Source organism: Bombina bombina, chromosome 5 (genome assembly GCF_027579735.1).
Source record: "Bombina bombina isolate aBomBom1 chromosome 5, aBomBom1.pri, whole genome shotgun sequence".
NCBI classification, from domain to species: domain Eukaryota; kingdom Metazoa; phylum Chordata; class Amphibia; order Anura; family Bombinatoridae; genus Bombina; species Bombina bombina.
Genome location: NC_069503.1, coordinates 439,629,273 through 440,782,705, shown reverse-complemented (window position 1 = coordinate 440,782,705; position 1,153,433 = coordinate 439,629,273). Strand labels below are relative to the sequence as shown.

Sequence of the window (1,153,433 nt, the reverse complement as noted above, 5' to 3'; positions counted from 1 at the left end):
CTGTTATTGGGTGGTCCTGAGTGTCGGACGGGCCCTGTGGGCACCGGGGCACGGTAAACCTCTCTGGGTTCGACCCGTGCTGGAGCTCGGTAGTTCATGGGTTCGTGAAGACGGGAGTCATAATGTTCATCGGCCAATTTGGCTGCTTCTTCTAAGGTAGAAGGCCGCCTGTCTCGCAGCCATTCCTTCCCTTGCTGTTCCATGCCATTATAAAAATGTTCTAAGAGAAACAATTGTAAAATTTCCTCCCCAGTCACCGCTTTACTTCCGCTCAGCCAGTGATTTGCCGCTCTCCGCATTCGGTGCGCCCATTCCATATGGGTATCGTTAGGCTTCTTTTCCGTGCCCCGAAACTGTCGGCGATACGTGTCCGGAGTTACAGCGTACCGTCGCAACAGTGTCTCCTTAACTAGCTCATACTGTGTCACTTCCTCAGCACCCAGAGTACGAAAGGCTTCCAGGGCTCGCCCGGATAGTTTCCCAGACAATATCGTGGGCCACTCTCTGTTGGGAATCTGGTGCAGGGCACATTGCCTTTCGAAGTCCGCCAAATATTCATCAATCCCTGTCTCGCTCTCTAGGAAGGGTCGAAATGCCGCATAGGGTATCTTGGGCCTCCCAGCATTTTCGACAGGGATGATTACCTGCGGGGCTTCAGCATTGCGGTGTGCATTCGCTAGGTTGAGTTCGTGGGCTCGAGTCTCTCGTATATCCTCGTCCGCCTCCGCCATCAACTGCTGTACCAATTCCATGGAGGGGTTCGGCCCGTATAATGAGAGCCTTTCCCGAACAATCCTGGTTTTTTCGTCACTAATCGTGGTCGGTGTTTCCACCATTGTGAAGCTCTGATCCAGTTCGGTCAATTCTGCGATCAGCTCTCTCCTCGGCCGGTTGCTGGCGTACCCCCCTCTGCTTTCAAGTAAATCCTTTAGGGTTGTACGCTTCAATTTTTCGTAAGCGCTCTCCATCCGTTCTGTACCTCTCCTAGGAAATCCAGGAAAATCCCGCCGCTGCCGCCAAATGTTACGGTTACCCTTAGTCTCGCTGAGAGATGGACCGCTTAGTAGCCTGGATCCCTATTGCTAAAGAGGGGAGAAGCTGCTTTCCATAGTATTCTATATGAGTCTCGCAAATATAGAATAATCTCCCTTAGCTGCAGTACAGCTAGGATACCCTTCTGCCCACAAAAACGAGTCAACGCTGCGATTGAGGGTCAAACAAGAACTCAGGACTGGGATGCCCAGCCTGCTTTTTATTAAGGTTACATGCACACAGGGCACTCCCAGGGGGAGAGGGGGGGGAAGCACAAAATCCCCCATCACACATTTAGATAGAGAGCACTGTCCTTTGACAGGCCACAATAGGATTACAGTACTTAAGATAACACGTTTACAAGTTCATCTTATCAATTAGCAGTCTGGCTCCAGAGGTGATTAGACAATGGGATTGGTTATCACTAAACTTAGAGCTGAGGCCAGCAAACGTGTATTTAGGCAATAGTTTCTAAAAGCTGAAAAAAAAAGTTAACTCTTTATGAAATGATACTTGTTACGGTTTTCTTGGAGCCCTTCTTAGGCGCTGGCTTGCTGGTTCAGGCATTGCTGCTGGGAAATAAGCTCTTCACAACAAAATAACTAATGCTTCTGTAACAGAACTCTTTAAAGAACTAGTCCCAGAGGCAAAGGACTAGGATATCCTGATGGATAGAGCCCACAGAGTGGCGCGCCTGCGCTTCCTTTCAACAGCTAAAACCCAGAGATGGGGTGACCAGACTCCATTATTTCACGTTTAAAAACCAGATCATCAATGTTGATATGAGATCCAAAACCCTCCCAGAGAAGTTCGAGCAAATACAGATCTTCCCAGACCTATAAGCACACACGCTCTGTCTAAGAAGGACCTATGCAGATTACACCAAAATTTTGAGAGCCAAGGGCATAAGATACCGATGGGGTTTTCCTGTATGACTCCTGATAACAAAAGACAGCCACTTACACACGGTCTCGACGCCAGAAGAGGCACGACTTCTCCTACAAAAGTGGGGTCTCCTCTCAGAGGACCGAGAGGGCAGAGAAACACCCTCCTCGCAGATGCTCCCACTGAGAGCTGGAGCTCCTGAGCGGCAACCTTCTATGCAAAGTTCTGCTCTGACAGCTAGAAAGCATCTCACTAATCACCGCAACCCTCCATGATGATGAACTCTCCATATTCCAACTGTCTCTGTTAGGCCAAGAGACTCTATAAGATGCCAGCCAGGACTAGAAGTTGAGGCCTTGCGGCCTCGCAGTATCCTTTACAGTATGCTCCCCTAAATCCTGGGGAAGTCTCAGGACTCTGAGTTATGAATGTTGTGTTTTGATTTACCTTTATACAGTTATAGAGGCCAGCAGTTCAGAGGCCTTACTGTTAGACCAGTTACTCGTGACTTTGCAGAGAACATCTGGTCGGTTATTAGGGACTTATGTTTGTGTTCTTATATGTATTGGGAAGTCAACTGTTGATATTTGCACTATTTATGCTTGCCACTCCTCACAGGTCTGTACCCCGCAGGTCTGAAACCTCCACCTTATCCTAAGTTAAGAACTTCCCTAGTTTTAAACCAACATCACCTAACTGTTTAAACCCTGGAGGTATGGCGAGTAGGAAGCCTAGATATAAGCACCTTATCTACCCCACTCTAATACCTTAGCTAAACTGACTTAAAACCCCATCCCCTAGATAATGGCTCACTTTTTTCCCTATAGTAATGACCCCCCTGAGGTCTATACAGGCTAGCTAAAGACGACACATAAAGCTTATGAAAGCCCTACCACAGATGTGGGCCCCTCCAAAATCCAAATCCCAAACCTCATCACCCCCCCATTTATAAGCGCTTAAATAAACACTTATATAAGAGTAATTCTAGGACTCTAAAGTTAGTTCTCCTAGAGCCACCCTGAGCAATGCTATTACGCACTAGTGATTTTTCAATCTGTAACAATGAATGTACGATACAGATATGTTTTTCTTTTTCTCCTATCTCTCTTTCTCTTCACTCGCTTCTTCTCTACCTCTCCTCTTCCCTTACCATCCCAACAGGTTAAAAGAACAGACATCCACTGACACCCCTCTGAAGGTGACCCAGGGTGGAGTTAACAATAACAACCCTAAACACAAAAGGACTTAACACCCCTACGAAACAGAGCCTACTGGTAAAGTACTTGAAAAAAAAAAATGACGATTGCATACATACAAGAGACACACTGGACTGACCCGTCCCCACATAAACTCAGATCCACCCTATACCCGATCTGTGAGATGGCCTCCTACACAAATAAAAAGAGAGGTGTCGCCATACTTATAAGACAGGACATCAGGTATAACCCCATTACCATAGACAGAGATCCGGAAGGTAGATACCTGATACTCGTTTGTAACTTAGATGATACATTATACACCCTAGTCAATATTTACATACCTAATACACACCAGATTCCATTTTTGAGGCAGTTACTGGAGAGAGTGGACCAGCTCAAGAGGGGTACCATGCTACTAGACAGAGATTTTAATGCAGCTTGGGATCCCTCACTAGACAGACGGACGGGTAAAGACCCAGACCTTGACAGAGGTACATGCCTTTTATCTAAGAGATTCCGCAACCTCATAATGAGACATAACTATTTTGACATCTGGCGATGTCTACACACGACGGAGAGGGACTACACCTTCTACTCCAGGGCACATCACTCTTACTCCCGTATTGACTATGTGTTTACGGACTCATGGACCCTAGACAAAGCTCGCTCTGTGAGAATTGTAGTGTGCCCATGGTCTGATCACGACATGCTGGTTGTCAGCATAAACCCACTCCCCCCTGGTAGTAACTTGCGTTTGTGGAGACTAGCTGACTACCTGATCAAAAACCCTTGGACTCAACAAACAGCGTCTGACTTACGAGACTTTTGCAAATGGAATGACACCAAACAAACAACGGACACTAATCTATGGGCGACTATGAAGGCTTTCCTTAGAGGTACATTCTTAAAAAGAGCGGCGCAGTTGAGGCGAGAGGGGGGTGCCACCTTAGCGCCACTTTTTGGAGAACTTAGGCCCCTAGAACAACAAAATAAACTACACCCTGACCCTTCTGTGGCAGGTCGTATTAGACAGCTTCGAGCTGAGATTACGACCAAAGAGACGGCTCGTATGCAGGAATCTTTGCTCAAATTCAGAAAACTGTTCTACTATCAGGGAAACAGAGCAGATAGATTGCTGGCTACCAAACTTACACAAATTCAAAAGATATCTCATATTGGCAAAACCCTCCACGCCCTTAGAGACATAGGAGAGGCTTTTATGGCCTACTATAGAGACCTGTACAATCTGGATACCTGCCCACATATTCCTAGAGCAGACTTGCATTGGGTCAAAGCATTTGTCTCCTCCCTAAACCTCCCTAGCTTAGATACGGCAGACCACCTTGCGAGCCCCACTCTGAAATTAAAGAAGCCATTAGGTCGCTTAAACTACATAAGGCCCCTGGACCGGATGGGTATACCCCCCTATTTTACAAAACTTAGGCTAATGTCCTCATCCCATACCTGCAGCGCCTGTTCGCTGAAACCTTTGAAAGTGGCTCCCTACCCCGAGAATTCCTAGAAGCCTCCATTCTGACTATACCTAAAGATGGTAAAGACCCGTCATTATGCCAAAGTTACCGGCCCATATCACTCATCAACCTAGACATAAAGATCTTTTCCAAGATATTGGCTACTAGATTAGGTCAGCTGCTCCCGAGTATAGTCCATAGAGACCAGGTAGGCTTTGTGATAAATCGTCAGGGCACTGATAGCACACGCCGCCTATTGAACATATTTACAGAGGTCAATAGCTCTGAAAGACCCCTTCTCGCCATGTCGTTTGATGCTGAAAAGGCATTTGACAGGGTAAGATGGGACTAGCTCATGGCAGTCCTGAAGGCAGTGGGCCTCCCGGAAGGCTACTGCAGAGCAGAGAGAGCTCTTTACTCTGATCTGACCGCCAGAGTTAGAGGCCTGGGATTTTGTTCCCGTCCTTTTGACCTTAGGAATGGAACCCGACAGGGTTGCCCCCAATCCCCCCTCCTCTTCGTACTCGCTATTGAGCCGTTAGCAGCCGCCATTAGGGCAAAAAAGGATATTAAGGGAATATATGTCCATGGGACACATCAGAAGCTCAGCCTATTCGCAGATGATTTGACGGTCTTCCTGACGGACCCAGACCAATCCCCTCCCTTGCCTCCTTGACCTCTTTGGCAGATTGTCCTATTACAAACTCAATGTCACTAAGACAGAGGCCTATCCACTGCATATCCCAGTGACCCAACTATGTACCCTACAAAGTCAATATAAGTTTAAATGAAATTTAAAAGGAATCAGACACCTAGGTGTCTTCCTCTCACACAACTTTAAAAATGTTGTAACGACTAACTATGACCATCTCCTTCAGAATCTCAAACAGACACTTACACTCCCTAGATACAAAGAGATTTCATGTATGGGAAGAATATCCTCATTCAAGATGATGCTTCTCTCGAAACTCACTTATTTATATAGGTCCCTTCCGCTACAACTCCCCAACACATACTTAGATAACTTCCAATAAATATTAAACAGATTTGTTTGGTCGAACTCACACCCACGTATAGCAAGCAAAATATTACAGGCACCAATAGATAGAGGAGGACTAGGCCTCCCTAACCTCTGAACGTACTACGAGGCTGCTATGCTGACACATATAGTGGGATGGGGTACCAGAGGGGAACTTCCCCGCTGGTATGATATTGAACAAGCTCCCTTACCCCACGGTATCCTATTGTCAGACCTCATATGGACCCCACAACACTGCAGATTTCTTCCCTCCCCACCTAATCCGGTGATTAAACACTGCCTTTCCATGTGGCATAAATTACACCACTCCCCTCAGGTGGCCCCTCATCCGTCCCCTATACACGGTATACAAGGTTTTCTTAGGGGCCTACCGGACTCATGCTCCTCTGGCTGGTCTGCTCTCTCCATCACAACCATACAAGACATGCATATCAATGGTACTTGGGCCTCAGGCCCTGAGCTAATTTCACATTACAAGATCCCACGCAAACTACACTTTGAAGTCACCCGCTTTAGATCCCTAATACATAGCTGGAATGTTTTCAAAACTGAACCGCGTAACTCAACAATATGGGAATCTAGGTGGAAAATGGGAATACAAGACCACAGACCACTTACGACACATTACTAATGTTTACTAAACTGCCCTATACTACAAAAGACACACAATATATTAGCTTGGGAAAAGAACCTAGATAATGTATTTGATGCCCAGACCTGGATGAAAGCAATAGCCGACACCAGACAGACAATACATAGCATTACATTTTTCGAATTGTTCTACAAACTTCTAACGAGATGGCACTGGGTCCCCAACAGGGTTTATAGATTTTCCCTGGGTACCTCAGATAGGTCCTGGAGGGGCTGTGGCCATAGAGGTGACGATGTCCACACTTGGTGGAGTTGTCCAGAATTACAGCAGCTATGGACCAAAGGCCTAGATCTGATTAAACACCTCTCTATACCTGTGAGCTGGGGTCCTGAGACTTGCTTGTTACATCTGAATGTGTCTAAGACCCCGAAACCCCAGAAACAGCTTCTTATCTACCTCTTGATGTCCACCAAACTTGCTATAGCAAGATATTGGAAACAGCTGAATGCCCCTACATTAGGAAAAGTCCTTGAGATTATGTCTCAGGTTAAATTGATGGAACAGGCGGTATGTATAAATAGAGGAACCATAGACCTGCAGACCACCACATGGGCCCCATGGGAGGCGCTTCCTCAAAGAGTGATGTCTGAAGCTTAATTCCATAAACTACTCCCCTATTTCCCTCCCCTTTCTTTCCTGACCTTCCTCCTGCTTTTGTCTCCCCCCTCTCCCCTCTTCCCCTCTTTACTTCTACTAATTTCTCTCTATCTCTGATGGTTATTCACATGATTCCCTTTGCTGATGTGTCTCGCCTCCTAGAGTGTAATGAGAGGTGATACATGATACTATGCTATATAACTAACAAAATAGTCATTAATATGACCCAATGTTATTTTAATGTTTTGATTATACTATCTTTGTTTCTGGAGCAATGGTTTACAGCTCCTACAAGTTCTTAAGGGACACTCCTCACCACAGAAACAGATCCAGAGATTATTAACAACCTTTCTGAATGTTCTGAAATTTGTACACCTGTACTATTTGAAAAATGTTTGAAGTTCATGACAACTGACTAGACTCTCTTGGGAGTCTGGAGACCACATTTCTGTAAGATGTCTATTATACTGTTTTCTGTATACTCTGTATTCTGAATAGGACTACATAAACACATCTTACTGTTGTATTGCTGATTATGTTGTATCCTCAATAAAAATTATAATTAAAAAAAAAGAAAAAACTAAATAATTATAAGAATAAAAGATACTGATTTAGTGCATGCTCTACCTGCTCAGTTCACATTTCAACTTGTGCTCTACTTGCCGGCTGCCATGTGTCATTGGCATGTATTTATTTGTTTAAATAAACAACACCAAAACTAAAGAAATGTAAAAACAGAAATATAATTACAAAAAAAAGCAGTAAATAACAAATGTAATGATGTTTTACAATTTTTATGTAATTTAAAAATGAAATTAATAAATCTTCATTCGGACTGTTTCTTAAAAATTTTCTAGCACAGACGATCTTTGTGATTGGAAGAGTTATCAACTTATACCTCTCATTTTCTTTAAAATTGTAGTTTTTGCCTCCAGCCAATATCGCTCAGATGGGCACTGTAATCGCCTATATTCACTAGCTATTTTGCCTCCTCTTGTAAACCTCATTCCCCAAGGTTTACTTGGGGTGTATGCCAGAGGATCGGTGGTGCGCCCCCCAAGACAAGCAAAAACAGATAAAACAGATAGTGAAAAATAGAAGAGTCACCGGGAGTGACGTCAGATTGGAGTTTTCAAGGAACTAGAGTTCTCGACAGAACAGCCGCCATTCATCTGAGTGTATTATGGAGCCTATTGCAAACCCCCTTTCAATAATGGTAACCAAGGTTGCTCTGTCACAGTGTTTTATGTTGAAGTAGTGGCAGGCTGATCCTGGTTTTAGCCCAAACACACATGGTCCATCAATTCTGACCCCATGGTTCCTGTGGTGATTTATTTTAGCATCTTCATACGAAAGGGGCTTATCACTTCTTAAAGTCCTCCTACGATTGTATTTGCATCTACCTGCAAACCTTGCTTCATCTATTTGAAAGGGAAGTTCTTCAGTTCCGACCATTTGACCCATTATTTCAACAGAGACTATAGCCGTGCAAACTTCCCTTCACATGTCAAACCAGTCTGCCACGATTGCCAGGTTTGCCACCACTTTTGTTGGCAGCTCCAGTACAAAAAAATAAACAAGTTGTAAGATATCTCACATAAACTGAGGTTGCAATGAAGTTTTCCATTTAAATCTGTGTAATGGAAAAACTCATTAACACTTCTCACTGAGCTTGTATTTTGGCATCCTGTTCATGGAGAGCGCAAAATGGGCAAGAATTCTCCCTTTTTGTTTCATCTCCTTTTTTCCTGCATGGTAGGTTCACAACTATGGCACTGCTCTGTATCCGTCGGCTCTTCCAACAGATTACGCTGTTGGAGAAATATAACTGCAGTGTCTTCGTTTAATATTATGTTGCAATAGAAATTTTTTATCAACATTGTTTTGGGGGTCATTCACCACACAATAACTAATAATAACTAAACCTAACAGAACTACCTAATGGAACCAGCTACTCAGCAACTATTCACAGGTGGAAAGCCACTGAGTAGATCGCAAAAGCAGGTAGAGTAGCATGCTCACCTATTCAGGTGGAAATCCAGTGAGATGGTAGAACGCAAAAGCAGGTAGAAAACACGCTAAAGCAGTACTCAATAAAAAGTCTCACAAACTTAGCCACAATCAAATGAAGTAAAAAGTCAATGGTTTCATTCCTCTGTATCTGAATGTATATTGCAGACCTGTATATTGTATCTGAATGTATATTGAATGTATAGCTATCCTTTTAGTGCTCTCCTACATGTAAGTGTATTTCATTTATATTTTTTCCCTGTACCACATAAACTAATACAGAATTATGCTATTGTAGTGCCCCTTCTTCTGCTTTCTTCTAACTTTAAATGTGTAAAACAGATCCACAGTGAATCCAGCACAGAAACACTGCAAAAAGTGTGCGAACTGTAACAGGGCTACTGCAAAACCCAAAAATGACAAAATACAATCAAGTAACAGCCGCACCACTTTTTCAAACCTTTGTTCCATGGCTATAACAGGAGCAGGTACAAAAAAAGGACTACGTTTTGTGTTATGTACCCCATAGGATATGACTAAGGGTACATAACCCAAAACATAGTCCTTTTTTCTGTACCTGCTCCTGTTATAGCCATAAAATAAAGGCTTGAAAGACACAAGTGGTGTGGCTGTTACTTGATTGTATTTTATAAATGTGTAAATAGCCTATAGTGGCAGGGTTGTGGGGGGTTCGTCTTTTTTTTAACTGACCTTACCTGTATGTTAAACCTGGATCTTATTTACCCTCTTGCCTTTTAGTTTGGTGCATGGTGGCTACCTCCCTTGTACCTAAGTGGGTTGCATTTTACACCCCTGTACATGTTCAGAGGAACCAGCAATATCAAGCATGATGTCAACAGTCATTTAACATTCAGAGCATGTGTACAAATGTTAAAAAAACAAGTGTATGTAAACGTATGTATACTTATCCAATATCAATCATTAATGCTCACATTTTCTTTTGTAATTAAAAAATAAATACATAAAAGTGTTGCATTACAGACTGTATATATGGCTGTACATACAGTACATATATACACATATAAATACATAAATACATATGTACACATATATAGACACTTTTGCTGCTTTTTTTTTTCTAACACCAGAGATCTTATCTTTGAGCCCTTATAACTTTTTTTGTGCAATATTTTTTGGGAATAATTTTTATTAGACAGTGTTATTATGAGTGTAACTGTACTTTGTAATATATTTTTTATGAGTTTTACTACACTTTTTAGTTTCGGAAAACAGTTAAAGAACAGTCTAGTCCAAAATAACCATGATTCAGGTAGGGCATGTAATGTTAACTTCCAATTTTCCAATGTATTTTTCTCACCAATTTTGCTTTGTTCTCTTGGTATTCTTAGTTGGAAGCTAAACCTAGGAGGTTCATATGCTAATTTCTTAGACCTTGAAGGCAGCCTCTTATATGAATGCATTTTGACAGTTTTTCACCACTAGTGGGTTTATGTCATATAGATAACACTGTGCTTACGAACGTAGAGTTACCTAGGAGTCAGCACTGATTGGCTAAAATGCAAGTCTGTCAAAAGTACTGAAACAAGGGGGCAGTTTGCAGAGGCTCAGATACAAGGTAATCAAAGAGGTTAAAAAGTGTATTAATATAACTGTGTTGAAATTCTGGTGTAGACTGTCCCTTTAACCACAGCTCTAAGATAACGGTAAGAATTATAGAGTAAATCAACTTGTAATATCAGCGCAATTAAAAATGCTTGCGGAAACACAATATCACTTGCACAAAAATGTTTGCGCCTCACTTGTAATCTAGCCCTAAACCAATGTTAAAAGGAAGATTTAATTCATAGCATAGGGAGAGTCCTTATTCAACAAATCAGTTAAAGGTTGTAATTCATCATTTAGCAGAAGGTTCACAACTCTAAAAGTATTATAATAAAAGCAAGGAACTTATGTTTTGTTTATAGCATCATATTCCATTTGGTGAGCATCAATAGAAATTTCTAGTAAATGCAGTGGTGCTGCTGATATGCCTCCCATTCAAGGAATTCTATCCAATTGACTATACATCAGTTTGTAACAAGGCAGCTCTGAGATATTTGTTACATTGTACAATAGAGGATTTAAGCCACCCTGACATGCTATTACACTTTGGATGGTTTTTTTGGCCCCCCTTCCACTTTTTGTCTGATTTTTAAAAAAGTGTCCCGCTGCTTTGCTACATTGTATCTTTCTGGGAGACCCAGACTGCGCCTTTGTGACCTCATTTTTATAGGAGACACGCATTCATGCAAGACAAACTTTCCTCAGGGTCATAATTTGCATATTCAAAAAGAGAAAAGTGCTCAACCTGGGAACGAACAATAGCATAATAGCTTGTTCTATTGCTAATTACCACCCTAGGAGCAGCCTCTTTTTGCTCAACATGTGCCTTTCACAGAGTAAGAACTTTTCTGTAGTATATGAGTCTGGTCCTGACTAAACAGTGCAGTCCAGTCCCGAAATACCAGGCAATCCCCTCTGAATGAGGAAATCGACAAAACCCTAGATGTACATTTTAGCCTAGTGTGGGCCTTGTCAGTGAGGTGCAGCCATATCCCTGTAGGCACATTGAGCAATGGGTCCACCTCTGGTTTCCCACATCGCACTTAGGGAGACTTCCCTTAGGGTCATAATTTGCATATACAAAAAAAGAGAAGCGCTCAACCTGGGAATGAACATAAGCATAGCATAAAGTGCTTGTGCCTATTGAACTTGTAAACTGTAATGAGCATTCGTGCCATTGAGTTCAATAATGTAGATGCAGGTACTTTGAAACCCACTATTGTGAACAAGTTTGGATTTAGCGTACATGGAGGAGCTTCCCCTCATAAAGGCTCAATCTCTTTTAAGGGTCTCTTAGGCAGATACAATGTAGCAAAGCAGCGGGTTCTCAATTTACAGTTTAAAACAATGTTAAAATCCAGAAAAAAAGATATTATAAGTCCTTTGCATAGAAACCCATAGTCGCCATCTTGTTTACAGTTCCCTCCAAAAATGGAATTGTTGCTTGAACCAGCAATAAAAATAAATACCTGTGAAAGTTCAAAACCAACCATAAAGCGACAAAATTGGTGCAAAGTCTGCCCATCCTCAGAACCTTAAAGATGCATTTAGATAGTTTAGCAGTGGTGCGGATGGAAATGGATTACAATAGGTTCCGATGAAAGTCGTGATTAAGTTATCCTCTTTTAAAACATGATTTTAATAACGCCAGTAGTGTTAGTTATTATCATAACCGTGCAAGTGTGACTTTTTTTTTGTTGTTGTTGGTATGTTATTATTATTTAATTGGAAAATATGCTACTATAAAATGGGAATTAAAGTATAAAGTGTTTATCATGCACATGAAAGAACATTATTTAAATGTTAAAAAAAAAAAATTTTTTGAAAATTAAATTTTATTAATTGATAATTACAATACAATATTCAAAATATCATCTGAACACAGAATTTCATACATTATCATAAGTTTATTTCCTATCAATCTGTGTAGATAAAAAGAAAAAGAAAAGGAAGAGTCTCTCGTGGATATTACCTATATATAGGTTCAGTCTCACTTCAATTACTCATATCATATGTAGCTGTTCATCCATCACAGGGGATTGGTAAAGTAATGTAGATTCACAAGTTAACAGTTAAGGCAAGTTCAGGATATATATAACCTTTTTCCACGGAGTAGAGGTTATTTTTGTGGATAAAAAGCTGTTGTATTGTACAATATAAAAAAAATAAGCATAATACCATTTGTTGTGTTGTGTTGTTTCTTGTTAGTGTTCCTCTAAAGAAGAATATTACAGAGTAAGAAAGAGATAAAGAAGGGGGGGAGACACAGTGGGTTTAAGAGAGGGGGGGAGGGTCTGATTGGGCTGAGGGGTAATTGTATTCTAAGATACTACTGTGTGTAACTTATCCGTGGTGGAGAGCGGAGTAGAGTTTACCAGTAGAACTGGATATCATGGAAGAATGTCAAATTGCCATTCTTAAAGTATGAGTATTCCTCCACAGCAAGGAGTTCAGAGGTGTTGTGTAACCATTCCTGTAGTGTGGGGACAGTTGATGCTTTCCACTTACGCGCTATAAGTAGTCTCACGCTATTAAGGCTAATTTGTAGCATTTTCCACTTAATTTTGCACATTTTGCCTGGTTTAAAGTTGAGGAGTGTTATAGGGGGCAATGTGAACTGGTTACCCATAACAATTTTTAGGTGATTTGTGATATCTTTCCAAAAGGGATGTAACTTTTGGCAATGCCACCATATATGAATCATTGTGCCAGGACACCCACACCCCCTCCAGCATGAGGCATTAGCATTGGGGTATATACATTTAATTCTTTCAGGTGTAAGGTACCATCAAAATAATATCTTGTGGTTTAATTCAAGAGTTCTAGGGGAGGAAGAGGACTTTGCGGTTTTATGATATTTATTCTGCCATTGCTCTTTAGAGATGGGGAGTCCTATGTCTGACTGCTAATGTGAGTCATGGGAGGAGGAGGGATTCATCTAATATCTTTTTCATAATCGACAGGGATCCCCCGAGGTAGTACACCCTTGTGACATAGACGCTCAAAATTTGTTAGATCCCTCAATAAATCTTGCTTGTGGAGTGACATTCCTATTAAATGTGTTAATTGTGCATATTTAAGGCACTTGGATTAAATGCCCCAGGCAATATCTGATAACTGTGACTGTGGTCTTAATGTCCCATTCATTGTCAAACTAGTAAATGATATAGTATAACCCATGTTCATCAGAGATGATTCCCCTTGTGAATTCTGCGTTAAGGGAGATGGGTGTCATTGGGGAAATTGGAGGAGATCCCTTTAACTTTAGTACGTATCGCGTCCCAGGTATGAAAAATGTGGGCGTATATAAGCGATGTTTTAGCTAAGGTGGGTCTGCATGTGTGTTTGATCCAACAAAGTGGGCCGATCGTGGGTGAGTTTAATAAGAAAGAGTCAATAGAGGCCCAATATGTGCACTCATGCCATTCCAATACCCTTTGCAGTGTTACCGCTTTGTAGTACTGAGATATTGATGGTATACCCATTCCCCCCTTGCCTAGTGAATTCATAAGCACCTTTTTGTCAATGCGTGGTTTAATATTGCCCCAAAAGAATGTATTTATTAATGATTGTACTTGGTTCAGGTAAGTCATTGGCAAGTGAATTGGGATGGCTTGAAGGATATAAAGTATTTGGGGGAGAGTGGTCATCTTAACTGACTGTATCCTGCCCCACCAGGACAGGGGTTTTTGTTGCCATGTGTCAAAAACTTTTTTTATTTTATGTAGGAGAGGCAGGTAATTATATTTAAATAACTTATTACTAGAGGGGGTAAGGTGGATTCCTACATATTTAATTTTGTCATAATGCAATCTATATGGACAGAACTCTTGCAGGGCATCAAAGTTCTCCTTCTTCATATTAATGTTAAAAATTTCCGTTTTTTGGGCATTAATTAAGAAGTTTGAGTGGCTACTAAATCTCTCAAATTCCCTTAAAATATGGGGGCGAGAGTCAGACGGGAAAGTGAGTAGGGTTAACACATCGTCAGCCTAGAGGGTAAGTTAATAATTATTGGGGCCTAACTGAAGACCGGAGATTTTAGGGTTGTTCCTGATGTGGGAAGCCAAAACTTCTATTGAGATTGCGAAAAGCAGCGGAGACAGGAGACACACCTGCCTCGTGCCATTCCAAATCCAAATCCATTTAAATAGGCGCAGGATTCGCACCCAGGTGTCAGGACCAGAGAGGAGCGTGCAGCGATGACATCAGCGCCGCACGCCACCGGACCCGACACGGCCCCTGGCAACGAGTTGGGAGGAAGTCGTTGCGCCCCTAGCGGCGTGACACTTGTCATTCTGGGTGATTATATTAATTGTGTGGAGACCCATGGGTATAACATGTGGGGAAGTCTATTGAACTGAATAGATTAATTGCAGGATTAGAGGCAATAGTCTGAGATGTTGAGGTTTGTGTATCAATGAAGTGGCATAGTGGCGAGTGTAATATCAAGCTTACCTGGCAGTCATATTCTGCGCAGCTTGTGAGTTCCCAGTCGGACTGGGAAGGGAGAAAAAAGAGGAGGGTGGGTATAGATAAAGAATGAAGAACACCATATCTGGAATGGTAAAGAACACATATAAATACTTCAACATATAAAACAATGTAAACAACATAAACTGTAACATTAACAATTAATTACCCCTAGGGGTAAGGCAGGAGGGGGTAAAAGTGACTGCTACGACTCTTGGTAGCAGGTCGGCTTTAGTCACATCTAACTAGGAGGAATGCATTTCTTAATTAAGGCAAACATTTATACTCAGGGCCTATTCAAGAACCTTCTCCTCTAGCTTACTAGAATATCATAAACTTTGAGCGGCTGCTCTTAATATGTTGAACTAATTAGCACATTTTACTCAACTTGCAACTAAATCAAAATCGGGCAAAACCTGCCACAGAAACTTGTGGATATTTCACTCGTCTAACATTACAAAGTAAAACATTTCGCTAAGAGTGACTGCATCTGAAATATGCTTAGCACATAGCGAAATACATTTTGTGAGTCCTAAACAATATTGTCAAGGAAGGGGAAAGTTCCTTCTCAAATGATCCGCTCAAGTGCTCAAGGCCTGATTCTAACCAGGGAATGTACAAAAGCTTGAACATCTGGTAAGTCTGCCAGACAGTTGTGCAAAAAGATAGATAATGCAGAAATCTGACCCTTCAGAGTACTGACGCCATACCTTATGGTAAATCTTGCGAGTAACAGTTTTGCAAGCCTGAAGCATAGTATCAATGACTGCTTCAGAAAAACCACTTCTAGACAGAACTAGGAGTTCAATCTCCAAGCACTCAGCTTCATAGAATCCAGGTTTGGATGGAGGAAAGGACCCTGAATTAGAAGGTTCTTCCTCAGAGGTAACCTCCAAGGAGGTAGAGATGACATCCTTACTAGATCCGTGAACCAGATCCTGTGAGGCCATGCAGGAGTTATTAGGATTACCGATGCTCTCTCCTGTTTGATACGAGCAATGACTCGTGGAAGGAGAGCAAACAGAGGAAACAGATATGCCAGAGAGAACATCCAAGGAACCGCTAGAGCATCTATCAGAATGGCCTGAGGATCTCTTGACCTTGAACCGTACTTTGGAATCTTGGTGTTTTGACGGGATGCGATCAGATCCAACTCTGGAACCCCCCACTTGAGGGTTATCTGAGAGAAAACTTCTGGATGGAGAGTCCACTCCCCGGGATGAAAGGTCTGTCTGCTCAGAAAGTCTGCCTCCCAATTGTCCACTCCTGGAATGTGAATGGCAGATAGGAGACAGTCGTGAGCTTCCACCCACTGCAGAATGCGAGTCACCTCCTTCATGGCCAAGGAACTCTGAGTTCCTCCCTGGTGGTTGATGTAAGCTACTGAGGTGATGTTGTCCGACTGGAATCTGAAAAACCAGACTAAAGATAATTGAGGCGACGCTGACAGGGCATTGAAGATTGCTCTCAACTCCAAGATGTTAATGGGAAGAGAAGACTCTTCATGAGACCACAGCCCCTGAGCCTTCAGAGAAACCCAAACAGCTCCCCAGCCTGACAGGCTGGCATCTGTAGTCACAATCACTCAGGAAGGTCTCAGGAAGCAAGTGCCCCAAGACAGATGTTCCTGTCAAATCCACCATGAGAGAGAGTCTCTTGTTAGGGGGTCCAGATGTATACTCTGTGATAAATCTGAATGGTCTCCGTTCCATTGACAGAGCATGGAAAGCTGCAGCGGTCGCAGATGGAACCGAATTATGTCGATGGAAGCCACCATCAGACCAATCACCTCCATGCACTGAGCCACTGATGGACGAAAAGCAGACTGGAGGAAAAGGCAGGAAGCAAGAAGTTTGGATTTTCTGACCTCCATCAGAAAAATCTTCATGGACAGGGAATCTATGATTGTCCCTAGGAAACACACTCTTGTAGATGGAACTAGAGAACACTTTTGCAGATCCACCTTCCACCCGTGGGAACGTAGAAAAGACAACAACATCTCTGTATGAGATTTTGCTAGTTGAAAAGATGACGCCTGAACCAAGATGTCATCTAGATAAGGTGCCACAGCAATTCCCTGGGATCTGATCACTTCTAATAGGGCTGCCAGAACCTTTGTGAATATTCTGTGAGCTGTGGCAAGACCAAACTGAAGGGCAATAAACTGGAAATGCTTGTCCAGAAAGGCAAACCTTAGAAACTGGTAATGATCCCTGTGAATTGGAACGTGTAAATACGCATCCTTCAAGTCCATGGTCATCATAAACTGACCTTCCTGAACCAATGGAAGAATGGAACAAATAGTTTCCATCTTCAAGGATGGAACCCTGAGGAATTTGTTAAGACACTTTAGATCTAGGATGGGATGAAAAGTTCCCTCCTTTTTTGGCAACCACAAATAGATTTGAATAGAATCCTACACCTTGTTCCTCTAGATGGGACTGGTACAATAACTCCCAGGGAGGATAGGTCCTTTACACAATTTAAAAAGGCCTCCCTCTTCACCTGGTTTGACAGGAAAAATCTGCCTCTTGGAGGGCAAGACTTGAGTCCAATTTTGTAACTTTGGTGTTATGGTATAACCCGTATAGCAAGGGTTAATACCAGATGAAAGATGCCCTAAATACAGGATCAGCAACACATGAACACAGTTAATTCCCCCCAAACATGAGACCAAGCTCCATCTTGAGGGTAAAACAGAATGTGTTTTATTGAGGGCTATATGCCCAGTATTTATGCAGGTCTCCCACCTGGTTGACACTCACCAGCAACAGCTGCACAGGAAGAAGATAGTACATTAGATAGAGGGAAGACGCCCTTTTACAGGATACAATAGATTTGCATTACTTAACCAAATAAACAATTAAACACAAGAAAATAAGGGAGTCCTTCTTCACACCTGGCAGTCTGACTCTGGAGGTGATTAAACAATGTGAACGCTTATCACTTAAACTTAATTACAGTAGACAATAGCTGATGCCAGGAAACCTGTCTTTAAAAATAGTTTCTTAAAAATGAACAAAGTTAACCCTTCCAGTACTGACAGAGGGGTCTGTCACACTTGGGATACTATGTCCACGGTCCATGGATCTTGGACATTGCGTACCCAAGCCTGTCAAAAAAGAGAAAGCCTGCCCCCCGCCTGATCCAATATCAGATCAGGGGCGGACCCTTCATGCTGATTTAGAGTCAGTGGAAGGCTTTTTGTTTTGCTTTCCCTTGTTCCAGGGCTGGCTGTATTTCCAAATGGACCTGAATTGGTCTGGTTTGGAAGAGGAAGAAGAGGACTTCTGTCCTTTAAAGTTGCAAAATGAATGAAAATTAGAAGTCTGTCGACCCCTAGGTTTATTCTTCTAGTCCTGAGGTATTAAAGGTCCCTTTCCACCCGTAATCTCAGAAAGGTAAAGCCAAAAGCTTGGCCTTTGAAGACAAATCAGTTGACCAAGATTTTAACCACAGAGCTCTGCGGGCTAGCACAGTGAAGATAGACATCTTAGCTCCCAGTCTAATTATCTGCATGTTGGCATCACAGATAAAGGTATTGGCCAGTTTGAGAGCTTTGATCTTATCTTGGATCTCCTCTACCGTAGTTTCCTCTGAAATAAGATCAGACAAGGCATTGCACCAATAAGATGCTGCTCCCGCAACCGTGGCAATACTTGCTGCAGGTTGCCACTGTAATCCTTGATGGATGCAAATCTTTTTAAAGTAAGCCTCTAGCTTCTTATCCATTGGATCCATAAAAGAGCAACTATCCTCTATAGGAATGGTAGTTCTCGTAGCAAGAGAAGCAATAGCTCCTTCTACTTTCATCTTTTTAAAAACAGAAGAGGGGGGAAAAAGGAACCCCTGGCTTATCCCATTCCTGAGCTATAATTTAAGACATCTATCTTGGAACAGGAAAAAAATCCTCAGAGGATGGGGAATCATAAACTCTATCCAGTTTAGAAGACTTTGTGGGGTTGACAGCAACCGAAGGCTCAGAGTCGTCCAAAGTAGCTAGAACCTCCTTCAGTAGTAACCAGAGGTGTTTAAGCTTAAATCTAAAATTTACCTCTTCAGATTCTGAAGATTTTTCTACTAAAAAGTGTCAGAGTCTGAGAATTCACCTTCAGAAGCTACCAAAGTATTTTCCTCATCAGACAAATGAAAAAGATTGACTAATGCAGACTTAGAGATGCCTATCAGGCAAATGTTTAGATTTTCTCTTACTCTTACCCGAGCCGATGATACTGCACAAGTATTCCGAGCGGCAAAATCCCCAGGTAAATAAACACCCCCAGGTGGATGAGAGGACACAGAAGGCACAGTATGAGAAACAACTAAGGCTTGGGACGTTTGAGGAGAAAGCTGAGGCATGTCACAGCATTATCCCAAGAGACACTTGGCTCAGAAGGGATTAACTTGTCCTTGAATTTTAAAGTTTTAGCTAAACATGAGGAGCAAAATTGCAAAGGTAGGACAATTTGGGCTTCTAAACATAGTAAACATTTATCCATAGAGATAGACTGATCCTGTCCATAGCTATAGTAGAATAGGTCCCACTAGCAATGACAAATTAGATGAAAACTAAAATAAAGAAATTTGAAATATCAAAATTAATTATCAAGGTTAAATATAAACACCAAAATTAGGAACAAATACAAATGGTCTATATCATCAATTTTTTTAAAAACAACCTCAGATTGCCTAAGGCTCCTACCAGCCAGAAAAGGCACCCCACTAGTAAGAGGAAAACGGAACTCTCTTGCAGTGATCCTCTCTTCTAGATAAACGATCCGGATAGATCATAGAAGTCTCAAAATTAACAAAGACAAGAAGCCTCTAGCAGTGTTTCTCAATGGCTCCACTCCGCTCCGGAAGTGCGGGCGTCACGTGAGCGGGACAAAAGAAAACTGCGCCATCTGAGAAAGAGCACGAAAAGTGACTTGCAGTAAAAAAAAAAACGGCTGAATAATAAACCCGTTTTTAAATACAATATCAGATAAGCCCCATCAAGCGTAATAATCATTTATAAGCCTCTAAACATAGAAGCAGTCATGTGACTGGTTATGTAATAAAGGATATCCTCTACCGTTAACCCTTTGCATCCCTTAGCCAAGTGAACTCCCTAAGTCTCATATTGGATTTTAAGTGCCAAAAATATTGTCCCCAATATAAATCCTTAACTGATAAGGATCTGATAATGAGGATTAACCTAGAAGGCAAATGCACTTTAACTGCTAAAAGCCACCACTGCTCTTACTAAAGAGATTGACATGGACACAGCTAGACCCTAATCCTTGCTTGCAGGGAAAAGTACCCATAAAAGGATTAAATATCTTCAGACACCAACTTTGCACATCCTCCATTGACAGAGGCAAAGAGAATGACTGGGGATTATGGGTAAGGGAGGTTACACTTAACAGCTTTGCTGGGGTGCTCTCTGCCTCCTCCTGCTGGCCAGGAGTTGAATATCCCACTAGTAATTGGAATGACGTTGTGGACTATCCATGCCATAGGAAAGAAAGTAGGTTTATTCAGCACAGTAACATTCAAGGAATTGATGAAGTCTGTTTTTTTTCTGTCTCTCCTCACTCTCTTTTCTCTCTCTCTGTGTCTCGCTCTCTCTTTCTCTATATTTCGTCTTTCTCTCTCTCTCTACTTTCTCACTTTCTTTTTTTATCAATTTATTTATTTTCTCTTTTTTCCTTTATTTTTTTTCTCTTCTAGAATTTATGAAGTTCTCTCTGTGTCTCTCCTTTCTCTCTTTTTCCTTCCATGATTTATCTCCTCTCTTTAATTTATTTTTATTTAAATGTGAATCACACTAAGAGGGAGAAGCCAATTAAAGAGGTGCAGTTTTCATATGGGATTAGAATTAGGATTACTGCTTTATTTATGATGCTACAGATGCAGCTTGGAAAATCCACAGTCCAGGCTTCTTCAAGTGAGCCTATAACTGCATGTTAAGAAGTGGTGGTTGTAAGACCACTGCTTATAAACCTCTATACCTACTTTGAGGTGGTGGAAATAGATCTCCCTGGAGTGATCTACCCGGGATGATTGGCAACCCTTTGCTCTCAAGCGTTTGGTTATGCAATTACAAATATGGGCAGCAGATGCTGCCTCACTCCTGTGACTTTGGGTGCACAAGTTCCCTGCCTGGGAACATTGTTCACCTGCATATTAAAAATGGGGGTCTTCGTGTTGAATAAGGAAATGGAGGACAGAAAGTATTAATTTATGGCACTGAGAGACAGTTTATTTTGGTATAAAAATCTTTGGATGACAACTGCCTTACAATAAGGCATACAATCGGAAGAGTGTAACCCTTCCAATTTCTAAAGTTGTTAATACTTTCCTGTAGATTTCTTTTTTCCTTTTGTGTTCTCTTGTCACAGTAGCCTATTGTGGTGAGGTATTTTGTGCTTTTTGTGTTCTATCAGTTGTCATGTGCTTTATGCTAATAACAAACTGTGTAGACCCCCTAGAGCAAGTCCAGGGGAGTGGGGTTAAGTGTTCACTTTCAAAATCCCCTTAAGGATAAACCTATGTATCCACAAAGGGCAGTGCCTAATGCCAAAAGGATTATAGAAATATAATAAAGAAAAGAAAAAGAAGCATTATTGGGCACACTTACACAAAGGTTAGGGAGGTAGGAACTGAACAATCGACACTAAGGAGAGGGCAAGAAATTTAAAACATAACCTTTATTATCTCATTAAAAATAAAAACTCACATAGCAAATATTAAAATACTAAAATAGCATATAAATATGCCCGCCTCCCTGTAGGATGAACGTATTACATTTATGAAAAGTGCAAACCACTACTAAGTACAGAGCAATGAGATCAGCACAATCTGGGTGATTTCCCATTGGCCAGTGTACTTTGACAAAGCAGTGGCGAAACACGCGTCAGGCATTCACACTGCCCTTCTGCATACATTTATATTTTGTAAATTGTTAGCCACTTTGGTGGCAAGTTGAACCCTATATACTTTATCATTTTTTATAGTAGATACAGCACAGGGATTCCCAGCTTTTTTAAATAATTGGCCAGGTGTACTGCGAAAGATGAGATAGGCCGTTGGGCAATACAGATAATAAGAGGGATCTTTTGTACTTGCAGTACACTGGCCAATGGGAATAATCACCCAGATTGTGCTGATCTAATTGCTCTGTACTTAGTAGTGGGTTCCACTTTTCCTAAGTGTAATACGTTCATCACATCATACAAGGGGGCAGGCATTTTATATGTTATTTTAGTATTTTTGCTATGTGAGTTTTTATTTTTAATGATATAATAAAGGTTGTGTTTTAATTTTCTTGCCCTCTCCTTAGTGTAGATTGTTCAGTTTCCACCTCCCTAACCTTTGTGTAAGTGTGCCCAGTAATGCTTCTTTTTCTTGTCTTTATTATATTTCTGTATGCTAATAAACCTGTGAAACAAAGTCTGAATGAAAGGGATCTGTATTTTGCAAGGCACTATAATATTAGTACTTGTCTCTTTTCATATGTTGTTTCTAAATTCTAGCTTATTAAATTGTATTCATACTTCATGGTTTGACACAACTTTTGGATACAGCAGTAACTCTAATATATAATATAATTTTGACAATGGTTTATATATTTAATTCATTTTGAATTTCCAGGTATTTTATTAAACATCCAGAGAATGGATCATTAACTTCTTCGGTTAGACAGATATTTTCTAATGTCAATCACATCTTTAAACCTTTTTAGTATTCGTAGTGGTAAAACTAAATTGATATGGAAATTTAAAATCATTCAGTCTGTTGGATGATTAGAATTTAAAATAAAATACTTTCTTTAGGGCTTTTCTTTTTTTTTTTTTTAAAGAATAAAAAATTTTATTTAAAATTTTATTTTTTAGGGTATGTTTTGTAGTTAGTCTTTATTATTTTGGGGTGGGGGTTACTTGTATTGAAGAGCTGTAATAGCTTTAGTGCAATGCCTTACAAAAGGTCCTTTAAAGTGCTGTTTTAATTTAATCTTAGTGTAAGGTTTTTGTTTTGTATGTGTTTTATTTTTATGTGGCATGTAAGTTGGTGTTTTTATTTTCTGTAACTTAGATTTTCTTATTTTTCAGTAACTTAGGGGTTTAGTTCAGAGGGGTTAATAGTGTAGGGGACTTGTAGGCTAGTAGCGGTATAGGAGTTAATAAATTAGATGGGTACTTGCGGTGGGCTAGTGACGGTATAGGGGTTATTAAATTAGATGGGTACTTGCAGTGGACTAGTGGTGGTATAGGGGTTAATAAATTAGATGGGTACTTGTGGTAGGCTAGTGACAGTATAGGGGTTAATAGATTAGATGGGTACTTGCGGTAGGCTAGTGGTGGTATAGGGGTTAATAGATTAGATGGGTAATTGTGGTTGACTAGTGGTGGCATAAGGGTTAATAGATTGGATGGGTGCTTGCGGTGTGCTAGTGGTGGTATAGGAGTTAACAGGATAGATACTTCTGGTGAGTATGTGGCGGTTGAGGGGTTAATAGAGTTGACGGGTACTTGTGGTGGATATGTGGTGGTTTAGATATTTATTAGTGTAGTGTCAGTTTGTGATCATGGGTTACTTTGGTTTAGGGGTATTAGGATTAGTGGTTCAGCATGGCAGTTATATCCCAAGGTATTGCTTTCTATACATGGCAAATATGGGCGACGATGGTGGGTGTTATCTTTCGCCGACCAATGACATGTATAGTAAACCCAATGCCACCTACTAGCATCTATGTCAGGAGTTTGGAATATTTTGACCGGCTCGCTCGATATAGCGGCAGATCCCTTGGAATTTCTCACCGCCTCGTAGCACTTTTAATCATTGGGGCCTAATGGGAACCTTGGAAAAGAGATAGGCAGAGATTGGTAAACAGACTTGAATGGAATGCAAATGAGAAAGAGAAGGGAGGATAGAATGAAGGTTGAGAGCAGGTAAAAGCAGAGAGAGAAAACAGGGGAAAATCATTTGTGTAATCTTCCCTGATAGGCTGTGTGAGTTTTGGATTGGAGGGTGAATATTGTTGTTTTTTTGTCTGCCCCCAGACAAATGTGTGGGGTGCAGAGGTTTGAGGGATGATAGTATGTGTGCACAGAATGACTATGGTATAACTTCATATTGGGCATGTGGGAAAAACTGTTTGACCTTTTTGATTGACCAGTGACAGGGGGTCTGGTTAGGCAGCACTGAACTGCCCCCTTATTGATGCCTAGGAGCCTGCTATGCACACACCCAGGTTCACTTCTGAGAGGGTCATACAGACCTTTCAAATACATGGTATAGACCTAAATTATATTATCCTCAGTATGACATAAGATGAATAGATTGGCATCATATGCTTTATATCTACTGTATAATTCTTGATATGCACACTGATTTCACACCTGAGAAAAGAATACTGCAGTACTCACACTAATAATTACAGCATTTGCAAAGAAACAGGCACATATAGTCATTTCTTTTTAAGAACATTTGTAAATAATTGTACTGAAATACAGTGATATATTTGTTTGTGCTATAAATAATAATTGCTAAACCTGAAAGCAAGAACTGAGAAACAACTTAAATAGTTTTTAACACACACACCCTCTAACTGACTCACTGCCCTGACCTCATATTTTGTTTCTAATCCTCTTTTGTACCTGTACATTGTTTAGCTTGCACTTCTCATATTTCACCTGACATATTTACATGCTCTTTTTCCTGCCTTGTCACTATCCTATGTATGCTTTCTCATTCTTAAAAAAACCCATGTATGGCTTTTGAAGAGAACCAGTAAACACCAATGTCACGTAGTCCCCTAATTGTCCTAGGATCAGCCCACACATAACAAAGAGTTTTTCACTCTTTAAAGCAAGGAGACACATATGTGTGAATATATATTTCAGGAGAGGGAAAGGATCCATTTAAAATGTAGTAAAGTCAAAATTAAACGTTCATGATTCGGATAGAACATGCAATTTTAGACAACATTCCTATTTTCTTCTGTTATCAAATTTGCTTAGTTCTCTTGTTATCTTTTATTGAAGAGTGCAACTAGGTAGGCTCATAAGAGCTCAAAAGTGTGCACGTGTCTTTAGTACTCTATGGGAGCAGCGTTTTGTAACATTGTATAAGAAAGCTACAAATAATGTTGCAAAACACTGCTGCCATAGATTACAAAAAACTTGTGCAAACCCCTGCGCTCTTATGAGCCTACCTACTGTAGTTTATTCTTCAATAAAAGATACCAAGAGAACGAAGCAAATTTGAAAACAGAAGTAAATTGCAAAGTAGTTTAAATTGCATGCGCTATCTGAATCATGAAAGTTTAATTTTGACTTTACTGTCCCTTTAAAAAAAAAATCACAGATTTATAATCTATTGTGCAGATATCATACGTTTACCATGACTTTAGAGCAGGGATGGGGAACCTTGACTCTCCAGATGTTTCAGAACAACATTTCTCATGATGCTCAACTGGACTTCAGAGTGCCTAAGCATCATGGGTAATGTAGTTTTGAAACATCAGGAGTGCGAAGGTTCCTCCTCCCTGCTTTAGAGTATAGTCACTTCTAAGAGGCCTGTGGAGTACATGACATGTTTACAAAGTGTCATAGTACTAAAAGAACATTAGGCATGTAGCATGTGTACGTTTTAATGAATTAGTGACCATTGATAACTGTGTTTAACTACCATGTAAAGGGTTTAAACTTATAGGTCCCACTCAGGGGCGTATTATGGCCTAGGCCAACAAGGCCGGTGCCTAGGGCAGCAGATTTGGGAGGGGCAGCACATCTGCCCTATCCTCTCTCTAAAAGCCAGCACACATTACAGTGAGTGATAAAGTGCAAGCTTCTATAGAGAAGACAAGGCATATGCGCTGATTAAGGTCGCTCTTCAGAGGCAGTGCTCTTTAAAACCGTTGCTTCATTTAGAGCCGCCAGCATTTTTGTGGTGGAAGCATTCTTGGTGAGAAACTTGCATTCATGAACCCACGGAGTAAATAGTAAATGGACACTTAAAAAGTTTCATTATTTGAATGATGGTAATTACTATATGTTGTTGCATGTGAAGGGCAGTGATTGATTTAAAGTGTATTCTTGTTTCCCTCCCTTCCTTCTTTCCCTTTATCCCTCCCTCAACTCCCTCCCTTCTTTCATTCCCTCCCTCCTTTCTTTCTCTCAACTCCCTCCCTTGCTCCCTTCTTTCACTCCTTTCTTTCCCTCCCCCCTTTTCTCCTCTCCCTCCCCCATGTTCTCTCTCTCTCTCTCACTCACTCTCTCACTCACACTTTCTCACTCAATCACTCACTCACACTCTCTCCTTTCCTTTTCTCCCCTCCCCTTCTTTTCTCTCCTTTCTCTCAGGGAGAAAAAGGTATGAGATGCATGCAATTCAACCCACCTGTATGCAAGTGTTTAGCTAGCCCATTTTCTTTTAAATTGTTATAAAGAAAAAAAAATTTTTTACACACTGACCCAAAAAATATTAAGGGGAAAAAAGGTTTAAAACTTTTTTTTTTGAGGGGGGCAGCATAATTTTTAGTGCCTAGAGCAGCACAAAGCCTAAATATGCCACTGGTCCCACTCCCACTTGGAATCAGGACACAACTGTTTAGCCAATCAAGATCGGAATAAGAGCATGTCATTTTTGCATTCAAATGTCCATTTAAAGTCATATTTGTATTTATTTCCTCTTTAAGGAACAGGAAACACCAACATTTTCTTTCATGATCCGGGTAGAGCATACAATTTCAAACAACTTTCCAATTAAAGGGACACTGAACCCAAATGTTTTCTTTCGTGATTCAGATAGAGCATGACATTTTAAGCAACTTTCTAATTTACTCCTATTATCCAATTTTCTTCATTCTCTTGGTATCTTTATTTGAAATGCAAGAATGTAAGTTTAGATGCCGGCCCATTTTTGTGAACAACCTGGGTTGTTCTTGCTGATTGGTGGATAAATTCATCTACCAATAAAAAAAAGTGCTGTTCTGAGTTCTGAATAAAAAAAATGCTTAGATGCTTTCTTTTTCAAATAAAGATAGTAAGAGAATGAAGAAAAAATTATAATAGGAGTAAATTAGAAAGTTGCTTAAAATTGCATGCTCTGTCTGAATCACGAAAGAAAACAATTGGGTTCAGTGTCCCATTAACTTCTATTATCAAATTGCTTCAGTCTCTTGTTATCCACTGCTTAAGGAACAGCATTGCACTACTGGCTGCTAGCTGAACACATCTAGTTACCCAATCACAAGAGACAAATGTGTGCAGGCACCAATCAGCAGCTAGCTCCCACTAGTGTGAAATTTGAAAATAGAGGTTAATTTAAAAAGTTCCTTAAAATTACATGCTCTATCTCAATAATGCAAGTTTGATTTTGTCTTTCCTATCCCTTTATGCAGGGAGTTTTTAAATGTTTTATAGTTTTTCTTTAATAATATACGGCTAGATTTAGAGTTTGGCGTTAGAGGCTCCTAACGCTGGTTTTGGGCTACCGCTGGTATTTAGAGTCATGTAGGTAAAGGTCTAACGCGCACTTTGCAGCCGCGACTTTTCCATACCGCAGATCCCCCTACGCCATTTGGTTATCCTCGGCTAGATTTAGAGTTTGGCGTTAGCCATCAAAACCAGCGTTAGAGGCTCCTAACACTGGTTTTGGGCTACCGCCGGTATTTAGAGTCTTGTAGGTAAGGGTCTAACGCTCACTTTGCAGCTGTGACTTTTCTATACCGCAGATCCCCCTACGCCATTTGTGTATCCTATCTTTTCAATGGGATCTTTCTAACGCCGGTATTTAGAGTCTTGGCTGAAGTGAGCGTTAGAAATCTAACGACAAAACTCCAGCCGCAGAAAAAAGCCAGGAGTTAAGAGCTTTCTGGGCTAACGCCGGTTCATAAAGCTCTTAACTACTGTGCTCTAAAGTACATTAACACCCATAAACTACCTATGTACCCCTAAACCGAGGCCCCCCCACATCGCCGCCACTCTAATAAATTTTTTAACCCTTAATCTGCCGACCGCACACCGCTGCAACCTACGTTATCCCTATGTACCCCTAATCTGCTGCCCCTAACACCGCCGACCCCTATATTATATTTATTAACCCCTAATCTGCCGCCACCAACGTCGCTGCTACCTTACCTACAATTATTAACCCCTAATCTGCCGACCAGACCTCACCGCTACTATAATAAAGTTATTAACCCCTAATCCGCCTCACTCCCGCCTCAATAACCCTATAATAAATAGTATTAACCCCTAATCTGCCCTCCCTAACATCGCCGACACCTAACTTCAAGTATTAACCCCTAATCTGCTGACCGGACCTCACCGCTACTATAATAAATGTATTAACCCCTAAAGCTAAGTCTAACCCTAACACTAACACCCCCCTAAGTTAAATATAATTTAAATGTAACGAAATAAATTAACTCTTATTAAATAAATTATTCCTATTTAAAGCTAAATACTTACCTGTAAAATAAACCCTAATATAGCTACAATATAAATTATAATTATATTGTAGCTATTTTAGGATTTATATTTATTTTACAGGCAACTTTGTATTTATTTTAACCAGGTACAATAGCTATTAAATAGTTAATAACTATTTAATAGCTACCTAGTTAAAAATAATTAAAAAATTACCTGTAAAATAAATCCTAACCTAAGTTACAATTAAACCTAACACTACACTATCAATAAATTAATTAAATAAAATACCTACAATTAAATCTAACACTACACTATCAATAAATTAATTACATGAAATACCTACAAATAAATACAATTAAATAAACTAACTAAAGTACAAAAAATAAAAAAAGCTAAGTTACAAAAATTTAAAAATTAATTACAAACATAATAAAAATATTACAACAATTTTAAGCTAATTACACCTACTCTAAGCCCCCTAATAAAACAACAAAGCCCCCCAAAATAAAAAAAATGCCCTACCCTATTCTAAAATACAAATAGAAAAGCTCTTTTACCTTACCAGCCCTTAAAAGGGCCTTTTGAGGGGCATGCCCCAAAGAATTCAGCTCTTTTGCCTGTAAAAATAAACACAATACCCCCCCCCCCAACATTACAACCCACCACCCACATACCCCTAATATAACCCAAACCCCCCTTAAATAAACCTAACACTAAGCCCCTGAAGATCTTCCTACCTTATCTTCACCACACCGGGTATCACCGATCCGTCCAGGCTCCGAAATCTTCATCCAAGCCCAAGCGGGGGCTGGAGATCCATCATCATCCGGCTGAAGTCTTCTATCAAGCGGCAAGAAGAAGTCCAGAAGAGGCTCCAAAGTCTTCATCCTATCCGGGCAGAAGAGGAGATCCGGACCGGCAACCATCTTCATCCAAGCGGCATCTTCTATCTTCATCCGATGACGAGCGGCTCCATCTTCAAGACCTCCAGCGTGGATCCATCCTCTTCTTCCAACGTCCTAAGTCCGAATGAAGGTTCCTTTAAATGACGTCATCCAAGATGGCGTCCCTCGAATTCCGATTGGCTGATAGAATTCTATCAGCCAATCGGAATTAAGGTAGGGAAATCTGATTGGCTGATTGAATCAGCCAATCAGATTGAGCTTGCATTCTATTGGCTGTTCCGATCAGCCAATGGAATGCGAGCTCAATCTGATTGGCTGATTGGATCAGCCAATCGGATTGAACTTGAATCTGATTGGCTGATTCCATCAGCCAATCAGATTTTTCCTACCTTAATTCCGATTGGCTGATAGAATCCTATTAGCCAATCGGAATTCGAGGGACGCCATCTTGGATGACGTCATTTAAAGGAACCTTCATTCGGACTTAGGACATCGGAAGAAGAGGATGGATCCGCGCTGGAGGTCTTGAAGATGGAGCCGCTCGTCATCGGATGAAGATAGAAGATGCCGCTTGGATGAAGATGGTTGCCGGTCCAGATCTCCTCTTCTGCCCGGATAGGATGAAGACTTTGGAGCCTCTTCTGGACTTCTTCTTTCCGCTTGATAGAAGACTTCAGCCGGATGATGGATCTCCAAACCCCGCTTGGGTTTGGATGAAGATTTCGGAGCCTGGACAGATCGGTGATACCCGGTGTGGTGAAGATAAGGTAGGAAGATCTTCAGGGGCTTAGTGTTAGGTTTATTTAAGGGGGGTTTGGGTTAGATTAGGGGTATGTGGGTGGTGGGTTGTAATGTTGGGAGGGTATTGTGTTTATTTTTACAGGCAAAAGAGCTGAATTCTTTGGGGCATGCCCCGCAAAAGGCCCTTTTAAGGGCTGGTAAGGTAAAAGAGCTTTTCTATTTGTATTTTAGAATAGGGTAGGGCATTTTTTTTATTTTGGGGGGCTTTGTTATTTTATTAGGGGGCTTAGAGTAGGTGTAATTAGCTTAAAATTGTTGTAATATTTTTATTATGTTTAATTAATTTTTTTATTTTTTGTAACTTAGCTTTTTTAATTTTTTGTACTTTAGTTAGTTTATTTAATTGTATTTATTTGTAGGTATTTCATGTAATTAATTTATTGATAGTGTAGTGTTAGATTTAATTGTAGGTATTTTATTTAATTAATTTATTGATAGTGTAGTGTTAGGTTTAATTGTAACTTAGGTTAGGATTTATTTTACAGGTAATTTTTTAATTATTTTTAACTAGGTAGCTATTAAATAGTTATTAACTATTTAATAGCTATTGTACCTGGTTAAAATAAATACAAAGTTGCCTGTAAAATAAATATAAATCCTAAAATAGCTACAATATAATTATAATTTATATTGTAGCTATATTAGGGTTTATTTTACAGGTAAGTATTTAGCTTTAAATAGGAATAATTTATTTAATAAGAGTTAATTTATTTTGTTACATTTAAATTATATTTAATTTAGGGGGGTGTTAGTGTTAGACTTAGCTTTAGGGGTTAATACATTTATTAGAGTAGCAGCGAGGTCCGGTCAGCAGATTAGGGGTTAATACTTGAAGTTATGTGTCATCGATGTTAGGGAGGGCAGATTAGGGGTTAATACTATTTATTATAGGGTTAGTGAGGCGGATTAGGGGTTAATACATTTATTATAGTAGCGGTGAGGTCCGGTCGGCAGATTAGGGGTTAATTATTGTAGGTAGCTGGCGGCGACGTTGTGGGGGGCAGATTAGGGGTTAATAAATATAATATAGGGGTCGGTGGTGTTAGGGGCAGCAGATTAGGGGTACATAGGTATAATGTAGGTTGAGGCGGTGTATGGAGCGGCAGATTAGGGGTTAAAAAAAATATGCAGGGGTCAGCGATAGCGGGGTCGGCAGATTAGGGGTTAATAAGTGTAAGGTTAGGGGTGTTTAGACTCGGGGTACATGTTAGGGTGTTAGGTGCAGATTTAGGAAGTGTTTCCCCATAGGAAACAATGGGGCTGCGTTAGGAGCTGAACGCTGCTTTTTTGCAGGTGTTAGGGTTTTTTTCATCCCAAACTGCCCCATTGTTTCCTAAGGGGGAAAAGTGCACAAGCACGTTTTTGAAGCTGGCCGCGTCCGTAAGCACGGCTGGTATCGAGAGTTGCAATGGCGGTAAATATGCTCTACGCTCCCTTTTTGGAGCCTAACGCAGCCCTTCTGTGAACTCTAAATACCAGCGGTATTTAAAAGGTGCGGGGGGGAAAAAGCCAGCGTTAGCTACGCGGGTCGTTACCGACAAAACTCTAAATCTAGCCGTAATTTTTTTATTTTGTGGTGTCCACTAACAACCCAGTAAGCAATCAGTCCTTAAAGGGACTTTCTAAAGCAAACATGAAATGTTCTTATTCCCTAGAGTATATATTGTTTTCATTAATGGGCCTAGGTAATTATTTCTAACTCCCACAAAGAGTTTAAACACATAAAGTTTTGCTTGTGACATGGCTGATGTGCCAATCGGGAGCTGTGTCTTGCTCAGGAGCTGAAAGGCTCCTTTTGCAGGAGGTTAAACACAGACATGGACTTTCTGTAAGGTTTAATATCTATTGGATTAACCATACAAGTTAAAGTAAACATTGTAATATAACAATTTATGTGTAGTAAAACAACTTTGCAATATACTTTTATTATATATTTTCCTGTAATTAAAGGATGAAAACTGCAGGTTTACACAATGACACAGATACATGGTTACACATTACAGATAAATAAATCCATTGTATGGTTTTTCACAGACAACTGACTGCTTCAGGCAATCACTGGATTCATCACATGATGAACAACACATAACAGCTGGTTGAGAGATGTAATTGTCCCAAGCAACTAGTGAACTCTGAAAGCATTCAGTGGAAGTTGGTTTCAGTCAGGTGACTATTTATTAAAATGATATACTTTACATATTATATAATATCTTGTTTTAATAGGACAAACTGCTAAGGATTGGAAAAATGTGACAGTTTGATGAGGGGATGAAATCAAGTGTAAACAACAATGATTGGATGATGCCCCTGTCAATCAAATAGAGATTTCTGAAATTCTCACAGGGAGGCAGTCGGGGAACAGGTAACGGAGCACATTTATAAATGAAGATTTTGTAAGAAAAAACGTTTATTTAAAATAAACAAAAGCATCACTGTGCTTATTTTGAGTAATACTTCCATAATATTAACTCAAGTATAGTTACATTTACCATCACTTTAACAAAAAATGAGAATTAGAAGCAAACTAATTTCTATGAGAAATGAATAGGCTCACACATTTAACACGGAAATCTTGTTTTGTGATTTGCAAAATGTGGTCATATTATATATTTCAGCAGCTGAAAAAGATGTAGTAAAGTGTATAGTACTCATTGGAACACAAGTGGGTATAAAAGAAGTGGTCTGTTTTATGCACCAATAAAGGAGTATCTTGGTTTGATCTGGCGTAGATGTATTAATGGACATTAAACTTTTATGATTCAGACAGAGCATACAATATCTTTCCAATTTACATCTATTATCAAATGTTCTTTGTTCTCTTGGTATCCTTTGTTGAAAAGCATACCTAAGCAGGCTCAGGGGCAGCAATACACTCCTGGGAGCTAGCTGCTGATTGGTAGCTAGACACATATGTATCTTGCCATTGGCTCACCCAATGTTTTCAGCGAGTTCCAGTAGTGCATTTTTCCCCCTGAGCCTACTCAGATTTACTCTTCAACAAAGCAAGAGAACAAAACAAGTTTGATAATAAGAAAAACAACTTGGAAAGTTGTTTAAAATTGCATGTTATCTGAACCATGAAAGTTTAATTTTGAAATGTACTGTCCCTTTAAGCAAATCTCATTGTCTCCTCGTGCAAGTAACTTGGATACCAGGCAGAATCTGTACATATGACTTTTGTGTTTCATCTCCTATACTTGCATAGTAACCTTTATCTTAAAGGGACAGTAAACATCTATTTTGTGTAAAAAGATTGTGCTTATCTCAATCTCCTTAAAAAAACTAAAAATGCAATAATACTTTAGAGCATTTTCTTATTTAACTATTTCTAGCAAAGAAGACGCTAACTACTGCTGGTGCTAAGTGGCTGCACCTCTGATTGGCTCTGTGACCTATTTCAGCTCCAGGCCAGACCAATAGTGCAGTGTTTTTCAACCAGTCTGCCGTGGCACACTAGTGTGCCGTGAGAGATCCTCAGGTGTGCCGCGGCAGACTGACAATCATTATGATTGTTTGTGAATGAATGTCAGTATGTCATGTATAGTTTGTAGGATGCATAGCATGACAGCACAGTACAGTGTGTGTGTATATATATATATATATATATATATATATATATATATATATATATATATGTATATATATATATATATGGAGTTGAGTTTCAGAGTTCAGCGCACATAGAATGGAGAAAAACAAAAACAAATTATGGTGCAGTATGTAAGTACTGGGCAATCAAAAACTAAACGTGAGATTTAAATGTGCTCACCTTGTTTAACCTCAAACATGTGAGGTATGTTGGAAGCATGGAGGGGATGTAATCCCTATCTGTGGTAAAGATGATTCCAGCTGGTATGCAGAAACTTTTAGCAGGTGGAAATCTTGATATCCCTGGAGTAGAAATATGTTGGTATTTCAGACAAACCTCTCCTCTCTGGAGTTAGGTAGAGACACTTTAATTCTTTTTGCTGAATTTCTTTCCTTGTTGCTGTTTATTTCTTTTTCCCTTCTTTATGCTTGAAAGGCTTCTCCTCTCTGGAGTATGGTATAAACTTTATGTATGCAAACCGATTAGTGCTCAGTTTACATACTATGAGATCAATTGTGGATATTAATTGCAGCACTCATGAGATGTGTATAAATGATGCTTGCAAGGACACAAAGTGAAATTTAAAATAAAAACACTTTTATTTTCCAATGTCCAATAAAAAATGATAAACAGAAATCCTCTTTAATAATAGTCCAGATCAGGGACAGAATAGGTGAGCAGATGAAATATTGTAGATTTCTTTAAATCCGGTAGTGAGTTTTTTTTATCAGGGCTGGTGCAAAAACAGCTAGCTGATAAAAGTTAGTGATATTGTGGTATAGGATGCTGTAAGTACAGTTGAAAGTAAATTCCTTGTGGTGGTTATGAGCTCTGAAAAGCTCCCAGAGTTCAGGTGGATAAGTTGGTGTTTATGGTGGAAAACCGTAATAAATAGTTACATCAACTGCTGTAAATACAGCTAGATGATGATTCCTTGTGTTTTTTTGAGCTCTAGATAGCTCACAATATCCGGATGGATGTGGATTCTTAAGCCTGTCAGTGACAGGTTCCGTTGCTGAAGTGTTTGAAGCTTGGTCTCCCTGGACAGGAAGTGATGTCAGAAGTGGGCGCGCCCTTACGCGTTTCATGAATTACATTCACTTCACCCTCTGATGAAGTGAATGTAATTCACGAAACGCGTAAGGACACGCCCACTTCTGACGTCACTTCCTGTCCAGGGAGACCAAGTGAATCCACATCCATCCAGATATTGTGAGCTATCTAGAGCTCAAAAAACCACAAGGAATCATCATCTAGCTGTATTTACAGCAGTTCATGGACTCATCTGATCTCTGCTGTAAGGACAGCACCCCAAAAAAGCCCTTTTTAGGGCTAGAACATCATTTTTTTAATTTATTTTTCCTGTGTAATCTAATTGCAGTTGCCTGCCTGCCAATCCACTTGCCCAGTGCCACCACTCATATCTGGTGTAACAGTAGTGTAAATTAAAAAAAAAAAACTTTTTTGGCTGTGAAACATCAGTCTGCTAGTGTAATCTAATTGCAGTTGCCTGCCAGCGTGTATGCCAGGCCCACTTGCCCAGTGCCACCACTCATATCTGGTGTAACAGTAGTGTAAATTTAAAAAAAAAACTTTTTTGACTGTGAAACATCAGTCTGCAAGTGTAATCTAATTGCAGTTGCCTGCCTGCCAGCGTGTGTGCCAGGCCCACTTGCCCAGTGCCACACCACTCATATCTGGTGTAACGGTAGTGTAAATTTAAAAAAAAAACTTTTTTGACTGTGAAACATCAGTCTACTAGTGTAATCTAATTGCAGTTGCCTGCCTGCCAGGGTGTGTGCCAGGCCCACTTGCCCAGTGCCACCACTCATATCTGGTGTAACAGTAGTGTAAATTAAAAAAAAAAAACTTTTTTGACTGTGAAACATCAGTCTGCTTGTGTAATCTAATTGCAGTTGCCTGCCTGCCAGCGTGTGTGCCACCCTCGCAGCGTATACTGTGCCCACTTGCCCAGTGCCACCACTCATATCTGGTGTAACAGTAGTGTGAATTTAAAAAAAAAAAAACTTTTTTGACTGTGAAACATCAGTCTGCTTGTGTAATCTAATTGCAGTTGCCTGCCTGCCAGCGTGTGTGCCAGGCTCACAGCGTATACTGTGCCCACTTGCCTAGTGCCACCACTCATATCTCGTGTAACAGTAGTGTAAATTTAAAAAAAAAAAACTTCTTTGACTGTGAAACATCAGTCTGCTTGTGTAATCTAATTGCAGTTGCCTGCCTGGCAGTGTGTGTGCCAGGCCCACTTGCCCAGTGCCACCACTCATATCTGGTGTATCAGTAGTGTAAATTTAAAAAAAAAACTTTTTTGACTGTGAAACATCAGTCTGCTTGTGTAATCTAATTGCAGTTGCCTGCCTGCCAGCGTGTGTGCCAGGCTCACAGCGTATACTGTGCCCACTTGCCCAGTGCCACCACTCATATCTGGTGCAACAGTAGTGTAAATTAAAAAAAAAACCTTTTTTGACTCTGAAACATCAGTCTGCTTGTGTAATCTAATTGCAGTTGCCTGCCTGCCAGCGTGTGTGCCACCCTCACAGCGTATACTGTGCCCACTTGCCCAGTGCCACCACTCATATCTGGTGTAACAGTAGTGTGAATTTAAAAAAAAATAACTTTTTTGACTGTGAAACATCAGTCTGCTTGTGTAATCTAATTGCAGTTGCCTGCCTGCCAGCGTGTGTGCCAGGCTCACAGCGTATACTGTGCCCACTTGCCCAGTGCCACCACTCATATCTGGTGTAACAGTAGTGTAAATTTAAAAACAAAAAACTTTTTGGAGTGTGAAACATCAGTCTGCTTTTTTTGTGTCAGGCTCACAGCGTATACTGTACCCACTTGCCCAGTGCCACCACTCATATCTTGTTTAATAGTAGTCTAAGTGTACATTTAAAAACAAAAAAAACTTTTTGGACTGTGAAACATCAGTCTGCTTTTTTGTGTCAGGCTCACAGCTTATACTGGGCCCACTTGCCCAGTGCCACCACTCATATCTTGTTTAATAGTAGTGTAAGTGTACATTTAAAAAAATAAAAAAACTTTTTGGACTGTGAAACATCAGTCTGCTTTTTTGTTTCAGGCTCACAGCTTATACTGGGCCCACTTGCCCAGTGCCACCACTCATATCTTATTTAATAGTAGTGTAAGTGTACATTTAAAAACAAAAAAAAATTTTTGGACTGTGAAACATCAGTCTGCTTTTTTTGTTTCAGGCTCACAGCTTATACTGGGCCCACTTGCCCAGTGCCACCACTCATATCTTGTTTAATAGTAGTGTAAGTGTACATTTAAAAAAATAAAAACTTTTTGGACTGTGAAACATCAGTCTGCTTTTTTGTGTCAGGCTCACAGCGTATACTGTGCCCACTTGCCCAGTGCCACCACTCATATCTTGTTTAATAGTAGTGTAAGTGTACATTTAAAAACAAAAAAAACTTTTTGGACTGTGAAACATCAGTCTGCTTTTTTGTTTCAGACTCACAGCTTATACTGGGCCCACTTGCCCAGTGCCACCACTCATATCTTGTTTAATAGTAGTGTAAGTGTACATTTAAAAAAATAAAAACTTTTTGGACTGTGAAACATCAGTCTGCTTTTTTGTGTCAGGCTCACAGCATATACTGTGCCCACTTGCCCAGTGCCACCACTCATATCTTGTTTAATAGTAGTGTAAGTGTACATTTAAAAACAAAAAAACTTTTTGGACTGTGAAACATCAGTCTGCTTTTTTGTTTCAGGCTCACAGCTTATACTGGGCCCACTTGCCCAGTGCCACCACTCATATCTTGTTTAATAGTAGTGTAAATGTACATTTAAAAAAATAAAAACTTTTTGGACTGTGAAACATCTGTCTGCTTTTTTGTGTCAGGCTCACAAGTTATACTGGGCCCACTTGCCCAGTGCCACCACTCATATCTTGTTTAATAGTAGTGTAAGTGTACATTTAAAAACAAAAAAAAACTTTTTGGACTGTGAAATATCAGTCTGCTTTTTTGTGTCAGGCTCACAGCTTATACTGTGCCCACTTGCCCAGTGCCACCACTCTTATCTTGTTTAATAGTAGTGTAAGTGTACATTTAAAAAAATAAAAACTTTTTGGACTGTGAAACATCAGTCTGCTTTTTTGTGTCAGGCTCACAGCTTATACTGGGCCCACTTGCCCAGTGCCACCACTCATATCTTGTTTAATAGTAGTGTAAGTGTACATTTAAAAAAATAAAAAAACTTTTTGGACTGTGAAACATCAGTCTGCTTTTTTGTTTCAGGCTCACAGCTTATACTGGGCCCACTTGCCCAGTGCCACCACTCATATCTTATTTAATAGTAGTGTAAGTGTACATTTAAAAACAAAAAAAAATTTTTGGACTGTGAAACATCAGTCTGCTTTTTTTGTTTCAGGCTCACAGCTTATACTGGGCCCACTTGCCCAGTGCCACCACTCATATCTTGTTTAATAGTAGTGTAAGTGTACATTTAAAAAAATAAAAACTTTTTGGACTGTGAAACATCAGTCTGCTTTTTTGTGTCAGGCTCACAGCGTATACTGTGCCCACTTGCCCAGTGCCACCACTCATATCTTGTTTAATAGTAGTGTAAGTGTACATTTAAAAACAAAAAAAACTTTTTGGACTGTGAAACATCAGTCTGCTTTTTTGTTTCAGACTCACAGCTTATACTGGGCCCACTTGCCCAGTGCCACCACTCATATCTTGTTTAATAGTAGTGTAAGTGTACATTTAAAAAAATAAAAACTTTTTGGACTGTGAAACATCAGTCTGCTTTTTTGTGTCAGGCTCACAGCATATACTGTGCCCACTTGCCCAGTGCCACCACTCATATCTTGTTTAATAGTAGTGTAAGTGTACATTTAAAAACAAAAAAAACTTTTTGGACTGTGAAACATCAGTCTGCTTTTTTGTTTCAGGCTCACAGCTTATACTGGGCCCACTTGCCCAGTGCCACCACTCATATCTTGTTTAATAGTAGTGTAAATGTACATTTAAAAAAATAAAAACTTTTTGGACTGTGAAACATCTGTCTGCTTTTTTGTGTCAGGCTCACAAGTTATACTGGGCCCACTTGCCCAGTGCCACCACTCATATCTTGTTTAATAGTAGTGTAAGTGTACATTTAAAAACAAAAAAAAACTTTTTGGACTGTGAAATATCAGTCTGCTTTTTTGTGTCAGGCTCACAGCTTATACTGTGCCCACTTGCCCAGTGCCACCACTCTTATCTTGTTTAATAGTAGTGTAAGTGTACATTTAAAAAAATAAAAACTTTTTGGACTGTGAAACATCAGTCTGCTTTTTTGTGTCAGGCTCACAGCGTATACTGTGCCCACTTGCCCAGTGCCACCACTCATATCTTGTTTAATAGTAGTTTAAGTGTACATTTAAAAAAATAAAAACCTTTTGGACTGTGAAACATCAGTCTGCTTTTTTATGTCAGGCTCACAGCGTATACTGTGCCCACTTGCCCAGTGCCACCACTCATATCTTGTTTAATAGTAGTGTAAGTGTACATTTAAAAAAATAAAAACTTTTTGGACTGTGAAACATCAGTCTGCTTTTTTGTGTCAGGCTCACAGCTTATACTGGGCCCACTTGCCCAGTGCCACCACTCATATCTTGTTTAATAGTAGTGTAAGTGTACATTTAAAAAAATAAAAACTTTTTGGACTGTGAAACATCAGTCTTCTTTTTTGTGTCAGACTCACAGCGTATACTGTGCCCATTTGCCCAGTGCCACCACTCATATCTTGTTTAATAGTAGTGTAAGTGTACATTTAAAAAAAAAATGACAGGCAGAGGCAGGCCACCCCGCAGGTGCCGTCGTGGCCGTCGTGCTGTGATTCCCTTTGGCCACGTCCCATGAACTCGAAAAGTTCTGAGGAAATAGTTTACTTTTTAACACAGGACACCCAATCTTCTATAGCTTCCGCTCCGAACCTTGACGCACCATCCTCCTCCAGCTTATCTTCGGGCACCTCTCAAGTTACCACTCGCCCGCCTGCCGCCACCACCAACACTAGCACCACAGCCGATTCACTTGATCTGTCAGAGGAGTTTTTTACACATCAGTTGGAAGAAATGAGTGATGCGCAACCATCATTGACAGAGGATGTAGATAACAGTGATATGTCTCAGTCAGGCAGCATTACAGACATGGACGTATGGTGTGATGATGATGATGTTGTACCCGCTGCTGCTTCCTTTGTTGATTTGTCAGATACACGTGAAGCGGTTGATGATGGCGATGCGTCCGTGGATGTCACGTGGGTGCCCGCTAGAAGAGAAGAAGAACATGGGGAAAGTTCAGATGGGGAGACAGAGAGGAGGAGGAGGAGACGAGTTGGAAGCAGGGGGAGGTCGTCGCAAGGAGCTAGTGGCACAGTCAGACAGCATGCATCGGCACCCGGGGTCAGCCAGACAGCACGCCAATCAACGCATGCTGTTGCCACCACCAGAATGCCGTCATCGCAGAGCTCAGCAGTGTGGAATTTTTTGTGTGTGTCTGCCTCTGACAACAGTGATGCCATTTGCAACCTGTGCCAAAAGAAACTGAGTCATGGGAAGTCCAACACCCACCTAGGTAAAACTGCTTTGCACATGAGTAGAAGCAGCACACAAACTCAAAGCCGCCATCCTCCTCCTGGTCCAGCATCTTCAGCCACGTCAACCACTGCTGTCCTCCTTGCCTCTCTCAACCATCCGCCACTCCGTCTCTCTTCCGGAGCAGTTCCTGCTCATCTGCCCACAGTCAGGTGTCTGTCAAGGACATGTTTGAGCGTAAGAAGCCATTGTCACAAAGTCACCCCCTTGCCCGGCATCTGACAGCTGGCTTGTCAGAACTCTTAGCCCACCAGCTTTTACCATACAAGCTACATCACCTACACTGCGCATTGGGTAAACCTGCTGACGGCTGCCAAGCATGGAATGCGTGGCTCTGCAGAGGAGGAGTTGGTGACACCGCCACGACTTGCAGGCAGGCCTGCTGCCACCTCCTCTACTCCTCCTACTCCATCCTCTTCCATAACCTCCTCGGCTGAGTCCTCTTCTGCTGCGTCTTGCTCCACATCAACGGCACCCCCCCAGCTCCACAGGTACTATTCCACATCCCGGATACAGCAGTGTCACGCCGTCTTGGGGTTGACTTGCCTGAAAGCAGAGAGTCACACCGGACCAGCACTCCAGTCCAGGTGGATCAGTGGCTGACTCCGCACCAACTGGAGATCGGCAAAGTGGTTTCTGACAATGGAAGTAATTTGGTGGCGGCATTGAAATTGGGCAAGTTGACAAATGTGCCGTGCATGGCACATGTGCGTAATCTGATTGTACAACGCTTTGTGCATAAGTACCCAGGCTTACAGGACGTCCTGAAGCAGGCCAGGAAGGTGTGTGGCCATTTGAGGTGTTCCTACACGGCCATGGCGCACATTTCCGATATCCAGCGGAGAAACAACATGCCAGTAAGGCGCTTGATTTGCGACAGACCGACACGTTGGAATTCAACACTCCTAATGTTCGACCGCCTTCTCCAACAAGAAAAAGCAGTTAACAAGTATTTGTATGACCGGGGTGCTAGGACAGCCTCTGCGGAGCTGGGAATTTTTTTGCCACGTTACTGGACACTCATGCGCAATGCCTGTAGGCTCATGCGTCCTTTTGAGGAGGTGACAAACCTAGTCAGTCGCACCGAAGGCACCATCAGCGACATCATACCATTTGTTTTCTTCCTGGAGCGTGCCCTGCGAAGAGTGCTGGATCAGGCCGTAGATGAGCATGAAGAGGAAGAGGAAGAGTTGTGGTCACCATCACCACCAGAAACAGCCTGATCAGCATCGCTTGATGGACCAGCGGCAAAGCTGGAAGAGGATTGTGAGGAAGAGGAGTCAGAGGAGGAATGTGGCTTTCAGGAGGAGGAGGAAGACCAACCACAACAGGCATCCCAGGGTGCTCGTTGTCACCTATCTGGTACCCGTGGTGTTGTACGTGTCTGAGGGGAAGAAGATAGAGGAACGGGACATGAGTAGCTCGGCATCCAACCTTGTGCAAATGGGGTCTTTCATGCTGTCGTGCCTGTTGAGTGACCCTCGTATAAAAAAGCTGAAGGAGAACGACCTGTACTGGGTGTCCACGCTACTAGACCCCTGGTATAAGCATAAAGTGCCTGAAATGTTCCCAAATTACCACAAGTCGGAAAGGATGCAGCAGTTCCAAAACAAATTAAAAAGTATGCTTTACACAGCGTATAAGGGTGATGTCACAGCACAACGGGAATCTAACAGGAGAAGAGGTGAAAGTAATCCTCCGACTCCCACGGCCACGCCGGCAAGGACAGGACGCTTTACAGACGTGTTGTTGATGGAGGACATGCGGAGCTTTTTAACTCCTATGCATCGCCACAGCCCTTCGGGGTCCACCCTCAGAGAACGACTCGACCGACGGGTAGCAGACTACCTCGCCTTAACTGCAGATCTCGACACTCTGAGGAGCGATGAACCCCTTGACTACTGGGTGTGCAGGCTTGACCTGTGGCCTGACCTATCCCAATTTGCGATAGAACTTCTGGCCTGCCCCGCTTCAAGTGTCCTGTCAGAAAGGACCTTCAGTGCAGCAGGAAGTATTGTCACTGAGAAGAGAAGTCGCCTAGGTCAAAAAAGTCTAGATTACCTCACCTTTATTAATGGGGCACTGTACACAAAAATTTAATTTCGTGATTCAGATTGAGCATGAAATTTTAAGCAAATTTCAAATTTACTCCTATTATCAAATGTTCTTCATTCTCTTGGTATCTTTATTTGAAATGCAAGAATGTAAGTTTAGATGCCGTCCCATTTTTGGTGAACAACCTGGGTTGTCCTTGCTGATTGGTGGATAAATTCATCCACCAATAAAAAAGTGCTGTCCAGAGTACTGAAACCAAAAAAAAGCTTAGATGCCTTCTTTTTCAAATAATGATAGCAAGAGAATGAAGAAAAATTGATAATAGGAGTAAATTAGAAAGTTGCTTAAAATTGCATGCTGTATCTGAATTACAAATGAACAAATTTGGGTTCAGTGTCCCTTTAAGATGAATGAGGGATGGATCCCGAAGGGACTGACATTGGGCGATACATTCGAGCAAAAAAGGCCGGATGAGATGAGCTGCCTTGGGCTAAAAATGGTCCACACGGTGCTGTATTTTATCTTCGAATGCCGGATGACTTGCGTGACTTATCCGCCACCAACTAGGGTTCAAGCCGCAATGTTTTAGGGCACTTTGTGCCTGGGAAACAAACATCAATTTTTCTGGCCGCTGCTACAGCAGCGGCTGCAACAATACCTAATTTTTCAGGCATGTGTACATGCCAAATATTTCTGGCCTCTGGTGCTGCACTGTGGCTTCAAAAATCAAACCAAAAAAAAAGGCACGTAACAGGGATTAAACTGATAGGAATAGTACTACTTAACACACCACTCCTATCTGGTGGCACATTAGATTGCACACACAGTGCCCCAAATTTGAAGTAGGAGGACCGACCAAGCATCTTTTTCCATCTCCCGGTTCCTAAAATCCATGCCATATACATGTCCCCTGGCGCCGCAACTGCCTCTGGGAACCTTACCATGAGTCCCAGAACACACGTCTTGTAATTCTCTGTCTGGGAAATTATCTATCTATCTATCAAATCTATCTATTTATCTATCAAATCTATCTATCTATCGTATCTATCAAATGTATCTATTGCATCTATTGATCTATCTATCTAATCTTTGTATCTATCTATCTATCTATCTATCTATCTATCTATCAAATCTATCTATCTCGTGGCCGGACTGTTATCTGACAGCCACTTGTGTTTCGGCCAAATGTCCGTCTGCCAAATGTCCTTCGGCTAAAAGTCCGGCCACGATTGCAAGTGCAGTGCCCCAAATTTGAAGTAGGAGGACCGACCAAGCATCTTTTTCCATCTCCCGGTTCCTAAAATCCATGCCATATACACATCCCCTGATAGGGGACACCGCAGTATCAAATCTATCTATCATATCTATCAAATTTATCTATTGCATCTATTGATCTATCTATCTAATCTATGTATCTATCTATCAAATCTATCTATCTCGTGGCCAGACCAACCAAGCATCTTTTTCCATCTCCCGGTTCCTAAAATCCATGCCATATACACGTCCCCTGATAGGGGACGTAACAGGGATTAAACTGATAAGAATAGTACTACTTAACACACCACTCATATCTGGTGGCACAGTAGATTGCACGTGCAGTGCCCCAAATTTGAAGTAGGAGGACCGACCAAGCATCTTTTTCCATCTCCCGGTTCCTAAAATCCATGCCATATACACGTCCCCTGATAGGGGACACCGCAGTGGAAGGTACCCGGCCGAAATTTCAATGCACAAAAGGCAATCCACAACCTGTACTCGATTGTGCAAAAGGAAGTAACCTTACCATGGGTCACAGACCGCACTTCTTGTAATTCTCTGTCTGGGAAATTATCTATCTATCAAATCTATCTATTTATCTATCAAATCTATCTATCTATCTATCGTATCTATCAAATGTATCTATTGCATCTATTGATCTATCTATCTAATCTATGTATCTATCTATCTATCAAATCTATCTATCTCGTGGCCGGACCGACCAAGCATCTTTTTCCATCTCCCGGTTCCTAAAATCCATGCCATATACATGTCCCCTGATAGGGGACACCGCAGTGGAAGGTACCCTGCCGAAATTTCTTTGCACAAAAGGCAATCCCCAACCTGTACTCGATTGTGCAAAAGGAAGTAACCTTACCATGGGTCCCAGGCCGCACGTCTTGTAATTCTCTGTCTGGGAAATTATCTATCTATCAAATCTATCTATTTATCTATCAAATCTATCTATCGTATCTATCAAATGTATCTATTGATCTATCTATCTAATCTATGTATCTATCTATCTATCTATCTATCAAATCTATCTATCTCGTGGCCGGACCGACCAAGCATCTTTTTCCATTTCCCGGTTCCTAAAATCCATGCCATATACACGTCCCCTGATAGGGGACGTAACAGGGATTAAACTGATAAGAATAGTACTACTTAACACACCACTCATATCTGGTGACACAGTAGATTGCACGCGCAGTGCCCCAAATTTGAAGTAGGAGGACCGACCAAGCATCTTTTTCCATCTCCCGGTTCCTAAAATCCATGCCATATACACGTCCCCTGATAGGGGACACCGCAGTGGAAGGTACCCGGCCGAAATTTCAATGCACAAAAGGCAATCCACAACTTTTACTCTATTGTGCAAAAGGAAGTAACCTTACCATGGGTCCCAGACCGCACGTCTTGTAAGTCTCTGTCTAGGAAATTACCTAACTATCAAATCTATTTATCTATCAAATCTATCTATCGTATCTATCAAATGTATCTATTGCATCTATTGATCTATCTATCTAATCTATGTATCTATCTATCTATCAAATCTATCTATCTCGTGGCCGGACCGACCAAGCATCTTTTTCCATCTCCCGGTTCCTAAAATCCATGCCATATACACGTCCCCTGATAGGGGACGTAACAGGGATTAAACTGATAAGAATAGTACTACTTAACACACCACTCATATCTGGTGACACAGTAGATTGCACGCGCAGTGCCCCAAATTTGAAGTAGGAGGACCAACCAAGCATCTTTTTCCATCTCCCGGTTCCTAAAATCCATGCCATATACACGTCCCCTGGCGCCGCAACTGCCTCTGGAAACCTTACCATGGGTCCCAGACCGCACGTCTTGTAATTCTCTGTCTGGGAAATTATCTATCTATCAAATCTATATATTTATCTATCAAATCTATCTATCTATTGTATCTATCAAATGTATCTATTGCATCTATTGATCTATCTATCTAATCTATGTATCTATCCATCTATCTATCAAATCTATCTATCTTGTGCCCGGACTGTTATCTGACATCCACTTGTGTTTCGGCCAAATGTCCATCGGCCAAATGTCCATCGGCCAAATGTCCGTCTGCCAAATGTCCGTCGGCTAAAAGTATGGCCACGATTGCACGCGCAGTGCCCCAAATTTGAAGTAGGAGGACCGACCAAGCATCTTTTTCCATCTCCCGGTTCCTAAAATCCATGCCATATACACGTCCCCTGATAGGGGACGTAACAGGGATTAAACTGATAGGAGTAGTACTACTTAACACACTTTATAATAACGCAGAGAGAGGCAATGTAGAGAGAGGAGTCTGAAGAAGAGGAGTCAGAGGAGGAAGGTGGCTTTGAGGAGGTGGAAGACCAAACACAGCAGGCATCCCAGGGGGCTTGTTGTCACCTTTCGGGGACCCTTGGTGTTGTACGTGGCTGGGTGGAGGAAGAGACCTTCAATGACATCAGTGAGGACAAGGAACGGGACGTGGCTAGCTGGGTATCCAACCTTGTGCAAATGGGGAGTTTTCGGTTGTTTGCGGTGCGTTAAACGGGGAGTTTGGTCTGTCACTGTGAAGCGGGCGTTACCCTTACACTACCTGATCGATACAACATCATACCTGATGTTTTAAAGCACGTTATTCCAAACAATTTAGGAATGTTAGGTGATTTCTGCCCTTTATGGATTAAAACCAGACTCTGCATTAACTATGTAATTTTCCGTGGGAGTTTTGCCATGGATCCCCCTCCGGCATGCCACAGTCCAGGTGTTAGTACCCTTGAAACAACTTTTCATCACTATTGTGGCTAGAAAGAGTCCCTGTGGGTTTTAAAGTTCGCCTGCCTATTGAAGTCAATGGCGGTTCGCCCGTTCGCGAACATTTGCGGACGTTCGCGTTCACCGTTCGTGAACAGAAAATTTTAAGTTCACAACATCACTATACATAGTTGCCAACATTTGAAAAAAAATCCAGGGACACTTTGCAGCTATCAATTTTTACCACACCTTCTGCCCTAAAGTCCCGCCCACTTTGCCAAACCCACATAATTAGCATAATTTAGCTGCGCCTATTTATTATGGTGCAGAATATATATATATATATATATATATATATATATATATATATATATATATATATATATATATATAAATTAAAATATGAATTTGTATTTTGTAACGCAAGCGCAGGGGTAAGTATTTATATAAATAAATATATATAATTATTTATATTGTATTGTAATACATACAATAAATGATATTGCCCATATATGAGCTTCCTATGATTCCTTTTGGTCTGTTTCCACTTTCTACAACTCATTATCACTTGACTTTCAATCTTCCTGTTACACTGCAACCACTCCCTATAACGCCTTCTACTGCTTTATAACCTCTCCCTATCAGTGGCGTCACTAGGGGGGTGCGGGCCGAACCCGGGTGACACCACCAGAATTTTTTTTTTTTTTTTAATTTTATTGAAATTCAAAGAAATATAATGTAAAGATGCATAGATTTTTTTATTAGAGGGGCCAGCATTTGTGAACATTAGTGGGACTGGGGAAGTTGTAGACACTTCATTATTTTGCCCCTTGAGCCAGCGCTGCAATTTCCACAAATAGTTTTCCTGGCTGCTTTTGCTTGTTTGTACTTCTCCTCCCCTGCCCAATTTCACTATGAATGTTGTGGGCGTGCCGTGGGGCTTGCGAAGTTACGCTGCTAGCCTAAACCTGCCTGCCTATCTGTGCTCACTGCTCAGTGACGTGTGGAGCAGTGGAGTCACTCACTGCTGTGCTGTCTCTCTAAATGGGAACCGGGAAATTGTGAGGGGCATGCCTGGCACCTGACCGCATGACTGTCTGACACTGTCTCTAAAGTGAAGGAGCCACGTATGATGCCCACTAGACCGGTACGGTACACTAAGTGCACACTGAAGAGGTAGGAGGGGAGGGTGGGCGGGGGTCTGGCGATGGGCAGAGTGCAGAGGTGATTGGCCATAAGAAGTGGTAGGCACATGGCCCGGGGCTGTGCACTGACAGACTTGGAACAGAGTCAGAGAGCAGAATTTTCATAGTTTACGCTCCTAAACCTTTTCTTTAGTGATTTATTTTTAGAGTGCTCTGTTTATCTTTCATATGATGCTCTGCTGAGCCAGGGAGCAGCTCTAGGCATGAGCTTTATAATAAATGCAGTACAGTTTACATATTTTGTATGTGTGTGTGTCTGAGTTTGTGTGTGTGTGTCTGAGTGTTTTTGTGTGCGTGTGTCTGAGTGTTTTTGTGTGTGTGTGTGTGTGTGCCTCTGAGTGTTTGTGTGTGTGCCTGAGTGTTTTTGTGTGTGTGTGTCTGAGTGTTTTTGTGTGTGTGTGTCTGAGTGTTTGTGTGTGTGCCTGAGTGTTTTTGTGTGTGTGCCTGAGCATGTTTCTGAGTGTTTGTGTGTGCATCTGAGTGTGTTTTTAAGTGTGTCTGAGTGTTTGTATGTGTGTGTGCCTGTTTTTTGTGTGTCTGCTTTCTGGGGTGAGGGGGGTGACACCATACCTTACCGCACCGGGTGACACCAACCCTAGTGACGCAACTGCTCCCTATCCTGAAGTTATTTCCTGAACTATTACCATTGATCTCTTTATCGCTTACAGACACACAGACAGATGTACCTAAAGAGACAGACACACAGACAGATATACCTTATAGACAGACACACAGACAGATGTACCTTATAGACAGACACATAGACTGATATACTTATAGACAGACATATAGACAGATATACCTATAGATAGGCAAACATTCAGATATACTTAGAGACAGATAGGCAGACACAAAGATTTACCTAGAGACAGACAGGCAGCAGAAATACAGATGTAGCTAAAGAAAGAGAAAAAAAAAACAGCCAGATATATTTAGAGACAGACAAGCTGCCACACAGACATACATACATAGAGACAGACAGGCAGACACATATACAGTTCAGACAGACAGGCAGAAATGCCTATAGGTAGGCAGACATACAGATATACCTAGAGACAGTCAGACAGACACATAGATGTACCTACAGACAGGCAGACATACAGAGACACCTAAAGACAGATACCTAGTCAGAAATATATACTTTTAGACAGACAGACAGAAATACAGACTGGCAGACACACATTCAGACAAATATACCTATAGATAGACTATCAGGCACACAATGAGACACGTATACCAATACACACACTGGTAGGCACATAATCAGACACATATACCTATAGGTAGACTGTCAGGCACACAATGAGACATATATACCGATACACACACAGTTAGGCACACAATAAGACACATATAGCTATGGTAGGCACACAATCAGACATATATACCTGTGCTAGGCACACAATCAGGCACATATTCACATATCAAATGTTAATTATCCTTTGCTGAAGCTGCAAATTGGAGGATGCCGCCTGTGCTTAACCCTTAAAAGGCACAGATATAGCAGGATACAAAACACCAATTGTTCTCCCAAGCAGCCAGTGTTATCCACTAAGTACAATAGATAGATTTTTAGGCAGTAAATCCTCCCATAAAAGTGATATGCATAACAGTCTCTCACTCCTTAACACTCATGTGATTACCTGTGAGCTGTTAATCCGACTTGTAACAATGAATAGTTCAAACACTCCGGTCTTGTAGCAGTAAAACATAGCCTTTATTGGATACAAAGTAAATAAAAGTTCACAGACCTTGGTGTTGTCGGTGCATACAGGCCCGTCTTTAACACAGGGCAAAAGGGGCAGCTGCTCTGGGCCCAGTCTTTGTTGAGGGGCCCAAGAGTCCTAAAAAAAAAAAAAAATTTTTTTTTTTTTTTTTTTTTAGTTCATGCCAGACTGCTGATTTCATGGGACATGGAGGGCACACACAGTCAGTCCTAATATTGTCACAGTCAAAAGTTCTCTGCTTATATTTATTTGTGAGAAACTGTGCCAGACCATGCCGATGTCATGTGACATTCCAAGCTAGTGCCATGTGCTGTTTTAGATGTGCACTGTGCAGCACTGGATGCTAAGCCCTAACTAGGCATCCAGTCAATCCCACTGCATCAGAAAAGGTCCTGCTGGGGTTACTACTATCACCAGGTAACTGCTCTGGTGGTGGAGATTGTTTCTGGGTAGGGCTCACTATAGGCGCATGCAGCAGAAAGCTGGAGTGGCAGGCACGTGAGGATTTGAGCATCTGTGAGAGCTGCACACACTGCTCTCTTCAGTCTTGATGCTGTGTGACTCATCTGTATCCATGCAGCCTTGGGCAGACAGCATCCAGTCTGCTGGTCCCCTTAGCCCTGCTCTTTCTGCTGTGGCTCTAAGATCAACTAACTGAAGTTTGTTAGGAAAACAGTGCTTTGTAGAAATGTGGCAGTGGGAAGAATAAGTGAGTGTACACATGCCCCTCCCCCATGCAGCATTGTCTAGTGCAGGATGAGAGGGAACTTGTTCCTAGCAAAGTAGTGACATGTGCTGCTGTGGCTGGTGTATAGTGTCATGCTGATACTTCACACATTAAGGTAAGGTTTATTTTTATAGTTTTTATTTCTCTCTGTTTCAGATTTTACAGCTTCCCATAGTAGTTCTGCTGTTCCAGTCAGTAAACTTATATCTTTCTGCACCTCTATGCTTCCGCCTCAGTCTTTACCTTGCTTTGCTCCTGTTGGCTGCCCTAAATCTCTTTAACCAGCTAACCTCACACCAGAATCACATTCAAAAGCATATTAAATTAATCCAGAGTGGAGGAATTTATATATTTATTTACTTATTTGTACTGCTTAGGTCCAGTTTCACATATTGCAATTTTTTTAAAATGATTAGCCCAGTAGTGGATAATCCACTGCTGGGCTAATAATTAAAAAAAATATATAAAACAAATTGATTTAGTTGTTTTTTTGGGAAGTTGGGGTGGAGAGCGAAATTGCATGGGGGGGGGGGGGGGCCAATAAAATGTTTGCCCAGGGTGCAGTCAGTATTAAAGACGGCCCTGGGTGCATATAACAAATGGTGTAGACCTATACCTCCGACCCCCTTAGGCGCGTCACCACATGACTATTTCTTATATCGACTGAGTTCACAGCACTTTCATACTGACAATGCTTTGCTGAATACAGACTGTTTGCCTGGGACTGTTTGCAGGGGAGCATTTTCTGCTTAGGCACACAATCAGACACATATACCTAGGCACAGACTGGCAGGCACACAATCAGACACATATACCTATACACAGACTAGCAGTCATACAGACACTATATATCTTTATAAATTTACATTCATACAGTTGAGAGCTATATTGGGAGATGAGAGTGCTACAATGAGATATCTTGCAGAACTCTAAGCCCTCAGATCTCATTGTAACGTTCTTTACTGAGATCTAAAGGTTCCGCAGAGGATGCTTGCCTCAGACACAATTCCTCTCTTGCTGCAGCGCCTGGAGTGAAATGGGGTCACATTTGTGAGCGTGCGTCTGTATGAGGCGCAGCCATCTACCAGTTTATATTTAGTTATAGGATCCTCTCACCATTAACTGGAGAGTTCAGATTGACAAACCTTATACAGCATTGCACTTACTAAGGTCCAGTGTGTCTGAGTTACTATAGTAATCTCCGTAATAAAATAAATAAATAAATCACAACAATATGCAAACTATCACGCATAACACCCTGCATCCAAATATATTCCACCCATTCATTCACAACGTATTACTACACATTCTCTCTTTGTGCAATTTTCTTCCGTCTTTTCTGTTCATCTTATTCCCAAGCACATCATCCTAGCGTTAACCTCTTTTGCACAATCTACTTAGCACAGTCTGTTCATACCTTCCTTTACACTGGCTCCATCTTCCTGTCACTCACAATCCTCCCCCCATTCTTCCGCATCACATGAGAGAACGTCACCTACACTGCACATCACCCTTCCCAAACTGCTTAAGGTAAGCGCAGACATGGAGCGAATATGCTTTGAAACTGCAGCGACCATCTTTGTTAAAGGCAACAGTTTAATGATTAACCAAGCGCTGGCCCTGCCGGGACAGTCCGGGACATTTAAATGACTGTGACTGGATCCCAAATTTCGGGATTGTGCTGGCAAAAACAGGACAGTTGGCAACTATGTGAGTAAATTAGAAAGTTGCTTAAAATTGCATGCTCTTATGCAGATGACATACTTCTGTATTTATCAGAAACCAAAACCAGCATACCTAAACGTTTGGAAATTGTTGCTCATTTTGGGTCCTTCTCGGGTTACAAGGTCAATGCAGCAAAATCAGAACTTTTATGCCTTAGGAAAAACTGTAACTCCTTCCCCAACATTCCCTCCAGGATGGTCAAAGACTCTTTGAAGTATCTAGGGATTTTAATTCCATCTATGACAGGCGATATTTATAATCTAAACATTCCCCCAGTTCTAGCAAGCATAAGGGAGAAACTAAAAAGTTGGTAGAATTTACCACTATCTATCTCAGGGCGGATAGCCCTATTCAAGATGGTTCTTCTCCCGAAGCTTCTCTACGTTCTTCAGAATACTTCAATATTTCTCCTAGAGAGGGATATTCGCTCACTCAGCAGTACACTTAGCAAATTTATATGGCAAGAGAAAAGTCCCAGGATTTCCCTAAACAAACTCTCACCTTCAAAAGAGAGCGGAGGCCTTTCACTGCCTGACATTCGCTTGTACAATTATGTCTTTCTAGCGCGCATAGTGGCAGACTGGATTTCTAATAATAATAATTTTGTGAATAATACACTTGAGGTATGCATCTGCAATCCATTTCTCCCGCTAGCATTAATTCACTGTGAACCTAAGAGCTACCAGGGGAAATTAAAAGACTTAAAACTTTTTTTTAACCCTTTGAAGGCCTGGTGGAAAATAGGCAATCTCCTGTCATTAAATTGTAAGGTCTCTCAATATCTACCACTGCTGGGGAACCCAAAATTCCCTGCAGGTCTAAACTCAGCAGTAATAAAGAAATGGCACAACCAAGGTTTAGATAGGATAGTGCATCTTATCGATAAAGAAAAAAATGTGTTAAATCTTTTGAGGAATTTTTTGCATACGACTTTGTGGTAGAGTTAATGAATGAGGCAGGTTGGTGTAGGGCCTTGGGTAACCTGGAAAGTTGGCTCATACTGTTTAAGAATGGGCACATGTCTATCTCTCCGTGTTATCATTTGCTTGGATCTAGCAAGGGAGCCCCTATTTTAGGAAAAAAATGCAGTAGAATGGAACTGGTTGATAACTCAACTCAATATTGATTCTAAATTTATACAATTATCTATTCAGAAAGTATCAAAGGTCACCCTGTCAGCTATCTGGTGGGAGTCACATGTTAAACTCTTGCACAAATCATATTTCACCCCTGAAAAAGGTTTTAAACTCCAAAACTTAAGCTTTAACAAATGCCCTAAATGTTCCTTCCCTGCAGCAGACCTATTGCATATGCTCTGGTACTGTCCTAAGATCAGATACTTTTGGTGGAAACTAGAGTTTTGGCTGAACAAATCACTCAAGGTTTCCCCTCTGGAGCTATCACAGGTGCAGGTCATATTCTGCTTAAATAACCAAGAGGGACACCAACCTTCTGACAAAATAGTAATCCTGTCAATTTTGGCAGCTAGATATCTAAGAAATGGAAAACAAGAGAAAATTCCATTTATTCCAGAGATAAAGAATTGCCTGAAGAAGCAATGTCTACTAGAACAGCGGGATACCAATATAGACAATGAACTAGATAGACATTTTTTTCGTAAATGGAGAGCATTTATTAAATTGCTTCCCGCTACAGAGATAAATGATATATTTCCGTTTAGAAACTCAGAGCTAGTAATTTTAGGCATCTGATAACACCCTTGTAATCTGGAAAGTGAGTGCTAAAGGGAATATATTCGACCGGCCTTCGGTTCTCCCCCCCCCACCCCTTCCTTCTCCTTGCTCCTTGGTTTATTTATTTAATTCTTTTTATCCCTCCCCTTCGTTTTTTTTTTTTTTTTTTTGATCAGGTGGGTTAAGAGCATAATAGAAAATAAAATATTCTCAGCAGTGTATAGCAGAAGTATAAGGTCTTTTTCTGGGCCGTGTTTCTCTGGCCCTAATTATGTTGTGATTTAAAATAATGTTAATAGTATATATATATATATATATTTATTTATTTTTTCTTTTTGTCTGGTATAATTGTACTGTTTGATGGCCCTGCAAGGCGTAAATTATCTGTTTATTTTTTTGCTTCACTGCTGGTTCTAAAACAAAAGATATAAAAAAATTGCAAGCTCTATCTGAATCATGAAAGAAAAATTTGGGTTTCATATCTGTTTCATTATGTGTCTGACTGTAGTACCTGTGCATAAGATAGCGCTATTTGTAGTTACAGATTTGGAAATAGCCTTGTGGCAGAATTGTCTTCAGAAGTTGGTGTCATTCTGTGCTTAGTTATTCTGACAGGAAGGCCCTGGCATTTCTACTGTTCTGTGAACTTGTTTTGTCCCCGACTTGCTACTTGGACCCTGCTAAGTGCCTGCTCCTCCTGCTTTTATTTACTGTTCCCTCTGCAATGTCTCCTGGTACCTTTTGAGTCTGAACTTGTAATATTCTTCAGTGTTGCAGAGTGAACCTAATTAATAACTCACAACAATGTTCCAGCTATCCTGAGGTTTTCAGTGCATCTACTATGCATCTGGTTCCAGATTCTAAACAAGGTAACTTTTGTGTATAGCTTCATAGTTTCAGGTAGATAACGATTTCTGAACATCAAACAGTATTATCAACATATTTTCCAGTGATCACAACCCTAAAATACTTCTCCCTTTAATACCCCTGAAGTTTAAAAAGATAACTCCCAAAAATGTTTTTTTCTGTTATTAATCTCCTGATTTCATAATCCAAAAACCAAATACATAGGTTAGCGACAGACAAAAAGGCAATTTCATGAGTTTAGTGAAAATATAACATGTTGAAGGTGAAAGGTCTGAATTTTGAATGATCTATTTTAATAGTGTGAAATGATGCTAATAGATGACGTGTTCAATTACCCATTGTGCTCCCAAACCATAGTTATGCACGTCTTTTTAAAGGGACATGAAACCCCAAATTTTTCGTTTATGATTCAGATAGAGAATACAATTTTAAAAAGTTTCCAATTTACTTCTATTATCAAATTTTCTTTGTTTAATTGTTATCATTTGTTGAAGAGATATCTGGATAGGTAGTGTGCACGTTTGGCGCACTACATAACAGGAAATAGTGCTGCCATCTAGTGCTCTTGCTAATGTATAACATTGTTGCAATAACAAGAAAAAAGAAGAAAAATTGATAATAGAAGTAAATTGGAACATTGTTTTAATGTGTATTCTCTAGCTAAATCATGAAAGAAAAATGTTGTGTTTTATGTCCATTTTAGGCAGGGATGGGGAACCTTGGCACTCCTGATGTTTCAGAACTACATTACCCATGATGCTCAACTGGACTTCAGAGTGCCTAAGCATCATGGGTAATGTAGTTCTGAAACATCTGGAGGGCCAAGGAGGGCCACTGTAACTCTACCCTTACATCGGTCATTGACAATCTGGCTCCACATACCATAGCTCAGAAACCACACTCTCATCCTCAGCCCTGGCATACCCCTCTGACACGGTACCTATGCAGATGTTCCCATACTGCTGAGTGACACAAGAGTTCAGCTGACTTTCTTCACTACAAGTTCATCTTGAATTCCTACTATTCTGCCTGGCACAGATACCACCCCCTACTACCCAGTCACTTAATTTTCACACCGGATTTCGCCCTTTAAGGGCATTCGTGATCTCCCAGACTCTTTTTTGTGATCTGTACATCCTCACGGAAGATTTGATCTCTGACTGCTTAACCCCTCCTGGAACTACCGGCCGACCGCGTCTCCCTGAATACCCGCTGACCACTCCAGCTACCCTTCACCCCAAAGCTCCGCTCTTTTGGAGGTTGGTACCCCTTAGGGTGGGCAAGAAGTGGGATGATTCCTGGAGGGGAGCTCCTTTGGGAACTTGGGGTTTCAGACCCCCCTACAACTCCTACTTCCCATGGCTTTCCTGGTGTACATTTGATCACCCGTACCTCTGGCCCCCAGCAACGGATCATGTTGCTTTTAGGACTGTGACATTTGGGGGCCGAGAAGTTTCCAACGACACCCTTTAAGTGCCCCACTTCCCCGGGATCACCCCGGAATAACCAACTCCATATCGCTGGGACTCTATGGGACTATAACTGCTATGGGGGGCCCCTGTCTGGAGGGGCAGGAATGGTGGGAGATCTGGGGTCTGATAAGACTCCTTATCAAGATGTGTTTGTGTCTATAAGCAGTGTGTTTCTAAAATAAAGTTGTTCTTTGTTTTACCCGAATACTTGTTCTGTCTGGTTATTTGGGTGGACTCCGCTATAATCACTTAGCTCCGCTACATAGCGGCATGTTCCAGGTATAGGAAAGGCCCTTCTGGCAGAGCTACCCAGTCGGGTAGCCGGAGTCCGTCACATTTGGTTGGCAGCGGTGGGATGCTTCCAAAAACCTGAAACATTCAAACCAGCAACTAAAGCCCTCTTCGGGTGGAGCAGCAGTACGCTGGGCTCTGGAAGAATATGCTGAAAGACTTGCTGGAGGCTCGGGGGAAAGTTGTTGGCAACAAGTCCAAGGCAGCAATCATTGCCGAACTGATGGAAGGCAACCAGGCTAACGAGCTGGCTGGTGGGTCTGATAGCAACCAGATCAGTGAATAGCCCAGTGAGGCGCCCACGGCCCTCAATGAGACCACCCCGCCTGAGGAGGTAATCACTCAGCTGATATCCGACACCACCCGACTCAAAATGATGGAGGTCCAATAGTCTATGGGGGGAGCCATGCCGGTACCCCTGGATCCACCTTCCCAGCTGAAGAAGCTACCCCATGAGGCTTTCCGAGCTTTCAAAGACAATGAAGAGGATATTGACTGCTACCTCCAAGTATTTGAAATACAGTGCAAATTGCAGGGTGTTGCCAATACAGATCGATTCACCCTCCTGCTCGGAAAGCTGTCCAGATGAGCCCTAGAGGCTTTCAACACATCGTTCCCTCCGGAGACTGAAAGAACTATGACCGGGTAAAGGAGCTTATCTTTGCCCCCTATGGTCTCACGCCGGAGGCTCACCAGCTGAATTTCCGGGAACTAAAGAGGCAAAAGGGGCAGCCTTTTACGGAGTGGACACACTGGTTCACCCGGTCCTTGGACTCTTGGTTCACAGGCTGCCATGTAACTACCTTGGCCAAAGCCACCCAGCTTATTCTGTTGGAGCACTTCTATAACCACTCCCCGGTGGAGGTACGAGAATGGGTCCGAGATAGGGGGCCCGAGACAGCCGATCAAGCAGCCGTCCTGGATGATCCGCGACCAGTGACCCGCTCCTCTACCACCCCTGCTTGCCCCCTGGCACCTTCCCGGTACCCACAGACCCAACCAGTGCCTGCCCGCCTCTCTGGGACCAGCTCACCCTGGGGGTGCTTTGGATGCGGTCAGATGGGTCATATCCAAAGGCACTGCCTGGCGGTGGAGAAGCCAAAGAATCCCCCTCAGGCTCAGTGGACAAGGGCCCCCACGGCTGGAGGCTACAGAGCCACTGCCCACTGCTTGGACTCAGAGGGCCCTGCGGATTATGCCGAATGGGCAGAAGAAGAGGTCAGGGTCCTACATGAGGTGGACCCCGCCACCGGAGACAACCGTCTGCACCACCGCCAGGTCATCTGGATCAATGGCCGGCCCAGGGATTACGAAACAGTAGGGCAACTATTACCCTTGTCCAGTCACACATGGTCACCCATTTGGACCAAAAAGGGAAGTCCCTTGCAGTTCATGTGGCTAGAGGTACGGTGCTCTGGATCCCTACTGCACCTGGATTGGGGTGCTGGCTCCCGTGCTGTGGAAGTAGCGATTATGAGCCATTGTCCTGTTATGAATCGACCTGGGACACATCGATTCCTCCTTTGTATGGGACAGCCACCCGGATGCTTGCCCTGTCACCACCCGTCAGCAAGCTGGCCGGTCGGCCATTGCACTCCACCCGGGCACCCAGGTAAGACACTCTGCCCTGACTCCTACCCTGACCACTGACCAGATCTCCTTAGCGTCCCCCACTGACTTTGCCCAGGAGACATTGAGAGACCCGACCCAAGCTGGATGGCCGGCCATTGCACTCAACCTGGGCACCCAGGTAAGCCACTCTGCCGTGACTCCTTCCCTGACCACTGACCAGATCTCCTTAGCGTCCCCCACTGACTTCGCCCAGGAGACATTGAGAGACCCGACCCTAGCCCCTTACCATGACTGGGTAGGGACTGATCCCGTGGGCCCAGGGGGGTCCATTTTGTGGTGGTACTGCAGAAATATGGGTACAAGCTGCTGCGTATAGGGCATGACATTCCCCTAGCAGGACATCTAGGAGTAATACTAGGACCCACTACCGACTGACTCAGACCTTCTTTTGGCCAGGGGTTACTGTAGGGCCTGTGATGTTTGCCAGAGAGTAGGCAAGACAGGATACCACTCCAAAGCCTCCCTGCACTCTCTCCCCATCATTGACGAACCCTTCAGCAGGGTAGCTGTAGATATTGTTGGTCCCCTGTCCCAGCCCCTCTGGGAAAAAAAGAATATACTGACAGTGGTAGATTATGCCACCCTGTACCCAGAGGCCATCCCTTTGTCCAATTATCCAGGCAGAGACAGTAGCAGATGCCCTGCTCTGGGTAGGTTTCCCCCGGGAAGTGATGTCAGACCAAGGAACCCAGTTCACTGCTGAGCTCACCCGGCAGCTATGGAGGCTTTGGGGGATAAAACCCCTGCAAAGCGCTCCATACCACCCCCAGACTAATGGGATGTGTGAGAGGCTCAACGGGACCCTGAATCAGTAGCTTAAGACTTTCTTGGCCTCTCACAAAGACTGGGAAAAATACCTGTCGTACCTCCTGTTTGCATACCGAGAGGTGCCTCAGAAATCTACTGGGTTCTCCCCCTTTGAATTAGTATATGGCTGGAAGGTGAGGGCCCCCCTAGACCTATTGAGAGCCCACTGGGAAGGATCAGTGTGTGAGGAAGGACCCTCCATTGTTGGGTACATCCTAGAATTCAGAGACCGACTGAAGGACCTCGCTGAGAGGGTGCGAGAGAACCTTCAGGTCGCTCAATATAGGCAGAAGCAGTGGTACGACCGGAATGCTCATTATCGGACCCTAGCAGTGCTAGAACAGCTGAATGACACAACCTATCTGGTAGCCAAATGCGCAGATGATGGATCCGCCAGACCTTTAATGTGAAGATACTGAAAGCATACCAGGAAACGTCAGAGGACGTAGCAGCCATATGTGCCTGGCTGTGGAGGATTTAGAGAGCTCCCTGGGCAAAATAGGATGTCCCCAGGCATGGGTGACATACAGTTAGACGAGAGGCTAGGGACTAGGCAGAGGGAGCAAGTCAGACAGGTGCTAGGGGACAGGAGGGACATGATCTCCACTACTCCTGGGTACACCACGTAGCGGTGCACCAAGTGGAGACCCCGGGACAGGCGCCCTTGCGACAGCCTGCATATTGGAACCCTGAGGCAGTTAGGGATAATATGAGCAGCGAACGCAGGGAGATGCTGGGCATGGGTTATTGAACCGCCCAACAGCCCTTGGGCATCCCTGGTAGTACTGGTGCCCAAATGGGACAGGAACATCCGGTTATGCATTGACTACCATAGGCTCAATGACAGAACTACAACCGACGCCTACCCTATGCCCCGGGTCGATGACCTTCTAGATCGGATTGCCCGTAGCAACTTCCAGACCACTCTAGACCTTTGCAAGGGGTACTGACAGATCCCCCTGGACCCGGTGTCCATTACAAATTTGGCATTCATCACCCCCTTCGACCTATACCAGTTTAAGGTCATTTGGGATGAAGAATGCTCCGGCAACCTTCCAGAGGATGGTAGATCACCTCCAGGACAGCCACCAGGTTTATGCTTAAACATACCTAGATGATATTGTGATCTACAGCAACACCTGGGAGGACCATTTGGTCCATCTAGGCATCGTTCCTAACCCAAACAAACATTTTTGTGTCCATACAGATGCCTCCATGTTTGGATTCGGAGCAGTGCTGAGCCAGGTGGATGAAGAAGGGCACGACCACCCCGTAGCCTACATCAGTAGGAAGCGGTTACCCAGAGAGGTAGGGTACGCGGTGGTGGAGAAGGAATGCCTGGCCCTGGTGTGGGCCCTGAAAAAGCTACAACCATACCTGTATAGACGGGCTTTCAATGTTCTCACAGACCACAAACCACTGGTTTGGCTCAACGGGGGACAATGGATGCCTGTTGCGGTGGAGTTTAGGCCTTGCAGCCCTTCAACTTCACTATCCAATATCAGCCGGGACAAAGCAATGGGAACGCAGATGAACTTTCACAGCAAACTGAATTGGGATAGCTCCCCGGGCAGCCCCAGGCCGACCCGTGTGTGGATCTAGCTGGATCTGCTGGACTTTTCAGGGGGAAGCACTGTCACGGATACCATGCTATACCCCCACCCCCTATTACCCAGCCACTTCATTCTCACACCGTGGCCCTTTTAGGGCATTCCCTTTCCTAACTCCATTCCTTTCCCCTTGAACCCCTTAGAATGTAAGCATATGAGCCCAGCTGTTTTTAGATCACCTTCATAAGAGCCGACTACAGCAGTACAACTCTCGGCAGGGCCCTCTACCCATTTGATCCCTATAAATATTATCTTGTATACCACCTATGTTTATAGCGCTGCAGAATCTGTTGGCACTCTAAAAATACCTGATGATAATAATAATAATAAGTTAGAGAATGTAATTTTATCACTATTGACCTTGCATATACTTGAGCTAAATACATAGTTAAAGTGCTACTTGGGAGTTACAGGGCACTGCTGGTCCTGAGCAGAATTTGCTGCTGATCCTATTAGAAGCTCTAGTCATACAACCCATCAGTACTTTAAAGGGACACTTAACACAATTTTTTTCTTTCATGATTCAGATAGAGCATGACATTTTAAGCAAGTTTCTAATTTACTCCTATGTTCAATTTTTCTTCGTTCTCTTGCTATCTTTATAGCATCTAAGCTTTTTTTTTTAGTTCAGGACTATGGACAGCACTTTTTTATTGGTGGATGAATTTAATCGCCAATCAGAAAGAACAACTCAGGTTCTTCACCAAAAATGGGCCGGCATCTAAACTTACATTCTTGCATTTCAAATAAAGATACCAAGAGAATGAAGAAAATTTGATAATAGGAGTAAATTAGAAAGTTGCTTAAACTTTCATGCTCTATCTGAATCACGAAAGAAAAAATTTGGGTTCAGTGTCCCTTTAACTTTGAAGTGGATTTGAATCTTGGAATCCTGCTTTTTATTTTTCACTTTCAGCTCCGATCAGTATTTTTCAAAATCTGAGTGATTACAATTCAATTGTTAACAACAACAACATTTTTTATGTATTCATGAATATTTGGGCCTCTATGTATCAAGCCGTCTACTTACCTGCATTCGCCGGCCCAATACGCTCGCCTAAGCTCGCCTACCATTGTCGCCGCGGACCTGAATACGTTCGCCAAAGTTATCAAGAAAGCTGTCAAGAAGCCACGCACCAAGTACGGTGCGATGAGCAGCGGACTGTTGTTAACTGACAGTCATCGATCTCGCTGCTCATCGACTTCTTCGCAGCTTTCTTGCTAGCCTGTCACTAAGCACCCACACTAAACTATACTGTTTTAAAACCCACCCAAACCCCCCTTAAAAAACCTAACACTAACTCCCTGAAGATCACCCTACCTTGAGCCGTGTTCACCCAGCCGGGCCGAATTCTTCATCCAAGCGGGGCAGAAGAGGTCCTCCATCCGGCCGATGTCTTCATCCAAGCGGCTTCTTCTATCATCAATCATCCGGAGCGGAGCCATCTTCCATCCAGCTGACGCGGAGCCATCTTCTTCCAACCAAGTCCTAACACCGAATGCCTGGTCCTTTAAATGACGTCATCCAAGATGGCGTCCCTCGAATTCCGATTGGCTGATTCTATCAGCCAATCGAAATTAAAGTAGGAAAAATCAGATTGGTTGCTTTAATCAGCCAATCGGATTGAAGTTCAATCCGATTGGCTGATTGGATCAGCCAATAGAATGTGAGGTCAACCAATCGGATTTTTCCTACCTTAATTCCGGTGTTAGGAAGTTGTTGGAAGAAGATGGCTCCGCGTCGGCTGGATGAAAGATGGCTTCGCTCCGCTCCGGATGATTGAAGATAGAAGATGCCGCTTGGATGAAGACATCGGCCGGATGGAGGACCTCTTCTGCCCCGCTTGGATGAAGAATTCGGCCCGGCTGGGTGAACCCGGCTCAAGGTAGGGTGATCTTCAAGGGGTTAGTGTTAGGTTTTTTTAAGGGGTGTGTGAGTGGTGGGTTTTAGAGTAGGGGTGTGTGAGTGGTGGGTTTTAATGTTGGGGGGGTTGTATTTTTTTTTTACAGGTTAAAGAGCTGATTACTTTGGGGCAATGCCCCGCAAAAGCCCTTTTAAGGGCTGGTAAAAGAGCTGATTACTTTGTCATTTAGTATAGGGTAGGACATTTTATTATTTTGGTGGGTTTAGATTAGGAGTAATTAGTTTAAAATTCTTGTAATTTTTTTTATTTTCTGTTTTTTAGTGTTTTTTTTTGTACTATAGTTTAGTTTATTTAATTGTATTTAATTTTAGGTAATTGTAGGTAATTTTTTTACATTAATTTAATGATAGTGTAGTGTTAGGTGTATTTGTAACAGGTTAGGATTTATTTTACAGGTAATTTTGTACTTATTTTAGCTAGGTTGCTATTAAATAGTTATTAACTATTTAATAGCTATTGTACCTAGTTAAATTAAATACAAAGTTGCCTGTAAAATAAATATAAATCCTAAAATAGCTACAATATAATTATTAGTTATATTGTAGCTATTTTAGGGTTTATTTTACAGGTAAGTATTTAGCTTTAAATAGGAATAATTTAGTTGATAATTGTAATATGTATTTAGATTTATTAAATAATATTTAAGTTACGGGGGTGTTAGTGTTAGTGTTAGACTTAGGTTTAGGGGTTAATAAGTTTAATATAGGTGGTGGCGGGGTCCGGGAGCGGCTGTTTAGGGGTTAAACATTTAATTTAGTTGCGGCGGGGTCCGGGAGCAGTGGTTTAGGGTTAAACATTTAATTTAGTTGCGGCGGGGTCCAGGAGCAGTGGTTTAGGGGTTAATAAGTATAAAGTAGGTGGCGGCGGTGTAGGGGGGGCAGATTAGGGGTGTTTAGACTCGGGGTACATGTTAGGGTGTTAGGTGCAGACATCTCCCATAGAAATCAATGGGATATCGGGCAGCAGCGAACATGAGCTTTCACTGCTGTCAGACTCCCATTGATTCCTATGGGATCCGCTGCCTCTAGGGCGGCGGATTGAAAACCAGGTACGCTGGGCCGGAATAGTGCCGAGTGTACCTGCTAGTTATTTGATAACAAACATCTATAGTGACGTAAGAATCGATCTGTGTCGGACTGAGGCCGGCGGATCGTAGCTTACATCACTATATTCTACTTTTGCCGGACTCTAGCCTTTGATAACTAAGGTGAATCAGCCTCGCCACAAATACGCTGCGCCACAAATACGCAGCGTATTTGCGGTTGACGGCTTGATAACTAGAGACCTTTGTCTTGATTCATCACTATTGTTTAGTAGTGAGCAGAACAGACATTTACATGGGTAAAACACAAGAGTTAAACACATAGCATTGTAAGTGATAAAATTACTTGTTTTAACAAACAAGAACATGTTGTTTTTACTATAATAGCCCTTTAAGTATAGGGCCATTTTAACTAAAAGTATAATGACAAAAATGCTTTTGATAAAGAATGAAAATGGCTGATTGTGATCACATTGACATTAAGAAGGTCTCATCAGTAGTCATTAACATGCCAATAATTATCACATGATAGATTCTGATCAATCCCATACATAGTCAATTTTGCAATAACAAAATCAAATCACAGCATTTTTGTATTACAGCTTTATGTCCCTTTATCTGAATCTGTGATTTAGTTTACGCTCTTGAAACTAACGTGAATGGAATGTTTAACTCTGAAATGAAGGTTTTGTATGCAGTGTTCTGAGATAGAAAAGTGATTCAATCATTCAAACTGCTACTTTTACATAAAGCTGCTGCTAGTTTCCAGTTATCATCAAACACAGGCTCCCTGAGGGGATAAGGCAGCCAAGCAGTTGAGAAAGATGTAGGTGTTAGTTATTCTGCCTTACTGCAAAGTCTGCAGGGGAATTTCATTGTTTCTAGCAAATGTGAAAATGAAATGATTTCTGACTTAAAGGGACAGTCTACCATAGAATTGTTATTGTTTTAAAAGATAGATAATACCTTTATTACCCATTCCCCAGTTTTGCATAACCAACACAGTAATATTAATATACTTTTTACCTCTGTGATTACCTTGTATCTAGGAACCTTCTTCCAGCCCCCTGATCACATGACTGTGACTGTTTATTATCTATTGTCTTAAATTTATCATTGGTTTGTGCTAAATCTTAAATAACCCCCTGTGTCTGAACACAGTGGGCTCGATCAAATATACGGCGCAGGTTTCGGCGCAAGCGTGGGAACCTGCGCCGTCCGTAATTTCACCTTGCACATCGGGTATTACATAAACCCACCCGGCAGTTCCTAAAGTGCTGTAAGTCTGATAAACTAGCGATGTCCAAAAATGGCCGGCGCCTAAGAAAAGTAAATAAAATAACAAACTCCTGTAAAAGTCTAACATGCCTCCCAAAAATAAGCCGACACGTAAAACCCCTATATCCGCAATCCCCCCTCTCATTACTAATATTAAATGTATTAACCCCTAGACCGACAACCCCCCACAACGCATTATGACTATTGAAACTATTAACCCCTATATCCGCCATCAAACCCACACTGCAAGTAATAACTAATTTATTAACCCCTAAATCCGCCAACCCCAACATCGCAAACTACCTATTAAAACTATTAACCCCTAAGCCGCCATTAACCCACAACGCAATAAACCTAATCAAGTATTAACCCCTAAACCGCCATAGCCAAGAACGCAATAAACCTAACCCCTAACCTAACCCCCCTAAATAAACTAAAATTAGCTAATTTACAAAATACTAAAGTTACCATTAAATATAAAAAAAATTACACTACTTCTAAAATACAAATAAACTAAGTATAAATTAAAGGTGCAGTCTAATCAAAATTCAGGAGTAGACTGTCCCTTAAAGCAAAAATTACAGAAAATAAAAAAATCTAAGATTACAGAAAATAAAAAATAAAATTACAAAATTTTAAATAAATTACACCTAATCCCTATGAAAATAAAAAGCTCCCCCCAAAATATAAACACCCCCTAATCTAATCAACTACCAGTAGCCCTTAAAAGGATTATCTTAGGGCATTGCACTAAGATAATCAGCTCTTTTGCACAAAAAATACACACAGCCCCCCTACCAGTAAAACCCCCCTCCAAAAAAATACTAACACTAAAAATGCTAAACTACCAATTGCCCTGAAAAGGGCATTTGTTGGGCATTGCCCTTAAAAGGGCATTTAGCTCTTTTGCTGCCCACCCTATCTAAATAAAATAAGTCCCCCCAAAAAACCCTTAAAAAACCCTAAGTCTAACCCCCAAGTGGTCCACACCTGTCCTGAAGTTCAGCGGAGAAGGTCCTGTTCCAGGCGGTGAAGTCTTCTTCCAAGCGGCGACCTCTTCTTTCTTCCAGGAACCAGCCGGCGCGGAGCGGAGGGCGGAGTTGAAGACCGGCAATGCTGGAACTGAAGACCGGCGACTCTGAAACTGAAGACCGGTGACCGCGGAGCCATGGAGCGTAGAGGATCCTCTTCATACGATCTCCGCCGTACACTGAATAGGAATTCAAGGTACGCGATTAAAAATGGCATCCCTTGAATTCCTATTGGCTGATTTGAGCCTTCAAATTCAAATCGGATGAGAGCTAATGAAATCCTATTGGCTATTCAAATCAGCCAATAGGATAAGAGCTACTGAAATTCTATTGGCTGATTTGAACAGCCAATAGGATTTCAGTAGTTCTCATCCGATTGGCTGATTTGAATTTGAAGGCTCAAATCAGCCAATAGGAATTCAAGGGACGCCATTTTTAATCTCGCACCTTGAATTCCTATTCAGTGTACGGCAGAGATCATATGAAGAGGATCTTCCACGCTCCATGGCTCTTCATCGGTCTTCATCTCCGCCCTCCGCTCCGGCTGGTTCCTGGAAGAAAGAAGAGGTTGCTGCTTGGAAGAAGACTTCACCGCCTGGAACAGGACCTTCTCCGCTGAACTCAGGACAGATGAGGACCACTTGGGGGTTAGACTTAGGTTTTTTTTTAAGGGGTTTTTGGGGGGATTTATTTTATTTAGATAGGGTGGGCACTGAGCAAAAGAGCAATGGGTAGTTTAGCGTTTTTAGTGTTAGTATTTTTTTGGGGGGGTTTGGTGGGTGGGGGCATTTACTGGTAGGGGGGGCTGTGTGTATTTTTTGTGCAAAAGAGCTGATTATCTTAGTGCAATGCCCTGCAAAAAGTCCTTTTAAGGGCTACTAGTAGTTGATTAGATTAGGGGGTGTTTTTATTTTGGGGGGGCTTTTTTATTTTCATAGGGATTAGGTGTAATTTATTTAAAATTTTGTAATTTTATTTTTTATTTTCTGTAATCTTAGATTTTTTATTTTCTGTAATTCTTGCTTAAAGGGACAGTCTACTCCTGAATTTTGATTAGACTGCCCCTTTAATTTATACTTAGTTTATTTGTATTTTAGAAGTAGTGTAAAATTTGTTATATTTAATGGTAACTTTAGTATTTTGTAAATTAGCTAATTTTAGTTTATTTAGGGGGGTTAGGTTATGGGGGGTTAGGTTTATTGCGTTGTGGGCTATGGCGGTTTAGGGGTTAATAGACTTTATTAGTTATTGTGGTGGGGGATAGCGGTTGACAGGTAGATAGACATTGTGCATGCGTTAGGTGTTAGTTTATTTTTGCAGGCATTTTCGGGAGTTACGGTGCTCCCATACTCAGCGCAAGGCCTGCTACGGCTGCCTTTTATGACGAGGTAAAAATGGAGTAAGATTTCTCCATTTTCGCCACGTAAGTCCTTGCGCTGGATATTGATACCGATTTACGAAGCGGTCCCATGTTAGCTTATGGGAGTAATAATTGCGAGCGACAGGTGAAATATACGCGCGTAACTTGTATGCTACGCCGTATATATGAAATACCAAAATTGCGTAAAATCTGGCGGCGGAGGATTTTGTGGGCGACGCTGCATATGTAATGGAGGCCATTGTTATCTATATGGCCCACATGTACTTTTTGTCTCTTTGTATTGAAAAGAGATTTAAAAAGCATGTGATAAGAGGCAGCCCTCAAAGGCTTAGAAATTAGCATATGAGCCTACCTATGTTTAGTTTAAACTAAGAATACCAAGAGAAAAAAGCAAATTTGACGATAAAAGTAAATTGGAAAGTTGATTAAAATTAAAAGTCCTATCTTAATAATGAAAGTTTAATTTATACTAGACTGTCCCTTTAAGCCATCACCTACCACAGTTAATATCAGCCACATAATGGTCCACTCATTTACATTTCCCTCTAGATAAGATATAGAAATGAGTTGAGACTCTTCAAATAGACATTAAAGTTATTTTTAATTGAGTAATTTCAAATTTATTTATTTTTCTAAAAAGAAAGACACAAAAATGATTGTACTGTCAAAAACAGCTTTTTGTTTTTAGGACTGTGAGAGTGTATCCTAATTCACTAACAGAGGAGGTGTATAGAATAATACCAGTATTGATGTATATACCTCTGACCATTGAAATATGTAAAAAGAACTCGCACCTCTGTATATGCCCTTACTGTTCATGTCTTCAGTCATTTCTAAACTTGCATCTCCCAAGTAGGACTTTAACCCTAAATAAGGGGTTAAACGCCTAGGTAAAGTCCTGCTTCACAGAGTCAAACATTGCATCTTATGAGCAGAAAACTGCCTGTCATGTGAATGCTTCTCCTGATTGGCTCACCAGTTCACAAGCAGGACTTTAACTATGTATTTAACCCCTTTGCTGTGGCTAAAAACATAGAGCTCGATTTATCAAGCCTTCTCCTCCCCTACGGCTGCAGATTCTCACAAGAGAACCTGTAGTCAATATTTATCAAGCAGCCGTCATCAGATGGAGAATTTCAACCTCCCGGTCACGTCCAATCGGGGAGATTGACAGCTCCTGCCCATGCGTGATCGTTTGTGCGCAGGCAGGGTGCGGTGTTGCATTCATGCGGAAAATAGCGCTTGTGTGCAATGGTAAATTCCGGCAGCAAACAGAGGCAAAATGAGACGGACAGGGGCAAATATGTATGCCCCTGTCTGCCCTACCTTGATAAATCGAGTCCATAGAGCTGAATTACAAGTCCAGCACAATCGATAATGTGCAGTGTGTAAACAATAATGCATGATCAGGTTTGCGCAGTTTGTAAACAAAAATGCACGATCAGGCATGCACAGTGTGTAAACAAAAATGCACGATCAGGTATGCGCAGTGTGTAAACAAAAATGCACAATCAGGTATGTGCAGTGTGTAAACAATAATACATGATCAGGTATGCGTAGTGTGTAAACAATAATGCATGATCAGGTATGCGTAGTGTGTAAACAATAATGCATGATCAGGTATTTGTAGTGTGTAAACAATAATGCATGATCAGGTATGAGAAGTGTGTAAATAATAATGCATGATCAGGTATGCGCAGTGTGTAAACAATAATGCATGATCGGGTATGCGTAGTGTGTAAACAATAATGCATGATCAGGTATGTGTAGTGTGTAAACAATAATGCATGATCAGGTATGAGCAGTGTGTAAACAATAATGCATGATCAGGTATGTGTAGCGTGTAAACAATAATGCATGATCAGGTATGCATAGTGTGTAAACAATAATGAATGATCAGGTATGTGCAGTGTGTAAACAATAATGCATGATCAGGTATGTGCAGTGTGTAAAGAAAAATGCATCAGGTATGAGCAGTGTGTAAACAATAATGCATGATCAGGTATGTGTAGTGTGTAAACAATAATGCATGATCAGGTATGCATAGTGTGTAAACAATAATGCATGATTATGTATGCGTAGTGTGTAAACAATAATGCATGATCAGGTATGTGCAGTGTGTAAACAATAATTCATGATCAGGTATGTGCAGTGTGTAAAGAAAAATGCATCAGGTATGAGCAGCGTGTAAACAATAATGCATGCTCAGGTATGAGCAGTGTGTAAACAATAATGCATGATCAGGTATGCGCAGTGTGTAAACAATAATGCATGAACAGGTATGCGCAGTGTGTAAACAATAATTCATGATCAGGTATGAGCAGTGTGTAAACAATAATGCATGATCAGGTATGCGCAGTGTGTAAACAATAATACATGATCAAGGATGCTAAACCCAATATATTTCTATAATGATTTATACAGAGCATGCAATTTTAAGCAACTTTATCATGTACTCCTATTATCAATTTTTCTTCATTCTCTTGCTATCTTTATTTAAAAGCAGTAATGTAAAGGTTAGGAGCCATACCATTTTTGGTTCAGAACCTGGGTTAGCTTCCTTATTGGTGGCTAAATGTAGTCACTAATCAGCAAACGCTATCCAGGGTTCTGAACCTAAAATGGGCCGGCTCCTAAGCTTTACCTGCCTGCTTTTTAATTTGGGATTAGTATCCCTTTAATATTCTGTACTATTCATCTTGATTCTAGAGCAAAACCTTGCAAATTAAAAATAAATGGTTTTAAATAAAGTTGGAAAATTACTCTCTCAGTAATAACAGTCTATATTTATTAAAATTAACAAACATTACCTTTCTGATTACAGTGCTGTACTATCTTTCTGAGGGTACTATGCATACAAAAATATTAAAAATGGTATAAAACTACTTTGTGGTTGCATGTATAAGCTGTAGTATGACGTGGAGATTTTGCATAAATGACATAAGATGTTGTTTACACTTGGTTCCATCCCAACTCCAAACTGTCCTTTTATATATATATATATATATATATATATATATATATATATATATATATATATATATATATATATATATATATATATATATATATATATATACAGATGTCAAAAAGTTTGCCCAAGAGCTAGCGGTCCCATGAATGAAATTTCTTAGTGGTCCCACTTTTTCTACTCCAAATGTTAACGTTGTCATACGTAAACTTGTATTACGCCATTATACGCTTCTAATATACATTTGTAATACGAATAAAACACTCTTTTTATACAATTATATACTAATAAATATTTTAAACGCATTCTCATACCTAAAAAGAGAATATTCTTGTTCACATGGCAGCAAGCTGAGGCAGGAAAAATTGCACACATAGATATATAGCCAGGGATACACACACACTCAGATATATACGGGCACATACACAATCACAGATAAACACTAACACTCACACACAAGCTCTCTCTCACACACTCACACACACAAACTAACTAACTCACACACTCTTACAAATAAGACTCACATACACTTTTAAACATCTGTCACACAGTTTCTCTTACATATATTCTCACTTTCTAACATACACATCCTATTTCTCACTCTCATATTCTCTTACACACAATTGTTTTGCAGTTACTATGGAGGTGACACATTTATTACTGTAGCACCCCTACTTCTTAAAGGCACTAACAGCCATACATTTACAAGGTAGTTTTTTTTTTTTTTTTTACATATCCTATGCTACAGCAGGACAAGGAGAATGATAAATCAGAAAAGTAGGAATAAGTAAATATAATATCCTCTGCCATCTCCACTGTGCAGCCATTACAAGCTAAAGGTGCTAAAAAAAACTAACCGTGAGATTACGAGTCTTGCGTTAGCCTTAAAAAGCAGCGTTTAGAGGTCCCAACGCTGCTTTTTAACGCCCGCTGGTATTACGAGTCTGACAGGTACAGGTGTACCGCTCACTTTTCTTCCGCGACTCGAGCTTACCGCAAATCCCCTTACGTAAATTGCGTATCCTATCTTTTTAATGGGATTTGCCTAATGCCGGTCTTACGAGTCTTAGAAAAAGTGAGCGGTAGACCCTCTCCTGTCAAGACTACTACCGCATTTAAAAGTCAGTAGTTAAGAGTTTTATGGGCTAACGTTGTAGCATAAAGCTCTTAACTAAAGTGCTAAAAAGTACACTAACACCCATAAACTACCTATTAACCCCTAAACCGAGCCCCCCCCCCCACATCGGAAACACTTAAATAAAGTTTTTAACCCCTAATCTGCCGACCGGACATCGCCGCCACTCTAATAAATATATTAACCCCTAAACCGCCGCACTCCCGCCTTGCAAACACTAGTTAAATTTTATTAACCCCTAATCTGCCATCCCTAACATCGCCAACACCTACCTACATTTATTAACCCCTAATCTGCCTCCCCCCAACGTCGCCGCTACTATATTAAATGTATTAACCCCTAAACCTAAGTCTAAACCTAAGTCTAACACCCCCTAACTTAGATATAATTTAAAGGGACAGTCTACACCAGAATTGTTATTGTTTTAAAAGATAGATAATCCCTTTATTACCCATTCCCCAGTTTTGCATAACCAACACAGTTATATTAATATACTTTTAACCTCTGTGATTATCTTGTATCTAAGCCTCTGCAAACTGCCCCTTTATTTCAGTTCTTTTGACAGACTTGCAGTTTGGCCAATCAGTGCCTGCTCCCAGATTACTTCACGTGCACGAGCACAGTGTTATCTATATGAAATACGTGGACTAACACCCTCTAGTGGTGAAAAACTGTTAAAATGCATTCTGAAAAGAGGTGGCCTTCAAGGTCTAAGAAATTAGCATATGAACCTCTCAGGTTAAGCTTTCAATTAAGAATACCAAGAGAACAAAGCATAATTGGTGATAAAAGTAAATTGGAAAATTGTTTTAAATGACATGCTCTATCGGAATCATAAAAGTTTATTTTGGCCTAGACTGTCCCTTTAAATAAAACGATATATAAATACTTACCTGTAAAATAAACCCTAAGATAGCTACAACATAACTAATAGTTACATTTGTATCTATCTTAGGGTTTATATTTATTTTACAGGCAACTTTGTATTTATTTTAACTAGGTACAATAGTTATTAAATATTTATTAACTATTTAATAACTTCCTAGTTAAAATAAAGACAAATATGCCTGTAAAATAAATCCTAACCTAAGTTACAATTACACCTAACACTACACTATCATTAAATAAATTAACTAAATTACCTACAATTAATCAATTAAATTAAATAAACTAAAGTACAAAAAAAAACCCCACTAAATTACAGAAAATAAAAAAATAATTACAAGAATTTTAAACTAATTACACTTAATCTAATCCCCCTAATAAAATAAAAAGCCCCCAAAAATAATAAAATTCCCTACCCTATACTAAATTACAAATAGCCCTTAAAAGGGCTTTTTGCGGGGCATTGCCCCAAAGTAATCAGCTTTTTTACCTGTAAAAAAAAAAAGACAATACCCCCCCAACATTAAAACCCACCACCCACACACCCAACCCTACTCTAAAACCCACCCAATCCCCCCTTAATAAAACCTAACACTACCCCCTTGAAGATCACCCTACCTTGAGCCGTCTTCACCCAGCCGGGCACAAGTGGTCCTCCAGAGGGGCAGAAGTTTTCATCCGATCCGGGCAGAAGAGGACCTCCAGATGAGCAGAAGTCTTCATCCAGGCGGCATCTTCTATCTTCATCCATCCGGAGCGGTGCAGGTCCATCTTGAAGCCAGCCGACGCGGAGCATCCTCTTCATCCGACGACTCCCGAAGAATGAAGATTCCTTTAAATGACGTCATCCAAGATGGCGTCCCTTGAATCCAGGATTCTATCAGCCAATCGGAATTAAGGTAGAAAAATCCTATTGGCTGTTCCAATCAGCCAAAAGAATGCAAGCTCAATTCTATTGGCTCATAACGCTGATTTTTCACTACCGCTGCTATTACGAGTCTTGTAGGTACAACTGTACCACACACTTTTTTGGCCTTAACACAAATTAACTTTCGCAATTCTCGTAAAGTCTTTTTTCAATGGGACTTCCATAGCGTCGATATTACAAGCTTTTTTTTGGAGGCCAAAAAGTGAGCGGTACAGCCTATCCTGCAAGATTCGTAACGTATTCTAAAGTCAGTAGTTATGAATTTTACACTACAAAGCTGTAGCATAAAACTCATAACTAAAGTGTTAAAAAGTACACCCATAAATTACCTATTAATCCCTAAACCAAGGCCCTCCCGCAATCGCAAACACTATAATAAAATTATTAACCTCTAATCTGGCACTCCGGACATCGCCACCACTAGAATAAACATATTAACCCCTAAACCGCCTACACTCCTGCATCACAAACACTAGTTACATATTATTGACCCCTAATCTGCCGCCCTCAACGTCGCCGCCACTATACTAAAGTTATTGACCCCTAAACCTAAGTCTAACCCTACCACCCCCTAACTTAAATATAATTAAAATAAATCTAAATAAAACCTACTATTAATAACTAAATAATTCCTATTTAAAACTAAATAATTACCTGTAAAATAAACCCTAAGCTAGCTACAATATAACTAATAGTTACATTGTATCTAGCTTAGGGTTTATTTTTATTTTACAGGCAAGTTTGTATTTATTTTAACTAGGTAGAATAGTTACTAAATAGTTATTAACTATTTAATAACTACCTAGCTAAAATAAATACAAATTTACCTGTAAAATAAAACCTAACCTAAGTTACACTAACACCTAACACTACACTTAAATGCATTCCATAAATTAAATACAATTAAATAAATTCAATACAATTAGCTAAATTACCACAAACCCCCCCCCACTAAATTACAGAAAATAAAAAAACAAATGACAAGCTCTTTAAACTAATTACACCTAATCTAATAGCCCTATCAAAATAAAAAAGCCCACCCAAAATAAAAATAAAAACCTAGCCTAAACTAAACTACCAATAGCCCTTAAAAGGGCCTTTTGCGGGGCAATGTCCCAAAGAAATCAGCTCTTTTACCTGTTAAAAAAATACAAACCCCCCCCCCAACAGTAAAACCCACCACCCACACAACCACCCCCCAAATAAATCCTATCTAAAAAACCTAAGCTCCCCATTGCCCTGAAAAGGGCATTTGTATGGCCATTGCCCTTAAAAGGACATTTAGCTCTATTGCAGCCCAAACCCCTAATCTAAAAATAAAACCCACCCAATACACCCTTAAAAAAACCTAACACTAACCCCCTGAAGATCCACTTACAGTTTTGAAGAGCCAACATCCATCCTCAATGAATCCGGGAGAAGTCTTCATCCAAGCGGCAAGATGTCCTCAACAAAGCTGGCAGAAGTGGTCCTCCAGACGGGCAGAAGTCTTCACCCAGACGGCATCTTTTATCTTCATCCTTCCGATGCGGAGCGGCTCCATCTTCAAGACATGCGGCGCAGAGCATCCTCTTCTTTTGACGCCTTTGTGCTGAATGAAGGTTCCTTTAAATGACGTCATCCAAGATGGCGTCCCTTAGATTCCGATTGGCTGATAGAATTCTATCAGCCAATCGGAATTAAGGTAGAAAAAATTAAAGATATATCAGCCAATAGGATTGAGCTTGCATTCTATTGGCTGATTGGAACAGCCAATAGTATGTGAGCTCAATCCTATTGGCTGATTGGATCAGCCAATAGGGTTGAAGTTCAATCCTATTGGCTGATTGCAGGTAAAAGAGCTGATTTCTTTGGGGCAATGCCCCTCAAAAGGCCCTTGTAAGGGATATTGGTAGTTTAGTTTAGGCTAGGGTTTTTTTTATTTTGGGTGGGCATTTTTTATTTTGATAGGGCTATTAGATTAGGTGTAAATAGTTTAAAGATCTTGTAATTTCTTTTTTGTTTTCAGTAATTTAGTGTTTTTTTTGGTAATTTAGCTAATTGTATTGAATTTATTTAATTGTATTTAATTTAGGGAATTTATTTAATTATAGGGTAGTATTAGGTGTTAGTGTAACTCAGGTTAGGTTTTATTTTACAGGTAAATTTGAATTTCTTTTAGCTAGGTAGTTAGTAAATAGTTAATAACTATTTAGTAACTATTCTACCTAGTTAAAATAAATACATACTTGCCTGTAAAATAAAAATAAACCCTAAGGTAGATACAATGTAACTATTAGTTATATTGTAGATAGCCTAGGGTTTATTTTACAGGTAAGTATTTTGTTTTAAATAGGAATTATTTAGTTATTAATTGTAGGTTTTAATTAGATTTATTTTAATTATATTTAAGTTAGTGGGTGTTAGGGTTAGACTTAGGTTCAGTGGTTAATAAATTTAATATATTGGCGGCGACGTTAGGGACGGCAGATTAGGGGTTAATAATATTTAACTAGTGTTTGCGAGGCGGGAGTACAGCAGTTTAGGGGTTAATATGTTTATTCTAGTTGTGGCGATGTTGGGAGCGGCAAATTAGTGGTTAATAATTTTATTATAGTGTTTGCGATTTAGGGTTTAATAGGTAGTTTATGGGTGTTAGTGTACTTTTTAGCACTTTAGTTATGAGTTTTATGCTACGACTTTCTAGTGTAAAACTCATAACTACTGACTTTAAAATGCGGTACGAATCTTGACGGAATAGGGTGTACCGCTCACTTTTTGGCCTCCCAGGACAAACTCGTAATACCGGCGCTATGGAAGTCCCATAGGAAAAAAAAGTATACACAATTTGCGTAAGTCGATTTGCGTTAAGGCCAAAAAAGTGTGCGGTGCACCTAAATCTGCAAGACTCGTAATACCAGCGGTAGTAAAAAAGCAGCGTTATGAGTCTTAACGCTGCTTTTTTCTCATAAAGCAAAACTCGTAATCTAGCCGTTAGGGTTTATTTTACAGGTAAGTATTTAGTTTTAAATATGAATTATTTAGTTATTAATAGTAGGTTTTATTTAGATTTATTTTAATTATATTTAAGTTAGGGGGTGTTAGGGTTAGGGTTAGACTTAGGTTTAGCGGTTAATAACTTTAGTATAGTGGCGGTGACGTTGAGGGCGGCAGATTAGGGATTAATAAATGTAGGTAGGTGGTGACGATGTTATGGGTGGCAGATTAGGGGTTAATAATATTTAACTAGTGTTTGTGAGACGGAGTACGGCGGTTTAGGGGTTAATAATTTTATTATAGTGGTGGCAACGTTGGGGACGGCAGATTAGGGGTTAATAAAAGTAGGTAGGTTGCGGCGACATTGGGGGTGGGAGATTAGGGGTTAATAAATATAATGTAGGTGTCGGCGATGTTGGGGCAGCAGATTAGGGGTTAATAAGTATAATGTAGGTGTCGGCGATGTCCGGAGCGGCAGATTAGGGGTTAATAAGTATAATGCAGGTGTCTGCGATGTCGGGGGGGGGGGGCAGATTAGGGGTTAATAAGTGTAAGATTAGGGGTGTTTAGACTCAGGGTTCATGTTAGGGTGTTAGGTGTAAACATAAAATGTGGTTCCCCATAGGAATCAATGGGGCTCTCTATGGGGAAATCATGCATGAGCACATACAACCAGCTCACCACTGACTTAAGAAGCGCTGGTATTGGAGTGCTGTATGGAGCACAATTTTGCTGTACGCTCACTTCTTGCCTGTTAACGCCGGGTTTAGGAAAACCTGTAATACCAGCACTGTAGGTAAGTGAGCGGTGACAAAAACGTGCAAGTTAGTACCGAACCCCTCTTACCGCAAAACTCGTAATCTAGCCGTTTGTTTTCTGTTATTTATCACCCTATCATTTGGGAATATTGACATGAGAAGTGCAGTGTTACTGGGAATAAACTGCAATAGCCTCTACAATGACTTTCACCTAGATTACAAGTTTTGTGTTGCGGCTTGTAACGCTGAATATATGGCATTTTCAGAGTTAAAACAGCACCACAGCTATTACAAGTGTTGTCGGTATAGGTGTACCGCACACCTTGTAGCCTGTACCGCAACGTCAGTAAAATTAAACTAACTACCAATTAAATAAAACTAAACTACCAATAAAAAATCCTAACACTACTCTAAAAATTACAAAAAGTATCTAATTTCAAAAAATAAAAACTAACTAAATTACAATAAAAAAATCAAACACTAAATTATGAAAAATAACAAATTATCAAAAATAAAAAAGAATTACACCTATTCTAATAGCCCTATCAAAATAAAAAAGCCCACCCAAAATAAATAAAAAACCTAGCCTACAATAAACTACCAATGGCCCTTAAAAAGGCCTTTTGTGGGGCATTGCCCCAAAGATATCAGCTCTTTTACCTGTAAAATAAATACAAACACCCCCCCAACAGTATAACCCACCACCCAACCAACCCCCCCAAATAAAAAAACTATCTAAAAAAAACCTAAGCTAACCATTGCCCTGAAAAGGGCATTTGTATGGGCATTGCCCTTAAAAGGGCATTTAGCTCTTTTACATTGCCCAAATCTAAAAAAAACACCCAAAAAAACTTTTAAAAAAATCTAACACTAACCCTGACGATCCACTTACAGTTGTTGACGTTCCGCTTGAAGGATCTTCATCCAGCTGGTGAAGTCATCATCCATGCGGAAAGAAGTCTTCATCCAGGCAGCCTCTTCTATCTTCATCCATCTGGCGCGGAGTGGGTCCATCCTGAAGACATCCAGCGTGGAGCATCCTCTTCATACGGTCGCCGCCGTACACTGATTCTTCAATGCAAAGAACGCAATTCAAGATGGTGCCCTTATATTCCTATTGGCTGAAAATTTTGAATCAGCCAATATGAATCAGGCTTGCTAAAATCCTATTGGCTATTCAAATCAGCAGCTCTCATTCTATTGGCTAATTTTAATAAGTGTAAATCAGTGTACGGTGGCGACCGTATGAAGGATGCTCCGCAACGGATGTCTTCAGGATGGACCCGCTCCGCGCCTCCGGGATCAAGAAAGAAGATGCCGCCTGGACGAAGATTGAAGAGGCTGCCTGGATGAAGACTTCTCTCCGCTTGGATCAGGACGTCGCCGCCGGGATGAAGATTGAAGAGGCCATCTGGATGAAGACTTCGCCGGGATGAAGATCGTTCAAGCGGGACTTCAAAAACTGTAAGTAGATCGTCAGGGGGTTAGTGTTAGGCTTTTTTTGAACGGTTTATTGGGTGGGTTTATTTTTTAGTTAAGAGTCTGGGCAGTTAAAGAGCTAAATGCCCTTTTTAAGGGCAATGCCCATACAAATGCCCTTTTCAGGGCAATGGGTAGCTTAGGTTTTTTAGATATATTTTTTTTTATTTTGTGGGTTTGGGGTGGGTGGAGGTTTGTAATGTTAGTGGGTCTTTGTAATTTTATTTTAAAAAAAGAGCTGATATATTTAGGGCAATGCCCTACAAAAGGCCCTTTTAACGTTCATTGGTATTTTATTCTAGATTAGGTTTTTTATTTTGGGGTGTTTTTTATGGGTATTAAAAAAGGAATATTTTTTTTATTTTTTATAATTTGTTTGTGTAATGTATATTTTTAGGGGGTGTTTTTTTAATAAAAGAGCTGTTTATCTCAAGGCAATGCCATATAAAAGGCCCTTTTAAGGGCTCCCAAAACGGCCCTTTTAAGGGTCCCTGGTAGTTTGGAGGGTGGGGGTTTGTATAGTGTTAGGGGGTGTTTGTATTCTTTTTGGAGTAAAAGAGCTGTTTATCTCAGGGCAATGCCCTACAAAAGGCCCTTGGTAGTTTATTATAAAGTAGGGTTTTTTATTTTGGGGTGTTTTTTAAGGGTATTAGAATAGGATTCATCTTTATTTTTTTTTATGATAGTTTTTTTTTTATATATATTATTTTTATTTGCATTTTTGAAAAAAATAAAGAACAACAATTGGGGACTCGCAGGACCTCTTCACATAAACAAGCTTAAAAGATAAATCAAAATATTCTCCACATACACAGAGTCTGATGTAACGGTCATGGTAGCAAACAATGAAGAAAAAAAAAAAATAAGGAACAAGAAAAAAAATCTTTAAGACTCTCAACATCGCACCTCAGTTCGTGAATAGACTAGTAGGAGGGGGGGGGGGAGGGGGGTACATAGTAAGGGTGGTAAAGGGAGAGGGGGAGGGGACTAGAACACAAATGTCTTGTCTAGCAACTCGGTCCATGACTTGTAGTGGAAGAGCTTCCTAAAGAATGTAAAGAGTAGAAATAGAAAACCCTAGTGGGCATTGGGCAAAGTATCCTGTTTCTTGGCAGATGGGCGCCATGATGTGTCATATTTGTCTTTCCAGTCGGCCCAAGTCATCTCAAACAAGTCTAGTTTGTTCAAGTCGAGGTATATTGCTTTTTCCATAGTATACAAGAAAGCCATTGTATTCACAATATCTTCCCACCTGGGAGAAAGTTCTTTTTTCCAGGACCTGGCTATACTGGTTTTGATAGAGGACATTAAATACACTCCAAGCAGGCCTTGGTGTTTAGGTAAGTTGTGGAAGCCCAAATAGAGGAGGGCAGGAGCCGGTCCACTAGGTATCCTAATACCCAAGGCAGTAAGGGTGTGAAAACCTAGTTCCCATAAGGGGTTGATTTTGGGGCACTCCCACCAGATATGTAACATATTGCCTTGTAGGCCGTAGCCTCTCCAACAGAGAGGCGTAGTTCCTGGGTACATTTTAGATAATCGGGAGGGGACAAGATACCAGTGAGAGACGACTTTATAGTAAGTTTCAAACATTGTGACACAATGTAGGTTTTTTTTTTTCAGCATGATAGACTTTTGCCACAAATCGATGGAATTGTTGGTGTGGAGGATACTGTTCCACCTAGACAAATGTGAAGCAAGTTCAGGTGGCACCGTGCCCTCCAGCAGATTATAGTGGGCCGTTAGAGGTTTGACAAGCCTACGCCCCCACACCAGACCGACTCCCATGGGGTGCGAAGGCGAGAAGAGGAAGGGGAAAAATCTATATACCCATCCGGTTGAGAAGTAGACCAAAAGTCTGAGACTCTCCTAATTCCCAGACAAGCCCAAATATTAGGTTGGGTCTCTGCCAGACGCGTGATCAGATCTGCAACTGAAGTAATGGGGGACGGATGAGGGGCAATCAGTTGTCGATGTCAGATTCTGTTCCAGATTGACAGGCACTCCAGAATAACGAGATTACTGATACCTACAGTCCTTCGACTATGCTGCGGGGTCCAAATTACGTCCTGGGGAAGTACATTTGGGGGCAAGGATGCCTGCTCAATTTCTCTCCACTTGTTACATGATTGGGTCACTCCCTATTGGGAGATATGTGTGAGCATAGCGCCCTCATAGTATTTTACAACTGAGGGAAAAGCAAGGCCTCCTAAATGAATAGGAAGATGCAGTTTTTTGGGGCAATTTGGGGGGTCTTACCTTGCCAAATAAATTTAGTTATCTCGCTCTAAAATTGTGACAGGAGGTGCGTGGGGACTCCGATCGGTAGACAGCGAAAAAGATAGGTAAGTTTAGGTAGAAAAGACATCTTAAGGGAGGCGATGCGTCCCATCCATGAAATGGACTTATGGTCCCATGTATTATTTAAGTTACACAATTCGAGAGTAAGGGGAGGTAGTTGTCTTTCACCATATGATTTACACTGTTGGATATCTTCACTCCTAAATGAGTAACCTGCTCAGTTGTCCACTTAAATTTAAATGTATCCTTTAAACTAAGGATGTAGTCTTGTGGGTATCCCCACCAATATATTTCAGTTTTGAGCACATTCAGCTTAAAAAAAGAGAGGTCCCCAAATTCTTGTAAGATATCCAATAGTCTAGGAATGGCTTTAACGGGGTCGGCCGTGAATATCGTAATGTCATCTTTGAACAAGGCGATTTTCTGCATAGTGCCTGAAAACTGAATACCCGGGAGCGAAGCATCTATCCGAATTTGTGCAGCCAATGGTTCAACTGCTAGGGCAAACAGCAAGGGGGAAAGCAGACACCCCTGTCTGGTGCCATTTGAAATGCGGAAAGGAGATGACTGAAAGCTTAATCCTCTGACAGTGGCAGTTGGGCAGAGTATAAAGCTTGGATAGCCACACAAGTGGCTAGAGGGAAATTAAAAATTCGGAGTGTTTCCCATAAATAGGCCCAACGAACTCGGTCAAACACCTTCTCGGCATCCAGAGAGATGACCGAGAAAGGCTTATTCATCATAGTAGACTCGCATACAATATTAATGAGGCGCCTTGTATTGTCCGGACCCTCGTGATTATGAATGAATCCCACTTGATCATGGCCAATACGGCTGGCTAAAATTTTGACATCTACATTGATCAGGGATATTGGTCTGTAACTGGAACAGAGAGAGGGATCCTTATCAGGTTTGGGCAGTGTAACTATGGCAGCCTCCAGGAATTCCTCCCTGAAAGGCCCAGTGGCCTTGAAGGGTTTCAGGTGTTTTATTGTCTGTTTGACATCAAGAAGTGTGAGTGGGGTTATGAGTGAGTCTTGTTGCTCAACTGTGAGCTTGGGGAGATTCAGACTAGACAGGTATAGCCTGATATCTTGGGTAGAGGTGGGTGTTGGGTTCTCTGTAGACTCTATATTATATAATTTAGAGTAGAAATCTGCGAAACTCTCTCCTATCAGGGATGGTGTCTTGTGTGTTTTATTATCGTGCCTAATTTGGAAAATGCATGCAGAATTGTGCTTATGTCTCAGTTTGTTAGCTAGTATAGTTTCTGCCCTGTTCCCCTTATGGTAGAAAAGTTGTTTTAGTTTGGTAAGATTTTGTTGTGTATGATGTAGTTCTAATAAGTTAATGTGGTCTCTAACAGCTGAAATCTGTGTCGAGAAATCTGCGGTAACAGAGGCTCGGTTTGTGTATTCTAGAGTCCTGAGTCTGGAATGCACCTGCCCCAGTGTGAGGCCAGCTAATTTTCTCAAATGACTTTGTTTACGGATACAAAGGCCCCTGACTGTCGCTTTGATAGTGCCCCATAAGACATCGTCTGAAGTCTGCCCATTATCATTCCGTTCAAGCATGTCTTTTAAGTCTCATCTAAGTTCTTCCTGGAAAGGGATGTCTGCCAAAATGTGTTGTGGAAGGCACCAATTGGTCCTGTGTGGTGGTTTGTCGGAGGGGTATAAGTCTGCTGTCACTAGGTCATGGTTTGACCAGGAACAAAGAGAAACCTCAGAGCAAGAGATCGAATCCAGTGTCCCAGCTTGACAAAAGATGTGATCTAGCCGAGAGTATACTTTATGAGGGTGCAAGTAGTGGGTATAATCTCTCTCCTTGGGGTGTAAAGACCTCCAAACATCAAAATAACCGTAATGAGTCATTATGTTCCTAAACTGAGTTGAGGTATGGTTTGCCTGAGAGTTGCTTTTGTCTGTGTTTGCAGACTTACGGTCCAACTTGGGGTCCCATGTCATGTTGAAGTCGCCCGCCAACAGGACCCTACCTTGTCTATAAATTTCAACTATCTGAAGAATCTTCCGGAGGTAGGCAGGTTTCCGTGAGTTAGGCATGTATATAGAGACAAAGGTGTGTGTCACATGATTTAGCTTGCAAACCAATATGCTATATCTAGCCTGTGGGTCTTTGATTGCTTGTATCTGTTCATAAGCAACTCTGTTGTGTAATAATATGGCCGTACCTCTGGCCTTCTTTGTAAAATGGGAATGTTCTAGAACTTGTATGACCGGGAGTGGAGGTACTGAGGGGCACCCATCTGCCAGTGTGTCTCCTGTAGAAAGATTATTTCCGGGTTGTGGAATTTAAGTTCACGGGTCAGGAGGCTCCTCTTGAAAGGAGAGTTAAGACTCCTTACATTGTGAGTAAGGACTCTAAGGCGAGTGGCCATCTTAAGGTAGGGAGGGGGGAAGGGTAATTAAGAATGGGGATGGGGAGAGGCGTCCAACTAGGTCGTGGATTGATGGGTACGGTATAAATGAATGAGGGGGAAAAAGTCAACCTAAGTGGAACCCTGGTGTGGGCTACCTATATGGGGGGGGGAGCTAAGAGAAAAGTATCAATAGTGGGAGCCGGAGTTTCCGGCCCCACTCCATATGTGAATAGAATGAGTTATGTTGGTGTTTGTCCAGTATAGTCAACCTGAGAATGGTGCTAAAAAACTATAATTGTGTAACATGAAATAATAACAATAGATAACAGAATAATACGTCAGCAACAGTGCTAATAGTTTAAGTAGACATCCATTGGCCTTGTGGGCCCCTTGCTGTAAGTTAACTAGACTCATCCTCTAACAAAATGATGATGTAGACATAATCTATTCAAACAGAATACTGGGACTAAGCAGGCAGCCTTAATTTGTTTGCCTCCTTTACCCCCACCTAATCAAAAGACAGCGGTGGGAAAGTTCAATGGGGGGAAATGAGTTTGTCTACTATCTGTGTCTTATTGTCAACCTGAGAATTATGCTAAGAGCTGACATCCTAACATTATCAATAATGACAATAAATAGCCTAGTAATGGTTTGTCAACATTGGCAACAGTTTTAATGGTCCTCCCTTGACCCTGGAAGTGATTAATCTGTGCCTTGTGTGCCCTTAGCGTTAATTAACCGTACTTAACCTCTAATTATGCTAAGCACTAATATCGTAACATTATCAATAATAACAATAAATAGTCGAGTAGTGGTTTATCAACATTGGCAACAGTTTTAATGACCCTCCCTTGACCCTGGAAGTAATTAACCTGTGCCTTGTGTGCCCTTAGCGTTACTTAACCATACTTAACCTCTAACAAGGTAGGTGTGAACATAGACAGTATATACAAAGTTTTGGACTTAAGGGTCTGACCGTCTTAACTTATTTTCTTCTTTCTCTCCTGCCTGTCCTATGGACAATAGCGAGGGGGTTCAATGGAGGGAGGTAGAGTTATATATTGTTGGTGTCATATTTTTAAGGAGGTAGTGGGGCCTTTGCGAATCTTGCGTCTGCTGTGTTTTCTGCCTCTTAGGCCGCTGATCCTTAATAGACCATTCTGGAGCCGTGGCTCTCAATTTCACCCCAGCAGGGGCAGATTCTGACGAGCTGTCATTTTGGAGTCCCCATTGTGCAAGCAGGGTGGTTCCCTGGGATATCGAGGACACTGTATGTGTCTGGTTATCTTTAGAGATTATCAGCTTGGCTGGGTAACCCCATCTGTATTTAATACCTGCCCATCTGAGCACCATTGTGACTGGTTGATATTATCTTCTATATTGTAACGTGTGCACTGACAGATCCGGGAACAGCTGGATCTCCTGGAATTTTTCCTCCAATTGCAGTTTGCGAAAGGCAGCTTGCATGAGTCTATCTTTAAAGAGAAAGCTGTGAAAGCAGACTATGACATCTCGTGGCTTCTCCTGTGAGACCGTTCTTGGGTATAAAGCTCTGTGGGCTCTCTCCATAGTGGTGGTCATGCCCTCAGTTGAGCCCAACAGTCCTTCAAATAGTTCTGTCTAGACGTTCTGCAGTTCTGCAGGAGCAATATCTTCCGGTGTCCCTCGGAATCTGATGTTGTTCCTTCGGGCTCGATCTTCCACATCAGCAAGTTTAAATTCAAGTTGGCTTAGTTGGTCCGATAGTGCTTCAGAGTAAGCCAAGAGGTTCGATTGGTCTGTAGTGATGTCATTGTGCTTTCTCTCAAGGGAGTCTACCCTGTCTCCTATTTCCGAAATGTCTTTTTTGAGTTCTGCATGGCTCCTTTGTATTTCTTTTGTAATCAAACGCGTTTGGCTTGCAAACATTTTCTTAAGAGTGTCCTCTGTAATGAAGTGTTGAGATTGAGAAGATTGGGTGGCTTCACGTTGGGACCCCTCCCCCAGGGATTGAGACTTACTTAAGCCATCACCAGAATCTTCCTCAGGCTCTTTGTGTGGTTGAGCAAAATGGTCTAGGACCGTCTTCTTAACTGGCCCTGAGGTTTTGGGATGCCATCTGGAAGTATGAGGCATTTCCGGGTACAGTAGAGAAATAAGTGAACAGTTAACTGGGAATGTAAGATGAATAAGGTCAAGAAGGCCCCTAGCTATCTCTCAGGAGAGTATACTAAATACACCAGAAGAATCTAATGGACATATGACTATGGAGTAGGGCCGGGAGGCCTTTCCTAACCCCTACCCCCTCATGGCGGCGGTCAAGTTAGAGACCAACGTTTTTCCTGTTTAAATTATGTCAGAGGAAACCGTCAGAGGGAGGCAAAGGCCAGCCGGAATCCCCCCGGGCACAGGTTAATAGAGAGAGGCCCGATCACCCCCTAACGGAGCAGGACCCACCACCCAAGGCTGATCCCAAGAAAAATCATGGCTATGCAATGTAATCAGCACATACAATAACACTATGTCTGTTGGCAATGGATAGGATATACTGTATATACCAGGGTAACTTAGTGAGTGATCTGATACAGTTCTGGTCAAACTATATATCCAAGGATTCAGCGCACCAGTATCTTATCAGTAGGCAAGAGCCATCACTCAGGAAGGGCCTGGAGGCCCCCACTTGACTCAGGGAATAGGGGGTACGACCAAAAGGAAGGGGAAAAGGTATGAGGAAGTGACCAGCCCAGACTAGCTGGGTTGGAAAGGTGGAGTCTCAAGGGGGTCCCACAGGTTACAGTGTGCAATTATATACTTCAGATTATAACATAACAAAAGAAGGTCTCACACAACCCACACAATTATGCAGAGAATAAAATATAAAACAGGAAAACAGGGACCCTGCAAAATAAGATGTTAGAATGAGAGTTAATTCAAGAGGTGAACTCCTGCAAGTGAAAAAATTATGAGTTAAACAATAAAATAACACTACACTTTGGGTAGGTGCCCCAAAGACAATAAGGCTGACGCAGCAGCTTTCAGATAATATAAACAGCCTTGGGAGATAGCTCTGAGATCAGGAAGGTTTACTTGGGAGCAATCAAAGGTTAGTACCTCAGTGTCCTGGTAGCGTCTCAGATGATGGGCTCAGCAACCAACAGCTGGGCCTGTGTGGTAGGTGAGGGCCAGGAATACTAGGCCAGGGTATATGAGACAGGCTGATTAGTACAGGCACATAGATCTGAAGCCCATATCACCAGGTTAGAGATAAGCTTACTCAAACTTAAGGGAGGCCTAAAATCTGCGAACTTGCGTACTATAATATAGGTCTGTAAGGCCTCAGAGAGCCGGGGCAGGCTTTGTGGGAGTATGGAGTAGGCCGAAAACCAAAATCCTCTATAATCAGGGCAGTCGCCTAGTATGCGGTTCCTCCAATTCTCTCTGAGGTAGCTAGGGTGAGTGGCCTCCTGAGTAGATTAGGGAAGAGACGTCACAAACAATTACCGGATGTAGGGCTTATATCTGCCTCAGAGGCAAAGGGGTATTTCTAGCAGAGAAGGTCGAATTCCGGCTACACTGAGGCCTATAAGTGTCCTAAGAAACAGGTGGATGAAAAGCTTAACAGGAGAGGCAAGGTCCCCATGACATCAGCTACCATTATTTCCCTACTTTGTGATACGGGGCTTCAAAGTGTGCAGGGGCTAAGGGGTAGGTCTCAACTGCGTGGGGTAGAAGATTTAAAAAGGCTTACCCCCCAGAGGCCTCGAGGCCCCCTTGCTTCTCTCCCCCTTCCCGACAGCCGGATCTGTAGTAAGTTGGGTCCGGATTTAGTAAGGACCCTAGTACAGGTGCTGTGACACCAGTGAGAGCAGCTTCTATGTTATGGTGGGTATCGTCTGCCTCCCTAACAGCAAGTCAGCCGGTGCACTGGAGAGGCATGTAGGCCCAAGATGGTGGCCTTCGTGCCCTTTTCATTTCTCTCTCTTCCGGCTTTGCGTGGAGAGATTAGGACACCCTCGTCGCCTGCCGTCCAATCGGTCCCCCAATGTCGCAGGTGAGCTCCCAAATGCCACCCCGTAAAGCACCACCCCAGAGCACTCTCTCCCCAGGTTGATCCACCTTGTATGCAATGGGTAGATGCCGGACCTGTGTGCGGGTAAGTGTCCGCTTCAAAGGGTGCAGGGGTTACTCCGGAGGAGTAAAACGCCTGGCGTCACAGTGCTGCAGTTTTTAGATGGGCACCTCACCAATAGATCCAAGTCCAGCATGAAAAACTTTCCAGGAACAAGATCACACACTTGCCGGGTGACCACAGATATGTTAGCCTTAAATTATTAGCTGAAGTGTGGGCAAAGGACTCGACCGCTCAGTATGGTGGTTAGCTCCGCCCCTTTTTAATTTTTTTAATGGTAGGTTTTTTATTTTTTGTAATGTTTGGTTTTAGTGTAAGGTAGCTTAGGTTTTATTTCACAGGTAAGTTTGTATTTATTTTAACTAGGTAGTTAGTAAATAGTTAATAACTATTTACTAACTAGTCTACCTAGTTAAAATAAATACAAACTTACCTGTGAAATAAAAATAAAACCTAAGCTAGATACAATATAACTATTAGTTATATTGTAACTAGCTTAGGTTTTATTTCACAGGTATGTATTTAGTTTTAAATTGGTATTATTTAGTTAATAATTGTAAATTTAATTTAGATCTAATTTAATTATGTTAAAGTTAGGGGGGTTAGAGTTAGGTTTAGGGGTTAATATAGTTTAATTTAGCTTGTTGCGATGTGGGGGGGCTGGCAGTTTAGGGGTTAATAGGTTTATTGAGTTAATAATTGTAAATTTAATTTAGCTATATTTTTATTATTTTAAAGTTAGTGGGTGTTAGGGTTAGGGTTACGTTTGGGTTAGGTTTAGGGGTTAATATAGTTTAATTTAGCTTGTTGCGATGTAGGGGGCTGGTGGTTTAGGGGTTAATAAATGTAGTATAGTGGTGGCGATATCAGGAGTGGGAGATTAGGGGTTAATAATGTTATTTCGGTAGCAGCGATATCGGGAGCGGCAGATTAGGGGTTAATAACTATAGTCAGACGTCAGCGTCTCAGCAGCGCTCTGATTCTGTGCGCTATGGAGCTCAAGGCAACCATATCGCACGCAAAAGGCGTATGTTTGAAAACTTGTAATAGCAGCGCTATAAGAAATTAAATAACGTAACTTTTGTTTTGTTCATTCATTTCTCTATAGCGCTCAAAACTCTTATCTAGGTGTTTATTTGTTATTTGAAAATGTTTGTGTGTGGGGCAGTATTAGAAAAAGTAGTAGTAACATAATATGAGAAAATCATAATTTAAAATTGTTCCAGCAGCATATAAATGTAAACACATTTTAATAAATTGTAGCTAATGCTGTATAAAAATAGATATACATACTATTTTCTTAATATACTAAATATTTTCTGTTGACCACTTAACTTATTATAAAGTGTCCACAAATGCTGAGAGTTTGGTTCTCACCCATCTTGACAGACTTGCTTATCATTCAGTCAGGGTGGAGTAGCTGTGCAATAATTTAACGTTTATTTATAATATTACAGGGAATTATTTATTTTAAAATAATGAAAAAAACTTAAATTATATATATTTTTCTGGTAAAATAATTTTTGTTGCCACTATATATATATATATATATATATATATATATATATATATATATATATATATATATATATATATATATATATATATATATATATATATATATATATATATATATATATAAAATCAACATGGCTTAACCTGCAAAAAGTTATAGGGGGAATCTTCTGTTTTTAAGGCACTTTCTACATGATGTTAAGATTTTTTTTATATTTTATGAAAACAGAAATCTTTATAAAATTGTAAAAGTACACACATAAAACACATATAAACACTTAGATAAGCCACAAAGAGAACATATGGTTTGCAGAAGATTTAATAATCTGTGTCATCACTGAAGATGAGTGTCTGTATAGAGTGGCAGCTAGCAATACAATGTATAGCCAGCATGCTACTTCACAAAGAAAGTGGGAGAAATGTAGTTAAAAGTTGAAAGGTTAAGGGTCTCAGGTTACAGCACAGTGTTTGTAGAGAAGCATATGTGAAAATGTACTAGACAGAAGCACTCATTCATAACTTGCAGCAGTTACGGCAGCTTCAACTGCAGCCATGGACAGAAAGGTAAGGTAATCATTGGAAGACATTGTATGCAACCCCTTATTGACATTAAAGGAATAGTCTAGTAAAAATTAAACTTTCATGATTCAGATAGAGCAGGCTATTTTAAGCAACTTTCTAATTTATTCCTATTACCATTTTTCTTCATTCTCTTGGTATCTTTATTTGAAAAAAGCGAGAATATAAGCATAGGAAATGGCCCATTTTTGGTTCATCATCTGGGTAGCACATTCTGATTGGTGTCTTAATGTAGCCACCAATCAACAAGCGCTACCCAGGTTCTGAACCAAAAATGGGCCAGCTCCTAAGCTTACATTAAAAAAAGATATCAATAAAACGAAGAAAATTTGATAAAAGTAAAATTTAGAAAGTTGCATAAAATTGCATGCTCTATCTGAATCATTAAAATTTAATTTTGACTAGACTATTCCATTAAAGGGACAGTTAACCTCAAAATTTTCTACCATGATTTGAAGAATATACAATTTTAAACAACTTTCCAATTTACTTTATTCTCTTGTTATTGTTTGCTGAAGGAACAGAATTGCACTACTGGCAGCTAGCAGACCACATCTAGTTAGCCAATCAATCACAAGAAATAAATGTGTGCAGGAACCATCAGCTGCTAGCTTCCACTAGTGTAGGATATGTTTGTATTCTTTTACAACAATGGATACCATGAGAACGAAATACATTTTAAAATAGAAGTGAATTTAAAAGTGTCTTAAATTTAAATGATCTATCTAATTCTGACTTTCCTATTCTTTAATACACTGTAGCACATTTAATGGCATTACACTGCACTATATGGTTATCCGATCTTTAGTTTTGATGCAATGTATTATCATGTTTATGATTACACAATTTTAAGCAGAATGACATATATATGTAAAATAATTCTGACTAAGGCCCCGATGATCAAAAGTGCTGCACGGCGGCGATATATTCAAAATGGATATGATGGAATGCTGGCGAAATATCAAAAGTGCTGACATTAATGTTTAAAGGCAGCATCTCAAAGAGGCATTTTATTATACATCGCAATGGGTGCCGATGCTGGCAAAATATTCCAAGCAGTATTGGCGTCGACATTGGTGATGTAAAGTAAACTATACATTTCACTCTTAATCTAGCCCATACTTGACATAAGAGGGGTTATGCATCTGTTCAGAGATATGGAATAAGTATATTTGTTATTTTGACCACATCACAACGTCAGAAAATACTGTAATTTCAAAATGGTGTCTATTACTTACCCACATATTTAATCTTGATATTTTTGAAAACTCATTCAATGAATCTTGAGAGTGAACATACGGAGAAAATCGTGTTTTGAATAATAAGAATAGTCTAGATTAAAATTACACTAATGTAAATATTAACTACATACAGGCATTGTATTAAGTTGTTTGCACAACATTTTTCCTGTTGCTGTGACCATGATTTATGTATTCCCCCATTTCTTTTGGCCAATGAACATAGTTAAATATTTTAATTTCATGACCAAAAAAACAGCAAAGGAGTAGGACTATAAAACAGAGATGAATATAGCCTTGATTAATCTAGACCATTGTATAAAAATGGCATCAGTGTGTTTTATATATGAGCAAAAGCAGTGTTCTTTTGTAAAAAAAAAAAAAAGTCTTTAAATAGTGTGAAAATAAAACCTAATAAAAATAAATCCTAAAACTAAGCCCCAAATAGGTACTCACCGTTCCTGAAGTCCGGCGGAGGTCTTCTTCCAGGCGGCTCCATCATCTTCTATCTTCATCCGTAACGAAGCCGGTGTGGAGCAGATAGGATTAGAGCTACTGAAATCCTATTGGCTGTTCAAATCAGATACAATAAGATTTCAGTAGCTCTCATCCTATTGGCTGATTTCAAAATTTCAGCCAATAGGAATGCAAGGTACCCCAATAAATATGGGGTACCTTGCATTCAATCTTCAGTGTGTGACGAACGATCGCATTAACAGGAGCCTACACGCCACCGAGGACCGCTGCCGCCGAGGACCGCCATTGAGGATCCGTGCATCGGGGAAGCGAGCTCCGCACCTCCGCTCCGTGCTGCCTTCATGCTGGATGAAGATAGAAGATGATGGAGCCACCTGGAAGAAGACCTTCTCCGCCAGACTTCAGGAACAGTGAGTACCTATTTGGGGTTTAGTTTTAGGATTATTATTTTTTTTAAGATTAGGGATTTAATGGTCTTGAAAAAGAGCTGATTACCCTTTTAAGGGCAGTAAAAGAGCTGAATAACTTAGGGCAATGCCCTATAAAAGGCCCTTTTAAGGGCTATTGGTAGCTTAGATTAGGGGGTGTTTTTATTTTGGGGGGGCTTTTTTATTTTCGTAGGGATTAGGTATAAAAAAAATATTTTTGATAATTTTGTTTATTTTTTCTGTAACTTTAGATTTTTTTATTTTTTGTAATTTAATGTTAGGATTTGTTATTTTATTTGTAATTTAGTTGTAATTGGGGTTAATTTAGGGGTTGTTAGGTTAGGGTGCTTAGTAATTAAATTAGTTATTTGCGTTGTTTGGGGTTGGCAGTATAGGGGTTAATATATTAATTAGGTTTATTGCAATTCCCACCTCTTGTTTCTCATCCTCCTACCCATCTAGATTGTAAATTCCCATGGGAATAAGGCCCTCAATTCCCCCTGTATCTGTCTGTAAAATTTTGTCTTTTATTGTACTGTTTCTCCGTTGTACTTTTATCCTTGTACCCATGGGCAGCACTGCAGAATCTGTTGGCACTTTATAAATAAAGAATAATAATAATTGTGATGTGGGGGTTTGTCGGTATAGATGTTAATAGGTTAATTAGGGTTATTGTGATGTGGGGGTTTGTCGGTTTAGGGGTTAATAGGTTAAATAGGTTTATTGTGATGTGAGGCTTTTGCGGTTTAGGGGTTAATAAATTAATTAGGTTTATTGCGATGTGGGGGGTTGGCGATTTAGGGGTTTATATTTTAATTGTTATTTGCAGATTAGGGGTTAATTACTTGTGATGTGGGGGTTGGCGGTTTAGCTGTTTGTTAAAGTGAATGTCAATTTTTCCGTTTTGTGTAATCTAGTTTTGTAGTCATTACTGAGATTAAGCATACCGCCGCAATAAATTTCTAATAAAATGTGTATTTTATTTTTTATTTTAAATATTGCATATCGCTCATTCGCTTACCCGCTCCTCCCACTCACTGCTTCCTACTTTTCATCCATATTACGTAAACAGCGGTCCCACCCGCTGTTTACGTATAGGCACTGCGCGCTCCCGTGTCTATTTTACATTGCGCATGCGTTACTCTTGTTTACGCTGTATAGGAAATGAAAGGAATACGTATAAGAATGTAACGCTAGACGTGTTTATTAGTATTGCGCATGCGCAAAATGTGCACAAGCTTACAGTAGATTAGCTCGGCACCAAAGACGAACGCATGCGCAATAATGACATATTACGTAATGAGAAGAGGGTGGGTCCCCCCGTGGTTAGAGCCGTTATTGGCTATTAAGAAATCAATCAAAAAGATGAGCAACAGAGCGCGAATGCCAGGCAGAGGACGGTTTAGCCGCAAATTGATATAAATTTATGAAAATAAAGGAAAACACTCACAGACGCGTTACAAAGATGATTATAGTATAGATATTTACTTAATATTAGATTGTATGGTAACCTATAGATTTTCACAGTGGGTAAGTTTATCCATGACACTTTTTAAGTGGTCATTAAGTTGGCTGGTATTTTGTTAGGTAAGATGTCTAGTACTATAATAATACTAGCTTACAATGACTTGTGTATATGCAGACACTGGTTTACCTACATTCCTATGGGATAGGTTCAGCACACCTTTGAATTTATAGTATTTATTGTAATGAGGGCTTTACAAATTTGTTTCAAAACTAGCCAGTCAGTACAACAATTTAGGAACTAGATATTTCTAGCACCAAAGAAAATATTTTTCTTCATGACCTACGATTCTGCTACCTTCAGGGAGTTACACTTTACTTTACTTATTTCACAGTTTTCTTGAGAGTTTCTGGACAAAAAGTCACTGTTCCAAGAGTAGAAGTCAGAGTGTCTTTAGCATTAGAAAATGCAATCACCAGTGAAGGAATGTGCCTATCTGGGGGAATAGATACCTCCATCACCCTCCAGCTCTGCCTATTAGCTGTATGTCCTCTCTATGCAGCTATCTAGCTGCGCCTACCTGCTTTTTGCAAAAAATACCCCTTCATTTCAGGCACCAGCCGCCTCTAGTAGCCAGGATAAATGAATATACCCAGGGAGCTTATTAAAACAAGATTCTTTATTTCCAATAGTTAAAAATCATTGCAACAAACACGTTTCAGAATATAGCACACACCGGTGCCCGGCAGTGTTACAGGTCAGCAGATGCATTTCGGCCTATAGCCGTAGTCATAGCTGTAGTAGCCAGCAGTATTCAGCCAGGAGTGGTTGTGCTGAACTTGCAGGGTTCCTAGTGCTAAAATGACATGCTCACGCACTATAATGGTCCTTTAAAGGGGCAGTCTGGTCAAAAATAAACTTTCATGATTCAGATAGGGCATGTATTTTTAAACAACTTTCCAATTTACTTTTATCATCAATTTTGCTTTGTTCTCTTGGTCCCTAGGTATCCTAATTTCTTAGCCCTTGAAGGCCGCCTCTTATCTATATGCATTTTGACATTTTTTCAGAACTAGAGGGTGTTAGTTCATGTGTGCCATATAAATAACATTGTGGTCATGCCTGTGGGGAGTCAGCACTGATTGGCGAAATTGCAAGTCTGTCAAAATAACTGAAATAAGAGAGCAGTCAGCAGAGGCTTAGATACAAGGTAACCACAATGGTTAAAAGTATATTAAAGGGACACTAAACCCACATTTTCTCTTTCATGATTCAGATAAAGCATGACAATTTACTCATATTATCAATTGTTCTTCGTTCTCTTGCTATCTTTTTTTAAAAAGCAGAAATCTAAATCTTAGCCAGCCCATTTTAGGTTCAGCACCATGGATAGCGTGTGCCTATTGGTCACTGACATTTAGCCACCAATAAGCAAGCATAACCCAGGTTCTCAACCAAAAATGGGCCAGCTCCTATGCATCACATTCCTTCTTTTTAAATAAAGATAGCAAGAGAACGAAGACAAATTGATAATAGGAGTAAATTAGAAAGTTGCTTAAAATTGCATGCTCTATCGGAATCATGAAAGATAAAAATTGGGTTTAGTTTCCCTTTAATATAACCGTGTTGGTTATGCAAAACTGGGGAATGGGTAATATATGGATTATCTATCATTTTAAACAATAACAATTCTGGTGTAGACTGTCCCTTTAAGCTTGAATTAGATGACTCCTTACTAAAGATTGTTTTTCATTCATCTAGACTTGCTGTACTAAATGTAGCAACCATTCTTGAAAAGTTCTGATGAATAAGGGATTTAATTGATAAAATATTGTTTAAGTAATGTGACTAGTATAGGGGCTTAAAGCCTTAAGACATCTACAAGCATCAGGGAAGTATAAATGAGCACAGAAAGCACAAAACAAACTTCCTTGTACCAGGACAGTAGATCTTGCATAATTAAAGAAATAACTATGGGGCCTAGTTATCAACGTGTCTATTTTACCTGCCTTCGCCGGCCCAATACGCCCGCCTAAGCTCGCCTCACATCACCGCCGCGGACCTGCAAAAATTCGCCTAAGTTATCAAAAAAGCTGTCAAAAAGCCGCGCACCAAGTACGGGGCGATGAGCAGCGGACTGTGAGAGTTATCACTCATCCGATCTTGCTGCTCTTCGGCTTTTTTACAGCTTTATTGCTAGCCTGTCACTAAGCACCCACACTAACTACACTGTTCTACCCCCTATACCGGCGCCCCCGGAGCCCCCCGCAACTAAATAAAGTTACTAACCCCTAAACCACCACTCCTAGACCCCGCCACAACTCTTATAAATGTATTAACCCCTAAACCACCGCTCCTAGACCCCGCCGCATCTCTTATAAATGTATTAACCCCTAAACCGCCGCTCCCGGACACCGCTGCCACCTACATTATACCTAGTAACCCCTATCATGCCCCCCCTATACCGTCGCCCTCTATAATAAAGTTATTAACCCCTATCCTGCTGATCCCGCACCTCGCCGCAACTAAATAAATAGTTTAGCCCCTAAACCGCCGCTCCCTGACCCCGCCGCAACCTATATTAAATTTATTAACCCCTATCCTGCCCCCCCTACACCGTCGCCACCTATAATAAATTTATTAACCCCTATCCTGCCCCCCACTACACCGCCGCCACTGTAATAAAATTATTAACCCCTATCCTGCCCCCCCACTACACCGCCGCTACTCTAATAAAATTATTAACCCCTAAACCTAAGTCTAACACTAACCCTAACATCCCCCTAACTTAAATATTAATTAAATAAATCTAAATAATATTTCTATTATGAACTAAATTAATCCTATTTAAAACTAAATACTTACCTATAAAATAAACCCTAATATAGCTACAATATAAATAATAATTATATTATAGCTATCTTAGGATTTATATTTATTTTACAGGTAACTTTGTATTTATTTTAGCTAGTTAGAATAGTTATTAAATAGTTATTAACTATTTAATAACTACCTAGTTAAAAGAAATACAAAATCACCTGTAAAATAAATCCTAACCTAAGTTACAATTTAACCTAACACTACACTATCATTAAATTAATTAAATAAATTACCTAGAAATAACTACAATTAAATACAATTACATAAACTAACTAAAGTACAAAAAATAAAAAAAGCTAAGTTACAAAAAATAAAAAAAATAAGTTACAAACATTTTAAAAATATTACAACAATTTTAAGCTACCTTACCAGCCCTTAAAAGGGCCATTTGTGGGGCATGCCCCAAATAATTCAGCTCTTTTGCATGTAAAAGAAAAATACAACCCCCCAACATTAAAACCCACCACCCACATACCCCTAATCTAACCCAAACCCCCCTTAAAATAACCTAACACTAATCCCCTGAAGATCATCCTACCTTGATTCGTCTTCACTCAGCCGAGGGAGACCCGGAGCGGCAGAAGTTATCCTCCAAGCGGCGCTGAAGAAATCTTCCATCCGATGAAGTGATCCTCCAAGCGGCGCTGAAGAAGTCTTCCATCCGGGCGATGTCATCTTCCAAGAGGCGCTGAAGAAGTCTTCTATCCGGGCGATGTCATCTTCCAAGCGGGGTCTTCAATCTTCATCCCGCCGACGCGGAACATCCTTCTTTCCCGACGGACTACCGACGAATGAAGGCTCCTTTAAGGGACGTCATCCAAGATGGCGTCCCTTCAATTCCGATTGGCTGATAGGATTCTATCAGCCAATCGGAATTAAGGTAGGAAAAATCTGATTGGCTGATTGAATCAGCCAATCAGATTCAAGTTCAATCCGATTGGCTGATCCAATCAGCCAATCAGATTGAGCTCGCATTCTATTGGCTGTTCCGATCAGCCAATAGAATGCGAGCTCAATCTGATTGGCTGATTGGATCAGCCAATCGGATTCAACTTGAATCTGATTGGCTGATTCAATCAGCCAATCAGATTTTTTCTACCTTAATTCTGATTGGCTGATAGAATCCTATCAGTCAATCGGAATTGAAGGGACGCCATCTTGGATGACGTCCCTTAAAGGAGCCTTCATTCGTCGGTAGTCCGTCGGGAAAGAAGGATGTTCCGCGTCGGCGGGATGAAGATTGAAGACCCCGCTTGGAAGATGACATCGCCCGGATAGAAGACTTCTTCAGCGCCTCTTGGAAGATGACATCGCCCGGATGGAAGACTTCTTCAGCGCCGCTTGGAGGATCACTTCATCGGATGGAAGATTTCTTCAGCGCCGCTTGGAGGATAACTTCTGCCGCTCCGGGTCTCCTCTTCGGTTCCATCGCTGCTCGGCTGAGTGAAGACGAATCAAGGTAGGATGATCTTCAGGGGATTAGTGTTAGGTTATTTTAAGGGGGGTTTGGGTTAGATTAGGGGTATGTGGGTGGTGGGTTTTAATGTTGGGGGGTTGTATTTTTCTTTTACAGGCAAAAGAGCTGAATTCTTTGGGGCATGCCCCACAAATGGCCCTTTTAAGGGCTGGTAAGGTAAAAGAGCTTTTAACTTTTTAAATTTAGAATAGGGTAGGGCATTTTTTTATTTTGGGGGGGTTTGTTATTTTATTAGGGGGCTTAGATTAGGTGTAAGTAGCTTAAAATTGTTGTAATATTTTTTAAATGTTTGTAACCTATTTTTTTTATTTTTTGTAACTTAGCTTTTTTTTTTGTACTTTAGTTAGTTTATGTAATTGTATTTAATTGTAGTTATTTGTAGTTAATTTATTTAATTTATTTAATGATAGTGTAGTGTTAGGTTTAATTGTAACTTAGGTTAGGATTTATTTTACAGGTAATTTTGTATTTCTTTTAGCTAGGTAGTTATTAAATAGTTAATAACTATTTAATAACTATTCTAACTAGCTAAAATAAATACAAAGTTACCTATAAAATAAATATAATTCCTAAAATAGCTACAATGTAATTATTAATTATATTGTTGCTATCTTAGGGTTTATTTTACAGGTAAGTATTTAGTTTTAAATAGGAATAATTTATTAAAGTATAGTGTAGTGTTAGGTGTAATTGTAACTTAGTTAGTTTTTATTTTACAGGTAAATTTCTCTTTATTTTAGCTAGGTAAGCTATTAAATAGTTAATAACTATTTAATAGCTATTGTACCTAGTTAAAATAAATTGAAAGATGCCTGTAAAATAAAAATAAATCCTAAGATAGCTACAATATAATTATTATTTATATTGTAGCTATATTAGGGTTTATTTTAAAGGTAAGTATTTAGTTTTAAATAGGATTAATTTAGTTCATAATAGAAATATTATTTAGGGTTAGTGTTAGACTTAGGTTTAGGGGTTAATACATTTATTACAGTGGCGGTGGTGTAGTGGGGGGCAGGATAGGGGTTAATAAATGTATTATAGGTGGCGACGGTGTAGGGGGGGCAGATTAGGGGTTAATAAACTTAATATAGGTTATGGCAGGGTCCGGGAGCGGCGGTTTAGGGGTTAATACATTTATTATAGTTGCGGCGGGGTCAGGGAGTGGCGGTTTAGGGGTTAATACATTTATTATAGTTGCGGCAGGGTCCGGGAGCGGCGGTTTAGGGGTTAATACATATATTATAATTGCGGTGGGCTCCGGGAGCGGCGGTTTAGGGGTTAATATGTATAGAGTAGCTTGCGGTGGGCTCCGGGAGCGGCGGTTTAGGGGTTAATATGTATAGAGTAGCTTGCGGTGGGCTCCGGGAGCGGCGGTTTAGGGGGTAACATATTTAGTATAGTTGCGGTGGGCTCCGGGAGCGGCGGTTTAGGGGGTAATAACTTTATTTAGATGCGGCGGTGTAGGGGGGACAGATTAGTTGTGTTTAGACTCGGGGTACATGTTAGGGTGTTAGGTGCAGACATCTCCCATAGGAATCAATGGGATGTCTGGCAGCAGCGAACTTGTACTTTCGCTATGGTCAGACTCCCATTGATTCCTATGGGATCCGCCGCCTCCAGGGTGGCGGTTTGAAAACCAGGTACGCTGGGCCGGAAAAGTGCCGAGCGTACCTGCTAGTTTTTTGATAACTAGCAAAAGTAGTCAGATTGTGCCGCACTTGTGTGCGGAACATCTGGAGTGACGTAAGAATCGATCTGTGTCGGACTGAGTCCGGCGGATCGAAGTTTACGTCACAAAATTCTACTTTTGCGGTATCTAGGGCTTGATAACTAAGGCGAATCAGCCTCGCCACAAATACGCTGCGGAATTCCAGCGTATTTCAGGTTGACGGCTTGATAACTAGGCCCCTATGTATGTATAATACACCTTAAAGGGATATGTTAAAATGTGTTATATTGTTTGCATGTAACTGTATCTAACCCCTGCAAACTCAGCTCCAGAGCAGCAATGCACAACTGGGAGCTAGTTGAACAAATCTGGGGAACCAGTGACAAGTGAGAAATGCATGTAGCCATCAATCACCAGCTAGCTCCCAGTAGCGAATTGCAACTGCAGGTGATATGTTCATATTTTTTCTACAAAGTATTCCAAAAGAACAAAGTAAATTTGATAATAGAAAGACATTTATAAGTGCCTTAAAATTGCAGAGAATCTGAATCATGTATTTTTGACTTTCCTATCCCTTTAATGTAAGTTAGTTCTTGAGCATCTTATAAATAAACTGCCAACTGTTCCACAAAGAAAGGTAAATGGAGCCTGGCATTGCAGAGGTACTAAAAGGGACAGTCTAGTCAAAAATAAACTTTCACGATTCAGATAGGGCATGCAATTTTTACAACTTTCCAATTTACTTTTATCATCAACTTTGCTTTGTTTACTTACTCTTAGTTGACAGCTAAACCTAGGTAGGCTCATAGGCTAATTTATTAGCCCTTGAAGGCCACCTCTTATATGAATGCATTTTGAGGGCACAACTAGTTCATGTGTGTCATATAGGTAACATTGTGTTCATGCACGTGGAGTTACCTAGGAGTCAGCACTGACTGGCTAAAATGTATGTCTGTCAAAAGAACTGAGATAAGGGGGCAGTCTGCAGAGGCTTAGATACAAGGTAATCACAGAGGTAAAAAGTATATTAATATAACAGTGTTAATTATGAAAAACTGGGGAAGGGTAATAAAGGGATTATCTATCTTTTTAAACAATAACAATTCTGGTGTAGACTTTCCCTTTAAAGATAAAATGCTATTTCCTAATAAAGTTATGTTAGGAATCTTGTACTAGTCGACTCAATAAAATATGAAATATCTTTTTAACAGTGTTTCTAAAATTATATATATATATATATATAGTTTTTTTTTTTGCAAATCACTTTTGCTGATCCCTAGAATCAATATTTGAATGTAATGTAAGTAATAAATCAGTAATATTTGTTTATATTCCATGTGGAATAATAAACATTGTACATATCATCTTGGGAGTCTGTCTCCTCAGTCAATAATGTCAGCAGTTTCATTCAGTTTGTGCTATGCTAACAAGATCTGGTAAAGTATTGGCTGTTGCTATTACATGATTCACTTACAGGAAACAATTCACCTCCAATCCGTGATGCAGGCAGCTGTCGTCAGTCGGCTATACTCAAGAAAGGCAGAGGCTCCACTTACAAAATAAAACAATACTTTATTTCAACAGCTTAAAAAAAAAAGATTACCAATTACATATGGTATACAACTGGCACAGTGTCAGAAGAAACACATGGGAACAGGGGGACAAGAAGAAAAATAAAGGCCATAAAAATAATAAGAGTAACAAAAACAAGACATACCAAAGTGGAAACAAAAAAGTAAGCTTCTCAGATACAAGCAGAGAAACAACCAGTTATTCAGTATCAACCCCAATACAGTCACAAGATGAAGAAACTACCGTACCTACATTGGAATCTCCAGAAGACTCAGACAATGAGGAATAGTTGACAAATAAAAGAGCACAGGGGGCAATTCCAAAAGCTAAGAAACAGCAGCATGATTTAAACTTGGAATCGTCACTAATAGAAGAACCCCCGCTGGGGAAAGTAAAAAGGAAGAAGAAAGACGCAGAGCCAAATGCCAAACAGGAGAAGAGGAGCAAGCACAAACACTGATCAATTTATCATCTTATGTCCTGGGTCCGGATGAAGAAAAACTACTCAGCAGAGGACTGGGATTCTCTCCAACTATAGATCTGGACCTTTTCAGAACAATAACAGACGTTAATAAATTTGTCCGTAATATAACACTGAAAAGACATTTCTCATGTATAATTGACAACACTGAGATAAGTGGGAATATGAATGAAACACCCATTGAAGGTATAAACCATACCCCAAGGATACCTGAAGAAAGCCAAACTAGTGAGGATGATACATTAGATTTCCAAGACCAATGAATGTGCCTTACAACAGCTTAGAGAGTTACAAATAGAGTCTAATATACAGGAAGATCAGGGTACATTTAATGTAGGTATGACCAAAAGAACTAAAAGTTATTTTTATCCTGTCAACTCTCGTAGCAAGGAAATAGAACAATTTCAGGAGACAGTGAATAGGCAGATAACAAAATTATATAAAAAAACTAAAGAAAAATCTAAGATTTCGGCAAGATACCAAAATTTAACCTTTAGTGAAAGAACGGCCCAAATATCCTAGAGTGCTAAATTTCAGATACGTTCCAAAAATTCATAAGAATGAGACTTTTCCCCCCGGTTGAGACCAATAGTTTCTGGTATAGGGTCCCTGGGGGAACAACTGGGTGAATGATTTGACATTATATTACAGCTCCTGGTAGACAAATTACATGACATTTAAAGGACACTAAACACCTTAACACCTGATGCAAATAATAGAAAAATTAGACTGGCAGAGCACTTACACATGGATTACTATTGATGCATAGTCACTATACTCTTTTATACCGCATTACAAAGGGAAAATAGCAGTGAATTACTTTTTGAGGCACTATACTCATCTTTCCAAAGAATTTGTATATTTTGTAGATTTAGTTTTAGATTTTTTACTCACTCATAATTATTTTTTGTTTAATGGCACTTACTATCTCCAGAGATGCGGTACAGCAATGGGAGCTAAATTTGCACCAACTTATGCCAACTTATATTTTGTGTGGATGGAAGTTGTCCGCATCTTTGGAGATAGTAACAAGTTTGGGGATGCAATACATCTATATACCAGGTATATAGATGATTTATTACTAATTTGGAAGGGACACACTGAAGACATACCACTTCTTGTAGCACATTTAAATGATAACATTTTAAATCTCAAATTCACATGCAAATAGATTAATTTATTGGATGTGACCCTGAGGGGAAATGTAGAAACCAATAAGGTAGAATCAGAGCTGTACAAAAAGAAAATCTCAGGTAATACCATACTCAGATCTGACTCGTACCATTCCCAACATCTCAAAAAAGGCATACCAAAAGGACAGTTTGCCCAAATCAAAAGAAATTGCACAGATCTGACCAAGTATGCAGAAAAATTGGAGAAACAATTGATAGAAAGAGGGTATGACAAAGAGATGCTTAAGAACATTAAGATAGAAGTGAGAAAAATACCCAGGGAAACTCTTGTGAAAAGCAATAGATCCTTTAAGAAATATAAGAACAATTCTTTTAAGGAAAATATTTACTTTGTGACTACTTATAGTCACCAATACAGACAAATATGCAACATAATTAAAAATAATTAAAAAAAGAAAGCCTTTGAGTTCCAGGCCATAGATTTCATACCAAAGCCATATAGAGGGGGAATAGAATGAAACTTTTGCTAGATAAAGAAGCAAAATGGATATTTTTTTATGGATACAATGGAGCCAAAAGGCCTTAATAGGAGACGGGATATTGACCTGTATCAGGGAATGAATTAATACACTAATACATCACTCAATCTCCTATTACAATAAAACTGATCTTTGCCAATATAGGTATATGTTAAAAACTATATAAAATATTTTCTTGGCTTTTTATATCAGTAAGATCAAGATAAGAAAATATTGTACCATCATCATAATAATATGTTTATTAAAATGATCCATATCAAACTAGCATTTGTTTCTTATTATGCTAAGCCAACAGTTTATCGCTATATCTGTATATCCAAGCTCAGTTAGTAACAACTAGACAATTTTTTCTATTAAGTTAATTTACAACTTAGGCCTAGATTTGGAGTTCGGCGGTAGCCGTCAAAACCAGCGTTAGAGGCTCCTAACGCTGGTTTTGGCCGCCCGCTGGTATTTGGAGTCAGTGATTAAAGGGTCTAACGCTCACTTTTCAGCCGCAACTTTTCCATACCGCAGATCCCCCTACGCCATTTGCGTAGCCTATCTTTTCAATGGGATCTTTCTAACGCCGGTATTTAGAGTCGTTTCTGAAGTGAGCGTTAGAGCTCTAACGACAAGATTCCAGCCGCCTGAAAATAGCAGGAGTTAAGAGCTTTCTGGCTAACGCCGGTTTATAAAGCTCTTAACTACTGTACCCTAAAGTACACTAACACCCATAAACTACCTATGTACCCCTAAACCGAGCTCCCCCCACATCGCCGCCACTCGATTAAAATTTTTAACCCCTAATCTGCCGACCGCCACCTACGTTATACTTATGTACCCCTAATCTGCTACCCCTAACACCGCCGACCCCTATATTATATTTATTAACCCCTAACCTGCCCCCCACAACATCGCCGCCAGCTACTTAAAATAATTAACCCCTAATCTTCCGACCGCAAAGCGCCGCCACCTACGTTATCCCTATGTACCCCTAATCTGCTACCCCTAACACCGCCGACCCCTATATTATATTTATTAACCCCTAATCTGCCCCCCACAACGTCGCCGACACCTGCCTACACTTATTAACTCCTAATCTGCCGAGCGGACCTGAGCGCTACTATAATAAAGTTATTAACCCCTAATCCGCCTCACTAACCCTATCATAAATAGTATTAACCCCTAATCTGCCCTCCCTAACATCGCCGACACCTACCTTCAATTATTAACCCCTAATCTTCCGATCGGAGCTCACCGCTATTCTAATAAATGGATTAACCCCTAAAGCTAAGTCTAACCCTAACACTAACACCCCCCTAAGTTAAATATAATTTTTATCTAACGAAATAAATTAACTCTTATTAAATAAATGATTCCTATTTAAAGCTAAATACTTACCTGTAAAATAAATCCTAATATAGCTACAATATAAATTATAATTATATTATAGCTATTTTAGGATTAATATTTATTTTACAGGCAACTTTGTAATTATTTTAACCAGGTACAATAGCTATTAAATAGTTAAGAACTATTTAATAGCTACCTAGTTAAAATAATAACAAATTTACCTGTAAAATAAATCCTAACCTAAGATATAATTAAACCTAACACTACCCTATCAATAAAATAATTAAATAAACTACCTACAATTACCTACAATTAACCTAACACTACACTATCAATAAATTAATTAAACACAATTCCTACAAATAAATACAATTAAATAAACTAGCTAAAGTACAAAAAATAAAAAAGAACTAAGTTACAGAAAATAAAAAAATATTTACAAACATAAGAAAAATATTACAACAATTTTAAACTAATTACACCTACTCTAAGCCCCCTAATAAAATAACAAAGCCCCCCAAAATAAAAAATTCCCTACCCTATTCTAAATTAAAAAAGTTACAAGCTCTTTTACCTTACCAGCCCTGAACAGGGCCCTTTGCGGGGCATGCCCCAAGAAGTTCAGCTCTTTTGCCTGTAAAAAAAAACATACAATACCCCCCCCCCCAACATTACAACCCACCACCCACATACCCCTAATCTAACCCAAACCCCCCTTAAATAAACCTAACACTAATCCCCTGAAGATCTTCCTACCTTGTCTTCACCATCCAGGTATCACCGATCCGTCCTGGCTCCAAGATCTTCATCCAACCCAAGCGGGGGTTGGCGATCCATAATCCGGTGCTGAAGAGGTCCAGAAGAGGCTCCAAAGTCTTCCTCCTATCCGGCAAGAAGAGGACATCCGGACCGGCAAACATCTTCTCCAAGCGGCATCTTCGATCTTCTTCCATCCGGAGCGAAGTGGCAGGATCCTGAAGACCTCCAGCGCGGAACATCCATCCGGACCGACGACTGAACGACGAATGACTGTTCCTTTAAGGGACGTCATCCAAGATGGCGTCCCTCGAATTCCGATTGGCTGATAGGATTCTATCATCCAATCGGAATTAAGGTAGGAATTTTCTGATTGGCTGATGGAATCAGCCAATCAGAATCTAGTTCAATCCGATTGGCCGATCCAATCAGCCAATCAGATTGAGCTCGCATTCTATTGGCTGATCGGAACAGCCAATAGAATGCAAGCTCAATCTGATTGGCTGATTGGATCAGCCAATCGGATTGAACTTGATTCTGATTGGCTGATTCCATCAGCCAATCAGAAAATTCCTACCTTAATTCCGATTGGCTGATAGAATCCTATCAGCCAATCGGAATTCGAGGGACGCCATCTTGGATGACGTCCCTTAAAGGAACAGTCATTCGTCGTTCAGTCGTCGGTCCGGATGGATGTTCCGCGCTGGAGGTCTTCAGGATCCTGCCACTTCGCTCCGGATGGAAGAAGATCGAAGATGCCGCTTGGAGAAGATGTTTGCCGGTCCGGATGTCCTCTTCTTGCCGGATAGGAGGAAGACTTTGGAGCCTCTTCTGGACCTCTTCAGCACCGGATTATGGATCGCCAACCCCCGCTTGGGTTGGATGAAGATCTTGGAGCCAGGACGGATCGGTGATACCTGGATGGTGAAGACAAGGTAGGAAGATCTTCAGGGGATTAGTGTTAGGTTTATTTAAGGGGGGTTTGGGTTAGATTAGGGGTATGTGGGTGGTGGGTTGTAATGTTGGGGGGGGGGGTATTGTATGTTTTTTTTTACAGGCAAAAGAGCTGAACTTCTTGGGGCATGCCCCGCAAAGGGCCCTGTTCAGGGCTGGTAAGGTAAAAGAGCTTGTAACTTTTTTAATTTAGAATAGGGTAGGGAATTTTTTATTTTGGGGGGCTTTGTTATTTTATTAGGGGGCTTAGAGTAGGTGTAATTAGTTTAAAATTGTTGTAATATTTTTCTTATGTTTGTAAATATTTTTTTATTTTCTGTAACTTAGTTCTTTTTTATTTTTTGTACTTTAGCTAGTTTATTTAATTGTATTTATTTGTAGGAATTGTGTTTAATTAATTTATTGATAGTGTAGTGTTAGGTTAATTGTAGGTAATTGTAGGTAGTTTATTTAATTATTTTATTGATAGGGTAGTGTTAGGTTTTATTATATCTTAGGTTAGGATTTATTTTACAGGTAAATTTGTTATTATTTTAACTAGGTAACTATTAAATAGTTCTTAACTATTTAATAGCTATTGTACCTGGTTAAAATAATTACAAAGTTGCCTGTAAAATAAATATTAATCCTAAAATAGCTATAATATAATTATAATTTATATTGTAGCTATATTAGGATTTATTTTACAGGTAAGTATTTAGCTTTAAATAGGAATCATTTATTTAATAAGAGTTAATTTATTTCGTTAGATAAAAATTATATTTAACTTAGGGGGGTGTTAGTGTTAGGGTTAGACTTAGCTTTAGGGGTTAATCCATTTATTAGAATAGCGGTGAGCTCCGATCGGAAGATTAGTGGTTAATAATTGAAGGTAGGTGTCGGCGATGTTAGGGAGGGCAGATTAGGGGTTAATACTATTTATGATAGGGTTAGTGAGGCGGATTAGGGGTTAATAACTTTATTATAGTAGCGCTCAGGTCCGCTCGGCAGATTAGGGGTTAATAAGTGTAGGCAGGTGTCGGCGACGTTGAGGGGGGCAGATTAGGGGTTAATAAATATAATATAGGGGTCGGCGATGTTAGGGCAGCAGATTAGGGGTACATAGGGATAACGTAGGTTGCGGCGGTTTACGGAGCGGCAGATTAGGGGTTAAAAAAAATATGCAGGTGTCAGCGATAGCGGGGGCGGCAGATTAGGGGTTAATAAGTGTAAGGTTAGGGGTGTTTAGACTCGGGGTACATGTTAGAGTGTTAGGTGCAGACGTAGGAAGTGTTTCCCCATAGGAAACAATGGGGCTGCGTTAGGAGCTGAACGCTGCTTTTTTGCAGGTGTTAGGTTTTTTTTCAGCTCAAACAGCCCCATTGTTTCCTATGGGGGAATCGTGCACGAGCACGTTTTTGAGGCCGGCCGCGTCCGTAAGCAACTTTGGTATCGAGAGTTGCATTTGCGGTAAAAATGCTCTACGCTCCTTTTTTGGAGCCTAACGCAGCATTTGTTTGAACTCTCGATACCAGAGTTAAATTTATGGTGCGGCCAGAAAAAAGCCTGCGGAGCGTTAACAGCCCTTTTACCGCCGAACTCCAAATCTAGGCCTAAGTGTTTTATGTTCAAATAATAATTGTATTTTCTTTTAATTGAATGATTAAGTCGTTACTAAAAAGAAGCATAGGCTCTAATTGTGTAATAATTTAAACATCACAATACTACACTACTTCAGTGAACTCATAATATAATAGTATAACATAATAGTCTATTTGAGGCTATGTGCCTTTAAATAAATATGAGCAATCAGTAGTTATAGAGTGGAACGAGCCGCAAGAAACAAAAGAAAGGGGAGGAGAGTAACTTAGTTATAAGGAGGAATCCTTAGTGGATACGTCATCTTTGAGAAAGCGCCAGAGGTGCGAAACCCGCCAGATGATACTGAGCGTGGAGAGGTGTGTGTGCTTTGTTTTTAAGATGTTGAAATAAAGTATTGTTTTATTTTGTGGACCCTGTGGCTTTCTTGAGTATAGCCGACTGGCGACAGCTGTCTGCATCACGGATTGGAGGTGAATTGTTTCCTGTTTCAACACTTGCTGCGGCAAGCAGTACGGGGTTGGGCTTTCCCCGAATGGACCTCTGTAAGTCCAGATAAGAGGAGAAAGTATCGTCCAGGGATTTATTATCTTGAAGGCGGATGCAGTGAGTTTTTTCACTACTTTTTCTTTTTGACATGATTAATTTATTTTGAACATTGAAATTGGTTTGCTAATCAGTTAGATAACATAAAAAGTATACATAGGATAAAGAGTCAAGTACACATTTATCTGCTAATGAATTAATTTAGGCAAATTACTGATTTTTTTTATTTAGATTAGGGATTTATTGGGCACTCTTAAAAGAACTGAACGCCCTTTTAAGGGCAGTAAAAGAACTGAACGCCCTTTTAAGGGCAGTAAAAGAGCTGAATGCCCTTTTAGGGGGCAATTCCCATACAAATGCCCCTTTAGGGGCAATGGGTAGTTTAGGATTTTTTAGTGTTAGTTTTTTTTTATTTTGGGGGGTTTGTTGGGTGGTGGGTTTTACTGTTAGAGGGGGGATTTAGTATTTTTTAAGGTAAAAGAGCTGTTTAACTTAGGGGAATGCCCTACAAAATGCATTTTAAGGGCTATTGGTAGTTTAGATTAGGGGGTGTTTTTATTTTGGGGGGCTTTTTTTATTTTCATAGGGATTAGGTTTAATTTTTTAATTTTGGATAATTTTGTTTATTATTTTCTGTAATGTTAAACTTTTTTATTTTTGGTAATTTTAGATTATTAATTTTTTTTTTTAAATAATGTTAGCTTTTTTATTTTAATTGTAAATTAGTATTTTTTTATTTAGGTAATTGGGGTTAATTTAGGGGGTGTTAGGTTAGGGGGTTTAGTAATTTAATTAGTTATTTGTGTTGTGGGGGTTTGGCAGATAAGGGGTTAATAGATTTATTAGGTTTATTGCATTGTGAGGGTTTGATGGATTAGGGGTTAATAGTTTTATTAGGTTTATTGCGTTGTGGGTTAATGCGGTGGATTAGGGGTTAATAAAATTTATTACGTTTATTGCGTTGTGGGGGTTGGTGGATTAGGGGTTAATATACTTTATTAGTTATTCCGGTGGGGGATTGCGGTTGACAGAGAGATATTGCGCATGCGTTAGGTGTTAGTTACTATTTTCAGGGAGTTACAGTGCTCACATACTCAGCGCAAGGCTTGCTGAGCCTGCCTATGTGTGGCGAGGTGAAAATGGAGTAAAATGTCTCAATTTTCGCCTTGTACGTCCTTGCGCTGAATATGTGATCCCGATTTGTGACGTGGTTCTATGTTAGCTTATGGGAGTAAAAATTGCGGGCGACGGGTGAAATATATACGCGCCGCATTTATATGTGGTGCCGTATATGTTATATAAAAACGACATAAAAAACGGCGTCGCCAGCTTTTACTGGCGATGCCGCATATGTAATCTTTCCCTTAGATTGCAAATAATGACTAATGAAGTAGAAACTGTAAAGGTGTGAAATAATAAATAATACCAAGTAGTTTTGAAGACTCTTTAAATCTCTGATTCTAATAATATCAGCTTTATAAGCCACATTCCTTAAAGGGACATTGAACACTAGATGTTTCTTTTCATAAATACTTTGTAAATGATCCATTTATATAGCCTATTTGGGAGTATTTTTGTAACAATGTATTGTTTTATTTTTAAATAACATTGTGCTGATTTTCCTAACCAAGCCCCAAAGTTTTAGATGTATACTGATGTCATGCTGTTTGTGTAAAGGTTTTTTTCATATGCAGGGAAGGGGGGATCGGAGGGGTAGTGTCTGCTCATCCTGATTTTCCAGCCACTTTCACTGGGTGTCCCAGATTAACCTCATCAACAGTGCTAAACTGAAAGCTTCTAAGTAAGTTTTTAAATGGTTTTATACTGGATTTTTATATCAGTATCAGTGCATAGTATTCTTTATAGTATTGTCTATCACATGCAGTTATGTGAAAATTGGTGTATACTGTCCCTTTAAGTTATTACTGTTTATCAGAAGCCATACGCAGATATGCTGTCAAGGCCCATACATCTTCTCCGAAAGTCAGCAGTGACATGAATGACACAAATTAAGTCTGTCTTCACAGGCGCAATACACACCACTGCCAGCTCTCTGAGCTTTAATACTGGTGCATGTGCCCTCACAGTAATAACTTTTACTAGAAGCATTTCTGATAATGGAAGTATACTGCAAAAATAATACTATTTAAAACTGAAATGCATTCATTTTGACCTTTCTATCCCTTTAAGTTGTAAACTAGAACTGTCTGTCTCAGGTTTTATGAGGGTCAAGCCCTGCTGCAAAATTGTCTTTATGTGCAATTAGTGTTTGTTTGGTTTGTTTTTCAGTGAGCATCATGCCAAAACATAGCAGAAGCTGCACACTGATCCAAGGAAGCAGCTTGTATCTCATAAAACCTGAAACGCTTGGTTTATCAGGAAATCAGAACCTGGCTTTCTAGTTTACATTACAGATTCCTGGGCAGGTTTCTGCTGAGAAAACTTTACACAACAAACATTACTGCAAAAGGGACAAGTGTCTACCGCATATGAGATTATACAGATCAAACAACATGTGCTATATTCTAAAAACGATTTTAGTGATCACTTGTCACACTAAAAATCCACAGTTGTAGCAATATCACAATGACTGTTACATATTGTATGCAAAAGGGCATAGTAAAATATGTATGCTTAAAGGGACATTCAAATATTTGAAATCATAATATAAAATGTTGAATTATAAGTAGTAAAATAACTTGGCAATACACTTCCATTATTTATTGTGTTCCCTTTTCCTATAATTAAATTCTGAAAATTGTGAGTGTTCCAATCCCTGTTAAAAGTGGAATTGCAGACTCCAGACTTGACACTGCTATATTCCTCAACGTCATTGGCTGCACACTCTAGTTACCCATTTATAACTGTCCCTCATTGGCTTGAGCAGAGAAGGAAACTAAATGAGAATATGACTGCACCTATTGCTTTATGGACACGAACACTTTACACATTGTGTTCAGCAGGTCTGTGAAATGGGCTTCAAGCATGATTGATGGGAATAGATTGTTAGCATCTATAGAAGAGAGTAAGTGAGATCAGGAACTAATTAAGATGCAAATCTACAATAGTATTGAACAGTGTAACCCTTCGGGCCTGTGCTAATATGTCTGTGGACATGATTGGTCTATCTAAATTATCTACTAATTTCTGATGATATTATTGGTAAATCTGCCCTCTAAATATTTTTCTATTTTAAATATTGGAAAATAATCTTTTTCTTATTTTTTATGTAAAAGAACTATGTTAGTCTTGTAATGGCTACTAAGAAATGTAGGCTCTTTATTAGAAGAAAATGTGTTTCTTGCTAAAAATAAAAATTGTATTAGCATGTTTTCTGTACAGGCCTCTGAGAGCCATAGATTGCTTTTGGCAAGAGTTAAAACCTTTTAACATTTTGGGAAAATAAAGTGAGGGTGTTTTTCATCATTTTTTTTTATAAAAGTAAAGCACCCTTTTGCATACCCTACCTATAAATAATAAAAAGGAAACAAAACAAACGAACAAAAGGCCAAATGGCCACAAATCAGATAGCTGTCAGTGCATTTCCTATAATTAAAAAACTGAAGTCAAGTAATGACAAATATGAACCATCAACAGAAAAGGATACAGAATTTAAAATGCCTGAAGCTGTCAAAATAGCTCCAGATGGAGAGCTCTCAGGTGTAGCTGTGGATGGAATAGGAGATAAGGGACCCAGGTTTGAAACCAAAGCTTCAGTGCTCTTTCTGCTTCTCTTAGGGATTACCCATTGCTAAGACTCCTTGGTTGATGAAGAGTGCCCGGGCTGTTCATCAGTAGTAGAGGGAGCCTGCAATGTAATCTTAGGTGGATCAAGGCCTAAGGTTAGGTTTTGCAAACGTTCAGAATATCTTCTAGGCACATACATATTGCCTGCCTGTCTACTGCAAAACTGTTAAGTTGAACAGAACATTCCACCTAAAGAAGATCTTTTTTTCCTTAGGAGGAATATGAGGGGAAGAATTTATCTTCTCCTTTCCAAAAGTCCTTTAAGACAAATCGTCAAAAAATTGGAAAGTGTGATTATTAAATTGTATAGGCTGGTATTTCCTGGGCAATGTAAGACCTTTTTAAGATTGATTATAATGTCTCTAGGGGATTATTCTGGTGGTTTGAATCTAAGTGCCCTATGTGCTCTGTCCCATGGGAAAGGATCACAATTTTGAAATCTTTTGAGAGAAGGCGAAAAGATTTTGAAAATATACTGAGACTCAATGGTCAATATTGTTTCTACAAAACCCCAATTATGGATATTCTTCCTCCTGCTCCTATTTTCCAGGTCTTCTATCTTATTTTTCAGAATGAAGATTGTTATATCCTGGATGGATAAGTGCCTAGAAACTTGTTCCAGCTAGTTGTTGACCACCTTGCCAAAATCTTCCAATGCCTTCACCCTAAAACCCAAGGTGTGGATGTCATCTTTGAGATAAGCCAGTTCCTTTTTGATACATGATCTCACAATATTTGCTATATCTTAGGTTGGAGCTAGTGATGAGCTTTTCTTGGGTATTTGTACTGAAGAAGTTGATTCATCCTCCATAGTTGAGGCTAGACTAGTATGTTTAGGGGGTGAAAAGGCAGGAGATACAGGACTAGGAGTAGGTACGTTGCCGGTTCAAAAGAAGGAGCTCGCAGTTTTTCTCTTAGATGCTTCTGTGTCACAAGGTTCCTGTCATTTTGTTATTTTCTCTTATTTTTTAGTTGTCATATTTTCCATATTGAATGCAGAAAATTAAGACAAATATAATATTTATTTTTAAAATGATCATAGCATCAATACTCTTCATAGGTCCTACATACACTGTCTCTTTATTTTTACAGATGATATGATTTAGTCCAAATATTTTAGACCAGTTCATTCCATGATGTTTGTTTTAATTTCCTAATAAAAATACTGATATGTTCGTGTGACCAATAAAACATAATTTATGTAAGAATTTACCTGATAAATTAATTTCTTTCATATTGGCAAGAGTCCATGAGCTAGTGACATATGGGATATACAATCCTACCAGGAGGGGCAAAGTTTCCCAAACCTCAAAATGCCTATAAATACACCCCCCACCACACCCACAATTCAGTTTAACAAATAGCCAAGAAGTGGGGTGATAAGAAAGGAGCAAAAAGCATCAACAAGGAATTGGAATAATTGTGCTTTATACAAAAAAAAATCATAACCACCATAAAAAGGGTGGGTCTCATGGACTATATGAAAGAAATTAATTTATCAGGTAAATTCTTACATAAATTATGTTTTCTTTCATGTAATTGGCAAGAGTCCATGAGCTAGTGATGTATGGGATAGCAAATACCCAAGATGTGGAACTCCACGCAAGAGTCACTAGAGAGGGAGGGATAAAAATAAAGACAGCCAATTCCGCTGAAAAATTAATCCACAACCCAAATCAAAAGTTTAAATCTTTATAATGAAAAAAACTGAAATTATAAGCAGAAGAATCAAACTGGAACAGCTGCCTGAAGTACTTTCCTACCAAAAACTGCTTGACCATGCTGGAGCCACCAGCAGCACAAACGAACGCTCCATTATGATTTTGGAAATCACTCTGGGAAGAACTAGAGGCGGAAAAATATAGGCAGGTTGATAACTCCAAGGAGGTGTCAACGCATCCACTGCTTCTGCCTGAGGATCCCTGGACCTGGACAGATACTTGGGAAGTTTCCTGTTTAGATGAGATGCCATCAGATCTATTTCTGGAAGCCCCCACATCTGAACAATCTGAAAAAACACATCTGGGTGAAGAGACCACTCTCCCCGATGTAAAGTCTGGCGACTGAGATAATCCGCTTCCCAATTGTCTATACCTGGGATATGGACCACAGAAATTAGACAGGAGCTGGATTCCGTCCAAGCAAGTATCCGAGATACTTCTTTCATAGCTTGAGGACTGTGAGTCCCACCCTGATGATTGACATACGCCACGGTTGTGACATTGTCTGTCTGAAAACAAATAAACGGTTCTCTCTTCAGTACAGGCCAAAACTGAAGAGCTCTGAGAATCGCACAGAGTTCCAAAATATTGATTGGTAATCTCGCCTCTTGAGATTTCCAAACCCCCTGCACTGTCACAGATCCCCAGACAGCTCCCCAACCTGAAAGACTTGCATCTGTTGTGATCACAGTCCAGGTTGGACGAACAAAAAAGAGGCCCCTTGAACTATACGATGGTGATCTAACCACCAAGTCAGAGATAGTCAAACATTGGGATTTAAGGATATTAATTGTGATATCTTTGTATAATCCCTGCACCATTGGTTCAGCATACAAAGCTGAAGAGGTCTCATGTGAAAACGAGCAAAGGGGATAGCGTCCGATGCTGCAGTCATGAGACCTAAAACCTCCATGCACATAGCTACTGAAGGGAATGATTGACAGGCTGCAACCAATTTCAGACGTCTCTTGTCTGTTAGAGACAAAGTCATGGATACTGAACCTAAAAAGGTTACCCTTGTCTGAGGAATCAAAGAACTTTTTGGTAAATTGATCCTCCAACCATGTCTTTGAAGAAACAACACTAGTTGATTCGTGTGAGATTCTGCAGAACGTAAAGACTGAGCAAGCGCCAAGATATCGTCCAAATAAAGAAACACTGCAATACCCCGCTCTCTGATTACAGAGAGTAGGGCACCGAGAACCTTTGAAAAGATCCTTGGAGCTGTCGCTAGGCCAAAAGGAAGAGCAACAAATTGGTAATGATTGTATAGAAAAGAGAATCTCAGGAACTGAAAGTGATCTGGATGAATCGGAATATGAAGATATGCATCCTGTAAGTCTATTGAGGACATATAATGCCCTTGCTGAACAAAAGGTACAATAGTCCTTACAGTCACCATTTTGAATGTTGGTATTCTTACATAATGATTCAAAATTTTTAGATCCAGAACTGGTCTGAAAGAGTTCTCCTTCTTTGGGACAATGAACAGATTTGAATAAAACCCCAGACTCCGTTCCTGAAAAGGAACCGGCACAATTACCCCAGACAACTCCAGGTCTGAAACACACTTCAGGAAAGCCTGAGCTTTCTCTGGGTTCACTGGAATGTGTGAGAAAAAGAAACTTCTCACAGGCGGTCTTACTTTGAAACCTATTCTGTACCCCTGAGAGACAATGTTCTGAATCCAATGATTTTGGACTGAATTGATACAAACATCCTTGAAAAATCTTAGTCTGCCCACTACCAGCTGAGCTGGAATGAGGGCCGCACCTTCATGCAGACTTGGGGGCTGATTTAGATCTTTTAAATGGCTTGGATTTATTCCAGACTGAAGAAGGCTTCCAATTGGAAACCGTTCCCTTAGGGAAAGGATTAGGTTTCTGTTCCTTATTTTGTCGAAAGGAACGAAAACGGTTAGCAGCTTTAAATTTACCCTTAGATTTTTTTATCCTGAGGCAAAAAAGCTCCCTGAGGCAAAAAAGCTCCCTTCCCCCCAGTGACAGTTGAAATAATCAAATCCAACTGAGAACCAAATAATTTATTACCTTGGAAAGAAAGAGATAGCAATGTTGATTTAGAAGTCATATCAGCATTCCAAGATTTAAGCCATAAAGCTCTTCTAGCTAAGATAGCTAAAGACATATATCTAACATCAATTCTGATGATATAAAAATGGCATCACAAAATGAAATTATTAGCATGTTGAATTAACTTAACAATGCTATACACATTATGATCTGGTACTTGTTGCGCTAAGGTTTCCAACCAAAAAGTTGAAGCAGCTGCAACATCAGCCAAAGAAATAGCAGGCCTATGAAGATGACCTGAACATAAATAAGCCTTCCTTAGATAAGATTCAAGTTTCCTATCTAAAGGATCTTTAAAAGAAGTACTATCTGCTGTAGGAATAGTAGTACGCTTAGCAAGAGTAGAGATGGCCCCATCAACTTTGGGGATCTTTTCCCAAAACTCCAATCTATCAGTTGGCAAAGGATACAGTTTTTTAAACCTTGAAGAAGGAGTAAAAGAAGTACCTAATCTATTCCATTCCCTAGAAATCACATCTGAAATAGCATTAGGAACTGGAAAAACCTCAGGAATAACCACATGAGGTCTAAAAAACTAATTTAAACGTTTACTAGTTTTAATATCAAGAGGACTAGTCTCCTCCATATTTAATGCAATCAACACCTCTTTTAATAAAGAACGAATATACTCCATTTTAAATAAATATGAAGATTTGTCAGTGTCAATACCTGAGGCAGAATCTTCTGAACCAGATAGATCCTCATCAGAGATAGATAAATAAGAATGTTGTCTGTCATTTGAAAATTCATCAATTTTATGAGAAGTTTCAAAAGACCTTTTACATTTATTAAAAGGCGGTATGGCAGACAAAGCCTTCTGAATGGAATTAGAAACAAATTCTCTCAAATTAACAGTAATATCCTAAGCATTAGATGTTGATGGACCAGCAACAGGTAATGAACTACTACTAATGGAAATATTGTCTGCATGTAAAAGTTTGTTATGACAACTATCACAAACTACAGCCGGAGGAACAGTCACCATAAGTTTACAACAAATGCACTTAGCTTTGGTAGAACCAACATCAGGCAGCAGGATTCCAGTAGTAGATTCTGAGACAGGGTCAGATTGAGACATCTTGCAATATGTAAAAGAAAAAATAACATTTAAAGCAAAATTATCAATTTCCTTATATGACAGTTTCAGGAATGGGAAAGAAATGCAATCAAAATAGGCCTCTGGAAACCAGAAGCAAAAAGAAATGAAGTCTTAAATAATGTCAAAAAACTTTGGCGCAAAGTATGACGCCCACAACTGACAAAATATTTTTTGGCGCCAAAAACGTCTGCAACAAACACGAAAGTCAGAGATGTCGCAACCTCGTGAAAAAACTCGGCGTCAACTAAGACGACAGAAATGACAAAATTACGTCAACGTAATTCTCGCGCCAAAAAAGACTTGCACCAAGAATGACGCAAGAAATGATAGCATTTTGCGCTCTCGCGAGCCTAACAGCCCGCAATTTAGAAAGAGAGTCAATTTGAAAACTTCAGGTAAGAATTTTTTTTTTATATGCATTTCCCAGATATGAAACTGACAGTCTGCAAAAAGGAAATATACTGATGAACCTGAATCATGGCAAATATAAGAATAAACATATATTTAGAACTTTACATATAAAGTGCCAAACCATAGCTGAGAGTGTCTTAAATAAAAGAAACATACTTACCAAAAGACACTCATCTACATAAAGCAGATAGCCAAACCAGTACTGAAACGAGAATCAGCAGAGGTAATGGTATATAAGAATATATCGTCAATCTGAAAAGGGAGGTAGGAGATGAATCTCTACAACCAATAACAGAGAACCTATGAAATAGATCCCCGTTAGGATGACCATTGTATTCAATGGGTAATACTCCCTTCACATCCCTCTGACATTCACTGCACTCTGAGAGGAACCGGGCTTCAAAAAGCTGAAAAGCGCATATCAACGTAGAAATCTAGCACAAACTTACTTCACCACCTCCATTGGAGGCAAAGTTTGTAAAACTGAATTGTGGGTGTGGTGGGGGTGTATTTATAGGCATTTTGAGGTTTGGGAAACTTTGCCCCTCCTGGTAGGATTGTATATCCCATACGTCACTAGCTCATGGACTCTTGCCAATTACACGAAAGAAAGCTGTTTTTTTTTTGTTAAGGTTTGTGTAGGCTTCATGCAAAAAAACATACTTTTAATATATTTAAATGGTACACCTTTCATATGGATGATGGAACATTGTTGAATCCAGTGTCCCTTTAATGTATTTTAGATTTTTTTTATATATAAAATAGTGTAAGTCATATCATATAAATCTTGTGTAAGCTTGTGATACATAGAATAGTTATTTATAGTATATAACTAGATAAACAATTGCTTAACCATGAGTTTAGACTACATAATCATAAGGCAGTCCAGTAAATATGCATGTCACTCCTACTGTATAAGAGAATGTAAGAAAAGGAGCCATTGTAGGAAAATGCCACTACATTTACATTTTTTAATTTAAGTTAACATGAGATGAGTTAAAAACAACAAATTTATTTTTGTATGTTATGGAAAAAAGGTAAAAAAAGACAATCTATTAAACAGATCTGCTAGGCTAAATGTTAAGACATTAATACGATCACAATTAAGGACAATTAAGGGGACAGTCTACACCTTAGTCATCTTAAAGTCTTATCTTAGATTAAGTTGTAAATAGCCTCCTGCACCCATTCTATAACATGCCGCAGGAACAGTAAAAAAGTTATTTTAAATTACTATTGTTTCTGACCAGTTTAAAATGGCTGCCAAGCTCATCCCACGATCTGGGCTGTATCTATCCGCTCCGCTGAATAGCATTGACAGTCTGGTGAATTCAACTAGTGAGCCTTTTGTGATTGGACACCATATGCAGGCCAGATCATGATGTCATCAGTGGGCTGAGCTAGGCAGCCATTTCAAAGTGGCCACAAACAATATTCATTTTAAAATAACTTTTTTTACTGTTCCTGCTGCATGATATTGAAATGGTTGCGGGAAGGCTATTTGCAGCTAAATCTAAGCTAAGACTTTAAGATAACCAAGGTGTAGACTGTCCCTTTAAATGATTGACATACTATACAGTAGCAACCTATGTGCCCTTAGTTATACTGATAATGAATAAAAGAAGTATGGCAGACCAAAAGGTTTCAAAAGATTGGATCTACAGCATGTAACATGGCACAGTTTGCAAACATGTCTTTATATCTTACCATATCATAAACATAAAAATACATAGATTTGTGATATCACAGCCTTGCGTTTGAATGTTGGTGCCGTGAGCATATCTAGATATGCATTTACATTTTAACTGTTATGTTATTTTATGGTCCATTAATATAGTATTTATACATGTTCAGGCCCTTAGGGGATTAACAGGAGGAAGAGATAACATTCTAAGCTGCAATGAGAGCTAAGATTTTGTTTCATACGTTGGTTATATAGAAGAGGTGTTTTACAAATTGAATAGGACTGTAGAAAAATGTAATGAAATCTGGAGTTTGTAAAGATTCTAAAGAAATTTGCTTTATTTTGCATTTGAATATTATTTTATATGTGACACTTTAACATGACTGAAAGAGGAAAATGATATGGAGATTTATTTTTTTATCCAATATTTTTCTTATCCTTGTATTGCAAAGAAAAAAAATAGAATTATGTATTATGAGAATATAAATCAAAGAGCAGAGCATATGTGTTTCCAGTTTATTCCTGTAATCAAATGTATCCGTTTCTCTTGGTATCTTTTGTTGAAGCTTAGCTCCTTTCTATGAGAACATGCTGGAGTGAGCTCAGGAGCATGCACAATCAGACGGATTGATGTTCGCAGCCTCAGAGGTGGCCGACGAGTTAAAGAGCGCTGCTTCTTAACTGCTGTTTCTGGCAAGCATGAAGGCTCACGATAAATCGGCCCCATATTATGCTCAAGACACGTGTATGCTCCTAAGCCTACTTCAGTATGCTGCCATAGAAAGGAGCTACATTTCAGCAAAAGATACCAAGTGGAAAGGTAACTTTGACAATAGAAATAAATTGTACACTCTCTCTGAATAATAAAAGTCTCATTTTTACTTCCATGTCTCTTTAATACAAACAGAAAAAAAAAAACATTTGAAAATAGACACCTATGTTAAGTTATTGTATTCTAAAATGTAAGAAAGAAAGGTGCATTTAGATCTATAAAATCTCTGCTTGTTGCGTTCTTTGTTCTGGTCTCTTGAAAATGTTAGTTGAGAAGCAGTAGTAGCAGATAAACACTGTTGGAGAGCAATTAAAGTATCACACAATCCTACAGTAATTTTCCTGTCCAAAATCTGATTTATTTGAAGTTGGGAAAATGGATTACTGTTTTTGAGAGAGATTAATATTACTATAGCAACATGAGAGGCAATACCAAATACAATAAAAAACTTATTACAATATTTTTGCTTGGGATCAGTTTTTTTTTTTTTTTTGCTGTGTTTTGCTTTGTTGTGTTTTATTTTGTTTTAATTGGTTTTGTTTGGTTCTGTTTTGCTTTGTTTTGTCCTGTTTTGTTATGTTCTGCCTGGTTGTGCTTTGTTGTTTGTTTTGCCTTGCCGTCCTCCATAAATAACCTAATCTAAGGAAAAACTATATGGAATATATCTTGGAATGTGGGTGGGATAACTTCACTCCAAAAAAGGAAATATATTCTGAAGCATCTTAAGTTATCTAAACCTGATATAGCATTAATTCAGGAGACCCAACTGAAAGAGAAAGACTTGGACAAACTAAAAACAGGTTGGGTGGGTGAAGTGATTGCAACCCCATGTGTAGATAGAAAAAAAAGGAGTGGCCACTGTATTCAATAAAAAATAGAATGTATAAAATCTTGTATTCTGATTTAGATAAGGACGAGAGATATATTATAGTACAACTTGAAGTAGAAGGCATCCAATTAACACTATGCAATGTCTATGGCCCCAAATAAATATGATAACGTTTTCTGGAATAGTCTTCAAGAAAAGTTAGTGCAGTTTACCTCAAAAAATGTAATTATGGCAGGTGACCTGAATATGGTTATGCACCCCCTCATTGGATAGACTAAAACCTTCCCTAAATAGAAACAGCAAGCAGTAGGCGAAATTAATAAAGAATTTTTGTCATTCGTTAAAAATGTGGGACGTATGGAGAATACAAAACCCAGATAATAAAATGTATACTTGCTCGTCACACACACACACAAAACTATGTCTAGAATTGATGCTTTCCTAATCTATGAAAGGGCTACCAGTTTTGAAGCAGTGGCGGGTATAAATGAAATAGCACTTTCAGATCATGCAGTTCTAACGTTGAAGTGTAATTTTAGGAACTGGAAGCTGAATAGTAATAACATAGGAAGATTTTATTTCCCGAGATATTTGGTAACAAACACTTCTTTCAAAAATTGGTTAAGACTAAAATGGAGAGCATTTTCTGATTTTAATCAATCCCATATAGAAAATAGTGAACTATTTTAGGAAACATTTAGAGCAGTAGCCAGAGGAGAAATTAAAGCTTGCATAATCCAAAATAAACGCAAAATGCAAGCTAAAGATCTATTGCTAGCTAAGTGCCTCCGTAATGGTTACAATGCTTTTATAAGCGACCCCTCCAATAAAAGTCCCTGGGAAATATATAATAAGGTTAAAAAGGAAAGGGAAATATTCCTAACACAAAAAATGGCACAGGAAGACCTGAGGACTAGAGATTTTTTTTAGATATGAAGGAAAGTCAGGGAAGTCGCTAGCTAATCTTGTAAGGCTTAAACGAAAAAGACAAATTATCGATACTCTAACAATTAATGTAAAAAAATCTACTAATATCCAGGGAATAAGGGACTATGTATTTCAATACTTTAAAAAAATGTATTCAAAAGGAGATATTAATCAACAAATTAAAACAGATTTATGGGCGAAAATCCAAGTCCCTACAATTTCAAGAGAACAACTAAACATAATTAATGGTAACATAACTCAGAAAGACGTTATTCATGCAATTAAATCCTCAGCCTTAAATAAGGCTGCGGGTCCAGACCAGATACCTATAGAACTATATAAAATATTGATAGCGGAAATTGTACCAACTTTACAATTATTTAACAAATATTATATACAAAACACTGTGGCCTAGATTTAGAGTTTGGCGGTAGCCGTGAAAACCAGCGTTAGAGGCTCCTAACGCTGGTTTTAGGCTACCTCCGGTATTTGGAGTCACTCAAAAAAGGGTCTAACGCTCACTTTTCAGCCGCGACTTTTCCATACCGCAGATCCCCTTACGTAAATTGCGTATCCTATCTTTTCAATGGGATTTTTCTAACTCCGGTATTTAGAGTCGTGTCTGAAGTGAGCGTTAGAAATCTAACGACAAAACTCCAGCCGCAGAAAAAAGTCAGTAGTTAAGAGCTTTCTGGGCTAACGCTGGTTTATAAAGCTCTTAACTACTGTACTCTAAAGTACACTAACACCCATAAACTACCTATGTACCCCTAAACCGAGGTCCCCCCACATCGCCGCAACTCGATTAATTTTTTTTAACCCCTAATCTGCCGACCGCCACCTACGTTATCCTTATGTACCCCTAATCTGCTGCCCCTAACACCGCCGACCCCTATATTATATTTATTAACCCCTAACCTGCCCTCCCTAACATCGCCGACACCTAACTTCAATTATTAACCCCTAATCTGCCGACCGAATCTCGCCGCTATTCTAATAAATGTATTAACCCCTAAAGCTAAGTCTAACCCTAACACTAACACCCCCCTAAATTAAATATAATTTTAATCTAACGAAATTGATTAACTCTTATTAAATAAATTATTCCTATTTAAAGCTAAATACTTACCTGTAAAATAAATCCTAATATAGCTACAACATAAATTATAATTATATTATAGCTATTTTAGGATTAATATTTATTTTACAGGTAACTTTGTATTTATTTTAACCAGGTACAATAGCTATTAAATAGTTAAGAACTATTTAATAGCTAAAATAATAATTACAAATTTACCTGTAAAATAAATCCTAACCTAAGTTACAATTAAACCTAACACTACACTATCAATAAATTAATTAAATAAAATACCTACAATTACCTACAATTAAACCTAACACTACACTATCAATAAATAAATTAAATACAATACCTACAAATAACTACAATGAAATAAACTAACTAAAGTACAAAAAATAAAAAAGAACTAAGTTACAAAAAATAAAAAAATATTTACAAACATAAGAAAAATATTACAACAATTTTAAACTAATTACACCTACTCTAAGCCCCCTAATAAAATAACAAATACTTGGGCCCACTGGAGGGCAACACACATGCTATGGAACGGGCCCACAGGGCTCTCCGGCCACGCTCAGTATCATCAGATAAGCCGAGAGATGTGGTCGTCTGCTTCCACCACTTTACCTTCAAAGACCGATTGATGCAGACAGCCTACAACAAACCCACTCTACCTGAAAATCTCAAAGACATCCAACTCCTATCGGATCTCTCCTCACATACTCTACAACACCGAAAGCTCTATGCCCCAATCACTACTCAGCTGAGGAAAGCAGGGATCAAATACAGGTGGGGATTCCCCACTAAACTGATCGTGACCAAGGATAATCAAACCCACACAGTCTCCTCACCTTCTATGGGAGGCACTTTATTAGCAAACTGGGGCCTTCAACCCGCCCCCAGCAACCAGCAGGAGCCTCACTCCAGACTGAGGGCCACAGCACCTGAATGGTCTGTTAAAGAACAGAGATCAAAGCGTTCAAAACCAAACCCCCCTGACCACACTCTAAGGCCACAGGCCTCACCCACCTGAGGTCGTTGAGTTACATTTCAATACCATTGTCTTGTTCATTTCTTGTTATTTGTTTACATGTTTAATATTACTGTAACTAACTCAGGTTAGAGTTTGAGTAGATATATACGGTTAACTAGTTACTTTGTGCTTTTCTTATAATTGAGTGGGGCTACTTGCACTAGTCCCTCCACCTCTCAGGCAAGGCTAGCTCCCCCCCAATTTCGGGTGCCCATCCTAGGGCCCCACATAGGTGGACTACTTCCACTTGCTAACCCCTACCCCACACCCCCCCCTCCAACCAATTTTTGACCCCTACTCCCATTTCCCCCCCCTCCCCCTCTCAAGATCACTAGATGGCCTCCCTTAGATTCCTCACCCACAATGTTAGAGGCCTTAATACTGTGGGCAAGAGAAGCCTTTTATCCCGATCTCTCCGCCACCATGGAGCTGATGTAGCCTTCCTTCAGGAGACACATCTGCTAGCGCACTCCCCCCCCCCCACACATCCAAGGACTACCCAGTTTTTGAGGCGGCTTCTTTCACTAAGAAAGCTAGAGGGGTAGCCATCCTAATACACAAAAGAGTAGCCTACGAACCTCTCTTTATTTTCAGAGACCCCCAGGCCAGATATCTTATCCTTATATGTAATCTGGACCATGTCACATACACCCTTGTATCGGTCTATCTTCCGAACTCACTTCAACCTAGATACCTCAGAAAGATCCTTCTCCATGTGGAGAAGGTCAAACAAGGCAGAGTTCTCCTCGCCGGTGACCTGAATATGGTATGGGATAGGAAGATGGATAGGAAAACCAGCTCCCCCAAAAGACTCCCCTCCAGCCCTGACCCTACCTGCCGTAGATTCCGGGAACTTATATGCCAGTTCACCTATTTTGATATTTGGAGGTCCCTCCACCCTCTAGACAAAGATTTTACCCACTTCTCTCATCCACACGCTACATACTCTAGGCTAGATTACTTTTTCTGTCACCCCACAGACCTAGACCTAGTCCGTTCTGTGAACATCCACCTGTGCCCATGGTCAGATCATGACCTTATCACACTAGACATTGATTCTAGTCACACTACCAAGACCAGAGCCCCCTGGAGATTACCACACCATCTCCTCTCGGATATCCCGTTTAGGGAGGAGATCAGGAAGGAGATTTGTTTCACCCTCCAGACCAATGATACCCCAGAAGTTAATGAGAATACGATCTGGGGTGCATTTAAAGCTACTCTGCGAGGCCTCTTCATTCGCAAGCAGGCCCACCTCAAGAGGCAAGCGGGCCTCTCCCTCTCTCAAGCGCACTGCAGACTGCGGGTTCTCGAAACCCAACGGCGGGCCTCGAGCCCGATAGCCGGCAAATCTGAGGTGGCAGACCTTAGGCGGCATATCTGCCAATTAGAATTCCGCAAGACACAATACAATCTTCTCCGCTTGAAACACCTTCTATACTCTAAAGGCAACAAAGCTGATTCTCTACTAGCCCATAAATCAGGCAGCGTGCAGGTGCCACCCGTATTCACGAAATCGAACAGGGTGACCGATCTGTCCGACTCCCTTCCCAGATAGGCCAACAATTCCATAAGTTCTATTCTGAACTCTATAATATAGGAGAGGCCGCGACGTTCGAGAAAGCCCCCTCGGAATCCATAGATTCCTTTCTTCACTCCCTCAAGCTCCCCACTCTCAAAGAATCTCACAAAGAGTGCATTGACACTCTGATTACTATCCAAGAGATTAAATTGGTTATTAAAAAACTAAAGTCTCTTAAAGCTCCTGGGCCAGATGGCTTTACAGCCATCTTTTACAAGACATACCGAGATGAACTTGCCCCCATACTTACCAGATTCTTCAATAGGGCCATGACCACAGGGGAATTTGATAAGGAATTCCTTGAGGCCTCTATCACCACCATTCCCAAACCCAACAAGGACCCTACCCTCTGCGCTAATTACCGACCTATTTCGCTCATCAATACCGACGTTAAGATTTATGCCAAAATTTTGGCTAATCGGCTAGCGAAATTACTCCCAGCACTTATTGACCCAGATCAAGTCGGGTTCATACTGGGGAGAGAGGGCCCAGATAACTCCAGGAGGCTCCTTGACATTCTCCTAGAGGCTAAGAGAATGAACAAATCAGTTGCAGTACTCTCTCTAGATGCTGAGAAGGCCTTTGACCGCGTCAGATGGGAATATCTCTGGCGGGTCTTAGAGCACTTCCAGTTCCCTGCGCAAATTATATTGGCAATTAAGGCCCTATATTCTTCCCCGGTGGCCTCAGTGAGAGGTTTGGTGTTTGACCCCACTCCCTTCTCTATCTCCAATGGCACCCGACAGGGCTGCCCCTTATCTCCGATTTTGTTTTCACTAGCCATGGAGCCTCTGGCTGCGGCTATTAGGACAGATGAAGAGATCTCGGGAATTACCCTACACGGTACGGTCCACAAAGTAGCCCTATTTGCAGATGATACCACCTTGTTTTTCTCCAAACCCTCAAGAGAGATCCCAAGACTCTTGTCCCTCCTAGAGACGTTTAGTACCATGTCGTACTATAAATTAAACCACTCAAAATCCGAATTATTCACCTCTGGGTTCCCCGAGGAAGTATCCAACAGCTTATGTAGAAAATATAAGTTTACCCCTAGCCATAAGTACGTCTCTCATCTAGGGGTTAAACTATCCAATTCTATTCCCCAAATTATCGAAGATAATTTCAAACCCCTACTGACCGAACTTAGGTCATTGCCCACACGCTGGAACTTCAAATGTGTATCCTGGCTGGGTCGCATAGCGGCCTTAAAGATGAGTTACCTCCCTAAACTCACGTACGCCCTTCGTTGCTTGCCAATAAGAGTACCTAGGACTCTACTAGTACAGTTTCAGAGCGCTTGTACTAAATACATTTGGCAGGGTAAACCCCCTAGAGTAGCTCATAACGCTCTGCAATACCCTAGAATCCACGGTGGGGTTGCTTCCCCCTCTATTTTTAGGTATGCGGATGCCGCTATGCTCACCCATATCTCCCAATGGGGTGTCAAAGATTCGGATAGTAAGTGGAGGTCTATTGAACAAGCCTCCATACCACACAACCTTACTCTAAGGGACCTTGTATGGACACCACCCCATTGCAGAAGGAATCTAGACATTTCTAATCCGATTATTAAGGAATGCCTGTCCGCCTGGGACCGCCTGAGACATAACCCTAAGGTAGCCCCTCATCCCTCCCCAATTACTTCCGTAACCGGTCTTCTGACCGGTTTACCGGACTCCCACCCAAACGCTTGGGCTAAGCTGGGCGTCACAAAGGTGGGGGACCTTTGGTCTACCTCGCCTCACACAACTTTCTCCCCCTACACCCAACTCAATATCACTCCATCCACACCCTCGTATATGAAATTTGAATACTCCAGAGTTACTAGCTTCCTCTCTAGGTGGGGATTCAAACCCTCCTTGCCCCGACAGCTCACCATCTGGGAAGCTAGATGGCAACAGGGGCTTAGACTAGGCAAGCCACTGTCCCTGCACTATTCCCTTATGGAAGGTGCTGCCCCAGCTGACAAAGCCCAGCATATTTTGAAATGGGAACGGAAGTTGGACTTCACGAAACCCTCCCTTGAGTGGCAACGCACGCTCCTACTTACAAAGAAAACCCTCCACTGCATTACAGTCCTTGAAACCTACATCAAGGTACTCACTCACTGGTACTACGTCCCAGCCAGACTCGTGAAAATCTTCCCTGGGGCCTCCCCCACTTGTTGGAGAGATTGCTCACATATAGGGGACATGATCCACATTTGGTGGAGCTGTCCCAGACTCAAACCTACCTGGAACAAATGTTTTTCTACACTAACCAGCCTAGGTATCAACCTACCCAGAACCCCTGAGGCAGCTCTGTTCCACTTGGGCATTTGTAAATTATCCAAGCACCATAGCTCACTTTGTATTTACCTTCTCTCAGCTGTTAAACTCAATATAGCGAGATCTTGGAAAAAATCCCTTCCCCCAGCCTGGTCGGACATTGTCTCCACTATGGCATACATGTACTCTATGGAGAAGAGTATCTACTATGCCTCAGGTAGAACTGATTTCTTCGAACTGGTATGGTCCGATTGGAAAAACAGTTTTGATACTCTATGGCTCCCCACCTTTGACACCTAGACGTCAGTACACCCCTAACAACATAGGCTGAAGACCTGACCTTACCCTTACTTATCTGACCTGGCTCCCCTCCTCCAAAGTCATCTCAGAATATTTCCCTCCCCTTCCCCCCCCTTGCCCCCCCCCTCCTTCCAACCCCCCCCCTTTTGATACTATTCTATGTCATGTTTGGACACTGACACCCACCACTTAGATATATTCGTTATGTCTATAATGCTTACATGTATTCTCTGATATTCTTGTATTTGAAGTACGATTGCCTCGTACAGTTGTATCTATTATTCTTTTATTTCAAAAAAACCAATAAAAATTACAAATTAAAAAAAAATAAAAATAACAAAGCCCCCCAAAATAAAAAAATGCCCTACCCTATTCTAAATTACTAAAGTTCAAAGCTCTTTTACCTTACCAGCCCTGAACAGGGCCCTTTGCGGGGCATGCCCCAAGAAGTTCAGCTCTTTTGCCTGTAAAAAAAAACATACAATACCCCCCCCCAACATTACAACCCACCACCCACATACCCCTAATCTAACCCAAACCCCCCTTAAATAAACCTAACACTAAGCCCCTGAAGATCATCCTGCCTTGTCTTCACCTCACCGGGTATCACACCGGTCCGTCCTGGCTCCGATATCTTCATCCAACCCAAGCGGGAGCTAGACATCCACTGAAGAAGTCCAGAAGAGGGTCCAAAATCTTCATCCTATCCGGGAAGAAGAGTAGATCCGGACCGGCAACCATCATCTTCCAAGCGGCATCTTCTATCTTCATCCGATGAGGACCGGCTCCATCCTGAAGACCTCCACCGCGGACCCATCTTCATCCGGCGACGTCCAACTGAAGAATGACGGTTCCTTTAAGGGACGTCATCCAAGATGGCGTCCCTCGAATTCCGATTGGCTGATAGGATTCTATCAGCCAATCGGAATTAAGGTAGGAATATTCTGATTGGCTGATGGAATCAGCCAATCAGAATCAAGATCAATCCGATTGGCTGATCCAATCAGCCAATCAGATTGAGCTCGCATTCTATTGGCTGATCGGAACAGCCAATAGAATGCGAGCTAAATCTGATTGGCTGATTGGATCAGCCAATCGGATTGAACTTGATTCTGATTGGCTGATTCCATCAGCCAATCAGAATATTCCTACCTTAATTCCGATTGGCTGATAGAATCCTATCAGCCAATCGGAATTCGAGGGACGCCATCTTGGATGACGTCCCTTAAAGGAACCGTCATTCTTCAGTTGGACGTCGCCGGATGAAGATGGGTCCGCGGTGGAGGTCTTCAGGATGGAGCCGGTCCTCATCGGATGAAGATAGAAAATGCCGCTTGGAAGATGATGGTTGCCGGTCCGGATCTACTCTTCTTCCCGGATAGGATGAAGACTTTGGACCCTCTTCTGGACTTCTTCAGTGGATGTCTAGCCCCCGCTTGGGTTGGATGAAGATATCGGAGCCAGGACGGATCGGTGTGATACCCGGTGAGGTGAAGACAAGGTAGGATGATCTTCAGGGGCTTAGTGTTAGGTTTATTTAAGGGGGGTTTGGGTTAGATTAGGGGTATGTAGGTGGTGGGTTGTAATGTTGGGGGGGGTATTGTATGTTTTTTTTTACAGGCAAAAGAGCTGAACTTCTTGAGGCATGCCCCGCAAAGGGCCCTGTTCAGGGCTGGTAAGGTAAAAGAGCTTTGAACTTTAGTAATTTAGAATAGGGTAGGGCATTTTTTATTTTGGGGGTCTTTGTTATTTTATTCGGGGGCTTAGAGTAGGTGTAATTAGTTTAAAATTGTTGTAAGATTTTCCTTATGTTTGTAAATATTTTTTTATTTTTTGTAACTTAGTTCTTTTTTATTTTTTGTACTTTAGTTAGTTTATTTCATTGTAGTTATTTGTAGATATTTTATTTAATTAATGTATTGATAGTGTAGTGTTAGGTTTAATTGTAGGTAATTGTAGATATTTTATTTAATTAATTTAATGATAGTGTAGTGTTAGGTTTAATTGTAACTTAGGTTAGGATTTATTTTACAGGTAATTTTGTTATTATTTTAACTAGGTAACTATTAAATAGTTATTAACTATTTAATAGCTATTGTACCTGGTTAAAATAATTTCAAAGTTACCTGTAAAATAAATATTAATCCTAAAATAGCTATAATATAATTATAATTTATAGTGTAGCTATATTAGGATTTATTTTACAGGTAAGTATTTAGCTTTAAATAGGAATAATTTATTTAATAAGAGATAATTAATTTCGTTAGATGTAAATTATATTTAACTTAGGGGGGTGTTAGTGTTAGGGTTAGACTTAGCTTTAGGGGTTAATACATTTATTAGAATAGCGGTGAGCTCCAGTCGGCAGATTAGGGGTTAATAATTGAAGTTAGGTGTCGGCGATGTTAGGGAGGGCAGATTAGGGGTTAATACTATTTATTATAGGGTTAGTGAGGCGGATTAGGGGTTAATAACTTTATTATAGTAGCGCTCAGGTCCGCTCGGCAGATTAGGGGTTAATAAGTGTAGGCAGGTGGAGGCGACGTTGTGGGGGGCAGATTAGGGGTTAATAAATATAATATAGGGGTCGGCGATGTTAGGGCAGCAGATTAGGGGTACATAGGGATAATGTAAGTAGCAGCGGTTTACGAAGCGGCAGATTAGGGGTTAATAATAATATGCAGGGGTCAGCGATAGCGGGGGCGGCAGATTAGGGGTTAATAAGTGTAAGGTTAGGGGTGTGTAGACTCGGGGTACATGTTAGAGTGTTAGGTGCAGACGTAGGAAGTGTTTCCCCATAGCAAACAATGGGGCTGCGTTAGGAGCTGAACGCGGCTTTTTTGCAGGTGTTTGGGTTTTTTTCAGCTCAAACAGCCCCATTGTTTTCTATGGGGGAATCGTGCACAAGCACGTTTTTGAGGCTGGCCGCGTCCGTAAGTAACTCTGGTATCGAGAGTTGAAGCTGCGTTAAATATGCTCTACGCTCCTTTTTTGGAGCCTAATGCAGCCTTTATGTGGACTCTCAATACCAGAGTTATTTTTATGGTGCGGCCAGAAAAAAGCCGGCGTTAGCTTTTCGGGTCGTTACCGACAAAACTCTAAATCTAGCCGTATGCATTCTCGATACTTTAATGCCTCTTTAATAAAATTAATTTTAAAGAAAGATAAAGATCTGGCAGATATAAATGCATATCGACCAATTTCACTTCTAAATAATGACTACAAAATACTTATGTCTATTATTGCACAGAGAATAAAAGTTATAATGGGCCCCCCTAATACATAGGGATCAGTATGGGTTTATTCCTAAAAGAAATGTAACCTTTAATGTGCGGAAGTTACAATTAATCATTAGACATTATTGGGCCAAACGTCAGGGAAAAAAACACAAGATAAACACGGATCTAGCTATAGTAGCAATTGACACAGAAAAAGCATTTGATTCCGTGACGTGGGATCATCTATTCACGTCCCTGAGATTGGTTTTCAGGGCTATATTAATAATTTTATTCAGATGATATACACAAATCCATCAGTATCCATTCTGGTAAATGCAAAAGGGGTCTAGACAAGGTTGCCCGTTATCTCCATATCTATTCTATTTAATTTAGCTATAGAAACACTGGCAATAGCCTTAAGGAAAGATCTAGAGGGTATAAGATTGGGACAAAGAAAAAGTACATTGTTACTATATGCAGATGATCTACTAGTGTTTATCAGAAATTCTGAGACAAGTATCCCTATCCTGAAAAAAGTTATGGAGGAATTTAGAGCTTTTTCTAGATATAAACCAAATGTATCTAAATCAGAAATCCTCTGGTTATATAAAACAAGAAATAGTGTGAAAGACACTTCATTTAGAGAAGTGAATCAGAACTTTAAATAGCTTGGTATTGTATTTTCTAGAAACCCCAATGACTGGTACGATTTGAATCACCCTCAAATGTTTACTAAGATATTTAAGGAATTACAAAACTGTTCTAAATTTCATTTATCATCGTCAGATAAGATAAATTTGATAAAAATTATGATTCTCCCAAAACGTCTGTACCTACTACAAAACTTGCCTTTTTTTATTAAAAATAGAGATCTTGAAGAATTAAAAAAAAAAAAAACTGTTTAAAATGATGTATCTGGGATTTAAAGAGGAAAGTGATTGTTTTGTCAAAGGATGGATGGAGGTCTTTTCTTGCCAGATGTTGAATTATATAATATAGTGTGTTTAGGAAAGATAGCTCTGGACTGGATTAACAATAATTAATACTATACGTCTACCAGACAAGAAAATAAGATGGCATCTCCCTATTCATTGAAAGCTTTTCTACATTGTCCTAGGAATAAATTGCCCACAGGGGTCAAGCAGCTACCTGTCTTAAGTAATGTAATAAAGGCATGGCAAAAAAATAATTAAAATGTTGAATTTTAATTTAAACTATTCTAAACATCTGCCGATTAAGGGCAACTCTAATTTTATACCAGCCCTTAAGTCTAAAATTTTCACGAGATGGAATCAGCAGGGCCTGGTCTATGTACAACAATTGAAAAGAGAAAGATGCTCAAAGGTGTAAAGTCTTTGCTGACCTGAAAAGAGATTAACTCTTTTCAGATAAATACTTTTTTGCATATTTGCAGATTCGTTATTACTTAGATGAGCTGGCCAAAGCTAACGCATTGGACACGGACTGGTCTATGCTTGACCCTGTGGTTAATATTTATAAAGTTGGTAACTTTTTTTATATATTTCCTCTATAAAAACTTGAAGTCACATCAGGGTCAAGAAAATATTATTAAAATAGCCTCTTCCGGGAAAAAAACTATATTTATAAATTTATAAAAGTTTTAAATTAGTAGAGGAGGCAACAATATAATATATGTCAAGAGAATCGCAAACAAAAATAATAAATAAAACATATATTACGCCATATCTGAAATCTCAATGGAATAGAAATAGTGACTCATGTTGTAAATGCAACGACCCGGCTGCAGATTTATATCACTGCTTATGGAACTGCCCCAAGGTTAAAAAAATTTGGAATAAAATTAGGTTTTGGATTAATAAAATTTTGCACTGAACCTTTGATCTACGAGATATACATGTTTTTTTTTTTTTTTTTTTTTTTAATAGATATACCAAAAAATATATTCAATAGAAGATTTGTTAACTCTGTAATCCTACATGGGCGGACTTTAATACTTAAGTACTGGAAATCCAAAAAGGCCCCTAGGTTGACTGAACTGGTACAGAAAGTAAATAATCAGTTAATTTTAGAACAATTTTATATGGCGATTGATTTAGAAATAAAAATTAAACGCTTTTTTGAAAAATCTGATCCTCTCAATTCCAAGAGAGATGCGAATACAAATAATTTCACCTTTTAAAGGTTCCATGGTTGTGGAAACTGCAATAGAACAGAATGAATTCCCCAAAATCTAAAGGTGGACAAGGCAAAATAAGTATAAATAAGTATAGATCCCTTTTTTGTTTGTTTTTTGTTTTCTGTGTATGGAAAATTTTCTAACAGTGTTTCCTTTTACTTTCTCTTGTGTATACGTCTTAAATGCAGGGAATGTATTCATTGGCATGTATTTACCTAGTAATTTACATGAAGCAATGACATGAAGTGATAAATGTATCATTGTATTATACTATATTCCCTGTGTGGTATTCTTGGGATAAGATGATGCATCGTGTATTATTTTTTGTTGTTGAATGCAAATAAAAAAAAAATCTAAACCGCCATCCCCCACAATGCAATATACCTAATTAATGTATTAACCCCTAATCTGCCATACCCACAACGCAACTAATAATAAAAGTGATTAACCCTTAATCCGCCAACCCCCACATTGCAAAATACCTAATAAATGTATTAACCCCTAATCCGCCATCCCCCCATATCGCAAAGTACCTTATAAATGTATTAACCCCTAATACGCCTCCCCCCACATCGCAAAATACCTAATAAATGTATTAACCTCTAATCTGTCATTCCGTACATCGCAAAGTACCTAATTACCATATTAACCCCAATCCGCCAACCCCCCACAACGCAATCTATCTAATTAACCTATTAACCCCTAAACCACCATCCCCCACAATGCAATCTACCTAATTAACCCCTAAACCACCATCCCCCACAACGCAAAGTATTAATCTAATCACTAACAACCCCTAAATTAACCCCAATTACATACATTTAAAAAAAGACTCTTACTAATAAATTAAAATACAAAAAAATAATAATCCTAATTTAGCATTAAAAATAAAAAACCTAATATTACATTACTAAAAAAAATAAGATTAAATTAAAGAAAGAAAAACTAATATTACAAAAATAAAAAAAATCTAAAATTACTGAAAAAAAATAAACAAATTTATCCAAAATAAAAAAAAATAAACCTAATATAATACCCCTATAAAAAAAAACCCTAATCTAAGACTAAACTACCAATAGCCTTTAAAAGGGCCTTTTGTAGGTCATTGTCCTGAAGCAATCAGCTCCCTTACCTAAAAAAAAACTACAAATTAACCCCTAATAGTAAAACCCCCCAAAATAAAAAAGACCTAACTCTAAAAAAAAACTAAGCTACCCGTTGCCCCTAAAGGGGCATTTGTATAGGTATTGCCATTAAAAGGGCAATCAGCTTTTTTGCAGCCCATTAAAAAATAAAAAAAGCCCTAATCTAAAAAGAAAAACACAAAAAAAAACCAAAACCCCTAACACTAACCCCAAAAAATGTACTCACCTTTACTGAAGTTTGGACATCTATCTTCTTACCATAACCAACATTAAAATTAGCATGCCAATCATTTTATAAACCCTCTAGTCTAAAGTACTCAGTAGGCCACTTTTGGATTTCATATACACCTAGATTACGAGTTTTGAGCGCTATAGGGAAAGTAAAGAATGCAACAAAAGTTGCGTTATTTAACCCACTATAGCGCTGCCATTACAAGTTTAAAAAAAAACAGGCTTGCGCGTGCGATATGGAGATTTTGAGCTCCATACCGCACCAAGCGCTGTTTTGACGTGCTCATGCATGCTTTTTCCATAGACATCAATGGGGAGAGCCGGCAATAAAAAAGTCTAACACCTGTGATCGCGGAAACAAAAGCTCTGTAACGCAGCCCCATTGATATCTATGGGGAAAAATAAAATACAGTTTAAACCTAACACCCTAACATAAACCCTACGTCTAAACACCCCTAATCTGCTGCCCCTGACATCGCCGACGCCTGCCTACAATTACTAACCCCTAATCTGTTGCTCCCGATATCGTGCCACATAAATAAAGGTATTGACCCCTTATCTGCCGCTCCGGATATCGCCACCACTATACTAAAGTTATTAACCCCTATTCCGCCGCACCCCAACATCGCTGCAACTATATTAAAGTTATTAACCCCTATTCTGCCACTCCCCGACATCGCCAAAAATAAAGCTATTAACCCCTTAACCTTTGGCATCCCACATCACTACCACTAAATAAACCTATTAACCCCTAAACCACCAGCCCCCCACATCGCAACGACCTAAATTAAACTATTAACCCATAATCCTAACGTAACCCTAACACCTCCTAACTTTAACATAATTAAAATAGAGCTAAATTAAACTTACAATTATTAACTAAATAAACCTATTAACCGCTAAACTGCCAGCCCCCCACATCGCAACAACCTAAATTAAACTATATTAACCCCTAAACCTAACCCTAACATAACCCTAATCCTAACACCCCCTAAATTTAACATAATAAAATTAGATCTAAATTAAATTTACAAATATTAACTAAATCCTATTTAAAACTAAATACTTACCTCTGAAATAAAACCTAAGCTAGCTACAATATAACTAATAGTTATATTGTAGCTATCTTAAGTTTTATTTTTATTTCACTGGTAAGTTTGTATTTATTTTAACTAGGTAGATTAGTTAGTAAATAGTTATTAACTATTTACTAACTACCTAGCTAAAATAAATACAAACTTACCTGTGAAATAAAACCTAACCTGCCTTACACTAAAACCTAACATTACAAAAAATGAAACTATCCAAAAAAATAAAGATTATTCCTATAAAAAAAAAAAAACACTCCAAAATAAAAAAGCCTAATCTGGAATAAACTACCAAGGTCCCTTAAAAGGGCCTTTTGGGGGGCATTTTGTAGGGTATTGCCCTAAAGAAATCAGCTCTGTTTATGAAATTTTTTTTACAAACACCCACTAACATTACAAACCCCCACCCCCCAAACCCATCAAAATAAAAAAAAAACTATCTAAAAAAATCTAAGATACCCATTGCCCTGAAAAGGGCATTTGGATGGGCATTGCCCTTAAAAGGGCAATTAGCTATTTTACTGCCCAAACCTTAAACTAAAAAAAAAACACCCAAGAAAACCTTAAAAAAACCTAACAAACCTAACACTAACCCCCTGATGATCCACTTACAGTTTTTGAAGTCCCGCTTGAACGATCTTAATCCCGGAGTTGAAGTCCTGATCAGTCGGTGAGAAGTCTTCATCCAGGTGACATCTTCAATCTTCATCCCGGCAGCGAAGTCCGAAATTCGAATTAGCCAATAGAATGAGAGTTGTCTTAAATCCTATTTGCTGCTTTGAACAGCCAATAAGATTTTAGCAGCCCTAATTCCTATTGACTGATTCAAATTTTTCAGCCAATAGGAATGCAAGGGACACCATCTTGAATTGCGTCCCTAGCATTGAAGATTCAGTGTACGGCGGCAACCGTATGAAGAGGATGCTCTGCGCCGGATGTCTTCAGGATGGACCCGCTCTTCGCCTCCGGGATCAAGATAGAAGATGCCACCTGGATGAAGATTGAAGAGGCCGTCTGGATGAAGACTTCTCGCTGCTTGGATCAGGACTTCGCCGGCGGGATAAGATTGAAGAGGTAATCTGGATAAAGACTTCTCGCCGCCTGGATCAGGACTTCAAATCTGGGATGAAGATTGTTCAAGTGGGACTTCAAAAACTGTAAGTGGATCGTCAGGGCGTTAGTGTTAGGCTTTTTTAAGGGTTTTGTGTGTGTTGTTTTTTTTTTTAGTTTACGGTTTGGGCAGTAAAAGAGCTAAATGCCCTTTTAAGGGCGATGCCCATCCAAATGCCCTTTTCAGGGCAATGGGTAACTTAGTTTTTTTTATTTTGTGGGTTGGGGGTTTGCAATGTTAGTGGGGGTTTGTAATTTTTTTTCATAAACAGAGCTGATTTCTTTAGGACAATGCCCTACAAAAGGCCATTTTAAGAGCCATTGGTTGTTTATTCTAGATTAGGTATTTTATTTTGGGGTGTGTTTTTTTTATGGGTATTAGAATAGGAAAATGTTTTAATTTTTGATAATTTGTTTGTTATTTTGTGCAATGTATATTTTTAGGGGGTGTTTTTTTTATAGCAAAAGAGCTGTTTAACTTAGGGCAATGCCCTGCAAAAGTCCCTTTTAAGGTGGGGGTTTAGCAAAAGAGCTGTTTAACTCTTACAGGCTCATTTATCAAGCCCCGTACGGAGCTTGAAGGGCCGTGTTTCTGGCGAGTCTTCAGACTCGCCAGAAACACAACTTATGAAGCAGCGGTCTAAAGACCGCTGCTCCATAACCCTGTCCGCCTGCTCTGAACAGGCGGATAGGAATCGCCGGACATCAACCCGATCGAATACGATCGGGTTGATTGACAGCTCCCTGGCCGCGAGTCAGCAGGGGGCGGCGTTGCACCAGCAGCTCTTGTGAGCTGCTGGTGCAATGTTAAATGCGGAGAGCGTATTGCTCTCCGCATTTAGCGAGGTCTTGCGGACCTGATCCGCAGTGTCGGATCAGGTCCGCAAGCCCTTTGATAAATGGGCCTGTTAATGTTAATGTTAAGTTTTAGTGTAAGGCAGGTTAGGTTTTATGTCACAGGTAAGTTTGTATTTATTTTTGCTAGGTAAAAATAAAACCTAAGCTAGCTACAATGTAACTATTAGTTATATTGTAGCTAGCTTAGGTTTTATTTCACAGGTAAGTATTTAGTTTTAATTAGGAATTATTTAGTTAATAATTGTAAATTTAATTTAGATCTAATTTCATTATGTTAAATTTAGGGGTGTTAGGGTTAGGTTTAGGGGTTAGTATAGTTTAATTTAAGTTGTTGCGATGTGGGGGGCTGGTTTAGCTCTATCTTAATTATGTTAAAATTACTAAACTACTGACTTTAGATGGCATTACAGATCTTGTCGTCTTAGGCTGTAACGCTTGCTTTTTAGCCAGAACGCAAAACTCGTAATTCCGGCGCTATGGGAATCCCATGAATAAACGTAATTTTTAGGAGTGTTGTACTGATGTTACGTTACAGGCTAAAAGGTGTGCGGTACACCTATATCGACAAGACTTGTAATGGCTGCATTAGGGTAAATGATGCGTTATGGGCCACAATGCTGCTATTTGACTCATAATGCAAAACTCGTAATCTAGGTGTATGTAACTTAATAATTAACCCCTTCAATGTGCATGGCGAGCTATTGCAGCCTGCAGGTGCATGATGAGCCCTTTTCGTCATGCAGGGGAATGGTCGTTAAAATGCTTTTTTTTTTATGATCCCTCACACTAAAGATCGGGGATCCATTGGTGGCCTAGTGGGCTGCACTCCCAGGCTTCATGGAAGTGCCAATGACGTCACCACGTGCATGGTGACATCACAAAGGTGCTGAGCCAGGAAGCTCAGTATAGCTGCTAGGGAGCTGGATATGGGAAGGTTCTTTAAAGTACCACTCGATCTCAGCTCCCATAGAAGCTACAAACCTCCAAGACTCCTCATTTGAAAGAGAATTGCCTGGTGGTGATATTGGAGCAGAATAAAACAGTGGATTTAAAAAAAAAAAAAAAAGTAAAACACATGGGAATTTGCTTGGGAATGGGATATTATATACATAATACAAAAATCTAGTATGTCTAGAGACCCCCCCCCCTCAATAAAATTCATTTTATAGTAGACAAGTCCCTCTCTTAAAAAAAAATATATTCATTTTGTCTGTATAGTCAGGTGATCACTGTAGTAACAATGAACACCTTGTAAGAAAAAAAAAGTGTTTTTATTTCTGTACTGCATAATAGGGCCTCCCTAATCTACTTTATAACCCCCAAAATCCAGTATGAGCCCTTATTTTTTTACAGTTTTTGCGGCAGCTATCGCACGTCATGAATTATAAATATAATAATGGCATATTGTGAATCTGTTGAGCCTGCTAAAAACAACAATATGGGGCAGATTACAAGTGGAGCGACAACTAACACTCCTGCTCGATCGTTAACTACGCTAGAAGTAAGCACTCTTCGGGTTATGCTCGTATTACGAGTTGAAAGTAAGCTGTTTTCACTCGTGCGCTAACCTGATGAAAAAGCCGAACTTGTGATCACGTTTACTTTCAACTCGTAATACCAGCGGTAGGCTCGACGAGTGCAAAATCCTGTGATAAAACCCTTATCACTCGTGCACAAACATTTCCGCTCATCTCGTAATCTGGCCCTATATAATTTGTGTGGGTCACTCACTGAAATTTGATAATAGGGTTTAAATATAGGAAGGCAAAAAAGCTCAAAATTGGCTCAGCACTTGGGTGTAAAAAAAGGCTTACCAGTGAAAGGGTTAACATAATAGAAGGTATCCTGAAACAAACACTCTTGGGTAACATAAAAGAAACTTAGTTTTATAATACTATAATAAACTGTGTGATGAACCCCTAAAAGCAGAATAAAAGATTCAATATAAAACGTACCCCCTTATGAGAATAAATGGCCACTGAAATTGAACCGAAATTGTTAAGCAGAGAGGGGTCACATGAGGGGTAAAAACAAAAAGAACCACTTGATTTCCCGGTCTATGAATCTAAGGGTCTCTTTTGAACTATGAAGCTTACAATATAAACCAAGCAGGATGAAAAAACTAGGTATTATATAGAACCAATTGTGTTCATTAAAGTACCAAGTGGGCTAAAATAATACAAACAGATGAACTATAGATTAAACCTAATATCATACTGATAAATATTTATTTATTTATAAAATATTTTACCAGGAAGGATACATTGAGATTTCTCTTGTTTTCAAGTATGTCCTTGGTCCACAAAACATTGCATTGATACAATAGGCATTGATACAATAGGGTACAATAAAATACAAAAACATAATAATACACAATATATGCACATTTAACATAGAACAGGTAGGAAATATATAATCAACCATGACAGATGCATTCTGTTTTGAGATATGTATAGAGGGATCTCTTAAAGGATATTAGGCTTGGGGAAGGTTTGAAAGTGTGCGGGAGGTCATTCCATAACTGTGGCGCTCAGTAGGAAAAGGAGGATCGAGCTGCTTTCTTTTTGTATTGAGGGAAACTGAATAATGTGCTGTTATTGGATCGGAGGTTATGGGAGGTGGGAATAGCCGGGGATAGAATTCTGCTCAGGTAGGATGGGAGCTTCCCAGAAAAGCTCTTAAACACAAGGCAGGAAAGATGGAGGGTGCATCTGGATTCCAGCATCAGCCAGTTTAGTTCTTTTAGCATGTCACAATGGTGGGTGCTGTAGTTACATTGTAGCACAAAGTGGCAGAATGAGTTATACAATGTATTAAGTTTATTAAGGTGAGTTTGCGGTGCAGGTACATATACTATGTCCCTGTAATACAATCTTTTCATTTACTGTAGGGCTGAGGCAGGATTTGTTTCTGTACAGAGCACCTAGTTTTGGATAGAATGTAATGGTATAAATATAATGGTCAGGTATTAAAATCAGACAAGCCAAATTACCTAGCTACAAGGTGACAATGGTAAAATAAGAAAGCTTCTATGTAAACAATAGAATGCAAGCAATTAAATATTATTCCTTGGTCACTCAAGTAAGGAATGATATCAGTAAAGTAGTACTGATTTTATACACTAAAATGCTCCAATCTTCTGAATAATAAATCCTTCTTTATAAATAATGTGATGGGGATATAAATTAAATGTGCCTCACTGTCCTGTCCACTGACAGTGGGGCTTCAGTACAAAGATACAGGAGGTACATATTATAGTATGGATAATCTGGATTCAAGGCTACAGCTGGCATTGACATTGTTCCCTTGAGTGGTGTCTTAGATTCTAAATCACTAATATGCAGCAGTGAAAGGGTAAGCAAACATAACACAAAATAAAAGGTCCAAATGAGAGGCCTAGGCTAACGATAAGGAGTATGTCCACAAAGCGTAGCTATAGTTTTCAGGATATCTCCAGAGCCTCCGTGCTTACAGGTAGATTTCTTTGTAAACTCCACAACAAAATGACCAGGCTTGAATAATGATGCACCCCCACTTGGTACGATCAGTAGCTCCAACTTGACTATACTATCCCTATTTTGCCCTGCTAATTCCGTTTAGGGTCATATTAGAAATCCGGGTGTTTTTTTCTTCTGTCTGTCTCTCAAATTATACAAAAGGCAAATGTTTAAAATAGAGCAAAAACAAACTTTAGGTTCTATTGTAAATCATTTGGAGAATCATCAATAATTCTATCGTTCTGACATATTTCAAGACTGGAGTAAAGTCATACTGCAGTGGGGGGAAAAAATCCACACAGAAAAAGGTCAGGATATCATGGATTCTCTAGTTGAGCCCAGGTGAACATAGCACTGTGCCAGGTTCATATAAACTCATCAGTGCTCCAGGGGAAGAATTTTATTTCACATTCTGTTTTACATTATCCCTTACTTTATTGATTGTCCTTTGTGTCATTTTGTAATCAAGATTTCCTTTACGTATAAATCTTTCATACCTCAAGTTTTTTCTTACAAAGCAATATCTCTAAACATTTTAAGGGGGTTTTGAGGGCTTGAACAATGCAAACAAGGTTTGGCCAGTCTGTCTCTTGAAAAGAGCATCAGAGAGAGACTGGTAATCATTACTGCCACACTGTAAAGAACATTGACAGCATGCTAATTGCTAATAGCACTTTTCCACCTCATATAAAGCTGCTATGTGCAGGATGTGTGCCCCTAACACTGAAACCTTAGCTGCAGTGATTACAGGAACATTTTTTAGTGTAAATACAAGATTTGCAATAAGGATATTAGAAAAGTAGGACTAAGATCTCAGGATGATTCTGTCTTTCAAAATGAGTGACAACTGACATGCTATAAATGACAACTGACATGCTATAAATGTATTCAGTACTCACCTTTTTTTCCTCTTTTGTGCATTCCAAGCTCTCCATGCTTGCTTACCAAACCATTAAAATGTAATGTAATAAAAACTACAATAAAATAAATTAATTAAATTAACAGGATGCTTTTTTTTTTTATAAAGCAAGATATACAGGACTATAACAGTTAGGTTTGATAGTATAGTATTTTGTTGTTTCAAGGCACAATTGGAAACAGCCTCAATTTAGGTTTCTCTTGGATCAACAGTAGTAATAGAGATGTGTGAAAGGTTGAACTTTAGTCTTTTTTCATCCTATATTAGAATAAAATATATTTCTCAACTTGCAAACCATTACTTATGTCTAGCAAACATTTCCAAATTTGAGTCCAAACTGATCCAAAGCAATAATAATAGAAACTATGCATATGACTATTATTCTAAACTATTTGCTAAGCAACCAGTGGGCGATCCAGATATTATTTCAGACTTCTGGAAATCTTTAATTCTCCCTAAAATTACAGAAGTCACGCGTAATGAACTTAATGCACCTATATCTAATAAGGAGGTGACAGACATCATTCTCTCTTTGACCCTGGGTAAAGTGTCTGGCTAAGATGGGTTGCCTAGTGAATTTTACTGCTTGCTCAATTCCTAAATCACACCTATCCTTACCTCTCTATTTAAAGGAACCCTAAACACTTGTCATTAAGTTTTATGTTTGTTTTTTTATCCAAAATGCTTATTTTATTATGAACAGTCAAATCGCAATATTTTTTTTAACATATATATTTTGCTACATTTTTTTTAAATTTGAAATTCTGTTGTACCTCTCCGTGCAGAATCAGTGTAGATCATCGGGAAAGCGATGCGCACAAATCCGGAAGTCTGTGCTTATTGCTGTGAGCGCGCATGCATGCAGACATCGTGCTCACAGCAATAAGTAAAAAACTACTGCGACTATATAATTTGCAGCCATTATCGTTAGCGGACTTAGTGCATGTACCGTGCTATACTTTTTGTAGCTCTAAACTCAATTTTGAAGGGGCAGTAGCCCTATTTCTATAGTTATACCCCTGCATTTATTATGTAAATTCTAATAAAGTAAGGATTTGTGCACCTTTTAGGTAAAAAAAATAAAATCTTCAGAGAAACGTTTTGCTGACAAGCCGGTCCTCACACACAGCTGTCATTCGGTATCATCGGCTCCACTGAATGTATGAAGCTCGCTCACAAGGTTGCTGAGTATGAGCTTCATAGATTCAGTGAAGACTGCTATTCGTATGCGCGGTAATGGATTCGGGTGCGCACATCACGTGACACGGCATCGGCTGTAATGCACGTTACAACATGGCGCCGATCATCGCTTTTAGTAGGCGGTGTTTTAGGTAAGTATTTGAAAAAGCTATCACTATTTACAGGGTAATAAAAAAAAAAAAAGCAAAAACACAAGAAAGATCCAAATTGATAACTGGGTATTTTTTTAAACTTAATATGTGAAAACAGAAGGTGTTTAGGGTCCCTTTAATACTTACTACCAGGAAAACAAAATCCCATCCCAATCTTTCGCTGCCGCTCATATGACACCGATTCACAAACCGGACAAGGCCCCTGTGCTACCTAAATCCTATCGCCCTATATCCCTCCTCAACTCGGACTATAAGATCCTCCTTAAAATTATACCAAACCTTTTAAAATTGATTCTCCCCATACCAGACAGGCTTTGATTTGAGAAAAGTTGTTTGTGTTCTAAATTATTTCTGGACAGAGAGGAGTGGAGGTAAAGCTTGTGCTCTTTTGGAGGCCTTCCTGTTGTCACTTGATGCAGAGAAGGCCTTCAATCGAGTTAGTGGCATTATATATTTACAGCCTTACAGCAATTCAACTTTGGTGTTCTTTTTTAGATCTTATTACTACAGCTAGTATAATGGTAAATCCTCTTTTTTCTTCTGACTTTACACTGGAAAGGGGAACATGTCAGGGTTGTCCCCTTTCACCGTTGCTATTTGATCTAGCTTTGGAACCTTTGGCTGTAAAATTGAGACAAACTTCTCCAGGCATATTGGTTAATGGAACTAACATACATATGACCCTTTATGTGGATGATATGTTGTTATTTGTACAAGATCCTGAAATACATGTTCCCTAGATAATGGCCTTAATAGACTCTTTTGGGATTTTTGCAGGTTACAAAGTTAATGCCTCAAAGTCGTTGATTCTTTGCCTTTACAGACGTAACTCTACCAAACAATATCTCTTTAAAGAAGTGTCAGGAAGTCTAAGGTACTTTCACACTTCTTCCAATTGTAATCAGCTATACGATCTTAATATTTCATAGGTAGTTACACAATTAACATCACAACTCAAAACTTTGAATTCCTTGCCACTCTTGCTCTCTGGATTGATCAATTTGCTTGTTTACTCTACCCTATGTTTATGCTCCCATTTCTACTTCATAAATCTGACATCCTTGCCTTGAACACGGCTATAAGGGCATTTATTTGGAATGGAGGGAAACCCCATTTAACATTATCTAAGCTATATCTAAACTACTTTATTGGAGGCCTGGGCATTCAGGATTTCTATCTTTATAATTGGGCAGCCCGGTTACGTATTGCTAGCGACTGTCTCTTGGGAACATATAATTTATGTGACTCAGAGATAGAACTTGCAGGATTAAAACTGTGCTCACTAAAGCACACATTTAGAGAATCATCCATCAGAGATCAAAGCTAATATTCAATATAAAGATATTTTAAAAGCGTGGTCACTAGCACATAGCTATATGGCACAAGTAGCTCCATTTATGCCTTTTCATGGTAATTTTGATTTCCCTGCAGGATAGGAGAGTCTACCCTTTAAAGGGACACTAAACCCAATATTTTTCTTTCATGATTCAGATAGAGCATGTAGGTTTAAGCAACTTTCTAATTTACTCCTATTATAAATTTTTTCTTTGTTCTCTTAAAAAGCAGGAATGTGATGAATAGGAGCCGGCCCCTTTTTGGTTGAGAAACTGAGTTATGCTTGCTTATTGGTGGGTAAATGTAAGCCTCCACTAAGCAAGCGCTATCCATGGTGCTGAACCTAAAATGGGCTGGCTGCTAAGATTTACAGTCATGTTTTTAAAATAAAGATAGCAAGAGAACGAAGAAATATTGATAATAGGAGTAAATTAGAAAGTTGCTTAAAATTTCATGCTCTATCTGAATCACGAAAGAAACATATTTGGGTTCAGTGTCCCTTTAAATGATAGTCTCTTAAAGGAATTTGAGTGCTGGGGGAAGTCCTGGATCCCATGTTATACACTGTCAAAACTTTTAAAGAGCTGCAACCGAGATATGATTTACCAAATAGTAATTTTTATGCATTGTTGCAATTACGGCATTATATTTTTTAATTAATAACAACCTGTTTCATTCTTTTGGTCCTCATCACCCTTCTCACTGTCTCACACTGCTTATAAAATGGGTAGGGTTTCCTTATCAGTTTATCTGAAATTAAACAAAGTTAACACTAACAAACAAACAAGGGACACTTTTGAGAGATGGAATACTTCATTAAATTTAAAATCTAAATAATGATACAGACAGGATTTTGAATACTTTTTCATGTAGTAAACCAGGTAACTCTCTCCACAGGACTGAGGGAAACACAAGTTTGCATTCTTTACATATATTACATTACTCCAAGACATCTCTCTAAATGGAAAAAAAAAGATTGTGAAAACAAATGTATTAAATATACACACAAATATTCCTCTTCTTTACACTATTTTTGGGATTGCCCTAAAATTAAACAGTTTTAGGAAGGGTGGAATTCTGGATGACTTACCTTTTCCATCTAGACATAAAGCTTGAAGTTTCTCATGTTCTATTTCCAGACTTGGATACATTCCATGTTACATTTCACTCTATTCTGACTTTATGTACAGTAGCTCACAAAAGTGAGTACACCCCTCACATTTTTGTAAATATTTTATTATATTTTTTCATGTGACAACACTGAAGAAATTACACTTTGTTACAATGTCAAGTAGTGAGTGTACAGCCTGTATAACAGTGTAAATTTGCTGTCCCCTCAAAATAACTCAACACACAGCCATTAATGTCTAAACCGTTGGCAACAAAAGTGAGTACACCCCCTAAGTGAAAATGTCCAAATTGGGCCCAAAGTGTCAATATTTTGTGTGGCTACCATTATTTTACAGCACTGCCGTAACCCTCTTGGGCATGGAGTTCACCAGAGCTTCACAGGTTGCCACTGGAGTACTCTTCCACTCCTCCACTATAGGTTAAAACCATTTAGATTAGTCAATTTATTCAAAGACTTTTTCTATACTATTTTTTTAAGCTTTTCTGATGTGGCTTCTCTGACTGAGAATGATAAGCACCTTAGCTTCTGTTGAACAGACGTTACATTCATTTGCAGTTACACCTTGTGAACAAACTCTCTTGCTCAACCAAATTTATTTTCAAAAATATCCTCTGCCACTGCTGAGACTGGTGTTTGCTATGTTGTAGTGCTTGGTTGAGAATTATAAATATTTATATATGTTTTGCCTCATGTGGAAGAATGAGCATATCCACATTTATAACCTTAACCTCTGGCACTAAAATTGCACTTACTTGTTTGAAATTGTTACCACAACATATCTTGGGAAAGTGTCTATTTTTGCTGCTTTTGCAGGACATCTTTTGTAGCTTTCAAGATGCTGAGTAGAGCCACAACAAAGCATGTTTGTTTTGTACGTTTATTCTGCTGTATCCAATTCCCTGCTGTAACCTGGTGTCTGTAGTGGAGCTTTCTGTAAAGCATCCGCAGTTTGAATCGTGCCTTCTGTATCCAGTCTCAGTTTGGTTTCCACTTTAATTTGGGTTGCAATGGTTACGGCTTATCCAGTGAAATATCAGATTCTAAAAGCAAACATTCTTGTATACCAGGCATATTTGGTCTCTCAATAAACCAATCTCTAATCAATATATCAGCCATATTTCTAAAGTAACAAAAAACACTTAAATCTCTAAAGTAAAAAATCTACTGTAGTGTAGACTGGACTGTTTTCCGACAGACATTTGTCTGTCAGATTATTATCTGTCGCACACGCATTCTGTCAGAGAACCTTTAAAAGCACGTTGTGGGGGGTGGGACCCATGGTTAGGTTCCTAGAGGGGGTTGCTGCGCCCGAGGCTCTGATTAGAACTGAATTCTCTGGAGCGTATCTGCCCTCGGGCGTTAATGCATGATCTGATTGGCCTGTGTCGCTGTGAGGTCACCGGATGCACAACCAATCGAATAATGCCTAGGGTTTGTCGCTAGCCCCTCGTGTTTTTCAACAACTTTTCACAAGGTTTTGGACTTGCTGCCAGAAATCGAAACATCAACAACATTTTTTTAATTGTATTGTTTTTTTTATTGCAATGCATCAGACTGCATAATAAACATCTAAACTCTGTTGTGGCTAGGAAAACCTTTATTTAAATGTATGATTCAATTAATTTCTTGCTAAATTTCAAGGTGTCCCTAAAGAAAAATGTTAAATGTGGTAGATTTTGACAATCTGTATATATCACAACACTGCAGAAAACAGACATAATGATAATATCAAAATGTATTACCACTACATCAAATCACCCTCAAATAAGCTTATTAATGTAAATAGATGAATTTTTAATGTTCTTAAAATCGGTACAATGCAGTTAGGGTTGCCAGGTGTCCGGTATTAGACAGAACTGTCCGGTAATATTTCCAAAAAAGTGGACAGATGTTTTGTTTTTAAATTTTTTTTTTACTATTTACATTACTTCTGTGGGACCGTGGCTGGCCGCATCCGGCTATACCTAACCCATCCAGGCAGTACCCAGCAGTAAAGTACCCAAGCCGCGCAGCCCTGGCAGTGTCCACCAGCACCCGTCCCCTTCTAGCCCTACTAGACTCTGAGTCATCGCTCAGCTGAGCCTGTAGCGATTCCTGATGTGCCACCCTCAGCCTGTGCCATGCATGCTGCCTTGCTGTTGTGTGAGACTGTCGGACGTCACGTGATCACGTGCATGACATCACAACAGCAAGAAGACCCAAGCTCTGCACTGTCTAGTTTACACATGCCGCCTGCTGAGCCTGTATGACAGGGCTTTGAGTGTGAATATTCAGAGCCAGAAAGATAGGACCTACTGGGATACTTAAAGGGACAGTTTACTCAAAAATTGTCTCCCCTTTAATTTGTTCCCAATGATCCACTTTACCTGCTGGGGTGTATTAAATTAGTTACAAGTATTTCCATTACTCTTATATTGGCATTTGAATTTGTTTTTTTAGCCTGCGGTATCCCCACCCATCCTGAAAGTTTTTGGCCATGAGGCCAAGCTGTATTAACACAGCCAGTAGAAGAAATTACATTACCAGTGGGTTATAGAAGAGATACGATAATAAAATGTTAATTTTCCATTGTTCTCTCCAAGTATTGGTGATTGGTTTATGGACATATATAAGATAAAGAAGCAGGTATATGTACACAATGTGATACAGTAATGAGATCTGATTATACCTACAAGCTCAACCCATTTTCAGGGCCGGATTTACATCTCAGGTGCCTGTAGGCACAAAAACCTGAAGCCCCCCCCCCCCTTACAAAAAAGTGAAAAAATAATATTTGTTTTAGTTTTTTTTATAACAAAGCTACATATAATGTTGCAAAACACTGCTGCCATAGAGTACTAAAGACACGTGCACACTCCTGAGCTCTTATTAGTCTACCTAGTTTTACTCTTCAATAAAAGATGCCAAGAGAACAAAGCAAGTTTGATAACAGAAGTACATTGGAAAGTTGTTTAAAATTGCATACTCTATCTGAATCAAGAAAGTTTAATTGTGACTTTACTGTCCCTTTTAATTAAAATTCACTGCAGCAAAATGAAAACAAATCTATTGCAAACATATTTGAATTGAATAATGAAAAAAAAATGCTTTTAAAACTTTAGATAAACTATTCCATCTCGAAACCTAAAATAATTCAGATAGAGCATTACATTTTAAACAACTTACCAATTTACATCTATTATCAATTTTGCTTAATTTTCTTGGTATCCTTTATTGAAGGAGCAGCGATGCATTACTGGGAATTAGCTAAATGCATCAGTAAGCCAGTGACAAGAGGCATATATGTGCAGCCACCAATCAGCAGCTAGGTCCCAGCTCATGAGCCTACCTGGGTATTCTTTTCAACAAAGGATACCAAGAGAACAAAGCAAATTATATAATAGAATTGAATTTGAAAGTTGTAACTCATGGTGTCACTCCCCCTAATGTTTTTTTTTGTAATGTGGAGCTATAACATCAGATATATTACATATGCTTCTTAATCTAGTGTCATAAGGACATAACAATATTAATAAAAGTTAAGAGTAACATGTGACTTGATGAGTGTCTTGTGTGTATATTTGTAGCATGCATATGTAGTGGGTGTATGTATTTAACATACTTCTCTTTTGAAACAGCACATAGTAAAATAAAGATGTCACAGCTATAGTGCTCTAGTAGATTAATTTAATAACCCATCCTGTTCACTGGCAGGATGTTAGAAAAATAAAGACAGTTGTGAAATCCTGGACATATTTCTATTGTGCATTACATGGATTTATGGTTATTTGTTGTATGGGGGGGGGGTAGGAATAACCCAGCACACTCCTTCCTCTGTACTCCACTGCTCTCTTTCTGTTGGGTGGACTTGTTTTGACTATTGTTGTTTTAGGGGATTTCACATGAACTGTTTAGTTTTAAATGTCCCTTAAACTAAGTGCTGGCTGCATATAGTGTTATTTGGGTACAATAAGTTAAACTTATTTTCAGCTGCTGCCAATTGTGCACACAGATCAGTTTAAATTTGCAGAGTAATGTACCTAACACTATATGCAAAATGCTGTCAGCGGTGAGTGAGTTAATGGCACATCTTTAACTATCCTCGGTGACAAGCTCAGTCCCACACCTTAGACAGTAGCCAGACCCTCTACCTTCTGGTCCATGGTGCCATGCTTCTGCTTCAAAACATGCAGTAAATCATTTCCTTGATGTCTGCACAGGGAGAGGAGGGGCGATGCCTGCTAATGCTTGCAGTACATCTCTCAGTTGCCTGACACCGGGTCACCCCTTTACCACACTGGCCCGGTTTAAAAACACACGTCAGTCTGACTCTGAGAGGGGGGAGGGAGGGAGGAAGGGAGCAGAGGGGAAGGAATGTTTGTTTGGCTCATTTCATGTTGTGAGCTGCTAGCCAGTCTTGTGCCTGAAATAAGTGCAAAAGAAAAAAAATGGCTTTTGCTTTGCTCCTAATTGCCGATACAGGCAACTGGCAGGCGCCCCTCACTGCAGTGCGCCTGTAGGCACATGCCTACTGTGCCTAATGAGAAATCCGGCCCTGCCCAGTTTATTAGGTTGTGGCTTCAAAACACAAAATCAGCTAATTCATATACACAAATAAGCCTTAAAAAATTAAATCTCATACATTTTATACTCTGCAGCTGGTAAAAAAAAAAAGTAAATTGGAAACACATTAAAGGAAAAACAATTTTATAGTATACTGTCCCTTTAAGTGTCAGCCAATAAGCCATTAAATTAGTGACTGTCACTTGAAGTGAGATCTTAGATCAGACTCAGTCTCTACAAACAAATAAATACAATCAAACAATGAGGTATGTCTCAGTCTCAGACTTGTTATATTTTAATATCACCCTTCCACCCACACAAAAAAAATAATTGAGATTTATATAAGTATATTTAATAATATATGTATAATATAATAATATTGTGTACTAATATATATATATATATATATATATATCCACACACACTTTCTATATCTTTATTTTAAACTCTCTCACCTTCCACAAAATAGAATATTGCCGCACATCCACTTTTATATCAAAACATTTTAAATATTGCAAAAAATCACCTAAGCTCATATTTTAACCCCTTAACAACGCATGTCGTACAGGGTACGTCGCACACAACCTGGTCTTAAAAGACCAGCGATGTACTCTGTACGACATTAGGGGTTAAAAGCGTCTGGAAGCGATCCTGCTCGCTTCCAGCCGCTTTCCGGTTATTGCAGTGATGCCTCGATATCGAGGCATCCTGCAATAACACCCCTTGGCCATCCGATGCAGAGAGAGCCACTCTGTGGCCCTCTCTGCACCGGACATCGATGGCCAGTATCGTTGGTGGGTGGGAGCCTGTGTGGGAGGCTGGTGGTGGCCATCGATGTTGATCGGTGATGTGGAGGGGGGCGGGATTGTGGGCGGGGATGTCCGGGGGCACGCACGGACGCGCGCACGTGCACGGGAGGGCGGGGGCGGGCGCGTGCACGGGGAGGGAAAGGGTGGGAACCGCTACACTACAGAAAAAGTTGGAGTACAAATTAAAAAAAAAAAAGGATAAAAAAGTAAAAAAAAAAAAAAGATCAGGCAGGTGGTGGGGGTTGGTCTGTGGTGGGGGGTGAAGCTACACTACAGAAAAAAAAAAAAAAAACCTTTTTTTTTGCAAACTGGGTACTGGCAGACAGCTGCCAGTACCCAAGATGGCCCCCAATAAGGCAGATGGTTTAGAGAGCTGTTTTGGGGGGATCAGGGAGGTTGGGGGTTAAGGGGGGATGCTACACCACAGCATATGTAAATATGCTAAAAAAAAAAAAAAATTTTTAAAAAAACTTTTATTTTAGTACTGGCAGATTCTCTGCCAGTACTTAAGATGGCGGGGACAATTGTGGGGTGGGGGAGGGAAGGGAGCTGTTTGGGAGGGATCAGGGGGTCTGATGTGTTAGGTGGGAGGCTGATCTCTACACTAAAGCTAAAATTAACCCTGCAAGCTCCCTACAAACTACCTAATTAACCCCTTCACTGCTAGCCATAATACACGTGTGATGCGCAGCCGCATTTAACGGCCTTCTAATTACCAGAAAGCAACGCCAAAGTCATATATGTCTGCTATTTCTGAACAAAGGGGATCCCAGAGAAGCATTTACAACCATTTGTGCCATAATTGCACAAGCTGTTTGTAAATAATTTCAGTGAGAAACCTAAAATTGCGAACAAATTTAAGTTTTTTTTAAATTTGATCGCATTTGGCGGTGAAATGGTGGCATTAAATATACCAAAATGGGCCCAGATCAATACTTTGGGTTGTCTACTACACTACACTTAAGCTAAAATTAACTCTACAAGCTCCCTACATGCTCCCTGATTAACCCCTTCACTGCTGGGCATAAATCACGTGTGGTGCGCAGTGGCATTTAGAAGCCTTCGAATTACCAAAAAGCAACGCCAAAGCCATATAAGTCTGCTATTTCTGAACAAAGGGGATCCCCGAGAAGCATTTACAACCATTTATGCCATAATTGCATAAGTTGTTTGTAAATAATTTCTGTGAGAAACCTAAAGTTTGTGAAAAAGTGAACATTTTTTTTTATTTGATCACATTTGGCGGTGAAATGGTGGCATGAAATATACCAAAATGGGCCTAGATCAATACTTTGGGATGTCTTCTAAAAAAAAAAATATATATACATGTCAAGGGATATTCAGGTATTCCTGACAGATATCAGGGTTCCAATGTAACTAGCGCTCATTTTGAAAAAAAGTGGTTTTGAAATAGCAAAGTGCTTCTTGTATTTATTTCCCTATAACTTGCAAAAAAAGCAAAGAACATGTAAACATTGGGTATTTCTAAACTCAGGACAAAATTTAGAAACTATTTAGCATGGTTGTTTTTTGGTGGTTGTAGATGTGTAACAGATTTTGGGGGTCAAAGTTAGAAAAAGTGTTTTTTTTTCATTTTTTCAACATATTTTATAATATTTTTAATAATAAATTATAAGATATGATGAAAATAATGGTATCTTTAGAAAGTCCATTTAGTGATGAGAAAAACGGTATATAATATGTGTGGGTACAGTAAATGAGTAAGAGGAAAATTACAGCTAAACACAAACACCGCAGAAATGTAAAAATAGCCCTGGTCCTTAAAGGGACATTAAACCCAATTTTTTTCTTTCATGATTCAGACAGAGAATACCATTTTAAACAACTTTCTAATTTACTTCCATTATCTAATTTGCTTCATTCTCTTGATATTCTTTCCTGAAAAGCATATCTAGATAGGCTCAGTAGCTTCTGATTGGTGGCTGCACATAGATGCCTCATGTGATTGGCTCACCAATGTGCATTGCTATTTCTTTAACACATGATATCTAAAGATTGCAGCAAATTAGATAATAGAAGTAAATTGGAATGTTGTTTAAAATTGTATTCTCTATCTGAATCATGAAAGAAAATTTTTGGGTTTAGTGGCCCTTTAAGGGAAAGAAATTGAAAAATGGCCTTGGTCCTTAAGGGTTTAAAATTGGGATCTTAGTCACACAATATGGCCATATTTTGCTTAAAGGGATACTGAACCCAATTTTATTCTTTTGTGATTCAGATAGGGCATGTAATTTTAAGCAACTTTCTAATTTACTCCTATTATCAAATTTTCTTCATTCTCTTGGTATCTTTATTTGAAATGCAAGAATTTAAGTTTAGATGCCGGCCCATTTTTGGTAAACAACCTGGGTTGTCCTTCCTGATTGGTGGATAGATTCATCCACCAATAAAAAAGTGCTGTCCAGAGTTCTAAACCAGAAAAAACTTAGATGACTTCTTTTTCATATAAAGATAGCAAAAGAACGAAGAAAAATTGATTTTTAGGATTAAATTAGAAAGTTGCTTAAAATTGCATGCTCTATCTGAATCACTAAAGAAAAAATTTGGGTTCAGTGTCCCTTTAAGTCAGTCACCAAATTACAAGGTGTCCCAATGTTGACTGGTCCTAACACTGCAATGTGATGCCTTTCTGGGCTATAACATTCCTGCTTCAACTATGAGCCTCCCTGGCTTTATACACACTTCCAATGTCCTATAATGAGAGCACCTGAGCAACTGGGGGGTGGGTGACAGAAACCATGAAGGTGGTTAGTCTTCCTTTAAAAACAAATGTTTCTGCACACCTTACAAAACTATTTTAATAATATTACTTAGGGGTGCAGGCAAACAACCAAATAATTACACAAAATAGAATATTGCCGCACATCCACTTCTATATTATCAAAACATTGATATTGCAAAAAATCACCTAAGCTCATATTTTAAAATTGGGATCTTAGCCACACAATATGGCCATATTTTTTGCAACAATTAATATGTTTTGATAATATAGAAGTGGATGTGCGGCAATATTATATATATATATATATATATATATATATATATATATATATATATATATATATATATATGTGTGTGTGTGTATATGAGCCAATCAAATACAGACTGTAACCAATCACACACTGTACAATGAGCTGATCAAATCAAATACAGACGTAGGTGCTCACTGTAACTATTCACACCTACACACACTATATATACACACACATATGTATACTGTATTTATATATACCAATATATACACACACATATAGCCTATTGCCTATAATATCACATGACTGTATATATATATATATATATATATATATATATAAAATTCTGGAGTTTAGCGTTGTAAATTATTTTCTCGGCCATAGCAGTATTGTACTTCGAACATTGGTATGGGGATTCAGATGAGGGCTATCAACAATACTGCTGAGTTTGTGTCTCCAATAAAAAAAAGGGAAGCAACATTTTGAGGTATAAAGCCCCTGTTTTCCCCATAGACTTTCCCCAGCCAGTCAGCTCTGCTCACCTACATGGATACATTGTATCAAACCCGTCCCTCAGCCTACAGGTTTTTATTTTATTTTTGCAGGTTTTTATACATTTGTAACTGTTTACTGTACACAGACACTTAAAGTGAAGGTAAAGTTATTTACTATTGAGGGCAACCGAGTGTATATCCTATGAAACTTAATCTAGTAGCTAGGTTATTTTATCAATAACTCCCATATTTTATCTTTTTTTTTTTTTTTTTTAAATTCCCTACCATTTTGGTTCCTAACTCCTCCCAAGCCCTTCTTCCGTGTTAAAGTTGTGAACGCGCATATGAGAGACGTGGAGAGCGGGTGGGACCGTTCTCCACGTCTCTCATATGCGCATTTACGATTAAAAAATTCAGTTGCGCATGCGTTACTCTAGTGGGTTATGCGCTCCTCGAGTTTGGTTTTCCACTGCGCATGCGATAATCGGCGAGCCTGCTTCAAGTGTGAAACGGGAGCGTGCATTTGCGGATGACGTCGGCTAACGGCCAGAATATCAATTGGCCAAAAGAAAAACGTGACCTACTGTGATTGATTTTTTTTTTTCGGGCTGAATTTAGGGAACGCGTGTAACAAACTTTAGAAAGGTAATAACTGTATTTTTAATCAAAAATATAAAAAATGATGAATGAAACTTATATTTAATTTGCACACATAATGCTATAGTTTATAGTGATTAGTCTAACTTTACCTTCACTTTAAAGCAGCCCTGTCAGTACCAAAAGTACCACCAGCTGAGAAAATAATGATTACACAGCACAGCCTTAAAGGGCAGCTCATCGCCTGGTCACACAGTCTTAAAGGGACAGGCAAAAACCCACACAGCCTTTAAAGGGTCGACTAGCACCACACACACAGTCTTAAAGGGACAGATCACAGTAATGTTCACACAGTGAAACCTTAAAGGGCAACTTGGCACCTGCTCACAGTCTTACAGGGGCAGGCACACACAAACGTTAGTGGGTAAACTCACACCACATGTAGTCTTAAAGGGAGCAATAACAGTGTGCATCTGCATGCAACGCACAAAGCCTTAAAGGGATACTCTGTCTTATGGTCTGTTTTATGATGGCTTAATAAAATAATCTTTTTACATGAATTGGTGGTGCTGCTATATTAATTTTTTGAGATATTTTTTCAGACCAAGGTGCTGGTCTGTTAGCTTGCACACCTGCAAAGATTTGCAACCCCAGGGGTGGGGGTTACCTTGGTGCTTGTTCATATTGGACTTACCTGTCTAAAAGGGACAGGGGCACCTGCACACACACACAGCACTCACAACCTTTAATGGGACAACTTGCACCACACACACAGCATTAAAGGAACAGCTCACACAATGCACACCCAGCGCAGCCTTAAAGGGCAGCCCGCCGCATGCTCACAGTCTTAAAGGGACAGGCACAAACCTTTAGTGGGTAAACTCACACGACACATACAGTCTTAAAGGGAGCGATAACAGTATGCATTCACATGAAATTCACACACAGCCTTAAAGGGACAGTCAAGGCCAAAATAAACTTTCATGATTCAGATAGAGCATGCAATTTTAAACAATTTTCCAATTTACTTTTATCACCAATTTTGCTTTGTTCTCTTGGTATTCTTACTTGAAAGCTTAACCTAGGAGGTTCATATGCTAATTTCTTAGACCTTGAAGCCCACCTCTTTCAGATTGCATTTTAACAGTTTTTCACCACTAGAGGGTGTTAGTTCACGTATTTCATATAGATAACACTGTGCTCGTGCACGTGAAGTTATCTGGGAGCAGGCACTGATTGGCTAGACTGCAAGTCTGTCAAAAGAACTGAAAAAAGGGGCAGTTTGCAGAGGCTTAGATACAAGATAATCACAGAAGTTAAATGTATATTATTATAACTGTGTTGGTTATGTAAAACTGGGGAATGGGTAATAAAGGGATTATCTATCTTTTAAAACAATAAAAATTCTGGTGTAGACTGTCCCTTTAAAGGAACCCTCTGTCTTAAAGTGACAGGGGCACGTGCACACACATACACACAGCTTTAAAGGAACCGCTCACACCATGCATAGTCTTTAAGGGACAGGCACACAGGTTTTTAGGCACGACAAAATGCACAATGCCTTAAAAGGAGCACTCAGTCTTAAAGTGACAGACACAAAACAGCCTTTAACCCTTTAAGGACACAGCTTTCAGTTTGCTCAATTGTTTTATGACGAAAAAATTCCGTCATATGTCCTGAAGAGGTTAAAGGGTCAGCTCACACCTCACGCACACAGTTTTAATGGTACAGGTGCACAAAAACACAGCACACACAGTCTTAAAGGCACAGATCACATTACGCTTGCACAGTCTTAAAGGCACAGACAAACTCACACAGTAAACTTTTCTCTTTGTCTAAACAGATATGAAATGTTAGAGATATTTTAGATGGGGTTTGTCTCTTCAGTTGTAATGAAGATGCGCTATAACTTACTTTTTAATGTAGCACTGAAATTTGAATACCTCGCGCTCCAGCTTCAAAAGTAATATGTTTGTTGAGCTAACAGTTTGAACTGTTCTCCAATCTGTGCTCTACAACAAAAGTGCTTTATGTCTAGAGCACTGATTATTTCAAACCGTTAGCTCAACAAAAATATTAATTTTTAAGTGGGCAGCCATAGCACAGGGTATTTGAATTTCAGCGCTAGTTATAGCGTATCATCATTACAACAGAAGAGTTTAAACTCCATCTAAAATATCTCTAACATTCCTGATCTGTTTAGACAAAGGGAAAAGCTTACCATCACTTTAAGGACTGTGTATTGTGTGAGGTACGTGCCTTTAAGACTGTGCTAGCGTAATGTGCTACCTTTAAGGCTGTGTGTACTGTGTTTGTGCACCTGTGGTGTGAGCTGCCCCTTTAAAGGCTGTGTTTGTGTCTGTCACTTTAAAACTGAGTGCCCCTTTAAGGCTTTGTGCATTTGGGTGTGCTTAAAAGCCTGTGTGCCTTTCTCTTAAAGACCGTGCATCGTGTGAGCGGTTTCTTTTAAGGCTGTGTGCGTGTGGTGCATGTTGTCCCTTTATGGCTGTGAGTGGTGTGTGTGCGCACGCAAGTGCCCCTGTCCATTTAATACAGGGACCCTTTAAGGCTGTGTCTGCATTGTATGTGGATGCATACTGTTATCGCTTCCTTTAAGACCGTGCGTGTGGTGTGAGTTTACCCACTAAAGGTTGTGTTGCCTTCCCCTTTAAGACTGTGTGAGCATGATGTGAGCTGCCCTTTAAGGCTGTGCTGTGTGGGCATGGCGTGAGCTGTTCCTTTAACGTTGTGTGTGTGTGTGATGCAAGTTGCCCTTTAAAGGCTGTGAATGCTGTGTGTGTGCAGGTGCCCCTGTCCCTTTAAGATAGAGCATCCCTTTAAGACTGGGTGCATTGCTTGTGGGTGCATACTATTATCACTTCCTTTAAGTTTGTGTGTGTCTGCCCCTTTAAGACTGTGTGAGCAGGCCAAGCTGCCCTTTAAGGCTGCGCTGGGTGTGCATGGTGTGAGCTGTTCCTTTAATGCTGTGTGCATGTGGTGCAGTGGTGTATTTAGGTTTTGTGCTGCCTTAGGCAACCAAAATTCTGCTGCCCCCCCCCTTACCTCTGACCTTTCTTTCCATGACATTTCCAAAGTAAATGTTCTTGTTGAAGTGCGCTTGTGTTTATATGTGCGTGATTGTTTGCGTGTACGTGTGTAGTGAGTGTGTCTAGTGAAACTCAAAAAGTGCTGCCCCCAAAAAAAATTTGCTGAGCTAGGCTAGTGCCTTGTTTGTCTAGGCCAAAATACGCCCCTGGTGTGGAGCAAGTTGTCCCTTTAAAGGCTGTGAGTGCTGTGTGTGTGTCCCTTTAAGGCTGCATGCGGATGCATACTGTTATCACTTCCTTTAAGGCTGTGCGTGTGGTGTGACTTTACCCACAAAGGTTGTGTGTACCTGCCCCTTTAAGACTGTGTGCAGGTGTCAAGCTGTCCTTCAAGGTTGCACGGTGTGAACATTACTGTTATCTGTCCCTTTAAGACTGTGGTAGAAGTTGTTCCTTTAAAGGATGTGAGTGCTCTGTGTGTATGTGTGTGCACGTGCCCCTGTCCCTTTAAGCATACCTCCTAACATTTCAAAATTCAAAAGAGGGACACCCCCCCCCCCACGGCAAATTTTTTTAAATATTGTGGACGGGGCTTAAAAAAATCATAAGCCCAAAGTAATATAAATAAAATTCTAAATAAAGTCATATATTTTAATATACTTAGGCAGCAAATCAAACACAAGCTCAAACCACTGGTATGGCTATGTGAGCTATGTATTTAATTAGCCTTTGCAAAGACATTGCTAAATATTTTTATCTTAATTGGACATTTAATAATAAATTCTTTAAAACTGCTCTCTGCATTCCCCATTAATATTCTAAATTCTGGCCTTTAAAGTCAGCAAAAATGCACAGTAGCACACTACATAGCATACACTTACACATGCAAATACACACACACTACATAGCATACACTTATACATGCAGATACACACACACTACATAGTATACACTTTCACATGCAGATACACACACACACTACATAGCATACACTTACACATGAAGATACACACACACTACATAGCATACACTTACACATGCAGATACACACACACTACATAGCATACACTTACACATGCAGCATACACTTATACATGCAGATACACACACTACATAGCATACACTTACACATGCAGATACACACTACATAGTATACACTTATACATGCAGATACACATACAAACACTACATAGTTTACATTTATACATGCAGACACACACACACTCACTACATAGATAGCATAAACTTATACATACAGATACACACAGTTATGGATAGAGATAGACACACACACTACATCACATATGGGTATCTGTAATTCATTGTATGGGGTCCTTAGGTTGGCAAGCACATTAGCTGGCAGTCTGCAGCTGCCACTGTTTGTTACCCTGGTATTAGCACTGCTCATTGTATAAAACTGAAGGCATGCTAGTATTATCACCAGGGGTTAGACATCATCACTACCAGAAGTAGGTTAGAGAGGTCACCATTACCCGTGGTCAGAGTGTATACAGCTTTCTTACTCCTGCTTAACCCACACACCATTCCTTTTCCACAGGGAATCTAACAGGTATCTAACCCTGTGAGAGCAAGCCACCTGCTTCTGAGTCTGGGCCCAATAGAATTAAATTTTTTTTTTTTTTTTTTTTTTTTTTTAATGCCTGGGGCAAATCGGGACAGATGGCTAGCAACCCGGGACCGGGGGATAGACCCCTAAAATCAGGACTGTCCCGCGAAAATCGGGACAGTTGGGGGGTATGCCTTTAAGACAGAGGGTCCATTTAAGGCTGTATCTGCATTGCATACGAATGCATACTGTTATCGCTCCCTTTAAGACTGCACATGTTGTGTGAGTTTACCCACTAAAGGTTTGTGCCTGCCCCTTTAAACTCTGTGAGCATGCGGCGAGCTGCCCGCTTGGTGTGCATGGTGTGAGCTGTTCCTTTAGTGCTGTGTGTGTGTTGCAAGTTGTCCCATTAAAGGCTGTGTGTGTGTGTGTGCAGGTGAGGTGCCCCTGTCCCTTTAAACCTGCAAAAATAAAATAAAAACCTGTAGGCTGAGGGACGGGTTTGATACAATGTATCCATGTAGGTGAGCAGAGGTGACTGGCTGGGGAAAGTCTATGGGGAAAACAGGGGCTTTATACCTCAAAATGTTGCTTCCCTTTTTGTTATTGGAGACACAAACTCAGCAGTATTGTTGGTAGCCCTCATTTGAATCCCCATACCAATGTTCGAAGTACAATACTGCTATGGCGGAGAAAATAATTTGAACGCTAAACTCAGATTTTACAATAATATATATATATATATATAATTTCTCAAAAACAAATTCTCCACAGTCCGCACCCCCCTAACGCAAGTCTTTCCTAAAGTCAGTAGCGATAAGTAGTGAACGCTCGGAAACGACAAGCTGATCAAAGTTTTAAACTAAGTCCCTGAGATTTCATTTTCATAAAAAGTGATGGCAACTAGTTATTTGCCTCCATTTTTGTTTTGGGCAGATAGCAATTCCCCAATACCGTATGTAAAACATATATGGTATGCAGAGTACCAAATTAGAGGCTGAACAAAATAGGTTGTAAACAAATTCCTGCGCAAATAACAAGCAGAATTTTAGAAATATAGTAGTTTACCTAAGTAATCTTAAGGGGATGTACCGGACGCGGCATCTAGCTATACGCATGCGCAGTACTTCCTGTTGTCATTGTATTACGTTTGGGAATCTGACCTGGGGAGGGTGAACTATCAACGTTGGACAGAGAACCCCCATATAACAAGAGGCTTGGGTCTGCCTCGCGTCGCCGCGCGTAAGTATTGACCGGGAGCGCGCGCGAGTAATTATAGTTAGGGTGGTCATGTGACAGTAGGTAGGCAGGATGAGGGGTACAAGTCCTGGGGGAGTGAGGCATCTTTGATAACAGCTAAAACTTTGTAACTGAAATCGCTTTTGTCAAACGTTACTTCTAAAATATGTTAAAACACACACACACACATATATATATATATATATATATATATATATATATATATATATATACACATATACGCACTGTTTGGTTATGTAATGTAGGAAGTTAAATTGCTGCACAGTTACATTATTATGGTTCAGTTATTGTATATGTTCTTTTTATGGTGCCTACTGTAATCGTGCTTGATTTAGGGTTTTGTGTGCCATTGATCTAAGAGTCTGCTTTCTTTGGCTCCTGAAAAAATACATTAATAGACATATTCATTTAATATCTTCACTGCCATGTTAATACATTTAGCCCATAAGACAATATCATGTTTGTAATGGGTAGAAATGCACTGTTGAAATGCAAAGTCCTAATGAAAACTTAATTGGCTAAAAGCAAAATGTTATTTCTTAGTAAAATAGTTTAAAAATGAAGTCAGATTGCCAAAGAGGATTAAAAGAGATTATTGAACGCATTTCGTATAAACAGACATGGTCTTGGTATTAGACATAATACCTTTCACTATTTGATTTGTCATTTCCTTTTATCAAACAATACATTTCAAGAACTGCCATTACAAATGGGAACGTTAATCATTAACGCTTTATCAATGGCAGTATGATTTCTTCACTGTGGTTTTATTATGTATATAAATATATACTAGGGTTAACAGACCAAAGACTTACATCTGTATGATCTCTACTTGTCTGAACGTAAATCTTAGAATTAAAATAGGATCTTTTTTTTTTAATTACTTTTTGAAAGGTGTTCAAACAGTGTTCTAACAGAAGCACCATATTTCATATGTGGTTAGGCCCTATACTTGCTTTGTTAAAGGGACATGAAACCCAACATTTTTCTTTCATGATTCAGATAGAGCATGAAATGTGGAAAAAAAAATTATAATTCTATTATCAAATTTTCTTAATTCTCTTGACATCTTTTGTTGAAAAGCAGTGACATAAGCTCAGTAGCGTGCACGTGTCTGGAGCACTATATAGCAGCCGTTTTGCAAGAATGTTATACATCTGCAGGCACACTAGAAGGTAGGACTATATCCCACCATGTAGTGCTCCAGAAATCTACCTAGGTATCTCTTCAACAAAGAATACCATGGGAACAAAGAAAATTTGATAAAAGAAGAAAATTGGAAAATGTATTTAAAATTGTATACCATTTTTGGGTTTCACATTACTTTAAGTGTAACAAGAGTATGATTTATATTTATATATTCAACTTATTTGATGTTTCTGTTTCAATTCTAGAGGAGATATGTGACTACAAAAAAATAAAGGGACACTAAACCCATATTTTTTTCATTCATGATTGATAGAGCATGCAATTTTCAGCAACTTTCTAATTTACTCCAATTCTCAATTTTTCTTCATTCTCTTGCAATCTTTATTTAAAAAGGACTGTGATGAATAGGAGCCAGACCATTTTTAGTGGAGAACCTGGGTTATGCTTGCTTATTGGTGGGTAAATGTAAGCCTCCAATAAGCAAGCGCTATCCATGGTGCTGAACCTAATATGGACTGGCTGCTAAGATTTACATTCCTGCTGTTAAAATAAAGATAGCAAGAGAACGAAGAAAAATTGATAATAGGAGTAAATTAGAAAGTTGATTAAAATGTCATGCTCTATCTGAATCGAAAAAAAAAAATGTGGGTTCAGTGTCCCTTTTAACAAAAGAACATTGTATAATGTACTTTTAAACTAAAAGTATTTTTAGTCATATGAGAATGTTATTTTGCTTTTTGGTCTCTCTGGGGACTTATTTTACTCAAAAGCAAGAGGTGATAAGTGTTCCTTACTGCAGGCGGACTCTGTATTGCTGGTGTGCTACGGTCACTACTTGTTTTGCTGCTTGACTGGCTTTTGAAGTGTTAAACACTGAAATAGTCAACAGCATAATAACTTTTCACAATGCTTTAGGTTTTGTTTCTCCATGCTCCCTAGCTACAGTTTAGTGGTTCACATTTGAAGCATAAATATTCTTTAAGGAAAATTTGTCAAATGAGAACCGTTCAAACCGTTAGCTTTAAAATTACTTTTGAATTGGGTGGCCGGAGTGCGGGTATTTGAACTTCAGCGCAACATTAAAAAGTAAGTTAAAGCGCATCTTCATTACAGCCGATCAATTAAAGGGATATAATACTTATATGCTAAATCACTTGAAAGTGATGCAGCATAACTGTAAAAAGCTGTCAGGAAAATATCACCTGAGCATCTCTAGGTTAAAATGGAAGATATTTTACCTCAAAATTTCCTCAGCTCACCAGAGTAAGTGCTGTGTAAAACATTATCTTTCAGTTACTGCCCAGCTGCAGGTAAAAAAAAAAAGGTAGAAATGAACAGCAGCTAAACATCAGCAGTGCTGAGGTCATGAACTGTTTTACTGTTATCTCATGAGATTTCATAGTAAACTTCCTTAAAGGGACAGTCTAGTCCAAAATAAACTTTCATGATTCAGATAAAGAATGTCATTTTAAACAACTTCCCAATTTACTTTTATAACCAATTTTGCTTTGTTCTCTTGGTATTCTTAGTTGAAAACTAAACCTAGGAGCTTCATATGCTAATTTCTAAGCCCTTGAAGGCCGCCTCTTTTCTCAGGGTATTTGACAGTTTTTCACCACTAGAGGGTGTTAGTTCATGTGTGTCATATAGATAACACTGTGATTACGCACATGGAGTTCAGATGAGCCAGCTCTGATTGACTAAAATGGATCTCTGTCAAAAACTGAAATAAGGGGGCAGTTTGCAGAGGCTTAGATACAAGGTAATCACAGAGGTAAAAAGTGTATTTATATAACTCTGTTGGTTGTGCAATACTAGGGAATGGGAAATAAAAGGATTTTATCTATCTTTTTAAACAATACAAATTCTGGTGTAGACTGTCCCTTTAAACTGAATAGTGAAATAACTTGAGTATGCATGAGGCACGCTCCCTTGCAAGTCCCGGGACAGGCATACTGATTTGCTGCTTAAAGTCCTTTACAATGGAGTGTGAATACTTAGTAACTTTTGAGGTAAAATATCTTTCTTTTTTACATAGAGATATTCAGCTTTTTACAGCTATGCTGCATCACTTTCAAGTGTTTCAATATTTGGGTATCATGGCCTTTAAACTCCATCTAAAATATTGCTAACATTCTAGATCTGTTTATACAAAGAGGAAAGTTTACCATCACTTTAATTCATGATAAACTCTTAATATGATATATATAAAGAATTCTACTGCACCAAAAAACTCATGATAAAGGTTAAATTGAATAATAATTGTGGATGTGTGACTTTACTTTTACATCAATTTATAGAAGGCTTAAAGGGACACTGTACCCAAAAATTTTCTTTCGTGATTCAGATTGAGCATGAAATTTTAAGCAACTTTCTAATTTACTCTTATCAAATTTTCTTCTTTCTCTTGGTATCTTTATTTGAAATGCAAGAATGTAAGTTTAGATGCCGGCCCATTTTTGGTGAACAACCTGGGTTGTCCTTGCTGATTGGTGGATAAATTCATCCACCAATAAAAAAGTGCTGTCCAGAGTACTGAAACAAAAAAAAATGCTTAGATGCCTTCTTTTTCAAATAATGATAGCAAGAGAACGAAGAAAAATTGATTATAGGAGTAAATTAGAAAGTTGCTTAAAATTGCATGCTCTTTCTGAATTACAAAGGAATTTTTTTGGGTACAGTGTCCCTTTAAATATGCAGCAGTTTTTTAAGGGTATCATTTTATTTGTTTTTTAGATGGGTCCCATTTTGTTTGTTAATCTTTGTTTTTGTTCGTTAACCTTTTGTATTTTCTGTGTATGGATCTGAATAAAAACATAATTTATGTAAGAACTTACCTGATAAATTCATTTCTTTCATATTAGCAAGAGTCCATGAGCTAGTGACGTATGGGATATACATTCCTACCAGGAGGGGCAAAGTTTCCCAAACCTCAAAATGCCTATAAATACACCCCTCACCACACCCACAATTCAGTTTAACGAATAGCCAAGAAGTGGGGTGATAAGAAAAAAGTGCGAAAGCATATAAAATAAGGAATTGGAATAATTGTGCTTTATACAAAAAAATCATAACCACCACAAAAAAGGGCGGGCCTCATGGACTCTTGCTAATATGAAAGAAATGAATTTATCAGGTAAGTTTTTACATAAATTATGTTTTCTTTCATGTAATTAGCAAGAGTCCATGAGCTAGTGACGTATGGGATAATGATTACCCAAGATGTGGATCTTTCCACACAAGAGTCACTAGAGAGGGAGGGATAAAATAAAGACAGCCAATTCCTGCTGAAAATAATCCACACCCAAAATAAAGTTTAATGAAAAACATAAGCAGAAGATTCAAACTGAAACCGCTGCCTGAAGTACTTTTCTACCAAAAACTGCTTCAGAAGAAGAAAATACATCAAAATGGTAGAATTTAGTAAAAGTATGCAAAGAGGACCAAGTTGCTGCTTTGCAAATCTGATCAACCGAAGCTTCATTCCTAAACGCCCAGGAAGTAGAAACTGACCTAATAGAATGAGCTGTAATTCTTTGAGGCGGAGTTTTACCCGACTCAACATAGGCAAGATGAATTAAAGATTTCAACCAAGATGCCAAAGAAATGGCAGAAGCTTTCTGGCCTTTTCTAGAACCGGAAAAGATAACAAATAAACTAGAAGTCTTTCGGAAAGACTTAGTAGCTTCAACATAATATTTCAAAGCTCTAACAACATCCAAAGAATGCAACGATTTCTCCTTAGAATTCTTAGGATTAGGACATAATGAAGGAACCACAATTTCTCTACTAATGTTGTTGGAATTCACAACTTTAGGTAAAAATTCAAAAGAAGTTCGCAACATCGCCTTATCCTGATGAAAAATCAGAAAAGGAGACTCACAAGAAAGAGCAGATAATTCAGAGACTCTTCTGGCAGAAGAGATCGCCAAAAGGAACAAAACTTTCCAAGAAAGTAATTTAATGTCCAAAGAATGCATAGGTTCAAACGGAGGAGCTTGAAGAGCCCCCAGAACCAAATTCAAACTCCAAGGAGGAGAAATTGACTTAATGACAGGTTTTATACGAACCAAAGCTTGTACAAAACAATGAATATCAGGAAGATTAGCAATCTTTCTGTGAAAAAGAACAGAAAGAGCAGAGATTTGTCCTTTCAAAGAACTTGCGGATAAACCTTTATCTAAACCATCCTGAAGAAACTGTAAAATTCTCGGAATTCTAAAAGAATGCCAAGAAAAATGATGAGAAAGACACCAAGAAATATAAGTCTTCCAGACTCTATAATATATCTCTCTGGATACAGATTTACGAGCCTGTAACATAGTTTTAATCACAGAGTCAGAGAAACCTCTTTGACCAAGAATCAAGCGTTCAATCTCCATACCTTTAAATTTAAGGATTTGAGATCCTGATGGAAAAAAGGACCTTGCGACAGAAGGTCTGGTCGTAGCGGAAGAGTCCACGGATGGCAAGAGGCCATCCGGACAAGATCCGCATACCAAAACCTGTGAGGCCATGCCGGAGCTACCAGCAGAACAAACGAGCATTCCTTCACAATCTTGGAGATTACTCTTGGAAGAAGAACTAGAGGCAGAAAGATATAGGCAGGATGATACTTCCAAGGAAGTGATAATGCATCCACTGCTTCCGCCTGAGGATCCCGGGATCTGGACAGATACCTGGGAAGTTTCTTGTTTAGATGAGACGCCATCAGATCTATTTCTGGAAGCTCCCACATTTGAACAATCTGAAGAAATACCTCTGGGTGAAGAGACCATTCGCCCGGATGCAACGTTTGGCGACTGAGATAATCCGCTTCCCAATTGTCTATACCTGGGATATGAACCGCAGAGATTAGACAGGAGCTGGATTCCGCCCAAACCAGAATTCGAGATACTTCTTTCATAGCCAGAGGACTGTGAGTCCTTCCTTGATGATTGATGTATGCCACAGTTGTGACATTGTCTGTCTGAAAACAAATGAACGATTCTCTCTTTAGAAGAGGCCAAGACTGAAGAGCTCTGAAAATTGCACGGAGTTCCAAAATATTGATCGGTAATCTCACCTCCTGAGATTCCCAAACTCCTTGTGCCGTCAGAGATCCCCACACAGCTCCCCAACCTGTGAGACTTGCATCTGTTGAAATTACAGTCCAGGTCGGAAGCACAAAAGAAGCCCCCTGAATTAAACGATGGTGATCTGTCCACCACGTTAGAGAGTGTCGTACAATCGGTTTTAAAGATATTAATTGAGATATCTTTGTGTAATCCTTGCACCATTGATTCAGCATACAGAGCTGAAGAGGTCGCATGTGAAAACGAGCAAAGGGGATCGCGTCCGATGCAGCAGTCATAAGACCTAGAATTTCCATGCATAAGGCTACCGAAGGGAATGATTGTGACTGAAGGTTTCGACAAGCTGAAATCAATTTTAGACGTCTCTTGTCTGTTAAAGACAGAGTCATGGACACTGAATCTATCTGGAAACCCAGAAAGGTTACCCTTGTCTGAGGAATCAATGAACTTTTTGGTGAATTGATCCTCCAACCATGATCTTGAAAAAAACAACACAAGTCGATTCGTATGAGATTCTGCTAAATGTAAAGACTGAGCAAGTACCAAGATATCGTCCAAATAAGGAAATACCACAATACCCTGTTCTCTGATTGCAGACAGAAGGGCACCGAGAACCTTTGTAAAAATTCTTGGAGCTGTAGCTAGGCCAAACGGCAGAGCCACAAACTGGTAATGCTTGTCCAGAAAAGAGAATCTCAGGAACTGATAATGATCTGGATGAATCGGAATATGCAGATATGCATCCTGTAAATCTATTGTGGACATATAATGCCCTTGCTGAACAAAAGGCAAGATAGTCCTTACAGTTACCATTTTGAACGTTGATATCCTTACATAACGATTCAATATTTTTAGATCCAGAACTGGTCTGAAGGAATTCTCCTTCTTTGGTACAATGAAGAGATTTGAATAAAACCCCATCCCCTGTTCCAGAACTGGAACTGGCATAATTACTCCAGCCAACTCTAGATCTGAAACACAATTCAGAAATGCTTGAGCTTTCACTGGATTTACTGGGACACGGGAAAGAAAAAATCTCTTTGCAGGAGGTCTCATCTTGAAACCAATTCTGTACCCTTCTGAAACAATGTTCTGAATCCAAAGATTGTGAACAGAATTGATCCAAATTTCTTTGAAAAAACGTAACCTGCCCCCTACCAGCTGAGCTGGAATGAGGGCCGCACCTTCATGTGGACTTAGAAGCTGGCTTTGCCTTTCTAGAAGGCTTGGATTTATTCCAGACTGGAGATGGTTTCCAAACTGAAACTGCTCCTGAGGATGAAGGATCAGGCTTTTGTTCTTTGTTGAAACGAAAGGAACGAAAACGATTATTAGCCCTGTTTTTACCCTTAGATTTTCTATCCTGTGGTAAAAAAGTTCCTTTCCCACCAGTAACAGTTGAGATAATAGAATCCAACTGAGAACCAAATAATTTGTTACCCTGGAAAGAAATGGAAAGTAGAGTTGATTTAGAAGCCATATCAGCATTCCAAGTTTTAAGCCATAAAGCTCTTCTAGCTAAAATAGCTAGAGACATAAACCTGACATCAACTCTGATAATATCAAAAATGGCATCACAGATAAAATTATTAGCATGTTGAAGAAGAATAATGATATTATGAGAATCATGATCTGTTACTTGTTGCGCTAAAGTTTCCAACCAAAAAGTTGAAGCTGCAGCAACATCAGCCAATGATATAGCAGGTCTAAGAAGATTACCTGAACACAGATAAGCTTTTCTTAGAAAGGATTCAATTTTCCTATCCAAAGGATCTTTAAACGAAGTACCATCTGACGTAGGAATAGTAGTACGTTTAGCAAGGGTAGAAATAGCCCCATCAACCTTAGGGATCTTGTCCCAAAATTCTAATCTGTCAGACGGCACAGGATATAATTGCTTAAAACGTTTAGAAGGAGTAAATGAATTACCCAATTTATCCCATTCTCTAGAAATTACTTCAGAAATAGCATTAGGAACAGGAAAAACTTCTGGAATAACCACAGGAGATTTAAAGACCTTATCTAAACGTTTAGAATTAGTATCAAGAGGACCAGAATCCTCGATTTCTAAAGCAATTAGTACTTCTTTAAGTAAAGAACGAATAAATTCCATTTTAAATAAATATGAAGATTTATCAGCATCAATCTCTGAGACAGAATCCTCTGAACCAGAAGAGTCATCAGAATCAGAATGATGATGTTCATTTAAAAATTCATCTGTAGAGAGAGAAGTTTTAAAAGATTTTTTATGTTTACTAGAAGGAGAAATAACAGACATAGCCTTCTTGATGGATTCAGAAACAAAATCTCTTATGTTATCAGGAACATTCTGCACCTTAGATGTTGAAGGAACTGCAACAGGCAATGGTACATTACTAAAGGAAATATTATCTGCATTAACAAGTTTGTCATGACAATTAATACAAACAACAGCCGGAGGAATAGCTACCAAAAGTTTACAGCAGATACACTTAGCTTTGGTAGTTCCAGCACTAGACAGTGATTTTCCTGAAGTATCTTCTGACTCGGATGCAACGTGAGACATCTTGCAATATGTAAGAGAAAAAACAACATATAAAGCAAAATTGATCAAATTCCTTAAATGACAGTTTCAGGAATGGGAAAAAATGCCAATAAACAAGCTTCTAGCAACCAGAAGCAAAGAAAAAATGAGACTGAAATAATGTGGAGACAAAAGCGACGCCCATATTTTTTAGCGCCAAATAAGACGCCCACATTATTTGGCGCCTAAATGCTTTTTTGGCGCCAAAAATGACGCCACATCCGGAACGCCAACATTTTTGGCGCAAAAGGACGTCAAAAATGATGCAACTTCCGGCGACACGTATGACGCCGGAAACAGAAAAGATTTTTTTTTTTTTTTGCGCCAAAAAAGTCCGCGCCAAGAATGACGCAATAAAATGAAGCATTTTCAGCCCCCGCGAGCCTAACAGCCCACAGGGAAAAAAGAGTCAAATTTTTTAAGGTAAGAAAAAATGATTGATTCAAATGCATTATCCCAAATATGAAACTGACTGTCTGAAAATAAGGAATGTTGAACATCCTGAGTCAAGGCAAATAAATGTTTGAATACATATATTTAGAACTTTATAAAAAAGTGCCCAACCATAGCTTAGAGTGTCACAGAAAATAAGACTTACTTACCCCAGGACACTCATCTACATGTTGTAGAAAGCCAAACCAGTACTGAAACGAGAATCAGCAGAGGTAATGGTATATATAAGAGTATATCGTCGATCTGAAAAGGGAGGTAAGAGATGAATCTCTACGACCGATAACAGAGAACCTATGAAATAGACCCCGTAGAAGGAGATCACTGTATTCAAAATAGGCAATACTCTCCTCACATCCCTCTGACATTCACTGCACGCTGAGAGGAAAACCGGGCTCCAACCTGCTGCGGAGCGCATATCAACGTAGAATCTAGCACAAACTTACTTCACCACCTCCATAGGAGGCAAAGTTTGTAAAACTGATTTGTGGGTGTGGTGAGGGGTGTATTTATAGGCATTTTGAGGTTTGGGAAACTTTGCCCCTCCTGGTAGGAATGTATATCCCATACGTCACTAGCTCATGGACTCTTGCTAATTACATGAAAGAAATGAAGATTTCATACTGCTCTAAAAAGGCATAATAAAAACCAATACCAAAATGCTAGGCTACTTTTCTATTTGTTAGAGCATTTTAAGGGATATGAAACCCATTTTTTTTTATTTCATGATTCAGATAGAACATGCACATTTAATTTACTTCTATTATCAATTTTCCTTCTTCTTTTGGTATCTTTTTTTTGAAAAGCAGGGAAGCAAGCTGAGAGGCCGGGCCATTTCTGGAGCACAATATGGCAGCAGTTTTGCAAGAATGTTATCCATTTGCAGGAGTGCTAGATGGCAGCACAATTTCCTTTCATGTAGTGCTCCAGTCCTGCCTAGGTATCTCTTCAAAAAAGAATATCATGGGATTGAAGCAATTGTTGATAATAGAAGTAAATTGAAAACTTTTTTTTTTTTTAAATTTGTATGCTCAGTCTGAATCACAAAATAAATTTGTGGTGGGAAAAAGCAGGAATGTAAGCTCACAAGCCGGGCCTATCTTTGGTTCAGCACCTGGGTAGCGCTTGCTGATTGTTGGCTAAATGTAGCCACTAATCAGCAAGCGCTACCTAGGGTGCTGAACCAAAAATGGGCTGGCTTGTGAGCTTACATTCCTGTTTTTTCAAATAAAGATACCAAGAGAATGAAGGGTAAATTGGAAAGTTGCTTATAATTGCATGATCTATCTAAATCATGAAATAAAACATTTGGGTTCAATATCCCTTTAAGTCACAGCCAAACTCAGGTGAGTTTAATTAGTCTCGTCGTCATCCAACCATAGACAAAAAAGAAGCAGCATTACTACTGCGAACAAAATATAGCACATTGTAATCATTATTGGTGGGGTGTGAATGACTGTCTATACTGATCAGGATTTTTGTTGAAATCAATGGCATTTCCTCACTGAACCCAATTTTTTTTTTCTTTTGTGATTCAGATAGAGCATGACATTTTAAGCAACTTTACTATTATCACATTTCCTTCATTCTCTTGGTATCTTTATTTGAAATGCAAGAATGTAAGTTTAGATGCCGGCCCATATTTGGCGAACAACCTGGGTTGTTCTTGTTGATTGGTGGATACATTCATCCACCAATAAAACGTGCTGTCCAGAGTCCTGAACTAAAAAAAGCTTAGATGCCTTCTTTTTCAAATAAAGATAGCAAGTGAACGAATAAAAATTGATAATAGTAGTAAATTAGAAAGTTGCTTAAAATGACATGCTCTATCTGAATCACAAAATAAATAATTTGGGTTCAGTGTCCCTTTAACAAGCTAAATGTGATGCTGTTAAAGTAATCGTATTGACTCTGTAATTTATACCTATTTTTGACACAATCACTTTTCATAAATATGAGAACTGTGATACATTACTCTACATCACTCAACAACTCTAGTTTTCAAAGCTGTCCTCAGGCCTCCCCAACAGGCCAGGTTTTCAGTATTACCTTGGATGAGAGCAAGTAAAATAACCATGTTTACTAATCAGGTGATTATTTCACCTGTGCTTCAGTTCAGATATCCTCAAAATCTGGCCTGTTAGGGAAGCCTGAGGACAGATTTGAAAACCAGTGCTCTACAATAACCAAGTCACGTAAATTAGCTAGAGGTGGAAGCATTGCTCCTGTCTAACTCTTTTTTGTAGCATAAACACCCTACAGTCTATAGATGAACTTAAAATGACCATACTTATTTACTAATGCACCATTTGAAGGAACATGAAACACAAAATGTTTTTCATGTTTCAGATAGAACATATGATTTTAAATAACTTTCCAATTCACTTATATTATCAATTTTGCTTAATTTGCTTGGTATCCTTTATTGGAGGAGCAACAATGTTCTACTGGGAGCTAGCTTAACACATTGCTAAGCCAATGAATAGAGGCATATATGTGCAGCCACTAATCAACAGCTAGCTCCCAGCTCCTGAGCCTACCTAGGTATGCTTTTCAACAAAGGATACCAAGAGAACAATTCAAATTATTAGGGGCTAGTTGTTTAAAATTGTATGTTTTATGTAAATCATGAAAGAAATATTTTTGGTTTCATGTCCCTTTAAAGACATATATTTGCAGGATCAGTAGTAGGGCTAAAATGAAGTGATTAAACAAATCAGAGCATGTCATTTTTGCACCATAATGTCCCTTTAATTTAAAATGAAAAATGTTAGAATTTTTTTTTACAGGCTTCAACATTTCACCAAACATCCAGCGCTGAAAATGATACAATGATTCCTGTATTGACTTCAAAAAAAGTAAGTAAATTACCGGTTAGTGAAGTTTCTTAAAGATACATAAAAGTCAAAATGAAACTTAAATGGTTCACTTAGAACATGCAATAATAGCTAAATAATAACATTTTATAACACTTTAGAACAGTGTTTGACAAACCAGGGCACCGCTGGCTCCTAAAAATTAGGCTCTGGTTTGAAATCCCTTTGACGCCCATCCACCAATTTCCACTGCCAGACGCATCCTCTCTAGACCTCACAACTGGGAACTATAAGTCTTAGAATTCTGCGCAACCAAGTCTGAAGGGAGCAGAAGATTAGATAATACTGCAATGTGACTGGGTCCCTGCAGTTTCAGTCTGCCAGACACCCAGTGGGCTAAGGAAATGCTGTGCTATGCAATGTTACCAGGTCCCTGCACTGACTGTGTGCATGAAGACCTGGTGTTGCTGATGCACTGCGCTTACTTTGCTGGATACAGCTAGGGACTAATTAGAGACTAATTACAACATAGTGACACCATGTCCAATGCATGTGGTGTGTCTGTAGTTACTGAGCCATATTTAAGTGTGTAAGCTACCGTTATGTTTGTGGCTGGCAATATTACACTCACTAAGGAATATATATCTGTGTTGCAAAGATATATTTTATCATTTGTTTATAATTATTTGAGAGTAGGGTTGCACAATATCATTTTTTTAAGACCGAGTACAAGTACCGATACTTTTTTTTCAAATACTCACCGATACCAATTACCGATACTTTTTTATGTCATGACAGTTTACCTAGCACATTACAGAGTAATGATTTAATATCACTTCTTTATAATTATGAACTGTATCTCAAAAGACATTTTGAATTAATAAAACAGTTTTATGTTCTTGTGGTCACATAGTTTACAGAACATGTTTATAAATATAAATATTACAATAACATGTTAATAATAACAACAATAAATAACAGCTGCAGCAGCTAGGACTGGACAGCTACAATTTAAAGGGGGGTTATTGGATGCAATTGGGTTGTAGGGTGCCTATATAACTCATCAATCTAACATTTGTATTTAATACAAAGTAATATAATTTAATTCTGAAAATAATATTGAGGAAGGAGTATCCCAATAATCCTCTTTGAGAAAAATGGGGAATTTGCATTCTACTGACTCAACAGAAAATAGGGCTGGTCTTCATATTTTTCCAGGGCTGCTTTTTATTCCCAGTCCAGCCCTGGCTAAGGGTGTTCCTCAGAGTACAGTATGTTTTGAGCATAATTGTGCAAGAGGAGAACTAGTAGTATAACAGTCAATCTAGCAATTAGAATATTTTTTCAAAAGTTAGTGGCAAGTTCTTAAGGAACAGAAGCATCTCTGCATGTTCAGCTATAAGTCTGTTTCTGCTAACAGCAAGAACGTTTGACGCTAAGCTGAACAGTCTTTCACTTTTCACACTACTGCATGGGTTAGAAAGATATTTTTAGGCCATTAAATCTCAGTTTATTAACTGCCCAGTACTTCAGGGGTTTGTCTGAATGACTGCTCTGACGTACAATAATACAAATCACAACAATTTTTTATTGGCAGAACAATTTTTAGTTAAGTCTCCACTCCAGCTTAAAATGAAATGGGAACATGCAGTTTAAAAAATGCCACAAGACGGCGTATGGGTGGGAATTGGAGGTATCGGTGCATTTGCACGAGTACAAGTACTCATGCAAATACTTGGTATCGGCACCGATACCGATACTAGTATCGGTATCGGTGCAACCCTATTTGAGAGTGATTGGCAAACATAATAAAGTCTTACCTCACAAGTTCATAAACAAAAGGTAACTTTTGACACAAATTTTTCTAAAGAATTTTGCTGAATCTGGCGACCTACTTTTGTGTTTTTAATGATATAAGCCAGTGGTTTAAGCACAGAATGTTGACATTTCATAATTTTATTACAACCTGATAAATGGTTCTATATAGAGAGAGATTAAAATTAAAAATATTATAATCCCCCTTGTTTCAATTTTTATTTACAGGCTTCAACATTTCAACAAACACCCAGCACGGAAAATGATACAATGATTCCTGTACTGACTTCAAAAAAAGCAAGTGAATTACCAGTTAGCGAAGTTGCTTGGATACTTAAGGTGAGAGAGGAGTTTTATTAAGGAGATATATCTTATACTGTTATTATTATTTGCCTCTTTCTGTATCTATCCAGTACCAACATTTATACCTAGATCAGTTTGTTGATTGTTATTTGTTTTCGCTTCCAATAGAAATACTGCTAAAATAACACTTGTATCGGCTGCTGTTAATTACTATCACAGTGCTTGTGATTCATTTGTTATACAAATCTGACAATTAATGGTGCTAAAGTCTTAGAGCAATGAAAGTCAGAATTAAACTTTCAAATACAATTAAAAAAACTAAACTATTTTTACTCTTATCATTAAATGCATATCCTGAATTGGTCTCTTTTGTTGAAACTTATTCAGCATACCTAGATAGTCTCATAAGTGACCACATGGTTTAGCACACTTATGAGCCTATCTAGGTATGCTTTTATGCAAAGGATACCATGAGAAAGATGCAAGTGTTAAAAGTAAATTATAGAGTTGTTTTTTTTTAATTGTACAATCTATCTTACTCACAGAATTTTAATTTAATTTCCATGTGTCTTAAAATTGCCATTTTTGGAAGAGAAGTTGAAATGGGAATAATTACTCTGCATAATTGCTATTTAATTCAGATTATTCTACTACAGTTGACTAACCTTTGCTTTTGTATCTGAAGCCAGGTCAGTTTCCCACGCTGTTGGCTAATATTCTGTTTATATTATTCATATATACTGTGTGTGTATGTATATATATATATATATATATATATATATATATATATATATATATATATATATATATATATATATATATATATATTTTAGTATTTTTAGGAGCACATTGGCTTAAAGGGACAGTCTACACCAGAATTGTTATTGTTTGAAAAGATAGATAATCCCTTTATTACCCATTCCCTAATTTTGCATAACCAACACAGTTATATAAATACACTTTTTACCTCTGTGATTACCTTGTATCTAAGCCTCTTCAAACTGCCCCCTTATTTCAGTTCTTTTGACAGACATCCATTTTAGCCAATCGGAGCTTGCTCACTGGAACTCCACGTGCTTGAGCACAGTGTTATCTATATGACACACATGAACTAACACCCTCTAGTGGTGAAAAACTGTCAAAATGCCCTGAGAGAAGAGGCGGCCTTCAAAAGCTTAGAAATTAGCATATGAACCTCCTAGGTTTAGCTTTCAACTAAGAATACCAAGAGAAAAAAGCAAAATTTGTGATAAAAGTAAATTGGAAAATTGTTTAAAATTACATTCTCTATCTGACGCATGAAAGTTTATTTTGGACTAGACTGTCCCTTTAAAGCAGAAAAAAACAATTTATATTTAATTTGACACAAAAATCCCTTTGGTGTGTTTAGCTTTATTTAATAGTTCTGTTTCAGTGGGCTAAAAGGGACAGTCGAGTCACAATTAAACTTTCATGATTCAGACAGGACATGCAATTTTAAACAACTTTTACATTTTACATTTATCATCAAATTTGCTTTGCTCCCTTGGTATTCTTTGTTGAAAGCTAAACCTAGTTAGGCTCAAATGCCTATCTCAGTGCATTTTAACATCTTTTCACAGCTAGACAGTGCTAGTTAATGTGTGCCTTATAGATAACATTGCACTCACTCCTGTGGAGTTATTTATGAGTCCGCGCTTGTTGGCTAAAATGCAAGTCTGTCAAAAGAACTGAAATAAGGGGGCAGTCTACAGAGGCTTAGATACAAGGTAATCACAGACATAAAAAGTATATTAATAAAACCACGTTGGTTATGCAAAACTGGGGAATTGGCAACAAAGGCATTATCTATCTCTTTAAACAATAACAATTCTGGAGTAGACGGTCCCATTGAAGAATGTAATATTTTTTTTTGGTGCTGAGAATGTTTGTTTTCTGGAGGGACCAGACGGACATATTCAAACGGCAGAGGCGCGAACAGTAAGTCCTTTTACTTGGAAGCGCTATATATTACAAAATTGGGCTACATTTGTCAATGATCTCTTGAAACTTTATATATATCACGTAGAATAATTTTTGGGTTGACTGTCCCTTTAATAACCTTGCTGCTTATATCTGCTTACTTAACAGGCTGATCTTCAGAGTGGGTTAAACAATGCTGAGGTTTGTCACAGACGCGCTTCTCATGGTTGGAATGAATTTGATATCGGTGAAGATGAGCCTTTGTGGAAAAAATATATTGCACAGGTAAGGCACAAGTAATAATTGCTTAATAGCTTGGATACAAGATGGGAGAGTGTTAAAGACCTGGTACATCAGGTTATATTTTTTTAGCTACTGTAAGGGATAATATATAGGGATAACATCATGCCTCTTATATTTTACTCCTCTAACCATTAATTATGGGTGGAGTTGTATTTGCTAAGGATTTCGAATGGAAACTGAGAGATAATTGGAGAAATAATTACTATCCTTTATATTAGTTTGTTATTGAGCTATGTTTGGATATTAAATGAAGTAGGTCATGTCATATTTGATTGGGAACATCTGTTAAATTGAAATTTTAAAGTTATGCTTGTTAGGTACTGAAAAAAATATTTTTTTTTTTTGTATTTTAAACACTATTAAACAATCTTTATACTTCTTAAAGGGACATTAAAACAAATGTGAGATATAAGGATGCATTCAAAGAAAAGATTAGCCTGAGAATAACATGGTTGTATTTTTTATTAGCTGTTTAAATAGTGACAAAATAAGCGTAAAGTTTTAGTGTCTATAAAAACAATGGGAGCTGCCATGTTGTAACTTAGGTTACCTTCTCTGCTGTGGCCTATTAGGGGCAGTTATAAATAGGTCACTACTGGCTGTGTGGAATATAAGTGTTCTGCACTTCCATTTTTAACAGGAACTAAAAAGTTTAAAATTTCAGAAAATAATTACAGGAAAGGGGGGGGGGGCAAAATAAATAAGTATATTGTAGAGGTTTTTTTTTATTTTTTTAAAATGTATGATTTAATTTTTTTTATATTGCCATCTCAAAGTGCTTAATGTCCCTTTTAAGTATTGCAGTATTAAGAAAATCCATTGATTATGCCTTTATTATTTTACCTGTCAAATACAAGCAAAATACACATAAAAATCAGAGGTTGATTTATTTCTGATTTTCTTTCTTTGCATGCAGGGACAGTGAGAACATTTTAGCAATTCTGTTAAAAGAAACAAGCACATACTTCTACATATATAAAGACTTCAGAATGATTACTTGTGTTAGGGGACTATGGCTCCCTGATTAGCTGTAAACACTGTGGACTGGATGGTCCTTCTTTATAATGTTGTAATGTTATCTCATTTCCCCTCTTTTGCTTCTGTGACAATAAAGCTTTTTTTTTAAGCTTGAATTCTTAAATTGGTGCTTCTAGCTACAAATGATTATCAATAACTGCGGTGCCTTTCTATGAATTTTAAACCTTCATTGGTTCCTTCAAAGCTTTGTCTGAGTAATTTGTTTTGTGTATTTTTTTTTCCAATTACACACACAGCTTTTTACAGAAAAGCTTGAATATAAAAAAGTAGGTCTTGTAGGTGCTGTCTGATTACTACTACTCATATTTTTAGTGCCAATCTGAATTAATATTCTTCTTTTTCTTTTTAGTTCAAAAACCCCCTGCTTATGCTCCTGCTGGCTTCTGCTGTCATCAGCATTTTAATGCATCAGTTTGATGATGCCGTCAGTATCACTGTGGTAAGACTATGATCCTTGGTTTCTGCGTCAAATTATTTGTTTCTTTACCTTTTTTTTATAGATGTTTTTGCCTTCAATTTGCTGCACTGTATTTTAAATTTGATTAAAAACCTTTTTTTTTGTTGTTGTTGCAAATATGCCTTTTTAAAGGGACATTCTACTCATACTTTAAAATGTTTAATCATACATAGTAAAAAAGAAAAAGTTTGAAGTGTACTTTTAAATATTTTTTTATTTATTCCCTGCAATTTAACTCTTAACTGTCTCCATGATTCAGAGCCTTGACTACTGCATTCTATACAGGGATTGCTTGATCATTGCAAGAGCTCATTTATATCTGTTTCTGATTGGCTACATTAAAGGATATAAGATAAACTATGCTCAAGGCTTGTGATGCAGTGCTTTAATATATTATATATATATATATATATATATATATATATATTTATTTGTGTGTGTGTTTATATATTAAATATATTTTTTTATTTTTAATGTTTTTTTCCCCCTGTAGCGTAGGGCCTCCCTCTCCCTTCATAATCATGTTTCTGCAGTGTAGGGAACCCTTCCCTCCCTCCCTCCTCGCTGGGCCATACACCAATCTCCCTACTTTCATCCCACTGTTCCAACTCAGCACCAACAAATGATCATTACAGAGAGTGACACAAACAGTGTTACTCTCTGCAATGATTGACAATCTGGATTCATATAGTAAGGGAGCAGGATCAGTGTTCCCTTACCATATGAGGGCAGATTCCTTCAGCCCCTAGCTGGAGTTTCTGCTGGACCACAACATGAGCCTCTGTATTGGGCGTAGGTAGTACATCAAGATAGTACAATGGGCAAAGTGTTGTGTGACGTAGTACCTACATCCAATTGGCACAAGGGGTTAAGCTGCGTTAAGGCTTTTAATAAATACTGTACAAAAATGTGTACATTGTGAATCTTTTAGGTTCAGCTATAAATCCATTTACTTATCTTATGAATACATATATTTTGAAATGAACCAATTGACTATAAGTGCCAGCTTACTATAATAAATAATTACCTCAGATAGAAGCAGTTGCACAACCGCTTATTTCATGTAACCTTTCATGAAATCTTCATGTTTATTGAAGTCTCAAACCACAAAAAATTACAAACATTGTTGTGATTTGTGTTGTTTAAGACTTAAATAGACATGAAGATTAAGTGAAATAAGATTATGTGCAACCTATCTATTTGAGGATATCAGTGCAGTATCGCACCATGTATTACATATACAAGTGCTGAACTTAATTGAATTGTTTTATGCCAAATAATTATACAGCATAACTCAACTCAAACCCTGCTAGGACATGACCTTTATTTTAAATTTTTCTTTACATTAAAAGGATATTAAACACATAACCTTAATACTATGCTTATAAAGTGTATTACTTCCCTCTAGTCATGGGTGCCATCAAACAGGTAATTTTTTCCATCATCTGCTTAATTTTAGATTAGTCATACTTGCAACTGATGACCTGAAATTCTAGTTTGTCTGTACCGTTTGAAGGTGTGCATGTATATGTTTATACAGAATACTGTATATGTATGTATATATGCGTGTGTGTATGTATGTATGTATGTGTGTGTGTGTGTGTGTGTATATATATATATATATATATATATATATATATATATATATATATATATATGTGTATATATATATATATATATATATATATATATATATATGTGTGTGTGTATATATATATATATATATATATATATATATATGTGTGTGTGTATATATATATATATATATATATATATATATATATATATATATATGTATATATATATATATATGTGAGTGTGTATATATGTATATATATATATATGTATGTGAGTGTGTGTGTGTGTGTATATATATATATATATATATATATATATATATATATATATATATATATATATATATATATGTGTGTGTGTATATATATATATATATAAAATCATATCCTTCTTTCACTCTGAATTCATCTATGTTTTTTATGTTACTGTTTTTTAGTTAATTAAATGGACTTTAAACTCAATATTTAATATCCTTGCAAAGTGTTTAAAGATAAAACAACATTGTGATATACTTACATTATTTATTTTGCCTGCTTTTACTGTAAGATACTCTTAAAGGTTATGCTTTGCCTCCCTACAGAGAGACTGTATTATATCCATTTTTCTTAAATATTGTGTAATTTACTTAAAGGGATAGTCAACTCAAAAAATGCTATCATTTAAAAAGATAGATAATCCCTTTATTACCCATACCCCAGTTTTGCACAGCCAACATGGTTATATTTATACACTTTTTACCTCTGTGATTACCTTGTATCTAAGCCTTTTCTGACAGCCCCCGATCACATGACTTTTTATTTATTATCTATTGACTTGCATTTTATCCAATTAATGCAGTGTCTGCCAAAAGCCACAGGCTTGAGCGCAATGTTATCTATATGGCTAGCATGAACAAGCACTCCCCTGTTGTGACAAGCTATTAAAAACATGTAATAAGAGGGGCCTGCAGGGGCTTAGAAACAGGCAGAAATTTAGAGGTGTAAATATTATAAAGTATATTAATATATCAATGTTGGTTTTGCAAAGCTGGGAATGGGTAGTAATCACCTCTATGGGTGTCATCACCTCTATGCTCATGACACCCAGATCTACATTTCCACCCCTCCACTCTCTCCTTCTGTCAATTCTCACATCAGCGACTGCTTATCTGGCATTTCCTCCTGGATGGCCTCTCACCACCTAAAAATAAACATGGCCAAGACCGAACTACTTCTAACCCCCCCCCTCTAACTCTACTACAGTTTCAAATTCTTCCATCACTGTTGGCGGCACCACTATCTCCCCATCACCCCAAGTCTGCTGCCTCTGAGTCACACTTGACTCAAATCTGTCCTTCATTCCCCACATCTAACTGCTCTCTTCATCCTGCCGCAACCACCTACGCAATATCTCCAAAATTCGTCAGTTTCTGAGTGACAAAACTACTAAACTGCTTATCCACTCCCTGGTAATTTCCCGACTTGACTACTGCAATAACTTTCTAACTGGCCTCCCACTCTCCCGCCTCTCTCCCCTTCAATCCATCCTAAATACATCAGCCAGGCTAATCCACCTCTCTCGACGCTCCGTTTCTGCTTCACCTCTCTGTGAGTCCCTTCACTGGCTCCCCATTCACAGCATAATTAAATTTAAAATTCTCACCCTGACCTACAAAGCCCTCACCAACGCAGCCCCACCCTACCTGTCCTCACTCATCAACAAATATACTCCAGCCCGCCCCCTAAGATCCAACAATGACCTGCTCCTTGCGTCCTCTACCATCACCTCCTCTCATGCTGGACTACAGGACTTCTCTCGTGCGGCACCAACCCTCTGGAACGCACTTCCTCGAGCCGTCAGACTCTCCCCTAACCTCTCCTCCTTTAAACGTTCCCTAGAGAGATCTTTTTGTGCAGGGAAGCTTATAACCCCACTCATTAACAAATGAACTTCACTAACCCAACAGTTTCCCTCATCTCCCCACTAATATCATTCCCACCTTTGCAGTCCCCACCTCCTGTTTCCCATCCTCCTACCCATCTAGATTGTAAGTTCCCACAGGAATAGGGCCCTCAATTCCCCCTGTATCTGTCTGTAAAACTTTGTCTTTTATTGTATTGTTTCTCCGTTGTATTTCTATCCTTGTAGCCATGGGCAGCGCTGCGGAATCAGTTGGCGCTTTATAAATAAAGATTAATAATAAAGGTGTTTTTTCTATCTTTTTAAACAATAGTAATTTTGGTGTTGACTGTCCCTTTTAAGCCTGTAACATTCTAACTGGTTAGCTCATAGAACTAGCTGATTTATATCTGTTCCTTATTGGCTATGCCATAAGAGACCAGGAACATAGATTCCACCAGGCTTTTCAATAGGTGTATCTCTTGGTTTATACCATTTTCCAAACTGTACTACCAAAATGACAGTGTTAAATGATTTTGAATCATTTCTTTTTCTATGCAATGATTAATTGCACATATGTGTTGGTTCAATATCCCTTTTAAATATATTTGTAACCAAAATGATTGTGTCTTTACACTGCATTTTACATTTTTGCTATTGCAGATTTACCAGAATATTCCACTTTTTAGGAAACTACACACGTCTAAGATTTTGTTTCAGTTTGCTTTGATTTAATATTGTTGTTGTTTCCTTTGTATGATGGAAGTTCTTGGAACTGAGTTAATGATAAGCTACTTGATTAGGCAGGATAAAAGAGCGAACATGATTAAAACAGCAGACGTGTATGCAGGTTGATGTCCTACTTTTATAGTATAATATTGTAATAAAAAAAGACTGGCTGATTCGGTTATTTTGTGAAACCTTATCATTTAGAAGAGGAAAGGCTGCTGGAACAGTACAGAGCTCCGTACTTAATCAACTGCAGCACACTATTGCCCTGCAAAGCACTTCAAGCTCAGTAGGGGAATAGCAGGTCTAGAAGGATTTTACATGCTGCACAATGTGAATGACATAATTTGCACAAATTAATATTTTTGCTATTTGACCGCCATAGAGTACTGCAGTATATTTTATAGCATTGGGATAGTATAGAGATAAATAGTAATGTCTAGTAAGATGAGATGCACATTTGATAATTGTTTTTTCTCCTCTCTGCCAGGCTATACTTATCGTGGTCACTGTTGCCTTTGTTCAGGTATGGTTTCACTTATACATAATATACATAACCAACTGTATTTTTGTGCTCCTATAAATGTCAAGGTGCTTCTTGCACAATTTAGAAGTGCATTAGAAAGACACTGGCTATTATTTTCCTTTTCACAATTCCTTCTGTCATCTTTTGTTATGCAGACAAGTGCCTTTTATTAGCTATAGTATACTAAATACTGTAGAATTGAATAATTGACAAATACACAATAAAAAGACAATTCAATAGTACTTACATTGATTTTGAAATTAGCAGTAGAATATTTTCTGGTAATTTTCAAAGTTAATCCAATTTTCCCTCCCCATGTATCATGTGACAGCCATCAGCCAATCACACAATGTATATACAGATATACTGTGCACTTTTGCACATGCTCAGTAGGAGCTGGAGCCTCAGAAAGTGTGTATATTAAAAGATTGTGATAATTTTGATAATGGAAGTAATTATTTTTAAAATTACTTACTTCATCTGAATAATACAACTTTAATTTTGACTTTAGTGTCCCTTTAAAGGAACACTAAATACATTTCATGCACCTCCCTCTAATCATGGGTGCTGCCATTATGTAACCTAGGTTACACTGCAGGTATCTGGAGGAGAGTTGCTGCACATTTGCAAACAGGTCAGCACTGGAATATAGTGAAAAAGATTTTAACATGACCACACCCATGTCTAGAGGGAGGCGGGGAATAACTTCAATACTATGCGTATACAATGTATTTAGTGTTTAATGTCCCTTTAAAGGAAGTGGGGTGATTTTTATTGTCATAACCTCGCTCTGGATTCAGAGGCCGATATTATTTTAGTGGTGCTTATATAGGAATTTAAAGTAATAAAAAATATCTTTCACAATTAAGCATGCTTGTGCCATTTGAAATGTGGGAAAACAATATTTATCCACCATCAGGAAGGAAATAGCAGCGGATTTGCAACAAATTAGGTGTCTTAAAAGGGACATTCCAGACGAAATTAAAATCCACATAAATGCATTTCAGTTTTGAATAGAAGCATTTTTGTATTATAGATGCATTAGCAAAAATGCTTCTAATAAAAGCTATAGCTGGTTCAAAAGTGTATTTAAGTATGCACCGTGCACCAGCATTTTAAACACAGCAGTTGCTCAGAGAGCCTAAGGTGCTTGTACCATCTGGTAATGACTCAATTTGTTAAAGGGACACTGAACCCATTTTTTTTCTTTTGTGATTCAGATAGAGCATGAAATTTTAAGCAACTTTCTAATTTACTCCTATTATCAAATGTTCTTTATTCTCTTGGTATCTTTATTTGAAATGCAAGAATGTAAGTTTAGATGCCGGCCCATTTTTAGTGAACAACCTAGGTTGTCCTTGCTGATTGGTGGATAACTTCATCCACCAATCAAAAACTGCTGTCCAGAGGTCTGAACCAAGAAAAAAGCTTAGATGCCTTCTTTTTCATATAAAGATAGCAAGAGAACGAAGAAACATTGATAATAGGAGTAAATTAGAAAGTTGCTTAAAATTGCATGCTCTATCTGAATCACAAAATAATTTTTTTGGGTTGTGTCCCTTTAATTGCAGACATGATACAAGCCCTACTGGCACTCCAAGCAGCTGCAATATTTAAAATGCTGGTGTATTGAAATTATCTAGCTATGCTTCACATGCACGTGCAGAGAAAAATGTTAACACTAAAACAGTAATAACTTTTACTAGAATAATTTTTGCCAATACATTTATAATGCAAATATCTTTCTATTCAAATATGTAATTAATCTATGTGCATTTAAATTTTGACCGGAATGTCCCTTTAATCCCCAGCTAGACAAAGATCAATTATGAGCGATCTCTGCAATTTACATTTCATGCCTACAGTATTAGGAGGGCGATTTCCTGAACAGTCAGACCATTCATGAATATGATTTTTTCACTTAAATGTTTGTTTTTATTCTCTCAAAATGTCTTGAAAGCGTGTAAGCCCAGAAAGAAATCTCATGGTGTCTATGGGAAACGCCAGGTTGTCATTGTTTGACTATTTACAAACTGAACCAACAGGAAGAAGGAGGGAGATATACAGGGGCATAAAGCTAGATAGCCAGTGATTATGCTGCTATAAATTCCAGTTCTGTGTTCTTTTTATTTTGTGTGTAAAAACTCACAGCCCCCAGATTTTATCTGTTTGTTTATTTTTTTATTTGTATTCTTCTTTCAGGAGTATCGCTCTGAGAAGTCATTAGAGGAACTGAGCAAGTTGATGCCACCAGAATGCCACTGGTATGGCATATTCTTGCATGATTACACTTTTAATTAAACATATTATGAATATTAAATCTATCAAACCAATAGAAAGTTAGTAAATCATAGTTAATATTTTGATGTTTCAGATATAATAGTAAAGATGGGGATGAATAAATGAAACGGTGTTTATTTATAAAGTATGTATGGGGCAGCACAGTTAAAGGGATCCCTTCAAGTTCAGTGCTATTACAATCAAGAAATATATGATCATTTGTTGACTAACCAAAAATAATTTCATTAAAGGGACAGTATACCATAAAATTGTTTTTCCCTTAATGTGTTTCCACTTACTTTTTTTTTTTTTACCAGCTGCAGAGTATAAAATGTATGAGATTTGCTTTTTTAAGACTTATTTGCATATATGAATTAACTGATTTTGTGTTTTGAAGCCACAACCTTATAAAATGGGTTGAGCTTGTAGGTATAATCAGATCTCATTACTTTATCACATTGTGTACACATACCTACTTCTTTATCTTATATCTGTCTATAAATCAATCACCAATACTTGGAGAGAACAATGAAAAATTAACATTTTATTACCTGATCTCTTCTATAACCCACTGAGAGTGTAATTTCTTCTGCTGCCTGTGTTAACACAGCTTGGCCTCGTGGCCAAAAACTTTTAGAATAGGTGGGAAAACCACAGGCTAAATAAACTAATTCAAATGCCAATATAAGGTTAATGGAAATACTTGTAAACAATGTAATACACTCCAGCAGGTAAAGTGGATCATTGGGAACAAATTAAAGGGGTGACATTTTTTGAGTGAACTGTCCCTTTTAAGGAAAATATTATCAGCATCTGTTGATTGTTTAGGTTTATTAAAGGGACACAAAACCCCACATTTTTTTTCGTTCATTATTTATGTAGAACATACAATTTTAAACAGCTTTCCAGTTTACTTCTATTCTAACATTTGCTTCATTCTCTTGGTATCATTTGTTGGAGGAGCAGCAATGCACTACTGGTTTCTAAATGAACACATGGGTGAGCCAATAACAATCGGTATATATATGCAGCCACCAATCAGCAGCTAGGAATTAGGTTCTTTGCTGCTCCTGAGCTTATCTAGATAAACCTTTCCGCAAAGGATAACAAGAGAAGGAAGCAAATTAAATAATAGAAGTAAATTGGAAAGTTGTCTAATTTTATTGTATCTCTAAATCGTGAATGTCTAATTATGACTTTACTGTCCCTTTAATTGTGCCTTAAATATGTTTACCTTTTTAAATAAGTCCTTTGGTGTCATTTTTCTCTGTGTGATAACAACACATTTATCCTATAGATGTAGTTGGAGAGATTTACTCAGATAGGAAAGCAAGTCTATAACAAAGATGAGGTGAATCGTCTGACCTTTCTTATTTTCATTTCCTCTTCCTAATTCTTGCGTCTCATTAGCATATCGGAGCTTAATGTACAGCAACTGGCACCGGGAAAAGCCCTGCTAGTTAAACTAGGATTTTAAAGAGAGGCTTAACATTTATTTGATTATAGACATGAAGGTCAACCCATTGCTCTTTAATTAATAGAGCAGTTTTTTGTGTTTTGCACATGTCTCTAGCACTATATGGCTGTAGTTTTTCAGTATGTTATCCATTTGTAAGAGCTCTAGATGGCAGCACTATTTCCTGCCATGTAGTTCTTCAGACATCTACATAGGTATCCCTTCAACACAGAATATCATGGAAATAAAAGGAAATTTGATAATAGATGTAACTTGGAAACTTTTTAAAATTGTCTGAATCACAAAAGAAAATGTGTGGTTTGCATATCCCTTTAAAATGCATTTCTTTCATAAAGATGGTAAGAGTCCACAATCCATTACTCCTGGGAATTACTCTCCCTGCCACTAGGAGGAGGCAAACATTCCCAAACCCCATGAGCTCTGTATAACCCCTCCCACCTCTATGTAAGTTAGTCTTATCTTTACCTCTGCTGCAGGAGGGTGAAGATGTGCTAAAGGATTTCTTCGTTGAGGTATCTCTTTCTCTCTTTCTCTCTCTCTTTCTCTCTCTTTTTCCTCTCTCTTTCTCCTCTCTCCTGTGCTCGTCGGAGGGAGGTTTAAGGAGTTCAGGGCGAGCCTCTTATCTCAGTGTATTTTGACAGTTTTTCACAGTTAGACATGGCTAGTTCATGTGTGCCATAATATAGCATTGTGATCACTTCAATTGAGTTACTTAAAGGGATATAAAACTCAATTTTTTTCTTTCATGATTCAGATAGAGTATGCAATTTTAAGCAACTTTCTAATTTACTCCTATTATCATCAGTTGTTCTTCGTTCTCTTGATGTCTTTATTTGAAAAGCAGGAATGTAAGCTTAGGAGCCGGACCATTTTTTGTACAGCACCTGGGTAGCGCTTGCTAATTGTTGGCTAAATTTACATTTCTGCTTTTTCAAATAAAGATACCAAGAGAACAAAGAAAAAGTTTCTTAAAATTGCATGCTCTATCTGAATCATGAAAGAAAGAAATTGGGTTTCATATCCCTTTGAGTCAACACTGATTTGCAAAAAAGCAAGTCTGTAAAAAGAACTGAGCTAAGTGGCAGTCTGCAGAGGCTTGGATGTAAAAATATTTTAAATGTCACGGACTTAAGCAACTCACAACATGACGTTCTTTTTTTCTCCCCAGCATACGAGCGGGAAGACTGGAGCACACTCTTGCCAGAGACTTAGTCCCGGGCGACACCGTCTGTCTGTCTGTGGGTGACAGAGTGCCAGCTGACCTACGTCTGTTTGAGGTAGATGGTTTTTCATTTTTAAATGGAAATCTTTGTCTGCCTATTGTTAAATTTCAGTTGATTGATGGTATTAAATTAAATCTTCATAAACTTTCTCTTTTTGACACTAGATTACTTTCTATTAAATATGTTTTTAAAGTAAATGCTAGGAACATTAAATTCCTTTTTTATTTGTTACATTTTTTTTAAATGTGTTAACACATGAATAGTGAAAAGGTTTTTTTTTGTTTTTATGTTGATTTCTGTTAAATCAACATAAACAGGTTTAAAATAATTTCTTTCATGCAAAAATTTTTTTTTTAGCATCTTTAAATATTGTTGATAATAATAATTTGTTTGCTGCCCCTTTTAAATAAAAAAGTGCAATTGTCCTTGTTGGGTGTTGCCTGGTACTTATATACTTTATTATTTTGCGATATTTGTTCCATTTTTGTTTCGCTGCATCAGCCGCTATGTATACTAATCAGATTACACCAGTCCACTTAAAAAAAAAATAAAAAAAAAATGATGCATTATTTTGAGGAAATGTGATAATCCACTGACAGAATAGATGGCATAACAAGTGTATATTAAAGGGATACCAAACCCAATTTTTTTTCATGATTCAGATAGAGCAGGCAATTTTAAGCAAATTTCTAATGTACTCCTATTATACATTTTTCTTTGCTCTCTTGTTATCTTTATTTAAAAGGCAGGAATGTAAAAAATCGGAGCCGGCCCATTTTTAGTTCAGAACCTGGGTTATGCTTGCTTATTGATTTGCTAAATGTCAGCCACCAATAAGCATGCGCAATCCATGGTGCTGAACCTAAAATGGTACGGCTCCAAAGCTTTACATTCCTGCTTTTTAAATAAAGATAGCAAGAGAATGAAGGAAAATTGATAATAGGAGTAAATTAGAAAGTTGCTTAAAATTGCATGCTCTGATTAATTAAAGAAAAAAAAATAGGTTTCGTATCCCTTTAATTTGAATTTGGTGTGTCAAGTATTCAGCGTACTTCTGTGAAGAAGTTTGGGACTGGAGAGGGGATGGGACCAAGTGTAAAAAACCAATATCTTATGTCATTTAGGCAATATTTACATGTCATAGTACAGCTTATACATGCAACTTAAAGGTAGTTTTTAAATAATTATTATACTATTTGCATTTTAGAACACAAAAACCAAACCATAGGCAGAGAAGATTGTTTCCTTACAGGCAGAAAAAATAGTAATGTTTGATCATTTTATTTTTTTAAAATATTAATTAAAACATTTGAATTTCAGAATAAGTTTGGGTGTTGGAATTCTGGATTTAAGCATTTTTACCTGTAGTAATTTATCAGTATGTGCTATGCCAAACATTACATACAGTATAGTAATCCTTAGCTTGCTGTTAATGTTCTATACTAATGTTCTCATTCTGCTGTTCCTCAGATCACATATTGTGTAAGTTTGTATTACATATATTATTAGTTACCCTCTTATGTATTTTATATTGCCCAGTACAGCAGTAGATGTTCTTTTCAAACAATGCTGAGTAAATTATAAATATCATGCATTATGCCATTAACACTCTAAAAAGAACATCTATTGACATTCATCCTCTTTTTTTCTCTACCCATAGCTGAATATGAGTCACTCTTATTTTTTTGCTAAATATGTAGGCCTCTGAAGAAATTACACCCACTATTTTCTTAGTGATGATGACGACATGCTAGAATCCTAGAATAACATGAAATGTGGGCCGGTCATAAAAAAAGACTTTTCCAAATGGTGAAATTCACTTCTACTGTTTGAAAGCAGAATCTTTATTTGTTTATGGAAAACATTTCTGTGATTTTCAGCATCATTCAGTTTTGAAAGATAAAGAGCATCATTGGAACATACTGTGTTTAGTATTCTAGGCTGCTCTTAGAGTTTGAGAGGTATATACAGACTTATGTTATAGTCAAAGGGACATGAAACCCACTTTATTTCTTTCATAATTCAGGCAGAACATGTGATTTTTAACAACTTTCTAATTTACTTCTATTATAACCCTTTGAGTGCTAACAATGGCTCTGAGCCGTCGCAGAGTTTCCCACTCTGGTGCTAACGACGGCCGTCGCTAGCACTCTCCCACCTTGAGGGAGATCTGGGGACCCCAGCGATCGTGCCTGTATAGTGACAGGCATCACTGGGGCTTCACATTTTGCGTGGTGATGTCACGCGCAATGACGTGATGACATCACCGCACAACTTTAAGTATAGGAAAAGGGGGCATGCTGCTTAGAAGCCAGTATCTCAGGCACCTAAGCAGCTACAGACCCCCAAGACCCACCGTTGGAAAGGTAATCGCCTAACCTTTCCAACAGTGTATTGAGGATCTGGGGAAAAAAAACAAAAAACAACAACCTTAAAACAGCTTGGCACCCATGTGGGAAAGTGCTTAGCACTCAAAGGGTTAATTTGTCTTTGGTCTCTTGGTATACTTTGTTGAAAGGCATACCTAGGTAGGGTCAGGAGCTGCTGATTGGTGGCTGCACATATATGCCTTGTTATTGGCTCATTGTATTCAGCTAGCTCCCAGTAGTGCATTGCTACTTCTTCTTCAACAAAGTGTGCCAAGAGAATTAAGCAAATTTGATATTCAAAGTTAATTGGAAAGTTGTTTAAAACTGTATTCGTTATCTTAATCATGAAAGAAAATAATTGGGTTTTATGTCCCTTTTAAAGGGACACTAACATTACACTTTGATTCAGATAAAGCATGGCATGTTAAAAAAATGTATTCCATTATCTATGTGGTGTTATATGCACACATTCTGAGGCACCAGCTCCTACTGAGTATGTGCAAGAGATAACTTTATACATATGAGTCTAATTGTCTTAAAATGTTGCTTGGTATATGATGTTTTGGTGGGCCTTAAAGGGACATTATACATGATCTATTTATATAGCCCATAAAGTTTTTTTTTGTCTTTTTTAAATGTATAGTTTTGCTTATTTTTAAATAACATTGCTCTGATTTTCAGACTCCTAACCAAGCCCCAAAGTTTTAGGAGAATACCGACGTATGCTTGCTTCTGTTTGTGTAAATTGTCTTTTTATATGCAAAGGAAGAGGGAGGGGGAGTCTGCATTTTGTCACTTGCAATGGGTGTTCCAGTAACCTTTTAAACAGTGCTAAACTGGAACGGGTTTATACTGTATTGTTAGATCAGTATCTGTGCATGTAATTCTTTCTAGTAGTGTCTATTACACGCAGTTATATGAAAATTGGTGTATACTGTCCCTTTAATGCATTTAGTTAATTTCTTACACATTGGATTTTTCTGAAAGTTTTCATAGCCTAACACAGAGGCTGACAAAGTTATATGAAACCGAGAAGCTAGCCATAAATTTAGGAGCAATTTTAGACATTTCTTAGGAGCCAGGCAAGATTGTATGTACAGTATGTATGTATATATTGGCCTAACGTATATTCTAAATGTAAATGGTACCCCCATTTGGCTTAAATTACATTGTAAAATTGAAAGGGGCATTCTAGTATAAAAATACTCTACTTTGAGCACTTTATTTTTTTAATGTATGATTCTTCTATGTCTTTAATTTCTTCAAAAGAAAACACATTTAAGTAAAGTTGCACTATTGGAACACCCCCATTCAACTCCAAATTAGGATATGGCCTGTGATTGGAGCATACACATATGTCTATTAATAGCTCACTGGCTGTATCCTCATTCGCAGTATCACAGGAGCACACCTTTGATAATGTATAGAATACTTTTGCAAGGGTTTGACACATAGTAAAAGAAAGCTATTTCTGATTTACGTCAAATTCTGACTTGGCTATTCCCCAAATAATGTTCTCGTTCAAGGACTTTCAATTAGTGTCTCATTTTACATAGTAACATAACATAGTAACATAGTAGATGAGGTTGAAAAAAGACAGAAGTTCGAGTTCAACCTATACAAATCTTAATATACTTGCAAAAAAGCTCAATTTTAGCTTAAATTAATCCCATTGAAAAGGTGACCCATTTAACACAATCAGTCGTATCCCTGAATTCTGTTTCTAGCCAGAAATGTATCTAAAACATTTTGAAAATGGTATACATCTTAAATGTCAATTTACCCTGAGATTTGGTTGCTAAAATTATTTTGACTTGTCCTATTAAATTGCAAAAAGAGACTCTTAAATATCTAGGTATATATTTGGCAGCTTCTATAGATGATTTGTTCAAATTTAGTTATGAAAACTGTACACTACATAAGACATCTCTCATGACAAAGAAAAATAAATAGCATTAAAATGAATGTATTGTCCCGTATCCTTTTATGTGTTGCAAGCTCTACCTATTCCAGTGTTCTCCTACTTTTATTCAACAGCTGCAACGACATAGTCTCAATTATACTTGGGATAAAAAATATGCCAGAATCAGCAAAAAAATAACGACCCTTCCGGCTTATTTGGGGGGAATGGGGGTTCCAGATTTACATAAATATAGAACTGCAGAATTCCTTCAAAGAGTAGTTGACTGGTTCATTAATTTTGATAATAAAATATGGGTCTATCTAGAGCACAATATACTTTAGTCAGACCATTTGGGAGTCCAATGTTGGACACCCAAAGATAAAACCCATTATTTACCTCTATTCAAGGGATATGAAACCCAATTTTTTTTTCTTTCACAATTCAGATAGAGCATTACATTTCTGCTTTTTCAAATAGATACCAAGAGAATGAAGACAAATTCATAATGGGAGTAAATTAGAAAGTTGCTTAAAATTGCCTGCTCTATCTAAATTACGAAAGAAAAAAAATTGGGTTTCATATCCCTTTAACCCCTTGGCGACCGAGGAAGTGTCAGGCACGTTCTACTAAGGGTATCAGTTAAGGACCAAGGACGTGCCTGACACGTCCTCGGGTAAACTGAGCGCTGGAACTGGTCGAGATCACTTCCAGCCACTCAAACAGTATTGCAGTGATGCCTTGATGTTGAGGCATCCTGCAATACTGTTCCTGACTTCCGGTTTCACTCCACGTGGAGCCCAGCAGTCAGGCAGAGCATCAGAAGCCATAGGGCACGCTTCTGATGCTCTGTTAGTGTGCAAAGTGCCTCGGTGGGTGGAGGCACTTAGTAAAATAACATAAAACGTTTAAAAAAAAATAAATTTTTTTTTTTAATAAAATAGCCCAATATAGCCACCATTCTCCATATGGCCTCAAAGATGGCGATGCCCAGTGCATCATGGGGCTTTTGTGGTTTTCCCTAGTCTGCCTCATCATAGGTGCAGGCTAGGGGCAGCCAAACTGAGCTTTCCCCAATCATTTAATTCTTAATAATAAAATATTCCATTTGTCTGATCATGTCAATATTTGTAAATATTGACTCTGACCAGTGTGGATCTCCCTCCCTCTCCTCACTTGCGTTTTTGTGGGAGAGAGAGAAAGATCTATGTTTAGGAGAGAGAGATCTATTTAATATATTTGTTGAACATTGTGAGACCCAAAGGTTCTTTTCAGAGCCATTCCATTTTAACCCCTAGCTTGCCAGTGATCACTATAAATCACTGGCAGTAGCACAGCAGCGCTTTTTTGCTCTCTCTGCATTTTTTTAGGGGTTCATTTTTTTTTTTGTAATTTTATGGAAACCCAAAGGCTCTTTTCAGAGCCATTTAGTTGATTTAAATTTTGTGTTGATTTTTTTTTTTTAGTATTTTTTTTTTCTCTGTGACAGATAAAAAAATAAATCATTTCACAGAGAACATATAGTGCTGAGGAGGCGTAAGTCATCCTTGGGTCAGAGTCAGACACCTTTATGTCTGACTCAGACCCCAATTTTGACCCTGCCATATGCTCAGATACATCATTAGATACAGTCTCAACTGATAGTGATGTATCTGTGACTGCTAGCCCCCTGCCAGAAGGAGACGTGTTGCTCCAGCTGCCATTGCTGCTGAAGAGTGGTTAACGCCTCATCACCAGAGACCAGATATCCCACCCTTCACTGCAAATCCTGGCATCAATGTGGATGTGGCAGGATTTAGCCCCCAACAGTTTATGGAGGTGTTTCTGGGCGATGATGTATTGGGGAACATTGTCGCCCAAACTAATTTATATGCCCATCAGTTCCATGCTGCAAAGCCTGACACTTTTTTGGCAAAGCAGCAATGGGCCCCCATCGATGTGCCAGAATTAAAAAAAAAAAAAAAAAAAAAAAAAAAATCTGGGCATTGACTATGCTGATGGGCATAATAAAGAAACCCTCCATCCGCACCTACTGGAGCAGTAGTCCCATTTGCTCTACCCCATTTTCTCCCAGATTATGTCGAGGAAGGGGTATGAAATGATTCTACATTTCATGCACTACATCGACAACAGCCCGTGCCCCCCTAGGGAGCATCCCCAGTTTGACAGACTGTATAAAATCCGCCCCCTGATTACCCACTTTACTGCCAGGTTTGCAAAAGCTTATACACCTAGAAGGAATATATGTGTGGATAAATCCCTGCTGAAGTATAAGGGAAGGCTGGGATTCAAGCAGTATATTCCTTCTAAGCGCTCCAGGTATGGAGTAAAGGTGTATAAGCTCTGTGAGAGCGAGACTGGGTATACCCAGGCCTTCAGGGTGTACAAGGGAAAGGATAGCTACCTTAACCCTCCAGGCTGCCCAGAACATACGAGAACCACTGGCAAGATTGTCTGGGACCTGATTTTACCCCTGATGAACAAAGGGTACCACTTGTATGTAGACAATTTTTATACAAGTTTCCTTTTGTTTAAGCTACAGTAGCTTGCGGTACAATTCGAAAGAATCGCGCAAGTTTCCCAGGACAATTTGCACACACCCGGCTACGAAGTGGGGAGCCCTCAGCTTGATATTGCACCCCCCCCCCAAACAAGCCAGCAAACCTATGCATAGGTGGTATCACTGTACTCATGATATTGGGGCAGAAACACATAACAGGAGCTGAGAATCCATGCCTAAAGTACAATGTTTGTGAAAAATTACACAAAATGACTGCCCAATAGCTTGACAAAGACTGGTGGTTGAATTAGAGCAAGGAAAGTGTTAAAATACCAGCTTTTCAAACCCCCTAGGGTATGTACTTTTCAAAAATATAGTTTGGAAATAGCAAAGTGCTACTTGTACTTATTGCCCTATAACTTGCAAAAAAAGCAAAGAACATGTAAACATTGGGTATTTCTAATTTTTTTTTCTAAAATTTAGAAAATATTTAACATGAGTGTTTTTTGGTGGTTGTAGATGTGTAACAGATTTTGGGGGTCAAAGTTAGAAAAACTGTTTTTTGTTTTTTTAATTTTTCATCATATTTTATAAAAATTTTTTTATAGTAATTTATAAGATATGATGAAAATAATGGTATCTTTAGAAAGTCCATTTAATGGTGAGAAAAACAGTATATACTGTGTGGGTACAGAAAATGAGTAAAAGGAAAATTACAGCTAAACACAAACACTGCTTAAATGTAAAAATAGCCCTGGTCCCAAACAGTAAGAAAATTGAAAAATGCTGTGGTCAATAAGGGGTTAATAAGAAGATAAGACACATACTTTATATGGAAGAAAGTCCAGATCGAATTCCCCAATATATCTTCTCATTTTTCTCTGCTTACCCCTATAAATGAAAATATTGACTTTCCTCCTGGCTTAGGATATATTCGAAAAGCATTCAAGGGAAAGGTAGAACCTTAAGCATATATCAGTTGGCGCAAGAAACAAAATTTAATTTACAACAGGAACTTGTAGACGCAGGCCCTACTTTTTTCCACCAATGGTATCCATATTATCAGTCATTTATACATAAGCAAACACACTGATAAACTTGATCTTCTTCGATCATTAAAGGGTTTTGAAAGATTATGCACTTCTACCAGTCAGTTGAGACATATACTCTCTCTTTGCTTTATAGTTTTTTTACAGCAGACCAATCCTGGTTATATACCACAATATTTAGATACTTGGGGTAAGGAATTAAATCTAGATTTTAGTTATTCCAACTCTCTAATCATTTAACACAACATGAGTTCTTCAATCTCATGTAAAAACTTTAGAGACGAATTTAATTTTTTTTTACACTACTGGTACTTAACACCTTATCGACTTAGGAAAATATATCCCTCATGTAAATTTACTTGCTGGTGTTGTGAATGTGATTTAGGGAACATGGCACACATCTAGTGGAACGGTCAGTTAGGAACCCCATATTGATAGCAATAGCATTAGAGACTATTGCAATCCTAAATAAACATATCCCAACTGAACTAAACATTTGGCTGTTTAAAAAATTACCGCCTTTCACTTCCTGCGCCGCAGAGGAAGTTACTTAAAGGGACAGTTTACTCAAACATTTTCTCCCCTTTAATTTGTTCCCAATGATCCACTTTACCTGCTGGAGTGTATTAAATTGTTTACAAGTAGCCACTTTACCCTTATATTGGCATTTGAAATAGTTGATTTACCATGTGGTATCCCCACTTATTCTGAAAGTTTGTGGCCGCAGGTCCAAGCTATAGATAAGCTTTGTAAACACAGCCAGCAGAAGAAATTACACTCCCAGTGGGATATAGCAGAGATAAGGTAATACAATGTTGATTTTCCATTATTCTCTCCAAGTACTGGTGATTGTTTTATGGACAAAATATAATATAGTTAGGAGATGGAAGTGTAAAGAAACACCTACTGTAGCTAATTGGATTGACACTTGCAATGAAATATTACGACTAGAAGAATACCTTTATATAAAAATTAGGCGTAAAAAAGCTTATGATAATATTATGTTTCCATCTAAAGAGGAGGAGAGTCCACAGCTTCATTCATCTGTTGGGAATTGAGAACCTGGCCACCAGGAGGAGGCAAAGACATCCCAGCCAAAGGCTTAAATACCTCCCCCACCTCCCTCTTCCACCAGTCATTCTTTGCCTTTTGTCACAGGAGGATGGCAGAGGAGTGCAAGAGTTTCAGAGTAGTCTCTTATGGAGGATAGTGCTCTTCGCTGTGGGACTGGAGTTTTAAGTAGTCCTGTCAGTTTCTGAGAGCCTGGGCTAAAGTTAGAGTCCGGAGATGCAGGGAGAGTCTTTCCGTGAAACCATCCCGTCTCATATTAACAGCTCCATAAGCAATCAGCGTTGACGAGTTTCGCTGCCTGCTTTCTTCACTCAAGTCCATGTCGGGAGCGAGGCTACTAACCTGTCACACTTGAAGGGCCGTGTTCCTTTTCCACAGCGTAGATTCTGGTAAGATCATTTCATTTTTTATTAATAATGATAACATAGAAGTCAGGGTCACAGTGTGGCGCCTTTTTATCTTTATAGAATCAAGGGTTAATATTCCTGGAAGGGGGATTATTGAACGGGGGGGGGGGGATTTATTCATGATATTGTTTGTGTCATTGCTGCGTTATGTGCGAGATGAGGCTCTGGCAATGTGCGCGGCCAGGGAGGAGTCTCTCCTTCTGATCAACATCCTAGAACTACGAGTGATTTACAATGCTCTGAAGGCATGGCCTTCTCTGTAGTCGGTCAGTTGCATCAGATTCCAGACCGACAACATTACCTCGGTGGCTTACATCAACCATCAAGGGGGTACGAGGAGCTTCCTCGCAATGAGGGAGGTGTCTCGGATTCTGGAGTGGGCGGAGTCCCACGACTGCTTACTCTCAGCGATTCACATTCCAGGTGTGGACAACTGGGAAGCGGACTTTCTCAGCAGACAATCCTTCCATCCGGGGGAATGGTCTCTTCACCCAGAGGTGTTTGCGAAGATTTGTCACAGATTGGGAGCATCGGAGATAGATCTCATGGTGTCCAGACTCAATTGCAAGCTACCTCGATACGGATCGAGGTCCAGGGTTTCCCAGGCGGAGCTGATAGATGCCTTAGTGGTTCCTTGGGGATTCAGCCTAGCTTCCATTTTTTCCACCGTTACCACTTCTACTTTGCGAAATGGCACGCATCAAACAGGAGTGGGCCCCGGCAATTCTGATTGCTCCTTCGTGGCCACAGAGGCTGTGGTTTGTGGATCTGGTTGGGATGTCATTCTCTTCGCCGTGGAGGTTACCCTGTCGCAGGGATCTGCTGTCACAGGGCCCCTTTCAACATTGCAATCTAGATTCTCTGAGGCTGACTGTGTGGAGATTGAAAGCCTAGTCTTAGCCAACAGAGGCTTTTCAGAAAGTGTGATTGATACACTAATTCATGCAAGGAAGCCAATCACTCGTCGCATCTACCATAAGGTGTGGAGAACTTGTCCTGGTTTGAGAAGCATGGATATCCTTGGCATAAGGTGAAGGTATCCAGGATTCTGTCCTTTCTCCAAGATGGTTTGGAGAAGGGTCTTGCCGCTAGTTCCTTAAAGGGACAGGTTTCGGCATTATCCGTTTTTTTGCATAGGAGACTCGCTGAGCTCCCTGACATTCAATCTTTTGTTCAGGCTCTGTCTAGAATCAGGCCTGTCTTTAGACAGTCGGCTCCAGCTTGGAGCTTAAACGCAGTCCTTAAGGTTTTGCAGAGGGTTCCGTTTGAACCTATGCATTCCATAGACATTAAGATTCTGTCTTGGAAGGTTCTCTTCCTGTTGGCTATTGCATCGGCACGCAGACTATCTGAACTAGCTGCCTTGCAATGTGATCCTCCTTATCTGGTGTTTCATGCGGATAAGACTGTACTTCGCACTGGGTTGGGGTTTCTCCCCAAGGTGGTGTCTAACCGTAACATCAATCAGGAAATAGTTGTTCCTTCTTTGAAACCACATCCAGGTTATGAAGTAACCTCTCCTTAGAAGAAGAAGGATTAGGACACAGACAGTCTACATCTCTTTTTGTGGTGTATTCTGGGAAGTGCAAGGGGCAAAGGGCCTCTGCTGCTTCTTTGTCCTTTTGGTTGAGGAGCTTGATTCGCTTGGCTTATGAGACAGCGGGACATAAGCCTCCTCATAGGATCACGGCTCATTCAACTAGAGCTGTGGCTTTGTCTTGGGCCTTCAAGAATGAGGCCTCTATGGAGCAAATTTGTAAGGCGGCTACCTGATCCTCCTTGCACACTTTTACAAAGTTTTACAAATTTGACGTTTTTGCTTCTGCGAAAGCTGTTTTTGTGAGAGAGGTTTTGCAGGCTGTGGTGCCCTCAGATTGGGGTCCGCCTTTTGCCCTCCTGGTTTCATTCAGTGTCCTCTAGAGCTTAGGTATATGTTCCCAACAGTAATGAATGAAGCTGTGGACTCTCCTCCCCTCGATGGAAATGAAATTATCAGGTAAGCATAATTTTATGTTTTTTCTGGGATTCCTATATTAATTGTAAGTTTCAGAAGAGACTTCACTACGTCTAATATCGAGTCCACTTATGGTGTAATGCTCCCTGTTATAGCTATTGTTTTTTGTTTTTTTAGAAGTATAACTTTACTCTTAAACGGATTAAACCCATTTTTTAATTTTGTGATTCAGATAGAGCATACAATTTACGTATATTATCTGCTTTTTGTTCTCTCGGTATCCCTTGTTGAAAGCATATGTAGGTAAACTCAGGAGAAACAGCTGCTGATTGGTGCTCATATATGCCTCTTGTCATTGGTTCGCCTGATGTGTTCAGCTAGCTTCCAATAGTGTATTGCTGCTTCTTCAACAAAAGATACTGAGAATGAAGCAAATTTGATAATAGAAGAAAATTGGAAAGTTGTTAAAATTGTATGGTTTATCTGAAAGAAAAACATTGGATTTTGTGTCCCTGTAATGATGTGAATCCACTATGTATTACATTCTCATACATTGTAATTCTAATTAAACTTTCATTTACACCATGAAAAAAACCCTTTAATTATCAAATTGACCTCTTTCTTTGGGTATCTTGAAACTTGGACCCTTTTCTAGGAGAGCATAGGTAGGCTCAGGAATCTGCACTTGTCCCGATAACTATATGTATAAAATGGTCGCAAACATTGTTGCAGACACTATTGCCATATAGTCCTCTAGGGTCTGCCACAGTGTGCTTCATTCTTTTGGTATTCTTTGTTGGAAGAGTAAACCTAAGTAGGATCATATGAGCTGAGGAGCATGCAAATGTCTTTAGAACTCTCTGGCTGCATTGTCTGCAACAATGTATAATATTATTTCAAACATTGTTGCAAACACTTCTGTCATAGAGTACTAAAGACATGTCCTGAGCTCCTTTTAGCCTACATAGGATTCTTATTCCGCAAAGGATACCAAGAGAATACGGTAAATTTGATAACGGAAGTAAAGTGGAAAACTGTGTGTGCTTTTCTTTTCTTTCCTTTTTTTTTTTTTTGCTCTAAATTATTTTACTGAATTTTTTTTCTTTAGCAGCTTGTGTTGGTTTTTATTCAAAATGATCTTATTAGCCAGATCTTGTAGATACTCTCCTCCTCCCCTTTAGTAACTAAAGTTGACTAGACAAGCTCACCTTGTTGCAATGTCGGACCAGTTAATCTATAAATTAGACAGCAGTACAAATATCTTAAAGCCTTCAATGTATAACAGAGTTGTTATAATCTTGGTCCACCATTACACAATGCATTGAAATAACTGGTTTTGGGAATATTATTGGGTCACACTGTAAAGGGAAAAGAAACACTTTGAGACTGTAATATAAAATGATTAAACATAACACTTTGCACCATTTTCTGTATTACTACACTAAAAACTCTAATTTTACAAATCTAACTCTTCTACATTCTACACCGCAATTTGTTGATCAGACAGGTTCGCAAATTGATAGATCTGCTCTATGCATATATAATGAAAATGTATTTTATATCCCTTTTAACTGACACGCCTCAAATGAGTGCCCAAATTGAACAAGCAGGCTTTTGCTATTGCCAAATCCATAATGTGGTATTTTGTAAAAAAAAGTTAACAACTTATAAGGCAGTAAACAGTAAAATGTTAGACATAGTGATATATTTTAGCAAAGATTAGTCTGAGAATAGTTTGCAAGATATATTTGTTAATTATATTAGAATATATGTGTTAAGGTTTATTTTCTATAAAGTAATGGGCATGTTGAAACCTAGTTGTTCCCCTTATCGTAAACTGCATTGGCTTACTCTTTAATTCTAGATTTCCCAGTAACCGTTTCAAATGTGATTATGTTAATTTTTTTTAAATTAAAAAAACACCAGTTTTACCAATAATGATATTTGTGTTTTTCTAAATTTATATAAATTAATTCATATGTATGAATTCAGCAGAGTATACAAGTCCATAATTCTATTTACTTTAAATTTGACTGCATTCATGTTGTATACATAGTAACTGTTATATGTCACGTCTAACAGGCATACCAGCTGTGCATTTCTCTAGAGCATCCTTTGAAAAGAACTTTAACTATGTGTTGGGTTTTGCTTGCTGAGGAGGGATAGAGTGGTTCTGTAGTTGTCCTGGTATTTCAGATAAGCGTATGCAGCGGTATTTCAGATAAGCGTATGCAGTGGTATTTCAGATAAGCGTATGCAGTGGTATTTTAGATAAGCGTATGCAGTGGTATTTTAGATAAGCGTATGCAGTGGTATTGCAGATAAGCGTATGCAGTGGTATTGCAGATAAGCATATGCAGTGACTAGTGACATATGCAGTGACTAGTTTGTATTTCAGAGGAATAGTAAAGTCAGAATTAATCTGTTTGGATAATCATATGCAGCGGTATTTCAGATAAGCATATGCAGCGGTATTTCAGATAAGCATATGCAGTGGTATTGCAGATAAGCATATGCAGTGATATTGCAGATAAGCATATGCAGTGGTATTGCAGATAAGCATATGCAGTGATATTGCAGATAAGCATATGCAGTGGTATTGCAGATAAGCATATGCAGTGGTATTGCAGGTAAGCATATGCAGTGGTATTGCAGATAAACATATGCAGTGGTATTGCAGATAAACATATGCAGTGGTATTGCAGATAAGCGTATGCAGTGGTATTGCAGATAAGCATATGCAGTGGTATTGCAGATAAGCATATGCAGTGGTATTGCAGGTAAGCATATGCAGTGGTATTGCAGATAAACGTATGCAGTGGTATTGCAGATAAGCGTATGCAGTGGTATTGCAGATAAGCGTATGCAGTGGTATTGCAGATAAGCGTATGCAGTGGTATTGCAGATAAGCGTATGCAGTGGTATTGCAGATAAGCGTATGCAGTGGTATTGCAGATAAGCGTATGCAGCGGTATTGCAGATAAGCGTATGCAGCGGTATTGCAGATAAACGTATGCAGCGGTATTTCAGATAAGCGTATGCAGCGCTATTTCAGATAAGCGTATGCAGCGCTATTTCAGATAAGCGTTTGAAGTGACTAGTTTGTATTTCAGAGGAATAGTAAAGTCAGAATTAATCTGTTTGGTTTAGATCACTGGTTTTCAAACCTGTCCTTAGGGCTCTCCAACAGGCCAGATTTTCAGGATTTCCTTGGGTGAGAGCAGGTAAAATAACCATATATACTAATCATCTGATTATTTCATCTGTGCTCCAGTTCAGATATCCTCAACATCTGGCCTGTTAGAGAGGCCTGAGGACAGGTTTGAAAACCAGTGGTTTAGATAGAGCATCCAATAAAAAAAAATAAAAAAATCATTTTACATCTATTAGATATGCTTCATTCTCTTGGTATCCTTTGTCGAAGACTAAAGCTAGGTATGCTCACAGGAGCTCAGGAGCGTGCTGCAGTGTTTGCAACAATATTTGTATCAATCTTATACATTTTTGCAAACACTGCTACCAAAGAGAGGTGAAGACACATGTATGTACACTCCTGAGCCTACTGATATTTACTCTTTAACAAAGGATACCAAGATAATGAAGCATATGTAATAATAGAAGTAAAGTGGAAAGTTTTCTTTTAATGACATTCTTTGTCTGAATCATAAAAGTTTAATTTTGACTTGTATTCCTTTTGTTCTTATTGAAAGCTTAGCTATTCCATTTTCTACAGATTAGAATATATCACCACATGTTCTGCTATTTTCTGCTTGCGCTGATTAAGAGGGGAGCTTTACAGTAATAGAGCAACACTGCAGCAGGAGTAATCTTCTCTCTCCGCTTCATTTTATCTTCGATAACGGCTTCAAACAAGGAGATATATTATCCGTTCTAATGGCCTACTGTCTGATGGTGTTACTGCACCTTAAGCCGCTAGCTAGAATTGTATCTGATTTCTGGAGAGAGACAGAGTGGAGTAATAATTTGTTACAACTCAGCATGATGAGAAAAGATGGGGACAAAATATATGCGGAATTGTAATAATACTTCATGGGCTTATTTTATTGGTGCAAATGTTTTAAAGCCATATTACTGGTAACACACGTTTATTTCACACTACACTTTGGAATGACCTTAAAACAGACAGCTTCTAGTTATAGAATCATTCATTTAGATCAATATTCTCCTCGGTGCTTTTTGCCGAGTCACTTAAAATAATCTTTATCCGGCTTTTGACATTTCTCTCAGACGTGCAGTACAGGGATTGTTGATAGGCAAATGGCTGTTAGCAGATTAGCAGACTAAATATTTAGAATATTTCATTATCTTGGTAACAGTATCCCAAGAATGAGCTAATACATAGCTTAGTTTAAAGCATGAAGCAGACAAAAACAATCTGCTATGAATATACAATAGTGTAGTAGTTTAATTAACTATATTTTTTACAGATGAATGGACATTGTATTACAATTCTACCCTTAAAGAGACATAAAAGGGCAAAAAACACTCTTAGAACAGTTTATTTTGAATTATTGCTTGTGTATAACTATAACCTCAATCACTAGCTAGTTCCCAATAGTACATTGCTTTTTATAAGCCTACCTGTGTATGCAAACATTGCTAATGACATTTCAAGCATACAATAAAGTAGCTTGTGTACAACAGCATGTTGAATATCCTTATTAAAGTCAACCAATTTGCCAACATCATAGTTTTCAAAATGACATGTATAACAAAATAAAGGTAAGGAGGTCAATTAACAATCAAGCAGTGCATTAGGGAAAATGTAGAACAGGCCTCCAATTGCTATAGTTCCTTCCATGTACTAAAGGGCCACTCTTGGAACTCACATGGTGCATGGGCAGCAAGGCCTGAGATAGTAGAGAACCGAGTAGACCCCTTAATAATGAGGTTAATATTTTTTTTATTTATTTTTTATTGAGGTTTTTAACAAAATTGACATTAGATATTTGCCACAATTCAATATAAACAGGTATAAGAACAATTTTTGTACCATAATGCGAAAATATACAAAACAGTTACAAATTGGTGAGACTATAGTCGCCAAGTATAGCAATATAGGTACAATAATACAAACCTATTCATATAATGACATATAAACCAAGGAATAATAGGCAAGTACAACTGAAACCTCCTGTTATATATTTATAGAAACCTCCTATGCTATTAGTAGGCCACTCTTGCAATATCTAGTATCGATGGAGGTAAACTAGAATGATATATAGTTTTATAAACCTCCCAAATAGTGTATAGGCTGCTCATGAACCTATGCAATATATCTTGAATTGCTGGAGATAAAAGAACTAGAGTGATATACGGTCACTTTTGAACCATGGCACATAATTTATAATCTATTATAGATTTTATTAGCTATGTGGTAACTACTGGACTAGTCACTCTTGGATTAGATACATCTTTAATATTACGGTATATGGTAGTTACATATAGGCCACTTGGTAAAATAAGCGTATTTAGCAACTGATAGTACTACAATGAAAATATAGTAAATATACGTACGGATTAGCTGAAGAACCGTATTCATATTTTTAACATAAAAGCATGGATTTTAACTATGAGTGCAACTAACGGAACCTATGGCTCACTAGGCAGATTGTACAAAAACCGACTTGTATAAAATATTAGTTCTCTGCAAACATTCATAGCAGTGGGAAATATCAAACTGTGGGGAAGTGTTTGCAGAAGTAACTGTAATCCAACTGTAGCCTAGGTATTCTCCATAAAAATAGATAACAGCACATTCTACAACCACAACATAAGCTTTGATATTTTAGAATATTGAAAGGTAACCCCCAGCCATGCATTTTATCCAGTATACCCTAATGTCCCTTCCAAAATGTAAGACTATACCTAAAGACAAATATGGGTCACTCTCGGGCCAAACCACCAAATAATAGCTCATAAATTAGGCACGCAAGGACATGCATATGTTAGATGCAAATGGTTATTGGAATAGTAGGGTGAATATAGTTGAACAAAATGGTTTGCAGATGCAAGGCGTCCTAACAATTAACCAATGATGCAACAATATAGTGAAGCAGAATTAAGGGAGAAATTGCAAACATGCTCTCTCAATTTATGGGGGGCTCAGAGGATTGAATATTGATTATATTGGTCAGCTAGAACAAGTTTTGAAAGGGGTTTTGTAAGTAAGGCATAAGAAAGGAGGGACCTATAACTAAATAACCCAGTTAACCCAATATAAAAGGAAGTGCTCACTGATAAGGGGCCATGTTGCATGTTCATCATTGATTGGTTGTGGAGGTGTTATGTATGTGATTTAAGGTAAGAATAGTGCAAATTCACCATTTTAGATTTGTGCGGTTGTTTTATTTAGTGTGTCGGTTCCAGTGTTTGCTGATCGACAGCCGTTATCGGTAGTTCAGGGTGCATTTGTATGAAAATGGGGATCGAATCCGGTGGCAGTTATCAAGCTCGTCTGTGTTCAACTCCGCTATCGGAAAAAAAAAAAAATTGAATCGACCCCATAGTTGCCAAAGGACACTATTGCAGTTTGCATGCTCTAACAAATTAGAGCATTTAATTTTTGTGTTGCCGTCCCCTGAATTGTTTTTATTGTTGATAAAATATGTAATTGTTTAAATGAAAATACTATTGTACAGTAACGTTTTTGAGTTAATAGCGTATGTTACTTATTATTACATTTTTATTGCTAAGAATATTTTATATGATCTGGGTCAGGGCTTAACAAGTTTTGGAAGCAAACATACCACTGCATTGTGAAATGTTATTTTTGTTTATAAACTTTTTAGATTGTTTCATTTCAATCTATATAAATGTGCTTACTGGTTCCTAAAATGATTTTCCTTCAATGTTCTGACTTGCTGCTGCGTTTTCTATATATATGAGAAAATACTCATTACTCGCCCATCCTTTAATGATATTTATTGTGACATTTCAGGGATAAACCTCCCCTTCCTCAGACAGAGCATAAATGTGACTAAAACATACTTTATAGAAACCCCTTAATCTCATGATCATTGAATCATCCAATCAGTGTAAAGAAATAAACTTAGCAATTGCACACTGATATACAAACTTCATCTTGTAATGTATTCCGTACCATGGCAACCTAATTTCCTCTGGTTGTGTGGGCACCAGAAGTGCCCACGTGCTTCAGCTACGTACTGGAAGTGCGTCATCATACTGAAAGGGTTAAGTGCAGTTCATAGTCCATGGAATGCGGAACTGTGCAAACCTTATGTGCAAGCTGTTTTAATGGACAGTAGGCTGCTTAAACGGATATGAAACCCAAAATTGTTCTTTCATGATTCAGATAGAGCATGCAATTTTTAACAACATTCTTATTTACTTCTGTTATCATTTTTTCTTTGTTCAATTGGTATCTTTTGTTGAAAAGCATGGAGGTAAGCTTAGGAACCAGTGCATTTCTGGCACTATTTATTAGCAGTTTTGCAAGAATGTTATCCATTTGCAAGAGCACTAGAGGGCAGCACTATTTCCTGCCATGTAGTGCCACAGATACCTGACTAGGTATCTCTTCAACACAGAATATCATGGGAATGAAGCAAATTTGAAGATAGAAGTAAATTGGAAACTCTTTGAAAATGGTATGCTCTCTCTGAATCACAAAACATTTTTTTTGGTGTTTCATATACTTTTAAATGGACAGTAAACAATTTGAGATTTTAACCCCTTAACGACCAACGACGTATGGGGTACGTCCTGCAAAAATATGCAGTTAACGACCAAGGACGTACCCCGTACGTTGTTGGTCTTTGAAAGCGGTAGAAGCGCTTCCAGCTGCTTTCATGTTATTGCAGTGATGCCTCGATATTGAGGCATCATGCAATAACTGTTTTTAGCCATCTGATGCAGAGAGAGCCACTCTGTGGCCCTCTCTGCATCAGCCATTGATGGCCGTTATTGTTGGTGGGTGGGAGCTCATCCAGGGAGGTGGGTGGGAGCTCATCGGTGGAGGAGGGGGGCGGGATCACGTGCGGGTGTGCGCCAGCGTGGGATCCCTACAAAAGACATCAATATGCTGTAGATGTGAGGGTGGGAGAGACGACTGGGAAGTGTGGGATTTTAAAATTAAGGGATCTGGTAGAGGGTGGGGGGTTGGATGTTGAGGGGGGGGGCAGCTACACTACAGAAATGAAGCAATACTTTTAAAATAAAATATAAAAATAATACCTCTCTTATTTCAAACTGGGTACTGGCAGACAGCTGCCAGTACCCAATATGGCGCACAATAAGGCAGAGGGGTTGTTAAAGAGCTGTTTGGGGGTGGGGGGCTAAGGGGGGAATCCTACACAGCAGAAGATTTTTTTTTTTTTTTTTTAAAACCCCAACCCCCCCCCCCCCCCCCCCAAAAAAAAAAAGGGAGGGAAGAGAGCTGTTTGGGAGGGATCAAGGGGTGGGATGTGTCTGGTGGGAGGCTGATCTCTACACTAAAGCTAAAATTAACCCTGTAAATATGTAAGATAATAAGTAGAGCGCTGGATATATAAAAAAGGATACCACACAAATTACAATATGAAAAGATCCTTCGTTCTTTTCAAGTGAAAGTAAAACTATTAGAAGTGAGAGTAAGTGCGCTAAAAAGCTAAAGGTATCCGTTGAAAATTAAAAGTGTATACTATTCCTTTGACATGCTAGGGTTATTCTTGGAAGTATATTCACATATGTGTAAAAAAAAAAGACAGTAAAATTCCTATAAAAAAATAAAATAAAGATACATTCACTCATTCTTAAACACTTATATATATATATATATATCCTGGAGATAGCAGTGAAGTGTGTTATTAATCAAAAAATCTATAAGTATTAAAAATATATTGTGTACCAAAATATCAAAGAAGATAAGTATATCTCTATCTACAAGTGTGAGTGTATCATCCACACAAAATATAAATCTATAAATTAGTGCTCAGTGGTTATAAAGCAATAATGAAACCTAGAACTTACTAATAGACAATGCTAATGTCACATTCAATTTAAAAGGGATTTATTCTCCAAAATTAAAATCAAATGGTAAAATAAATAAATATGAGTACACTGTTGTCTCCAGGATTATTACCTCCTTAAGACGTTAAAGATACATTAACTCATTCTTAAACATAATATATATATATATATATATATATATATATATATATATATATATATATATATATATATATATATATATATATATATATATATATATATTTTATATATATATATATTTTTATAGGAATTTTACTGTCATTTTTTTTTTTTTTTTTTACACATATGTGAATATACTTCCAAGAATAACCCTAGCATGTCAGACGAATAGTATACACTTTTAAATTTTCAACGGATACCTTTTAGCTTTTTAGCGCACTTACTCTCACTTCTAATAGTTTTAAAATTAACCCTGTAAGCTCCCTACAAGCTACCTAATTAACTCCTTCACTGCTAGACATAATACATGTGTGATGCGCAGCGGCATTTAGCAGCCTTCTAAATTACCAAAAAACGCCATACATGCCAGCTATTTCTGAACAAAGGGGATCCCAGAGAAGCATGTACAACCATTTGTGCCATAATTGCACAAGCAGTTTGTAAATAATTTCAGTGAGAAACCTAAAATTGTGAAAAATGTAAAGTTTTTTTTTTTTAAATTTGATCGCATTTGGCGGTGAAATGGTGGCATGAAATATACCAAAATGGGCCTAGATCAATACTTGGGGTTGTCTACTACACTAAAGCAAAAATTAACCCTACAAGCTCCCTGATTAACTCCTTCACTGCTGCGCATAATACACATGTGGTGCGCAGTGGCATTTAGCGGCCTTCTAATTACAAAAAAGCAACGCCAAAGCCATGTATGTCTGCTATTTCTGAGCAAAGGGCATCACAGAGAAGCATTTACAATCATTTATGCCATAATTGCACAAGTAGTTTGTAAATAATTTCTGTGAGAAACCTAAAGTTTGTGAAAAAGTGAACGATTTTTTTTATTTGATCGCATTTGGCGGTGAAATGGTGGCATGAAAAATACCAAAATGGGCCTAGACCAATACTTTGGGATGTCTTCTAAAATAATATATATACATGTCAAGGGATATTTAAGGGTTCCTGAAAGATATCAGTGTCCCAATGTAACTAGCGCTAATTTTGAAAAAAGTGGTTTGGAAATAGCAAAGTGCTACTTGTATTTATTGCCCTATAACTTGCAAAGAACATGTAAACATTGGGTATTTCTAAACTCAGGACAAAATTTAGAAACTATTTAGCACGGATGTTTTTGGTATCAAAGTTAGAAAAAGTGTGTTGTTTTTCAAATTTTTTCCTCAGATTTTTTTTTTTTTTTATAGTAAATTATAAGGTATGATGAAAATATTGATATCTTTAGAAAGTCCATTTAATGGCGAGAAAAATGGTATATAAAATGTGTGGGTACAGTAAATGAGTAAGAGGAAAATTACAGCTAAACACAAACACTGCAAAAATGTAAAATAGCCTTGGTTCTAAACGGTCAGAAAATGGAAAAGTGCTGTGGTCCTTAAGGGGTTAATATAAAATACTTAATTATGCATAGTAAAAAAACTTTGCAATATGCTGTCATGATTTATTTTGCCACATTTTCTTGTAATTTAAGTCTGAAAATTGTTGGTTTTCCAGCCCTGACAACTGAAAGAGCACATGGCAGGCTTCACATGCCTAACCTTACCACAAATCTGTCCCAGATTTTGAGTTTTATCCCAGATTTGCAGTTTATGTTGTAATTTCTGCTAAAGCCAAAAATGTAAGTTTTGTTAAGACGGCAACAGTGACAAGTGCGGTCTTCTCCAGACTCAAGTCTTAATTAACTCCTCCAAATAAGGAAAGTGAGTGGAGTTTGACCATTGATAAACTGTTGCAACAAATGAGGTGTTAATCCGCTCTTGTAACATTCAGGATCTTTCCTTAAGTAAAATAAATAAATAAACCAGAGTAAACACAAGTGTTTAAAGAAATCTTCATTGTTTTCTTGCAAAATTAGCACTTAGACATTCTCAGTGTCGCCACTACTTATAGTGAGATGAGATCTGACAGTACAAAACACTTATACTGTCACATGGTTGTACAGCAAAAGTTGTCTACTGATCATGGGCTTGGGCAGGTTTCTCATAGCAACCACATCAAAGGAAAAACTACTTCTTTTACTTCCTATAGATACCACAACCCCCTTGTGGAGCTGTGACAGGGTGTAATTGACCATTTACAAATTAAATACAATTTAAAAAAAGCTAAAATCCTTTTTAAAATTGTGCACAATTGATATAGCAAATACTTCTGTTAAGTATAACCTACTTCTTTTTTATTACAACCATGAACTAGTTTTATATCCCTTTTAATATATTGAGAATCAGCAGTGATATATTGCAATTGCAAGATCTTTACTGTGTCTTTTAAGCTTTTCTATGCTTGTTTAATTTCCTTCTAAACAAAAATACATATTTTAATGGTTAACTATTACTTTTATTTCTTCATTGATTAAAAATTCTCTTTTGAAGATTTCAGTTTCACCATTTTATTATCTGAAACTAAAGTTATTGATCTATTAAAAACAAGCTTTCCTTTTAAGCATTGTATTTCTAATTCTATACCTTATTCAAGTACTTTTAGCTTTGACCTTACATGGCATTGGCTTTGGTTTATCAGAATTCAACGGGAGTGTGTGAATCCAGCATTAAGTTTTGTGATCTATCATACTGTCAAGTTTCAGAAGCCCAAGGGATACTAAAAAAAAAAGCCTACCGTTCTACCAGAGTAGTGTGGTTGCTTTTAACACTTGCACTGCTGACAAAGCGTATGTGTTTTGCTTATTTTTCTTCTGCCAGGACTCAAAATTGAAGGGATTTTGTAATCAATGTTTTCTTTGGTCAATCTAAAAGAATGTTAGTTTGAAACAAAATGATGTCCATATTGTGAATAAAGCTGCTTTCTCTCACTCTATTGTATATTTATATTCAGCAATTGTAGATCTAAAGCCTCTAATCTCTGTTGTTGGCAAAAAAACACCTTCCCCTGGAGCTTGTTACCTTCACCATCTCTTTATTTATAGATAGTTATAAATGAATATCTCTTGCTATAACATGCTTCCAACTTCAAGTGTCTATTTAGTTAAGTATTGTCGGGACACAACCTGTGACCTTGCAAAAGGCCCCAGTGTGCAGGCACCATGTATGCTTGAGAATATGTTTCTTGGGTTTCTCAAGTAGATTTTATGGACTGTGAATACAACTGTAAAAGCACTTTAGACTTAATGGGTTAATCAAAAGGCTACATGCACACTAGCAACTGCATAATGCCAACTGCCAAAGGATCTCTTGTTTGCCACAGTCCCACAGGGAAGTCTTATGACAGTTATTATACTGATACTGTAGGTGTATGTCATTTAGAGAGGTGTCTAAAGTCTTGCGCAATGTTCCTTAAAAAAAAAAGAAAAAAAGGAAAAGAACAACTCTGTGATTACCATGACCTGAGACTGTTTTAGATGGAACTATATTAACATCCTCAAATTTTTACATTATGGATTCACAAAAGGTCTTGGTTTAAGGGTCATTAAACACTAAATAAATGCTAGATAGAATGATGCATTCAAAGAAAAGATTAGTCTAAGAATAACATATAGATGCATTTTTTTTAAGTTTCTTTAGTTCTTTAAATAGTGCTAAAATAAGTGTAACATTTTAGTTTCTATAAATCAATGGGAGCTGCCATGTTGTAACATAAGTTACATTCTCTGCTGTGGCCAATTAGATACAGTTATAAATAGGTAACTAGAATGTGCAGTCAATAATTCTGTTTTGCACTTCTATTTCAAATAGAAACTGAAAAATTTACAATTTCAGAGTGGAATTACAGTTATAGGGGACAAAATAAATAATGAAAGTATATTCTATACTTCTTTTTGCGATTTATCATTTTATATTACCATGTCAAAGTGTTTAATGTCCCTTTTTAATGTGCTCTGAAAGTCCAGGTTTCTTGCCATTTACTGGATTAAGAAGTCTCTTGTATAACAATTATTTGAAGCAGTTGTTCATGTGCAACTCAAGTTTAAATCTGTAGGGCTTTCATGGAATTTACCTCTGTTGTTTGAAGCCATCTCAGTTTGAACCACACATCCCTCTGGAATCTTTTAATGACTGTTTTTTATTTGTCAGTCTGTTCAGATAGGAAGTTTTTGGTTAATTCCTTGTCTCCTATATCTCCCATAGTTTGCTGTCTCCATTTATATCTCAACAAGACAAAAGGCTGGGGGATTCATTTTAGCAGGAACATTGAAAAGGAAGTTTATTAGCAAAGATTATTCACTATATCATTTGAGCCTAAGTTACCTATTTCTCAAATGGTTGAGCTCATTCTACAAGGGCAGTTTTCATTACATGGACTGAGGCAGATATCTTTTCTAAAGGATCTATATAAAGCAGCTTTCGCATTTTACCACTTTGACATGTCTTTGCTGAGCCAAAATAAGCAGACATTATATCATACTGTAATTTCCATATCTAGACTTATTTCACAAACGTATCCCTCATGCAGCTTCTCTCCATTTCTTCACTGTTTTGTACCTTAGATGGTGTATGACTGTAAGATGGTTGTATTCTTATTCACAGTCATGATAGTGGATAAGCGTGCCATACAGGCTTTACCAGTGTTTGAGGCAGCTGCTGCTACTGCAGTCTGCCCAGCATGCCCTTTTGGAGTAAGTGCACAAGTTCACCTGAAATGTATAGCAGCACCCCTGTGATAAGCTTAGTATTGCCCCTGTTGTGCTAAGGATTCTACAAAGTTTTGCTTTTTGGGGATCAGTCTACTTGAAAACTTGTATTTTCAAATATAGATAATCTCTTTTTTACCCTTTTCCCAGTTTTGAATAACCAACACTGTTAAAGTAATACACTTTTTACCTCTGTGATAACCTAAGCCTCTGCAGACTGCCCCGTTATCTCACTGCTATTTACAAACTTACATTTTAGCCAATCAGTGCGGACTCCTGCATAACTCCACAGGCGTGAGCACGATACTATTTATATGGCACACATGAACTAGCAGTGTCTAACTGTGAAAAGCAGTAAAGTTCACTGAGATAAGTCTTCAATGGTTTAGAAATCAATTTGAACCTTCCTAGATTTAGCTCTCAACAAAGAATAACAAGACAATTAAGCAAATTTGATGATAAAAGTAAATTGGAAAGTTGTTTAAAATTGCATAACTATCTGAATAATGAAAGTTTAATTTTTACTTTACTGTCCCTTTAAGGGAAAGATGAGCATCCGCTCTACACTTGGCTTGAAAACCTGTCATCAACCTCCCACACATAAACCTATTCTCTGGCAACATAATTGAAAGCCATTTCTACTTTTCCTTTCTGGGAAGTTTGTGCAATGGCATTTCATCCAGGCATTTCATTAAGTACTTTAATTTTTTTAACTGTTGAATTGTAAATGCTAGGAAAGTGTAAGCTTTACATTTAATTATTATTTTTTTTTTATATAAGATCTTAGTTATGCCTGGCAATTTATTGTCATGTCTGTTGTGGACTGCCAGGCAGAAATGAGATAATAACAAGAGGAGCAAAAATATATTTATCATTTGGTGCGCACACCTATTGTTTTTGTCTAATAGCTCATCATGACTTTACTAGAATTCAGAATAAAGACACTTATGGAATTCTAATTCAGACACATTTTATATTTTGGAAACGTTTTTAATCTATATAACAGTCAGTGAAAAAATATTGTTGTACACCACAATACAGACTTTAGTTTTAAGTCATTAACACAAGTCTCCGGCAAATGCTTCACAATATTAGATTAGAAATGAATCTGGTTACAGAGTCATGTGATTTTTATATTTATGCCTTATGATTTTGCATTAACAGTAGTAAAATATTGTAATCAATGCAGATTTAAAGTAAAGGTGCCAGGGGAACACAGGTAAAGTAGTGTATGAATTTAGTGTCTGGAGACCACACACTTTTTAAATGGACCCTGAGTATGGAATGAATTTCTTTTTTATACCATTTTTTTTTTTTTGAGGCTTTGTTTGGTGAAAGGGAACTATAGCAAGCCAAGAGAGGGGCAATTTCCTTATCTTGGCTTATTCATAGAATAGCATTTACAAAATGTTACCCCCCACACTTGTGTGTTAAGGTTCCAGTTATGTGTTAAGGGAAATAAAATAAAAGCACCCTATAATAATTTATGTGCTTTATAGTGAAGCTCTTAATTGCCCTCCTTGGGAAACAAACTTTCCCCTGAGTGCTGCTATGTGAGTGACCAATGAAAAGTTAATTTCTTTTTTCCCCTGCATTTTATGTGTGTATCTAGTGTTTAGATTTTGTACATACTGATCAGTAATATTATTTTTGTTTTCTGTCAGGCAATGGATCTCTCTGTTGATGAGTCCAGTTTAACAGGGGAAACTGCTCCTTGCTCCAAGTCAACAGCTCCCCAGCCATCTGCCACTAATGGAGACCTAACATCAAGAAGTAACATAGCCTTCATGGGAACACTAGTCCGATGTGGTAAAGCAAAGGTAAGAATATTATTTTTTCTAACTAAAGATATAGTAGCATTGCATATAATTCATACAGTTTGTGAAAATAAGATGATGTACAGTACACCTACAGCTTTGTGTACCACATCTTTACTGTGATGAAGGCGTCTCGTGCAGAATACTTCAACTCTTGCAAAAAGACAATTTGCTGCAGTCAAGAAAAAAAACCCACAACATTTTATTTAATGAGCTCTTTATATTAAGAGTCTGAGATTCTAAAAAGCATTGGAATGAATGTTTAATCCTTCAGAGGCACCTTCATTGTGGAATAGTCTGTTGCAGGAGAAATCTGAGAGATTTGCAGTGAATGCCAATACATTATGTCCTCTTTGATAATTTAATTTCATGGATAACAACACGCATCAAACCTGGCTGATTCATGAGGAGAAGATAAGCAGGCATTTTATTTAATGATTTCTTTTGTACATTATTTGTAGTTTTCACAAACAATAAAACATTTTAAGCTTGAAGCTTTTCCCAGTTAAATGGTAATGAGATGCAGTGTGATTCCACAGGATTTAGCAAGTTTATAGTGAAAATTTTAAGGTTAGTAAAATAAAATAATGTATCTTAATTGCAAAATTGTCAGTGTAAGAACTGTGAACAAAAGTATGACTAATGGATATATGTTTGTCTAGCTAATCTGTGTGTCCTAATCTAATTATTTTTTTTTCAGTTTAATTTATCTAATGTATTTATTTATTTATTATATCTATCTCTGGCTATAAATTAATCAGAAGTGCAACAGTGAGTTCTCGCCTCTAAAATAAAAATAAATAAGTAAAAAAAAAATAATAATAATAATAATTGCCAGAGTGCTTATTTCTTTATGTACATGTATATTGATTTTGAAAAACTTAACTTTCTTGAAACATCAAAATAATAATAATAAAAAATCCCTATGTGAGCCTTTATCAAGGGAAAATAGGCAGAATGAATTAGATTTCATGCTGAGAGCTAGTAGTGTGCAGCAGGCGCACTTTAAAAATTAAATCCTGGGGGGCGGAGCTTAAACCTGAACCGATCAGACGCACATTGCTTGAGCTTCGAGACTAACTTATATTTTAAAGCTTAATACAGCTATCCTACATTTTGCAATGTGACCCCTCTACCGACCAATACCCCAATGAAGACAGTGAGGGTGGTTCCAAACCCCGATGATTCCCGCACAGCAACTTAAAAGAAGAACAACCGACAAGCACTTGCGGCCTTACCCTCGTGGTGTTAAACAGAGCGCAGAGCTGTGACATTGAATGGCTTGAGAACCGGCCAACACACTCACGCAAACCCTATGCAGCAATCTATTACATTATGAAACTGGTAACGATCCGCTTTCTCTATATAACAGTTACACCATAAATCCGACTGGTCAACAAATGTTAGAGAAACGGCCATACTAGCTTTTAAGATGGAGGCAGTGATGCAGCTTTGGGAGGAGACTATCTGTAAAATTCTGGAGGAGCATGTCTCCCAACTAATTAAATCAGTTGAGCAATATTTCCCTGGAATAGTAGGAAAGCAAATTGAAACCGAATACTGCACTAACCCTAAAGATATACTAATGGCAAGACCAGGTGCCGGCTGCGTGGAGGTGACGATCGCTACAGAACCCACAGTGACCCATGTGATCGGTGAAAGAGTTGGGAAAGTACCGGCATACGATCTGCAACTCTACAGCATGTTCAGTATTCATGTGGGAAAGAATATGCCTCACAGGAGAGCTAAAGCGACAGAACATTACTACCAGGGACTGGCTGTGCCGTCTCTGAGAATGTTAGATGCCAGCTTATTGGATCCTCGAGGGAAACCTATCACAGCTGAAAGACACAGGCCTCTAAAATGTGGAGTGGGCTAGACATTGTCAGCTTGATGAAGAACCTAGTTTGGCAGTCTCTTCACTCCCAGGCTTCTACTGCGTTTTTTAGAATATTAACTGAAAGACGTGTGGGTCTGCAAACCCAAGTTTATTCATGGCTTGATAGTTGCAAGTTACGTTTTTATATATTTGTAAATTTAGCTTAGTTAATATGTCTACAGGGGTTGGCCTTGTTATCTAGGCTTAATTGTTGTACTGATACCTTAGGTGAGTTATCTGTGATGTTCCCTATATATGGATGGTTTTATTGATTTTTTTTGCTATGTACTAGTAAGCTATATTAATCTGTACTTGCTCCCTATTTGACATTAGAAGATAGTTACTTTTGTGCTGTTAAATTACTATTCATATGCTTCATAGGGTAACTTACACAAGGTCACAGCTTTCATTTAGTCTTTCCGAGAGACTGGATGGTTGCCTCAGCTAAGAGTAAAGACTGGCTAATGAAGATCTGAAGTTCTGATGTTACACCTTCATCAATTTACAGAACAGTTTATTATGAACAGTTGATACATTCTGCCAAGTTACAGTTTTTATAATGTTCCCATTTTGCTATTGCTATGGTGGGTGCTGTTTATGTTGACATGGTGGGTGTTAAGCAATCATAGTCAAATAAAAACAAATATGTGTGGGCTCCACTGTCTGCGGCCGGGACAAGGGATTCTCCCTCTCAAAATTGCTACTCTCACAATAGCAGGTACGCAACTCTCCATCGGTCCTATAATTCCCTACCACAGGTTACATAGAGTTAGTTCACTGTAGCTTACAGCTGTGGTCATGCATATACAACTTCTCCTAGCTCATATGTTTTTATACTGCCACAAATTTCTAGATACCTCACTACTTTAAGTGACCCAAAATGAAGCCTGGGTGGCTAATAGTAACTAGAGCACCTGAATCTTACTGCCTAAAGACGCTCCCAATTGGAGAATATTTCAGTTTACTGCTGTGATCACATTACCAATATGTTGTCTAGTAGAGGACATAATATTCATAAATACTGCTGCCTACGAGTTAAAATTGTCCATACTATTTCTTATTACCTGTGAAGACATGGGATTAGTGGGTTCTATACATCACCAATAGTAGCTAATTTGTACTAGTCCATATTTGGTTATAATGTACTCCTCCTGAGGCATAATAAGTTCTATGTTTTCACTTCACTTTTCTGCATCCTAGAATTTTCTTAACTCCATACTGCAAACTCCGCCCCCCCCCCCGATATTGTTTACCCGGTAAACATTGGAAAATATATCCCTCGACCTATAATCCTAAACCAATATTTTAGATTCTGTATGTTAATTACAAAATTATACTCCCCTTTCCCCATAATATTATTACTGTATACTCATTCCTTATGCTATACTTGGCACCATAATATAGTCCTAAGTGTCCAAGAGTGGCCCTCTAGGCTTAATATCTATTAAATGCCCCCTACCATGTCCCCTTATTAGTTGTAAGTAATGTTAAAGGTCCAAGAACGACCAATATTCTTTCTATTGGGATATATTCTTTATAAGTCTTGATAGTTGAAAATAGGGGTTAACTGTACTGTATTCTATTTTTCTTGCATTTGATATCATATATTAGTTATAAATAAGAGTTCCTAACAACATTCTAAAAATGAGGTCTGTAGTGGGAGGCCCAAAAGCGGTCTCATTAAATCATGACACCTTCTACTATTCTCATTACCAACTTAGCTGAGGTCCAAGAGTGGCCTATGAGTTACATTTAGAAGGCCTACATATCGACTGGCATTTTATATCAGGTTACCTACAACTTCCATCATATATGCTTTCATTTCCGGATATTACCTGGGATGTGACCTTTATTATTAGCAAATAATGTGTAACATGTTATGCTTCCGTACTGTATTATCTTCCTTATTCTTTCTTACACAGTTTGTATGTATGCCAAGTTAAAACCTCAATAAAAAATATTTAAAAAAAATAATAATTAAATCCTGTATCAAAAAACAATCACATTGCGCTGCTTTCTGCGTATAGCATCTTATTATCGCCTTTATTTTCGCATGCATGTGTTTTTCAATCAAAGTATTAAGTATTTTGCTTATTTTGTCACAACCTCGCCACCTTATGTTTGGATTTGAGAGCAAATTTCATATACGCCCATGAAACGCCCTTGTTCAGCCCATTTTACGATAAAACAACAATTACGCTGTATTTCTTTCCTGTGTGAAACCTTCATTAAAAATAAAATATATTTAAACAACAAGTACACATTTGTATGTGATTTTTGCATATCCAGTGAACCTAAATTACAGTTTATTTTTTTATGATTTTTGATGCACTGTAACAGTACATTTCCCCCCTGCATATTTATATGTGAATGGTTCAGTTATTCATTTTGTATGATTTTTAAATAACGATTTTAATTGTTCATTTTTGTAATGTCTGCATCTCCTTCCCATACGAAAATGCAGTATACGCCCCTTAGTGAGACACCCTGTTTTAGGGTAGAAAGTGGCTTTAGATAATTCCACCAGGGAAATAGAAGTACTTGCGAGCATTCTTAAATAATCTTGCCTGCCTAGAGACCTTTAGATCAGGAGTTCTCAAGCCAAGTGAACTCAAGGCCCAGTAAATTTTAGCCGGAGCTGTCTAGGGCCCGGTAATCATTGGGAGTGGGTGGTAAAGTGTGGAGAATTTATATATATATATATATATATATATATATATATATATATATATATATATATATATATATACCAATTAATTATATAATTAAACCACTGTACAGAAATGTAATATATATATATATATACTGTATGTGTGTGTGTGTATATATATATATATATATATATATATATATATATATATACACATTGGTGTACAGTGGGTTAATTATATAATAATTCATTGGTGTCAGTGGGATATAAATACATTGGTGTACAGTGGGTAATTATATTATAATTCATTGTGTCAGTGGGATATAAATTCATTAGTATACAGTGGGTTAATTACATAACAATTCATTTGTGTCAGTGGGATCTATATATATATATATATATATATATATATAATGTGTGCATTGGTGTCAGTGGGTTAATTATAATAAAAGACATTCATTGGTGTCAGTGGCCGCCCTAATTATGTTACATCATTAGTGTTAGTGGGCTTACTAACCCGTGAGCCGATCTGGTTCTTCTCACGCTGTGTCAAGCTCCCTGCCGTTACACGATAATAACGCCCGTCCAGAATTTCAGAGCTATGTTGAGTGGTGGGCCTGTCAGAGTGAGCGTCGGGTCACGGCCCACCAGTAGGGCCGTCGCGGCCAGGCAGTGGGCCGCGGCCCGGCTGTTGAGAATCACAGCTTTAGATTATTGGCCCTGGGGATTGGGCAGTGAGTCAGTGTTAAAGGACCACTAAACACAAATTGTAAACTACCTGATTTTGAACCTTCATATCTGAAAATAATTTTACAATGAAAACTGCAGCTTTATTTTGTCAAATAAGTATATTGTTTTATGTTTTGTTCATTTCACTGATTTCCCTGTCCCCCGGAACAAAATAACCCCTGCTAACCAATCACAAACTAATATTTAGATATATCACAAACTCTTAGCACATGTGCAGGTGAGAGAGACTGCTCTGGTTTAGCACTCATTCAACTTAGTTACTATTGCAAGGAATGATTTTCCTATCATGATTGTTGATACAATACTGATAATCCACCCTTTACAAATGTGACTGCTGAGAATCTTAGGGTGAAGTAAACAAAAGCTTGCATAAATTGCCTAAAAGTATTAACCCAAATCTCCCTGGAAGAAAGTAAAACGAGCGCAAATTATTGAAATGTCAAGTTCAATGGTACCTTAAGTAGATGGAAACAATATCAAGACAGTAGAGAAAATATATTTTCTCCCTTCTTTACTGATTTCTTTCTTCCTCCAACAATTAGTTTTAATTTTTTAGTTTGGTGTTGTTGCTGCTTTGAAAGTCACCAATGGGATCATGCAAAACCAGAATAGTGGTTCTCTACTACTAATGTATTATAAGACACTAAAAGCTCTCTGGCTTGTCTGTAAAGATGAGCGAGTAAAGAAAATACGTAGACAAATATAACTTATGTAGTAGTAATGTCACAAACCAGCTGAGTGGCAATGATAATGAATAAACCACATTTTGTGAGGGCGAAAAGCTGTCATGCTTGTTTCACAGGTGGTGTGTTGCACACATACTACCTTATTCTCTCTAGAAGCTAGATCATATGCGTTGTCTGTTAATAAAAGCAAACACTTTGAAATTGTATTATAAAATGCTTAATTATGCATAGTAAAACAACTTAGCAGTATATTTTCATTATTTATGTTGTGTGATTTTATAATTTAAAGGGCCATAATAGCACTTTCTAATATGCTCTAATTCGTTGTAGCATGTCATTTTAAGACTATCAATACTACACTACTGTGTGTTTAGCCCCCAAAAAAGGAGTTAAACGCACAGTAAAAGTGCTGCTCAGACACGTAGAGCACTACTATTCTTGAGCAGAAACCGTTGCTAATCCAGTCAGCATTGCGAGTCCCAAACAGTGCTTCTACTGTGTGTTTAACCCCAGTAGTGTAGGGGAGATACACTAACTAATTAGAGCATGTAATTTTTCAACACTTATGGACCTTTTAAAGAACTATTAAATACAGTAGAACTGTATAATCTGCAACAAATGTCATAAAAAGACAGCACAATAACACTTAAAGGGACGGTAAAGTCATAATTAGAAATTCATGATTCAGACAGATCATACATTTTTAAACAACTTTCCAACTTCTATTATTTAATTTGTTCCTTCTCCTCTGATCATTTGCTGAAAGGTTTATCTAGGAAAGCTCAGGAGCAGCAAAGAACCTAGGTTCTAGCTGCTGATTGGTGCATCCTTCAACAAATAATACCAAGAGAAAGAAGCAAATTTGACAATAGAAATAAACTGGAAAGTTGTTTAAAATTGTATATATGAAAGATTTTTTTTTTTTTTAGGTTTCATGTCCCTTTAAGGCCACTCTCCTCTGTACTGCAATTTCCCTAAAAAATTTTTTTGTAGGAAAACACATTTTAGCTTGAGAGCGGTTTATCTTGCTATGTGGGGTTCTGGACAGACACGTTTTACAATATAATGCTTAAAAAAAAAAAAAAAACACAAATATTTTGTATAATTTCTCTATGTGATGGGCACTTAGAGCCCGATGATCTACACTTTGCCAGATCAGACGTGTTTTTTCACGCTGACCTTTGCAGGGACAGTGGCGAGATGTCTCCAATTAAACTTAACAGAGCTCGCTGGAAAGGGAAACTTCACAATTAAATGAAATCCTGCAACCAATATAAATCGCATTGCGCTGCTTTCTGCATATAGCATCTTACAATCGCCTATATCTTCATATGAATGTGTTTTTCTATTTCAGTTATAAGTATTTTGAGTGTTTTGAGAAAAGCTTGCCACCTTTGCGGGATTAAACACATAGCATTAAGGGGTTGCTAGTCTTATCAATACATGCTATAACAAATAATAGCATGTCATTTTTCGATTATAATGGCCCTTTAATTTAGACTTTATTTTCCATTTAACGCTTACAGACCAACAATCTAACTTGGAACTCAAGATTTCAAGACATTGTAAAATAGTTTACCCTGGGTTAATATTAAGTATGTTAATACTAATATTTATTAAAATATATTAAAGTAAGGCAAACATTTCACTCTTTTGTTTTATAGGGAATAGTCACTGGAACAGGAGAAAACTCAGAATTCGGTGAAGTCTTTAAAATGATGCAAGCCGAAGAAGTAAGTATAGAATGACACAGATTAATGCTGGATTGATGCCCACACCAGTCCTCAATTGCTTTTCATCTCGTTTCCCTGTAAAATCCATATTCAGTGTATATATTGATTGTAGTTGCTCAATTAAAGTATGATCCTTGCAAACCCTGTGTGCAAATTATTTATTATTTGCACTGTTGACTATTATTTGACAGTGTTCAGGAAGCAATCGTGATTGTCAGAAGTCACATTAATCATTCATTGGGTTTTCCTTGTTATCTGTTTATAACCAATGTCATATTGTAGTGAATTGAAGACCAATATCAGCCCCCTTTAGACTTAGACTCATAAATTCTTATTAACGTATTGTTTTTGCTAAATATTTCTCTTTCTATATGTTTAATTCTTCAAGGCACCAAAGACCCCGCTGCAGAAGAGTATGGACATTTTAGGAAAGCAGCTCTCCTTGTATTCATTTGGTATTATAGGTAAGGAACAGTCTACATCAGTCTACACCAGCATTTTTATTGTTTTAAAAGATAGATAATCCCTTTATTACCCATTCCCCAGTTTTGCATAACCAACACCGTTATATTAATATACTTTTTACCTCTGTGATTATCTTTTATCTAAGCATCTTCTGACATCCCCATGATCACATGACTTTTTATTTATTATCGACTTGCATTTTAGCCAATATGTGCTGTGTTGTGCGGACTCTTAAATAACTCCCCAGGCGTGAGCACAATGTTATCTAGCAGTCTTCTGTTGTGAAAATCAAATAGAAAAAATTGTGATGAGGCTGTCTGTAGTGGCTTAGAAACAGGCAGACATTTAGAGGTTTAAATGGACATAAAACAAGTTGGGATAGAGACAAAATATAATAATTATGTACTTTAAAGGGACATTATGCACATTTTTTCTTTTCATAAATGTTTTGTAGCTCTATTTATATAGCCCATAAAGTTTTGTTTTTTTTAAATGTATAGTTTTGCTTATTTTTAAATAACATTTTTCTGATTTTCAGACTCCTAACCAAGCCCCAAAGTTTTATGAGAATACCGTCAGATACCTACTCCAGCTTGCTCCCGTTTGTGTAAAGGGTCTTTTCATATGCAAAAGAAGGGGGAGGGGGGAGTGTCTTATTTACCACTTGCAGTGGGCTTTTTTTAACAGAGCTAAACTGAGAGTTTCTAAGTAAGTTTTTAAACGGTTTTATACTGGATTTTTATATCAGTATCTGTGCATCATATTCTTTATAGTAGTGTCTATTACATGCAGTTATATAAAAATGAGTGTATACTGTCCCTTTAATTACTTTACCTGCAAATTTATACTGCAGTGCCTCGTTCTTTTAAGTTTCCGAATTGTACAGCTCTAACTCCCCACACACAATTCCTTCTATGGCTGCATCTAAATCCACCTTTGAATTGGTAGAATGCAGAAGTAGACACTCATTATCTGCTGGAGCATGTCTAGAAGCAATAAGCTGCTGTGAACTCAGTTGAAATACAATGCCTGTGTTTCTGATGCTAAACACTGATAAGGGGGGGTCAAACTACTCAGACATCATGGCTATGTTACTAATTTTAGCTTATTTTTGAAAATTATTTTAAAATACTTGCCAGCAATTTTTAAACAATTTTTTATGCAAACTTTTTTTTTAACTTAATTAGCCCTTTTAAGATATGCACAGATCTCAACATTTTTGATGGCACTAAAGTTATAAAGTATATTAATATAACAATGTTGGTTGTGCAAAGCTGGGGAATGGGTAGTAAAGGTGTTATCTATCGTTTTAAACAATAACAATTTAGTAGGGCTGTCCCTTTAAATGTGTGCTGTGCTTAAAATATTTCTTGTGTAGGGAGCTGTTTAATATCCCCTGTTTACTGTTCTTGCCAGCCTCTTATCATGGTAGAAAATAATTTCCTACTTAAGGTGTCAGGTGGTATTTTTGTCTTTGTATAATTGGCTGCTTCCCAATTTTCTGCACACAATGGAGAACTGAAACGTTTTGAATTTAAAACTAGCTAAAATATTTAATTTTAACAAATCAGACTCTCGTTATCTGCATTTACCCAGGAACTGATTTATGCCGTAATGCCTATTTAAAAAGTGTAAATCTACATTAAAAAATTCTAATCAGAAATGTTTGTTTTAAACACTACGCTGTAACTTGAATTATTATTTCATTCTAGGTATAATCATGCTTGTGGGCTGGCTGCAGGGAAAACATATACTGGATATGTTCACCATAGGCGTAAGGTGAGCTACAATAAATAAATATGCTGTTTATCTATGCTACATTTAATCCTGTAGGAAAATTATAAACTTTTAATGCTTATAAACAGAATAACAATTTGATTCATATAGTAGACAGTAAAATACAAATAAAGGGGCAGTAAACACCTTGTATTCAGTGTTGCAATAAACAAATTGTTACTGGAGCATACAAAGCTAGCTATGGTCATATCAGTGTTCTCCCCAAGATCTATTTAATGGGTACACCACCTGGCTTATTTTACTGACCAACTATCTAAAATTAGCTAATATTAAAAAAAATTCATTTTTTAAAAAACATCTTTTTATTGAAAGCACTCAAGTTACAGACATTGTAATCTCTGTGATACATTGCAACATAAATAATAATATTGGGCATGGATAAATTGGCAAATACAATAGCAAGCAATAGCTACATATGACTTGTGAAAGTCAAACATGAAGTGCGGTTCAGTCCTTCCAGGTTTTAAAGTTAAATACTATAGAACTTAAACTTTAACGCAGAACATGTTATATTAAAACATATCACATGAATGTGTAAATGTAACAGACAAAAATGGCATGTATTCTTTTGTATTGCACACATTATCATTAAATACATTTATGTTAAATTATGCAATTAATTTGTGCTTTGGATAGCAAAACATTTATATAATATTACACTGCCCTGACCTGGCTACATCATAATGCCAACCAGCTACTTCTTTTATCACCCAGCTACTTCATAATGCCACCCAGCTACTTTATAATGCCACCCGGCTACTTTATAATGCCACCCAGTTACTTTATAATGCCACCCGGCTACTTCATAATACCACCGGGCTACTTCATAATGCCACCCGGCTACTTCATATTGCTACCCGGCTACTTCATAATACCACCCGGCTACTTCATAATACCACCCGGCTACTTCATAATGCCACCGGGCTACTTCATAATGCCACCGGGCTACTTCATAATGCCACCGGGCTACTTCATAATGCCACCCGGCTACTTTATAATGCCGGGTGGCTTGAACATTTTCTGTGTAGAACACTGCTTATGCAAAACCACAATTAAGCACAGGCACGCAAGGTTCAACTGCTAGAGTTCAGTTCTCAAAATTTGAAAACTCATAATTTTCATACTTAAAGGGCCAGTTACAACTAAATTTATTCCTTAAAGGGCCAGTATACTATAAAATAGTTTTTCCCTTAATGTGTTTCCAATCACTTTTTTACCAGCTGGAGAGTATAAAATGTATAAAATTTGCTTTTTAAGGCTTATTTATGTATATGAATTAGCTGATTTTGTGTTTTGAAGCCACAACCTAATAAAATGGGTTGAGCTTGTAGGTATAATCAGATCTCATTACTTTATCACATTGTGTACATATACCTGCTTCATTATCTTATATCTGTCCAATCACCAATTAATGGAGAGAACAATGAAAAATTAACATTTTATTACCTTATCTCTTCTATAACCCACTGGGTGTGTAATTTATTCTACTGGCTGTGATAACACAGCTTGGCCTTGAGGCCAAAAACTTTCAGGATGGGTGGGGATACCACAGGCTAAATAAACTATTTCAAATGCCATTATAAGGTTATTGGAAATACTTGCAAACAATGTAATACACTCCAGCAGGTAAAGTGAATTATTGGGAACAAATTAAAGGGGGAACATTTTTTGAGTAACCTGTCCCTTTAAGCATAGTATTGAGGTTATGCCCCGCCTCCCTCTACTAATAGGTGACGCCATGTTGAAATCTATCTTTCACTACATTGTGTTTGCAGGTATCTAAAGGAGAGTTGTTGTACGTATGCAATGTAACATAGGTTCCATAATGGCAGCACCAATGATCAGAGGGAGCTGCAAAAAATGTATTTAGTATTTAGTGTCCCTTTAAATTGCAGGAAAGAGGAGCAATACAAATAAATATATATGGCAAAATTGTTTTTGTTTTTCATATTTCAAACTGAATGTTGCTTTAATCAGATGTGTGAAACCTACAATATAAAGGGCTCTAGAAGATTGCTGGAATCTACCCTTCTTTACAGGTTATTTATAAATTTAAAGGGACATAACACTCTTATATTCTTGCAATATGCAGGACGATTAGCTGACATTGAAACCTTCACAGTTGCACACATAGCTCTCAGCGGACTTGGGTTCCCTAGATAGATTATTATAGGGTATAATGCAATTTTGACTAATTCCCATCTGCCTGTCCCCTATCCTTCCCCAGCTTTCTTTTGAGATTTCTTTTGCAGTTTTGTGGATGTTATTCCATCATTGTGTACATTTTAAAACTTGTAGGTTACTCCCTGTTACGTAGTTGCTCTCTTGATTTGTTATTTAAACTCCCGTTTTCTAAAATGTAAATAAAATGTTTTAAAAATAAGAAACGTGAAAACAAAAATGCATGTGTGTTGTGTTCAGTTTTTAATAAAGTTGCTTTTTTATATTTTTTGTCAAGAACTCTGCAACTGTCAAATGAGATTATAATGTTATAAAGACCTCATAGTGCCCCTGTTACTAAGGAAACTGTAATCTAAAAACAGGAACAGGCGTTAAACTTGTCTGATATTTTAACACATTGTCTATCACTTAGAGCTAACTCCTCAGTAAATCTGACACTTATCTGACTTTAGTGTGAAAAGCACCACTCTGATTTTGAGAAACATTTAGAATTATACTGGATTGTAATGACATACAGTTAAATATGTCAGTACTTGATTAGGAAAACTTAAAGACCCCCCTCAATTGATTTGAGGAACTGTTATGTTCAAATATCCTTTATGTAGCTAGGTTCAAATATGAAATGCTCTAATATTTCAGACCACGTTTTTGCATTAGTGTCACTTTCTAATCGTGTGTTCAATTCTGTATCTTCTTTATATGTTAAACCGATTTTAAAACATATTTTAATTGTTAGCCTTGTAGTTTGGGAATACATTCTTAAAGGGACAGTCTACACCTTATTTATCTTAACCCTTTGAGTGCTAAGCACTTTCCCACCTGGGTGCTAAGGTTTTCTTAAAGGGTTTTTTATTTTTAATATTTTTAAAAATATATATATATTTTTTTTATTTCTTTCAGATCCCCAAGACTTACACCGTTAGAAAGGTTAGGCGATTACCTTTCCAACGGTGGGTCTTGGGGGTCTGTAGCTGCTTAGATGCCTGAGATACAGGCTTCTAAGCAGCATGCCCCCTGCTCCTATATTTAACATTGTTAATGTTAAATAAAGTTGCGTGGTGACATCATCACGTTTATTGCGCGTGACGTCACCACGCAAAACGGAAGCCCCGGCGATGCCTTTCATTATGCAGCACCGATCGCCAGGGTAGGAGCGGGTGGGAGCCCCCAGATCATCCTCAAGTTGGGAGAGTGCTAGTGACGACTCTGAGCCGTCATTAGCACCAGAGTGGGAAACTCTGTGACGGCTCAGAGCCATCATTAGCACTCAAGGGGTTAAAGGGACACTGAACCCAAATTTTTTCTTTCATGATTCAGATAGAGTATGACATTTTAAGCAACTTTCTAATTTACTCCTATTATCAAATTTTCTTCGTTCTCGTGCTGTCTTTATTTTAAAAGCAAGAATGTAAATCTTAGCAGCCAGCCCATTTTAGGTTCAGCACCATGGATAGCACTTGCTTATTGAAGGCTTACATTTACCCACCAATAAGCAAGCATAACCCAGGTTCTCAACCAAAAATGAGCTGGCTCCTATGCATCACATTCCTGCTTTTAAAATAAAGATAGCAAGAGAACGAAGAAAAATTGATAATAGGAGTAAATTAGAAAGTTGCTTAAAATTGCATGCTCTATCTGAATCGTCATAGAAAAAATTTGGGTTTAGTTTCTCTTTAAAGTCTTACTTTAGATTAAGATTAGAGTGTCTTGCTTTTAAAAAAGGTGGTGTCTAAATGAAGTTCTTAAACAGGCCAGGAGTTTTCTTCTTGAATACAAATACATTGATCGAGTTCATCTATTCTGCATAAGCCCCATGCAGGGAAATTATGTCATTTTGCGAGCCTGTTACTCACAATGGTTGAGTATAGCAGATACGTTTTCTCTTCCATATTGAATTGACAATTTTAGAATATTATAAAAGCACTTGTGTGTATTTGTTTAACATCTTTTTATTTACTTTTCAGTTTGGCGGTGGCAGCTATACCTGAAGGTCTTCCGATTGTAGTAACGGTAACATTGGCCCTTGGTGTGATGAGAATGGTGAAGAAAAGAGCCATTGTAAAGAAACTTCCAATTGTAGAAACTCTTGGTATGAATTCCAAAATTGCATATAGACAACAAAATATTTTTCCAGCTTTGAGCACTATATGCTGTTTGAACTGCCAAGATTACAGCTTGCGTTGCTGAGAAAATAGATTATTCAGCAGTGCATCTATATATAAGTGCCATTATATAAGCGTGTAGCTTAAAGGCACATAAAACCCAGCAGTTTCCTTTCATGATTCAGATTGAGCATACACTTTTAAGCAACTTTTCAATTTACTTCTATCATCCTATTTGCTTCATTCTTTTGCTATCCTTTGTTGAAGGAGCAGCAATGCACTACTGGGAGCTAGCTGAAAACATTGGGTGAGACAATGACAAGAGGCATATATGTGCAGCCACCAATCAGCAGCTAGCTCCCAGTAGTGCATTGCTGCTCCTTCAACAAAGAATACCAAGAGAATTAAGAAAATATGATCAAGTAAATTGGAAAGTTGTTTAAAGGGACAGTATACACCAATTTTCATATAACTGCATGTAATAGACACTACTATAAAGAATAAGATGCACAGATACTGATAAAAAAAATCCAGTATAAAACTGTTTAAAAACTTACTAAGAAGCTCTCAGTTTAGCTCTGTAAAAAAAGCAGCTGGAAAGCCCACTGCAAGTGGGAAATAAGACACTCCTCCCTCCCCCTTCTTTTGCATATGAAATGACCCTTTACACAAACAGGAGCAAGCTGGAGTAGGTATCTGACGGTATTCAAATAAAACTTTGGGGCTTGGTTAGGAGTCTGAAAATCAGAGCAATGTTATTTAAAAATGAGCAAAACTATACATTTAAAAAAAACAAAACTTTATGGGCTATATAAATAGATCATCTACAAAACATTTATGCAAAGAAAAAATGGGTGTATAATGGCCCTTTAAAATTACATCTTTGAATTAACAGTTTTTAATTTTGACTTTACTGCATTTTTAATACCATTTCACAGGCACTCTGCTGTGTAATCAAATCACAAAGGATTTAATAAACATGGTGCTGCATTCCTTTTGTATAAGTGGTTAATCATTATTTATGAGAATATCAGTCTTGTAGCTTGCAGGCTGCTTTGGTTAATTACTCTGTAGCTTATTGTTTATAAAGACAGTAGACTCTTACAAAAATACTTTTTATTATCAAATTTACTTTGTTCATATGCTTAATAGCAGTAATGCACTACTGGGAGCTAGCTGGTGGTTGGTGACTACTCACATATTCCTCTTGTCATTGGCTTACCAGATGTGTTCAGCTAGGTCCCAGTAGTTCATTGCTGCTTTGGGGCTGACTTTAACCATATGTTGAGCAGATTAGAGCATTTTCCCTTTTATGTCCCTTTATAAAAATAAATAAATTCTAATTACAGGAACATTTGATTTAAAGGGACACTCAGGTTTTATTAATATTTAATGATTCAGATACAGCATGTCATTTTAAACAACTTTCCAATTTACTTCCATTAAAAAAAATGTGCACAGTCTTTTATATTTACACTTTTTTTGAGTCACCAGCTCCTACTGAGCATGTGCAAGAACTCAGACTATACGTATATGCATTTGTGATTAGCTGATTGCTATCACATGGTACAGGGGGAGTGGAAATATACATAACTTTGAAATGTGTTAGAAAAGAATCTACTACTCATTTGAAATTCAGAGTAAATGTTATTGTATTGTCTTATCTTGCATTTGTTGATTATGCAAATCTGCTGTGTTTACTGGTCCTTTAATATAGAAATATAGATTTTGATAGTAGATAAGAACCATCGACCCAACAAGTCTACCCCAAATTTCCTAAAAGTCTAAGCTTAGTTCATTAGCCTTATGCTTAACCACAGTGTTTGTCGTTACTACCTCTAAAAGAAGGTTTTTCTTTCCATAAGGCAGGGAGAGTCCACGACTTCATTCCTTACTGTTGGGAAATACAAGACCTGGCCACCAGGAGGAGGCAAAGACACCTCAGCCAAAGGCTTAAATATCCCTCCCACTTCCCCTATCCCCCCCAGTCATTCTTTGCCCTTTGTCACTAGAGGAGGATGGCAGAGAAGTGTCAGAAGATTCGGATAGTCCTTAACGGGTATGTTCCCTTCAAAAGAGGACATGAGTTTTAAGTAATTATATAAACCTCTCAGTGAGAGTATTGATGAAAGTAAGAGTCTGGAGATGCAGGGAAAGTTTTTCTGCGAAGCCATCCAGACTGTCTAACAACTCCTGAGCAATCAGTGTTAACAAGTTACACTGCTTGCTTTTCCACACTCGGGTCCCTGTCAGAGCATCGCTAAAAGGCTGTCACACTTGAGAGACTGTATCTGTTCCACAGCACGGATCCTGGAGGGTAAGTCTGTGTTACTTTCATATAGCAGGGACGCCTTATATAGGGTCACAGTGTGACTCCTTTATACCTTAGTAGGATCGAGGGTTAATATCTCGTCAGTGGGAGTTTATTGGGAACAGTTTATATACTGCTTTAACATTTGTGAAGAACATTTTCAGGGCTCATTTAGACTGTGTACTTTTGGATGGAACAGGCAGGTTTCACTTTCACTTTTGTGAGTTGCGCAGCTCATAATAGCTTTGCACACTTTTTCATAGCAGTGGAGGTCCTGTCTTGCACACCATATGACCGGGTGCTGCTTCATTCACTTCCTTACGATCCTGCTGCAGACAGCACTCCTGAGGAGCGTTTCTTGATAACTTGTCTGGGTCTAGGAGGTGGTGAGTGCCCCAGCCATTGGTGTTGTAAAGGTGCCTTTGTTTATTTAAAACGTTTATTTTTGTTTCGTTTTTTTTTTTCTTTCTACTGTGGGATTGCATACCTACTATGGAGGACTCTGATAATACGTTAGAAGTCCCATTCCTTCTGTAGTGATTAATACCTGCTTATATTGTGAGGAGGCCATGGTTTGCCCACCTGCTCAATTTTGTTCCATTTGCCTAGGTACTGTTTTAAAGTCTAAGAAGTGAGATAAGTCTGCTATTAACCCTAGCGCTGTTAGTCCCTCTGAGCCATCAACCTCTCAGGATTCTGTGACCCGAGAGATTACTACCCTTTTCTACCCTAAGTGGTTCACATGCAGTTCCCCGCGACACAGCTATTTCTCTATCTGCAGGGGGCTTTTTTCCTGTAGACTTTACAGCGCAGTTACAATCGGCGGTGTCCGCGGCTCTGAGTGCCCTACCTATCTCTGGGAAACGTAAGAGAAAGGTTAAACACAGTTCTCCTGTTTTAGACTCATCTAATTTCCATACCGATCTAGCTTGTATGTCCCAGCTATTCTAAGCTTACATTCCTGATTTTCAAATAAAGGTACCAAGAAAATGAAGAATAATTGATAAGAGTAAATTTAGAAATTTGCTGAAAATGGCATGCTCTATCTGAATCATGAAATGAAAAAAATGTTTGGGTTTCATATCCCTTTAAGCTCTGTAAGCAAGTGCTGTGTTAAAAATGCTGATGCAAATGACAAACTTACAATTTTGAAACAGCTTTAGCTTTTACCAGAAGCATTTTTGCTAATACAAGTATATTGCAAAAATACTTCTTCTCAAAATTGAATTGCACACATGTACCTTCCAATTTTGGCTGACATGTCCATTTAAGAATTCTACCCACTTTACATTTTTTTGAGTCTATACCACTGGTTTTCAAATCTGTCCTCAGGCCTCCCTAACAGGCCAGATTTTGATGATATCTGAGCTAGAGCACATTTAAAATGTGGTTATTAACCTGCTCTCACACAAGGTAATTTGGAAAATATGGCCTGAGGACAGGTTATTATAACTTTTTTGTCTTTACAGCATGTGCTACTTCTTTGGAAAACAATATTGGTTCCCCTTTGTTTTACTTTTACAGACATGCTTAATACAGTGTGCAATTGCATCTAAAACGGCATCCTTGGCAATTTTGTTGTGCTTTTCCTTTTATGTTTGTCTCTCTCCCTGCAACCAGACATATAACTTGCAGTTAAACAACATACAAATTAAGTTTGTAAGTTTCACTGTTAAAATAAATTGGCAAAAGTTTCAGAAATGTAAATGTTATAGCTCCATAACAGTGCAGCTCCTACATTAAAGGGACAGTCTACACCAGAATTGTTTTTATTTTAAGAGATAGATAATCCCTTTATTACCCATTCCCCAGTTTTGCATAACCAACACAGTTATATTAATATACTTTTTATATACCTAATTACCTTGTATCTAAGCCTCTTCTGACAGCCCCCTGATCACATGACTTTTTATTATCTATTGACTTGCATTTTAGCCAATTAGTGCTGTGTTGGGCTGATTCTTAAAGGGATAGTAACCCCAAATATTTTATTTCATGATCCAGATAGAGCATATAATTTTAAGCAACTTTCTAATTTACTCCTATTATCAATTGTTCTTTGTTCTCTTGGTATCTTTATTTGAAAAAGCAGGAATGAAAGCTTTGGAGCCGGCCTATATTTGGTTCAGTACCCTGGACAGGGCTTGCTGATTGGTGGCTACATTTAGCCATCCAATCAGCAAGTGCAACCCAGGTTCATCATGAAAAAAAATTTGGTTTAGTATCCCTTTAAATAACTCAAGGGGCGTGAGCACAATGTTATCAATATGGCCCACATGAACAAGCAGTCTCCTGTTGTGAAAATAAAATAAAAAAGCATGTGATAAGGGGCTGTCTGTAGTGGCTTAGAAACAGGCAGACATTTAGTGGTTTAAATGTTACAAAGTATATTAATAAAACAATGTTGGTTGTGCAAAGCTGGGGAATGGGTAGTAAAGGCGTTATCTGCCTTTTTAAACAATAACAATTTTAGTGTTGACTGTCCCTTTAAATGCTGATTTTGTTGTATTGCTCTATATCATTTTCACTGAGTAGTAAAGCTGATTCCCCCCCCCCTCACTTCAGTTATAAAAACACACAGCTTGTTGGGTTGTATGACAAGTGACTCCTCACTTATCGATTACCAAAATGTTAAGATTCTGAAGGTTTGATGGTATTAAAAAAAAATATCAAAACAGAAATAAAGAACAAAGTGTTGACAGTATAAAAGCTATTTATGGCCTATATTTTGTAGATGTGCAAATATATATACATTGTTATATGTTGTGCAAACAAGCAACACTGTTATCATCAGTTTCTGGCATCCAGCTAGTTTCTACACTGAATATATTAGAACGGAAGTGCAACTGTAAATATATTTGTTAGAAATCTTTAGTTGCACTTCATTTCTGATATATCTGTTGTCTAAACTTGCTGAATACCTGAAATGGTTGTACAGCGAGTCAAGAATTACGAATATTTGTAAATGTTCAATAGTTTGCTTATTGAGAACCCTAGCTGCACGTGGTCTTACGAGCAAATGATGCTTATTAATGCAATAAACAATTGTGTTTTTAAAGTGACATAATGCAAAAATAAAATGCTGTAATGTGTTAGAGCAGACATACTTGTGTAGCTATGTTTCTTTTATGGAATTGGCAAGAGTCCATTCCTACCAGGAGGAGGCAAAGTTTCCCAAACCTCAAAATGCCTATAAATACACCTTTCCCCCCACACCCACAACTCAGTTTTACAAACTTTGCCTCCTATGGAGGTGGTGAAGTAAGTTTGTGCTTGATTTTTATGATTTCTTCTATGATAAGCGCTTCTAAGCATTCTGAAGCCCAATTCCTCTCAGAGCACAGTGTTTGTACTTTGAGGGATGTGAAGAGAGTATCGCCTATTTCTCCAACATAGGTGTGTCCGGTCCACGGCGTCATCCTTACTTGTGGGATATTCTCTTCCCCAACAGGAAATGGCAAAGAGCCCAGCAAAGCTGGTCACATGATCCCTCCTAGGCTCCGCCTACCCCAGTCATTCTCTTTGCCGTTGTACAGGCAACATCTCCACGGAGATGGCTTAGAGTTTTTTAGTGTTTAACTGTAGTTTTTCATTATTCAATCAAGAGTTTGTTATTTTCAAATAGTGCTGGTACGTACTATTTACTCAGAAACAGAAAAGAGATGAAGAATTCTGTTTGTATGAGGAAAATGATTTTAGCAACCGTAACTAAAATCCATGGCTGTTCCACACAGGACTGTTGAGAGCAATTAACTTCAGTTGGGGGAACAGTTTGCAGTCCTTTGCTGCTTGAGGTATGACACATTCTAACAAGACGATGTAATGCTGGAAGCTGTCATTTTCCCTATGGGATCCGGTAAGCCATGTTTATTACGATTGTAAATAAGGGCTTCACAAGGGCTTATTTAGACTGTAGACCTTTTTTGGGCTAAATCGATTGATATTAACACTTATTTAGCCTTGAGGAATCATTTATTCTGGGTATTTTGATATAATAATATCGGCAGGCACTGTTTTAGACACCTTATTCTTTAGGGGCTTTCCCAAAGCATAGGCAGAGACTCATTTTCGCGCCGGTGTTGCGCACTTGTTTTTGAGAGGCATGGCATGCAGTCGCATGTGAGAGGAGCTCTGATACTTATAAAAGACTTCTGAAGGCGTCATTTGGTATCGTATTCCCCTTTGGGTTTGGTTGGGTCTCAGCAAAGCAGATACCAGGGACTGTAAAGGGGTTAAAGCTTAAAACGGCTCCGGTTCCGTTATTTTAAGGGTTAAAGCTTCCAAAATTGGTGTGCAATATTTTCAAGGCTTTAAGACACTGTGGTGAAAGTTTGGTGAATTTTGAACAATTCCTTCATGTTTTTTCGCAATTGCAGTAATAAAGTGTGTTCAGTTTAAAATTTAAAGTGACAGTAACGGTTTTATTTCAAAACGTTTTTTGTACTTTCTTATCAAGTTTATGCCTGTTTAACATGTCTGAACTACCAGATAGACTGTGTTCTGAATGTGGGGAAGCCAGAATTCCTATTCATTTAAATAAATGTGATTTATGTGATAATGACAATGATGCCCAAGATGATTCCTCAAGTGAGGGGAGTAAGCATGGTACTGCATCATTCCCTCCTTCGTCTACACGAGTCTTGCCCACTCAGGAGGCCCCTAGTACATCTAGCGCGCCAATACTCCTTACTATGCAACAATTAACGGCTGTAATGGATAATTCTGTCAAAAACATTTTAGCCAAAATGAACCCTTGTCAGCGTAAGCGTGGATGCTCTGTTTTAGTTACTGAAGAGCATGACGACGCTGATATTAATATCTCTGAAGGGCCCCTAACCCAATCTGAGGGGGCCAGGGAGGTTTTGTCTGAGGGAGAAATTACTGATTTAGGGAACATTTCTCAGCAGGCTGAATCTGATGTGATTACTTTTAAATTTAAATTGGAACATCTCCGCATTTTGCTTAAGGAGGTATTATCCACTCTGGATGATTGTGAAAATTTGGTCATCCCAGAGAAACTATGTAAAATGGACAAGTTCCTAGAGGTGCCGGGGCTCCCAGAAGCTTTTCCTATACCCAAGCGGGTGGCGGACATTGTTAATAAAGAATGGGAAAGGCCCGGTATTCCTTTCGTCCCTCCCCCCATATTTAAAAAATTGTTTCCTATGGTCGACCCCAGAAAGGACTTATGGCAGTCAGTCCCCAAGGTCGAGGGAGCGGTTTCTACTTTAAACAAACGCACCACTATTCCCATAGAGGATAGTTGTGCTTTCAAAGATCCTATGGATAAAAAATTAGAAGGTTTGCTTAAAAAGATGTTTGTTCAGCAGGGTTACCTTCTACAACCCATTTCATGCATTGTCCCTGTCACTACAGCCGCATATTTCTGGTTTGATGAACTGATTAAGGTGCTCGATAGTGACTCTCCTCCTTATGAGGAGATTATGGACAGAGTCAATGCTCTCAAATTGGCTAATTCTTTCACTCTAGACGCCTCTTTGCAATTGGCTAAGTTAGCGGCTAAGAATTCTGGGTTTGCTATTGTGGCGCGCAGAGCGCTTTGGTTGAAATCTTGGTCGGCTGATGCGTCTTCCAAGAACAAGCTACTAAACATTCCTTTCAAGGGGAAAACGCTGTTTGGTCCTGACTTGAAAGAGATTATCTCTGATATCACTGGGGGTAAGGGCCATGCCCTTCCTCAGGATCGGCCTTTCAAGGCAAAAAATAGACCTAATTTTCGTCCCTTTAGTAAAAACGGACCAGCCCAAGGTGCTACGTCCTCTAAGCAAGAGGGTAATACTTCTCAGGCCAAGCCAGCTTGGAGACCAATGCAAGGCTGGAACAAGGGAAAGCAGGCCAAGAAACCTGCCACTGCTACCAAGACAGCATGAAATATTGGCCCCCGATCCGGGACCGGATCTGGTGGGGGGCAGACTCTCTCTCTTCGCTCAGGCTTGGGCAAGAGATGTTCTGGATCCTTGGGCACTAGAAATAGTCTCCCAGGGTTATCTTCTGGAATTCAAGGGACTTCCCCCAAGGGGGAGGTTCCACAGGTCTCAGTTGTCTTCAGACCACATAAAAAGACAGGCGTTCTTACATTGTGTAGAAGACCTGTTAAAAATGGGAGTGATTCATCCTGTTCCATTGAGAGAACAAGGGATGGGGTTCTACTCCAATCTGTTCATAGTTCCCAAAAAAGAGGGAACGTTCAGACCAATCCTAGATCTCAAGATCTTAAACAAATTTCTCAAGGTCCCATCGTTCAAGATGGAAACCATTCGAACTATCCTTCCTTCCATCCAGGAAGGTCAATTCATGACCACGGTGGATTTAAAGGATGCGTATCTACATATTCCTATCCACAAGGAACATCATCGGTTCCTAAGGTTTGCATTCCTGGACAAACATTACCAGTTCGTGGCGCTTCCTTTCGGATTAGCCACTGCTCCAAGGATTTTCACAAAGGTACTAGGGTCCCTTCTAGCGGTGCTAAGACCAAGGGGCATTGCAGTAGTACCTTACCTGGACGACATTCTGATTCAAGCGTCGTCCCTCCCTCGAGCAAAGGCTCACACGGACATTGTCCTGGCCTTTCTCAGATCTCACGGCTGGAAAGTGAACGTGGAAAAGAGTTCTCTATCCCCGTCAACAAGGGTTCCCTTCTTGGGAACAATTATAGACTCCTCAGAAATGAGGATTTTTCTAACAGAGGCCAGAAAGACAAAACTTCTGGACTCTTGTCGAATTCTTCATTCCGTTCCTCTTCCTTCCGTAGCTCTGTGCATGGAAGTGATCGGGTTGATGGTAGCGGCAATGGACATAGTTCCTTTTGCGCGCATTCATCTAAGACCATTACAACTGTGCATGCTCAGTCAGTGGAATGGGGACTATACAGACTTGTCTCCAAAGATACAAGTAAATCAGAGGACCAGAGACTCACTCCGTTGGTGGCTGTCCCTGGACAACCTGTCACGAGGGATGACATTCCGCAGACCAGAGTGGGTCATTGTCACGACCGACGCCAGTCTGATGGGCTGGGGCGCGGTCTGGGGATCCCTGAAAGCTCAGGGTCTTTGGTCTCGGGAAGAATCTCTTCTACCGATAAATATTCTGGAACTGAGAGCGATATTCAATGCTCTCAAGGCTTGGCCTCACCTAGCGAGGACCAAGTTCATACGGTTTCAATCAGACAACATGACGACTGTTGCGTACATCAACCATCAGGGGGGAACAAGGAGTTCCCTAGCGATGGAAGAAGTGACCAAGATTATTCTGCCCAAGTCACTCAACTATGGGGCATTCCAGACATGGATCTGATGGCCTCTCGTCAGAACTTCAAAGTTCCTTGCTACGGGTCCAGATCCAGGGATCCCAAGGCGGCTCTAGTGGATGCACTAGTAGCACCTTGGACCTTCAAACTAGCTTATGTGTTCCCGCCGTTTCCTCTCATCCCCAGGCTGGTAGCCAGGATCAATCAGGAGAGGGCGTCGGTGATCTTGATAGCTCCTGCGTGGCCACGCAGGACTTGGTATGCAGATCTGGTGAATATGTCATCGGCTCCACCTTGGAAGCTACCTTTGAGACGAGACCTTCTTGTTCAGGGTCCGTTCGAACATCCGAATCTGGTTTCACTCCAGCTGACTGCTTGGAGATTGAACGCTTGATTTTATCGAAGCGAGGTTTCTCAGATTCTGTTATCGATACTCTTGTTCAGGCCAGAAAGCCTGTAACTAGAAAGATTTACCACAAAATTTGGAAAAAATATATCTGTTGGTGTGAATCTAAAGGATTCCCTTGGGACAAGGTTAAGATTCCTAGGATTCTATCCTTCCTTCAAGAAGGATTGGAAAAAGGATTATCGGCAAGTTCCCTGAAGGGACAGATTTCTGCCTTGTCGGTGTTACTTCACAAAAAACTGGCAGCTGTGCCAGATGTTCAAGCCTTTGTTCAGGCTCTGGTTAGAATCAAGCCTGTTTACAAGCCTTTGACTCCTCCTTGGAGTCTCAATTTAGTTCTTTCAGTTCTTCAGGGGGTTCCGTTTGAACCCTTACATTCCGTTGATATTAAGTTATTATCTTGGAAAGTTTTGTTTTTAGTTGCAATTTCTTCTGCTAGAAGAGTTTCAGAATTATCTGCTCTGCAGTGTTCTCCTCCTTATCTGGTGTTCCATGCAGATAAGGTGGTTTTACGTACTAAACCTGGTTTTCTTCCAAAAGTTGTTTCTAACAAAAACATTAACCAGGAGATTATCGTACCTTCTCTGTGTCCGAAACCAGTTTCAAAGAAGGAACGCTTGTTGCACAATTTGGATGTTGTTCGCGCTCTAAAATTCTATTTAGATGCTACAAAGGATTTTAGACAAACATCTTCCTTGTTTGTTGTTTATTCAGGTAAAAGGAGAGGTCAAAAAGCAACTTCTACCTCTCTCTCTTTTTGGATTAAAAGCATCATCAGATTGGCTTACGAGACTGCCGGACGGCAGCCTCCCGAAAGAATCACAGCTCATTCCACTAGGGCTGTGGCTTCCACATGGGCCTTCAAGAACGAGGCTTCTGTTGATCAGATATGTAGGGCAGCGACTTGGTCTTCACTGCACACTTTTACCAAATTTTACAAGTTTGATACTTTTGCTTCTTCTGAGGCTATTTTTGGGAGAAAGGTTTTGCAAGCCGTGGTGCCTTCCATTTAGGTGACCTGATTTGCTCCCTCCCTTCATCCGTGTCCTAAAGCTTTGGTATTGGTTCCCACAAGTAAGGATGACGCCGTGGACCGGACACACCTATGTTGGAGAAAACAGAATTTATGTTTACCTGATAAATTTCTTTCTCCAACGGTGTGTCCGGTCCACGGCCCGCCCTGGTTTTTTAATCAGGTCTGATAATTTATTTTCTTTAACTACAGTCACCACGGTACCATATGGTTTCTCCTATGCTATTATTCCTCCTTAACGTCGGTCGAATGACTGGGGTAGGCGGAGCCTAGGAGGGATCATGTGACCAGCTTTGCTGGGCTCTTTGCCATTTCCTGTTGGGGAAGAGAATATCCCACAAGTAAGGATGACGCCGTGGACCGGACACACCGTTGGAGAAAGAAATTTATCAGGTAAACATAAATTCTGTTTTTTATGGTTTCTCTCACGTGAATTTTTTTTCAAGGGTTCTGTTATCGGTCGTAGGCAGGGCCGTCTTTAATATTGACTGGACTCTGGGCAAACATTTTCTCCCCCCCCCCCCCCATGCAATTTTGCTCTCCACCCCAACATCACAAAAAACAACTAAATCAATTTATTTTATAATTTTTTATTTTTTTTAAATTATTAACCCAGCAGTGGATCATCCACTACTGGGCTAATCGTTTAAAAAAAAAAAAAAAATTAAATTGCAATATGTGAAACTGGACCTAAGCAGTACTAATAAGTAAATATATAAATGACTCCACTGTGGATTAATTTAATATGCTTTTGAATGTGATTCTGGTGTGAGGCTAGCTGGTTAAAGAGATTTAGGGCTGGTTAAAGAGATTTAGGGCAGCCAACAGGAGCAAAGCAAGGTAAAGACTGAGGAGGAAGCATGGATGTGCAGACAAATATAAGATTACTGACTGGGACAGCAAAACTACTATGGGAAGCTGTAAAATCTGAGACAGATAGAAAACATAACTATAAAAATAAACCTTACCTTAATGTGTGAAGTATCAGCATGACACTATACATCAGCCACAGCAGCACATGTCACTTCTTTGCTAGGAACAAGTTCCCTTCTCACCCTGCACTAGACAATGCTGCATGGGGGAGGGGCATGTGCGCTCACTTATTCTTCCCACTGACACCTTTCTACAAAGCACTGTTCACCTAACAATCTTCAGTTTGTTTATCTTAGGGCCACAGCAGAAAGTGCAGGGCTAAGGGGACCAGCAGACTAGATGCTGTCTGCCCAAGGCTGCATGGATACAGTGTGAGATGCGTCACACAGCCTCAAGACTGAAGAGAGCAGTGTGTGCAGCTGCACAGATGCTCAAATCCTCACGTGCCTGCCACTCCAGCTTTCTGCTGCATGCGCGTATCAGCCCTACCCAGAAACAATCCCCACATCAGAGCAGTTACCTAAGTGGCAACCCCAGCAGGACCTTTTCTGATGCAGTGGGATTGGCTGGATGCCGAGTTAGGGTTTAGCATTCAGTGCTGCACAGTGCACATCTAAAACAGCACATGGCACTAGTTACACATGACACTGGCACCGTCTGGCACAGTTTTTTTTACAAATAAATATAAGCAGAGAACTTTTGACTGTGACAGTATTAGGACTGACTGTGTGTTTCAGTATAGGAATCATGCTTGGGAAAGTTTATTTAAACTTTTTTTCTTACCTGGGGTTTTCAGTTTTTTTCTAATTTGACTGTTTTTTCAATTTTTTCACTGGCAAATCTAGGCTCGCGAGGATGCAAAATGCTGTTATTTATTGCGTCATTCTTGGTGCAAATTTATTTTGGTGCAAAGTTGCGCCTTTGATGGTGCAATTTCGTAATTTCCTGCGTCTTTGTTGACGCTAGTTGTTTTGGCGCAAGGTTACATTTTGTTATGATGTGAGTTGCGTTATTTCCTGGTGTTGGTTTTGCAGCAATTTTTTTTTTACTTCATTTTGAGTAATGCGTCATTCTTGGCGCCAAAATGTAGTTATTTTACCCCTCTCTATTGTTTGCTGTTTTCATGATTTTTGAAAGCTATTATGCCTGCTTTTTGATTTTATTTTTTTGTTTTTAAAAAAAAAAAATAAAAAAAAATTACTATCTTTGTTTTTTCCTATCTACTGAAACTGTTACATTGCGGAAATTTAACGTTTTGCCTAATGTTATTTTTCTTTTTCTGTTACATTTTGCGAGAGGTCTCATTCTGATCCTGACTCTGATGTTACTGTGGAAACTATGATGCCCTGAAACAATTCTTCAAAGCCAAGTGTTATTTTCATTATTAAGCTGTTATTTTCTTCAGCTCAATTATGTGGCTTTTATTTATCATGTTTCTATATGTACAATGGCATTTACTGTTTTTACTTACTCAGTTCATGTACTTGATTTCATCTGCAAATATCATATGTTATTGCTTTTATCATAAAGGTTATGCCTGCTATTATGCCTTTTAAGTAAACTTACAAGGTCTTTTCAAAATTGTTAAGTTCTAATTAATTTTATTCTGACCGACAGCATACTTAAAGGGACAAGCCACCCACATTTTTTCTTTTATGATTTAGAAAGAGAATGCAATTTTAAACATCTTTCTAATTTACTTATATTATCTAATTTGTTTTATTCTCCAAACAATTAGTAATTGTCAATACATATTAAAAAGAGGAATAAATTGTTACAGAGTAGGCTGCCAAAAAAAAAAGATCATATAAGTACATAATACAGTTAAATGACAAATTACTCGTGAAATACATGCAATAAACGCTGTTCAAACAGTACACCCACTATAAGATATAAGCGGCCACTTTTGGACCGCAAAGATGCTGTAACATAATATAAAGCAGGTGAGCATTGATGTGACAGGGCCACTCATGGACCCCTAATGGAGAACCTCTTTTATTTTTAGAACTATAGTTAGGATATATTGTAGTAAGGATTATAAAGAATTACAAATGGGTAAGATGAAAGCAAGCTACCTATATATATGGAAATAATAATATAACCTGCGGGGAGCTCATGATATGGGTAAGAGCCAACTTAAGTCATTGCCTGAATGTAGGGTCTTCTTGAACCGAAAGGGGTGTGCCCAGTCTAAATTATTATAGTTAGGGATATTTAAAGGTTACCCTGTGGAAGCTGATAAAAGTGGGTGGGAAACATATTCCTCGGATTGACCTATTATCCAATCTCACCGAAGGACCCCTGATACAATATAAAGATTAAAATAGAAGAAGAGTCCCCTGATTATGTTCTAATGCTCCATAAAATACATTCGTCATTGTATGTGTACAAACACTGAACAAAAAAGAAGCCATAAACCCACTCAGTACCCTCTAGGTATGAATAGTCACGTTGTGCTATCTCGGCCGCAGACAGCACAAAGCAAAAAAGAGAAAGGGGTTAAGGGGTAGGCTTGCAAAAATAGCATTGACATACAACTTGATCATAGTACATGTAGACACAGTAGGGAATATGTTGTTATAATTAATACTGCATACCTTATTAAAACAATTAAACAAGGTTATATAGAAACTTTCATCTATGGCTAAGGTATATGGATGAAACCAGTGGAAGTCTGTAGAGAGCCACCTGATCATGACTTAACACATTAAAGACATATTGAGCTTAACAAATTCTAAACAGGCAACCTACATTAACATATATTGATTGGCATTAGGGGCAGTGGCAATTATAAAGAAAGTCAACAGTATAAACTTCTAAGTCCCCATATTATAATATGTTATGGCCGCCAGGAGCCAGTATGTTCGGATGTCCCCTTAGCCTTCAAGTGAGGGGGATAATGCTTGGGGATGCGTTACTGTGTGGTCTTACCCCACTCCGGTTCTACAAAAAAGTTCTCTGGGCGTCTGCGGCGTAAAGAGTAGGAGAGACATCTCTTTGTAGATGAAGAACCAGTAGGTCATGGATGCTGTGCTGTGGCAGACAGAGTAGGTCTGGGCTCATCGCGGTCTCCCTGAGACCAGAAGGTTTGACACACAAATCACAAAGGTCAGCACCGGCAGCAGCAGAGACCCACACGGACCAAAGCGATGCAGCAACTCCACAGGCAGTAGGTAAAACTTGAGCTCTGAGGTGTGGGGTACCGCTCTCAGATGTCCCAAATAAGGAGGCATTCAGCTTGGGGTCAGTTGTAGTATCAGTAGGTATAAATTTCCCTGGCGGTGTCGGCAATCCTAAGGGTTCCGTCATCCTCTCAGCCGTGTTCTCTATAGGTGTAGCCCCCACATTTAGAGTCTCGCTATCTGTGACCATGTCGCTCTCCTCGAGCGGAGTATTAGGCGATTGGTGTTGTGATCTCCCAGTGGAACTATCGCTGGTACATGGTAATGGGACGGATGCATCCCGTGGGCTAGGGAAGCCAAAAGCAGCCTGCAAAGACTCTCCTAGCGCGGCGTGGTGAGCCGCCAGCAGCTCCTGAATCCCTTGTAAAATACACACTTCCATCCCCACAGGTTACTAAATCGCCTGTAGCTTGCGTCTTAGTTGAATACTATAGATTGAGGCACATCAAGTGCTGCATAACGAAAGGGCCAAAGGCGCCCTGCCGGGGGGTAAAATATAGGCCAGGATCTTACAATGGCTCCAAGCGCTGATGCCCGCAGCTATTTTTACAGAACTATGTTCATTAGATGCAGAGTTCAATTTGTGAGGCAGTTCCAATAAAACATTAGACGGATCAATGAGCTAAGAAGTGAATTTCTGCATTTTTCAAGGAAAGGCTGTAGCAGCATGCAGCTTTGCGACCAAACATGGCCGCTGCCCGGAAGTTCCCCCACAAGACCAAATTTTGGCCTTTTACAATGTATGCTTTCGTGTGTCCTTGTTATGAATAGTTAGAAAATCCCTTTTACAAACACACTTGTTTGCACATTCTAGAGTCCTTAATTAGGATACACATTGGTTTTTCTTTTATCTTTGTTAAAATACTTATTTCAAAAACTTTATAAACTTTATAAAAAATCCTTCAATGGGATTATGTTTGTAGAGAATACACATGCTGGAAATGTCATTTATAAATTCTAATCCCAACAGGTATAGACGGGTATGTAGAGTTAAAACTCTTGCGGTTTGACTTATAAAGTCCCTCCAAATACTAGTTAGGTTTTATGATATTGGAACTGTTGAAAGATTAATCCCAAAAAAGAACCACCCTCACGGGCTGCTACACCTCTGTGTGCCTACCTGAATCCAGTTGATTACTTGCCGTTTTTGTTGTAACAAGGCACAGGTGTATGTGCAGCTCCGTGAAGCCGTTTTTAACGGGGAAATGCGTTGATGGTAGCAAAAGAAGTTGCTGACGGATAAATTATAAAGCCCATTTGGAGGATTAATACGGATCCTAAAAGGGACTATTTTTCAATAACGGAACAAACTAAACTCTGCGCAGAGTAAGGATACGTTCATCACTACGGAACTATTTGTCCCAGTAACGGACGCAGCGAGTGACGTCACCTACCCGCCAAACAAGCTACACGGAGCTGCACAGAAAATGCTATATAGTTACTAGTTAAGACTGCATGAAGGTACAGTTCTCAAACTAGTCCTTCTGGTGGGGAGCAGATTAAATTGTCTTTGAAAACTTAATCTATATTATTCTTAGGGTTTTGAATAGAATTTTTCGAATGAGACCTTCTTTGGGAAGATTCTTTCTTTCTTAGTACATTCTGTGAATTTTTTCAGGAGTAATTATACCAGTTCTTTAGCAGGAACCGGGTTTGGGTTTCTATTCAATTCTATTCTTTGTCCCAAAGAAGAAGGGTTTATTCAGTCCAATCTTGGATCTGAAAACATTATATTGTTTTGTAAGAGTCTCAATTTTCAAGTTGGCGACTATAAGGACTATTATGCATTTTGTTCAGCAAGGTCATTTCATGTCCACACAATTTTACAGAACGTTTATCCTCATATTTTATTTCATTCAGGCCACTTTTGGTTTCTGAGATTCTCTTTTTTAGGTAAGCTTTAACAATTTGTTGTTTTTTCCTTTTGGTCTAACAACAACCTTATGAATCTTTTCAAAGGTTCTTGGTGCCCTTCCTTCTGTATTCAGACAGTAGGGTATTGTGGTGCTTCCTTATTTGGACGGTATCTTGGTATTAGCTTAAACGTTTATTAGAATCTCTCATGAATCAACTAGTTTTGTTTCTTCAAGACTTGGTTAGAGGATTTAATCTACCTAAAAGTTTCATGATTCCTTAGACAAGGTTCACCTTTTTTGGGGTTTCTAGATGGATTCAGTGTCATGACTTTGTCTTTATTGGACAAGAGTCAATTGTAATTGGCGTTAGCCTGTCTAAACTTACAGTCTAGAACATTCCTTTCAGTGGCTATGTACATGGAAGTTTTAGGTCTCATAACTACAGCATCGGACGTGGTTCCTTTTGCTCGTTTTTCATCTGAGACCTCTTTAGCTTTGCATACTGAATCAGTGGTGCAGGGATTGTTTTCAGATATCACAGTTTATATTCTTAATTCCAACACTCAACTCTCTCATTTGGTGATTAGATTATCATCGTTTTTTTCAGGAGGCCTTCTTTTGTTTGTCCTTCCTGGATTGTATTCTTATTGGATACAAGTCTTACAGATTGGGGAGCTGTCTGAGGGTCTTTGACAGCACAAGAGGCGAGGTTACCAATCGATATTTTAGAACTCCGTGCTATTTTCAGAGCTTTTTCAGGCTTGGTCTCTTTTACGAGAACTTTTCATTTTGCTTTCAGACAGACAATTTCACAACTGTGGCATATGTCAATCATCAATATGGACTCGCAGTTCCTTAGCAATTGAGATGTATTTTGAATACGTTCTTAGATGGAATTCATCTCCTGTCTAATCTCTACGATTCATATCTCAGGTTTTTACATTTTGGAGGTGGATTATCTCAGCTGTCAGACTTTACGTCCAGGAGAGTGGTATCTTTTATATAGATGTTTTCTCAGTTTCCAAGGTACCTTTTCAGATCCTGGGATCCTCATGCGGAGATGGTGGATGTATTAGCAGTGTCTTGGTTTTGCATCCTGGCTGCATGTTTCCGCCTCTGTTTTTTTCTTCCATGGGTGATCTCCAAGATCATATTGGCACAGTCTCATGTGTTTCTGTTAGCTTCAACATGGCCTCTCAGGTTTGGTATATGGATCTTGTCCGGATGCCCAGTTGCCATCCTTGGCCGCTTTTTCTTTGGCCAGCGCTCTTGTTTCAAGGGCCTTTTGTTTTCCATAGGGATCTCAAATTACTAATTTGTAGGTATGGAAATTGATTAGTGTTTAGTCATGGAGGTTTCACTATGTTGCAGGCTTATAAGTCTGTTTCAAGGAACATGTATTATCAGCTGTGGAAAACCTATATTTTATGGTGTTCTTTTTACAGTTTCTTCAGGGTGGTTTGTATTAAGTTTGTCTACAAATTTTTTGAAAGGACAAATCTCTGTTCTTTCGGTTTATTTCCTGATATTCACTGTTTTGTTCAGGCTCTGGTTTGTATCAAACCTGTTAAGTTATTAATTTCTCCTTTTTTTGAGTCTTAATCTGGTTTAAGGATTTTGTAGGCTCTTTCTTTTGAGCTTATATTTTCTTTGAGGATTATTTACTTTCTTGGAAAGTGTTGTTCCTCTTCTCATTTATCAGCCCTCTCTTGTGTGTCTCCTTATCTGATTTTTCATCTAGATAAGTTGTTTTGTTTTTCTCTTCCTAAGGTTGTGAACTTAAACAACATTAGTAGAGAAATTGTTGTTTCTTCTTTGTGTCCTAATCCTAAAGAATTCTTTAAGAGTTTTTTACATCCTTTGGATGTGGTAAGAGCTTTATAATTCTATATCGAGGTTACTAGAATTTCAGGAGACTTCTAGTCTATTGGTTGTTTTTCTGGTTCCAGAAAAGGTTAGAAAGCCTCTGCCATTTCTTTGGCATCCTGGTTAAAACTTTTGTTTCTCAAGGCTTATTTGGAGCCAGGCTCCGCCCCAGAGATTTACAACTCATTCTACTAAGTTCAGTCACAATTTCTTGGGCTTTTTCAGAATGAAGCTTTGGTTGATCAATTTGCAAAGCAGTAATTTGGTCTTCTTTGCATACTTTTATTATTTTTACCATTTTGATGTATTTTGCTTCTTCTGAAGCAGTCTTTTGTAGAAAAGTTCTTCAAGCAGCTGTCTCAGTTTGATTCTATTGCTTTTTATTTTATATTTTTTTTAATAAAAACTTAATTATTGTGTGGATTTAATTTGTCAGTGGAAATAGCTGTTGTTATTTTATCCCTCCCTCTCTAGTGACTCTTCTGTGGACTTCCACATCTTGGGTATTTCTATCCCATACATCACTAGCTCATGGACTCTTGCCAATTACATGAAAGAAAACATAATTTATGTAAGAACTTACCTGATAAATTAATTTCTTTCATATTGGCAAGAGTCCATGAGGCCCACCCTTTTTATAGTGGTTATGTTTTTTTTTTTATAAAAGCACAATTATATTTCCAGTTCCTCTTTTTGTATGCTTTTTTACTCCTTTTGTTATCACCTCACTACTTGGCTATTCGTTAAACTGAGTTGTGGGTGTGGTGGGTGGTGTATTCATAGGCATTTTGAGGTTTGGGAAACTTTGCCCCCTCCTGGTAGGAATGTATATCCCATACATTACTAGCTCATAGACTCTTGCCAATATGAAAGAAATTAATTTATCAGGTAACTTCTTACATAAATTATGTCTTTTAACACCTGCTGCCAGCTACCTGTATATTCTACTACTGATTAGCTCACCGGTCATGTCCTGTTCAAAAAGCATCAATTTTATTGTGACTCCTGAGTGGATTTACTGTGTGTTCAACAATTCAGGGGGTTAAGCACAACAGAGCATTTTTCCCACACATTTAGCCACCAATCAGCAAGCACTATTCAGGGTTCTGAACCAAAAATGGGCTGGCTCCTAAGCTTTACATTTCTGCTTTTTCAAATAAAGATACCAAGAAAAATTGATTAATGGAGTAAATTAGAAAGTTGCTTAAAATTGCATGATCTATCTGAATCATGAAAGAAAAAAAATTGGTTTCATATCCCTTTAATGTTCTTCAGTGGAAGTAGCTTCTTTGGTTTATCAGAAGCAAGGCATTTGCTCTGACTCTCGAGAGTCCTGGTAGTATTAAAAACAAAATGGATAAACATGATCTCATACAGACCTGTCTAGGTGAAATAGCTTTTATAACAAAGCTTAGCCAATTTTCTTGTCTGCTAAAGTAATTAATTATTCCATTGTGCGTCTAGGCTCATTGATTGTATTTCAGCTACAATATTAACCCGATCAGTTCCACAAGTGTGCAATTAGCAATCTTTTATGAAAACACAACTAGATGCATTGTAAATAAATAAAGCATATCACAATGTATAATCATCTGAAAAAGACATTTGTAGTGTAAAATAAAATACTCTTATTTTGTTTAAAGGGATAGTAAAGCATAAAAATAATGTTATATAATTCTGCACATACTGCAGAATTATATAACATTATATTAGCGCAATCTTTATAAAACATAATTTCCCCTTTGAATTTTAAAAAATAACTTCTGTTTTACAGACAGACTCGCTCTCTGTGATCTTCTGGGCGGGTCTGTTTTTTTTTCAAACAGCGCATCGGGCCAGCTGTATAGTCACAGCCCGGCCGACCACGCCATAGCACTAAGTGCAGCTTGCTCCTGCTCTGTCAGACAGCAGGAGCGAGCTGCACTTAGTGCTATTGCGCGGTCGGGCCGGGCTGTGACTATACAGCTGGCCCGATGCGCTGTTTGAAAAAAAAAACAGACCCGCTCAGAAGATCACAGAGAGCGGGTCTGTAAAACAGCAGTTATTTTTTAAAATTCAAAGGGGAAATTATGTTTTATAATGATTGCGCTAATATAATGTTATATAATTCTGCACTATGTGCAGAATTATATAACATTATTTTTATGGTTTACTGTCCCTTTAAAGGACCACTAAACACACAGCAGAATAGCATAATCAGAAAATGCATAATAAAAAGAAAATGCAAAAGCACTTAGTTTGAATTTCAAATGAGTAGTAGATTTCTTTCTGACAAATGTTAAAGCTCTATTTTTCCTCCACTTGCATCATGTGACAGTCACCTGCCAATCACAAAATGCATGTGCATATATTCTGTGAATTCTTTCACATGCTCAGTAGGAGCTGGTGCCTTTGAAAGTGTGCATATAAAAAGATTGTGCAGATTTAGATAATGGAAATTAATTTTTAAGTTGCCTAAAATTTGTTTTTTCTGAATCATGAAAGTTTAATTTTGACTTTAGTGTTCCTTTTAAACATGTTATTTTAAGACAAGTGTATGCTGCTTTATGTGTTTAACCACTACAAAGTAAAAACCTATTAAAAGTTATACTACTTTGTCACTCCAGATGAGGATGCAGCTTGCGATCCAATCAGGAGTAGGCATATATGTGTGTGCTCCAATTATCAACCTTATCCTCCTCTGGAGCAAAATGGCGGTACTTCAGTAGCACATAGGAAAAATAATTTGTTTAAAAATTACATGCTCTAACTAAATAGAGCTTTTTATTTTTACTCTAGACTATCCATTTAAAAGAAGCATCATGTTAAATATGCCTTTATCAAATGCAGAAAACTCTATTCTAAAGCTGCGTATAATTTTGATGAATCTCTCACATTCGCATTATCTGTACATTGTTTAAAATGACTCATTATTGAGCTATCCCCCATTGTTACACACTTTTATACTAACTTATCTATCAGGGATTTTCATTATTATCAGATTCAGATACGTTGCTAAACCTTTTTTTTTCTCTCTCTAATGTTGTCTCTTGTTTGTTTTTAGGCTGCTGTAATGTTATCTGCTCTGATAAAACTGGAACCCTAACAAAAAATGAAATGACAGTAACACACATTTTTACTGCTGATGGAGCTCATGCAGAGGTATGTACATGTGAGTTTTTATGTATAAGTCACTACTGATCTGTTGACACCAGTGCTGGCTGTTCTTACCTAGGTTCTGATAGGTTATTTGGTCCTTGCATGTTTTACACATCTCTCCTCAGTTCCTTCCTCACTACAATAATCACAATAAACATCTGTTTAGGAATCATTTATAAATCCCTGATTGCAACTGTGATTGGCTGTGCCTGACATTCAGGTTTAAAGCAAATTTAATGCAACACAGTAGGAAACGGATTGCAGTCTAGTGTTATATTTCCCTTCCTGTTTAAAGGTACAATAAATACTTTGGAATTTTAATATAAAATGTTTACTTTGCAATATACTTTGATTATTTAGTTTGACCCCTTTTTTGTAATTTAAGTCTGGAAAATTGTAGAGTTTTCTAATTCTGACAACTGGATGGGCACATATCATGCTTCGCAAGCTTAATCCTGCTACATATTTACCCCTAATCAACTTCAGCAGAGATTTCCAGATAACGAACTGGAAACAGTGGGGATTTTGCTGATTTAATGACTAAGGGGGCGATTTATCAAAGGCTAGGCGAACTGTCTATGTGCTTTGCCTGTAAATGCGCACCTGCTCGCCTCTGAAAATGCGCACATGAGCTGCCTGAATTTATAAAAAAAAAATAGACATAACTTTGCTTGTTTTGTAAAAGGCGAGCTGGGGCGTAATAATGATATATTTCGCCTGTCGGTAAAAGCATTTACTCCCTATTTATCATAGTACATCCCTATAAATATTTACACCACCATGTCTTGATTATAAAAAATGCGTTTTTTTTTAGGTATCTATTTTGCGCATATTTATATAATATTTTTTACATTTTGTGCAGTTAGGTACAGTACCTAATTTAATAATGTGTTAATGTTATATTTTCTATTTTTGACATATGTAATAATGTTTCCGTGCTGTTTTTTTCCAAATGTTCTTACTTGTTGATATTTTAAGATCCCAATAATCAAATTAAATAAAACATTATTTATATAAATCCTCCTTTGACTCCAAAAGTAAGGGAATTCAGCACTCTTTTAAATTTGAAACCATGGGCATTTATTTTTATATTTCACAGTCATCCACTTGATACAGAGAAAACACCTGTGCAGAAGTTGCTACAAACTCATCAAGACTAAAAGGTAGCTAGAAAATGCATACCCAAAATGTTACTTATTATATACAATGCCCTTCTAGGTGTTAAAATGCAAACCATTCATGTAAATATATAGGTAAATACATTCACATAACGAGGAGTTAAAAGTTTAAATATCAAAAGAACTCTATTTACAGCATTGACAAATTCTTATAGTGTATGAGCACTCATTTCCTTTAAAGACAGTCCCTCTTTGTTTAGGGAGAGATGCACCTCGTAGTATTGAAGCTCATATCGGGAACTTAAAAGACAAAGTCACTGTTGTTATAATGCCTGCTGACCGCGGATTTCACCGCACTTAAGGTCTATAGGCGTTTCCTTTGAAATCACTTAAATTACTTAATCCAGAGTTCTGAAGATTTAATAGACAACGGATCAAATTTTCCTTAAGCAAACCTCTACAGATTGCACATACCACCTCCACCGGAAAGCCTCATACGTCCTGTGTTTTCTGAAGACCCATCAGTGATATCGCTGCTCACCACAACCTTGCTGTTTGCACACAGCTCCGCTGTGGTCGGTCACCTGAGCCGGTCACCTGAGCCGGTCACTGGTCTATTAAGGACGGTTTCATCTGGGCTTTAACAATTTCCGATCTGCCTTGGAGCACCCGGTATGTGACGTCATCTCCTCTGTTATACGTGGTTGCTTATTAATCACAACAATTCTGTTGTTTGTAGTAAAAAGCAAAGGGCAAATTCTCTGTTGCCTGTTAGTTACTCCGTATAAGTCCCCTTGTTAATGCAAATGCAGTTTGTATCTCCTCAACGTTATACCTGCCAAAGTGTTTGCATCTTTGTCAAAAGTGAGCCTTTACATGCAGGCTCTGTTGCCAACGACATGTTTGTTTCACCCCTACATACGAACTGGAATGGGGCTTCATCAGGGATTACTTTCCCATCACCTGTGCTCAATTATTTCAACCTTTAGGCCCTGCCTATTTTACTTTCTACAACACCTTTTTGTGACATAACCTTAGTGCAAATATCACTTTCCTTATTCTAGATGAGATGTTAAATTTCAAGAGTGAATACGAGTTTAAACAATTCATCCAGAATCTTATATTACAAAGACCATATACAAAGTGTTTAATTCCTATTAAAATGCTAAACCAACAATAAAAATTAGCATAATGCTGACAATATCTATCTCATTATTTCCCCCTAGTGGTTCTATTTGTAAAACCACCCGGTTCTCTAGCTTATAGATAGATATCACTGCATTTTTTAGAAGAAAGGAAAACATTCATATTGTTAACCCCTATAGGTTTTATTATTTTACAGTAAACATTACATAATCTTTTTCTATAGGAGGACTTTATCTAAGTCTCCTCCTTTTTGCATTAGCTTGTGTTTAAACTTGTATGCCCTCTTGAAATTAAATAATTGAGCACAGGTGATGGGAAAGTAAGCCCTGACGAAGCCCCATTCCAGTTCGTATGTAGGGGTGAAACAAACATGTCGTTGGCAATAGAGCCTGCATGTAAAGGCTCACTTTTGACAAAGATGCAAACACTTTGGCAGTTATAAACTTTGAGGAGATACAGCATTTGCATTAACAAGGGGACTTATACGGAGTAACTAACGGGCAACAGAGAATTTTCCCTTTGCTTTTTACTACAAACAGAATCGTTGTGATTAATAAGCAGCCACGTATAACAGAGGAGATGATGTCACATACCGGGTGCTTCAAGGCAGATCGCAAATTGTTAAAGCACAGATGAAACCGTCCTTAATAGACCAGTGACCGGCTCAGGTGAGCAACCACAGCGTAGCTGTGTGCAAACAGCAAGGTTGAGGTGAGCAGCAATATCACTGATGGGTCTTCAGAAAACACAGGACGTATGAGGCTTTCCGATGGAGGTGGTATGTGCAATCTGTAGAGGTTTGCTTAAGGAAAATTTGATCCGTTGTCTATTAAATCTTCAGAACTCTGGATTAAGTCATTTAAGTGATTTCAAAGGAAACGCCTATAGACCTTAAGTGCGGTGAAATCCGCGGTCAGCAGGCATTATAACCACAGTGACTTTGTCTTTTAAGTTCCCGATATGAGCTTCAGTACTACGAGGTGCACCTCTCCCTAAAGAGAGTCTATATCTTTTGATATTTAAACTTTTAACTCCTCATTTAGTGAATGTATTTACCTATATATTTACATGAATGGTTTACATTTTTACACCTAGAAGGGCATTGTATATAATAAGTAACATTTTGGGTATGCATTTTCTAGCTACCTTTTAGTCTTGATGAGTTTGTAGCAACTTCTGCACAGGTGTTTTCTCTGTATCAAGTGGATGACTGTGAAATATAAAAATAAATGCCCATGGTTTCAAATTTAAAAGAGTGCTGAATTCCCTTACTTTTGGAGCCAATGGAGGATTATTTATTTTCTCCATATCTCTCTTTCAAAAATGTATTAAAATAACTATTTTAAGGGTCTGCATCAAAATTCCTGAGATTAGGAATTGGAAAGTATATATTATGGGTTAAGATTATGATAGTAAGGTAAGATGAAAAGGTCTCTATATATATATATATATATATATATATATATATATATATATATATATATATATATATATATATATATATATATATATATATATATAATCTCAAAATAACAAGAGTATTGCAATGATACTTTTTTATGAGTGTCTTCCTTTTTGAAGTCTGAAGCAATACTGACCAATTTGATGGAATTTACAGATTACAGGTGGCCCTCGGTTTACATGGGTTCAATTTGCACCTTTTCAGAATTACAACCTTTTTTTCAGTCATGTGACTGCTATTGAAAAGCATTGAGAAGCAGTGCATTGATTAAAATAGCCAGTAAGTGGAGCTGACCGCTTGTGTTGCAGCAAAGATATGAAAGTCAAGCAAACTGAAATGAATCAGTTTAAGCAGCCCTGAGCTAGCAAGCAGCTTGCAAAGGAACAAGATCTTCCTGTCTATAAATCGGTCCAGATTGCAAAGCATAGAAAGAACTGTTTGCAGAAAAATGCAAGTAAAGTCTGTGTTGTATGATTATTTTATTAGGTTTAGAATGCTGTTTAGCAAATGTTTTTGTTCATTTAACTTAGTTTAATTATATATTCTGTGTTGTGTGATTATTTTATTAGGTTTATAATGCTGTTTAGCATTTAAAGTCTTCATTTCAAAGCTTTAAAAAGAATGTATTAGGTGTTACTTATGCCAATTTTAAGAGGGGCCTGGAACCTAACTCCCTCACTTCCCATTGACTTACATTATAAACTGGGTTTCAATTTACAACTGTTTCGATTTACAACCATTCCTTCTGGAACCTAACCACGGTGTAAACTGAGGGCTACCTGTATATCTTAAAACACAGGCTAAAAAGACAGTGTTACAGAGGTCTGAATGCAGGGGGAGGAGGGGGTGTCATAAAAATCATGATGGGGGTTTAGGAGACAGGCAGATAGTGACAGTAAAAGATAACAGGCAGGGGAAATATATGAAACTACTACAAATCCCAGGAGAGGATCTGATAGAGGAGCGCTCTCTCCAAAGATTACAATAATATGATAAGAACTCGCTAAGACATGAATATTAAGACCAAAAATATGATAACTATAAGATAGGAGAATAATACTCAAATAAGCAAACAATAAATGTAAAAATGGAATAAAATTTAGAAATATGTGAATGCGATATCGAAGATATAAAAAATAAAAGTAGAAATACTCTGGGGAAATAGCGCTTAGTAATCAATATAATGTAAAATAAATCCCAAAATGTTCGTGAACAATTCACTTGTTAGTATACAAGCAAAGGGAAATATAAGTGAGTTGCTTATTTGTTACCAAGACTTAAAAAGAGAGTCCGATAATAGTGGATGTTTCAAAAATCTTTCCAGCAGTGACTGCGGTGAAGTCAGGCAGCTCCTCTTGACCTGGTGCAAGGCGATTCTAAATGAGTGAGACAAAAAGAGGGCGCCACATAGTGTAATATGACCTTTATGAAGCGATAGAATGGCAAACAAAAGGGAGGCTTACCAAAGGTAGTGGCACTGTGCTGTGACCAGTGCTATCAGGCAGACTAGCACTCTAAGCGGCTAGCACACTTGTTCCCACTGGTTAGTATCTGGATCGAGTTCCGTCAGGTACAACGTCTTTCACTTGGAAGCCGGACGGCGCCAAAACAGGCAAACAGGCTGACAACTTCAGTAGTATTAAAATTAGAACGCTTTATTTACATACAACGTGTTTCTCGACCACAGACTGGTCGTTTCATCAGGCAATTTAAAAAGCGAATTAAAATATTAACCCTTTAACCTCCAACCCCCACATCACAATAAATCTAATTATCCTATTAACCCCTAAACTGACAAACCCCCACATCACAATAAACCTAATTAACCTATTAACTCAAATAACTAATTTAATAACTAAGCTCCCTAACCTAACACCCCCTAAATTAACCCCAATACTGTTACACTTAAATAAAACCTAACATTAAATTACAAAAAAAATAATCTAAAATTACAGAAAAAATCAACAAAATGATCAAAAATAAAAAAAAATTAAACCTAAATCCTATGAAAATAAAAACGCCCCCCAAAATAAAAACACACCTAAACTAAACTACCAATAGCCCTTAAACAGGCCTTTTGTAGGGCATTGCCCTAAGTAAAACAGCTCTTTTACATTTAAAAATTACTAAATCCCCCCCTAACAGTAAAAAAACCCCACCCACCAAACCCCCCAAAATAAAAAAAAATCAACAACACTAAAAAAATCTAAAGTACCCATTGCCCCTAAATGGGGCATTTGTATGGGCATTGCTCTTAAAAGGGCAATCGGCTCTTTTCCAGCCTATTAAATCCCTAATCTTAAAAATAGCCCAAATTAAAAAAAATCCTAACACTAAGCCCCAAATAGGTACTCATCGTTCCTTGAGACCTACAGAGTAGGTCTTCTTCCAGGCGGCTCCATCATGTTTTATCTTCATCTGGAGCGAAGGTGGCGCGGAGCGGAGGTGCGAAACTGGCTTCCCCGATACGTGGATCCTCAGTGGTAGTCCTCAGTGGCGGCGGTTCTCAGCAGTGTGGAGGCTCCTCTTCATGCGATCGTCCGTTGCACACTGAAGATTGTGAATGCAAGGTACCCCATATTTATTAGGGTACCTTGCATTCCTATTGGCTGAAATTTTTAAATCAGCCAATAGGATGAGAGCTACTGAAATCTTATAGGCTGATTTGAACAGCCAATAGGATTTCAATAGCTCTAATCCTATTGACCGAATAGGGAATGCAAGGTAACCCAAATTGATTGCGGTATCTTGCATTCAATCTTCAGTGTACAACAGACATCGAATGACAAGGAGCCTCCATGCCGCAGAGGACCACCGCTGAGGATCCATCTATCGGGGAAGACAGCTCCACGCCGCCTTGTTCCAGATGAGGATAGAAAATGATGGAGCCGTCTGGAAGTAGACCTTCTCCGCCGGACTTCAGGAAAGTTAAGTACCTTTCTCTTGTTAAGTGTATCCAGTCCACGGATCATCCATTACTTGTGGGATATTCTCCTTCCCAACAGGAAGCTGCAAGAGGATCACCCACAGCAGAGCTGCTACACAGCTCCTCCCCCAGCTGTCATATCCAGTCATTCTCTTGCAAGCCTCAACCAAGATGGAGGTCGTAAGAGGAGTGTGGTGTTTTATACTTAGTTTATTCTTCAATCAAAAGTTTGTTATTTTTAAATGGTGCCGGAGTGTACTGTTTATCTCAGGCAGTATTTAGAAGAAGAATCTGCCTGCGTTTTCTATGATCTTAGCAGAAGTAACTAAGATCCATGGCTGTTCTCACATATTCTGAGGAGTGAGGTAACTTCAGAGAGGGAATGGCGTGCAGGTTTTCCTGCAATAAGGTATGTGCAGTTAAAATATTTTTCTAGGGATGGAATTTGCTAGAAAATGCTGCTGATACCGAACTAATGTAAGTAAAGTCTTAAATGCAGTGAGAGCGACTGGTATCAGGCTTATTAATAGAGATACATACTCTTATAAAAATGTAATATAAAACGTTTGCTGGCATGTTTAATCGTTTTTATATGTATTTGGTGATAAAACTTATTGGGGCCTAGTTTTTTTCCACATGGCTGGCTTGAATTTTGCCTAGAAACAGTTTCCTTAGGCTTTCCACTGTTGTAATATGAGTGGGAGGGGCCTATTTTGCCGTTTTTTTGCACAGCAAAAATTACAGACACAGACATCCAGCTTCTTCCTGCATGATCCAGGACATCTCTGGAGGGCTCAAAAGGCTTCAAAGTCATTTTTGAGGGAGGTAAAAAGCCACAGTAGGGCTGTGGCAGTTGTGACTGTTTGAAAAAACGTTTTTGTCATTTATTATTCCGTTTTGGGTATTAAGGGGTTAATCATCCATTTGCAAGTGGGTGCAATGCTCTGCTAACTTATTACATACACTGTAAAAATTTCGTTAGTGTAACTGCCTTTTTTCACTGTTATTTCAAATTTTGACAAAATTTGTGTTTCTTAAAGGTGCAGTAACGTTTTTTTATATTGCTTGTAAACTTGTTTAAAGTGTTTTCCAAGCTTGCTAGTCTCATTGCTAGTCTGTTTAAACATGTCTGACACAGAGGAAACTACTTGTTCATTATGTTTGAAAGCCATGGTGGAGCCCCATAGGAGAATGTGTACTAAATGTATTGATTTCACCTTAAACAGTAAAGATCAGTCTTTAAATGTAAAAGAAATATCACCAGAAGATTCTGACGAGGGGGAAGTTATGCCGACTAACTCTCCCCACATGTCAGACCCTTCGCCTCCCGCTCAGGGGATGCACGCTAATATGGCGCCAATTACATCAGGGACGCCCATAGCGATTACCTTGCAGGACATGGCTGCAATCATGAATAATACCCTGTCAGAGGTATTATCCAGGTTGCCTGAATTAAGAGGCAAGTGCGATTGCTCTGGGGTTAGGAGAAATACAGAGCGCGCAGATGCTGTAAGGGCCATGTCTGATACTGCGTCACAATATGCAGATCATGAGGACGGAGAGCTTCAGTCTGTGGGTGACATCTCTGATTCGGGGAAACCTGATTCAGAGATTTCTAATTTTAAATTTAAGCTTGAGAACCTCCGTGTGTTGCTTGGGGAGGTATTAGCTGCTCTGAATGACTGTAACACAGTTGCAGTACCAGAGAAATTGTGTAGGCTGGTTAAATACTATGCGGTGCCGGTGTGTACTGATGTTTTTCCTATACCTAAAAGGCTTACAGAAATTATTAGCAAGGAGTGGGATAGACCGGGTGTGCCTTTTTCCCCACCTCCTATATTTAGAAAAATGTTTCCAATAGACGCCACTACATGGGACTCATGGCAGACCGTCCCTAAGGTGGAGGGAGCAGTTTCTACTTTAGCAAAGCGTACTACTATCCCGATGAGGACAGTTGTGCTTTTTCAGATCCAATGGATAAAAAAATGGAGGGTTACCTTAAGAAAATGTTTATTCAACAAGGTTTTATTTTACAGCCCCTTGCATGCATTGCACCTGTCACGGCCGCGGCGGCATTCTGGTTTGAGGCCCTGGAAGAGGCCATCCATACAGCTCCATTGACTGAAATTATTGACAAGCTTAGAACACTTAAGCTAGCTAACTCATTTGTTTCTGATGCCATTGTTCATTTGACTAAACTAACGGCTAAGAATTCCGGATTCGCCATCCAAGCGCGTAGGGCGCTATGGCTTAAATCCTGGTCAGCTGACGTGACTTCGAAGTCTAAATTACTCAACATTCCTTTCAAGGGGCAGACCTTATTCGGGCCTGGTTTGAAGGAAATTATTGCTGACATTACTGGAGGTAAGGGTCACACTCTTCCTCAGGACAGGGCCAAAGCAAAGGCCAAACAGTCTAATTTTCGTGCCTTTTGAAATTTCAAGGCAGGTGCAGCATCAACTTCCTCCGCTTCAAAACAAGAGGGAACTTTTGCTCAATCTAAGCAGGCCTGGAAACCTAACCAGTCCTGGAACAAAGGCAAGCAGGCCAGAAAGCCTGCTGCTGCCTCTAAGACAGCATGAAGGAACGGCCCCCTATCCGGCGACGGATCTAGTAGGGGGCAGACTTTCTCTCTTCGCCCAGGCGCGGGCAAGAGATGTTCGGGATCCCTGGGCGTTGGAGATCATATCTCAGGGATATCTTCTAGACTTCAAAGCTTCCCCTCCACAAGGGTGATTTCATCTATCAAGGCTATCTGCAAATCAGATAAAGAAAGAGGCATTCCTACGCTGTGTGCAAGACCTCCTAGTTATGGGAGTGATCCATCCAGTTCCACGGACGGAACAAGGACAGGGTTTTTATTCAAATCTGTTTGTGGTTCCCAAAAAAGAGGGAACCTTCAGACCAATTTTGGATCTAAAGATCTTAAACAAATTCCTCAGAGTTCCATCTTTCAAAATGGAAACTATTCGGACCATCCTACCCATGATCCAAGAAGGTCAGTACATGACCACAGTGGACTTAAAGGATGCCTACCTTCACATACCGATTCACAAAGATCATCATCGGTTTCTAAGGTTTGCCTTTCTAGATAGGCATTACCAATTTGTAGCTCTTCCCTTCGGGTTGGCTACAGCCCCGAGAATCTTTACAAAGGTTCTGGGCTCACTTCTGGCGGTTCTAAGACCGCGAGGCATAGCGGTGGCTCCGTATCTAGACGACATCCTGATACAGGCGTCAAGCTTTCAAGTTGCCAAGTCTCATACAGATATAGTTCTGGCATTCCTGAGATCGCACGGGTGGAAAGTGAACTCGGAAAAGAGTTCTCTATCCCCACTCACAAGAGTCTCCTTCTTAGGGACTCTTATAGATTCTGTAGAAATGAAAATTTACCTGACGGAGTCCAGGTTATCAAAACTTCTAAATGCTTGCCGTGTTCTTCACTCCATTCCGTGCCCTTCGGTAGCTCAGTGTATGGAGGTAATCGGCTTAATGGTGCCATTTGCGCGCCTTCATCTCAGACCGCTGCAATTATGCATGCTGAGTCAGTGGAATGGGGATTACACAGATTTGTCCCCTCTGCTAAATCTGGATCAAGAGACCAGAGATTCTCTTCTCTGGTGGTTGTCTCGGGTACACCTGTCCAAGGGTATGACCTTTCGCAGGCCAGATTGGACAATTGTAACAACAGATGCCAGCCTTCTAGGTTGGGGTGCAGTCTGGAACTCCCTGAAGGCACAGGGATCGTGGACTCAGGAGGAGAAACTCCTTCCAATAAATATTCTGGAGTTAAGAGCGATATTCAATGCTCTTCTGGCTTGGCCTCAGTTAGCAACACTGAGGTTCATCAGATTTCAGTCGGACAACATCACGACTGTGGCTTACATCAACCATCAAGGGGGAACCAGGAGTTCCCTAGCGATGTTAGAAGTCTCAAAAATAATTCACTGGGCAGAGTACCACTCTTGCCACCTGTCAGCAATCCATATCCCAGGCGTGGAGAACTGGGAGGCGGATTTTCTAAGTCGTCAGACTTTCCATCCGGGGAGTGGGAACTCCATCCGGAGGTGTTTGCTCAATTGATTCATCGTTGGGGCAAACCAGAGTTGGATCTCATGGCGTCTCGCCAGAACGCCAAGCTTCCTTGTTACGGATCCAGGTCCAGGGACCCAGAAGCGACGCTGATAGATGCTCTAGCAGCGACTTGGTTCTTCAACCTGGCTTATGTGTTTCCACCGTTTCCTCTGCTCCCTCGACTGATTGCCAAAATCAAACAGGAGAGAGCATCGGTGATTCTGATAGCGCCTGCGTGGCCACGCAGGACTTGGTATGCAGACCTAGTGGACATGTCATCCTTTCCACCATGGACTCTGCCTCTAAGACAGGACCTTCTGATACAAGGTCCTTTCAATCATCCAAATCTAATTTCTCTGAGACTGACTGCATGGAGATTGAACGCTTGATTCTATCAAAGCGTGGCTTCTCCGAGTCAGTCATTGATACTTTAATACAGGCACGAAAGCCTGTTACCAGGAAAATCTACCACAAGATATGGAGTAAATATCTTTATTGGTGTGAATCCAAGAATTACTCATGGAGTAAGGTTAGGATTCCTAGAATATTGTCCTTTCTCCAAGAGGGCTTGGACAAAGGATTATCAGCTAGTTCCTTAAAGGGACAGATTTCTGCTCTGTCTATTCCTTTGCACAAGCGTCTGGCAGAGGTTCCAGACATCCAGGCATTTTGCCAGGCTTTGGTTAGAATTAAGTCTGTGTTTAAACCTGTTGCTCCCCCGTGGAACTTAAACTTGGTTCTTAAGGTTCTTCAAGGAGTTCCGTTTGAACCCCTTCATTCCATTGATATTAAACTTTTATCTTGGAAAGTTCTGTTTTTGATGGCTATTTCCTCGGCTCGGAGAGTCTCTGAGCTATCTGCCTTACAATGTGATTCTCCTTATCTGATTTTTCATGCAGATAAGGTAGTTCTGCGTACCAAACCTGGGTTTTTACCTAAGGTGGTTTTTAACAAGAATATCAATCAAGAGATTGTTGTTCCATCATTGTGTCCTAATCCTTCTTCAAAGAAGGAACGTCTTTTACATAATCTGGACGTAGTCCGTGCCTTGAAGTTTTACTTACAAGCTACTAAGGATTTTCGTCAAACATCTTCCCTGTTTGTCGTTTACTCTGGACAGAGGAGAGGTCAAAAAGCTTCGGCAACCTCTCTTTCCTTTTGGCTTCGGAGCGTAATACGCCTAGCCTATGAGACTGCTGGACAGCAGCCCCCTGAAAGGATTACAGCTCATTCTACTAGAGCTGTGGCTTCCACCTGGGCCTTTAAAAATGAGGCCTCTGTTGAACAGATTTGCAAGGCCGCGACTTGGTCTTCGCTTCACACCTTTTACAAATTTGATACTTTTGCTTCTTCAGAGGCTGTTTTTGGGAGAAAGGTTCTTCAGGCAGTGGTTCCTTCCGCTTAATCCTGCCTTGTTCCTCCCATCATCCGTGTACTTTAGCTTTGGTATTGGTATCCCACAAGTAATGGATGATCCGTGGACTGGATACACTTAACAAGAGAAAACATAATTTATGCTTACTTGATAAATTTATTTCTCTTGTAGTGTATCCAGTCCACGGCCCGCCCTGTCCTTTTAAGGCAGGTCTAAATTTTAATTAAACTACAGTCACCACTGCACTCTATGGTTTCTCCTTTCTCTGTTTGTTTTCGGTCGAATGACTGGATATGACAGTTAGGGGAGGAGCTATATAGCAGCTCTGCTGTGGGTGATCCTCTTGCAACTTCCTGTTGGGAAGGAGAATATCCCACAAGTAATGGATGATCCATGGACTGGATACACTACAAGAGAAATAAATTTATCAGGTAAGCATAAATTATGTTTTTTAGGGCTTACTCTAAGGCTTTTTTTTTTTTTTTTTGGGGTGGCTTTTTTTTTTTAGATTAGAATTTTTGGGCTGGAAAAGAGCTGATGCCCATACAAATGCCCCTTTAGGGGCAATGGGTAGTTTAAGTTTTTTTTAGTGTATTTTTATTTTGGGGGGTTTGGTGGGTGGTGGGTTTTACTGTTAGGGGGTAATTGGTAATTTTTGTAAGTAAAAGAGCTGTTTAACTTAGGGCAATGCCCTACAAAAGGCCCTTTTAAGGGCTATTGGTAGTTTAGTATTAGATTAGGGAGTGTTTTTATTTGGGGGGGGGGATTTTTTATTTTTATAGGGGTATTAGTTTAGGTTAACATTTTTTATTTTGGATAGCGTTTATTTCAACATATTTGGACATTTTCTGTTCAAATCATTGGATTCAGAATATTGTTTTCTCAGGGGTATCGAATAGGTTTCAGAATAAAAACCTCCCATGGGAAGATTCTTGTGTTTCAGATTTAGAGTTTTCAGGGGTGATGGTTCCAGTTCCTCTGCAGGAATGGAGTTTGGGTTTCTATTCAAATCTATTCATTGTCCTAAAGAAAAAAATTTGTTCAGACCATTTCTGGATCTGAAATTTTTATATTGTTTTGTAAGAGTCCCAACTTTCAAGATGGTGACTATAGGGGCTATTTTGCCTTTCTGTTTAGCAAGGTTACTTCATGTCCACAATAGACTTGCAGGACGCTTATTTTAATTCATTCAGACCACTATTGTTTTCTGAGATTCTTTTTCTAGATAAGCATTCTTGGTTCCCTTCTATCTGTATTCAGAGAGCATGGCATTGCAGTGTTTCCTTATTTGGATGATATTTGGTACTAGCTTCAATCTTTTCAATCAGCAGAATCTCACTTGAAACAACTAGTGTGGTATCCAAGACATGGCTGGAGGATCAATTTACAATAGTGTTTCTTGATTCCTTAGACAGGGGTCACCTTTTTAGGTTTCCAGATAAATTTTGTGTCTGATTCTTTCTCTGATAGTCTAGAGACGAATGAAGTTAATTTTAGTTTGTCTTATCCTTCAGTCTCTATTTTTTTCTTCAGTGGTTATGTACATGGAAGTTTTTGGTCTCATGACTGCAGCATCAGGTGCGATCCTCTTTGCTCGTTTTTCGTTTGGGGCCTCTAAAGCTTTGCATGTTGCACCATAGGTGCAGGGATTATTTTCAGTTATTACAACTGATATACATAAATCCCAACACTTTTTTTCTCTCTGATTTTGTTGTTAGACTATCACCTTATTGTTCAGGGGCCTCATTTGTTTGACCCTACCTGGAGTGTATTCTCAACAGATGCAAGTTTTTCAGGTGGGGGAGCTGTTTGAGAGTCTTTGACAGCACTAGGGGTTTAGAAACCTCAGGAGGCGAAGTTACCAATCAATATTTTAGAACTTCATGCTATTTTCAGGGCTCTTCAGGCGTGGCTTCTTTTGAAGAGACAACTGTTACAGACAATATCACAACAGTGGCATTTGTCAATCATCAAGGAGGGACTCGCAGTCCTTCAGTTATGGAGACAGTATCTCGGATACTTTCTTGGATGGAATCCAACTCTTGTCTAATATTTTGCAATTCATTTCTCAGGTGTAGACAATTGGGAAGTGGATTATTACAGCCGTCAGACTTTATATCTGGGGGGGGGGGGGAGTGCTCTCCATTCAGATGTGTGTTTTTTTTCATCTTGTACAGATGTGGGGTCTTCCAGAAATAAATCTGATGGTCTCTCGTCTAAACAAGAAGTTTTCCAGATTGTTTTCTAGGACCAAGGATCCTCAGGCGGAGCTTACATTTTTTCCACCTCTGGTTCTTTTTCCAAGGGTGATCTTCAGGATCATAATGGAACAATTTTTATGTGTTTCTGATAGCTCCAGCTTGGTCTCTCAGGTTTTGGTATGGAAACTTTGTCAGGATGTTCAGTTGCCAGCCTTGGCCACTTCCTTTAAGGCCAGACCTTCTGTTTCAGGGGCCGTTTTTTCCATAGGATCTCAAATTTCTAAATTTGAAGGTTTGGAAATTGAACGCTTAAAGGGCCATGATACCCAAATGTTGAAACACTTGAAAGTGATGCAGCATAGCTGTAAAAAGCTGATTAGAAAATATCGCCTTAACATCTCTATGTAAAAAAGAAAGATATTTTACCTCAAAAGTTCCTCAGTGGCCACATCCCATTGTAAATGACTTCTAAGCAGCAAATCAGTATGTCTGTCCCGGGACAGCTAAGGGAGTGAGCTTACGTGTACACTCATCTTATTTCCCTATTCCGTTTAAGGAAGTTTACTATGAAATCTCATGAGAGTTAAGTGAAATCTCATGAGATCACAGTAAAATAGTTCATGACCTCAGCACTGCGGATTGGCTGCTGTTCATTTCTTCATTTTTTTTTTTTTTTTTACCTGCAGCTGAGCAACAGCTGAAGTATATTTTTTTTACACAGAACTCACTCTGCTGAGCTGAGGAAATTGTGAGGTAAAATATCTTCCTTTTTTACATAGAGATGCTCAGGTGATATTTTCCTGTCAGCTTTTTGCAGTTATACTGCATCAGTTTCAAGTGATTTAGCATATGAGTATTATGTTTTTTTTAAGTGATTAGTCATAGATGTTTCTCTGACTCAGTTTTTAGCACTATGATACAGGCTCGCTAATTTTATTTTCGGGTTTGGCAAACCTATATTTCATGATGTTCAACTCATGATTATTCTTGGCATTTTTTACAGTTTCTTCAGGTTGGTTTGGACTAACGTTTTGTCTGCAAATTCTTTGGAAGGACAAATTTTCTTCTTTTTCTCTTATTTCATAGAAAGATTGCTTAAAGGGACACTGAACCCAATTTTTTTTCTTTCGTGATTCAGATAGAGCATGCAATTTTAATCAACTTTCTAATTTACTCCTAATATCAATTTTTCTTCGTTCTCTTGCTATCTTTATTTGAAAAATAAGGCATCTAAGCTTTTTTTTTTGGGGTTCAGGACAGCACGTTTTTATTGGTGGATGAATTTATCCACCAATCAGGAAGGACAACCCAGGTTGTTCACCAAAAATGGGCCGGCATCTAAACTTACATTCTTGCATTTCAAATAAAGATACCAAGAGAATAAAGAAAATGTGATAATAGGAGTAAATTAGAAAGTTGCTTAAAATGTCATGCTCTATCTGAATCAGGAAAGAAAAATTTGGGTTCAGTGTCGCTTTAACTTCCTGATATTCACTGTTTTGTTTTGGTTCATATTAAACATGTTTTTAAATATATTTCTCCTTGGAGTCTCTATTAAGATTTTTCAGGCTCCTCCTTTTGAGTCTATGTATTCTCTGGACATTCAATTACTTTCTTGGAAAGTGTTTTTTCTTTTGGCAATCTCTTCTGCTTGAAGAGTTTCTGTATTGTCTGCACTCTATTGTGAGTCTCTTTATCTGTTTTTCTATCAAGATAAAGTTGTTTTGCAGACTTCATTTAAATTTTTACCTAAAGTTGTGAATTCTAACATCATCAATAAGGAAATTGTTGTTCCTTCTTTGTGTCCTAATTTTAAGAATACTCTAGTAGGGTCTTTACATTCTTTGGATGTAGTAAGAGCTTTGAAATATTATGTTGAGGCCAATTAAGATTTCAGAAAGACTTCTAGTCTTTTTTTTTTATTTTTTCTGTCTCCAGGAAAGGTCAGAAAGTCTGTTATTTCTCAGTTTTTTTGGTTCAGACTTTTGATTCACAAAGCTTAGAGAATTACAGCTCATTCTACTAGATCAGTTGCCACTTCTTGGGTTCTCAAAAATGAAGCTTCGGTTGATCAAATTTGCAAAGCAGCAACTTGGTGGTCTTTGCATACTTTTACTAAATTTTACCATTTTTATGTGTTTGCTTCTTCAGAAGCAGCCTTTGGTAGAAAGGTTCTTCAGGCAGTTGTCTGTTTGATTCTAATGCCTTTGATTTGAGTTTTTTTTAAATTTTTTAAGAAAACGTATTTGTTTTTTTTTTTGGGATCTAATTTCTCAGCGGAAATAGCTGTTTTTATTTTAGCTCTCCCTCTCCAGTGACTCGTGGACTTCCACGTCTTGGGTATTATATCCCATACGTCACTAGCTCATGGACTCTTGCCACTTACATGAAAGAAAACGTAATTTATGTTAGAACTTACCTGATAAATTCATTTATTTCATAGTGGCAAGAGTCCACGAGACCCACCCTATTTTTTGTGGTTATGATTTTTTTGTATAAAGCACATTATTTTTTCCAGTTCCTCTTTTTTGTATGCTTTTTAATCCTTTTTTACACCTCACTATTTGGCTATACGTTAAACTGAAGTATGAGTGAGGTGGGAGGTGTATTTATAGACATTTTGAGGTTTGGGAAATTTTGCCCCCTCCAGGTAGGAATGTATATCCCATACGTCACTAGCTCATGGACTCTTGCCACTATGAAATAAATTAATTAATCAGGTAAGTTCTTACTTAAATTATGTTATTCTTCTGCAAACCGTATAATTTAAACTGCATTGCTGTCGCTAAAGGATTTGCCGCCTAAGGTATTGTTCTGAAAATAGTGTTTTTATCCCATGGCAAGGTGTTCAATAATTACAGACCAATACATATGACATCAGTAATGGAGTCTTTATTGGAAACATTTTTAGATGAAAAATTGTATAATTTTTAAGAGCTTGTAAGATTTAACAAATATAAAGTTGTAAAATTTTGAAAAGGTTTCTTTTAAACTTGCAGACGTGATAGGAGTTTCAATTCTATTAACACGTCCTTTCAAATAGCATATTGAAGAGATTAAGAATCCTGATTATAGGGCCATATTTTGTTAAAAGAACAGTCTACTCCAGAATTTTTATTGTTTAAAAAAGATAGATAATCCCTTTATTACCCATTCCCCAGGTTTGCATAACAAATATGTTTATATTAATATAGTTTTACCTCTGTGATTACCTTGTATCTATGCTTCTGCAGACTGCCCCCTTTGTGAGGGATACCCCGCTACCCCGACTGGGTAGCGCCGTTGACCGGGTCCTTCCTCTGCCTGGAACAAGTGGCTATGTAGCCCAGGAAAGTGATTTTAGCTGGAGCCCACCCAAATAACTAGACAGACTAGCATTCAGGTGAAAAAAGAACTGATTTTATTGTAAAACATACACTCCTTTTATACACACAGCTCATCTTGATAACACAAAGGACAATCCCACAATTTTCCCGCCATTCCCGCCCCTCCAGACTGACCGGCACCTCCATAGCAGCCACAGTCACACAGAATCCCAGGACACAGGGGTAGCAGTTTTAGGGTGATCCCGGGGGAGCGGTGGCACTTCCAGGGTGTCATTTTAAAGCTCTCGGTCCCCAGATGCCACAGTCCAATCAGCATGATTTTTTACCGGGAACCGGAGTTACAGTCCGTTGAAGTTATGGGGTTACCTCAGCTCTTATCCTCCCTAGGGGCTACCAATCCCCAAAAGAGCAGAGCTCTGGGGCAAAGGGCTGCTGGAGCGACCAAGGGTAAAGTTAGCGGATTTTCTGCTGTCCTGTGGCCGACTGGGAGTTCCAGGAGCCTGGCCAGCCTGAGAGGGGTTAGGCGGGTGTCCGTTGTGAGGCGGCCGACCGGGAGTTCCATGAGCCCGGCCAGCCTAGTTTTCCTTAACAAAAAACAAGCCAACACAAAGCAAACAAACAGTCTCCAGAGATGGTGGTTGCTCTGAGGAGCCCGAAACCACTGAGAAACAGGGTGAGATTGTAGGGGGGTGGGGGGTAGCCTTAGCTGCCTGGTATCCGTGACAGGGGGCAAAGGTTCAGCCCCTGCAGCCCAGTATCCGTGACACCCTTATTTTAGTTGTTTTGACAGACTTGCATTTTAGACAATCAGTGCTGTCTGATAAATAACTCCATGGGAGTGAGCACAGTGTTATCTATTTGACACTCATGAACTAACGCTGTCTAATTGTAAAAACCTTTAACATGCACTGAGATAACAGACTGCCTTCAAGGGCTTAGAAATTAGCATATTTTTATTTTATTTATTTATAAAATATTTTACCAGGAAGGATACATTGAGATTTCTCTCGTTTTCAAGTATGTCCTGGGATCACAAAACATTGCAATTGATACAATAGGGTACAATAAAATACAAAAACAATAATAATAATACACAATATATGCAAAAATTTAACATAGAACAGGTAGGAAATATTTAATCAACCATGACAGGCACATTCTGTTTTGAGATATGTAGAGAGGGATCTCTTAAAGGATATTAGGCTTGGGGAAGGTTTGAAAGTGTGCGGGAGGTCGTTCCATAACTGTGGCGCTCGGTAGGAAAAGGAGGATTGAGCTGCTTTCTTTTTGTATTGAGGCAAGGTATGAGCATACCTAGGTTTAGCATTCAACAAAAAGCAAATTTGATGATAAAAGTAAATTGGAAATTGCATGTGCTATCTGAATTAGGAAAGTTTAATTTTAACTAGACTGTCCCTTTAAAGTAATTGTCAACTTAAACTATTATCTCAACAATATTTGTAATACAAAAGTAAATGATGGGCACTTTCATTGATCAAAATCATTGTAGACCCTAAAATATTTAATTATCTTTTTATTTTGTTATACATTCCGCTGTTCCTCCACCCGCAATGCATAGTCTAATTCTGTCTAAAATGAGGAATCGTGCTGCAGCCAATTGTAACGCCCCCTTTGATGTACAGCAAGTTAATAGTAAAGCCCCTGGTTTTGACCAGGGCGCTTTACGATTGGCTACAGCGTGATTCTTCATTTTACACAGAAATAGTCTATGCAGAAGCCATGAACTGGTACTTACAAGCATTGGGCAACATACCTAAAAAAATTGCTGTTGTTTATTAACATTTTCTCCTTTTGTTATGCTTACTCTTATTAATATAGTAATGATATTATAAATGTTCTTTCATATAAGTCTCAAATTAAATTAAAAAATTTATTTTGTCTATGAGCTTGGAAATTATCCCTGAATACACTGAAATATTGTGAAAAAATCATTAAAATAAATATGCAATCAGTATTGTTCATTTTATGTCCTGCTTGTTACAATGACATAGTTAGAAATTGGATAGTTTCTTTATTAGTATTCACTGTCAAATGTTAATTGGAATTTAGAGCACTGCTGCCTCTCTGTGTAGGTGTTTTAATTTAAAAAAAAGTAGCAAGGGTTACACAATATCTCACATATCTCGGTGTTCACTGGTTCTTTATTTAGTTTTAGTTGTAATTACATGTATTGCATTATGTTGTTGTTTTTAATTTTAAAGAGATATTCTAATGTGCAAATATGTGGTGTTATTAAGATATCTTATTTTTTTCATAAAATCTTTATTTTGCTGGGAATGGGATAATACACCTAGTTGGAGTTCTGCGATATTTCCCTGCTAGTTCAGATAAGGATGCAGTCAGTAATTTGTCGCATACATATGTATGCCTGCTCCTGATTGGCTCAAATGCTTTATCCTTATTTGATGCAACACAGTAGCGCACTTAGTGCATGTCTTGGGATAGGTGTTTAAATACATAGTGAAAGGACTTCATTTAAGAATACAATGCTTTAAAAAAAGAGAGTGGTTTTATAAGAGGTTTTTAAAAAATAATATTTTTTGACTATGGTATGGCAAAATATTGTGTGAAATTTCTAAATGATAATGATTAGAGTACCGGTAGAAAATCCTTTATCCAAACTGCTTGGGACCAGAAAAGGTTTGGATTTCAGAATATTTGCATCTTTAAAAATGGGAAAGGGAATGGGACCAAATGTAAGCAACAATATCTTATGTAATTTAGGCAATATTCACATGTCATAATACAGTTTATACATGTAATCTACATGTAGTTTAATACCATTTTTTTGTATTGAGAAATTCAAAATACATACATGGATATGTGTTCAGATACATATAGGTGATAAACAGACATTGTTTAGATTTCATCCACATATTATAGTTCAAGTTGGGGTATATTAAAGGGACAGTCTATGTCAGAATTTTTATTGTTTAAAAAGATAGATAATACCTTTGTTACCCATTCCCTAGTTTTGCATAACCAACACAGTTAAATAAATACACTTTTAACCACTGTGATTGCCTTGTATCTAAACCTCTGCAAACTGCCCCTTATTTCAGTCCTTTTGACAGACATCCATTTTAGCCAATCAGAGCTGGCTCACTGGAATGCCACGTGCGTGAACACAGTGTTATCTATATGACACACATGAACAAACACCCACTAGTGGTGAAAAACTGTCAAAATGCCCTGAGAGAAGAGGCGGCCTTCAAGGGCTTAGAAATTAGCATGTGAACCTCCTAAATTTAAAATACCAAGAGAACAAAGCAAAATTGGTGATAAAAGTAAATTGGAAAATAGTTTAAAATTACATTCTCTATCTGAATCATGAAAGTTTATTTTGGACTTGACTGTCCCTTTAATGGTGATTAACCATGTTCGTCTTTCTTGTTTATATTATAAAGTTCTCCATTTGTAAGTCCATCTGGCGATTGCATCCTTTAGTAAAATTTCCTCTATTCCCAAACAAAGTATAAACATTCAATCTTAAATCATTATAACTCAACATTTAAACTAAACATAGAACAGGTTATCTAGCTCTAGTTACTGATCGGGATTGGCTTATCTTATTGTACCAATATTTTCCATTTGCTGTCCTCCACTCTATTATTTCTTTTATACTATATTTTGTAATGAGTGTAGTTATTTATCAGAAACCTAGTGTTGATTTTGTGAATGATTCCCAATAAAAAATCATATCTTGGAAAATATCCAATTGTCCCCTTTTAAAGTAATGGAATATTTTCATTAATAGAGTTGTTTCTACCATTTCCCTCCTATCTAATTCTGTAGGGATATTTGGTGACTTCCACACTTTAGGAATCAGTTGTTTTGCTGAATTAATTAAAATTTGAAATAACTGCTTTTTAATATTACATGTTATAGGTCTCTCATTTAGTAATATAATTTCTGGTGATAGTTGCACCTGTATTTGTAGTACTGAGTTTGTTTTTTTTGTTATCATATCCCAGAAAGGTTTTATTTTCTCACATTGTCACCATATATGAAGAGGATCTTCTCTTATTCCGCAGTCTCTCCAACATCTGTCAGTAGCTGTTGAGAACATGTATTTAATTCTAGTTGGGGTCAGATACCATCTCATCATGATTTTGATATTTGTCTCTAATGCTTTGGCTGAATGTGCAGATTTAGTTAGTATTCTAAGTCTTGTTTAACATATTTTCTCAGATTATTGGGTTCCTAGATCTCTCTCCCATCCCTTGACATACCCTGGGTTTGTAGAATTTCTACCATTAATTATTAATTTATATAGGGTGGATATAAGCTTTTTAGGTGATGGTTCTTTTGTGCATAGTTGTTTAAAAATTGTACGAGTTTGTGTCAAGTTACTCTCTCTGCGGTACAAACCCAACCTGATCTTGGTTTATTATGTGTGGAAGTATGTGGTTCATTCGTGTTGCCAAAACTTTGGCATATAATTTTAAATCCACGTTAAGTAGGGATATCGGCCTAAAGTTAGCAGGTGAATTAGGGATCTTCCCATGTTTAGGCAATTCAGATACATGTGCCTGCAGCATTGTGCCTGGGAAGTGAATTAGTTGTGGGATGTTATTAAATAGTGAAGTAAGGTGTGGGGTTATCTAATTTGTAATATAATCCGGAGAAGCGGTCTGCTCCGTGTGATTTATTAGGTTTTAAGTTTTTAATAGCCTCTCTAATTTATTTTTCTGAAATGGGTTGAGTGAGCTTAGTTTTTAATTCTGGAGGTATATTTGGGACAGGGATCTCTTGTAGATATTTTTCGCATAATTTTCTATGCGATTCTTTATTTCTGTTAGGAAAAAGATTATACAAGTTGTGATAGAACTGTTTAAATAAATTTGTAATGTTTGCTGTGTCTTCAATAGGAGGTCCATTGTTATTATTTAATGAGTGTACATATGATTTAAGGTTTTGTTTTTTTAAAGTTTTTGCTAACATTCTGCCTGCTTTGTTACTTTCATTGTGAAATTTTTTGCTGGGTGTATAAATGCTGTTGTTGCGCTTTAATGTGGAGTAGCTTATTTACCCGTTCTCTGTAATCATTTTAGCTGTGTTAATATGGTTTTATCCATGTCTTTTGTGTAGGTAGTCTAGGTCAACTATTTTTTAGGCAAGAGTGGAGTATTCTAGTCTATCTTGCTTGTTCTTATTCACCTTTAATTAATATAACTTTTGTGAGATTCCCAAAGGGAATTGGTTATTGTTGATATCAAAAAAGGTATCTATTTGCTCTTTGAGTGTTTGTTTATTTTTGTTGTCTAAGAGAAAGGATTTGTCTAATTTCCTGTTTAAACTTTTTAAAGGAATAGATGCCCACCTAATGTCACACATGGACATAGTGATCTGACTAGGTTGTGTGTTTGTGTGCATTATCTATATATGAGAGAGTGAGATAATCTATCAGGATGTAGTCTAACCTAGAGTAGCTTTTCTGGGGATGTGAAAAAAACATATAGTCTTTTTTTTTTTTTGTGGGTGGAGGTATCTCCATGTATCATGAAGAGTAAGGAGTTGTATATTTTGCCATATAGATACTAGTGCCCCTTGGGAAACTCTCTAGACCAGGGGTGTCAAACTCAAATTCATTGTGGGCCGCATCAGCAGTTTGGTCACCCTCAAAGGGCCGGTTGTATCTGTGGGACTATGTGTCCACTCTTTATTATCATAAATTATTGTCACTGCATTCAATTATTACTGTTTTTTGTAATAATGTAAGTAATAACTAGCTCTGAAAGCAGAAACATAGTCAGAATAATGGCAAGTAGAGATATTCAAATGTACAATTATTGTACAATTTATTGAAAAATGATTTTTGGTAACAGACAGTAATTTATTTATTTTTTTAAACATACAAATATTGCCAAACACTGTTTATTACACATATGGCAAACACAAGGCATTAACTTTTTTTTAACTTTTCTTGGACATTTTTGGGTTATTTGATTGTAGTTTATGGTCCCTATACCACTGTAAAGTGACACGGAAGTGGTCAGTATATCCAAAGTTTACCGCTCAGACTTTTAAGCAGAATAATAAGCAGACCCCCCTAATAAGCAGACCCCCCCTCCCCCCCACATTCATCATATGTACTTACAGTACAGGAGAGAAGGGTTCAGGCAGCCGTTGGATCTGTCGCAGCACAGGATGGCATGCGCTCAATATAAAAACAAGTGGAGGTTTCCTGAATGCATGTAAAGTGGAGGTTTCCTGTGTAGAACGGCCGGCACCGCTAGAGGGCTGGCTTGTAGGCTGCCGTGCATGCGCTGAAGAGGCGGCTTTCTTGTGTAAAAAAAAAAAAAAAAAAAAAAAAAAAAGCGAGAATAAAAGGTGAAGGCTGGCGGCCGGCGGCGGCTACACGGGCCACATAACGAGGTCTGGTGGGCCGGATTCGGCCCGCGGGCCTTGTGTTTGACACCCGTGCTCTAGACTGAGTTGTAGAACAATTTATGACGGGATTTAGTGGGACATTTAAGTCCCCCGCTAGAATCAAAGGTCCCTTTATCAGCGGAATTATTCTAGAAGTGATTTTTTTGTACAAAAATGTCTTGATTTTTATTTGGCACATAAAGGTTGACTATAGTTATTGCCTTGCCGTACAGAAGGCCTGCAATACAAATATATATTCCCTCTTTGTCTGACTTAAATAATGTAAAGGGTAAAGATTTATTAATTAAAATGATAACACTGTTAATTTTTTTTAAAGGATTTGAGCTATGGTAATTTTGTGTATAGTGCGAGGAGAAGTATTTGGGTATGTTTCTTGTTTTAAAATGTGTCTCCTAAAGCATGATTATGCCCCCCCCCCCCTTTTAACGTATGTCTCGTAGTGTCATATGCCTTTTATTGGGACAATTAAATCCCTTCACATTTTGTGTTTTTAAGGTTATAACATTCTTTTTGGTATCAGCCATTAGTTGACAAAGAGCATATTGTAAGGGGAGTATAGTATAAGAGCATTGTTATGTTGTTTTGAGAAAACCTGTTCATTAAATATAACATTTTACAACTTAAACCTTTATAACTTGCATGAAAAAAATATTTATAAACCATAATTAATAAAATAACAATAATTGAGGAGAAATATCATCCTGACCATGTAAATCTATTAAATTCAACATGAATAATATTTGTATACCTTTTAAACTGAATTTTGGACTGGGAAAGAAAGCCATCTGTTGCATGCATAGATAATGCACTTTAGGTCGCAAGTTGTGATTAGCTCTCTCCCCTAATTTTGGGAGAGCTTTATAAGCTCGCCTTTGAATAAAGAAGAAAAATACACAAATCTGGACCTTTTAGTAAATGATATGGAATTCTTATGTTCAAGTGTCATTAGCTGGTGCTTTAGTTGGTTGCTTGCAGAGTTTTTTGGCTTGTGATTGTTGCCATTCAGGTCTCTGTGGCAGCGGTGACTTGGGTCTCTGCTTCTGTTGAGTATTGCTAGGTGTAGGTTCAGGGATCTCCAAAATTTTGCGTATTTCAGGGATGTCATCTGGTGTTTTAAAGACTATTCTCTTGCCTTTCCAGTTGATCAGTAGGTGAAATGAAAAGCCCCATCTATATGTAATTTTTTCTTCTTGTGAAATGTGACAGTTCCTCTCTTTTGTAGAGTTTGGATTGTTAAATCCAAGAATATTTGCAGGTCTGCATTGTCATATTAGATGGGTTGCTTTTGTCTTGCAGGTTTCATGATGTCTTTTTAACAGAATAGTTTGTGATTTTGAACAATTGGTGGTTGTGTTTCCATGGGTTTGGGACGTAGGGCTCTATGAGCTCTGTCTATTTCGACTATGTCTGATGAATCGTCTTCTTTCAGGAAGTTGAATAATCCTTGTAGATACCACTCTGTATCAGGAGCTGTAATGGTTTCGGGTACCCCCCAAATTCTTATATTGTGTCTCCGGCTGCAATTTTCTATGTCGTCTATTCTATTTTACAGCTTTTGGATTGTTTCATCTCTTTTTTGCATTTGGGAAATAAACTGTAGACATAGCTTAATTATGAGTGTCTACATCTGTTTCTATTTTTTCAATTCTATGGCCCATCTTTGTGATATATTTTCTGATTTCCAAAAGTTCTTCTTTTATGCACTGCTTGACTTGAGAGACTAAAGAAGAAAAATCCTTTTTTTAAGGTAATGAATCCAGTAGTGCTTTTGGTATGGTTAATATTTCAGTGGTGTTTTCCTGATTCTGAGGATGTTACGGATTCTCTTAATTTTTTTTTTTGCTTTTTGCACAGTAAGAGGTGTGGATGGCTCCAGCACCTTAAAAAACTATTAACTGATGGTGTGGCTGCTGGCGTAGCTTTTCCTTGGCCATCTATTTTATTCCCTTTTTTTGGAGATGTTTTGCTTAACTCCAGCAGTCTTGATTAGGTATTTGTCCTTTATATTCCGGTATGTTATTTAGCTGTGTATCTTACTCCCCTCTATTGCGTGATACCGTTAGGTATATGTATTGTAATGGGACCCTTATTGCATGTGCACCTGTTTTGGCTTTAAAAGTGAGGTTTCCTTATCTAAAGGTAAATACAATAAGGGAGTTTTTCTGCATATATTTTTTATTTTACTTTCCACCTCTCCCCCAGCACCTATTGCCTTTGTATTATGTGTAGTAGCCGCCTATGTAGTTTAATGGCGTTTTATGTTTACAGGCCTCTGTATTTCTTCTGCGAGTGACCTGGTTTTAAGCTTCTGAATCTTGTCGCTACTCCTGACAAGACTGCAATGCTCACGCAATGGTCCGTGCGTGTCAGAATTATTTCGTTACGGCATTCACTTGCCTTGAATTTAATAGTGACCAGCCACGATCAAGCGATCCGGAAATCAGAAAGATAGTACAGTACTAAAATCAGAAAGCGAATAGTGGTTTTAAATAAATATAGACCATTATTTGCATTTTAGAAAACAAAAAAACAAACCAAAGACACAAGCAGAGAAGATTGTGACTTACAGGCAGGAATAAATCATAATTTTTTTATACTTTTTTTTTTTTTTTTTTTTTTTTTATATTAATTAAAAAGTTTGAATTTCAAAATAAGTTTGGGTTTTGGGATTCCGGATTTGGGGATTTGTATTGATATTATTTACTTTTGAATGGGATAATATGTTAATGATCTGGACATTACATTGATTTGCAATGTTGATTTTACAAGTATACAGACCAATATTTATCGAAACCAATATCTGGCAATTCTTTGTATCCTATGCAGATTTTTAAAGTGAAAAGTCAGTTTATCAGAGCAAAGAGAATTTGCTTTGATAAATAAGCATTTGTCAGTGAAAGTATGCATGTAAAATGGAGAGAGAGGAGAGGAGGGATCTTTTGACTGTAAAGCCTAGAGGAAGGTATGAGGGGCGTCCCTTGTTTATCACCTAATATTCTTCACAGTTCTATATGATCTGTGGGATTATGAAGAAGTGTCTTCTCCTTTATGGAGATGAAGCTTTGAGAAGGGTGGTGGAAGAGGGGGACTGCTTTGTCTTTTCAAAGAATTTGCTACATGAAATAAGATACTGGTTCTTGGTTGACGATGAACGGTACATATAGAAGTTGCAATTGACTATGTAAAGCATGTTATTACCACATGACAAAACTTTTAAACAAGGGGATTTATTACTTTTTCATTTACATATGTCATATATTTGGTAGAGTGCATGACTACAAGTGACGTGCATACTCGTATACATGAGCATTTGGGGTATATAAAATATGATAATCCCTGTTCAGCTTTGTCACGTCATTTTCTGGAGGTACATAACAAAAATGTGGACTTCTTTAGATGGTCTGCAATAGAACAAATCCAGTAGGGGAGGGGTCAATTTGAGACTACTGTCCAAACGAGATCTTTTTGGATCTTAACATTAGATATTCCTTTGTGGTTTTAATTCTAAGTTTGAAATGATCAATTATTGTTAGTGAACTATGTTTTATTAGTACATAAACGTTATCATGAGTAGATTAAAATAAAAATAAAAATTCAGATGAGATCAAGCCTGTTAATGAGCATTAGGGTTTGGTACAAAATAAGAGTTTATGTAATTTCGCGTATATGGGTTTATGCTAGCTCAATGAAATAAGCATTGTTTTCCTTTTTTTTTTGTATTGTTCCTTGATCCCTAATAATTGAGAAACCAAGTTGTAGTGTTTAAAGGGACATGAAACTCAATTTTTTTCTTTCATGATTCAGATAGAAAATACAATTTTAAACAACTTTCTAATTTACTTCTATTATCTAATTTGCTTAATTCTCTTGGTATCATTTGTTGAAGGAGTACCAATGCACATAATTGTTAAAATTAATTGTAATTCAGCCCTCGGATTGTAAGGGCTTAGCCTGATATTTTTAGTTATGCTGCCTAGATCTCTTTAAATATCTCCTATACCATTAATTTAGAAAGCCTGTCACACCGGGGTGTAGTTTTTTTAATTTTTTCACCGTATGGTGATGCGTGTGTGGTTAATATATTATCTACTCAATAAACTTTAGTGTATGAATGTTGGTTTATATTAATTTTTAAAATCATCTCACAATCCTGATGATAACTGGGCTAAGTTAGCTAATTCGGTTCACAGATTTAAGTTATTTATCCTTTTTAGTAAGTCTATTTATAATTACTTGTTAGTTGTACTCAGTTTTCTAACTTTAAAATCTGTGGCATGTGGTCTACGTAGTTTAGAGATTATAATACTCAAATTTGGCTAACAGCCTAAAACTACAGACCTCCTGCTTATTATTTACTTAGCCCTACCCCCGCCTCCCCTCTTTCTCACAAATGAATTACATATCTTGACATAAATTTATTTAATGATAATTTGTGCAATAAACACTGACATTTTTTGATATTCGCTAATTTTACCTGTATATTGATGTCCATTTTATCCTGGTGGTCAGTAGAGTCAGCCAGTTTGTGCACCCATTAAAAAGGTCCTGAACACTGAAACTAATACTGCAGTATTGCTGTGTACGTTCTATAATCCCCATTGGCTGATACAGACAACTGCCTCTCCTTTACTGGTGTAGAGAGAAACATCTCTGCAAGTATGAGAAGAAAAACATTGCTTTAATTAGGACATTGTTTTGTTGTGTTTTTGTTTGTTTTTTACTGAAATACATTTTAAATTTTCCACTTTTATATGAATTGAAAAAGAACAGTAGAATAGAGTTTAGATTGTTATTGCAACTAGATGTGCAAAATGTGTTTTTAATTATTGTTTGCAAAACAAATAACAAATTTGAACAAATTTTTGTTTGAAATGTTCTTATTAACTTAAAAAAAATGAACGAATACAAAATTCTATGAAATGGAGAAGCTAAATTAACTATTGAATACATTTATTTGATCATTAGTTTGTTTTGTTTAGTAACACATTTTTGGGTAATAGTTTTTACACATCTATCCGCAACTAACAGAAAAATGCAATTTGTGCACTCATTCCTAGGTTGAGATTGTTTACTTGCTGAGAAAAACAAATCCCTTAGCTCTGTTTGTAGACGGGGACAGATTTCCACTATTTCCTTTTATTCAAAACAGAAACATCTATCATCATTTATAAAAAAAAAAATGTGAATGCATTTTAAAATACCCAGTTGTATATGCAACAAAGAAATGTAACTTGTAAAATCCTTTTAAATCACTCTGGTGTTATTGATTATACAGCTGGAGTTTATTTTAATTTTCTTCTTTATATGAGGAAAGTAAGATGAGCATTGCATTTTATTGTGTTACAACTTGAGTCTGTTCCGATCATTTTTGTGTGCTTTTCTTTGCAATAGTTAAAGGGAGCGTGTTGTCTTGCAGGTGACTGGTGTTGGCTACAATCGCCATGGCGAAGTCATTCAAGATGGTGATATTCTTCATGGATTTTGCAATACATCATTAAGTAAGATTGTTGAAGTAAGTTGTTTTCCTCACTTAAATTTGTATTCAAGACATTGATCATAGCTCAGTCCTGGAAGATTTAAAGGGACATTGTACACTAGATTTTTCTTATCATAAATGTTTTGTATATGATCCATTTATTTAGCCCATCTGGGAGTGTGTTTGTAAAAATTTATAGTTTTGCTTATTTTTTAATAACATTGTTCTCAAATATAATGCGCTTGTGTTAGATTTGTATGGACTTGTACAGAGCACCTGTTTTATACTTCAGTCTATAAGAGCATTAAAGGGACAGTCTACACCAGAATTTTTATTGTTTTAAAAGATAGATAATCCCTTTATTACCCATTTCCCAGTTTTGCATAACCAACACAGTTATAATAATATACTTTTAACCTCTGTGATTATCTTGTATCTAAGCCTCCTGAAACTGCCCCTTTTTCAGTTCTTTTGACAGACTTGCAGTCTAGCCAATCAGTGGCTGCTCCCAGATAACTTCTCATGCACGAGCACAGTGTTATCTATATGAAATACATGAACTAACACCCTCTAGTGGTGAAAAACTGTTAAAATGCAATCTGAAAGAGGTGGGCTTCAAGGTCTAAGAAATTAGCATATGAACCTCCTAGGTTAAGCTTTCAACTAAGAATACCAAGAGAACAAAGCAAAATTGGTGATAAAAGTAAATTGGAAATTTTTTTAAAATTACATGCTCTATCTGAATCATAAAAGTTTATTTTGGCGTAGACTGTCCCTTTAAGACTACACTTGCTTTTTATTTGGGTCCATATGACCATTGATGATTGAAGGAAATCATTGAACAGTTTTATGGGCAATATAGTATAGATTATGCAAATGTCTTAGTTTGATGCAATACAAAGAGCTTACTATTAAAATTTTGACATGAACCCACATAGACACAAACACACACCTACCCATTCTTCCGTGTTCCTAATCGCACACATTTTACTAAAATTGTAGAGCTATAGTATAGTAAGCAACCAAAGTTTCCATTAAAATTATTCTGATGCACGGAGACTCCATGTTTACAATATTAAAAGGAAAATATGAAAAGAAAAACTGAGCATTGCTTCGCTCAACCTTTGCAATATAAAGAATATATAAATTAGCATAGGTAAGAACCATAGAAGTTGCTAGCACATAACCACACACACACAGATAATGGATAATACATTTGCTTAACCTGGATCCTGCATATTAAGTATACTGTATCATGAAATAAAACATTTATAACATTATTTCCAAACATAAATATTGTTATGTATCAGGATTCCACATGGCTAAATTACGAGTGGAGCGCTATTTTTCGCTCCCGCTTGCGCGTTAACTCAGCTAGAAATAAGCTTTTGCGCACATCGCGTAGCGCGTGTATTACAAGTTAAAAGTAAAAAACTTTTTGCACAAGAGCTAACCTGGCGCGTGCAAAAAAGCCGAACTTGGAATATCTTGACCATGTTACTGTATTTCCCCATAGACTTCAAAGGAGTGTGAAAGTTGAAAAAAACACGAACACCCAACAAGTCCTAAACCCGATGAATATTTTACATACCTATGTTCTTCATGTAGCAGAATATGTTCTATATATATATATATATATATATATAAATAAATATATTATGTGTATGCGTGTGTGTGTGTATATATATGTGTGTATATATATATATATATATATATATATATATATATATATATATATATATATATATATATATATATATATATATATAATGTATACAAACACACACAAACACACGGCTCAAAATTTCCACTAGCCATTGGCGAGTGAAAGTTAGTGAGTGGATGTCTACTAATATTATATAAAGGGATATTATATATCCACGAAAGGGCAAGGATATGTTATTCCTCTATGGCTATAGGAACCATATTAGTACTTAGACTGTTACTTCTGAGAACGTAAACTGGGGCAGAGGAAAAGTTTAAGTGGAGACAAATATAGCGTTAAGAAAGAGTGGAGAAAACATAAAAAGAGTGAAGATATGTGAGGGAGGAGAGAGAATGTAAAAAGAAGATATGGCCTAAGAGAGAAGGGAGGGGGTAAAAAGAGAGATTGAAGTTAAACAACTTCCTTTGTCTTCCCCAGAACCCTAGTTGATTTTGCTAAGTGCTATGAACTTATGTTTGTTACTTTATTACTGTATGTAGTAGTATTATATTTATGGTATAAAACAAAAACAATATAAAAAAATTACTGCACATTAAGGTGTATCACATTGGCTAAACATATGCAAAGAATGTGTGTGGGGGGGTTAGTGGGTGTGGTGTGGTTAGTGGGTGGATCAAAAGTGGCAAGTAACATTTTGGGCTGGCTAGTAGCTTAGGGCTTGAAATTTTGAGTATTAATATATATACATTGTAAGTGTGTGTGTATATATATATATATATATATATATATATACTGTATATATTTAAAAATACTTACAACATATCCCCCTATATGAAGAACATTGGAATGTGAAATATTTACAGTAAATACATAGTTAAATACTGTATTAAATATGAATATTGCATAAATGTTTTTACTGTATATGTTTTCAGCTGCTTGACTGCAAAGGGCTCCAATATATATACTGTGTGTGTGTATGTATGTATGTGTGTGCTGTGTGTATATATATATATTTATATATATATATATATATATATGTGTGTGTGTGTGTATATGCATATGTATTAATGTGTTTATATGTCTCTGTATATAACTTTTTATTGCAATATTTTTTTAAATAATTTTTATTCGATAGTGTTGTTATGAGTGTAACTGTACTTTTAAATGTAATTTTGATGTGTTTTGTGCATCTTTTTAGTTGAGCGTGACAGATAACCAAAGCTCTGAAGTCGCACTATTCTGACGCGTGTTAAATTCAACTGCTCTCAAGTTTGTGTGCAACAGCGTGCCATTCATACTCTAGCCCACAATGAGTGGAACTTTGGAACATAACACATTTTTATTTTTAGCCGGTGAACACACACAGTTAGTGCACTTGATGGTTTCAATTGATAATACAGTATATATCACTTTTATGGATCAGAAAGAAAGAAAACAGGGGTGCCCCATAGCATAACACTGCAAGTAAAAAGAGTGAACAAAGCACCCAAATAGTTAACTCACATTTGAAACTGACATTAAAAAAACTGAAACTCCCAACACAGCAGACCCTCCAACTTGGGTAAGCACATGCCACAGAATGACCGTTAAAATCAGGAATGGTGTGTGTGTATGTATATATATATATATATATATATATATATATATATATATATATATATATATATATATTTCTCCAACATAGGTGTGTCCGGTCCACGGCGTCATCCTTACTTGTGGGATATTCTCTTCCCCAACAGGAAATGGCAAAGAGCCCAGCAAAGCTGGTCACATGATCCCTCCTAGGCTCCGCCTACCCCAGTCATTCTCTTTGCCGTTGTACAGGCAACATCTCCACGGAGATGGCTTAGAGTTTTTTAGTGTTTAACTGTAGTTTTTCATTATTCAATCAAGAGTTTGTTATTTTCAAATAGTGCTGGTACGTACTATTTACTCAGAAACAGAAAAGAGATGAAGAATTCTGTTTGTATGAGGAAAATGATTTTAGCAACCGTAACTAAAATCCATGGCTGTTCCACACAGGACTGTTGAGAGCAATTAACTTCAGTTGGGGGAACAGTTTGCAGTCCTTTGCTGCTTGAGGTATGACACATTCTAACAAGACGATGTAATGCTGGAAGCTGTCATTTTCCCTATGGGATCCGGTAAGCCATGTTTATTACGATTGTAAATAAGGGCTTCACAAGGGCTTATTTAGACTGTAGACATTTTTTGGGCTAAATCGATTGATATTAACACTTATTTAGCCTTGAGGAATCATTTATTCTGGGTATTTTGATATAATAATATCGGCTGGCACTGTTTTAGACACCTTATTCTTTAGGGGCTTTCCCAAAGCATAGGCAGAGTCTCATTTTCGCGCCGGTGTTGCGCACTTGTTTTTGAGAGGCATGGCATGCAGTCGCATGTGAGAGGAGCTCTGATACTTATAAAAGACTTCTGAAGGCATCATTTGGTATCGTATTCCCCTTTGGGTTTGGTTGGGTCTCAGCAAAGCAGATACCAGGGACTGTAAAGGGGTTAAAGCTTAAAACGGCTCCGGTTCCGTTATTTTAAGGGTTAAAGCTTCCAAAATTGGTGTGCAATATTTTCAAGGCTTTAAGACACTGTGGTGAAAGTTTGGTGAATTTTGAACAATTCCTTCATGTTTTTTCGCAATTGCAGTAATAAAGTGTGTTCAGTTTAAAATTTAAAGTGACAGTAACGGTTTTATTTCAAAACGTTTTTTGTACTTTCTTATCAAGTTTATGCCTGTTTAACATGTCTGAACTACCAGATAGACTGTGTTCTGAATGTGGGGAAGCCAGAATTCCCATTCATTTAAATAAATGTGATTTATGTGATAATGACAATGATGCCCAAGATGATTCCTCAAGTGAGGGGAGTAAGCATGGTACTGCATCATTCCCTCCTTCGTCTACACGAGTCTTGCCCACTCAGGAGGCCCCTAGTACATCTAGCGCGCCAATACTCCTTACTATGCAACAATTAACGGCTGTAATGGATAATTCTGTCAAAAACATTTTAGCCAAAATGAACCCTTGTCAGCGTAAGCGCGGATGCTCTGTTTTAGTTACTGAAGAGCATGACGACGCTGATATTAATATCTCTGAAGGGCCCCTAACCCAATCTGAGGGGGCCAGGGAGGTTTTGTCTGAGGGAGAAATTACTGATTTAGGGAACATTTCTCAGCAGGCTGAATCTGATGTGATTACTTTTAAATTTAAATTGGAACATCTCCGCATTTTGCTTAAGGAGGTATTATCCACTCTGGATGATTGTGAAAATTTGGTCATCCCACAGAAACTATGTAAAATGGACAAGTTCCTAGAGGTGCCGGGGCTCCCAGAAGCTTTTCCTATACCCAAGCGGGTGGCGGACATTGTTAATAAAGAATGGGAAAGGCCCGGTATTCCTTTCGTCCCTCCCCCCATATTTAAAAAATTGTTTCCTATGGTCGACCCCAGAAAGGACTTATGGCAGTCAGTCCCCAAGGTCGAGGGAGCGGTTTTCTACTTTAAACAAACGCACCACTATTCCCATAGAGGATAGTTGTGCTTTCAAAGATCCTATGGATAAAAAATTAGAAGGTTTGCTTAAAAAGATGTTTGTTCAGCAGGGTTACCTTCTACAACCCATTTCATGCATTGTCCCTGTCACTACAGCCGCATATTTCTGGTTTGATGAACTGATTAAGGTGCTCGATAGTGACTCTCCTCCTTATGAGGAGATTATGGACAGAGTCAATGCTCTCAAATTGGCTAATTCTTTCACTCTAGACGCCTCTTTGCAATTGGCTAAGTTAGCGGCTAAGAATTCTGGGTTTGCTATTGTGGCGCGCAGAGCGCTTTGGTTGAAATCTTGGTCGGCTGATGCGTCTCCAAGAACAAGCTACTAAACATTCCTTTCAAGGGGAAAACGCTGTTGGTCCTGACTTGAAAGAGATTATCTCTGATATCACTGGGGGTAAGGGCCATGCCCTTCCTCAGGATCGGCCTTTCAAGGCAAAAAATAGACCTAATTTTCGTCCCTTTCGTAAAAACGGACCAGCCAAGGTGCTTACGTCCTCTAAGCAAGAGGGTAATACTTCTCAGGCCAAGCCAGCTTGGAGACCAATGCAAGGCTGGAACAAGGGAAAGCAGGCCAAGAAGCCTGCCACTGCTACCAAGACAGCATGAAATGTTGGCCCCCGATCCGGGACCGGATCTGGTGGGGGGGCAGACTCTCTCTCTTCGCTCAGGCTTGGGCAAGAGATGTTCTGGATCCTTGGGCGCTAGAAATAGTCCTCCCAAGGTTATCTTCTGGAATTCAAGGGACTTCCCCCAAGGGGGAGGTTCCACAGGTCTCAGTTGTCTTCAGACCACATAAAAAGACAGGCGTTCTTACATTGTGTAGAAGACCTGTTAAATATGGGAGTGATTCATCCTGTTCCATTGAGAGAACAAGGGATGGGGTTCTACTCCAATCTGTTCATAGTTCCCAAAAAAGAGGGAACGTTCAGACCAATCCTAGATCTCAAGATCTTAAACAAATTTCTCAAGGTCCCATCGTTCAAGATGGAAACCATTCGAACTATCCTTCCTTCCATCCAGGAAGGTCAATTCATGACCACGGTGGATTTAAAGGATGCGTATCTACATATTCCTATCCACAAGGAACATCATCGGTTCCTAAGGTTTGCATTCCTGGACAAACATTACCAGTTCGTGGCGCTTCCTTTCGGATTAGCCACTGCTCCAAGGATTTTCACAAAGGTACTAGGGTCCCTTCTAGCGGTGCTAAGACCAAGGGGCATTGCAGTAGTACCTTACCTGGACGACATTCTGATTCAAGCGTCGTCCCTCCCTCGAGCAAGGGCTCACACGGACATCGTCCTGGCCTTTCTCAGATCGCACGGCTGGAAAGTGAACGTGGAAAAGAGTTCTCTATCCCCGTCAACAAGGGTTCCCTTCTTGGGAACAATTATAGACTCCTCAGAAATGAGGATTTTTCTAACAGAGGCCAGAAAGACAAAACTTCTGGACTCTTGTCGAATACTTCATTCCGTTCCTCTTCCTTCCGTAGCTCAGTGCATGGAAGTGATCGGGTTGATGGTAGCGGCAATGGACATAGTTCCTTTTGCGCGCATTCATCTAAGACCATTACAACTGTGCATGCTCAGTCAGTGGAATGGGGACTATACAGACTTGTCTCCAAAGATACAAGTAAATCAGAGGACCAGAGACTCACTCCGTTGGTGGCTGTCCCTGGACAACCTGTCACGAGGGATGACATTCCGCAGACCAGAGTGGGTCATTGTCACGACCGACGCCAGTCTGATGGGCTGGGGCGCGGTCTGGGGATCCCTGAAAGCTCAGGGTCTTTGGTCTCGGGAAGAATCTCTTCTACCGATAAATATTCTGGAACTGAGAGCGATATTCAATGCTCTCAAGGCTTGGCCTCACCTAGCGAGGACCAAGTTCATACGGTTTCAATCAGACAACATGACGACTGTTGCGTACATCAACCATCAGGGGGGAACAAGGAGTTCCCTAGCGATGGAAGAAGTGACCAAGATTATTCTATGGGCGGAGTCTCACTCCTGCCACCTGTCTGCTATCCACATCCCGGGAGTGGAAAATTGGGAAGCGGATTTTCTGAGTCGTCAGACATTGCATCCGGGGGAGTGGGAACTCCATCCGGAAATCTTTGCCCAAGTCACTCAACTATGGGGCATTCCAGACATGGATCTGATGGCCTCTCGTCAGAACTTCAAAGTTCCTTGCTACGGGTCCAGATCCAGGGATCCCAAGGCGGCTCTAGTGGATGCACTAGTAGCACCTTGGACCTTCAAACTAGCTCATGTGTTCCCGCCGTTTCCTCTCATCCCCAGGCTGGTAGCCAGGATCAATCAGGAGAGGGCGTTGGTGATCTTGATAGCTCCTGCGTGGCCACGCAGGACTTGGTATGCAGATCTGGTGAATATGTCATCGGCTCCACCTTGGAAGCTACCTTTGAGACGAGACCTTCTTGTTCAGGGTCCGTTCGAACATCCGAATCTGGTTTCACTCCAGCTGACTGCTTGGAGATTGAACGCTTGATTTTATCGAAGCGAGGTTTCTCAGATTCTGTTATCGATACTCTTGTTCAGGCCAGAAAGCCTGTAACTAGAAAGATTTACCACAAAATTTGGAAAAAATATATCTGTTGGTGTGAATCTAAAGGATTCCCTTGGGACAAGGTTAAGATTCCTAGGATTCTATCCTTCCTTCAAGAAGGATTGGAAAAAGGATTATCGGCAAGTTCCCTGAAGGGACAGATTTCTGCCTTGTCGGTGTTACTTCACAAAAAACTGGCAGCTGTGCCAGATGTTCAAGCCTTTGTTCAGGCTCTGGTTAGAATCAAGCCTGTTTACAAACCTTTGACTCCTCCTTGGAGTCTCAATTTAGTTCTTTCAGTTCTTCAGCGGGGGTTCCGTTTGAACCCTTACATTCCGTTGATATTAAGTTATTATCTTGGAAAGTTTTGTTTTTAGTTGCAATTTCTTCTGCTAGAAGAGTTTCAGAATTATCTGCTCTGCAGTGTTCTCCTCCTTATCTGGTGTTCCATGCAGATAAGGTGGTTTTACGTACTAAACCTGGTTTTCTTCCAAAAGTTGTTTCTAACAAAAACATTAACCAGGAGATTATCGTACCTTCTCTGTGTCCGAAACCAGTTTCAAAGAAGGAACGCTTGTTGCACAATTTGGATGTTGTTCGCGCTCTAAAATTCTATTTAGATGCTACAAAGGATTTTAGACAAACATCTTCCTTGTTTGTTGTTTATTCAGGTAAAAGGAGAGGTCAAAAAGCAACTTCTACCTCTCTCTCTTTTTGGATTAAAAGCATCATCAAATTGGCTTACGAGACTGCCGGACGGCAGCCTCCCGAAAGAATCACGGCTCATTCCACTAGGGCTGTGGCTTCCACATGGGCCTTCAAGAACGAGGCTTCTGTTGATCAGATATGTAGGGCAGCGACTTGGTCTTCACTGCACACTTTTACCAAATTTTACAAGTTTGATACTTTTCCTTCTTCTGAGGCTATTTTTGGGAGAAAGGTTTTGCAAGCCGTGGTGCCTTCCATTTAGGTGACCTGATTTGCTCCCTCCCTTCATCCGTGTCCTAAAGCTTTGGTATTGGTTCCCACAAGTAAGGATGACGCCGTGGACCGGACACACCTATGTTGGAGAAAACAGAATTTATGTTTACCTGATAAATTTCTTTCTCCAACGGTGTGTCCGGTCCACGGCCCGCCCTGGTTTTTTAATCAGGTCTGATAATTTATTTTCTTTAACTACAGTCACCACGGTACCATATGGTTTCTCCTATGCTATTATTCCTCCTTAACGTCGGTCGAATGACTGGGGTAGGCGGAGCCTAGGAGGGATCATGTGACCAGCTTTGCTGGGCTCTTTGCCATTTCCTGTTGGGGAAGAGAATATCCCACAAGTAAGGATGACGCCGTGGACCGGACACACCGTTGGAGAAAGAAATTTATCAGGTAAACATAAATTCTGTTATATATATATATATATATATATATATATATATATACATATACATACACAGTATGTGTGTATGTATGTACTGTATGTATGTACTGTATGCATGTGTGTGTATGTATATGTATGTATATATATGTGTATATATATGTGTATATATATATATATATATATATATATATATATATATATATATATATATATATATATATATATATATACAGAGAGAAGTGCACTCACAGGAACGAACAACTGGCTCAATAACATTGTTAGCCTGTTCTATGGCGATTTACCACCTGGGTGCAACTTTTTAGCCCAGTAATGCTTTTCACAGAGTAGAACTTTCCTGTAGTATATCAGTCTGATCCCGCCTATTACGGTCAGTCCAGTGCCGACATACCAGGCAATTCCTTTCTGAACAAGGAACACAGCAACCCCAGACGATCGTTTCGGCCTTCATTGGGCCTCGTCAGTGAGGTGTAGCTATATTCCTCTAAGCACACTGAGCAAGGAGTCCACGTCTGGTTGCCCCTTTTTTCCCATAGGGAGACTAAATACATACAGAGAGAAGTGCACTCACAGGAACGAACAACTGGCTCAATAACATTGTTAGCCTGTTCTATGGCGATTTACCACCTGGTGTGCTTCTCTCTGTGTGTATTTAGTCTCCCTATGGGAAAAAGGGGAAACCAGACGTGGACTCCTTGCTCAGTTTGCTTAGAGGAATATGGCTACACCTCACTGACGAAGCCCAATGAAGGCCGCCGAAACGATCGTCTGGGGTTGCTGTGTTCCTTGTTCAGAAAGGAATTGCCTGGTATGTATGTATATACACATACACACACAGAGAGAAGCACACTCACAGGAACGAACAACTGGCTCAATACTATTGTTAGCCTGTTCTATGGCGATTTACCACCTGGGTGCAGCTTCTTTTAGCCCAGTAATGCTTTTCACAGATAAGAACTTTCCTGTAGTATATCAGTCTGATACTGCCTATTAAGGTCAGTCCAGCACCGAAATACCAGGCAATTCCTTTCTGAACAAGGAACACAGCAACCCCAGACGATCGTTTCGGCCTTCATTGGGCTTCGTCAGTGAGGTGTAGCCACTGTGTTTATTTATATATATATATATATTATATATATATATATATGGTTGTGTGTGTATATATTATATATATATATATATATATATATATATATATATATATATATATATATATATATATATATATATATATATATATATATATATATGCATACAGGGAGAGAAGCACTCTGACAGGAACGAACAACAGCTCATCAGCTAGTTCTCGGGCGATTTACCACCTGGAGCAGCCTCTTTTAGACCAGTGTGCCTTTCACATTGGAAAACTATCCTGAAGCATATCAGTCTGATCCCGCCAGTTAAGGTCAGTCCAGCCCCGAAATACCAGGCAATTCTCCTCTGAACAAGGAACATGACAACCCCAGACGATCGTTTCGGCCTATTGGGCCTCATCGGTGAGGTGCAGCCACATTCCTCTAAGCAACACTGGGCAAGGAGTCCATATCTGGTTTCCCCTATCACCCATAGGGAGACTTCCCCAGGGTCATAATTAATTTGCATACAGGGAGAGAAGCACTCTGACAGGAACGAACAACAGCTCATCAGCTAGTTCTCTGGCGATTTACCACCTGGAGCAGCCTCTTTAGACCAGTGTGCCTTTCACATTGGAAAATTATCCTGAAGCATATCAGTCTGATCCCTGCCAGTTAAGGTCAGTCCAGCCCCGAAATACCAGGCAATTCTCCTCTGAACAAGGAACATGACAACCCCAGAACGATCGTTTCGGCCTATTGGGCCTCATCGGTGAGGTGCAGCCACATTCCTCTAAGCAACACTGGGCAAGGAGTCCATATCTGGTTTCCCCTATCACCCATAGGGAGACTTCCCCAGGGTCATAATTAATTTGCATACAGGGAGAGAAGCACTCTGACAGGAACGAACAACAGCTCATCAGCTAGTTCTCTGGCGATTTACCACCTGGAGCAGCCTCTTTTAGACCAGTGTGCCTGTCACATTGGAAAACTATCCTGAAGCATATCAGTCTGATCCCGCCAGTTAAGGTCAGTCCAGCCACGAAATACCAGGCAATTCTCCTCTGCACCTCACCGATGAGGCCCAATAGGCCGAAACGATCGTCTGGGGTTGTCATGTTCCTTGTTCAAAGGAGAATTGCCTGGTATTTCGGGGCTGGACTGACCTTAACTGGCGGGATCAGACTGATATGCTTCAGGATAGTTTTCCAATGTGAAAGGCACACTGGTCAAAAAGAGGCTGCTCCAGGTGGTAAATCGCCAGAGAACTAGCTGATGAGCTGTTGTTCGTTCCTGTTAGAGCGCTTCTCTCTTCTGTATGCAAATTAATTATGACCCTGGGGAACTCTCCCTATGGGTGATGGGGGCAACCAGATATGGACTCCTTGGCCAGTGCTTGCTTAGAGGAATGCGGCTGCACCTCACCGATGAGGCCCAATAGGCCGAAACGATCGTCTGGGGTTGTCATGTTCCTTGTTCAAAGGAGAATTGCCTGTATTTCGGGGCTGGACTGACCTTAACTGGCGGGATCAGACTGATATGCTTCAGGATAGTTTTCCAATGTGAAAGGCACACTGGTCAAAAAGAGGCTGCTCCAGGTGGTAAATCGCCAGAGAACTAGCTGATGAGCTGTTGTTCGTTCCTGTTAGAGCGCTTCTCTCTTCTGTATGCAAATTAATTATGACCCTGGGGAACTCTCCCTATGGGTGATGGGGGCAACCAGATATGGACTCCTTGGCCAGTGCTTGCTTAGAGGAATGTGGCTGCACCTCACCGATGAGGCCCAATAGGCCGAAACGATCGACTGGGGTTGTCATGTTCCTTGTTCAAAGGAGAATTGCCTGGTATTTCGGGGCTGGACTGACCTTAACTGGCGGGATCAGACTGATATGCTTCAGGATAGTTTTCCAATGTGAAAGGCACACTGGTCAAAAAGAGGCTGCTACAGGTGGTAAATCGCCAGAGAACTAGCTGATGAGGCTGTTGTTCGTTCCTGTTAGAGCGCTTCTCTCTTCTGTATGCAAATTAATTATGACCCTGGGGAACTCTCCCTATGGGTGATGGGGGCAACCAGATATGGACTCCTTGGCCAGTGCTTGCTTAGAGGAATGTGGCTGCACCTCACCGATGAGGCCCAATAGGCCGAAACGATCGTCTGGGGTTGTCCTGTTCCTTGTTCAAAGGAGAATTGCCTGGTATTTCGGGGCTGGACTGACCTTAACTGGTGGGATCAGACTGATATGCTTCAGGATAGTTTTCCAATGTGAAAGGCACACTGGTCAAAAAGAGGCTGCTCCAGGTTGTAAATCGCCAGAGAACTAGCTGATGAGCTGTTGTTCGTTCCTGTTAGAGCGCTTCTCTCTTCTGTATGCATATATATATATATATATATATATATTTATTTAATTGTTATTGTGTAAGCTGGTTTTAACTTAGTATATACTTTTCTCTCAGGCAGGATGCGTTTGTAATGACGCTGAAATAAGAAACAACACTTTGATGGGAAAACCAACTGAGGGGGCCTTGATAGCTCTTTCCATGAAGGTAAATGATAAATGTTCTCAGTCTAGCAAAGCTGCATTTTCTTTCAAATGTGGGTGGATGAGTGGGTGTTTATTTTTGATCTTTTGTTTTAAAAGCAAAATTATATCTTCACTTCACCTTGTTTTTTTGTAGCTGGTAAACACAGTTTAAAGGGACATTAAACCCACATTTTTTCTTTTATGATACAGCTAGAGAATACAATTTTAAACAACGTTCCAATTTAATTCTATCATCTAATTTGCTTAATTCATTAGAGATCCTTCTGTTGAAGAAATTAGCAATCCACATGGGTGAGCCAATCACACAAGTATCTATGTGCAGCCACCAATCAGCAGCTACTAAGCATATCTAGATATGCTTTTAAGCAAAGGATATCAATATAATAAAGAAAATTAGATAATATAAGTAAATTAGAAAATTGTTTAAAATTGCATGCTCTTTCTAAATCATGAAAGAAAAAAGTGTCATGTCCCTTTAAGCTATATAAGATATTGTAATGGAATGATTGCATCCTAGAAATGTGCTTAAAATTGTAATCTGTATTCAGTGTTCTCCATACAAAGTTTTACCAGCCGTGTTGGTATTATAAAGTACTGGATGGGGAAAGTGTAATATTTTATAATATGATAAAGTTTTCTGCTATCCAAAGCACAAATTAATTGTATAATTTAACATAAACACATTTAATGATAATTTGAGTAATAAACACTAAAAGTTGAAACATTTTAATATTAGCTGATTTTTAGCTTAACAGTGGTCATAAAATCAGTCGGGTGGTACACCCAGTAAAAAGGTCATGCAAGAACATGGTATTAAACATGCATGCACGTGCCTAGCAATTAGTGCTAAAAAGCAAGAAAGCTCAGGAACAAGCATGATATAAAGGTCCTGAATAACGTGTCAAACAACATCACTATATCTTTCCGTGACATTTCTAAAGCTATAAACAGAACCGCTGGCTCTCACAGAGGGGCTTTGTTTTAATGCAGTGCAAGGGACATATGTACATATTCTGTGTATGTCTGTGGAGAGCAAAAGCTCTCACTGAAACAGTAAGTTTTTTTGTTGACACATTTTTGCCAATGTAAGTTTATTGCATAAATGTTTTGATTCAAAACATAAAAGTACATTTATATCTGTCCTTAATTGGCTACAGCTGAAGATAAGATAAACAATACTCAAAAGGGTTTTCAAGTGCTATTTCCTTTGACTGTAAAAAATGCACATTTCTCCAACATAGGTGTGTCCGGTCCACGGCGTCATCCTTACTTGTGGGATATTCTCTTCCCCAACAGGAAATGGCAAAGAGCCCAGCAAAGCTGGTCACATGATCCCTCCTAGGCTCCGCCTACCCAGTCATTCTCTTTGCCGTTGTACAGGCAACATCTTCCACGGAGATGGCTTAGAGTTTTTTAGTGTTTTAACTGTAGTTTTTTTATTCAATCAAGAGTTTGTTATTTAAAATAGTGCTGGTATGTACTATTTACTCTGAAACAGAAAAGAGATGAAGATTTCTGTTTGTAAGAGGAAAATGATTTTAGCAAACCGTTACTAAAATCCATGGCTGTTCCACACAGGACAGTTGAGAGGAATTAACTTCAGTTGGGGGAACAGTGAGCAGTCTTTTGCTGCTTGAGGTATGACACATTCTAACAAGACGATGTAATGCTGGAGCTGTCATTTTCCCTATGGGATCCGGTAAGCCATTTTTATTCAGACAGTAAATAAGGGCTTCACAAGGGCTTATTAAGACTGTAGACATTTTCTGGGCTAAATCGATTCATATATACACAGATTTAGCCTTGAGGAATCATTTAATCTGGGTATTTTTGTAAAATAATATCGGCAGGGCACTGTTTTAGACACCTTATTCTCTAGGGGCTTTCCCTAAACATAGGCAGAGCCTCATTTTCTCGCCGGTAATTGCGCACTTGTTTTTGAGAAGCATGACATGCAGTCGCATGTGTGAGGAGCTCTGATACATAGAAAAAGACTTTCTGAAGGCGTCATTTGGTATCGTATTCCCCTTTGGGCTTGGTTGGGTCTCAGCAAAGCAGATACCAGGGACTGTAAAGGGGTTAAAGATAAAAACGGCTCCGGTTCCGTTATTTTAAGGGGTTAAAGCTTCCAAATTTGGTGTGCATACTTTTAAGGCTTTAAGACACTGTGGTGAAATTTTGGTGAATTTTGAACAATTCCTTCATACTTTTTCGCAATTGCAGTAATAAAGTGTGTTCAGTTTAAAATTTAAAGTGACAGTAACGGTTTTATTTTAAAACGTTTTTTGTACTTGTTATCAAGTTTATGCCTGTTTAACATGTCTGAACTACCAGATAGACTGTGTTCTGAATGTGGGGAAGCCAAGGTTCCTTCTCATTTAAATAGATGTGATTTATGTGACACTGAAAATGATGCCCAAGATGATTCCTCAAGTGAGGGGAGTAAGCATGGTACCTGCATCATTCCCTCCTTCTTCTACACCAGTCTTTGCCCACTCAGGAGGCCCCTAGTACATCTAGCGCGCCAATACTCCTTACTATGCAACAATTAACGGCTGTAATGGATAATTCTATCAAAAACATTTTAGCCAAAATGCCCACTTATCAGCGCAAGCGCGACTGCTCTGTTTTAGATACTGAAGAGCATGGGGACGGCTGATGATAATGGTTCTGAAATGCCCCTACACCAGTCTGAGGGGGCCAGGGAGGTTTTGTCTGAGGGAAGAAATTTCAGATTCAGGGAAAATTTCTCAACAAGCTGAACCCGATGTGATTACATTTAAATTTAAGTTGGAACATCTCCGCGCTCTGCTTAAGGAGGTATTATCCACTCTGGATGATTGTGAGAATTTGATCATCCCAGAGAAACTATGTAAAATGGACAAGTTCCTAGAGGTCCCGGGGCTCCCAGAAGCTTTTCCTATACCCAAGCGGGTGGCGGACATTGTAAATAAAGAATAGGAAAGGCCCGGTATACCTTTCGTCCCTCCCCCCATATTTAAAAAATTGTTTCCTATGGTCGACCCCAGAAAGGACTTATGGCAGACAGTCCCCAAGGTCGAGGGAGCGGTTTTCTACTTTAAACAAACGCACCACTATACCTATAGAAGATAGTTGTGCTTTCAAAGATCCTATGGATAAAAAATTAGAAGGTTTGCTTAAAAAGATGTTTGTTCAGCAAGGTTACCTTCTACAACCAATTTCATGCATTGTCCCTGTCACTACAGCCGCGTGTTTCTGGTTCGATGAGCTAGTAAAGGCGATCGATAGTGATTCTCCTCCTTATGAGGAGATTATGGACAGAATCCGTGCTCTCAGATTGGCCAATTCTTTCACCCTAGACGCCACTTTGCAATTGGCTAGGTTAGCGGCGAAAAATTCTGGGTTTGCTATTGTGGCGCGCAGAGCGCTTTGGGTTGAAATCTTGGTCAGCGGATGCGTCTTCCAAGAACAAACTACTTAACATTCCTTTCAAGGGGAAAACGCTGTTTGGCCCTGACTTGAAAGAGATTATCTCTGATATCACTGGGGGTAAGGGCCACGCCCTTCCTCAGGATAGGTCTTTCAAGGCCAAAAAATAAACCTAATTTTCGTCCCTTTCGTAGAAACGGACCAGCCCCAAGTGCTACGTCCTCTAAGCAAGAGGGTAATACTTCTCAAGCCAAGCCAGCCTGGAGACCAATGCAAGGCTGGAACAAGGGAAAGCAGGCCAAGAAACCTGCCACTGCTACCAAGACAGCATGAAATGTTGGCCCCCGATCCGGGACCGGATCTGGTGGGGGGGCAGACTCTCTCTCTTTGCTCAGGCTTGGGCAAGAGATGTTCTGGATCCTTGGGCACTAGAAATAGTCTCCCAAGGTTATCTTCTTGAATTCAAGGGGCTTCCCCCAAGGGGGAGGTTCCACAGGTCTCAATTGTCTTCAGACCATATAAAGAGACAGGCATTCTTACATTGTGTAGAAGACCTGTTAAAAATGGGAGTGATTCATCCTGTTCCATTAGGTGAACAAGGGATGGGGTTCTACTCCAATCTGTTCATAGTTCCCAAAAAAGAGGGAACGTTCAGACCAATCTTAGATCTCAAGATCTTAAACAAGTTCTCAAGGTTCCATCGTTCAAAATGGAAACCATTCGAACAATCTTCTTCCATCCAGGAAGGTCAATTCATGACCACGGTGGATTTAAAGGATGCGTATCTACATATCCTATCCACAAGGAACATCATCGGTTCCTAAGGTTCGCATTCCTGGACAAGCATTACCAGTTCGTGGCGCTTCCTTTCGGATTAGCCACTGCTCCAAGGATTTTCACAAAGGTACTAGGGTCCCTTCTAGCGGTACTAAGACCAAGGGGCATTGCAGTAGTTCCTTACTTGGACGACATTCTGATTCAAGCGTCGTCCCTTCCTCAAGCAAAGGCTCACACGGACATAGTCCTGGCCTTTCTCAGATCTCACGGATGGAAAGTGAACGTGGAAAAGAGTTCTCTATCTCCGTCGACAAGGGTTCCCTTCTTGGGAACAATAATAGACTCCTTAGAAATGAGGATTTTTCTGACAGAGGCCAGAAAAACAAAACTTCTAAACTCTTGTCAAACACTTCATTCCGTTCCTCTTCCTTCCATAGCGCAGTGCATGGAAGTAATAGGTTTGATGGTAGCGGCAATGGACATAGTTCCTTTTGCGCGCATTCATCTAAGACCATTACAACTGTGCATGCTCAGTCAGTGGAATGGGGACTATACAGACTTGTCTCCGAAGATACAAGTAAATCAGAGGACCAGAGACTCACTCCGTTGGTGGCTGTCCCTGGACAACCTGTCACAAGGGATGACCTTCCGCAGACCAGAGTGGGTCATTGTCACGACCGACGCCAGTCTGATGGGCTGGGGCGCAGTCTGGGGACCCCTGAAAACTCAGGGTCTTTGGTCTCGGGAAGAATCTCTTCTACCGATAAATATTCTGGAACTGAGAGCGATATTCAATGCTCTCAAGGCTTGGCCTCAGCTAGCAAAGGCCAAGTCATACGGTTTCAATCAGACAACATGACGACTGTTGCGTACATCAACCATCAGGGGGGAACAAGGAGTTCCCTGGCGATGGAAGAAGTGACCAAAATCATTCAATGGGCGGAGACTCACTCCTGCCACCTATCTGCAATCCACATCCCAGGAGTGGAAAATTGGGGAAGCGGATTTTCTGAGTCGTCAGACATTACATCCGGGGGAGTGGGAACTCCATCCGGAAATCTTTGCCCAAATTACTCAACTGTGGGGCATTCCAGACATGGATCTGATGGCCTCTCGTCAGAACTTCAAGGTTCCTTGCTACGGGTCCAGATCCAGGGATCCCAAGGCGACTCTAGTAGATGCACTAGTAGCACCTTGGACTTCAAACTAGCTTATGTATTCCCGCCGTTTCCTCTCATCCCCAGGCTGGTAGCCAGGATCAATCAAGAGAGGGCGTCGGTGATCTTGATAGCTCCTGCGTGGCCACGCAGGACTTGGTATGCAGATCTGGTGAATATGTCATCGGCTCCACCATGGAAGCTACCTTTGAGACGAGACCTTCTTGTTCAAGGTCCGTTCGAACATCCGAATCTGATCTCACTCCAGCTGACTGCTTGGAGATTGAACGCTTGATCTTATCAAAACGAGGGTTCTCAGATTCTGTTATTGATACTCTTGTTCAGGCCAGAAAGCCTGTAACTAGAAAAATTTACCACAAAATATGGAAAAAATATATCTGTTGGTGTGAATCTAAAGGATTCCCTTGGGACAAGGTAAAGATTCCTAAGATTCTATCCTTTCTTCAAGAAGGATTGGAGAAAGGATTATCTGCAAGTTCCTTGAAGGGACAGATTTCTGCCTTGTCTGTGTTACTTCACAAAAAGCTGGCAGCTGTGCCAGATGTTCAAGCCTTTGTTCAGGCTCTGGTTAGAATCAAGCCTGTTTACAAACCTTTGACTCCTCCTTGGAGTCTCAACTTAGTTCTTTCAGTTCTTCAGGGGGTTCCGTTTGAACCCTTACATTCCGTTGATATTAAGTTATTATCTTGGAAAGTTTTGTTTTTGGTTGCAATTTCTTCTGCTAGAAGAGTTTCAGAATTATCTGCTCTGCAGTGTTCTCCTCCTTATCTGGTGTTCCATGCAGATAAGGTGGTTTTACGTACTAAACCTGGTTTTCTTCCAAAAGTTGTTTCTAACAAAAACATTAACCAGGAGATAGTCGTACCTTCTTTGTGTCCGAAACCAGTTTCGAAGAAGGAACGTTTGTTGCACAATTTGGATGTTGTTCGCGCTCTAAAATTCTATTTAGATGCTACAAAGGATTTCAGACAAACATCTTCCTTGTTTGTTGTTTATTCTGGTAAAAGGAGAGGTCAAAAAGCAACTTCTACCTCTCTCTCTTTTTGGATTAAAAGCATCATCAGATTGGCTTATGTGACTGCCGGACGGCAGCCTCCTGAAAGAATCACAGCTCATTCCACTAGGGCTGTGGCTTCCACATGGGCCTTCAAGAACGAGGCTTCTGTTGATCAGATATGTAGGGCAGCGACTTGGTCTTCACTGCACACTTTTACCAAATTTTACAAGTTTGATACTTTTGCTTCTTCTGAGGCTATTTTTGGGAGAAAGGTTTTGCAAGCCGTGGTGCCTTCCATTTAGGTGACCTGATTTGCTCCCTCCCTTCATCCGTGTCCTAAAGCTTTGGTATTGGTTCCCACAAGTAAGGATGACGCCGTGGACCGGACACACCTATGTTGGAGAAAACAGAATTTATGTTTACCTGATAAATTACTTTCTCCAACGGTGTGTCCGGTCCACGGCCCGCCCTGGTTTTTTAATCAGGTCTGATAATTTATTTTCTTTAACTACAGTCACCACGGTATCATATGGTTTCTCCTATGCAAATATTCCTCCTTAACGTCGGTCGAATGACTGGGGGAGGCGGAGCCTAGGAGGGATCATGTGACCAGCTTTGCTGGGCTCTTTGCCATTTCCTGTTGGGGAAGAGAATATCCCACAAGTAAGGATGACGCCGTGGACCGGACACACCGTTGGAGAAAGTAATTTATCAGGTAAACATAAATTCTGTTTTTGTTAACAAAATAACCAGTTCCTTAAATGTTTTGTAAGCAGATGTTTTGCATTCATTAATTATCCAAGGGACACTACACAGTATGTACAGCAATCTACATAAAAGAAGTGCCTCTAAAAATGTTGATTTTTTATTTTTGTTTTGCACCAACAACATATAAAGTAAAAGCTTTTTAAAGGTGCAGTCTATTCCAAATTTTTTAAAAAGAAAGATAACGCCTTTACTACCTATTCAAGCTTTCCACAACCAACATTGTTATTTTAACATACTTAATACATTTAAACCTCTAAATTGATGCCTGTCTGTAAGCCACTACAGTGCATTTTGATAGATTTTCACAGCAAGACACTGCTAGTTCATGTATGTCATATAGATAACATTGCACTCACTCCTTGGAGTTATTCATGAGGCAGCAATAATTGGCTAAAATTAAGTCTGTAAATAGCACTGAGATAAGGGACAGTCGGCAGATGTTTAGATACAAGGTAATCACAGAGGTAAAAATTTATGTTTATATAACAGTGTTGGTTATGCAAAACTGAGGAATGGGTAATAAAGGGATTATCTATCTTTTTAAACAATAAATATGTTGGAGTAGACTCCCATGAATTTTAAACTAATACAGCTGTATCCATTGTTACTTCTTCCTAATCCTCATTGGCTGATAGACACTTCTTACTATTGCTTATTGGCTGATAAGTAGACGTGCACGTCCAAAAATTGTATCTAGTCCAAAAGATTTTTTAAAAATATTTTTCACAATGTTCAGCCGAATTTCGTTCAAGTTGGGGTTTGGTTCTGTTGGGGTCTGATACAATCATTTGTAATAGTTTATCTAATGATTTCTTTCTACAAAATTCATCATTAAAATCTATTAATTGTCTGACTGGCTGTCCCCAAACATCAGTCATTAATGACGCTATAGCAGGATTGGACAGGGACATGGGATACCCTAGAGGAGAACCTTTTTTTCACTTTCTGCAATGAGATTTTTTTTGTGAAAATTTTTCTGCAGGTCATTTTAAAATTCAATTTTAAATTAGGCAGTTACACTAAAGCAGCAACTTAATTATAATGTGTTGGTTAACTGAAGAATAAAGCATTAAAGTTGTATAATATATTGCAGCAGCTGAAAATTGCATTGTAATTTAGCTGCAGAGGGAAAAAAAATTAAGTTTTTAAAATGTCTCTTGAATAAATGTATTTCCTTTGCTCTAGGTCTAACATCACATAATTATAAGGTAAAATATAGTAATATAAAGATGCATTGCTCACAAGAACATCTTGCATTTAATAGTCACAGCTTTGCAGACCGGGAAAGACTAGGGGCTGGGGTTGACAAATCACAATGATTATGCTGTCCCATATTTGACTGTTCTCTTCAAATATCACGTCACTCTGGCTGCACTCTCTTAAGGAAAACATACACAGTGCAGCCAGAGAACAGCGCTGTTTGAAAAGAACAGCTTGATGAGGTAGAAAGGGACACATGCAGGAACTTTTAGCGCTTTAACTTTTCATCGCTGCTCCACATTAAAAAGTTCTCTTCAAACAGAGCTGTGCTCTGGCTGCACTGTGTAAGCTTTCCTTAACACAGTGCATCCAGAGAAAAGTGTTGTTTGAAGTGAACTGTCAAATATGCAGTAGCGCTGCAAAGCAGCAGTGCATTGATTTTTTTTTTTTTACTGGCTCTCGGATATTTTTTCAAACCCTAGACTTTGCCAGTCTGCAAAGGTGTGATTTCGTAATGTAAGACTTTTTTATGACTACATTTCTATGTTCGACCAAGAGAATAGAAAACAAATTTATTCAAGACATTTTACAATTTCCTTTTTTGTGTGCAGATAATTTGCAATGCAATTTTCAACTATTGCACTATAGTATAAAACTATAACACCTTAACGACCGCTACGTACCCCTTACGTCACTGCTTGTTAAGGGATTGTATAGGTATAATAGCACAGGTCTTGCTGCTAGCGGTATGACCCCGCTATTAGACCCTCCCTCCTGCAAGCTTGCTAAGATAAGACACCCCCATTAAGGGGTTACAATTTGCTTTATTCTCTAGTTAACCAACACATTGCAATTGAACTGGTTGGTGCTTTAGTGTAACTGCCTAATTAAAATGAAATTTTATTTAAAAATGACCTTCAGAAAAAATTTCACTAGAAGAATCTCATTGCAGAGGGTAAAAAAAATTCTGCATCTGGGGGAACGAACAAACAAATAGATTTGGTCAATCAATTGTTCGTTCTTTGTCCGTTTTGTCTGCTCGCATAGCAGAAGAATCACAGAATTGGCATCAATACAAATTTGTCCAAAACCTGAATGCACATCTCTACTGATAAATGCATCCTGTTAATGCTCATTGGTTGGCAGGCACTTTCTGCCCAACTGATAATGCTATGTTCATTTTCATTTCAATTTTAGCAGCTTTAACACCATATTCTAAGGGAAGAATAACTAAACATGTGAATGCTTCTTTGCCATAAGGATGACAAATTATTTTTGAGTATATGAATTAGAGATTGAAGGCAGGGTAAAGCAGTAAGATGATCTGCATAAGAGACCTCTTAATAAATTAATTTATAATGTATAGTTTATGTATATTATTATGAGGTGTTATGCCATAGGGTAAGAGCAAGAAAAACACAATTATCAAGTAATTGTAGGAAAGCATACAACTAAAAAAAGATTGCTCTTCTCTGTGTAGTGAATAATATGATACTGCTTTAACAAAGTGTCAGCAAAGATATAGTATTTTACAACTATATAATTACATTCATACTTAATCTTTATTGTTTACAAAGACATTCATACTAGGTTTGCACGATTAATCGCGTATGCGGTTTTAAACCGCGATTAATCGCCACGGCTTTAAAACCACAAGAGTACGCGATTTTTTTGAAAAAAAAATCTTCAGATGTGTCTTTCCTGCATTGATTTGTATTATGCTGGCTTCGTAAAGTAATTTTTATATTAATTGGTGGTGCTGCTATACTGCTTTTGTGCATTGATTTGTATGTGATTTCTTGCAAACCAGCTCCATCTAGTGGTTGCTTTTAGCATACATTTGTAAAATGGCTGTTTTACTTTCACTTCCTGTTTGTGATCTCAGTAGCAGCCGGTCAATCTATAGAAGTCTAAAAGCAGAGCCCATGCAGGAGACTAAAGAGGAGGGAAAGCCACTTACTTAAATTTCCCCCTAGGGACGTCTGCAGTCTGAAACTTAGGGTAACTATGTAATTATTATGGAACCTCCCACACAATCTCCTGCTCTCTGGGAAACAGCTCAAACACATAGCAGATGCAGTTAACCCCACGGCTGCCAAAAGGGGTAAAACTGCAGTCCCCTCTGCTAGCTAGCTGCTGGGTTAGCTGCATCTACAATGTATTTGATATCAGCAAGTCACAGCATTTCTGAAAGGAGCAGCCCCCCCACCCCTACTGCTATATGCCTGTATTGGATTCTTGGACAGGAGCAGGGCTCATTTTCAGTCAAGATAAAATGTTTTTAAAAAGAAGAAAAATAATATAAATATATATATATATATATATGCATACATACACACACACACGTGTGTGACTGTGTATGTGATTGTGTGTGTGTGTATGTGTGTATATGTGTATATATATATATATGTGTGTATATATATATATATATATATATATATATATACATACACATATGTGGTTTGTATTTTTATGCTCCCAGAGTGTATTGGACATTGAGAAACATGTACATTAAGATACTGTAGTGTTAAATAAACTTTTTATTGAAAAATTAAGGTGTTATAGTAATTTTAAAAAAATCGTAATTCCCCCCCCCCCCATATCGCCCAGCCCTAATTCATACATACAAACAAGTTGGCTGATATTAAAAACACTTAAACCAAAAAGATTAGCCAACATGCAATTATCTTAAGTGAGTAAATAAAATGACTGCTGCAGCAGACAGAAGAAGAATCTTATCTGCTAAACCCCTTCAATCCAGGGGCTACTTTAATATTACACTCGTAATCTGAACTGCTGAGAGTCAAACGCTACTAATTTATTGTATATAAGTTAAATCATTCCGGTAAGCTAATTAAAAAAAGGAGAGACAGAGCTTCTCCTGGTGACCCCTGATGCGCGTTTCACAAGAAAGCTTCTGAAGAATGCTCTATCAGTTTTTAGATTACTTTGTAAATCAGTATGGCAAGCTACCATGACAATATATTAATTTGCTAGAAAACATCTGTTCTGTTTATTGTAGATATCATTTTAATATTTACAAGTTTGGTGTAAAAACATGATCGATCACACAGTTTTATGTAATTACCCATAGATGGGACTTGAGGGACTTCGTCATGATTACATTCGGAAGGCAGAGTACCCGTTCAGCTCAGAACAGAAGTGGATGGCAGTGAAATGTGTTCACAGAACCCAGCAGGTATTTGTATGATCTAGTGATGTTAGTTTCTTATATGAGCCACAAAGTGAAGACTAATTGCCGTTAAAGGGATATGAACCCCATATTTTCTTTCATATTTCAGATAGTGCATACAATTTTAACCAACTTTCCAATTTGCTTTATTCTCTTGGTATCCTTGTTAATGGAGCAGCAATGCACTACTGAGAGCTAGCTCAAGACATTGGGTGAACCAATTTCAAGAGGCATATATGTGCTGCCACCAATCAGCACCTAGCTCCCAGTAGTACATTGCGGCTCCTGAGCCTACCTAGGTATGTGTTTTAAACAAAGGATACCAAGACAATGTAGAAAATTAGAAAATAGAAGAAAATTTGAAAGTTCTTTAAAATGGTTTAATTCTGACTTTACGCTCCCTTTAATGGAGAATGGTGATCACTTTACTGAAAATGTGCACTTTGTAGCAATCCATCTTGGAAAGTTCAAATCATACAGATGTTGCAGTGAAATCCCCCCCCCCCCACATCCTCTTGAATGACTCCCAATTTATATAAATTGCATGTGTTTTTTTTTTTTAAAGATCTGTTGCACAGGCAAAAAATATATAAAAATGAACGACTATATTACATCATAGATTTAGAAGTGTGATGTCCACAATTTATTTGTCTTTTCTGTGGGAAGATGTATTTCTTCACTGCCAAAAAAATGATAGCATTTGTCAGAGCCCCTTTTTTTCTAAATTGTAGCTTGTCTTTACATGTTTTGTCTTTTCTAAAGCGGTTTCATATGCATTAGATTGTGTGGGCACGCAGAGAGCTCTCAAATCTAGATGGTAGAACAAATGTTTATATATCGGTTGTAACAATACCAAAATCAAAATGTTCTGGCTTAATAGTACATTTAGAGGGACATTAAACATTTTCAGATTGTAATATAAAATGTTTAATGTGTAGTAAAATTTTAGAACTGGAAATGCAGAATCAAGCCCAAATGTAACATTTTATATATGTCTGTATCTAGCTAGCTGTCATCTATCTATGCATTTATCATCTATCTACCAAGTGTATGCCTCCAATGTCTAATAAAGTCTGATATCTGTATATGCTCCTATATCTCCATATGACACTTTTTTTGCTTTTTTTAATATGTTTTTATTGCAGATAAAACAAAGACAATGGTATAGATTTCCACATTAAAAGGACATTGTACTGTACATTTTTATCCACTTTAATGTGTTCCCAGTAATGTATTTTACATGCTGGAGTGTATCAAATTGTTTACAAATAGTCCCTTTACCTTTATTTAAAATAGATTATTTTGCTGAAAATATGAATTCTTTAGTATTCTCTATAGAAGGCAGCAAGCTAGTAGGGAGGTGGAAGATATATGTATTGCAATTTTACTTTTCAGTTGCTTTCTGTAAGTGTTGGACATTGTGTATAGACAGAGAGTTTAGAAAAGGAGACCTTAATACATAGATAAATGGATAAGGTTAGGAGGTCTTCTATTTCATTGTACTCAGTCCATTTATATGGGCATGATCTTGAGAACAATGGATTGAGGCATCAATCAGCAAAACAGCTATGTTATATATAAAAATAAACCTAAAGGAGCACTTATACATACATGTTCTACTCTGCAGCTACTGTAACAAGTCATTTGGAACACATTAAGGGGAAACTTATTTTATTGTACAATGTCCCTATATAGTGTTGTATATACAATTTTTCACAAAATTAACAGTTTTTTAGGTGCATTAGAAAAACACAGCTTCATTAAGCATTAAAGCTGACTAGAAATACTTGGAAAGAAAACAAGCCAAATCTTTGGGGGCTTTATTTGAACATTATGTTGTAAATGCATGTGTCTCCCCTTCACACCCAGAACCCTGCATAGCTAGATAAACAACTCCTAAGATAAAATGTACCTTTCTTTGGGGATCTCTCACTACTGATGAGACCTCTTAGATCATCTTGCCAGAGCGAAGAGCTTTAGGCCATCGGGCTCAAAAAGAGAAAACATTTTGTTCCTCTATTAACAATCTCTCATATAATTTAAGATTTTATTATAGCAAATATAGTTATAGTAGAAACTTCGCTGAAACACCTTAAAAGGACACTTAAGTCAAAATTAAACTTTTATGACTCAGAGACTTTTTAATTTACTTTTAAGAGACTTTCCAATTTACTTCCATTATCAAATTGTGCACAATCCTTTTATATACACACTTTCCGAGGCACCAACTTCTACTGAGCATGTGTACCATTTCACTGTGTATACTAGTCTGTGATTGGCTGATTGCTGTCACATGTTACAGCATGCTGGCAAATGGGGGGGGGAAAAATAAAAGAAAATAAAAAAATATCTACTGCTTATTTTAAATTCAGAGTGTTATTACATTGTATTTTTATTATGCACTTGTTTATTGTGCAATTTTGCTGTATTTAATGGTCCTTTAACAAAACTGTGTATAAACAACAATTGTGATTGGAAAAACCCTAATTGTACTGAATAGACAGACCAGGGGGCGGGGCCTCAAGAAGTCATTATGTTTTTACTATATTTCTGACTTCTTTTTTCTATATACCTATCCTCAACTCATTTTATATACACATAGCTATAAATGCACTACCATCATTTTCTCCTCTTTCTAATTCCCTTCTTCCCATGTATTCTCTCCTGCTGCCTCTTCTAACTCCCACTATTTCATTTGCTCAATTGTTTCCTCTGTCCTTTTCTTTATTACCTTTTATATCTACTTCTCTCTCATTCCCCCTTTTTTCTCTTCTATACCTACCTCACCTTCCTTTTGTTCCTATCTCTCCTGCTCTTTTTTTCTGCTCACCTAGGTTGCAACATTGCAGTGCCAATTGCTTTATGGATGCTAAAACATTACACTTATCATTTCAATGTTTAAACAATTATTATAATTTAAAAAAATATCTGCATATTATTCCCAGGCTACTCTTTGCTTTAAATACATTGTACTATCTAGCATTTGTTTGGCTTTTAAAAGGATGTTTTAGTGCAAAAATGAAATGACACCCAGAGGGGCGTTTGACTATGTGCTAAACTCCTTTGTAGGGGTTAAACACACAGACTTGCAAGGTCAGTAGTGCTAAAATTGCATCGTTCAATGAATTAGAGCATGCTTATCGCACTACAATGTCCCATTTAAGTGTATGTTTTTATAAGATAACATTTATTATTATTCCTTTCTTTCATATGGGGGTGAGAATTTATAAGCCTTGATGTGTGGGATTGAAATCCAACCACTAGGAGGAGGCAAGAACTCCTAAATAATAAGAGCTTTTAAGTCTTCCCACCTCCCAGCAGAAAGGTGAAGATTAGAGGTGTTCCAGCTTCTACATTGACAGGGGTGCTCAGACCTTTGTTAGACCTGTTATACCTTTGCTGTCCTGGATTATGGGGTATAGGAGTACTTGGTTATTGACACCATATTTCCTTATGGGATATACTGTGTTTAAATCTAACCAGGACAAGAAGTCCTCTTCCAACTCTAAGTCCGCATGAAGGTCCGGCCCCTTATCCAAATCAAGATCTGCTAGCGGGCAGACTGAATCACTTTCAGAAAGCCTGGTTTTAATCAGTTCAGGATCCTTGGGGTTTAAACATCATTTCCCAGAGTTACCAGATAGGTTTTCGTTCCTGGGTTTCTTAAAGGGACAGTATAGTGAAAAATAAACTTTAATGGTTCAAATAGAGCATACAATTTTAAGCAACTTTCTAATTTACTACTATTAATTTTTTTTCGTTCTCTTGGTATCTTTATTTTAAAAATCTGGAAAGTAAGCTTATGAGCCGGCCCATTTATGGGTCAGCACCTGGATAGTGCTTGCTGATTGGAAGGCTACATTTAGACACAAATCAGCAAGCACTACCTAGGTGCTGAACCAAAAATGAGCCGGCTCCTATGCTTACATTCCAGCTTTTTAAAATAAAGATACTGAGATAACAAAGAAGAATTGATAATAGGAGTAAATTATAAAGTTGCTAAAAATTACATGCTCTATCCGAATCATGGAAGTTTTATTTTGACTATACTTTCCCTTTAAGGACTGTTCCTTCTGTCGCATGTTGCCAAAAATTCTTCGAAGGCCGTGCTATTTCTCATTTTTCACAAAGACAAAGCTGTACTACTTACCCAATTTAAATTCTTGCCAAATGTTGCAGAAAACATAAACCAGGAAATTGTGGTTCCATCTTTGTGTCCCAATCCTTCAAATTCCAAAGAGAGACTTCTTTGTAACCAAGATGTGTTAGGGCCTTAAAGGGACAGTATGCACTCATTTTCATATAACTGCATGTAATAGACACTACTATAAAGAATAAGATGCACAGATACTGATATAAAAATCCAGTATAAAACTGTTTAAAAACTTACTTAGAAGCTGTCAGTTTGTGTCTGTTGAAAAGGCAGCTGGAAAGCCCATTGCAAGTGGCAAATAAGACACTCCCCCCCCCCCTTCTTTTGCATATGAAAAGACCCTTTACACAAACAGGAGCAAGCTGGAGAAGGTAGCTGACGGTATTCACATAAAACTTTGGGGCTTGGTTAGGAGTCTGAAAATCAGAGCAATGTTATTTAAAAATAAGCAAAACTATACATTTATTTTAAAAAAAAAACTTTATGGGCTATATAAATAGATCATCTACAAAACATTTATGCAAAGAAAAAATGAGTGTATAATGTCCCTTTAAAGTTTTATATACAGACCACTAGGGATTCCAGACAGAGTCCCAATTTATTTGTCCATCATTCTTGTTCTAGTATAGGACAGAAAGCTACAGCAGTTACTCTAGCCTCTTGGTTAAAACAGGGGATTTACAAAGCTTACTTGGTGGTGGGAAAGTCGCCGCCCTAAACGTATAACAGCTCATTCCACTAGATCAGTTTCTACTTTGTGGGCTTTCAAAAATGTAGTATCAATGGAACATATTTGCGAAGCTGCAACCTGGTCTTCTTTACACACGTATGCCAAATGTTACAATTTTTTATGTTTTTGCTTCTTCAGAAGCGGTTTTTGGCAGGAAAGTATTTCAAGATGCAGTGTCTGGCAAATGGGAACTACATTATCCTTGTCCCACCCTTTCCTTGTCGTGGACTCCACAGCTTGGGTATTAAATACCACATGTCAAGGCTAGTGGCCTCTCACTACCATTTGGAAGAAAACTAAATGTATGCTTACCTGATAAATTATTTTCATTCAGAGAAGTGAGGGTCCACGAGACACCACCTTTTTACATTTTTTATTTGGAGGGCAGTTTTTATTTGCAACTCTTTATCGCTTGCTTTGTCTTTCCTTCCTGTCTGTTCTTTTCCTCTGCTCGGGTATACATTAAACTGAGTAATAAAGGGAGGACTTAAAAGGATCTTTGTAGCTGCAGGAAATTCAATCTCACACATCAGGGTTTGTGGATTCTCACCATCCTGAAAGAAAATAATTTATCAGGTAAGCATAAATTTTGTTTTGTTTTTGTCCACAGGATAAACCTGAGATATGCTTTATGAAAGGAGCCTACGAACAAGTTATTCGGTATTGCACCACATACATCAGCAAGGGACAGACATTGCCTCTTACACAACAGCAAAGAGAATTGTATCTTCAAGAAACCGCATATATGGGCACAGCTGGACTCCGAGGTAAGAGGATTTATGAAGCATTCAAAGCATAAAATGAAGAGAAATGCAGAAGCAAACTCAAAGTAAATGGTAGCTATGTCTGAATATAAAGCAAGCAAACCTTACGTTTTGTCTTTCCGAGCATCACAATAATTTAGCAGTATAGAAAAAAAACATTTGTAGTTAAGCAACCTGAACAAAAGAAAACAAAAGACAATCCTTTAGTTATTTACTGCACCAAAGGAAATTATGCGAATCATTTTAGCAACTGTACACCATTTTTGAACTGACAGTTGTGGAAAAAGGCTTGTAAAAATGTAAACGTGGGGGTTGCAATAAAGGGAATTTCAGTACTGTAGTTACATAAAATCTATGACTATACTTTGTTCTGGTATTGTTTGCTGTGATCTGTCTGTAATTCTATACGGAGATTAACTTTTTATTTTCTCATTTTAGTTATAGCTTTGGCTTCTGGTCCTGAATTGGGGCAGATGACTTTCCTGGGTCTAGTGGGCATCATTGATCCTCCACGCACAGGTGTAAAAGAAGCAGTCACAGCACTCATTCGCTCTGGAGTAGCTATTAAAATGATTACTGGAGACTCGCAGGAGACAGCTGTAGCAATTGGTATGTAATTTTCTCCTGTTATCTCCACTAGGACATCAACTACATCCTGTACAGAGAAAAAGTATTTAATTTGTTGGTTAAAAAAAGAAGCAATCTGACTCTTGAACAAAAAATCATTACAATTTCAGCTGTAGTGTTCAGAGTGCCATTTCGAAGAGAATCTTCTTTATTTCCCCAAGAAGATTGTGCAATATAAGACAATGTGATGAATAAGGAATATATGGGAGCATTTATTGAACGTGCTTAATGCATTTACTGTTTCTTAAAAAATTTACTTGCCAAGGTTGATTAACTTGTTATTAAAGGAACATTATACACTCATTTTTTTCTTTGCATAAATGTTTTGAAGATGATCTATTTATATAGCCCATAAAGTTTTTTTGTTTTTTTTAAATGCATAGTTTTGCTTATTTTTAAATAACATTGCTCTGATTTTCAGACTCCTAACCAAGCCCCAAAGTTTTAGCAGAATACCGACAGATACCTACTCCAGCTTACCTCTGTTTGTGTAAAGGGTCTTTTCATATGCAAAAGAAGGGAGAGGGGGGGGTGTCTTATTTTCCACTTGCAGTGGGCTTTCCAACTGCCTTCTCAACAGAGCTAAACTGAGAGCTTCAAAACAGTTTTATACTGGATTTTTATATCCGTATCTGTGCATCTTATTCTTTATAGTAGTGTCTATTACACGCAGTTATATGAAAATTACTGTATACTGTCCCTTTAAGCTCTTATGTCCTTGAGTGCTCTCTTGCTATTTATTCAAATTTATTACACTTTATTATTATTATTATTACATTTTTAAAAACATTTCATCCCCATAGAATTAATCAGATACTAGCATGTCTTTTCCTTTTCTGGAGAAGGTGGAAACCCCCAGTTAGTCTTTAAAATAACCCCCTTCCAGTAATTTGCTCAGCCTAGAAATGCTTTGTTTCTCTTACTTGGTGTATTCAGTCCACGGATTCATCCTTAATTGTGGGATATTCTCAATCCCTACAGGAAATGGCAAAGAGAGCACACAGCAAAGCTGTCCATATAGCTCCCCTCAGGCTCCGCCCCCCCCAGTCATTCTCTTTGTCGCTCTATCAAGTAGCATCTCCACGGGGGTGGTAAAGAGTATGTGGTATTAGATTTGTAGTTTTATTTCTTCAATCAAGAGTTTGTTATTTTAAAATAGTGCCTGTTTGTACTATTTACTCTGAGGCAGAAAGTGATGAAGATTTCTGCTGAGAGGAAAAAGATTTTAGCATGTTGTAACTAAAATCCATTGCTGTTCCCACGCAGGACTGTTGAGTACAGGAGAACTTCAGTTGGGGGGAACAGTTTGCAGGCTTATTCTGCTTAAGGTATGTTCAGTCATATTTCTAACAAGACCTGGTAGTGCTAGAAGACTGACAGATATCCCATGAGGGAAGGTAAGCCATTTTCTGAGACACAGTATAGAAAGAGGGCTTCAGTTAAGGGCTTTAATACTGACAGACACTGTGATGGGCTAAATCGATTACTTTATTAGGGTAATTAAGCGTTATTAAGCGTTTTTAAAAGTTGCAAACACTTTTTTGGGAATTTTTTTACGCCTGGCATTTTAAAAGACAGCTATTCTGACTCAGAAAGGCCCCATAGCTCTAGAGTGAGAAGGAGGAGGCCTCATTTTCGCGCCTCAATTGCGCAGTTGATTTGCAACACAACTCCATGCAGCTTCATGTGCAGAGCCTTTAGAGTACAGGAGGACTTCAGGGAGGCTTAATTTACACCTGCAAATAACCCTAAAGGAAGGTAAAGCCACAGCAAAGACTGTGGCATAGTACTGTAGTGGGTTAAACGGGGTATTTACTCATTTTGCTCCGGTTTGGGCATTAAGGGGTTAAACGATTTGAAAACTTGTGCCTTTTATTATTTAAAGAGACAGTAACGTTTTTTCCAAAAAGTATTTTTTTCAATATTTTATTGTTGTCTGAGTCTGTCAAACATGTCTGAGCCTTCAGATAGACCTTGTTCTTTATGTTCAAAAGCCATGGCAATACCCCCATTACATTTATGTTTAAAGTGTGCACAAACATCTAAGCATTTTAAAGATCATCCAGTGACAATTAAAAATGCTGCCCAAGATGATTCCTTAACGGAGGGTAATGAGGATAGTCCTCCTTCCTCCCCCCACGTGTCTACACCAGTTACGCCCGCGCAAGCGATGCCTAGTCCCTCGGCCAATATTACTTTTCAGCAATTAGCAGCAGTAATGGATAATTCACTTGCAGCATTTTTATCCAAACTGCCAGTTTTTCCTAGAAAGCGCGATAGCTCAGTTTTAAATACAGAGGATGAGCAATCTGAAGCTTTGGATAATTTATCTGTAGTGCCCTCACAAAACTCAGAGATAGGAGTGAGAGAAGGGCGGTCTGAGGGAGAAATTTCTGACGCAGGAAAAATTTCTCAGCAGGCAGAGTCGGATTCCTTAGCGTTTAAGCTGGAACACCTCCGCGTCCTGCTTAAGGAGGTTTTAGCTACGCTGGATGATTGTGACCCCATGGTGGTCCCTGAAAAATTGTGTAAAATGGACAGATATTTAGAGGTCCCTGTATACACGGAGGCATTTCCGATCCCTAAGAGGGTGGCGGATATTGTGACTAAGGAGTGGGAGAGACCAGGTGTACCCTTTGTTCCCCCACCTATCTTTAAGAAAATGTTCCCCATAATAGACCCTAGACGGGACGCGTGGCAGACGGTCCCTAAGGTAGAGGGGGCTGTTTCAACACTAGCTAAGCGTACAACTATACCAATAGAGGACAGTTGTGCTTTCAAAGATCCTATGGATAAAAAATTGGAAGGATTGCTGAAGAAAATGTTTGTTCAGCAAGGTTTTATGCTTCAACCTATTGCCTGCATTATTCCGGTAACTACTGCAGCGGCTTTTTGGTTTGAGGCCCTGGAGGAGTCGCTCCAGAGGGAGACTTCATATGATGAGGTCATGGATAGAATTCACGCTTTAAAGCTGGCTAATTCCTTTATCACTGATGCCGCTCTCCAGTTAGCTAAACTAGTGGCGAAAAACTCAGGTTTTGCCATCATGGCGCGAAGAGCGCTTTGGCTTAAATCATGGTCGGCGGATGTGTCGTCCAAGACAAAACTGTTAAATATTCCCTTCAAGGGGAAGACCCTTTTCGCCCCGGAGCTGAAAGAAATTATTTCGGATATCACTGGGGGCAAGGGCCATGCCCTTCCATAAGATAGGCCGTTTAAAGCCAAAAACAAGGCTAATTTTCGCTCCTTTCGCAACTTCAGGAGCGGACCTGCTGCAACCTCTGCTGCTGCAAGGCAAGATAACACTTCCCAGCCTAAAACAGTCTGGAAACCTTTGCATGGCTGGAATAAGGGTAAACAGGCCAAGAAGCCTGCTCCTGCTACCAAGACAGCATGAAGGGGTAGCCCCCGATCCGGGATCGGATCTGGTAGGGGGCAGACTCTCTCTCTTTGCTCAGGCCTGGGCAAGAGACGTTCGGGATCCCTGGGCATTAGAAATAGTTGCTCAGGGGTATCTTCTAGAATTCAAGGATTCTCCCCCAAGGGGAACGTTCCACATTTCTCGTTTGTCTTCAGACCAAACGAAGAAACAGGCGTTCTTACGCTGTGTAGAAGATCTACTAAGAATGGGAGTGATACATCCAGTTCCAATTGCAGAACAAGGACTGGGCTTTTACTCAAACCTGTTCGTAGTTCCCAAAAAGGAAGGAACTTTCAGGCCAATCCTGGATCTAAAAATTCTAAACTAATTCCTCAGAGTTTCGTCTTTCAAGATGGAAACCATTCGGACAATTTTGCCGATGATCCAGGAAGGTCAATATATGACTACCGTGGATCTAAAGGATGCGTACCTACATATTTCTATCCACAAAGATCACCATCAGTTCCTAAGGTTTGCCTTTCTGGACAATCATTACCAGTTCGTGGCCCTGCCTTTCGGGCTGGCTACTGCTCTCAGAATTTTCACAAAGGTGCTAGGGTCCCTTCTGGCGGTACTAAGACCGCGGGGCATTGCAGTAGCACCTTACCTAGACGACATCTTAATACAGGCGTTTGTCCTTTCACAGAGCCCAAGGCTCATACGGACATCGTTCTGGCCTCTCTAAGGTCTCACGGGTGGAAGGTGAACGTAGAAAAGAGTTCTCTGTCCCCGCTCACAAGGGTTCCCTTTCTGGGAACACTAATAGACTCGGTAGAAATGAAAATCTTTCTGACAGAGGTCAGGAAGTCAAAACTGTTGAATCCTTGCCGAGTTCTTCATTCCATTCCTCAGCCTTCCGTGGCTCAGTGCATGGAAGTGATTGGTTTAATGGTTGCGGCGATGGACGTGGTCCCTTTCACACGAATCCATCTCAGACCACTGCAACTGTGCATGCTCAAACAGTGGAATGGAGATTACACAGATTTATCTCCTCAGATTCACGTGGACCAAAAGACCAGAGACTCTCTTCTCTGGTGGTTGTCTCAAGATCACCTGTCTCAGGGGCTGAGTTTCCGCAGACCGGAATGGATCATTGTCACGACCGATGCCAGTCTGATAGGCTGGGGTGCGGTCTGGAACTCCCTAAAGGCTCAGGGACTATGGTCTCGGGAAGAATCTCTTCTCCCGATAAACATTTTGGAGCTGAGAGCGATGTTCAATACGCTCCAGGCGTGGCCTCAACTAGCAGAGGCCAAATTCATCAGATTTCAGTCGGACAACATCACGACTGTAGCGTACATCAATCACCAGGGGGGAACAAAGAGTTCCCTAGCGATGAAGGAAGTATCCAAGATTATCAAGTGGGCGGAGGATCACTCCTGCCATCTATCTGCAATTCACATCCCAGGAGTAGACAACTGGGAGGCGGATTTTCTAAGTCGTCAGACTTTCCATCCGGGGGAGTGGGAACTCCACCCGGAGGTTTTTGCTCAGCTAACTCAGCTTTGGGGCATTCCAGAATTGGATCTGATGGCGTCCCGTCAGAACACCAAACTTCCCCTTTACGGATCCAGATCCAGGGATCCCAAGGCAGCGTTGATAGATGCATTAATAGCGCCTTGGTCATTCAGCCTAGCTTATGTCTTTCCACCGTTTCCTCTTCTCCCTCGGCTAATAGCCAGAATCAAACAGGAGAGGGCTTCGGTAATTCTGATAGCGCCTGCGTGACCACGCAGGACTTGGTATGCAGACCTAGTGGGCATGTCATCGGTCCCACCATGGAAACTGCCATTGAGGCAGGATCTTCTAATCCAAGGTCCTTTCAAGCATCCAAATCTAGTTTCTCTGCAGCTGACTGCTTGGAGATTGAACGCTTAATCCTATCTAAGCGGGGGTTCTCTGATTTAGTTATAGATACTCTGATACAGGCCAGAAAGCCTGTCACCAGGAAAATTTACCATAAGATATGGCGAAAATATCTTTGTTGGTGTGAATCCAAGGGTTACTCGTGGAGTAAAGTTAGGATTCCAAGGATATTGTCTTTTCTCCAAGAAGGTTTGGAGAAAGGTCTGTCAGCTAGTTCCTTAAAGGGACAGATATCTGCTCTGTCTCTTCTGTTACACAAGCATCTGGCAGCTGTGCCAGACGTTCAAGCGTTTGCACAGGCATTAGTACGAATCAAGCCTGTCTACAGACCTGTGGCTCCTCCATGGAGTCTAAATTTAGTTCTTTCAGTTCTTCAAGGGGTTCCGTTTGAACCTTTACATTCCATAGATATCAAGTTATTATCTTGGAAAGTTTTGTTTTTAGTAGCTATTTCTTCTGCTTGAAGAGTTTCAGAATGATCTGCTTTACAGTGCGATTCACCCTACCTGGTGTTCCATGCAGATAAGGTTGTTTTGCGTACTAAACCTGGTTTCCTTCCAAAGGTGGTTTCTAATAAGAATATTAACCAGGAAATTATTGTTCCTTCTCTGTGCCCTAATCCAGTTTCTAAGACGGAACGACTGTTGCACAATCTTGATGTGGTTCGTGCTTTAAAGTTCTATTTAAAAGCAACTAAAGATTTCAGACAAACATCATCCTTGTTTGTCGTGTATTCTGGTAAGAGGAGAGGTCAGAAAGCGACTGCTACCTCTCTTTCATTCTGGCTGAAAAGCATCATCCGATTGGCTTATGAGACTGCTGGCAGGCAGCCTCCTGACCGAATTACAGCCCATTCCCACCAGAGCTGTGGCTTTCCACATGGGCTTTCAAGAATGAGGCTTCTGTTGAACAGATTTGTAAGGCAGCGACTTGGTCTTCACTGCATACATTCGCCAAATTTTACAAATTCTATAATTTTGCTTCTTCGGAGGCTATTTTTGGGAGAAAGGTTTTGCAAGCAGTGGTGCCTTCCGTTTAGGTTACCTGACTTGTTCCCTCCCTTCATCCGTGTCCTATTGCTTTGGTATTGGTATCCCACAAGTAAGGATGAATCCGTGGACTGAATACACCAAGTAAGAGAAAACAGAATTTATGCTTACCTGATAAATTACTTTCTCTTACAGGTGTATTCAGTCCACGGCCCGCCCTGATATTTAAGTCAGGTTCAAATTTAATTTACAATAACTACAGTCACCACTGCACGCTATGGTTCTCCTTTTTCTCCTAACCGTCGGTCGAATGACTGGGGGGGCGGAGCCTGAGGGGAGCTATATGGACAGCTTTGCTGTGTGCTCTCTTTGCCATTTCCTGTAGGGATTGAGAATATCCCACAAGTAAGGATGAATCCGTGGACTGAATACACCTGTAAGAGAAAGTAGTTTATCAGGTAAGCATAAATTCTGTTTTTTGCACAGATTGAGAAAGATGATGTATCCACTCTCAGCACATCATTGCCATATTGCAAGAGTCATTCATGGACCTAAATTAGTGCTTCTTGCAGCCATTCCAGTTGTCACGAATGCATCCCTTACACAAGAACTTCATAGGGTCCTGGTCACCATGCCCCCTTGCTAAGCATTGCCCAAGAGTAGGTGGAGGGACTAGCTTGCCTAAATGATTAGTAGCTTGTGATATCTGGTTGTGACCCAGTGCTGCTTCAGATATACGCTTGATTCCTTATATTGTTATTTATCCTGTTTTTATGTACCAATGTATTAATACGTACATGTCCTCAATGTATATTCTTTCCTTGCAGGTTTTATTTAGCTGCTCCTGCAGTGATATTATCTTGTTACGTTGACTCAAATACACTAAGCACTTTGAGTCTGTTTTTTTTTTTTTATTTGTAAATAATATGCATGGGGGAAATGTCAGGATTCGGCATTTGTTTGCTTAATAAATCTCAAATATGCAGTGTTTTGCACTTTCACACTGACATATCCGACACTGAAATGAGCCGAATGCCACTGCATCTGGGCATATTTGACATTCGTTAAGCAAACAAATGCAGAATCCCGAAATTTCACCCATGCCTAGTAAATATTGTTTTTTAGATGTAACCACAACTACTATTGAAATTTGTGGTGCAGCTAGGCCCAGCGCTGTGGTTATAATAACTTATAGCATCTCTAGCATATCAGCTATAGCAGTGCCTGGAATGTTTGTGCAGTAGCCTTGAATGTCCCTCTTTGCTCCAAAAGGATATCTTGTTCAGGAAAGTAAACGCAAACTCATATTTTTCTCTGGGGGGTAAATTCTATTCAGGGGCTAGAAGTTGTTCTTGGTACCGGTTATCAGGCAAACTGTGAAGGAGTTAAAGGAACACTTTAGATTAAACAGATAACTGGCAGCTATGTGGCAGTAAGTGAAAGAAGGACTTACTAAGTACATTAGGCAGATGCCTGTAATGCTGCTAGGTAAGGCCAGGGGTTAGCTATGGCTTTACTTTAACCAGTCTCAACGACCAGGGGGTCAGAGGTTGAAGGTCAAGGCTATCATCAGGTAACCCAGAGCAAGTCAGTCTATGCATGGGTATTCACAGGAAAAGCTACAAATGTTGGAGTAATGTGGAATGAGCTAATTAAGTTTATATAAACTATGTGAAGCTGAGCATAACTGTCAGAGAATGACTAGCAGGTGGTAGAAGCAGTTTAGCGTTGTAAAGTGAAAATGGGTAGGTTTAGGTTCCCTTTGTGGCTCAGTTGGTTGTGCAAGTGGGATTTCAGGCTAATGGCTGAAGGGCTAATTATGCTCTCAAGTCTACAGCTATAGTGTGGTCCTGGCAACTTGATTCTAATGAACAAGGGTTTTTCTGATAAGGTGATTCCTATCCTGTTGTTATCCTGTAGATGGGTAGCAGCTATGGCTTAGTACTGTGGCAGGATCAACTTGATTCAATAACATGAATGGGGAATCTTGGTTTCTCTAAAAGGTTATGATCTAGATTTGCCTGAACATGTATGTTACTCCATGTTTTGTTTACATGAAGGCTGCTATTCATCTTGTTTTACTGACATTCCTTCAGAGTCTGGATAGGTTTTGTTATGTTGCGGAGAAGTTTGGAAGCACCATTCCTTGCATAAGGTGTCTTTTTAAAATGGTTCATTTTCAGACCATTTTACTTATGCCAAGGCTAGACTGACTTGTCTCATTTTTGTTAACACTATTCTTAGGACTAGTCTTTTATTCCTTTCAAAAATGGCTACTTGCTAAAATCTCAATAGGTGGCTGGTAGATCCTTCTTTCTGTTTGAACTCAAGGAATAATAGTGTCTGCATCTCAAGATAGAAGTCAGAACTCTTTAAAGTACAACAAACTCGGTTTATAATAATAATTATCAATGTTTTACCTATTTGTCTTCACTGTGCAGTTGGATTTCAGCTTCTGTACTATTAGGTTAAACTAGATTCTGTGAACCAGATAAGCAGCTCGATCATTTTTTTATTAAAATTAAGAAGCCTTCTCTTTACTGTGTAGTTTCTCTTTACATTAGGTTATGTATACCACGTACTGATGATATGCCTGTGTAAGATTCTACAGAGTATTTCTAGCGCTGTATAATTAAGTAAAATCCATTGTGCTGTTATCTAATTTGCATGCTTTCTTGCAGCTAGTCGTCTAGGACTATATTCCAAAGGTTCACAATCTCTCTCTGGGGAAGAAATAGATACACTCGACATTCAGCAACTTTCCCAAATTGTATCAAAGGTCAGTAAATATTTCTGATAGCATAAATACTGGAGTATTAAGTTGTTGTGTAATCAGGGAACTTGAAAAAAAAACTACCACCCGCTAAGTAAGTGAGGAGCTTACATGCAAGTTACCCAAATGCTGAATCACTTGAAATTGATGCTGCATGTCTGTAAAAAGCTGTCTAGAAAATATGACATGAACTTTATATGTAAAAAGTGAAAATATTGTACTTTAAAATTCCCTCAGTAGCAACATCCCATTGTATGGGGCACTTTAAGCATCCAATCAGGAAGCTTGCCTCTGGACTTACAAGGGAGTGTGCATGTATTGAGCACAAAATATCAATAACTGTTAATTTAATTTTTTTTTCCATTTCTTTATAGGTATCTGTATTCTACAGAGCAAGTCCAAGGCACAAGTTAAAAATTGTGAAGGTAATTGTTGAATATTCTTGGTTTATTTCATAGAGTGTAAACTTGTTTTAAAGTTATTATTCAATAGTAAAAAGGTATGTTTTTTTTTTTCTCATTCAACCATCTTGATAACGTTTTGTGTTTAAATTAGTGCTGAGAAACATTGACTGTATATAATTAGATAACTTTTTTATAATATTCTTTTTTTAAACCATGTGTTGCAGATTGTTCTGTGCAGGTAGAGTGATGAGCAGCACATTTATAATGTTAGTAATTAAAATATACCCATAACCAAAAGCCTCATGAAGACACAAATCAGCTAACCCAAATATTTTATAGTCCCTACTTTAAAGTGACAATCTACTACAAAACGTTTATTGTTTAAAAAGATAGATAACACCTTTATTACCCATTTGCCAGCTTTCCACAACCAACATTGCTATATTAATATACTTTATGACTTTTAAACTTCTACATTTCTGCCTGTTTCTGAGCCACTACAGGTCGCCTCTTATCTCAGTGCATTTTTATAGCTTTTCACTGCCTTTAGCGTTTTAAACTGACCTTCATGTTTGTGCTCCGATGCATTACCCTAGCATCCAGCCAATCTGAGGCCTGTATCTGAGGAATGCATGGGGTGCAATGGAAAACATTTGTGCTTTTAAGGTTAACTTACTCCTTTAATGTAAAATGGCTCTTATTTACAATTGGCATTTGTTTTGTATGTCCCTTTAAGCCATTCAGATAGTTTTAACTATCATTTACGTTGTCCTTCAGTGCATAATTTTTTTTTTTATGGAGTAGCTGTCTATAGATATGTATTTGTAGAAAAAAATAGCATTTTTGTTTTCCCTAATGTATAGAAAATACGATGGAACACACATAACTTCATGTTGCCATTGAGTAACTGATGGTGTATACCATAAGTGCTCTATGTAACATATTTATAACTTATAATTGAGTAGACTGCACAATGCTGAGAGGTTGCTTCTTTGTGAAACTCTATATCTTGGGTACATTTTAACTGTATACCTCTCCTATGCTTATAGTCTCTGCAGAACCTGGGTGCTGTTGTTGCCATGACAGGTGATGGCGTCAACGATGCTGTGGCCTTGAAGGCAGCAGATATAGGAATTGCCATGGGCAGAACGGGAACTGATGTGTGTAAAGAAGCAGCTGATATGATCCTAGTAGAGGACGATTTCCATACAATAATGTGAGTTAAAGCAGTATCAGTGTGGGGATATAACTAAGGATATGTACCAAATAACATGTTATAGTCCACTACCACTCGGTTCTTCAGGGAAATTTTGTTTTGGTGGACAAGGCAGTGTTGACCAATTATTTACTAAAGGTGTTACATTTCTTTCCTATGTAATGGAGACTCCACAACGTCATTCCAATTACTAGTTGGATATTCAACTTCTGGCCAGCAGGAAGAGGCAAAGAGCACCCCAGAAAAGCTGTTAAGTATAACTTTCCTTACCCATAATTCCCAGTCATTCTCTTTGCCTTTGTCAATTGAGGATGTGCGAAGTTGGTGTCTGAACTTATTTAATCCTTTAATGGGTACTTTTCCCTGCAAGCAAGGATTCAGGGCTATGCTGTGTCTAGGTCAATCTCTTTAGTAAGAGTAATGGTGGCTATTAGCAGTTAGAAAGCGGCAAGGTTGTCTTTGCTTTATTTCTAACATTATTGCTACCCCTTTGATAGAAAGCCAGGGTTGGTGACTCTGCTCTTTCTTTGTCTACAGGTCCCTGTTGGCGGTCAAGTGAGGCTATCAGACCTGCAGCTGCTGTGACTGCTCTGCAGCATAAATTCCCTGGAGGGTAAGTCCTTTTGTATATATTTATTCTCTGGATAGAAAATAGATCAGGACTAATAATTCAGGGACCTAGTGGGACCTGTGACCTCCTAAATGGAGTTTGTATATTTCTCCAGTTTCGGCTATAATGGGGCTGAGCAGTTATCTGGCCTTCTGCCAGGGTCAGGGTTTTTGCCACCCCGTTTCTGGGCTGTTTTTTACAGTCTAACCAAGGATTTATGGGGAATAAGGGTCATAGTGACTTCTTCCTCCCTCCCTTTATCCCTGTATGTTCCGTTATATCAGACTTTTAAAGTGCCTCTTTTTTATTAGGGCTCATTTTTACTGTGGATGTGTGTGAGTTACTGCATAACATGAATCTCCTACGATGTGTTGGGAAACTTTGTGTTTGAAAAAAAACAAAATATCTCACAGCGCTCTCACCGTTAAAATTCCTTGTGGCTCCTTAGAATGTGGATACCTAGTTTTATCCTATGTATATAGATTGAAATAGAAAAATCTAGGGAGCGCCTATGGATAGGCTAAGGATATATATTCACAATATATGTTCACAGTATAAACATTTATTTGCAATAATAAGACTGACAGACGTATATTATTATGAATAATTCAACAAAAAATAAAATCATGGATCCATGTTACTAACAATATGACACATATAAAACATATAGAACATATAATTATAAATGTGATAAATATATGGTTAATATTGCATATACCATATATTGCATGTACCATATATTTTAATCACATTTATAATTATATGTTCTATATGTTTTATATGTGTCATATTGTTAGTAACATGGATGAATGATTTTATTTGTTGTTGAATTATTCTAATGATATACGTCTGTCAGTCTTATTGCAAATAAATGTTTATACGGTGAACATATATTGTGAATATATATCCTTAGCCCATCCATAGGCGCTCCCTAGATTTTTCTATTTTAAACTTTGTGTTTGCTCAATTTTGCAACCTGGCATCCGATTGTAAAATGTATAAAAGTACTGCTTATTTTAACGCTACGCTAATTGAGATAAATGCTGCGTCCTCCTGAGGAGTATGAATGTTCTAGGAGGAGTGCTCCAAGGATTAAACCCCTGGATCTCTTAGCTCAAGCTTCTTATTCCCTAATATGAGGGGGTCTCAGCTGACTTCATTCCCCTTTAGTACGGCTGCACCTCCGCTGCTTAGGAGCTGCATATTGTGCCGTTTTCCATGTGAAGGAGGTTCTTTAGGCAGTATCTGGCTTAATTCCTTTATTAAGGGACATATTTGATGTTATATGTGGCTTAGTGCGCAACTATGTTTTGAGTTTTTTGAGCGCCATTTTATCTAGTTTAGTGGCGGTTCAGATTACATATTTCCCGCCATTGAGAGCTGTCGCATTTTATTTGGAGATAAGGGTTCTCAGCAGATCCCGGGTTTTCTTTGTGTGTTGAGTCAGCAGATCAGAAAATAGAGTGGTTTTCAGCGCATCGACTCAATATTCAGCCACATAGCTAAATAATAAAAAGCTACCTTTTTATTTATGCACATATGTTTATGTGCTGTGCCGACTTAGTTTTTCTGTTGTTCAGAAAATAAAGTGGTTAATCTGCCATCTGGTGACCGTTTTTGGTAATTTTCTTGAAATCTTAAATGGAGTTGATTTCTTGATATCTAGATGACGTTATTTAATCCTAAATATCTATCTATTTTAGGACTCTATTAGGAAATTTTATATCAGGATACTTTTTAGTTGGACTTTTCAATCAAAGTGTTTAGTGTTGAGGTCTCAGATCTAATATTGATCATACCTTTTCTAAACTATGTTCATGATTCTATATTGTATCTCACATTGAGGTGAATTTTCCTGATATACTATTTTCTTATCTAATTTTTAGTAAGACACTAATATGTTCATATTTACTTTACATGGACTCTGTTTATTGCCCTCATATTGAGGCATTTTTCTCTTATGTCTGTAACATATGTTGTACCTTCCCATTGTAAATACTGTAATTACTGTAATTTCTTTTTTACAGGAAAAATCGAAGCTTCTGTTAATCAGCTGGAAGCTTATTTTAAGAGAGTATTTAATCTGTCTACCGCCTCGCTGCCCTAAATTCTTCCAATCCTATCTGATCTCTGAAGTTAAGCAGGGCCAGGCATGGTCAGGTCCTGGATGGGGAGACCGCCTGAGAATTCGGGTGCGGTAGGCTGAGAATGACATACCAGTTAAAAGGGGTCTTCCTTAGAGGAGATCCAGTATGAATATGGGCTGTAGAGCTGGCTATTTCTTCTCTAGAATGCCAGCATTAATTCCAAGTCCCCTTGAAGGTCTTGTCTACCTTGGTTTAAGGGAAAGTAAGCCACAAAACCTTCCCTGATTTCAAATTCAGCATGAATAGGTCTGCCCCGATCCAGCTTAGGGATCCAGTCGGATACGCAATGTCCCAGATCCTTGGTCTATGGACTTAGTATCCCGGGTTTTCTGAATAGAATTCAAATCTTGCCCTCCAAGGGGCAGATTTCTCCTATCGTGACTATCCATAAAGCAGGTCAGAGGGAGGACTTCTTAAGCTGTGAGAGGACTGTCCTCCCTGGGAGTATTTTGTTCCAGTTCCTGTAGAAGAACAGGATCAAAGATTCTATTCAAAACTTTTTTGTGGTTCCAAAAAGGGTGTGAATTTTTCTTCCCTTTCTTGACCTAAAGTTCATCTATAAATTTTGGTTCTGTCCTAGATGGAAACTAATTGCTCCAATGCAATGTTGTGGCTTAGTGGTTAGCACACTTGGCTTGCAAGCAGAAGGTCCAGGGTTCAAATCCACCTTTGGGTGCTGGTTGATAACTTTTAAAACAGTTTGACAATCATAGACCTTAAGGACACGTATCTTCATATTTCCATTCTGAGATCATCTTCAGTTTCTAAGGTTTGCCTTTCTGGACAGGCATTTCCAGTTTGTGGCACTTCCGTTTGGTCTTACCTCGGCTCCCAGAATATTCACAAGTTTCTGTGGGCCCTTTTGGAGGTAGTCAGATCTTGAGGAATTGCAGTGGCGCCTTACCTAGACGATATATTGGATCGGGCGTCATATTTTCATTTAGTAAAATCCCATACAAAAATTTTGTATTTTCTTTATTCATAAACCCAAAAAGGAGATGAAAGCAGCCGCTTATATAAAACGTAGCATTTATTTAATCAAAGGGTAAAAAGTCCATGGAGGAACAAGGATACACAGAAAAGAAACAGTATACGCGTTTCGGCTAAGCGCCGTACTGCTAGAGAATTAAGGTTCACATACAGGTTTAAAAAGGGTGTATATTAACCCCTATTGGTTAAAAGTTCTAATTCTGAACACACCTCTAAATGACGTGTCTTAGTGTACCTATATCGTAATTACATATAAACACAATTTCAATACCCTCTGCTACAGAATAATTACATAAGTACATATGATACAAAAAAAGAGTTGATAATAAATACAACAATCCCTTTCCAAGTTATGATATGCAAAAATGAACACAATGTGGATAACTTCAATGAATTTAGTAAAGGTATAAATGCAGAAGCATACAGATAATGGAATACATTTAGAGATACGCCACATATATTACATTTTAAATGCACATATGGTGTGAAAAAACACACTGCAATAATATAGTATGTGCATAAGTGGCTGCACAATAAATGGATATAATACTACAAATGCTGCTGGGAAAAATGTAAATAAAGTATGATAAAAGAATACCCGGAATACAAGGATATCAAAACGAACAGCTGCTTAAATAACAGTGTATAAGCAAATAACCTACGCTGTAAAATGGGTAAGCTGTTCACTCCCAGTAATTTATTAAATCATATTCAGCATTGAGGCCCAATGGGACCTTGGTGGACAATTTGAATATCCAAAGCATATCACGCTTCTCTAAGAGCCTCTGTCTGTCTCCTCCTCTTTTTGGATGTGGTATGTGGTCTATAGCTAACCATTTAAGTGATGAAGCATCTTTGTTATGTTTAATAAAAAAAATGTTGGACTATAGGTGAAGACGACTTGCCCACTTTAATGGTGGACAAATGTTCTCTAATGCGGGACCTAATGTCCCTAGTCGTGAGTCCAACATATTGAATATTGCACAATATTTTCTTTGTTCCCATGGATGGAGGTGAATCTGCACTAGATTTCCCTTGTTCCAGCTTCAAGGTTGTGTTTCTTAGAGACTATCATACATTCCCTATCCATGTCGATTTTCCTGACGAATGTCAGGAACTCCATTCTTATTGCCCTCGTGCTTTTCTCTTCAATCTGCTATTCGGGAGGGAATAGAGAAACTGCCTGGGATCCAAGAGACCCAAGTTCAGATCCAGGCACGGCTGTGCAAATGGTTTATGATTTCTTCTCTGCAATTATGCATGATCTGTCTATTGGAAAGGGGGACTTTTCAGATTTATCACAGAGGATAGATATGGATCACCTAACTAATGATTTCTCAGGAACTTCTGTCTAGGGATTCTTGCTTCCTGAGACCTTCCTGGGTGATTGTGACTACGGACGCCAGCCAGTCAGGCTGGGGAGCTGTTTGGGGTTCTTTGAAAGCTCAGGGCCTGTGGTCTCAGAAAGAGTCTTCTCTTCCCATAAACATCTTGGAGCTGAGAGCAATCTTCTATGCCCTGACAGCTTGGCTTCAATTATCTATAGTCCGGTTTATCAGATTCCAGTCGGACATCATCACCTCATTGGCTTACATCAACCACCAGGTAGGAACTCAGAGTTCCTTGACCTTGAAGGAGGTGACTTACATTCTGCAGTGGGCAGAAGCTCACGATTGTCTCCTATCTGCCATCCTCATTCCAGGAGGGGACAATTGGGAGGCGGATTTTCTGAGCAGACAGACCTTTCATTCCGGGGAGTGGGCTCTCCATCAGGAAGTGTTTTCTCAGATAACCCTCAGGTGGGGGGTTCCAGAGTTGGATCTTATGGCGTCCTGCCAAAACGCCAAGGTTCCAAAGTACAGTTCAAGGTCAAGAGATCCTCAGGCAGTTCTGATAGATGTTGTAGCGGTTCCTTGGATGTTCTCTCTGGCTTACCTGTTTTCTCCGTTTGCTCTCCTTTCAAGAGTCATTGCTCGTATCAAACAGGAGAGAGCATCGGTAATCCTAATAGCCCCTGCATGGCCTCGCAGGATCTGGTACGCGGATCTGGTTACGGATGTCATCTCTACCTGCCTGGAGGTTACCTTTGAGGAAGGACCTTCTAATTCAGGGTCCTTTCTCCATCCAAACCTAGATTCTCTGAAGCTGACTGCTTGGAGATTGAACGCCTAGTTCTGTCTAGATGTGTTTTTTCTGAAGCAGTCATTGAAACTATGCTCCAGACTCGCAAACCTGTTACTCGCAAGATTTACCATAAGGTATGGCGTAAATATCTTTATTGGTGCGAATCTAAAGGGTTCTCCTGGAGCCGGGTGAGGATTCCCTGGATTTTGTCTTTTCTTTAGGATGGCCTGGAGAAGGGTTTATCGGTCAGTACTCTAAAGGGTCAGAGTTCTGCGCTATCTATCCTTTTACACAAACGTCTGGCAGACTTACCTGATGTTCAAGCCTTTATTTAGGTCCTGGTTAGAATCAGGCCTGTGTTTAAATCTGTTGCTCCCCCGTGGATCCTTAGTCTAGTTCTTAAAGTTTTGCAGCAGGCTCCGTTTGAGCCGATGCATGTTGTTGAAAGTTTTGTTTCTTCTTGCTATTCTGCTTGCAGAGTGTCTGAGCTTTCAGCTCTGGAGTGTGATTCACCGTACCTTATCTTTCATGCTTATAAGGCAGTCCTTAGAAATATTAATCAGGAAATTGTTGTTCCTTATTTCTTTCCTAATCCTTCTCATAAGGAACGTCTTTTGCATAACTTGGATGTTAGTGCGTGCGCTAAGGTTTTACCTTCAAGCTACTAAAGATTTTAGGCAATCTTCTGCTCTTTTGTTGTTTTCTCTGGAAAGCGTAAGATCAGAAGGCCACTTTCTACTACTCTTTCCTCTGGTTAAGAAGTATGATTGTTTGGCTTATGAGACTGCTGGACAGCAGCCTCCTGAGAGAATTACGGCTCATTCCACTAGGGCTGTCTCCTCTTCTTGGGCTTTCAAAAATGAAGCTTCTGTGGAACAGATTTGCAAGGCGGCAACATGGTCCTCTTTGCATACTTTTTCCAAATTCTACAATTTGATACTTTTGCCTCGGCTAAGGCTTCCTTTGGGAGAAAGGCTCTTCAAGCAGTGGTGCCTTCTGTTTAGGTCCTCCTGCCTTTTTTCTCCTTCCCTGTTCATCTGTGTCCTCTAGCTTGGGTATTGGTTCCCACTAGTAATTGGATTGACGTTGTGCACTCTCCATGTCTTAGGAAAGAAAACAAAAGTTATGCTCATCTGATACATTTCTTTCTTTCTGGAGAGTCCACGACCCCCGCCCTCTTTTTAATATTATTCAGAAGTTTTTTTGAGTAAACCTCAGGCACCTTTTTTACCCTGTGTTTCTTCTTTTTCCATTTTCCTTCGGCTGAATGACTGGGGATTATGGGTAAGGGAAGTTACACTTAACAGCTTTGCTGGGGTGCTCTTTGCCTCCTCCTGCTGGCCAGGAGTTGAATAATCCCACTAGTAATTGGAATGACGTTGTGGACGCTCCATGTCCGGAAACATTTTTTATCAGGTAAGCATAACTTTTGTTTTCCTGAGTAGCTGAACACATTGGATCATTCTGAATTTCTGTGATAAAGAGTTTTATTTTAGATTGTAGTAACATTAAAGGGGAATCTATATTTTTTTATCTTTTTCACGTGGAATTATTCCAATAACACCACATAATTAACATTGTATTGATTGCATGCTTTGTTAAGAACGGTTGGTGTAATGGACGATTGTTTGATTTTAGTAGCCCAGGAATTATTGCACAATATGTGCAGTTTATTATGGGTTTTGACAAATGACAAGTTTTTATACCTGAAAATTTTATTTTTAATTGAACTTAATATAAATTGTTTTAGCTAATGTGAAGAACCAATATTGAATTTGTAGTAAGGTTATTTACTATGTGCAAACTGTATTTATTTAAAATGAAAAATATTTTGTTCACCTCTGTCAGAGGGACTTTTTTTTAAATCAATTTTATACGGTTTGCCTGACAATAACTAACAGGATGTGAAATGGCTTTAATTTCAGGTCTGCAATTGAAGAGGGAAAAGGAATCTATAATAACATTAAAAATTTGTTCGCTTTCAGCTTAGCACGTAAGTAGGCTCCATATCAGCATTAACTTTTTAACCCTAAAATTGCTGCCACTGAACCAAAATCCATGCTTTTATTGTGTGGACATTAATTCATAAGACTTGTATCTAAGTGCATTTCTTAAAGGGACAGTCTACACCAGAATTTTGTTTAAAAAGATAGATAATTCCCTTTATTACCCATTCCCCAGTTTTGCCAAACCAACACAGTTATATTATAGTCTGCAGACTTCCTTCTTATTTCAATTCTTTTGACAGACTTACATTTCCATCTTTATGGGAGGAGAGTTCCACTGCTTCATTCATTACTTGTGGTAATTAAGAACCTGGCCACCAGGAGGGAGGCAAAGACACCCCAGCAAAGGCTTAAATACCTCCCCGACTCCCCTCATCCCCCAGTCATTCTTTGCCTTTCGTCACAGGAGGTTGGCAGAGAAGTGTCGGAAGATTCAGAGTAGTCTCTTATAGAGGGTAGTACTCTTCGAAATGGGACTGGAGTTTTAAGTTGTCCTGTCAGCCTCTCAGTGAGAGCATGGGTGAAAGTTAGTCAGGAGATGCAGTGAGAGTCTTCTGCAAAACCATCCCGACTCAGATTAACAGCTCCTTAAGCAATCAGCATTGACGGGTTTCACTGCCTGCTTTATGCACTCAAGTCCATGTCAGGAGCGATGCTACTAACCTGTCACACCTTGAAGAGCCGTGTTCCTGTTCCACAGCATAGATTCATGGTAAGATCGTTTCATTTATACACATATGATAACGCAAGAAGACAGGGTGTATCCTTTTTTCTGTATAGAATCAAGGGTTAATATCCCTGGATATTTATGCATAATATTTTTATTGTGTTTAGTGCTGCATCATGTGTGAGATGAGGCATCTTGCAATGTGGAACAGTCAGTTGTAGATCAGCATGCTGCTTTTTTTGGCGTGTTTTCTCTATAGTGCAGGGGCGGTCCTGCATGGCGCTCCATGTGACCGGGTTGTGGCTCTTCAACTTCCTCTTTCCTGATCGGCAATTGCGGGAGACGTAACGGTTTTCTCTGTGGTCCGGGTCATAGGAGGTGGTGAGTGCCCCGGCCATTGGTTTATAAAGGTGCCATTTAATCTATCTAGTCCGTATTAAAGGCGCAAGCTATGGAGGACTCTGATATGTTAGAGGATAACCCCTCTGTAATTAAATCTAATACCTGTGTTTATTGTGAGAAGGTGCAGGAATCCGCCTGCCCAACTGTGTTCCATATACTTTGATAATATTGCAATATCTAAAAAGAATAAGATATTTGGCACTACTGAGCCGTCCACCTCTGAGGGTTCTTCTCCGTCCTGCGAGGTGCGTTTCCTACATTCATCCCACATGCAGCTCCCCAGGGGCCCGACTGATCCTCTTGGCCGCCATATTTTGCTGCCCAGCTACAAACGGCGGTTTCTTCTAGCCTTCCATGCTTACCATGCCGTGCAAAGGGAAAGACATAGCCTTCCGTCCCAGGGGTCATCTACTCCGTTGGATGTTTCGGATAGATTATCCGCTGATGAGGATGCCTCCGGCACTCTCTCTGGGTCGGAATCTGCGTCTTCTAGACCTCCGGCTGCAAAGGAGCCAGATTTTAAGTTTAAAAAGGAGCATTTGTGCTTTTTACTGAAAGAAGTGCTTGCTACTTTGGAGGTTCCGGAACCGAAACTTCTGGAAGAACCATCGATCCCTAAGCTAGATAGGGTTTACGAGGACAGGGTGGTGCCTCAGACCTTCCCAGTCCCTGTGAAGATGGCTACTATTATTAAGAATGAGTTGGAGAAACTTGGCTCATCCTTTTTTCCTTCTACCTCTTTTAAGAAGCTGTTCCCCGTTCCGGACTCTCAGCTTGAGCTATGGGGGGCCATTCCTAAGGTGGATGAGCTATCTCCACGCTCGCGAAGCGTACAACTATTCCCCTCGAGGATAGTTCGTTGATCAAAGAACCCATGGATAAAAATTAGAATCCATGTGTGGAGGAAGATGTTTCAACTCATGGGTTTGTTTTTTCAACTGGTGTGACGTTACTGTCAGCTATGGTCGAGGTGGAGACTCCCCTCGAGGAGATACATGAAAAGATTAAGGCCTTAAGGGTAGCTAATTCTTTTATTGTGATGCTAATATGCAGGTTATCTGCCTGAATGCCAAGACATCAGGTTTCTCGGTTCTAGCCCGCAGGGCTCTGGTTAAAGGTCAATGGTCTGCGGACATGCCTTCCAAGTCTATGTTTTACTATCCCTTCCTTTTCAGGGGAAAGTCCTTTTTGGTTCAGAGGGCTGGACTCCATATCCACGGCCACCGGAGGCAAGGGTGCTTTCTTTTCGCAGTAAAGAAGAATAAGCCTATGGGCTCTACTTTCGTCCCTTTCGTTCGGACAAGTCTCAACTCCAGCAGCCTGCTGTGAAAACCGAGCAGTCTAAGGGATCTTGGACGCTCAGCTTAATCTTGGAACAAATCCAAGCAGAGCAAGAAGCCCGCCGAGACAAAGTCGGCATGAAGGGGCGGCCCCCGATCTGTCTCTGGATCGCGTAGGGGGCAGACTATCTCTGTTTGCAGAGGCTTGGATGCAAGACGTACAGGATCCTTGGGTTCGGGAGGTTATCACCCAGGGTTACAGGATAGATTTCAAGACTCATCCGCCCAGGAGGCAGATTCCTCCTGTCAAACCTATCCTCAAGACCAGAGAAGAGAACGCCTTCCTAGAGTGGGTGAGGGATCTCTCCTCTCTCGGAGTAATTGTTCCAGTACCTCTAGCAGAAAGAGGTCTTAGGGTACTATTCAAACATTTTTGTGGTCCCAAAGAAGGAGGGCACGTTCCGCCCAATTCTGGACCTAAAATGCTTAAAGGGACACTGAACCCAAATTTTTTCTTTCGTGATTCAGATAGAGCATGCAATTTTAAGCAACTTTCTAATTTACTCCTTTTATCGAATTTCATCATTCTCTTGCTATCTTTATTTGAAAAAGAAGGCATCTAAGCTTTTTTTTGGTTTTAGAACTCTGGACAGCACTTTTTTATTGGTGAATGAATTTATTGTGAACCCATTCTTGCATTTCAAATAAAGATACCAAGAGAATGAAGAAAATAGGAGTAAATTAGAAAGTTGCTTAAATGTTATGCTCTATCTGAATCACGAAAGAAAAAATTTGGGTTCAGTGTCGCTTTTAAACAAGTTTCTGTCAGTCCATCATTCAAAATGGAGACAACCAGATCGATTCTGCCCCTAGTTCAAGAGGGGCAATTTATGACAATAGACTTGAAGGATGCTTACCTTCACGTGCCAATCCACAAGGACCACTTCAGGTTCCTAAGATTTGCTTTTATGACCAACACTTCCAATTTGTGGCCCTACCGTTTGGTCTGGCGATTGCCCCAAGAGTTTTTCAAATGTTCTGGGAGCGCGTCTTGCGGGTAGCGAGAGCCAGAGGTATTGCGGTGGCTCCTTATCTGGACGATATCCTGGTTCAGGCTCCGTCCTGCAGTCTCGCGGAGGACCACTTCAGGTTCCTAAGATTTGCTTTTTATGGACCAAACACTTCCAATTTGTGGCCCTACCGTTTGGTCTGGCGATTGCTCCCAAGAGTTTTTTCAAATGTTCTGGGGAGCGCGTCTTGCGGCAGCGAGAGCCAGAGGTATTGCGGTGGCTCCTTATCTGGACGATATCCCGGGTTCAGGCTCCATCCTGCAGTCTCGCGGAGGAGACCACTGAGGGCTTTTCTTCTCCTTCGATCCCACGGATGGAAGATAAACAAGGGAAAAAGGTATCTGGTTCACAGCAACAGGGGGGAGTTCCTGGGCACGATAATAGTTTCCATATCTATGAAGCTATTCTTGGACAGATCAGAGATGTTCCAAGATTGCGTCAAGCTGTCTTGTCCTTCAGACCTCCTCAATGGCCATCTGTGACCAGGTGTATGGAGGTGATCGGGCTCATGGTTTCCAGCATAGATGTCATTCCTTTCGCCAGGTTCCATCTCAGATCTCTGCAGTTATGCATGTTGAGACAATGGAACTGCGATCACTCAGATCTATCCCAGCAGATCCCTCTCTGGACAATTGAGCGAGGGACCCCTCTCTCTTGGTGGGTCCGTCCGGGACAGCTGTCCCAGGGGACATCCTTTTTGAGACCATCCTGGGAGATTGTGACCACGGATGCAAGTCTATCAGGATGGGGAGCTGTTTGGGGTGCCAGAAAGGCACAGAGCAGGTGGGACTCAAGAGGAGTTGACCCTACCGATAAATATCTTGGAACTACGAGCAATATTCCTCGCTCTGATGGCTTGGCCCCTCTTGGGGTCGTCTCGTTTCATCAGATTCCAGTCGGTCAACATTACCTCGGTTGCGTACATAAACCATCAAGGGGGAACGAGAAGCTCCCTAGCCATGAGGGAGGTGTCTCGGATTCTGGAATGGGCAGGGGCCCACAACTGCTCGCTCCTCAGCGATCCACATTCCGGGTGTGGACACTGGGAAGCGGGTTTTCCTCAGCAGACAATCGTTTCATCCGGGGGAATGGGCTCTCCATCCCGGGGTGTTTGCAACAGATGGGGGACGCCGGGGATAGATCTCATGGCGTCCAGACTCAACTTCAAGCTACTCAGATATAGGTCGCAGTCCAGGGATCCCCAGGCAGAGCTGATAGATGCCTTAGCAATACCTTGGGTGTTCAACCTAATTTACATTTTTCCCCCGTTGCCATTTCTTCCTCGAGTGGTGACCCACATCAAACAGGAGTAAGTTTCGACCATTCTGATTGCTCTGTTGTGGCCACGGAGGACGTGGTTTGTGGACCTGGTGGGAATGTCGTCTCCTCCATGGTGGTTACCCTGTCGTAGAGATCTACTGGTTCAGGGTCCCTTTCTTCACAAAATCTCGATTCTCCGAGGCTGACTGCGTGGAGATTGAACGCCTAGTCTTGACTAAGAGAGGGTTCTTGGAAAGAGTGGTTGATACACTCATTCAGGCCAGGAAACCGGTCACTCGTCATATCTATCATCCTATTTATCCTGCTGTGAGGAATGTGGATATCCCTGGCACAAGGTTAGGGTATCCAGGATTCTGGCTTTTCTCCAAGATGGTTTGGATAAGGGGTCTTGCCGCCAGTTCCTTAAAGGGACCGATTTTGGCCTTATCGGTTCTGTTACACAAGAAGCTAGCGGAGCTTCCTGATATTCAGTCCTTTGTTCAGGCTCTGTCTAGAATCGGACCGGTATTTAGAACTTCTGCTCCTCCTTGGAGCTTAAATTTGGTTCTTAAGGTTTTGCAGAGGGTTCCATTTGAGCCTATGCATGCACTTGACATTAAGATTCTTTCCTGGAAGGTTCTATTTCTTCTGGCTATTGCTTCGGCTCGCAGAGTCTCTGAGTTAGTGGCCTTGCATTGTGAGCCCCCTTACTTGGTTTTTCACGCTGATAAGGCTGTGCTTCGCACTAGGTTGGGGTTTCTTCCCAAGGTGGTGTTAGATCGTAACCTCAACCTGGAGATAGTAGTTCCTTCCTTGTGTCCTAACCCTTCTTCGTCTAAGGAAAGGTTACTTCATAATTTGGATGTAGGTCGAGCTTTGAAGTTTTATCTTTAGGCCACAAAGGATTTCATTCAGACTTTGTCCTTATTTGTCGTGTATTCAGGGAAGTGTAGGGGGCAGAGGGCCTCTTCCACTTCACTGTCTTTTTGGTTGAGGAGCTTTATCCGTTTGGCCTACAAGACAGTGGGACATAAGCCTCCTCAGAGGATTACGGCTCACTCAACTAGGGCTGTGGCCTCCTCTTGGGCCTTTAAAAACGAGGCCTCTGTGGAGCAGATTTGTGAGGCGGGTACTTGGTCCTCCTTACATACTTTTGCAAAATTTTACAAATTTGATGTTTCTGCTTTGGCGGAAGCTGTTTTTGGGAGAGAGGTTCTGCAGGCTGTGGTGCCCTCAGTATAGGGTCTGCCTCCTTTTACCCTCCCGTTTGTTCATTCAGTTTCCTCTAGAGCATGGGTATTTGTTCCCACAAGTAATGAATGAAGGAGTGGACTCTTCTCCCATTAAGATTTAAAACATAAATTATGCTTACCTGATAATTTCCTTTCCATCTGTGGGAGGAGAGTCCACTGCTCCCGCCCGTTTCTGGGGTGTCTTTGCCTCCTCCTGGTGGCCAGGTTCTTAATTCCCGCAAGTAATGAATGAAGCAGTGGACTCTCCTCTCACAGATGGAAATGAAATTATCAGGTAGGCATAATTTGTTTTTAGCAAATCTGTGCTGACTCTACAGGGGTGAGCACAATGTTATCTATATGGCACACATGAACTAACATCCTCTAGTTGAAAAAAAAACTGTCTAAAGGCGCTTAGAAATTAGCATATGAGCCTCCTAGGTTTAGCTTTCAACTAAGAATACCAAATGAACAAAGCAAAAATTATGATAAAAGTACATTGGAAAGTTGTTTAAAATGACATGCCCTATCTGAATAATAAAAGTTTATTTTTCACTAGACTGTCCCTTTAATGCAAGAATATTAAGAACACTATAAGGAGTATCATATAAACGCCAAGTGTGTACTCACATATGATGGCGCATAATATGCTCTGTGCTACAAGCTTGCTGTGTGATTTAAGGGCTCATACGCTGCCGTCGTTGTCATAAACCGTAGCCAGAAGTGGGATTAAAAAGTATTTAATACATTTACATATATAAAAAATTAAAAATAAAAAGTAAACATCAGTGCTTATAAGAACTGGGTGTCTAGGCAGGAAGTAAAATCACCGCTATTTCTTGAGACTAATACCCATTCAGTGGTCCAGAAGGAACTGGTACAACCACATTTGTTTTACACAATAGTGGTTGTTTATACAGGATGTTCTCATGAGCGCTGATGTTTGCCCTTTTTAAAACCATGTTATTGTTTTTGTATGTATTATTAAATACTTTTTGTTTGTCCTACCAGTGCCTTTATATACTGGCAGCTTTGGCAATAGCCCATATTGACTATACAAGATACAAGAGTGTGATAGAAAACAATATTTGCAGTTACTGATTTGTATGAACTCAGACTACAGTCATTTAAAGGCCAACAATGTCATACATATTTTCCCTGTACAGCTCCTGCCTTGTCTGTTTCACAGATTCATGATTAGGGTTAAATGAACAGTAAAGTCATAATTAGACATTCATGATTTAGACAGAACATACAATGTTAAACAACTTTCCAATTTATTTCTATTATTCAATTTGCTTCCATCTCTTGTTTTCCTTTGTTGAAAGGTTTAGCTAGGTAAGCTAAGGAGCATCAAAAAACCTAGATTCTAGCTGCTGATTGGTGGCTGTGTGTGTGTATATAAACTTTTCTGCACAAGTTCTATGAGTCCGGAGTTCCTGTTTCTTCCTCCTTTGGATGTATGGAGTTATATATATATATATATAATATATATATATATATATATATATATATATATACATACCGATTGTCATTGGCTCACCCATGTTTTCAGTTAGAAACCAGTAGTGCATTGCTCCAACAAATGATACCAAGAGAATGAAACAAATCTGATAATAGAAGTAAACTGGAAAATTGTTTAAAATTGTATGTTCTACCTAAATCATTAAAGGAAAAAATGTGGGTTTAATGTCCCTTTAATTAACTTCCTCCCTCTCCAAGTAGTTTCTAGTTTTCCTATACATTGACTAACATGAGGAAGAAATTGATAAATGTTGTATATAAAGGAAGTAGAGGTATCTTTGAAGATTTGTGGGATGTGTCATGTATAGCACATTGTTTATATTTCCACTAGCACCTGAAGATGAATCTACTCAAAAAAAATGGTTTTACAGGTGGCCCTCGGTTTACGCCGGTTCAATTTGCGCCGTTCAGAATAACAACCTTTTTTTCTGTCATGTGACTGCTATCGAAAAGCATTGAAAAGCAGTGCACTAATTAAAATAGCAAGTAGGTGGAGCTGTCTGCTTGTGTTGCAGCAAAGTTATGCAATTTAGCAGACTGAAATTTAATCTGTGTACACAGGACAGACCTTGGCTATCGAGCAGCTTTCAAGCAACAAGATCTAGCAGCCACTTCCCTATTATCTTCCTTGTCCAGTTGCTTGAGGTGAGGGTGCCTAACTGCCTAATATCACTCCAGATTGAAATGCATAGAATAGTTGCAGACCCAATATTATCTAACATGCTAACAATGCAGAGAACTGTTTGCAGAAAAATGCAAGTAAATAAATGTTTTTGTTCATTAAACTTAGTTTGATGATACAGTCTGTTGTGTGATTATTTAATTAGGTTTATAATGCTGTTTAGCATTTAAAGTCTTCATTTCAAAGCTTTAAAAATAATGTATTAGGTGTTACTTATACAAATTTTGAGAGGGGCCTGTAATCCAACTCCCTCACTTCCCATTGACTTACATTATAACTGGGTTTCAATTTACAACGGTTTCGATTTACAACCATTCCTTCTGGAACCTAACCCCGGAGTAAACTGAGGGCTACCTGTACAACCATTCCTTCTGGAACCTAAACCCGGGAGTTAAACTGAGGGCTACCTGTATTGTTAAGAATCATTATTTTATTTTTATTTACTTTTTTGTTAACTGGATTAAACAAAATCTAGATAAACATAAGCAATAACTGTTAATTATTTAGTGTTCCTGTGCAGACTTGATTGAATATACTGATTTACTATAAATATTTTCTTCAACAGGAGCATAGCTGCTTTGTCACTGATATCACTTGCAACTTTAATGAACTTTCCATAATCCTCTCAATGCCATGCAGATATTGTGGATTAATATCATCCATGGATGGCCCCCCCTGCCCAGAGGTAAGAATTTAGCCCACAGCTTGAGCTTTTGTCACATGCAAGAGAAAAGAAAAAACAATACATAAAAGGCAAAATTATTAACATAATCGTTTTTCTTGTTGATTCTTCTTTTTTAACCATAAAATTCTTCTTGTGATTTAGATTAGCAGCCTTGAAAATCTGAACTAATCCATTGCATATTTAAAATAAATAGTTTTTAAAGGCATACTGAACCCAAATGTTTTCTTTCATGATTCAGATAGAGCATGACATTTTAAGCAACTTTCTAATTTACTCCTATTATAATTTCTCTTCGTTCTCTTGGTATCTTTATTTGAAAAAGCAGGAATGTAAGCTTATGAGCCAGCCCATCTTTGGTTCAGTACCTGGGTAGCGTTTGCTGATTGGTGGCTAAAAGTCACCAACTGGGAGCAGTCTTTTTTTTTTTTTTTTTAGTTCAGCTGTGCTTCTCACAAGACCTTTTTTGTAGTATAACAGTCTGATCCTGCCTAAAAAAGAAAGTCCATCCCCAAAGTACCAAACAGTCATCCTCTGAACAAGGGACATGGCAACCCCCATACAATCATTTTAGCCTTCTGTGGGCATCGTCAATGAGATGAAGCCATATCGCTCTAGGCATATTTAGCAGGTGCTGAGTGTCTCACTATGTGTATGACACACCTACACTTCTGCCTAGCTGTCATATCTCCTCATCTCCCTCGCATTCGACTCCTCATGGTGCTGTGTTAACAGACACAGCATATCACACTGGACCGTAAATAAAGGGAAGTCATGGAGTTACTTGGGACACGCATCTGTCATGAGCTCTGATTGTTAGGCAAAGGGCTCTATTTTCTCCAACATAGGTGTGTCCGGTCCACGGCGTCATCCTTACTTGTGGGATATTCTCTTCCCCAACAGGAAATGGCAAAGAGCCCAGCAAAGCTGGTCACATGATCCCTCCTAGGCTCCGCCTTCCCCAGTCATTCTCTTTGCCGTTGTACAGGCAACATCTCCACGGAGATGGCTTAGAGTTTTTTTGGTGTTTAACTGTAGTTTTTTATTATTCAATCAAGAGTTTGTTATTTTAAAATAGTGCTGGTATGTACTATTTACTCTGAAACAGAAAAGAGATGAAGATTTCTGTTTGTAAGAGGAAAATGATTTTAGCAACCGTTACTAAAATCGATGGCTGTTTCCACACAGGACTGTTGAGAGGAATTAACTTCAGTTGGGGGAAACAGTGAGCAGACTTTTGCTGCTTGAGGTATGACACATTTCTAACAAGACGATGTAATGCTGGAAGCTGTCATTTTCCCTATGGGATCCGGTAAGCCATTTTTATTACATAAGAAAAAAGGGCTTCACAAGGGCTTTTTAAGACTGTAGACATTTTCTGGGCTATAAACGATTGATATATAAGCATATTTTATACTTCATAGCTTTGAGGAATTATTTTATTCTTGGGAATTATGTAAAAATAACCGGCAGGCACTGTATTGGACACCTTATTCTCTAGGGGCTTTCCCTAATCATAGGCAGAGCCTAATTTTCGCGCCTCTATTGCGCACTTGTTTTTGGGAAGCATGACATGCAGATGCATGTGTGAGGAGCTCTGATACATAGAAAAGACTTTCTGAAGGCGTATTTTGGTATCGTATTCCCCTTTGGGCTTGGTTGGGTCTCAGCAAAGCAGATACCAGGGACTGTAAAGGGGTTAAATATAAAAACTGCTCCGGTTCCGTTATTTTAAGAGTTAAAGCTTTCAAATTTGGTGTGCAAATACTTTTAAGGCTTTAAGACACTGTGGTGAAATTTTGGTGAATTTTGAACAATTCCTTCATACTTTTTCACATTTGCAGTAATAAAGTGTGTTCAGTTTAAAATTTAAAGTGACAGTAACGGTTTTATTTTAAAACGTTTTTTGTACTTTATCAAGTTTATGCCTGTTTAACATGTCTGAACTACCAGATAGACTGTGTTCTGTATGTGGGGAAGCCAAGGTTCCTTCTCATTTAAATAGATGTGATTTATGTGACACAAAATTTAGAGAAAATGATGCCCAAGATGATTCCTCAAGTGAGGGGAGTAAGCATGGTACTGCATCATCCCCTCCTTCGTCTACGCCAGTCTTGCCCACTCAGGAGGCCCCTAGTACATCTAGTGCGCCAATACTCCTTACTATGCAACAATTAATCAAAAACATTTTAGCCAAAATGCCCACTTATCAGCGAAAGCGCGACTGCTCTGTTTTAGACAATACTGAAGAGCATGAGGACGCTGATGATATTGGTTCTGAAGTGCCCCTACACCAGTCTGAGGAGGCCAGGGAGGTTTTGTCTGAGGGAGAAATTTCAGATTCAAGGGAAAATTTCTCAACAAGCTGAACCTGATGTGATTACATTCAAATTTAAATTGGAACATCTCCGCGCCCTGCTTAAGGAGGTGTTATCTACTCTAGATGATTGTGAGAATTTGGTCATTCCAGAGAAATTATGTAAAATGGACAAGTTCCTAGAGGTCCCGGGGCCCCCCGAAGCTTTTCCTATACCCAAGCGGGTGGCGGACATTGTAAACAAAGAATGGGAAAGGCCCGGCATACCTTTCGTCCCTCCCCCTATATTTAAGAAATTGTTTCCTATGGTCGACCCCAGAAAGGACTTATGGCAGACAGTCCCCAAGGTCGAGGGGGGCGGTTTCTACTCTAAACAAACGCACCACTATACCCATAGAAGATAGTTGTGCTTTCAAAGATCCTATGGATAAAAAATTAGAGGGTTTGCTTAAAAAGATGTTTGTTCAGCAAGGTTACCTTCTACAACCAATTTCATGCATTGTTCCTGTCACTACAGCAGCGTGTTTCTGGTTCGATGAACTAGAAAAGGCGCTCAATAAAGATTCTTCTTATGAGGAGATTTTGGACAGAATTCATGCTCTCAAATTGGCTAACTCTTTCACCCTAGACGCCACTTTGCAATTGGCTAGATTAGCGGCGAAAATTCTGGGTTTGCTATTGTGGCGCGCAGAGCGCTTTGGCTAAAATCTTGATCAGCGGATGCGTCTTCCAAGAACAAATTGCTTAACATTCCTTTCAAGGGGAAAACGCTGTTTGGCCCTGACTTGAAAGAGATTATTCTGATATCACTGGGGGCAAGGGCCACGCCCTTCCTCAGGATAGGTCTTTCAAGGCCAAAAATAAACCTAATTTTCGTCCCTTCGCAGAAACGGACCAGCCCCAAGTGCTACGTCCTCTAAGCAAGAGGGTAATACTTCTCAAGCCAAGCCAGCCTGGAGGCCAATGCAAGGCTGGAACAAAGGTAAGCAGGCCAAGAAACCTGCCACTGCTACCAAGACAGCATGAGATGTTGGCCCCCGATCCGGGACCGGATCTGGTGGGGGGCAGACTCTCTCTCTTCGCTCAGGCTTGGGCAAGAGATGTTCTGATCCTTGGGCGCTAGAAATAGTCTCCCAAGGTTATCTTCTGGAATTCAAGGGGCTTCCCCCCAGGGGGAGGTTCCACAGGTCTCAATTGTCTTCAGACCACATAAAAAAACAGGCATTCTTACATTGTGTAGAAGACCTGTTAAAAATGGGAGTGATTCATCCTGTTCCATTAGGAGAACAAGGGATGGGGTTCTACTCCAATCTGTTCGTAGTTCCCAAAAAAGAGGGAACATTCAGACCAATCTTAGATCTCAAGATCCTAAACAAGTTTCTCAAGGTTCCATCGTTCAAAATGGAAACCATTCGAACAATTCTTCCTTCCATCCAGGAAGGTCAATTCATGACCACGGTGGATTTAAAGGATGCATATCTACATATTCCTATCCACAAGGAACATCATCGGTTCCTAAGGTTCGCATTTCTGGACAAGCATTACCAGTTTGTGGCACTTCCGTTCGGATTAGCCACTGCTCCAAGAATTTTCACAAAGGTACTAGGGTCCCTTCTAGCGGTGCTAAGACCAAGGGGCATTGCAGTAGTACCTTACTTGGACGATATACTGATTCAAGCGTCGTCCCTTCCACAAGCAAAGGCCTCACACGGACATTGTCCTGGCCTTTCTCAGATCTCACGGGTGGAAAGTGAACGTAGAAAAAAGTTCTCTATCTCCGTCAACAAGGGTTCCCTTCTTGGGAACAATAATAGACTCCTTAGAAATGAGGATTTTTCTGACAGAGGCCAGAAAATCAAAACTTCTAAACTCTTGTCAAATACTTCATTCTGTTCCTCTTCCTTCCATAGCGCAGTGCATGGAAGTAATAGGTTTGATGGTAGCGGCAATGGACATAGTTCCTTTTGCGCGAATTCATCTAAGACCATTACAACTGTGCATGCTCAGTCAGTGGAATGGGGATTATACAGACTTGTCTCCGACGATACAAGTAGATCAGAGGACCAGAGATTCACTCCGTTGGTGGCTGTCCCTGGACAACCTGTCACAGGGGATGAGCTTCCGCAGACCAGAGTGGGTCATTGTCACGACCGACGCCAGTCTGGTGGGCTGGGGCGCGGTCTGGGGACCCCTGAAAGCTCAGGGTCTTTGGTCTCGGGAAGAATCTCTTCTCCCGATAAATATTCTGGAACTGAGAGCGATATTCAATGCTCTCAAGGCTTGGCCTCAGCTAGCAAAGGCCAAATTCATACGGTTTCAATCAGACAACATGACGACTGTTGCGTACATCAACCATCAGGGGGGAACAAGGAGTTCCCTGGCGATGGAAGAAGTGACCAAAATCATTCAATGGGCGGAGACTCACTCCTGCCACTTGTCTGCAATCCACATCCCAGGAGTGGAAAATTGGGAAGCGGATTTTCTGAGTCGTCAGACATTTCATCCGGGGGAGTGGGAACTCCATCCGGAAATCTTTGCCCAAATTACTCAATTATGGGGCATTCCAGACATGGACCTGATGGCCTCTCGTCAGAACTTCAAGGTTCCTTGCTACGGGTCCAGATCCAGGGATCCCAAGGCGACTCTAGTAGATGCACTAGTAGCACCTTGGACCTTCAAACTAGTTTATGTTTTCCCGCCGTTTCCTCTCATCCCCAGGCTGGTAGCCAGGATCAATCAGGAGAGGGCATCGGTGATCTTGATAGCTCCTGCGTGGCCACGCAGGACTTGGTATGCAGACCTGGTGAATATGTCATCGGCTCCACCATGGAAGCTACCTTTGAGACGAGACCTTCTTGTTCAAGGTCCGTTCGAACACCCGAATCTGGTCTCACTCCAACTGACTGCTTGGAGATTGAACGCTTGATCTTATCAAAGCGAGGGTTCTCAGATTCTGTCATTGATACTCTTGTTCAGGCCAGAAAGCCTGTAACTAGAAAAATCTACCACAAAATATGGAAAAAATATATCTGTTGGTGTGAATCTAAAGGATTCCCTTGGGACAAGATAAAAATTCCTAAGATTCTATCCTTTCTTCAGGAAGGTTTGGAGAAAGGATTATCTGCAAGTTCTTTGAAGGGACAGATTTCTGCCTTGTCTGTGTTACTTCACAAAAAGCTGGCAGCTGTGCCAGATGTTCAAGCCTTTGTTCAGGCTCTGGTTAGAATCAAGCCTGTTTACAAACCTTTGACTCCTCCTTGGAGTCTCAATTTAGTTCTTTTAGTTCTTCAGGGGGTTCCGTTTGAACCCTTACATTCCGTTGATATTAAGTTATTATCTTGGAAAGTTTTGTTTTTGGTTGCAATTTCTTCTGCTAGAAGAGTTTCAGAATTATCTGCTCTGCAGTGTTCTCCTCCTTATCTGGTGTTCCATGCAGATAAGGTGGTTTTGCGTACTAAACCTGGTTTTCTTCCGAAAGTTGTTTCTAACAAAAACATTAACCAGGAGATAGTCGTGCCTTCTTTGTGTCCGAATCCAGTTTCAAAGAAGGAACGTTTGTTGCACAATTTGGATGTAGTTCGTGCTCTAAAATTCTATTTAGATGCTACAAAGGATTTTAGACAAACATCTTCCTTGTTTGTTGTTTATTCTGGTAAAAGGAGAGGTCAAAAAGCAACTTCTACCTCTCTCTCTTTTTGGCTTAAAAGCATCATCAGATTGGCTTACGAGACTGCCGGACGGCAGCCTCCTGAAAGAATCACAGCTCATTCCACTAGGCTGTGGCTTCCACATGGGCCTTCAAGAACGAGGCTTCTGTGGATCAGATATGTAAGGCAGCGACTTGGTCTTCACTGCACACTTTTACTAAATTTTACAAATTTGATACTTTTGCTTCTTCTGAGGCGATTTTTGGGAGAAAGGTTTTGCAAGCCGTGGTGCCTTCCATCTAGGTGACCTGATTTGCTCCCTCCCTTCATCCGTGTCCTAAAGCTTTGGTATTGGTTCCCACAAGTAAGGATGACGCCGTGGACCGGACACACCTATGTTGGAGAAAACAGAATTTATGTTTACCTGATAAATTACTTTCTCCAACGGTGTGTCCGGTCCACGGCCCGCCCTGGTTTTTTAATCAGGTCTGATAATTTATTTTCTTTAACTACAGTCACCACGGTATCATATGATTTCTCCTATGCAAATATTCCTCCTTTACGTCGGTCGAATGACTGGGGAAGGCGGAGCCTAGGAGGGATCATGTGACCAGCTTTGCTGGGCTCTTTGCCATTTCCTGTTGGGGAAGAGAATATCCCACAAGTAAGGATGACGCCGTGGACCGGACACACCGTTGGAGAAAGTAATTTATCAGGTAAACATAAATTCTGTTTTTTTAAGCTGTGTGAACGAGCCTGAAATGCTAGTTAAGTAGCTGCAGTTGGCCGCACTTGTGCACAGGGCAACATTGCACAAGTAGCAGCTAGTTAAATGTGGGCAGCACATGTCTGCTTGCCGCTAGGCCACGCAGCCCTTAATAAATGGAGCCCTATACCTGTTTGAAAAATGTTCTATTCAACTCAATAAGAAGAAGTCTAATTTCGCCCTAGTAAGAATGTGTAGATGAGCAAGAAATTAGGCTTATTTAAAGGAAATCCCAAAAAATTATTTTGTGATTATGACAGAGCATACAATTTTTAAAATGTTCTAATTTACTTAAATGATCAAATTTGCTTCATTCCCATGGTATTTGTTGAAGAGATACCTAGTCAGGTGTGTGGAACATTACATGGCATGAAATAGTGCTGCCATCTAGTGCTCTTGCAAAACTGCAGCCATATAATGCTACAGACACGTGCACGCTCTTGAGTTTACCTTACTGCTTTTAACAAAAGATACCAAGAGAACAAAGAAAATAGTAGTCAATTATATAGTTTAATAGTGCATGCATGCATACTCTATCTGAATCAGGAAGAAAAAAATATGAGTGTCATGTTCCTTTTTAAAAAAAAAAAAAAAATGAAAAAAATAAATATATATATTCCAATAAAGAATAAAAAGTTGTTTTATTTTTTATTTAGTGACATTTTAGACTTAATAGTGGCTCCTTAAAGGGACATTAAACACTTTAAGATGGTAATAAAAAATTATAAATTGTACATATAAAACCTAAAATATACTTTTATAATTTATTTTTTCCCCTTTTCCTGTAATTCCATTCTAAAATTGTGAGCATTTCAGTTCCTGTTAGAAATAGAAGTGCTGAACACTGTTATATTCCACGCAGCCATTGGCTGCATACTCTAGTGACCTATTTATAACTATCCCTAATTGGTCACAACAGACAAACACCTAGATTACGAGTTTTGCGTTAGAGGCTGTGCGGTACTAATGAGCAGTTTATGCTCACCGCTCACTTACAGACAGCGCTGGTATTACAGGTTTTTACAAACCAGACAAGAAGTGAGCGTTGAGCAAAATTTTGCTCATTACCGCACTCCAATACCAGCACTGCTTACGTTAGCGGTGAGCTGGTGTAACATTCTCGTGCACGATTTCCCCATACGAATCAACGGGGAGAGCCGGCTGAAAAAAAGTCTAACACCTGCAAAAAAGCAGCGTAAAAAACTCCTTAACGCAGCCCCATTGATTCCTATGGGGAAATACATTTTATGTCTACACCTAACACCCTAACATGAACCCCGAGTCTAAACACCCCTAATCTTACACTTATTAACCCCTAATCTGCCGCCCCCGACATCGCCGACACCTACATTATATTTATTAACCCCTAATCTGCCGCCCAATCTACACTTTTTAACCCCTAATCTGCTGCCCCCAACGTCGCCGCCACTATAATAAACATATTAACCCCTAAACCGCTGCACTCCCGCCTCGCAAACATTAGTTAAATATTAACCCCTAATCTGCCGGCCCTAACATTGCCGACACCTACCTATATTTATTAACCCCTAATCTGCCGCCCCCAACGTCGCCGGCACTATATTAAAGTTATTAACCCCTAAACCTAAGTCTAACCCTAAACCTAACACCCCCTAACTTAAATATAATTAAAATAAATCAAAATAAAAATTACTATCATTAACTAAATTATTCCTATTTAAAACTAAATACTTACCTATAAAATAAACCCTAAGCTAGCTACAATATAACTAATAGTTACATTGTAGCTATCTTAGGGTTTATTTTATAAGTAATTATTTAGTTTTTTTTTTTTCTCAAAAGTTTTTTTATTGAGGGTTAAATATTACAGCAGATGTCATAACGCAGATGACCAATTGGTGAACATATACATAAACATTATGCCGTTGGTATGACACAGCAAGCGTAGCAATTAATGACATTACTGCATATATAGGTCAAGTATGTCTAGAATGAAATAGAATACCTGTCATATAAACCTCATTTTCGATTAGTGTGAACTCAGAAATAAATCCATTATGAAAACATCATTTACAAACAGAATGAACAAACTTAGGTTATAAGGACCGGGTAGTACCTCAGTCCTACCCAGTAACTCAATTTTCTAGGAATTTCGTGAAGTCAGCTTAGAAGTGCCTTAGGGTTTATTTTTTATTTTACAGGCAAGTTTGTATTTATTTTAACTAGGTACAATAGTTATTAAATATTTAATAACTTCCTAGATAAAATAAATACAAAAGTACCTGTAAAATAAAACCTAACCTAAGTTACAATTACACCTAACACTACACTATAATTCAATTATTTCCATAAATTAAATACCATTAAATACAATTAAATTATCTAAAGTACAAAAAAAAAACCCACTAAATTACAGAAAATAATAAACAAATTACAAGATTTTTAACCCCTTAATGACAACTGACGTACCAGGTACGTCATGCATTAACAAGCAGTTAATGATAATAGACGTACCTGGTATGTCAGTTGTCTAACAGAGTGCTGGAAGTGATCACAATCGCTTCCAGCAGCTCTGAGGGTATTGCAGTGATGCCTCGATATGGAGGCATCCTGCAATACCCCTTTACAAGCCTCCGATGCAGAGAGAGCCACTCTGTGGCCCTCTCTGCACCGGTAGCGATGGTGCCGTTGTCCGGGTGGGAGGAGGGAGCATGTGTACGGGGGCGCACGGGCGCGTATTAGCCACACTGACACCAATGAAGGAAGGAAGGAAGGGGAAAAAAAAGTTAATTTGATCTGGGAGGGGGGTGGGGGTATTGTGGGGGGCTGCTACACTACAGAAATAATTAAAAATAAAAATAAAAGTTATAAATAAAATTAAAATACTTTGGTTTGTGGGGCCAAACTGGGTACTGGCAGACAGCTGCCAGTACCCAAGATGGCGGTAATTAGGTACGGGAGAGGGTTAGAGAGCTGGAGGGGGGGATCAGGGAGGTTGGTGCTAAGGCAGGGGTCCATCACAACTAAAATATTTTATTATTTTTATTTAAAAAAAAAAAAAACTCTTATTTAGTACTGGCAGACTTTCTGCCAGTACTTAAGATGGCGGGAACAATTGTGTGGGGTGGGGGAGGGAAGAGAGCTGTTTGGGAGGGATCAGGGGGTGGGATGTGTCAGGTGGGAGGCTAATCTCTAAAATTAACCCTGCAACTCCCTACAAGCTACCTAATTTAACCCCTTCACTGCTGGGCATAATTCACGTGTGGTGCGCAGCAGCATTTAGCGGCCTTCTAATTACCAAAAAGCAACGCCAAAGCCATATAAGTCTGCTATTTCTGAACAAAGGGGATCCCAGAGAAGCTTTTACAACAATTTCTGCCATAATAGCACAAGCTGTTTGTAAATAATTTCAGTGAGAAACCTAAAATTGTGAAAATGTAAAGTTTTTTTTTTATTTGCTCGCATTTGGCGGTGAAATGGTGGCATAAAATATACCAAAATGGGCCTAGATCAATACTTGGGGTTGTCTACTACACTACACTAAAGCTAAAATTAACCCTACAAGCTCCCTAATTAACCCCTTCACTCCTGGGCATAAAACACGTGTGGTGCGCAGCGACATTTAGCGGCCTTCTAATTACCAAAAAGCAACCACAAAGCCATATAAGTCTGTTATTTCTGAAAAAGGGGATCCCAGAGAAGCATTTACAACCATTTGTGCCATAATTGCAGAAGCTGTTTGTAAATAATTTCAGTGGGAAACCTAAAGTTTGTGACAAAATTTGTGAAAAAGTGAACTTTTTTTTTTATCGCATTTGGCGGTGAAATGGTGGCATGAAATATACCAAAATGGGCTTAGATCAATACTTTGGGATGTCTTCTGAAACAAAATATATACATGTCAAGGGATATTCAGGTATTCCTGACAGATATCAGGGTTCCAAAGTAACTAGCGTTAATTTTGAAAAAAAGTGGTTTGGAAATAGCAAAGTGCTACTTGTATTTATTGCCCCATAAATTGCAAAAAAAGCAAAGAACGTGTAAACATTGGGTATTTCTCAACTCAGGACAAAATTTATAAACTATTTAGCATGGGTGTTTTTTGGTGATTGTAGATGTATAACAGATTTTGGGGGTCAAAGTTAGAAAAAGTGTGTTTTTTTCCATTTTTTCCTCATATTTTATAATTTTTTTTAGTAAATTATAAGATATGATGAAAATAATGGTATCTTTAGAAAGTCCATTTAATGACGAGAAAAACGGTATATAATATGTGTGGGTACAGTAAACGAGTAAGAGAAAAATTACAGCTAAACGCAAACACTGCAGAAATGTAAAAATAGACATTGTCATTAAGGGTAAGAAAATTGAAAAATGGTCTGGTCATTAAGGGGTTAATCTAATCCCCCTAACAATATAAAAAAGCCCCCCAAAATAAAAAAAAGCCCTACCCTAAATTACAAATAGCCCTTAAAAAGGGCCTTTTGCGGGGCATTGCCCCAAAGTAATCAGCTCTTTTACCTGTAAAAAAAATTACACATCCCCCCAACATTAAAACCCACCACCCACACAACCAACCCTACTCTAAAACCCACCCAATACCCCCTTAAAAAACCTAACACTAACCCCTTGAAGATCACCTTACCGGGAGAAGTCTTCATCCAACCGGGCCGAAGTGGTCCTCCAGACGGGCAGAAGTCTTCATCCAGACGGCATCTTCTATCTTCATCCATCCGGCGCGTAGTGGGTCCATCTTGAAGACATCCGACGGCTCTTCTGGAATGAAGGTTCCTTTAAATGACGTCATCCAAGATGGCGTCCCGTCAATTCCGATTGGCTGATAGAATTCTATCAGCCAATCGGAATTAAGGTAGAGAATATCCTATTGGCTGATGCAATCAGCCAATAGGATTGAGCTGGCATTCTATTGGCTGTTCCAATCAGCCAATAGAATGCAAGCTCAATCCTATTGGCTGATTGCATCAGGTAATAGGATTTTTTTCTACCTTATTTCCGATTGGCTGATAGAATTCTATCAGCCAATCGGAATTGAAGGGACACCATCTTGGATGACATCATTTAAAGGAACATTAATTCCAGAAGAGCCGTCGGATGAAGAGGACGCTCCGCGTCGCATGTCTTGAAGATGGACCCGCTCCGCGCTGGATGGATGAATATAGAAGATGCCGTCTGGATGAAGACTTCTGCCTGTCTGGAGGACCACTTCGCCCGGCTTGGATGAAGACTTCTGCCGGCTTCGTTGAGGACTTCTCCCGGTAAGGTGATCTTCAAGGGGTTAGTGTTAGTTTTTTTAAGGGGGTATTGGGTGGGTTTTAGAGTAGGGTTGGTTGTGTGGGTGGTGGGTTTTAATGTTGGGGGGAGATTTGTAATTTTTATTTTTTTTTACAGGTAAAAGAGCTGATTACTTTGGGGCAATGCCCCGAAAAAGGCCCTTTTAAGAGCTATTTGTAATTTATTGTAGGGTAGGGCTTTTTTTATTTGGGGGGGGGCTTTTTTTATTTTGTTAGGGGGATTAGATTAGGTGTAATTAGTTTAAAAATCTTGTAATTTGTTTATTATTTTCTGTAATTTAGTGTGTTTTTTTTTTTTACTTTAGCTAACTTTATTTAATTGTATTTAATTTAGGTAAGTCATTTAATTATAGTGTAGTGTTAGGTGTTATTGTAATTTAGGTTAGGTTTTATTTTACAGGTACTTTTGTATTTATTTTAGCTAGGTAGTTATTAAATAGTTAATAACTATTTAATAACTATTCTACCTAGTTAAAATAAATACAAACATGCCTGTAAAATGTAAATAAACCCTAAGATAGCTACAATGTAACTATTAGTTATATTGTAGCTATCTTAGGGTTTATTTTATAGGTAAGTATTTAGTTTTAAATAGGAATAATTTAGTTAATTATAGTAATTTTTATTTAGATTTATTTAAATTATATTTAAGTTAGGGGGGGTTAGGGTTTAACTTAGATTTAGGGGTTAATAACTTTAGTATAGTGGCGGCGACGTTGGGGGCAGCAGATTAGGGGTTAATAAATGTAGGTAGGTGGCGGCGGTGTAGGGGGGGCAGATTAGGGGTTAATAATATTTAACTAATGTTTGTGAGGCGGGAGTGCGGCGGTTTAGAGGTTAATATATTTATTATAGTGGCAGCGATGTCCGGTTCGGCAGATCAGGGGTTAAAAAATTTGTTTAAGTGTTTGCGATGTGGGAGGGCCTCGGTTTAGGGGTTAATAGGTAGTTTATGGGTGTTAGTGTACTTTTTAGCACTTCAGTTAAGAGTTTTATGCTACGGCGTTGTGTAAAACTCTTAACTACTGACTTTAAAATGCTGTACCAGTCTTGACAGGAGAGGGTCTACCGCTCACTTTCTGGCAGACTCGTAATACCAGCGCTATGCAAGTCCCATTGAAAAAAGAGGATACGCAATTTACGTAAGTGTATTTGCGGTATTTCCAAGTCTGGCCAAAAAAGTGAGCGGTGAGCCTGTACCTTCAAGACTCGTAATACCAGCGGGCGTTAAAAAGCAGCGTTAGGACCTCTTAACGCTGCTTTTTTAACCTAACGCACAACTTGTGATCTAGCCGAAAGTAACCTAAGTTACAACATGGCAGCTCCCTTTGTTTTATAGACACTAAAACTTTACTCTTATTTTGTCAATATTTAAACAGCTAATGGAACTTTAAAAAAAAAAAAAAAAAGACATCTACATGTTATTCTCAGACTAATCTTTTCTTTGAAGGCATCATTGTATCTAGCATTTATTTAGTGTTTAATGTCCCTTTAACTACTGGAGACTATAACTTTTTTTCTTTTGCAGTCTGGGAGTGGAACCAGTTGATAAAGATGTTATTAGGAAGCCTCCAAGAAATCTGAAAGACAGCATTTTGACCAAGAACTTAATTATCAAAATCCTCATCTCTTCAATCATTATAGTATGCGGAACCTTATTTGTATTCTGGCGAGAGGTTCGTGTAAACATATAAACATGATCTTCTGGTTTGTCATGTATATTATATGTTTGTAATACTGTTTAGTTTTGATGCTCATTGAACAAAGAATTCAGGTCTAATATGGATCTTTTTTTTTTTATCAGCTACGCGATAATGTGATTACTCCCAGGGACACCACAATGACATTTACCTGCTTTGTGTTTTTTGACATGTTCAATGCTTTAAGTTCGAGATCACAGGTAAGAATGAGCAGCAAACCTCTTTAGTACATGTTATTTAACTAATAAAAGGGAGTAAGAGAATCATTTGAGAGAGTTAAAATATTATTTTTGTCAAAATGAAATACATATTCATTTTAAAGTAACATGAAAATCAAAATTGGTCATTTGTGGTTCAGTGTTAGAGCAATTCTAAGAAACCTTTCAATTTACTTCTGTTATCAAATTTACTTTGTTCGTTTGGTATCCTTTATTGGAAAGCATACATTGGAAGGCTCCGGAGCAGCAATGCATTACTGGGAGTTAGCTGCTCATTGGTGGCTACACAATTCTGCATCTTATCATTGGTTCACCAGATGTGTTCAGCTAGATCCTAGTAGTGCATTGCTGCTTTGGAGCTGTCTTAAACTATGTGTTTAACCCTTTTGCAGGAGTTATATACAAACAGTGCAATAACAAAAAGGCACATTAGAAAGCTTTCTTTTTGCAGTTGTATGTGCCTTGTTGTGCACACTTACATATATGTTGTGCACTTGCATTCAGATTGTGGAATGTATGGAGTAGTCATAAACTATGAATGCAAATGCACAAGGCACATGTGCACAATAATATTAATCACTAAACTGGTGATAGCCTTTACTAGAAGCATTTTTGCTTAAAGGGACATGAACCCTAATATTTTGGTTTCATGATTCAGATAGAGAATACAATTTTAAACAACAATTTACCAATTTACTTCTATTATTTAATTTCCTTCATTTTTCACATATCCTTTGTTGAAGAAATAGCAATGCACATGGGTGAGCCAATCACACGAGACATCTATGTTCAGCTACAAATCAGCAGGTACTGAACCTATTTAGATCTACTTTTCAAGAAAGGATATCAAGAGAATTAAGCAAATTAGATAATAGAAGTAAATTGAAAAGTTGTTTAAAATTGCATGTTCTTTCTAAACCATAAAAGAAAATTGGGTTTCATGTCCCTTTAAGTATACTGCACAATTGATTCTAATCAGTGTACTAATGCATAACCAGGTACTGTTCTAATCAATGACATTTATATAGATATACATTTTTCTTTTTACAGACTAAGTCGGTCTTTGAGATCGGCCTTTGCAGCAACAAAATGTTCTGTTATGCTGTGCTTGGTTCCATCATGGGCCAGTTGCTGGTTATTTACTTCCCACCTCTGCAGAAAGTATTTCAGACTGAAAGTCTAAGCATTCAAGGTAATACGATAATATGGTTAAAATAATGTAAAGAATTGTAGTGAATATTTGCTTTATTATAATCCGTATTAAAATAGGGACTCAAAAATACTTAAAGCAAATTCTGTACATCTCTTATTGACACCAATTGTAGGACAATACGTTTTCTCAGAAAAAAATGCAATGTCTTGCTAGGTTCTCAGTTAATAACAGTTGTGTATATGTCTTTAAACACAGCGGAATAAGAACAAAAAAACAAATTAAAGATAATAAAAACTTTTGTTACACAATATAAATTATTTTGATGCATAAAAACTTCAGTATCTTTTTCAGTGTGCTATAAAGCACATATCTTTATACTTTCTCTACACAGAATTTCTTATGTGAAGTATACATAACCGTATAAAGATATTTGTGACACACGCACATATGTATAGTTTTTTCCAGAGGACAGAGGGTTAAAGTTACAAGGAGAAGGAAGAATGGTTGCTGCACTCGTTAAAATCCAAAGGAGACTTTATTAATTCACAAAGTTAAAATCACATGGAGGAAGGTAGCCACAACTTACTCGTTTCGTGCCTTAAAGAGTGCGGCAACCATTCTTCCTTCTCGTATGTGTTTTGGGTCCAGTCCCAGCACACCAAGCCTCCTTCACCCCGCTCTCATGTGTTGATATGTGACCAGACTCTTATGTAGTGTTCACTACAGCATTCATTGCCTGGTTAAAGTTACTAGCCTACATAGGAAAAATTAGTGCAAATCAGAATTCATACTGCAGCAGCAGATTTGAATGCTCAGACCCAGCATGGTCAGAAAGAGCTCACATCCATATTCTGGACCTATCAATAACAATCTAAACAAAAAATGACGTGGCATAAACGTTTGACACTTCATAGGATGTTTCAGGGATCCAGTGAGTCTATATATTTTGTATCGGGCATCCCCACTCACATCCAATAAAGCAAATATTAAATTAAAGTCAATAATTCTTCTCTGATAAATGTTAGAAATGAACAGGTTTTGCAGCTGTATGTAATCAATGATGCTTTGTAAAATAAATTCTTATAGGACTTGTGAGTAGCTAAGTATCTGTGGAGGAAAGTATCTGTTTAAAGAAGTTATACATATATACATCATTGTCTGTGACCTTTATGTACCCTAACCTCCAAAACTACTGCTTTACATTTCATCTCTTTCTGTGTTCCCCATAGGCCCCCAACACAAGCTGCTTAAAGTTCTAAGATCTGGCCACAGTGTGACAGTAAAATATTTGCACTGTTAAAGGGAAACAGCCAATGAACCAATTGGCAATGGCAGATGCATGAGCCGGCCAATCACATGGCTGTGTTTAGCTGGGAGCTGCAGTGACTGAGCTGCAATGACTGTTGCCTCCAATAGAGATTTTACCAATGTGTTTAAACCCTTTGCAGTGGTTAAACAGTTTCATAGTGAGTAGTGTAAAAATGACACGCTATAACAGAGCATGTACGTTTTCTACTACAATGTCCCTTTAAGCACATTTCAGTGTGCAAGACCCCCAAAACTCCTAATGGTTTACTTTGAAATGCAACTCCAGCATAAAAATTTGAAATTGTAGTTACTAAGGGAAAAAATTATCATGAGGCGAATGTCGCATTTGGTTGCAGGCTCGCTTATTTGAGCCTGCAACTGATATTTATGAAGAAGTGGTTTAAACTGCTCCATCATAAACCCTCCCACCAGTTTGGAGCTGGGATGACTAATAAGTGCATATGGGTGTGTTGGTCAAGTGTCCACATACTTTTGGCCATATAGTGTATCTCTGTGTTTTTGTAGCACAACACATCACCTATTGTGCACATTTGGTTTTCTTTCATGTAATTGGCAAGAGTCCATAAGCTAGTGACGTATGGGATATACAATCCTACCAGGAGGGGCAAAGTTTCCCAAACCTCAAAATGCCTATAAATACACCCCTCACCACACCCACAATTCAGTTTTACAAACTTTGCCTCCTATGTAGGTGGTGAAGTAAGTTTGTGCTAAGATTTCTACGTTGACATGCGCTTCTCAGCATTTTGAAGCCCGATTCCTCTCAGAGTACAGCGAATGTCAGAGGGACGTGGAGAGTATTACCTATTGAATGCAGTGATTTTCCTAACGGGGGTCTATTTCATAGGTTCTCTGTTATCGGTCGTAGAGATTCATCTCCTATCTCCCTTTTCAGATCGACGATATACTCTCATATACCATTACCTCTACTGATAACTGTTTCAATACTGGTTTGACTATATGCTATATGTGGATGGGTGTCTTTGGTAAGTATGTTTCTCCAACATAGGTGTGTCCGGTCCACGGCGTCATCCTTACTTGTGGGATATTCTCTTCCCCAACAGGAAATGGCAAAGAGCCCAGCAAAGCTGGTCACATGATCCCTCCTAGGCTCCGCCTACCCCAGTCATTCTCTTTGCCGTTGTACAGGCAACATCTCCACGGAGATGGCTTAGAGTTTTTTAGTGTTTAACTGTAGTTTTTATTATTCAATCAAGAGTTTGTTATTTTAAAATAGTGCTGGTATGTACTATTTACTCAGAAACAGAAAAGAGATGAAGATTTCTGTTTGTATGAGGAAAATGATTTTAGCACCGTAACTAAAATCCATGGCTGTTCCACACAGGACTGTTGAGAGCAATTAACTTCAGTTGGGGGAACAGTGTGCAGTCTCTTACTGCTTGAGGTATGACACATTCTAACAAGACGATGTAATGCTGGAAGCTGTCATTTTCCCTATGGGATCCGGTAAGCCATGTTTATTAAGATAGTAAATAAGGGCTTCACAAGGGCTTATTAAGACTGTAGACTTTTTCTGGGCTAAATCGATTCATTATTAACACATATTTAGCCTTGAGGAATCATTTATTCTGGGTATTTTGATATGATTATATCGGCAGGCACTGTTTTTGACACCTTATTCTTTAGGGGCTTTCCCTAATCATAGTCAGAGCCTCATTTTCGCGCCGGTATGGCGCACTTGTTTTTGAGGACAGCATGGCATGCAGCTGCATGTGTGTGGAGCTCTGATACATAGAAAAGTCTTTCTGAAGGCATCATTTGGTATCGTATTCCCCTTTGGGCTTGGTTGGGTCTCAGCAAAGCAGATTCCAGGGACTGTAAAGGGGTTAAATATAAAAATGGCTCCGGTTCCGTTATTTTAAGGGTTAAAGCTTCCAAATTTGGTGTGCAATACTTTTAAGGCTTTAAGACACTGTGGTGAAATTTTGGTGAATTTTGAACAATTCCTTCATACTTTTTCGCAATTGCAGTAATAAAGTGTGTTTAGTTTAAAATTTAAAGTGACAGTAACGGTTTTATTTTAAAACGTTTTTTGTGCTTTGTTATCAAGTTTATGCCTGTTTAACATGTCTGAACTACCAGATAGATTGTGTTCTGACTGTGGGGAAACCAAGGTTCCTTCTCATTTAACTATATGTATTTTATGTCATAAAAAATTTTAGTAAAAATGATGCCCAAGATGATTCCTCAAGTGAGGGGAGTAAGCATGGTACTGCATCATCCCCTCCTTCGTCTACACCAGTCTTGCCCATACAGGAGGCCCCTAGTACATCTAGTGCGCCAATACTCCTTACTATGCAACATTTAACGGCTGTAATGGATAATTCTATCAAAAACATTTTAGCCAATATGCCCGCTTATCAGCGAAAGCGCGACTGCTCTGTTTTAGAAAATTCTGTAGAGCATGAGAACGCTGATGATATGGTTTCTGAAGGGCCCCTACACCAGTCTGAGGGGGCCAGGGAGGTTTTGTCTGAGGGAGAAATTTCAGATTCAGGAAACATTTCTCAACAAGCTGAACCTGATGTGATTACTTTTAAATTTAAGTTGGAACATCTCCGCGCTCTGCTTAAGGAGGTGTTATCCAATTTGGATGATTGTGATTATCTGGTCATTCCAGAACCACTATGTAAAATGGAAAAGTTCTTAGAGGCCCCGGGGCCCCCCGAAGCTTTTCCTATATCCAAGCGGGTGGCGTACATTGTTAGTAAAGAATGGGACAGGCCCGGTATACCTTTAGTACCTCCCCCCATATTTATAAAATTGTTTTCCTATAGTCGACCCCAGAAAGGACTGATGGCAGACAGTCCCCAAGGTCGAGGGGGGCGGTTTCTACTCTACACAAGCGCGCCACTATACCCATAGAAGATAGTTGTGCTTTCCAAGATCCTATGGATAAAAAAATAGAAGGTCTGCTAAAGATGTTTGTTCAGCAAGGTTCCCTTCTACAACCAATTGCATGCATTGTCCCTGTCACTGCAGCCGCGTGTTTCTAGTTTGATGAGCTAGGAAAGGCGATTATTAGTAATTCTTCTTCTTATGAGGAGATTATGGACAGAATTCGTGCTCTTAATTGGCTAATTCTTTCACCCTAGACGCCACCTTGCAATTGGCTAGGTTAGCGGCGAAAAAATTCTGGGTTTGCTATTGTGGCGCAGAGCGCTTTGGTTAAAATCTTGGGCAGCGGATGCGTCTTCCAAGAACAGATTGCTTGACATTCCTTTCAAGGGGAAAACACTCTTTGGCCCTGACTTGAAAGAGATTATCTCTGATATCACTGGGGGCAAGGGCCACGCCCTTCCTCAGGATAGGTCTTTTCAAGACCAAAAATAAACCTAAGTTTCGTCCCTTTCGCAGAAACGGATCAGCCCCAAGGGCTACGTCCTCTAAGCAGGAAGGTAATACTTCTTAAGCCAATCCAGCCTGGAGACCTATGCAAGGCTGGAACAAAGGAAAGCAGGCCAGGAAACCTGCCACTGCTACCAAGACAGCATGAAATGCGGGCCCCCGATCCGGGACCGGATCTGGTGGGGGGCAGACTCTCTCTCTTCGCTCAGCTGGGGCAAGAGATGTTCTGGATCCTTGGGCGCTAGAAATAGTCTCCCAAGGTTATTCTCTGGAGTTCAAGGGGCTTCCTCCAAGGGGGAGGTTCCACAGGTCTCAGTTGTCTTCAGACCACATAAGAAGACAGGCATTCTTACATTGGGTAGAAGACCTGCTAAAAATGGGAGTGATTCATCCTGTTCCATTAGGAGAACAAGGGATGGGGTTCTACTCCAATCTGTTCATAGTTCCCAAAAAAGAGGGAACGTTCAGACCAATCTTAGATCTCAAGATCTTGAACAAGTTTCTCAAGGTTCCATCGTTCAAGATGGAAACCATTCGAACACTTCTTCCTTCCATCCAGGAAGGTCAATTCATGACCAAGGTGGATTTCAAGGATGCGTATCTACATATTCCTATCCACAAGGAACATCATCGGTTCCTAAGGTTTGCATTCCTGGACAAGCATTTCCAGTTCGTGGCGTTTTCTTTCGGATTAGCCACTGCTCCTAGGATTTTCTCATAGGTACTAGGGTCCCTTCTGGCGGTGCTAAGACCAAGGGGCATTGCTGTAGTACCTTACTTGGACGACATTCTGATTCGAGCGTCGTCCCTTCCTCAAGTAAAGGCTCACATGGACATTGTCCTGGCCTTTCTCAGATCTCACGGATGGAAAGTGAACGTGGAAAAGAGTTCTCTATCTCCGTCAACGAGGGTTCCCTTCTTGGGAACTATAATAGACTCCTTAGAAATGAGGATTTTTCTGACAGAAGCCAGAAAAACAAAACTTCTAGACTCTTGTCGGATACTTCATTCCGTTCCTCTTCCTTCCATAGCGCAGTGCATGGAAGTGATAGGTTTGATGGTAGCGGCAATGGACATAGTTCCTTTTGTGCGCATTCATCTAAGACCATTACAACTGTTCATGCTCAGTCAGTGGAATGGGGACTATTCAGACTTGTCTCCGAAGATACAAGTAAATCAGAGGACCAGAGACTCTTTCCGTTGGTGGCTGTCCCTGGACAACCTGTCACAAGGGATGACCTTCCGCAGACCAGAGTGGGTCATTGTCACGACCGACGCCAGTCTGATGGGCTGGGGCGCGGTCTGGGGATCCCTGAAAGCTCAGGGTCTTTGGTCTCGGGTAGAATCTCTTCTACCGATAAATATTCTGGAACTGAGAGCGATATTCAATGCTCTCAAAGCTTGGCCTCAGTTAGCGAGGGCCAAGTTCATACATCAACCATCAGGGGGGAACAAGGAGTTCCCTAGCGATGGAAGAAGTGACCAAAATCATTCTATGGGCGGAGTCTCACTCCTGCCACCTGTCTGCTATCCACATCCCAGGAGTGGAAAATTGGGAAGCGGATTTTCTGAGTCGTCAGACATTGCATCCGGGGGAGTGGGAACTCCATCCGGAAATCTTTGCCCAAGTCACTCAACCGTGGGGCATTCCAGACATGGATCTGATGGCCTCTCGTCAGAACTTCAGAGTTCCTTACTACGGGTACAGATCCAGGGATCCCAAGGCGGCTCTAGTGGATGCACTAGTAGCATCTTGGACCTTCAAACTAGCTTATGTGTTCCCGCCGTTTCCTCTCATCCCCAGGCTGGTAGCCAGGATCAATCAGGAGAGGGCGTCGGTGATTTTGATAGCTCCTGCGTGGCCACGCAGGACTTGGTATGCAGATCTGGTGAATATGTCATCGGCTCCACCATGGAAGCTACCTTTGAGACGAGACCTTCTTGTTCTAGGTCCGTTCGACCCACTCCAGCTGACTGCTTGGAGATTGAACGCTTGATCTTATCAAAGCGAGGGTTCTCAGATTCTGTTATTAATACTCTTGTTCAGGCCTGAAAGCCTGTAACCAGAAAAATTACCACATTATTTGGTATATCTGTTGGTGTGAATCTGCAGGATTCCCTTGGGACAAGGTTAAGATTCCTAAGAGTCTATCCTTCCTTCGAGAAGGATTGGAAAAAGGATTATCTGCAAGTTCCTTGATGGGACAGATTTCTGCCTTGTCTGTGTTACTTCACAAAAAGCTGGCAGCTGTGCCAGATGTTCTAGCCTTTGTTCAGGCTCTGGTTAGAATCAAGCCTGTTTACAAAATTTTGACTCCTCCTTGGAGTCTCAACCTAGTTCTTTCAGTTCTTCAGGGGGTTCCGTTTGAACCCTTACATTCCGTTGATATTAAGTTATTATCTTGGAAAGTTTTGTTTTTGGTTGCAATTTCTTCTGCTAGAAGAGTTTCAGAATTATCTGCTCTGCAGTGTTCTTCTCCTTATCTGGTGTTCCATGCAGATAAGGTGGTTTTGCGTACTAAACCTGGTTTTCTTCCAAAAGTTGTTTCTAACAAAAACATTAACCAGGAGATAGTTGTGCCTTCTTTGTGTCCTAATCCAGTTTCAAAGAAGGAACGTTTGTTGCACAACTTGGATGTAGTTCGTGCTCTCAAATTTTACTTAGCAGCTACTAAGGATTTCAGACAAACTTTGTCTTTGTTTGTTGTTTATTCTGGTAAACGGAGAGGTCAAAAAGCAACTTCTACCTCTCTCTCCTTCTGGATTAAAAGCATTATCCGATTGGCTTATGAGACTGCCGGACGGCAGTCTCCTGAAAGAATCACAGCTCACTCCACTAGGGCTGTGGCTTCCACATGGGCCTTCAAGAACGAGGCTTCTGTTGATCAGAGATGTAAGGCAGCGACTTGGTCTTCACTGCACACTTTTTCTAAATTTTACAAATTTGATACTTTTGCTTCTTCTGAGGCTATTTTTGGGAGAAAGGTTTTGCAAGCCGTGGTGCCTTCCATTTAGGTGACCTGATTTGCTCCCTCCCTTCATCCGTGTCCTAAAGCTTTGGTATTGGTTCCCACAAGTAAGGATGACGCTGTGGACCGGACACACCAATGTTGGAGAAAACAGAATTTATGTTTACCTGATAAATTACTTTCTCCAACGGTGTGTCCGGTCCACGGCCCGCCCTGGTTTTTTTAATCAGGTCTGATAATTTATTTTCTTTAACTACAGTTACCACGGTAACATATGGTTTCTCCTATGCAAATATTCCTCCTTAACGTCGGTCGAATGACTGGGGTAGGCGGAGCCTAGGAGGGATCATGTGACCAGCTTTGCTGGGCTCTTTGCCATTTCCTGTTGGGGAAGAGAATATCCCACAAGTAAGGATGACGCCGTGGACCGGACACACCGTTGGAGAAAGTAATTTATCAGGTAAACATAAATTCTGTTTTTTATTTTCTTAAGACACCTCAGCTATGGTTTTGCACTTTATGCGTTCTTTGTTAAAAAAAGTGTTAATTACTTTGAATATTGAGGAAGCTAGTCCTCTTGATATTAAAACTAGTAAACGTTTAAATGCTGTTTTTAAACCTACTGTGGTTACTCCAGAGGTTTTTCCTATTCCTGATGCTATTTCTGACATGATTTCTAAGGAATGGAATAAGCCAGGTACTCCTTTTAATCCTTCTGCAAGGTTTAAAAAATTGTATCCTTCACCAGCGGTTGCAATAGAGTTTTGGGAAAAAATCCCCAAAGTTGATGGGGCTATTTCTACTCTTGCTAAACGAACCACTATTCCTATGGAAGATAGTACCTTTAAAGATCCTTTAGATAGGAAGCTTGAATCTTATCTAAGGAAAGCCTATTTATATTCAGGTCATCTTCTTAGGCCTTCAATTACTTTGGCCGATGTTGCAGCTGCTTCAACTTTTTGGTTGGAGAATTTAGCGCAACAAGAATTGGATTCTGACATATCTAGCATTGTTCGCTTACTACAACATGCTAATCATTTTATTTGTGATGCCATTTTTGATATTATCAAAATTGATATTAGATCCATGTCTTTAGCTATTTTATCTAGAAGAGCTTTGTGGCTTAAATCTTGGAATGCTGATATGACATCTAAGTCTAGATTACTATCTCATTCTTTCCAAGGTAATAATTTATTTGGTTCTCAGTTGGATTCTATAAAGCTCAGGCTTTCCTGAAGTGTGTTTCAGATCTGGAGGTTTCAGGGGTAATCATGCTGGTTCCTTTTCAGGAACGAGGCCTGGGGTTTTATTCAAATCTATTCATTGTCCCAAAGAAAGAAAATTCATTCAGACCAGTTCTGGATCTGAAAATTTTGAATCGTTATGTAAGAGTACCAACTTTCAAGATGGTAACTGTAAGGACTATTCTGCCTTTTGTTCAGTAAGGACATCTATATGTCTACAATAGACTTGCAGGATGCTTACCTTCATATTCCGATTCATCCAGAACATTATCAGTTCCTGAGTTTCTCTTTTCTAGACAAGCATTACCAATTTGTTGCTCTTCCATTTGGCCTAGCAACAGCTCCAAGAATCTTTTCAAAGGTTCTTGGTGCCCTACTCTCTGTAATCAGAGAACAGGGTATTGCGGGGTTTCCTTATTTGGACAATATCTGGGTACTAGCTCAGTCTTTACGTTTTGCAGAATCTCACACGAATCAACTTGTGTTGTTTCTTCGAAAACATGGTTGGAGGATCAATTTACCAAAAGGTTTTTTGATTCCTCAGACAAGGGTCACCTTTTTAGGTTTCCAGATAGATTCAGTGTCCATGACTCTGTCTCTAACAGACAAGAGACGTTTGAAATTGGTTGCAACATGTCTGCACCTTCAGTCTCAGTCATTCCCTTCAATGGCTATGTGCATGGAAGTTTTAGGCCTAATGACTGCAGCATCGGATGCAATTCCTTTTGCTCGTTTTCACATGAGACCTCTCCAGCTTTGCATGCTGAATCAATGGTGCCGGGATTATACAAAGATGTCACAATTAATATCCTTAAATCCCAATGTTCGACACTCTCTGACGTGGTGGTTAAATCACCAGCGTTTAGTTCAAGGGGCCTCTTTTGTTCGGCCAACCTGGACTGTGATCACAACAGATGTGAGTCTTTCAGGTTGGGGAGCTGTCTGGGGATCTCTGACAGCACAAGGAGTTTGGAAATCTCAAGAGGCGAGATTACCAATCAATATTTTAGAACTTTCAATTCTCAGAGCTCTTCAGTTTTGGCCTCTGTTGAAGAGAGAACCGTTCATTTGTTTTCAGACAGACAATATCACAACGGTGGCATATGTCAATCATCAGGGTGGGACTCACAGTCCCCTAGCTATGAAAGAAGTATTTCGGATACTTGTTTGGGCGGAATCCAGCTCTTGTCTAATCTGTGCGGTTCATATCCCAGGTGTAGACAATTGGGAGGCAGATTATCTCAGCCGTCAGACTTTACATCTAGGGGAGTGGTCTCTCCATCCAGATGTGTTTTCTCAGATTGTTCAGATGTGGCGTCTTCCAGAAATAGATCTGATGGCCTCTCATCTAAACAAGAAACTTCCCAGATACCTGTCCAGGTCCAGGGATTCTCAGGCGGAAGCAGTGGATGCGCTGACACTTCCTTGGTGTTATCAACCTGCTTATATCTTCCTGCCTCTAGTTCTTCTTCCAAGAGTGATCGCCAAGATCATCATGGAACAATTGTTTGTGTTGCTGGTGACTCCAGCTTGTCCCCACAGGTTTTGGTATGCGGATCATGTTCGGATGTCCAGTTGCCAACCTTGGCCACTTCCGTTAAGGCTGGACCTACTGTCCGTTTTTCCATCAGGATCTCAAATCATTAAATTTGAAGGTATGGAAATTGAACACTTAGCATTAAGTCATACAAGTTTCTCTGACTCAGTAATTAATACTATGTTACAAGATCGTAAATCTGTCTCTAGGAAGATTTATTATCGAGTTTGGAAGATTTACATTTCATGGTGTTCCTCTCATAAATTCTCTTGACTTTCTTTTAGAATTCCTAGAATTTTACAGTTTCTCCAGGATGGTTTGGATAGGGGTTTGTCTGCAAGTTCCTTGAAGGGACAAATCTCTGCTCTTTCTGTTTGTTTGTTTTTTTTGTTTTTTTTTGTTTTTTTCCAAACAACTTTATTGGTAATTAAATAAAATTATACATATTGCAGGAGACGCAGCTCCTTTAAGTTACATTTCCAACAGTTGTTACATTTTATCATTTAACTAAATCTAACAAATTGACACTTTCAATGGGGTAGGACCCCTATTTCACTCAAGACCCCCTATTGTGGCCTATGCCCCATAGGAGGTTTTCTAATAAACTGTTATATTTAGGAAAAAGCAAAAATCAAAGAAAACAAAAAGAAAAAAAACTAAGAGGGGGGGGAAGGGGGGGGGGGTGAGTCCTATCCTGTCCTGTCCGCAGCCCTGTAACCATGTCCTCTATCTCTTATATCTTTATGTTGATGGTTTTTCTCGTTTAGCTAGTATATATGCATCCCAAGTCTGGGACATTTCTGCATAGATTTCCATTTTTTCATTTTTAAGGTAGTAATATTCTTCTAATTCTACCAAATCAGTTACCTTCCTTATCCACATGGCCAGTGGGGGAGCCCTGTTATGTTTCCAATTTTTTGCAATCAGTTGTTTTGCCCCATTGGTCATAATCGTAAACAAACGTTGATAAGGTTTATATTTAATGTTTGGGGGTTTATTTAGAAGCCATATCAAGGGATCTAGAGGGAACACAAGTCCCAATATTGATTCTATTTCATTAATTACTTGTCTCCAAAAATTTCGGATATCATTACACCACCACCACATGTGTGCATCGTCACTATTCACATGTCCGCATCTCCAACACTTATTCGGCTGGGAGCGGAACAAACGGTGTAATTTTCTTGGGGTAAAATACCACCTATGTAACAATTTAAAGTTAAGTTCTAATATGGTAGAGGAAATAGAGGATCTCATAGTGGCCTGGAGTATTGAATTGCTCGTATTGGGAGATATGACAATACCAAGATCTGTCTCCCCTGCTCTTTCTGTTTTATTTCACAGAAAGATTGCTAAACATTCCTGATATTCACTGTTTTGTACAGGCTTTAGTTCGTATTAAGCCAGTCATTAAATCAATTTCTCCTCCTTGGAGTCTTAATTTGATTTTGAAGGCGTTACAGGCTCTTCCGTTTGAGCCTATGCATTCTTTGGACATTAAACTACTTTCTTGGAAAGTGTTGTTCCTTTTGGCTATATCTTCTGCTAGAAGAGTGTCTAAGCTATCTGCTCTTTCTTGTGAATCTCCTTTTCTGATTTTTCATCAAGAAAAGGCGGTTTTGCGGACTTCATTTGAATATTTACCTAAGGTTGTGAATTCTAACAACATTAGTAGAGAAATTGTTGTCCCTTCCTTGTGTCCTAAGCCTAAGAATCCTTTGGAAAGATCCTTACATTCTTTGGATGTGGTAAGAGCTTTGAAATATTATGTTGAAGCTACTAAATATTTCAGGAAGACTTCTAGTCTATTTGTTATATTTTCAACCTAGGAAAGGTCAGAAGGCCTCTGCTATTTCCTTGGCCTCTTGGTTAAAGCTTTTGATTCATCAAGCTTATTTGGAGTTGGGTCAAGCCCCGCCTCAGAGAATTACAGCTCATTCAACTAGATCAGTCTCCACTTTGTAGGCTTTTAAGAATGAAGCTTCAGTTGATCAGATTTGCAAAGCGGCGACTTGGTCCTCTTTGCATACATTTACTAAATTCTACCGTTTTTATGTATTTGCTTCTTCTGAAGCAGTTTTTGGTAGAAACGTTCTTCAGGCAGCTGTTTCAGTTTGATTCTTATGCTGCTATTTTCAGTTTTTCTTTTCTTCATAAGAATAACTTATATTTTTATCCCTCCCTCTCTAGTGACTCTTGCGTGGAGTTGCACATCTTGGGTATTTGATATCCCATACGTCACTAGCTCATGGACTCTTGCCAATTACATGAAAGAAAACATAATTTATGTTAGAACTTACTTGATAAATTAATTTCTTTCATATTGGCAAGAGTCCATGAGGCCCCCCTTTTTATGGTGGTTATGATTTTTTGTATAAAGCACAATTATTCCAAATTTCTTTGTTGTTTTTTACTCCTTTCTTTATCACCGCACTACTTGGCTATTCGTTAAACTGAGTATTTATAGGCATTTTGAGGTTTGGGAAACTTTGCCCCTCCTGGTAGGATTGTATATCCCATACGTCACTAGCTCATGGACTCTTGCCAATATGAAAGAAATTAATTTATCAGGTAAGTTCTTACATAAATTATGTTTTTAGTTTAGGAAATCAGGAGATGAGCAATGCAGATTACTTTTTGTTGTTTTGGAAGGTACCAATTCAAAACTTCAGGTGGGTTTATTAACGATATAAGCATTACAACGATTGTGATTACTGAAAAGAAACTAATAATACATGCCGGCTTTCAGACATTGTTACCTGCCAAAAATAAGTACATGATTGTGATCTACCCCTTAATTCTTTAATTATGCAAATTTCCTCTTGCTAAAAATATATTTGTTTTCCTTTCCTAGATTTGCTGTTCTTAGTAGGACTCACATCTTCTGTTTGCGTTGTGTCAGAAATAATTAAAAAGCTGGAAAGAAGAAATGAAGGATTTTCAAAACGCAACGGTTCTTCGTCCTCTCTCTTTCTGGATGTATGATGCATATTGCATTATTATTATTATTTAAAAATTTGGGGAGTAGCTGTAAAATGAAATGATGGAACACAGAGAATGGACAAGGTGCTGACTTCTTCAAAAAAGACAAGATGCTAACATATTGCTGCATTAAGAAGTATCCAAGGGGTCATCTTCTGTACAGACAGCAATGAAACTTTCAACCGGCAAATTAATGGATTCCCTGGAGAGGGAGACTTGAATTTCTTAATTATGTGCTGGAATCAGTGAAGAATTTAAATGTGATTGATAGAACAACAAAACTGGCTGCATTTGTTTTATGCCTTTTCAGAAATATGGATCTGAGTCTTTTGTACAGTCCAACCCTATACTTAACGGTCTAGTTTATTTTTTATATATATATGAAATTCTTTTCTGCTTGATGGTGGGGTTTTCTTACTAATATAAAATGTTTTTCAACATTTGAAAAGCATGGTTGAAAGGACGTTCACTGCACATGCCATGTTTGTTACTATATTTATTTTCTCTTATCATGAATTGTGCAACCTGTTACAAATATAATATGAATTATATACTGTATGTCTTTATATTTGCACAGGATGTGACCACTGTCATATCATTTATAGCTTTTTTTCCATTGCAATGAATCATGTGTCAAATTTCCTTTAATTAGGTGGGGGTTTTGTTGCACCTGTTGTGGTGCTTTATGAAATTATAACAAAATGAATCATAGGCTTTAAGTGTTCATTTTAATTATTGTTCAAACATTTTAAGTTGGGGTGGCACTAATGTTTTAAAACCAAAAAAAGCCTATAGGATGTTTGTTTCTTCTATAGCAATACATAGAGACATGAAAGTCAGAATTAGAATTTCAGGATTTATATAGAGCGTTTAATTTAAAAAAGAAAAAAGCTTTCTAATTTACTTCTAATATCAAATGTACTTTGTTCGCTAGTGTTTAATGTTGTCACAAACATTGTTTCAAACACTGCTGCCATTTTGTGCTCAAGACACGTGCAAACTTACAAGCATACCTAGGTATGCTCTCATGTAAAGTATTCCAATAGAGCAAAGGAAATTGTATAATAGAAGTAAATAGGAACTCTCTATAACATGACACTCTATCTTGTTTAAAGGGACATTAAATCTAAAACATTTTCTTTAGTGATTCGGATAAGAGCATGCAATTTTAAACTTTCCAATTTACTTTGAATATCAAATTTGAGTAATTCTCTTGGTTTCCTTTGTTAAAGTACTTGGAGCTAGCTGAAGACATGTGAGCCAATGAGAGTAAGCATATATGTGCAGCCACCAATCAGGGTAGCTCCCAGTAGTGCTTTACTGCTCCTGAACCTATTATTCTTTTCAACAAAGGATATCAAGAGAACAAAGGAAATTAGTAATTCAAAGTAAATTGGAAACGTGTTTCAAATTATATGCTCTATGTATTCTAGGTCATGAAAGAAAATTTCATCTCCCTAATGGGCTGTCTGTAACAAAATGTAACTTCCTTTTTTTTTAGCGCTATATTGTTCAGCCATCCCTCAAGTGACCAGTATGTTTAACCTTTAATATTTGTAAACCTTCCTATGTTAATGTTTAAGTGTGAAACCTTTTCCAGCTGTTTTTACTTTGTGAGTTTTAATTTACATCTGAATATATCTGTCTGACCTTTGACACTGTGTAGATGCCCAGGAAATCCTCCTTGAACATAGTGAATTGTGGGTATTGGAACAATTTGAAACAGTATTGCTAGTTGTATATGATTTTTATTTGTGATTTATTTTTAAAATATTAGCTATTCTGGTTCACTTTTAAAAATGAAAATGTTCTGGGATAACACGATCCGTGTTTGTTTCTAATGAAACTTCAGCTCCTTGTGCAATAAATTTTGATTAGCAAAATAGTACTTCAAACTGAGAACATAAAATAACATCATATAGAGTTAATGTCAAAGTTTTTCCCACTTTTACATCTGCATAACTTCAGGAATTTTTAATACATTCCTAAAACTTTTTCTTTTAGTATAACTTTTGTCTTTTTCCACTTAAATGATGTACTCTAATTTTATGAAGAATCGTGAGTTTTCACATATTTGTCTTCTTCAATAATATAGGCTTGGACAAATATTTCCATGTCTTTTGAATTATATAATTTATTACTATTATAATTTTTAACTTGCTTTATTTTTATCTTAAGTATTAGTTTGAGCAGTTTGTCTTGCACACTGGATATTTTGGAAAGGGCAAATGTTGTGTTTTATATTGCATTTGTAAAAGAAGGGGACTGAATGTGAGTTAAAAAATAAAAAAAAAATATGAATTACCTTTTGGTTTTACTTTTATGGGGGTTTATAACAATTCTTTCCTTTAGCAGCGTACAACATTCTTTACTTTGCATCTTGCAAACAAGCTAAAAAGTTGGGACAGATTCCAAGTTTCATTTGTCTCTTATAGGGACAGTCAAAATTAAATGTTCATTATTCAGATAGGGCATGCAATTTTAAAAAACTTTCCAATTTACTTTTATCATCAAATTTGTGTTCTCTTGGTATTCTTTGTTGAAAGCTAAACCTAGGTAGGCTCATATGCTAATTTCTAAGCCCTTGAAGGCCGCCTCTTATCTCAGTGCATTTTGACAGTTTTTCACAGCTAGACAGCGCTAGTTAATGTGTGCCATATGGACTGCATTGTGCTCTCTCTCATTTAGTTATTTATGAGGCAGCACTGATTGGCTAAAATGTCTATCAAAAGAACTGAGATAAAGGGGCAGTCGGCAGAGGCTTAGAAACCAGGTAATCACATAGGTAAAAAGTATATTAATATAACCGTGTTGGTTATGCAAAACTGGGGAATTGGTAATAAAGGGATTATTCTTAAACAATAAACATTTTCAAGTGGACTGTCCCTTGAATGGAAATTTAAATCTTTGCTCACACACTTACCCAGGCACTCTTAATTTAATAGGAGAATGGTCTGTATTATTATTTTTTTTATAATAAATATGGATAAGCGGTTCCTTTGAGTGCTAACGATGGCTCTGAGCCGTCGCTAGCACTCCCCCACCTTGATGGAGGTCTGAGGATCCCCATCCACTCCTACCCCGGCGATCTGGCTTGGATACTCACAGGCATCGCCTGGGCTCCTCTCCCTTGCGGTGACTTCACGTGCAATGATGTGATGACGTCATTGTGCAACTTTAATTAAAACTGACAATTGTCAGTTATAGGGAGATGGGGGCATGCTGCTTAGATGCCTGTATCTCAGGCATCTAAGCAGCTACAGACGCCCAAGATTGGAAAGGTAATCGTCTACCATTTCCAATGGTATAAGTCTTATAAGTATAGAAAAAAAAAAAAAGATTTTGAGGTCTCTAAAGGCACATAAATAAAGATCAAAATTGCCTAGAGACCCCCAAAATACATTAAAAAAAAATAAACATCAGTTTAAATATTATAGCTAAATGATCACCGTGGTAACCGGTGTTACCGCAGTGATCACCTAGCTGTGAAATGTCACATTCCCTTTTACAATACGGACCGATATTATATTTGTTTTTTTTTTTTTTTTTTTAAATCAGCTTTATTTCTATAAAGGTCGATTTACAAGCATTGGAGACGCAGCTCCTCTTCAGTATACAAAGGCTGATTCATTTTTTTTTTAAAACATAAAACAATTCCTACTCACACCACATGTCGAGTTATAAGTGTCCCTAAGATGATCCAATGTATGTGGTGAGTTATCCAGATGATTTATAAACATTAAATATTCCATAATAATAACAACAACCTTAATAATAGTGAATAAACATACAATCGGTAGATGCGGATTATTTGTAAACTTTGTTTGTTTGTTTATCTGTTGGAGTGATGGTACCATGTTATTCCATGTCAATCAAATAGTTATACCTAAAGGAATCTATTCTTATCTTAACTTTGTCGTGGAAATATAGTGTTCCCATAATGAGGTTATTTCTGCAAAGATGTGCATGGTATTGTGTTTTAAGTAGTGGTTTTCTTCCAACGATATTAATTCCGATTTTTTTAATATCCACATGTGTTTATGAGGGATGTCTTTACTTTTCCAATTTTTTGCTATGAGGAGTTTAACACTATTCGTCATTATGGTGAATAATTTTAGAAATGGTTTGTATTTTATGGGGGGTGGTTTATTCAAAAGCCATATTAGGGGATCTAAAGGGAACTGGAAGTCTAAAATTCCCTCAATTTCTGCAATAATCTGTCTCCAAAATGTCTGTAGTGTCGAGCACCACCACCACATATGTGCCATATCGCTACCTATATGCCTACATCTCCAGCATTTATTAATGGATTTATGGAAGAGTTTATAAAGTCTGCGGGGTGTGTAATACCATCTATGTAATATTTTGAGGTTTAATTCAACTATACTTGAAGAGCTTGAAGTCTTCATGGTGCAAAGAAATATCTGTGAGCAAGTCTGAGGAAGAATTATCTTGCCTAGATCCCTTTCCCAGGCTTCCATATATCCCAGTACCTGTCCAGGCTGTATGTGAGTCAGTAGTCTATATATTTTTGAAATAGTGTGTCTCGGAGTTGGATTTGAGTAAACAAAAGCTCAAAATTAGTGAGGGATCTAATCATGTTCCGAGAGTGAGGGTGTTGGGTAAGGAAATGATGAGTTCTGTAATAAGTATACCAGTTTGCAAAGCAGATAAATCCCTGAGACACTAGGGTCTCCCGTTTTATCACCTGTTCATTATCTATGAGAGAATGTATAGGTATGTCCGTCAGTGTCTCGTTAATTGAAGTTCGTATTGTAGTTAGATCTATACTAAACTCTCCATTGGTCGTTATTGAAGTAAGAGGAGACGGCTTAGAGGAAATGTGAGGGTAATGTATTAAGGCTTCTTGCCATATTTTAAAAGTTTCAAGTAGAACTGGATTCGTAGTGACCATAGTGGTCCTAATATTGTTAAATGACCAGCATAACTCACTAATACTGTGGGTATGAAGACTATCTAGTTCTATAGTCACCCATCGCTTATTATGTGAATTTGTGTATAAATCCAGAATTCTCTGCAGAAATATAGTGGTCCTATATGCTTGTAAATCAGGCATTCCTAGTCCGCCCTGTCCTTTATGTTTCATCATTACTTTTTTATTAATCCTTGGGTGTTTTCTGTTCCAGGTAAATTTACTAAAGGCATTCTGTAAAGATGAAATATAGGTTCTAGGGATCGGGATAGGAAGCGTTTGCAGGAGGTACAAGATGCGTGGGAACAAATTCATTTTTATTAAGTTAATCCGTCCCAACCATGAGATGTGTTTGTTCCTCCATCTGGATAAATCATTTATTATTCTCTCTCTCAACGGTACGAAATTAGATTCAAATATTAAGCTTAATTTGGGGGTCAGGTTAATGCCCAGATATTTAAGGGAGTAGGAGCACCATTTAGAGGGGTTTATTTTTCTGACTATATTTAATGATTCAGTGGATAAAGTAATATTTAAGATCTCAGATTTGGGTAGATTTATTAAGAAATTTGACAAGGTATGGAAAGTCTGAAGTTCTTCAATTAAGGCAGGGATTGCTCTTTCAGGGTTGGTCATTGTAAGGAGGATGTCGTCAGCGTATAGGGAAATTAAATAATTATGTTCCTTGATTGTGATGCCGTCGATGTTGGTATTGTTACGAATTTTTGTGGCTATAGTTTCGATCATGCAGGCAAATAATAATGGGGAAAGAGGGCAGCCCTGTCTTGTCCCGTTTGTGATAGTGAAGGGGTCCGACAATATTCCGTTTAAACATATTCTAGTGCTTGGTTGTGTATACAAGGCAAATATCCGGTGTAGAATCTTATCACCGAAACCTAGATGTTGTAGGGTAAGATGGTAATCCCAGGCGACACGGTCAAAGGCCTTGTCAGCATCTGTGGATAATATGACCAAAGGGATATTGTTTTCTTGTGCGTGATGAATAAGATTTAAAGCCCTGACCGTGCCGTCCTTTGCCTCTCTCCCGGGGACAAATCCCACCTGATCTGAACCAATCAGATCCGTAATAAATTTATTTATTCTCGTTGCGAGGATTCTGGCATAAATTTTTAAGTCTGTGTTTATTAAAGATATGGGTCTATAATTGGCCGGATTGTCTGTTGCTTTCCCCGGTTTTGGAATCATTATAATATGGGTCTCCAGGGCCGCTTGAGAGAAAGAGTGCGTGTCGTCGATGGAGGTATAATATGATAAAAGTTGGGGGCTAACAATTCTTTGGATTTGGTGTAATAGGCATATGAAAAGCCATCCGGGCCAGGTGACCTACCCGTTGGTAGATCCTTGATAGAATCAAGTATTTCTTCTATAGATATTGGCTCCTCTAACTGCGTTTTTTGGTCTAGTGTAAGTTTTGGTAAATGTAGTTGTGAAAGATAGGTTTCTATACTGGCTTGGCGCTGTATCATGTTTAGTGGGGCATTGGAAGTTAGATTATAAAGGTCTCTAAAGTACTCTTTGAAAGTTGCGGCTATAGATTGGGAAGAGTGGTGGGACTGTCCTCGTTTATCTTTAATCTGCAGAATATATCTAGCCCTCAACCTTTTCTTGACAAGTCTAGCTAAAGCCCTACCAGGTTTGTTGTAGGTATAGTATGCATGTCGTTTGAGAAGGAATTGTTGTTTGTGAAGTTCCCTATTTAGAAGTGTAGCTAGTTCCCTCTTCTAATTATTAGTTAGGAGTTCCAGAGTTTGCAAGGCAGATGGGTCCTGTTTATGTTGTGTTTCTATGTCTTCTATAGATTTTATCAAAATATTTATAGACTCTCTCTTGATTTTATTTAATCGTGCCTTCTGGGAAATCAATAGCCCTCTTATAACTGTTTTATGTGCCTCCCATAAGTTCTCTGAGGAGATGTCAGGTGTGGAGTTGAAATGAAAATATTCTGTAATGTTTTCAGCTATTTTAGTTTGTATTTCTAAATCATTAAGCATGTAGTCTTCCATTTTCCAAATGTAATTTTTAATGGGTTTTGAGGGCCACTTAAATGAGCATTGTATAATATTGTGGTCGGTCCATGCTACTGGGAGCATTTTTGCATTACTAAACATAGTCAGGCTTGTTATGTCTGTAAAAATATAATCTATACGGGTATAGATCTTGTGAGGGTAAGAATAGAATGAGTAGTCACAAGTTTCTGGATGTAACATTCTCCAAATGTCTTACCTTCCGTATCACGGATGTTGGTGTCGATGAATGTGTAGATGAGCAGTCAACCTGTGGTTCTAATGCAATATTGAGGTCTCCCCCTGTTATTATGGTGCCGGTAGAGAACTCAAGAATATCATTAGCTAGTTTTTTGAAAAATTGATATTGACGTGTAGGTGGGGCATATAAGGATATTAGTGTCACGGGGCGTCCATATAACAAGCCATTAACCATTATGTATCGGCCCTCTATATCTCTATAAACTTTGGTTTCCTGAAACCGAGTTTCTTTTTTAAGGAGGATTCCCACCCCTTGGGTCTTACGTTTGGGATGAGAGGCATAGAAACATGTTCCAAATTTATATTGGAAGGTTTTAGGTTCTTTACCTTTAAATAAATGGGTCTCTTGCAAAAGTATTATATCCCCCTTCAATCTTTTAAACTCTGTAAGGGCAATATTCCGCTTTATAGGTGAATTTAGGCCTTTGGCATTTACAGATAAAATGTGCATGTGGTTATCTATCTTGTTACTCATCATGTTGGGAGTTTACATAGAAGTATCGGACTATGACATGGTACCAAAGTAGAGGGTAAAAGAGCTTATGCAGTTTATGGGAGTTAGTCCCAACACTCCAACCATTTTGTATCATATCCGCAAGAGTGAAAGGTAAAGGTTGCAATAAAAGGTTAAACATCAACATTACAAACATTAAAAACAATAACAATAACTTTTTAAACATTAACATGAATACAAAATTGTATTGGATTTGCCAATGCATGGACAAAGACAATGTCTCCGATCCACGCACACGCAAATAAAAAGGGGGGGATAGAATTGACTCTCTCCACTACATCCCACGAGTCCAGTATTATCAGTGTTCCTTAATTTGGTGGTGATAAAAGTACTGACGTCAGGGAATTAAAAAGTGTAGCGAGAGTGATAAGTGGGGGAGCAACGGGCCACAGTGTAGTGATATACAAAATTGTTAAACATTTACAAGCTATCTCAGGAGACCACTATGTGTATAGGTCAATGATCAAATTATAACATAACATAGCACTTCACTTCAAGTATATAGCTGTTATAGTTATTACATTGCAAGAGACAGTTTCCTCAGCAGTGATTACCGAGGGAAGGGATCTCAGTCTTAATCCTACAATACTTATCTGTCCTTGAAGACGGTAAAAGGAGGGGGAAACTCAGTCCGGTGTATCAAATTGGAGGGTGTTGGATTTTGTCCATTTGTTTGGATGATGATTTCCTATGAACCACTGACCATTGTTGTCTTCCTTCTTTTGTTAGGTTGCGCTGTGACGAAGGGTGTGAAGTTGTTTCCTCCCCACTCTCTAGATGTGGTTGCTGAAATTTCACGTTGAGTGCTCTAGACAGTGGTTCTAAGTCTGAAATGTCCTTATAGATTAGATGTTTCCTGGCGTGTGGAATAATAATGCTGAAAGGGAATCCCCAACGATATTTAATTTTATGTTCTTGTAGGGTTGACGTGATGAATCTTGCTGCCTTCCGTTTTTCTATGGTTGCAGAGCACAGGTCTTGATAGATTTGGATATCATGTTCTCGGAACTTGATCGTGCGTGATGCCCTAGCTGCATTCCATATCAGTTCTCTATCTCTGTAGTGTAAGAGTTTCACTATGATATCTCTTGGTGGAGCAGATAAAACAGGTCTAGGGTGGAGGGCTCTATGAGCTCTTTCGATGGAAACCTCTGAAATTTGAGTAGTATGTGTCAGGGTGTTAAAGAATTCTATGAGGTAGGGTAGCAAGCTGTTGGAATCTACTTCCTCTGAGATACCTCTTAGTCTCAAGTTGTTGCATCTCCCTCGGTTCTCTAAGTCCTCTACCTTCTCTTGTAGGGACTGTATAGTTGCGGAATGTTGTGCCAAGCATGTCTCAGATAAAGAGACCATGTTACTTAGTGTATCCTGTTCTGCCTCCATGTCGTCCAATCTAGAGCATAGATCATTAATGTCTCTTTTTATAGCTGAAAGTTCCGATTTTATAAAAGTTTTTAAATCCGCTATATCCGATTTGGAGGATAGATTCTGCATTGTAGATTTTATGTGCAATAGTTGTTCTTGTGGGAGCATTGTGGGTTGTGAAGGCGTTTGAAATTCTGTTTGTGTGCCTGTTTTAGATGGTGATGGGTTGTTGTTCCCTTCATTTGTGTGCTCTTGTGAGATGAAGAAAGAGTTAAGATTCCCTGTTTGAGTAGGGGGTTTAGTGCTTTTCTCCCCTTTAGGGAGGCGTTTGGAGGCCATAGTGATAGATTCAGGACAGGGTATTACAGATAGCTGTCTGGATGCGGCAGTGTATACTCAGCTGTGTAGCGTATAGTTGTGGTGAGTCTGCACTTTATTATTGTCCTTCTGTTCCCTTCATTAACGTGGTTTTCTCTATAGAAGGGTTAAATATCAAGTATCTAAGTGTATGTGCCAGTGGATGCCGTTCCCCTCTGCACTGTAGGATAATTTATATATCAGTTCTTATATCGTGGCCTGCAGACCAAACCACGTGACAGTGCAAAGTTGTGTCTTAAGTTAAACTTCGTTATTTATTTTTGGCCCATACAGTTAGTTCACAGGTTATGTTAGATTATGTTAGAGCTTTAGGCAGTGTAGTATCACTCACATTTATATTATGTTATTTGTCACAAGTCTCCTCCATCAGACCAGAGCCTCTCCGCTATACTGAGAGTCTGCAGGGAATGAACATGACAAGCAGGCGTGTCAAGAAGGCGGCGGTCCGTAACGCTGATGCGGCTTCAGTAATGGGTTAGGTATGTGTATTCCCTATTTTGGTCTCTGGTAGTCTCCGGGTAAATGGATGTGCTGATAGAAGGAATCGGTGGCCAGATCCGACTCACCGATTCATGTTATTTGCTCCGTCGCTCCAGGCTGGGTATCCGCCTATGCTGGCTGCTGGCGTCTGAAGGTTAGGGCTTAGTAGCGGATTAAAGATGAGATGTCGCTTTTCCTTGTCACCACATGTTCTTCATGTGTGTGGGAGCCTTTGGGTCAGGGATTTTCAAATTTAGGGCATCTCCTAGTCTGCAGTGGAGAGCAGTCTTTGCAGAGCTATGTGTCTACACGTCCATGTCCCTGTATGGCCAAGCTCCGCCCCCCGATATTATATTTGTAATCTCATGATCACCTAGATAATGTGGTTAAAAATTAATAAATGGTAGAGGAATGCTATTTAAAAAATAAATACACCTAATAATAATTTTTTTAATCAGTGTTTTAGCGTGCGTGGCAGATGAGTAAAACACCCTCTTTACGCAGCTCTCTCTATCTTTCAGAAATTCTGTATTTTTACTGCAAAGAAACTTATTTTTTGCAATAACATTTATATATTTTCTAGCGACATAATTCCTTTAAAAATATCTATTTATTTTGTAAAGAGAATAATGGCTAAGCGTCTCAGTGCTGAGGAAGTAGATGAGTTCTTTATGAACTGAGATACTGATTGTTTTTCAACTGGCAGCGGCTGTAGCTGCGGTTGCCGGAGCCTCGACATATTGGTGTGAATCCCTGTGTGGTATGGTTGAGCGGGAGACTTCCATCGACGAGATACAGGATAAGATTAAGGCGTTAAGGGTCACCAATTCTTTCATTTGTGACGCCAATATGCAAATTATTCGCCTGAATGCAAAGGTTTCAGGATTCTCCGTTTTAGCTCGCAGGGCTCTGTGGCTAAAGTCTTGGTCTGCGGACATGACCTCGAAGTCGAGGCTGTTTTCTCTGCCCTTTCAAAGAAAGATTCTGTTCGGTCCAGTATTGGATTCGATCCTATCCACGGTTATGGGAGGCAAGGGAGCTTTCCTACCGCAGGATAAGAAGGCTAAGCCTAAAGGATCTACTCTTCGCCCCTTTCGTGCGGAAAAGGCCCAGCGTCAACAGCCCGCCGTGAAAGCGGATCAGTCCAAGGGAACTTGGAAGCCTGCTCGGTCTTGGAACAAGTCCAATAAGAACAAGAAGCCAGCCGAGACAAAATTGGCATGAAGGGGCGGCCCCCAACCGGTCTCCGGACCAAGTGGAGGGTAGATTGTCTCTCTTCTCCGAAGCCTGGTTGCAGGACGTTCTGGAGGTTGTCGCCCAGGGTTACAGGATAGGATTCAGGTCCCATCCGCCCAGGGGCAGATTCCTCCTGTCAAACCTGTCTCCAAGACCGGAAAAGAGAGAGGCCTTTCTAGAATGTGTGAGGGATCTCTCCTCTCTAGGTGTTATCGTACCAGTACCCCAAGCAGAAAGAGGTCTAGGGTACTATTCAAATCTTTTTGTGGTTCCAAAGAAGGAGGGCACGTTCCGCCCGATTCTGGACCTAAAGTGTATTAACAAGTTTCTGGCGGTTCCATCATTCAAAATGGAAAGGATCAGATCTATTCTGCCCCTAGCTCAAGAGGGACAGTTCATGAAGACAATAGACTTGAAGGATGATTACCTTCATGTTTCAATTCACAGGGACCACTTCAAGTTCCTAAGATTTGCGTTCCTGGACCAACACTTCCAGTTTGTGGCCCTTCGGTCTGGTGACGGCCCTGAGAGTCTTCACAAAGGTTCTGGGGGTGCTGCTTGCTTTGGCCAGATCCAGGGGCATTGCTGTGGTGCCCTATTTGGATGACATCCTAGTTCAGGCACGGTCGTTCAGCCTCGCAGAGGATCATTCAAGGGCTCTTCTTTCTTGCTCCAATCTCACGGTTTGAAGATCAACTCAGAAAAGAGTTCCCTGGTTCCCAGCAACAGTCTTGCCCTTCAGTCCTCCTCAAGCCCTTTGGTGGCTCAGTGTATGGAGATGATCAGGCACATGGTCTCCAGCATAGACTTCATCCCTTTCGCCAGGTTCCATCTCAGACCTCTTTAATTGTGCATGTTGAGACAGTGGAACGGTGATCATTCAGATCTAGCACAGCGGATATCCATGGATGCTCGGAACAGGGACTCCCTCTCTTGGTGGATACGTCCGGAGCATCTGTCCCTGGGGACATCCTTCTTGAGACCGTCCTGGGAGCTGTTTGGGGTGCCAGGATGGCACAAGGAAAATGGACCCGGGAGGCGTCTCTCCGATATTCTGGAACTTCAAGCAATTTACAATGCCCTGAGGGCGTGGCCTCCTCTGGGGTCGTTTAGCTTCATCAGATTCCAGACCGACAACATTACCTAGGTGGCTTACATCAACCATCAGGGGGGTACGAGGAGCTCCCTAGCAATGAGGGAGGTGTCTCGGATTTTGGAGTGGGCGGAGTTCCACAGCTGTTTGCTTTCAGTGATCCACATTCCAGGTGTGGAGGACAACTGGGAAGCGGACTTTCTCAGCAGGTAATCCTTCCATCCACGGGAATTGTCTCTTCACCCCGAATTGTTTGCGGAGATTTGTCACAGATGGGGAACGCTGGAGATAGATCTCATGGCGTCCAGACTCAATTGCAAACTACCTCGATACGGATCGAGGTCCAGGGATCCCCAGGCAGAGCTGATAGATGCCTTAGCAGTGCCTTGTGGATTCAGCCTAGCTTACATTTTCCCACCGTTACCACTTCTACCTCGTGTAGTGGCACGTATCAAACAGGAGAGATCTTCGGTCATCCTGATTGCTCCATCGTGGCCGCAGAGGACGTGGTTTGCGGATCTGGTGGGGATGTCATACTCTCCGCCATGGAGGTTACTCTGTCGCAGGGATCTGCTGGAACAGGGTCCCTTTCAACATCAAAATCTTGTTTCTTTGATGCTGATTGCATGGAGATTAAATGCTTAGTCTTAGCCAAGAGAGGTTTTTCTGAAAGTGTGATTGACACTCTAGTTCAGGCAAGGAAGCCAGTCACTCGTCACATCTACTATAAGGTGTGGCGGACTTACTTGTCCTGGTGTGAGAAGCATGGATATCCTTGGCACAAGGTGAAGGTATCCAGGATTCTGTCCTTTCTCCAGGAGGGTTTGGAGAAGAGTCTTGCTGCTAGTTCCTTAAAGGGACAGATTTCGGCATGATCAGTCTTGTTGCACAGAAGACTCGCTGAGCTTCCTGACATTCAATCCTTTGTTCAGGCTATGTCTATAATCAGGACTGTCTTTAGGCAGTCTGCTTTCCCATGGAGCTTAAACTTGGTCCTTAAGGTATTGTAGAGGGTTCCGTTTGAGCCTATGCATTCCATTGACATTAAGATTCTGTCCTGGAAGGTTCTCTTCCTATTGGCTATTGCATCGGCACGCAGAGTATCTGAGCTTGCTGCCTTGCAATTAGAGCGTCCTTACCTGGTTTTTAATGCGGATAAGGTTGTTCTTCGTGTCCTAACCCTTCATCTTCTAAGGAGAGGTTACTTCATAATCTGGATGTGGTTCATGCCTTGGAGTTCTATCTTCAGGCTACAAAGGATTTTAGAGTCTACATCTCTTTTTGTGGTGTATTCCGGATAGCGCAAGGGGCAGAGAGCCTCTTCTACTTCTTTGTCTTTTTGGTTGAGGAGTTTGATTCGCTTGGCCTATGAGACAGCTGGTCATAAGCCTCCTCAGAGGATCACAGCTCATTCAACTAGAGCTGTGGCTTCGTCTTGGGCCTTCAAGAATGAGGACTCTATGGAGCTACCTGGTCCTCCTTACACACGTTTACAAAATTTTACAAATGTCGTTTTTGCTTCTGTGGAAGTGGCTTTTGGGGGAGAGGTTCTACAGGCTGTGGTGCCCACAGATTAGGGTCTGCCTTTTTACCCTCCCGGTTTCATTGAGTGTCCTCTAAAGCTTGGGTATATGTTTCCCAAAAGTAATGAATGAAGCCGTGGACTCTCCTCCCCTTTAGATGGAAAACATAAATTATGCTTACCTGATAATTTCCATCATGGGGAGGAGAATCCACGACTCCCGCCCGTAACTCCGGTGGGCGGACTTAAATTTAATTTATCTTCCGGGAACCATTTATACCCTGATATTTCTCCTACTGTTCCTTGTTCCCTCGGCAGAATGACTGGGGGATGAGGGGAGTGGGAGAGGTATTTAAGCCTTTGGCTGGGGTGTCTTTGCCTCCTCCTGGTGGCCAGGTTCTTTATTCCCAAAAGTAATGAATGAAGCCGTGGACTCTCCGCCCCACGATGGAAATAAAATTATCAGGTAAGCATAATTTATGTTAAGTGGAATATGGCTCTTTCCTTAGAATCTTTTTTTTTTTTTTTTAAGCAATGCAACTTATTCCATTCAATGGTGCACACCCCAAATTCATGGTAGAAATACCTGTAGCCCCTCATTTGATGCACCAAGGGGTGTACTTTCTGCAAATGTGTGCTTTGTGTACCCCATTTTAATTTTTCAGGTGGCTAGAACTGTTTAATTTCTGAAAACAGTACAGTAAATTCTAAGATGCTGTTTTTGATAATTTATCAAATTGACATGCCTGCAATAAAACAGTGGAAAAAACATTGAAATGTTCTTAATTTCTGCATATTTCAGAAAGGCATATTTCAGAAAGGTTACCTACTACAAATATTTATCCACACAGGTTTTGATGATAGAGCTTAGAAAAATAAAATGACATACTATTATTTATTGAGTCAGGAGTAAAAAAATACACTTTTTTCCCCTAAGACATGGAGAGTCCACGACGTCATTCCATTTACTAGTGGGATATTCAACTCCTGGCCAGCAAGATGAAGCAAAGAGCACCCCAGCAAAGCTATTAAGTGTAACTTTCCTTGCTCATAATCCCCAGTCATTCTCTTTGCCTCTGTCAATGGAGGATGTGCGAAGTTGGTGTCTGAAGATATTTAATCCTTTTATGGGTACTTTTCCCTGCAAGCAAGGATTGGGGTCTAGCTGTATCCATGTTAATCTCTTTAGTAAGAGTAGTGGTGGCTTTTAAGCAGTTAAAAGGCGGCGAGGTAGTCTTTGCTTTACTTTTAACACTTTGCTACCCCTTTGGGGTTACTCTGTTCTTTATTTTACTACAGGTCCATGACAGGGAGTGAAGTACCTGCCACACCTAAGGAGCAACATCTGTTCTACAGGATCTAAGGTAAGTTCCTTTGCCTTCTAGGTGCTGAAGGACAGCAGCACTTAAGAGGTTAATCCTATTATGGATCTATTTTTGGGACAAGTTATCCTTTTTTTTTTAGTTAAGGATACGATTTTTTGGACAGATCATTTACATGTGCTTAACATTTAATGAGATATGTTAACATTAAGAGACTTAAGGACTTTACACTTGGCTGAGGGGTTATAGCTTTATTGTTGGAAACAATGCTTTGCATGGGACAGTCATCAGAGAGTTTGCTTATTGGTTTTATTTTTAAGCAATACTTTGAACATTGGCATGGATTCTGATCATTTTTAACATATTGGGACAGTTTTTAGAGAGTTTGCTTAACGGCTTTAATTGTAAGCCGTTTTTCTCTCTATTTCGCGCACTTTCAGTGGCTTAGTGTATTTCTTCCCCGCTCATGTGACGCCCGCACTTCTGCTATATCGGAACCGAGCTCAGTGAGTCTGTAGTGCGTAGGAGTTGCCTTGCATCGAGAATTAGTGTTGGATCTTTGTTTTTCAAGTAGCGGATCATTTTTCGTTGAGGAGAAGATCATATCAGAGTCTGTCTTCCTCTTACTAGTGGGGTGTTTTTCTCCTGTAAGGTAGGAGCCTCAGGCATCTGAGGTGGTTTATTAGGGGTTATTTATTATTTTGTATTTCAATAAAAAAATGTAACCTCATATTTTTATAACTTTTCAGAATTGGATCAGTCCATGTCTGTGGACAAATGCTTACTATGTTTAGAGGCTCAAATTGTCCTGCCAATGCAATTTTTTCCCTCATGCTTATCAAAAACTCTAAAATTTAAAGACAAGTTACTTCCTTCTGAGCCAAGTGTCTTTAAGGACAATGCAGTGGGAGACGAGACTTCCGGCTGGAGGCGGGGCTTACAGGTAACTGCAGGTGTTACTGGAGCTCCGCGCCTCTACGAGAGGCTTAATCCATCACCAGTCCATGCTGTTTCCCTTGGCCGGTTCCAGGCTTGGGTTTTAGGATCTTTTGTTCCTGCATAAGGGAGTCTTCCCATACAGCCTAATTGTGCACGGTGGCTGGTGCACGCCACTTCATCAGGTGCTATCAGGTGCGCTGTTAGCCAATACCTGGTTTTTCAGCTAAAGAACTGTTACCTGCCTATTTGCCGTGGGTGAGTCTCAGACCTGCTTCCTAAATGGACACTGCCGATAATGGGGTCTCCTGAGCTCCGCCACTAACCTACCTGAAAGTTTTGGCACAAAAGATTGGTCATGGTTGCTCAGAGGTGCCTGGCTACACCTTTAACAGAGGAGCGGAATTCTAGCCCGCCTGGAAGGGCTAAGTTATATGTGGCAGTACTTTGTGCCCCGGGTGTGACGGAGGGAACGCTGGTCGATGTGGAATACAAATACAAGTGGCTGGAGATCCCTGTCTTTAAAGGTCTTATTGTTACTCACGTATACGGCGAACGATCCTTTGGTTGGCCTGGCTAGGCTCAACGATCACCGGCTCCGTGGGGCCGCAGCTTTTCTTTCAAGCAGCTGTCTGACTTTCCCCTCGGGGCAGACAGGACGCCAAGTTTCCGCTCCTGTGGACCTTACGGAAGGCGAGAGGGCAAGGAGAGCTCGGAGCGCAGTATTGGCTGCACGATACTTCTAAGGAAGCGCTGTGCTCCGTAGCCCCAGGTGAAACCGCAGAGGGGCAGAAGATTGGAGTTGGAAGTAAGCTGCATAACTCGGCGTTCTGGGCCTTTGGATACCTGGAAGGGCTGCCTTGATAATGATATACAGCACCCAGGTACAGTAGGTGAGAGTGCATTGAGGGCAGTCACGGCCAGTTGTTGGGCGCTGTGCGCGGTCTTCAAGCCCTGTAGGAAACTCTGCCCGGGCTGTCAGCCTAATTCGCTATGGTGGTAGTGGAGCTGTAGACTTGGTGGAAAAGACCAACTGTCGCCTGTTTTTGCTCTGGTGTTCTATAGTGCATGAAATACAAACTATACTCGGTGCAATATTTCGGTCTTCCACCAGATTACCTACTGACTTGCAAGCAGCTCTTGGGCATAAGAGAACTCTAAATACTTTGAACTGGTCGCTTTAAAGTTATCATACTCCTAATGAGTTTATTACTGGCAGTATTTGTTTAAGGTTCTTTTTTCAATAATATTATATTCAGGTTAAATACTGGTTATGCCGAGGCCCCCAGTTTTATAAATACTTTTCTAAATATAGTATAGGGGCAGCTGTGTGTATTATTAGTGGCACTTGTTTGATTTACTTCAGTACCAGAGAGAAATTTCAACATAGAGAGTGTGATCTGTTACTCACTTAGGAGAATTAAAGTCCTGTGTCAGCTATAATCAATTTGATATATCTACATAGAATTTTAGGCTCTAAAAAACACACTCTGGTATAGCTGGATTCTGGTTGTAAATTTTTTTTTTTTTTTTTTTTTTTTTTTTATAAACATCTGAAGTATAAGCCCCTTGCCATAGCTCTGTTTTTCTGTGTATGAGGTGTGTAGTAGCGTAGTTTATGCAAAGCATGCTTGGAAGTTCACACCTGAGCTAAATGCTGGTAAATAATCTGCTATAAAATAAAAGCACTATCGGCTGCCTAATTATAAATTGATCCACAGTCAGCTCATTGGCATAAGAGAAGCTGAATTTTTTTTTTCTCTTTTCTTTGGTCTGTCAGCCTTAGGTTAATATGCATTTATTGAGTTTATCACTGACAGTATTTGTTTGAGGTCTACATAATTTGCTACATTGTATAACTTGTTACATTGTGATTGCTTACTGACTAAGAGGATACGTTTGTATGACCTGCATTTTTTTCTAACTGTTGTATATAAATAGCTGTGTCATATATCAGTGACTTTTGTATCAGTCACAGTATATGCTACAGTTATATTTCAGTGTAATTTTAGCAGAGAGTATGTGTTGTTTCTTGAGTAGGAGACTTTAAAGTCCTGTGTTAGTTACAACCAATTTGAATAGATATATTGTAATATAAGCACTATAGGAGGCACTTTAATATAGGTGATATAGCCTGTAACTTTCACACAAATATTTAAAGTATAAGCATCTTATTATAGTTGGTTTTGCTGTATATAAGCTGTTGAACTTGTAAGGATTATATAGAGTATGCACTGAAGTTCGAGTTAAAAGACGTATATGTATCCTAGGATACACTAGGCTATAGATCGGATTGTATTTAAGGTATAGAATTTTAGGTAAATTTAAAGATTAAAATTTGCACATATATGAGAAGCTTTAGCACTATTAGAAGCACTTTGTTTTAGGTTTCTCTTTTTTGGTGTTAGCTATTAATTAATCTAGCACATACAATTGAAGTACAAGCACTATAGGCAGCACCTTGTTATACATATTTCTTCTGTTATGTGTGATCAGTCCACGGGTCATCATTACTTCTGGGATATTATCTGCTCCCCTACAGGAAGTGCAAGAGGATTCACCCAGCAGAGTTGCTATATAGCTCCTCCCCTCTACGTCACCTCCAGTCATTCTCTTGCACCCAAAGACTAGATAGGAGGTGTGAGAGGACTATGGTGATTATACTTAGTTTTTATAACTTCAATCAAAAGTTTGTTATTTTACAATAGCACCGGAGCGTGTTATTACTTCTCTGGCAGAGTTTGAAGAAGAATCTACCAGAGTTTTTCTTATGATTTTAACCGGAGTAGTTAAGATCATATTGCTGTTTCTCGGCCATCTGAGGGAGGTAAAAGCTTCAGATCAGGGGACAGCGGGCAGTTGAATCTGCATTGAGGTATGTAGCAGTTTTTATTTTCTGAATGGAATTGATGAGAAAATCCTGCCATACCGTTATAATGACATGTATGTATACTCTACACTTCAGTATTCTGGGGATGGTATTTCACCGGAATTACTCTGTAAAAGTACATTAAACCTTTTAATAGGTATTTAATTCATGTTAAACGTTTTTGCTGGAATGTAGAATCGTTTGCATTTCTGAGGTACTGAGTGAATAAATATTTGGGCATTATTTTTCCACTTGGCAGTTTGCTTGTTTTGATTATGACAGTTTCGTTTCTCTCTCACTGCTGTGTGTGAGGGGGAGGGGCCGTTTTTGGCGCTCTTTGCTACGCATCAAAAATTTCCAGTCAGTTACTCTTGTATTTTCTGCATGATCCGGTTCATCTCTAACAGAACTCAGGGGTCTTCAAACTTCTTTGAAGGGAGGTAGATTCTCTCAGCAGAGCTGTGAGACTTATGTAGTGACTGTGTTTTAAAACGTTGCTCTGTGATTTTTATGTTTAAAATTTAATTAGTGTTACTTTACTAATGGGAACAAACCTTTGCTAACAAGTTGTGTTGTTTTTAAAGAGTGATGCTATAACTGTTTTTCAGTTCATTATTTCAACTGTCATTTAATCGTTTAGTGCTTCTTTGAGGCACAGTACGTTTTTGTTAAATAAGATTGTAACCAAGTTGCATGTTTATTGCTAGTGTGTTAAACATGTCTGATTCAGAGGAAGATACCTGTGTCATTTGTTCCAATGCCAAGGTGGAGCCCAATAGAAATTTATGTACTAACTGTATTGATGCTACTTTAAATAAAAGCCAATCTGTACAAATTGAACAAATTTCACCAAACAGCGAGGGGAGAGTTATGCCGTCTAACTCGCCTCACGTGTCAGTACCTGCGTCTCCCGCCCGGGAGGTGCGTGATATTATGGCGCCTAGTACATCTGGGCAGCCATTACAGATAACATTACAAGATATGGCTACTGTTATGACTGAAGTTTTGGCTAAGTTACCAGAACTAAGAGGCAAGCGTGATCACTCTGGGGTGAGAACAGAGTGCGTTGATAATTCTAGGGCCATGTCTGATACTGCGTCACAGCTTGCAGAGCATGAGGACGGAGAGCTTCATTCTGTAGGTGACGGTTCTGATCCAAGCAGATTGGATTCAGATATTTCAAATTTTAAATTTAAATTGGAAAACCTCCGTGTATTACTAGGGGAGGTCTTAGCGGCTCTTAACGATTGTAACACTGTTGCAATACCAGAGAAAATGTGTAGGTTGGATAAATACTTTGCGGTACCGGCGAGTACTGACGTTTTTCCTATACCTAAGAGATTAACTGAAATTGTTACTAAGGAGTGGGATAGACCCGGTGTGCCGTTCTCACCCCCTCCAATATTTAGAAAGATGTTTCCAATAGACGCCACCACACGGGACTTATGGCAAACGGTCCCTAAGGTGGAGGGAGCAGTCTCTACTTTAGCTAAGCGCACCACTATCCCGGTGGAGGATAGCTGTGCTTTTTCAGATCCTATGGATAAAAAATTAGAGGGTTACCTTAAGAAAATGTTTGTTCAACAAGGTTTTATATTGCAACCCCTTGCATGCATCGCGCCGATTACGGCTGCGGCAGCATTTTGGATTGAGTCTCTGGAAGAGAACCTTAGTTCCGCTACGCTGGACGACATTACGGACAGGCTTAGAGTCCTTAAACTAGCTAATTCATTCATTTCGGAGGCCGTAGTACATTTAACCAAACTTACGGCTAAGAATTCAGGATTCGCCATTCAGGCACGTAGGGCGCTGTGGCTAAAATCCTGGTCGGCTGATGTAACTTCTAAGTCCAAATTACTTAATATACCTTTCAAGGGGCAAACTTTATTTGGGCCCGGTTTGAAAGAAATTATCGCTGACATTACAGGAGGTAAGGGCCACGCTCTACCTCAAGACAAAGCCAAAGCTAAGGCTAGACAGTCTAATTTTCGTCCCTTTCGGAATTTCAAAGCAGGTGCAGCATCAACTTCCACTGCACCAAAACAGGAAGGAGCTGTTGCTCGTTACAGACAAGGCTGGAAACCTAACCAGTCCTGGAATAAGGGCAAGCAGGCCAGAAAACCTGCTGCTGCCCCTAAGACAGCATGAACCGAGGGCCCCCGATCCGGGACCGGATCTAGTGGGGGGCAGACTCTCTCTCTTCGCCCAGGCTTGGGCAAGAGATGTCCAGGATCCCTGGGCGCTAGAGATCATATCTCAGGGATACCTTCTAGACTTCAAATTATCTCCCCCAAGAGGGAGATTTCATCTGTCAAGGTTGTCAACAAGCCAAATAAAGAAAGACGCGTTTCTACGCTGTGTACAAGATCTATTATTAATGGGAGTGATCCATCCGGTTCCGCGGTCGGAACAAGGACAAGGGTTTTACTCAAACCTGTTTGTGGTCCCCAAAAAAGAGGGAACTTTCAGGCCAATCTTGGATTTAAAGATCCTAAACAAATTCCTAAGAGTTCCATCGTTCAAAATGGAAACTATTCGGACAATCTTACCCATGATCCAAAAGGGTCAGTACATGACCACAGTGGATTTAAAGGATGCTTACCTTCACATACCGATTCACAAAGATCATTACCGGTATCTAAGGTTTGCCTTCTTAGACAGGCATTACCAGTTTGTAGCCCTTCCATTCGGATTGGCTACGGCTCCAAGAATCTTCACAAAGGTTCTGGGTGCCCTTCTAGCGGTTCTGAGACCGCGAGGAATTTCGGTAGCTCCGTACCTAGACGACATTCTGATACAAGCTTCAAGCTTTCAAACTGCCAAGTCTCATACAGAGTTAGTTCTGGCATTTCTAAGGTCGCATGGATGGAAAGTGAACGAAAAGAAGAGTTCTCTCTTGCCTCTCACAAGAGTTCCATTCTTGGGGACTCTTATAGATTCTGTAGAAATGAAGATTTATCTGACAGAAGACAGATTAACAAAGCTTCTAAATACATGCCGTGTCCTTCATTCCATTCAACTCCCGTCAGTAGCTCAATGCATGGAGGTGATCGGCTTAATGGTAGCAGCAATGGACATAGTACCCTTTGCACGCCTACATCTCAGACCGCTGCAATTGTGCATGCTGAGTCAGTGGAATGGGGATTACTCAGATTTGTCCCCCACTCTGAATCTGGATCAAGAGACCAGAAACTCTCTTCTATGGTGGCTTTCTCGGCCACATCTGTCCAGGGGGATGCCGTTCAGCAGGCCGGACTGGACAATTGTAACAACAGACGCCAGCCTTCTAGGTTGGGGCGCTGTCTGGAATTCTCTGAAGGCTCAGGGACAATGGAGTCAGGAGGAAAGTCTCCTGCCAATAAACATTCTGGAATTGAGAGCAGTTCTCAATGCCCTTCTAGCTTGGCCCCAGTTAAAGACTCGGGGGTTCATCAGGTTTCAGTCGGACAACATCACGACTGTAGCTTACATCAACCATCAGGGAGGGACAAGAAGCTCCCTAGCAATGATAGAAGTATCAAAGATAATTCGCTGGGCAGAGTCTCACTCTTGCCACCTATCAGCAATCCACATCCCGGGAGTGGAGAACTGGGAGGCGGATTTCTTGAGTCGCCAGACTCTTCATCCGGGGGAGTGGGAACTTCATCCGGAGGTCTTTGCCCAAATACTTCGACGTTGGGGCAAACCAGAGATAGATCTCATGGCGTCTCGCCAGAACACCAAACTTCCTCGCTACGGATCCAGATCCAGGGATCCGGGAGCGGTTCTGATAGATGCTTTGACAGCACCTTGGAACTTCAGGATGGCTTATGTGTTTCCACCCTTCCCGCTGCTTCCTCGATTGATTGCCAAAATCAAACAGGAGAGAGCATCAGTGATTCTAATAGCGCCTGCATGGCCGCGCAGGACTTGGTATGCAGATCTAGTGGACATGTCATCCTGTCCGCCTTGGTCTCTACCTCTAAGACAGGACCTTCTGATTCAGGGTCCATTCAAACATCAAAGTCTAACTTCTCTGAAGCTGACTGCTTGGAAATTGAACGCTTGATTTTATCAAAACGTGGTTTTTCTGAGTCGGTTATTGATACCCTGATACAGGCTAGGAAGCCTGTTACCAGAAAGATTTACCATAAAATATGGCGTAAATACCTATACTGGTGTGAATCCAAAGATTACTCCTGGAGTAAGGTTAGGATTCCTAGGATATTGTCTTTTCTACAAGAAGGTTTAGAAAAGGGTTTATCGGCTAGCTCATTAAGGGGACAGACCTCAGCTCTGTCCATCTTGTTGCACAGGCGTCTGTCAGAAAATTCAGACATCCAGGCCTTTTGTCAGGCTTTAGCTAGGATCAAGCCTGTGTTTAAAACTGTTGCTCCGCCATGGAGTTTAAACTTAGTTCTTAACGTTTTACAGGGTGTTCCGTTTGAACCCCTTCATTCCATTGATATAAAATTGTTATCTTGGAAAGTTCTATTTTTAATGGCTATTTCCTCGGCTCGAAGAGTCTCTGAGTTATCAGCCCTACATTGTGATTCTCCTTATCTGATCTTTCACTCAGACAAGGTAGTTCTGCGTACTAAACCTGGGTTCTTACCTAAGGTTGTCTCTAATAGGAATATCAATCAAGAGATTGTTGTTCCATCCTTGTGTCCAAATCCTTCTTCAAAGAAGGAACGTCTTCTACACAATCTGGATGTAGTTCGTGCCCTCAAGTTCTACTTGCAGGCAACTAAAGATTTTCGCCAAACTTCTTCCCTGTTTGTCGTTTATTCTGGACAGAGGAGAGGTCAAAAAGCTTCTGCTACCTCTCTCTCTTTTTGGCTTCGTAGCATAATACGTTTAGCCTATGAGACTGCTGGACAGCAGCCTCCTGAAAGAATTACAGCTCATTCCACTAGAGCTGTGGCTTCCACTTGGGCCTTTAAGAATGAGGCCTCTGTTGAACAGATTTGCAAGGCTGCAACTTGGTCTTCGCTTCATACTTTTTCCAAATTTTACAAATTTGACACTTTTGCTTCTTCGGAGGCTATTTTTGGGAGAAAGGTTCTTCAGGCAGTGGTTCCTTCTGTATAATGAGCCTGCCTATCCCTCCCGTCATCCGTGTACTTTTGCTTTGGTATTGGTATCCCAGAAGTAATGATGACCCGTGGACTGATCACACATAACAGAAGAAAACATAATTTATGCTTACCTGATAAATTCCTTTCTTCTGTTGTGTGATCAGTCCACGGCCCGCCCTGTTTTTTACGGCAGGTACATATTTTTTAAATTATAATTCAGTCACCACTACACCCTTGGCTTCTCCTTTCTCGTTGGTCTTTGGTCGAATGACTGGAGGTGACGTAGAGGGGAGGAGCTATATAGCAACTCTGCTGGGTGAATCCTCTTGCACTTCCTGTAGGGGAGCAGATAATATCCCAGAAGTAATGATGACCCGTGGACTGATCACACAACAGAAGAAAGGAATTTATCAGGTAAGCATAAATTATGTTTTCTTCCTTTTTTTTTTTTTTTTTTTGCTTTCTCTCCTGTCTTTTCTTTTTTTCTGTGTTAGCTATTTAATAAATAGCACAAACAACAGAAGCTAAATACCATATATATATGGTATATACTCTCTTTTTTCTCACGTTAACTAAGAGTAAAATCTACACAAAGTTGAGGTATAAGCTCCATAGGAAGTATAGCTTTCCCCCCCCCCCCCTCTTTAATACCTTGGTACTCAATAAAAGGTCCTTGAGAATTCTTGGTTCATGGACAGATACATGCTCCAAAAGAGCTCACCTTCCAACATGCCCCCCAAGTCAAAGGACAAGAAGGGGAGTAGCAGGATTCTGGATTCCAGCATTGATATACCTCAAGAAAAAGGTCCCACTAACCCATTGTGTAGCAATATGGCAGAATTTGCAGCCGAAGTTGCTAAAATCCTTACCCCTCAATTTGACTCGATTAAACTTGAGATTAGGAATGAGATATCAAATCTTACGGTAGAGGTCAGACAATTTTCCACAAAATTAGTTGAAGCCAAAAACAGAATCTCTGATTTGGAGGATAGACTTAATGTACAAGATCCTGTTATAGATACGCATAGTAAAACGATTGCAACACTAAAAGCTAAGATTGAAGATCTTGAGGATTGTTCAAGACGTAACAATTTGAAAGTGATTGGCCTTCCTGAATCATCAGAATTCCAAGATCTGATGGCCTTTGTATCAATAACATTACCTCAGGCATTGCAGATTCCAGCTCCTGCTACTCCCTTTCAGATAGAGAGGGTTTATAGGATAGGGTACCGCAGAGAACATAATGAGGGTAATAGACCAAGGCCGGTGATATTCAAATTTATTAATTTTCAAGACAAGCTGTTATACCTTAAGTATTACAGAAAATGTAACCCCTTTGTACTAGGTTCTCACAAGTTATTAATCTTTCAAGATTTTTCATCAGAAACCTTGTCCAAAAGGAGAGACATGTCTTTTTTCTATGGTAGGCTACAGAAGGAAAATTACAACATCAAATTGATTTACCCCGCAAAGTTAGTTGTGATGAGAGAGGGCACTTCTCACATACTAAATAATGTCATGGAAGCTGAGACCTTTTGTAGAGATGCGTGGGTACCATAAATTATTAACACCAGTTATGGCGTATGGTCTCTGTGCGAGTGGAAAAGGTGTATTCCTAGTTAAGGGACTCTACATTTGTTTTATGTGTTTTTTTGCGACTCAACAGGTTGTTTTTTTTGTTTTTTTTTCTCTTGTAAGGTGTATCCAGTCCACAGATTCATCCATTACTTGTGGGATATTCTCTTTCCCAACAGGAAGCTGCAAGAGGATCACCCACAGCAGAGCTGTCTATATAGCTCCTCCCCTAACTGCCACCTCCAGTCATTCTCTTGCAGCTCTCGACAAGGGAAGTAGCTAGAGATATGTGGTGACTTAGTGTAGTTTATCTTCAATCAAAAGTTTGTTATTTTTAAATGGTACCGGCGTTGTACTGTTTTTACCTCAGGCAGAAATTAGAAGAAGAGTTTTGCCTGAGGTTTTTGATGATCTTAGCAGGTTGTAACTAAGATCCACTGCTGTTCTCACACATAACTGAAGAGTATGGGAAAACTTCAGCTGGGGGAACGGCCTGCAGAATTAACTGCCCTGAGGTATGTTCAGTATATTTTTTTCTAGAGAGATGATAAGAAGTCTAGAAAATGCTGACAGTGCCTGATATATTTAAGGTAAGCCTGATTGCAGTGATTTAATAACGACTAGCATCATGCTTGCAGTAAAGAGTAATATTCATGTTACTTGCTCTTATGGCTTAGTATGTTAAACGTTTACAGGATTTATAAAGAACGTTTTTTACTAAGGGTGATAAATCTTTATTTGGGGCCTAGTTTTCCACATGGCTGTTATTTTACTCCTAGGAGTAGTTTTTTAAGGCCCTCTGACTTTGAGTGCATGGTGGGAGGGGCCTATTTTCGCGCTCTAATTGCGCAGTAGTTTTTACATTCTGAGACATCCAACTTCCCTGAAGGAGTCCCCTGACATATTGGACCTCTGTAAAGGGTTTTTGTGACTACAAAAGTCGTTTTATGGGAAGGTAGGAGCCACAGTAGAGCTGTGGCAGTTTGCTTGTGACTGTTTTAACGGTTTTACCGTTTTTTTTGTTTCGTTTTTGAGCCTGAGGGGTTAATCATCCATTTGCAAGTGGGTGCAATGCTAATTTAGTCTAGTATATACACTGTAAAAATTTCATAGAGTTAACTGCTTTTTTTACTGTTTTGCAGTTTTTGTATTTGTTTTTTTCCCTTAAAGGCACAGTACCGTTTTTTATATTCTGCTTTTTCACATTAATTAAAGTGTTTTCAAAGCTTGCTGGTCTCATTACTAGTCTGTTAAACATGTCTGACATAGAGGAAACTCCTTGTTCATTATGTTTAGAAGCCATTGTGGAACCCCCTCTTAGAATGTGTACCAAATGCACTGATCTTACTATAAGTTATAAAGACCATATTCTGGCTTTAAAAAATTTATCACCAGAGGAAATTGACAAGGGGGAAGTTATGCCGTCTAACTCTCCCCACGTGTCAGAGCATATAACTCCCGCTCAAGGGACGCCAAGTACATCTAGCGCGCCCATAGCGTTTACCTTACAAGACATGGCGGCAGTTATGGATCATACCCTTACAGAGGTATTGTCCAAACTGCCAGGGTTACAAGGAAAGCGAGACAGCTCTGGGGCTAGGAAAAATACAGAGCTCTCTGACGCTTTAGTAGCTATGTCTGATATACCCTCACAATGTGCAGAAGCTGAGGCAGGAGAGCTTCTATCTGTGGGTGATTTTTCTGACTCAGGGAAGACACTTCAACCTGATTCTGATATGTCTACATTTAAATTTAAGCTTGAACACCTCCGCGTGTTGCTCAGGGAGGTGTTAGCAACTCTGGATGACTGTGATGCCATTATAGTCCCAGAGAAATTGTGTAGATTGGATAAATACTATGCAGTGCCTGTTTACACTGATGTTTTTCCAATACCTAAAAGGTTTTCAGAAATTATTACTAAGGAATGGGATAGACCAGGTGTACCATTCTCTCCCCCTCCTGTTTTTAAAAAGATGTTTCCCATAGATGCCGCTACACGGGACTTGTGGCAAACGGTCCCTAAGGTGGAGGGAGCAGTCTCTACCCTAGCTAAGCGTACAACTATCCCCGTCGAGGACAGTTGTGCTTTCCTAGATCCAATGGATAAAAAATTAGAGGGTTACCTTAAGAAAATGTTTATTCAACAAGGTTTTATTCTCCAGCCCCTTGCACGCATTGCCCCTGTCACTGCTGCTGCAGCCTTCTGGTTTGAGTCTCTAGAAGAGGCTCTACAGGTAGAAACCCCATTGGATGATATCCTTGACAAGCTTAAAGCTCTTAAGCTAGCCAATTCATTTGTTTCTGACGCTGTTGTTCATTTAACCAAACTAACGGCTAAGAACTCAGGTTTTGCTATTCAGGCGCGTTGGGCATTATGGCTTAAATCCTGGTCAGCTGACGTTACTTCAAATTCTAAGCTTCTCAACATTCCCTTCAAGGGGCACAACCTATTCGGGCCTGGACTGAAGGAGATCATTTCTGATATTACTGGAGGAAAAGGTCACGCCCTTCCTCCGGATAGGTCCAACAAATTAAGGACCAAACAGACTAATTTTCGTGCCTTTCGAAACTTCAAGAGTGGCGCAGCTTCAACTTCCTCTAATACAAAACAAGAGGGAAATTTTGCCCAGTCCAAGCCGGTCTGGAGACCTAACCAGGCTTGGAACAAAGGAAAGCAGGCCAAAAAACCTGCTGCTGCCTCTAAGACAGCATGAAAGATCAGCCCCCGATCCGGTAACGGATCTAGTAGGGGGCAGACTTTCTCTCTTCGCCCAGGCTTGGGCAAGAGATGTCCAGGATCCCTGGGCGTTGGAAATTGTGTCCCAGGGATATCTTCTGGACTTCAAAGCTTCTTCCCCAAAAGGAAGATTTCATCTCTCACAATTATCTGCAAACCAGATAAAGAGAGAGGCATTCTTACAATGTGTTCAAGACCTCCTAGTTATGGGAGTGATCCACCCAGTTCCAAAGGAGGAACAGGGGCAAGGCTTCTATTCAAATCTGTTTGTAGTTCCCAAGAAAGAGGGAACTTTCAGACCAATCTTAGATCTCAAGATCCTAAACAAATTTCTCAGGGTCCCATCCTTCAAGATGGAGACTATTCTAACCATCCTACCTATGATCCAGGAGGGTCAATATATGACTACCGTGGACTTAAAGGATCTTATCTTCACATTCCGATACACAGAGATCATCATCGGTTTCTCAGGTTCGCCTTCCTAGACAGGCATTACCAGTTTGTGGCTCTTCCCTTTGGGTTAGCCATGGCACCAAGAATCTTTACAAAGGTTCTAGGGTCCCTTCTGGCGGTTCTAAGGCCGCGGGGCATAGCGGTAGCCCCTTACCTAGACGACATTCTGATTCAGGCGTCTACTCTTCAAATCGCCAAGTCCCATACGGACATTGTTCTGGCCTTTCTGAGGTCTCATGGGTGGAAAGTGAACGAAGAAAAGAGTTCTCTATCCCCTCTCACAAGAGTTTCCTTCCTAGGAACTCTGATAGATTCTGTAGAAATGAAGATTTACCTGACAGAGGCCAGGTTGTCAAAACTTCTAAATTCCTGCCGTGTTCTTTATTGTACTTCTCGCCCTTCAGTGGCTCAGTGTATGGAAGTAATCGGCTTAATGGTAGCGGCAATGGACATAGTGCCGTTTGCCCGCCTACATCTCAGACCGCTGCAACTCTGCATGCTCAGTCAGTGGAATGGGGATTACACAGATTTGTCCCCTCTACTAAATTTGGATCAAGAGACCAGGGATTCTCTTCTCTGGTGGCTATCTCGGGTCCATCTGTCCAAGGGTATGACCTTGCGCAGGCCAGATTGGACAATAGTAACGACAGATGCCAGCCTTTTGGGCTGGGGTGCAGTCTGGAACTCCCTGAAGGCTCAGGTCTCGTGGACTCAGGAGGAGGCACTTCTTCCGATAAACATTCTGGAACTAAAAGCGATATTCAATGCTCTTCAGGCTTGGACTCAGCTTGCTGCGGTCAGGTTTATCAGATTTCAGTCGGACAATATCACAACTGTAGCCTACATCAACCATCAAGGGGGAACAAGGAGTTCCCTAGCAATGTTGGAGGTTTCAAAAATAATTCTATGGGCAGAGGTTCACTCTTGCCTTCTATCAGCTATCCATATCCCAGGAGTAGAGAACTGGGAGGCGGATTTTCTAAGTCGACAGACTTTTCATCCGGGGGAGTGGGAACTCCATCCGGAGGTGTTTGCACAGTTTATTTAACTTTGGGGAAAACCAGAACTGGATCTCATGGCGTCTTGTCAGAACGCCAAGCTTCCTTGTTACGGATCCAGGTCCAGGGATCCCAAGGCAGCACTGATAGATGCTCTAGCAGCACCTTGGTCCTTCAACCTGGCTTATGTGTTTCCACCGTTTCCTCTGCTCTCTCGTCTGATTGCCAAGATCAAGCAGGAGAGAGCTTTGGTGATTTTGATAGCACCTGCGTGGCCACGCAGGACTTGGTATGCAGATCTGGTGAACAAGTCATCCTTTCCACCATGGACTCTGCCGCTGAGGCAGGACCTTCTACTTCAGGGTCCTTTCAACCATCCAAATCTAATTTCTCTGCGTCTGACTGCTTGGAGATTGAACGCTTGATTTTATCGGTCATTGATACCTTAATACAGGCTCGAAAGCCTGTCACCAGGAAAATCTATCATAAGATATGGTGTAAATATCTTCATTGGTGTGAATCCAAGGGTTACTCATGGAGTAAAGTCAGGATTCCTAGGATATTATCTTTTCTCCAAGAAGGATTGGAGAAGGGATTGTCAGCTAGTTCCTTAAAAGGACAGATTTCTGCTCTGTCTATTCTTATGCACAAGCGTCTGGCGGATGTTCCAGACGTTCAGGCGTTTTGTCAGGCTTTAGTTAGAATAAAGCATGTGTTTAAACCCGTTGCTCCGCCATGGAGTTTAAATTTAGTTCTTAAGGTTCTTCAAGGGGTTTCGTTTGAACCTCTGCATTCCATAGATATCAAGCTTTTATCTTGGAAAGTTCTGTTTTTGGTAGCTATCTCTTCGGCTCGAAGAGTTTCAGAGTTATCTGCCTTACAGTGTGATTCCCCTTATCTGATCTTCTATGCAGATAAGGTAGTTTTGCGTACCAAACCTGGGTTTCTTCCTAAGGTGGTATCTAATAAGAATATAAATCAGGAGATTGTTGTTCCGTCACTGTGTCTTAACCCTTCTTCAAAGAAGGAACGTCTTTTACACAATCTTGACGTGGTTCATGCCTTAAAGTTTTATTTACAAGCTTCTAAGGATTTCCGTCAAACATCTGCATTGTTTGTTGTCTACTCTGGACAGAGGAGAGGCCAAAGGGCTTCAGCAACTTCTCTTTCTTTTTGGTTAAGAAGTATAATCCGCTTAGCTTATGAGACTGCTGGCCAGCAGCCTCCTGAAAGAATTACAGCTCATTCCACTAGAGCGATGGCTTCCACATGGGCTTTTAAAAATGAGGCTTTTGTTGAACAGATTTGTAAGGCGGCGACTTGGTCTTCGCTTCATACTTTTTCTAAATTCTACAAATTTGATACTTTTGCTTCTTCGGAGGCTGTTTTTGGGAGAAAGGTCTTACAGGCAGTGGTGCCTTCTGTTTAAGCGCCTGCCTTGTCCCTCCCTTCATCCGTGTCCTATAGCTTTGGTATTCGTATCCCACAAGTAATGGATGAATCCGTGGACTGGATACACCTTACAAGAGAAAACAAAATTTATGCTTACCTGATAAATTTATTTCTCTTGTGGTGTATCCAGTCCACGGCCCGCCCTGTCATTTTAAGGCAGGTGTTTTTTATTTTTAAACTACAGTCACTACTGCACCCTATAGTTTCTCCTTTCTCTTGCTTGTCTTCGGTCGAATGACTGGAGGTGGCAGTTAGGGGAGGAGCTATATAGACAGCTCTGCTGTGGGTGATCCTCTTGCAGCTTCCTGTTGGGAAGGAGAATATCCCACAAGTAATGGATGAATCCGTAGACTGGATACACCACAAGAGAAATAAATTTATCAGGTAAGCATAAATTTAGTTTTTTCCCTCCTTTTCGCTCCTTCACGTCCAGTCTGTCCTCCTCTCACCACTCACATGATGATAGCTAACAAGATTTGATGGATCCTAAATTTAACTTAATTTCTTGGAATGTGGGCGGCATAACCTCCCCAATTAAAAGGAAATCTATAATAAAATACTTGGGGAAATTTAATCCTGATATAGTTTTGCTCCAGGAATTACATCTTAAGCCCCCAGAAATTCCTAAACTTAAATCTAAGTGTGTTGGGGAGTTTATCGCCGCCCCGTTTGTTTCCAGAAAGAGGGGGGTAGCCATTTTGTTGAATAAGAATTTGGATTACCATATAGCAAACATTGAAGCAGACCCTGACGGTCGATTTTTAATTCTGGAGATTGAGATCAATAAGATCCAATATACAGTATGTAACATTTACGGGCCTAACCAAATCAATCACAACTTTTGGGCTGATTTAATAGTGAAGTTACATAGATTTATAGGGCAGAATTTAATCATTGTGGGAGATTTTAACTTACTAGCAGACTCTACGCTGGATAGTCTTAAAAAAAGATCACTTAATACTAGTCCGGATTTTTCAAAAGTTCCGCTCACATCTAGGTTTGGTTGATATATGGTGGGTACAGAATCCAGATGTTCGGGTATACACATGTATGTCACAGGCCCAGCAAGCATTTTCCAGGATTGATTACTTCCTTATTTCAGATTCTCTCCTTAAATGGAACTGGGTCCCTAAAATTGAGGACATCATAATTTCCGACCACGCCGCCATCTCACTGACGTGTAAACCGGTCTTAAAGAATCCTGGTAGTAACTACATCTCTTTTCCTAGATATTTAAGTAATAATACTAGTTTTCAAAACTGGTTACGACTGAAGTGGGTTGATTTTTATAAAAATAACAAAAACTATTTAGATAAAATTGAAGTGTTTTGGGGGGCTTCCAAGGCTGTTTTACGAGGGGAGATAAAATCCTATATGTCATACTGGAAGAAGAAATGTAGTCATGTCGGTAGGTAGCTTGCTAACCAAGTGAAAAATGCATACAGAGCATATATAAACAACCCTTCTAAACATTGTTGGGAGACATATACGAGAGTGAAGGCATTGCGAGACATACACATCAAGCATAGTGCTCAAGAAGACCTTAGATTAAAAGCTTTATATCGTGGTTACACAGGGAGATCGGCTAAGTTTTTAGCTAGACTAGCTAAAGCCTCTCCGAGACATGCAATCTCTGCCATTAAACAAGGTGTAACGAGGTAAACCAGTCATCCTGACATTGAAAGAGTGTTTTTTGAATTCTTTCAAGATCTGTATAAGCCAGAGTCTCCAAACTTAGTAAAGAAAAGAGAATTTGGGGAGAGGATTAAGGTTCCGAATCTATCAACGCTCCCATCACTGAAGAGGAGATTCTATTAGCAATTAAATTTGCTAAATCAAATAAAGCGGCTGGGCCGGATGCATTCCCGATTGAATTTTATAGAATCTTGCAAGTGCAGGTGACACCTATATTGAATAAGCTGTACAACTTCTATTTTTCAGAAAATACCAGATGCTCCTCGTGCTTTGCGGCAGCGAATATCTAATTAATCCTTAAAAAGGGCAAGGACCCTGAGTTACCCAGTTCCTATAGACCGATATCAGTCCTTAATACCGACTATAAGCTTCTAGCGGCCATTTTAGCCAACCGATTGAAACCATGTATTGGTGACCTAATTCACGGGAACCAATCTGGATTTATGTCCGGTCGGAACCCAGTGAGAAATATGAAGAAACTGCTAGTGCTTATTGAGTCTTTCTGGAACAGATATACAACTTCTAGCTCCTGCAAGATCTTGGATAAGGCCATCTTAACGGTCGACGCAGAGAAGGCCTTTGATCGGATCAGCTGGGATCATTTGTTCTTCTCCCTAGACCAATTCGGGCTGTCAGGGTTTTTTTTAACAACTACATCCGTTTAATCTATAGTGTCCCCACATCGGCGGTTGTTGTTAATAATGTTATCTCTCAACGATTTATCCTGCATAGAGGAACCAGACAGGGCTGTCCACTCTCCCCCCTGTTATTCAACAGAGCATTGTTGTAAAAAGCTAGGGGATTGGATCTCGTTACCCATATCTCTATCTGCCCGTGTAGTACTGATTAAAACAGTTATTTTTCCTAAACTTTTGTATATCCTGCAGAATATTCCGTTGTTCTTACATAAGAAGGATATTGCTATATATAATAGAGCCTGCTCTAGATTTTTGTGGAAAGGGACCAAACTGCGGATCGCCTGTCAGCGACTCATGAATACCAAATTGGTCTCGCGCTTCCCAACATCCAGGTTTATAATCTAGTTATCATTGCGAGATTTGCGCTGGATTGGATAACGGAAAAAGATCAAATTTCCTCCTTCATCTGGGAATCGCGGTTGGTGGCTCCTTTCCAATTGAAGGCATTACTTCACTGCCCGCTGACTTCACTCCCCTCAAATATATTTTATCTATCTATGTTTAGAAATGTTATAGTGGCATGGCAGAAACTGTGTGTTGATCTGGATTGCTCGCCGTATGTCTCACATTACCTACCTATTTGTGGCAACTCCAACTTTAGCCATGGGCTGTCAAATCAGGTATTTAAGGACTGGGAACTAAAAGGTCTGAAAACCATGAGCCAGATCTTGGGAACCGCAGGTCATCCAATAACCTTTGCAGAAATAGCAAATAACTTTGATTTAGGTGCTCGCGAATTCTATGCGTATCTTCAAGTTAGACATTACCTTCAAGAGTTGCTCAAAAGTCACGGAAAAAATGGGTCATTAGGTGACTTACAGTCTAGGGTACATAACTATGCATCAGGAATTTATGCAATCTCCTCATTATATTTACTTATGATTCAAAAAACTTCTAGCTTGCAAGTCAGTGACATGGTAGCAAAATGGTCTATCCAATTTTCAGATATAGATGAACAGTTTCAAATTAGTTCAACAAAGTTGGGTACCAACACTGTGGAGAGAGTCCCAGATCAAAATAGGGCTTCAGAGGTATCTCACCCCGGGAATTTTATCCAAATGGTATAAATCAAGTATCTCCTGTTCTAGATGTTCCGCATTGGATGTAGATCTATTTCACTGCCTCTGGGCCTGCCCCAAAATTTTACAGTTTTGGAAAAAGATAACATATTGGATGAACGCAATCTTATATTTGGATCATGTATTGATTCCCATTGAGATTTTTTTCTTGGTGAAATTCCAAGGTATAACAAAAAATTATAGTCTTATAAATACAATTATATTAACGGGACATAACCTTATTCTTAAACTATGGAAGGCTCGTGAAGCACCTAAAATGTCTCATTTTAAAAAGGCTTTATTGAGTCAGTTTACGACAGAGCAATTTAATATACCCTATCCACAAGGAGATCATCTTCCTGTATTTTTCAGGAAATGGGAAATGTTTGTTTTATCACTTCCCCTGGCTTGCCAAAGAAAATTGATCAAACCATTTCGCGAGTCTGAGTTTATTTTGACAAACATATATGCAGGCCGCTTTCCTGGAAATTGGATAGAGGACATTGAGTGAGGGTTGGGGAGGCGTCATGGACTTGGGCGGACGGAGCGGACTGTGAGGGCTTTTTTTTGGTTTGTCTTGTTTTGTTTTGTTTAGGTTTGTGTTGTTCTCTCTCTTTTGTATGTTTTGTGTGCAGGTTTTAGGCTCTCATTTGTTATAAAATGAAGAAAGTAAAAAATAAATGGGAAAGCAACAAGATATACTTATACGACACTGGAATGTATCTTGTTGACCTGTATTTATTAGAAGGAATGTTGTAAAAATATATTAGACATTGATTCTGTTTTGTTAACCTGCTATACTTATATACACTTTTAGGATACAATTACTTGGTACATAAGATTTTAATTGGTTCCTGTGTTATTTTGTATTTTTTTCCCAAGCTATAAATAAAGATTTAAAAAAAAAAAAAGGACAATGCTGTGTGTGACATGCCTCGGCTTTCTCCTCAAACGTCCCAAGCCTTAATTGTGTATCATACTGTGCCCTCTGTGTCCTCTCAACCTCCTGAGGGTGTTTATTTGCCTGGGAATTTTGCCACTCAGATTACCTCTGCAGTAACAGTGGCTTTGTACGCTTTCCCTTCTTCGGGTAAGCGTAAGAGAAAATATAAACATTTTACCGCTAGTAAGGCTTCTGACTCCTCTAAATCTGCGTTGGTCAACCTTTCTCAATTGTCTGATGAGGAAAATACTTCATTAGCTTCTGATGGTGAGATTTTAGATTCGGACTCCTTGCCGGTGAAATCTTCAGAATCTGAAGAGGTTATTTTTAGATTTAAGCTTGAACATCTTCGTTTACTTCTGAAGTAGGTTCTAGCTACTTTGGACGACTCTGAACCTTCGGTTGCTGCCAACCCTATGACGTCTTCTAAGCTGGATAGAGTTTATGATTCTCCTTCTTCTGATTATGTTTTTCCTGTTCCTAGAAAACTTTCAGAAGTTATAGCACAGGAATGGGATAAAGCCAGAGGTCCCGTTTTTCCCCTCCCCTGTTTTTAAAAAGATGTTTCCTGTTGATGACTCTATTCGAGACTCATGGCGCACCATTCCTAAAGTAGAAGGTGCTATTTCTATGCTAGCTAAGAGCACTACCATTCCTATAGAGGATAGTTGTTCTTTAAAGGATCCTATAGATAAAAAGCTGGAGGCTTATTTACAAAAGATGTATGTCCATCAGGGTTTATAGCGGCAACCTGCGTCAAGTATTGCCACGGTTGCAGGAGCAGCATCTTATTGGTGTGATGCCCTATCTGATCTGATTTTAGAAGAGACTACTGTAGAGGAGATCCAAGACAGGATCAAGGCTCTTAAACTGGCCAATGCAGGTAATTAGACTGGGAGCTGGGAGCTGTGATTAAAATATTGGTCAGCTGATGTTTCTTCAAAGGCCAAGCTTTTGGCTTTTGCCCTATAAGGGTAAAACTTTGTTTGGACCTGGTCTGGCGGAGATCATTTCAGAGATTACAGGTGGAAAGGGATCTTTCCTACCTCAGGACAAAAAGAATAGACCTAAGGGTCATCAGACTTCTAATTTTCCTTCCCTTAAGAATTTTAAGGGACAGAAGTTCTCCTCTTCTTCATCCAAACCAGACCAATCCAGGTCCTCTTGGAAAACCAGCCAGCCATGGAATAAGGGAAAACAAAACAAGAAGTCTTTCGCTGACTCTAAATCAGCATGAAGGATCTGCCCCCGATCCAACTTTGGATCAGGTGGGGGGCAGGCTTTTTCTTTTTCAACAGGCTTGGATACACGATGTCCCAGATCCATGGGCTGTGGACATAGTATCCCAGGGTTACAAAATAGGATTCAAGTCTCACCCTCCAAGGGGCAGATTTCTCCTATCAAGACTATCCTCAAACCAGGTAAAGAGGGAGGCCTTCTTAAATTGCATAAAGGACCTATCCTCCCTGGGAGTTATCGTACCAGTCCCTCTAGAGGAACAGGGTCTAGGATTCTATTCAAATTTATTTGTGGTTCCCAAAAAGGAGGGAACTTTTCGACCAATCCTAGATCTCAAGTGCCTCAACAAATTCCTCAGGGTTTCGTCATTCAAGATGGAAACTATTTGTTCCATTATTCCATTGGTTCAGGAAGGTCAGTTCATGATGACCATAGACCTGAAGGACACGTACTTACACGTTCCCATTCACAGGGATCATAACCAGTTCCTAAGGTTTGCCTTTCTGGACAAGCATTTCCAGTTTATTGCTCTTCCGTTTGGTCTTGCAATAGCACCCAGAGTATTTACAAATGTTCTGAGAGCTCTTTTGGCAGTGATCAGATCCCAGGGAATTGCGGTGGTGCCTTATCTAGACAACATCTTGGTTCAAGTGTCATCTTTGCAACTAGCAAAATCTCATACAGAGATGTTGTTGTCTTTTCTAAGTTCCCGCGGATGGAAAGTGAATCTGGAAAAGAGTTCTCTAGTTCCATCTACAAGAAAGGTTTTTCTAGAGGCTATCATAGTTTCTCTGTTCATGAAGATTTTCCTGACGAACGTCAGAAAATGCAAAGTTCTGGCTTCTTGCCTTTCCCTCCAGTCTGCCTTTCATCCATCAGTGGCTCAATGCATGGAGGTGATTGGTCTGATGGTGGCTTCTATGGACATCATTCCTTTTCCTCACTTCCATCTGCGACCACTGCAGCTTTGCATGCTCAGTCAATGGAACGGAGACCATTCAGATTTATCGCAGAGGATAAATCTGGACCCCCTAACAAAAGACTCTCTCGTGGTGGATTTCACAGGAAAATCTGTCTCGGGGCACTTGCTTCTGGAGACCTTCCTGGGTGATTGTGACTATGGACGTCAGCCTGTCAGGCTGGGGAGCTGTTTGGGGTTCTCTGAAGGCTTAGAGCTTGTGGTCTCGAGAAGAGTCCTCTCTTCCCATAAACATCTTAGAGTTGAGAGCAATCTTCAATGCCTTAATAGCTTGGCCTCAATTATCTTTAGTGCGGTTTATCAAATTCCAGTCGGACATCATCACCTCAATGGCTTACATCATCCACCAGGGAGGAACTCAGAGTTCCTTGGCCATGAAGGATGTGACTCGCATTCTGCAATGGCCGGAAGCTCACGATTGTCTGCCATCCACATTCGAGGAGTGGACAATTGGGAGACGGAATTTCTGAGTAGACAAAATTTTCATCCCAGGGAATGGGCTCTCCGTCCGGAAGTGTTCTCTCAGATAACCCTTATGTGGGGAGTTTCAGATTTGGATCTGATGGCAACCCGCCAAAAGCCAAGGTTCCAAAGTACGGTTCAAGGTCAAGAGGTCCTCAGGCCGCTTACCTGTTTCCTCTGTTTGCTCTGCTTCCACGAGTCATTGCTCTTATCAAACAGGAGAGAGCATTGGTAATGCTAATATCTCCTGCATGGCTTCGCAGGATCTGGTAGGGATGTCATCTCTACCTCCCTGGAGGTTACCTCTGAGGAAGGACCTTCTAATTAAGAGTCTGTTTCCTCCATCCAAACCTAGATTCTCTGAAGCTGACTGCTTGGAGATTGAACGCCTAGTTCTGTCTAGACGTGGTTTTTCCTATGCTCTAGGCTTGCAAACCTGTGACTCGCAAGATTTACCATAAGATATGGCGTAAATATCTTTATTGGTGCAAATCTAAAGGGTTCTCCTGGAGCCGGGTGAGGAGTCCCCAGATTTTGTCTTTTCTTTAGGATGGTCTGGAGAAGGGTTTATCGGTCAGTACTCTAAAGAATCAGATTTCTTCACTATGTATCCTTTTGCACAAATGTCTGGCAGCCTTGCCAGATGTTCAAGCCTTTGTTCAGGCCCTGGTTAGAATCAGGCCTGTGTAAAGTTTTGCAGCAGGCTCCGTTTGAGGTGATGCATGTTGTTGATATAAAATTATCTTGGAAGGTTTTGTTTCTTCTTGATATTTCTTCTGGTCGTAGAGTGTCTGAGTATTTAACTCTGCAGTGTGATTCACTGTACCTTATCTTTCATGCTGATAAGGAGGTCCTTCTTTTTATCCTAATCCTTCTTCTCATAAGGAACTGTTTTTGCATAACTTAGATATTGTGCGTGCTCTAAAGTTTTACCTTAAAGCTACTAAAAATTTTAGGCAATCGTCTGCCCTTTTTGTTGTTTTCTCTGTAAAGCGTAAAGGTCAGAAGGCCACTTCTACTACTCTTTCCCTCTGGTTAAGAAGTATGATTGTTTGGCTTATGAGACTGCTGGACAGCAGCCTCCTGAGAGAATTACGGCTCATTCCACTAGGGCTGTCTCCTTTTCTTGAGCTTTCAAAAATGAATCTTCTGTGGAACAGATTTGCAAGGTGTCAACATGGTCCTCTTTGCATACTTTTTCCAAATTCTACAAATTTGATACTTTTGCCTCGGCTGAGGCTTCCTTTGGGAGAAAGGTTCTTCAAGCGGTGGTGCCTTCTGTTTAGGTCATCCTGCCTTTTTTTTCCTCCCTCCCTGTTCATTCTGTGTCCTTTAGCTTGGGTATTAGTTCCCACTAGTAATTGGAATGACGTTGTGGACTCTCCATGTCTTAGGAAAGAAAACAAAATGAATGCTTACCTGATAAATTTCTTTCTTTCCGGACATGGAGAGTCCACAAACCCGCACTCTTTTTACTTATAATTTGGCAATTTTTTTGAGTAGACCTCAGGCACCTTTTTCACCCTTGTGTTTCTTCTTTTTTCCATTTTCCTTCGGCTATATTACTGAGGATTATGGGTAAGGAAAGTTACACTTAACAGCTTTGCTGGGGTGCTCTTTGCCTCCTCCTGTTGGCCAGGAGTTGAATATCCCACTAGTAATTGGAATGATGTCGTGGACTCTCCATGTCCGGAAAGAAATACATTTATCAGGTAAACATAAATTTTGTTTTTTCACATTTTAGGCACTATTTTTTTAACCTGATGATACATACACATATAATAATTCATATTTTGAATCTGCTGGGTCTGCTAAAAAAAACAATATATAGTTTGTATAGTTTATTTAAACACTTTTAGAAGTAAAGTTTGTGTGAACATGAACTGCAACAAAAAGCTCAAACCCAGCTTAGAACACAGGTGGGAAATGTCTTAGCAGCCAAAGGGTTAAGAAGTAGCGGAAATTAGTAATTTTTCACTTTTAAATGAACATAAACTCCAATATGGAAACGTTTTGCCATTTAATTCCTCCTGGTTTGTTTTGATTTTTTTTTTAGCATGAAAAATGTCCTCTTCTACTTGTAGCCAAGCTGTTAAGATGACTTAAACCCAGAACTTTCTGTCTATAAGTTAACACAAACAGCTACTGAGGTGCAAGTTGCGGTCATTTCTGTATGATCTGTAACACATGATTATTAACACATCTTTCATCTCAAGTGATGGCAGCTTAGAGAGAGTTTTAGTGTGGTGGCATTAAAAGGCAGTTTGGGCATTTTTTTTTCTTTCTAAGTCTAGGACAGACAAGAGAGTGCTGTTAACCTTTGCACCCACTGAACTAAGTATCAGGCTTGCCTGGAGTGGCTAGACTGTGACAGATTAGTTAAAGTGGAAAGGGTCTGTTGACCCTTTCTTTGCCAAACAAGTGACTGGTGCAGGGTTGGTTAACCCTGGTCATCACAACTCCTATGTTACAATATTAACTTTGTAACCTAAGGGGTTGTTGTGAGCACTACACTTCTCAAAGGGTCAGTCTACACTAAAATTGTTATTCTTTAAAAAGATAGAGAACACCTTTACTACCCATTCCCCAGCTTTGCACAACCAACATTGTTAGATTAATATACTTTATAACATTTAAACCTCTAAATTTCTGCCCGTTTCAAAGCCACTACAGACAGCCTCTTATCACATGCTTTTTTTATTTATTTATTTTTACTTGCTTTACACAACAGGAGACTGCTAGTTCATGTGGGCCATATGGATAACAATATGTTCACGCCCAAGGAGTTATTTAAGAGTTAGCACAACAGTACGCCATATGTAAATCTTCCCACATTTGTAGAGTAGTTGTTATACCACATATGTGGCATGACAAGTACCCCTAAATTTTATTTGATAACTTTTAGATCTATTAAGCAAAAAAAATGTAGAATTAGTTTGCGCCAATGGAAATACACTGAAACACCCTTTTACAAATACCGAGATCGCAAATCTAGCTCACTGCAAATCTCCACAAACAGCTAAAAAGGTGCACTTTAATTATGGAAGGCTACTGGAGCTGACCACAATAGCTAAACACTATATATTTACATGTGACAACACTGAAGAAATGACACTTTACTACAATGTAAAGTTGTGAGTATACAGCTTGTGAAACTGTTAGGCGTTGTTTTCAGGAGGGGGGGGGGTGTCAGTTCAGAACTGGGCATCGGGCACACCGTACCAACTGGAAATTAATACTATTTGTTCAGGATATCCACGAGAATAGATTTCAGACCACGCAGCTATGATTCCAAAAGCTATTCTGTTTATTGCAAGTTGAAAGGCACTTCTTATAGCTAAGAGTTACAGCATATAGGGTTAAGAAGTGACGTATTCATAATTACATCATCTTACATAGTATTTCTGCAAGAACAAAGAAACTCATTTAAAATATAATTGGAAGAAAAGGAGTGTTAGGGAGTCATTTCTACTGAAATACCTAACTTCAGATAACAGTAAATCTGGGCCTCATAGCCCAGCACAAATCAAGGCCGTTTGACATCTTGTAGAGATAACAATGCATCCAAGCACATCGTCAGGGTCATTCTCAGGGCTATTCTAGCTATGCAAGTCTCCCTAACATCAGCATATTGCTCACTACATAATAAACCACTATAATAAAAGGTTATTGAGACAAGATGGATGCCAAAGACAAAATGGCAACCAAGAACAAGATGGCGCTGGTCATGCTAACAATAATTCCTAACAATAACAGTGTAAATTTGCTGTCCCCTTAAAATAACTCAACACACAGCCATTAATGTCTAAACTGTTGCAACAAAAGTGAGTACACCCCTAAGTGGAAATGTCCGATTTGGGCCCAATTATCCATTTTCCCTCCCCGGTGTCATGTGACTCGTTAGTGTTACAAGGTACCAGGTGTGAATGGGGAGCAGGTGTGTTACATTTGGTGTTATCGCTCTCGCACTCTCTCATACTGGTCACTGGAAGTTCAACATGGCACCTCATGGCAAAGAATTCTCTGAGGATCTGAAAAAAAGAATGGTTGCTCTACATAAAGATGGCCTAGGCTATAAGAAGATTGCCAAGACCTTGAAACTGAGCTGCAGCATGGTAGGCAAGACCATACAGCAGTTTCACAGGTCAAGTACCCCGAAACGTCACCATGTTTGAATAAAACAAACAAAAAAAATTCTAAGTCCATAGAGTGCAGTCTGTCATTTGCACTTATACTCATTATTTGACTTAGCACCCTGGTTATTTCCTACTTGGAAATGTGAGTGCAGAGACAGGAGGAGAGTTGGCTAAAATGCAAGTCTGTCAAAAGAACTGAAATAAGGGGGCAGTCTGCAGAGGCTTAGATACAAGGTAATTACAGAGGTAAAATGTGTATTATTATAACTGTGTTGGTTATGCAAAACTGGGGAATGGGTGATTAAGGGATTATCTATCTTTTAAAACAACAAAAATTCTGGTGTTGACTGCCCTTTAAAGGAGCTTTCCTGCTGCAAGACAAAAAAAAACTAACGGCAGGGTTAAGTCCGCCAGATGATTCCACTCCTTTTGTCAGAAGTTAGACACTTCTAAGTACATGTGGAAGCCTTGTTCCACTTGGTTTAAGTCCAAACAAAAGCCTCCCCCTGAATTAATTACTGCCCATGCTACCAGAGTAGTTGCCACCTCTTCTTTTTTTTTTTTTTGTATTGTTTCTCCGTTGTACTTTTTTTTTTTTTTGAGGGCAGTACAATATATGCTTTTACAAATATATTGAACAAACATGTCAGATATTTACAGCATATCTGATATTATAGTGTATGTATATATATATAGATAGATAGATAGATAGATAGATAGATAGATAGATAGATAGATAGATAGATAGAATGTCCAGTCCTCATTTTTGATCCCTCAGACATTATAGGTCACTCTTGGACCTAAAGTTTTACAGCATATCGAAGCGAGGGATTATTTAAAGAACACAAATATATTCATTAAAGGAAAAAGAAAAATAACATCTCTATAGTTTAGGATACATAAAAATATGGATTAAATTATAATAATGTAGAGATGCAAGTTACCAGGAATGATTTTAACATAGTTATTTCCATCAAGTCCCTGATTAAAGCATTCAAGTAAAACATGTAAGTTAAACACCAACTCAAATCTCATGCTTGTGGCAATTTTCTGGATCACACAGAAAAACTGTTTAATGATAATTAGAGTACATTCATGGCTAATATGTAGCGGTTTATGTGTTATAACTAGTAGAAGTGCATCTGAAATGTGGTCTATTAGCTAGCAGACAGCTTTGTATCATATAGTTAGTATGGCATATAGGTTGTTTTAAGGTATATGCTTCCTCTCGCTCGCCGCTGCGGCCGCCAGCCACGAGGGAGGCAATGAGATAGCCTGCACCATTAGAGTATATAGTATTTAGGTGATAGAGCTGTGAATGGGATCTTGTAAGCGATGGCTACTGGTAGCCTGGATGGCACTGTATTTTTAGCTGCTTCTGCTGTACGTGTCTATGCTATTCATTTAATATCCCTAAAAATATGTAGCATATGTGAGCCAAACATCTTTTAATGTGACCCAGAATCTCAAGTAGGAAAAAAACAAAACAAAAAACACGCAACCAAACATCAATTAACTTCATAATATTACAACCTGAACTTTTGAATAATGGAAGTGATATATATAGTTTTATAATTATGCTATCCACCATCTAAGAATGCCCGCTGAGCAAACGTGATCCCTTTTCCATCATAGGTGTTGATTAGAATATGCTGAGCAGCTCCCAATTTTAAACCTACAAGTCCAGTGGTTATAGTGACAGGGAGCGTTTTAGCAGCGATCAGAGACCCCTTCATGTTGTGCGTCAAGTCGAAAGTCTCAACAATTTGCTCCGGGGTTGAATTATCTCCCGGATCAGTCATTGCAAGCAAGGAACTTGTTATCCCAAAGTCTTCGGTCACCCAGGGGTCCCCCCATTGCCCCTGCAGCGGTGGAACCGTAGCCTGGGTCCGTCCTGATTTGCGCTGTGTTCCTTTCATGCTGTTATAGCTCGAAGGTGTGAAGAGAGGTAGTCCCTGGTCTCCGCTGCTATGATCTGTGAAAGTTGAGTTCAGCTCTTGCATCGGTTGTTCATCCGGCTTGACATTTTGCGCCAACTTAGAAAATGTGGCCGCATGGGTCTCCCTCTTAATATCTTGTTCTTCAGTAAGAGATTGGACCTGAGGGGCATGCCACGGCATGCTATCCACTGCTTTATGTCTGTCCCTTGGGGTTGTCAGCCGAAATGTTATTGGAGTGCGACTGTCTGGTTGAATAGACGTGTTGTCATTTAGTATAATGGTTACTTGATCTTTTTATACCTTTACCAAATTCTACCATTTTAACACATTTACCTCTTCTGAGGCTACTTTTGTCACGAAAGTTCTGCAAGCTGCAGTGCCTGTCTAGTACCTTAACTATTTTTCCCTCCCTTTTCCATTGTGGTCTCGTGGACTTTATCACTTTGGTATAGGATGCCACATGCGTTGGCTCGTAGACTCTCACCATCTAATAAAAAAAACTAAATTTATATTTACCTGATAAATTCAGTTATTTCATGATGGTGAGAGTCCACAAGACCAGCCCTTGTTTTTCCCATAACAGTTGGCAGAAGTACCAGTTTGCACTTCTTTTACCTTACTTTTACTTTCCTACTTTCTCCTTTCTCTTGGCAATATGTATGACTAAAGAATCATGGTAAAGTAGGAGGGATTAACGCTCTGTTGTGTGGGGTGTTTTGCCTCCTCCTGAAGGAATGGACTTTATTCCCCACATGTGATTGCTCGTGGACTCTCACCATCATGAAATAAATTAATTTATCAGGTAAGCATACATTTTGTTTTCTATTGCTCAGAAGAACGGTATTTTATATAAATCGGTAAAAAGAATCTAGAGATTGAGATTGGTTTTGTTGTGGTAATAAAATATAAATATTTTTTCTATAGAGCTTTTTTAACTCATCCTCCCCAGAGAACAGGTAAGTACAGCCTTCAAGGCAGAACATTTCAGAAGTTCAAGCTAAATCTATGACAAATATCAAAGGTGGGTGTTTAATCAAAAACTTAATTAATCAATGCATTTCCAAATATGTAAGTACAAAAGAAATCTTTTAAAGTATTTTAAATTGTATTTATTTCTTGTAGAAATGAATTGCTTTGCAGTCCAGTGATATACCCCTGGACAAATGTTGATTTATTTCTATTATCTCCCTTGTTGTAGCCAGAGACATATTTAAATCAGCTTCTACATATATCAAGCAATAGCAGTGCAGCATGTACCTGGGTAAAGTTTCTGAATTTCATGGAATGCACTCTGTAGATGTAAACTACAGAAAAAGCAAGAAAAATCCAGAATTTTTCACTACATTGAAAACTTTTATAAGGAATTGCATTTTGAATTTGTCTCTATAAGCATCAGCTAATTGTTGTTAAATGGCAATAAACCTTGCTGGTCATCAATACTTAGAAGTTTGGAATCTCAACAAAAACACTTCTACCAGTTCTGAATCACATAAAGAAGCATTGATAAAGCATTACACTTTTATGATGCTTTGTGGAATATTCCGGTAACAAAATTGAATGCATGCCATTTTTGCGCTATTGACGCTACATGCAATTCTATGAGCCAGATTATGAGGGGATCGGTAGTTTCCTCTCATGTTCAGGCGTTAAAACCGATAGAAGTAATTTTTTTGTGCTCAGAGATTTGCGCTTGTATTACGAATTGAAAGTAAAAATGTTTGCACTCTCTCGCGTTCATAACGTCTCAGTAGCAAAGAGACTTTGAGAAGTCGTGAATGCAAAATCGCATTCCCCATAGACTTCAATGGGTCCGAAAAGGTTGAAAAATCCCACAAGTCGCCCAAACATGGGCCTCGATCCGATATGCAGCGTCGCCCGCAAAAGCCGGCGACGCCAAATTTTGCGCTGGTTTGGTATCACATATATGGCGTAAGCTAGAAGTTACAATCGTATATTTCTGCCTTCGGCCGTAGTTTTTTGGGACATAGACAGGTATACCAAACCAGCGCAGTTTGGTATCCAATATACAGCGTAAGGACTTACGTGGCGAAAATGGAGAAATCCTACTCCATTTTCATCTCGCCACAAATTGCAGGCGTAGTAAGCCTTACGCTGTCTATTGGAGCCCCGTAACTCCCTAAACTACCTGCAAAATAAAACCTAACACATGCGCAATGTCTATCTACCTGTCAACCGCGATCCCCCGCCGCAATCCCTAATAAAGTATTTAACCTATAAACCGCCGCTCCCGGACCCACGCCGCCACCTACATTAAATGTATAACCCCCTAATGTGAGCCCCTACACCGCCATCTACATTACCTACCCCCTAATGTGAGCCCCTTACACCGCCGCCATCTACATTATCCACCCCCTAATGTGAGCCCCTTACACCGCTGCCATCTACATTAACTACCCCCTAATGTGAGCCCCTTACACTGCCGCAATCTACATTATCTACCCCCTAATGTGAGCCCCTTACACCGCCGCCATCTACATTAACTTCCCCCTAATGTGAGCTCCTACCCCGCCGCCAGCTATATTAAAATTATTAACCCCTAATCTAATCCCACTATACCGCCGCCACCTATATTAAATTATTCAACCCCTAAAATACTAAACTATCCCTACCACTAAACCTAAGTCTAACCCTACAAATAGCCCTGAAAAGGGCTTTTTGCGTGGCATTACCCCAAAGTAAACAGCTCTACTGCTAGCCCTTAAAAGGGCTTTTTGCGGGCCATTGCCCTAAAGTAATCAGCTCTTTTACCAGCCCTTAAAAGGGCTTTTTGCTGGGCTTTGTCACAAAGTAATCAGCTCTTTTGCATCTAATCTAAATCCAGCTACACCGCCGCCAACCTATAATAAATGTATTACCCCCTAATCTAATCCCCCTACACCGCCGCCACCTATATTAAATACATTACCCCCTAATCTAATCCCACTATACCGCCGCCACCTATATTAACCCTAATTATATTAGGGTTAATATAGTTATTATATTATATATATTAACTATATTAACCCTAATTATATTAGGGTTAATATAGTTAATATCGTTATTATTTTATATATATATTAAGTATAATAACCCTATCTAACTCTAACACCCCTAACTAAATTCTTATTAAAATAAATCTAATTAATATTAATATTATTCATTAAAATATTCCTATTTAAATCTAAATACTTATCTATAAAATAAACCATAAGATAGCTACAATATAATTAATAATTACATTGTAGCTATTTTAGGGTTTATATTTATTTTACAGGTAACTTGGTATTTATTTTAACTAGGTACAATAACTATTAAATAGTTAATAACTATTTAATAGCTACCTAGTTAAAATAATTACCAATTTACCTGTAAAATAAATCCTAACCTAAGTTACAAATACATCTACACTATCAATAAATTAAATAAACTACAAATATCTAAACTAAAATACAATTAAATACACTAAACTAAATTACAAAAAACAAACAAACACTAAATTACAAAAAATAAAAAAACATTACAAGAATTTTACAAAAGTTAAAGGGCCACTAAACCCAAAATCTTTCTTTCATGAATCACATAGAACATTCAAATTTAAACATTACAATTTACTTCTATTGTTTATTTTGCTTCATTTTTTAGATATCCTTATTTGAAGAAAAAGCAATGCACATGGGTGAGCCAATCACATGAGGCTTCTATGTGCAGCAACCAATCAGCAGCTACTGAGCATATCTAGATATGCTTTTCAGCAAAGAATATCAAGAGAATAAAACAAATTAGATAATAGAAGTAAATTAGAAATATGTTTAAAATTGCATTCTCTTTCTAAATCATGAAAGAAAAAATGTGGGTTTCACGTCCCTTTAACAGCTGTGGTTTTTTTTACAGGCAAAAGAGCTGTTTACTTTGGGGCATGTCCTGCAAAAGGCCCTTTTAAGGGCTGGTAATAGAGCTGTTAACTTTTGTAATTTAGAATAGGGTAATGAAATTTTTTTATTTTGGGGGGCTTTATTATTTTATTAGGGGGCTTAGAATAGGTGTAATTAGCTTAACCCCTTAATGACCACAGCACTTTTCCATTTTCTGTCCGTTTGGGACCAAGGCTATTTTTACATTTTTGCGGTGTTTGTGTTTAGCTATAATTTTCCTTTTACTTATTTACTGTACCCACACATATTATATACCATTTTTATCGCCATCAAATGGACTTTCTAAAGATACCATTATTTACATCATATCTTATAATTTACTAATAAAAATTATAAAGTATGAGGAAAAAATGGAAAAAAACACACTTTTTCTAACTTTGACTCCCAAAATCTGTTACACATCTACAACCACCAAAAAACACCAATGCTAAATAGTTTCAAACTTTTGTCCTGAGTTTAGAAATACCCAATGTTTACATGTTCTTTGCTTTTTTTGTAAGTTATAGGGCAATAAATACAAGTAGCACTTTGCTATTTCCAAGCCATTATTTTTCAAAATTAGCGCTAGTTACATTAGAACACTAATATCTTTCAGGAATCTCTGAATATCCATTGACATGTATATATTTTTTTTTAGTAGACATCCCAAAGTATTCATCTAGGCCCATTTTGGTATATTTCATGCCACCATTTCACCGCCAAATGCGATTAAATACAAAAAATCGTTCACTTTTTCACTATTTTTTTCACAAACTTTTGGTTTGTCACTGAAATTATTTACAAACAGCTTGTGCAATTATGGCTTAAATGGTTGTAAATTCTTCTCTGGGATCCCCTTTGTTCAGAAATAGCAGACATATATGGCTTTGGCGTTGCTTTTTAGTAATTAGAAGGCTGCTAAATGCCACTGCGCACTACACGTGTATTATGCCCAGCAGTGAAGGGGTTAATAAGGGAGCATGTAGGGAGCTTTTAGGGGTATAATTTTAGCTTTAGTGTAGTGTAATAGACAACCCCAAGTATTGATCTAGGCCAATTTTGGTATTTTTCATGCCACCATTTCACCGCCAAATGCAATCAAATTAAAAAAAACGTTAAATCTTTCACAATTTTAGGTTTCTCACTGAAATCATTTACAAACAGCTTGTGCAATTATGGCACAAATGGTTGTAAATGCTTCTCTGGGATCCCCTTTGTTCAGAAATAGCAGACATATATGGCTTTGGCGTTGCTTTTTGGTAATTAGAAGGCCGCCAAATGCCGCTGCCCATCACACGTGTATTATGGCTAGCAGTGAAGGGGTTAATTATGTAGCTTGTAGGGAGCTTGCAGGGTTAATTTTAGCTTTAGTATAGAGCTCAGCCTCCCACCTGAAACATCAGACCCCCTGATCCCTCCCAAACAGCTCTCTTCCCTCCCCTACCCCACAATTGTCCCCGCCATCTTAAGTACTGGCAGAAACTCTGCCAGTACTAAAATAAAAGCTATATTTGGGCTTTTTTTAATATATATTTTTTTAGCATATTTACATATGCTGCTGTGTAGGGTCCCCCCTTAGCCCCCAACCTCACTGATCCCCCACCAAACAGCTCTCTAACCCTCCCCCTCTGCCTTAATGGGCGCCATCTTGTGTACTGTCTGCCAGTACCCAGTTTAGTAAAAAAAGTATGTTGTTGTTTATTTTTAATTGCCCTTTTCTGTAGTGTAGCTTCCCCCCCCCCCAAGACCAACCCCCCACCCCTTCCAGATCTCTTAGATGCTTAGATGCAATTTGTTAATACATTTTTTTTTACTTTAATCAACTTTGTTTTTCTGCAGTGTAGCGGTTCCCTCCCGCCCCGTGCACGCGCCCGCCTGCCGCCCCCCGTGCACCTGCACGCGCCCCCGCGCGCCCCCGTCTGTCCCGCCCCCGATCCCGCCCCCCTCCACTCCACTCGGCCCATCGATGGCCGCCCACCCGCCTCCCAGACTGGCTCCCACCCACCGACGATACCGGCCACCGATGTCCGGTGCAGAGAAGGCCACAGAGTGGCTCTTTTTGCATTGGATGGCCAAAGGGGGTTATTGCAGGATGCCTCGATATCGAGGCATCACTGCAATAACCGGAAAGCAGCTGGAAGCGAGCAGGATCGCTTCCAGCTGCTTTCCAGACCAAGGACGTACGCCACACGTCCTCGGTCATTAACTGTTTTTTTTTTTAGGACATATGGCGTACGTCCTTGGTCGTTAAGGGGTTAAAATTCTTTTAATCTTTTTTTATTTTTTGTAATTTAGTTTAGTGTATTTAATTGTATTTTAGTTTAGATATTTGTAGTTTATTTAATTTATTGATAGTGTAGGTGTATTTGTAACTTAGTTTAGGATTTATTTTACAGGTAAATTGGTAATTATTTTAACTAGGTAGCTATTAAATAGTTATTAACTATTTAATAGCTATTGTACCTAGTTAAAATAAATACCAAGTTACCTGTAAAATAAATATAAAGCCTAAAATAGCTACAATGTAATTATTAATTATATTGTAGCTATCTTAGGGTTTATTTTATAGGTAAGTATTTAGATTTAAATAGGAATATTTTAATGAATAATATTAATATTAATTAGATTTATTTTAATAAGAATTTAGTTAGGGGTGTTAGAGTTAGATAGGGTTATTATACTTAATATATATATAATATAATAATGATATTAACTATATTAACCCTAATATAATTAGGGTTAATATAGTTAATATATATAATATAATAACAATATTAACTATATTAACCCTAATATAATTAGGGTTAATATAGTTAATATATATAATATAATAACTTTATTAACCCTAATATAATTAGGGTTAATATAGTTAATATAGGTGGCGGCGGTGTAGGGGGATTAGATTGGGGTTAATGTATTTAATATAGGTGGCGGCGGTGTAGGGGGATTAGATTAGGGGGTAATACATTTATTATAGGTGGCGGCGGTGTAGGGGGATTTAGATTAGATGCAAAAGAGCTGATTACTTTGTGACAAAGCCCTGCAAAAAGCCCTTTTAAGGGCTGGCAATAGAGCTGTTTACTTTGGGGTAATGCCACGCAAAAAGCCCTTTTCAGGGCTATTTGTAGGGTTAGACTTAGGTTTAGTGGTAGGGATAGTTTAGTATTTTAGGGGTTAATTAATTTAATATAGGTGGCGGCGGTATAGGGGGATTAGATTAGGGGTTAATTAATTTAATATAGGTGGCGGCGGTGTAGGGGGATTAAATCAGGGGCTAAGAATTTAATATAGCTGGCGGTGGGGTAGGGGGATTAGATTAGGGGTTAATAATTTTAATATAGCTGGCGGCGGGGTAGGAGCTCACATTAGGGGGTAGGTAATATAGCTGGTGGCGGGGTAGAAGCTCACATTAGGGGGTAGTTAATGTAGCTGGCGGCGGTATAGGGGCTCACATTAGGGGGTAGTTAATGTAGCTGGCGGCGGTATAGGGGCTCACATTAGGGGGTAGTTAATGTAGCTGGCGGCGGTATAGGGGCTCACATTAGGGGGTAGTTAATGTAGCTGGCGGCGGTATAGGGGCTCACATTAGGGGGTAGTTAATGTAGCTGGTGGCGGGGTAGGAGCTCACATTAGGGGGTAGTTAATGTAGGTGGCGGCGGGGTAGGAACTCACATTAGGGGGTAGTTAATGTAGGTGGCAGCGGGGTCCGGGAGCAGCGGTTTAGGGGTTAATAACTTTATTAGGTGGCGGCGGGGTCCGGGAGCGGCGCTTTAGGGGTTAATAACTTTATTTGTGGCGGCGGGGTCCGGGAGCGGCGCTTTAGGGGTTAATATATTTTTTATTATTAGGAGAGTGAGGGGGGATAGCGGATAGAGGGTTAGACGTGTCGGGCTATGTTTGGGAGGCGTGTTAGACAGTACGGGAGATTTAATAACCTAGTCAGGTTTTGTAGGCGCCGGCAGTTTCTAAAGTGCCGTAAGTCACTGGCAACTCCAGAAATTTGTACTTACGCAGATTTCTGGACATCGCTGGTTTATCAGACTTACGGCACTTTAGCATCTGACGGTGCCGTATATGGGATAGCTTGAGTTGCGAGCTGAAACTACGGGCGGCGGGGGTTCCCTCGCTTGCGCCGCAAACTACGATCTATATCGGATCGCGCCCATGATCGGGGTTATTTAAAAAGCGCAACATAAGATAATATTGCATATTTCATAATCCAATGTTCTGCATATAGCAGAATATATTCTATTTATTCTTAAAGAGATATTTAATTATATATCATGGATTTTTGCACAAATGTATATTTATATGATTATATATAGGTATAGATATATACAGATATTTATAGGAATATCTATTAAAAAATACATGGAACATATTCTGTTATGTGCAGAAAATTAGAGTGTGAAATATTTACAGTAAAATACAGTATAACACTTTATTAAATATGAATATGCATAAATATGATTTTTTTTTTACGTTTTCACCGACTTGACTGTAAAGGGCTCCAATGCACTTTTACAAGTGTGGCAGCCCATGTACACGTGCCAAAATGATTAATGAAACAATATCCCTATCCTTCTATTTCTATCCCTATTCCTCTGTCCCTGTCTCTATCCCTCTGTCCCTATCCCTCTGTCCCTCTCCTTCTGTCCCTCTATCCCTGCCCCTATCCCTGATCCCCCCTCAAACAGCTCTCTAACCCTCCCCCCTCTAACTATTGCCACCATCTTAGGTACTGGCAGCTGTCTGCCAGTACCTGTAAACCCCTTTTTTTTATTTAATTTTTTTTTACATTTTCTGTAGTGTAGTGGTCCCACCCCCCTCCCACAATTGCTATTTAGTCCCCACCACGAACGCCCAAACCCCTTTTCTTTAGTGTAGCTGCCCCATCCCTCCCAGTTCCTTTAATTTCTGTAGCGTAGGGCCCTCCCACTCCCTTCCCGCTGCTGAGCCCCCCCGGCCACACCTCCCACCGACACCAGCAAAAGATTGTTACAGACGGTGTCGGTGACACACACAGTGTCACGGTATGTATCGATCAGGCATCTGCCCTCATATGGAGGCGGAGCACCGATTGCGCTCCAGCTCCATACGCGGCAGATACCTGAAGCTTCAGAAGCTTCAGCTCTCGGCTGTAAAATAACACCTGAGAGTGCTGGAGCTTCCTGAAGCTATCTCGCGCTGAAGGGAAAAGGCCAAGTGTGTTTGTCCTCGCTCAGTCTCTACTGCGCATGACAGCTTCAGACAAACACACTTGGCCTTTTATTATATAGGATGTCTATATATGTATACACATGTACGTATGTGTTTTTATGTGTATGTACTGTATGTCTGTAAATACATATTTACCTACATAAATACATATGTACACATATAAAGACACACACACACATATATATATATATATATATATATATATATATATATATATATATATATATATATATATATGACATATATCCATCTTTAGACATGTATATGTATGTATCACAATGTTAAAGCCCTTTGCAGTACTTTTTTTCCTAACACCTGCGACCTCATATCTTTAAACCCTTATAATTTTTTATTGCAATATTTAAAAAAAATAATAATATTTATTACTGTTATTATGAAGGTGGACAGCGCTAAATGAGCTTAAAAATGACCACAACCAAAATAAGTGATTATTATAAAAAATATTTTTTTTATACATTGCCATATACTTGGTTATAAATCGTTTCTGACTACATATGTTGTGCTATAGTGACCGTTCACACTAAAAATATATATGAGTGTTAACTTAATATGGATACTAATCGCCCATAAATAAGTCAAAACCAATATTAAAATATGTTATGCAAAGATAAGTTAATATTCGTATGCTGCTAAAATGGTAATGTTATCTATAAAAACCACAACACAATAACATATAAAAGATACAATACCACCTACGTTAATATTATAGTAGGATACTATTAAAATACCACTTTGCTTGAAAAAGCCTTGTAAGAAGGCGAAACGCGTCGATTAAGGGACACTGTCTGTATAGCAATAGGCTCAGGAACCCACAAGCCTTATCTCTGCGCAGAGAAAGAACATTTTAGAACCCCTACGGATTCACCTGTTAAAGCCAAGTTCCAAGAGCCGCTATTGGCTGGAGAGCTGCACGTGATTGAGGTAACACACGTGACACAGAAGTATCTGAGATCGGCAACGCTGTACTCTGAAACACAAGCGGAGCAGCACACGGAGTGAAAGGTGTGCGATTCAAACCACCGAAATAGATGGGTAAGAGACGGAGCAGCGTCTGAGGAGCAAAGTAAGTGTTTCACACTGAAATAATTGGGACATTATCGCAAGATAAGGAAAGGTACCCTACAAACGCCTGTTTCAAAGCTAATATTCCCTTACACCCGCATAGTGGGAGTTCCGACTAAATCAGTTGTATTGTCAGACCTGTTGTAAGGGACTAATGTACTATTCCAACAGACTGCCTTTCAAGTATCTGTACCACTAAAGCAAAGTGGTATTTTAATAGTATCCTACTATAATATTAACGTAGGTTGTATTGTATCTTTTATGTGTTATTGTGTTGTGGTTTTTATAGATAACATTACCATTTTAGTAGCATAAGAATATTAACTTATCTTTGCATAGCATATTTTAATATTGGTTTAGACTTATTTATGGGCGATTAGTATCCATATTAAGTTAACACTCATATATATTTTTAGTGTGACCGGTCACTATAGCACAACATATGTAGCCAGAAACGTTTTATAACCAAGTATATGGCAATGTATAAATAAATTATTTTTTATAATAATCACTTATTTTTGTTGTGGTAATTTTTAAGCTCATTTAGCACTGTCCACACCCCCCTCTTTTTTCTGTTATAACACTGACAGTTTTTTGGGGAAAGCTGTTCACTGGCACAGCATAAATTACCACTAGGGTTGCGCTTTGGAATCCTTGTATAATTAATGTTATTATGAATGTAACTGTACTCTTACATGTATTTTTGATGAGTTTTGTGACACTTTTTTGTGAAGAATAACAGTTAACCCGAGCTCTGAGGTCGTGGTAATCATTCTAGATCCCTGTTTTTCAAACCTGTCCTCAGGCCTCCCCAACAGGCCAGGTTTTCAGGATTACCTTGGATGAGCGCAGGTAAAATAACCATGTTTACTAATAAGCTGGTTATTTCACCTTTTCTATAGTTCAGATATCCTCGAAATGTGGCCTGTTAGGGGGGTCTGAGGAAAGGTTTGAAAACCAGTGTTCTAACGTAAAATGCGATTGCGTTCGGATCAGTGTTAATTTCGTCGACTAAAACTAGACTAAAATGACTATAAAACTAAAGAAATTCTGATGACTAAAATACGACTAAAACTAAAATGACATTTTAGTCAAAAGACTATGACTAAAGGGGGGCGGAGCCTACACTTGGAGCGGCCAGACGTGTCTCTGTGAAGCTCCTGATCATATATTATTAAACTTGCTTTTTCAGCTGCAAATAGTAAGAGCTATACTACTGGGACTGGTATATTCCAGAGCTAATACTTTTCCTGCAGTTCAGGAGTTGATGAACGATACCCTGACCTATGTTCTTCAAGTAAGTTGCCTATGATTTCTGCCGGGGAGGCCTTTACATCCTGTGGTGGAAAATAGCGCGACTGAAGCTGCCGCATACATTCCCCCTATAGACCAACAGGTCAAAAAGTATGTAGATACTATTGTTGTTTTACAATCCTGGGGAAAAAAAACCCGCTGTGCAACGATTGCTAAACTGCATAAGGGCAGAGGCAACTTGGGATACTGCGATACAAAGAATTTGCTAATGTTCATTTCCAGCATGGCGACAAATGTTGAAATGATCCTAGAGAAGTTAAGTCTAACTATGGTGGAGAATTTTAACGGCCTCATTAGAGAGGTAGAGACATTGCTCACTCCGTTGCCAGATATAATCCCTGGCGCAGAGATAATGACGGCTACACCAGAGGGATCTCAAGAACTGTGCACACTAAAAGGAGAGGACTCTCCGGACTTGGGGATAAGGGAAAAAACTACCACATTGGCTGATAGCCATGCTCCGAAGTTCATGCTCAAGTTCTATGAGGGAGACTATATCGGAGACACGAAGCTGATGTACCCTTCATTGACAATGGCAGTACAGACAGACCACACATTCCAGCCATTAACCAGCACTAAGTCCTATACGGCATGGGAGCTACAAATTATTACTGAGAAGGAGAGACTTTCAAACAACGCCCGGCGTTTGAGAAACCCTGAGGGACTGGGGTACTATTTGGAGCTTTTACACCGCGCTTGTTATCACAAGAACGCATTCTCAAGTACAGGAGTGGGATAGGAGATGCATATTACTGCGGGTTGGCCATGATAAATCTTTACTGTCAGGCAGTAACATGTTCATTTATTCTTCTGCTGCTACTCATGTTTGTTTTTTCTTGAACTTCCTAAGACGACAGTAATGAATGAAACCTTGGACTCTGACAAACATATGGGACAATTACCGTGTTTATGGTGGGACATACTGCTCCTGTAATGTTCTGTGGCTTAACCCGTAAGATATTTATACCTGGCTCAGTGCCTGATTTAAAGTTTATTTCTATTAATAGATTAATGTTTTTCTTCATGCAATAGTGAATTCTGTGTTTTCTGGTTTCAAATGTTTTTTATTTATTTTATATGTTAGCCTTAATCGCAAGGTATTGTTGTAATGGCTTGTTTTTATGTGCTATAAGAGGCACTAACTATACTGGTGCAATTTGGGTATGCAGCAATTGGACGTCCATATATATTATTTTATATTTTCTTTCCCCATATTCGTGGTTAGTTTCATATACATATTCAGACGCAGGCTGCTTACTTTCAATTTTTATTTTTGGTCTATACGTCTATACCGGTCATGTCCACTAAATGGGAGTACAACCACAATTCTATATTTACTAGTAAAGTCGGTCTCAATTTTAGGAAGCATATGTTTCTTGCAAGTAGTTTAAGTGACATGGGATTTTTGATAGGTGCATGGAGTAAGACCCTATAGACAGACAACACATAAATCCTAGACCCAACACTGTTTTTTTTTTTTTGTGTTTGTTTTTTATTCTTATTTGCCAGAATATTATAGTTTTGCCCCTTACAGAATATATTTGACAAACTTCTTAGATATTATGCAATTATACTGAGTTAAATTTATTGCACTATATACTTTTATTGCACTTGTTGGCCTTAAATGGAATTAGATATATGCTTCGTCTCTTATCTTCAAAATATTTTCCTTCCCCTTACAACACTGATCATAAAGATGAACCCATGCTCATTTATTATAGTTAGGTATTCTAAGTTGCCGGATAGAAAGAACGTGTTTGTTTACATTCTTGTTGGAACTATATATAAAAAAGAAAAATATTTGAGGTTTTATTACTATGTTAAAATAAGGGTATTATAATTTGAGCTCCACTGGCAATGAGTCATTTTAGGCTTTGTATACTTTAATGATGTATAATGTGGATATAGATCTCTTTGTAATAGTCTGGGCACTTGTATTAGACTGCTTTTGTTCTTTGCCGAACGTGCATTATATTTTGTTATGTTGTGATACACCTCAATAAAAAATATAATTAAAAAAAAAAAAAAAAAAAAGACTATGACTAAAACTAAATAAAAATGACATTTTAGTCAAAAGACTATGACTAAAACTAAATCAAAATTTGCTGACAAAAACATTTTATGCAAGTTGTTATAATCAATCCATATGCAATTACTGCTCTTTTGTAAAATTTACAAAACTTAATTTTATTAAATTTTAAGATAAATAGACATTTTATATACCACAACAGTTAAATCTGTTAAATTTGTATTGCATGTTCAAACCTTACTACCATAAATATAAACAGGTTAATAAACCTTTACTCCAGGAGTATATATTGAGTTTGGAAGTTCTAGAGCAGTGCTAATATCGTTGCCGAAATTTTTTCGAATCTGTGAACAGGCAATTGATTCTTCCTATAGAAATAAGCATAACCCACGAATATGAGTTTAAGTTATGCTGTGCCTGTGCTAGCTGCAGAAACTTTTTGCTGTGTTGAGTTACTTGATTCTTGTTTTAATTATTAACAGAGAACTGTTCAAGTTTTTATATTGGGTAATATGTTCAATAAAGCCAATACAGTTTACAGTTTTGTTTTTTTATATTTTAAAGTTGCACTTCTGTTTGTTTATGAAACTTGGTTTTATTTAATTTTAAGTTTAATAAAGATGTTACATATCACAACGGCTAAATCTGTGTCTGTATTGCATGTTTAAACCTTAATACCATAAATATTAACAGGTGTTATGTTTACTCCTGGAGTATATAATCAGTTTGCAAATTATAGAGAAATGCTTAAATAATGCATTACACTTTAACTAAACCCCTTAGATTTTAGTCGACTAAAATCTACTGGAGATTCAGTCGACTAAAACTAAAACAATTCAGATGACTAAAATACGACTAAAACTAAAATGGCATTTTAGTCAAAAGACTAAAACTAAGACTAAATTGAAATTTGCCGTCAAAATTAACACTGGTTCGGATTTACTTTCAACTTATAATACGATCAGAATTTAACTTGCCCGCAAACAGATGCGAAAACCCTGATATTACTTACGGGCAAATGATAGTGCTCCACTTGTTATCTAGTCCCATGTGTTTAACTCTTGATAAGGGATTAAACACATAGTACTGCATAAAATCCACAGAGAACTGCTGGTCCAGAGCAGGTAACAGCCAGTGAGCTACTCAGCTCCAGCCTTCCCAGAAACCCCACCAATCACTGGCTGTGTTCTGCTCTTGAGTTTCAGCTCTTGCGGCTCATAGCAGGTCTTAGAGTTGCAGCATGAATAGTGCTAAAATTGCACACTCTACAGAATTAGAGCATGTCATTTAGCACTACAATGTCCCTTTAAAGTAACAATAAAACCCAGAATGAATAGTTACAGTGATTAATCATATTAATACTTCATTTTAGGTGCTTTGGAGTCTGAGCTTTCCCTCATTATAAGCCATGAGTGCTCTAAGCTTTGTGAACCAGTATGTTTATTATATTGATTGCCACATTGATTTAAAGCAACAGTTGTAGTCTAATCTTTTGGAAAAAAGCAGTAGATTCAAAATGAATTATTTCCCTCTTTGCTTGTTGCTTTAAGTTACTTAAATCATCATGAGAAGCTGTAACATTTTATAGGGTTATCTTAAATTCTAGATTGCCTATAACTCTGGTTTTGCAGCATGACATTTATAGTTGGCAATGCTCACTCTCTCTAGTAATATGCACTTAACCCAACTCTTAGTTAGAGCTATGAAAAAGGAATAAATTCCTCTGTTAGATTTATGTTTCTGTATTCTGCTGTAATAAAAAAGTGCTGAGCTCCCAGCCCAGACAGCAGAATAAAGATTTGCTCAGTTTACCTAGCAAGCCATTACTAAATGTTTTCAACTACTGTGATGCATTTTAACCGTTGCAGTACCACAACATTATTGTTGCCCAAGAGTAGACACTGCAAAACTCAATGTGGACACAACTTTTGGACCCCATTTTGCATGTTTATATAATCTCAAAGGCTGACAATTTATCTCTGCTTTTGGTTTTTTGTTAATGTGACAATTTGCTTTTTTGTTAAAGGGACAGTGTACTCAAAAATATTATTGTTTAAAAAGATAGATAATGCCTTTATTACCAATTCCTCAGTTTTGCATAACCAACACAGTTATAATAATACACTTTTTACCTCTGTGATTACCTTGTATCTAAGCCTTTTGTAACAGCCCCCTGATCACATTACTTTTTATTTATTATCTATTGACTTGCATTTTATCCAATTAGTGCAGTGTCTGCCGCAAACCACGGGCGTAAGCACAATGTTATCTATATGGCTCACATGAACTGGCACTCCCCTGTTGTGAAAAGCAAATACAAAAGCATGTGATAAGAGGCTGTCTATAGTGGCTTATAAACAGGCAGAAATTTAGAGGTTTAAAGGTTATAAAGTATATAAATATAACAATGTTTGTTGTTCAAAGCTGGGGATTGGGTAGTAAAGGTGTTATCTATCTTTTTAAACAATAACTATTCTGGTGTTGGCTCTCCTTTTAATCTTCTGTGAGCAAGAGTGGAACAACCAATCAGTTTCTGTACTGCCCTCCTTACAATTTTAAAGTGCAATCCTGCAGACCATAATGCAACTCAGTGGGCCCCATTACATATGCGACGTCGCCCGCAAAAGCTGGCAACACCGTTTTTTGTGAGGTTTTGGTATCCAATATACAGCGCAACATATAAATGGGGCATGCATATTTCACCCGTCACCTGCAATTTTTACTCCCGTAAGCTAACATGGGACCGCATTGCAAATTGGTATCTAATATTCAGTGCAAGGACTTACGTGGCAAAAATGGAGAAATCTTACTCCATTTTCACCTGGCCACAAAGGCAGCCGCAGCAGGCCTTGTGCTGAGTATGGGACCCCCGTAACTCCCGTAACTGACTGCAAAAATAAACTAACACCTAATGCATGCGCAATATCTATCTACCTGTCAACCGCCAACCCCCACCGCAATAACTAATAAAGTGTTTTAACCCCTATATCTGCGATCAAACCCTCACCGCAACTACAAATAAAGTATTAACCCCTATATACGCCAAACCCAACATCGCAAACTACCTAACAAAACTATTAACCCCTAATCCGCCATTAAAGTGAAGGTAAACTTTGATGAATGAAAGCCTGTTTTTTAAAAATACTATTAAAAACAGGGGCACTTTCATTCATCAAAGTTTACAAAGCAGCCATTTTGATTAAAAACTTACCTCTCTTCTTTGCACAACCAGAGCAGCTTCCCCCACCCGGAGATCCTCTCTTCACACGTCATCAATGACTAATCCAGCTTCCTCCAATCATGGCATGGCCTAAGGCAATGTTTACCCTGGGGGGAAAGCCATGATTGGAGGAAGCTGGATTCTTCAAATTCAAATCAGCCAATAGGATGAGAGCTACTGAAATTCTATTGGCTGATTTGAATAGCCAATAGAATTTGAAGAATAAAATCAGCCAATAGGAATTCAAGGGACGTACCTAGAATTTACTATCCAGAGTACGGCGGCGATCGTACGAAGAGGATCCTCCACGCTCCATGGCTCCGCAGTCGCTGGTCTTCAGTTCCAGGATCGCCGGTCTTCAGTTCCAGGGTCGACGGTCTTCAGCTCCACGGTCATCGGCCTTCAGCTCCGCCCTCCGCTCCATGCCGGATGTTCCTGGAAGAAGAAAGAAGAGGTCGCTGCTTGGAAGAAGACTTCACCGCATGGGACAGGACCTTCTCCGCCAGACTTCAAGAACGGTGAGTACCAACCTGGGGGTTAGACTTAGTTTTTTTAAAATTTCTTATTTATATTAGGGTGGGCATTTTGTAAAAGAGCTAAATGCCCTTTTCAGGGCAATTATTAGTGTAGTTTTTTTATTTTGGGGGTTTGGTGGGTGGGGGGGTTATTTTTAGGGGGGACTTTGTGTATTTTTAATGTAAAAGAGCTGTTTATCTAGGCAATGCCCTACAAAAAGCCCTTTTTATCCTTAGATTGGGGGGTGTTTTTTTATTTTCATAGGGATTAGGTAAATTTTTTTAAAATTTGATAATTTTGTTTTTTTATTTTCTATAATCTTAGATTTTTTTATTTTCTGTAATTGTAGCTTAAAGGGACAGTCTACACCATAATTTTAATTTTGACTAGACTGTCCCTTTAATTTATACTTATTTTTTAAAAAAAGTAGTGTTAGTTTTTTTTATTTTAATAGTAACTTTAGTATTTTGTAATTTAGGTAATTTGGGTTAATTTAGGGGGTGATAACAAGGGGATATGGGAACGCGCTGTACAAAACAGCATATGAGAGGTAAAGAACTATATAAGGAATGTGGATTACACAAGAGTATAATAAAAAAGTTTATATTTGTTTATAATTGTATTACAATAAGCGATGCCGGCATCTGTTACAAAGTAAAATAGTACAATTAAAATAGGATAAGAATCAACATAAAATATAAAACATCAGTGTGTAGTGCTGTAAGTAACTATAAAAATAATAATATGTTGCAAAGTAACACAATGTTAAAATTTAAACAGAGTCAATGTTACCGTCCTTTCACAATCAGGCCAGTGATTAGAGTGTCTGATCCAGCTGTTTATATGAATGACTTGGAAAATTCCCTCTGCGTTGTTTTTAAAACAGCGAAAAACTTGCAAGAATCTTCTGGCTTGTATCCAATGACTGTGAGTTAAATTTCAAAGACACATTCACAGCCGTATTTGCGGGATGTCCCGTGCTGTGGACCGGTTCCGGTCAGGAGGTCAAAGTGCAGGAGTAATGATAAGCAACGACAGACTTCGTTTCTTTGAAGTAAAAATGAATCAGACTGCTTTTAACAAATGTGGGTCATGGGTGGGAATTACGCATATAGAGTCAATTCATATATTAAAGAGGCTCAATGCACCGCACCTACCGCATATGTAAGTCATTTGTATTATACCTACCCTGTTGTTTTGACAACAGCATTTGAGATTTGAGCGTTGTATCTTATAGCTACCCTGTTGTTTTGATTAATTTAGGGGGTGTTAGGTTAGGGGGTTTAGTAATTTAATTATTTATTTGCGTTGTGGGCTTTGGCGGTTTAGGGGTTAATACTTTAATAGGTAGTTTGCGTTGTGGGTTAATGGCGGATTAGGGGTTAATAGTTTTAATAGGTAGTTTGCGATTTTGGGGTTTGCGGATTTAGGGGTTAATACTTTAGTTATTACTTGCGGTGTGGGTTTAATGGCGGATATAGGGGTTAATAATTGAATTATTACTTGCGGGGTGGGTTTGATGGCGGATATAGGGGTTAATAGTTTAATTAGGCATATTGCGTTGTGAGGGGGTTGTCGTTTTAGGGTTTAATACTTTTATTAGTTCTGATGTGGGTTTGATGGCGGATATAGGGGTTTTTACGTGTCTGGCTTATCTTGGGAGGCCGGTTAGGCTTTTACGGGAGATTTGATTTTTTTTTAACTTTTCTTAGGTGCCGGCAGTTTCTAAAGTGTCCTAAGTCACTAGCGACTCCAGAAATTTGTATTTACGCTCATTTCTGGATATCGCTAGTTTATCCGATTTACGGCACTTTATGAACTGCCGGCGGGGTTTATTGCATAGGTGAAATTACGGGCGGTGCGGGTTGCAGCGATTGCACTGAAGCCTGCGCCGTATATGTAATCTCGCCCAGCGACGGAAGATCAGAAGAAAGAGAAAGCACAGAGCAAGTGCTGCAGTGAGTATATAAACACTTTTGTGTCAGTATCCTGGACAATAATGTCTTGGTACTGCAGTAAATAAAGAACATTGCAGTACTTAATTTTGTTTTGTCCCTTTAAACTTTGAAACAGCTTTTTACCCCTTTTCCTTGGTAAGATTATACATACTCATAATCACTATGAAGAGAGGAATTATGAGGCTATTTGTACATTTTTACAATCTTCCCAATTCCCTTACCTCCTAACAGATTATGAGGGTAGGAGTAAGCAGACATAGATGTTACTATGTGCCAAAGTCACTAATTTTTTAATTAAAACAAAAATTAAACATAAAAAAACATGCTCAATATAATGATTTATTTGAAGCAATAATTAGCTTGAGAATAATATGCAGATGTATTCTGTTAAATTATGTTAGTTATTTACATTAAAAAATGTCAAATTGTAGCATTCATAAATCAATGGGTGCAGCCATATTGTAACCTAGATTTACATCTCTGCTGACACTGAACAGAGACATCTATAAATTAGTCACTAGAGTGCGCAACCAATGACATTGGGGAATATAAAAGTGTAAAGTTTGGAGTCTACACTTTCACTTCTAACAGGAACTGGAGAGACCACAAATTAAAGAGTTAAATTGCAGGAAAATGGGGCAAAAGAAATAAAGTAAATGTAAGTTTTTTGAAGGGACATTAAACCCATAACTTAATCCCCAGAAAATGTTTAATTATGTGTAAAAAAAATAAAACATTTTGCAATGTACTTTTTAATGACTTTCCTGTAAATTACCTTTGACAATTGTGTTCACTCTTTTTCATAACACCCCCCCAAACAAACAACATTTAGATGCTGCTCTGCTTCATATGGATGTCAAAAAATGTTGGAACACAATGTCCCTTAAAGGGGCAGTCTACACCAGAATTTGTATTGTTTTAAAAGATAGATAATCCCTTTATTACCCATTCCCTAGTTTTGCATAACCAACACAGTTATATTAATTTACTTTTAACCTCTGTGATTACCTTGTATCTAAGCCTCTGCAGACTGCCCCCTTATATTAGTTCTTTTGACAGACATGCATTTTAGCCAATTAGTGCTGGCTTCTAGGAGCTCCACGTGTTTGAGCACAATGTTATCTATATGACACACATGAACTAACACCCTCTAGTGGTGAAAAATTGTCAAAATGCCCTGAGAGAAGAGGCGGCCTTCAAGGGCTTAGAAATTAGCATACAAACCTCCTAGGCTTAGCTTTCAACTAAGAATACCATGTGAAGAAAGCAAAATTGGTGATAAAAGTAAGTTTGAACATTGTTTAAAATTGCATACCCTATCTGAATCATGAAAGTTTATTTTGGACTAGACTGTCCCTTTAAGCAGCTCTAAAAACTTTAATTCAAAGATTACTTTTCTATGTTTAAAGCACTTGTTTTCAAACTTGTCCTCAGGCCTCCCCAACAGGCCAGGTTTTAAGGATTACCTTGGATGAGAGCAGGTAAAATAACCACGTTTACTAATCAGCTGATTATTTAACCTGTGCTCCAATTCAGATATCCTCAAAATCTGGCCTGTTAGGGAGGTATGAGGACAGGTTTGAAAACCAGTGGTTTAAACGGATAGGAAGGTCAAAATCAAATCAAACATATCCTGACCAGCAGCAATGTGCTAATTGGGAGCTAGCTGGATTGGTGGCAGTACAAATAAGTTTCTTGTCATTTGCTCAACAGATGTTTTCAGTTAACTCTCAGTAGTGAATTGCTGCTCTGGAGCTGACTTAACTATGTGTTTAATCCCATTTGCAGGATTAAACAAATACTTATGTGCAAGCAATAGTGCAATAAAATGCCCTAAGATATATTAGAACATTTACTTTTTGCACTTTTATATTTTCTTAAAGGAACAAGAGAGTCAAATTTAAACTTTCATAAATCAGATAGGACATGCGATTTTAAACAACTTTCCAATTTACTTTTATCATCAAATTTGCTTTGTTTTCTTGGTATTCTTTGTTGAAAGCTAAACCTAGGTAGGCTCATTTGCTAATTTCTACGCCTTTGAAGGCCACCTCTTTTCTCAGTGCATGTTGACAGTTGTTCATAGCTAGACAGCGCTAGTTCATGTGTGCCATATAGATAACATTGTGCTCACTCCTGTAGAGTTATTTATTAGTCAGCACTGACTTGCTAAAAATGCAAGCCTGTCAAAAGAACGTAAATAAGGGGGCAGCCTGCAGAGACTTAGATACAAGGTAATCACAGAGGTAAAAGTGTATTAATATAACCGTATGGTTATGCACAACTGGGGAATGGGCAATAAAGGGATTATCTAATTTTTAAGTAGACTGTCTTTAACCACCAAAGGACCACTAAATGCAGTAGAATTACATAATTAACAAGTGCATAATAAAAAGACAATAATTTAACACCTACTCTGAATTTCAAATAAGCAGTACATTTTATTCTGACAATTTTTGTTTTCTGCCATTTTCCGGCCCCCTGTATCTTGTGACAGACATCAGCCAATCAGAGACTAGTATAGGTATACCCTGTGAGCTTGTGCACATGCTCAGTAGGATCTTGTTCCCCAGAAAGTGTGAATATAAAAATGGAAGTAAATTGGAAAGTGTCTTTAAAACTACCGGCTCTTTCTGAATCATAAAACTTTATTTTGACTTGAATGTCCCTTTTATTGCTGCTCTTAAAGGGACATTATACTGTAAAATAGTTTTTCCCTTAATGTGTTTACAATTGCTTTTTTTACCAACTGCAGAGTAAAAAATGTATGAAAATTAGTTTTTAAGTTTTTTTTGTGTATATTAAAGGGACAGTCAACCATAGAATTGTTCTTGTTTTAAAAGATAGATAATCCCTTTATTACTCGTTCCCCAGTTTTGCATAACCAACACAGTTATATTAATATTCTTTATACCTCTGTGATTACCTAGTATCTAGGAACCTTCTTCCAGCACCCTGATCACATGACTGACTGTTTATTATCTATTGTCTTAAATTTAGCATTGTATTGTGCTAGATCTTAAATAACTTTCTGTGCCTGAACACAGTGTTATCTATATGGCCATATGGCCAGCGTGTACTTTCTGTCTCTTTGTGTTGAAAAGAGATTTAAAAAGCATGTGATAAGAGGCAGCCCTCAAAGGCTTAGAAATTAGCATATGAGCCTACCTATGTTTAGTTTAAACTAAGAATACCAAGAGAAAAAAGCTAATTTGATGATAAAAGTAAATTGGAAAGTCAATTAAAATTAAAAGTCCTATCTGAATAATGAAAGTTTAATTTATACTTGACTGTCCCTTTAAAGCTCTTGTTTTGTGTTTTGAAACCACAACCTAATAAAATAGGTTGAGCTTGTAGGTATAATCAGATCTCATTACTTTATCACATTGTGTACATATACCTGCTTCTTTATCTTATATCTGTCCATAAACCAATCACCAATACTTGGAGAGAACAATGGAAAATCAAAATGTTATTACCTTATCTCTGCTATATCCCACTGGGAGTGTAATTTCTTCTGCTGGTTGTGTTTACACAGCTTATCTATAGCTTGGACCTGCGGCCACAAACTTTCAGAATAGGTGGGGATACCACATGCTAAATCAACTATTTTAAATGCCAATATAAGGGTAAAGGAGCTACTTGTAAACAATTTAATACACTCCAGCAGGTAAAGTGAATCATTGGGAACAAATTAAAGGGGAGAAAAATTTTGAGTAAACTGTCCCTTTAATAATGTACATGATAGAAAAAGGTAAATCACTGCATTCTTGGGAAGGTTACATTCACAGTTATGTTGCTTTGGATTTTACCTCTCATTTTAGCAAATGTTTTAAGTTCTCAAGTCATTGCATAAATACTCCACTCCACTTTACAGTCTCCTTCTGCCCTTATTGGATGTATGTGGTGGATAACAGTCTTTTAAATCTTATCCAACAAATACATTTTTTTTATTCTGAGCCATGAGTACTTGCCCACTACCTAAAATGTTGCAGAGCATTGTGCTTCATCTCATGTCTATGAATTTTATGAATAATCATCCAAGATTTAAATAGATTTTTGTGATATTACACATTATTTGAAAACCTGTATACTACTTAGTATTATTATACGTTGAGATTCTAGTCATTTATAAAAAGAATAAAATAAATGAATAAATAAAATCCCTGTTAAACTATTTACAATGTACTTGGCATAGATCTGCAGATAGAAGCTGATTACACATTTTGCAATTTATGTATTTATAAAATGGCAATACTTAACCAGAGACTATATAAGGCTACAAAATGTTTTAAAATATAGTTATTTAAGTCCTCTAAGGGGCTTAGTTAATATCCAGCATATCCACATAACAACAGCATTTCTCCTTTTATTGCAGTCTCACATAGTTTGGTGCGATCTGGAACTTTCAGGTTGAAACAAGCGATGAGAATAGCGACGAATATAAAGAAATTAGACTTCCGTCCAATCACATGCCCTCATGACCAATGCGTTAAGTAGAATTAGAGGCAGACTTGGCAAATCACAGTCAGAAGTCAAGGGTCTATATCTCTTTAGAGATGTTTTCCTGGGATAGGAGTAGATGACTCAGTACTGTCTTGGGAAAACACAGGTTTGGTATAATGATCTGAAGTCCAAACAGTCCATTCTTATGTTCATGTTCAAAACTATGGTTGCTATATTTTTCTTATGTTTTAGTCGTCAAGGAGCAGTCCTGCAAACCTATTGTGGACATCACACATAGGTTGGTTTTCCATTACAGACTGTTCAGTTGAATTATTTGCGCCTTTACTTGCTTTCTTCTTCTTTCTAGACTTAGTGGACCCTGATCTGCTCTCAGAGTGATCTGGAGGTCTGACGGACAATACTGTCTGCGTGCAGTCCTGATACAGCTTTTTCAGCAAAGGTGACGCCTGCAGTATATCTTCTGCTAAAGATGTAGTCTTCAGTTTCTTGCTCAGATGATGAACAAGAGTCCCGTTGTAAATTCTGGTGACAAGATTAAAAAAAAAAAAGTGTTCATTTCATTTTGTGCATAAAGGCCGTGACACACTGCAAGTTGAGCGGCACGCAGTTTGTAGATGCGGATGTGCGCGCTCAGTGTGTCCTGCTTTTTCATCTCTGAGCACTCTGCTGGGTCAGGTCGCGTAGCTGAGCGCTCAGAGATGAAATATTTGAACTTCAGAAGCGATGCGACGCGGTGCGAAGGAGCTGCTTTGCCTTGCGCTGCATCTCTTGCAGTGTGTCATAGCCTTAATACAAACAAAAACACCATGCACATAAAAGTTTGTAGTCTAACAAAACTTTATTTTTTATTAAATAGTAAATATAAACAACCTGCATCAATATAAAACTAGATCAAGCCCAGCAATCTCTTAAAATAGACAACTCAAAAACTATATATGTTTTTAAAAAACACCCCACTTCTTAGACTGTTCTTGCAAAATCAATCTTTCTTGGCAAATACACCTGAACTAGAAAGAAAAAAACACTAAATATAATATTGCTTGAAGGGATGTAAAGGAGCAGTAATACAATTGTCTAATATGAAAGTTCTTTTCAAGCAAGGGTTCAATAATAGAATGCTCTATGTGTTTAACCTCTGCAATACAGGAATACTGGCACCAGTTATATAGATAAACAAAACAGTTTATTTCCTATCCATACACTCTCCAGAGAGGGAATCTCGCCTGGGCATATGCTCAGATAGGCCAAGATATTGACCTTAATGTCCTATTAAATTGAGCAATTCTCTGCTCTCCTAAAATAATGTGTACTTTTTACTTGAGGATACTTTGTTCTATAACACTTTAAAAAAAATACAAAATGCTACAAACACACATAGAGGCCTATCTATCAAGCTCATAAATGGAGCTTGACGCCCCATGTTTCTGGCGAGCCTGCAGGCTCGCCAGAAACACCAGTTATGAAGCAGTGGTCTAAAGACCGCTGCTCCATAACCCTGTCCACCTGCTCTGATGAGGCGGACAGGAATCGCCGGAATTCAACCCGATCGAGTACCCGATCGAGCTGCTGGTGCAATGCTGAATACGGAGAGCGTATTGCTCTCCGCATTCAGCGATGTCTGTCGGACCTGATCCGCACTGTCGGATCAGGTCCGACAGACATTTCATGAATAGGCCTCATAGGCTTCACAGTAAGTGATGTCTTCTCTCACCTGGTCAGGTCGATACACAAAATGCTACAAACACACATAAGTAAGTGATGTCTTCTCTCACCTGGTCAGGTCAGGCTGATACACAAAATGCTACAAACACACATAGGTTTCACAGCAAGTGATATCTTCTCACACCTGGTCAGGTCAGGTCGATACACAAAATGCTACAAACACACATAGGTTTCACAGTAAGTGATGTCTTCTCTCACCTGGTCAGGCTGATACACAAAATGCTACAAACACACATAGGTTTCACAGTAATGGATGTCTTCTCTCACCTGGTCAGGTCAGGCTGATACACAAAATGCTACAAACACACATAGGTTTCACAGTAATGGATGTCTTCTCTCACCTGGTCAGGTCAGGCCGATACATAAAATGCTACAAACACACATAGGTTTCACAGTAAGTGATATCTTCTCACACCTGGTCAGGTCAGGCTGATACACAAAATGCTACAAACACACATAGGTTTCACAGTAATGGATGTCTTCTCTCACCTGGTCAGGTCAGACCGATACATAAAATGCTACAAACACACAAAGGTTTCACAGTAAGTGATGTCTTCTCACACCTAGTCAGGTCAGGCTGATACACAAAATGCTACAAACACACATAGAGGCCCATTTATCAAGCTCCGTATGGAGCTTGTGGGCCGTGTTTCTGGCGAGTCTTCAGACTCGCAAGAAACAGCAGTTATGAAGCAGCGGTCTAAAGATCGCTGCTCCATAACCCTGTCCGCCTGCTCTGAGCAGGCGGACGGAGATCGCCGCAAATCAACCCGATCGAGTACGATCGGGTTGATTGACATCCCCCTGCTGGCGGCTGATTGGCCGCAAATCTGCAGGGGGGCGGCGTTGCACCAGCAGCTCACAAGAGCTGCTGGTGCAATGCTGAATACGGAGAGACTATTGCTCACCGCATTCAGCAAGGTCTGTCGGACCTGATCTGCACTGTCGGATCAGGTCCGACAGACCTTTAATAAATAGGCCTCATAGGTTTCACAGTAAGTGGTGTGTTCTCTCACCTGGTCAGGCTGATACACAAAATGCTACAAACACACATAGGTTTCACAGTAAGTGGTGTGTTCTCTCACCTGGTCAGGCTTATACACAAAATGCTACAAACACACATAGGTTTCACAGTAAGTGATATCTTCTCACACCTGGTCAGGTCAGGCTGATACACAAAATGCTACAAACACACATAGGTTTCACAGTAAGTGATATCTTCTCACACCTGGTCAGGTCAGGCTGATACACAAAATGCTACAAACACACATAGGTTTCACAGTAAGTGATGTCTTCTCTCACCAGGTAAGGTCAGGCCGATACACAAAATGCTACAAACACACATAGGTTTCACAGTAAGTGATGTCTTCTCTCACCTGGTCAGGTCAGGCCGATACACAAAATGCTAAAAACACACATAGGTTTTACAGTAAGTGATGTCTTCTCTCACCTGGTCAGGTCAGGCCGATACACAAAATGCTACAAACACACAAAGGTTTCACAGTAAGTGATGTCTTCTCTCACCTGGTCAGGTCAGGCCGATACACAAAATGCTACAAACACACATAGGTTACACAGTAAGTGATGTCTTCTCACACCTAGTCAGGTCAGACTGATACACAAAATGCTACAAACACACATAGGTTTCACAGCAAGTGATGTCTTCTCTCACCTGGTCAGGTCAGGCCGATACACAAAATGCTACAAACACACATAGGTTTCACAGTAAGTGATGTGTTCTCTCACCTGGTCAGGTCAGGCCGATACACAAAATGCTACAAACACACATAGGTTTCACAGTAAGTGATGTCTTCTCTCACCTGGTCAGGTCAGGCTGATACACAAAATGCTACAAACACACATAGGTTTCACAGTAAGTGATATCTTCTCTCACCTGGTCAGGCTGATACACAAAATGCTACAAACACACATAGGTTTCACAGTAAGTGATGTCTTCTCTCACCTGGTCAGGTCAGGCTGATACACAAAATGCTACAAACACACATAGGTTTCACAGTAAGTGATGCCTTCTCTCACCTGGTCAGGTCAGGCTGATACACAAAATGCTACAAACACACATAGGTTTCACAGTAAGTGATGTCTTCTCACACCTAGTCAGGTCAGGCTGATACACAAAATGCTACAAACACACATAGGTTTCACAGCAAGTGATGTCTTCCCTCACCTGGTCAGGTCAGGCCGATACACAAAATGCTACAAACACACATAGGTTTCACAGTAAGTGTTGTCTTCTCTCACCTGGTCAGGTCAGGCTGATACACAAAATGCTACAAACACACATAGGTTTCACAGTAAGTGATGTCTTCTCTCACCTGGTCAGGTCAGGCCAATACACAAAATGCTACAAACACACATAGGTTTCACAGTACGTGATGTCTTCTCACACCTAGTCAGGTCAGGCTGATACACAAAATGCTACAAACACACATAGGTTTCACAGCAAGTGATGTCTTCTCTCACCTGGTCAGGTCAGGCTGATACACAAAATGCTACAAACACACATAGGTTTCATAGTAAGTGATATCTTCTCTCATCTGGTCAGGTCAGGCCGATACACAAAATGCTACAAACACACATAGGTTTCACAGTAAGTGATGTCTTCTCACACCTGGTCAGGTCAGACTGATACACAAAATGCTACAAACACACATAGGTTTCATAGTGATATCTTCTCTCATCTGGTCAGGTCAGGCCGATACACAAAATGCTACGAACACACATAGGTTACACAGTAAGTGATGTCTTCTCACACCTAGTCAGGTCAGACTGATACACAAAATGATACAAACACACATAGGTTTCACAGCAAGTGATGTCTTCTCTCACCTGGTCAGGTCAGGCTGATACACAAAATGCTACAAACACACATAGGTTTCACAGTAAGTGATGTCTTCTCTCACCTGGTCAGGTCAGGCTGATACACAAAATGCTACAAACACACATAAGTTTCACAGTAAGTGGTTTCTTCTCTTACCTGGTCAGGTCAGGCTCTGGGAGAGGTGCACCAAGGAGCTGGTTAAGATATAGCCCCATTTGTAGACAGCACTGCCATTGGCAGAATATGTGCAGATCTTCCAAATCTGGCTTTTGAGGCAGTACAGATTGCTGTTTTATGTTCTGCAGCTGCTCATATACTGATCTAATCTCATCATCTTGCAGATCTTGGTTAAGAGGGAATAAAACAAGGTTTATATAACAATATCTGCCAGTATTTATTTACACCAGCACATAAAAATGTATTTAATATTCCAGCACATAAAAATGTTAACATGCCCTAATGTTTAACTACATAAAAACTGTCACCAAAGCATTATGGTTTCTCAAATAAATAGGCACCTAAAGGAAATAAAAGTCAAAATGAAAATTTCATGATTCAGATACAGCAGAGGCTTTTCAATTCACTTCCATTATCAAATGTACTTTGCTCTCTTGGTATTCTTTGTTGAAAAGCATATCTAGAAAGGCTCAGGAGCAACAATGCATTACTGGGAGCTAGAGGGTGAGTGGTCTCTATATATATATACAGTATATATCTTGTCATTGGCTCACCACATGTATTCAGCTAGATCCCAGTAGTGCAAATTTGTGCTCTGGAGCTCATTAAACGGACATGAAACCCAATGTTTTTCTTTAATGATTTAGATAGAGCATACAATTTAAAATAACTTTGCAGTGTACTTCTTATATCTAATTTGTTTTTTTATATTCTTTGTTAAAAAAAATACCTAGGTAGGCTCAGGAGCTGGGAGCTAACTGCTCATTGGTGGCTGCACATTTATGTCTCCTGTCATTGGCTTACTGATGTGTTCAGCTAGCTCCTAGTAGTGCATTGCTGCTCCTTCAAGACAGGATACCAAGAGAATGAAGTAAAATTGATAACATAGGTAAATTGGAAACGTGTTCACACATATATGCTCTATCTGAATCATGAAACACATTTGTTTGGTTTCATGTCACCTTATCTATATGTTTAAGTCCTTAGAAGGGGTTAGTTCTATTCAAGTAATACTACATTAATAACACGTTCTAACACATTAGTACATTCATTTTTGTACTTTTATGTCGATTTAAAGGGATATAAAAGGGTTTATAAGCAGTCTGTCTCTGTAATTGAAACTTGCGTATAAAATACATTCATAATATACAACTGTGATTTCTGCTGCCTTGTTTACAGGTTCCTGTTCATCTATAAAATCACCCATCCTGGTACACTCTGTCTAAAAGCATAATCCTGACATTTACTATTGTATCAACATTGGAATAAAAGCAGTTCCACGTAATTGTACCCACATCCTATAGACACTGATATAATATATATATATCAGAGGTAGGCCATTCAGAGGGAGTGGGAAGCTCCTCTAACAACATAATATAACTTTATATAAATTAAACTTTTCTGTTTACCTTCTATTTACCATGGGAAATGTCTTCAGAGCAGCCAAAAAACAAGCATCTTAAATTTTAATAAAGTTAAAGTAGTAGCCAGTGCTACTGCAATAAGCCAACATCAGCAAAAACAAAACACACACATATATACAGTATATATATATGCATATATATATATATATATATATATATATATACGCACATATATATATATATATATATATATATATACATATACACACACATACACATACTTTTAACTAATCTATAGTTCAAGCTATGTGTAGTTTTATTAACATTTCAACCTAGTCTGACTAGTCTATTGAACATATATAATTTATTATTTCTTTATCTTCTTTGTAAATATACAAATTTGGTTAAATATTATGTAATGAACTGTAAAGTCTATGCCATTAAAACCAGTAATATAGAGATTTAATGTGCTGTAAAACGTGTGTGTAAATGTTCTCTCAGTTTTCATACCTGACTTGATCATTTTGTTGCAGACTTTACCATAAACAATTCCCAGAATCAGTGCTCTCAAGTGGTGCGGTTTGGCTTTAGGATTTGCATGACTGTACCAGTAACGCGTTACAGCAACTGAAAGACGATGCTCAGAAGGAACCGACTCCAACACATTCTCCTCCACTTCCAGGGTCTCTATAAGAAGCTTTAGACGGGTTTCCACAGGGATCTAAAAATTATAAACATTTACAAGGGGCATGAAAGTCCAAATTACATCTTTATGATTCAGATACTACATGTAGTTATACGAGACTTTTAAATATACGCCAGTTATAAAGTTTAATTTGTTCTCTTGGCATCCTTTGTTGAAAAGCATATCTAGGTAGGCTCATAGCTAGCTTGTGTTCGGATGCTACACACACATATGCCTTTTGTCATTGACTCACAGGATGTGTTCAGCTAGCTCCCAGCAGTGCATTGCTGCTCTGGAGTTGACGTGAGCTATGTGCTAAATGGGTTAAATAAAATTGTCATAGGCAAACAACAGTGCAAAATATAAATATTGTAGTGTATTTTACTTTTCAACAATTTTATACTGTTTAAAGGGACAGTACACTGTAAAATCGTTTTTCCATTAATGTATTTTAAATGACTTGTTATAACAGCTGCAGAGTATAACATGTATGAGAAAAACATAATTTATGTAAGAATTTACAGGATAAATTCATTTCTTTCATATTGGCAAGAGTCCATGAGCTAGTGACGTATGGGATATACAATCCTACCAGGAGGGGCAAAGTTTCCCAAACCTCAAAATGCCTATAAATACACCCCTCAACACACCCACAATTCAGTTTAACGAATAGCCAAGTAGTGGGGTGATAAAGAAAGGAGTAAAAAGCATCAACAAAGGAATTTGGAAATAATTGTGCTTTATACAAAAAAATCATAACCACCATAAAAAGGTTGGGCCTCATGGACTCTTGCCAATATGAAAGAAATGAATTTATCAAGTAAATTCTTACATAAATTATGTTTTCTTTCATGTAATTGGCAAGAGTCCATGAGCTAGTGACGTATGGGATATCAATACCCAAGATGTGGAACTCCACGCAAGAGTCACTAGAGATGGAGGGATAAAAATAAACAACAGCCATATTCCGTTGAAAAAAATAATCCACAACCCAAAATATAAGTTTATTCTTTAAATGACAAGAAAAACTTAAAACATCAGCAGAAGAATCAAACTGAAACAGCTGCCTGAAGAACTTTTCTACCAAAAACTGCTTCTGAAGAAGCAAATACATCAAAACGGTAGAATTTAGTAAATGTATGTAAAGAAGACCAAGTTGCCGCTCTGGAAATTTGATCAACTGAAGCTTCATTCTTAAAAGCCCATGAAGTGGAGACTGATCTAGTAGAATGAGCTGTAATTCTCTGAGGCGGGGCCTGACCCAACTCCAAATAAGCTTGATGAATCAAAAGCTTTAACCAAGAAGCCAAGGAAATAGCAGAAGCCTTCTGACCTTTCCTAGGACCAGAAAATATAACAAATAGACTAGAAGTCTTCCTGAAATCCTTAGTAGCTTCAACAAAATAATTTCAAAGCTCTCACCACATCCAAAGAATGTAAGGATCTTTCCAAAGAATTCTTAGGATTAGGACACAAGGAAGGGACAACAATTTCTCTACTAATGTTGTTAGAATTCACAACTTTAGGTAAAAATTTAAATGAAGTCTGCAAAACCGCCTTATCCTGATGAAAAATCAGAAAAGGAGATTCACAAGAAAGAGCAGATAGCTCAGAAACTCTTCTAGCAGAAGAGATGGCCAAAAGGAACAACACTTTCCAAGAAAGTAGTTTAATGTCCAAACAATGCATAGGCTCAAATGGAGGAGCCTGTAACGCCTTCAAAACCAAATTAAGACTCCAAGGAGGAGAAATTGATTTAATGACAGGCTTAATACGAAGTAAAGCCTGTACAAAACAGTGAATATCAGGAAGTTTAGCAATCTGTCTGTGAAATAAAACAGAAAGAGCAGAGATTTGTCCCTTCAAGGAACTTGCAGACAAACCTTTATCCAAACCATCCTGAAGAAACTGTAAAATTCTAGGGATTCTAAACGAATGCTAAGAGAATTTATGAGAAGAACACCATGAAATGTAGGTCTTCCAAACTCGATAATAAATCTTTCTAGAGACAGATTTCCGAGCTTGTAACATAGTATTAATCACTTAGTCAGAGAAACCTCTATGACTTAGTACTAAGCGTTCAATTTCCATACCTTCAAATTTAATGATTTGAGATCCTGATGGAAAAACGGACCTTGAGACAGTAGGTCCGGCCTTAATGGAAGTGGCCAAGGTTGGCAACTGGACATCCGAACAAGATCTGCATACCAAGACCTGTGTGGCCATGCTGGAGCCACCAGCAACACAAACGATTATTCCATGATGATTTTGGAGATCACTCTTTGAAGAAGAACAAGGGGTGGGAAAATGTAAGCAGGATGATAACACCAAGGAAGTGTCAGCGCATCCACTGCTTCTGCTTGAACATCCCTGGACCTGGAAAGGTATCTGGGAAGTTTCTTGTTTAGATGACAGGCCATCATATCTATCTCTGGAAGACCCCACATCTAAACAATCTGAGAAAACACATCTGGATGGAGAAACCACTCCCTTGGATGTAAAGTCTGACGGCTGAGATAATCCGCCTCCCAATTGTCTACACCTGGGATATGCACCGCAGAGATTAGACAGGAGCTGGATTCCGCCCAAGCAAGTATCCGAGATACTTCTTTCATAGTTTGGGGACTGTGAGTCTCACCCTGATGAATGACATATGCCACAGTTGTAATATTGTCTGTCTGAAAGCAAATGAACCGTTCTCTCTTCAACAGAGACCAAAACTGAAGAGCTCTGAGAATAATCTAAAATATTGATTGGTAATCTCGCCTCTTGAGATTTCCAAAGCCCTTGTGCTGTCAGAGATCCCCAAACAGCTCCCCAACCTGAAAAACTTGCGTCTGTAGTGATCACGGTCCAGGTTGGCCGAACAAAGGAAGTCCCTTGAACTAAACGCTGGTGATTTAACCACCACGTCAGAGAGTGTCGAACATTGGGATTTAAGGATATTAACTGTGATATCTTTGTATAATCCCTGCACCATTGATTCAGCATACAAAGCTGGAGAGGTCTCATGTGAAAACGAGCAAAAGGAATCGCGTCCGATGCTGCAGTCATGAGGCCTAAAACTTCCATGCACATAGCCACTGAAGGGAATGACTGAGACTGAAGGTGCCGACAGGTTGCAACCAATTTCAAAAGTCTCTTGTCTGTTAGATTCAGTGTCCATGACTCTGTCTCTATCTGGAAACCTAAAAAGGTGACCCTTCTCTGAGGAATCAAGAAACTTTTTGGTAAATTGATCCTCCAACCATGTTTTTGAAGAAACAACACAAGTTGATTTGTCTGAGATTCTGAAGAACGTAAAGACTGAGCTAGTACCAAGATATCGTCCAAATAAGGAAACACCGCAATACCCTGCTCTCTGATTACACTTAGAACCTTTGAAAAGATTCTTGGAGCTGTTGCTAGGCCAAATGGAAGAGCAACAAATTGGTAATGCTTGTCTAGAAAAGAGAATTTCAGGAACTGATAATGTTCTTGATGAATCGGAATATGAAAGTATGCATCCTGCAAGTCTATTGTAGACATATAATGTCCTTGCTAGAGCTGCAACAACTAATCGTCATAATCGATAATAATCGATTATTTCAAATAGTTGTCAACGAATCTCATAATTGATTAATCGATTAGTTGGTTTGCAATTAGTTGGTCTGTGCACAATACCAGCTGCTTCACTCCAATGAACTCCTGCACATGGTATTGTGTTTTATGGTTATGTTCTTAGCTTAAAGGACATCTACAGACGTCTACTTTTCATTTTTTTAGGACAGTATAAGTTTACAACTACCCCTGGCTTATGTGCAACCCAGCTATGATAAGAGTCATCATTTGGATTGTTTATATTAAATCAGGTGATTTGGAACTATGCTTTTCATGATATAGTGCTGAGCTTGTTATTTACACTTAGCCCTAGATTGATGGGAGTTATTTAAATTGATGTGCACTATTATCTGTTTGCACAATTATTAGTGTATTGCTTGTTATTGTTGATTATATGTAGTGTAAAAATAAATGTGTAAGGCTTTGTCCTGTTATTGATATACAGTCCTTAGAGCGTTTGATTAGTTTTTTATTCTTTATTTATATTTTTAATATATTGTGATAATATGTACCAGATTCAACCTATATGTATATATCTGTTATTTTTAGAGCTGACTAGATATTTCCCCCCTAACATTATAGCTGGTTATTTACCATTGCATATAGATATTCAAGATATTTTTTATGTAAGAATGAAGTCAAGGGTTACTTTATTGAGAGGTCCCTTGCCAAGGTGAAAAACCCTTTGCATTGGTGAAGAGCTAACAAAGATAAATATCCCACTTTGGTGAAATTGGCAAAACCCTACTTATACATCTCAAGCACCTCAACACCATCTTAGTGCCTTTTCTCTGCTGCAGGAAATATAGCTGCAAACAGAGAACCAGCCTTAGCCAGAAGCATGTGGACATGTTAAGATTTTTGCATTTCAATGCAAAGTTTCTGAAAGAGTGAATAACAGAATGTTATTAACAGTGATAGTCTCTTTCTAGTTCTACTTCTTTTCAAACAGGTTTTGTTTTTGTTTTGTTTAATTATAAAACTGTTCTCTGCTGCTTAAAAATTGGACAAACACTTGTGTTAATGTAAAGTTTTAGCCTGAAGTTTATATTTGTAACACTCAGTATGTGGATTTTATTTAAAATATAGGAAACAATTATTGATTCTTTTTTTATCCGATTAATCGAAAAAATAATCGGCCGATTAATCGATTATGAAAATAATCGTTAGTTGCAGCCCTAGTCCTTGCTGAACAAAAGGCAGAATAGTCCTTAGTCACCATCTTGTAAGTTGGTACTCTTACATAACGATTCAAAATTTTCAGATCCAGAACTGGTCTGAATGAATTTTCCTTCTTTGGGACAATGAATAGATTTGAATAAAACCCCAGACCTTGTTCCTGAAATGGAAATGGCATGATTACCCCTGAAGACTCCAGGTCTGAAACACACTTCAGGAAAGCCTGAGCTTTTACTGGATTTGCTGGGATACGTGAGAGAACAAATCTTCTCACAGGAGGTCTTACTCTGAATCCTATTCGATACCCTTGAGAGACAATGCTCTGAATCCATTAATTTTGGACAGAATTTATCCAAATATCCTTGAAAAACCTTAATCTGCCCCCTACCAGCTGAGCTGGAATGAGGGCTGCACCTTAATGCGGACTTAGGGGCTGACTTTGGTTTTTTAAAAGGCTTGGATTTATTCCAATTTGAGGAAGGCTTCCAATTGGAAACAGATTCCTTGGGGGAAGGATTAGATTTTTGTTCCTTATTTTGAAGAAAGGAACGAAAACGGTTAGAAGCCTTAGATTTACCCTTAGGTTTTTTATCCTGAGGCAGAAAAACTCCCTTTCCTCCAGTAACAGTTGAAATAATAGAATCCAACTTAGAACCAAATAAATTATTACCTTGGAAAGAAAGAGATAATAATCTAGACTTAGATGTCATATCAGCATTCCAAGATGTAAGCCATAAAGCTCTTCAAGCTAAAATAGATAAAGACATTGATCTAACATCAATTTTAATAATATAAAAAATGGCATCACAAATTAAATGATTAGCATGTTGCAGTAAGCGAACAATGCTAGATTAGTCAGAATCCAATTCTTGTTGCGCTAAATTCTCCAACCAAAAAGTTGATGCAGCCACAACATCAGCCAAAGAAATTGCAGGCCTGAGAAGATGACCTGAATATAAATAGGCTTTGCTTAGATAGGATTCAAGTTTCCTATCTAAAGGATCTTTAAAAGAAGTACTATCGGGGGGACTCCGGGTAGCTGACATCTTGCAGGTCGCACTGAGCTTCAGCTCCTCAAGTTCTCTCAAGTGTTCTTTAATATAACAACCTATTTTGGGCAATAACCTGCTTAAATTTGTAGAGAGGCTTCTCTGAAGAGGTCCGCAATCCAGATATAGGGTTTTGGATGGTGACTGGGCTTCACTGCCCTCAGTACCGGACTTTTTTATTTTGAGGCCTTTCCCTACAACAGAAGCCTCAGCCTGTCCCCAGAACTAGCTGTGCCTTTAGTGTGCAGCCTTCACCCACAACTCTTATATCGCAATCCAAGATTAAGGGAGTATTACACAATTTTCAATGTCGTTGTACCTATGTGCACCAGAGATCTTACAGCTCCTGCAAGAACATTTCAGGTCCATCGAGCAATGCTTAAGTGAGGCCTTTGAGACGGAACCTAAGAGCCAGCGAACACATAGACAAGTAGCAGGGGAATCTGTGTGTTCATACCCCGCTACAGAAGAGCGAGATTTCCGGACTGGTAGAGCAAAGGGGAACATAACGGAGGGAGCCGAAGTCTTACCTGAAGGTGATCACATATCCCTAAAAAATACAGAGGCCCACCGGCAGACCCAAGTTCCAACTACTTACGGAGATGCCGCTGAGCCACTGATTACTCCTCCACTGCAGAACAAGGAGGCCTTGACCATGGAGTCTCCACACCAGACGCACACATCTCTCGGCCTTCCATGGCGCAGTGCGCCAATGGATCTCCTCGAGGAATGTGTAGTGCCGCCGCACGAGAGGATGATGTTGCACATTGCAGAAATTATATTGTCCGAGATCATGGTCCCCCCAGCCGGAATATGCCATATGTCAGTGTGGAGTGAAAGGGAGCCGGGTGTTACATTATCAGCATATGGATCCAACCGGAATAATAATGCCCCACTGTGGCTAACACCTTTTACACAGGACCCAGTCCGCAACTACTTTTACAGATTGGCCCTAGCCCAGAATATGACAGAGACCGACCGTACACCGACCAGCAGAGCAGGCGCCAGTTTCTTACTGAAACCCTGCGGCCAAGAAGTGGAGGAGATCGAGGACATACCTATAGCTTCCAGCCCTTGTTGCCTCAGACTCGGAGTGGGGTGAGAATGTTTTGGCTCAGACTTAGGGGTTTGGGACATTCAGAGTTTATTTGTAGAACCTCTCCTCTTTCCTCTTGTTGATTACGGACAGAACGCCTGATACCGGAGGTCTTTTTTTTTTTTTTTTCCTTATACTCGAACCTCAATTGGGACACTTCTTAAATTTGTCATTTTGACTATATAAAACGAAACTGCTAACCAGTGGTAACTGTATATAAAAACCGGAGAGGGATAATGTCTGAACGCTATTTTTTCAACCTAATCAGTAATTAGCGAGCATCAGATATACATACAGGATAGCTGGTTATGTTAAAGGTTTTTTTTCTTTTTCAAAAGTTATAAAATATAATGGGACATGTGTTTAACTAATGGGAGCATGGAACTGGGTTGTTTTGATCTCTTACACTTTACAGTGGTTTGTGTGTATATAGACAAGTTTTTTGTCTTTTTTTTTTTTTTTTTTTTAAGGGAAAAAAAATATCCTATAAACCTCCTTTTAGGTTTGGTTAATATACTAAAGTTTGCCAGTTACCCCTTGGACAAAGTTCCACAGGGTTATCCCTCCTTATTATTTGTCTCACTGACACTACAGCCACGAGTAGTTAAAACTACACTTGAATCATTATTATTGCTTATGTTCACGCAGTTGTATATTACCATATGAAAGCTTAGGCCTGTCTACTTACTAGATGGCCTTCGGGTTAGCATTGTTCCCAAATTGCTTAAATAAATACCAGCACACCAGTGCTCTGTCACCATCCCCATAGCTTCTATATATAAGCACCAAACCCCTTCCCTCCCTGTAAACATTCCTGTAAACATTCTAAATTTATGGTGACCACGCCTAAGTAAACCGTCTAAATGTTCAGCTTTGGCTTTTTGATTTGACATATTTATATCATCACTCTCCTCTTTTATATCTCCCCCCTCCCCCCCCCCCCTCCCCTAGTTTCTTTATACAGCCCTGGCATCATTTTATTCCCCATAACCCTCAATAGGACTCAAAATAGGTCTGAGTATTATTTAATAGGGTTTAAAATGAGGATATTTGTTATATTGTTATAACTACAAACAGAATTAACTAAAATATACTGGTCACATATGTTAGTGAAATTATCTTTATCATTTGAATGTGAGCATATGTTATTGAAACTACTACAATTGTAACCTATACAGTATTTTGACATTTGTACTTTGTTTTTTCCACAATAAAAATATTTAAAAAAAAAAAAAAAGTACTATCTTCCATAGGAATAGTGGTACGTTTAGCAAGAGTAGAAATAACCCCATCAACTTTGGGGATCTTTTCCCAAAACTCTATAGAAATTGCTGGTAAAGGATACAATTTTTTAAACCTTGAAGAAGGAATAAAAGGAGTACCTGGCTTATTCCATTCCTTAGAAATCATATCAGAAATAGCCTCAGGAATAGGAAAAACCTCTGGAGTAACCGCAGAAGGTTTAAAACAGCATTTAAACGTTTACAAGTCTTAATGTCAAGAGGACTAGCTTCCTCAATATCCAAAGTAATTAACACTTCTTTTAACAAAGAACGAATATACTCTATTTTAAACAAATAAATAGATTTGTCAGTGTCAATATCTGAGGAAGGATCTTCTGAATCAGATAGATCCTCATCAGAGGAGGATAAATCATTATGTTGTCGGTCATTTGAAATTTCATCAACTTTATGAGAAGTTTTAAAAGACCTTTTACGTTTATTAGAAGGCGGAAATGCAGACAAAGCCTTCTGAATAGAATCAGTAACAAATTCTTTAAAATTCATAGGTATATCATGTACATTAGAAGATGAAGGAACTGCAACTGGCAATGTACTATTACTGATGGATACACTATCTGCATGTAAAAGTTTATCATGACAACTATTACAAATGACATTCGGAGATATAATTTCCACAATATTACAACAAATGCACTTAGCTTTGGTAGAACCGATGTCAGGCAGCAAAGTTCCAACAGATAATTCTGAGACAGGATCAGATTGAGACATCTTGCAAAATGTAAAAGAAAAAACAACATATAAAGCAAAATGATCAATTTCCTTATATGACAGTTTCAGGAATGGGAAAAAAATGCAAATAGCATAGCCCTCTGACATAGAAAAAGGCAAGAGGCAAATAGCAATGGGGTAATAAATTAATGAAAAAATTTGGCGCCAAGTATGACGCACAACGTAACTGAATTTTTTTTTGGCGCCAACAACATCTGGAAATGACACACTTGCGTCACTAACGACGCAACCCTGTGTAAAGACTCGGCGTCAACCACGACGCCGGAAATGACGAACTTGCGTCAACGGACGTACTTTCGCACCAAAAAATTCTCGCGCCAAGAATGACGCAATAAAGTCTAGCATTTGGCGCACCCGCGGGCCTAGTACTGCCCGCAATTTGCAAGAAAAATGTAGTCAATCAGAAAAAAAGTCTAAACCCCAGGTAAGAAAAAATATTTCTTAATATGTTTATTTTCCCCAAATATGAAACTGACAGTCTGCCCAAGGAAATATATGAACCTGACTCATGGCAAATATAAGTACAATACATATATTTAGAACTTTATATAAATGCATAAAGTGCCAAACCATAGTAATAAAAAACATACTTACCGAAAAGACACCCATCCACATATAGCAGATAGCCAAACTAGTACTGAAACAGTTATCAGTAGAGGTAATGGTATATGAGAGTATATCATCGATCTGAAAAGGGAGGTAGGAGATGAATCTCTATGACCGATAACAGAGAACCTATGAAATAGACTCCTGTTAGGGAAATCATTGCATTCAATAGGTGATACTCCCTTCACATCTCTCTGACATTCACTGTACTCTGAGAGGAATCGGGCTTCAAAATGCTGAGAAGCGCATGTCAACGTAGAAATCTTAGCACAAACTTACTTCACCACCTCCATAGGAGGCAAAGTTTGTAAAACTGAATTGTGGGTGTGATGAGGGGTGTATTTATAGGCATTTTGAGGTTTGGGAAACTTTGCCCCTCCTGGTAGGATTGTATATCCCATACGTCACTAGCTCATGGACCCTTGCCAATTACATGAAAGAAATGCATTTTCAGGTTTATTTGTGTATATGAAATAGCTGAGGTTGTGCTTTTAAACCACAGCTTATTACAATGGGTTGAGCTTGCAGGTAATATCAGATCTCATTATGTTATCAATTTATGTACACACACTTACTTCCTTATCTTATATTTGTCTGGAACACCAAAGCTTAATACTTATAGAGAGCAATATAAAATTAACATTTTATAACTTAACTATCCTGCACCCCACTGAGAGTGTAGTTTCTTTTGCTGGCTGTGTTTTTATAGGCTTGTCAATAGCCTAGACTCCAGTATAGAAACTTTCAGTGCAGTTGGGGATACCACAGGTTAAATACCCCTATTTCGGCATTTGAAATAGCTGAAAGGAGCTACTTGGAAACAATTTATTACACTCTAGCAGGTAAAATGGATCACTGGGAACAATTTAAAGGGGAGAAAATTAGGGGGTAAATTTTTTCCATGTAAAATATATTTTTACATTTTTAAACAGTGCTCTTTTATACCCAAGAAATAATTTTTTAGCGTTTACTATCCCTTTAACAAATGCAAAAACAATTGTAGTAAAATGCCTGACATGCAATAATAAACAAATTAAAACAGTTAATACCTACAGTACTAAAATGTAAACCAGCAACCTTTTCAAAGTGACAGTAAAGGCAAAACTAAACATGATTTACGCAGAGCATACAATTTTAAACAACTTTCCAATATACTTCTATTATCTAATTTGCTTTGTTCTCCCGGTATACTTTGCTTTAGGCTCAGAAGCATATATGCCTTCTGCCATTGGCTCACCTGATGTGTTCAGCTAGCTCCCAGTAGTGCATATCTGCTTCTTCAACCAAGGATACCAAGAGAATGGAATAAATTTGATGGAAGTAAATTGGAAAGTTTTTTAGAATTGCATGTTCTATCTGAATCATAAAAGGGTTTCATGTCCCTTTAAGATATTGAAATGGTAGACTTTCTTGTAGACATTTGTTTCTTTTACTGAATGATTTGAATGTTCCAATCAGCCAATAGAATGCGAGCTCAATCCTTTTTTCAACCTTAATTCCGATTGGCTGATAGAATTATATCAGCCAATTGGAATCTAAGGGACGCCATCTTGGATGACGTCATTTAAAGGAACCTTCATTCGTCGTTAGCCTTCGAAAGAAGAGGATGCTCCGTGCCGGATGTCTTGAAGATAGAGCCACTCCGCGTTGGAAGGATGAAGGACCGTCTGGAGGACCACTTCTGCCCGTCTGGAGGACCACTTCTGCCGGCTTTGTTGAGGACATCTTGCCGCTTGGATGAAGACTTCTCCCGGTAAGTGAATCTTTGGGGGTTAGTGTTAGGATTTTTTTAAGGGTGTATTGGGTGTGTTTTATTTTTAGGTTAGGGCTTTGGGCAGCAATAGAGCTAAATGCCCTTTTTAGGGCAATGTCCATCCAAATGCCCTTTTCAGGGCAATGGGGAGCTTATGTTTTTTTAGTTAGGGTTTTATTTGGGGGGTTGGTTGTGTGGGTGGTGGGTTTTACTGTTGGGGGGGTTGTTTGTATTTTTTTTTTACAGGTAAAAGAGCTGATTTCTTTGGGGCAATGCCCCGCAAAAGGCCCTTTTAAGGGCTATTGGTAGTTTAGTTTAGGCTAGGGTTTTTTATTTATTTTGGGTGGGCTTTTTTTATTTTGATAGGGCTATTAGATTAGGTGTAATTAGTTAAAGATCTGTCATTTGTTTTTTATTTTCTGTAATTTAGTGTTTGTTTTTTTTTGGTAATTTAGCTAATTTTATTTAATTTATTTAATTGAATTTAATGTAGGGAATTTATTTAATTGTAGTGTAGTGTTAGGTGTTAGTGTAAGACAGGTTAGGTTTTATTTTACAGGTAAATTTGTATTTATTTTAGCTAGGTAGTTATTAAATAGTTAATAACTATTTAGTAACTATTCTACATAGTTAAAAAAAAAAACTTGCCTGTAAAATAAAAATAAACCCTATGCTAGATACAATGTAACTATTTTATAGCTAAATATTTAGTTTTAAATAGGAATAATTTAGTTAATGTTAGGAATTTTATTTAGATTTATTTAAATTATATTTAAGTTAGCGGGTGTTAGGGTTAGACTTAGGTTTAGGGGTTAATAAATTTAGAATAGTGGCGGCGACGTTGGGGGCGGCAGATTAGGGGTTAATAAACGTAGGTAGGTTGCGGCGACATTGGGGGAGGGAGATTAGGGGTTAATAAATATAATGTAGGTGTCGGCGATGTTGGGGGCAGCAGATTAGGGGTTAATAAGTATAATGTAAGTGTTGGTGATGTCGGGGGCGGCAGATTAGGGATTTATTAAGTGTAAGATTAGGGGTGTTTAGACTCAGGGTTCATGTTAGGATGTTAGGTGTAAACATAAAATGTGTTTCCCCATAGAAATCAATGGGGCTGCGTTACTGAGTTTTACGCTGCTTTTTTGCAGGTGTTAGACTTTTTCTCAGCCGGCTCTACCCATTGATGTCTATGGGGAAATCATGCACGAGCACGTACAACCAGCTCACCGCTGACTTAAGCAGCTCACTTCTTGCCTTTTAATGCCGGGTTTGTAAAAACCCGTAATACCAGCGCTGCAGGGAAGTGAGCGGTAAGAAAAAACTGCATGTTAGCACCGCACAGCTCATATCGCAAGACTCGTAATCTGGCCGATAGTTTACATACCTATGTTCTTCACATAGAAAAAGTGTACTTTTTTATTATTAAATATATATTTTACTTGTATAAAAATATATATGATACTGTTCATGTAAAATACATATCTATAACTATATATCTATAGGAATAGATATACATATATATGTATATACAGATGTATATAGAAATCTGTACAGTATTTACAATAAAAAGTACATCTTCCTGTAAGTGAAAAACATTGGAATGTTAAATATGTATAGTAAATATACAGTAAACACAAATATATATATATATATATATATATATATATATATATATATATATGTGTGTGTGTGTGTGTGTGTGTGCATTTGAGCCCTTGCCAGTCAAATACCTGAAAACATGAAATATCATTTGAATTCACTGTTAATATTTAATAATGGTTTTAACTGTGTATGTAGTGTAAATATTTCACATTCCAATGCTCTTCACATAGGGGAGTATGTTCTAAGTATTTTTAAATATATATATATATATATATATATATATATATATATATATATATATATATATATATATATATATATATATATATATATATATATATATATTACAAAAAAATCATCAGATATATATAGAATTTTTTAAGAATAAATAAAACATTTTCTTCTATGTGAAGAACACTGGAATGTGAAACATTCATAATTCAAGTGGGGTTTAGCGCACTTGAATAAATGTGATTGGGTTAGCGTGCGAGTATATATATATGAGTGCAACCTGACGCTCGAAAAAAAATTGAGCTCCACTCTAATCTAATCCTCTTTGTTACATTTTAAATCACTGGAATAGATGACCAGGTCCCAGACAGGAATAACTGACTTGTTTTTTATGTGAACAGGCTTTAATCTAGACAGCAGAGCATGTATTGTTGTTAAAAGGCTTTAAGGCATTAACGTGTGATGTTAACGTTCTTTCCTAATAAATACTAAGTAAAAAAGCATAGCTATTTTACAATTTTAAGGATAATCAAGATATTATCCCTTTAACTCACTTCTCGAAGCTTCTGTAGAGACAGATCCTTAAAGAAGCACATTGAAATGAATGCCTCAACATTTGATTTTCTGAGAGTTGTCTCCAGTCTATCAAATTCAATTACAACAGGTCTATCAGGGAGCTTAGCTGTTGGATTTTCAAAGTTGCTAAATAAATTCAACAGCATGCCATAGATAACTTGACGGATCGGCTTTGCTACAAGATGAGCAGAAGGTTTCCTTGAATCTTCAACTTGAACATGAAGAAATGTCCTCCTCAATACCAAAGCATCACTGACGAATGGAGAGAGTTGACCTCTTGCCAAAGCGTGTTGTATCCAATCCAGCAAATTCAATCGCAGTGCTGTTGGGGAGATGTAAGTACCTTTCTGAAAGAAATGATCAAGGTTGACTGTGTCAGACAAGTTGTATTCCTCCATTGCTGAATACAGTAGATCTCTGACTTTATCACGAATTTTGACTCGAAGATGTTTAAGTACATTGCCCATAGCCTCCTCTACATCAGCAAAAGCAGACAGCCAGTTTAATAGACCATAGATACGCAGGTGCTTTCTTCCACCAGGACAGGTGGTCCCTATTGGCAAATGAACCTTACTGAAAAATGTTTCTAAGGCTGGTAGATTGATATAGTCATTACCACTAAGTACGGCAAAAAGAGGTAGCAACGACATATTCATATTGTTAAAATATCTGCAGAGAAGCTGAGCTGAGAAACATTTAGCTGGTATGTAACATTCCTGCTTTCCTTTTGAGGTGGCAATATTTTTCCACTGAAAGGAATTCAGAGGACAGTAGCCAGCTTTCAAGTCGAAAATACAGAAGTCACTGTCAAAAGTCAATACTGGGCAATACCACAGATTAGCCAATTTCACCATTTCACTGTCTGCTTCAGAAAAGCACTGAACAAAAGGCACTTGCATATTTCTCAGGACTTGTATAAAAACTTCTCTTACAAGTAGAGGCAGAACATTTCCTCCTCCTCCCTTGGACAAGTTGTGCGCCATCCTAATCCGCTCTGCGACTCGCTGCTTTTGTGTCTCAAGTTTTTTGCAAGAAACATCACATCCACCATCTAAAGCCACATAGGGATGAATGCCACACAGCATCAAACTTTCAAAGAATTTATGTACAATCTCAACAAAGGCGTCATAATCCCCACCATGTTTCTGATCCAGTCCTGATTCCAAGTACAGTTTATGATAGAGGTTATTACCATCAATAATTATTTTTGTGTTTCTTAGCTGTAAGTCACTGAAAAACTGTTTTTCAGAGGTCACATAGCTCATTAGACCTTGGATCCCCATGTTGACAACACAAGTTGGTTATATCTACAAGATACAGAAAAGAATGCGTAATTATACATCTGTTAATACATTTTTGTATTTGTTAAAGGGACAGTCTACACCAGAATTTTTGTTGTTTAAAAAGATAGATAGTCCATTTATTACCTATTCCCCAGTTCTGCATAACCAACACAGTTATATTAATACACATTTTACCTCTGTGATTACCTTGTATCTAAGCCTCTGCAAACTGCCCCCTTATTTCAGATCTTTTCATAGACTTGCCCTTTAGCCAATCAATGCTGACACCTACATAACTCCATGTGCGTGAGCACAGTGTTATCTATATGACACACGTGAACTAACACCCTCTAATGGTGAAAAACTGTCAAAATGCATTCAGATAAGAGGCAGCCTTCAAGGTCTAAGAAATTAGCATATGATCCTCCTATGTTTCACTTTCAACTAAGAATACCAAGAGAACAAAGCACAATTGGTGATAAAAGTAAATTGGAAAGTTGTTTAAAATGACATGCCCCATCTGAATCATGAAAGTTTATTTTTGACTAGACTTTTCCTTTAATAATTTCAAGTAGTTGATTATTTTATGGATTGATAAATGTGTTTACGATCATATGGCAAGATAACACATTTAGTACAGAAGTATATAGAATACATGAAAGCACAAATATACATGCCATATTTTGTGTGTGTCTTAAAATAACGAGTCTGTTCAAAAAGAACAAAAATGTTTTTTTATCAAGAACTATCATCTCCTTGCACTGGCAATGGAGAAAGGAGAGTTCATAACCTGTACAAAAAAAACTTTCTTTAGTCAAAAACAAGTCTTACATGTTTAGATGGGATAGTGGTACTAAAGATCACAAAAGATGTAGTCAGTACTGTCAGACTATGCATATCCCATTTGCAGTGTGAAGCATATAAATTCATTCCTCTGTTCTTGCTATATTATGTCAATGCTTGTGTTTTACATTTTGTTCAATAATCACTTAAGCTACTTCTCACAATTTATTACTCACACTTTTGTAATTCTGTCTGTAGTTATCTGGCAAAATGCTTCTATAACAATGAAATAACTCCCCACTCAGAATAGTATATATATTATCTTATATATTTAAAGGGACAGTAAAGTCATAATTAAACATTTGTGATTTAGACAGAGCATACAATTTTAAACAACTTTCCAATTTATTTCTATTATTTAATTTGCTTCCTTCTCTTGTTATTATTTGCTGAAAGGTTTATCTAGGTAAGCTCAGGAGCAGCAAAGAACCTAGGTTCTAGCTGCAGATTGGTGGCTGCATATATATACAGATTGTCATTGGCTCACCCATGTGTTCAGTTAAAAACCAGTAGTGCATAGCTGCTCCTTCAACAAATGATACCAAGAGATTGAAGCAAAATTGATAATAGAAGTAAACTGGAAAGTTGTTTAAAATTGTATGTTCTACCTAAATCATGAAAGAACATTTTGGGGTTTCATGCCCCTTTAATTAACCTATTTTCCACTCAAACTATACTACAACACTCCCCTCATCTTGATATTGCAGTAATATGCGACGGTATTAAATTGTAGAAAGACTTACAGGGATGATTAAATTACTTGCATTTTTAAAAACGACCAACATATTTCTGAGCATTTAGGATGAAATCCCCGCAACTTGACTACATACTTTCTCAATAATATTCAAATGTGTGTTGAGCTTTATGGTTTTCAACTAAATTGTAAGCTTTCCATGAACAATGACTCAATATACAGTAAATACTGTTTGTTCGCCCAGTGTTAAAATATAGCCGTACTATTTGTATTTTTACAGCAACAATACAATGCAAAGCATGCACCAGACAAGTACAAATACTTTTTAAAATAAAAGTTATAGGTTTTGTTCATATTTCATTATTTTTGCAGTCAGGTGCTAGTGTCCTTTTTAAATCGTGTCCCTGCAGTCCTGCATTTTCCGGTGCATAATAAATATCATCAATCCTATAGTCATGCCACTTCTGGCAATCCAATCTCGGGTTATATACGTTTAACCAAATGAATGCCAGAGGTTTGCACTTGCAACACACGTTAAAACATATTGCAGCCCTCTACGATAACGAAGTATTAAAAACAAATTAAGTTCTGACTGACAGTATAAGCAAATGACAGTTTGGGTTCATACATTCCTCTCTTTAACTTACAGTACAAGATTCTTTCCAGCATGTTTATGTCTTTCTAGCATAAAGCTTCCGTCTGGCAAAAGGAAAACGGAAACGCTTTCTGATTACGTCATCTTGCAAAGCATCCATACACACAGTAGAGAGGAGTTGAAAAAAAGACCAGAGCATGGTGTTTACGTCAGGTTTCCATAGCTACAGAACTGTAAACAAAAAGCTGTGACAGATCACTGAGGTTCGGTAAGTAGCTTTCAATGTGTATAAAGAAGATCAATGAAGTGAGAGAAAGATAAAGCAACTCACAATGTATCTCAATAACGATAATTTAGAAATATGAGTGTTCATTATATTCTTTAATATAATAAAAAAATTGAAACCATAAATTTAAATCATCCTAGTGTCCTTTATAATGTCCAACATCTTTGATTTATTCAGCTTTATTTATTAGAAGGAAATGCTGTATCATTTTAGTATGGAAATAATAATTCGTAAAAATGGTTGTTTTCTTGAATTCTAAATAAAGACTTTTTGTATTACCTGCATTTTACATACACAGTGTAAGATTCCAGTATTAACCTTCGGGGGCATAGCTATTATTATGCAAAGTCTATTATAATACTCAGTTGTAGTAACTGACAGACAGTGCTGTACATACATACACAACACACACACATACTGGTGTAGTGAATGTGATTTAACTTTTAATGTCATTTGATGGATATTGACTTATTTTATTATTTACCTTGAATGCTATTGCATTATTATATATAGATACAAAGAATTACACCAACGTTATTGATCCATTCAGATGTTAATGCATTGAATACACTAATGTGTGATTTGCATTGGTTAATACATATTGCACAATCAGTGGGCCAGTGTTTAATCAGAAGGGCACATTAAAAAATGGAAGCAAATTATATTTAAACATTAAATACTTTAATTTTGCTTTACATTAAAATCATACCCTAGCATCATATTGAGCCTTCTGAACACAGGGACATCATGGAGGCTAGCACCTCAAATCAGCTCTTGAGTCTTTAGAATATTTTATGGGCATAAAAAATTGTCTGTGGGCATACCCACCCATGCAGCCCTCAGAATATTTTTTATGGGCGTACAAGAGGGACCTGGAGGTAATTACGTTATACTAATCCACTTCAGGTTTCACAATAGTGGTATAAGGGTATAAAGGAATAACCTGTTGGAAATCATATTATATCCCTAAAATATCATAAGCATCCCAGGCTCAGTTAACTATTTGGCTGCCACAGTGGTGCCATGAATTGAACATCAAAGCGATTCAGATCTGTTTGGTAAATTGGACATATGCACCCCATGCCATATATGACACAACCCCCATTAGAGGCTGCAGGGGGCAAGAGCAGTAAAATGCAGAAGAGAGAATGAGAGAAAATGCAAGTGAAATAGATGAATGAATGGAGACAAAAGGTTTGGGAAATTATGCAGACATCATTCTATCCAATAGGTGTTTACATCCCCCTTACCTCTCTTAGCTCTACCGATCTCTTCTGCTGATTTCTCCCAAAAAAGGAACTGGTATCCTGCAGGTGTCAGCTGAATGATATTTGCCCAACCTTGGCATCAGAGCCGTAATGCCCCATCTTATCCTCACTGTAGGGCAGAATTTCAGACATTGCTGCAGCAATAATATACGATCACTGAGAACCGCTGATTTGTGTGAGGAGATGCGCTGGAAGGTAAATTGCTATCCTTTTGGGTGGTGAAGGGGATCCTTCTATGGGTGGTGAAGGGGGTTAACGCTGAGTATGGAGGTGGTCCTGGGGGATGGATAATCTGAGGACCTGTAGGGGGTAAATTAGGAGTCCAGCAGCTGGAAGAATGGGGATCTTCAATGGGATAAATCAAAGGTCCTGGGGGAGGGGGATAAGCCAACTTGAGGTCCGGTTTCCCAGCTCCTTCTCAAATGATTCTACATCATAAGGAGAAACACTGGCAGCAGAATGATGACATCACGCAAGGGGGGCTCTGACATCAGAAGGCAAGTGCGGAATTACAATGACACTGCAGCAAAACAAGGAATCAACTTCACGGATAAGTTCAGGGGGGGCCAGGGACATTTTTACAGGGGCACTGGCCCCTGTAGGCCCCTGTGTTGAACCACCTATAGCACTGCTATTACAGGTTGTGCGGGAGAGATGGTTGCGTCTAGCTCCATACCTCCCACAAATACAAGCAGTGTTTTGACGTGCTCATGCACAATTTCCCCATAGACATCAATGGGGGGAGCCGGCAAAAAAAAGCCTAACACCTGCGATTGCGGAAAAAAAAGCTCCGCAACAGCCAATAGGATTTTTTCACCTTTAATTCCTATTGGCTGATAGAATTATATCAGCCAATCGGAATATAAGGGACGCCATCTTGGATGACGTCACTTAAAGGGAAACTTCATTCTTCAGTGACCATCGAAAGAAGAGGATGCTCCGCGCCGGATGTCTTGAAGATGGACCCGCTCCGCGCCGGATGGATGAAAATAGAAGATGCCGTCTGGATGAAGACTTATGCCCGCTTGGATTAAGACTTCTGCCGGCTTCGATGAGGACTTCGGCCCGCTCGAATGAAGACTTCTGTCGCCTGGATGAGGATGGATGTCCAGTCTTCGAAAACTGTAAGTGGATCGTCGGGGGTTAGTGTTAGGTTTTTTGAAGGATCTATTGGGTGGGTTTTATTTTTAGAGTAGGGTTTTGGGCAATGTAAAAGAGATAGATACCCTTTTAAGGGCAATGCCCATCCAAATACCCTTTTCAGGGCAATGCCCATCTAAATACCCTTTTCAGGGCAATGGTTAGCTTAGGTTTATTTAGATAGGTTTTTATTTGGGGAGTTTGGTTGTGTGGGTGGTGGGTTTTACGGTTCAGAGGGTTGTTTGTATTTTTTTTACAGGTAAAAGAGCTGATTTCTTTGGGGCAATGCACAGCAAAAGGCCCTTTTAAGGGCTATTGGCAGTTTAGTGTAGGCTAGGTTTTTTATTTTTTTATTTTGGGGGGGGCTTTTTTTATTTTGATAGGGCTGTTAGATTAGGAGTAATTTGTTTTTATTTTGGTTAATTTCTTTTTTTATTTTGTGTAATTTAGTGGTTTTTTTTTTAGAATTTAGATAATTGTATTTGATTAATTTAATTTTTTTATTTTATTGTAATATTAGTTTTTAGTGTAAGGCAGGTTAGGTTTTATTTTACAGGTAACTTTGTATTTATTTTAACTAGGTAGCTAGTAAATAGTAAATAACTATGTACTAACTAGTCTACCTAGTTAAAATAAATACAAACTTACCTGTGAAATAAAAATAAAACCTAAGCTAGCTACAATGCTTAGGTTTTATTTTAAAGGTAAGTATGTATTTAGTTTTGAATAGGTTATTTAGGTAATAATTGTAAGTTTTATTTAGATTTATTTTAATTATATTTAAGTTAGGGGATGTTAGGGTTAGACTTAGGCTTAGGGTTACATTAGGGTTATGTTTAGTGGTTAATATATTTATGTAGTGATGCGGGAGGGCAGCGGGTTAGGGGTTAATAGGTTTATTATAGCGGCGGTGTGGGTGGATGGCAGATTAGGGGTTAATAATATTTAAATAGTGTTTGCGATGCGGAAGGGCGGCAGTTTAGGGGTTAATAAGTTTATTATAGTGGCCACAATGTCGGGGAGTGGTGTAATAGGGGTAATGCATTTTTTAAAGTGGTGGTGATGTCTGGAGAAGAAGATTAGGGGCTAATCATTTTATTTTAGTGTTTGCAATGCGGGAGGGCCTTGGTTTAGGGGTTAACAGGTCGTTTATGGGTGTTAGTGTACTTTTTAACACCTTAGTTATGAGTTTTATGCTACAGCTTTGTAACGTAAAACTCATAACTACTGACTTTAGGTGGCGGTACGGATCTTGTGGTTACAGAGTGTACCGCTTACATTTTGGCCTCCCAGGCAAACTTGTAATACCGGCGCTATGAAAGTCCTATTGAAAAAGGACTTTTTTTAAAGTGCGGTACTGACGTTGCGTGACAGCCAAAAAGGTGTGCGGTACACCTATACCTACAAGACTTGTAAAGCGGCGTAAGGGAAAAAGCATTGTTATGAAGCATAATGATGCTTTTTCACTAATAACGCAAAACTCGTAATCTAGCTGTACGGAAATAGCCAGGTGACTACTGCTGCTACTGTGATTACCTTACTAAATTGTTATCAACTGTATTTAAAGTTGCATGAGGGGTCCATACTGGCTGTTGGGGATGTAAGAAAAACTAGAGAGGCCCCTTGTGCCAGAGTAGAAATAAAAGCACTTTTTTTTCCAGGTGATCGATGTCACCATTTTTTTAAATGGGACTTGTCCAGTATAAAATAAACATTATTGTTTGATATGTGTATTATGCTGATACGACAATCATCATTATGTTTTATTTATATCCTCAATAAAAACATAAAAAAAAATAATAAAATAAACTTTATTGTGGCTCTAAAAAGCTATCATTAAAGGGCCATAATACCCAAATGTTTAAACACTTGAAAGTGATGCAGCATAGCTGTAAAAAGCTGATTAGAAAATATCACCTGAACATCTCTATGTAAAAAAGAAAGATATTTTACCTCAAAAGTTCCTCAGTAGCCACCTCCCATTGTAAAGGATTTCTAAGCAGCATTTTAGTGTGTTTGTCCTGGGACATCTGAAGGGACTAGCATTGTGCACTCTCATATTATTTCACCAATCAGGTAAAGGAAGCTTACTATGAAATCTCATGAGAGTTAAGTCAAATCTCATGAGATCACAGTAAGAGTTCATGACCTCAGCACTGCTGATGCTGATTGGCTGCTGTTCATTTCTTCATTTTTTTAAATTTTTTTACCTGCAGCTGGGAGCAGCTGAGTATAACTTTTTACACAGAACTGACTCTGCTGAGCTGAGGAAATTGTGAGGTAAAATATCTTCCTTTTTTACATAGAGATGCTCAGGTGATATTTTCCTGTCAGCTTTTTACAGTTATACTGCATCAGTTTCAAGTGATTTAGCATATGAGTATTATGTCCCTTTAAGAGTAAAAACTTGTTTATTAACTTGTTATATATTTTTTCATTGGGCTTGTTACTTTTCAAGATCCCTAACATTTGAAAGAGCAGGTTATTCTATTCTTTTTTAAATGTGGGTCTTGATCAGCTGTAGCTGGTAAGAAAGCTGAGGTTTAGGGATTTGAATTACCTCCCCATCCAGCTCCATTACCAGCTGTAGTGGTCCCACTGCTTTGTGACTTCACCACACATTTGTGGCGACTTTAATGTTATTCCCATTGATTGGTTGGGAGTGCTACACACTAGACCACCAATGATCCCTGGCTTGAAATGCAGGCCCAGGGGATTACGGAAAAGAGCTTTTGATTGGTAAAGCAAACAAGTTATTTGTTTTGAAGGAAATGCAGTTTTATAATAATCTATCCATATTGATCTTTCTTTATTATAAGGAGATAAGTGTGGTGTGACTTTGCAGCCCCCTTTGTAAGACACATACATCAGATCATACCCCTGGCCCTGCATCCCATGTATAAGGCTTATACCACAATCAGACCTCAGACCAGTCCCTAGCCCGGCAGCCCCTCTGATGGTTGCATACCTTTGTGAAATATCAGATCTTACCCTAGTTCTGCCTACTCAAAAAAAAATTAGACCATTGGTCCTAGGCAATCCTGCCACACCTTAATATTTATTTGCCTAGCCTCTTTGCTGCTTTGGTTTTGCCCCAAGCAAAACACCTGGGCCTGTACAGCATAGTATTGCTGAGGCTGCGACTTCCGGTGGGGGCGGAGCTGTTAGACACGCTGCACGGCTCACGGCGCTCTAGAGAAGGGAGCTAGGAAATCTCCCCCAGCTAAAAGTTGCTTGCGTTATCCGGAATCCCAGGGACCGGTTGCAAGTTTTGCAGACGCTGTCTACGTCTGAGCAGAGGAAGTCCTGTATTGGCGGTAAAGCCCGGCGGTGGATACCGCAACTACCGCAGAGAAAAAACGGCAGATTGGAGGAGAAGGACAGTAAAGTCGGGTAAGAGAGATATTACCCGTGAAGTGGTTGGCCTTGCTGACAGGAGTAGCCGCTTGTAGGAGGGGGTAGTCTGCCTGCAGAGAGATCTGTGGGGAGCGCGCCCTCCTCGCGGTGAAGAGCGTCACAGTTGTTTGTTTGGCCTGACTGATCGAAAGCGGGAAAGAACCCCGGCTTTACCTCTATAAGGTTTTTTTGAAGCGGACTGCCAAATGTTTCTTAGTACCTAACGAGACATATCTGGCTTACAGAGACACAGCTTACATACACTGGGTATCTTGGCTCCTGGGAGCTGAAGATTCACAAGAAGTGGATGATGCTAAGTGGCTCCCTTGAGGGATTGAATCGACGTAAGCTAGGGAGAAGTGACATTTCTTCTATCCGGTGAATTCTCTTTTCACCCCCTTTCTCCTGCTCATCTATTTCCCTTTCGATGGTCTAGGGGTAACAAGAGTTTGAAGTGTTCCCTAAGAAGAACTAGGAGTATTTTTGCATTAAGGTGCCAAAGTATAGCAGAACTGATTACAACTGATGGTATTTAGAACTGCCACAATTATTAACTTTACCCCAAGATATAAGGCGCAACAGTATACCGGTTCCTGACCATTTTGAAGATGGTGTCTCTCATTATCTAGGCTATTCCTATGCTACCTGGAGGCTTATAGAGAGCTAAGAGACTAGGCCTGGGCAATCAGGCTTTCTCCTCATGTGATACATTACAGGATATATTACCGGTATATGTTCCAGGAATGGTGCACTTATTTTTTGTTTAACAGTTTCCCTCCTTAGGAGAGAAGAGAAAGAGGGATTTAGTTTGTTGCTTAAATTTAGTTAAACAAATTGACCCTTTTTTTTGTTGATATAGATTGGTATATGTAATTTTTCTACTCTCCTGTTAGTATAAGTTTATCAATTGTACTGAGAAATGACTTATTATAATGCCAAAGATATGCTGGTTAAATTACGATTGTTTATGGGATATAGCCCTTAATATCAGTTGCTGATCTTCACAGGTGCCCGCTCTCCATAATTATAATACTGGGTGAGATATTAGACCGTAATTACACTAATCTTTATAAATACACACTTATAGTTTAATAAACAGTCACGCTTATAAAAAAAAAAAAGAAACACAAAAAGAAAATAAATAAAAAAAAAAAACACACATATACACTTGAACTTGAAGCCTAACTTATAGTTTTTCCTTTTTTTTCAGGGACCTCGGTCCCCCTCGGATTTGATCACTTTTTTCACTTTTTTTTTTTTTTTTTTCTTTTCTATTTTATTTTCCACACTCACTATCAGTATTCACAGATTATATGGAAAGATATATTACACACATGAAACAGAGTTCTCCCATAATGCCACCCAAAGGCAAGGATAGAAAGGTTAGGAGTGCGGATACCTCACTGGACCCCGTGTTAGAGGGGGCTATATCCCATCTGGACATTGGTAGTTTAGTATCTCAATTAACCGATGTTTTCACTCCTCAATTCGATATTATTAAGAAGGAGCTCAGCAGTATTTCTACAGATATTATTTCTCTATCAAATGAGGTCAAGCAATTCGCCTCAAGGATACTAGAGGCGGAAAATAGGATCTCTGACTTAGAGGACCGGGTCAATGTCCAAGATAAAGTAATCCAAGATTACGATGGTAAGATTACTGGTTTACAATTCCGTCTGGAGGATCTTGAGGATCGCTCCAGACGGAATAATATAAGAATCATTGGTCTTCCTGAGTCCCCTGAGTACGAGGATCTTATAAAAGTTACTTCTCTATTATTACCCAAAGCTCTAGGTTTCCCTGAACAACAACTACCCTTAGAGGTAGAAAGAGCTCATAGGGTCGGATACAGTAGAACAAACATGGCTAGGGGTGATAGAAGCAGAATGTGCATTTTCAAGTTGCTTAGATTCCAGGATAAAGTAAACCTGTTAAAAGCATATAGAAAGATGGGGGAATTTGTGTTTGAAAAAAACAAGCTATTAATGTTTCAAGACTTTTCAATAGAAACATCTACCAAAAGAAAACAGATGATCCCGCTATGTACCAAGATTATTGATAAAGGGTTTAAAGCATGGGTTGTGTACCCCGCAAAGATTATGATAGAAGAAAACGGGGTTAGACGTATCCTTAATAATCCCCAAGAGGCCCATGAATTTATTAGTACCCTGTAATATATTAGGGAAATTAATTTAGGTTTAGATAGGAGAAATTATGTTAAGTAAGATAGATGCATTATATGTTTGGGTATGCGCTGATTTCTTTTTTTGTGCCTTTTTTTTTCTCTGTTTTTTTTTTTTTTTGTTTTTGTGTTTACTATGATGATTATAGATATGTCTTGGATGGTTGCAGTGCACATTAATAGTGTTAAATGGAAAAAAGAATTTATATTGTTGTTGAACACTTACTATCTTCAAATGGAATATTTCATAGGTATAGGATGGGCAGTTTCTTTTTATTATGTAGGGTTTCCCTTTTTTTTTTTCCCTCTCTCTCTCTCTCTCTCTCTCTCCTGTCCTCTTCGCCCCTCGCTTCCCCCTTCCACCCCTGGGGTTATAGCTAATTCAGACCACAGTTTAAAAATGGCTTATCAGTGTACCTAAATTTTAACTATATCTAATGGCAGTTAGGATTAATATGCTTTCTTGGAATGTAGGGGGCATTACGTCTCCTAGAAAACGCAAATTGATTATTAAACATCTGGCGAAATGTAATCCCGATATTGTGATGTTGCAGGAAACACATTTGAATTTGGCAGAAGCTATGAAATTAAAGTGTAAATGGGTAGGAGAATGTGTCGCAGCTCCAGGAGTTAAAAGAAAAGCAGGGGTAGCTATCTTGTTTCATAAAAATCTAGATTACAATATTGTGAAGAAGGAGATTGACCCAGAGGGAAAATACCTGATATTACATATTCAGATTAATAGGTGCAATTTTGTCATCTGCAATATATATGGTCCCAATTCTTTTTCCCCTGTTTTCTGGGAAAATATTAGAAGTAAATTATTTTTATTATCAGTAGCTAATTTAGTTTTAGGGGGGGATTTTAATATGACGTTATGTCCAATTTTAGACAGATTGTCCTCAAAAAATCTACGTGAAAATAACAAAGTAGCAAAATACTTTAAATCTTTTTGCCATGAATTAAATCTAATTGATATATGGAGATTTAAAAATCCAGAAGTGCGTAGTTTTTCATGTGAGTCTAAATCCCACATGACATTCTCAAGAATAGACATGTTCTTAATCTCTAAACCACTTGCCTTATGTAGATCAGAAGCAAATATCCATGACATCGTTATTTCTGATCATGCGGTAATCTCTTTCACATTGGTGGCCATCTCCCCCCCTAAGGCCCAGAATACGTCTTTTTTTTTCCCTCGATTTTTGACGGATAGTCCTAAGTTCAGCAATTGGTTAAAACAGAAGTGGAAGGACTATGTTACCTTCAATATAGGGCAATTTAGTAAACCAGAGGTATTCTGGGAAGCAGCGAAAGCCGTATTAAGGGGGGAAATTAAACTTTACTTATCTACTTGGAAGAAGAAAAAGCTGGAGCAAGAATTACAGTTAACAGCACAAGTTAGAAATGCTCTTAGAAAATTCTATATTGATCAGACAAGAGATAACTGGGATAGATATTGTAAATTGAAAAGGGAAAGAGATATCTTTCTCAAACAAAGGTCACAGGAAGATGAATTGAAAATAAACTATCAATTTAGAGGTCATTATGGGACCTCAGCCAAATTCCTGGCTAAAGTAGCTAAGGTGAGAAAAAGTAAGAATCTTATCTCGACTATTAAAGTGGAGAATATAAAGTATACCAACACAGAGGATATCAGTCAGGCATTTTTTAATGTATTTCAACGGCTTTACTCGGAAACACAGGGGAATGTGGACAACGCATTAAACTTCTGGGCGAGTGTCAGTCTCCCTAGTATTTCGGAGGAGAATTTATTAGAGCTCAACAGACCTATCTCAGAGGAGGAAATTCTTGAGGCTATACAATCAGCTAACCTCAATAAATCACCAGGACCGGATGCTATTCCGATAGAATTTTACAAAATTCTGAAGGAAGAAGTAAAACTTTCATTAGTGAATCTGTTCAATTATTATTTTTCTGCTGGTAATTCAATGTCTAACTATTTCTCGGCTGCGCGTATATCCTTGATTTTAAAGAAAGGCAAGGACCCGGAAGATCCAGGGTCATATAGGCCTATATCAGTACTCAATGCTGATTATAAATTGCTGACTGCTATTATCTCGATTAGGCTGGCCAAGTTATTAGATGGGATTATTCATCCAGATCAAACTGGATTTATGAGGGATAGGAATTCTCTTAAGAATATACGGCAAGTGACTACATTTCTGGATTATGCATGGAATCTAGATCCCAAGAACGAACAATTTAAAAAGATTTCTGAAGCAGCTATTTTAACAGTAGATGCTGAGAAGGCCTTTGATGCAGTGAATTGGAACTATCTATTTACAGCATTGGAACTGTTTGGATTCAAGAATCAGTTTCTGGAATTTGTCAGAAACTTATATAAAAACCCGATTTCATTTCTCTGCATCAATGGCCATTCTTCCCCATATATTTCACTTAAAAGAGGGACAAGACAAGGGTGTCCCCTCTCTCCATTGCTTTTTAATTTGGCATTGGAGCCTCTTGCTATTTTATTACGTGATAGGCTATTAGGGATTCAACTCGGTTCCTTTAGGTTAAATACTCTATTATATGCGGATGATTTGTTAATATTCTTGGATAAGGCACAATATTCCATCCCCATATTGTTACAATCATTCAAAAAATTTTCCTCATTTTCAGGATATAAAATAAATTTCGATAAGAGTGAACTCCTCTGGGTATACAAGAAAGGATCTAACTGGGAAGATCACCCTTTTAAAGTGGTTGAGTCCTTTCGATATCTAGGTATTACCTTTCATAGAAACCCAACAATCTGGTATAAATTACATTTTCCACCGATATTACAAAAAATCAAAAATGATCTTGAAAACTGGGCCTCGCTTCCTATTTCATTAACTGCTAGAATCAATCTGATTAAAACTATTATCTTCCCTAGAGTTCTATATCTTCTCCAGAATCTCCCGCTATTTATGACCAACAAAGATATTTGTAATGTACAGTCTTGGCTATCTAAATTTATATGGGGTAATAAGAAGCCAAGGATTAGTCTTAGTAAACTGATGCAGAAACGCTCTAGGGCAGGGCTGGCCTTACCAGACTTTAGGCTCTATAACTTGTCTAGCTTAGTCAAATTGGCCCTCGATTGGATTACAGGGGTAGATAAGTTTGTGACAATAGAGCTAGAATCATTCCTGATCTCCCCTTTCTCATTGAAAGCTGTTCTCCATTGCCCGGTACTAAAGTTACCCTCAAATCTTAGTAAACTAATTTCCCTTAAAAATGTTATTATAGCTTGGCAAAAAACTTGTCGAATATTAAAAATCTCGCCATTTTTTTCGGAATTTCTCCCCATAGTAGGTAATCCGGAATTTACTCCGGGTATAAATCAGGGAGTGTTTAGATTATGGGCCGAAGCCGGACTGACTTATGTTCATCAGTTATTTGATGATAATCAGTTATTACCCTCAGAATTATTATTTCAAAGGTTTAATTTACATTGTTCTAATCTATTTGCTTATTTTCAATTACGGCATTTTATATTTACGCAAAAATGGAATACTGAATTTTTAGGGGATTGGTTGGATATTAAAAATATTATCCGGCAATTTTCTCTGGGTCAGTCTTCGATATCATTGATCTACGATATTCTGTTGGCTAGACAGGGTGAATTATGCGTAGATAAACTATATAACTTTTGGAAGAAATATTTGCCTGAATTAGAGGAGAACAGGATTGAGCGAAGCTTTACAGAGTTAGAAAAATTACAAGTCTCCATATCATGGAAAGAAGCGCATTTAAAATTAGTCAATAACTATTATCTTTCCCCAGATAAAATGGCCAGATTCTATCCTTCTCAGAATTATGCCTGCCCAAGGTGTTCTTTGGATAGGGCGGATATTCTCCATGTGTTCTGGTCTTGCCCAAAGATCCAACAATATTGGCAAAAGATAAGATTCTGGTATAGTAAAATCTATAGAGATATGGCACCATTCACTGCTGATGAGGTAGTTTTTCTAACTAATGCTGAGTTACGCCCTAAAAGGGTGATAAAGATATTTAACACAATTATTATAATTGCGAGACAGTTAATCACTAAAGGCTGGAAAGATCATACAGCCCCTAGAGTCACAGGGTTCCTTAAAGAAATTCAGCTTCAAATTTTATTTGAATCCTTTCATACTAAATTTGTAGCTGAACGTAAGGTCAGGGCTTTCCTCCTGGATTGGTCCCCACTAATCATTTCTTACCCATTACAGATTCAAAGACGTATTTTACAACCCTTCTTAAATACTATAGCCTTTTTAGAATTGGTCATATTAGAATTATTCCCGTCAACATGGATATCGGGTCCCCGGGAGATAACAGTATGAAATAGTAATTTGGTAACAATAAGTAGAGAAAGAGAAGAGGTAGGACAAGTAAGAGAAGTAGGCGGTGGGCGGGGGGGGGGGGTGGGGGGGGGGGTGAGAGAGAGAAAGTGTATAGTATAGAAAAATTTTTTTTTTTTTTTTCCTTTTTTCCTCCCTTTCTCAGTTCATTAGTGGTTTAAATATTTATAAAATTTCCAGCAATATAATTGATCAGATTCTAAAAGTCAGGTATTAGTATTTACTTGTCTTGTTACGTTTGTTGAGTATCACATTCTGCTGTTATTCTTTATATTTCTGTCTATGTATATGTATGAAGGCCTTGCATGGCACAATGAAATACAACTTGACATGTATTTATGTTTTATTTTTGTTGCTGGAACTAATAAAGATATTAAAAAAAAAAAAGTATTGCTGAGGCTGCTGCCACACTTCCTGACAAAGAAGTAGAAATATGATGAGCAGTGTGCTAATCCATTCAGTTTAGCACTTTTACTATAACCCCACCTCCCAAAATCTTGCTCTCCACCTCACCTAACTCTGTGTGCCATTAAAGGGACAGTCTACTCCAGAATTGTTATCATTAAAAAAGATAAATAATCCCTTTATTACGCATTCCCCAGTTTTGCATAACCAACATGATTACAGTCAAGTCCAAAAAAAACTTTCATGTTTCAAATAGGGCATGTAATTTTAAACAACTTTCCAATTTACTTTTATCACCAATTTTGCTTTGTTCTTTTAATATTCTTAGTTGTAAGCTAGACCTAGGAAGGCTCATATGATAATTGCTAAGCCTCTAATCACATGCTTTTGTATTTGCTTTTCACTTCAGGGGAGAACTAGTTCAGGTAAACCCCATAGATAACATTGTGAGCACGCCTGTGGATTGTGGCAGACACTGCACTAATTGGCTCAAATAAAAGTCAATAGATAATAAATAAAATGTCATGTGATCAGGGGGCTGTCAGACGATGTTTAGATACAAGATAATCACAGAAGTAAAAAGTGTATTAATATAACTGTGTTGGTTATGCAAAACTGGGGAATGGATAATAAAGGGATTATCTATCTTTTAAAACAATAACAATTCTGGTGTTGACTGTCCCTTTAATACACTTTCTACCTGTGTGATTACCTTGTATCTAATAAACAAAAAAAAAGGCAAAAAGAAGAAAAAGAAGGAAAGCGGCTTTGGGGCACTATCTTCTATTGTTAAAAGTTAATTCTTTATTGCATTAATTAAAATTCCATTTATAGTAAATGCATTGAGACCAGTAAGGGTAATGAGATAGGATAAATAGATTTAAGTTAATAACTTGCAGTTATCCACTTAGATTCATACAGTCATAGGAGAGGATCTGAACTGCAGTATTAGAATACAAATGTATAAACTCTAAAACTAGGTTGCTCACAGAGATACCTTCCCCAAGTATTCCTGGCCGATAAGCTGGAACCTCGGCATCAGTCTGGGAATGTATATGTGGCAGCACTAGCACTAAGTTTTGGCACACAAACAACACAAATGCATTTCGGTCCATAAACAGACCTTTCTCAATGTGAGATTGCACAAAAAAGAAAATACCTGAGTGTCCTATCGCTATTTTAAGTATTTAAAGTGAATGTAAATTTGGATGCTAAAGTGCCCGGTTTTTAAAAAACAGGGGCACTTTAATTCATCAAAATTTACATTTCACTCCTGTTGTGACAAAAAACTTACCTTTAATCTTCACAGCAGTTCCAGCTTCCTCTGGTCTCACAAGCCATTTCTGATGTCAGAAATGATTGATAGGTCATCCTCCAATCACAGCTTCCCCCCGGGGATTCAGTGTCTGATTCACTGCTGTTATTGGAGGAAGCCGGATGCCTCATTTTAGACCCAGGAAGAGGCTTTGAAACGGGTGGAGGAAGCTGGAGCTGCTGTGAAGATTAAAAGGTAAGTTTTTTTTTCACAACAGGAGTGAAATGTAAATTTTGATGAATTAAAGTGCCCCTGTTTTTAATCAAAGTTTTAAAAACCGGGCACTTTAGCATCAAAATTTACATTCACTTTAAGCTATCAGGCTAACACCTACTTTCAAGCGTAATCACTATTTCTACCAATACGATCATTACTACTATTTCATTCTATCACTTCCCCCTGACAGCCAATCACAATAGAGGTATGTAAATCATCTGTTTAGGTATTGCAGCATCATTGAAGTGGGCGTGTAGTGAGGTGTTTCTCTCTTACTCCTCATAACACATGTGCTTCAATGTCAGGGCGCTATTGGTGGATAGCATGACCAATCCGCTCTTACCATAACGTAGGTGTGTTCGTCATTGTAATAATTACATTATTACATATGATTCCAGCTATAATAATGCGGTTATAAATCCCATATATCTAATCCCATGTACACATACAGGAAATGTATTATTCAAATCAGAACTATATATGTTTTGCACGGGGCTAGCATACCGCAATAGTAGCTTGAAAATGTTCCATTTCAAAATAACACTGCATTACTTTATATATTTTTATTCATGCAATCTCTTACTTTATGATAGTCTAGGAGTTATCAACTATACCACTGACTATTATATGATTATATCTTGATTGGATCAATGACTTATAAATAAGCACAATAGTTATTACATTTATTGATCCCATTAGGGAATACTGTATTCATTCAAAAAATTAATTTTGTTTCTTTCAGTATTGCCACCCCTAATGCCACATTTAACTTGTTCCAACCCCAGCATCTTGTATCTAAGCCTCTGCAGATTGTCCCCTTATCTCAGTTCTTTTGACAGACTTGCATTTTAGCCAATCAGTGCTGACTCAAAATAACTCCATGAGAGTGAGCACAGTGTTATCTATATGGCACACGTGAACTAGTGTTGTCTAGCTGTGAAAAACTGTCAAAATGCACTGTGATAAGAAACGGCCTTCAAGGGCTTAGAAATTAGCATATGAGCCTACCCAGGTTTAGCTTTCAACAGAGAATACGAAGAGAACAAAGCAAATTTGATGATTAAAGTAAATTGTAAAATTGTTTCAGATTGCATGCCCTACCTATCTGAATCATGACAGTTACATTTTGACTTGACTGTCCCTTTAACAATCACTAAGAGTATCTGGCATGGCATGCATGTTAATACATCACTAGGGGCACTACCACTTAGTTCACAAGAATATTAAAATGACACACTGTTTAATGGCACAGATAGAAGTATCTTAAGTGATATGACAATAAAATCCTCAAATCAGTGTAGTGACAAAACAGGAGGGCTTATAGATCTTCAGACTTAAAAGGACATTAAACCCAAATTGTTTCTTTCATAATTTAGACAGATAATACAATTTTAAACAACATTCCAATTTACTTCTATTATCTAATTTGCTTCATTCTTTAGATATCCTTTGTTAAAGAAATAACAATGCACATGGGCGAGCCAATCACAGGAGGCATCTATGTGCAGCCACCAATCAGAAGCTACTGAGCCTATCTAGATATGCTTTTCAGGAAAGAATATCAAGAGAATGAAGCAAATTAGATAATAGAAGTAAATTAGAAAGTTGTTTAAAATGGTATTCTCTATCTGAATCATGAAAGAAAAAAATTGGGTTTAATGTCCCTTTAACCTTTATGCAAACTATTACAAACAATGGGGAGCCTTACAGTCTATTGAATTGTGATGCTTTTTATTGCAGTGTATTTTAATAAATAATAATTGAATGTACCTGTTGTTTCTGGATGTTGTTTTATTTAATACATTTGGAAGACTGCCAGTTTACCTGGGGGAATAAGTGCTCTGAAAAGTCTTAGTAGTTTGCCATGTTTGTGACTTTGTCCCTTTCTCTAGTGTTGTGGTTTTATTTATTTTGTATACTATATTGTATATTTTCCCCTTTGCGTGGGGTTATATACTGCAATATAGCAATAATAAAACATGGTGTTTTCTTTTTGAATTTGTATGTCCATTTAAATGAAAATGTAAGAGCATTCCTTCACATTCTTTCTTAAAGTGTGAATGGATAGGTAGATAGATAAACAGATGATAGAGAGATTGATAAATAGATAATAGATTAGATAGATACACAGATAGATAAATAGATGATAAATAGATGATAGATAGATCGATTGATACAGTAGATAGATAGATAGACTGAAAGATTAGATAGATAGATAGATAGATAGATAGATAGACTGATAGATTAGATAGATAATAAGATAGGTAGATAGATGATAGATAGATAGATAGATAGATAGATAGATAGATGGATAGATAGATAGATAGATAGATAGATAGATAGATAGGTAGACAGATAGATTAATAAAAATATAAAATATAAATAGAGTAGATAGATTAAATAGATATATAGATAAATAGATAGGTAGATAGATAGGTAGATAGATAGGTAGGTAGATAGATGATAGACAGATAGATAGACTGATAAATAGATAAACAGATTAGATAGATAATAGATAGATAGATAAATAGATAGATTTGGTAAAGGTTAAGTAAATAGATTCACAAGTTTATCTTTTCTTAAATAAAAAAATGTTCTATTTCTTTTGAAAGCCAAATAACATTCATTAATGTGCACCTCCTTTTCTGTACATAGTGTACATTATCTTTTTTCTTCTGTATGTATCATTAATTTTATAACCAGCTATGAGTTAGAGAAGCTCTGGTTTACTTTTTGCTTACTATATAATTATTAAAATACTACAGCTCAGCAGGATAGTATAGGTATTACAGTTTAATTACTGTCACCTTATTTAATATGATGTGATTTCATGTAACTTATTGTCCTTCAGTCAGTAAAGCACATTTCCAGTTAAGCCAGTAGTGCACATTGACAATGTTTTATTACTAGTTTACATATTAGAAGACACAGGGATAAAACAGTCTCATAAAACTGCAGGGAATTTCATTTCTTTGTCAGTCGGTAATAATGGGCTTCTTTGATATGTGGTGTTTTCAGGAATGAGAGCAACTATGTAACAATATATTATTAACTTGTAAATGTATCAATTTAAACACAAGCCAAGGTGGTTATTTAGATTGTGTTTTAGATCAGCGTTTTGTGTTCAGCTGCAGCGAAGTGAAAAATACACCATTAGTAAACATTAGTAATTAAAGTGAATAGTAATGTTCAGGTGTGTAGATGTTTTACAGAATATGTGCAAGCCTGACAATAGCTTTTATAATAATACTAATAATAATATTCCTCTTAGCATTTGTTGATGCTCTATTTGAATTTTGATTTTCTTTATTTATATTATAAGTAAGTTAAACAAAGTGGCACATGTAAAGATAGAGAATTAAAATGAAGATGCCATTGAAAAAACACAAAAAGGATGTTGCAAGATTGTGGGAAAGAAACAGAAATCTTTCCACTGAAACAAAATTGCTTCAAATGCTAAAGGGACATTGCACTCAAAAATGCTTGGGACCGGAAAAGGTTTAGATTTTAGAATAATTTGGATTTTGAAATATTTGCATCTATAAAATGGGACAGTTTGAAGAGGGGATGGAACCAAGTTTAAACAACAATATCTTTATGTCATTTAGGCAATATTTACATGTCATAATATATCTTATACATGCAGCTTAAAAGTAGTTTTATATCATTTTTATATTTTTGTATATATAAAACCCTCAGAAAGATTTCAGAAAAAGTTTGGATTTTGGAACACGTTTAGGATTTTTTGGAATTCCTGATTTGGGGTTTTGTACCTGAACATTTAAATTGGAACTAATACATTACAATCAATTATGTATTTCATATTGCTGATTACTGGTTGGTATGTAAAATGTACAAATCAACCAATGAACATTAGTTCGAAGTGTCTATCAGCCAATGAACATGAAACGACGTATCTAGCAGCCAATCAGGAAGGACACTACTCATACTGCTGTATTCATTTCAGTTTAAATTGAATTGTATGGTTTTAGCATGTTTAAATACTGCTCTTTCAGTTGCTTAATTATACTGTGAGTTATTGTCTTTCTACTAACATATTAATGTTAAAGGGACAGTCAACTCAATTTGTTTATTGTTTAAAAAGATAGATAATGCCTTTATTACCCATTCCCCAGTTTTGCACAGAATTCATGGTTATATTAATACACTTTTTATCTCTGTGATTACCTTGTATCTAAGCATCTTCTGGCAGCCCCCTGATCACATAACGTTTTATTTATTATCTGTTGACTTGCATTTAAGCCAATTAGTGCTGTGTTGTTAGAACCCATGGGCGTGAGCACAATGCTATCTATATGGCTCACATAAACTAGCACTCCCCTGTTGGGAAAAGCTAATACAAAAGCATGTGATCATGGGAATGACGTTAGTGAATTTCAATATTCATATTTTTCTGTAATTTTCTGTAAATCAGAAATTGTGTTTGTTCCACTTTCTCCCAGGAAGGCTTGGGTTAATACTGTTATCTATTTTTCTTTGAACTAGCTTTTTTCCTCTCCCTTACCTTATCGCTCTAGTCATTTGATTTCTTAAAGTGGATTAGCAGATTGGAATCTACAATCATGACAGAGAAAGCATTCTTTGCATTAGCGGTGGGCATACTGGATAGTTTAGATATTATTATGTATATATAAATGTATATTTAACTAATAGATGGTGATTAGAACAATGTGTGCCTGTTTAAATACCTGTTTAATAATTTGTTATTAATTAATTAAACTGAATCAGTGATAAACCACCTTAAGGACAAAGAAAAGGGAAGGGCTACCCCAATTTTTTACATTAACTGCTCATGTGCAAGAAATGCTTAAAAACTATATAAGAGGGTTCTTCTGAGAGACAGAGAAACCAGTGAAAAGAAAAAACATAAAAAATATATACTTATTTCGTATGTGCAAAATTCGTTACTCGGATATTTATTTGTCAAACAAATTCCAAATATGGCTGCAGGTATTTTCTGTGCATGATATATTAACTTTAAAGTGCAACACACAAAGATCTGGATTTACACTATTTTCTTCTGGCGCAGAAAATAGCCAAATGCCAATACCCGCAGCCATATTCGGAATTTGTTTGACAAATGAATATCCGAATAACGAATTTTGCACATACCTAATACTTATTTAATAAAATTAAGCTGCATTTTGCATTGCAAAATTCTTCTCAGATATGAAGGTACATTACCATGCAGCTTAAATGTGTATTTAATGTCCCTTTAAAACACAAACATTTTTTATTTAGATAACACTTTTACTACCCATTCCCCAGCTTTGCACTTCCAAAATGGTTATATTAATATACTTTATAACCTTTAAACCTCCAGCCTTGAACCACCCATCCCCCTCAACCTTTTAGTCACACAAGTGATTGTACCTTTTTTGGGGGATTAAATGGTACAAACATGGATCCTTTGACAGATGGAAACATATTTGTACCCTATTTACCGCTAAATGGTACATATTAGTTCCTTAAGGTGTTATTATGATCCATTGAGGGTACAACCACAGCAGTTGTACCCTAAGTGTTCACAAACGGACCCCAACCGTACCCTTTTTTCTGACAGTGTACTGTCCCTTTTAATTTTTCATGCATTATTCAATTATGAGTTTAATGGCCCTTTAAATAACAGTTTACATATGCTCCCTAAGGCAGAACATACAGTGATGTGAGATGTCATCACAGAAAATGCAGCATGTCTGCAGAAAGAGCAGGACACATGCACTGACTTGTTTTTTTCACTTTGCAGCTGCATCAGGCTGTTCTCTTCAAACAGCACGGTGCTGTGGCTGCACTGTGTGAATTTTCCTTAACACAGTGCATCTAAAACAAAGTGCTGTTTGAAGAGAACAGTAAACTATGGAGTAGCAAAGCAGCAGTTCATTTATTGTTGACTGACTCTCAGATTTTTTTCACAAGACATTTTAAAAACTTAACAAAATGTCTTTTCCTTTGCAGCTAATTTGTAATGCAATTTTTACGGCTGCACTATATTATAAAACTTTTTTAAATGTCTTTATTTTCCAATTAATCAACACATAACAATATTGAACAGGTGCTTTAGTGTCACTGCCTAGTTTAAAATTTTATTTTATTTCAAAATGATCTGCAGAAAAATGTTCACTAAAACAATCTCATCGCAGAAAGTGGAGAAAAGTTCTGCCTCTGGGCATATGCTAAGTCACTTGAAAGTTATGTAAAATATATGTTAAAAGCTAACTAGAAAATATCACATGAATATCTCTATGAAAGATGTTTACCTTAAAATGTCCTTAGTCACATCCCATTGTAGAGGAACTATAAAGGGATATGAAACAGTGCTGCTTTAGAAGACAAAAATATGAGTTAAAAACCCACCATCTACTTGTTTTCTTGCTAAATGAGCATTTAGAAATTCTCAGTGTAGTCACTACATGCAGCTAGATAAGCAAGCAATAAGTTCTATTGTCACATGAGTTTTGCAGAAAAAGTCCTCTACTGAACATAGGCAATAAACTTATTGCAGCAACATTACAAAGAAAACAATGCTACTTTGCCTTCCTGTAGAGACCCCAGCCCCCTTGGGGGGCTGTAGCAGGAAGTAAAGGACCCTTTACATGTGAAGTTAAAAAAATGAAATACAAAGTAAAATCCCTTTTTATGACAACTTTGAAAGTGAAACAGACTGTTTTGTATCCTTTAATCATCTAATTGGAATGCTTGGTCGAGACTTACACGGGAGCATGCATCTAGCACGTGCAGGCTCAGATTCTCTCTTTTGCTTCTCAGTTTAACCCTTTGAGTGCTAATGACGGCTCTGAGCCGTCAGAGTTTCCAACTCTGGTGCTAATGATGGATCAGAACATAGGAATTTCTATAGTATTTATATTCCCATTAAAACATGTTAACAATAAATATTTTTTTTTAACAATAAATAAAAAACAATATTGCATGTTTAAAGGACTCAAAAGTGTATTTTGGTGATACCTTCCAAAACGTACAGTGGATACTTTAAACCGTGAATAGTAGCTAACCCTATGTACCGTACATCTTAGGCTTTCCTTAGGCTTTGAAGAACTGGCAGCATCACTACTTCTGCTCTGTGTGGCCATTATTAAGCAAAATTAACAATTATTTTTACAACACTGCAATAATATGACAACTAATGTGATCAGCGAGAACGCTAGAGGCTAACTGGATGCCAGTAAAGCGGGCAAGCGTGGGTACAGAGGACAAAGAGAGATATGTATTTTTAATTTATTATTTTTGGGTTGTGGCAAACCATAGATAACTAAAATCGAGGAAACCAAATCCGCAGATAAGGGGATTCTACTGTATATGTGTATACATGTATATATGCAGTGAGGGAAAAAATATTTGATCCCCTGCTGATTTTGTACGTTTGCCTACTGACAAAGAAATGATCAGTCTATAAGTTTATTTGAACAGTGAGAGACAGAATAACAACAAAAATCCAGAAAACGCATTTCAAAAAAGTTATAAATTGATTTGCATTTTAATGAGTGAAATAAGTATTTGATCCCCTATCAATCAGCAAGATTTCTGTCTCCCAGGTGTCTTTTATACAGGTAATGAGCTAAGATTAGGAGCACTCTCTTAAAGGGAGTGCTCCTGATCTCAGCTTGTTACCTGTATAAAAGACACCTGTACACAGAAGCAATAAATCAGATTCCAAACTCTCAAACATGGCCAAGACTAAAGAGCTGTCCAAGGATGTCAGGGACAAGATTGTAGACCTACACAAGGCTGGAATGGACTACAAGACCATCGCCAAGCAGCTTGGTGAGAAGATGACAACAGTTGGTGTGATTATTCGCGAATGGAAGAAACACAAAATAACTGTCAATCTCCCTCGGTCTGGGGCTCCATGCAAGATCTCACCTCCTGGAGTTTCAATGATCATGATAATGGTGAGGAATCAGCCCAGAACTACACAGGAGGATCTTGTCAATGATCTAAAGGCAGCTGGTACCATAGTCACCAAGAAAACAATTGGTAACATACTACCCCATGAAGGACTGAAATCCTGCAGCGCCCGTAAGGTCCCCCTCCTCAAGAAAGCACATGTACAGGCCAATGAACATCTGAATTATTCAGAGGAGAACTGGGTAGCAGTGTTATGGTCAGATGAGATTAAAATCGTTCTTTTTGGCATCAACTCAACTTGCCGTGTTTGGAGGAGGAGGAATGCTGCCTATGACCCCAAGAACACCATCCCCACGTCAAACATGGAAATATTATGCTTTGGGGGTGTTTTTCTGCTAAGGGGACAGGACAACTTCACCTCATTAAAGGGACGATGGACGGAATCATGTACCGTCAAATCTTGAGTCTGAACCTCCTTCCCTCAGTCAGGGCATTAAAAATAGGTTGTGGATGGGTATTACAGCATGACAATGCCCCAAAACACACAGCCAAGGCAACAAAGGAGTAGCTCAAGAAGAAGCACATTAAGGTCCTGGAGTGGCCTAGCCAGTCTCCAGACCTTAATCCCATAGAAAATCTGTGGAGGGAGCTGAAGGTTAGAGTTGCCAAACGTCAGCCTCAAAACCTTAATGACTTGGAGAGTATCTGCAAAGAGGAATGGGACAAACATCCCTCCTGAGATGTGTGCAAATCTGGTGGCCAACTACAAGAAACGTCTGACCTCTGTGATTGCAAACAAGGGTTTTGCCACCAAGTAGTCATGTTTTGCAAAGGGGTCAAATACTTATTTCACTCATTAAAATGCAAATCAATTTATAACTTTTTTGAAATGTGTTTTTCTGGATTTTTTGTTGTTATTCTGTCTCTCACTGTTCAAATAAACCTACCATTAAAATTACTGACTGATCATTTCTTTGTCAGTGGGCAAACGTACAAAATCAGCAGGGGATCAAATCATTTTTCCCCTCACTATATACTGTATATATATATATATATATATATATATATATATGGAAAAGAAGGTGGTGGTGCACCAGCTCAGACCCAATCTAATGGTAATATAGTGGATAACCCTGGATAGCTAAAAAGTTGTTTATCCAGGGGTGCAAGGGGGCATATATGGGCCCATGAATTAAGGAAAAAAGAGAGGATAGGAAACAAAACGAAAAACAGTATGCCCTATGCCAGCACTATCCATCAAAAAAATATAAGAAAAAAAAAACTATCAACAACTCTGTGTATGGTAGCTACTGGTCCGGGGGAGACAGACCACTCTCCCACAAAAACTAGGATGCTTAAAGTTCAATTACAAAATACATGCGTTTATTAAACAATTCATACATATACCAATACAATAATAAATTGTTAGTGCCTATATATAATATAGTACCTATCTACCAATGGCCATTGGGAAAACAAAATTACCCTAGAATGGAGAGAGCTCATAAAGTGAGGCAGTTTTTCCTCTGCGAAACAAGTGTAGCATTGTTTGTTTGTTGTATCACCTCGGCTAGGCCGGCCGAGTGTCCTGACCCACCTTAACCATTTGGGAGACCCCCAGCCAAACTAACCAAACTGCGAGGATCAGCTGGAGCAAATCACTGATTCGGCTCAAGTACATGCAGTTGAAGTAGCCCTAAAGCTTCAGTGACCAGGATAGCCCTGACCGGATTTGCAGACATATGGACATCACATCACAATGAAAACTGATGAGATCTAACCTGTTTATCGTCCCACTAGAAGGGTCCCTTAGGCGAGGGCTAGCCCTCAGTAGGTTGTACCCTGCGAGTGGGATATCAATGTATGATTGGAAATCTGCATTATACATACGAATTCACGGCTGATCTGTGCTGAATGAACTGCTTACCTGCTATTAACTGCTTACTTGCTATCATGTACTGCATGGACTGCTTCCCTGCCATTAACACTATTGACATTGCTTACTGACTAACACTCGCTACCTATGTGCTTACCGATTGGAGTAATTGTTTGTTTGTATGGACTCTATTGGAAGAGACTCTGTGTTGAAATATTTACAAAGGAAATTGGATTGCCATATGAGTTATTCACTACCAGCCTCTGACAAGGCTTATGGACACAGGCGCCATTTATTTTATTTCATCACTGACTCACTTTATGAGCTCTCTCCATTGTAGGGTGATTTTGTTTTCCCAATGGCCATTGGTAGATAGGTACTATATTATATATAGGCACTAACAATTTATTATTTTCTTCTTAAACGGGAAGAGTCCACAGCTGCATTCATTACTTTTGGGAATCCAAAACCTGGTCACTAGGAGGAGGCAAAGGCACCCAAGCCAAAGGCTTAAATACCTCCCCCACTTCCCTCATCCCCCAGTCATTCTTTGCCTTTCATCACAGGAGGTTTGCAGGGAAGTGTCAGAAGTTTGAGATAGTCTCTTATGGAGGGTAGTACTCTTCGCTATGGGACTGGAGTTTTAAGTAATTCTGTCAGCCTCTCAGTGAGAGCATGAATGAAAGTTAGAGTCCGGAGATGCAGGGAGAGTTTTCCTGTGAAACCATCCTGGCACCTTGGTAATCAGCATTGACGAGTTTCGCTGCCTACCTTTATTCACTCAAGTCTATGTCAGAAGCGAAGCTACTATCTGTCACACTTGAAGGGCCATGTTCCTGTTCCACGGCGTAGATTCCGGTAAGATCATTTTATTTTATTTCGATATGTGAATGTAATGTTAACGAAATAAGGTAGTGTCCCAGTGGAACTCCTTTTATCTTAATAAGGAATCATGGGTTAATATCTCCTGAGGGGGTGTATTAAACAGGGGGAACTTTAATCATGTTTGTTATATGGTTCTATCTGCTAATGTGTAGCAATACCTAGGTTCACTGCTGTTACGGAACATAACGGCCTTATGTTAATGACGCAATCTCTCAAGATTGCACACCCTTTTTGTGACTGGCACGGTGCACCTCGTTTTTTTCTCACTTCCGTATGCTGAGTGTGTGCGACAGAGAGAGTCTAGCTCGTGGGTTGTCTGGTTCACAGGAGGTGGTGAGTTCCCCAGCCATTGGGGGTGTAAAAAGGGTGCCAGTGGGTTTTTGTCATTTTTGTAATCCCAAGATTATGGAGGATTCTGATATTTTAGACACGGATGTCTCCGATAAGGAGAATGCGTCTTGTGATGAATATGAAATGGCCCGGGTAATCAATGCCCATTAGTTATGTTCCGATTGCCGTTCCAGAGTACTCTCTTCTCCCGAATCAGGGAGCTTAGAGTGTGTTGAGCCATCCACCTCTGAGGTTTCCATGTCCCATTAAGCGCGTGCCCCAGACCTTTTCTTGGCTACACAAGCAGGTGTCCCTATGGCCTTTACTCCCTCTCCGGAGGGTGGTTTGTTTCCTCCAGAGGTTATGGCACTGTTCCGCATGGCTATTTCTATGGCGCTGTCTCATTTATATCTCCCAAGTGAAATATTTCTAAAATACTGTCCATGTTCTGTTAACCAGGGCCCGTCGGGTGTGGGATCGCCTGAGTTCGGCCTCCTGGGGAAGCGTTGGCCTCTGAGGGTTCAGGGGCCCCAACCTCAGTGTCAGGGTCTTTCGTTGATCTGACAAAAGAGGATTTTGCCTTCCGTTATAGGCTGGCACGTCTTTGTGTTCTTTTAAGGCACGTTTTGGCGATGTTAGAGGATCCCAGTCCTAGTGGGCCGAGGGATCAGAGGCCTTAGATGCTGGATGGCAAATTGGATGCGACGTTTGGGGATGAAGCCAATCTCCTTAACGTCTCCATTTTATTTTTTCTTTATGTTTCGGTTCCAGTTCTGAGCTTGGGCGAATGGGGCCTCTGATCGACTGGTTCCATTGGCGTTCTCATTCACCTTGGGCATTCACCCGATGGGTGCTGCCTTCCTTTTATTTTTGATCTGGATGGATGTGTTTATTTTGTTTTTCTTAAGCTCATGTCTGTTAGATTTCCGTTTTTGAAAACATTCTCTGGAACCAAGGAAGTTGCGCACTTTTTGAATAATATTGTAGAAAGATGTTTTTTAGTTAATTTATCGATCCTTCGGGTCGAATTTTCTTGGACCTTGGACAGTTCTGGAGTGTCCTTATACCAAGCAGGTACTGGTCGGACGCTTTTCTGCTGTTACCTGGGTTCATGTCACCCTCGTGGTGCTAATTTAATCCTGTCGGATTCTGAATGTCCCTTGGCCTATGGATATGGACACCGGGATCGGTTCCTATTTTGAAGAGGCCTAGTGTGTAGATACAATGCCTCTGAATGGAGGGTTGTGTGTGCCGATCTAAGGTTGGCTTTTTTTGGCTACTCGCTACTACGGATCTGTCTTTTCAGACGTCATCATGGTTCTTTCAGGACCCTGGGGACTCAGAACCGTAGTTTCCATTCCTTTGGAGTTTGGAGATGTGAGTGACCTATGTGGTCTAGTGTTCCGAGTGGTGAACGATTTGCGTCTTCACTTGAGGTTCTTCCAGATGCTGACTCTTTAGCCTAATAAACATTTTCTTGCGATGTCAGAGTCTCCTTCCTTCCCGCCTTGGGTGGGTCATCTGATCTGGAAGCATGGACATGTCCTTCTTCCTTTGCTCAGAGTTGCGTTACTCTAAGAGGTGGAGTGCAGGGGTTTCCCTGCCTTCTGTGGGGAGCTGCAAGGCTTCCAGCTTTTACCCTGTTAAAGTTTTTTTTGGAAGATCGATTCTGCAGGGATCTTTGGCTGTTGTTTCTTCCATATAATACCCTTGATCTGACCATGGTCTTCGACGTTCTGGGTTATCTGCGTCCTCATTGCAAAGCTAGCCTTGGGGCTTAACAGTGAAGAGCCGAGGTCGGTTTCAGACGGTCGCCCTCCTGGGGTCAGGTAGTTGACCATTTATCCTCGATGCTCTGTTAGGGGCTTTGTGGAGGGTGCTTACGTCTAATATCTCTGGGATGGCAAGCAAGGTCCGGGGTTCACATTCACCTTCGGGTGTTGGTTGTTAAGTTGCCAGCGTGTGTAACACGTGGTTACGCTTGTCTATGAGATTTTTCCTTGCGATCCAGGAGCACTTGGTGCCAAATTCTTAAACTGTTCAGGAGTTTTTTCAGACTCTTGGGTTTCAGGCTGTTACTAGATCACCAAGTCTACGGACTTTAGATGGTGCGCTCCTAATCATAGGAGGCAGCTTAGGGTTCCTCAGGAAGTTAGATCATTCGATCAATTCCATTTTTTGAGGACTAGGACCATGTCTCTCCCTGGATTGGGTGTGGACGGTTCAGTCTTCCCTTAGGTGTTTGTGGTCCTGCGTGCCTCTCTGAGGAGAGGGTGACTCTGTTTCTCATGGGAGATGCCTATCTGCCTGTGGCTTAGGTTCTAGGTCTCTCTGACGGGTCCCTACTGGTCTTCTGGTGGATTTGATGTTCCTTGTAGACTCCAGGTGTCTTTCAACTGGGTTGGCGATATGGCAGAGGAATCTCGCCTTTAAGGTAGGGTGGTTTCCGTTGCTTTAGTCACTTTCTCTCCTAGAGTGGGGGATGGGTTCTCCTGGTTCAGAATTACCTTAGTATCTGTGGTGACCTGTGGGTCCTTGTTTTATTGCCTTGTAAGGGTTTTTCCCTTCTTGCGTTTTCCGAATCCTGGTAAGGGAGATGTTGATTAGTAATGCAGCACGAGGCTGGGGTTTTGAACCCTGATTGGGCTCCTGTTAAATGTTGGATTCTGATATTTAGTGTCAGGTTTCAGTCAAGATCCTATATTTCCCTGTAGGGAGAGATATAAGGATAGATTGTGAATCCAACTGTAGATAAAAGTATCTTGTAATAAATATAGTATCACTTTCAAAATTATAGGAGTGTGGAAGAATTGCTGACTTAGGAAGGAAATGGAATTAAATGAAAATGGTTTCATTTATTAAGGCAACAATCCTACCATTACTATTAGGTTAACTTATCATAATCATAACCTATAGCCAATAGGTGGCAACAAGTTTGGCAGGTTATGTTATAAATAAAAACCTTGTGATGAATTTTACAAGTAAATGTATAATATGTTAAAGCAGAAAGTATGGATGTTAACAGGCAAATATTAAATAAACCAACTAGGTTAACTGTACCAGAGAGAGAAAGTCCGGAGTCAAGGAAGTAAAAGTATCGATACCGGAGGTAAATGCTTACTGTTACCGCTTTGGATTAGCCTGAAGGAGTTGAGGATCGAATTTGGAACACGCTAGGAGAGCGTGTGTAACAAGCGTGTGCTGCGGCTTCCCGATGGTAAGAGGTACAGCTGAGATGGCGGGTGACGTCACCATGGACTCCGGCTCCGAAGGTAACACAGACAGCTGCGGTAGACAGCGTGATTAGCTTGTGAAACTGTCAGTTGCGAGAAAGCTGAATACTGTTCGTTCAGAGAACAAAATTGGAATGAGATGGGAACTTGTAACTTTAGAATTTTGCAACAAAGTAGAAACGAATTGTAGCAATGGTCCAAAGACTTGTAGTATTAATTCCAGGAGAGGCTAAGGTAAATGACTGATGTAGTCAAAAATTACTAAGCAATGAGTGAACTGAGGGTGGGGTTTTTATACAGATGGCAACTGGTGTCAGGTATCCTTAAAGGTACAGGTGTAAATCATGACAGAACTCCCCCCTCAAAGATCCACTCCGGGGATCATGGTTTGGGTCTATCAGGATTTCTTCTGTGGAACAAAGAAACCAAACGGGGTGCAGAGAGGTTCGTAGCAGGTTCCCAGGAATCGTCCTCATCCGGATAACCCTTCCAATGTACTAAGTATTGAAGTTGTCCCCCATGACGACGAGAATCTTTAATAGAGGCGACCTCATATTCCAAGTCCACATCATGAAGTATATCAGGATCCTTAGGTATGGAATTGTCATTCCGTGTAGACTTGTAAGGCTTCAACAATGATACATGGAACGTTGGGTGTATTCGGAATTTGTCAGGCAATGAAAGAGTAACAGCATTTTGATTCACTATTGCTTTAATAGAATAGGGACCAATGAATAAGGAGGACAATTTACGGGACGGATATGGTAACCTCAAGTTATGTGTTGATAACCAGACTTTGTCCCCGATTTGATAATTTGGCGATGGTAAATGTTTTCTATCATAGTAGAGTTTATGCAAAGTCTTAGAGTGAGCAATATTGTCTTTTACTGTTGTGAACGTATCAGATATGGTGTTGATTAAGTCATTGACTTGTGGGCAAGAACTATCCTGTAAATCTTCCTGGTGAAATATGGGATGGAACCCGTAGTTGATGTAGAAGGGTGAGAACTTAGTGATACTATTCACAGAATTGTTGTATGCAAATTCTGCATATGTTAACAGAGATGACCAGTTATCCTGTTTGTTGTTAATGAAACAGCGTAAGAACTGCTCAAGCCATTGATTAGTCCTCTCCGTCTGCCTATTAGTCTGAGGGTGGAAAGAGGTGCTTAACCGACGGCGTATTTTCAATGTTTTACATAATTCATGCCAAAATCTACTAGTGAATTGGGTTCCACGATCTGATGTTATACTAAGTGGTAACCCATGATATTTGATGACATGATGTATAAGAAGCTGAGCTGTTTCTGAAGAGGTTGGTAATTTAGTGGTAGGAATGAAGTGTGCCATCTTGCTGAAGATATCGACAACAACCAATATGGTTGTATGATTGGAAGACCTAGGTAATTCTACTATAAAGTCTAGTGCTATGTCAGTCCAAGGTCGTGATGGTATAGGTAAAGGTAGTAAGTGCCCTGTGGGACGTTGGTGTTGTGTCTTGGAGACTGTACATATTTTACAAGAACTTATGTAGTCAGTAATATCAGTTTTCATACTTGGCCACCAAAAATGCCTGGTAATCAATTCTGTAGTTTTTGAAATTCCAGGATGACCTGCTAAAGGAGTGTTGTGATAGTTATACAGAATTTTCTCTCTTAATGTGTGTGGTACATATACAAGGTTGTCATGATAATAAAGACCATTGGTTCCCAATGTTACTAGTGTTTTAGGTAATTCAGAATCTGATACTAGATGTGTTTTTAATAGGCTAGTTATATCCTCTGTGAGACCTATGATGTTATCATGAGGAATTATTGAGTGATGAGCATTTTGAGATAAAGGTTTATCTGGTATTCTAGAGAGTGCATCTGCTTTCAAATTTTTGTTAGAAGGTCTATAAGTTATTAAATAATTAAATCTATTGAAGAATAGATTCCATCGCACCTGGCGAGCTGTAAGAGTTCTGTTTGTTTTTAAGTATTGTAAGTTCCTGTGGTCAGTGTATATTAAAATGGGTAAAGTGGTTCCTTCTAACAGATGCCTCCAGTGTTCAAAGGAGGCCTTAATGGCTAGAAGTTCCTTCTCTCCTATTGCATAATTGATTTCTGATTCTGACATCACCCGTGAAAAGAAAGCAACAGGATGTAGTGGGTGTTTTAAACTCTGTCTTTGTGACAGAACTGCTCCAATAGCGTAGTCTGAAGCATCTACTTCAATGACATATTGTAATGAGGGGTTAGGGTATGACAGAATAGGTGCGGAAGTGAATCTATGTTTTAATGTTTCAAATGCTTTTTGTGCTTCCTCAGACCAGTGGAATTTGATGTTATTCTTTGTGAGGCTAGTGAGGGGTTTAGAGATATGAGCAAAGTTTTTAATAAACTTTCTGTAAAAGTTTGCGAACCCCATAAACCTCTGTATATGTTTCTTGGAAGTAGGGGTAGGCCATTCCAAGATAGCTGTTATTTTATTTTTTTCCATATCTATTCCTTCAGGAGAAATTACATAACCCAAAAAAGTAATACTATTGGAGTTAAAGATACATTTTTCTGGCTTTGCATACAAGTGGTGCTGACGTAACCTAGAGAGTACAGTGCGAACATGTTTTATATGATCTGACTTAGATTTTGAGTATATAAGTATGTCGTCTAAATAAATGACAACATATATATCTAACAGATCTTTAAACACATCATTTATTAGATACTGAAAGGTGGCGGGCGCATTGCAAAGCCCGAATGGCATCACTGTATATTCGTACAGTCCGTAACGCGTACGGAAAGCAGTAAGCCATTCGTCTCCTTGTCTTACTCTTATGAGGTTATATGCACCTCTCAGGTCTAATTTAGTAAAGTATGAAGCCCCCTCAAGTCTTTCGATTAATTCTGGAATTAGGGGTAGTGGATACCTGTTTTTTACAGTTCTACGATTAAGTTCTCTGTAATCCACTATGGGTCTAATTGTGCCATCTTTATTCTTGACAAAGAACATTCCAGCTCCAGCTGGAGAGGTTGATGGTCTTATAAACCCCTTACGAAGATTCTCTTCTAAGTAATCTTTTAAATACTCTAATTAATTTTTGGAAAGAGGGAAAATATGCCCACATGGTATATCAGCCCCAGGAACAAGGTCTATAGGACAGTCATACTTCCTATGGGGAGGAAGATTTTCTGACTCTCTCTTGCAGAATACGTCAGAAAATTCAGAGTATTCAGATGGTATGTTAATATGCTCAGTTTGTAAAATGTAATGACTGGATATACAGGTTGTTTTACAATAATCAGAAGAAAATATAACATCAGAGGTTTTCCAAGATATAGTGGGATCATGTAAATTTAACCATGAGTAACCTAAAACCAAAGGATATATGGGAGAAGGAATAACGTCAAAGGACACATATTCAATATGTGTTCCCCCTATAGACACTTTTATAGGTATAGTGTGATGTGAGATAGGGCCGGATGATATTTGACTACCATCAATAACTCTGAGCAACACTGGATTTGTCTTCTTTATAAGTGGTATTTTATTTAATATAGTGAAATTCAAATCCATATAATTAGTGCTGGCTCCTGAGTCAATGATCGCCTTGGAGGTTACTCGTTGGTTCTCCCACTGCAAAATAAGTGTGAGTGAGCAGTTTGTAGATCTGGAACTTTGTACATTATAACAGGTATTCATGTGTTTTTCCTTACCCCTTTTCTGACGTCCTAGTATTGGACAATCCTTTACTATGTGTTGTGCAGCTCCACAGTACATACACAGATTATTTTGCCTTCTTCTGAGTTTTTCTTGAGGATTAAGTGGCCCTTTTATAAATCCTATGTCCATAGCCTCAGGTGTGGAAAATGTTTGACTACGTATATTTTGTGAGGAGGGTATTGTAAGGTTTGGAAGTCTAAAGGTAAAATCACTGGAACTACGTTCAGATCTACGTTCTCTAAGACGTCTATCTAGGCTAATTGAGAGATTAATTAACCCTTCCAAGGTGTCTGGCAATTCAACTCTTGCCAATTCATCTTTAAGTGAATCACATAGTCCTAACCTGAACTGGTTTTTTAACGATAAATCATTCCAACCACTGTCCTTAGAAAATGTTTTAAACTCAGTTATATAATCCTCTACAGGCTTTTTAAGTTGTTTTAATGCTCTCATACCATTTTCAGCTGTGAGCTGCTTATAGGGATCATCATACAATTGTGACATGGCATTAAAAAAAGATTCTAAGGAATGTAGTATTGGATCATTTGTTTCAAAAAATGTGTTAGCCCATATGCGAGGTTCCCCCCTTAAATAAGAGATAGTTGTTAGGACTTTGACTTGATCTGTGGGGTATGTGAGAGGTTTTAGTGAGAAAAGCAAATAACAAGCATTCTTGAATTCCCTGAAATGTTTTCTGTCTCCCTGGAAATGCTCAGGTGGGCTAACATTAGGTTCTAAAGCATGAGTAGTTATTTGTTTGTCAGCAATTTCTTTTATGTAGGCTTTAAGAGATGAATTTTCATGTTGCAGAGTATTTAGTGCCTGTGTAATTGTCTCTACCTTTTCAGTTAATGTCTGAACATGCGTCACTATATCTACTGGATTCATTGTGTTGGCTTAGTAATTAGTGTCAGGTTTCAGTCAAGATCCTATATTTCCCTGTAGGGAGAGATATAAGGATAGATTGTGAATCCAACTGTAGATAAAAGTATCTTGTAATAAATATAGTATCACTTTCAAAATTATAGGAGTGTGGAAGAATTGCTGACTTAGGAAGGAAATGGAATTAAATGAAAATGGTTTCATTTATTAAGGCAACAATCCTACCATTACTATTAGGTTAACTTATCATAATCATAACCTATAGCCAATAGGTGGCAACAAGTTTGGCAGGTTATGTTATAAATAAAAACCTTGTGATGAATTTTACAAGTAAATGTATAATATGTTAAAGCAGAAAGTATGGATGTTAACAGGCAAATATTAAATAAACCAACTAGGTTAACTGTACCAGAGAGAGAAAGTCCGGAGTCAAGGAAGTAAAAGTATCGATACCGGAGGTAAATGCTTACTGTTACCGCTTTGGATTAGCCTGAAGGAGTTGAGGATCGAATTTGGAACACGCTAGGAGAGCGTGTGTAACAAGCGTGTGCTGCGGCTTCCCGATGGTAAGAGGTACAGCTGAGATGGCGGGTGACGTCACCACGGACTCCGGCTCCGAAGGTAACACAGACAGCTGCGGTAGACAGCGTGATTAGCTTGTGAAACTGTCAGTTGCGAGAAAGCTGAATACTGTTCGTTCAGAGAACAAAATTGGAATGAGATGGGAACTTGTAACTTTAGAATTTTGCAACAAAGTAGAAACGAATTGTAGCAATGGTCCAAAGACTTGTAGTAATAATTCCAGGAGAGGCTAAGGTAAATGACTGATGTAGTCAAAAATTACTAAGCAATGAGTGAACTGAGGGTGGGGTTTTTATACAGATGGCAACTGGTGTCAGGTATCCTTAAAGGTACAGGTGTAAATCATGACATTTAGATGCTGGGGGTCTGAGAACCCTTTTACCTTGAGAAGTCTGTCCTGACTCACGGTAGCATGCCGTTTGTAGTAGCGGTCAGAGTTCTACTCGGGGGCTTTGCTCCTCATAGATCCATCCTTTTCTTCCAGAGGTCTGAGACTCTTGTCTTTGGTCTTTGACTAGCCTTTGGCCTGGGACCATTACCCTGGAGGGAAGGTCGGGGATCAGTTATTCTATGCAGTGTTGTCCGTTTTCTTCTAGAGTCTGTCCTCCCCTTCGGTGGGAGGACTTTTGCTGTCCTCCTCTTTTCTACCGGCATCTGGTGCAGGGAGGGGACGCTCCTTGGAGCCCGGTATTCGGAAGGTTTGCAGTTTGAAACCAGCTACAACTATTTCCACCTTGAATGTGTGCTAGCAGGCTTTAAAAAGCTTTTTGGTGGCTTGGGTTCCACAATGACGAAGTCAGTTTTCCTACCTGAAAGCTGGTCATTGAGAGTTCCTGTTCAGACGGTTTGGTGTTCTCTTGGAGAGCTCTTCGTTAACTTATGGGATAGTTATCCTATTTCTGCTGTCTATACTTGCCTAGCCTGCAAGTTTCGATCTGATACAAGTCCACAGGGAACTCATGCTTTTTGGAGTACTTTATGTTATGGTACTGTGTCAGGGATATAAGGGTGTCCCTCGAGTCCTCTTTGGGACGTGTTTCCCTGAGTATGGATTTCTTTTTTATCAGGTTCTTGGGAGTTCATCTTCCTGGGCGTTACTATAGTAAGACAACCATGGGTTGTCCTATGTTTGTTGAGCCGTGTGGAATGATCCTTTGGATTCTTCTGGGAATATGTTCTCCCTTTTGGGGGCAAGTAGCGGTCCTTGTCGTTCGGCCGGGTACACTGCTTGGGAGTCGAGAGCTACGTGGCTGACTCCTCGGTGGCTGTTTGTGCTCAACGTACTCTGGGACTGATGGGTCTCTAGCTCGGCTTTGCTGGTGGTGTAACTAATGAGCAGTTACCCGGGCTTCGGGTTTTTACCCGTGTCGTCTATTTTTTTATAGGGTGTCGGTTAATTTCAGGCTGTGGTGCCTTTCGAAGGGGCGCTTTTTGTACTCACCGGTTGTTTGCATTCTTTCAGTGTCCTCTAGCTTGAGTATTGTTTTCCCAAAAGTAATGAATGCAGCTGTGGACTCTTCCCGTTTAAGAAGAAAAACATAAATTATGCTTACCTGATAATTTTCTTTTCTTCTGACAGGAAGAGTCCACAGCTTCCGCTCATGTTTTGTCTATGAGACGACAGTAATTTGTCTTTGTTCTTCTTGCACCTTTTTTCACCCTGATATTTCTCCTACTGTTCCTTGTTCCGTTGGCAGAATGACTGGGGGATGAGGGAAGTGGGGGAGGTATTTAAGCCTTTGGCTGGGGTGTCTTTGCCTCCTCCTAGTGGCCAGGTTCTGTATTCCTAAAAGTATTGAATGCAGCTGTGGACTCTTCCCTTCAGAAGAAAAGAAAATTATCAGGTAAGCATAATTTATGTTTGTATTGGTATATGAATGAATTGTTTAATAAATACATGTATTTTGTAATTGATCTTTAAGCATCCTAGTGGACCAGTAGCTACCATACACAGCGTTTATTTTCTTATATTTTTTTGATGGATAGTGCTGGCATAGGGCATACTGTTTCTCTTTTTGATTCCTATCTTCTTTTTGCACGAAAAAAGGTCTGCGTTGGATCTTGTCCGCACAACCGGTTGTTTTTATGTGTGTTGAAATAGCTGTTATGTGCTTTTAAATATTTTGCAAATACATTTTTGGAACTTTTAATTTCGACTGGATTTAGGTTTATTTGCTGCACTGTGCCTCTCCTTGGATTATATATATATATATATATATATATATATATATATATATATATATATATATATATATATATATATATATATATATATATATCCAGTGAAACACCTTGTCATATCCCTTTCAATCCTTTTAAAACATTTTTAACAATATTAAAAAAATTTTTTTATTGAAAAATGTATATATGAGTATATATTGTAATCTTGTAAATTTAGCTTCATCAGAGATGGATAAGATAGAAACTGTAAAACAAAGCATGGTTTGCTAAGAGCAAAACGTGCAATTAAAAATAACTGCAGCAAAAAAGTTGTTGGAAGCAGAAAAATATTACAAGGTGTTATTTACTGTCTCTGGTAGGCAAAAATAAAATGATCATGAGCTAATTACAGTTTTGAATAGATTCATTTTTGCAATACACTTTTAATAGCAATTCAGTGATTTAATTTTTAATATTTCAGTGATAGCTTTTACTATGCAGATGCATGCAGGGAATATTATTATTATTATTGTTTATATTATTATTATTATTATTGTTTACAATATTCTGCAACGTTGAATACTTGGTAAGTGGGGTATACAGTATAGTGCAATTATCCTTGACAATGTAACAGTAGGAGGGCCTTGCTCTAGAGGTACAAATGCTCTATGAATTGGCCTTGAATCCCCATGCCTGGTCAGAGAGCCGATGGTAGTGTGTCACATAGTCCTGATGCAAATTGAGTCATTGCTAATGTAATACACACCACTGCTTGATCTCTGAAATAACATGTCTCATAGTTGCCAACTGTCCCATTTTTCCCCCGGACAGTCAAGTTTTTTGGCTTCCTGTCCATGCCCTTTAAAGGGACACTAAACCCATTGTTTTCTTTACTGATTCAGATAGAGCATGCAATTTTAAGCGACTTTCGAATTTATTCCTATTATCATTTTTTCTTCGTTCTAATGCTATCTTTATTTGAAAAATCAGGAATGTAAAGCTTAAGAGCCTGCCCATTTTTGGTTCAGCACCTGGATATTGCTTTCTGATTGGTGTTGAAATGTAGGAAACCAATCAGCAAGCTCTAACTAGGTGCTGAACCAAAAATGGGGAGGCGGCTTACCTTACATTCCTGCAAACAAATACAAATTGATAATAGGAGTAAGTTAGAAAGTTGCTTAAAATTGCTGCTCTATCTGAATCATAAAAGAAAAAAATTGGGTTTAGTATCCCTTTAAACGGACAGTCTACAATAGAATTGTTATTGTTTTAAAAGACAGATAATCCCTTTATTACCCATCCCCCAGTTCTGCATAACCAGCACTGTTATAATTATACTCTTTTTACCTCTGTGATTACCTTGTATCTAAGAACCTTCTGACAGCCCCCTGATCACATGACTGTGACTATATAAAATCTATTGAGTTGCATTTAGCATTGTGTTGTGCTAACTCTTAAATAACTCCCTGTGCCTGAACACAGTGTTATCTATATGGCCCACAGTCTCTTGTTGTTAAAAGCAATTTAAAAAACATGTGATAAGAGGCAGCCCTCAAGGCCTTAGAAATTAGCATATGAGCCTACCTAGGTTTAGTTTCAACTAAGAATAACAAGAAAACAAAGCAAATTTGATAATAAAAGTAAATTGAAAGTTGATTAAAATTACAAGCCCTATCGGAATAATGAAAGTTTAATTTTGACTAGACTGCCCCTTTAAGTCTGTTTTTTTGTAGTTTTGTATGTATTTAGTTTAGCAATATTGTATGTAGTGCTGTACTCCCACCACAGAGGTCGCTGTGGCTTTTGATTGTCATTATCAGTTTCATTGCTTACAGTGGCCTAGATTTGGAGTTTGGCGGTAAAAGGGCTGTTAACGCTCCGCGGGCTTTTTTCTGGCCGCACCATAAATTTAACTCTGGTATCGAGAGTTAAAACAAATGCTGCGTTAGGCTCCAAAAAAGGAGCGTAGAGCATTTTTACCGCAAATGCAACTCTCGATACCAGAGTTGCTTACGGACGCGGCCAGCCTCAAAAACGTGCTCGTGCACGATTCCCCCATAGAAAACAATGGGGCTGTTTGAGCTGAAAAAAAACCTAACACCTGCAAAAAAGCAGCGTTCAGCTCCTAACGCAGCCCCATTGTTTCCTATGGGGAAACACTTCCTACGTCTGCACCTAACACTCTAACATGAACCCCGAGTCTAAACACCCCTAGCCTTACACTTATTAACCCCTAATCTGCCGCCCCCGCTATCGCTGACCCCTGCATTACACTTTTAACCCCTAATCTGCCGCTCCGTAAACCGCCGCAACCTACGTTATCCCTATGTACCCCTAATCTGCTGCCCTAACATCGCCGACCCCTATGTTATATTTATTAACCCCTAATCTGCCCCCCACAACGTCGCCGACACCTACCTACACTTATTAACCCCTAATCTGCCGAGCGGACCTGAGCGCTACTATAATAAAGTTATTAACCCCTAATCCGCCTCACTAACCCTATCATAAATAGTATTAACCCCTAATCTGCCCTCCCTAACATCGCCGACACCTACCTTCAATTATTAACCCCTAATCTTCCGATCGGAGCTCACCGCTATTCTAATAAATGTATTAACCCCTAAAGCTAAGTCTAACCCTAACACTAACACCCCCCTAACTTAAATATAATTTACATCTAACGAAATAAATTAACTCTTATTAAATAAATTATTCCTATTTAAAGCTAAATACTTACCTGTAAAATAAATCCTAATATAGCTACAATATAAATTATAATTATATTATAGCTATTTTAGGATTAATATTTATTTTACTGGCAACTTTGTATTTATTTTAACCAGGTACAATAGCTATTAAATAGTTAAGAACTATTTAATAGCTACCTAGTTAAAATAATAACAAATTTACCTGTAAAATAAATCCTAACCTAAGTTACAAATAAACCTAACACTACCCTATCAATAAAATAATTAAATAAACTACCTACAATTACCTACAATTAACCTAACACTACACTATCAATAAATTAATTAAACACAATTGCTACAAATAAATACAATTAAATAAACTAGCTAAAGTACAAAAATAAAAAAGAACTAAGTTACAGGAAATAAAAAAATATTTACAAACATAAGAAAAATATTACAACAATTTTAAACTAATTACACCTACTCTAAGCCCCCTAATAAAATAACAAAGCCCCCCAAAATAAAAAATTCCCTACCCTATTCTAAATTTAAAAAGTTACAAGCTCTTTTACCTTACCAGCCCTGAACAGGGCCCTTTGCGGGGCATGCCCCAAGAAATTCAGCTCTTTTGCCTGTAAAAAAAAACATACAATACCCCCCCCCAACATTACAACCCACCACCCACATACCCCTAATCTAACCCAAACCCCCTTAAATAAACCTAACACTAATCCCCTGAAGATCTTCCTACCTTGTCTTCACCATCCAGGTATCACCGATCTGTCCTGGCTCCAAGATCTTCATCCAACCCAAGCGGGGGTTGGCGATCCATAATCCGGTGCTGAAGAGGTCCAGAAGAGGCTCCAAAGTCTTCCTCCTATCCGGCAAGAAGAGGACATCCGGACCGGCAAACATCTTCTCCAAGCGGCATCTTCGATCTTCTTCCATCCGGAGCGAAGCGGCAGGATCCTGAAGACCTCCAGCGCGGAACATCCATCCGGACCGACGACTGAACGACGAATGACTGTTCCTTTAAGGGACGTCATCCAAGATGGCGTCCCTCGAATTCCGATTGGCTGATAGGATTCTATCAGCCAATCGGAATTAAGGTAGGAATTTTCTGATTGGCTGATGGAATCAGCCAATCAGAATCAAGTTCAATCCGATTGGCTGATCCAATCAGCCAATCAGATTGAGCTCGCATTCTATTGGCTGTTCCGATCAGCCAATTGAATGCGAGCTCAATCTGATTGGCTGATTGGATCGGCCAATCGGATTGAACTAGATTCTGATTGGCTGATTCCATCAGCCAATCAGAAAATTCCTACCTTAATTCCGATTGGCTGATAGAATCCTATCAGCCAATCGGAATTCGAGGGACGCCATCTTGGATGACGTCCCTTAAAGGAACAGTCATTCGTCGTTCAGTCGTCGGTCCGGATGGATGTTCCGCGCTGGAGGTCTTCAGGATCCTGCCGCTTCGCTCCGGATGGAAGAAGATCGAAGATGCCGCTTGGAGAAGATGTTTGCCGGTCCGGATGTCCTCTTCTTGCCGGATAGGAGGAAGACTTTGGAGCCTCTTCTGGACCTCTTCAGCACCGGATTATGGATCGCCAACCCCCGCTTGGGTTGGATGAAGATCTTGGAGCCAGGACGGATCGGTGATACCTGGATGGTGAAGACAAGGTAGGAAGATCTTCAGGGGATTAGTGTTAGGTTTATTTAAGGGGGGTTTGGGTTAGATTAGGGGTATGTGGGTGGTGGGTTGTAATGTTGGGGGGGGTATTGTATGTTTTTTTTTACAGGCAAAAGAGCTGAACTTCTTGGGGCATGCCCCGCAAAGGGCCCTGTTCAGGGCTGGTAAGGTAAAAGAGCTTGTAACTTTTTTAATTTAGAATAGGGTAGGGAATTTTTTATTTTGGGGGGCTTTGTTATTTTATTAGGGGGCTTAGAGTAGGTGTAATTAGTTTAAAATTGTTGTAATATTTTTCTTATGTTTGTAAATATTTTTTTATTTTCTGTAACTTAGTTCTTTTTTATTTTTTGTACTTTAGCTAGTTTATTTAATTTTATTTATTTGTAGCAATTGTGTTTAATTAATTTATTGATAGTGTAGTGTTAGGTTAATTGTAGGTAATTGTAGGTAGTTTATTTAATTATTTTATTGATAGGGTAGTGTTAGGTTTAATTATATCTTAGGTTAGGATTTATTTTACAGGTAAATTTGTTATTATTTTAACTAGGTAACTATTAAATAGTTCTTAACTATTTAATAGCTATTGTACCTGGTTAAAATAAATACAAAGTTGCCTGTAAAATAAATATTAATCCTAAAATAGCTATAATATAATTATAATTTATATTGTAGCTATATTAGGGTTTATTTTACAGGTAAGTATTTAGCTGTAAATAGGATTAATTTATTTAATAAGAGTTAATTTATTTCGTTAGATGTAAATTATATTTAAGTTAGGGGGGGTGTTAGTGTTAGGGTTAGACTTAGCTTTAGGGGTTAATACATTTATTAGAATAGCGGTGAGCTCCGATCAGAAGTTTAGGGGTTAATAATTGAAGGTAGGTGTCGGCGATGTTAGGGAGGGCAGATTAGGGGTTAATACTATTTATGATAGGGTTAGTGAGGCGGATTAGGGGTTAATAACTTTATTATAGTAGCGCTCAGGTCCGCTCGGCAGATTAGGGGTTAATAAGTGTAGGCAGGTGTCGGCGACGTTGAGGGGGGCAGATTAGGGGTTAATAAATATAATATAGGGGTCTGCGGTGTTAGGGGTAGCAGATTAGGGGTACATAGGGATAACGTAGGTGGCGGCGCTTTGCGGTCGGAAGATTAGGGGTTAATTATTTTAAGTAGCTGGCGGCGATGTTGTGGGGGGCAGATTAGGGGTTAATAAATATAATATAGGGGTCGGCGGGGTTAGGGGCAGCAGATTAGGGGTACATAAGTATAACGTAGGTGGCGGTCGGCAGATTAGGGGTTAAAAATTTTAATCGAGTGGCGGCGATGTGGGGGGAGCTCGGTTTAGAGGTACATAGGTAGTTTATGGGTGTTAGTGTACTTTAGGGTACAGTAGTTAAGAGCTTTATGAACCGGCGTTAGCCAGAAAGCTCTTAACTCCTGCTATTTTCAGGCGGCTGGAATTTTGTCGTTAGAGCTCTAACGCTCACTTCAGAAACGACTCTAAATACCGGCGTTAGAAAGATCCCATTGAAAAGATAGGCTACGCAAATGGCGTAGGGGGATCTGCGGTATGGAAAAGTCGCGGCTGTAAAGTGAGCGTTAGACCCTTTAATCACTGACTCCAAATACCAGCGGGCGGCCAAAACCAGCGTTAGGAGCCTCTAACGCTGGTTTTGACGGCTACCGCCGAACTCCAAATCTAGGCCAGTATGTTTTTCTGTAGTATTCTTCATCTGTGGTGTTCTGTTGTATTGAGGTTTAGCAGTGTGTAGACAGGTGTTAGGTAAGGGGAAGCCAGGAGATGTTATATACAATACCAGGTACGGTAGGAGAAAGCAAGGCCTCTCAGTATTCTTGCACCCTTTGGAATATTGAATTGCTACCATTTATATACAGAGGTTTTGCTTAGCAGGGGCTTAAGGCTACATGTTCTCCATGTGCTGCGACTAGAATTCAGAAAGCATACAAAAATAATAATAAAAATCTAGCTCTACTGGTGCATTTCTGTGTCTATTACCCTACTGGCCACATTCACTACTGCAGCAAAGATGAAAAATGAATCTTTACCTCATAAAATGCCACCTACTTGTGAAACTTTCAATATTGTTTTAGCAAAAGTAAAACATAAAAATTAAATTGTCAACATATCTGCATACATTTTTCTCCATTTCAGTATCCCCAACACAGTAGTTAGCATGTTAAACATTATTATCGATCGTTGAAGAAGCAGCAATGTACTACTGGGAGCTAGCTAAACACATTGGGTGATACATTCAAAAGGCATATATGTGCAGACACCAATCAGCAGCTAGCTCCTTTTAGTGCATTGCTGCTCTAGAGCCTACCTAGGTATGGTTTTCAGTTAAGTATACCAAGAGAACAAAGCAAATTAGATAATGGAATTCATTGGAAAGTTGTTTAAAATTATATGCTCTCGCTGAATCATAAAAGTTGAATTTTGATTTTGCTGTCCCTTTAAAAGAACAAAAAAGAAAATACTCCAATGTACTAGATCATTTTGTTATTTTACTGTTGTTTGCATACAACTATATCCTGCAAATCCATCATTCACCATCTAGCTCCCAGCAGTGCATTGCTGCTCCTAAGGCCTAGGTATGCTTTTCAACAACGGATACCAAGAGAATGTAGTACATTTGGTAACAGAAGTACATTTAAAGCGATATTAAACACTAAATACATCATTGCTTGAATGATGTATTCAGAGCAAAGATTAGCCTTAGAATAATTTGTACATGTATTTTTACAAATTATATTATTTGTTTAAATATTGAAAAATAATAAGGGTAAAGTTAATGTCCATAAAGCAGTGGACGCCGTCATATTGTAACTTAGGTTACCCTTTCTGCTGAGGCCAATTAGAAGTTATAAATGGTTTACTAGAGTGTGCAACCAATGACTGTGTGGAATACAGCTGGGTCTGCACTTCCATGTTTAACATGAATTGGAAAGCCCACTATAATCAGAATTAAATTACAGGAAAGGAGAAGAAGTATATTGCAATGTTGTTCTACTACATGTAATTTAACAATTTATATTACTATCTTGAGATGTCCCTTTAAAATTCTCTTAAAATTACAAATCTGGACCATGGAAGTATTATTTTGACTTGCATGTCCCTTTAAAAGCAAAACTGCTGCATTTAGTGCTCTAGACTTGTGCACTCCTGATCCTATCTAGGTATGCTCTTCAACAAAGGATACAAAGTGATTTAAGAACATTTACTATCAAATAGAAGTAAATTAGAAAGTTTTTTTTTTTTTTAAATCTTTATACTTTATATCTGAATCATGAAAGAGAAAAAGTGAGTTACATGTCCCTTTTACTGTGAAAAGCTGTAGGACAAGTGTTTTTGATGAATTGTGATATATTTGTTGAATTTCCCTATGTAGAGTTATCATGTCACAAACGTTTGAAAAGTTTGTAATCGCTGGGTTATATTGTGGGGTTATCTAATGGTTTACAAAGGCTAATCTGATTCCATTCATAGCCCTTTCCAGTGCCTATTGTAATAAGTGTTGGAGAGGTAAAAAGTCAAACGTAGGGAATATAACATTGACTAAAACTGACAGAATGTTAAAATAATGTTGTTTTCATTCTTTGTAAGGCTTCTCCTGGTGAAATAATGCAGACCCTGCCACTGTAAATTTTAGTGGTTGAAAAAAAGAACAAATCTGAACTTACCGCAATGCCAAACTTCCAGGAAACTGAGAGGATGTTTGAACCTCGACCCCCATCAGCCTTTGCTGAGACTATAATTGCAAAGAGATATATATTAAAGCAAAGGCTCGGCAGAGGGAGCTTTGGGACTGTATATCTGGTACTCGACAAGAAAACAAAAGATGAAGAGGAATTGTAAGTAAATGTTCTGTTACAAATTCAAGTGTTTGTATTGCAGAATCATGTTATATATACTTCATGCACAAAGTATGCAAATATTAAATTAGATCTAATTCTATAGTAGCAATAGTAGGGCATACAGCAAATAATACAATTTGTTTTTAGGGTATGATATTTTGATGAATAAAGACATAAAGTAAAATGTAAATTTATGTATGTACCATACACATATAGTTATTGAACTTAAATTCATTCATTCATATGACAATCCAGTGTAAAAATAAAATTCTCAATATTGTTAGCAAAATATATTCTTACATTTGATATTCATTTTTTTGTGCCCCTTTAAAGCCTGAGAACTTGTTCACCTGCAGCTTGATACATTCTCCTGTAAGACATGCTAGTATCAGTCTAGATCACTGGTTTTCAAACCTGTACTTAGGCCTCCCTAACAGGCCTGATTTTCAGGATTACCTTGGGTGAGAGCCAGTAAAATAACCAGGTTTAATCAGCTGACTATTTCATTGTTGCTCTAGTTCAGATATCCTCAAAATCTGGCCTGAGGACCGGTTTGAAAACCAGTGGTCTAGATATAATGGTGAAACAGAAAAGAGGTCATCCTGCCACTAGGTTCACTTGCTTTATATATTGTCACCACTGTTTGATTCATTATGCAGAGCCACCACTGATTTGCTATGTTGTGCAGAGCCAACACTTTGGTACTTTGGAGTTGATTTATCATGTGTTGAGCGGACATGATTTGCTATAATATACTCAGTCCGCAATTATCATTGCACAAGCATTTCACCAGAAATGCTTGTGCAATTCTGCTCCCTGCTCACTGGCGGCCAATCGGCCGCTAGCAGGGACTGTCAATCATCCCAAGGTCATAAGTGGTTAAGGTAGATGAATAAGATAAATAAAAAAAAACGGCAAAAATGATTTTATGAACGATTGCAACAGTGCATCCTGGGTCTCTCAGTGTAAAGTATTAGTAGAGTTTACATGGTATGAAGCCAGTCAAAAAACACAAATTTCTGATGTATTGGAATTGCGTTCAGTTTTAGAAACTTGTGTATAAGTACTTTGTATGGCTTTTCTAATTGTTTGGCATAATCCCACTTTTTTTGTTACATTTTGTAATTATAGTTAAGTTCTTGATATAAAACAGAGGCAAAAGCAGTATCATAGTGTTAATGTCCACATAGTTCCAATTTAGAAATAGTTTGTGCAATAGTTATCATTATATGCTGCAATTCATTATTTCTTCATGTAAAATAATAAACTTACATTTTTATGTTTATGTTCAAGTCAATTCATCTTATTGCCACATGGTGTCACTATTCTATAATTTATTGTTTTTACTGTATGTGAACAAAAAAAACACTTTTGCAGGTTCATTTATTAACAGCAAGTACAACTGAGAACAAGCATGGTGGTACAGTTAGGGTTGCCACCTTTAGTTTAGGCCAAACCTGAACACACTGAAAGTACACAATGTATAAAAGTAGATAAACACAAACTCGCACAAAGATTTTCACACTTTCACCCACTCTCTATCTCACTCTCTCACACACACTAATACACTCTCATACACAATCAAATACATACTCACACACATATATTCTCTTTCTATCTCTTACATACTCTTTCTCTATTTCACACACACAAAGACACTAAAGCTCTCTCTCTTACACACACACACACACACTCACTCTCTCTCTCTCTCTCTCTCTCTCTCTCTCTCTCTCTCTCTCTCTCTCTCTCTCTCTCACACACACAGAGATTTTCACACTTTCACCCACTCTCTATCTCACTCTCTCACACACACTAATACACTCTCATACACAATCAAATACATACTCACACACATATATTCTCTTTCTATCTCTTACATACTCTTTCTCTATTTCACACACACAAAGACACTAAAGCTCTCTCTCTTACACACACACTCACTCACTCTCTCTCTCTCTCTCTCTCTCTCTCTCTCTCTCTCTCTCTCTCTCTCTCTCTCTCTCTCTCTCTCTCTCTCTCTCTCTCTCTCTCACACACACACACACACACACAGATTTTCACACTTTCACCCACTCTCTATCTCACTCTCTCACACACACTAATACACTCTCATACACAATCAAATACATACTCACACACATATATTCTCTTTCTATCTCTTACATACTCTTTCTCTATTTCACACACACAAAGACACTAAAGCTCTCTCTCTTACACACACACTCACTCACTCACTCTCTCTCTCTCTCTCTCTCTCTCTCTCTCTCTCTCTCTCTCTCTCTCTCTCTCTCTCTCTCTCTCTCTCTCTCTCTCTCTCTCACACACACACAGAGATTTTCACACTTTCACCCACTCTCTATCTCACTCTCTCACACACACTAATACACTCTCATACACAATCAAATACATACTCACACACATATATTCTCTTTCTATCTCTTACATACTCTTTCTCACACACACACAAAGACACTAAAGCTCTCTCTCTTACACACACACTCACTCTCTCTCTCTCTCACACACACAGAGATTTTCACACTTTCACCCACTCTCTATCTCACTCTCTCACACACACTAATACACTCTCATACACAATCGAATACATACTCACACACATATATTCTCTTTCTATCTCTGACTTACATACTCTTTCTCTCACACACACAAAGACACTAAAGCTCTCTCTCTTACACACACACTCACTCACTCTCTCTCTCACACACAGAGATTTTCACACTTTCACCCACTCTCTATCTCACTCTCTCACACACACTCGCACTCTCATACACAATTTAATACACACTCACACACATATATTCTCTTTCTATATCTTACACACTCTTTCTCTCTCTCTCACACACACACAGAAAGACACTGACAAACACAGACACAAACTTTTACACACAGAGACACTTACACACTCAGACACGCTCCCACACCAAGACACACCCACAAGCAAGAGAGAAATAACTGTAGGCATGTGCAGTATGTTGTCACCGTTTTGACTGTGGCTGTTTCCCACCAAACCAGGGCATTTTTATGTCCAGACCTGTTTCAGCTTCAAACCAGGACACACAAATGTAAACCCGAACTGTCCTTGTCATTCCCAGATAGGTGGCAACCCTAGGTACAGTGCCCTGTCAAGGTGCCGTAGCTTACAGTCACAGTCATTTAAAAGGACAAAAAAAGTACAAAAAAGAAAATGCTTTAATGTATTAGAGCACTTTATTATTGGACTGTGAATATAACTATTGGGTTAATCTTTCTGATCCTCTTTAGCTATTTTGCGTCTCCCAATAAATGTTTTTTAAGTTCTGAATGATCACAATGCAAACAATAACACCAGTTCTGTATTGGGAAATTTTTTAATCGGAGATGGCACAAAAGTGAAGCATATGATACATGGATAACCCTCCTATCACAAGCTTTGCACTATATTTTAACAACAAAATACACACATCAAATTATAGGCAAGATTACAAGTAGCGCATTATGAGTTTTCCGCACGTGATATTGTTTTTCGCAATCAATTTCCATCGCGCAGCTATTACAAGTCTGGAAAAATCGCAATTGCCTGCGCGCATTTGCCTTTTATGTAACAATCCTTTCCGCACTCGAAGAGCTGTAGTTAACAGTTTTGCGCAACATAAAAGTTTCACAAAACACTTAAAAAATACATTACAAAGTACAAACACTGGGGCATATTTATCAAGGTCTGTCGGACCTGATCCGACAGTGCAGATCAGGTCCGACAGACCTCGCTGAATACGGCAAGCTCGCCGTATTCAGCATTGCACCAGCAGCTCACAAGAGCTGCTGGTGCAACGCCACCCCCTGCAGACTCGCGGCCAATAGGCCGCCAGCAGGGGGGTGTCAATCAACCTGATCGTACTCGATCGGGTTGATTTCTGGCGATGTCTGTCCGCCTGCTCAGAGCAGGCGGACAGGTTATGGAGCAGCGGTCTTTGTGACCGCTGCTTCATAACTGCTGTTTCTGGCGAGTATGCAGGCTCGCCAGAAACACGGGGCATCAAGCTCCATTTGGAGCTTGATACATATGCCCCACTATCTAATAAAAATTATTGTAAAAAAAATATTGCGTGCAAAGGTTATAAGGGCTCAAAGATATGAGATCTTGGGTGTTAGAAAGAAAAAAAAAGGCGATGCAGGGAATATACATTGAAAAACATACACATACATAGAGAAACATGCATTTATATGTAAAGAGATATGTTTAACTATAGAGATAAAGAAAATATTTTACATTGCAATCTTATGCGCATTAAACAATCTCAGAAGGATTTTCAAAGCGATATTCGCATATAGATCTCGAGATATCTAGACATATATACTGTATATATATATTCATATACATAGCTCGCTGTAAATAGATATATAATTCCAAAAATCATCACATATATAGAGAAAACATAATTTATGTAAGAACTTACCTGATAAATTCATTTCTTTCATATTAGCAAGAGTCCATGAGCTAGTGACGTATGGGATATACATTCCTACCAGGAGGGGCAAAGTTTCCCAAACCTCAAAATGCCTATAAATACACCCCTCACCACACCCACAATTCAGTTTAACGAATAGCCAAGAAGTCGGGTGATAAAAAAGTGCGAAAGCATATAAAATAAGGAATTGGAATAATTGTGCTTTATACAAAAAAATCATAACCACCACAAAAAAGGGCGGGCCTCATGGACTCTTGCTAATATGAAAGAAATGAATTTATCAGGTAAGTTCTTACATAAATTATGTTTTCTTTCATGTAATTAGCAAGAGTCCATGAGCTAGTGACGTATGGGATAATGACTACCCAAGAAGTGGATCTTTCCACACAAGAGTCACTAGAGAGGGAGGGATAAAATAAAGACAGCCAATTCCTGCTGAAAAAAATCCACACCCAAAATAAAGTTTAACGAAAAACATAAGCAGAAGATTCAAACTGAAACCGCTGCCTGAAATACTTTTCTACCAAAAACTGCTTCAGAAGAAGAAAATACATCAAAATGGTAGAATTTAGTAAAAGTATGCAAAGAGGACCAAGTTACTGCTTTGCAGATCTGGTCAACCGAAGCATCATTCCTAAACGCCCAGGAAGTAGAAACTGACCTAGCAGAATGAGCTGTAATTCTCTGAGGCGGAGTTTTACCCGACTCAACATAGGCAAGATAAAATAAAGATTTCAACCAAGATGCCAAAGAAAAGGCAGAAGCTTTCTGGCCTTTTCTAGAACCGGAAAGGGTAACAAATAGACTAGAAGTCTTACGAAAAGATTTCGTAGCTTCAACATAATAATTCAAAGCTCTAACAACATCCAAAGAATGCAACGATTTCTCCTTAGAATTCTTAGGATTAGGACATAATGAAGGAACCACAATTTCTCTACTAATGTTGTTGGAATTCACAACTTTAGGTAAAAATTCAAAAGAAGTTCGCAAAACACCGCCTTATCCTGATGAAAAATCAGAAAAGGAGACTCACAAGAAAAAGCAGATAATTCAGAAACTCTTCTGGCAGAAGAGATGGCCAAAAGGAACAAAACTTTCCAAGAAAGTAATTTAATGTCCAATGAATGCATAGGTTCAAACGGATGAGCTTGAAGAGCTCCCAGAACCAAATTCAAACTCCAAGGAGGAGAAATTGACTTAATGACAGGTTTTATACGAACCAAAGCTTGTACAAAACAATGAATATCAGGAAGAATAGCAATCTTTCTGTGAAAAAGAACAGAAAGAGCAGAGATTTGTCCTTTCAAAGAACTTGCGGACAAACCCTTATCTAAACCATCCTGAAGGAACTGTAAAATTCTCGGTATTCTAAAAGAATGCCAGGAAAAAATGATGAGAAAGACACCAAGAAATATAAGTCTTCCAGACTCTATAATATATCTCTCGAGATACAGATTTACGAGCCTGTAACAAAGTATTAATCACAGAGTCAGAGAAAACCTCTTTGACCAAGAATCAAGCGTTCAATCTCCATACCTTTAAATTTAAGGATTTCAGATCCTGATGGAAAAAAGGACCTTGAGACAAAAAAGGTCTGGTCTTAACGGAAGAGTCCACGGTTGGCAAGAGGCCATCCAGACAAGATCCGCATACCAAAACCTGTGAGGCCATGCCGGAGCTATCAGCAGAACAAACGAGCATTCCTTCAGAATCTTGGAGATTACTCTTGGAAGAAGAACTAGAGGCGGAAAGATATAGACAGGATGATACTTCCAAGGAAGTGATAATGCATCCACTGCCTCCGCCTGGGAATCCCGGAATCTGGACAGATACCTGGGAAGTGTCTTGTTTAGATGAGAAGCCATCAGATCTATTTCTGGAAGTTCCCACATTTGAACAATCTGAAGAAATACCTCTGGGTGAAGAAACCATTCGCCCGGATGCAACGTTTGGCGACTGAGATAATCCGCTTTCCAATTGTCCATACCTGGGATATGAACCGCAGAGATTAGACAGGAGCTGGATTCCGCCCAAACCAAAATTCGAGATACTTCTTTCATAGCCAGAGGACTGTGAGTCCTTCCTTGATGATTGATGTATGCCACAGTTGTGACATTGTCTATCTGAAAACAAATGAACAACTCTCTCTTCAGAAGAGGCCAATGACTGAAGAGCTCTGAAAATTGCACGGAGTTCCAAAATATTGATCGGAAATCTCACCTCCTGAGATTCCGAAACCCCTTGTGCCGTCAGATACCCCCACACAGCTCCCCAACCTGTAAGACTTGCATCTGTTGAGATTATAGTCCAGGTCGGAAGAACAAAGAAGCCCCCTGAACTAAACGATGGTGATCTGTCCACCATGTCAGAGAGTGTTGTAAAATCGGTTTAAAGATAATAATTGAGATATCTTTGAGTAATCCCTGCACCAATGATTCAGCATACAGAGCTGAAGAGGTCGCATGTGAAAAACGAGCAAAGGAGATCGCATCTGATGCGGCAGTCCTAAGACCCAACATTTCCATGCATAAGGCTACCAAAGGGAATGATTGTGACTGAAGGTTTTGACAAGCTGAAATCAATGTTAAACTTCTCTTGTCTGACAAGGACAGAGTCATAGATACTGAATTTATCTAGAAACCTAAAAAGGTTACCCTTGTCTGAGGAATCAATAAACAGAATAATAAATTGATCCTCCAACCATGAACTTGAAGAAGCAACACAAGTCGATTCGTATGAGATTCTTCGAAAATGAGAAGACTGAGCAAGTACCAAGATATCGTCCAAATAAGGAAATACCAAAACCCTATTCTCTGATTACAGAAAAAAGGGGCACCGAGAACCTTTTGAAAAAAATTCTTGGAACTGAGGCTAGGCCAAACGGTAGAGCCACACAAAACTGGTAATGCTTGTCTAAAAAGAGAATCTCAGACACTAAAAGTGATCTGGATGAATCGTAATATGCAGATACACATCCTGTAAATCTATTGTAGACATATAATGCCCTTGCAAAACAAAAGGCAGGATAGTCCTACAGTAACCATCTTGAATGTTGGTATCCTAACATAACGATTCAATAATGAAAGATCCGGAACTGGTCTGAAGGAATTGACCTTCTTTGGTACAAATGAAGAGATAAAATAAAACCCCAGCCCCACTCCAGCCAACTCTAGATCTGAAACACATTTCAGAAATGTTGAGCCTATGCTGTGTTAACTGGGACACAGGAAAGAAAAAGAATCTCTTAGCAGGAGGCCTTAACTTGAAGCCAATTCTGTACCTTTCTGAAACAATGTTTCTGAAACCAGAGAATAAGAACGGAATTGATCCAAATTTCTTTGAAGAAAACGTAATCTGCCCCATACCAGCTGAGCTGGAACAAGGGCCGCACCTTCATAGGTACCTAGAAGCTGGCTATAGATTTCTATAAGACTTGGATATATTCCAAAACTGGAAATAGTTTCCAAGCTGATACCGCTCCTGAGGATGAAGGATCAGGCTTTTGTTCCTTGTGAGGAAAGGAACTAAAATGATTATTTACCCTGGAAAGAAAGAGAAAGCAAAGTTGACTTAGAAGACATGTCAGCATTCCAAGTTTAATCCATAAAGCTTTTCTAGCTAAAATAGCTAGAGACATATACCTGACATCAACTCTAATGATATCAAAAGATGGTATCACCAATAAAAATATTTAGCATGTTATAGAATAATAATAATGCTATAAAATTATGATCTGTTACTTGTTGCGCTAAAGCTTCTAACCAAAAAGTTGAAGCTGCAGCAACATCCGCTAAAAATATAGCAGGTCTAAGAAGATTACCTGAACATAAGTAAGCTTTTCTTAGAAAGGATTCAATTTTCCTATCTAAAGGAACCATAAATGCAGTACTATCTGCCGTAGGAACAGTAGTACATTAGCAGGAGTAGAGACAGCCCCATAACCTTAGGGATTTTTGTCTCAAAAAACTCTAATCTGTCAGATGGCACAGGATATAATTTGCTTAAACGTCTAGAAGGAGTAAATAAATTACCCAAATTATTCCGTTCCCTGGAAATTACTTCAGAAATAGCATCAGGGAGATAAAACACTTCCGGAATAACTACAGGAGATTTAAAAACCTTATTTAAACGTTTACATTTAGTATCAAGAGGACCAGAATCCTCTATTTCTAATGCAAATAACACTTCTTTAAGTAAAGAACGAATAAATTCCATCTTGAACAAATACAAAGATTTATCAGCATCAACCTCTGAGACAGAAACCTCTGAACCAGAAGAACTATTATCAGTATCAGAATGATGATGTTCATTTAAAAATTCATCTGAAAAAAGAGAAGTTTTAAAAGATTTTTATGTATACTAGAAGGAGAAATAACAGACATAGCCTTCTTAATGGATTTAAAAAATAAAATCTCTTATGTTTATCAGGAACACTCTGAAAATTAGATGTTGACGGAACAGCAACAGGTAATGTAACAGTACTAAAGGAAATTTTATCTGCATTAATAAGTTTGACATGACATGCAATACAAATAACAGCTGGAGAGACAAAGTTTATAGCAGATACACTTAGCTTGGTCGCTCCAGCACTGTGCAGTGATTTTTCCTGAAGTATCTTCTGACTCAGTTGCAACGTGGAACATCTTGCAATATGTAAAAGAAAAAAACAACATATAAAGCAAAATTGATCAAAATTCCTTAAATGACAGTTTCAGGAATGGGAAAAAATGCCAAAGAACAAGCTTCTAGCAACCAGAAGCAATAAAAAATGAGACTTAAATAATGTGGAGACAAAAAGTGACGCCCATATTTTTTCGCGCCAAATAAGACGCCCACATTATTTGGCGCCTAAATGCTTTTTGGCGCCAAAAATGACGCCACATCCGGAACGCCGACATTTTTGGCGCAAAATAACGTCAAAAAATGACGCAACTTCCGGCGACACGTATGACGCCGGAAACGGAAATAGAATTTTTGCGCCAAAAAAGTCCGCGCCAAGAATGACGCAATAAAATGAAGCATTTTCAGCCCCCGCGAGCCTAACAGCCCACAGGGAAAAAGTCAAATTTTAAGGTAAAAAATGTTAAATTAAAATGCATTATCCCAAATATGAAACTGACTGTCTGAAAAATAAGGAAAGGTGAACATTCTGAGTCAAGGCAAATAAATGTTTGAATACATATATTTAGAACTTTATAAACAAAGTGCCCAACCATAGCTAGGAGTGTCACAAAAAATAAGACTTACTTACCCCAGGACACTCATCTACATATAGTAGAAAGCCAAACCAGTACTGAAACGAGAATCAGCAGAGGTAATGGTATATATAAGAGTATATCGTCGATCTGAAAAGGGAGGTAAGAGATGAATCTCTACGACCGATAACAGAGAACCTATGAAATAGACCCCGTAGAAGGAGATCACTGCATTCAAATAGGCAATACTCTCCTCACATCCCTCTGACATTCACTGCACGCTGAGAGGAAAACCGGGCTCCAACCTGCTGCGGAGCGCATATCAACGTAGAAGCTAGCACAAACTTACTTCACCACCTCCATAGGAGGCAAAGTTTGTAAAACTGAATTGTGGGTGTGGTGAGGGGTGTATTTATAGGCATTTTAAGGTTTGGGAAACTTTGCCCCTCCTGGTAGGAATATATATCCCATACGTCACTAGCTCATGGACTATTGCTAATTACATGAAAGAAATATTTATTTATAAAAAAATTGTACAAATTCCATTACGAAAACATTTTTGCAATATGAAATATTCACATTTTCATGTACACTTTTCAAGGAGAATACGCCAAGGGCTTTGCGCAACTTATTTTTTTTAATGTTTTTTTCTTTTTGTCTTCTCCATTGACTTCTATGGTGAATAAAGTAACACAAGCAAATACAAGCGCTAGTGCAGACTATTTGACAGTATAAAATAGTGGGCTGGTGTATCAGAAAATAACAATCCTCAATAGATTGAATGATAAAAATCTATATACATATAATATGTATCACTAAAAAAATGTCAAATAGGGAGAAAATGCAAATAAAAAAGTGTTTTAAAAATCAAGTGATGTTAACACTTTCAATACCGACCATAAAAATATCCAAATGTCAACAGTTGTAAAACAGTCAAACATCACTTGGGGTATAACAGCCCAGGTTTACACTCACATATAGTGTGTTAAAGTCCTTCAAATTAGAACCGCAGGTTCCAAGATTACATATAAATCCATTAGGCTACATAACCTTTATGTGATTCCAATCCTCATAGTGTTCTTGTCTTGTCTTTTGAAACAAAAGATAACACTATGAGTGTTGTAATCACATAAAGGCTATGTAGCCTAATGGTTTTATATGTAATCTTGGAACCTGGGGACCCGGATTCGAATCCTATTTTGGTATGTAAACCATTTACTGCTAAATGTTTTCAGACACGGATTGTAAAGTGTATTCATTTGTATTTATGTTTAAACATTTTATGTATTTTATTTTAACCTTTGTGTAACACACCTTTTGAACAATACAACAATGTTTATTAAAATTACAGTAACTTTATCTTCTTAAAAAGGTTTTCTCATAGTACTGACGTATTTGTTATCAGGATTTAACTATTTGAATTACCGTCTAGATTTTTGCTGATCAAGTAAACAAGTCCCTAAAATTGTGTTTAAACCCCCCCCGCCCTTCTTAGATTCTTGCACCTGGGCCCTGTGGTTTCTAGTTACGCCTCTGCCCCCCGCCATTTACAGTATCTAGAACCTTCTGTCCTCATTTTCTTTCAGTAATAAATATTAGGCAAAGTCAAGCCCGCAGTGAGGTTTGGGACTTTTGCTGATATTTTAAACCTTGTTACTTAGTATAAGAACTGTTAAAATATTGTTACAGAAGATGCGATAAGTTGCAGCCACTTTCTTTGTATGGAAATATATTTCCTGATGTCTTCTTAATTTTAGATGAAAATATAGTGATAATAATGATGTTTTCTTAATTAATTAAAAATAAACATACATATTTTTAAAATATTAAATATCATAAAAACACCATTGATCAAACATGACCAGTATACCCATCATGCTCATAGACAAAGGACAATCATATTGTTTAACACTTATTTCATGCTCATAGACAAAGGACAATCATATTGTTTAACACTTATCGTAAACACCACTCTATAGAATTTCAAAACACACATATGGACACCATTAACCCCATTAAACCATTTTAGATTTATTTCAGTTCTCAGCATCCATTATCAGTAGTTCTGGGTACCATTGTGGGAAAATGGGGATCAAATCTTGTGGCAGTTATAAAACTCGGCTGTGTTTAAGATTGTGATTGATTTGTTAACGGAAAAAAAGTCTGTTCCCATTTTTCCAATATCGCAAAAAATGGGAAAGATATGAATGAGCCCTTAAAGGGACAGTAAACACCAAAAATGTTATTGTTTAAAAAGATAGATAATCGTTTTATTTACCATTTCCCAGTTTTGCATTACCAACACGGTTATGTTAATATACTTTTTACCTCTGTATTTACCTTGTATCTAAGCCTCTGCAGACTGTCTCCTTAACTCAGATCTTTTGACAGACTTGTATTTCAGGCAATTAGTGCTGACTCTTAAATAAATCCACGGGTGTGAGCACAGTGTTATCTATATGGCTTACATGAACTAACACCCTCTAGCTGTGAAAAACTGTCAAATGCATTCAGATAAGAGGCGGCCTTCAAGGGCTTAGAAATCAGCATATAAGCCTGCCTAGGAATGCTTTCAACTAAGAATACCAAGAGAACACAGCAAATTTCATGATGAAAGTAAATTGGAAAGTTGTTTAAAATTACATGCCCTACCTGAATTGTGAAAGTTTAATATGGTCTTTACTGTCCCTTTAGGTTTTTAGTCCCCCAGAGCAGCAATGCAGTACTGGGAGCTAGCTAAATGCATCTGGTGAAACAGGAACAAGAGGTAAATGTTCTGGGTAGTGCAGTACTGCTTCTGAGCCTACCTACTTATGCTGTTCTTCATACCAAGAGAACATAGTCAATTTGATAAATTAAATAAATGTAAAAGTCTCTTGAAGTTGCATGCTCTATCTAATCCATGTCAACTTAGATTTGAGTTTCATGTACCTTTAATATTAAAAACTTATATACACCTTGCATTGTGACACATAGCCTGCATATACATTGAGGTATAATAGTACAAGCTTATCACCATGACAAGGCTCCCAAAATATTCAGATTTGTAATACCTGGGTATAGGAGCTGACCCTTGCTGTTCTCTGTATAAACTGGGAGTTACTGTAGCTAAAAGCATTTATATAGCAAACATACTTGCTGCTAGGAGTACTAGCTTCAAAATAATGCCACATAGGGGTATATTTATGAAGCAGCGAGCAGCCTTCAGGCTCGCCGGAAATGTAAGTTAAGAAGCAGCGATCTTAAGACCGCTGCTCCTTAACTCGTCCACCACCTCAGAGGTAGCAGACAGCAATGATTGACACCCCCTGCTAGCGGCGTGTGTGCAGGGGGCAACATTGCACAAGCATTTCACTAGAAATGCTTGTGCAATGTTAAATTCCGACAGCGTATGCTGTTAGCATTTAGCGATGTCGGACGGACATGATCCGCTGTAGTTAATAAATCTAGCCCATAGTCTTAGATTGCCAGCAAGCACTATTATATATTTTATTAAAGGGGCATACTTGTAAGTCTTGGTATAAGCATATTTATTATTTATTTATTTTCTGTTGCAATGGTTTCATACTGCAGTGTGATTATGTAGGTAGATTTTGTAGGTTGGATGTTCACAGTCCTTATGTATCCTCAGTAGACCATATTGTCTAGCTGCATTTGCATAATCTGTGTAAATATACATCTAGGGCTGTGTAGCTGTCTTCTTGATAACATTCTTCTTATCTCCTCAATGATTGATCATTCTGCAAATTAAAAAGGGAAAATTGGTATTGGTTGGGCTGCTGACTTAGAGAACAATCAATACAAAGTAATTAATTAGAACTGTGGCCTATTACTATAAACTGAATAAAACAACAATATATCTAAATTGTTGTATTTTGTTTTTGTGCTGCCATAGGCACTGACAGGCCTGTATATTGATCAATCCCTTTTAATAGAGATATTATTATTATTCTTTATTTATAAAGTGCCAACAGATTCCACAGCGCTGTCTATGGGTACAAAGATAAAAAGTACAACGGTAATACAATACAATTTCTTTCATGTATTTAGCAAGAGTCCATGAGCTAGTGACGTATGGGATATACATTCCTACCAGGAGGGGCAAAGTTTCCCAAACCTCAAAATGCCTATAAATACACCCCTTACCACACCCACAAATCAGTTTTACAAACTTTGCCTCCTATGGAGGTGGTGAAGTAAGTTTGTGCTAGATTCTACGTTGATATGCGCTCCGCAGCAGGTTGGAGCCCGGTTTTCCTCTCAGCGTGCAGTGAATGTCAGAGGGATGTGAGGAGAGTATTGCCTATTTGAATTCAATGATCTCCTTCTACGGGGTCTATTTCATAGGTTCTCTGTTATCGGTCGTAGAGATTCATCTCTTACCTCCCTTTTCAGATCGACGATATACTCTTATATATACCATTACCTCTACTGATTCTCGTTTCAGTACTGGTTTGGCTTTCTACAACATGTAGATGAGTGTCCTGGGGTAAGTAAGTCTTATTTTTTGTGACACTCTAAGCTATGGTTGGGCACTTTTATATAAAGTTCTAAATATATGTATTCAAACATTTATTTGCCTTGACTCAGGATGTTCAACGTTCCTTATTTTAGACAGTCAGTTTCATATTTGGGATAATGCATATGAATTTATCATTTTTTCTTACCTTAAAATTGACTTTTTTTCCTGTGGGCTGTTAGGCTCGCGGGGGCTGAAAATGCTTCATTTTATTGCGTCATTCTTGGTGCGGACTTTTTTGGCGCAAATTTTTTTTCTATTTCCGGCGTCATACGTGTTGCCGGAAGTTGCGTCATTTTTTTGACGTTTTTGCGCCAAAAGTGTCGGCGTTCCGGATGTGGCGTCATTTTTGGCGCCAGAAGCATGTGGGCGTCTTTTTTGGCGCTAAAAAATATGGGCGGCATTATTGTCTCCACATTATTTAAGTCTCATTATTTATTGCTTCTGGTTGCTAGAAGTTTGTTCACTAGCATTTTTCCCATTCCTGAAACTGTCATTTAAGGAATTTGATCAATTTTGCTTTATATGTTGTTTTTTCTATTACATATTGCAAGATGTCCCAGATTGACCCTGAGTCAGAAGATACTACTGGAAAATCACTGCCTGGTGCTGGATCTACCAAAGTTAAGTGTATCTGCTGTAAACTTGTGGTATCTGTTCCTCCAACTGTTGTTTGTAATGAATGTCATGACAAACCTGTTAATGCAGATAATATTTCCTTTAGTAATACTACATTACCTGTTGTTGTTCCATCAACATCTAATACTAGTGTTCCTGTTAACATAAGAGATTTTGTGTCTAAATCCATTAAGAAGGCTATGTCTGTTATTCCTCCTTCTAGTAAACGTAAAAGGTCTTTTAAAACTTCTCATTTTTCAGATGAAATTTTAAATGAACATCATCATTCTGATTCTGATAATGATTCCTCTGGTTCAGAGGATTCTGTTTCAGAGGTTGATACTGATAAATCTTCATATTTATTAAAAATTGAATTTATTCGTTCTTTACTTAAAGAAGTATTAATTGCTTTAGAAATAGAGGATTCTGGTCCTCTTGATACTAAATCTAAACGTTTAAATAAGGTTTTTAAATCTCCTGTAGTTATTCCAGAAGTTTTTCCTGTCCCTGATGCTATTTCTGAAGTAATCTCCAGGGAATGGAATAATTTGGGTAATTCATTTACTCCTTCTAAACGTTTTAAGCAATTATATCCTGTGCCATCTGACAGATTAGAGTCTTGGTACAAAATCCCTAAAGTTGATGGGGCTATCTCTACTCTTGCTAAACGTACTACTATTCCTACGGCAGATAGTACTTCCTTTAAGGATCCTTTAGATAGGAAGATTGAATCCTTTCTAAGAAAAGCTTACTTATGTTCAGGTAATCTTCTTAGACCTGCTATATCTTTAGCGGATGTTGCTGCAGCTTCAACTTTTTGGTTAGAAGCTTTAGCGCAACAAGTAACAGATCATAATTCTCATAGCATTGTTAATCTTCTTCAACATGCTAATAACTTTATTTGTGATGCCATCTTTGATATCATTAGAGTTGATGTCAGGTATATTTCTCTAGCTATTTTAGCTAGAAGAGCTTTATGGCTTAAAACTTGGAATGCTGATATGTCTTCTAAGTCAACTTTGCTTTCCCTTTCTTTCCAGGGTAATAAATTATTCGGTTCTCAGTTGGATTCTATTATCTCAACTGTTACTGGAGGGAAAGGAACTTTTTTTACCACAGGATAAAAAATCTAAAGGTAAATTTAGGTCTAATAATCATTTTCGTTCCTTTCGTTACAATAAGGAACAAAAGCCTGATCCTTCATCCACAGGAGCGGTATCAGTTTGGAAACCATCTCCAGTCTGGAATAAATCCAAGCCTTTTAGAAAACCAAAGCCAGCTCCCAAATCCACATGAAGGTGCGGCCCTCATTCCAGCTCAGCTGGTAGGGGGCAGATTACGATTTTTCAAAGAAATTTGGATCAATTCAATTCACAATCTTTGGATTCAGAACATTGTTTCAGAAGGGTACAGAATTGGCTTCAAAATAAGGCCTCCTGCAAAGAGATTTTTTCTTTCCCGTGTCCCAGTAAATCCAGCGAAGGCTCAAGCATTTCTGAAATGTGTTTCAGATCTAGAGTTGGCTGGAGTAATTATGCCAGTTCCAGTTTTGGAACAGGGACTGGGGTTTTATTCAAATCTCTTCATTGTACCAAAGAAGGAGAATTCCTTCAGACCAGTTCTGGATCTAATAATATTGAATCGTTATGTAAGGATACCAACATTCAAAATGGTAACTATAAGGACTATCCTGCCTTTTGTTCAGCAAGGGCATTATATGTCCACAATAGATTTACAGGATGCGTATCTGCATATTCCGATTCTTCCAGATCACTATCAGTTTCTGAGATTCTCTTTCCTAGACAAGCATTACCAATTTGTGGCTCTGCCGTTTGGCCTAGCAACAGCTCCAAGGATTTTTACAAAGGTTCTCGGTGCCCTTCTGTCTGTAATCAGAGAACAGGGTATTGTGGTATTTCCTTATTTGGACGATATCTTGGTACTTGCTCAGTCTTCACATTTAGCAGAATCTCATACGAATCGACTCGTATTGTTTCTTCGAGATCATGGTTGGAGGATCAATTTGCCGAAAAGTTAATTGATTCCTCAGACAAGGGTAACCTTTTTAGGTTTCCAGATAGATTCAGTGTCCATGACTCTGTCTCTGACAGACAAGAGACGTCTAAAATTGGTTTCAGCTTGTCGAAACCTTCAGTCTCAATCATTCCCTTTGGTAGCCTTATGCATGGAAATTCTAGGTCTTATGACTGCTGCATCGGACGTGATCCCCTTTGCTCGTTTTCACATGCGACCTCTTCAGCTCTGTATGCTGAACCAGTGGTGCAGGGATTTCACAAAGATACATCAATTGATATCTTTAAAACCATTTATACGACACTCTCTGACGTGGTGGACAGATCACCAACGTTTAGTTCAGGGGGCTTCTTTTGTTCTTCCAACCTGGACTGTGATTTCAACAGATGCAAGTCTGACAGGTTGGGGAGCAGTTTGGGGGTCTCTGACAGCACAAGGGGTTTGGGAATCTCAGTAGGTGAGATTACCAATCAATATTTTGGAACTCCGTGCAATTTTCAGAGCTCTTCAGTCATGGCCTCTTCTAAAGAGAGAATCGTTCATTTGTTTTCAGACAGACAATGTCACAACTGTGGCATATATCAATCATCAAGGAGGGACTCACAGTCCTCTGGCTATGAAAGAAGTATCTCGAATTCTGGTTTGGGCGGAATCCAGCTCCTGTCTAATTTCTGCGGTTCATATCCCAGGTATAGACAATTGGGAAGCGGATTATCTCAGCCGCCAAACGTTACATCCGGGCGAATGGTCTCTTCACCCAGAGGTATTTCTTCAGATTGTTCAAATGTGGGGACTTCCAGAAATAGATCTGATGGCTTCTCATCTAAACAAGAAACTTCCCAGGTATCTGTCCAGATCCAGGGATCCTCAAGCGGAAGCAGTGGATGCATTGTCACTTCCTTGGAAGTATCATCCTGCCTATATCTTTCCGCCTCTAGTTCTTCTTCCAAGAGTAATCTCCAAGATTCTGAAGGAATGCTCGTTTGTTCTGCTGGTGGCTCCAGCATGGCCTCACAGGTTTTGGTATGCGGATCTTGTCCGGATGGCCTCTTGCCAACCGTGGACTCTTCCGTTAAGACCAGACCTTCTGTCGCAAGGTCCTTTTTTCCATCAGGATCTCAAATCCTTAAATTTAAAGGTATGGAGATTGAACGCTTGATTCTTAGTCAAAGAGGTTTCTCTGACTCTGTGATTAATACTGTGTTACAGGCTCGTAAATCTGTATCTAGGAAGATATATTATAGAGTCTGGAAGACTTACATTTCTTGGTGTCTTTCTCATCATTTTTCCTGGCATTCTTTTAGAATTCCGAGAATTTTACAGTTTCTTCAGGATGGTTTGGATAAAGGTTTGTCTGCAAGTTCCTTGAAAGGACAAATCTCTGCTCTTTCTGTTCTTTTTCACAGAAAGATTGCTAATCTTCCTGATATTCATTGTTTTGTACAAGCTTTGGTTCGTATAAAACCTGTTATTAAGTCAATTTCTCCTCCTTGGAGTTTGAATTTGGTTCTGGGGGCTCTTCAAGCTCCTCCGTTTGAACCTATGCATTCATTGGACATTAAATTACTTTCTTGGAAAGTTTTGTTTCTTTTGGCCATCTCTTCTGCTAGAAGAGTTTCTGAATTATCTGCTCTTTCTTGTGAGTCTCCTTTTCTGATTTTTCATCAGGATAAGGCGGTGTTGCGAACTTCTTTTCAATTTTTACCTAAGGTTGTGAATTCTAACAACATTGGTAGAGAAATTGTGGTTCCTTCATTATGTCCTAATCCTAAGAATTCTAAGGAGAAATCATTGCATTCTTTGGATGTAGTTAGAGCTTTGAAATATTATGTTGAAGCTACTAAGAATTTCCGAAAGACTTCTAGTCTTTTTGTTATCTTTTCCGGTTCTAGGAAAGGTCAGAAGGCCTCTGCCATTTCTTTGGCATCTTGGTTGAAATCTTTAATTCATCATGCTTATGTCGAGTCGGGTAAAGCTCCGCCTCAAAGGATTACAGCTCATTCTACTAGGTCAGTTTCTACTTCCTGGGCTTTTAGGAATGAAGCTTCTGTTGATCAGATTTGCAAAGCAGCAACTTGGTCTTCTTTGCATACTTTTACTAAATTCTACCATTTTGATGTGTTTTCTTCTTCTGAAGCAGTTTTTGGTAGAAAAGTACTTCAGGCAGCTGTTTCAGTTTGATTCTTCTGCTTATAATTTCAGTTTTTTTCATTATAAGATTTAAACTTTATTTTGGGTGTGGATTATTTTCAGCGGAATTGGCTGTCTTTATTTTATCCCTCCCTCTCTAGTGACTCTTGCGTGGAAGATCCACATCTTGGGTAGTCATTATCCCATACGTCACTAGCTCATGGACTCTTGCTAATTACATGAAAGAAAACATAATTTATGTAAGAACTTACCCGATAAATTAATTTCTTTCATATTAGCAAGAGTCCATGAGGCCCACCCTTTTTTTTGCGGTTGTTATGATTTTTTTGTATAAAGCACTATTATTCCAATTCCTTATTTGTTATGCTTTCGCACTTTTTTCTTATCACCCCACTTCTTGGCTATTCGTTAAACTGATTTGTGGGTGTGGTGAGGGGTGTATTTATAGGCATTTTGAGGTTTGGGAAACTTTGCCCCTCCTGGTAGGAATGTATATCCCATACTTCACTAGCTCATGGACTCTTGCTAATATGAAAGAAATTAATTTATCAGGTAAGTTCTTGCATAAATTATGTTATTATACAATACAGCGCACAACATTTAGCAAATATACAGGGAGGAATTGAGGGCCCTATTCCCGTGGGAACTTGCAATCTAGATATGTACGTATGTTTCTTTAATGGACTTGATCAGGGACAGTATCAGTATAGTGGGCGTGTGTTTTTGTTCGGCTTTGAATTTGACAAATTTTTAGTGTAAAAGTGATTATAACTTTTTTAACTTTAAAGGGACAGTCAACCATAGAATTGTTATTGTTTTAAAAGATAGATAATCCCTTTATTACTCATTCCCCAGTTTTGCATAACCAACACAGTTATATTAATGTACTTTTTACCTTTGTGATTACCTTGTATCTAGGAACCTTCTTCCAGCCCCCTGATCACATGACTGTGACTGTTTATTATCTATTGTCTTAAATTTAGCATTGTATTGTGCTAGATCTTAAATAACTTTCTGTGCCTGAACACAGTGTTATTTATATAGCCCACGTGTACTTTCTGTTTCTTTGTGTTGAAAAGAGATTTAAAAAGAATGTGATAAGAGGCAGCCCTCAAAGGCTTAGAAATTAGCATATGAGCCTACCTATGTTTAGTTTAAACTAAGAATACCAAGAGAAAAAAGCAAATTTGATGATAAAAGTAAATTGGAAAGTCGATTAAAATTAAAAGTCCTATCTGAATAATGAAAGTTTAATTTATACTTGACTGTCCCTTTAATTGATAAATGTTACATTTGAAAACGTATGTGGTATTTGGTAATACACTAAAAAGTGTTGTCCTAGGTTTATCAAGTCATTTTATAATTATTATAATCATTTATAAATACGCCATGCGGTACAAAGCTTATCATACTGCAGGATGTATATATATGTGCAAGCTGCAGTAAGCTCCAGCAGTTTTGGCTGTTAAGTTACAGCCAAGAGCTGGAGTTCCTGAGCTTTAGGCATCTGCCTGCATATGGAACCTGAGCACGATCGATGCTCCGTTTCTATATGAAGTCAGATGCCAGATCGTTACAGACTGGGACACTGTGTGTCTCACTGTCTGTAACGATCATCCGCTGGTGCCGGTTTTCTATCAGATTTTGCTACCTTATCAGAATTTGCTACCTGTCAATGCGCATGCTCTGTATTATGTAAGCGCACTTCACATATGTTAAAAAGGAATGTGTGGAATCCGATTATTTAATTAGCAGCATGCGCTCTGAGAGGTAGCAAATTCTGGAAGTTGTCCTGTAGGATTTCGCTGCGGCTAATGAATGCACGCATGTGCAGTTCAATGAGTTGTCACAGTGGACGATGAAAGCGTGTCCTGCACATAAAATATATATCAATAAAATTCCATATACAAATTAATGGAATTTTTATTAAATATCTTTTGTGTGCAGGACATGCTTTCGTTGTCCACAGTGACAACTTATTGAACTGCGCATGCGCATTATTAGCCACAGCAAAATCTGACAGGAAAACTTCCTTATCTGAATTTGCTTCCTCTCAGTGCACATGCTGCTAATTACATAATTGTATTCCACACATTCCTTTTTAACATATGTGGAGTGCGATTACATAATACAGAGCATGCACACTGACAGGTTGCAAATTCAGATAAGGTAGCAAAATCTGATAAGGTAGCAAAACACTGGCAGGTGGTGTGGGAGGGAAATCGGGAGGCGGGTTGGCAGTCCTGCAGCAGAGGGGGAGGGAGTGGGATGGTCCTACACTGCAGGAAATAAATAAAAGGAAGAGGGAGGGATGGGGAGTTACACTACAGAAAAAATGTGGGAAGAGGGTGAGTGGGGTCCCTAACTAATGATCGCGGGAGGGGGTTACCACTGCATTACAGAAAAAATAAAATATTTTTTAATTAATAAAAAAAAAATGTATGTATAGGTACTGGCAGACAGCTGCCAGAACTAAAGATGGCCACAGTTAGTGGGAGGGTTAGAGACCTATTTGGGGGGGATTAGAGAGGTGGGAGAGTTGAGGAGGATCACTACACTGCAGAAAAAAATGTTTATTAAAAAAAAATAAAAAATAATAATAGTAAAAAAAAACAAAAAAACTGCATACTGGCAGACTGTCTGGTAGTACCTTAGATGGTGGTGACCAGTGGAGGGTGAGGGAGGGAAGAATGCTGTTTAGGAGGGATCAGGTGGTGTGAGTTGTCAGGTATGAGGGAAATCTATACACTGAAGCTAAAATTAACCTTACAAGCTACCTGATTAACCCTTCACTGCCAGGAATAATAGAAGTTTGGTACAAAGCTGCAATTAGTGGTATTGTAATTACCAAAAAGCAATGGCAAAGCCATGTATGTCTGCTATTTCTGAACAATCCACGAGAAGCTTTTACAGTAATTTGTGCTATGATTGCACAAGCGGTATGTAAATAACTTTTTAAGTGAGAAACCCAAAGTTTGTGAAAAAGTTAATTTTAAAAAAAAATATAAATACACTTGGAGGTGAAATGGTGGCATGAAATATACCTAATGGGCATAGATCCACATCTTGGGTTGTCTACTTAAAAATATATGTATATATAGTTTTGACAGGGCAAATTTGCACGTTTGCGGGCGCACAATAAATAACCATTACAAGGTCAGAGCTCTGGTTAATCTTTCTAAATTGCCCCCAAATTTAAGTGTAGTAATCTTTATTAAAAAATAAAAATGGTAGCATCTTTCTTTTATAATAAAGTAATTCCACAAAGCAGTTATAAGGGGTTAAAGTTGGCGGGTGTGGGGTGTTAGAAATAAAACGACACTGAAAAGGGCCTTTACATTGCGGTCTATGGGAACTGTGTGTTCCCTGTAAATATATTTGTATATGCTTATTTAAATATATACAGTATTTATGTGTTAATATGTGTATATACACATATAAACACATAAATATATACAGTATGTATATAAGCCTATACATATATATTAAAATTGCTGCCCATCATTTCGCGACTTACTCCCTTTGCTGCGCTAGGTTTTCATGCCGTGTCTCACTGAACTGAACTGAAATATCACATTGACATAAGTATATAAATCACTTAGTTAAAGCACATTTGGCAGTGATTACAGCCTCAAGATATGAGTATGGGTATGATGTGATTTGGACACCTGGATTTGGGGGATTTTCTGCAGTTCTTCTTCTACAGATCCACTCAAGTTTAAGCTCTTTCAGGATGGATGGAGACCCTTGGTGGACATCAATTTTCAGGTCTCTCCAGAGATGTTTGATTTGGTTCAAGTTCAGGCTCTGGCTGGGCCACTCAAGGACATTCACATAGTTGTTCCTAAGCCACTTTTGTGTTTTCTTCACTGTGTGCTTAGGGTCATTGTCCTGTTGCAAGGTTAACATTATGCCCGATCTGAAGTTCTATGCGCTCTGGACCAGGTTTCATTAAGCATATCTCTGTATTTTGCTGCATTTCCCTCAACCCTGACAAGTCCCCCAATCCCTGCCACCGGAAAAGACCCTAACAGCATGATGCTACCACCACCATGCTCCAGCATTGGGATGATATTGCGCAGGTGATGAGCTGTGCCTGGTCAAAAAGGTCAATCTTCCTTTCATCAGAACAGATAATCTTGTTTCTAACAGTCTGAGAGTCTTTTGGGTGCTTTTTTTGCAAATTCCAAGAGGGCTTTCAAGTGTCTTGCACTGTCATGAAGCTCAAATCAGTGCAGTGTTGCAGTGATGGTTGGCCTTCTGGACGTTTCTCCCATCTTCACACATGATCTGTGTAGCACAACCAGAGTGACCATCGGGTTCTTGGTCACTTCTTTTACAAAAGTCCTTTTCCCCCTCTTGCTCAGTTTGGCTGTGCGGCTGGCTCTAGGAATAGTCCTGGTTGTTCCGAACTTCTTCCATTTAAGAATTACGGAGGCGACTGTGCTCTTGGGAACCTTCAATCCAGCAGAATTTCTTTTGTTTCCTTCGCCAGATCTGTGCCTTGACACAATCCTGTCTCTGAGCTCTGCAAGCAGTACCTTTGACCTGATGGCTTGGTTTTTACGCTAAGATATATTTCTTCTGTTATGTGTGATCAGTCCACGGGTCATCATTACTTCTGGGATATAACTCCTCCCCAACAGGAAATGCAAGAGGATTCACCCAGCAGAGCTGCATATAGCTCCTCCCCTCTACGTCACTCCCAGTCATTCTCTTGCACCCAGCAACTAGATAGGATGTGTGAGAGGACTATGGTGATTATACTTAGTTTTTATAACTTCAATCAAAAGTTTGTTATTTTACAATAGCACCGGAGCGTATTATTGCCTCTCTGGCAGAGTTTGAAGAAGAATCTACCAGAGTTTTTTACTATGATTTTAACCGGAGTAGTTAAGATCATATTGCTGTTTCTCGGCCATCTGAGGGAGGTAAAAGCTTCAGATCAGGGGACAGCGGGCAGATGAATCTGCATTGAGGTATGTAGCAGTTTTTATTTTCTGAATGGAATTGATGAGAAAATCCTGCCATACCGTTATAATGACATGTATGTATACTCTACACTTCAGTATTCTGGGGATGGTATTTCACCGGAATTACTCTGTTAAAAGTACATTAAACCTTTTAATAGGTATTTATTATGTTAAACGTTTTTGCTGGAATGTAGAATCGTTTGCATTTTCTGAGGTACTGAGTGAATAAATATTTGGGCATTATTTTTCCACTTGGCAGTTGCTTGTTTTAATTGTGACAGTTTCGTTTCTCTCTCATTGCTGTGTGTGAGGGGGAGGGGCCGTTTTTGGCGCTCTTTGCTACGCATCAAAAAATTCCAGTCAGTTACTCTTGTATTTCCTGCATGATCCGGTTCATCTCTAACAGATCTCAGGGGTCTTCAAACTTCTTTGGAGGGAGGTAGATTCTCTCAGCAGAGCTGTGAGACTTATATATTGACTGTGATTAAAAACGTTGCTCTGTAATTTTTATGTTTCAAATTTAATTATTGTTACTTTACTAATGGGAACAAACCTTTGCTAAAAGTTGTGTTGTTTTTAAGGATTGATGCTATAACTGTTTTTCAGTTCATTATTTCAACTGTCATTTAATCGTTTAGTGCTTCTTTGAGGCACAGTACGTTTTTGTTAAATAAGATTGTAACCAAGTTGCAAGTTTATTGCTAGTGTGTTAAACATGTCTGATTCAGAGGAAGATATCTGTGTCATTTGTTCCAATGCCAAGGTGGAGCCCAATAGAAATTTATGTACTAACTGTATTGATGCTACTTTAAATAAAAGCCAATCTGTACAAATTGAACAAATTTCACCAAACAGCGAGGGGAGAGTTATGCCGACTAACTCGCCTCACGTGTCAGTACCTGCATCTCCCGCCCGGGAGGTGCGTGATATTATGGCGCCTAGTACATCTGGGCGGCCATTACAGATAACATTACAAGATATGGCTACTGTTATGACTGAAGTTTTGGCTAAATTACCAGAACTAAGAGGCAAGCGTGATCACTCTGGGGTGAGAACAGAGTGCGCTGATAATACTAGGGCCATGTCTGATACTGCGTCACAGCTTGCAGAACATGAGGACGGAGAGCTTCATTCTGTGGGTGATGGTTCTGATCCAAACAGATTGGATTCAGATATTTCAAATTTTAAATTTAAATTGGAGAACCTCCGTGTATTACTAGGGGAGGTTTTAGCGGCTCTTAATGATTGTAACACTGTTGCAATACCAGAAAAATTGTGTAGGTTGGATAAATACTTTGCGGTACCGGCGAGTACTGACGTTTTTCCTATACCTAAGAGACTAACTGAAATTGTTACTAAGGAGTGGGATAGACCCGGTGTGCCGTTCTCACCCCCTCCAATATTTAGAAAGATGTTTCCAATAGACGCCACCACACGGGACTTATGGCAAACGGTCCCTAAGGTGGAGGGAGCAGTTTCTACTTTAGCTAAGCGTACCACTATCCCGGTGGAGGATAGCTGTGCTTTTTCAGATCCAATGGATAAAAAATTAGAGGGTTACCTTAAGAAAATGTTTGTTCAACAAGGTTTTATATTGCAACCCCTTGCATGCATCGCGCCGATTACGGCTGCGGCAGCATTTTGGATTGAGTCTCTGGAAGAGAACCTTAGTTCAGCTACGCTGGACGACATTACGGACAGGCTTAGAGTCCTTAAACTAGCTAATTCATTCATTTCGGAGGCCGTAGTACATTTAACCAAACTTACGGCTAAGAACTCAGGATTCGCCATTCAGGCACGTAGAGCGCTGTGGCTAAAATCCTGGTCAGCTGATGTAACTTCTAAGTCCAAATTACTTAATATACCTTTCAAGGGGCAAACTTTATTTGGGCCCGGTTTGAAAGAAATTATCGCTGACATTACAGGAGGTAAGGGCCACGCCCTGCCTCAAGACAAAGCCAAAGCTAAGGCTAGACAGTCTAATTTTCGTCCCTTTCGGAATTTCAAAGCAGGAGCAGCATCAACTTCCACTGCACCAAAACAGGAAGGAGCTGTTGCTCGTTACAGACAAGGCTGGAAACCTAACCAGTCCTGGAACAAGGGCAAGCAGGCCAGGAAACCTGCTGCTGCCCCAAAGACAGCATGAACCGAGGGCCCCCGATCCGGGACCGGATCTAGTGGGGGGCAGACTCTCTCTCTTCGCCCAGGCTTGGGCAAGAGATGTTCAGGATCCCTGGGCGCTAGAGATCATATCTCAGGGATACCTTCTAGACTTCAAATTCTCTCCCCCAAGAGGGAGATTTCATCTGTCAAGGTTGTCAACAAACCAGATAAAGAAAGAAGCGTTTCTACGCTGTGTACAAGATCTGTTAATAATGGGAGTGATCCATCCGGTTCCGCGGTCGGAACAAGGACAAGGGTTTTACTCAAACCTGTTTGTGGTTCCCAAAAAAGAGGGAACTTTCAGGCCAATCTTGGATTTAAAGATCCTAAACAAATTCCTAAGAGTTCCATCGTTCAAAATGGAAACTATTCGGACAATCTTACCCATGATCCAAAAGGGTCAGTACATGACCACAGTGGATTTAAAGGATGCTTACCTTCACATACCGATTCACAAAGATCATTACCGGTATCTAAGGTTTGCCTTCTTAGACAGGCATTACCAGTTTGTAGCTCTTCCATTCGGATTGGCTACGGCTCCAAGAATCTTCACAAAGGTTCTGGGTGCGCTTCTGGCGGTACTAAGACCGCGAGGAATTTCGGTAGCTCCGTACCTAGACGACATTCTGATACAAGCTTCAAGCTTTCAAACTGCCAAGTCTCATACAGAGTTAGTTCTGGCATTTCTAAGGTCGCATGGATGGAAAGTGAACGAAAAGAAGAGTTCTCTTTTTCCTCTCACAAGAGTTCCATTCTTGGGGACTCTTATAGATTCTGTAGAAATGAAGATTTATCTGACAGAAGACAGATTAACAAAGCTTCTAAATGCATGCCGTGTCCTTCATTCCATTCAACTCCCGTCAGTAGCTCAATGCATGGAGGTGATCGGCTTAATGGTAGCAGCAATGGACATAGTACCCTTTGCACGTCTACATCTCAGACCGCTGCAATTGTGCATGCTGAGTCAGTGGAATGGGGATTACTCAGACTTGTCCCCTACTCTGAATCTGGATCAAGAGACCAGAAACTCTCTTCTATGGTGGCTTTCTCGGCCACATCTGTCCAGGGGGATGCCATTCAGCAGGCCGGACTGGACAATTGTAACAACAGACGCCAGCCTACTAGGTTGGGGCGCTGTCTGGAATTCTCTGAAGGCTCAGGGACAATGGAATCAGGAGGAAAGTCTCCTGCCAATAAACATTCTGGAATTAAGAGCAGTCCTCCATGCCCTTCTGGCTTGGCCCCAGTTAAAAACTCGGGGGTTCATCAGGTTTCAGTCGGACAACATCACGACTGTAGCTTACATCAACCATCAAGGAGGGACAAGAAGCTCCCTAGCAATGATGGAAGTATCAAAGATAATTCGCTGGGCAGAGTCTCACTCTTGCCACCTGTCAGCAATCCACATCCCGGGAGTGGAGAACTGGGAGGCGGATTTCTTGAGTCGCCAGACTTTTCATCCGGGGGAGTGGGAACTTCATCCGGAGGTCTTTGCCCAAATACTTCGACGTTGGGGCAAACCAGAGATAGATCTCATGGCGTCTCGCCAGAACGCCAAACTTCCTCGCTACGGGTCCAGATCCAGGGATCCGGGAGCGGTTCTGATAGATGCCTTGACAGCACCTTGGAACTTCGGGATGGCTTATGTGTTTCCACCCTTCCCGCTGCTTCCTCGATTGATTGCCAAAATCAAACAGGAGAGAGCATCAGTGATTCTAATAGCGCCTGCATGGCCACGCAGGACTTGGTATGCAGATCTAGTGGACATGTCATCCTGTCCGCCTTGGTCTCTACCTCTAAGACAGGACCTTCTGATACAGGGTCCATTCAAACATCAAAATCTAACTTCTCTGAAGCTGACTGCTTGGAAATTGAACGCTTGATTTTATCAAAACGTGGTTTTTCTGAGTCGGTTATTGATACCCTGATACAGGCTAGGAAGCCTGTTACCAGAAGGATTTACCATAAGATATGGCGTAAATACCTATACTGGTGCGAATCCAAAGGTTACTCCTGGAGTAAGGTTAGGATTCCTAGGATATTGTCCTTTCTACAAGAGGGTTTAGAAAAGGGTTTATCGGCTAGCTCATTAAAGGGACAGATCTCAGCTCTGTCCATCTTGTTACACAGGCGTCTGTCAGAAAATCCAGACGTCCAGGCCTTTTGTCAGGCTTTAGCTAGGATCAAGCCTGTGTTTAAAACTGTTGCTCCGCCATGGAGTTTAAACTTAGTTCTTAACGTTTTACAGGGTGTTCCGTTTGAACCCCTTCATTCCATTGATATAAAATTGTTATCTTGGAAAGTTCTGTTTTTAATGGCTATTTCCTCGGCTCGAAGAGTCTCTGAGTTATCAGCCTTACATTGTGATTCTCCTTATCTGATTTTTCACTCAGACAAGGTAGTTCTGCGTACTAAACCTGGGTTCTTACCTAAGGTAGTCACTAACAGGAATATCAATCAAGAGATTGTTGTTCCATCCTTGTGTCCAAATCCTTCTTCAAAGAAGGAACGTCTTCTACACAATCTGGATGTAGTTCGTGCCCTCAAGTTCTACTTGCAGGCAACTAAGGATTTTCGACAAACGTCTTCCCTGTTTGTCTTGTACTCTGGTCAGAGGAGAGGTCATAAGGCTTCGGCTACCTCTCTCTCCTTCTGGCTTCGTAGCATAATTCGTTTAGCCTATGAGACTGCTGGACAGCAGCCTCCTGAAAGAATTACAGCTCATTCTACTAGAGCTGTGGCTTCCACTTGGGCCTTTAAGAATGAGGCCTCTGTTGAACAGATTTGCAAGGCTGCAACTTGGTCTTCGCTTCATACTTTTTCCAAATTTTACAAATTTGACACTTTTGCTTCTTCGGAGGCTATTTTTGGGAGAAAGGTTCTTCAGGCAGTGGTTCCTTCTGTATAATGAGCCTGCCTATCCCTCCCGTCATCCGTGTACTTTTGCTTTGGTATTGGTATCCCAGAAGTAATGATGACCCGTGGACTGATCACACATAACAGAAGAAAACATAATTTATGCTTACCTGATAAATTCCTTTCTTCTGTTGTGTGATCAGTCCACGGCCCGCCCTGTTTTAAGGCAGGTAAATATCTTTTAAATTATACTCCAGTCACCACTTCACCCTTGGTTTCTCCTTTCTCGTTGATTCTTGGTCGAATGACTGGGAGTGACGTAGAGGGGAGGAGCTATATGCAGCTCTGCTGGGTGAATCCTCTTGCATTTCCTGTTGGGGAGGAGTTATATCCCAGAAGTAATGATGACCCGTGGACTGATCACACAACAGAAGAAAGGAATTTATCAGGTAAGCATAAATTATGTTTTTCAGGTGTGAGACAAAATAGACAGGAGTGAGCCTTTCCAAATCATGTCCAATCATTTAAATTTGCCACAGGTAGACTCCAATCAAAGTAGAAAGATGTCAGCTATGATCCAGAGAAATGGGATGCACTTTAGTTGAATTTCAAGTGTCATAGCAAAGGGTCTGAATGCTTATGTCAATGTGTTTTTTTTGTTTTTTTTTTTAAATTTGCAATATTATCAAAAAATCTGTTTTTAACTTTGTCATTATGGGGTATGGAGCGTTGATTGATGTGAAAAAAATAAACAATATAAAACATAAAATGTGACTGAAATGAAGGGGTTTGAATACTTTCTGAATGCACTGTATATAAAAATCACAAAATGGATATCAAAGAGAATTGAAAGAATGTTTTATTATACGACCATGTGAAAAAGAAAGTTACACCCTATTTGACTTCTATGTTTTTTTTTTCTTTCATTAAATAGTTTTATTGGTTTTATTTTTTGTATTTAACAATAACAACATTGGCATAAAGGGTACATTTTCAGTGTGACAATGTATATATTCATGGTAACGACTTCTATGGTTTTACATATCAGGACATAATAAAAATCACCTGGTCCTTTGCAGGTCTTAAAATTAGGTAAATACAACCTCAGATGAACAACAACACATGACAAATTACTGTACACACAAAAGAGTTAATGAACCATCTCACTAATTACCTAAAAAAGCTACCCCACAATATTCTGAGATCTCCCAATACTCAGATAATAAACAGTTAGAAAAATTATGACAAATTTTACCTTCTCATGATTTAACAAAAATAAAGCTAAAATGGAGAAGCCATGTGTGAAAAACTAAGTACACCCTTACTGCTTCCATACGGCTAGATTTAGAGTTTTGTCGGTAAAGACCCGCGTAGCTAACGCTGCTTTTTTTCCCAACGCACCCTTAAGACAACGCTGGTATTTAGAGTTGTCTGAGGGGCTGCGTTAGGCTCAAAAAAGAGTGCGTTGAGCCTAACTTAGCTCCACTTCAACCCTCAATACCAGCGTTGCTTATGGTAGCGGTAAGCAGCTAAAACGTGCTCATGCACGATATCCCCATAGGAAACAATGGGGCAGTTTGGGCTGAAAAAAACCCTAACACCTGCAAAAAAGCAGCGTTCAGCTCCTAACGCAGCCCCATTGTTTCCTATGGGGAAACACTCTCTAAGTCTGCACCTAACACCCTAACATGAACCCCGAGTCTAAACACCCCTAACCTTACACTTATTAACCCCTAATCTGCCGCCCCCGCTATCGCTGACACCTGCATTATATTATTAACCCCTAATCTGCCGATCCGGACACCGCCGCAACCTACATTATCCCTATGAACCCTTAATCTGCTGCCCCTAACATCGCCGGCCCCTATATTATATTTATTAACCCCTAATCTGCCCCCCCAACGTCACCGCTACCTTACCTACACTTATTAACCCCTAATCTGCTGACCGGACCTCGCCGCCACTATAATAAATGTATTAATCCCTAAACCGCCGCACTCCCACCTCGCAAACACTAGAATAAATTTGATTAACCCCTAATCTGCCCTCCCTAACATCGCCGCCACCTACCTACAATTATTAACCCCTAATCTCCTGCCCGCAATGTCGCCGCTACTATAATTAAGTTATTAACCCCTAAACCTAACTCTAACCCTAGATACAATAGCTATTAAAAAGTTAATAACTATTTAATAGCTACCTAGTTAAAATAATTACAAAATTACCTGTAAAATAAATCCTAACCTAAGTTACAAATACACCTAACACTACACTATCATTAAATTAATTAAATAAATTACATACAATTAGCTAAAATAAAATACAATAAAATAAACTATACTATAATACAAAAAACAAACACTAAATTACAAAAAATAAAAAAGAATTACAAGCAGTTTAAACTAATTACACCTAATCTAAGCACCCTAATAAAATAAAAAATCCACCCAAAATAAAAAATTCCCTACCCTATTCTAAAATACAATAGTAATCAGCTCTTTTACCAGCCCTTAAAAGCCTTTTTGCGTGGCATTGCCCCAAAGTAATCAGCTCTTTTACCTGTAAATAAAAATACAATACCCCCCCCAACATTACAACCCACCACCCACACACCCCTACTCTAACCCACCCAAACCCCCCTTAAATAAACTATCGCTAACCCCCTGAAGATCATCCAAGGTGCGCAGAGGAGGTCCTTGATCCGGTAGAAGTGTTCATCCAGGCGGCGTCTTCAATCTTCATCCATCCGGAGCGGAGCCATCTTCAACGGAGCCGACGCGGAGCCATCCTCTTCAACCGACGGACTAACGACGAATGAAGGTTCCTTTAAGGGACGTCATCCAAGATGGCGTCCCTTCAATTCTGATTGGCTGATAGAATTCTATCAGCCAATCGGAATTAAGGTAGAAAAAATCTGATTGACTGATGCAATCAGCCAATCAGATTGAAGTTCAATCTGATTGGCTGATCCAATCAGCCAATCGTATTGAACTTGCATTCTATTGGCTGTTCCGATCAGTCGCTGATGTTAGGGGCAGCAGATTAGGGGTTTATAGGTATAATGTAGGTGGCAGCGGTGTCCGGTCGGCAGATTAGGGGTTGATTTTTTTTTTAAGTGGCGGCGATGTGGGGGGGGCCTTGGTTTAGGGGTACATAGGTAGTTTATGGGTGTTAGTGTACTTTAGAGCACAGTAGTTAGGAGCTTTATATTCCGGCACTAGCCCATAAAGCTCTTAACTACTGACTTTTTTTTTGCGTCTGGAGTCTTGTCGGTAGAGGGTCTACTGCTCACTTCTCCCAAGACTCCAAATACCGGCGTTAGGCAGATCCCATTGAAAATATAGGATACGCAATTGGCGTAAGGGGATCTGCGGTAGCCTGGAATTGCGGTAGGGAAGTGAGCGTTAGACCCTTTCCTGGCTGACTCTAAATACCAGCGGGCGGCCAAAAGCAGCGTTAGGACCCCTTAATGCTGCTTTTGACGGCTAACGCAAAACTCTAAATCTAGCCGATAGGAATTTCAGAGGCCAAGTAGCAACCAGGTGCTGCTAATCAAATGCCCTTAATTAATTGATCATCAGTAAGTGTGACCACCTCTATAAAAGCTGAAGTTTTAGCAGTTTGCTGGTCTGGAGAATTCAGGTGTTTGTTAACAGAATGCCAAGGAGGAAAGACATCAGCAATGATCTTAGCGATTTCAAGTTTATGTACAATGTGAAGACTTATATAGCTGAAGTTTTAGATCTTATGACAGTAATGAGTATGTGCATCCATACTCCATAGCATGTCTTGCAGAGCTTTAAATACGATTGTACACAATGTATGTCAATTTTGAGAGGTATATAAGTAGGTTCATTTTACACAGATTCTTTTGTAGCTGTTCTGCTTAGCTTTGCAAAATATTTCCATACCAAATAGACATTTTAAATGCATGTAGAATATTGTAGTGTTGTAGCCTCAGTGTAGGATTCAATCCAGTTTCTCAATATCAGGAGTTCAATCACAGGAAAAGTTGGTAAAATATTTGATGAAAGTAAATTACATTTTTTTTTAAAGGGGCTCAAGTTTACATGTTACAGAGAATAAAACATTTTCGGCTAGATTACGAGTTTTGCGGTAAGGTGAAAAAGCAGCGTTAACAGGTCCTAACGCTGCTTTTTTTCGCCCGCTGGTATTACGAATCTTGCAGATTTAGGGTCACCGCACACTTTTTTGGCCTTACTGCAAATCAACTTACGCAAATGCGTATAGTCTTTTTTCTATGGGACTTCCATAGCGCCGGTATTACGAGCTTGTCCTGGTAGGCCAAAAAGTGAGCGGTACACCATATCCCGTCATGATTCGTAACGCAATCTAAAGTCAGTAGTTATGAGTTTTACACTACAACGCTGTAGCATAAAACTTATAACTAAAGTGCTAAAAAGTACACTAACACCCATAAACTACCTATTAACCCCTAAACCGAGGCCCTCCCGCATCGCAAACACTAAAATAAAATTATTAATCCCTAATCTGCCGCTCCGGACATCGCCACCACTAGAATACACATATTAACCCCTAAACCGACGCACTCCCGCATCGCAAACACTAGTTAAATATTATTAACCCCTAATCTGCTGTCCCTAACATCGCCGCCACCTATCTACATTTATTAACCCCTAATCTGCCGCCCCCAATGTCGCTGCCACTATATTAAATTTATTAACCCCTAAATCTAAGTCTAACCCTAGCCCTAACACCCCCTAACTTAAATATAATTAAAATAAATATAAATAAAAATTACTATCATTACCTAAATTATTCCTATTTAAAACTAAATACTTAGCTATAAAATAAACCCTAAACTAGCTACAATATAACTAATAGTTACATTGTATCTAGCTTAGGGTTTATTTTTATTTTACAGGCAAGTTTGTATTTATTTTAAATAGGTAGAATAGTTACTAAATAGTTATTAACTATTTACTAACTACCTAGCTAAAATAAATACAAATTTACCTGTAAAATAAAACCTAACCTAAGTTACACTAACACCTAACCTTACACTACAATTAAATAAATTACCTAAATTAAATACAATTCCCTAAATTAAGTACAATTAGCTAAATTACAAAAAACAAACTCTAAATTACAGAAAATAAAAAACTAATTTCAAGATCTTTAAACTAATTACACCTAATCTAATAGCCCTATCAAAATAAAAAAGCCCACCCAAAATAAAAAAAACCCTAGCCTAAACTAAACTAAACTAAACTATCAATAGCCCTTAAAAGGGCCTTTTGCGGGGCATTGCCCCAAAGAAATAAGCTTTTTTATCTGTAAAAAAAAATACAAACAACCCCCCCAACAGTAAAACCCACCACCCACACAACCAACCCCCCAAATAAAACCCTAACTAAAAAGAACTAAGCTCCCCATTGCCCTGAAAAGGGCATTTGGATGGTGGATATTGCCCTTAAAAGGGCATTTAGCTCTATTGCGGCCCAAAGCCCTAACCTAAAAATAAAACCCACCCAATACACCCTTAAAAAATCCTAACACTAACCCCCGAAGATCCACTTACCGGGAGAAGTCTTCATCCAAGCGGCAAGATGTCCTCAACGAAGCCGGCAGAAGTGGTCCTCCAGATGGGCAGAAGTGGTCCTCTAGACAGGCAGAAGTCTTCATCCAGACAGCATCTTCTATCTTCATCCATCCGGCGCAGAGCGGGTCCATCTTCAAGACATCCGGCGCGGAGCATCCTCTTCTTCTGACCTCTTCTTGCTGAATGAAGGTACCTTTAAGTGACATCATCCAAAATGGCGTCCCTTAGATTCCGATTGGCTGATAGAATTCTATCAGCCAATCGGAATTAAGGTTGAAAAAATCCTATTGACTGATGCAATTGGAACAGCCAATAGAATGCGAGTTCAATCCTATTGGCTGATTGGATTAGCCAATAGGATTGAAGTTCAATCCTATTGGCTGATTGCATCAGCCAATAGGATTTTTTCAACCTTAATTCCGATTTGCTGATAGAATTCTATCAGCCAATCGGAATCTAAGGGACGCTATCTTGGATGACGTCACTTAAAGGTACCTTCATTCAGCAAGAAGACGTCGTAAGAAGAGGATGCTCCGCGCCGGATGTCTTGAAGATGGACCCGATCCGCGCCGGATGGATGAAGATAGAAGATGCCGTCTGGATGAAGACTTCTGCCCGTCTGGAGGACCACTTCTGCCGGCTTCGTTGAGGACATCTTGCCGCTTGGATGAAGACTTCTCCCGGTAAGTGGATCTTCGGGGGTTAGTGTTAGGATTTTTTAAGGGTGTATTGGGTGGGGTTTTTTTTAGGTTAGGGCTTTGGGCCGCAATAGAGCTAAATGCTGTTTTAAGGGCAATGCCCACCCAAATGCCCTTTTCAGGGCAATGGGGAGCTTAGGTTTTTTGTTAGGATTTTATTTGGGGGGTTGATTGTGTGGGTTGTTGGTTTTACTGTTGGGGCGTTTGTTTGTATTTTTTTTTACAGGTAAAAGAGCTGATTTCTTTGGGGCAATGCCCCGCAAAATGCCCTTTTAAGGGCTATTGGTAGTTTAGTTTAGCCTAGGGTTTTTTTATTTTGGGTGGGCTTTTTTTATTTTGATAGGGCTATTAGATTAGTTGTAATTAGTTTAAAGATCTTGTAATTTGTTTTTTATTTTCTGTAATTTAGTGTTTTTTTTTTTTTGTAATTTAGTTAATTGTATTTAATTTATGGAATTTATTTAATTGTAGTGTAAGGTTAGGTGTTAGTGTAACTTAGGTTAGGTTTTATTTTACAGGTCAATTTGTATTTATTTTAGCTAGGTAGTTAGTAAATAGTTAATAACTATTTAGTAACTATTCTACCTAGTTAAAATAAATACAAACTTGCCTGTAAAATAAAAATAAACCCTAAGCTAGATACAATGTAACTATTAGTTATATTGTAGCTAGTTTAGGGTTTATTTTATAGGTAAGTATTTAGTTTTAAATAGGAATTATTTAGGTAATGATAGTAATTTGTATATAGATTTATTTAAATTATATTAAAGTTAGGGGGTGTTAGGGTTAGGGTTAGATTTAGGGGTTAATAAATTTAGTATAGTGGTGGCGACTTTGGGAGCGGCAGATTAGGGGTTAATAAATGTAGGTAGGAGGCGGCGATGTTAGGGGCGGCAGATTAGGGGTTAATAATATTTAATGTTTGTGATGCGGGAGTGCGGCGATTTAGGGGTTAATATGTTTATTATAGTGGTGGCGACGTTGGGGCCAGCAGATTAGGGCTTAATATCATTATGTAGGTGTCAGCGATGTTGTGGGCAGCAGATTAGGGGTTAATAAATATAATGTAGGTGTTGGCGATGTTGGGGGCAGCAGATTAGGGGTTCATAAGTGTAAGATTAGTGGTGTTTAGACTCGGGGTTTATGTTATGGTGTTAGGTGTAAACATAAATTTAGTTTCCCCATAGGAATCAATGGGTCTGCTTTACGCTTCTTTTTTGCAGGTGTTAGGCTTTTTTTCAGCCAGCTCTCCCCATTGATGTCTATGGGGAGATCGTGCACGAGCTCACCGCTGACTTAAGTAAGTTTAGAAAGACCTGTAATACCAGCGCTGTATGTAAGTGAGCGGTGAGAATAACGTGCAAGTTAACACCGCACCCCTCATAACGCAAAACTCGTAATCTGGCCGTTTAAGTTTAATGCTTTTTTAAAAAGGTGTTGCAAATAAATGAAAGCAAAAAAAGAACCCCCCCCCAAAAAAACAAACAAAACATAAATTTACCACAATATTCAACAGTAAACTACTTGCAAATAACACGAGATTAAACAAATGTGCATGACATGCCCTTCATTACATAACATATCAGAACAATATTCAACACTGAATCAGTTAAAAGATAAATACTGTATAATTCTGTATACATTAAAGCTTTATTTGCATTGTAGGACTCAAATAGATTATTTATCAGGAAGCAACTATGTATTAAGATCTTAATATTTGTTTTTTAAGCCTCCCATTTCCCATTCAAGGAACATGAGATGCAATCATTTATTGATGATGAATATTGCATGAACAAGAAGGCAGATTGGGCGTGAGAGCCTAATATGTTGTACGCAGAATTGGACAGGCAACAGAAGTACACAGTAGGGACTTGTGCTTAATAAATATTCAAATTGTATTAATCTGTCTCTTGGTGGAAGCCTCACGCAGAGGGATGGTGAAACCCTTGCACTGATTCTCTATGTGGTCATTGTGGGGTGTAGACTCTGCTGCTGCCTCAGACTTCAGCTCATGCTATGACTCCTTGGAAACTGTGCTCTTACCTGAATTATTTAGCATTTTATTTTCAATTATTTATCGTTTCTTATTGGAACAGAAAACAAGTCTGAAGGTGGTAGATTTTTCTCAATCTTATGAATATACAAAAGATTATCAGCTAGTCAATGATGGGGGCATTAAGACCCTGTTGTTTTTCTGTTTTGTTTTTCCTGCTTGATATTTCTGATGGTCTTCTAGTACAAAATTGTATATGAAAAGGAAGACATCAAAAACATTGAATTAACATAAAACCCTCATGATTCAGTTAAGATAAAGTTCAATTTACAAAAACGTTACAGTTTCCTTCTATTGTTAAATTTTTCTTGGTATCCTTTGATCTAAAGCAAACAGGTAGGCTCAGGAGCGTTCATGTGTCTGGATCACTATATTGTAGCAGTTCTGCATGAATGCTTTTAATGATGTTATACATTGTTCACTGCTTCTATCTGGTGCTTAAACCCATTCTTGATATCATAAGAACAAAATATATTTGATAATAGAAGTAAATTGGAAACTTTTTTGTAAATTGTGTGCTGACTTGTATGTATCTGAATCATGAAAAACAAACCTGAATCATGAAAGACAAACGTTGGGTTTCGTGTCTCTTTAGAGTGGCGTATGGCTAGCACAGCTATTAGATTAAAGGTGGAAATGTCATCTCATGAAGAAAAATGAGTTTTGCTGTAGGCGGGTGGACGGGGTTATTTAAGTATAACGAGCAACAAAATAAAGCAACAGTTAAGCATCATGAATTAAGGTCCCTTTTATTTATTGTACAGATACAGCCTAGTGTGTAAAAACGCTAAACTTTACAATCACTTTATAGCAACAGTAAACACATTGAGATTCTAAAATGTTTAATTATCTGAAATAGTTTCATTATTTATTTTGCCCTCTTTAATGTAATTTAATCTGTGTTTTTTTTAAATTAAATTTGGAAGTGGAAAAGTACACTGTAGGCTTCTCACACCTAGGCCTGCCACATATTTGTCCCTAATTGGCCTCAGCAGATAACTGCAAAATAATGCAGTTTGTGATAAAATAATGACCTTAGCTGGCTCCTTTAACAATTTTCTCTTAAAGGGATAGTAAAAACCAAAAATGTTATTCTTTAAAAAGATAGATATCCCTTTATTTACCATTTCCCAGTTTTGCATAACCAACACTGTAATAGAAATATACTTTTTACCTTGTATCTAAGCTTCTGCTAACTGCCTCCTTATCTCAGATCTTTTGACAGACTTGCATTTCAGGCAATTAATGCTGACTCTTAAATAACTTCACGTGCATGAGCACAATGTTATTTGTATGAAACACATGAACTAACGCCCTCTAGCTGTGAAAAACTGTAAATACAGAGGCGACCTTCAAGGAGTTAGAAATTAGCATATGAGCCTACCTAGATTTAGCTTTTAACTAAGAATAACAAGAGAACAAAGCAAATTTGATGATAAAAGTAAATTAGAAAGTTGTTTAAAATAACGTACCCTATCTGAATTATGAAAGTTTAATTTGGTCTTTACTATCCCTTTAAAAGGCTAAGTAGTGGGGGGAGTTGACTATTGCAGGAAACAAGAAGTTATTATGTTTTGAAGTTATTATGTTTATACTTGGCTTATCTGTTATAGCAAGGTGTATAAATCCCTTTAAGTAAAGTTGGAAGGAACCAAGTGGTCCACAGACCGTTGTAGTACTACATATAGAACAGATGCAGGTGTGTTTTTCACCAGTGCATGTAAAAAAGCATATGGTGCTCAGAAGCTTAATCATGACTGGAGTGTTACAGAAAGACCATTTCAACAATGGGGTCCAGAGATTTGTTTTTCCGAAATAATAAGCCCCGTAAACTGCACGTTAATCAGCCAGATCATCAAAAGAAAGCCTTGTTAAACCATGAAGGTATAGATTGGCGTGTGTCGTTGTAGAGCAGAGCTTTCCAAACTTTTTATGTTGGTGACACACTTTTTAGACCTACATCATTTTGTTACACAGTAATTCAGTTGTACTAGCAAACAGGAGGTTAAACTAACTTGTTTTGAGAGATATGGACACATACATAAATTATATAATAACGAAATGTATTTACAAGTAACAGTAAGTATGTGCAAGAATAAAAAAAAGTTAAATAACACCAATAGCTACTTACTATTTTAACGGGATGTATGAGGTTAATGGGATGAATACAGTTTCTGAATATTTGGTGGAATATTAGATAAAGACACTCGCATTTCATCATCAAACATTTTTAAGCTTCCACTTCCTATCCATATATAAAGAGCAGGAACAGCAATGCACTACTGGGAGCTAGCTGCAAAATCCCCCAAAAAACAGCTCAGCGTTTAAGCTGCTGCCCTCAGAGCTCTGCGAGACAGACTGACTACTGCCCGCGCTGCAAACACTCTTCTGTCCCACTCATTGACTACATGTGCAGTCACAAGCCGATGTGCCGCCAATGGGAAAAGTTTCAGTTCCCGCTAAGCAGTGCCAATAGGTTAAGATAATCTGTGACCCACTAGGTATCAATCATGTGTCAACCATGTGATATGCGTATCAGGCAGGCGGAAATTTGGAAACCAAAAAAAAAAAAAAAAAATTTTTAAATGCAAAAAAATTTGTGCTGAAGCAGGGATGCACCTACACACTGCCGCTGACACACTAATGTTTCACAACACACAGTTTGGAAAGCACTGTTGTAGAGGATACTCCCATCCGTGGTCCCCTGATTGCAGACCAGACAATAAGACAGTGGTAAAAAGAAATAGGGATGGTTTCTTAATAAAATATGGTAGGACTCAACAAAACATAACATAATTACTGCTTCAAGGGTAATGGTTCAATTATACACAATTTAGAATTTCTGAATAAAAAAAGTGTGTGCCAAAAAAACAAGTTAAGAACTTGGTGTTATTGAGGAAACTCACACTAACTAAACCAGATTGTTCCATTAGATTTTTTAATAACTTCAATAAACAAAATGAGTTAAGGTTTATTGCATACCCAAGCCTTTTGTTGATGAAGTGGTGGAAAGACTGTCAATGACTAGACGTCTCTCTACATTAGACCTTACAAAATGTTATTGGAAAATACCTCTTACTATGCTTGCCTGAGAAACATCATTTGCCGTGCCATATAACCTATGTCAGTACAAGGTAATGCCCTTTGACCTTCATGGATCCTCAGCAACTTTGCATGCTGCCCAGATGCCCTGCAGAATATACCTCCCCGTAATTCAGTGATGTCCTAATTTATATTCAAGATTGGGACTTCCATCTTATGAAAGAAGAAGAGGTTCTAGACAAATTTTTTTCAAAAGTAGAATGAGATGCAAATGCTCCTAAATGTATGGATGGGTTGGTAAACGAACATCTTGAATATGTTGTGGGGTGGAGGATAGTGAAACCATTGATACATAAGGAAGAAATAATACAGAATTTGCCTTATCCAGTTTTTGAAATGCATTGGGGTAGATTAACAAATGTCGGGCGGACATGATCCACTGTAGCATATGCTGTCGGCATTTAACATTGCACAATCATTTCTGGTGAAATGCTTGTGCAATGCCGCCTCCTGCGCATTTGCGGCCAATCGGCTGCTAGCAGGGGTTTTCAATCTTCCTGATCGGGATGTTTGCAGTCCACCACCTCAGAGATGGCAGATGAGTTAAGGAGCAGCAGTCTTATGACCGCTGCTTCTTAACTTATGTTTCCAGCGAGCCAGAAGGATCGCGCGGAAACAGCAGCAAATGCTGCTTCATAAATCTACCCCATTATATGTATTTTATTAGAACTGCAGTGAAATAGAACAGTGAGGCATAGAAGCCTTTGCGTACTCAGCACTATTTAGCCAACCTGTTTTTGTTGCACCTTACTTTGACAAAAAAGTCTGGAGATGCATCCAAGGTTGTTCTGTGTGCTGTTTTATGTAGTATTAAGACAAGTGAGAGCACTATTGCGACACAGCATTGTTGCACCGAGTGTAATAATATGATAGAGGACAAATCCATGCTACAATCACACTCTCAACCACGCAACGTCACCTCCAAAAGTGTTGTGGAGATGGATAGGTGAAAAGTATCAGCCCTACTAGTAAGGTTTATGAAGCTAGAGTAAGCTATAGTAGCATCTCTAACAGTGGGCTTATTTTAAAACATGGCTGTATATGCGTAAGGCAGCAGCAGAACCCTATGTGTAAAAGGGTATTGTAACACTCAGCTTGTCTGGTTAAACAACAATACAGGTACTTTTTGTAAATTACACAAACTGTGTTCTTTCCTCTGGTCATATCAAGTAAGACTTTTATCGCTCTAAGAGGTATTCGAGTAACGGCCATGTAATACGATTACAACAGGATATAAATATAAGACAAGACTGACAAGAGTGGTATTTTGGCTTGTGGCTATTGAGCCTTGAAACTGGTGGTATACATTTAAGAGATTTTTATATAGAAACACAAATTGACATTTTGGGGCCTAGTTATCAAGCCGTCAACGTCAAATACGCTGGAATTCCGCAGCGTATTTGTGGTGAGGCTGATTCGCCTTAGTTATCAAAGGCTAGAGACCGGCAAAAGTAGAATTTTCTGACGTAAACTTCGATCCGCCGGACTCAGTCCGACACAGATCGATTCTTACGTCACTACAGATGTTCCGCACACAAGTGCGGCACAATCTGACTACTTTTGCTAGTTATCAAAAAACTAGCAGGTACGCTCGGCACTTTTCCGGCCCAGCGTACCTGGTTTTCAAACCGCTACCCTGGAGGCGGCGGATCCCATAGGAATCAATGGGAGTCTGACCATAGCGAAAGTACAAGTTCGCTGCTGCCAGACATCCCATTGATTCTTATGGGAGATGTCTGCACCTAACACCCTAACATGTACCCCGAGTCTAAACACCACTAATCTGTCCCCCCTACACCGCCGCAACTAAATAAAGTTATTACCCCCTAAACCGCCGCTCACAGAGCCCACCGCAAGCTACTCTATACATATTAACCCCTAAACCGCCGCTCCCGGAGCCCACCGCAAGCTACTCTATACATATTAACCCCTAAACCGCCGCTCCGGGGCCCACCACAAGCTACTCTATACATATTAACCCCTAAACCGCCGCTCCCGGAGCCCACCGCCACCTACATTATACCTAGTAACCCCTATCCTGCCCCCCCTATACCGCCGCCCTCTATAATAAAGTTATTAACCCCTATCCTGCCGATCCCGCACCTCGCCGCAACTAAATAAATAGTTTAACCCCTAAACCGCCGCTCCCGGACCCTGCCGCAACCTATATTAAATTTATTAACCCCTAATCTGCCCCCCTACACCGTCGCCACCTATAATACATTTATCAACCCCTATCCTGCCCCCCACTACACCGCCGCCACTGTAATAAATTTATTAACCCCTAAACCTAAGTCTAACACTAACCCTAAATATTAATTAAATAAATCTAAATAATATTTCTATTATGAACTAAATTAATCCTATTTAAAACTAAATACTTACCTTTAAAATAAACCCTAATATAGCTACAATATAAATAATAATTATATTGTAGCTATGTTAGGATTTATATTTATTTTACAGGCAAATTTCAATTTATTTTAACTAGGTACAATAGCTATTAAATAGTTATTAACTATTTAATAGCTTACCTAGCTAAAATAAAGAGAAATTAACCTGTAAAATAAAAACTATCCTAAGTTACAATTACACCTAACACTACACTATACTTTAATAAATTATTCCTATTTAAAACTAAATACTTACCTGTAAAATAAACCCTAAGATAGCTACAATATAATTAATAATTACATTGTAGCTATCTTAGGATTTATATTTATTTTACAGGTAACTTTGTATTTATTTTAGCTAGTTAGAATAGTTATTAAATAGTTATTAACTATTTAATAACTACCTAGCTAAAAGAAATACAAAATTACCTGTAAAATAAATCCTAACCTAAGTTACAATTAAACCTAACACTACACTATCATTAAATTAATTAAATAAATTACCTACAAATAACTACAATTAAATACAATTACATAAACTAACTAAAGTACAAAAAATAAAAAAAGCTAAGTTACAAAAAATAAAAAAAATAAGTTACAAACATTTTAAAAATATTACAACAATTTTAAGCTACTTACACCTAATCTAAGCCCCCTAATAAAATAACAAACCCCCCCAAAATAAAAAAATGCCCTACCCTATTCTAAATTAAAAAAGTTCAAAGCTCTTTTACCTTACCAGCCCTTAAAAGGGCCATTTGTGGGGCATGCCCCAAAGAATTCAGCTCTTTTGCCTGTAAAAGAAAAATACAACCCCCCCCAACATTAAAACCCACCACCCACATACCCCTAATCTAACCCAAACCCCCCTTAAAATAACCTAACACTAATCCCCTGAAGATCATCCTACCTTTAGTCGTCTTCACTCAGCCGAGCAGCGATGGAACCGAAGAGGAGACCCGGAGCGGAAGAAGTTATCCTCCAAGCGGCGCTGAAGAAATCTTTCATCCGATGAAGTGATCCTCCAAGCGGCGCTGAAGAATTCTTCCATCCGGGCGATGTCATCTTCCAAGAGGCGCTGAAGAAGTCTTCTATCCGGGCGATGTCATCTTCCAAGCGGGTCTTCAATCTTCATCCCGCCGACGCGGAACATCCTTCTTTACCGACGGACTACCGACGAATGAAGGCTCCTTTAAGGGACGTCATCCAAGATGGCGTCCCTTCAATTCCGATTGGCTGATAGGATTCTATCAGCCAATCGGAATTAATGTAGGAAAAATCTGATTGGCTGATTGAATCAGCCAATCAGATTCAAGTTCAATCCGATTGGCTGATCCAATCAGCCAATCAGATTGAGCTCATATTCTATTGGCTGATCTGAACAGCCAATAGAATGCGAGCTCAATCTGATTGGCTGATTAGATCAGCCAATCGGATTGAACTTGAATCTGATTGGCTGATTCCATCAGCCAATAAGAATTTTCCTACCTTAATTCCGATTGGCTGATAGAATCCTATCAGCCAATCAGAATTCGAGGGACGCCATCTTGGATGGCGTCCCTTAAAGGAACTGTCATTCCTCGGGAAGTCGTCGGTGAACAAGGATGTTCCGTGTCGGCGGGATGAAGATGGATTCGGAAGAAAGAAGATTGAAGATGCCGCTTGATAGAAGACTTCAGCCGGATCATGGACCTCTTCAGCTCCCGCTTGGATGAAGACTTCAGCCGGATCATGGACCTCCTCAGCCCCCGCTTGGGCCAATACTTCAGCCAGATCATGGACCTCTTCAGCCCCCGCTTGGGCTTGGATGAAGACTTCGGAGGAGCCTCTTGTGGACCGATCGGTGATACCCGGCGTGGTGAAGATAAGGTAGGATGATCTTCAGGGGCTTAGTGTTAGGTTTATTTAAGGGGGGTTTGGGTTGGATTAGGGGTATGTGGGTGGTGGGTTGTAATGTTGGGGGGGTATTGTATGTTTTTTTTACAGGCAAAAGAGCTGAATTCTTAGGGGCATGCCCCGCAAAAGGCCCTTTTAAGGGCTGGTAAGGTAAAAGAGCTTTACAATTTTTATTTTAGAACAGGGTAGGGCATTTTTTTGGGGGGGGCTTTGTTATTTTATTAGGGGGCTTAGAGTAGGTGTAATTAGCTTAAAATTGTTGTAATATTTTTCTAATGTTTGTAAATATTTTTTTATTTTTTGTAACTTAGTTCTTTTTTTATTTTTTGTACTTTAGTTAGTTTATTTATTTGTATTTATTTGTAGGTATTTTATGTAATTAATTTATTGATAGTGTAGTGTTAGGTTTAATTGTAGATAATTGTAGGTATTTTATTTAATTAATTTAATGATAGTGTAGTGTTAGGTTTAATTGTAACTTAGGTTAGGATTTATTTTACAGGTAATTTTGTAATTATTTTAACTAGGTAGCTATTAAATAGTTATTAACTATTTAATAGCTATTGTACCTGGTTAAAATAAATATAAAGTTGCCTGTAAAAGAAATATTAATCCTAAAATAGCTACAATATAATTATAATTTATATTGTAGCTAGTGATGCACCGAAATGGAAATTCTAAACCGAAACCGAATCCGAAAATCCGGGAGGCACTTGGACGAAAACCGAAACTGATACCGAAAATGTATTTTTTTCAAATGATTTTTTTGTTGTTCTTTTTTTTGCATAATTAGAGCCAATAAAAAAAGCCCACACTTTTATTTAAAGTAACACACTAAAATTGGACAAAAATATCTTCAAACAATAATATGCTACACAATAATTTTACCAAGAGAAAAAAAAAAAAGGGCAAAAAATGCCAAAATGTTTCTGCAACCAAAAATTTGGTGCATCCCTACTTAAACAATTATAAATATCAATATACTGTATTATTCTTCATTTAGTTCTATGTAACAGAATCATATTTAACAGTTTTTTTTTTTTACCAATTATCCAAATAAAGTATAGTCCTAGAAAACTCATTATATGCAGAACAGTAAATCAAGTAATAAACTTAAACAGCAGCTCTAGGCTAGCATCAAATTTGAAACATGCTACACAATAATTTTACAGAAAATAACAGGCAAAAAAAACGAAAACCGAAATAGCCAAAAATGCCATTTTCGGCCGAAACTTTCTGCGGCCGAAATTTCGGTGCATCCCTAATTGTAGCTATATTAGGGTTTATTTTACAGGTAAGTATTTAGCTTTAAATAGGAATAATTTATTTAATAAGAGTTAATTTATTTCGTTAGATAAAAATTATATTTAAATTAGGGGGGTGTTAGTGTTAGGGTTAGACTTAGCTTTAGGGGTTAATACATTTATTAGAGTAGCGGCGAGGTCCGGTCGGCAGATTAGGGGTTAATACTTGAAGTTAGGTGTCAGCGATGTTAGGGAGGGCAGATTAGGGATTAATACTATTTATTATAGGGTTATTGAGGCGGGAGTGAGGCGGATTAGGGGTTAATACATTTATTATAGTAGCGGTGAGGTCCGGTCGGCAGATTAGGGGTTAATTATTGTAGGTAGCTGGCGGCGACGTTGTGGGGGGCAGATTAGGGGTTAATAAATATAATATAGGGGTCGGCGGTGTTATGGGCAGCAGATTAGGGGTACATAGGTATAATGTAGGTTGCGGCGGTGTACGGAGCGGCAGATTAGGGGTTAATTGTATAATGCAGGTGTCAGCGATAGTGGGGGCGGCAGATTAGGGGTTAATAAGTGTAAGTTTAGGGGTGTTTAGACTCGGGGTACATGTTAGGGTGTTAGGTGCAGACTTAGGAAGTATTTCCCCATAGGAAACAATGGGGCTGTGTTAGGAGCTGAACTCTGCTTTTTTGCAGGTGTTAGGTTTTTTTTCAGCTCAAACAGCCCCATTGTTTCCTATGGAGGAATCGTGCACGAGCCGCGTCCGTAAGCACCGCTGGTATTGAGAGTTGCAGTGGCGGTAAATTATGCTCTACGCTCCCTTTTTGGAGCCTAACGCAGCCCTTCTGTGAACTCTAAATACCAGCGGTATTTAAAAGGTGCGGGGGAAAAAAAGCCAGCGTTAGCTACGCGGGTTGTTACCGACAAAACTCTAAGTCTAGCCATAAGGTTGCAGAACTTACTTTAATAAAATGTGACTAAAACACTGCTCTGAGGCTGCATCTCTTCCTGCTCTGTAGTCTGTAAGGAAGTGACAGTGGAACATTCCACTGCACTTGGAGGGGAAGAACAAAACTCTCTTTTTTTTATTGAATAAAAGCTTACAGCTGAACAGGGCAGCAAAAAAATAAATGAAAGTATTTTTTTTCCGTTTTTGTTTTGTTTTATATGATTAAACATCCAGCCCCAACCCTGAGTTCCACTTACTAATGCCTCTCACTGGATTGGTTCAGCCCAAATAGGACTGCCTCAAATAAGCAGTTATGGGCCATGCAATGATCTTAACCACTTTCATTCAGTAGGTGGTGCCGCATGTTGTGTAATGGTGGGCAGACCTGCTTGTGCCTCTCCATTGCACAACATGTAGCTGTGAAAAAAAAATGCTGGGGGAAAAAAATTGCAATTTTTTTTTTAAAGCCAATAAAAAAATATATACTTTTGCCCATATGAGAGGCGAAGCACTGCCTCACCTGCCTCTAGTGACTGCACATCACTGATTGTAGCACTTAGTGTGTATTGTGTATTGTGTAGTACAACTTATTTGCTCACATTTATTTGATTCTTGTAATGATTCAGGTTCCAATTTTTTTACCTATCAGAATAGGTCTAATTAAGGGAGACGTCCCGTATTTTATGTACTATAGCTTATTTTAATAAATATATTTTTTAATCAGAAAGTGTTGATATCTTTAGCGTTGTAGTGCCCTCTCTATATGTGTATCTGTGTAAATCTTCTCTTAGACAATTTGGGGAAGTTGTCTCTTAGTGAGGTGTCTGATATTGTTTCCTAAGCGCAACACTATTCCCCAGCACTCACTAAAAAATATATGAATTGTAGACCATTACTTTATTTTAGGAAGCAATTAACTGTTAATTAACGGGCATTTTCTGTAAGTTTATCTATGATTTTTTTTCCTCACTAATAAGTAATTGTACATGTTAATGGGTCATGCAGTTGTTACAAATGACAGAATCATTACCTATTTTTTGTAATTAATTGCTTGCTTTTTGCCAAAATAATATTCTGTGACACCATTTAATTAAAGATGAGTCCTTGAAACGACACTAGCAGCTATGCATCTTGAACACAAAGACCCTAAAGTCAATATTTGCCTCTTCAAAAGTTGTGAAAATGGGAATGCTGTCAGCATTTCTGTGCAAAGAAGATTGCATGCAGCCAATAACTATATATCCTAAAATGTTAGATTTTTTACTTCTTTGTACTTTGTAATTGAAATTTCAGCAAAAATATATATGTATTAAAAAATAGCAATCAAAATAGAAAAAAATATAAATATAGTGAAATTGATAAAGAAATAACATTTTCAATAAGACATTGTTTTAAAGAGGTCTGTCATCGGACCACTGCTAGGGTTATGTAAAGTAAGCATTGTATTGTATATATTTTTTAAACATAAATTTAAATTTTAGGCTAATAATTTAGGATCACTAGATGGCGATATTGCATCATGTACACTTAAAAAATAATAATCAGCATTTAGCAGCCAGATAGACTTTTGCAGTCTGCTGAGGGGCTTACTTGGAAATATATTTTTATTTTAATAAAAAATAAATAATGAGCAAATAGTAACATTTTATTAGATGTATGTCCCTGCAGTCATCCTTTTTAAACACACACACACTTTTGTAGTTTACACACTGTTAAAGGGATAAAAAGGTCATGGGTGCATTTTAATTTGAAATACAAACATTTTTGCAATATACTTCCATTGGAAAATGCGTCTAGTAAAAGTTATTACTGTTTTTATGCAGCATACGTACATATTCTGGAAGGGCCTATTCTCCAGTATTTAAACACTACACCTTCTCAGAGGGTCAGCAGTAGTTTGTATAACACAAATTACGTCTTCAGAAGCAGACCACTGCCAGCTCTCTGAGCACACATAGGGGCCCATTTATCAAGCTCTGTATCAGACTCGCCAGAAACACCAGTTATGAAGTAGCGGTCTAAAGACCGCTGCTCCATAACTTGTGCTCTGAGGAGACGGACAGAGATTGCGTGAAATCAAGCCGATCGAATACGATCGGGTTGATTGATACCCCCTGCTGGCGGCCTACTGTCCGGGAATCTGCAGGGGGCGGCGTTGCACCAGCAGTTCACAAGAGTTGCTGGTGCAATGCTGAATGAGGAGAGCGTATTGCTCTTCGCATTCAGCGATGTCTGTCGGACATGATCCTCTGATTGGATCATGTCGGACAGACATTTGTTAAATAGGCCCCATAGTGTCTGAATACTGGTGCACAGCCCCTTGCAGGCTATGTGCCAATGCTGCAGAGAAACACTAAACTTTTATTAGAAGAATTTTTGCTAATGGAAGTTTATTGGAAAAATTATTATATTTCAAATTGTAATGCACCCATGCACAATTCATTTTTGACCATTCTTTACCTTTAAGCACCATTGGAAGGAAAATAAAGGGTTAGATTACAAGAAGAGCACTGTTGATAGCGCAGGGTACACTATTGATATTGCTGCCCGACGCTAACAATAGAGCACAAGTCAATGGTAAAATAGTTTTACCAGAGAATGTTAGCTTGGCTGACATTTTTATTGCACGGCCTATACTTTTAATAGATAGTGCGGGCCATGCTAACATATTACAAGTTCTGAGTTATGAATAGCATGCAACAGATAAAAGGACTGAGAAATGTAGCACATCTGAAGACCTGAAGTAAACTGTTAGGGCTAGAATACAAGTATAACAAAAGACATATCAAATATAACAAAGTATTTCACACATAGGCATGTGTATGTACATATACACATGCATACACTTATATACATACACACATATACTGTATATATATATATATATATATATATATATACACATACATACACTTATATACATACACACATATACTGTATATATATATATATACACATACATACACTTATATACATACACACATATACTGTATGTACATATACACATGCATACACTTATATACATACACACATATACTGTATGTATATATACACATGCATACACTTATATACATACACACATATACTGTATATATATATATATATATATACACATACATACACTTATATACATACACACATATACTGTATATATATATATATATATATATATACACATACATACACTTATATACATACACACATATACTGTATGTACATATACACATGCATACACTTATACACATACACACATATACTGTATGTACATATACACATGCATACACTTATATACATACACACATATACTGTATATATATATATATATATATATATATATACACATACATACACTTATATACATACACACATATACTGTATATATATATATATATATATATATATATATATATATATACATACACTTATATACATACACACATATACTGTATGTACATATACACATGCATACACTTATATACATACACACATATACTGTATGTACATATACACATGCATACACTTATACACATATACACATATACTGTATGTACATATACACATGCATACACTTATATACATACACACATATACTGTATATATATATATACACATGCATACACTTATATACATACACACATATACTGTATGTACATATACACATGCATACACTTATATACATACACACATATACTGTATGTACATATACACATGCATACACTTATATACATACACACATATACTGTATGTACATATACACATGCATACACTTATATACATACACACATATACTGTATGTACATATACACATGCATACACTTATACACATACACACATATACTGTATGTACATATACACATGCATACACTTATATACATACACACATATACTGTATATATATATATATATACACATGCATACACTTATATACATACACACATATACTGTATGTACATATACACATGCATACACTTATATACATACACACATATACTGTATGTACATATACACATGCATACACTTATACACATACACACATATACTGTATGTACATATACACATGCATACACTTATATACATACAGGGAGTGCAGAATTATTAGGCAAGTTGTGTTTTTGAGGATTAATTTTATTATTGAACAACAACCATGTTCTCAATGAACCCAAAAAACTCATTAATATCAAAGCTGAATAGTTTTGGAAGTAGTTTTTAGTTTGTTTTTAGTTATAGCTATTTTAGGGGGATATCTGTGTGTGCAGGTGACTATTACTGTGCATAATTATTAGGCAACTTAACAAAAAACAAATATATACCCATTTCAATTATTTATTTTTACCAGTGAAACCAATATAACATCTCAACATTCACAAATATACATTTATGACATTCAAAAAACAAAAAAAAACAAATCAGTGACCAATATAGCCACCTTTCTTTGCAAGGACACTCAAAAGCCTGCCATCCATGGATTCTGTCAGTGTTTTGATCTGTTCACCATCAACATTGCGTGCAGCAGCAACCACAGCCTCCCAGACACTGTTCAGAGAGGTGTACTGTTTTCCCTCCTTGTAAATCTCACATTTGATGATGGACCACAGGTTCTCAATGGGGTTCAGATCAGGTGAACAAGGAGGCCATGTCATTAGATTTTCTTCTTTTATACCCTTTCTTGCCAGCCACGCTGTGGAGTACTTGGACGCGTGTGATGGAGCATTGTCCTGCATGAAAATCATGTTTTTCTTGAAGGATGCAGACTTCTTCCTGTACCACTGCTTGAAGAAGGTGTCTTCCAGAAACTGGCAGTAGGACTGGGAGTTGAGCTTGACTCCATCCTCAACCCGAAAAGGCCCCACAAGCTCATCTTTGATGATACCAGCCCAAACCAATACTCCACCTCCACCTTGCTGGCGTCTGAGTCGGACTGGAGCTCTCTGCCCTTTACCAATCCAGCCACGGGCCCATCCATCTGGCCCATCAAGACTCACTCTCATTTCATCAGTCCATAAAACCTTAGAAAAATCAGTCTTGAGATATTTCTTGGCCCAGTCTTGACGTTTCAGCTTGTGTGTTTTGTTCAGTGGTGATCGTTTTCAGCCTTTCTTACCTTGGCCATGTCTCTGAGTATTGCACACCTTGTGCTTTTGGGAACTCCAGTGATGTTGCAGCTCTGAAATATGGCCAAACTGGTGGCAAGTGGCATCTTGGCAGCTGCACGCTTGACTTTTCTCAGTTCATGGGCAGTTATTTTGCGCCTTGGTTTTTCCACATGCTTCTTGCGACACTGTTGACTATTTTGAATGAAACGCTTGATTGTTCGATGATCACGCTTCAGAAGCTTTGCAATTTTAAGAGTGCTGCATCCCTCTGCAAGATATCTCACTATTTTTGACTTTTCTGAGCCTGTCAAGTCCTTCTTTTGACCCATTTTGCCAAAGGAAAGGAAGTTGCCTAATAATTATGCACACCTGATATAGGGTGTTGATGTCATTAGACCACACCCCTTCTCATTACAGAGATGCACATCACCTAATATGCTTAATTGGTAGTAGGCTTTCGAGCCTATACAGCTTGGAGTAAGACAACATGCATAAAGAGGATGATGTGGTCAAAATACTCATTTGCCTAATAATTCTGCACACAGTGTACACACATATACTGTATGTACATATACACATGCATACACTTATATACATACACACATATACTGTATATATATATATATATACACATGCATACACTTATATACATACACACATATACTGTATGTACATATACACATGCATACACTTATATACATACACACATATACTGTATGTACATATACACATGCATACACTTATACACATACACACATATACTGTATGTACATATACACATGCATACACTTATATACATACACACATATACTGTATGTACATATACACATGCATACACTTATATACATACACACATATACTGTATATATATATATATATATATATATATATATATATATATATATATATATATACACATACATACACTTATATACATACACACATATACTGTATATATATATATATATATATATATATATATATATATATATACATACACTTATATACATACACACATATACTGTATGTACATATACACATGCATACACTTATATACATACACACATATACTGTATGTACATATACACATGCATACACTTATACACATACACACATATACTGTATGTACATATACACATGCATACACTTATATACATACACACATATACTGTATATATATATATACACATGCATACACTTATATACATACACACATATACTGTATGTACATATACACATGCATACACTTATATACATACACACATATACTGTATGTACATATACACATGCATACACTTATATACATACACACATATACTGTATGTACATATACACATGCATACACTTATATACATACACACATATACTGTATGTACATATACACATGCATACACTTATACACATACACACATATACTGTATGTACATATACACATGCATACACTTATATACATACACACATATACTGTATATATATATATACACATGCATACACTTATATACATACACACATATACTGTATGTACATATACACATGCATACACTTATATACATACACACATATACTGTATATATATATATATATATATACACATGCATACACTTATATACATACACACATATACTGTATGTACATATACACATGCATACACTTATATACATACACACATATACTGTATGTACATATACACATGCATACACTTATACACATACACACATATACTGTATGTACATATACACATGCATACACTTATATACATACACACATATACTGTATGTACATATACACATGCATACACTTATATACATACACACATATACTGTGTGTACATATATATATATATATATATATATATATATATATATATATATAGCACACTCCTAAAAGTGAATCCACCCTCCTGGGTCATCCGCCTGGGTGCAAAAATGAAATGAATACTGAAGCAAACAAATGCACTCTCAGGTCTTCTTAATAATGAGTAAAAAAAACAAAAGTTATTGACGTTTCGGGGTTCACACAGACCCCTTCATTCTGATGAAGGGTCTGTGTGAAGCCCGAAATGTCAATAAATTTAGTTTTTTTGACTCACTATTAAGAAAACCTGAGGGTGCATTTGTTTGCTTCAGTATATATATATAAAATATATATATATATATTTCTCTTGTAAGGTGTATCCAGTCCACGGATCATCCATTATTTGTGGGATATTCTCCTTCCCAACAGGAAGTTGCAAGAGGATCACCCACAGCAGAGCTGCTATATAGCTCCTCCCCTAACTGCCATATCCAGTCATTCTCTTGCAACTCTCAACAAGCATGGAGGTAGTAAGAGAAAAGTGGTGAAATGTAGCTGTTATCTTGCTTCAATCAAAAGTTTGTTATTTTTTAAATGGTACCGGAGTTGTACTATTTTGTCCCAGGCAGAAAAATTTAAGAATCTGCCTGTGATTTCTATGATCTTAGCAGGTTGTAACTAAGATCCATTGCTGTTCTCACACATGACTGAAGAGAGAGGTAACTTCAGCGGGGGAATGGCGTGCAGGTTTTCCTGCTATGAGGTATGTGCAGTTAAGATTTTTTCTAGAAGATGTGAATGCTAGAAAATGCTGCTGATACCAAATTTGTGTAAGGTAAGCCTGAATACAGTGATTTAATAGCGACTGGTATCATGCTTACTTTCTGAGGTAATACTCCTTTATATTTACAATATAAAACGTTTGCTGGCATGTTTAAACGTTTTTATATATACTTTGGTGATAAAACTTTATTGGGGCCTAGTTTTTTCCACATGGCTGGCTTAAATTTGCCTAGAAACAGTTTCCTGAGGCTTTCCACTGTGTTACTATGAGTGGGAGGGGCCTAATTTAGCGCTTTTTTGCGCAGTAACTTTTACAGACTGAGACATCCAGCTTCCTCCAGGAGTCCCCTGAATGCTATAGGACATCTCTAAAGGGCTCTTAGGCTTTCCAAAATCGTTTGTTGGGGAAGGTAGGCCCACAGCAAGGCTGTGGCAGTTGGTGTGACTGTTAAAAAACGTTTATATCGTTTTTTTTATCCGTTTTTTTAACTAAGGGGTTAATCATCCATTTGCAAGTGGGTGCAATGCTCTGTTAGCTTTTTATACACACTGTAAAAATTTCGTTTGATTTACTTCCTTTTTTCACTGTTTTTCAAATTCTGACAAAATTTGTTTCTCTTAAAGGCACAGTACCGTTTCTTATATTTGCTTGTTAACTTGATTTAAAGTGTTTTCCAAGCTTGCTAGTCTCATTGCTAGTCTGTACAAACATGTCTGACATAGAGGAAACTCCTTGTTCATTATGTTTAAAAGCCATGGTGGAACCCCCTCTTAGAATGTGTACCAAATGTACTGATTTCACTTTAAGCAATAAAGATCATATTCTGTCTTTAAAAAATTTATCACCAGAGGAATCTGACGAGGGGGAAGTTATGCCGACTAACTCTCCCCACATGTCAGATCCTTTGACTCCCGCTCAAGGGACTCCCGCTCAAATGGCGCCAAGTACATCTAGGGTGCCCATAGCGTTTACTTTACAAGACATGGCAGCAGTCATGGATAATACACTGTCAGCGGTATTAGCCAGACTACCTGAATTTAGAGGAAAGCGAGATAGCTCTGGAGTTAGACGAAATACAGAGCATACTGACGCTTTAAGAGCTATGTCTGATACTGCCTTACAATATGCAGAAGCTGAAGAAGGAGAGCTTCTTTCTGTGGGTGATGGTTCTGACTCAGGGAAGATGATGCAACCTGATTCTGATATTTCTACATTTAAATTTAAGCTTGAACACCTCCGCGTGTTACTCAGGGAGGTTTTAGCTGCTCTGAATGACTGTGATACAATTGCAGTGCCAGAGAAATTGTGTAGACTGGATAAATACTATGCAGTGCCAGTGTGCATTGATGTTTTTCCAATACCTAAAAGGTTTACAGAAATTATTACTAAGGAATGGGATAGACCAGGTGTGCCGTTTTCTCCCCCTCCTATTTTTAGAAAAATGTTTCCAATAGACGCCACCACATGGGACTTATGGCAGACAGTTCCTAAGGTGGAGGGAGCAGTTTCTACTCTAGCAAAGCATACTACTATCCCTGTCGAGGACAGTTGTGCTTTCTTAGATCCAATGGATAAAAAGTTAGAGGGTTACCTTAAGAAAATGTTTATTCAACAAGGTTTTATCCTACAGCCCCTTGCATGCATTGCTCCTGTCACTGCTGCTGCAGCGTTCTGGTTTGAGTCTCTGGAAGAGGCTTTAAAGGTAGCGACTCCATTGAATGACATACTTGACAAGCTTAGAGCACTTAAGCTAGCCAATTCTTTTGTTTCTGATGCCATTGTTCATTTGACTAAACTAACGGCTAAGAATTCTGGTTTTGCTATCCAGGCGCTCAGAGCGCTATGGCTTAAATCATGGTCAGCTGACGTTACTTCAAAGTCTAAGCTGCTTAACATTCCCTTCAAGGGGCAGACCCTATTCGGGCCTGGTTTGAAGGAGATTATTGCTGATATCACTGGAGGAAAAGGTCATGGCCTTCCTCAGGATAGGTCCAAATCAAGGGCCAAACAGTCTAATTTTCGTGCCTTTCGAAACTTCAAGGCAAGTGCCGCATCAGCTTCCTCTAATGCAAAACAAGAGGGAACTTTTGCTCAGTCCAAGACGGTCTGGAGACCTAACCAGGCCTGGAATAAAGGTAAGCAGGCCAAAAAGCCTGCTGATGCCTCTAAGACAGCATGAAGGAACGGCCCCCTATCCGGTAATGGATCTAGTAGGGGGCAGACTTTCGCTCTTCGCCCAGGCGTGGGCAAGAGATGTCCAGGATCCCTGGGAGTTGGAAATTATATCACAGGGATATCTTCTGGACTTCAAGGCTTCCCCCCCAAAAGGGAGATTTCACCTTTCACAATTATCTGCAAACCAGATAAAGAGAGAGGCATTCTTACACTGTGTACAAGACCTCCTAGTTATGGGAGTGATCCATCCAGTTCCAAAGGAGGAACAGGGACAGGGATTTTACTCAAACCTGTTTGTGGTTCCCAAAAAAAAGGGAACCTTCAGACCAATTTTGGATCTAAAGATCTTAAACAAATTCCTCAGAGTTCCATCATTCAAGATGGAGACTATTCGTACCATCCTACCTATGATCCAGGAGGGTCAATACATGACTACAGTGGATTTAAAGGATGCTTATCTTCACATTCCGATACACAAAGATCATCATCGGTTTCTCAGGTTTGCCTTCCTAGACAGGCATTAAAAGTTTGTAGCTCTTCCCTTTGGGTTAGCTACAGCCCCAAGAATTTTTACGAAGGTTCTGGGGTCGCTTCTGGCGGTCCTAAGGCCGCGGGGCATAGCAGTGGCCCCTTATTTAGACGATATCCTGATTCAGGCGTCAAATTTCCAAATTACCAAGTCTCATACGGACATAGTGTTGGCATTTCTGTGGTCGCATGGGTGGAAGGTGAACGAGGAAAAGAGTTCTCTATCCCCCCTCACAAGAGTTTCCTTCCTAGGGACTCTGATAGATTCTTTAGAAATTAAAATTTACCTGACGGAGTCCAGGTTATCAAAACTTCTAAATTCCTGCCGTGTTCTTTATTCCATTCCTCGCCCTTCGGTGGCTCAGTGCATGGAAGTAATCGGCTTAATGGTAGTGGCAATGGACATAGTGCCGTTTGCACGCCTACATCTCAGACCGCTGCAACTCTGCATGCTCAGTCAGTGGAATTGGGATTACACAGATTTGTCCCCTCTACGAAATCTGGATCAAGAGACCAGGGATTCTCTTCTCTGGTGGCTATCTCGGGTCCATCTGTCCAAAGGTATGACCTTTCGCAGGCCAGATTGGACAATTGTAACGACAGATGCCAGCCTTCTAGGTTGGGGTGCAGTCTGGAACTCCCTGAAGGCTCAGGGATTGTGGACTCAGGAAGAGTCACTCCTTCCAATAAACATTCTAGAACTAAGAGCGATATTCAATGCTCTTCAGGCTTGGCCTCAGCTAGCGACAATGAGGTTCATCAGATTTCAGTCGGACAACATCACGACTGTGGCTTACATCAACCTTCAAGGGGGAACAAGGAGTTCCCTAGCGATGTTAGAAGTCTCAAAGATAATTTGCTGGGCGGAGATTCACTCTTGCCACCTATCAGCTATCCAAATCCCAGGTGTAGAGAACTGGGAGGCGGATTTTCTAAGTCGACAGACTTTTCATCCGGGGGAGTGGGAACTCCATCCGGAGGTGTTTGCACAATTGGTTCATCATTGGGGCAAACCAGAACTGGATCTCATGGCATCTCGCCAGAACGCCAAGCTTCCTTGCTACGGATCCAGGTCCAGGGACCCCAAGCCAACGCTGATAGATGCTCTAGCAGCGCCTTGGTCCTTCAACCTGGCTTATGTGTTTCCACCGTTTCCTCTGCTCCCTCGTCTGATTGCCAAAATCAAGCAGGAGAGAGCATTGGTGATCTTGATAGCGCCTGCGTGGCCACGCAGGACTTGGTATGCAGATCTGGTGGACATGTCATCCTTTCCACCATGGACTCTGCCGCTGAGACAGGACCTTCTACTTCAAGGTCCTTTCAACCATCCAAATCTAATTTCTCTGAGGCTGACTGCCTGGAGATTGAACGCTTGATTTTATCAAAGCGTGGTTTCTCCGAGTCAGTCATTGATACCTTAATTCAGGCACGAAAGCCTGTCACCAGGAAAATCTATCATAAGATATGGCGTAAATATCTTTATTGGTGTGAATCCAAGGGCTACTCATGGAGTAAGGTCAGGATTCCCAGGATATTATCTTTTCTCCAAGAAGGATTGGAGAAAGGATTGTCAGCTAGTTCCTTAAAGGGACAGATTTCTGCACTATCTATTCTTTTGCACAAGCGTCTGGCGGATATCCCAGACGTTCAGGCATTTTGTCAGCCTTTAGTTAGAATCAAGCCTGTGTTTAAACCTGTTGCTCCACCTTGGAGCTTAAATTTGGTTCTTAAAGTTCTTCAGGGGGTTCCGTTTGAACCTCTTCATTCCATAGATATCAAACTTTTATCTTGGAAAGTTCTTTTTTTGGTAGTTATTTCCTCGGCTCGTAGAGTTTCCGAGTTATCTGCCTTACAATGTGATTCTCCTTATCTGATCTTCCATGCAGATAAGGTAGTTCTGCATACCAAACCTGGGTTTTTACCTAAAGTGGTATCTAATAAGAATATCAATCAAGAGATTGTTGTTCTGTCTTTGTGTCCTAATCCTTCTTCGAAGAAGGAACGTCTATTACACAATCTGGACGTTGTTCATGCTTTAAAGTTTTACTTACAAGCTACTAAAGATTTTCGTCAAACATCTGCTTTGTTTGTTGTCTACTCTGGACAGAGGAGAGGTCAAAAGGCTTTGGCAACCTCTCTTTCTTTTTGGCTAAGAAGCATAATCCGCTTAGCCTATGAGACTGCTGGCCAGCAGCCTCCAGAAAGGATTACAGCTCATTCTACTAGAGCTGTGGCTTCCACATGGGCCTTTAAAAATGAGGCTTCTGTTGAACAGATTTGCAAGGCGGCGACTTGGTCTTCGCTTCATACTTTTTCAAAATTCTACAAATTTGATACTTTTGCTTCTTCGGAGGCTATTTTTGGGAGAAAGGTTTTACAGGCAGTGGTACCTTCCGTTTAAGTACCTGCCTTGTCCCTCCCTTAATCCGTGTACTTTAGCTTTGGTATTGGTATCCCACAAGTAATGGATGATCCGTGGACTGGATACACCTTACAAGAGAAAACATAATTTATGCTTACCTGATAAATTTATTTCTCTTGTGGTGTATCCAGTCCACGGCCCGCCCTGTCATTTTAAGGCAGGTATTTTTTAATTTTAAACTACAGTCACCACTGCACCCTATGGTTTCTCCTTTCTCTGCTTGTTTTCGGTCGAATGACTGGATATGGCAGTTAGGGGAGGAGCTATATAGCAGCTCTGCTGTGGGTGATCCTCTTGCAACTTCCTGTTGGGAAGGAGAATATCCCACAAGTAATGGATGATCCGTGGACTGGATACACCACAAGAGAATTAAATTTATCAGGTAAGCATAAATTATGTTATATATATATATATATATATATATATATATATATATATATATACAGTATATATATATATATATATATATACACACATACAAATCCACACATAAACATATATATATGTATATACACCTTTGTGCCTATCCTAGTCCAAAACCTTGTCATATACCATATCTCTTTGTATGTTTTATATCTATCTATATTCAAATTAAAATGTAGCTTTAGACTTTGAAGACGATAATTCTTATTTTTTTTAGGCCACCTTCAGCTTAGCACACCTTTGTGTTAGAGCTTGAGAGAAAACCAGGACCTGAGTTTTGTAGCACGCCCCGCTGAAGTCTATTATATGAGGGATTTAGCACGCCCAATCTAAGCAACTTCCAAATATTAGCATGCGCAAGGCTTTCACTCAAGCACTAAGATTTTACTTTCCACTTGTTATATGGAAGTTACCATGGGAGTGCTATGGATTGGGTTCTAACAACGTTAGTGCAGCACGGTGCTAACCTTTTTACTCTCCACTTCTAATCTAGGCCTAAATGTATTCATCACATAGATAATAACAACACAATGGGATAGGTGCATTAAAGTTGTTTTTTAAAATGAGCCACTAATGTAAGATCCTTTTTACCTTATTGCAACTTAGCAATTTGTAAGTTATGATAATTTCATTTACTTTAGCCCTTTTTTTTTCCATTTGTTTTTATTTACATTTTTGAAACTAAAGCTGTAAAAATTACAACATATCAGCTGACATACAATTGGTGCAAAGTGATACATAACCTGATGAACAGAAAAACAATAAGATACAGCATATATGGGTCTTACAAAGATTTAACAAACTATTATACAGTATTTATATGATTTTGAGAAATAGCTGTGAAACAAAAGAAAAGAGTTTAAATAAGACCCATCCATCCTGTTGAGGTGGTGCAAAGTATGCATTATACAATGTTATCACTTGAGAATACAAAGAGTAAGACAGTCCTCATACGAACAAGATAGGTTCTGTAGGTTTGTTCTTAAGATAAATTTGTATGTAAGTTGGAACAGGCACTTTTTTTTAGGTGAAACTCTAGCCAAACATTTTTTTAGTTTTGGATAGCATAGGGAAAAGTCTGTTTTGCTATTTGTGCCCCTGTTCATAAAACTTCACATAACTTTCTGTCCTTGTGAAAATTGGATTTTGAGTATTTTGGGTTATCCTGGAAAGAAGGATTGGCGATAAAGCTCTATTATCTCCATTTGTAAGTACAAGTTGTGCTTAAATCGGATGTCTGTAACCCGGGGACTGCCTGTAGTTATAAAAACCATCAATAAAAATAAGAACCGAAAAAGGAGTAAACGGAGAGACGGAAAAGAAGGGAGAAAGGAAATCGGACCAAAAAAAAGGCAGAAAAAAGGAAAAACAAGAAGAGGAGGTTATACAAGAAAAGGGTGTAATATAATGATGTTTCACAAGATCTGTGTGATAGAGGAGCTTATAGAATCTAAAATCATATTTGTGCTTGCAATGTTTCCTATAAATTTGAATGACTTGAAAAATGGTCAACTTGCTTTTTTTAAGGTATGCATATTCTTCAAGAACCATTAATTCCATGCATTCTATGGGGGATATCTATCAAGCTGTCAACTATTCTGCATTCGCCGGCACCAATACGCTCGCCTAACATCGCGGCCGCGTATCTCAATACGTTCTCCTTATTTATGAAAAAAGACGCGCACCAAGTACAGAGCGATGAGCATCAGACTGTTGTTAACTAACAGTCATCAATCTCACGTCTATTCGGCTTTTTCCCAACTTTATTTATACCCTGTCACTAAACGCCACCACTATACTAAAATTTTTAACCCCTATCCTGCCGCTCCCCGACATCGCTGCAACCTAAATAGAGTTATTAACCCCTATCCCACCACTCTCCGACCCCGCCGCAACCTAAATAAAGTTTTTAACCCCTATCCTGCCGCTTCCCGACCTAGCCGCAACCTAAAGTTATTAACCCTATCCTGCAGCTCCCCGACCCCGCCATAACCTAAATAAATGTATTAACCCCTAAACCTCTGGCCTCCCACATCACCACCACTAACTAAACCTATTAACCCCTAAACTGTCAGCCCCCGACATCGCCATAAACTAAATTAAGCTATTAACCCCTAAACCTAACAAGCCACTAACTTTAAATTAAAATTACAACATCCCTATTTTCAAATAAATTTAAACTTACAAAGATGAAAAAAGAGAAAAACAGGGCGCAACCCCTCTAAGTGTAATATGTAGGTTACAAAATTTATTAAAAAACACACTAATTTCACACTCACAAGATAAAACCTCAAACTATATGAGGTATGATAAGCGCACAGGGGAACAACTTGATGGGTCTCTCGGGCACAAATGTCTGCAGTTCTCACATACAGCTCACTCGGTCTGGAGGTATGGTGTATTTTTATCACAACTTCCATGTCAGAACAACCTCCTCTCACAGTCCCGGTTTAACACATATCCTGTGTATGTCCCCAAAATATTAGATGTTCCATATAAACAGTTCAAAGTCAAAAGATAAAACAAATAAATACCACCACGCTAGATCCTCAATCAGTCAAACCGCAAGTTAAAAGCCGGCTCCTTACGCGTTTCGTAGCCGGCTCCTTACGCGTTTCGTAGGGATTCCCCCTACTTCGTCAATGCAAGTGACGCCATCCAAGATGGCGTCCCTTGCATTCCTATTGGCTGAAAGATTTCAATCAGCCAATAGGATTAGAGCTGCTAAAATCCTATTGGCTGATTTCAACAGCCAATAGGATTTTATAGTATTTCACAAATTCTAGGATTTACCATCACTTTAAGATAATTCCTACGGGCTAGTTTATGCATTCATTTATGCACAGCACACTAAACAAGTTTTTAAAAATCAAACAGTAGAAAGAAATTTAATAAGATTAGGTGTACGCTAAGAGAACAGCACAAACAGGCACAAAAACAACAACATTTTTTGCAATATTTCATCACTAAATTCAACTGTCATTGAGATAAGTTTATGTGAATTTTGCAAAAATATTGGTTTATTTTAACTAAAGATGAATCAGTAAAAGAAGTTACAGGGACATTCTAAAATTGGAATCCACATGGGTGCATTCAGGTTTTGAAAAGAAGCATTTTTGTGAAATACTTGTATTAAAAGTTATAGCTGTTTTAAAAGTGTATTTAAATATGCACGGTGCACCAGAATTTTAAACATAGCACTTGCTCAGAGAGCCTAAGGTGCTTTAACCATCTGGAAATTTCTTAATTTGTTAATAACTGACATTATTTAACCCCACTGGTGCTCTAAACAGCTTCTCTATTTAAAATGCTGATGCACTAAGAATATCTAGCTGTGCTTTACATGCACGTGTAGTGAAAAATGTTAGCACAAATACAGTGATACATTTTACTAGAAGCATTTTTGCCAATACGTGCATATTGCAAATATGTTTCTAATCAAAGATGAAATTTATCTATGTGCATTTAAATTTGGAATGGAATGTCTCTTTAAATTATGGTGAGTTTTCCAGATTTCCAAGTACAGAGATTTTGACAAAAAAAAAGAAAGAAAAGTCTGATCCATCAAATTAAAGTGATTGTAAACTGTAGCTAATCAAATGCCATATATGTAATCTTTGCCATTAAAAAAGTTTATGTGATTGTCTTATAATCTATCCTTGAATGGGGTTAAATCTGTGGCTATATTAATGTTTCTATTACAATATTATACCGGGCCACTGGGATGAACTCTTTTTTTTTTTTTAACGACAATTCCAATGAACATCCAATCAGTGTGTGTTTCATATGACACTCTTGAAGTCCATCCCTTTAAAAGCCCTTAGGAAGCCTATGTAGAGTGTGGGTGGGACTGCTCTCTATAACACAGCCCAGCCAAAAGAGGAAATAAAGGGAAATGAAGTAGGATTATAAATCTTAAAATTTTTTTACAAGTAAACAGTGGATAACCCAAAAGTGCCACATTTTGTATGTGGGTAAAATATGTAGAAAATTAAAGTCATGTATATGGGAACACAAGGATGCCATAAAATTTAGATTTTTATAATAGTGTTTACCAATTTTAAGAATTGTGATAATTTAATTCTGAATGTTTTCACATGAAAGCCAAAATTCAGAAAGAACATGCAATTTAAGAGTTTTCAATTTACTTCTATCTTCAAATTGTCTTTTTTCTATTGGTGTCCTTTTTTGAAAGGCATGCCTAGGTAGGCTTAGGAGCAGCAAATGCACTACTGAGAGCTAGCTGCTGATTGGTGGCTTATCATGTAAGTCTTGTCATCGATTTGTGTTCAGCTAGCTCACAGTAGTGCATTGATGGCCTGTAGTTTACCTTATATGTGTGTTTAAACATATAAAAACAGGTATACAATACAGATATTTACTCCCCTCTGGTTTCTAGAACCGCTGCCTTCCCACAGTCTCTACCAAAGGCTGTTAAATCCTAACTTCCAAAGCACTCAACAGTCTAACTCCCAACTATATTTCCTCTTTCATCATGAAATAGTCCCCTTCCCGTCCTCTTCAATCAACCTCTGACCTATGTCTCTCCACTCCTGTTATCTCTACGTCCCACTCCCGTCTCCAAGACTTTGCACGTGCAGCTCCTGTCCTCTGGAACTCTCTACCCACTCCATAAGACTGTCTCCAACCTTGTATAGCTTCAGACGTTCCTTGAAAACCCACGTATTCAGAGAGGCTTACCATCTCTCCTCCATCTTTCATCCTAACCAAACTAATAAATGAACTGCCTAAATCACTGCTGCAACTACTACCGACATGACATGCTAACCCCAACCTTATGCACCCTAAACCTGTAGACTGTGAGCTCTCCGGAGCAGGGTCCTCTTCCTCCTGTACTAGATTTATTTAGTTTTGTTATGTTTTGTATTTTATCACAAATCCTTGTCATTGTATACCCCTATCACTGTACCCAGCGCTACGGAATTTGGCTGCGCTATACAAATAAATGATAATAATAATGTGTGTGTATAGAAGGAGGTGCTTGTTCACCAAAGGTTCCAATCGATTCACTGGGGTATATTATTATATGGGGAGCATGCATAGAGTGCTGACAGTCGTGGAAGGTCATAGCAAACCTGGAGATTTTTTTTTTTTTTAATTACCATCTCTCCCTTAAATATCTTTCTCCACTCCCTTTATTTTTTATTTTTACCCTCTCTCTTCTCTCTCAGGCCATATTTTCTCTTTACACACCTTCTTTCCCCTCTCTCACATCGCTTCACTCTTTAATTTTTTTCCACTCTCTCTTAACTCTATCTTCTCCACTCCAATCTCTCTCTCTGCCACTGTTTACTCTCTCAGAAGTAACAGTCTAAGCACTAATGTGTTACCTACAGCCCTAGAGAAATGACATATCCCTGTCCTTTCATGGATAAATATAATATCCCTTTAGATAATATTTTTTTTAGCATATAGTCCAAAATCTCAGTGCTGCAATAGGAGTGTACATTTTGCAAATACACAGCTAGATTACAAGTTTTGCGTTATGAGTGGTAATAACTTGCAAGTTATTTTCACCGCTCACCTTTAATAGCGCTGCTATTACAGGTTTACAAAAACCCGGCATTTGCGGGTGATATGGCTGCCTTGAGCTCCATACCGCACACAAATACCAGCGCTGCTTTGACGTGCTCATGAACAATTTCCCCATAGACATCAATGGGGAGAGCCGGCTAAAAAAAAAAGCCTAACACCTGCAATCATGGAGCGTAAAGCTCCGTAACGCAGCCCTATTGATGTCTATGGGGAAAGAAAATGTATGTTTACACCTAACACCCTAACATAAACCCGAGTCTAAACACCCCTAATCTGCCGCCCCCGACATCGCCGACACCTGCATTACACTTATTAACCCCTAATCTGCCGCCCCTAACGTCGCCGCCACCTACCTACACTTATTAAACCCTAATCTTCCACCCCCAACATTGCCGCCACCTACCTACACTTATTAACCCCTAATCTTCTACCCCCAATGTCGCCGCCACCTACCTACACTTATTAACCCCTATTCTGCCTCCCCCAATGTCGCCACCACCTACATACATTTATTAACCCCTAATCTGCCGCCCCAACGTCGCCGCCACTATACTAAAGTTATTAACCCCTAAACCTCTGGCCTCCCACATCACTAACACTAAATAAATATATTAACCCCTAAACCTAACCCTAAGTCTAACCCTAACACCCCTAACTTTATTATAATTAAAATAAATCTAAATAAAACTTACTATTATTACCTAAATAATACCTATTTAAGACTAAATACTTACCTGTAAAATAAACCCTAAGCTAGCTACAATATAACTAATAGTTACATTGTATCTATCTTAGGTTTTATTTTTATTTCACATGTACATTTGTATTTCTTTTAACTAGGTTGATTAGTTAGCAAACATTTATTAACTATTTACTAACTACCTAGTTAAAATAAATACAAATTTACCTGTAAAATAAAACCTAACCTGCCTCACACTAACACCTAACATTACAATAAAATTAAATAAATGAAATTAAAAAAGTACATTTATCTAAATTACAAAAAATAATAAACATTAAATTACACAAAATATTTTTTTTTATCAAAAATAAAAATGAATTACTCTTAATCTAATAGCCCTGTCAAAATAAAAAAGCTCCCCCAAAATAAAAAAAAACCTAGCCTACACTAAACTGCCAATAGCCCTTAAAAGGACCTTTTGCGGGGCATTGCCCCAAAGAAATCAGCTCTTTTACCTGTAAAAAAAAAATACAAACAGCCCCCCAAAAGTAAAACCCACCACCCACACAACCAACCCCCCCAAATAAAAACCTACCTAGAAAACCTAAGCTCCCCATTGCCCTGAAAATTGCATTTGGATGGGCATTGCCCTTAAAAGGGCATTTAGCTCTTTTACGGTGCCCAAAGTCCCTAATCTAAAAATAAAACCCACCCAATAAACCCTTAAAAAAACCTAACACTAACCCCCGAAGATCCACTTACAGTTTTTGAAGACCGGACATCCATCCTCATCCAGCCGGGAGAAGTCTTCATCCAAGCGGCAAGAAGTCCTCAACGAAGCCGGGAGAAGTCTTCATCCAAGCGGCAATAAGTCGTCCTCCAGGCGGGCAGAAGTCTTCATCCAGACGGCATCTTTTATCTTCATCCTTCCGACGCGGAGCGGCTCCATCTTCAAGACATCCGGCGCGGAGCATCCTCTTCATACGGTCCCAGCCGTACACTGAAGGTTCCCTTTAAGGGACGTCATCCAAGATGGCGTCCATTGAATTCTTATTGGCTGATAAAATTCTATCAGCCAATTGGAATTAAAGGGTAAAATTTCCTATTGGCTGATACAATCAGCCAATAGGATTGAGCTTCAATCCTATTGACTGATCCAATCAGCCAATAGGATTGAGCTTGCATTCTATTGGCTGTTCCAATCAGAAATTTTGTTTTAGTGATTGTGATGCGGGAGGACCTCAGTTTAGGGGTTAATAGATAGTTTATGGGTGTTAGTGTACTTTGTAACACTTTAGTTATGAGTTTTATGCTACAACTTTGTAGCGTAAAACCCATAACTACTGACTTTCAGGTGGCTGTACAGATCTTGTAGTTATGGGTTGTACCGCTCACTTTTTGGTCGGACAGGCAAACTCGTAATACCGGCGCTATGGAAGTCCTATTGAAAAAGGACTTTTTGAAAGGTGCGGTATTTACGTTGCGTTACTGCCAAAAAGGTGTGCAGTACAGCTATACCTGTAATACCTGTAATACCAGCGGTAGTGAAAAAGAGCCATAATGCTGCTTTTTCACTCATAACGCACAACTCGTAATCTAGCCGGCAGTGTGCTAACTTTGCTACTACAACACATTACTAGACTTTGGACAGTGAGTGAGTGAATGTTGATTGAACATTCACTCACAAAATTTCACTCTGCACTGTTTAATTTCCACTTGTCAATGGCTAGTGTGCGAGTGGAAGTGTTGAGCCATATATATATATATATATATATATATATATATATATATATATATATATATATATATATATACACATATATACAGATATTTATAGGAATATATATTTAGAATACATATTCCCCTATGCCAAGAACATTGGCATGTGACATATTTTCAGTAAATAAACTGTTAAACACTTTAGTAAATATGCATATTGCATAAATATGCTTTTACAGGTTTTCAGCTACTTGACTGCAAAGGACTCCAATGCCCTTATTTATACGGTTTATGTCTTCATATGTGTACATATATATATATATATATATATATATATATATATATATATATATATATATATATATATATATATATATAGTCTGGGGAATTTTAGAGAATGGCTTTGAATAGAAAATCCTGCAAAAGCCTTCCAATACCCTTCTTCACATGAGAATTCTGATAGATTGGAATGACAATGGAAACAATAAATCATATCACTAATGTGAAAAATGCTCAGGTTTTTTTCATTCAGACAAGGTAGTCCTGCGTACTAAACCTGGGTTCTTACCTAAGGTAGTTACTAACAGGAATATCAATCAAGAGATTGTTGTTCCATCTCTGTGTCCTAACCCTTCTTCAAAGAAGGAACGACTTTTGCATAATCTGGACGTAGTCCGTGCCCTGAAATTCTATTTGCAGGCAACTAAGGATTTTCGTCAAACTTCTTCCCTGTTTGTCGTTTACTCTGGACAGAGGAGAGGTCAAAAGGCTTCGGCTACCTCTCTCTCTTTTTGGCTTCGTAGCATAATACGCTTATTCTTTGAGACTGCTGGACAGCAGCCTCCTGAAAGGATTACAGCTCATTCTACTAGAGCTGTGGCTTCCACCTGGGCCTTTAAAAATGAGGCCTCTGTTGAACAGATTTGCAAGGCTGCGACTTGGTCTTCACTTCACACTTTTTCAAAATTTTACAAATTTGACACTTTTGCTTCGTCGGAGGCTATTTTTGGGAGAAAGGTACTTCAGGCAGTGGTTCCTTCTGTTTAATGTACCTGCCTTGTCCCTCCCTTCATCCGTGTACTTTAGCTTTGGTATTGGTATTCCATAAGTAATGGATGACCCGTGGACTGACTACACTTAACAGGAGAAAACATAATTTATGCTTACCTGATAAATTCCTTTCTCCTGTAGTGTAGTCAGTCCACGGCCCGCCCTGTTTTTACGGCAGGTCTAAATTTTAATTAAACTCCAGTCACCACTGTACCCTATGGTTCCTCCTTTCTCGTCTGCTTTGGTCGAATGACTGAGTATGATATGTGAGGGGAGGAGCTATATAGCAGCTCTGCTGGGTAATTCTCTTGCAGTTTCCTGTTAGGAAGAGATATATATTCCATAAGTAATGGATGACCCGTGGACTGACTACACTACAGGAGAAAGGAATTTATCAGGTAAGCATAAATTATGTTTTCTCATTAGAAGCATCTGCCAACAGTGTACCCTCTATGAGCAATCCTAGGGCACCGGCTGTTCATATATAGATCAGATTTATGGCTAAAGAAACATTTGGTCTTTGAGCTCACATTGAATCTGTGGCTTCAGATGTTATTAGAAAGCTGTTAAAGATTGAAATGTCTGTTGTAAAAAGGTAACCTTAGAAAATGTATTATGTCAAACTCGCATGCTTAAATCATGCAAACTAATTAATGTACACAGTGTCAGAGTTCAGTACAGCACATCAAGATAGTGTCAAGTGTGTTGTAATAACTATGATACAAAAAGCTAAAGTCCAAATATGCATGTAAAAGTGCTTGTAACTAAAAGCCTGAGATCAGTGTAGAGTCACCCTGATTATTCCCTTGCAGCACTTAATATATTGCTCACTATAAACATGAACAGATTGTATTAAAATAAATATCCTATTTCTTCAAAGCTGTTTCAGCCAAACTAAAAAAAAAGTTAAATATTGTTCAATTGCTGTAAGTTAAAAGTTTCAGGGAACCAAGTTAATTGGTGTGGTGTATTAATGCAAGAATTGGTATACACTGATCAACCATAACATTAAAACCACTGACAGGTGAAGTGATTCTATCCTCATAATGGCACCTGTCAAGGGGCGGGATATATAAGCCAGCAAGTCAGTTCTTGAATTTCATGTGATGGAAGCAGGGAAAATGGGCAAGCGAAAAGTTCTGAGTGACTTTGGCAAGGGCCAAATAGTGATGGCTAGATGACTGGGTCAGAGCATCTTTAAAACGGCAAGTCTTGTGGGGTGTTCCTGATATACAAAAGTGGTTCAAGGAAGGACAACCAATGAACTGACGTCATGGGCACCCAAGGCTCATTGATGCACATGGGGAGCAAAGGCTAGCCCGTCTGGTCTGATCACACAGATGAGCTACTGTAGCTGAAATTGCTGAAAAATGATGCTGGCCATGATAGAAATGTGTCAGAACACGCAGTGCATAGCCTTTTGCTGCATATGGGGCCTCATAGCCGCAGACCGATCAGAGTGCGCATGATAACCTCTATCCACCTCCGGAAGCACCAGGACATGAGCATCAGAAACTGTACCATGGAGCAATGGAAGAAGGTTGCCTGGTCTGATAAATCACATTTTCTTTTAGATCAGGTGGATGACTGGGTGCATGTGCATCATTTAACTGGGAAAGAGATAGCAGCAGAATGCACTATGGGAAGAAGGCAGGCCAACGGAGGCAGTGTTATGCTCTGGTCTAGGTTCTGCTGGGAAACCTTTGGGCCTGGCATTCATGTGGATGTAACTTTGACAGGTACTACCTACCTAGACATTGTTGCAGACTACGTACACACCTTCATGGCAATGGTGTTTCCTCTTTTGGCAGCCTGCAAAAATTGTTCAGGAATGGTTTGAGGAACATGGCAAAGAGTTCAATGTGTTGCTTGGCCTCCAAATTCCTCAGATCTGAATCCGATTGAGTATCTGTGGGATGTGCTGGAACAACAAATCCGATCCATGGAGGCCCCGCCTCACAACTTGCATGACTTAAAGGATCTGCTGCTAATTGTCTTAGTGCCAGATACCACAGGACATGTTCAGAGATCTTGTGGAGTCCATGCCTCAACACATCAGAGTTGTTTTGCCAGCACGAGGGGGACCTACACGATATTAGGCAGGTGGTTTTAATGTTGTGGCTGATCAGTGTATTATTAAAGTAAAGGAGGAAAGTTGAATGCTTAAATAGTAAATAAACACTCTTTTGCAAAATAATTGTATTCATACTTGTCCAAGACAGCTGTATTAAATTAAAGATGTCAAAATTACAAAAAGGAAACTGCTGAGAACTAATCACTGTTTTACATGTTTAACAGAATGATAAATAAGTTAGTTACTCAACAACAGGAGTGAAGGTTTTGTGAATAAAGAGGAACAGGACTTGGGAATTATAAGTGTTAGTTTTTTCTTCCTAGTCCTTCATATTCCAAGTCCTCAAGTTAGTGCGTGTTGGGTTTCAACTTGTAATATGCGTGCTACCCAACAGGCGCAAAAAGCTTACTTCTAGTGAAGTTTAGCCCCACTATAGAGCACCACTTGTGATCTAGCACAAAATGAAGTAAAATATTTAACGTAAAAAAAAAAATCTCATATTAATGTACACAGTAGTAAACAAACTTAATGAACAATGTGATTTAAAAATACAAAGTTAAACCGTACTAAAAAGTACACAATGAAGTGTACTTTGTTTTTCTTTTGTAACATGAGATGTATCGAATTGCGGGTGCATCCTGTTACATTTGCTCTTCCTTGCCAGAGAGCTTTATTATTTTCTATGGAAGGAAGCTTCATATTTACCTTTTTAGAGAATTGAGTAACGCCTGTCCATGTAAGGGTTGACGTGATGACTTCATATGGAAGGATGGAAACAAGCCAGCTGAATCTTTTATTCATTACCTAAATGACAACAACCTTAATGAGCTATTAAAAATAATTCTATTAAATCAAGTACTGAGAACGTGGACCTTCAGCTGATGGTAATATAAATAAAACAATTTCTGCTGTACTGAATAGAAAATAAACTGCATGTAACACAATCCTTAGAGAGAACTCCTGTCATCTAGCACATATTAAGAAGGGTATTCCTAAAGGACAGTTTCTTAGATTGTACAGAAATTGTTCTGAAATATATATGTATTTGTAAGAAGCTGAGGATCTAATGCAGAGGCTGGTAGACAGGGCTCGTTTACTCAGTGGTTGCAAGAGATGTATGCATAGGGACATCTGATAATTTTAACACACAATACAACAAACATTATAATTAGATATAGATATCAAACAAAAGCAAATATATGTGTGGAACAATTATTGGCACCCTTTTAGTCAATACTTTGTGCTACCTCCCTTTTCACAGCTCTGAGTCTTCTTCTATAATGCCTGATGAGGTTGGAGAATACATGGCAAGGGATTTGAGACTATTCCTCCATACAGAATCTCTTCAGATCTTTCAAATTTGAGGTTGATGCTGGTGGAATCTCCTCTTCAGTACACCCCACAGGTTTTTTATGGGGTTTTAGTCAGGACACTGGGATGGCCATGGCAGGACCTTGACTTTGTGGTCAGTAAACCATTTTTGTGTTTATTTGGATGTATGTTTTGGATCACTGTCCTGTTGGAAGATCCCACCATGGCCTATTTTAAGCTTTTTGGCAGAGGCAGTCAGGTGTTCATTTAATATCTGTTGATATTTGATACAGTCCATGATGCCATATATCCTAAAAAAATGTCCAGTCCCTCTGGCATAAAAACAGCCCCAAAACATTAATAGCCACCACCATATTTAACTGTGGGCATGAGGTGCTTTTCCATATGACTACCTCTCTGTGTGCACCAAACCCACCTCTGGTGTTTATTGCCAAAAAGCTCTATTTGGTTTCATCTGACCATAGAACCGATCCCATTTGAAGTTCCAGTAGTGTCTGGAAAACTGAAGACGCTTGAGTTTGTTCTTGGATGAGAGTAGAGGCTTTTTTCTGGAAACCCTTCCAAACAATTTGTGGTGATGTAGGTGACGTCAGATTGTAGTTTTGAAGACTTTCTGAATCCAGCTGTGATACTTGGAGATATCTTGGAGCCATCTTCTTCACAATGCGTTGAGACAATATAGACACATGTCCTCTTCCAGGTTAATTCATAACATTTCCAGTTGACATTGACATCTTATTTATTGCCCTAATGGTGGAAATGGGCATTTTCAATGCTTTTGCCATTTTCTTATAACTTCCCAGTTGTGAAGCTCAAAAACCTTTTGCCGCAGATCACAGCTATATTCCTTGATCTTACTCTTTAAAGCCTATTTATCAAACCGTCAACCGTAAATACGCTGGAATTTCGCAGCGTAATTGTGGAGAGCCTGAATCCCCTTATTTATCAAAGCCTACAGACCGGCAAAAGTTGAAATCTGTGACATGACATACGATCCGACAGTCTCAGTCTGACACAGATCGATGCTTACGTCATTACAGATGTTTCGAATACAAATTCAGCACAATCTGACTACTTTTGCAAGTTATCAAATATCTACCAGGTATACTCGCCACTATTCCGGCCCAGCATACCTGGTTTTCAATCCGCCGCCCTGAAGGCGACGGATGCCATAAGAATCAATGGGAGTCTGAAAGCAGCGAAAGCTCATGTTCGCTGCTGCCCGATATCCCATTGATTCCTATTCGAGAATAAAAGTTATGTTTACACCTAACAAACTAACATAAGCCCCAAGTCTAAACACCCCTAATCTGCCGCCCCGACATCGACGCCCCCTACATAAAGTTATTAACCCCTATCCTGCCACTCCTGGACCCCACCGCAACTGTAATAAAGTTATTAACACCTATCCCGCCGCTCCTGGAGCCTGCCACAACTAAATAAAGTTATTAACCCCTATCCCGCAGCTCCCTACACCGCCGCCACCTACAGTATAATTATTAACCCCTAATCTGCCGCCCCGACATAGCCGCCACCTACATAATGTTATTAACCCCTATTCTGCTGCCCCGACATCGCAGCCACCTACATTATACTTATTAACCCCTAATCTGGCACCCAGACACCGCTGCCACCTACATAATGCTATTAACCCCTATTCCGCCGCTCCCGGACCCCGCCGCCAGCTAAATAATGTTATTAACCCCTATCCCACCGCTCCCGGAGCCCACTGCAACTAAATAAATGTATTAACTCCTGGCCTCCCACATCACTACCATTTACTAAACCTATTAACCCCTAAACCGCCAGCCCCCCACATCGCCATAAACTAAATTAACCTATTAACCCCTAAACCTAACAACCCGCTAACTTTAAATTAAATATTAACTCATCCCTATCTTATAATAAATGTAAACTTACCTTTAGATTTAAATTAAACTATATTAAACTAATAAATAATCTAGCCTAACTATTAGACTAAAATTACATTCAACTATGTTAAACTAATAATTAATCTACCCTAACTGTTATACTAAAATTACATTAAACGACAAATTAAATTAAATATATTATATAGTTAAAAACCTAACCCTATTCAAATAATTTAAATCTACTATTAAAAATTACAACGTTACAAAAAACTAACAACTAAGTTACACAAAATAACAAACACTAATTTACAAAAAAACCAAAACACTAAGTTACACAAAATAAAAAATGAATGATAAAATATTTAAACAAATTACACCTATTCTAAGAGCCCTACGAAAATAAAAAATCCCCCCTAAAATAAAAAAAAACCTCTAGCCTACAATAAACTACCAATGGCCCTTAAAAGGGCCTTTTGCGGGGCATTGCCCCCCCAAAAATCAGCTCTTTTACCTGTAAATAAAAAAACAAACAACCCCCCAACAGTAAAACCCACCACCCACACAACCAACCCCCCAAATAAAAACCTAATGTAAAAAACCTAAGCTCCCCATTGCCCTGAAAAGGGCATTTGTATGGGCATTGCCCTTAAAAGGGCATTTAGCTCTTTTTCCAAAGCCCAAACCCTAATCTAAAATTAAAACCCACCCAATAAACCCTTTAAAAAGCCTAACACTAACCCCCGAAGATCCACTTACAGTTTCTGATTGGATCAGCCAATAGGATTGAAGTTCAATCCTATTGGCTGATTGCATCAGCCAATTGGATTTTTTCAACCTTAATTCCGATTGACTGATAGAATTCTATCAGCCAATCGGAATCTAAGGGATGCCATCTTGGATGACGTCACTTAAAGGAACCTTCATTCGTCGGGAGTCGTCGTAAGAAGAGGATGCTCCGCGCTGGATGTCTTGAAGATGGACCCGCTCCGTGCCGGATGGATGAAGATAGAAGATGCCGTCTGGAGGACTACTTCTCCCGGCTTGCATGAAGACTTCTCCCGGCTTCATTGAGGACTTCTTGCCGATTCGTTGAGGATTTCTCCCAGCTTCGTTGACGATGGATGTCCGGTCTTCAAAACTGTAAGTGGATCTTTGGGGGTTAGTGTTAGGTTTTTTTAAGGGTTTATTGGGTGGGTTTTAGTTTTAGATTAGGGACTTTAGGCAGCAATAGAGCTACAAACTTGCCTGTAAAATAAAAATAAACCCTAAGCTAGCTACAATGTAACTATTAGTTATATTGTAGCTAGCTTAGGGTTTATTTTACAGGTAAGTATTTAGTTTTAAATAGGAATTATTTAGTTATTAATAGTAGGTTTTCTTTAGATTTATTTTAATTATATTTAAGTTAGGGGGTGTTAGGGTTAGACTTAGGTTTAGGGGTTAATAACTTTAGTATAGTGGAAGCGACATTGGGGGCGGCAGATTAGGGGTTAATAAATGTAGGTAGGTGGCGGCAATGTTAGGGGTGACAGATTAGGGGTTAAAAAATATTTAACTAATGTTTGTGATGCGGGAGTGCGGCGGTTTAGGGGTTAATATATTTATTCTAGTGGCGGCGATGTCCGGAGCGGCAGATTAGTGGTTAATAATTTTATGTTTGCAATGCGGGAGGGTCTCGGTTTAGGGGTTAATAGGTAGTTTATGGGTGTTAGTGTACTTTTTAGCACTTTAGTTATGAGTTTTATGCTACAGCGTTGTAGTGTAAAACTCATAACTACTGACTTTAGAATGCATTACGAATCTTGCGGGATAGGCTGTACCGCTCACTTTTTGGCCTCCAAAAAAAAGCTTGTAATACTGGTGCTATGGAAGTCCCATTGAAAAAAGACTTTACAAAAATTGCGTAATTTAATTTGCGGTACGGCCAAAAAAGTGTGCGGGACAGCTGTACCTACAAGATTCGTAATAGCAGCGGTAGTGAAAAAGCAGCGTTATGAGCCTTAAAGCTGCTTTTTTACTCATAACGCAAAACTCGTAATGTAGCCGTTAGTGTTTGTTATTTTGTGTAACTTAGTTGTTAGTTTTTTGTAACTTTGTAATTTTTAATAGTAGATTTAAATTATTTGAGTAGGGTTAAGTTTTTAAATATGTAATTAAGTTAATTTAATTTGTAGTTTAATGTAATTTTAGTATAACAGTTAGTGTAGATTAATTATTAGTTTAATATAGTTTAATGTAATTTTAGTCTAATAGGGTAGATTAATTATTAGTTTAATATTGTTTAATTTAAATCTAAAGATAAGTTTAAATTTATTATAAGATAGGGATGAGTTAATATTTAATATATAGTTAGTGGGTTGTTAGTTTTAGAGGTTAATAGGTTAATTTAGTTTATGGCGATGTGGGGGGCTGGCGGTTTAGGGGTTAATACTGGTTTAGTAAGTGGTAGTGATGTGGGAGGCCAGAAGTTTAGGGGTTAATACATTTAGTTAGTTGTGGCAGGGTCCAGGAGCAGCGGGATAGGGGTTAATAAATTTATTTATTTAGTTGCGGGGGGGGTCCGGGAGCGGCGGGATAGGGGTTAATAACTTTATTAGCGTTGCGGTGGGCTCCGGGAGTGGAGGGATAGGGGTTAATAACTTTATTAGAGTTGCGGTGGGCTCCGGGAGCAGCGGGATGTGGGTTAATAACTTTATTTAGTTGCGGCGGAGTCTGGGAGCGGCGGGATAGGGGTTAAACATTTTAGTATAGTGGCGGTGTTTAGTGACGGTATAAATAAAGCTGTGAAAAAGCCGAATAGCAGCGAGATCGATGACTGTTAGTTAACAACAGTCCGATGCTCATCGCCCCGTACAGCTTTTTTTATAAATAAGGAGAGCGTATTCAGGTCTGCGGCTGCAATGTTAGGCGATGTCAGGTGAGCGTATTGGTGTTGGTGAATGCAAGTAAGTTGACGGCTTGATAAGTAGGCCTCATTGTCATGAATGACCAAGGGAGTTTGGCCCATGTGTTACCTCATATTTATACCCCTTTGAAACAGGAAGTCTTGGTTGAACAATTTCCTGTTCCTAGTAACCTAGGTGTACTAAAAAGTGTAAAATATTAACGGTAATATGCTTCAAATATATTTTTCTCATATGAATTCACAGGGGTGGCAATAATTGTGCCATGAGAGCAGAATATTTTTGTGTATTTTTTTTTAACAAAAGGTGAAAAGTTTAAACCATAAAGACAATTTTTCACAGCCTTCTTTGCTCATATTTTCTAATGGTGCCAATATTAGTAGAGGGCACTGTATGTATTAAAAGATTAAGCTTTTTAGATGGTTAAATACAGATGATTATGCAAACATAATTTACATTTAAGAAGATAATATAGTAAAACTGTCTCTGCAAATAAATACAATATATAGCTGTTTTCAAAATAATTTAGTGTTTGTCCACATTTAGATTGAAATGATTTTCATTATAGTTTTTAAATTCATATGCATCCGTTTTGCATAACTTTTTTAGGCATTCTATTTAATACAAACATGACCACTTGATTCTTTGGAAGATGTGTTCATTAAACTGCAATTTTGCAGAACTGTATAAAACTAAAGTTAATTGAAGAAGATTTTCAGACTGGGGATCATACAGATTGCTTCACATTTTTACAATACAGGTCTTCCGCTGACAGCTCTTTTTACACAATGTTTGCTGATGCTTTAAAAGCTGGCACAGAGCATTTGCAAGTCTTGACAAAAGCATCCTTCAGATTACATATGAACATATAAATTATATATGTTGCTGAGATTTACACAGATTCAAGCTCTATATATGAGTGACTTTCTTTTACATCTGTTAAAAAAGATTAATGTTTTGGCCCACAGTTGGGCATTTCACATGATAGCAAACACATATCCCCAGTGTAGTACCTGAAATAGGTAGATAATTACCATCCACAATCTTCACAGTACTGCTTACTCTATCAAAAAAACAACACCACAAATATGGTTTATTCTAAACTTAGTGCCTAAATAAGCTTGAATTTATTAAAGACAGGAGGCAAAATGTTTGCATCAATTCTTTACTGAATTCCAAAACAAAGCGAAGAAAAAAACAGAGAAAAATAAAATAATTACTTTGTAAGAAGAATACACCAATCAGGAAAGAGGATAGAGGTTAACTGAGTAAACCACAAGTTATTCCTCAATTCTTTGCAGACTCAAGAGCTGATACTGGAACTAAAACTCTTGAAACATCCTTCAAGCATTACAACGAACACTCAATGGACTAGTGAACTGAATAAGGGACATCTGGGAAATCCTGAATTTTGTAAATTCACACTGAAAAAGAAAACTAAAGGATAAAATCTGGGAATATGAATGGGAACAATACAATAAACATATTCATTGTATCCTATAGCACTTACTCCAATAATCATGAAGTGTTTTGAAAGATTGGTCATGGCCCATCTTAAAGATTGTTTACCACGTACACTGGACCCTCATCAATATGCTTACCGCCAGAAAAGGTCAACAGAAGATGCTATTTCTATGGCATTGCATTCTTCTTTGAGCCATTTGGATAATAACAACACTTATGTAAGGATGTTGTTTATAGATTTTAGCTCAGCATTTATTACTGTCATTCCTACAAAGCTGGTTGCGAAACTTCATGACTTGGGTATCAATACCTGGCTCTGCAATTGGACCCTGGACTTCCTGACCAATAGACCGCAGTCTGTGAGGTTAGGTAATTTTATCTCTTCTACCCTGACCCTTAATACTGGAGTCCCGCAAGGTTGTGTACAAAGTCTTCTATTATATTCTCTTTTTACCCATGACTGCCTGCCTAAGTTTGTGCAGATGACACTACTGTGGTAGGCAAGGTTAGTAACAATGATGAGTCAGCTTATAGGGAGGAGATAACGAACCTGGTGACATGGTGTGCTGATAACAACTTATCTCTTAACATTAAAAAGACCAAAGAGATTATTGTGGACTATAGAAAGCCCAACCGTTGTACACATTTACCTATCTATATTAATGGATCCGAGGTAGAACGGGTGACTAGTTTCAAATTCCTGGGAACTAACATCAATGAAAAATTGTCCTGGTCACTGAATACATCTATTTTAGTCAAAAAGGCACAGCGGTGACTCTACTTTTTAAGGAGACGAAAGAAAGTACATCTGTCCACCCAGATTTTGGTTAATTTCTATCACTGCACCATTGAGCGTATTCTTACCAACTGTATCTCGGTGTGGTATGGTAACTGTACCAATCTTGACCGAAAAGCTTTACAGCGGGTGGTGAAAACTGGCCAGTACATCATCGGTGTCCAGCTACCCTCTATTGAGGACCTTCAGCATAAGCGATGCCAGCAAAGGGCGCACTGTATCATTGGAGATTCTTCCCATCCCAGCCATGGACTATTTGTTCTCTTGCCACCTGGGAGGCGGTACAGGAGTCTGAATAGCAAGAGAGTCAGGCTAAAGAATATTTTTTTTCCCAGAGCTGTTGTTTTGCTGAATACAAATACTTAATGCCGATTTTTCTTAAATTTTTATCATGTCTTTTTTTTTAGATTATCCTATGTTTTAAACTGCAGGCTATCTCGGATTACAATTGCTGTTTTATCACTTTATTTATTAATTTGTATTATCATCTGTGCTCATCGCATGGATTGTATTATGCACATATCCATATCACATTGATAATTTGTATTACACTATCACACTTTTCCAGTGCTTTATATATTTCTTTTATACAAGTGACTGCTGTCTAATGCTGATTTGCACTATGCACTTTTCTATACCAAATCGATAACTTGTATCACATTCACATCCTTTTCTTGGTGTGTCTCATATATTCTTCTTGTACAACTGACTTGCTGTTTGATATTGATTTGCACTATGCACTTTTAAAATCACATTGATAATTTGTATTATATTGTTACATTTTCTTCTGTGTCTTACACATTGGTTTTCATACAACTGACTGCTGCTTGATACCGATTTGCACTATGCACTCTTACTATATATTCTAGGAATTTTGCACATTATATTATGTGTATTTAACATCTAAGTTATTCCATTTTTATAATTATTTATAGCTACTATTGTATTTTGCACATTATACTATCTATTTGCAATGTCTGGGTTAGATGTTTTAATACATTTCGTTGCCCTGTTTTTCTACTTGTGCAATGACAATAAAAAGGAATCTAATCTAATCTAAACAATAATTTTTTCAGACAGAACGGGAGTGAAAATATTTGCCTCCTGTCTTTAATAAAATTAAGATTATTTATGCACCAAGGTTAGAGTAATCAGAGTTTAAATTACACGACAGGAGGGTTCATGTTTTGTATTTTTAAAGCAAACAAATAACAGGATCAAACACATCCTGAATGAGTTTAAAGTAAGATATTGAAAGGGGAACAGTTGAAGACCAATCAGCTGCCTTCAGAATTTCCTGGAGTTGACCCCAGCAATAAAAGCTCTAGAAGATGCTGTTCCTTGAACAGAATGAGCTCCGAAGGACAAAGGAAATACCAGCTTTAGACATCAATCATTTAACACAATGGGCTATGGTGGGAGAAGAGACTGACTTAAAGGGAGACACAAAAGAAATCAGAAGTTGACCACGGGATTGAACCCTGGAAAGTTTAAATCTCAGGGTAAAAGTATGTAGGCTCTGAAAACAGGTACTGTGAAAAAATCCATATGTATTGTAGAGAAAATGACAAAATTGTATACAAAAGTTCATGGATTTATTCCGTGTAAGTAGTACTTACAGACAGGCAGGTGTAATAGACAAAGGCAAAAGTCTGACGCGTTTCGCGTCCCCTACAGGCGCTTACTCATAGACATGAGCAAAGTTTAGGTTTCTCAGGAAAATAAGGATAGAAGAGTGAAGAAAGCATGACTTAGTCTGTTGAGAAATCACGAACAATAGGATAAAAGAAGACCTTTACATCCAGCTTGCACTCTCTGAAAAGAAACCAGACAAAAAGCATAGCTAGTTTGTCTGAAAGCTGTTTCAAGGATAAAAAAACTTATTAGGAGGCCAATTCCTCAAAAAGCAAAGGACAACATCGGTATCCCATATGAGGGGTTGCCTTCAGGCAAATAGCCTTGAGAATCAAAGGATGCCTACCAACAATGACCCCACCTATCAAAAATTGACCTGTGGAAATTGTTAAATACATAAGGTTAAATGTACGCTAAGCCTTAACCTGAACATAAAGATATGTTAGAAAATTACATAGTTGCAAAAGAGATCAGCCTCTCTGCTATTGCACCAATGAACCTATGGTGACTAGGCTGAAGAATAGCATCACCTGGTTCTCAGGGTTCAAGACTTTAGGAGAAGCAAATGAGCATCTATTGAAAGACCCTCGGAAGCCCAGGATCCCCTAAAATTTGCCATGCCAACAGAGACAGGCGGTTCTCTAGAATCAGGGGATAAAACTCTTTCCTTGAGTCTATGAGAAGGTCTGGCCTCTAGGGAAGCAGGAGGGGAGGAGGAAATATCATCTTTAAAAGAAGAGGAAGCTACGGCTGTGTTGGCCACACCATCCAGACTTTCCTGGCAATGAGAGCAAAGGAGGGAAATGCATAAACCCCTCCATTTGCCATGTCTGTAAGAAACCATCTGTGGCCTTGCTTTCTGGATCCAGAAGACAGCTGAAATATTGAGGAAGCTGGTGGTTGGTGCAAGAGGCAAACAGGTCCAATGTGAAGGGACTAAACATCCCTTGGATAGCCAGAAAAGCTGGGCATAGCAAATGGCAGTCACTGGAGTCTCTTAAAAAATGAGAGAATCACCTCGTTAGAGGAATCTGAAATGTATTGAGCCCTGAACAAAATATTGAGAGAGGCACAAAAGTAAGATCGTAAAGTATCTTGGTCCTGGTGCCACCCAAGCAGTTTATGTACTGGACCACAGAGATATCGTCCACCCAAATAAGAATACAATCATCTACAATTTTCTTGGTAAAACAAAGGATTGTGATAGAGCCTGCTAATAAATCTAAACAATTTATGTGCAGCTTGGTCTCATGCGAAGTCCAAGAACCTTCTGTGATGAAGGATCTGCAGGATGCCCCCGAGCCCAAAAGGCTGGCATCGGAAGATAGGACAAAGTCTGGGGTACAGCCAGAAATTGCTCTACTGTTCCATGACTCCATGTGAAAGAGCGACCACATCTCTGCCCATACATCGTAGGTAAAAAAATATAATTTCCTGGTAGGATCTAGTCTCCCTAAAGGAGGGGACAGAAATATAGCCTGAATGGAGGAGGACAATAGACCAATGATTGTGGAAAGGTGCCAAATGGAAATCATGGGTACCGACACGGCAGAGTCTATAGAGTCTATGTGAAAACTGAGAAACTCTATAGTTTGAGAGGGGTGCAAAGTGGACTTTGCTTATTGATCACAAACCCTACACTGTGGAGCAAAAAACAGTTTCCTTCTACTGTCGCTGATAGGTAACTGGATCCTGTGCCATAAGGATTATGTTAAGATAAACTATGAAGTGAAAGCCTCTGGCCCGAAGGCACACAATTACAGGCTTTAAGAATTTCATAAAGCTTTAAGGGGCAGAACTGAGTCCAAAGGGAAGGCATGAAGACTGCCAAATCCGACCCCCCAAGAGAACCCCCAAAACTTACTATGTTCGCAGAATACTTGAATAGTGAGGTATGTGTCAGTTAAGTCCAAACATATAAAACAATCCCCCAACTGGAGGAGATCACTAAGCATATGGCCGCCCTCCATCTTAAAGTAAAATTAGACAATGAAGTAATTGAGGTCCCTCAAGTTGATAACTGGACGGAAACCACTAGGCTTTTTCCTTACCAGAAAAAGGTTGCTGAGGAAGCCTACTTCCTTGTCTATCACCAACTCTATCGTGCCTTTGGCTTGAAGCAAAATGACCTCCACTTGAATAAGAGCCATGGCCTCTGGTGAAAGGGATTGGAGGTGTAGCTTGAAAAAGAGGGCAAATGATCTCCAGATGAAACCTCAACACTTTCAAAAAATCAGTGAAGTCACTGAGTATACACTGTCTAGTACTCCACCAAATAATCTCACAAGAGGATGGCTGGAGACAAAGAAAAATAGAGGTACAACTACCGCAATATTCTGTATATGTGGCACTAAGGAGTACTGGTTAAAACATAACTTTTATTAAACAAATATTTACATACCATTACAAAATGGGGAAAAAATTAAAAATGTTAGTTATAGCTGCCTACTGGACTACATTAAATATTCCTATATTAGTTTAATATCACTGGACCTTGTATATATATCCATCATCATCTGTGATTCAATATATATCTATATGGACAGATAGTCATTATATATTCATGTATTTATGCTCATAACTAAAATGATTTACACTTTGATACACTTTTTGCACTTTGACTAACTGATATTGGCAATCAGATAACTGATGAGAAGGTTCTATCAAACAGATCAATTATAAAATAGCAAATAATCACTGAATACCATACTTGATGCTACACATTGTATTGTATGTATGTATTGGGTACTTGTAAAGCTCGGCTAATCACCCGTAAGGGTCTCAAGGCGCTGCTCATTTTATCGACCTCGGAAGGATGAAAGGCTGAGTGGACCTCGCCGGGGATCGAACCCCTTGGGTTGCTACAGAGCTCAGCCAAGGTGCCTTAGCATGCTGAGCTATCTGTCCGGCTGAGGGATATTCCACCCTTGTGTTACAATTCTTAGACCAATCCTTATAAATCAGTTAAAGTGAATGTAAATTTTGATGCTAAAGTGCCCAGTTTTTAAAACTTTGATTAAAAACAGGGGCACTTTAATGCATCAAAAATTACATTTCACTCCTGTTGTGAAAAAAAAACGTACCTTTTAAACTTCACAGCAGCTCCAGCTTCCTCCGCCCCTTTCAAAGCCTCTTCCTGGGTCTAAAATGAGGCATCCGGCTTCCTCCAATCACAGCGTTGAATCAGACACTGATTCCCCGGGGGGGGGGGGAGCTGTGATTGGAGGATGACCTATCAATCATTTCTGACATCAGAAATGGCTTGTGAGACCGGAGGAAGCTGGAGCTGCTGTGAAGTTTAAAAGATAAGTATTTTTTCACAACAGGAGTGAAATGTAAATTTTGATGAATTAAAGTGCCCCTGTTTTTAATCGAAGTTTTAAAAACCGGGCACTTTAGCATCAAAATTTACATTCACTTTAATATTTAGTGCCACAATTGTTGCTAATTATATGTAATAGAAACTGGAAATTTTAACACAAACAAGGGTTTATTATAAAGTAGTTGATATCCACGGATACAAATATCCGCTAATACTAAGTGTATGCTAAAAGTATGTGTCCATATGTATTGCTAGTGGATCTGCTTGTACCGGTATTTAGTGTCTCTTATATAAACATTCAGCTGTTATTATATGTATATATTAGCTGCCTATGCTTATGATTGTTTGCAAAAAGACTGTTGTAACATTATTTAGAATCTTTTTGTCAATATATGTCTATGCTTTACAAAACATTCAGTCTGTGTATTCAGCAGCTGCCTAATTAATGTCTTCGCAATGTGATCGGTAATAGCCTGAAATCAGTGTTTGTAGTTCACTATCACATGATATTTATCTGCCATATTATGTAGTTTGTTTAACAGTTAGAAATCTCCATAAGCAGAATATTTTTTTCTATGGATGTTATTTTTTTCTATGGATGTAGCCACCTATCATCAAGCACTACCCAGGGTGCTGAACCAAAAATATGCCAGCTCCTAAGCTTACATCACTGCTTTTTCAAATAAAGATACTAACGGCTAGATTTAGAGTTTTGCGGCCAAAGGGGTGCGTTAGCTACGCGTGTTTTTTTTCCCTCGCACCTTTTAAACAACGTTGGTATTTAGAGTTCTCTGAAGGGCTGCGTTAGGCTCCAAAAAGGGAGCGTAGAGCATAATTTCAACTCTCAATACCAGCGTTGCTTACAGTAGCGGCCAGCTTAAAAAACGTGCTTGTGCACGATTCCCCCATAGGAAACAATGGGGCAGTTTGAGCTTGAAAAAAAAGCAGCGTTCAGCTCCTAACGCAGCCCCATTGTTTCCTATGGGGAAACACTTCCTAAGTCTGCACCTAACACCCTAACATGAACCCCGAGTCTAAACACCCCTATCCTTACACTTATTAACCCCTAATCTGCCGCCCCCACTATCGTTGACCCCTGCATTATATTATTAACCCTTAATCTGCCGCTCCGTACACCGCCGCAACCTACATTATCCCTATGTACCCCTAATCTGCTGCCCCTAACATCGCCGACCCCTATATTTATTAACCCCTAATCTGCCCCCCCCAACGTCGCCGCTACCTACCTACACTTATTAACCCCTAATCTGCCGAGCGGACCTTGCCGCAACTATAATAAATGTATTAACCCCTAAACCGCCGCACTCCCGCCTCAAAAACCCTATAATAAATAGTATTAACCCCTAATCTGCCCTCCCTAACATCGCCGACACCTAACTTCAAGTATTAACCCCTAATCTGCCGACCGGACCTCACTGCTACTCTAATAAATGTATTAACCCCTAAAGCTAAGTCTAACCCTAACCCTAACACCCCCCTAAGTTAAATATAATTTAAATCTAACGAAATAAAATAAATCTTATTAAATAAATTAATCCTATTTAAAGCTAAATACTTTCCTGTAAAATAAACCCTAATATAGCTACAATATAACTAATAATTATATTGTAGCTATTTTAGGATTTATATTTATTTTACAGGCAACTTTGTATTTATTTTAACCAGGTACAATAGCTATTAAATAGTTATTTACTATTTAATAGCTACCTAGTTAAAATAATTACAAAATTACCTGTAAAATAAATCTTAACCTAAGTTACAATTAAACCTAACACTACACTATCAATAAATTAATTAAAAAAAACTACCTACAATTATCTACAATTAAATCAACTAAACTAAATTACAAAAAAACAAAAAAACACTAAATTACAAAAAATAAAAAAAGATTACAAGAATTTTAAACTAATTACACCTACTCTAAGCCCCCTAAAAAAATAACAAAGCCCCCCAAAATAAAAAAATGCCCTACCCTATTCTAAAATAAAAAATAAACAGCTCTTTTGCCTTACCAGCCCTTAAAAGGGCCTTTTGCGGGGCATGCCCCAAAGAAAACAGCTCTTTTGCCTGTAAAAAAAACATACAATACCCCCCCCAACATTACAACCCACCACCCACATACCCCTAATCTAACCCAAACCCCCCTTAAATAAACCTAACACTAAGCCCCTGAAGATCTCCCTACCTTATCTTCACCACGCCGGGTATCACCGATCCGTCCAGAAGAGGGTCCGAAGTCTTCATCCTATCCGGCAAGAAGAGGACATCTGGACCGGTAGACATGTTCATCCAGACGGCGTCTTCTATCTTCATCCATCCGGCGCGGAGCGGGACCATCTTGAAGCAGCCGACGCGGATCCATCCACTTCTTCCGGCGACTCCCGACGAATGAAGGTTCCTTTAAGGGACGTCATCCACGATGGCGTCCCTCGAATTCCGATTGGTTGATAGGATTCTATCAGCCAATCGGAATTAAGGTAGGAAAAATCTGATTGGCTGATTGAATCAGCCAATCAGATTCAAGTTCAATCCGATTGGCTGATTGGATCAGCCAACTTGAATCTGATTGGCTGATTCAATCAGCCAATCAGATTTTTCCTACCTTAATTCCGATTGGCTGATAGAATCCTATCAGCCAATTGGAATTCGAGGGACGCCATCTTGGATGACGTCCCTTAAAGGAACCTTTATTCGTCGGGAGTCGCCGGAAGAAGAGGATGGATCCGCGTCGGCTGCTTCAAGATGGTCCCGCTCCGCGCCGGATGGATGAAGATAGAAGACGCCGCCTGGATGAACATGTCTACCGGTCCGGATGTCCTCTTCTTGCCGGATAGGATGAAGACTTCGGACCCTCTTCAGTAACCCCCCCACCAAACCCCCCCAAATAAAATAACCTAACACTAAAAACCCTAAACTACCCATTGCCCTGAAAAGGGCATTTGTTGGGCATTAGCCTTAAAAGGGCATTCAGCTCTTTTACTGCCCACCATATCTAAATAAAATTAAAAAAAACAAATATCCCTTAAAAAAACCTAAGTCTAACCCCCAAGTGGACCTCACCTGTCCTGAAGTCCGGCGGAGAAGGTCCTATTCCAGGCGGTGAAGTCTTCTTCCAAGCGGCGACCTCTTCTTTCTTCTTCCAGGAACCAGCCGGCACGGAGCAGAGGGCAAAGCTGAAGACCGGCGATTTGAATAGCCAAAAGAATTTCAGTAGCTCTTATCCTATTGGCTGATTTGAATTTGAAGGCTCAAATCAGCCAATAGGAATTCAAGGGACGCCATTTTTAATTGCGTACCTTGAATTCCTATTCAGTGTACGGCGGAGATCGTATGAAGAGGATCCTCCACGCTCCATGGCTCCGCGGTCGCCGGTCTTCAGTTCCAGGCTCGCCGGTCTTCAGTTCCAGGGTCGCCGGTCTTCAGCTCCGCCCTCCGGTCCGTGCTGACTGGTTCCTGGAAGAAGAAAGAAGAGGTCGCCGCTTGGAAGAAGACTTCACCGCCTGGAACAGGACCTTCTCCACTGGACTTCAGGACAGGTGAGGACCACTTGGGGGTTGGACTTAGGGTTTTTAATGGATTTTTGAGGGGGTTTATTTTATTTAGATAGGGTGCGCAGTAAAAGAGCTGAATGCTCTTTTTTTTAATGCCCAACAAATGCCCTTTTCAGGGCAATGGGTAGTAAACAGCTCTTTTGCATTTTAAAAAAACATACAATACCCCCCCAACATTACAACCCACCACCCACATACCCCTAATCTAACCCAAACCTCCCTTAAATAAACCTAACACTAAGCCCCTGAAGATCTCCCTACCTTATCTTCACCACACCGGGTATCACCGATCCGTCCAGAAGAGGGTCCGAAGTCTTCATCCTATCCGGCAAGAAGAGGTCCAGAAGAGGGTCCGAAGTCTTCATCCTATCCGGCAAGAAGAGGACATCCGGACCGGTAGACATGTTCATCCAGGCGGCGTCTTCTATCTTCATCCATCCGGCGCGGAGCGGGACCATCTTGAAGCAGCCGACGCGGATCCATCCTCTTCTTCCGGCGACTCCCGACGAATAAAGGTTCCTTTAAGGGACGTCATCCAAGATGGCGTCCCTCGAATTCCAATTGGCTGATAGGATTCTATCAGCCAATCGGAATTAAGGTAGGAAAAATCTGATTGGCTGATTGAATCAGCCAATCAGATTCAAGTTGGCTGATCCAATCAGCCAATCGGATTGAACTTGAATCTGATTGGCTGATTCAATCAGCCAATCAGATTCAAGTTGGCTGATCCAATCAGCCAATCGGATTGAACTTGAATCTGATTGGCTGATTCAATCAGCCAATCAGATTTTTCCTACCTTAATTCCGATTGGCTGATAGAATCCTATCAACCAATCGGAATTCGAGGGACGCCATCTTGGATGACGTCCCTTAAAGGAACCTTCATTCGTCGGGAGTCGCCGGAAGAAGAGGATGGATCCGCGTCGGCTGCTTCAAGATGGTCCCGCTCCGCGCCGGATGGATGAAGATAGAAGACGCCGCCTGGATGAACATGTCTACCGGTCCAGATGTCCTCTTCTTGCCGGATAGGATGAAGACTTCGGACCCTCTTCTGGACGGATCGGTGATACCCGGCGTGGTGAAGATAAGGTAGGGAGATCTTCAGGGGCTTAGTGTTAGGTTTATTTAAGGGGGGTTTGGGTTAGATTAGGGGTATGTGGGTGGTGGGTTGTAATGTTGGGGGGGGTATTGTATGTTTTTTTTACAGGCAAAAGAGCTGTTTTCTTTGGGGCATGCCCCGCAAAAGGCCCTTTTAAGGGCTGGTAAGGCAAAAGAGCTGTTTACTTTTTATTTTAGAATAGGGTAGGGCATTTTTTTTATTTTGGGGGGCTTTGTTATTTTTTTAGGGGGCTTAGAGTAGGTGTAATTAGTTTAAAATTCTTGTAATCTTTTTTTATTTTTTGCAATTTAGTGTTTTTTTTTTGTAATTTAGTTTAGTTGATTTAATTGTAGATAATTGTAGGTAGTTTATTTAATTAATTTATTGATAGTGTAGTGTTAGGTTTAATTGTAACAGGTTAGGATTTATTTTACAGGTAATTTTGTAATTATTTTAATAGGTAGCTATTAAATAGTAAATAACTATTTAATAGCTATTGTACCTAGTTAAAATAAATACAAAGTTGCCTGTAAAATAAATATAAATCCTAAAATAGCTACAATATAATTATTAATTATATTGCAGCTATATTAGGGTTTATTTTACAGGTAAGTATTTAGCTTTAAATAGGATTAATTTATTTAATAAGATTTATTTTATTTCGTTAGATTTAAATTATATTTAACTTAGGGGGGTGTTAGGGTTAGGGTTAGACTTAGCTTTAGGGGTTAATACATTTATTATAGTAGCGGCGAGGTCCGGTCGGCAGATTAGGGGTTAATACTTGAAGTTAGGTGTCGGCGATGTAAGGGAGGGCAGATTAGGGGTTAATACTATTTATTATAGGGTTTTTGAGGCGGGAGTGAGGCGGTTTAGGGGTTAATACATTTATTATAGTTGCGGCGAGGTCCGGTCGGCAGATTAGGGGTTAATAAGTGTAGGTAGGTAGCGGCGACGTTGGGGTGGGCAGATTATGGGTTAATAAATATTATGTAGGTGTCGGCGATGTTAGGGGCAGCAGATTAGGGGTACATAGGGATAATGTAGGTTGCGGCGGTGTGCGGTCGGCAGATTAGGGGTTAAAAAATTGAATTATAGTGGCAGCGATGTGGGGGGACCTCGGTTTAGGGGTACATAGGTAGTTTATGGGTGTTAGTGTACTTTAGAGCACAGTTGTTAAGAGCTTTATGAACCGACGTTAGCCCAGAAAGCTCTTAACTCCTGACTTTTTTCTGCGGGTGGAGTCTTGTCGTTAGAGTTCTAACGCTCACTTCAGCCAAGACTCTAAATACCGGCGTTAGGAAGATCCCATTGAAAAGATAGGATACGCAATTGGCGTAAGGGGATCTGCGGTATGAAAAAGTCGCGGCTGGAAAGTGAGCGTTAGACCCTTTCCTGACTGACTCTAAATACCAGCGGGCGTCCAAAACCAGCGTTAGGACCCCTTAACGCTGGTTTGGACGGCTAACGCAAAATTCTAAATCTAGGCGTAAGAAAACAAAGACAAATTGATAATAGGAGTAAATTAGAAGGTTGCTTAAAATTGCATGCTCTCTTTGAACCATGAAAGAAAAAATGTGGGTTTCATATCCCTTTAAGATATCATTTTATAAAATCTGGTATTATAATGGACACATGCATTTGTATCGTCGCTGTCTAATACTTTTTTATACGGTTTGTTTATATATCTTGTTTATTTATTAGGATTATAAGGAGTATTTCTCATCCAAATGGACACTACAATTGATTATGCGTAGTCCACTATTGGGACCAACATATACACATTTATTATAATTGTTTGATACTGTATCTTACGTTTTGTCTGTTACATTGTAATCATACAGTAAATTATTCCTATGTCCTCGTGGACGGTGAATCTGATTATATATGGTCTGTTTATACAATTAATGATTGTTATTATATTATAGTGACATCAGTACATTATTCTAAACATTCTAATATTTAGCGAGTGTGACAAATACCCCGGCTACCCCGACTGGGTAGCTCCACCAAACGGGTCCTGCTTCCTCCCTGCCAACTGCAGCTATGTAGCTGGCAAGTGACCACAGCCTGCAGCCACCCCTGATACCTGACAGCACCAGTATTCAGGGTCCCACCCTGTGGCAGACTCCAGCTACGCCAACTGGGTAGCTCTGCCTGAGGTTTCTTCCTCTGCCTAGGACAGGCTGCTACGTAGCACAGGAAAGTGATTTTAGCTGGAGCCCACCCAAATAACTAGACAGACCAGCATTCAGGTGAAACAAGAACAGCTTTTATTGAAAACACACACTTTTTTTATACTCACAGCTCATCTTGATAATACCCTGGACAATCCCACAATTTTCCCGCCATTCCCGCCCCTCCAGATGGACCGGCACCTCCATAGCAGCCAGAGTCCAAGGACACAGGGGTGGCAGTTTCGGGGGGATCCCGGTGGAGCGGCGACACTTCCAGGGTGTCATTTCATCTCTTGGTCCCCAGATGCCACAGTCCAAAAATCAGCATAATTCGTTACTGGGGACCGGGGTTACAGTCCGTTGAAGTTATGGGGTTAGGGGTGTCCAAAACCCCCAGTTCCCAAAGGAGCTCCCCTCCAATAATTCCCCCAGCTCTTGTCCTCCCTAGGGGCTACCAATCCCCAAAAGAGTGGAGCTCTGGAGCAAAGGGCTGCTGGAGCAACCAGGGGTAAAGTTAACTGGTGTCCTGCTGTCCTGTGGCCGACTGGGAGTTCCAGGAGTCTGGGCAGCCTGAGAAGGGTTAGGCGGGTGTCCGTTGTGAGACGGCCGACCGGGAGTTCCAGGAGCCCGGCCAGCCTAGGAGGGTTTTCCCGGTCATAGACCAACTCTTCTCTTTACTCAAAACAAACCAACAAAAAGCAAACAAAAACTTCCAGAGATTGTGGTTGCTCTGAAGAGCCCAAAACCACTGAGAAACAACAGGGGTGAGGTTGTAGGGGGTAGAGGTTTAACCCTTGCAGCCAAGTATCCGTGACAGTGAGCATATAAGCTATGAAATTAAAATAATGCCATGAATAATTATAGCAGGTATAGATATGTTAAAAGAGGAACCCCATTTGCTCCCCACTTACCCCTGACGTATTTCTCTTGTATAGCTTTATCAAATGCAGCATTCCGGCATTTTTTTCCAGGTTATCTTACCTGCTTTGTCCCGTCTTCATTATCTGATTGTTCATTCATATTTTAACAGATTTTAACTGAGTACAAACTCCAATAGTTTAAGTATAAACAAAGAAAAACAAACATAGCTCAGCACCTGATACAGCCCTCCTGGGTAGTGCACGCTGGACTGGTGACCACGGCCAGGTCCCAAACTTTTAATGAAGCATACAGACAAAAAAAAGACGTTTCGGGCTCACACACCCTTAATCATGCATTGTTTCTGTGCACACCTGTGTTACCTTTAAAGGCAGTATCTGCCAATGAACACACACTTAAAATATTAACTCTAAACTTACCAAAATGTGCTCTTAACAATTACAATAAAACCCTAGTGGATAAGAATAATACCAAACAGTTTTTTTAAAAAACATTTTTTCTTTTCATTATTATATTTCTTTAAAAACAAATGTACAACCATCGGGGAAGGGATGAAGGCAGCAAAAACTAAATCCATAGATAATATTATATGGATATAGACTATCGAACATAGATTGGCAGGAAGGTTATCCTTTCTCTAATATAAAGATTAACATAAGTTAAATCACCATAAACGGTAAATCTTATAAAATGATAAAGGGTATTTTATGACAGGGGATAGAGACAAGAGCTACAGGAAGACAGATAGATCAAAGTCTCTATTAAGGCCTTTCGGATACATAGAATCCAATCTATGTATCCAAAATGCCTACCTTTGTTTGAGGTATTTTTCTCTGTCACCACCTGCTCTTAAAGGGCCAACATGATCAATTATTTGTCAACGTAGTTGGCTAATTTGGTGCCCTTCTTCGAGGAAATGACATGCAACTGGGGCCTGTAAATCCCCTTTCCTTATATTATATCTATGTTGGTTAAGCCGTTCTCTTATTTTTTGGGTCGTTTCACCTACAGTATGTAAATTTTAGCACATGTGCATTTGATCAAATAAAGAACATGGGTAAACTCACAAGTGTAGTATGATCGAATATTAATTTTTTAACCGCTACGAGGATGCACAAAAAATTACCTTTAATAGCAGAATTGCAATGCGTACACCCCAAACAGAGGAAAGTACCCATACTTTTTTTGGTGATGTATCTAGTGGTATCAGTGCATCTAGGGCCTAAGTCACTCCTAACCAACATGTCCATAAGGTCCTTTACCCTTTTATATGCCATCATAGGTATCTCTCTAAAGGCTGGGTAGTCCAAATTGCACTGTTTTGAAATATTCCAGTGTTTTTTAATAATGCGTGATATTCTATCACTATCCTATATTATAAAAGACAAGTGTTTGTCTGAAGCCGTCATGCGCAGTACAGACAAACACTTGGCCTTAGATTCTATTCTCGCGCACCTCGGCATAGCTGACAGCTGACAGATTGGGAGCGCGAGGTACACAGCATACAAGCAGCTGTGAGATAGGGAGCGCGAGCTACTCAACAGCTGTGAGGTCTGCTGCGGCAACGCGCTCCCCAGACCTCACAGCTGTTTGTGGCTGACGGGAGCGTTGTGAGGGGCGTGGCCGGGCGTCGCGAGGGGCGTGGCCGGGCGTCGCGAGGGGCGTGGCCGGGCGGGGTCCCGCGAAGACAGAGCCAGAGAGGGAGCAGGAGGGGGGGGGGAGAGAGCCAAAGAGAAGAGGGGGGGGCAGAGAGCCAAAGAGAAGGGGGGGGTAGAGAGCCAAAGAGAAGGGGGGGCAGAGAGCCAAAGAGAAGGGGGGGGCAGAGAGCCAAAGAGAAGGGGGGGCAGAGAGCCAAAGAGAAGGGGGGGGCAGAGAGCCAAAGAGAAGGGGGGGGGCAGAGAGCCAAAGAGAAGGGGGGGAAGAGAGCCAAAGAGAAGGGGGGGGCAGAGAGCCAAAGAGAAGGGGGAGCAGAGAGCCAAAGAGAAGGGGGGGCAGAGAGCCAAAGAGAAGGGGGGGCAGAGAGCCAAAGAGAAGGGGGGGCAGAGAGCCAAAGAGAAGGGGCGGGCAGAGAGCCAAAGAGAAGGGGGGGCAGAGAGCCAAAGAGAAGGGGGGGGGCAGAGAGCCAAAGAGAAGGGGGGGGCAGAGAGCCAAAGAGAAGGGGGGGGGCAGAGAGCTAAAGAGAAGGGGGGGCAGAGAGCCAAAGAGAAGGGGGGGGGCAGAGAGCCAAAGAGAAGGGGGGGCAGAGAGCCAAAGAGAAGGGGGGGGCAGAGAGCCAAAGAGAAGGGGTGGCAGAGAGCCAAAGAGAAGGGGGGGGGGGCAGAGAGCCAAAGAGAAGGGGGGGCAGAGAGCCAAAGAGAAGGGGGGGGCAGAGAGCCAAAGAGAAGGGGGGGCAGAGAGCCAAAGAGAAGGGGGGGGCAGAGAGCCAAAGAGAAGGGGGGGGCAGAGAGCCAAAGAGAAGGGGGGGGCAGAGAGCCAAAGAGAAGGCGGGGGGGCAGAGAGCCAAAGAGAAGGCAGGGGGGGGCAGAGAGCCAAAGAGAAGGGGGGGCAGAGAGCCAAAGAGAAGGGGGGGGCAGAGAGCCAAAGAGAAGGGGGGGGGCAGAGAGCCAAAGAGAAGGGGGGGGGCAGAGAGCCAAAGAGAAGGGGGGGGCAGAGAGCCAAAGAGAAGGCGGGGGGCAGAGAGCCAAAGAGAAAGGGGGGGCAGAGAGCCAAAGAGAAGGGGGGGGGGCAGAGAGCCAAAGAGAAGGGGGGGGCCAGAGAGCCAAAGAGAAGGGGGGGGGGGCAGAGAGCCAAAGAGAAGGGGGGCAGAGAGCCAAAGAGAAGGGGGGGCAGAGAGCCAAAGAGAAGGGGGGGCAGAGAGCCAAAGAGAAGGGGGGGGCAGAGAGCCAAAGAGAAGGGGGGGGGAGAGAGAGCCAAAGAGAAGGGGGGGGGGAGAGAGAGCCAAAGAGAAGGGGGGGAAGAAAGCCAAAGAGAAGGGGGGGAGAGCCAAAGAGAAGGGGGGAGAGCCAAAGAGGGGGGAGAGAGAGAGCCAAAGAGGAAAAAGAGCCAAAAAGAAGAGAGAGCCAAAGAGGGGGGAGAGAGAGCCAAAGAGGGGGGAGAGAGAGCCAAAGAGGGGGGGGAGAGAGCCAAAGGGGGGGGGGAGAGAGCTAAAGGGGGGGAGAGCCAAAGAGGGGGGAGAGAGAGAGCCAAAGAGGAAAGAGAGCCAAAGAGAGAGCCAAAGAGGGGGGAGAGAGAGCCAAAGAGGGGGGGAGAGAGAGCCAAAGAGGGGGGGGGCAGAGCCAAAGAGGGGGGGGGGAGAGCCAAAGAGGGGGGGAGAGAGCCAAAGAGGGGGGGAGAGAACAAAAGAGGCGGGAGAGAGCCAAAGAGGGGAGGGGAGAGCAAAAGAGGGGGGGAGAGCCAAAGAGGGGGGGAGCCAAAGGGGAGGGGGGAGCCAAAGGGGAGGGGAGAGCCAAAGAGGGGGGAGAGAGAGAGCCAAAGAGGAGAGAGAGCCAAAGAGGGGGGGAGAGAGCCAAAGAGGGGGGAGAGAGAGCCAAAGAGGGGGGAGAGAGAGCCAAAGAGGGGGGAGAGAGAGCCAAAGGGGGGGGAGCCAAAGAGGGGAGAGAGAGAGCCAAAGAGGAGAGAGAGCAAAAGAGGGGAGAGAGCCAAAGAGGGGGGGGGGGGGAGAGCCAATGAGGGGGGGGGGAGCCAAAGAGGGGGGGGGGAGCCAAAGGGGGGGGGGAGAGTCAAAGAGGGGGGAGAGAGAGCAAAAGAAAGGATGGAGAGAGCCAAAGAGGGGAGAGAGAGAGCAAAAGAGGGGAGAGAGAGAGCAAAAGAGGGGAGAGAGAGAACAAAGGAGAGGGGGGAGAGAAAGCAAAAGAGAGGGGGGAAGAGAGAGCAAAAGAAAGGGGGGAGAGAGCAAGGGGTGGGACCGCTGTTCTGAAAAAAATGGCCCGTGTACACGGGCTTTAGTACTAGTATAGGTTATAATGGGATATGAACACCAATCTATCTTTCTTATCCCTTTTAGGTGTAGTGTTCATAATCCCATTTGTGCTCATCTTTTTTTTTTTTTTTTTTTTTTTTAAAGTAAACACAAAGTTTTATATGAACGAAATAAGCTGGACTGCACCAGAACTACAGTATAATGAATAAAAAAAATGTATATGGACAGAGCAGCAGAAATTGATTTAAAGTTACTCTAAGCTACTCCTTCGGATGATCTTATGCAAAAGAAATACATTACCCTACTACAATAAAATAAAAATACAGGCAGGCTTACAACAAAAAAACGGTTCCTGACTTTCTACAGAAGAAGTCCACAAAAGACATTAGGATACTAGGGAACTATAATAGGTTAGACTTCAGGTCATAAACAATGATTTAAAAAGCAGGATCATAGAACGATGTACTAGAAAGTTCTGTTGTCATATAAATATGACAACAAATATCAAGTAAACCAAGTTCAGTTATAACAGATATGATAGAGTATCTGTTAAAATATTAATGTACATGCAGAATGCATAGTGCGGATAGAGCCGTAAAGCCTCAGTGGTATAGGTAATAGCAGATTACCAGAACGTTATCAGATTATTGACAGGGATGTGTACCAATCATAAAATGAAGGTGGGACAAAGCGGGTAATATAAATTGGAAAAATTGCTGGGCTGCTGCCTTTGATAAAGTTATACAATCGAAATGCGTCAGAGGAAGTGAAGAGCAAATGGGGTTCCTCTTTTAACATTAGCTATACCTGCAATAATTATTCATGCCATTATTTGAATGTCATATCTTAGTTGCTCACTAAATATTACAATGTTTAGAATAATGTACTGATGTGACTATAATATAATAGCAATTGTTAATTGTATAAACAGACCATATTTAATCAGATTCAACATCCATGAGGACGTAGGAATAATATACTGACTTACGATGTAACAGACAAAACGTAAAATACGGTAGCAAATGATTATATTGTATGTGTTGGTCACAATAGTGGACTACGTATAATCAATTTTAGTGTCCATATGGATGAGAAATAGTCTGCTTATGATCCTAATCGTTAAACAAGCTATATAAACAAACCGTATAAAACGGTACCAGACAGCGACAATACAGACGCATGTGTCGGTTTTAAAACCTGATTATGCAGAATCAATCTAAACATCCATAAATAAAGTATTCTGCCTATGGAGATTTCTCACTGCTAAACAAACTACATAATATGGTATATAAATAAATATCACTTGACAGTGAACAAACACTGAGATTCCAGGATGTTACTAATCACGGGCCCCATTACATATGCGGCGTCGCCCACAAAAGCCGGCGATGCTGGTTTTTGCGCGGGTTTGGTATCCTATATACAGCGTCGCATATAAATGCGGCAAGTATATAACCCGTCGCCCGCAAATTTTACTCCCATAGGCTAACATGGGACTGCGTCATAAATCGGTATCCTATATCCAGCGCAAGGACCTACGTGGCGAAAATGGAGAAATCTTACTCCATTTTTACCTCGCCATAAAAGGCAGCCGTAGCAAGCCTTGCACTGAGTATGGCACCGTAACTCCCGAAAATGCCTGCAAAAGAAAACTAACACCTAACGCATGCGCAATGTCTATCTACCTGTCAACCACAACCCCCCACCGCAATAACTAATAAAGTGTATTAACTCCTATATCCGCCATCAAACCCACACCGCAAGTAATAACTAAATTATTAACCCCTAAATCAGCCAACCCCAACATCGCAAACTACCTATTAAAACTATTAATCCTTAATCCAACATTAACCCACAACGCAATAAACCCATTAAAACTATTAACCCCTAATCTGCCATTAACCCACAACGCAATAAACCTATTAAAGTATTAACCCCTAAACCACCAAAGCCCACAATGCAATAAACCTAACCCCTAACCTACCCCCCCTAAGCTAACACCCCCTAAATGAACCCAAATTATCTAATTTACAAAATACTAAAGTTACTAACTATTAAATTAAAAAACCTAACACTACTTTAAAAATACAAATAAACTAAGTATAAATTAAAGGGACAGTCTAATCAAAATTCTGGAGTAGACTGTCCCTTTAAACTACAATTACAGAAAATAAAAAAATCTAAGATTACAGAAAATAAAATAGAAAATTACCAAATTTTACAAAAATTATACATAATCCCTATGAAAAAAACCCAAAAAACAAAACAAAATAAAAACAGCCCCTAATCTAATAAACTACCAGTAGCCCTTAAAATGGCTTTTTGCAGGGCATTCCCCCAAGATAATCAGCTCTTTTTCAAGAAAATACACAACCCCCCCAACAGTAAAACCCTGCACCCACCAAACCCCCCAAATAAAATAACCTAACACTAAAAACCCTAAACTACCCATTGCCCTGAAAAGGGCATTTGTTGGGCATTAAAAAAAAGAGCATTCAGCTCTTTTACTGCGCACCCTATCTAAATAAAATAAACCCCCTCAAAAATCCATTAAAAACCCTAAGTCCAACCCCCAAGTGGTCCTCACCTGTCCTGAAGTCCAGTGGAGAAGGTCCTGTTCCAGGCGGTGAAGTCTTCTTCCAAGCGGCGACCTCTTCTTTCTTCTTCCAGGAACCAGTCAGCACGGACCGGAGGGCGGAGCTGAAGACCGGCGACCCTGGAACTGAAGACCGGCGAGCCTGGAACTGAAGACCGGCGACCGCGGAGCCATGGAGCGTGGAGGATCCTCTTCATACGATCTCCGCCGTACACTGAATAGGAATTCAAGGTACGCAATTAAAAATGGCGTCCCTTGAATTCCTATTGGCTGATTTGAGCCTTCAAATTCAAATCAGCCAATAGGATAAGAGCTACTGAAATTCTTTTGGCTATTCAAATCGCCGGTCTTCAGCTTTGCCCTCTGCTCCGTGCCGGCTGGTTCCTGGAAGAAGAAAGAAGAGGTCGCCGCTTGGAAGAAGACTTCACCGCCTGGAATAGGACCTTCTCCGCCGGACTTCAGGACAGGTGAGGTCCACTTGGGGGTTAGACTTAGGTTTTTTTAAGGGATATTTGTTTTTTTTAATTTTATTTAGATATGGTGGGCAGTAAAAGAGCTGAATGCCCTTTTAAGGCTAATGCCCAACAAATGCCCTTTTCAGGGCAATGGGTAGTTTAGGGTTTTTAGTGTTAGGTTATTTTATTTGGGGGGGTTTGGTGGGGGGGTTACTGAAGAGGGTCCGAAGTCTTCATCCTATCCGGCAAGAAGAGGACATCCGGACCGGTAGACATGTTCATCCAGGCGGCGTCTTCTATCTTCATCCATCCGGCGCGGAGCGGGACCATCTTGAAGCAGCCGACGCGGATCCATCCTCTTCTTCCGGCGACTCCTGACGAATAAAGGTTCCTTTAAGGGACGTCATCCAAGATGGCGTCCCTCGAATTCCAATTGGCTGATAGGATTCTATCAGCCAATCGGAATTAAGGTAGGAAAAATCTGATTGGCTGATTGAATCAGCCAATCAGATTCAAGTTGGCTGATCCAATCAGCCAATCGGATTGAACTTGAATCTGATTGGCTGATTCAATCAGCCAATCAGATTTTTCCTACCTTAATTCCGATTGGCTGATAGAATCCTATCAACCAATCGGAATTCGAGGGACGCCATCTTGGATGACGTCCCTTAAAGGAACCTTCATTCGTCGGGAGTCGCCGGAAGAAGAGGATGGATCCGCGTCGGCTGCTTCAAGATGGTCCCGCTCCGCGCCGGATGGATGAAGATAGAAGACGCCGTCTGGATGAACATGTCTACCGGTCCAGATGTCCTCTTCTTGCCGGATAGGATGAAGACTTCGGACCCTCTTCTGGACGGATCGGTGATACCCGGCGTGGTGAAGATAAGGTAGGGAGATCTTCAGGGGCTGAGTGTTAGGTTTATTTAAGGGGGGTTTGGGTTAGATTAGGGGTATGTGGGTGGTGGGTTGTAATGTTGGGGGGGGTATTGTATGTTTTTTTTACAGGCAAAAGAGCTGTTTTCTTTGGGGCATGCCCCGCAAAAGGCCCTTTTAAGGGCTGGTAAGGCAAAAGAGCTGTTTACTTTTTATTTTAGAATAGGGTAGGGCATTTTTTTTATTTTGGGGGGCTTTGTTATTTTTTTAGGGGGCTTAGAGTAGGTGTAATTAGTTTAAAATTCTTGTAATCTTTTTTTATTTTTTGCAATTTAGTGTTTTTTTTTTGTAATTTAGTTTAGTTGATTTAATTGTAGATAATTGTAGGTAGTTTATTTAATTAATTTATTGATAGTGTAGTGTTAGGTTTAATTGTAACAGGTTAGGATTTATTTTACAGGTAATTTTGTAATTATTTTAATAGGTAGCTATTAAATAGTAAATAACTATTTAATAGCTATTGTACCTAGTTAAAATAAATACAAAGTTGCCTGTAAAATAAATATAAATCCTAAAATAGCTACAATATAATTATTAATTATATTGCAGCTATATTAGGGTTTATTTTACAGGTAAGTATTTAGCTTTAAATAGGATTAATTTATTTAATAAGATTTATTTTATTTCGTTAGATTTAAATTATATTTAACTTAGGGGGGTGTTAGGGTTAGGGTTAGACTTAGCTTTAGGGGTTAATACATTTATTATAGTAGCGGCGAGGTCCGGTCGGCAGATTAGGGGTTAATACTTGAAGTTAGGTGTCGGCGATGTAAGGGAGGGCAGATTAGGGGTTAATACTATTTATTATAGGGTTTTTGAGGTGGGAGTGAGGCGGTTTAGGGGTTAATACATTTATTATAGTTGCGGCGAGGTCTGGTCGGCAGATTAGGGGTTAATAAGTGTAGGTAGGTAGCGGCGACGTTGGGGTGGGCAGATTATGGGTTAATAAATATTATGTAGGTGTCGGCGATGTTAGGGGCAGCAGATTAGGGGTACATAGGGATAATGTAGGTTGCGGCGGTGTGCGGTCGGCAGATTAGGGGTTAAAAAATTTAATTATAGTGGCAGCGATGTGGGGGGACCTCGGTTTAGGGGTACATAGGTAGTTTATGGGTGTTAGTGTACTTTAGAGCACAGTTGTTAAGAGCTTTATGAACCGACGTTAGCCCAGAAAGCTCTTAACTCCTGACTTTTTTCTGCGGGTGGAGTCTTGTCGTTAGAGTTCTAACGCTCACTTCAGCCAAGACTCTAAATACCGGCGTTAGGAAGATCCCATTGAAAAGATAGGATACGCAATTGGCGTAAGGGGATCTGCGGTATGAAAAAGTCGCAGCTGGAAAGTGAGCGTTAGACCCTTTCCTGACTGACTCTAAATACCAGCGGGCGGCCAAAACCAGCGTTAGGACCCCTTAACGCTGGTTTGGACGGCTAACGCAAAATTCTAAATCTAGGCGTAAGAAAACAAAGACAAATTGATAATAGGAGTAAATTAGAAGGTTGCTTAAAATTGCATGCTCTCTTTGAACCATGAAAGAAAAAATGTGGGTTTCATATCCCTTTAAGATATCATTTTATAAAATCTGGTATTATAATGGACACATGCATTTGTATCATCGCTGTCTAATACTTTTTTATACGGTTTGTTTATATATCTTGTTTATTTATTAGGATTATAAGGAGTATTTCTCATCCAAATGGACACTACAATTGATTATGCGTAGTCCACTATTGGGACCAACATATACACATTTATTATAATTGTTTGATACTGTATCTTACGTTTTGTCTGTTACATTGTAATCATACAGTAAATTATTCCTATGTCCTCGTGGACGGTGAATCTGATTATATATGGTCTGTTTATACAATTAATGATTGTTATTATATTATAGTGACATCAGTACATTATTCTAAACATTCTAATATTTAGCGAGTGTGACAAATACCCCGGCTACCCCGACTGGGTAGCTCCACCAAACGGGTCCTGCTTCCTCCCTGCCAACTGCAGCTATGTAGCTGGCAAGTGACCACAGCCTGCAGCCACCCCTGATACCTGACAGCACCAGTATTCAGGGTCCCACCCTGTGGCAGACTCCAGCTACGCCAACTGGGTAGCTCTGCCTGAGGTTTCTTCCTCTGCCTAGGACAGGCTGCTACGTAGCACAGGAAAGTGATTTTAGCTGGAGCCCACCCAAATAACTAGACAGACCAGCATTCAGGTGAAACAAGAACAGCTTTTATTGAAAACACACACTTTTTTTATACTCACAGCTCATCTTGATAATACCCTGGACAATCCCACAATTTTCCCGCCATTCCCGCCCCTCCAGATGGACTGGCACCTCCATAGCAGCCAGAGTCCAAGGACACAGGGGTGGCAGTTTCGGGGGGATCCCGGTGGAGCGGCGACACTTCCAGGGTGTCATTTCATCTCTCGGTCCCCAGATGCCACAGTCCAAAAATCAGCATAATTCGTTACTGGGGACCGGGGTTACAGTCCGTTGAAGTTATGGGGTTAGGGGTGTCCAAAACCCCCAGTTCCCAAAGGAGCTCCCCTCCAATAATTCCCCCAGCTCTTGTCCTCCCTAGGGGCTACCAATCCCCAAAAGAGTGGAGCTCTGGAGCAAAGGGCTGCTGGAGCAACCAGGGGTAAAGTTAACTGGTGTCCTGCTGTCCTGTGGCCGACTGGGAGTTCCAGGAGTCTGGGCAGCCTGAGAAGGGTTAGGCGGGTGTCCGTTGTGAGACGGCCGACCGGGAGTTCCAGGAGCCCGGCCAGCCTAGGAGGGTTTTCCCGGTCATAGACCAACTCTTCTCTTTACTCAAAACAAACCAACAAAAAGCAAACAAAAACTTCCAGAGATTGTGGTTGCTCTGAAGAGCCCAAAACCACTGAGAAACAACAGGGGTGAGGTTGTAGGGGGTAGAGGTTTAACCCTTGCAGCCAAGTATCCGTGACAGTGAGCATATAAGCTATGAAATTAAAATAATGCCATGAATAATTATAGCAGGTATAGATATGTTAAAAGAGGAACCCCATTTGCTCCCCACTTACCCCTGACGTATTTCTCTTGTATAGCTTTATCAAATGCAGCATTCCGGCATTTTTTTCCAGGTTATCTTACCTGCTTTGTCCCGTCTTCATTATCTGATTGTTCATTCATATTTTAACAGATTTTAACTGAGTACAAACTCCAATAGTTTAAGTATAAACAAAGAAAAACAAACATAGCTCAGCACCTGATACAGCCCTCCTGGGTAGTGCACGCTGGACTGGTGACCACGGCCAGGTCCCAAACTTTTAATGAAGCATACAGACAAAAAAAAGACGTTTCGGGCTCACACACCCTTAATCATGCATTGTTTCTGTGCACACCTGTGTTACCTTTAAAGGCAGTATCTGCCAATGAACACACACTTAAAATATTAACTCTAAACTTACCAAAATGTGCTCTTAACAATTACAATAAAACCCTAGTGGATAAGAATAATACCAAACAGTTTTTTTTAAAAACATTTTTTCTTTTCATTATTATATTTCTTTAAAAACAAATGTACAACCATCGGGGAAGGGATGAAGGCAGCAAAAACTAAATCCATAGATAATATTATATGGATATAGACTATCGAACATAGATTGGCAGGAAGGTTATCCTTTCTCTAATATAAAGATTAACATAAGTTAAATCACCATAAACGGTAAATCTTATAAAATGATAAAGGGTATTTTATGACAGGGGATAGAGACAAGAGCTACAGGAAGACAGATAGATCAAAGTCTCTATTAAGGCCTTTCGGATACATAGAATCCAATCTATGTATCCAAAATGCCTACCTTTGTTTGAGGTATTTTTCTCTGTCACCACCTGCTCTTAAAGGGCCAACATGATCAATTATTTGTCAACGTAGTTGGCTAATTTGGTGCCCTTCTTCGAGGAAATGACATGCAACTGGGGCCTGTAAATCCCCTTTCCTTATATTATATCTATGTTGGTTAAGCCGTTCTCTTATTTTTTGGGTCGTTTCACCTACAGTATGTAAATTTTAGCACATGTGCATTTGATCAAATAAAGAACATGGGTAAACTCACAAGTGTAGTATGATCGAATATTAATTTTTTAACCGCTACGAGGATGCACAAAAAATTACCTTTAATAGCAGAATTGCAATGCGTACACCCCAAACAGAGGAAAGTACCCATACTTTTTTTGGTGATGTATCTAGTGGTATCAGTGCATCTAGGGCCTAAGTCACTCCTAACCAACATGTCCATAAGGTCCTTTACCCTTTTATATGCCATCATAGGTACCTCTCTAAAGGCTGGGTAGTCCAAATTGCACTGTTTTGAAATATTCCAGTGTTTTTTAATAATGCGTGATATTCTATCACTATCCTATATTATAAAAGACAAGTGTTTGTCTGAAGCCGTCATGCGCAGTACAGACAAACACTTGGCCTTAGATTCTATTCTCGCGCACCTCGGCATAGCTGACAGCTGACAGATTGGGAGCGCGAGGTACACAGCATACAAGCAGCTGTGAGATAGGGAGCGCGAGCTACTCAACAGCTGTGAGGTCTGCTGCGGCAACGCGCTCCCCAGACCTCACAGCTGTTTGTGGCTGACGGGAGCGTCGTGAGGGGCGTGGCCGGGCGTCGCGAGGGGCGTGGCCGGGCGTCGCGAGGGGCGTGGCCGGGCGGGGTCCCGCGAAGACAGAGCCAGAGAGGGAGCAGGAGGGGGGGGGGGGCAGAGAGCCAAAGAGAAGGGGGGGGCAGAGAGCCAAAGAGAAGGGGGGGGCAGAGAGCCAAAGAGAAGGGGGGGGCAGAGAGCCAAAGAGAAGGGGTGGCAGAGAGCCAAAGAGAAGGGGGGGGCAGAGAGCCAAAGAGAAGGGGGGGGCAGAGAGCCAAAGAGAAGGGGGGGCAGAGAGCCAAAGAGAAGGGGGGGGCAGAGAGCCAAAGAGAAGGGGGAGCAGAGAGCCAAAGAGAAGGGGGGGCAGAGAGCCCAAGAGAAGGGGGGGGCAGAGAGCCAAAGAGAAGGGGGGGCAGAGAGCCAAAGAGAAGGGGGGGACAGAGAGCCAAAGAGAAGGGGGGGCAGAGAGCCAAAGAGAAGGGGGGGGCAGAGAGCCAAAGAGAAGGGGGGGCAGAGAGCCAAAGAGAAGGGGGGGGCAGAGAGCCAAAGAGAAGGGGGGGCAGAGAGCCAAAGAGAAGGGGGGTCAGAGAGCCAAAGAGAAGGGGGGTCAGAGAGCCAAAGAGAAGGGGGGGGGCAGAGAGCCAAAGAGAAGGGGGGGCAGAGAGCCAAAGAGAAGGGGGGGCAGAGAGCCAAAGAGAAGGGGGGGGGCAGAGAGCCAAAGAGAAGGGGGGGGCAGAGAGCCAAAGAGAAGGGGGGGCAGAGAGCCAAAGAGAAGGGGGGGGGCAGAGAGCCAAAGAGAAGGGGGGGCAGAGAGCCAAAGAGAAGGGGGGGGCAGAGAGCCAAAGAGAAGGGGGGGGCAGAGAGCCAAAGAGAAGGGGGGGCAGAGAGCCAAAGAGAAGGGGGAGCAGAGAGCCAAAGAGAAGGGGGGGCAGAGAGCCAAAGAGAAGGGGGGGCAGAGAGCCAAAGAGAAGGGGGGGCAGAGAGCCAAAGAGAAGGGGGGGACAGAGAGCCAAAGAGAAGGGGGGGCAGAGAGCCAAAGAGAAGGGGGGGGCAGAGAGCCAAAGAGAAGGGGGGGCAGAGAGCCAAAGAGAAGGGGGGGGCAGAGAGCCAAAGAGAAGGGGGGGCAGAGAGCCAAAGAGAAGGGGGGGGGCAGAGAGCCAAAGAGAAGGGGGGGCAGAGAGCCAAAGAGAAGGGGGGGGCAGAGAGCCAAAGAGAAGGGGGGGCAGAGAGCCAAAGAGAAGGGGGGGCAGAGAGCCAAAGAGAAGGGGGGGGGGCAGAGAGCCAAAGAGAAGGGGGGGGCAGAGAGCCAAAGAGAAGGGGGGGGCAGAGAGCCAAAGAGAAGGGGGGGGGCAGAGAGCCAAAGAGAAGGGGGGGCAGAGAGCCAAAGAGAAGGGGGGGGCAGAGAGCCAAAGAGAAGGGGGGGGGGGCAGAGAGCCAAAGAGAAGGCGGGGGGGGGCAGAGAGCCAAAGAGAAGGCGGGGGGGGGGGCAGAGAGCCAAAGAGAAGGGGGGGCAGAGAGCCAAAGAGAAGGGGGGGGCAGAGAGCCAAAGAGAAGGGGGGGGCAGAGAGCCAAAGAGAAGGGGGGGGGGGCAGAGAGCCAAAGAGAAGGGGGGGGCAGAGAGCCAAAGAGAAGGCGGGGGGCAGAGAGCCAAAGAGAAAGGGGGGGCAGAGAGCCAAAGAGAAGGGGGGGCAGAGAGCCAAAGAGAAGGGGGGGGCCAGAGAGCCAAAGAGAAGGGGGGGGGGCAGAGAGCCAAAGAGAAGGGGGGCAGAGAGCCAAAGAGAAGGGGGGGCAGAGAGCCAAAGAGAAGGGGGGGCAGAGAGCCAAAGAGAAGGGGGGGGCAGAGAGCCAAAGAGAAGGGGGGGGGGAGAGAGAGCCAAAGAGAAGGGGGGGGGGAGAGAGCCAAAGAGAAGGGGGGGAAGAAAGCCAAAGAGAAGGGGGGGAGAGCCAAAGAGAAGGGGGGAGAGCCAAAGAGGGGGGAGAGAGAGAGCCAAAGAGGAAAAAGAGCCAAAAAGAAGAGAGAGCCAAAGAGGGGGGAGAGAGAGCCAAAGAGGGGGGAGAGAGAGCCAAAGAGGGGGGGGAGAGAGCCAAACGGGGGGGGGGGGAGAGCTAAAGGGGGGGAGAGCCAAAGAGGGGGGAGAGAGAGAGCCAAAGAGGAAAGAGAGCCAAAGAGAGAGACAAAGAGGGGGGAGAGAGAGCCAAAGAGGGGGGAGAGAGAGCCAAAGAGGGGGGGGCAGAGCCAAAGAGGGGGGGGGCAGAGCCAAAGAGGGGGGGGAGAGCCAAAGAGGGGGGGAGAGAGCCAAAGAGGGGGGGAGAGAACAAAAGAGGGGGGAGAGAGCCAAAGAGGGGAGGGGAGAGCAAAAGAGGGGGGGGAGAGCCAAAGAGGGGGGGAGCCAAAGGGGAGGGGGGAGCCAAAGGGGAGGGGAGAGCCAAAGAGGGGGGAGAGAGAGAGCCAAAGAGGAGAGAGAGCCAAAGAGGGGGGAGAGAGCCAAAGAGGGGGGAGAGAGAGCCAAAGAGGGGGGAGAGAGAGCCAAAGGGGGGGGGAGCCAAAGAGGGGAGAGAGAGAGCCAAAGAGGAGAGAGAGCAAAAGAGGGGAGAGAGCCAAAGAGGGGGGGGGGGAGAGCCAATGAGGGGGGGAGCCAAAGAGGGGGGGGGGAGAGCCAAAGGGGGGGGGAGAGTCAAAGAGGGGGGGAGAGAGAGCAAAAGAAAGGATGGAGAGAGCCAAAGAGGGGAGAGAGAGAGCAAAAGAGGGGAGAGAGAGAGCAAAAGAGGGGAGAGAGGGGGGGCGGAGCCAGCGTTCAATGTGAGCAGACGTATAGTGCTGGAGCTCCAGCCAATATTACCTATTTTTATTTGAACTATCGAGTTTACCCTACATCAAAGGGTTATATACATTTTCACTGAACCCTGTAGCAGCCGAGGACCTATCTGTGAAATTGAGAGTGGGTTTAATTGAATGAAGCGAAGTGAAAGATTGCGGCCTAGCCAACGCCAAGGCCCTGCAGGAAAGAAATGCGCCTGTGTCTTGCAATAAGAGTGGCCTGAAACATCCTTATGAAGTAGTGGCTGACGGAGTATAGGGCTTTTGGAAACATGGAAGGACAACTTGTGACACTGCTAAGTTTATTAGAGGACTTTGAGAGCAGGATGTGCCGAAGATTCGACCGCCTCCTATCTGTTATGGAGGACATACATGCAGAGATCACTGCTGAGGACCCGGAGGTGGCATCATATGTAGTTTTGGGCGCACAGTGCAGCGATCTTCGGGAGGATGTGATCCGGCCTCCAGCCGTCTTAGTGCGCGTCCCAGAAGTGGAAGATTGTAGATCGCCTGCGGCTTTGTGCAGGATAGCTCTCTCAGCCCACATGCCTAGGAGAGAGAACGGGAGCTCCTGCTTTTGTGACGCTACGGACAAGGTATTTCAGGTGGCCGCACATCGGAGTCATTCCAACTCATGCATGCTTTGGTGTCAGGTGCTGAACCTGGAGGTCATTGTGCACGGGAGATCTGGCATAGGTTAGCACAAACTGCGCACTGTGTACTAATGGGTGTGGAGGATACTTGTCCCCTTATCATACACAGCAGTACTGTAATGTATACTACTACTGAACGCTATACTCACGTAATCTAATGACGGCCTGTCAGCCTGAAATGCCTGCTTCGTGACTTATTCTTCTTGACACCGCAGACTCTTGGTTCTTTGATGATCAGCTAATGTGTCTCATTTAATTGTGTATATAGCTCCTTGACCCTCAGCATTGTCATGCTGCGATGTTTAAAAACTGAATACAGGCTTTACTCCTGCTTACTGAGACTCGTACATGTTTTTCCATATTTGCATATGTAGGGCCTATTGGACCTCTATTTGCAGTACTGACTTAATACCTATGCTCTCGTCAATTCATGTCCTGTATATATGTGATGCCTACACTACAAATGATCTTATGTCTGTACACATATTCTTACACCTAGAGTGAAGGTATTAGTATTGTTGCCCACACATTTTAATGACTTAAGCTTTCAAAAAAGTTGTCTAATTAGGCATTCCACATTATAAATGCAGCCTTTTTTTTATTGCTTTGGAGCTCTCTCTCCTTTAGCTGGGAAGTTGGAGCACTTAGTCTGCTGAAATGTGGATCACTTGATAAGAGAGAAAGCTTTATTTGAATGTTAGAATGTTCATATGTTTATAATTATTATTATCATTTTCATATATACGCTCAGATAATATACTGCCCTATAGTTGTCTAATTAGGCATTCCACATTATAAATGCAGCCTTTTTTTTATTGCTTTGGAGCTCTCTCTCCTTTAGCTGGGAAGTTGGAGCACTTAGTCTGCTGAAATGTGGATCACTTGATAAGAGAGAAAGCTTTATTTGAATGTTAGAATGTTCATATGTTTATAATTATTATTATCATTTTCATATATACGCTCAGATAATATACTGCCCTATAGTTTATGTGTTTCAACCCTGAATCCGCCCCACCCCCTCACTGTATGGTAAGGGGTAACTGACTTACCCTCCATACTCCCTATATGACAGAGTCATGTAGTCTCTGTCCTGTTCGTGGAGCCTCTGTTATGGTTTACCCCTGCATGTTTATAAGAATGGCTCTCCGGATTTTACTATTGAAAGATGTTTTATGACTATTATCATATGCTTCAAAGACTGCAAACTGTTTATCTCTGCAATTTTTTCGTATAGATGTTAGCCTAGGTATATGCTTACTGTATCTGATTGATTTGCTGGTAGGATGCTTTAGAGTAAAAGGGGTCGGGGTAACCAACCTAAGTGTTTCTCATGTTCTTCACAGAATGAGATCCTGATGAGATGTATAAAAATGAAAAGTGGCATTGAGTATTTTAACTAGCATCTAGATGCATATGGTTACCTATGGGTGAAATATTTGCTCCTGTCCCAGCATAATATGATTGACCTTGATTATGATTGATTGTATTCTTTTACCTATTAATACCTAGCCTTATTGGGGTAACAGTTAAAGCAGCCCTATTTTTCTGATACAATATCCAGTATGTGCATTACCAATGTTGTTATGTTTAAGTTTGCCTTCTCCTTCAATTCTACTTCCAGTTTTCCGGACCTATCCATGGTCCTAGCAGACATATGAAGGAGCGAGTAAGTATAGGCCTTGAATGGGCCTGTATCATTTAAAAGCCCTCTGATTAGCAAATTAAATCTATTGGGGTCCAAAAGTGGCCTCAGGTGTCTTTGGGGGAAAAAGAGGGCGCTTGTAGGTTTGCTCCTCAATCCCTATTCATTTGAATTGTGCTTTGCCTTGGACATGCAACTCAACCGTTATGATAAGAGATCTATCCTTTATATGTTCTAGTGTATTTCTTATGTCCATGATAATTGTTTGTATATTTATCATTTGTCATGAGCTTGATTGAGCAAGCGGTTTGCTGTCTCTGTAAATGTTATTCCCTCAATAAAAAACTTTTAAACACAAAAAGAGGGGAGAGAGAGAACAAAGGAGAGGGGGGAGAGAAAGCAAAAGAGAGGGGGGAAAGAAAGCAAAAGAGAGGGGGGAAGAGAGAGCAAAAGAAAGGGGGGAGAGAGCAAGGGGTGGGACCGCTGTTCTGAAAAAAATGGCCCGTGTACACGGGCTTTAGTACTAGTATAGGTTATAATGGGATATGAACACCAATCTATCTTTCTTATCCCTTTTAGGTGTAGTGTTCATAATCCCATTTGTGCTCATCTTTTTTTTTTTTTTTTTTTTTTTTTAAAGTAAACACAAAGTTTTATATGAACGAAATAAGCTGGACTGCACCAGAACTACAGTATAATGAATAAAAAAAATGTATATGGACAGAGCAGCAGAAATTGATTTAAAGTTACTCTAAGCTACTCCTTCGGATGATCTTATGCAAAAGAAATACATTACCCTACTACAATAAAATAAAAATACAGGCAGGCTTACAACAAAAAAAACGGTTCCTGACTTTCTACAGAAGAAGTCCACAAAAGACATTAGGATACTAGGGAACTATAATAGGTTAGACTTCAGGTCATAAACAATGATTTAAAAAGCAGGATCATAGAACGATGTACTAGAAAGTTCTGTTGTCATATAAATATGACAACAAATATCAAGTAAACCAAGTTCAGTTATAACAGATATGATAGAGTATCTGTTAAAATATTAATGTACATGCAGAATGCATAGTGCGGATAGAGCCGTAAAGCCTCAGTGGTATAGGTAATAGCAGATTACCAGAACGTTATCAGATTATTGACAGGGATGTGTACCAATCATAAAATGAAGGTGGGACAAAGCGGGTAATATAAATTGGAAAAATTGCTGGGCTGCTGCCTTTGATAAAGTTATACAATCGAAATGCGTCAGAGGAAGTGAAGAGCAAATGGGGTTCCTCTTTTAACATTAGCTATACCTGCAATAATTATTCATGCCATTATTTGAATGTCATATCTTAGTTGCTCACTAAATATTACAATGTTTAGAATAATGTACTGATGTGACTATAATATAATAGCAATTGTTAATTGTATAAACAGACCATATTTAATCAGATTCAACATCCATGAGGACGTAGGAATAATATACTGACTTACGATGTAACAGACAAAACGTAAAATACGGTAGCAAATGATTATATTGTATGTGTTGGTCACAATAGTGGACTACGTATAATCAATTTTAGTGTCCATATGGATGAGAAATAGTCTGCTTATGATCCTAATCGTTAAACAAGCTATATAAACAAACCGTATAAAACGGTACCAGACAGCGACAATACAGACGCATGTGTCGGTTTTAAAACCTGATTATGCAGAATCAATCTAAACATCCATAAATAAAGTATTCTGCCTATGGAGATTTCTCACTGCTAAACAAACTACATAATATGGTATATAAATAAATATCACTTGACAGTGAACAAACACTGAGATTCCAGGATGTTACTAATCACGGGCCCCATTACATATGCGGCGTCGCCCACAAAAGCCGGCGATGCTGGTTTTTGCGCGGGTTTGGTATCCTATATACAGCGTCGCATATAAATGCGGCAAGTATATAACCCGTCGCCCGCAAATTTTACTCCCATAGGCTAACATGGGACTGCGTCATAAATCGGTATCCTATATCCAGCGCAAGGACCTACGTGGCGAAAATGGAGAAATCTTACTCCATTTTTACCTCGCCATAAAAGGCAGCCGTAGCAAGCCTTGCACTGAGTATGGCACCGTAACTCCCGAAAATGCCTGCAAAAGTAAACTAACACCTAACGCATGCGCAATGTCTATCTACCTGTCAACCACAACCCCCCACCGCAATAACTAATAAAGTGTATTAACTCCTATATCCGCCATCAAACCCACACCGCAAGTAATAACTAAATTATTAACCCCTAAATCAGCCAACCCCAACATCGCAAACTACCTATTAAAACTATTAATCCTTAATCCAACATTAACCCACAACGCAATAAACCCATTAAAACTATTAACCCCTAATCTGCCATTAACCCACAACGCAATAAACCTATTAAAGTATTAACCCCTAAACCACCAAAGCCCACAATGCAATAAACCTAACCCCTAACCTACCCCCCCTAAGCTAACACCCCCTAAATGAACCCAAATTATCTAATTTACAAAATACTAAAGTTACTAACTATTAAATTAAAAAACCTAACACTACTTTAAAAATACAAATAAACTAAGTATAAATTAAAGGGACAGTCTAATCAAAATTCTGGAGTAGACTGTCCCTTTAAACTACAATTACAGAAAATAAAAAAATCTAAGATTACAGAAAATAAAATAGAAAATTACCAAATTTTACAAAAATTATACATAATCCCTATGAAAAAAACCCAAAAAACAAAACAAAATAAAAACAGCCCCTAATCTAATAAACTACCAGTAGCCCTTAAAATGGCTTTTTGCAGGGCATTCCCCCAAGATAATCAGCTCTTTTTCAAGAAAATACACAACCCCCCCAACAGTAAAACCCTGCACCCACCAAACCCCCCAAATAAAATAACCTAACACTAAAAACCCTAAACTACCCATTGCCCTGAAAAGGGCATTTGTTGGGCATTAAAAAAAAGAGCATTCAGCTCTTTTACTGCGCACCCTATCTAAATAAAATAAACCCCCTCAAAAATCCATTAAAAACCCTAAGTCCAACCCCCAAGTGGTCCTCACCTGTCCTGAAGTCCAGTGGAGAAGGTCCTGTTCCAGGCGGTGAAGTCTTCTTCCAAGCGGCGACCTCTTCTTCCAAGCGGCGACTGGTTCCAGGAACCAGTCAGCACGGACCGGAGGGCGGAGCTGAAGACCGGCGACCCTGGAACTGAAGACCGGCGAGCCTGGAACTGAAGACCGGCAACCGCGGAGCCATGGAGCGTGGAGGATCCTCTTCATACGATCTCCGCCGTACACTGAATAGGAATTCAAGGTACGCAATTAAAAATGGCGTCCCTTGAATTCCTATTGGCTGATTTGAGCCTTCAAATTCAAATCAGCCAATAGGATAAGAGCTACTGAAATTCTTTTGGCTATTCAAATCGCCGGTCTTCAGCTTTGCCCTCTGCTCCGTGCCGGCTGGTTCCTGGAAGAAGAAAGAAGAGGTCGCCGCTTGGAAGAAGACTTCACCGCCTGGAATAGGACCTTCTCCGCCGGACTTCAGGACAGGTGAGATCCACTTGGGGGTTAGACTTAGGTTTTTTTTAAGGGATATTTGTTTTTTTTAATTTTATTTAGATATGGTGGGCAGTAAAAGAGCTGAATGCCCTTTTAAGGCTAATGCCCAACAAATGCCCTTTTCAGGGCAATGGGTAGTTTAGGGTTTTTAGTGTTAGGTTATTTTATTTGGGGGGGTTTGGTGGGGGGGTTACTGTTGGGGGTTTGTGCATTTTCTTGAAAAAAAGCTGATTATCTTGGGGCAATGCCCTGCAAAAAGCCCTTTTAAGGGCTACTGGTAGTTTATTAGATATGGGGGTGTTTTTATTTTGGGGGGCTTTTTATTTTCATAGGGGTTAGGTATAATTTTTGTAAAATTTGATAATTTTCTTTATTATTTTCTGTAATCTTAGATTTTTTTATTTTCTGTAATTGTAGCTTAAAGGGACAGACTGTCCCTTTAATTTATACTTAGTTTATTTGTATTTTTAAAGTAGTGTTAGGTTTTTTTAATTTAATAGTAACTTTAGTATTTTGTAAATTAGGTAATTTGGGTTCATTTAGGGGGTGTTAGGTTAGGGGGGTTAGGTTTATTGCGTTGTGGGCTTTGGCAGTTTAGGGGTTAATACTTTAATAGGTTTATTGCATTGTGGGTTAATGGCGGATTAGGGATTAATAGTTTTAATAGGTAGTTTTGCGAAGTTAGGGTTGGCGGATTTAGGGGTTAATAATTTAGTTATTACTTGTTATTTTCTTTACTTTTCTTAGGTGCCGGCAGTTTCTAAAGTGCCGTAAGTCACTGGCAACTCCAGAAATTTGTATTTACGCTCATTTCTGGACATCGCTAGTTTATCTGACTTACGGCACTTTATGAGCTGCCGGCGCCGTATATGTAATAGCCCGATGTGCGAGGTGAAATTACGGGTGGTGTGGGTTGCAGCACTTGCGCTAAAGCCTGCGCCGCATATGTAATTGCGCCCCACATTGCGAGACATTAATGAAGCAACTGCTGAATACAAAGCATCAGTGTTTTGTAAAGCATAGACACATATTGACACAAATATTCTAAACAGTCTTTCTTTCTAATGGTAGTGAGAGTCCACAAATGCCTATTCTTATATATGGGACATACATCACTTGGCCACCAGGAGGAGACAAAGACACCCCAAACAGAGCATTCAACTATCCCTCCTACTTCCCCTACCCTCTCAGTAGTTCTTTGCCTTGTCATGGAGGTAGGCAGAGATCAGAGGTGCTCTGCAGGATTCTAAGTTGTACTATACCCTCAATGGATTGTTGCCTTCAAGAGAGGGTCAGGGGAGTATTCAGATGCCATGTAAATCTCGTAGTAGAGTTTTTAAATTATTAGTTGATGGGTGTCACAGGGAAGTTCCTATGCCTCCCCCAGTGAGCTCTTGCTGTACCCCCTTCCATGTAAACGGTGTTAGTTACACTGATTTTCTCTTTGTGACAGGACTGTCCTGGCAGTTTCCCTGGAGCAGCAAAAGGGTTAGTCCTGTTTGCATATTTCTAAGGAAAGATACCTCTCCCTCTTACGAACAAGTAGTTTACATAGCGGTGAAGAGCTGGGATGACAGAAACCTATAAGTATTGGGATATAACCCCCTTTGGCATTACAAAGGGTTAATTAATTGCCTGAAAATCTGCAGGGATGGTGTTATGGTTTCCCTCCACACTTTATTGAAAGCAATGGTGGCTGATATAACTGTCTCCCATAGTGTGATGCAGGGTCATGATTTGTTCAGCACATGTTTAAAGGAACAGAGTGACTCTCCCAGATGGCTTGGATTTTTTCAGTCTCTCTAATAGGAGACTAAGAACTGGATTATGAGGCTGCATTATTATTGGTTAAACTTTTTCCTGCCGCAAGGCCATCTTGGCGCGTGTCCTGTCCACTTTCCAAGGGGCTGATTACGTGCTGCAAAGTGCACAATGCTTCAGTCCACTGACCGGAGCGGCCATTTACAAGGGGCTGACAGGCTTTCATAACAGAGCAATTTTAACACAATTTAATTTCTATAGAATACAGGGTGTGTGTTCTTATATATGCAAATACGCTGTGGGGATAAAGATTTAGGTAGATTCTGTGTCTTTCTACAACATGTTACAACAACACCTATATTAGTTGTACAGTGAGTTGCTATCTGACAAAGGGACAAATATGGAGAATGATGGGGAACTAGTTGAAACTGACCAGGAAGGGGACATTTCTGCACCATTATTTGATTCTAATAAATGCATTCTTTGTGCACTGCATATGGTCTGTCCACTTGCACAACTATGCAGTTCTTGTTTAGCATCTATCTTTTAGTCTCATTCTGGGGGCCCTAGTACTACTGCAGTATCCTCTATCACCTACTACAGTTTGCTCACAAATGCCAGTTTTTCAACCCCAGCAGTTTGTGTTTCTTTCTTTAGAATAAGACGCAGAGAAACTCTTCCACAAATAAACCTGACAACCAGAAGTACCTGGAAACCAAACCTCCTCTGGAACAAGAACAAGCAATCCAAGAAGTAGGTGTCTTACTCCTAGACCGCATGAAGGGGCGGACCCCAACCCGGGATCAAGCCAGGTAGGGGGCAGATTAAGTCTGTTTCAACGGGTTTGGGATTCGGTCCATTCAAGATCCTTAGGTTCTGGACATTGTGTCTCATGGGTACAGGATAGGGTTTCTGTTCTCAATCAAGTTTATTCTATTGCGGGTTTCAGGAAGGCTGGATAAGAGATGAGCCTTCCTACGTTGTGTAGAGGAGCTGGAATCCATGGGGACTACAATAGACTTGAAGGATGCGTACCTTCACATTCCAATACATCAAGATCACTATCAGTATCTCAGATATCCTTCCTGGACAAGCATTACCAATTCATGACCCTACCTTTTGGTCTTCACAAAGGTACTGAGGGCTCTCCTTACAGTAGTCAGACTACAGGGAAACCCAAATTTTAGTGCCTTATTTTTTTGACTAATAATTTTAGTGAAACCTCAACACTGTTTGCCGTACCCAAGGTTCTGCAGAGTTAAGTTTTTCACATGTGTTAAAAATGGGCAAGTCTGCACATAAAAGGAAAGGGGAAAGAGGAAGGGTTTAAAAGAGGACTCACCGTGGGAAGTGTTGGGTCTTGCAGCTTGTGTGCCTCGAGGAGCCGCAGGTCTTGCTCTGGTGGCATAAGATTGTTTTGGGAAGAAGGCTCTGGTGGCCTGAGAAGGGAACTGATGTTGGGAAAAAGTTTTATTCTGCTGGCCCATGAAATATTGTTGACTGGACAGACAGCCCCTAAATCTGCCAGCCCTGCCAAAAACATGGAGCTTAAAATCTTTTTTAAACAAAGCCTGAATCTTATCGAAGGAGATAAAGGTAGAGACATAGTGTCGCTTGATGGTCAAAAAGGAATCACCAAATAGAAGGCCTTTTGCTGAGGAACCTGCCTCTTTGACAGCCAGAGTAGCCAACTTGGGTTCTCTGTGCATAGGTGCAGCACGTCTGAGTTCACTGGAAAGGGCTTTATTTGTATTGTTCAAAAAATAGAAAGCTGGAAAAGCCCATTCTCTAATAGCAAAGGGATCCAAAGGTGCAGCACGTCCACCTTTGGGGCTTTATTTGCATTGTCCAAAAAACAGAAAGCTGGAAAAGCCCATTCTCTAATAGCTAAGGGATCCAAAGAAGAATAACTTGTGGTTTAGTCAGTTAACCTCTATCATGTTTCTTGATTGGTGTATTCTTGTTACTAACTTACGGCTAGATTTAGAGTTCTGCGGCCAAAGGGGTGCGTTAGCTACGCATGCTTTTTTTCTCCCGCACCTTTTAAATATCGCTGGTATTTAGAGTTCACAGAAGGGCTGCGTTAGGCTCCAAAAAAGGGAGCGTAGAGCATATTTACCGCCACTTCAACTCTCGATACCAGCGGTGCTTACGGACGCGGCCAGCTTCAAAAACATTCTCGTGCACGATTCCCCCATAGGAAACAATGGGGCTGTTTGAGCAAAAAAAAAAAACAAACACCTGCAAAAAAGCAGCGTTAAGCTCCTAACGCAGCCCCATTGTTTTCTATGGGGAAACACTTCCTATGTCTGCACCTAACACCCTAACATGAACCCCGAGTCTAAACACCCCTAGCCTTACACTTATTAACCCCTAATCTGCCGCCCCCGCTATCGCTGACCCCTGCATATTATTATTAACCCCTAATCTGCCGCTCCGTACACCGCCCCAACCTACATTATACTTATGAATACCTAATCTGCTGCCCCTAACACCGCCGACCCCTATATTATATTTATTAACCCCTAATCTGCCGCCCCCAACGTCGCCTCCACCTAACTACACTTATTAACCCCTAATATGCCGACCGGAGCTCGCCGCTACTCTAATAAATGTATTAACCCCTAAAGCTAAGTCTAACCCTAACACTAACACCCCCCAAAGTTAAATATAATTTTATTCTAACGAAATAAATTAACTCTTATTAAATAAATTAATCCTATTTAAAGCTAAATACTTACCTGCAAAATAAACCCTAACATAGCTACAATATAAATTATAATTATATTGTAGCTATTTTAGGATTAATATTTATTTTACAGGCAACTTTGTAATTATTTTAACCAGGTACAATAGCTATTAAATAGTTAATAACTATTTAATAGCTACCTAGTTAAAATAATTACAAAATTACCTGTAAAATAAATCCTAACCTAAGTTACAATTAAACCTAACACTACACTATCAATAAATAAATAAAATAAAATACCTACAATTATCTACAATTAAACCTAACACTACACTATCAATAAATAAATTTAATAAAATACCTACAATTAAATACAATTAAATAAACTAACTAAAGTACAAAAAATAAAAAAGAACTAAGTTACAAAAAATAAAAAAATATTTACAAACATTAGAAAAATATTAAACTAATTACATCTACTCTAAGCCCCTAATAAAATAACACCCCCAAAATAAAAAATGCCCTACCCTATTCTAAAATTAAAATAGAAAAGCTCTTTTACCTTACCAGCCCTGAAAAGGGCTCTTTGCGGGGCATGCCCCAAAGAATTCAGCTCTTTTGCCTGGAAAAAAAAACATACAATACCCCCCCCAACATTACAACCCACCACCCACATACCCCTAATCTAACCCAAACCCCCCTTAAATAAACCTAACACTAAGCCCCTGAAGATCTCCCTACCTTGTTTTCAACACACCGGGTCCCGATCTGTCCAGAAGAGCCTCCGAAATCTTTATCCAAGCCCAAGCGGGGGCTGAAGAGTGACGACCATCCTCCGGCTGAAGTCTTGATCCAACCGGCAAATGAAGAAGTCCATCTTCGGGAAGAAATCTTCATCCTATCCGGGCAGAAGAGGACATCCGGACCGGCAAACATCTTCATCCAAGCCGCATCTTATATGTTGTTCCATCCGATGACGAGCGGCTGATCTTGAAGTCCTCAGGCGCGGATCCATCCTCTTCGTTCGACGTCCAACTGATCGGAACAGCCAATAGAATGCGAGCTCAATCTGATTGGCTGATTGGATCAGCCAATCGGATTGAACTTGAATCTGATTGGCTGATTATTGTAGGTAGGTGGAGGCGACGTTGGGGGCGGCAGATTAGGGGTTAATAAATATAATATAGGTGTCGGCGGTATTAGGGGCAGCAGATTAGGGGTTCATAGGGATAACGTAGGTTACGGCGGTGTACGGAGCAGCAGATTAGGGGTTAAAAATTTTAATAGAGTGGCGGCGATGTGGGGGGACCTCGGTTTAGGGGTACATAGGTAGTTTATGGGTGTTAGTGTACTTTAGAGCACAGTAGTTAAGAGCTTTATAAACTGGCGTTAGCCCAGAAAGATCTTAACTACTGACTTTTTTCTGCGGCTGGAGTTTTGTCGTTAGATTTCTAACGCTCACTTCAGCCATGACTCTAAATACCAGCGTTAGAAAGATCCCATTGAAAAGATAGGATACGCAAATGGCGTAGGGGGATCTGCGGTATGGAAAAGTCGCGGCTGGAAAGTGAGCGTTAGACCCTTTCCTGACTGACTCCAAATACCAGCGGGCGGCCAAAACCAGCGTTAGGACCCTCTAACGCTGGTTTTGACGGCTACCGCCCAACTCTAAATCTAGCCGTTATTATTTAATTTTCTCTGTTTTTTTCCTTTGCTGCTGTTTGGAATTCAGTAAATAATTGATGCAAAATATGAAGCCTCGTGTATTGTAATAAAATCATTTCTTGCCTCATCATTTCACCACACAAATATTATAAATAAAGAATTATAATTTAATTGTAAATTCCACAATCTATAGTTAAATAATACATAATTATAATTTATAGGAAGCTTGAGAAAGATAAAGAAGTATTCTATTATTTTTGTTAGCAGCAAATCCACCTCAGATATCCACTTATTCTCTATTTATATGAGAGCATACTGAGGTAGTCACTGGTGCATACATAATGTATAAACATTGCTGCAATATAGTGTTTGATCCTAAGCCTACCTCAGTATGCGTTCATGGAAATGTAATATGAGCATACCAAAATAACTTAGTAAAATTTCATAAAAGAAGGAAATTAGAATTGTTTTTTTTTAAATTCTAAGCTCTATCACAATCAAAAATAATGTTGTTGACATCACTTTAACTTTTTAAATTAATTTGCAAAAAAATAAAAAGTGTGGGCAAACCTCTGCAAGGATTGGAAATGAGGCATTACTAAAATGTACCATTAATATCTTTTTCCAATATTACATCTTACTCATTAAGAGAAGTCCATACCACTTTCTAATCAGATCACCTTTGCCCATCATAACTAGGTCATATTTGACAGTACTATGATATTATACAGTACAGCTGTTTAATAAGCTCCCAAGATGTACAACGGAATTAGGTATTGTAAGCTAGACTGCATCATAGTGATATGAACTTGGATCACTGATTATATTTCTTTTTTGTAAGACCACAGTTATAAAATAAACTCTACACTTTTCTCCTGACACATTGACTTGATTTGAAAACCTTTCCCTTGTTTATCCAGAGAATTGAGCTATGGCTTGGCATTATATGACACATTTACTGTTTTCATGGTGTAGCGGTGTAGTATTTTGACAGGTGTGAAGAGCGCAAGGTCAAAGCTCACCTTTCTGGATCTGTACCGCTGTGAGTTTTTTCGACAGCTGGTCAGATGTTTGAGAAATAAAGTTCATGCTTCAGCAGAGTTAAGAGAAAAGTAGAGATCCCCCTATCAGTGGTTTGCAATTACAAAGTGATGTATAAACCACTGATAATTGGCAATCATTAATCTGACATCTTCTATAGAATGCTTTCATTTTGAGCCAATGGGTGTCTTTTTTAATGTGAAAAACAAATATTTTGTATTCCATCTTTATGTACATAGCATAGTGTCCCGTATATTTTCTACAGATATGTTAAAAACCAGTATAGTATATTTTACGGAACAAGAAAAACAGTGTTTTTAGGGACATGAAACACTTTGATATTGTATCATAAATCAAACATTGCAATATTCCTCCATTGTTTTTTGTCGCATCTTCCTGCAATTTAACTTTTAAACTTTGAAATTCTGAAAACTGGAAGTGCAGATTCAGATTTCACAAGCCTAACTCTGCTACACATCTGTCCTTAATTGGCCTGAGCATATAAGGAACAGCAAACCAATTGAAGTTTTGCTAATAAATATACAGTGGGCAAGCCTCATCTCACTGTATCCTCAAATGAAGGCAAATAGCGGCAAGAGTTTGTCCATTGAAAAACATTTGTAGCAAACAGTGTGTTAATGTATTCAGCATATTTTTTTGTCCGTGGCATGTAAATTAGATAATTGTACAACTACCAGATGTTATGTCCCTTTAACAAGCTTTTACTGGAATTTCATGGCCATGATTGGTTAAGTAGTTAACCATTCAATATGCACCTAATTCATCATTTCAATTTAATAATAATAAATAATAATATTTCTAGATAGTTAAATGAATTCTCTAACACATTTTTGAAACTTTACTGATAAAAAAACAACTATTTAGCTTTCTAAATCTGGCCTATTTTGTCCCTCCACAGAAATGTATTTCTATAAAAAGTATTAATGAAAGCTTTGTAAGTTGTTTTTTGTTTTGACAGCTAAAAACCTGTCAGTCAACACCACCTACTGTTTCTAATAAAAAAAAAAAAAAAGGTTTAGGCCTAAATCATTCCTATTTATTATCCAAGCAATCAGAGTGCTTGCCGCTATGCTTCAACTGGATGACTCTTACAAATATTTGCTATCCATTCAGTTAATTAGTGCTTAGGCAATTTACCTCTGATCTATTATCATCAAAGTCACTACACTTTCTTGCAAGGTTGAAAAGTATACAATGAATGATTAAGATCTTCTAAATTTATGCTTATGCATCTCCAAACATTCTGGAATTGCAGTCCAAGACATTGTACGGGTGCGCACCTTAAAGTGCACAGAGCTTGCAGGGTTGATGGTTAAAAGGCAGGTGCTGGAGGGATAGTTATGCTCATAATCACTTTCCCTCTTTCAAATATACCAGTGAGCATTGCTTGATAACTACAAACCTGAAATGACTTTTGTGATCACTTATAACATCTGATAAGTCAATTAGCAAGTCTAAACTCAAGGCCAAAGTAAAAGAGTCCTTTTTAATGCTTAATAATCTCATATTTATATTTCAAATTGCTGTTATTGTGTTTGTGTGTTACTTTTTAACAAAGTTGTCTTTGTTGAGCCGCATCTACCATTTTCTAGATCATTTGTTCTGGTATTTTACAAAAATAATGTCCTCCTTAAAGGGACAATAAACACTAACGCCTAGATTTAGAGTTCTGCGGTAGCCGTCAAAACCAGCGTTAAGTGCTCCTAACGCTGCTTTTGGCCGCCGGCTGGTATTTAGAGTCAGTCAGGAAAGGGTCTAACGCTCACTTTCCAGCCGCGACTTTTCCATACCGCAGATCCCCTTACGCCAATTGTGTATCCTAGCTTTTCAATGGGATCTTCCTAACACCGGTATTTAGAGTCTTGGCTGAAGTGAGCGTTAGAGCCTCTACATAACTCCAGCCGCAGAAAAAAGTCAGGAGTTAAGAGCTTTCTGGGCTAACGCCGGTTCATAAAGCTCTTAACTACTGTGCTCTAAAGTACACTAACACCCATAAACTACCTATGTACCCCTAAACCGAGGCCCCCCCACATCGCCGCCACTCTAATAAATTTTTTTAACCCCTAATCTGCCGACCGCACACTGCCGCCACCTACATTATCCCTATGTACCCCTAATCTGCTGCCCCTAACATCGCCGACACCTACATAATATTTATTAACCCATAATCTGCCCCCCCAACGTCGCCGCTACCTTACCTACACTTATTAACCCCTAATCTGCCGACCGGACCTCGCTGACACTATAATAAATGTATTAACCCCTAAACCGCCTCACTCCCGCCTCACAAACCCTATAATAAATGTATTAACCCCTAATCTGCCCTCCCTAACATCGCCGCCACCTAACTTCAAGTATTAACCCCTAATCTGCTGACTGGACCTCGCCGCTACTCTAATAAATGTATTAACCCCTAAAGCTAAGTCTAACCCTAACCCTAACACCCCCCTAAGTTAAATATAATTTAAATCTAACTAAATAAATAAACCCTAATATAGCTACAATATAACGAATAATTATATTGTAGCTATTTTAGGATTTATATTTATTTTACAGGCAACTTTGTATTTATTTTAACTAGGTACAATAGCTATTAAATAGTTATTTACTATTTAATAGCTACCGAGTTAAAATAATTACAAACTTACCTGTAAAATAAATCCTAACCTAAGTTACAATTAAACCTAACACTACACTATCAATAAATTAATTAACTAAACTACCTACAATTACCTACAATTAAATCAACTAAACTAAATTACAACCCCCCCCCCCCACTAAATTACAAAAACAAACAAACACTAAATTACAAAAAATAACATTGAAACAGCCAATAGAATGCAAGCTCAATTTGATTGACTGATCCAATCAGTCAATCGGATTGAACTTGAATCTGATTGGCTGATTCAATCAGCCAATCAGATTTTTCCTACCTTAATTCCGATTGGCTGATATAATCCTATCAGCCAATCGGAATTCGAGGGACGCCATCTTGGATGACGTCATTTAAAGGAACCTTCATTCGTCGTTAGTCCGTCGGTGAGGAAGGATTGCTCCGCGTCGGCTGCTTCAAGATGGACCCGCTCCGCTCCGGATGGAAGAAGATAGAAGATGCCGCCTGGATGAAGACTTTGGACCCTCTGGAGGACCTCTTTTTGCCGGATAGGATAAAGACTTCGGACCCTCTTCTGGACGGATCGGTGATACCTGGCTGGGTGAAGACAAGGTAGGGAGATCTTCAGGGGCTTAGTGTTAGGTTTTTTAAGGGGGTTTGGGTGGGTTAGATTAGGGGTATGTGGGTGGTGGGTTGTAATGTTAGGGGGGTATTGTATGTTTTTTTTTTCAGGCAAAAGAGCTGATTTCTATGGGGCATGCCCCGCAAAAGGCCCTTTTAAGGGCTGGTAAAGTTATAGAGCTGTTAACCTTTTATTTTAGAATAGGGTAGGGCATTTTTTTATTTTGGGGTGCTTTGTTATTTTTTTAGAGGGCTTAGAGTAGGTGTAATTAGTTTAAAATTCTTGTAATGTTTTGTTATTTTTTGTAATTTAGTGTTTGTTTTTTGTTGTAATTTAGTGTTTGTTTTTTGTTGTAATTTAGTTTAGTTGATTTAATTGTAGGTAATTGTAGGTAGTTTAGTTAATTAATTTATTGATAGTGTAGTGTTAGGTTTAATTGTAACTTAGGTTAGGATTTATTTTACAGGTAATTTTTTAATTATTTTAACTAGGTAGCTATTAAATAGTTAATAACTATTTAATAGCTATTGTACCTAGTTAAAATAAATACAAAGTTGCCTGTAAAATAAATATAAATCCTAAAATAGCTACAATATAATTATTTGTTATATTGTAGCTATATTAGGGTTTATTTTACAGCTAAGTATTTAGCTTTAAATAGGATTAATTTATTTAATAAGAAATAATTTATTTCGTTAGATTAAATTATATTTAATTTAGGGGGGTGTTATTGTTAGGGTTAGACTTAGCTTTAGGGATTAATACATTTATTAGAGTAGCAGTGAGATTAGCGGTTAATAAGTGTAGGTAAGGTAGCAGCGACGTTGGGGGGGGGGCAGATTAGGGGTTAATAAATAAAATGTAGGTGTCGGCGACGTTGGGGACAGCAGATTAGGGGTTCATATGGATAATGTTGGCGGAAGATTATTGGTTAATTATAAAATGCAGGGGTCAGCAATAGTGGGGGCGGCAGATTAGGGGTTAATAAGTGTAAGGTTAGGGGTGTTTAGACTCGGGGTACATGTTAGGGTGTTAGGTGCAGACTTAGAAACTGTTTCCCCATAGGAAACAATGGGGCTGCGTTAGGAGCTGAACGCTGCTTTTTTGCAGGTGTTTTTTTTCAGCTCAAACTGCCCCATTGTTTCCTATGGGGAAATCGTGCACGAGCACGTTTTTAAGCTGGCCGCTACCGTAAGCAACGCTGGTATTTAGAGTAGAAGTGGCGGTAAATTATGCTCTACGCTCCCTTTTTGGAGCCTAATGCAGCCCTTCAGAGAACTCTAAATACCAGTGTTATTTAAAAGGTGCGGGGGAAAAAAAACACGCGTAGCTAACGCACCCCTTTGGCCGCAAAACTCTAAATCTAGGTGTAAATAAATGCTATATATATTGCTCTATTCCAAAGATTAGCCTGGGAATAGTAAGCAGATTTATTTTTTAAATAGATGTTTAAATATTGAAAAAATAAGTGTAAAGTTTATTTGAAGTACCTTAGTTTATTTAAAGTAATAGGCTTCATAATTTTGAAACTTAGTGTTCCTTTATCTAATCTCTTCTGCTGAGGACAATTAGGTACATATACAGTATCCCACAAGAGTACACCAATCACATTTTTGTAAATATTTTATATCTTTTCATGTGAAACACTGAAGAAATTGCATATTGCTACAATGTAAAGTAGTGAGTGTACAGCCTGTATAACAGTTTAAATTTGCTGTCCCCTCAAAATAACTCAACACACAGCCATTAATGTCTAAACCGTTGGCAACAAAAGTGAGTACACCCCTAAGTGGAAATGCCCAAATTGGGCCCAAAGTGTCAATATTTTGTGTGGCCACCATTATTTCCCAGCACTGCCTTAACCCCAGGGCCGTCTTTAATATTGACTGGACCCTGGTCGAAAATTTTCTTGCCCCCCCCATGCAATTTCACTCTCTCCACCCCAACATCCCAAAAAACAACTAAATCAATTTTTTTTTTTTAATTATTGATTTAATTATCCACTGCTGAGCTAATCATTTAAAAAAATGAAATAAATTGCAATATGTGAAACTGGACCTAAGCAGTACTAATAAGTAAATAAATATATAAATTCCTCCACTGTGGATTCATTTAATATGCTTTTGAATGCGATTCTGGTGTGAGGTTAGCTGGTTAAAGAGATGTAGGGCAGCCAACAGGAGCAAAGCAAGGTAAAGACTGAGGAGGAAGCATGGAGGTGCAGTATAAGTTTACTGACTGGAACAGCAGAACTACTATGGGAAGCTGAAAAATCTGAGACAGAGAGAAAACAAAAACTATAAAAATAAACCTTACATTAATGTGTGAAGTATCAGCATGACACTATACATCAGCCACAGCAGCACATGTCAATTCTTTGCTAGGAACAAGTTCTCTCTCACCTTGCACTAGACAATGCTGCATGGAGAGGGGCGTGTGTGCACTCACTTATTCTTCCCACTGACACCTTTCTACAAAGCACTGTTCCCCTAACAAACTTCTGTTAGTTGATCTTAGGGCCACAGCAGAAAGAGCAGGGCTAAGGGGACCAGCAGACTGGATGCTGTCTGTCCAAGGCTGCATGGATACAGTGTGAGATGAGTCACATAGCCTCAAGAATGAAGAGAGCAGTGTATGCAGCTGCACAGATGCTCAAATCCTCATATGCCTGCCGCTCCAGCTTTCTGCTGCATGCGCCTACAGTCAGCCCTACACAGAAACAATCCCTACCACCAGAGCAGTTACCTGGTGACAGTGGTAACCCCAGTAGGATCTTTTATGATGCACTGGGAATGGCTGGATGCAGAGTTAGGGCTTTGCATTCAGTGCTGCACAGTGCACATCTAAAACAGCACATGGCAATAGCTTGGCATATCACATGACACCGGCACGGTCTGGCACAGTTTTAAAAAATATATATATAAGCAGAGTACTTTTGACTGTGACAGTATTAGGACTGAATGTGTGTGTTCCCCATGTCAAATCAGCAGTCTGGTATGAACCATAATAAATAAAAAAAAATAATTATTTTTTTTTAGGACTCTTGGGCCCCTCAAAAGAAACTGGGCCCTGGGCAGCTGCCCCTTTTGCCCTGTGTTAAAGATGGTCCTGCTTAACCCTCTTGGGCATGGAGTTCACCAGAGCTTCACAGGTTGCCACTGGAGTCCTCTTCCACTCCTCCATGATGACATCACAAAGCTGGTGGATTTTAGAGACCTTGCGTTCCCTCACCTTCCATTTGAGGATGCCCCACAGATTCTCAATAGGGTTTAGGTCTGGAGACATGTTTGGCCAGTCCATCACCTTTACCCTCAGCTTCTTTAGCAAGGCAGTGGTCGTCTTGGAGGTGTGTTTGGGGTCATTATCATGTTGAAATACTGCCCTGCGGCCCAGTTTTCGAAGGGAGGGGATCATGCTCTGCTATAGTATGTCACAGTACATGTTGGCATTTATGGTTCCCTCAATGAACTGTAGCTCCCCAGTGCCGGCATCACTCATGCAGGCCCAGAACATGACACTCCCACCACCATGCTTGACGGTAGGCAAGACACACTTGTCTTTGTACTCCTCACCTGGCTGCCGCCACACATGCTAGACACCATCTGAACCAAATAAGTTTATCTCTGTCTCATTGGACCACAGGACATGGTTCCAGTAATCCATGTCGTTAGTCTGTCTTGTCTTCAGCAAACTGTTTGCTGGCTTTCTTGTGCATCATCTTTAGAAGAGGCTTCCTTCTGGGATGACAACCATGCAGACCAATTTGATGCAGTGTGCGGCGTATGGTCGGAGCACTGACAGGCTGACCCCCCCCCACCCCTTCAACCTCTGCAGCAATGGTGGCAGCACTCATATGTTTTTTTCCCAAAGACAACCTCTAGATATGACACTGAGCACATGCACTCAACTTCTTTGGTCAACCATGGCGAGGTCTGTTCTGAGTGGAACCTGTCTTGTGAAACTACTGAATGGTCTTGGCCACTGTGCTGCAGCTCAGGTTCAGGGTCTTGGCAATCTCTTTATAGCCTAGGCCATCTTTATTGTTCAGATACTCAGAGAGTTCTTTGCCATGAGGTGCCACGTTGAACTTCCAGTGACCAGTATGAGAGAGTGTGAGAGCGATAACAACAAATTTAACACACCTGCTCCCCATTCACACCTGAGACCTTGTAATACTAATGAGTCACATGACACTGGGGGAGGGAAAATGGCTAATTGGGACTAATTTTGAAATTTCCACTTAGGGGTGTACTCACTTTTGTTGCCAATGGTTTAGACATTTATGACTGTGTGTTGAGTTATTTTAAGGGGACAGCAAATTTACACCTTTATACAGGCTGTACACTCACTACAAAGTGTCATTTCTTCAGTGTTGTCACATGAAAAGATATAATAACATATTTACAAAAATGTGAGGGGTGTACTCATTTTTGTGGGATACACTTGTAAAACTGCTGCCATATAGTGCTGCAGACACGTGCACAATCCTGAACTTACCTCCCTGCTTTTCAACAAAGTATAACCAGAAAACAAAGAAAATGTGATAATAGAAGTCATTTGGAAAGTTGTTTAAAATGGTATGTTCTATCTGAATAACGAAAGAAACATTTTGGGTTCTACGTCCCTTTAAGATACTATTTTATCATCTCATGTATAACTGTTACTAACTTGCCTCTACAAGGGAATGATACATTACAATGTAGTGCACCCACATTTTCATAGCTAAATTACTGTTAAAGGTAACATAATTTATAACAGTATCTGGCAATATTTTGTTTCACTACACATAATTAAACATTTTATATTGAAATCTTAAAATGTTTAATGTCCCTTAAAATACCTTAAAGGGACATAAAACCCACATTTTTTCTTTTATGATTCAGATAGAGTATGCAATTTTAAACAACTTTCTAATTTACTTCTATTGTCTAATTTGCTTCTATCTCTTGATATTCTTTACTGAAAAGCATATCTAGATAGGCTCAGTAGCTGCTGATTGGGTGCTGCACATAGATGCCTCGTGTGATTGGCTTGCACATGTGCATTACTATTTCTTCAACAAATTATATCTAAAGAATGAAGCAAATTAGATAATAGAAGTAAATTGGAATGTTGTTTAAAATTGTATTCTCTACCTGAAGCATGAAAGAAAAATTTTTGGGTTTAGTGTCCCTTTAATATATTTAAAGATTTATATTATGTCATCCACATATGTGTAGGCATCTTTCTATGGGCTAGATTATGACGTGGTACCTGAGCTTGTCCCATTTGGCCAGATGCGGTGACTAACCTTTCCAGTTTTGCTTTTAAATCTTAGCTGAGAGCTTGCAAGTGAGTGCTGGGTTTTCTCTGTGTGTTGTATTAATTTGTTTTGTAATTTTCCCTATGGTTCTTGCACCCAGACCTGTCTGGGGTTAACTGCTTGTGGCTCTGGGGACAGCACAGCTTCCTGTGAGTGCCAGTGGCACCAAGGGCTGAGCATGTTGCAGGGTCATAGGATGTGTACCCGGTCCGGTATGAGAGTGCAGTTCCCTTCCGTGTTTTGTATATATATATATATATATATATATATATATATATATATATATATATATATATATATATATATATATATATATATAAAATGCTGTCTGCATTTATCGATGTTCATCACACTTTGATAATTCGGCCCCTTAATGTTTTTGGCTGTGATCTATTTTATCACACCTCATTTAAATTCCTTCTAACTTATGTTCTTCTGGAAATATGGTCATTATAAATGTAACTAATATTTTTTTAAATATAAAATGGTTCTGTTATTTTCTGTGACAGGTGTCACTTTTTACTGTAATTTGTTATGTATTGTATACAATTATGCTTATACATTATTCTTTAAAATTAATCTACATTTCTGCCATAATATTTTAACAATATAAGTTTTATTCACATACTATAAAGGTCCTTAATAGTAGGATAGTCAAGAAAATACAATTGGATTAAAAACAAGGAACTGATTTGAAGATTTTATATGTCTGAAAGTAATAAAGGAAAATACTTGATTTCATGTTTCTTTTTGTATTATATTACACCATTTGTCCTCACTGTAGGTTCAGCTAATAAAGAGAATGCTTAACCAATGTCAGTTGCAAAAGCTGTTTCATGGTTGTCTTTGTTAAAAATGAACAGACGTAGATTCACTGTTCACTTGACATAGGCCATTATTTCCATTACTGAGAGATGTACCGTGTAGTTTGCAGAAGTAGGGTGCCTAGCAACCTGCATGCCTTTTTTTATTTTTAGCTTTTATCAGTGATAAATTAATACATTTATAGAAACAGTGCAAAACTATTACCTTGACATATTTATCTGAGGTTAAAATGATAAATCTTTGTATGTAATTAGGACAGTGACAAAATGTAAAACTAAGTTTACAGTAGTTTTTTTAAAAGATTTTTTTATATTTTGTTAAAAAAGAAAACAGACACCGACAGAAGTAAAAATAAATGGAAAAAAAGAGATAATAAATTCAATAAACAATGCTTTATTATTTATGAAATTCAATCTCATTTCATCATGTTGAGTTATATGTTTACTAAAACAAACTTAAATTAAAAGAAGCTTTTAATATTTAATATGGTTTACAGTACCATAACTCAAGGTTTGACAAACTCAGGTACCAGGGAGCCATTGGCTCCCTAAATTTAGGCCCTGGCCCTTGTTTAGAGTCCACAAGACACCCATGGGTGCACCTACTTCCCCCCTACAGCCCCCAACAGCCACACCTATAATTTAGCTTTGGCCAGCTGGATCCTTTCTAGGCCTTGCAGCTTTTAAATACAAATCCAACTTTTATTGTGTCATTATATAATTTATGTGTGTTTAATTTAAATGTCCTGTCTCCTAAATGTTGTTCGCATTTGTCTAGCCCTGCCATAATTAGTTTAAGAAAACAAGACTGATAAAAAGATTTTAACAGACATGGAATGTATTGTGTTACATATTCTTAGTGAAAGTGTAGTTTAATTTGATAAAGCGAAACAGCTCTGTCTTCCAGTCCTCTATTTTTTTTTTCTTCAAAATCTTTTATTGTAAAATATTTTTGTTTGCAGTTATGAAAGCTTCATTTTTCAACTGGAATAAGTATCTAATGAGATTTCATGTGCTTAAAGGGATATAAAGATGCAATAAGAAAGTTGGAGAATTTTCTTATTGCACTATTGCTTACCTATAAATATGTGTTTATCCAGCACAAACATTTTAACATGACCAGTGATTGGCATGTGCTGACATATATAACACTGTGATTGACTCAGTATCCGTGTTCAGCTTCAGACATTTTAACATGACCAGTGATTGGCATGTGCTGACATATATAACACTGTGATTGACTCAGTGTCTGTGTTCTGCTTCAGACATTCTAACATGACCAGTGATTGGCATGTGCTGACATATATAAAACTGTGATTGACTCAGTGTCCGTGTTCAGCTTCAGACATTTTAACATGACCAGTGATTGGCATGTGCTGACATATATAACACTGGGATTGACTCAGTGTCCGTGTTCAGCTTCAGATATTCTAACATGACCAGTGATAGGCATGTGCTGACATATATAACACTGTGATTGACTCAGTGTCCGTGTTCAGCTTCAGACATTTTAACAGTGATTGGCATGTGCTGACATATATAACACTGTGATTGACTCAGTGTCCGTGTTGAGCTTCAGACATTTTAACATGACCAGTGATTGGCATGTGCTGACATATATAACACTGTGATTGACTCAGTGTTCGTGTTCAGCTTCAGACATTTTAACATGACCAGTGATTGGCATGTGCTGACATATATAACACTGTGATTGACTCAGTGTCAGTGTTCAGCTTCAGACATTTTAACATGACCAGTGATTGGCATGTGCCGACATATGTAACACTGTGATTGACTCAGTGTCCGTGTTCAGCTTCAGACATTTTAACATGACCAGTGATTGGCATGTGCTGACATATATAACACTGTGATTGACTCAGTGTTCGTGTTCAGCTTCAGACATTTTAACATGACCAGTGATTGGCATGTGCTGACATATATATAACACTGTGATTGACTCAGTGTCCGTGTTCAGCTTCAGACATTTTAACATGACCAGTGATTGGCATGTGCCGACATATGTAACACTGTGATTGACTCAGTGTTCCTGTTCAGCTTCAGACATTTTAACATGACCAGTGATTGGCATGTGCTGACATATATAACACTGTGATTGACTCAGTGTCCGTGTTGAGCTTCAGACATTTTAACATGACCAGTGATTGGCATGTGCTGACATATATAACACTGTGATTGACTCAGTGTTCGTGTTCAGCTTCAGACATTTTAACATGACCAGTGATTGGCATGTGCCGACATATGTAACACTGTGATTGACTCAGTGTCAGTGTTCAGCTTCAGACATTTTAACATGACCAGTGATTGGCATGTGCCGACATATGTAACACTGTGATTGACTCAGTGTCCGTGTTCAGCTTCAGACATTTTAACATGACCAGTGATTGGCATGTGCTGACATATATAACACTGTGATTGACTCAGTGTTCGTATTCAGCTTCAGACATTTTAACATGACCAGTGATTGGCATGTGCTGACATATATATAACACTGTGATTGACTCAGTGTCCGTGTTCAGCTTCAGACATTTTAACATGACCAGTGATTGGCATGTGCTGACATATATAACACTGTGATTGACTCAGTGTTCGTGTTCAGCTTCAGACATTTTAACATGACCAGTGATTGGCATGTGCTGACATATATAACACTGTGATTGACTCAGTGTCCGTGTTCAGCTTCAGACATTTTAACATGACCAGTGATTGGCATGTGCCGACATATGTAACACTGTGATTGACTCAGTGTTCCTGTTCAGCTTCAGACATTTTAACATGACCAGTGATAGGCATGTGCTGACATATATAACACTGTGATTGACTCAGTGTTTGTGTTCCGCTTCAGACATTTTAACATGACCAGTGATTGGCATGTGCTGACATATATAACACTGTGATTGACTCAGTGTTCGTGTTCAGCTTCAGACATTTTAACATGACCAGTGATTGGCATGTGCCGACATTTATAACACTGTGATTGATTCAGTGTCCGTGTTCAGCTTCAGACATTTTAACATGACCAGTGTTTGGCATGTGCCGACATATATAACACTGTGATTGACTCAGTGTTCGTGTTCAGCTTCAGACATTTTAACATGACCAGTGATTGGCATGTGCTGACATTTATAACACTGTGATTGACTCAGTGTTCGTGTTCCGCTTCAGACATTTTAACATGACCAGTGATTGGCATGTGCTGACATATATAACACTGTGATTGACTCAGTGTTCGTGTTCAGCTTCAGACATTTTAACATGACCAGTGATTGGCATGTGCTGACACATATAACACTGTGATTGACTCAGTGTTCGTGTTCAGGTTCAGACATTTTAACATGACCAGTGATTGGCATGTGCCGACATTTATAACACTGTGATTGACTCAGTGTCCGTGTTCATCTTCAGACATTTTAACATGACCAGTGATTGGCATGTGCCGACATATATAACACTGTGATTGACTCAGTGTTCGTGTTCAGCTTCAGACATTTTAACATGACCAGTGATTGGCATGTGCTGACATATATAACACTGTGATTGACTCAGTGTTCGTGTTCCTCTTCAGACATTTTAACATGACCAGTGATTGGCATGTGCTGACATATATAACACTGTGATTGACTCAGTGTCCGTGTTCAGCTTCAGACATTTTAACATGACCAGTGATTGGCATGTGCTGACATATATAACACTGTGATTGACTCAGTGTTCGTGTTCAGCTTTAGACACTTTAACATGACCAGTGATTGGCATGTGCTGACACATATAACACTGTGATTGACTCAGTGTTCGTGTTCAGCTTCAGACATTTTAACATGACCAGTGATTGGCATGTGCTGACATATATAACACTGTGATTGACTCAGTGTTCGTGTTCAGCTTCAGACATTTTAACATGACCAGTGATTGGCATGTGCTGACATATATAACATTGTGATTGACTCAGTGTCCGTGTTCAGCTTCAGACATTTTAACATGACCAGTGATTGGCATGTGCTGACATATATAACACTGTGATTGACTCAGTGTCCGTGTTCAGCTTCAGACATTTTAACATGACCAGTGATTGGCATGTGCCGACATATATAACACTGTGATTGACTCAGTGTTCGTGTTCAGCTTCAGACATTTTAACATGACCAGTGATTGGCATGTGCTGACATATAAAACACTGTGATTGACTCAGTGTTCGTGTTCCGCTTCAGACATTTTAACATGACCAGTGATTGGCATGTGCTGACATATATAACACTGTGATTGACTCAGTGTTCGTGTTCCGCTTCAGACATTTTAACATGACCAGTGATTGGCATGTGCTGACATATATAACACTGTGATTGACTCAGTGTTCGTGTTCAGCTTCAGACATTTTAACATGACCAGTGATTGGCATGTGCTGACATATATAACACTGTGATTGACTCAGTGTTCGTGTTCAGCTTCAGACATTTTAACATGACCAGTGATTGGCATGTGCTGACACATATAACACTGTGATTGACTCAGTGTTCGTGTTCAGGTTCAGACATTTTAACATGACCAGTGATTGGCATGTGCCGACATTTATAACACTGTGATTGACTCAGTGTCCGTGTTCAGCTTCAGACATTTTAACATGACCAGTGTTTGGCATGTGCCGACATATATAACACTGTGATTGACTCAGTGTTCGTGTTCAGCTTCAGACATTTTAACATGACCAGTGATTGGCATGTGCTGACATATATAACACTGTGATTGACTCAGTGTTCGTGTTCCGCTTCAGACATTTTAACATGACCAGTGATTGGCATGTGCTGACATATATAACACTGTGATTGACTCAGTGTTCGTGTTCAGCTTCAGACATTTTAACATGACCAGTAATTGGCATGTGCTGACACATATAACACTGTGATTGACTCAGTGTTCGTGTTCAGGTTCAGACATTTTAACATGACCAGTGATTGGCATATGCCGACATTTATAACACTGTGATTGACTCAGTGTCCGTGTTCATCTTCAGACATTTTAACATGACCAGTGATTGGCATGTGCCGACATATATAACACTGTGATTGACTCAGTGTTCGTGTTCAGCTTCAGACATTTTAACATGACCAGTGATTGGCATGTGCTGACATATATAACACTGTGATTGACTCAGTGTTCGTGTTCTGCTTCAGACATTTTAACATGACCAGTGATTGGCATGTGCTGACATATATAACACTGTGATTGACTCAGTGTCCGTGTTCATCTTCAGACATTTTAACATGACCAGTGATTGGCATGTGCCGACATATATAACACTGTGATTGACTCAGTGTTCGTGTTCAGCTTCAGACATTTTAACATGACCAGTGATTGGCATGTGCTGACATATATAACACTGTGATTGACTCAGTGTTCGTGTTCCGCTTCAGACATTTTAACATGACCAGTGATTGGCATGTGCTGACATATATAACACTGTGATTGACTCAGTGTCCGTGTTCAGCTTCAGACATTTTAACATGACCAGTGATTGGCATGTGCTGACATATATAACACTGTGATTGACTCAGTGTTCGTGTTCAGCTTCAGACACTTTAACATGACCAGTGATTGGCATGTGCTGACACATATAACACTGTGATTGACTCAGTGTTCGTGTTCAGCTTCAGACATTTTAACATGACCAGTGATTGGCATGTGCTGACATATATAACACTGTGATTGACTCAGTGTTCCAGTTCAGCTTCAGACATTTTAACATGACCAGTGATTGGCATGTGCTGACATATATAACATTGTGATTGACTCAGTGTCCGTGTTCAGCTTCAGACATTTTAACATGACCAGTGATTGGCATGTGCTGACATATATAACACTGTGATTGACTCAGTGTCCGTGTTCAGCTTCAGACATTTTAACATGACCAGTGATTGGCATGTGCCGACATATATAACACTGTGATTGACTCAGTGTTCGTGTTCAGCTTCAGACATTTTAACATGACCAGTGATTGGCATGTGCTGACATATAAAACACTGTGATTGACTCAGTGTTCGTGTTCCGCTTCAGACATTTTAACATGACCAGTGATTGGCATGTGCTGACATATATAACACTGTGATTGACTCAGTGTTCGTGTTCAGCTTCAGACATTTTAACATGACCAGTGATTGGCATGTGCTGACATATATAACACTGTGATTGACTCAGTGTTCGTGTTCAGCTTCAGACATTTTAACATGACCAGTGATTGGCATGTGCTGACATATATAACACTGTGATTGACTCAGTGTTCGTGTTCAGCTTCAGACATTTTAACATGACCAGTGATTGGCATGTGCTGACATATATAACACTGTGATTGACTCAGTGTTCGTGTTCAGCTTCAGACATTTTAACATGACCAGTGATTGGCATGTGCTGACATATATAACATTGTGATTGACTCAGTGTCCGTGTTCAGCTTCAGACATTTTAACATGACCAGTGATTGGCATGTGCTGACATATATAACACTGTGATTGACTCAGTGTCCGTGTTCAGCTTCAGACATTTTAACATGACCAGTGATTGGCATGTGCCGACATATATAACACTGTGATTGACTCAGTGTTCGTGTTCAGCTTCAGACATTTTAACATGACCAGTGATTGGCATGTGCTGACATATAAAACACTGTGATTGACTCAGTGTTCGTGTTCCGCTTCAGACATTTTAACATGACCAGTGATTGGCATGTGCTGACATATATAACACTGTGATTGACTCAGTGTTCGTGTTCCGCTTCAGACATTTTAACATGACCAGTGATTGGCATGTGCTGACATATATAACACTGTGATTGACTCAGTGTTCGTGTTCAGCTTCAGACATTTTTAAAAAAAAAATGTTATGATGGTATCTCTAGCATAAACTCTGTGGGCTCCATTTATCAAGCTGTGGAGGCAGCTTTGAAGAAGTTGTGGTGCAGGTTGGCTCATGTGAGGCTGCTAACTGTGAGTTAGGAAGTAGCAGTTGTAAGAGCACTGTTTCCTAACATTTCCACCACCTCAGGGGGTGGAGTTAAATCACACCAAACTTTTATTGTCTTGGATGTTTGACAGGTGGCGTTAGAGCAGGCGGTGGTGCTGAACAAGCAGTTGCAATAATAAATGCTGGCAGTGGAAGCTGCTCATCCACTGTCCACTCTCTGTGAACATGGGTGGACAGGTACCCTAGCTGGGTATCCCTGCTACATGATAAATGGGACTTTGTGTCTCATATACTATAAATAACAATAATAATCTATTTGATATTAATGTATACATTGATAGGCCTAGATTATATGTGGTATGCAGTCAATAGCGCAGGGTGCGTTATTCTTTGCTCAACCTTGCGCTAAGAAAAGCGTATAATCTGGTTTTACAATAGTACGGTAAAAAGGTTTACCAAAGAATCTTAACATGGCTTACATTTATACTTTTAATGATCAGCACATGGAGAGTGCAACATATAATAACGCTGGAAAATGCAGTGCTTTTAGAGACCTGAAGTAAAGTGTTAATTCTTGAAAATATGCATAATAAAGCACGTAAAAATATATTAAAATAATTTATTTCACTTATATTTAAACATATTAATAATTTATTATTTCAATAAATGTTTTAATTCAAAGAGTTATGGTTTATGACAGGTGCTGGTTTCTGTGTGTGTGTGTGTATGTATGTGTGTATATATATATATATATATATATATATATATATATATATATATATATATGTATAAGGTAAAGGTGTTTCCAAAAGAGGAATAGCAGAAAATCGGAGACAAAAAACTTTTTGTATGCTTGTGTTTATTCAGCAATGTTGCCAAGTATCAGGTAGATAGAAGGAAATGGCCGCAAAGGTGTCATTTTGTCTGACGGAACTGGAGGGCTCGATCGCCTGACTAGGAACGCCGGCGGAGGTTGTCCGCAGCTGCCATATACATGGATCAGTCGATGAGATAGGTCTTATAAGGTTGGACACTATCTATTACCTGTTACTCCTTGCACCTATTTCTGGAAGCGGAGATAAGATAAGTACTGTTTCACTTCTTCACTTGTTATGGTGACTTTCTGGATACTATACCTTATTGAGTATTAAACCCAAAAGGATTTCTTCATTTCTTCACTTCTGGGAACTGACAGATATATGAAATCTTACGAACTACACTGATTAGGAAGTCACCGTTCTAGTGCTTTTGGAACTTTCATCTTGCCTAACAGTTATTCTTACCTTACACATTTGCTACCTGTATTGGTAAGGTAATAGAGCTGGTAACTTTTTAATGTAGAATAGGGTAGGGAATTTTTTTATTTTTGGGGGATTTGTTATTTTATTAGGGGGCTTAGATTAGGTGTAAGTAGCTTAAAATTGTTGTAATATTTTTGAAATGTTTATAACTTATTTTTTTTATTTTTTGTAACTTAGCTTTTTTTATTTTTTGTACTTTAGTTAGTTTATTTAATTGTATTTAATTGTAGTTATTTGTAGGTAATTTATTTAATTAATTTAATTATAGTGTAGTGTTAGGTTTAATTGTAACTTAGGTTAGGATTTATTTTACAGGTAATTTTGTAATTATTTTAACTAGGTAGTTATTAAATAGTTAATAACTATTTAATAGCTATTGTACCTAGTTAAAATAAATACAAAGTTACCTGTAAAATAAAAATAAATCCTAAAATACATACAATATAATTATTATTTATATTGTAGCTATATTAGGGTTTATTTTAAAGGTAAGTATTTAGTTTTAAATAGGAATAATTTAGTTAATAAGAGTTATAATATTTAGATTTATTTAATTAATATTTAAGTTAGGGGGATGTTAGGGTTAGGGTTAGACTTAGGTTTAGGGATTAATAATTTTATTATAGTTGCGACGGTATAGGGGGGGCAGGATAGGGGTTAATAAATTTATTATAGGTGCCGACGGTGTAGGGGGGCAGATTAGGGGTTAATAGGTATTATGTAGGTGGCAGTGGGCTCCGGGAGCGGCGGTTTAGGGGTTAATACATTTATTATAGTTGCGGCGGTGTCTGGGAGGGGTGGTTTAGGGGTTAATAACTTTATTTAGTTGCGGCGGTGAAGGGGGGACAGATTAGGGGTTAATATGTATAATGTAGCTTGCGGTGGGCTCCGGGAGCGGTGGTTTAGGGGGTAATACATTTATTTAGTTGCGGCGGTGTAGGGGGGGGACAGATTAGGGGTGTTTAGACTCGGGGTACATGTTAGGGTGTTAGGTGTACACATTTCCCATAGGAATCAATGGGATGTCGGGCAGCAGCGAACATGAACTTTCGCTATGGTCAGACTCCTATTGATTCCTATGGGATCCGCCGCCTCCAGGGAGGCGGTTTGAAAACCAGGTACGCTGGGCCGGAAAAGTGCCGAGCGTACCTGCTAGTTTTTTGATAACTAGCAAAAGTAGTCAGATTGTGCCGAACTTGTGTGCGTAACATCTGGAGTGACGTAAGAATCGATCTGTGTCGGACTGAGTCCGGCGTATCGAAGCTTACGTCACAAAATTCTACTTTTGCCGGTGTAAAGGGCTTGATAACTAAGGCGAATCAGCCTCGCCACAAATACGCTGCGGAATTCCAGCGTATTTGAGGTTGACGGCTTGATAACTAGAGGCCATTATCCTTTAAGTGAAGAACATTGAAATTAATTAATTGTTTTTTTTAAGATAAGGGTTTGGGCAGCAAAAGAGCTGTGATTACTTCAACACTGCCAAACAAATTACCTTTTCAAGGTAACTTTTAGAGTAGGTTTTAGTATTAGTATAGGTTTTTTAGGTTAGCTTTTTTTTAAGGGGACTTATGATACTGGTAGTTTTTTATTATTGGTAAATTGTTATTAGCAGTATTTTTTTTGTAACTTAGTGGGTCTTAGGTTAGGGATAATGGGGGGTAGCTATTAGGGGTTACGTAGGGTTAGTTTGCGATGGGGGTAATGGCGGTTTAGGGATTAATAGAGTAGGGGTTATTGCGGTGGGGGTAATGTCCTTTTAAGGGGTTAAGTAGAGTAAGGAGTTTATTGTGATGGGGTTGTGGTGGTTTAGGGGTTAAACGTTATTATCTTTTTTTGTGTGTTTAGTGCAACTTTTTTCTCAGCCGTAACTGTTAATGCAAACTTTCAAGTTGTGTAAAATGCAATTCCGTTCAATGTGATCGCATTTACTTCAAACTTGTAATACAAGCCACATTTACACTTTACGTCACCTATAGAAAATACGTAAAGTGTAAATTTACCGCAAATTTGTGCAAACAAATTTTCTATAATTTAAACAAAGCTCCACTTGTAATGTGTATTCGAGCGCACAAAATGCCACAATCTCACGATCATGTTTGCGCGCCTCACTCCAATAATAGCGTACCACTTGTAACCTAGCCGAGACTTTGATATCAGATGACAGACACATTATTATGTCTTTAATATTTCCTTTAGTAGTAGTAACATATCTGTCAAATGTATTTTAAACATATGATTTGCCTTTGAAGACTGGAGGACTTTGCAGTGCACAACAAATTGTCTATCAGCAGGATATTATATTGTTGCTGTACATTTGATTTCATATGCGCTACCTGTGCCCTTCATCCTCTTCAAACTCCAGCTCCTGTTTAGGCAGGAAACAGATGTCATTATGTGATTTAATCATGTTTAAGGAATCTCTGACAAGTCACTTTCTGGCATAATAATTCAAAGCACAGTGTGAAGCTTTTTCATTATGAGCAGCACTAGAATTACTAATGTAGTTATGGGTAGCTGAGTATCCGAACAAGACAAGCACCTGTCATATCACTAGCACCATTTAAATCAGTTAGTGGCGAAGGTAACATCTGACTCTGCCATGTCTAGTTTTTCTTGCGATCCTTAGCCTGGAAAGAACACGCATTAAGTGATGGTTAACAAAGGGCTCACGGACCTGACAGCTCTGTTAGGGAAATAAGCTGCATGAAGCAAAGAACAATATACTCACAACATCTCTGGAGATTGGACAATTGCTGCAGCTATAACTAGCTGGAATAAGAAAAAGAAACTGAGTGAGGTAACAAGACAAGCATAACAAATTCATGTTTCCTGTCATGTGGTAATTAAGCATATGTACATACAACTCTGCTGCTTTGTAATTAACCGAGGATTATTTGTGTCTTTCTCTGAAAAAATACATTTTCCCTCTCTCAGGAGTATATTTTTTATAACATCATTCCATCAGATGCGCTTTACAAATTCACCATCATCATATGAATTTGACTCTATTAGAAGAGTTGTGATTGGATGAGTAAAACTTCTCATATTATGTATGCAATGGCTTTAATTAAATACATTAATTACAGGAACTAATATCTCACTAAAAATGTGCAACTTGAAAATTGTGGAATTCAAAAAGACACCTACCTCTTTTCACATTTTGTGGGTTGCAGGACTAGCTCTGTTATAATTAATGGAGCAGCATATATCTTATAACCATTCTGGACACATAAAACGAGTTCTACTCTGGCAGATATGGGCATCACAAAAATGCCTTCAGAAACTTACAAAACATATACAAGTGTGTTTCCTATGTATTAAATATGTAATTATTGCTTTATTTTTAGATATCGGTCGTGCTATAAACATCGGTATAATATGCAAAGGTAGCATTTATGGAAGACCAATGGGTAGAGGGCCCTGCCAAGAGTTGCACAGTTGTAAATCAGCTGTCATGAAGTTGATCTACAAAACAGTTAGGCTTGCAGGCTTAAATGGTAAGGGGGTTCAATGAGATAGCAAAAGGAGGAGAGTAACTGAGGTAAGAAAAGGTTAGCATACATATTATGCATCCCTGAGCAGTAGAGTGCTTGATACTTTAAAAACTAGGAGAGAGTCTTGTGGAGAGAAGCAGAGAGTTCCAATTCTGGAGAAGTCCTGTAGACGGGAATGTGAGTTGTTTACAATATAGGAAGAGAGGAATTTATAAGTAGAGTGAAGGGGATGGAAGGTAGAGTATCTGGAGATATGGGGGGCAGCATTATTGAGGGCCTTGAATATCAGAGACATGTTTTTGTGTTATATAAAGTTTGGGGGTACAGACTTTGGAGAAAGGGTGAAAAATAAGGACCTCAGTTTTGGAGAGATTTAGCTTAAGGTAGTGAGAGGACATTCAGGATAAAATATTAGATAGACAGTTAGTGACATGACTTAGCAAGGAAGAAGGATGACAAGTAGATTGAGAAAAGAAGGGGACCAAGGACAGAGCCTTAAGGTACCCCTACAGAAAGGATTGGAGGGTTTACAGCAAGAGATGGTGGTCAACAGTATCAACGGCTGCAGACAGATTGGGAAGGATTAACAGAGAGAATGGTCTTCCAATTTTAGTAACCTAAATTATTGCAATATCTATGTAGTGTTCGGGTAAAGATCCAGATTGCAATGGATCAAGGAGTTTAATGTAAGGAAATGTCATTTACCCACATTGCGACTAAATTAAACTACTAATCCCTAAACCTAACACCACCTAACTTTAAATTAAAGTTACAATATAACTACCTTCAAATAAATAAAAACTTACCTGTGAAATAAAAAACCTAAGCTTAAACTTCACCAGAACTGCTTGTGCAATGATAAATGCCGACAGCGTATGCTGTCAGCATTCAGCAATTTCTGTCGGACATGATACGCTACAGTGTATCATGTCTGCCAGAATTTGATAAATCGGCCACTTTGTGTGTTTTGGACATTTGTGAATGGTTGGGGGGGGGGGCGGAGATTGGCAGTATGTTGAGAGATTATTTATTTTCTGATGGAATTAATTTTGTTGTTGAAGTGGCTGTTAAAATCTTGAGCTGAAAGAGAAGTGCTAATATGAGGTGGTGGTGGAAAGTGAGATGTTTTGGGTTTAAAGAAAGAGTAAGAAAAAGTAGAGAAGTAATCCTGCTTATAGATGTTAAGGTCAGAATAATAGGAGATCAAGATGAACTTGTAGTAAAGAACCTTAGCTGAACACCAAGACTTTCTCCAGTGTCACTCAGCAGTGCAGGAACATCTGCGTAGGTAGCGTGTCAGAGGATTATTTCAGGGCTGAGGATGAGTGTGTGATTTTCAAGCTATGGTAGGAGGGGCCAAATTGTCAAGGACCAATGTAAGAGTAAGTAGGGTTGTACTCACAGATAGTCAGGGCAGGAAAAGGCGGAGATGAAAGAGAGCAGAAATTTGTGAAGGTTTTAGAGATGTAGCGGGTCTAGTGACTTAAAGAGATATTAAAACCCAAAAATTCTCTTTTGTGATTCAGACAGAGCATACCATTTTAAAAAAAGTTTCCAATTTACTTCTATCATCAAATTTGCGTTGTTCTCATAATATTCTGTGTTGAAGAGATATCACGGTAAGCACCTGGAGCACTACATAGCAGGAAATAGTGCTGCCATCTAGAGCTCTTGCAAATGGATAACATTCTTGCAAAACTGCTGCCATATAGTACTCCAGAAATGGGCTGCTCCTAAGTATACGGCCCTGCGTTTCAACAAAAAATACCAAGAGAATGAGGAAAATTTGATAATAGAAGTAAATGAAAAAGTTGTTTAAAATCTCACGCTTTATCTGAATCATGAATAAAAAATGTGGGGTTTCTTGGGCCTTTAATGCTTCTGTGGAGTTTGGTGTGATAGTTAGATGAAGGGAGAGTAGTGGGAAGTGCTGTGAAGAGTGAGGAAATGATCTTCAGAAAGAGGAAAAAATTAATTTGTGAAGTTTGAGAGAGTACATTGATAGCTGAAAACCAGAACAAGAAGGGAGTGTCTATCTTTGTGAGTAGAAGAGTCGTTTAATTGTAACAGACCATAAGAGGAAGTGAGCTGGAGAAGTTTTCTTGCTCTAGGAGCAGTGGAATTGTCAACAGGGTTGTTGAAATCCCCAGGAATGAGAGCAGGGGTGTCTAAAGGAGAGGAAATAAAATAGCCAGGCAGCAAAATCAAGGATTGACTTGGGGAGCCAGGGTGGGCAATATATAACCGCAACCCGTAGAGAGAGGGAGAGAATAAGCAAATCATGTGGGTATCAAAGGAAGAAAATGTGAGGAAAGTGATGGGTTGTATTTGTTGATAGGTGCAATGAGAGGAAAGTAAAATACCAACATCACCTCCTTTCCTTTTTCCAAGCCTATGGGTCTGGCTGAAGTGTAGCAGGGGAGGCATGTCTGAGGGAGTTTTCCATGTTTCTATGAGAACCAGAAGGTTGAGGGAATGGGTGAGGAAGAGGTAATGGATATAAGTGAGCTTTTTGCAAACAGAGCAAGAGTTCCAGAGTGCTCAAATGAAGTGAGTTTTGGCTTTAGATACACAAGGAATTGGAGTAAAGTTTCCACAGTTCTGGTTTCTAGGTCTATGGAAAGGCATACATGGGGCTCAGGGCCGGACTGGGACCAAAACAAAGAGGCCCACTCCCCCCCCCCCCCAACACTCACACAACCTCACTATAACATTGGGCTGTCCCGGCCTGCAGTGCTAATAGGGTTGCCACCTTTTCCTCAAAAAATACCGGCCATGGGTGAGGGCGGAGCCACAAAAGGGCAAGGCCACAAAGAAAAACATTTAAAATTGCCAACACTCACACAACCTCACTATAACATTGAGCCGGCCCGGCCTGTAATATATATATATATATATATATATATATATATATATATATATATATATATATATATATATATATATATATATATATATATATATATATAATTTTATTAATTTATTTTAATAGACAGTATTTTCTATTCAGGGAACATCTGTTTGGTAATGATCAGCCAGAATCAAACACATTATATATAATGTATATTGTAAATTAAAAGTAGGAAAAAATATAAGCCAAGCATTACATTACACTGGTTAGGCAGTTGAATACAGTCACTGACAATAGGCCTCACATTTCGCTAGAGACATGTAAACTGGTCAGGTAAAACTTAAATACAGTTGCATGGTATCATAATTCATTTACAAGGTAGAGCAATCCTGTAAATTATTAAGTTATTTTTCATGTGGCAAGAAACTGTCTTTTTCATTTAAAGTCATTATTTTGTTCCCCATAAATTACTTTTGTTTTATTGTTGACTTTTCACATTTCCACCATGAAATCTGTGACAGAACATTTTTCAAACTTTCTAAGGTTGAGGTCTGTAAATTATTTAAACATCAGATTGTAACCAGCATGATGTGGCATGTCTTTTTCTGTAAACAAATAAAATATTGTCCCACAAGATTGCCTATTACTAACATCTCAACAATAACACTATGGTTTAAATTTCACTGAAAAAAAAACATTTTTATTAAACTATAGTAAGAAGTGTCAGTCATACAAGGATACCAAAATGTATTTTCCACTATTGTACACTTTTCTGTTAAAGCATTAGTGTGTATAGCTTATATTGCAGCCACCACCCTTTATACTGGAACCTTAAATAAGCTGGGGACAAATGTGGTTTGTATAAAAAAAGAAAACTGAACTATGAAACACAAGACACAGTTTGTTGCAAATATGACAAAAAAAACTGTTTTCATGCCTGCCAATGGTTCCTATTTTTCTGGGACAATTTTGTTTGGTCTCATGTCTAGGGATGGCTGAATGTTTTGGCTGGCAAACTCCTCAAGCCTACAGTTCATAAAATGCACCATGCTGCACACGCACCACCATGCATAGTTGCATACTGTTGTGATTTTGATTGTGAGACAGAAGAACCTCAGCAATAAAATTTTAACCAACTCACAGTATACTTTTTTTTTTTTACCTGCTGGGTCACTGACTCACCGGTCTGTCTGTGTCTGTCTCTCACAGGTCACAGTCAATCCGGAGTCCGGGCGGGTAGAGTCAGAGTCGTTGCGCCTTCAAGCAAGTTGCTATCTTTCTAATCTTCCTTCCCGCCCGCGGACCGTGGGCCGTGGTGGCCCACCCCACCCAGCAAACCAACAAATGGAAGGATAGATTGTGTGGCGGCGCACTGCGCAGGCATGGTAGCACCGCACATGATGATGATGTAATGAATCCAACCTTATCCCCATATGGCTGCAGTCCACAGCAGCAGAGAAGTACATTGGACAGCCGGGCCTACTACCAAAACAAGGTCCTCTCTCTCTGACCTCACCTGGCCACCTGCTGAGTCTGTTCTGAGTCCTCACTGCCTGGTCAGACCGTCATGGTCCATGACGGTCTGACCAGACATTGAGGACTCAAAGTAGACTCAGCAGGTGGCCAGGTGATTTGTCAGAGAGAGTCATCATGGTCACTATTGGTTCGGGACAGGCCTGCCGCGGCCCGGCATCTTTCCTAAATTCCTTCCTAGCACACACTGTAACTGACAGCCTGACACACACTCAGCATCAGTGTAGTGATTGGTCAGTCAGGTCACAGGTGCTCTAGACTCAGTCATTCACCGCCGGACAGTGAGTCAGTGTGCGGCCAATTTGGGGAATATAATTGATTGGCAGCTGTGCGGTAATGGTGGGCGGGGCCAAGGTTACCGGCGGCCCACCGGGCAAATGCCCGGTATGCCCTATGGCCAGTCCAGGCCTGATGGGGCTCAATTTAACAACAGGTGGATGGGCAAGCTTTGCTGTCATCAACCAATGATTGCAGCAGGGGTTGAGAGGGAACAAGTAAATTAATAATATAGTTTGTTATAGAGACAAGAGGTAGCAAAAACGAACATGAAGCTATGGAACATTTTTATTAAATGGAATCAGTAAAACACAATATTACAACAGTTCCTGCCTTGTGTTTTGTCCTTTGTTCAATCCTTGTTCAATTCTTGAATAATTATTTTTGCCTAATTCTTATTGCCTCAGTCATAAAATGCGAGCATATAATATTATGATAGTGCTAACTGCCTTGCAATGCTAACCCTTTGCAATGCATTGCCCAAACTAGTGTTAGGTCCTTAGGTTCTTGGCTCTGCAGGGGTGTTACTGAATGTATTGGCGCAGATCCTTGAGCAGCTGTATCCAGTAAGAGCAGCATCTTAGGTTTGCAAGGGAGATTCTACAGATTACACCTGATCTAAAACTCTTATTCTTCCAATGCCAACAGTAATCCCAATCTCTTCATTTTTTTTTTACAAATGGGTTTTTTGATTAGGTCTTTTTTATTTTTTAATAGGCAGCAAAAGAGCTGATTGCCCTTTTAAGGGCAATGCCCATACAAATGCCCCTTTAGGGGCAATGGGTAGCTTAGGTTTATTTTAGTTAGGTCTTTTTTTTATTTTGGGGGTTTGGGTGGGTGGGGGATTGTATTGTTAGGGGGGCTTTGCATTTTTTTTTTAAAAAAGAGCTGATTTATTTAGGGCAATGCCCTACAAAAGGTTATTTCAAGGGCTATTGGTAGTTTATTGTTAGATTAGTTTTTTTTTATTTTTCGTAATATTAGACTTTGTTTTTTCTTGTAATGCTATTTTTTTTCCGTAGTGTTAGGATTTTTTAATTTTGTAATTTAGGTTTTTTTTTTGGTATATTTTATTTTGTTAAAATAGTAATGCTAGATTTATTTATAGTTTAAGCTTAGGCTTTTTATTTCACAGGTAAGTTTTTATTTATTTGAAGGTAGTTATATTGTAACTTTAATTTATAGTTAGGGGGTGTTAGGTGTAGGGGTTAGTAGTTTAATTTAGTCGCAATGTGGGTGTTTGGCAGTTTAGGGATTAATAGGTTTAGTTTATTATTTGCGATGTGGGTGTTTGGCGGTTTAGGGGTTAATAGGTTTAGGTTAGTATTTGCGATGGGGCGGGCAGCGGATTAGGGGTTAATAGTTTTATTTAGGTGTTAGCAATGTGGGGGTCGGCGGTTTAGGGGTTAATATGTTTATTTATTGATGGCAATGTGGGGGGCAGCGGATAAGGGGTTAATACTTTAATTTAGTATTGGCGATGTGGGTGGGCAGTGGATTAGGGGTTAATAGGTTTAATATAGTATTTGCGATGCGGGGGGATGGAGGTTTACGGGTTAATAGGTAGTTTATGGGTGTGTACTTTGTAACATTTTTGTAATGAGTTTTGTGAAAAAAAATTTGTTTCGCAAAATCCATGACTACTGGTTTTTGATCGCGGAATGGATCGTGGCGGTATAAGCTATAACGCTAGCAGAATAGCCAGACCGCACAACCTGTAATACGGTGACCTGAAAATTCCACAGGTAAAAGCTATTTTTTTACTGCGGAATGGATCATTGCATACGCTGTCGGCATTTATCATTGCACCAGCATTTCTTGTGAAATAGCCGCTAGCAGGGGATGTCAATCAGCCCGATCGTATTCGATCAGGCGGATTGCTGTCTGCCACCTCAGAGGTGGTGGACGAGTTAAGGAGCAGCGGTCTTAGGACCGCTGCTTCTTAACTTCCGCTTCAGCCGGAACTGAAGCAAAGTAGATTAGAGGCAGCATCCGCTGCATCTTAAATAGACCCCTAAAACGCTAGTGGTATAGCCATACTGCTGCGACTTGTAATACGAGTGAGCTGAATATTCCGCTCGCAAAGCCCAATTTTTCAGCGTAATAGCCGTACCGCACAACTTGTAATCTAGGCTACTGTATTTTGTAACATTGGTAAACAGCAATACTACCTTAGAAATTTGTTAATCCTGATTTACACCTGAATAACTCTATGTATCTTTATTTACAAAATGATGGTAAACAAACATTTACATGAGGGCCTGTTAAGTTATCTGCCATTATGCTTTGTGTTTTTTTGGCTTTTGTCTTCTAAATATTTAATCAACCTAAATAACAAATTGTGATTGATAATGCCCCACATTAAATTGGTTTCACCAAAATAACAAATTGTGATTGATAATGCCCCACAGTAAATTGGTTTTGTAATAGATGCTAGATTTTTCAAATTGCAATTTTATTTTAGAAGGTTTTCCTCCTTCTGATAGGATCTTTTGTGATGATCCAAATGCGGAAGAAGGCAGCTTCTTGGGGCATTCAGCTTTTTTTCGGAGACGGATTCCTTCTTGTGAAAGTGCAACACACTACGATCTGTGCAAATCAAGTTCTTAGTGTGTTCAACGTTCACAAGAAGAAATTGTGCTCGAAAAAGAGCAGAATGCCACGAGTGGCTGCCTTCTTCCACAGTTGCCTAAGAGATCTATTTTAGTTTGTCAGTGGCCAATTTGAAATCACAATTCATTTTAAGCGGAAGTATAAATAACAAATCAGTAATGTGATTAGCTTATGTTAAATTTAGCTACAAATGCTCAGTTTGCAAGAATGTTTTCTCTGGTGTGCTTAAGATTCATGCTGCATGCTATTACCATGTCAATTTGATTTACACATGGGTAATTATAAGAGAATTCAGGGGAAATTATACATGTCAAGATGTCAGCAAAGTTATTGTAAAATTAAAAGAATAATTGCAAAACATACACGATGAATAACATAGCTTTTTTTACATGGTAAGCACATTTATTTTATAATGTTATGTCTATTTAATCATCTTGCAATCGGTAACAATGAAACATTTAGTAAATATAAAAATTAAATACATCTTAGATTGGAACATATTTCTTGAACAAAACAACTAAAGAAGGTAAAATAAACCCTAAAATTAGTCACCAAGACTAAGATAAAAACATTTGTTTTAAAAGTTTCTGTCCTTGTCTATTTCCTTAATTTGCACATCATACCCCCATTGTCTTTTGCCCCCTTAATACACTGGCTTACCCTATTACCTTGGCTTTTTGTTTTTTCTTTTCTCTTTCATAGCAGATGATACAGCCAATCAGAAACTACACTGACTACTTTATAGCTGAATAGCAGAATGTGTTTCTGTAAAATATGCCTTATAATAAATAATGCCTAATAATGAATAAGTGCTAGATTGTGGGGCTTGCAATGTTGACAATCTACCGCTCATCCAGCTATTCAGCTATCCAAGCAGCTTTGAAGATATGAAAATTCAGTAATCAAATCTTTTATTAAAATGTACACATTAAGGGCCTGATGATATAAATCTCTCCGCTCAGATGAGATGATATAAAATGATTCTTCAGCACTGTGAGATCCCTTGTAAAATTCTAAAATGGCAGATTTTGCTATACTTCTCCAAGTGTGTGGAGGTTAGGGTGTGTGGAACTCAGAATGCAGGAACTGATACGTAGAACAATGAAAGTCTTTTTTAAAGCTTTTCCAATTGAAGAACAGTTGGTAGTTCGCAACACTAAAGTCCAATACACGGTTGAGAATACTTTAAGTAGTTTGCAGTAATAAAGTTCAATGGACACTGTTGCATAAATTGTGAGGTTGTTACAGAATACCTGGTAGGTACAGCTGTCACAGCTAGTGAGAGTAAAGCAGACATAAGTTTTAAAGCAGGAACAGGGTTCCCAGCGGGTACTGTTGGGGAGACTGTCACGGGATACCAGATGGGTACAGCAGGTACAGCTGGTTTGAGGATGGCTGTCACTGGTATGGTAGACACAGGTTTCTCAGCAGGTACAGGATACACCCAGTGGGTACTATTGGTGATACTGTCACTGGATACCAGAGAGGCACAGCTGATTTAAGGAAGACTGTCACTGGTATTTTAGACACAGATTTCTCAGCAGGTACACAGTGGCGGCTCGTGGGTTATTCAAATGGGGGTTCACAGACCAGTTATGTAAAATATATATATATATATATATATATATATATATATATAGATATATATATATATATTACACACACACTGTATAATAAAAAATAATATATATATATATATATTTATATATATATTTATACAGTGGTGCACAGTATATATGGCAGTGGTGCATAACATTTAAGAATTACAGCAGTGAAGATTTCTAAGATGGAAAAAGTTTTTACTACATTTGTTATGTATATTCTTTACTGATGCATAACAATTTTTATTTTATTTTGCATCTGTAGTTGATAGTTTACTATCAGTAAAGAATATACATAACACAAACACGTTTTCCATCTTAGAAATCTTCACTGCTGTAATTCTCCCTGATCGGCTACACTGAACTGCTCTACTTGCTGGCTGCTGCTGTTGCAGTCTATACTCTCTATCTTTATGCTGTAATAAGATCTGGAGTGAGTTTTTGCCTAAGTAGATATGATGATAAAGTAGGATAGAGACAAACCTTGATTAGCAGTGTCAGTGTTTGTTCCACAAGTGCGCAAGTCTGCAGCCCCTCCTTCCCTGACCACTAGACCGCTCTCTCATTGGCTAAGTAATGGCTATGCATTATGGGACTTGTAGTTAGTTCCTAGCCTTGGGAGCTCCCCCTGCTCCCAATGGCCCAACCGCACACTGAAAATTGTGCTATTAGCAAAGGTATAGGTTCTGTTATGGGTGGAGCAGCAGGCACATAGAAAAAATGTGCAAAGGGATATAGCAGGCTATACCTCTCTACCGCACGTGCGGTAGAGAGGTATTGAGGTATATAAAAGGATTTTTTTATTTTCTTTTATTAAACTGAACAGTAGACTGGAACCTTTTTTGGCAGAATAAATATAATTTTTCCAATAGGGGGGCTATTGGAGAAATTATATTTATTCAGCCAAAAAATGTATTTTCTTTCTTTTTTTCTTTTTTTCCCCAGGAGGCTCACGTGCGATTGTGATCATATTAAGGAGCCTCCACTGCAGGTACAGGATACCCAGTGGGTACTGTTGGTGATACTGTCACAGAATACCAGATAGGTGCAGCAGGCACAGCTGGTTTGAGGAAGGCTGTCACTGGTATGGTAGACACAAGTTTCTCAGCAGGCACAGGATACCCAGTGGGTACTGTTGGTGAAACTGTCATGGGATACCAGATAGGTACAGCTTCAGGAACAAGGTGCGCATACACAGGTATCAGGCAAGTCTGCTTGACTTTCCGGAACCAGGTCAGTATACACAGGTGCAATGTAAGTATGCTTGGTCTCTGGAACATGGTGAGCAAACACAGGTATAAGGTAAGTATGCATGAGTCTCTGCAACAAGGTGAGCATACTTAGGTATCAGTAAGTATGCTTGGTCTCTGAAACAAGGTGAGCATATACATGTACAAGGTAAGTATGCAAGAGTCTCTGGAACAAGGTGAGCATACACAGGTACAGGGTAAGTATGCAAGAGTCTCTGGAACAAGGTGAGCATACATACATACAAGGTAAGTATGTGTGAGTCTCTGGAACACAGTGAGCATACTTAGGTAGCAGGTAAGTATGCAAGAGTCTCTGGAACAAGGTGAGCATACACAGGTACAAGGTAAGTATGCAAGAGTCTCTAGAACAAGGAGAGCATATACACGTACAAGGCAAGTATGCGTGAGTCTCTGGAACAAGGTGAGCATACACAGGTAGCAGGTAAGTATGCTTTTGCTTCACAGGAACCATGAACAAGGTTGGAAGGCAATAACTCAGCCCAGGGTGGTGGGCTGAGTGAGCTTTTATAGGAACTCCCACACCCGAGTCCTCCAGGTGGGAGTTCCGGTAATTAAGGCATGGCCCCTTTAAATCTAGGCAGTGTGGCTGCACGAACCTAGAAAGCTGCAGCCGTAGCTGAAGGAGAAGTGTCTCAGCATCCCTCCATGTTTGATGCCAAGACTGAAGATTTCACTTTCGGTCCCTGCCTGTAAGTCCCTTACATCAAGGGGCATTCCCTGCATTTCTGTATGTGAAGGAGAGAGAAACACAGTTTAATATCGCACTGCATGATATCATAGTTTGGCTGCATTTACACTTTGTGCTTTGCATTGTATTTTACTTTAGACTTCAAATTGTTACATTACATTTAAACTTTCTATTTTGTATTTTATTTTGTCTGCAGCAGTGTATTTAGGGTTGTGATTTTACAAACTCTAATTATGCTTTCACAGTTTCTTTGTAACTTTTATATTGAAATATTTGTATTGAAGTTTTTCAGTGAATACAATTATACATGGATAATAACACTGGCTGTAATAATATGCATATTTTCTTCATTACATCATCTTCAAATGAGATTTTTTTAAAAATATTTTTATTTTTTATTGAGGGAAACAAAGACAGACAAACAGTTTGCTCGTATGACAGAAAATTCACATATAACATGACAACTTGCTGGTTACAAAGAGCATGGATGAAACATTCTAAGCTGGGGATTTTAAGAGAAGGTAGGTCACTTATGGGCCTATACCATCCGGTCGCCCTCTTATATCACAAGGACCACGGGTGAGTCCAAAAATTAAAAAAACTAAAGGGAGGGCAATTAAATTTAAAGGATCAATATTTACTGTATTGGGGCTCAAAGAGCAAACAGTAGCTCTCCGAACTGGGCAGAGACTACGTAACTCTGCCAAAACAAACAGAGAAAGAAAAAGGAAAAAAGAAAATGGAGTAATATGGAGGAAAAACTATTCCTCCCAATTCACACAGTGGCCAAGGTTTTTTACAGTTATAATCACTGGGTATTTTTGGGCATTGGAAGTCTATTCGATAGCTAGGGCCGTTCTTGGGCTTTTGATTACATGAATAAATGTAAGAAACTACACAAAGCCCATATATATAGTTACCTCAAACCATAAGCAACTAATACCTATAAAATGTGCGGCAACCCTTCAACCGGCACTGACACAGACCGTAGCAAAGTAAGCGGCTTTTCCCAATAATACTAACCAGTAATTGTATAACTGAATAGGTGCCCTGCATGTCTCCCGTAGATCAAACCTTTATATGTTTCCATACATTTACGTGAGCTTTTAAGCCTCCAATAGACTTTATAACAGATCTAGTTTAAAGTCAGTATAGTTATCCAAGTTATCACAAGTGTGGATGAAGTCATGCTCTATTCTCTAGGCCAGTGTTTTTCAACCAGTGTGCCGTGGCACACTAGTGTGCCGTACGAGATCCTCAGGTGTGCCGCGGCAGACTGACAACAGTGTGACATATTTTTTAAATTTTGCTTGTTTTTTTATTCTGGGCTGTTTTTTATTTTGAGTAAGATGATGAATGAGGGTAACTGCGCAGCGGCAGCTCGTCTTCCTGACCCGTGTTCACACTTGGAAGGAACCCCCACCCACCACAACACGTGTCTAATGCCGGCTCTACACGAAGCACAACGCGACACTTCAATCCCCCATGCATGCTGGCGCAGCTTTGCTCCTCCTACAGAACAGTTCCAGCCAGGTCACGTCACTCACGTTCCTTCTCAGCACAAGGAACATGACCGAAGGACTGGAGTGCGGGGGTGTCCCTCTTTCAAATTTTGAAATATTGGGAGGTATGTGACTCATCAGGCATCATTTACAACCATGACATATTGACATTCATTCACAGACAATCATTATGATTGTTTGTGAATGAATGTCAATATGTCATGTATAGTTTGTAGGAGTCATGGCATGGCAGCACAGTGTGTGTGGATAGAGAAGATGATAGATAGAGAGGATGATAGAGAGGATGATAGATAGATAGATAGATAGATAGATAGATAGATAGATATATGCGCTGTATTAGGCTACAATGTGTGATTTTGTAAAATTTTGGGATGGTGGTGTGCCGCAGGATTTTTAATGTAAAAAAGTGTGCCACAGCAAAAAAAAGGTTGAAAATCACTGCTCTAGGCAACTACTCTCGTAGGGGATGAACTATTAACTATAGTCAGGTCTCAGACCCGGAGATCTCTGTAAACTGTGGTTAATTTTGACAAATATATGGACAATGATACCCTCGCCCTATTCCAAAGCACATCAATCAAATTATGATCAGAGGTACACGCTCCCCATTGAGAACAGACAGCATCACCTCTCCCAAAGTGCCAAACCTTGCACCCACCTCCTATGTTAAAGTAGGGTATCAGCAGACACTAAAGTATAATAATCTACCGGCTATGGACATCAGAAAATCTATGCTACTCGCTATAGGAGCTCGGAGGGTTCGCATGTCACTATATACATTCATATATCCCCTATACATTTGGATAAGCTAATATATAAATATAAGTGCCTGTAGTCTGCTTAGCTATGAACTATAACATACAGGGATGAACTGTTTAGCATAAATCAATTAGATGGCCTATAGATTAATTTCTATATATGAATCTTACAGGGCAATAGACAGTTATACAGTGAGGTACTTTAGGGTATAATAGTTGGGGGACAACAAAATATCAGGAGTTCACAGCGTAAATAATTTTTCATCATTAGCACATAGAGAATACACCATCAGACAATAAAGTCGTCATAAAGCAGAATGAAAAATTAGAAGCCCATGTAATAGGGGAGAAGGGCGAGGTGCATTATGGTTACTGGGTGTCCATGTTTTGTGTCTAACTACAAAAGAGTCTAAGGAAAAACAAAGGTGCACAAAGAGTTATTTCACAATATATGAGAGTAGCCAAATCCACTTGATAGTGTATCACGCAGGCCCTTTCATATACCTAACCCACTCCAGTTTTCACAATGTCTGTGGTATGTTTAACGTTCAAACCTTTCTCCATGAGTGGGGCCCTTTTGCAATTTTGTGTACTAGGCAGATCGATGAGATGCAACTGATGCGATGGATTCAGCTGCCATTTGAGTATAGGGGTATGCGATCCCCGGGATCCTCTCTTTGTCGTGAGTCCCTGAGGTCTCCCTTGATCTGACCGATTTGTGGTCCTGTGATGATCTTTTTGTTTAACGGATTCTTTCGTGGCTGAAGCTCCGGTTGTCCTGCGTGATAAGGAGATCGCCTTGTTGCGGACTTGTTCACTGTGTGATTTAGCCTGATCGATCAGCTGCTCCACTGCGTCTGCAATGTGAGGCAAAGCATTTGCTCTAGAATGGGAGACTGCTTCTTCAGAGCCACAGCTCTCAACGTGTGCTCCCTCCGGAAAGTTGCGGCTCCGAATAATTGACTTGATGCGTCCCTCCAATCTGACGTAGTGGTCACTTAATAACTTCTCCAAAGTCCCCCATGTCACTCCAGTTACACATTCCATAATTGTTGCTTGGGGTTAGAATGAGAGCTGCAGCAGAATATTATAGGAGTGTATGTTAGAAGCTTCCTTTTAAACTCTGTATGTGGCCACTTAACCCAGATGGCCGGGGGGGGGGGGGGGGGGGGGAATGCCACGCTTATGTAGGAAGGCTGCAGCCCATATTGTAGATTATGTCATAGTAACATAGTAGATGAGGTTGAAAAAAGACAGAAGCCCATCGAGTTCAACCTATACAAATCTAAAATATATACAAAAAGCTCCAGTTAAGCTTAACTAACCCCACTAAAAAAGTGTGCCACAGCAAAAAAAAGGTTGAAAATCACTGCTCTAGGCAACTACTCTCGTAGGGGATGAACTATTAACTATAGTCAGGTCTCAGACCCGGAGAACTCTGTAAACTGTGGTTAATTTTGACAAATATATGGACAACTAACCCCACTAAAAGGTGACCCATTTAATACTAGCAATCATATCCATGAATATTGTTTATAGACAGAAATGTATCCAAACAATTTTTAAATGTATCTAGGGTATTGGCATTCACTACCTCCTTTGGTAATGAGTTCCACAATTTTATTGCTCTTACAGTGAAAAAATTTTTCCGTTGCAGGGGATTAAATCTCCTTTTCTCCAACCTTAAATTGTGACCTCTGGTCACAAACAATTTTCTTGGAATAAACAGAGCTTCTGCCATCTCTGTATATGGGCCTTGAATATATTTATATAAAGTAATCATGTCACCTCTTAAGCGCCTTTTTTCTAAAGAAAACAGACCCAGTTTGGCTAGCCTCTCCTCATAGGTTAAATTTTCCAATCCCCTTATTAGCTTTGTTGACCTTCTCTGAACTTTTTCTAGTTCTGCAATATCTTTTTTTGTGATTGGTCCCCAGAACTGCACTCCATACTCAAGGTGAGGTCTTACCAGGGCTTTATATAGTGACAGAATTATGCTTTCCTCCCTTGAGTCAATGCCTCTTTTAATACATGGTAGTATCTTATTAGCCTTTGAAGCTGCTGCCCTGCATTGCGCACCCAACTTTAGCTTGTTATCTATTACTACCCCCAAATCCTTTTCCTCCTGTGTTTGGCTACGTCTTGTCCCATTTAAATAATACGTTGCCTGTTTATTTTTACTTCCAAAATGTAGAACCTTGCATTTTCCTGTATTAAATCTCATTTTCCATTTACCTGCCCATACTTCTAATTTTTGCAGGTCCCTTTGTAATGAAAGTTCATCCTGCGCTGACCTAATGACCTTACTTAACTTAGTATCATCTGCAAAAATAGAGATGTCGCTATTTAATCCTTGCTCCAAGTCATTTATAAAAATATTAAAAAGAATAGGGCCCAGTACTGATCCCTGGGGGACTCCACTGATTACCTTTGTCCAATCTGAGTATGATCCATTTACTACTACTCGTTGCTCTCTATCTTTTATCCAGTTATTTATCCATAAGCTAACATTTTCAGCTATTCCCAGTCCCTTAATGTCCTCAGATAATACAAATTGGTAGATTGTTGAGGATTCCTGACGAGCCGCAGATAATGCGTCCTATCATGGCTGCTGCTTGGACACGCCCCAAATGAGAATTTTTTTAATACAGTAGTAATAACAGATGTATCACTACATGATCAGAATTTGTCAAATAACTGCTGGATCTAAATCTAAATGTATTAAAATATAAAATAGAGAGTGCAAAGCTTAAATGTAATAATACTGAATGGACCCAATCTGAAGTATAAAATAATATAATATACAAAGCATAAAGTGTAAGTGTAACAAACTCTCATATCATGCAGCACTTTATTGTACTGGGCTTGTCTCTCCTTAACATACAGAAATGCAGAGAACCCTCCTTAGACAAGTATGGCAACATTCGGCTGTCTAGAAGATTGTGAGAAATCTCGCAGTGCTGTAGGGTTCCAACCTTTTTCTTTTAGCATTCAGTGAGTTCAGGCCCTGTGAAGTCTGCGCTACAATTTTTCTCCAAGCAGTAGAATCTTTTATCATCAGGCCTTTAGGGCCATTATTATTATTATTTTATTATTATCGGTTATTTGTAGAGCGCCAACAGATTCCGCAGAGCTTATATAAAGTTTGCAGGTTCTAATCTATTTTTTTTCATGCCAACCCTTACTGACTCTTACCCTTAATTTTTAAAAATGGGGCAGTCCCTGTGAATGGCGAGCTGTCTCCTATAGAAAGTAATAGAGCTCGCTGGAAAGGGAAACTTCCCTGCATAGGGTGAAGTGAGCAGGTGGCACACTTTAAAAATTAAATCCTGCAAAAAAAAAGAACATATTGTGCTACTTTCTCTGTACAGCATATTACAATTGCCTCTGTTTTCGTATGCTTTTGTTTTTTCTATTAGGATATTAAGTATTTTGCGTATTTTGTCACGACTTTTAGTTTGCAAGAAAAAACTGTGAGATCTGAAGGGCAGAAATGTTTAGATCATTATGCTTGGATTTGAGAGAAAAATTTATACATACCTATTTTACGATAAAACAACAATTACACTTTATAATTTGTACTTATAAGTACGAATTTCTATGTGTTTTTTTGAACATCCAGTGTACTCAAATTAGGATTTACTTTGTGCACATTTAATACAATTTATTCCTTTGTGGTTTACATACATACGGCCAGATTACGAGTTTTGCGTTAGAGACTATGCGGGGCTAACGAGCAGTTTTCTCTCACTGCTCACTTACCTGCAGCTCTGGTATTACGGGTTTCTACAAACCCGGCGTTAAAAGGCAAGAAGTGAGCGTTGAGCAAAATTGTGCTCCTTACCGCACTCCAATACCAGCACTGCTTAAGTCAGCGGTGAGCTGGTCGTACGTGCTCGTGCACGATTTCCCCATAGGAATCAACGGGGAGAGCCGGCTGAGAAAAAGTCTAAACACCTGCAAAAAAGCAGCGTAAAACTCAGTAAACCAGCTCCATTGGTTCTTATGGGGAAATAAAATTTATGTTTACACCTAACACCCTAACATGAACCCCGAGTCTAAACACCCCTAATCTTACACTTATTAACCCCTAATCTGCCGCCCCCGACATCGCTGACACCTACACTATAATAAACGTATTAACCCCTAAACCGCTGCACTCCGGCCTCGCAAACACTAGTTAAATATTATTAACCTCTAATCTGCTGCCCCCAACATCGCCGACACTTACATTATATTTATTAACCCCTAATCTGCCGCCCTCAATGTCGCCGCAACCTACCTATACTTATTAACTTATTGAATTCTATCAGCCAATCGGAATTAAGGTAGATAAAATCCTATTGACTGATAATGGTTAATAAAAATAATGTAGGTGTCGGCGATGTTGGGGGCAGCAGATTAGGGGTTTATAAGTATAATGTAGGTGGCGCGATGTCCGGAGCGCAGATTAGGGGTTAAACAGTATAATGTAGGTGGCGGCATTGTTAGGGACGGCAGATTAGGGGTTAATAATATTTAACTAGTGTTTGCGAGGCGGGAGTGCGGCGGTTTAGGGGTTAATATGTTTATTATAGTGGCGGCAATGTCCGGAGCGGCAGATTAGGGCTTAAAAATTTAATTTTAGTGTTTGTGATGCGGGAGGGCCTCGGTTTAGGGGTTAATAGGTAGTTTATGGGTGTTAGTGTACTTTTTAGCACTTTAGTTATGAGTTTTATGCTACGGCGTTGTAACATAAAACCCATAACTACTGACTTTAAAATGTGGTACGAATCTTGATGGGATAGGGTGTACCGCTCACTTTTTGGCCTCCCAGGACAAACTCGTAATACCGGCGCTATGGAAGTCCCTTAGAAAAAAGGCTTTACGAAAACTATTAACTACTGACTTTAGAATGCGTAAGGGATCTTGGAGGTAGAGGGTGTACTGCTAACTTTTTGGCCTCCCAGGACAGACTCGTAATACCAGCACTAATGAAGTCCCATAGAAAAAAGACTTTACAAAGTTTACGTAAGTCGTTTTGCGGTAAGGCCAAGAAAGTGTGCGGTGCCCCTAAACCTGCAAGACTCGTAATATCAGCGGTAGTGAAAAAGCAGCATTAGACTTTAACGCTGCTTTTTCAGCCTAACGCACAACTCATAATCTAGCCGAAAGTTTTTGATAAAATACTATTTTTGGTGAAAATTTTTGCTACTATTTTTGATGCACCTTAAAAATATTTTTTTTCCTGCATATTTATGTGAATGGTTCAATTATTTGGTTTTTATGATTTTTAATTTACGCTTTTCATTCTGCACTTTTGTAATGTATACGTCTCCTTCCCATATGAAAATGCAGTATATGCCCCTTAGCAAGACACCCTGTTTTCAGGGTAAAAAGTGGTTTTAGATAATAAAAGTACTGGTGAGCATTCTTGAATTATCTCACCAGCCCAGAGACCTTTAGATAATCAGGCCCTTTATGCCCTTTTAATCAGTTAAAGTAAAATGTCACTGAGAATGGTAAAATTAGTCTTAATTTCATATTTAAAGGGATAGTAAAGTCCAAATTAAACTTTAATGATTTAGATAGGGCATGTAATTTCCTTCTTAATATGGTAAGAGTCCACAGCTGCGTTCCTTACTTGTGGGAAATACTGAACCTGGCCACCAGGAGGAGGCAAAGACACCCCAGCCAAAGGATTAAATACCTCCCCGACTTCCTCATAACCCCAGTCCTTCTTTGCCTGTCATCACAGGAGGTTGGCAGAGAAGTGTCAGAAGATTTCGGAGTAGTCTCTTATGGAGGGTAGTACTCTTCGAGATGGGATTAGAGTTTTAAGTAGTCCTGTCAGCCTCTCAGTGAGAGCATGGATGAAAGTTAGAGTCCGGAGATGCAGGGAGAGTCTTTCTGTGAAACCATCCCGACTCATAATAACAGCTCCATAAGCAATCAGCGTTGAGGAGTTTCGCTGCCTGCTTTCTTCACTCAAGTCCATGTCAGAAGCGATGCAACTATCTGTGAAACTTGAAGGACCGTGTTACTGTTCCACAGCGTAGATTCTGGAAAGATCGTTTCATTTTATACATGTATGATAACGCAAGAAGACAGGGCCACAGTGTGACTCCTTTTATCTGTATAGAATCAAGGGTTAATATATCCTGAGGGGGATTATTGAACAGTGGGGAATAATCTTATATGTTTATTTGATTTTATGCTGTGTTTATGTGTGAGATGTTATGGGCTCATAGGCTGTTATGGAATATACAGGTTTCACTTTCACTTTGAGAGCTGTGCAGCTTACAAGTTTGGTGCGCTTTTTCTCATAGCAGAGACGGTCCTGCATTGTGCAGTTTCCATTCCCTCTTTCCTGACCAGGTGTCATAAATCTCTGTACTGTCTGGGTTATAGGAGGTGGGGAATGCCCCTGCCATTGGGGTATAAGGGTGCTGTTTTTGTGAATAAAATAAGATTGGGTTTTTTTCTATAGTTCTCTGGGTATTGCACTAACGACGGAGGATTCTGTTACTTTAGAGGGTATTGTGAGGAGGCCTTAGATCCGCCCTCTCAATTATGTTCCATATGCCTTGATAATGTGATAATATCGAACATGTTTGATACCACTGAACCGTCCACCTCTGAGGAGTTGTCATCCAGTGAGGTGCGTACCCTACATTCTTCTCTTCTACACATGCAGTTTCCCATAGCATTGCTGATCCTCCATCTGAAGAGGGCCTTTTTTCCACCAGACGTTACTGTGCAGTTCAGACGGCGGTGTCTGCAGCCTTTAATACTTTACCTCGCCCTGCCAAGCGCAAGTGAAAGGTTACATATTGCACTCCTTCCCAGAGTACATCAGATAATTTATTGGATTTAACTAATAAGGGTATCCAAGGATGAAGTTCTTTCTGAAACTTCAGAGTATGAACATTCTAGATTGGAGTCTGCTGCCTCTAAACCTCCAGCTGCAGAGGAACCAGACTTTAGTTTTAGGAATTTGCGCTTTCTTCTAAAGGAAGTTTTTGCGAATTTAGAAGTTCCAGAGGCCAAATTGCCTGATGAATCTTTGATTCCTAAATTGGATAGAGTTTTGGGATAGGGTGGTATCTTATCCTTCCCTGCTCCTGTTAGATGGCAAACATTATTACGAATGAATGGGACAGGATTGGATTCCTTTTCCCCCTCTTCTTCCTTTAAGAAATTGTTCCTGGTCCTGGACACTCAATGGAGTTGTAAGGTACCTTCCCTAAAAGGGATGGCGCTATATTCACCCTTGCTAAACATTCTGCTTTTCCGCTTGAGGATAGATCTTCATTAAAGAGCCCATGGATAAAAGATGGAAACTCTGTTAAGAAGGATGTTTCAACATACAGGATATTTGTTTCAACCGGCGGCGGCCGCGGATGCTGGAGAAACTACCTACGGGTGCGACACCTTAAAGAATTTGATCGGGGTGGAGAGGTCCCCTCGACGTTATTCATGAAAGAATTACGGCCTTGAGGGTTGCTAATTCTTTTATCTGTGATGCTATTAAGCAGATTATTCACCTGAATGCTAAGGCTTTAGCTTTTCTGCTCAGGCCTGTCGGGCTCTGGCTGACGTCATGATCTGCGGTCTAGACTTCTTCCCTCTCCTTTAAGGGAAAAATTTTGTTTTGTCCGGGCATGGACTCAATTATCTCCACGGTCACAGGGGGCAAGGGTACCCTCCTACTGTAAGAGAGTAAGAACTGGACTAAGGGACAATTTTCGTTCTTTTCGTTCTGATAAAGCCCATTGTTAGCAGTCCTCCACTAAGCCAGAGCTCTTGGAAGCTGGCTCAGTCCTGGAATAAATCCAAGCAGAGCAAGAAGCCTGCTGAGTCTAAGTCGGCATGAATGGGCAGTCCCCGGTCCTCTTCTGGATTGTGTAGGGGGCAAACTGTTGCTCTTTTCAGTCGCTTGGTTCAGGGACGTGCAGGATCCATGGGTCCTGGAGGTAATAGCTCAGGGTTCCAAGATAGGATTTAAGTCTCAGCCACCTAGGGACAGATTCCTCCTCTCAAACCTGTCTTCCTGACCAGAAAAGAGGGAAGCCGTTCTGGGGTGCATACGGGATCTGTCCTCTTAAGAGCTATTGTCCCGGTGCCTATCGCAGAGAGAGGTTTGGGATACTATTCAAACCTTTTCGTGGTCCCAAAGAAGGAGGGAACTTTCCGTCCGATTCTGGACCTAAAGTGCTTAAACAAGATTTTATATGTCCCCTCGTTCAAGATGGAGACAATAAGGTCCATTCTTCCCCTCGTTTGAGAAGGGCAGTTCATGACCATGATAGATCTGAAGGATTCTCCCTTCATATACCAATCCTCAAGGACTACTTCCAGTTCCTAAGGTTTGTGTTCCTGGACCAGCACTTCCAGTTCATTGCACTTCCGTTGGGTCTAGCTACAGCTCCAAGAAATTTTTCAAAGAGTGGACCATTCGGAATCTCTCCTCTGTCTTCTTCCATCCCATGGATGGAAGATAAATCTAGAGAGAGTTCTCTTATATAAAGTAACAGGGCAGAATTCCCAGGTACTATAATAGACTCCATAGATATGAGAATATTTCTAACAGACCAGAGACGTTGCAAGCTAGTTTCAACATGTCTTGCCCTCCAGACCTTCTTAAAGCCATCTGTGGCTCAGTGTATGGAGGTGATTGGTCTCATGGTGTCCAGCATGGACATCATTCCCTTTGCCAGGTTTCACCTCAGACTGTTGCAACTGCGCATGCTGAAGCAGTGGAGCGGCGATCATTCAGATTTGTCTCAACAGATTTCTCTGGACAACTGATCGAGAGAATCGCTCTCTTGGTGGTTTTGTCCGGATCTTTTGTCCCGAGGGATGTTTGTCTTAAGACCATCCAGGGTGATTGTGACTATGGTTGTGAGTCTGTCAGGATGGGAAGCTGTTTGGGGTGCCAGGAAGGCACATGGCCTATGGACTCAGGAGGAAAGCTCCCTCCCGATCTCATTTTGAAACTTCGAGCAATATACAATGCTTATTAGATTCTAATCTGACAATCTAATCTCGGTGGCTTACATCAACCATCAGGGGGGAACGGAAGCTCCCTAGCTATGACGGAAGTATCTCGGATTCTGGAATGGGCAGAGACCCACATCAGTTTGCTGTCAGTGATCCACATTCCGGGTGTGGACAACTGGGAAGCGGATTTCCTCAGCAGACAATCCTTTCATTCGGGGGAATGGTCTCTCCATCCCGAAGTGTTTGCGGAAATTTGCAAAAGGAAGATCTTATGACGTCTTAATACTAAGCTACCCAGATATCGTTCGAGGTACAGGGATCCTCAGTCGGAGCTAACAGATGCTTTAGCGGTGCCTTGGAGGTTTAATCTAATTTATATTTTCCGGTCGTTTACCATTACTTACTCGTGTAGTGGCTCAAATCAAGCAAGAGCAGGCATCAGTGATATTGATTGCTCCGTCTTGGCTGCAAAGGATATGGTTCTTGGATCTAGTGGGGATTTCCTCATCTCCTCTGTGGAAGTTACCCTGTTGCAGGGATCTGCTGACCAAGGTCTTTTTGTTCATCAATGTCTAGATTCTCTGAGGCTGACTGCGTGGAGATTGAATGCTTAGTCCTACCCAATATTTTTACTCTCTTCAAGCTCTTAAGCTGGTTGCTCGTTGCATCTATCATAAGGTGTGGAGGACCTACTTCTTCTGTTCTCCAGGATGAACTGGAGAAGGGCTTTTCTGCAAGTCCCCTGATGGGACAGATTTCGGCCCTGTCTGTGTTACTGCACAAGAGGTTCGCTGAGCTTCCAGATGTGCAGTCATTTGTTAAGGCTCTGCTTGGATCAGACCTGTGTTTAGATCTAATGCTCCTCCTTGTAGTTTAAATCTTGTTCTTAAACAAGATTTAAGAACGACATTAAATTGTTGTCTTGGAAGGTTCCTTTTCTACTGGCTATTGCTTCTGCGCACAGAGTATTTGTGGTTGCTGCTTTGCAATGCGTCCCTCCTTATCTGGCTTTCCATGCTGATAAGGCTGTTCTACGAACCAAGTTAGGTTTTCTTCCTTAGGTTGTGTCAATTCACAACATCAATCAAGAGATTGTGGTTTCTTTCTTATGTCCTAATCCTTCTTCGTCAAAGGAACGTTTACAACGTAATTCTGAATGTGGATTGTGCCTTCAAGGTCTATCTTCAGGCCACAAAGGAATTCAGACAAACGTATTTCTCTGTTTGTTCTCTTTTCCGGGAAGCGTGGGGGTCAGAGGGCCTCTTCGACTTCCTTATCTTTTTGGCTGAGGAGTGTCATTTGTTTAGCATAGAGTCAGCGGGACATAAGCCTCCTCTGAAGATTATGGCTCATTCTACGAGTGCAGTGGTTTCCTCTTGGACCTTCAAAAATGAGGCCTCTATGGTCCTGGTCCTCCTTACATACTTTTTCCAAACTTTACAAGTTTGAGGTTTTTGCTTCTGCTGAAGCAGCCTTCGGGAGAAAGGTTTTGCAGGCTGTGGTGCCGTCTGATTAGAGTCCGCCTCTCTTTTTTCCCTCCCGTTAGCATTCCGTGTACCCTAGAGCTTTGGTATATGTTTCCCACAAGTAAGGAATGCAGCTGTGGACTCTTCCCATATTAAGAAGGAAAACTTAAAGTATGCTTACTAGATAATTTGCTTTCATTCTGTATGGGAAGAGTCCACACCTCCCGTCCGTGTTCTCCGATGGGCGGCCCTAAATTTAATTTATTCTTCTGGCACCTTTTTCACCCTGATATTTCTCCTACTGTTCCTTGTTCCCTCGGCAGAATGACTGGGACTATGAGGAAGTGGGGGAGGTATTTAAGCCTTTGACTGGGGTGTCTTTGCCTCCTCCTGGTGGCCAGGTTCAGTATTTCCCACAAGTAAGGAATGCAGCTGTGGACTCTTCCCATACAGAAAGAAAGGAAATTATCTGGTAAGCACAATTTACGTTTTTAAACTTCTTTCTAAATTACTTTTATCATCAAATTTGCTTTGTTCTCTTGGTATTCTTAGTTGAAAGCTAAACCTAGGTAGGCTCATCTGCTCATTTCTAAGCCCTTGAAGGCCACCTCTTATCTGAATGCATCTGACCGTTTTTTACAGTTGTAGGGCGTTAGTTCATGTGCTTCATTTAAATAACATTGTGCTCATGCATGTGGATTTATTTAAGAGTCAGCACTAATTGCCTGAAATGTAAGTCTGTCAAAAGATCTGCGATAAGGATGCAGTCAGCAGAAGCTTAGATACAAGGTAGTTATAGAGGTAAAAAGTATATTTCTATAACAGTGTTGGTTATGCAAAACTGGGGAATGGTTAATAAAGGGATTATCTATCTTTTTAAACAATAACATTTTTGGGGGCCTATCTATCAAGCTCTGCATGGAGCTTGAGGGTCCGTGTTTCTGGCGAGCCTTCAGGCTCGCCAGAAACACCAGTTATTAAGACCGCTGCTCCATAACCTGTACGTCTGCTCTTAGGAGGTGGACAGACATTGCCGCAATTCAACCCGATCGAATACGATCGGGTTGATTGACACCCCCCTGCTAGCGGCTGATTGGCCGCGAATCTGCAGGGGGCGGCGTTGCACCAGCAGTTCACAAGAGCTGCTGGTGCAATGCTGAATGCGGAGAGCGTATTGCTCTACGTATTCAGCGATGTCTGTCGGACATGATCCGCTGATTGGATCATGTCGGACAGACACATAATAAATAGGCCCCTTGGTGTTTACTATCCCTTTAAGTATAAAAACTTTAAATTTGGTTTATTTTTCACTTTTAGTAAATAATAGATCACATGAAAGGTAATTTTTAAGAAAATATTTTCTGTAGCCCATTTTGCTGCTTATGTTGACCTTTTAGATTATTCAGGTTATCTAATGAGTGGACAGACATTTTAAGGCTTTGAATACTTCTAAATATTTAAATGGTTCTTTACCATTCATCTCCTGTGAAGTTAAAGGATATGTATAATTTTCTGGCTGTACTATTCTATACTATTTTTTCAAAGGGATCAAAAACAACAGAACAATGCAATGCTGTGTCTTTTTTTATGAATTATAAAGCAGATCTGGAACAGTTTAAAGACAACCATTTTCATAACATCACAATGAATACAATATCTATATCCAACATAATAGATGTGATTGACACAAGCTTTGTATTACTAAGCTTAGCTTAGTCTATTCATCTACTCATTGACATAGAAAGGTTTTGTTTTTAATACCCACTCTGCTTAAAGAAGTGCAGAGATTATGTGAACTTTCAGTACATAAATTACATATTTATATAATGGGCAGAAAGATGGAGCAAAAAACAGTACTTTTTCATACATTAATTCCATCCATAAAGAAATTTTTTTTTTCTTTTTCTTAACACTGTCAGCTTCGTGGATGCAAATAGCTGCTTCCAGGTGAATTCCGAAAATGTCAGGGTGGTGAAAGAATTCAGAATCCACCAAAGGTGTATTCTTTTACCACCCTGCCATTTTTCGGAATCAAAGTATTAATACATACACAGCAAACCCACACGTCGCAAAATAATAAAGCAATTAGCCCCTTAATCGCAATAAACCTAATTACCCCATTAACCCCTAAACCGCAAACCCCCCACATCGCAATAAACCTAATTACACTATTAACCCCTAAACTGCAAAACCCCCACATCGCAATAAACCTATTTACCCTATTAACCCCTAAACCGCAAAACCCCCACATCGCAATAAACCTAATTAACCTGTTAACTCCTTAAACCGCCAACACCCACAACGCAAATAACTAATTAAATTACTAAGCCCCCTAACCTAACACCCCCTAAATTAACACAAATTACCTAAACTAAATGCTAAAGTTACAAAAAATAAAAAAAGCTAAGATTACAAAAAATAAAAAAGGCTAACATTACAGAAAATAAAAAAACAATTAACCAAAGTTTACAAAATTAAACCTAATCCCTATGAAAATAACCCCCCCAAAAAATAAATAAAAACACCCCCTAATCTAAGAATAAACCGCCAGTAGCCCTTAAAAAGGCTTTTTGCTATTGGGGGGGGGGGGAGCTTTTTAATTTTTTTATTTTTAATAATTTGTTTATTTTTTTCTGTAGTTCAATTTTTTAAAATTTTTTTAATTAACAACTCATAGACTGCCCTCTGGGCAGGCTTACCAACTAGTATATATATATATATATATATATATATATATATATATATATATATATATGTATTTACAGACATACAGTATATACACATATAAACACATAAATACATATTTACACACATATAGGCATATATATATATATATATAGGAGCCCTTTGCAGTTAAGTAGATAAAAACTTGTAAAAGCATATTTTTGCAATATTCATTTTTAATAAAGTATTATACTGTGTATTTACTGTAAAATTTCATATTCCAATTATTTAACCCCCATTGCCAATCAATTAAAATCAAAATTGTCAAAATTTACAGACTTTTAGCTGTTTGCATTGAACAAATCAAACAAAAGCATAGTGAAATAGAATGCTTCAAGTAGTTTCTCCAAATTCAACTGAAAACACAACTTTTAATGAATTCTGCAGTCTCAAAATCATTCACCTTCTTCATGGCATTGACGGCAAGCATCTTTAGTACTTAGTAGAACACCCTTTTGTTGTTATGACCTGCTGCAAATGATATGCATAGCCAGACAACAGCTTCTAGCAGCATTCCTGAGGAATCTTACCTCATTCCTCATGAGCAATGGCCTTCAGTTCAGTAATATTCGTGGGTTTGAGTGCTACAACTGCCTTCCTCAAATTCCACCAGAGATTTTCTATGGGGTTCAAGTCAGGTGACTGTGATGGCCACTGTAGAATCTTCCAGGACTTCTACTTCAACCAAGCCTTGGTGGTATTTGAGGTATGCTTGGGATCATTGTCCTGTTGGAAGGTGACACCCAAGCTTCAGCTTCCTCACAGACATGACGTTTTCTCTAGGATTTCCTGATACTTTAATGAGTGCATCTTGCCTTCCACACTCTGCACCTTTCCAGTGCCAGAAGATGCAAAGCATCACTGAGCCACCACCATGCTTAACTGTAGGCCGAGTGTTCTTTTTCCTCCTGACATACCTCTGATCCATCGGGCTGAAAACTTCCAGTTTTGTTTCATCGCTCCATAGAACAGAATCCCCAAACTTCTGTGGCTTATTTATATGATTTTGAGCATATTGGAGCTGACTTTTCTTGTGCTTTGTGGTCAGTGGTGTACGTCTTGGTGTTCTAGCATGGAAACTTTCTGCTATTAGTATGCGCCTTACTGTGCAAACTGAAACCTCAGTGCCTGTTGCCACCAAGTCTTGCTGAAGGTCTTTTTCAGTCACTTGAGGGTTTTTCTCAACCTGCCTTCCTTTTTTTGCCCCATCCAGATAGTGTAACCACTGTTCCTTTAACTTTGAACTTGTGAACTATGCTTCCAACAGTATCTCTAGGAACATTCAGTGCCTTTGCTATCTCTTGTATCCTTTTCCTTGTTTGTCAAGGGCGATGATCTCTTTTTTTTAACTTTCTGGACCATTCTTTTGACTTAGCCCTATATCTAACATGCAGTCCAACATGACACTCAACAAACCCCTAGCCAGTTCAGATATTTCATGTGTTCTAGCTCAAGCACTTGAAGCCCTTGATTAGTTGCATCAGGTGTGCTTGAGACAACACCTGTTTTGCATATTTGTGCTGTTATGAAGGATTATATTCAGGGGGTTGAATAATTTTGAGACTGAAGAATTCATTAAAAGTTGCATTTTTTAGTTGAATTTGGGGAAACCACTTAAAGCATTTGTTGTGTTGAGCTATTTCCATTGCTTTTGTTTGATTTGTTCATTGCAAACAGCTGAAAGTCTGTACATTTTGACAATAAACCTGATTTTCAATGGAGGTTGAATAATTTTGATTACAACTGTAAATATAGATATATATTGTACCAAAAAACATCATATATATATATATATATATATACACACATATAGAAATATGTATTTCTACAAATTCTACTATGTGAAGAAAACTGGATTGTGAAATATTAATATTTTCACGTTGGGTTAGTGCACTTGAGAAAATGCGATTGTCTTACTTCTACCTCAGATAATGCAGGGGGTGTCAATCAACCCGATTGTACTCGATCGGGTTGAATTGTTGCGATTCCTGTCCGCCCGCTCAGAGCAGGCGGACAGGTTATGGAGCAGCTGTCTTTTGACCGCTGCTTCATAACTGCTGTTTCTAGCGAGTCTGAAGACTCGCCAGAAACACGGGCCCACAAGCTCCATACGGCGCTTGATAAATGGGCCTCTTAATCTAGCCTTTATTTGGTACATGAACAAAGGTGCTAAGGTGCTTTGGTGACCCTTTGTGTTTTGCGCTGGATACAGGGTTACAGGTGACCTCAGATCAAAGGAAATTAACACACACACATTTTATTTAACAGATATTATACAGTTCTACTAATGAAAAACTGTAAATGTGAAAAATCAGTGTAGCAGTATGAGACATAGTAAATTCTAGCACACAATATTACATATTAGAAATGCATGGAACAATAGATTAGAATGATTTATGATACTTTGATTTCGCTAGTAATGCAGTGCATTGGTGCTCTGAGGCAGTGGTCGCTCTAGAACTTAAAAATTGCGGTGCTAAGAAAGGTGCTGAAAAAGTTGGAAGACACAGAATACACAGTTTATGGAGCTGCTTGCCAGAGCATGTGCTGCTGATTGGAGGCTGCACATATATGCCTTATGCGTTCCTCTAACTCCCAGTAGTGCATCTCTGCTTCTTCAACAAAGGATACAAGGGAACAAAACAAATTAAATAATAGAAGTAAATTGGAAAGTTCTTCGAAAATTGGGTTTCATGTCCCTTTAATTCCTTATTCCCACTTACAGTTTGTATTCCAATTGGTGTATTTCAATATTGAGATTGTAACTTCTAATATTTTAACATAACTTCCAAAAAGGTTGGGGCTGTTTGGTATTTTTATTTTATTTTAGTATTTTGGAATCCCTAGCATAATGCAGCAAAATGAAGCAGGGGGGGCTGTGAGCCTGCACATGCAAACTGGGGTTGCCCCAATATTCAAGGACACTTAGACAGCAGCCATGGATTAAATAGCAGCCCAAATTATACTCACAATATATCTGAATGTCACCAGTTTGCCCTCTATCATATTGTATATAAAATACAGATACATAACCTGTTATCCAAATTGTTTGGCACTTAGTTTGGATTTCAGAATATTAATGGGACAGCTTGGAGAGGGGATGGGATCCAATGTAAACAACATCTTATATCTTTTATGCAGTATTTACAATACAGCTTAAACATGCAACCAAAAGGTCGTTTTATAGTATTTTAATCATTTTGTATTCATTTTTAAATAGTTTTTGGCCAGTGCACTTGCACTGGACACAGAACTGCAGGTAAGCTAAATCCACATAAACTTCCAAACAAAGGTGATTCCAACCACTTGGCTTATTTATAAAACAAAACACTTTCTTGTATTTGGAACATTTGGCATAGAATCAATTATTTTCAAATAAGCAAAGTGGCTATAATCAGCTTTATTTGGAAAGTCAAATATTTTTGCGTTCATCTGGCTTACTGCTCGTCATACGAGTTGAAAGTAAACGCGTTCGCTTGATTGCAATTGCGATTTACGCTAGAATGATTACAGTGACTTCAGAGCTCTGGTTAACTGTTTCACGAAAACTAAAAAGTATCAGAAAACACATCATGTTTATATATGTGTACATATGTATTTATGTGTATTTATGTATTAACAGACATATGTACACATATAAACATTGCATTGGAGCCCTTTGCCGTTAAGTAGATGAAAACATGTAAAAGTATATTTATCCAATATTCATTTTAAATAAAGGTTTTAATTATGTATTTACTGTAAATAGTTCACATTCCAATGTTCTGCACATAGCGGAATATGTTCTATTTCTATATTTATCTGTATATAGCTATACCTTTATATAATCATGTATATACAGTATATACAGGCAGTCCCCAGGTTATGAACAAGATAGGTTCTGAAGGTTTGTTCTTATGTTGAATTTGTATGTAAGTTGGAACAGGCACTATTTTTAGGTGAAACTCTAGCCAAACATTTTTTTTAGTTTTGGATAGCTAGAGAAAAGTTTGTTTTGCTATATGTGCCCCTGTTCAGAAAATTCTGTTCACTTTCTGTCCTTGTGACAATTGGATTTTGAGTTTTTTGGGTTATCCTGGAAAGAAGGATTAGCGATAAAGCTTTATTTTCTCCGTTTGTAAGTACGAGTTGTACTTAAGTTGGATGTCTGTAACCCGTGAGCTGCCTGAAAAGGTATAGATATATATGTTACAAAAAAAAAACATCAGCTAGTTGTAAAAATATTTATTTATGAATAAATAGAACATATTGTGAAATATTCTTATTTTCATGCTGGGTTATGGCAAATGAGAATATGCGATCAGGTTTGCGCGAGAGTGGGGTATTTTTCCACCACTTTTCCCCCCATTGACTTCTATGGGGGAATACGTGAATGGGCACGTGATATTCTAACTTCGTATTTTTGCACTAATCGGGTTAGCGCAAGAGTAAAAACAGTTTACTTTCAATTCAAAATACGAGCACAAAAATCTTACTTCTAGGCTAGCGCTATTAACGCTCAAGCGGGAGCATTCATTTGCACTCCCCTCTTAATCTGGCCCACAGTGTTTAAAATAATGCATTTCTTCTTTTGCAAAATATAAATGCAAGCTTATTATTAGGCTTGGTAGGTCACATGGCAGAGCTGCTTACAGAGCACATAGAAGTGCAATAGTTCATTAATCATTTGCCTTCCAAAAAGGGCTGTAACACTGTGCTGCTTCTCTGTCAGTCTATATGACTAGTGACTAATGTGCTATTTCACCTACTCTTAGAACTACACTATAAATATTTCCTTTGTAAAGGCACTGGTCTGATTCTAAATCTAATTTCTAAGGTAACATTGGGAACTAAATAAAGCAGCATCTTTTATGAACACTGCTCACGTTTCACAGTCAGTGTTCTGTCGAATTCTGCGACCCGTCAGAATTTTCAACCACACCATCTGCGCATGTGTGCAGATGACATAATCGCATTCTGGACATATTTTTGCGCACACGTCACCAATTGCAAAATATGAAAGAACCCTGCCCATTGGGTTTTGCAACCATGAAGTAAGCATGTATGCGCCTATGTCAGGGCTTATAACCATCAGATTAACACTTATGACCCTCAGATTTTGTAACCACTTACACTGCACATGCTTGCCCATTACACACATATTTGTAAACACATCTGAGTGCTCAAAATCTAATGAGCACAAGCACTGACTTATGTGTGTCCATTACGGATTTACAACTTTACTATATTACTATGATAACATTACTTATCTATTTTTGTTTGATATTATTAAACAAGCAACGAGAAGTACTGGGAATGATAGTGCTGTAATACTTTAAAGACTGCATTGTAGAAATCGATCTTACTGTCCACACAATGCAAACAAGTTTATATTTACTAAATGTCAGTGTATAATCACGGGAAACATTGCTTTCTCTTCATAATAATAATGCCTTAAAAAAAAAATCGATTTATAGAAGAGGCTAATGTGCACTAATGTGTTAGTCCTGGTATCAATTACTCTCATTTGTATATTCATAAGTAAAAATGTCCTATTTATGCATACTATGCGGTTGCAAAATCTGATGTACAGTCTTCTGTTGGATTTTGCAACTGGTAATGTGTGCACAAAAATATGCCCTGAATGCGATTACATCACGCAGATAGCATGGTCACAAATTCTGACGGGTCGCGGAAACCGACAGAACGGCGGCATAAGAGAATGTTGTATAGACATCCACAGCTGATGGAAGTTCAGATGATCTGCATTTGATCCCCAAACACTCTCCTGCACTTTGTAATCTGCTACAAATGTTTTAATTATTATACACACACACAGTGTATTTTTCATTTGGGAATATATCTATCAATTCCCTATTTGCAAGTGGACTTTCTGGCTTGGTGGCTGCCACAGCTTATCATATTGTGAGTGCGACAATAATATCTTCTCCTTATTAAGATGAGATGCCTCCTATTAATTTGTTTATATACTATTGTTATAGACTGTTCACATAGTACCAGTACCCTTTCAGTTGACTACAGCCAGGTTTCCCGCTGCAGATTAGAACTTCTAGTGGGGTTTAAACTAGCTGTGTTCACTAAAACATTGACTGTCTCCTGTGCGCCTAAGAATTCTGGATTTTGGAATTCCAGGTTTTGTGATTTGTATCCGTATAATGATGATAAATACGATATTTTCCTCAACAGTAACTGAAGGGGAAAAGATCAAATCTGTGTTGCAACCATTTTTACTATTTGTTAGCCAGCAGCTGAATATGATATTTTATAATTCAATATTCATAGTGATTATGAATCTTTATTTGCATTTAGTTTTAATTGAGACATTGTAGGTTTAAAATTAAAATAATTATACTTTTGCAAGTATGAGACTGAGGCTTAGAATACAATCTCTAGTTTTGTCTTGTGCTGAAGAAAGCTGTTTGTTTTTAGTATGTTAAATTAGAGTTTATTATTTAATAAGTAAATGATTAACTTCATTATATCTTAATTTTTCAGAAAAGTGCTAAAGGAAATAGCTGTTGGGGAACTTAACCCTAATGAAACGGTTCAAGCCAATCAGGAAGCCCAGCTGCTGTCTAAGCTAGACCACCCTGCCATTGTTAAGTTTCATGCTAGCTTTTTGGAGAACGAAAGTTTCTGCATCATCACTGAATACTGTGAGGTAAAATGAAGTGCTGGAAATAATCCCATGAATGCAGTGTTTGTTTAGACCAGGGGCCTGATATTCAAAATCTCGCTGACATGGAGAGAAATCACACAAAATCTTTGGGATTTGTTTAGACCTTGTATTGTAATGTAGGAGTTTCTGTTTCACATACGGAATATACTACATAGCAACATAAACATTTCTCAAGATGAAATTTGTGTTTCTAAATTTTTTTATCAGGGCTTCGCCATATCGACGAGACTTTCTAGCGGCAAGGTTTTGAATATCAAGCCCTACTTGAGATGGAATCAGGCTTCTTGAATCAATTAGACCTTTCAGTATGATGGTCATTTGGCCACTTACAGGTGTAAACCTCAAGGCTATAGGATCAGGTCCAGTGAAATCTTACACTCTTACAAGTTTGGTAAAGTTAGGCAAAAGCAACTGTTATTTACCAAATGCAGCTAATTGACTGCTTTTGAGAAAAGAAAAATGTTGGATTTCATGTCCCTTTAACAAGACATTGTGCTCTAAATATTTTTTTATGACGTTCCTATAAGATGATGAACAGTAGTAGAACATACCTAAATAAAGAAAGATAAGCTGTTGACTAGGAACAAACAATGGCTCAGTAGCTTGTTCTATGGCAAGTCACCATCTGACAGGGCAGGACGGAATAAAAAACTGCCCTGGAAAATTTGTAGACCAGCCCTATTTTCTGTTGAGTCAGTATAATGAGCACACCCCATTTCTTCTGTTAAGTGTGATCAGTCCACGGGTCATCATTACTTCTGGGATATTAACTCCTCCCCAACAGGAAGTGCAAGAGGATTCACCCAGCAGAGCTGCATATAGCTCCTCCCCTCTACGTCACTCCCAGTCATTCTCTTGCACCCAACGACTAGATAGGAGGTGTGAGAGGACTATGGTGATTATACTTAGTTTTATATCTTCAATCAAAAGTTTGTTATTTTAAAATAGCACCGGAGTGTGTTATTACCTCTCTGGCAGAGTTTGAAGAAGAATCTACCAGAGTTTTTGCTATGATTTTAGCCGGAGTAGTTAAGATCATATTGCTGTTTCTCGGCCATCTGAGGAGAGGTAAACTTCAGATCAGGGGACAGCGGGCAGATGAATCTGCATAGAGGTATGTAGCAGCTTTTATTTTCTGACAATGGAATTGATGAGAAAATCCTGCCATACCGATATAATGTCATGTATGTATACTTTACACTTCAGTATTCTGGGAATGGTACTTCACTAGAATTACACTGTAAGAAGTACATAAAGCTGTTTAATAACTAGAAATTATGTTTAACGTTTTTGCTGGAATGTAAAATCGTTTTCATTTGCTGAGGTACTGAGTGAATAAATGTTTGGGCACCATTTTTCCACTTGGCAGTTGCTTAATCTTTTTCTGACAGTTTCTGTTCTCTCTCACTGCTGTGTGTGAGGGGGAGGGGCCGTTTTTTGGCGCTTTTTCTATGCTTCAGTTATTTCAGTCAGCAGCTCATTGTATTTCCTGCATGATCCGGATCATCTCTACAGAACTCAGGGGTCTTCAAAACTTATTTTGAGGGAGGTAATTTCTCTCAGCAGAGCTGTGAGAATTATAGTTGACTGTGATAAAAAAATGTTTATTCTGTAATTGTTTCCTGCTTTCAGAATTTGTTATCTTTGCTATTGGGATTAAACCTTTGCTAAAGTTGTGTTGTTTACAAGGATTGAGGCTATAACTGTTTCAATTTATTAATTTTCAACTGTCATAGATTTTCTGTGCTTCTTAAAGGCACAGTACGTTTTTAATATTATTCTAATTGAATTGTATTCCAAGTTGCAAGTTTATTTGCTAGTGTGTTAAACATGTCTGATTCAGAGGAAGATACCTGTGTCATTTGTTGCAATGCCAAAGTGGAGCCCAATAGAAATTTATGTACTAACTGTATTGATGCTACTTTAAATAAAAGTCAATCTGTACAAATTGAACAAATTTCACCAAACAACGAGGGGAGAGTTATGCCGACTAACTCGCCTCACGTGCCAGTACCTGCATCTCCCGCTCGGGAGGTGCGTGATATTGTAGCACCGAGTACATCTGGCCGGCCATTACAAATCACATTACAGGATATGGCTTCTGTTATGACTGAAGTTTTGGCTAAATTACCAGAACTAAGAGGTAAGCGTGATCACTCTGGGGTGAGAACAGAGTGCGCTGATAATATTAGGGCCATGTCAGACACTGCGTCACAGGTTGCAGAACATGAGGACGGAGAACTTCATTCTGTGGGTGACGGTTCTGATCCAAACAGACTGGATTCAGATATTTCAAATTTTAAATTTAAACTGGAAAACCTCCGTGTATTACTAGGGGAGGTGTTAGCGGCTCTGAATGATTGTAACACAGTTGCAATACCAGAGAAGATGTGTAGGTTGGATAAATATTTTGCGGTACCGACGAGTACTGAGGTTTTTCCTATACCTAAGAGAATTACTGAAATTGTTACTAAGGAGTGGGATAGACCCGGTGTTGTCCGTTCTCACCCCCTCCGATATTTAGAAAAATGTTTCCAATAGACGCCACCACACGGGACTTATGGCAAACGGTCCCTAAGGTAGAGGGAGCAGTTTCTACTTTAGCTAAGCGTACCACTATCCCGGTGGAGGATAGCTGTGCCTTTTCAGATCCAATGGATAAAAAATTAGAGGGTTACCTTAAGAAAATGTTTGTTCAACAAGGTTTTATATTGCAACCCCTTGCATGCATTGCGCCGATCACGGCTGCAGCGGCGTTTTGGATTGAGTCTCTGGAAGAGAACATTAGTTCAGCTACTCTGGACGACATTACGGACAGGCTTAGAGTCCTTAAACTAGCTAATTCATTCATTTCGGAGGCCGTAGTACATCTAACTAAACTTACGGCGAAGAATTCAGGATTCGCCATTCAGGCACGCAGGGCGCTGTGGCTAAAATCCTGGTCAGCTGATGTTACTTCTAAGTCTAAATTGCTTAATATACCTTTCAAAGGGCAGACCTTATTCGGGCCCGGGTTGAAAGAGATTATCGCTGACATTACAGGAGGTAGAGGCCATGCCCTGCCTCAGGACAAAGCCAAAACTAAGACTAGACAGTCTAATTTTCGTTCCTTTCGTAATTTCAAAGCAGGAGCAGCATCAACTTCCTCTGCACCAAAACAGGAAGGAGCTGTTGCTCGCTACAGACAAGGCTGGAAACCTAACCAGTCCTGGAACAAGGGCAAGCAGACCAGGAAACCTACTGCTGCCCCTAAAACGGCATGAATTGAGGGCCCCCGATCCGGGATCGGATCTAGTGGGGGGCAGGTTTTCTCTCTTCGCCCAGGCTTGGGCAAGAGATGTCCAGGATCCATGGGCGCTAGAAATAATATCTCAGGGATACCTTCTGGACTTCAAATACTCTCCTCCAAGAGAGAGATTTCATCTGTCAAGGTTGTCAACAATCCAGACAAAGAAAGAGGCGTTTATACGCTGCGTACAAGAGCTCTTGTTAATGGGAGTAATCCACCCAGTTCCACGATCGGAACAGGGACAGGGGTTTTACTCAAATCTGTTTGTGGTTCCCAAAAAAGAGGGAACTTTCAGACCAATCCTGGACTTAAAGATCCTAAACAAGTTCCTAAGAGTTCCATCGTTCAAGATGGAGACTATTTGGACAATTTTACCTATGATCCAAGAGGGTCAGTACATGACCACTGTAGATTTAAAAGATGCTTACCTTCACATACCGATTCACAAAGATCATTACCGGTACCTAAGGTTTGCCTTCCTAGACAGGCATTACCAGTTTGTGGCTCTTCCATTCGGATTGGCTACAGCTCCAAGAATCTTTACAAAGGTTCTGGGTGCTCTTCTGGCGGTACTAAGACCGCGGGGAATCTCGGTAGCTCCATACCTAGACAACATTCTGATTCAAGCTTCAAGCTTTCAAACTGCCAAGTCTCATACAGAGTTAGTACTGGCATTTCTAAGGTCACATGGATGGAAGGTGAACGAAAAGAAAAGTTCACTCGTTCCACTCTCAAGAGTTCCCTTCCTGGGGACTCTTATAGATTCTGTAAAAATGAAGATTTACCTGACAGAGGACAGGTTAACAAGACTTCAAAGTGCTTGCCGCACCCTTCATTCCATTCAACACCCGTCAGTGGCTCAATGCATGGAGGTAATCGGCTTAATGGTAGCGGCAATGGACATAGTACCCTTTGCACGCCTACACCTCAGACCACTGCAACTGTGCATGCTAAGTCAGTGGAATGGGGATTACTCAGACTTATCCCCTTCTCTGAATCTGGATCAAGAGACCAGAAATTCTCTTCTTTGGTGGCTTTCTCGGCCACATCTGTCCAGGGGGATGCCATTCAGCAGACCAGACTGGACAATTGTAACAACAGACGCCAGCCTTCTAGGTTGGGGTGCCGTCTGGAATTCTCTGAAGGCTCAGGGACAATGGAGTCAGGAGGAGAGTCTCCTGCCAATAAACATTCTGGAATTGAGAGCAGTTCTCAATGCCCTCCTGGCTTGGCCCCAGTTGACAACGCGGGGTTTCATCAGGTTTCAGTCGGACAACATCACGACTGTAGCTTACATCAACCATCAGGGAGGGACAAGAAGCTCCCTAGCTATGATGGAAGTATCAAAGATAATTCGCTGGGCAGAGTCTCACTCTTGCCACCTGTCAGCAATCCACATCCCGGGAGTGGAGAACTGGGAGGCGGATTTCTTAAGTCGTCAGACTTTTCATCCGGGGGAGTGGGAACTTCATCCGGAGGTCTTTGCCCAAATACTTCGACGTTGGGGCAAACCAGAGATAGATCTCATGGCGTCTCGACAGAACGCCAAGCTTCCTCGTTACGGGTCCAGATCCAGGGATCCAGAAGCAGTCCTGATAGATGCCCTGACAGCACCTTGGGACTTCAGGATGGCTTACGTGTTTCCACCCTTCCCGATGCTTCCTCGATTGATTGCCAGAATCAAACAAGAGAGAGCATCAGTGATTCTAATAGCACCTGCGTGGCCACGCAGGACTTGGTATGCAGATCTGGTGGACATGTCGTCCTGTCCACCTTGGTCTCTACCTCTGAAACAGGACCTTCTGATACAGGGTCCCTTCAAACATCAAAGTCTAACTTCTCTGAAGCTGACTGCTTGGAAATTGAACGCTTGATTTTATCAAGACGTGGGTTTTCTGAGTCAGTTATTGATACCTTAATACAGGCTAGGAAACCTGTTACCAGAAAGATTTACCATAAGATATGGCGTAAATACCTATATTGGTGTGAATCCAAAGGTTACTCTTGGAGTAAGGTTAGAATTCCTAGGATATTGTCTTTTCTACAAGAAGGTTTAGAAAAGGGTTTATCTGCTAGTTCATTAAAGGGACAGATCTCAGCCCTGTCCATTCTGTTACACAAACGTCTGTCAGAAGTTCCTGACGTCCAGGCTTTTTGTCAGGCTTTGGCCAGGATTAAGCCTGTGTTTAAAACTGTTGCTCCACCATGGAGTTTAAACCTTGTTCTTAATGTTTTACAGGGCGTTCCGTTTGAACCCCTTCATTCCATTGATATAAAGTTGTTATCTTGGAAAGTTCTATTTTTAATGGCTATTTCCTCGGCTCGAAGAGTCTCTGAGTTATCAGCCTTACATTGTGATTCTCCTTATCTGATTTTTCATTCGGATAAGGTAGTTCTGCGTACTAAACCTGGGTTCTTACCTAAGGTAGTTACTAACAGGAATATCAATCAAGAGATTGTTGTTCCTTCTTTATGCCCAAATCCTTCTTCGAAGAAGGAACGTCTACTGCACAACCTGGATGTAGTCCGTGCTCTAAAATTTTACTTACAGGCAACTAAGGAATTTCGACAAACGTCTTCTCTGTTTGTCGTTTACTCTGGGCAGAGGAGAGGTCAAAAAGCTTCTGCTACCTCTCTTTCTTTTTGGCTTCGTAGCCTAATTCGTTTAGCTTATGAGACTGCTGGACAGCAGCCTCCTGAAAGGATTACAGCTCATTCTACTAGAGCTGTGGCTTCTACTTGGGCCTTTAAGAATGAGGCCTCTGTTGAACAGATTTGCAAGGCTGCAACTTGGTCTTCGCTTCATACTTTTTCCAAATTTTACAAATTTGACACTTTTGCTTCATCGGAGGCTATTTTTGGGAGAAAGGTTCTTCAGGCAGTGGTTCCTTCTGTATAAAGAGCCTGCCTATCCCTCCCGTCATCCGTGTACTTTTGCTTTGGTATTGGTATCCCAGAAGTAATGATGACCCGTGGACTGATCACACTTAACAGAAGAAAACATAATTTATGCTTACCTGATAAATTCCTTTCTTCTGTAGTGTGATCAGTCCACGGCCCGCCCTGTTTTAAGGCAGGTAAATATTTTTTAATTTATACTCCAGTCACCACTTCACCCTTGGCTTTTCCTTTCTCGTTGGTCCTTGGTCGAATGACTGGGAGTGACGTAGAGGGGAGGAGCTATATGCAGCTCTGCTGGGTGAATCCTCTTGCACTTCCTGTTGGGGAGGAGTTAATATCCCAGAAGTAATGATGACCCGTGGACTGATCACACTACAGAAGAAAGGAATTTATCAGGTAAGCATAAATTATGTTTTTTCTCAAAGGGGATTACTGGGATACTCCTTTCCCCAATATTTTGTTTTAGAATTATATTATATTTGTTTTTGTTAAAAAAAAGTTCCAGTCACCCCTTTAAATTGTAGCTTTCCAGCCCCAGCTGCTGCAGCCCACCAGAAAATCTCCTTGTATCCTGGTAGGCCAATCTGGCCTTGCCAACTGGGAGTAGTCTCTTTTAGGCCAATTGTGCTTTTCAGTGAGAAAAAAAATGTTCTTAAATTATATTATTCTGATCCCACCTAAAGGGGACAGTCCAGCCTCAAAATTCCAAGCAAATCCCCTATGAACGTGGAACGTGGCACCCCAGACGATTGCTTCAGCCTTTTGTGGGCTTTGTCAGTGAGGTTCAGCCATATGACTCTATGAACATTGGGCAGAGAGTATAAAGACCTTTGAATAAATTAACATTAGTAGGAGTTACCTAACTGATTCTTCTGTAGATTGTAAGCTTTCCAGAGCAGTGCCACCCTCCTGATGTTTTCACTTGTTTTTTTAACACTGTGTATCCTTAGACAAAAATCCAGAGGTACTGAATTTAGCTGTACTATAAACACAATACAAACACAATACATTCTACAGGATATGTAACCATACTGACCAATAGCTGGAACCACAACTCCCACAGACCTCAAATACTGCTATTGAACATGCTCAAAATGTACCAGAATAAGCTACTTTAAACCCTTATATCTCAGCAACAGCAACCACTGTTTGTTTTTTCACCAAAACCCCCCCCAACAAAAACATCCCTGCTTTTCAACAAAAGATGCCAAGAGAATGAAGAAAATTTGATAATAGGGGTGGCCAACTGTCCAGGAATGACCAGTGTTTGCTCAGGTCTGAAGGCTAGTCAGATGTCTGGGTTTGATAAATGCAGCCGCTGCAGCGCGATGAGTCAGTGGTTAGCCTGAGCCTCAGTTGCTTCTGCAGTGGCCTTCATCCCCCTGATGACACCATGCATGCTCTAAGCAGCCTCTGTGCGGCACTGGTCATGATTGTGGGGAAGGAGGAACTCACTGATTCGAAAGGATCTAAATCATGCAATTGAAGAAAACCGGAAATCCCTCATCAGTCAGTGAGAAGCAATCCGATAGTCGTGAAGATAAGGTGAGTTTCTTCTGTTATGTGTGATCAGTCCACGGGTCATCATTACTTCTGGGATATAACTCCTCCCCAACAGGAAATGCAAGAGGATTCACCCAGCAGAGCTGATATAGCTCCTCCCCTCTACGTCAGTCCCAGTCATTCTCTTGCACCCAACGACTAGATAGGATGTGTGAGAGGACTATGGTGATTATACTTAGTTTTTATGACTTCAATCAAAAGTTTGTTATTTTATAATAGCACCGGAGCGTGTTATTACTTCTCTGGCAGACTTTGAGGAAGAATCTACCAGAGTTTTTACTATGATTTTAACCGGAGTAGTTAAGATCATATTGCTGTTCTCGGCCATCTGAGGGAGGTAAAAGCTTCAGATCAGGGGACAGGGGCAGATGAATCTGCATCGAGGTATGTAGCAGTTTTTTATTTTCTGAATGGAATTGATGAGAAAATCCTGCTATACCGTTATAATGACATGTATGTATACACTTCAGTATTCTGGGAATGGTACTTCACCGGAACTACTTTGTTAAAGGTCACTAATCTTTTTAATAAGTATTATATCATGTTAAACGTTTTTGCTGGAATGTAGAATCGTTTACACTGCTGAGGTACTGAGTAAATAAATGTTTGGGCTTTATTTTCCACTTGGCAGTAGTTTATTTTGAATTGTGACAGTTTCGTTTCTCTTCACTGCTGTGTGTGAGAGGGAGGGGCCGTTTTTGGCGCTCTTTGCTACGCATCAACAATTTCCAGTCAGCTATTATTTTTCCTGCATGATCCGGTTCATCTCTGACAGATCTCAGGGGTCTTCAAACTTCTTGAAGGGAGGTACATTCTCTCAGCAGAGCTGTGAGAATTTTTTATATTGACTGTGGATAAAGACGTTACTCAATAATTTTTATGTCAAATTTAGTTATGTTATCTTACTAATGGGAACAAAACCTTTGCTAAAAGTTGTGTTGTTTTAAAGTTGATGCTATAACTGTTCTCAGTTTATTATCTCAACTGTCATTTAATCATTTAATCGTTTAAGTACCTCTTTGAGGCACAGTACGTTTTTGCTAAAAAAGATTATAACCAGGTTGCAAGTTATTGCTAGTGTGTTAAACATGTCTGACTCAGAGGATATCTGTGTCATTTGTTCCAATGCCAAGGTGGAGCCCAATAGAAATTTATGTACTAACTGTATTGATGCTACTTTAAATAAAAGTCAATCTGTACAATGTGAACAAATTTCACCAATCTGCGAGGGGAGAGTTATGCCGACTAACTCGCCTCACGCGGCAGTACCTGCATCTCCCGCCCGGGAGGTGCGTGATATTATGGCGCCTAGTACATCTGGGCGGCCATTACAGATAACATTACAAGATATGGCTACTGTTATGACTGAAGTTTTGTCTAAATTACCTGAGCTAAGAGGCAAGCGTGATCACTCTGGGGTGAGAACAGAGTGCGCTGACAATACTAGGGCCATGTCTGATACTGCGTCACAGCTTGCAGAGCATGAGGACGGAGAGCTTCATTCTGTGGGTGACGGTTCTGATCCAAACAGATTGGATTCAGATATTTCAAATTTTAAATTTAAATTGGAGAACCTCCGTGTATTACTAGGGGAGGTCTTAGCAGCTCTCAATGATTGTAACACCGTTGCAATACCAGAGAAACTATGTAGGTTGGATAAATACTTTGCGGTACCGGCGAGTACTGACGTTTTTCCTATACCTAAGAGATTAACTGAAATTGTTACTAAGGAGTGGGATAGACCCGGTGTGCCGTTCTCACCCCCTCCAATATTTAGAAAGATGTTTCCAATAGACGCCACCACTCGGGACTTATGGCAAACGGTCCCTAAGGTGGAGGGAGCAGTTTCTACTCTAGCTAAGCGTACCACTATCCCGGTGGAGGATAGCTGTGCTTTTTCAGATCCAATGGATAAAAAATTAGAGGGTTACCTTAAGAAAATGTTTGTTCAACAAGGTTTTATTTTGCAACCCCTTGCATGTATCGCGCCGATTACGGCTGCGGCAGCATTTTGGATTGAGTCTCTGGAAGAGAACCTTAGTTCATATACGCTAGACGACATTATGGACAGGCTTAGAGTCCTTAAACTAGCTAATTCATTCATTTCGGAGGCCGTAGTACATTTAACCAAACTTACGGCTAAGAACTCAGGATTCGCCATACAGGCACGTAGGGCACTGTGGCTAAAATCCTGGTCAGCTGATGTTACTTCTAAGTCCAAATTACTTAATATACCTTTCAAGGGGCAGTCCTTATTTGGGCCCGGTTTGAAAGAAATTATCGCTGACATTACAGGAGGTAAGGGCCACGCCCTACCTCAAGACAAAGCCAAAGCTAAGGCTAGACAGTCTAATTTTCGTCCCTTTCGGAATTTCAAAACAGGAGCAGCATCAACCTCCACTGCACCAAAACAGGAAGGAGCTGTTGCTCGTTACAGGCAAGGCTGGAAGCCCAACCAGTCCTGGAACAAGGGCAAACAGGCCAGGAAACCTGCTGCTGCCCCAAAGACAGCATGAACCGAGAGCCCCCGATCCGGGACCGGATCTAGTGGGGGGCAGACTTTCTCTCTTCGCCCAGGCCTGGGCAAGAGATGTTCAGGATCCCTGGGCGCTAGAGATCATATCTCAGGGATACCTTCTAGACTTCAAATTATCTCCCCCAAGAGGGAGATTTCATCTGTCAAGATTGTCAACAAACCAGATAAAGAAAGAAGCGTTTCTACGCTGTGTACAAGATCTGTTATTAATGGGAGTGATCCATCCGGTTCCGCGGTCGGAACAAGGACAAGGGTTCTACTCAAACCTGTTTGTGGTTCCCAAAAAAGAGGGAACCTTCAGACCAATCTTAGATTTAAAGATTCTAAACAAATTCCTAAGAGTTCCATCGTTCAAAATGGAAACTATTCGGACAATCTTGCCCATGATCCAAAAGGGTCAGTACATGACCACAGTGGATTTAAGAGATGCTTACCTTCACATACCGATCCACAAAGATCATCACCGGTATCTACGGTTTGCCTTCTTAGACAGGCACTACCAGTTTGTAGCTCTTCCATTCGGATTGGCTACGGCCCCAAGAATCTTCACAAAGATTCTAGGTGCCCTCCTGGCGGTACTAAGACCGCGAGGGATTTCGGTAGCTCCGTATCTAGACGACATTCTAATACAGGCTTCAAGCTTTCAAACTGCCAAGTCTCATACAGAGTTAGTTCTGGCATTTCTAAGGTCGCATGGATGGAAAGTGAACGAAAACAAGAGTTCTCTTTTTCCTCTCACAAGAGTTCCATTCTTGGGGACTCTTATAGATTCTGTAGAAATGAAGATTTACCTGACAGAGGACAGGTTAACAAAACTTCAAGATGCATGCCGTGTCCTTCATTCCATTCAACACCCGTCAGTAGCTCAATGCATGGAGGTGATCGGCTTAATGGTAGCGGCAATGGACATAGTACCTTTTGCACGCCTACACCTCAGACCGCTGCAATTATGCATGCTAAGTCAGTGGAATGGGGATTACTCAGATTTGTCCCCTACTCTGAATCTGAATCAAGAGACCAGAAATTCTCTTCTATGGTGGCTTCATCGGCCACACCTGTCCAGGGGGATGCCATTCAGCAGGCCAGACTGGACAATTGTAACAACAGACGCCAGCCTACTAGGTTGGGGCGCTGTCTGGAATTCTCTGAAGGCTCAGGGATTATGGAATCAGGAGGAGAGTCTCCTTCCAATAAACATTCTGGAATTGAGAGCAGTTCTCAATGCCCTTCTGGCTTGGCCCCAATTAACAACTCGGGGGTTCATCAGGTTTCAGTCGGACAATATCACGACTGTAGCTTACATCAACCATCAGGGAGGGACAAAAAGCTCCCTAGCAATGATGGAAGTATCAAAGATAATTCGATGGGCAGAGTCTCACTCTTGCCACCTGTCAGCAATCCACATCCCGGGAGTGGAGAACTGGGAGGCGGATTTCTTGAGTCGCCAGACTTTTCATCCGGGGGAGTGGGAACTTCATCCGGAGGTCTTTGCCCAAATACTTCAACGTTGGGGCAAACCAGAGATAGATCTCATGGCGTCTCGCCAGAACGCCAAACTTCCTCACTACGGGTCCAGATCCAGGGATCCGGGAGCGGTTCTGATAGATGCTTTGACAGCACCTTGGAACTTCGGGATGGCTTATGTGTTTCCACCCTTCCCGCTGCTTCCTCGATTGATTGCCAAAATCAAACAGGAGAGAGCATCAGTGATTCTAATAGCACCTGCATGGCCACGCAGGACTTGGTATGCAGATCTAGTGGACATGTCATCCTGTCCACCTTGGTCTCTACCTCTAAGACAGGACCTTCTGATACAGGGTCCGTTCAAACATCAAAATCTAACTTCTCTGAAACTGACTGCTTGGAAATTGAACGCTTGATTTTATCAAAACGTGGTTTTTCTGAGTCGGTTATTGATACCCTGATACAGGCTAGGAAGCCTGTTACCAGAAAGATTTACCATAAAATATGGCGTAAATACCTATACTGGTGTGAATCCAAACGTTACTCCTGGAGTAAGGTTAGGATCTCTAGGATCTTGTCCTTTCTACAAGAGGGCTTAGAAAAGGGTTTATTGGCTAGTTCATTAAAGGGACAGATTTCAGCTCTGTCCATCTTGTTACACAGGCGTCTGTCAGAAAATCCAGACGTCCAGGCCTTTTGTCAGGCTTTAGCTAGGATCAAGCCTGTGTTTAAAGCTGTTGCTCCACCATGGAGTTTAAACTTAGTTCTTAACGTTTTACAGGGTGTTCCGTTTGAACCCCTTCATTCCATTGATATAAAATTGTTATCTTGGAAAGTTCTGTTTTTAATGGCTATTTCCTCGGCTCGAAGAGTCTCTGAGTTATCAGCATTACATTGTGATTCTCCTTATCTGATTTTTCACTCAGACAAGGTAGTTCTGCGTACTAAACCTGGGTTCTTACCTAAGGTAGTTACTAACAGGAATATCAATCAAGAGATTGTTGTTCCATCCTTGTGTCCAAATCCTTCTTCAAAGAAGGAACGTCTTCTACACAATCTGGATGTAGTTCGTGCCCTCAAGTTCTACTTGCAGGCAACTAAAGAGTTTCGTCAAACTTCTTCCCTGTTTGTCGTTTATTCTGGACAGAGGAGAGGTCAAAAAGCTTCTGCTACCTCTCTCTCCTTTTGGCTTCGTAACATAATACGTTTAGCCTATGAGACCGCTGGACAGCAGCCTCCTGAAAGAATTACAGCTCATTCCACTAGAGCTGTGGCTTCCACTTGGGCCTTTAAGAATGAGGCCTCTGTTGAACAGATTTGCAAGGCTGCAACTTGGTCTTCGCTTCATACTTTTTCCAAATTTTACAAATTTGACACTTTTGCTTCTTCGGAGGCTATTTTTGGGAGAAAGGTTCTTCAGGCAGTGGTTCCTTCTGTATAATGAGCCTGCCTATCCCTCCCGTCATCCGTGTACTTTTGCTTTGGTATTGGTATCCCAGAAGTAATGATGACCCGTGGACTGATCACACATAACAGAAGAAAACATAATTTATGCTTACCTGATAAATTCCTTTCTTCTGTTGTGTGATCAGTCCACGGCCCGCCCTGTTTTTAAGGCAGGTAAATATCTTTTAAATTATACTCCAGTCACCACTTCACCCTTGGTTACTCCTTTCTCGTTGATTCTTGGTCGAATGACTGGGACTGACGTAGAGGGGAGGAGCTATATCAGCTCTGCTGGGTGAATCCTCTTGCATTTCCTGTTGGGGAGGAGTTATATCCCAGAAGTAATGATGACCCGTGGACTGATCACACAACAGAAGAAAGGAATTTATCAGGTAAGCATAAATTATGTTTTTTGAGTGGCACTCTGGGAGTCTTGGAGCTTACAATGCCTTGCAAAAGTATTCACCCCCTTGACTTTTAACCTATTTTGTTACATTACAGCCTTAAGTTCAATGTTTTATTAATCTGAATTTTATGTGATGGATCAGAACACAATAGTCTAAGTTGGTGAAGTGAAATGAGAAAAATACATAAAACTATTTTTTAGAAATAGGAAACGGAAAATTGGAATGTGCGTATGTATTCACCCCCTTTGTTATGAAGTCCATAAAAAGCTCTGGTGCAACCAATTACCTTCAGAAGTCACATAATTAGTGAAATGATGTCCACCTGTGTACAATCTAAGTGTCACATGATCTGTCATTATATATACACACATTTTTTGAAAGGCCCCAGAGGCTGCAAAACCTAAGCAAGAGGCACCACTAACCAAACACTGCCATGAAGACCAAGGAACTCTCCAAACAAGTAAGGGACAATGTTGTTGAGAAGTACAAGTCAGGGTTAGGTTATAAAAAAATATCCAAATATTTGATGATCCCCTGGAGCACCATCAAATCTATCATAGCCAAATGGAAAGAACATGGCACAACAGCAAACCTGCCAAGAGACGGCCCCCACCAAAACTCACGGACCGGGCAAGGAGGGCATTAATCAGAGAGGCAGCACAGAGACCTAGAGTAACCCTGGAGGAGCTGCAGAGTTCCACAGCAGAGACTGGAGTATCTGTACATAGGACGACAATAAGCCGTACACTCCATAGAGTTGGGCTTTATGGCAGAAGGGCCAGAAGAAAGAAATTACTTTCAGCAAAAAACAAAATGGCACGTTTTGAGTTTACGAAAAGGCATGTGGGAGATTCTCAAATTGTATGGAGGAAGGTGCTCTGGTCTGATGAGACTAAAAATGAACTTTTGGGCCATCAAAGAAAACGCTATGTCTGGCTCAAACCCAACACAGCAAATCATCCAAAGAACGCCATCCCTGGTGACCACATGGTGGTGGCAGCATCATGCTGTGGGGATGTTTTTCAGCAGCCGGGACTGGGAAACTGGTCAGAGTTGAGGGAAAGATGGCTGGTGCTAAATACAGGGATATTCTTGAGCAAAACCTGTACCACTCTGTGCATGATTTGAGGCTAGGACGGAGGTTCACCTTCCAGCAGGACAATGACCCCAAACACACTGCTAAAGCAACACTTGAGTGGTTTAAGGGGAAACATGTAAATGTGTTGGAATGGCCTAGTCAAAGCCCAGACCTCAATCCAATAGAAAATCTGTGGTCAGACTTAAAGATTGCTGTTCAGAAGCGCAAACCATCCAAGTTGAATGAGCTGGAGCAGTTTTACAAGGATGAATGGGCAAAAATCCCAGTTGTTAAGATGTGGCAAGCTCATAGAGACTTATCCAAAGCGACTTGGAGGTGTGATTGCCGCAAAAGGTGGCTCTACAAAGTATTGACTTTAGGGGGGTGAATAGTTATGCACATTTACTTTTTCTGTTATTTTATTTTATTTGTTGTTTGCTTCACAATAAAAAACAAAACAAAATAAAATCTTCAAAGTTGTGGGCATGTTCTGTAAATTAAATGATGCACATCCTCAAACAATCCATGTTAATTCCAGGTTGTGAGGCAACAAAACACGAAAAATGCCAAGGGGTGAATACTTTTGCAAAGCATTGTATGTACCCTGTTAACTAGTGCAGTGTGATTTTTTTTTTTTGCGTAGCTCACTAGGTAAACTATTTCATTTTGTCACACATTAATTATGAATGATAGATAAACTATTTAATCACCTGGCCCTATAGTCTGTTATAATTTATCAATAGCCTGCTGAACATTCATTTTGGATGAAAGTACTAGCACTTTAAGATGTTACATTGTATAGTTTTCTGCATGCTAAGATTCTGAATCTGACCTGTTTGTACCCAGCAGGTATAATTGTCCTCACCCATATTCCTACACTTGTAAAATTTGTACTGCTCTCTTCTTCATTATATAATGTACACAGCTGAACAGGGCATACAAGTGGTTAAAAAGAGTTTGCCCAACATTCTTCCACATACAATCTTCTTTGGTCAGATTGTTGCTATGCCGATATCGCTGCTGCAATATTTTGGTAGAATCTGTTTTGCTGCCCTATATAGAACAGTCTTCTGTTGGATTTTGCAACCGGTATAGAACCTATATAACGCATTGTCAGCTTTATCTGAAACCCAGGGGGCGCTCCATCATGGAGGGGAGAGGCCTGTGTTGCACTTGCTAAGAAAACAGGGATCTTTACAGAACCCTGGAACCAGTAGATGGTAGATCAGTTGGGATTAGATGTGGTAACTTGCCCCTCTTAGTATAAAGTACTTAAGGGGCCCTTTCACACTGCACCCAGTAGTATAGCAGAGTAGTGTACAAATGAGGTGCAGTTTTATGTACGTGTGAGAGTGTGTAAAACATACAGAACAGTGAGACGGTCTGGGATGCTGATTAAAACTCACACTATGCTGAGACACTGAGTAACAATTCTGAAATAGGAGAGAGAAATAAGGCCTATTTCAACAGTCAATGACAAATAATTTAAACAGTTTTGAAATCTGACCTGTAATATATTAGGAGGTTTGTTAGATTTTTTAAGAACATTCATAATTGTCTTTTTTTTACTAGATGTTTCCTATATTGTGTATAAAATAAGCTTGCACAGGTCAGGAGTAATATTAAAGGTACACTGAACCCAATTTTTTTCTTTCATGATTCAGATGGAGTATGACATTGTAAGCAACTTTCTAATTTACTCCTATTATAAAATTTTCTTCATTCTCTTGGTATCTTTATTTGAAATGCAAGAATGTAAGTTTAGATGCCGGCCCATTTTGGTGAACAACCTAGGTTGTTCTTGCTGATTGGTGGATAAATTCATCCACCAATAAAAAAGTGCTGTCCAAAGATCTGAATAAAAAAAAAAAGATTAGATGCCTTCTTTTTCAAATAAAGATAGAAAGAGAACAAAAAAATGATAATAGGAGTATATTAGAAAGTTACTTAAAATTGCATGCTCTATCTGAATTACGAAATAAATTTTTTTTGGTTCAGTGTCCCTTTAAATGACTGTTTAATATTGAGACATGGATGGAGGATCCCTCAGTCAATCACCCCTAAAGGTTGCCTTTGAAATCCCACGAGAAAACATTGACAATGGTTGTTTTGCACTACAAATGATAGAAGACTGGCCTCATAAGGCGAAAAAGTTTTCTAAATCTACATTTTTCTTTTCATTAAGACTGGTCAATTGCTTTCATATAGGATATAACATTTTCTATCTACAGGTAGTTCTTCAAAGCACAAATATAATATAATCTTTCTATAGTCAAGACAATTTAGAAAGCTGTGATTAGCTCCATATCAGGTGTAATATTGTTTAATTGCATAAGATATGCATAGTGCATACTCTGCAGAGAAATGGTGCTAACTTAAATTTGTGTTTCTAAATTTTTTTTTTAAGAGCCTCGTCATACCATCGAGGCTTCCTAGAATATCTCGCCTGAGCAGCGATGTTTTGAATATCGGGCCCAGAGAGAGCTAGAGAGACATTGGCCTCTAGTTATCAAGCCGTCAACCGCAAATACGCTGGAATTCCGCAGCGTATTTGTGGCGAGGCTGATTCTCCATAGTTATCAAGTCCTACAGACCAGCAAAAGTAGAATCTAGTGACATAAGCTACGATCCGCCGGTCTCAGTCCGACACAGATCGATTCTTACGTCACTCCTTGCGTTCGGCACAATCTGACTACTTTTGCTAGTTATCAAATAACTAGCAGGTACGCTCGGCACTTTTCCGGCCCAGCGTACCTGGTTTTCAATCCGCCGCCCTGGAGGCGGCGGATCCCATAGGAATCAATGGGAGTCTGACAAAGCTTATGTTCGCTGCTGCCCGATATCCTATTGATTCCTTTGGGAGATGTCTGCACCTAACACCCTAACATGTACCCCGAGTCTAAACACCCCTAATCTGCCCCCCCTACACTGCCGCCACCTACTTTATACTTATTAACCTCTAAACCTCCGCTCCCGAACCCTGCCGCCACTCTAATAAAGTTATTAACCCCTGAACCGCCGCTCCCAGACCCCGCCGCCACCTACATTATACCTATTAACCCCTAATCTGCCGCCCCCATACCGCCGCCACCTACATAAAGTTATTAACCCCTATCCTGCGGATCCCGGACCCCGCCGCAACTAAATTAAATGTTTAACCCCTAAACCGCCGCTCCAGGACCCCACCGCAACTAAATTAAATGTTTAACCCCTAAACCGCCGCTCCACGACCCCGCCGCCACCTATATTAAAATTATTAACCCCTAAACCTAAGTCTAACACTAACACCCCCCTAACTTAAATATTATTTAAATAAATCTAAATACATATTTCAATTATTAACTAAATTATTCCTATTTCAAACTAAATACTTACCTGTAAAATAAACCCTAAGATAGCTACAATATAACTAATAATTATATTGTAGCTGTTTTAGGCTTTATTTTTATTTTACAGGCAACTTTGTATTTATTTTAACTAGGTACAATAGCTATTAAATAGTTATTAACTATTTAATAGCGACCTAGTTAAAATAACTATAAAATTACCTGTAAAATAAAACCTAACCTAAGTTACAAATACACCTAACACTACACTATCATTAAATTAATTAAAATAATTAACTACAATTACCTAAAATTATATACAAATAAATAAACTAAACTATAGTACAATAACCCCCCCCACTAAATTACAGAAAATAAAAAAAAATTACAAGAACTTTAAACTAATTACACCTAATCTAATCCCCCTAATAAATTAAAAAAGCCCCCCAAAATAAGAAAATTCCCTACCCTATACTAAATTACAAAAGTAATCAGCTCTTTTACCAGCCCTTAAAAGGGCTTTTTTGCGGGGCATTGCCCCAAAGTAATCAGCTCTTTTACCTGTAAAAAAAAATACAATCCCCCCAACATTACAACCCACCACCCACATAACCCTACTCTCACCCAAACCCCCCTTAAATAAACCTAACACTACCCCCTTGAAGATCTCCCTACCTTGAGTCGTATTCACCCAGCCGGGCCAAAGTCTTCATCCGATGGGGCAGAAGAGGACATCCAGACCGGCATAAGTCTTCATCCTATCCGGGCAGAAGAGGACATCCGGACCGGCAGACATCTTCATCCATCCGGAGTGGATCTTCTATCTTCATCCATCCGGAGTGGAGCGGAGCCATCTTCTTCCCAGCCATTAAAACCCACCACCCACACACGCAACCCTACTCTAAAACCCACGCAAACCCCCCTTAAAAAAAACTAACACTAACCCCCTGAAGATCACCCTACCTTGAGCCGTGTTCACCCAGCGATTGGATCAGCCAATAGAATGCAACGTCAATACTATTGGCTGATCCAATTAGCCAATCGGATTGAACTTCAATCCGATTGGCTGATTACATCAGCCAATCGGATTTTTCCTACCTTAATTCTGATTGACTGATAGAATCCTATCAGCCAATCGGAATTCAAGGGATGCCATCTTGGATGACGTCATTTAAAGGACCAGGCATTCGGTGTTAGGACGTTGTTGGAAGAAGATGGCTCCGCGTCGGCTGGATGGAAGATGGCTCCGCTCCGGATAATTGAAGATAGAAGACGCCGCTTGGATGAAGACTTTGGCTGGATGGAGGACCTCTTCTGCCCCGCTTGGATGAAGAATTCGGCCCGGCTGGGTGAACACGGCTCAAGGTAGGGTGATCTTCAGGGGGTTAGTATTAGCTTTTTTTAAGGGGGGTTTGGGTGGGTTTTAGAGTAGGGGTGTGTGGGTGGTGGGTTGTAATGTTGGGGGGGTTGTATTTTTTTTTACAGGTAAAAGAGCTGATTACTTTGGGGCAATGCCCCGCAAAAAGCCCTTTTAAGGGCTGGTAAAAGAGCTGATTACTTTGTAATTTAGTATAGGATAGGGCATTTTATTATTTTGGGGGGCTTTTTTATTTTATGGGGGCTTAGGTGTAATTAGTTTAAAGTTCTTGTAAAAAAAAAAAATTCCTGTTATTTAGTGTTTTCTTTTTTGTACTATAGTTTAGTTTATTTAATTGTATTTAATTTTAGGTATTTATAGTTAATTTTTTAAATTAATTTAATGATAGTGTAGTGTTAGGTGTATTTGTAACTTAGGTAAGGTTTTATTTTACAAGTAATTTTGTAGTTATTTTAACTAGGTAGCTATTAAATAGTTATTAACTATTTAATAGCTATTGTACCTAGTTAAAATAAATACAAACTTGCCGGTAAAATAAAAATAAATCCTAAAATAGCTACAATATAATTATTAGTTATATTGTAGCTATTTTAGGGTATATTTTACAGGTAAGTATTTAGTTTTGAATATTAAAGGATGTTACCAGCGCTCAGTCTTACCACCAAAACACTACTGATGTGACCTACTATGGTACCTGTGGTGATTGATCCTGATAGGTTTTAGTGTCTATTTAAGGAGTATGCGAGATGTGGGATATGTAAGTTCACTCGTGAAACTAAATGGTATTGTTATTGAGCAGCTTGAATATACGATTCAGTGTACCCCTGACACTGTAAAAAATTTATATAAAAGAGAGTCAATATCGAAAGGAATTCAGCGCTTCAAAAAATACCTGGTGTAATAATTTGTAAGTGATATTATGTCAATGTATCATAAGTATCAATTATTAAAGTAACAAACAGTCAATATACATTTCTAAATAGTGAAAAGAGTCCTGGATTGCCAAGATAAAAATGCTATAAAAGGGCAATCGGAGTGATGGATTTTGGGATATACAAGTTCCTGGTTAATTTCACATTCAGGCACACTAACTATATCATAAAATGTCAATAGCAATAGTGGTGATCGAACAGCAGCTGAGGATTCAAAAAGGCAAGTGGTATTCTCTTACCAGAGGGTACCTCAATCATATGAGGTAATGTCTGTGCATGTGGTTTAAATTTCTCCGGTCTGTTACGATTTTTTCTCCTGTCTTGGAAGTTATCCTGTTCGGTGTCTTCTGTGCGAACTTGTGTATGGCCCTTCTCCCCTTTGGAGAACTCCCGGTCTTAGGGGTTGTTAGCTTGGTGTCTCCCCGTAGTATGGTAGTTCAAGTATGGATCTTGGCTCTCACCGGATTCGATGTAAGTTAGGCAAGGAAAAAAGAAGAGAAATACATAGCGTGATACTGTATAGATAAAAATTTTATTATATACAGAACTCAAATAGGAAATGCACTCACATAAAATGACCTCAATCAATGACCTCAATCAATAAGTAAAAGGTAAGTAAAAGGTGTGTAGATATATGTTTATACACCTTACACAGGTGTTGCTTAAAGCTGATGTTTCTTTCTTGTGATTGGATAGTTGAGACGTTGGACTGCAGGTAAAACAAGTCCCAGTTGTGTCTCAAAGATACCAATGTGGGTCAAATGGTGATAATAGCACTGCACGTATGTACAAATGTACAGGCTGAAGTGGGTAAAACAAAATAAAACCAGGTTTCTGAGTCTATATACACACAGGCCGCTGCTGGAATGAGGAAGCCGCCAGTAGCTATGTTATGCTGTGTGCTGGTGAAGATAGGAACTCAGTAGATTCTTTCCCTATTTCTAAATAGGAACAAGTGTTGCAATATACAAGAAAGACTTGGTGAAAGAGATGTATGTGTGTGTTGCCTGCTCGAGTGGAATTGCTATAGAGGTATACTGTCTGGGCGTCTCTAGTTTGGGACAGACAGAGTTAGTTGGTCTGAATATCTCGCCTGATTGGGCCCGTATAACCACTTGGTGCAATAGGCAGAGCGGAGTATGGATATGTCAGCTGTTAAAGCTATACAAGTGGCGTATAGCGTCGTGTAACGGCACTCAGAAGTGCCGCTGTCAAAAGGTAAATGAAGCGTGCGGTTAGCAAGTCTTAAAGGGCCGCTTAGAAAGACTGTTAGGTCATGAGACAGCCGCTGTGGAAAAAAGAGCAAAGCCACACTCTCTAGATACAATCCTTACGCGTTTCGAAGCGTTAAACGTGCTTCTTCATCAGAGGAAGTTTGTGGCTTGCTTTGCGGAAATGGCTGAACTTTAAAGGGCTTCAAGTGGGCGTCTTTTTTCCTTTCACGTAATGACGTGAAGCGCGGCTGTGTTGAATTGTATGTGTGTACTGATGTTGTCATGGTGACAGGTTGTATATATTTACGTAACTGTCCGTGTGAAAAGGTTGAGGAGGAGGAGTGTTTTTAAGTGAACCGGCTTGAAAGAACAAGAATGTCTCGCTGTCTGAAGCAGGCTAGACTTCAGTGATAGGACGCGTGGTGATAATAGATACTTCCTTATTCTGAAGAATCAGTATGTGTCTGTAACAGGCATGTTTTTGACAGGTATTTTTTCTCTCTGGTGGGACCTATAGCTGCCTGTGTGGTAACTTCAATACATTGGACGTACAAAAAGGACTTACAAAACTAGACTTTTGGAGCATCTGAAAAACATAGAAGAAGGCTACAAAGATCATAGCTTATCCAGACACTTCAAATTCTTCCATCAAAAAAAACCCTCACTCCTAAGAGGAACTATCCTTGAACATGTTCTAACTCCAGCTAGAGGAGGGGACAGATTCCAAAAATTGAGACAGAGAGAATCATACTGGATTCACTACATGGGAACTATGACCCCAGGAGGAATGAACGAAGATATAGACCTAGCAGCTTTCCTCTAACCAACTTCTCCTCATCATCTTTTTGATAACAAAAATGTGAATCAATAGTCCTTTGCTCTTAATACAGGTTCCAGTTGGACATTACAGAAAAGACACATCATGAATTCCCTTAATATCCATTGTAATTATTATTATCCTTATTTCTCCCATCCAAATATGAAAACACTAAGGCTTTTTACCTTAAGAGAATAAACATAAGCAAGTCTAATTTAGTTTTTCCTAATAAAAAAATTATTTTATTCATATATCCCATATGCCCAGTTTCCCCATATATATATTTAAAAACCCTCCAGCTCAACACTGGATTTTAACATCATCCTATCTGAGTAAATAGAACACTCCTCCAACCTTTTAGCAGAGAAACTTCAATAGGGGATAATATCTACCAACACCACACAGGCAGCTATAGGTCCCACCAGAGAGAAAAAATACCTGTCAAAAACATGCCTGTTACAGACACATACTGATTCTTCAGAATAAGGAAGTATTTATTATCACCACGCAGAGAGTCCTATCACTGAAGTCTAGCCTGCTTCAGACAGCGAGACATTCTTGTTCTTTCAAGCCGGTTCACTTAAAAACACTCCTCCTCCTCAACCTTTTCACACGGACAGTTACGTAAATATATACAACCTGTCACCATGACAACATCAGTACACACATACAATTCAACACAGCCGCGCTTCACGTCATTACGTGAAAGGAAAAAAGACGCCCACTTGAAGCCCTTTAAAGTTCAGCCATTTCCGCAAAGCAAGCCACAAACTTCCTCTGATGAAGAAGCACGTTTAACGCTTCGAAACGCGTAAGGATTGTATCTAGAGAGTGTGGCTTTGCTCTTTTTTCCACAGCGGCTGTCTCATGACCTTTTGACTAACAGTCTTTCTAAGCGGCCCTTTAAGACTTGCTAACCGCACGCTTCATTTACCTTTTGACAGCGGCACTTCTGAGTGCCGTTACACAACGCTATACGCCACTTGTATAGCTTTAACAGCTGACATATCCATACTCCGCTCTGCCTATTGCACCAAGTGGTTATACGGGCCCAATCAGGGGAGATATTCAGACCAACTAACTCTGTCTGTCCCAAACTAGAGACGCCCAGACAGTATACCTCTATAGCAATTCCACTCGAGCAGGCAACACACACATACATCTCTTTCACCAAGTCTTTCTTGTATATTGCAACACTTGTTCCTATTTAGAAATAGGGAAAGAATCTACTGAGTTCCTATCTTCACCAGCACACAGCATAACGTAGCTACTGGCGGCTTCCTCATTCCAGCAGCGGCCTGTGTGTATATAGACTCAGAAACCTGGTTTTATTTTGTTTTACCCACTTCAGCCTGTACATTTGTACATACGTGCAGTGCTATTATCACCATTTGACCCACATTGGTATCTTTGAGACACTCTAAGATACAACTGGGACTTGTTTTACCTGCAGTCCAACGTCTCAACTATCCAATCACAAGAAAGAAACATCAGCTTTAAGCAACACCTGTGTAAGGTGTATAAACATATATCTACACACCTTTTACTTACCTCATATTGATTGAGGTCATTTTATGTGAGTGCATTTCCTATTTGAGTTCTGTATATAATAAAATTTTTATCTATACAGTATCACGCTATGTATTTCTCTTCTTTTTTCCTTGCCTAACTTACATCGAATCCGGTGAGAGCCAAGATCCATACTTGAACTACCATACTACGGGGAGACACCAAGCTAACAACCCCTAAGACCGGGAGTTCTCCAAAGGGGAGAAGGGCCATACACAAGTTCGCACAGAAGACACCGAACAGGATAACTTCCAAGACAGGAGGAAAAATCGTAACAGACCGGAGAAATTTAAACCACATGCACAGACATTACCTCATATGATTGAGGTACCCTCTGGTAAGAGAATACCACTTGCCTTTTTGAATCCTCAGCTGCTGTTCGATCACCACTATTGCTATTGACATTTTATGATATAGTTAGTGTGCCTGAATGTGAAATTAACCAGGAACTTGTATATCCCAAAATCCATCACTCCGATTGCCCTTTTATAGCATTTTTATCTTGGCAATCCAGGACTCTTTTCACTATTTAGAAATGTATATTGACTGTTTGTTACTTTAATAATTGATACTTATGATACATTGACATAATATCACTTACAAATTATTACACCAGGTATTTTTTGTAGCGCTGAATTCCTTTGAAATATGTATTTAGATTTATTTAAATAATATTTAAGTTAGGGGGGGGTTAGTGTTAGTGTTAGACTTAGGTTTAGGGGTTAATAAGTTTAATATAGGTGGCGGCGGGGTCCGGGAGCGGCGGTTTAGGGGTTAAACATTTAATTTAGTTGCAGCGGGGTCCGGGAGCGGCGGTTTAGGGGTTAAACATTTAATTTAGTTGCGGCGGGGTCCGGGAGCGGTGCTTTAGGGGTTAAACTATTTATTTAGTTGTGGTGGGGTCCGGGATCTGCAGGATAGGGGTTAATAACTTTAATATAGGTGGCGGCGGTATAGGGGGCGGCAGATTAGGGGTTAATAGGTATAATGTAGGTGGCGGCGGGGTCCGGGAGCGGTGGTTTAGGGGTTAATATATTTATTATAGTTGCGGCAGGGTCCGGGAGCGGCGGTTTTAGGGGGTAATAACTTTATTTAGGTTTAGGGGGTAAAACAGTATAGTTTAGTGTGGGTGCTTAGTGACAGGCTAGCAAGAAAGCTGCAAAGAAGCCGATGAGCAGGGAGATTGATAACTGTCAGTTAACAAAAGTCCACTGCTCATCGCTCCGTATTTGGTGCGCGGCTTCTTGACAGCTTTCTTGATAACTTTGGCGAACGTGTTCAGGTCCGCGGCGGCGATGGTAGGCGAGCTTAGGCAAGTGTATTGGGCCGGCGAATGCAGCTAAGTAGACGGCTTGATACATAGAGGCCATTGTGTGAAGATAAAGCACAAAAGAAAAGGCGATAAAGGAAGATGAAAAGATAAAACAATTAATAGGGTGAGAAATAGAAAGGGACAACGTAAGTGAAGGGAAAAAGGATAAAAAGCAAGAGGACACGACAGGGAATTCCAGAGAGAAAAACGGGAGAACAGGAGAAGTGATTAAGGTACGTAAAGGTAAAGCGTAGGGATGAGAGAATATATTCTATAAATATAACAAATATGGTATAAGCATATGGCTAATGTTTATAAAAAACTGGCAGTCATGTTGCTAAATTAAAAAAGGTTAATTTTCCAATTATTGAATCTAACATTACAATATTGAATGTAAAATTTCAGTATAAAAATACTGACCTTTGTTTTCAATATTTAAGAAATGATATTAGAGCATTCGTTCTGTATAAACATTTGAAAACCAAGAGTATTGTACGTTTTACATTTGCTCATGCTTGGTAAAGAGAAAATGAGAGAGAGAGAGAGAGAGAGAGCTAGAGAGATAGAAATAGATACATAGATAGATATATAGATAGAGTGGTAGATAAATATATAGATAGATTGTTAGGTAGATAGATAGATAGATAGATAGATAGATAGATAGATAGATAGATTGGTAGATAGATAGATAGATAGATAGATAGATTGGTAGATAGATAGATAGATAGATTGGTAGATTGGTAGATAGGTAGATTGGTAGATTGGTAGATAGGTAGATTGGTAGATAGATAGATTGGTAGATAGATAGATAGATTGGTAGATTTGTAGATAGATAGATAGATGGATAGATAAAAAAAGAGAGAGGGCTAGAGATGAAGGGAGAATGAGATACAAAGGCTGCCAGATAATGAAGTGAGCCTACAGATGTAATACTTTTTGTTATATTATATTTTATGGAGATGACATTGCCATATTTTACCTGTAATATTCCTTAAGTGTAAAAAATACACATGCTTTTTTCAGTTTCTCAGTTTAAGAACAAGTGGTATGTTCTTGTATTAGTCCTTATACACTCCTACATATAGTTTTATATTTATATATACTGCTACTCTATTTAGTAGTTGTATTTACGTAATCAGAATCTCAACGTCTATGATTAATCATATCTCTTTTGACCTTTATCATCGTGCTGTGAAGAAACATGGTCAAGATGTTGTATCAAAAGGCAATGTCCTGAGGTGGTTATAAATTGTCATTGTTTTAACAGACTTTATTAATTATATTGAGTTATAGCGATAATCAGCTTAATAGCACAGACAAATTCCAGTGCTGCGTAATTGGATCTAAATTTATTTTCATAGAAAGAACTTGGTGTTAAGTGTTAGTTGGTTTGTGATATATAATGCTTTGTGTGCACATGAGATTTCTTAGCTATAAAAAAGTAAGTTATATTCCTGAAATGGGACAGGAAGAAGCAGCCGTGTCAATTCTGTATTGCCGGAGGATCAGAAGCATAGCTGTAGAGAACACATCAATCATATGCTGAACGATACTGTTGTCACTGTGGAGACTAAAAAAATTCCCTTATCTCCTTTCTGTTTTTATCTTGAAGTGAAATGTGTTTGGAAGCAATTAAATATTAATACACCTCCACTTATGTTTTGTATACACACACACACACATATATATATATATTTATATGTGTGTGTGTGTGTGTATATATATAAATATATATATATTTGTGTGTGCGTGTGTATATATATATATATATATATATATATATATACACACATTATATATACTGTATCTCTGTATCTAGCCACTGCACACCCTTATTTTGCAAAATGCTGCCTGGTCCTCATTAGTATATTCAACAAACGCACTTATAAAGAGACTGAGAGATAATTATATATGGTCATTAAACCATTCTTAAAACAACAAATCTAATGGTGGCCTAATACTTTTTCACAATATTGTGTGCGTCTATATAATATATGATGAAGCGCATGTGCGCATGCGCGAAACGCGTCAGGTGTATTCTAGGTTACACACCTTACTATGAGCAACATTGCTGAATAAACTTCTTTGCACAAGTTCCATGAGTCCGGAGTTCCTGTTTCTTCCTCCTTTGGATGTTTGGAGTCTTATTTATATATATATATATATATATATATATATATATATATATATATATATATATATATATATATAAATCTTGCCGCTGCACACCCTTATTTCAGCCGACAACAGCCGGATCCAGAACAGATAATATAGCCTTGATAAAGGTCTGTCTGTAAGACCGAAATGTTAGGATTATAAATGTAAACCAGACTGTACTGGTAATTGTATATTTATTAGTTTTGTATGTGCTTGGAGATGTAGGGCCTGATCACATATGTGGCGACGGCCGCAAAACCCAGAGTCTACAATTTTTAGTAGAATCCAGCGGTCACATATACGGCGCAGCAGACAAGTTACATGCGTATATATGACATGTTGTACTCCCATAAACTAACATAGAACTGGCATCGCCAGTCAGTATCACATATTCAGCGCAAGGACTTACGCACGCAGAATGGAGATATTTTACTCCTTTTTCATCTCGCACATAGGTAGGCGCAGCCAGCCTTGCACTGAGTATAAAAGTACCATAACTCCCTGGAAACCTTAACAAACACTTAACACATGCCCAATATCAACCTTTAAACCACCATCCCCCCACATCTGATTATCTAAAAAATGTATTAACCCCTAATCCGCCAACTCTCCACAATGCAAAGTATATAACTACAATATTAACCACTAAAACACCAACCCCCCGCAACGCAAAGTATCTAATAAAACTATTAACCCCTAAATCGCAAACCCATCACAACGCAAAGTATTAACCTAATAACTAAGCCCCCTAGCCTAACACCCCCTAACTTAACCCCAATTAAAATACACTTACATAAAATAAAAAAATACTAACTACATTAAAAATTACAAAAAATAAAAAACCTAAATTACTAAAAACATTACCCAAAATAAAAAAACATTACATTAAAAAAACAAAACCTAACATTACAAACATTACAAAAAAAAGCTAAGATTACAAAAGAATAAAAAAACCCTAACATTACAGAAACTAACAAACAAAATTATCCAAAATAAAAAAGTTATTCTTAATCTAATACCCCTGTAAAAAAACACCCCAAAATAAAAAAATCCCTAATCTAATAATAAATTACCAATAGCCCTTAAAAGGGCCTTGTGTATGGCATTGCCCTAAGACAGTTAAACATCATTTTTGCCCAAAAAAATACAAAGGTCCCCCTGATATTACAACCCCCCCAAAATAAAAAAAGCCCATTAAAAAAAACAAACAAAAAAAAAACATAATCTAAAAAAAAAAAAAACACCCCAAAAAACAAAAAAAAAACTAAAACTAACACCAAAATAGCTACTAACCATTGCTAAAGTCTGATGATCCATCTTTTTCCCGGCGGCGAAAGGTCTTCATCCAGGCGGCTCCATCTTCATTCATTGTGGGTCCATTTTCTATCTACTTGAGGGAGTCGAGGAGGGGCGGAGCAGTCACCGGAGGCATGGATCAGGAGTGGTCGGCGGCTGGCGATCATAAATGTCACGGGGGTTCTCTTAATGAATCGTCCGCCGCACACTAAAGCTTGAATGCAAGGAACCCTTTTATATTGGGATACCCTTGAATTCCTATTGGCTGAAAAATTCAAATCAGCCAAAAGGATGAGAGCTGCTTACGATGATCAAATGAGTCACAGTGGTGGGGATGGAAAGGGGCTGTTTTTTAATAGAAGTTTGTGGCAAAAGATTAAAGAAGCTGTTTTAGATGGTATTTGATAATAGTACTGATTTATCTCGAACTGTGGATTAATGGGGGGGGGGGAATTGCCTTTCATGTCCCTTTAATTTTTCACTTTACTATCCCTTTAATTTATTAGTTTATTAATGGTTTATTAATGGTAAGACTTAAAACTTAAACAGTTTATGCGCCCTGAGAAGATTTAAACTATAAACTTAAAATAGTGTGATAGAAAAAGCAAGAATGTAAGCATAGGAGCTGGCCCATTTTTGGTTCAGTACCTGGGTAGCACTTTCAGATTGGTGTCTTAATGTAGCCACCAATCAGCAAGCGCTACCCAGGTGCTGAACCAAAAATGGACCGGCTCCTATGCTTAAATATAAATAAAGATACCAAGAGATCAAAGAAAAATTGATAAGGAGGTATTTTTTGTTCTCTCTAGACTGTAATCTAAGGTTGTCAGCAGTATTTGTCTATTTAAACTGCTTGAATATGGAAGACTACACATTGCCATTCTACACATTATTTTCCCTGTGTAGAGGAAAATAGAGCTTCATTATGCTGCACAAATGTGTTTTCCTCATTCTCAAGTGAAATATTTGGGTACTTTTGCAAGCTATATACTTTTGTAAAACTGCTTGCTTTTCTTAAAGAAACAAAAACAAAAAAATATAACAAAACAAACATTATGTGACTCAGCACTGAGTGGGTTAAAAAGCAAGTTGAGTCAGGTAGACTAACAAATTCACGACTTTATGAATTTCTTTTTAGCTTTAGCCAATTTTAGTAAAAGCTCAGATTCATTATAATTTTCTGAACCTGTATCAGTTATCTGCAATATGATCTCTGATCTCCTGACTCATTCTGTTTAATCATTTTTACTTTCACAATGATATCACATTAAGATTTAAGTATTTTCTTCAGATTAAACTAATGTGTTATGTGTTCATTAGTGATGCCTCTATGCAAATGATTCCTACTGTTACATTAAGTTAATTAATTAGTACTGGGGGAAAAAAAGATTTAACACCCCTCTTTGTTTCTTGTTTTTAATTCTGCAATTCTCACTTACAGTGGGGTTTATACAATCCATCCAAATCTGCTGTGCAGAACCAACCTCTGCATTTGTTTTGCTTTCAGTTTAACAGTATTTCAGTCTCTAGAAGCCCATCATATACATCACACAGAGAAAGTCCAGCACTCACAATTCTCAGCTAAGATTAAACGCAAAAATGGAAGTTAGTTACCACATCAGGCCAAATAAGATAAGCCCAGGTACCACGTCAAGGTCTCTTCCAAAAACCTGAGTCCCTAAACAGCCACACAATGCAAGCTCTCAATCCAACAAACTGTGAACAAGTGAAGGGTGCACAGGCTTATGTAATCACCCTAGACATATACAAAACACGGAAGGGGACTACACTCTCAGATCGAACTGGGTACACATCCAATGACCCTGCCACATGCACAGCCCTGGGTGCACAATAGCACTCTCAGAAAGCTGCACTGTCCTCAGAGTCACAGGCAGTTAACCCCAGACAGGTCTGGGTGCAAGGCCCATAGGGAAAATTACAAAACAAATTAATACAGCACACAGAGAAAGTCCAGCACTCACTTACAAGCTCTCAGCTAAGATTAAAAGCAAAAATGGAAGAGTTAGTTACAGTATCTGGCCAAATGGGATAAGCCCAGGTACCACGTCAAGGTCCCTTCCAAAACCTGAGTCCCTAAACAGCCACAAAATGCAAGCTCTCAATCCAACAAACTGGGAACAAGTGAAGGGTGCACAGGCTTATGTAATCACCCTAGACATATACAAAACACGGAAGGGGACTGCGCTATCAGACCAGACTGGGTACACATGACCCTGCAACATGCACAGCCCTGGGGGTACAATAGCACTCTCAGGAAGCTGCACTGTCCCCAGAGTCACAGGCAGTTAACCCCATACAGGTCTGGGTGCAAGGCCCATAGGGAAAATTACAAAACAAATTAATACAACACACAGAGAAAGTCCTGCACTCACTTACAAGCTCTCAGCTAAGATTAAAAGCAAACATGGAAGTTAGTTACCGCATCTGGCCAAATGAAACAAGCCCAGGTACCACGTCAAGGTCTCAGGTGACTCTGGGGACAGTGCAGCTTCCTGAGAGTGCTATTGTGCACCCAGGGATGTGCATGTTGCAGGGTCATGGGATGTGTACCCAGTCCGGTCTGAGAGTGCAGTCCCCTTCCGTGTTTATCCCATCATATACATGTTTTTTTCACATTTGGATTAGTTAAATACTCAACAAATCGTTAGAAACAGACTGTTCTTAGGCTTTTTGGGGGCTTTTATTGGGCTTTCCCAGACCCATATGGAAGCAAAAGAATAAGCAGCGAATGTGAAAGTAAATCATGGTGATTTAATATTAGAGGGAGATGAGCATTCAAAAAGGTGTTATTGTACGACTGCTTGCATATAACAAAAGCCATATAGGTATGGTTTTCAGCAAAAGATACCAAAAGAACAAAGTAAATGTGGTAACATAAGTAAATTATTAGATTACGAGTTTTGCGTTAGAGGCTATGCGGTGCTAATGAGCAGTTTATGCTCACCGCTCACAGACAGCGCTGGTATTTTTTTTTTTTTTACAAACCCGGCGTTAACAGACAAGAAGTGAGCGTAGAGCAAAATTTTTGCTCCACATCTCACTCCAATACCAGCGCTGCCTAAGTTACAAATACACCTACACTATCAATACATTAAATAAACTACAAATATCTAAACTAAAATACAATAAAATAATCTAAACTAAATTACAAAAAACAAATAAACACTAAATTACAAAAAATAAAAAAAATATTACAAGGTTTTTAAGCTAATTACACCTATTCTAAGCCCCCTAATAAAATAATAAAGCCACCCAAAATAAAAAAATTTCCCTACCCTATTCTAAATTTAAAAAGTTCACAGTTCTTTTACCTTACCGGCCCTTAAAAGGGCCTTTTGCGGGGCATGCCCCAAAGAAAACAGCTCTTTTGCCTGTAAAAGAAAAACACAATACCACCCCCCAACATTACAACCCACCACCCACATACCCCTATTCTAAACCCACCCAAACCCCCCTTAAAAAAACCTAACACTACCCCCCTGAAGATCTCCCTACCTTGTCTTCACCCAGCCGGGCCGAACTCTTCATCCGATCGGGCGATGTCCAATCAAGCGGCAGTGAAGTCTTCTTCCATCCGGGCGATGTCTTCAATCAAGCGGCAGTGAAGTCTTCTTCCATCCGGCGATGTCTTCAATCAAGCGGCAGTGAAGTCTTCTTCCATCCGGCGATGTCTTCTTCCATCCGGTGATGTCTTCAAGCAAAGCGGCATCTTCAATCTTCTTTCTTCACTCCTCCGCCGCAGAGCATCCATCCGGCACGAAGACTAAACGAGGAATGAGGTACCTTTAAATGACGTCATCCAAGATGGCGTCCGTCGAATTCCGATTGGCTGATAGGATTCTATCAGCCAATCGGAATTATGGTAGAAAAATCTGATTGGCTGATTGAATCAGCCAATCAGATTCAAATTCAATCCGATTGGCTGAACAAATCAGCCACTTACCTATTTTATAGATAAGTATTTAGTTTTAAATAGGAATAATTTAGTTAATGATAGGAATATTTATTTAGATTTATTTTAATTATATTTAAGTTAAGGGGGGGTTAGGGTTAGACTTAGATTTAGGGGTTAATAACTTTAGTATTGTGGGCGGCAGATTAGGGATTAATAAATGTAGGTAGGTGTCGGCGATGTTAGGGACGGCAGATTAGGGGTTAATAATATTTAGCTAATGTTTGCAAGGCGGAAGTGTGGCGGGTTAGGGGTTAATATATTTATTATAGTGGCGGCGATGTCTGGTTTGGCAGATTAGGGGTTGTTTTTAGTGTTTGCGATGTGGGAGGGCCTCGGTTTAGGGGTTAATAGGTAGTTTATGGGTGTTAGTGTACTTTTTAGCACTTTAGTTAAGAGTTTTATGCTACGGCGCTGTACCATAAAACTCTTAACTACTGACTTTAAAATGCGATACCAGTCTTGACAGGAGAGGGTGTACCGCTCACTTTTTGTCAGACTCGTAATACAGGGGCTATGCAAGTCCCATTAAAAAATAGGATACGCAATTTACGTAAGTGGATTTGCGGTATTTCCAAGTCTGGCCAAAAAAGTGAGCGGTACACCTGTACCTGCAAGACTCGTAATACCAGTGGGCGTTAAAAAGCAGCGTTAGGACTGGCCAACGCTGCTTTTTAAGCCTAACATACAACTCGTAATATAGCCGAAAGTCTTTTAAAACTGCATGCTCTGTCTGAACCATGAATTTTAATTATGACCTTTCTGGCTAGTTAATATAGTCATAGTTTTATATATATATATATATATATATATATATATATATATATATATATATATATATATATATATATATATATATATATATCAGTGACGTGCAGTGAGGTCGGAGACAGGTGAGGCACTGGCTAGGATATGTCTTCATTCTTTAGATATCCTTTGTTGAAGAAATAGCAATGTACATGGGTGAGCCAATCACATGAGGTATCGATTGTGCAGCCACCAATCAGCAGCTATTGAGCATATTTAGATATGATTTTCAACAAAGGATATCAAGAGAATTAAGGAAATTAGATATTAGATGTAAATTGGACAGAGGGGGTGGGAGAGAGAGACACAAATAGAGACAGAGGGGGAGAGAGAGACACAAATAGAGACAGAGGAGAGAGAGACAGAGAAAGAGACCATGGGGGGAGAATGAGACACGTAAGGAGAGAGACAGAGGGGGTGGGAGAGACAGGGAGAGAGAGATGGCTAGAGAGAGACAGAGGGGGAGAGGGAGAGAATAGAGAGACAGGGGAGAGAGAGAGAGACAGAGGGGGAGGGAGAGACAGAGAGGTTCAAGGTATATTATAATAAAAATAATGTGGACAAATAGTAGTATAACTATGTATTTCATTAACTCCCCTGCTGCTGCATCATTACATAACTACTATTTGTGCACATTATTTTTTATTATAATATACCTTGATTCATGATCAAGGTATATTATAATAAAAATAATGTGGACAAATAGTACTAACTCCCCTGCTTCTGCCTAGATGCGCTCTCCCGCTTTAAAAATGAAAGCATTAGCATAGACCCTTTCTGTTGTGACTTACCCGTAACAAATTAAGTATATGGCCAGGCTCCGGTGCTCCGTCGCTCCGTCCGCGTCCAAGTGAACCAGAAGGGATGAGCTGATCAGGTGGCAACACACAGCCCTTCCTTCACAGACTTTGCCGCCAGCCTACAAGTCTCCAGTACTTCTGCGCTGCGCTCTGGATTCTTTCTTACGCATGCGCAGGGAGCCAATCAATAACGGTCACGTTCTCCTGGTGTTGTCAATCACAGGAGAACATGACCGTCTAATTGGCTCCCTCTCTAAGAGGCATTACGAGTCATGCCTCCGATTGGCCAATATTTTCCTGGCTGACAATCAGTCAGCCTGTGACAGCCAGTGGGTGGTGTTTTGATCCTTCGCCGGTTATTTGAAAAATGCCATGATGTTACGCAATGGAGAGGTACAAAAGTACAGTGCCTCTCCATAGCGTAACTTGGGGAAAAAAAGTGAATAGTTGTGTTATGCCAGCAGGTGTCGCTAATGTTCATAATATGCACCCATGTTGCGCTGTGGAGTATGTCTGCTCTGCATCTCCATAGCGTAACATGGGGGAGAAATTAAAAAGTACATTTTTTTTTTTTTTTAACACAATTTTTTAATTTTTTTTATATTATACATTTAAATAAACTTTGGGCCCATATGGCAGGGTAGGCTCTGCCTACCCTGCCTCCTATGACTGCACGTCCTTGATATATATATATATATATATTGAATATCACATTATGGGGCCGAATTATCAAGCTCTGAATGGATCTTGATGCCCCGGTTTCCGCACGAGCCTTCAGGCTCGCCGGAAACAGAAGTTATGAATCAGCGGTCTAAATACCGCTGCTCCATAACTTGTCCACCTGCTCTGAGGAGGCAGACAGAAATCCGCCCGATCCTATACGATCGGGCTGATTGACACCCCCTGCTAGCGGCTAGATTGGCCGCAAATCTGCAGGGGGCGGCATTGCACAAGTAGTTCACAAGAACTGCTTGTGTAATGATAAATGCTAACAGCGTATGCTGTCGGCATTTATCGATGTGCGGTGGACATGATATGCTACATCGCTATAAATCTATACCTATATATATATACATGATTATATATAGGCATATATATACAGATTATATATATATATATATATATATATATATATATATATATATATATATATATATAGGAATATCTATTTATAAATACATAGAACATATTCTGTTTTGTGCAGAACATTGGAATGTAAAATATTTACAGTAAATGCACCGTATAACACGTTATTAAATATTAGTATTGCTTAAATATGCTTTTTACATGTTTTCATCTACTTGACTGCAAAGGGCTCCAATGCATTTATATATATGTCTTTATGTGTATATATGTACTGTATGTAAATACATAAATACAAATATAAATACATAAATACATATGTAGAATATATATATACATGTATATATATATATATATATATATATATACATGTATATATATATATATATATATTCACAAACAATGTATGTATGTATCTATGTATGTATCTCTATGTTGCCTAGGACCTCATATCTTTGATAATAATTTATATTAAATAGTGATATTATGAGTGTAACTGTCCTCTTACTTGTAATTTTGAGGTGTTTTATGCACTTTTTGTATTTAAACGGAACAGTAAACCAGAGCTTTGAGGTTGCACTAACCCGACGTACGTTAACTTCAATTGCGCTCAAGCAATCACATTTACTTTCAACTTATAATATGCTCGCTACTTCCTTCACTTAAATAGTCATGATAAACTCAATATCGCTTGCAAGCAAACTATAGCGCGCCACGTGTAATCTGGTCCTAAATAGCTTCTGGGGAGAACATTGTATATGTTTTGAAACAATGCTTGATTTACTTTTGTGCATGCGACTCTCAGAGAATATGGTGGTTATCTACTTACATGTGGTCTGAGTGCCAGAGGTGACATCAGATTTATTGTTATTAGCACTCAAAAAGATCAGTAAAGTAGAGATACGTTTTTTTTCAAAGAACCATTCTTTTGCAATATGAATTTCAAAATCCATTTTTATGTTCCACTAACCCATTGCTGCATGGTATATAGCCTGACGTGCCCTATATGTACTGCATGTGCAAATTGTAATTTATTAGGAGAAATATTGACAGATATCAGCAAGCATTGTATAATCAGTAGATGGCAGTGCTTCACTTTAATGTAAAGAATGTGTAATGGCTAAGTATGTATGTGGCTGTAGTGAACAACACAGGTTATGGTAATGTTTCATGCATAATTATTTAGGATTGCATACATTTATATATTGGATTGAGAACAAAATAGCATTAAAATTAGCAGAAAAATGAGCCAACCTTTCAATGATTATTTTCAGTGGAGCACTGAATATTGCTGTCTTGCTTTTTCTTAGGGCAGATATTATTGCTATTATCTACCTTTCTAATCCATGACTATGTCTGTTATGTATTTGTTATTTCTTTCTATCTATCTATCTATCTATCTATCTATCTATCTATCTATCTATCTGTCTGTCTGTCTATCTATCATACTACCAAATTGCAGCAGACAAGTAAAAAATTTGACTTTTTCCTATCTTTGACATTAAGGGGTAGATTTAACAAAGGTTGAGCGGACATGATTCGCTGTAGCATACGTTGTAGGCATTTAACATTGCACAAGCATTTCTGGTGAAATGCTTGTGCAATGCCGCCCCCTGCTCACTTACGACCGCTGCTTCTTAACTTCCGTTTCTGGCGTACCAGAAATTATGGGGTGTTGATGCAGCATCCGCTGCTTAATAAATCGACCTCAATGTGTACTAGTAACTTTTCCCCTCATCCTTTTTCGTATTATAGAAAGGAGCTGAGCGCACACAGGAAAGAACACAAAAACAACAACATTATTTGCCTATGTATGAATTTCTTTACAAAAAAATACTTAAAAGAAAGGTTTTTAAAACCATCAAGTAGTGACCATTTAGAACTTCAACAAAATTTATAGCGTAGAGACAGAGGCGTAACTAGAAACCACAGTGCCCAGGTGCAAATGCGACCTCTTCACCCCCTGTAGTTCCGCCCCTATGTGGAGAATGTTGAACCACAATGATTATATTAGCATTTTAAAGGCACACATACTAAATTTGTGCCTTTAAAAGTTTCCTCATGAGCACATTAAATGGCATTTAGCTTTGTTATGATAAGGCAGGTGGGTTTTAAATGCCAAAACACCTAAAATAAATCTAGAGGTATCAGTCAGTGTTATGACAATTAGCTGGCAGCTGGACTGACACAGGACCATTAATTTGTCTATGTATTGTGGGGGCATCGTAGAAGATCCTCACCGCCCAGATGTTTTCCCATATGATAATTTTGTCATGTGATCATTATTGCAAGTCCTCCTGGGCATGTGACTCCTCTCTTGAAAGAGTGGCCTCTTCTTTTTTCTTAAGTGAATAGGAAAGTTTTTCAAAATGACATGCTCTATCTAAATCATAAAAGTTTAATTTTGACTTTGCTGCCCCTTTTATGTTGCTTAGAAAGAAGCATTACATTTTATTTATTCTAACACAATTAAAATCATAGATTTGTATGTTCATTTCACTAATTAGTTGGATGTAGTAATACAATCCATTTTCTTTTTCTTAAAGGGACAGAAAAGTCTAAATGTAATATTCATGATTTAGTCAGAGCATACGATTTTAAACAACTTTCCAATTTACTTACATGATATAATTTGCTTTATTCTCTTGGTATCCTTTTTTGAAGAGTAAACTGATAGGAGCTTAGGAGCATGCACCTGTATTTAGCAGTCTATGGCTGCAGTGTTTGTAACTATGTATAACATTGCTATAAACATTGTTGCAGATGTCTAAAGACACATGCACACTCCTGAGCTCACTAATGATTACAATTTATTAAAGGATACCAAGACAACTAAGCAAAACTAATAATGGGCCAGATTACGAGTGGAATGCTAATTAACGCTCCCGGTCGAGCGTTAATTGCAATAGAAGTAAGCTTTTTGCGCTCATCGGGTTGCGCTGGTATTACAAGTTGAAAGTAAACTGTTTTAGCTCAAGCGCTAACCTTAAAAGTTTACTGTCACCTAGTGAATTCAAGGAAAGAAAAATAATAAAAGATAGAGATCTTAAAGGTAATGTATTAAGAGGTTATTTCCCGTGCAACACATGCAAAGCATGTACATACAGTACAAAAACTAAGGAAATTAATTCTTCAAATAACAAATACAGTGTTAAAATTACACAAACTCTAAGATGTGCAGATAACAATATAGTGTATTGCATAAAATGTTCTTGTAATTTATTATATTTTGGACAGACTAGTAGAACATTACGTGACCGAATAAGGGAACATATCCTAAAAATTGAACACGGATCAGAAGACACTAAACTCTATTCTCACTTTAAAGAAATACATTCAGGGAATCTTAAAGATTTTAAATATTGGGGGGTTAAAAAACTTAATCTAGGAATTAGAGGAGGCAACATCACAACATTACTATGTAAAAAAGAAGCTGAATACATTTTTAATTTTAAAACACTTTACCCCTCTGGATTAAACTCAGAATTGGATCTGAATGGTCTATTCTAATAGACAGTGAAGTTCAAATACATGAAAAATAGTTGTATAGTGGAAATTTAAATCCCACCATTATATAATAATCCCTCCGCGATATATTACTGTACTAAACTTAGAGATGATACATGGGCAAATATAATACATGTATATAAAATGACAATTATAATTTTATATATTTTTATATATTTCTAACAATATTAAAAACATTTTTTAATTTTTAAAAATTTTTTCTTAATTTTTATATATACATGTAATATTTATATATTCAAACCAACATCATTTAAAAAGGATGGCTATATTAGCATCCTAACACATTATTTAATACCCCCCCGATCGCCAATAGAATTAAATAAATTATTATATATACATACATCATTACATTCAGATATATGTATATATAATTTATTAATTTTCACGTTATCTTATATGTTTATATTATAATATACATTATTTTATATTACCCTCTATACATATACATCTTTTTAGGGCCACTATATATATATATATATATTTATATTTCCTAACAATATCTGTGGAATCTCAGAGACAATAAAGACAATTTTGCCATCTTCACCATAGAGATTAAGGGTTAAATTTCCACAATAGCGCTAATTAATATAGGGATAATTAACATAGGGATATAAGTTGTAAATAAATTTCATAATGTGAATTATATGTGTTTCTTTTATATAAGACTAATTATTATGATTTTTTGAAACTAGATAAGTTATTTTAAATGTACTCTAAAAAATTTTTTAAAAGTTCATAAGATGTAACGATTCAATATGCATCAATCAAATAACCACCAATCAGAACAAAACTCAACATTTTTAAACCAGGTGAATCCCCCAGGTGAGCATCTTGATAAAGGCCCAAGCGGCTGAAACGCGTAGAACTTTGCTCACTGGAAACATTGTTACTTTTGGATACTTTCATTTAAGTCGGATATAGTGCAGTAGGCTGGGTACTTTGAACTAATCATAAGCATGTGCAGTTCTATAAGTATAATTCCTAACCCATGATCTGATCACTATCCTTCTTATATACTAACGCTGTGAAATAATACAGCGGGGACTCAGTAAACAATTTACCTCTCTTCAACTTTGCTCCGGAACTACTTGGAGGCAACTAACCACAAGGAGAAATCTCCCCACAACAATACAGAGATTTCACTGTCACGCTGACATTCGACACGGCGTATATGATACGCACACAAAGCCATCACAAACATCAGGACACGGACATCATACGGCAGCGAAAATTGGAACTTTGACCTTTTATTTCTCTTGAGAGAACTGCCGACAAATAGAAACTGTTTCAAAAAAACTTAATCAATACAGAACTAAACACTGAGAGTCCCGGTCCATTGCAATAGCGAATATACACAAATCTCTGCATATAAGGTAATATCAACGCAAATATCTAACACCTATATGCACGGTGATAATCGCTATTTTCCCTTTAAAGTATAATATTTCAAACCTGTTTAAATTGCTTTTAAATTATTTGGATTATTTTGATATATTTGTCAATTGTTCCACGTTACATTTATATACATTGTATTTAACTATCCATATACAATTGATGCCGGCATCCATTTTTATTTGTATTTTTAATTCTCATTAAATTTTTAATATGAAACACAATGTTTTTATGAACATCATTATATAAGAAATATTTATAACTCTTAAAGAATTTAGATCTTTACACCCTTTTTAAGCTTTAATTTAGCGCTAACCCTAACACACCTTTTTTCATAAATTCTTTTTCTGATTAGTCAGGAGGTCTAATCATAAACACTGGGTTAAGTTTAAGGGAAATTTGAGTGTAGTATCTTTAAATATAACCCCAAACTTCCATTTTTCGAATAACCTCCATATTTCTAGATCCACTCACTTATACATCTATAAATATAGAATCACTATATAAACATCGATAAATATAGATATATTATATATCAAGATTAGCCGAAATTGAACTACATACACTATATAACACTATATATCACTCTTAGCCAAATTAGAATTATATAGTATAGCCTCATATTGGCCTAAACACTATCACATCATCTTTTAGGACACTAACTTACAATACTGATAGTTATCACTACACATAATTTATCACGATCGAATATAAATAAAGATATATTTCACAGATAATTCACAATTTTAAAAAAATTTTTTAGACTCATACACTTAGAAATTCTTCACTTACTTTTTCCAATATTCCCAATAGAATCAAAATTTAGTCACTTTATTCAAATCTATTCACATTTTCTACATTGAAATATTTATACAAATTTGGATTTTTTATATTATAAATTGTTTCTCTATATATGAAATTTTAATTGTGAACTATTGGAGACAATTCCAGAATTAAGATTAAAAACATGGATATATTTGCCCATAGAGATCTTATGCTAAAAAATATATCAAACAACAGCCAATTAGAAATAGAAAATACTCTTCAGAATCTAAATACAGATGACATACATTCTATTCTAGAAGACTCACTCCAGAAAGAAATTAAACTTACTCTAGAAACCAAATACATACAAAATTACATAGATTTAAAAATTGTACCAAGAGGACTTAGATTAAAAAAGAACTGCACTTTTTCATTACCTGACCATCTATCGAAAGAATGGTTTGAAACCCTTGAAACAGCCTCACTAACATTAATGAAAATAATTATTAAAGCAAGGAACATACAACTTAATGATACAAAAAAAGAAATAGAAAATTCTAAAAATAAACTCAGCAACATTGAATTAAATGAAGAACATAAGTATACTCAATCTGAAATAATTAAAAGAATCTCTGAACTTAAAAGTAACATCATAACCCAGAAAAACTCCAAACTAAATAGGGATATATCTGATTACAGAAATGATGAGACCATTTCAGATGTAGAAAACATAACTACAATAAATGACACTGGAATAATGGATGATAATACTGTAACACATAACAATAGAAAAGAACTAGCAAAAATTTTTAGTAAAGGAAAAAACACACACACTTCGGTAATGGAAAATAGACATACTACCTCTAATCATCAAACTTCAAACAGAAAACAACAATACTCTAATAATAGAAATGACAATTATAATTATGGCTTTAAAGCCAAACAAAATTATAAAAGAGAGAATCAAAATACAGAAGAATATAATTATAATTATAATAACTATAACAAAAGTGGGTATAAACAAACAGGATATAAGAATTTCCATAATAAACCGAGCCAACATCATTATAGACAACAAGAGGGATATAGAGAACAATATAACAGACCCAATTATGATTATAACAGATACCCAGAAGAAGTAAGAGAATCAAATTGGACAAATAGAGGAACACATTATAATGATACTTTTCAGAATACATATAGAACTAACACTTCATTTGAAAAACAACCATACTATCATCAGAACACATATAACACAAATTGGAATAAAGAACACAACAAACCACATTATAAGGAATCATATAATCAAAATCAAAATTGGAGAGTACCATTACAGAACAGATTTTACCCTTTACAAGACACACCCCGTTCAAATAGAAATTGGACTTTTTCAGATAATAGACCACCCACCTTTTCTAATAAAGAGAACTCTATCCAGAATCCACATTTTTTAGAGCAGTCCCCTGCTCAGGCAGGGACATCCAGAGATTTTATGGAAATAGGAAAACCCCAAAGAAATCAGTTAGGAAAAAGAAGGTTAGAGGTAGAAGAGGGAGAGGAACCAGACAACAAAACACAAAGGAGGTAAAAATAGACACCAAACCCTCAGGAATATTTAATCTCAGTAAATGCAATATTAACGATACACAGGCTAAAGTACTTAATAAAGGGCTAACGTTTGCACCTTCATGCAAGCTTAACAAATTTGAAACTTTGATCAACATTAACCAATATATCCGCAAGCTAACATTAAAAAGATATTTTCTAAAAAATCCTATACAGGATAAAACTACATATACTAATAGTCAATATATTCACACAAATATGAAGGCTAAATCAAGTTTTTTTTCCCATACAAGAGAAAAGCGAACATATAAAATTATTTGAAGAAAACATAAAAAAAGATTTAGATCTTGTAGACCAAACTCGTCCTTTTAAAAAAAAATCTAACCAACAAAGAATTAAATACACTCAAAGAATTACAGAATAATAAAGACATAACAATAAAGCCCGCCGACAAGGGTGGCGGTATTGTTATAATGGATACAGACTACTACATCAGCGAATCATATAGACTGTTAAAAGATACCACTACCTACACACAACTTAAACAGAATCCACTAAAACACCAAAAAATAAAACTAGAAAGTCTACTAAGAGAGGCTAATGAAAAAGGAATATTAAATAATTCAGAATTAGAATTCATAACCATCACACATCCAAAGACACCAACATTTTATTTTTTACCAAAGATTCACAAACATTTACAAAAACCCCCAGGACGTCCCATCATCTCAGGAATAGAGTCACTTACATCAAATCTCTCTCAATATATAGACTTTTTCTTACAGACATATGTCAGCAAATTACCAGCATATTTACGAGATTCCACACAGTTCTTAAATCAAATTAAAAATATAGAATGGCAAGAAAATTTCACCCTTGTTACATGCGATGTGAGTTCGCTTTACACCAATATATCACATAATATAGGGTTAGAAGCTATACAAACATACTTAGACAGAGACAAAGAACTCCCCATTCTACAAAATAAATTTATTCTTGATTGTATTAATTTTATCCTTCATAATAACAGTTTTCTTTTCAAAAATGACATCTTCCTACAAATAAAAGGAACTGCAATGGGCACAAGGTTCGCCCCCAGTTACGCAAATTTATTTATGGGTCTATTTGAAGAAATAAATATATATAATAGCCCATGGGGGGCGAACCTTGTGCACTATTGCAGGTATATAGATGACATATTCATCATATGGCGAGGAGACACAGAACTTTTAGAATCATTTATAGAGGATATCAATTCAAATGACATGGGTATTACATTTTCTCATGAATACAGTAAACAAAAAATAAATTTCTTAGATATTGAATTGAACATTATATCCAATAAAATTCATACTCAAACCTATTTCAAAAGCACAGATGCCAACAACTATATACATCATGAAAGTTGTCACCTAAATTCATGGAAATCAAATATCCCTAAAGGTCAATTCATGAGAATCAAAAAAAACTGCTCAGATATAGATAATTACAAAACCCAATCACAAATATTAACTAAAAAGTTCATAGAAAAAGGATATAATGCAAAAACAATAGAGAAAACTAAACTAAAAGTAGAACAATTAGATAGAAATACATTACTAAAATCAAAAAATAAAAAGAAAAACCAGGATTTTAATACAGACAATTTATTCATTCCATTTATAACAGAATATAGCACCCAACATATGGAAATTAAAAGAATCCTTCAAAAACACTGGCACTTAATAAAAGAAGATAGAATATTAGGTGAAAAAGTGAAAGCCCAGCCAGATATAATTTTCAAAAAAGCAAAAAACCTTAAAAGTTTACTGTCACCTAGTGAATTCAAGGAAAGAAAAATAATAAAAGATAGAGATCTTAAAGGTAATGTATTAAGAGGTTATTTCCCGTGCAACACATGCAAAGCATGTACATACAGTACAAAAACTAAGGAAATTAATTCTTCAAATAACAAATACAGTGTTAAAATTACACAAACTCTAAGATGTGCAGATAACAATATAGTGTATTGCATAAAATGTTCTTGTAATTTATTATATTTTGGACAGACTAGTAGAACATTACGTGACCGAATAAGGGAACATATCCTAAAAATTGAACACGGATCAGAAGACACTAAACTCTATTCTCACTTTAAAGAAATACATTCAGGGAATCTTAAAGATTTTAAATATTGGGGGGTTAAAAAACTTAATCTAGGAATTAGAGGAGGCAACATCACAACATTACTATGTAAAAAAGAAGCTGAATACATTTTTAATTTTAAAACACTTTACCCCTCTGGATTAAACTCAGAATTGGATCTGAATGGTCTATTCTAATAGACAGTGAAGTTCAAATACATGAAAAATAGTTGTATAGTGGAAATTTAAATCCCACCATTATATAATAATCCCTCCGCGATATATTACTGTACTAAACTTAGAGATGATACATGGGCAAATATAATACATGTATATAAAATGACAATTATAATTTTATATATTTTTATATATTTCTAACAATATTAAAAACATTTTTTAATTTTTAAAAATTTTTTCTTAATTTTTATATATACATGTAATATTTATATATTCAAACCAACATCATTTAAAAAGGATGGCTATATTAGCATCCTAACACATTATTTAATACCCCCCCGATCGCCAATAGAATTAAATAAATTATTATATATACATACATCATTACATTCAGATATATGTATATATAATTTATTAATTTTCACGTTATCTTATATGTTTATATTATAATATACATTATTTTATATTACCCTCTATACATATACATCTTTTTAGGGCCACTATATATATATATATATATTTATATTTCCTAACAATATCTGTGGAATCTCAGAGACAATAAAGACAATTTTGCCATCTTCACCATAGAGATTAAGGGTTAAATTTCCACAATAGCGCTAATTAATATAGGGATAATTAACATAGGGATATAAGTTGTAAATAAATTTCATAATGTGAATTATATGTGTTTCTTTTATATAAGACTAATTATTATGATTTTTTGAAACTAGATAAGTTATTTTAAATGTACTCTAAAAATTTTTTTAAAAGTTCATAAGATGTAACGATTCAATATGCATCAATCAAATAACCACCAATCAGAACAAAACTCAACATTTTTAAACCAGGTGAATCCCCCAGGTGAGCATCTTGATAAAGGCCCAAGCGGCTGAAACGCGTAGAACTTTGCTCACTGGAAACATTGTTACTTTTGGATACTTTCATTTAAGTCGGATATAGTGCAGTAGGCTGGGTACTTTGAACTAATCATAAGCATGTGCAGTTCTATAAGTATAATTCCTAACCCATGATCTGATCACTATCCTTCTTATATACTAACGCTGTGAAATAATACAGCGGGGACTCAGTAAACAATTTACCTCTCTTCAACTTTGCTCCGGAACTACTTGGAGGCAACTAACCACAAGGAGAAATCTCCCCACAACAATACAGAGATTTCACTGTCACGCTGACATTCGACACGGCGTATATGATACGCACACAAAGCCATCACAAACATCAGGACACGGACATCATACGGCAGCGAAAATTGGAACTTTGACCTTTTATTTCTCTTGAGAGAACTGCCGACAAATAGAAACTGTTTCAAAAAAACTTAATCAATACAGAACTAAACACTGAGAGTCCCGGTCCATTGCAATAGCGAATATACACAAATCTCTGCATATAAGGTAATATCAACGCAAATATCTAACACCTATATGCACGGTGATAATCGCTATTTTCCCTTTAAAGTATAATATTTCAAACCTGTTTAAATTGCTTTTAAATTATTTGGATTATTTTGATATATTTGTCAATTGTTCCACGTTACATTTATATACATTGTATTTAACTATCCATATACAATTGATGCCGGCATCCATTTTTATTTGTATTTTTAATTCTCATTAAATTTTTAATATGAAACACAATGTTTTTATGAACATCATTATATAAGAAATATTTATAACTCTTAAAGAATTTAGATCTTTACACCCTTTTTAAGCTTTAATTTAGCGCTAACCCTAACACACCTTTTTTCATAAATTCTTTTTCTGATTAGTCAGGAGGTCTAATCATAAACACTGGGTTAAGTTTAAGGGAAATTTGAGTGTAGTATCTTTAAATATAACCCCAAACTTCCATTTTTCGAATAACCTCCATATTTCTAGATCCACTCACTTATACATCTATAAATATAGAATCACTATATAAACATCGATAAATATAGATATATTATATATCAAGATTAGCCGAAATTGAACTACATACACTATATAACACTATATATCACTCTTAGCCAAATTAGAATTATATAGTATAGCCTCATATTGGCCTAAACACTATCACATCATCTTTTAGGACACTAACTTACAATACTGATAGTTATCACTACACATAATTTATCACGATCGAATATAAATAAAGATATATTTCACAGATAATTCACAATTTTAAAAAAATTTTTTAGACTCATACACTTAGAAATTCTTCACTTACTTTTTCCAATATTCCCAATAGAATCAAAATTTAGTCACTTTATTCAAATCTATTCACATTTTCTACATTGAAATATTTATACAAATTTGGATTTTTTATATTATAAATTGTTTCTCTATATATGAAATTTTAATTGTGAACTATTGGAGACAATTCCAGAATTAAGATTAAAAACATGGATATATTTGCCCATAGAGATCTTATGCTAAAAAATATATCAAACAACAGCCAATTAGAAATAGAAAATACTCTTCAGAATCTAAATACAGATGACATACATTCTATTCTAGAAGACTCACTCCAGAAAGAAATTAAACTTACTCTAGAAACCAAATACATACAAAATTACATAGATTTAAAAATTGTACCAAGAGGACTTAGATTAAAAAAGAACTGCACTTTTTCATTACCTGACCATCTATCGAAAGAATGGTTTGAAACCCTTGAAACAGCCTCACTAACATTAATGAAAATAATTATTAAAGCAAGGAACATACAACTTAATGATACAAAAAAAGAAATAGAAAATTCTAAAAATAAACTCAGCAACATTGAATTAAATGAAGAACATAAGTATACTCAATCTGAAATAATTAAAAGAATCTCTGAACTTAAAAGTAACATCATAACCCAGAAAAACTCCAAACTAAATAGGGATATATCTGATTACAGAAATGATGAGACCATTTCAGATGTAGAAAACATAACTACAATAAATGACACTGGAATAATGGATGATAATACTGTAACACATAACAATAGAAAAGAACTAGCAAAAATTTTTAGTAAAGGAAAAAACACACACACTTCGGTAATGGAAAATAGACATACTACCTCTAATCATCAAACTTCAAACAGAAAACAACAATACTCTAATAATAGAAATGACAATTATAATTATGGCTTTAAAGCCAAACAAAATTATAAAAGAGAGAATCAAAATACAGAAGAATATAATTATAATTATAATAACTATAACAAAAGTGGGTATAAACAAACAGGATATAAGAATTTCCATAATAAACCGAGCCAACATCATTATAGACAACAAGAGGGATATAGAGAACAATATAACAGACCCAATTATGATTATAACAGATACCCAGAAGAAGTAAGAGAATCAAATTGGACAAATAGAGGAACACATTATAATGATACTTTTCAGAATACATATAGAACTAACACTTCATTTGAAAAACAACCATACTATCATCAGAACACATATAACACAAATTGGAATAAAGAACACAACAAACCACATTATAAGGAATCATATAATCAAAATCAAAATTGGAGAGTACCATTACAGAACAGATTTTACCCTTTACAAGACACACCCCGTTCAAATAGAAATTGGACTTTTTCAGATAATAGACCACCCACCTTTTCTAATAAAGAGAACTCTATCCAGAATCCACATTTTTTAGAGCAGTCCCCTGCTCAGGCAGGGACATCCAGAGATTTTATGGAAATAGGAAAACCCCAAAGAAATCAGTTAGGAAAAAGAAGGTTAGAGGTAGAAGAGGGAGAGGAACCAGACAACAAAACACAAAGGAGGTAAAAATAGACACCAAACCCTCAGGAATATTTAATCTCAGTAAATGCAATATTAACGATACACAGGCTAAAGTACTTAATAAAGGGCTAACGTTTGCACCTTCATGCAAGCTTAACAAATTTGAAACTTTGATCAACATTAACCAATATATCCGCAAGCTAACATTAAAAAGATATTTTCTAAAAAATCCTATACAGGATAAAACTACATATACTAATAGTCAATATATTCACACAAATATGAAGGCTAAATCAAGTTTTTTTCCCATACAAGAGAAAAGCGAACATATAAAATTATTTGAAGAAAACATAAAAAAAGATTTAGATCTTGTAGACCAAACTCGTCCTTTTAAAAAAAATCTAACCAACAAAGAATTAAATACACTCAAAGAATTACAGAATAATAAAGACATAACAATAAAGCCCGCCGACAAGGGTGGCGGTATTGTTATAATGGATACAGACTACTACATCAGCGAATCATATAGACTGTTAAAAGATACCACTACCTACACACAACTTAAACAGAATCCACTAAAACACCAAAAAATAAAACTAGAAAGTCTACTAAGAGAGGCTAATGAAAAAGGAATATTAAATAATTCAGAATTAGAATTCATAACCATCACACATCCAAAGACACCAACATTTTATTTTTTACCAAAGATTCACAAACATTTACAAAAACCCCCAGGACGTCCCATCATCTCAGGAATAGAGTCACTTACATCAAATCTCTCTCAATATATAGACTTTTTCTTACAGACATATGTCAGCAAATTACCAGCATATTTACGAGATTCCACACAGTTCTTAAATCAAATTAAAAATATAGAATGGCAAGAAAATTTCACCCTTGTTACATGCGATGTGAGTTCGCTTTACACCAATATATCACATAATATAGGGTTAGAAGCTATACAAACATACTTAGACAGAGACAAAGAACTCCCCATTCTACAAAATAAATTTATTCTTGATTGTATTAATTTTATCCTTCATAATAACAGTTTTCTTTTCAAAAATGACATCTTCCTACAAATAAAAGGAACTGCAATGGGCACAAGGTTCGCCCCCAGTTACGCAAATTTATTTATGGGTCTATTTGAAGAAATAAATATATATAATAGCCCATGGGGGGCGAACCTTGTGCACTATTGCAGGTATATAGATGACATATTCATCATATGGCGAGGAGACACAGAACTTTTAGAATCATTTATAGAGGATATCAATTCAAATGACATGGGTATTACATTTTCTCATGAATACAGTAAACAAAAAATAAATTTCTTAGATATTGAATTGAACATTATATCCAATAAAATTCATACTCAAACCTATTTCAAAAGCACAGATGCCAACAACTATATACATCATGAAAGTTGTCACCTAAATTCATGGAAATCAAATATCCCTAAAGGTCAATTCATGAGAATCAAAAAAAACTGCTCAGATATAGATAATTACAAAACCCAATCACAAATATTAACTAAAAAGTTCATAGAAAAAGGATATAATGCAAAAACAATAGAGAAAACTAAACTAAAAGTAGAACAATTAGATAGAAATACATTACTAAAATCAAAAAATAAAAAGAAAAACCAGGATTTTAATACAGACAATTTATTCATTCCATTTATAACAGAATATAGCACCCAACATATGGAAATTAAAAGAATCCTTCAAAAACACTGGCACTTAATAAAAGAAGATAGAATATTAGGTGAAAAAGTGAAAGCCCAGCCAGATATAATTTTCAAAAAAGCAAAAAACCTTAAAAGTTTACTGTCACCTAGTGAATTCAAGGAAAGAAAAATAATAAAAGATAGAGATCTTAAAGGTAATGTATTAAGAGGTTATTTCCCGTGCAACACATGCAAAGCATGTACATACAGTACAAAAACTAAGGAAATTAATTCTTCAAATAACAAATACAGTGTTAAAATTACACAAACTCTAAGATGTGCAGATAACAATATAGTGTATTGCATAAAATGTTCTTGTAATTTATTATATTTTGGACAGACTAGTAGAACATTACGTGACCGAATAAGGGAACATATCCTAAAAATTGAACACGGATCAGAAGACACTAAACTCTATTCTCACTTTAAAGAAATACATTCAGGGAATCTTAAAGATTTTAAATATTGGGGGGTTAAAAAACTTAATCTAGGAATTAGAGGAGGCAACATCACAACATTACTATGTAAAAAAGAAGCTGAATACATTTTTAATTTTAAAACACTTTACCCCTCTGGATTAAACTCAGAATTGGATCTGAATGGTCTATTCTAATAGACAGTGAAGTTCAAATACATGAAAAATAGTTGTATAGTGGAAATTTAAATCCCACCATTATATAATAATCCCTCCGCGATATATTACTGTACTAAACTTAGAGATGATACATGGGCAAATATAATACATGTATATAAAATGACAATTATAATTTTATATATTTTTATATATTTCTAACAATATTAAAAACATTTTTTAATTTTTAAAAATTTTTTCTTAATTTTTATATATACATGTAATATTTATATATTCAAACCAACATCATTTAAAAAGGATGGCTATATTAGCATCCTAACACATTATTTAATACCCCCCCGATCGCCAATAGAATTAAATAAATTATTATATATACATACATCATTACATTCAGATATATGTATATATAATTTATTAATTTTCACGTTATCTTATATGTTTATATTATAATATACATTATTTTATATTACCCTCTATACATATACATCTTTTTAGGGCCACTATATATATATATATATATTTATATTTCCTAACAATATCTGTGGAATCTCAGAGACAATAAAGACAATTTTGCCATCTTCACCATAGAGATTAAGGGTTAAATTTCCACAATAGCGCTAATTAATATAGGGATAATTAACATAGGGATATAAGTTGTAAATAAATTTCAGAATGTGAATTATATGTGTTTCTTTTATATAAGACTAATTATTATGATTTTTTGAAACTAGATAAGTTATTTTAAATGTACTCTAAAAAAAAATTTAAAAGTTCATAAGATGTAACGATTCAATATGCATCAATCAAATAACCACCAATCAGAACAAAACTCAACATTTTTAAACCAGGTGAATCCCCCAGGTGAGCATCTTGATAAAGGCCCAAGCGGCTGAAACGCGTAGAACTTTGCTCACTGGAAACATTGTTACTTTTGGATACTTTCATTTAAGTCGGATATAGTGCAGTAGGCTGGGTACTTTGAACTAATCATAAGCATGTGCAGTTCTATAAGTATAATTCCTAACCCATGATCTGATCACTATCCTTCTTATATACTAACGCTGTGAAATAATACAGCGGGGACTCAGTAAACAATTTACCTCTCTTCAACTTTGCTCCGGAACTACTTGGAGGCAACTAACCACAAGGAGAAATCTCCCCACAACAATACAGAGATTTCACTGTCACGCTGACATTCGACACGGCGTATATGATACGCACACAAAGCCATCACAAACATCAGGACACGGACATCATACGGCAGCGAAAATTGGAACTTTGACCTTTTATTTCTCTTGAGAGAACTGCCGACAAATAGAAACTGTTTCAAAAAAACTTAATCAATACAGAACTAAACACTGAGAGTCCCGGTCCATTGCAATAGCGAATATACACAAATCTCTGCATATAAGGTAATATCAACGCAAATATCTAACACCTATATGCACGGTGATAATCGCTATTTTCCCTTTAAAGTATAATATTTCAAACCTGTTTAAATTGCTTTTAAATTATTTGGATTATTTTGATATATTTGTCAATTGTTCCACGTTACATTTATATACATTGTATTTAACTATCCATATACAATTGATGCCGGCATCCATTTTTATTTGTATTTTTAATTCTCATTAAATTTTTAATATGAAACACAATGTTTTTATGAACATCATTATATAAGAAATATTTATAACTCTTAAAGAATTTAGATCTTTACACCCTTTTTAAGCTTTAATTTAGCGCTAACCCTAACACACCTTTTTTCATTAATTGCAATAGAAGTAAGCTTTTTGCGCTCATCGGGTTGCGCTGGTATTACAAGTTGAAAGTAAACTGTTTTAGCTCAAGCGCTAACCAGACGAGCGCAAAGAGCCAAACTTAGAATATCACGTGTGTGTTCACGTATTCTACCATAGAAGTCAATGGTGGAAAATTACACTAACACCTTACTCTCGCGCTAACCCGATTTCATATTCTCATGTGCACTAACCCGACATGAAAATATGAATATTTCATATTCCAATGTTCTTCACATACCAGAATATATTCTATTTATTCATAAATAAATATACATATATCTGATGTTTTTTGGTATAATATATATTTATATATTTCTCTCACTCTCTCTCTCTCTCTCTCTCTCTCTCTCTCTCTCTCTCTCTCTATATGTATATATATATATATATATATATATATATATATATATATATATATATATATATAAGAAGGGGATATATCAGTCCTTATATCAGACTTATTGATATCCTAAAGTCCTGTGAGTGCATTCTCTTTGGTGTCTATTATCCACATATTTGCACCCAGGTAGCTGACCCAGGAGGGTGGATTCACTTTTTTGAGTTTTGGGGTATATATATATATATATATATATATATATATATATATATATATATATATATATATATATATATATATATATATATATATATATATATATATATATATATATATATATATATATATATATATATAAAAAACTACAGAAAAAAATAAACAAATTTTCAAAAATTAAAAAATTCAATCTATTCCCTATGAAAATAAAAAAGCCCCCCCAAATAAAAACACCCCATAATCTAATGATAAACTACCAATAGCCCTTAAAAGGCTCTTTTGCTGTCCATCCCTAATAAAAAAAATAAAAAAAAAATAAAAAACCTAAGTCTAAAACCCCCCAACAAATAAAAATAAAACCTACATCGCAATAAACATAATTAACCTATTAACCCCTAAATTGCAAAACCCCCACATCGCAATAAAGCTAATTATCCTATTAACCCCTAAACCACAAAACCCCCACATCGCAATAAACCTAATTAACCTATTAACCCCTAAACCGAAACCCCCCACATCGCAATAAACCTAATTAACCTATTAACCCCTTAAACTGCCAAAACCCACAACGCAAATAACTAATTATATTACTAAGCCCCCTAACCTAACACCCTCTAAATTAACCCAAATTACCTAAACAAAAAAATACTGCAGTTGCAAAAAATAAAAAAGCTGCGATTACAGAAAATAAAAAAACAAATTACCAAAGTTTAAAAACTTAAACCTAATCCCTATGAAAATAAAAAAGCCCCCCCAAATAAAAACACCCCCTAATGTAAGAATAAACTACCAATAGCCCTTAAAAGGGCCTTTTGTAGGGCACCACCCTGCCATATTCGGAATCCACCTGGATGCAGCTTTGCTGCATCCAGGTGAATTCTTTTGACTGCGCGCGCAGCCAACATTCTGTCGGCTGCTTTGCGCTGCCAACATTTCATTGAGGATGCGTGCGCAACTGCCGACGGCGACGAACATTACAAATGCAATTATAGTATATATATATATATATATATATATATACATATCTATTTATAAATACATAGAACAAATTCTGCTATGTGCAGAACATTGGAATGTGAAATATTAACAGAAAAAACATAGTTAAAACCTTTATTAAATATGAATATTGCATAAATATGTTTTTTCTTGTTTTCATCTATTTAACTGCAAATGGCTCGAATGTACATATATATGTCCATATATGTATACATATGTATTTATGTGTTTAGATGTGTATATATGTCTGTAAATACATATATATATATACACACACACACACATATATATATATATATATATATATATATATACTGTATGTATATATATATATATATATATATATATATATATATATACATATGTCTCCAATCAGTTGAACAAGCCCACCATATTGGTCAGCTACCTGGGTGCAGATGTGAAATACCATATATTATACAAAAGAAATGCACTCTCAGGATTTTTCATGAATAAAATGCGAGAGGGAATTTATTTTTTATAATATATATATATATATATATATATATATATATATATATATATATATATATATATATATATATATATATATACATACATACATATCAATCTTTAGATATGTATATGTAAAAGCCCTTTGCTGGGTTTTTTTTCTCTAACTTCTGAGACCTCATATCTTTGAGCCCTTATAACTTTTGTGTGCAATATTTTTTTTTTCTTAATAATTGTTATTAGATGGTGTTATTATGAGTGTAACTATACTTTGTAATGTATTTTTGGTGAGTTGGGTGCAAATGATTTGTTTTGCAAAACAGTTAACCAGAACTCTGAAGTCACGGTAATCATTCAAGCATAAGTCCAAATTGCACTAAATCGATCACTTTACGTTCAACACGTAATACAAGCGGTAAGCCGGACGAGCACAAACACCCACGATAAACCCCTTATCACTCCACTCATAGTCTAGCCCAATATAGGAAAATTGGAATGTTGTTTAAAATTGTATGCTCTTTCCAATCCATTTTAATTTTGACTGTACTGTCCCTTTAAGGGTAAAAACAACAGTTCACTAGTGATTTGCATGGTGTTAAAGCCATACTTTTGTATGTAGTGCAAATAAGAAGATTTATCTGTACCTTCTCCATATTGAGGATAAGAGTTTAGGGCTGTGACAGCTTTTGAGCATAATTATACATTTGTCCTATTTATTTTTGTTTAAACAGGCTGCTAATGTAACAAACGATGCCTGCAGAAAATGCTTGTCTAAGGAATTATATCTACCTTATTAGTCTTACACTGTCTGCTACAATAATGGTTTTCAAGTATGAACACAGTATGACATCTATAGGAAAGCTGAATTAAAAGATTGGTGCACTTGAAAAAGAAAATGTTTACATTTTGATGATTATTATATACAACAAAATTACTTATAATGGCCCTAGAAAGCACAATATTAAACAGGTTTTAAAACAGCACAGTGGGATCTACTGCAGGGTACACTGCACACACATTGCAATGAACAAATGGGCTAAAGAGGATAGTTGCATTTCATGGGGAAGTAAATTTGCCAACATGCGGTTACCATTTGGTATAAAAGTAACAAAGTACAACTGACTGTACAAAAATAGAACAATTTTAAAAATAGCATTATCGTTTTTTAGGAAACATTGTTAATTTTTTTTTGTAATTAACATATTTTTTTTGAAAACATTTATATTTCATTGTTTGAGTTTAAAAATATCATACCATGGGCCCGATCCGATATGCAGCGTCGCCCACAAAAGCCGGCAACGCCAAATTTTGTGCTGGTTTGGTATCACATATACATCGTAACATAGAAGATATGCTCGTATATTTCACCCTTCGGCCGTAGTTTTTTGGCCCATAGAGTGATATACCAAACCCGCGCAGTTTGGTATCCAATATACAGCGTAAGGACTTACGTGGAGAAAATTGAGAAATCTTACTCCATTTTCACCTCGCCACAAATTGCAGGCGTAGTAAGCCTTACGCTGAGTATTGGAGCCCTGTAACTCCCTAAACTACCTGCAAAATAAAACCTAACACCTAACGCATGCGCAATGTCTATCTACCTGTCAACCGCAATCCCCCACCGCAATCTTTAACCCCTTAACGACACATGTCGTACAGGGTACGTTGCACACAACCTGGTCTTAAAAGACCAGCGAGGTACCCTGTACGACATTAGGGGTTTAAAGCGGCTGGAAGCGATCCTGCTCGCTTCCAGTCGCTTTCCGGTTATTGCAGGATGCCTCGATATCGAGGCATCCTGCAATAACACCCCTGGGCCATCCGATGCAGAGAGAGCCACTCTGTGGCCCTCTCTGCACCGGACATCGATGGCCGGTATCGTTGGTGGGTGGGAGGCGGGTGGGCGGCCATCGATGGGCCGAGTAATGTAGAGGGGGCGGGGTCGGGGGCGTGGCCGATGGGGGCGCGCACGGGCGCGCGCGTGCACGGGGGGCAGCGGGCGGGTGAGAACCGCTGCACTACAGAAAAGTTTTGTTTATATAAGTGGGAGAAAGGGGTATTTTATTGTTTTAAAACATACAATCGAAGGTATCTAGGAGGGGGTGGGGGGTTGGTCTTTGGTGGGGGGGAGCTACACTACAGAAAATGGGAATTTTTTTTTAAAAAAACAACAATTTTATTCTAAACTGGGTACTGGCAGACAGCTGCCAGTACCCAAGATGGCGCCCATCAAGGCAGAGGGGGAGGGTTAGAGAGCTGTTTGGTGGGGGATCAGTCAGGTTGGGGGCTAAGGGGGGGTCCTACACATCAGCATATGTAAATATGCTTTAAAAAAAAAAAAGCCTAAATATACCTTTTATTTTAGTACTGACAGAGTTGCTGCCAGTACTAAAAATGGCGGGGACAATTGTGGGGTGGGGGAGGGAAGAGAGCTGTTTGGGAGGGATCAGGGGGTCTGATGTTTCAGGTGGGAGGCTGAGCTCTACACTAAAGCTAAAATTAACCCTGCAAGCTCCCTACAAGCTACCTAATTAACCCCTTCACTGCTAGCCATAATACACGTGTGATGCGCAGCGGCATTTAGCGGCCTTCTAAGTACCAAAAAGCAACGCCAAAGCCATATATGTCTGCTATTTCTGAACAAAGGGGATCCCAGAGAAGCATTTACAACCATTTGTGCCATAATTGCACAAGCTGTTTGTAAATGATTTCAGTGAGAAACCTAAAATTGTGAAAAATTTAAAGTTTTTTTTAATTTTATCGCATTTAGCGGTGAAATGGTAGCATGAAATATACCAAAATGGGCCTAGATCAATACTTGGGGTTGTCTACTACACTACACTAAAGCTAAAATTACCCCAAAAAGCTCCCTACATGCTCCCTAATTAACCCCTTCACTGCTGGGCATAATACACGTGTGGTGCACAGTGACATTTAGCGGCCTTCTAATTACCAAAAAGCAACGCCAAAGCCATATATGTCTGCTATTTCTGAACAAAGGGGATCCCAGAGAAAAATTTACAACCATTTATGCCATAATTGCACAAGCTGTTTGTAAATAATTTCAGTGAGAAACCGAAAGTTTGTGAAAAAAATTGTGAAAAAGTTAACTATTTTTTGTATTTGATCGCATTTGGCGGTGAAATGGTGGCATGAAATATACCAAAATTGGCCTAGATCAATACTTTGGGATGTCTACTAAAAAAAAATATATACATGTCAATGGATATTCAGGGATTCCTGAAAGATATTAGTGTTCTAATGTAACTAGCGCTAATTTTGAAAAAAAAAGGTTTGGAAATAGCAAAGTGCTACTTGTATTTATGTCCCTATAACTTGCAAAAAAAGCAAAGAAGATGTAAACATTGAGTATTTCTAAACTCAGGACAAAATTTAGAAACTATTTAGCATGGGTGTTTTTTGGTGGTTGTAGATGTGTAACAGATTTTGGGGTCAAAGTTAGAAAAAGTGTGTTTTTTTCCATTTTTTCCTCATATTTTATAATTTTTTTAATAATAAATTATAAGATATGATGAAAATAATGGTATCTTTAGAAAGTCCATTTAGTGGCGAGAAAAATGGTATATAATATGTGTGGGTACAGTAAATGAGTAAGAGGAAAATTACAGCTAAACATAAACACCGCAGAAATGTAAAAATAGCCCTGGTCTTCGAGGGAAAGAAATTGAAAAAAGGCCTTGGTCCTTAAGGGGTTAATAAAGTGCTTATCCCCTAAACCGCCGCTCCCGGACCCCGCCACCAGCTACATTAAATGTCTTACCCTCTAATCTGGCCTACACCGCCGCCAGCTATATTAAATGTCTAACCCCCTAATGTGATCCCCTACACCGCCACCAGCTACATTAAAATGATTACCCCCTAATGTGAGCCCCTACCCCGCCGCCACCTACATTAAAATGATTACCCCCTAATGTGAGCCCCCTACCCCGCCGCCACCTACATTAACTATATTACCCCCTAATATGATCACCCTACACCGCCGCCACCTATAATAACTACATTAACCCCTAATCTGAACCCCCTACCCCGCCGCCACCTATTTTAACTACATTAACCCCTAATGTGAGCCCCCTACCCCACCACCACCTATATTATATGTACTACCCCCTAATCTGACCCCCTTACACCGCCGCCACCTATATTAAAATTATTAACCCCTAATCTAATCCCCCTACACCGCCGCCACCTATATTAAATATATTAACCACTAACCTAAGTCTAACCCTAACACCCCCTAACGTAATTATTATTAAAATAAATCTAAATAATATTATTAATATTAACTAAATTATTCCTATTTAAATCTAAATACTTACCTATAAAATAAACCCTAAGATAGCTACAATATAATTAATAATTACATTGTAGCTATTTTAGGGTTTATATTTCTTTTACAGGTAACTTGGTATTTATTTTAACTAGGTACAATAGCTATTAAATAGTTAATAACTATTTAATAGCTACCTAGTTAAAATAATTACCAAATTACCTGTAAAATAAATCCTAACTTAAGTTACCATTACACCTAACACTACCCTATCAATACATTAATTAAATAAGCTACAATTATCTAAACTAAAATACAATTAAATACACTAATCTATATTACAAAAAAACAAACACTAAATTACAAAAAATAAAAAAGATTACAAGAATTGTAAGCTAATTACACCTAATCTAAGCCCCCTAATAAAATAACAAAGCCCCCCAAAATAAAAAAATTCCCTACCCTAAACTAAATTAAAAAAGTAATCAGCTCTATTACCAGCCCTTAAAAGGGCCTTTTGCGGGGCATTGCCCCAAAGTAATCAGCTCTTTTACCTGTAAAAAAAAGAACAACCCCCCCATTACAACCCACCACCCACACACCCCTACTCTAAAACCCACCCGATCCCCCCTTAAAAAAACCTAAGTCTAACCCCCAAGTGGTCCTTACCTGTCCTGAAGACCGGTGGAGAAGGTCCTGTTCCAGGCGGAGAAGTCTTCTTCCAGGCGGCGACCTCTTCTTCTTCCAGGAACCAGCCGGCGCGGAGCGGAGGAGTTGAAGACCGATGACCGCGGAGCTGAAGACCGTCCTCTCTGGAACTGAAGACCGGCGATGCAGGAACTGAAGATCGGCGACGCTAAAACTGAAGACCGGAGCCATGGAGCGTGGAGTATCCTCTTCATACGATCTCCGCTGTACACTGAATAGGAATTCAAGGTACGCGATAAAAAATGGCGTCCCTTGAATTCCTATTGGCTGATTTGAGCCTTCAAATTCAAATCAGCCAATCGGATTAGAGATACTTTAATTCTATTGGCTGATTTGAATAGCCAATAGAATAAGAGCTACTGTAATTCTATTGGCTATTCTAATCTTATTCTTAAAATTATTATTATTTTTTCTTTAAAGGGACAGTCTACACCAGAATTTTTATTGTTTTAAAAGATAAATAATCCCTTTATTACCTATTTCCCAATTTTGCATAACTAACACAGTTATAATAATATACTTTTAACCTCTGTGATTATCTTGTAGCTAAGCCTCTGAAAACTGCCCCTTTTTTAAGTTCTTTTGACAGACTTGCAGTCTAGCCAATCAGTGCCTGCTCCCAGATAACTTCTCGTGCACAAGCACAGTGTTATCTATATGAAATACGTGAACTAACACCCTCTAGTGGTGAGAAACTGTTAAAATGCAATCTGAAAGAGGTGGGCTTCAAGGTCTAAGAAATTAGCATATGAACCTCCTAGGTTAAGCTTTCAACTAAGAATACCAAGAGAACAAAGCAAAATTGGTGATAAAAGTAAATTGGAAAATTGTTTAAAATTACATGCTCTATCTGAATCATGAAAGTTTATTTTGGCCTAGACTGTCCCTTTAAATTTAATTTTTTTCTTTTAATTTAAACATTAGCATTTCCTAAAAACTTTAATGTGCATGATTTTTTTTTAGAAAACAACTTGTTTTTTTGGAATAGTAAATCATCTTACAATTTGTATTTAAATTGTAATTAAATTAGCAAGTGCATGTTTGTGTACAGTTGTGTACAATTGGTATTGCTGTATCAATGCTTACTGCTTGATAGGAACAAGTTCCACAGCTGGTTGGTTGTGGAAAAATTTAGTCAAAAAACGTGTTCTGCAAATAAAAATGCAGTTCTTGCTTTTATTACATCCTTAAAGTATTAATTTTGAGTTTACTATTTCTCTTGCAGAGCAGTCTGCTAGTCAATTAAACCGACCAATTATCCCAGTCTTACAGTGAGCAGTATGCTCTAAGTTCGGATACTGTGACCACGCTAACGCCTTCTTTACCAATGGAGAGCACATATATATTTAAAATAAAATTAACAGTTTCTTCTGAGTGAAGAACAATGCTATTTTAACTATTTCTTAACCCACCTTTGGCCATAGTGCACTAGGCTTAGCATACCTTTGGGTTAGCACTCGTGCAAAAGCCAGAACAGGGTTTTGAAGCGCGCCCCATACAAGTCTATCGGGAGAGGGGAATAGTGTGCCTGAGGATTTCACTTGAGGCATAACAACTTTCTATAATATGAGTGTAAGAATAAGAGCGTTATTGATTTAACTTGAGTGGTGTTAGTGCTCAATAGCACTAATATTTATTTTATATGTTTGTTAGAGTCCACAAGCCATTACTTTATAAATTCAACTCCTCGCAACTAGGAGGAGGCAAAGATTCCTAAAGTTCTAAGAGCACTTAATTCTTCCTACCTCCCTGGTAGGTATTCTAGTCTTTTTTTTTTGCCTTACAGAAGGAATGTGAAGTATTGGGGTGCTCCAGATTCTTTGAAGAGAGGGGTCCTCGGACCAATTTGAGGCTCATTTTCCCCTCAGATAGCTGCTACTGAGAGATGGAGGGGAGACTGGAGTATTGGACAGTGCCATAATCAATCCCAGTGAAAGAGTTAGTCACAAGCCCGCCACATGGGTCGCAGGGATCGGTCTCTTGGCCTCCTCCTCTTGGGTTGTCGATATAATGCACACATAGATCCTCTGCGGTGACACACTCAGCACTGGATGGGCTTTTTACCAGAAGCAGTCTTTTCAACACCCATTATGCACAGTAGAGTTGGTACATCTGAGGTAAGTGCATCAATTTCTTGCCCACAAGCTATTAGTAGGTACACCAATTTTGAGGTAGATCATAGCCAGGGAACATACACATGTAACAGACTAATTCCTCCCTCATTACTTACACTTTCCATACTTAGTCTAGTAATTATGAGAATTTTATTATGTGGTCATAGCTGCTAATTAATATTCAGCTAATTCATCTGGGAGTTATATCTCAATGCAATCTTATACCCTCTGTTGTTTACTCAATAAAAGGGAACTAATTGTTTGGCAATGTGAGGGGGAGTCTCTTTTTTTTTGTATAAATCTTTATTAATAGTCCAACAGTATAAACAAAATAACAGTTCACATTTGCATTTTTAGATGCACCTTGCAGGGTGTCTTGAGTGAGTCCAAACAAATAACTACAGACATATTCATAATAATGTACTAAAGCAATGTGAATCACCCAGGTCCTTTTTAGACCATAACATGAGTCCAATGTAAATCAAACAGAAAATAGTTTTTGAATATAATACAAAAAAAAAAAAGGTAGGGGGCGTGTCCGGATGTCAGCCATAGCCAGACGCAAAACTAGAGGCTCCTGAATTTTTATAACTAAACAGCCAAATACCTAAATACTTTCCAGCACCACAGGAAGCTAATAAGCAAGAACTGAAGCGTGAAGACTTTGGGCTTCTTTCGATATCAAATTATTGGAGCTCACACCTACTGGAGACACATTCCGGACAGTTTGTTCATATGGGCTCCGGCCCTCTATCAGCTACCTAAGCACCCCCCCCCCCCGGTACGCCGGGTGACTCAGATCTCATTCATTTTGATCTCGGATAGAGGGACTCAACTAAACATGGAGGAGACACTACAGAGGGAGATTGAAGACCTTTTGTCAGCCCTCTCTGACAAAATGGACAGGTACTTCTCTCATTTAACCATTTTGGTAAGGTTCCGTTATCAGGAGAGTGAGAACAAAGCCTCCAAAATGGTGACGGCTGCTATCGGAGATGAACGTCAGCATAATCTGAAGGCCACAACCTCTCCACCTGAACTCAACCAAAGTCACAGCTTACCAAAGGTGGAACCATTATTACAGCTCCCTACCAGTAATCGTCAGCTGCCGAAGCCGAGTATAAAAGCCGTACTTAACTCGACCAAGCCAGCACTTACCCTGGGAGGGGGTTCTTTGATGTTCAGGACGGCTGCAGCCGACCGCCAGAGGCACCGGATAGACGCACCATTAAGCTTGATGCAGCATAGTGAACAGGAACTTTTCCCTCTGGGGTGGGAGATAAAGCCGGATCCGACATTAAATTTGTTCACTTACCCCGTCCCCATGGCTCTGAAATGCCCGCTGGAACTGCTTAATCCTCCACTAGGCCTCCACATTACGCAGCCCTTTAACTACACTCCCTTTCGAAAAGGGATTGGGTAAATGCAGTAGTAAACTTATTAAAGTCCATACAAGTCAGGTCAATATATTCACAACGTCACTTGTATGCAAGTCCTAATGATGACCCCTGAGTTTGAGTTGTTTATTGGATCCTGAATGGATATATTTGATTCATGCTAAGGACAGATGTCTCCCTCAGACATTTTATTAATGCATATCCTGTTGATCTATTAATGTTTTTGCACCCTATGTTACACAGTTTTCTCTACTTCAGCACTGTGCTGTTTATGGCTTACATTTCTTTGCTTATTTTATGTGAATACACTTACTCGATGCCCCCAGTGCCTCCTATCATTCTAGGCTTGCCCTCTATAGTTTCCCTCTTTTACTCTTTACAAGCTTCATGGACGGCATAGCCTCATTCACATAGCTCATCTTATATGGTAAAGAAATATCCCCCTCCCAGTAATATAAGGCCACCAAGACATTAAAATCCACATTTTAGAAAAGAAGCCACATTCAATCTGATGTTTCTTTTTTTGTTTAGACTTTCTCTGGCAGACTTTCTCACCTACATTATTTACAATTTTGAGGTCTCAATTTCTCTTTGTTTTCTCTTTTTTTTTTCTTTTTTCTTTCTTAACCCACAGTGTTCTCTATGGTAACTTTTAAGTGTATATACTCAGATCCCTCTATCCAGCAAAATATGTTAATGTATTATTCCACAAACAGTTGCGCAACAATTTAACCAGATCACCCCCAAAAGGCCAGATAGACTATACATATTCTCTCTTCACACAGTATATAGCTAATGAGGACGGACTGAGATTACCTGCTAGACAAGCTTAATGTTTGTATCTTAATGTAGCTGTTTACATTTATTTCATAATGATCATATAGATACCACCTGTGGCTCATTGATGACCATTTTATCTTAGAGAGAATAACACTATTATTACATGGTTGGTTGTCTATACTTTCACATAGGACTGTTATTTGCATACTTGTCTCTATTGTTTTGTACTAATCCTCTGCTAAGTTCATCTATTATACTGAGTATTGCTGTCTATAGATATATATGTAATTCCCCATATCACTAGACCTAAATATCTATTTATTATACTGGCCCAATTGCAACTGCTCACTACAAATTAATAAACTCCCCTATTCTTATTCGAGCGGCTCTGGACCACTGTATACCCCCCCCCCCATTACATAATACAGAAAATGAGGTACTATCTACATGGGCTTAGCATCCTTTCTAGATGTTACTCTTGGTACTCATATTGACACCAGTATCCATAGCTTGCTCCATAAGCGGACCTAACTACCACTAAGGCACAGTTCCCTGCTGTCCGCTACACTATATTAAGCTATAAATGTATTTTTGAGCCCGCTCTTATATGTGAACTTTCTTGTATATGGTTATAGGTAACATGTCTTTTTCCTGTCATTGCCATAGTTTTCCTTGTATGTTTTGATAACCTCAATAAAAAACAATTTTGAAAAAAAAAAAAAAAAAAAGGTAAAAACTCTAAACTATATATTACTATAAATCTAACATTCTACTCATTTGACTAAAGTATACCATTGCGGTATTTTAGGTAAAATAAAACAAAAAATAAAAAAGATAAAAAGAGAAAGAACCCCCCCCCCCAAAAAAAAAACTCCCCTCCCCCTCTCACTCAAAGATTTTCTTATAAAGCTTAACCAATATAAAACTCTCCTCTTAGGATGGCTTCCTGTATATATATTATATCTAAGAAGGGCAAAATTATCTGTTTCTGTAACTATGAGGGAAGAGTTCTTATAAGGTCTCCCCATTTTTGACAGAAAGTGGAAATCTCTGTCATTATATTATATCAAGCATCAAACTATTATCATTTTTTTCTTGACTAGTTCCTTAAAATTTTTAAAACTTGGATATCTCTTAGATTTCCAGCTTGAGAAAATTACATTACGACTGCATAAAGTAACAAAATGAATACATTTTACATTAGTAAGTCCTTTTTCATGGCCTTTTAAAAAGAATATGTAAGATAGATTAATCTGAATTGGGGAATTCATTATTTCAGAGATCCAATGCTTGATCATGACCCAGAATTTCTTAATTTTTGTACACAATCCCAAACAATGTTAGATTGTGGCTCTCAGAAGGCTACATCTATAGCATGCGACTGTTCTAGCCTGATTCCATATTGTGAGTTTGTCTGGAGTAATGTATGTAAAATGTATCAATTTCAAATGGTATTCATGCCATGCAGATAGTAAGGTGGCTTTCTGGACTATTTCTATGCTTCTACAAAGTAACTCTTCTCCTACTATGACAGCCTCTTTTGCCTATTTTTCAGATAATTTTTTGATATTACTTCTTCCTTCTTTATTTAATATTAACCTGTACGAGTAAGAAATAGAGGTAATATCATGTTTAAAGAGGTTTATCCCCATTTCAATATCCTTCCATTGCTCTGGAATGGACTTACTTTTAATAGAGGAGCAGTAATGTTTAGCTTGCAAATAGGCAAATACATTTTTATTATGAATATTAAATTGTTGTTTGATTTGATAAAAGGTTTTGATTGTTCCCCAATTGGTCTCGAATAGCTGAGCAACATATTCTAACCCGTGTCTCTTCCATAGAAGGAAGATATTGGAGTTTATCCCTTCTATAAAATCTGGGTTACCTGTTAGTGGAAAGAATTTAGAGAAATTGGGCGATACATTTAATGATTTGCATACCTTATGCCATGCAATAATTGGATTTTTAAATACTATCACCTAGATTACGAGTTTTGCATTAGAGGCTGTGCGGTGCTAACGAGCAGTTTATGCTCACCGCTCACTTACAGACAGCGCTGGTATTACGGGTTTTTACAAACTAGACAAGAAGTGAGCGTTGAGCAAAATTTTGCTCATTACCACACTCCAATACCAGTGCTACTTACGTTAGCGGTGAGCTGGTGTAACGTGGTCGTGCATGATTTCCCCGTAGAAATCAACGGGGAGAGCCAGCTGAAAAAAAGTTTAACACCTGCAAAAAAGCAGCGTAAAGCTCCTTAACGCAGCCCCATTGATTCCTATGGGGAAATACATTTTATGTCTACACGTAACACCCTAACATGAACCCCGAGTCTAAACACCCCTAATCTTACACTTATTAACCCCTAATCTGCCGTCCCCGACATCGCTGACACCTACATTATATTATTAACCCCTAATCTGCTGCTCCGGACACCGCTGCTACCTACATTATACTTTTGAACCCCTTAATCCGCTGCCCCCAACATCGCCGACACCTACATTATATGTATTAACCACTACTCTGCCGCCCCCAATGTCGCCGCCACTTCCTACACTTATTGACCCCTTATCTGCCGCCCCTAACGTCGCCGCCACTATAATAAAAATATTAACCCCTAAACTGCCGCACTCCTGCTTCGCAAACATTAGTTAAATATTATTAACCCCTAATCTGCCGCCCCCAACGTCACCGCCACTATACTAAATGTATTAACCCCTAAATCTAACCCTAACCCTAACACCCCTAACTTAAATATAATTTAAATAAGTCTAAATAAAATTCCTATCATTAACTAAATTATTCCTATTTAAAACTAAATACTTACCTGTAAAATAAACCCTAAGCTAGCTACAATATAACTAATAGTTACATTGTAGCTATTTTAGGATTTTTTTTTATTTTACAGGCAAGTTTGTATTTATTTTAACTAGGTAGGATAGTTACTAAATAGTTATTAACTATTTAATAACTACCTAGCTAAAATAAATACAAAAGTACCTGTAAAATAAAACCTAACCTAAGTTACAATTACAGCTAACACTACACTTTAATTAAATTAATTCCCTAAATTAAATACAATTAAATACAATTAAATAAAATTAGCTAAAGTACAAAAAAACAACAACACTAAATTACAGAAAATAATAAACAAATTACAAGATTTTTAAACTAATTACACCTAATCTAATCCCACTAACAAAATAAAAAAGCCCCCAAAATAAAAAAGCCCTACCCTACACTAAATTACAAATAGCCCTTAAAAGGGCCTTTTGCGGGGCATTGCCCCAAAGTAATCAGCTCTTTTACCTGTAAAAAAAATTACAAATCCCCCCCAACATTAAAACCCACCACCCACACGACCAACCCTACTCTAAAACCCACCCAATACCCCCTTAAAAGAACCTAACACTAACCCCTTGAAGATCACCTTACCGGGAGAAGTCTTCATCCAACCGGACCGAAGTCCTCAACAAAGCCGGGAGAAGTCTTCATCCAAGCCGGGCAAAGTGGTCCTCCAGACGGGCAGAAGTCTTCATCCAGATGGCATGTTCTATCTTCATTCATCCGGCGCGGAGCAGGTCCATCTTCAAGACATCCGACGCGGAGCATCCTCTTCTGACGACGGCTAACACTGAATGAAGGTTCCTTTAAATGACATCATCCAAGATGGCGTCCCTTCAATTCCGATTGGCTGATAGAATTCTATCAGCCAATTGGAATTAAGGTAGAAAAAATCCTATTGGCTGATGCAATCAGCTAATAGGATTGAGCTGGCATTCTATTGGCTGATTGGAACAGCCAATAGAATGCCAGCTCAATCCTATTGGTTGATTGGATCAGCCAATAGGATTGAATTGAAAAGATGATCCCAACTCACATAGTCGAAAGCCTTCTCCATATCAACTGATATTATAGCTTTGTCTAGATTAAGCTTTATATTATCTGGGACACTTGAGAAAAAATCCAATGTGAGAAGGACTTTTCTTATATTAGAGAAAGATGATCTTCCGGCCATGAATCCCGTTTGATCCATATGAATTAGTTCACTCATAAAAGTCTTCATTCTACTAGCTATAATACCTGTTATTAGTTTATAATCTGTATTGAGGCGTGAGATAGGGAAATGCGCACCAAGGGTTTCTGGATCTTTATTCTTTTTACGGAGTAGAGTAATGTATGATTTTGTTAATTTCTGCAAGATTTTTTCCCTTTTAATGTAATAAGAATTAAATAAGTTGAGTAACGGGACATTAATATAGTCTGCAAGGATTTTATAATATTCGGAGGGGAGACCGTCTGGACCAGGGGCTTTATTTAAAATTGCCTTTTTTAATGCCTTATCAACTTTGTCTATCTCTATTGGTCTGTTTAAGTATTGTAACTTGTCTGGATCTATCTGCGGAAGAAAACAGTTACCCCAGAACTCTTTCTTTGTTTGCTTATCTATTTTGTCTTCTTTTTTAGACATTTTTATAATACTCCAGCAATTGCATGGTGATTTGTTCGTTCTTTATGTATCTTGTTCCTTTATTAACAATAGCCTCTATTATGTTAGATTCTTTCACCTGCTTAGCCGCATTTGCTAAATATTTGCCCAATTTACCCCCAAATCTATAAAACTTAGCACTAGCCGAAGTGAATCTTGGGTCGTTAACTGAACTAGATAGATTTCTCTTTCTTTTCTTGCCTGAACATATCTGTCCCAGTTCTGTTTTAATGGATTAGCAAAATATGTGTTATAAGTATTACGTAATTGATTTGCTAATTGCAAATTTCGAAGGTTGACTTTTTTTTCCATTTACTTAAATAAGCTTTTACTTCCCCTCTTAGCACAGCTTTTGATGCTTCCCAATATACTTCAGGTTTTTCTACCAAATTTAGATTCAAATTTCTATATTGTTGCCAGGAAGACACTAGCCAATTTGTAAACTTAATATTAGTGAACAAATATTTTGGGAAGAAAATAGCAGGGGATTGGTTTGTTATTGGGCGTAGAGGAATATCTAATGATATGGGCGTGTGGTCCGATATTATAATGGAATTAATCTTTGTTTTCATGTCATGACCAAGCATTTTTTCGTTAACCAGGAACATGTTGATCCTGGAGAAAGATTTGTAAGACTTAGATTCACATGTGTATTTTCTTTTATCTGGATTTTGGATCCTCCAGATATCTTTTAAATTAAGGCATGTTCTAAGTTTTCTAAGAATTTTGATTCCTCTATAGTGATTTCCATGAAATGTTTTATTCTTATCTAATCTGTCTATTGGTAGCCATGAATTTAAATTGAAATCTCCTCCTATTATCAATTTATCATTCGTGTAGTCTGAAAGTTTTTTAATGATTTTATCCCAGAATAATTTATCTGGTGTGTTTGGGCCATATATGTTATATATCCAATAAATTTGACTTCCTAATTTAATAGATAATAAGATATATCTGCTGTCTGGATCTATGTCTTTTTTAATTATTTCATAGGTAAGCTCTGTGTGTAGGAGAATAACTCTCCCCTCTTTTTCTTTTAGGACACACAGCGGCGATAACTTCCCCAACCCAGCCTGTTTTTAATTTTGAAATCTCTTTAGCTCTCAAATAAGTTTCGTACTGTGATGCCACATGGGCTCGTGATTCAACCTCATTCAGTCTTTTATTGAATTTCTGTACATCGCCAGCTAACAGAGATAGATTTTGAGTCAAATTATCAAGTTGGGGGTGAATACATACATACATACAAGTTGTGGTGCTATTAGGTCTGAGATTTCTCCATGCCAGGTTTTGTGAACCAGGTGCAGAGTAGGGAGAATCCGTAAGGTCCAAGGAGCTTTCTTGAGATGTTCTGATATTAATTTTGGCTTTTTTATCTTTCTCTTTGTGTATTTTATGATTTTTGTGCACAGCAGTTACAGTTAGTAATTGGGCTATTTCCCTCTCTTTTTTTAAATTCCTCTACTGCGCCTTTGTTTCTGAGTACAAGAGCCATTTTTCAAATGTCTTATTACTGAAGGATAAGATATTTTTTATTAATTATAATGCCATGCTAGATTTTTATGCAGTGCATTATTATTATTTGCTGTTATTACACAAGGAGGTTTTCCCTTTAATACTTATTTCCCAAGGTTCTTTGTCCTCCCTCTTTTTCCTAAATACAAGGTAGCACTTCAAATTTTGCTCCAGGATTTGGTTTGTTTGCTCTGTAGTTGTTGCGGCTATGCCTCCTCCAAGTATGCAGAATTTTATTTTCTATTTTGCAGAATTGTTACAAGTTTAGCTTTCTCATTTCTGAATGGATCATATTAGGCATTCTAAAAGTCTAATGCTGCTCTTGCTGTTAGGATCCTTCATATATTTCGCTATTAAACCAATCCTGGCATCAAGTGAAGTGATATGGAAAATCTTAGTGATAGTAGCGTTAGGACCCTGGAGGGGGTATGCTGAGCACCAGGAGGAAAGCCAGGAGCGATTAACCAGGAAATGACCGGAAAGGTCAAGGCAGAGTTCACAGGCCAGAGGTCAAACCAAACGGTTACAGGAAACAGAATTAGAGTCCAAAAGCTTAGTCAGGGAAATCCAAGGTCAAAACCAATTGGGCAACAAACATAGTGAAATCAGCAGGCAGAAGAATGGTCAAATGAGGTCCGAGTCACAAGCCAAAAATGATATCCAATATATATTATAAGGCACACCCACAAGTTAAACTCAATACTAGAGCATTGAGAAAGAGAATCTGAATGGCATTTAAAGGAAAAAGGGCGTCATAGATGACGCAAGAAAGATGCGTCAAAAACGGAGCGACCAGTAAAACCAGAGTAACGTGTCAAGTATGACGCAAGTCGAACGGCATCATAACTGACACGACTAGGTAACCTGGAGTCATAGTAACCCGGCGTCAAGGAAACCTGCCGTCATAACTGTACCCCACCCTCAAGATCCTCAGGATGAGGACCCAGGGCTATTGGGATGAGAACGGTGGAAGGAACTAACCAATCTAGGAGCATGAACATCGGAAGGAGGGATCCAGGTACGATCCACCATGAGTAACCTTTCCAATCAACTAGATACCACAGCTTGGTGCCTCGGAGTTTAGAGTCTCGAATACGAAACACTTTATATTCCTTGTGATCATCTACCACAAGAGGAGGAGGGTGATGAACCAGACAGGAGTACCGAGAATGCACTGCAGGTTTGAGCAGTGAAGCATGAAAGACAGGGTGTACTCGGAAGGTAGAGGGCAAGACTAGTTTAAAATAAATAGGACCCACTTTCTGCAAGACACGGAATGGTCCAACAAACCGTCTGTTTCGCCAGTGTCTGAAGAGAGAGCATACTTTTTGGGAAGCAGTAGGAACATCTGAATCCAAAGGCACCAGGGGAAAGATTTGAGGTAGATATCCCAGGGCTGCTTGAGTGGGTGTGGGTTTAAGGGAGGCATTCCATTAAGTGTTGTGGGCTAGTTCGGCCAGAGGGAACAAGGAATACAAATTATCTTGGTGAACATTCACATAGTGTCGGAGGTAAACTTCTAAGGACTGATTGGTTCGCTCAGTAAGTCCATTAGTTTGCGGATGGAAGGCTGTGGAAAGAGATATATTTATACCCAACTGTTTGCAGAAAAGCTCTCAAGAACATAGCCACAAACTGAGTTCCCCGATCAGAAACAATATCAGTGGGGAGACCATGATGACAGAGGATATGTTTGATGAAGAGGCTGGATAGTTTCTGTGCAGTAGGTAGACCAGGTAAGGCAATAAAGAGGGCCATATGGGAGAACTGGTTGACAACTACCCATACCGTAGTATTACCATCAGAAGGAGGCAGATCAGTAATAAAGTCCATAGTTATATGGGTCAAAGGAAGATGAGGAGGCCTTGTTAGAGTTGCAGACAGAACAAGAAGAAACATATTTGTAAAGCATCATTCTGTAACGTCGGCAACCATACATGTCTTTTTAATCTCTCCAGTGTGTATTTGATTCCAGGGTGTCCAAAGAGTTTGTTGTCATGAGCCCAAGCAAGAGGTTTGAGACGCAGCTTCTTTGGTACATAAAGGCAATTGGTAGGAGGATGAATGCCTGGGGGGATTCAAGTCTGTGCAGTCCTAAGAGTCTTAAGAGCGGAAACATTAACATGAGCAACAATTCTATCTGGAGACATGATGGTTTCGGAAGAGGACATGGTTTCTTTAGAAGAGAATAGTCTGGATAGTGCATCCGCCTTGACATTCTTAGTTCCTGGAACAAAAGACAAAAGATTATTGAAATGAGAGAAGAACAGTGACCATCTGGCTTGCCTGGCATTGGGTCTATTAGCAGATTGTATATAAAGAAGGTTTTTATGATCAGTGAGGATTACAAAAGGAACAGATGCCCCCTCTAGCAAGTGTAGCCATTCTTCCAATGCCATCTTGATGGCTAACAGCTCCATTTTCCCCACATCATAGGAAGGGAGAATTTATGAAAAAGAAGGCAACAGGATGTATTCAGGAGGTTTTAGGATCCCTTTGAGAAAGGATTGCACCAGCTCCTACATCAGATGCATCCACTTCTAAGATAAACTGATGGAGTACAGTAGCGGAACAAAAGGCCTCTTTTAGGAGTCTGAAGGCTTGGCAGTCTTAGACCAATTCTTGACATTAGCACCGTTGCGTGTTAAATTGGTAAGAGGAGTACAGATCGAAGCAAAGTTCTTGATACATTTTCGGTAGTAATTGGCAAACCCCCAGGAACCTATGTAACTTTTTTAGGGTGGAGGGTTGCGGCCAATCAAGAATGGCCGATAACTTTCGAGAATCCATCTCGAATCCTTGTTTGGATATGATATATCCCAGAAAAGGAATTTTTACACTTCTCAAACTTGGCAAAAAGATTATTATCCTGGAGTCGTTGAAGGGCCAAATGAATGCTTAATGTGATCCTCTGGGGTTGCAGAAAAAATCAGGATGTCATCTAAATAAATGATCACGAACTGGTTCAGGTAGTCTCTGAATACTTCATTAACAACATTTTGAAATACTGCTGGGGCATTACATAGCCCGAACGACATCACCAGATACTCATAATGTCCAAACCTGGTATTAAAAGTGTAATGAAATAAGAGGCTTGTAATTGATAATGAGTGATATTCACCAGAATTGTGAATTTAGTCCTTAGAACTGTGTTCAATTTAAATAAATTGGTATGTCACATTAGGGGAACCAGAGTATGTTATAAAGTTACCCTAATGCTTTAATGTTTGCCAGGAGTGAGTAGGTCAGAGAACAGGTTGGATTTAACTAACTTCTCACTAAGGCAAAAGGTATAAGGGCGAAATTCAATAGAGTATTACAAACTGTAAGAGAAGACTCTAAACAACAGTCTTAAGAGGAGCCAAGTTTTACATATAAAGTACAACGTCTTTATAGGAGTCTGCAGCTACACAATAACATGAGAGGAGATCTGACCTGTTCCGTAGTTGTTGTGGATCAGGAGCGGTCTGTGAGCTGAGACGCTGTGACCGTGACAGGCAGGGAGAGGAGCACCTGGCTGCAGCTGATGACGTGGTCGGCAGCGCAAGCAGCAGAGGAACAGCTGATTCTGTGAAGAGTGCAGGTGAGTCCCAGCTGATCTGCCGAGAGTTGTTGTAGAGGTGTCCGAGAGATGAGGCACTTACATACAGGATGTGTACTGCTGACAAGGTAGATTAAAGACTGTGAGGATTCAGACAGTCAGGACCGGACTATAGAGAGAAAGTTCAGAGTAGACAATCTCAATTAACTAGCAATGAGTGCCGGTAGGAGGTGCTTTAAATAGGCAGGGAATTAAAGAGACAGTAACAGAGTCAAAAAACACAGTAACCCTTACATAGCCCCCCCCCCCCCCCATAAGAAACCACAGCGAGGTTCACGGCCTCGGATGATCCAGGTTACGTCTATGAAAGAGGGAAACCAGCCCGAGTAGCTGACACATTGGAAGCGGTTCCCATGAATCATCCTCATGACCGAAACCCTTCCAATGTATGAGATAAAAGAGAACACCATGCCGTATCCGAGAATCCAGGATACTATGTACATCGTACTGTTGATCAGGTGTAAAGGCAAGGGTAGGATCATCCGTCACAGAACCAGCCGTAGGTGAATCACAGGGCTTGATCAGGGAGACGTGGAATGTCGGATGGATCTTGAGAGTGGACGTGAGCTGTAACGTGACTGCAGAAGGATTGATGATCCGGAGAATGGGGTAGGGACATATGTATAACGTGCCTAATTTCCTGCAAGGATAGGAAATCCTGAGGTTTTTCGTAGAGAGCCAAACATATTGACCTACAGTATATGTAGGACTAACTTGATGGCATAGATTGTAGTATTTTCACTGGGAAGCCTGAGCCTGAAGTATGTTATCATGAACGGAGGTGAACATCACAGAAATATCATTGACAAAGTCATTAACCTGAGGGTAAGGGGTATCAATCGTTGGGAGTAAGGTAAAACGTGGATGTAAACCATAATTGATAAAGAAAGGAGATGTACCCGTAGTGGAGCTTTTGTTGTTATTGTATGCAAATTCTGCAAGAGGTAAGTAGGCTGCCCAAGAATCCTGCTGATGGGAACAGAAGCAGCGTAAATACTGCTCAAGCCACTGATTGACCCTCTCAGTCTGCCCATTCGTCTGGGGGTGGTATGCAGTGGTGCATGTTGGAGGAAGAGATCACAGGTTATTTTAGAAGTGGGTAAAGAAACAACAGGCACAAAGTGAGCCATCTTTGAGAATAAATCAGTGACAACCAATATGGTGGTGTAGTTATTATAAATGGGGAGATCCACGATGAAATCCATAGAGACTGCTTCCCATGGAAAATGAGGAACTGGAAGAGTTGTAGAAGTCCCATAGGAAGCTGTCTTGAAGGTTTTGAGGTGGCACATACCGTACACTTGGAAAGGAAGTTCTTAAGATCGTGTTGTAAGGAAGCCACCAATATGAACGTTTAAGTAGTTCAGTAGTTTTATCCCTACCCATGTGTCCTGCGAGAGGTGAGTTATGAACTGATCTTAGAACTGAAGGTCTTAGTGAAAGAGGTATGTACAGTGTTCCATCCTTATGAAACAAACCTTCTGAATCTTGAACGACATCTTGAAGCGGAACCGATATGTCGGTGGCTGTTGCTTGCTTGAGCATAGGTACCAGACTGATGAGAACACCAACAATACAGTCCTTAGGGATAATAGTGGATGGTTCGCTGACATTACTGGGTTTATGTCCTTGTCTGGAAAGGGCGTCGGCCTTACCATTCCTGGTTCCTGGCCGGTAGGTGATGATATAATGGAAAGGGAGAAGTAGAGACTCCATCTTAGTTGTCTAGATGAAAAGGTCCGATTAGATTGCAGATATTGCAGATTTTTGTGTTCAGTATAAATGACCGTGGGCTGTGTTGCACCTTCCAACAAATGCCTCCAGTGGTCAAAAGAACACTTTATTGCAAGCAATTCTTTTTCACCCACCGGGTAGTCCAATTCTGCTGGTTGCATAAGCCTAGAAAAGAAGGCTACTGGATGCAATGGTTCCTTAAAGGATTTCCTCTGCGAAAGAATTGCCCCAATGGCGAAATCCGAAGCATCAACTTCCAATATGAATTGTTTATCCATATCCGGATACTGAAGTATAGGTGCTGAAGTAAATCGTGATTTAAGAGTGTCAAAAACTGACTGGGTCTGACTCGTCCACCTGAAACTATGGTTTAGTTTCGTGAGCTCTGTTAAGGGTTTTGTGATGGCAGCGAAACCTGGTACAAATTTTCTATAAAAGTTAGAAAAACCCAGGAAAAATTGTACATCCTTTTTTGATTTGGGAACTGGCCAGTCCAGAATTGCTTGGACTTTATCATTTTGCATCTTAATTCCTAGAGGAGAGATGTCATAACCCAGAAAGGTTATCTCACTAGACTCGAATATGCATTTCTCGAGTTTTGCGTACAAGTTATTCTTTCGTAACCTAGAGAGTACTTCTCTTACATGTACTCTATGTTGGTCAAGGTCTTGAGAAAAGATCAAAATATAGTCTAAATAGACAACTATATATATATATATAGAATATCCCTAAAAAGGTCATTGATCAGACACTGAAATGTTGCTGGAGCATTGCATAATCCGAATAGCATCACTGTATATTCGAACAGACCATATCTTGTCCGAAAGGCAGTGAGCCATTGGTCACCAGCTCTCATTCGTATAAGATTATAGGCACCCCGAAGATCCAATTTTGTGAAAACCGAGGCACCCCTTAATCTTTCAATCAACTCAGGAATCAGTGGGAGGGGGTACCTGTTCTTTCTTGTATGCCTGTTAAGCTCCCTATAGTCGATGATAGGTCTTAAAGTGCCATCCTTATTCGTAACGAAAAATATCCCAGCTCCAGCAGGGGAGGTACTGGGTCTAATAACCCCTTCCTGAGATTTTCGTCAATATAACTTTTTAAGTGTTCTAACTCTGGCTTAGAGAGGGGGTATATATGACCATAAGGGATCGAGACCCCAGGGAGTAGATGAATCGGGCAATCGTAAGCCCTATGGGGAGGCAAACTTTCAGCGTCTTTTTTATTAAAGACATCTGAAAAGTCTGCGTAGTGTGCGGGTATGTTACTATCGTCTGTTTGTACAAGCACTGAGGTGGTAGCATCTTGACTAGTGTTAGTGGATGGAGGGAAAGTAAGACTAAGATCATTCCAATTGATGTTAGGTTTATGTGTACATAACCAATTAATTCCAAGTATAACATCAAACATGGGAGAAGATATAACATCAAATGAAAGTGTTTCAGTAATTAGAGTACATGTAGGTACCTGGAGGGATATGGTCTAATGTGTAACAGGACCAGAAGTAAGCAATGAGCCATCAATGACCTTCACAGAGACAGGAGATTGTTTACACACTACAGGAATTTTATTTCTTTTCACAAAACTATGATCAACAAAATTCCTACATGAACCAGTGTCCACAATTGCCTCAGTGGTTATCTTGAAGTGTTCCCACTGTAAAAGAATAGGAATGGTTATGTATGAGGTTTTAATTGTTTTCATCAAAAAGGTTTCAGATGAACTAAGTAACCTACCCTTCTTAGTTTTAGAGAGGACTGGACATTCCTTAACTTCATGAGTGGGGTAGGCACAATACATGCACAGACTGTGCAACTTCCTCCTAGATTTTTCTTGAGGGGTGAGAGGCCCCTTCATAAACCCTATATCCATAGGTTGAGGAGTTTCTTTTGTTTGATAAGTAGGTGTAGATAAATAATTTCTAGAGCCACTAGCCTTTTCGGAGCAATGTTCCCTGAGGCGTCTATCGATGTTTATGGTGAGAGTGAAGAAGTCTTCTAAGGATTCAGGAATCCCTGTGCGTGAGAATTCGTCTTTTATATCTTCAGACAAACCTAGGCGGAACTGTGTTTTAAGAGACACCTCATTCCACTCCGAATCACGAGCAGAGATTTTAAACTGTGTGATGTAATTCTCCACAGGATTCCTCCTCTGTTTCAATGACCTCAGTGTATTTTCAGCAGAGACCTGCTTAAAAGGGTCGTCATATAGAGCCGACATTTGATTAAAGAAAGTTAAGAGGGATCCCAATATGGAATCCTGACTTTCATAGAAAGTGTCTGCCCAGGCCCTGGGCTCCCACCTGAGATATGATATGACAGTAAGCACTATTACCCTCTCAGAGGGGTAGGTGCGTGGCTTCATTTTAAAGAGGAGCATACAGGAATTCCTGAACTCCCTGAAATGTGAGCGGTCTCCAGAGAACTTCTCTGGGGGGGAGACCAAGGGTTCTGGGGAAGATTCTGCAGTAGTAGGTTTGGGGGCTAGTACCTCCCGTAAACAGGCTTTTAAGGCCTGATTTTCCACTTGTAACTCGTGGAAAGAACCAGATAGAGCATCCAATCTGTCTGAGAGAACTTGTACTCTATCACTTAGGCGCTCTTGTTCCATATTGACTGTTAATGGTAAAAAGAGAGAGAAGGTACAGGAAGTAACTGTGTGTATATAAACTATTCCTATTTTTCTGGCTGGTTAATTCTGTAATGAAACAATAGACTTGTAATTGATAATGAGTGATATTCACCAGAATTGTGAATTTAGTCCTTAGAACTGTGTTTGATTTAAATATATTGGTATGTCACATTAGGGGAACCATAATATGTTATAAAGTTACCCTAATGCTTTAATGTTTGCCAGGAGTGAGTAGGTCAGAGTACAGGTTGGATTTAACTAACTTCTCACTAAGGCAAAAGGTATAAGGGCGAAATTCAATAGAGTATTACAAACTGTAAGAGAACACTCTAAACAACAGTCTTAAGAGGAGCCGAGTTTTACATATAAAGTACAACGTCTTTATAGGAGTCTGCAGCTACACAATAACATGAGAGGAGATCTGACCTGTTCCGTAGTTGTTGTGGATCCGGAGCGGTCTGTGAGCTGAGACGCTGTGACCGCGACAGGCAGGGAGAGGAGCAACCGGCTGCAGATGATGACGTGGTCGGCAGCGCAAGCAGCAGAGGAACAGCTGATTCTGTGAAGAGTGCAGGCGAGTCCCAGCTGATCTGCCGAGAGTTGTTGTAGAGGTGTCTGAGAGATGAGGCACTTACATACAGGATGTGTACTGCTGACAAGGTAGATTAAAGACTGTGAGGATTCAGACAGTCAGGACCGGACTATAGAGAGAAAGTTCAGAGTAGACAATCTCAATTAACCAGCAATGAGTGCCCCTAGGAGGTGCTTTAAATAGGCAGGGAATTAAAGAGACAGTAACAGAGTCAAAATACGCAGTAACCCTTACAAAAAGCAGTATTCCACTCATCTTCTTCATGGATACGGATCAGGTTATAGGCCCCCCTAAGGTCCAATTTAGTAAGGATCATAGACCCTTTCAGATAGTCAAAACGTTCCGGAATGAACAGCTAAAAACTCTGGTTCCTGATAATCCTGTATTCACTTTTAAGAGACTTAAAAATATAAGTGACTACCTAACACAAAGTCACTTTGATAGAAATGCCAATAAATTACCTCTCTACAAAGGTTCTGTTCAATGTGGTTCATGTAAAGTTTGCCAACATATGGTGAAAAAAGAGACAGTTAAAGATAGATTCAATAAAAAATGGTTTATTAACAATTACATTAATTGTAAAAGTACTAATGTGATTTATTGTATCTCCTGTAGCTGTAATATTTACTATGTTGGTATGACAACAAGGTCACTAGGTACAAGAATTACGGAACATTTGAGTAACATTAAAACAGATAAAAAAAATGTAGAGAAAAAGAAAAAAATCCCCAGTGTTGCAAGACACTTTCTGCAGCACCATAAAGGTGATACACAAGCATTAAATTAGAAATTAAAACCTGGCATTGGTGGGGGGGGGGGGTGACTTTGAAAATCTGCTGCTTAAACAAGAAACAAAGTGGATCTTTAGGTTGGACTGTCTAATGCCTAAGGGCATGAATGAGTCCAACAATTACTGGGTGTTCTTGTAATAATGTATGGATGTATCAAGCTATATGCTATGACATACCATTCATTGTACAGAATATTGAACATATAATTAAGTATAACTTTTTATGTGTAATTGGAAGTATAACCTATGTCACAATAGTAAGGGGTATATGATATATACAGAATTTGATCAGTTATGCACAAATGATGATCTCTTACCCTACACGCTGGAATACGTTCTTGAATAGCATGTAATGTAAATAATTTACTTAATCGTATATACCCAATTGAAGTAGTCTGATGCAATACACACCCCTCACCTAACCTATTTGATGTTAGAATCAAAGTAAAAGGTGGAGCATCATTCGTAACAAGATGCGATAGGATGCCTGATAATATACACACTTGGCACGAATCCCGGGTAAGCATTCCTATGATGTGGTGGAATATAAACCAATGAACAATCGACAAAATAAACACACCCTCTACTCGAGGAATCATAGATCCTAACTGTTAGATGGGGAGGAGTAATGTTAAGTGGAGCATCAAGATAGGGCGATAACTTCTGATATGGATATTTAAAGTAGAACACCCAGTAACTCGGGTTGTCATTTTGAAAAATAATCTGAAACATTGATATAGGCCTGCATTTTAAGGCTGAAAAGCGTTTGTTCTTATATATAGCTGTGTGATATGCCCCTGGCACCTGAAGCCGACGTCTGCAGTTATCGGCCAGGAAACGGTATATATCCGCAGTCTTTTTAATATTGTGGGGGTTATTTGGAAGGGAACCTGCTTTTTAATGATATCTAACTTAGAATAAAGGTTAAGTTTTAAACCTATATTTATCCTCATAAGAGGAAGACCCTAAATCATTTTTCCCCAATTCCTTTCTTTTTTGGGGTATTGTTAGTAATAGTTACTTAAGGGTAGCAACGGTCCTGTCTTTCAGTGAAGGGCCATATTTCCTCTATCTCATCATATCATAGTGCCAGTTATATACTATTGTGTTCTAAACATAGTTTCCCAGGATTACTGAATGGGTTTCAAATCAACGCCTTTTCAAGGAAAGTGTCTTCTGTCTCATGTTTCAAAAGACTTTCCAAATTTTATTACCTGAAGTTTAAATTTTAGAATAAGGCCACGGATTTTATTCCATCTGTTTCCATTATTCCCAAGAAAGAGGGAATTTTCAGATCAATTCTGGATTTAATGACGTTAACCAAATTTCTCAGAATTCCTATTTTCAAAATAGTAACATTCTGGACCCCTATATTCAACAGGGTCAGTTCATGTAAATGTTTAATTACCAGGATTGCTTCCTTCCTATTACTAGACCATCTCCAGATTCTAAGATTTGCCTTTCAAGACAAACTTTTTCAGTTTGTGGCTCTTCCATTTGGTCTATCTACAGCTCAAAGTGTGTCAGTTTTTCTCACAACCACACTAAATTTCCAACCCATCTGTAGCTAAATGATTGCAGCATCAGATGTTCTTCCTTTTGCACAGTTCCATATAAGTCCTTTTCAACTTTACATGCTTCAACAATGGTGCATATAATCACTCAACATCTCATAGAATACTATGGGATTCTTCTTTGAGGCAGTCTCTGTCCTGTTGCATAGTTTTCCAAACTATTTTTGTAGGATAATCCTTTATTTGCCCAACTTGGAAAATATCTGCAGATGGTTGACCAGGATGCATTAAAAAGCATATTGGCTGCTATGTATACAGGACAAGAAAGAGCAGTATCAAAGTGTTTGAGTAATGTCATTTAGGCCTTCTGTAAGACTAAATGGCTATTTCTAGAGGCTATCAGTAGAGACATAAATTGAGATTTCATCTATGTCTGTTGTAATATGCTAAGAAATTCTGCTTGTTTGTCTGTGATCGTCTTGTCTTTAATTTTGTGCAGTTAGAGTTTAGGTATTTTCTTAAGCCATGGATTGCTAAATCCTGATTAGTCCAGTATATAACCATCTGTGATTAAATGGGAGTGTCCTAAATGTCATAAATTAACTCTTCCAAACTGATTGGTTGAGACTATTGCAAAGGTTATTGTCACAATGAATATGACTCTGGTACTTATATTTAGCTCTTACTAGTGATGTGATTAATTTGTCACAAAATATGTCATTATGTTTTCTGTTCTAATATGGACTTATACATTTGCAGTTCAGATGTTCTGAGAAATATTGCGTAATTATAAATATTCAAGAACTTTTGTTTGGGAGAGATCAGAATTTTGCATAAAAATAAAGTGAGTTACTGACAATGTTTATTTTGTTATATAGAGCAGTTAGTGAGATCCTGTTAATATTGTTGAATCTGCTTTCCCTTATACTAGAGAATATGTTAACCCATTTTGGTTTTAACTTTTAAATAAAATTTCATATCATGGTCCAAACACTATAACATAGTTTATTGCTGTATCCTATAAAAAAAACTCAGTATGACAAAAAAAATTGTAGCATATAAAAATCTAAGAGGACGCTCATTTATATAAAACAGGATTAATTTTATTCTATATTACATCTAAAAGTGCACATTTTAAAATGTATTATAGTTTATTTATTTATTGAGAAAAATCAGCTGTTCCTGTACTGAGAAAAAAGGTTTTTGTTTTTATGCTTATGTGGTGCATACATTAATAAGTTTAAAATGTTAAACATTTTGTAATGCATCTGTAGCATGTTTAGGTGCTTTTTTCTTTTGTGATCAGGACCGGACTGGGAAATCAGACCGACCCTGGAACTTTAAATAGACCGCCCAGCCAACCCCACCCCTGGTATAAGCCCACATATTATACCTGCACAAATCAAATGAAGGCAGCACAGCAATCAATCTACCCTCCAACTCTTAACAGCGGTTCTACTAACCGCTCTGTGTTCTCCTGCTCCCAGTGTCCCGGCCCATGTGGCCTCCAGCTCGCCTCTCTCCTTGTCATGATATATCCCCCTCCCCGCAGTGCTATTAGAGTGGAGCAGCTGCCTCTCTATGTGAGCTCTAATAGCACTGGGGGGGGGGGATATCATGACAAGGAGATAGGCGAGCTGGAGGCTACATGGGCCAGCACAGTGGGAGCACGAGCACACAGAGCATGAGTATGTTAGTAGCCTCTGCACACTCAACAAGCTCCCCCTCAGCTGCTCACTGTCTGCCAATAGCAGGGCGGCCCATCTGGATTTTTCCTGGTATCCCGGCAGGCCAATCCGGTCCTGTTTGTGATATTCCAGTGAGTTTTTTCAGTGAGGTATTCATTTCAATAATGGATACATGAATGTAACAGGTGAGAGGCACAAATTCATTTATTATCATTCTGATCCACGAATCTGTAAATATCATTAATTTGGAATATTAGATACATGTACTTGTAATCTATTTCTCTTTACTCAAGAATTTTGTTTCAACAAAATGTAATATTGTCAGAGGTAAAACAATAAGGGGGTACTTTCTTATTTACTCTAGTTTTTTTTATATAGGCTAATAAGGTGTGATAAGCTGTGTTGAAATTTGAAGTCATTCCATTCCATGGGAAAAACAGTTTTTTCCAATGGTTTGTTTAAGGGACCTCACAGTACTTATGAGATTTCTTAGATAAGCTTGCCAGACCAAAGAGCATTAGTTTATCTGCACGTGAGGTGAGAGCAGAGTTGGTGTTCTGTAGCAGTAGAGGTGGAGTCATGGATAACCATTGGAGGAGTTGGCTATATTTTTGGTGGTGTTGGAAAATCTGGGCATGCATCTAAGAGAGAAAAAAACAGCGGTGTGAGGAACAGTTTTCACCCTCCCCATCAGCTCAATGAGGACAATGGGGATGCAACTTATTCCAGTACATCAAAAAATACTTCACACCTGTTATCACAGGAGTTTTCAAAAACACGAATTTCAAGACCATCACCTGTTGAAAAAAACATATTGACCATTGTAGAACAGCATGCCAAAGCTTTTTGCATTGCTTTTTTCTTTTCTTTTTTTAATTATTTGGGCTGTCAATCTCACTCACGCGACCATGAAATATGTTCAAGAATAACATATTGACATCAGAATCTTTGTTCATTATTTCAGTTGTTCATTATTGGTTTGGTATTATAATGATTATGTTAATTATATACTGACACAAAGTGATAAGGAAAGGGTTAATTGCTCCCAGGTCAATTCATCTTGTTAGAAAACTATAACAACCTCCATACATATATATATAACAATATATAATGCATTCATCAGCAACATTGTATACGTTTTTGATAATGTACTCTTTTGCCATTGGCTATTACATGCATCTTTTTATGGGCTAGATTATACCATATTACGCATAATACCAGAGCACGCAAATGCTCCCCCCTAACAGTAAAACCTCCCACCCACCAAACCCCCCAAAATAAAAAAAAACTAACACTAATAAACCTAAGCTACCCATTGCCCTGAAAAGGGCATTTGTATAGGCATTGCCCTTAAAAGGGCATTCAGCTCTTTTGAAATTTGCCCCAAAAAAAACCTAATCTAAAAAAAACAAACCCCCCCAATTTTTTTTAAAAAAACGTAACATTAAAGCCCCAAATAAGTACTCACTGTTTCAGAAGTCCGGCAGGGAAGGTCTTCTTCCAGACGGGTCCATCATCTTCATCCACAGTGAAGGCGGCGCGGAGCGGAAGTCCGGAGCTGTCTTCCCAGATGTGGCGATCCTCGGCGGAGGCCCTCAGCGGCAGTGGTCCTCAACGGCGGCGGTCCTCTGCGACATGGAGGCTCCTCTTCATCCACTGTCTGTGGTATACTGAATATTGAATGCAAGATACCACAATCAATTTGGGGTGCCTTGCATTCCTATTGGCTGAATTTTTCAAAACAGCCAATAGGATTAGAGCTAATAAAATCCTATTGGCTGTTCAAATCAGCCAATAAGATTTCAGTAGCTCTCATTCTATTGGCTGCTGAATTTTTCAAAACAGCCAATAGAAAGAGAGCTACTGAAATCCTATTGGCTATTCAAATTAGCCAATAAGATTTTAGTAGCTCTCATCCTATTGGCTGATTTCAGCCAATAGGAATTCAAGGTACCCCAATAAATATGGGATACCTTGAATTCTTTATTCTTTCTCCAGTGTGCGGTAGATGATCGCATGAAGAGGAACCTCCACGCCTTCGCCGAGGACCGCCGCTGATGACTGCTGCAGAGGATCGCCACTTCTGGGAAGACAGCTCCAGACCTCCGCTCCGCGCTGCCTTCGCTGTGATGAAGATGATGGACCCATCTGGAAGAAGACCTTCTCTTCCAGACTTCTGAAACCGTGAGTACCTATTTGGGGCTTTAGTGTTAATTTCTTTTGTTTTTTTTTGGGGGGGGGTGGGGTTGGTTTTTTAGATTAGGGTTTTTTGGGTTCAAATCTCAAAAGAGTTAAATGCCCTTTTAAGGGCAATACCCATACAAATGCACTTTTCAGGGCAATGGGTAGATTAGGTTTATTAGTGTTAGGTTTTTTTTTATTTTGGGGGGTTTGGGGTGTGGGGTGTTTTACTGTTAGGGGGACTTTGTTTATTTTTAATGTAAAAGAGCATGTAACTTAGGGCAATGCACTACAAAAAACCCTATTAAGGGCTATTGGTAGTTTAGCATTAGATTTGGGGGTGTTTTTATTTTGGGGGTGCTTTTTTATTTTCATAGGGATAAAGTTAAATTTTTTTTTATTTTGGATAATGTGTTTATTATTTTTTGTAGTGTTAGCCTTTTTTAGTTTCTGTAATTAGATTAATATAATGTAATATAATGTAATTTATTTGTATTTTTTATTGTAATGTAGTTCATTTAGGGGGTGTTAGGTTAGGGGGCTTAGTCATTAAATTAGTTTTTGCATTGTGGGGGTTGGCGGTGTAGGAGTTAATAGGTAAATTAGGTTTAATTTGTTGTGGGGGGTTGGCGGTTTAGGGGTTAATCGATATATTAGGTAGTTTGCGATTTTGGCGTTTGCGGATTTAGGGGTTAATAATTTTATTAGGTAGTTGTTTTTTTCTTAATACTTCATGCGGACGGTTAGTTTTTTTTTTTCTTAATACTTCGTGCGGGCGGTTAGTTTTTTTTTTTTAAATACTTATTGCGGGTGGTTAGGTGTTTTTTTCATACTTATTGTGGGCATTTTTTTTTGTTTGTAATGCTCCATTTGCCTTTGTTGCATCCCGGGGGATTCTGAAAATGGCAGGGTGGTGAAAGAATCCACCAGCAGTGGATTCTTTCACCACCCTGCCATTATTGGAATCCACCTGGATGCATCCAGGTGAATTCTGTTTCTGTTGGCTACCTCTCGCTGCCAACATTCCTTTGAGGATGTGTGCACAACTGCCGACAGCAACGGACATTACAAAGCAATTATAGTATAGACTAGTGGGAAAGCCTGCCCAGAGGGCAGTCTATTGTGCTGATGGAACCACCAAACCAGCCTGCCATTTTCAGAAGGGCAGTCTATTGTAGTGACGGAACCACCCTGCCATCTAGGTGGATTCCGAAAATGGTAGGTTGGTGATAGAATCCCACTGGATGCAGCTTATGCTTACGCTGCATCCAGGTGGATTCTTTCACCCCCTGCCATTTTTGGAATCCACCTGGATGCAGCTTATGCTGCATCCAGGTAGATTCCGAAAAAAGCAGGGTGGTGAAAGAATCCATCCAGGTGGATTCTTTCACCACCCCTTTTGCTCTCTCTCCCCCCTCTCTTTTGTTCTCTCTCCCCCCTCTCTTTTGCTCTCTGTCCCCCTCTCTTTTGCTCTCTCTCTCCCCTCTCTTTTGCTCTTTCTCTCCCCCCTCTCTTTTGCTCTCTCTTTCCCCCCTCTCTTTTGCTCTCTCTCTCCCCCCTCTCTTTTGCTCTCTCTCCCCTCTCTTTTGCTCTCACTCTCTCCCCTCTTTTTTGCTCTCTCTCTCTCTCCTTTTTTTTAACTCTCTCCCCCTCTCTTTTGCTCTCTCTCCCCCTTCTCTTTTGATCTCTCCCCCTCTCTTTTGCTCTCCCCCCCCCTATCTTTTGCTCTCTGTCCCCTCTCATTTGCCACTCTCCCCTCTCAGTTGCTCTCTCTCCCCTCTCATTTGCTCTCTCTCCCTTCTGTCTATGTGTTGTTAAATAAAAAAAAAAAATAACTACAATTTTTTTTTTTATCAAAAATAAAAAAATAAAACCTAATCCCTATGAGAATAAAAAAGACCCCCCCAAATAAAAACACCCCCTAATCTAATGCTTAACTACCAATAGCCCTTAAAGAGGGTTTTTTGTAGGGCATTGCCCTAAGTTAAACAGCTCTTTTGCAGTTACCAAAAATTCTAAGTCCCCCTTACAGTAAAACAGACCACCCCCAAAATAAATAAACCTAACACTAAAAAAACTAAACTATCCATTGCACTGAAAAGGGCATTTGTATGGGCATTGCCCTTAAAATGGCATTCAGCTCTTTTGCTGCTGAAGACCGGCGATCCTGGAACTGAAGACCAGCGACCCTGGAACTGAAGACCGGTGGCCGCGGAGCCATGGAGCGTGGAGGATCCTCTTTGTACGATCACCGCCGTACACTGAATAGTGAATTCAAGGTACGCGATTAAAGATGGTGTCCTTTGAATTCCTATTGGCTGATTTGATTCTTCAAATTCAAATCAGCGAATAGGATGAGAGCTACTGAAATCCTATTGGCTGATTTAAACAGCCAATAGAATGTCAGTAGCTCTCATCCTATTAGCTGATTTGAATTAGGGAGACAGACTTTTTTCTGTAAAAGAGCTGTTTAACTTGGGGCAATGCCCTGCAAAAAGCCCTTTTAATGGCTACTGGCAGTTTATTCTTAGATTAGGGGGTGTTTTTATTTTTAGGGGGCTATTTTTATTTTCATAGGGATTAGGTTTAATTTTGTAAACTTTGGTAATTTGGTTTTTTATTTTCTGTAATGTTAGCCTTCTTTATTTTTTGTAATCTTAGCTTTTTTTCTTTTTTTGTAACTTTAGTATTCTTTAGTTTAGTTAACTTGTGCTAATTTAGGGGGTGTTAGGTTAGGGGATTTAAGGGGTTAATAGGTTAATTAGGTTTATTGCGATGTGTTTTTTTTTGCGGTTTAGGGGTTAATAGGGTAAATAGGTTTATTGCGATGTGTGGGTTTTGCAGTTTAGAGGTTAATAGGGTAATTAGGTTTATTGCAATGTGTTTTTTTTTGCAGGTTTAGGGGTTAATAGGGTAATTAGGTTTATTGCGATGTGTTTTTTTTTGCAGGTTTAGGGGTTAATAGGGTAATTAGGTTTATTGCGATGTGGGTGGTTGATGGTTAAGAGATTAAGGGGTTAATTACTTTTTTATTTTGCGATGTGTGGATTTGCGGTGTAGGTGTTAATACTTTGTGTGGGAGGTTCGTTTTTTGTTGTTGTTATACTTTGTGCGGGCGGTGTGTTTTTTTTTTGTAATGCTCCATTTGCCTTTGCTGCATCCAGGTGGATTCCGAAAATGGCAGGGTGGGGAAAGAATCCACCTTCGCTGCATCCAGGTGAATTCTTTTGGCTGCGAGCGCAGCCAACATTCTAATGAGGATGCGTGCCCAACTGCCGATGGCGAAGGACATTACAAACACTATTATAGTATAGATGCTATAATGTGTTTAATGGATACCAACAGGGCTGACTTATCTATTAGGCACAGTACCTAGGGCCCATAAATGTTTGGGGACTCATGAAAATCTGAATTTTTTTTAACCCCTTAATGACACAAGTCGTACAGGGTACGTCTTACACAAACTGGTCTTTAAAGACCAGCAATGTACCCTGTACGACGTTGGGGTTGAAAGCGACTGGAAGCGATCCTAATCGCTTCCAGACGCTTTCCGGTTATTGCAGTGATGCCTCAATATCGAGACATCACTGCAATAACATTTTCCCCATCCGATGCAGAGAAAGTCACTCTGTGGCCCTCTCTGCACCGGACATCGATAGCCGCAATCGTTGGTGGGTGGGAGCAGACGTTGGAAGCGGGTGGGCGCCCATCGATGGCTTGCTGAGTTCAGAGGTGGGCGGGATCATGGGCGGGGTAGCTGGGGGGCACGCACGGACGCACACTCGTGCAAGGGGGAGGCGGGCGGTCTCGTGCACGGGGAGGGAGCGGGTGGGAACCATTACACTATGGAACAGTTTGTTTACATTTAGAGGGAGAGAGGGGGAATAAAAATGTTAATATAATTAATCAAAGTGATCTGGGAGGGGGTGGGGGTTTAGTCTTGGGGGGGTAAGCTACACTACAGAAAAGTGGGGGGGAAAATAAAAAAAATATATTTTTTTGTAAACTGGGTACTGGCAGACAGCTGCCAGTACCCAAGATGGCTCCCAATAATGTAGAGGGGGAGGGTTAGAGAGCTGTTTGGGGGGGATCAGGGAGGTTTGGGGCTAAGGGGGATCCTACACAGCAGCATATGTAAATATGCTAAAAAAAATAAAAATAAAAGATACCTTTTATTTTAGTAGTGGCAGACTTTCTGCCAGTACTTAAGATGGCGGGGACAATTGTGGGGTGGGGGAGGGAAGGGAGCTGTTTGGGAGGGATCAGGGGGTCTGATGTGTCAGGCTGATCTCTACACTAAAGCTAAAATTAACCCTGCAAGCTCCCTACAAGATCCCTAATTAACCCCTTCACTGCTAGACATAATACACGTGTGATGTGCAGCGGCATTTAGCAGCCTTCTAATTACCAAAAAGCATTGCCAAAGCCATATATGTCTGCTATTTTTGAACAAAGGGGATCCCAGAGAAGCATTTACAACCATTTGTGCCATAATTGCACAAGCTGTTTGCAAATAATTTCAGTGAGAAACCTAAAATTGCGAAAAATGTTAAGTTTTTTTTAAATTTGATCGCATTTGGCAGTGAAATGGTGGCATTAAATATACCAAAATGGGCCTAGATCAATACTTTTGGTTGTCTACTACACTACACTAAAGCTAAAATTAACTCTACAAGCTCCCTACATGCTCCCTAATTAACCCCTTCACTGCTGGGCATAAAACACGTGTGGTGCGCAGTGGCATTTAGCAGCCTTCTAATTACCAAAAAGCAATGCCAAAGCCATATAAGTCTGCTATTTCTGAACAAAGAGGATCCCAGACAAGCAATTACAACCATTTATGCCATAATTGCACAAGTTGTTTGTAAATAATTTCTGTGAGAAACCTAAAGTTTGTGAAAAAATTTGTGAAAAAGTGAACAATTTTTTTTTATTTGATTGCATTTGGCGGTGAAATGGTGGCATGAAATATACCAAAATAGGCCTAGATCAATACTTTGGGATGTCTTCTAAAAAAAATATATACATGTCAAGGGATATTCAGGGATTCCTGACAGATATCAGGGTTCCAATGTAACTAGCGCTGATTTTGAAAAAAAGTGGTTTGGAAATAGCAAAGTGCTACTTGTATTTATTGCCCTATAACTTGCAAATAAAGCAAAGAACGTGTAAACATTGGGTATTTCTAAACTCAGGACAAAATTTAGAAACTATTTAGCATGGGTGTTTTTTAGTGGTTGTAGATGTGTAACAGATTGTGGGGGTCAAAGTTAGAAAAAGTGGGATTTTTTCCATTTTTTCCTCATATTTTATAATATTTTTAATAGTAAATTATAAGATATAATGAAAATAATGGTATCTTTAGAAAGTTCATTTAGTGGCGAGAAAAACGGTATATAATATGTGTGGGTACAGTAAATGAGTAAGAGGAAAATTACAGCTAAACACAAACACCGCAGAAATGTAAAAATAGCCGAGGTCCTTAAGGGAAAGAAATTGAAAAATGGCCTTGGTCCTTAAGGGGGTAAAGAAAATGTTTTATTTTTCCCTTAAAGAACAAAATAAATAAATCTTATGTGGTAAGTTCCTTGTGGTTTGGGCAAACAAAAGCACTAGCTTCTCTTTCTCGGATGGTTGGTGCTTGGCGTATTCTTGCCAACCAAGAATGGATTAATATGATACATTTGCTTTTCACTTTTGACTAGAAGCATTTTTGTGATACACATGTATGTGCAAAAGTTTTTCTTGTAAAAGCTATTACTGTTGTCAGTGTGATCTTTTATTGTGCATGTGCACATTAAGTATATCTAGATATACTTTACGTTCTAGCATTAGTGCATCTGCTCAAACAGCTATCAGTGACTTGTATAATTAGCAACGTAACACAAGGTACTGCCAGATATCTACAGACACACTGTTCAAAATACTGATGCAATAAGCATATTTAGATATGCTTCACGTGCACATACTCAGTAAAAAAAAACACACTGAAAACATTTTTACTAGAAGCATTTCTGCTATTGCAGGTATATTGCAAAAAACTTACATCTTTAAAAGTGAAATACACTGATGTACATTTTAGTTTTGGATATAATGTTACTTAAAGGGATAGTAAACACCAAAAATGTTATTGTTTAAAAAGATAGATAATCCCTTTATTTACCATTGCCCAGTTTTGCATAACCAACACTGTTATAGAAATATACTTTTTACTTCTGTGATAACTTTGTATCTAAGCTTCTGCTCACTGCCTCCTTATCTCAGATCTTTTGACAGAATTGCATTTCAGGCAATTAGTGCTAACTCTCAAATAACTCCACGTGCGTAAGCACATTGTTATTTATACGGCACACATGAACTAACGCCCTCTAGTGTAAAAAACTGCCAAATGCATTCAGATAAGAGGCGGCCTTCGCAGGCTTAAAAATTAGCATATGAGCCTACCTAGGTTTAACAATTTTGATGATAAAAGTAGATTAGAAAGTTGTTTAAAATTACATGCCCTATCTGAATCATAAAACTTTCATTTGGACATTACTATCCCTTTAAAAGAAATAAAAATCAGACTGTAGCATAATTTGTCTGTCTTCTGTCGTGCTGTGATAAACCTTTATTTTGTCAGTGCAGGGATAATAAATCTTCATTGCAATGAAACTTCCAGCGGTGCCATTACCTGAGGGATAACAACTTGACTTAACAACAGTTTGCAAAACAAATTCAAATTAAAAAAAAAAAAGAAATTCAATCAATAATTCTGTACAATGGAATAATTTAATCTACTCTTATTGTCAACCATTCTCTGTCATTATCATCCTGCAAAACAGTTCAATACACAGTTTTACTTTAAGTTAAAAAAAAATACCATTAAATATCTTTTCATGATTATTTGAGTTTATTTTCACTGTTTATTGTAGACAAACAAACTTAAAGATATAAAGGATGTGAGACAAAGGCTCTTTAGTTCTTGCTGGTCTTGCTCATAGTTTGTAAACTGATTTTATCTTGGGTAGTCTGCCTTTAAAGGGACATTCAATGTACAATGCAAATATATGGCTTAGTTAAAGGGACAGTCTAGTCAAAATTAAACTTTCGTAATTCAGATAGGGCATGCAATTTTAAAACAACTTTCCAATTTACTTTTACCATCAAATTTGCTTTGTTCTCTTGGTATTATTACTTAAAAGCTAAACCTAGGTAGATTCATATGCAAATTTCTAAGACCTTGAAGGCCCAATTATATATATTTTTAATTAACACAAATTCTGGTGTTGACTGTCCCTTTAAATCCTCTTAATTCTTTGAGAAAAAAAAATACTTGTCCGTAGAAAGGCCAAAAAGCAAATTCTAAAACCTAGGTATTTCTATTAACCAATTGGATGAGTTTAAAGGGACATAAAAGTGCAACACGAAAATGCTCTTATATGTTCAATTATTTTATTATTGTAGTATTGCTAACATATAAATATGTGTTTAACCTCTACAAAGTTAAAATCAGCTCCAGAGCAGCAATGCACTACTGGGGGATCTAGCTAAACACATATGTTGAGTCTATGACAAGAGGCATATTTGTGCAGCCATCAATCAGCGGCTAGCTCCCAGTAGGGCATTGCTACTCCTGAGTCTACCTAGGTAAGCTTTTCAACAAATTCAATTTTAAAATAGAAATAAGCTGAAATGTATCTTAAAATTGCATGTTTTATTTGAACCATGGAAGTTTAAAGGGACATGAAACCCAAAAAATGTATTTCATGATTCAAACAGGTCATACAATTTTAAACAACTTTCCAAATTACTTCTATTATCTAATTTGCGTCATTCTCTTGGTATCCTTTGTTGAAGAAACAATAATGCAATCCTGGGAGCAAGCCAAAAGCCAATGATAAGAGGCATATATGCTCAGCCACCAATCAGCAGCTTCTGAGCATACCTAGATATACTTTTCAACAAAGTATACAAAGAGAACAAAAGAAAAGGGATACTAGAAATACATTGGAAAGTTATTTAAAACTGCATGCTCTATCTGAATCGTGAAAGAAAAAAAAATTGGGCTTTATATCTCTTTACTTTTAAATTTCATGTGCCTTTAATTTGGACATACATTTGGATATTAAAGGGACGGTCTATTCCCCAGTTTTGCATTACCAACACGGTTATATTAAAATATTTTTTATGTCTGTGATTACCTTGTATTTAAGCCTCTGCAGACTGCCCCCTTATTTCAGTTCTTTTGACAGACTTGCATTTTAGCCAATCTGACTCATAAGTAACTCCACGGGAGTTAGCACAATATTATCTATATGGCACACATGAACTAGCATTGTCTAGCTGTGAAAAACTGTCAAAATGCACTGAGATAAGAGGTGGCCTTTAAGGCCTTAGAAATTAGCATATGAGCCTACCTAGGTTTAGCTTTCAACAAACAATACCAACAGAACAAAGCAAATTTGATGGTAAAAGTAAATTGGAAAGTTGTGTAAAATTGCATGTCCTATCTGAATCATGAAAGTTACATTTTGACTTTACTGTCCCCTGGCTATAGTCAAAGGGTAGAACACATCAGAAATTATACATGGAGTGCTCTTTGCTAGCAATTTGTTCCTTTACTAACTGACAGAAATAGCACATAGATATCACATCATATTTTATTGTGCTCAGAACAAATCTTAGAAGAGACTTAGTAGGATATTGTTAAAGATGACTTTTTTTTTGTTTCCTTTAGGGCAGAGACCTAGAGTGTAAAATCAAGGAATACAAGAAGAATGAGAAAATAATTGAGGAAAGTCAAGTGGTTGAATGGCTCATCCAGCTGTTGCTTGGTGTATATTACATGCATGAAAGGTATGATCTCCATTATTTTAATTTAGAACTACTGATCAGCCATAGTGCCTATTTAAGGGTACATTAAATACCTCTTGCTCATGTGTAAATAAATGTGTGCTTGTTCCATGCTCCCTAAATAGGCCAAAAAGCTTATTTTGTAAGCTATGTTTTCAAAAGGCTGCAAATCAGAGAGCTGAGTTAGGTAATTTGCAGCACAAAGAAAATGGGGCCCTTTGTCTGCTTTAAACTCGTACAAATATAAAGAGTACCGTAATTAGAGAATTAGTTCTGAATCTATAACTAAGTTAAAGGAACATTAAACTAATAGCATATATCAGTAATTAAACACTGCTTTTTAAAACATTTTTATAAAAAATAAGTTTGTTATGGTTATAAATAAATTTGTGTTGTGATCTAACCATTCACTGTATAGAATGTTTCAAGCTCATGCAAGTTTTATAAGGGAGCCACTTCCTTTATAGCTATATTCAGAAGTATTTTACAGCAAAAGGTGGGCAAGCTTAATAATAATTGTATATTTTACAGTGAACATAAATGTTAAAACATTATTATGCCCAAAATATTTCAAGCTCCAGGAGAAAATATGGGATAGGTGTGATCATTTAATAAAATTTGTATTGATCAACATATAAATTATAATCTACCCTTAATCACTGGCTCATTTTCTTTCATAAATTGGTGAGAGTCCACAAACATTGACATATAGGATTAAACTCCTCTCCACCAGGAGGCAGGCAAACATAACCCTGCATACCAAGAGTTTTAATTCCTCCCACTTCCTGATTCCCATCAGTCTTTAAAGGGACACTAAAACCAAACATTTTCTTTCATGATTCAAGAAGAGAATACAATTTTAAATAACATTCTAATTTACTTCTATTATCTAATTTGCTTCATTCTTTAGATATGTTTTTTTGAAGAAATAGCAATGCACATGGGTGAGCCAATCACACAAGGCATCTATGTGCATCTACCAATCAGCAGCTACTGAGCATATCTAGATATGCTTTTCAGCAAAGAATATCAAGAAAATGAAGCAAATTAGATAATAGAAGTAAATTAGAAAGTTGTTTACAATTGCCTGCTTTTTCTAAATCATGAAAGAAAAAATGTGGGTTTCATGTCCCTTTAATAGCTTGGAGATAAAATGTTAAAGCTATGACTACATCCAAATTATGTAAAAGTCTTTAGTTAGAATTTTTTGGAGGACACAAAGAAGGGACAACAATGTCCTGTTTAATATTCTGAGAAGAAACAACCTTCAGTAAAAAGTTATAGTGAGTTCTAAGAACTGCCTTGGAAAACAAGATAAGGAGTTTCACAACACAACGTGGAAAATTCTTCTGGCTAAGAATTTGACATAGGGGTATCGAGGAGTACTATAGGCAGTGAGTAATTCTCCTGAGGGAGTTTTTCACTAACCTGCCACAGGTGTGGCTGGTACTGAGCCTGCAGCCTCCTCCTGTTGGCCTCGTTTGGGTACCTCCTGAGCTAGTGTTAGCTAACTACAATGGGCTCATCTACTGGATTCAGGATGCAATATATACAGCTGGGTAAACACAGTAGAGTTGGTGTTTTACAGGTAAATATGTGACCTACACTCACACAGCCTGCAGGTACAACATTTATTGTATATCAGAGCCAGGGGATACTCCTTGCTATTTTCACACACAGACATTTAATAGGGACACATATTTAACTCTTGTGGGAGAGTTTTACATGTATAACTATTGCACTATCTCTTGTGGTGATCCCTTTGCTCAGTGGAGAGGAGACGCACTCCGGCCACATTCTTTACATATTTTACTTTTGTTCAGCCACTTGTTAGTATTAGACCACTGGTTAGACTATCGTCTCCTCCTTGGAATCTCATATTAAGTTTTGAGAGTGTTGCAAGTTCATCCTTTTGAGCCTATGCACAATTTGGATATTGAGCTCTTGTCACAGAAGGTTTAGTTTGTTTTGGATATTTCTTTAGCCAGAAGAGTTTCAGAATTTTCCACGTTGTGTTGTGAAACTCCTTATCTTGTTTTCCAAGGCAGTTCTTAGAACTCACTATAACTTTTTACTGAAGGTTGTTTCTTCTCAGTATATTAAACAGGACATTGTTGTCCCTTCTTTGTGTCCTCCAAAAAATTCTAACTAAAGACTTTTACATAATTTGGATGTAGTCATAGCTTTAACATGTTATCTCCAAACTATTAAAGGGACATGAAACCCACATTTTTTCTTTTATGATTTAGAAAGAGAATGCAATTTTAAACATCTTTCTAATTTACTTCTATTATCCCATTTGTTTTATTCTCTTGATATTCTTTGCTGAAAAACATATCTAGATATGCTCAGTAGCTGCTGATTGGTTGCTGCACATAGAAGCCTTGTGTGATTGGCTCACCCATGTGCATTGCTTTTTCTTCAACTAGGGATATCTAAAAAATGAAGCAAAATAAATAATAGACGTACATTGTAATGTTGTTTAAATTTGTATTCTCTATCTGAATCATGAAAGAAAGATTTTGGGTTTAGTGACCCTTTAAGTTCAGACAGTCTTCTACGTAGATTGTTAATTTTTTAGGTCTGTGTAGGGGTCAGAAGTCTACTGTGGTTTCTTTGGCCTCTTGGCTAAAAATGTTGATTCACAATGCTTACTTGTAGGCAGGAAAATCTCCTCCACCTCATATTACTGCTCATTCTACTAGGTCTTTATCTGCTTCTTGGGCTCTTAAAAATGAGGCTTCGATTGAACAAATTTGCTAAGCTGGTATCTTCTCTTCATACTTTTAAAAAATATTATTATTTTAATGGTATTGCCTCTTCAGAGGCTGCGTTTGGTAGGAAGGTTGTCCAGGCCGCAGTGTCTGGTTAAGGATGTACCTGCCTTTTTTTGTCCTACCCTTTTTTATCGTATCATGGACTCCACAACTTGGGTATTGGATCCCATATATCAAGGCTCTTGGACACTCACCACCTCATGAAAGAAAACAAAAGGTATGCTTACCTGATAAATTACTTTCTTTCATGGTGGTGAGAGTCCACAAGACCCTCCCTAGGTTTTTATTGGCCGACAATTCTAGCATGCACCTTGTTTACCCTGCTTTGTTCTTCCTGCTTTCTGTTTTCTCCCATTTTCTTGGATATACAATAGACTGAGGGGAATAAGGAATTGGGAGGGATTAAAGCTCTTGGTATGTTGGGTAATTTTTGCCTGCCTCCTGGTAGAGAGGAGTTTAATCTCATATGTCAAGGCTCACTACTATGGAAGAAATTAATGTATCAAGGAAGAATTAAAAATGTTTCTATTAGCCAAGTTATCAAGAGTGACAAAAAGCACTTTAAGGGACATTTAGCATGCCTTAAAGGACCAGTCAACACAGTAGATTTGCATAATCAACAAATGCAAGATAACAAGACAATGCAATAGCACTTAGGGGCCTATCTATCAAGCTACAAAGACCGCTGCTCCATAACCCTGTCCGCCTGCTCTGAGCAGGCGGACAGGAATCGCCAGAATTCAACCCAATCGAGTAGGATTGGGTTGATTGACACCCCCTGCTGGCGGCCCATTGGCCGTAAGTCTGCAGGGGGTGGCGTTGCACCAGCAGCTCTTGTGAGCTGCTGGTGCAATGCTGAATATGGAGAGCGTATTGCTCTCCGCATTTAGCGATGTCTTGCAGACCTGATCCGCACTGTCGGATCAGGTCTGCAAGACATTTGTTAAATTGTCCTCTTAGTCTGAACTTCAAATGAATAGTAGATTTTTTTCCTGAGAATTTTAAAAGTTATGTCTATTTCCACTTCCCATGTACCATGTGACAGCCAGCAGCCAATCACAAATGCATACACGTACCATGTGACAGTTATCAGCCAATCACAAATGCATATACGCTTATTCTATGAATTCTTGCACATTCTCAGTAGGAGCTGGTGACTCAAAAAGTTTAAATATATAATATAATTTGTAATGGAAGTAAATTGGAAAGTTGTTTAAAATTGCATGCTCTATCTGAATTATTAAAGTTTAATTTTGACTTGAGTTTCCCTTTAAGGGGACAATAACTTTCCATTTTTTTATTCTCATAGTTTAGGATTTTCTGTGTTTCAAAAAGTAAATAAAAAAAGCAACCCTACCAAAAATCAGAGACCCTAGCAATATATTACTTTAGCCTTTTCTGGTTTCAATTATACCTTTTTCCTGCAATATCTATAATTATCTGTAAACTTATTACAAAATCAGAGTATTTTTTTATATTAACAACACATACACATTTGCATTTGATTTCTGTGTTTCTGAATTGTTTCTTTCATACGTTTTATGAATAATAATGCTTTGTATAATATTTTACCAGGCTGTATCTCTTCCACACTGGATTTTCTCATTTATTAATGCTGATATCTATACAGATTATCCTTTTCTGTTCAGGATGTGGGCTTTGCACATAAATGAATTATTTTTGCATTAATTAACATTGTGTTTTTCAGATTTGCTTTTTTTTTCGGTCAAATGGATCATCATTACTTTCTAATTTTTAGCCCACACTTTAGCTGTCATTTTAATTACATATCTGTGCTTCCTATTCATCTTATTGCCTTGTATTTTATTATGATTATCTGTTTGGCCTAATTATTAGCTTTGCAGATTTACTGGCATTGGATCATAAGTTCTATAACTATAAAGTGTCTAATAGACTAAGCTTGTGTTTACATTTTAATGTGACCTTTCTATCTTATTTTGCAGGAGAATACTTCACAGAGACTTAAAAGCAACAAATATCTTTTTAAAAAATAATCTACTTAAAATTGGTAAGTCTTCCTGATAAGAATACACAGTAAGATGTCATATGTGTGCAGAATAAATGCATATTTTTGTTTGTTGTGATGAAAGAAAATCTTAAACCATTGTCATGAACTAATTCCGTCAACTTTATTCTCATATTAGTAAATGCTATTTCCTAATGATTTAGCACAGGAAAGACATTTTAGTCATAGAAATATAAACTTCATGTCAGTGTAGTTGTTTTTTTTTGTATATCTAATTTAAAGGAACAGAAAAGTGCTAACAATGTGTTAGAACATTTTATAGCCCCTGCAAGTGGGCACAACCCGCTCCAAAGCAGCAATGCACTTGTGGGAGATAGCTGCGTATATCTGGTGAGCCAATAACAAGAGGCATATATGTGTAGCCACCTATCATCAAATACCTCCCAGTAGTCATACCTTCCAACATTTCCTGGAGACTTTCTGGTGTTTGGTAGGTTACAACCCAACCAGTACAAGCCTTATCCTAAAACTTAAGTCCCCCTAAAAAATCCCTATACTTAAACTAAAACATACTAAAAAGGGCACTTGTTGGGCAGTGCTGTAGATGAAGTAATCACTTTTTTGCATAAAAAAAACCTATATTAAAACCAAAGTAACCCCCCAAAAAACTATCTTTAAAAATACCTAGCCTAAAAACTTGCCCTGAGAATGGCATTTGTTGAGCATTGCCCTGAAGTAATCACAGATCTTTTGCTCAAACTTTAAAAAAACTAGCTTTAAAAAAATCCTAATCCAAAAAACCCTATCCTATAAAATAAATGCCCTGAAAAGGGCATCAGTGATTTTAGTTTTAGTATATTACTTTTTTTAGAGGGGGGGGGGGACAAGGGGACTTTAGTTTTAGGATAGGACTTGTACTAGTTAGGTTATTTTTTGGGGTAATTTTTTTTGTTGGTAATTGGTGGGCTAGCTGCTAGGAGGTAGTTTACAATGGGGGGTTATGGCAGTTAGGGGGTTATTAGGTTAGGGTTATTTTGCATTGAGGTGTGGCTGTTTAGGGATTAATAGAATAGGGAGTTATTGCGGTGGGGAATGTGGCAGCTTAGGGGTTAATAGTGTAGGGAGTTTATTGTGATGGGTGTGTGGCAGTTTAGGGGTTAATATCTTACTGGGTAATTTGCAATGGGGGCGTCGCAGATTAGTGGTTAATATTGTAGTGGGGTAATTTGCAATGGGTGTGTGGCAGTTTAGTGGTTAATAGTGTAGTGGGGTAATTTACAATGGGTGCATGGGGTAGGGGGTGGATAGTGCAGGTGGAAAAACTTTATTTAGTTATTGTTTTGTTTGTTTAGTGCAACTTTTTTCTCAGGCCAAACTCTTTACGCAAACTTTCAAGTCGCGTAAAAAGTTTAAGCGTAAAATGCGATTGCGTTCGAGATCACATTTGCTTTCAACCTTAAATACAAGTGCACTTTTGCCCATTGAAAGTATGGGGAGCGCACATTATCGCAAAATCGAGCAAACAAACTTGCAGTAATTAAAACACCCCTCCGCTTGTAATACAGAGTCGTGCGCAAAAAATACTGATTGCTCCCCAACCATAATCTAGACCTTAATCTCCAAGATGTTGAACTGGGAGACTGCAGATTTTGATGAAAAAACGGTCCTTGTGACAACAGATCTTGACAAAGTGGAAGACGCCATGGCCATGATGAAGCAATCAGAATAGCTCAAGTATGTCCCTGTTTGAGACATGCTATGACTCTCAGAAGAAGAACGATTTAAGGAAACAAATTAGGTGAAAAGACCAAAGAAGAGCCAGAACATCTATGATCTCTGCTTGAGGCAATCTGGATCTTCCAACATATCTGGGAAGTTTGTGGTCCAGACAAGAAGCCATTAAGTATAAATCAAAGTGCTTTACAGATTTATCCACCACCAGCTTAAAATATTTTACCCCTAAAGTTTGTTAAACTTTGCAAAGTAAAGATTTTAGATGTTCAATCTTGAAATTAAATTAAACAGCCTCAGAGTCCTGATCAGGATTTGAATCCTTGTCCTCAGAGGATATTTCCCCTCCTGAAGACTGATCAGAACCCTCAGAGTCTGAATCCTGTACTGATTTGATAGCACTATATGCTGTATGTAAATCAAGTTTGGACAGAGCATGAGAGGACAAACGTTTGCACTTACTTGAAGGATGCATAGCCACCAAAACCACTAAAACAGTACTTCTAACAAATGCTTTAAAATCAGTAGATACCCCATGGGAGGAAGCTACTAGCGGAGGACATGACTCCTTGGTAGGTATTACAGGTGTACTTTTGTGAGATGATAACATAGAATTGAAGCATGAACTGCAGAACTGAGCTGGAGGACAAACAGTAGTTTTCAGAGCATGCATTTATTTCATGATGACAAAAAAAATCTGTGGATCTACCCTCTACTGTGTGTAAAGAAATACCAGAAGGGACAGTTCCAGCTTGTTCCATTGCTACACAGGAAAAGCATACCACTATAAATAGTAATATATTCTACTACGCATAAATACAATAATTATACACCATAGTGTCAGTGTAGGAAACAAAAATAACTAATTCCCCACTCTTGGTATATTGATCAACCCCCTCCTCCTAACGAGAGCTTAAAACAAAGCTGAAAAAAACACGCTACCAATATGAAAAATGACTTATGTTTCTTCTGAAAATACCAATCAAGAAATTGTAGTCCCATCTCTCTGTCCAGTTAAAGAGAGATTACTTCATAATTGGATGTGGTAAGGGCCTTGAAATTTTAGCTTCAAGCCACTAAAGAATTAAGAAATTATTCTTCCTTTTGTATTAATTTATCATGTCCCTGCAAAGGACAGAAAGCTACTTGAACCACTTTGGCAGTTTAGCTTAAAGGGACAGTCTACACCAGAATTTTTATTGTTTTAAAAGATCGATAATCCCTTTATTACCCATTCCCTAGTTTTGCATAATAAACACAGTTATATTAATACACCTTTTACCTCTGTGATTACCTTGTATCTAAGCTTCTGCAAACTGCACCCTTATTTCAGTTCTTTTGACAGACTTGCATTTTAGCCAATCAGTGCTGGCTCCTAGGTATCTTCACGTGCGTGAGCTCAATGTTATCTATATGACACACATGAACTAATGCCCTCTGGTGGTGAATAACTGTCAAAATGCATTCAGATTAGAGGCGGCCTTCAAGGTCTAAGAATATAGCATATGAGCCTACCTAGGTTTAAAGGGATAGTAAACCCTAAAATTTTCTTTTATGATTCAGATAGAACATACAATTTTAAACAACTTTCCAATTTAATTCTATTATCAAATTTTCTTCATTCTCTTGTTATCCATTGCTGAAGGGACAGCATTGCACTACTGGCAGCTAGCTGAACACATCTAGTTAGCCAATCACAAGAGACAAATGTGTGCAGGCACCAATTAGCAGCTAGCTCCCACTAGTGTATGATATGTGCAAATTCATTTTTTTTTATATAAAGAAGAGCTTTATTGAATGAACTTGTTCGTGAATACATAGTTATACATTTTGCGAGTGCAGTTATACAATAGTCACGTATAACATTGGAGCTTCAGATTTTATATAAATGCTTATTGCTCCGCTATATAAACTTTGTTTGTTCAACGCTCTTAAAAGAATAACAAATTTTAACAATAATAAAACACAAATCTATAGTAAGCGTACATTAAATATCCTGGTAGACTGGTCATGTCTAGACCTATTTGTATTCATAACAGCATACTCCCGCACCTTGATTCATAGAACAGAAGTATATGTAAGACATAACCGGTCCACAAAGTGGCAAGCTATAAGAGTAGTCTAGGAAAGTAGAAGAGTAGTGAGTGAAAACAGAAGAAGGGGAGGGGGGGGGAAGGGAGAGGGAAAAAAAAGGGGAAGAAGAGGGGGGAGGGGACGGGAAGAAGGGGGGGAGGGGACAGGGAGAGGGTGAAGGGGGATTAGTGTGTTCGGCCAGGTTCAATATTCTAATATCATGAAATGTTATGGGATCCTGCCCAGGGCGATGATCTATCTCTATACGGATTTGCCTTCCCAGAGTAGTGACATATATTCATGTGTAGCAAGTTTTCCTATTTTGAGATAGTGGTATCTCTCCAGGCAGAGCAGGTCCCCAACTCCAGTCTTCCACTCCTCCAAACTTGGCACCTGTAATGATTTCCAATATCTCGGATCCAATCCCTTTGCACAATTCAACATCAAGGTGAAAAGTCTTAGTTTAGCTTCTTCAGTTATTTTAGGTAAGCTATGAAACAGTAAATAATGTGGGTCAGGAGGTATGATGTCAAGAGTCTACTGCACTCCAAAAACACTTACTCCCAAAAGGGGCGTATAAGCGGGCATGTCCACCAAATGTGGAGCAATGTTCCCTCCTCGCCGCAGCCCCTCCAGCAATCCCCTCCAATATGTGGGTACATTTTTTTCAGTCTCTGGGGGTAAGATACCACCTACTCAAAAATTTGTAATGCATCTCTTGTAGGCGGGCCGAGACTGATGTCTTTTTTGCTTTATCAAAGATTTTAAAACATGTTTTAGTTTCAATTTTGGTACCTAGTTCGTTGTGCCAAGCATCCACATAGGAAGGTAAGGTATTATCATATCTGACCAGCAGCAGTTTATATAGGCGTGAGATCAAATGATCGGGTGTATTATCCGTAGTGCAGAGCGTTTCAAAGGGTGTTTTTTTTTCTGAGCAATAAAGTCTTATTGTTGAGGCGTGCAAATTCATTTTTTAACAGGGGATTACAAAGAGAACGAAGCACATTTGAAAATAGAAGTGAATTTAAAAGTGTCTTAAAATAACATGCTCTATCTGAATCATGCAAGTTTAATTTTCACTTTCCTATCCCTTTAACTTTCAACTAAGAATACCAAGTTAACAAAGCAAAATTTGTGATAAAAGTAAATTGGAAAGTTGTTTAAAATGACATGCCCTATCTGAATCATGAAAGTTGATCTACTAGAGCAGTCGTCACCTCTTGGACTTTTAGAAATGAAGCTTCCATTGAACAGATTTGCAAGGCAGCTACTTGGTTCTCTTTACATACCTTTTTCCAAGTTCTTCTATTTTGGCACATTTGCCTTTTTTGAGGCTGCTTTTTGTAGGAATGTTTTGCAGGCCACAGTGCCTGTTTAGTACCTCTACCTGCCTTAACTTCCCCCCCGCTCTATTTCATGGTGGTCTTTTGAACCAATATACAGATTGGGTATATGATCTTATGAAAAAAACAAAATGCTTTTCCTTTACCTATTTTCTTATTTTCACCTTTCTCTTGGCCATATGTATGACTAAAGAATCATGGGAAAATAGGAGGGATTAAAGCTCTGTTTTGTGAGGTGTTTTGCTTCCTCCTGTGATGGCTAGTGGACTCTCACATCATGAACGAAACTAATTTATCAGGTTAGCATATATTTTGTTTTTATCCCATTTTAGTTTGTTCTGGATTGTTTTAAAGGTGTTTCGGAGATGCAGCTATCCTTTACAGTGGAACTTATGAGATAGCTGTTGCTCCATTGATCATACCTCCCAACATCTGGCATATGATATCTGGGATGTGGTAGGTAAAAGCTTGTGGGCAGTGGCCCACCTGGAATTTGTGTGGTGGAGTTACGTGCAGAAAGGCAGGAATATGAGTGGTCCGTGTGTGTGTCTGGGAGGTCAAAGGACTTGTTTAGGAGGTCCATAGGCATGTTTGGGCAGGATTTTGTGTTCTGCTTGGTCAGTCCCTTGAAACCGGGACACCAAGGGGCTACAGGTTCTACAGTGGGACATATCTCCCAAAACGTGGCAATCCCACAGGATGTGTGCATTTGGGAGGTATGCATTGATTAGTCACTCACAACTCACGTATATACCTAGGGACGGGTACAAATGTTTTTGAATTTTGCAACTTTCAAGTTGTGATATTGCAGTCATTTTGTTTGCCTATGAGATATTAGTTTCACTAAAGGTTTTTTATTGAATCTAGGCCTATGTGTTTTAACCCCCAAAGGGGTTGAACACATTTGTAAAGTTCCGTTAAATAGCCAGAAGCATTACAACTGCTGATCAGGAAACTGCTGGTTACTGGTAGTGTCATATGACTGCTGCTCTTGTTTAGCTCTCTTGCGGTTCCCTGATTTAGGGGGTTAAATGTATAGCTAGCTGCAATCAATAATGCTAAATTAACATGCTATAATAAACCAGAACAGGTCCGTTTTGCACCAGAACATGAATAAGAGCAAACATTACAATTTTAAGCATAAATACACACAATCTGATGGTAAACTTCACTAGTAAACCTTTATTTTCCAATAAACTCTAGGGCATTTTGTAATATTATTTAATTTCTTCATTTTGTATGTAAATAAAAATCACACTAGTCATTATTACTAAAGCTTGTTTAATATTTTATTTAAAAGCAAATAGTACAGCACTTCAAACATAGCCATATTGCCATAGGCCATTTATTAATTATTTGTTCCAAATGCTTCCAGGGGACTTTGGGGTTTCTCGTCTCTTGATGGGTTCATGTGACCTGGCAACAACATTCACTGGGACCCCATATTACATGAGCCCTGAAGCTTTGAAGCACCAGGGATATGACTCTAAATCTGACATTTGGTGAGTAAAGGACTTGTCATATTCAGCAGACTGACGTTTGAAGATTTTTTCTGAAGACAGCAGTGCAATGTGGGTCATGTCTCTCTAGTATGCTAGTATGTCTGTTACTGTATAAACAAAAAGCAATGCACACTGGATAAGCACACAACTGTATTCAATAAATGCATTGTTGTATACGTTTTGCTTAAAGTCTTAGTAAACACTTTTAATATAAACTGTTGGATTATGTGTAGTAAAACAACTTTGCAATATACATGTATTATTTATTTGCCCCCTTTTCCTGTAAGTTTAAGACTAAACAAAATTATGTTGTTTTTTTTTTTATTCTGATGAATGGAAGGGCACATGATAGCCTGACTCTGCTTTATATATATATATATATATATATATATATATATTCATAATAATAATAATAATAATAATTTAGCTAATGCAATGACCCCGGCTAAACTTGTTTACTCCAGTCAGGATTGGCTCATCCAAATAACGTAAATGGTAGGTGGTTTGTATACACATTTGCAGCTAACAAGGTATTATTGCATTTAAAACATATTCAAACTCACCTGGGGCGTGATCCGATATACGGCGCAGGTTTCGGCGCAAGCGTGGAAACCTGCGCCGCCCGTAGTTTCAGCTTGCAACTCGAGCTATCACATATACGGCGCCGTCAGGTGCTAAAGTGCCGTAAGTCTGACAAACCAGCGATGTCCAGAAATCTGCGTAAGTACAAATTTCTGGGGTCGCCAGTGACTTACGGCACTTTAGAAACTGCCGCCGCCTAAAAAAACTTACTAAAGTATACAATCTGCCGTTACTGTCTAACACGCCTCCCAAACATAACCCGGCACGTATAGCCCTCTATCCGCAATCCCCCCTCTCACTCCTAACAATAAATATATTAACCCCTAAACCGCCGCTCCCGGACCCCGCCGCCAGCTACATTATCTATATTACCCCATAATCTGACCCTAATCTAATCCCCCTATACCGCCGCCACCTATATTAAATTTATTAACCCCTAAAATACTAAAATTTCCCTACCACTAAACCTAAGTCTAACCCTACAAATAGCCCTGAAAAGTGCCTTTTGCGTGGCATTGCCCCAAAGTAACCATCTCTATTACCAGCCCTTAAAAGGGCCTTTTGCGGGGCATTGCCCCAAAGTAACCAGCTCTTTTACCAGCCCTTAAAAGGGCTTTTTGCGGGGCATTGTCACAAAGTAATCAGCTCTTTTGCCTGTAATCTAAATCCCCCTACACCGCCGCCACCTATAATAAATGTATTACCCCCTAATCTAATCCCCCTACACCGCCGCCACCTATATTAAATATATTAACCCCTAATCTAATCCCCCTACACCGACGCCACCTATATTAACTATATTAACCCTAATTATATTAGGGTTAATATAGTTAATATAGTTATTATATTATATATATTAACTACATTAACCCTATCTAACTCTAACACCCCTAACTTAATTATTATTAAAATAAATCTAAATAATATTAATAATATTAACTAAATTATTCCTATTTAAAACTAAATACTTACCTATAAAATAAACCCTTGGGCCTAGATTTGGAGTTTGGCGGTAGCCGTGAAAACCAGCGTTAGAGGCTCCTAACGCTGGTTTTAGGCTACCGCCGGTATTTGGAGTCATTAAAAAAAGGGTCTAACGCTCACTTTTCAGCCGCGACTTTTCCATACCGCAGATCCCCTTACGTCATTTGCGTATCCTATCTTTTCAATGGGATCTTTCTAACTCCGGTATTTAGAGTCGTGTCTGAAGTGAGCGTTAGAAATCTAACGACAAAACGTTAAAAAAAAGTCAGTAGTTAAGAGCTTTCTGGGCTAACGCCGGTTCATAAAGCTCTTAACTACTGTACTCTAAAGTACACTAACACCCATAAATTACCTATGTACCCCTAAACCGAGGTCCCCCCACATCGCCGCCACTCGATAAAATTTTTTTAACCCCTAATCTGCCGACCGCCACCTACGTTATCCTTATGTACCCCTAATCTGCTGCCCCTAACACCGCCGACCCCTATATTATATTTATTAACCCCTAACCTGCCCCCCACAACGTCGCAGCCAGCTACCTACAATAATTAACCCCTAATCTGCCGACCGCAAAGAGCCGCTACCTACATTATAGCTATGTACCCATAATCTGCTGCCCCTAACACCGCCGACCCCTATATTATATTTATTAACCCCTAATCTGCCCCCCACAACGTCGCCTCCACCTGCCTACACTTATTAACCCCTAATCTGCCGACCGGACCTGAGAGCTACTATAATAAAGTTATTAACCCCTAATCCGCCTCACTAACCCTATAATAAATAGTATTAACCCCTAATCTGCCCTCCCTAACATCGCCGACACCTAACTTCAATTATTAACCCCTAATCTGCCGACTGGAGCTCACCGCTATTCTAATAAATGTATTAACCCCTAAAGCCAAGTCTAACCCTAACACTAACACCCCCCTAAATTAAATATAATTTTAATCTAACGAAATTAATTAACTCTTATTAAATAAATGATTCCTATTTAAAGCTAAATACTTACCTGTAAAATAAACCCTAATATAGCTACAATATAAATTATAATTATATTATAGCTATTTTAGGATTAATATTTATTTTACAGGTAACTTTGTAATTATTTTAACCAGGTACAATAGCTATTAAATAGTTAAGAACTATTTAATAGCTAAAATAGTTAAAATAATTACAAATTTACCTGTAAAATAAATCCTAACCTAAGTTACAATTAAACCTAACACTACACTATCAATAAATTAATTAAATAAAATACCTATAATTATCTACAATTAAACCTAACACTACACTATCAATAAATAAATTAAATACAATTCCTACAAATAAATACAATGAAATAAACTAACTAAAGTACAAAAAATAAAAAAGAACTAAGTTACAAAAAATAAAAGAATATTTACAAACATTAGAAATATATTACAAAAATTTTAAACTAATTACACCTACTCTAAGCCCCCTAATAAAATAACAAAGACCCCCAAAATAAAAAAATGCCCTACCCTATTCTAAATTACTAAAGTTCAAAGCTCTTTTACCTTACCAGCCCTGAACAGGGCCCTTTGCGAGGCATGCCCCAAGAAGTTCAGCTCTTTTTCAGCTCTTTTGCCTGTAAAAGAAAACCATACAATACCCCCCCCCAACATTACAACCCACCACCCACATACCCCTAATCTAACCCAAACCCCCCTTAAATAAACCTAACACTAAGCCCCTGAAGATCTCCCTACCTTGAGTCGTCTTCACCCAGCCGAGCCAAATTCTTCATCCAAGCGGAGCAAGAAGAGGTCCTCCATCCGGTAGAAGTCTTCATCCAAGCGGGGCAGAAGAGGTCTTCCATCCGATTGAAGTCTTCATCCAAGAGGCATCTTCTATCGTCATCCATCCGGAGTGGAGCGGCAGCATCCTGAAGACCTCCGACGCGGAACATCCATCCTGGCCGACGACTGAACGACGAATGACGGTTCCTTTAAATGACGTCATCCAAGATGGCGTCCCTCGAATTCCGATTGGCTGATAGGATTCTATCAGCCAATCGGAATTAAGGTAGGAATATTCTGATTGGCTGATGGAATCAGCCAATCAGAATCAAGTTCAATCCGATTGGCTGATCCAATCAGCCAATCAGATTGAGCTCACATTCTATTGGCTGTTCCGATCAGCCAATAGAATGCAAGCTCAATCTGATTGGCTGATTCAATCAGCCAATCAGATTTTTCCTACCTTAATTCCGATTGGCTGATAGAATCCTATCAGCCAATTGGAATTCGAGGGACGCCATCTTGGATGACGTCATTTAAAGGAACCGTCATTTGTCGTTCAGTCGTCGGCCAGGATGGATGTTCCGCGTTGGAGGTCTTCAGGATGCTGCCGCTCTGCTCCGGATGGATGACGATAGAAGATGCCTCTTGGATGAAGACTTCAATCGGATGGAAGACCTCTTCTGCCCCGCTTGGATGAAGAATTTGGCTCGGCTGGGTGAAGACGACTCAAGGTAGGGAGATCTTCAGGGGCTTAGTGTTAGGTTTATTTAAGGGGGGTTTGGGTTAGATTAGGGGTATGTGGGTGGTGGGTTGTAATGTTGGGGGGGGTATTGTATGTTTTTTTTTACAGGCATGTTCAGGGCTGGTAAGGTAAAAGAGCTTTGAACTTTAGTAATTTAGAATAGGGTAGGGCATTTTTTTATTTTGGGGGGGCTTTGTTATTTTATTAGGGGGCTTAGAGTAGGTGTAATTAGTTTAAAATTGTTGTAATATATTTCTAATGTTTGTAAATATTTTTTTATTTTTTGTAACTTAGTTCTTTTTTATTTTTTGTACTTTAGTTAGTTTATTTCATTGTATTTATTTGTAGGAATTGTATTTAATTTATTTATTGATAGTGTAGTGTTAGGTTTAATTGTAGATAATTATAGGTATTTTATTTAATTAATTTATTGATAGTGTAGTGTTAGGTTTAATTGTAACTTAGGTTAGGATTTATTTTACAGGTAAATTTGTAATTATTTTAACTATTTTAGCTATTAAATAGTTCTTAACTATTTAATAGCTATTGTACCTGGTTAAAATAATTACAAAGTTACCTGTAAAATAAATATTAATCCTAAAATAGCTATAATATAATTATAATTTATATTGTAGCTATATTAGGATTTATTTTACAGGTAAGTATTTATCTTTAAATAGGAATAATTTATTTAATAAGAGTTAATTAATTTCGTTAGATTAAAATTATATTTAATTTAGGGGGGTGTTAGTGTTAGGGTTAGACTTAGCTTTAGGGGTTAATACATTTATTAGAATAGCGGTGAGCACCAGTCGGCAGATTAGGGGTTAATAATTGAAGTTAGGTGTCGGCGATGTTAGGGAGGGCAGATTAGGGGTTAATACTATTTATTATAGGGTTAGTGATGCGGATTAGGGGTTAATAACTTTATTATAGTAGCGCTCAGGTCCGGTCGGGAGATTAGGGGTTAATAAGTGTAGGCAGGTCGAGGCGACGTTGTGGGGGGCAGATTAGGGGTTAATAAATATAATATAGGGGTCGGCGGTGTTAGGGGCAGCAGATTAGGGGTACATAGGGATAATGTAAGTAGCGGCGGTTTACGGAGCGGCAGATTAGGGGTTAAAAATAATATACAGGGGTCATTGATAGCGGGGGCGGCAGAATAGGGGTTAATAAGTGTAAGGTTAGGGGTGTTTAGACTCGGGATACATGTTAGAGTGTTAGGTGCAGACGTAGGAAGTGTTTCCCCATAGGAAACAATGGGGCTGCGTTAGGAGCTGAACGCTGCTTTTTTGCAGGTGTTAGGTTTTTTTTCAGCTCAAACAGCCCCATTGTTTCCTATGGGGGAATCGTGCACGAGCACGTTTTTGAGGCTGGCCGCGTCCGTAAGCAACTCTGGTATCGAGAGTTGCAGTTGCGTTAAATATGCTCTACGCTCCTTTTTTGGAGCCTAACGCAGCCATTCTGTGGACTCTCAATACCAGAGTTATTTTAAAGGTGCGGCCAGAAAAAAGCCAGCGTTAGCTACGCGGGTCGTTACCGACAAAACTCTAAATCTAGCCGTAAGATAGCTACAATATAATTAATAATTACATTGTAGCTATTTTAGGGTTTATATTTATTTTACAGGTAACTTGGTATTTATTTTAACTAGGTACAATTGCTATTAAATAGTTAATAACTATTTAATAGCTACCTAGTTAAAATAATTACCAATTTACCTGTAAAATATATCCTAACCTAAGTTACAAATACACCTACACTATCAATAAATTAATTCAATAAACTACAAATATCTAAACTAAAATACAATTAAATACACTAAACTAAATTACAAAAAAAACAAAACATTAAATTACAAAAATTAAAAAAGATTACAAGATTTTTAAGCTAATTACACCTATTCTAAGCCCCCTAATAAAATAACAAAGCCCCCCAAAATAAAAAAATTTCCCTACTCTAATCTAAATTACAAAAGTAATCAGCTCTATTACCAGTCCTTAAAAGTGCCTTTTGTGGGGCATTGCCCCAAAGTAATCAGCTCTTTTACCTGTAAAAAAAACAACAACCCACCCATTACAACCCACCACCAACATACCCCTACTCTAACCCACCCAATCCCCCCTTAAAAAACCTAAGTCTAACCCCCAAGTGCTCCTTACCTTTCCTGAAGACCGGCGGAGAAGGTCCTGTTCCAGGCAGAGAAGTCTTCTTCCAGGCGGGGACCTCTTCTTCTTCCAGGATCCAGCCGGTGCGGAGCGGAGGAGTTGAAGAACGATAACCACGGAGCTGAAGACCGTCTATCTGGAACTGAAGACTGGTGATGCTGGAACTGAAGATCGGCAACGCTGTTACTGAAGACCGCTGGAACTGAAGACCGCTGGAACTGAAGACTGGAGCCGGAGCGTGGAGGATCCTCTTCAAACGATCGCCGCTGTACACTAAATAGGAATTCAAGGTACGCGATTAAAAATGGCGTCCCTTGAATTCCTATTGGCTGATTTGAGCCTTCAAATTCAAATCAGCCAATCGGATGCAAGCTACTTTAATTCTATTGGCTGATTTGAATAGCCAATAGAATAAGAGCTACTGTAATTCTATTGGCTATTCAAATCAGCTAATAGAATGTCAGTAGCTCTTATTCTATTGGCTATTCAAATCAGCCAATAGAATTAAAGTAGCTTGCATCCGATTGGCTGGTTGGAATTTGAAGGCTCAAATCAGCCAATAGGAATTCAAGGAACACCATTTTTAATCGCGTACCTTGAATTCCTATTCAGTGTACGGCGGCGATCGTATGAAGAGGATCCTCCACGCTCCGGCTCCGGTCTTCAGTTCCAGCGGTCTTCAGTTCCAGCGTCGCCGATCTTCAGTTCTAGATGGACGGTCTTCAGCTCCGCGGTCATCGGTCTTCAACTCCTCCGCTCCGCACCGGCTGGATCCTGGAAGAAGAAGAGGTCGCCGCCTGGAAGAAAACTTCTCCGCCTGGAACAGGACCTTCTCCGCCGGTCTTCAGGACAGGTAAGGAGCACTTGGGGGTTAGACTTAGGTTTTTTTAAGGGGGGATTGAGTGGGTTAGAGTAGGGGTATGTGGGTGGTGGGTTGTAATGGGGGGGGTTGTTGTTTTTTTTACAGGTAAAAGAGCTGATTACTTTGGGGCAATGCCTCACAAAAGGCCCTTTTAAGGACTGGTAATAGAGCTGATTACTTTTGTAATTTAGATTAGGGTAGGGAAATTTTTTTATTTTGGGGGGCTTTGTTATTTTATTAGGGGGCTTAGAATAGGTGTAATTAGCTTAAAAAACTTGTAATCTTTTTTTATTTTTTGTAATTTAGTGTTTTTTTTTGTAATTTAGTTTAGGGTATTTAATTGTATTTTAGTTTAGATATTTGTAGTTTATTGAATTAATTTATTGATAGTGTAGGTGTATTTCTAACTTAGGTTAGGATTTATTTTACAGGTAAATTGGTAATTATTTTAACTTGGTAGCTATTAAATAGTTATTAACTATTTAATAGCTATTGTACCTAGTTAAAATAAATACCAAGTTACCTGTAAAATAAATATAAACCCTAAAATAGCTACAATGTAATTATTAATTATATTGTAGCTTTCTTAGGGTTTATTTTATAGGTAAGTATTTAGTTTTAAATAGGAATAATTTAGTTAATATTATTAATATTATTTAGATTTATTTTAATAATAATTAAGTTAGGGGTGTTAGAGTTAGATAGGGTTAATGTAGTTAATATATATATTATAATAACTATATTAACTATATTAACCCTAATATAATTAGTGTTAATATAGGTGGCGGCGGTGTAGGGGGGTCATATTAGGGGTTAATATATTTAATGTAAGTGGCGGCGGTGTAGGGGGATTAGATTACATTACAGGCAAAAGAGCTGATTACTTTGTGACAATGCCCCGCAAAAAGCCCTTTTAAGGGTTGGTAAAAGAGCTGGTTACTTTGGGGCAATGCCCCGCAAAAAAGGCCCTTTTAAGGGCTGGTAATAGAGCTGGTTACTTTGGGGCAATGCCACGCAAAAAGCACTTTTCAAGGCTATTTTTAATTTAGTTTAGGGTAGGGACATTTTAGTATTTTAGGGGGTAATACATTTATTATAGGTGGCGGCGGTGTAGGGGGATTAGATTAGGGGTTAATATATTTAATATAGGTGGCGGCGGTGTAGGGGGATTAGATTAGGGGTTAATATATTTAATATAGGTGGCGGCGGTGTAGGAGGATTAGATTAGGGGTTAATACATTTAATATAGGTGGCGGCGGTGTAGGGGGATTAGATTAGGGGTTAATACATTTTATATAGGTGGCGACGGGGTAGGGGGATTAGATTAGGGGGTAATATAGTTAAAATAGGTGGCAGCGGGGTAGGGGCTCACATTAGGGGGTAATAATTTTAATATAGATGGCGGCGGTGTAGGGGGCTCACATTAGGGGGTTAGACATTTAATGTAGGTGGTGGCGGGGTCCGGAAGCGGCGGTTTAGGGGTTAAATACTTTATCAGGTATTGCGGCGGGGGATCGTGGTTGACAGGTAGGTAGACATTGCGCATGCGTTAGGTGTTAGGTTTTATTTTGCAGTTTGCAGTTGACAGGTAGATAGACATTGCGCATGCGTTAGGTGTTAGGTTTTATTTCGCAGCTAGTTTAGGGAGTTACGGGGCTCCAATACACAGCGTAAGGCTTACTACTCCTGTAATTTGTGGCGAGGTGAAAATGGAGTAAGATTTCTCCATTTACGCCACGTAAGTCCTTACGCTGTATATTGGATACCAAACTGTGCTGGTTTGATATACCTGTCTATGGGCCAAAAAACTATGGCCAAAGGCAGAAATATACGAGCGTAATTTCTAGGTTACGCCATATATGTGATACCAAACCAGCGCAAAATTTGGCGTCGCCGACTTTTGCGGGCGACTATTTATATCGGATCGAGGCTCTGGTATGTTGTGTTAATGTATTGCAAGACTGCAAATGGAATGTAATGGCTGAAAAAGCAAAGCGACTAAATCTTCTTGGGCATTAAAGGAACTTTTTATTTATGCATTTTCTTAAAATCAATAACACTGTTTTATCAGTACAAGTTACAAGGCTTTGCAAATAAATAGCAGTTTAGGGATACACCCCTCAAATAGCCTGATGGAATTCATGTCCCTATGATGTAACCAATTAGAGTGTAGAATATTGCAGGGTTATGCTAATGTCACCATATTTAAGCATAAGCGAGACACTCTAGTCTGTCTGGAAGAAAGGCAACAGGTAATTTCAGAGATATTAAAATAAATAATGAATTGATACCAGGGTTCAAGTCGAGCGGGAACGCATGGGAACAGAGTTCCTGCACTATTTTTGCAGGTTGAACTAAGTTCCCCCTGGAAAGAGAACAGAAACGCTTCAGAAAACACTGCTGCTGTTGGTGAGAGGAGCTGTAGCATAGTCTGGTTAGAGGGATAGTGAGATCCTCTAGTAATGGGCAGTAACATTTCCTTTACACTAAATGCAAGCCTGTCAGCGGTCCTGCTGTGTGATCAGCACGAACTGTGTGGAGCATATGGTGCTTACATTTCTGTGTGGATTGCTTTGGGTTATTTAGCACCCCTCAACAGAAATAGGACTATTACATGTTAAGTGGGTGAGACTGTGAAAGAGGAGTCGTCTCAGGCCTAAAGGCAACCATTCAACCCTTTATTGGATTTAATTTGCTTTCATTAACCAAAATGTATAGATTATATACAAATAAATACAGAGTGTGTGTGTAAAAAACAATATTAATTGTGAGTGATGGAAGTCTTGGTGAGTTCCCACACTTTTTTTTTGTAGGACTTGACCCCTGATTGATACTGCATTGTTGCTTAATTTGCCCTACTCAGTTAATTTATAGAGGAAAAGGGGGTCAAATTTGAGTCGTATGTCCCTTTTAGAACACAATGGTGTAATATCTTTCTAGGAAGAGTTAACTATCTGATTGCTGGAGAACTGGAAATTGTGGCAAAAAAGAGCCAATACGGCATCACACACAGTAGAAATATATATATTTATTTTATGTTAAGGAATCTTCATCAGAGCACCCAGCATCCAACTGTAGATTGAAAGAGAACACGTTCACATATTTTTTTCTCTAAATACAGGCATACCTTGGAGGTATTGCTGTTTTGGTTCCAGACCACTGCAATATAGCGAATACCGCAATAACGAGAGTTACACACATTTTTTGGTTTCCCAGTGAGTATAAAAGTTATGTTTACACTATACTGTAGTCTATTAACCCTTTTGCTGCTAAGCTTTTTTTCACCCCAGTGCTCAGCCAATTTTATTCTTTTTTTCTGCTTACATTTAAACCCCTATTGTAGTCAAATTTCGGTGCGCATTCCACACAAGTTTATATATTGTTTTTTTCAGCAGGCCCAGCAGATTCACAATATACCATTATTATATTTATAATTCATGGTATGTGAGAAAGCTATGACCAAAACTGTAAAAAAAATTATAATATTTGGGTAGATTTTAGTAAATAATTTTGCAAATAGCCCAGTGACCACTGCTGTTACTCTGATCACCTTACTAAATTGTCATCAAGAGTAACCACATGTGAAATACAGGCCATACAGGCTTTTTGGGGGTTATAATGTAGATTAGCGAGGCCTCATTGTGCAGTACAGAAATAAAAGCACTGTTTTCTTGCAATGTGTTCACTGTTACCACAGTGATCACCTGACTATACAAACAAACTTAAAGGGCCACTAAACCCAAAATATTTCTTTCACAATTCAGATAGAGAATACAAATTTAAACAACATTCCAATTTACTTCTATTATCTAATTTGCCGCAATCTTTAGATATCCTTTGTTAAAGAAACAGCAATGCACATTGGTGAGCCAATCACATGAGGCCTCTATGTGCAGCTACCAATCAGAAGCTACTGAGCCTATCTAGATATGCTTTTCATGAAAGAATATCAAGAAAATGAAGCAAATTAGATAATTGAAGTAAATTAGAAAGTTGTTTAAAATGGCATTCTCTATCTAAATCATGAAAGAAAAAATTTGGGTTTAATGTCCCTTTAATATATTTTTTAAAAGAAGGAAATACAGTTTATTAGGGGTCTCTAGACATAAACATTTTTTTGTCATGATGCATATACAGTATTATTGCAAACCAGATCACTGTGTGTTTTGTTTACTTTATTTTTAACCCCTTAATGACCGGACCATTTTTCAATTTTCTTACCCTTAATGACAATGGCTATTTTTACATTTCTGCGGTGTTTGTGTTTAGCTGTAATTTTCCTCTTACTCATTTACTGTACCCACACATATTATATACCGTTTTTCTCGCCATTAAATGGACTTTCTAAAGATACCATTATTTTCATCATGTCTTATAATTTACTACAAAAAAAATAATAAAATATGAGGAAAAAATGGAAAAAAACACACTTTTTCTAACTTTGACCCCCAAAATCTGTTACACATCTACAATCACCAAAAAACACCCATGCTAAATAGTTTCTAAATTTTGTCCTGAGTTTAGAAATACCCAATGTTTACATGTTCTTAGCTTTTTTTGCAAGTTATAGGGCAATAAATACAAGTAGCACTTCGCTATTTCCAAACCACTTTTTTTCAAAATTAGCGCTAGTTACATTGGAACCCTGATATCTGTCAGGAATACCTGAATATCCCTTGACATGTATATGTTTTTTGTTAGAAGACAACCCAAAGTATTGATGTAGGCACATTTTGGTATATTTTATGCCACTATTTCACCGCCAAATGCAAGCAAATAAAAAAAAAACTTTACATTTTTCACAATTTTAGGTTTCTCACTGAAATTATTTACAAACAGCTTGTGCTATTATGGCACAAATTGTTGTAAAAGCTTCTTTGGGATCCCCTTTGTTCAGAAATAGCAGACTTATATGGCTTTGGCACTGATTTTTGGTAATTAGAAGGCCGCTAAATGCTGCTGCGCACCACACGTAAATTATGCCCAGCAGTGAAGGGGTTAATTAGGTAGGTTGTAGGGAGCTTGCAGGGTTAATTTTAGCTTTAGGGTAGAGATCAGCCTCCCACCTGACACATCCCACCCCCTGATCCCTCCCAAACAGCTCTCTTCCCTCCCCCACCCCACAAATGTCCCCGCCATCTTAAGTACTGGCAGAAAGTCTGCCAGTACTAAATAAAAGGAGTTTTTTTTTTTTTTTATAAAAAAAATAAAATATTTTAGCTGTGATGGACTCCTGCCTTAGCCCCAACCTCCATGATCCCCCCCCCCCAGCTCTCTAACCCTCTCCCCTATCTAATTGCGGCCATCTTGGGTACTGGCAGCTGTCTGCCAGTACCCAATTTGCCCCCAAAACAAAAGTGTTTTTTGTTCTTTTGCTTTTTTGTATGTTTTCTGTAGTGTAGCAGCCCCCCACAATACCCCTATCCCCCTCCCCCTCCCAGATCCTTTTATATTATTTTTAATATATCCCCCCTCTTCCCTCCTCATTGGTGTCAGTGTCTTTGCCAGCTAATGCGCGGTCGTGCACGCGCGCACGCGCGCACATGCACGCGCGCCCCCCGCACGCTCCCGGCACCTGGCGTGCACATTGCACTTCTAGGGACCGGATGCCGGGTAGCGATGGGCCGCCCACCCGCCTCCCTGTGACGCTCCCACCCACCAACGAACCGGCACCATCGCTACCGGTGCAGAGAGGGCCACAGAGTGGCTCTCTCTGCATCGGAGTCTTCTAAATGGTATTGCAGGATGCCTCCATATGGAGGCATCACTGCAATACCCTGAGAGTTAATGCATGACGTACCTGGTACGTCAGTTGTCATTAAGGGGTTAAATGATCTAGTTTGCAGTACTAATCCACAACCATTTGAAAGAGCGGGCTTTTCTCGTTCAAATGTGGGGTCTTGGAGTTTTGTAGCTGCCATGGGAGCTGAGATCAAGGGGTTAGAAGAACTTCCTCCCATCCAGCTCACTAGCAGTAGTGCAAGGGATCGCCAAAAACAGTATTTGATCAGCGATCCCCCTGCATGACTAGAAAGGCTTGTCATGCGCCTACAGATAGCGATGCGCATGACGAGAACGCCTAGTCATGTGCATCAAAGGGGTTAAAGTGACAGTCTAGTCAAAATATCATACAAGATTTTGTATGGTTTTCAAGGACATATACAAGTTTTTACGTAGTTTTCTCATGAAAGAAAAATGTGGGTTTTATGTCCCTTTACGTATAGGGCCATTTTTCACCAAACTGATAATGAAAAGTGCTTATTATAAACAATGAAAATAACTGATTATTTATTTAACACTTGCCAATAATTACCACACAATAGCCTGTGATAGACCCTTTAGTTTGAGCCCTAAACTGAAATATTCCCGTATTACGTAGTTGCACTAAACTTGTTTCTTGTAGTAAATTAAACTTATATAAGAACAGTCATCGTTATTTCATGACTGCATTTCACATAATAAAATATAATATTTTAGATGAAAAAAGAAAGTAAAAGAGTTTAAATGGGTTTTATTGAGGGATGAAATTATTTTATATTGTGTTTATTAACTTCATTTAGTTAACACAATATTTTACATACTATTAACAATATGTAGCTATGATTCTCCCATATGTAGAGCATTAAACCACTAATTACTGGCATTATATAAACCTATAGGAAGCCCAACAGAGAATTAGGTTTTTCAATGCGCAGAATACAGATTGTGAATATTTTATATCTCATGCTTAGTTCAGTCATCTTGTGTGAGGCTTCCGCTGTCCCAGTTGCAGATGCAATTAATCATCATACATCAACAGCGTAAACCTTATGAAGCCTCGGGGTGATCCAGCAGATGGTGTGTGAGTTCAGGTGTACAGATCTCCCATGCACCTGATGCACTCTCATCTGCAGCTCTTTGCAAGCCCATCAGAATGTATTTCATTACTAATAAAATCAAATTGTCATCTATTATAGTACAGAACCACTGGTATCCTAATTATATAAATTGTAATTCTAATAGTAAACATTATTTATCACTGGCACCATGCAGCATATATCTCAATAATTACAGAGAAATAAACAACCTAATGATATATAGTTCTAAAAAAAGTTTTTTTGTTGTTGAAATATGTCACCGTTTTCTTTTCCTGTATCTCTCTGTCTTCAAATGTAGTATACGTTATACAGATACAGTGCACAGCATGTGACTTGGGAAGATACGTAACCTAGGGGAAATTGGACAAAAACTGCACTGCACTACATAGGCCCTCCATTAAAAACCATAAGGAAAACAAATAATGCACCTCACTTGGGCACCATTTGACTCCATTGGAAACCTCACATTTAAAATACTGAAAGGGAACTTTAAAAGCACCCAGGAACAGAAAACATTTGAAATGAAAATGGTGACATATTTCAACTCAATAAACACAGGACTAAATGCAGATTCCAGCTTTTTGTCACATTACTAAAACTTTATATAGTAAGTTCACTAACATCTGTCATTGATTGGCCTGTACTCATCACTGATACATGTTAATATCAGTGACTACCTGGGCATTACATATAATAAGTTCACACACACACATACACACACACATATATATATATATATATATATATATATATATATATATATATATATATATATATATATATATATATATATATATATATATATATATATATATATATATCACTCCAGAAATAAGCAATCACCATTGTCTGAGGAAGGGACATAGTGCTGTCCCAAAACATCACAAATACAGTTTACTGATTGGAGGACACAGTAGTGAGTATTAGTCAACATGACATAGTAGTGAGTATTAGTCAGCAGGACACAGTAGTGAGTATTAACCAGCAACACACAATAGTGAGTATTAACCATCAGGACACAGTAGTGAGTATTAGTCAGCAGGACACAGTAGTGAGTATTAACCAGCAACACACAATAGTGAGTATTAACCAGCAACACACAATAGTGAGTATTAACCAGCAACACACAATAGTGAGTATTAACCAGCAACACACAATAGTGAGTATTAGTCAGCAGGACACAGTAGTGAGTATTAACCAGCAACACACAATAGTGAGTATTAACCAGCAACACACAATAGTGAGTATTAACCAGCAACACACAATAGTGAGTATTAGTCAGCAGGACATAGTAGTGAGTATTAGTCAGCAGGACACAGTAGTGAGTATTAACCAGCAACACAGTACATATACAGTAAAACACAAAAATACGTACACACATATAAACATATATATATATATATATATATATATATATATATATATATATATATATATATATATATATATATATGTAAATACATATACATATGTAGACATGTGTATGTATGTATGTATCTATATGTTAAATCTCCTTTCAGCCCTTTTTACACCTATACCTCATACTGTTGGAGCCCTTATAACTTTTTAATATATTTTTTTTAAATAATATTTATCAGACAGTGTTAATATAGTGTAACTGTACTGTTAAATGTATTTCTGAAGTGTTTTGTGCAACTTTTTTATATTCGATTGCGCTCAAGGGAACCCATTTACTTTCAACTCGAGTCACAATACGTACGCTATTTTCATTGCATGCAAAAAGTCTAAATAATCTAATATCGCTCTTGGGCAACAGCTAGTGCGCCACTCATAATCTAGCCCTAAGTGTGCTACTATTTAGCTTATATTTTAAGGACGTATCATGCATAATTAATGCTATAAGATTTTGGTTTGAACATATTGTTTTACAGACTATTCAATTAGATTGGAGGCATTTAGAGGACTTTTTTCATTACTTTTTCTGCATATCATCTTTTCATTACCTAAGGGTGAATGTAAATGCACAAGTTTATTCACTGGCAAATCAATTTTCCTTCTTTTTATTAAAAAAATTATTCCAAGTGAAAATGCAATAAATATCATTAAATTACCAAGCTAGATCATAAACATTACAATTCAGAAGTATGTCCTATAAGTTTTTTAGACATATAGGGGTAAATTCAATGTTTCTTCAAAGTATCTAAATAAAAATCATTCAGGTTTATATTTGTTGTTTTATATTTATTTTTTATTGATTTAATTCAACATCTTTGGAAAACTGTCAGAAATAATTATGTAGCTTTAACCCCTTCACTACGGATTTTCAGAGAAAAACTTGCCCAAAATACTGGAACATTGTTCGCAGTTTTGCTATCACTCCATTTAAACAAAAATAGAGCCTTATTTACCTGTCAAAACTTTATATATATTTTGTTAAGTAGACAACCCAAGATATTGACCTAGGACCATTTTGGTATATTTCATGCTACCATTTCACAGCCAAATGTGATCAAATTAAAAAAATTGTTAACTTTTTCACAAACTTTTTTTTCTCACTGAAATTATTTACATACTGCTTGTGCAATCATGGCAAAAATGGTTGTAAAAGCTTCTCTAGTATCCCGGTTGTTCAGAAATAGCAGACATATATGACTTTGCCATTGCTTTTTGGTAATTAGAAGGCCGCTAATTGCAGCTGCACAACACACCTATTATTCTTGGCAGTGAAGAGTTAAGAAGGTAGCTTGTTAGGTTAATTTTAGATTTAGTGTAGAGATTACCCTCCTACCTGACACCCCCCCCCTGATCCCTCCCAAACATCTCTCTTCCCTCCCTCACCCCCCACTGGTCACCACCATCTTAGGTACTGGCAGACAGTCTGCCAGTATGAAGATTTAAGGCTTTTTAAAAAAAAATATTTTTTTTATTTGCTGCAGTGTGGGATCCCCCTTTACCCTCCAACCTCCCTGATCCCTCTCAAACAGCTCTAACCCTCCCCCTCTAACTATTATCCACCATCTTAGGTACTGGTAGCTCTCTGCCTGTACTTATAACACCCTTCATATATATAAAAAAATCTGTAGTACAGTGGTCCCCCCCAACTCCCGCAATCCTCAGTTAGGGGTCCCCAGGCCCACCCCCTTTTTCTGTAGTGTAGCTGTCCATCCCTCCCTTTATTTTAATTTTCTGAAGCATAGGGCCCTCCCACTTAACTTAACAGCCGAAACTGCTGGAGTTTTCTGATACAATAGCCAAAGTACGGCACAACGTATATTTACGTCTATTTAGGTGAAGGGGTTAAACAGGAACCAACAACACATTTGATTAATAGATACTTTGAAGTTACTTTGAAAATATACCATTACATTAAGTGTGATTAGTGGCCCAGAAAATGGGAAAAAAAGGATATCATACGTATTAGTATCAGGGGACAGCCATTCTTTTGTTCAGGAGTGTAAAACAGGGGTGTCAGAGGTCCCGATAGAGATTGGGCCACACCTCTAAGGAGCCCATCTTACCCTTAATTCCTAGTGACATCACTACAGGGGGGGCTGCTATGGAGATAAAATGCATACCCTCTGAAAGGACTAACCACTGGGGAAGGAATATTTACAGTCACAGAAAAACAGCTCCCCTTGCTCCCATTGGCAACCGGCTCAGATTTGGTTTATTGAAAATATCCAGGAAGGGCACTGTTAAAATTAGGAGGAGGCACCACCCCAGGCTCTGCACAGGGGCCCAGTGACATCTAGTTATGCCCCTGCTTCTGCTCTTGATATATCTATCATACGATAAGTCCAAGCTTTCTTCAGTGCTGTCCATCAGAACTAAATAACTCCATATGTGATGGGCTGGGACAACAGATAAACTGCAATTGTTTAAATCTTAATGTGAGATAAAACATTAGTGAAAAAGATGTAAACAAAGAAAGAAGAGGTAGACAAGTGAGGTAGAAGGAATAGGGGAGGAACCGTGGGTGAGGTCAATAGGTATTGGGCTGGGAGGTTACATTAAATTGCATAAATGGATCTTGTGTCATTTTATAGCACCCATGAGCTACTTTATTGAGATTAAACAAGTGTGTGTTGCACTAATTGTTTTGTTTTGACAGGTCCCTGGGCTGTATTCTGCATGAGATGTGCTGTTTAGAACACGCTTTTACTGGATATAATTTTTTATCTGTTGTTATCAAAATTGTGGAAGGTGAAACACCATCACTGCCAGATGATTATTCAAGTGACCTTAATTTGCTTATGAACAGGTATTGTCTATTTTTCCACTTTTACTAAAGGGACATTAAACATCTATCCTGCATATAAAAGAGCAGCTATTAAATATGTTAAAATATATTTTAGCATGAAAAAAAATGATTGTGCACAGCAGATCAGTTTATCTTTGGCTGATACGGGACACACCTCTTTTATATTTATAAAAATTCGAAGTAGTTTTGCTAAGCACAGAGAAAACAAAACAATAACAAAAACTGCAATGCTTTGTAAAATATGTCTTAGGTTAGGTGCAACAAAGAAATTACTTTGTCCTTTTAATCAGAGTTTTTGTGCAGCCCCTCGTATACAATTGCAAAGTGAATTTTTTTCATGTTTCAGGATGTTAAGCAAAGACCCATCACTTCGTCCAGGAGCAGGGGAAATTCTACAGATGCCGTATATCAGTCAGCAACTCCAGGTACATGTGTTAAAATGGTTTTGGTCTAGGCTCAGAGGCTCGCCAGAAACACCAGTTATGAAGCAGCGGTCTAAAGACCGCTGCTCCATAACCCTGTCCACCTGCTCTGAGCAGGCGGACAGAGATCGCCACAATTCAACCCGATAAAGTACGATCAGGTTGATTGACACCCCCTGCTGGCGGCCAAATATGCAGGGGGCGGCGTTGCACCAGCAGCTCAATTCAGCGAGGTATGTCGGCATTGCACCAGCAGCTTAATTCAGCGAGGTATGTCGGACCTGATCCGCACTGTCTGATCAGGTCCGACAGGCCTTTAATAAATAGGCCTCTCAATGTTAAATTCAGTTTTAAGTAATGAGCAACAACCACATACTTTGCTTTACCATCCACTTGTAACCCTTCAAATCTACACATGCTCAACAGGAGACAAAAGGTAACATAATAGGATAAACATACTTCCTTTGAGGCGCCACTGGTTAAAACTTTACTTAGTGAGAGTAGGAGCTTCTATTTACTACAGCAATATTTTTTTGGTTCGTTTTTGTTATATATATTGCAGATTTCCAGTCTTATTTCTGGGCATCTACTATCTTGCCCCCTAGTACGCTTTCCTACAGGACTCAACATTCTCATTTTCAACACAGTGTATTCCTTTATTTATTTATGTTTTTCTGTGTGTATTTGTGTGTTCATGTGTGCATATGCTTATTTAGGTGTCTGGCGCTAAAGATTTGCTCATCTGGTTTGCTTTATAGATAAATATATTTATTTCTAATGACAAGGTGAGTCCACGGATCATCAGTAATTACTGTTGGGAATATCACTCCTGACCAGCAGGAGGAGGCAAAGAGCACCACAGCAAAGCTGTTAAAGGGACAGTATACACTAATTTCCATATAACTGCATGTAACAGACACTACTATAAAGAATAAGATGCACAGATACTGATATAAAAATCCAGTATAAAGCTGTTTAAAAACGTACTTAGAAGCTCTCAGTTTAGCTCTGTTGAAAAGGTAGTTGGAAAGCCCACTGCAAGTGGGAAATAAGACACTCTCCCCTCCCCTTTCTTTTGCATATGAAAAGACCCTTTACACAAACAGGAGCAAGCTGGAGAAGGTAGCTGACGGGATTCTCATAAAACTTTGGGGTTTGGTTAGGAGTCTGAAAATCAGAGCAATGTTATTTAAAAATAAGCAAAACTATACATTTAAAAAACAAACAAAAAAACTTTATGGGCTATATAAATAGATCATCTACAAAACATTTATGCAAAGAAAAAATTAGTGTGTAATGTCCCTTTAAGTATCACTTCCCTACCCACAATCCCCAGTCATTCTCTTTGCCTGCAGTGCAAGGAGGAGGTGAAGTTTAGGTGTCTGATAAGAAGTTGTCTTCAATCAAGATATTATTATTTCTTCTGTTAAGTGTGATCAGTCCACGGGTCATCATTACTTCTGGGATATTACTCCTCCCCAACAGGAAGTGCAAGAGGATTCACCCAGCAGAGCTGCATATAGCTCCTCCCCTCTACGTCACTCCCAGTCATTCTCTTGCACCCAACGACTAGATAGGATGTGTGAGAGGACTATGGTGATTATACTTAGTTTTATATCTTCAATCAAAAGTTTGTTATTTTAAAATAGCACCGGAGTGTGTTATTACCTCTCTGGCAGAGTTTGAAGAAGAATCTACCAGAGTTTTTGCTATGATTTTAGCCGGAGTAGTTAAGATCATATTGCTGTTTCTCGGCCATCTGAGGAGAGGTAAACTTCAGATCAGGGGACAGCGGGCAGATGAATCTGCATAGAGGTATGTAGCAGCTTTTATTTTCTGACAATGGAATTGATGAGAAAATCCTGCCATACCGATATAATGTCATGTATGTATACTTTACACTTCAGTATTCTGGGGAATGGTACTTCACTAGAATTACACTGTAAGAAATACATAAAGCTGTTTAATAACTAGAGATTATGTTTAACGTTTTTGCTGGAATGTAAAATCGTTTTCATTTACTGAGGTACTGAGTGAATAAATGTTTGGGCACTATTTTTCCACTTGGCAGTTGCTTAATCTGTTTTCTGACAGTTTCTGTTCTCCCTCACTGCTGTGTGTGAGGGGGAGGGGCCGTTTTTTGGCGCTTTTACTACGCATCAAATATTTCAGTCAGCAACTCATTGTATTCCCTGCATGATCCGGTTCATCTCTACAGAGCTCAGGGGTCTTCAAAACTTATTTTGAGGGAGGTAATTTCTCTCAGCAGAGCTGTGAGAATTGTAGTTTGACTGAGATAAAAAACGTTTATTCTGTAATTTGTTTCCTGCTTTCAGAATTTGTTATCTTTGCTAATGGGATTAAACCTTTGCTAAAGTTGTGTTGTTTACAAGGATTGAGGCTATAACTGTTTCAATTTATTAATTTTCAACTGTCATAGATCTTCTGTGCTTCTTAAAGGCACAGTACGTTTTAATATTATTCTAATTGAATTGTATTTCCAAGTTGCAAGTTTATTTGCTAGTGTGTTAAACATGTCTGATTCAGAGGATGATACCTGTGTCATTTGTTGCAATGCCAAAGTGGAGCCCAATAGAAATTTATGTACTAACTGTATTGATGCTACTTTAAATAAAAGTCAATCTGTACAAATTGAACAAATTTCACCAAACAACGAGGGGAGAGTTATGCCGACTAACTCGCCTCACGTGTCAGTACCTACATCTCCCGCTCAGAGGGAGGTGCGTGATATTGTAGCGCCGAGTACATCTGGGCGGCCATTACAAATCACATTACAGGATATGGCTACTGTTATGACTGAGGTTTTGGCTAAATTACCAGAACTAAGAGGTAAGCGTGATCACTCTGGGGTGAGAACAGAGTGCGCTGATAATATTAGGGCCATGTCAGACACTGCGTCACAGGTGGCAGAACATGAGGACGGAGAACTTCATTCTGTGGGTGACGGTTCTGATCCAAACAGACTGGATTCAGATATTTCAAATTTTAAATTTAAACTGGAAAACCTCCGTGTATTACTAGGGGAGGTGTTAGCGGCTCTGATTGATTGTAACACAGTTGCAATACCAGAGAAAATGTGTAGGTTGGATAAATATTTTGCGGTACCGACGAGTACTGAGGTTTTTCCTATACCTAAGAGACTTACTGAAATTGTTACTAAGGAGTGGGATAGACCCGGTGTGCCGTTCTCACCCCCTCCGATATTTAGAAAAATGTTTCCAATAGACGCCACCACAAGGGACTTATGGCAAACGGTCCCTAAGGTGGAGGGAGCAGTTTCTACCTTAGCTAAGCGTACCACTATCCCGGTGGAGGATAGCTGTGCTTTTTCAGATCCAATGGATAAAAAGTTAGAGGGTTACCTTAAGAAAATGTTTGTTCAACAAGGTTTTATATTGCAACCCCTTGCATGCATTGCGCCGATCACGGCTGCAGCGGCATTCTGGATTGAGTCTCTGGAAGAGAACATTGGTTCAGCTACTCTGGACGACATTACGGACAGGCTTAGAGTCCTTAAACTAGCTAATTCATTCATTTCGGAGGCCGTAGTACATCTTACTAAACTTACGGCGAAGAATTCAGGATTCGCCATTCAGGCACGCAGGGCGCTGTGGCTAAAATCCTGGTCAGCTGATGTTACTTCTAAGTCTAAATTGCTTAATATACCTTTCAAAGGGCAGACCTTATTCGGGCCCGGGTTGAAAGAGATTATCGCTGACATTACAGGAGGTAAAGGCCATGCCCTGCCTCAGGACAAAGCCAAAGTTAAGGCTAGACAGTCTAATTTTCGTTCCTTTCGTAATTTCAAAGCAGGAGCAGCATCAACTTCCTCTGCACCAAAACAGGAAGGAGCTGTTGCTCGCTACAGACAAGGCTGGAAACCTAACCAGTCCTGGAACAAGGGCAAGCAGGCCAGGAAACCTGCTGCTGCCCCTAAAACAGCATGAATTGAGGGCCCCCGATCCGGGATCGGATCTAGTGGGGGGCAGACTTTCTCTCTTCGCCCAGGCTTGGGCAAGAGATGTCCAGGATCCCTGGGCGCTAGAGATAATATCTCAGGGATACCTTCTGGACTTCAAATACTCTCCTCCAAGAGAGAGATTTCATCTGTCAAGATTGTCAACAATCCAGACAAAGAAAGAGGCGTTTCTACGCTGCGTACAAGAGCTCTTGTTAATGGGAGTAATCCATCCAGTTCCACGATCGGAACAGGGACAGGGGTTTTACTCAAATCTGTTTGTGGTTCCCAAAAAAGAGGGAACTTTCAGACCAATCCTGGACTTAAAGATCCTAAACAAATTCCTAAGAGTTCCATCGTTCAAGATGGAGACTATTCGGACAATTTTACCTATGATCCAAGAGGGTCAGTACATGACCACTGTAGATTTAAAAGATGCTTACCTTCACATACCGATTCACAAAGATCATTATTGGTACCTAAGGTTTGCCTTCCTAGACAGGCATTACCAGTTTGTGGCTCTTCCATTCGGATTGGCTACAGCTCCAAGAATCTTCACAAAGGTTCTGGGTGCTCTTCTGGCGGTACTAAGACCGCGGGGAATCTCGGTAGCTCCATACCTAGACGACATTCTGATACAAGCTTCAAGCTTTCAAACTGCCAAGTCTCATACAGAGTTAGTGCTGGCATTTCTAAGGTCACATGGATGGAAGGTGAACGAAAAGAAGAGTTCACTCGTTCCACTCACAAGAGTTCCCTTCCTGGGGACTCTTATAGATTCTGTAGAAATGAAGATTTACCTGACAGAGGACAGGCTAACAAGACTTCAAAGTGCTTGCCGCACCCTACATTCCATTCAACACCCGTCAGTGGCTCAATGCATGGAGGTAATCGGCTTAATGGTAGCGGCAATGGACATAGTACCCTTTGCACGCTTACACCTCAGACCACTGCAACTGTGCATGCTAAGTCAGTGGAATGGGGATTACTCAGACTTATCCCCTTCTCTGAATCTGGATCAAGAGACCAGAAATTCTCTTCTATGGTGGCTTTCTCGGCCACATCTGTCCAGGGGGATGCCGTTCAGCAGACCAGACTGGACAATTGTAACAACAGACGCCAGCCTTCTAGGTTGGGGTGCCGTCTGGAATTCTCTGAAGGCTCAGGGACAATGGAGTCAGGAGGAGAGTCTCCTGCCAATAAACATTCTGGAATTGAGAGCAGTTCTCAATGCCCTCCTGGCTTGGCCCCAGTTGACAACTCGGGGGTTCATCAGGTTTCAGTCGGACAACATCACGACTATTGCTTACATCAACCATCAGGGAGGGACAAGAAGCTCCCTAGCTATGATGGAAGTATCAAAGATAATTCTCTGGGCAGAGTCTCACTCTTGCCACCTGTCAGCAATCCACATCCCGGGAGTGGAGAACTGGGAGGCGGATTTCTTAAGTCGTCAGACTTTTCATCCGGGGGAGTGGGAACTTCATCCGGAGGTCTTTGCCCAAATACTGCGACGTTGGGGCAAACCAGAGATAGATCTCATGGCGTCTCGACAGAACGCCAAGCTTCCTCGTTACGGGTCCAGATCCAGGGATCCAGGAGCAGTCCTGATAGATGCTCTGACAGCACCTTGGGACTTCAGGATGGCTTACGTGTTTCCACCCTTCCCGTTGCTTCCTCGATTGATTGCCAGAATCAAACAAGAGAGAGCATCAGTGATTCTAATAGCACCTGCGTGGCCACGCAGGACTTGGTATGCAGACCTGGTGGACATGTCATCCTGTCCACCTTGGTCTCTACCTCTGAAGCAGGACCTTCTGATACAGGGTCCCTTCAAACATCAAAATCTAACTTCTCTGAAGCTGACTGCTTGGAAATTGAACGCTTGATTTTATCAAGACGTGGGTTTTCTGAGTCAGTTATTGATACCTTAATACAGGCTAGGAAACCTGTTACCAGAAAGATTTACCATAAGATATGGCGTAAATACCTATATTGGTGTGAATCCAAAGGTTACTCTTGGAGTAAGGTTAGGATTCCTAGGATATTGTCTTTTCTACAAGAAGGTTTAGAAAAGGGTTTATCTGCTAGTTCATTAAAGGGACAGATCTCAGCTCTGTCCATTCTGTTACACAAACGTCTGTCAGAAGTTCCTGACGTCCAGGCTTTTTGTCAGGCTTTGACCAGGATTAAGCCTGTGTTTAAAACTGTTGCTCCACCATGGAGTTTAAACCTTGTTCTTAATGTTTTACAGGGCGTTCCGTTTGAACCCCTTCATTCCATTGATATAAAGTTGTTATCTTGGAAAGTTCTATTTTTAATGGCTATTTCCTCGGCTCGAAGAGTCTCTGAATTATCAGCCTTACATTGTGATTCTCCTTATTTGATTTTTCATTCGGATAAGGTAGTCCTGCGTACTAAACCTGGGTTCTTACCTAAGGTAGTTACTAACAGGAATATCAATCAAGAGATTGTTGTTCCTTCTTTATGCCCAAATCCTTCTTCAAAGAAGGAACGTCTACTGCACAACCTGGATGTAGTCCGTGCTCTAAAATTTTACTTACAGGCAACTAAGGAATTTCGACAAACGTCTTCTCTGTTTGTCATTTACTCTGGGCAGAGGAGAGGTCAAAAAGCTTCCGCTACCTCTCTTTCTTTTTGGCTTCGTAGCATAATTCGTTTAGCTTATGAGACTGCTGGACAGCAGCCTCCTGAAAGAATTACAGCTCATTCTACTAGAGCTGTGGCCTCCACTTGGGCCTTCAAGAATGAGGCCTCTGTTGAACAGATTTGCAAGGCTGCAACTTGGTCTTCGCTTCATACTTTTTCCAAATTTTACAAATTTGACACGTTTGCTTCATCGGAGGCTATTTTTGGGAGAAAGGTTCTTCAGGCAGTGGTTCCTTCTGTATAAAGAGCCTGCCTATCCCTCCCGTCATCCGTGTACTTTTGCTTTGGTATTGGTATCCCAGAAGTAATGATGACCCGTGGACTGATCACACTTAACAGAAGAAAACATAATTTATGCTTACCTGATAAATTCCTTTCTTCTGTAGTGTGATCAGTCCACGGCCCGCCCTGTTTTTAAGGCAGGTAAATATTTTTTAATTTATACTCCAGTCACCACTTCACCCTTGGCTTTTCCTTTCTCGTTGGTCCTTGGTCGAATGACTGGGAGTGACGTAGAGGGGAGGAGCTATATGCAGCTCTGCTGGGTGAATCCTCTTGCACTTCCTGTTGGGGAGGAGTAATATCCCAGAAGTAATGATGACCCGTGGACTGATCACACTACAGAAGAAAGGAATTTATCAGGTAAGCATAAATTATGTTTTTAAAGCAGAGCAGGTTTGCTCTGATCTTTTCTGGGGTTTAGCCGTAGCCCACGTCAGTCTCTTCAGTAGGGCAGTGGTGACTTTTGAGCACTTGGGAACTTGTGAGGTACAATCCTCACTGCGATTTCTCAAAATTTTGCTGCCCTATTCAGAAAGCCTGAGTAAGCTTACTCAGATTCTTTCTTATTCCACAGGTTCATGTGAGGTATAGGCCTATATTTAACAAGGTCTGGCGGACCTTATCCGACAGTGCGGATCAGGTCCGCCAGACCTCGCTGAATACAGAGAGTAATGCGCTCTCCGTATTCAGCATTGCACCAGCAGCTCACAAGAGCTACTGGTGCAACGCCGCCCCCTGCAGACTCAAAGCAGGGGGGTGTCAAGCAACCCGATCTTACTCGATCGGGTTAAATTCCGGCGATGTCTGTCCGCCTGCTCAGAGCAGGCGGACAGGTTATGGAGCAGCGGTCTTTGTGACCGCTGCTTCATAATTGCTGTTTCTGGCGAGCCTGTAGGCTCGCCAGAAAAATGGGGCATCAAGCTCCATTCGAAGCTTGATAGATAGGCCCCATAGGATCCTCTAAAACCAGGTGAGCTGCCCTGCTGCCGGTCAGATGGTTTTAAGGTAAGTGCCATATTTATTTTTCTTGGAAAGGAGAATTTGGCACTTCTGCAGCTAGGTGCTGCTTAAAAAGGGGCGTTTATTTTCACCCAGTAGAGAAGGGGTTCATTTAATCAGGCAGTTTGCCAGGGCACTGTGGACTGTGTTGGGGAGATTTTATTTTTGGTGGCTCAATATTACACTCCGGTTAGGATCCAGATTGTATGATTTACATAGTTAACTTTTCTCTGAGAATCATTTTTTAATACTGTGTGTTAGAATACTCGGCTCCGTTATGCTGTGAGTCCGCTCTTGACTAAAAGGGGGAGGTTACCTGCTAGGGAGTGGGTAATACTTTAAGTGCACTTTCTGGGACTCTGTCAGCTGCTGTGTATGACGCAGTTGTCAGCTCAGTTGTAGTGCTGCCGTTGCGAGTCTGGACCGGATCATTGGCGATATCAGTCAGGCTGCAGGACAGGTAGGCACCTCAGTGAAGCTATTGAGGTGTTTGGGTGCCTGGGGTTTTTGGTTTAAAGGTTAGTGTGTTTGTGACAATATTTAAACAATATTTAAAGGCGCAGTATTTTTCTTAAAGTGAATGTAAAGTTCCTGGTTCTTAAAAATTCGATTAAAAACAGGGGCACTTTAATTCGTCAAAATTTACATTTCATTTATGTTGTGAAAAAAGACATACCTTTTAAACTTGACAGCTGCTCCAGCTTCCCCCGGTTGTCGTAAGCTATTTCTGACGTCAGAAATGATGGATCATCATCCTCCAATTATGGCTTCCCCCCCAGGGGAATTAGTGTCTGATTCAACGCCGTGATTGGAGGAAGCCTGATTCCTCATTTTAGACCCTTTGCGATGGGTAGAGGAAGCTGGAGCGGCTATCAAGATTAAAAGGTAAGTATTTTTTCACAACACGAGTGAAATGTAAATTTTGATGAATTAAAGTGCCCCAGTTTTTAATCGAATTTTTAAAAACTGGGCACTTTAGCATCAAAATTTACATTCACTTTAAGTAAAAATAAATACTTTTTTTTTTCTCTTGTCAGTTTTAATAAAATGGACCAAGAAACCTTACAGACTGTTACATGTCAACTTTGTTATGATGCTCAGGTGGAACCCCCAGTTCCTTTTTGTTCCTCTTGTAAAGAGAGAACTTTAAGTTATAGAGAAAAGATTTTTTATTTTGAGCCACCATTAGCTAAGGCGGATGCTGTTCAGGTGTCTCCTGAAGTAGATATGCCGCAGCTTTCTCCTCAGTTGTCCCAATTTTTTCAGTCTCCACAGGCAGTGCCCTGCGTTTGCTCTCACAGTCCGGCAGGATTTTCTCTGCAGGACATTGCTACTCAGGTATCCTCTGCGGTATCTGACGCATTATCTGCTTTTCCCATGTTACAAAAAGGGCATAAAAGGAAACTTAAGGAATCAGTAAATAAGGTTTCTGATCTGGTTATGTCTACCCAGGGTATTTTGTCTCAGAAGTTTGAAGCCAAAAATACTTTGGTAGCGTCTGACGGTGAGATCTCAGATTCTGAAGTGGTATCCTTCAGATTTAAGCTAGAACACCTCTGTATGCTTCTTAAGGAGGTTTTGGCTACCTTGGACGACTCCGACATGATGGTCGTAGTCAATCCTAAGAAGTCCAATAAGCTGAACAAATACTTTGATGTTCCCTCCGTGGTGGAGGTTTTTTCCATGTTCCAGACCGTACAACAGAGATTATTGCGCGGGAGTGGGAGAGACCTGGTATTTCTTTTTCTCCATCTCCTATTTTCAGGAAGATGTTTCCTATAGTTGATTCCATTAAGGATTCGTGGCAAGCGGTTCCTAAGGTAGAAGGAGTGATTTCCATCTTGGCTAAGAGGACCACTATTCCCATAGAGGATCAAGGATCCAATGGATAAGAAGTTGAAGGCTTTACTAAAGAAAATGTATGTTCACCAGGGTCTCCAATGGCAGCCTGCGGTATGTATTGCCACTGTCACCAGCGCTGTAGCTTACTGGTATGATGCGTTGTCTGATTCTATTCGGACAGATACTCCTCTTGAGGAGATTCAGGACAGGATTAAGGCTCTTAAATTAGTCAATTCCTTTATTACGGATGCTTAGAATCCTTACAGGTCATCAAGTTGGGAGCAAAAATATCTGATTTTGCTGTACTAGCTTGCAGGGCTCTATGGTTGAAGCCCTGGTCTGTGGATGTTTAATCTAAATCCAAGGTTTTGGCGATTCCCTACAAGACTAAGGCCGAGTTTGGCTGAAATTATTTCAGATATTACAGGAGGAAAAAGACATTTCCTCCCTCAGGATAAGAGAAATAAACAGAAAGGGCGTCAGAGTAATTTTCGTTCCTTTTGAAATTTCAGAGGTAAGCCTCACCCCCCTCTTCCAAGCAGGAACAGTCCAAGCCTTCCTGGAAGTCCAGTCAGTCCTGGAACAAGGGGAAGCAATCTAAGAAGCCTGAAAATGATTCATAGTCAGCATGAAGGGCCTGCCCCCAATCCGAGACGGATCCTGTAGGGGGCAGTCTTTCTTTATACGCTCAGGCCTGGATTCGGGATGTTCCGGATCTCTGGGCGGTGGACATTGTATCCCAAGGATACAAACTAGAGTTCAAGACCTTTCCTCCCAGGGGCAGGTTCCTCCTCTCAAGATTATCTGTAGACCAGATAAAAAGATAGGCGTTCTTAAACTGTGTTGAGGATCTGTCCGCCCTAGGAGTAATAGTTCCAGTTCCATCACTGGAACAGGGTCTGGGATTCTACTCCAATCTGTTTGAGGCTCCCAAGAAAGAGGGAACTTTCAGACCAATTTTAGACCTCAAATCAGGTCATGAGGCAATGCAGTGGCACCATATCTGGACGACATTCTGCTTCAGGCGCTGTCTTTTTAACAAGCAAACTCTCACACACGCTCCCACTGTTGGAAGGTGATTCTGGGAAAAAGTTCCTTTGTTCCAGCTACAAGGGTAGTGTTCTTGGGGACCATAATAGACTCCCTGTTAATGAAGATATTTCTGAAAGAGGTCAGAAAGACAAAGATTTTTGATTCTTCTCTTGCCCTTCAGTCTTCTCTTCAGCCGTTAGTCACTCAATGTATGGAGGTAATTGGTCTAATGGTAGCTGCCATGGACATCATTCCGTTTGTTCGGTTCCATCTCAGACTTCTGCAGTTATGCATGCTCAGGCAGTGGAACGGGGACTATGCGGATCTGTCTGTGAATAGATCTGGATCAGGCAACAAGAGAATCTCTTCCGTGGTGGTTGTCTCAGGATCACCTCTCCCAGGGAACTTGCTTCTGAAGACCTTCCTGGTTGATTGTGACCACAGATGACAGCCTGTTGGGTTGGGGAGCAATCTGGGGTTCGTTGAAAGCTCAGTCTATGGACTCGGGAGGATTCAGATCTCCCCATAAACATCCTAGAGCTGAGAGCGATCTTCTGTGCTCTACTGGCCTGGCCTCAGTTAGCTTTAGCCCGGCTTATTAGGTTCCAGTCGAACAACATAACATCGGTGGCTTACATCAACCACTAGGGAGGAACTCGGAGTTCCTTGGTCATGAAAGAGGTGGCCAAAATTATTCAGTGGGCGGAGACCCACAGATGCTGTCTATCGGCTATCCACATTCCAGGAGCTGACAGACTTTTCATCCCGGGGAGTGGAAACTCAAATGGGGACAGCCGTAGCTGGATCTCATGGCATCTTGTCAGAATGCCAAGCTCCCGAGGTACGGGTCGAGGTCAAGGGATCCTCAGGCCTTTCTGATAGATGCTCTGGCAGTTCCTTGGAATTTCAGTCTAGCATACCTGTTTCCTCTGTTCGCTCTCCTTCCATGGGTCATTGCTCGAATCAAACAGGAGAGGGCGTCAGTGATTCTCATTGCACTGGCTTTGCCTCGCAGGATCTGGTATGCAGACCTAATGGAGATGTCATCTTTTCCACCTTGGAGACTTTCACTGAGGAAGGACCTTCTACTTCAAGGGCCCTTCCTTCATCTAAATCTCGTTTCTCTGAAGCTGACTGCTTGGAGATTGAATGCTTAATTCTATTTAAGCGTGGATTTTCAGAGTCTGTCATTGAGACCTTGATCCAGGCTCGTAAACCTGTGACTAGAAAGATTTACCATAAGATATGGCGTAAATATTTGTACTGGTGTGAAGCCAAGGGTTTCTCATGGAGCAGAGTCAGGATTCCTAGGATTTTGTCCTTTCTCCAGGAGGGTCTGGAAAAGGGTTTGTCTGTGAGTACTTTGAAGGGTCAAATATCTGCCTTGTCTATTTTAGTGCAGAAGCGTCTGACTGATGTGCCAGATGTGCAATCCTTCTGTCAGGCCTAGGTCAGAATCAGGCCTGTGTTCAAACCTGTTCTTCAGCAGGCTCCGTTTGAGCCTATGCATTCCTTAGATATTAAGATGTTATCCTGGAAAGTTTTGTTTCTTGTTGCAATTTCTTCGGCTCAAAGGGTCTCTGAACTCTCTGCTTTACAGTGCGAATCCCCTTACCTTGTCTTTCATTCTGATAAGGTGGTTCTGCGTACTAAGTTGGGTTTCCTTCCTAAAGTGGTTTCGGATAGGAATATTAATCAATAAATCGTTGTTCTTTCCTTGTGTCCTAATCCTTCTTCTCATAAGTAGCGTTTATTGCACAATCTAGATGTGGTGCGTGCGTTGAAATATTATTTGCAGGCGACTAAGGATTTTCACCAGTCATCTGCTTTGTTTGTCGTTTTCTCTGGGAAATGCAATGGTCAGAAAGCTACGACTACTTCTCTTTCTCTGTGGCTGAGGAGTATAATTAATTTGGCCTATGAAACATATAATTTGAAAAGTAACACTTTTAGAAATACCTAAATAAAATAATTACAATTTTTTTGTGTTATATGATATAGCATATACAGGTCCAGATTACAAGAGGAGCTCTAATGAAAGCTATCAATATTGCATGACCACGCTAAAATTAGCGACCAAATTGATATTACAAGTCCATGGTAAAACATCCTTTTAGCGCACCCCATACTTTCAATAGATATCGCAACCGTGCTAAACATTGCTGATAGTACAAGTTAAAAGCTGAATTAGTGCGACTTGAGACCTGAAGTAAAGTTTTAGGGCTATAATAAAAGTTTCACAAAACACATGCAAAACATATTAAAATAAAGTGAAGTGTTAAACTATATATATATATATATATATATATATATATACATGCAAATATTTAATGAAAGATATATGTTTAATATTAAAATAAATATATAGAAAGGGTTTAAAAGGGGATACGATATATGTCAAAGTATGGGGGATTGCCTGGTATTTTGGGACTGGACTGCACTGCACAATTTAGTCTGGGTCAGACTGATATACTACAAGAATGTTATTCTCTTTGAAAGTTGTGTGTTGTACAAAAAGAGGCTGTTCCTAGGGTGGTAATTAGCCATAGAACAAGCTATTATGCTATTTTCGTTCCCAGGTTGAGTGCTTCTCTCATTGAATTTATACAATTTACAACCCCGAGTTATGTCTCCCTAAGGGTGATGCAATAAACCAGATGTGGACCTGTTGCTCAGTGTGCCTAGAGGGATATGGCTGCACCTGACAAGGCCCACACTAGGCCGAAATGTACGTCTGGGGATTGCCGTTTCTCTTGTTCAGAGAGGGATTGCCTGGTACTTCAGAACTGGACTGTTTAGTAAGGGTCAGACTGATATACTACAGGAAAAAAAAATTCTCTGTGAAAGGCACATGTTGAGCAAAAAAGAGGCTGCTCATAGTGCAGTAACAAGCCATAGAACAAGCTATTGCGCTATTATTAGTTCCCAGGTTTAGCACTTCTCTCTTTTTTTTATTTATACTTCTATACATGTCACCATGAACTACATAAGGGCATGATGAAGTCACCATGAATCACAATGGCAATGCTTATAAATTACAAGGGAACTTCTCTACAAGAAGGCTGCACATTTGTACTCCTTTAGGTGATTTCTGTCAAGAACGCACTTGGTTTTGCACATTCTTTTAGGAGCTGTTAGTTATCTGCTCAGGGAAGCATTTACTATCTGTCCATCACAAAATTTCTCATAAGCATAAGCTTCCTTTGGTCATTCAAGCACCCACACTCTATGTCAAGCACTTCCTATCAAACCCACACTCACTGTTTGCAAGGCAGTAGCTCTGCATGATGCTTTTAAAGGCTTTTCTATGCATTTGACAGTGGAAATACAGAGGTTTTGCGAAACATCATTGATGTATTCAGACTTGATTTCCAACAGTAGCGGAATGTTGTTGAAGTATCTGCATTTGTTCATCTAGTAAGTAAAAAAATGTTTCTGTATAGGATTAGTGATAAGATTAAAATCTACAGGCTAAGGGGCCTATTTATTATGGTGTGAGAGGACATGATCCGATATTGCGAATCCTGTCTGCATTTATCATTGCACCAGCAATTCTTGTGAACTGCTGGTGCAATGTCACCCCTGCAGATTCGCGGCCAATCTAGCAGGGGGTGTCAATTAACCCGATCATATTCGATCGGGTTGATTTCTGTCTACCGCCTCAGAGCAGTTGGACAACTTCTGTTTCCGGTGAGCCTTCCATACGGAGCTTGATAAATATGCCCCTAAGTGTCTGTATCAGACAGTTTCTCTGTATCAGACACTCACTCCATATTACAAACATACAGTGTCAGCAACTTGCAGTCTGCCAGTCACAGAGCTCCCGAATGTCTCTCAATTTTGTGGGAAGATTTCAGGATTGGAACTCTGTTCACCAGCCATGCACCCAAACCACCATAGCTGATCCTCAGACTGCCGACTCTGTACACGACGCTGACCCTGCCCATAAAAGATTCTGTCCCTGAGTCAGCCCCCATCTTCCATTTTTTGACCACAACATTTTAGTAGATATGCAAATACATAGGCCTAGATTTGGAGTTTGGCGTTAGCCGTGAAAACCAGCGTTAGAGGCTCCTAACGCTGGTTTTAGGCTACCGCCGGTATTTGGAGTCACTCAAAATAGGGTCTAACGCTCACTTTTCAGCCGCGACTTTTCCATACCGCAGATCCCCTTACGTCAATTGCGTATCCTATCTTTTCAATGGGATCTTTCTAACTCCGGTATTTAGAGTCGTTTCTGAAGTGAGCGTTAGACATCTAACGACAAAACTCCAGCCGCAGGAAAAAAGTCAGTAGTTAAGAGCTTTCTGGGCTAACGCCGGTTTATAAAGCTCTTAACTACTGTACTCTAAAGTACACTAACACCCATAAACTACCTATGTACCCCTAAACCGAGGTCCCCCCACATCGCCGACACTCGTATAAATTTTTTTAACCCCTAATCTGCCGACCGCCACCTACGTTATCCTTATGTACCCCTAATCTGCTGCCCCTAACACGGCCGACCCCTATATTATATTTATTAACCCCTAATCTGCCCCCCACAACGTCGCAGCCAGCTACCTACAATAATTAACCCCTAATCTGCCGACCGCAAAGCGCCGCCACCTACGTTATCCTTATGTACCCCTAATCTGCTGCCCCTAACACCGCCGACCCCTATATTATATTTATTAACCCCTAATCTGCCCCCCTCAACGCCGCCTCCACCTGCCTACACTTATTAACCCCTAATCTGCCGACTGGAGCTCACCGCTATTCAAATAAATGTATTAACCCCTAAAGCTAAGTCTAACCCTAACACTAACACCCCCCTAAGTTAAATACAATTTACATCTAACGAAATTAATTAACTCTTATTAAATAAATTATTCCTATTTAAAGATAAATACTTACCTGTAAAATAAATCCTAATATAGCTACAATATAAATTATAATTATATTATAGCTATTTTAGGATTTATATTTATTTTACAGGTAACTTTGTATTTATTTTAACCAGGTACAATAGCTATTAAATAGTTAAGAACTATTTAATAGCTAAAATAGTTAAAATAATTACAAAATTACCTGTAAAATAAATCCTAACCTAAGTTACAATTAAACCTAACACTACACTATCAATAAATTAATTAAATAAACTACCTACAATTACCTACAATTAATCTAACACTAGACTATCAATAAATTAATTAAATACAATTCCTACAAATAAATACAATTAAATAAACTAGCTAAAGTACAAAAAACAAAAAAGAACTAAGTTACAAAAAATAAAAAAATATTTACAAACATAAGAAAAATATTACAACAATTTTAAACTAATTACACCTACTCTAAGCCCCCTAATAAAATAACAAAGCCCCCCAAAATAAAAAAATGCCCTACCCTATTCTAAATTACTAAAGTTCAAAGCTCTTTTACCTTACCAGCCCTGAACAGGGCCCTTTGCGGGGCATGCCCCAAAGAATTCAGCTATTTTGCCTGTAAAAAAAAACCATACAATCCCCCCCCCAACATTACAACCCACCACCCACATACCCCTAATCTAACCCAAACCCCCCTTAAATAAACCTAACACTAAGCCCCTGAAGATCTTCCTACCTTATCTTCACCCTGCCAGGTTCACCGATCCTTCCTGAAGAGCTCCTCCGATGTCCTGATCCAAGCCCAAGCGGGGGGCTGAAGAGGTCCATGATCCGGCTGAAGTCTTCATCCAAGCGGGAGCTGAAGAGGTCCATGATCCGGATGAAGTCTTCATCCAAGCGGGAGCTGAAGAGGTCCATGATCCGGATGAAGTAGAATGCGAGCTCAATCTGATTGGCTGATTGGATCAGCCAATCGGATTGAACTTGATTCTGATTGGCTGATTCCATCAGCCAATCAGAATATTCCTACCTTAATTCCGATTGGCTGATAGAATCCTATCAGCCAATCGGAATTCGAGGGACGCCATCTTGGATGACGTCCCTTAAAGGAACCGTCATTCGGCTAGTAGGCGTCGGGAGAAGAGGATGTTCCGCGTCGGAGGTCTGCAAGATGTATCCGGAAGAAAGAAGATTGAAGATGCCGTTGATAGAAGACTTCATCCGGATCATGGACCTCTTCAGCTCCCGCTTGGATGAAGACTTCATCCGGATCATGGACCTCTTCAGCTCCCGCTTGGATGAAGACTTCAGCCGGATCATGGACCTCTTCAGCCCCCCGCTTGGGCTTGGATCAGGACATAGGAGGAGCTCTTCAGGACGGATGGGTGAACCTGGCAGGGTGAAGATAAGGTAGGAAGATCTTCAGGGGCTTAGTGTTAGGTTTATTTAAGGGGGGTTTGGGTTAGATTAGGGGTATGTGGGTGGTGGGTTGTAATGTTGGGGGGGGGATTGTATGGTTTTTTTTTACAGGCAAAAGAGCTGAATTCTTTGGGGCATGCCCCGCAAAGGGCCCTGTCCAGGGCTGGTAAGGTTAAAGAGCTTTGAACTTTAGTAATTTAGAATTGGGTAGGGCATTTTTTTATTTTGGGGGGCTTTGTTATTTTATTAGGGGGCTTAGAGTAGGTGTAATTAGTTTAAAATTGTTGTAATATTTTTCTTATGTTTGTAAATATTTTTTTATTTTTTATAACTTAGTTCTTTTTTATTTTTTGTACTTTAGCTAGTTTATTTAATTGTATTTATTTGTAGGAATTGTATTTAATTAATTTATTGATAGTGTAGTGTTAGGTTAATTGTAGGTAATTGTAGGTAGTTTATTTAATTAATTTATTGATAGTGTAGTGTTAGGTTTAATTGTAACTTAGGCTAGGATTTATTTTACAGGTAATTTTGTAATTATTTTAACTATTTTAGCTATTAAATAGTTCTTAACTATTTAATAGCTATTGTACCTGGTTAAAATAAATACAAAGTTACCTGTAAAATAAATATAAATCCTAAAATAGCTATAATATAATTATAATTTATATTGTAGCTATATTAGGATTTATTTTACAGGTAAGTATTTATCTTTAAATAGGAATAATTTATTTAATAAGAGTTAATTAATTTTGTTAGATGTAAATTATATTTAATTTAGGGGGGTGTTAGGGTTAGACTTAGCTTTAGGGGTTAATACATTTATTAGAATAGCGGTGAGCTCCAGTCGGCAGATTTGGGGTTAATAATTGAAGTTAGGTATCGGCGATGTTAGGGAGGGCAGATTAGGGGTTAATACTATTTATTATAGGGTTAGTGAGGCGGATTAGGGGTCAATAACTTTATTATAGTAGCGCTCAGGTCCGGTCGGCAGATTTGGGGTTAATAAGTGTAGGCAGGTGGAGGCGACGTTGTGGGGGGCAGATTAGGGGTTAATAAATATAATATAGGGGTCGACGATGTTAGGGCAGCAGATTAGGGGTACATAGGGATAATGTAAGTAGCGGCGGTTTACGGAGCGGCAGATTAGGGGTTAATAATAATATGCAGGGGTCAGCGATAGCGGGGGCGGCAGATTAGGGGTTAATAAGTGTAAGGTTAGGGGTGTTTAGACTTGGGGTACATGTTAGAGTGTTAGGTGCAGACGTAGGAAGTGTTTCCGCATAGCAAACAATGGGGCTGCGTTAGAAGCTGAACGCGGATTTTTTGCAGGTGTTTTTTTTTCAGCTCAAACAGCTCCATTGTTTCCTATGGGGGAATCGTGCACGAGCACGTTTTTGAGGCTGGCCGCTTGCGTAAGCAACTCTGGTATCGAGAGTTGAAGCTGCGTTAAAAATGCTCTACGCTCCTTTTTTGGAGCCTAACGCAGACTTTATGTGGACTCTCAATACCAGAGTTATTTTTATGGTGCGGCCAGAAAAAAGCCGGCGTTAGTTTTTCGGGTCGTTACCGACAAAACTCCAAATCTAGCCGAATGTCTTTAAACTTGCTTCCTCCCAATGTCCTGCTATTTGTCAGTTGCCTGCATCCAGTCTTTTACTATATATTTGTCACTTGCCATCTCTTTCTCGCAGTCTTCTTGCTTTTGTTCATTCCCTGCTATCTCTTTATAAGGAACTTGTTTCCTGGCAGTCTAATTGTGTTTAGCACAAGGAGTAATACCCTTCAGGGCTGACAGCTATAGACAGACACTTATATAGATCTTTTTAAAATGCTGATTTTATTGTTCCAATATGTTCTCTCTTTCTCTCTCTCTCTCTTTCTCTCTCTATCTATCTATCTATCTATCTATCTATCTATCTATCTATCTATCTATATATATATATATATATATATATATATATATATATATATATATATATATATATATATACAGGGAGTGCAGAATTATTAGGTAAGTTGTATTTTTGAGGATTAATTTTATTATTGAACAACAACCATGTTCTCAATGAACCCAAAAAACTCATTAATATCAAAGCTGAATAGTTTTGGAAGTAGTTTTTAGTTTGTTTTTAGTTATAGCTATTTTAGGGGGATATCTGTGTGTGCAGGTGACTATTACTGTGCATAATTATTAGGCAACTTAACAAAAAACAAATATATACCCATTTCAATTATTTATTTTTACCAGTGAAACCAATATAACATCTCAACATTCACAAATATACATTTCTGACATTCAAAAACAAAACAAAAACAAATCAGTGACCAATATAGCCACCTTTCTTTGCAAGGACACTCAAAAGCCAGCCATCCATGGATTCTGTCAGTGTTTTGATCTGTTCACCATCAACATTACGTGCAGCAGCAACCACAGCCTCCCAGACACTGTTCAGAGAGGTGTACTGTTTTCCCTCCTTGTAAATCTCACATTTGATGATGGACCACAGGTTCTCAATGGGGTTCAGATCAGGTGAACAAGGAGGCCATGTCATTAGATTTTCTTCTTTTATACCCTTTCTTGCCAGCCACGCTGTAGAGTACTTGGACGCGTGTGATGGAGCATTGTCCTGCATGAAAATCATGTTTTTCTTGAAGGATGCAGACTTCTTTCTGTACCACTGCTTGAAGAAGGTGTCTTCCAGAAACTGGCAGTAGGACTGGGAGTTGAGCTTGACTCCATCCTCAACCCGAAAAGGCCCCACAAGCTCATCTTTGATGATACCAGCCCAAACCAGTACTCCACCTCCATCTTGTTGCGTCTGAGTCGGACTGGAGCTCTCTGCCCTTTACCAATCCAGCCACGGGCCCATCCATCTGTCCCATCAAGACTCACTCTCATTTCATCAGTCCATAAAACCTTAGAAAAATCAGTCTTGAGATATTTCTTGGCCCAGTCTTGACGTTTCAGCTTGTGTGTCTTGTTCAGTGGTGGTCGTCTTTCAGCCTTTCTTACCTTGGCCATGTCTCTGAGTATTGCACACCTTGTGCTTTTGGGCACTCCAGTGATGTTGCAGCTCTGAAATATGGCCAAACTGGTGGCAAGTGGCATCTTCGCAGCTGCACGCTTGACTTTTCTCATTTCATGGGCAGTTATTTTGCGCCTTGGTTTTTCCACACGCTTCTTGCGACCCTGTTGACTATTTTGAATGAAACGCTTGATTGTTCGATGATCACGCTTCAGAAGCTTTGCAATTTTAAGAGTGCTGCATCCCACTGCAAGATATCTCACTATTTTTGACTTTTCTGAGCCTGTCAAGTCCTTCTTTTGACCCATTTTGCCAAAGGAAAGGAAGTTGCATAATAATTATGCACACCTGATATAGGGTGTTGATGTCATTAGACCACACCCCTTCTCATTACAGAGATGCACATCACCTAATATGCTTAATTGGTAGTAGGCTTTCAAGCCTATACAGCTTGGAGTAAGACAACATGCATAAAGAGGATAATGTGGTCAAAATACTCATTTGCCTAATAATTCTGCACTCCGTGTATATGTGTATATATATATATATATATATATATATATATATATATATATATATATATATATATATATATATATTAGAAGTGAATTATTCCTTCCTATTTGACTAAAAATCACAAACAATCTTGGTATAATATCTCCAAGTACTTATATAAAAAGTATTAACATAAAACAGTATTAGCATAAGTGAAGGGAGGCCTTAAGTTTTCTGTTTGGTGCACCAATATTCTAAAAATATTACTTTATAAAAGAGTTGGGACTTTTTAAAGTCGTGTTTTTTAGAATATTGGTGCACTAAACACGAAAGTTAAGGTAACTAATTGCAAGGGAGACCTCCTTTCACTTATGCTAATACTGTTTTATGTTAATACTTTTTATATAAATTCTTGGAGATATTATACCAAGATTGTTTGTGATTTTTAGTCAAATAGGAAGGAATAATTCACTTCTATAAGTTTTTTATTATATGTTTATGCATATATATGTATATATATATATATATATATATAAATAATAATAATAATAATAATAATAATAATAATAATAATAATAATTTGTGATTTATATAGCGCTTTTCTCCCTGTGAGACTCAAAGCACTTTACAAATATACCAACATAAGACATAAAAGTTAGGAGTTTCTGAAGGTCAGATAAGCGGGCTGAATGCCTGATGGAAGAGGTGGGTCTTTAGCTTTTTTTTAAAATCTGTAAGGACGGTGCCTCTCTGATTGCGCACGGTAAAGAGTTCCAGAAAGTAGGGGCAGCGTGGCAGAATGCTCTGGAGCCTGAGTTTGTCCTTATTCTTGGCACTGAGAGGAGGGATGTGTTGGCTGACCTAAGTGAACGGGATGGGATGTAGGGTGTCAGGAGCTCTTTCAGGTACAGTGGGCCTTGGTTGTTTAAGGCTTTGAAGGTCAGCAAGCCAATTTTAAAATATGTTCGCCATTTAATTGGAAGCCAATGCAGGGAGTGGAGAACAGGTGTTATGTGGCAGGAGCGAGTTTGATTGGTCAATAGTCTGGCTGCTGCGTTTTGTACTGTCTGAAGGCGATGGAGTTCTTTTTTTGGGAGGCCCAAGTAAATATAAATATAAATATAAGTATAGTGAGAAGGAGAGAGAGAGAAAGAGCACATAAGAACAATAAAATCAGCATTTAATTTTTTTTTTAAAAAAATACGTTTTTTTTGGACCAGTATTTATTACCCTGAGACTAGAGTCTCAGCGCAACCCCCTAATCCCTTTTTTACTTAAGTCTTCTTGTGTTTGTAGTCACCTGCACTTTCTGTCAGCAACTTGCTTGCTGCTATTTTTCAGTCACATGCTCTCTTGATCAGGAAATGATCTCCTGACAGTTTTCTCGTGTTTGTTAGTCATCTGCTCTGTCTGTCAGTCTTCTACCATTTGTCAGATACCTTCTCAGTATATTATGAGCTTGTTCTCTGTCAGGCGCTGAATACTGGCTAAACATGTTTTCTCTTGCTTAAGTCCTTACTTTCTGTCAGACGTCTCTCTCCGCAGGCATTTTCTCTCTGTCAGACACCAGCTCCCTCTGTCAGATGTGGTTTCTCTGTGTAAATTACTCTCTTTATCTCTCAGGTGCTTACTCTTATTGGCCTCATTTCCAATCCCATTCAAAAAACATTGTATAACATCAGGTGACTTTTTTACAGGCTTTAAAAATAGATTTTGCGGTGGAAACCCAAAATATTCAAGGAAACAAAAGTAAAACGATGCTAAATCATTCCATAATAATTATAATAACAACTACCTGGGGCGAGATTACATATACGGCGCAAGACAAAATGAAACAGTTCTCCAAATATATAAAGTGCAAGTGCTGGGTAAATATAGACTGTCAACACTGGATCAAAGTGTGTAGAGATTATTGAGGTGATTACATTACAAAGTCTGTATATCAGTATATACAGACATTATAAACAATGTAACTGTGCAACAGATAATTAAATATAACATAAAATATACTATTCTGGAAAAGGCATCTGTATATATGTAAGATATATTAACACCTCAGAGTTTCAATATTAGAACCCCAGCCCATGAATAAGATTGTATAAGATGAAGTTCGCCTATTGAACTTTAGGGGCCACTCTTGGACCCCTGTACCCAACATCAAGACGTCATGGGGGAAGCTCAGGCCCAGACTACCGAATAGTGACATAATCGGTAATGTCATGGTGCAGTATTGTAGTTTCTCCAAGGGGGACTTTAAGCAAAGGAGGTTAATACAAAGAGGTCTTGTACTTCAACTTATGCAATATCTGCCACTGGATAAGTCTAATTTTAGATAGATGTTGTGGTTTTTTAGATGATAAGCAGGATCAAAAGTGGGGGATAATGGATCATTTTCTCAATAGTACATAAACAATATGGTAGCACTAAAACTTAAAGGGATACTAAACTCAAATTTTTTCTTTCATGATTCGGATAGAGCATGCAATTTGAAGCAACTTTCTAATTTACTCCTATTATCAATGTTTCTTCATTCTTTTAGTATCTTTATTTGAAAAGCAGGAATGACGTAACATACATTACACTTTGCTAAGCTATAACCAGTGGAGTCACTAGGTTTGGTGTCACCCGGTGCGGTAAGTTATGGGGTCACCCCCCCTCCCCCCAGAAAGCAGGCACACACAAACACAAAAACACAGGCACACACACATACAAACACTCAGACACACTTAAAAACACACTCAGATGCACACACAAACACTCGGAAACACACGCAGACACACACACAAAAACACACACACAAAAACACACACACAAAAACACTCAGACACACACACAAACACTTAGACACACACAGAAACACTCAGACACACACACAAAAGCACGTAGACACACACACACAAAAACACTCAGACACACACACACACAAAAACACTCACACACACACACAAAAACTCAGACACACACACATACAAATATATGTAAACTGCACTGCATTAATTATAAAGCTCATGACTAGAGCAGCTCCTTGGCTCAGCAGAGCATCAAATGAAAGATAAACGGAGCACTTTAAAAATAAATCACTAAAGAAAAGGTTTAGGCGCGCAAACTATGAAAATTCTGCTCTCTGACTCTGTTCCAAGTCTGTCAGTGCACAGCCCCGGGCCACTTGCCTACCGCTTCTTATGGCCAAGTACCTCTGCTCTCGCTGTGTTTTTGTGCTCCAATCCACATGACTGGTGGCTCGGTATTTAAATTACTGCAAATTAGTTTGCTCAAACTAGCGGTAATTTACACTCCCCATATGTTCTATGGGCATCGTGGAGTGGCAATGTGCGCTCATATTACAAATTGCGAATGCAATTACATTTTATGCTCAAACTTTTTATGCAACTTGAAAGTTTGGGTAAAGAGTTTGGCCAGAGGAAAAAGTGGCACTAAACTATACTATTATCTCCTAAACCGACACCCCCCCACATTGGAAAGTACCCCAATATACTATTAACCCCTAATTGCCACACCCCCATCGCAAAGTATACCGCTACACTGTTAACCCGTAATCTGCCACACCCCCATTGCAAAGTACCCCACTACACTATTAACCCCTAATCCGCCACACCCTACATCCCAAAGTAAAACACTTTACTATTAACCCCTTATGCACCACACCCCCACATTGCAAACTACCCTATTAATCCCTTAATCGACACACTCCTACATCACATTCTGTGTAATAAGGACAACATGTTTGACCAGGGAAATTTGGCTTAAATGGTCTGACAGGAGGATTATAGTTTTAGAGTGGGTACATGCATAAATAGAGACAAAGAAGCCATAAAACCACAAAAACGGTTATAAGCAAACATATAAAAGAAGCCAGTTTGATAGCAAAAATAAGGGAGGGGTCAGAATGTAAGAAGACTCCAGTACCCCACCATTCCATTGCATCCTGGAGTAAATTAAGAGGGGTTAATGCAGTTCTCAGTTAATACATATAGATCATCTGAGTGGCATTGTAAGAATTAACGGACACATTACAATATTAAACTAGTAAAGTTCCTAAAGTATGGCAGGGATGACTAATCTAACCCTTTTTGAGAATTTGAGATTACAAAAGCAAGACAACACAATAGAGTAAAATAATGTACCAAATAATTCATCTCTGTTAAGTGAGAGGTATAGCTATCAACAGTTTGCGTTATAAGGAGAGGAGAAAGGAGTCAGTTTGTTTCAAAGTAGCAAATGCTGAACGTGGAAGATAGGGCACAAAGCCTTAGCATCTTATAAAGGCTTCTGGGTGAGGCTGCAGAGGTAGAAGGTTTTTTTTTAGTAGACACTGTTTTCCAGTAAGAGTCCTTGTATTGAGGACCAGTTAGAAGGTCATGGGTCAAGTCACACAAATGTGCAGAAAGCTTGTATGTTATGTGCATATTTTTATATAACATGTGTGTTGTCTTGAAGAACTTGTAGATGTAGGAGATATGTTCGTTCCGCAGAAGTGAGAGGTGCTAGTTTTCATCTGTATAAAAGTGTGCAAGGAGATAGATTGCAAAGAATTAAATCACCGAATGTGTTCAGTTAGCCTCTAGTGGTGCATTACTGCTCCTAAGCTTTGTATTCAACAATGGATAACAAGAGAACAAAGCAAAATTGATCATAGATGTAAATTGTGAAGTTATTTCATTACAATTACATGCTATATCTGCATCACAAAAGTTTAATTCTGACTTTACTTTACCTTTGAATCTTGAAAATGTTGGTAAGTGAATGAAGTACAAAAAACCCCCACATAACATCTGAAATATAAAATTATTGTCAGATTAGTATGACTATTTGCTGATCTCCATAATCTGGTTTTATGTTTCAGATTAATTATCCAAAGTAAATAAAAATACAATTATATTTACTCTGTGTAATTGCATATTCTCTGAAAACTAAATACTGCATCAGGGAGATTTATATAAGATAATATATTTTCCAAAAAAAGATTGTTTAATACATTTTACTTTTAGTATTCAGTGTTTTCTATGATTACAGTGCAGAAACTTTTTTTCTTTGTAAGTCATTTCATTTAAGTTAAAGGTACAGTGAATGAGGCTTATTTATCAAAGGTCTTGCGGCCCTGATCCGAAAGTGCGGATCAGGTCCGCAAGACCTCACTGAATGCGGAGAGCAATATGCTCTCCGTATTCAGCATTGCACCAGCAGCTCACAAGAGCTGCTGGTGCAACGCCACCCACTGCAGAGGTATCAATCAACCTGATCGTACTCGATCGGGTTGAATTGTGGCGATTCCTATCCGCCTGCTCAGAGCAGGCGGACAGGGTTATGGAGCAGAGGTCTTTAGAGGTTTGAAGATTCGCCAGAAACACGGGCCCACAAGCTCCATACGGCGCTTGATAAATGGGCCTCATAGTAATGTTTTTCAAAATTTCATTACCCTGGTAAATGCTCTTGGATGGTACCATACTGGGAAATGCAGAGGTTTGAAAGTATTAATTTTACTTTAAAGTAGCCCTGCAACTGTTATATACGGCCACACAAATCTGTCATAGCATGGTACTGCCAATCAGACTCTTACCCTATACACTATTGTTTATATGTGTGTGAGCACCAACGTCAGCAGAGCCAGGAAGTAAATTCTAAGCATCTCTAGCTGAAAAAATAGCTGTCTCAGATTAATCTCTGGGTTCGCCCACAGTACTGTAGGAGAAACGGCCTGTGGATTGCCGCACTGCCCTGTTGGATACCATAATATACACTATGGGCCAGATTACAAGTGGCATGCTATTTAGCTCTTCAGCTCAGACGCAAACACTACCAGAAGTAAACTTTTAACACTCAGGGGTTAGCTCGCGTATTACAAGTTGAAAGTAAAATGCTTGCACGCGAGCGAAAGTTGATGCATGTAAACTTGAGGACTTCCGATATTGCGACCCTGTTAACTTCTTCGCCCCTTAGACTTTAATAGAGTCAAAGGTAGTTATAAATATTTTATATATATATATATATATATATTGATTTCAAATTTACATAGAACATTTTCCCCTATACGAAGAACATTGGAATGTAAAATATTTACAGTTAATACACAGTAACATACATTATTAAATATAAGAATTTAAGTATATTTATACATATGTTTTATGTGTATATGTGTGTTTATATACTGCATGTATATACATACATATAAATCAAACAGAGAAACCCAACGACAGACCTCAGCCAAACCGGGCTGTAATCAATAAGTATGAATGGACCAGTGCAGAATCCCCGGTAATGAGTGACACTTCAAATAGCACTTATGCAATTGAGTAACTCACCCCACTCTAGCCAGTTCGATTATCCACTTGACAGTGTCGCTGCCCAAAGTACAGCCGCCTCTGTGCCGCTTCCGAAGATCCAGACTTCAATTGAGCGGCTCACAGGGCCTCAGCTGTATTCCGTGTGCTCGTCGGCTTGAGTGTGGGTGTGTAGCTATACGTCACGGGTATTCCTCCAATGGCAGGAGTTCTTTTCCGGAGGTGCTGCAAACTGTGATCCGCTCCAGGCTGTAGCATCAGCTGATGGGTCGGTAAGGACTGGAGTAATCAGCAAATTCAAAAGGAGACACCGACATCCATCTTTCTTGTAGGTAAAATCTTGTAAACTTTATTAGGCAATGTTAAAAAGAAGAGACAACACAGCAAATGTACTAAGAGTCAGACGTGGGCGCAGCACACAGGCATACGCGTTTCGGAAAGAGATTCCGTAGTCACAGCCTGACATGCTACCCCACACACCTGTTTAAAAACCCCATGGGCTAATATAATAGGTTAAAACAGGAACTACCCCCATAGACTCTAGCCAATAGGACAGTAAATAACATATACAGCAGTAATCCTAATTAACACTTCATTATCTCAGTGGCCAGCATATCTGCTATATACAACAAAAAATCATAGTAAATATAAATGCATATGAATAGACATTTTTGTATAACTAAATGACAGTCACAATCCTAATGCGAAAGTGTCAATAATATTTAAGATGTAGCACAGGGGAGATGTCATAGCTACAGCATTATTTGAAAAAATTTATTAATATAGTAGTAAAATAAATAAATAAATAATAAGATTGAGAAAGAGCATAATGGGCAAATTAGTATGATGTAAATGAATCACATGAATATGTAAAGGGATTTCATCATAGGAGGAATAGATGATCATAATACAGATAAAATGAGCAAAAAATGTATACCGTCGTATACAAAAAGGGTATATAAGTGTCAGAAGGGCTCCATGTGCTTAATATATAGATACTGTCATGTGAGCTATTAGATAATAAATACAATCATTGGTGTACAGAGCAAATATTAGCAGAATATTATTCCCAGTGATTAATAATATCAAATCTGGAATTCAGACCTTTGGGTAGTCTGCTTTCAAGGGTAAATATCCAATATGCTTCCCTTCTTGCCAATATTGTATCTATATCACCACCCCTAGGGGGCCTAAGGATCTTTTCTATAGCACACCATGAGAAATATCTTAAATCGTTATTATGAAAAGAGCCAAAGTGTTGTACTATTGGAGTACTGGCTTTGTTGATTTTAAATGACGACAGGTGTTCCCGTATGCGGGTATTTAGGTCCCGTGAGGTGAGACCTACATACTGTAATTTACAGTGAGAGCATTCAATAAGGTAAATGGCATATTCTGTGGTACAATTCATACAGGTACCAATGTCATACCTCTTGTTGGTGACCATACTAGAAAAATTCCGTGTCACATGAACGTACTCACAAGGTTTACACTTGCGCCGACCACATTTGAACATGCCAGTATGCCTTAGCCAAGATGATTGACTCTCAGTTTTGCTTTTCAATAACGTAGGGGCCAAAAGATTACCCAATGTTGGGCTTCTCCTATAGGAGCATCTGAGCCCATTCTTAACAGTATTGACTAGCTTATCATCAGCTGAGAGGAGAGGGAAGTGTCTACGAACTATCTTACAGATATCTTGATACTGTATACTATGATTGGTAACAAAAGTCAAACCTTTGAAATCATCATTTTTTGAAGATTTCATATTTAACAGATCCCTTCTCTCTATGGTACTGACAGCAGCTTTAGCCCTTTTAACTATTGCTTTGGGGTACTTCCTTTCTAGGAGTCTCCTTTCTAGATCAACTGATTCTTGTTGAAATTGTTGGAAACTAGTGCAATTCCTCCTCAGCCTAGTGTATTCTCCCTTGGCAATAGCATATGGAACATGCTTGGGATGGCAACTAGTGCCTTGAAGGAGTGAATTGCCTGAAATGGGCTTCCTGTAAACGGTAGATTCAATCTTACCATCAGGGTTACCCCGCAGTGTAATGTCAAGATAGTTTATTGTATGTGGATTAAATTCACAGGTAAATTTCAGGTTGAGATCATTGCAATGTAGGTATTCCAGAAACAGGGGAATAGTTTCCTCACTTCCTGTCCAGATGAAGATAAGATCATCTATATACCTCTGGTATAGAGATATATGAGATCTGTAAATATTATTATCTCCAAAGATGTGGTAAAATTCCCACCATCCTAGAAATAAATTTGCATAGGAGGGGGCAAATTTAGCCCCCATGGCGGTACCACATCTCTGGAGATAATAAGTGTCTTCAAATTTGAAAAAATTGTGTGTTAATAGGAATGTGAGTACCTTAAGAATAAAATTCTTTAGGCAATGATCATAATCAGTGAAATTATCCAGAAAAAAAGTGACAGCTTCCACTCCCTTCTGGTGGGGGATGCTAGAATATAAAGAGACAATATCAATTGTCATCCACATACTAGACTCAGTCCAATTAATATGCTCAAGTATATTTAGGATATGCTTAGTATCACGAACATATGATAAGAGAGACATAACAATAGGCTGGAGTATGTTATCCAGCCATTGAGAGAGGTTTCCCAAGAGTGACTCAACTCCACTGACAATGGGACGACCTTTTATATCTATAAGGGATTTGTGAGTCTTGGGGAAATGATGGAACAGTGGTGTCTTCGGATTATCCACATAAAGGAATTCAGCTGTATTGCTATCTATACACCCTTGCTCAATACCTTCATCCAAGAGATGTTTGAGTTCATTTTTGTACTCATTAGTAGGATCCCTTCCTAGAATTAGGTAGTCATGTTCATTATTCAGCTGTCTGAGACCTTCAGCTATATACTGTACTCGGTCCATTACTACAACCATTCCACCTTTGTCTGATTTCCTGATAACCAAATCCTGATTATTTCTTAGGGAAGTCACTGCTTCTCTTTCAGACAAAGATAGATTGGGCTTGTAGTTGGACCGTCTAGATTTTAGTTCAACCAAGTCATTTTCCACTCTTGAGTGGAAGATTTCAACAATGTTACCCCTACTTTGTATGGGATAAAATCGAGATTTTTTCTTTAGGGTAGGGCCTCTGGTCCTAGTGTCATGTTCAGATGTATTGTCTAACTGTAGTTGTTGTAATGAGACAATATCACAATTCTCAGAGAAATTATGTTTATTAGTAGTGATGTCACTTTCCCCATTCATGGGAGTAAAATCAATAGTACTGACATCATCCGAGAAATGTTTTCTCAGAGTTATGTTCCTAACTAATCTGTTGATGTCAATAATGGTTTGAAATAGATCAAAGTCGTTATTAGGTGCAAAGTTTAGCCCCAAATTTAATACTCTATATTGTGTATCATTAAGTGGGAAAGATGACAAATTGACCACATTTCCTACTATGTGTACTTGGTTTGGGGTCTCGGTTCCCTCAGCTGATATTTGTCCTGATTGTTTTTCATGACTGGATTCTGTTTGGTAATGTGAGTGCCTCTTCCTCCCCCCGCTATGCCTCCCTGTACCTGTGGAAAAACCTGTTCTAGTACAGAGTTGTCTGGTCTAGATGTGATGTGCGGAGTCTCCATATAAGCAGACTGCTTCGGTCTCACTATGTTAGTAACATTATTAGTATTGTCTTCATATACAAGATGTGGACCTGCCGCAATAGCAGCTTGAGGTTCATCATTTTGGTATGTGATAGATTGTATATCCTGAATAGCATCAGCTGGTTTGTCACCATCACTGGAGTAGTCAGTGTCACTCCCAGAAAAGGTAACATTTTTAGATGAATTATTATTGTTATTTTTATTCTGTTTGTTCCTATTGTTAGCCCTTCTCCTCCTCCCAAATCTTGGTTGGTTGGATCTAGAATTCCCTCTAGATTTCTTATTCCATATGTATACACAATTGTTAGCATAGTCAAATTTATCTCTTATGAACTTAGTATGTTTTCTCTCCATAATTTCTGACCTGCCCTTAGCAATCAGTTCCCTCAATATTTTGTCAAATTTCGCAAAATCAGGATTACTAGACCGTCTATTAAGTTCTACTTGCAAATCATTAATTTCTATTCTTAAAGACTCTAATTGTTTGTTTTTATAAATCAATAATAACATCATAAGTCTCAGGGAGCAGTCAGATAGTACATTATTCCATGAGTCTATAAATTCCTTGTCATTGGTATCCACATCAAACGTGGGGAATTTAAAGACCCGTAGTCCCCTTGGTATCATACTCAAACTTTTGTACTTTTCGAGGGTCCAAATGTCCCACTGTAATTTAGATTCTTTTATCAAAAGTTTTTCCAGGAGTTCAAATAAAGTACTTAATGCCAGTATGCTTTTATCCTCTGAGAAAATCAATTCACAGTCAGTAAGATTTGTAGTGCGTGCAGTAGCTGGCAACAAAGAGTAAAAAGTGTGCTGTGTTGTCTCCATAGCTGAGCAGAAAATTGCAGGCTGGAGGCTTGAACAGTCTGTGTTAGATGTTGGTACATCCAGGGTATACCCAATAACAAAACAAATCAAACAGAGAAACCCAACGACAGACCTCAGCCAAACCGGGCTGTAATCAATAAGTATGAATGGACCAGTGCAGAATCCCCGGTAATGAGTGACACTTCAAATAGCACTTATGCAATTGAGTAACTCACCCCACTCTAGCCAGTTCGATTATCCACTTGACAGTGTCGCTGCCCAAAGTACAGCCGCCTCTGTGCCGCTTCCGAAGATCCAGACTTCAATTGAGCGGCTCACAGGGCCTCAGCTGTATTCCGTGTGCTCGTCGGCTTGAGTGTGGGTGTGTAGCTATACGTCACGGGTATTCCTCCAATGGCAGGAGTTTTGCTCTGTACACCAATGATTGTATTTATTATCTAATAGCTCACATGACAGTATCTATATATTAAGCACATGGAGCCCTTCTGACACTTATATACCCTTTTTGTATACGACGGTATACATTTTTTGCTCATTTTATCTGTATTATGATCATCTATTCCTCCTATGATGAAATCCCTTTACATATTCATGTGATTCATTTACATCATACTAATTTGCCCATTATGCTCTTTCTCAATCTTATTATTTATTTATTTATTTTACTACTATATTAATACATTTTTTCAAATAATGCTGTAGCTATGACATCTCCCCTGTGCTACATCTTAAATATTATTGACACTTTCGCATTAGGATTGTGACTGTCATTTAGTTATACAAAAATGTCTATTCATATGCATTTATATTTACTATGATTTTTTGTTGTATATAGCAGATATGCTGGCCACTGAGATAATGAAGTGTTAATTAGGATTACTGCTGTATATGTTATTTACTGTCCTATTGGCTAGAGTCTATGGGGGTAGTTCCTGTTTTAACCTATTATATTAGCCCATGGGGTTTTTAAACAGGTGTGTGGGGTAGCATGTCAGGCTGTGACTACGGAATCTCTTTCCGAAACGCGTATGCCTGTGTGCTGCGCCCACGTCTGACTCTTAGTACATTTGCTGTGTTGTCTCTTCTTTTTAACATTGCCTAATAAAGTTTACAAGATTTTACCTACAAGAAAGATGGATGTCGGTGTCTCCTTTTGAATTTGCTGTATACATACATATACACATATAAACATAAATACACATGTATACACATATATACATATGTATATACAGTATATATATATATATATATATATATATATATATATACATACACACATACATACATACACATATTTAGATGTATGTATATATCCAATATAGCCCTTTCCATTCAATTACCTTGTCATATACATATACCCTTGAATCCTTATAATTATTTTTTATTAATATTTATATGAATAATTTTTATTAAATAGTGTAAATATGAGTATAACTATTTATTTCAATGTATTTATGTTGTGTTTGGTGAAACTATTTTTTTTATTATCTTTATTTGCATTTTAGAAAAGCATAGTACAATTCTGTATATTCATACAAGAGAGATAAAAGTTATCAAAGTGAACACAAGATTCTTAGGGACTAACATAGTATTCCTTTGAAAACCATGGAAGTGTTTCCTTTTCCAGACTGTCCATGTCCTTTAAAGCTCTGTATTGAGATTCATAAGTGGTAAGTCAAGTTGTTAAAGTTCTTATATCTCTCCTAATGTCCACTTGACAGTAAGATAAATCAATAACCAAATAAAGATTAACAACAATTTTAAAACAATAATTAAACAAAAGGAGAAATAACAATAAACAATTTGTGTTTATCCACTTATAACAAAGTTACCCAGATCCATTTATTTGAGTTTCCTATAATATGAATTATTAATTTGTTACTTTCTGAAGAGTTTTTGATTGGAAATGACAGAAAGTGTGAAGGGATAGATATGAATTAGCAGATCAGTTACTGTTTACAAATGACTCCCAATAGAAGACCATGGCCTCTATTTATTAAGGTCTGTCGGACCTGATCCGACAGTGCGGATCAGGTCCGTCAAACCTCGCTGAATACGGAGAGCAATACGCTCTCCCTATTCAGCATTGCACCAGCAGCTCACAAGAGCTGCTGGTGCAACGGCGCCCCCTGCAAAATCGCGGCCAATGGGCCGCCAGCAGGAGGGTGTCAATCAACCCGATCAAACTCGATCGGGTTGAATTGCGGCGATGTCTGTCCGCCTGCTCAGAGCAGACGGACAGGTTATGGAGCAGCTGTCTTTAGACCGCTGCTTCATAACTTGTGTTTCTGGCGAGTCTGAAGACTCGCCAGAAACATGGGCCCATAACCTCCGTGCAGAGCTTGATAAATGGGCCCCCATGTCTTGGAAGAAATCTAGTTTGCAAGATTTGAAATAGTGAAATCTCTCTAGGAGGAGAGTATCTTCTACCAATGACTTCCAATCATTGAGGATATTAGTTGATTTCCATAGTTTTGGAATCAACTGTTTTGCCGAATTAAGGAGTATCTGAAAAAGATGGTTTTTAATCATGCATGGAATATTTGGTTTTGCGTTTAATAAAACAATGTCATATGTTAACGTGATATTTGTCTGTAATATATCATTTATAGCAGATCAAATTTGGTCCCAGTATGGTTTTAATTTACAACAACCCCACTATATGTGTGTAATAAATCCCCCTTAGAACCACATTCTCTACAGCATCTGTCATTGGCTGTAGGAAATAAATATTTGATTCTGGTAGGGGTGAGGTACCATCTCATCATTACCTTAATGTTAACTTCTAAAGCTTTAGCTGAATGTGCTGATTTAGATAGTGTTTTAAATCTAGATGTCCAGATCTCTACGGGCAGCCGGGATCACGTCTTTTTCTCCCAGCTACTAGTATAACTTGGCATTGGAGGAGAAATGCATTTCAAAACTAATTTATACAAGGTAGAGATATATTTTTTGGAGGTTTGTCACTGATGCACATGGTTTCAAAGGGGTTTAGAGGTTGCAGTAAGTCAACTTTATATTAATGAGATTTAATGAAATGTGATAATTGGTGGAATCTAATACAGGAAATTAAAAATTCTGAACCTAGTTTTTCTAATTGGGAATTTGGAAGGATCTTTTTGTCTTGGGTAAGTATACAAATAGGAAATAACTGATTGAAATTCGAAACCTGTTCAGGTTGTTTCTCAACTTCCGCTGGAAATTCACCAAAACCCAATAAAGGGGTTAAGGGAGAATATTTAGTAGTTAGGAGTTTATGTTTGTTTCGCCGCTTCTACCAATCATTCCATGTATTGATTACAATTGAGGACTTAGAAGATAAGTGTTTATATGTGTTATCTGGATTCCAGCACATAGCACCCAGATGTGAAGCTTTTGTGAGATGTGTCTCTAATTGCACCCATCTCTTACATGTTTCAGTATTATACCTAGACCATTCTATTATTCTGTGTAAAGAAATAGCTTGTCTGTATGCTTGCAAATTTGGGACACCTAGGCCACCCTTCGTGGTTATTTGGGTCAATGTGTGTCTAGATAGCCTTGGAGGTCTGCGTCTCCAAATATAGTCATTTATGATTTTCTGTAAAAGGTTAATATGATGGGAGGTGTTCGATATAGGATGCTTTTGCATTAGGTACAGGGCCTTGGGTAGTAGCATCATTTTAATTGCATTTATGCGTCCCAGCCAATTTAGATTCTATGGAAGACATGTAGATGTGAGTTGGCTAAATTCTGATACTAGTCTGGCATAGTTATTTTTATAAAGAATATCAGGATTGGGAGAGATATGAATTCCTAGGTACTGTAAGGGAAGATTTTTGTATTTTAAAAAGGACATTTGCTAAGCAGCTCACATGTAGTCTCTGGGGAAAGATTTATTTATTTAAGTTCTGATTTATGAAAATTTACTTGAAAATTTGAGACCATTCCGTATGATTTAAGTTCTTCTAGCACCGCAGGGAGAGAGCCAATAGGGTCAGTCAATGTCATTAGAATGTCATCCGAAAATATTGCATGTTTATATATTTGATGATCCACCTGAATTCCTTTAATTTCGTGGTTAAGACGAAGATTAATAGCTAGTGGTTTCAAGGCTAATATAAATAGCAGAGGGGATAGATCTGATCCCTAATGCGAGCCATTGCGAATCTCAAAGAGGTGAGATAGGCACCCTTTGACTCTTATGCTAGCTGAAGGGTTATGGTAAAGGGCAAAGACTTGTGATAGAAATTTGGATGGAAGACCAAAATATCTTAGGGTAGTTAGTAAGAAAGTCCAGTCAAGTCGGTTGAAAGCTTTTTCTGCGTCAGTCGATAGAAAGAAGGTAGGCGTGTTAGTAGAAGAGACATGTTCCAGGAGATCTAAAACTTTGATGAATCAAAAATGATAAAATGGGGTTCAATCTGGTCGCTAAGATCTTAGAAAAAAGTTTCAAGTCCACGTTTAGTAGGGAGATGGGTCTGAAATTTGCAGGGGAGTCTGGGGGTTTGCCTGGTTTAGGAATAACTGTAACATGTGCTTGTGTCATTGTGTCTGGGAACTGTAAGTGTTTAGGGATTTGGATGAAAAGATTAGTACGGTGTGGAGCTACAGTTTCTACGAAAGTCTTATAATAAAAGTTTGTGAAACCGTCTAGGCCCGGAGCTTTACTGGGTTTTAAACTTAAAATGGCGTCAATGATTTCCTGTTCCTGTATAGGTTGTTCTAGTGTATTTTTAAGTTCTAGTGGTATAATAGGTATTGGGATATTTTGAAGGTATTTTTCACAAAGTTTACTATCGGCTAGATTACAAGTTTTGCGGTAATCTGAAAAAGCAGCGTTAACAGGTTCTAACGCTGCTTTTTCACTACCGCTGCTATTACGAGTCTTGCAGGTTTAGGGGCACCGCACACTTTTTTGGCCTTACTGCTAACCGATTTACGTAAAGTTCATAAACCCTTTTTTCTATGGGACTTCCATAGCGCTGGTATTACGAGTTTGTCCTGGGAGGCCAAAAAGTGAGCGGTACACCCTCTACCTCCAAGATTCCTAACACATTCTGAAGTCAGTAGTTATGAGTTTTACACTACAACGCCGTAGCATAAAACTCATAACTAAAGTGCTAAAAAGTACACTAACACCCATAAACTACCTATTAAACCCTAAACTGAGGCCCTCCCGCATCGCAAACACTATAATAAAATTATTAACCCCTAATCTGCCGCTCCGGACATCGCCGCCACTAGAATAAACATATTAACCCCTAAACCGCTGCACTCCTGCCTCGCAAACACTAGTTAAATATTATTAACTAATCTGCCACCCCTAACATCGCCGCCACCTACATTATACTTATTAACCCCTAATCTGCCCCCCCCTAACATCACCGCAACCTACATTATATTTATTAACCCATAATCTGATGCCCCCAACATCGCCACCACCTACCTACATTTATTAACCCCTAATCTGCCGTCCCCAGCGTCCCCGCCACTATTCTAAATTTATTAACCCTTTAAACCTAAGTCTAACCCTAACACCCCCTAACTTAAATATAATTTAAATAAATCTAAATAAAATTACTATCATTACCTAAATAATTCCTATTTAAAACTAAATACTTACCTATAAAATAAACCCTAAGCTAGCTACAATATAACTAATAGTTAAATTGTATATAGCTTAGGCTTTATTTTTATTTTACATGCAAGAGTGTATTTATTTTAACTAGGTAGAATAGTAATTAAATAGTTATTAACTATTTAATAACTACCTAGTTAAAATAAATACAAATTGACCTGTAAAATAAAACCTAACCTAAGTTACACTAACACCTAACACTACACTACAATTAAATAAATTCCCTACATTAAATACAATTAAATAAATTAAATTAAATTAGCTAAATCACAACCCCCCACTAATTTACAGAAAATAAAAAAACAAATTACAAGATATTTAAACTAATTACACCTAATCTAATAGCCCTATCAAAATAAAAAAGCCCCCCCAAAATAAAAAAAAAACCCCTAGCCTAAACTAAACTATCAATAGCCCTTAAAAGGGCCTTTTGCGGGGCATTGCCCAAAAGAAATCAGCTCTTTCTCCAACATAGGTGTGTCCGGTCCACGGCGTCATCCTTACTTGTGGGATATTCTCTTCCCCAACAGGAAATGGCAAAGAGCCCAGCAAAGCTGGTCACATGATCCCTCCTAGGCTCCGCCTTCCCCAGTCATTCTCTTTGCCGTTGTACAGGCAACATCTCCACGGAGATGGCTTAGAGTTTTTTGGTGTTTAAATGTAGTTTTTATTCTTCAATCAAGAGTTTGTTATTTTAAAATAGTGCTGGTATGTACTATTTACTCTGAAACAGAAAAGAGATGAAGATTTCTGTTTGTAAGAGGAAAATGATTTTAGCAACCGTTACTAAAATCGATGGCTGTTTCCACACAGGACTGTTGAGAGGAATTAACTTCAGTTGGGGGAAACAGTGAGCAGACTTTTGCTGCTTGAGGTATGACACATTTCTAACAAGACTTGGTAATGCTGGAAGCTGTCATTTTCCCTATGGGATCCGGTAAGCCATTTTTATTAAATAAGAATAAAGGGCTTCACAAGGGCTTTAAAGACTGGTAGACATTTTTCTGGGCTAAAACGATTGATTTATAAGCATTTTTAATACTTCATAGCTTTGAGGAGTTATTTTATTCTTGGGAATTATGTAAAATAACCGGCAGGCACTGTATTGGACACCTTTTTCACTGGGGGCCTTCTCTAATCATAGGCAGAGCCTCATTTTCGCGCCTCTATTGCGCAGTTGTTTTTGGGAAGCAAGGCATGCAGATGCATGTGTGAGGAGCTCAGATACATAGAAAAAGCTTACTGAAGGCGTCATTTGGTATCGTATTCCCCTTTGGGCTTGGTTGGGTCTCAGCAAAGCAGATACCAGGGACTGTATAGGGGTTAAATATAAAAACGGCTCCGGTTCCGTTATTTTAAGAGTTAAAGCTTTCAAATTTGGTGTGCAATACTTTTAAGGCTTTAAGACACTGTGGTGAAATTTTGGTGAATTTTGAACAATTCCTTCATACTTTTTCACATTTTCAGTAATAAAGTGTGTTCAGTTTAAAATTTAAAGTGACAGTAACGGTTTTATTTTAAAACGTTTTTTGTACTTTGTTATCAAGTTTATGCCTGTTTAACATGTCTGAACTATCAGATAGACTATGTTCTGTATGTGAGGAAGCCAAGGTTCCTTCTCATTTAAATAGATGTGATTTATGTGACACAAAATTTAGAGAAAATGATGCCCAAGATGATTCCTCAAGTGAGGGGAGTAAGCATGGTACTGCATCATCCCCTCCTTCGTCTACGCCAGTCTTGCCCACACAGGAGGCCCCTAGTACATCTAGTGCGCCAATACTCCTTACTATGCAACAATTAACGGCTGTAATGGATAATTCTATCAAAAACATTTTAGCCAAAATGCCCACTTATCAGCGAAAGCGCGACTGCTCTGTTTTAGAAAATACTGAAGAGCATGAGGACGCTGATGATAATGGTTCTGAAATGCCCCTACACCAGTCTGAGGGGGCCAGGGAGGTTTTGTCTGAGGGATAAATTTCAGATTCAGGGAAAATTTCTCAACAAGCTGAACCTGATGTGATTACATTCAAATTTAAATTGGAACATCTCCGCGCTCTGCTTAAGGAGGTGTTATCTACTCTGGATGATTGTGAGAATTTGGTCATTCCAGAGAAATTATGTAAGATGGACAAGTTCCTAGAGGTCCCGGGCCCCCCGAAGCTTTTCCTATACCCAAGCGGGTGGCGGACATTGTAAACAAAGAATGGGAAAGGCCCGGCATACCTTTTGTCCCTCCCCCTATATTTAAGAAATTGTTTCCTATGGTCGACCCCAGAAAGGACTTATGGCAGACAGTCCCCAAGGTCGAGGGGGCGGTTTCTACTCTAAACAAACGCACTACTATCCCTATAGAAGATAGTTGTGCTTTCAAAGATCCTATGGATAAAAAATTAGAGGGTTTGTTTAAAAAGATGTTTGTTCAGCAAGGTTACCTTCTACAACCAATTTCATGCATTGTTCCTGTCACTACAGAAGCGTGTTTCTGGTTCGATGAACTAGAAAAGTCGCTCAATAAAGATTCTTCTTATGAGGAGATTATGGACAGAATTCATGCTCTCAAATTGGCTAACTCTTTTACTTTAGACGCCACTTTGCAATTGGCTAGATTAGCGGCGAAAAATTCAGGGTTTGCTATTGTGGCGCGCAGAGCGCTTTGGCTAAAATCTTGGTCAGCGGATGCGTCTTCCAAGAACAAATTGCTTAACATACCTTTCAAGGGGAAAACGCTGTTTGGCCCTGACTTGAAAGAGATTATTTCTGATATCACTGGGGGTAAGGGCCACGCCCTTCCTCAGGATAGGTCTTTCAAGGCTAAAAATAAACCAAATTTTCGTCCCTTTCGCAGAAACGGACCAGCCCCAAGTGCTACATCCTCTAAGCAAGAGGGTAATACTTCTCAAACCAAGCCAGCCTGGAGGCCAATGCAAGGCTGGAACAAAGGTAAGCAGGCCAAGAAACCTGCCACTGCTACCAAGACAGCATGAGATGTTGGCCCCCGATCCGGGACCGGATCTGGTGGGGGGCAGACTTTCTCTCTTCGCTCAGGCTTGGGCAAGAGATGTTCTGGATCCTTGGGCGCTAGAAATAGTCTCCCAAGGTTATCTTCTGGAATTCAAGGAGCTTCCCCCAAGGGGGAGGTTCCACAGGTCTCAATTGTCTTCAGACCACATAAAAAGACAGGCATTCTTACACTGTGTAGAAGACCTGTTAAAAATGGGAGTGATTCATACTGTTCCATTAGGAGAACAAGGGATGGGATTCTACTCCAATCTGTTCATAGTTCCCAAAAAAGAGGGAACATTCAGACCAATCTTAGATCTCAAGATCCTAAGCAAGTTTCTCAAGGTTCCATCGTTCAAAATGGAAACCATTCGGACAATTCTTCCTTCCATCCAGGAAGGTCAATTCATGACCACGGTGGATTTAAAGGATGCGTATCTACATATTCCTATCCACAAGGAACATCATCGGTTCCTAAGGTTCGCCTTTCTGGACAAGCATTACCAGTTTGTGGCACTTCCATTCGGATTAGCCACTGCTCCAAGAATTTTCACAAAGGTACTAGGGTCCCTTCTAGCGGTGCTACGACCAAGGGGCATTGCAGTAGTACCTTACTTGGACGACATACTGATTCAAGCGTCGTCCCTACCACAAGCAAAGGCTCATACGGACATTGTCCTGGCCTTTCTCAGATCTCACGGGTGGAAAGTGAACGTAGAAAAAAGTTCTCTATCTCCGTCAACAAGAGTTCCCTTCTTGGGAACAATAATAGACTCCTTAGAAATGAGGATTTTTCTGACAGAGGCCAGAAAATCAAAACTTCTAAGCTCTTGTCAAGTACTTCATTCTGTTCTTCTTCCTTCCATAGCACAGTGCATGGAAGTAATAGGTTTGATGGTCGCGGCAATGGACATAGTTCCTTTTGCGCGAATTCATCTGAGACCATTACAACTGTGCATGCTCAGTCAGTGGAATGGGGATTATACAGACTTGTCTCCGACGATACAAGTAGATCAGAGGACCAGAGATTCACTCCGTTGGTGGCTGACCCTGGACAACCTGTCACAGGGGATGAGCTTCCGCAGACCAGAGTGGGTCATTGTCACGACCGATGCCAGTCTGGTAGGCTGGGGCGCGGTCTGGGAACCCCTGAAAGCTCAGGGTCTTTGGTCTCGGGAAGAATCTCTTCTCCCGATAAACATTCTGGAACTGAGAGCGATATTCAATGCTCTCAAGGCTTGGCCTCAGCTAGCAAAGGCCAAATTCATACGGTTTCAATCAGACAACATGACGACTGTTGCGTATATCAACCATCAGGGGGGAACAAGGAGTTCCCTGGCGATGGAAGAAGTGACCAAAATCATTCAATGGGCGGAGACTCACTCCTGCCACTTGTCTGCAATCCACATCCCAGGCGTGGAAAATTGGGAAGCGGATTTTCTGAGTCGTCAGACATTTCATCCAGGGGAGTGGGAACTCCATCCGGAAATCTTTGCCCAAATAACTCAATTGTGGGGCATTCCAGACATGGATCTGATGGCCTCTCGTCAGAACTTCAAGGTTCCTTGCTACGGGTCCAGATCCAGGGATCCCAAGGCGACTCTAGTAGATGCACTAGTAGCACCTTGGACCTTCAACCTAGCTTATGTATTCCCACCGTTTCCTCTCATCCCCAGGCTGGTAGCCAGGATCAATCAGGAGAGGGCATCGGTGATCTTGATAGCTCCTGCGTGGCCACGCAGGACTTGGTATGCAGACCTGGTGAATATGTCATCGGCTCCACCATGGAAGCTACCTTTGAGACAGGACCTTCTTGTTCAAGGTCCGTTCGAACATCCGAATCTGGTTTCACTCCAACTGACTGCTTGGAGATTGAACGCTTGATTTTATCAAAGCGAGGATTCTCAGATTCTGTCATTGATACTCTTGTTCAGGCCAGAAAGCCTGTAACTAGAAAAATCTACCATAAAATATGGAAAAAATATATCTGTTGGTGTGAATCTAAAGGATTACCATGGAACAAGATAAAAATTCCTAAGATTCTATCCTTTCTTCAAGAAGGTTTGGAGAAAGGATTATCTGCAAGTTCTTTGAAGGGACAGATTTCTGCTTTATCTGTTTTACTTCACAAAAAGCTGGCGGCTGTGCCAGATGTTCAGGCTTTTGTTCAGGCTCTGGTTAGAATCAAGCCTGTTTACAAACCTTTGACTCCTCCTTGGAGTCTCAATTTAGTTCTTTCAGTTCTTCAGGGGGTTCCGTTTGAGCCCCTACATTCCGTTGATATCAAGTTATTATCTTGGAAAGTTTTGTTTTTGGTTGCAATTTCTTCTGCTAGAAGAGTTTCAGAGTTATCTGCTCTGCAGTGTTCTCCTCCTTATCTGGTGTTCCATGCAGATAAGGTGGTTTTGCGTACTAAACCTGGTTTTCTTCCGAAAGTTGTTTCTAACAAAAACATTAACAAGGAGATAGTCGTGCCTTCTTTGTGTCCGAATCCAGTTTCAAAGAAGGAACGTTTGTTGCACAATTTGGATGTAGTTTGTGCTCTAAAATTCTATTTAGATGCTACAAAGGATTTCAGTCAAACATCTTCCTTGTTTGTTGTTTATTCTGGTAAAAGGAGAGGTCAAAAAGCAACTTCTACCTCTCTATCTTTTTGGCTTAAAAGCATCATCAGATTGGCTTATGAGACTGCCGGACGGCAGCCTCCTGAAAGAATCACAGCTCATTCCACTAGGGCCGTGGCTTCCACATGGGCCTTTAAGAACGAGGCTTCTGTTGATCAGATATGTAAGGCAGCGACTTGGTCTTCACTGCACACTTTTACCAAATTTTACAAATTTGATACTATTGCTTCTTCTGAGGCTATTTTTGGGAGAAAGGTTTTGCAAACCGTGGTGCCTTCCATCTAGGTGACCTGATTTGCCCCCTCCCATCATCCGTGTCCTAAAGCTTTGGTATTGGTTCCCACAAGTAAGGATGACGCCGTGGACCGGACACACCTATGTTGGAGAAAACAGAATTTATGTTTACCTGATAAATTACTTTCTCCAACGGTGTGTCCGGTCCACGGCCCGCCCTGGTTTTTTAATCAGGTCTGATGATTTATTTTCTTTAACTACAGTCACCACGGTATCATATGATTTCTCCTATGCAAATATTCCTCCTTTACGTCGGTCGAATGACTGGGGAAGGCGGAGCCTAGGAGGGATCATGTGACCAGCTTTGCTGGGCTCTTTGCCATTTCCTGTTGGGGAAGAGAATATCCCACAAGTAAGGATGACGCCGTGGACCGGACACACCGTTGGAGAAAGTAATTTATCAGGTAAACATAAATTCTGTTTTTACCTTTAAAAAAAAAATACAAACAACCCCCCAACAGTAAAACCCACCACCCACACAACCAACCCCCCAAATAAAAAGCCTAACTAAAAAAATAAGCTCCCCATTGCCCTGAAAAGGGCATTTGGATGGGCAATGGTCATTGCCCTTAAAAGGGCATTTAGCTCTATTGCAGGCCCAAAGCCCTAACCTAAAAAATAAACCCACCCAATACACCCTTAAAAAATATCCTAACACTAACCCCCGAAGATTCACTTACCGGGAGAAGTCTTCATCCAAGCGGCAAGATGTCCTCAACGAAGCCGGCAGAAGTGGCCCTCCAGACGGGCAGAAGTGGTCCTCCAGATGGGCAGAAGTCTTCATCCAGATGGCATCTTCTATCTTCATCCATACGGCACGGAGCAGGTCCATCTTCAAGACATCTGACGCGGAGCATCCTCTTCTTCCAACGGACTAACGACGAATGAAGGTACCAATAGATACCAATAGGATTGAGCTCACATTCCATTGGCTGATTGGAACAGCCAATAGAATGCGAGCTCAATCCTATTGGCTGATCCAATCAGTCAATAGGATTGAAGTTCAATCCTATTGGCTGATTGCATCAGCCAATAGGATTTTTTCAACCTTAATTCCGATTGGCTGATAGAATTCTATCAGCCAATCGGAATTTAAGGGACGCCATCTTGGATGACGTCATTTAAAGGTACCTTCATTAGTCGTTAGTCCGTCAGAAGAAGAGGATGCTCCGCGTCGGATGTCTTTAAGATGGACCCACTCCGCGCCGGAAGGATGAAGATAGAAGATGCTGTCTGGATGAAGACTTCTACCCATCTGGAGGACCACTTCTGCCCATCTGGAGGACCACTTCTGCCGGCTTTGTTGAGGACATCTTACCGCTTGGGTGAAGACTTCTCCCGGTAAGTGAATCTTCGGGGGTTAGTGTTAGGATTTTTTTAAGGGTGTATTGGGTGGGTTTATTTTTTAGGTTAGGGCTTTGGGCCTGCAATAGAGATAAATGCTCTTTTAAGGGCAATGCTCATCCAAATGCCCTTTTCAGGGCAATGGGGAGCTTAGGTTCTTTTAGTTAGGCTTTTATTTGGGGGGTTGGTTGTGTGGGTGGTGGGTTTTACTGTTGGGGGGGTTGTTTGTATATTTATTTTACAGGTAAAAGAGCTGATTTCTTTTGGGACAATGCCCTGCAAAAGGCTCTTTTAAGGGCTATTGATAGTTTAGTTTAGGCTAAGGTTTTTTTTTTTTTTGGAGGGGCTTTTTTATTTTGATAGGGCTATTAGATTAGGTGTAATTAGTTTAAATATCTTGTAATTTGTTTTTGTTTTTTGTGATTTAGCTAATTTATTTTAATGTATTTATTTGTATTTAATTTAGGTAATTTATTTAATTGTAGTGTAGTGTTAGGTGTTAGTGTAACTTAGGTTAGGTTTTATTTTACAGGTAAATTTGTATTTATTTTAGCTAGGTAGTTATTAAATAGTTAATAACTATTTAATAATTATTCTACCTAGTTAAAATAAATACAAACTTGCCTGTAAAATAAAAATAAAGCCTAAGCTTACTACAATGTAACTATTAGTTATATTGTAGCTAGCTTAGGGTTTATTTTATAGGTAAGTATTTAGTTTTAAATAGGAATTATTTAGGTAATAATAGTAATTTTTATTTAGATTTATTTTAATTATATTTAATTTAGGGGGTGTTAGGGTTAGACTTAGGTTTAGGGGTTAATAAATTTAGAATAGTGGCGGCGACGTTGGGGGCGGCAGATTAGGGGGTTAATAAATATAATGTAGGTGTCGGCGATGTTGGGGGCAGCAGATTAGGGGTTAATAAATATAATGTAGGTGCGGCGATGAGTGGTAGATTAGGGGTTAATACGTATTATGTAGGTGTTGGCGATGTCAGGGGTGGCAGATAAGGGCTTAATAAGTGTAAGATTGGGGTGTTTAGATTTGGGGTTCATGTTAGGGTGTTAGGTATAAACATAACTTTTATTTCCCCATAGGAATCAATGGGGCTGCGTTACTGAGATTTACGCTGCTTTTTTGCAGGTGTTAGACTTTTTTTCCGCCGGCTCTCCCCATTGATGTCTATGGGGAAATCGTGCACGAGCATGTATGACCAGCTCACCGCTGATTTAAGCAGCGCTGGTATTGAAGTGCGGTATGGAGCTCAATTTTGCTCTACGCTCATTTCTTGTCTTTTAACGCCGGGTTTGTAAAAACCCGTAATACCAGCGCTGCAAGTAAGTGAGCGGTGAGAAAAAAAACTGCACGTTAGCACCGCACAGCTCATAACGCAAAACTCGTAATCTGGCCGTATGTTTTTCCTCATTTCTCAAGGGAAAGAGATTGTATAATTTATGGTAAAAAGTTTTAAAGGCTTCTGCTATACTAACTGTATCCTCTATGCTAGAATTTTTTTCTCCCTTTAGAGAACGTGTATACACTTTGTGGTTTTGCTGTTTTAGGAATTTTGCTAGCATCTTACCCGCCTTATTGTTTTCACAATAGAAACGCTGTTGTAAATGAATATACTGGTTTGGTGCTTTGCTATGAAGAAGTTTATTCATATGTGTTGTGGAATCTGAGAGTTGAGATAAGATATTCTTATCCTTAAGGTTCATTTTATGTAAATAGTCTAGTTCTGAGATTTTTTTTGAGCAAGGAGACTATGTTCCAATGTTTCATTTTTATTTATTTGAGCTTTAAGTTTTTAAAGTTCACCTCTCATAAAACTTTTATGCGCTTCCCATAGGGTAGCAGTATTAATCTTGGGTGTCATTTATAGAGAAGTAAGACTGAAGTTGTTCTTCAAGTTGTGATTTATGCCCTGGCTCCAACAAGATAGAATCATTCAACTGCCACTGGAAATTTTTTAGTGGTGTAGATGGCCAAATCATGTTGCAAGTAGCCATTGAGTGATCCGACCATGTAATGTGTTTAATGCTAGCTTTAAAAACATAGGATAAGGCAATATGGTCCACCAAAACATAATCCAACCTTGAGTAACTTTGTTGGGGGTGTGAAAAGAAAGTGTAATCCATTTTTTGCGGGAACTTGAATCTCCACGTGTCGTGAAGTGACAGTAATTTAATATTTTGCCAGATCGATTGTAATGTGTTCTGAGGGACTGTGGATCTAGAATTTGAACAGTCCATACTAGGATTTAGCATAGTATTTAGATCACCAGCCAAAACTAGTGGTCCTTTGATTATTGGGATTAATCTAGCGGTAACTTGTTTTATGAAAGCATCCTGGCCTTTGTTTGGTGCGTATAGGTTAACAATAGTGATTGGTTTACCAAACAGGATTCCTATTATGCAAATGTATCTCCCCTTTTTATCCTTGTCAACGTGTAATGTTGTAAAAAGGGATCGACTTGTGTATAAGTATGCTTACACCATTTGTTTTTTGATGGGTTAGTGCTATGGAAGTGTTGGGAATAAATAGGAGAGAAGTATTTAGGTAAGTGATGTGATTTAAAATGGGTCTCTTGTAAGAGAATTATATCACCTCCTCTTTTCTTAATATCTAGAAAGGCCATTCGTCTTTTAGAGAGACAATTGAAACCCTTCAGATTTTGAGAAATACATTTTATTTTACCTTGTTGCTTATCTGTCATTTGAACTATTTTTGAATAGAATATGTGTACTCAATTTATAATTATGTGGAGATTGCGATACGGGATAATTTAAAATAAAAACACTAAAACTATACATACAAAAAAAATTGGTTGGCAACATTAATAAGAAGTAGTAGCTATTTGAGGATGTCTAAAATCCTCATCATGTAAAACTCTTAATATACATAGTGATCTTAAACACAATTAGATCAAATTAACTGGAAAACTGTGCGCCTGATAAGGCAATAGGCTACAACCGATGGTAAACTAAGTATCTATTTGACGATATACAATAATCATCCAGGTTAATAAAAACAAGTTATTAACTATGAAAACTTAACATTGATGGAGAAGTATTTATATCATATAAAGTCTTACTTATAGAACAAAAGAGCTGGAATATTCCTCTTTACGAGGATACATAGAGAAAAAGTATACAGGACCTGAGGTCTCAGGTGCCCTCTTTATTAGACAATGAAGCTTTATTATTCTGCTTACAAGGTTTTTTTTTGGGTTAGTCTTCTGCCACTCTAGTCTTTGTGGCAAGGGAGGGAGAGTTGGTAGAGTTTCAGAATTAGAATCTCGTCCGTTGTCCGTCACTTCAGATAAGTTTAGGGTTTTGCAGGTTTCCGGAATGTTATTCTGTGATCTACAGACTATCCGTCTGCCCTTCCATGTTATTAGCAAGTGGAATGGAAAGCCCCACTTGTATGCAATGTTCTGTTTTTGTAGAAGTGAGGTGAGAGGTTGCATCTCTTTTCTCTTTTGTAGTGTTCTGCTGAACAGGTCTGCATAAATCTGCAGATCAACCCCACCATATCTGAAAGGTTGCTTCAAGCGAGCTTGCTTCATAATTTCTTCCTTAACCTGGTAGCTTATAATTCTAGCTATAACATCTCTTGGCGGTTGTTGTCAAATTGGTTTAGGGTGCAATGCCCTATGGGCTCTGTCTGTCTCAACTGTAGTTGAAGTGTCCTCATCTTTAAATGCATTAGAAGCATTTTGACCTTATAAATGTGTATTGCAAACATTTCCCAAAACATTTCTTCAAAACTAAAATCATGGCCATTTCAGTTTTATGTCCTTTTAGTTAGAGAAGCATTATGCATATCTCAGGCATTCTTGAATTATCTTACAGTCATTGAAACTCTAAAACATGAATGAACTACCAGTTCTGTAAGGAAGTGTTTAATCAAATTTCTCCTGAACCTACTTCTCTTCAGCCTGGTATTATGAACCTGTGTGCTGTTGCTGCTGTGTCTGTCAAAACTATTTCAGCTTTATTAAATTCTTAAAGGAACATGAAACCCTACACTTTACTTTCATGATTTAAATAAAGCATACAATTTTAAACAACTTTCCAATTAATTTATATTGTCAAATTATATATATATATATATATATATATATATATATATATATATATATATATATATATATATATATATATATATATATATATATATATATATATATATATATATATATATATATATATATATATATAAAACCACACTGCAATTCTTAATCAGTTTGGTTACAATAAGAACTCATTTTAAAAAATGTGGGTATTATCTGAATTCAAAGTGAGAATACCTTGAAATATAATTAAATGTAAAATAAAGCTCAATATTAACCAGTATAACTGTACGTGCTGCTTCAGGGTAAAATAATATTTAATTGTGTTTTGCACAGGGACATTCTACACTAAAATTTTGGTTTTAACTAAAACTGATATTTTACATGAATTACATAATTAGGCAGCACAACACAATTACATCATTCAGCAACACTTTAATACTTATAGAAAAAAAGATAAAAGAAGGCGCCAACATAGTGCGGTTACCAATGGGATGGGACACGCTTAGTAAATGTACCAAATACTCACAGGATGAAAGACACTTGAGAAGTGTCACAGGTGCCTCCTGGACTCTCAGAGTTGTCCAGCTAACTCCCACTCCACTGTGGTGGTAAGGTTCCGCTTGTCTCTGCCGATTTGGATGGCTCCGCTGGTGGTTCTGGCTCCCAGCCAATGTTCCAAAAGGACTCTCTTGCGGTTTCCCCAAATCCAGTTATCCAGTTAAGATCTGTGTTCTCCGGTGGGAGGTAATACAGCAAGGAAAAAAGTGGTTTGTATAGTGGTAACAAACTACAATATTGCCAATAAAGATATCAAGAAAAGAAAGTTCGTGGCTGCAGTTATAAAATCAAAAAAGACTTTATTTACACAACGTTTCTCGGTCTGTACGTGACCGTTTCCTCAGGTGCATAAGTGTATAATGAAACACATAAAAACCACGAACTTATAACAATAGTACAGCGTCTCCAAATGCATACTGCGCATGTACGTGAGTGTGTCCCCATGCTGAGAGTTCCATTGGCGTTAACTAACCAATGAGGTGCTTGTAATCACACACCTCCATAATTACGAGTGTAATGGGGAATTACTCCGTGTGGTTTTAACAGATAGCCCACACAGTTTAAAAGCCGCAACGGGCTATGATAATCGATAAATCTAATGATTAGGTACAGTACAATATAAAATATTATATAAAAAAAAATAAAAATATATATATATAAAAACATATCTATAAAATATATATGTATATAAACTACCAGATCGGGCACACCCACTAGCTATGTATACAAAAATTCTATTACTAACGTTTATGAAGTCATTAACTCTTCACATAATTAGTTCACATACAGATGGTTAATTCCATATATATAAGAGATCTTACAAGTGAAATGCAAACTATGAACAATATAACCTGTATGTAAAAAATATATATTGGAAATATAAAATTTATCTCCCCAATGATACGATTGATTCCACAATTGTACTAGTAAAAATGAATATTAAACCACAGTATTAGATGAGTCCATATTAGTCAACGTGATCAGAGAGAAAATTTCATAACAATAGACAGAGTTATTAATGAATAAACTTCTCTAGGATAGATGTAAAGGATTTAGAACCACGTCTAAACTGACTGTCTAATTGTCAGGACTTGTAATAACTGTGTTGGCTCATTTATAGATATTATTCATAATGTGTCTATATTCAGATGGGGTACCTAGACTATAACTAATTATACTTACATTGAGGTGCATAACGTGACATTCATATATCAACAGTAAAAATAATAAAAATGGTAACGATATATTATATATCAAAATACATTAAATTATAAAACCAAATATACATGTGGATGCTAACAGGAGTCAGGAACAGAGCCCTACATGTCTAGATAACAAATAACCTCGGATTAGGATTGTATATATTAAGGTTTGCTATATGTGGACTATAGTGTGATCACTTGGTGATGTTCAGTAATACTCATAATAGAGTGCTTATAATTTTAGTAAAATTATTTAGCTAGCATGTACCTTCTGTATTGGATGAAAAAGGTCAAATTCAGGCTAGATCTCACATCGATGAAAGTGGATATAGACAATAAAGTTCTAATGTATCTAGCAGTGTAATAATATCAGTGGGGGGCCTATATACGAGGGTTGGTGTTGGAGTCCTATATTGAACTAAATACAGAGTGACTCATAGTGGATCAGTTAGTTGAAGGCCGCCATATCAATATTAGCGTTTAGACCGCCAGGGGACAGGGTGCGCATCTTCCAGATCCAAAAAGTCTCCCTTTGTCTTAAATGCAGATATCTGTTTCTACCCCATTTGGGGTTCACTTGTTCTAGAGGGAATATGCTAAACACATTCGATGTATTAGTATGGCATGTATTAGCATGCCTAGGGACACTATGATTGGCAATGTTTTTACTAATATTCCTTAGATGCTCACCCCATCTTTTTTTGAGGGGTCTCGAGGTCCTACCAACGTACTGGACCCCACAGCTGCATTCTAACAAATAAACTACAAAGGCCGAATCACATGTGAAGTGTGTTTTAATATGAAATTTTTCCTTACTAATATAAGATACAAATTCAGTTCTCTTGCTATTTGTGTATTGGCATAATCCACAATTAGCTCTATTGCACTTAAAAAAACCTGGTTTGTCTAGGATCTTATTACCTCTTGTACTACTTAATTTACTCGTCAGTGATCTTTTCTTCATTACTATTTTACTCGGGACTAGTAAATTCTTTAACGTGGGAGCTCGTCTAAAAGTGCAGACAGGTGTATTTCCTATACTATCCCTCAGCAAAGGGTCCCCTGTCAAAATGTGCCAGTGTTTACCTAAAATAGTTTTAATTTTGTTATGGTTGTTATTGAATTGTGTTATAAATCTGACTTTCTCACTCCCTTTAGTAGAACCTCCAATAGGTATAGTCTCCTTATTCTTGACAAAGAAATCTTCTCTGCATTTATTTCTTGCTCTCTTGTAGCTAGTCTCAATAAGATCTGTGGGGTAGTGTTTCTCAACAAACCTTTTCTTTAAAATATTAGCTTGTATATCATAACTGTCTAAATCTGTGCAATTCCTGCGAATCCTACAGAATTGGTTGTAAGGGATATTGTTCTTCCAAGGTAAGTGGTGGTTGCTTTTATAGTTCAAATAACTGTTAGCATCCACCGACTTAAAAAAGGTTTTGGTAGAGATGTTACCTACACTGTCCCATGTTAAAATGAGATCCAGAAATTCTATACTAGTCACATCTATTTTAGAGGTGAATTCCAGGCCTAATGAATTATTATTTAAACTATCCACAAATTTCTGAGCCAATGAAATGTCCCCCTCCCAGATGAACAACAGGTCATCTATGAAACGGCCATAGAAGACCAGGCTCGCCCCATATGAGGAAGGATATATATATTGTTCCTCAAAGTATCCCATAAAGAGATTAGCAAAACTAGGGGCGAACCTGGTCCCCATGGCCGTTCCCCTAATCTGCAAGACCTAATCATGCTTGACTGGCATGTAGATGTCTCTCTCCAGATAATATTGGATGGCTTGAATTCCCAGATGGTGTGCAATATTAGAATATAGGGCAGAGACATTACAGGTCAGCCATATCAAATTTCTCCCCTCTTTCTTTATGTGTGATAACTTGTATATTAAGTCTGGTGTGTCTTTTATGTAGGATTTTAAAGTAATCACAGATTTTTTTAAAAAGGAATCCACATATTCGGATAAATTACAGGTTAGATTATCGATTCCTGATATAATGGGCCTCCCCGGAGGGTCCACCATACTCTTGTGAATCTTTGGGAGGTGATAGTAATATGCCAAATTTGGTGTATAGGGTATTAAATAGTCTCTCTCTTTCTTGGTAAGTATTCCCTCTAACCAGCCCGCATCAACCATTTTAATCAAATTAGTTAGAAATTTTGCTGTGGGATTGAATGTTAATAATTTGTAATATTCTGTGTCTAAAAGTATACGATCAGCTTCTTTGATATAATCTTTAATATTCTGGATGACTATCCCACCTCCCTTGTCCGCTTGTCTAATTGCCAAATTTTTGTTGGCTGCTAGTCTAGATAAAGCTGTTAGTTCATAAGTATTCAAATTAGGATTCTTAATATTTTTTTAAGAAAGTTTGCCAAATTCTTCCAAAACTAGATTTTGAAATATTTCTAGACTAGTTCCTGTGCAAGGAGGATTAAAGTTGGATTTAGGGGTCAAATCAGAATGTAAATAATTCTCAAATAATTCATCACATAATGTCTCAGGCTCAAAATAGATAATATCTGTCAAGGGCCTTTCTGTCATTTCATTCGTTAGAATTGGTGCATGACCAGTACCTTTAAGCTTCTTGTCACAGAAATATCTTTGAATCGACAATTTTCGCACAAATTTGTTTAAATCTACAAATAATTCGAACAAATTGTGATTTTTAGAAGGACAGAAATAGAGCCCTCTATTCAAAACTCCCACCTCCTCATTAGTTAAAACATGGTCAGATAAATTAAAGATGTTCTCCCTCATTCATTTAAATTTCTCCTTTTGGGATGACTTAGCTCTCCCTCTGCTGCCACGTTGGCGTATGATCTTTTTTTTGGGGTAGTTGTTGCAATCTCTCTTTCTGGGCCCCTCTCTAGCTGTTTTAATCGTATCGGTGTGTGTCTTACCTGCGGGGAGTTGTAGGGTAATCTCTGTGCCTGATGAAAAACCTGCGGGCTACTCATGGGTTCCCTCTCTTGTCTTTGTGTAAAATTGCTATTGTTTGTCATATGGCTTCTAGTTTCATTATGGTGGTTATTTCTAGGTGTATATGTGTTCGGATCCCTTGTGTTGTCTGAGAATCGATGAGATCTATAATGTTGGTGACCAAATTCATTTTGGTGGTCCCTATTAGACCAATGTCTCCAATCTCTATTAAACTCGTTTTTAGGCGTATAATTATAGTTGTGTTTATAACTATAGTTATAATTGTCATCCCCTCTCTCTTGGTGGGAGGCTTGATTCCCATAGTTGGATGAATGATTACTATTACCCACAGAATGATTGGATGTATAATTACTATTGCTAGCAGAATTCCTTCTATTTCTATTAAAATTATTATTCCTAAATTGGACATTTTTCTTTTTGTCCTTGGGTTTTTTGTAGTCAACTTTAACCCAGGTGTCTGGTCCAATTGCATTAGAGACAGGCTCCTGATTATCAGATTCTTCTATTTTATTCCTAGAGTGTGAGTCATATACTCTATCCTCTAAATAGTCTTGTTCATCCCTCGCTAACTTTTTAATTTTGGTGGATATAATTTTCTTTTGAAACACATCAGATTTCTCCTGTACCTCTTGGGTAAATTTAGCATAATCTGTATTAGACTCAAACTTGAGTAAACAATTTTGGATTTCCTCTATCTCTGTCTCTACTTTATTCAAAAGGGTCTCCCGATATTCAATTAAAAGATCTATAAGTTTAAAAGAACATTCAGTTAAAATACTAAGCCATTTGGTTGTAAGTTCAGGATCTTGTTTAAAGGAACACTGTTTGGATATCCTTAGACCCCTGGGTATATGCCCCTTCTCTTTATATTTGCGGAGTGTATCTATATCCCACCAGTGTCTATGTTCGTTCTTGAGTGCTTCTTCTAATTTATGAAATAATTGAACCATAGATAGATCACTGGTGGATTCATTACACATATCTATAGTATTATCATTGCAGCTTAGGGCTTTTCTATTATTGATCCTTTGATCTTTGCTCTGCATTATACTACTGAGTGATATAATCTATTAGGGAATATATAGTATACCAAAAACAAATGTGTCAATATATAAAATGTGAAAAAGCTATCTAATTAAGTGAATCAAATATATAGTTGTATATATATGTGTATAAAAATCTCTTTTTTTCTATATAGTATCCACCCCTGGGTCACCAACAGGGATCTTTTGGAGAAGAGCCTGCCTACTGTGATTTGGACATTACGCCCATCATTTATGTAACATTTTGAACTCCGATTATTGGGACTATTTCACTATATCATTTAATGATTCTACCACATTGCTGTGCTTATTATTTATAGTGCCTTGCAGTTTTATCACCTTAATAATTTGGGGTGTTCGCTGCTAAGACACCACTGTATCACGTCATCACCATTACTATCTAAGAATAATTTATTTGTTTTTTAATAACTCATTTGTATCCTAATTTGATCGGGGTTTTTTTATATAACGATTTATATCAGATAGTTATATATCTAGATTTTTAACACTGTGATTTTGTTTCACTGTCATACAGACAGTAGATTATCAGACCGTTGGCGCACTAATTATACACGATCACACTTTAATACTTAGATTTCAGCTTTTTTACAAGTAGACTATGTATATAAATTAAAAACAAGGGCACTCTTATTTGCATATATAGATGTATTTATTGGGATTATCTTAAATCAATTCTAGTACAATTTCTTAAAAGAACAACGAAAAGTAGTCAAATGCTATATCTTATCATTTATCAGGAATGTTTAAAATTATTACTGACTTAAAAATCAGACGGCTAGATTACGAGTTTTACGTTAGAGGCTGTGCGGTGCTAACAAGCCGTTTTCCCTCACCGCTCACTTACATGCAGCGCTGGTATTACGAGTTTTCAGAAACCCGTCATTAAAAGACAAGAAGTGAGCGTTGAGCAAAATTTTGCTCATTACTGCACTCCAATACCAGTGCTGCTTAAGTGAGCGGTGAGCTGGTCGTACGTGCTCGTGCACGATTTCCCCATAGGAATCAACGGGGAGAGCCGGCTGAAAAAAAAATCTAACACCTGCAAAAAAGCGCGTAAAGCTCCCTAACGCAGCCCCATTGATTCCTATGGGGAAATAAAATTTATGTCTACACCTAACACCCTAACATGAATCCCGAGTCTAAACACCCCTAAACGTACACTTATTAACCCCTAATCTGCCGCCCCCGACATTGCTGACACCTACATTATATTATTAACCCCTAAGCTGCCGCTCCGGACACCGCCGCCACCTACATTATAGTTATGAACCCCTAATCTGCTGCCCCCAACATCACTGACACCTATATTATATTTATTAACCCCTAATCTGCTGCCCCCAATGTTGCCGCACCCTAATTACACTTATTAACCCCTAATCTGCTGCCCCCAACGTCGCCGCCACTATATTAAAGTTATTAACCCCTAAACCTAAGTCTAACCCTAAACCTAACACCCACTAACTTAAATATAATTTAAATAAATCTAAATAAATTTTCCTATCATTAACTAAATTATTTCTATTTAAAACTAAATACTTACCTATAAAAGAAACCCTAAGCTAGCTACAATATAACTAATAGTTACATTGTAGCTATCTTAGGGTTTATTTTTATTTTACAGGCAAGTTTGTATTTATTTTAACTAGGTAAAATAGTTATTAAATAGTTATTAACTATTTAATAACTACCTAGCTAAAATAAAGACAAATTGACCTGTAAAATAAAACCTTACCTAAGTTACACTAACACCTAACACTACACTATAATTAAATAAATTAACTAAATTAAATACAATTACCTAAATTAAATTAGCTAAAGTACAAAAACAAACAAACACTAAATTACAGAAAATAATAAACAAGTTACAGATATTTAAACTAATTACACCTAATCTAATAGCCCTATTAAAATAAAAAAGCCCCCCCCAAAATAAAAAAAACCCTAGCCTAAACTAAACTAAACTACCAATAGCCCTTAAAAGGGCCTTTTGCGGGGCATTGCCCCAAAGTAATCAGCTCTTTTACCTGTAAAAAAAATACAAACAACCCCCCAACAGTAAAACCCATATAAATAATATGGGTAAATAATAGTAAATATTTAAATAAGTAAATAGTAAATTACTATTATAAATAATAGTAAATATTTAAACTAATTACACCTAATCTAATAGCCCTATCAAAATAAAAAAGCCTCCCCCAAAATAAAAAAAATCCTAGCCTAAACTAAACTGCCAATAGCACTTAAAAGGGCATTTTGCTGGGCATTGCCCCAAAGAAATCAGTTATTTTACCTGTAAAAAAAATACAAACAACCCCCCAACAGTAAAACCCACAACCCACACAACCAACCCCCCAAATAAAATACTATCTAAAAAACATAAGCTCCCCATTGCCCTGAAAAAGGCATTTGGATGGGCATTGCCCTTAAAAGGGCAGTTAGCTCTTTTGCCACCCAAACCCTAAGCTAAAAATAAAACCCACCCAAAACACCCTTAAAAAAACCTAACACTAACCCCCTGAAGATCAACTTACCGGGAGACGTCTTCATCCAAGCCGGGCCGAAGTCCTCAACGAATCCGGGAGAAGTCTTCATCCAAGCCGGGCGAAGTGGTCCTCCAGACGGGCAGAAGTCTTCATCCAGATGGCATCTTCTATCTTCATCCATCCGGCGCGGAGCGGGTCCATCTTCAAGACATCCGATGCGTAGCATCCTCTTCATCCTACGACTAAAGCTGAATGAAGGTACCTTTAAGTGACGTCATCCAAAATGGCGTCCCTTAGATTCTGATTGGCTGATAGAATTCTATCAGCCAATCGGAATTAAGGTAGAAAAAAATCAGTCAATAGGATTGAGCTCGCATCCATTATGGTTTTTTTTTGTTTTTTTTAAATGCCCTTTCTCTTGATTGGATAATAAATGCCCTTTCTCTTGAGTGGATAATATAGTGCCGGTGAGGGAAAATGTTATGTACAATTGCGTGCTCGCTCACGGAGGGAGGATGTGATAACTAAGAATGTGCCCAGCCTCCTTGTCACTGTCTGGAAGCGTTCGGCATTAGGTTGGGAAAGATTGCCTTTAGATTACAAATATTAATGTAGACAGTATTTTAATGCAAAATATTCTATGCTGTATTATTCAGTATGATCAAATACTGTATATATTATCGCAAAAGTATCTATAGTTCATATAGTGTTAAGGGTCCCTTTCAGAGACTTTTCAATTTAATAATTAACCCCTTAAGGACCAAGGCCATTTTTCAATTTCTTTCCCTGAAGGACCAGGGCTATTTTTAAATTTCTTCGGTGTTTGTGTTTAGCTGTAATTTTCCTCTTACTCATTTACTGTACCCATACATATTATATACCGTTTTTCTCGCCATTAAATGGACTTTCTAAAGATGATTTTCATCATATCTTATCATTTACTTTAAAAAAATGATAAAATATTAGGAAAAAATGGAAAAAAACACACTTTTTCTAATTTTGACCCCCACAATCTGTTACACATCTACAATCACCAAAAAACACCCATGCTAAATAGTTTCTAAATTTTGTCCTGAGTTTAAAAATACCCAATGTTTACATGTTCTTTGGTTTTTTTTGCAAGTTATAGGGCCATAAATACAAGAAGCACTTTTTCCAAACCACTTTTTTTCAAAATTAGCGCTAGTTACATTGGAACACTGATATCTTTCAGGAATCCCTGATTAACCCTTGACATGTATATATTTTTTTTTAGAAGACATCCCAAAGTATTGATCTAGGCCCATTTTGGTATATTTCATGCCACCATTTCACCACCAAATGCAATCAAATAAAAAAAATTGTTCACTTTTTCCCAAATATTTTCACAAACTTTAGGTTTCTCATTGAAATTATTTACAAACAACTTGTGCAATTATGGCATAAATGGTTGTAAATGCTTCTCTGGGATCCCCTTTGTTCAGAAATAGCAGACATATATGACTTTGGCGTTGCTTTTTGGTAATTAGAAGGCCGCTAAATGCCACTGAGCATCACACGTGTATTATGCCCAGCAGTGAAGGGGTTAATTAGGGAGCATGTAGGCAGCGTCTAGGGTTAATTTTAGCTTTAGTGTAGTGTAGTAGACAACCCCAAGTATTGATCTAGGCCCATCTTGGTATATTTCATGCTACCATTTCACCACTAAATGCGATCAAATAAAAAAAAACTTAAAATTTTTCACAATTTTAAGTTTCTCACTGAAATTATTTACAAACAGCTTGTGCAAGTATGGCATAAATGGTTGTTAATGCTTCTCTGGGATCCCCTTTGTTCAGAAATAGCAGACATATATGACTTTGGAGTTGCTTTCTGGTAATTAGAAGGCCGCTAAATGCTGCTGCGCATCACACGTGTATTATGGCTAGCAGTGAAGGGGTTAATTAGGTAGTTTGTAGGGAGCTTGCAGGGTTAATTTTAGCTTTAGTGTAGAGATCAGCCTCCCACCTGACACATCAGACCCCCTGATCCCTCCCAAACAGCTCCCTTCCCTCCCCCACCCCACAATTGTCCCCGCCATCTTAAGTACTGGCAGAAAGTCTGCCAGTACTAAAATAAAAGGTATATTTAAAATTATAAAAAAATTGTATAGCATATTTACATATGCAGCTGTGTAGGATCCCCCCTTAGCCCCCAACCTCCCTGATCCCCCCCCCCCCCCCAAACAGCTCTCTAACCCTCCACCTCTACCTTACTGGGAGCCATCTTGGGTACTGGCAGCTGTCTGCCAGTACCCTGTTTGCAAATACAAATGTTTTTTTTTTATGTTTTTTTATTTTTTCTGTAGTGTAGCTTCCCCCCCCACAGACCAATCCCCCACCCGCTCCCAGATCCCTTAGATTTACTTTTGTGGGTTATTTTATCCCCCCTTACTGCCACTCATATAACATGGTTTTGCTGTAGTGTAGCGGTTCCCACCCGCTCCCTCCCCATGAACGCGCCCACCCTCTCCCTCCCCGTGCACGCGAGCGCTCCAGTGCGCGCTGCCGACGATCCCGCCCCCGATCCCGCCCCCTCTCTCTTCAGTTTCTCATCGATGGCCGCCCACCCGCCTCCCGCGGTAAGCTCCCACCCACCAACGATTGCGGCCATCGATGCCGGTGCAGAGAGGGCCACAGAGTGGTTCTCTCTGCATCGGATGGGGGAAAAATGTTATTGCAGGATGCCTCGATATCGAGGCATCACTGCAATAACCGTAAAGCGGCTGGAAGCAATCAGGATCGCTTCCAGCCGCTTTAATCCCCAAAGTCGTACAGGGTACGTCGCTGGTCTTTAAAGACCAGGTTGTGTGCGACGTACCCTGTACGACTCGTGTCGTTAAGGGGTTAAACAGACATAAACCCAAAAAAATTTATTTCATGATTCAGATAGAACATACCATTATTAGCAATTTTCCAATTTACTTCTATTGCCAAATTGTCTTTGTTTTCTTGTTATTCTCTGTTGAAAAGCAGGAAGGTAATTTCAGGAGTGTGCACGTGTCTGCAGCAGTATATGGCAGCAGTTTTGCAACAATGTAATACATTAGTTTTGTGTCCTGTTAATTTTTCTTTGTTCTATTGGTATCCTTTGTTGAAAAGCATAACTAGGTAGTCTCAGGAGCAGGAATGCACTACAGTGAACTAGTTGGTAATGGGTAACTACACACATATGCCTCTTGTTATTGGCTCACCAGATGTTTTTAGCTAGATCCAGTATTGTGAGCTGACTTGAGGCTGATTACAATCTATTGAGGTAATTATCATTGTGACAAAGTGATCACAATAAGCTGTTTTTAATATTTATCAGCAACACTTTTCAGATTTTTTTCAGTGAAAAATGGTCCTTGTGCCAAAGTCTCAATACTTAACATATTTATGGGACATTTTTCACTTATCAAGTTTAAAAGTTTGTTAAATCCCAGACAACCCTTTACAACTTATTACTGAGTATCCCAAATATTTGAATGTATCACTGGTTTTGCCTATGGATGACCAGTTACAAACATTACCTGCTTGATCAATTAAAGTTAAACATGTAATAATGAAAACCTTAACACTACTAAAAAAATAGCCAAATTAATAACACAACAAACACACATCTCTTAAAGAGACATACACATTTTTCTCTATGGTTTTGAAGCACACAGGGGCATATATTGGCATAGGCAAACAAGGCACTTGCCTAGCGCGGCAGATTGGGAGGGGGCAGCACTTTTTTTCTTTCATGATTGAGATAGAGAATACAATTTTAAATAACTTTCCAGATTACTTCTATTATCTTATTTGCATCATTCTTTTGGAGTCCTTTGTTGAAGAAGCAGCAATACACTACTCGGAGCTAGCTGACCACATTGTGTGAACCAATAACATGAGGCAGATATGCACGGCCACCAATCAGCAGCTCCTGAGCCTACCTAGGTTTCCCTTTTCACAAAGGATAGCAAGATAACACAACAAATTAGATAATAGAAGCAAATTGGAAAGTTCTTGAAAATCTAATTTTCTGCCTGAATCATGAAAGAAAAATTGTGGGTTTCATGTCCCTTTAACATCCAAAGCATTTTGTTGTTGTGATCTCTGGAAAAACACACTGACAATACCAGCTGAAGTTTAGATATTGTTATCTGCTGAACCCCCCCCCCCCCCGCGCACCACAAGATTGTGACCAATAGTTGTATACGTGCAATAATATCTTCTAACACAGAGCATTTTCTATTTGAACCTTTATTTTCCTTTAATAGTAGATATTAGAACAGAACATGTGGAAACCTTAACTAAATCCTGCTTTATGCCTTCATTGTCAGTTCATATTGTGCTTGGTTTTGCAGCAAGTGAAGTGGAAATTGTATGGGGCAGCGATAAACAACAAGACTCTAACCTGCCAGAAAGAAGCTGACCAGATACGTAATGCAGTGTAAGTTACAACTCAATCCTGTCCTGCACTCATGAAAGGGACATGAAACCCAAAATCTTTCATTGTTCAGAAAGAGCAGGCAATTTTAAACAACTTTCTAATTTATTGCTGTTATCTTATTTTCCTTATTCCCTTGGTATCTTTTGTTGAAAAGCAGGGACATAGGCCTCTAGTTATCAAGCCGTCAACTTCAAATACTCTGGAATTCCGCAGCGTATTTGTGGCGAGGCTGATACGCCTAAGTTATCAAGCCCTACACACCGGCAAAAGTAGAATTTTGTGACGTAAGCTACGATCCGCCGGACTCAGTCCGACACAGATCGATTCTTACGTCACTCCAGATGTGCCGAACGCAAGTTCGGCATAATCTGACTACTTTTGAAAGTTATCAAATGACTACCAGGTACGCTCTGCACTTTTCCGGCCCAGCGTACCTGGTTTTCAATCCGCCACCCTGGAGGTGGCGGATCCCATATGAATCAATGGGAGTCTGACCATAGCGAAAGCTCATGTTCGCTGCTGCCTGACATCCCATTGATTCCTATGGGAGCTGTCTACACTTAACACCCTAACATGTACCCCGAGTCTAAACACCACTAATCTGCCCCCCTACACCGCCGCCACCTATATTAAACATGTTAACCCCTAAACCGCCGCTCCCGGAGCCCACCGCCACTCTAATAAACTTATTAACCCCTAAACCGCCACTTCCGGAGCCCACCGCCACTCTAATAAACTTATTAACCCCTAAACCGCCGCTCCCGGACCCCGCCGCAACTATAATAAATATGTTAACCCCTAAACCGCCGCTCCCAGACCCTGCCGCCACCTACATAATACCTATTAACCCCTATCCTGCCCCCCTATACCGCCGCCACCTATAATAAATTTATTAACCCCTATCCTGTGGATCCCGTACCCCGCCGCAACTAAATAAATTGTTTAACCCCTAAACTGCCGCTCCCGGACCCCGCCGCCACCTGTATTAAACTTATTAACCCCTAATCTGCCCCCCTACACCGTCGCCACCTATAATAAATTTATTAACCCCTATCCTGCCCCCATACCACCGTCATCTATATTAAACTAATTAACCCCTAAACCTAAGTCTAACACTAACCCTAACACCCCCCTAACTTAAAGGGACAGTAAACCTTAAAAATAATGTTATATAATTCTGCACATAGTGCCAGCTGTATAGTCACAGCCAGGCCCGACCGCGCCATAAGACTAAGTGCAGCTCGCTCCTGTGACAGACCCGCTCAGCAGAGAGCAAAGAGCGGGTCTGTGAAACAGAGTTTGTTTTTTTAAATTAATAAGGTAAAATTATGTTTTATAATGTTTGGCTAATATAATGTTATATAATTCTGCACTATGTGCAGAATTATATAACATTATTTTTAAAGTTTACTGACACTTTAAATATTATTTTAATAAATCTAAATAAATATTACTCTTATTAAATTAATTATTCCTATTTAAAACTAAATACTTACCTATAAAATAAACCCTAATATAGCTACAATATTACTAATATTTATATTGTAGCTATTTTAGGATTTATTTTTATTTTACAGGCAAATTTAAATTTATTTTAACTAGGTACAATAGCTATTACATAGTTATTAACTATTTAATAGCTACCTAGATAAAATAAAGACAAATTTACCTGTAAAATAAAAACTAACCTAAGTTACAATTACACCTAACATTACACTATCATTAAATAAATTATTCCTATGTAAAACTAAATACTTACCTGTAAAATAAACCCTAAGCTAGCTACAATGTAATTAATAATTACATTGTAGCTATCTTAGGATTTATATTTATTTTACAGGTAACTTTGTATTTATTTTAACTAGGTACAATAGTTATTAAATAGTTATTAACTATTTAATAACCACCTAGCTAAAATAAATACAAAATTACCTGTAAAATAAATCCTAACCTAAGTTACAATTAAACCTAACACTACACTATCATTAAATAAATTAAATTAATTAACTACAAGTAGCTACAATTAAATACAATTAAATAAACTAACTAAAGTACAAAAAACAAACAAACACTAAATTACAGAAAATAAAAAAAGATTACAAGAATTTTAAACTAATTACACCTAATCTAAGCCCCCTAATAAAAAAAAATAAAAAAAAATAATAAAAGTCCCTACACTATACTACATTACAAAGTAACCAACTCTTTTACCAGCCCTTAAAAGGGCTTTTTGCGGGGCATGCCCCAAATTAATCAGCTCTTTTGCCTGTAAAAAAAAATACAACCCCCCAACATTAAAACCCACCACCCACATACCCCTACTTTAACCCACCCAAACCCCCCTTAAATAAACCTAACACTACCCCCCTGAAGATCTCCCTACCTTGAGTCGTCTTCACCCAGCCAGGCCGAAGTCATCATCCAAGGGGCACTGAAGATGTCTTCCATCCGATAGAAGTCTTCATCCAAGGGGCGCTGAAGAGGTCTTCCATCCGATAGAAGTCTTCATCCAAGGGGCGCTGAAGAGGTCTTCCATCCGATAGAAGTCTTCATCCAAGGGGCGCTGAAGAGGTCTTCCATCCGATAGAAGTCTTCATCCAGGCGGCGTCTTCAATCTTCATCCATCCGGAGCGGAGTCATCTTCAAAGCAGCCGACGCGGATCCATCCTCTTCAACCGACGCCTACTCGCCGAAGAAATATTCCTTTAAGTGACGTCATCCAAGATGGCGTCCCTCGAATTCCGATTGGCTGATAGGATTCTATCAGCCAATCAGAATTAAGGTAGGAAAAATCTGATTGGCTGATTCAATCAGTCAATCAGATCGAAGTTCAATCCGATTGGCTGATCCAATCAGCCAATCGGATTGAGCTCGCATTCTATTGGCTGTTCCGATCAGCCAATAGAATGTGAGCTCAATCTGATTGGCTCAGAGACTATCATTAAATAAATTAAATTAATTAACTACAAGTAGCTACAATTGAATACAATTAAATAAACTAACTAAAGTACAAAAAAGGACAGCAAATAGAATGCAAGCTCAATCTGATTGTCTGATTGGATCAGCCAATCGGATTGAACTTCAATCTGATTGGCTGATTGAATCAGCCAATCAGATTTTTCCTACCTTAATTCCGATTGGCTGATAGAATCCTATCAGCCAATCGGAATTCGAGGGACGCCATCTTGGATGACGTCACTTAAAGGAATATTCATTCTGCAAGTAGGCGTCAGTTGAAGAGGATGGATCCGCGTCGGCTGCTTTAAAGATGGCTCCGCTCCGGATGGATGAAGATTGAAGACGCCGCCTGGATGAAGACTTCTATCAGATGGAAGACCTCTTCAGCGCCCCTTGGATGAAGACTTCTATCGGAAGGAAGACATCTTTAGCGCCTCTTGGATGATGACTTCGGTCCGGCTGGGTGAAGACGACTCAAGGCAGTGAGATCTTCAGGGGGGTAGTGTTAGGTTTATTTAAGGGGAGTTTGGGTGGGTTAGAGAAGGGGTATGTGGGTGGTGGGTTTTAATGTGGGGGGGTTGTATTTTTTTTTACGGGCAAAAGAGCTGATTACTTTGGGGCATGTCCCGCAAAAAGCCCTTTTAAGGGCAGGTAAAAGAGCTGGTTACTTTGTAATGTAGTATAGGGTAGGGACTTTTATTATTTTTTTTTTATTTTATTTTATTAGGGGGCTTAGATTAGGTGTAATTAGGTTAAAATTCTTGTAATCTTTTTTTATTTTCGGTAATTTAATGTTTTTTTTGTACTTTAGTTAGTTTATTTAATTGTAGCTACTTGTAGTTAATTAATGTAATTTATTTAATGATAGTGTAGTGTTAGGTTTAATTGTAACTTAGGTTAGGATTTGTTTTACAGGAAATTTTGTATTTATTTTAGCTAGGTGGTTATTAAATAGTTAATAACTATTTAATAATTATTGTACCTAGTTAAAATAAATTCAAAGTTGCCTGTAAAATAAATATAAATCCTAAAATAGCTACAATGTAATTTTTAATTGCATTGTAGCTAGCTTAGGGTTTATTTTACAGGTAAGTATTTAGTTTTAAATAGGAATAGTTTATTTAATGATAGTGTAGTGTTAGGTGTAATTGTAACTTAGTTTAGTTTTTATTTTACATGTAAATTTGTCTTTATTTTATCTAGGTAGCTATTAAATAGTTAATAACTATTTAATAGCTATTGAACCTAGTTAAAATAAATTTAAATTTGCCTGGAAAATAAAAATTAATCCTAAAATAGCTACAATATAATTATTAGTAATATTGTAGCTATATTAGGGTTTATTTTATAGGTAAGTATTTAGTTTTAAATATGAATAATTAATTTAATAAGAGTAATATTTATTTAGATTTATTTCATTAATATTTAAGTTAGGGCAGTGTTAGGGTTAGTGTTAGACTTAGGTTTAGGGGTTAATAACTTTATTATAGGTTGCGGCGGTATAGGGGGGCAGGATAGGGGTAATTAGTTTAATATAGATGTCGGCGGTATAGGGGGGGCAGGATAGGGGTTAATAACTTTATTATAGTTGGCAACGTTGTGGGGGGGGGCAGATTAGGGGTTAATAAGTTTAATATAGGTGGCGGCGGGGTCCAGGAGCGACGGTTTAGGGGTTAAACAATTTATTTAGTTGCAGCGGTGTCCGGGATCCACAGGATATGGGTTAATAACTTTATTATAGGTGGCGGCGGTATAGGGGGGCAGGATAGGGGTTAATAGGTATTATGTAGGTGGCGGAGGGGTCCGGGAGCGGCGGTTTAGGGGTTAATACATTTATTATAGTTGCGGCGGGGTCTAGGAGCGGCGGTTTAGGGGTTAATAACTTCATTTAGTTGCGGGGGGCTCCGGGGCGGCGGTATAGGGGGTAGAACAGTATAGTATAGTGTGAGTGCTTAGTGACAGCTTATCAATAAAGCTGTAAAAAAGCCGAAGAGCAGCGAGATCGGATGAGTGATAACTATCACAGTCCGCTGCTCATCGCCCGTACTTGGTGTGCGGCTTTTTGACAGGTTTTTTGATAACTTTGGTGAACGTATTCAGGTTCGCAGCGGCGATGGTAGGCGAGCGTATTGGGGCCGGCGAAGGCAGGTACGTACGGAGCTTGATAACTAGAGGCCATAGGCTCAGGCCTTTATTTAGCAAGGTTTGGCGGACCTAATCTGACAGTGCGGATCAGGTCCGCCAGACCTCGCTGAATACAGAGAGCAATACGCTCTCCGTACCCAGCACATTGCACCAGCAGCTCACAAGAGCTGCTGGTGCGACGCCGCCCCTTGCAGACTTGCGGCCAATGGGCCGCCAGCAGGGCGGACAGGTTATGGAGCAGGTTATGTAGCAAGCTCCTTTCGGAGCTTGATAGATAGGCCCCATAGTGTCTGGAACACTATATGGCAGCAGTTTTGCAAGAATGTTATCCATTTGCGAGAGCACTAGGTGGCAGCCCTATTTCCTACAATGTGATGCCCCAGATGCCTATCTGGGTATCTCTTCAACACAGAATACCATGGGAACAAAGCACATTTGATAATAGAAGCAAACTGTATGCTCTGTCTGAATCACAAAAGAAATGTTTGGGTTTCATATCTCTTTAAAGGGATACTAAACCCAAAAATGTTCTATCATGATTTAAGTAGAAAATACAATTTTAAACAACATTCCAATTTACTTCTATTATCTAATTTGCTTCATTCTTTATATATCATTTATTGAAGAAATAGCAATGCACATGGGTGAACCAATCACACAAGGCATCTATATGCAGCAACCAATCAGCAGCTACTGAGCCTATCTAGATATGCTTTTTTGCAAAGTATATCTAGAGAATGACACAAATTAGATAATAGAAGAAAACTAGAAAGATGTTTAAAATTGTATGCTCTTTCTAAATCATGAAAGAAAAAAAATGGGTTTCATGTCCCTTTAATTAGAAGTTAGCTGTTGATCTCTTAAACAATGGATATTAAATATGACTGTAAACTCTTAGTGATTGCACACATCTTCAAATGAGACTTGTACACACACACACACACACACACACACATATACATATACATATCCACACACACACACATATATACATATACACATACACACACACACACATATATATACATATACACAAACACACATATATACATATACACACATATATACATATACATACACACACACACACATATATACATATATACACACACATATACTTATATACACACACACACATATATATACATATATACACACACACATATATATACATATACACAAACAAACACATATATATACATATACACAAACACACACATATATATACATATACACAAACACACATATATACATATACACACATACAGTGGAGCAAAAAAGTATTTAGTCAGCCACCAATTGTGCAAGTTCTCTCACTTAAGAAGATGAGAGAGGCCAGTAATTTTCATCATAGGTATACTTCAACTATGAGAGACAAAATGTGGAAACAAATCCATACAATCACATTGTCTGATTTGGAAAGAATTTATTTCCAAATTATGGTGGAAAATAAGTATTTGGTCAATATCAAAAGTTCATCTCAATACTTGTTATATATCCTTTGTTGGCAATGACAGAGGTCAAACGTTTTCTGTAAGTCTTCACAAGGTGGTCACACACTGTTGCTGGTATGTTGGCCGATTCCTGCATGCAGATCTCCTCTAGAGCAATGATGTTTTGGGGCTGTCGCTGGGCAACACGGACTTTCAACTCCCTCCAAAGGTTTTCTATGGGGTTGAGATCTGGAGACTGGCTAGGCCGCTCCAGGACCTTGAAATGCTTCTTACGAAGCCACTCCTTCGTTGCCCTGGCGGTGTGTCTGGGATCATTGTCATGCTGAAAGACCCAGCCACATTTCATCTTCAATGCCCTTGCTGATGGAAGGAGGTTTGCACTCAAAATCTCACAATATATGGCCCCATTTATTCTTTCATGTACACGGATCAGTCATCCTTTTCCCTTTGCAGAGAAACAGCCCCAAAGCATGATGTTGCCACCCCCATGCTTCACAGTAGGTATGGTGTTCTTTGGTTGCAACTCAGCATTCTCTCTCCTCCAAACACGGCGAGTTGTGTTTCTACCAAACAGTTCTACTTTGGTTTCATCTGACCATATGACATTCTCCCAATCCACTTCTGGACCATCCAAATGCTCTCTAGCATACTTCAGACAGGCCTGGACATGTACTGGCTTAAGCAGGATCTGAATCCCTGGCGGCGCAGTGTGTTACTGATGGTAGCCTTTGTTACGTTGGTCCAAGCTCTCTGCAGGTCATTCACTAGGTCTCCCCGTGTGGTTTTGGAATGTTTGCTCACCGTTCTTGTGATCATTTTGACCCCACGGGTGAGATTTTGCGTGGAGCCCCAGATCGAGGGAGATTATTAGTGGTCTTGTATGTCTTCCATTTTCTAATTATTGCTCCCACAGTTGATTTCTTCACACCAAGCTGCTTGCCTATTGCAGATTCAGTCTTCCCAGCCTGGTGTAGGTCTACAATTTTGTTTCTGGTGTCCTTCGACAGCTCTTTGGTCTTCACCATAGTGGAGTTTGGAGTGTGACTGTTTGAGGTTGTGGACAGGTGTCTTTTATACTGATAACAAGTTCAAACAGGTGCTATTAATACAGGTAATGAGTGGAGGGCAGAGGAGCCTCTTAAAGAAGAAGATACAGGTCTGTGAGAACCAGAAATCTTACTTGTTTGTAGGTGACCAAATACTTATTTTCCATCATAATATGCAAATAAATTCTTTCCAAATCAGACAATGTAATTGTCTGGATTTGTTTCCACATTTTGTCTCTCATAGTTGAGGTATACCTATGATGAAAATTACAGGCCTCTCTCATCTTCTTAAGTGGGAGAACTTGCACAATTGGTGGCTGACTAAGTACTTTTTTGCCCCACTGTATATACATATACATATACACACACACACACACATATATACATATACATATATACACACACATATACATATACACACACATATACTTATATACACACACACACATATATATACATATACACACACACACATATATATATACATATACACAAACACACACATATATATACATATACACAAACACACACATATATATACATATACACAAACACACATATATACATATACACACATATATACATATACATATATACACACACATATACATATACACACACATATACTTATATACACACATATATATATACATATACACACACACAAATATATATATATACACACACACATATATATACATATGCACACATACACACACACATATATGCACACACACACACACCACACACAATATATACATAAACACACACACACGCACGAGTACAGTGTTAGATTTTCCCCCCACTTTTCTTGCTCTATTGACTTCTATGGGCTCCATTTATCATTCCAATTCTCCTATATTTTCTCCTAAAAGTTCTCATGAGAAATAATTCCCCTATTTATCATTCAAAAATGCGCCTAAAATTGGGCAAGTTCGACTGTAAAATTCTCCTACTCTGTTCTCACTCTTCTTGGAGAACATGTTCTACAAAAAAGGGTTAAATTAGATCTTTTTAGCCGTATTTCATATAGTTCTCATTAATTCTTCTACTTACAAATTTATCATTTATATTCTCCTGTGGAGGACTGAAAATTCTCTTGCAAGTTCCTGCATTATAGTTCCCCATAGCTACAGTGGAGAACAGCATTAGTAATCTATTCTCTACCAGTTGTAGAAGCAGTTACACAAAAAAAGGGCTATACAAGGTGCAAAAATGATCTATAACAAAGCTCAATAATAAAAGTTATTGGAGCGCAATAATAATTTATGATGGAGTGAAAAAAATATATAATGTAGCGCAAAAATAATATATAACAGAGAACAAAAATGATATCTATTGGGGCATAAAAATAAGATATAAAAAAGCGCTAAAATTGAAGCACAAAAACAATGAAAATGTAGATCTATTTTCTTATATGAACGTTTTCTGAAGAGGGGCATTAACAAAGCTACTAGGAAGGCTGTATAAATATTTCTATTGGTTTATATATGATTGACATGGAGAATAGTTGCTCATTTTTAGTGATAAATAAGGAGAAGATACTAATCCGACTGGAAAATGTATCATTATTTCTCCTGTTAAGTGTGGTCAGTCCACGGGTCATCATTACTTCTGGGATATTATCTCCTCCCCTACAGGAAGTGCAAGAGGATTCACCCAGCAGAGCTGCTATATAGCTCCTCCCCTCTACGTCACCTCCAGTCATTCTCTTGCACCCAACGAATAGATAGGATGTGTGAGAGGACTGTGGTGATTTAATTAGTTTATTACCTTCAATCAAAAGTTTGTTATTTTATAATAGCACCGGAGTGTGTTATTCATTCTCTGGTAGAATTTGAAGAAGAATCTACCTGAGTTTTTTCTATGATTTTAGCCGGAGTAGTTAAGATCATATTGCTGTTTCTCGGCCATCTGAGGAGAGGTAAACTTCAGATCAGGGGACAGCGGGCAGATTAATCTGCAAAGAGGTATGTAGCAGTTTGTTATTTTCTGACATGGAATTGATGAGAAAATCCTGCCATACCGTTATAATGTAAACTCAGCCTTAAATGCAGTAGATGTAGCTGGTATCAGGCTGTCATGTATGTATATTTTACACTTCAGTATTCTGGGGAATGGTACTTCACTGGTTTTATACTGTATGCATAGACTTAACCTAATTTGCAGGGACTTGCAATAGGTTTTAAATAACAATTAATTTATTGAGGTTAAACGTTTTTTTGCTGGCATATAAAAACGTTTATTTCTCTGAGGTACTGGGTGAAAAAATGTTTTGGGCACTATTTTTTCCACTTGGCAATAGTTTTGTTTAAATTAAAGCAGTTCACTGATCTCTCTCACTGTTATGTGTGAGGGGGAGGGGCCATTTTTGGCGCTTTTACTACGCATCAAAAAACTCAGTCAGAGGTTCATTTTTCTTCCTGCATGATCCGGTTCATCTCTACAGAACTCAGGGATCTCCAAAGCCTTTTTTGAGGGAGGTAATCATCACAGCAGAGCTGTGAAGAGTGTAGTTGACTGTGATAAAAAACGTTTATTTGTGTATTTTTTCTGCTGCCAGGGTTAGTTATCCTTTGCTAATGGGAACAATCCTTTGCTAAAATTGTATATTTCTTACAAAGATTTGATGCTATAACTTAATTATTTTCAACTGTCATAATTTTTTCTGTGCTTCTTATAGGCACAGTTCGTTTTCATATTATTGTAAATTACTTGAAAAAGCATTTCCAAGTTGCTAGTTAATTGCTAGTGTGTTAAACATGTCTGATTCAGAGGAAGATACATGTGTTATATGTGCTAATGCCAAAGTGGAGCCCAATAGAAATTTATGTACTAACTGTATTGATGCTACTTTAAATAAAAGTCAATCTGTACAAATTGAACATATTTCACCAGACAACGAGGGGAGAGTTATGCCGACTAACTCGCCTCACGTGTCAGTACCTGCATCTCCCGCTCGGGAGGTGCGTGATATTGTAGCGCCGAGTACATCTGGGCGGCCATTTCAAATCACATTACAGGATATGGCTACTGTTATGACTGAAGTTTTGGCTAAATTACCAGAACTTAGAGGCAAGCGTGATCACTCTGGGGTGAGAACAGAGTGCGCTGATAATATTAGGGCCATGTCAGACACTGCGTCACAGGCGGCAGAACATGAGGACGGAGAACTTCATTCTGTGGGTGACGGTTCTGATCCAAACAGACTGGATTCAGATATTTCAAATTTTAAATTTAAGCTGGAAAACCTCCGTGTATTACTAGGGGAGGTGTTAGCGGCTCTGAATGATTGTAACACAGTTGCAATACCAGAGAAAATGTGTAGGTTGGATAAATATTTTGCGGGTACCGGCGAGTACTGATGTTTTTCCTATACCTAAGAGACTTACTGAAATTGTTACTAAGGAGTGGGATAGGCCCGGTGTGCCGTTCTCACCTCCTCCGATATTTAGAAAAATGTTTCCAATAGACGCCACCACACGGGACTTATGGCAAACGGTCCCTAAGGTGGAGGGAGCAGTTTCTACTTTAGCTAAGCGTACCACTATCCCGGTGGAGGATAGCTGTGCTTTTTCAGATCCAATGGATAAAAAATTAGAGGGTTACCTTAAGAAAATGTTTGTTCAACAAGGTTTTATATTGCAACCTCTTGCATGTATTGCGCCTGTCACGGCTGCAGCAGCATTTTGGTTTGAGTCTCTGGAAGAGACACTTGAATCATCTACACTAGATGAGATTACACTCAAACTTAAAACCCTTAAGTTAGCTAACTCATTTATTTCAGATGCCGTAGTACATTTAACTAAACTTACGGCTAAGAATTCCGGATTTGCCATTCAGGCACGCAGAGCACTGTGGCTAAAATCCTGGTCAGCTGATGTTACTTCTAAATCTAAATTGCTTAATATACCTTTCAAAGGGCAGACCTTATTCGGGCCCGGGTTGAAAGAGATTATCGCTGACATTACAGGAGGTAAAGGCCATGCCCTGCCTCAGGACAAAGCCAAACCTAGGGCTAGACAGTCTAATTTTCGTTCCTTTCGTAATTTCAAAGCAGGAACTGCATCAACTTCCTCTGCACCAAAACAGGAAGGAGCTGTTGCTCGCTACAGACAAGGCTGGAAACCTAACCAGTCCGTGAACAAGGGCAAGCAGGCCAGGAAACCTGCTGCTGCCCCTAAGACAGCATGAATCGAGGGCCCCCGATCCGGGACTGGATCTAGTGGGGGGCAGACTTTCTCTCTTCGCCCAGGCTTGGGCAAGAGATGTTCAGGATCCCTGGGCGTTAGAGATCATATCTCAGGGATACCTTCTGGACTTCAAATCCTCTCCCCCAAGAGGGAGCTTTCATCTGTCAAGGTTGTCAAAAAACCAAATAAAGAAAGAAGCATTCCTACGCTGCGTACAAGATCTTTTATTAATGGGAGTGATCCATCCAGTTCCGCGGTCGGAACAAGGACAAGGGTTTTACTCAAATCTGTTTGTAGTTCCCAAAAAAGAGGGAACTTTCAGGCCAATCTTGGATTTAAAGATCCTAAACAAATTCCTAAGAGTTCCATCGTTCAAGATGGAAACTATTCGAACAATTTTGCCCATGATCCAAGAGGGTCAGTACATGACCACAGTGGATTTAAAGGATGCTTACCTTCACATACCGATTCACAGAAATCATTACCGGTATCTAAGGTTTGCCTTTCTAGACAGGCATTACCAGTTTGTAGCTCTTCCATTCGGATTGGCTACGGCTCCAAGAATCTTCACAAAGGTTCTGGGTACTCTTCTGGCGGTACTAAGACCGCGAGGAATTTCGGTAGCTCCATACCTAGACGACATTCTGATACAAGCTTCAAGCTTTCAAACTGCCAAGTCTCATACAGAGTTAGTACTGGCATTTCTAAGGTCGCATGGATGGAAGGTAAACGAAAAGAAGAGTTCTCTCTTTCCACTCACAAGAGTTCCCTTCTTGGGGACTCTGATAGATTCTGTAGAAATGAAGATTTACCTGACAGAAGACAGGTTAACAAAGCTTCAAAATGCATGCCGTGTCCTTCATTCCATTCAACACCCGTCAGTAGCTCAATGCATGGAGGTGATCGGCTTAATGGTAGCGGCAATGGACATAGTACCTTTTGCACGCCTACATCTCAGACCGCTGCAATTGTGCATGCTAAGTCAGTGGAATGGGGATTACTCAGATTTGTCCCCCACTCTGAATCTGAATCAAGAGACCAGAAATTCTCTTCTATGGTGGCTTTATCGGCCACACCTGTCCAGGGGGATGACATTCAGCAGGCCAAACTGGACAATTGTAACAACAGACGCCAGCCTACTAGGTTGGGGCGCTGTCTGGAATTCTCTGAAGGCTCAGGGACTATGGAATCAGGAGGAGAGTCTCCTTCCAATAAACATTCTGGAATTGAGAGCAGTTCTCAATGCCCTTCTGGCTTGGCCCCAGTTAACAACTCGGGGGTTCATCAGGTTTCAGTCGGACAACATCACGACTGTAGCTTACATCAACCATCAGGGAGGGACAAGAAGCTCCCTAGCAATGATGGAAGTATCAAAGATAATTCGCTGGGCAGAGTCTCACTCTTGCCACCTGTCTGCAATCCACATCCCGGGAGTGGAGAACTGGGAGGCGGATTTCTTAAGTCGTCAGACTTTTCATCCGGGGGAGTGGGAACTTCATCCGGAGGTCTTTGCCCAGATACTTCGACGTTGGGGCAAACCAGAGATAGATCTCATGGCGTCTCGTCAGAACGCCAAGCTTCCTCGCTACGGGTCCAGATCCAGGGATCCGGGAGCGGTTCTGATAGATGCTTTGACAGCACCTTGGACCTTCGGGATGGCTTATGTGTTTCCACCCTTCCCGATGCTTCCTCGATTGATTGCCAGAATCAAACAGGAGAGAGCATCAGTGATTCTAATAGCACCTGCATGGCCACGCAGGACTTGGTATGCAGATCTAGTGGACATGTCATCCTGTCCGCCTTGGTCTCTACCTCTGAAACAGGACCTTCTGATCCAGGGTCCATTCAAACATCAAAATCTAACTTCTCTGAAGCTGACTGCTTGGAAATTGAACGCTTGATTTTATCAAAACGTGGTTTTTCTGAGCCAGTTATTGATACCTTAATACAGGCTAGGAAGCCTGTTACCAGAAGGATTTACCATAAAATATGGCGTAAATACTTATATTGGTGCGAATCCAAGAGTTACTCATGGAGTAAGGTTAGGATTCCAAGGATATTGTCTTTTCTACAAGAAGGTTTAGAAAAGGGGTTATCCGCTAGTTCTTTAAAGGGACAGATTTCAGCTCTGTCCATTCTTTTACACAAACGTCTGTCAGAAGTTCCGGACGTTCAAGCTTTTTGTCAGGCTTTAGCTAGGATCAAGCCTGTGTTTAAAACTGTTGCTCCGCCATGGAGTTTGAACTTAGTTCTTAATGTTTTACAGGGTGTTCCGTTTGAACCCCTTCATTCCATTGATATCAGGTTGTTATCTTGGAAAGTTCTGTTTTTAATGGCTATTTCCTCGGCTCGAAGAGTTTCTGAGTTATCTGCCTTACATTGTGATTCTCCTTATCTGATTTTTCATTCAGACAAGGTAGTTCTGCGTACTAAACCTGGGTTCCTACCTAAGGTGGTCACTAACAGGAATATCAATCAAGAAATTGTTGTTCCATCTTTGTGTCCTAATCCTTCCTCGAAGAAGGAATGTCTGCTACACAATCTAGATGTAGTCCGTGCCCTGAAATTTTATCTACAGGCAACTAAGGATTTTCGTCAAACGTCTTCCCTGTTTGTCGTTTATTCTGGTCAGAGGAGAGGTCAAAAAGCTTCGGCTACCTCTCTCTCTTTTTGGCTTCGTAGCATAATACGATTAGCCTATGAGACTGCTGGACAGCAGCCTCCTGAAAGAATTACAGCTCATTCTACTAGAGCTGTGGCTTCCACTTGGGCCTTTAAGAATGAGGATGAACAGATTTGCAAGGCTGCAACTTGGTCTTCTCTTCATACTTTTTCCAAATTTTACAAATTTGACACTTTTGCTTCTTCGGAGGCTGTTTTTGGGAGAAAGGTTCTTCAGGCAGTGGTTCCCTCCGTATAAAGAGCCTGCCTGTCCCTCCCGTCATCCGTGTACTTTTGCTTTGGTATTGGTATCCCAGAAGTAATGATGACCCGTGGACTGACCACACTTAACAGGAGAAAACAAAATTTATGCTTACCTGATAAATTCATTTCTCCTGTAGTGTGGTCAGTCCACGGCCCGCCCTGTTTTTTATGGCAGGCTAAAAAAAATTTTGGATTATACTCCAGTCACCACTACACCCTTGGGCTTCTCCTTTCTCGTTGGTCCTTTGGTCGAATGACTGGAGGTGACGTAGAGGGGAGGAGCTATATAGCAGCTCTGCTGGGTGAATCCTCTTGCACTTCCTGTAGGGGAGGAGATAATATCCCAGAAGTAATGATGACCCGTGGACTGACCACACTACAGGAGAAATGAATTTATCAGGTAAGCATAAATTTTGTTTTCTCCTCAGCTCTCCTATGGAGAAAAAACAACTTTTTTATGATAAATACGGGCGCACATGTGCGCCTTTCCATAGGCGAGCTGTGGAGAACTGATAGGAGAACAGAAAGGAGAATTCCCCAAATGATTGATAAATGGAGCCCATTGGGGGATACATTACAGTTAATGCTCGAGTGGGAGCGATAAATAGCATGCCACTCGTAATCGGGCCCATAGTTCTCCAGACGCTGAATGCTACCCTATCTAGGTATCCACTTCAAGAAAGAATACACTGGGAACAAAATACATTTGATAGTATAAGTAAATTGGAGACTATTTTAAATGTGTATGCTCTATCTGAATAATTTCCCTTTAACAAATGGCCTGCGCATATATATGTGACCTTTAGATGTGTGATGCTACCAACATATAAACTAAAAATTAAGTTCAAGTAAAAACATTCTGCAATTCGGTTATTTTAAGCAACACATTTTCTTGCCCTCTAATTATGATCTTTACTTTGCTTGTTAAATAAATCAGTTTTGCTCTTCCATAATCAATATATAAGGCAAAATAGGCTTAAGGCTCTTTATGTAATGTCATCTTAACTATTGTTTGAATAAAATGGCACTATGTGAAAAGCCATTAATTTGATTTATGTTGACATTTTTTCATAATTATTTCTACCGTCTGCCATTTCACAAAGCTTGACTTAAACAGATTATAGTGTAATACAAATTATTTAAGAAAATGATGCAAATTTATCATGTCCCACTTGAAATGTCATTATCAATTCAGATTTATTTCAGCCTTATTATATAATCTTTATAACGAACTGTGGAATAAACTTTACTTATTATTCTGTAGTGCAGTTGTTTAAAATATATATTTAGTGTATATGTTTTTGCTATAATGAATTTGTTCAAAAATAAAATAACTGTTATTCATGTGTTTTACTTTTTAGTCAGAGAAAGTTCCACCTTCAAACACTTCGTGAGCTGTCAGAGGTCCAGAAAATGACCCCAAGAGAAAGAATGAGGCTACGCAAATTACATGCCGCTGATGAAAAAGCAAAGAGGCTAAAGTTAGTAAAAGCGGAATGTCAAGAAGCATTAGCAGTACTTTTTTTTTTTTTACATTTTTGATTACATATCCATTAATAAGCACCATGTATACAGAAAATATTGTGTTTACCTTAGTTAATGAACTATTTAGAAATATAATAATAATTAAGGTTCATATTGCAGTTTTTCAAAATAGGAACATTGTGAAGACAGTATAGGAACATTATGAAGACAGTATAGGAACATTGTGAAGACAGTATAGGAACATTGTGAAGACAGTATAGGAACATTGTGAAGACAGTATAGGAACATTGTGAAGACGGTATAGGAACATTGTGAAGACAGTATAGGAACATTGTGAAGACGGTATAGGAACATTGTGAAGACAGTATAGGATCATTGTGAAGACAGTATAGGAACATTGTGAAGACAGTATAGGAACATTGTGAAGACAGTATAGGGACATTGTGAAGACAGTATAGGAACATTGTGAAGACGGTATAGGAACATTGTGAAGACGGCATAGGAACATTGTGAAGACGGCATAGGAACATTGTGAAGACGGCATAGGAACATTGTGAAGACGGCATAGGAACATTGTGAAGACGGCATAGGAACATTGTGAAGACGGTATAGGAACATTGTGATGACGGTATAGGAACATTGTGAAGATGGTATAGGAACATTGTGAAGACGGTATAGGAACATTGTGAAGACGGTATGTTTTGCACTGACTCAGATATTCTTTATTATCCACACATAAGCAAATAGTTTTATATGAGGGACTGCAGGAGTCCAGTGTGTGCGAGATGCAAATTGCTAATTTCCCTTTTTTTTAATCCATAAAAGAAAATTCTACCCTTATACTTTGATGCATTATGTTTCTATATCACTGGTTTTTAAACCTATTCTCAGGCCTCCCTAACAGGCCATATTTTGAGGGTTTCTGAACTGGCGCACAGGTTAAATAAACATGGTTATTTTACCTGCTCTCAACCAAGGTAATGCTGAAAATCTGGCTTGTTGGGGAGGCCTGAGGATAGATTTGAAAAACAGTGGTCTATATGGACCAAAAAGAAATGCAACAAGTCACCACTATTCAAAATTCAATTATTCATTTATAATTTTTCTCATTTATTTTTTAGAGAAAACAATATTTTATGAACAGTAAATAAAATATGTGAAATGATATGCTATAATGATAAGTAATTGTTGTTAGTAGGTGCCCTGATAAAGAATCAGTGCATAAAACAGATGGAGAACTACTGTGTCATTATAAGGCACAGATTTGTATGCGACATCACCTGCAACAATCAGTCTGGGGAAGTGTTGCATATGGAACATTGTGTTATTTCTGCCATTGCTCATTATTTTGAGTAGCGTGAGGCCCTACTTCACATATTTTCAGGAGTGTCTGCCTCAATGCATGATTTTGAATAGGGCTATAATAGGTTTCCAACATTGATGAGTCACTAAAGTTTACTCATCTCTCCTTTTTTTAATGAATAAAATGCATAGAACTATACAAAAACTGTTCAAGATACAGAGTGTGGTAAGGCTTGTGTAACTGGAGAGGTTGTTTGGAGACCTTTCAGTGAATACCAGTGTTATAATGGTTGGGGGTCAGAAACTCCCTGGCTACCTGTCATAGTACGTAGCACAATTGTGGAAAGTTGTAAAGACATCTTATAAACACAACATACTGCACTGTTTCATAAAATGGAGCAGAACAAACATTATGGGCTCCATATTTATCAAGCTGCTTATGCAGCTTTGGAGCGCATTCGCTGCAGACTTGCATGTGCAAGCCTGCAGTGGATAGTTAAGAAGGAGCGATCATCAGACCTAGCCTGTATGCCAGCTCTTAGCTGCTGGATTAAAATCATCCCAGAAAAATTCACCTGTGGTGAATGACAGCCCCATCTCATGCGCCATTGGCCTAGAGTGAGCATTGGGCAGATGCTTGTGCAATGTTAATTGCGGGCGGCAATATGGTCAATAATATGCTTGTTGCAATCAGTGACAGGGAGGTAAGTGGAAGCGAAACCTTGTCCATCCGGGCTTTGTTAAATGTGGCCCTATGACTCCATGTTACTTATACATAAACATGAGGTTCTGTCAATAAATGCACATTCTTTAGACACTTTAGGAGCGCATCACAATAGTACATTTTAGGGCTTTGTTGAGACAATATGTTAATATGCATTACATTTGCACCATATATGACATGGAAATTGTGGATGTTTCTTTTACAAGATATGACGAGTCCACAGATTTCATCCTTACTTGTGGGATTAAATCTCCTGTTAGCAGGAAGTGGCAAAGAGCAAATCCTTTCGTGGTCCCCAAGAAAGAGGGCACGTTTCGTCCTATTTTAGATCTAAAAAGTCTAAACAAGTTTCTTAGAGTCCCATCCTTCAAGATGAAGACTATTCGAACAATTCTGCCATTGATCCAGGAGGGTCAATATATGACTACCGTGGACTTGAAGGATGCATATCTTCATATTCCCATCCACAAGGATCATCACCAGTTCCTAAGGTTTGCCTTCCTGGACAAACATTTTCAGGTTGTGGCTCTTCCCTTCGGGTTGGCCACAGCACCCAGGATCTTCACGAAGGTTCTAGGGTCCCTTCTGGCGGTTCTCAGGCCGCGGGGCATTGCAGTGGCGCCTTATCTGGATGATATTCTGATCCAGGCGTCATCTTACCATCTGACAAAATCTCATACAGACTTGGTGTTGTCCTTTCTGAGGACTCATGGATGGAAGGTGAATCTAGAAAAGAGTTCCAATTCTTGGCAACCCTGATAGACTCTATATCCATGAAAATTTTCCTGATAGAAGTCAGAAAGTCAAAGATTCTGAATACATGCCGAGCTCTTCAGTCCAATCCTCGGCCATCAGTGGCTCAGTGCATGGAAGTAATTGGATTGATGGTGGCAGCAATGGACATCATTCCGTTTGCTCGGTTTCATCTCAGACCACTGCAACTTTGCATGCTCGGACAGTGAAATGGGGATTATGCAAATTTATCTCCTCAGATAAATCTGGATCAGGAGACCAGAGACGCTCTTCTTTGGTGGTTGTCGCCGGATCATCTGTCCCAAGGGACGTGTTTCTGCAAACTCTCTTGGTTGATAGTGACAACGGACGCCAGTCTACTAGGCTGGGGTGCAGTCTGGAATTCCCTGAAGGCTCAAGGTGTGTGGACTCAGGTGGAGTCTCTACTTCCAATCAATATTCTGGAACTGAGAGCAATATTTAATGCACTTCAGGCGTGGCCTCAGTTGGCTTCGGCCAAATTTATCTGATTCTCAGATGGGGCATACCGGAGTTGGATTTGATGGTGTCTCATCAGAATGCCAAGCTTCCAAGATATGGATCCAGGTCCAGGGATCCTCAGGCTGAACTGATAGATGCCTTGGTCGTTCAACCTAGCTTATGTGTTTCCACCGTTTGCTCTTCTTCCCCGAGTGATCGCTCGGATCAAGCAGGAGAGGGCTTCAGGGATTCTCATCGCTCCTGCGTGGCCTCACAGGACTTGGTATGCCGATCTAGTGGACATGTCCTCTCTGCCACCGTGGAAACTTCCATTAAGGCAGGACCTTCTCATTCAGGGTCCCTTCCAACACCCAAATCTAATTTCTCTGCAGCTGACTGCTTGGAGATTGAACGCTTGATCTTATCTAAGCGGGGGTTCTCTGATTCGGTCATTGATACTTTGATTCAGGCACGTAAGCCTGTTACTAGAATGATTTACCATAAGATATGGCGTAAATATCTTGGTGCGAATCCAAGAACTAATCATGGAGTAGAGTTAGGATTTCCAGGATTCTGTCTTTTCTCCAAGAAGGATTGGAGAAAGGGTTATCAACAAGTTCTTTAAAGGAACAAATCTCTACTTTGTCAATTTTACTTCACAAGCGTTTGGCAGATGTTCCAGACGTTTAGTCTTTTTGTCAGGCTTTGACCAGAATCAAGCCTGTGTTTAGACCAATTTCTCCACCCTGGAGTTTGAATTTAGTTCTTAATGTTCTTCAAGGGGTTCCGTTTGAAACCATGAATTCCATAGATATTAAGTTGTTATCTTGGAAGGTTTTATTTTTGGTTGCTATTTCTTCTGCTCGTAGAGTTTCCAAGCTTTCTGCGTTTCAATGTGACTCGCCTTATCTTATTTTTCATTCTGATAAGGTGGTCTTACGTACTAAACCTGGTTTCCTTCCTAAGGTTGTTTCTAATAAGAATATTAATCAGGAAATTGTTGTTCCTTCCTTGTGTCCTAATCCTTCTAAGAAGGAGCGTCTGTTACATAATTTGGATGTGGTCCGTGCCCTGAAGTTTTACTTGCAGGCGACTAAGGAATTCCGTCAATCATCTTCATTATTCATTGTTTTTTCTGGAAAGCGTAGGGTCCAGAAAGCTACCGCTACCTCTCTTTCTTTCTGGCTGAAGAGTATCATCCGTCTGGCATATGAGACTGCTGGATAGCAGCCTCCTGAAAGAATTACGGCTCATTCCACTAGGGCTGTGGCTTCCTCATGGGAATTTAAAAACAATGCTTCTTTTGAACAGATTTGCAAGGCTGCAACTTGGTCGTCTCTTCACACTTTTTCCAAATTTGATACTTTTGCTTCTTCTGAGGCTGTTTTTGGGAGAAAGGTTCTTCAAGCAGTGGTGCCTTCTGTTTAGGTTCCTGTCTTGTCCCTCCCTTTCATCCGTGTCCTGTAGCTTTGGTATTGTATCCCACAAGTAAGGATGAAATCCGTGGACTCGTCTTATCTTGTAAAAGAAAAGGAAATTGATGCTTACCTGATGAATGTATTTCTTTTACGATATGACGAGTCCAAGGCCCACCCTGTAATTTCTAAGACAGGTATTTATTTTTGTTAAACTTCAGTCACCTCTGCACCTTTGGCTTTTCCTTTCTTTTCCTAACTTCGGTCGAATGGCTGGGTTGGGAGGGAGGGGAGGAGCTATATGTGCGGCTCTGCTGTGGTGCTCTTTGCCACTTCCTGCTAACAGGAGATTTAATCCCACAAGTAAGGATGAAATCCGTGGACTCGTCATATCGTAAAATAAATAAATTTATCAGGTAAGCATAAATTTCCTTTTTTTTTTTTTGAAACAAGCTTTATTGATTATTTTTTAAAACAAATTATGCATACAGCGGAATCAAATCATAACTTACACATCTTATATGTACATTAACAAATGTAGGCAAAATGTAGGCAAAATAAGTGTATATCCAACTGCGTGTTTTCCATCTTGCAAATGCATATTATAATTAACTTCTATGCTCAGTAAGCTTGTTATATTTTTTATCTTTTCTTATGCTCTCCTCCTTCCTCATAACATGTAACTGTATGTCTACAAAACAATACTTACTTAAACAAAGGGGGGGGGAGGGAGATTTCATAGGGGGGGGGATGTTGAATGGTGTACCTCTTATTTTGCCTCTTTCGGAACTGTCTTGTTCACAGACCAATGCCCTTCCACGTAGCCTGCATCATCTCATGTGTGTCTATCTGATTGATTTTAAAGTAGTGGAATCTCTAATATAAGCAGCTTGTCAACCACGTGAACCCACTCCTCTAGGGTTGGGACAACCCTTGATTTCCATTTCTTGGGTATTATTTTTTTTGGCTCCTGTGAGCATTATTAGCATTAACTCTCGTGTGTGTGGTGTTTTGACTGTTGGTAATTGGAATAGGAGGGTCGCTTCTGGAGTGTTTGGGATGATAATTTGCAGTTTGTCTGACATGTGGCTGGGGTGCTAAAAAAGGTTTTATAATATTTAATAGTGAACCCGTCTGGGCCTGGGCTCTTACCATTTGGTAGATCTTTAATCGCTAAAGTGAGTTCATCTTGGGATATAGGCAAATCAAGTGTGTCAGCTTCTTCTTTTGTAAGACAAGGTAGATCTAGGGATGCTAGGTACGCATCTATAGCCTTTTCCTTGTGTATGGATTGAGTTTGCATATCTGACTTATTATTTATATTATATAAGGCTTTATAATAGTGATTAAATGCGTTAGCTATTTGCTTATTGCTTTTTACTATGGTGCCGTCTTTGTCTGTAATGCTGTAAATGTGTGCGCGGAGTTGCTGCCTACGAATAGATCGGGCTAGCAGTCTCCCAGGTTTATTTCCATTTTTGTGGTAATGTTGTTTGATGGATCGCATTTTACTCTGATAGGCATCTGCGAGATGCTGATTGAGTTCAGATCTAGCATAGTGTAGTTGTTGTTTAATATCGCTGTCTGTTGTGTTTTGCTTATGTCTTGCTTCCAGGGCAGCAACTGTATCTAAGAGCGATTTGTGTTTAGTCCTGTACTGCTTGCGCAATCTGGCTGTGTGTTTGAGAATTTCTCCTCGTATTATGCATTTGTGTGCATCCCACATGATAGGTAATGAGGTATGATTTGGAGTATTGTGCGAAAAGTAATCATTTAGAGATTTTTGTAATTCTATTTTAATTAAGGGCTTGTCTAGAAGGGTATCATCCAGTCTCAAGATGTAGGACGTTGGGGGCAAATCTGGCCAAAAGACTTCAATAGTGACTGGGGCGTGGTCGGACCATGTGATATGTCCAATTTTGCATTCACCCACCATGTCTAAGCTAACCGAATCTGTACATATATAATCTATTCGCTAGTATTTTGCGCAAGGGGGCGAGTAGTAGGTAAAGTCCTTGGATGTAGGGTGTGCTATGCGCCAGGTATCATGTAGGAGTAGATCAATTAGCATTGCCTTTACTGATTTGAGTATTTTATTACTAACACTAGATGTGCCATTGGACGTGTCTTGTTCTGGGTCTAGAGGGATGTTTATGTCACCCGCTACGAACACTGGGCCTTTCGCAAAGTCCAACAGGGATTTAGAAAATCGTTTAAGAAATATTTGTTGGTTATTGTTCGGTGCATATACGGAGGCCAGTGTGATTGGGTGCTCATATAGTGTGCCCGTCAGAATTATAAAACGCCCTTCTGGATCTTTCTCTGTGTGTGTGTTTTTAAAGGGGATTGAACGGTGGATCAGAACTCCAACTCCACATTTTTTTGAGGGACCTGATGCCAGGTAGGCTGAGGGGTATTGTGTGTTATGCCATTTTGGTTCTTTGCCTTTTAGAAAATGCGTTTCCTGTAAGAATAGGACATGACTATGTAAATTTTTTAGATCTCGAAACGCTATGGACCTCTTCCCTGGACTGTTCAGGCTCATGGAGTTAATTGTGGTGAAATTAAGGCTATGTGTTTGGAATTTGCTATTTTGAGTGTTCATTTTGTCAGGTACAGTGTGGGGGGGGGGGGAAGGTGTGAAGAAGGGAGATTTAAGGGTTCGAGAAAAAAAAAAAAAAAAAAAAAAGAGATTCCTCTTATTAAGGTTTAACAAAAATCAAGTTCAGAGTATTCGTCTGTCTCTCTAGACGATTAGTTATTACAGTATATATTGATTAGGTTTTGTAAATGCTAATATATAATTATAGTACAAGCAATCCAACAAAAGAAGTAGGAAAAACAATGAAATCAATAAAAAAATAATAATTAGTAAACAACAATAAACTTGTTAGTAACTCAGAGGGTGGTAATCCTTAAGTGTACGGAACATATAAAGAAAGGACAGTCTCCAAGACCCCTGGAAGGCGGTCCTGGATTTTTGCGTGGCTCACTAGACCTTATTGATTTAGGGAGGGACAATACTAATCTTTTAGGCCTTGGTGGTGAAGGTTGTGATTAGTTAAGGGCGGGCTTCATTCCGGTAGGGTTTCGTCATTTTTCTCAGCAGTCATAGCATCTTGGCAACTTTCTGGGCTTTACTTGGTAGTGCTGCTGCCCTAGATGACTGTGTATGCTTACTAATCTAAGAAAGGGGTCTTTATTCTGTACCCAGAATTCCTATTTTATAGTTGCCGATTCATATTATAACCAAGACTAAAAGTACAACATATCAGGGTAGTGCCAGGGCACTTTTTTGGCTTTCGCTCAGTGGTTTTGGTAGTTATAAAAGATATGTGCCGGGGGGGCGGGTCCTAGCAGCCGCCGGATCCAGAAGCAAAATATAGTAGCTCTAGGCCTCATGTTATTAATATACTGAACATCTACTTTCCAACCAGCAAACAATAATTCTTTTCTGAAGAATCGGATATATGAAACGAAGCTAAACTGATTTATACAGGACTTGAGGAGATTTTAACTATACATCTGCTTTATTAGATTCCTGCACAGATCTGGTGGAGGCCTTCTACCATCAGCGCATTTCCCCCCCCCCCGTCTGCTGGGTGAAGCAGAAACTCTATAACACTAATAAGAGGGGGCATATATTCTTGCCAACATGGATGATACTCTACATAGCGAAATCCAAGCACTTTTACATGCCTTAGCCCTGAAAATGGACATGCACAACTACTGCATATATTGAAGGCTAATCCTAACATGCTGCCGTCTATAGATGTGCAAATGGCGGATGGGACGGAGCAGGAAAGGCAACATAGCGATCCACAACACCATCCTAGCGCAACTATGTACACATCGACGGTCTCACGAAAGCTGCCGGATGTGTATCTACTGAAGACCTGTGCTTTGCATTTGGGAGGAGAGGGATCTGATGCCGCAACCGCCCGCGACGCGCTGAGAGACCGGCCACTCACATGGGCAGATGCTGCAGTCTACTCGACTAGCCTTGTGAGTTTATCCAGTGGCCCTGTGACGACCGGAGACTTAGAACTTATTGCGGGACCCTCACTGACAGGTCCAGAAGCGCTCCGGGTCTCCTACACTTACTGGTTATCTTCGCACCGAGTGGATCAGATATGGGTAAGAGAGCTCCTGTTGCGACACCCATCCAACTTGTTCTCCACCATGGCTCCGTTTTGCACTGCTGGCCTGATCAGCTCCACCCGTAGTGGAATTGGGTGACCGTCTGTGCATTAGATTAGTGTTGGGGTGAATTGAAGACCCTCATGGGACAGTGTGAACTCCCTGTTTTGGCCTGCTGATAATTACGAGTATTGTTGGAAACACTTATCCTGCCCAAACGGAGATAGTATCTCGCTGGACCCCTTACAGACAGTCACAGTGATTTAAACATTGTGGCCTCCTTCATTCCATAAATGTAACCTGTTATTATATATCTTACTAATACCTGTTTACCAGAGGCAATTGGTTAGGATGCTAATTGGTGGAGGTCTCCATCTATTTATATAAAGTTATCAATTTATTCAGTTTAGTTACTGTATTACTGAAGTATGTGTATAAATGTAGTAGGGGAAACAACATTTCCTGGGGAACTAGCTGCATAACTAGTCTCCTGACTTAGAGCTTGCTTATCAGAGGTGCCATAACACAGGCAGGTCACTTACTTAGTCTATAGTCAATACTGTGAATATGCCTGTATTTGTCTATGAGTTATACATTTCTTCAGATATCCATCTTACCAAAGCTACAGGAGTACCTTTTGCATTATGTCATATTCTCGGTAGCTCTCAGACGGGTGAGCAGAAATAACTTAGGTTCCTGCAGGGAGATTGGTGCAATAAATTCTATCTCCATTCGTGACTCCACAAGGGCTTTGCCATAATAATCCTTCCGTAGATCACCTGTTCGTGATAAATCTGTAACTTGGAAGGCTTGCGCAGTTCTGGGGGGACAAAGACACTAGACCATAACTCTCTATTTGATCCCTGCATTTATACAGTGGGTTACTGCCTTTGCAAACTATTTCCCCTTCACATATATATATGGTTGCAGGTTCTTTTCTGCATTGACAATTATGTCTTTTGTCCCTTCACCAGTTTAATGCATCACCTAGTTTAGCAATATGTCCCCTCATAAAAGTTCAGGAGTTGGATGTTTTGAGTAATGTGGGGTTAATTGCATAACATATATGTGACTTTTAAGTGCTGTCTTTAAAGTGTTCGCTAACTACAATTGTATAATGAAGGTATATTCGCAGCTGATAACTTATATTTAACACAGGAGGTAGCTATCCCTCATACTAATTAGTTTTTTTTCTTCTGGTTGTGCCCATCATTGTATCTCATCTACTGCAGTATTAATGTAACTTATCTACCTTATATTGGGCATTCTTTCCTGTAATGGTGCCTTCCTCCCTATCATAAAAAAATAAATAAATAAATAAATAATAATAAAAAAAATAAATAAAAAAAAAATAAAAAAAAATTGCATTTTGGCAATATAGGCCCCAATCTAGTTTTCACATCGCTTCGATGCATTAGATTTATTAAGAGCTTAGTGGCCCCTCATTCAACAAGTGTTAATAAGCTTTGGATCAGTGCATGCGGGCTGAGCTGTACCATTGTGGAAGCGTATATTTTCATACACATGTTTCAGTCAATATTTGCTGTAGTGGGTAATTCTCTGTAGAGGGGACAATAGAATATATACATTAGGCTATATAATTACCTTACCTGTCCAACCCGTAGGCACCATCGACTTAGGCACCATTAGCCCTCTATACTCATAATATTGGGAGGACAAGCAATATGCTAGCTGTGACTTTTGCTCAGGGTCATGTCTCTCCCCTCCCTATCATATTAATGAAAATCCCATGCTTCCTCAAACTTACTTTATCATATACACAAATTGCCCATGTCTGGCTGTATGTTTCACTTTACCTCACTAGCTACCCCCCCCCTCTTTATACCGGTACTAGTAACGCTTCTTAGTTGTGGTTCACTCTTACTGTAAGTGAACAAATCAGCTGTGTTCATCCGTAATTACTAATATATTGTTATAAGCTTTTCTTATATCCCTCTTTAAGTTATGTAGAATTCAATGATTGTTATATTTAGTTTACCATACTATAGGATGTACAAGTTGTTATGGATATCCAAACTGACCAACTTATAAACAATACATACATATAGAGTAAATTGTATTCCCTTCTCCTACAGTTTGTTTGATGATTTCTTGTCCATTATTTACAAGCAGATGTCAGGTATCATACTATTAGGTGGGCTAGTCTAATTGGGAGGAGTGTTTATCTAAATATATAAAAAATGAAAAAAAATAGGTATCATTACCCAGTAGAAATAATGAATATATGTGCCTTTAGCTTGTTTAGTCGGGTTTCAACACTTAATTTGGATATTTATGCACATCTAAGCTGTATTATTGATGAAGATATGTGTATTTTGTAGTACCGTTTCATTTCATGCTTTCTGTGCACTGGTTATTATGTACTAAAGATGTTGTATCTAATGTCTCTTTAATTACTTTGTAATGCTAAATACCTAAATAAAAAACTTTGATTTAAAAAAAAAAAAAAAAAAAAAAAGATATGTGCCGCCAGCTATGTTGTGTAACCAAATCGGTGTGGGGGAAACATTTTGTTTAGGCATACATTTTAGGTGTTATCTATACTCCCATATTGCGTTTCCTTATACTCCACCAAACTTGCATCAGGTCAAAGAAACTATGTATATAATGTATAACTTTGTGGTTTGTGGACCACTAAAAACCATACAATGTTATCATAATTAAAACAAACTTACAACTTGTATATCATAACCTGTTGGGATAGAAATTGTTATTAAACAGAAGAACAGTTGGTTCCGCATTTAGTTCCACACAAAGTGGTTGATCTTTCTGTGGAGAACCAGGTCTTTGTTACACTAAGTCGTGACTTTCTCTCACAGTTAGGCGGATTGACTGGGCTATTTCAAGTACATGCACCCAGGGCCCTGTCTGGTCGATTCCTCGATCCAAGGCCAGTCGACTGCAATGTAAACACAGTCAAGTCATATATGGTTCCCATTAGTACACCGCGTGATCAGTTGGTGAGGGTCTAGGCACTTCTGCTGGTTTATCTCTCAAGATGTCTCTATTTCTGGGTGGTGCGTCTACTCCGCCAATGTCTGCCAGAAAAGCTTGCAAGTCTGAGCCTGGTCTGTAGATCAAGGACTTATCATGGATGACTATTAGTGAGACTGGGAACCCCAAATGGTATTGAATCTTGTGGTTTCTTAGTTGTTCTTTTACATGAGCCAGCTCGCGTCTTTTCTGTAAAGTGGTTGGTGACAAGTCAGAAAACAATTGTAGCTCAGTGTCTGCATGTTGAATAGATTTTTTGGACCGTGCACAACACATAAGCTCCTCTTTGTCCTTAAAGTTGAGGAATTTTATTATAATGTCCCGTGGGGGAGCTTTATGGGGGGGTTTAGGCCTCAGGGCCCTGTGTGCTCATTCCATTATGATCTCAGTTGAAGATGGTGTCCCCTTTAGTGTTCGAAACAAACTTTGTAGGTATCCTTCAATGGCAGGGGGGGGGGACGGATGGATTCAGGGACTCCTCTTACCCTTATATTATTTCGGCGTCGCCTATTATCCAAGTCCTCTAGTTTGTCTGACAATGATTGTATAATTGCCTTGTGGTCTTGCAGTGTTATGGAGTTTGTGTGTACTTTGGCATCTACGGTGGCCTGCGCCTCCTCTACTGCAACAACTCTACCCTCTAGTGAGTTAATATCTTTACGCAGGTCTTGAAATAAATTTCACATTTCTTGCATCACATTTTGTATATCTTCCTTAGAAGATAGATGCAGAAGATCCTTTTAGTAACATTAGCGAGCAATTGAGCATCTTCAGTGACATGCTGTTCAGGGGTTGCGGATTGTAGCTCCTCCATGCTTTCTCTTTCTGATGTCACGTGTTGTTCAATAGGCTTTAAATATTTATTTAGGGGCTTTAGGCTAGTTTTTTTCTCTGCTTTGTGGTGTTTCTTGATAGGCATTCCCCACCATGAAAGGTAAACGTTGAGGAAATTGGGGTCAATGTAATTATTGGCGACAGAATGATAGGCGCCTTAGTAGCTAACTTAAATCCAATGGTCATGGATTACAGTTTGTATAGATCTTGCTGGGTGGTTTCAGGCCCCTGCTGCTGACTGTCACTTCACTGTAGTTGGCCTTGATTCCCCACACACTCGATGTCAGTTTACAACTAATAGTCTCCCTCTATATGACTCTGATCTCCGTACACGCTCTCATCAAAGTCTGTGTTTATTATTATTCAAGTCTTGTAGCATGCTAGTAGGCCTTATTTACTGTTAACTGCGTGGCAGTGAATGGCTGTCTTCCCTGCTTTAGTTATGTAATGGGAGCCTTTTCCTATCACCTCACGTTGAGCACCGAGTCTCCTGTCTATTACTTATTTGCGAATACAAGCCGGAACAGGCACACTACGATGGGCTAAAGAATGTAAGGTGCGAGTCTCACCAGTCTTGGGTGTGTAGATCTTCCGACCGCTCTGCCATACAAAGCCGCTGCTCTCTGTCACTCCGCAGAATGTGCGGTTTGCAGCACCTCACTCCTCTCTTACTGTTATTGTTCCCGTTATGCTAATGCTTAGCAATAATGGTGCCTTCAATACGCGGCATATCGGGATGTGTCTGCTAGGCCTCTCCTGTCTGCGACTGGTCGATGTCCGCGGGCTTTGTGGGTGTGAGTCGGCTGGGTTAGATTATGCACCTGGATTGCTTCATATTGTCCCCCAAGCTTTGAATACTGTTTTTTAAGTTCTATATAGCCGTTTTATCTCGTTGCATTAACTCAAGGACTTGGAGCCGTTCTAGAATGCTGCCATTCGCCTGCATGGCCAAGCTCCGCCCCCCCCCTTTTTTGTTTTTTTTAGTTTTAAACAATTTACTTACTCGTTTTTTCCTTTATACATTCACCATATTTGAATACTTCTATCTTTTCTTGGAGCTTAGACTGAGCTAAGAAGCCTTTGTGGATAGGGTGGAGTCATGGGCGCCCCATGTGTAGGTTGGGCATGATGTTATGAGCTTATTCCTCAAGGTTTGGGACTTTATAGGCAACCCCTAGTTGTGCCATGACATTTAAAAGGAAAGTGAACTGCTGAAGGGGCAGTGACAATCCCATAAAGTTTGAGAGGGGTGGGAGCTATACCCAATCTTTATATAAATGCCCTTGCACATCAAGTTCCGATCTACAGTAGGCTCAAGTGGCTTTAACATTTTACAACTTACAGTTGTTGAACAAGTAACATAAATCCATCCAAATATCAAGTCTAGAGCTGGGATTCCAACCTTTATCATTAAGAGACAATTAAGCATGTTTTTCACTTAGAGAAATAAAAAAAAATAATCAATAAATATTTACTTACACCATATATCAAAAAACCTCAAGCAAGCAATATTGTGTCTATACTATTCCCTTCCCTTGATAGTAATCTGCGTATAAACATTGTGCACTACATCACCTGTTCACACAGGATATTCCCCCAAACCATTTTCTGTCTTGTGCACCTCTATCAGTACTTATTTCCTGATTAAAAAATGAGTATTGCTAGTATTGTAAGATCAAAGTACTGACACATTATTACACATTCCAAATAATGTGGCAGCAAATGTGAAGTCAAACAGGTTTATTCAGCACAGAATACACATGCGACGTTTCAGGAACTCCTTCCCTTAATCATGCAATAACAGGCTATAGGGGCTAATTTATTATTGGTCCTAATTGAACTTTTATGTTTAATTAGGAACCACATCATAGAACATAAAAGTTCAATTACGACCAATAATAAATTAGCCCCTATAGCCTGTCATTTTAATTCAACGGGGCATGCTATTAATCAACTCCATTTCCAAATTATAGATTTTATTCCCAGACCCAGAAGAGGTGGTAATAGGGAACTCATGCTCCATCAAAAAGAGTGCTTTTGGATATATGAGTTAGGCACTTTAGAACCGACTGGTTTAAATAAGGACTGGGACTTGTCTGTATTCTTATAAACAAATTTTAATAATCTAATCCCTATAATTTAATTCCTATTATGGAGATTTATCTGCATTCAGCAAAAACGCCATTACTTTCTTCTATTGCCCGTAGTTTCGTTAATTCCTTGCTGCATCCATATCCATATATATATATATTGTAAAGAGTATTAAATTGTTAGATTTTTGGTTACACCATTATGTAACCATTATTATGAATAATTTTGTATTGATTTTAATATGATATTGTATAGTATCAGTTTGTTTCTTTTGTGGCTGCATTCCACTGTTCTGTGATACACTGACTATAGCAACTTTGGCTATTAAAGAGTTAAATATGTAAATATCCCTCTATTGCCCCCTTGTGGCTGAGGGGTATATTAGGATGCTTTGTACCACAAATTTGATTGCATGATTAAGGGAAGGAGTTCCCAAAACTTCGCATGTGTCTTCTGTGCTGAATAAACCTGTTTGACTTCACATTTGCTGCCACATTATTTGGAATGTTTTGGTATTTATGTTAGGGTGTGGTGGTATCCCTACGTGGCGTGCAGTGACCTGGGTTCTGGACATTATTACACATTACCTGGTTCAGATACATACAGTCTTTACTCTGGAGAAGTGGAGAGCTGTAGAAAATGTGTTGGTGGCCTGACAAATACACAACTTGCCACCTTGTAGGTACATAAGAATTTATTTTTATCTACAAACTTCTTCAGGCTTTTCTGTTAGAAAACACCCACTTAAATCATGAACACATCCACCAGTGTTGGAAAGCACAGTTCAAACACGACAAATTGCAAGCCTGGAACCCCAAGTTAAGGAGCAGCAATCTTTTTAAAAAATCCAGGACTTCTTGACTTATTGTCAAACCCTTCTGATTGTGCAATTGATTGCAAGAGTAAGGGGCGGGACTGCAAAAGCAAATGCTTGTGCAACCTTAAAGGGACATGAAACCCAATTTTTTTTCTTTCATGTTTCAGATAGAGAATACAATTTTAAACAACTTTCCAATTGACATTAATTATATAATTTGATTCATTCTCTTAGTATATTTTGTTGAAGAAGCAGCAATGCACTACTAGTTAACAAACTGGGTTAGCCAATAACATGAAGCATATATGTGCAGCAACCAATCAGCAGCTTTTCAACAAAGGATACCAAGAGAACAACACAAATTAGATAATAGAAGTAAATTGGAAAGTTGTTCAGAATCACAAGCTCTATGTGAATCATGAGAAAAAGAAAATTGGGTTTCATGTCCCCTTAAACTCCAGCAAAGAAAGCTACCCTGCTATGTGGGAATACAGGGAGACAGGTTACCTGAATGGGAACCTTGAACACATGCAGTATAATAAATGGGGCCCACTTCACTCAGATTGCTCTTAGAGGTTCATTACAATAATGTGATTGTTATAAATGTACCTTTGTTAAATTTTGAAAGAGTTAAATCATTTACATCTGTGTCACTATGCAACATATGTGAAATACAACTTATTTTACTTATAACTGTGTACTTGCAGCCATTTTCCCTGTGCCCCCATGTACAGTACAGCAGCATAATTTCACCTGCAATAAGTCTCATGAATTAATAAATCAGTGGCTATAACTGGCTGACGGTATCTTGGCAATAGAACAGACAATATATGAAAGTAAAGAAGCAGAATATTATTACATAGAAGAGTGATGAGGGTAATCAAATTCTATCAACAGTTAAGCTGGAAATGAGTCATTTAAATGAAAGCATGACTTAGGTGACATCTCTGTCATAATGTATATTTAATCCTAAAGCTATGAACTGTGCTGATGATTTCCCAGGTCATTAACTTTTAGTATATTGCAATCCATGCCCTCAATATGAAAATACAATGCCACTAATTGAAGAAGCCGGTACAATATTTTCAGCATCCTTTACAAACCAATTATGTGGATTTAATATACCGTCTGAATAAAGCCATGTGTACCATAGCTCTATAGCTGTCCTTTGTGTACAAATGGGCATGGAAATAACGGTTTTCAATGAACAGTTATTAATTAAATAACTAATTCATATATTTGGTTTCACTGATTTTTGCAGAACCTGTTTTATGGGAATTTCTTCAAACTAATACACAAACTCATATAAAGTCATCAGTGCACCATCACATACGCTTATTCTCTACTGCTCAAGAACTGTCCAACTGTCCACTCTGCAATCACAATGCATTGCAGCTCTTGAGCAGGATATGTTTATTGGTTGGGGGCTATATGCATAACTGCTCCTAATTGGCTTGCTGGTCTTGTCCTGTGAAAATGCTGGAATATGTTGTGGCTCCCGAGTGGGACTTTTGCTATGTGTTTAAGCCATTATTTGAGGTTAAACATCACATTGCATCACCGCTAGTTACGCCCCCAAGGGCACAGGACTATGTGTAAACAACAATATCATGTGTCATTGGGGCAATATTTACATGTCACAATACTGTATATACATGCAACCTAAAAAAGGTTTATGGAACCCAATTTTCTGCTTTTGTGATTCAGATAGAGCATTGAATTTTAAGCATTTTTCGAATTTACTTATCTTATCAATTTTCTTTGTTCTCTTGGTACAAGCTGGCCCATATTTGGTTCAGCACCTAGGTAGCCACCAATCAGCAAGCGCTACCCAGGCGCTGGACCAAAAATGGTCTGGCTCCTAAGCTTACATTCCTGGTCTTCCAAATAAAGATACCAAGAGAACGAAGAAAAAATTATAATATTAGTAAATTAGAAAGTTGCTTAAAATTGCATGCTCTACCTGAATCATGAAAGAAACAAATTGGGTTTCATAATCCTTTACGCTAGTTTTATATTATTTTTTAAAAAAATTTATGCATAGTACCATTAGAAAGTCTGGATTTCTGATTAATTCTGGGTTTTGGAATTCCAGATTTAGGAATTTGTACCTGTAGTGACAAGATAATTAGACGTGCACAGATTAAAAATTTGTTTCAGAACACTTGGTTGTCACAGAAAAAAAATGTCTTCAAAATATCCAATAAGGGAGTTACTTGATATTCAAAAATCTATTGGTTCGCTTTTTCCTTTGGGTGATGTCTTCATGGCAGAAGTGGAGCAGATAGAGAGAAGATTAGATTTAAATAATGTACTAGTTTGTGTTACTGCTACAAAGCACTAAGAGCAAAAAACAAGTTTTTTAATGTGGTCTGGACTGGCTAAGAACAAATATTAAGCCCTTCATGCTATTAGGACGTTCCATGCCACCTTAAACAGTTGGACTTTAACGCTAAAGGATGGCATGGAACCTCCTAACTTATATGGCGACTTGCAGCCTCCCCCTTTGATGCAAGCAAGAATCGGATTGGGGGCATGCCTAGCAGTGGAGGCAGTCCCCCATGATTCGATCCCGGCCTTGAAATCACATGATCGCAATGATGATCGTTTGATTTAACTTTTAAAGCAATTGTTTACATTGAAACTTTGTTAAACCTATATACTTATTGGCTGACATAAGAATCAATTAACTGACAAAGACAGATACATTGTTATTGAATATTATTATTATTATATTTTATTTATAAAGCTCCAACATATTTTGCAGAGCTGTCCATGGGTACAATTAATTTAAATAAAACAATGATAAAATCTTGTAAGAGACAAGACAAAAGTTTACAAACACATACAGGAGGAATTGAGAGACCTATTCCTGTAGGAACTTTCAATCTAGAAGGGTAGGAGATTGAGAAACAGGAATAGTATATATTTGAACTTTTGACGCTTTTCCCGCGATCAGAAAAGCCTTTTCCGCCTAAATAGTATAAATCTGAACCCTTTCCCATCTGCAGAAAAGTCTTCTTCGCCTTTAGAATAATGGCTTCAAAAAGCTTAAAGTGACAGAAAACCCCAACATTTTCTTTCATGATTTGGATAGAACATACAATTTTAATTGACTTCTATTATCAAATTTGCTTCATTCTCTTGTTATCCTTTTGCTGAAGGGACAGCATTGCACTACTGGCAGTTAGATGAACACATCTAGTTAGCCAATCACAAGAGACAAATGTGTGCAGACACCAATTAGCAGCAGCTCTCACTAGTGTAGGATATGTGCATATTATTTTTCAACAAGGGACACCAAAAGAACGAAGCACATTTGAAAATAGAAGTGAATTTAAAAGTGTCTTAAAATGACATGCTCTAGCTGAATAATGCGTTTAATTTTGACTTTCCTATCCCTTTAACTCAATTTATTGCAAGCATTAGATTGATTCTTTTTTAATTAAAATGGATGCACATGTTTAAAGGGACATGGAACCGAAAATACATTTCTTTCATGATTCAGATAGCACATGCAATTTTAAACAAGTTTCCATTTTACCTCTATTAGCACATTTTCTTTATTACCTTTGTATACTTTGTTAAAGGAGCAACAATGCACTGTTGGGACCTAGCTGAACAGATCAGGTGAGCCAATAACAGGAGGCATATAAGTGCAGCAACCAATTAGCAGCTATCTTCCAGTAATTCCTTGCTGTTTCCTGAGCCTACCTAGGTGTGCTTTGCAACAAAAGTTACAAATAGAACAAAGCAAAATAGATAACAGAAGTAAATTGGAAAGTTGTTTTAAATTGTATGCTCTATCTGAAATATGAAAGAAAAAATTGGGTTTTATGTTTCTTTAATATTTTTCATAAATAAAAGCATTCAAATGTATTAAATGATAAACTGGAAAACGGAGTGTACATAAAGTAGGAAATAAAGAATTTCGGCTGCTATAAAGCATATTGGATAATAGCATGCAAGCTTTTAAGTTACAGTTGCTTACCAACCTTCTACATCCTAGAATCTTAAAGGGACAGTCAAGTCCAAAATACACTTTTATGATTCAAACAGGGCATGTAATTTTAAACAACTTTCCAATTTACTTTTATCACCAATTTTGCTTTGTTATCTTGGTATTCTTAGTTGAAAGCTAAACCTAGGTAGGCTCATGTGCTAATGTCTTAGACCTTGAAGGCCGCCTCTAATCTGAATGCATTTTGAACGTTTTTCACCTCTAGAGGGAGTTAGTTCATGTGTGTCATATAGATAACATTAAGCTCATACATGTGAAGTTACCTAGGAGACAGCACTGATTGGCTAAAATGCAAGTCTGTCAAAAGAACTGAAATAAGGGGACTGTTTGCATCGGCTTAGATACAAGGTAATCACAGTGTATCTAAAAGTGGTAAAAAGTGTATTAATATAACTGTGTTGGTTATGCAAAACTGGGAAATGGGTAATAAAGGGATTATCTATCTTTTTAAACAACAAAAATTCTGGTGTTGATTGTCCCTTTAAATTATTACACACCGATAACATTTTAAAAAAGAAAAATCAATACAAAAAAAGAAAGAAAGAAATGTCTGGATAATAATATAAACAATATTTCTTAAATTGCGACAAGTGTGACATGTTGAAATGATTTAACTGTTTTTAAAAAGAATTAGGATCATACTGACCTTCAGATGAAATGATCCACTTTTATATAAATAGCGTTATCTTTATTTATCAAAAAATGAAACAAACAAAATGGTAACATTTAAATCTCTAATGCTTAAAAAGATGCAGATGGCCTGTCTTTTAAAATTGCTTTTGTAATTTGTTCTAGGCAGTATTGATAGTTACAGAAATGTTTTATTTATAAACCCAAACAAATGGATTTTCTTTTTTTAAGTTTAGGGCTCCTTGACAAAAGGTTTATTTCTCTCTACAACTTACAAGATGGATTACATTGCAGGTTTAGACATAAACACCAATTGGTAAATATTCAATTACATTTTTTTTTTTATTTCTTTTAGAAAACTTGCGGAAGAAAAATATCAAGAAAATCATAAATTAATGCAAGAACTTAGGTCACGTAACTTTCATCGACATAGTATTGAGGTTCTCAATGTAAGTAACGAGTTTAAATTTAGTATATTGTATTAATTTGATATTATTCATGTATATTATCTACACTAAACGTGGTGTTTTGCATTAACACAGTAAATGGGATCACATATATCAATTCTTCTTCTTGTAGGGGTTTATATCTGTGTTGAAGAGTAGTAAGAATGCTTCTTTATTAAGAAATAACAATTATTGACAAAGAAGATAAAACACTCGCATCCCATTGTATTATCCCCTTGTATCTGCTTCCACAAGGTTTTTAAATTGTATTTGCCAGTTATAACTTAGGAAAGTGGTAGCATTTTTTCCCCATGTCTTCTAAACTATTACTAGTTGTCTGTGTGTTCTTCCCACATACTGAAGAGTAAATTGAATTTAAGCTTCTTGCATTAACATACCAGGAGTTAGGCTTTGCTATTCTAGTTGCAAGTGACACACCTAATATTATGGCTAATCATACCTCCAAACTTTTCATGAAGGTGTTCTGGGTCAGGTAGGGAAGTTTGTAGGTGGTGCTCCACAGGTGTTTTGTATGGCAGAGCCACAGAAAGCAACGGGATGTGGGTATGTCTTGGGCAGGGTGTGCCATGGAGACCTGGAGACCAGGACATTTGGCCTGATACAGACCGCACTTGCTTGTATTTCCGATGAACTTAAAATATCCATTTATTGAGAGTGCCGTTTCGGAGACAGTCTGCCCATCCTTAGACCAACCAGAATAGCTTTTAAAGACTACAAACCCCTCCCCCATGTGCAGTTCCACCAAAATTGCAGTAACCATGGTGACAGTAATGTAAACAAAACACAAATAGTGAACACTAACAAACATAAGTATATATAAGTGCTCTATTATGTTAAAGAGTACAACTGTTAGAAACCAACATCGACTGAGGTTAACGGTAAAACCGCAGTTGGATGGAAAACTTATAAATTATAAAGCATACTTAAAGGGACAGTCTAGCCAAAATGAAACCTTCATGATTCAGATAGGGCATGCAACTTTAAACAACTTTCCATTTCACTTTTATCATCAAAATTGCTTTGTTCTTTTGGTATTCTTTGTTGAAAGCTAAACCTAGGTAGGCTCATATGCTAATTTCTAAGCCCTTGAAGGCCGCCTCTTATCTCAAAGAATTTGACAGTTTTTCACAGCTAGAAGATGTTAGTTCATGTATGTCATATAGATAGCATTGTGCTCAAGCCCATAGAGTTACTTATGAGAGGGCACTGATTGGGTAAAATGCAAGTCTGCAAAAGAACTGAAATAAGGGGGCAGTCTGCAAAGGTTTAGATATAAGGTAATCACAGTGGTAAAAAGTATATTCTGGGGAATGGGTAATAAAGGGATTATCTATCTTTTTACACAATAAATATTCTGGACTAGACTATCCCTTTAATAGTTGCAATCATTACATAATACAGATTTCTGAATATCTAATATAACTATAATAAACATAAACATGAATTAACATTATCACTAAAGCGAAAAACAGTTAACAGAACAGGTTTATCCTCTGTTAATAGTACAGGGCATAACATCAAGAGGCTACCATAATAAAAGCGTATTATAGTGTACGTCTCATGTGTATGTACTGTCTACTGTGCGCATACACAGACTGTTTCTATCCTTTTTGGACATCTATAACTTTTACATGTTGTTATAGAGCTACTAACATTTAAGTTAATTATTCCACGAGATACACATTCTGTGAACCTTCTCACATATACTTTCTTGTACAATATGATGACAAAACACAAATGGCTTTGTGGATTCAATTACCTTTTGCAGAGTGATATAGATATTGGATAACAAAATTGAATTGCAGAATTAGCATAAAATTGGATCAGTCTGCAGTATAATAAAATTTTACAGATTTGTTGACATAATAGTTGCTGCTTTAAGGTCAAGAGCAGTATATTTTGAAAGTTATTTTTCATAATTTAAAAGGACACAGCCACTGTCATTTCTGTTAGCTTTAAATTCAAAGCAGTCATCTAACAAATAGCACTGACATTTCATATTTACTGAACTCCTTAATTCACGTTTGTAAATTGAAATTCATATTCCATGCAAAATACAATATTGTCACCTCCTGATGCCCAGCTATGTAAATGTGTCAATTTTATTTATAGTATAGATAATTTATTAATAACAATATATGCACTTTAAAAATACATTGCTTTAGCAGATATGATCCAGAATCTCCCTTTAGTCTGTGTGGGTGTGTATAAATATGTATATAATTAGGGATAGGAAAGCCAAAATTAAACTTGCATGATTCAGATAGAGCATGTCATTTAAAGACACTTTTACATGCACTTCTATTTCAAATGTGCTTTGTTCTCTTTGTAACCCTTGTTGAAGAATACGCACATATCTTACACTAGTGGGAACTGCTGCTAATTGGTGCCGGCACACATTTGTCTTTTGTGATTGGATAACTAGATGTGTTCATCTTGCTGCCAGTAGTTAAATGCTGTTCCTTCAGCAAAGGATAGCAAGAGAATAAAGCAAATTTGATAATGGAAGTAAATTGGAAAGTGTATGTTCTATCCAAATCATCATCAAGACAATTTTGGGGTTTCCTGTCCTTTTAATATGTACTGTATCTATTCCCACCACTTCTGCTGCACTAAGTATTATTTATAGATATTTAGAGATTTTCTGTTTTTCTTTCTTTGATAAGAGATTTGCTCCTTCACTTTTACAAATTTAATTTATATATAATTTATATATATACTAGACGATAAGCCTGCCCAGAGGGCAGTCTATGTTTAAAAAACTACAATCCCCAAAGCTAATTTTACAAAAAATAAAAATGTAAAATTACAGAAAAAAATAAACAAAGCTATCCAAAATAATTTAAACCTAAACTAATACCCCTATAAAAATAAAAAAAAAACCCAAAATAAAAACACTCCCTAATCTATCAATAAACTATTGGTAGTTTAGTTTAGATTAGGGGGTGTTTTTATTTTTGGGGGAACTCTTTTATTTTTATAGGGATTAGGTTTATTTTTTTATTTTGATGACTTTTTTTATTTTTTGTAATTTTTTGTCATTTAATGTTAGGTTTTATCTTTAAATTGATGTTAGGATTTTTTATTTTAATTGTAACTTAGTTTATGTAATTGGGGTTAATTTAGAGGGTGTTAGGTTAGGGGGGTTAGTAATTAAATTAGTTATTTGCATTGTGGGTGGTTGGCAGTTTAGCAGTTAATATTGTAATTTATTTAGTTGACGTTGTGTGGGTTTGGCGGGTTAGATAGTTTCTGTTGTGGGGGTTTGGCAGTTTAAGGGTTAGTTTTTTTGTTAATACTTTGTGCAGAGCGGTTATGTTTTTTTTCTTAATACTTTGTGCGAGCAGTTATGTTTTTTTTTGTTAATACTTCGTGTGGGGGGGTTATTGTTTTTTTTTTTTAATACTTCATGCGGGTGGTTAGTTTTATTTTTTCTCATACTTCGTGTGGGCGGTTAGTTGTTTTTTTTCCCTTAATGCCGCTTTGTTTGCCTATGCTGCATCCAGGTGTATTCCGAAAATGGCAGGGTGTTGAAAGGTGGATTCTTTCACCACCCTGCCATTTTCGGAATCCATGCGGTACAAACGTGATTATAGTATAGATAATTTATAAATATAAAATTAATTTTTTGCTGCCATACCTGCTGTATTTTTCCTTCTGTATTCCTGCATTGTGCATTCTATTTAGGGACCCAGCTTTTCTCCATCAAGATGGGTTCATGAACTACATGAATAGAACAGGCTACTGATCCTCTCAATTACAAGCTCCTATGCGATATCAGTTCAGCAGAGCTTTCAATGGTCCTGCACCTTGTGGGATTGTCATAACTTGTTAGCTGTACCCAGTTGTCCTTCTTGCAGCACTCTCTACCTTATACAGGTCCCAGTTTCTATAAATGGACCACTGCCGCCCGCCCTCAACACACATAATCCCATCTACACCTCACCTTACCCTGAGCACAGAGCCTCCACAGCTCTGACCCTGCCAATCATGACTCCACCGACTGAGCACCTGCAGGTTCATTCATTGGTTTTTCTAACTCATTTTCCCAGTTCAGGAAATGTTGAGCCTATAGCCTGTCAGTCATATACTTCAGGTTTTAGACTGGACCCTATCAATTCAGTATTTCTACATATATTTTACATATATTTTATTGGACTTCTAGGGGAAATATGTGCTTAGCTGTCTACTTACAGTTTATATTTTATTCTGTAACTGTGAATTTCCAGTCATATTTAAACTGAAGAGTGTAGTATTTTGAGGACACTCACTCAGTCAGATTACAAGTGGAGCAATATTTAATGCTTCCGCTCTCGCACTAACTCCGCTAGAAGTAATGTTTTTGTACGCATCAGGTAGTTGAAAATAAAAAATGTAACGTTCACACACTAACTCAATGCACACAAAAAGCCGAACTTTGAATATCGCGATCGCGTTAACGCATTCCCCCTCTTGCGAGCAAATGGATTGCATATTCTCAAGTGCACTAACCGACATGAAATTGTGAATATTTCACATTCCAATGTTCTTCAAATAGAAGAATATATTCTATTTACTCATAAATACATATTTCTTCATATATCTGATTGTATTTTGGTACATTATATATCTATACCTATATATATATATATATATATATATATATATATATATATATATATATATATAAATATACACACACCCTGGTGTTTACCTTAATATATAAAGACCTCCTAACAGCAATTAGGTGCAGCTGGCAGTAATCATCCACGATAGAGACACTACTTCATTTTCGCAACCTCTGTACTGACACTTAACCATATTCTGTTACTCTTTTCCAATCCAATTTGCTCACTCACCACATACGTTTTCTTATTGATTGCCTACGTCATCACTCACTCTCAGTTTACTCTGCCTTATATCAGACATATTTCCCTTCTCCCTTACCTTCTGTGTCCATTCCCTCTCCTTTAGATTGTAAGCTTGAGAGCCTTTCTACCTGCAGGCCACTTTGGGGCCTATCTATCAAGCTCCGAAAGGAGCTTGACGGCCCGTGTTCCTGGCGAGTCTTCAGACTCGCCAGAAACAGCAGTTATGAAGCAGCAGTCACAAATACCGCTGCTCCATAACCTGTGCACCTGCTCTGAGCAGGCGGACAGACATCGCCGGAAATCAACCCGATCGAGTACGATCGGGTTGATTTACACCTCCCTGCTGGCGGCCCATTGGCCGCGAGTCTGCAGGGGGCGGCGTTGCACCAGCAGCTCTTGTGAGCTGCTGGTGCAATGCTGAATACGGAGAGCGTATTGCTCTCCGCATTCAGCAAGGTCTGTCAGATCAGGTCCGCAAGACCTTTGATAAATAGAGGCCTCTGTGTGTAAAGTGAACTACTACTGATTGTGCTCAAGGGCAGGGCATTCCTCTCCTTCTGAATAATTCAACTGTAATGTACCCCTACTGTACTTGTTTGTTTGTGTATGTAATGCATCCCTGTAATGTTTTATTATTACTTACATAGCGCTGCGTAATCTGCTGGCACTTTATAAATACCTGATAATAATAATAATATATATATATATATATATATATACATCTCTCTCTCTCTCTCTCTCTCTCTCTCTCTCTCTATCTATCTATATATATTCATCTCTCTCTCTCTCTCTATCTATCTATCTATCTATCTATCTATCTATCTATCTATCTATATATACTAAACCCACAGACAGGTACAGCTACCTCCACAATTCCAGCTTCCATCCCAATCACACCAAACAAGGTATCATCTACAGCCAAGCTATCAGATATCACCGCATTTGCTCTGACACAAAAGACAGAGATCACCACCTGAGTACACTGTCAGAGTCATTTAGGCAAAAGGGCTACAAGGAAAGGACAATATCTAAAAAAATCAAATCTGCCCTAAAAACACCACGGGAAAGACTCCTACAATACAAAGAAAAGGAAAACAAAACAAGAACCCCTCTAGTAGTCACTTACAACCCTACTCTAGAAGGAGTGTGCAAAATTATTAAAGAGCTACAACCACTAATTTCAGAGGACCCCACACTCAAAAAAATATTTCCTGAACCCCCCATACTAGCATTCAAACAACCGCCTAACCTGAGACAGAGATTGGTCCGCAGCAAATTAACCACAGAACAGAAGCGCACACAGAATGGCACTGCACGATGCAACAAATCACTCTGCAAACTGTGTCAACATATATGTGACAACAACACAGCCAGACACAACAACGCGTCATACAATATTAAGGGATCCTATTCGTGCTCATCTGCTAATGTGGTGTACATGATACAGTGTACAGCGTGTGACAGAGTTTGCTACATTGGAGAAACTGGACAAAAGCTGCATCTCAGAATGAATCTACACAGACACTCGATCAAAAACCACAAGGAAAATGAATATTGTACCCCTGTTGGTCATCACTTCACCCAGACTGGTCACTTCATCCTTAACCTCAGGATTAAAATTCTTAAAGGGAATTTCAAAGACTCTCATGAACGAAAGACGTTTGAGATGAAAATTATCACATATTTCAATACCATAAATGAAGGACTTAATGTAGACTCTGGCTTTCTCACACACTACCATAACTTTCTATAATCTCTCATCTTATTGTCCTATATTGGTTTCTTTTTCCTTTTTATTTTTCCTCTCATCTGACCTATTTACTCTCCTCTGTTTATTTATTCTTTCTGGCTATTCTCAGCTATTTTCTCCTTCAGACACATTCTCTGCTTTTATGACCCCCCTCTCACCCCCCTTCCTCCCTTCCATTTGTTGTATGTGATGTGTATCTATATCAGAATGATCAGTATTGCTTCAGACCTGAGGAAGAGAGGAAAACTCTCGAAAGCTTGTCTTTTAAATATTATGTTAGTCCAATAAAAAAGGTATCACTGCATACTGCAATACTTTGTTTTTTGAGCATCTATCTACTGGACTAACACGGCTACTCCAATCTTCACTATATATATATATATATATATATATATATATATATATATATATACAGGGAGTGCAGAATTATTAGGCAAGTTGTATTTTTGAGGATTAATTTTATTATTGAACAACAACCATGTTCTCAATGACCCCAAAAAACTCATTAATATCAAAGCTGAATAGTTTTGGAAGTAGTTTTTAGTTTGTTTTTAGTTATAGCTATTTTAGGGGGACTATTACTGTGCATAATTATTAGGCAACTTAACAAAAAACAAATATATACCCATTTCAATTATTTATTTTTACCATTGAAACCAATATAACATCTCAACATTCACAAATATACATTTCTGACATTCAAAAACAAAACAAAAACAAATCAGTGACCAATATAGCCACCTTTCTTTGCAAGGACACTCAAAAGCCTGCCATCCATGGATTCTGTCAGTGTTTTGATCTGTTCACCATCAACATTGCGTGCAGCAGCAACCACAGCCTCCCAGACACTGTTCAGAGAGGTGTACTGTTTTCCCTCCTTGTAAATCTCACATTTGATGATGGACCACAGGTTCTCAATGGGGTTCAGATCAGGTGAACAAGGAGGCCATGTCATTAGATTTTCTTCTTTTATACCCTTTCTTGCCAGCCACGCTGTGGCGTACTTGGACGCGTGTGATGGAGCATTGTCCTGCATGAAAATCATGTTTTTCTTGAAGGATGCAGACTTCTTCCTGTACCACTGCTTGAAGAAGGTGTCTTCCAGAAACTGGCAGTAGGACTGGGAGTTGAGCTTGACTCCATCCTCAACCCGAAAAGGCCCCACAAGCTCATCTTTGATGATACCAACCCAAACCAGTACTCCACCTCCACCTTGCTGGCGTCTGAGTCGGACTGGAGCTCTCTGCCCTTTACCAATCCAGCCACGGGCCCATCCATCTGGCCCATCAAGACTCACTCTCATTTCATCAGTCCATAAAACCTTAGAAAAATCAGTCTTGAGATATTTCTTGGCCCAGTCTTGACGTTTCAGCTTGTGTGTCTTGTTCAGTGGTGGTCGTCTTTCAGCCTTTCTTACCTTGGCCATGTCTCTGAGTATTGCACACCTTGTGCTTTTGGGCACTCCAGTGATGGTCTAGCTCTGAAATATGGTCAAACTGGTGGCAAGTGGCATCTTGGCAGCTGCACGCTTGACTTTTCTCAGTTCATGGGCAGTTATTTTGCGCCTTGGTTTTTCCACACGCTTCTTGCGACCCTGTTGACTATTTTGAATGAAACGCTTGATTGTTCGATGATCACGCTTCAGAAGCTTTGCAATTTTAAGAGTGCTGCATCCCTCTGCAAGATATCTCACTATTTTTGACTTTTCTGAGCCTGTCAAGTCCTTCTTTTGACCCATTTTGCCAAAGGAAAGGAAGTTGCCTAATAATTATGCACACCTGATATAGGGTGTTGATGTCATTAGACCACACCCCTTCTCATTACAGAGATGCACATCACCTAATATGCTTAATTGGTAGTAGGCTTTCGAGCCTATACAGCTTGGAGTAAGACAACATGCATAAAGAGGATGATGTGGTCAAAATACTCATTTGCCTAATAATTCTGCACTCCCTGTATATATATATATATATATATATATATATATATAAATAAATATATACATGATTATATATAGTTATAGATATTGTTACGGTTACCCTTAGTCTCGCTGAGAGATGGACCGCTTAGTAGCCTGGATCCCTATTGCTAAAGAGGGGAGAAGCTGCTTTCCATAGTATTCTATATGAGTCTCGCAAATATAGAATAATCTCCCTTAGCTGCAGTACAGCTAGGATACCCTTCTGCCCACAAAAACGAGTCAACGCTGCGATTGAGGGTCAAACAAGAACTCAGGACTGGGATGCCCAGCCTGCTTTTTATTAAGGTTACATGCACACAGGGCACTCCCAGGGGGAGAGGGGGGGAAGCACAAAATCCCCCATCACACATTTAGATAGAGAGCACTGTCCTTTGACAGGCCACAATAGGATTACAGTACTTAAGATAACAAGTTTACAAGTTCATCTTATCAATTAGCAGTCTGGCTCCGGAGGTGATTAGACAATGGGATTGGTTATCTCTAAACTTAGAGCTGAAGCCAGCAAATGTGTATTTAGGCAATAGTTTCTAAAAGCTGAAAAAAGTTAACTCTTTATGAAATGATACTTGTTACGGTTTTCTTGGAGCCCTTCTTAGGCGCTGGCTTGCTGGTTCAGGCATTGCTGCTGGGAAATAAGCTCTTCACAACAAAATAACTAATGCTTCTGTAACAGTGCTCCCTTTCTGTGGAACACTCTGGCAGACACGGTCTGACCCCTTTTCGGGGCAGACTAAGGCTGTCCAGACCGCTGGTTATGCGGGGCTGAGGTCGGTTTGTCTGGACAACCCGTCGGCGTTGCCATTCTGTTTCCCAGGTCTGTAAGTAATGGTGAAATTGAAGGGTTGCAACGATAAGCTCCAACGTAATAGCCTGCCGTTATCTCCAGAGACCCGGTTCAGCCACACCAACGGGTTATGGTCGGTGACCAGAGTGAACTCCTGCCCATATAAATAGGGAGTCAATTTCTTTAATGCCCACACCAAAGCCAAACACTCCTTTTCGACCGCTGCATAGCTGACTTCGCGGGGCAGGAGCTTCCGGCTGATGTAGGCAACTGGATGCTCCCCTCCATCTTCGCCTACTTGGCTGAGGACCGCTCCCAGCCCAAACATGGAAGCATCTGTATGGACGATAAAACGTTTGTTAAGGGCTGGGGCCGCCAAGACAGGAGCGTTAATTAGAGCATTTTTGAGAGCCTGGAAAGCCGTTTCACAGTGGGGAGACCACAGGACCTGTCGAGGTAAGTTCTTCTTGGTCAAGTCAGTCAGGGGTTTGGCAAGTGTGCTGTAGTCTGGTACGAACCGTCTATAGTACCCTGCCGTGCCCAGGAAGGCTAGGACCTGAGTCTTAGTGATGGGGGTGGGCCAATTGGCGACAGCTTCTATCTTGGCCGGCTCTGGTCGCTGCTTTCCACACCCCACCCGGTGACCCAGGTACTGTACCTCGGCCATCCCAAAGTGACATTTTTCTGGCTTCAGAGTCAGGCCAGCAGCCCGGATCTGATCCAGAACCATTCCTACATGAGCTAAGTGGTCCTCCCAGGACTCACTGTGGATCGCTATGTCGTCCAGGTAGGCGCAAGCAAAACTCTGGAAGCCATCCAGGAGCCTATCCACCAAGCGCTGGAATGTAGCTGGGGCATTCTTCATCCCAAACGGCATTACCCTAAACTGATATAAGCCGAATGGGGTGACGAATGCCGACTTGGGGATAGCCTCCGGGGCCAGGGGAATCTGCCAGTAACCTTTGCAGAGGTCAATAGTGGTCAGGTAATTTCCCCTGGCTATACGATCGAGTAGCTCGTCTACCCTGGGCATAGGGTAAGCGTCCGTCACGGTTTTTTCATTGAGCCTCCGATAGTCTATGCAGAACCGGGTGGTCCCATGGTATGGGGCCTAACCTGTCAGGCAAGGTCGGGGTAGGTCTTACCTGTGTCTCCCGCACTGGTGAGAGCTCTCGCTCCGTCCGGGCTTGGGCCCGTGTAGTCACTGGGTCCGCCTCGTTGTTGCATACTGGAGCATAGGCAGAAGTCATGGGGCCCAAATCGTTGCCCAGTAGTACTTCGGCAGGTAAATTATCCATTAGGCCCACGTTCACAGCCCCCTTTCCCGCTCCCCAATCAAGATGCACTTTAGCTGTTGGAATTTTGTACACATCCCCCCCCGCCACTCTAACGGCCACAGTCTGTCCGGATCGCTTGTGCTCTGGCACCAAATGACTCTGTACCAGCGTGATAGTAGCCCCTGTGTCTCGCAATCCCTCGGTAGATCGCCCCTCGAGCCATACCCTCTGCCGATGGTGCTGGCGGTTATCTGAGGCAGCATATACAGGGTCTGCCTCGTGAAGCGGCCCCACATATCCCTCCATAGGGGCCTCTTGGTTAACACAGAGGGCCCGGGCCGGACGATAGGACCCAGAGGGGTAATTGTAATTCCTGGGTGTCTGGTGCGTATTAAGGGGGCAGCTAGCCATGAAATGCCCTGGTTGCTTGCATCGGTGGCAAGTCGGTCTGGGACGCTCAGAGCTGTTATTGGGTGGTCCTGAGTGTCGGACGGGCCCTGTGGGCACTGGGGCTCGAAATTCAGCACGAGGGGGTGCACGGTAAACCTCTCTGGGTTCGACCCGTGCTGGAGCTCGGTAGTTCATGGGTTCGTGAAGACGGGAGTCATAATGTTCATCGGCCAATTTGGCTGCTTCTTCTAAGGTAGAAGGCCGCCTGTCTAGCAGCCATTCCTTCCCTTGCTGTTCCATGCCATTATAAAAATGTTCTAAGAGAAACAATTGTAAAATTTCCTCACCAGTCACCGCTTTACTTCCGCTCAGCCAGTGATTTGCCGCTCTCCGCATTCGGTGCGCCCATTCCATATGGGTATCGTTAGGCTTCTTTTTCATGCCCCGAAACTGTCGGCGATATGTGTCCGGAGTTACAGCGTACCGTCGCAACAGTGTCTCCTTAACTAGCTCATACTGTGTCACTTCCTCAGCACCCAGAGTACGAAAGGCTTCCAGGGCTCGCCCGGATAGTTTCCCAGACAATATCGTGGGCCACTCTCTGTTGGGAATCTGGTGCAGGGCACATTGCCTTTCGAAGTCCGACAAATATTCATCAATCCCTGTCTCGCTCTCTAGGAAGGGTCGAAATGCCGCATAGGGTATCTTGGGCCTCCCAGCATTTTCGACAGGGATGATTACCTGCGGGGCTTCAGCATTGCGGTGTGCATTCGCTAGGTTGAGTTCGTGGGCTCGAGTCTCTCGTATATCCTCATCCGCCTCCGCCATCAACTGCTGTACCAATTCCATGGAGGGGTTCGGCCCGTATAATGAGAGCCTTTCCCGAACAATCCTGGTTTTTTCGTCACTAATCGTGGTCGGTGTTTCCGCCATTGTGAAGCTCTGATCCAGTTCGGTCAATTCTGTGATCAGCTCTCTCCTCGGCCGGTTGCTGGCGTACCCCCCTCTGCTTTCAAGTAAATCCTTTAGGGTTGTACGCTTCAATTTTTCGTAAGCGCTCTCCATCCGTTCTGTACCTCTCCTAGGAAATCCAGGAAAATCCCGCCGCTGCCGCCAAATGTTACGGTTACCCTTAGTCTCGCTGAGAGATGGACCGCTTAGTAGCCTGGATCCCTATTGCTAAAGAGGGGAGAAGCTGCTTTCCATAGTATTCTATATGAGTCTCGCAAATATAGAATAATCTCCCTTAGCTGCAGTACAGCTAGGATACCCTTCTGCCCACAAAAACGAGTCAACGCTGCGATTGAGGGTCAAACAAGAACTCAGGACTGGGATGCCCAGCCTGCTTTTTATTAAGGTTACATGCACACAGGGCACTCCCAGGGGGAGAGGGGGGGAAGCACAAAATCCCCCATCACACATTTAGATAGAGAGCACTGTCCTTTGACAGGCCACAATAGGATTACAGTACTTAAGATAACAAGTTTACAAGTTCATCTTATCAATTAGCAGTCTGGCTCCGGAGGTGATTAGACAATGGGATTGGTTATCTCTAAACTTAGAGCTGAAGCCAGCAAATGTGTATTTAGGCAATAGTTTCTAAAAGCTGAAAAAAGTTAACTCTTTATGAAATGATACTTGTTACGGTTTTCTTGGAGCCCTTCTTAGGCGCTGGCTTGCTGGTTCAGGCATTGCTGCTGGGAAATAAGCTCTTCACAACAAAATAACTAATGCTTCTGTAACAGATATATACAGATATATTTAGAAATATCTATTTCAAAATACTTAGAACATATTTCCCTATGTGGAGGACATTGGAATGTGAAATATTTACAGTAAATATGCAGTATAATACTTTATTAAATATGAATATTGCTTAAATATGATCTTCCATGTTTTCATCTACTTAACTGCAAAGGGCTCTAAAGTATATATATATATATATATATATATATATATATATATATATATATATATATATATATATATATATATATATGTGTACATATGTATTGATTTGTTTATATGTGTATATAGGTCTGTAAATACATATATACACACATAAATACATATGTACACACATATAAACATATATATATATTCATACATACAAATACATATTTTTTATTTTATTTTTTTTATTTTTATTGAGGTTGTGCGAAAACATTACAGCTTATATAAGACATGTCAGTAAGATAAACATAAATGGTACATTTCAATGTGACAATTTCTATACAATTAGAAGACAAAATTCTCAATAGGGCTAATCTTATGGAACCTCTTTTTCTATTTTACATGAGCTGAAATTAACAGTTTAAATGGTCTCTTTTGGACCTGTAGGTTTAAAATAATTTAACAATTGGTACTTTAAATGCTAGCAAGAATGAGTTATTAGATGCGTAATGTTAAACTCAACTTATAAATAGGAGTGAACAATGTTAGTAAACTGTTGTAGACGAAGAGTTACTGTTAGAAAAATCTTAGGGGGTGCGGCATAGACTAGATAAGCCGCATAGTTAGTCTTCCTCATCAAGGAAGCATGTTGCGTGGGGGGGGGAGGTAGTCATTAAAACATGGTAGGCCATATACGGTAAAGGTCATAGCTCCATATGAAAACTTATTAATTGGCTACACAGATAGTAGTTTACCTTAGAGGAGAATATACTTGACTGTTGCGGGGAACATATCCTTCTCAATCTATTGGTGCTATATACTATAGGTTACTATCACATGGGTGGGAATGTAGGTCTTAAACTTGTTCTCAGGGTCATATGGCATATTTACACAACCATAGGTATGTTCAGTGGTTAAGAGGGTTAGTAATACTCAGAGTTTAGGGAAGCCAACATTGCATAGGCAACACATTTTTAAGCAAAACAGTATACAGAGCATAACCACGGCCGCTGGCAGCTCCTCTCATGAAATAAGTAGATTACAACTATGAATGTATGGTACATGGCTTCCCCGACTCAGTTACAGGAGAGAATAACCATTCACCTCAAAAATCTCTGTTGCGTAACCTATAATAGAGAATACCCTTAAAGTTATATAGGATCCATTGACCGCAAAGTTATTTAGGCTATAGGGCAGAGGTAATTAAATATGCTATGTCTGTCATTAGGTTTGATTGGGGAGCATAAGGAACATCTGTCATATCTTTACATAAACAATTATGACCCATGTAGTGGGGGACAATTAACTAGCACAACAAGAAGAGGAGTCAAATAGTAACAACATATATATGCCCAAATCTTATTAGAGCCAATACTACATTTAGCCAATATAAAAGTTTGAAATAACAAGCGTGAGTAGCAATAGGAGGTGTTACAGCCCATCTTGTTCAAGATTGTGCGCTCATTTATCTCACAAAGCTTAATGCCGCTGCTTAGAATCCTGTAGTATCACCACCACGTGGGCAGAACAGTGCGCAGACAAGACAGCCCGACAGCAACTATTCGATAACTAATCCGGTCTAGGAATAAACTTTTCTTAGGAGCTTAATGGTAAACAAACCTCAGCACTAGAGCAAACAGGGAGAACTTTTCAGATAACACTGGTATATATAACACAATGGATTTTGAAAAAAAAAAGGAAATAGAATAAAAAATAGAATATATATATGTACACACATTTTACCAGAGTCTAATGAAAAATTTAGCCTATGCCTCGTTTGAGGCCTCTCTGTGTGGCAGACGTCAGCCCAACAGTGCCAGGTTGAGGTATAGGAGATGTTGGATGTATAACAGTACAAGACCATGCACAAGATGTGAGCTTCTGTCCACAGATACTTAGGTATCCATATATGATAGTCAATGACCCTTTAATATGTGTCCCGGCCAAGATCTTGCATGGAGCAGAGACCGCTAATCCCCCAGGTTGCCAGTCAAAGTTCAAACAATCTTCCCACTGCCCCTCAACCTCACCAATATTCTCTATATGGACACTCTCCTTTATATTGCTCGGTTTATTAGGCATCCGACCTGCCGCGTAACCACAAAGCGAGCCGTCAGTGATCTCCGAACAGCAGAGCACCAGGGAGGACAAGCTTGTCACCAAGGGTGGCGGATGCCGGGACCCCAAAGCGTCGCCTCCATAGAACTCACCGACCTCACTAACTTTGTCCCTCTGATCCAAAGGAGCATCAGTAGGCGGCCGATATGCCGCTTCCAGCAGCGGGATGAATTTCTCTCGGTGTTGCTGCAGCAAGCAGGCAATTTCCCGCAATAGAGTATTGGGATCCATGGTAAGTATTAGGCCCTGACTGTTCTGATGAACGCTGCAAAAACTTGTGTCGGCTCGTGAGCTCAGTCACCTGGAAAGTAAGAGCTGAAATCTAGGCTGGGGTATTGAAGTTTGCCGTATCTCAAAATGGCCACGCAGCAGGCAATGCATCGACTCTAAGAGAGCTCCACTGTAGAGTTCTATCGTGACTTCACCCGTTTCTGTACGGTTCTGCTCTTCAGATGAGTAGGAGAGGTAATCAGGATAGCACCATCTCTTTGGGTAGGTCTCCCCAAGATCCCGAGATGTAGTTGCTCCACGGAGTGTTCACACAAAGGCCTCTCATAAAGTGTATTGTTTCCCCTAACTGAAATATTTCTCAGTCTCCGTTTCTCTTATCTGAGTGTCTTAATGCTTTGGCCAAAATGTAAATAGCTAGTTAGCCTGGTCAGAGCGGTCAATTATAGCTTTAAATATAGTAGTTAGCCGGAGCTATGAAATTGTATGACCGCTCCGTCCTATTGCTGGCTCCGCCCCCCCACAAATACATATTTAGACATGTATATGTATGAATCTCAATATTAAAGCCCATTGCCTGCTTTTTTTTTCTGACACCTGAGACCTCATATCTTTGAGCCCTTATAATTTTTTGTGCAATTTAAAAAACATATTTTTGGTGTTATTATGAGTGTAACTGCACTTTTTAATGTATTTTTATTGTGTTTTGTGCAACTTTTTTGTTTCACGAAACAGTTAACCAGAGCTCTGAGGATGCAGCAATCATTCTAGCATAAAGCACAATTGTGCTCACCCGTTCGTGTTTACTTTCAACTCGTAATACGAGCGCTACCCCTGACTCGCCCTTAGGATAAGTGTCATTTATTTGATACTCTGATATGTGTATTTAAAGGGACATGCCAGTCAAAATGTAAATGCACATAGATTAATTACATCTTTGAATAGAAACATATTTGTAATATATATGTATTAGCAAAAATGCTTCTAGTAAACGTTAACACTGTTTTAGTGTTACCAATTTTCTCTGCACGTGCATGTGAAGCATAGCTGGATATTGTCACTGCACCCACATTTTAAATAATGTAGCTGCTCAGATCATCACTGGGGCTTGTAACATGTCAGCAATTAACAAATTGCATCATTACCAGATGGTACAAGCACCTTAGGCTCTCTGAGCAAGTGCTGTGTTTAAAATGCTGGTGCACGGTGCATACTTAAATACACTTTGGAAACAGATATAACTTTTATTAGAAGCATTTTTGCTAATGCATGTATATTACAAAATTGCTTCTGTTCAATATCGAAATGCACCCATGTGGTTTCCAATTTTGGCTGGAATATCCCTTTAAAGGGAAATGAAACAAAGTAAAATATGTTGTGTTTCAGACAAAGCATACAATTTTAAAATGTTTTCGAATTTACTTCTATTGTCAAATGTGCTTTGTTCCCATGGTATTCTTTGTTGAAGAGATACCTAGGTAGGTGCCTGGAGTACTACATTGCAGGAAATAGTGCTGCAATTTAGTGCTCTTGCAAAACTACTTCCATAAAGTGCTCCATACACGTGGATGCTCCTGAGCTTACATCCCTGCTTTTTAGCAAAAGATACCAAGAGAACAAGGAAGATTTAGAAAAATGTTTAAAATTACTTTCTCTATCTAAATTATGAAAGCATTATTTTTGGTTCATATCTCTTTAATATAGTGTATGAGTATATATTACATTTTTGCCCCGCCCCCATCCAGAATTTGGTTGAGTGCGCAGTTTTGCATAACAGTTATGAAGATGTTAAATTGATAATACGTTGCAGTTTGGTCCTATGCATTGTTTAGGAAAGGGGGGGAGGAAATTCTGCGCCCATGGTTCGTCCCTGCCTTCGCCTTATGAGTTGTAAGCTTTTTTTTGTTTTGTTTTTTTTAATTAGTGCCCTACAAACGACCTTATACAGTCAGAGCCAAGACACTACAAATCTTACAACCAACCTGAAGAAAGTCAGGAAACACCAAACAGGCTGTGCGTTTCTGAGCCTTCATATAGAGGTAGGTACAGTATGGGAAGGAATTCAGTTAGTATTATTATTAGCTGCAAATATCTACAAAAAAATGTAATTCACTTAAAGCAATGCATTACATTACAGCTAAAGGCTACTAGTAGGTGTTCCAGAATGCTTGGTTAAGGGGTACCTTGGCACTCTATTTAAATGGACAGTAAAATCATAATTAGACATTCATGATTTAGACAGAGCATACAATTTTAAACAACTTTTCCAATTTACTTCTATTATTTAATTTGCTGATTGGTGGCTGCATATATATAACGATTGTCATTGGCTCACCCATGTGCTTAGTTAGAAACCATATGATACCAAAAAACACGTTATTAGAGTGGCGCTCAAAGGGAGCTGAGGCAGTGTGTACTATTATATCAGTCTAATGAAAATAAATTACTCTCCAGAGTGTCTCTTCCAAATCATCTGACACATTCAGATGTTCATAAAAAAAATACTTTTTACTGTATAATAAGCTTAAAAAATATATAAATTAAACTAACATACAGTCTCAAATGCAAAATTCAATACATAAGATAGTCTAAGAAATATATCAAAAAGTTAGTGTCTCAGTCTTAAGAACAATTTGGTGTGGCCACACCTAAACAATGAATAAAAATGTAAGCTTATAAAGAGTCTAAAAAAACGCTATTAAGTAAGTATATGAATAGACAATAAACACAAAGTTTTAAAATAGATACTTTGTGTCTAATAGTACATATAATGTCTGAAATGTTGCTAGTACAAATACTTTTCTCAGAATTTGAGTGTTCACAAAAAGTCCTTAGCGTCTGAGAAATAAATCAAGAACTCAAAAAGTCTCAGGATATGATAATGGCTTATGTATAAACTTGAAATCGTTAGTGTTTTCTGCAAAGTCCTTAAGTTGGTTTTCTGCAGCGAAATCACTTGTGTATTTGATTAATAGCACACGTCCCACATCAAAATTGAGAATAGGACATCCAAATGCAGGAAGTTTTATAAAGCCTTATGCAGGAAGATTTATAAAGCCTTAAGTTCTACTGACCGGTCAGTGTAATGTACGTAAATGTAGGTAGTCTTATCTTACCCGGCTTAAGATCTGGCCAAACTTCTAATGATCACATTACCTGACAGACTCGGTTGGCCATTACTTCTGTCCATGCTTGTTTCTGTATCGGGAGTTTTGGCGTCTTCACTGTCGGTGATGACGTAGTGTGATCATGTTTTCTTAGACCAATCAGCAAGCCGGTAGTCCGTAGTTGGTTCCGATCCTCATTGATGTTTAAAAACTTGATTACTTAAGGTTTTACAGACGTAGTATTTTTCTTCAGAACTCTTAAAGCTTAGTTCCAGCAAGTCACTTCAACGCGTTTCGGCTGGGTCAGCCTTTATCAAGTAGTGCATTGCTGCTCCATCAACAAATGATACCAAGAGAATGAAGCAAATTTGATAATAAAATTAAACTGGAAAGTTGTTTAAAATTGTATGTTCTACCTACACCATAAAAGAAAAATCTTGAGTTGAATGTCCCTTCTTCTTTTCTGTTATTTATTTATATAAAAATGAAATAGAAAAATGTTATAAAGCCTGCCCCACTGACTCCTTTTGAGTCTATGTAACTTGCACTGTAGTGCTATATGAGCTATCTCACAGAGCTACAGACTCTAAAGCAGTCTCAGGAGTGAGCTCCGCTAGGAGACTGGAGCCCTCATTTATTAAATCCTGTCTGCCTGAGCTTGCAGGTAGCTAGGCAGTATCTGCTACCTACGTTTATCATTATACAGTATGAGCAAAAACACGAGTATGGTTTGCCAATTACCCCAGGAAGATCTGTTAAGGTTAGGAGTGGTTAGAAAGCAGTGGTCTTATGACTGCACAGCATCCTCAGCTTTATAAATGAGGCCCCAATGGGACAAATAAAGGGACATTCCAGTCAAAATTTAAATGCACATAGATTAATTACATCTTTGAATAGAAATATATTTGCAATATACATTAATTAGCAAAAATGCTTCTAGTAAAAGTTATCACTGTTTTAGTGTTACCATTTTTCTCTGCACGTGCATGTGAAGCATAGCTAGATATTGTCACTGCACCCACATTTTAAATAATGTAGCTGCTCAGATCATCACTGGGGCTTGTATCATGTCAGCAATTAACAAATTGAGTCATTGCCAGATGGTACAAGCACCTTAGGCTCTCTGAGCAAGTGCTGTGTTTAAAATGCTGGTGCACAGTGCATACTTAAATACACTTTTGAAACAGCTATAGCTTTTATTTGAAGCATTTTTGTTAATGCATGTATATTACAAAATTACTGAAATGCACCCATGTGGTTTTCAATTTTGGCTGGAATATCCCTTTAATTAGATGTACCAGTTAAAAAAAAAGATTTGCAAGGGTAGTTTCAATGATCACCAAAGGGGCGGCAAAGTACCCTACCCCTAAGCTATAGCTGTAATCTGGTGCATTGCTTTAAATCCATTGCAATCTTTTAATTTGAGATTTTTACTATTATATTATTATTGTGTAGTATGACACATTCCAATTTTTTTTGGTTATATGCTTTCTGGCAGTTGATACAATTTAGTGTTACATGTATTCAACTTTAAAAATGGGATTACTATGTACATTAAAAACCAGGGACTGTATGAGGACACACGAAAACAGGAGCAGTCCAGACCTATAGATTTAATTACAGCATGGTATGAAAGTTTAGTGTTTCCTCGATTTGGAATAATTATATTTACCTACAGAAACTGCACATCAGCACATTATATTATCTTCCATGATTTGCAGCTAATGCTAAATATTGTTATATAAATTGCCTCAGTCCTTCCCCCCTTGCCCAGACACATTTCGCCTGACCAGCTATTGTACATAGCAATCTCAATTTGTATTATTTAATGCTAATAAAAGTTAGGTTTCCATCTTAATGGGAGGAGAGTCCATGGCTTCATTCATTACGAATTAAGAACATGGCCACCAGGAGGAGGCAAAGACACCCCAGCCAAAGGCTTAAATACCTCCCCCACTTCCCTCATCCCCCAGTCATTTTTTGCCTTTTGTCACAGGAGGTTGGCAGAGAAGTGTCGGAAGATTCGGAGTAGTCTCTAATGGAGGGTAGTACTCTTCGGAATGAGACTGGAGTTTTAAGTAGTCCTGTCAGCCTCTCAGTGAGAGCTTGGATGAAAGTTAGAGTCCAGAGATACAGGGAGAGTCTTTCTTCAAAACCATCCAGACTCAGATTAACAGCTCCATAAGCAATCAGCGTTGATGAGTTTCGCTGCCTGCTTTCTGCACTCAAGTCCATGTCAGGAGGAGCAATGCTACTACCCTGTCACACTTGAATGGCCATGTTCCTGTTCCACGGCATAGATTCTGGTAAGATCATTTCATTTATACACATTTGATAACGCAAGAAGACAGGGTCACAGTGTGTCTCCTTTTATCTGTATAGAATCAAGAGTTAATATCCTTGGAAAGGGGATTATTGAACAGGGGGGGATTTATGCATAATATTCTTTATTGTATTTAATGCTACGGCATGTGTGAGATGAGGCTGCCTTTTTTGGCGCGTTTTCTCGTTAGTGCAGGGGCGGTCCTGCATGGCACTCCATGTGACCGGGTGTGGCCTCTTTAACTTCCTCTTTCTTGACCGGCGGTTGCAGGAGGCAAAGCGTTTTCTCTGTGGTCCGGGTCATAGGAGGTGGTGAGTGCCCCGGCTATTGGGGTATAAAGGTACCATTTAATTTCTATCTAGTCCGTAATAAAAGCGCAAACTATGGAGGACTCTGATATGTTAGAGGGTACTCCCTCTTTATCCAAATCTAATTCCTGTGTTTATTGTGAGGAGGTTCCGGTGAATCCGCCCGCTCAACTATGTTCCACATGCTTTGATAATATTGCAATATCTAAAAAGAATAAGATATTTAGTACAACTGAGCTGTCCACCTGAAGGTTCTCCGTCCCGTGAGGTGCGTTCCCCTACATTCATCTCTGATTACACATGCAGCTCCCCAGGGCACTACTAATCCTCCCGCGGGAGAAGCCCTTTGGCCGCCAGATTTTGCTGAGCAGCTACAAACGGCGGTCTCTGCGGCCTTCAATGCCTTACCATGCCCTGCTAAGTGCAAGGGAAAGGTGAAACATAGCTATTCGTCCCAGGGGTCATCTACTCCGTTGGATGTCTCTGATAGATTATCCGCTGATGAAGACGACTCTGACTCTTCGGAGGACGCTCTTTCTGGGTCAGAATCGGTGACATCTAGACCTCCGGCTGAGGAGGAGCCAGACTTTAAGTTTAAGATGGAGCATTTGCGCTTTCTGTTGAAAGAGGTGCTTGCTACATTAGAGGTTCCGGAACCGAAACTACCGGAGGAACCTTCAATCTAGGGTTGCACCAATACCATTTTTTAAAGACCGAGTACAAGTACCGATACTTGTTTTCAAATACTCGCCGATACCAATTACCGATACTTTTTTTTTAATGTCATGTGACAGTTAACCAAGCACAATACAGACTAATTATTTAAGATTCCTTCTTTATAATTATGAAGGACTGTAACTTAAAAAACAGTTTTATTTGTCATAAAGTTCACAGAACATGTTTATAAATAAAAATATTACAATAAAATATATTAATAATAACAACAAATAACAAATATAAAATCACAACCAACCAAAAGTGCAATACAGTAAAAAATAGAACAGTGCACTGTTTAATCATGGGGAACAACACTATGGGCTAAATTACATTTGACTGGTAAGCTTTACCAATGCTCTCATTACATGTCCTACTCCATTAAAGTCTATGGAGTTGGAAATGTGAACAAAGCATTGATAAAGCTTACCAATCAAAAGTAATCTAAATCTAGTCCTATAATTGCAGGATGAGTGTTCATTGGAAATAATTTTTGCCATGAGTACTCTTCCTGCAATTATATAAGCTAACCTATGGATGTTCCTCAGAGTACAGTATGTTTTGAACATCATTGTGCAAGATGAGAACTAGCAGTAAAAAGGCAATTTAGCAATTAGAATAATTTTTCAAAAGTTAGTGGCAAGTTCTTTTTTAAGGAACAGAACAGAAGCCTCTCTGCATGTTCAGCTATAAGTCTGTTTTTGCTATCAGTAAGGAGGTTTGACTCTAAGTTGAACAGTTTTTCACTTTCCACGCTACTGCATGGGGCAGAAAGATATTTTTGGACCATTTTAGCCAGAGCTAGAAATCTCAGTTTATTAACTGACCAGTACTTCAGGGGTTTGTCTGAACGGGGTACAGTGATCTCTCCTACAATAATACAAATAACAGCAATTTGTATTGGCAGAACAGTAGTAAACAATTTTTAGTTTAGTCTCCACTTCAGCTTAAAATGAAATGGGAACATGCAGTTTGAAAAAACGCCACAAGATAGCATATGGGTAGGAAGTGGAGGTATCGGTTTAAGTATCGGTGCATTTGCACGAGTACAAGTACTCATGCAAATACTTGGTATCGGTACCGATACCGATACTAGTATTGGTATCGGTGCAACCCTACTTCAATCCCTAAGCTAGATAGGGTTTACGAGGACAGGGTGGTGTCTCAGACCTTCCCGGTCCCCGTTAAGATGGCTAATATTATTAAGAATGAATGGGAAAAACTTGGTTCATCTTTTTCTCCCTCTACTTCTTTTAAAAAACTGTTCCCCGTTCCGGACTCTCAGCTTGAGCTGTGGGGGGCCATCCCTAAAGTGGATGGTGCTATATCCATGCTCGCTAAGCACACAACTATCCCGCTCGAAGATAGCTCTTCGTTCAATTAGCCCATGGATAAAAAAAATGGAATCTATGCTGAGAAAGATGTTTCAGCTCACGGGGTTCATTTTTCAACCGGCAGCAGCGGTTGCTGTGGTGGCTGGGGCTGCTACCTATTGGTGTGATGCTCTTTCAGCTATGGTCGAGGAGGAGACTCCCCTGGAGGAGATAGAGGAACAAATTAATACCTTAAGGGTAGCTAATTCATTCATCTGTGATGCAAATATGCAGATTATTCGCCTGAATGCCAAGACATCAGGTTTTTCTGTTCAAGCCCGTAGGGCACTGTGGTTAAAGTCGTGGTCTGCTGACATGACTTTCAAGTCTAGATTACTATCCATCCCTTTTAGGGAGAAAGTTATTTTTGGTACGGGACTGGACTCCATGGCCACGGGAGGCAAGGGTGCTTTCCTACCACAGGATAAAAAGAATAGACCTAAGGGGTCTACTTTTTGTCCCTTTCGTTCAGACAAGTCCCAACGCCAGCAACCTGCCGTGAAAAATGAGCAGTCCAAGGGATCTTTGAGACCAGCTCAATCTTGGAACAAAGCCAAGCAGAGCAAGAAGCCCGCCGAGACAAAATCGTCATGAAGGGGCGGCCCCCAATCTGTCTATGGATCGCATAGGGGCAGACTATCTCTTTTTGCAGCGGCCTGGATTGAGAGACATTCAGGACCCTTGGGTTCTGGAGGTCATCGCCCAGGGTTACAGGATAGGGATCAAGACTCCTGTCAAACCTATCATCAAGACCAGAGAAGAGAGACGCCTTTTTAGAGTGCGTAAGGGATCTCTTCCCTCTCGGGGTAATCGTACCAGTACCTCTGGCAGAAAGAGGTCTGGGGTATTATTCAAACCTTTCCCTGGTCCAAAAGAAGGAGGGCACGTTTCGTCTGATTCTAGACATAAAGTGCCTAAACAAGTTTCTGTCGGTCCCATCGTTCAAGATGGAGACGATCAGGTCTATTCTGCCCCTAGTTCAAGAGGGACAGTTCATGACCACAACAGATTTGAAGGATGTTTACCTTCACATGCCAATCCACAAGGATCACTTCAGGTTCCTAAGATTTGCATTTCTGGACCAACACTTCCAGTTTGTGGCCCTTCCGTTTGGCCTGGCGATTGCCCCAAGAGTCTTTACGAAGGTTCTGGGAGCGTTGCTTGTGGTGGCGAGAGCCAGAGGTATTGCAGTGTCACCTTATCTGGATGACATCCTGGTCTAGGCTCCGTCCTGCAGTCTTTCAGAGGATCAATCAAGGGCTCTTCTTCTTCTTCGATCTCATAGATGGAAGATAAATGTAGTAAAGAGTTCCCTGGTTCCCAGCAACAGAGTGGAATTTCTGGGCACGATAATAGATTCCATATCCATGAAGATTTTCCTGATAGATCAGAGACGTTGCAAGATTGCGTCCAGCTGTCTTGCCCTTCAGACCTCCTCAAGGCCATCTGTGGCCCGGTGTATGGAGGTGGTTGGGCTCATGGTATCCAGCATAGCTGTCATTCCATACGCCAGGTTCCATCTCCGTCCTTTTCAGTTGTGCAGATGTGCCCCAGGGGACATCCTTCTTGAGACCATCCTGGGAGATTGTGAACACGGACACAAGTCTGTCAGGATGGGGAGCTGTTTGGGGTGCCAGGATGACACAGGGCAGGTGTACTCAAGAGGAGTCGCTTCTCCCGATCAATATTCTGGAACTTTGAGCGATATTCAATGCTCTGAGGGCTTGGCCCCTTTTGGGGTTGTCCCGATTCATCAGATTCCAGTCTGACAACATTAACTCATGGCTTACATCAATCATCAGGGGGGAACAAGAAGCTCCCTAGCCATGAGGGAAGTATCTCGGATTCTGGAGTGTGTGAAAACCCACAACTGTTTGCTATCAGCGATCCACATTCCGGGTGTGGAGAACTGGGAAGCGGAATTTCTCAGCAGACAATTGTTTCATCCTGGGGAATGGTCTCTCCATCTTGAGGTGTTTGCAAAGATCTGTATCAGATGAGGGACGCCGGAGATAGATCTCATGGCGTCCAGACTCAACTTTAAGCTACCCAGATACGGGTCACGGTCCAGGGATCCCCAGGCAGAGCTGATAGAGGCCTTAGCGGTGCCTTGGGAGTTCAACCTAGTCTACATATTTCCACCGTTACCACTTCTGCCTCGAGTAGTGGCCCGCATCAAGCAGGAGCAAGCTTCGGCTATTCTAATTGCTCCGTCGTGGATGTGGTTTGCGGATTTGGTGGGGATGTCATTGTCTACTCCATGGAGGTTGCCTTGTTGCAGAGATCTACTAGTTCAGGGTCCCTTTCTACATCAAAATCTCGATTCTCTGAGGCTGACTGCATGGAGATTGAACGCTTAGTCCTAGCCAAGAGAGGTTTTTCTGGGAGAGTGATTGATACTCTCATTCAAGCCAGAAAGCCGGTCACTCGGCGCATCTATCATAAGATGTGGAGGACCTACTTGTCCTGGTGTGAGGAACGTGGATATCCCTGGCATAAGGTTAGGGTAGCCAAGTTCCTGTCCTTTTTCCAGGATGGGTTGGAGAAGGGACTTGCTACCAGTTCCTTAAAGGGACAGATTTCGGATTTATCTGTACTGTTACACAAGAAGCTTGCGGAGTGACCTGATATTCAGTCCTTTGTTCAGGTTGTCTAGGATTAGGCCTGTCTTTAGAAATTCCGCTCCTCCTTGGAGCTTAAACTTGGTACTTAGGGTTTTGCAGAGGGCTCCGTTTGAGCCTATGCATTTGCTTGACTTTAAAATTCTTTCCTGGAAGGTTCTATTCCTATTGGCTATTGCATCGGCACGCAGAGTCTCTGAGTTGGCGGCCTTGCAATGTGAGCCTCCTTACCTGGTTTTTCACGCCGATAAGGCTGTTCTTCGCACTAGGTTGGGATTTCTTCCCAAGGTTGTGTCGAATTGTAACATCAATCAGGAGATAGTAGTTCCTTCCTTGTGTCCTAACCCTTCTTCTTCAAAGGAAAGGTTACTTCATAATTTGGATCTGGTTCGAGCCTTGAAGTTCTATCTTCAGGCCACGATGGAATTCAGACAGACTTCGTCTATATTTGTGGTGTATTTGGGGAAGCGCAAAGGGGCAGAAGGCCTCTTCCACTTTCCTATCTTTTTGGTTTAGGAGCATTATTCGCTTGGCCTATGAGACAGCGGGACATAAGCCTCCTCAGAGGATTACGGCTCAATCAACTAGGGCTGTGGCTTCTTCATGGGCCTTTAAGAATGAGGCCTCTGTGGAGCAGATTTGTAAGGCGGCTACTTGGTCGTCCTTACATACTTTTGCTAAATTTTACAAATTTGATGTCTTTGCTTCGGTGGAATTGGCTTTTGAGAGAAAGGTTTTGCAGGCTGTGGTGCCCTCAGTTTAGGATCCGCCTCCTTTTGCCCTCCTGTTTTTTTCCATTCACTGTCCTCTAGAGCTTGGGTATTTGTTTCCCAGAAGTAATGAATGAAGCCGTGGACTCTCCTCCCATTAAGATGGAAAACATAAATTATGCTTACCTGATAATTTAATTTCCATCTGTGGGAGGAGAGTCCACGGCTCCCGCCCATTTCTCTGGTGGGCAGACCTAAATTTATTTTTGTTCTTCTGACACCATTTATACCCTGATATTTATCCTACTGTTCCTTGTTCCCTTGGCAGAATGACTGGGGGATGAGGGAGGTGGGGGGAGTTATTTAAGCCTTTGGCTGGGATGTCTTTGCCTCCTCCTATTGGCCAGGTTCTTTATTCCCACAATTAATGAATGAAGCAGTGGACTCTCCTCCCACAGATGGAAATAAAATTATCAGGTAAGCATAATTTATGTTTTTACTAAGCCATCTGCCTGAATCCTATGACTGGAGTGTTATAGGTATGCCGCTTCTCAAACTTCCTTTTAGTTTGTATGTGTAAGATAACTCGAAGATGACAAAGTGCTGTCCTCTACACAGGGAAATAATAACATAGAATAATACTGGTCATAAAAATATATTTTGCCAAGTGTATTTGCTACACAAAACAGAAACTAATTTTGGAGATTACTTTCCTTAAAGCAGTGTTTCTCAACCGCCGTCCTCTAAATTTTCACTATAGCTGCACCAGGGCACAGGGGAAATAATCAGCTGATGGGTGAGAGCAGGGTAGTAACCATGGTGTTATTGATCAGCTGATTACTTTACCTGTGCACTGGTTCAGTTATAACGAAAACCTTGCCTGTTGGGGGTACTTGAGGACCGCGGTTGAGAAACACTACCTTAAAGTATAGCAGATAATAGATATTTACATGTTATTAAAATATTACCAGGTAAAAAGGTATTTTAAATTAAACTAATAATATTATATGATGCTAATGGATTCAAAATAATTATTAGAGAGTGGATTTCATGCATCTTTTCTATTAAAGAATGTGTATAATTTAATATTATTTTTATAATAAAACTGTCAATAGTTAATCTTTGTCTTATAATATGTATATATAAAAAAAGCAATGTCCTTTAAAATCATCAATTATATTTTTGGTGGTTGACACACATAAGGTTTAATTCCATTTATGGTTCAGCATGAATTCATTCCTTTTTTTAAAACAGATGGTATTTCCGACAGTTGGGAGTATAATATTATGGAGTCTTACAGAATGTCATTTATTGTCCACAGAGATTTGAATCATTAAAGATGTTCACAAGAAAGTATAGGGCTTGAATAAACCAAAATGAACGTTAATATATTTTAGAGATGTAATGTAAGAATATATCTCTAAGGGAAACATAAATCCTTCATCATCAGCTAATCAGACTTTAATTGCAAAAGTAAAGTAAAGAATTAGTAAAATGTCATTTAAAACAAAAAAAGAACTTTTTATTTCTGAGTTTCCATATACTTGTGTTTTTATATTTATTAATAGAGCCTTTATAAGAACTTAATACATTCTGTAGTTTTTATGTTTATCCTCAAAAACAAATCCAAATAATCATATAATAATGGGGCAGTAAACATCTCTTATACATATATATGAGCTTTATTTCATACCAATAGCATTTTCCAGTGTCCTTCCAGTCTAGGGAAGTGAGGTGCACTGTGGGAGGTGACCAGTGGACATTTGTGGATGAAATAAAAACTTGAGGGGGGTTACATATGCGGCGTTGGGCGCAAAAGCTGGAGTATGCAATTACATATATACGGCGCCATGTGGCACGTATATTTTACCTGTCACCCGCAGTTTTTACTCCCATGAGCTAACATTGAACCTGCGTCGCAAGTCGGTATATATATTCAGCGCAAGGATTTACGCGGCGAGGATGGAGACATTTTACTCACTTTGCCACACATAGGCAGGCGTAGCAAGCCTTGACCTGACCATGAAACTACTGTAACTCCCTAGAAGCCTTAATAAAGACCTAACACATGCTCAATATCTACCCCTAATCCGCCATCCCCCCACATCGCAATAAATAATAAAATGTATTAAGCCCTAATCCGCCAACCCCCACATTACAAAGTACCTAATAAAGTTATTAACCCCTAATCTGCCATCCACCCACAACGCAACTACTATTAAAAGTATTAACTCCTAAACCACCAACCCCCCACATCGCAATCTACCTAATAAAGTTATTAACCCCCCTAAAAATTAGATTAAAATAAAAAAACTAAGATTACAAAAAGAAAAAAATCTAAGATTACAGAAAAAAATAAACAAAATTATCCAAAATAAAAAATTAACTAATATCCCTATAAAAACAAAAAAGGCACCCCAAATTAAAAAAAAAAAACCTAAGCTAACACTAAACTACCAATAGCCCTTAAAAGGGCCTTTTTTAGGGTATTGCCCTAAAGCGATCAGCTCTTAAAAATATAAATAACCCCCCTAACAGTAAAACATTCCACCCTTAGGTTTTTGTTTATTTTCAGGTAAAGATAGGAATTTTTATTTTGTGTAATTTTAAAATATTTTTTAAGGTAGTCATTTTTATTTTATTTAATTTTAGTTTAATTGGGGTTAATTTAGGGGGTGTTAGGTTAGGGGGCTTAGTTATTAGATTGATACTTTGCGTTGTGGGGGGGTTGACGGTTTAGGAGTTAATAGGTTAATTAGGTAGATTGCGTTGTGGGGTGTTCACGGTTTAGGGGTTAATAGTGTAATTAGGTAGATTGCGTTGTTGGCGTTGGTGGTTTAGGTGTTAATAGGATAATTAGGTACTTTGCGTTGTGGGTGGATGGCGGATTAGGGGGTTAATAGTGATAATAGGTACTTCGCGTTGTGGGGGGTTGGCGGTTTAGGGGTTAATAATTTTATTAGGTAGATTGCGATGTGGGGGTAGGCGGTTTAGGGGTTAATACTTTTAATAGTAGTTGCGATGTGGGGGGATGGCGGATATAGGGGGTTTGACGTACATTTTTACGTGGGATTTTGGAAAATATTTAGGCGCCGGCAGATCATATACCGCCATAAGTCACTAGCGACTCCAGAAATGTGTATTTGCACACATTTCTGAACATCGCCAGTTTATCCGACTTACAGCAGTATATGATCTGCCGGCACCGTATATGTGATTCATCTGATGTGCGAGTTGAACTTACGGGCGACATTACGTCATATATGTAATTTTGTCCGAGATGTGCAGTGGGTGGGACTATTCATGCTGTGGGTGTTGTTGGGTGGAGTAAGGCATGGTGGCTGCGGCCAAGGCTGGACTTGCCTCTCGTTTTACTCTTAACACCAAGACATTTGCCCAAAGGGGATGAGCAGTAGGGCAGAGCTCTGAAGCCATTACAATCCTGTAGTGTGCAGCTCAGTCGGTAGCTTTGTTTTTTTTTGAACATGTTAAAATATTTTTGCATGAAAAAGATTATGAAAAAGCTGTTTATTTTCATTATTGAAGTAGAGAAAACCAAACATACAAATACTGGAACAGAAATGTTTCACAAATAAATGCAAAAGATGACTGCGATGTGCAAAATGAACAAATTACCAAAATATTTTTTTTTTAGAATAAGCAATTAGTATGAATCAAACTGCAAATTTAAAGTGAAATGTAGTCCCCGATGTTTGAAAATGCTACGAGGCGGCATCATATTCGAAAGGATCGCCGAGAGGCATTTACTATATGTGCCATTGGTTGGTGATGCTGGCTATAGACAATACCCAGCATCACCGCCCATATTGGTGATGTATAGCAAAGTATCCCTTGAAATATAACTGCTGTGCCTAACCACTAATCCTAATACCTCTAAACCAATGTACCCATACGATCACAAATTAACATAACGCTAATGAAAAACTGCGACATACCCACCACAAGTACCTATCCTATTAACCCCTATACCGCAACTAGCCCATTGTTAGTATCTATCTAAACTATTAACCCCTATGCCGCCACATACCCACCACAAGTACTATTCTATTAACCCCCTATACCACCATATACCCACTACAAGTACTATTCTATTAATTCCTATACTGCCACATACCTACCGCAAGCACTATTCTATTATCCATAAACCGCCACCTACCCATCGCAAGTACCCTACACTATTACTATATACAGATAAGTCCTGAGACAGCGCTCATTTAGCCAGACACAAACGTAAAATGTCAAAAGCCTACAATGGGGGTATCACAGTATAAACATCCTGAATGCTGATGAAACACAGTACCTTGGGGGCTCCAGTCGCCAACCGCAACTTCTCTCTGTACCCTCCTGGTCTCAATCAGTTCCCAAGTGAGTGTGACAATCTCCTCCCCTTGGCTTCTTCGTCACTACCAAAGTGACCAATGTAACGGCTCCAAACACAGCAACCACAGAGGTGCTCCCCGCAAACCGCCTGCAGACCTCCGCAAGTCTGCAAAATCACCAGCAGCCACAAGAGAAAAAAAGGCGAGTCGGGGCCACAGGTAAAAAGATAATACTTAGCTTTTATTGCCATACAAAATATAAAAACACTCTCAGTGCATAAAAACAAAAGAGCTAGGACAGCAGCGGTCCTAGCTCTTTTGTTTTTATGCACTGAGAGTGTTTTTATATTTTGTATGGCAATAAAAGCTAAGTATTATCTTTTTACCTGTGGCCCCGACTCGCCTTTTTTTCTCTTGTGACCCTACACTATTAACCCTAAACCGCCACAACCCCCTACGCAAACTAACCCTACTCTACTTAACACTTAACCCCCTCTAAAGTAAACCCCTTAAGTTACTTTAAAAAATAATCAGTTAATAAAAAAGATAATCTAAGTTACAGCAAAATAAAAAAATATTAACCGTATACCGCCACAGCCCCAAACAATCTAACACTACTGCTCCTAACACCTAACCCCCCTCTAAACTAAACCCTCTAAGTTACTTTAAAAAAAAAAAATCTGTTACAAGAAAATAAAAAATATTAACCTTAAACTGCTACAACCCAAAACGTAATCTAACCCTATTCTTCATAACACCTTCCCCCCTCTAAACTAAACCCCTTAAGTTACAGGGGGGGGGGGGGGAATCTATTAAAATTTAAAAAATTCAGTTTTATAGTTACAAAAATTTAAAGTTACAAAAAATAAAATAAAATACAGTATCCAAAATAAAAAAACACCATTATACCTTACACTAATATATATGCAAAATAAAATAAAAACCCCACACACAAAAAAACCTAACTCTAAATTAAATTAAAATAGCCCTTCAAGGGGCCTTTAGTAGGGCTATGCCCTAAATATATTGCAGCTCTTTTACAAATAAAATAAATAACAAACCCCCCCTCTACAATACCAGTTACTCCCCAAAATAACAAAATATGCCTAAAAAACTATCCTAAAAAATAAAAGTTAAAATAAAAAAGCCTATTCTTAAAAATAAAAAAACACCCAAAATAAGCCCTAACTTCAAAAGTTGTACTCACCATTTGAAAATCTGTCTCCTCTTAATCCAATGTTAGGCCCGCTACATCCTGGGGGGGCATCTTCGCGGCTTTAATCACCTATCCACCCCCCATACCTGTATGAGGGTAGATTAGGTGATTATTGATGGTTAGCATGCACTCGTTTTAATCTCCTAACCATCCCCATACCTATATGGGGGTAAATTAGGTGATTAGGTTAGTGCAGCTTAGGGGTTAATAGTGCATTTATCGACAATATTTAAATTATTATGCATTCTTATGTATGATGCATATTTTTTTAGCAATTGCATATAAATTAATATGTATTTATTTTTTCTTGTGTTTTTATTGTTAACATAAATATATATTATATACTATGTATACTATTTAAAAAAATTATTTATGTTTAAAATAATAAACGCATCAAGCAAAAATATCTAGATTTTAATTTATATCAAATACTTAAATGAATATGCATTATACATGACCATGCATTTTATTTCAAACATTGTAAATATAATGTAGTCAGGCCTTGCATTGATATTCAATATTTAAAATGGTATATATATATATTGCATACACATTAACGTGTATTTATGTTAGCGCGTTGTTTTTATTAGTGATAAGATAGATATATATGTTAATATATATTTATGTTATAGAAGTCAGTAGCATTAAATTATATTTTACATAACAGGCATGCAGTTATGTAGAACTATACTTTTAATTATAATTGTCTTTAATATCAACTAATAAACACAACAAGCAACATTAATTACATTTAAACAATATGCATTCTACATAACAATGCATCATTTTAAATATTGAATATGTATGTGTAGGGCCTTTAGCTTCTACAGTTAGTTTTAATTTGTAACAGTTTAGGGGTCAATGTTTAAATGATATGCATAGTCATGTACAATTCATAGTGTTCAAATAATTGTATATAACTATAGAGTAAAAGGTATTTAATAATGCTTTCTATTTTTTTAAACATAAACATATATTTTCAAATATATATATATATATATATATATATATATATATATATATATATATATATATATATATATATATATATATATATATATATATAAATATGTTTAACCCCTTAAAACTATTTTGATATTGCTTAACAGACATTATTTACTGGACTTTTGTAGAACCACATTACGACTTGGTTTATATGGGCACCCCTCACAAGCACGCAATTATATCTATTAGTTCGAATAGTCAAGCCTTCGTTACAGTGATTAATTTGAAGGATTTCCCTGATTCTACATAACTTTTCTCTGAACTGTAACCCCTTAAAGGGACATGAAACCCAAAAAAATTCTTTCATGATTCAATTTTAAACAACTTTCTTATTTACTTCTATTATCTAATCTGTTTTTTTCTCTTGGTATCATTTGTTGAAGGAGCAGCAATGCACTACTGGTTTCTAACTGAACACATGGGTGAGCCAATCACAATCAGTTTATATATGCAGCCACCAATCAACAGCTTGCCTAGATAAACATTTCAGCAAAGGATAACAAGAGATAGAAGCAAATTAAATAATAGAAGTAAATTGGAAAGTTGTTTGACATTGTATGCTCTGTCTGAAACCGTTTGGGGCCAAGGCTATTTTTACATTTCTGCAGTGTTTGTGTTTAGCTGTTATTTTCCTCTTACTCATTTACTGTACCCACACATATTATATACCGGTTTTCTCGCCATTAAATTGACTTTTTAAAGATACCATTATTTTTATCATATCTTATAATTTACTATATATAAAAAAAAAAAAAAGATAAAATATGAGGAGAAAATGGAAAATAACTCACTTTTTCTAACTTTGACCCCCAAAATCTGTTACACATCTACAACCAGCAAAAAACACCCATGCTAAATAGTTTCTAAATTTTGTCCTGAGTTTAGAAATACCCAATGTTTACATGTTCTTTGCTTTATTTGCAAGTTATAGGGCAATAAATACAAGTAGCACTTTGCTATTTCCAAACCACTTTTTCAAAATTAGCGCTAGTTACATTGGAACACTGATATCTATCAGGAATCCCTGAATATCCCTTGACATGTCTATATTTTGTTTTAGAAGACAACCCAAAGTATTGATCTAGGCCCATTTTGGTATATTTCATGCAACCATTTCACCGCCAAATGCGATCAAATAAAAAAAATTGTTCACTTTTTCACAAATCTTTTCACAAACTTTAGGTTTCCCACTGAAATTATTTACAAACAGCTTGTGTAATTATGGCACACATGGTTGTAAATGCTTCTCTGGGATCCCCTTTTAGTGTAGTGTAGTAGACAACCCAAAGTATTGATCTAGGCCCATTTTGGTATATTTCATGACACCATTTCACCGGCAAATGCGATCAAATAATAATTTTTTTTTACATTTTTCACAATTTTAGGTTTTTCACTGAAATTATTTACAAACAGCTTGTGCAATTATGGCACAAATGGCTGTAAAAGCTTCTCTGGGATCCCCTTTGTTCAGAAATAGCAGACATATATGGCTTTGGCGTTGCTTTTTGGTAATTAGAAGGCCGCTAAATGCCACTGCGCACCACACGTGTATTATGCCCAGCAGTGAAGGGGTTAATTAAGGAGCTTGTAGGGCTAATTTTAGCTTTAGTGTAGTGTAGTAGACAACCCAAAGTATTGATCTAGGCACATTTTGGTATATTTCATGCCACCATTCCACCGCCAAATGCGATCAAATACACAAAATCGTTCACTTTTTCATAAACTTTTTCACAAATTTTAGGTTTCTCACTGAAATTATTTACAAACAGCTTGTGCAATTATGGCACAAATGGTTGTAAATACTTCTCTGGGATCCCCTTTGTTCAGAAATAGCAGACATATATGGCTTTGGCGTTGCTTTTTGGCAATTAGAAGTCTGCTAAATGCCGCTGCGCATCACATGTGTATTATGTCTAGCAGTGAAGGGGTTAATTAGGGAGCTTGTTTAATTTTAGCTTAAGTGTAGAGATCAGCCTTTCACCTGAAACATCACACCACCTGATCCCTCCCAAACAGCTCTCTTCCCTCCCTCTCCCCACAATTGTCCCCGCCATCTTAAGTACTGGCAGAAAGTCTACTAGTACTAAGATAAAAGTATTTAAAAAAAAACAAAAAAAAAAAACAACATAATTCTGCTGTGTAGGATCCCCCCATAGCCCCCACCATCCCTGACCCGCCCCCAAACAGCTCTCTAACCCTCCCCCTCTACCTTAATGTGCACCATCTTGGGTAATTGCAGCTGTCTGCCAGTACCCAGTTTCCCATAAAACATGGTATTTTTTTTTTTAAAAACACGTTTTATTATAAAATTACTAAATATTTTCCGTAGTGTAGCTGCCCCCCTCATTATCCACCCCCCACCCCCTCCTAGATCCCTTAACTGAACATTCCCACCCTCCCCAGTCGTCTCTACCACATAAGCAATATGTGTTACTGTGCCAGTTCTCACACACTCCCGCCCCCTTGCACATGATCCCGCCCCCCTTTGACACACTTCCTGCACCGATGGCCGTCCACCCGCCTTCCTGCATCAGCTCCCATCCACCAACGATCACGACCATCGATGGCCGATGCAGAGAGGGCCACAGAGTGACTCTCTCTGCATCGGGCTGCTAAAAAATGTTATTGCAGGATGCCTCAATATCGAGGCATCACTGCAATAACATGAAAGCGGCTGGAAGCAATGAGGATCGCTTCCACCACTTGGAAAGACTAACATAGTACAGGGTACGTCCTTGGTCGTTAAGGACCTTTTTTGTAGGACGTACCCTGTACGTCGGTCATTAAGGGGTTAAAATAATAGCAAATACCTTTTAAGATATCTACAATACTTTAAATAATATGGAGCCTGGCTAGGCCGGCGAGGTTTTGCCGGCCCTCTGGTTTTTTAGCGCATCTCTGTGACACATTATTTAAACATTGATTATAATTTTAACAACATAGCTTCATAGTTATAATGGGGAGGTTTATTATAGTGAGATGGGGATAGTTTATTATAGTGAGATATTTTTCTGACAGTAGGCAGTATGTAGGAGTTAGCTGGGGCATTCTAGGGAAGTTAAGTTTGAATATTACGTAACTGTAGGCGGTAATAGGGACTTAGCTTGGTGTTCCAGGGTTGTGTTGGCTAGGCGTGACGTAGGTGTAGGTGGTCAGGAGGAGTTTGCTGGGCGATGCAGGGGGAGTGTAGGTTAGCGCTGACGTATGTGTAGACGGTCGGTGAGAGGTAGTGAGGCGGTGCAGGGGGAGTGTAGATTAGACATGACGTAGTTATAGGTGTTCAGGGGGAGTTAGTGGGGTGTGCTAATGGAAGTAGCCTGCACTTTGATTCTGACACATCTAAACAAGATCAATGTTCCAATCATCAAAGTGCAGGTTACGAGGAGGGTATATCTGTCTCGCCAGCTATCAGCTGTCGAGACTACATCGACTGAGGTAGTTAGTGCAGTTGTAATAAAACTTAGGTATCGCAAGCAATATTTAGAGTGTGCCTACACAGAAACTATTTTTAGTTTCAGTGAGCGCACTGTCTGATCTGTTTAGGTCAACTTAAAAAATGGCCCCACCCCAGCCACAGCATAATGCAGACGAGCACCAATGTCCGTTATGCGGGTGGTGACATCACACTCCCATTGACTTCTTTGGGAGTGTCATACTCTGCAAGGGAGCAGGTTCAGGAAGTGGGAGCTGTTGTGCAGAGGTGTCAGGTTCTGGGGTTAAAGTTGTGTTTTGTCTGCGTGTGTCTTTCCTTTTTGGCATAATTAAACAGGTACAAGGTTTTAGGAAATAAAGGTGATGGTTTTATTTTTAGGATAATTAGCAATGCAGATATATGTGATTAGATAAGGCAATGTCTATAGGCTGTAGTATTAGGCAGGACTACAGATCTTTGTAATAACAGGCAGGATACTTGCATATGCTGTAGACTGGAACTGTGTAATAAAAGGCAGGAATGCAGAGCGTTGTATAACAGGCAGGATACTTGCATATGCTGTAGACTGGAACTGTGTAATAACAGGCAGGAATGCAGAGAGTCAGTCTTTAGGAAATAGAGAATTAGTCAAGATCAATTGCCAGGAAATCAGTCCAAAAATGAAACACAGTGCCAAGGGAATATCCAGAAGAGTAGTCGGGAAATGAAGCAGAAATCAGGAATGAGGAAATCCAACAAATCTGTATTTCACTCAGGAAACAGGACCAGAGGGTCTTTCAGAGTATAACACTCCATGTCAAGGCCCAGAACTGAAAACAAACCTCCCAGATATAGCAGGCTGCTGATTATATGATTTGTTTCAGCTGGAAAGCAGGTGGAGCCAGAGAGCCAAAGTTGCAGCAAACAGAAAAACCCAATATTCTTAGCCTGTGATCAAGCCATCTGGTGGCAGAGAGGCAAGACAACAGGCTGGGAAAGAATAGCAGCAGAAATAGAAACAGGTCCCAGGTTCAATTCCAGGCTGGATCATGACAATACCCCCTCCTCAAGGACGACCTCTGGGCAGACTTAACATTCTCGTATAGCTCCAGATGTTTAATGCGTACTAGCGTGCCATCAGAGGCATAATTACAATCAGGGGGTATTATCTTTTTTGAAGGGTTCTCCAGAAGAGGATTCTGCAGACTGGAATTAGTATAGAGGACCCCAACATGACTGATCTTTGGTTTCTGTGCAGTTCTAGGCTTGTAGGTTCTGAAGAGGTGGGTCTGAGGAATAGAAGGTAAAGGACCTTTTGACCTAACAGCAGTTTGAAGCACCGTCCCTTCAGTGTCAGAATCAGTATCATCTTCAATGCTTGAATAGTTAGACATTTCTTCTGAAATGCACAAAGATGAGAATGTAGCTGCATTTGGTAGGCAAGTCTCTGGATTAGTAGTACTAGGATTTTGTGGATGACATGTTAGTACTTCATAGGAATCAGAGTCTTTGGAAGGTGCAGTCCTAGGCTGATCAAATTGGGGATGTAAAATGGAACCCATGCAGAGCTCATCACCAGAGGAATCCGAAGTGGGATTAAAGTTCAACTTACTCTCTGTAGCCTGTCCATTTGATGACTCAGGATTTAGAGGTGGAGAGTGAGACCCTGGAAACAGACTTCTTAGGGGGTCTCACTGGACAAAAAGATATTACATGCCCAGTAGCTCCACAATAGAAACATAAGCCATTAGTTCTACTTCTGGCCATTTCATCAGTGGTAAGAGGGGTTGATATCCTCCTTTGGAATGATAAGGATACAGCCTTTAGGGTAGTGGACACAGGAGTAGGAGTGCCAAACCCAGAATTTTTTTTATTGATAAAGTCTTTCAGGCTATCCTGTAATGTCTGGAATCCTGCAGTGAAATCTTGGATAAGTGACTTCAATGCATCCGGAAGGGATTTTAGAATTTGGTTAAGTTGTAGTAGATGAGAGTCCACAGACAAAATTCTCTCTGACACTTCAGTCAAAGAATGGATCACCTCTGCAAGCTCCGATGTTGGGCCTTGACATTCTGTCTTACTCTGCAAGGGAGCAGGTTCAGGAGGTGGGAGCTGTTGTGCAGAGGTGTCAGGTTCTGGGGTTAAAGTTGTGTTTTGTCTGCGTGTGTCTTTCCTTTTTGGCATAATTAAACAGGTACAAGGTTTTAGGAAATAAAGGTGATGGTTTTATTTATAGGATAATTAGCAATGCAGAGATATGCAATTAGATAAGGCAATGTCTATAGGCTGTAGTATTAGGCAGGAATACAGATCTTTGTAATAACAGGCAGGATACTTGCATATGCTGTAGATTGGAACTGTGTAATAACAGGCTGGAATGCAGATCTTTGTAATAACAGGCAGGATACTTGCATATACTGTAGACTGGAACTGTGTAATAACAGGCTAGAATGCAGAGCGTTGTATAACAGGCAGGATACTTGCATATGCTGTAGACTGGAACTGTGTAATAACAGGCAGGAGTGCAGAGAGTCAGTCTTTAGGAAATAGAGAATTAGTCAAGATCATTTGCCAGGAAATCAGTCCAAAAACGAAACACAGTGCCAAGGGAATATCCAGAAGAGTAGTCGGGAAATGAAGCAGAAATCAGGAATGAGGAAATCCAACAAATCTGTATTTCACTCAGGAAACAGGACCAGAGGGTCTTTCAGAGTATAACACTCAATGTCAAGGCCCAGAACTGAAAACAAACCTCCCAGATATAGCAGGCTGCTGATTATATGATTTGTTTCAGCTGGAAAGCAGGTGGAGCCAGAGAGCCAAAGTTGCAGCAAACAGAAAAACCCAATATTCTTAGCCTGTGATCAAGCCATCTGGTGGCAGAGAGGCAAGACAACAGGCTGGGAAAGAACAGCAGCAGAAATAGAAACAGGTCCCAGGTTCAATTCCAGGCTGGATCATGACAGGCAGAGACATTGCCGCTCGACGGCACTTCTTGGCCACGCCCATTTTTGAACAAAATCTCAACAGATGCTTTTGAATATTGGGGCTGTAGTGTTAAAATTGCATGCTTTAATAATCTATTAAGTTATATCAATCTGTTTAACACACACTGCTATGGAAGAATCTGTGTGTGATAAACGTAGATGGTTTCTCCAATGAGCAATACTCAATGGAATTTTCAGCTCATCTTCACAGCCTCAAAGAAAGTCAGCCAACATGGCCACCTACTGAAAGCTTTTTCCCCCAAAACCTGTTTATTTCTATTTCATTTGTAAAATGATGATGGTCCACAGTCCTCCATATCATATGGTATATATTTCCCACCACTAGGAGGAGGTTGAGGACTCATATCAGAGCTTAAAATTCCTCCCACCTCCCATCTCTCTCTTAGTTTTGTTCTTGGCCTTGTAGGAGTTGGTTGAGAATAGAGGTTTTTCCAGCTACTTGCTTATGGATTACAAATTGGGAGCTCAGACCTATGTGAGACCCAGAGTCCTTAAGGAGTATAATTTACAAAGAAGACAGAAAAGACTCTTCACAGCATCTGAATAATACAGGGACATAGAAATACCCTGTTATGTGCACAGTATTTCCCTAAAGAGACTTCAATCATAACTACCCTCAGGCATCACAGGACTCGTCCCTAGCCTCCACCTGAGGGATACAGGTATTTCCTACTGCAATATTCTGCTGTACTCGATACCTGCACTGAATGGGCTCTCTACTGAATACTGATACAGCCGCTTGGACATGGAGTTGACATGCATGGTCAGTGGAGAGGTGCATGCGTAAGGCAAGTGACTTTACCCAGCACACACACAACCCAGAAGGTATTTGTAGGTACTATGACACAGGTACAGCATAGCCAGGGGACTTAAAGGGACACTAAACTCAATTTTTTTCTTTCATGATTTAGAAAGGGCATGCAATTTTAATCAATTTTCCAGTTTACTTCTATGACCTAATTTGCTTGATATCCTTTGTTGAAAAGCATAAATAGGCTCAGTAGCTGCAGATTGGTGGCTGCACATAGATGCCTTGTGTGATTGGCTCACCCATGTGCATTGCTATTTATTCAACAAAGAATATCTAAATAATAAAGCAAATTAGTTACTAGAAGTAAATTGAATTGTTTAAAATTGTATTCTCTATCTAAATCATGAAAGAAACATTTTGGGTTTCATGTCCCTTTAATCTGCTTTCCTCATGACACTTTTTTTCTCCCTTTCAGGTCCCTATCTGCCCTATCATAATCAGGGACATAGTCAGGGAAGCCTAGCTCTCTGACAGCTCTGGGTGTACTTTTGTTGGCACTTTTGTTAAATAGGTGTGTGGCTTTTTAAGAAAACAGCTATATGCTCAGTGCAGTGAGCGGTTCAGTAGAGAAGGCTCTGGTTAGGCAGGGGAACAGTTTTTTATTTATTTATTGAATGTTTATGCTTGGTGCACACTTATTTTGCTAAGGGAACCAGAAAGTTATTTTAATAAATTTCCTGTTGCAGCGGCTTTTCTCCCGGCTGTAGCTCCGCCCCCTCAGTGTTCGTCCAAAGGAAAAAAGGTGCTCCAGCCTTGGCAGTTTAATGTAAAAAGACCTTTATTGTGCCACGGTCCACAAGAAAACCGTGTGTTTTTCTCTTAATTCCGGAGCCTCTACTGTCATCAACAGTGTTAGACCAGATTCAAAATGTACTTTTGGTGCCTGCCAGTCCCAGGAAAGGGCAGAGTACCCATTCAGGAGTTGTCAGGGGGTACTTAAGGGTTATTCAAATATATAGGGGCTGTAATGTTCCTATTATGAGAAAAATGTAGGTGTCTGAGGGGGTGTGAACTTATTGTAGAGGACTCTCTACCAGTAAATTAAGTACTAATACTTACATAGGGTATCTGTATACTTTATCATAAGTAAAAACATGTAACAATATCTGTCCCCGCTGATATTGATAAAGGAGTCAGTCTATGATATCCCTCTGTCTTTATGTATATGTTTATTTTGCAATCTGTTCCTGTATTCCTGGTCAATCAAATCTATGTGAATTGTATACCTCAGATTGTGCACACAAACTAAACTAGCCACAACCATTAATTCTCAGAGGGAAGTTTGCCCATTGCTTGTCATTCAGGGGGAAACTACTGATATTACTCTTGAATTATAAAATAGCATGTACATAATTGTTACAGATTGTTTGGCGGCGACCCCCAAAGCAAGTAAGCGTTAATCTGGGGATTTAACTAAGTCTCCTGAGGTAAAGGTGCAAAATAATTCTTGTGCTGATAACCTAAGGGTTAAGATTTGATAACATCCTCTATGTAGTTTTTTTTTTTTTTGCAAGGCTCTTTAGGCAGCTGTACAACACAGAACATTCTTATGTGTTCTACAGTGTACTCATTTATTTATTATAATATTTGTAATTATATACAGTGCCATTATAATTTCTTCTAATTATCTGTGCTATTAATACTTATTTTTAAGTCAATAACGCTTTGTACTCCCTTCATTGTCAGGAGATTTAAACATGTTAGTCTACATTTTATATACTGTTGTACATTGTATGCTCTTTGGAATATTATTTGCAGTAATGTACCTTATATAGGTCATGTACAAGCATGTTACATAGCCAGAACTTTCTGTCTCTGTAGATATGCAAAGCATTATGTGTCCTATGCTATTAGTGTACACAATTCTATAGTATATGTCCCTCGGTATATACCTTTCAGGCATTGTACTCTTCGTATTTAATTCCAAATCGTCGTTCCGGATTTATCTATTGGTATCCCTTTATAACTATGCTATGTGTAATTTATATCTCTGCACAAAGATGCTATCATGCAGACACTAAACATTGATCATTAATATTTTCCCAAACAATAGAGATCCTTTAGAGATAAGATCTATTGTTATCTCTTTTATACCATTTTATGAGTGATTTTTATCTATGCACATATGTTTATCATGCAGATGCTGAACATTACTCATGAATATTTTCACTATCAGTAGGGATCTTTAAAGATAAGACCTATTGGTATCTCTCTTATACCATTGAATGAGCGATTTATATGTATGCACATACGTTTATCATACAGACATAGTTAATCATGAATATTTTCATTAACAATGCACATAGTCTTTGGAAGTATATGCAGTCTCTGCTTATTCTGGACATGGATTTACAGGTATCTACTGTGTACCTGTTGGTCTATATGTGCTGCTGCTCTAGTCAGTATGACCATATAATGGACTACATATGTGCGTATGCTTAAATAGGTACGTGTATACTGCATCTGATGCTTCTGCATGTACAGATTTAATACACTTTTTATACATTTATGTATAAGTTTCTACATTTTAGTATCCATTAGGAAAAATAGTTTGGATATCCGGACTGATTTGCTTTGTCCTTCAAGAGATTCAGAGTTTTGTTCTCTTTGAAGCAGTTCTTATTCACCAGCGGTCCTATCTAGGATTTGGAGGATAGGGGAAAAATGAATCCCAGTACCTGTGTAAGCTCAGGGTCGAGATATTTCCCCCCCAATATGTTCATTGTCCAAAAGGATTTACAGTCCTGTCTTAGATTTCATATCTCTAACCATATTGGTCAGGATTCAGATTTGTATAACCCAAAGGGTCAGTTTGTGGCTATTATAAACCTCAAGGATTCTTATCTGCTCATCCCAATTCACAGGGATCACTTTGAGTTCTGGAGGTTTGTATATCTACAAAACACTGCCAGTTTGCCACTCTGTGTTGGTGACAATCTTGACAGTGACCAGAATCAGGACATTTCAGTTTCTCCGTATCTGGAGGACATACTAGTGCAAGATTTTTTTCTGTCACTAGCTAGTCTTCTTTCGAAAACATGGTTGGAGTATCATTGTACCTAAAGCTCCTTATATCCTTCTATAAGGGTAGCATTTATAGGAGTCAAAACAGACTCAATCCTTGTGCATCTAGTTCCTGACGAAACTTTGCAAACTAAAGATCAGAGGTCGTGTCCCTCCCTACTAAGAGCTATATTCCATCGGTAGCTCAGTGCATGGAGGCAGTGGGTCTTATCGTAACTGTTTCAGGTGCAGCTCATTTTGCTCCCTTTTCACTTGAGACCCCTTTAATGGCTATGCTACCTCAGTGGTCATAGAATTATCTACATTTGGAACTACAGATTGCTTTGAATTTCTCCTTCAGACAATTTTTTTCTTGAGGACACAAAGTCTGTCTTTGACCCTTGGGACATCCTTCCTTCGTCAGTCTTGGTATATTGTATAGACGGACACCAGTCTTTAAGATTGATTTCTCGAAGAGTGTGAGGAGTTTGGTATACTCTAGAGGCACGTTACAATCAACATTCTGGAACTTCGAGCTATCTTCAACCCTGGCCCCTACTGAAGGAGGAAAAGGGACCTACATTAATCATCGGGGGGGGGGGGGGGCAGGGCTGCATTCTCCTGGCCATGCAGGAAGTGTCTAAAACTCTGTCTTAGGCAATCTTTCTTCTCTATTGGCAATTCACATATCAGGTTTGAACAACTGGGAGGTGGATCATCTCAGCAATGAATCAATCTATCCAAGAGAATGGTCTCTCCATTAGGACATTTTTTATCGCTCAGTGTTTAAAATGGGCTTGCAGAACATAGATCTGATGACCTCTCACTTAAATAACATTCTTCCAAGCTATTGTGCAAGATAAAATGATCCAAAGGCTCACATAATAGACGCCTTGGTATGTCCACGGGACTTTCATCTAGCATACCTGTTTACTTTGCTTTTCTTCCAAGAATCATCACTTGGAGCAAAAATGCAATATAATTTACAGAGTCAAAAGAGTATTTATGAAATTGGCATGCTGGGCTGATGTTTATGTAAAAAACCCTAGATGCTCTCATAATGCTTAAGGGCAGCCCATCGTTCTGGCTGTGAGATTTCTTAGACGCCTCTTTTTCTATCCATAGAAACTACTATTCTATAGGAATACAGATTTGAAAACATTCTACATTTATAACATTTACATTTACCTTGTTTGTTGAAGTCACATTTATGTGTTCTTGGGGTCTGGTTGTTGTGCTCTGGATTGGTATCTGACATTCTGAGTTGGGTTTTGTTGGGTTCAGATTTATTAAAAAGAAACTGCGGCATGAATGGAGGAATGGGACAGCGTTACTGAACAATCTGTTCTGGATTTGCCCTGCAAATTGCATGATGGTTGTGAGAGTTGACTACACAGTTGTTTTTCTAAATAAATACATATTTGTGAATAATAAATGGGAGAAGTGGATTGGTATAAAAATAAATGACATTTGTTTAAAAGATCTATATAGAATGATGTATTGGTGCAAATCTGTTATGTCATGGGCCTTGCACTTCAGACACTGAATGCACAATTTTGTGTGTTATAGCAGGGATTATGTATTTTACGTAATCTTTGAAATGATTTATGTCACTACTAGCTTCTGAATGCAAGTGCACAGGGCATATTAACCTATGCTCTCTCTGTTTCATCCTCAGTAAAAGCTGAAGCAGAGATACCTTTTAATACAAACATCTTTACTAATACATATGGGGTCCATTTAACAAATCCTGGAAGGACATCTCCGAACCTGACATTGCATTCCATTTGCAGCTTCTTAAATGGAGCCTATGGACTGGATATCTATCTATCTATCTATCTATCTATCTATCTATCTATCTATCTATCTATCATTTTTACCAGTCATAACGCTCTCTCATCCTTATCAAAATAAGCCATTTGTGTACAACGATTGGTGCTTTAATACTTAATCTGTACCAAGCAGGCAACAAGACATTGCCAGCATGAGTTGCTTGTTTATTTGACATATGTACTGCAACATATCTATTCATTACTGATAAGCAGTTAAAAGAGATGGAAGCAGCAGAGAGAAAAATAAGTGTAAAGTATGTAAATGTCAATTAAAAAACACTGCCAAATCCATTTGTACTAAAGCTGCATTCAAATGGTAGTAATCATATGTTTCTGCCTTGATTTAAAGCTTAGACAAAACGGCACCATAATAGTCCCTTTATTAGTGCAGTGGTTTAAAGAAACGCCAGCTCCTCTTATGCAACGTAATGTTTAATGTATTTAAGCAGCCATGTATAATTTCATTTAGAAGTTTTGAGACTGTAGGAATGAAGAAGCGTATTCCGTTCTAATTGACAGAACCGCATTATGTAAAGTATGCAGTTGATATACCATTTGCAACTATTCTGCAATTATAATGAGATGTTCATTTTGCCAGATGTAAACTCTTACCACTGATTTCATTTAATTACTAATTTGGAAACATTACAGCAAATAAACTCCTGAAGGATTGTATTAAAATTATGGGAAAAAATGTACTGTTTGCTTAGCTAGGGGAGTGAGTAAAAAGCCCTAGTAAATTACATAGCAGATAAATATTGTCTTAGGCTTTGACCCCATTAGGAATTAAAGAAAATTATATTGGAAATTCCATTTTGCATTAAACATAGTTGGATAATAATCATGTTTTATACATATGACTAATGTAAAATAGATTTCTAAACTATAGATTTAAAAGGATTGAACATCAGAATTAAAGTGTGCATTAATGCATTTCAATTTTAAAAAGAAGCATTTTTGCAATTTACTTCCATTAGCAAAAATGCTTCTAGTAAAAGTTATTCTGTTTTTTCAGCTGCATACACACGTATGCTGTGAGGGGCCTGTGCACCAATGTTCAAGCTCAGAGAGCTGGAGATTGCATGAATTGTGTCAGTGAAGATTTAATGTGTGTCATACAAGCCACAGCTGACTCTCTGAGAGGGTGTGGTGTCTGAATACCGGTGCATGGGCCCTCGCAGCATATTTGTGTATGAAGCTGAAAAACAGTAATAATTTTACTAGAAACATTTTTCTAATTAAAACCAATGCACATTTCAATTTGACCTCTGTGCCTTTAAGACACCTATCATATACTGGCCAGTTTATGTATTTAAAACTACAGTTCATTAAAATATTTAAAGTGATAGTCTGGTCAAAATTAAACTTTCATGATTCAGATGCATGCAATTTTAAAGGGACAGTCTAGACCAAAATAAACTTTCATGATTCAGATAGAGCATGCAATTTTAAACAATTTTCCAATTTACTTTTATCACCAATTTTGCTTTGTTCTCTTGGTATTCTTAGTTGAAAGCTTAACCTAGGAGGTTCATATGCTAATTTCTTAGACCTTGAAGCCCACCTCTTTTCAGATTTCATTTTAAGTTTTTCACCACTAGAGGGTGATAGTTCACGTATTTCATATAGATAACACTGTGCTCGTGCACGTGAAGTTATCTGGGAGCAGGCACTGATTGGCTAGACTGCAAGTCTGTCAAAAGAACTGAAAAAGGGGCAGTTTGCAGAGGCTTAGATACAAGATAATCACAGAGGTTAAAAGTATATTATTATAACTGTGTTGGTTATGCAAAACTGGGGAATGGGTAATAAAGGGATTATCTATCTTTTAAAACAATAACAATTCTGGTGTAGACTGTCCCTTTAAACAATTTTCCAACTTACTTTTATTATCAAATTTGCTTTGTTCTCTTGGTATTCTTTGTTAAAAGGTAGGCTCATGTTATAATTTCTAAGCCCTTGAAGTTCGCCTCATATCTCAGTGCATTTTGACAGTTGATCACAGCTAGACAGCGCTAGTTCATGTGTGCCATATATAAAACATTGTGCTCACTCCCGTGGAGTTATTTATGAGTTAGCACCGATTGGCTAAATTGAAAGTCTGTCAAAAGAACTGAAATGAGGGGGCGACATGCAGAGGCTTAGATACAAGACAATCACAGAGATAAAAAGTATATTACAGGTAAAAAAAACATTTATCCAAGCTGCTTGGGACCGGAAAAGGTTTGGATTTTGGAATATTTGCATTTGTAAAATGGTACAGTTTGGATAGGGAATGGAACCAAGTGTAAATACCACTATCTTATGTCATTTAGGCCAGTGATTTGCAACCTTTTTTTTTGCCGTGGCACACTTTTTTACATAAAAAAATCCTGTGGCACACCACCATCCCAAAATCTTACAAAATCACACATTGTAGCCTAATACAGGATATATATGCAGTACAGTATATATATATATATATATATATATATATAAAAATACATACACTGTACTGTGCCGTCATGCCATGCCTCCTACAAACTATACATGACATGACATATTGACATTCATTCACAAACAATCATAATGATTGTCTGTGAATGAATGTCAATGTCATGGTTGTAAATGATGCCTGATGAGCCTGGTACATACCTACCAATATTTAAAAATTTGAAAGAGGGACACCCCCGCCCTGTTGTTAGTCTGCCGCGGCACACCTGAGGATCTCTCACGGCACACTAGTGTGCCACGGCACACTGGTTGAAAAACACTGATTTAGGCAATATTTACAGGTAGTTTATATCATTTTAAATACTTTTGTATACATAGTAACCTCAGAAAGATAGTACTGTACTGTAATCAGAAAGGTAATATTTGTTGTTTTAAATAGATATAGACTATTATTTGCATTTTGGAACATAAAAAAAGCAAACAAAAAACACAGGCAGAGAAGATTGAGACTTACAGGCAGTAGTAATTTTTGATTAATATTATTTTTAAAGAAATATTAATTAAAAAGTTCAGAATAACTTTTTAACTGGATTTCAGAATAAGTTTGGATTTTGGAATTCTGCATTTGGGGATTTGTGACTGTAATATAACTGTGTTGGTTATGCAAAACTGGGGAATGTTTAATAAAGGGATTATCTATCTTTTCAAACAATAACAATTCTGAAGTAGACTGTTCCTTTAAGTATATGCAGCAAGCCCATGTATTGAAAGTACAAAGTAAAAATCACAAATACAGTATGCATCAAAAATCACATGAATAGTAGATTTATATTAACATTATGCAGCAAAATGCTAATTTAAATTAGGCAGTAACGTTCTTGATTAAACGAAGCAAATCAAAATCATATTTAATGCACACACTAAATGTAATTTCAAAATACAAACTTAAAACTTATACTAAAAAGTACAGCATTTAAAGTTTTTTTTATTATTCTTCTATTGTAAAATGAGTTTAGCCTTGGCGAGTGGACTGAATAGGGTGTTTTTTAGACATGTCGGAAGTTTACTCGCAGGTCTTGTATTTTCTAAGCAGTTTACCCCATCCGATCCAACTTTTTATGTCTCTAAATGTCAAATTTGTCTCAAAATACGCAAGGCAGTTACTGCACTGATAAAAAGATAAAGTAAGCAAAAAATAAAGCAGTTTGATTTGTATTTGCAAAACAAATATTGCAACTAGTGCTGAGTGCAGCCCGTCACTTTTACTCTCTCATGTGAGCGTCTTCATTACTTTTTTTAGGAGGCAGCTGGCATTTCCAGATTCAGTCCCATGTTTTAGAGAATTGAGAAAGTCTGCCCATGCAAGGGTTGATGTGATATTTCACTCCATACCAGCAAATTTTAGAGATCTAAGTTAATGCTCTTTTTACAAATTGAAGGTTTGTTGCAACCCTGTGTCGAGCAAATCTATTGGCATAATTTCTCTAACATATAAACACATAAATACACATAAACAAATAAATACACAAGATAACACATATATACACATGAATACAAATATATACACACATATATATATATATATATATATATATATATATATATATGGAGTCTGTGTGAACCCCGAAACGTAAATAAATACTGTTTTTTTTTACCCACTATTGAGAAGTCCTGCGAGTGCTTTCATCTACAGTTATATTTTTTCATGCTAGCACCCAGGCAGCTAACCCAAGTGGACGGATTTGCTTACAGGAGGAGTATATATATATATATATATATATATATATATATATATATATATATATATATATATATATATATATATATATTTATGTATACACACACCACCAGCAAAAAGATTATGACTCACTGAAGGCTCAGATGATGGTTAGCATTTTTAGCAATAAAGTATTTTTTAATTAAGGTATGTGCATTGTTATTTAAGACATAATAGACTACATTATAGTGTAAATATGACTTTTATATGCACTGGGAAACAAAAAATAAGTGTGACTCACTTTTTGCTATATTCGCTTTATTGTGGTGGTCTGGAACCAAATCTGCAATATCTCCGCAGTACATAAATAACAAGAGTATTGCATTGAGCAATGATACTTTTTATTGCACTAACTATACATTTATAAGCTGACAAGCTTTCAGAAGAAATCCTTCCTTTCTTCAGTCTGAAGCAATACGGATTATTTCAATGGAATTTACAGATTATATCTTGAAACACAGGATGGTTTAAGGGACAGTAAGTGTTACAGAGGTCTGAGTTCAGAAATTGGAGGGAGTATCATAAAAATCATGTGGGGGGGGGGGGCGCATAAGTGAAACAGGTTCTCCCTGCACTCAGACCTCTATAATAGTTACAACTTACCATGCAATTGTTTTCCTCCTATGTCTGCAATCCTCTTCAAAACTATTCACTTATTTTAACCCTTCAAAAATCCTGGTTAGTGACGTTCTACATCTTCACACTGGGCACCCCATCTTAGAATTGAACAATTTTTATATCCTGTCACAATAGTGATGCACATTCACAGTTCAGTGATATTGTTGTCTTATCATCCGCTGTATCATCCACTTCAGTTTAGCGTGTACAATACAGAATGGGAACCGTACATTTTTGCATTGGCCTTATTTCTCTATTTTATTTCTGAGGGTTTTTTATATTTGTTAGTGAGACAGTCTAATCAAAATTAAACTTACATGATTCAGATAGGGCATGCAATTTTAAACCACTTTCCATTTTACTTATACCATCAAATTTGCTTTGTTCTCTTGTTATTCGTAGTTGAAAGCTAAACCTATGTAGGCTCATGTGCTAATTTCTCACCCCTTGAAGGCCGCCTCTTATCTCAGTGCGTTTTAACAGTTAACAGCTAGACAACACTAGTTCATGTGTGCCATATAGATATCATTGTGCTCATCCGTGGAGTTATTTATGAGTCAGCACTGAATGCAAGTCTGTTAAAAGAACTGAAATAAGGGGCAGTCTGCAGAGGCTTAGGTACAAGGTAATCACAGAGGTAAATATAACCATGTTGGTTATGCAAAACTGGGGAATGGGTAATAAGGGGATGATCTATCTTTTTAAACAATAACAATTCTGGAGTAGACTGTCCCTTTAAGTAACTTTTAAACTTTTTTTAAAAAAAATGCAAGCATGTAACTCTTGTGGAAATTAATCCATAGTGCAAGGTGCAACTGTCAAAAAGCTACCAATGTCACTGATCTGTGTAAGGGCACTGGTTCTGTCACAAGATGCAACAATACTTTTATACCAAGATGCATCCAGATCTTTACCAACGTGGTTCTGTAATGGGTTAAAATAAGAGGTCATCTTTAAAGAGAGCTGCAGTCACAAGAGGAAAGTAGTAGTTAGTAGTAACCATGTTACTGTAGTTCTTATTTAGCTGTTTAATGTCCCTTTAAATACCTACAACACTTTATTAGGCACACTAGATATGCACTAAACAAAAGGCTGTGTGATCTATAACATTTTGCAGCTGCAGCAGAATCTGTTAAACATATTCAGCTGTTAGTAAGTAGGTCTGTGGGAAATTCAGTATATTACCTCATTCCCTATAAGTCTGACTCAAGGGTGAAAGGAAAATTAAAGCAATTTATCAAGGAGCATTTGTTTGTCACCTAGAGGGAGGGTTTTAAACATGAAAGGAATATATACAAATCCTCAGAGGTCTTCTAAGTTCTCTGTTTCTAAAGTGAAAAAAGAATTCACATTCTCCGCTCATTTATGACTTTAGATAAAATGTAATGAGAGGGACTAGGAAACAAATATTATGTTTGCACTGTATGTGTTACTTAAACAAATACAGTATATTATAAATCTCAATTACCCAAGCCTCTCTGACATTGTTCAAATGCTAGTCTAGCTTTGTATCCCTCTCATCTTAAATAACTTAAATATGGATTCAAACTGTGCTATATATTATTATATATAAAGCGGCAGCAAATTCTGTAGCCCTAGGTATGTGAGTAGGGGTACATAATGATGCTGGTTTATGGCAAGAAAAGGGATTCTGGGGCCGATTTAAGAAGCACAGTATGCTACTGTTTCCACGTGAACCTTCAGGCTCGCCGGAAACTTAAAGCGACACTGAACCCAAATTTTTTCTTTCGTGATTCAGATAGAGCATGCCATTTTTTTGGTTCAGAAATTTGGACAGCACTTTTTCACTTTTTTATTGGTGGATGAATTTATCCACCAATCAGCAAGAACAACCCAGGTTGTTTGCAAAAAATGGGCCGGCATCTAAACTTACATTCTTGCATTTCAAATAAAGATACCAAGAGAATGAAGAAAATTTGATAATAGGAGTAAATTAGAAAGTTGCTTAAAATTGCATGCTCTATCTGAATCACAAACGAAAAAATTTGGGTTCAGTGTTCAGCAATGATCCTGTTTGGAACCGATTGGGATGATTGACACCCCCTGCTAACGTCCGATTGGCCGCGAATGTGCAGGGGCGGCATTGCACAAGCATTTCACACAAAATGCTTGTGCAGTGATAAATGCCGACAGCGTATGCTGTCTGCATTTATCGTTGTGGGGCAGACATGATCCGCTGTAGCCACCCGGACATTAATAAATCGGCCCCATAGATGCATAGAGCAAACAACACAAAACAAATACAAATACAGGTCCTGAGACAGTTTCTTTTATAATGGGTCTTAAATGGAACTACGTTTCACACATTTTTATCACATATTACATATTTTAAAGTAGATTTTAAAGTTTAAAAAGTCTTTTTCATTTAAAGTGTCTTAAAGTGACACGAAACCCAAAATTTTTCTTTTATGATTCAGATAGAGAATACAACTTAAACAACATTCCAATTTACTTCTATTATCTAATTTTCTTAACTATTTTGGTATCCTTTATTGAAGAAAAGCAATGCACATGGGTGAGCCAATCACACGAGACATTTATGTGCAGCCATCAATCAGCAGCTATTGAGCCTATTTAGATATACTTTCAACAAAGGATATCAAGAGAATGAAGCAAATTAGATAATAAAACTAAATTGGAATTTTTTTTAAAATTGCATGCTCTTTCTAAATCATGAAAGAAAAAAATTGGATTTCATGTCCCTTCTAATCAAACTTGAAATGTACTGCTATGTGTTTCAGATTCAGTTAGCATTCCTCTTTATATCAGATATATGGCTAAGTTCAACTTGCCCATATCACTTAGCAGCAGCAGAAGGCAAACACTTTAGGGAAAGGATTACTGAGGTTCTCCAAGACAGCACACTAGAAATGACTCCTGAGATGGCATGTCACAATGCATTTTGCCGATCTCATAGAAAGTATATGGTACTGGGAGCCTGTAATAGCTGCCAGTGAGTTCCTGTGGCTGTTTTCAAATTGCTCGTGAGCTCATTCCTTTACAGACAGAGGTGTCAGTAATTATCAATATACATGTTAGTTACTAAATCAATTTACATCAATATTCCATTGATATATTGTAGTCATTAATTCATTGACAGGTGTTTCTAAACTTTAAAAATGAACTTCATTCTGAGAATCTACTGGCACAATATATGTCATTTGTTTTCAGAATGTACATAATTTAACAGCAGCTTTCTTTGCTACAAATTAGTAATCCTAGTCATATTGGGAAAGGTTTTATGCTAAACATCGATACAATGTGGCAAAATGAAACTATACTGGAGGAGGATAATATTGCATGTCTTTAGATTTCAATTTGTGTTTAAAATTTATATTGAAGAATATTGTGATCTCAGAAATCATTTTCTGATAACAAAAATAAAATGCAAAATAAGCCGCTGGAATTGATATACTGTTTTTAATCCCTAAAGAAATTGTAATGACTAAGGTAATCGTGTTTCCTGCAGACTTTCAATGGTATGATTAATATTCCTGGCTGAAGACATTGTGCTGTTTGGATCTGAGAATTAAAGGGACACTGAACCCAAATGTTTTCTTTTGTGGTTCAGATAGAGCGTGCAATTTTAAGCAACTTTCTAATTTACTCCTATTAGCAAATGTTCTTCAGTCTCTTGGTATCTTTATTGAAAAGTAAGAATGTAAGTTTAGATGCCGGCCCATTTTGGTGAACAACCTGGGTTGTTCTTGCTGATTGGTGGATAAATTCATCCACCAATAAGCAAGTGCTGCCCAGGGTCTCTACTTGCATGCTCTATCTGAATCACAAAAGAAAAAATTTGGGTTCAGTATCCCTTTAAATAACCCGCCACCCTGAATTCTTCATCCACTACAGCCTTATTCTAAACCAAACCATAACACTGCATTTCATCATCCCAAAGTAACTGGCTCACTCACGTATCACTGTAGAATGGTACTCAGAAGGCAAGCTGGTACCGAAAAGTCCTACTGTGGCCGCCACACTCTGGGGTCATTATAAATTGGGTATTTCAACTATTATTGAGAGGGCTGCTACATTTAGAAATTACTGTACGCTGTTACTTTAACTATGTGACCCTCCTGTCAATGGCCGCCTGGGTCCTGTGGTCCCACCTTTACATTTATAGTTGCAAAAAATTGTTTGTTAAATATTTATAGAAATATGTATTTATGAATAAATAGAATATATTCTGCTATGTGAAGAACATTGGAATGTGAAATATTAATATTCTCATGTTGGGTTAGCGCACTTGAGAATATGCGATTGTGTTTTGTTTTGTCTTGTGTGTGCTCACAAGTAGGGTGTTAGTTGTACCCCCCCCCCCCCCACACACACACACAAACTTTTTTTGCTCCATCGACTTCTATGGAGGAATATGTTATCACGCACATGATATTCTAAATTCAGCTTTTTGCACACAACAGTTTAGCACACAAGCGAAAACGTTTTACTTTCAACTTGTAATACGAGCACTACCCAACGCTTGCAAAAAGCTTACTTCTAGCAGATTTAGCACTTGAGTGGAAGCCCAAAATGTCTGATCTTTGTCTAAGTCACAACTATAGACAAACACAACCTGACTAAACTAATAACATATGAAACATAGAAACTGTTGTCTTTTTCTCGTTTTTATTTAAGGTATTTAGCAACCAATGACAATGCAGGCTGGAAAAAGTAAGTGAACCTCTGTGTTAACGACTCTTCCAAGAGCTATGTGTTTCAGTTAAAGAGATGAGATTAAAAGTGTGTGTTGCACAGGTGCCCTGCCCTTTAAATGAAGACACACAAAGCCTGGTTTCTGATAAATCTGTTATTAAGAAAGTTTGTTTGGTGTGAAACCTAACTTCACAGGACATTGGAAGATGCATTATAGAGATGCACAAAGCTGGTTACAAAAGCATTGCTATATACCTGAATGTTCAATCAACAGTAAGACAAATTGTCTATAAATGGAGAAAATTCAGGACATTTTCTACTCTACCTAGGAGTGGGTGTCACTCTAAAATGGTCCAAAATTCATCCTCAACTTTTTGCAAGTCTTATAAGCAGCTACAGGAAATGTTTGGTGGAGGCTGTTGCTACTAAAGGGGGATCTTCAAGTTACTAAATTCAAGAATTACTTACTTTTCCAGCCATCACTGTGAATGATTACTTATTGGGATCCATTTAAAGAATGCTGGGCGGACATGAGCGGACATCTCCGAATCTGTCTGCCTGGCATCACGCCTCCCCCTACTCGCATATGGCCAAAGGCACGTGAAGAGGGGTTGTCACACTAGTTCACACTAGACAAGTCCGCAGGGATTAAAAATTACCTGCTAAGAACTGCTGTAGAGATTAGGAAGCAATGTTCTGATGACTGCTGCTTAAAGGGACAGTCAAGTTCAAAAATACTTTCATGATTCAGATAGGGCATGTAATTTTAAACAACTTTCCAATTTACTTTTATCACCAATTTTGCTTTGTTCTTTTGGTATTCTTAGTTGAAAGCTAAACCTAGGAGATTCATATGCTAATTTCTTAGACCTTGAAGGCCGCTTCTAATCTAAATGCATGTTGATAGTTTTTCACCACTAGAGGGCATTAGTTCATGTGTTTCATATACATAACATTGAGCTCATGCACGTGAATTTACCATGGAGACAGCTCTGATTGGCTAAACTGCAAGTCTGTCAAAAGTACTGAAATAAGGGGGCAGTCTGCTGATGCTTAGATACAAGGTAATTACAGAGGTAAAACGTGTATAATTATAAATGTCTTGGTTATGCAAAACTGGGGAATTGGTAATTAAGGGATTATCTATCTTTTTAAACAACAAAAATTCTGGTGTTGACTGTCCCTTTAACTATTAGCTGCAGGGTCACTCAAGCGAGCCTGCATCCGATGAGACGCCAAAGTAGCATTTGCAGCTTCTTAAATTAATCCCATTTTCTTCAATACATTTTTTAAAAATACAACTATTTGTGTTTTATTAGTTTAGTCAGATTATGTTTGTCTATACTGTCTGATGATCAGACCACATTTTAGGAGTAATCAATGCAGAAATCCAGGTAATTCCAAAGGATTCACAAACTTTTTTTCTTGCAACAGTATGTATGCAGGAGGCAATGCAGAACAGGGTAAAGGTGGTGCTTCGGTTTGGTGTGTGGTCAATGGGCATGGTCAGTCCATGTGTGGGACTGAGCATTTTTTAGGGTGTTAACAAAAACAAATAAAAAAAGTACAAAGTTTCCAAAAGAGAAAGATGTCTAAGCAATGTATCTAAAGGAAACTCCTGTCCCTATGGTGCCAATAATTGTAGCAAAAAACACAAAAACATATACTGTAGATACAATAGTCAAAAGACTAATAAGTAAATAGTTACCGCTCCCGCTCGCATGCTAACTCGCGGCCCAGTTTACGCTTGCGTTAAGGATAGCCCTCCACTTGTAATCTAGCCCTTAGGGGGACTATCTTGAAAACAGATGACGGGGCTTGTAGTCTGTGTACGCAAGGAGGAGGAGGGGCCTGAACTTTCATTATCAAACTAGGCTTGCGGAGTGGCAGTGATTCAGCATCATGGAGTTCTATTTGGCATACATTTCATCTACCTCTTGTGAGTAGTTCCATTACTACAGGAGTGGGCTGGAGTTTTGGTTCTACACCATGAAGGATTTTATGTTTCTCTTGTAGAAACGTGAAAGTGTCTTGAATGACAGCATCTCATTTTGGATATTATAGTTTTAGATGTTTTAATAAACTCTGTTTTATATTTGAATTTTACTGTATTTCTCAGATACTTTTTGTTTGGAGAATAAACTAAGTGTATTTATTTACTTATTAGTCTTTAGCATTCTATGCGCAGTATATATATTTTTTGTTTTTTTTTTGTGTTTTCTGCTTATCAGGGTGTTAAACCATGACATGAAAGAGCATAATTTCTCCAACATTGGTGTGTCCGGTCCATGGCGTCATCCTTACTTGTGGGAATATCTCTTCCCCAACAGGAAATGGCAAAGAGTCCCAGCAAAGCTGGCCATATAGTCCCTCCTAGGCTCCGCCCACCCCAGTCATTCTCTTTGCCGTTGCACAGGCAACATCTCCACGGAGATGGTTAAGAGTTTTTTGGTGTTTAAATGTAGTTTTTTATTCTTCTATCAAGTGTTTGTTATATTAAAATAGTGCTGGTATGTACTATTTACTCTGAAACAGAAAAGGATGAAGATTTCTGTTTGTGAGAGAAAGATGATTTTAGCAGGCAGTAACTAAAATCGATTGCTGTTTCCACATAGGACTGTTGAGATGAAGTAACTTCAGTTGGGGGAAACAGTTAGCAGACTTTTCTGCTTAAGGTATGACTAGCCATATTTCTAACAAGACCATGTAATGCTGGAAGGCTGTCATTTCCCCTCATGGGGACTGGTAAGCCATTTTCTTAGTCAAACAAACAGAATAAAGGGCTTAATATGGGCTATAAAACTGGTAGACACTTTTATGGGCTAAATCGATTGCTTTATTGGGGCATTTTATTCATGTTTATGCTGATAATTCACATTTATAAACTTGGGGAACGTTTATTAAACGGCAGGCACTATGTTAGACACCTTTTCCAGTCAGGGGGCCTTCCTAGTTGTAGGCTGAGCCTCATTTTCGTGCCATTACTGCGCAGTTGTTTTTTGAGAGCAGGACATGCAGATGCATGTGTGAGGATCTGAAAGTTGCTGGAAAAGTTTCTAGAAGGCGTCACTTGGTATCGTATTCCCCTCTGGGCTTGGTTGGGTCTCAGCAAAGGCTATAGCTGGGACTGTATAGGGGTTAAATTTGTAAGGGTTAAAGCTCTGAAATTTGGTGTGCAATTCTCTTAATGCTTAAAGACACTGTGGTGAAATTTTGGTAATTTTTGAACAATTCCTTCATACTTTTTCACATATTCAGTAATAAAGTGTTTTCTGTTTAAAATTTAAAGAGACAGTAACGGTTTTGTTTTAAAACTTTTTTTGTGCTTTATTGACAAGTTTAAGCCTGTTTAACATGTCTGTGCCTTCGGATAAGCTATGTTCTATATGTATGAAAGCCAATGTGTCTCCCCATTTAAATTTGTGTGATAATTGTGCCATAGCGTCCAAACAAAGTAAGGACAGTACTGCCACAGATAATGAAATTGCCCAAGATGATTCCTCAGATGAGGGGAGTAAACATGATACTACATCATCCCCTACTGTGTCTACACCAGTTTTGCCCACGCAGGAGGCCCCTAGTACATCTAGCGCGCCAATGCTTATTACCATGCAACAATTGACGGCTGTAATGGATAACTCCATAGCAAATATTGAATCCAAAATGCCTACATATCAGAGAAAGCGTGATTGCTCCGTTTTAAACACTGAAGAGCAGGAGGGCGCTGTCATACCCTCACACCAATCTGAAGTGGCCATGAGGGAGGTTTTGTCAGATGGGGAAATTTCAGATTCAGGAAAAAATTCTCAACAAGCTGAACCTGATGTTGTGACATTTAAATTTAAATTAGAACATCTCCGCGCACTGCTTAAGGAGGTGTTATCTACTCTGGATGATTGTGACAACTTGGTCATTCCAGAGAAATTATGCAAGATGGACAAGTTCCTAGAGGTTCCGGTGCACCCCGACGCTTTTCCTATACCCAAGCGGGTGTCGGACATAGTGAATAAGGAGTGGGAAAAGCCCGGCATACCTTTTGTTCCCCCCCCCCTATATTTAAGAAATTATTTCCTATGGTCGACCCCAGAAAGGACTTATGGCAGACAGTCCCTAAGGTCGAGGGGGCAGTTTCTACTCTAAACAAACGCACTACTATTCCTATCGAGGATAGTTGTGCTTTCAAAGATCCTATGGATAAAAAATTGGAGGGTTTGCTTAAAAAGATTTTTGTACAGCAAGGTTACCTTCTACAACCCATTTCGTGCATTGTTCCTGTCACTACAGCAGCGTGGTCTGGTTCGAGGAACTAGAAAAGTCGCTCAGTAGAGAGACTCCATATGAGGAGGTTATGGACAGAGTTCACGCACTTAAGTTGGCTAACTCTTTTATTTTAGATGCCGCTTTGCAATTAGCTAGATTAGCGGCGAAAAATTCAGGGTTTGCAATTGTGGCGCGCAGAGCGCTTTGGCTAAAGTCTTGGTCAGCGGATGTATCATCTAAGACAAAATTGCTTAACATCCCTTTCAAAGGTAAAACTCTATTTGGACAAGAATTGAAAGAGATTATTTCAGACATCACTGGGGGAAAGGGCCACGCCCTTCCACAAGATAGGCCTTTCAAGGCCAAGAATAAGTCTAATTTTCGTTCCTTTCGCAATTTCAGGAATGCACCGGCCTCTAATTCTGCATCCTCTAAGCAAGAGGGTAATGCCTCCCAACCCAAACCAGCCTGGAAACCGATGCAAGGCTGGAACAAGGGTAAGCAGGCCAAGAAGCCTGCTACTGCTAACAAAACAGCATGAAGGAGTAGCCCCCGATCCGGGACCAGATCTAGTAGGGGGCAGACTCTCTCTCTTTGCTCAGGCTTGGGCAAGAGATGTTCAGGATCCCTGGGCGCTAGAAATAGTTTCTCAGGGTTATCTCCTGGAATTCAGGGAACTACCCCCAAGGGGAAGGTTCCACATGTCTCACTTATCCTCAAACCAAATAAAGAGACAGGCGTTCTTACATTGTGTAGAAGACCTGTTAAAGATGGGAGTGATACACCCAGTTCCAATAAAGGAACAAGGAATGGGATTTTATTCCAATCTGTTCGTAGTTCCCAAAAAAGAGGGAACTTTCAGACCAATTTTGGATTTGAAGATCCTAACCAAATTTCTCAGGGTACCATCGTTCAAGATGGAAACCATTCGAACGATTCTACCCACTATCCAGGAAGGTCAATTTATGACTACCGTGGATCTAAAGGATGCGTATCTACATATTCCTATCCACAAAGAACATCATCAGTTCCTAAGGTTCGCCTTTCTGGACAAACATTACCAGTTTGTGGCCCTCCCATTCGGGTTAGCCACTGCTCCAAGGATTTTCACAAAGGTACTAGGGTCCCTTCTAGCGGTTCTAAGACCGAGGGGCATTGCAGTAGTACCTTACTTGGACGACATTCTAATACAAGCGTCGTCCCTGTCAAAAGCAAAGGCTAATACAGACATCGTTCTGGCCTTTCTCAGATCACACGGATGGAAGGTGAACATAGAAAAAAGTTCTCTGTCTCCGTCAACAAGAGTTCCCTTCTTGGGAACAATAATAGATTCCTTAGAAATTAGGATTTTTCTGACAGAGGTCAGAAGTCAAGTTCTTCATTCTGTTCCACGTCCTTCCATAGCGCAGTGCATGGAAGTAGTAGGGTTGATGGTTGCAGCAATGGACATAGTTCCTTTTGCACAAATTCATCTAAGACCATTACAACTGTGCATGCTCAAACAGTGCAATGGGGACTATACAGACTTGTCTCCAATGATTCAAGTAGATCAGAAGACCAGAGATTCACTCCGTTGGTGGCTGACCTTGGACCATCTATCCCAGGGAATGAGCTTCCGCAGACCAGAGTGAGTCATTGTCACGACCGACGCCAGTCTAGTGGGCTGGGGCGCGGTCTGGGAATCCCTGAAAGCTCAGGGACTATGGTCTCGGGAAGAGTCTCTTCTCCCGATAAACATTCTGGAACTAAGAGCGATCTTCAATGCTCTCAGGGCTTGGCCTCAGCTAGCAAAGGCCAGATTCATAAGATTCCAATCAGACAACATGACGACCGTTGCGTATATCAATCATCAGGGGGGAACAAGGAGTTCCCTGGCGATGAAAGAAGTGACCAAAATAATTCAATGGGCGGAGGATCACTCCTGCCACCTGTCTGCGATCCACATCCCAGGTGTGGAAAACTGGGACGCGGATTATCTGAGTCGTCAGACATTCCATCCGGGGGAGTGGGAACTCCACCCGGAGATCTTTGCCCAAATAACTCAATTATGGGGCATTCCAGACATGGATCTGATGGCGTCTCATCAGAACTTCAAGGTTCCTTGCTACGGGTCCAGATTCAGGGATCCCAAGGCGACTCTAGTAGATGCACTAGTAGCACCTTGGACCTTCAACCTAGCTTATGTATTTCCACCGTTTCCTCTCATTCCCAGGCTGGTAGCCAGGATCAATCAGGAGAGGGCCTCGGTGATCTTGATAGCTCCTGCGTGGCCACGCAGGACTTGGCATGCAGACCTGGTGAATATGTCATCGGTTCCACTATGGAAGCTACCTTTGAGACAGGACCTTCTTGTTCAGGGTCCATTGGAACATCCAAATCTGGTCTCCCTCCAGCTGACGGCTTGGAGATTGAACGCTTGATTCTATCGAAGCGTGGGTTTTCAGATTCTGTGATAGATACTCTGGTTCAGGCCAGAAAACCGGTAACTAGAAAGATTTACCATAAATTATGGAAAAGATATATCTGTTGGTGTGAATCCAAAGGATTCCCATGGAATAAGATAAAAATTCCTAAGATTCTCTCCTTTCTACAAGAAGGTTTGGAGAAAGGATTATCTGCAAGTTCTCTAAAGGGACAGATCTCTGCTTTATCTGTCTTACTACACAAAAGACTGGCAGCTGTGCCAGATGTTCAAGCATTTGTTCAGGCTCTGGTTAGGATCAAGCCTGTTTACAGACCTTTGACTCCTCCCTGGAGTCTAAATCTAGTTCTTTCAGTTCTTCAAGGGGTTTCGTTTGAACCTTTACATTCCATAGATATTAAGTTACTATCTTGGAAAGTTTTGTTTTTGGTTGCTATTTCTTCTGCTAGAAGAGTTTCAGAGTTATCTGCTCTGCAGTGTTCTCCGCCCTATCTGGTGTTCCATGCAGATAAGGTGGTTTTGCGTACTAAGCCTGGTTTTCTTCCAAAGGTTGTTGCTAACAAAAATATTAACCAGGAGATAGTTGTACCTTCTTTATGTCCGAATCCAATTTCAAAGAAGGAACGTTTGTTACACAATTTGGACGTAGTCCGTGCTCTAAAATTCTATTTAGAGGCTACAAAAGATTTCAGACAAACATCTTCTTTGTTTGTTGTCTATTCTGGTAAAAGGAGAGGTCAAAAAGCGACTTCTACCTCTCTTTCCTTTTGGCTTAAAAGCATCATCCTATTGGCTTATGAGACTGCCGGACGGCAGCCTCCTGAAAGAATCACAGCTCACTCCACTAGGGCTGTGTCTTCCACATGGGCCTTCAAGAACGAGGCTTCTGTTGACCAGATATGTAAGGCAGCGACTTGGTCTTCACTGCACACTTTTGCCAAATTTTACAAATTTGATACTTTTGCTTCTTCGGAGGCTATTTTTGGGAGAAGGTGGTTCCCACAAGTAAGGATGACGCCGTGGACCGGACACACCAATGTTGGAGAAAACAGAATTTATGCTTACCTGATAAATTACTTTCTCCAACGGTGTGTCCGGTCCACGGCCCGCCCTGGTTTTTTAATCAGGTCTGATGAATTATTTTCTCTAACTACAGTCACCACGGTACCATATGGTTTCTCCTATATATTTCCTCCTGTCCGTCGGTCGAATGACTGGGGTGGGCGGAGCCTAGGAGGGACTATATGGCCAGCTTTGCTGGGACTCTTTGCCATTTCCTGTTGGGGAAGAGATATTCCCACAAGTAAGGATGACGCCGTGGACCGGACACACCGTTGGAGAAAGTAATTTATCAGGTAAGCATAAATTCTGTTATTGTAATGTATGTGTCTCTGCTTCACATTCAGAACCCTGCATAGCTAGATAAACAGCTTTCAAGGTAAAATTTGCCTTTCTAAAATTCTTTGAAGGACCTCACAGTACTAACAAGACTTTTATAGATCATCTCGCCAGAGCGGAAAGCTTTAGATCACCTGGCCCATATAGTTTAGGAAGGGCTCTAAAGGCCAGCAGACAAAATATAGTGATTAAACATCAAAATACTGTAGACTTTGGGCTTGCTTCCATTGAGTTGTTAAAAATGGAGCCGTAAGCTACTAAAGTTGCCAACAGCTAAAAGTAATTTACGGCTCCATTTTAGTACCAGGTTTTCATTGAAATATGTTGCGCATTGCGTGCAGTCACTCTTTTTGTTTAGATGTAAGTTAACGTTGTGTTAACGCTTCCATCCATCTTTGGATTTCTTGAAAATCAATTAGTTGTTATGGTAACCCGACATTACACTATCTAATTTACGTTTAACATCTATTCTCCTTACCTGTGATCACATCTAAAGAGAAACAAAAACAAAGATACATTTATTTATAATACATTTTTTAACAATAGCAAATACTATTTTTATTATAATTATAGTTCCCACTTTATTAATATATGTAATATGCTGTACTAGCTGTACTAAGCATAGGTCTAGTTTGAATTCTTTAGCTATGTGCTTGCATATATTTTTATATGTAAATACATACTGATATTTCCATAAGAAAATAAGCACAACTATTCCTATACATGGAAATACAAAAATAGGTATACAATACAGATATTTACTCCCCTCTGGTTTCTAGAACCGCTACCTTCCCATAGTCTCTCCGAAAATCTGTTCAATCGATGTGTGTGTATAGAAGGAGGCGCTTGTTCACCAAAGCTTCCAATCAATTCACTGGGGTATATTCCACAGCTTCCTCAAAATGAAAAGATATGGCACTGAAATATTGTATCTATACACCGTAATATAGAGTGTAGATACTCACAGTAAAGATTGAGATAAACAGCTCCTCGTGTTTTCAAAGAAAGATTTTCCCAGCTTTTTCATTAAAATCAGCTTTTTATTTTTCCCAACGCGTTTCAACGGTCAATACTGTCTTTTTGAAGAGCATTCACAAATAATTTGCTTTACAAACCATAGCATGTATGAGTCTCTGCTTCACATCTAGAATCCTGCATAGCTAGATAAAAAGCATGGTTTGTAAAGCAAATTATTTGTGAATTGCTTCCGACAGCAAACCGAATTACGGCTCAGTGGAATTGAGAACTTTGTATTTTAAATTCCCATTATATATCAAACATTTTTTTTTTTACTTTGTGCATCACATATATGTTTTTCTTTATATATCTTTGATAATACGGAGTGTGAGTTTACTGTGCAAAGAGATTTTTGTGTGTGTGTATTTTTTGTTTTGATACAGATATTGAACTGACAAACAGCTAGCTGGATATCTGCTAACAATTCCAGCCTGCTCTATATGCATTGTTACAAGTGTGCTATACATGTGAGTAATATTTGTTTACATATGTGTTGCATGTCACACGTGAGCTATCTCTTGCACCAATAAATTCAGCTCTTTTGCCCCTGTTACTGAGGATGAAGTTTCTGCCCTTATACTGCGCTCTCACCTTACTACCTGTCCCCTCAATCCCATCCCCTCTCAGCAACTCCCCTTCCTCTTTTCTACCCTTACCCCTACAATCACACACATTTTCAACCTCTCCCTCACCACCGGTATATTTCCCTCATCTCTAAAACATGCACTGGTCACACCTATCCTCAAAAAACCTTCAATCGATCCAACCTCCCCATCCAACTATTTCCCTACTCCCCCTTGCCTCAAAAAATCTTGAAAACTAGTAGATGCACGTCTATTACATTTCCTTACATTAAACTCCCTCCTTGACCCACTACAATCTGGATTTCGCCCCCAACACTCAACATAGAAAGCAATTGTTATGGTTACCAACAACCTACTTGCAGCAAAATCAAAAGGCCACTTCTTGCTGCTAATCATCCTAGATCTGTCTGCTGCTTTTGATACTGTTGACCACCCTCTTTTGCTCCAAAATCCTTCGGCATTTATGACACAGCCCTCTTGTGGTTCTGTTCCTACCTGTCTAACCATACAGTATATATATATATATATATATATATATATATATATATATAGTTCCAAGGCAAGGGCCTGCACTCCTATCCTCCAATTTGGGCAAACATTTACTAGGGTATTGGATCAGGGATAAACACAGTCTCAATGTAAAGATAGTACTCACTGGATTTTGTAAAACTTAGCTTTTATTGTAAAATCTCCATAAAATGTCCCATGACGTTTCGGTGCCTGACTGACACCTTTTTCAAAAAGATTCAACCAACATGCAGGCAGATGATGTGACCTGGCATCCGGGAGTCTGATTTAGAAAATAGAGGCAGCAGCCTTATATACCCTTTCCCCAAAAAACACCTTTAGTGTTTGATCGCTGTTTTCAGCTCCTGGCACGCATGTACATCTAGCCACACCCCTTCGTCAGGGAAATAGATAGCTCATGTGTGACATGCAACATATATGTAAACAAATATTACTCACATGTATAGAACACTTGTAACATTGCATATAGAGAAGGCTGGAATTTAATAGCAGCTATCCAGTTTATAAGTTCAATAGGCAAGTCCAGATGAAGCCATAGTGGTGAAACTATCGTTGGCTCATCACAACATCTCCCCTAGTCCTGACTACTAGTTTTAGTAGGAGGAATGCATTACTGTGGACGCACACACGCAGGAAACAACAGGTGTAATTAAGGCTTGTTTGCTACCCGCTTCACCCGTATACCGTTTGGAAATGCCCGGAGCACTTGTCTAATAGGGCGTATTTGAAGCACTCCAACTTCTCTGCTGTTGTGGACCAGGTGGTTTATCCCACTACCGTAACAGCGTTGTGAGAAGAGCTCACACTGTCAAGTAACTACCGGAGCTAGCGGGAATGTTTTGCAAGGGCATTTTATAGCCTGTCTGGTGTTAGTCTTCACGAGGACACCTTTTGAAACAGCACTTCAGCGTGTTTTGTACCACTTTATTTTACCACAGTTTGGAAAAGGTGCCAGGTACCTTCATTCTTGAAGAGCCGTTGGAAGAAGAGGATGCTCCACGCCGGATGTCTTGAAGATGGAGCCGCTCCGTGTCAGAAGGATGAAGATAGAAGATGCCATCTGGATGAAGACTTCTGCCCATCTGGAGGACCACTTCTTGCCGCTTGGATGAAGATTTCTCCCGGCTTCGTTGAGGATGGATGTCCAGTCTTCAAAAACTGTAAGGGCATCTTCGGGGTTAGTGTTAGTTTTTTTTTAAGGGTTTATTGGGTGGGTTTTAGTTTTAGCTTAGGGTTTGGGCTGAAAAAGAGCTAAATGCCCTTTTAAGGGCAATGCCCATCCAAATGCCCTTTTCAGGGCAATGGGGAGTTTAGTTTTTTTTAGATAGGATTTTATTTGGGGGATTTGGTTGTGTGGGTGGTGGGTTTTACTGTTAGGGGTTGTTTGTATTTTGTTTACAGGTAAAATAACTGATTTCTTTGGGGCAATGCCCAGCAAAAGGCCCTTTTAAGGGCTATTAGCAGTTTAGTTTAGGCTATGGTTTTTTTTATTTTGGGGGAGGCTTTTTTATTTTGATAGGGCTATTAGATTAGGTGTAATTAGTTTAAATATTTGACAATTTCTTTTTTATTTTGTGTAATTTAGTGTTTATTTTTTTGTAATTTAGTTAATTGTATTTAATTAATGTAATTTATTTAATTTTAGTGTAAGGTTAGGTTTTAGTGTAACTCAGGTTAGGTTTTATTTTACATGTAACTTTGTATTTATTTTATAACTATTTACTAAGTAGTCTACCTAGTTAAAATAAATACAAACTTACCTGTAAAATAAAAATAAAACCTAAGATTGATACAATGTAACTATTAGTTATATTGTAGCTAGCTTAGAGTTTATTTTACAGGTAAGTATTTAGTTTTAAATAGGAATTATTTAGGTATTAATTGTAATTTTTATTTAGATTTATTTAAATTATGTTAAAGTTAGTTGGTGTTAGGGTTAGGGTTAGACTTAGGGTTAGGTTTAGGGGTTAATAACTTTAGTATAGTGGCGGCGATTTTTGGGGGCAGCAGATTAGGGGTTAATAACAGTAATGTAGGTTGCGGCGATGTTAGGGACAGAAGATTAGGGGTTTATGATATTTAACTAGTGTTTTTGCGATGCGGGAGTGCGGCGGTTTAGGGGTTAATATGTTTATTATAGTGGAGGAGATGTCGGGAGCGGCAGATTAGGGGTTCATAATTTTATTTTAGTGTTTGTGATGTGGGAGGGCCTCGGTTTAGGGGTTAATAGGTAGTTTATGGGTGTTAGTGTACTTTTTAGCACTTTAGTTATGAGTTTTATGTTACGGCTTTGTAACGTAAAACCCATAACTACTAACTTTCAGTTTACGGTACGGATCTTGACGGTATAGGCTGTACCGCTCACTTTTTGGCTGGACAGGCAAACTCGTAATACCGGTGCTATGGAAGTCCCATTGAAAAAGGACTTTTTGAAAGCTGCAGTAGTTACGTTGCGTTACGGCCAAAAAAGTGTGCGGTACAGCTATACCTGCAAGACTCGTAATACCGGCGGTAGTAAAAAAAGAGCCATAACGCTGCTTTTTCACTCATAACGCAAAACTCATAATCTAGCCGAATAATTTTTAGAGGCAAGAGAGCTAATTATAAGTACTTTTTTTTTCTATTTATAAATTTAAAATGTACTTAACCACCGGTCATTTCTATACTTTGTGCCCTATTTAACACCAGTGCCCTGAATTAGGAGTTTAATTGTATATATAAAACAACTCTGCAATATACTTTCATTATTTATTTTGTCCTCTTTGCCTGTAATTCCATTCTGAAATTGTGAGCTTTTCAGTTCCTGTTAGAAATGCAAGTGCAGAACACTGTTAAATCCAGCACAACCATTGGCTGCACACTCTAGTGACCTATTTATAGCTGTCTCTAATTGGCCACAGCAGAGAAGGTAACACAAGTTACAACATGGCAGCTCCCAGTGTTTTATAGACACTAAAACTTTACACTTATTTTGTCACTTTTTAAACAACTAATGAAACTTTAAAAAATACATCTACATGTTAGTCATGGACTAATCTTTTCTTTGAATGCATCATTCTATCTAGCATGTATTTAGTGTTTAATGTCCCTTTAACAGGACTTTTGCCAGTCATGATATGAGAAATTGTAAGGGAGAGTGTCCTGACTAGGTTTGCCACCTCAACCATGTTTTCCTGGACACTTATGAGTTACACATGCTGCACGGTGTTCAGAGGGAAACATGCATTGTGCTGCTGGACAGCAAAAAATAGTGACCCTAGACAGCACTATTCATGTTCCTCCCTGCACACCCTGCAGCATGTGTAACTCATAAGTGTCCAGGAAAACATGGCAGAGGTGGCAACCCTAGTCCTGACTACTCAGCTGCTAATTGTGAGGTTTAGAGAATAGAAGACCTGTCTGTCTTGGTTAAAAAGATCAATAACATGAATACTTCTTTATCTGCTATTTAAAAACTAAAGCAAGACGTACTCTGTATAGATGCACAAAACAACAAACAATAATCATGTACTAAATGGCAATGCATTATATCCGGAAATATAGGATTTTCTATCAGATTAAATTGATTTGTAAAATATTTGACAATACATTATAAAATAAATGTGTGTTACATTAATGGGTCCATGTTATACTCAATCAAAATAAACTTTGTAGAATAAACAAATAAAAACAAAAAACATTATCATTAACCTGTTCTAACTATAGCAGTGGAGATAAGATAAACATTCTTAAAAGGCTTTTCAAAGGGTTTGTCCCTTGACTTCAAAACCAATTATGCTAGAATTTTTTTTGACTGTTTTAAATTTTAAAAAACTGTTATTTTGCCATGCAGCTATTAATTGCTGATATATACTATACATTTATAACAAAAAATACCTTTCGGTTTCACTTGGATTGAGAAAACAGGCAGCTTGGGACAGTAAAGTCATAATTACACATTCATGATTTAGACAAAACATACATATTTTAAACAACTTTCCAATTGACTTCTAATATTTAATTTGCTTCCTTTTCTTTTTATCCTTTGCTAAAAGGTTTATCTAGGAAAGCTCAGGAGCAGCAAAGAACCTAGGTTCTAGCTGCTGATTGGTGGCTGCATATGTATACCAATTGTCATTTGCTCACCCATGTATTCAGTCAGAAACCAGTAGTGCAATGCTGCTCCCTCAACAAAGCATACCAAGAGAATGAAGCAAATTTGATAATTGACGTAAAATGGAAAGTTGTTTAAAATTATATTTTCTACCTAAATTCTAAAAAAAAAAAAATTGGGTTTTAAATTTTTTTTTTTAGTAAATGCATTTGATTACAAAGGAAAATACAGATTATCACCTGTTTTAAATGAAACCATCTAATCACTATCAGCAGTAGCATTCTGGTAGCACAGTCGTCACATGACAATACATTGTTACATTGCTTACTAGTAACTTGTTTCAGTGTTTAAAACAGGATATATCTGTATGTATTTCGGTTTACAATTCCATTCCTAGGACTTTTGATTGAGGGCGTTTACTATGTTAGACCATCAATTATACGCTATACTTGCTAAGATTTATTTAAATATCTTGATAGCAGTTGCTAGACTGGTGACCTTGTTGTACGTTGTTTTAAGATGTCTATTATTTCATTGTTTTTCTTTGTATCATCAATAAAAATAATAATTAAAAAAACAACATAAATCCTACGGTGCTAGCTCTTCTGTCTCATTTTTTTTCTTTTGTGATTCATATAGAACATGCAATTAAAAAAATAAAATATATATATATATATTATATAAATATATATAAATATATATATACACTTCTGTTACCAAATTGGGCTTGTTTGCTTGTAATCTTTTGTTGAAAAGCAGGTATACATACTAAGGAGCGTGCGCATTTCTGGAGCACTATATAGTAGCAGTTTTGCAAGAGTACTTTTAGCAGTGTTATACGTAGGGTTGCCACCTCAGACATGTTTTCCTGGACACTTATGAGTTACACATGTTGCAGGGTGTGCAGGGAGGAACATGAATAGTGCTGTCCCAGATCACTATTTGTGTGCTGTCCAGGGGTGCAATTCATGTTCCCCTCTGCACACCCAGCAGCATGTGTAACTCATAAGTATCCAGGAACATATGTCTGAGGTGGCAACCCTAGTTATACGGTATGAATGATAGGTGTTTGTTGCCATGCAGTGCTTAGACACTTGCACTTTACATACTTAGGTATGCTTTTCAACCAAAAATACAATGAAACAAAAAAATAAATTGGAAACTTTTTTAAAATTGTAATTTTGGGTTTCATGTCCCTTTTAATAAAAATAAGTTGTTTGAAAGTTAGGTTTTACATTGAGTCTGTAGTTTGTTATTCAGCTGATTAATGATTCCCTGACAAATTACTGAAAGCTTTCTATTTACCGTTCCTCAAGGTAAAAATGCGTTGCACTAGGGGTTTTGGAAACTAGTAAACTACTGCTTGTCGCATATCATTGTTTTCAAAGAGTATTTCCAAAATGTAAATATTTATATTCTGTATAAATAAAGAATTATGGAGGAAAAAAAAAGTATAATATTAAAAAAATAAGATTAATTACTTTTTATTTTAGACAAATATTTTTATACTTTCCTATTTTTAAAGAAATTCCAGATGACCCGTGTGTAGCTGAGGAGTATTATGAGGAGGATTTTGACTCCTGCACTGAAGATAGTGACGTCGAATTTAAAGAAGAAGAAACAGGCGAATGTGATGAGGAGTCGTATGAAACCCAAATAACTTTTCAGCAGGTGTGTAACCGTCTGAAGACTTTCACAATCAATATTTTAACTTTTCTATACCCAAAGATAACAAAAAAGGGACTTTAGCAGTTATCATGTGATGCTACAAGTTGGAAACAATACATTTAAAGGGACATAAAAGTGCAACATGAAAATGCTCTAATGCGTTAGAGCATTTTATTGTTGCACTGTTGCTTGCAATAGGGTTAAAAACACATAGTTAAAGTCAGCTTCAGAGCAGCAATGCACTGCTGGGAGTTAGTTTAATTGTACCAATCCTAAATGTTTCAAACTGAGGAAAAAAAGGCTAATGAGCTTTTAGCTCTATTTAAAAACAAGAGGATAGTCAAACACATGAATTATCTGTGGTTCAAAATGCATATGGCAGAGGCATAGGGGCTGATTTATCAAGGGCCGAATGGCTTTCTGCATTTATCATTGCACAAGAAGTTCTGGTGAACTGCTTGTGCAATGCCGCCCTCTGCAGATCCGCTAGCAGGGGGTGTAAATCAACACGATTGTATACGATCGGGCAGATTGCTGTCCGCCACCCCAGACGAGTTAAGGAACAGCGGTCTTAGGACAGGGGTATACGGCCCTATTCGGGCCGCAATAAATCGACCCCAATGAGTCATCTATAGAAGACCATTTTCACACATGGAATACAGATAAGACCCCAGGCACCTACCCACGGAGGCAAGGGATATAGCAAAGTGAAAATTGAAAGTGCGGTGTGTTTAAAATTACTTTAATACAACAAGGTTAAAAAAATCATAGATCCATGCTAAAAACAAAATACAGGAAATTAAAAACAATACGGTAAGAGTACAGTGTGAGATCAATTGCAGTATATCAAAATACAAAAATACAATCACACAGAAAGAAATACAATCAAAAAACAAATAAAATAAAATAAGCCCTGTGAGGGATGCTAATTCCCCACAAATGGTTAAAGTCTAGCAAATAGTCTTGAGGATAAATGTCCCATAAAAGTTGATGAAAGTGGTTCAGTTCATCCGTGAAAAAATTACATATATAAAAGGAGTAAAGGTACCTGAAAATAATAATCCTTAGTGTAAAAACTTTCCAAACTGAAAATAAATCCTCAGTGAAAATGGTGATGAAAAAAATCCTAAGTGAAAAAGGTTTAGTGAAAAAATTCCAGTGAAAAAAATAGTCAAATGCTGGTGTGGAAAAAAATACTAGTTTAAAAATAGTAGAGTAAAAAATATATAATTACTAGTGTGAAAAAATACTAGTGTGGAAAAAGTATATATATTGAGGAATAAAGTTGAAAGAAATCTGATGGTAGGGTGACTTGTAGCTCAGTGGGATGTAAAAGCAGATACTGTGATTTGTAAGGAGAGGATGCTGCTCATACGAAGTGAGTGCTTATGAATCAGCAACTGATGAATGGACCATCCTCAACCTAAAAGAAATAAATAAAAAAACATAGCGCAATAACGTACTAAAATCAAAGAAGTAAAGGAATAAGGCTTACCAGTCGGTCAACGCGTTTCGGCCCATGATAGGTCTTTTGCAAGACTCTTTCTCATCCATTTTCACACATGGCTTGTTTGTGAACAAATATTATTAAAACCTAAAATGGACTGCAAGAGTCAAGTACAGAACATATTTAAAAATGATGTTGTACACTAAAAGGGGTTCCTGACTCATGTTGATAAGCTTTTAGGTTCATATGCAACTGAAGACCTTTGTTTTAGCTTTAGTTTTGGCGACTAATTATAATCTATCTTCTCCTATTATTATAACTTTATTATGTTTTTTGAGAATATAGGAATGATTTTAACTGTGATCAGACTTTTGCTATCTAAGTGGTCGATCACAATCCATCATTGATTTGATACTGAAAAGGTATTTGGCTTTTGTGTGTGTGAACTTGCCTGTGTGTGTGTGTATCTGCCTGTGTGTGTGTACCTGCCTGTGTGTGTGTATATATCTGCCTGTGTGTGTGTACCTGCCTGTGTGTGTACCTGCCTGTGTGTGTGTGTACCTGCCTGTGTATGTTTACCTGCCTGTGTGTGTGTACTTGCCTGTGTGTGTGTACCTGCCTGTTTGTGTGTGTGCATATATCTGCCTGTGTGTGTGTACCTGCCTGTGTGTGTACCTGCCTGTGTGTGTGTATCTGCCTGCCTGTGTGTGTACCTGCCTGTGTGTGTGTGTGTATATATCTCCTGTGTGTGTGTATCTGCCTGTGTGTGTGTACCTGTCTGTGTATGTGTACCTGTCTGTGTGTGTACCTGCCTGTGTGTGTGTACCTGTCTGTGTGTGTACACCTGCCTGTGTGTGTGTACCTGCCTGTGTCCGTTTGTGTGTGTATATATCTGCCTGTGTGTGTACCTGCCTGTGTATGTGAACCTGCCTGTGTGTGTGTACCTGCCTGTGTCTGTTTGTGTGTGTATATATCTGCCTGTGTGTGTGTACCTGCCTGTGTGTGTGTACCTGCCTGTGTATGTGTACCTGCCTGTGTGTGTGTACCTGCCTGTGTGTGTGTACCTGCCTGTGTCTGTGTGTGTGTATATATCTGCCTGTGTGTGTGTAACTGCCCGTGTGTGTGTGTATCTGCCCGTGTGTGTGTGTACCTGCCTGTGTGTGTACCTGCCTGTGTGTGTGTGTGTGTGTATATATCTCCTGTGTGTGTGTATCTGCCTAAGTGTGTGTACCTGTCTGTGTATGTTTACCTGCCTGTGTGTGTGTACCTGTGAGCTGGGGTGTGTGTGTAGTGTACCTGCCTGTGTGTGTACATACCTGTGTGTGTGTGTACCTGCCTGTGTATGTGTGTACCTGCCTGTGTGTGTACCTGCCTGTGTATGTGTACCTGCCTGTGTATGTGTGTACTTGCATGTGTGTGTGTGTACCTGCCTGTGTATGTGTACCTGCCTGTGTGTTTGTACCGGTGAGCTGGGGCATTTAGGAGGAGCCATGTGAGGGGCAGCCTAGGGCAGTTAGGAGGAGCCATGTGAGGGGCAGCTGGGGCAGTTAGGAGGAGCTATGTGAGGGGCAGCTGGGGCAGTTAGGAGGAGCCATGTGATGGGCAGCTGGGGCAGTTAGGAGGAGCTATGTGTGGGGCAGCTGGGGCAGTTAGGAGGAGCCATGTGAGGGGCAACTGGGGCAATTAGGAAGAGCCATGTGAGGGGCAGCCTAGGGCAGTTAGGAGGAGCCATGTGAGGGGCAGCATGATATAGACATATGCATATTATTTGGAATAAGCAAGCCATGTTCCTTGTCCCTGCATCGTTTATTTACAGAGATATAATCCAGGATTTTGTATTAATTAAAGCAGGTACAAGTAACACAGTGAGATGGCTTATTTTTTATCAAATGATGCAAGTGCAGGAAAAGACAAAACAACACAACAGCAAAAGAACAATAGACCATCATTAGTTGCTTTAAAATATGCTGTGTCTATATATATATATGTTATTAATGGTCTTCTTTAAAAATGGTTTTATTCTATTTTATGCTACTATATATATCAGGTTAAATTGTTTTATATATATACTTCTTTATTTGTGTGTATTTTTAAAAAAATCCAATTTAATGTAGGTTTGCTAAATGTTGTACTGATTTATACAGCAAAGAAAACATTATGTCATAGTACGTTTGGTTTAGCTACAGTTAAATACCCTTAACAATATCTTAAATGACATTTCTAGGTTAAAATTTGACAGAAAAGTATAGAGATGTGAGGGATCCCTTCTATTCTTCTGGTGCCATGCGAATAGCTAATGAGTGATTTGCTGTCTATAGAGTCACAGTGGGTTATTGATGAACTGTCATCTCTGCAGTGGGGAGTGACTTTGAGAAATTCATCAATATAGCACAGTCACCTAAATAATGCATGGCCCAGTCATTCTATGTGCTATTTACTTCACTTAAGATTGTTAACGTGTCCCATTTCCAATCTTGCAAAAACACTTCGCTGTTACAGGGATGTAAACCACTTGCTAGCAAAGTATTGCCTGTAATAGGGGATTTAGTTCCTTTCTTGGGGCGAGATTACATATACGGCGCAGGCTTCAGGGCAAGCGATGAAGCCCACGCCGCCCGTAATTTCACCTCGCACATCGGGGTATTATATAAACCCCGCCGGCAGTTCATAAAGTGCCGTAAGTCGGAGAAACTAGCAATGTCCAGAAATGAGCTTAATACAAATTTCTGGAGTCGCCAGTGATTTACGGCACTTTAGAAACTGTCTGAGCCTAAGAAAATTAAAAAAAACATAAAATCTCCTGTAAAAGTCTAACACGCCTCCCAAAAATAAACCCGACACATAAAACCCCTATATCCGCCATCAAACCCACATCGGAACTAATAATAAAAAATAATAACCCCTAAACCGACAACCCCCATGAAGCAATATGCCTAATTAAACTATTAACCCCTAATCCGCAATTCACCCACATCGCAATCTACCTAATAAAAGTATTAACCCCTAAATTCGCCAACCCCAGCATCGCAAACTACCTATTAAAACTATTAATCCCTAATCCGCCAAACCCACACAACGCAATAATGCTAATAAATCTATTAACCCCTAAACTGCCAAAGCCCACAACGCAAATAACTAATCACTAAGCCCCCTAACCTAACACCCTCTAAATTATCCCCATTACATAAATTAAAATAAAACTAAATTACAATTAAAATAAAAAACCTAACATTACTTTTAAAATAAAAAATACTAAGGCCTAGATTTAGAGTTGGGCGGTAGCCGTCAAAACCAGCGTTAGAGGCTCCTAACGCTGCTTTTTACCGCCCTCTGGTATTTGGAGCCAGTCATTAAAGGGTCTAACGCTCACTTTCCAGCCGCGACTTTTCCATACCGCAGATCCCCCTACGCCATTTGCGTATCCTATCTTTTCAATTGGATCTTTCTAACGCCGGTATTTAGAGTCGTGTCTGAAGTGAGCGTTAGAAATCTAACGACAAAACTCCAGCCGCAGAAAAAAAACAGTAGTTAAGAGCTTTCTGGGCTAACGCCGGTTTATAAAGCTCTTAACTACTGTGCTCTAAAGTACACTAACACCCATAAACTACCTATGTACCCCTAAACCGAGGTCCCCCCACATCGTCGCCACTCTATTAAAATTTTTTAACCCCTAATCTGCCGACCGCACACCGCTGCCACCTACATTATCCCTATGAACCCCTAATCTGCTGCCCCTAACACCGCCGACCCCTATATTATATTTATTAACCCCTAATCTGCCGCCCCCGCTATCGCTGACCCCTGCATATTATTATTAACCCCTAATCTGCCGCTCCATACACCGCTGCCACCTACATTATAGCTATGTACCACTAATCTGCTGCGCCTAACACCGCCGACCCCTATATTATATTTATTAACCCCTAATCTGCCCCCCTCAACATCGCCTCCACCTGCCTACACTTATTAACCCCTAATCTGCCGAGCGGACCGCACCGCTACTATAATAAAGTTATTAACCCCTAATCCGCCTCACTCCCGCCTCAATAACCCTATAATAAATAGTATTAACCCCTAATCTGCCCTCCCTAACATCGCCGACACCTAACTTCAAGTATTAACCCCTAATCTGCCGATCGGAGCTCACCGCTACTCTAATAAAATTTTTAACCCCTAAAGCTAATTCTAACCCTAACCCTAACACCCCCCTAAGCTAAATATAATTTTATTCTAACAAAATAAATTAACTCTTATTAAATAAATTATTCCTATTTAAATCTAAATACTTACCTGTAAAATAAACCCTAATATAGCTACAATATAAATAATAATTATATTGTAGCTATTTTAGGATTAATATTTATTTTACAGGCAACTTTGTATTTATTTTAACCAGGTACAATAGCTATTAAATAGTTAATAACTATTTAATAGTTACCTAGTTAAAATAATTACAAAATTACCTGTAAAATAAATCCTAACCTAAGTTACAATTAAATCTAACACTACACTATCAATAAATTAATTAAATAAAATACCTACAATTATCTACAATTAAACCTAACACTACACTATCAATAAATTAATTAAATAAAATACCTACAAATAACTACAAAAAATAAAAAAGAACTAAGTTACAAAAAATAAAAAATATTTACAAACATTAGAAAAATATTACAACAATTTTAAACTAATTACACCTACTCTAAGCCCCCTAATAAAATAACAAAGCCCCCCAAAATAAAAAAATGCCCTACTAGCCGAATGACGGTTCCTTTAAATGACGTCATCCAAGATGGCGTCCGTCGAATTCCGATTGGCTGATAGGATTCTATCAGCCAATCGGAATTAAGGTAGGAAAATTCTGATTGGCTGATGGAATCAGCCAATCAGATTCAAGTTCAATCCGATTGGCTGATCCGATCAGCCAATCAGATTGAGCTCGCATTCTATTGGCTGTTCCGATCAGCCAATAGAATGCGAGCTCAATCTGATTGGCTGAATCCATCAGCCAATCAGAATTTTCCTACCTTAATTCCGATTGGCTGATAGAAGACTTCATCCCGATGATGGACTTCCGACTTCAGCCCGATGATGGATTTCTTCAGCCGCCGCTTGGATCCAGACTTCAGCCCGAGGATGGACGTCACTCTTCAGCCCCCCGCTTGGGCTTGGATCAACACTTACGAGGCTTGGATCAAGACTTCCGAGGACGGATCGGTGAACCTGGCATGGTGAAGATAAGGTAGGAAGATCTTCAGAGGCTTAGTGTTAGGTTTATTTAAGGGGGGTTTGGGTTAGATTAGGGGTATGTGGGTGGTGGGTTGTAATGTTAGGGGGGGTATTGTATGTGTTTTTTTTACAGGCAAAAGAGATGAATTCTTTGGGGCATGCCCCGCAAAGGGCCCTTTTCAGGGCTGGTAAGGTAAAAGAGCTTTGAACTTTTTTAATTTAGAATAGGGTAGGGCATTTTTTTATTTTGGGGGGCTTTGTTATTTTATTAGGGGTCTTAGAGTAGGTGTAATTAGTTTAAAATTGTTGTAATATTTTTCTAATGTTTTTTAAAAAAAAATAATTTTTTGTAACTTAGTTCTTTTTTATTTTTTGTACTTTAGTTAGTTTATTTCATTGTATTTATTTGTAGATATTGTATTTAATTAATTTATTGATAGTGTAGTGTTAGGTTTAATTGTAGATAATTGTAGGTATTTTATTTAATTAATTTATTGATAGTGTAGTGTTAGGTTTAATTGTAGATAATTGTAGGTAGTTTATTTAATTAATTTATTGATAGTGTAGTGTTAGGTTTAATTGTAACTTAGGTTAGGATTTATTTTACAGGTAATTTTGTAATTATTTTAACTATTTTAGCTATTAAATAGTTCTTAACTATTTAATAGCTATTGTACCTGGTTAAAATAAATACAAAGTTACCTGTAAAATAAATATAAATCCTAAAATAGCTATAATATAATTATAATTTATATTGTAGCTATATTAGGGTTTATTTTACAGGTAAGTATTTAGCTTTAAATAGGAATAATTTATTTAATAAGAGTTAATTTATTTCATTAGATTTAAATTATATTTAATTTAGGGGGGTGTTAGGGTTAGGGTTAGACTTAGCTTTAGGGGTTAATCCATTTATTACAGTAGCGGCGAGATTCGGTTGGCAGATTAGGGGTTAATAATTGAAGTTAGGTGTCGGCGATGTTAGGGAGGGCAGATTAGGGGTCAATACTATTTATTATAGGGTTATTGAGGCGGGAGTGAGGCGGATTAAGGGTTAATAACTTTATTATAGTAGCGGTGCGGTCCGCTCGGCAGATTAGGGGTTAATAAATATAATATAGGGGTCGGCGGTTTTAGGGGCAGCAGATTAGGGGTACACAGGGATAATGTAGGTAGCGGCGGTTTACGGAGCGGCAGATTAGGGGTTAAAAAAAATATGCAGGTGTCAGCGATAGCGGGGGCAGCAGATTAGGGGTTAATAAGTGGAAGGTTAGGGGTGTTTAGACTCGGGGTTCATGTTAGGGTGTTAGGTGCAGACTTAGGAAGTGATTCCCCATAGAAAACAATAGGGCTGCGTTAGGAGCTGAACGCTGCTTTTTTGCAGGTGTTAGGTTTTTTTTCAGCTCAAATGGACCCATTGTTTTCTATGGGGGAATCGTGCACGAGCATGTTTTTGAAGCTGGCCGCGTCCGTAAGCACCGCTGGAATTTAGAGTTGCAGTGGCGTTAAATTATGCTCTATGCTCCCTTTTTGGAGCCTAACACACTGAAAACCCAGCCATTCTGTGAACTCTAAATACCAGCGGTATTTAAAAGGTGCGGGGGAAAAAAAGCACGCGTAGCTAACGCACCCCTTTGGCCGCCAAACTCTAAATCTAGCCGTAAGTTTAAATTGAGCTAAAATTACAAAAAATAAAAAGCTAAAATTACAGAAAATAAAAAAGTCTAACATTACAGAAAATAAAAAACAAAATTTGAACAGCCAATAGAATTTCAGTAGCTCTCATCCTATTGGCTGATTTGAATTTAAAGAATCAAATCAGCCAATAAGAATTCAAGGGATGCCATTTTTAATTGCGTACCTTTACTATTCAGTGTACGACAGAGATCGTACAAAGAGGATCCTCCATGCTCCATGGCTCCGCGGTCGCCGGTGTTCAGTTCCACGGTCGCCGGTCTTCAGTTCCGCGGTCCTGGATCAAGATAGAAGCGGTCGCTGCTTGGAAGAAGACTTCACCGACAGACTTCAGGAACCGGTTGCCGCTTGGAAAAATACTTCACTGCCTGGAACAGGACCTTCTCCGCCGGACTTCAGGAACTGTGAGTACCAACCTGGGGGTTAGATGTAGGCTTTTTAAAAAATGTTGGGTTTTTTTTTTTTTTAGATTAGGGTTATGGGCCTTCTTAAAAGAGATGAAAGCCCTTTTAAGGGCAGTAAAAGAGCTGAATGCCCTTATAAGGGCAATGCCCATACTAATGCCCCTTTAGGGGCAATGGGTAGTTTAGGTTTTTTAGTGTTAGGTTTATTTATTTTGAGGGGTTTGGTGTGTGTGGGGGGTTTACTGTTAGAGGGGGGACTTAGTATGTTTTTTAAGGAAAAGAGCTAATTTCTTTAGGACACTGCCCTACAAAAGGCCCTTTTAAGGGCTATTGGTAGTTAAGTATTAGATTAGGGGGTGTTTTTATTTTGGGGGGCTTTTTATTGTCATAGGGATTAGGTATAATGTTTTTATTTTTGATAATTTTGTTTTTCTAATTTTCTGTAATGTTAGACTTTTTTATCTTCTGTAATTTTAGCTTTTTTATTTTCTGTAATTTTGCTTAATTTAAACTTAGTATTTTTTATTTTTAAAGTAATATTAGGTTTTCTATTTTAATTAATTTAATTTATGTAATAGGGTTAATTTAGGGGGTGTTAGGTTAGGGGGCTTAGTGATTAGTTATTTACGTTGTGGGTTTTGGCGGTTTAGGGGTTAATAGATTTAACCCCTTCATGACCAGACCACTTTTCCATTTGTTGACCGTTTGGGACCAGGGCTATTTTTACATTTCTGCAGTGTTTGTGTTTAGCTGTAATTTTCCTCTTACTCATTTACTGTACCCACACATATTATATACAGTTTTTTCTCACCATTAAATTGACTTTCTAAAAATACCATTATTTTCATCATATCTTATAATTTACTGTAAAAAAAAATATGGAAAAATGGAAAACAACACACTTTTTTCAACTTTGACCCCCAAAATCTGTTATACATCTAAAACCACCAAAAACACCCATGCTAAATAGTTTCTAAATTTTGTCCTGAGTTTAGAAATACCCAATGTTTACATGTTCTTTGCTTTTTTTGCAATTTATAGGGCAATAAATACAAGTAGCACTTTGCTATTTCCAAACTATTTCATTTAATTTTTCAAAATTAGCGATAGTTACATTGTAACACTGATATCTTTCAGGAATCCCTGAATATCCTTTCACATGTATATATATTTTTTTTTTAGTAGAAAACCCAAAGTATTGATCTAGGCCCATTTTTGTATATTTCATGCCAACATTTCAACGCCAAATGCGATCAAACAACTTGTGTAATTATGGCACAAATGGTTGTAAATGCTTCTCTTGGATCCCCTTTGTTTAGAAATAGCAAACATATATTGCTTTGACATTGTTTTTAGGTAATTAGACGGCAGCTAAATGCCGCAGCGCACCACACGTGTAATATGCCCAGCAGTGAAGGGGTTAAGGGAGCATGTAGGGAGCTTGTAGAGTTAATTTCAGAGAGAAAAAAAAGGGGGGTGTTATCACGTTTTAGGGAGTGGGAGTTAAGAGTTCCAGAGTCTCCAAATCTTGCAGTGAGATTGTCCATTTAATTTTATAATTAACATGGTTAAATCTCCAAATAATTCACTATAATAATTTAATAAACTTTATAATGACTATGGGGCCGATTTATCAATGTCTGGCGAACATGATCCGCTGTAGTCATGTCCGCCAGACAACACTTCATACGCTGTCGGCATTTCTGGGGAACTGCTTGTGCAATGCCGCCCCCTGCAGATTCGCTAGCAGATTGGCCGCTAGCAGGAGGTGTCAATCAACACGATCATACACGAGCGGGCAGATTTATATCCGTAGCCTCATAGGCGGCGTATGAGTTAAGGAGCAGCGATGTTAAGACTGCTGCTTCTTATCTCCTGTTTCTATCCTAAGATATTGTGAGTCCACGGCTTCATCATTTACTGTTGGGAATATCACTCCTGGCCAGTAGGAGAAGGCAAAGAGTGCCACAGGAAACCTGTTAAGTATCACTTCCCTTCCCACAACCCCCAGTCATTATCTTTGCCTTGGTGCATGGAGGAGGTGAAGTTTTGGTGTCTGAAGAAAATTGGATTTATTTCACTTCAATCAAGATTTTATTATTTTAGAAAGCCAGAGTAGGTTACTCTGTACTTCCCCCGTTTTCAAGGATTGGGTCTAGCCGTACTCCACATTAGTCTCTTCAGTAGGGCAGTAATGGCTTTAAAGCAGCTAGGAACTTGTAAGGTGGGCCTTGCTGTGTTTTCCTAACTTTTTTGCTGCCCAAGTACAGAAAGCCAGAGTAGGTTTACTCTGTTCTTTCCTTTTCTACAGGTCTCTGTGAGGAGAATGTGTCCTCTCATATGGGTAAGATGTTCTCCTTCTGGACGGCTAGATACAGGTAAGTGCTGTGGGGTCTTCTAAGTATGGGACATTATGCACTTTAAGAGATTCTGGAAAGGTTAATGGGACAAAATATATCCTAGTAGGATATTATTGATGACAGTGTGCAGGCGCTTCATGTGATAGGTTGGAGAGAGACTGGTTCCCCTTTGTTGGTAATGAAGGGGTTAACCAACTTCATGAGGCTAGAATTTTTATTTGACATACGATATGAGATACTCTCTGTATGTTTTAGAGAGTTGATTTCTGTACTATTCATTTTTTGATGGTGCTGGGCTTGTTTGCAGATTTCATCTGAGATTAGGTCTTTCTGCAGCATTGCAGAACGGGTGTTTGTGTCGTGACTTGGGAGCACTTATGTTATCGTTTGATGCGATCAACAGACAGTGTGAAAGTGTGTCTAACTTGAGTGTACATGTTATGGGTTTTTTCAGGAGTGTATCCCCTGGGCTGAAAGACGGAATTCTTTTGGGCTCCATTTTACCTGACAGTTAGTTTGCGCGACGGACAATGGCTCCACCTCCTTCTTTGTTATTGCATTGAGATACTCTCTGTTCGTTTTAGGTAAGGTATCTTATGGGAGATATCACACTTTATACATGCCACTGTTATCTGATATTGCAGGAAAGAAATCAATGTAAAAACACCAGAAATGAGAAAAGACCCTTTGTTTAACAATGTGCTAATATAGAAGCATGATGATTTTTTTCTTTTCTTTGCAATCATAACTTCTATGGTTAGTTATTGCAGGAAAGATTGGAGCAGGGGTCTGTTCATATATTTATTTATGCATATAGCTAATTTTGCATTTATTTGCTTAAGATTCCATTAAAACCTTTTCTACTATTAGAAGGTTTTGGAGAATTTTCTTTATCCAGTATAAGAATGGAACAGGGGCCTGTTCCTATATATATTTATATTTGGGTTTCTCCTGTTAAATGGTATATCTTTTTTTTTTTAAAGTGACAGTATTCATTTTTAAATAATTTATTTTCAAATTTATAGCAAATATATTGTGCTATCTTCATGTCTCTCAGGTTGATGCTGTTTAAGCTATGCCACAGCTTTCTCCTTAAACGTCCCAAGCCTCTATGGCGTCACATGCAGTGCCCTGCGGTTCCTCTCAATCTCTTGGAGGAGTGTATTTGCCTGCAGATTTTGCAGCTTAGGTATCTTCTTTTGGCAGTAAGTCTTTTATTTTTCCTCTTACTGCTGGGGCAGTCCGGTCTTCATGGTAAACCGAGCAGTCTTGGTCCAGGGGAAAGCAATCTAAGCTTTCTTCCCAGGGGCTGATTTCTCCTTTCTGGAGTATCTACAGTCCAGGTATGAGAGGTATTCTTGAAATGGGTTCAGGAACCTTCTCCCTGGGAGTGATAGTTCCAGTTCCGATAGAGGAACGGGGGCCAGGTATTTATTCTCAGAGTTCCGTCCTTCAAATAGAATTTCATTCTTCTTTGGTTCTAGAGGGTCTGTTCATGTCGAACATAGACCTGGAGGATGTGTATTTTCATGTTTCCTTTCTAAGGCATCTTCTCAAGTTCCTGAGATTCCCCTTCCTGCAAAGGCTCTTTCAGATCTCGGGGAGTTTCAAAAGGTTTTTTACTGGACTACATTCGGGTTCAGGTACCATGTTTTCTCTGAGCAATCTCTCTTTCAAGAGGGTCTTGTCTTTTCTCGTTCCCTTGGATGGGAAGGGAATATGGGGAAGATTTTCCTTGTTCCTGCTACAAGGGTTTGGACTCATGAGGAGTTTGTACTCCATCAATATCTTAGAGTGGAGAGGGATTTTCAATGCTCTGAGGGTTTGTCCTCAGTTGTCCTTAGCAGGTTTTTCAGGTTCCAGTCAGAAGATTTCACCTCAGTGGCTCGGGGAGAAACTAGGGGTTCCTTAGCCATGAAGGAGGTGGCTCAGCTTTGTTCGGTGGGCGGTAGCTCACATTCGCTATCTATCTGCCATCCACTTTCTAGAAGTGGACATCTGGGAAGAGGGCTTCCCAAGCAGATAGAATTCTCATCCTGGGGAGTGGATGCTCCATCCGGAGGTGTTCTTCAGGTTAACCCTCAAATAGGGGGACTGGAGTTGGATTGATAGCGCCTCGGCAGAATGCCAAGCTTCCAAGGTACGGTTTAAGGTCAAGAGATCCGCAGGCCACCCTGATAGTTGATCTGACGGTTCATTTGGATTTTTGTCTTTACTGTTTGCTCTGTTTGTTCTCTTTTTACGAGTCATTGCTCGTATCAAACAGGAGGTAGCATCAGTACTTTTAATAGCTCCTGCGTGACTTCGCAGAACCTGGTATGCTGACCTAGTGAAGATGTCCTCTCTTACACATTGGGGGCTGCCTCTGAGGAAGGACTCAGGGTCCATTCCTTCTTCCAGATTTTGTTTCTCTGTAGCGGAGTGCTTGGAGATTGAACGCTTAGTTCTGTCTAAGCGTGTTTTTTCTGAGTTGGTCATTTAGACCATGATTCATGCTCCCTAGCCTGTTACTAGAAAGTTTACCTCAAAGTATGGCGTAAATACCTTTATTGATGTGAATCCAAGGGCTGCTCTTGGAGTAGAGTTAGGATTCTTGGAATTTTTTCCCTTTTCCAAGAAGTTCTGCAGAAGGGTTTGTTGTTCAGTTTTCTGAAGGGATTTCTGCATTATCTCAAGCGTCTGGCGGATGTGCTAGACGTGCTTTCTTTTTGTCAGGCCGGGGTTAGTATCAGGCCTGTGTTTAAGTCTGTTGCTCCTCCCTGGAGTCTTATCATTGTTCTAAGTTTTTTGCAGCAGGCTCCAGTTGGGCCTTTTCATTCCATAGATATTAAGTTATGATCTTGGAAGGCTTTGTTTCTTTTTGTTATCTCTTATGCTGAGAGAGTTTTGGAACTCTCTGCGTTGTAGTGTGATTTGCCTTACCTTATCTTTCTTGCTGATAAGGCGGTTCTTTGTAATAAGTTGGGTTCTCTTCCTAAATAGACATATAAATCAGGAACTTGTTCCTTCTCTATGTCCTAATCCTTATTCTCATAAGGAACGTTTGTTGCACAATCTGGATGTTGTGCATGTTATGAAGTTTGTGGTTTTCTCAGGAAGACGTAGGGTCAGAAAGCTCCTGATGCTTCTTTTTATGGTTAAGAAGTATCATTTGTTGTGTTTATGAAACTGATGGTTAGCAGCCTCCTGAGAGAATTACAGCTCATTCCACGAGGGCTGTTTCCTCTTTTTGAGCCTTCAATAATGAAGCTCTGTGGGACAGATTGCAAGGCTGCAATTTAGTTTTTTCTGCTTATTTTTTTTAAAAAAAATATATTTTTAAAATTTGGTTCTTTTTCTTCGCTAAGGTTACTTCTGGGAGAAAGGTTTTACAAGTGGTGGTGCCTTCTGTTTAGGTCTTCCTGTCTTGTCCCTCCCTAATTATCTGTGTCCTCTAGCTTGGGTATTGGTTCCCAACAGTAAATTATGAAGCCGTGGACTCATATCTTTGGAAAGAAAACAAAATGTATGCTTACCTGATAAATTTATTTATTTCCGGATATGATGAACCCATGGCCTGCCCTTTATTTCATGACAGTTATTTTTGACTAAACCTCAGGCACCTCTACATCTTGGGTTCCTTCTTTTTTCTCCATTTCCCTTCGGTCGAATAACTGGGGGTTGTGGGAAGGGAAGTGATACTTAACAGCTTTGCTGTGGTGCTCTTTGCCTCCTCCTGCTGGCCAGAAGTGATATTCCCAACAGTAAATAATGAAGCCGTGGACTCACCATATCCGGAAAGAAAGAAATTTATCCGGTAAGCATACATTGGGGCCGATTGACTGTTTAATAATTCGGCCCCATTGTACGAATTTCATATTTTATAGTGTGTTTTGAGCTTTAGTTTGACATTTTTATTTTAAAAATTCCCCCAAAGGCCAGATTACTTGCTGATTGTGCAGGGCACGCTACTTGTAGCATTCAGTTTGGTATTACAAGTTTATTTGTTTTCCTTTTGTTGCTGCTACCGCATCCTGTACCCTGGGTGTGGAGCAAGGATGTAAAGTTACTGTAGCAGAAGTGATTTTAAGTTAATTTGAAAACCTGACATAAAAGGGATAGGATACCCCAACATTTTTTTTTTGTGATTTGGATACAGCTTACAATATTAATCAACTTTCCAATTTACTTCTATCATCAAATTTGCTTCATTATCTTGTTATCCTTTGCTGAAGGAACATTGGCAGCTAGCTAAAAATATCTAGCTAGCCAATCACAAGAGACAAATGTGTGCAGGCACCAATCAGCAGTTAAGTTCCACTAGTGCAGGATATGTGCGTATTCTTTTTCAACAAGGGATACCAAAAGAACAAAGCACATTTGAAAATAGAAGTTAATTTAACAATGTCTGAAAATGAATCATGCAAGTTTAATTTTGAGTTTTCTGTCCCTTTAACTATTTGCACTTGCTATTAAAGGAATAGTCTAGTCAAAATTAAACTTTCATGATTCAGATAGAGCATGCAATTTTAAGTACCTGGGTAGCGCTTTCTGATTGGTGTCTAATTGTTACCGCCAATCACCAAGCGCTACCCAGGTGTTGAACCAAAAATGGTCCGACTCCTAAGTTTACATTCAAATAAAGATACCAAGAGAACAAAGAAAAATTGATAATAGGAGTAAAATAGAAAGTTGCTTAAAATGGCATACTCTATCTGAATCATGAAAGTTTAATTTTGACTAGACTATCCCTTTAACCTTTTTCTAATACACCTGAAGATACTATGCAATACGAATGAATAATAATTAAGGGTTAATAAATTGAGAAAAAAGGGTTAAAAAGAAAGGGGTAAGGTGTATATATAATGTGTATGAAGTAGAAAGTAATGTGCTAAAAAAAGCCTTTGGAATCTGTGATATCAAACAAGAATAACTTGACCACTCATGATAATCACTTACTTGTAATTTGAGTGTAAACATGCAAGCTTTAAGGATAATGCCAGAGCAATATTATCCTTCCATGACGCTTGTACTTTTGTGCTCAACTTGTGATCTGGCAAGATGTATTTTTATTAACATGCAAACTAGGGCTCATGATCTCAAGTTGAAGGCCCCTACTGACACCCATAGTAAAAAATACATTTAAAAAAATGCAATAATAAGAATTAACTGTAAAGGTTGCATATTTTAAGGCAACCCTTAACCAATCCCAGAAAAAAGGAATGGCCTGCTCATAGAATTTTATTTTGTCACCTAACTAATTATTCTAAACATATCTATGCACAACCACTGGCCTGGGTATAGGTAAAAAGTGTGTGGCGATGACTCAATATTATTGTTGCTCTCTCCTTAATGTGAAATATATTTGTCAACAGTGTTTTATTGAGAAAACAATTATCTTACAACACTTTCTTGAACAGCACATGTTTAATATGCCACAAACGTTTTTTTGGATAAACATGTAAAAAGTAAAAACAGACCATTGTTCCTCAATAGTGCATGGAAGTTTAGAACATGGTACAAACTGCAATATTATAAATAGCTTAAAGGGACAGTCTACATCAGAATTGTTATTGTTTAAAAGATAGATAATCCCTTTATTACACATTCCCTAGTTTTGCACAACCAACACAGTTATAATAATACACTTTTTACATCTGTGATTACTTTGTATCTAAGCCTCTGCAAACTGCCCCCTTATGTCAGTTCTTTTGACAGACATCCATTTTAGCCAATCAGAGCTGGCTCACTTAACCTCCACGTGCGTGAGCACAGTGTTATCTATATGACACACATGAACTAACACCCTCTAGTGGTAAAAAAACTGTCAAAATACCCTGAGAGAAAAGGTGGCCTTCAAGGGCTTAGAAATTAGCATATGAACCTCCTAGGTTTATCTTTCAACCAAGAACACCAAGAGAAAAAAGCAAAATTGGTGATAAAAGTAAATTGGAAAATTGTTTAAAATTACATTCTCTATCTGAATTATGAAAGTTTATTTTGGACTAGACGGTCCCTTTAAATACCAAACAAAAAGCCAGATTACGAGTTTTGAGCGCTATAGGGATATTAACGACCGTAGCATTTTCGGCGGTTTTTCACTCCCTATAGCGCTGGTATTACGAGCTTAAAAAAAGCCGGCGTTTGTGCGCGATATGGCAGCGTTGAGCTCCATACCGCACACAAATACCAGCGCTGCTTTGAGCTGCTGTTACGTGCTCATGCACGATTTCCCCATAGACAACAATGGGGAGAGCCAGCTAAAAAAAAGCCTAACACAAAGCTTCGTAACGCAGCCCCATTGATGTCTATAGGGAATTTTTTTTTGTTTAAACACCCTAACATAAACCCCGAGTCTAAACACCCCTAATCTGCTGCCCCCAACATCGCCGCAACCTAACTACACTTATTAACCCCTAATCTGCTGCCCCCAATGTCGCCACCACCTAACTACACTTATTAACCCCTAATCTGCTGCCCTCAATGTCGCCGCCACCTAACTACACTTATTAACCTCTAATCTGCTGCCCCAATGTCGCTGCCACTATAATAAAGTTATTAACCCCTAAACCTAACCCTAAGTCTATCCCTAACGTAACCCTAACCCTAAAACCCACTAACTTTAACATAATTAAAATAATTCCAAATAAAAATTACAATTAATTCCTAAATTATTCCTATTTAAAACTAAATAAATACCTGTAAAATAAAACCTAAGCTAGTTACAATATAACTTATAGTTATATTGTATCTAGCTTATGTTTTATTTTTATTTCACAGGTAAGTTTGTATTTATTTTAACTAGGTAGATTAGTTATTAAATAGTTATTAACTATTTACTAACTACCTAGTTAAAATAAATACAAATTTACCTGTAAAATAAAACCTAACCTGTCTTACAGTAAAACCTAACATTACACTAAAATTAAATAAATTACATTAATCAAATACAATTAACTATATTACAAAAAAAAATAAACACTAAATTACAAAAAATAAAAAAGAAATGATCAAATATTTAAACTAATTACTCCTAATCTAATAACCCTATCAAAATAAAAAAGCCCCCCAAAATAATAATACCATAAAACCGCTAGCCTAAACTAAACTGCCAATAGCCCTTAAAAGGGCCTTTTGCGGGGCATTGCCCCAAAGATATCAGATCTTTTACCTGGCAAATAAAAATACAAACACCCCCCCCAACAGTAAAACCCACCACCCACACAACCAACCCCCCCAAATAAAATTCTATCTAAAAAACCTAAGCTACACATTGCTCTGAAAAGGGCATTTGGATGGGCATTGCCCTTAAAAGGGAATTCAGCTCTTTTACATTGCCCAAACCCTAAACTAAAAATAAAACCCACCCAACAAACCCGTAAAGGGACACTTTAAAAAAACAAACAAATTTTTTCTTTCGTGTTTCAGATAGAGCATTAATAGGAGTCAATTAGAAAGTTGCTTAAAATTGCATGCTCTATCTGAATCACAAAAGAAAAAAATTGGGTTCAGTGTCCCTTTAATAAAACCTAACACTAACCCCCGAAGATCCACTTACAGTTCTGGAAGACCAGACATCCATCCTCATCCAGCCGGCAAAGTCCTCATCCATGCGGCAAGAAGTCCTCAACGAAGCCGGGAGAAGTCTTCATCCAAGTGGCAAGAAGTCCTCAACGAAACCGGAAGAAGTCTTCATCCAAATGGCAAGAAGTCCTCAACAAAGCCGGGAGAAGTCTTCATCCAGACGGCATCTTCTATCTTCATCCTTCCTGCATGGAGCGGGTCCATCTTCAAGACATCCGGTGCGGAGCATCCTCTTCATACAGTGCCAGCCGTACACTGAAGGATTTTTTACCCTTTAATTCCTATTGGCTGATAAAATTCTATCAGCCAATCAGAATTCAAGGGACGCCATCTTGAATGACATCCCTTAAAGGGAACCTTCAGTGTACGGCTGGGACCAAATGAAGAGGATGCTCCGCGCCGGATGTCTTGAAGATGGACACGCTCCGTGCCGGAAGGATGAAGATAGAAGATTCCGTCTGGATGAAGACTTCTGCCCGCCTGGATGATGACTTCCTGCCGCTTGGATGAAGACTTCTCCCGGCTTCGTTGAGGACTTCTTGGCGCTTGGATGAAGACTTCTCCCAGCTTCGTTGAGGACTTCTTGCCGCGTGGATGAGGACTTTGCCAGCTGGATGAGGATGGATGTCCCAATAAACCTTTAATAAAACCTAACACTAACCCCTGGAGATCCACTTACAGTTTTGGAAGACCGGACATCCATCCTTAGCCAGCCGGCGAAGTCCTCATCCATGCGGCAAGAAGTCCTCAATGAAGCCGGGAGAAGTCTTCATCCAAGGTCAAGAAGTCCTCAACGAAGCCGGGAGAAGTCTTCATCCAAACGGCAAGAAGTCCTCAACGAAGCCGGGAGAAGTCTTCATCCAGACGGCATCTTCTATCTTCATCCTTCCGGCGTGGAGCGGGTCCATCTTCAAGATATCCAGTGCGGAGCATTCTCTTCATACGGTCCCAGTCGTACACTGAAGGATTTTTTACCCTTTAATTCCTATTGGCTGATAGAATTCTATCAGCCAATCAGAATTCAAGGGACGCCATTTTGAATGACGTCCCTTAAAGGGAACTTTCAGTGTACGGCTGGGACCGTATGAAGAGGATGCTCCGCGCCGGATGTCTTGAAGATGGACACGCTCTGTGCCGGAAGGATAAAGATAGAAGATGCCGTCTGGATGAAAACTTCTGCCCGACTGGATAACGATGCTTTTTCACTCATAACGTACAACTCGTAATCTAGCTGAAAGAAACCTGAGATTCAATATACCCAATAACACAACACAATTAACAATACATAGATTAAATAATAAAGCAAAAAAAACCCACTGAACTGTAATAAAATTCAAAAGAACAATATACCGGTATGTACTAATTATAGTTGAGGCTCATAAACAAATCTTTTTCAGCAGTTTTTAACATGACTAAATGTAGGCTTACGTAGAGCTTTTTATAGTACCACATTTCTCACTAAAAGTTGAGTTTTAAAACATTCTCCTACATTTTGCAGCTTTAAAATAATCTATCACCCATGAATAATTTATTTCTGAGGCCAGATCGTGTTCAATTGACAAAGTTGCCAGAGCAGATAATCTTTCTTGGCTCATAGTTGATCTTAGGTATGTTTTTATTAATTTTAACTTTGAAAAGCTCCTTTCGGCTGATGCAACCGGAACTGGAAATACTTAAAGGACCAGTCAACATTGTAGATTTGCATAATTAACAAATGCATGGTAAGAAGACAATGCAATAGCACTTAGTCTGAACTTCAGATGAGTAGTAGATTTTTGTTAAATAAATTGCAAAGTTATGTCTATTTCCACTCCCCCTGTACCATGTGACAGCTATCAGCCAATCACAAATGCATATACGTATATGCTGTGAATTCTTAGGAGTTTAAGTGTAAATATAAAAACACTGTGCACATTTTGTTAATGGAAGTAAATTGGAAAGTTGTTTAAAATTCCATGCTGTATCTGAATCATGAAGTTTAATTTTGACTTGAGTGTCCCTTTAAGATCAGTCTTAACGCAACATAGATGTTTGGGTAGACATCAGTTAAGTTATTGTCAATTTGGTATTTTAGGGAGCTAAACATATCCGATTTTGGATGCAGAGTACGGGCACACATTCGTAACTCTTCATAGAGTTCTAAACCATTTATGTCAGAATCAGAAGAATTAGGTAAAGTAAGCAGAGCTTATAATTCTTTGCAGTTTTGCAAAAGGTCCTTATCAGATTTCACACGTAAGTATGATATATCATTTACAAATCCAAAATTGTTAACATATCTTTCTAAACCCTCAAACCGAGGCGCAGCGCTTGCATGAATCTTGTCAACAATAATGTTGAAATATTCTGCTCTATACCTATCTGCAGGGTTAACAATGGCTTCATCTGGGCCCTCATAGTCAAACATTCTTTTGCCCTGCATATCCTGGACTGTCGAAATTCTCTGGGAATCTGCTGTTCCTCTGCTATTTTGTTTGCTGAAACTTTGGCAGAATTAAATCCATTTTCTCTGTAGTCATCCAACCAGAATATAAATTCTTCTAAATGTCTCAATGCTGTATCCAACTGCATATTGGATTTTTGCCATACTTTGCTGATTAGGTTGATTTTCACCAAAATCTCATACCATATAACAAGTGATAAACCCAACTTGTATGAGAGAATTTCTTCCTGTAGTGAATTACATTTACTACAGAATGCAGGATTGTTATTTTTCGTTGTCATCTTTTCCAGGCACTCAGCGATTTCTTTCAGTTGGTAACATACATCCTTCATACTCTCCACTCTGCATTCCCATCTGGTGTCTGACAATTAGACATGTGCGATTCATTTCGGATCGATTCGGAAATTCGGCCAAATTCGTAAAATTCAGGATTCGGATCGATCCAAATTTCTGAATTAAAATAGTGCCGAATCTACCGAATAAATCCGAATTAGTTCGGATTTATTTGGATTTATTCGGTAGATTCGGATGGCCATGGATTACACTAGTATTGTACAGTATATTAGGTTATACCACTTTGCTATGGGTTACACCTAATATACAGTACATAATACTAGTCTAATCCCACCTAACACTTACCGAAATTCCGAATTTCCGAACCGAACCGAATCAAACCGAATCCAGCCGAATTTATTCGAATCCGAATGAATCCGAAACAAATCCAAACCGAATTGATTCAAATTTTTCCGAATTCGAATCGTTCCGAACCAAAATTCGAACCGAACCAAATTTTTTCGCCATGCACATATCTACTGACAATGGCTTGAGAGTAATATTTACCTTTTCCTTTAAAACAGCCCATCTATTGGATGAGCCAGAAAATATTGTGTAGTCTCCGAAAAATAACAAATAATAATTTCTCTTGTTAAGTGTATTCAGTCCACGGGTCATCCATTACTTATATGGGATATATTCCCTTCCCAACAGGAAGTTGCAAGAGGATCACCTAAAGCAGAGCTGCTATATAGCTCCTCCCCTCACATGTCATATCCAGTCATTCTCTTGCAACCCTCAACATAGAAGGAGGTCGTGAGAGGAGTGTGGTGTTTTATACTTAATTATTTCTTCAATCAAAAGTTTGTTATTTTTAAATGGCACCGGAGTGTGCTGTTTTTTTCTCAGGCAGTATTTGGAAGAAGAATCTGCCTGTGTTTCTATGATCTTAGCAGAAGTAACTAAGATCCACTGGCTGTTCTCGCACATTCTGAGGAGTGGGGTAAATTCAGAAAGGGAATAGCATGCGGGTCCCCTGCAAATAAGGTATGTGCAGTAAAATATTTTTCTAAGGAATGGAATTGACTAAGAAAATACTGCTGATACCGATGTTATGTAAGTACAGCCTTAAATGCAGTGGAAGTGACTGGTATCAGGCTGATTAATGTATATACAGTAAAGTAATTTTCTAGGAATGGAATTTGACTAAGAAAATGCTGCTATTACTGAAGTAATGTAATAAGTCTTAAATGCAGTAGAAGGACTGGTATCAGACTTATCAATAAAGACACATACTCTTTAAAAAATAAAAATAAAAAGATGTTTAAAACGATTGCTGGCATGTTTAATCGTTTTTGTGAGGTACTTTGGTGATAAAATTTATTGGGGCATGAATTTTCCACATGGCTGACTTATATTTCTGCATGGAAACAGTTAACTGAGGCTTCCCACTGTTGTAATATGAGTGGGAGGGGCCTATTTTAGCGCTTTTTTGCGCAGTAAAAATTCAGTCTCTGTCTTCCTGTTTCTTCCTGCATGACCCAGGACGTCTCTAGAGAGCTCAGGGGACTTCAAAAGTCATTTTGAGGGAGGTAATCAGTCACAACAGACCTGTGACAGTGTGTTTGACTGTGTTAAAAAACGTTTTTTTCTATATTATTTATCCGGTTTGGGTATTAAGGGGTTAATCATCCATTTGCAAGTGGGTGCAATGCTCTGCTAACTTAATACATTTATTGTGAAAATTTGGTTGCTATAACTGATTTGGTTCATTGTTATTTCAACTGTGACAATTTTTTGTGCTTCTTAAAGGCGCAGTAGCGTTTTATTTAGTGCTTGTAAACTTATTTCAAAGTGTTTTCCAAGCTTGCTAGTCTCATTGCTAGTCTGTTTAAACATGTCTGACACAGATTAATCTGTTTGTTTATTATGTTTGAAGGCCAGTGTGAAACCCCATAGAAATATGTGTACTAAATGTATTGATTTCACTTTAAATAATAAAGGTCAGTCTTTATCTATTAAAGAATTATCACCAGACGACGAGGGGGAAGTTATGCCGACTAACTCTCCTCACGTGTCAGTACCTTCGCCTCCCGCTCAGGAGGCGTGTGATATTGTGGCGCCAAGTACATCAGAGACGCCCATACAAATCACTTTACAAGACATGGCCACTATTATGAATAATACCCTGACAGAAGTATTATCTAAATTGCCAGAATTAAGAGGCAAGCGCGATAGCTCTGGGATAAGGACAGAGCGCGCTGGTGCGGTGAGGGCCATGTCTGATACTGCATCACAGTTTGCAGAACATGAGGACGGAGAGCTTCATTCTGTGGGTGACGGGTCTGATCCAGGGAAACCGGATTCAGAGATTTCTAATTTTAAATTTAAGCTTGAGAACCTCCGTGTATTGCTAGGGGAGGTTTTAGCGGCTCTGAATGACTGTAATACAGTTGCAATTCAAGAGAAATTATGTAGGCTGGATAGATACTATGCGGTGCCGGTGTGTACTGACGTTTTTCCTATACCTAAAAGGCTTACAGAGATTATTAGCAAGGAGTGGGATAGACCTGGTGTGCACTTTTCCCCACCTCCTATATTTAGGAAAATGTTTCCAATAGACGCCACTACACGGGACTTATGGCAAACGGTCCCCAAGGTGGAGGGAGCAGTTTCTACTTTAGCTAAGCGTACCACTATCCCGGTGGAGGATAGTTGTGCTTTTTCGGATCCAATGGATAAAAAATTAGAAGGTTACCTTAAGAAAATGTTTGTTCAACAAGGTTTTATCTTACAGCCCCTTGCATGCATTGCGCCTGTCACTGCTGCTGCGGCATTCTGGTTTGAGTCTCTAGAAGAGGCCATTCACACAGCTCCATTGGATGAAATTATGGACAAGCTTAAAGCACTTAAGCTAGCTAATGCATTTGTTTCTGATGCCATTGTACATTTAACTAAACTAACGGCTAAGAACTCCGGATTTGCCGTTCAGGCACGCAGAGCGCTATGGCTTAAATCCTGGTCAGCTGACGTGACTTCTAAATCTAAATTGCTTAATATTCCTTTCAAGGGGCAAACCTTATTCGGGCCCGGCTTGAAATAAATTATCTCTGACATTACTGGAGGTAAGGGTCATACCCTTCCTCAGGACAGGGCCAAATCAAAGGCCAAACAGTCTAATTTTCGTGCCTTTCGAAACTTCAAGGCAGGAGCAGCATCAACTTCCTCCGCTCCAAAACAGGAAGGAACTGTTGCTCGTTACAGACAGGCCTGGAAAACTAACCAGTCCTGGAACAAGGGCAAGCAGGCCAGAAAACCTACTACTGCCCCTAAGACAGCATGAAGGGATTGCCCCCTATCCGGAAATGGATCTAGTGGGGGGCAGACTTTCTCTCTTCGCCCAGGCGTGGGCAAGAGATGTCCAGGATCCCTGGGCGTTGGAGATCATATCCCAGGGATATCTTATGGACTTCAAAGCTTCTCCTCCACAAGGGAGATTTCATCTTTCAAGGTTATCAGCAAACCAAATAAAGAAAGAGGCATTTCTACGTTGTGTACAAGACCTCCTTGTAATGGGGGTGATCCACCCAGTTCCGCGGACGGAACAAGGGCAAGGATTTTACTCAAATCTGTTTGTGGTTCCCAAGAAAGAGGGAACCTTCAGACCAATCTTGGACCTAAAGATCTTAAACAAATTCCTAAGAGTTCCATCATTCAAAATGGAAACTATTCGAACCATCCTACCCATGATCCAAGAGGGTCAGTACATGACCACAGTGGACTTAAAGGATGCCTACCTTCACATACCGATTCACAAAGATCATTATCGGTACCTAAGATTTGCCTTCCTAAACAGGCATTACCAGTTTGTAGCTCTTCCCTTCGGGTTAGCTACGGCCCCGAGAATCTTTACAAAGGTTCTGGGCTCACTTCTGGCGGTTCTAAGACCGCGAGGCATAGCGGTGGCTCCGTATCTAGACGACATCCTGATACAGGCGTCAAGCTTTCAAATTGCCAAGTCTCATACAGAGATAGTTCTGGCATTTCTGAGGTCGCATGGGTGGAAGGTGAACGTGGAAAAGAGTTCTCTATCACCACTCACAAGAGTCTCCTTCCTAGGGACTCTTATAGATTCGGTAGAGATGAAAATTTACCTGACGGAGTCCAGGTTGTCAAAACTTCTAAATGCTTGCCGTGTCCTTCATTCCATTCCACGCCCATCAGTGGCTCAGTGCATGGAAGTAATCGGCTTAATGGTAGCGGCAATGGACATAGTGCCATTTGCGCGCCTCCATCTCAGACCGCTGCAATTATGCATGCTAAGTCAGTGGAATGGGGATTACTCAGATTTGTCCCCTCTACTAAATCTGGATCAAGAGACCAGAGATTCTCTTCTCTGGTGGCTTTCTCAGGTCCATCTGTCCAAGGGCATGACCTTTCGCAGGCCAGACTGGACGATTGTAACCACAGATGCCAGCCTTCTAGGTTGGGGCGCAGTCTGGAACTCCCTGAAGGCTCAGGGATCGTGGACTCAGGAGGAGAAACTCCTCCCAATAAATATTCTGGAATTAAGAGCAATATTCAAGGCTCTTCTAGCTTGGCCTCAGTTAGCAACACTGAGGTTCATCAGATTTCAGTCGGACAACATCACGACTGTGGCTTACATCAACCATCAAGGGGGAACCAGGAGTTCCCTAGCGATGTTAGAAGTCTCAAAGATAATTTGCTGGGCAGAGTTTCACTCTTGACACCTGTCAGCGATCCACATCCCAGGCGTGGAGAACTGGGAGGCGGACTTTCTAAGTCGCCAGACTTTTCATCCGGGGGAGTGGGAACTTCATCCGGAAGTGTTCGCTCAACTGATTCGTCGTTGGGGCAAACCAGAACTGGATCTCATGGCGTCTCGCCAGAACGCCAAGCTTCCTCGTTACGGATCCAGGTCCAGGGACCCGGGAGCGGCGCTGATAGATGCTCTAGCAGCCCCTTGGGTCTTCAACATGGCTTATGTGTTTCCACCGTTTCCGCTGCTGCCTCGACTGATTGCCAAGATCAAACAGGAGAGAGCATCGGTGATTCTAATAGCGCCTGCGTGGCCACGCAGGACCTGGTATGCAGACCTAGTGGACATGTCGTCCTGTCCACCATGGTCTCTACCTCTGAGGCAGGACCTTCTAATACAAGGTCCTTTCAACCATCCAAATCTAATTTCTCTGAGGCTGACTGCATGGAGATTGAACGCTTGATCCTATCAAAGCGTGGCTTCTCGGAGTCAGTTATTGATACCTTAATACAGGCACGGAAGCCTGTTACCAGAAAAATTTACCATAAGATATGGCGTAAATATTTATATTGGTGCGAATCCAAGAGTTACTCATGGAGTAAGGTTAGGATTCCTAGGATATTGTCTTTTCTACAAGAGGGTTTAGAAAAGGGCTTATCTGCTAGTTCGTTAAAGGGACAGATTTCTGCTCTGTCTATTCTTTTACACAAACGTCTGGCGGAAGTTCCAGACGTCCAGGCTTTTTGTCAGGCTTTGGCTAGGATTAAGCCTGTGTTTAAGACTGTTGCTCCGCCGTGGAGCTTAAACTTGGTTCTTAAAGTTCTTCAAGGTGTTCCGTTTGAACCCCTTCATTCCATTGATATTAAGCTTTTATCTTGGAAAGTTCTGTTTTTGATGGCTATTTCCTCGGCTCGAAGAGTCTCTGAGTTATCTGCCTTACATTGTGATTCTCCTTATCTGATTTTCCATTCAGACAAGGTAGTTCTGCGTACTAAACCTGGGTTTTTGCCTAAGGTAGTTTCTAACAGGAATATCAATCAGGAAATTGTTGTTCCATCATTATGTCCTAATCCTTCTTCAAAGAAGGAACGACTTTTGCATAATCTGGACGTAGTCCGTGCCCTGAAGTTCTATTTACAGGCAACTAAAGATTTTCGTCAAACTTCTTCCCTGTTTGTCGTTTACTCTGGACAGAGGAGAGGTCAAAAAGCTTCGGCAACGTCTCTCTCCTTTTGGCTTCGTAGCATAATACGTTTAGCCTATGAGACTGCTGGACAGCAGCCCCCTGAAAGAATTACAGCTCATTCCACTAGAGCTGTGGCTTCCACCTGGGCCTTTAAGAATGAGGCCTCTGTTGAACAGATTTGCAAGGCTGCGACTTGGTCTTCGCTTCACACCTTTTCAAAATTTTACAAATTTGACACTTTTGCTTCTTCGGAGGCTGTTTTTGGGAGAAAGGTTCTACAGGCAGTGGTTCCTTCCATTTAAGTTCCTGCCTTGTCCCTCCCATCATCCGTGTACTTTAGCTTTGGTATTGGTATCCCATAAGTAATGGATGACCCGTGGACTGAATACACTTAACAAGAGAAAACATAATTTATGCTTACCTGATAAATTTATTTCTCTTGTAGTGTATTCAGTCCACGGCCCGCCCTGTCTTTTTTAAGGCAGATCTAAATTTTAATTTAAACTTCAGTCACCACTGCACCCTATGGTTTCTCCTTTCTTGTCTTGTTTTGGTCGAATTACTGGATATGACATGTGAGGGGAGGAGCTATATAGCAGCTCTGCTTTGGGTGATCCTCTTGCAACTTCCTGTTGGGAAGGGAATATATCCCATAAGTAATGGATGACCCGTGGACTGAATACACTACAAGAGAAATAAATTTATCAGGTTAGCATAAATTATGTTTTTGCTTTTGAACAAGATGCTGCTGCATCTCCAAGTACCGAATTCCAACTGTGACAGCCACAGGGTGTAAAAAAAGCTAAAGGATTGATATTTAATATTCTGGGTTTTACACCACTTTTCTCTCCCCGCATGTTAGTTCCATTATCATATCCTTGCCCTCTACAGTTTTTTTTTATTTCTAAACCCAATTCATCAATTTCAAGCAGTATGGTTTTTGTTAGTTCTTCAGCTGTAGTTTTCTCAACTGGTATAAATCCAATGAAATGCTCTTCAATATCTCCTGACTTTTCATCAACATGGCGTAATATCACAGTCATCTGTTCGATGTGGCATCTCTAGAGCAATCAAGAATGATAGCGTAATACTTTGCATGGAGAATCTTGTCAATAACTGTCTGCTCGACGATCTTAGCCATCGAAGCAATTAATTTGTTTTGAATGTTTGTCCCAAGTAATGGTTATGAATAAGTTTTTTTTCTATTCTCTGTAAGTGTTCATAAAGAACAGAATCAAACCTGGTGCCATGCTTGATGAGGTCTATAAAATTGCCACTATTCTCAGTGACCTCTAAAAGGTAAGTTATGAGATGCCAGGTACTGAATTGTGGCTAAAAGCCTTTCTAGAATTTCCCGCCAACGTTGCTTTTCAAGAAGTATTTGTTTTTTAATTGAAGAGTCTAAAGTTTCTCCACATCTGAATCGCTTCTCAGCTTCCATCCATGTAACAATGCTCTCTAAGTGGTCACAACAGTTTTCATGAAGACTAAGTCGATTGCTGTAACCATCAGACGCTCTCTGTGATGCTGAGAATAAACAACAAAACAGAAAACACAGTCCTTGTTTCTAGAATAAACTAACCAGCACCTATCTTGTTTCACTTTGTCTCTTAAAACCCTTGTATAATGAAAGGTAGAAAAATGTCTTTTTTTATTGGTCCTTTCTGGATATAACAGACTCTATCTTTTTCTTCTACTGGGAAAGTCCATTCTCCAGTATCATAACTAAGAGGCTGATAACCAGACTCTGAAGGGTTAGAACCTGAATCTAAGGGTTTTTCTGTAGCTCCTTCTTTAGTGCCACACAAAATGTTATATTGTTCAGTCTGAATAGAAGTGCTTGGTTGTGAATAGTCTTCTCTTTCAGTCAAAACAGACTCCCCTTTCTCATGTTCATGCTCAGGAACTTGTTCACATGCACTTATCTTCACTGTCTTCAAATAACTCTGCATAGAGCCACGTAAGTCTTCTTTGCAATCCTCAAAAGCAATGTTCTTTTTTTATGACCGGATTCAAACTTTCTGCCACTGTCACGTTCTCTTCCACTTTTATGCATATTGCTGTAAAAGAGTAAAAACTTAAATTCTGCTAATTTTTATTATTAACTACACACAACAGTATGCTAACACACAGAATGTTAGAACACCAAAATTATCAGTATTGAAGGACCAATGCAGGAACAGAACTTTTGACCGATTGATGTTGTTACTACTTCTGGTCTCTCAATTATTCAGATTGTTTCCATCCATGCTAAGTCACTGCACCGCTGTAGTTGCGAATATTTTCTGTATTGTATGGTTTCTTTTATATATTTACACAATATAAAAAATAAAACTCCTATTTATCTAAACTGTAGCAGCTGCAGGTCACTCAGTAGGTTCACCACTACCTGCTAAACATAATTAGAAGACCAAGACAACAAATTAGTGCACTGCGCTATCCTAGAAACTTCTAGCAGGCTTATTCACTATCAAACAAATTCACCTAACATGCTGCCGAACTGATCGAGCTCTATATTAAAGTAAAAAGCTCCATCAATTTCACTGCAAGCTGGGTACATTTATTTGATAGTGAATTCTGTAAGTCTCAGACAAAATCAAACACTTTAAACAATGCTTTAGTCATTGTGAAATCATCTAGTGAGCCAATGACAAAGGGCATATGTGTGTGGCCACCAATCAAAAGCTAGCTCCCAGTAATGCATTGCTTTTCATGAGCCTACCTATGTATGTTTTTCAACAAAGGATAAAAAAAAATATTGAATAATATAAGCAAACTGAAGTCACTTAAAATTACGTGCACTATCTGAATCATGAAAGTTTAAATTTGACTTTACTGTCCCTTTAACAAAAACAGAGAACCACTGTGTTCTCATTTGCATGTCCCCCCCCAGAATGCAATAGTCAATTACAAACAGAAGAGATGTTGTAACTTTGTGCTCGAGACAGGAATTTTCCCTTCTTTCAGACATTTTGATAAATATACAAACATACTATATGCTTGACATATTTTTGATGGCTTCCTTCACTTTTCTACACACCACAAGCTTAAAGGGACATTAACCACTAAAACAATGCTGGATAGAAAGATGTCTGAGAATAACATGTAAGTGTAAATTTTTAGGGGCCGATTGATCAATGTCTATCCGACATGATACGCTGTAGTGTATCATGTCCGACAGACATCGATGAATGCCTACAGCATATGCCGCCAATCGTCCGCTAGCAGGGGGTGTCAATCAACCCGATTGTATAGGATCGGGCGGATTGCAGACCGCAGCCTCAGAGGCAGCGGACCAGGGAGCAGCAGTCTTAAGACCACTGCTTCATAACTGCTGTTTCCGGCCAGCCTGAAGACTCGTGCAGAAACAGGGGCATTAGGGGCTGCTCTTGATAAATCGGCCCCTATGTGTCTATAAAACAATGGGAGTCTGCTACATTGCCATAATCCAAATGGTAGAAATAAAACTGACCAAACAAAAATAAAAACACAGATATATGATGCCATGTTCAATCATTATTATTATCATTTTATATTACCATCCCAAAGTGTTTAATGTCCCTTTAAAATAAATTAACTTTGTGGAAGATTGACATGGGAGAGAGAGAAAGCGAGAGAGAGAGAGAGAGAGAGAGCTCCTACCTTAAACTACAATCTATACACATGTAGACATTAAATCTGACACCTAAAAAAGAGTAATATTTTATAAAAGAGTTGAAAACCAACCAAATCTGTTGGGAATGACTCAATAGATGTAATCAGCCTTAAATATTTTACGATTAAAATATCATGTCTTATTTTATGTGACAGGACCTTTACTACAAACACACTACTTGCAGTAGTGTGTCGCCTAAATAACACAGTATGGCAGATACTTTTACTGCGTATTATTGTCCAGGCCTTGCATTTTTAAGACAAAAAAAAAAAGATCATGAGAATTTACAAAGGTAAATATATTACATACCAACTATGATACTACCAAAACATGCTGTGTCATTTCTGTTTGTGTCAGTAACTCACACAGACTCTCTCTCACACATACACACAGACTCTCTCTCTCACACACACACACACACACACACAGACTCACACACACACGCACACAGACTCACACAGACACACACACACACAGAGACTCACACACACACACGCACACAGCCTCTCTCACACACTCACACAGACTCTCTCTCACACACACACAGACACACAGACTCTCTCTCACACACACACAGACACACAGACACACAGACTCACACACACACACAGACTCTCTCACACAGACTCTCACATACACAGAGACTCTCACACGCACACAGACTCTCACACGCACACAGACTCTCACAAGCACACAGACTCACATACACAGAGGCCCCTATTTATCAAGGTCTGGCGGACCTGATCCGACAGTGCGGATCAGGTCCGCCAGACCTCGCTGAATACAACGAGCAATACGCTCGCAGTATTCAGCATTGCACCAGCAGCTTACAAGTGCTGCTGGTGCAACACCGCCTCCTGCAGACTCGCGGCCAATGGGCCGCCAGCAGGGGGGTGTCAATCAACCCGATCGTACTCGATCGGGTTGATTTCTGGCGATGTCTGTCCGCCTGCTCAGAGCAGGCGGACAGGTTATGGAGCAGCGGTCTTTGTGACCGCTGCTTCATAACTGCTGTTTCTGGCGAGTCTGCAGGCTCGCCAGAAACACGGGGCATCAAGCTCCATACGGAGCTTGATACATATGCCCCATAGACTCACACACACTCTCACACACACACAGACTCACACACAAGCACTCTGACGCACTCACGTATACTACACACACATACACACACACAGACTACATAAATACTTACACACACTACATACATACATACATGCAGCACACTAGACGCACACTCTTGGGTCTGTCTGACTGTATGCAACCTGACCACCCCCAGGTACAAAAATATTTACAAATAGTGTGGTCTTAACTACAAGGCTTACTTGGCATTACCCTATTGTTTAGTGAGTGTATTAGCAGGCAGACCATTAACCCAACTTCCTGGCTCTGTAAATGCATGTTCACATATTCATGTCATTATAACAAATTGTTATAATAATATGAATATATGTACATGCATTTAAATAGCCAGGAAGTTGAGCTAATGATCTGCCTGCTAATACACTCACTAAACAATAGGATAATGGCAAGTAAGCCTTGTAGCTAAGTTTATTATTAACAATAACAACAATTCACAATTGCAATAGTCTAGAGGAAGTGGTACTCACTCAATTGGTGGCTCCTTACTGCACCCACATCTACTTTTTATTTTCCCTGGACATGGGCAGTGAGTGGCAATAGAACTCCTCCTTTAGCCTCACCTTGGTGCATCCCCAGGCCCTGGCAAGTGTTTCTACCTGAGAATGGAAGCTTCCACTGGCATGGAATCACATGTGGGAGGAATGAATCTGTAAAAATTCCAGCGCTGCCTACTGCAGCCAAAGTGCACTGACCTCAAGCAGGCAGCAATGAGCACACAAGCCTTGTCTTCTAATTCTAACCACTGGCTAATACTCCTCTCCTCCTCAGCTTGCACTTGCTGCACATCTGCCTTATCCAGGATCCTCTCCCTTTTACATGAGCGGATAGGGCAGAGCCGCAGATGTAACTAAGGAGTAATAAAAGCTAGCCAGCGCTAGACTTTACTCCCACGAGTCCCACTGATCACTCACTGAAGCTCTGAGCCTCTGGGTTTTATGTTTAGCTTCAGACAGAGCACATCACAATCACGGCAGCCGGCAGTGGCAGACATCTCTGCACAGGGCCCACCGCTCCACCCAGTCTAATCTTGCTGACATGATGGCAGTGCAGTGTGCACTACTTAGAGCAGGGGTCATGGTGCTAAAACAAATTGAGAGATAAGGGCTGAATTATCATTGTGAGAGCGGACATGATCCGCTGCACACCAATAAACGCCGACAGCATATGCTCTCAGCATTTATCAGTTTATGTGAACTGCTGGTGCAATGCCTCCCCCTGCAGATTTGCGGCCAATCAGCTGCTAGCAGGGGGTGTAAATCAACTTGATCGTATTCGACCGGGTTGATTTCTGGCGATGTGAGTCCTTCCTAGCGTGCTGCTAGTGCTACACATAGTAACAGACTGAGACAGACACCATGCGGCATTGCAGGAGCAGGAGGCCAGTAGCAGCAGTGGCCCCCCAAGAGTTGCGGACCTCAAGGGCCCAGTCGCAAACCGCGACTGTTGCATGGTTGTTCCGATCTCTCTACCTTGTCTTCTAGACCTGGCTGCAGACTCTTGAGTCAAGAATCTTGACTTTCCTCCTGAGCGACGCTTCTTTTCTCGTCACTGGGCGACATGATGATGGGTCAAGGCAGGGGGTGGGGGACGAAGACAGACAGTTACTCCTCCCTCATCAAGGCAGGGAGTGGGAGACAGAGACCCACTGAAGAGACTATCAGACAGACAGTTACTCCTCCCTCAGAGAATGAGTCTCTGAACATTAACGCCGCTGCGGCGTGAAACGTGCGGCAGACACCGCCTCAAAGGGCAGTCTGTCATGCCTGGCTGGACACCAGTCCAATCTTACTAATTAACTAGTCTGCCGGCCCGCGAGGCCCCCAGTGAGCGCGAGGCCTAAGGCAGCCGCCTAATTGGCCTAATTAGAGACTGTTCAGGAGTAATTTGCAGAAGCACTTCTTTACAGAAAGGGTGACAAACACTGTGGGGGACTTTAAGTATGCCTGGGATAAGCATAAGGCTGTCCTACCAACTAGATAGGTTTATACTTTTAGTAAATATTGGCAGACCTGCTGGCTCTATAGTTCTTGTCTGCTGTCAAATCTATGTTTCTATGTGCAGGCACTGGTGAAAAAAGCCTGTGTGAATAACTGAGAAATGTCGCTCAAACATCAAGAGTTTTTTAGAGGCCCAATGTATCGAATTTGAAAAGTAAAACAATACTGGGAAAAGTGTTTACTTAAAGGGACATAATACTCATATGCTAAATCACTTGAAACTGATGCAGTATAACTGTAAAAAGCTGACAGGATAATATCACCTGAGCATCTCTATGTTAAAAAGGAAGATATTTTACCTCACAATCTCCTCAGCTCAGTAGAGTTAGTTCTGTGTAAAAAGTTATACTCAGCTGCTCCCAGCTGCAGGTAAAAAAATTAAAAAAAAATGAAGAAATGAACAGCAGCCAATCAGCAGTGCTGAGGTCATGAACTCTTACTGTGATCTCATGAAATTTGACTTAACTCTCATGAGATTTCATAGTAAGCTTCCTTTACCTGATTGGTGAAATAATATGAGAGTTCACGATGCTCATCCCTTCAGTTGTCCCGGGACAGACACACTAATATGCTGCTTAGAAATCCTTTACAATGGGAGGTGGCTACTGAGGATTTTTTGAGGTAAAATATCTTTCTTTTTTACATAGAGATGTTCAGGTGATATTTTCTAGTCAGCTTTTTACAGCTATGCTGCATCACTTTCAAGTGTTTAAACATTTGGGTATTATGGCCCTTTAATTATCGGAATGCCAGTGTCTAAATGTCTCAATGTAAATTATGGTGCCATGAATGCTGATGAAAACCTTGTGTCATTGGTTATTGCATGGATTGGAATGACTGCAGATTTGAAGACCTCACAAAAAAGCCCAATATGATACAGTGATGGAAAATACCTTAAGTTCCAACTGCATGTTTACTCTGTGAAATTCACAGCTGAACTTGTTCTTTACATTTGCAACTGGCCCTCTGGTCTTCTGATGGATAATTTAATACAGATTTCATATATATATATATATATATTCTCTTGCTAAACCATTTCTAATTTTTTACTGTTGAAGTGTAGATATTTTATTTAATAGAATTTCTGTAAGTGCAAACAGGAGTTATTAAAAGGTAATTTATTCCTTATTACAGCTCCATGTTGGCTGCATTACATTGAGGAGTTTTTTTATTTTTGTGTGGGAAAGCTAATTACATCTCAGCAGTCTAATGGCTCATTCGGAGTCAACCAATTATCTTTGTTTAAAGGGACATTATAGTGGAAGAAATACATTGCCTGACTTCTTGCCTGAATATGTATTTTTAGCACCAGTAAAGTGTTTAAGGTGGCAGCATACATAAAAATCAGAAAAAATTGGGAAGGACAGCAGAAAGGGATCATTTTGCATGTATTATTTCCTAAGTGCTGCATGGGAAAAAAATATAATAGTTTACCTATATACTGTACGTTGCAAACATCATTATTCCATCTCTATTTAACAACTGCAGCTGAAATTTGGTGTAGTTTAGCTGAGACTAAAGAACTAAATACAAAACAGTTCCTATTTGTAGTGCTGATGTCTCGTAGAAAAAATACAGTTTTACACTAAGGGGTAGATTTAACCAGGGCCGAATGGCCCTTGTTTCCGCGTGAGCCCTCAGGCTCGCTGGAAACAGCAGTTATGAAGCACCGCTGCTCCATAACTTGTCCGCTGCCTCTGAGGCTGTGGTCTTCAATCCACCCGATCCTATACGAGCGGGCTGATTGACACCCCCTGTTAGCGGCCGATTGGCTGCGAATCTGCAGGGGGCGGCATTGCGCAAGCAGTTCTGGTGATATCTGTAGGACAGACATTGGTAAATCTACCCCTAAAAGTCAACATTACAGTCAACATTGGTGGAACCCTTTGAAGAGAGTAGTAGGTAAGAGACCAAAAATCTAGTGTACTTTGTCATGTCATAAGTGCTGATACCATCCAGTGTTAAAATATATTTTCATAACTCATTGAATTCTTATAATATAAAATATAGGATGGTATAATAACATTTTGATCTGGTAAGTTCTTACATGCTTAGTTCACAGATAGAATCAAAGCACAATTTAGGAAATGTTAAAGAGACAATAATAAATTCAATATTGTGTGCATTTTATAAATTAAAAATCCTGCTTTCAGGGCACGATTCTAATAAATAGAGCATCAAAGTTAACATGCATGACACTAAAATAAGATAATATTCAATTCATTTACAGTTAAAATTGCCTTAGATGTACAGTTTTCTTTCTTGTGCCCACAGACACAATCATACCCAGCTCATATAAGCACAGCTGGATTGCTTGCACAATCTACATGCACTGGGAATAATACTGTTAAACAACACGCGTGTGCTCCCTTCATTCTAAATTGTTTTTTGCTGACAATTTTTAGGATACAGGAAGAAATTAAAACATATAAAAGGGCTCTCAAATTCAAACCATACCTTCTTTATACACAGTTTAATCACAAGAATAGTTGAATTAGTTAAACATAACAACACTAAAGTTGTATATGCAAGGTATTTGTCTTGCAGTTAGCAAATGGATGCATATTGAGGGGATATAGCTATAAGCAAATTATATATGTTGTTTAGTGATTGCCATAGGTATATTGCTGTTGCTATAGATTAGTCAAAGCTTTCATCATTTTGGGCCAGATTATTAGTGGGTGTTAACAGTTACTTGCAAGCGAAAAGGGATTTATCGCGGCTGTTTTTCATGCGTTAGGTTTACCGCTCAGATTACATGTTACAAGGGCTCAAAGATATGAGATCTCAGGTGTTAGGAAAAAAAGGCTGGCAAAGGGCTTTAACATAGAGATACATACATATACATTATTTGTGTATATATATATATATATATATATATATATATATATATATATATATATATGTTTATATGTGTCTAGAGATGTATTTATATGTGTATTTATGTATTTACAGACATATACACATATAAACACATAAATACACATGTACACACATACAGACATATATATAAGTGTATTGGAGCCCTTTGTAGTCAAGTCCAGGAAAACATGAAAAGCATATTTATGCAATATTCATTTTTAATAAAGTGTTAAATACTGTGTATTTACTGTTAATATTTCACATTCCAATGTTCTACCTGATGCACGCAAAAAGCTTCTAGCATATTTTTTATGTGTTTTGTGACACTTTTTTGTTTCACAAAACAGTTAACCAAAGCACTGAGGTTGCGCTATCCCGACACGCGTTAACGTGTTAACTTTAATTGCGCTCAAGTGATCACATTTACTTTCAACAGCATTTTACTCGTCATCTGGCCCATAGTGATTGATTTCAATCTTATTGTTGTTTATCGGTTGTTTTTTGGCTCATGGAACATCTTTGTTAACATTGGAACAAAAGCAGAAAAGTCACCCATATAACACATTGACAGCATTAACTTCAACAGCCAAATGCACTTGATAAATGCTCAGCACCCACAGATCTAACGATAACACACATTGGTTAAATGATAACTTATTGGTTACTGATTTGCCCATGCTCAGGCAAAATGTAGTGACAATGCCAATTACAGCAACAGACAAGTTTGATAAACATTAAATTTGGGCGAAATAAAAGTTATACTGAACACGTCATCAACATCAATTAAATGTAAAAACATGAAGAAAACGTATCTAAAAGATATAAACAGTTCTTCATGCAAAGAGAGAGAAGACTGTCAGAAGAGGAGAGAATGCTGTACCAGCAGAATGACAATGTGTGACCTGGTTAGTTGGTGAGAGTGGCTGGGTCCATTCAGTTTTGGTGATCAACAGCCATTATGGGTTGTTAATTTTGTCATTGTGGAGACATGGAGATCAAATATAAAAACAGTTATTTGTGTATTTGCACAGATTTTAGCATGCTTCTGTTTCACAAGTATAAATTCGGCACTGAAAATAGCCAACCGGCACGAAGGGCCGCCTTCCTCATTCGGAGGGATACAAAACTTCTGAATGCACATGCCTAATAAATTGTTCTTAAAAAACATTGATGGAACATTAAAGTTATTTTGTTTATGTATGCATTCTAAATATAGGTTTTAAAAGCATTTAAAACTGAAATTTTGTTTGAAATTGTTAGAAATGTATTGCAAACCCGAGACATTCATATTGAAAAGTCTTTTGAATGTTGTTTATTTTACTGACTTTGCTTTGGCCAATTATTGGGCAAATATAAACAAGTTCCTGTACGTAGCAGCCAATCATTGTGCAGCATGAAAGAGAGTCAGGATTTTTCCTTCCACAGAATGCACTTTAGTCTCTCTGAGGGGAGTGGAAACAATTCAATGTTCAGAGTTAAATTACAGCCGAAGCAGGCAAAATAAATAATGAAAGTACCGTTTAATGTCCCTTTAAGTTCCTAGATATAAATGTCATGACAGTTTTACTGTTAATATGTACCATGTTCTCACTACCTTTTTTTTTATATATTTGTACGTATTTAAAAATGTTTACTTTTTGCTATCAACAGGACAGTGATATCAAAGCCATGGTGCTGCATTTGGAAGATCTACTAGCCGCCAGCAATTTTGGTGAGATAAGCTATACTTCTGAATATTTATCCTGACAAAACATTTAATATGTCGGCTGTCTGTGAAGTTAGAATTTAAGATGTCATAAATAAATTATTATTTGAGGTAACTATCAGCAAGAAAGACATTTCCAAAAGACTTCAAAGTATAGAAGTAAGATATGATATCCTGCACATTTGCAGACCTTTATCTTTTTTTTATTTTCTGTTTAATATGATTATATTTTATGCACTTGCCCAATATGCGCTTAAACAATAAAATACAAATCTAGTTAAGCAAGGAATTACAAGTTGCCAAAGTGCTAAAGGCTTAAGTAAGATAATGAGAAGTAATCGATAGCGGAAGAGCTCCTAATCCAATAAGTGTAAATTTTAACTAATAGATCAATTTAGTAAGGATGTTTTGTCTCGCAATCTTTTTCATAGGACAGAATCCTTGCATCTTTTGAGAAGTTTATGAAACCTTTGTGTTCTGGAATAAAGTTAGAACTATAATGCTAGGTCTGGGAACCTTAAATAATTTACTCTGAATCCATGAATAATAACACACGCAGAGCAGGGCTAGCAATGGACCGGATCCCCTCAAACTCATAATAGAACTATTGCTCATTTGCAATGATCTTTTCTTTGATTACCTAATTGAAGATTGTTTCTGAGTATCAACACTTGACATCGATATGTTTACTGTTTGTTTTTTTTTTCTTTTTAACCCTTTAAGGACACAGCTTTCAGTTTGCTCAATTGTTTTATGATGGAAAAATTCCGTCATATGTCCTTAAGAGGTTAAACATGTGAGAGATAGATAACCAATCTAGCATAACTATAGTGGACCTACACGGAAATGCGATTCACAATTGACTACAGAGAATGTACAATTGACAATTTGTAAATCCTTTTTTACACATTGATTACCTGTGAATATATTTTCTTTTTGTTTATTTGTGAAAATACAGAAAATCTTAATCTTAAAAACTATAATGCTAGGAATAAGTAGACATTTTTTCTTTTACAATTCAGACAGAATACACCGTTTTAAACAACTTTCCAATTTACCTTTATTATCAATGTTGCTTCATTCTCTTGGGATCCTTTATTGAAGGAGCATCAATGCACTATTGGGAGCTAGTTGAACACATTGGTAAGCCAATGATAAGAGGCATATTATGTGCAGCCATCAATCACCACCAGCTCCTGAGCCTATCTAGGTATGCTTTCCAGAAAAGAATACGAAGAGAACTAAGCAAATTAGATAATAAAAGTACATTGGAAATATGTTTAAAATGATATTCTCTATCTGAACCATAAAAGAAACAGTACTATTCTGCAAACTTCACAAAGGAGTATTACCAGTGTCAGATTTTACTTGACTTATGTAGTGAGGAGACAAATTTCAATGATGATCTTAAAGGGCCATAATACCCAAATGTTTAAACACTTGAAAGTGATGCAGTATAACTGTAGAAAGAAGACTAGAAAATATCACCTGAGCATCTCTATGTAAAAAAGAAAGATATTTTACCTTAAAAGTTTCTCAGTAGCCACATCCCATTGTAAAGGACTTCTAAGCAGCAAATCAGTATGTCTGTCCCGGGACAGCGGAAAGAGCGAGCTTTCATGCACACTCATCTTATTTCCCTATTCAGCTTAAGGAAGTTTACTATGAAATCTCATGAGAGTTAAGTGACCTCAGCACTGCTGATGCTGATTGGCTGCTGTTCATTTCTTCATATTTTTTTTTTTATTTTTTTTTACCTGCAGCTGGGCAGCAGCTGAGTATAACTTTTTACAAAGAACTTACTCTGCTGAGTTGAGGAAATTGTGAGGTAAAATATCTTCTTTTTTTAACATAGAGATTCTCAGGTGATAGCTAGTTAAATTTGTCAGTAAAACTTGCATTCTTCTACAGTAGCTTATTGTATCACCTATACTGAGGCCAGTAAGTGACAGATATGTAGCAGAGTGAGGATCGTCTGCAATTGTGTGTTGAGTTAATTTACAGGAAAATGGAGCAAAATAGATAAATGAGAGTGTAGGTATCAAATCCATTCCTTTTAAAGGGACAGTCTAGTCAAAATTGAACTTTCATGATTCAGATAGGGCATGCAATTTTAAACTATTTTCCAATTTAATTTTATCATCACATTTGCTTTGTTCTTTTAATATTCTTTCTTGAAAGCTAAACCTAGGTAGGCTCATACTAATTCCTAGATCCTTGATGGCTGCCACTTATCTCAGTGCATTTTGACATTTTTACAGCTAGACAGTGATAGTTCATGTGTGCCATATAGATAACATTGTGCTCACTCCCATGAAGTTACTTAGGAGTCAGCACTGATTGGCTAAAATGCATGTCTGTCAAAAGAACTGAAATAAGGGGGCAGTCTGCAGAGGTTTAGATACAAGGTAATTAAAGAGGTAACAAGTATATTTATATAACCGTGTTGGTTATGCAAAACGTAGCAATAGGTAATAAAATGATTATCTATCTTTTTAAACAATAACAATTCTGGAGTAGACTGTCCCTTAAACTGGACATTTTTTTTCTTTTGGGATTTAGACAGAGCATTTATGGTGATAATGCTATTAAAGAAATTATTGAATATATGAATCTGCATCCCTACGGGAGAAACATTGAACAATACACTGTCCACAGTATGTTACGTACTAACCCTAAAAATACGGGAAGTGCTTGTCTTATGGTTAAAGGAACATATAAGTGTGGCAATACACATTGCCGCTCATGTGATTGCATCAGAACTACAAAGACTTTTAGTACGTGGATGCATAAATTGTGCTTCACATTATGTAATCTATTTGAATGCTCCCAATGTAAGGGTCAATTTGTTGCAATGACGACCTGAGACGTAAGAATTCGTATTCTGGAACATTTGTCTTATATAGAACATAATAATCCCTGATCTGCTTTGGGCAAGCATTTTATTGATGAACGTCACCAAAATATAAAAAAGGTTTGTCTCATTGTCTGGAATGCTAGTGAAGTAATAAATAGACCAGTAAGACGGGGGATAAGCTACGCATCCTGAGGAGACATGAAGTGTACTGGATCTATAAATTAAAGACTCAAGTGCCAGATGGATACAACTCAGAGCATGACATCATACATTTTTGGGAATAGGAAGTTAAAATAAACCTTGTATGTTCAATTACCAACAAGTTTTTTTAATGTCTCTGCTCTAAATTGTACCATCTGGAGCACTGTTTTTCAAATCTGTCTTCAGGCCTCCTCAACATGCCAGATTTTCAGGATTACCTTGGATGAGAGCAGGTAAAATAACCACTACTAATCAGCTGATTATTTCACCTGTTCTCTATTTAAGATATCCTCAAAATGTGGCCTGTTAGGGAGGTCTGAGGACAGGTTTGAAAACCAGGGATCTAGAGTGTATATTGTATTTTTAAAATCCCTATTTTTTATGGGATATATGTAATTCAAGTTCCCATTACTTTGTTTACTATGATGATTTGGTTTAATAACAAAAGTCCAAGGACTGAAAAATAAAATGAAATGCATATATATTTCAATTTTGTAATCGAATACTTGTGATTGTTTTAGCAATATACCTATATGTGTTTGATTAACATTGTACAGCATTATCATCATTTATATATAGTAATGAAGAGACACATTGATTTGTAATCATTATAAATGGTGTTGGAGTTGGGATGAGAGTGGGAGGTGACATCACCGGATGGGGGAGTGGCTTATGTCGCAGTTACTAAGTTAGATGTGTTGTGCAAGCTGTATACTTCTAGGCTCTGCAATAAAATAGTGTTGTACCTTCTATGCTGTGTCCTGCATCTCATGACATGGTGTCAGAAGTTCTTGCCTGCGCTTCTGTTTCCTGATCGATGACGATGTCAAAGTTTACCCCACCTGAGCCTTTTGATTTCTCTCAGCCTGCAGCTTGGCCTACATGGCGTCAGCGGTTTCAACGCTTAAGGATTGCTTCCAAGCTGGACAAGGAGAGTGGTGAAGTACAAGTTAATTCTCTTTTATACTCTATGGGGAAAGATGTGGAGCCAGTGTTTAATACCTTTACATTCCAAGAAGGGGAAGAATTTGACTTTGAAATAGTTATGAACAAACTCAGTTCTCACTTTGTGCACAAAATAAATGTGATTCATGAGAGGGCTTGTTTTCACAAACGTGCTCAGCGTGTGGGAGAATCTGTGGAGTCATTTGTGAACAGCCTGTTTGGTGTTGCTAAAGAAGAGCAAATCAGAGACAGAATAGTCATAGGAATTGCAGATGCTGAGGTCTCACTGAAGCTACAGTTGGAGACTGAATTAACATTAGATGGGGCTATTAGGATTGTCCGCCAGAGTGAATTGGTGAAAAAGCAAAGCGCTGATCTGAGGTCTGAGAGTATTGTGGATGAAGTGCAGCAGTTCAGGAGAGCTGCAGGTGAAAGGCACAGTGTGAGCGGTAGACCAAGGGCAACAGATAGGCCCAGAAGCGGATGGGCACAGCAGGCTCGCTGCACGCAGTGTAACCGTACCCATGATCAGAATGTCATATTCCCCGCTAAAGATAAAAGATGTAGAAAGTGTAACCGAATGGGCCATTTTTAAGTGGCTTGTAAAACTGAATACATTAAGAGATGCAGGTGGATAGTGACCAGGTGGGTCAAGACGTGTCCTTAGTAGGATCTGCTGTTGAACGGTCTGGTTTAGCCGAAGATTGGCGGGTGACCCTTACTGTAATGGGAGCCAAGGTTGCCTTCAAGATTGACACAAGAGCAGACATTATTGTTATGTCCCTTGCAGCATTCGTAAAACTGCCTCGACAGCCTCAGCTGGCGAAAGTTACAATGAAAGTTCATAGTCCTGGTGGCCACATCGATTGTGCGGGGACATTTCTTGCCAGCTGCGAGTACAAGCAGAGGAAATTCACCATGTGGGTGCATGTAATTAGAGGTCAGTGTGTTACCAACCAATTGAGCAGGAAAGCAGCCTGTGGTTTGGGCCTTGTCGCCAGAGTGAATGAGATTTCGGAAGACATGTTTGGTGAATTGGGCCTACTGATTTGCAACCCAGTCCGAATATCACTTTAAAGTGATGCAGTCCCATACAGCATTACCACTCTTTGTAGAATTCCGTTCCCGCTCATGCCTCAAGTGGAGAAGGAACTTCTGTGTATGAAGAATATGGGAGTTATTGAAGAGGTTGTTAAAGCAACTGACTGGTGTGCCCCTATTGTGCCTGTTGCAAAGAAAAACGGGAAGGTACACATCTGTGTAGACTTGAAAAGGCTGAATGAGGCGGTGAAGAGAGAGATATGGGCTGCCGAAGCTTGAAGACATAGCTCTGAAACTTGCTGGGACAAAGTTCTTCTCTTCACTGGATGCTTCCAGCGGCTTCTGGCAGATACCTCTAGATCCACAGTGCCGCAAACTGACTACCTTCATTACACCGGTAGGTCGGTTTTGCTTCTACAGACTCCCCTTCGGGATATCCTCTGCTCCTGAAATCTTTCAAAGAGATATGAGTTCCCTCCTAAGGGACCACGAGGTTACTGCAGTCTTCATGGACGACATTTTAGTATATGGGTCTACATTGGAAGAACATGATCAGTGATTGAGCTGTGTGCTGCAGACCATCAGAGAGGCTGAAATTGTGTTTTTTGGGCATATCATCAATGGAGATGGCATCAGGCCGGACCCTAATAAAATCCTTACTATTGAATAGATGAAAAGTCCTTCTGATGTACACGAGCTGAGACAAATATTGGGCCTTGTGGATTATGTGAGCAGTACTACACCCTATCACAGAGTTGTTGAAGAAAGATGTTGCCTGGGTCTGGGGTCCTTCACAGGAAGAAGCTTTTGTAGAGGTCAAGTCCTTGCTGGGGTCTGACCTAGTGTTAGGGTTCTACGACCCTTCTAAAAAGACTGTGGTTAGTGCTGATGGGCTAGGGGCCACTCTCCTGTAACTGAATGAGAATAAACTACAGCCCATCGCCTATTGTTCCCGTACACTGACAGCTGCGGAGCCGAAATACGCCCAAATTGAGAAAGAGTGCCTGACTGCAATTTTGGCCTGTGAGCGCTTCCAGCGTTACCTAGTGGGTTTAGGGAAATTTAGTCTGGAGACTGACCATAAACCGCTAGTCCCGCTAGTCAACTCCTATGATATTGACAAAACACCTCTCAAATGCCAGAAACTTCTGATGAGGCTGCTCAGGTTCAATGTTCAGGCAGTGCATGTGCCAGGGAAACAACTGGTAGTGGCAGATACACTTTACAGGCTCCCGCTGGCTGCTGCTGAAGAATCCTCAACGGAATCAGATGTGAAAGTGTATGTGGATTCAGTTCTTGCATCCGAATCCATTTTGTCAGGAAGGCTAGAGCAAATGAGAAAGGAGACACGTTTAGATACAGATCTTCAAGAAGTTATTAAGTACATAAAAGAAGGTTGGCCCGAGAGCCAGGCAGCCGGGATGCCTTTAAGTTCTTACCAATCAGAGAGGTCGCAGCTCATGGAGCTGGATGGTTTAGTGCTGTTCCAAGACCGCATTATCATTCCTGTTAGCATGCAGCAGGAGATGTTAAGCAGGATTCATGATGGCCACTTGGGTATTACAAAGTGCAGAGGAAGGGTAGCTATGGCGATATGGTGGCCTGGGATCAGTTCCGACATTGCAAGCCACGTGTGAAAATGTGCCTTTTGCCGGGAACGCCGGCCTACTCAGAGAAGGGAGCCCTTGATTTCTACCACTCTGCCTGCAGGCCCATGGCAGATTAGTGCGAACTGCATGGGAAGAAGTACCTAGTTGTGATTGACTACTATTCCAGGTATTTGGAGATTTCACCCTTGAATGAGATCACCAGTCAAGCCGTTATCACTCGTCTCAAGAGCTTGTTCGCCCGGTGGGGCATACCAATGGAGTTAGTGAGTGATAATGGAATGCAGTTTGCTTCAGTGGAGTTCAGATCTTTCAGCAGTGAATATGATTTTGTCCACTCTACGTCAAGTCCACATTACCCGCAGGCCAATGGAATAGCTGAAAGGTCAGTTCAAACAACAAAGTTTATTTTGAAGCAATCTGAGCCGTACCTAGCTTTCTTGGCCTATAAGGTAGACTCTCATCCAAGCCACAGGTTTTAGCCCAGCACAATTGATGCTAGGACGACAGATCCACACTACACTACCTTCGGTGGGTGTTTTCACGCCAGCCTGCTCTGTTCCTCAGGACGAGGTCCTTAGGAAGGAAAAGGAGGCAAAAAGGGGCTACTGATTCTTGGCAATGTGGGGGGACGGCGGTCTAGGGGTTAATAGGTTTATTTAGTATTGGCAATGTGGGGGGACGGCAGTTTATAGGTTAATAGGTTTAGTTAGTGTTTTGTTTAGTGTTGGCGATGGGGGAGGATGGCGGTTTAGAGGTTAATAGCTTTATTTAGTGTTGGCGATGTTGGGAACGGCGGTTTAGAGGTTAATAGGTTTATTTTGTGTTGGCGATGTGGGGGGATTGGCGGTTTAGAGGTTAATAGGTTTAGTTAGTGATGGCAATGTGGGGGACTGCTGTTTTCAGGGTTAATAGGTTTATTTAGTGTTGGCGATGTGGGGAGACGGCAGTTTAAAGGTTAATAGGTTTAGTTAGTGTTGCCGATGTAGGGGGGGCGGCGATTTAGATAATTTCATTTCGGCATATTCCTTATGTTAAGTTAAATAGTTTTTCGGATCCATTCATTATTCATATTCATTATTCTATTCTAAACTTCAGAATAAAATAATGAATATGAATAAAGAATGGATCCGAAATAACAAATGGATCCGAAATAACGAATGGATCCAAAAAACGATTAAACTTAACATAACTAATTTGCTGAAACTAAATTATTTTTTTAACTTAAAGGGACAGTCTACACCCTACATATAAGTATTTTTATATATGCTTACATATCACACAAGCATCCTTCACTGTGTCCCTCTTCTATAAGCGTTCAAGAAGTTGCTGAGAATGTAAAAGATTTAAACTTTGTAACTGCCGAAAATGGCCACTAAGCTCCGCCCACCGCTTTGTGTGTAGTTGGTCATGTCTAGTTTCCTCCAATCATGAACGACTCGTATATAAGTTTTAACGCTCGTTCAAGCTGTTTAACGTATGCATAGTTGACAGTTATGAGTGTTGCTGCCTAATCATTCCCCCAAATACACTATGATGTCATTTTAGTTTGGTAAGGCTTGATTATAGATTACGGCTCAGAAAAGCGCTATACATCCTATGAGTCTGTATTCTGTGTATAGTATGTTCTCCCCCACTCTGCCAAAATCTTGAATCCCCCTGCTTTTGTCTGCCGGTGTCTCCTATCTCCTACACTTCCTCCTTCACATTCCTTGTTCCTTTCGGTTCTCTGAGCCTCTGTGTCACAAAGGGAAAAAAAGCACATACAGCACGATTAAAAAAAAACAAAAAAACATGCATTTACACATTTCTAGACTATATGTTTTTTAGGAAAACACTGTCTGTGCAGCATGACATATTTTATTTATTTCTCTGTTACAGGGTTTATTAATGCAGTAGTTATAATAATGTTAACCACTGACACATTGGTTACACTGTCTGCATTTTTCATTGCACATGCAGTTCTTGTAAACTGCTTATGCAATGCCACCCTCTGCAGATTCGCGGCCAATCGGCCGCTAGCAGGGGGTGTCAATCAACCCGATCGGATTGATGTCCGCTGCCTCAGAACAGGCGGACAAGTTATGGAGCAGCGGTCTTTAGACCATGCTCGGAAACCATCAAAGCGCTGGGTACAAAGATAGGGGTATACAATGTCAAGGATTTGTGATAAAATACAAAACATAACAAACTAAACAAATCTAGTACAGGAGGAAGAGGACCCCCGTTATAACAACTCTAGATGTTACAAAGGACTGTTACTCAACGTTAATAAGAAACTAGCAATAAATATAGCCATGTAGAAAAGAGACTAAGTGCTAAAATCAAGCATTCTGTCCATTATACTAGAGCATCAAACAAAGGATCTAAGCTAAAAGGAAAATGTAAATTTAGATGTTGCTAAATCTGTAAGAAGCAAATAAGAGCAACAGGCACAACTCAGAGCCCTTAACGAACCACATTATGGGCCAGATTACAAGTGGAACGCTATATATCGCTTTTGCTCAAGTGCAAGCTCAGCCAGAAGTAAACTTGTAACACCTGTTGGTTTAGCATGCGTATTAAGAGTTGAAAGTAAATGGTTTGTGCAAAAGCGAAACTCGATGTACACTAACTTTAAGACTTCAGACATTGCGACTGCATTAACTTCTTCTCTCGCTTGCTCATCTGACACCGCGTTAGATCAAGTGCACTTAACCTGATGTGAGTTATTCATATTTTACATTCCAATGTTCTTCACATAGAATAAAATATTCTTTATATATATGTATATATATATATATATATACATTTAGAAAAAAATCTATCGGCCAGATTACGAGTTTTGCGTTAGGAGTTATGTGGTGCTAACGAGCAGTTTTCTCTCACCGTTCACTTACCTGCAGCGCTGGTATTACGGGTTTTTACAAACCTAGCGTTAAAAGGCAAGAAGTGAGCGTTGAGCAAAATTGTGCTCCTTACCGCACTCCAATACCAGCGCTGCTTAAGTCAGCGGTGAGCTGGTCGTACGTGCTCGTGCACGATTTCCCCATAGGAATCAACGGGGAGAGCCAGCTGAGAAAAAGTCTAACACCTGCAACAAAGCAGTGTAAAACTATGATTACTGTGGGGAAATAAAAGTTATGTTTACGCCTAACACCCTAACATAAACCCCGAGTCTAAACACCCCATATCTTACAGTTATTAACCCCTAATCTGCTGCCCCCGACATTGCCAACACCTGCATTATACTTATTAACCCCTAATCTGCCGCTCCGGACATCACCGCCACCTACATTATATTTATTAACCCCTAATTTGCTGCCCCCAGCATCGCCACCACCTACATTATATTTATTAACCCCTAATCTCCCTCCCCCAATGTCGCCGCAACCTACCTACATTTATTAACCCCTAATGTGCCGCCCCAACGCCGCCGCCACTATAATAAACATATTAACCCCTAAATCGCTGCACTCCCGCCTCGCAGATATTAGTTAAATATTATTAACCCCTAATCTGCCGTCTCTAACATTGCCACCACCTACCTGCATTTATTAACTCCTAATCTGCCACCCCCCAATGTCGCCACCAGTATACTAAATGTATTAACTCCTAAACCTAAGTCTAACCCTAAAACCCACTAACTTAAATAAAATTTAAATAAATCTAAATAAAATTAATATCATTACCTAAATAATTCCTATTTAAAACTAAATACTTACCTATAAAATAAACCATAAGATAGCTACAATATAACTAATAGTTATATTGTAGCTACCTTAGGGTTTATTTCTATTTTACAGGCAAGTTTGTATTTATTTTAACTAGGTAGAATAGTTATTAAATAGTTATTAACTATCAGCCAATAGGATTGAGCTCGCATTCTATTGGCTGAGTGGAACAGCCAATAGAATGCAAGCTCAATCCTATTGGCTGATTGGATCAGCCAATAGGATTGAACTTCAATCCTATTTGGCTGATTGCATCAGCCAATAGGATTTTTTCTACCTTAATTCCGATTGGCTGATAGAATTCTATCAGCCAATCAGAATCTAAAGGACGCCATCTTGGATGACGTCATTTAAAGGAACCGCCATTCAGTAAGAAGACTCCGGATGAAGAGGATGCTCCGCGTCGGATGTCTTGAAGATGGACCCGCTCCGCGTCGGATGGATGAAGATAGAAGATTCTGTCTGGATGAAGACTTCTGCCCGTCTGGAGGACCACTTCGCCCGGCTTGGATGAAGACTTCTCCCGGTTTCGTTGAGGACTTGAGCCCAGTTGGATGAAGACTTCTGCCGCTTCCTTGAGGATGGATGTCCAGTCTTCAGAACAGTAAGTCGATCTTCAGGGGGTTAGTGTTAGGTTTTTTTAAGGGTGTATTGGATGGGTTTTATTTTTAGGTTAGGGCTTTGGGCCGCAAAAACTGCACTTTTAAGGGCAATGGCCATCCAAATGCCCTTTTCAGGGCAATGGGGAGCTTAGGTTTTTGTAGTTAGTATTTTATTTGGGGGGTTGGTTGTGTGGGTGGTGGTTTTTACTGTTGGGTGGGTTGTTTGTATTTTTTTTACAGGTAAAAGAGCTGATTACTTTGGGGCAATGCCCCGCAAAAGGCCCTTTTAAGGGCTATTGATAGTTTAGTTTAGGCTAGGGTTTTTATTTTTTATTTTGGGGGGGCTTTTTTATTTTGATAGGGCTATTAGATTAGGTGTAATTAGTTTAAATATCTGTAATTTGTTTTTTATTTTCTGTAATTTAGTGTTTTGGGTTTTTTTTTTACTTTATTTAATTTACTTTATTTTTAATTTAGTAAATGTATTTAATTGTAGTGTTATAGTTAATAACTATTTAATAACTATTCTACCTAGTTAAAATAAATACAAACTTGCCTGTAAAATAAAAATACACCCCAAGCTAGTTACAATGTAACTATTAGTTATAGTGTAGCTAGCTTAGGGTTTATTTTATAGGTAAGTATTTAGTTTTAAATAGGAATAATGTAGTTAAGGATAGTCATTTTATTTAGATTTATTTAAATTATATTTAAGTTAGGGGGTGTTAGGGTTAGGGGTTAATAAATTTAATATAGTGGCGGCGATGTTAGGGGAGGCAGATTAGGGGTTAATAAGTATAATGTAGGTGACGGCGATGTTAGGGGCGGCAGATTAGGAGTTATAATATTTAACTAGTGTTTGCGAGGCGGGAGTGCGCCGGTTTAGGGGTTAATATGTTTATTATAGTGGCGGCGATGTCCGGAGTGGCAGATTAGGGGTTAAAAATGTTATTTTAGTATTTGTGATGCGGGAGGGCCTCTGTTTAGGGGTTAATAGGTAGTTTATGGGTGTTAGTGTACTTTTTAGCACTTTAGTTAAGAGTTTTATGCTACGGCGTTGTACCATAAAACTCTTAACTACTGACTTTAGAATGCGTTATGGATCTTGGAGGTAGAGGGTGTACCGCTCACTTTTTGGCCTCCTAGGACAGACTCGTAATACTGGCGCTATGGACGTCCCATAGAAAAAAGACTTTACAAAGTTTACTTAAGTCGTTTTGCGGTAAGGCCAAAGAAGTGTGCGGTGCCCCTAAACCTGCAAGACTCGTAATAGCAGCGGTAGTGAAAAGCAGTGTTAGGACCTGTTAACGCTGCTTTTTCAGCTTACCACAAAACTCGTAATCTAGCCGTATATCTTTACCTATATATCTATATGAATATATACAGGTATATGTATATACAGGTATTTATATAGGAATGTTTATTTAAAAATACTTACAACATTTTCTCTTATGTAAAGAATATTGGAATATTAAATATTTACAGTAAAACACATTATAAATAGTAAAATTTATGATAAATGCTTTTGCATGTTTTAAGGTATTTGACTGGAAAGGGCCCAAAAGTGTGTGTTTATATATATATATATATATATATATATATATGTGTGTGTGTGACAGTATATATGTGTGTGTATATGTATATATGTATGTATATAGATATATAAATACATAAATACACATATATAATATAATTACATACATTTGCTTGATTTTGAATAGGCACTTATAAGGTCTCACACTACAACTGTGAGAGAAAACAAACAAACCACAATAGGCAGTTTGTAGAAGGCAATAATATAAATATAAGCATAGGTGACCTCCACTGACCGCCATTGTACATCCTGTGTCTTCCAATGCCAGTTCTGTAGCCACCAGTGGTTTCTTGCAGTACAATCTTACCGATTGCTAGTGGCGCTGCTTCCAAATCTCCACCCAGGTAGCCAGCTGACATGAGCTTTTCAGTGTGCCCTTATAGAAGTGTTATGTAAAGGAATTAAAGGGACATGAAACCCACATGTTTTCTTTCATGATTCAGATAGAGAATAACATTTTAAATAACTTTCCAATTTACTTATATAATCTCATTTACTTCATTCTTTAGATATCCTTTGTTAAAGAAATAGCAATGCACATGGGTAAGTGAATCACACTAGGCACCTATGTGCTGCCACCAATCAGCATCTATTAAGTCTATCTAGAAATGCTTTTTAACAAAGGATATCAAAAGAATGAAGCAAATGAGATAATAGAAGTAAGTTGGAAAGTTGTTTAAAATTGTATGGTCTATCTAAATCATGAAAGAAATTTTTTTGGGTTTCATGTCCCTTTAAGAGCAACTCGCTAGCATCCAGACCAGGGGTCAGCAACCTTGGCACCCCAGTTGTTTTAGAACTACTTTTCCCATGATGCTCAGACACACTTTAGGCTGGCTGAGTATCATGGGATTGTAGTTGCAAAACATCTGGGGTGCAAAGGTTTCTGACCCCTGCCCTAATGCTTGAGCAATAAAATATGACTTGTGTAAGAGCACAATGATAAAGTGGCTATTGATTTAATGCACAAGAGTGGTAATATTGTTTCACTTGTAATCTCAGCTTGAATGTATTCATTATTAGTTATTCTAAACAGGAGAGATTCTAGACCATGATATTTAGTGGTGTAAAAAGCTGATCACTAAGCCAAATGTTAAAGGTGCAAGGACTACAGGTGGGGCTTTGTCTATTACATAGTTCTGTCTTTATTTATTTTTTAAGGGAGATAAAACTAAATTAAAGGTTAAAAACACAAATTTTTAAGCAACTTTTCAATGTACTTTGGTTAACACATTTACTTTGTTGACATTGTAGCTGAAAAGCACATCTAGGGAGGCTCAGGAGCAGCAATGCACTATTGGGAGCTAGCTGATGGTTGCTGGCTGCTCCCAAATGCCTCTTGTCATTGGCTTACCAGATTTGTTTAGCTAGGTTAGGCTAGGCTATTTATTTTGCACTTAATTCTATTTTCATCTGCCTTGCTCTGCATACATCCCATGAGATGCAAAAAAACATCACTCCTTGCAAATTCAAGGCAGCTGGCACCTTAAATAGCTAGGGCTACTGCAGTAACTAATGGGGTGCATAGCACTCACAGCACCCACCTAGAACAACTGCTTGCAAGCCATTTTTATCAATTCTAAAAACATTACCTAATATACAAATTCTAACATTGATTCTTATGTTATATTCAAAAATATTCAATAGCAGAAACCATTGTCAAGGGGATCATTCTACTATTCAAATTCATAAGTAGCGTCTTAATGGGTTTTTTGATAACATAGATGTTATCAGAAGTCATATGTGATTAATTCTGTTTTAAATGCAGTGCAAATTACTAATATAGCATAAATTGTCCAATAAGTCCCAAGTTTTAAATGACTTAACCTGATCATTTGTTTCATATGACATGTCAGACATTAATATGAAATCAAGTACCACTTGGGTTGTGATGATATGTGATTTTATTGCACTGGTTCATGAGAAAAGCATTTAAATAACACTGGTTTAGAATATTGATTTACATTTAACAATTCATTTAAAAGCTGTAACTTCATAAGAGGAATTCTGTGGTTTCTTTGATTGCTGAACCTTATTTTTGACCTCTGATTTGGCTTCACGCCACATTGACATACTATGTAATTAAATTCACCTCATGTTTTCAGAAATGAATGCTGATTATAGTTTCTGCTTGCAAGTGTCTGCTCTCATTCTTATTTTGTTTTTGAGGTAAAAGGTACAGTGAATAAGACTTATGTCTCTCTCTATTGATTTGTAGATTCTGAGACTGTCACCAGAGTGTCTTCATCTAACCCCTTGAGCTCTGGAGCTCTTAATGAAACCATGGCCCAGACCAAGCTGAGGCGCATGAGGGAGTGAGTAGAGTGTTATTAGCAATGACATAAGGAATGTTTTCAGGAAGCCGATATGTTCCTTTTTTGTTATTCCTAAACATCTTATGAGTCCATAAATTAGATGCCGGTTATGTTCCCTGTTCGTATTTATGTTGCATTTATTGCAGAACTTAAAAATGTACTGAAATACATAATACATTTGCACAGTTGAGGGAAATATGAAATCCTGCTGCAAAACATTCAAAGAAATTCAAGTACATAAAAAATTGATGGCTAATCCATGACATGTTGCCAGACCTGTATCTCAGAGACATCTGTAATGGCACAAAGTGCGACCTACGTATTAATTGCACCACATTTTAACCAGGGTACAGAAGTTGCCCCATCTGTGTGTAGAATCACGTGCTCACCTGTCTAAAAACATACAACATAGCACATGCAGTTTAATTTACTTCTGTTATCAAATTTGCTTCACTCTCCTTGATATTGTTTCTTGAAGAGTAAATCCACATATTCTCTTAGGAGATCAGAAGCGGGAACTTATCTTTAGTGGCTGCAGTGTTTGCAACCTTGTTTCTAACAGTTTTATAAATTGTTGCTGCCATAGAGTAGTAAACACACATCCACCTAAGATCCTATGAAACAATGAAGATTTACTTTTCAGCAAAGGATACCACAAGAACAAACAAATTGGAGGCTGTTTAAAATGACATGCCCTGTCTGAATCATGACAGTTTAATTTTGACTTTACTGTCTCTTTAAATTTAGCATATATACATTTTGACACGTCTAATATGATTTCTAGACAAAATTGGCCACTCAGGCCTAGCTTTTTCCCCCCATCATTGGTGAAGAGCCGCTTTGTTTACAGCATTTCAACTGGCCCTTGGCCTCTCCAGATTAAATACTATTCATGTCGTAACTAGGGTAGAATTTAGATTTTTTTAAATATCCAATATTACTACATAAGAGCGTTTATATATGTTGTTGAAAGTTCTGTATAAATAACTATGTTTATCTGTAAAATAACATACCTGACACAATTTATCATGTACTTAGACTGATCATTCTATCATATGTATGTATCTATCTATCTATCTATCTATCTATCTATCTATCTATATCTATCATCATCTGTCTGTGTCAGTATTTACAAATGTTTTTCTCTGACTTTGCATGCCACAGCCTTATGGAAAAAAAGTTGAGTAGATCTTATGTTTCTTTCATGTAATTAGCAAGAGTCCATGAGCTAGTGACGTATGGGATATACATTCCTACCAGGAGGGGCAAAGTTTCCCAAACCTCAAAATGCCTATAAATACACCCCTCACCACACCCACAAATCAGTTTTACAAACTTTGCCTCCCGTGGAGGTGGTGAAGTAAGTTTGTGCTAGATTCAACATCTAATACTCAGGATGTTCCTGTTAATATAAGAGATTTTGTTTCTAAATCTATTAGGAAGGCTATGTCTGTTATTCCTCCTTCCAGGAAACGTAAAAGGTCTTTTAAAACTTCACATTTTTCAGATTAATTTTTAAATGAACATCATCATTCTGATTTGTCTGTTTCTGATGATGATTTTTCTGGTTCAGAGGATTCTGTCTCAGATATTGACACTGATAAATCTTCATATTTATTTAAAATGGAATTTATTCGTTCTTTACTTAAAGAAGTTTTAATTGCATTAGAGATGGAGGAATCTAGTCCTCTTGATACTAAATCTACTAAGCGTTTGAATTCGTTTTTTAAACCTCCTTTAGTTATTCCGGAAGTTTTTCCTGTCCCTGATGCTATTTCTGAAGTAATTTCTAGGGAATGGAATAATCTGGGTAATTCATTTACTCCTTCTAAAAGGTTTAAGAAATTGTATCCTGTGCCATCTGACAGATTAGAGTTTTGGGACAAAATCCCTAAAGTTGATGGGGCTATCTCTACTCTCGCTAAACGTACTACTATTCCTACGGCAGATAGTACTTCCTTTAAGGATCCTTTAGATAGGAAAATTGTATCCTTTCTAAGGAAAGCTTATTTATGTTCAGGTAATCTTCTTCATTTTCGTTCCTTTCGTCAGAATAAGGAACAGAAGCCTGATCCTTCCCCTAAAGAAACGATTTCTGTTTGGAAACCATCTCCAGTCTGGAATAAATCCAAGCCTTTCAGAAAGCCAAAGCCAGCTCCCAAGTCCACATGAAGGTGCGGCTCTCATTCCAGCACAGCTGGTAGGGGGCAGATTATGATTTTTCAAAGAAATTTGGATCAATTCGATTGACAGTCTTTGGATTCAGAACATTGTTTCACAAGGGTACAGAATAGGTTTCAAGGTAAGGCCTCCTGCAAGAAGATTATTTCTTTCTCGCATTCCAATAAACCCAGTGAAGGCTCAAGCATTTCTGAAATGTGTTTCAGATCTAGAGTTGGCTGGAGTAATTGTGCCAGTTCCAGTTCTGGAACAGGGTCTGGGGTTTTACTCAAATCTGTTCATTGTACCAAAGAAGGAGAATTCCTTCAGACCAGTTCTGGATTTAAAAATATTAAATCGTTATGTAAGGATACCAACATTCAAAATGGTAACTATAAGGACTATTCTGCCTTTTGTTCAGCAAGGGCATTATATGTCCACAATAGATTTACAAGATGCATATCTGCATATTCCTATTCATCCAGATCACTTTCAGTTTCTGAGATTCTCTTTTCTAGACAAGCATTACCAGTTTGTGGCTCTGCCGTTCGGCCTAGTAAGAGCTCCAATGATTTTTTCAAAGGTTCTCGGTGCCCTTCTATCTGTAATCAGAGAACAGGGTATTGTGGTATTTCCTTATTTGGACGATATCTTGGTACTTGCTCAGTCTTCACATTTAGCAGAATTTCATACGAATCGACTTGTGTCGTTTCTTCAACAACATGGTTGGAGGATCAATTTACCAAAGAGTTCATTGATTCCTCAGACAAGGGTAACCTTTTTAGGTTTCCAAATAGATTCAGTGTCCATGACTTTGTCTCTGACGGACAAGAGACATCTGAAATTGGTTTCAAAAAGTGTAAGCAAGGATAGAGGCGCCTATGGTGCAGGTAAATGGTGGTACAATGAGTGCTAATAGCCCACTCTAACACAATGTACTCACATTTATTGAAGGCACTCACTTGTGCCTATAGAGGCAGGCTGGATTTTAGCAGCAATCCAGCTGGCTGTAACCGGGTGGAAAGGCTGGTTCGTGGGTGTCAGAGTGCAGGAACTCTATAGTAGCATAGCAAGGTGGTACCAAGATAACACTGAGAGTGGATGTGTAATAAAAAGTGGATTTATTTAAAACATATAAAAAAAGTTATTCCACTCATCACAGTGTTAAAAACAGCTGGTACATCAGGAATACATGCGACGCGTTTCTCAGTTACAACTGTTTCATCAGGCCATTGGCGCCTCTTTCTTGTTACTTTATCTTATGAAATTGGTTTCAGCTTGTCAAAACCTTCAGTCTCAATCCTTCCCTTCGGTAGCCTTATGCATGGAAATTCTAGGTCTTATGACTGCTGCATCGGACGCGATCCCCTTTGCTCGTTTTCACATGCGACCTCTTCAGCTTTGTATGCTGAACCAGTGGTGCAGGGATTATACAAAGATATCACAGTTAATATCTTTAAATCCGATTGTACGACACTCTCTGACGTGGTGGACAGATCACCATCGTTTAGTTCAAAGGGCTTCTTTTGCTCTTCCAACCTGGACTGTGATCTCAACAGATGCAAGTCTGACAGGTTGGGGAGCTGTATGGGGGTCTCTGACAGCGCAGGGGGTTTGGGAATCTCAGGAGGCGAGATTACCAATCAACATTTTGGAACTCCGTGCGATTTTCAGAGCTCTTCAGTCGTGGCCTCTTCTGAAGAGAGAATCGTTCATTTGTTTTCAGACGGACAATGTCACAACCGTGGCATATGTCAATCATCAAGGGGGGACTCACAGTCCTCTGGCTGTGAAAGAAGTATCTCGGATACTTGTATGGGCAGAATCCAGCTCCTGTCTAATCTCTGCGGTTCACATCCCAGGTATAGACAATTGGGAAGCGGATTATCTCAGTCGCCAGATGTTACATCCGGGCGAATGGTCTCTTCACCCAGAGGTTTTTCTTCAGATTGTTCAAATCTGGGGACTTCCAGAAATAGATCTGATGGCCTCTCATCTAAACAAGAAACTTCCCAGGTATCTGTCCAGATCCAGGGATCCTCAGGCGGAGGCAGTGGATGCATTGTCACTTCCTTGGAAGTATCATCCTGCCTATATCTTTCCGCCTCTAGTTCTTCTTCCAAGAGTGATCTCCAAGATTCTAAAAGAGCGTTTGTTTGTTCTGCTGGTGGCTCCAGCATGGCCTCATAGGTTTTGGTATGCGGATCTTGTTCGGATGGCTACTTGCCAACCTTGGACTCTTCCGTTAAGACCAGACCTTCTATCTCAAGGTCCTTTTTTCCATCAGGATCTCAAATCATTAAATTTGAAGGTATGGAGATTGAACGCTTGATTCTCAGTCATAGAGGTTTCTCTGACTCCGTAATTAATACTATGTTACAGGCTCGTAAATCTGTGTCTAGGAAGATATATTATCGATTCTGGAAGACTTACATTTCTTGGTGTTCTTCTCATCAATTTTCCTGGCATTCTTTTAGAATTCCTAGAATTTTACAGTTTCTTCAGGATGGTCTGGATAAAGGTTTGTCTGCAAGTTCATTGAAAGGACAAATTTCTGCTCTTTCTGTGCTGTTTCACAGAAAGATTGCTAATCTTCCTGATATTCATTGTTTTGTACAGGCTTTGGTTCGTATAAAGCCTTTCATTAAGTCAATCTCTCCTCCTTGGAGTTTGAATTTGGTTCTGGGGGCTTTACAAGCTCCTCCGTTTGAACCTATGCATTCTCTGGATATTAAATTAGTTTCTTGGAAAGTGTTGTTCCTTTTGGCCATCTCTTCTGCTAGAAGAGTTTCTGAGTTTTCTGCTCTTTCTTGTGAATCTCCTTTTCTGATTTTTCATCAGGATAAGGCGGTGTTGCGGACTTCATTTAAATTTTTACCTAAAATTGTGAATTCTAACAACATTAGTAGAGAAATTGTGGTTCCTTCATTGTGTCCTAATCCTAAGAATTCTAAGGAAAGATCGTTACATTCTTTGGATGTAGTTAGAGCTTTGAAATATTATGTTGAAGCTACTAAAGATTTCCGAAAGACTTCTAGTCTATTTGTTATCTTTTCCGGTTCCAGGAAAGGTCAGAAGGCCTCTGCCATTTCTTTGGCGTCTTGGTTAAAGTCTTTGATTCATCATGCTTATGTCGAGTCGGGTAAAACTCTGCCTCAAAGGATTACAGCTCATTCTACTAGGTCAGTTTCTACTTCCTGGGCGTTTAGGAATAAAGCTTCGGTTGATCAGATTTGCAAAGCAGCAACTTGGTCTTCTTTGCATACTTTTACTAAATTCTACCATTTTGATGTGTTTTCTTCTTCTGAATCAGGTTTTGGTAGAAAAGTACTTCAGGCAGCTGTTTCAGTTTGATTCTTCTGCTTATAATTTCAGTTTTTTTTCATTATAAGATTAAAACTTTATTTTGGAGTGTGGATTATTTTTCAGCGGAATTGGCTGTCTTTATTTTATCCCTCCCTCTCTAGTGACTCTTGCGTGGAAGTTCCACATCTTGGGTATTTATTATCCCATACGTCACTAGCTCATGGACTCTTGCTAATTACATGAAAGAAAACATAATTTCTTTCATATTAGCAAGAGTCCATGAGGCCCACCCTTTTTTGTGGTGGTTATGATTTTTTGTATAAAGCACAATTATTCCAATTCCTTATTTTTTATGCTTTCGCACTTTTTTCTTATCACCCCACTTCTTGGCTATTCGTTAAACTGATTTGTGGGTGTGGTGAGGGGTGTATTTATAGGCATTTTGAGGTTTGGGAAACTTTGCCCCTCCTGGTAGGAATGTATATCCCATACATCACTAGCTCATGGACTCTTGCTAATATGAAAGAAATTAATTTATCAGGTAAGTTCTTACATAAATTATGTTTTTGCCACAAGTAGCAACAAAGACACCGAATAGCGACGACTCTGCTACTATCAATTGCTGATTGGGCGACAATAAAACTATCTGTAACTACTTTCTAAGAAAGATGATTAACAACATCTACTTAATTTCTTATCTGTCACTGTTATTTTTCACCCAAATGCCTTTTCATTACACTACATTAACCTGATGTAAATGCTTTATACCAGATGCAGACAGATCAAGAATAAATGATCCTCTGCAATGAGTTAAAACTGACATAGGTACCGCTACCAGTTTTGAAAGGATAGTAAATAGAGTGAATGTTGCATGCATAATAACTCATTTTACTTCAAAGTATGTCAGTTTCTTTTGTGTGTGTTTCAGTGAATAAGGTGTTTTGTATTTTCAAGCACACCTATTTTTGTTGACAGCGGTTGCCATACTGTACAGTACTAGTACATACATGCTTGTGCAACCTCACATACACCTAGATTACAAGTTTTGCGTTCGGGTTTTAACGCTGAAAAATTGTCATTTCGGCATTAAAACAGCACTGCAGCACCGCAGCCATTACAAGTCTTGTCGGTATAGCTGTACTGCAAGGTTTTTAGCCTGTAACGCAACGTCAGTCCCGCACTCGTAAAAATTACGTTTTTTCATGGGACTTCCATAGCGCTGCCATTACAAGTTTGGCGGTGAGGCTAAAAAGCTTGCGTTCCAGCCTATATCTACAAGATCTGTTTCGCAATCTGAGAGCATTAACACCCATAAACTACCTATTAACCCCTAAACCGAGGCCCTCCCGCATCGCAAACGCTATATTAAACTTATTAACCCCTAATCTGCTGCTCCTGACATCGCCGCCACTAATAAAATGTATTAACCCCTATTCTGCCGCTCCCCAGCATCACCGCCACTATACTAAAGTTATTAACCCCTATTCCCCTGCACCCCAACATCTACCACACTATAATAAAGATATTAACCCCTATGCCACCGCTCCTTGACACCGCTGCAACTATAATAAACCTATTAACCCCCTAAATTAAGCTATTAACCCCTAAACCGGAAGCCACCCACAATGAAATATACTAAATTAAACTATTAACCCCTAAACCGAAAGCCCCCCGTATCACAATAAACTAATTTAAACTAGTAACCCCTAACTTTGTATTAAAATTACAATTTCCCTATCTTAAATTAAATTAAAACTTACCTGTCAAATTAAAAAAAAACAATTAAACTAATATAACTATTAAACTAAAATGAAACTAACTACCATTTAAAGAAAACTAAAATGCACATTAAAAAAAATCCTAACACTACTATAAAAATTAGAAAATCTAATTACAAAAAATAAAAAATACTAAATTACAAAAAATAACAAACACTAAATTAAAAAAAATAACAAACGAAATTATCAAAAATAAAAAATAATTACACCTAATCTAATAGCCCTATAAAAATAAAAAAGGACCCCCAAAATAAAAAAACCCTACCCTACAATAAACTACCAATAGCCCTTAAAGGGGCCTTTTTTAGGGCATTGCCCTAAGTTAAACAGCTCTTTTACCTGTAAAAAAAACCCACAAAGACCCCCCAACAGTAAAACCCACCACCCAACCAACCCCCCAGAATAAAAAAAACCTAACTCTAACAAAAACCTAAGCTACCCACTGCCCTGAAAAGGGCATTTGTATGGGCATTGCCCTTAAAGGGGCATTTAGCTTTTTTGCATTACCCTGAAAAGGACATTTAGCTCTTTTAAAAAAAGCCCAAACCCTAAACTAAAAAAACAAAACACCCAAAAAAGTTTATAAAATTCTAACACTAACCCCTGACCATACACTTACAGTTCCTGAAGTCCGGACATCCAGGTGGCGAGAGGTCTTCATCCAGGCGGCTCCATCTTCATCCTTTGCGGGACCGGCATCTTCTTCATCCCTGCGGAGGCGGAGCGGCAATGCGCGGGGCGGAGGTCCAGGTGGTCTTCATCCAGGCGGCTCCATCTTCATCCTTTGCGGGACCGGCATCTTCTTCATCCCTGCGGAGGCGGAGCAGCAATGCACGGGGCAGAGGTCCAGGCGAAGGTCCAGACAGAGGTCCAAGGCGGAGGTCCAGGCAGAGGACCATTGATCCCACGTGGAGGTCCTCTTCATGCGATCGTCCGCCGCACACTGAGGATTGAAATGCAAGGTACCCCTTTTATACTGGGGGTACCATTGCATTCCTATTGGCTGAAAATTTTGAATCAGCAAATAGGAATTAGGGCTGATAAAATCCTATTGGCTGTTCAAATCAACCAAATGGATTTAAGCAGCTCTCATTCTATTGGCTGATTCAAATTTTTTAAGGTTTTTTTTGTGGTGTTTTTTTTTTAGATTAGGGTGGGCACTCTTAAAAGAGCTGAATGCCCTTTTAAGGGCAGCAAAAGAGCTGAATGCCCTTTTTAGGGCAATGCCCATACACATTTTCAGAGCAATGGGTAGATTAGGTTTTTTAGATAGTTTTTTTTATTTTGGGGGTTTGGTGGGCTGGGGGTTTGTAATGTTAGTGGGTTTTTGTATTTTTTTCAGAAAAAGAGCTGATATCTTTAGGGTAATGCCCTACAAAAGGCCCTTTTAAGGGCTATTGGTAGTTTATTCTAATTAGGTTTCTTTTATTTTGGGGTATTTTATTTTAAAATGGTATTAGAATAGGAATAATTGTTATTATTTTGGATAATTTGTTTGTTATTTTCTTTAATTATTTTTTTCGTTTTGGGGTGGGTTTTTATTTTTAGATTAGGGGTTGGGCATTTCATAAAAGAGCTTTTAAGGGCAGGAAAAAGAGCTGAATGCCCTTTTAAGGGTAATGCACATACAAATGCCCTTTTCAGGCCAATGGGTAGATTAGGTTTTACTTTATTTTTATTTTGTGTGTTTGGGGGGTGGGGGTTGTATACTGTTAGGGGGTTTGATTTTCTTTTTTAGCAAAAGAGCTGTTAACTTTAGGGCAATGCCCTACAAAAGGCCCTTTTAAGGGCCCTTGGTTGTTTATTATAGGTTAGGGTTTTTATTTTGGGGTGGGTTTTTATATTAGTTTTTATATAATTATAAGTTATATTGTAGCCAGCTTAGGTTTTATTTTACAAGTAATGTATTTAGTTTTAAATAGGTATTATTTAGTTTATAATTGTAACTTTAATTTAGCTCTATTTAAATTATGTTAAAGTTAGGGGGCGTTAGGGTTAGGTTTAGGGGTTAATAGTTTATTTTGGTTGTTGCGATGTGGGGGGATGGCGGTTTAGGGGTTAATAGGCTTATTTAGTGGTAGTGATGTTAGAGGCCAGAGGTTTAGGGGTTAATAGCTTTATTTAGTGGCGGCGATGTCAGGGAGCGGCGGAATAGGGGTTAATAGTTTTATTTCGTGGCGGCAATGTTAGGGAGCGGCGGAATAGGGGTTAATAGATTTATTATAGTTTGGGCGATGTTGGGGTGTGAGGGAATAGGGGAATAGGGGTTAATAACTTTAGTATAGTGGCGGCAATATCGGGAGCGGTAGATTAGGAGTTAATAGATTTATTTAGGTGGCATCGATATCAGGAGCGGCAGATTAGGGGTTAATAACATTATGTAGGTGTTGGCGATGTCGAGGGCAGCAGATTAGTGGTGTTTAGACTTAGGGTTTATGTTAGGGTGTTAGGTTTAAACGTTACTTTTTTTTCTCCATAGACATCAATGGGGCTGCGTTACGGAGCTTTTCATTCCGCGATCGCAGTTGTTAGATTTTTTTCTAACCTACTCTCCCCATTGATATCTATTGGGAAAGTGTGTACGAGCACGTCAAAACAGCAATATGGAGCTCACCGCCACCATATCGCACACACAAGGCAGCTGTTTCAAAACTTGTAATGGCTGCGCTATAGAGGGTGAAATAACTAAACTTTTGTTGCGTTCGTTAAATTCCCTATAGCGTGCATAACTCTACCTGATAGTTACTAAAAGCAAGCCTGTATTATTACTTGTGGCCTCAACGTTATTCATAGACCAATGCTGGGTACTGTTTGAGCATTCTCACTCAGTGTGTAGCAAGAGAGGGCATTCCCCTGCACGAGCAAACATTAAGGGCTAGATTACAAGTGCCGCGGTAAATTCCATTTTATCGCTAGCGAAAACATTGGTAGCGTTAGGCTTTTTACGTCTCTCGAGTTCCGCTGGTATTGCAAGTTGCAAAAAAATGTATTTCTTTCCTAAGATATGGAGAGTCCACGACGTCATTCAATTGCTAGTGGGAATATCACTCCTGGCCAGCAGGAGGAGGCAAAGAGCACCACAGCAAAGCTGTTAAGTGTCAATCCCCTACCCATAATCCCCACTTATTCTCTTTGCCTCTGTCAATGGAGGAGGTGAAGTTTGGTGTCTGAAGAAATGAATTCCTTTTTCGGGTACTTTTCCCTGCAAGCAAGAATTTGAGTTTAGGTGAGTCCACGTCAATATCTTCAGTAGAGTAGTGGCGGCTTTTAAGAAACAGGCTCGTCCGGAAACCAAGGAAGGAAGGCTCCGGTGGGTAAGTGTCCATCATATCTTGGAAGCTCCGCTACTACCAGGGCACGAATACCTGACCCTAATATCCTACTTATACACCTCTCTGGTGTGTACTCCGGACCTGATGATCCCCTGCATTCTGGAGCTGTTTGTGGGACACTGGTCAGCTAGCTAGCTGGACTACTGTAGAAATCCAGCCTGTCTCTATGGGCATGACAGATTACCTTTGCCACAAGTGAGTACCCTGTGTATACCCCTTGTCTGAAGTTCTCAAGATTCATCATTGATCTGCACCATTGGCGCCTCTATTGTGTTTTTTTAAGCAGTTAGGAAGTTGTGAGGTAGTCCTTGCTTTGTTTCCTAACACATTTCTGCCCATAGTACAGAAACCCAGAGTTGGTTACTCTGTTCTTTCTTTTTCTACAGGTGTCTGTAAGGAGTATGTGTCCTTTCATGCCTTGTGAGCTGTCTTCCTGCCGACAGCTAGACTGCAGGTAAGTGCTTTTGTCTTCTAGGTCTTGGAGACTTGCACTTCAGAAGAATATGTCATATGCAGTAGATAGGGACATTTTTTAAAATCATTTAGTGGGCTAAATTGGGGTTTCTCTCTAAAGTGGTTTTGGATAGAAATATAAATCAGGAAATTGTTGTTCCTTCTCTCTGTCCCAATCCTTCTTCTCATAAAGAACGTCTGTTGCACAACTTGGATGTTGTGCGTGCTCTAAAATTCTACCTACAGACGACTAAGGATTTTCGCCAGTCTTCTGCTCTGTTTGATTGTATCTCATGAAAGCGAACGCTACTTCTACTTCTTTTTCCCTCTGGTTCAGAAGTATGATTCAGTTTGCTTATGAGACTGCTGGACAGCAGCCTCCTGAGAGAATTACAGTTCATTCCACTAGGGCTGTCTCCTCTTCTTGGGCTTTCAAAGATGAAGCTTCTGTGGAACAGCTTTGCAAGGCTGCAACTTGGTCCTCTCTGCATACTATTTCCAAATTTCCCAAATTAATACTTTTGTTTTGACCGAGGCCTCTTTAGGGAGAAAGGTTCTTCAAGTGGTGGTGCCTTCTGTTTAGGTCTGCCTGTCTTGTTCTCCCTCCCTGTTCATTCTGTGACCTCTAGCTTGGGTATTGGTTCCCACTAGTAATTGAATTATTTTGTGGACTCTCCATATTTTAGGAAAGAAAACTAAATGTATGCTTACCTGATAGACTTCTTTCTTTCCGGATATGGAGAGTCCACGGCCCCACCCTTTATAAATACAGTCATTTTTGACTAAACCTCAGGCAACTCTACACCTTTGTGATAACAAATACCATAATATCACAAAACTAAAGAAATGTGAAATAAATGTGATAAAATAATAAACCAAAGATGGAGATTAACAAAGTATACTGTAGTGTAAACTAAATACTTATAAAAGTTCTTATAAGGATATGTGTGTTCTTTCGAGATCTTCACGCTTCTATTTTCTTTTGATCCTCATATGAAAAGAAAGAAAGAGATGCCACATAGCGTAACTCTGTAACTTTTTCAAAATGCAGAATGCTTGTTTACAAATGCTTACTCACATGAGATGGAGCTATAGCCAAGCTCAGGTTTATGCGCACACCCAATGTTATACTGTTGGGTAAACAGTTGCTTGAACAGGATTTTTGTAAAAAAGGATTTATTTAAAATACAAGTATAAAAAGCGCCACAAGAGCTGCAGGAACCACCAAATACAAATAGGATCGGCAATACAATCAAGTAATTGCTCACATTGAGCTTATACACAATACTAGAGACCGTGGTAAGGAGTGCAGAAACTTAACCACACAACCTTCCCTTAAGACTCCAGCATATGTTGCTCTCCTTACTGGTGTGCAGATTCTTGGAAGGACGCCAAAGAATAAGAAACATTGTTTCTTATTCTTTGGCGTCCTTCCAAGAATCTGCACACCAGTATGGAGAGCAACATATGCTGGACTCTTAAGGGAAGGTTGTGTGGTTAAGTTTCTGCACTCCTTACCACGGTCTCTAGTATTGTGTATAAGCTCAATGTGAGCAATTACTTGATTGTATTGCCGATCCTATTTGTATTTGGTGGTTCCTGCAGCTCTTGTGGCGCTTTTTATACTTGTATTTTAAATAAATCCTTTTTTACAAAAATCCTGTTCAAGCAACTGTTTACCCAACAGTATAACATTGGGTGTGCGCATAAACCTGAGCTTGGCTATAGCTCCATCTCATGTGAGTAAGCATTTGTAAACAAGCATTCTGCATTTTGAAAAAGTTACAGAGTTACGCTATGTGGCATCTCTTTCTTTCTTTTCATATGAGGATCAAAAGAAAATAGAAGCGTGAAGATCTCGAAAGAACACACATATCCTTATAAGAACTTTTATAAGTATTTAGTTTACACTACAGTATACTTTGTTAATCTACACCTTTGTGTTATTTTTATTTTCCATTTCCCTTTGGTTGAATGACTGGGGATTATGGGTAGGGGAGTGACAATTAACAGCTTTGCTGTGGTGCTCTTTGCCTCCTCCTGCTGGCCAGGAGTGATATTCCCACTAGTAATTGAATGACATTGTGGACTCCGGAAAGAAAGACATTTATCAGGTAAGCATAAATTTTGTTTTTGCGCTAGCAGTAACCTAAAAAATGCAAATTTCCTAAGCAGAGTTTTCTTGTGCTCGTCCTTGTGTTCCCCCATCGAAAACAATGGACAAACCTACCATAAACCCCATTCCTAATAACCCCTAATCCAACATTCCCCCACATCCCAAACACTAAATAAAAGTATTAACCCCTAAACTGCCGTCCCCCCACAACCGAAATTAGCTAAATAAACTGCTAACCCCTAATCCGCCACCCCCCACATCACAAACACTAAATAATACTATAAACCCCTAAAGCTATCCCCCTGCAATGCAAAGTTATAAACTAATATCTAAACCCCCTAAACTAACACTCCCTAACTTAACCAAACTTAAAATACCCGTAAATTAACCTAAAAAAATCCTAACTACCTTAAAATTAAAAAAAAAACTTACCTGTAAAATTAATTAAAAAGCTAATCTTATCTTAAAAAAAAAACATTACACAAAAAACAACTTCCATTACAAAAAATAAAAAACAGCAATACAAAAAAATCCCTACTATTACAAAAAATAAAAATAACTACCATTAAAAAAAACCCTACCATTAAAAAAGAAAAAAACTACCATTACAAAAAAGAAATTGATCAAATATAATAAATAAATCATTTTAAAAATCCTAAACTACCAATTCCCCCGAAAAACTTAATCTAAAAAAAAAAAAAAAAAAACCCCAAAAATTAAAAAAACCCTGACTAACCCCCCTATTGAGTGCAAAGCTTCCATGCAATGAAAGTTTGCATTTGTGTGCTGGTATTACGAATGGAGCGCAAATATCGAGCTTGTGAAATCGCAATTTTGCGCTCCTCTTGTTATCGGGCTTAAAATTGTACATATAGGGGCATATTTATCAAGCTCCGAATGGTGCAATGCTGAATACGGCGAGCGTATTGCTCGCCGTATTCAGTGAGGTCTGTCGGACCTGATCCGCACTGTCGGATCAGGTCCGACAGACCTTGATAAATAGAGGTCATTGGCTGGATGCATTCTGAAAAGGGGTAATTAATCACCTACAGAAATATATTTCCAGAAAGTAGTATTATCAATTTAATTGTGCAATTTCTAACACTGTTGGTGATCATTTCAATTTGAATATCATTGAATAGATTTCTTCACTTTATCACAGAACAGCAGAAAGCAATATGCTATTATATTAGGGTAATGTGGATAAACTGCAGTCTAAATTTCTGCTTTAAATTGATTCCTATAATTTTTTTTGCCCTAGAGTGGTGTTAACTAAGAGCAGTAAACATATAAATGACCTACTTGTTTATGAAAAGCAATAAATGTAAAACCACAATAAATGTGTTGCAGAGTAATGAAAGGTCATTAGATACATGGTAGACAGAAATTAAAATGAGTGATTATATTCTATCATCTTTGCCAATTGCATGTTATCAAGAGCAGCTGTATTTGTGTCCTATTTCTTCTTGCACAGATCTTTCTTAAATGGACATTATAGGCAATAATTTTGTGTGGCATTAAAACAGAACAGTTTTTGTTCCAATTATAGTCATGTGACATAATAAAAAGCATAGGTCCTCAGACCTCCCTAACAGGCCAGATTTTCAGGATTACCTTGGGTGAGAACAGGGGAAATAACCATGGTTACTAATCATCTGATTATTTCACCTGTGCTCTTGCTGAGATAACCAAAATCTAGCCTGTTAGAGAGGCCTGAGGACAGGTTTGAAGCTTGGTGATCTATATAACATGTTTTTAGATACAGGGAGTGCAGAATTATTAGGCAAGTTGTATTTTTGAGGATTAATTTTATTATTGAACAACAACCATGTTCTCAATAAACCCAAAAAACTCATTAATATCAAAGCTGAATAGTTTTGGAAGTAGTTTTTAGTTTGTTTTTAGTTATAGCTATTTTAGGGGGATATCTGTGTGTGCAGGTGACTATTACTGTGCATAATTATTAGGCAACTTAACAAAAAACAAATATATACCCATTTCAATTATTTATTTTTACCAGTGAAACCAATATAACATCTCAACATTCACAAATATACATTTCTGACATTCAAAAACAAAACAAAAACAAATCAGTGACCAATATAGCCACCTTTCTTTGCAAGGACACTCAAAAGCCTGCCATCCATGGATTCTGTCAGTGTTTTGATCTGTTCACCATCAACATTGCGTGCAGCAGCAACCACAGCCTCCCAGACACTGTTCAGAGAGGTGTACTGTTTTCCCTCCTTGTAAATCTCACATTTCATGATGGACCACAGGTTCTCAATGGGGTTCAGATCAGGTGAACAAGGAGGCCATGTCATTAGATTTTCTTCTTTTATACCCTTTCTTGCCAGCCACGCTGTGGAGTACTTGGACGCGTGTGATGGAGCATTGTCCTGCATGAAAATCATGTTTTTCTTGAAGGATGCAGACTTCTTCCTGTACCACTGCTTGAAGAAGGTGTCTTCCAGAAACTGGCAGTAGGACTGGGAGTTGAGCTTGATTCCATCCTCAACCCGAAAAGGCCCCACAAGCTCATCTTTGATGATACCAGCCAAAACCAGTACTCCACCTCCACCTTGCTGGCGTCTGAGTCGGACTGGAACTCTCTGCCCTTTACCAATCCAGCCACGGGCCCATCCATCTGGCCCATCAAGACTCACTCTCATTTCATCAGTCCATAAAACCTTAGAAAAATCAGTCTTGAGATATTTCTTGGCCCAGTCTTGACGTTTCAGCTTGTGTGTCTTGTTCAGTGGTGGTCGTCTTTCAGCCTTTCTTACCTTGGCCATGTCTCTGAGTATTGCACACCTTGTGCTTTTGGGCACTCCAGTGATGTTGCAGCTCTGAAATATGGCCAAACTGGTGGCAAGTGGCATCTTGGCAGCTGCACGCTTGACTTTTCTCAGTTCATGGGCAGTTATTTTGCGCCTTGGTTTTTCCACACGCTTCTTGCGACCCTGTTGACTATTTTGAATGAAACGCTTGATTGTTCGATGATCACGCTTCAGAAGCTTTGCAATTTTAAGAGTGCTGCATCCCTCTGCAAGATATCTCACTATTTTTTACTTTTCTGAGCCTGTCAAGTCCTTCTTTTGACCCATTTTGCCAAAGGAAAGGAAGTTGCCTAATAATTATGCACACCTGATATAGGGTGTTGATGTCATTAGACCACACCCCTTCTCATTACAGAGATGCACATCACCTAATATGCTTAATTGGTAGTAGGCTTTCGAGCCTATACAGCTTGGAGTAAGACAACATGCATAAAGAGGATGATGTGGTCAAAATACTCATTTGCCTAATAATTCTGCACACAGTGTATATATTTATATTTCTTACGTAAATGATGATGGTCCACAGTCCTCCATAACATATGGGATATATTTCCCACCACTAGGAGGAGGACAATAACCCTTATCAGAGCTTAAAATCCCTCCCACCTCCCTTCTCTCTCTTGCTTTTGTTCTTGGCTTTGTAGGAGATGGTTGAGAATAGAGGTTGTTCTAACTACTTGCTTATGGATTACAAATTGGGAGCTCAGACTTACCTGAGACCCAGAGTCCCTAGGGAGTATTATTTACAAAGAAGACAGAAAAGACTCTTCACAGCAGCTAAATGATACAGGGACATAGGAATACCCTGTTATGTGCACAGCATTTTCCTAACGGGAGTTCAGCCATAACTACCCTCAGACATCGCAGGGACTCATCCCTAGCCTCCCCTTAGGGACACAGGTATTTCCTACTGCAATCCTCTGCAGTACTCAATACCTGCACTGGATGGGCTCTCTACTGGATACTGCTGCAGCTTCATTGCAAAGGATTTGACATGCCTGGTAAGCCAGTGAAGGGTGCTGCGTAAGGTAAGTGACTTTACACAGCACAGACACAGCACAGAGGGTATTGGTTGGTACTCTGACAACAAGTACAGCATAGCCAGGGGACTTAGCTTGCTCTCCTCATGACACACTTTTTTCTTTTTTTTTCAATTCCCTACCTACCCTATTCTTTTCAGGGACACATTAAAATTATATATTCATTTCATTAATTCACATTACACTATAATATTAAAATAAATCCCAAAGCTGTGTCTTTTTTTCATTAATACTGGTTTTATTATTGCGCTGTTGCTTGTATACAACTATGGACCGGATTAAAAGTGGCGAGCTATTTAGCACTTTTGCTTGTGAGCAAACACAGCTGGAAGTAAACTTTTAACGCGCATGTGTTAGCGTGCGTATTACATGTTGAAAGTAAATTGTTTGCCCGCAAGCAAAATCCGACATGCTCTAACTTTTGGACTTCGGATATCGCGACTGCCTTAACACATTCCCCCCATACACTTCAATGGAGCACGATTTCAAAAAACAACAAAATACTCAAACTTATTTCTCACGTGCTAACCCAACACCGTGTAAGACCTACATTGCTAATTAGCATTCCAATGTTCTTCACATAGAAGAACATGTTTTTTTTTATTTTAAAATATGTATTATTTATATATTTTTTTAAATATATATCTATACAAATATATACACGTTTATATATATATATATATATATATATATATATACACTGTATATATATATATATATATATATATATATATATATATATTCTCCTCATGTGTCTGCACTCACAGTTCCCACAGTTCAACAACCAGGGTGCAGAGTCAAATCTGCAATAGTAGTATGAGCAGGACCTGCACTCACAGGATTTGGATAAATAAAGTGATGTTTATTCCATGAAATAAACATCACTTTATTTATCCAAATCCAGTGAGTGCTGCCCCTGATTATACTACAATGTATATACAGATACATATATACAGGGGTGGAAAAATATCACACTGGTTTACTAGTCAGTGGTTAAAAGCTACTAGCTCAGAGGGAAAAAAATAGTAGTCAAATTTCTAAGTTGTCTGCTGGAAATTTCAAGCCCTGTATGTGTGTATGTATGTATATATATATATATATATATATATATATATATATATATATATATATATATAAAGAAAAAGAAAATTTTCTTCTATGTCAAGAACATGGGAACTTGAAGTATTCATAACTACCTTCAGATTTCTTGCACATGATGAATTGTTTAACTCCTGTCGGGTTTTGCGCATATATGTGACAGGAGTTATATTACAGCGCATAATGTATTTATTTATATAAAATATTTAAAATATTATTAATAAAACTAAATAACTATTATAGAGGTTCTTAAAATTTATAATAAATCATTATAATATTTAAAGTGATGGTAAAGTTAAACTATACGCTCAACAATATTTTTCAAAATTGTTTAACAAAAATAGGAACTTGCTAGCCACAATGTTTTAGGCTCTAGACAAAGGGGCCTATTTAACAATGGTCTGTCGGACCTGATCCGACAGTGCGGATAAGGTCCGACAGACGTCAGTGAATGCGGAGAGCAATACGCTCTCCGTATTCAGCATTGCACCAGCAGCTCTTGTGAGCTGCTGGTGCAACGCCGCCCCCGTACTCGATCGGGTTGATTTGTGGTGATGTCTGTCCGCCTGCTCAGAGTAGACGGACAGAGCTATAGAGCAGCGGTCTTTAGACCGCTGCTTCATAACTGGTGTTTCTGGCGAGCCTGCAGGCTCGCCAGAAACACGGGCCCTCAAGCTCCATCCGGAGCTTGATAAATGGGCCCCAATGTGTTTTCTATATAGATATAATAAAAATCTAGGAGCCATTAGTAAAATTCTACTTGTCGTGTCTCACTAGCTTTTGAATTTTGTCAAGGCTCAACATATAATTCAGTTTTGTCATTGGAAAACTCAAACTGAAAGCTTGTAATCTGTGGAAATCAATTTATTTATTTAAGATATTGCAAATAGCAAACCACTATCATTGTCAACACTGATAAGAAGAAAATTAAAGGGACAGTCTATGCCAGTATTTTTATTGTTTAAAAAGATAGATAATACCTTTATTACCCATTCCCCAGGTTTGCATAACCAACACAGTTATATTAATATTTGTTTTACCTCTGTGATTACCTTGTATCTAAGGCTCTGCAGGCTGCTCCCTTATTTTAGTTATTTTGACAGACATGCATTTAAGCCAATCAGTGCTGATTCCTAGATAACTCCACATGCGTGAGCACAATGATATCTATCATGAACTAATGCCCTTTAGCTGTGAAAAACTGTCAAAATGCACTGAGATAAGAGGTTGCCTTTAAGAGCTTAGAAATTTGCATATGAGCCAACCTAGTTTAGCTTTCAACAACAAATACCAAGAGAACAAAACAGATTTAATGATAAAAGTAAATTGGAAAGTTGTTTAAAATTGCTTGCCCTATCTGAATCATGAAAGCTTAATTTTGACTAGACTATCCCTTTAAGACTGCCTTATACAAAAAATTGAAGCTCATATTTAGTTATAATTTGTTATGCTATATGTTTTTAAACATCTTTTACTTATTTATTTTAATAAAAAATGGAAAATGCCACTTGTTTAAAAAATAAAAATAAATAAATATTCACTACAATACTAGTATATTATTACTAATTTTTAGGTCTTTTTTAAGGCATATACCGCATATGTTAAACATATAACATACAGTATATTAATTTGTTGTTCAGTTTAAAAATCATTCTTGGCCCTTTATTTTAAACATTTCCTTTGTTCCCATTAACTTGATAGTATAAAAAAAAGTTTTGCTTACTCTTTATTAAAGGCTTATAAGATTAACACATGACAAAAACAGAGATCTCCATCATCAAAAATGCACAAATACTATTAGGCCTGGACTTTCCATATATCACATAGGGCATTTGCCGGGTGGCCTGGGGCCAAATGTGGGTAAGATCTGGTTGCCTTAACCCTACCCAGTCAACAGCATTATTATTTGTGCATGATGCAGGGCCAGCCCTACCCTGTGAGCCCTTTTGATAATGCCTGTGGGTGCCTGTTTTTGTGTGTTTGTTGGTGTCTGGGGTGCTTTGTCTGTGCATGTGGGTGCTGACTGCCTGTGGATGAATATGGGTGTTTTTTCTCTCTGATAGTGCAGCTTATGTGTGATGACAAGTGCTCAGGTGGCTGCTATTTTGAGTGATTTTGACTACACAGGCTAATGAGCAATAAGCTCTTATTCTTTATTTAAATGGGAACTGTTTGTTTTTTTAAATTACATTAAAAACAAGGGTATTACAAACTTTTAATGATTTTGTAAATCAATCAAATACCATATACGTGTCAGTTTTGAGGTATGGTTAAATTACAAAAAAAGGGAGCGGAGTAGGCTTCTCTGTCTTAAAATGTTTTGCCCTAATTGTGGTCCCAGTCCATCCCTGAATACTACAGAGAACCATTACAAGTAGTCTTCTTGTTTTAAAATGAACCATTTGCTGGAAATCAGTTATATCATAAAATAAAATAAACCATAGGTAATCATGAAGACATAAAAAAGAAATATATATTCAATTTTATATAACTAAATTTATGGGGTTAATCAAAATCTATTGTTTGATAATTATCAGCATGTTAACAGATGCTGATGAGCTGTTTTTAATACTGATGTGATCACAATCAGACATTTCACTGTATATCTGATTCTGCAGCACTCTTTTCATGATCGGTTTTGTGAAAAATGTCCCTATATTTAACATTTGCTAGTACTGTTTGTTTGATCAATGATCAAATGATCAATAATCAGTTAAACATTTTCATGGACATTCTGCAGCAAAAGGACTTAATAACCACCCCCCCCCCCCAGACACTTTTCAGCTTATTACTGAGTACCTCAAAAAAGTTTATGAATAGAACATTGGTTTTGAGGTTGCACAAAACACACTGACATTACCCACACTATACTGTATGATGTTAGGAAGCAGTCACCAAATAAAGTCACTACCAACACATCCAGTTAAAGATTGAATAATATGTTCTTTTACACTAATACACATAATTAAAATCAATAACTGAATAAACACACATTCCCACTGTTCTCCCTGTTGAAATCTAAGAGAAACATACACATATTTCTATGGTATTGAAGCAGAGCAGATCTGCATGCAAGTCATCTATTAGCATCACTTACAGGGAGTGCAGAATTATTAGGCAAGTTGTATTTTTGAGGATTAATTTTATTATTGAACAACAACCATGTTCTCAATGAACCCAAAAAACTCATTAATATCAAAGCTGAATAGTTTTGGAAGTAGTTTTTAGTTTGTTTTTAGTTATAGCTATTTTAGGGGGATATCTGTGTGTGCAGGTGACTATTACTGTGCATAATTATTAGGCAACTTAACAAAAAACAAATATATACCCATTTCAATTATTTATTTTTACCAGTGAAACCAATATAACATCTCAACATTCACAAATATACATTTCTGACATTCAAAAACAAAACAAAAACAAATCAGTGACCAATATAGCCACCTTTCTTTGCAAGGACACTCAAAAGCCTGCCATCCATGGATTCTGTCAGTGTTTTGATCTGTTCACCATCAACATTGCGTGCAGCAGCAACCACAGCCTCCCAGACACTGTTCAGAGAGGTGTACTGTTTTCCCTCCTTGTAAATCTCACATTTGATGATGGACCACAGGATCTCAATGGGGTTCAGATCAGGTGAACAAGGAGGCCATGTCATTAGATTTTCTTCTTTTATACCCTTTCTTGCCAGCCACGCTGTGGAGTACTTGGACGCGTGTGATGGAGCATTGTCCTGCATGATAATCATGTTTTTCTTGAAGGATGCAGACTTCTTCCTGTACCACTGCTTGAAGAAGGTGTCTTCCAGAAACTGGCAGTAGGACTGGGAGTTGAGCTTGACTCCATCCTCAACCCGAAAAGGCCCCACAAGCTCATCTTTGATGATACCAGCCCAAACCAGTACTCCACCTCCACCTTGCTGGCGTCTGAGTCGGACTGGAGCTCTCTGCCCTTTACCAATCCAGCCACGGGCCCATCCATCTGGCCCATCAAGACTCACTCTCATTTCATCAGTCCATAAAACCTTAGAAAAATCAGTCTTGAGATATTTCTTGGCCCAGTCTTGACGTTTCAGCTTGTGTGTCTTGTTCAGTGGTGGTCGTCTTTCAGCCTTTCTTACCTTGGCCATGTCTCTGAGTATTGCACACCTTGTGCTTTTGGGCACTCCAGTGACGTTGAAGCTCTGAAATATGGCCAAACTGGTGGCAAGTGGCATCTTGGCAGCTGCACGCTTGACTTTTCTCAGTTCATGGGCAGTTATTTTGTGCCTTGGTTTTTCCACACGCTTCTTGCGACCCTGTTGACTATTTTGAATGAAACGCTTGATTGTTCGATGATCACGCTTCAGAAGCTTTGCAATTTTAAGAGTGCTGCATCCCTCTGCAAGATATCTCACTATTTTTGACTTTTCTGAGCCTGTCAAGTCCTTCTTTTGACCCATTTTGCCAAAGGAAAGGAAGTTGCCTAATAATTATGCACACCTGATATAGGGTGTTGATGTCATTAGACCACACCCCTTCTCATTACAGAGATGCACATCACCTAATATGCTTAATTGGTAGTAGGCTTTCGAGCCTATACAGCTTGGAGTAAGACAACATGCATAAAGAGGATGATGTGGTCAAAATACTCATTTGCCTAATAATTCTGCACTCCCTGTAATACTATTAAATAAAATCACTAAACATATAGACCCTTTAACTTGTGATGTAATCGATAAACCCCCAATATAACCACTTTTTTTGTCTTAAGATATTTCAAAATTAACAAGCCAAATAACAGTTTTTGTTGTAGGTAACGATTTGAGGGGTAATTTTACCAGAAGCATTATGTGATTGTGATCACTGTAAAACCATACAGGCCAGAAATAAACTGCTGAAAACAAGCACAAAAGTGTAATCAGCCCCTATGTGCTGTTTTATTGGGAAGTCTTTTTAGACCCATTGGGTAGGCTTATTTTTCTCTAAGTCAAAATGAAGTGTATTGATCCATGAATTTTTATATTATTGTATGCTTTTTGCTCAGTACATAGAAAACTCCAGATTTTGTAGTTGTGGGTCCTAGCATATGATGCATTCAATTATTTTATACGTTTATTAGCTGTGCCAAGTATGCTTTTAGGGAGATGGATACTCTACAGCACACAACTTTGCAATATGCTTGCCCATCTAACAATAATGTTTTTGTTCTCAGAATTCCATGTCCTTGGTTGATACTTTTGTCAAATCCCTAGTGTATCACAGCAATACAGACCTACTAAATTACCTTAACTGATATGCTCACTGTTGCTTCATGCATCTGGATAATAGAACATTAACATTTCTAATAGCCTCTCAATACATTACAAATACTCTTTCTAAATGTAGTTTTTGTTATTGTTATTGCTTTATAAAAGAAGCCTTTGGTTGTAATTGTATCACAGGGAGTATGCATTCTCTGCTAATGCACCATTTTCCAAGTTCCTTTAATTAAAAGTGCTAGTAAGATTTAGTGTCTTTGTAGGTAGCAAAGTGCAGTTTTTGTTATGTAAAGGCTTTTCCTGCTGTGAGTGGCATATTAAAAGGCAAGAGCAATGAATGTTGTTCCTAGTCAGCTCGTGCTTATCTTCTTTGAATTGCCAAGTCATCAGATTAAAAGGCTGGATAGAGTTTTCTTATAAACTTACACTAGTTAGTCAATCAGTGTTTTAGGCTGTAACAATCTTAAAAAAAGAGGATTTTTATATTTTGTGATTTTAAGTATTACTGTTTAATATTATTTTGCTGTCTACTAAGGGACAGACGGATGAGTCACTGTGCTCTTGGTTGAAATGAGGTGAAGGCCCTTCTTGACCCCACTCACTCTAGTCATGCTCAGAGTGATGTCTGTTGTGCTACAAACAAAAAGAGAGGCTGGCACAGGCTGGCGGTGTATTTGGGACATTCAGTGACTTAGGTACACTAAAACAGGCCCCCCGTGCAGTTCTCCAGCACTCACGCTCCCATTACATAATTAATGGCACATTCCAGTTTGGAAGGTGCATGTTCTCTGATCAAAGCGCAACTATTATGGTCAATGACTGGGTGTCCAAATGGTTCTGTGATTAATAATATGTCTTAGGGAGAACTAACTAAACATTATGGCCTAGATTACAAGTGTAATGCAATTGTTACAGCAATAAGCGCAAATCAATTCTGAGGATGCAATATTTTGTACAAGTAGAACTGTATTACAAGTTGCGCTTAATAAAATATCACAACCTCGCTTAAGGTAACTAGCGCTTCCTATACTTGACGAGAGCAAAGTGGAAACATGCTTGTATTGCAAGTCCATGATCAACCTCAGTATTTGAGCGATATTAAAATTATAGGGACAGTCTAGTCAAAATTAAACTTTCATGATTCATATAGGGTATGCAATTTGAAACAACTTTCCAATTTACTTTTATCATCAAATTTGTTCACTAGTTTTTTTTTGTTGAAGCAAATTATAGGTAGGCTTATATGCTCATTTCTAAACCTTTAAAGGCTGCCTTTTATGTCAGTGAATTTTGACAGTTTTTCACAGTTAGACTGTGCTTTTTCATGTGTGTCATATAGGTAATGCTGTGCTCACTCCCGAGACGTTATTTATGAGTCAGCACTGATTGGCTACAATGCAAGTCTGTCAACATAACTGAAATAAGGGGGCAGTCTGCAGAGGCTTAGATACAAGGTAATCACAGAAGTAAAAAGTATATTAATATAACCATTTTGGTCATGCAAAACTCGGGAATTGGTAATAAAGAGATGATCTATCTTTTTAAACAATAAAAACTCCTTGTTCCTTTAATGCTGGAAACATTAATCAAAGTAAAAAGCTCTAGTAAAGTCATTGGCCTCTAGTTATCAAAGTCTGGCGGACCTGATCCGACAGTGCGGATCAGGTCCGCCAGACTTCGCTGAATACGGCGAGCAATACGCTCGCCGTATTCAGCATTGCACCAGCAGCTCACAAGAGCTACTGGTGCAACGCCGCCCCCTGCAGACTCGTGGCCAATGGGCCGTCAGCAGGGGGGTGTCAATCAACCCGATCGTACACGATCGGGTTGATTTCCGGCGATGTCTGTCCGCCTGCTCAGAGCAGGCTGACAGGTTATGGAACAGCGGTATTTGTGACCGCTCCTTGATAACTTGTGTTTCTGGCGAGTCTGCAGTCTCGCCAGAAACACGGGGCATCAAGCTCCATATGGAGCTTGATACATATGCCCCATGGTTACTGCTCATACAGGACTTCATAAACCACAAAACTGTCCTTAGGTCTTAGGTTTTATTTTCACATTAAGTTTTTTTTTTTTTCAAAAAAGAACATTGCTTTTGTGCATAGACAATCCACTAAAATTACATTTTTTAAATGTACTTCAATGAATAGTTAACTATAAAATTGTTTTCCCGTTTATATGTTTAAAATAACTTGTTATACCAGTTAGAGAGTTTTAAATCTATAGTAAATTGTTAATTTTAGTATAATTTTTGTCTCTGCTAATTGAAACCACGTATAACATTTTATCATCTCTCCCCGGGAGCTTGATTTCTTTCATCAGATAGCAATAGTCCACAAGCCATCACTTGTGGGAATATTCTCCTCCTGACCATTAGATGGAGACACCACACACAACACACCAGAGCTTTAAATCCCTCACACTTCCCATGATCCTCTGTCCTTTTCTTTTCCCTCATTGATGAGGAGTGAGTTGAAGGTGAAGTGCAAAATCTTCTCATCATTTGAAAGGGGATCCTCTAAGTGATCTGAGGCCTGAATACTCCTCGCAGTAACCTACCGTTCAGAGAGGCAGACAAGGAGTTATCAGCCAGGCAGTGAACGTTCTTAAGGTCTTCCTGGTGAAATGTGGACTTGTCCACCAATCCCCTGGTCTATAGCGAGCTGCTCCATGTGGATCCTCAGCCCCCTCCTGGGGAAATGTGGACTTGTCCACCATTTCCCTGGGTTGTAGATCCTGTTACTAATTCAGATCCTTGGCATCATGCTCACACTGCTTAAGAAGGGCTAGTCCAGCAGTTTTTAGCACTTTTAAAAAAAGTTTTTTGATTTTTCTGTTGCTTTAAATTTATTGTGGTCAGCTTAGCTCACTAAGAATTTGCTTCTGTATTATGTACAGTATGTTTTATTTTACTTGCACTACATTTCTGTTTGTTATCTTCACATTTTAGCTTTTTTTTAATTAAATGTTTTATTGAGTTGTTTTTTTTTTCAACAAGTGTACAAGAATTGCAATTTTACATTTATGTTTTACATTCAAAAACAATCTAAAGAAAAACAGGTGATCAATTAAAAGCACATCACAATCCTTTAGATCTTGAGGGTTCTCTTTTAGTCTGAGTGTCCACGTTTGAATAGTTGGTTCACATACTTTGCTCAAGGAAGATTTTCATCGGCTGAGAGGTTTCTACATATCTCAACAACAAGTAACAAACATTTAAACAATATAATATAACTTGAAGTTAACGAAGAGTGTACTACTTATTATCAACATCGTAATAGGTCCATGTTCTTATCTTTGTATAACACACCATGTTAATTATTAAAGATTTATAATGATTCATGGCATCCTTTGCTTCTATATGTATAAGATGTCTGCAATAAAATCGTGTTTGCCTATAAATGTGTAATGTATTTTTTTTTAAGATACAATGTGGTCTACTTCTCTTATTCACATGGCAAAACTGGGGTTTTGGGTTTTCTTCCAGAGTCTGGGTATTAATCATCTGGCACAATCAAGCATGCATTGGAGTAGTTTTTTCGGTATAGGCAAGGGTTAGGGGGAGTGTCATTTAATAAAACTATAGTAGGTGAGAGTTTTATTGATGAACCCAGGGTTATATTAATGCATTTATTGATATCATCCCAGTAGGTTTGCAATAGGGGGCAGGACCACCAGATGTGGGATAAGGTGCCCGTTCCTCCACAGTGCCTTCAGCATAGGGAGGAGGAGTTTGGGAAGATACTGTGAAGACAATGTGGGGTTAGGTACCATCTGGAAATAAGTCTGTAGTTCATTTCTGCTATAGCTAATGATATAGAAGATTTTTTGGACTCTACAAAAATATTATTCCATTTGGTGTCTGTCAAGGTAATATTTCATTATTTTTCCCATTTTGTCATATAGGTTGGTTTTTTGTTGGGGAAGGAGCCTCTGAGTAGTTTGAATATTATAGAGATTTGGGATCTGGCTATTGAGGGGGTTGTACATAGAACCTCAAGATGGGTGAGGGGTCTAGTAAGATCGGTTCTGAAAGAGTTGTTGAGTATGGCATGTCTCACCTGTAGATAGGGGAACCAGCGGTGGGAAGGGGGATCCTAACATTTGAGATAATGCCATGTGGGAACGGATTAGGCCTTTATTTAGTATCGTGTGTACCAGGATATTTGTAGGTGTACCTGCGATAACCGGTGTCTGTAGGGTGCCAGGTTGTAGGAGGAGAGGGTTGTTTAGGAGAGGGGTGAGGGGGGATGGCTTATTCAAAATCAATTTATTGGAGGTTAAAATGTTGTCCCATGTTCGCAGTGTAGCCGCTACATAATAGATTGTGCTGACCTCTGGAGGTCTGAGTTTGAATGGGATCCAGCACAGGTCTCCAAGGTTAAATCACCCGGTTAAGAAGGATTCTAATTGTACCCAGGGTTTTCCGGGTTGAGATTGTTTCCATGCAGTACTTTGCGCTATGTGGGCAGATTTATAGTAATCTAGTAGATTTGGAGCACCCAAACCACCATGTTCCCTGCTAAGGTATAAGGTATTCTTGGTTACTCTTTTTTGTGCCCAAATGAATAACTCGAACAATTTTTGCTGTTTCATTAAATAGTGATGGGGTAGATCAAGGGGGAGAACCTGAAATAGATATAGATATTTAGGGAGAAGATTAATTTTTATTGCGTAAATATGTCTCATCCAAGAGAGATGACCTTGTTTGTGCCATGCTTCAAGGGAATTTTTGGTTTCTTTTTGAAGTGGGATGTAAGTAAGATCAAATAAATCAGTCTGACTAGGGGATATGTCAATTCCTAAATAGTGTATTTTGTTTTTTATCTGGAAAGTGGTATGTGATGTGAGATATTGGGATTCATTCTCAGTAATGTTTAGAGGCATTAATACTGATTTCTCCATGTTAATAGAAAAATTTGAAAAACATCTATAATCTTCAAGTTCTTTGAGGAGGGAAGGTAATGAAGTATTCGGGGAGCGAAGCATAAATATAATATTGTCTGCATAAAGCAGGCATTTTTGATGTGCAGGTCCAAAGGAGATACCCTGTATTTAATTGTTAATTCTAACTCGTGTTGCCAACACCTCCACCACCAGTGCAAATAATAAGGGAGAGAGGGGGCATCCTTGACGTGTTCCATTCCTTATGGGGATTTTTTTGAGAAAGAGTATTATTAGCATTAATACTAGCAGTTGGATTATTATACAGTGCTTTTATGCGGGTGATTAATGTATTGGTAAATCCAAACTTCGACAGAGTGGACCAGAGGAAGTCCCAGTCCACCCTGTCGAAGACCTTTTCTGAGTCTGTAGAAAGCAGGATTAGGGGTGTTTTGGAGGTGGTGGCTGAGAACAGAGTTTGTAGTACACGGATGGTATTATCTTTGGCTTCTCTATCAGGGATAAAGCCTACCTGGTCAGTGTGGCTAAGAGTAGGGAGGAGTTTGTTTATTCTTGTTGCCAGCAGTTTAGCGTATAATTTAATGTCTATGTTTATCAGGGATATTGGGCGGTAGTTAGTGACCTGTTCAGTTGATTTACCTGGTTTTGGGATGATGGATATTGTGGCTTCTAGAAGAGGCTGTGATAACTGGCAGTTATGGTCGAGGGAGTGATACATTTCGAGGAGGTGAGGGCTTAGCTGGGATTTAAACAGATGGTAGGATTTAGGGGTAACTCTGTCTGGGCCTAGGGCTTTACCTTGGGGGAGATTTTTTTATAGCTACAAGGATTTCTTACAGGGAGAACTGTGAGTCCAAGGTCTCACAGCTTTCTTTGGTTAAGGTAGGGAGCTAGATTTGTTAGAGGTAGTCATTAATTAATTTGAGTTTGGTTTCTGGTTTCGGAGTTGGGAGGTTATACAAAGGGGAGTAGTATTTTGCAAATTGGTTAACAATATCTTTATTAGTGGTGTATGAAGACCCGGAAGAGTCTGATATTTTGGTTATGAAAGTTTTGTATCTTTTTTTTTAAGGGATTGGGCCATTAGGTGTCCTGCCTTATTGCTTTCAATAAAAAAAATGTTTTTGTCGTGAGTGCACGGCCGCATATGCACGTTTTTAACCAGGTATTGATTGTGGGCTTATCTTGTTTGTTGTGATTTCAATAAGAGTTGTTGGGATTGAGGATTTTGTTTTAACGCCTTTTCACTAGTATGGAAATCTGAGGTTAGTGTCATAAATTGTGCCGCTCTCAGTTTGCGTTGTTTGTGCGTATGACTCATTATCACACCCCTTATATAACATTTATATACTTCCCAATTATTAGTTGCTGAAGTAGTTATAGAGTCATTAAAAGAAAAGAATTCAGACATTTTTGTAAGTTATATCTATGGTTATTAGTGGATCAGAAAAGATTTGATCATTAAGTTTCCAATCTTGTTGGTGCTGTGGCTTGGAGGACCATATGAGGGTAGTACAGACCATGTTATAATCCGACCATGCAGTGTAATAAATTCTGAAGTCTAGTAAGGTGGATAGTGTGTTTTAATCACAGAAAATGTAGTCTAACCGGGTATAGGAGCATTGTGGATTGGAAAAGAATGTGTAATCTTTTGTGTTAGGGTGGGTTATTCTCCAGGTATCAAAGAAGGGTATTATCCATAGTGCTTGCCAATTGGCTTTTATTTGGCTATTTTGAATATATGATTTCCCTGAAGATGTGTCTAGTGTTGGGCAGACAGGAAAGTTAAAGTCCCCCCCTAACAATATTGGGCCTTTTAAAATGTCTGGAAGTTAATTAATGACTTTGCGAAAGAAGGGGGAGGGGTGATTAGGTGCATAAATATTAGCCAGGGTTACTGGTCTTCCAAAGTATAACCCCACCAAAATCAGTATTCTCTTGATCTTAGTATTTTTGTAGGAGTTCGAAACGCATTTTAGCTTTTAGTGCACACCGGTAGCACAGGCGTGCAAAGGATTATCGGTTTTAGCACACATTTTCTGTGTTATAATACTTTACTGTTCCTTTACTGCTGTAAGATTCTCAATGTGCAAGAAGGTTCTCAGGGCTGGTAGAGGTGGTAAAACACTGATCAATGGAGCTTGGCTTCAAATGTAGGGGTTACAATTTGTATTTAACCCTTTATGTGCTGTTTTTAATGCTATGTACTCCTTTTTACTGTTTTTACAGGTTTTTTTCATCACTTATTTGAAACGTACCATATGTTTAATGTTTACCTTTTAAAGGTTAATTAGTGATACATTGTGTCTTTTTCTCCCCTTCAGGTTAACTATTTTTGTAGTGTATAATACCTATTTGCTTCTGTTTATCGCTGAAGCTTAAAATAATTCCTTACTGTTACTATGGAGCAAACTGGTGCAGCTCAGACCTCTGGTCCGTCGGCTGATCGTCTAGATGGGAGATCCTCTGTTATTTTAAACTCTTCTAGTTTGTGTGTTTGCTTTGTAAGGATTCTTAGGTGTGTCCCCCTGCTTAGCTTTGTATCTCATGTGTTGAGTCTATTCCTAATCCTAAACAGGGATTTTCTGTACTTCCGAGTGTGCAAGGGTTTATACCTTTTCAAAGTTGCTCCCAGGAGAGTACATCTGAACTATCTCTAAAAAAAGGATTGTATTCACCCTGCTATTAGTGAGGTTTTAACTTGTTCACCTCCAGCTGACAAGCACAGGCACTTGCAATGATTTGAAGGTGGTCCTTCTTTGTCCTTTAGCTCTTCAGCCACTTCCCTTAGGAGCGGCCACTCTAAGTTACCCTTTATGATATGCGTGTTTGAGGATAGGCTCTCTGAGTCTCAGGACACTGCTGCTGTGGCATAGGGTGTGTCCTTTAATTTCAGAATTGAGAATAATCATGCATTATTGTGGGAAATTTTAATTGCTTTAGAGGTAGAGGAAAGCCCTGCTAAAGTCTAGAAACTTTTCAAGAGAATTGATTTTTAAGGCATCTCTAAAGCAGCTTTCCTTTTTTCCTTATTTTCTAGTGTTTTTTCCCTCTTTTCTAGTGAAATGCTTGTGCAATGCTGCCCCAGGCTCACTGGCGGCCAATCAGCCGCTAGCAGGGGCTATCAATCATCCTGATTTCAATCCCCCATCTAAAATGTGGCGGACAGGTTAAGGAGCAGTGGTCTTATGACCTCTGCTTCTTAACTTCCGTTCTTGGTGAGCCTGAAACGATGGGCCTCTGAAGCAGCAACGCTGCTTCATAAATGGAGTCCTTGGTCTACTGATACTGCTTTCTCTCCCCTTCCAGGGTAAATCTCTTTTAGGGTCTGCCACAGTCACAGGGGGTAACAGAGCTTTTCTGCCCAGGATAAGAAATCTAAGGGTAAGCCTAGATCTGCAGGGCATTTTTGCACATTTCGACAATCTAAGTCTTAGAAAGATGCTTCTGCTCTGGCTACTCAAAATCTTACTTGATGTCTAACTGTTCTTGGTCCAAAAGTAAACAGTACAAGAAGTCTGCCCCAGCTCCCAAGATCACATGAAGGTGCAGCCCCCAATATCAGACCAATCTCTGGTGGGGGGCAGATTAAGTTTCTTTTAGAAGGCTTGGGAGAGATCTGTTCAGGATTCCTGGGTATTACAAATCATTTGCCAGGGGTACAGAATAAGTTTTCGTTCAAGGCCTCCTCTATGAAGATTCTTCCTGACTCAAGTGCCTTGAGATCCTTTTAAGGCCCAAGTTTTTGTAGCCTGTGTAAGAGATTTGGAACTAATAGGAGCGATTGCCCCAGTTCCAACTTCAGTATTAAATCACGGGTTTCATTTAACTCTTTTTATTTTACCAAAGAAAGAAGTTACTTTTTGGCCTGTTTTGGATCTCAATAGATTGAACAAATTCCTGAAAGTTCCTCCTTTCAAGATGGAGACAATTCACACTTTGCTTCCTTTAGTGCAGGAGGGTCAGTTTATGTCTACCATAGACATAAAATATGCTTATATGCATATCCCTATTCACAGGGATCATGTCATGTTCCTGAGATTTGCTGTCCTTAACAAGCATAATTAGTTTGTGGCTCTCATTTTTGGTCTGGCTACGCTCCCAGAGTTTTCATCCAGTACTGTTAGCTCTGTTGTCTGTAGTTCGAGCTCAAGGAATTTCTGTAGTTCCTTACTTGGACGACATTCTGGTACAGGTACCTTTTTTTCATCTGGCTGTGTCTCACACTCAAAAGGTTTTTCAGTTGCTTCAGAGTCAGGGTTGGAAAATAGATTGTCCAAAGAGTGCATTAACCCTCAGGCTTGTGTGTCTTTTCTGTGGTTCATAATCAATTATGTGCCAATGTCTTGTCTCTGACAGAGCAGTGCAGTCTGAAGCTGCAACAGGCCTGTGCTCTTCTGCAGCTGAATCCTCTCCCTTCCATAGCTCAGTGCACGGATGTTAGGTCTCATGATGGCTGCTTCAGATGCAGTTCCATTTGGCAGGTTTCATCTTTGGGACCTCCAATTGCAGAGGATCTGTCTCAGAGGATTCTGTTAGTTCACAAGACAAGGCAATCCTTGAATTGGTGGCAGACTCACCAGTTCAGGAAGCCTCTTTTCTTTTTCATTCTGGTATGTAATTTTCACAGATGAGGTCTCTGAGACTGCAGGTAGTTTGATCTCCTCAGGAGGCGAGGTCACCAATAAATGTTCTGGAATTCTTTGCAATCTTCGGGGCTCTCCAGAGTTGGCCCGACCTCAAACACCAATCTTTTCTACGATTCCATTCAGACGATGTCATGGCAGTGTCTTATGTCACTCATCAGGGAATAACTCACAGTTCCTTAGAGATGAGGGAAGTATCCTGCATCATCATTTGGGCAGCACACTATCATTGGAGGATTTCTGCCATCTACATTGCAGATGTTGACAATTGGGAAGCATATTTTCACCAGTCTCTTTCCCACGGAAATGGTCTCTGAATCGGGATGTTTTTGACCAAATTATGAGGCGTTGGAGTCTGCCAGAGATAGATCTCATGGCTTCCCACTTGAATCACAAACTGCCTCAATATTGTGCCAGGTATCTGTTTCATAAGAAGTTTCCTAAAATTTCTGACTTTCAGGCTTTTGTTCATGTTCTGATAATAATAAAACCAGTTTTGCATCCAATTTCTCCTCCTTAGAATCTGCATCTGGCTTTAAGGGTTCTTCAAACACCTCCTTTTGATCCAATGCATGCGGATGTTCTTCTTTTATCTTGGAAGGTACTTTTTCTTCTCGCTAGAAGAGCCTCTGAACTTTCAGCTTTGTCTTGCAAACCTCCTATTCTAATTTTTTTTATCAGGATAAGGCTTCTCTTCGCACTAGCTATTCTTTTCTTCTTAGAGTAGTGTCTAAAGATACTATCAATCAGGAAATTGTGGTTCCTTCTTTTTGTCCAGCTCCTAAGAATTCTAAGGCAAAGAGTCAAATAGGAGAATGCGCTCGATGAGCCCGAGGAGAAGTCAAAGTATGGTAAGTCAGGCAGGAGGTTGAATAAAAACCAAATTTATTAGAAAAATGTTAAAAGGTAAGAAATAAGGACAAAAAACAAAAGTCCTTTAAAGAAGCCAGCAGTGACTTGGAACAGTGAGATTAGTGAACTGATCCTCCTGCAGACATGTTTCGTGCGCATGCGCACTTGTTCACTGCTTACCAGAGGATGCTGGCTTCTTTAAAGGACTTTTGTTTTTTGTCCTTATTTCTTACCTTTTAACATTTTTCTAATAAATTTGGTTTTTATTCAACCTTCTGCCTGGGCTTACCATACTTTGACTTCTCCTCGGGCTCATCGAGCGCATTCTCCTTTTTGACTCTTTGCATTTGTTTGTGTGCGTGTGTAGCAGACACGCTTGGAGTTGCAGCCAATGAAGAGGACTCTTGCAGGGGGTGTGTCCCGCGCCCACTCTCCATAGTGCCGGGTACGTGAGACTGAGAGGACGCTCGGGGAAGAGCGCAACTTCCAGCGGAAATTTCTCTGTACCTAAGAATTCTAAGGAGTATCTTCTCTACAACTTGGATGTTGTAAGAGCTCTTAAATATTATGTGAGCGCATTACTGCTCATTCCGCTAGAGCAGTTGCTACTTCTTGTGCCTTTCGTAATGAGGCATTCAATGATCAGACTTGTAAGGCTGCTACTTGTTCTTCTTTGTACATTTTTTCTAAGTTTTACCACTTTGATTTAAATGCTTCTTCTGAGACATCCTTTGGCAGGAAGGTTCTGTGGGCAGTAGTGTCTGAATCATAATGTCCTGCCTTCACTGCTTGCCCCCCCCCCTATTCGTGGTGGTCTTGTGGACTCCACAACTTGGGTATTGATTCCCACATGTAGCAGCTCGTGGACTCTTGCCATCTGATGAAAGATAACAAAATTTATGCTTACCTGATAAATTCATTTATTTCATGATGGTGAGAGTCGATGAGCTCCACCATTTTTTTTGTTCATATGGCGACAGTACTTGTTTGCACTTCTTTGCACTGCTTTATCTATCCTGCTTTTCTTTTTTCCTCATCTACTTGGCTATATACATGACTGAAGATCATGGGAAGTGGGAGGGATTTAAAGCTCTTTGTGTTTGGGTGTCTTTTGTCTTCTCCTAGTAGTCAGGAGGGGAATATTCCCACACATAATGGCTTGTGGACTCTCACCATCATGAAAAAAATTAATTTATCAGGTAGACATTAATTTTGTTTTCTTTTAAGCTTTCTTGTTTCATACGGTTTCCTATAACCAGTACTTTACAGTATAGGTAGTGATACAGTGGGCAAAATTAGCTATTTAAGTTGACAAAATAAAGGTAATCTATCAATTTGTAAACAATTTAATACACTCCTGCAGGTGAAATAAATCATTGGGAACACACGGGGAGAAATCAAATCACGGTACAATATCCCTTTAATATACAATGGTCTAGATACATTAAGGCTATTTTTTTAAAGTATATTATTTCTTGTTGTAATGTGGTGACAATAGCATACATATTTAAAGGGTATGAGATCAATGGTATTTGTTTAAAAAATAATTACATTGTTTAATCCATTTGAGCTGGGGCAGTATGGGTATAAAGTGCATGTGTCTATGATGTGTAATACTATGTATTCTGCATGAATTACTTACAGCAATAAATCATCATCTCAAGTGAGTGCTGCACAGTGTGACTTTTTTTTCTTGTGCTTAAAATTGTTCCTTATACATTTTTTCTATGTTCAATTATTGGAAATAAAGTGTATTTTATAATTTGGTGTAGTTTTGATCTTGAAACAAGATTAACTGTACTGGCTATATAATATAATGAAATATAATAATATATAGGATGCATTTACGATAAGGTTAATGAAACTACAGTTAATAACATATCTGAATTATGGTCTGCGATCATAGGGGGAGAAATTGCAGCGTTTTAAGTTCACAATAGCATAGAAACTCTGAGAAAGATAACTTTGTCATAAGACTTGAGAGACTCACATATCAGACTTCTTCATCAAGCTTATATAACACCAAAAATATAAAAAAATGGGTGCCTCAGGCATTTACTTTGGGGGTTCCCTTATTTATTAAATTCTGGAAAATTATTGCTTATTGGTTAAAAACCAAAGGCTAGTTTCCATTGAGGTGGTAAAGTTTGGAAACTGGTGGTAACAATATTTATCTACATTAATGTCCATGGAGAATTTTTTTGTTACCACCAGTTTCTATACTTTACTACCTTAATGGAAACTAGGCCTAAGTATCAAAAAGGCATTGTGTTGAACCATGAGATGCTTATTTTCTAAATACAGGCAGTCCCCGGGTTACATACAAGATAGGGACTTTAGGTTTGTTCTTAAGTTGAATTTGTATGTAAGTTGGAACAGGCACTTTTTTTTTTAGGTGAAACTCTAGCCAAACATTTTTTTTTTGTTTTGGATAGCATAGGATAAAGTTTGTTTTGCTATCTGAGCCCCTGTTCAGAAAATTTCACATCACTTTCTGTCCTTGTGACAATTGGATTTTCAGTATTTTGGATTATCCTGGAAAGAAGGATTGTCGATAAAGCTCTATTTTCTCTATATGTAAGTACGAGTTGTACTTAAGTCGGATGTCTGTAACCCGAGGACTGCCTGTATGTCAAAGAGTCTAAAGAAGTGGGATAAATCTGTAGGTACTGTTTTACTATTGGCTAGGAAGTTAGTTTTTAAGACTTGGAATAGTATCACCTTACCATCATTGACCTTGATCACATACTTGGCGACGTGGGCAAAAACGAGTGCTTCCAAATTTTTGTCTAATCGAGCGATCACATACCTTATAGAATAGGAATAACTTTTTTTATTTTGGATAATTTCGTTTTTTGTTATTTTTTGTAAGGGTAGGTTTTCTTATTTTCTGTACTGTTAGGTTTTTGTTTTGTTTTTTTGGAAGGGTAGTTTTTTATTTTCTTTAATCTTATGGTTTTTTGGTAATATAGATTTCTTTATTTTGTGTTATTTAATTGGGGTTAAGTTAGGTTAGGGGGCTTAGTTATTCGTTTAATAATGTGCGTTGTGGGGGGATTGCGGTTTAGGGGTTAATAGTTTAATTAGATACTTTGCGTTGTGGGGGTTGGCTGTTTAGGGGTTAATAGTTTAATTATATACTTTGCGTTGTGGGGGATTGGCGGTTTAGGTGTTAATAGTTTAATTATATACTTTGCATTGTGGGGGGTTGGTGGTTTAGGGGTTAATAGTTTAATTAAATACTTTGCGTTGTGGGGGGATGGCGGTTTAGGGGTTTTTAATGGTGTTTTCACGTGTCAGTTTATTTATTTCGGTTTCGATTTTTTACATGTGAATTCAACATTTAAATAAAACTACTCGTACTCTATATACCCCAACAATAGGTCTTCCAAATCCATATACTTGCTTCATAATATGATTTGTTATACTTGGTAGTGCTTGGTTTGTAGAAAAAGAGGTCTTTCACACCTTTGCACAGGTTATTCTTCATCGTTATAATTGTCTCTCTATCATTGCTTAACATTAGCCAATGGATAGGATAATCTATGTCTACTGTCTCAAACTTTTGATATGACATTGTATTATGTACTTACCCTGTGCAGATGGACTATTCTATGTTACATTTTTCTTCAACCTCAATAAAAAAATAATTAAAAAAAAAAAGTAAAACTACTAGTTTAATTTTAACTTACACGTGCAATATTCTGTCGTAAATTTCCGAACCTCTGCAGTTTTTCCGACTTACACCAGAATATCATATGACGGCGTGTGTTATGTGAATTACCCGATGTGCAAGGTGAACTTCCGGGCAACGTATGTTTCAGCAGTTGCGCTGAAAAAAGCAACATATGTAATGTCGCCCATTGGTGCCGATTTATTAATATGCGAGCGGACATGATCCGCTGTAGCCGATCATGTCCGCCCAACATCGCTAAATGCCGACAGCATAGGCTGTCAGCATTTAACATTGCACAAGCATTTTTGTTAAATGCTTGTGCAATGCCGTCCCCTGCAGCTTCACGGGCAATCGGCCGCTATCAGGGGGTGTCAATCATCCCGACCGCTGCTTCTTAACTTATGTTTCAAGCAATATGGAAACTATGGGAGTAGACTGCAGCATCCGCTGCTTGTTAAATCTACCCCATTGGGGTTGATTTCTGACGATTTCTGTCCGCCGCCTCAGAGCAGGCAGACAGGTTATGGAACAGCGTTTTTTAGACCACTGCTTCATAACTTCTGTTTCCGGCTCGCCGGAAACACTGGGCATCAAGCTCCATACGGAGCGTGATAAATATACCCCATTGTCTCAACTTAAAGATGCTCTTTTACACCAGTTAATTATTTGAAACGGTTGGAAATGTGCAACATTGAACACATTATTTTATGAAGAAATGGGAGTGTTGCTTGCATAGTCTACCACAATGTTTATAGTTTTAACTATTGTGTCCTCTTAAAGACTACATGTTTAATGCACAGCTTTTAATACACAGCGCACCTTGCCAAATTATTAGACCTATCGGTCACTATTTTGATATTAATTTTATATTTATTCTTAAAGGGACAGTCTAGTCCAAAATAAACTTTCTTGATTCAGATAGGGCATGTAATTTTAAACAACTTTCCAATTAACTTTTATCACCAATTTTGCTTTGTTCTCTTCGTATTCTTAGTTGAAAGCTAAACCTAGGAGATTCATATGCAAATTTTTTAGACCTTGAAGGCCGCCTCTAAACTGAATGAATTTTGAACGTTTTTCACCACTAGAGGGCGTTAGTTCATGTGTTTCATATAGATAACATTGATCTCACGAACGTGAAGCTCCTAGGAGTGAGCACTGATTGGCTAAAATGCAAGTCTGTCAAAAGAACTGAAATAAGGGGGCAGTCTGTAGATGCTTAGATACAAGGTAATCACAGAGGTAAAAAGTGTATTAATATAACTGTGTTGGTTATGCAAAACTAGGGAATGGGTAATAAAGGGATTATCTATCTTTTAAAACAATAAAGATTCTGGTGTAGACTGTCCCTTTAATAGTGTGGATTGAATTTTAAGTTTTGCAGCCATTTCTTATTCCATGTTATAATTGGCAACATCTCCAATACATATTTATGTGTAATTTGATGTAAAATTACTCAAACATTTGGTAAATTAACAGATGTATATGTTTTTACAGATATGTAAACAAAGTGACTTGTTGTTAAAGAAAGTTGGTCAAATTGTCGGCCTGTTGAAAGCAAAATATGTAGTAAAAGATTGCTGAAAGTGTAGGTGTATCACATAGTTCTATAAAGAATATTAAAGGGAAATTCTAGTCAAAATTTAAATGCACATAGATAAATTACATCTTTGAATATAAACATATTTGCAATATAAATGTATTAGCAAAAATGCTTCTAGTAAAAGTTCTCACTGTTTTAGTGTTAAAAATTTTTCTCTGCACGTGCATGTGAAGCATAGTTAGATATTGTCACTGCAACCACATTTTAAATACTGCAGCTGCTCAGAGCACCAGTAGGGCCTCTATCATGTCAGCAATTAACAAATTGAGTCATTACCAGATGGTACAAGCACCTTAGGCTCTCTGAGCAAGTGCTGTGTTTAAAATGCTGGTGCACGGTGCATACTTAAATACACTTTTGAAACAGCTATAGCTTTTATTAGAAGCATTTTTGCTAATGCATCTATAATACAAAATTTCTTCTGTTCAATACCGAAATGCACCCATGTGGTTTCCAATTTTGGCTGGAATATCCCTTTAAGAGAAAAAATGAATTGTGGGGATGGTGTCCGAGCAGAGTTTCTGGCTAACAGGACTTCTTCAGCTAATTGTGGCTGAACAGTTCTCTTGGATGCCTGAATGTGTTTAGTCAAGACTCTGATAGGCAGTTTCCTATTTTGAGTAACACAATGCTGACCTCAAGTGCCCTTTCATTTTGGGTTCAAATTATACCCACAATCCATTTTTTTTCTTAATATTCTTTTCAGAACTATGTGATACACCTACACTTTCAGCAGTCTTGTACTGCGACAAGTTTTTTGCATTTAACAGGCTGCCAATTTGACTGACTTTCTTTAACAAGTCAATTTGTTTAACTAGTTTAACAAGTCATAACATACATAAATATCTATTGCAGATATTGCCAATATAACATGAAATAAAAATGGTTACAAAACACTATCAACACTATTAAGAATAAATATGAAGTTAATGGGGCCTATCTATAAAGCTCCGAAAGGAGCTTGACGGCCCGTGTTTCTGGCGAGTCTTCAGACTCGCCAGAAACAGCAGTTATGATGCAGCGGTCACAAAGACCGCTGCTCCATAACCTGTCCGCCTGCTCTGAGCAAGTGGACAGACATCTCCGGAAATCAACCCGATCGAGTATGATCTGGTTGATTGACACCTCCCTGCTGGCAGCCCATTGGCCTCTAGTGAGCTGCTGGTGCAATGCTGAATATGGAGAGCGTATTGCTCTCCGCATTCAGCGAGGTCTGGCGGACCTGATCCGCACTGTCGGATCAGGTCCGCCAGACTTTGTTAAATAGAGGCCAATATCAAAATCACGGCTCTAATAATTTAACAAGGTACTGTAGAAGGGACTAGTTGCTCAATTTTGAAGGAAGGGAGATGAGAACTTACTTAGATTGGCCCAGTAGAGGAGCACCTGTCTGGACAGTACCTATGAGAGGCAACAGTAATAGTTAAAAAAGGCAGTTATGGTTAGTGTTTAAACAATTGTAGTTGAGATATTTTACTAAACAAACCCCTAAGAGTATGTTGTATTAATCAGGTTATGTATGAGATATTTCATTTTGGCTGTAATGGGAGGTGTTTGAAAAAGGGGTTTAAACTGTATTTCTCAAAATCCCTTTTTTCATTTCATTTAATTTTCTTTTATGTTTGTTATTTTTGTATATGGCTTGAAAATACAGTTGGCACAGATCTCCTTTGTTGGACAGCTGAGGGGACTATATACCTCTCTTGCAGACTAGGATGGTGGACTTTGGACACCAAAACCAGACGCATTGGTGTGTCCATTACATATCTGTGTTACTTATTTTGTGTATAATATTGCCTTCTGATATAAATAAAGAGTTAAAAAAAAGAAAATAAATATAATGATAAAAATTATTAAGACAATGGATTAGATTCATAGGAGCTTGTTTGGCTGTCGAGGGACCTTGTTTCAAAGAGGAGATAATCCAATGAGATTTAGTGAGGCTTGCTTCACCTATCTTTACTAGCATTTCGTTAGTGAGTGTTCATGTTATTAACATATGTAGTAAATGCCACAACTGAAACACACACTTTGGAAACAACTGCTGAGCGGGTTATGTGAATCTTTAAAATTGTAAAATATTTGTCTTCTTTAATAGGATAACATAGTCTCTTTGGATAGAACAGGAAGCATCTTAGAAACCATGCAGAGGCCAACAAGAAGCTAGCCATGTGTGTTCCAGGGTGCCCTATAGGTGTTGTCAGTTTTTTTCCACCTAAACCTTATTCAAACATGCAGAACTCATAAAGACTCTTGCTGTTGTGAAAAATCTTGTCTTGAAAGGTTGAATCTTGAATGTAGGCCAATATTCTCAAACTGTTCTAGCAGAAAAATGTATGGATTATTGCTCCAACTGTTCTCTAAAACTGTGTCTGTAAAATAAAATAAAATCAGTTTACATGACTTTTATACTGGTTGGGCTCATCTTCCATGCAAGCTAACTGTTTAACAAAGTGATGTTTAATGTGAAAGCTTTGGGTGGTCTATCTGTTCTTGTCAAATACAGAACAAGAGCAAATAAATTAACTCTCAGCATCAAGCTGCATAAAGAAAAAGTCTTGTGTGCTTGATTTATTCGATCAATGCTAAAGTCAGTATGTTATATAATTCTGTCCCATCTATTGCCGTATTTCAAAAGCTTCTGTTGTTTTTTCATTAATCTTACTTTGCAGTTTGAATCTATGACATAGAGGCTTAAATAATAAATATGTAGCAATTCATTTATTTTCATTTACTTGAAATTTCAACTAAGCAATCGTATCTCTATAATGCATGGCAAACATGGGATAATTATTTTTGTACGTTCAAGATCATTCATATAATATAATATTTTTTTATGCATTTTTAACCCCCTAAGGACCAAGGTTTTCCCAGTTTCAATGCTTAAATGCAATTTTGACATTTTTGCTCACAATTGGTTTTACCTTAATGTCTGCTCTCTTCTTAGAGACAATAAATAGGAATGTAATAAGAGTTTGTTATTTTACTGTTTTACTCTCAGGCAGAAATTAGAAGAAGAATCTGCCTGGAGGTTGATGATCTTAGCGGTTTCCATTGCTGTTCTCACACATAACTGAAGAGTATGGAAAGAAAACTTCAGTTGGGGGGAAGGTTTGCAGATTACCTGCTTTGAGGTATGTTCAGTATATTTATTTCTAGAGAGATGATAAGGTCTAGAAAATGCTGGCAGAGCCTTGTATATTTGAGGTAAGCCTGATGCAGTGATTTAACGACTGGGATCATGCTTACATAAAAGGGTAATATTACTTAGTGTCAAAACGTTTGCATGGTTTATAGAAAAAAACTTTTTTTTTTCTGAGGGTGATAAATCTTTATTTGGGGCCTAGTTTTCCACATGGCTAGTCAGATTACTCCTAGGAGTACTTTTTTAAGGCCCTCTGACATCGAGTGCATGGTGGGAGGGGCCTATTTTTGCGCTCTAAATGCGCAGTTGATATTCAGACTGAGACATCCAGCTTCCCTAAAGGAGTCCTCTGGCATCTAGGACCACTATAGAGGGTTTTTTTTCCTGCAAAAATCGTGTTTAAGGGCAGGTAGGAGCCACAGCAGAGCTGTGGCAGTGTGTTTGACTGTTTATTAACGGTTTTGTTTTTCAAATCCGGTTTGGGGCCTAAGGGGTTAATCATCCATTTGCAAGTGGGTGCAATGCTGCTTTAGTCCCTTGTACACACTGTAAAAATTTCGTAGAGTTTACTACTTTTTAACACTGTTTTGCAGTTTATGTGGTAGTTTTTTTTTCTTAAAGGCACAGTACCGTTTTTGTTTAATTGCTGTTTCACATTTATTAAAGTGTTTTCCAAGCTTGCTGGTCTCATTACTAGTCTGTTAAACATGTCTCACATAGAGGAAACGCCTTGTTCATTATGTTTAGAAGCCATTGTGGAACCCCCTCTTAGAATTCATTTAACCAAGCTAACGGCTAAGAATTCAGGTTTTGCCATTCAGGCGCGTAGGGCGCTATGGCTTAAATCCTGGTCAGCTGACGTTACTTCAAAGTCTAAGCTTCTCAACATCCCCTTCAAAGGGCAGACCCTATTCGGGCCTGGACTGAAGGAGATCATTTCTGATATTACTGGAGGAAAAGGTCACGCCCTTCCTCAGGATAGGTCCAACAAATTAAGGACCAAACAGACAAATTTTCGTTCCTTTCGAAACTTCAAGAGTGGCGCAGCTTTATCTTCCTCTAATGCAAAACAAGAGGGAAATTTTTGCCCAGTCCAAACCAGTCTGGAGACCTAACCAGGCTTGGAACAAGGGGAAGCAGGCCAAAAAACCTGCTGCTGCCTCTAAGACAGCATGAAGGAGTAGCCCCCGATCCGGGACCGGATCTAGTTGGGGGCAGACTTTCTCTCTTCGCCCAGGCTTGGGCAAGAGACGTCCAGGATCCCTGGGCTCTGGAGATTGTTTCCCAGGGATATCTTCTGGACTTCAAAGCTTCATCTCCAAAGGGGAGATTTCATCTCTCACAATTATCTGCAAACCAGATAAAGAGAGAGGCATTCTTACATTGCGTTCAAGACCTACTGGTTATGGGAGTGATCCACCCAGTTCCAAGAGAGGAACAGGGGCAGGGCTTCTATTCAAATCTGTTTATAGTTCCCAAAAAAGAGGGAACTTTCAGACCAATCTTGGATCTCAAGATCCTAAACAAATTTCTCAGGGTCCCATCCTTCAAGATGGAGACTATACGAACCATCCTACCTATGATCCAGGAGGGTCAATATATGACTACCGTGGACTATGAGATATTTTAGTATTTAGGTGTCTAAGACCCTAAATCAGGTACATTAAAAAAAAATATTTCTCTCTTTGGCTAAACCTCTAGAGGCATTTAAAAAATATTTTCATAGGAATGGGCCACGCCAGGACATACTTTACTCAGTTTTCTGAGTTTTTAAAGGTGTTCCTTTTACATGGTTTTATTGCAGAGCTTTGGGGAATCTTTTCCTAGGTGGACGTGTCAATTTCCACTCCAGCCATATGATTTACCATTCCCTTTGAGGATATTTCATTTTAAGGACCCTATGGACACAAAATTTGCTTTCTTTCTTTAGAAAGACCTTGTTTTCTACTATTGAGTTCCCTGTTTTTAACAGATTTGACATCCCTGGGCTAATTGCAGTCTCTTTATTTGATGTATAAATCTGTATTTTGTAGTTTTAGAAGATGCTGCTGTTAAAGATTTTCCAAATCCTTTGGCAATGTCATTTTGCAGTACACTCAGGAGAGCTCTGTGACTCATTTCATGGTTAGCAGACATAGGGGCATATTTCCTTGTTTGTTTGTTGTTTCCGGCGAGCCTTTAACAGAAGATATCAAGAAGTTATGAAGCAGCGGTCTAAAGACTGCTGCTCCATAACTTGTCTGCCTGCTCTGAGGCGGCGGACAGAAATCAACCTGATCGAAATTTGATCCAGTTGGTATTGCACCAGCAGTTCACCAGAACTGCTTGTACAATGATAAATGCCGACAGCGTATGCTGTCGGCATTTATCGATGTGCCGTGATGTTCAGCGGACACATTGGTAAATAGGCACCATGGTCTTTATGGTAGACTTTATCTCTGCTACATACCATTATTTAAACTGTGTCTGGAAGATGTAGGAGCTTCCTTCCTCAGGACTTGAAGTCTTATGGAAAATACTTATTTTGATACCCATTTTCATTTCTTATTAAATATAGGAATATACATTTTCCTCTTTACAATAACTAGATTTTTCAAGAGCTGCCTGGAAGTCTATTGAATAGGAGAGAAGAAGAGGGCGACTCCTAGTGCAGAACAGTTTCATATACAATTTTACAATTTGTCATTGTTTTATAACATTTTTTATAAAAGTAATTTTAAACCGTCTTCTGGAGTTTCCTTTTCATCACTTGCTGTTCACAGCAATCGTCAGGGCAGAGGATACCTTTGGTTTGCATGTGCACTGGGCCACTATAATATACCCAGTAAGCTCCATTTGCACTACTGTGTGCATCACACATTGTGAGTATCCATCTATTTGGAGTAGCTTATGGGTTTGATATATGAAACTGTTCTGCACTAGGAGTCACCCTCTTCTTCTCTCCTATTCCCTAGACTGCTGAATCTGAACCTGATTCCAGGAGGAGCTGCCCTTGCTTTGGTGCACAGTACACTGGGACACTGTTGAGTTCCCAGATCATCTACCTAGGCATTATCTTTGCCGCCATACTTTGTGAGTATCATTTCACTATAAAAAAAAAATAAATCAGCTTGTATCTATTGGCTACACTAGGAGGCGCCCTTTCTCTCTCTCTTTGTATCTCTAGAAGTCTATTGTTGTTTGGAATAATTCCAAGCAATATAAGAAGCTTTTTTCCTAATAGCTTGAACCTCCAATTCATATTTTATTCTGGTAGATGGTAGCTTATTTCTTTCTTAAAGGGCTTAGTTGCAGTATGTCCAGTATCTCTGGATTCTAAATATAATTGACTATGGTTACAGTCTGGGCTGCAGGTCAACATTTCCTTTAGTGATGGTTATTCTGGCTTCTTTTCTAAAAGATCCTGTATATACAGGAGTCCTTTTTCTCTCTCAGTCATTGACCTGGAACCTAGTAGGTGAAGTCCCGGTTCCAGTTTTTGGAATAGGTTCTTTTCCAGTTTGTTCTTTGTTCCTAACAAAGAGAGAACTTTATGACCTATTTTGATTCGCAAATCTTTGGCAGGTTTCTCAGAGTTCCTTCTATTAAGATTGATTCTCTTTGGGCCTTTATACCCTAGTTTATCATGGTTCAATTATGTTTTTAAAAGATTTGAAGGATGTTGTCCTTCATAATTCTATACTCCAGGGCCTCCACCAATAGTTTCTAAATCTTGGCATTATAGACAATTTCTGTTTGTGGATTTTCCATGGAACTTACTATTGTTCCCAAACGTTTTGCATAGGTTCTGGAAATTTATTTGTCTTTTATAACATCCTTTTGGCTGTGTTTTACAAACTGTTTCTGCTGTTTTTTCACAGGTGTAGTAGGAAAATCATTTTTTATGAAATGTCTTTCTTCTCAGTCATGGGTTTCTATTCCTGAGAGTCTTTTTTTATTTGTCTCTCTTCCACTTTAATTTCTACTGATGCCAGGCTCATGAGTTAGAGTGCAGTCTGGGAGATGAGAAAGAGCACAAGGAGTCAGTTTCCTCAGGAGGCAAGGTTACCAATACATTACTAGTGATCTTCTTTAATCTCAGACATGGGGGCCAATTTATCTAAGTGCAAGCGGACCTGATACGATGTAGCGTATCATGTTCGCCGCACATCGATAAATGCCGACAGCATACGCTGTCGGCATGTATCATTGCACAAGCAGTTCTGGTGAACTGCTTGTGCAATGCCACCCCCTGCAGATTTACGGCCAATCGGCTGCTAGCAGAGGATGTCAATCAGCTTGATCTTATAGGTTCGGGGCGGATTGCAGACCACAGCCTCAGAGGCAGCGGACAAGTTATGGAGCACCGGTCGTTAGACCACTGCTTCATAACTACTGTTTCTGGCGAGCCTGAAGGCTCGCGTGGAAACAGGGGCATCAGGCTCGCGTGGAAACAGGGACATCAAGCTCCATTTGGAGTTTGATAATTCGGGCCTTTGGCCTTTTCTCAAATGAGAAAAAGGACTAATAAATGTGTGTGCCCACTATATATAGGGGCTTAAAATCTAATAAAATGACAAAAAATATGTTATACTCTCAAGTAGTTAAAATTAATTGAATAGATCTGTCAATTATTAGCCATACATTTATTTAAAACATATGTTAATAAAATACATATAAGGTTAATAGATTTTATATGAATAAATCATGCATGATATATAATCACACTGATAAAGGAATTCCTTTAAATACACTTAAAATATTGGTACCAATAAAGTCTTTTTAAATGAGAAAAAAACAAACATCAGCTTTTTAAAACATTGTATCCATAAGCGTCTCCAAAATATTTGTCCACTTTCAAGCATACTTTGAGTATGCAGTAATCTCCTTGTGTGCGCTTTAGTGAAATCAAAACACACCAAATTTAGATGCAGTTAATCTCTGTGTTTTTCACACCTAATTTCCAAGGTTGTTAAAATTCACTTCAATAGGGTTTTTTTAAGTCCGTAATTTCAAACTCTCAAACTTCTTTAGTGCTCTGCAGATCCCAAGCAAAACTTCTTATGTTGGCAGAACCGGTACAAAAACATATCCGTTGTGCTTGCGGTAACCAAGAAGTCTGTCAGGGATCAACCACAAAAATACAAGTCAAAATTTGTTGTGGCATATATTGATTTTTGAAGGGGAGTTTCCTTATCAATTAAGGTTACTTGCTCTGCATACTGTGCTCTTTCTGCATTTTTCAGCCCATAAGTAAACTTTTGTAAGGGGAATTTCTTAAGATTATGATTTCTTCATATGGGGGAAGTGTTCCTACTTCAAAGGGTTTTCTATCTGTTGGTGAATATGTTGTATTTGACATTTTGACCTTATGGTCTCTTGTTTAAAGGGATAGTCTAGTCCAAAATAAACTTTCATGATTCAGATAGGACATGTAATTTTAAACAACTTTTCGATTTACTTTTATCACCAATTGTGCTTTGTTTTCTTGGTATTCTTAGTTGAAAGCTATACCTAGGTAGGCTCATATGCAAATTTCTTAGTTCTTGAAGGCCGCCTCTTATCTGAATGCATTTTGACATATTTTCACCACTAGAGGGAATTAGTTCATGTGTGTCATATAGATAACATTGTGATGATGCACGTGGAGTTACCTAGGAGTCAGCACTGATTGGCTAAAATGCAAGTCTGTCAAAAGACCTGAAATAAGGGGGCAGTTTGCAGAGGCTTAGATACAAGGTAATCACAGAGGTAAAAAGTGTAATAATATAACTGTGTTGGTTATACAAAACTAGGGAATGGTTAATAAAGGGATTATCTATCTTTTAAAACAATAACAATTCTGGTGTAAACTGTCCCATTAAACCTCTCTTTTCCAGATGCTTTGCCAGAGCCAGATATACATATTCATAGTTTCTTTGACTCCAATAGCTATATTATATTTCAGCTAGTTTTCTTTTTATTCCTTTGTTTACTACTAGAGACATAGTTAATATCAAGTTATATTGCTAATCAGTAATCTCATTGCTCCAGCTTAAATATGCAGATCTGGTTATGCAGGCCTAGATTGGCTGTTCAGTCTTCCTATTTGGTCTTTTCCACGGACTCAATATTTTTCATTTCTTACAAAATATTTAGTCAAGCACATATCTGCTAGTTTCTTATAAGATCTCTGACATTCAGGTCTTTGTTTTAGATCTAGTCACAGTGAGGCTAATAGACATTTTCTCTTCTTGTGAACCTTAGTGGTTTTAAAGGCATTAAAACGCTTCTTCTAAACCTATGAATGGTACTTTCAAAGTGATTTTTCTATTTACAATAATTTCATTAGTAGAGGGTCTGGTTTGTTTTTTCTTGTGAGATTCCTTATCTATTTTCTTTTAGTATAAGATTTATGGTTTATTTCATTTGTGAACGTATGGGGCAGAAGACTGCAGTTGTGATTTAGCTTCCAGGTTAAAGTAGTCATTAAGTATGACTTCTTGAAAGCAGTAAATTCCTTCCAGAATTTTTACAGCCCATTCTACTAGGTTAGTGTCTACTTTGTGGGCTTTTTAACGGGAGACTTTTGTTATGTAGATTGCAAAGAAGCAACATAGACTTCTCTACTCTCTTTTTTTCTTTTGGGATAGCTTTTGCAGGAAAGTCCTACAGTCTTTGGGTTGGTAATTTGATGCCTGCCTTAACCGTTTTTCCACCCATTTACTCATGGACTCCACAACTTGGGTATTAGATCCCAGGAGTAATGGCTTGTGGACTCTCACCACCTTATGAAAGAAAACATAATTTATGTTTAACTGATAAATTAATATCTTTAGTGGTGGTGAGAGTCCACAAGACCCGCTGCGCTCTTTTATTTTTCCAGTTAGAGGCAGTTTAGTATCCACCTCATTTACCCTGCTTTGTCCTTTTCTACTTCTCTGGTTTCTCCTTTTCCATGGCTATATGTTAGACTATGATAACAGAGAGGTGGTAGTAATTAAAAGCTTGTAAAGTTTTTGGGTATCTTTGCCTTCTCCTAGTGGCCAGGAGTTAAATTCCCAGGAGTAATGTTTCATGGACTCTCACCACCATGAAAGAAATTAAATAATCAGGTAAGCATAAATTTAGTTTTTTACAAAGGAGATATCATTATCAACTGAATTGTTCATTTAAAAATTATATTAAGTATACTCAGTCCTATTTAAAATAACAGCATTTTCTCTTGTTAGGTGTATCCAGTCCACGGATCATCCATTACTTGTGGGATATTCTCCTTCCCAACAGGAAGTTGCAAGAGGATCACCCACAGCAGAGCTGCTATATAGCTCCTCCCCTAACTGCCATATCCAGTCATTCTCTTGCAAGCTCTCAACATAGCTGGAGGTAGTAAGAGGAAAGTGGTAAAATATAGTTAGTTTTTTCTTCAATCAAAAGTTTATTGTTTTTAAATGGTACCGGAGTGTACTATTTTTTCTCGGGCAGCATTTAGAAGAAGAATCTGCCTGCGTTTTTCTATGATCTTAGCAGAAGTAACTAAGATCCACTGCTATTCTCACATATGTCTGAGGAGTGAGGTAACTTCAGAGGGAGAATGGCGTGCAGGGTATCCTGCAATAAGGTATGTGCAGTTTAAGTTTTTCTAGGGATGGAATTTGCTAGAAAATGCTGCTGATACCGGATTAATGTAAGTTAAAGCCTAAATACAGTGATTTAATATCGACTAGTATCAGGCTTGCTATCAGAGGTATATACTCTGATTAATGTGCAATATAAAACGTTTGCTGGCATGTTTAATCGTTTTTATATATGCTTTCGTGATAAAACGTATTGGGGCCTAGTTTTTTTCCACATGGCTGGCTTTATTTTTGCCTAGAAACAGTTTCCTGAGGCTTTCTACTGTTATAGTATACAAGTTACAGTTGGTGCAGTTAAAATTACAAACTGTGACATTCAGCTTCCCTCAGCAGTCCCCTGCATGCTATAGGACATCTCTGAAGGGCTCAAAAGGCTTCAAAAGTAGGAGCTGTGGCAGTTGTTATGAATGTTTAGAAAACATATTTTTCTTTTTGTTAATCTGTTTTTTGTATTAAGGGGTTAATCATCCATTTGCAAGTGGGTGCAATGCTCTGCTAACTTGTTACATACACTGTAAAAATTTCGTTAGTTTAACTGCCTTTTTTCACTGTTATTTCAAATTTTGGCAAAATTTGTTTCTCTTAAAGGCACAGTAACGTTGTTTTATATTGCTTGTTAACTTGATTTAAAGTGTTTTCCAAGCTTGCTAGTCTCATTGCTAGTCTGTATAAACATGTCTGACATAGAGGAAACTCCTTGTTCATTATGTTTAAAAGCCATGGTGGAACCCCATAGGAGAATGTGTACTAAATGTATTGATTTCACTTTAAACAATAAAGATCAGCTGTTATCTTTAAAAGAATTATCACCAGAGGATTCTGACGAGGGGGAAGTTATGCCGACTAACTCTCCCCACGTGTCGGACCCTTTGACTCCCGCTCAAGGGACTCATGCTAAAATGGCGCCAAGTACATCAAAGACGCCCATAGCGATTACTTTGCAGGACATGGCGGCAATCATGGATAATACCCTGTCAGCGGTATTAGCCAGACTGCCTGAATTCAGAGGAAAGCGCGATAGCTCTGGGGTTAGACGTAATACAGAGCGCGCAGATGTTTTAAGGCCCATGTCTGATACTGCGTCACAATATGCAGAAGCTGAGGAAGAGCTTCAGTCTGTGGGTGACGTCTCTGACTCAGGGAAACCTGATTCAGATATGTCTACTTTTAAATCTAAGCTAGAGAACCTCCGGGTGTTGCTTGGAGAGGTTTTAGCTGCTCTGAATGACTGTGACACAATTGCAGTGCCAGAGAAATTGTGTAGACTGGATAAATACTACGCGGTGCCGGTGTGTACTGACGTTTTTCCAATACCTAAAAGGTTTGCAGAAATTATTACTAAAGAGTGGGACAGACCCGGTGTGCCGTTTTACCCCCCTCCTATTTTTAGAAAAATGTTTCCAATAGACGCCACCACACGGGACTTATGGCAGACGGTCCCTAAGGTGGAGGGAGCAGTTTCTACTTTAGCAAAGCGTACCACTATCCCTGTCGAGGACAGTTGTGCTTTTTCAGATCCAATGGATAAAAAATTAGAAGGTTACCTTACGAAAATGTTTATTCAACAAGGTTTTATCCTGCAGCCCCTTGCATGCATTGCTCCTGTCACTGCTGCTGCGGCGTTCTGGTTTGAGTCTCTGGAAGAGGCCTTTCAGACAGCTACTCCATTGACTGAAATACTTGACAAGCTTAGAACACTTAAGCTAGCTAATTCTTTTGTTTCTGATGCCATTGTTCATTTGACTAAACTAACGGCTAATAATTCTGGATTCGCCATCCAGGCGCGTAGGGCGCTATGGCTTAAATCTTGGTCAGCTGACATGACTTCAAAGTCTAAATTACTTAACATTCCCTTCAAGGGGCTGACCCTATTCGGGCCTGGTTTGAAGGAAATTATTGCTGACATTACTGGAGGTAAGGGTCATACCCTTCCTCAGGACAGGGCCAAATCAAGGGCCAAACAGTCTAATTTTCGTGCCTTTCAAAACTTCAAGGCAGGTGCAGCATCAACTTCCTCTGCTACAAAACAAGAGGGAACTTTTGCGCAATCCAAGCCAGCCTGGAAATCTAACCAGGCCTGGAACAAAGGCAAGCAGGCCAGAAAGCCTGCTGCTGCCTCTAAGACAGCATGAAGGAACGGCCCCCTATCCGGCAACGGATCTAGTAGGGGGCAGACTTTCTCTCTTCGCCCAGGCGTGGGCAAGAGATGTTCAGGATCCCTGGGCGTTGGAGATCATATCTCAGGGATATCTTCTGGACTTCAAAGCTTCCCCCCCGACAAGAGAGATTTCACCTTTCAAGATTATCTGTAAACCAGATAAAGAAAGAGGCATTCTTACGCTGTGTGCAAGACCTCCTAATAATGGGAGTGATCCATCCAGTTCCACAGATGGAACAAGGACAGGGATTTTATTCAAATCTGTTTGTGGTTCCCAAAAAAGAGGGAACCTTCAGACCAATTTTGGATCTAAAGATCTTAAACAAATTCCTCAGAGTTCCATCGTTCAAAATGGAAACTATTCGGACAATCCTACCTATGATCCAGGAGGGTCAGTACATGACCACAGTGGATTTGAAGGATGCTTACCTTCACATACCGATTCACAAAGATCATCATCGGTTCCTAAGGTTTGCCTTTCTAGACAGGCATTACCAGTTTGTGGCTCTTCCCTTCGGGTTAGCTACAGCTCCAAGACCAAGAATTTTTACAAATGTTCTGGGGTCTCTTCTGGCGGTCTTAAGACCACGGGGCATAGCAGTGGCCCCTTATCTAGACGACATCCTGATATAGGCGTCAAACTTCCAAATTGCCAAATCTCATACGGACATAGTGTTGGCATTTCTGAGGTCGCATGGGTGGAAAGTGAACGAGGGAAAGAGTTCTCTATCACCCCTCACAAGGGTTTCCTTCCTAGGAACTCTGATGGATTCTGTAGAAATGAAAATTTACCTGACGGAGTCCAGGTTATCAAAGCTTCTAAATTCCTGCCATGTTCTTCACTACATTCCGCACCCTTCGGTGGCTCAGTGCATGGAAGTGATCGGCTTAATGGTAGCGGCGATGGACATAGTGCCATTTGCGCGCCTACATCTCAGACCGCTGCAATTATGCATGCTCAGTCAGTGGAATGGGGATTACACAGATTTGTCCCCTCTGCTAAATCTGGATCAAGAGACCAGAGATTCTCTTCTCTGGTGGCTATCTCGGGTCCATCTGTTCAAAGGTATGACCTTTCGCAGGCCAGATTGGACAATTGTAACAACAGATGCCAGCCTTCTAGGTTGGGGTGCAGTCTGGAATTCCCTGAAGGCTCAGAGATCGTGGACTCAGGAGGAGAAACTCCTCCCAATAAATATTCTGGAGTTAAGAGCAATATTCAATGCTCTTCTAGCTTGGCCTCAGTTAGCAACACTGAGGTTCATCAGATTTCAGTCGGACAACATCACGACTGTGGCTTACATCAACCATCAAGGAGGGACCAGGAGCTCCCTAGCGATGTTAGAAGTCTCCAAGATAATTCGCTGGGCAGAGACTCACTCTTGCCATCTATCAGCGATCCATATCCCAGGTGTAGAGAACTGGGAGGCGGATTTTCTAAGTAGTCAGACTTTTCATCCGGGGGAGTGGGAACTCCATCCGGAGGTGTTTGCTCAATTGGTTCATCATTGGGGCACACCAGAATTGGATCTCATGGCGTCTCGCCAGAACGCCAAGCTTCCTTGTTACGGATCCAGGTCCAGGGACCCAGAAGTGACGCTGATAGATGCTCTAGCAGCACCGTGGTTCTTCAACCTGGCTTATGTGTTTCCACCGTTTCCTCTGCTCCCTCGACTGATTGCCAAAATCAAACAGGAGAGAGCATCGGTGATCTTGATCGCGCCTGCGTGGCCACGCAGGACCTGGTATGCAGACCTGGTGGACATGTCATCCTTTCCACCTTGGCCTCTGCCTCTGAGACAAGACCTTCTACTACAAGGTCCTTTCAATCATCCAAATCTAATTTCTCTGAGACTGACTGCCTGGAGATTGAACGTTTGATTTTATCAAGGCGTGGCTTCTCCGAGTCAGTCATTGATACCTTAATACAGGCACGAAAGCCTGTAACCAGGAAAATCTACCATAAGATATGGCGCAAATATCTTCATTGGTGTGAATCCAAGAATTACTCATGGAGTAAGGTTAGGATTCCTAGGATATTGTCCTTTCTCCAAGAGGGTTTGGATAAAGGATTATCAGCTAGTTCTTTAAAGGGACAGATTTCTGCTCTGTCTATCCTTTTGCACAAGCGTCTGGCAGAGGTTCCAGACGTCCAGGCATTTTGTCAGGCTTTGGTTAGAATTAAGCCTGTGTTTAAACCTGTTGCTCCTCCATGGAGCTTAAACTTGGTTCTTAAGGTTCTTCAAGGAGTTCCGTTTGAACCCCTTCATTCCACTGATATCAAACTTTTATCTTGGAAAGTTCTGTTTTTGATGGCTATTTCCTCGGCTCGGAGAGTCTCTGAGTTATCAGCTTTACAATGTGATTCTCCTTATCTGATTTTCCATACAGATAAAGTAGTTCTGCGTACAAAACCTGGGTTTTTACCTAAGGTAGTTTCCAACAAAAATATCAATCAAGAGATTGTTGTTCCATCATTGTGTCCTAATCCTTCTTCAAAGAAGGAACGTCTTTTACATAATTTGCACGTAGTCCGTGCTTTAAAGTTTTACTTACAAGCGACTAAAGATTTTCGTCAAACATCTTCCCTGTTTGTTGTTTACTTTGGACAGAGGAGAGGTCAAAAGGCTTCGGCAACCTCTCTTTCTTTTTGGCTTCGGAGCGTAATACGCTTAGCCTATGAGACTCCTGGACAGCAGCCCCCTAAAAGGATTACAGCTCATTCTACTAGAGCTGTGGCTTCCACCTGGGCCTTTAAAAATGAGGCTTCTGTTGAACAGATTTGCAAAGCGGCGACTTGGTCTTCGCTTCATACCTTTTCAAAATTTTACAAATTTGATACTTTTGCTTCTTCGGAGGCTATTTTTGGGAGAAAGGTTCTACAGGCAGTGGTCCCTTCCGTTTAAGTACCTGCCTTGTCCCTCCCTTCATCCGTGTACTTTAGCTTTGGTATTGGTATCCCACAAGTAATGGATGATCCGTGGACTGGATACACCTAACAAGAGAAAACATAATTTATGCTTACCTGATAAATTTATTTCTCTTATGGTGTATCCAGTCCACGGCCCGCCCTGTCCTTTTAAGGCAGGTCTAAATTTTAAACTACAGTCACCACTGCACCCTATGGTTTCTCCTTTCTCGGCTAGTTTCGGTCGAATGACTGGATATGGCAGTTAGGGGAGGAGCTATATAGCAGCTCTGCTGTGGGTGATCCTCTTGCAACTTCCTGTTGGGAAGGAGAATATCCCACAAGTAATGGATGATCCGTGGACTGGATACACCACAAGAGAAATAAATTTATCAGGTAAGCATAAATTATGTTTTTTTCTGCTGTGCCAAAGCTAAAGATATAGGCTATCTAGATAAATGCATACAAGAAATGCACAAATGCAAATGTAATTTATGAACAATACTGTTAATTACCTTCTATGGTCTTTGTTTTGCTATATAGCAATAAAAGTCCATGGGTAATAAAAATCTATAATCAAATCAAATAAGATTAGCGTAAGACAGCAAATTAAAGTTAATTGGTGTGCTTAGCAAGAGCCCTAGAGGTCATTACTACAGTTCTATCTCCATTTTTATTTTACAACTGGACTATTTCTTTTCATTTGCAATATAGAAACAGAGATTGTGAACTTCACAGAATGAACATAAATTAGTGAATCATAAATCAAGTAGCTTGCAAAACATAACATATCTACTGAGTCATATAATAGAACGTCAGCGGAAGATATTATTAAAATGTGTTACTGATGTACAGGCAGTGTCATACACAAAAAATTAACATCTAAGAGTTTCACCACAGCTCAATATGCGTACAGCTCTGTTAATTAGATAAATGACAGTGGCTAGCCGCAAATGACTATAGCCTACTAAATGCATTGCTAACAGTTTTTAAGCACATAATACTAAATACTTAGTTTTAAAAGGTTGGAATTACTTGCTTATGTGAGAACAGGAATTTAGTTTATGTATCATATATCAGTTGTCTTTTAGGCACCTGACTTTGGCCCTATTCCAGTCCGTTAGAGTTTGCTTGCTTGCAAAAACATATGCAACATGGGTGATTTATTTGCTTCCTTTTAATGTTATTTCAATACAGTAAAAGGTCCTCCATCTAAATTAGTAAAACCTCCTGAGATGCATATAAAATATTTCCAGGTCATCAAAAATGTTTGCTTACAACTGGGTAAACTCAAAAATACCGGTGCATTAATGGTGTTTCGTAGTCATTGAAGAAAGTTATTACCGGCCAACGGGAAACCCCTGCATAATCAAGATTATAATCTGGTGATTTTAGGCGGCCTGTCATCAACCAGAAAAATAGAAGTGATCTTATAATAGCCCAAAGTGAAGTTGCAAATCAGTTCCTTATTAGTAACTCAATGGTTGCAGTCCAGTTACAATTAGAGTTGGATAGGATCTTTGCAAAAAAATTTTGACACAAATAAGATGACCCAAAGAAACTCAGTTGTCATATGTGTTTTAAGCACCATCAGCTAGATTTTGAGTTTTGAGCACTATAGGGAAATTAACGACTGCCACAAAAGCAGCGTTATTTCACCTCCCTATAGTGCTGCTATTACAGGTTTTGTAAAACCCGGCTTGTACAGGCGATATGGTTTCGTTGAGCTCTATACGTCACCCAAATACAAGCAGTGTTTTGACGTGCTCGTGCAAAATTTCCCCCATAGACATCAATGGGGAGAGTTGGCAAAAAAAAAGCCTAACACCTGCGATCACGAAAACAAAAGCTCCGTAATGCAGCCCCATTGATGTCTATGGGGAAAGAAAAAGTTAAGTTTAAACCTAACACCCTAACATAAAAACCACGTATAAACACCCCTAATCTGCTGCCCCTAACATCGCCGCAAGCTACATAATGTTAATAACCTCTAATCTGCTGCCCCTAACATCACCCCCATCTAAACAAAAATGTTAAACCTAATCTGCCGCTCCCGATATCTCCGCCACCTACATTACAGTTATTAACCCCTAATCTGCCGCCCCCAATGTCGGAGCCACTATACTTAAGTTATCAACCCCTAAACCTCTGGCCTCCCACATCACTAACACTAAATAAATATATTAACCCCTAAACCTAACGTAACCCTAAGTCTAACCCTAACCCCCCTAACTTAAATATAATTAAAATAAATCTAAATTAAACTTTCAATTATTACCTAAATAATTCCTATTTAAAACTAAATAGTTATATTGTAGCTAGCTTAGGTTTTATTTTTATTTCACAGGTAAGTTTGTATTTATTTTAACTAGGTAGACTAGTTAGTAAATAGTTATTAACTATTTACTAACTACCTAGTTAAAATAAATACAAATTTACCTGTAAAATAAAACCTAACCTGCCTTACACTAAAACCTAACATTACAATAAAATAAATTAAAATAATAAAATACAATTATCTAAATTACAAAAAAAAATCAACACTAAATTACACAAAATAAAAAACGAAATTATCAAAAATAAAAACAAATTACTCCTAATCTAATAGCCCTACCAAAATAAAAAAAAAAACTAGCCTACACTAAACTGCCAATGGCCCTTAAAAGGGCCTTTTGCGGGGCATTGTCCCTAAGAAATCAGCTCTTTTACCTGTTAAAAAAAATACAAACACCCCCCAACAGTAAACCTAAGCTAACCATTGCCATGAAAAGGGCATTTGAATGGGCATTGCCCTTAAAAGGGCATTTAGCTCTTTTACATTGCCCAAACCCTAAGCTAAAAATAAAACCCACCCAATATACCCTTAAAAAACCTAACACTAACCCCCGACGATCCACTTACAGTTTTCAAAGGCGGAAACACAGGGCTTGATAAATATGCCCCTGTGTCTTTTATTGAAATAAACGCATCAGCTCATTCTCTCGGTTTATGAAAGGACAGAGGTACTTTACCCTGGCTAAACCCAGCTGTTACTCGGCTTCCTCTTGTACCGGGATTCCAACTACCAGGCACTTTGCACCAGCTTTCACTCACCTTGCTAGTTCCGGGGTTATTACCGTCCAACAGACACACCCCCTGAAATGGCCAGGCTTTTTTCCTGGAGGAGTTCCCTTCAAACGATCTCTCCATTTCTGTGGCTGTCAAGGTTCCTATAACAGAAACAACTCATACACACACAAACATATATATATATATATATATATATATATATATATATATATATATACACAGCATCTCACAAAAGTGAGTACACCCCTCACATTTTTGTAAATATTTTATTATTTCTTTTCATGTGACAACACTGAAGAAATGACACTTTGCTACAATGTAAAGTAGTAAGTGTACAGCCTGTATAACAGTGTAAATTTGCTGTCCCCTCAAAATAACTCAAAACACAGTCATTAATGTCTACACCATTGGCAACAAAAGTGAGTACACCCCTAAGTGGAAATGTCCAAATTGGGCCCAATTAGCCAAGGTCTCAGGTGTGAATGGGGAGCAAGTGTGTTAAATTTGGTGTTATCGCTCTCACACTCTCTCATACTGGTCACTGGAAGTTCAACATGGCACCTCATGGCAAAGAACTCTCTGAGGATCTGAAAAAAAGAATTGTTGCTCTACATAAAGAGGGCCTAGGCTATAAGAAGATTGCCAAGACCCTGAAACTGAGCTGCAGCATAGTGGGCAAGACCATACAGCGGTTTCACAGGACAGGTTCCACTCAGAACAGGCCTCCCTATGGTCGACCAAAGAAGTTGAGTGCACATGCTCAACGTCATATACAGAGGTTGTCTTTGGGAAATAGACGTATAAGTGCTGCCAGCATTGCTGCAGAGGTTGAAGGGGTGGGGGGTCAGCCTGTCAGTGCTCAGACCATACGCCGCACACTGCATCAAATTGGTCTGCATGACTGTCATCCCAGAAGGAAGCCTCTTCTAAAGATGATGCAGAAGAAATCCTGAAAACAGTTTGCTGAAGACAAGCAGACTAAGGACATGGATTACTGGAACCATGTCCTGTGGTTCGATGAGACAGAGATAAACTTATTTGGTTCAGATGGTGTCAAGCGTGTGTGGCGGCAACCAGGTGAGGAGTACAAAGACAAGTGTGTCTTGCCTACAGTCAAGCATGGTGGTGGGAGTGTCATGGTCTGGGCCTGCATGAGTGCTGCCGGCACTGGGGAGCTTCAGTTCATTGAGGGAACCATGAATGCCAACATGTACTGTGACATACTGAAGCAGAGCATGATCCCCTCCCTTCGTAGACTGGGCCACAGGGCAGTATTTCAACATGATAACGACCCCAACCACACCTCCAAAATGACCACTGCCTTGCTAAAGAAGCTGAGGGTAAAGGTGATGGACTGGCCAAGCATGTCTCCAGACCTAAACCCTATTAAACATCTGTGGGGCATCCTCAAACGGAAGGTGGGGGAGCGCAAGGTCTCTAACATCCACCAGCTCCGTGATGCTGTCATGGAGGAGTGGAAGAGGACTCCAGTAGCAACCTGTGAAGCTCTGGTGAACTCCATGCCCAAGAGGGTTAAGGCAGTGCGTGGCCACACAAAATATTGACACTTTGGGCCCAATTTGGACATTTCCACTTATGGGTATACTGACTTTTGTTGCAAACGGTTTAGACATTAATGGCTGTGTGTTGAGTTATTTTGAGGGGACAGCAAATTTACACTGTTATACAGGCTGTGCACTCACTACTTTACATTGTAGCAAAGTGTCATTTCTTCAGTGTTGTCACATGAAAAGATATAATAAAATATTTACAAAAATGTGAGGGGTGTTCTCACTTTTGTGAGATACTGTGTATGTATATATATATATATATATATATACATATATACACACACACATGCCGCCCCTCCTACTTTCCCATGATTCCTTAGTCATTTTTTGCCTAAAGCAAGGAGGATTGTGAAACTTGCATAGCTTTGCTGGACTTAATACACAGATATGGTACAATTGTCCTCAAGCCAGCCTTGGTTCCTTCCTCTCAGGAAGGACCTTCTCTCTTAAGGTCCCTTCATCCATCAAGATCTCAACTCTTTCAATTTAACGGCATGGCTAATGATCATCTTATATTGTCTCAGAGAGATTTTTTCAGATGAAGTGATTCAGGCCAGTAAGATGGTTACAAGACACATTTATCACATACTCTGGAAAGTGAGTCTAAAAATTACCATTACCAGATTTCTCAAATCCTTTTTTTTTTTTAGTTGGATGTTCTGTATAAGGGTTTATCAGCCAGTTCCATTAAAGGCCAAATGTCTGCCCTTTCAGTCTTGTATCACAAAACGATGTTGAAACTTCCTGACATTCAAGCCTTTGTTCAAGATTTGGTCTTGATAAGACCAGTTATTAGGCCTGCTTCTCCTCTGTGGAACCTTAACTTGGTTTTGAGGGTTTTTTCAGGCTCAGCCATTTAATCCTATGCAAAGGGGCAGAATTATCAAGCTCCGAATGGAGCTTGATGCCCCTGTTTCCGCACAAACCTTCAGGCTCGCAGGAAACAGGAGTTTTGAAGCAACGCTCCTTAACTGGTCTGTTGCCTTTGAGGCTGCGGACATCAATCCCCCCGATCCTATATGATCGGGCTGATTGACCCCCCTGCTAGCGGTCGATTGGCCACAAATCTGCAGGGGGCGGCATTGCACAAGCAGTTCACAAGAACTGCTTGTGCAATGATAAATGCCGACAGCGTATGCTGTCGGCATTCATCAATGTCTGTCGGATGTGATCCGTTGAGCGGATCATGTCGGACAGACCGATGATAAATCGGCCCCATAGTCTGGACATTCAACTGTTCTATTAAAATGTTTTCTTTCTCTTAGCCATTTCCTCACCATCCTCCTTGCTGGATGCAAAAATATGACTCAGGAATCATGGTAAAGTGGGAGAGATTAAAGCTCTCTTGTGTGGGGTGTTTTGCTTCCTCCTGAAGGACTAGACTTTAATCCCACATGTGATGGCTTGTGGACTCTCACCATCATGAAAAAATGAATTTATCAGGTAAGCATAAAGTTGTTTTTTTTTTCATAAGCATCCTCTTTTAAAGCAATATGGCAACCTTATACATGGGGTCCTTGTGATGTATGAGCTCCACCTACACCATTTCTGGCCCCTCTTTGGGCCACTTAACCTGCAAAACATGACTCACAGCATACAGAAAGTCTATGGCCCCTATTTATGAAAGTCTGGCGTACCTGATCCGACAGTGCGGATCAGGTCCGCCAGACCTCGCTGAATACGGCGAGCAATACGCTCGCCGTATTCAGCATTACACCAGCAGCTCACAAGAGCTGCTGGTGCAACGCCGCCCCCTGCAGACTCGCGGCCAATGGGCCACCAGCAGGGGGGTGTCAATCAACCTGATCGTACTCGATCGGGTTGATTTCCGACGATGTCTGTCCGCCTGCTCAGAGTCTTTGTGACCCCTGCTTCATAACTGCTGTTTCTGGCGAGCCTGCAGGCTCGCCAGAAACACGGGGCATCAAGCTCCATACGGAGCTTGATAAATATGCCCCTATGTATTTGCCTTTGCAAATTTGGTAGCAGGATTTCAAGATGGCCACCACAGTACCTGTACTGTTTTACAGAAAAACCTGCCGTCATGTGTGTATGTAAAGACTGTGCAAGGGAATATTTTCTGCCATGGACTAATCAAGGCGTATGAAGGATTTAGTGTCACAGAGACTTTAAAGTAAAGTGCATCCAGCACTTGTGTATCCAGCGGGTGCACACGCCATTCAGGACCTCACACAAAAGTCCATTCAAATAATCCAGACAATAGAAGAATGGCAGCACTCCAGTGTCTCAAAAGTTACCTAGGTTTATTCAAAACATCACCTCCAAATAAAACAGACAACTTGTCTGGATTACTGTTACAAAGACCCCGCTTCTCTTCCTCCTATGTGCATGCCGGCTCAGCCTGTGTTGATTCCAAACAGCCAGAAAGGAGCTATTCAAATGTGTTTTTTTAACTTGGGCAAGTGACATCTAGTTACCCCTTGACTGTATGCTCTCAGTTGACTTATTACAAATATAATGAGAATAATAAGAATAATTATAATATAATACACAACTGACTTATCTTTTAGTTTTTCCATGATACATGATTATCATTTTATAGTGAATGCTTTCCTCTTTAATAAGGAAAAAAAATAGGGAGATCCTTATTTATTTCCAGCCATTTTTTTTTTTTTATATATTTGGTTTTTATTAGAGTTTCACATAACAATAAAAGCAAATAATAATACAATTGACAGAAAAAGAATAAATAATGTGATACATACATAAACATTAGATGACATCTATTAAGCGTAAGGGAAGTCATGGGCTTCCTTAGTCTAAAAATGACTAGTCCAGGTGATATTTAGTCTTTTCATATGAGCAAAAAAGGATGATCCTGGCAAGTATCAACATGTATGAAAGTTTAAAGTTCGATGGTAATGAACAATTGCCAGGTCTGGTTTCAATCGGACCTTTTTTCAGAGTTATAATAGACTCTAACATTTAAAACAAAAATAAAAAACAAAAACACAAATCAAAAACAAAACAAATAGAAATAGATAAATTCGATGGACTGAAATAAAAATTAAAATGTTAAATATAAAAGGTTGAGTGTAAATGTAATTGTAATTGTACCCGGGTAGGTGGTGCGGCAGAACATCAGAAAGTGTTTAGCGTGTCGTGTGGCAGGAGTCTTGGGGAGTATGTTGTTAGTTTATATAGAAGAATTTGAGGTTAGGCACAGCTGCATCCCCTATTTGGGCAAGGCTAGAATGAAGGACTCCCAAAGAAAAAGCATATTATCGAAAAAATCTAGATTATCCGATCTGAGATAGTGGAATCTTTCTAGGATTAGGTCAGTGCTGACAAGCTTTCTCCAATCACTGATACTTGGGATTGTGGCTGATTTCCAATATCTGGGTATCATTTGTTTTGCTGTGTTTATCATGATTTGGAATAACTGTTTGCGTAGCTTGCAGGCTACCTGGGGAGATCCTTGAAGCAAAATTAGCTCCGGACCAGGGGTTAATTGAGTGGAAAGAACCTTATTGACATCTCTAAAGATCTCAAACCAAAACTGTCTAATTGGATCACATTCCCACCAGATATGTTTCATATTACCCTCTTGATCGCACCCCCTCCAGCATTTACCTGTACTATTTTTATATATTTGTTTCAGTCTTGATGGAGTCATATACCAGCGCATGCAGATTTTAATATTTGTCTCTTTTGCTCTAGAAGAGTGTGCTGACTGTGACAGTCTTTTGAATCTAGAAAGCCATTCTGTGGGGGGCGTGTGTGCTACTAGTTCTCTATCCCACCCTATAGTATATGAAGGCAGCTTGTCGAAACTATTTTCTAAAACTAATTTATATAGTGAGGAGATTGATCTCAGGTTTTCTGATCCATTTGAGCAGGCTTGTTCAAATTGTGTAAGTGGACGTGTGAAGTCCGCTTTGTATTTGTGTGAGAGGATGAAGTGTCTGGCCTGATGGTAGGTGAACCAGGAGGTGAAAAAGGGGGGAGATAATAGGTCAATTTGCTGCTTTGTCATTAGTTGATGTTTGTCTAATAAGGTGTGAATTTGGATCTGTGCACTCAGAGGGGAGTTAGTGTTTGTATTTCTTTCTATTTGCAAGCCTGGGGGAAATTCAGGGTTTGACAGTAGATTCGTGAGCGGGGAGAATTTAGTGGAGATTTTCGGATGTGTTTTAAGGACAAATAGCCAATCCTTCCAAGTTTCATTAGTAATACCTAATTGGGAGATTGTTGGACTTTTCACAGCTGAGGGGTTCCAACACAAACTGCCAATGGTATCAGTGCCCGCTAAAGATGTTTCTATCTGTACCCAACCCTTGGATTGATCAATCCCGTATCTGCACCAGTCCACTACTCTTTGGAGCGAGATAGCTAACTTGTAGGAGCTGAGGTGGGGAACGCCCAAACCTCCTTGTGTCATGAGTTTATAAATCGTGCTTTTACTAATACGTGGAGGTCTGCGCCTCCAGATATAGTCATTCATTATTTTTTGTAGTATATTAATCTCTCTAGAAATGTTTTGAATGGGGACAGTTTGTAATATGTATAATGCTTTGGGCAATAACACCATTTTCGCTGCCTGGATCCTGCCCAACCAAGAGACATTTTTTAAAAGCCAGGAGGAAGTTAATGAATGAAATTCAGTAATCAGTTTCTCATAGTTATATTTACGTGTGGATTGTCTGTCTGGGGTGAGATAGATACCTAGGTATTTAAGGCATTTGGACTGCATTTTAAGGGGGCATTGTGTCTTAATAGCTTCTAGAACCGGATGTGGTACCCTCACAGGCAGGAATTCAGATTTTGACGTGTTGACTGAAAAATTAGACACCTTACCGAAAGAGTCAAGTTCCAATAGGGCATGAGAGATAGATTCTAACGGATCAGTCAGTGTAAGTAACAAGTCGTCCGCGTATATGGCCAGCTTATGGTTCCTGGATCCTAACTGTATTCCCTTGATGTGGCTATTTGATCTAAGTTTGATTGCTAAGGGTTCTAGAGAGAGAATGAATAGTAAAGGTGAGAGGGGGCAGCCCTGTCTGGCTCCATTTCTAATTTCAAAGTGTTCGGACAAGGTCCCATTTACCCTGATCTGTGCCGAAGGGGTGGTATAAAGAGCCATTATTTTTTGTATAAAGTGATTGGGAAAGTTGAACTGTCTGAGAGTCATCTGTAAGTAGGTCCAGTCAAGTCTGTCAAATGCCTTCTCGGCGTCGGTGGATACAAAAATAGTCGGGATGTCAGCCAATTGTACGTATTCTAATAGATTTAGGACTTTTACTGTGTTATCTTTTGCTTCCCTAGACGGCACAAAGCCAGCTTGGTCTTGGTGGATTATTAGGGGTAGTAATTTGTTTATTCGGGTGGCTAGAATTTTTGCGTATAGCTTTAGATCTGTGTTAAGTAACGAAATTGGTCTGAAGTTGGCCGGATGATCTGGTGTTTTACCTGGTTTTTCTAGTACTGTCACCACAGCCTGGAGCATAGTGTCTGGGAAACAAGTGCTATCTGATACATGGTTAAATAAAGAAGTCAAATATGGGGCGAGGAGTTTGGAGAAAGTTTTATAATAAAGCCCAGAAAAGCCATCTGGGCCCGGAGCTTTGTTAGGCTTAAGTGTTTTTATTGCATCTAGCACTTCTCTAAGGGTGAAGGGTTGATCTAGTGCTTTAGACTGTTCTGCATTTAACTGTGGGACTTGTATTTGATCTAGATATTGCTTGCAGTGATAGGAGTGAGCTTGAGTGTTCCTATTTGGGTATAAATTATAAAGTTTATGGTAATAAGCCTTAAATTCCTCCGCAATCTTATGGGTATCCTCTACCTGTCTGCCTGATTTGCTTTTAATTGAGTGTACATATGTGCGTTGTTGCCTTTTCTTCAAGGTTCTCGCTAACCATTTCCCTGGTTTATTTCCTTCACTATAAAATGTTTGTTGGAAGGACAGTAGTTGTCTCTGAGTGGACAGTTGGAGTAAGTTATTTAATTGGTCTCGTTTGGCGTTAAGGTTATCCAAAGTAGATGGATTGTCTGGGTATTGTTTATGTTGAAAGTCCAAGTCAGCTATATCTTTCGCTAGAGAAGAGAATTTCTCCCTACTCTTCTTCGTCACGTATGCTTTGGTCTTGATAAGCTCCCCTCTAATTGTGCTTTTATGAGCCTCCCAAAGGGTGGTGATATTAACCTCGGGTGAGTCGTTCAGGTCGAAATAGGATTTAATGTGTTTAGCTAAATTAGTTATTTGTGTTTTACCTTTTAGTAACGACTCATCCAGTCTCCATTGGAATGTTCTGAGAGGGGCTGAGGGCCATGTTAGTCTACAAGAGACCAAAGAATGGTCAGACCAAGTGGTGTGCGAGATGTCGGCTGCTTTCATGTAGGAGAGTACTAAGTGGTCAATTAAAATGTAATCTAACCTGGAGTAACACCTATTTGGGTTTGAAAAAAAGGTAAAATCCCTTTTCTGTGGGTTCATGTACCTCCATGTATCATGTACCCCTAGCAATTTGAGATTCTGCCATATAGTTTGCATTTTGGGTATTTTAATTCTCGTGTCTGGGTTGGTACAATCCAATTTAGGATTTAGGGGTACATTGAGATCTCCCGCTAGGATTAAAGATCCTTTAATATGTGACAGGATGGTATTGGTGGTAGTATTAATGAACGAGCTTTGGGATCTATTTGGGGCATAAACATTCACTAATGTAACAGGTTTTCCAAAAAGAAGACCTGTAACGCATAGGAATCTACCATCTTTATCATGTTCTATGTGGGTTTTAGTGAAAGCAATGGACCTATGTATCAAAATGCTGACACCATTGATTTTTTTGGATGGGTTGGAACTGTGGAAGTGCAAGGGGTAGTTAGAAGAAAAAAACTTAGGAACATGACCAAACTTAAAATGTGTCTCTTGTAACATTAAGATGTGCCCCCCTTTCTTGTGTAGGTCTAGTAAGGCCATTCTGCGCTTATTTGGACTATTGATGCCCTTAACATTTTGGGTGAGGATGATTACATCCTGTGTGTTATTCCTATTCATACCTGTGCTTTTTGACAGAAATTATGTAAGTGAAATGAGATTTCCTGCCACACTCACCAAGATGAGAACCCGGGTACTGTACTCTGTGTAAAAAAATATAAACAAAAACATGAACAAAAAAAACAAAGTAGAAAAAGAAAATTACAATTAACAATTTAACATTCCAAGCGCTACCTCTAAACAGGGGGAGCGCTTGTTGCAACATCAACACTAGGGGAGACTAATTCTCCCGCCTGGCTGAGAGAACTGAATAATCTAACAATAAGCCAAACATGGCTCAACTTCTAGGTTTGTGAGATTAAACATGTAATTATTGAACATTATTAAGTCTAAGTAAACTTAGTCAGACTGTAATTTATTAACTCTACCAACATGTGTCTGAGATTAATCTTCTAACAGTAAGAACTTTATATGGCCCCTACCCGTATGTTGGGTATTACCTATGTCTCGCGACATGCTTAAGTATACTAGGGGGGGACCTACCCCTACAGCATTTAGACAAAGAATTTTAATATAAAGATTACATTGCAAGATAACAAATAAAAGGATACAGCACAAACAGTCTCAATCAACCCTTTTCTTTTAATTGTGGTTGACTATGTGTGCTGGGTCGACGAGTCTTCTTAGGCTGAACTTGTTGCCACTCTTTCCTCTGTGGCAAAGGACCACCGTTGGTCTCTAAGCTTGATTGTTCCTGAGTAACCTGTGTTGTCACCCCTTCTGGGGTTGGAATGTCTAATTCCGTGCATATCTTTGGGATTTCTTCCAGTGAGGAACATGAGTATCTTTTTCCTTGCCTTAGGATTATTAGGTGAAAGGGGAATCCCCATCTGTAAGGGATGTTCATCTTTCGAAGTGATAAGGTGAGCGGTTTAAATTCCTTTCTTTTGGCAAGGGTCCTTTGGGAGAGATCTGCATAGAATTGTAGTTCTGCATTCTCATATTTTATGGGTTGTTTCTCCCGAGCCTGCTTCATAATATCCTCCTTTTCCTTGAAGTTTGTTATACGGACAATCACGTCTCTTGGGGGCTGCGAGTCCAAGGGTCTTGGCCTCAGAGCCCTATGAGCTCTATCAATGTCTATTTTTGCAGGAGGCTCTGTTTGCTTTAAGAAATTAAAGAGGTCTTGTAGATATTGATCTAGGTCTGCAGTCAAGATAGCTTCGGGAATGCCCCTTATTCTAATGTTGTGCCTTCTGCCTCTATTCTCTGCGTCATCCATTTTTTCTTCTAAGTCATGGATCTCCCCGTGCTGTTTAAGAATAATGTTGTGAAGGTCTGTTATTGCTGAGGCATGGGCATCCTGTGTACTCTCCACTGCTTCTACCCTGTGTCCGATCTCTCCCATTTCCCTTTTAAGATCACTGATTTCCTCTTTAATGCACTGCTTTACTTGTGAGATTAAGGTAGAGAAGTCTTTTTTTGAAGGGAGAGATTCAAACAAAGCTTTTGGTATTGTGATAGTGTCAGTTACAGTCTCCGTGTCAGATTCTGACGAAGAAGATGCAGCAAGTGATTCAGGATCCTCTGTGATACTGGCAGCAGCAGCTTGATTTTCTACTGATTTAAAGTAGCTGTTAACAGATGGGGTTGTGTGGCAGCGTGGCTTGGGGCCTAAACCCTTTTTGCTAAGCTTTTTAGGTGACATGATTGAATTTTGTGTGCTCAGTTACTCTGCTCAGATCTTGCTTAAATGCTTTAAAATGAAATCTTCAGGGACTACAGGTGACTGCTTATTAGTGGGTCTCCAGAATAATTAAAGGCAGGTCAGGTGCAGGAAAAGGAAAAATATATGTAGAAAAAGGCCACTGTGCTGATGATTTTCCCTTTATTCCGGATTTGTGCTGTAGGGAGCTGAAGGCCTTGTCTGTGTAGTTTGATTATAGCATAGGCTCAAAAGCGTGAGGCCACCAGACCCTTATCGTTTTTCTGTTGTAGGCTAATTCTTGAGATTTATACTCCTTTACGTGGGCTCATGAATGTGCGTGCTTTATTTATCCTCCCTTTTGTCTCTACTAATAAAATTGGCCAGCCATCGAGGGAAAGGGGGTATTAGAGGAGTTTATAACCCAAAAATGTATAAGTGATTCTGCTTTCCCCGTTCTTCATCTCTAAAGCGCTAGGGGAGGTAAACTTTATGAAGCGCGGCCTACCGCGCCCCTTCTCTGTGTAGCATGAGCGATAAAATGGGCTGCGTGATAGTTGCTTTTTGCAGACCCCTGCGTGTTATCTCACAAATAGCCAATTTTTCAAACTGTCTTACCGCTGACCCGTTGAGGCATGTGTTTGCAGGGCCCGGCGTGTAGCGTGGTTATGCTCCAGAACGGATATGCTGGCGTGGGTGGATTGCGCCACGGGTACTGTTCACATCGCTCTGGGGTGTCGATGATTCACAATTCGGCCGAATTCATGAGCAGTGCTTAATGTGCTATGATCTTACGCACTTGTGACTCCTTTGTTGTCGCTGGGCTTGTTTTTAATCGCCTCTCAGCCAGATTGGGCACAGGAGCTCTAGTAAGCCGCGGCCATCTTCCTGGCTGGCTAGCTCCGCCCCCTATTTCCAGCCATTTATATTCAGTTGTAGCAGTTTTTGTTTTTTTAATATATACGGTACCACATTCTGTCTGCCAATTCTTCTATCATTAAATGTTGCATAGTCTGCTGTGGCAGTCTGAAATGTGTTTAATATAAAACCACTACTGCATGACATATTGGCCTAGATGGTGGAACTCAACCGACAGCACAGGGTGCGTTATCCATAATCTGATATTACAAGTGAATGGTAAAAAATAAATTAAGCTGAGAATCTTAACACGGCTGACATTTTTATATTTTGGATGGAAAGCACAGGGTGAGTTATCTTGCATTCTTGGGGACCTTAAAGGGACATGAAACCCAAACTTTTTCTTATCTAGTTCTGATAGAGCATATGATATTTTTTATTTTTCCAATTTGCAGAGAGATATCTCTTGTATTAAAGTATAAATTTCACATCCTAATAATATTAATTCAGTGTGATCTGTAAACATGAAGGTTCAGGTATTTCATACTTAACTTAACTCAGCGTGTATTATTTTCCCCAATAAAGGGCCAGATTACAAGAGGAGCAGGCCTACTCGTGGGCTAACTCCACTATAAGTAAGCCAGTCTTTCAATTTCCTACCTACTGATTCAGTTTTTTTTTTTTAAACAATTTTATTGAGTGAAAGAAAAAGTTGTACAATGCATCTCAGGTAATATTCTTATCTCTGGTAGGCATGAATGGTATACACAGCATTGACTTATCACTTTTAAGCTATCCTCAACCCGGGCAGTTGTGAATGTCTCTAAGTCCAGAAATTTCGCACCAGGGAGTAATAACTTGTATATATTAAAATACTCCTATACTTTGAAACAGTGGTAACTTAGTAACAACAATAACAATTTACAACCAATGGAAACATATTCATAAAATAAGAGGAGAAGAAAGGTAGGAAAATAAAAGAAAATAGAAAGAGAGAAGAGAGAAAGAAAGAAAGAAAATACCCGTCTGCCACTGATCCGTTTGTCAAAAGGAAGTATGTCTTCCTAAGAGATTTGAAAGTATTCGAGAAGAAACTGTCCTCTCAGACCATGGTCCCCTTAGTGAGATTCTTTTATAATGCCGGCACTATGGGTCTCGAGGCTACATTTTCGTGAGCGTGACTAGTGTCTCCTCCACCACCCTCCCATATGAATTTTATGTCTGCTAGCATGTGTGATTTCCCCCTCTTGGTATAGCCATATTCCTCTAAATTCAGGAGGTCTGTGACTTTTTCTATCCAGTTTGTCAATGTAGGTGTGTAAGGGGTCTTCCAATGTAGAGCTATGAGCGCTTTAGCCCCTGTTATGCCTATTTGAAGAATGGTAAGTCTTAGTTTGCACTGTATTTTTGGCAGGTCATTTAGTAGTCCAGTCTTAGGTGTTAGTGAGAAGTCGCCCCCCGAGAGTGGTTTGAGGTAACTCTCCACTGAATTCCAAAGAGATTGTACTTTAGGGCAATTCCACCACATATGCAAGTATGTGCCTCTGGCCCCGCATCCTCGCCAGCATTTCCCCGAGGTTTCGGGATATATTGATTGCAATCTCACCGGGGTAAGGTACCAGCGTGATAAGACTTTGAAGTTAAGCTCTAAGGCTTGGGGAGAGGTTGAGGCCTTTCTTGTGCGCATGAAAATGTATTGCCACTCTTCAACTGGTAAATCAGTGTTTAAGTCTACGTGCCAGTGTTGTGTGTATGAAGGGAGTTGATGGGCCTGTTGTCCCTGAATCACTTTTTTCGCCAATGACAGGGAATGTCTTATTGGTCCCCTCATTGTGCAATAGCTCTCGAATGGGGTCAGCTCTCTCAGATAGTCCTGTCTATGAGGCGATGTGTGGACGAAATGGGCCAGTTGAGAGTACTTTAACCAACCCGAGTAACTGCCTCCCAGTACTTCACTCAAATCCTCTCTCTTTTTAAGTTTCCCCTGCGCTACGAATTCATTTAGTGGAGTGGTATAACCCCAACCCGTTAACCTTCTGTGACCTTTGTCTAACCCTCCTATCAATTCTGCATTTCTCGGAATTGGGAAAAGTGGCGAGCGGGCTCCTGAAATATGTTTTCTCCTCGTTGTGATTAAATCCCAAGATTCAAATGTTCTGTGATGTATTGCAAGCTCTATACTCTGAGGGGGTCTGAGTTCTTTGGGTACCCAGCAAAGGGCTCCTACGTCCGGGGCTTTAAGGATATGGGAATCTATAGCTACCCATGCTTTAGTGTCCGCTGATCTGTGCCAATCTATTACCCTTTGCAGGGTTACTGCATCTAGGTAGTCTAAAATACAGGGTAGGCCCAATCCCCCCCCATCCCGAGCTCTATATAGGTTTTCCCTATTCACCCTCGGCTTAATTTTCCCCCAGATTAATAGATTGATAAGTTTTTGTATATGCACTACGTACCATCTAGGGACCGGGATTGGAAGGGTTTGAAATATGTACAGGACCCTAGGCAGAACTGTCATTTTAACACATTGGGTTCTCCCCCACCATGTGATTGGTTTGGCCGACCATGAATTAAAATCAACTTGTATCTTGCGTGATAATGTCAGGTAATTTTCATCAAAAAGTTGTGCCATGTTTGGAGAGATGTTTACACCCAGATATCTTAAGGATTTTTCTTGCAGTTTCAACGGGCAAATGTTGCTAATGGAGCGGAAGGCGGGTAGGGGGAGTGATATGTTCAAGATTTCTGATTTGTGTTTGTTCACTAGAAAATTGGAAAATCTACTGAAGGTGTCTATTTGTCGCAGCACTTCAGGTATACTGGAAAGGGGATCTGTTAACGAAAATAGGATGTCATCCGCGTACATCGCGACTTTAAAACTATGAGGTCCTATGGGGATCCCTTTTATCTCTTTGTTCTGCCTAACGTGAGAAGCTAGGACTTCCATGGTCAGGATAAACAGTGTGGGAGACAGGGGACACCCCTGTCTCGTCCCATTTTTGATATTGAAAGGGTCTGAAAGCATGCCATTAACTTTAACTCTAGCTGTGGGTTTTGAATATAAACTAAGTATACGTTGAATCATCTTGGGGCCAAATCCTTGGGAAAGTAAAGTTTCTTTTAGAAAAGTCCAATTAATGCGGTCAAATGCCTTTTCGGCATCAGTCCCTATAAGGACTGAAGGGATTTTATAGTGTTTGGCATACGAGGACAGGGTAACCGCCCTGATTGTATTGTCCCTGGCTTCCCTTCCAGAGACAAAACCTACTTGATCCAAGTGTACAAGGGAACAAAGTATTCCATTAATTCGGGTGGCCAGTATCTTGCCCAGGATCTTAACATCAGAATTCAGGAGGGATATGGGCCTATAACTACCTGGGTCAGTGGGGTCTTTATTTGGTTTTGGGATAACCGAGATGTGCGCCATCAGCATATCCCTGGAGAGAGTGGGGGTTTCATCTAGAGCATTGAATACATGTAATAAGTGTGGGGCTAGAATTCCCTTAAAGGCTTTATAATAGGCGTTAGTAAAACCGTCGGGCCCTGGGCTTTTCCCTGAAGTTAGATTGGTGATGGCTTTAACCACTTCCAACAGTGTTATAGGGGCATCCAGGGCTTCTCTTTGTTTTTGATCTAATGCTGGGAGGTCAGCAGCTTTTATGTACTCCTGCATATCTTGTAAATGTTCCTTCGTGTTTGTGTTATCTAAATTATATAGCTTGGAGTAAAATTTGCTAAAGTGGTCTGCTATTTGTTTGCTATCGTATAAATGTTGTTTGTTTGTGGTCACCAGCTTTTCTACATGAGATCTAGTGTGCTGGGCTTTTAGGAGTTTCGCCAAGAGAGGGCCTGATCTGTTGCCTTCATAGGCATACAACTTCCTGATACTAACAGCCTTCCTTTGCGCTTCTTTCATGAAGATGTTATTTAGGTCCTGCCTGGTTTTGGTTCATTGAGTGTAAATTATGGTGTCTAATGGCGTGTTTTTGTGTTGGAGTTCCAATTTCCCAAGCTGTTCTGTCAAAGCGAGGACCCTAGCATTATATGTCTTCCTCCTATATGCTAAGTGCTTAATGCACTCCCCTCTCATCACCGCCTTATGGGCTTCCCATACCAGTCTAGATTCCATTCCCGGCGTAGCGTTTATTTGGAAGTATTCCTGTAATGATTTAGTTAGTCTCTTTAATTGATGGGTCATGAAGGAGTGAATTATCTAATCTCCATATGAAGGGGGTGATAGGGTGGTTAGGCCACTTCAGCTTAATGCTGATTTGGGAGTGATCCGACCAAGCGGTCGACTGGATATCGGAGTCTGTAGCTAGAGCTAAATGGTTTCTCTCGATTAACCAGTAGTCTATTATTGTATAGACTGCCCAGGGGTGGGAATAGAACGTATAATTTCGTTGGGAGCTATGTTGTAATCGCCAGACATCTATCAAGCCTAGCTGCGACAAGCAATTAAAGGTCGCGTTTGGCGGTCGGGCTTGAGAAGGAGAAGAGGAATCTAACAAGGGGTCAAGTGTTACATTCAAGTCCCCGCCTAAAATTAGGGTTCCCTTCTTATTGTCACTAATTAATTTGCCAAGTTGGTTAAAAATTTTTGCTTTGCTCTTGTTAGACGCGTATACGTTCACCAGGGTGATGGGGTTGTTAAATAGCATCCCTATTAGTATGAGAATTCTGCCCTCATCATCTGTTACTTTTTTCAGTAATTTAAAATGGATATTTTTATGGATTAGAATCCCCACCCCGTTCGCTTTCTTGTCTGCAAAGGAGTGCAAATACACCTCTGGGTGCGTTTTGGATAGGAATTTAGGTTCTGCCTGCTGCTTAAAATGGGTTTCCTGAATAAAAACAATCGAATCTCTGTGTTTGGCAAAGCAGCGCAACGCAATTGAGCGTTTTGTGGGTGAGTTTAGCCCCTTCACATTTTGCGAAATAAGCATCAGTGTGTTGTCAGTCATTTGTATGTATGTCGGGTGCGTGGGTTAGCTCTTACCCTAAGTAGGCGTCTAGCAGAGGTAGTTGGTAATACGGCAGCGTCAGGGTGATCTGGCTCGTGGCGAGGGACAGAAAGGAAGAAGGTCGAGTGAGAAGACTTTACCTTTTTACATGCAGTTGAGCTGACAGGCATAAGAAAAAAAACAAAAGAAAATTTAAAATAACTAAAATTACCCAAACATTCGAACACATTTTGAGTACATCTCAACAGTACACAAAACATATATAGAACCATATCTACTAATGGCCGAGTCTGAGAGAAGAGGGATGAGGCGTGGGAAGGTCACTAGGGGAGCAGAAAAGACTGGAGATGGGCAAAGGAAGGGCAAGGGAAAGAAGAAGAGAGAGGAGGGGAGGGTAAGGAGCAGCTGACCAAAGGTGGAAAGAGTAATGAAAGCACAGTAAATAGGCAGGGAGAAGGAAACGTGGAGTGGCCAGCTCCATTCCAGGGGCGGGACCCCGGACAAGTTTAAATAAATCAGTGGCATTTCAGAAAAATAAACATTTTAATTCTTACAACTAAAACCTATGGAATCTTTCAGATATCACTCCAAAGTTTTCGAGTTGGTTATTTCAACACAATAACTTATTAACTTGTTAAGCAGCCTGAACATATTGACTAAGCATACAAGGTTAACAACCAAATCATGACCTTAAGTCAGTATAGAGGAGGGCTCCGCATCAGTCCCACAGCAGATCAAGTTACATCTTCTTCTTCTCCATCAACAGACTGAGAACTAGAGGGGGTGTTTTTCCTTTTCTTCGGGACTGTTGTCCATTCTAGGGGTCTCGGCCTTTGCGGGGGAATGGCCTGATTCTTGTTTCCCCGGTCTGGATTTTTTAAGGATGGAAGGGAAGGTTGCGATATGCCTAGTTGATTGCAAAAGCTTTCAATGTCTTCAGGGCTCCTGTATGTGTAGATCTTGTCATTCTTTGCGACTTTGATGGAAAAAGGAAAACCCCATCTGTATGGGATGCCCAAATCAGTTAAATGCAAAGTCAGGTAGCGGGCTTCTTTCCGTTTCGCCAGAGTGAGGCTGCTGAGGTCTGCAAACACCTGAATACTGTCTTCGCCGAAAATGATCAGTGATTTCTTCCTCGCCGCCTGTAAAATTCTCTCTTTATCTGTGAATTTATGACAACACAAGATAATGTCTCTTGGCGGCGCCGTTGCAGAGGGCCGTGCTCTCAATGCCCTGTGAGCTCTGTCCAATGCGATAGATTTGCCTGTGTTCAGATCCAGCAAGTATTTAAATAAATTTTGGAGATAAGATGCTATCTGTGCTTGGAGTATCTCCTCCGGTACGCCTCTGATTCTGAGGTTCTGCCGTCTACCTCGATTGTCGAGGTCCTCCATTTGTGCTTGGAGCTGTACTATTGCCGTATTCTGATATTGTATAGCTTCTTCCAAATTGTCTGAGGTCTTAGACGTTTCCTCTACTTGTTCCTCCAGCAGCATCACCCTATTTCCTAAGGCAGTGATTTCTTTCTTTACCCCCGCCAGGCCTTCCTTAATAGCTTGGTTAACCTGTGACATAAATAATGTGAGATCCTTCTTAGTGGGGAGATTGTTTAAATCTGCTCTTGTGAGCTGAGTTTTCTGTGAATCACTCCATTGTGGGTTATCTTCCAGACTGTCTGCATTGTCCTCAGTCATATTTGGATTTAAGGACATTGGCCCCTCTTGGGGCTTAAAAAATGCATTTAACTTGGTGCCTGTAGACATAGTTGGTTTAGTTAGCTTATCAGCTTTTTGCTTGCTGCGTGATGTCATGATGGGCTTATATCTAGCTGTATCTTAGCTGAGTGTTCCTCGCCCACGTGGCAAAAAGAGAGGAAAGTTTATATTGGTATTAAACTGTTCAAATGTATTGAGGCTGTGTAACTTTCTAACTGCCGCTGCTTTGAGTATAAGGCTGCGTCCAAATGACCCCAGTGTCCCCCTGAGGGTTTCTTGAGCAATTTTAGATTAAATCAATTTGCCAGCCTAACAACACAACCACCATCTAGGCTGCCTTTGTGAAAGGAAAGTCTGTTATTATGATCCCCCAACTTGACAATTTGACACAGTATTATCACGACAGGACATCCATGTGCTTACTTTCTAGATGCTGTTGTGGTACTATAGTTTGTGTATCTGGGGAGCCCTCTTCCAGACCCTCTTCTACTTTTGCATCCCCTTATCAAGACAAGCCCCAAAGAAGTTTAAAAGGTGTATACTTGCGGTCAGCAGTGGGGTCGATGGTCAGCAGCTGCAGCGTGCAACCCCTTTTGCTCTCGGTAACATCCGGATTGATCTGTGCGAGTCCACTCGCTGTTAATGGTTATAGCCCCTGCTCCTTTTCTCAGGCTGTAGCAGCGTTGCCGTAACCCTGCGTGGTGATTTCTGTCTAGGCCACAGTTCAGCGCTATGACTATTACACTTTGGCGTGGGGATTTTTCCCTTGTGATTTCCACATGTTAAGTTTCCATGGTGGTCGAACAGCTAATGCCACCTTGTGTCAGCAATTTTAGTGACTGACCCTGTCCGGGAGACCCGCCGCCCGATTTCAGAGCTCCGGAGCTAATCTATTCTGCGGCCATGATCTTCGTCGGCCGGCTCCGCCCCCCTACTGATTCAGTTTTAACCCCGGGGGTCATTGGACCCTGTACACATGTTTGTTCTAATAAAGTAATTGTTTTTTATTCCCCTGCTGGACTCGTTGCTCCTTTTTTCTATTTGTACCACTATAAGTAAGCTCATGTCGGGTAGCGCTCGTATTACAAATTGAAAGTAATCTGTTTACGTACGAGCGATAAACCAATGGCTGCAAAAAGCAGAACTTAGGATATTGCATACTTTAACATATTCACCCATAGGAAACAATGGAGCAAAAAAAGTGGGGGGAAAACAAACACCCTACTCGCAAACATGATTGCGCATTCTCAAGTGTGTTAACCCGAATATTTCACATTCAAATGTTTTTCACATAGAAGAATATGGTCTATTTATTCATAAATACTTGTTAAACACTTGTTACCCACGAGATGTCAAATAATATGATTAGCAGGACTAGATGCCGGTATTAGAGATCTCTCGGCATAGGAACTATGTTCCATGACTGTATCCATTCACGGGAGTGTCAATGGAAGTTAGTGTTGACAGCTCTGTGACGTAGTGAGGAGGCGGGTCCTGTCAATGACGGACCTGAGACGGGAGAGGTTTCCCCTCTTTTGGTCTCTATGGGGGGCGGTGTCCAGCCGATGAGACTGATTGGCACTAGAGCTGGCGCTGATAATTGTGGCAGCTTACTGTTGGTGTTGGGGGCATCATCAGATTGCCTTAGCCCACAGTCGCGAGTCGGAAGATTTGTTTACACACTCGAGTAGGGGTGTGTAGCGGCTATCACTGTTGATTGGTCTGATGGTGGGAGCTAATCAGCCTACCACCGGCGTATACGTCAGACGCCGGACTATCAGGGAGGTTTGTTTACCTTACACGATCCGTGTGGCGGTTTTCCGCTTAATACTATAGTGTGGAAATTAGGCGAATATTGTGGAATAATGTTAAGAGGATCCACAGCGAAACAAAGAAGACTAAGTAAAGAAATTAGGTATTGAGCACATCTAATTATTAACTTTTTAGCTGCGCATTACGTTAAACACAAACAGACTGGTATGTACATTTTATTTTCTAAAAGAATGTGGCTATCATTAGATCAAATGAGGTATAGATCCATGGCCATGCACATTATATATGGTGTGTATATATAATAATATAATGTATATATATATATTTATTGTATTATTGTCTTGAATTGGGGTACATTCCAAAAACATTTAGTCATCTCTTTTCTCCGAATGGGGTATAATACTGATACAAGTTTACTAAGCCTATTGGGGAGGGGTTAAGAAGTGTGCAGGCGCATCAACTAATGGGCAATTAAACAAAGGGCTTTTGTGATTGGTGTTTTTGGTATTATGGGTGGGGCGAGTACAGGTAGCTCAGGTCTTTATAAGATGTATGTTTAGATCAAGAACACATGCCTGATGAAACGGTTGAAACCGAGAAACGCGTTGCATGCCACTTACTTATAGTGCATGAGTGATATGTGAATTTTTAGTTGCTTTTAATATTATTAAATTCATTTTTAACCATATATCCTCATTGCTACTGATTATTACACCTTTTGAGCTACCTGTCGATTCTGAATGTTGCTGTGTTTCCTGCTGCATATCCCACACAGCCAGCTGACTTGCTGAGAAAGCCAGCCTGCTTCTATTGGTACAATTGAGTGCCGCCACAGAATCTCCTGTTCCCTTATTGCTGGACTCAGTAACACAGTCTGTTAAGACATAGAGATTCCTACCTTAGGATATCCTAGATTGCCAGTGCAGCTAGCTGACTTGCTGTAAATACCAGCCTGCTCCTATAGGCACATTGGAGTGCCTTTCCATATTGTGAGTACCCTGTACTTGTTCTATATTTGATGTTAGCTGTTTCAGATTCACACATACGGCGCCTCTTTCCTTGTGTTTGATTATAGATTTGTTAACCTTTGGAGGGTGAAGATTGAGTGCTGCCCAAAGTTCCACAGAAGACTTATACCTGGATTCATATTGGACTTTTTTTTGGACATTTTGTGTCTGTCTTCCACCTATGATCTAGGATTCTGGTATCTAGTAGTGTATATACACATTAATATTGTCTTGTTGCCATATTATTAATCTGCCGATTGATGCTTTGAAATATTTATATATTGTCACGTGGGTTCACATATATACCGAATATCATTCACAATAGCGTCCCCTATTGGGTTATTCCCTTGGCTTATATTGTTACTCCATATCTCTTTGGTGTTATATAGGGGTGCAGCTTAATATTATCTTTGTACTATTGAAAGGTTTTTTTTCTGTTTCCCCTTGATTATATCTGATCATTTCAATATGTTGTCTTCCACTGAAAGAGCCCAGAGGAGACTTAGCCATAATTTTAATGATAACAATACTAACTCCTCAGCTAATAACGATCCACTAGTATTAGTCAGTATTGAGAATTTATTTTCTAAATTAGAGGATTTATTAAAAATAGAAAATAGACACTGGTGGGATTTGGATTGCCTTAAAAAATACAAAGAGAAAAAGCAGATACCCAGAGGTCTTAGATTATTTAAGAATTGCTCCTTCAAGAATGATCCCGAGTTACTCTCCAAATGGTTTTCTACTTTAGATGAATGTGCTTTCAAATTGATAGATTTACTTATTGCACACAGACAAAAGCTAGTAGATGAAACTGGGATAGAAATTGACTCTGTGCAAAAAGAGCTGGAAGGGTTCAAAGAACACCCGGACTATGTGAGACTGAATACACAAACTATTAAAGGGGTAGATGATTTCACTTTGGAAATCATAGCCAATAAAAATAAAAAAATGAAACGTGACGATGATGACTACACTAAGGGAGAAGTATACACGTACAATAGGGATAAACCACAGACCAATACTGATTGGACAGTGGTTAAAAACCCTAAAAATAATAAAAAAGCAAACAATTATAATTATAATGGAAAAAATAGGAATTACAGGCAATACCATGGGCCTAGACAAAATCAATGGCATCACAACAATTATCAATCCCACAGAGGCTATGAGGGCCATGATATAGAAAACAGGTCCCACAATAATCATAGTGGGAACATGTTGACTCCTAGATATGACACTAACCATTATAGAAATTCAGGGAATTCTCTATCACAGAACGAGAGACCACCTTATAGTGATAGAGACTATAGGAGAAACCTGTCTCATCAGGATTCTGATAACCCTAACTATATACCTATATATAATAGATATCAGCCCTTGAGCCAGACTGATGGCAATTATTCTGCACCTGAAGAGGGTTTGAATAGGGACAACTCACCATCCACTTCTGGTGGGGGTTTTTTTAGAGACCCCCCAGTTGGCACCTCTTTGGAGGAGACCAACACCACAAGCATCAAATCAAAAAAAGAGACCGTACCCAAACGGGGAAAACGAGGCAGAGGGAAAACCCACCAAAAAGCACAATTACAATAATTGAAAAGTGGAATTTTAAATCTGTCCTCACATGCCCTTACGGATGACAAAGTTAGAATCTTAGGGAGGGATCTATCTTATTGTCCCCCTAGCACGCATAATCTATTCAATCTGTTTGTAGATTTGAATAGATACACACGAAAGCTGTCATTACAAAGATATTTTGCATTAAAAATGATGAAGAGGGGCGTGTCCGAGCTGTATCCTGGATAGGACGCATTTTCTGTGGGCTCCAGCAGAATCTTTAATAATCCGCCGGTTATTATAATCATACAGCAGGAATAAGAACATACTATATAACAATACTGCAGTATTGGCTACTGTGGCACTATATTTTTCTTTTCTCGCTGTTTTCATGAATCTGGAGACCCAGATCGGAGCTTAAAGGCCTAGGGCGGCGGCCTACTACTTCTAGGCAATCACCTCCCCCCCCGGGTAGAGCCGGGTGATCAGTGCTGTCAGAGCAGTCTGACTTACTGAGTCTCTACAATCCGTATCACTAACTGGACTGAGGGCTAATAAGTTATTTGAAATCGACCTGCTCTGGAGGACCTCCTGGAAGGGAGTAGAAATAAATCATGGCGGGAGAGAACTGCCTAACACTCATGGAGGACATCCCGTAAAAACTTGCTTCCCTTATAAACAGGCTCATAGAGTCTGCACCTTACGACTACCTGATAAACCGACTGCAACAGACAGAGGAGGATAAAGGGCATCAGATGGAGAAGCCTACAGCTACACCTGCGGAGCAGGAAAAAAAACAGCACTTCAGCATAGGCGCTGCAGCAGACGTTGAAACCCTGCACCTTACATATAACAAGGAAAGCACCTGTGACATGTTCGGTAAGATCTATCAAAATGCGCAACCCACACCAAACAAAGATCTCCCCCACATATACACTCCCTTAACCAATCTCAAAGATCGGGAGTCGCTCTTCAACACTAAGGGTACTTTGCACAATCATCAGGCTGACTTACAATGCCGACTACCTGACTGCCCAGCCTTCTGGCTTACTAACTTGATAACTATGGCAGATCCACCACCGCACCATATGGCCCTGCTGACTGAAACGGAGGTTGGCACTTGCATAACATGGCTGCGGTCCGTTGGGAACACAGACCCGTTGCTGTTGTCGAACTCTGCGTCCAAGGCGACAGGCGGAGGCAGAGAACCCCCTGGTGAGAGACCGGCAGCCACCGGATCAGCTGAATACCTGTTTGTGAGACACTCTATTAACTGTAAAGTCTTACGGAACTCTCCCTGCCCCTTAGCAGAGCCGATTCAGGCCCGCATAAGTTTTGATGTAGGATGAGGGGTCTGATGTATGAAGGGTGTCAACCTTCTAAAGTATGTAAATTTGTTGCACTGTATATATGATATGTTCGCTGGGGCCTTTGTTTAATTACTGCTTGTTGTTCTAACACTTTTATTTTGCAAAGTTACCATGTTAACTAGTGGTTCCACATACGCACCTATGTAAAAATCAGACATAACAAGTTGCTGTTATAGTTGTACTACAAGGGAACGCATGCCTAATACATCGCTGATATTACAGTCAGCTTCATTATATAAATGCTGAACATTGCTCTACTGACGTTGATGGCGCTCAGGCTGAACATACATATCAGAGCCTCGCGCGCGGCTGGCGGCCGTAGCCACAAGTGGGGAGTTATATACATAAAATGTACACATGAGCTGCCACTGCTTATAAGTCATGGGAGAGCTGTCTATCTTTGCATCAAACCCCCAGCTACATTTAAAATCTTGTCCTCTCCATATCATTAGCCACACAGTTGTGACATTGCAGGTTACAATCACTTTGCACCCTGATTTTAGAACAAAATCTTGCTCTTCAATATAGGCATATTCCCTCCCCCATAGCCCCCTGTGATAATTTTCCCCACGAGGTCCTATCAGATATAACCCCAGTCATGTCTATATATTAACATAATCCAATCATCCTTACTAATAATACATATCATGCAGCTTTATTGATCTATATATACTTGATATAACCCCAAATCACTTAATACCCATCCAAGAGAGAAATGTTCCAATCTATAAAGGGGAGACCATTATGAGGACTAGAAGGTACATGTTATGGTTGCAATGCTGTTGTGACATGCAGATTGTACCGCACATTTTGTTTGGTTATTTTTACTCTATAGAATATTGCAAATCTTGTTCAACTTATAGTTGTCTTATATAAATCATAGTTACATGGTTGGACACTTAGAAATAAGACAATCTTGATGTATATTGTTAACATTTACTGCATAATAATATGTATGCTTACGATTTTTAAATAAAGCTCTTTTGAAAAATTAAAAAAAAAAAAAAAAAATGATGAAGAAGAATCGCAATATATCGGGTATGCCTATTATTCTAGATTCACAAAGAGAAAGAGAATCATCGAATCTTCTCTATTGTGATCCCAGTCAAATTACAGAAACTTTGAGGAATATATACATACTCCCCTCTACCCCCCTTCCACCTGGTCCCCCCCGAAGGAGGATGTATCTTACATCGACCTATTTCAACAGCTTGTGTTGGAAGATTGGGAGAGAATTCCTAACCATATTCCCAAAAAGAAAAAGATCTGGCCAAATGAGGCAAGAGCATTATGTAGCCTGACTACGAACGACAATTTGGTCATTCGTCAGGCTGATAAGGGGGGTGGGATTGTCTTATAGGATCTTTGTGACTACCTTAAGGAAGCCAAACGCATCCTTTTGGATCAAGAGTACTACAGAAAGTTGACATCTGATCCTACCTTGGAATTTTCCAAGAAACTGGGAAAAATATTGGAATATGGTCACACCTCTGGTATTCTAAATAAAAAAGAAAAAAGATACCTGATGCCAGATCATCCTGATATACCTTTTTATTACCATCTTCCAAAATTACACAAGGATGATAAAGTTCCTCCTGGTAGACCAATTATTGCCGGCATCAACAGTTTGACTGACAAATTGTCAGAATATGTAGATTTTTATCTTCAGAGATATGTCTGTAATCTACCATCCTACATCAAGGACACCAAAGACTTATTGGATAAGCTATCACGGATTAAAATGAATAGGAACACCAACATCTTATGGGTGTCCTGTGATGTAGGATCTTTGTATTCCAACATTGCGCACGAGATAGGTTTGTTCACCACTAGTCTATATTTGGAGGGAGACATCTATATGCCCAAAACACAAAAGGAATATTTACTTACACTGATTGATTTTATTTTACATCACAATTATTTTCAGTTCCAATATGAATTTTATTTGCAGATTAAGGGTACGGCCATGGGCACCAGATTTGCCCCCAGTTTTGCTAATCTCTTCATGGGCCATTTTGAAAAATTATATATCTATGACTCAAATTGGTGGGGCAATCTGGTGTTTATTTTTGATGGCTCCTTAGCTGAGGCAAAAGAATTTGTATTACACCTCAATAACAACAATATGGGTATTAGCTTTACCTCCAACATACAGCAATCAACAATATAATTTTTGGATCTAAGCCTTTCATGGGACACTGATGGTAATGTTTGTACTGCAACTTATTTCAAACAAGTTGACTGTAACAATTTCCTACATTTTGGCAGCAACCATTTATTAAACTGGAAGAAAAATATACCTTTTAGCCAGTTTTGTAGAATAAGACGCAATTGCTCTTCTATAGACAAGTATGACGAACAATCTCAAATACTTAAGTCAAGATTTCTAGAGAAAGGCTACCCATTACAATTAGTAACTAATAGCTACAATAGGGCTAGGGAACTCAACCGCACAAAATTGCTTTTGTCAACAAAAAACAATGACGAGAAAAAACAAGTGGACTCATACAAAGAGATTCCTCTTTTTGTGACTCAATATAACTCTAACCACAAAGCTATAGGAAAAACCTTAGAAAAACACTTGCCCCTCCTTATGAGAGACCCCATTTTGAAAAAAACATTACCTAGACGACCTAAAATTGTATATCGAAGGGCATCTACCTTAAAACAAAGATTAGCACCGAGTAAAGTGGTCATGCTGTCCAAAGGTACAACACAGAATAATGCCTTAAAGAAATTTGAACTTATGGCCACTCAACACCAAGTTAAGGGCTGTTTTAGGTGTGGTAAGACCCGCTGTTTTATGTGTGATCATATTACCCATAAAGCCTCTAGTGTGAAATCCTACACAACGGGAGAATCACATCAGATAACTTCTAGACTAACCTGTGATTCTTCATATGTGATATATGTACTTATCTGTGAATGTGGGCTCCAATATATTGGGAGAACCTGCAGAAAAATAAGAATCAGGTGGAGCAAACACCTTAGAAATATTAAAAATAAATCTATGAAACACAGTGTACCTAGGCATGTTTGCCAGGAACATACTGCAGGGAGGTGTAGTTTCAAAATCACCCCACTAGAAAGTATTCCACCTAGCCGTGCATATAATAGGTTTTCACGACTCAGACAAAGAGAGACCTACTGGATCTACAAGTTTAAAACCTTATTTCCATTAGGTCTCAATGAAGTGATAGATACCGCTAGTTTTGTATGATTATGTCAATTGGTCATGGTAGAATCTCGAACTGTATGGCTGAGGAACATTTTTGTGAACCGGAGTTTAATCTTATGTTGGCACCTGCCCACTTCTCTATATACACATATATTTTCTCTCAAATAGGGTTTGGTTAATATATATATATATATATATATATATATATATATATACACATGTATATCTAAAAACTATTAGTATATATAGCTATATAGGGTTATAACTCACATATAACTCAATATTTTTTGGGGATGTCCAATAATAATATTAGTACTATTATTATTATTTTTAGATTTGAATATATCTCACTAATATATAAGTTTGCACTATATATTATTTAGGACTTAGTAGAAACATCACGTACAATACAAGTTATCACCATCACTGTTAACTTTGATGATTGTTTAGGTATCACTTAGTTTAGTACTATGAGGACCACAAATTTCTATTATGATTATTGTGCCTCTCTTATTGGTTTTATATGATTATTGTCAAATTGGGTAGGACAAATGAATTGGTCAATTCTGTTTCACTTTGTCATTTTTTCACATGATGATTATCATTATGGTTTGATGATCTTCATAGTATCACTTTATTCAATGGCTACTTTTAGGTTTATAGGTTATCAGTGTTTGAGAAGGATGGTGGGACACTGTATATATTTATAATTAGGGGTCACAATTTGTGAAGCACTTTATGTTAAGGTCATATGTACACAGCACTTCACAATAGTAGTACATTATATATATAATATAATATAGGTTGGTTAGTTTATTAGGTATAAACAGATTATTATATGTGTCACTAAAGTACTTTATCCTATTGAGAATGCTTATTATAAACATTGGTTAGTTAGTTGTGATCACACAAAGCTCTGGTATGGGCCACCATGTTTGGTGGTTCGGGTCACGTTAGAGGGCTGTCCCGTGTATGGATCTGGTCCCACACACTGGGGTATAAGTTGAGGGAAGTTTTAAGTGTTATGCCTCAGATTAGGCTTATTAGGCAGATATATACTGATAGGCTCACACAGTGGTCGTCCTCATATTAGTGAGCTTTGACCATACTAGTAACCGTTACCCACGAGATGTCAAATAATATGATTAGCAGGACTAGATGCCGGTATTAGAGATCTCTCGGCATAGGAACTATGTTCCATGACTGTATCCATTCACGGGAGTGTCTATGGAAGTTAATGTTGACAGCTCCGTGACGTAGTGAGGAGGCGGGTCCTGTCGATGACGGACCTGAGACGGGAGAGGTTTCCCCTCTTTTGGTCTCTATGGGGGGGCGGTGTCCAGCCGATGAGACTGATTGGCACTAGAGCTGGCGCTGATAATTGTGGCAGCTTACTGTTGGTGTTGGGGGCATCATCAGATTGCCTTAGCTCACAGTCGCGAGTCGGAAGATTTGTTTACACACTCGAGTAGGGGTGTGTAGCGGCTATCACTGTTGATTGGTCTGATGGTGGGAGCTAATCAGCCTACCACCGGCGTATACGTCAGACGCCGGACTATCAGGGAGGTTTGTTTACCTTACACGATCCGTGTGGCGGTTTTCGGCTTAATACTATAGTGTGGAAATTAGGCGAATATTGTGGAATAATGTTAAGAGGATCCACAGCGAAACAAAGAAGACTAAGTAAAGAAATTAGGTATTGAGCACATCTAATTATAAACTTTTTAGCTGCGCATTACGTTAAACACAAACAGACTGGTATTTACATTTTATTTTCTAAAAGAATGTGGCTATCATTAGATCAAATGAGGTATAGATCCATGGCCATGCACATTATATATGGTGTGTATATATAATAATATAATGTATATATATATATATTTATTGTATTATTGTCTTGAATTGGGGTACATTCCAAAAACATTTAGTCTCCGAATGGGGTATAATACTGATACAAGTTTACTAAGCCTATTGGGGAGGGGTTGAGAAGTGTGCAGGTGCATCAACTAATGGGCAATTAAACAATGGGCTTTTGTGATTGGTCTTTTTGGTATTATGGGTGGGGCGAGTACAGGTAGCTCAGGTCTTTATAAGATGTATGTTTAGATCAAGAACACATGCCTGATGAAACGGTTGAGACCGAGAAACGCGTTGTATGCCACTTACTTATAGTGCATGAGTGATATGTGTATTTTTAATTGCTTTTAATATTATTAAATTCATTTTTAACCATATTTCTCCAACATAGGTGTGTCCGGTCCACGGCGTCATCCTTACTTGTGGGATATTCTCTTCCCCAACAGGAAATGGCAAAGAGCCCAGCAAAGCTGGTCACATGATCCCTCCTAGGCTCCGCCTTCCCCAGTCATTCTCTTTGCCGTTGTACAGGCAACATCTCCACGGAGATGGCTTAGAGTTTTTTGGTGTTTAAATGTAGTTTTTATTCTTCAATCAAGAGTTTGTTATTTTAAAATAGTGCTGGTATGTACTATTTACTCTGAAACAGGAAAGAGATGAAGATTTCTGTTTGTAAGAGGAAAATGATTTTAGCAACCGTTACTAAAATCGATGGCTGTTTCCACACAGGACTGTTGAGAGGAATTAACTTCAGTTGGGGGAAACAGTGAGCAGACTTTTGCTGCTTGAGGTATGACACATTTCTAACAAGACTCGGTAATGCTGGAAGCTGTCATTTTCCCTATGGGAACCGGTAAGCCATTTTCTTAGTTTAAGTAAAAGAATAAAGGGCTTCATTAGGGCTTAAAAAACTGGTAGACATTTTTCTGGGCTAAAACGATTACTTTACTAAGTATATTTGGCAGATTATTACTTTTAATAGTTGTTAAATCTTGGGGATTGTTTTAATAAAAACGGCAGGCACTGTATTGGACACCTTTTTCACTGGGGGCCTTTTCTAGTCATAGACAGAGCCTCATTTTCGCGCCTCTAATGCGCAGTTGTTTTTGGAAAGCATGGCATGCAGATGCATGTTTGAGGAGCTAAGAACCACTGAAAAAGCTTATAGAAGGCATCATTTGGTATCGTATTCCCCTCTGGGCTTGGTTGGGTCTCAGCAAAGCAGATACCTGGGACTGTATAGGGGTTAAATGTAAAAACGGCTCCGGTTCCGTTATTTTAAGGGTTAAAGCTTTCAAATTTGGTGTGCAATACTTTTAAGGCTTTAAGTTACTGTGGTGAAATTTTGGTGAAATTTGAACAATTCCTTCATACTTTTTCACATATTCAGTAATAAAGTGTGTTCAGTTTGAAATTTAAAGGGACAGTAACGGTTTTATTGTAAAACGTTTTTTGTGCTTTGTTGACAAGTTTAAGCCTGTTTAACATGTCTGAACCATCAGATAACGATGTTCTATATGTATGAAAGCCAATGTGTCTCCCCATTTAAATATATGTGATATATTTGTGTCATAATGTCCAAACAAAGTAGGGATAATAATGCCATAGATATGATATTGCCCAAGATGATTCCTCTAATGAGGGGAGTAAGCATGGTACTGCATCATCCCCTTCTGTGTCTACACCAGTTTTGCCCACACAAGAGGCCCCTAGTACATCTAGTGCGCCAATACTTATTACCATACAACAATTAATGGCTGTAATGGATAATTCTATTGCATGCATTTTTTCCAAAATGTAAGAAGATATACAGAGGGCGACTCCTAGTGTGGAATTAGTAAGCAGAGTGTGAACCCACCAGCTTTACCCTTCAGAGATATACTCACAAAGTATAGAGCACACTGTAGTGCTAATGAAGCAAGCTGGGTATATTAAAAGTGGCCCAGCGCACATACCACTCCGGTGAAAGATGGTCCAATGTATTCAGAAGGTTCAGATAAAAAATTCAGGAGACTCCAGATATATATAAAAAACACTTTATATAAAAATATAACAGTGTACAATAAAAATCAGTAGAATTCGCTACGCGTTTCTCAGAGCTACCACTCTGTTTCCTCAGGCAACTTGCCTGAGGAAACAGAGTGGTAGCTCTGAGAAACGCGTAGCGAATTCTACTGATTTTTATTGTACACTGTTATATTTTTATATAAAGTGTTTTTTATATATATCTGGAGTCTCCTGAATTTTTTATCTGAACCTTCTGAATACATTGGACCATCTTTCACCGGAGTGGTATGTGCGCTGGGCCACTTTTAATATACCCAGCTTGCTTCATTAGCACTACAGTGTGCTCTATACTTTGTGAGTATATCTCTGAAGGGTAAAGCTGGTGGGTTCACACTCTGCTTACTAATTCCACACTAGGAGTCGCCCTCTGTATATCTTCTTACTTTTCAGATGATTTTGGAAATCTACTAAGAGGAGCTGCCCTAGCATTCTAATGCACAGTCAACTGGGACACTGATAAGTTTCCAGACTGCTTATCTAGGCATTATCTTTGCCTTCACTACATGTGAGTACAAAATCTATATCTCATTCTATTTATCCTTATATATACTGGCTACACTAGGAGGCGCCCTTTCTTTTTTTGTTTCATTTTTTCCAAAATGCCTACTTATCAGAGAAAGCGTGATTGCTCTGTTTTAAACATTGAAGAGCAAGAGGACGCTGATAATATCTGTTCTGACATACCCTCACACCTATCTGAAGGGGCCAGGAGGGAGGTTTTGTCTGAGGGAGAAATTTCAGATTCAGGGAAAATTTCTCAACAAGCAGAACCTGATATTGTAACTTTTAAATTTAAATTTCAACATCTCCACGCACTATTTAAGGAGGTATTATCTACTCTGGATGATTGTGACAATTTGGTCATTCCAGAGAAATTAGGTAAGATGGACAAGTTCCTAGAGGTTCCGGTGCCCCCCGATGTTTTTCCTATACCCAAGCGGGTGGCAGACATAGTAAATAAGGAGTGGGAAAGGCCCGGCATACCTTTTGTCCTCCCCCTATATTTAAGAAATTAGTTCCTATAGTCGACCCCAGAAAGGACTTATAGCATACAGTCCCCAAGGTCGAGGGGGCGGTTTCTACTCTAAACAAACGCACTTCTATTCCTATAGAAGATAGTTGTGCTTTCAAGATCCTATGGATTAAAGGTTAGAGGGTTTGCTTAAAAAGATGTTTGTTCAGCAAGGTTACCTTCTACAACCAATTTCATGCATTGTTCCTGTCACTACAGCTGCGTGTTTCTGGTTCGAAGAACTAGAAAAGTCGCTCAATAAAGAATCTTCGTACGAGGAGGTTTTGGACAGAGTTCAAGCTCTTAAATTGGCTAACTCTTTTTTATTTTAGATGCCGCTTTGCAATTAGCTAGATTAGCGGCGAATAATTCAGGGTTTGCTATCGTGGCGCGCAGAGCGCTTTTGCTTAACATCCCTTTCAAGGGTAAAACACTGTTTGGCCCTGACTTGAAAGAGATTATTTCAGACATCACTGGGGGAAAGGGCCACGCCCTTCCTCTGGATAGGTCTTTTAAGGCTAAAAAGAAGCCAAATTTTCGTCCCTTTCGCAGAAACGGACCAGCCTCAAATTCTACACCCTCTAAGCAAGAGGGGAATACTTCTCAAACCAAGCCAGCCTGGAGGCCGATGCAAGGCTGGAACAAGGGTAAGCAGGCCAAGTCACCTGCCACTGCTACCAAAACAGCATGAAGTGTTGGCCCCCGATCTGGGAAGGATCTGGTGGGGGGCAGACTTTCTCTCTTTGCTCAGGCTGGGGCAAGAGATGTTCAGGATCCTTGGGCGCTAGAAATAGTTTCTCAAGGTTATCTCCTGGAATTCAGGGAACTACCCCCAAGGGGAAGGTTCCACGGGTCTCAATTATCTTCGAACAGGCATTCTTACACTGTGTAGAAGACCTGTTAAGCATGGGAGTGATTCATCCTGTTCCATTAGGAGAACAAGGGATGGGTTTTTACTCCAACCTGTTCATAATTCCCAAAAAAGAGGGAACATTCAGACCTATTTTAGATCTCAAGATTCTAAACAAGTTTCTAAGGGTTTCATCATTCAAAATGGAAACCATTCGAACGATCCTTCCTACCATCCAGGAAGGTCAATTCATGACCACGGTGGACTTAAAGGATGCGTACCTACGTATTCCTATCCACAAGGAACATTTTCGGTTCCTAAGGTTCGCCTTTCTGGACAAGCATTACCTGTGGCACTTCCATTCGGATTAGCCACTGCTCCAAGGACTTTCACAAGGGTACTAGGGTCCCTTCTAGCGGTGCTAAGACCAAGGGGCATTGCAGTAGTACCTTACTTGGACGACATCCTGATTCAAGTGTCGTCTCTGTCAAAAGCAAGGGCTCATACGGACATTGTCCTAGCCTTTCTCAGATCTCACAGGTGGAAAGTGAACATAGAAAAAAGTTCTCTGTCCCCGTCAACAAGAGTTCCCTTCTTGGGAACAATAATAGTTTCCTTAGAAATGAAGGTTTTTCTGACAGAGGCCAGAAAATCAAAACTTCTAAGCTCTTGTCAGGTACTTCATTCTGTTCTTCTTCCTTCCATAGCGCAGTCCATGGAAGTAATAGGTTTGATGGTTGCGGCAATGGACATAGTTCCTTTTGCACGAATTCATCTAAGACCATTGCACCTGTGCATGCTCAGACAGTGGAATGGGGATTATACAGACTTGTCTCCGACGATACAAGTAGATCAAATAACCAGAGATTCACTCCGTTGGTGGCTGACCCTGGACAACCTGTCACAGGGAATGAGCTTCCGCAGACCAGAATAGGTCATTGTCACGACCGACGCCAGTCTGGTGGGCTGGGGCGCGGTCTGGGAACCCCTGAAAACTCAGGGTCTATGGTTTCGGGAAGACTCTCTTCTCCCGATAAACATAATGGAACAGAGCGATATTCAATGCTCTCAAGGCTTGGCCTCGACTAGCAAAGGCCAAATTCATAAGGTTTCAATCAGACATCATGACGACTGTTACATATATCAACCATCAGGGGGTAACAAGGAGTTCCCTGGCGATGGAGGAGCATCCGGGGGAGTGGGAACTCCATCTGGAAATCTTTGCCCAAATAACTCAATTATGGGGCATTCCAGACATGGTTCTGATGGCCTCTCGTCAGAACTTCATGGTCCCTTGTTACGGGTCCAAATCCAGGGATCCCAAGGCGACTCTATTGGATACAATAGTAGCACCTTGGATCTTCAACCTAGCTTATGTATTCCCACCGTTTCCTCTCATTCCCAGGCTGGTAGCCAGGATCAATCTGGAGAGGGCTTCGGTGACCTTTATAGTTCCTGTGTGGCCACGCAGGACTTGGTATGCAGACCTGGTGAATGTGTCATCGGCTCCACCATGGAAGCTACCTTTGAGACAGGACCTTCTTATTCAGGGTCCATTTGAACATCCGAATCTGGTTTTCCTCCAACTGACTGCTTGGAGTTTGAACGCTTGATTTTATCAAAGCGTGGGTTTTCAGATTCTGTAATAGATACTCTTATTCAGGCTAGAAAGCCTGTAACTAGAAAAATTTACCATAATATATGGAAAAAATATATCTGTTGGTGTGAATCTAAAGGATTCCCATGGAACAAGATAAAAATTCCTAAGATTCTTTCCTTTCTACAAGAAGGTTTGGAGAAAGGATTTTCTGCGAGTTCTCTGAAGGGACAGATCTCTGCTTTATCTGTTTTACTTCACAAAAGGCTGGCAGCTGTGCCAGACGTTTAAGCGTTTGTTCAGGCTCTGGTTAGAATCAAGCCTGTTTACAGACCTTTGACTCTTCCCTGGAGTCTTAATCTAGTTCTTTCAGTTCTTCAAGGGGTTCCGTTTGAACCCTTACATTCCGTAGATATTAAGTTATTATCTTGGAAAGTTTTGTTTTAGGTTGCAATTTCTTCCGCTAGAAGAGTTTCTGAGTTATCTGCTCTGCAGTGTTCTCCGCCCTATCTGGTCCATGCAGATAAGGTGGTTTTTACGTACTGAGCCTGGTTTTCTTCCGAAGGTTGTTTCCAACAAAAATATTAACCAGGAGATAGTTGTACCTTCTTTGTGTCCGAATCCAGTTTCATAGAAGGAACGTTTGTTACACAATTTGGACGTTGTCCGTGCTCTAAAATTCTATTTAGATGCTACAAAGGATTTCAGACAAACATCTTCCTTGTTTGTTGTTTATTCTGGTAAAAGGAGAGGTCAAAAAGCAACTTCTACCTCTCTATCTTTTGGGCTTAAAAGCATCATCAGATTGGCTTATGAGACTGCCGGACGGCAGCCTCCTGAAAGAATCACAGCTCATTCCACTAGGGCCGTGGCTTCCACATGGGCCTTTAAGAACGAGGCTTCTGTTGATCAGATATGTAAGGCAGCGACTTGGTCTTCACTGCACACTTTTACCAAATTTTACAAATTTGATACTTTTGCTTCTTCTGAGGCTATTTTTGGGAGAAAGGTTTTGCAAACCGTGGTGCCTTCCATCTAGGTGACCTGATTTGCTCCCTCCCATCATCCGTGTCCTAAAGCTTTGGTATTGGTTCCCACAAGTAAGGATGACGCCGTGGACCGGACACACCTATGTTGGAGAAAACAGAATTTATGTTTACCTGATAAATTACTTTCTCCAACGGTGTGTCCGGTCCACGGCCCGCCCTGGTTTTTTAATCAGGTCTGATGATTTATTTTCTTTAACTACAGTCACCACGGTATCATATGATTTCTCCTATGCAAATATTCCTCCTTTACGTCGGTCGAATGACTGGGGAAGGCGGAGCCTAGGAGGGATCATGTGACCAGCTTTGCTGGGCTCTTTGCCATTTCCTGTTGGGGAAGAGAATATCCCACAAGTAAGGATGACGCCGTGGACCGGACACACCGTTGGAGAAAGTAATTTATCAGGTAAACATAAATTCTGTTATCCTCATTGCTACTGATTATTACACCTTCTGAGCTACCTGTCGATTCTGAATGTTGCAGAGTTTCCTGCTGCATATCCCACACAGCCAGCTGACTTGCTGAGAAAGCCAGCCTGCTTCTATTGGTACAATTGAGTGCCGCCACAGAATCTCCTGTTCCCTTATTGCTGGACTCAGTAACACAGTCTGTTAAGACATAGAGATTCCTACCTTAGGATATCCTGGATTGCCGGTGCAGCTAGCTGGCTTGCTGTGAATACCAGCCTGCTCCTATAGGCACATTGGAGTGCCTTTCCATATTGTGAGTACCCTGTACTTGTTCTATATTTGATGTTAGCTGTTTCAGATTCACACATACGGCGCCTCTTTCCTTGTGTTTGATTATAGATTTGTTAACCTTTGGAGGGTGAAGATTGAGTGCTGCCCAAAGTTCCACAGAAGACTTATACCTGGATTCATATTGGACTTTTTTTTGGACATTTTGTGTCTGTCTTCCACCTATGATCTAGGATTCTGGTATCTAGTAGTGTATATACACATTAATATTGTCTTGTTGCCATATTATTAATCTGCCGATTGATGCTTTGAAATATTTATATATTGTCATGTGGGTTCACATATATACCGAATATCATTCACAATAGCGCCCCCTATTGGGTTATTCCCTTGGCTTATAGGTGTAGATATATACAGATATATAAAGGAATATATATTTATAAATACTTGGAACATATTCTGCTATGTGCAGAACATTGGAATGTTAAATATTTGCAGTAAATACACAGTATAACACTTAATTAAATATGAATATTGCATAAATATGCTTTTTCATGTTTTCACTTGTTTTGTTAAAATACTTACCTTTTAATCTTGAAAGTTGCTCCAGTGATTCCCCATCCTGCCGTTCGTCACTTCATACATCAGCAATGACGAATACGGCATCCTCCGATTGAAGGAAACCGAATTCGTCATTTTTGACATATGAAGAGGCTTGCGATGGGTGGGGGAAGCGCTGCAGCGGCTTTCAAGATTAAAAGCTAAGTATTTTAACAAAACGAGTGAAATGTAAAGTTAGATGAATGAAAGTGCCCCTGTTTTTAATAGGATTTTTAAAAACCGGGCACTGATTCATCAAACTTGACATTCACTTTAACTTTAAAAGGCTCCAATGCACACACACACACACATATATATATATATATATATATATATATATATATATATATATATGTGTGTGTGTGTGTACATATGGATGTATGTGTTTATATGTGTATATATGTCTGTAAATACATATAAACACATATAAATACATAAATGCATATATACACAAGAAAAGATATCTATTTATACATACACACACATCCATTTTTAGGCATATTAAAGCCCTTTGCCTGCCTTTTTTTTTCTAACACCTGAGACCTCATTTCTTTGAGCCCTTATAACTTTTTTTTGCTATATTTTTTAATACTTTTTATCAGATAGTGTTATTATGAGTGTAACTGTACTTTGCAATATATTTTTGATGTGTTTTGTGACACTTTTTATTTTGTTTTGCGAAACAGTTAACCAGCGATCTGAGGACACGCTCTCTCGACCCACATTAACTTCAATTGCGCTAAATCGATTGCGTTTACTTTCAAAATGTAATACAAGCGATAAACCTGATGCGCAAACACCTGCAATAAACCCCATTTCACTTGTGCCACTCGTAATCTGGCACAAAATGTGCTCAGGGCAAAAGGCCTAGAGTTATTTTTAAAGTTTCAATCCAAAAAGACTTATGCTTCGTACATCTGACCTATATACTAATGCGTATCTGGAGACTAAGGATATTACTACAAAATATTTATGCAAATATATGCAGCAGAAAAAGAATTGCATTTTCCCATAACACAATAGTTCTGTCCTCTAGTTATCTAAAATTTGTACTATACATTGCACTAGCTTTTATTCTGCCACACATTGATGCAGCAGGAAATACCCTAATATAGCCTAGAAAATGTGAATTTAATAGGTTTCCCAGTTCCTTGAAATAAATCAGGGACAAGTTTGATCTCCCTAAATGTGTCCTAGTTTCTTATGACAGCTTCAATTACTTATACACAGATACCAATTTGTCTGGTGAATTAATGCTTTGGGTTAGAGATATAGTTCCAAGAACTGCACATTTAGTTTTAGTTATAGCCTTTGTTCTGACAGACATTAAACTACATATTTATCTAGGAATATAACTTTTTTCAATACCTTACGGTTATAAAAATACCGAAGTCACTATATTTTGTATTATAGACTTACATGATAGTTATTAGGACAGTTATACAGGGAGTGCAGAATTATTAGGCAAATGAGTATTTTGACCACATCATCCTCTTTATGCATGTTGTCTTACTCCAAGCTGTATAGGCTCGAAAGCCTACTACCAATTAAGCATATTAGGTGATGTGCATCTCTGTAATGAGAAGGGGTGTGGTCTAATGACATCAACACCCTATATCAGGTGTGCATAATTATTAGGCAACTTCCTTTCCTTTGGCAAAATGGGTCAAAAGAAGGACTTGACAGGCTCAGAAAAGTAAAAAATAGTGAGATATCTTGCAGAGGGATGCAGCACTCTTAAAATTGCAAAGCTTCTGAAGCGTGATCATCGAACAATCAAGCGGTTCATTCAAAATAGTCAACAGGGTCGCAAGAAGCGTGTGGAAAAACCAAGGCGCAAAATAACTGCCCATGAACTGAGAAAAGTCAAGCGTGCAGCTGCCAAGATGCCACTTGCCACCAGTTTGGCCATATTTCAGAGCTGTAACATCACTGGAGTGCCCAAAAGCACAAGGTGTGCAATACTCAGAGACATGGCCAAGGTAAGAAAGGCTGAAAGACGACCACCACTGAACAAGACACACAAGCTGAAACGTCAAGACTGGGCCAAGAAATATCTCAAGACTGATTTTTCTAAGGTTTTATGGACTGATGAAATGAGAGTGAGTCTTGATGGGCCAGATGGATGGGCCCGTGGCTGGATTGGTAAAGGGCAGAGAGCTCCAGTCCGACTCAGACGCCAGCAAGGTGGAGGTGGAGTACTGGTTTGGGCTGGTATCATCAAAGATGAGCTTGTGGGGCCTTTTCGGGTTGAGGATGGAGTCAAGCTCAACTCCCAGTCCTACTGCCAGTTTCTGGAAGACACCTTCTTCAAGCAGTGGTACAGGAAGAAGTCTGCATCCTTCAAGAAAAACATGATTTTCATGCAGGACAATGCTCCATCACACGCGTCCAAGTACTCCACAGCGTGGCTGGCAAGAAAGGGTATAAAAGAAGAAAATCTAATGACATGGCCTCCTTGTTCACCTGATCTGAACCCCATTGAGAACCTGTGGTCCATCATCAAATGTGAGATTTACAAGGAGGGAAAACAGTACACCTCTCTGAACAGTGTCTGGGAGGCTGTGGTTGCTGCTGCACGTAATGTTGATGGTGAACAGATCAAAACACTGACAGAATCCATGGATGGCAGGCTTTTGAGTGTCCTTGCAAAGAAAGGTGGCTATATTGGTCACTGATTTGTTTTTGTTTTGTTTTTGAATGTCAGAAATGTATATTTGTGAATGTTGAGATGTTATATTGGTTTCACTGGTAAAAATAAATAATTGAAATGGGTATATATTTGTTTTTTGGTAAGCTGCCTAATAATTATGCACAGTAATAGTAATCTGCACACACAGATTTCCCCCTAAAATAGCTATAACTAAAAACAAACTAAAAACTACTTCCAAAACTATTCAGCTTTGATATTAATGAGTTTTTTGGGTTCATTGAGAACATGGTTGTTGTTCAATAATAAAATTAATCCTCAAAAATACAACTTGCCTAATAATTCTGCACTCCCTGTATATAAATGTTTTGGGACACAGAATTTGAGTATGGTTTTATATGTTACTCATTAAGTGGCACGCTAACGACGCGATAAGCAGTATTGCTGGATTTCTCTAAGATTTACTGGAGAAGGTTTAGCATGCCCGACATCGCTCTAGCGCACCCATTACTTTCAATGGATATAGCAAAAAAACTCAAGAAAACTGATATTAGAATTTGAAAGTTAAGTCGAATAAATTTGTAATGAAAAATCCGAATTAGTTTGAATTCATTTGTTTTATTTGAATGGCCATGGCGCGATAGTCTGACTCTCTGGACTAATCCCAATTCCTTTGCCGTTCCATATTTATTATAAAAAAAAAAAACCTAATAGAGATATATTACAAATAAATACAGTGAGATAGAACAGAGAAATTATTCCTTTTGTATTAGAACAATCCAACATAACATAATGAATCAATCCAAACATACCGAACTTCAGAATTTCCGAATGCATCTGAAACGAATAACCTCTATAACAAATCATTTTGAATGCATCCGAAACGAATGAATGATAAAACGAATAGGTCCGAATGCATCCGAATCGAAATAAAAAAATACTGAATCGATACGAAATGAAATTTTCTGGCATGCACATGTCTAATATATATATGTCTAGATATGTGTATGTTTACATGTCTATATATGTTTATATATGTGTATACATGTGTATATACATATATACACATAGAAACACACACACACACATATATATATATATTAAAATATACAATATCATTTTTAAAGGGCCAGTAAACCTAGAAAATAATGTTATATAATTCTGCACATAGTGCAGAATTATATAACATTATATTAGTGCTAGCTTTATATAACATACAGAGCAGGAGTTCGAGCCAGGCTGTGACTAGACAGCTGTCCAGATGCGCTCAGAGGGAAAACCAGACCCGCTCAGTAGTGCTGGTCTGAAAAACCCTCTTTTTTAATAAAAATTCACCGGTAATATTATGTTATATAAAGCTAGCACTAATATAATGTTATATAATTCTGCACTATTATTTTCTAGCTTTACTGGCCCTTTAATTAATTTAAATATATTATAATGTTTTTTAATAGAAATATTGAAATTCCTATGTTCTTCTTTTATTTTTAAAAATATATTCCATCTAGCTAGCTATTTTCATGTAGATATTGTGTATATATATATATTTAAAAAAACTAAATTTTTCTAATTAATTAATTCTAAGTGAAAAACATACACCTAGATTACGAGTTTTGCGTTAGAGGCTATGCGGTGCTAATGAGCAGTTTTCCCTCACCGCTCACTTACATGCAGCGCTGGTATTACGGGTTTTTGCAAACCCGTCATTAAAAGACAAGAAGTGAGCGTTGAGCAAAATTTTGCTCATTACCGCACTCCAATACCAGCGCTGCTTAAGTCAGCGGTGAGCTGGTGTAACGTGCTCATGCACCATTTCCCCATAGGAATAAACAGGGAGAGTCGGCTGAGAAAAAGTCTAACACCTGCAAAAAAACAGCGTAAAGCTCAGTAACGCAGCTCCATTGATTCCTATGGGGAAATAAAAGTTATGTCTACACCTAACACCCTAACATGAACCCCGAGTCTAAACACCCCTATTATTACACTTAACCCCTAATCTGCCGCCCCCGACATCGCCAACACCTACATTATATTATTAACCCCTAATCTGCCGCTCCGGACACCGCCGCCACCTACATTATAGTTATGAACCCCTAATCTGCTGCCCCCAACATCGCCGACACCTACATTATTTTTATTAACCCCTAATCTGCCGTTTCGGACACCGCCGCCACCTACCTGCCGCTCCGGACACCGCCGTCACTTAGATTCTGACTGGCTGATAGAATTCTATCAGCCAATCGGAATTAAGGTAGAACAAATCCTATTGGCTGATGCAATCAGCCAATAGGATTGAAGTTCAATCCTATTGGCTGATCCAATCAGCCAATAGGATTGAGCTTGCATTCTATTGGCTGTTCCAATCAGAATGCGAGCTCAATCCTATTGGCTACCTTAATTCCAATTGGCTGATAGAATTCTATCAGCCAATCGGAATCTAAGGGACGCCATCTTGGATGATGTCACTTAAAGGAACCTTCATTCGTCGTTAGTCCGTTGGCAGAAGAGGATGCTCCTCGTCGGAGGTCTTGAAGATGGACTCGCTCCGCGCTGGATGGATGAAGATAGAAGATGCCGTCTAGATGAAGACTTCTGCCTGTCTGGAGGATCACTTCGCCCGGCTTGGATGAAGACTTCTCCCGGCTTCGTTGAGGACTTCGACCCGGCTTTGATGAAGACTTCTCCTGGTAAGTCGATGTTCAGGGGGTTAGGTTAGGGACTTTGGGCTGCAAAAGAGCTAACTGCCCTTTTAAGGGCAATGGGGAGCTTAGGTTTTTTTAGATAGTATTTTATTTGGGGGGTTGGTTGTGTGGGTGGTGGGTTTTACTGTTGGGGGGGTTGTTTGTATTTTTTTTTACAAGTAAAAGAGCTGATTACTTTGGGGCAATGCCCTGCAAAAGGCCCTTTTAAGGGCTATTGGTAGTTTAGTTTAGGCTATTTTTTTTTTATTTTGGGGGCCTTTTTTATTTTAATAGGGCTATTAGATTAGGTGAAATTAGTTTAAATATCTGTAATTTGTTTATTATTTTCTGTAATTTAGTGGGTTTTTTTGTACTTTAGCTCATTTAATTTAATTTAGCAAATTGTATGTAATTTATTTAATTGTATTTAATTTAGTTAATTTATTTAATTATAGCGTAGTGTTAGGTGTTATAGTAACTTAGGTTAGGTTTTATTTTACAGGTACTTTTGTATTTATTTTAGCTAGGTAGTTATTAAATAGTTAATAACTATTTAATAACTATTCTACCTAGTTAAAATAAATACAAACTTGCCTGTAAAATAAAAATAAACCCTAAGCTAGCTACAATGTAACTATTAGTTATATTGTAGCTAGCTTAGGGTTTATTTTATAGGTAAGTATTTAGTTTTAAATAGGAATAATTTAGTTAATGATAGGAATATTTATTTAGTTTTATTTAAATTATATTTAAGTTAGGGGGTGTTAGGTTTAGGGTTAGACTTAGGTTTAGGGGTTAATAACTTTAATATAGTTGCGGCGACGTTGGGGGCGGCAGATTAGGGGTTAATAATATAATGTAGGTGTCGGCGACATTGGGGAAGGCAGATTAGGGGTTAATAGATATAATGTAGGTGTCGGCAATGTTGGGGCAGCAGATTAGGGGTTCATAAATATAATGTAGGTGGCGGCGGTGTCCGGAGCAGCAGATTAGGGGTTAATATTTTTATTATAGTGTTTGCGATGTGGGAGGGCCTCGGTTTTGGGGTTAATAGGTAGTTTATGGGTGTTAGTGTACTTTTTAGCACTTTAGTTATGAGTTTTTTGCTACAGCTTTGTAGTTTAAAACTCATAACTATTGACTTTTAAATGCATTAGGACTCTTGACGGGGTTGGGTGTACCGCTCACTTTTTGGCCTCCCAGGACAGACTCGTAATACCGGCGCTATGGAAGTGCCATAGAAAAAAGACTTTACGAAGTTTACGTAAGTCGTATTGCGGTAAGGCCAAAGAAGTGTGTGGTACACCTAACGCTGCTTTTTTACCCTAACGCACAACTCGTAATCTAGCCGATAGGAATTTAAACTATTTCTAATGCACCGTCGGCTTTAGCGCAGTTGGTCTAGCACAGTGTTGGGTTAGCCAAAAAAAGTGTATGGGCAGAGGGAGTTAGTACGGTTGCGATATCTGAAGTCCTGAGGTTAGCACACCTGAGTATTTCACATGCATGCTAACTTTTTACTTTCAACTTGTAATACCAGCGCAGACTCAACAGAGTTAATTTTTTACCTTGATTGTAGTTAGTGCTCATGAGTGATAAAAATTAGTGCGCCAGATACAAAAGCCTTTATCCATTTATATTTTTATAATTTGCATCTGTATATTAGATGTCATGTATTTTACTTTTGGCTTGAAAATAGAGAGCCTTTACTCTTCTCCTCAACTGACTGGTAGCCATCTTGATGACATGCAGTTAAATTCCTCTGGAGTGGTGAGCTACCATTTTATCTAGATACATGGTGAAAGACAATTTTTTCATATTTAAAGAGACAGTGTCCATTTTTTATTTCCTTGTAGGCACTTCAGTTTTACATTTTGACAATTATTCTGTGCTAACCCTTTCTGTTCCTCTTATACTATATTTCTGTGCTTCTATCTACCTGTAGATACTTGCCTACCCTTATTGTATACTATTAAGCAAACTAGTGTAGTTCATATTTCAGAACATCATGCTGACCCTTTGGAAGGGCGATAATTTAACCCTTTCACAACAACGATTGCTTTTTTAAGGATGTGTTGGTGTGGCCCTCCACTCAGTTATGCCACTTGGTCTATGTCTAATTCTAGACAGGGTCATTCAGACTAAAATTTGCAGCAGATTGCCCAGGGAATTACAACCCACCAGGGTTATCCCCAGGTAGTTCTTCTGACGTGTCCCCTAATTTGAAAAAATATCTCTACTCAATTTCAGAACTGATGGCTGCCATATCTCTCCAAGTTAAATACAGCTGCTTACAAGGAGCAGAAGAGAATCTTTCACAGGCTTTAGGCTCATCAGGGAAATCTCTAGGAGTGACCCATCTAGGTAACCTGCACAAATCAGGAGTACAGTGGAATCAGACTACTCCTTTTCTGAGGACAAATATTCAGAAACTCAGGACCACCATTGCTGATGAAGTAGCAGAAGTGTCTTTTAATTTCAGGTTGGAGCACATACATGCTTTCTTGCAGGAAGTTTTAATAGCTTTGAGGTTGAAGATCCTCCAACTATAGACAAGCATCTACCTTCCCTGTACCTATTATGATTTCTGACTTGATCACCAAGGAATTGAAGAAATCAGACATTCCTTTTGATCCCTCTGCAAATTCAAGAACATATTCCCTTTTTCCTTTGAAGAATTAGATGTATGGGATACTTTTCCAGAGTTGAACGGTGCTATCTCCACTACAGCTAGGTGGACTACCATTGAAAGACTTCCCAGATGATCCTTTCAGCTGGCAAGCTCTATGTTTCATCGAGCTGTCTGTGTAGCATGCATTGTTGCAGCTACTGCAGTCTGGTTTGACAACATTTCTGTCCTTAATTCCCAAGAATCTTCCCTTGAGGAAATTTGTGATCACTTTGTGATGCAGTTTTTAATATGACTCGCATTAATGCGGGAAGTGCTGCTATGACTGTTCTGACTAGAAGAGCCTTATGGCTCAAGGTATATAGATGAAAACTTTTTTCCCTTTTGTCCCAAGGAACTGGAATAGATGCTGTTTTTGTAACCATCACTGGAGGTAATGGAGCTTTCCTGCTGCAAGACAAAAAAAAGCTAAGGGCAGAGATAATTCTGCTAGATTTTCGCTCCTTTCAATACTCTAAGACTCAAAGTTTCTCCTGGTCTAAGTCCAAACAAGCCAAAAACATACCTCCTCCTCCAAATCAGCATGAAGGTTTGCCCCCCCCCCCCCCAGGCCAGACAAAGTTCTTGTGGGGGACAGAATGAGCCTTTTTAAGGAGGCCTGGGAGAAGTTAGTTCAGTACCAATAGTGTCTCTTGAATGGGTCCATAGGAAAAATACATTTCAGGCCTGCAATAGGCCCTTAGTCATGTATATACATGACTAAGGGTCTATTGCAGCCCTGAAACGTTAATTTTTTTCTATGTACCCATTCAAGAGATAATAAAGTTACTTTAAAAACAATTTGGTGGCTGGAATCTATTTTTAATTAAAGCATTGACAAAGACGTGGCAGGTCTGTGATTGCGCGCCCCAGCAATGTGTGCTGTTTTCCACTATTTTTGAAGTACCGGTTTGCCTTTCACTTACCCTGCTTTGTCTTTCCTGTTTTTCTAGTTTTCTACTTTCTCTTGGCCATATGTATGATTGAGGAATTATGGGAAAGTAGGCGGGATTAATAGATCTTTTATGCTGGGTATTTTTGCCTCCTAGAGGATCGTAGTTTAATCCCAGATGTAATGGCTCGTGGACATCATGAAAGACATTAATTTATCAGGTAAACATAAATTTTGTTTTCATGATTCAGAGCATGGAATGTTAAAAAAACTTTCATTATTAAATTGTCTTATTATATGGACACTTTCTGAGGTACTAGATACTACTGCTGATGATACTACTATGAGTCTTTGAGTGGGTGATGGCTCTCATAATACAGCGGGCGGGAGTTTTAGAAAATCTAGAAATTTGTCCAAAAAAAAAAAAAATGCTGCTCATTGGTTATGGAATTTTAAAGAAAAACACTTTTTTTGCTTCTAAAGATTAATAACCTCAAAGGAATGGTTCAGTTGGTAACAGCTCTCGTTTGGCTGCAAACACCCCAGACCATGAAACCCCATCCAAGGGACCATCTAGCTATTTATATTTTTTATTTATTTCCTCTGATATTTTTTTAGCAGTGTAATTATCAGTGTACAAATATTAAACTCCTTACTCTGATTCCCTACAAATAGTATTCTATTGACCAGTTATAGATCAATAGCTCTATATACATCATGCTATCTGCAAAATGTTATATCTGAAGCCATAGAAATGCTTTTAATGATATTGTCAACTCTTACAAGTTATAGTCCTTAACTGCTTATTTTAAAGGGACATTAAAGTAAAAATTAAACGTTTAGGATTCAGGTAGAACATGTAATTTTCTATCAAATTTTGTTTGTTTTCTTGGTATCCTTTGTTTGAAAAGCATATGTTATGTACATGTCATCAGCAGCAGCAATGCAATACTGGCCGCTAGCTGTTGTTTGGTAGTTGCAACTTGCACACATTTTGTCTCTTGTCATTGGCTCACCAGATGTGTTCATCTAGCTCCCAGTAGTGCATTGCTGAGGTCAACTATGTGTTTAATCAATGCAGAGACTAAACACATAGTTTTACGCAAGCAGCAGTGTAATGATAAAATGTGCTAACATATAAGAGCATTTTGTTTTGCACTTTTATTTCCATGTAACTGGACTCTTATGACATAACTTCCTTATGTTTCAAAGGCTTGTATAGTGTTTTTTTGTGCTAATTTTAAAAGTCTTCTTATTCTATGTTTCTTGGGGCAACTGAAACAAATGAAGCACCTTTATTGGTTGTATCACTCCCAAAAACAAAATATGCAAATATTACTGCAGTAAGGTACTGGAGCATTAAACTTTACTTGTTACATCTTTGCCCATTACGCTTGAGTTGATTGCTGTGTATTAACTTGATTATATAGACATTAACATCAATGTGTGCTGAATGCTAAATTATCTGTATAAGATTTTATATCTTTTTTTTTAGGTCTGCTGTGCAAATCATGGGAAAAGAAACATTTGAAAAGGTTTACAACTACCTGAAAAGTGCAAGACAAAATAATGTCAGTGAAAAAGAGCTCAAGAAACACCTAAAGAAATTGGTTCCCAAGTCAAGTGATTGTTTTATGGTGGACCAGCTTCTCTATTTTGAGGAAGAGCTACAAACTTCAAAAACAAAAAATGTTCTCAGGTGAAAGAGACCATCTACACTCAGAACCAAAAGCTGGCTTAGTCAGACTTATTCAGCACTCAACATTGCTATACATGTTCTTGTTTAAGAAACTGCAAACAAGCACAAGGCACACCACTATCATTTAAAACATGGTTCAAGCTAAATAAAGTCAACGTTACAACCTCTAAGCGCACCTCTTCCTCAGATAGATAACATGAGACAAAATAAATAAAGAGACCTGATAATAACTAAGTATTGTTTCCGAATAAAAGGCTTATCGTGATTCTGACCTGTGCATATAAAATCATAAAAAAATAATGTTATAAATGTCAGTAAGTAATTTGTTGTATGAGCAACTAATTAAGTTAATCATAGCACTACATCTGCTAACACCTACTGATTAATATATTTAGTTTGTATCAGTATTGTTTATAAACATATAGAAGTGAGTCCTTATGTAAGATAATCTGTACGCTTTTATACTAGTATTTACAAGCTCACCCGTGATCATTTTCCTCTCTTTTAGGTTTGTAGCTAATATGTTATCCCAATGCACAGTATTGTATAATAGCTAAATGAAGTGACCTGTGAAAATGTTTACAGCATTTCAGAGCTCCCAACTCTCCTGCATTTTTTAGGATAGTCACCGTTTTGGAGCTCTTCCCTCTGTGCTTTCTGTCACTCTCTACCATAACCATGCACCTGGACCATGCAACCCTATCCATAGCAAGCCTATCTTTACCCATAGCAAGCATATCTTTACCCATAGCAAGCCTATCTTTACCCATAGCAAGCCTATCTTTACCCATAGCAAGCCTATCTTTACCCATAGCAAGCCTATCTTTACCCATAGCAAGCCTATCTTTAACCATAGCAAGCCTATCTTTACCCATAGCAAGCCTATCTTTACCCATAGCAAGCCTATCTTTACCCATAGCAAGCCTATCTTTAACCATAGCAAGCCTATCTTTACCCATAGCAAGCCTATCTTTACCCATAGCAAGCCTATCTTTACCCATAGCAAGCCTATCTTTAACCATAGCAAGCCTATCTTTACCCATAGCAAGCCTATCTTTACCCATAGCAAGCCTATCTTTACCCATAGCAAGCCTATCTTTAACCATAGCAAGCCTATCTTTACCCATAGCAAGCCTATCTTTACCCATAGCAAGCCTATCTTTACCCATAGCATGCCTCACTCTACCATGGAGAGCACATAACTTACCATCATGACTCCAACCAGATAACACCCATGGATCTTCCTCCTGGTAGAATGTTGGAAATAATGGATGGTATGGTATTAGGGCAGGTACTGACATTTAGATGTTTCAAATAAATAATGTACATATTTGTTATATTCTATTGATACCATATTTCTGGATTAAATAATTTTTTATTATTATTAATATTATTATGCTAGGTTGAATTTGTCTTTTGGACAATGTGTATGATAACAGAAATAATGTCAGTTATAAATATTTTTAATTAATTCAATGCCAGTGGTTAGTGACTCGACCTAAGAGTCCAGACACATTTAAACATTATGCTATGCATCTGTTTTAGCATGATTCTTTTAACTATCTCTCTACTTATATACAGAAGTGCAGTATATGTATACATTATTATTGGCAGAATAACCTCTGCTTTCAATTAGTGTAATTAGATGTATTACTTATGTTGAACACATATATAAATGTAATAAAACTTGTTAAAATGTTTCTGTTTCATGTTGTAATTTATTTAAAGGAAATCAATAATACCATTAAAAAGCAACTCATTTTGTATGCCAGAAATATATTCAACCTGTTTGTAGAATAAACTAGATTAATAAAGTGCACCACTATAATTTATATACAAAATATGTGTTTTTCAAGCTATATAGAGCCAATGTTATAACCATCAGCAGGCCTTTTCCTCAGACAGAGCAGTTATAAAAGACAGCAGTGATAAAGATACCTTCTAATTATTAAGTAATGTTTCACAGTAAATTGATTACATTTTGGCCTAAATACACATTGCCATATTTAAAGCTGTGAAAGTCACTAACCTGTTTATCCATATGATCATCTAAGTAAGATCATCATCATATGTTTCAGGTTGTCTCACATTATGAACAAAAACTTGCTGGCATGGAGAGAAATCAGGCAAAATATTTTGCATTTCTCCTTTACATCCAGAATCCTGAAAAGTGAGATAAAGAGCACTCAAGCTGAAATGAGTTTTTTTTTTTTAAATTCTTTGAAGGACCTTTCAAAACTTCCTAGATAATCTTACCAGACCACAGAGCTGTAGATCATCAGGCCATAAATATGTTAAAAGGCCCTTAACACCTTCAGTTTCTATCAGTGTTTCCTTCAAAGAGTCTCCTTTATAACTTGATAGGATCCAGGGTTAATATCCTCTCCTCTGAGGGGATTTATTGAACAGTTGGGTATAATTAATCAGTGTATTAATTATTTACATGCTGCTTTGTGTGATTTTATTTTCTGGGCTCATAGACTGTGTGTTTTTGGCTGGAACAAACAGGTTTCACTTTAGTTTTTAAAAGTGTTGCACAGCTCCTATTAACTTGCTGTACTTTTCATAGCATGTGGTCTATGTTCATTTCCTCTATTCCGGCTGAGACTTCAATCTGAGGAGAGCGTTTCCTCTGTTAACTGTCTGGGTCTAGGAGGTGGTGAGTGCCCCAGCCATTGGGAGTATATAAAAAAAAAAAACCTGAGCTATGAAGGACTCTGACATGTTAGAAGGTACTTCTTCTGTACTAAATCATACCTGTTTATATTGTGAGGAGGCCGAGATTTTCCCGCCCACTCAATTATGTTCCACATGCCTTTACACCGTTATAAAATCTAAGAAGGGAGACAAGCCTGCTGCCTGTGAGATTCCTACCCTTGCTACATTATCCACTCCACATGCAGTTCCCCCTTAGCACATCTAATCCTCTTTGGCACACAGTTACAAACGGCGGTGTCTGCGGCCTTCAGTGCATTAACTCGCTCTAACAAATGCAAGAGAAAGGTTAAACATAGTTCTCCTGACCCGGAGTCATCTAAATATTTATCGGATTTAGCTATTATGTCCCAGTTATCCAATGATGAGTTAACCGCTGTAGCTTCAGAGGATGAACTTTCGGGGTCGGAGTCCTTAGTGTCCAAGTCTCCTGCTGCGGAGGAACCGTCATTTAGATTTAAAATTGAGCACTTGCCTTTTTTTATTAAAGGAGGTTCTGTCTACGTTAGAGGTTCCAGAGGCTGCGCTGCCTGAAAAACCTATGATACCTAAATTAGACAGAGTTTACGAAGACAGGAAAGTTCCTTTGACTTTTCCTGTGTCAGTTAAAATGGCAAACATTTTTAACAATGAAGGGCGAAAAAATTGGATCTTCCTTTTCCCCCTCGTCGACTTTTAAAAAGTTGTTCCTGGTCCCGGACTCTCAACTGGATTTGTGGGGCTCCATTCCTAAGGTGGATGGTGCTATCTCTACGCTTGCTAAACCTACTACTATACCTCTTGAGGATAGTTTTTCATTCATAGAGCTGATGGATAAGAAAATGGAAACCTTTCTTTTATTTCAACCGGAGGCTGCAGTTGCCACGGTTTCCGGAGCAGCTACCTACTGGTGCAACTCTTTGTCGGAACTCATTGAGGTGGAGTCTCCCCTCAAGGATATTTAAGACAGATTTAAAGCTCTGAGAATTGCTAATTCTTTTATCTGTGATGCAAACATGCAAATTATTTGCCTAAATGCAAAGGCCTCTGGCTTTGCGCTCCTAGCCTGCCGGGCTCTTTGGTTGAAGTCTGGATATGAATTATAAGTCCAGACTTCTTTCTATTCCCTTCAAGGGAAATATTTAATTTGGTCCAGGCCTGGACTCCATTATTTCTACAGTTACCGGAGGCAAGGGTGCCTTCCTACTGCAAGATAAGAAGAACAAGTCTAAGGGACGACAATCTTCTAAGAAGTCAGCCGAAAACAAATTGGCATGAAGGGGCGGCCCCCGATCCAGGATCGGATTGTGTAGGGGACAGACTGTTTCTTTTTTCAGACGCTTGGCTCAGAGATGTACAGGATCCGTGGGTCCTGGAGGTCGTACTCAGGGATACAAGATATGCTTCAAATCTCACCCGCCATGGGGCAGATTCCTACTCTCAAACCTGTTTACAGACCAGAAAAGAGGGATGCCTTTCTATGGTGTGTTCGGGACCTATCTTTCTTAGGAGCTGTAGTCCCGGTGTCTATCAAAGAAAGAGGTTTGGGGTTTTATTCAAACCTGTTTGTGGTTCTAAAGGAGGAAACTTTGTGCCCAATTCTGGACCTAAAGTGCTTAAACAAATTTCTCAGTGTCCCTTCCTTCAAGATGGAGACGGTAAGGTCCATCCTTCCTTTAGTTCAGGAAGGCCAGTTTATGACCACTAAAGATCTGATGGACGCTTACCTTCATGTTCCAATCCACAGGGAAAACTTTCAGTTTCTGAGGTTTGCATTCCTGGACCAGCACTTCCTGTTCATTGCCCTTCCGTTTGGCCTAGCTACTGCTCCAAGAATCCTTATGAAGGTTCTGGGGGCTCTTCTAGCCGTTTCCAGAACTCAGGGTATTACAGTAGCCCCATACTTGGACGATATTCTGGTGCAAGCACCATCTTGTCGTCTTACAGAAGAATACTCGGTGTCACTTCTCAGTCTTCTTCGATCACATGGATGGAAGATAAACTTGGAAAAGAGTTCTCTTATCCCAAGTACCAGGGTGGAATTCCTGGGTGCTATAATAGACTCTATATCCATAAGGACATTTCTAACAGACCAGAGACGTTACAAGCTAACTTCGGCATGTCTTGCCCTCCAGACCTCCTTGAGTCCCTCTGTTGCTCAGTGTATGGAGGTGATTGGTCTCGTGGTGTCCTGCATGGACATCATTCCTTTTGCCAGGTTCCATCTCAGACCTTTACAACTGTGCATGCTGAGACAGTGGAACGGCGATCATTCTGATCTGTCTCTACAGATTGTATTAGACAGCTGGTCGAGAGAATCACTCTCTTGGTGGCTCTGTCCAGATCATCTGTCCTGAGGGACATGCTTCTTAAGACCATCCTGGGAGATTGTGACTATGGACACAAGCCTATCTGGATGGAGAGTTGTTTGGGTTGCCAGGAAGGCTCAAGGGTTGTGGACTCAGGAGAAGTCCTCCCTCCCGATTAATTTTGGAACTATGGGCAATCTTTAATGCCTTGAAGGCTTGTCCACTTCTGGGTTCATCCCAGTTTATTAGATTCTAATCAGATAATATATCCTCGGTGGCTTACATCAACCATCAGGGGGGAACAAGAAGTTCCTTGGCAATGAAGTACTGTATCTCAGATTCTGGAGTGGGCAGAGGCCCACAGCTGTTCGCTGTAAGCAATCCACATTCCGGGTGTGGACAACTAGGAGGCAGATTTTCTCAGCAGGCAATCCTTCCACCGAGGGGAATGGTCTCTCCATCCCAAGGTGCAGAAAGATCTATCTCTGGCATCCCGTCTCAATACCAAGCTACCCTGGTATGGGTTGAGGTCGAGGGATCCCCAAGCAGACCTAATAGATGCAGTGCCCTGGAGGTTCAAACTTATATTTTTTTTCCTCCATTACCATTTCTTCCTCGAGTGGTGACCTGCATAAAGCAGGAGCGGGTATTAGTAATCCTGATTGCTCCATCGTGGCCGCGAAGGACGTGGTTCCCGTGGAAGTTACCTTGTCGCAGAGACCTGCTGTTACAAGGTCCATTTGTTCATCAAAATCTAGATTCTCTGAGGCTGACTGCATGGAGATTGAACACTTAGGCCTCTATTTAACAAGGTCTGGCGGACCTGATCCGACACTGCGGATCAGGTCCGCCAGACCTCGCTGAATACGGAGAGCAATACACTCTCCGTATTCAGCATTGCACCAGCAGCTCACAAGAGCTGCTGGTGCAACGCCGCCCCCTGCAGACTCGCGGCCAATGGGCCACTAGCAGGGGGTGTCAATCAACCCGATCGTACTCGATCGGGTTGATTTCCAGCGATGTCTGTCCGCCTGCTCAGAGCAGGCGGACAGGTTATGGAGCAGCGGTCTTTGTGACCGCTGCTTCATAACTGCTGTTTCTGGAGAGTCTAAAGACTCGCCAGAAACACGGGCCGTCAAGCTCCTTTCGGAGTTTGATAGATAGGCCCCTGTGTCTTAGCAAAGAGAGGTTTCTCTGAGAGGGTCATTGATACTCTTATTCATGCTCATAAACCAGTACCTCTGCGTATCTACCACAAAGGGTGGAGTTAAGGTTGCCAGGATCTTATCGTTTCTTCAGGATGGGCTGGAGATGGGCCTTTCTGCTACTTCCCTGAGAGGACAGATTTTGGCCCTCTCGGTTTTATTGCACAAGAGGCTGGCTGAGCTTCCAGACGTGCAGTCCTTTGTTAAGGCTCTGATTAGGATCAGACCTGTGTTTAGATCTGGGAGCCTAAATTTTGTTCTTCGTGTTTTGCAACAGGCTCCATTTGAGCCTCTGCATTCTGTTGACATTAAATTGTTATCTTGGAAGGTTCTCTTTTTAATGACTATTGCCTCTGTGCGCAGAGTTTCTGAGATCTCTATTTGCGATGTGAGTTCCCTCATCTGATTTTTCATGCAGATAAGGCAGTTTTACGTACTAAATTTGGTTTTCTTCCTAAGGTTGTGTCAGATCGCAACATCAATCAGGAGATTGTGTTTCCTTCCTTGTGTCCTAATCCTTCATCGAAGGAACGTTTACTTCACCATTTGGATGTGGTTCACACCTTGAAGTTCTTGCTTCAGGCTGATAAGGAGTTTAGACAATCTACCTCTTTGTTTGTTGTCTATTCGGAGAAACGTAAGGGGCAGTAAGCTACTTCGACTTCCCTATCTTTTTAGTTAAGGAGTGACATCCGCTTAGCTTATGAGACATCCGGACATCATCCTCCTAAGAGGATAATGGCTCATTCCACTAGAGCAGTGGCTTCCTCTTGGGCCTTTAAGAACAAGGCCTCTATGGGTCAGATTCGTAAGGCGGCTACCTGGTCCTCCTTAAATACTTTTTGAAATTTTTACTAGTTTGATGTTTTTGCTTCGGCTGAAGCAGCTTTCGGGAGAAAAGTTTTGCAGGCTGTGGTGCCCTCAGAATAGGGTTCACCTTTTCCTTTTTGTTCCCTCCTGTTATTCATTCAGTGTCCTCTGGAGCTTGGGTATAGTTTTCCCAACAGTAAGGAATGAAGCCGTGGACTCTCCCTATCTTAAGAAGGAAAACATAATTTATGCTTACCAGATAAATTCCTTTCCTTCCGGATAGGGAGATTCCACGGCCCCGCCCTATTTTTCTTGTCTAAGGGTGGCCCCCTATTATTTGTCTTATTTTTCTGGCACCATTTATACCCTGATATTTCTCCTACTTTTCCTTGTTCCCTCGGCAGAATGACTGGGGTAATGGGAAAGTGGGAGGGATATTTAAGCCTTTGGCTGGGGTTTCTTTGCCTCCTCCTGGTGGCCAGGTGTTGTATTTCCCAACAGTAAGGAATGAAGTCGGTGACTCTCCCTAATCGGAAGGAAAGAAATTTATCTGGTAAGCATAAATTATGTTTTTAATATTTTATATGTAATACTAGTTAAGTCGAAGATGCTGGGGCTCCCAGGCTGCCTTCACAGCTTAAAACAAGGAGCCCCTTAAGGTGTTTAATGTATTTTTAAATAAACATGGAAACTGTACAATGGCAAAACCATGCTGTATCAGGTCACAGTATATTTTTTTAACAGCTCAAATTCCCTAAGTAAAGTTATGACTTGTCCCATGTCCCTTTAACATTTTTTTGAGCTGTTTAGTTCAGGAAGGCCAGTTTATGACCACTAAAGATCTGATGGACGCTTACCTTCATGTTCCAATCCACAGGGAAAACTTTCAGTTTCTGAGGTTTGCATTCCTGGACCAGCACTTCCTGTTCATTGCCCTTCCGTTTGGCCTAGCTACTGCTCCAAGAATCCTTATGAAGGTTCTGGGGGCTCTTCTAGCCGTTTCCAGAACTCAGGGTATTACAGTAGCCCCATACTTGGACGATATTCTGGTGCAAGCACCATTTTGTCGTCTTACAGAAGAATACTCGGTGTCACTTCTCAGTCTTCTTCGATCACATGGATGGAAGATAAACTTGGAAAAGAGTTCTCTTATCCCAAGTACCAGGGTGGAATTCCTGGGTGCTATAATAGACTCTATATCCATAAGGACATTTCTAACAGACCAGAGACGTTACAAGCTAACTTCGGCATGTCTTGCCCTCCAGACCTCCTTGAGTCCCTCTGTTGCTCAGTGTATGGAGGTGATTGGTCTCGTGGTGTCCTGCATGGACATCATTCCTTTTGCCAGGTTCCGTCTCAGACCTTTACAACTGTGCATGCTGAGACAGTGGAACGGCGATCATTCTGATCTGTCTCTACAGATTGTATTAGACAGCTGGTCGAGAGAATCACTCTCTTGGTGGCTCTGCCTTCACAGCTTAAAACAAGGAGCCCCTTAAGGTGTTTAATGTATTTTTAAATAAACATGGAAACTGTACAATGGCAAAACCATGCTGTATCAGGTCACAGTATATTTTTTTAACAGCTCGAATTCCCTAAGTAAAGTTATGACTTGTCCCATGTCCCTTTAACATTTTTTTGAGCTGTTTAGAATTTAAAAAAATTTCTCATATTTATTGTTTGGGAATCTAAACTCGTATCACTCTTTTACAGTAATATAACTGGTGCATTTTACCTTTACTTTATAATTATAACATACGAATGAGTATTAGCCATTAATTAGCAAACGAAGCATACAATTCTTTAATAAATATACAAAGAATCTTGCTAACCTACCTATTTTATACAGGATACCTGCTAGGTACCCATCACTAGAGAACACACAGAAGTGTATGCTATTCCAGAAAATGGGTTAAGCATTTAAGTCCCTGTTGTTCCTGCACATTCAGACACTTTTAGAACATGACCTTTTCTCCATTCCATTTTAAGATACAGGTGTTAGAAGTGATGTAATTGCTATAACACAAATCTACCTTAACTTGATTTAAATACAGTAAACTTTTTTTGCAGTCAGTTAGTTGGTTTTATGTCCTTTCTTCAGACAGAATGACCTGTTTACATGTAAATGATGTAACAATACCAAGCGAAAAGCTTAAAGGGACATTAAACACTAAATAAATGTTAGATAGAATGATGCCTTTAAAGAAAATATTAGTCTGAGAATAACGTGTAGATGTATTTTTAAAGTTTCATTAGTTGTTTAAATATTGACAAAATAAGTGTAACGTTTTAGGGGCATATTTATCAAAGTGTGAGCGGACATGATACAATGTAGCGTATCATGTCCGCTGCACAACGATAAATTCCGACAGCATACACTGTTGATATTTATCATTGCACCAGCAGTTTACAAGAACTGCTTGTGCAATACCGCCCCCTGCAGATTCACGGCCAATCGGCCGTTAGCAGGGGGTGTCAATCAACTCGATCATATTCGATCGGGTTGATTTCTGTCTCCCACCTCAGAGCAGACGGACAAGTTATGGAGCAGATCGCCAGAACAAGGGGCATCAAGCTCCATTCAGAGCTTGATAATTCGGCCCCTTAGTGTCTATAAAGCAATGGGAGCTGCCATTTTGTAACTTAGGTTACCTTCTCTGCTGTGGCCAATTAGAGATAGTTATAAATAGGTCACTAGAGTGTGCAGCCAATGGCTGTGTGGAATATAAAAGTGTTCTGCAGTTCTATTTCTAACAGAAACTATAAATCTCACAATTTTAGAATGGAATTATAGGAAAAGGGGACAAAATAAATAATGAAAGTATATTGCAGACTTCTTTTTATATATCTGATTTATCATTTTATATTACCATCTCAAAGTGTTTAATGTCCCTTTAAAGGGACATTATGGTCAAAATTATCATGATTCATATAGGGCATGCAAATTTAAACAATTTTCCAATTTACTTCCACTATCAAAATGTGCACAGTCTTTTTATATTTACACTTTTTGAGTAACCAGCTCTTACTGAACATGTGCAAGAAGTCACAGAATATAAGTATATGCAGTTCTGATTGGCTGATGGCTGTCACATGATAAAGGAGAAGTGGAAAAAGACATAACTGAAATTTGTGAGAGAGAAAATCTACTACTCATTTGAAGTTCAGACTAAGCGCTATTGCATTGTCTTTTTATCAAGCATTTGTTGATTATTCAAATCTACTGTATTTACTGGTCCTTTAAACTTTCAACAAACAGGACATACAATCTATAGTAAAAGGAAAAAAGAAGATTCACAAAAGAACCATTGAGTTATACCAAGAACAAAATACAACTTGTGAAAAAGAGTTTATGGCACCAGAATCTGAATTCCAAAAAAGCAAAGCAGATCCAGGAACAGCTAAGTGAGAGGAAACATGAGAGATGTTCTATAATGTGTTCTAGCTACAATGTTGTGGAATAGCAATGAGGCTAAGGGGCCTATTTATGATGGTGCGAGCGGACTTGATCCGATATTGCGGATCATGTACGCTGCACATCACTAGATGCAGACAGCATACACTCTCGGCATTTATCATTGCGCCAGCAGTTCTGGCGAGCCTGATAAATATGCCCTAATATCTGTCCCATTTGTTGCAAATGTGTTTATGGCTTGGTGCAAATTTCAGTTTCTCTTCTTCCTCTTTTCTCTGTCTTTATTTAACCTCACTGGACTGGTGCAGCAGCAGATTCAGAAATAGTGTTTAAAAGATTCATATATAAAAATAATGATATTAACTGTCTAGAAATGTTACCCTTCCTCTTTGTTTGCACATTTAGAATTGTAGCTAGAATAATATGCAGGTAAAGCGTGAGGGGGTGAGAGAGATAGACAGGGAGAGCAAGAAGTGGATTTATGATTGTTTCATACAAATAAAGCTAATTCCACTACGTAAGCACTTGTGGATCCTTCTGTCTATAATTACGGATTCTCACAAAACACATCAGACACCACAGAGGGGTCTCTCCTGGCACCATGTTTTCCTGAGAGTTGTATGAATCCCATGTTACAGTTTTACAAGTCTTATTAAAGGGACACTGAACCCAAATTCTTTCTTTCGTGATTCAGATAGAGCATGACATTTTAAGCAACTTTCTAATTTACTCCTATTATCAAATGTTCTTCATTCTCTTGGTATCTTTATTTGAAATCCAAGAATATAAGTTTAGATGCCGGCCCATTTTTGGTGAACAACCTGCTGATTCGTGGATAAATTCATCCACCAATAAAAAAGTGCTGTCCAGAGTTCTGAACCAAAAAAAAAAGCTTAGGTGCCTTCCTTTTCAAATAAAGATAGCAAGAGAATCAAGAAAAGTTGATAATAGGAGTAAATTAGAAAGTTGCTAAATCATGAAAGAAAAAATTTGGGTTCAGTGTCCCTTTAATAAACTTCATGGTTTAATGGAGCTGGTCTGGGTCTCTTCTAATATGGAGTTTGCACATAAGGATATTTGACCCATAGAGCTTTCCATATCTCCACTATGTCAGAGAAGGAAGAAAGGAACAGCTTAGTTCTGAGTGTAACTGTGACAGAGAACACTGAGCTTATGATGAAAGAAGTTTATCTGAGTTGCTCTGGGTGGAGAGCGAGTCACTCTCTATATAGTATAATCTAATCTAATTGCTTAAAGTACTTCTATCAAAGAAGGTTGAAGCAGGCAACTCATTATAAGGCTGGATAGTCAAATAGACTATGGCAATATCCGGAGTGTCACTTTGTGTGTGGAAATAGCACCTTCTGAATTCATGTCTAATTTAAAGAAACACTCAAGAAGCCAAATGTTTTCATTCATTTAGTTTTACTTTTTATTTTGCTTAAAACCACTACTGAATCCAACCTAACTGGACCAGTGTCTATTTTAGACAGCTACATTTAGATGCAAGTAACAAATTGTTCAGCACAGAAAAAAAACAAGTGTACAGCCTGTAGCACTCAATACCAACTTTAAAAAGAATGTTATAATCAGACTTTTTGTTAAAGGACCAATACATACAGTAGATTTGCATAATCAACAAATGCATAATAAGAAAGACAATGCAATAGCACTTTGTCTGAACCTCAAATGAGTAGATTTTTTCTGACAAACTTATGTCTATTTCCACTCCACCCTGATGTAGCCATTCTACGGTGAAATGATCGTTGGCATTTACAAACACAGTCAACTCTTCCTGGTGGTTTTGAGAGGAGGACCTTTCTGACCCAAGCCACATGCAGCGATACCTGAATTGTATACCCGTCTGTCATTTCAACCTCCGCATTTGGCCCGTACACTATAGTCAGTAGAGCTATGTGGAGGATTCCTGCCCCGCAGTTGTTTGGCATTGTGGCGGCTCACCCCACTCTCAGTCAGCAACATTTAAGAGGAGGGCTCACACTGATGTAGTGTGGTTGGAGCCAGCGGTTAGTTAGACGAGGTAAAGATTGAATATCTATACAGGATATTATGATTGATTGTTCAATTTCTTTAGCACTTGGATCATCAGTGCATCTGTGTTCCTGGAGCCGCTGAACAACGGAGCCAATATCCAGGTGGGAATTTCTTTGCAAACTCTCCAAGGACACTTCATTAGCAGTTTTAAAACAGCAATCGTATGTGGTTTGGAGTTTCTCTGTTCAAAAGCTACCTTGTATCTTTCTTATGTTTTTTTGATACAATAGGTGGCAACAGTGTTTGATATCACCACTCTCTCATGGACTAAGGTCTTATGATTGTTATATGCCAGGAAGTTGTATGAACTTGTTTTTGTTTCATATTTTGTGACTTTATTTTGTTTGATTTCACATGATTGTAATTTTCTTCTTTTGTTACTGCTATTAAATGAGCTAATCTGGCATTGAGGTTGAGATATTATTCTACCCTTTGGCATAAACCTTAGCGACGTACAGCGGCAGTTGTTCCTATAACACTGTCACAATAGGTGTCTTTACACCATATTTTTGAGGCAAGAGTGCTAATTATAAGTACATTTTTTTCTTTTTCTTTTTTTTTATACATAATTTTTTACTTAAGCACCGGTTTAATTGACTTTTTGCCCAACATTTATTACTTGTGCCCTGTTTATATTTTCAATTACCTGAAATTTCGAACTTCTGTCTATTTCCACTTCACATGTATCATGTGACAGCCATCAGCCAATCACAAATTCATATACAGGCGTACCTCAGAGATATTGTGGGTTTGGTTTTTTGTTTCCCACTGCATGTAGAAGTTATATTTAAAATGTACTGCAGTCTATTTAAATGTGCAATACCATTATGTCTAAAAAAAAACAATGCAAATACCTTAATTAAAAAATACTTTATTTCTAAAAAATGCTAACCATCATCTGAGCCTTCAGTGAGTCGTATATATTTATGTTTATTTATGTATTTCTATGTGTATATACGTTGGAAAAATATCTCAGATAGAGTTGCTCGACACAGTGTTGGCACGAACCTTCAATTTGTAAAAATAGCAATATCTACGATGTGCAATAAAACGAGACATGCCTGTACGTATATTCTGTGAATTCTTGCACATGCGCAGTAGGAGATGGGGCCTCCAAAAGTGTAAATCTAAAAAGATTGTGCACATTTTGTTTATGAAAGTTAATTGGAAAGTCATTGCATGCTCTATCTGAATGATGAAAGTTTAATTTTGACTTGTGTCCCTTTAACTTGTGTTCTTTAAAAATGGGTGAAGTTATTACAATAATAACTTAGAATTGTTATCTCTGCATTGCTTATCCTTGTATAATAAGTATGACAAATTTATCTGTGTCTGAGATTCAAACACGGTATCATTTATTCCTTAATTTAATTTGATCCCTATGTACACTGTGCACTAATGTAACTGAATAGATATCTCATTCTTGTTAGGGGCCCCTATTGTATATATACAGATCTAAACGTAGTTCTAATAATCCTATAGTAGTAGTAGGATAAATAAAATCCAATAGACTGATTGATCTATAGATAATATTGTATATCTTATCTATAGATGGTGATTTAATGATCTCTGTAACAGCTTGAAGTTGCATCATCTGGAGAAATTATCAATTTGATACATACTAGCTAAATTGCAATATCCTTGTAAGTCGATAGTATTCAATGTGAAAAACCATAGCAAAGTAGGCTCAGGAGCTGCTGATTGGTGGCTGCATATATATATATATATATGGGTCTGATGAAGGGGAGCATTCCCCGAAACGTTACCTATTAAACTATCTGTTTGAATTTAAGTCCAGAGAGTGCTGTTTTCTATTCTACTATATATATATATATATATATATATATATATATATATATATATATATATATATACTGTGTATGCCTCATGTTTTTGACTTACCCATGTGCATTGCTGTTTCTTCAACAAAGGATACCAAGAGAATGCAGCAAGCTAAATAATAGAAGTAAATTGGAAAGTTGTTTAAAATTGTATTCTCTGTCCAAATCATAAAAATAAAAATTTGGGGTTTCAGGTCCCTTTACTTATAACAGCCAAAACCACCAGGCTAAAACCATTTAATAAACATATTGTATTACATTGTGATACTCATTCACTGGCAGGCCTTTGATAAAGCTATAAGGTGAAATGCTTTAGAATTTTTAGAGGCATTCTTATTCCTGACCAGAAAGTGACACTTTTCCTTTGAACACTTAAAGGGACATGAAACCCAAAATATTTATTTAATGATTTAGATAAAGAATACAATTTTAAACATCATTCCAATTTACTTCTATTATCTAATTTGTATATACTTTGATGAAGAAATAGCAATGCACATGGGTGAGCCAATCACACAAGGTATCTATGTGCAGCCACCAATCAGCAGCTACTAAATCTATTTAAATATGATTTTCAACAAAGGATATAAAGAGAAAAGCAAATTAGATAATAAAAGTAAATTGGAAAGTTGTTTAAAATTGCTTGCTCTATCTGAATAATGAAAGAAATAATTTGAGTTTCATGCCCCTTTAGATATTACAGATTTAGAATGCTTTCTCACCCTCACTGCAAACGCTAACAGAATGAAATCTTTGAATGCTAACTGCATATACTGTATATAAATATATAACAGCTAATGAGTAAGAAGGTATTGAGATGGGATTTCTGGGAGGGTAAAAGCAGATGTTTACCTGCTCTAGAGGAGGGGATGGGACCACAAGGTTAAGACTGTAGGAAACCCCGTGACCACAACTATGTAAGACTCTCAGCCATTAAAGGGACAGTAAAGTCAAAATTAAACTTTCATAATTCAAACAGGTCATGTAATACTTAATAACTTTCCAATTTTTTTTTAACCTAATTTGCTTTGTTCTCTTGATATCCTTTATTAAAAGCATGTCTAGGTAGACTCAGGAGCAGCATTGTACTACTGGGATTTAACTGATGATTAGTAGCAGCACATAAAATGCCTCTTGTCATTGACTCGCCCAATTTGACCGTATTTGTAATACCATCCAAAGGCATTCTAGGTCTCAGCTGTGATGCATTGGTATATTTATTGTTCCTTCTTCAACAAAGGACACCAAGAGAATGAAGCAACTTTGATAATAGAAATACATTGGAAAGTTGCTTAAAAGGAAATGTTCTATCTGAATAATGAAATAAAAAAATTTGGATTTTATGTTCCTTTAACCCTTTCTGGTCCTATATACATTTTGAATAAGTGTGCCACCAGGTCTTATTTATTTTATGTGGAATTCAGGCCCGGTCTTTGTGCATCACACACTGTGAGTGTCACCGGCATCCTGGTCTGGGACACTTTCTTTTGAAACCCCACTGCGGCTGCTGCTGTTTCCCTCTCGGCCGCCTCCCTTCCACCCCAGCACTCCCGGTCTTCTAAGCCCGCCCCTAAAACCAATAACGATAGTCAGGTGGGCTGCAGTATCACTCATCTCTAGCTTATGGAAGGGGGTGTGTCTGGGATGACTTGCGGGCGGGACTCAGATCAATGCACTGCACTAAAGAGGAACGGGAAGGGTATGTTTTATTTGCAGTATTATATTTCAAAACAAGATGACAGGGCAATGCAAAAAAGCTCTGATTATATATACAACAGATCTCTGTTAAACAAGACGAAGGGCAGGGCTTACATACTAAAATGACAGGAGTGTAAGGTACTTCGGTACCTGCTTAGAGGGAACATGTTGGAATATATCCTACATTGGACTGCAAGCGGTAAAACCCTTTGTCGGATATATTCCTACATCGGACCGGAAAGGGTTAAGATTTCAGATGTCAGCCCTATTTGTAATTATAAATATATTATAAAAATCATTATATGCATTGTATAAGGAATGGAGGTGAATATATGGTTAGTGCCCAAACTAGCAATACATACAAATTTGCAGGCATATTGGACTGGATTAACACCATACTGCTTGGTTTCATAAAGGGACAGTAAAGTCAAAATTAAACTTTCATGATTCAGATAGGAAATGCAATTTTAAACAACTTTCCAATTTACTTTTATCATCAAATTTGCTTTGTTCTCTTGACATTCTTTGTTGAAGGCTAAACCTAGGTAGGCTCATATGCTAATTTCTAAGCCCTTGCAGGCTGCCTTTTAAATCAGTGCATTTTATTATCCTTTCACAAACAGACAGTGCTAGTTTGTGTGTGCCATATAAATATGATTGTGCTCAATCCTGTGGAGTTATGAATGAGTCAGCATTAATTGACTGAAATGCAAGTTTTGTAAAAAAAAACAAACACTGAGATAAGGGGGCAATTTGCAGAGGCTTAGATACAAAGTAATCACAGAGGTAAAAAGTATATTAAAATAACCATGAAGGTTATGCAAAACTGGGGTATGGGTTAAACAATAAACAATTTTAAGTAGAGTGTCCCTTTAATAAATAATGTTTCTTTTGAACCCCTCATTATTATTTATTATAATATATTATTAAGTAATTGATTCATTATTTAATGTCTGGTTTAAATTTTAATAAAAGATACCATAGGTACGTTTTTAAAAGTTTATTGTAAATATTTACACACACTTTAAAAACAGTTTGTCCCCCCTTTCTTAAGATTTATTTAGCAATATTGTATTCTTAAATCAAGCAGTTACATGACAGATCATGTGGAACAACTCCCTTAAATCTCAATTTATTGCCTGTGTTTTACTAATAGTATTATTGCATAAATATACCAATGCATCACAGCTGAGACCTAGAATGCCTTTGGATGGTATTACAAATTGGATGGTATTACAAATACGGTCCAAAAGAGACTTGATAAATTCTATTGTAACATTACTTTATCATTATAAGTGTTTGTTTAAAAATGTATATAATTTATCAACCTAATGTGAGTCATTGAATTTAAAATATACACGTTCAGTCCTTTTTTTTTTTAGTTGACTGTTATACGAAGTAAGGAAGTAAAGCCTAGGGACTTGTATAATTGGGTTGTTTCTGTCAGTGAAACATTATATTTGCTCAAATTTCTAGTTAATGTTTCAGAAATTACAAGGGAAGGAGAAATGATTTAACCAATGCAAACTGTCACAATGATTGAGTGTGAGAGTTATATTATATGCTCTGTATGAAAAACAGAAGGTCTGAAGCAGATGCCTTAGTTTATTATTCAGATAGTCATTAAAAAAGTTCTAAATGGGGGGGGGAAACACAAATAAGAAGTTAATACTCATTTGGTGGCATCATTCCAATCAATTAGAGTTGGGCATGGAAAAAAACAACAACTTTGATTTAAATTTGTTTAGTTTATGGCTAAGAGTTCTAAGAGATTACACTCTATTAGAAGATTAAATGAAATCCCAAAACTGAAGTATGTTATGTAGACAGAAAATATGATTTTCTTCCATTTAAATTGCGTAACGCAATAAAAGCTGTAAGACACAAGTTTATCTCAGGATGTTTGCTGGGGGTTTTCATACGGTGTGTTCTGCACACCTGTATTGAAGAGAATGGGGTCGATTTATCATGGCCCGAATGGACTGCTGCTCCTTAACTCATACGCCACCTCTGAGGCGGCGGACAGCAATGAGCCCCACATACGATCGGGTTGATTGACACCCCCTGCTAGCGACCGATTGCCTGCGAATCTGCAGGAGCGGCATTGCACAAGCACTTCATGCTATTGGCATTTATCGATGTCTGGCAGACATGATCGCTACAGCAGATCATATCCGCCAGACACATGATAAATTGGCCCCAATGTGTTCAGTAAACGCAAAAGTAAATATAGTAGCTAATTAAATCAGTATTGCTGATGGCAACCACATATGTTTGAATGCAGATTTGTTTGTATATTGTGTGCATGTGTTATACAAACAGGGGTGTACAGGACACAGTGCCCTAGGTGCAATAAAACCCATTTGTGAAACTAATATCTTGGGGAACTTGCCACAATGTTGCAACTCAAACATTGTACTATTTATAAAGATTTGTACTAGCTGCCCTTAATCACAGCCGTGACTTGCAAGTGAAACTCAGGTCAATAAAGCAGCTGTAAAGGATACTGGGATTGCAAAAACATCTTCAAAATGTTACAGAACATTAACATGAACACTAAAATTCCTCTATAAAACCATTTAGTTGTTTCTCTAACAAATTTAGCTTTCAACTTCAGCTTTTTAGTGCCCTCTTCTACCCACCATTTTTTATTATCCCCAAAACCCTTCCTTCCCAAAAGTCAGTGGGTAAATAAAAAAGCAGATGATTGTGCAGCGTAGAAGATAATGGCCTCGATTACAATCTATTGGCTGGGACTTTTTCGGCTCTTTTTCAGGCAGAAAAGGATTCCTACAGCTGATTCCTACTGAGGTGTTTGTGTGTGTGAGGTGTGCGTGTGTGAATGAGAGAGAGTTGTGTCTGTGTGAGAGGTGTGTGTGTGAGAAAGAGAGAGAGGTGTGTGTGTGTGTGAGAAAGAGCGAGAGGTGTGTGTGTGAGAAAGAGCGAGAGGTGTGTGTGTGTGTGAGAAAGAGCGAGAGGTGTGTGTGTGTGTGTGTGAGAAAGAGCGAGAGGTGTGTGTGTGTGTGAGAAAGAGCGAGAGGTGTGTGTGTGTGAGAAAGAGCGAGAGGTGTGTGTGTGTGAGAAAGAGAGAGAGGTGTGTGTGTGTGAGAAAGAGAGAGAGGTGTGTGTGTGTGAGAAAGAGAGAGAGGTGTGTGTGTGTGTGAGAAAGAGAGAGAGGTGTGTGTGTGAGAAAGAGAGAGAGGTGTGTGTGTGTGTGAGAAAGAGAGAGAGGTGTGTGTGTGTGTGAGAAAGAGAGAGAGGTGTGTGTGTGTGAGAAAGAGAGAGAGGTGTGTGTGTGTGAGAAAGAGAGAGCGGTGTGTGTGTGTGAGAGAAAGAGAGAGAGGTGTGTGTGTGTGAGAAAGAGAGAGAGGTGTGTGTGTGAGAGAAAGAGAGAGAGGTGTGTGTGTGTGAGAAAGAGCGAGAGGTGTGTGTGTGTGAGAAAGAGCGAGAGGTGTGTGTGTGTGAGAAAGAGCGAGAGGTGTGTGTGTGTGAGAAAGAGCGAGCGGTGTGTGTGTGTGTGTGTGTGTGTGAGAAAGAGCGAGAGGTGTGTGTGTGAGAAAGAGAGAGAGGTGTGTGTGTGAGAAAGAGAGAGCGGTGTGTGTGTGAGAAAGAGAGAGAGGTGTGTGTGTGTGTGAGAGAAAGAGAGAGAGGTGTGTGTGTGCGAAAGAGAGAAAAAGGTAGATGTGTTTGAGAGAGGTTAGGCGTGTGTGAGAGCGAGTGGTGTGTTTGTGGGAGGTGTTTGTGTGTGTGAGTTTCTGTATGTGTTGTTACCTTTACAACATTTCCAGAGTTGGCTACACTCAAGAATAAAGTGCGCACACATTTTAGTCACATGCCAAAAATTTGCACAGGTAGACATTTTTGCGCACTCTGCTCAATAAAATTAGATGTAACTGACATACAGTATATATTTAAATTGAACTATAGGGGCCGATTTATCAAGCTCCGTGTGGAGCTTGATGCCTCTTGTTTCCAGCAAACCTTCAGGCTCACCGGAAACAGAAGTTATGAAGCAGCGTTCTAAAGACCGCTGCGCCATAACTTGTCCACCTGCTCTGAGGCGCAGACAGAAATCAACCCAATCAAATACGATTGGCCGCAAATCTGCAGGGGGTGGCATTGCACCAGCAGTCCACAAGAACTGCTGGTGCAATGATAAATGCTGACAGCGTATGCTGTTGGCATTTATCGATGTGCAATGGACATGATGCGCTCGCACATTAATAAATATACACCCTAGTTGTTATCTCGGATGATGGTGATACTTTTTTTACTTTATTTTATTAATGCCAGAGTTGACCGAAGCATGGAAATTCCTTGTTTAGGTGATCACTTACTGTAAATGTGAAACATAAACCCTGCACTCACCAAACACTAAAGGAAAGAGCAACTGCAAAAGTCTATACCTTCGTGCACATATAACCACTTATTTCAACCGTGACAGGCTCAAGGCTTCAGGAGTGTGTAGTGCATACAATCACATTTTAGAATTATCAATAAGTGAACGCTAAGGGGCCGATTTATCAAGGGCCAAATGGCCCCTGATGCCCTTGCTTCCGCACAAGCTTTCAGACTCGCCGGAAACAGCAGTTATGAAGCAGCGGTCTTAATACCGCTGCTCCTTAACTGGTCCGCCTGATCTGAGGCTGTGCACATCAATCTGCCCGATCTTATACGATCGTGCTGATTGACACCCCCTGCTAGCGGGCGATTGGATCTGCAGGGGGTGGCAAGAACTGCTTGTGCAATGATAAATGCTGACAGAGTATGCTGTCGGAATTAATTGATGTCTGTCGGACATGATCAGCTGAGCGGATCATGTCAGACAGACCGATGATAAATCAGCCCCTTGAACTAAGAATGTATTGGCTTATGGCATTTGACTGAGAACTAAAATAAATTGAACTTAAAACTTTTCTATCAAACACATGAAAGAGTGAAGTTTACATATGTGAAAACAATTTTTTGTCCTAAAAAAAATCTTAATTAAAAGCTAATACAAATGTATCCCAACTGATAAGGAAAACTCTCTCTTCTAGTGGAGATGGATATGTCTTTGCAAGTACGTCAAGAAAACAATGGTTTATCAAGTACAATAATGTGTTTGTTTTTTAAATACATTTTGATATTTTTTCTTTTAGATTAAAGAAAAAAGTTTTAAATACTAGACTTTAAAGCATGTTGTTATATTTTCACCTTTATATATATAACAAATATATTTTAAAAGTGGTGAATAAAATTAGTTAAAGGGACATAAAACCCAAAAAATGTCTTTCATGATTCAGAAAGAGAATACAATTTTAAACATCTTTCCAATTTTCTTCTATTATTTAATTTGATCCTTCTCTTGTTATCATTTGCTGAAAGGTTTATCTAGGGAAGTTCATGAGCAGCAGAGAAATTAGGTTCTAGCTGTTGATTGGTGGCTGCATATATATATATTGAATGTGATTGGCTCACCCATGTGTTCAGTTAGAAACTAGTAGTGCATTGCTGTTCCTTCAACAAATTATACCAAGAGAATGAAACAGATTAGATAATAGAAGTAAATTAGAAAGTTGTTTAAAATTGTATGCTCTGGGAGGTGTGGTTCCGGGGGAGGAGACTGAATGCAGGACAGGCTCTGAGCAAGCTCTCTCTAGAGACTCCCACAACAGCCATTTGGCGGTAATTCGCGCTGAAACCCTGGTCCTGGGAGGCTATTATCTGGAAGAAAACTGGATACCGGTTCCATATTGGTGCAGGTACATCGCACCATATTGCTTTGGCCCTTATAGCCTGTACTGAGCTGGGCATCTCTTAAACTTTACAGAGAAATTGAAGTCTATCGGCTTACCCCTACCCCTCCCACCGGTGCTGCGTGAGGTGGTAGAGGGGACGCTGTTACAGAAGGCTGATCTTTTTAAACTAAGAGGAGCGCGGATACGGAGCGCACAGTCACCTGAACATAATTCTAAGGTGACTGACGGTGTCAGACCGTAAAGATCGCGGATACAGAGCGCACAGCCATTTGAATACATTCCTCAGGCTATGTAACGGCTTAAACACAGCCTCCTATAATTTTTAAGCTCTAATGGATTCTCTTGCTCCCTAAACCGAAGTAATACTGCTTGAACTCGGCTATCGGTCCCCACCCCTCCCACCGGTGCTGCGTGAGGGAGTGGAGGAGACCCTGACCTTACAGGGGAGGCTACCACTTAGAGCTGGAGAAGGAACAGCCAGCGCACCACATTTTCCTATACACCGGTGCTGTTGGTGAAAGTGCGGCTGATATCCTAGCTAGAGCTGGAGAGGAAAACAAATACAAACAACAATCCAGCTTAGGAAGAAAAGGAGCAGGAAATTGGATGCCTGGTTATAACTATTGCACAGAGCTGCGTGGTAAAAGGTACACTTTACTTTAAAGGAATAGTGGCTAGAAAGTTGGGAAAAAGCCACCATACAAAGAAGCTATTGTGAAATATAATTATTTTTCCATGGGAAACTAACCTCAAAAGTCTTACAAAAAAGTGTTTGCACAACATTAGAGTGAAGTATACATAAGCCACCTTTTAAAGTGAGAGACATTCCAAGATTAAATCTTTCACAAACACCAGGAAAAAGGCAGCAGAAAAAGAGGAAATTACACGCTGCACACTAACTGCATGTGCTAATAACTTTCTCCAAATGCTATGAACTGCTTGCTTATCCCTCTCTTGCTTATTTTTTTACTTTGATTACTTTTCAATTCTTTTGGCATAAAGAGAAAGGAAAGAAAGCTACAAAAGTATATGTATATGTTTTTGTTTTTCTTTTCATGTTTATTAATGATATAAATTAACCCTTGGCTGCCTACTATGCAAAGTTCTGTAAATATAAGTATCTCAGGTCTCAGGGAAGGTATTGCATAAAGTTTAAACTGCTAAATAATACCCTAATTGTATAAGCCATAAGAAACACTGGCAAGTTGATTACAAAGTATAAACAGACACATAGTAACTCAATGTTAAGGGGAATAAGAAACATTGTGTTATCTTGGTTAGTTGCAAACTGCATGTGTTACTAATCTTTCTAAATGCTAATCTGCTGTGATTTTCCTCTCTGTTTTCTATGCTTATTAACACTGACAAACAGTTTATGGCTTGTTAACTATTACCTGAAAAACAAAATTTGTTGGTCCTAGGAGGATTAATATAAAAGAGGGGAGCGAGAGGGAAGGGAGGGGAAAAAAAAGAAAAAAAAGAGATATATAAAAAGGTGTTTGGTGTTCAAAAGGTGCAGAGAAAATTAAACACTGTGCTTTGTTGGTAAAATAACACTTTTTGCTAAAAATGCCTAATTATTATCCTTACCTTAATAGATGCAAATATTAATCATTTGGTATAATACTGATATCAGTTTTGTCTTTTGGGTAACAGGTTCATTCTTAATCCCTCTTGCAGGAAATAGGAAAACTGCTGTCTGGCATCTACACATGGTTTTGTCATTCTTTTATGGTTGTTTGAGGGAATTAACCCCTTCCAAGCATATATTAAATTAAACTGAAAGAAGGTCTGAGACCCAAATTCTGATGAACAGAGCACTAACATGTTTAATGTTATACTTTTACTTTTTTCCAACTAATCAAAATATTCTTATCTATTGGAAAAAAGTATAAAGACACTTCCTTGATTCAATTATTGTTAGGACAAATTGACTTATTTATAGGGGCTTTAGAATGTCAGGGTACTCTACACTTTCTATATCCACCTTCTACACAATATATTTTTACTCATTGCATGAGATGAGGCTGCACAAGTCTAAGTATAATCAGTAAATCATTTTTATCTGTGGTATATATAAAGCTGTGCTTTGTTTTAACTTGGGTACATAGAAGTAAAATATACCAATTAACTGGAAGCCTATAATAAAATATAGCTACTCTACTGATTGGTAGACAAGTAGCACATAGACTGTACACTATTAGATATATAATTGATTAGACAAAAAAGAAGTAGGAAGAAAGGATGTAAAGTAGTAACTGACCCTTTTCTCTTTCTTCCTTAGACAAATTTATCTAAACTAAAGGAAAGAATAGCAGAGATAAATTAAAAACTGAAGGGATATTATTCTTTCTAGGATTATAAGGATGAGCTAGCAATTGACACAAAGACAGGAGATATCTAGTTTGGGATAGAATACACCTAGGTACTAATCTTGGTACCAAGTGGAAACTTAATATTGAGCAATTGGACAAGACTTTTTAAAGTCCATAAAATAACAGATTTTAGCAAGTAATTCCTATCTCAAGATCACCTACCAACCTTATTTTTATAACCAAAAACACTAAATCACCCTTTTTTTTTTTTCCTTTCTTCCTTTCCTCACCAATCACTTCACACCCCACTAACCCTCACATATATCACTCCCCCCCCCCCCATTTTTTTTTCTCCCTTGCACCCCAGGGGGGGACTCTGCCCCCTCTCCTCCAATTTCTCTTTTTTCACATCACTAATCTATGGATAAATTTTTGCACACACACACTAAAACTCCCTCACCAGCCATGGCGGCAAAGCACAGAGATAGGAAAAATAAAGGTGTTTCAGAAACTCAGATGGACACTCATTCAGTTCGCTCTAATCTTACCTATGATAAAGAAGTACCAGACATGCAAATATTAATAACTAGTATAACAGAGGCTCTTGCTCCAAGATTTGATTCTATGCAAGCTGAAATCAAACAAGATATTCTTTCCTTAACCAATGAAGTCAGGCAATTCTCAAATAGGCTTGAAGAAGTCGAACAAAGAGTGTCAGACTTGGAAGATAATAGCACGACACATAGCTCTAAGTTAAAAGACATAGACACAATTCTATCTAAAAT

The 1,153,433-nt window shown here is 39.1% G+C and overlaps 3 protein-coding genes across 3 annotated transcripts; 2 read left to right on the top strand and 1 right to left on the bottom strand.

Moving 5' to 3' along the window:
* The first annotated feature begins 160,083 nt into the window (after positions 1-160,083).
* ATP2C1 (ATPase secretory pathway Ca2+ transporting 1) lies at positions 160,084-369,124 on the top strand. The gene is given in 29 exon segments (XM_053714301.1): positions 160,084-160,199; positions 172,244-172,312; positions 174,314-174,424; positions 176,498-176,614; positions 178,020-178,109; positions 182,803-182,838; positions 185,041-185,102; positions 187,764-187,872; positions 214,495-214,650; positions 222,277-222,345; positions 222,734-222,809; positions 224,523-224,589; positions 228,753-228,877; positions 250,731-250,828; positions 280,284-280,379; positions 293,067-293,156; positions 304,581-304,685; positions 310,173-310,329; positions 310,765-310,935; positions 319,911-320,008; positions 320,377-320,427; positions 321,456-321,622; positions 329,419-329,490; positions 338,185-338,233; positions 338,235-338,295; positions 351,844-351,995; positions 352,124-352,219; positions 353,288-353,429; positions 366,693-369,124. Coding segments are annotated over 28 exon segments (2,781 nt in total). The 5' UTR covers positions 160,084-160,199; positions 172,244-172,285; the 3' UTR covers positions 366,824-369,124.
* Positions 369,125-434,139: 65,015 nt separating this feature from the next.
* On the bottom strand, positions 434,140-458,938 carry ASTE1 (asteroid homolog 1). Its single transcript, XM_053714300.1, has 5 exons — positions 458,873-458,938; positions 455,384-456,712; positions 441,509-441,719; positions 439,614-439,800; positions 434,140-435,418 (listed from the first exon to the last, which is right to left on the bottom strand). The coding sequence occupies exons 2-5, from the start codon at positions 456,686-456,688 to the stop codon at positions 435,124-435,126; spliced, it is 1,998 nt and encodes a 665-aa protein (XP_053570275.1). The 5' UTR covers positions 456,689-456,712; positions 458,873-458,938; the 3' UTR covers positions 434,140-435,123.
* Positions 458,939-503,012: 44,074 nt separating this feature from the next.
* NEK11 (NIMA related kinase 11) lies at positions 503,013-1,128,880 on the top strand. Its single transcript, XM_053714299.1, has 16 exons — positions 503,013-503,179; positions 677,733-677,898; positions 771,439-771,557; positions 776,296-776,360; positions 782,844-782,970; positions 801,004-801,153; positions 801,500-801,578; positions 862,558-862,643; positions 878,726-878,845; positions 899,406-899,510; positions 899,927-899,939; positions 916,725-916,827; positions 969,904-970,049; positions 1,008,737-1,008,797; positions 1,023,570-1,023,666; positions 1,128,362-1,128,880. Exons 1-16 carry the CDS (start codon positions 503,013-503,015, stop codon positions 1,128,567-1,128,569), a joined length of 1,812 nt encoding a protein of 603 aa, XP_053570274.1. The 3' UTR covers positions 1,128,570-1,128,880.
* Positions 1,128,881-1,153,433: the final 24,553 nt, after the last annotated feature.

Bases quoted from the DNA above. Each gene is read 5' to 3' on its own strand.
- ASTE1 (XM_053714300.1), bottom strand. From the start codon at position 456,688: ATGGGGATCCAAGGTCTAATGAGCTATGTGACCTCTGAAAAACAGTTT. The intron at 441,720-455,383 runs GTGAGTTAAAGG...TATAATTTTTAG, and splicing joins CTCTACAGAAGCTTCGAGAA to ATCCCTGTGGAAACCCGTCT. The intron at 435,419-439,613 runs GTAAGAGAAGAA...TCTTGTCACCAG, and splicing joins CCAGAGCCTGACCTGACCAG to AATTTACAACGGGACTCTTG.
- NEK11 (XM_053714299.1), top strand. From the start codon at position 503,013: ATGCCAAACTTCCAGGAAACTGAGAGGATGTTTGAACCTCGACCCCCA. The intron at 801,154-801,499 runs GTATTGTCTATT...TTCATGTTTCAG, and splicing joins CTTAATTTGCTTATGAACAG to GATGTTAAGCAAAGACCCAT. The intron at 916,828-969,903 runs GTAGGTACAGTA...CTATTTTTAAAG, and splicing joins TTCTGAGCCTTCATATAGAG to AAATTCCAGATGACCCGTGT.